Raw genomic sequence first — 1,153,433 nt, 5'->3', positions numbered from 1 at the left:
TGGAGAGAATTACGCTATTGATGATACATGAGTAAAAAGCACAGTTTGCATATATGTGCAAAAGACTGGTCCTAGAGGTCTTCAGACTCTTAGTTCCAGGTTGTTTTCTTATATCATGCAGAGAAGAAAATTGGTAGGAATCCTCCATTATTCGTACTTCTTAAATGATAGAGGAGCTTAAATAGTTGTGCGTATGAATATATGTATGTACATAAGCTATGTATTAAAAGCTTATTATGTAACTAAATAAGGTACTGTGTCAGGATGATAAAAATTATCCAGGACTTAAGGAATAAATGAATTTCAAGCCATGATTCTGGAGTGAGGGGACATTGTGGGAGACTGAGAAACCTAGGAGCCTGAATCTTCTTTAAATAGATATCAATAGTTAGTATATTTATAGGGAATAAACACAAAACCTGAAAGAGTAAACACTTCATTGATCTGGAGGAGACAGGCTAATAATTCCTCACACTGCTGCTGTAGCCTTAACAATGGAGGGAAATGCTGTCCTGCAGTGACAGCATTCACATAACACTGAACTTGTTTTACTGGTCACCTCCTGGGCTGAGTATGTGGATTGTTGAATCCTTTAACATTAGGACCTTATGAAAAACAAAGTGGTTGAAGAATTGGAGATACTGCCAAACGTAGATGTTCTACTAGCTATTTAAAAAACATAACATTTTAACAAGTTCACATGGATAATTTATAAATATTTAAAAAATAAATTGCAAACATTCACAAGGTCATTATGGATGATGATAATTTCATCTCCAAAAATACCTGTGTATATGTTCTCATGCGATATCTTGTAAAATTCCATGACTTCATTTGCAGTACATGAATTGAGAATACTATCTTCAATTCTTTGATTTGTGGAGACAAATAAAGCTCTTACAGAATTTTAGTGTGAAGCATTATGGAGATTTTCTACATGGTACAGGAAACATAGATAAGAATCTCTCCCTGTAAATCTGCATGGATAAATGTGCTCTGTGAATGCCTCCTGCATTCCTAGTTTCCACATTGTGAAAGCCACTAATCTATTTGGGGAGAAGAAACAAAATAATCAATTGTGACACTTTTTAAAGAATTTCTAAGAGAAAAATGTGCTACCAGTTGTAGCTTGGTGATTTTGTGCAGCAACAGATTATTATAAACTACAGTGTTGGAACCATAGTCTGCAAGGTTGGAAGGGTTCTTTAAAGTATCTTACCCAACCAATCAAAATCCCATTGTCCCCCAACTTGCTATAAGATAGTCATTCAGTTTATGTTTCAGTATCTACAGCGACACAAGTTTCATTACCTTTTGAGACAGTTTACAGAGTAACCACAATTAGTGTGACCAGTTTGACCTCATGAGGTTAGAATAAGGCTAAACCCATCTATATAAAGAGAATGCCACATCGTATCACCTTGGAGTCAGTATTTCCATGTAAAATGCCCATTTTTCTATTAATTGTTTCTCCTGTAGTGGTTTCAAGTTCCTTTCCCTTCCTAGCCAATTGTTTCAAAAGTAGCAGAGGTAAGCTTTCCATTTAGCCACCCTTCTGCCTGCCTCTTACATGTAAAGATGCACCCAGCAGTAATTTTGTAGTTATGTATTTCAGTGTTTTCCAAAGTGAATACTGTTGAGCATTATTCTTATAAGCAGATTGTATGAAAAAAGTTTCAAAGGACAAATACATTCAAGAAATGTTGTAGATATGTATGCTTCTTATTGTGAGTCACAGTAAATATTATCATACTAAAAGTTCTAAGAAGACCTTGAGAAAAGCAACCTGTTTAACTTTCTATAGTCTAAGTAGTCCCCCAACTTCTTTGAACTTAGAACCCCTTTTCAAGTTAACACCTGCTAACATTTCTTTGAACCAAATGTTCCTTAAAAATGTATGTTGAGAAATGCTGGCCATAAATCTGCTGAGATGTCAAGTTACAGGAGGAGAATGGAACAACTATTTGGTCAAGTAAGCTTTTACTGATGGGAGATGTCATGAAATAATAAGAAAAGTCAACATTATCACCACAGTGCATTGTTCTTTGGCTTTGCTCACCGTGGTTTTGCCCAAGCTCTCCCCTGGGTCTCACTGTTTTACCCCTGGTTGTCTTAGTCTATGCAAGAACATTACAGCCTCATGTAACTTGTAATTCATATAGAACTACAAGTCAGAGAACATTTCTAAGAGCACTATGGAACCTTAAAACATCATAAAAAGGACCAAAACTGTACTGTCCTTTTTTAAAGAAGGGAAATAGATTAGGAAGAATTAGCCAGAGCAAGTATTACATGCATTCACCCTCCTTCCTTATACTTTAGAGACAAGTGGTTATATGGTGCCAACTCCTTGCCAGACAAAAATAATATAACCAAAACCCTCTATGAATATTTAATAATTAAAGATAGTTTATTCTCAAGTGAAGTTTACCAGAGAACTTTCTAGAAACAGTTCCTTTCATTTGGATGGCAAGTTATGGGAGCAATGCAAAATCTTAAGCCACCACAGGAAGAAGAAAAAGAATCCTGTTATTTAAACTATATTTCACAGGTAAATGCTAGGAATTGTGGCTTTCAGTTGATATTTCCTTGTTATAATTTGGTGGTATTTGCAACAAGATTTTAATAATTTTGACCTGTGTTTTATTACTTATCAGTAATTTTATAGATAACAACCATACTAAAGCAAAATCAGAGAATGGACGCAAATATGGTAGAATTTAGAGAGAACACAGTTCATTTACTTCTAACAAGGCAATATGAAATCCCTCTGTTGCTATAAAGGGTCACTCTCAAATCAGGGTTTTCTGGATTGTTTGATTAGACAATATTTTAAGAATAGAGAGAAAATGTTCCTGTAATAATGTGATGGTTTCATTGACTAGGAAATAAGGTTTCCTTTTTTAAAATTTCCTTTCTGTAGAACATTAACCAATACTCTCCATAATGATAATTACTTTATTTCTAAATTGAGGAAACTGGTAGAAAATAAAATCTCCTTTGCTGGCAGTCAGTAAATGTTGAAACAACAACCACCTTGAAAACAGAATCAGCAGGATTCCTCAGAATGTAGAACAGAGAAAAGGGAATTGATTGAGATGGTGGCCAACAATAATAATTTATGAAGTGCGGTGTTTTATATGCACATATTAGTCACACACACACATGAACCATCTCTGAGAATGTATATTGAAATTTGATAGGAGAAAAAAGTGAATGGGGCCTCCCTTTATTTTATGGTCTGTAAAATTGGAATTTATAAGAAATGAGTTCACATAAAATACTAAGAAAGCAGATCAGAATATCTCTGCTTCATTTCAATGTTATGAGTGAAACTAGAAGAAATAGATTAAAAGATGTTATTATACTGACAGGCGTTCAATAAGTCACGTGAAATGACTTAGTATTATTAGATTGAGGACTATTTCTGTAAATTTTCCTAAACATAAACATCTCATTAGAGCTACCAGCTCCCTGTCTTAGGGAGACATACTGTGGGATTTTTTTTTTTTTGTGGTACAGTCCTCTCACTGTTGTGGCCTCTCCCGTTGCGGAGCACAGGCTCCGGACGCGCAGGCTCAGCGGCCATGGCTCACAGGCCCAGCCACTCCATGGTACGTGGGATCTTCCCGGACTGGGGCACGAACCCGCATCCCCTGCATCGGCAGGAGGACTCTCAACCACTGTGCCACCAGGGAAGCCCGTACTGTGGGATTTTGAATCCCAGTTCTCCCACTTATTAGCTGTGTGATCATAGGCAAGTTATATACCCCTCTGAAACTCAACCGCTGGTTGTTTGCATATAAAATAGGTGCATTGTGCTGGTGTCATGGTTTATACAAAATTCCAGAGTGTCTTCCCTTTAGTAAATATGAATAAATGTTATATTTTCTTTCCTCTTCACCTCTTCCTCCTCCCCCCTTCTTGTTTTCCTCCTACATTTGATTTTTCCTTCTCCGTCATCTTCTTATTAAATTCCCTACTAGCGCCACCTCATTTAGAATTACCATATGATTTCAGCTCTCCATTGACTCAGACTTCACTAGATTAAAGGCAAATGTGGCACAACTTCAGTGGCCAAAAATAGTTATCTTGATAAGTTAATGGAAAGGAAACAAGGGGAAGAGAACTGTGGTGCCTCAGTTTCTCAGCCTTTCTCCTTTCATTAACTCCACCTTTAAAATGTGTCTAACGATGTAATGAAATGGTTCTGAAGGAGCCTCTCAGAGGAGCTGGCTTGAGGATAATGATGGGAAATGTGTCTCAGGCTGATTGGCCTTGCTGCTAGCAGAACTATATGCATGGTACTCTGTGGGGGCGGGGTGATGTTGGGGAAGGAGTTAAGAATTCAGTAGCAAAAGTTGAAGAAATTATGAGGATTCTGACATTTAAGAATTTCTTTTTGCAGTGCCTTATAATTTTTAAATGTCAGAGAGAATTGGAGTGGCTATTAAGTCAGAGATCTTAGCACAAAGTTAAGTCAGTTTTATTTTGCTAAAATTGGCTTGTTTATTTCTAACAAGTAAGCATCACACTCCAAAGTGACCATATCTTTTCCTCATCTGTAACTCCTCTATCATTGGTTTTTAAGACCAAGGGCCACAATTTCAAAGACAAAGCAATAAAAAAAAAGCAGATTCAGTTTATTGGCTATAGGGGTTTTTGTCTGTTGGGACAATAAAACAAGAAAGAAGCTAACATGTTTGCTGTGTTTCACATCCAAATAGTTTTATTATTGAGAGTGTTATCGATAAGCAGCATTAGTGCACCTATTCAGAGACCCCTGGGTCACCTTTAGAGTAATATTAATATTTTCTATTATAATCAATTAGGCTGTAAAATGGTGTTTTTTCAAATGTAAATCCAAAGGAAAAAAATCCAGTAAATTACATTTTCAGCTAATTTGCTATCAATACAAGGCAAGAAATTTCTAAAATATGTAATAAACAGCAAGCTACTTAGTATGTGACTTGCTGGTAGGAAGAAGAAATTCTGCATGTATAACTGATTCTGCTCTTGAATTTTTTTCTGTGATCTTTGTATACAGAGAATTTTGGAATGATTCGTTCCCCATATTTAAGGCTTGGTTCAAAGGTCATATTGTTAATGAAATTTTCCAAGACTCCCTCAGGTGGGAGCATTATCTCCCTACTCTGAATTTCTAATGTTTTATCTATACTTTGCATGCATTTCTTATTAGTTTCTACCTTATGTTGTCATTATTTCCATATAATTTGTATTTTTCCTATTTAAATGTTAGTCCAGGAAAAGAGGGCATTTGTGTTGTTCACTTTTATATTCCCCTCACTGCTTTACCAAAAATAAATACTCAGATTATTAAAATATATGAATGAATGAATGGATGAATGAATGAATGCCTCCCCACTTGAGGTCCATCACTTGTGGACTAACTGCCATAGTGAGATACATACACACACCTACACCCACATATTTGGCAGTTTTTCCATAAACAGACTTTGAAATTTCAGAGTCAAGAGTGATCCCAGAGATTATTCTTTTCTGCTGTTTGTCCATATTTTACTCAGTAAGATGCTGAAGCTCAGAGAAACTGAATATTAAAAGCAAGATAAATAGTATGTCCAAGAACACATAGTGAAAGTACTTTTGAACTGGAAGAAAACATATATTATATTGCTTGATACCTTCATTATTTTCTGAACTATTTATATATGTATGTATGGATGGATGTCTGTACGTATGCATGCACACATGTATATATGTGTTTATTATTTTTAATCAAATAAGCCTAGAGAAGAAAGTGACTAGTAAAGGTCATATCAGGAATTACTGGCAGAGACTGGACTAGAATATTGTTCTCCCAGTCACACATATACATCCTAGAAAAGATATTGTTTCTCTGATGCGTGGACCCACTAGCTACTTCTCCATTTGGCTCAAACAAACCACCCACAGATGTTATATGGGAACTGGAGTTGTGTGAGAATGGCCAATATAAATAGGTCTTGAAGACTCAGGTGAGATAACGCTGATCTCCAAGATGGCAAAGCAATTTAAAACTTATGGCTACTTTTTACATTTATGTTAGTATCTTACTTTCCTTTTTTTTCAAAGAATTTTTCTAGGGGTCATTGCATCTGATCCTCACAACTGTGAAGAAGACACGCATTCTCATATTCACCTCTCACCTTTGATGAGGAGAGACAGAGATGTGTTTCAGGTTATAAACTGAATGGGAGATTGAACCAGAATTTGAACCTAAATGTTTAAAGTCATAGCCTTTTGTCCTTTTCACTTTCTGTTGTCTTCATATTTATGTGAATGTGCATAAAAAATGAGGAATGATTATGTTTCTAGAGACATGCTAACAATTATCCTAATGAAATACTTTTTAATTGAGGAAAGCAAAATAATTTGTGAACTTGCATCATGAAGATGCCAGTGGCCATAAAGTTAGAGAAGGCCCCTTCATGTTGTGTTCTTTATCCAAGTTGAGACTCGAGCCTAAACATTCAGCCTATATTTGTTTAGTGATCCTGTTTTTACATTGTTTATTGGGTATCTCAGTAGCTTTTTATGTAAACAACAAAATCAAACACAGAAATGTAGTATGTGGAGACCAGCATAAACATGGCTAAGAGTTTGCAGTATCTTCCCAAATCCTTTTATGCATGTATAAACACATATTTAAACATATCATATAGGGATATTTAAAAATTTAACTATATGTGTATCATTCTGTAATTGGCTTTTTAATTTCATGGTATGATTTCTATAATGTATTTAACCACACTCCTGTTAATGGATATTTAGCTTGGTATTTTATTTTTTTCCTTTTATAGACTATTATGCAATGGACATTCTGCCCCTTACACCTTCATAAACCTGTGATTATTTCAATATGATAAAATCTTACCTATAGAATTGCTGGGTATTGCAGGTTGGGTCTCCTAATAGCACACTCTAAGATGAAGATTGCATTTAGGAGGTATATTAGGAAGTGCTCCTGGGTCAATGCTGGTGGAATGGAAGGGAAGGAAGCAGGACTAATGAGAAGTTGGCTGCCATGCAGTCTCAAGGAACCTTAGCTGATCCTCCAGGGAAATTTTAAGCTGGGCTGGCCCCTGGGATGACTTGAGTTGTCTCACGCTGGAGTGAGGTAGATGATCCTTAAATTGATTAGTCATTGGATGCAGGCTACCCAAGGAAGGAGGCTGGCCTGCCTTTGAGCAAGGTGGCTCTCTTTCAGACTCCTGAAGACTGTTGACAGCTTAGCGCTGTCTGCCAGCAGCCCTCCCAGCAGCTGGGGGAATGAGTTCCTACAAGGGGGTCTGGGTGGTGCATCACTGCACTGGGTCAAAGGCAGTGCATGTGATATAAATTGATACATTTATAAATTGATAAATTATACCAGATTACCAACCAAAAATTTGCTAAAATATACTGATTCCATCAACAGTGTGTGAGAATGCTTGTTGCCCCAAATTAACAACACTAAGAACTATCAATCTTTGTAATATTTGCCAACCTGATAGACAAAAATCCTCACTGTTGTTTTAGTTTACATTCATTTGTTAGTGAGATTAATATCTTTTCATATATTTAAAGGCCATGCGTATTTCTTCTTTAGTGACTTGCCTGTTTATGCCACTTTTGACATTTTCTATTGTGCTAATCTTTATACAATAAGGATATTAGCCCTTTATTTGTCATTTATGTTGCATATGTTTTTCTGAGTTTGTAATTTGCTTTTTAATATTCTGTCTCCTTCAGTATAGTCTTTTATTTAGTCAAATCTATAGATCTTTTAAAATTTCTACCCTTTAAGGTTAGAAGGTCCTTTCTTTTCAAGATTATAAACATATCTTCATATATTCTTATAATACTTCATAGTATATTAACTCCATTTTGAATTTATTTTTATAAATACGTATAACATGATCCTACAATTAAAGTTGTGTTAAGGTGCCAAGATACAATAGATACTGTATGCTAAATTATCTAGAGGGACCAGAACATGATGCAGCCACTACAATTTTATATCATAATGGTCGCAGGACTCTTCAACCTCTCAACTACATCAAGGATAGACGAGGGTCACGATTTGCTAATTAAAGGAATGGATGTTCTTGCGATAAAGCTCCCTTACCCGAAGCCTCATGAATGTCCTATGAATCTCACTATCATTGTCAGGGGGAGGGATGGCATAGGTGGGTCTCCCTTCTCTTTAAGGATACCATTTAGCAAGTTCAACGTGTCCTCTAAAGTTTCAGGACATGGTGAATAGTTGTCTGATGCATGATGGAGAACTTAAGGGACAAGTGACTAGCTTACTAGGTTCTTTGATGTTAGAATGAAGGACAGATTGCTGCTGATTGGCTGATCTGCATTCCCAGAATTTCTCAGAACAGAGTTTCCTGAATGTTTCCTATGATCAAAAGTTCCTTCACTATGCCCCTCAGCACAAAAGCACACCAGGTGGGGTCAGCTTAGGTCTTGTCCCAAAGGGTCACCAATGAGGGCAAACAGACATCAGCAGACCTCAGATCATATTTAAAGGAAAATGGAGACAAGACAAAGTTAGTTTATAATTGTGACCTATGAGTCCTGCTTCTTCAACGTAATAGAGTGGTGTGAGACAAGGATGTAGCTTTTTTTCTCAACTGTTGCCAATTCTTCCAATATTATTTATAAAACAATGTGCCCTTTCATTCATGGATTTGAAATGCTATCTTATTTAATATAATAAATTTAAGTATCTATCTCTTCCTGTACTCCACATTGTTCCAAGGGTATAATCATTATTTTTCATTGTCATATTTTTAATTTTATTTTTTTAATTAATTAATTTTTGGCTGCGTTGGGTTCATTGCTGTGCACAGGCTTCTCATTGCTGTGGCTTCTCTAGTTGCAGAGCATGGGCTCTAGGCGTGTGGGCTTCAGTAGTCGTGGTGCACAGGCTCAGTAGTTGTGGCTCGTGGGCTCTAGAGTGCAGGCTCAGTAGTTGTGGTGCACGGGTTTAGTTGCTCCGCGGCATGTGGGATCTTCCCAAACCAAGGCTCGAACCCTTGTCCCCTGTATTGGCAGGCAGATTCTTAACCACTGCACCACCAGGGAAGTCCCATATTCTTTTAATAAAATGAGTTTATAAAATATTTCAAGATCTGGTTAGAGAAATCTATTATCATTTTGCTCTAAACATTTTTTTTGTCTATACTTTAGCATTTCTTTTTTTCTCCAAATGGACAAAATTAACTGGATCAACCTCCCAAATTGTAGATATTTTATTGGAATTACAATATATTTAAAGAATAGTTTTTGGGGAAGTTTGACATCTTTTTTTTTTTTTGCGGTACGCAGGCCTCTCACCGCTGTGGCCTCTCCCGTTGCGTAGCACAGGCTCCGGACGCGCAGGCTCAGTGGCCATGGCTCATGGACCCAGCCGCTCCGCGGCATGTGGGATCCTCCCACAAGGGGGCACGAACCCGTGTCCCCTGCATCGGCAGGCGGACTCTCAACCACTGTGCCCCAGGGAAGCCCAGTTTGACATCTTTTATAAAATTTAGACTTCCTACATACTTGGTATGTTTTCATTTATGTTCTTCTATAACTTTTTACAGCTTTTTTTCCTGTGTGTCTGTGCAATTCTTACTATAGTCAATCCTCAACATCTTGTATTTTAATTGTTATGGTGAATTGACTCATTCATTCTCAAACTTGCAACTCCATTATATAATTATTATAAGTATGGGTACTGATAAATCCTTAACAGGTAACTCTCTGGAGGAATTAAAAAAACAGTCCCTGAATTTTAGAAGTTGCTGATTTTTATGGTGTAAATATTTCTGCCATGGCAAATTTCAAGCTATCAGCATCAATGCCACCAGATGTGGAATTAGGAACGTATGCTGAATTTACTCTTGTGAGCTGTTATAAACTGATTCCAGTACATCACTGTTGCTTACATCATTTCTAGTCAAATAATTTTTTAAATGATTACAATCAACTAGTTGTAAAGTTCAAAGTAAAGTTTATAAATAAGAATTTAGAACCCAAGAATTAGAATCTAAGAACTTAGGAATTAAAATTTAGAAAAAAATCAAGATATACTTAACTGTATTTTTTTCTTTGAATTTTTTACTCACCACTACTTCTGGTATACATAGTTAGGGGAATATTTAAAATAATTTATCTTGGTCTCCCTATTAGGGGCTCTTGATCTTGTGGTGTTCCTTTTCCTTTTGGTGCTTAGTCTATAGTTGGACTTGCAGTTGAGTGAAGTGTATTGCATTCGATGTGGGAGTCCACCAGACTCAAGATGCTTAAAGTCTCCACTCAACTATTCAGGTTCTCCGTGCCAAGTAGACTTTGAGAGAAGTCATTTGAGGCATAGGGTTCTTGTAAAATTCTCAAAGCTTCTTAATATGTTCTCTGTTGGAACTGCTCCCCAACATTTCCTCCAGCCTCTGCTGGTTGGATTTTGTAGTTGTCTGCATCAGGTGACAGTGGAAACTCACAGTTAGAACACTAGGAATGCTATGGAAAGTAAGTGGAGTTCTGAACCTTTTGGTTTTGTTTCAACTCATTTTTGTTTTGATAACCCAAATTTACCTATTACATTGCTATCCTCATTCTCTCTTGTCTTTATTTCTCAATCAGAAGCCATCAGTGTTCATTTACATTAAGTGAAATCACTGGACAAATGCTGCATCCAGTTGCTTGGGGCTCAACTAAATTTGACACCTCCATCTACCTTTTTTGCCATCCCAAACTGAGGTTATAGCATCTTTTCAAATATGGTCCATGCTTAAGGGTTTTCCACATATTTGTTTGGAAAATACTACCAATTACTTTTGAGGTAGGACCTTCTTTTGCCCTGCTTATGAGTTTTCTAGCGCTGCCATAACAAATTACCATAGACTTGTTGGCTTAAAAAACAGAAATTTATTTCCTCACAGTTCTAGAGACTAACAGTCCAAGATCAAGATGTCTGCAGGGTTGGTTTCTTCTGAGATCTCTTTCCTTGGCTTGTAGATGGCCATCTTCTCCCTGGGTCTTCATATGGTCTTTCTTCTCTGCCTATCTGTGTCCTCATTTCCTCTTCTTATAGTAACACCAGTTATATTGGACTAGGGTTCACACTAATTATCTCATTTTAACTTAATTACTTCTTTAAAGACCCTGTTTCTAAATAACAGTAACTTTCTGAGGTACTAAGGGTTGGACTTCAACATATAAATTTTTGAAGCAAACAATTCAACCCATAACACCAGGGTTGAAACTCAAACTATTATCCATTGGTTGGCAATTTATTTAATCTGCCTCTTTGATAATACCTAAGCTGGTCTGCCATCTTTAATTCTATCTTTCTTATTTGTATATTTCCTTAGACTTTGCAATAGGATTTGGGTAAAAGGGGAAGTTAAATACATAAACTTGAATTGATATCTTTCTATTGAAGTCTTCTGATGTTTTTCAATGCCTGTGTATGAAACAGAGAGGAGAGAACATGTAATTAGTGATCACTATAGTGTACTCATCTTTCTAACCCTGAAGGGCATGAGTTGTTTCTGTTCATGTGCATGAATCCTCAGTGAAGAGTAAAACTGAAATACTATCACATTTAGTACGCATTTGAATTGCTCCAAAGTGTTTATAACCTACATTTATAAATTGATTAATTAAATTTAAATATGATGAAATAGTAATACTATTTGTGAGTTAAACATAAAATACAAAGAGAATATTTAAGAATTTTATGAGATCATTGCCAGAATATCACTGTAATACTTATTTTCATAGAACAATTTATATATAAATTTAAAATATTTCTGCCTACTTGTGTCTAATTGTAATCATTTTTTTTTAACATCTTTACTGGAGTATGATTGCTTTACAATGGTGGGTTAGTTACTGCTGTATAACAAAGTGAATCAGCTATACATATAGATATACCCCCATTTCTCCTACCTCTTGCGTCTCCCTCCCATCCTCCCTCTCCTACCCCAATAGGTGGACACAAAGCACCAAGCTGATCTCCCTGTGCTATGCAGCTGATTCCCACTAGCTACCTATTTTACATTTGGTAATGTATATGTATCCATGTCACTCTCTCACTTCGTCCCAGCTTACCCTTCCCTCTCCATGTGTCCTCAAGTCCATTCTCTACATCTGTGTCTTTATTCCTGTCCTGCCCCTGGGTTCTTCAGAAACTTTTTTTTTTTAGATTACATGTATATGTGTTAGCATAAGCTATTTGTTTTTCTCTTTCTGACTTACTTTACTCTGTATGATAGTCTCAAGGTCCATTTACCTTACTAAAAATAACTCAATTTTGTTTCTTTTTATGGCTGAGTAATATTCCATTGTATATGTGGGCCACATCTTCTTTATCCATTCATCTGTTGATGGACACTTAGGTTGCTTCCATGTCCTGGCTATTGTAAATAGTGCTGCAATGAATATTGTGGTACATGACTCTTTTTGAATTATGGTTTTCTCAGGGTATATGCCCAGAAGTGGGATTGCTGGGTCATATGGTAGTTCTCTTTTTATTTTTACTTTATTTTATTTTTTTTACATCTTTATTGGAGTAAAATTGCTTTACAATGGTGTGTTAGTTTCTGCTTTATAACAAAGTGAATCAGTTATACATATACATTTGATCCCATATCTCTTCCCTCTTGCGTCTCCCTCCCTCCTACCCTCCCTATCCCACCCCTCTAGGTGGTCACAAAGCACTGACCTGATCTCCCAGGGCTATGCAGCTGATTCCCACTAGCTATCTATTTTACATTTGGTAGTGTATATATGTCCATGCCACTCTCTCACTTTGTCACAGTTTACCCTTCCCCCTCCCATATCCTCAACTCCATTCTCTAGTAGGTCTGTGTCTTTATTCCTGTCTTAACCCTAGGTTCTTCATGACACTTTTTTCCCCTTAGATTCCATATATATGTGTTAGCCTACTGTATTTGTCTGTCTCTTTCTAACTTACTTCACTCTGTATGACAGACGCTAGGTCCATCCACCTCACTACAAATAACTCAATTTCGTTTCTTTTTATGGCTGAGTAATATTCCATTGTATATATGTGCCACATCTTCTTTATCCATTCATCCAATCATGGACACTTAGGTTGTTTCCATTCTTCTGCCTATTGTAAATAGAGCTGCAATGAACATTTTGGTACATGACTCTTTTTGAATTATGGTTTTCTCAGGGTATATGCCCAGTAGTGGGATTGTTGGGTCATATGGTAGTTCTATTTTTAGTTTTTTAAGGAACCTCCATACTCTTCTCCATAGTGGCTGTACCAATTCACATTCCCACCAGCAGTGCAAGAGTGTTCCCTTTTCTCCACACCCTCTCCAGCATTTATTGTTTCTAGATTTTTTGATGATGGCCATTCTGACCGGTGTGAGATGATATCTCATTGTAGTTTTGATCTGCATTTCTCTAATGATTAATGATGTTCAACATTCTTTCATGTGTTTGTTGTCAAACTGTATATCTTCTTTGGAGAAATGTCTATTTAGGTCTTCTGCCCAGTTTTGGATTGGGTTGTTTGTTTTTTTGTTATTGAGCTGCATGAGCTGCTTATAAATTTTGGAGATTAATCCTTTGTCAGTTGCTTCATTTGCAAATATTTTCTCCCATTCTGAGGGTTGTCTTTTGGTCTTGTTTATGGTTTCCTTTGCTGTGCAAAAGCTTTGAAGTTTCATTAGGTCCCATTTGTTTATTTTTGTTTTTATTTCCATTTCTCTAGGAGGTGGGTCAAAAAGGATCTTGTTGGGATTTATGTCATAGAGTGTTCTGCCTATGTTTTCCTCTAAGAGTATGATAGTTTCTGGCCTTACATTTAGGTCTTTAATCAATTTTGAGCTTATTTTTGTGTGTGGTGTTAGGGAGTGATCTAATCTCATACTTTTACATGTAGTTGTCCAGTTTTCCCAGTACCACAAATTGAAGAGGCTGTCCTTTCTCCACTGTATATTCCTGCCTCCTTTATCAAAGATAAGGTGACCATGTGTGCATGGGATTATCTTTGGGCTTTCTACCCTGTTCCATTGATCTCTATTTCTGTTTTTGTGCCAGTACCATGCTGTCTTGATTACTGTCGCTTTGTAGTATAGTCTGAAGTCAGGGAGCCTGATTCTTCAGGCTCCGTTTTTCGTTCTCAAGATTGCTTTGGCTATTCGGGGTCTTTTGTGTTTCCATACAAATTGCGAAATTTTTTGTTCTAGTTCTGTGAAAAATGCCAGTGGTAGTTTGATAGGGATTGCATTGAATCTGTAGATTGCTCTGGGTAGTAGAGTCATTTGCACAATGTTGATGCTTTCTATCCAAGAACATGGTATATCTCTCCATCGATTTGTATCATCTTTAATTTCTTTCATCAGTGTCTTATAATTTTCTGCATACAGGTCTTTTGTCTCCTTAGGTAGGTTTATTCCTAGATATTTTATTCTTTTTGTTGTAATGGTAAATGGGAGTGTTTTCTTGATTTCACTTTCAGATTTTTCATCGTTAGTGTATAGGAATGCCAGAGATTTCTGTGCATTAATTTTGTATCCTGCTACTTTACCAAATTCATTGAATAGCTTTAGTAGTTTTCTGGTAGCATCTTTAGGATTCTCTGTGTATAGTATCATGTCATCTGCAAACAGTGACAGCTTTACTTTTTCTTTTCCGATTTGGATTCCTTTTATTTCCTTTTCTTCTCTGATTGCTGTAGCTAAAACTTCCAAAACTCTGTTGAATAAGAGTGGTGAGAGTGGGCCACCTTGTCTTGTTCCTGATCTTAGTGGAAATGCTTTCAGTTTTTCACCATTGAGGATGATGTTGGCTTTGGGTTTGTCATATATGGCCTTTATTTTGTTGAGGAAAGTTCCCTCTATGCCTACTTTCTTGAGGGTTTTTATCATAAATGGGTGTTGAATTTTGTCAAAAGCTTTCTCTGCATCTATTGAGATGACCATATGGTTTTTCTCCTTCAATTTGTTAATATGGTGTATCACATTGATTGATTTGTGTATATTGAAGAATCCTTGCATTCCTGGAATAAACCCCATCTGATCATTGTGTGTGATCCTCTTAATGTGCTGTTGGATTTTTTTCCTAGTATTATGTTGAGGATTTTTGCATCTATGTTCATCAGTGATATTGGCCTGTAGTTTTCTTTCTTTGTGACATCCTTGTCTGGTTTTAGTATCAGGGTGATGGTGGCCTCGTAGAATGAGTTTGTGAGTGTTCCTCCCTCTGCTATAATTTGGAAGAGTTTGAGAAGGATAGCTGTTAGCTCTTCTCTAAATGTTTGATAGAATTGGCCTGTGAAGCCATCTGGTCCTGGGCTTTTGTTTGTTGGAAGAGTTTTAATCACAGTTTCAATGTCAGTGCTTGTGATTGGTCTGTTCATATTTTCTATTTCTTCCTGATTCAGTCTTGGCAGGTGGTGCATTTCTAAGAATTTGTCCATTTCTTCCAGGTTGTCCATTTTATTGGCATAGAGTTGCTTGTAGTAATCTCTCATGATCTTTTGTATTTCTGCAGTGTCATTTGTTACTTCTCCTTTTTCGTTTCTAATTCTGTTGATTTGAATCTTCTCCCTTTTTTTCTTGATGAGTCTGGCTAATGGTTTAGCAATTTTGTTTATCTTCTCAAAGAACGAACTTTTAGTTTTATTGATCTTTGCTATTGTTTCCATCATTTCTTTTTCATTTATTTCTGATCTGATCTTTATAATTTCTTTCCTTCTGCTAACTTTGGGGTTTCTTTTGTTCTTCTTTCTCTAATTGCTTTAGGTGCAAGGTAAGGTTTTTTATTTGAGATGTTTCCTGTTTCGTAAGTTGGATTGTACTGCTATAAGCTTACCTCTTAGAACTGCTTTTGGTGCATCCCATAGATTTTGGGTCATCATGTCTCCATTGTCATTTGTTTCTAGGTATTTTTTGATTTCCTCTTTGATTTCTTCAGTGATCACTTCGTTATTAAGTAGTGTATTGTTTTGCCTCCATATGTTTGTATTTTTTACAGATCTTTTCCTGTAATTGATATCTCATCTCACAGCATTGTAGTTGGAAAAAACACTTGATACAATTTCAATTTTCTTAAATTTACCAAGGCTTGATTTGTGACCCAAGATATGATCTATCTTGGAGAATGTTCCATGAGCACTTGAGAAAAATGTGTATTCTGTTGTTTTTGGATGGAATGTCCTATGAATGTCAATTAAGTCCATCTTGTTTAATGTATCATTTAAAGCTTGTGTTTCCTTATTTACTTTCATTTTGGATGATCTGTCAATTGGTGAAAGTGGGGTGTTAAAGACCCCTACTATGAATGTGTTGCTATCGATTTCCCCTTTTATGGCTGTTAGTATTTGCCTTATGTATTGAGGTGCTCCTATGTTGGGTGCATAAATATTTACAATTGTTATATCTTCTTTTTGGACTGATCCCTTGATCATTATGTAGTGTCCTTCTTTGTCTCTTCAAATAGTCTTTAGTTTAAAGTCTATTTTGTCTGATATGAGAATTGCTACTCCAACTTTCTTTTGGTTTCCATTTGCACAGAATATCTTTTTCCATCCCCTCACATTCAGTCTCTATGTGTCTCTAGGTCTGATGTGGGTCTCTTGTAGACAGCATATATATAGGTCTTGTTTTTGTATCCATTCAACCAGTCTGTGTCTTTTGGTTGGAGCATTTAATCCATTTACATTTAAGGTAATTATCGATATGTATGTTCTTATTCCCATTTTCTGAAGTGTTTTCGGTGTGTTATTGTAGGTCTTTTCCTTCTCTTGTGTTTCTTGCCTAGAGCAAGGTCCTTTAGCATTTGTTGTAAAGCTGGTTTGGTGGTGCTGAACTCTCTCAGCTTTTGCTTTTCTGTAAAGGTTTTAATTTCTCCATCAAATCTGAATGAGATCCTTGCTGGGTAGAGTAATCTTGGTTGTAGGTTTTTCTCCTTCATCACTTTAAATATGTCCTGCCAGTCCTTTCTTGCCTGCAGAGTTTCTGCTGAAAGATCAGCTGTTAACCTTATGGGGATTCCCTTGTGTGTTATTTGTTGTTTTTCCCTTTCTACTTTTTATATGTTTTCTTTGTATTTAATTTTTGACAGTTTGATTAATATGTGCCTTGGCGTGTTTCTGCTTGGATTTATCCTGTATAGGACTGTCTGTGCTTCCTGGACTTGATTAACTATTTACTTTCCCATATTAGGGAGGTTTTCAACTATAATCTCTTCAAATATTTTCTCAGTCCCTTTCTTTTTCTTTTCTTCTTCTGGGACCTCTATAATTCGAATGTTGGTACATTTAATGTTGTCCCAGAGGTCTCTGAGACTGTCCTCAGTTCTTTCATTCTTTTTTCTTTATTCTGCTCTGCAGTAGTTATTTCCACTATTTTATATTCCAGGTCACTTATCCGTTCTTCTGCCTCAGTTATTCTGCTATTGATCCCTTCTAGAGTATTTTTAATTTTATTTATTGTGTTGTGCATCATTGATTTTTCCTCTTTAGTTCTTCTACGTCCTTGTTAAATGTTTCCTGCATTTTCTTTATTCTATTTCCAAGATTTTGGATCATCTTTACTATCATTATTCTGAATTCTTTTTCAGGTAGACTGCCTATTTCCTCTTCATTTGTTAGGTCCAGTGCGTTTTTATCTTGCTCCTTCATCTGCTGTGTGTTTTTCTGTCTTCTCATTTTGCTTATCTCACTGTGTTTGGGGTCTTCTTTTTGCAGCCTGCAGGTTCGTAGTTCCTGTTGTTTTTGGTGTCTGTCCCCAGTGGCTAAAGGTGGTTCAGTGGGTTGTGTAGGCTTCCTGGTGGAGGGGACTAGTGCCTGTGTTCTGGTGGGTGAGGCTGGATCTTGTCTTTCTGGTGGGCAGGTCCACTTCTGGTGGTGTGTTTTGGGGTGTCTGTAGTCTTATTATGATTTTAGGCAGCGTCTCTGCTAATGGGTGGGGTTGTGTTCCTGTCTTGCTAGTTGTTTGGCATAGGATGTCCAGCACTGTAGCTTGCTGGTCGTTGAGTGAAGCTGGGTGCTGGTGTTGAGGTGGAGATCTCTGGGCGATTTTTGCCGTTTGATATTATGTGGAGCTGGGAGGTCTCTTGTGGACCAGTGTCCTGATGTTGGCCCTCCCACCTCAGAGGCCAAGCACTGACTCCTGGCTATAGAACCAAGAGCCTTTCATCCACACGGCTCAGAATAAAAGGGAGAAAAAGTAGGAAGGAAGGAAGGAAGGAAGAAAGAAAGAAAGAAAGAAAGGAAGGAAGGAAGGAAGAAAGAAAGAAAGGTGATAAAATAAAGTAAGATAAAATAAAATAAAGTTATTAAAATAAAAAATAATTATTAAGAAAAAAAATTTTTTTAAAGTAAAAGAAAAATCGGACGGATAGAACCCTAGGACAAATGGTGAAAGCAAAGCTATACAGACAAAATCTCACACAGAAGCATATACATACACACTCACAAAAAGAGGAAAAGGGGAAAAAAATAATAAATCTTGCTCTCGAAGTCCACCTCCTCAATTTGGGATGATTTGTTGTCTATTCAGGTATTCCACAGACGCAGGGTATATCACATTGATTGTGGAGATTTAATCCGCTGCTCCTGAGGCTGCTGGGAGAGATTTCCCTTTCTCTTCTTTTTTTACACAGCTCCCGGGGCTCAGCTTTAGAGCGTGTAGGTCACCGGAGGGCAGCTGTTCTTCGCTCAGACAGGACAGGGTTAAAGGTGCTCCTGATTCATGGGCTCTGGGTCACTCGGTCTGTGGGGGAGGGAGGGACACGATGCGGGGCGAGCCTGTGGTGGCAGAGGCTGGCAGGATGTTGCACCAGCCTGAGGCGCGCCATGCGTTCTCCCGATGAAGTTGTCCCTGGATCTTGGGACCCTGGCAGTGGTGGGCTGCACAGCCTCCCTGGAAGGGAGGTGTGGATAGTGTGCTGTGCTCTCACAGAGGCTTCTTGGTGGCAGCAGCAGCAGCCTTAGCGTCTCATGCCCATCTCTGGGGTCTGCGCTGTTAGCCCCGGCTCGCACCCATATCTGGAGCTCGTTTAAGCAGCGCTCTTAATCCCTTCTCCTCGCACACCAGGAAACAAAGAGGGAAGAAAAAGTCTCTTGCCTCTTCAGCAGGTCCATACTTTTCCCTGGACTCCCTCCCAGCTAGCTGTGGCACACTAACCCCTTCAGGCTGTGTTCATGCCACCAGTCCTCTCCCTGCGCTCCGACCGAGGCCCGAGCCTCGGCTCCCAGCCCCACCCTCCCCAGCAGGTGAGCAGACCAGTCTCGCGGCCTAGTGAGTGCTGGTCAGCAGCGATCCTCTGTGCAGGAATCTTTCCGCTTTGCTCTCCTCACCCCTGTGGCTGCACTCTCCTCCATGGCTTTTTGCATTTTTTTTGTTATTGAGCGGCATGAGCTGCTTGTAAATTTTGGAGATTAATCCTTTGTCAGTTGCTTCATTTGCAAATATTTTCTCCCATTCTGAGGGTTGTCTTTTGGTCTTGTTTATGGTTTCCTTTGCTGTGCACAAGCTTTGCAGTTTCATTAGGTTCCATTTGTTTGTTTTTGTTTTTATTTCCATTTCTCTAGGAGATGGGTCAAAAAGGATCTTGCTGTGATTTATGTCATAGAGTGTTCTGCCTGTGTTTTCCTCTAAGAGTTTGATAGTTTCTGGCCTTACATTTAGGTCTTTAATACATTTTGAGCTTATTTTTGTGTATGGTGTTAGGGAGTGATCTGATCTCATACTTTTACATGTAGCTGTTCAGTTTTCCCAGCACCACTTATTGAAGAGGCTGTGCTTTCTCCACTGTACATTCCTGCCTCCTTTATCAAAGGTAAGGTGACCATATGTGCGTGGATTTATCTCTGGGCTTTCTATCCTGTTCCATTGATCTATATTTCTGGTTTTTGTACCGGTACCATACTGTCTTGATTACTGTCGCTTTGTAGTATAGTCTGAAGTCAGGGAGCCTGATTCCTCCAACTCCGTTTTTCTTTCTCAAGATTGCTTTGGCTATTCGGGGTCTTTTGTGTTTCTATACAAATTGTGAAATATTTTGTTCTGTGAAAAATGCTGTTGGTAGTTTGATAGGAATTGCAGTGAATCTATAGATTGCTTTGGGTAGTATAGTCGTTTTCACAATGCTGATTCTTTCAATCCAAGGACATGGTATATCTCTCCATCTGTTTGTATCACCTTTAATTTCTTTCATCAGTGTTTATACTTTTCTGCATACAGATCTTTTACCTCCATAGTTAGTTTTATTCCTAGGTATTTTTTTCTTTTTGTTGCAGTGGTAAATGGGTGTTGAATATTGTTGAAAGGTTTTCCTGCATCTATTGAGATGATCATATGGTTTTCTCCTTCTATTTGTTAATATGGTGCATCACACTGATTTGCATATATTGAAGAATCCTTGCATTCCTGAGATAAACCTCACTTGATCGTGGTGTATGATCCTTTTAATGTACTGTTGGATTCTGTTTGCTAGTATTTTGTTGAGGATTTTTGCATCTATGTTCATCAGTGATATTGTCCTCTAGTTTTCTTTTTTCATGACATCTTTGTCTGGTTTAGGTATCAGGGTGATGGTGGCTTTGTAGAACGAGTTTGGGAGTGCTCCTCCCTCTGCTATATATTGCAACTTCTAGAAGGATAGGTGTTAGCTTTTCTCTAAATATTTGATAGAATTCACCTGTGATGCCATCTGGTCCTGGGCCTTTGTTTGTTGGAAGATTTTAATTCACAATTTCAATTTCAGTGCTTGTGATTGGTCTGTTTATATTTTCTGTTTCTGCCTGGTTCAGTTTTGGAAGGTTGTCCTTTTCTAAGAATTTGTTCATTTCTTCCAGGTTGTCCATTTTATTGGCATATAGTTGCTTGTAGTAATCTCTCATGATCCTTTGTATTTCTGCAGTGTCAGTTGTTACTTCTCCTTTTTCATTTCTAATTCTATTGATTTGAGTCTTTTCCCTTTTTTTCTTGATGAGTCTGGCTAATGGTTTATCAATTTTGTTTATCTTCTCAAAGAACCAGCTTTTAGTTTTATTGATCTTTGCTATTGTTTCTTTTCTTTTTCATTTATTTCTTGTCTGATCTTTATGATTTCTTTCCTTCTGCTAACTTTCAGGGGTTTTATGTTCTTCTTTCTCTAATTGCTTTAGGTGTAAGGTTAGGTTGTTTATTTGAGATGTTTCTTTCTTCTTGAGGTAGGATTGTATTGCTATAAACTGCCCTCTTAGAACTGCTTTTGCTGCATGCCATAGGTTTTGAGTCATCATGTTTTTGTTGTCATTTTTTTCTAGGTATTTTTAAATTTCCTCTTTGATTTCTTCAGTGATCTCCTGGTTATTTAGTAGTGTACTGTTTAGCCTCCATATGTTTGTATTTTTTACAGATTTTTTCCTGTAATTGTTACCTAGTCTCATAATGTTGTAGTAGGAAAAGATACTTGATACGATTTCAATTTTCCTAAATTTACTAAGGCTTGATTTGTGACCCAAGATATGATCTGTCCTGGAGAATGTTTCATGAGCACTGTAGAATAAAGTGTATGCTGTCGTTTTTGGATGGAATGTCTTATAAATATCAATTAAGTCCATCTTGTTTAATGTGTCATTTAAAGCTTGTGTTTCCTTATTTATTTTTATTTTGGATGATTTGTGCATTAGTGAAAGTGGGGTGTTAAAGTCCCCTCCTCTAATTGTGTTACTGTCAATTTCCCCTTTTATGGCTGTTAGCATTTGCCTTATGTCCTGTGGTGTACCTATGTTGGGTACATAAATATTTACAATTGTTATATCCTTTTCTTGGATTGATCCCTTCATCATTATGTAGTCTCCTTCTTTGTCTCTTGTAATAGTCTTTATTTTAAAGTCTATTTTGTCTGATATGAGAATTACTACTCCAGCTTTTTAAAATATCCGCTTGCATGGAATATCTTTTTCCATCCCCTCACTTTCAGTCTGTATGTGTCCCTAGGTCTGAAGTGGGTCTGTTGTAGACAGCATATATATGGGTCTTGTTTTTGTATCCATTCAGCCACTCTGTGTCTTTTGTTTGGAGCATCTAATCCATTTACATTTTTTTTTTTTTTTTTTGCAGTACGCGGGCCTCTCACTGTTGTGGCCTCTCCCATTGCGGAGCACAGGCTCCAGACGCGCAGGCTCAGCGGCCATGGCTCACGGGCCCAGCCGCTCTGCACATGTGGGATCTTCCCAGACCTGGGCACGAACCCATGTCCCCTGCATCGGCAGGCAGACTCTAAACCACTGCGCCACCAGGGAAGCCCTAATCCATTTACATTTAAGGTAGTTATCAATATGTATGTTCCTATTACCATTTTCTTAATTGTTTTGGGTGTGTTATTGTAGGTCTTTTCCTTCTTCTCTGTGGTATGGTTGGTTCAGTGGGCTGTGTAGGCTTCTTGGTGGAGGGGACTGGTATCTGTGTTCTGGTGGATGAGGCTGGATCTTGTCTTTCTGGTGGGCAGGACCGTGTCCAGTGGTGTGTTTTGGGGTGTCTGTGAACTTATTAAGATTTTAGGCAGCCTCTCTGTTAATGGGTGGGGTTGTATTCCTGTCTTTCTAGTTGTTTGGCAAAGGGTGTCCAGCATTGTAGCTTGCTGTTTGTTGAGTGGAGCTGGGTCTTAGCATTGAGATGGAGATCTCTGTGAGAGCTTTTGCCATTTCGTGTTACATGGGGCCAGGAGGTCTCTGGTGGACCAATGTCCTGAAGTTGGCTCTCCCAACTCAGAGGCTCAGGCCTAACACCCGGGCAGAGGACCAAAACCCTGTCAGCCACTTGGCTCAGAAGAAAAGGGAGAAGAAAAAGAAAGAAAATAATGCAATAAAATAAAGTTATTAAAATATTTTTTTAAATAAAAAAGTTAAAAAAGGGAAAGGAGAAACCAAACCAAAAAACAAATCTACCAATGATAACAAGTGCTAAAAGCTATACAAAACAAACAAACAAAAACGGACAGACAGAACCCTAGGACAAAAAGAAATATATACAGACAATATCACACAAAGAAGCATACACATACACACAAAAAGAGAAAAAGAAAAAATATATACATAAAAAAAAGAAGAAAGCAACCAAATCAATAAATAAATCTACCAATGATAATAAACTCTACATATTAAAGTGAAATAAACATAAAGACAGAAACAGATTAGGTACAGAAAGCAAACCCCAAGTCTACAGTTGCTCCCAACGTCCACTGCCTCAATTTTGTGATGATCCATTCTCTATTCAGGTATTCCACAGATGCACGGTACATCCAGTTGATTGTGGAGATTTAATCCACTGCTCCTGATGCTGCCTGGAGAAATTTCCCTTTCTCTTCCTTGTTTGCACAGCTCCTGGGTTTCAGCTTTGGATTTGGCCCTGCCTCTGCCTGTAGGTCACCTGAGGGCATCTCTTCTCTGCCCAGACATGGCCGGGGTTAAAGTTGCAGCTGATTAGGGGTCTCTGGCTCACTCAGGCTGGGGGAAGGGAGGGGTACGGAATGCTGGGCGAGCCTATGCGGCAGAAGGCAGCATGATGTTGCAACAGCCCGAGGCGCACCATGTGTTCTCCCGGGGAATTGTCCCTGGATAATGGGACCCTGGCAGTGGCGGGCTGCACAGGCTCCTGGGAGGGGAGGTGTGGATAGTGACCTGTGCTTGCACATAGGCTTCTTGGTGGCTGCAGCAGCTGCGTTAGCGTTTCATGCCCAACTCTGGTGTCCGCGCTGGTAGGTGCGGCTCGAGCCCGTCTCTGGAGCTCGTTTAGGTGGTGCTCTGAATCCCCTCCCCTCGTGCACCCCGAAACAATGGTCTCTTGCCTCTTAGGCAGTTCCAAACTTTCTCCCGGACTCCCTCCTGGCTAGCTATGGCACACTAGCCCCCTTCAGGCTGTCTTTACGCAGCCAACCCCAGTCCTCTCCCTGGAGTCTGACCTCCAAAGCCCCAGCCTCAGCTCCCAGCCCCTGCCCGCGCCGGCGGGGGAACAGACAAGCCTCTCGGGCTGGTGAGTGCTGGTCGGCACCGATCCCCTGTGCGGGAATCTCTCCGCTTTGCCCTCTGCACCCCTGTTGCTGCGCTCTCCTCCGTGGCTCTGAAGCTTCCCCCCTCTACCACTCACAGTCTCTGCCTGTGAAGGGGCTTCCTAGTGTGTGAAAACTTTTCCTCCTTCACAGCTCCCTCCCACTGGTGCAGGCCCCCTCCCTATCCTTTTGTTTCTGTTTATTCTTTTCTCTTTTGCTCTACCCAGGTACATGGGGAGTTTCTTGCCTTTTGGGAAGTCTGAGGTCTTCTGCCAGCGTTCAATAGGTGTTCCGTAGTTGTTCCACATGTAGATGTATTTTTGGGGTGGAAGGTGATCTCCATGTCTTACTCCTTCACCATCTTGAAGGTCCGTCCCTAATTGTAACCTTATTTTCTAGTCATGTTAAGACATGAGTCTTTATAAACTACACAAGCACTGTTTAGAAGGATGGTTAAAAATGGGTCTTATAGTTTCATACTGTAAGAACATTTTCTATGAATGCATTCTATTCTCCCCTCTTGACACCTCAGTCCCCACAACTAATACAACTGCTCCCTTTAATTAAAATGAGAAAATATATTACTTATAAAGCTTAGTCTTAAGCAGAGCCACATACAAAATCTATAGTTCCCATAATGGGAGATGCACTGTAAAATGGAATAAAATGATAAATTGATAAATACTTGGTATAATTATTTGTTCCCTGTTGCTATCTTTTATCAGTGGCAAGAAAATACAAAAGCATTATAAGGTCTCTGTTTAATAAAAGGAAAACTGTGAATTATATAACTTATGAGATCTTACAGTTTAAAAAAGTTTTTGAAATTAAAATTCTCTGAAGATCTTTTCACCCTTGATGTAATTTTTCTCTTCTCTTCGTAATAATTAACAAAATCCTCCTGGATAATTTCTCCAGTTAGTTATTTCAGAAGAGCCAAAATATTGAAGGAGAAAATAGTTTTTAATGACATGTACTGTATTTTGTATTTGTCCATGGATGCTTCTGTCATACATTGGAAAAATGAGAACAAATGTATTGTGAGATAAACTTTAGATACCAAATAGGTATTCCCTGGAGGGGAAGGAAAAGAAATATGAGCTGCCTACTCTAGGAGCTTTTCAAATCCTCTAATCTGTTTGAAATTACTCTGATGCCGTTATATAAAGATTAGAGTTTTGTTGTTGTTGCAAGTGAGCCACTGTCCAGCGTTCCCTACCTGTACTGTCTTAACAGTTGTTAGGATTCTGGAATCAGGATTTCCTTTCATTCTGCCTGAAATACAGTTGGGTATTTCTACTTATCATTTCATTTTGACTCAATTGAACATTTCACATTTCTGCTCATAAATTAGATATTTCCTGAGAGGGAGGAGAAAGGAATGCGGAGGTTGGCAGAATCGACCTAAATGGGCCACTGTGCTCACATGTATTTGATCATACGAATGGATAAAAACCCTCTATGCCTCCATAGCTTTGTGTATAGGTTTCATATTAAATGAAAGAGACACATTAGTGTAGAGAGCTATATTTAGAAAACTACTCACACTCAAAGCATTTTCAAGGTGTTTCTATCACAATGTAAAAACAGAAGAAGTGCACCATCGTTTTATTGTGTTTATTTATCCAACAGGCTAATGTGTAGGAATATAAAACCTAGTGGCTGCTCCTTAGGGAAGTAGAGGATCTAATATGTATTTCATTTTAACTGTTTAAAATAAAGTGTCAAGGTGCTATACCACTTTAGTAGACTCTTGGCTTAAGCCCCACTTAAGGCAGTTTTAAAAATTCAGGGTCTCCAAACTTGGTCCTGGGGTACATATTAGACTATATGTTGAATCCGTCATTACTCTAATGAGTCCTACTTCTCTGCGATGGGAAGCTGAATAATAAAAATAGCATTTACCTAATAAATGTCAGATACCTTTCTCTATTTCTTATAACCCTCAACTACTCTGTTAAAGTAGGTTATTTTAATCTTTTATAAAGGGAAATAAGTGGACTCAGAGAATTATGGTGGTGCCAAGATTTGATTACAGAACTGACTGTTTTACTCAAAAGCTATACCACTGATGCCAACTCATGTAGTTATCTCTGAAATATCAAAAAACCTGTTCTGATTTCACAGCTTGTAGTGACTTACAGTGCATTTGAAGTCACAAGAATGGGGATGAAGCACAGCTGAGGTGAATCACAATTCTCAGCTTCCCTTTGGCTCCTCCCAAGAGGTTCAACCAAGCAGCTGTAACCAAAGAAATGAATGCAAACATCTATATATAAGTTCTGTAGCCCATTGCTCAGTGACTTCCCAACAATGGTGCCCTGGAAACACCTCAGATGAATAGCAGACATGCTGAAATTCATAGATATGAAATATCTGAGTTCTTGATGTAGTGTGTCTACACCCCGGCCCAGGATGCTTGTCTGTCCTCCTCCCAGCCACACCACCATGCTTGTAAGCATAGGAATGCTCTACATTTCAAGAACATCCTTTGCCTCACTGCTCCGGTTCTGTCTTCTGCCACTCTTCATTTGGCACAGCAGTATTCAAATACTAGCATTTCCAGGACACACCATGCTCTTCTGAACCACTGTGTCTTTCATCAAGCTGACCTCTCTGTTTGAGACACTAACAGTACTACCACCTTCTTACTAAACTTAGCTTGTCTACTTGGGGTCTCAGATCAAAGACAGTCATCTCTGTGGCTTCTTCTGTAAGTCCCAAGGTAGACCAAAGCAATCCGCCTAGGCTCCCACACACTTAGTATTTATCTTCATTATAAAAGTAATTATTCAAATTAAGATTTTTTTCTGATCTTTCATGACTATCTTCTCTCATTTTATCCTAAAACACATTTTGTCAGAAACAATACTCTCCCTGCCTAAATTGGTGACTGGATCAGAGTAGACCCTAACTAAAATTTATTTAATTAATTACTTAATAACTAATACAGAAAATAAGGTTACAGTCTCCTTTTCTTTTTAGCATTTCTTTTGGCAAAGAAACCAATATTTATACCATCCATATAATTATTAATAATGAAAATACATTCTCAGGTTCATGCACTACTGTGTATAAAAAAAAGGTGTACCACAGTATGTTTCCCATTTGATAAGAAATTAAAGAAGGAAAACACTAGTAATAATTCTTCTTTTTTCAAAAATTTAAAAACAAGAACAAGTCCTGTATTATTCAAGAAAATTGTATTGGTTCCATGATATTTTGTTTCAGGGTTCCTTTAATTTAAACACTTAGAATTAAGTGACAACAAAACTGTAAAGTCAATGGACAGAATCTTTTCTACTTTTCATTTAACAGTAGAACCTACCAAAGGGAATTACTTAAGAGCTAAGCCATTTTCCATGAATTACCATCAAAGAGACTTTTGTATACTACTTTCAATTAGGTTTTAGAATTTATACTCAGGAAACACTGATGCCGTGTTCTTTATTTTTTTTTTTTGAGTAAGATAAAACTTGAATTTGTTTAAAATAACACAATCACAATGAAACACTAAGAATATGCCTAAAAGTTTTATTACTCAGGGAGTATATCAGATACCTGTATCTCTAAAATAAATATTTTCTTGAAATGTCTTGGGAAAATATAGCACTTTAAGAATTATTTCGGAATGTATCGCATTTTTCATGGTACATAAACTTTGTCTTCCACTATTTTTCAAGTACACTTAAGAGTTTAACAGCATGAAATTAATCTAATAAAATTCAGAGGAGAAGTTTTATACTCAAGCTTGTAAGTCTAGAAGCGTAACTCACTGGATTGTTTGTTTGAAATTAGAGAATAAGCACTTGGAGCCATCAAGGGGTCACTAGGAAAAATTTGCCAAAGTTACCTCATTTTGCTTTGCTATAAACTGTGCTGGGATAAATATCCTTGTAACTCCATTTTTTTCTCACTTGTAATTATTTTCTTTAGAAAATTACTTAGAATTTTGGGTAAAAGAATATGCAAAATAAGGTTTTTTTGATCTGTTTTCCCAAATTATTCTCCAGAAAGTTTTCATAAATTTTTATTTCATCAGCAGGATATGAATGTTTGTTTTTCTCATCAAAATATAATTTCTCATCAAAATTATGTTCTTATTTTTAAAGAACCCCTACCGCTTTAATCAATTAAAACAATATTATTTAATTTGCAGGTTGATTTGTGATGAAGCTTAGTATGGTCTTAGCTACTTGTATCTGTATGAGTGTGTGTGAACATCTGAATCTTTTCTATATGTGGAAAAACTGGGTGTTTATCTTTCTCTGTGAATGTCAAAAGGCTGTGTATATAGTAGATATGTTAACTTTGCCTGTAATATGTATTTCAAATTCACTTTTCTACCTTATTTGATTTTCAACATTATTTATGTTGATTCCTGACATATAGATATTTAAAATTTTAATGTAATCAAAATCATTATTTTCTATTATGGTTTCTGTGTTTCACTTCCTGCTTAGACAGATTTTTTGCATATTAAGATAATATTAATATTCACATCTGTTTTCTTGGAGTGCGTTTTAGCTCATTGTGATGGGGATAATGGTGTGGGTGATTATATTCTAAAATGTGCCTTAACCACTGAGCATGAATAAGCCCATGCTACTGTTTTCCAACCATGTGAGGCTTTATGCTTAAAGATCTTTAAAGTTCCTTCTAGCTGAAACACTTTCTGATTTTATGATTCTGCCTTATGACATTATTGCTGTCAGCATAAACCTTCACAAGTTACTAAATGCATTGGATGTTTGTTCTGACTCTTTATAAGTTTTATGGAAGTTCCATTTTTGGTCCCTTCCATGAAGAGACCATAAAAACTAAAAGGCAGTCTGTGCTTTTATTAAAGATTAGAAAAAATTCTGAAACATCTTGTCTTTTGACAGAATGGCAAGTGAGTGTATTGCCATTGTTCCTCTAGACAGAGGCAGAAAAAAGTACCTGTAGAATGCTGCTTAGTAAGGTCTTCCTCTAAAAAAAGAATTGTTTTCTTCTGTGCTATCATGTCAGTTCTGGTAGTCCTATTTTATTTTGTCTCATGATTTTTCCCCCTTTGATATTCAACTTACCTCTATTTGCTTTCATGATTATTTTACGTGAATCATAGACACAGGGACTATGGGGAAAATGACAGGTCACTGTGTTCAGACCTCCGTACCTAGTGCATATTATTGCCAGACACTTCTATTATTCCCTTTAGAAATATATTTAATCTCTTTCTGAATGTCTTATTGATGTTTCCTCAATGACCTCTTTGGGTGGCTATTCCATTATTAAATTGCTCTTGCCTTTAGGACACTTTCTCTTATAAGTAATTTAAACATGTCCTTCTTATTTCTTGTAAAACATTCTAAGTCAACCACAAATGAATCTTCCCTCTGCTGTATATTATTTCTTTTTTCTCCAGTAAAATACCACATGTCATGGAGGCAAGTTCTCCATTTAACATGTAGGCCAGTCACAAGAAACCTAACAGATTTATGTCATTCCCTCATCTGTAAAAGGAACATCTATTTGTTCCTAAAATTCCTCCCAGCTCTAATATTCTGTGATCCTGTGGTTACTACATTTGGTTGTGGAATATCTCAATTAGTCTCTGTCCCATACTTTGTCGTGCCTCAGGACTTCTAAGTCTTGTGTTCTTAAATTTATTGTTTTTAACTTTTAGCCATCTAAAACTATGAATTTTATCTTACAGCATTAATAATACCTACTTTTATTGAGTACTTATTATGTACTACTTTATATTATTGAAAATGTTTATATGTTTAAAATTTCTCTAATGATATTTTCTAGGATTTTGTTGGAGTTAAATATATGTACACACACGTACATGCAAACACATAATATACATTTAATTAATTCCATTGGGACTATTACATTCAAAGCATCTCTTTTTGCTCTTGTGCCATCACATCATTTTTTCCTTTTTCTTTTCTTTTTTTTTTTGCGGTACGCAGGCCTCTCACTGTTGTGGCCTCTCCCGTTGCGGAGCACAGGCTCCAGACGCGCAGGCTCAGCGGCCATGGCTCACGGGCCCAGCCGCTCCGCGGCATGTGGGATCTTCCCAGACCGGGGCACGAACCCGTGTCCCCTTGCATCGGCAGGTGAACTCTCAACCACTGCGCCACCAGGGAAGCCCATTTTTCCTTTTTCTTTATCAAGAATTTCTGAGGACATCTGTTCCATGAAGACACTTTACAGAGCTCTTATTTTCTATAACACTATTTTCTAATTCTTTTTATTTCTTTATGGCTACCAAGAATGCTTGTTTACTTCCATACATTTTTGAGAACTCTAGACCTAGCTAATGTTTTCAAAAAAAGAAATATGTTTTATTCTTTTGGAAACTCAACTTGGAAAGTGGACTGTTTAATTGGTAATATCATACTGAATAGTTTCTTTGTTTTGTTTTATTATTGATTAGGTGAAGTCATCTGTTAATAATAATGAGGAGATTAGGCTCTCATACTGCCTACATAAGGTAAGGTCTAGATATACCAAGAGACATTTTTCATTAATAGTATTGAACTGAAAGACATTTCTTGATTTGCTCTTTAGGCAACATTTCCAGATATTTTACCGAACAAAGTAGAAAACTGTGTAGGAAACTGGCATGTTCTTAGGGCATCTGACAATAAAAAATTGGTTCAATACAGTCCCCAGCTTTATACTAGGTAAGTCTGCAAGCAAGGTTAGTTCTAGCCTCTGTGTGCCTTAGTGATTTGGAGCTGCCAACTAAAAACCATACACCTGTATCTTCCTTCTAACAGCCATCTCATCTCTCGTTTTTCTGAGAATTCAATTTCTGGAAAGACTGTTAAACAGTTAGTGTTTTCACAGCCTCTCCTCCCGGTCATGTATCTTCTCATTAAACTCATCTCCCAGCCTTGCTACCCTACTCCATGTCTCCACTGTCTCAAACCGTCCTCAACAATGTGGCTCCTCTGTGTTTAAATCCAATGCATGCATCTCAACCCTTATACTACATGATCTACCTGAGCAGTTGCCACTATTGACCATTATCTTATTCTTGAAACTTTTCCTCACACTATTTTCTGTGACATGATTTCTCTCTGGTTTTCATCCTACTTAGGTGAAATAATGGTTAATTATTCTGACTCCAGAGACAGATTGCCTGTGTTCAAATTCTGACTCCTTCATTTATTGTGTGTACTCAAGGGTACCAGTTAAATTTTCTGTGTAAAAAAGTGAGGGTAACAATGGTATCTACTTCCAGGAGTTGTGAAAATTGAAATAGCACATCTAGAGGCATTAAGAACATTGCTAGGTATGTAGTATTATATACATATTAGCTATTCTTATTCTCAAACTCATTCCTGGGATCTTCTTCCTCCTTGGCTTCTTATTCTTCATGTTCTTCAGGTACCCATCCATGGCCTTCTTCTCTCCTTATACTACAAACTATTTTATGAGTAATGTCATCCTTTTCTAGGTATAAATACCCTATAGGATACTGATGGTTTCCGTGTAGATCTCAGGTATCTAGACCTGAATATACAACTATCTACTGGTTATTACTTGGATGTCTCATAGGCATTTCAGACTCAGTATGGTCCAAGTTGAAATCCTTTTTCTATCACTTTTCTCTCCCTTTCTGTCACAGTCAGTTCACTGATTGGCAACATGTCAGTATACCAGTCTTTTCCAGGGTATGATATAAACCACAGGTGAGCAGGTGAAGTGAAGGAAGAAAATATTAGGACTTCTATTTATATTAAAAAAATCAAGATTGAAATTTATCTTTTCAGATGTTTACAACTTGAATTGACACTGGCTTACCCACTGAGCCAGTGTGTAAGACAGCCATGAGCTAGACAGCCTGTGAGAAGAACAGGAATCCATAGGAACTGACAGCCATGACTTTACTCTTTCATTTGCTTCAGCATTTTGTGACATGCTGCAACTTTCATGTACCCAATTAAGCAGATTTCTGGGTTGTATTAAATAATACTTATGAAGTGGGCAATTTGTAAGAAAAGTTTTCTTCAAATAAACCAAGCATAAGACAGAATTTTAACATCCTAACTTCAAACTTCTTTCCACAACATCCATTGTGTCACTAAGTTCTCCATTCCAGTGTCTTCACTCCATCCCTTTGCCCACACCTTAGTTGAGGTTCTCCTTGCTTGTTATTTGGGTAGTATGCAGCCTCCTAAATGATCTACCTCTAGTCTTACTCCCTCTGCATTCTACTACTACTCTATCTAATAGTAACCTCTTCATGTAATATACATCTGATCATGCCCCTCCCCTATTTAACTTGTCCAGAAGTACGAGATCAGGGTTCCAGCATGGTCAGGGGATGGTGAGAATCCTTTCTGGCTTGTGGACAGCTGCCTTGTACCTATGTTCTTATGTAGTTTTTCCTCTGTGGGTACATGTAGATATATCTATATCTATTTCTGTTTATCTGTATATCTATATCAATCTATCTATCTCTATATCTGTCTATATCTATATCTCTCTATCTCTATCTACCTATCTATTTATATCTGTATCTAGAGATAGAGAGAGAAATGAAAAGAGGGTGATCTCTTTCTCTTCTTATAAGGCTACCAATCCTGTCATATTAGGACCCTACTTTTATGACCTTATTTAACCTGAATTATTTCCTAAAACACCCATCTTCAAATACAGTCAGGGCTAGGGCTGACTGTATTTGGTGGTTAAGGCTTCAAAATACAAATTTGAGGAAGGGACCGAATTCAGGCCATAGCATCATTCATTGGTTTTCTGTCTCCCACCTTGTTAGATGCTGGGCTCCTGGTCATGGCATCTAAGGATCTCCATGATCCCACACCAGCCTATCTTTTCTGCCTCAACTCTCAACATGCCTGACCCATACTTACTAGTTCCCTAAAGCATACTTAAGCCATACTTGTTAGTTTCCTAAAGCATACCATGTTATCTTCTTGATTATCAGCCTGGATTGTCCTCCTATGCTCATTTTAAATATTTCCTATTCATCCTTGTAAACATAGTTCAGGCATCTTCTCCTCCAAGAAGCCCACAATGTAATATTTACACTCTATTTCATATCCCTTCATCCTGAGTCTGGGTTAGGGGTCCTTTCTCAGCATTCTCTGTGTAGGTTGATATCATGCTATAGCAACTTGTTTACTTGCCCATTAGATTATAGATTCTTTGAGGGCAGGGTTGATGCTTTATTATTACTAAGATGATTTCTATTCCTCAATGGTTAATATTAGATAGTTAGATGCTCAAAAAATTCTTGCCAACTAAAGTTTTTTAGTATCACATATATCTATACAAACTGATGAGTACGGATATCAATATCACCATCATAAACTACAAAGTCTTCTACTCTCAATGAATGTTGAATAATGCCACTGTATTATATAGTACATGGGTATAGAGGGGCTAGAAGGCAGACAGTAAAACACTGCTTAACTGTTCAGAAAGGGTGCAGAGGGCAGGGAGTGAAGGACAGAACAGAAATCTGTCACATATCAAATAACAGTCACATATTTGAGAAGATAAAACATAACAACAGCTAAGAAACGTCCCTCCATCATCAACTAGGAGGCCTGGGTTCCTCCCACCTGAATGCCTGTCACCGTGGTCAGTCAGTAATTAATCACTGCCTAATCACTTATAAAGGACCAACACGCTCCCCCTCTGCAGTCTGTGTAGTCTGAGGGGCTGTCAGCTCCCTGAAGTGTAGGCTTGATACTGATCTTGATTTGAACCCCCTTCTAATTACAATGACTCAGCTGAGAAGGATGAAAAAACCATAGTAGCTTCATGTGTATAGGTTAAATGAGAAAATATTCCTGGTGGCCCAGGATAGGAAACTTGGCCAGAGTCTCTCCTTGCCAGATTTGCTACTGTATGTGCTTTCTTAGTTTTACTGTCAAGTCCAGGGGCTAGGTGGAGAGAGTCTCTAGGCAATCTCAAAAAGTTTTGCTCTGACTTGAATTCTCTATTACCTGCTACTACAGTTTGGGGAAAAGTCCAAATCCCTCCAAGTACATACATGTTCTGCCCCATGGCAAGAAAGATTACATTCATCCTGTGGGACTGCCAGGGTTCCCTCTTCTTAATTGATTATATGAGAATAATCATTTCATGGGTGAGTCAAAAGGTCATTGTATACTCCATTCCTATCTTCTGGATGTCATTGTCCTGTCCTCCTATACCATAGGTTTATGACAACTGTCAACCTTATCTAACAAAATATTGGGGTTCTTAAGACAAATATTTAGGCAATGAAAGTTATTTTCATAATCTGTTTTCATATATGTATCTTTAGTGTTGTTAGGAAGATAAATATTAGGGTATAGCCAACAAATTACAGCAACTGGTTGACTATAATTAAGAAATACTTCTTAATCATTGGTAAAGTGTTTGCAGTGTTCATAATTTCCAGAATTTGTACCTACTAGTGGTTAAAGGGAGATAAAACCCAGTTGAATAATTCACCACAAGATGATTTTTATAGCACCTGCAAAATACAGCTGTGGGTTCTTTCTTTAGGTAACATATGTTTCTGTGTTTTTGAACTGATGACCTGCTTTGCACTTCTCAAATAGCAGCAAAACAAAATTCTCTTAGAATCGAAGAAATTTTAAACATGTCAAATAATATGTGAAATTGAGAATCCTCTAAGGCAAAGGAATCCAGTTTTTAAGAGGGTAGAGAAATAAGCAAAATGACCCAGACAGAAAACTTACCCTAAGAGAGAAAATAGCTGGGAGTGGAAGACCAATTCTTCAGAGGACAAAGATAGGAGGATAATTGGTACAGAAGAAAAACTTCTACCTGAAGTAGAGAAAAAGCAGGTTGATAACCCTTGTGGAACTATGAAGGAAGAGAACCAGAGCTGTCTTCATAATCATGGAGGCTGGGATGGCCCCCAGTATTAGAGACTCTATTGTGGAAGTTAAAGGATGGAAGAAAAGGAAGTCGTTGTTCACTGGGAAAGGAACTAAAATGTTTTCAGGCCAAAGAAAATTCAATACTGGGGTTGAAACTATGAGAAAATAAAAAGATAAATGAAACACTAGATGGAAAACCAAAAATTAATAATTTTTAGAGAGATGATTGAAAGAAGGATAATGCATATTCCCCAAATTATTGAATTTATTCACATTTCTGTTTCTATTAAGCTTTAAGTGTATCATTTCAAAATAAATGAAGTCAGTGATCGTTTTTCTTTTTCCTACACATCAGTTTATAGGTATGTATTGAACATTTACACATATCGAACATGATGCCTACAGAGACTACTCAATACTACGTGAGATGGCTAAGCTGTTAAGCTTTTAGCTACTAGAATTGGAGTAAGGGGTTTGCATATGTTTAAAAGTGTTATGCTGACAATGGAATGGTATCTGCATTTCTTTATAATTCTAGGAATCTTTTCTGTTTGGGCTGCATCTGGAGTTTTTTTCTTTCTTTTCAAAAGCAAGAAGAATAAAACCCTAATACTGCAGGTTATGGAATTATAGAAATATAGAGACAGAAATAAGAGCATTTCAAATAGATAAGCAATTCTTGGCGAAAACAGATGTCTTTAAATATCATTTTAAAGGATATGCATTAAAAATTGGAGGGTGAGGGTCTTTAAACTAATTTTAGTGGCATTATGCAAAAGAGAAACCATCTCAATATAGAAAGACTTTGGACAAAGAAAGTGGACATTTAGAAGAGAATCATTAGAAACTGAATGATTCAGGGGAAAAGTGCATATCTGACTCACTCTCACATGACTTTATTTCCCAGACATATCTGTGTAAAGACTTTCTTTAAAAGAATCAGTGCTTTGTGGGTGTAAATTTAAAACTAAGTAAAATACTATAATGCAGTTCAGGAGACATTGGGAGTTCCTCTGAGCTTCAGAAATCTAGTGAACTTCTCTTGAAACTCCTGTCAATTCCAGAGCCAATGGAAATCAAAATTCCACTGGGGCAGATGAGGTTGGTGCCCTGCCCATATCCTCATTCAGCTTTCAGCTTCTAGCACCTACATATTTACTTCTATCTCTTAGGGCAGAAGTGCCAAGAAATACCCTCTGAGAGTAGCCCTTAACCAATGATTGACAGGAATGATATATAAATACCCCAGTCTTTCCGGGACAATAACTCTGAGGTATATGTTTCACACTGGCTTCCTTTTCCCCAACAGGATTAAGTCCAGTCACCCACAGTGGTACATGGCTTAATAATGAACATTTTGTGGCTGCCTTTCCTTCCTTGTCTCATTTCCTCCCTTCCTATTTGGGGTTTCTTTTCCTCCCAAATGAACTATTTGCACTAGAACCCTCGTCTCAGCATCTGTCTCTGGGAGCACACAAACTATGGCACACTCTCTGAGATTTATACATACTCCCAGGGTCACTACATTTTTTGAGGCCTTGTGTCCTCATAGGCTAACCAGGGGTGGAACTCAGCTGCCTCTTCAGTTCCCAAAATAAATACTCACTCCCATAACTTTTACTAATTTAAAAGACTTCACTGAGAATTTAGAAGACTCCCTGCACTCTGCTCAAAGTGCAGCTTTTCTCTTTCCCCTTTCCCTTCCTCTACCTTCATTTTGCAGATTGCTTGGGGAACCTCATATTCTTCTGCCTTTGATTACAGAGAGCAATTTCTTCTAATTTCTTTTTTCTTTCATGGCTTAGTGCTGGCCAGCCAGGGTCTGGAAGTCCCATCCACTATTTCAAGAAATTCTGCTCTTTTCTCAATGATAGCTCTCTCCCCTAAAGGGACTCTGGAGTCAGCAGTTAAAATAATAACATTTTCTACACTTTTTCATGGTCACAACCTTACTGTATAACTCCTGTATTCTTAAAGTTGTTGTTAGTTTTATAAACAATAAGAATAAAGTAGTTATTCTTAAAGTTTTGAATAGTTATCTGGATTGGGTCCACCCTACTTGACCACGGGTGGAATTAAGTTCTGTTGGGCTTGAAACTTACACAGTCTGGGGTGTGCTTTAAAGGAGAGAAAAATAAAAAGATATGTTGATGAGCCTTGGAAACAACTTTAATTGCCTTCATGGTGGATCAGCCTTGGTACCTAGCTTTCTTACACAGCGTTCACGAGCCAGGAATGTAGCACCTTGTAAAATCACCCATTATAAAACAACCAGAACATTCTTACAACCTTCCAGGCATGGTTCTAAGCAGTTTACTAGGATTAATTTATTTAATCTATTTTTATCCCAGATTTAAAGATGAGGGGACTTTGGAACAGATAGGTTAATTAACCTGATGGAGGCCATGTAACTAGTAAATGGCAAAGCTATAGTTTGGACTGTGATAGTATATCTCTAACAGCAGTACATATAATCTCTGTGCTATAGTACCTTTGAAAACTTTGTCTTCTTGGCCCCTAAATAGCTCACCATCTGTGAAAGGAAGTATACACCAAAGATAAATCCATTGTAAACAATAAAACTCTACTTGCTTCCTTCATATTACCTTCAAAGGTAACTGGATCAGCCATATAGTCAGGAAGACGGGTACCCAAAGGTCCACTTATCTCACAGTCTTCCTCACAGGGCAGTCACAACAGTAGGAAGCTCACTACTTGATTGCCTTCAAAATACAATGAAAATGTCCTGTTAAACCAAAAACATATACGTTAGCATAAGTCTGTTAATCTGTACAATGTTGTAATAATACAATTGCTACAGGTCCAAATACAGACTCCTTGAGGTAATTCAAATTCCTGGGTTAGTAAATGGGCCTGGGGTAGTAGGGTATAAACACCTACTGGGATTATAATAAATAATCCCCTGGAGTATTTTTCCAATTTACAAATAGCCACTACTGCAATTGCCTTTTGTCAGCTATACTTGAGTACATAATCAGTCTTCCTATTCGAGCTGAACCAGAAGAGAACTCTTCAACCTGAGAAGAAAAAGTTTTTCTTCCCAGGAATTCATAATTGATTGTAGTATATCCTTGTTCAGTTAGGGGCAACTGTGAACTTACAAGTGTGGGGTGACTCTCTTCTACCCACTGCATGGTGGGGACTGAGAGGCCAAGAAAGCCAGTTCATAGAGAGAGAAACTGCCAGTGAAAGTTCTTGTTCGTAAAGTTCAGCTGTATATTTTCTCCTTTGGAGTTATAATATACCTATGATTTATTTATAATGTTGGAACTTTTCTGTTTGTTTCCTTATATCTGAATCTAGCTTGAGTTCGTTTCTGTTAATTGAAACTTATAGTCCTAATTAATACAGAGATACAGCCCAAAATAAACTTAGGTTTATTTTATTTTTAAAAAACCTTTTTATTAAGTTTGTCCCTATTTGGAATGGAATTGTAACTAAATGGTGCTACAATACTTTTAGAATATTATTAACAAAAGCCAGAATGTTCAGATTAATCTATGACCAGGGATATGTCTCAGGGTGATATGTCCAGGATGGTAATTTCTGAAGGCAATGCAACTTCTCAAGTTAAATTGTATTAAATGTGTCTTTACCAGATATTTCCATAATTCCATGTTCTCCTTTTAAAGATGGAGGTCATCTTATTTTTAGTCTCTGCAAGTCATTAATATATTCTTTGTTTCCTTTTCATAGAGACTTTTGATAATGAATCCTTGCTTTATTAGAGCTTGGGGCTTTTTAAAAGTTCAATTTCACTATGAAGGCAAGGTCTTAAACTTTTCTTATGTCTAAATGATTTTTGCTTTATTTTCATCTCATTTACTAGATTAGTTATAGCCATAACTAAACTTTGACTTGATATTTCATGTGTGTATGAGTATGCATACATGCATTTCTGTATGGATTTATGCATGTAGTAGTAACTGTCTAAAATGATCATACTGAAAACAGAGGCAGGTGAATTAATATTAACTTATTAAGTAAAAATAATTTCTTTAGTTAATGAGGTATAATCCATATATGGATATTATTTAGAAGTCCAAAAAGATTTTTCTGGGGTACATAATGTTTCCTTACTTATAATGCCTATTTTGGTTGTCCACCTGACTCTTGTTAGATTTTCTATTCATGAGAAATACACAATTTTAGAAGAAACTGAAAAATATTTTAAGAAGAAAAATGTGACTCATTAATTTTTCCAAGCAGATGGTGATATATTTTAGTCACAAAAATTGAAAAATGGGGCTTCCCTGGTGGCGCAGTGGTTGAGAGTCCACCTGCTGATAGAGGGGACAGGGGTTCATGCCCCGGTCTGGGAGAATCCCACATGCCACGGAGCGGCTGGGCCCGTGAGCCATGGCCGCTGAACCTGCACGTCCGGAGCCTGTGCTCTGCAGCGGGAGAGGCCACAACAGTGAGAGGCCCATGTACCACAAAAAAAAAAAAAAAAAAAAAAATTGAAAAGTGAGTTTGTATTCTCTTCAAATTTTATGTCTTCTGAATATATTAGAAGGTTTGGATTATCATACTTATACCTTCCAAAGGACAGTAAAACAAAATTACACAAAACAAAACAAAACATAGATTTGACTCTTCCATAAAGAGCTAACAGTATTTGTATATCATTACAGTCTCCATTGTTATTTCTCTCTTTAAGCACATACTTAAATTTGGAACTATATTTACTATTTAAAGTAACATAATATAATAGAAACTGTAGGAACCCTCAAGCCACATCTTTTTACATTTGTAAACATAAAATGTTTACATTTTATGTTTACATTTGTAAACATAAAAATTGTGTTCTTGCATGACACTAGTAAGACTCACTGGGAAAAATGAAATTTTATATTAACTCATTGTAATTTTCTTTAGCAAGCTGAGCAAAGCATATATAAAAATTAGAACTACAGTTAAAGCTTAAAGAGCATGCAAGATAGAGCCACCATTATGCAATAAATATTTTACTTGTAGAGCATGTCTTTTGTCATTGATTTTGATTGTATGATGTAAAATATATCATACATGAAATACATAAAACATATGGGAACAATTCACTTGTCTCATTTATAGTTTTATCATATATGTAGTTACCCTGATTTTTTTTGATTTTGAACTTTACTTTTTACTATTTTTGAATTATATGCACATAAAAATCATACTCTCTGTAACTTTTGATGAATTACTGTTCTCATTTAATTTTATGAGTTTTTAAAAGTTTATCAATTTGTAGATCATTTATTTTTACCTCAAGTGATAGTGTAATTTTTAAGATACATTGTTTCAAGATATACTGTTTAATCCATTATACTCTTGGCCTCTGGATTGTATCCAGGTTTTAAAAATTTGTTTTCAGTATTAATGTATTGCTGTGAACATTCTTATATGTATCTCTAAGCTATATATCTAGAATTGAAATTGCTGAATCAAAGGATATGTGTACATTTAAATTTATTAGATGGTGCAAATTGTTTTGCAAAATTGTGCTACTTAAAAATTTCATTCAGAGGAAATAAAAAAATACCTAGAAACAAATGACAATGAAAGCATGACGACCCAAAACCTATGGGATACAGCAAAAGCAGTTCTAAGAGGAAAGCTTATAGCAATACAATCCTACCTTAAGAAACAAGGAACATCTCAAATAAACAACCTAACCTTACACCTAAAGCAATTAGAGAAAGACGAACAAACCCCCCCCCAAATTAGCAGAAGGAAAGAAATCATAAAGATCAGATCAGAAATAAATGAAAAAGAAATGAAGGAAATGATAGCAAAGATCAATAAAACTAAAAGCTGGTTCTTTGAGAAGATAAACAAATTTGATAAACCATTAGCCAGACTCATCAAGAAAAAAAGGAAGACTCAAATCAATAGAATTAGAAATGAAAAAGGAGAAGTAACAACTGGCACTGCAGAAATACAAAGGATCATGAGAGATTACTACAAGCAACTCTATGCCAATAAAATAGACAACCTGGAAGAAATGGACAAATTCTTAGAAATGCACAACTTTCCAAGACTGAACCAGGCAGAAATAGAAAATATGAACAGACCAATTAGAAGCACTGAAATTGAAACTGTGATTAAAAATCTTCTAACATACAAAACCCCAGGGCCAGATGGCTTCACAGGCAAATTCTATCAAACATTTAGAGAAGAGCTAACACCTATCCTTCTCAAACTCTTCCAAAATATAGCAGAGGGAGGAACACTCCCAAACTCATTCTACGAGGCCACCATCACCCTGATACCAAAACCAGACAAAGATGTCACAAAAAAAGAAAACTACAGGCCAGTATCACTGATGAACATAGATGCAAAAATCCTCAACAAAATACTAGCAAACAGAATACAACAGCACATTAAAAGGGTCATACACTATGATCAAGTGGGATTTATCCCAAGAATGCAAGGATTCTTCAATATACACAAGTCAATCAATGTGATACACCATATTAACAAATTGAAGGAGAAAAACATATGATCATCTCAATAGATGCAGAGAAAGCTTTCGACTAAATTCAGCACCCATTTATGATAAAAACCCTCAAGAAAGTAGGCATAGAAGGAACCTACCTCAACATAATAAAGGCCATATATGACAAACCCACAGCCAACATCGTCCTCAATGGTGAAAAACTGAAAGCATTTCCACTAAGATGAGGAACAAGACAAGGTTGCCCACTCTCACCACTCTTATTCAACATAGTTTTGGAAGTTTCAGCCACAGCAATCAGAGAAGAAAAAGAAATAAAAGGAATCTAAATCAGAAAAGTAGAAGTAAAGCTGTCAGTATTTGCAGATGACATTATACTCTACATAGAGAATCCTGAAGATGCTACCAGAAAACTACTAGAGCTAATCAATGAATATGGTAAAGTAGCAGGATACAAAATTAATGCACAGAAATCTCTTGCATTCCTATACACTAGTGATGAAAAATCTGAAAGTAAAATTAAGAAAACACTCCCATTTACCATTGCAACAAAAAGAATAAAATACCTAGGAATAAATGTACCTAAGGAGACAAAAGACCTGTATGCAGAAAATTATAAGACACTGATGAAAGAAATTAAAGATGATACAAATAGGTAGAGAAATATACCATGTTCTTGGATTGGAATAATCAACCTTGTGAAAATGGCTATATTACCCAAAGCAATCTACAGATTCAATGCAATCCTATCAAACTACCAATGGCATTTTTTCACGGAAGTAGAGCAAAAAATTTCACAATTTATATGGAAACACAAAAGACCCCGAATAGCCAAAACAATCTTCAGAACGAAAAACAGAGCTGGAGGAATCAGTCTCCCTGACTTCAGACTATACTACAAAGCTACAGTAATCAACACAGTGTGGTACCAGCACAAAAACAGAAATATAGATCAATGGAACAGGATAGAAAGCCCAGATATAAACCCACGCACATATGGTCACCTTATCTTTGATACAGGAGGCAAGGATATACAATGGAGAAAAGACAGCATCTTCAATAAGTGGTGGTGGGAAAACTGGACAGCTACATGTAAAGGAATGAAATTAGAACACTCCCTAACACCATACACAAAAAAAACTCAAAATGGATTAAGACCTAAATATAAGGCCAGAAACTATCAAATTCTTAGAGGAAAACATAGGCAGAACACTCTATGACATACATCACAGCAAGATCCTTTTTGACCCACCTCCTAGAGAAATGGAAATAAAAACTAAAATAAACAAATGGGACATAATGAAACTTAAAAGCTTTTGCACAGCAAAGGAAACCATAAACAAGACCAAAATATTTGCAAATGAAGCAACTGACAAAGGATTAATCTCCGAAACATACAAGCAGCTCATGCAGCTCCATATCAAAAAAACAGACAACCCAATACAGAAATGGGCAGAAGACCTAAATATACATTTCTCCAAAGAAGATATACAGATTGCCAACAAACACATGAAAGAATCCTCAACATCTTTAATCATTAGAGAAATGTAAATCAAAACTACAATGAGATATCATCTCACACTAGTCAGAATGGCCATTATCAAAAAATCTACAAACAATAAATGCTGGAGAGGGTGTGGAGAAAAGGGAACCCTCTTGCACTGTTGGTGGGTATGTAAATTGATACAGCCACTATGGAAATCAGTATGGAGGTTCCTTGAAAAACTAAAAATAGAACTACCATATGACCCAGAAATCCCACTACTGGGCATATACCCTGAGAAAACCATAATTCAAAAAGAGTCATGTACCCCAATGTTCATTGCAGCTCTGTTTACAGTAGCTAGGACATGGAAGCAACCTAAGTGTCCATCGACAGATGAATAGATAAAGAAGATTTGGCACATATATACAATGGAATATTACTCAGCCATAAAAAGAAACGAAATTGAGTTATTTGTAGTGAGGTGGATGGACCTAGCATCTGTCCTACAGAGTGAAGTAAGTCAGAAAGGGAAAAATAAATACTGTATGCTAACACGTATATATGGAATCTAAAAAAAAATAGGTTATGAAGGACCTAGGGGCAAGACGGGAATAAAGATGCAGACCTACTAGAAGATGGACTTGAGGACACAGTGGGGGGAAGGGTAAGCTGGGACAAAGTGAGAGAGTAGTATTGTGTATATGGACATATATACACTACCAAATGTAAAATAGGTAGTGGGAAGCAATCGCATAGCACAGGGAGATCAGCTTGGTGCTTTGTGACCAGCTAGAAGGGTGGGATAGGGAGTGTGGGAGGGAGGGAGATGCAAGAGGGAAGGTGTATGGGGATAATGTATATGTATAACTGATTTACTTCGTTATAAAGCAGAAACTATTATACTCCAATAAAAACGTTAAAATAAAATTTCATTCGTATATGAGAGTTTCATAATCTAAATCACTGTCAAGATTTAGAATTTACTAATACTTTATTATCAACGTGATGGGTGAGATACATCATTATGGGTTTAATTTTCTCTGATTATTAAGGAGATTGAATAACTTAATTTGCTCGTGTGCCATTTGTTTTTTAATTTCTTTGAAATGCTTGTTATGTCATTTGTCCTTTATTTTATTGAGCTGTTGACCTTTTTTTATTGATTTCTGGGAATTCTTTATATATTATAATGCTAATTTTTTTTCTTGTGTGTGTTTTGTAATTATCTTCTTTCAGTACTAGTTATAGTTTGTATTTTTCTCTATCTTACAGTGTCATTTAAGGAGTATAACGTTCCCATTTTAGTAAGGTTCAATTTATTTTTCCTGTATATTTTGTGCTGCCTAACCAGATGATAGTTTCCTCTACAAATATAAAAAATTTGCCTTGGCAATATATGTTTCTAATCTTCCTGTAATTGATTTTGTGTGTGGTTTAAAGTAACATTTATTTTTTGTTTTTATTTATTTATGAAGGGATAACTAATTATAACTACACCATTTACTAAAGAGTCCATTCTTTCCCTACTGATCTGAATATCTAGCTTTCTCATTCTTTAAATCTACATGTATTCACGGGGGTCTTTGAGCACTCTCAAACTATTGCATTGGTCTATTTATCTATTCCTCCACCAATATGACACTGCTTTAAATATTAGCTTTGTAATTAACATTGGTATCTAATAGGGAAGCTCTCTAACTTGTTCTTTTTGGAGAATACTGGATATTTTTTATCTTTAATCTTCCATATGTATCATAGAATTAGATCATCAACCTTAATTTTAAAAAAAACCTGTTGTGATTTTGGCTGAAATTGCATTGAATCTATATAGATCAATTTGGCTAGAATTCATATTTTTACAGAATTGATTCTTTCTACCCATACACATGCCATGCTTCTTCATTTAGTTAGGTTCTTAAATGTCTTTCAATAATATTTTATAGTTTTGTACATAAAGTTCTTACATATCATTTTTAGATTTATTTATGGTACCTTATTTTTAAATGTTTTTGTAAATTTATCTTTATATTAATGACATTTTTATGTCATTTTGTTATATAGATTTGTACTTGTATGCCTTCATATATTGAATTTTAAAATATTTTTTATTAATTAATTAATTTATTTATTTTTGGCTGCCAGATCTTAGTTGTGGCATGAAGGATCTTCGTTGAGGCTGTGGGATCTTTCGTGGCAGCGGATGGTCTCTTCATTGCGGCATGGGGGCTTCTCTCTAGTTGTGGCCTGCAGATTTTCTGTCTCTAGTTGTGGAGAGTGGGCTCCAGAGTGCGTGGGCTCTGTAGTTTGAGGCACACAACCTCTCTAGTTGAGGCACCCAGGCTCAGTAATTGTGTCGTGCAGGCACAGTTGCCCCACAGCATGTGGGATCCTTGTTTCCCGACCAGGAATCAAACCTGCGTCCCTTGCACTGGAAGCCAGACTTTTTACCACTGGACCACCAGGGAAGTCCCTTGAATATTTTTTAACCTAAGAAAATTCTTTCTTAAATTCCAACAATTGGCCAATAATATGTTACGGCTTTTCTTTGAGAGAAATCATATCATTTGCAAATAATAAGTTTAATATTTTCTTTACTAATTGGGGAGTTATATGTTATAATTTTATTAATTTAGATATTTTAACATGTATATAAAATTTAGCAAAATCTACATTTAATAAAAATCTTTACCCTTCTCTTAAATAATGCTAACATTTAGAATGTTCAAACTTTGGTCATCCACTTCCTAATATGCTATTGTTGTACAAGATTTTTATTACGTCATGATTTTATACCAACCCCACAAAGTAGTTATTATTATAGTTTTATAGAGAAAATATGTCTGGTTTGACATTTTTTTCATGCAATTCCTTTTTTCATCTTAGATCTCCCTTCTTCTTGAAAGAAGTACATACTTCAGGATTTCCTTAGCTTTTAACTCTCAGTTTTCTTCTTCTTCTCCCCCTCTCCCTCCTACTTTTTTTCCCTAGAAACCTGAAGTGAGGGACCAAGTCAAGCAATTATCTGGTGGAAGAATATTCTAGGAAAATGAGAACAGCATTTCAAAGGCCCTGAAATGGGAACTTCTTGGAAAACAATGGGAAGCTATATGATAACACCTAAGGGGGAATAGAAGGAAAAAGGAAAGCTTTTCTAGCAACTGGATCTATAGGAGACATGTGTTACTAACACCCTTCTTTCTCATTTGACACCAGAATGTGTTTTTCTTTTTATCCCTTCCAGTTTTATTCATACATAATTGACATACAGCATTGTAGAAGTTTAAGGTTCACAGCATAATGATTTGACTTATGTACATCATGAAATGATTACCACAATAAATTTAGTGAACATCCATCATCTCATACAGATACAAAATAAAAGGAAAAAATATTCTTTCCCTGTGATAAGAACTCTTAGGATTAATTGTTTTAGTCTTCTTACTATGAAAAAGATCTTTACTTTTTCTTCTTTGAATTTTTTGCTGGACATGTAATTCATTATGTACAGTTATTTTGCTGTTTGAAGAAATCATTTGACCTCCTTCTTTTCTTCTCGTGTTCTTCTTGAGAAACCAGTTATCTGTGCAATTATTATTTTCTGATAGTCTGTGTTATCTCTGGCTGCTTTAAAATCTTTCGATTTCATGATTTCCCTTTGAGCCTTGTCTAATTTTTTTTTTTTTAGTTATTTCATGACTTCTAATTACATTTACTATGTTTTATCTTTTTTAGAAATTGTTTCACACTTCTGCAAATCTTCAGTCTCTAATTCCTCATCACATGAATAATTCTGTGTTTTAAAAAAATATGCTAAATATTCTTATTTTATATTCTATATTGTTCATTCAAATATCTTTGTGAGTTTGATTATTTTAAGCATTTTCTTATTTCTTTAATATTGTATCTTATTTATTTTTGGCTGCATTGGGTCTTCATTACTGCACACGGGCTTTCTCTAGTTGTGGCGAGCGGGGTCTACTCTTCGTTGCAGTACGTGGGCTTTTCATTGAAGTGGCTTCTGTTGTTGTGGAGCACAGGCTCTAGGTGCGCAGGCTTCAGTAGTTGTGGCACATGGGCTCAGTAGTTATGGGTCATGGACTCTAGAGCGCAGGCTCAGTAGTTGTGGTGCACAGGCATAGTTGCTCCGCAGCATGTGGGATCTTTCCAGACCAGTGTTCAAACCCATCTCCCCTGCATTGTCAGGTGGATTCTTAACCACTGCACCACCAGGGGAGCCCCATGTAAGTTTAATTTTGAAGTTTTTTGTTTCTACTTATAATGTCTTTTTTCTATTTGTTTTAGTGACTTTTTAATTTATGAGACTATGTTTCTATAAATGTTATCCGTGGGAATTTTTTCAGGACTGGGTTAAAGATGGACCTTCCATAGCAGATTTGTATGCTTCTACTAGGAGCCTGGGAGGATAATTAACTGAGTGACATTTTAAACTAAACATTTGGCTTGGGGTTTTGGGAATCCAAATTGGAATTTGAATTCCAGTTCCCAAACTGTATGAATATAGAGTGATGACTAGAAATTTCCAGGGGAAACTTTCTTCCCCAGTTTCTCTAAGTTCACTCAGAAGCAAAGCCAAAACAGTTGTAAGTGTTCTTTAAAGTGATAGGTTGTTTCTTAGGTCACTTATAAGAAGCTTTATACTTTAAGGCAATCTAGCTGTTTGAGGATAGTATCTGACCTCTACCTAACTTCAGTCCATCTTTCTCAGATGGCGTCTTTGGCCAGGAAGTTCAGCAAACACCCTCCAAAGCAAGGGCTTCAAGGCTTCCTTACTACCATAGAACTGGCTTCTAATTGTTCCTTGCCTGTTAGGAAAAAATCTCTTATTTTCCCACTATCTTAGACATCCTTTTTCGTTTTTAATATTTTATCAAACATTTTTTTGTTTACTCTGCTGAGAAATGTTTCTTTGCACATTTAAGCTCCATATTATGAGAAATTAAAAGGCATTGTTTTTTTTTTTCTTTCTCTCTCCACAAAAGGTAGGCTATTTGGGTGCATAGAAGATTGTAAGTTTAAGCAGAAGCATGGCTCTGGCACCATTCTCTTTTGGTTCAAAGTTGTGCTTTGGGCATTTATTAGTAGTATGATCTTGGGAAAGTTATTTAATCTACTTCTACCTCAGTTTCCTTATGGGGTTCATAACTGTACCTACCTTATAGAGTTGTTAAATTATTAAATGAGTTTAATAATTAGAATGCTAACTTACATATAGTATGTACTTAGTAAATGATAATAGTATTGTTGTTCTTTTTGATAAAGTGGGAAAAACTTAATGTTGTTTTCTTATTAGATTTGTTTGGATAAGCAGGGCTGGTTAAGTTAGGACAGGGAAAGTTTATAAAATTTGACTTGTAGACTGAGTTAAAGATGAGGGTCTTATTAGTAAGGCTGTACCTTGGGAAAGGGGTTCCTGTCTCAAATTGGAAGTTATATATTTTGATTCTCAGATTGCTTCCTTTAAGGGTCAAACCATTGATCTTCATGGCAGTAGGCTCACAATACAAAGTTGCCCAAACTTCTTGATAAAAATAACATGCATCTTTGTTTAAAATGCTTACTTTCAGAACCCTTCCTTTGAGATTCTGATTCAATAAGCCTATATTTTAATAAGTGCCTGTAAAGGCAGAAAATCTTTACCCTCTTGTGTTCAGTAACTGGGCATGGGAAATTAAACTGACAAAAGACAGATTAACAGGAGAAAAGGTTTATTTATGCATGCAGCACTATTTATGCATGCATAAATGGAGTGGTCAGTGATGAGTACCTTAAAAAGGTGGTTAGAATTTGGGACTAATATACCTGGCTTAGTAGAAGAAAGAGAGAAATAGAAAACACTCCAATGGGAAAAACTAATAGGTTTCTTTAGAACAGATCAATGTTTTTTCCTTAGGAGAACAAACAGGAGATAAGAAAGTTTGTGATAATGTTTGTCTATACAGGTATGTAGGGTCTTTGTGTCTTCTGCCCAGCCATAAAACTCCCCCAGTAAAGGGATTTACGATGGGTTTACTCTTAGTCTCTCTCCTAAAAGTAGAAGCAACCTCAAAGAGGGGATTCACAGCAGTCCTAATTTTTCAGAAGTTTCTGCTTCTAGTCAGATAACGGAGGCTCGGAGGAGGGCTTTTTCCTGCATCTATTAAATCTCAAATGTCTTCAGGCTAAAATCATCTTTATACCAACTCTGGAGTTACAAGTGGCTCCTCAAAGGCCCTAGGAAATCTAGGAAACACAAACCTATGGCACTGGATACTAAAATAAAATGCAACATATATTCTAGTTCTGATTTCACTAAGATAATAGATCTCAAGGAAGTCATTTGCACTTCATTACCTTTCATTTTATTCAGATAATTGTGTTGACCCTTTATCATCAGCCAGTTGAGGAAAAGTGGCTATGAAATATATATAACGAGCATTTTGACATGAAATAACAAATCCAATTGCAGCTAAGGTATAGTTTTGACTCTCCTTTTGGTGTTTGCATTTTAGTTACATCCTCTAAATGCATCCAGCCAGATCCATAACCCTCTCTTGAATCCTCTTGTACCACAACACAATTTCCTCTTCTGTAGTTTCCCTCATACTGACCCAAACCTCCTGTTACCTTCTTAGAGAAGTTTTAAAAATGAACATCTTTTGTGACTCCACTTGGAAGGAGTATGCCATATAGAGAGTAAGCTCATAAATAGAGAGCAGCCAGATCAGCTCATATCATGTATCACAGGGTGGTTGAATCCAGTGTGAATAACAAGACTTGTCTTCTTTCACATTGTGAACAGCTTTGTGAAGAGATAAATTGTACTAGATTTCCACAACTCATAAAGCAGAAATATCTCATGCATGTTAGAATAACAGCTTTAGCCACTAACGTAAAGATACAACCTTCTGGTTTCTATCTAATATATATTTCTGATTGTACGTCACCAAATTTTTATGAGTTAAAGTTTTCACTTTGGCTATCTCACTTTATTTAAAATTTTAGGACTATTAGGCGCCAGATACAGATTTATTAAAATATTCAATTGAAAATATGTTCCCAAACCAATAAGAAATGTTGCACTTTAGATATTTTCAGCCCATTTACTGACTGTTATGCATGTTTAATTGAAAAATGGATAAGATCATGTGGTTCCTGCCATTCTCATTCAGGTAATCCTGCTCCCCCAGCTCCACTTGCCCCCCAACCAGCCTTACTAGAATAGAAAAATTAGAAAAGACTTTTAATAAAATGTACCTTATTTATTCGATACATTGCATCAATTCTGATTGAGTGTAGCCCTATGGCTTATTTGTATCTAGCACTGTGAGTTCTGAGCAATGAGCAATTAGACCTCAACAATGGGATTCCAGAACATAATGGACAATACGCCAGATATTTAGTTTCAGTATCTTCATTTCTATTCACATCTCTATATACTGTGTGATTTTTTCCTTAATTTAATTTTAGTGCCATTATTGTATCTTCTGTTTAATTTTTTTTATAGCTTGCTATAATTAAGCTTTTATTTGGAAGTCCTTTTAAAACCACTGCATGGAATTGTTGGTAATATGTGGTTACATTATGTTGTCTTTTGCCAGGACACTCTCGTAAATGAAGCATTCTCCTCAGAGATTTTCTTGGCTGAAAATGTAAGTAATTAAAAATGTAAACAAATATTATCTGTTACATATGCTGCAATAATAAATACTTCAGTATAATACAAGTTAATGTCTCTTTTGGGATACAGTTTAATCCTGGTAAAACATGTTTTATAGATGGACAAACGGTTAAGTACTTAATATCTTATGTACTATGGTATGCAGATGCCCAGGGCTTTTATATGTTCTCTCTTTGTGTATTTATGCATTTCTTAAGAGGCATTATTGAGAATCTTTTAGCATTATTGTTATTTTATAGCAATGCCAGCTATGAAGATGTGAAAATTCAATAAAAAATTCCCAATTAACACCCAGCATAAATGATAGTCTAGGAAAATGGGCTCTCTTTGTCTATTGATTTTAGGACAAAAGTTGATACATCCTGTTTGGAAGGCAATTTGGCAATATGTATCAAAAGCCTAAAAATGGGATGGGGAGAGTGGGAGGGAGGGAGACGCAAGAGGGAAGACATATGGGAATATATGTATATGTATAGCTGATTCACTTTGTTATAAAGCAGAAACTAACACACCATTGTAAAGCAATTATACCCCAATAAAGATGTTTAAAAAAAAAAAAAAAAAGCCTAAAAATGTTCATAACCTTTACCCATTAATGTATTTCCTGGAAGTTATCCTAAAATGATTGAAATACACACAAAAGAGAGTATACATAATTTTCATCATTTTATTTTCAGTATCAAGATATTGTAAATAACCTAAGCATATATCTGTAGAGAATTGGTTTAGTAGAATATAGTAAATTCATAAGATGGAATGCTATGCAGCCATTGAAAAGAAAACCAAGTTATAAGGGAAAAGCAAATGACATGATAACATAAACGTTTATATTACATGGATAAGTAACAACAATTAAAAATAGACTTAACCAAGAGCAGCATTCCAATGATTATTTGCATTTGTTAAAAAGAAGTCATGTTGGGGTTCATGTAAGCAGTATCTATTGTACATTACTGATATTGTCCTCACTGAAGGAAACCACCCAAAGAAAATTATTAGATTAACTAGTTGAATAGACTGATTTTTAAAACAAACTGATTGAAATATTTGATATTATATAAACAGCTCAGACCTTCGCAGACATTTTCTCAGCCTTTAAATAATATACATGAAACGATATATTGTACTAAAAATCCAGGCAACTAGATAGACAGTCAGATTTTTAAAAGGAGATAAAATATTATCAGAGAAATTCTTGTGAGATGTTTAGAAACTGTATCATTTTTTGTATAAAGATAACTTTACCTAAGTTTTGTTAAAATAGAACATGGTTTTGACTCTGGCCAAGTGAGGAGATTATTAAATTCTTTCTTCAAAATAACTATAAAACTAGATAAAAACAACTATTTTAGCACACAGAAAATTGACAGTTGCCATAAAACAATTTGAGATTTTATGCTTAAAAGTGTGCTGAATTTTGGGCAATATTATTTTGAATCTATAGCATTTTGGCTGAGGCTACTTTCTTATCCATACATACCACCACCATCCCCCCACCCCCCCACCAACTACCTCTGCTAGTGTAAGATGGTTTGGCAGCTTCTTTGCAGTACACTAAATTTGAAGTGGTGGATGTTGCCCATCCCCAGCAGCATTGTTAGTATACATGCTTTCACAAAAGCAGATGAAAAGGGGAGGGCCAGTGATTCACCATAGTTAGTCTATGGTTGCCAGGCAAGCCCAGTTTAGTTCTGTTGAGGTTGTAAACATGCTCAGTGGAGACTAGAGAAGCTCCAAGATATTCTTACACTCTGGGCCAACACGCACGTAGGAGACTTGAAAGGGCCCACACAGAAGGTAAAACCTGAAGCAGATCTTAAATATTCTCAACAGAAAAAAAGAAATGGTAACTATGTGATGTGATGATGTTAGCTAATGCTATAGTGGTAATCATTTTGCAGTATGTAAGTATATCAAATCAACATGTTGTATACCTTAAACTTACACAATGTTATATGTCAATTATATCTCAGTAAAGCTGGAAAAAAAAGGCGTGAAATTTGGAAATGACATAGACCTATCAGTAAAGAACAGTAGCCATACTAGCTAATCATTGATTGATTAAATTGAGATTCTCAATAAGGAGATATGTATACACACACACACAGACATATTAGGTGTATGTATACATGTATATATCTAATATGTGTGTATGTATATGTATATATGTTTTAGAAATTCTGGAGTTGAAGAGTATAATAACTGAAATACATTATACATACACAAGCTTTAGAAATTTTGGAGTTGAAGAGTATAATAACTGAAATGAAAAACTCAGTAAACAGCTCAACAGCAGATTCAAGATGGCAGAAAAAAGAATAAGTGAACTTGAAGGTAAATCAAGAGAAATTATACAATCTGAAAAGAAAAATGAACAGTCTTAGAGACCTGTGGATCAACATCAGGTATACCAATGTATATATAATCAGAGTCATCAGAGTCCTAGAAGGACAGAAGAGAGAGAAGGGGCGGGAAAAAATAATTGAAGAAATAATGACCCAAACTCCCCAAATTTGATGAAAAACATAATCTGTACACTCAAGAAGATTGACAAACCCCAAGAAGGATAAGTAAAAGAGGTAAGATGTATATATATTAGAAGATGTGATGTATATACACATCATAAATTTTTGAAAGATAAAGGCAAAAAGAAACCTCAAATGCAGCAAGAGAAAACAACACATCACTTATGTGGGAGAATAATGACAATTAACAGCTAAGATCTCATCAGAAATAATGGAGGCCAGAAGTATGGAATAACAAATACAATGTGCTGGAAGAAAAAACAAGAAAACAAACATAAATCTGTCAACCAAAAATTCAATATCCAGCAAAAATATTATTCAAAAATAAAAGCAAGGTTAGTGTGGAATAGACATACTCTTCTGTATTCCTCCTTCTACATGCTGCTGAAAATCTAGGAATTACATATAAAATAAACATAAGAAGAATTTGGAAAAATTTAGACAATAAGGCAACTGTCTAAAGATTTTATGCCTTAAGGACTGACATAGTAGTATCCCTTGTGGTTGCTTCATATCTCCCAGGTTGAGTGCCAGAGAAGGTGGCAACATGGAATGACCTTAGTCTCAATAAAAGACTTCTCTTTCTAGCCAAAGAACCAAGATGGGGGAAGTCTGGTAGGACAAAATACTTTTATACAATAACCACACTACTCCAGCCAAACACTATCCCCCTCATAGCCAGTAAAGGTCAAGTGGAGAACCTAGACTTTCACCCTTGCCAAGCTGTAGTGAGGTGCCCCAACATTCATTCCCTCCACCTCATTTCCCATTGCACTGGGGTGGTATCAGAGAAAGCTTATTAGGGAGCTGGGACTTTCATCTCCATGGGGTGATAAGGAGGCCCCCAGCCTCAGTGTAAGTGGAGGACATAGGTAGCTATACGGTGCCCTTCTCCCTCCCAGTATGTAGTATCAATGTAGATCTAGTGAGAGCCTGAATTCATACTTGTGCCCAGGAGTAATAAAGAGCCCTCCCTTCCAGGGATCATTGGAGGCAGTGTGGAGAACCAGTACTTTGACCTGAAGTAAGAAGGTGGTGCTGCCTCTTCCACTGTCACATCATTGTAGGAGGCCTGCTAAAACACAGATTAAAATAATATCAAAAGTCTTATATAATAATTCACAAAATGTCTAGATTTCAACTGTAAGTTACTTATACAAATAACCACGCAGATGTCAACATGAATAAGAAAAGATGATCTTAATGGATGCTAACATCAAGGTGACACAGATGTTAGTGTTATCTGACGATAATTTTAACGCAGTTAACCAAAAATACTTCAACTAGCAATTATGAATTTGCTTGAAACAAATTAAAAAATGGAAAGTCACATCAAAGACATAGAAAGACTCAGAAAAGAAATAAAAGGAAAAAGAACCAAATGGAAATTTTAGAACATTTAGGACATTTTAGAACATTGTGTAAAAAATCACAATAACTGAAATAAAAACTCAGTGAATGAGCTTAATAGTAGGAGGGAGAGAACAGAAGAAAGAATTAGCCTGAGGACAGCAAAATAGAAACTATCCGATCTGAACAACAGAGAAAATAGACTGAAAAAATGAGCAGAACCTTAAGAAAGTGTACTATAACAAAAGATCTAATATTTGTGTCATCGTAGTCCCAGAGAGAGGAGAAAAATAAATGTGTCTAAAAGAGCATTCAAAAAATAATAGCTGAAAAAGTCCCAAATTTTGTAAGAGACATAAACTTTCAGATTAAAGAACTGAGCAAACTGCAAACAAGATAAACTCAAGTAAATCCACACCAAGACACATCTTTGTCAAATTTCTGAAAACTAAAAGAAAAAAAATCTTGAAAGCAGCCAGAGAGAAGTCATGCAATTCCTAGAGGGAAGAAACAAACCAAATGATAATGAATTTCTCACAAGAAACCATGGAGGTCAGAGGAAGTGGCACAATATTTTTCAAGAGCTGAAAGGAAAGAACTGTCAACTCAGAATTTTATAACCAGTTAAAATATCCTTCACAAATAAAGAGTAGATAAAAAAAATCTCAGATTCTGAGAAAACCTATCCTATATGAATGGCTAAAAGAAGTTCTCTAAGCAGAAAGGAAATGATAAAAGAAGGAACCTTGGGACATCGGGAAAGAAGAAAAAATAACAGATGAAATGAAATATGTAACAGATTTTGCTACTCTGCTTGAATTTCTAAATTATGTTAGATGATTTAAGGAAAATTTATAATACTATCTAATGTAATTACATTAAATAAAAATGGTCAAATGCATCAATTAAAAGATAGATTGGTAGAGTGGACAAAACAAACAATCAAATTATATGCTATCCACAATAATCTCATTTTAACTATATTCATAAGGTGGGATAAAAGTAAAAGAATGGAAACAGATAAACCATGCAAACATTACAAAAGAAAGCAGGAGTAGGTAATATCAAATAAAGTAGATTTCAGAACAAAGCAAATTACCTGGAAGAGATAAAGACAGAGGTAATTCCATCAAGAAAAAATATTATTCCTAAATGTGAGTGCACCAAACACAAAAACTGCAATATGTGTGAAGTAAAAAGTAATAAAATTAAAGGGAGAAATATCCAAATTCACAATTATACTTGGAGATTTCAACACTCTCTCTCAACAAATAATAGAAACACTAAAGATAAATATGATATAAAAGAATTCAATAACATCAGTAAGATCTAGTTGATATGTATAGAATGCTGCACCCAACAACTGAGAATACACCTGCTTTTCAAGTGTCCTCAGAACATATACCAAGCTAGACCATATCCTGGGCAATAAATAAATAAATCTATCTCAACAATTTAAAAGAATTGAAATTATACACAGTTTTTTGACCACAATGTTAGATATCAGTAACAGAAGGATAACAGGAATATTGCCAAACACTTAGAAAATACAACTCACACTTCTAAAAAATTCATAGGTCAAACAAGAATTCTCAGTGTAAATGTAAAATTGTCCATTAAATTGAATGAAAATGAAAACACAGAACATCAAAATTTGGGGGCAGCAACTAAAGCAGTGCTGAGAAGGGAATTTATAACACAAATTTCTTACATTAGAAAAGAAGAAATTTCTGATCTAAGCTCTCCCATAGAGAAACTAGGAAAAAAAATCTATAATCTAAGCTGTTCCATTAAAAAATGAGAAACCTAGGAGCAAAATAGATGCAAAGCAAGCAAAAAGAAAGGAAATAATAAAGAGCAGAAGTCAATGAAACGGAAAAAATAAGGAAAATCAATAAAACAAATAGCTCTTCTTTGAAAAAATCAATATGTTTGACCAAACTCTAGCAGGACTGACAAAGAATAGAAAGAGAGGACCCAAATTATTAATATTAGGAATGAAATAGGGCATGTTACTACAGACTTTTCAGACATCAAAAGGATAATAAGGAAGTACTACGGATAGCTCTACAAACATAAATTTGATTCATTTAGATGAAATGGACTAATTCCTTAGAAAACGTAAACTGCCACAACTCACTCAATATAAAACAGATCGTTTGAGTAGTTCTGTAACTATTAAGGAAGTTGAATTCACAATTAAACCTCCTGAAAAATAATTCTCTCATTTTACTGGTTTCACTGGAGAATTCTACTAAATGTTTAAAAAGGATTTGTCACCAATTTCACACAATATATGCCAGAAAATAGAAGATGAAGGAATATTTATCAGTTCATTTTATGAAGCTAGGATTACCCTGATAGCAAAACCAGACGAAGATAATACAAAAAAAGAAAACTAGACCAATATCTTTCATGAACTTTGACTTAAAATCCTCATAAAATATTAACCAATTAATCCAGCAATGATAAAATGAATAAATGTATAAAATCGACCAAAATTAATTGGGATTTATACAAGGTATGCAACACTGATTCAACACTCAAAAATCAATCAATGTAATCCACCATATCGATAGACTAAAGAAGAAAAATCATATTACTACATCAATTAATGCAGAAAAAGCATTGGACCAAAGTTCATCAGTTATTTATGATAAGACCTCTCAGCAAAAGAGTAATAGAGATAACTTCTTCAACCTAATAAAGAACATCTACAAAACAATATAGCAAGCACATTAAATTATGATGAAAAACTAAATACTTAACCCTTAACATGAACAAAACAAGTATATCTACTTTTACCACTCTTATTCCACACAGTACTGGAAGTTTTAGCTACTGCAATAAGACAAGGCAAAGAAATAAAAGGCATACATATTGGAAAGGAAGAAATAAAACTGGCCTTATTTGCAGATGACATGGTAGTTTACATAGAAAATCCCAAGGAATCTATAAAACAAAACAAAACAAAAACTTGTGAACAATAAGTGAGTTCAGCAAGTTTGCAGGATACAAGATCAGCACACAAAAGTCAAATACTTTTTTTATATACTAATACTGAGTATGAGGAAACTGAAATTAAAAACACAATACCATTTACAGTTACTCCAAAAGAAAATGAAATGTATATGTATAAAATCTAACACATGTATAAGATTTATATACTGCTAATTCAAAGCTCATGAAAGAAACCAAGAGAGCTAAATAAATGGAGAGACATACATGTTTATGGATTGGATGACTCAGTGTAGTTAAGATGTCAATACTCCCCAAACTGCTCTATGTGGTCCATGTGATTCCTATCAAAATCCCAGCAGTAGCTTTTGTATACACAGATAAGCTTATGCTAAAATTTATGTGAAAAGGCATAGGCCAAGGAATAGTTGAAACAATATTAAAAAAAAAGATGAAGTGGGATGAATCACACTAGGTGATATTAAGCTTACATAAATATTGATATATAACTACAGTAGTCATGGCAGTATGGTATTGGTGGTTGAGCAGACATGTAGGACAACCAAACAGAATGGAGAACCAGGAAAAAGTCCCCACAAATATGTCCAACTGATTTTGACAAAGGTACAAAAACAATTTAATTCATCAGAGAATGGTACCTATTTCAACAAATGTCCTGGAGCACTTGGACATCCATGGGCAAAAAAAAAAAAAGAAGAAGATTGACCTAAACTTTTACAAAAAGATAGCCCAAAATATTTCACAGAATTCAAAATGAAAACCTATGAAACTTTTAGGAAAAAAAGAAAATTTCATTATCGAGAGCTGAGCAAAGAGTTCTTAGACTTGACATCAAAAGCACTATCCATAAAAAAAAAAAGAGATAAATTAGACCTCATCAAAATTGCTCTCTGAAAGACTAAGTCAAGAGAATAAGAAGATAACTGCAGACCAGATGAAAGTATTTGCAAATCATTCTGGTTAATAGTTTCACAACTTTGTGTAAAACTATATGCACATTTACCATGAGACTGAAAAATTGCACTTTTGGGCATTTATCCCAGAGGAATAAAAGCCTATCTTCATACAAATACCTATATATGAGAGTTCATAGGAATTTTATTCATAAAAAGCCCCCAACTGAAAAAACCCAGGAGTCCTTCAATGGGTGAATAGTTAAACAAACTAAGATTATGTATAGACCATGGAATACTACTCAGCAATAAAAAAGGAATGAAATATAGATACATGCAATAACATGGTTGAATCTCTGGGAAATTATGCTGAGTAAAAAAGCCAATCCAAAAAGGTTACATACTGTATTACTCCATTTATATAACATTTTGAAAAGACCAAATTTTAGTAATGGAGAACAGATTCATGGTTGCCAGGGGTTAGGGCATGATGGGAAGTGGGAGGGAATTGGGTGTAGTTATTAAAGGGTAACACAAGGGATCCTTGTTGTGAGGAAACTATTCAGTATCTTGACTGTGATGCTTGACACACAAATCGACATGATAAAATATATACACACATGTACAAACACACACAAATGAGTGTAACTAAAACTGGGGACATCTGAGTAAGATAGGTGGATTGTATCAAAGTCAATATCCTAGTTGTGATATTGTAATATAGTTTTATAAGATATTATTGGTGGAAATTGAACAAAGCGTATGAGCATCTTTTTGTATTATTTTTTTACAAATGCTTGTGAATCTACGATGACCTCAATATAAAAAGTTTAATATAAAAGAATTATACCACAATCAAGTGGAGTTTATTCCAGTGATGCAAAGCTGGTTTAATATTCAAACTATTAGCAGGCTAAAAAAGTATAATCACATGATCATATCAATGAATAGAGAAAAAAAGCCTTAATAAAATCCCTCACCTATTCACAATAAAACCTCTCAACAAACTAGTAATAGAAAGGAATTTCATAATACTCATAAAGGGCATCTAAAAAACTCCACATTTAACATCATTTTGGATGATGAAAGACAAAATGCTTTTTCCTACAGTTGTAAACAAGGCAAACATGTTCACTTTTTCACCACTTCTATTCAACATTACACTAAAGGCTCTAGCTAGTACAATAAAGCAAGAAAAATTTTTAAAAATTAAAGGTGTCCAAATATTTTAAAGGAAACATTAAAACTGTATTTGTATTTGCAGATGAAATTATCTGGTAAATATAAAATCCCACACAAATCTATTATATTTATATGTACTAGCAATGAAAAATATGAAAATAGAATTAAGAAAATATTTTTATTCACATTAGCATCAAAAAGAACAAAATACATAGGAACAATTTAATAAAAATGTTCAAGACTCATGTAAAGCATTGTTGAGAGAAATTAAAGGACCTCCATAAAGAGAGAGAGTCTACCTTCATGGATTAAAGTCCCAATATTGTAAAGATGACATTTCTCCCCAAACTAATATCCAAATTTATTGCAATCTCTATTACATGCTAGCAAGTTCTTTTGGTAGAAATTGTTAAGCTGATCCTAAAATTTGTATGGAAAATCAAAGTACCTGGAAGAGTCAAAAAATTTTTTAAAAAGAAACATTATTGAAAGACATACAATACGTGGTTTTAAAACTTATTAAGTCTACAGTAATCAGGACATTGTGGCACTAGCATAAGGATAGAGAAACAGATCGGTGGAACAGAGTTGAGAGTTCACAAGTAAATTCTCACAGCTAAGTTCAATTGAATTTCCATAAGGACAAGTCAATGGGGAAAGGTTAGCTTTCTCAAAAAATGGTGTGAGGACAGTTGGATGTGTACATGCAAAAGAACCCCACAAAACTTACACTTTATCTTATACCATATTCAAAAATCAACTCAAAATGGACCCTAGACCTAAATGTAAGAGAAAACACTGTAAAACTTCAACCAGAAACACAGGAGAACCATCTTCATGACCTTGGGTTGGGTAGAGAGTTCCTAGATGTGACACCAAAAGCATGGTCAATAAAGAAAAAAATGATACATTGTATACCACCAAAATTAAAACTTCATGCTGCAAAAGGCATGATTTAAAAAATGAAAAGACAAGCTACAGACTGGAAGAAAATTTGGCAAGTTATATATATCTGATAAAATATTCGTATCTAGAATATAAAGGAACATTAACAACTCAAAAGAAAACATACAATTCAATTTAATAAAGAAAAGAAATCAGTAGAAAATACACCAAAGAAAATATGTGAATGATTATAATAGACCAAAAGATGCTCAAAGCTATTAGTCATTATGGAAATGTGAAGTAAAATCATGGGAGACCACTACAAATCCATTCAAATTGCTGTAAGCAGAGAAACAGACAATAATACCAAGTGGTGGTGAAGATGTGAAGAAAGTGGAATTCTCAAGCATTGCTGGTGGGAATGTAAAATGTTACCAGCATTTTGGAAGACACTGTGGTAGTTTCTTAGAAAATTAAACATCAATTTATCATATAAACCAAAAATTCCTTTTCTAGGAATCTAAGAGAAATCAAAATATATTCTCACACAAAGACATGTCCGCAAATGCTCACAGCAGCATTATTCAAAATAAACAAAGTGTAGAAAAAAATCCAGAAGTTCATTAGCTGATAAATTGATACATCCATACAATGCAATACTGAGCTACTGATACATGGATGTAAAAAAACATTATGCTCAGTAAAAGGAGGCAAAATACTGCATATTATGGTTCCAGTTATTTGAAATGTCTAGAAAAGGCATATTATAGAAATAGAAAGCACATCCGTGATTGCCTAGGACTTGGGAGTAGGAACATGGGTTAACTGTTAAAGGGCATAGGAAATTTTTGAGGTTGATGAAAATGCTCTAAAACTGGATGGTGGTGATGTTTTCACATTCTTATAAATGATCTACCAACATCATTGAATTGTGATTTACAATGGGTGACTATTATAATATGTCAATTAAATTATTTATCTCAATAAACCTGTTCAAAAATAAACATTGATATTATTACATGTAGCAAGTATTTTATTTGAGCCAATATAAAATAGACTATTGAAGAAGCCTAAGTCCTTCAGTCAACACTTGTATGATCCAGAATTTTGATGACTACTCATTCATTTTGTTTTGTTTCCCATATTTTGTGATGTAAATTGTTTATGTCATTGTTTTCAAGTGAATAGATTCACCTGAGAAGTGCATAATACATTCGATAAAACTTATTTTAAGGAAACTTAAACTTTATGTTCTTATACAACCCATTGATTCCATCATTTTTAGAAACATAGTTCACACTCTAGTGTTTGTTGTTGCTTCGGTAGTTCTTTGAGCAAGGGAACACGCAAATGTATAGCTTTCTTTATCAGAAAACATTTGTTTTTTGCCCACCTGTGCACATGTATATTAAATACTCAATTTATTCATTTTGTATTTTGCATTCTTATAGGGTAAAAAATTGCTGTAATGATACTTTCTCATGCAATATTCTAAAAATGAAAATTCAAGGAAGTCTCAGCAATGTTGGAGTAGTGTCAGATGCAGAGCTATAGAACAGGAAAAGCTAGAGAAATGCAAGATATGCAAAGATACATTGCATATCTTAAGTGTGGCTGGACTTAAATCCTGTCTTTTCGTCTTTAATATCGTCTTTAATATCCAGCTCTAGTTTGTTTCTTTTCTCTCTGACAGTGCCCTCACTTTTACTCTTAGTATTAGATCATCACAGAAAAAGTTCTTTTTATGTATCTTACCTGTACCTGATGGCATGCAGAACTGGTTAAACATATGTGGTCTTTGACCTTAAAGCAAATAGTTTAGAGCAAGTAACATATAGGAAAGGCATATGAGCAACTAAATACATATGATTCTAATATTATGCCACAGTTCTTAAAAATATGCTTACTTGTCATTAATATTTTATGAAAATGGTAATGGGCATTCATATAACATTGAATCACTTAATTTTACATTAATCTTCATTCACTTTTATAGGTCCATATGAGGATTTTTCAGGCTTTGTTTTAAAGGGGTATAAAGAAAAGTAAGCGTTGTCACAAAGTAATTTATATAGGAAGTTTAAAAGTTAGGCTTTCTTTTTTTGGTTGTTTTTAATTTTGAAGACTTTTTTTTTAAGTATTGGAGAAGAAGGCCAACTAGATTTAACAGCCCCAGCAAATACCCATGTGTGTCCACTAGTGTTGAAAATCTTGTGTCTGCTGAATATGTGGGAGTTCACTGATCAAGCAGTGACTCACACAAAGGAAGAGGAGTAAAAGAAAACCTGGTAGGACAGTGGAGTAAGTACTCATTTTGTGGTCTTCTCCACTGCAGAAAAAAGTGGAAAATGCTTCCATTAATTAAATCCCTGTTTTGTGAAGGCAAAGTGTCTTCAAATAAATCCTAACAGAGGTGAAGAATTGTAATGAAAGGAACATATGTTCAACATATATACGGTTCTATCTCCACTTCTCCAGTTTTGAAACCAATTCATACTTTAACGGAGTTACAGGAATCTCAGCCGGCATCTGTGATTACTGTTTCAAAACAATAACAAAGAGAGGAAGAAAGGCATTATTAATCAGAAAAAGTTCTTACTTTTTTAAATAAAGGAAAATGGCAAAATATGTCAATAGAATACACTAAGGCATTTGTGTTGTGTTCATTCAATGTTACAAATGCTAAGATTAAGAGAGAGGGGCTAAAGCACAAAAATAAAAGTGTCACATATTTGTATACCACTTCCCAATACAGGGTGGACCCCTGATAAAAAATGGTACCTCTTTTTTAAATCAGCAGGAAGGATTTCTGAAGGAGATAGGCTTTCAGTCATTAATTGAAAATTGCTATATTTTTCAAGCACAGACTATGCATCAGACATTAGCCCTCCTGTGCTCTCTATTTCCTTTTCCCCCTTCCTCTTTGCTCTGTGGATGATAAAGGATACCAAATCAATAGCTGAGTAGAAGAAGCAGGTATAACATTCCCAGAGACACTGGAGACAGGAAATAGAAGCAACAATTCATTTTTCTGTCTCAGTTTAGATTGTATTTATACCACCTGCTATGCCTGGGGGAATAGAATCTACAGTAGTGTCTTTAGACGCAAACTTTCTCTTAGTGACTTTCCTTTTTCTATTCAGTGTGATAGGATTTTTTTCTGGTCGATGTAGCCTATGGCACATGGCCGAACAGATGAGACTTCAATGAGATATAGGAGACAAAGAGTGACAAATTAAAATGACAAGGTTGTCTTATAAGATTGTTATCCAGTGAAATGAAGTATTTCTGGCCCAGTCAGTACAGACAGCATTATGCTATGTGGTAATAGATTGCAAGACCTGGGCAGCCTGTATATGTCTTTGAGATAACTGAATCTGTCACTATCGACACTCTCCCAAATTGTGTCTTTCCTGACTTTTGAGAACAGGAGTATGGACAAAGCTATACATAGAAGTCAAGTATTTAGGGATATTTTATTTTTTCTAAAATCAAAAACCTTAACATTTTAATAATACGTTAGTTATTGGCATTAAATTAATTCAAGGAGAAGCCTTAAATAATTAATAACCCCCAAAGTGATGGTGAACTTTGGCATTGTGCCAATACATTCACCTATTGAAGGTACTGTTACATCTGTTCTCTCATAACTCTACCTGGTAGTTGACCACACATTCTCTCCTGAGCTTCCATCCTGCCTGCTGACATCTTTACCTGGTGTTAACAACATCAGTCCAAATTCAATACACATTCAGTAAAATTTGTAGACTTTCTTATATAAAAATTGGAAATGCAATTGCATGTTATCAAACAAAAGTTTAAGTTTGATCTATATTTAGCTGCTTGGTACTGAATAGGGAAGGAACAGAGAATAGAGAATTATAAGCATACCTGAGTAGGATAAAATTTGGAGTCATCTCTAATATGCCATTCTTTGTCATCTGTTACAAAAAGTCACATAGCTGTTTCTTTTTTGTTTCTTACAAACATTTTCCCCCTTTCCAGTCCTTCTGCCACCTTCCTCATCCAGGTTCTCATTTCTTTTCAAAGTGAGAGATAATTCATTTAGGGACTCTAACCATGTTATAAAATACTTTCTGTGGAATATTGAGAATACATAAGAGAGTAATATTTTGCTTGTATCAAAGTTGATGATTATGGTCAATTATATTATTTTAAGGAATTGGGGCTAACCATAGTAGGTTGTATTTATTGTATATTTTGGAAATATTCAAGATTTCTTGAGGATTCAGGCAAGAAAAAATTGCCCCCTCATAAAATAGTTGATGTCTTCAGTTGTGGATGGCCATGTTTTTCATCTTTTGGCTGGTTGCAGATTTTTAGTTTCTAGTTTATTGATGCAATCACTGCAAAAACATAGATGGTCTGCTTTTTTCAGAGCTATGTGATACTTGCAGGATGGCAAGATTATCATATTTGTGTCAACTTAAATGTCATGCCCATTTTTTCCAGTTAGATTATACATTTCTTTTTTTTCATTTATATAGTATGTGAAATATTTTAGATGATTTCTATTCTCCAAAACCAAATTCTAGAAAGTTTAGATAATTAGTAAAAAATTTGAGTAAATGAGTGATGTCAAACCTGATTGTTGCATAAATCTTAGACTCCCCAAAGTTCAGGGATCTTGGAGCAACTCTTTCATACCCAACTGTACGGAATAGATATAATAATAGCACTCTGGATGCAAAAAGATTTGAGTGGAGCAGTGTCTTGTAATACAGAAACACAAAGGAAAGTTAAGATAGAGCTATCATTCTTGGGAATAAGAGTCCCTTATGCTGAATCAGGAAAGCTTACATACATATTCCCATAACATGAGCAAATAGAAACTACCTCTCAAAGTCCCCGTCTTTACCCTATTGTCTTATTTTTTGAAAAATTTAGATTATTTTACTCAGTTCCCATTTTTGGATTTTCCCAATGTGTTGAGTAGAGGAAAACAAAAGGTAAATAAAATTTCGAAAAGAAATTTAAAATACTCATATGAAATTCAAGACTCAAATGTGGCTTACTTTTCAGATCCATGCAGATAAGAATCAATAAACATAATCTCTCTTTTGTAAAGTTAGTGTTTTTAAATTGTATGGTGCTCAATATACAATTTTTTCTCTAGAGCCAATGGAAAGAAAATAGGTGACTTACTTCAACATCAAAGATGACAGTATATGAATGAGCTCAATGATGGCCATAGTAGACTCAGTTGGATTTAAGATGAATAAATAATTTCAATAAATTGAATTAATTAGATTGGGCTTAAGTGTGCAAGCAGTCTACTTTCTCAAATCATATACAGTAACTTGTTCAAAAAGTGCTGGTGTATAATTGCCTGAAGTCAGAGGACAAAAAAGGGAAAAGCTGAAAATCCATTATGTTTGTGTTAACAGTCTAACTAAACTAATTAACTGCTATCTGAATTTTCACACCTCTATTTCATGATTTCTTGCCTCAAACCTCCAAGCTTCAAAAGCAACAAACAAACAAAAAAAGCATTTGAAAGAGAACAGTACTAAATATAATGCAAGATATCACTTTTTGAAAATCAGTTGCTCTTATTTCCTCCACCTTCTTGTGTTTACATTGCTTGACCTGCAACCTTATCATATATACTCTCTCTATAAACTTATGTCTAATCAGTTATGTGCACACAAATAAAACAATAAAATATTTTCTATACAACTATCATCATAAATGTGTTATACGTATAGCTACTTTTAAAATTTAATACCAAGAATTAGAATTCCTAATATTCTTGAAAAACTTGGAAGATCTGCAAATTCAACCCTTAAATAATTAAATAAAAATTCAAATCAAATACCAGTGCACAGCTCTTCATATTTGCTCTACAATATTGAAAATGTCTAAAATGTTTTCTTTAGTTGCCATCTGGATTTAAATACGTTAAACACTCAGCTATAGTTAGAGTCAGTTTATCCACATACTCTTCCTTAACTGGGATCTGCTCATATATACATACATACACACACACACATTTTTTTTCTCCAAAAGTCCTACCTCCAAATACCATCACATTGGGCATTTAGGATCTTTTAAAGGTCTTTTTTTTTAATTGATGTAGAGTTGATATACAGTATTATATAAGCTTCAGGTGTGCAACATAGTAATTCACAATTTCTAAAGGTTACATTCCATTTCTAGTTATTATAAAATGTTGGCTATATTCACTGTGTTGTACAATATATCCTTATAGCTTATTTATTTTATACATAGTAGTTTGTACCTCTTAATCCCCTATCCCCTACCCCTATCTTGCCTCTCTGCATTTCCTGCTCTTTTATGTTTAATTTTTAAAGAGAGAGACATACGATAAGGAAAAAGTTTTTTTAAATTAAGAAGTTATGCTTATGTAATAAGAAAATGACCAACAGCCAACAAAGATCATAGAAAAAACTGTTATATTGAACCATAATTTGATTATTTTTGTCTTACATAAATGGTTATTTAATATGGTTCAATCAGATTTCATTCTGGTTTAAATCAGAATTCCTCATTTTCTATACATTCCAGTTGATAAAGGCTGTATAATATAATAAAAGATTTCCAAAAAGCCTGACAGTTTTCAATACTATTTAATGTCAATTTTACCCCTGAAAATTTGAAAAGCATATTCTTAATATATCCTGATCTTCAAATAACACTGTCTTCTAAGTCACTATAATAAAATGTAGTTTACTGAAGGTGCATTTATTCACATAGCATATTATATTATTCTTTTGTAGAAGATATTCTGACATTGCTTAACAATTGGTTTTACAGATATGTATTTTATTGTGATTTACTTTATATAATGTAATTTAGTTCAATTTCATTTATAAGAAGAGATGATATTATAGTGATAGTATTTTACATTTCAGTAATATATTTGCATTAGATTATTTTATGTAATCTAATATTTATATCATGTGTAAAATATCATAACATTGATAAATCATAATATTTTTACATTGATTATTTCTTTGTAGTTTCTAATGCACTCTAATTTACTGAGTTGTAAGCAAAACTACCCATGAACAATTTTCTTATTGTTCTTAATAAGAAATTCTTTCTTGATGACTTTTCATCCATGATTCATGAATAACACTGAATCTGGAATTACATGATCAATTTAAATAAATTAATAACTCACAAACCACAAATCATGTTATATTCTATGAGCTGTATCTGCTACTAGTCAGTGTTAAATTCATGAACTGAAATCTTTGAGAAAAATCAGACCTTAATTTCTTGTATTGCTATCCCTCTTTCATGTTCTCTGGTGTACAGATTGTCTGGCTAATTTCTACAGTTGAGTTCTGACTGCAAAGTGGCATTCAAGTTCAGCAGAACGTATTTCCTGTATGTATCCATGGCTGCTTGTGCAGTTGGTGAGAACACTCAGCTAATCAATCCAAGGTCATGAATCTACTACTCTGTGGATCCATTTGCTTTGCTGTACACAAAGATTATGGATCCCACCCCTTATTACAGGTAACTTTCTTGCACATATATGTTACTTGTCACTAGAGAGGTCATGTGATGGTGTTTGGAAGGATCACAGCAAATCCATGTGCACTCAAAGTGCATGTTTGCTCAAGACTGAGTCAGCATCTTCTTCACCCACAATTCCTGCTGTTCTGTGTTCTATGTTCACATGCCCTGCACACTCTCTTCCATATCTCACAGCAGGGTAATGATAGGATGCTTCAAGTTTATGGGAGAGAACCCCTTACTAATCACGTTCTGCCACCCTGCTACACCCATGGTGATAGAAAAGTGAATCTAACACTCAGAGTCACTGTCACAAATCCTATTCTTCCAGTCTTTATGTATGGATTTTGAGTTTTAATTAAGATCATTAAGAACACAAAATTTCTCAAATCAAGAATCATGAACTCCACATACGTAGGAAATTCTTATACATTATGAAAAAAATTATGAGTCAAAAAAGCAATTTTTCTTCCTGGTTATTTATAATATCATTTTATAAACCTGTACTTGTTATCACCATCTAGTCCCTTCTAGTCTTTAAGACATAATGTCTGGTTTTATATATATATATATATATATATATATATATATATATATATATATGGCTTAGAAATATATATACATATACACACCTATCTATCTATCTATATATAAATGCAAACAGGAAAGTAACCAACAAGATGAAGGAAGATACAGAGTTTAGAACTAATACCCAGTCCACTGGATTTCATATCCTAACAAATTGATCCTTTGCCTATAAGTATTTATGTTGTTCAAGTGTTAGTAAAATTTTTAAAAGCAGTCACCAGTTAGTGCTAGAATGGAGACCTCCAAATGTAAAGACATAGAATAGCTGCTGATCCAAATACTAAAATATAAATAAGGCAGAGAATATTTACAAATAAAATTTCCAAGGTCTAAAAGTAAGAGTATTAAAACATTATCAACCAGCCATGTCAGTCTTGAAACTTCTATATAAATGTCAAAATTTATGTTATATATGATCAAATAGGATAATATCCTTGTGCTATTGAAGTGCAGATGGATTTTTTGTATACACTCCAAAAATACAAAACGTCGTTGTAGTTCACGCCAGTTAAAGACCTCCTGTAAAAGAAGAAAAAGATAGGAAACAAACTAGAAAAATGGTCAAGTAGAGCATTGCTACTAGTAAAGAGAGAAATGCAAATTAAAATAGCAGACTCTGGCTGTAGTAACATTTGACAGTACTTAGTGAAATTTAATGTGCAGAGTCTCTACCATGACTCTGCAGTTCCATCCCTGAGTATGAATGCCATTCAGAGAAACATTTGCTTAGGTTCATAAGGGGATATGTACAAGGGTGCTTATTTCAATGTTTTGTGTGTGTGTGTGTGTGTGTGTGTGTGTGTGTGTGTGTGAGTTGGAAGCAATCTAAGGGTACATCAATAAGGTGATGGGTAAGTAAATGTGTAGCTGTGTATGGTGAAATAGTTTGCAGCAGTAGGAAGCAATAAGCTAGAAATACACAGAGGAAGAGGAAATCTTAAAACTTACTGCTGAGTGAAAAATAAAACAAACAAAAGCAAAAGTAAAAATAGGAAGTATATTATAATAGTTATTATGTAAAAGTAAAAATACCAATATACACAAAACAATCTTTTTAAGGATTCTTACATATTTTCCAAATTTACTTTCATATTAGAGTGAGTACCTATTGGGAAGAGGAAAAGGGGAAGAAAGATGGGGACAATGGAGAAAAAAAAGAAAAACAAATCACTGTTGATCACTGTTGCAGAGATGGACGATAACAAGGTATTGTGATTTGAAAGTTTAACTTGTTCCCTTGCACCTAAGGTTATATAAGAGAAAGAAAATGGAAGAGGAGGAAAGAAGAGGCAGAAGAAAGAAGAGAGGCTCAAACATGTTAATCCTAGTCTGCCTAAATTGCTAAGGATGTTATTTTAGGTAAGTTTTGTACTCAAAGCAAAAGTGAAGTCAGTATTCTCAGAACACCCTTGACCCAGTGCATTCAGCAGATGGAAGTGATAAGTGTACCTTATACTTTCCTCAAAGACACTGCTGGTTCTCATTCATCATATACTTACATTCTGGCCATGATACTCTCAGATTTTATTAATTTGGGAATTGTTTTTCTAATAAGGCTATTTGTGTGATGACATGCCCATGTGACTTCAAATACATTTGGTGAACTGTTACCATCTTAACAGAGTACATTGGGCATGTTGAGCTTGATTAGAAAAAGTGCCACTGATTGCCCTACAGCTAAACTCTTTATTAATTTGTGCCATGCAATTTCTAGTTTGAAATTCATAGGCGTTTAGAAAATTAATCCTTCACAGAGAAAGGATAATTCAGGGAGTGAACTTAGTAGAAGGAAGGCCTTTTGGGTATTTACTTGGGACACACTATCCCCAGCAGACCTAAATAAAGAGCACTCTGAACCATTTGCTGCAAGATCCTTTCAGCGGGCTTCCCTGGTGGTGCAGTGGTTGAGAGTCTGCCTGCCGATGCAGGGGACACGGGTTCGTGCCCCAGTCTGGGAAGATCCCACATGCTGCGGAGCGGCTGCGCCCATGAGCCATGGCTGCTGAGCCTGCGTGTCCGGAGCCTGTTGCTCCAGAATGGGAGAGGCCACAACAGTGAGAGGCCCGCATACCGCAAAAAAAAAAAAAAAAATCCTTTCAGCAAGGCAAGTTCAGATGTTGGCCTTTGTCATCTTATGGTGAGTAAATAACTCTTGCATTTACATGGTCCTTTGAAATTCAGAGTCTATAAGTGCTTTACATAGTACTACCTGACTTAAGTAGACAGAAATATAAAATCTCAGGGGCTAGGAGTAAAACAACTTATTAACCACACACACACACACACACACAAACACACACAAATACAAACAAAAAAGCCACCTGTTCTTCCTCAGTGGTAGAAATTAGTGTTCACAGGAAAATCTTTTACCAAGAAGCCGACTGTGACACCACAAGCATAAGATAATAGGCAAATTTTCTGCCAGCCAGCTATGTGGAAACTTCAAGCTGAATTCTATTCTCGGTGATTTTGGTTCAATTCTCAGAGGAGTTTTGTGGCATAAATATCAAAGTGCAGAATCAACTTCAGGGCATAAGTACATGAAATAAAAGCTGGTTTCCATAGAAAAGGCAGTGGAATGATTAAACTCAAATAACATTATTTAATAGGTCCATATTTCTTTCACATAACTCAAAGGACCAAAAATAAATTCACATAGCATTATAAAATAAGTATGTATCTAGCTGGAAACATTGTTCAAAGTGTGATTTTCTCTAAAATTTTTTCAAAGTGACTATAAACAGGTAACACCTTGGAACTCAGTCTTAACCAGTATAATAATAATAATACAATAACAGAGATACATATCCATGTGTAAATGTGTATATACACACATGGACACACACTCACCGGGTATGGCTCCCTGTAGAATAAAAGCATAAATATAAGTAAAATTTGAATTTAGCAAACACATATGTATCTTCAACTTTGCACAAGATCTGTCCTCAGTTGTCTAGAGAAAAGTAAAATGTATCTGTCAGGTACATTTTTTAAAATAAAATTTTGTTTATTATATTACCGTTGCCCATGCTGACAAAAATTCTTAGGAAAATTAATGGATGCCACTTTAAAACATTTCTTTTCAAGTCTGTGGTTTCTCCTTTTTCCATCAATATGTTCTAGTATTGTGGCTAAAGCTGATCGTAAAGACTGACTTCTTGGTTGATGATTACGGTACTCATGAAGCTGTTGGCAGATCAAAACTGTCTACTGAGCTGGGATAGTGACCAAGCATGTCTGTTTCCTTTTTGCTGTTGCTGTTTTAAGAAAAATAATTGGAGCTTAAAAACAACAATGACAATTCCTAATGAGAACCTACACTAGAGAATGTGTGTCAGTGCAATATAAACTAATTGAGCAAAGTTAGGCAGTTGATTGACATTAGCTGGGATGTATAACATTCAAGGTGTGTCTATGTGAGTTTTGGCTATTTATTTATTAATAGTTTCTGGACTGCATATAACCTCCCAGCCTTCAGCTAAGCTTACGTCTGTTAATATCTGCATATAGGACGGGGGTCCTGATTCCTTTCTGATAATGAAGTTAACAGCTGAGTATGACAAGCTTACCCTCTGCCAGTCTTCATGCCTAACACTTGATTTTTGATACTTTCTTATTCTTAATTTAAAATAAACTAATATGGCCTACTAATAATATGGTCTGTGATTTTCATGAATAGGTATCTCCAGGAAGGGGTCAGTTTTAGAAATAAGTAGGCCACATCTGTGGCCAATTCTGAACAGATTTCCACAACCTTTCAGCCATAGTCTCTGCGCTATGCTGGCAGGTTTGTAAGCATCTTTAAAATAACGAAGTGGGTGAGAGGGGTTGGGAATAGTGATATAGTAGCAACAAGACTGACAAACACACCACATCTTTTATTCCTGATTTTTTTAATGCACAGGTTATTAATTTTCATAGCACATATAGAGGGACAAAAGAAATGATTAAAATGTCTATTACCACCTATTATCTAGGGCTACATTAAGGAGGTGCTGGTCAGCTTGGCTTCATTTGTCCTCCAGACGCCGCAGAGATGTGAGGCCAGGCCAGCTGGGGTTAAAGCAGGCCGGGAACTGATACAGCTGGGGATCGTTAAGAGTGATCAAGGGCCAGTCCTAAGAAAAAGTCAGCTGAAAACAAGGCTGGGAGCTCTTTACAGGCAGAGCAGCAGAGTCATGTGCATTCAGGAAACAGCCTAACCCCATCCAGCGAACTTTGTTGATTTAATTAGATTTTGTTTAAAATTCCAGAGTAGGAGCAGCTTGGTCAGCTTTGATGCAAAAACTGGCAGGGGAAAAGAATAGTTAATTTTCAAAAGTAATATTATTGGGGCATTTATGAAATATTAAAGATCTTGGTCATGGTAAAATAATATATACATGTAATACAGGACACAAATGTCTTCTTGCTGACAAAATGTTATCTTTTCGTGACCAATTATTACATAGATTATGGATTTTAGTGGGAGCCTGTTCATTTATGTACTTTTAGGTTATTGGCTTTTCTCCTGTTACTGGCTCACATTTTCACTCCCTCACAGTACTTTCTGGATGACTTTCCAGGTAAATTATTTGCACTCATATCCTTGTCTCAGACCCTATTTGGTGAAACTAAATCAAGATGTACAAATCCTAGTAATTACTTAAATTCGATCCTTGCCTCACAGAGATGTCTTGAAGATCACGTTTGATAATACAAAAATAATTTTTAATAGTAAAGTGATACAAGTGGAAGTTATTCAGTTTCTTCCACCAAAACTACAAATTTTTAAAGACCAAAACATTTATCTTTGTACCCTTCATAATTTACAGAATTAACAAAATAGAGGAAGAGTTTAATAAATATCATGAGAAAATGCTAGAACTGTCATGCTTACTTGGTCACCTAAAATAGTTTGAGAGCCAGAAAAGGATTTGTTGTTCTCATAGGTACATATTTATGGGAGATGCTGCTGCTGGGTTCTACCTTCCTCTGTGGTTCTCTGAGAATAAAAGTATAACACAGATCTAGGGACGAGGAGGCAATGAAAGGGGCAAGTAGTACTGTCATCCCTTTTCCCTTGGTATCCTTGGGGGATTGATTTTAGGGCCCCTGCAGATACCAAAATTGGGATGCTCAAATCCCTTATATAACACTGCATGGTATTTGCATATAACCTATGCACATCCTCCTGCATATTGTACTTGAAATCATCTCTAGATTACTTGTAATATCAAATACAATGTAAATGCTATGTAAATTGTTGTAAACATAATGTAAATGTTGTGTAAATAGTTGCCAGTGCATGACAAATTCAAGTTTTGCTTTTTGGAACTTTCTGAAATTTTAAAAAAATATTTTTGTTTCACGATTAGTTGGATCCTTGGATGCAGAATTCAAGGACAGGGAGGCCTGACTGTATTAGCTAAAACTAGATCCTAACCTATACTGCTGCTTGCCTACAAAAACATAGCCCTGATGAAGACAAAATTCTGTCTTTAGAGTTCCAATTATTTTCTAAGGATAGGTTAAAGCCAGGTAAGATGATAAAAGAGGAGATGGACTCAGTTCATTCCCAGTATTTTTGTTGGTTTTCCATGGGGCCCTGGAAGTTCCATTTCTGTTTAGGCATAGCTTACACAAGTGTTTCTCAAAGTGTGGTCCTCAACCATATGCATTAACATCATCTGAGAGCTTCTTAAAAGGGAAAATTCTCTTTTTATTTGATATTTATGTATATTGCAGAATAATCACCACAGTAAGTCCAATTAACATCCATTACCATACATAGTTACAAAATTTTTCTTGTGATGAGAACTTTCAAGATCCATTTCTAGTTTACTTTGAAATATGCAATACAGTATTATTGTATTATTGTAATATATTGTAATTGTTGTAATATATATTGTAATATATAGTATTATTAACTATAGACACCATGCTGTACATTTTATTCCCATTATTTATACATTTTACAACTGGAAATTTGCACCTTTTGACCCCCGTCAACCCATTTTGTCCACCTGCCACCTCTCGCTTCACACAACCACTGACCTGTTCTTTATATCCATGAGCTCAGGTTTTTTTTCTTTCTTTGTTTTGTTTTTAGATTCCACATATAAGTGAGATCATATGGTATTTATCTTTCCCTGTCTGACTTATTTCACTTAGCCTAATGTCCTCAAGGTTCATCCATGTTGTTATAGAAGGCAAGATTTCATTCTTGTTTATGGAGATATATAGATAAATTTCTCAGATATTCTTTATCCATTCATCCATCAGTGTACATTTAGTTTGTTTCCATGTCTTGGCTATTGTAAATAATACTACAGTGAACTAATTTTGAATTAGTGTTTTTGTTTTCTTTGAATAAATATTCAGAAGTGGACTGCTGGATCATATGGTAGTTCTATTTTTAACTTTTTGAGGAACCTCCATACTGTTTTCCATAGTGGCTGCACCAATTTGCATTCCTACCAACAGTGCACAAAGTTTCCGTTTTTTCCACATCCTCACCAACACTTGTTATTTCTTACCTTTTTTATGATAGCTGTTCAAACAGGTATGAGGTGATATCTCATTATGGTTTTGATTTGAATTTCCCTGATGACTGGTGATGTTGAGAATCTCTTCATGAACCTATTAGCCATCTGTATGTCTTCTTTGGAAAGACATCTATTCAGATCCTCTGCCCATTTTTAATTGGATAGTTTGATTTCTTGCTATTGAGTTATATGAATTCTTTATGTATTTCAGATATTAATCCTTATCAGATATGTAATTTACAAACATTTTCTCCCATTTTGTAGGTCACTTTTTAATTTTGTTGATGATTTCCTTTGCTGGGCAGAAGGGAAATTCTTGAGCCACACCCCCAGACCTACTGAATCAGAAGCTCTGGACTTGGAACTTAGTAATGTGTGTTTTAACAAACCTTCCAGGTGATTCTGATACACTCTAAAGTGTTAAAATCCCTGGCCCACAGTGATCTTTTTGTATAAACTGAGAATGCCTCTGGTTTAATGCTAGAGTCCTTGAACCAGTTTCGTCTCTTAAAATTCTGTTAGACCAAAGCTTGCTTGTTTCTGTTTTTAGAGCATCTAAAACTGATGATCTGAGTTACATTATCCAAGCTTCCAGGTGCCAGAGCTATCGGAAGAAGCATTCAGGATTTCTAGGAATAGGACATTGGAAATCAGGTCCTTCAAAACTTGGTGAGGGTAAGGGAAAGCAGAAGCCTATGTACATTTCCCAAGGAGGGCAAAGCTAAGTTAGCAGTGAGAATGGATGTTTCTCTCCCAAATGACCTCTACAAAGGTCAGGAAATGATACCTTTCTAAAGCTAGACAGAGAAAGAAAGGTCTTGCGGATGTACAGCTTCTTTCTCCCAATCCATCTCAATGATACTCAAATATATCATTTTCTTGGAAAAGAGTATCACTTATTCTTGATCTTGTTTATGTTGCTTGATAAAAGTACTGGTGTGATCTCTGTGTATGGTCACCTCCAACATTCTTACTAAATACTGGCTCTTATATAAGTATCACTTTCTATTTTATTTGGAAAGTATATGGAAATTGGATATAATGGTTTATTTGTATTTACTTTTGTGTTTTACTGCTTATTAATATATTTAAACTCAGTATTTCCATGGCCAATTTGATGCTTGTACCTTGGTATTCAACTTGGGACTGTGTTAGCATTTGAGATCCTCACATTAAGCTAAATGTAGAAAATTGAAGACGATATGAAGAAAAAAAGTGGAAATAACCAGAGGATTTGAAAGCAGACTAATGAGGAAAGGTTAAGGGAATTCAGATTAAATAATTTAGAGAAGGAAGACTGACAGACATCCTACCACTTTACCTCAAGTTTACAGTCACTAGTAGTTCATCCCTTTCAATGACAAGAATAAAAGGATGAGTTTAAATTGCAGTAGATAGGCTATAGATTAACTGGAATGACCTTCCTGGAATTAGGATTAACTGGAATGCCTTGTAATTAATGAAACTGGACTTCTTCAGTGGGAAACTGAGCAGTGACTTGAGGAGAAGGAAGCCTAAGTGTTTCATTCCTAGTCCAGGTTCGGGAATGTTACTGTGGATTCCCACTGCTAGAAATTCAATAAATGACAAGGTGTTATGGTAGGTGACCAGTTCTATTTCACTAATGGTTCAACTCCAGTCATTCATGGATGTTAAAAGTGTATTTACAGTCTATAATTTAGGAAGTCTTTGAGTTAGTGACCTACCATTTAGCCAAAACTTTGGGGTTTTTTTCTAAATTTGACCATTATACTTTGCATCATTTCTAAACGTTGACTATTCTCCCTTTGAAAAATTTTCCATTAAAAAAATAAACTACTGAGTTTTGCAAAAACTATTGTTAAAATTTTAAAAACTGATTAGGTTCCAAATAGCTCCTCTATCAAAAAGAGTGTTCTTTTTATGATGGAAAGATGGGGATTCATGTCCAAGAGGAGTGACATTCAAATCCATATAACTTTTAAACTCAATAGAAAAGTTGAAATGTTGTGTTTATATTTCAGTTTATTTCTCATATAATAAAGGAGTTGAGGAGTTTAATCAATAACAAATTTGTTTCAATAAGAGAAAAGTTTGGTATAAAACATATTAATCTTTGAATTTTTTTAGCAATTCCAGGGGAGCTGAAACTTTATGTGTGTCTGTGTAGGTGGGATGGTAGCTGGATATGTGCTTATGTACGTGTATATATGAACACACACATGCACACTCATGTTTCAGATTTCTAAATTATTATTAAAAACAGAATCTCTCAAGAAGAGTCATTCCAGAACATGATTGATGCAGCTGACATCTGTAGACTTGGTAAATGATAGAACACTAGAGAAATATTGCCTCAAGTTTATTTTATTACATCTTTGATTTTTAAGTAGAGAATAGTCAATGTTATATAACCAATCGGAAGAAGTATTGAATCTAAAACTACAGTGTGCTTCACCCTTAAAAATAATTGGATTTCAAACTGATAGTCTTATAAACATGTATTCCATAGTTGTAAGAGTTAACACAGCAGTATTGCATGTCAATTTAGATAGTAATGATTAGAATGTTTTTACAATTATCATTGCATTATTCTATTAATCTTTGCACATCTGTTAAATAACATTTACAACACAACTATATAAATCCATTAAATAGATAAATGTTTTGATTATCTTTTATTGTTTATTTTTCATCTTCAGGGATTCATTACATTGACTATACCTTTCAAAACATAATCTACAGCTTAATTAAGGCTTGTAGTTATAAATTTTGAGCCAACATATTAAGAGAGAAGTTACTGCTTTTGGGGGTACAATATTACTAATGAATGTTTTGCTCTGCGACACCACTGCTGTTATAAAATTCTATGTCTATCCAAAAGAAACTCCTTGATTTCACTATTCAGAGATCATAAGTCAACTTTTTATGTACTACAAGCTTCTTAGGAACAAAATCCAAACCCATTGATGGCTGAGCAAATTTCACAGCTTATAGAAAAGACACATATCATTGTAATGTGTGAAATTTTAATCAAAAATGTTATGAAGGAGAAAGGTAAACTGACTGCTATAATTAATGTGTTCTGACATAGAGATTTAGCTGGCACATTTGTGGACTGTGCTGTGCTATATTAACTGTTCCATTGCTTAAGGACTGTCAGAGTTTGAGGTGTTCCTATGCTATAGTTTCACCACTCAACACATTTTTCCTAGAGCATCGGCTTTGTCATGAATTGAAATGTAAAGTCATTCCTTCCTTGACTTTTCTATTAATATTTACTTAGGTGTCATGTGTGTCTCATGATAGGGTGTGTTATCTTCCTTTAAAAAATAGCTTCATTTAAAATTAAACTATATAAGCATTGCTGTTAAAATGAATCACCTTGTGTTTTGTTTCTCTCCTATTTAAATATTATCCAGTGCCTTAAAGGTGAGAGTATTGAGTAAAACTAATTGAGGTAATGAAGAAATTAGGAACTGTACCCACATGTAACACATCAAAATAAAATATTGTCATATTATGCCACATAGATTTCATAATTAAACAATACTTGCTTGACCTCACAAAGTAAACAAAATATTTCTGCATAAGCCCTGATTTTAAAAGGACATTTGCTATATATTTATGTTTTGGATGTAGCATCAAATTCGTGAACTATTTATAAAATGCTGCTAAAATATTGTTTCATGCCAGAAATTGGGTAAATAGTAAGTTTCATGCCAGACACTGGGTTAGACAGTGGCTCTATATTTCAGAGAGATTCTTCTGAAAATTATAGATTGGGTTCCTGGTTCTACTGTGTCAATCTCCTTTCAGAGATCTACTGCAAGCTCTCTCAGAGCACTGCCAGTATGGTTGTGCAGTAGACAAAAGACATACCTGAAAGGGGAAGACAGATATGTCACTTAAATTAAATAGGAAATGAATTGGCCAGCAAGTTGGCATGTCTGCTGAGACAAATCATGGACAACATGTCTCTCAACAACAAAACGTATTTGTTTTTTCTTGCCAACAGATTCATCACTGCCCAGGCAAAACAGGCAAAATACATTAGTGTCATGGTAAACTGATAAAGAGAAGTGCCTCAATCTAGCATCCTCAATGGCGAAAGTCTTAGGGCAGTATTGATCTGTGTTATATAAATCTTGTTTTCTGTCTGCAGAAGTGAATCAGGAATGACCCGTAAGGTTAACAAACATTGTAATGTCTTTCAGCTGGGGCAGATGCCTGTGAGTTCCACACATTGTATTTGGTCAAGTTCCATCTTGTCATTTTACCTCCAAGAAGCTTAACTAATTGCTGGCAATCATAGGAATGTTTGATGGAAGGAGAGAATTCCTACAATTTTTACCCCCTCTCCCATCTCCCACCCCCATTTTTTTTTAAGTCTTAACAAGCAGTCAAAGCCAAGTAGCGGAAAACAATCAACACTGAATTAGTCAGCAGGAGTCTTCACTTAGTTGAAAGTTTATGTAATTGGCATGTCATGTTCCTGCCTTGCCAAGAACAGACCTGATTAAGCTGATGCACTTTGTTTCAGTAAAGTTTGACAAAGAAAGCTTCTCATCCTTTTGAGTTACATGTTAGGGTATGTGCTTCACATGATTTTCTTCTGTTCAGGAGGGACCACAGGCTAAATGTGTACTCTGTGAACTGATGAAATAAAAATTCTCACCAAACTAAGACTTGACAAAGTCAATGTTTGGGGGGAAAAAAGAGAGAATATCAGTAGTGAAAGATAATTATCAAAGAAAATTTATTAGCGAAAATTCAATTACCTATAATAACCTGCTTTATTTTATAGACAATGGATCTTAAAGGAATGACAAATTCAATCTTATTTTATAGCGGGGGTTCACCTGACCACATATGCTTTCTCCACACACAGTGTCTTATGCTTTTACTTATTAAAAGAAATTATCCCTGTAGCCTTAACAAATTTTTACAATGGAAGCTCTCTTCAGAGATTAATGAGCCATCTGAATTTTGTCTGCTAACTTTTTACAATGCTTTATTAGGCTGTGAATGATGGATTTTGCCCTTATTTGGAAAGTCAGCCTTTATGGTGAAAAAACAAATGCCTAGCATTAGAAAAGACTCTAAAAAGCTTATGATATTTCATTTGTATTTGCTCACACTAGTGTTCCTTTTGTCATAACCCTAAATCAAACGATAGATTTGAACTTGGCTTAGATTTTTAAAGCTAAAAGAGAGCAGTTGCTGAGGGAGCAGTCCACGCATCTCTTACGTCATAGTTGACAGTATAAAGGCAAGATTCAGGGAACTAATGGAGTTTCTTTTTCTTCTCCCTTTTTGTCATAGAAAGGTCAAGCTAGTTTTCAACATTTTTATGTATGTCATTCTCAATATAGCAACAGAATCTCTTATGGAAAACAATGTACGTAAATGTCTCCACAATGCTACTAGTCACCTGATCAAAAGCCAATGTTGAAAAACACTTCTAATGACTGTCTCTTATGCATCAGTGCACCTACTAATGAGCTGCCAGGAAAGGCTTTGTAAAGCTTTGCTAAGATAGAGCAGGAATGTGAGAAGCCTGAGATATAACTTCCCTGCTGTGATCCCTGCCTTTCTACTAACAGGGAGCCTAGACTTGGAGCTGCTAATGAGCGTGCTGGAAAGAGTGTCCAAACCAATGCAGGCTGGAGACAATTCACCTGTCTGCTTTCAGATCCGGGGTATGATGCATGACAGTAAGACACTCGGTAGTAGCTTTTCTTTAATAATTTAGATATTTATTGATTTTCCCTCTCGACTCCCATATTTTTATTTAGTCCCTGCATTTTACTTTCTTTCAGTGATTTCCAGCACCATCAGAGAAAAAGAAATAAGGATTATTCCTTCTATCGCCTTACTTCCCCACCCACACACAGATAAGAAATTAGTGTCATTATGTCATATAATAGCAATATGGAATACTTAATTAGTTTTTTGCAGGGAAGAGAAATATATGCTTTTCAGAGGTGGTATTTATAAAATGAGTCAGTTGAAATTAATAGCTTTTAGAAGCCAAAATAGCGCTTATTTGAATTAAAGCAATTCATAGTATAGCATATATTTTGACACTTAAAACAACGTACAGCATAAGCTAAGGACTTTTCTCTCTCTAGCAATGCCTTGTTCAACATCTTTATCCATAGGCAAAAACCAGCATGATCTTTATAAAAAACCCATACTTAACTTGATTGGTAGAAATTCCTGGCCTATAAATGAAATAGTTAACTGTAGGAGACCTTTCAAGTTCAATGCTAAGCTGTTCACATTACACATTTTGATGTTATGCTTCCTTTGAGTTTTCCTAGAGGCTATTTTATTAGTTAATTTTTTTAGTCAAACAAAATTACAGAATACAAACTGTGTAATTTCACTAATTTGCAATGCCACAGTTATCCCAGAAAGAGACTCAACATCCCTATCCATTAATTACAATCCTGACTATCTTCTAGCATCCCAGGAGGCAGCCCGTGTGGTTCACATGGGCTAGTGCTATCTGTCCCTTCCAGTTGCCAATGCTCCTATTTTCCACAGCTCACCCTTGCTTTTTCTTGGGTTGATGCAACATGCCATGGGAAATTGCAGGCTCCGTGGCAACTGGGGAGATAAGAATGCTGTATGCCTCGGCAGCCCCTTTTATCCAAGGATCTCCAAAGAGCTTTATAAAAATCTATTTTTTTAATCCTCTGGATACCCGCCATGAGATAGGTATTAGCCGACTTCACAGCTAGCAGAGCAGAAATCGGGGAGCATCTACCTGCATCTCAGCCCTGGATACCTCTTGCTATTGGATATAGTATAAGGAGAGAGCTTGAATTCTGAACCCAATTCTGACAATGTGGGCAGAGGATTGGAATACATCTTTCCTGCCAGGAAATTTATGAAGCCCCAAAGAAATTGAGCTACACATAAGTACATTTTTTAAAGTGTTTTTTAAACACTAAACAGAACTACAAATAATGTCATAAATATTTGAGGTAACAACTGTATTATAATAGTCCTGATTTGGAACTTTGTCACCAAGAAATCCTTACTTTCTTAAATTTGGTACTCCAAAGTACCGTATTTTAATTCTTTATTTGGTACACAACTGGCCAAAAGAATAGGGGGAATAGAGGTTAACCAGTAAAGATTTTGAAGCAAATCTCAGTTCTGTAGAGAGCTACCCGACATGTAAAAATTAACTTCTTGCTCTCAGGAGCCTTATAGTCTAAGAGGAAAGAGAAGAAATTGATGAGCTTATAAACATAAATGATATGTATATCATGAATATAACCTGCTACTGCTAAAAAGTTACATTTTGAGAATTTCACTATCTGTAGTTATAAAATATTGAGAAAAATGTCTCTTTTTCTGATGCTGTTTGTGGAATTCTTCCATTGCATATCCACATCTATTGGAAAAATAAATTCTTAATTCATACAGTATTTTCTTATTAAGTGATCTTGAAATACCATGGAATGTTCTATTAAGGTCTGCTGAGACACCCCAGGGAGCAAAGTAGATGTATCATTGTCATTGTCCTTTGGAATTTTACATATATAAAATTTTACTTTAGCACAAAGTTTTATCTTTTAATCTCAGCTATTTTTCAAAATATATATAAATTTTAAATATATAATTTTCTTTGTTTTCTGATCTAAAATATTCTTTGCCACTCAGTGGTCAAATATTTCAGAACCTGAATAAATACCTAATAAATAAATTATCAAACCAAGACTGTAAGAAAACCTGCTTTCTGTTCTCTTTATTTTCTTCAGAATCTGAGCTTGTGCACATAAAGCACAATGTTATCTTAGCCTACCAATAGATAAGCTATATTCTTCTCTAAGCAAGTGAGTTAATTGGCAGTAAGGTAGGCCCTTGGAAAGAGATGTTCGTTCTTTGAGCCACTGGGGTCCCATTATAGAAGTATCACATTGAGTGGTGCCTTACACTCAGTTTAAATTTTTATATTTCTCTCTTCTATCAGTAAAATGTTTGAGGAAGCATCCTTAATACATATGCATTTATGTGTAAATTATGTATTTGCTTCTATACTCAATATATATATTCAAAATATACATAGAGAGTATTAAGAAGGATGAGAGAAGAAAAAAATATGTTAATATTTTTATTTATTAATAAGGCAAACTATATTTTCTTTCTAGCAATGGTATTAATTATAATATTTTACTAAATGATATGTAATTGGATATGATTCCTTAATTTTGGAAATCTTGGTTAAACTCTTGGTGGTATAGCAGTTTCCAAAGACTGGCTCTACATTCAGTTTATTTTGTTAGTTGATTTTAATTGTTAACAGAGCTGGAAATAATACCTCACAGAGTTATTATGAAGGAAATACATTTATGAAATCATTATAGTGATTTTTAAATTCCACTCCCCAAAATAAGCAAATATTTTCATTTGAATGTTGATAGTAAATTTCCATCTGTCTGATGACAATTATTTTTGCATTTAGTTGAATTGTGTGTCATTTTAATATTTTTAATGGATAGCTTCAACATTGCTGAGATTCTTCATTTGGGAGATTTCAAAACATGTTAGAAAACTCTTTCCAAGATTTTTTTTCTTTTTAAGTGGACAGAATCACCTTAGCCACAGAAATCCAGAATGACAAATCATCTCTAAATATCTATTTTTATAATTCATTTTCATTATATGTTTCCTTTGAAATGAAGTTTCTCAACCACTGGTATAAAACACCTTTATTTAAAGGGGTATAATGAGTCTGTTTATATTTGACAAAAAAGCCAGCTAGTTATCATACTGCTGGAATCATTTGTCATTATTAAAAACTTGACTTTTTATAAAATGTAAGCACACATCTCTTCTAAGACCTTTCTTATAAGATAACCAGTGAAGATTTCATGGTTATCTTCATGTTTCATGGCATTCTTCATTCAAGAATGCTTCAAGAATGCTTTAAAGATTCTACTTTTTAAATGGATTGCTTTTATGAAAATAAACCCCTCTCTTTTTGTCTTGCAGTATGAAAACTGCAATTTGTTACAATATGCTGAAGGCAAACAACTGTGTAAGACCATCTCTTTCAACCACGTTGTAGAATCTCATTCTTTCCTCAGGCTGGAATATAGCAATGAGCCTCTCTCTTTTGGAACAGTGTTGATGTCTAGAAAACATAATTTCGTTCTGTTTCCTAGATTAAAAAAATGTTATTACAAGGTCTGATATTTTTCCATATCTTAATTGCATGATATGTCCACTTTGGAGACCATCAATCCAGACAGCCACAGATGGAGTGACGATGATTAGGAAACCTAGGGATCTGAATAGAATTTTAGTTGGGGCTAAAACACTATCCAAATATAAAAATAATATAGGATAATTGAACATGTCACAAACATTAGGAGAATTCAGTATATTGGCTGGTCAGTCTGGTCATAAAATTAGTATACAGAAGTCAGTAGATTTCTCACATACTAAGGATATATTGGGTTAGAAAATCGAGTGACTAGTTGTCATTTTTAATATTAACACAAAGATATAACACCAAAAATAAACCTAAAGAGAAACATTCAAGATCTACATAACTAGAAGTGTAGCATGTTCTGAGAGACATAAAAAGAAGACTTAAAAAGTGTAAAGAGCTATCTAGTTCTTAGAAGAAATGCAAATATGTAGGGGTATGGAAATAGTGGTTGCCTCTGGGAGAAGGAACACAGTCAGAGATGGGACGGTTATTTTTTAATATATATCTTTTTGATTGCTTAACTTCTTTTTATCCATGTGCAATTATTATTTTCAAATAAATATAATAGCTTATACTTGTGATATGCTTATTTTACATGGCAGTCAGTGTTCTAAGTACATTACAAATATTAAATCATTCAAACCTTGCTACACCCTCTTGAGTTGAATATCGTTATTCTTATTTTACAAAGATTAAGAAACTGAGGCACAAATAGGTTATTAATCACAGGGCACACAGTAAGTGACTGGAATTTTTAACTCAAGTTGTCCGATAAACTGTCTAGGCCTTAAGTCCTAGCATATGTTTCCTCTCCAGAATAAACACGTCAAAAATTCTTTTTCCCCAAATTTGAGGTGATTTTAATAATTCAAAATAATCAAAGAAAATGTATACTTATGAACATATTGTTTAGATGTGCTAAATATTGAGAAACAGTATTTATGCTGCAATAAGCATCAACCCTTCCACAGACCAATAACAAGTACAAAACCAAAGTTCATGAGAATCCATGAAATCTCAGTCTGCATACAGAAAATGTCTTCTATTTAATAAGGAAAATATTAGAAAATTGTTACAAACTTTGTCTTAAAAACAATTTCTCATTATTTTCTAACATAGAACCCCCCAACCAATAACAGATACTTGTTCGTGCCTCTAGGGCTCTGCTCTGAGATGAGCTCCCCCCGCACCCCAACAACCTCATAACTAATTCTTCTCACCTTTAAGGTATGGGTTAGTCCCCCAGTGTCTAAAACTCTTAATCAGTTTAACACATTTTATTTATTTTTATTTTTTATTTCTTTAACATCTTTATTGGAGTATAATTGCTTTACAATGGTGTGTTAGCTTCTGCTTTATAACAAAGTGAATCAGCTATATGTATACATATATCCCCATATCCCCTCCCTCTTGCCACTCCCTCCCACCCTCCCTATCCCACCCCTCTAGGTGGTCACAAAGCACCGAGCTGATCTCCCTGTGCTATGCGGCTGCTTCCCACTAGCTATCTATTTTACATTTGGTAGTGTATATATATCCATGCCACTCTCTCACTTCGTCCCAGCTTACCCTTCCCCCTCCCCGTATCCTCAAGTCCATTCTCTAGTAGGTCTGCATCTTTATTCCTGTCCTGCTCCTAGGTTCTTCATAAACTTTTTTTTTTTTTTTTTAGATTCTGTATATATGTGTTAGCATACGGTATTTGTTTTTCTCTTTGTGACTTACTTCACTCTATATGCCAGATTCTAGGTCTATCCACCTCACTACAAATAACTGAGTTTCATTGCTTTTTATGGCTGAGTAATATTCCATTGTATATATGGGCCACATCTTCTTTATCCATTCATCTGTCGATGGACACTTAGGTTGTTTCCATGTCCTGGCTAATGTAAATAGAGCTGCAATGAACATTGGGGTACATGACTCTTTTTGAATTATGGTTTTCTCAGGGTATATGCCCAGTAATGGGATTCTGGGTCATATGGTAGTTCTATTCGTAGTTTTTTAAGGAACCTCCATACTGTTCTCCATAGTGGCTGTATCACTTTACATTCCCACCAGCAGTGCAAGAGGGTTCCCTTTTCTCTACACCCTCTCCAGCATTTATTGTTTCTAGATTTTTTGATGATGGCCATTCTGACCGGTGTGAGATGATATCTCATTGTAGTTTTGATTTGCATTTCTCTAATGATTAGTGATGTTGAGCATTCTTTCATGTGTTTGTTGGCAATCTGTATATCTTCTTTGGAGAAATGTCTGTTTAGGTCTTCTGCCCATTTTTGGATTGGGTTGTTGTTGTTTTTTTTTTTTTGATATTGAGCTGCATGAGTTACTTGTATAATTTGGAGATTAATCCTTTGTCAGTTGCTTCATTTGCAAATATTTTCTCCCATTCTGAGGGTTGTCTTTTGGTCTTGTTTATGGTTTCCTTTGCTGTGCAAAAGCTTTGCAGTTTCATTAGGTCCCATTTGTTTATTTTTGTTCTTATTTCCATTTCTCTAGGAGGTGGGTCAGAAAGGATCTTGCTGTGATTTATGTCATAGAGTGTTCTGCGTATGTTTTCGTCTAAGAGTTTTACAGTGTCTGGCCTTACATTTAGGTCTTTAATCCATTTTGAGTTTATTTTTGTGTATGGTGTTAAGGAGTGTTCTAATTTCATTCTTTTACATGTAGCTGTCTAGTATTCTGAGCAGCACTTATTGAAGAGGCAGTCTTTCTCCACTGTATATCGTTGCCTCATTTATCAAAAATAACGTGACCATATGTGGGTGGGTTTAGCTCTGGGATTTCTATCCTGTTCCACTGATCTGTATTTCTGTTTTTGTGCCAGTACCATACTGTCTTGATTACTGTAGCTTTGTAGTATAGTCTGAAGTCAGGGCACCTGATTCCTCCAGCTCCATTTTTCTTTCTCAAGATTGCTTTGGCTATTCAGGGTCTTTTGTGTTTCCATACAAATTGTGAAATGTTTTGCTCTAGTTCTGTGAACAATTCCATTGGTAGTTTGGAAGGGATTGCATTGAATCTGTAGATTGCTTTGGGTAGTATAGTCGTTTTCACAATGTTGATTCTTCCAATCCAAGAACATGGTATATCTCTCCATCTGTTTGTACCATCTTTAATTTCTTTTATCAGTGTCTTACAGTTTTCTGCATAGAACTCTTTTGTCTCCTTAGGTAGGTTTATTCCTAGGTATTTTATTCTTTTTGTTGCAGTGGTAAATGGGAGTGTTTCCTTAATTTCTCTTTCAGATTTTTCATCATTAGTGTATAGGAATGCAAGTGATTTCTTTGCATTAATTTTGTATCCTGCTACTTTACCAAATTCATTGATTAGCTCTAGTTGTTTTCTGGTTGTATCTTTAGGATTCTCTATATATAGTATCATGTCATCTGCAAACAGTGACTGCTTTACTTTTTCTTTTCCTATTTAGATTCCTTTTATTTCTTTTCCTTCTCTGATTGCTGTGGCTAGAACTTCCAAAACAATGTTGAATAATAGTTTTGAGAGTGGGCAACCATGTCTTTTTCCTGATCTTAGTGGAAATGGTTTCAGTTTTTCACCCCTGAGGACAGTGTTGGCTGTGGATTTGTCATATATGTCATTTATTATGTTGACGTAAGTTCCCTCTCTACCCACTTTCTGGAGGGTTTTTATCATACATGTGTGTTGAATTTTGTCGAAAGCTTTTTCTGCATCTATTGAGATGACCGTATGGTTTTTATTCTTCAGTTTGTTAATATGGTGTATCACATTGATTGATTTGTGTATATTGAAGAATCCTTGAATTCCTGGGATAAACCCCACTTGATCATGGTGTATGGTCATTTTAATGTGCTGTTGGATTCTGTTTGCTAGTATTTTGTTGAGGATTTTTGCATCTATATTCATCAGTGATAGTGGTCTGTAGTTTTCTTTTTTTGTGACATCTTTGTCTGGGTTTGGTATCAGGGTGATGGTGGCCTCGTAGAATGATTTGGCAGAGTTCCACCCTCTGCTGTATTTTGGAAGATTTTGAGAAGGATATGTGTTAGCTCTTCTCTAAATGTTTGATAGAATTCACCTGTGAAGCCATCTGATCCTGGGCTTTTGTTTTTTGGAAGATTTTTAATCACAGTTTCAATTTCAGTGCTTGTGATTGCTCTGTTTATATTTTCTGTTTCTTCCTGGTTCAGTCTCGGAAGGTTGTGCTTTTCTAAGAATTTGTCCATTTCTTCTAGGTTGTTCATTTTATTGGCATAGAGTTGCTTGTAGTAATCTCTCATGATCCTTTGTATTTCTGCAATGTCAGTTGTTACTTCTCCTTTTACATTTCTAATTCTATTCATTTGTCTTTGCCCTTTTTTCTTGATGAGTCTGTCTAATGTTTTATCAATTTTGTTTATCTTCTCAAAGAACCAGCTTTCAATTTTACTGAACTTTGATATTGTTTCCTTCATTTCTTTCTCATTTATTTCTGATCTGATCTTTATGATTTCTTTCCTTCTGCTCACTTTGGGGTTTTTTTGTTTTTCTTTCTCTAATTGCTTTAGATGTAAGTTTGGATTGTTTATTTGAGATGTTTCTTGTTTCTTGAAGTAGGATTGTATTGCTATAAACTTCCCTCTTAGAACTGCTTTTGCTTCATCCCATAGGTTTTGGGTCGTCATGCTTTCATTGGCATTTGTTTCTAGGTATTTTTTGATTTCCTCTTTGAGTTCTTCAGTGCTCTGTTGGTTATTAAGTAGTGTATTGTTTAGCCTCCATGTGTTTATATTTTTTACAGATTTTTTCTTCTAATTGATATCTAGTCTCATAGCATTGTGGTCAGAAAAGATACTTGATACGATTCCAATATTTTTTAATTTACCAACTCTTTTTTTTTTTTTTTTTTTTTTTTTTTTTTTTTTTTTGCGGTACATGGGCCTCTCACTGCTGTGGCCTCTCCCGTTGCAGAGCACAGGCTCCGGACGCGCAGGCTCAGCGGCCATGGCTCACAGGCTCAGCCGCTCCGCGGCACGTGGGATCCTCCCGTACCGGGGCACGAACCCTTGTCCCCTGCATCGGCAGGCGGACTCTCAACCACTGCGCCACCAGGGAAGCCCTAATTTACCAACTCTTGATTTGTGACCCACGATATGATCTATCATGGAGAATATTCTATGAGCACTTGAGAAGAAAGTTTATTCTGTTGTTTTTGGATGGACTGTCCTATAAATATCAATTAAGTCCATCTTGTTTAATGAATTTTTTAAAGCTTATATTTCCATATTTATTTTCATTTTGTATGATCTGTCCATTGGTTAAAGTGGAGTGTTAATGTCCCCTACTATTATTGTGTTACTGTTGATTTCCCCTTTTATAGCTATTAGCATTTGCCTTAGGTATTGAGGTGCTCCTATTTTGGGTGCATAAATATTTACAATTGTTATATCTTCTTCTTGGATTGATCACTTGATCATTGTATAGTGTCCTTCTTTGTCTCTTGTAATAGTCTTTGTTTTAAAGTCTATTTGATCTGATATGAGAATTGCTACTCCAGGTTTCTTTTGATTTCCATTTGCATGGAATATCTTTTTTCATCCCCTCACTTTCAGTCTTTATGTGTCCCTAGGTCTGAAGTGGGTGTCTTGTAGACAGCATATATATGGGTCTTGTTTTTGTATCCATTCTGCCAGGCTATGTCTTTTGGTTGGAGCATTTAATCCATTTACATTTAAGGTAATTATTGATATGTATGTTCCTATTACCATTTTCTTAATTGTTTTGGGTGTGTTATTGTAGGTCTTTCCCTTCTCTTGTGTTTCCCACTTAGAGAAGTTCCCTTAGCATTTGTTGTAAAGCTGGTTTGGTAGTCCTGAATTCTCTTAGCTGTTGCTTGTCTGTAAAGGTTTTAATTTCTCTGTCACATCTGAATGAGATCCTTGCTGGGTAGAGTAATCTTGGTTGTAGATTTTTCCCTTTCATCACTTTAAATATGTCCTGCCACTCCCTTCTGGCTTGCAGAGTTTCTGCCGAAAGATCAGCTGTTAACCTTATGGAGATTCGCTTATAAGTTATTTGTTGCTTTTCCCTTGCTGATTTTAATACTTTTTCTTTGTATTTAATTTCTGATTGATTAATATGTGTCTTGTTGTGTTTCTCCTTGGAGTTATCCTGTATGGGACTCTCTGCGCTTCCTGGGCTTGATTAACTATTTCCTTTCCCCTATTAGGGAAGTTTTCAACTATAATCTCTTCAAATATTTTCTCAGTCCCTTTCTTTTTCTCTTCTTCTTCTGGGACCCCTATAATTTGAATGTCAGTGTGTTTAATGTTGTCCCAGAGGTCTCTGAGACTGTCCTCAGTTCTTTTCATTCTTTTTTCTTTATTCTGCTCTGCAGTAGTTATTTCTACTATTTTATCTTCCAGGTCACTTATCCGTTCTTCTGCCTCAGTTATTCTGCTATTGATTCCTTCTAGAGAATTTTTAATTTCATTTATTGTGATGTTCATCATTGTTTGTTTGCTCTTTAATTCTTCTAGGTCCTTGGTAAACGTTTCTTGTATTTTCTCCATTCTATTTCCACGATTTTGGATCATCTTTACTATCATTATTCTGAATTCTTTTTCAGGTAGACTGCCTATTTCCTCTTCATTTGTTCAGTGTGGTTGGTTTTCACTTTTCTCCTTTATCTGCTGTGTGTTTCTCTGTCTTCTCATTTTCCTTAACTTACTGTGTTTGGGGTCTCCTTTTCGCAGGCTGCAGGTTCATAGTTCCCGTTGTTTATGGTGTCTGTCCCCAGTGGCTAAGGTTGTTTCAGTGGGTTGTGTAGGCTTCCTGGTGGAGGGGAGTAGTGCCTATGTTCTGGTGGATGAGGCTGGATCTTGTCTTTCTGATGGGCAGGTCTGCATCCGGTGGTGTGTTTTGGGGTGTCTGTGACCTTATTATGATTTTAGGCTGCCTCTCTGGTAATGGTTGGGGTTGTGTTCCTGTCTTGCTAGTTGTTTGGCATAGGGTGTCCAAACACCCTAGCTTGCTGGTTATTGAGTGGAGCTGCATCTTGGCATTGAGATGGAGATCTCTGGGGGCTTTTTGCCATTTTATATTATGTGGAGCTGGGAGGTCTCTGGTGGACCAATGACCTGAACTCGGCTCTCCCACCTCAGAGGCACAGGCCTGACCCCCAGCCAGAGCACCAAGACCCTGTCATCCACACGGCTCAGAATAAAAGGGAGAAAGAAAGAAAGAAAGAAAGAAAGGAAGGAAGGAAGGAAGGAAGAAAGAAAGAGAAAGAAAGAAACAATAAATAAAATAAAGTTTTTAAAATAAAAAATAATTATTAAAAATAAAAAAATTAAGCACGTAATAAAAAAGAAGAAAAAAAGAGAGCAACCAAACCAAAAAACAAATCCACCAATGATAACAAGGGCTAAAAACTATAGTATAAAAACAAACAAAAAGAAAGGACACACAGAACACTAGGACAAATGGTAAAAGCAAAGCTATACAGACAAAATCATATACAGAAGCATACACATACACACTCGCAAGAAGAGAAAAAGGAAATATATATATACATCATTGCTCCCAAAGTCCACCCCCTCAATTTGGGATGATTCATTGTCTATTCAGGTATTCCACACATGCAGGGTACATCAAGTTGGTTGTGGAGATTTAATCCACTGCTCCCGAGGCTACTGTTAGAGATTTTCCTTCCTCTTCTTTGTTTGCACAGCTCCTGGGGTTCAGCTTTGAATTTGGACCCGCCTCTGTGTGTAGGTCACCTGCGGGCATCTGTTCTTTGCTCAGACAGGATGGGGTTAAAGGAGCAGCTGATTCGGGGGCTCTGGCTCACTCAGGAGGCGGGGAGGGAGGGGCACGGAGTGCAGGGTGAGCCTGCAGCGGCAGAGCCGGCGGGATGTTGCACCAGCCTGAGGCACGCTGTGCGTTCTCCCAGGGAAGTTCTCCCTGGATCACGGGACCCTGGCAGTGGTGGCGTGCACAGGCTCCCGGGAGGGGAGGTGTCGATAGTGACCTGTGCTCGCACACAGGCTTCTTGGTGGTGGCCGCAACAGCCTTAGCGTCTCATGCCCTTCTCTGGTGTCCTCGCTGATAGCCACGGCTCGCACCCGTCTCTGGAGCTCCTTTAGGCGGCGCTCTTAATCCCCTCTCCTTACACCCCATGAAACAAAGAGTCAAGAAAAAGTCTCTTGCCTCTTAGGCAGTTCCAGACTTTTTCCCGGACTCCCCCCCAGTTAGCTGTGGCGCACTAGCCCCCTTCAGGCTGTGTCCATGCAGCCAACCCCAGTCCTCTCCCTGGCATCCGACCTCCAAAGCCCGAGCCTCAGCTCCCAGCCCCCACCCGCCCCAACACGTGAGCAGACAAGCCTCTTGGGCTTGGGAGTGCTGGTCGGCACCGATCCTCATGCGGGAATCTCTCCGCTTTGCCCTCCGCACCCCTGTGGCTGCGCTTTCCTCCGTGGCTCCGAAGCTTTCCCCCGCTCCACTACCCGCAGTCTCTGCCCGCGAAGGGGCTTCCTAGTTTGTGGAAACCTTTCCTCCTTCACAGCTCCCTCCCACTGGTGCAGGTCCCATCCCTATTCTTTTGTCTCTGTTTTTTCTTTTTTCTTTTGCCCTACCCAGGTACGTGGGGAGTTTCTTGCCTTTAGGAAGGTCTGAGGTCTTCTGCCAGCATTCAGTAGGTGTTCTGTAGGAGTTATTCCACACGTAGATGTATTTCTGATGTATTTGTGGGAAGGAAGGTGATCTCCACATCTTACTCTTACGCCACCTTGAAGCTCCTCCTCAGTTTAACACATTTTATAATTATTTTTCTCTAATGTAAAGTTCTTATCATACTCAAATATAATGTGAGATATACCTGGACATCATATATTTTTTTAACATCTTTATTGGAGGATAATTGCTTTACAATGGTGTGTTAGTTTCTGCTTTATAACAAAGTGAATCAGTTATACATATACATTCATCCCCATATCTCCTCCCTCTTGCGTCTCCCTCCCACCCTCCCTATCCCACCCCTCTAGGTGGTCACAAAGCCCCGAGCTGATCTCCCTGTGCTATGCAGCTGCTTCCCACTAGCTATCTATTTTACATTTGGTAGTGTATATAAGTCCATGCTACTCTCTCGCTTCATCCCAGCTTACCCTTCCCCCTCCCCATGTCTTCAAGTCCATTCTCTGTCTGCGTCTTTATTCCTGTCCTGCCCCTAGGTTCTTCAGAACTTTTTTTTTTTTAGATTCCATATATATGTGTTAGCATATGATATTGGTTTTTCTCTTTCTGACTTACTTCACTCTGTATGACAGATTCAAGTTTCATCCACCTTGCTACAAATAACTCAATTTCGTTTCTCTTTATGGCTGAATAATGTTCCATTGTGTATATGTACCACATCTTCTTTACCATTCATCTCTTGATGGACACTTAGGTTGCTTCCGTGTCCTGGCTATTGTAAATAGAGCTTCAATGAACATTGTGGTACATGACTCTTTTTGAATTTTGGTTTTCTCAGGGTATATGCCCAGCAGCGGGCTTGCTGGGTCATATGCTAGTTCTATTTTTAGTTTTTTGAGGAACCTCCATACTGTTCTCCATAGTGGCTGTATCAATTCACATTCCCACCAACAGTGCAAGAGGATTCCCTTTTCTCCACACCTTCTCCAGCATTTATTGTTTGTACATTTTTTTGATGATGGTACCTGGCCATTCTTGCTCAGATTTTTCTCTTAGAAATATAAGAGAAATCATGTACGTGATTTCTCTGTTTTTCTAATTTTTATCAAATTTCTTGATAAATGGCTTAATTTTCCTATTATATTTCCTATACTACCCACATAGTATGGAACTCAGTGAATTATTTAATAAATATTTATTAACTGTATTTTATGTACATGTCTGCTAGATGTTGAGGTTGTTATGGAAATGAATATGATATTACTACTTGCTGTCTGGGAACTTAAAATTTTGTAGAGAAGGTGTTTGAAAGTTAAACGTTATATTGAGGGTTAAGCATAACAAAAAGCGACTGTGAAATGACTAAATATCTTAGTGTAATAGTCAGTCCAAGGCCATCCTCCTTACCTTGGTTTTTTGACTCCTGATATTACAAATTACATACATGTTTCTAGCATTTTTAATACGGTTAAAAAGTTCCTTCTAAACAGCACGACATGTAATGTTTAAGTCTAAAAATATGTCAGTCTTATATAATGTGCATCTGTTTCACAATGTTCATTTTTAACAATTCTCTTGTGATTAGATATTCAACTTACATTTGTTTCAACTCCTTTGTCTGTTATGATCCCAAATACTTATGATTTGTTCTTTGTTTTAAATCATGTAGGATAAATTCCAAATGGCTAAATACCAAAGCAGCACATATCAAAATAAAACACGGCTTAGTTTTTTCCTTTTTCTTTTTGGGTGTAATTCCATGGTGCAGGTGATAGGGCTATCATTTTAAGGAAACTCAGTATGTGTGTGCGTGTGTGTGTGTGTGTATGTGTGTATTAAACCTCTATAACATAAAGTAGGAAGTTTGTGTTTTAGAAATATTTTATGCAGCAATAAGTAATGGAGAAATAAAATATTTGATCCATACTTACTATGTACTTTCTGTATATTGTATACAAGCTATCTTTGAGTATATGGGACATTTTAGGGTGCCTTTATCAAGCTACATCATGTAAACAACAAAATATATATGCTAAAATTGACAGTATTCTGCAAAGGAACAGTGAATTGTCAATATATGATTCTGCTGCTAATGAACAGAGGATTCCACAAGATTGGTTGCCATCTTCTCCATGTAGCTTCCTTCCTTGGCTTGAAAATATGTCCCCTACATATGTAACTGTACTTTAAAAAGAAATATTTGAAAATACAGAAAGACATAACATTAAAAGTGAGTTTTCCTATCAACTCTTTCCACTGCTTTCCACCTTAGTAACACTAAGTACTAAACTCTCAATTCTACTAATCTGTCAATCATAAGTGGCTTCTATTGGTTTCTCATTAAGAAAGACAAAGAATTGATCTCACTAATATTTTCTTCTTTTTAAACTCCTTCAAAGTTTGTGAATTATATTTTTATCTTTAGTTATATGGGTTACCTCTAAAACTCTAATCCTATTCTTAACATTTTATTTCTTAATCCATAGCTTTTTGGTATTATATATAACTCATGTACACATAAGAAGATGTTGATACTCTTTTTCCCCATGCCTCTTTCTTGTATCCTCCCAACTTTTCTTAGCTGTGTCTATTTTCCGTCCTTCCTTCCTTCCTCCCTCCCTCCCTTCCTTCCTCCCTTCCTTCCTTCCTTCCTTCCTCCCTCCCTTCCTTCCTTCCTTCTTTTCTTTTATCTAATTTTATACTATATAATAATAGTATATATAATATAATAAGGTAGTATAATAAAATTTATATGGAATAATTTAGTTTTCTATACTTTGTATCTAGATTAATTCTGAAAATTGCTGTGATTAGTATTTGAAATATTATTATTATAAAAATAATGAGTTCTGTAGAGTATAGACTGCAGTATGTAGTCATTGGTTCTGTAGAAAAGCAAGTACAGTTTTTTGAACTAAATATATTTCTCTTAAAGAGACATAATCTAAATGTCAAAGTCAAACATCTTTTATTATTTTACAATCAATCAATACCCCAAAATTTGGGGCTGTGACTTTCTTGAACAGATAGAGTTTCTAATTATATAATTTTCTCATTAAAAATAGAACTACTCTTTTTTTTTTTTTTTTTTTGCAGTACACGGACCACTCACTGCTGTGGCCTCTCCCGTTGCGGAGCACAGGCTCCGGATGCGCAGGCCCAGCGGCCATGGCTCACGGGCCCAGCCGCTCCGCGGCATGTGGGATCTTCCCGGACCAGGGCACGAACCCGTGTCCCCTGCATCGGTAGGCGGACTCTCAACCACTGCGCCACCAGGGAAGCCCAAAAATAGAACTATATACTCTTTATACTACTGGATGCATCATGAAATTTGGACAAACTACTTTCTAGGACTTAAAGTACTCCTGGGTCAGACCAACTATATTTTGGATCTCATATCTTTCTCTCTCTTACATTTCATTTTCATTTTCTAGAATATTCTAATGTTTTAAAGCAGTAGATGAGTGGTGAACTTCTTGTGCCCTTGCAATTTCAAAAAACTGTTCCTTATTTCACTGTACTCCCACCCACTGGTATGCTGAAGCTGGCTCATACCAGCTCACAAGTGCTGACTTCTTAGCATTTCTTCCCAATTCTGTGACCTCACTTTTGGTGGCTTGAAATTGGTCATGAGGGAGCATTTATTCCCTAGAAATAATAAAATGCTACAAATCTGGTTGGCTATTTTTTGAGAGCTGGTTTTTCTCAAAAAAATTGAGCATACCGCTTTTCCCACCAGGTTGAATATAGAATTTTAGATTCAAAATTCCTTTCACTACATATTTAGAAGCTCTGGAAAATATTTATCTATTGTTTACTTATTTTCTCTTATTGGTTCTTACTGGTTCTTTTTTTCTCATATATTTTCTTTTCTCTTTTATTATCTTTGAAATGCTTTGAGTATTGTTTATCTACTTAAATAGAATGTAAACTCCATGAGGGCAAAGTTGCTTTCTTATTCATTATCATGACAAAATCCATGAGGATGATTATGTAGCACTTAGTAAGCACTCAACATGCATTTGACTAATGAATGCATCCAATCCTGTTAGAAAAATTTGTTCTTCCCAAATTTATTTGCCGTATCTTTTTAGCTTTTGCTCACTTGTTCAGTCTCTTTGATGTTTTACTCTGTGTTCAGAGTTTTTCAGTAAATTCAATAAATTGCTATTATTATTATTACTACTACTACTTGAGCAATCTGTTCAGTTTTAGGAGCTATTTCTTATTCTCTGCTCCTTTTTCATAGGAGCATATTCTTGTGTTTTGGTGCAATGTCATCTCAATGCTGTTTGAGAGGGTACCTTTGGAATTCTTTTAGCATCCCTTTTCCTTTTAATTTTCTCTTCCTCCTCTGATATTAGTCTTTCTGTCTCTGTCTTGTCATTCTTTAGTGATTGGCTTTTATTTATGGATGAAGAACTAGTTTTATTAATATAGTAGTTCATGTGGGCTTCTCTTACTATTACTGTCCCCTCACCTGATTTAAGAGGAAGGACCACAAAACCGATGTGAGTAGATACAGTTTGTTAACAGTCGAAGAGCTTCATTTTGATCTAGCAGGCAAGAGCCTTGCCACACCCCACTCCATGCCATATGTCAATACTGCAAGGTCCTACTCTATTCTGGGAGATATATATATATATATATATTTATTTATTTATACTTACATAAAATTTTTAAATTTGCTGACCCTTCTTTATGCATAGGTTTGATTTCACATGCTTTCACTTTTAAGAAATTTACAAAATGATTGATCCTCTGACATTCTTGTTCTCCTCTTCCTTATAACTTCTACCTCAGAATTTTAAAGTATTTTTTCACATTTATACTCCTTTATAGTCAATTCAGTGAGTCTTAATGAGAGGAGGTCATTAAAATATGTGCTCAGTTCTCTGTCTTGAATCATATGGTTGATTACATCTTAATAACTTCAACAATAATTTGAATTCTATTTGGAATACTTTTCACTTCAAGGAAGTAGATCTCCAGTAAGATATCAGATATTTGTGAAGAATAGGATTTGCATTATCCAATTTTGCAACTAATAGTATTATATGTATATTCTGGGATACAACTGTAAATGAAAATTATCTACAGTTCATCTTATTATCTCAAACTTAATACCTTTTTAGGAAAATGGGGATGCAGGAGAAGAGTTTGGGAAGTGTAGATTTCACACTTAAAGAAAACCATCTCTTTAATATCAAAGTCCTATGTAGTTGGTTCATTTAGACCTATGATGTTGGGCTCTCATGTGGAAAAATGTGTGTTAAGTTAATAATAGAAAATCAAATCTTTTTCCTTTGGAAATATTTTAGACTCTTATGGATATTTAAGCAATCATAATTGCTTAGTGAGTTATAACAAGAGAATACTTAACTAAAACCTCTAAGTTATATTTGGTTGCCTGTTGTGCTTCGACACAAGAAGGGGTTATTGGCTGTTAAGATTCTTTATTGGCCCTGCTTCTAGAGTTCCTGGAACTTTTCCTCTATTAATAAATACCCTTAGCTTGAATTTAACTATGACAAATGATCATTGGCATATCTGTTCGTTTCCAGTAATTGAGCAGGCAGTCTATAACTCCACATAATATAGATTTGTTGTGTTATAACAATCTAATTATATTAATGCCATTCATTTTCAACGCTATCTTCTGATTGTGATGTCTCCTTGGCTTCTGGAAAAGATGTAAATCTATTACTTAATCTAAACAGCACATACACAATGGTCTTCTGGATTGCTGCCATAATCAACATATTCAGAAAATGAGGACTTTAAAATATCTGTCTCTAAGAGATCTGAATCTCTAAAGTTTTGGTTCAAAGAAAATGTTTCTAGGGTCACACTACTAGATCGATCAATCTGAGCTATTTACCATTTCTAAGTTCACTGTCTTTTTTCACCTATAAAACAAATGAATTTTACTAATTACTGTTTTATATATCTTCTAGCTTTAAATTTCTATGATTGTAAGATTCAAAGCTGGTAACACATACAACAATAATATATATTAACATATAATGTATAAACCTAAGAAGGATATTTAAATTTGGATGTATTGCCTCATATATGTTTAAAATTATGCGAACAACCCTGGGTTAGTGCTAAAAGTTTACACTTGAAATTATATGAATGTAAAGCTTTCTTGAAATTTTTCTTCAATTTTGGCAAAAATTTGATTATTTTTCAATGTAATACTAAAGAACATATTGTATGCCAGAAGAATTATCAGTAAAAGTTGAAATCAGCTAGTAATTTCATTAAATGAAATGGGAAATCAGTGGCACAAAAGGTGATAAGTAAATGCTTCTTTCATGTTCTCATTTAACTCATAAATAATGCCATTAGAACTTTGTCTTAAATGTTTATTGAGACCATGCACTCTTTGAGAACTTTCAGACTTTTCTCTCCTTGTGCTTAAATGTTCAGTTTCATTAATACAGACTTGAAATGAGTAATAAAGTATAAATATTTTACAGAATCAAAGTTCTAAGAAGGGACTATGAAACAGTTGGTGTATTTCTTAAAGTAGTTCCCTCCAAATTAATTTAAATTGGCTCTGGAATGAGCACTGAAAATTTGCTTAAGGACCATAAGAAAAATGTAATTATAGGTGGCAGAGCATCTGACTTAGGGGAGCTGTCTGGTGGGGTGTTTGGTGTTCATCCAAGTTTTCTCTAACAACTTTATTAATTATCTGGAAGAAGAAGTAAACAGCATGTTAATTAAATTTGCAGCTGATAATAATTGGGAAATGTTGCCAGTGCCAATGCAAAAACAAAAAAGAAAAGAAAAGAAGAAAAAAGAAAAACATATTGGGTTGATATATGATCTGAACTATAAGAAAACAAGAAAGATGACAAACATGATAGAGGAAAATAAAAGAATATAATGAAGAATCTCAATCATAAATCTATGAAAAGAATACATTAATAAACACTTTTAAAGATTTATATAGCTAGTAATATAACTAATAAGTATTGTAAACTTAAATATGGTAGAGTATGTATGTGACCATCTGTAATGCTTTCATATCTTGAATATAGGGATCATCAATGATCAATTCAAAAGGAAGCCTTCACACAGAGGATGCATGAAATCATGGTGGTTGAGATTTGGAGAGATCAGTGTGATGACCAAGGTAAGAGTATTGTTTATCAAACTGAGTCATGTTTAGGCTTTCTTCTATCTAATCTTCATTTGAACACTGTATCCACCAGCCTTTGCACAGTCTTTATTTTTGAAGGCTAACCATTGGGATTTTTTTTAAAAATCCTAGATTTCTTGCTTTTTGAATGACAGCTGTATTATGTGCCATATGTCATGCATACTGTCAGGGTTTTTTGCTCACAAAGAATAGTTTCTGTCATGTATTCGAGCCTAGATAGCCATAAAATAGAAGAGAGACAAGGAAAAATAGCAGGTAAATAAAAACCTTTAAGGACAAGTTTAAATAAAGATGCAGTTCTTTCTTTCCGTACTCTCCATAATCTATTCTCCCATGATATCCATATTACAGGAAGATTTCATAGATTAAATTCTCATAGTATCTAAAAATGGATCCTTTACATTACTTATCCATTATAAGTATATGCTTATTTATCTGTCTCCCTTCACTCTATGGTGAGATTCTTAAGGATAGAAACCTTATCTTAAACATCTTTGTAATTTTCAGCATCTAGAGCCGTGTCTGATGTCTAACAAATGCTCAGATGAAGTTTGCTGCATAATACTTTAGAAACCTTCCTTAGCTACATTAGCTCTATGACATTGAGCAGATTTTTACCTCCGAGTCTCATTCCTCATTTTTCTTATTCCTAAAAATGGAGAAAGTGATATCCTATTTTACATGGATTTGGATAAATCCTGCATATAAAATATAGTGCTAGTTCCTAGCCCATAAAACCTCAGCTTCCCTCCCTTTTATTTCTTACTTTCTTTTTTCAGGAATCTTAACAAAACCAATCTAGGTAGAGATTATTCCTCTAAAATAAATCAGTTCATTAAAAAACAATTTAGAATATTTATGAATATCAGTGTTTTAAAGGGAATAGATGCTTCCAAGAGAGTTAGGCTTAACTATTATTAAATAGCTATAATGGCCACATATCTTTTAATACTTAGCTTTTTCTTAAAATTTGTAGTTTTCTTTTTAGATTTTATCCAAATTATATGCTCAAATCTATATGCTTTGTTAAGTAGGTGTTAAGTGACTTACCTTGACTTCTCATAATGATAATATGTGAAAAGATCTTCTGATTTATGTATTTGGGAATTTTAAGACAATTATTACTTAGAACACTATATGAGCACTCCATAAAAATACACATCACCATAAAATAACTGCATATGGAGTATTTAATCCTGAACTTCTAAAGATGAAAAGTGAAAGTAGTTACAATAATCATTATTTTCAATTTTATGTAGTTAAGTGGTTTTACACAAAAAATTAGCTTTCCAAATGACATAGTCATAATGCGTTAATGGTAGCATAACGTGTTATTACATTATGCAACATAATTTCATGGATATTATGTATGGCATTTTAGAAACGAATGTACTTATAGTTATTAGAAGATACTCAATTTTTTCAGACCACATTCTTCTTAACCTTATTACTTAATGTAATCCTCGAGTGCTTTCTCTGCCTTTAGCTGAAGTCTTTGTATGGATTGTATAACCTATTTCCTGACAGTTTAACTTAGTGCTCCCCAATTTCTTTATTATCAACTTTTGTCTTATTCTCTTTCCAACTGAAAATATTTAGAATATTGTCTTAAAAGGGTCTCAAAGTCAAGAAGTCGTAATGATCGAATGTATACAGTTTAAAAAGTGCTTTGGTTTTGAAAGTTGGCTATTTATATAGTAAATCTTAATATATTGGGTGGGCCAAAAGGTTCATTCGGTTTTTTCCGTAAGATGGCTCTAGTCGTACTTACTTGTCTTTAACTTCATTCGAGACAATTTTGTTAGATTGTATGTGACAGCTGTCATATCAGCATGCATTAAAAAAAAGACATCAAAATGGGTGAAATTTTGTGTAGCCATTTTAATATTGAAAATGGAAGAAAAAAAGCAACATTTTCAGCATATTATGCTTTATTATTTAAAGGAAGGTAAAAACACAACTGAAATGCAAAAAAAGATTTGTGTAGTGTATGGAGAAGGTGCTGTGACAGATCGAACCTGTCAAAAGTGGTTTGCGAAGTTTCGTGCTGGAGATTTCTCGCTGGACGATGCTCCACAGTCGGGTAGACTGGTTGAAGTTGATAGCGATCAAATCAAAACAATAATTGAGAACAATCAACCTTATACCACACGGGAGATGGTTGACAGACTCAAAATATCCAAATCAAGCACTGAAAATCATTTGCACCAGCTTGGTTATGTGAATCGCTTTGATGTTTGGGTTCCACGTAAGTTAAGTGAAAAAATCCTTCTTGACCATATTTCTGCATGCAATTCTCTACTGAAATGTAATGAAAACGTTCCATTTTTTAAAACAAATTGTGATGGGCGATGAAAAGTGGATACTGTACAATGGAACATTGTACAGTGGGCCAAGTGAAATGAACCACCACCAATCACAACAAAGGCCAGTCTTCATCCAAAAGAAGGTGATGTCGTGTATATGGTGGGATTGGAAGGGAGTCCTCTATTATGAGCTCCTTCCGGAAAACAAAATGATTAATTCCAACAAGTACTGCTCCCAATTAGACCAACTGAAAGCAGCACTCGATGAAAACTATCCAGAATTAGTCAACAGAAAATGCATAATCTTCCATCAGGCTAATACAAGACCGCATGCTTCTTTTTTTTTTTTTAAACATCTTTATTGGAGTATAATTGCTTTATAATGGTGTGTTAGTTTCTGCTTTATAACAAAGTGAATCAGTTATACATATACATATGTTCCCATATCTCTTCCCTCTTGTGTCTCCCTCCCTCCCACCCTCCCTATCCCACCCCTCTAGGTGGTCAAAAACCACCTAGCTGATCTCCCTGTGCTATGCGGCTGCTTCCCACTAGCTATCTATTTTACGTTTGGTAGTGTATATATGTCCACCGCATGCTTCTTTGATGACCAGGCAAATACTGTTACAGCTTGGCTGGGAAGTTCTGATTCATTCATCGTATTCACCAGAAATTGCATCTTCGGATTTCCATTTATTTTGGTCTTTAACAAAATTCTCTTGATGGAAAAGATTTCAATTCCCTGGAAGACTGTAAAAGGCACCTGGAACAGTTCTTTGCTCCAAAAGAGAAAAAGTTTTGGGAAGATGGAATTATGACATTGCCTGAGAAATGGCAGAAAGTAGTGGAACAAACGGGTGAATATGCTGTTCAATAAAGTTCTTGGTGAAAATGAAAAATGTGTCTTTTATTTTTACTTAAAAAACCGAAGACACTTTTTGGCCCACCCGGTATTTAGATGGAATTGGATATTTCGTCTATCCTCATTAGCACCAAAATAGCGCTTTATTCCTCATAATTTATTCAGTGCTTTAATAGCAAATTACCATGTGTTAAAAGCTCAACATTCGGTTAAATTCACCACTTGCTGAGTACCTGCTTTTTGTGAGACCGTTCACATAGTGTTTATAAACAGACCTTCCCTAAGACAGAACTGGATTGAAATCCCAGATTTGACACTTAATTCTGGTGTGAATTTAGGCAAATTAATCTCTCCTAGACTCATTTTCTTTACATATAAAAAAAATTTAGTAATTATCACTCCAAACATTTTTTTAAGGATATATTGAAATAAGATAGCTAAAATGTCTTGCATATGGTAGTTGTTCAGTACATGATAACAGATATTGTTATTCTAATTAATAATTCAAGGTGTCAAGTGGTAGTATTACAAAAGTAAACAAAGAGTTCATATTTTTATGGATCTAGGAGCTGAAAAGATTCAACAGGTAAGATTAAAGTCTCTGCCCTCAAGAAATGCCATGTAGTGTTTGTTGAATTAAAAAACTATGTACAAAGATTTGTACAATATTAACTTCAGTGGAAGTCAGTATGTTAATTTCTGTAATCAATAGATAACCAAAGTACGATGGATATTCGGGAGAACAGAATTGAATGATTATGGCTGAGGAAGATGAGTAAAAGTTTAGAGGGTTGAGTTTGGAGGATAAGTGGAAATCATACATTTGAAGAAGGCTGGAAGGGTTTTCAAAGCCAAGAAAGAACTGTGGACAACGTCATGGAAGCATTAAATTATTGAATGTTTACAAGGTCAGGATTTCTAATATTTAATGAATGAAAGGTTCAGAGTTTAGGAAATAGAACAAACAGTGGTGGAGAGTTATGCTGAGTCACGTCAATGAATGGGACAATATACGTGACTGTTTCCTGAAGAAAATGGGAGATATTCAATGATCAGAATCATCCCCCAGACTTAAAAGGTGTATTTATGTATTTGCATGTATATGTGGAATGTTTGTTTGTCTGTGAGAATTATGGTAGAGTTTTAGGTTCTATTCACAACAGCCCAGAACCTGCCCTCTAGCTTATTACAATCTATTCAGATGTCAATTGCAGTAGATAAATGAAGGACATATAGAAAGTGATCTGACAAGATCACCATGTTTGGGTGGTAAATTAGAAGGAAGAAGGTGATTCTGATGAGTGTTTGATGGAGTAAGGCAGTACTTAAAGTCTGAGAAGACCCAACAAAGATGAGTGGGCAAGTGTCAAGCAAAGTATTTATTTCTCAAAACGAAAGTGAGAACGGCATTACTCCCGGCTTCAGTTTCCTCTGTTAGCTAGTAGTCCTTAATACAAACATGCTGTTTTTACCCCAAGTTTGTTCTCTTCATTCTCTGCTTCAGGCTACTCTTTAAGTTTTGCTTTACTTCTTTCCTCTCCTGCTTTTCCTTGGGAATGGGTCAAGAAATGTCTCTGGCAAGAAACCTGAAATGGAGTGTCAAGTAATAATATAATCAATATAGGGTACTGAGTCAGTATGGCCTTTGAATCAGTCTCATAAACAGCTTCTTACCTACTGGGCATGGTGCTCAGCTGTTCTGAGTTGCATCATCTCTACAATGGGGGTATTAATATAACATCCTTTACAGGGTTCCTCTGGGGATTAAGTTCAATAATGCATGCAAAGAACCTAGCACAGTTCCTAGCATAGAGTATGTGCTCAATACACTTTAACCTTTATTGTTATCTTAGTAGTGAAGGCACTAGACTAGTGCTTTTGGAAAATCTGGTTTCTTCTGTCTTGCTACTTACGAACTGAATAAATTAGAGGAAGTGATTTAACACTTCTGACACTCAGATCTAAGTTGGTTAACATCTCACCTAGGTGTTTTAAAGAACAAATAGAACAGTGTGTAGGATATTGCCAGTTGAACCATAGAAAGCTTTACAAAGGTAAGACATTATTTTTATCAATGTGATTGTTAATAGTAAAACCTAATAACCAAGCTTACTTTGGGGGCACAGATTAAGAGCTGGCTGTTACAGAGCTGATGACCCTGGGCCAGCAGATGTCAGCACACTCAGAACTGAAGGTTGGTTAAACCTTAGGGTTGTGTTATCACTTATAAACTCGCCTGTCCTAACTTATACTCAGATTCTAGAATATGGTCGCCAAGCAAAACAGATTGTTAGTGTCGTTCCGAGGTACCTGCACCAGGTTTTATTATTGTGTATAAGTAAATACACAAGTATTTATTTAACCAGAAAAGTGATTTATCTTAAAATATAGGGATAATTTATCAGGATTTTTTCATAGGCATAATACTAGTTTCCATGGAAATCGTGAGAGAACCATGAAAATATCTTTGCTTTTACTGTCGTCTGATCAGCCATCATATCTGCCTTGTCAGTAAACCTGTATTGGTGTAATAAGCATTTTATACAGTGGAAAGTTAAAATTGTCAGTGAAAACACATAAGTTAGCATCCTTCTTTTTATCACTCTCCTATAAGTAATTTCTTAGAATCTCATCAGTTGGTAAAGAGGATTCATTGACCTGCAAAGTTGAGAAAATCAGAATATATCTATGTTGATTCTACCGCTTTGAGAGGCTCTGCTTCCATTGACAATTTCTATATGAGTAGCTCTTTAGCCACTAAAAGGTTTTTAAATTCTTCAAACAAAATTATTTCAGAGAATGATGTTAAATCATTAACTATTATGTGAAACTATTTTGTGGAACTATTTATATGAAAAATGATGCTTTGTTATGATTTGAAGTTTTTTACCACTTTTCTTTAGAGTGTTTTCTTTTCTTTTTATACTTCCCCCTAAAAGATATTAGTCAGGTATAAAGCTATTCTCTTTGGAGTTTCCTTTTTGTGATGAGAAAATTATTGACCACAAATTAAATAATTTGAAACATTTCAGGCATTATATAATTTCCCCTCAACAAATACCTAAAGAGATGAAATCACCTGAAACAGCAAGTAATTTGTTCTCACCATCCGTTCTATTTATTTTAAGAACTGTGCACCCTCATCATGCCTTGATTTCAATTTTTGTTATGTGTCTTGTGAATAAATAAGCTATAGAACAGCTCATACTCCCAGTGTATAACTGTGTCAAATGGGTAATCTAGAGAGGCACATTGACAGATTAAGGGAAAGGAATAAAGATCTTTAGCTAAAAGCCAGGAAGATGCAATTTATTTTAAATAAACCTCATTTAAACCTATAATGCATTAGACATTGCAATTTAAAATAGATGAATCTAAATCACCTGTCACCTTCTGCCAGAAATATGCTACAGACCATTGATATATGAAGAATGGACTAATGAAACTTTATTAATAAAATCAATTAGTTGATGCTCTGCCATTCTTTTCTCCACTCAGAGGTTTAGGTCATCTACCCCACACAAGGGGCAATCATAATAAAAGCTTCTACAGATGACTTGTTTACTGATTACCTAACAGCTATTATCAACTAATTTCTCCCTGTCCATACTTCACTACAGAGACTGAAAAGTCTACCTACTTTCTTTCCCAACCTCTCCTGTAAATAGGAGTTGTCATGTGATCGGTTCTGGCCATTGAGCTATTAGAGTACATGTGCTCTAAGCCTTCTGAAATGAGTTTTCTTTCTTGATAAATGAAGAGAGACACTCTTATAAAGTTCTCATGCATGTCACTCTGCTTCCCACCTTTGGATGTGGTTGTGTGAGAACATAATGATTAGAGCTGTAGCTGTGATCAAGAACTAATAAGTGAAAAAATGCTGGATATTAAAGAAGGATGTGTTAAAGAAGGATGTATTAAAGAAGGATGTAAAGTTTCTGGGTTCTTGATGGTAACATTGAGCTCATTAAGTAACCATGGGACAGCTTGACTCCAGACTGCTCATCCAGTGAACAATAAATGCCAAGTACTGATTAAGCAATACAATGTGTCTCAAACTCTTGCTGCTAAAGTGTAGTCATCATCAGCATCATCTGGAAAGATGTAAAATGTAGACTCTTGGGACCCTCCGCAGACCTACTGAATCAGAAAAACACTTTAATAAGGTATCCAGGTGATTTGTATGCACGTTAAAGTTTAAGAAGCCCTGATTTAAGCCCTTGTAAGGTGGCCATGGTGTTAATTGCAATTACAAGTTACTTTAACTGATAGAACTGTTAAATTGCCAAGATGTTATGGTACTCTCTGTTGTTTAGTATATGGTTTGTTAAACTTTAACATTTCTTTTATTTCCCCATGTTAGAATCAAATAAATACCATACTTTTGTGGTTCTCAGTTTTTCAGTTAAGAATGCATATAATTTTAGCTTTTGTTTCTTCTCTATTGTCTTTTGTTTCTGCCTGCTTACTAGAAGAAACACAGCTTTCACTCCATCTTTCTTTGCCTTCCTCATTCTTTAATTTTCTTTATGAAAGGCTCATAACTAAATATATATGAGTATATATATTAAACATATATGTATTATAAAATACATATTAAATATATAATGGATTATATATTTATGTATATGTATATATATAAAATCTACAGGTGTATGCTAGCACTGCCTTTAAAAAATTAAGACACAGGGCTCACTTGTAATCCAGATACTACTCTTTCCTTATGTTATTAAACAACTCATCTCTTTTATTGAGGAAACGCATATATAAATTTTGATAAAAGGAAAAGAAATACATGAAAGTAGGAAAATAATGTGTCATAGTTAAATAGAAAAAAAAAAAGCCCTTAAATGTATTCCATGTAAAATTTTCACAAGAGATTTCACTTCCTTGTCAATTGTTTTAAATTAAACTTGCTGTTTTACTCAAGAATCAAAATTAAAGGTACATAATACTAACAGCACCATTTATTTTTTATTCAATGATATCTAAAAGATATGACATCTTTAAGAGGAAGTTATTTTTATCCCTGAAAGATTACATCATTTTAAATTCATAAAAGCTAATGATTTTGTTGGCAAGCCTGGAGCCTTCATCACTACCCATACATTTTGTGAAAAACTTCATTCCAACTGACTCATAAACAAATTTGGGGAGTTTACTTCTTTGGTAGCAAGACCTACTGTATTGCCTGGAAGTTTAGTTTTTGCCAATATATTACCATTTAATTCAAATAAATGGGAACTTATTCCTTACTCTTCAGAATAAAAAAATGTTACCACTTATGGAAGGCTTGTTTTGTTTTAAGCCCAATTCAAGACACTTTTTATGCATTCGCTATTCTTCACAATATCAATCTGATAGGAGCTAGTGTCAGAGATGATGCAAACCAGGATAACAGATGAATATGTAACAAAAGAGATTTGTTCATTTCCATTATGCATATGGGTTTCAAGAAGTAAAGCAACGTGTTTTTAAAGTAAATTTTTTTTGTAAGGTAGACAATTTTTTTTCTCTCAGTCTACTTTTTTTTTTTTTTAACTTTTCAGGAGAACCTTCTCCGATTGAAACTGATGATTCTATGGGACTTCTGGTAAAATAACTAATTTATGCTGTGTGGAGTTTTATGGGGTTCCTTGGCTTGTCCCTTGAGACAGAGCTGGGAAGTAGGGACAGCTACTCCAAAAAGCCTACAGAATCAGGCCAGCCATTGCTGGTGCCCTTTCTACCTGCTGTTCTGGACACCAGATGCTTCTCTCTGCTGCTGTGACAGTTGGGAAGGCAGTGTGTCTTGATTCTTTTCATCATCCTGCTGGGCCTGTTCCTGAACTTTTGACAGTAGCTGCTGCTTAATGACACAAGCTGTTGCTCGTGTTAAATGATCTATGAATCTATGATCAAACACTGTGGTCTGGAGAAAGTGGGTGTAGAGTTAAACCTGGCCCAACCATTTAATAAGGTGAATTGTGAAAATGTTGTAAGGAAGACCAAATACAAACAAGGCTTAACAGGGATGGTCATCAGAATATAGAGACTTCCTTATTACAACATGGGAATGACCTGGCTGATGTTTTCAAATTCAGCAGTGAGTTGCATTTTTGATTGGGTCTCCGAAGTCAGAGGGACTTCCCAATGAGTCCACTTTCCTAGCAGCTACATGCTAGTTATCTGCCTCTTTGCGTGCAGGTCCCTATGATCTATGTTGGGCAAAGCAGAGATTATTCCCTGCTTTATAAAAATGAGTTATTAACAAGGTTTTATGTTTTACTGTTTTTTAAAGATTTCAAAAAAGCCATTGCAAAGAGCTGTGTGAATATGGAAAATGTAAAGATTAGAGGAGAAAATCACCAGTTATTATTAAACTATAAAATCAATGATCGAATCTGCACACTGAAGAGACGTAAATGAACTTCAAGACTTTTTCCCTCTGTTTCAATTAAGACTGGACTTTATAGAGCCAGATAAGGTCTAAGATAAACAGAAATAAATTCTTGCTTTGTAAAACTCGATCAGAGCCTTGGTGCCCAATCTGCATTCTGCAGGTGCACCCAGCAGACTGAATTCCTAATAGACAGTTAATATGGACAGGGAGTGGCAATGTGACCCTCAATGTCGAACAGCCTACAAGTTGACTTGAGTCATATTAGACTAGATCTACTCTAACAAATGGCAGTTAACCTGCAAGAGAAATGTATTGGCTTGAAGAAGTTACCTAAGTCTGAAACTAATTTTTGTTTTGTGTTGTTTGGTTAGAGGAGTGCTGAAGGCTGGATTTTAGACAGTGTCAAAGAGACAGAGAAAATGAGAGGCTAGAAAATAAATTCCTCCTAACCGATTCCACAGCCAGTTGCTGGACAAGCAAGACCATTTCCATAAAATTTAAATGAGACATTTAAACTGGCTCACTGTATAAATTACACAGATATTCTCTTATCTGACATACATGCTGATTTAGATCTGTCTTGCTGCTACATGGAGTGTAGTTTATGTAAAATGGGTAAGGATTGAAAAAAAATTTAGGTTGGCCCAATGAGCAGGTTAAACTAGAATAAGAGGGGAGAATAATTCTCCCAAAGCTTACGTTATTCGTAAAATTAGATGCAAAAGTCTTACATTAATGAAAAATTAAGTTTGAGCTCTTCATTACAGAGATACAAGGAATTTGCAAGTTACAGTAGGATGATTCCTTAATAAGAAAAACTCTGGGTTCCAAGAGCTCATATTGCTTCATTTGAGGAAATAGAAAAGAATCATCAGCAACTAAGGACAAAATGGAACCCAAGAAATTAGAGATTAAATTTCATGACTCTCCTGAGCCCCACAGGTTTCCTCTGCTGAGAAGTGGAACACTGTCCACAATACAAGGTATGAATAGTGAAGGGAGTAGGTTCACCCAATCTGTCATATCCCTCCGTGGGCTTCCTGCCTTCCCCAAATACATGGAGGCTGATTTTTCTCTTCCCATCCTGTCTCACCTTTGTCTCAGAAACAGTACAATAGCTCCTCATCTAAAACTTCAACTTAACTAAAAACATCTGCCCTGAGGTCTATGTTAAAAAAATGGCACAAGTTCTCCCGAATAAACACTCGGTCCTACACTGTTTCATCATTAACATGAAAATACTGTAAAAATAGAAGTATTTTTAATTACTCCATATTTACTGTTTTTAAAAATATGAGTTATTTCCTTATTGAAATACAGAAAACAGGTCTTACAATTGTATTGATTCTTTGAAGAATCTGGAATATTCTCATATTTTTGATTCTCCAAAATATTAGAATATACATTCCTCACAGTACACATTTTGCATCTTTAGGTACTTTGAATTTGTACTTAGAAAAGTGTTTAGAAATTCATGTGGTAATCGTAATGAACTATATTATATTCCCCAATTGAATGATACACCAAGGTTCCTGATAGAATACCAAGGAACTAGGGAAATTTAAGGCTATAAACATTAAGGTGATTACAAGTCAGATTATTTGATAATGTCTGATGGAGTCTGGAACTCAAGAGGTCTTTAAATTGCTTGAAGGCCATATAGACTCCAGGAATTTCAAATGTCACCTGTTAGGGACAGAATTGTGTCTTTCCAAAATCCTTATGTTGAAGTCCTAACCCCCCACTACCTCAGAATGTGACTGTATTTGGAGATAGGGTCTTAAAAAGGTAATTAGTTAAACATGTGGTTATTAGGATGGACCTTAATCCAAAATAACTGGTGTTCTTATGAAAAGAGGAAATTTAAACAAAGACACATACAGAGGGAAGACCATATGAAAACCCAGGAGAAGACAGTCATCTACAAGCAAAAGATAAAAGCCTCAGGATAAACCCTGTCCATATCTTGATCTCACTTCCAGCCTCTATTACTGTGTGAAAATAAATTTCTGTTGCTTAAGCCACCCATTCTGTGGTTCTTTGTTATGGCAGCCTTAGCAGACTAATAAAGTACTCCAGGGACTGCAAAGAAATACTGTCTTCCCCAAGTGTTCTTGCATACTCCCCCACAAAATAGTAAACTCTGAGACAAACTGGCTGATTAACTCCTCCAGTAATTCACTAATTCATACTGTCAACAAATAAGCACTAATTGAATATATTCTATCCACTGGTCACTTGCTAAGTTCTGGAATAAGGATAGCTTCTCAAGTAATTCACAGCTAGTTGGAGATACAGACATGCATAAATAATTGCAGTCCATGTGGGAGATGCCAAAGTAAATGTATTCATTCCTTCATGCATTCATTCATTTTCCAAATCCAATACACACTTATTGAGATCTTACTATTGTGCCAGCACTGAGCTGGAGGAAAATTGAACTCTCATTGGGAGATATTTCAATAAAGCACTCCCTAATAATGTGTTCATTCTCTAATGAAGAAGGAAAGTTTTATTCAATGTATTTTGTTGGCTGTCATCTGGATATCCCACCAGTATCTCACACTGAAACCTCCATAACCTCCGGTGCTTATCATCTTCCCTCAACCGAGTCTGCCCCTCTTGCTGGTTCTCTCACTATGTTCCATGGTTCATCCATCTAGTCACTCAAGTCAAAACCTGAGCTTAACCTTGAGTCATCTTTTTACTCCAACCCCATATCTACTGGATCATCAAGACTGGTGACTCTTCTCAAATATCTCTAAACACTTTCTCTCCATACCTGATTCTTTATCACAGGCCTTCATCATCTCTTGCTTTGATTAGTTTAGAATATAATTATTATAAATCTACAATCTTTGATTTAGATTATTATCTTCTATAGTAGGATGATTTCTACCTCCTATTGCCTCTCATTCTAATCAACCTTCCATGTTGATTCAAAAATTATATTTCTAAAGCAAAAATATGGATATGTAACTTCCTTGCACAATATTTTTATGACTGCTAATCAGATATAACATGAATTCCTTAACCCAGTATACTACATCTTGTCTGCTTCTCCAGCCATACTTTCTATCACTTACCAGAACCCATTTTATGCTCTTGTCATAAGAAAATTAAGATTTTGAGATTTTAAATATAGACTATAAGCCTGAATAGAAATGGGGGAAGAAAGGGGAGGTTTCTTTTCAGTAACTGTCACACTAGGGGAAGGATGACCATCTTAGATCTTAATATTTGTGTGCCCTTTCAATATTTATGATTCAATGTTTATTGAACCACAGATTCTTGTCTAGGTCCTACTTATAATTATTATCATCATCATTCTCCCTGCAATATGCATATAAGACTTTGAACAACATAGTAAATCAATTCAACATGTTTTCCTCAATTGCATTTGATTTTCTGAGAGAAATCCGACTGTGTAGAGTCATACAGTGGACCCATTAAAAAAAGGTTTAATTAAGTAACAAATCTCCACATTCTTTTCTCACAGGATAGTTTTCAGTGAAGAATATTTTAAAGGAAAATTAAAACATTCAAACCTTTAACTCAGTGAAGGCAATAGCAAGCATATTGTATTATATTTTTCATGAATAGTAAAATATGTATTATCTCTTATGACCTCCAAATTTTATATACCGTGTATAACCCCAGAAGCAGAATCAAGGAGTTACTGAATATAGCTAATAATGCAAACAGTTGTTTTCCCCTTATATTAATTAGTTTGCTAAAATATAATTTCATGAGCCATTTCTTCAGAATAATAAATATTCAGAAAAAAATACTGACATATTTTAAATTAGCCAAAGAAAAATTCTCTCAGTTATTGATAGCAGAAACTGACAATATGAGTCTTTAGACATTGCATTCATGTTTTTTTCCCATCAAAAATCAAATTACTGATATTTCTAGCTTCCCCTTTTGGCATTGTTAGAAATCAATAAATATTAAGAAATTATTTTCAAAGACTAACAGTTTCAGGCCATCCAACCATGAATATTGTCTTCAGAAGTTCCAGCCTTCTGGAGCCAGCCATCGAATTCATGTGCGTTCTGGGAGGGAACCGTCCAACGACTGCAAGGCTGTCTGAGGATAAAGGCCCTGAATACCATATGCTAAGAAGCACTGATCATCAAAGAGAGAAAAAGAACCCAGCTTGATTTTAATGAAATCTTTTTAAAGTGTAGGAGAGGCAAGGAATGTGGAAAACATCAGTGACTTGGGAAGTGGGTTGGAGGAGGAGACCCCTATTCTATTCAGAAGATTACTTGGTACCAGATGATAATTAGATAGACTCTTGGAAATTAGTTAATGGATGGCCCTTGTTCTGGACTGGTATATTCCTGTCCAAACCCCAAATTATTGCCTGAACTGGATCTGTTAAAACCCTCTTGCCTATATCAGTTGGGATTGGAGATTACAGTTTCTCATTGTCATTTCCAGAGCTTCTAAAAAAGCTTTTCCTGCTCTACAGGTTTCGAGGCTAAGTGGAAGTTTCCAGCCTCTAGGGCTGCTAATTTAACGGCTTTCATAGGTATTAGAGTTCAAGGAAAATAATCCTTTTAAAAAACTGTACATTGTTACTTCTCACTAAATTATGAGAAAGGCCTTCTCTACCAATTACTAAGTATTAAAAAGTTACCAATTATTAGGGGCTTTAAAGACAAGGTCATTTATAAAAGAATCATTCCATCTAGCTAGAGAAACCACTGCTGAGAACACAACTAAAAACAATTCTTCAGCTAAATTCTCAGGAAATTAATGTTTCTGTTATCTATATATTTAGAGAAGGAGCAGTGAGAATGTTTCATCCTTGAACTGAGAAACTACCTCTGAGCTCTTTGCAGAGAAAAGAAGAAAGTTTGATTGCAGTGGCAGGCTTGAACAGTTTGGATGTGCAGAGTATTGATTTCTCTCCTGTATTTATTCTATTCTTGTGGTAGGAAGCGTTAAGTATCCGGAGAGGAATGGCAAAGTGGACATTTTAAAAATAGTTTGACATGATTGAAAGTCTTCATCTTTGTCAAGGTGTTTACCAACTATATGGAATTGTTTTGTTTTTGCATTTTTGTTCTCAGTAGATGTCGTATGCTTGAAATGTGGCAGATTCATGTGTCTGAAGTATCAGTTTTTCAGTTTAACACCAGATGCAGTCAGTTCTGGACTAGGAAGCAGTGGTATGTTGATATACCCACATTTTTTTTTGCTCCCCTTTTTACTAATAAAGCAGTTGGTAAGTGCAAAGAATTGCCTGTATTGTACTGTTCAGCACATGGATCAAACACTGTTCTTAGCACTATATTCTAACCAGCCATGGCCATTCTTTAGTCATGTCTCAAAAGGTACTACAATTCCCAAGTTGGTTTCTCTGGCAACTGTAGAGACAGTTGAATTGCAATTCGTAATTGACCAGTCACTAGCCCTGGGGATTTTTCTTCATTCACCAAGCTTCCATGTGGCCTGTGGAGTGTGGAAAGTGGTTGCCCGTCCCAGTTTCCTGAGTCCTTTGAGACAGAGCCAGTGAACCACAACCTTCTGTGTTCTGATCACTGGAAGGAATTTTTTTTCTTTACAATTCACTCAGAACTGCTTTGACTTTCTTTAAAGACTGTTATCCCAGGGAACAATGCTGCTTGTTTTGGATTATTTTGTGTTCTTCATACCTGTTGAGCTTGAATTATGCTAAAGCTGCCAACTCATTTTATAAAGAGTCATCTGGAAAACAATTTGAAAATGTCACCTTTTTGCTTCCTTTACGAACTTCACTCCAATATGACTCCAATATGACCAAATGTAATGAGAGTAATAACTTGTTACACTCCTAAAATGTCTCTTAGATATGCCTCATGTGGAAGCTATTTCAGATAAGTTGCCTTGAGTTAAAGAAATAATCAAAGACTATGTCTTAAATAAATTTGTGGAAAGCTCCTTCTAAGCCCTTGAAAGAATATTTTGTATATTTCTTTCTAGGTTTATGTGTAAGAAATCTTGGCATCTGAAAACATGCTAGTTAATTTAGGCACTGAAAGTCTGTCAAATTTGTCATAAATATAGAATAATTCCATATAAGCCTGATATCCAGAAGCATTATGTGTTTTGAAATATATCCAAGTACATTCCTTCATTGGTTGATATATAAATAAATTACCAAATTTAGATAACTGGGGTAGTTGCATTTGGAATTATAATTACATAGAGTTGCCTTATCATTTTTTTCATTTTCCATGAATATCGATTTGATCTAATTTGGTGACAGTGGTAGACTGATATGACTCCTTACCTTTTAAAATTCACATCAGGGTCTGTACAGTGCACAGACTAAGTTCAGGGCAGAGACCGTGTAGAATTGCCAGGCTTCAGAGAAACAGAGCATGTAAGCACTAATACCCCAGAGGCAACTCTAATGCCACTAGGAGAGAAACACTCCCTTTGCTGACCACTGTCAGTCACATTATCGATCACCAGCACCCTGAGAGGAAATGTCACTGCCAATGGTGCAAGTTGAGCCAGAGAGGTAACTCAGTTAACAGGATTTCAATGCCACGACCACTTTTTCAGGACATGTTCTTGCTCACTCAGTGACTTTCCCGTTTCATTGATTCTGGGCACTCGGTTTCCCTAAGAATATATATGACCAAGTGCTCTTTCTTTTGCTTTTATGGCTTACCATAGCACAAATTGCTGTAGATGAGAATGTACTTATTGGCATACATGGAAGAATGACCTTACTTTATAGTGCTATTATAAAAGCACAATTTAAACCCGACTTTCAATTTTTGTGTGACAGAAGAGGGGGCTAATTTTATGGATCTTGACCTCTCTTGAGCATTCAAACTATTGATGACAGAGCACAAGGCTCTTTACATTCCCTGCTTGTCATTTTCTTGGCCTTAGATGGCTTCCAACCCATTTCAGTGCGTATGCCTTTTTGATGTCCTGCGTGGGAGGGTAATGCATCTTCTCAGCCTCAACATCTCTGGTCTACTCTTCTGTAAGGATTAAGGAAAGAAACGATCTTCTTGTGTCCCAGACCTGGCTTTCTACATCTCCAATTCACAACAGTAAAAACACTACTAGAGGTATAACACCTCCTGCCTTATTAATAAGAATACCAAATCAATGCATTATTTAAAGCAACTGGTTGATCATCCAGTTTCATGGCTCACATTTTTTCACTAAACTGGATCTACCTTGGAGACACATTTAATTTCTTTTACAGCAGATGTCTCAAATTAGTTTTACATTTTTTACTGAAGTTTCAAAGAATATTCCATCTACTATGGTTATTCTTCCCTTAGGCATTATCGATACTCTGTAAAAATTTAAGCAGGAACATTTGATAATTCCTCATAAGGATGTACAAATGAAAAATACAAAGTTTTTCATTAGTATAAGGATATACTAAATGCAACACAAAAGAAGATGTAAACAATACTCAAAGGGGGCACCCTAAGCCGTCTGTCAGTTTCATGGTTTTCCTTGGAGATTCCAAGGTCCCTGCTACTCCTTCATTCCCTCAGAAGGGTTCCTTATGCAGGGGACATCACCACTTTTACCATATACAATTGGTCCCGGAGTGTGTGCTGGACACAAAGGCACCCACACAGAGTCTGGTCAGCAGAGTGTACATTGTCCTGGCGAGAGCACTTTTACCACTTGGGTTGCCTTAAAATGGATGAGACTGACAGACCCAATCAGATTTTCATCTCTTTTGTGAAGTTTGAATGGGACATTCAAAGAAAGGCTGAAGACAATAGGGGGGTAAAGTTGCTGAGAGATACACAGAAAAGAAGCAGTAAGCAGAAACTATGGGGATGTAGGACTCAGGGTTAAGAAAAAGCCTCAATAGAGAAGAGAATAATGAGGGTCAGCTTGCAAGTGACAGCAGGAGCTGTAGATGTGCAGAGATAGAGAATGAGTGAGTTGGCATCATGTGCAACACTAAAGCAGGGAGGAGAGGATGACTTCTGCTGAGAGAACAGCTTGTTTCTCTAGAGTTGTTTTTACTCTAAATGATCATTCAGTTCTCTATGGGACCTGGCTGTGTGGTTGTTGGTATATTCTGAAAGTTGTTTCCATCACCATGAACCAAGTTAGTCATCTGTTTTGCTCTTCCACATTTCCCCATTTATCTTCTCAATAAACCATGGCCAGAGTGTATGGCTATTCTTAGGAGACAGGAAAAACTGGCACAATATTCATAGTCACTTTTGGTGCGGGGGAAGGGGTGTAGATGATCTCTAGCTTAGATTACTTGCAGTCATATTTCTGAGAAAAGTTATAGATTTGGCAAAAAAAACTTTTACATTAAAAGTGGTAGTAAAAGAATCTTCAGGATAGGTATTTCCCAGCTGTTTCCTGAGGGACACATATTGAGGCGATTCTTAATAATGAGGGTTTAGAATGAGGGTAATGTGATAAGCCTGGAAAAGATTTAGGATGTACATTAGCTTATTAAAAGCTGTGTGAAGTCTTGCAGTTAAGAACAAATATTACCTCTGTTTAACCTAGCAAGAGGTAACTAACACCTTTTCATTCCATTAGAGCGACAGATAATATCTCACTAAATTATTTTTTCTGTGGTATGCAGTTTTTAAAACTTCAGTTTATATAAATGATCTTAATAAGCACATTGTCTTATAAAAGATAGCTGTCGTCCTTGAGATTGTACTTAGCTGTGAATTATTCTAAATTTCAGAATTTTTATTGCTTCCAATGTCATGCAAGAGGTCTTAGAAATAGTACTAAAGGTATATTGGTTATTAAAATTTCTGTAAATACCAGTGTGAAAAATTTCTTTCTGTCTCTTCCAACCCAGCCTCTGGTTGTCTGTAGTAGAAGGAGATTTCCTTTGTGGATTGTCAGTGCAGTTCAGAGGTTTTGTACATAAATTTTCTGAACTGAGGAAATTGGAAGAGCAGTAAGAATAAGATGTGAATATAGTTGTTTTAACCTCTTTGAAACAATGCGATAAAGACTGAAGGGAGCAATAGGCATTGGATAAACACATGTTTCATACCCCTTGTATAAGTGGATTTAAATACTGCTTGTCACAGGATATTGAAATACTGAGTATTCTGAGACATACAGTTTGACACAAAAAGTAAAATATTCAAACATTGTATTTCAGTAAGGAGGATGGTAATTAACACTATTTTAATCAGAGTACAACTACAAAAAAAAAAGAGGAAAGGATTTTAATTTAAAAGCAACTATTGGTTACATCTAAAGATTTTTTAATAATGTGAAAGTAGAAACTCATTTGTAAAATTTTGTGATACCTCCTTAATAACTCTGAAAATAGAATGGTCAGTAGAATATAGTTACAAGCAATCTTCATTTAATCCAGTAGCTTTTAAGTCTGATAATATTTATGTGTAGAGTTGTGTGGGGGAAGGCAAGAATATTAAATTTTTCTGATTGTTGAAATAATAAATGTACATTTTGAAAATCTGGAGCAGTATAAAAAAGAAATTGCCACTCACTCATAATTAGTGTTTAGCATTATTGACTCTTTTCTCTTTGGCAGATATTTTCTTCTAAGTCTTTTTTATGAATATATCCTTTTACAGAATTGAGATTTTGATACATAATTTTTCCAGTCTTGCCTGTGCTATTATTTTATGAATATTTCCATATTTTCCATACTACTTAACCAAATAAAAATTATGAAAAACTCTTTCCAATTCTCATTTTAAGAGTTACATAATATTCCATTGCAATTTATTTAACATTTCTCCAACATTGGTTAATTCAGGTTGATTTCTATCTGAGTAATTTAAAATGTCAGTTTTACCAATAATGCTGTGAGGTGTGTAAATCTTTTTTTCTTTAAAAAAATTTTACTTTGAGTTAGAGTCGAAAAGGAGATTAATGGGTCAAACGTTTCAATGTTTTAAAAACTTGCAATACATATTTTAAATATTATGTTATTAATCTTGTAAATATTTACATTCTATTCTATAACGTATCAGAACCTTTACATTTACTCATTTGTGAATTTCTTGTTCACATCCTTTCTCTACTCACCTATTGGCTTTGCGTTTTTCTTGTTGGTTTTATATGAAGTTTTTTCATATAACCCTTTATTTTGCATATTAAATAAAAATATCGGTAAATATTTTTCCAGATTGTTTGCTTTTATGTTGTTTTAATAAATAGAAGGTTGATGATTATGTTCTAAAAGCTATTGATATTTCTGCTTTGGTTTTTGTTCTTTTCCTTATAAGCGTAGTATATCTAATTGTCCTAGGATTTATGCAAATTAGGGATGAATCCTTTCTCTGAGCTATTGTCCTTGCTGTGAGAGAGAAGTTTCTGATGCTTATAGAGGGATTAATAAATAGGTCTTATTGTTTTTTTATTTCTTAGCGATTTTTTGGAGGTGGGGAGGAGGTTGTCTGAACTTAGGGGTCTGTGGTAACATTTCATGAAAATTCTGAACTTTTGAGTGAAACCAAAGTTTTCTCTAGCCTTTCACAGAATCAAAGAGAGTAACCTGCAACAACTTTAAACAAAGAGGCTTTGAACATTAGCTTTTATAGAGGTTTTCTCCTCCCTCAATGCAGTCTACTCGTTAGAAAAGCAGCATCTAGATCTTGGTCAGACTTGCTTATGAAAAGTGGATGATAGTCACAGACTGTTTATTTCATCTGATTTATAATACCATCTCTTGTAATATATCAACTCCTTTGCAGAGTCTGTTTCTAGACTATTTTATTCTATCTTATTAATCTGATACTTATTCTAATATTATCACACTGTTTTAATTGTGTAATTTTATAGTAAAGTTTAAAATCTTGTATGGCAAATACCCTATCATTAATTTTCTTTTTTACCATTTTCTTAACTATTAATGTTTATTTAATCTTTCTAATAAAATATATCAGGTTCTAAAATCATCCCTGTGGAATTGTTATTGGATTCTTATTAAATATATGCATTACTTTTAGAAGAATATTATAATAATATCTTTCAATAGGTAGCGTAACTCACAAAAGCCAAAATCTGTGTTCCTGTGACGTATAATGTATAGTAGATTGAAGTTTGTTACAGTGGAAAGAATAGTGGGTTAGGCATTAGGAGATCTGGTTCCTGGGCCTGTCCCTCGATTTTCTACCTTTGTGAAACTGGGAAAATTAATTCACAGCTCTATGGCTCGGTTTCTTTATTTGAATAATGAAGAGGTTGTACTAGATATGGCATTAGAATGGTCAGTGAGTTCCATTCAAAATTGTGAATGCAATGAACACCTGATGTTATTAAAAATAATTCTTTTGTGCCCACTGGCTACTTAGCAATACCATCTTAGTTCAACAACCACTCTTCCTCCAATTTTAACACTCCCTTTCTAGGTAAAGATGTATTCCACAGAAATGGATAGAAATTACTATGCATTAGAAAATTATGCTTACCATACAAATAGATTACCTAATTTTAAGTGGAATGGCACAGTGCAGTATACATATCAAACTAGCATCCTGGCTTTGATTAGCTTGGTATTTAATAACATAACCCCACTGTTCCTATGATATCTTACATAGAATTCCAGTATACAGAAATTAATCTGATGGGAAGGAAGTTGTAAATAACCAAAAAAAAAAAAAGTTGCAAAATAAACGTAACTAGTAAGATGCTACAAAATGTATTTAATGTAATAAAATGACATCCAATATTTAAAGCACATTTATAATTTTAAAGATATCAACCTAAAATATAAAAATAATGCTTTATAAATACTAAAGCAAGGTGTTCAAGCCACTGTAACAAAAGAAACCAGATTCTTGGTGTCTTAATACAGTTAAAATTTTTTGCTCTCCATGTCATCGTTCAATGTGGATTTGTTCCTTGCCATCATTGAGAGGCTCAGGATCCTTACCTCTGTGGATCCAACATCTCCTAGGTCCTCATTTTTCTCTGTGTTTAGTAGTATGGATGAGAAAAAGATGTAGGAGAAGACATATTCACTCTTTACCACCTAAACCTGGGGATGACATATCACTTCTCCTCTTTCTTTTCAGTTGTATGGTTCTACATAACTGCAGAGGAATCTGGAAAATTGAGTCCAGTGAGGTGCCAAGAAGGAGAGAACAAACACATTTAGTGATGAGAACTAGCAACCTCTGCCAGAGTCAGTTAATTATCTCTTTTTCTCAACATACAGAGCAAATACATCCCTCTTCCAGGATTGAACACTGAATCCAGTCTTGGCATCCAATGCTAAGCCTAAGCTATCCACACGATGGATAGCACTCTCCATCAGTCCACTTGTGGCTCCTCATTGGTCTGTGGACACATGTACTTAACAGATAAGTTTCCTGCTTCCATACCCAATGGGTAGACATGCTTAATGTTTCCTACCCTAGCAACTGAGAAGTTAGTGCTGTAGTTTGGCTCATCTCTGAATGAGATGTTATTGGTGTCCCTTCTCCCTTACCTCTGGAAGTTTGTTCTTCATCAGTTATTCTCCATATTACATCACAGTCTCCTTGGAGACTGTGCAGTTTTTGCAGACTGTTTCTAATGAGGTGAGCTTGGGTGCCCACAATTTGTTTCACAGCTTGAACAATCCAAGGCTCTGTTTAGCCTGGGCTCATGGTTTTGTTATTGTTGTTGTTTGAGAGAGTTTTCACAAAACCATGGTAGGACTAAGACTCATTGACTTCTAATTAAATCCATGTGCCGGTAACTATATTCCTTCCTAGACAGTTCTTAAGCCTGATTTATTTCTTGCTTTTTTCCCCTCCTGCTTCTCTGCCTCAGCAGTGCTAACTTGAGGCCATCTAGAATCAAACTGTTATCTTTACCACATGGCTGAATTGCTGTCTTCAACTGTTAATACCTCTAAATCTTCATTACTCGGTCTTTTTCCATACTATATCTTATTATTGGCTGCCTAGAATCAAGTTCCAAAAGTTCTGCTCTTCTTAGCTCAGTTTTGTTACTGTTCACCAATTATTCTCTATAGCTAATCCATTTCACTTAATACCTTGCCAAAGTCACCAATAGTCACCTAATACACGCTAATATAGTGCTTCTTTCCAATTTTCCTAGAGCTGTCTACTCAGTGACACAAGGTCTGCCTTCCAAAGTATCATGCCGGCAGTTTTACCAAATATTTCGCCAGGGAATATCAAGGCTCTCCAGTATTGGCCTCCAATATTGATTGGTTCTTCATTACACATGGCCCACTCACTGAGCCTATTGCTGAATATTTTTGGATATTTTATATTAACATCCCACTCTTGGCATTATCTTCTCTTTTGGTCAGCATATGTTAATGGCAATAACAATTTCAAATTCTTAGTAGCTTAAACACTAAAGGTTTAGTTTTCAAACATCATAATCCAATATGGTTGGCAGTAGAGGTCTGCTTCACAGAAATAGAAGGCTTATGTGGCTCAACCATTTTCTAGGACTTTGTTCTTTTCTGTATTAAATGGCTAGATGGGAAAGAGAGTGAGTAGAAAGTAAACATATTTTTAATTGCCTTGGTCCCAGAAATTATATATATCTCCTCTGCTCACAATCCATTGGCCAGAAATCCATTACACCACTGCAACAACTGCAATAGATGCTGGGGAATGTATTCTAGATGTATTCCCAGGAAGAAGAACCCTGTAGCTCTGCCACAAGCCTACAAATTACTTAACAAAAAGGATAAAAATGTAGTGTTTGTTAAAATTGTCTGTTACTATCACCTCTTCCTCAGCTCAATTCACGTCTAATATAATATATTAGAACAGAAAAGAGTATGGCAATGATACAGTTCCATCTCTCCACTTTCCTATGACTTCCTTCCACATTTAATTGTTCAAGTATCACAGTCCTAGAATCTGGAAACCTCTAGCTCTCCTTTGCTTGCCATGACCCCTGTGCCATGACCTCTACTCCACTCTCAAAGTGAATTGTTGGCAGAGGGAGGTGTCACTATTACTTGGCAGATGCAGGGACAAGAATAAGTGATGGCTGTTTTAGGCCACTGAGTTATGAGATGTTTTCTTAAGCAGGAATAGTTGATTGATACATACCTAACAGGTAACAAAATGGACTCTGGTAAAAGTTACTTGCCAAAGGCAAGAGCCGGGATATAGAAACAGATGATTTTATTTCCAGGTGGGTAAGCTTTATCACATTATCTTCAGTTCAAACTTAGTTTCTATAGGAATCTACTCTAGTCCTGGCTTAAGTTCCAAATGGCAAAGCTTATATATTCTCAATGCAAGCAGAATTAAAATCCTATTAGAGAATTAAGCTTTATTTATGCTTTTTGTTATGGTTTTCTAAAGTGTACATTAAGCATTGGCTACAAGCCACATTGGGACATTAATTAATCACAATACTAACACATTTCAATATTCAGCTGGCACCAAGGCCTACAATTATAGTTAAGCTTTTATTCTTTGTGTCTGCAATTACCTAAGCAGTGAAAGGAGATTTTCATGATTGCCATTAAGGGTTTAATTATGATGACTCAGATACAAGAACAGTTGTTAGCTAGACATCTATCCATCCCTCTGGGTAAATTGGCCCATGTGAGGACAGGGCCTAGAAGGATAGGCCAAAGCAGTAAAGGCAGCCAATCAGTTGCATTACTGTGGACTCAGGACACATTGCTGTCACTCTAGTTCCCTTTCAGCAGCTTTATATGGTATAGGCCACTTTAGTGGCCTTAGCGCCTTGAAAGGGCCAATTGACCTCAGGTGAAAAACAGTCTATTGTCTGATGCGATTCTCTTGCTCCAGGATTCTGGCTACTTACCCTGCACCAAAGGGTAAAATAAAAGAAAGTTCTTAGCATCTAAGTAATAAGAGACAAAGTAAACACTTTGAGTTTCTTGAAAAAGAACTGGAAGACTGGATATCCCTAACTCACTGGTTTTGTTTATTGAATGTTCCTGTCACTTTAATAGCCCATTTACAAATGTAATCCAACATTGAATATTTAGTGGCTTTGTTATAAGCCATATCAAACAATTTGAATCTAAGCATGTCAGAGAAGAATGTCACTGGTTTCCCTAGTTGTTTGACAGGCATGTTTGTTGGCAGATAATAAACCAAAAGTACCATTGTTTTTTAAAATCTGTGGAATCCAGACAACACTATGAACAAAGGAACAACTAGGAAATAGCCAAGATAGAGTTATTGTGGAGTGCTTTCAGCAGCTAGTTAGAAAGTATGCTAGATCATAATGAAACTAAGCAAAGGTGATCTTTTTTATCTGAGTGTTTAAAGTACATATTGTCCTGATTAGATGTTTATTTAAACAGGACATTAGTAATTATAATACAGACAAAAAAACCCTTCATGTTTTTGTTACATCAAGAAAAGAAATATTATTCATTGTCTATATGCTGAATTTATTTTAACAAGGATGTGTTGAACCACTTTTATAGCTCTAAGATATTTTTTTCTCTTCAGCTCAAACCTGTTCTACCATTTTAACTATTTGGAAAATAATTTGGATGAGTTTTAGAATGTACTAGAGCATGAGGGATTCTCAGTGGGAATTTCATGCCAAAATATATTATATTTTTAGAAAATGTTTAAAATTACCTTAGCCTGAGAAAGGTGAATTTGATTTTTTCATATTTAAAAATTTCCTTAAAATGAATTTAGTTTAAGTAGAATTTGAAAATATTTTGTCAGTGATTAAGTAGAACAGAGTCAGAATTATGCTTTAAATTGATTTTAAAATATTTAAATTAATATTTACTAACTTCTTAAAAGAGTATAAAACATGCCCCTGTGATCCACTATTTCAATAAAATTGCATATTAAGATTTAAATTGAAAAATTTGCAACTTAGAATTAAATGTAGAAACAGGAAAACATAAAATGCTCCCAACAGCAAAGTCAGCATAAAGTCACATTAGAAAGTGGCCACATAAAAAGGGCAAAAGTCTTAGAAATTAAGACATGAAAAGAAGGCAAGACCTACAATACACAAAGTGATGAGATACAGTGCATATGAGATTAAAGAGGGCCACTCTCCAAAAGTCTCCAAAAATAGACATCTTTTCTACTATACAGAACTTAAAAAGAAAAAAAAAAGCATGTGCAGACACAAAAGATAATTGCATCGCTCATTTAATTAGTCTTCTTTTGTTTTTGTTTTTAACACACAGTTTTGTAGCCCTCACTATAAACAGGCACCGGCCACTAGCTAGGTACTTTATGACATTAATTTATGTAATCTTCTAAGTAACTCTATCAGGTAGGCATTGGTATTACTACTGATGCACAGAGCAGATAACAATTTGCCCAAGACCACACAGCAGTAAATGGTATAGGTGATATTCAAATCCAGACAGGATGATTCCAGAGTAAGTGCACAGAACCGCTATGCTGAACTGACTCTGCTCAAGAAGCAGCTACTTCTCTGTTTACATATATCACTCCTCCTATTTTCATATTTCCAAGTTGTTGAAAATGAATAGTGTATACACACTATATACATAAGTGTATATATATAGTATACTATACACGCACTATGTACTATATATATTATATGTTATATACATAATACATATACACACTATATAATGATAGTGTATGTATATATAATATTATATTAAGCTGAACTCCATTCTCAGCCAACATAAGTTGCATGCTATTTGTTTTGGAATGTATTATCTGCATACAATTGAGAAACTGGTCGAATAAGATCATATGTGTCCAAAAACAAAGTTTTTCCCCCAATTTTTCCTTTAAAAGAGAGAACGTACCTTATAATTGAGTTATTTCATTATTAGTGTTAGTTTTGGATGATTAAAGAGCTTACCTATAATCTCTAGACTATTTTTTAAGGGGTTATACATAAGTTTACTTATTATCTATGGGATTAAAACCTCCCAATTGTGTTAGATGCCATTTTACATAAATCTTTTACAGATCACTTTAAAAAACAAGATAGTGACTGATTATGTTACAGAGATCCCATACTATAAAACTCCATTACTAAAAAAATAAACAAAGAAAACTAATGACAGCAAGAACAGAAATCTGAAACTTTCCTAATGTTATACAAATGGGAGGTTATAACTTGGGATAAAAGCTCCAATAACAGCATCATATATTGATTCTAAAACTCTCTGTATCAAATAAACTACCTGGACAAACAGATAAAGCTTTCTAGGAAATCTTTCCAGATGGCAAAGATCCAACTCAATTGACAACAAAGCAATTGATGTTGAAGATGCATAACAAGCATTTAAATAAAATTGTTTCATGGAATGTGAGAGAAAATGTTCCTAAGTTAAAATATCATTTTCAGCACGTGGCATTAACTTATATCTGTAATTAAATATTTAAAAGAAACACTGCAAAAAGACATCTGACTTTCTATTTATAACCTTAAAAGTTTATATCTAAAACTTTTTGTGGTTATATGTGCTAATTATGCAGTTTATGATATATAAGATTTGAGTGAGTATAATCTTAAATATTTAACACTTAGAAGTTGTTATTATCTTTAGCTGCTGTTCTCATTGTTTGAACAGCAGAAGTGAAATTAGGAAACTTGCTCCACTAGATTTTTATCTTATTCTGTTGAGTACAGCTCATGTTAAAGAACCTCAATAAATATTAAGTAACAATATTGACTCTTGTACTCTATCTTTAAATATACTTTTGAAGCTTGCATTAAATAAGTGTACTTTTATTAATATATACTTATTTCATAATTAATTTTTTTCCTATATATATATATGTTCATACATGTGTGTGTCTGTATTCTTCAGTATTACCAGTTTTAAGTTATTAGAAAAATTGGGCTCACACATTTATTCTCTGAACTTGTGTCAAATACTAACTAAATATATTACACCATATGCTTGAAAAGATTGGAAAGCACAAAATAATAAAGCTATAATATTCTTACAAAAAGAAAAACAGGCCCCCGAGCAACTGTAGACCATTGTAAATAATAATCTATCATTAAATATTTTATGAATATTTCACATAAGAATAATATTTATGAATGTGCCACAAAATGTTGGCTTATGTGCTGGAGGAACACAGATTTAGACTCATTCAAGATGATGAGCGCTGGGAAGGAATTTAAAGAAATTGATTAACACCAATGAACAATCATTCTAGGGGGACAGATATCACAAGTATTAAGAAAAGGGCCTTACAAATGACAGGAATTCCCATAATATTTTTAAATGATAGGTAATGGAACTCGTCTGGCTGGAGAGGTGAGAAAAAGTAGCAGCATGTGTGTGTAGCAGCATGTGTGTGTGGATACATACACCAGTGTCTTTGAATTAAGATGGGGATAGAATTGAATATCAAATTAAGAATTTATATTTAAACTAATACATAATGGGATGTCCACGGAAGATGTTGATTGATAGAAAATACTTTATAGAAATAGTGGTGACATGAAAATGGCCTTAAGTAAAATGATTATTATGACGGTGTATATGATGGACTAAAATGGGAAGAAATCGGATGCTAGGTGAAACAGAATAGGGAGATGGTCATATCAGTACAGATAAGGAGTCCATTCACGAGATGGTAAGAGGAATACGTGAATGGCGTACATTTTGGAGAAAAGTGGGGAATATATACGTGTGTGTGTGTGTGTGTGTGTGTGTGTGTGTGTGTGTTGTCAGGACAGTAGGGATACCTAGAGGTTTAATTTGTAATAACTATATAAAAATACCCATTGGCAGGCTCCAAATTTGCATTTTTCTTTAAATTAAGAAAACCCCATTCCCCATTTAATTGCCAGATTTGTAAGAGAAAAATTAGATACAAAATTAAAAGGTTGAATTATATAAATCAATCTTGGAGAGATAAGAGAGAAATTGCTTAAACACAAACCCTTACTCTTAAGAGACTGGTCCATAGTGCCACCTTGTGTTGATGATCTGGGCTTACTGTTTTGTGTTTGTTTTGTTTTGTTTTAAAAGTCTAATTTTCCTGGTGCTAAACCACATATAGAAGTAAATATAGGTGATTTTGCTCTAATTTCCAATTAGTGAAGTACTGAAATATGTAGCCAACAAATATTTTAAAATAATGCTTGTCCACTAGTCAATTTTTCTGCCGGCACTGTCTCGAATTATTGTATTATTTTGTAACCGAAATGTGGTCAATCCATTCGGGTCATGGAAAGGAGTATTCGGAACAGATGGATTCTGTACTGAATTTAAGGGTAGAACTAAACAAAGCATGTTGTTTTAAAGAATTTGTAACCAAAGAAGGTACATGACCAGGGTACGCACATTCTAATAAAACACTACAATTAATTTGCATTGGGTAGTTTCTATTTTTTTTACATCTATTTTTTAAATGGGTATAAATTACTGATATTTTAATAGAAAAATTTCGTGAATTCACTGTTTTGGAAATAATTGAAATAGGGACAGATCAAATCTATCTTCAGCAAGTCTTTCATTTTATCTTAGCCTTCATTATTTGAACCAACAGCTGATTACTGTTTTTAATCACCAGCCAAGTTAGATCATCTTCTATTAATCCCTGGGGAGCTAGTAGATAAAATGCTTGGGGAAGATCATGTAGACAATAAGGTGCAAGCCCTATTTCTAAAGCTACTATCCAAAATTGTCTCATGCCTTACAAGTCTGTGGATGCTTTCCATTGAATACTTTTTCTTCCTATAAAATCATAGCAGCTGTTTCTTTCCTATCTTCCCTTGTCTCAATGCCTGATTCATTTAAGGGAAAATAAGCTTGAATTGACTTTTTGTACGTTCCTCTTCCTCTTGTGGTATGATCTTTATGTCCTTAAACATAGCCTGGTATTAAATTAGAAAATAAAGATAGCATACATAATTTATTTAGAGTGTAATCTACCAAGATACTAGACCTATCCCTGAAAAAAATGTAGAATGCTCCTATTCTAAGTTACTCAATTCAGTTTAACTGCTTAATTAAAAATTTAGACATACCAACATGACTCTGAAGTCTTTATTTTTTATAAAGAAACAAGCGTTAGTGTTTTATATATATATATATATATACACACACATACACAATATATATTACAATGTTTAATTACATGTAAACTTTAAAATATGTTTTAAGTGTATGTATAATGTGTGTATGTATATATACATGTATAGAACATATATGTATAATTCCGAAAACTTTGTGTTCTCGTGGTTGTGGGATGTGCAGGTAATGGTATTATACATTCTATGTCTTCAGTAGTATGGATAATGACATTCTTATAGTTTCCATTAGGAAATGACTAAGGCATATTATCTATCTAATAAGGATAATTTTTGATTCTGTGTAAAATTTACTATAGGCTATGTTCTTCCCTTCTAGCACTCAAGTCAAAATTTTTTTATTTCTAGCAAGTTGGAGTATATTAATTAAAAAATCATTACTCTTATGACCAATTCAACAATATGCTAAATTATTGTCAAGGAATCTCAGCTCTTCATAAAAGCACATTTCTTAAATGACAAACAAGGAATTTGTCACTAGCAGTTATTCAGGATGTCATGTCTTTCCTTTTCATCATGAACATCTCTGTCATTCCTTTGCAGAATGCATATTTTTGTCTCTTTGAAGTACATTATTTTTAGGAGGAAAGCTCTCAGCAGGTTAGGGAATTTGAACTAGCCAGTGGAGAACTTAACTACATAAGCCCACTATACCTAATTACAAAAGATGAAGGTTTTAAAATTTGCATAATTGCAACTGTTGGTAGGGGTCAGTAACATATTTGCATTATCTACTTATGTTCCATACCAACACTTTTAAGCACCACTTAAAAAAAAGTCTGCTAAGTCAGATGCTTGTAGATGTCAGAACATTGTAACCTAAAATGCAGGTGATGCCTTTATCTACCTGCACCCCAGGGTTCTGACAGCTTTCTAAAATCAATTTCTAGGTTTTGGTACTATTTCATCTTCCAAATTTTGAAATATCCTTTCTACCCATAGCTGTGTGCAGCAAGAGAAGTGCCTGGGGCCTCTAAACCAAGTCCCAAGTACTCATTTATCAGTTTGCAAATAATCATTTCATTTGCTATAATTCATAACAATTAATACAAAAATGGCATTCACACAATAAAAGTGCAGAGATAATCAAGAGAAGTGGTTGGTTATAAAAATTTCCCTTGTCTATCCAATAACACAGGAACATTTGGCTTTTGTTAGAAAATGTTTTTTTCATACCTCTCGAATACAATATTTAGATTTGATATTTGTGTTTTATGCACAGAAAATAAAAAATTTCTACATACCATTAGAATACTCCAAAGAAGGAAAGGTGTTGGCATCTCAATCTACACAAATAGAAAAAGCTAGAAAATTATAATTTTTAGTTTTTCTATTTCTCCTTCATCAGCTTTCATGGAAAGTAATTAGCAATAACTATAAAAATATTTTTGATGAAAGAGGATAGCTAACATTACACCTAGGTATATACCAGTCATCTAATTATTGCTCCCATTGTGGTTTTAATTTGTGTATTTGATAGTCTCTTCTTAACATTTTCTTTTCAAAGTACTCTTTTCTTATCTCACAGCATAGTTTTTAATATTTAATCGAAAGTGAGTAATTTGGTTTATTTTAGTCAGTCCATGTTAGTAATTTACCCATCCTCAGAAGCCTGGTGTTCACCTTCTGTATTGGAGCATTTTACCCTAAATTCCTATTTTGATTTTTTGTTTGCTCATTTTTGCTCACTTCCTATTTGATACTCCCACTATGGCTATAGTAGCACATTGAACAGAGCATGTAGTCACTATTAGTTGAATAAGTGAAGAAATAAATGAAACGCACTTGCTATTATTTTGAGGACAACTAATCTTTACTAGTAAAAAAACGTTGAAGTGATGATCTATCATATTAACATTAGATTATTAGGGTTCTGCCACAAAGATATTATTAATAAAATATAGCTGTAATTTTGTGGGAAGAAGACAATGTGGACCAATGGAAAAGCCATGGACGGACTCCAGGGTCAGAAAAAGCAGGTTTAAATACAGGTTTAATTTCTATCAGCTCTGTAAACTTGGGCAAGTTTTTGAACTTCTCTGAGCTTCAGGTTCGCCTTCTATAAAATAGGGGCAAGATTTCTATTTTATTGGATTTTAATGAGAATTAGAAGTAACATTTCTAAATGTTACTAAATGTTTTTGAAATAACATTTCTAAACATTTCTAAATAACATTTGTAAAGAGCCTGGACCCTGCATATGGAAGCTACTAAATTCATGGCAGCTATTCTCATCATAATTTTTATTAGCAAATTCTCAAAGCCAATTTATCAATCCCCCTTTGCAGTTTCTAATTCAGTTATTTCAAATGTTATTTAGATATTTAAACAATAGCAGCTACAAAAAGATGTCCATTTCCCTAAGGTACAGGGATTCTTTTAGCCTTCAAAGTATAAAGCCTCTTATGATGGATGCATGGACTTCCTGGGACACCACTGGCGTTCCTGGTCTCCATACACTTAAGTGTTTTCATGTGGATGGAAGAGCAGTGGCTAAAGGCTCCACCAGGCATTTTTCCAGATGTCTCTGCCTGTAATGGGAAATATCCCCTGTCCTTTATTCTCTATCCCATTGAAATCTATGACAGGCTCCTCTTAAACTAGGAAAATGTTATTATGAGGTGGGGAGAAGGAATGGAACGCAGCATAAAGGTGATTTCTACCAAATATCAAACTCCAAGTATTTAATTCAAAATGTGTGATGTCCAGGGCACTAATGCAATCCCAGACTTCCATTCTCTAACACAGAGTCACAGGGGACATGTTATTACCCTGATGTGATTTTTTGAAAATTTCTTAATATAAGTTTTTTGGGGGGGGGCTGCTTTGGGTCTTTGTTGCTGCGCACGGGCTTTTCTCTGGTTGTGGCGAGCAGGGACTACTCTTTGTTGTGGTGTGCAGGCTTCCCATTGTGGTGGCTTCTCTTGTTGGGAGCACGGGCTCTAGGCACACGGGCTTCAGTAGTTGTGGCACGCGGGCTCAGTAGTTGTGGCTTGCGGGCTCTAGAGCGCAGGCTCAGTAGCTGTGGCGCACCGGCTTAGTTGTTCCGCGGCATGTGGGATCTTCCTGGACCAGGGCTCGAACCCATGTCTCCTGCATTGGCAGGCGGATCCTTAACCACTGTGCCACCAGGGAAGCCTTTAATATAAGTTTAACATAAACTTTAAAAATTATCATAGACATACAAAGATATAGAGACAACTAAAACCATTGAATATTAAATCTAAAAATGATGATTACTAGAAATCATTTCATAGTTGAGAAAACAATTCTCAAGGGATTGGGTGATTTCCTTCAGCTGATTTGCTTAATGAGAATGCTGAGGATTGGAACTCAGGTCTTCCTGCTTACTGTGCTAGGTGTCTTCTACTGGACTATATTTAAGCACATACCTGTGAAGCATAAGGCTCATCATCCCCCAAGATTATTGTGACTTGAGACAGCTAGCAAATAACTCAAGGGAAGTCCAGCTCAGATGTGGCCATCTCTGAAGTCTCTCTTGGCCTCTACATTACTGGGCCTGCTACTTCTAGCCTGTCTCTAAGGAGATTCACATGCAACATTACTGATGCAACATTGTGTGTCAGGACTTGGAGTGTGCCTCTTTGGTATTAGAAAGTTTCTAAGATGGAACATTTTAATCCTAGTTTATACAAAAAAAATGTGTTACTCTTGGCCAGTGCAATGTTTAGTCAGATACAAAGACTTAGAGAAACAATTTAGGAAAGAGATTGTAAAAAGAAAAAGGCATTTTATTTCCACAATGAGTCATGCTTTGTAAAATAAGAGTGAGTCTGGAGAGTCAAATGGTCAATTTTTTTTTTTTTTTTTTTACAATACAAGTGTAGCTGGAAGATAATTTATTTGGTCATAACACTATATTCATAACCCCCCCAACATTTGCTTACAAATCAAATATGACAAGAAGATATGTTTCCCCTAATTAAAATTGCTTATGGTATGCTGGCAATTCCCAGTAATCAAAATTGCACACGAAGTGAGGTTGTTTTAGCTGGCCCTTGGTGAATGTGTACATTTACTTCACACTTACAGTAAATACTGAGATTTTTCACTTGCACTGCCCAGGTTCCCTTCAGTTTCTGCTCTCCTGAGGTAACTTCCAAGCCTGGCGTTTTCTGTAACTTTATTCCTCAGCACTTTCCAGAAAAGAAGGCTATCAATGGGCCTCTAGTTTTATTGTTAACTCCTTCATAATAGGATAAAGCCTTTTCATCATTTTCAGTCATAGAAATTAAAAGAAAATATCTAACCACATTTCCTTTTTACGTAAAGTTAGACTGTCACTCCACAATATAATAAAATCTATACGTAGATTTCTGAGAGTGAGCATCAGATATAAGTGTATGTGCATGTGTGTGCATGTGTGTTTGTGTATGTGCCGTCTGTTTCCTGTCATATCCTCACCTTGATGCTAACGATAGTGTATGGCTCTGCATGAGTGTTTTTCTCACTGCAGATTTTGATTTTTCTGGGTTTTGAACTCTTGACAAATTTGGTGACACTGTGGCTGATCCACTTTATCCCTGCTTTGTTTGGGGGGATGGTCTTGCTCTCTGAGGCTCCACTTCCCCATTTTCACTGACTTCAGGAAAAGGTTCATTAAGCCTGATCTCTCTGTCTTTTTTCTTCCTCCCCTTTCTTCTCTCTTCTCCACACTGGACTCTGGAACTCTTTATTCCTCAGGTCCCCTGTAGGTTAAGCCTAAGCTCTTATCCTCTCTTCTCTTTAACTCACAGTCAGCATTGGCATCTGTATTCCATAACCCTCCATATGAATAAATAAAAGCAGGTACCAGCCTCCCAAATCTCCAGGTCTGGCCAGACAAACAGCTTGAGTCACAGCTCCCGTCACAATTTTATATCACCTTGGAGCAAAAACTACCCAATGCCATTGAGATGCATCTGACTGTAACTCCAATTCCCTGATGTTTAAGTTTGCCAGACTCCTACAAAGCTACTACATAGCCTGCAAATAACTTCTAAAGAAAGACAAATTATGGACATAAATGAAGCGCTAAGGCAGGAGGAATGGATGTATTTGTACATGGGATAAATAAGGGTTTCTGTGGAGAGTTTTATGCTGTTCAGAGGCTCTGATCTGTCAGTTGACAACTAGGGTCCAAGCCAGTTTGAAAAGTCGGAGAGGTAGTTTGTATTTGCCAAGGTTTTCTACTCTTCATTCTGTATATCTGTGCTTCTTGTTCTTCATAGAAATTTTGCATTTTAAAAATAGTGTGATTATTTGAAATTATTCCAAAATTATTGTTGTCTGAAAAAGAAACTCGTGAGGGGGAAGGGCTAGTACTCTAGCTCTTATAAAGTTTTGGTTTTGCTTCTGTTTTTAAACTTGAGGTAAACAATGTTGAGCCATTCATATTACTAGTTCACAGAACATTATCATCCTGGGTATATGCAAATCCCCTACCTTGGTGAATTGGTTGGTTGTTGATTTGTTAATTTTTTTAAATTTCTATTCATCCCTTAACCACACCTGTCGCTCCCTGAATGGGCAACCATCTGGATGTGCAGCTTTTTGTTACATTGTGTTCTTGCAAAATATGTATTGTATTATGTGTATGTATTTTAACGTACATGATACTGTTACATAACACTGTTTTCTACTTGTATCTTCTGTGCTTCTAGTACCCATCCTTGTTTTTAGATATAACACTGGTTCATTGTTTTTAACTGCTCCATAGTGTTCACAATGTGTACCTACCACATTTTGCCTGTCCATTAGAGGTCTGAGCTTCACTTCTGAGTAAAGAAAAACACACAAATACCCTAAAGTGTGTTTCCTCTTTTTTTGCTTGCTCTTGGAGTTTTTTTTCCGTGTCTGGGCTGGGTAAAGGGGATATAATGCCCAAATTTAAGAATGAAAACAAAAGGAGAAAGGGTGGGATCAGAATATGAGTCATTTAGAATAAAGATTAAGGCTAAAGTCTGTTAGATTCAATATCGTGTAGTAGTAGGGTCTGCAGTCTTAACATCTGTCTGGACTTGCTGAGTGCTAATCTTGGCTCATCTACTCACCATCTCTAACCTTAGGAAAGTTACTTCATCCTTTGAGCGTGGGTTACCTCATCTGTAACATGGATATAAACATAATACCTTTCTTGTACTAATCCAGATAGGCTATACTAAGCTGCTGTGACAAACCAACCCCAGATCTCAAGGGATTAAAACCACGGAAGATATCTCTTGCTCACGTTAATGTCTCTTAGGATCAACTGGGGGTTCTACTCCATGTTGCTTTCATCCTCGCTGCATGGCCTAGGTTGATGGACTGACCACCATATAAATTTCTGGCTGCTGAGATGGAGGGAAAAGAGAGCTCTGGAGTCTTACACAGGGAATTAAATACTCAGCCCACTGGTAACAACTATACTTCTGCTCAAAAGTTCTTGGCCATAACTGGTCATATGACCCTACCTGACCCCTGGAAGTCATAAAGGAAAATCTTACTCTGTGCCCAGAAATTGGAGAACCTGGAATATTCAGTGAAGCATCCTAATGATTACCATATGCCTCATGTGGTTGTTGTACGGATTACTGAAGTTGCTTCTTATCAAGTGATTGTACAATACCTAGAGCACACTAGACACTGAATAAATATTATTTTATAGTTATTTTATATGTTATTTTATCGTCCTAGTAAGATACATAGGCCTTTCATGCTGTCTCCAAAGTTAAACACTGAATTTTATTACTTACAAATCTTTCTTTTCTTCCCCACATATAATTAGAAAAATATGCCAACACTTCCTTCATGTTTCAGGTGAGTAGTTATTTTCCGTACCTTGATCCTTATTCCATTTCTTTTGGCTTTCCTAGCCACTGGCTCCTTGCCAATTCTGTCATTATAACTGTATCTTGCCCCTTGGATCTACTTGCCCTACCACCCCTGATGACAATTGGTGACAATCACAGCTGCCTTTACTACAGCTTTATTTGTATGTTTTGTCATATAAGTAGAATTATTATACAAACTAACCCTTTTTAAAAACGTAAGTAGAATTATTATACAAACTAGTCCTTTTTTAAACGTAAAAGGGGGGGCAGGAAGTCAAAACTAGGACTGTCTCAGGGAAACAAATGGATAGTCACTTTATCTACCTCAGCAATAAATTGATGAGCTGCTTTAATAGCTTTCTATGGTCCCCTTATTCCATACGGTGCCAGCTCACTAGGCTTATCATAATTTTGAGGATTTTTCTCATTTTTCAAGACACTTCAAGCATCACTTTTCCTAGGCACCTTTTCCTAAGTACCTGCTTCCTCCAGAGTTAGTACATTCTTCCTTTGTGTTCCCAAGAAACAGGCGTCTACTTCACGTTTTATGAAAACTATTTACATGTCTGTCTCATAAAGCTATGAGGTCCTTGAACACAGGGATCTCATTTCCTGTGTCTTTGTATCACCTGCAGAGTCCTGACACATTGTATCACCTGCAGAGTCCTGACACATGGTCAGCAATCAATGTTTGTTGCACGGATGAATGCAGTACTAGAAATGTAATACCTTAATTAAGGAGATCAAATCTTTAATGGGGTGGGAAGTGGGTATTTCAGGCGTTATGAGGGGACAGCTGGAGATAGGTTTTGAGAAAGAAAGGTATTTCAGTTTTGTCCTAAGAATTCATGTCAATCAAGTTTGATATTTACATTTGAATGCTGATTCTAGTTGATTTGTAGCCTTTGGAGTCAGTTTATGAGAATTACAGTGCTCTAATACTATCTCTATAGGATAGTTTTAGATGTTCTAAAACTGCAGATATTTTATTAATAATAACAATAGCAACAATAATCACACACATCTTTAGAGCATTTAAGCCCTTTAAATACGTAGACTTTCTTTAATTAAAAAAAAAGTCCCCAGTTCCATCTCTGACAGAATTTAGCAAGCTTACTAAAACAGCCCTCCTAAAGAGGCTGGTGGAAAAACTTTTAAAAAGGCCAAAATTTGCACAACGGTTCCATCGTCTCTATAACTCTCAATGGGATCCACTTACTCTCTATTATGTCCCCCTTTTTCTCTGACCCAGGGCCTTCATCATTTCATGAGCCTCAATGACTTCCCTAACCCTGATTTCTCGCTCCTCCAAATCCGTGGATCTACAGTCATATGGCCACAGACTGCAAGATAATAATTAGATCATATGACTTCCAATATCAAAAATTATTAATAAAGTGGCTCCCTATGATTTGAAAATTAAAGAACAGTATGCCCATTCAAAATCGCTCATCAGTTAGACCTAACTCACTTTCCCAGACTCAGGACCTACTATTACTCACCATACTTCCTACTCTTCAGTCACGCAATTGCCTGCCTGAATATACTATGAAGTTGTGCAGCTGTCTTTTTTATGTTTTTTCTTCCTTCCCTCATTTTTCTTAAAAAACTCTAATTTTTCAAGGCTTCCCTGGTGGAGCAGTGGTTAAGAATCTGCCTGCCAATGCAGGGGACACAGGTTCGAGCCCTGGTCCGGGAAGATCCCACATGCCGCAGAGCAACTAAGTCCATGCACCACAACTACTGAGCCTGCGCTCTTAGCCCGCAAGCCACAGCTACTGAAGCCCATGTGCCTAGAGCCCGTGCTCCGCAACAAGAGAAGCCACCACAATGAGAAGCCCACTCACTGCAACGAAAAGTAGCCCCCACCCGCTGCAACTAGAGAAAGCCCCCTGCACAGCAACGAAGACCCAACACAGCCAAAAATAAATAAATTTATTTTTTAAAAAACCTCTAATTTTTCAGTATCTAACTTAAATGATGCACCCTCCTTCCATTTCATTTCCATATATTTAAAATTTTACATCTCTAATGGATTTTAAGTTCAGTAGAAACTTTCATGTCCTGTTCATATTTATTCCTTTTAGCAATTACTTAAACTCCTGCAAGTTGTAATAACTTGTTTTAAATTTTAATTGAAGTAATTATTGTAAAATAACTTACTGCATTAGAGTTCTAATTCTGAACAAAGACATAATTTTTTAAACTGTCAGTTTTGGGGGATGAACTGGACTTTCACAAGTGTTTTATCTTTCTGCAATGATTTTACACAGGTTCATATATGTAGGCTGAGCACAATCTTTCTTATTTCTTGATTTCAGTTTCTATATATCAAGAGTTATAAAGCAATAATGGAATATGCTTTATAAAACTATGAAAATGTTTTGCAAAATATAGACAATGGTCATGAACTCAAAATTTTTAATATTATTTGAAATAAATCTCTAATAATCTTAATATAAGGTGATGCATAATGCCTGTAATAGTGACATCTTGTGGCTCATAGGGCATGTTACTTTAATCTACCGATTTTAACCTCTAAATATATTTCTATTTTAGTAACACAGTTGCCTTTGTACTAGTAAATTAGTCCTAATTATTTAAAATATTTGCTTCATCCCTTATGGAGAAAACTAATATGTTATGTATTTTATTCTTTAATATGTACAAGTTTTAAGTTCATATTTTCAGTTAGTAAAGTTGGCTAAGTTGCAGACCTGGGATCTTCTTATGCCTGAAAGGGGTGGAAGGTGGAAGAAGGTGTTAAGAACACCTGTAATGCACATCACTGTAACTCTGAACTCAGCCCTCCTCCCTAAACAACCCTGCTCTCCTAGAACGTACAAGTCATCATTTTATCCTTTGTACCCCGTGTGAATCACTAGGGTGGAACAAAGATCGAAAGACCAGAAGACTGGAGTTCCAGACCAACCCTACCACGACTGAATTGTGTGACCCTGAATCAGTCCTTGACTTCCTTGGGCCTCAATTTCCTCATTTAAAAGATTGAGACTAGATCTCCGTCATGAAAATTCTTAATGACAGGGACTTAATAGACAGTGGTGCTTAATTACAATGATATAGCTCTCCTCTGATATTTGTCTTTTGGTGCATAGAGGATAGGTATTTTTAAATGATAATATAAGGGTTTTTAGAACTTATATTTAGTATTCATATAACATCCATTATCAGAGTACCCAATGGGATAACTCAAGAGTGCCGGGACCACTGGCAAGGAGCCAAAGCTATTACAGTCACATTTGTGACTAAATTAGAAACAGCTTAGGCTCCGTTTCTCACACTCAAGAATTGACTAAATGTACCTCCTGCTCTATCCCCATTCAGTAATTTCCAAAGTCTGTCAGGGAATAGTTTCATTAGAATCATCTGGACACTTGTTAAATATACGTCTGTCATGCTCCCCACTAAACCTACTGAAGGGAGATGACTGGAATCCACAATTTTAACAAGCTCTCCTGATGATAATGATATTTATCCTGGTTTGGATACTGCTTACTGTCCTGCCTCAGAAACCACATAGATTTAAAGAGAAAGGGATACTGATACCATCTAGCTGGTGGAAGATAGAGTCCTTTACATCAGGACTCAAGTGTCTATAGGGCCCACACAAGTAACTTAAATTAAAAAAAAAACAACTGGCCAAACAGGAATTAAGGGGAACTCTAGCAAACAAACCCCATGTAAAATGGATAGTTTTTAATTAGCTGTAGTGGTTGTCAGGAGGGCAGGCTTCCCAGCGCTGCCCTGTGCTTTGTACAAAGGAGATGAAAATAGGATTCTTACGTGAAATCTCCAGTTTGTAGGACTTGGAACTAATTCAGGGTGAGCTTAATGAAACACTTGTGGCTTCAGGTTTGTATTGTCTATTTTAGATCTGATTCTCAGTTGTGCCCTCTAAATCACACTTCTCTCTTTGTCGGCTCCACTGTGGTTTTCAGTTTGATTCATTTAACCATCCAGGTGAAGCTACAGAAAACCCTATATAAAACGGCCATTCTATCTTTTCTGTTGTCATATCTTTATAAAGTTTGCCAAATTCTTATAAAATTTGTAGAAATCTGTCTCTCCCATAAAGCATTTGAGAACTTTATTCTCCAAACGTCTGAAAATGTACTCTTTTCAGGTACTTCTCCCAAACATCTTTTCCACCTCCGTATATTTAACACGTATTACTAAAGGGATTATTCATCTTCACATAGAAATATCTATTAAGGCTTTAGCTTAAATATGTGAAGGTAATACTTTCAATAATAATTTTTGTTAATCACTAAGTGCATTATATGCAATTAGCCTTCATATATAAATTAAAATATTGGAACCTTATTATTGATTCATTATTGAGTGCCTATTACGTGCTTAACATTACCCTAATTAAAAGCAAGTACTGTGGGTATCTCTCTTAATTCTAAAGCCGAAGTCAGAATTTTAAAAATATGTAAATAAAAAGGACCTTTCCCAAAGATAAAATCAAAAAAAGGCCTTACAATGAGGTGTTCTCATGAGTCTGGATCCTAAGACAGCATGAGAGAAAGCTCCCGGGGCAGGTAGCAAAGCAAAGGACTTTTTTTTTTTTTTTGCGGTACACGGGCCTCTCACTGTTGTGACCTCTCCCGTTACGGAGCACAGGCTCCGGATGCGCAGGCTCAGTGGCCATGGCTCACGGGCCCAGCCGCTCCGCGGCATGTGGGATCTTCCCGGACCGGGGCACGAACCCGTGTCGCCTGCATCAGCAGGCGGACTCTCAACCACTGCACCACCAGGGAAGCCCGCAAAGGACTTTAAAGAGAAACCCAGAAACTTTTCATAAAATAAACACTACATCTTATGCTAGAAAGGAGTTTTAATAATTGGCCGAAGGTAGTTAGTCAATTTTTTTTTGTTTCTTGCTTGTGTGATTTTTGTTTGTTTGTTTTTGTTTTTTGTTTTTCTTTTTTGCGGTACGCGGGCCTCTCACTGCTGTAGCTTCTCCCGCCGCATAGCACAGGCTCCGGACGTGCAGGCCCAGCGGCCACGGCCCACGGGCCCAGCCGTTCTGCGGCACGTGGGATCCTCCCGGACCGGGGCATGAAAACGCGTCCCCTGCATCGGCAGGCGGACTCTCAACCACTGCGCCACCAGGGAATCCCCGCTTGTGTGTTTTTGATGAGTGGCGGAGTGATGCTTCTAGTGAAGTCTCATGAAGAGAAAGGAAGAAAAATGAAAGCATATTACTCTGAGAGAAGATCCATAATAGTTGTATGAGGACTGAGGCACACCAAAGTACTATCAATTATCTTCACATACTCGAATTGGTCATCTAAAGGAACTTAGGGATTTATTGTAACCTGGAACACATCCAAAAGCCACTATTTCTGAATATATGACATATCACCAGGACTCATATCATTGTAAAATGATATGACTCGATTAATTTGAATGAAGATAAAAGATATCTAAATTTTATGTCTTATAATAAGCATCACTTATATGACACATTAGTAGAATTTATAGAGGGTGATGATTTATTGAACATTAATTATTATCATGGCCTCAGATGAGATGATGGAGAAAGAATAAAAATAAACACAAAAGATTGTTTCCACTCTACAGTAGCTTAAATTCTATCTAAAGAATATAAATAAAGTACAGGCATTAAAGATGCTTCAGAACAAGGTAGAACTCTGAATGAATTGTGTATTTTAGTGAGAGCTTGGTCCACTGAGTTTTAAGGAAGTAATGATTCAGAGTACAGTGGCAATAGCTAGGGAAATTAAATAAGCTATTTTTAATTTGTCAGCCTAGCTAGCTAACTTTGAAATCTTTTAATTTAATTCATTCAATCATTTGTTCACTCAACAAACATTTGTTAAGTGCTTCTCTGCATTTTTATTAAAAGGTAATACATTCACATGGCTCAAAAATAAGATGTAGAAGTCTCACTACTGCCCCATCCCTATCTACTCCCATAAGTGATCAATTTTATTAATTTATTTCTTATCCTTATCATTTATTTATGCAAATGCAAGAAAATGTTAATGTGATTTAGGAGTTTAATCCTTTTAGTATACAAAATGTCACATATTTACATACACTGGTCTTTACCTTACTTTCAGTATTATGAAAGTTCCCTATAAAACTGAATAATATTCTACTCTGTGCCATTGTTTAACCCATCTCATATAGATGGATACAGTTTCTATCCGATGTATTGCTAATATCAACAGTACTAGCATAGCTGCCATAAAAATCTTATAGATGATACTGTGTTCATATTCCTTGTCTTTTCTCACCAAACTTTCTCAATAGACTCTAAAGCTAATAATATGTAAATTCTTTTTGGTTCAAGAGAAAAGAGGGTTGGGATCTATCCACCTATAATTTTATATAATCATATATAAGATTATGATTATGTAAAACATCTATATATAATTGTATATATCTGTTACATATAATATATAATTTTAAGCTTTATGTATACTATTACTATTGGTAACACCTCCTGACATAAACCACAGGTTGGATTATCGTCCATTTCCTTTGAAGCAGTTTTAAGAAACCCTAATGCAACTAATCTTAAGAGAGAGATGCCAGGGCTTCCCTGGTGGCGCAGTGGTTGAGAGTCCGCCTGCCGATGCAGGGGACACGGGTTCGTGCCCCGGTCTGGGAGGATCCCACATGCCGCGGAGCGGCTGGGCCCGTGAGCCATGGCCGCTGAGCCTGCGCGTCCGGAGCCTGTCCTCCGCAACGGGAGAGGCCACAACAGTGAGAGGCCCGCGTAACGCATAAAAAAAAAAAAAAAAAAAAAAAAAAGAGAGAGATGCCATTCTTTGGCTATCCGTACCTCACACTACAATATTTTTGCTAGTGATAATCATCTTTTCTATCTTAATTTCTTATTAGTATTAAGTTGTGGATCATTACCCATTCAACATGTTAACTGAATCATGTCATGTCCCGTGGAGTTTTATCATGTTTAAATTTTCAAAACTTGACTACATGTAGGAAAATGAGATGTATTAAAAAAAAAAACCAAAGTTCAGGTTCTTCCCAAGCTCCGACAGCTTGAAAGGAGCTCCAACAGAGAAACAGAAGTAAACTGAAAACTCGTAGAGCCTTCGCCCACCCATACGAGACTCTAATTGGCAACTTCGTACGGAATTTTGTCAGTCATTCAAGTTCTATATACTAGAGTCCTGATTAAATTTGAAAACAGAGACATCAGTCTGATACTGTAAGTTGTCTCAAAATTAAAATAACATTAGTTTAATATTTTACATTTTCATTTAATGTGTGTATTTTAAAACATACATGTAATATATTTGTTACCTTTTATTAGAACTGTTGCTTAAATATCTTCTTCAAATCCTAGCCCTTGTGCAAATTAGATCATGCTCATGATATTTTAATTCATGCCTCATTTAGCAAATTTATCTTTTAAAAACGCCTCTATCTAAATGTAAAATATTTCAAAGCCCTTCTCTGCAATGTGGGTACATAATAGAGCACACTTGACATACACTTTTGAAAACTTTTAAAACCCTTTGCTAATTGAAAAAAAATTACTGCTGTTGCTTCAGAAGCTCTCAAAGAACTTTAAAATTATCTGGTTTTAAAATCTTGTACACTTGTGAGGGATCAATATTATTTTGAAGAATATGTGACTTCTGAAAACTCAGAGTCAGTGGTAGAGCTCTAAATAGAACCAATGAATCTTGACTCTCAATTTGTGTCTCCAGCTAACCACATTAACTGGACAATTTTCTTTCATCTGTGTATTATTAATAACATAATATTCCGTGACACAATAGACTAATAGCCTCTTTGGAGAATTACCTTAGAGTTATGTGGTACATTTTTTTAAAGAACATGTTATGTGCAGATATATATAACTTATGGACTGTCATGTAATAAAATAATTGCTGGCTATTTAGATCAGTGTTTTCACTTCCAACAGTCTTAGTCTTATAAATAGATATGGGCCACTTAGAACAATGATATATCTAAAATTAACAGAGTAGCTTTTTTTCAGAAAGCTTCAGTTTTCTCTTACCGAGATACCTCATGAAAAGGGAGCTAGTCAGAACTTTCACATCCTATCTTTATTTTACACTTGGGGTAAGTTAGGTCTGGTCTAAATAAACTACTGCTTCTGGACCCAAAGGAAATTCATGTTAGTCAGTACTTTGGACCCAAGCTATTCAACTTCAAATCAAGACCAATGGGTTTTCCAACTTGTATGGGTGTTGGTTAATGTTACTACTGTTAGTTATTCAAGTATCACGATAACTTTGTTATATTTTCCTACATTTCAAAGTCTTCCCTCCCTTAGTGGCAATGATAGTGTGCTGTCAGGGTTTTCATTTTATTTCTCTATTTCTAATTTCTTCTATATTTTAAATGAAGGTTTTCCTCAATGGTCTCCTCTTGAACTTCTTCCTTTCTTTCTGTCATAAACATCTATGGCTTCAGTTATTGAGTATATGAAGCTCATTCCAACATGTATAACAAGAGCTTAACCTTACTCCTGAGACTTGTTTGCCTTCTAGTCATTTTCTCCTGGGTTTTCATTAGTAGCTCAAACTCAACACGTTCTAAGCTTTCTTTAACTTTTTTCTCTTGAAGCCTCATAATTCTGTTATCCCATATGCCCCCAGAAGCCTGTTTCTTTTCCATGTTGTTTTATAATTATATCTTTATAGGTCTTTTATCCCAGCTAAGTTGCAAGCTCCTCGTGAGTAGGGTCTTATTCATCTTTGTTGTCCTGGTACATAGCACTGTATAGCACCTGGCAGATGCTCAATAAATTTTTGGTGAAAGAATGCATGAACACATGATCATTGTGTAAAGGTCTGGTAAACTTTCAGGTTATTTGAGATGGAAAGAGATCTATTTCATGCAAAAAAAAAATTCACACTTTGTTTTTTAAAATGTTGCCAGAGAATAAATTATTAAAATCTACTATATTAATATACTGGAACACCATTGCAATACATGTCATTATTATTTGGTTTTGGGATATAATTTTAATAAACTTACATATTTTTGATGGAGCAGCGTCAAAAATAGGTATTAGTCTCTTCAAGTGAGTCTGATAAAGTTTATGTTCTAGTAATGTTTATGTTACTAAAGTGTTAGGTATTTATAATTATGAAGAAAATACAATTACGACAGAAGCATTTCCAATCAAATAAGATTTGATTATCCATTAATACTAAATGGGAGGTTCATGACCTGAGCCTAATGGGCCCTCTACACGTTCTAGTGGACAGTTAAATGACTCAGCAGTGAAACTGACATTGAAGAGCGGATTTTGCCTGCTAGCCACTCTCAGGGTTTGGATTTCACTGGATCATGTTCCAAAAGGTCAGCACTGGCCAGATGACCAGTCCAGAACTGCAGATGGCAATGTGGTCACCTGACCACTCTGGGGCTTCCCAACCTGCTGCACAGACTCAAGTTCACTGAAAGGTCATGGCAGGCCCTATGCCAGTACTCTGGAATATCATAATTCCCAGGTCCTCTCTCTTTTACATTATGTGGAATAAAATAGATACTTTTGGTCTCCCAGCCAGAGGATAAAATCGTGACACTGCTGTAACATTTGAAAGATAGCAGCTTAGCGTTAGAGAGCAGCTCAGTGTGGGACAGCTTTCTTCAGAAGAATGCTTTATTCTGGAAATGAAACAGCATTTACATACTCACTAGAAACTTGGGAGACATTCAAGACACCAGCGTTCAAGTCTGACTACACCAGTTACAAGCTGTATGTTCTTGTGCCTCTCATGTCATCTCCTTGAAGCCCCGTTTTATGTCTAGCTATAAACTGGAGAAAACAGTACTGTACCTACCCTGCCCTGCGAAATTCAGAGAGTTGAGAAACACAGCATGTAAGTCATTGGCAAACTGTCTGGTGATATACAAACATACTATCCATTTTCTTTCTGCTTGAATGAGAGTCTTTCTGTGAAATTTCCAGTGAAAAAAAATTTATTCTTATTTTTAAACCATATGAGTTAGACTTAGCGAATAGACTTTTTTTTTTTTTAAGCATTTATTGCTCCTAAACTTTTTTAAAAGAGGCCTAAAAGGAGGACACAATCTAAAGACATCTCTGGTCAATGATTCTCTTGCTCAAATTTTGCCCAGTCTAGCAGGAAAATGAAACTAACTTTAATTTTGAATATTTTTATACCCTTTCAGAGTCAGAATTAAGGAATATATGTTTGAACATGGCTTGGAACTATTGTATTATTTATGCTTAAGTAGCATTTTAAAAAATCTTATGGGATAAGATCACATAATCTTTCTCCAGTGCTTTTATTCTTTGACAAGACAGGTTGGTTGGATTGTAACTCTCACTGCTTCAACGGGGTTTTTCATTTGCCCAGAGGCCGGACCTCTTGGACATTACTCACTCAAGGTAAATGGGGCAAGATTATGTCCATAATATGAAGTACTTATCCACACACAAGAGAGAGAAAAAGCTGAGCTCACAGGTGGCGCTGAAATAATAAACGATGAGCTTATTTTTTCCTGAAAAGCCTCTTAGGAATAATCAGAAATGGATAGTAGATCTGGAAACAACCTCTGCAACTCCTGGATAAGCCCTTAGAAGTAATTTTGCAGAGTTTGTGTACAAATGTCATTAGAACTAAATAGTTACTCTTGGAGGTAAGATTTTAACTTTGTTTTCAATTGTAACATCCTAAAGAAGGGATTAAAATACTTGAACTTAGAACAAGTGTGAAAAATAAAATTTTTAATGTGTCGGTTTGAGAAAATTTTCAGCAGATGAAAATCAAATTTGCCTTGGTGCTTTCTAATTTTGCTCAGTTTTATTTCTCTGTGCTGTGTCAGCTAAGAGAACAGAGACATCTGACTGCAGCTAACACAGCCTTCTCTGAAAGTTCTCAGGAAAAACAACCAAGAACACAATAGAAAAGAGGGCAGATGTACAGTCCTCCAGCCTCCCGTTGACTTGGCTTGGCTTCAGTCCTGGGAAATTGAGAGAATGCTGATTTGCATGGTTGATGCAGATCAAAGGGAAGGCCGAGTGCCCCGTTGCCCTGTTGCTTGTGCCCGAGTAAACACTTCTGGTTCCTTGGAGCAGAAGCAAGGAGACAATAAATAGATAAGTTGTCTCCTAGAAACTATAAAGCTGGAATTTCTACCTTGTTTTTGTGAAAACTTGAGAACAGGGCAAGTTTTGTAGCATGCAGGAAAGGAATACAGTCGTGTTAGAACGCAGTAGAGATAGAAATAAACAGTTGTTGCTCTTTCTTTAAGTGTCCCCTTGCAGCTTGGGCAGTCTGCATTCGGAGCAGCTTATGTTCTTTGCGTTGCACCTGCTGTGCTGTTGGTTTCTAAAAACTATGTCTACACATACGTGGCTAAAACTTTCCTCTCTTGAGTGTCTCCTGTCTGTACTAGAAGATTTAGCTCCAGGAACCTGGATTCCTGTTTGTTCACCCAGTCCCCTGCCCAATATGTTACCCACATCCAGGCCTCATCACTCACCTACTGTCTTCATATCTGGCCCCAATATCTCAGTCACCACCGATTTTTGCTGCCGTGGATTTATTTGCCCTGAGGGAACTGTTGGAGTAGCTGATGGGGACAAACTGTACTCTCTAAAACTTTACTTTGCACCTTAAGGGCACTTTGGTTAGAAAAAGTATGCTCCACGTGCCTAAGAGTGCTCCTCTGGAGGTTGCCCTAGAAACATTTGAACTGTATGCAAATTTGTCACCCCTCTCCATTTCTGAAGCTGATCTCCCCCCCCCCGCTTTTTTTCAGCCTAAGTATCTGTACAGCCCCACAGAACCCAAGCCTGGCTTGCAGGGTCAAGCTGTCCTTTCACAGCGGGAAAAAGCTGATGAAAATCCTTCACACAGAGGTGTTAAGAGCTTAATGATGAACACTCCCTTGAGTGTCTTCATTTTGAAAGAGATTGTCTGGAGAGGTTATTGATTTACACAGAGAAATGGATTTCTAATCCTGGAATTTCGTTAGGAGAAGGGAAAAAGATGTACTCAGGTGGGGATAAAGATCTTTTTTTGGGGGAATAACTCCAGAAATTAAATAGAAGCAGCCACCTGATTTTGTCCTCTGATGAGGTGGCCCAGATTATGCCAGTGCCTTTGACTCAAGTATAGTGATAAGCTTTGATAGAGAATACAGAGAAGAGAAAGAGGAGAGGAGGAAAAATAGGAGAGAGGGGAGAAGAAAAACTAGAGATGCACAATCACTTTACAATGACAGAAAGAAGACAGAGAATTCCATAATGCCCACTCTTGTGAGGAAATGTGTTTCTGAAAAATATTTAGATTAGTTTGGCATAGTACTGTAATCATGAACTTTGGCAAGTGAACCAAGTTAAAATGAATATATATTAGCAGCATAAAATACAAATAAAGTACTGTCTAAAAATACAGAATAAATCTAATCGACTATAGCGTCCTTGTCTTGAATGTACTTCCATAAGATTTTTTAAAGTTTCAACTACTAGAGATTATGACTCAAAAAAAAACCCAAAAACCAAACAGACTAGGGCAAAGTGAGATCACTGTAATTGGATATCAAAGATGAGATTTAAAAATAGCCACCTCATATCCAGATAAGCAAAAACAGTGTGGTAAGCTAGCAGTAATATTGATAATAATGTTTAAAATAATGGTAATGGTTAGGATGATCACGTGGCATTGTTCTAAGTCCTGACAAAGCTAGATCGTCACAACAATTCTATGAAATAGATACTATTAACATTTTAATCAGGAGGAAAAGGAGGCACAGAAAGTTGATGCAGTTAAAATCAACAAGTGGCAGAGCCCAGAAGTAAGCAAAGTACATAGTCCTAAGGTTTTCCTTTAGTGTATTCTGAGGCTACGTATTAGCATTTCAATGCAAGTTTGTCCTAAACTTTTGCTGTGCTTTTGAATCGTCCTAATCCGCTCCTTTGTTTCTGTGCTGTGGTAGTTCCTGATGAGAGAGCCCAAACAATGACACATCTTCACAATATTTACAAATCCTGAAAATCAATACTTCAAAGGGAGTAGAAACCAGTTGCTTTGGGATTTAAACGATTGGAAGATAATTGCTTAAGTCAATCTCTCAATGGCCATAATTTTCTTACATTAAATAACAACTGCAACAATACTATTTTAAATTCTTGGTTTTGAAGTTTGGAAGAGACACTAGAGAAAATCTTGTCCCTCACCCCGACTTTATGGATTAGGAAACTGCGTCCCCAAAAGGCATTAACTAATTTGCTCAAGGTACACAACACTGAAAAGGACTGATTTTCCAAAAAGCAGCTTTAAGTGGCATTAACCATTGTGCTGTGTAGTGACTTGTGATATAGCTGATTTAATCTAGGTTACTGAGATGGCTGATATAAAATAAGCATTTTGCCACTTTTTGTTAACCTCCATCCTTTTAATCAACTTTGGCTTTTGCCCAGAGGCTCCAGAATCATCACTTTTGTTACAGGAGAATAACTGCTGGACTTTTAGATAGCTGTTCCTCCTTTCCTATTTCCCCTCCCACATTCACTGAAGAATGAAAGCCTTTGACAAGTTTATTTTTTAAGGAGGAATCATTCTTTTCTTTCTTTCCTTCAGAGTGGTTCATTTCTAGGACCAACAAAGAAATTATGTATTATGATGCTTAGTTAATAATTTTTTTTTACTTCTCTTCCTACAATCAACTACCTGGTTCTAGAATTATTTACTTAAGTTACATATTAAATTTTGTATTGAATTATGTGTGTGTATGTGTATATACAAGTAAATATGTATGTATATATATGCATTTTATATGCATGTATATGTGTATATATATGCCTACCACCCCACATTTTTTTTTACATCTTTATTGGAGTATAATTGCTTTACAATAGTGTGTTAGTTTCCACTTTACAACAAAGTGAATCAGTTATACATATACATATGTTCCTGTATCTCTTCCCTCTTGCCTCTCCCTCCCTCCCACCCTCCCTATACCACCCCTCTAGGTGGTCACAAAGCACCCAGGTGATCTCCCTCTGCTATGCGGCTGCTTCCCACTAGCTATCTATTTTACGTTTGGTAGTGTATATATGTCCATGCCACTCTCTCACTTTGTCACAGCTTACCCTTCCCCCTCCCCATATCCTCAAGTCCATTCTCTAGTAGGTCTGTGTCTTTATTCCCGTCTTACCCCTAGGTTCTTCATGACTTTTTTTTTCTTAGATTCCATATATATGTGTTAACATATGTGTGTGGGTTTATCTCTGGGCTTTCTATCCTGTTCCATTGATCTATCTTTCTGTTTTTGTGCCAGTACCATACTGTCTTGATTACTGTAGCTTTGTAGTATAGTCTGAAGTCAGGGAGACTGATTCCTCCAGCTCCATTTTTCGTTCTCAAGATTGCTTTGGCTATTCGGGGTCTTTTGTGTTTCCATACAAATTGTGAAATTTTTTGTTCTAGTTCTGTGAAAAATGCCAATGGTAGTTTGATAGGGATTGCAGTGAATCTGTAGATTGCTTTGGACAGTAGAGTCATTTTCACAATGTTGATTCTTCCAATCCAAGAACTTGGTATATCTCTCCATCTATTTGTATCATCTTTAATTTCTTTCATCAGTGTCTTATAATTTTCTGCATACAGGTCTTTTGTCTCCTTAGGTAGGTTTATTCCTAGATTTTTTATTCTTTTTGTTGCAATGGTAAATGGGAGTGTTTTCTTAATTTCACTTTCAGATTTTTCATCACTAGTGTATAGGAAAGCAAGCGATATCTGTGCATTAATTTTGTATCCTGCTACTTTACCATATTCATTGATTAGCTCTAGTAGTTTTCTGGCAGCATCTTTAGGATTCTCTATGTATAGTATCATGTCATCTGCAAACACTAACAGCTATACTTCTTCTTTTCCGATTTGGATTCCTTTTCTTCTCTGATTGCTGTGACTAAAACTTCCAAAACTATGTTGAATAAGAGTGGTGAGAGTGGGCAACCTTGTCTTGTTCCTCATCTTAGTGGAAATGGTTTCAGTTTTTCACCACTGAGGACAATGTTGGCTGTGGATTTGTCATATATGGCCTTTATTATGTTGAGGAAAGTTCCCTCTGTGCCTACTTTCTGCAGGGTTTTTATCATAAATTGGTGTTGAATTTTGTTGAAAACTTTCTCTGCATCTATTGAGATGATCATATGGTTTTTCTCCTTCAATTTGTTAATATATCACTTTGATTGATTTGTGTATATTGAAGAATCCTTGCATTCCTGGAATCAACTTCACTTGATCATGGTGTATGATCCTTTTAATGTGCTGTTGGATTCTGTTTGCTAGTGTTTTGTTGAGGATTTTTGCATCTATGTTCATCAGTGATATTGGCCTGTAGTTTTCTTTCTTTGTGACATCCTTGTCTGGTTTTAGTATCAGGGTGATGGTGGCCTCGTAGAATGAGTTTGTGAGTGTTCCTCCCTCTGCTATAATTTGGAAGAGTTTGAGAAGGATAGGTGTTAGCTCTTCTCTAAATGTTTGATAGAATTGGCCTGTGAAGCCATCTGGTCCTGGGCTTTTGTTTGTTGGAAGAGTTTTAATCACAGTTTCAATGTCAGTGCTTGTGATTGGTCTGTTCATATTTTCTATTTCTTCCTGATTCAGTCTTGGCAGGTGGTGCATTTCTAAGAATTTGTCCATTTCTTCCAGGTTGTCCATTTTGTTGGCATAGAGTTGCTTGTAGTAATCTCTCACGATCCTTTGTATTTCTGCAGTGTCAGTTGTTACTTCTCCTTTTTCATTTCTAATTCTATTGATTTGAGTCTTCTCCCTTTTTTTCTGATGAGTCTGGCTAATGGTTTATCAATTTTGTTTATCTTCTCAAAGAACCAGCTTTTAGTTTTATTGATCTTTGCTATCATTTCCTTCATTTCTTTTTCATTTATTTCTGATCTGGTCGTTATGATTTCTTTCACTCTGCTAACTTTGGGGGGTTTTTTGTTTTTCTTTCTCTAATTGCTTTAGGTGCAAGGTTAGGTTGTTTATTCAAGATGTTTCCTGTTCCTTAAGGTAGGATTTTATTGCTATAAACTTCCCTGTAGACAACTGCTTTTGCTGCATCCCACAGGTTTTGGGTCATCGTGTCTCCATTGCCATTTGTTTCTAGGTATTTTTTGATTTCCTCCTTGATTTCTTCAGTGATCACTTCGTTATTAAGTAGTGTATTGGTTAGCCTCCATGTGTTTGTATTTTTTACAGATCTTTTCCTGTAATTGATATCTAGTCTCATAGCGTTGTAGTTAGAAAAGATACTTGATACAATTTCGATTTCCTTAAATTTACTAAGGCCTGATTTGTGACCCAAGATATGATCTATCCTGGAGAATGTTTCATGAGCACTTGAGAAAAATGTGTATTCTGTTGTTTTTGGATGGAATGTCCTATAAATATCAATTAAGTCCGTCTTGTTTAATGTATCATTTAAAGCTTGTGTTTCCTTATTTATTTTCATTTTGGATGATCTGCCCATTGGTGAAAGTGGGGTGTTAAATTCCCCTACTATGAATGTGTTACTGTTGATTTCCCCTTTTATGGCTGTTAGTATTTGCCTTATATATTGAGGTGCTCCTAAGTTGGGTGCATGAATATTTACCACTGTTATATCTTTTTCTTGGATCGATCCCTTGATCAGTATGTAGTGTCCTTCTTTATCTCTTGTAATAGTCTTTAAAGTCTGTTTTGTCTGATATGAGAATTGCTACTCCAGCTTTCTTTTGGTGTCCATTTGCATGGAATATCTTTTTCCATCCCCTTACTTTCAGTCTGTATGTGTCTCTAGATGTGAAGTGGGTCTCTTGTAGACAGCATATATATGTGTCTTGTTTTTGTATCCATTCAGCCAGTCTGTGTCTTTTGTGGGAGCATTTAATCCATTTACATTTAAGGTAATTATCGATATGTATGTTCCTATTCCCATTTTCTTAATTGTTTTGGGTTTGTTATTGTAGGTCTTTTCATTCTCTTGTGTTTCTTGCCTAGAGAAGTTCCTTTAGCATTTGTTGTAAAGCTGGTTTGGTCATGCTGAAATCTTCAGCTTTTGCTTTTCTGTAAAGGTTTTAATTTCTCCATCAAATCTGAATGAGATCCTTGCTGGGTAAAGTAATCTTGGTTGTAGGTTTTTCTCCTTCATCACTTTAAATATGTCCTGCCAGTCCCTTCTGGCTTGCAGAGTTTCTGCTGAAAGATCAGCTGTTCAACTTATGGGGATTCCCTTGTGTGTTATTTGTACTTTTTCCCTTGCTGCTTTTAATATGTTTTCTTTGTATTTAATTTTTGATAGTTTGATTAATATGTGTCTTGGTGTGTTTCTCCTTGGATTTATCCTGTATGGGACTCTCTGTGATTCCTGGACTGATTAACTATTTCCTTTCCCCTATTAGGGAAGTTTTCAACTATAATCTCTTCAAATATTTTCTCAGTCCCTTTCTTTTTCTCGTCTTCTTCTGGGACCCCTATAATTCGAATGTTGGTGCATTTAATGTTGTCCCAGAGGTCTCTGAGACTGTCCTCAGTTCTTTTCATCTTTTTTTCTTTATTCTGCTCTGCAGTAGTTATTTCCACTATTTTATCTTCCAGGTCACTTATCCATTCTTCTGCCTCAGTTATTCTGCTATTCCCTTCTACAGTATTTTTAATTTTATTTATTTTGTTGTTCATCATTGCTTGTTTCCTCTTTTGTTCTTCTAGGTCCTTGTTAAATGTTTCTTGCATTATCTCTTCTATTTCCAAGATTTTGGATCATCTTTACTATCATTATTCTGAATTCTTTTTCAGGTAGACTGCCTATTTCCTCTTCATTTGTTAGGTCTGGTGGGTTTTTATCTTGCTCCTTCATCTGCTGTGTGTTTTTCTGTCTTCTCATTTTGCTTATCTTACTGTGTTTGGGGTCTCCTTTTTGCAGCCTGCAGGTTCGTAGTTCCTGTTGCTTTTGGTGTCTGTCCCCAGTGGCTAAAGTTGTTCAGTGGGTTGTGTAGGCTTCCTGGTGGAGGGGACTAGTGCCTGTGTTCTGGTGGATGAGGCTGCATCTTGTCTTTCTGGTGGGCAGGTCCACGTCTGATGGTGTGTTTTGGGGTGTCTGTGGCCTAATTATGATTTTAGGCAGCGTCTCTGCTAATGGGTGGGGTTGTGTTCCTGTCTTGCTAGTTGTTTGGCGTAGGGTGTCCAGCACTGTGGCTTGCTGGTCGTTGAGTGAAGCTGGGTGTTGGTGTTGAGATGGTGATCTCTGGGAGATTTTCCCCGTTTGATATTGCGTGGAGCAGGGAGGTCTCTTGTGGACCAGTGTCCTGATGTTGGCTCTCCCACCTCAGAGGCACAGCACTGACTCCTGGCTGTAGCACCAAGAGCCTTTCATCCACACGGCTCAGAATAAAAGGGAGAAAAAGTAGAAAGAAAGTAAGAGGATAAAATAAAATAAAGATAAAATAAAGTTATTAAAAAAATAAAAAATAATTATTAAGAAAGACTTTTTTTAAAAAGTAAAAAAAAAACAAAAACAGATGAACAGAGCCCTAGGACAAATGGTGAAAGCAAAGCTATACAGACAAAATCTCACACAGAAGCATACACATACACACTCACAAAAAGAGGAAAAGGGGAAAAAATAATATATCTTGTTCTCAAAGTCCCCCTCCTCAATTTGGGATGATTCCTTGTCTATTCAGGTATTCCACAGATGCAGGGTACATCAAGTTGATGGTGGAGATTTAATCTGCTGCTCCTGAGGCTGCTGGGAGAAATTTCCCTTTCTCTTCTTTGTTCTCACAGCTCCCCGGGCTCAGCTTTGGATTTGGCCCCTCCTCTGCGTGTAGGTCACCTGAGGGCGTCTGTTCTTCGCTCAGACAGGACTGGGTTAAAGGAGCCGCTGATTCGGGGGCTCTGGCTCACTCAGGCCGGGGGGAGGGAGGGGCACGGAGTGCGGGGTGAGCCTGCAGCAGCATAGGCCGGCGGGACGTTGCACCAGCCTGAGCCCCACCGTGCGTTCTCCCAGGTAAGTTGTCCCTGGCTTCCGGGACCCTGGCAGTGGCGGGCTGCACAGGTTCCCAGTAGGGGAGGTGTGGAGAGTGACCTGTGCTCACACACAGGCTTCTTGGTGGCGGCTGCAGCAGCAGCCTTAGCGTCTCATGCCTGCCTTTGGGGTCCGCGCTTTTAGCCGCGGCTCGCGCCTGTCTCTGGAGCTCCTTTAAGCAGCGCTCTTAATCCCCTCTCCTCGCGCACCAGGAAACAGAGGGAAGAAAAAGTCTCTTGCCTCTTCGGCAGCCCCAGACTTTTTCCCGGACTCCCTCCTGGCTAGCCGTGGTGCACTAACCCCCTGCAGGCTGTGTTCATGCCGCCAACCCCAGTCCTCTCCCTGCCATCCGACCGAAGCCCAAGCCTCAGCTCCCAGCTGCCGCCCGCCCGGCGGGTGAGCAGACAAGCCTCTCAGGCTGGTGAGTGCTGGTTGGCACCGATCCTCTGTGTGGGAATCTCTCCACTTTGCCCTCCGCACCCCTTTTGCTGTGTTCTCCTCCAAGGCTCCGAAGCTTCCCCCCTCCGCCACCCGCAGTCTCCGCCTGCGAAGGGGCTTCTAGTGTGTGGAAACCTTTCCTCCTTCACAGCTCCCTCCCACTGGTGCAGGTCCTGTCCCTATTCTTTTGTCTCTGTTTTTTCCTTTTTATTTTGCCCTACCCAGGTACTTGGGGAGTTTCTTGCCTTTTGGGAGGTCTGAGGTCTTCTGCCAGTGTTCAGTGGGTGTTCTGTAGGAGTTTTTCCACGTGTAGATGTATTTCTGACGTATCTATTGGGAAGAAGGTGATCTCTGTGTCTTGTTCTTCTGCCATCTTCCCCTTCTCTCCACCCCACATTTCTTGCAGGCCTAGTGCCATCCTAGATTTTGGATTAAAATGGTAGCTCCAACTCTCAGTGGGTACCTAACTTTATGCAATTTACTTGCCTTCTTGACTCTCTTGTTTCTCCCTGTTTAATACTCCCTGTATAATAATACTAATAGTAGTATTTGTTTTCAAAGTTGTTTTAAGGATAACAAATATATGTGATTGTGTAAAGAGTCTAGCACAATGTCTGGTATATAGTTTGTGATCAATAAATATTACTCATTATTATTTTTCCCTGGTCTATAGTAGGTGTTCAACAAATATTGCTAGTGTTATTATCGTTATTATTATTCTGTGTCTCTGAACATTCACAATTTCTCTCACTACCATAGCCACAATGATTTATAGCTACCACCACATAACTTCATTCTTCAAGTAGAAAAATAGGAGCATGTAATATACTTGTGAGGATTATCCATGTACAACAGTCATATAAAGTGCTCCCTAAATGGTAGATATTTATGGTTTTGTTTGCCAACATCATTGTTGTACAAGGCTTGCTATGCACATCTTCCCTCCTATCTGCTCTAGCTTCTTAGTTAGGCTGGTCAGCTTAGCTCTTCAATGCTAAGAAAAACAGAAAAATACTAATGACATGGAAATCTTAGCTCTGCCTATACCGTGCTTTGTGGCTTTGGCCAGGTATTTTATCATCTTTAGCATCACTTTCTCAATCCTAGAATGAAGTGTCTAAATGAGATCTTGAATGTACCTTCCACAATTTCACACAGAAATAATTTTCTTGAATCTGTTATGTGAGTGAAAGCTGTAGGACACTCATCATTCACCACTGCTTTGCTTTCAGAGTCTAATTTGAAATAATCCAATGAGATTTCTTATAAAAGAGGCACATGCCATTGAAAGTCAAATACTGAGTATCTCTGTTTTAAATGCAGTTTTTAACTTCCTATATTTCTTTACTCTCTAATGTGGCTACCTAGTACAATATCAGGATAAAAGGCAGTGTATACATTAATTAGTGAGAATCTCAGTGTTAGTCATTTGTTTTGTTAATGTCATTGTAAATTTTCTGCAACATCAGCCTAGGCCTCATTATATGTGGAACCATAGAGTGTCATAATCTGATGAGCCATAAAGCAACATACTTTTATCAAAAAATCTATTTGTTGAATAAAAGGCATTTAAGGTTTCTTGTTTTAATACATGGTGTATAGTGACATCTATCGGAGATTGTGTGTAATGAATGACATACAGCTAAAATCAAGATTCTATGGGTGTGGTAAGCTTTTAGTGTGAGGAAAATGTATCAATAACAAGAAACAGCAAAATATAAATTCACTCTTAACACTTAAGGTGGGTGTCTCCCTGAAGTATTGAAGATGCTTTGTATATACCCCATAAAATAAATAGTTTCAAATGACTGGGAAAATTTAAGGGGAAGAGAGCAATTTCCATGGTAACCATATAAAGGGGAATTTCTCAAAGGAAGAGTAAGGTGAAGAACAGAAATAAAAAGAGGTTGGACAAAAATGAGAATAAGCTTGCCAAACAAATAAATAGGGCAGAAGTAGTTCTTTAGTTAAAATATCTTTATAAAATATTATTTATTCCTCTAAAACAATAATACTAATAAAATAGCTATGGATATAATTAGTTATGTCATGTACTACACCTTATATGTTATATTTCCCAGCTAAAAGTATTGTGTCACAGACATGTCTGAGAAAGTAGTGGCAACACAGCATGGACGGACGAGGGAACTGGTGGTCAGGAGTGTGATTCCAGATCCCAGGTCTGCTGAAACCTTCCTAGACCTTAGTTATTTTACCCATAAAATGAGAAGGGATAACAAAGCAATTTCCAAGGCCAAATCCAGCTCTGAATTTTCTAAGTATGACTTTTAAAATAGTGGCAACTTTTCTTTTTTAATAATTCTATGATTAGTTGTTAACTTGATGTGCAACCTTGCACAAAGCTCTTAACCTCTCTGTGCTATGGTTTCCTCATTTATAATTGCAGGTGTTGGGACTAGATGATCTCTAAATTGACATCTCTAAAATGTTATTATTCTCAAACACGTTACCATATTCCCAAGCCTATTTGAGCCTGAGTGAATTAAAATTTTACCTTGAGGTAGAGTTAAGAGAATCAGTGAAAACTGAAGCATATAGAAAAAAGGACTACTTATATTAAACATGAATATATCTCCAAATATATTTAAATGAACTTGACGAGGATATTTTGATGTTTTGAAAAATCTGCACACCCACACCACTTCTGTGTTTTGGTCAGTAACTGGGGACAGTAACAGAAAAGGTAGTGTGCCTCTGAAGGTCTTGTCTCCTCCCCAACTCTACTCCCAACTAGGCTTCAAGTTTGTATCAGTGGCACTAAAGAGAAAAAGAGGGCTAAATTTCTGAGTTCAATTCCCTGGAACCTCCCAAAGCCTTGATAGCTTAAGCTGAGATTCATTGAGGGATTGCCTGAGATTCTGAAACACAACTAAGTGGGCATTTCCTATACCTGAAAAGAGACACTTTACTCTAGCTAATCATACTATCTATATTCAAACATTATTCATTCTAGAGAAAGCTACGGGTTACTAGGATTCTTCATATTCAACAAAAGAAAAACTTTTTACTGACGTTTTGATTTAAAGCCAAGCTTAGTGATGAATTTTGTGTTAAAAAAAATAAAGCCAAGCTTAGAATACTCTCAATAGTAAATTAAAGACCAATTTTATTGATCACATATCATGTGCCAAAAATGATGTTAAAACTTCAGGCACAGTGTCTCATTTAACCTTTATAATTCAATGAAGGTTTTTTTTTTTTTTTTTTTTTTTTTATGCGTTACGCGGGCCTCCCACTGCTGTGGCCTCTCCCGTTGCGGAGGACAGGCTCCGGACGCGCAGGCTCAGCGGCCATGGCTCACGGGCCCAGCCGCTCCGCAGCATGTGGGATCCTCCCAGACCGGGGCACGAACCCGCGTCCCCTGCATCGGCAGGCGGACCCTCAACCACTGCGCCACCAGGGAAGCCCTCAATGAAGGTTTTATAACCTATTTATAAATGAAAACAATAAGGCTTTAAAAGTTTAACGCATTAAGCTTAAAATTGAATTAAAGTATTATAAACTCACACTCATTCTGCTTCTCTTCCACACATATATGTTTGTGTGTGTGGCACACACAAACGTGCACACATACAGGTTTGCTTTAATTGGTCCCTACCATCATTATTACAGGTTTAGTCTTTTTAAATTTATATTATGAGCTAGTAGTCAGTGGTATGTTCAGTTTCTATATAAGAAGCGTTAAATTAAATTTAGGGCTAACAACTGGTTGTATTTTCTATTTCTGGTGTTGTTCATTTGCCATGAGAAATAAAACTGTTGGCAGAGTATCTTAGATAAGGTGAAGAAATATCAGCTACCACTGATAGAAGTAAATGGAGAAATTCAGGCACATTGAATTAAAGTTAATACATTTGTTTTGAGTAATACGTGTTGAAAATTTAATTTCAAATTTTTTTCAGTTTGACCTTTTTTATTATAGAAGATTTTCAACATATTAAAGTAGAACAGTAAAATGAACCCCAACTAACATGAACCTATGGGCAATCCTGCCTCAGCCACAATCTGTCCACTTCCCTCTCCCATATTATTTCAAAGCAAATCCTTAGCATTACATCATTTCATCTGTATATGTTCCAGAATGTGTCACTAAAGTATAAGGAATTTTATAAAATGTAATAATACATTTATCACATATACCCCCATGACAGTAATTTCTTATTATCAAATATTTAGTCATTTTTTTGAAATGCAGTTGAATTTGGAAAATATTTTCTTAGCAAACAAGATATAGAAAGAAACTTTCTTAATCTGATAAAGAGTGTATTTTTAAAAGATATCCTATATCATAATTAATGTTGAATTATTGAAAGGTTTTTTTCTAGATATCAAGAACAGGACATGGATGCATGCTATCACTGCTTGTAGAAAACATAGGATCAGGATCCTAGCAATACAAGAAACCAAGGACAAAAGACATTAGTTTGCAAAGCAAGAAATTAAGCTATCAGTTTTGCAAATGGCATGATGGCATACATTGAAAATAAAGATTCTTAGCAAGGTAGCTAGATGTAACACGGTACATAGTACCATAATACAAAGTAAATTGTATCAGCAATCAACTGCATTTCTAAATAACAGCAAAAAGCAGATGGAAAATGAAATTTTTAAAAATAACATCAAAAACATGAAATAGGAAAAATTCAATTAAAGTATGCAAGACCTCTACATCCAAATCTACAAATAACAATTGAGAGAAATTAAAGAAGTCCTATATAAATGGAGAGATGAAAAATGTCCATGGATTAGAACTCTCAATATTACAAAGATATCAATTCTGGATGACAGGCATTTCCAATCAAAAACACAAACTAATATCTATAGAATTTACATCTGGTATTCATTTGGAGTAACACAAATATTGACAAAAATGGATTTATACAAAATATTAAATTTGAGATAACATCATGGAGATTCACAAACACAAGACAAGGCGAAGCCTGGCAATTTCAACTGGTAAAGATACAATGAGCCTCTTTTAGATTTAGAGAGTTTATTAATTACATGGACAGCAAGAAAGAAGAATAAGCCAGAGGTGCCAGCTCCCTGAGTCCCTGCCCAGCACAATGAAAAGTTCAACACTGAAACAAAAGGAGACGAATGACTGCAATGCAAGTTGTAGAATATCATGTTGCCGCAGAACCAAATCTAGATTGCAGCTATATAGTTTTATATTCTGTAGCTGTGTACTTAGGGGGGTGGGGGAGAAAGCCCCATAACTCATCTGACTCAAGAGGCGACTCATAACAGCCTTCCAGGGGAGATAAAGAGATGAATGGGCAGTGAACTCACAGAAACTCCTTAAAGGCCTCCCACACTCCCTTGTCCCAAGAAGATCATAAGGTGTACTCCCAAGATTCAAATAAGCTGCAGCTCAAGCCTTTGCTTATATGTATACATGCCAGGTCACCAAGGTGGCATGGTTGAGCCATTCTCCTTTGTTAAGAAATATAGTAAGCAAAGAAAATACACAGACAGCAAATAAGCATATGAAAAAATGTCTTACATCATATGTCGTCAGGGAAATGCAAATTAAAACACAATGAGATACCACTACATATCTATTAAATTGCTAAAATTCAGAACATTGTTAAAACACTAAATGCTAGCAAGGATGTGAAGCAACAGGAGCTCTCTTTTATTGCAACTGGGAATACAAAATGGTACAGTCACTTTAGAAGACAGTTTGGTAGTTTTGTGTTTTTTTTACAAAACTAAACATACTCTTATCCAGCAGTCATGTTCCTTGGTATTTATCCAAAGGAATTGAAAACTTATATCCACACAAAAATCTGCATACAGATGTTTATAGCAGCTTTATTCATAATTGCCAAATTCTAGAAGCAGCCTAGATATCCTTCAGCAGGTGAATAGATTGTGGTATATCCAGACAATGGAATATTAATCAGTGCTAAAAAGAAATGAGCTTCGAAGCCATGAAAAGACATGTAGGAATGTTAAGTGTGTATTACTAGGTGAAAGAAACCAATCTGAAAGGGCTACATACTGTATAATTTCAACTATATGACATTTGGGAAAAAGCAAAATTATAAAGACAATAAAAAGATCAGTCTTGTCAGGGGTAGTGAGGGAGAGGAGAGAAGAATAGAGCGTGGAGAATTTTTAAGGCAGTGAAAATACTCTGTATAATACTATAATGATGAATATATGTCATCATACATTTGTCCAAAATCATAGACTGTACAACACCAAGAGTGAACCCTAAAGTAGACTATGAACTTTGTGTGATTATGATGTGTCAGTGTAGGCTCATCCAAAATGTACGATTCTGGTTAGTGATGCTGATAATGGAGGATGCTGTGCATATGCAGGGCAGGAGTGTATGGAAAATCTTTGAACTGCCCTCTCAATTTTGTTGTAACTCTACAACTGCTCTAAAATAAAGTCCAAAAATAAATAATAAAAATTTAAAAAACAGTAAAAAGCAATACAAAATACCATGTATTCAGAAATATAAAAAAATAAAGAATATTCTTGGGCTGGGAAAGAAGTCATAAAGGAAATAATTACTTACAGCTCAATGCCAAATTCCTAGGTCATAGTTAAAGTAATATTTTTAAAAATTAAAGTTATAGCTCTAAATATATATCAGAAAACAAGAAAAAATAAAGACACGAGCTAAGTATTTAAATCAGAAAAATTGAAAAGGAGAAAGAAAATAAATTCAAAGTAATAAAAAAGGGAGGAAATATTTTTAGATATAACCATCAATATTCACATTAAGTTAAACATTAATTCTTACTGATGTCTCCAACACTATTCTGTTACCACATGGATCAATCCCTTGCTGATCTATAATAAACCTAGTTGCTGCCATTCATGAGCTATTTACTGACTTGTTCAATCCTAGTGTCCTTGTGTACCAGTAGAAGAATTATTAACCTGTACCCCTGTGGAAGCCAATCTTATCAACTAGGGTACGGTACTGATGTGTAGTTTATTTTGCCTTTACTCTTATAGGTTCCATTCATATCTATAAATTATATCTATATGTTTATAGATATGTGTATATGTACAAGTTAGCATACAAACATAATTATTTGCTCTGTCAGCTGGGCAGTCCTAAAAGAAATGATCACACCAGTGGCAACAAGCACACCAAATACCCAGATCTTCGTTTCTAATACCATTCTCCAATAAATGGAACCATGCTCCTCGAGGGAGGTAGCTGAAAATAGGACAGGGGTAGGAAATATACGAGATGAACTTGGAGCATCTCACTGTGCCAGAAAGTAAAAAAGTGCTTAAACGAACAAACCCGCTCACATTGATGGGAAGTGTGTCAAAGAGACACAGGAGCCAATAGAAGGAGCACCCAATGGGAGAGCTGAAGCAATCTGAGTAACAAAATAGATTATAGCCCAAAGCATAAAATATTCATGTGTCCACATAGATATAAATAAATGTGTGAATAAATGAGGCACACAAGACAGATCTGTGAAGATTGATTCCAAATAAATCTTGTAGTTATTCCACATTAAAGTGGAGAGCTTAACTCCCTACTTCTTAAATGTGGACTGTACATTGTGACTTCCTTCCAAAAAGTGCAGTATGGAAACATGTGAAAAGAGTAACTCTACTGTGGAGAAACCTGATACATAGTACTTTAGCCAGGTGATCAAGGTCAATATCAACAGTCATAAATCTTATTGATATTATATGCCCTGGATATGATGTGGTAAAAGCGGAACTTAACCTCTGTGATCTTTTCCCCCCAAAACCATAACCCAAGCTAATCATGAGAAAAACATCAGACAGACTCCTACATATACCTGCCCAATACTCCTCAAAACTGTCAGGGTCATAAAAACAAGGAAATTCAGAAAAACTGTCACAGTAAAGAGGAACCTAAGAAGACATGACAAATAAATATAATGTGGTATCCTAGAGTAGAAATAGGATATTAGATAAAAACAATCCATAAACTATGAACTTCAGTTAATAATTTTTAAAAGGAAGGATGTGACAAGGGAAAAAAAAAACGTGAAAAAGAGAACTAATGTGATTAGTTCGTGCCCACCCAGATAATTCAAATAATCTCAACTGAGGTCTGTAACTTTAACCTCATCTGCAAATTCCCTTTTGCCATATAAAGCAACATATTTATAAATTCCAGAGGTTAGGATATGGATATATGGTTGAGAGGGGGAACATTTTTCTGCCTACCAAAGGAATATAAAAGTAACCTTGAATAAACAGAGAAATACACTATGTTTTTTAATAGAACTATTTAATATTTTTAGTAAATTAATGTGTGTAAATACAAGGCAATCTCAATACAAATTCTGGTGGATATTGAAAGAACTCAATAAACTGATTCTAAAATAAATATAGAAATATAAATGACTAAGAATAGCTAAAACACTTTTGAAAAGCAAAAGCAAACTGAAAGGAGTTGTACTTCATACTGAATGAATCTAAAACTTACATATGTAAATGTAGTGTTGTACTTGGGAAAGACCTGATAAACAGACAAGTGGAAAGAAATTCCATGAGCAGACCTTTATAGATATTGAAAATTGGCATACGAGAGATGTAGCAAAAAAGAAAGTGAAGTAAGTCTAGACTTTCTCACAGGTAATGAAGGAAAACTTCCTAACCACACGGAGAAAATTAGTTTGGGATGTCTAATTTACATCATTTAAAATTTTCAAAATGGATTAAAGACCTAAATTTAAAGGTAAACTATAAAACTGTTAAAATCATAATTGGAATAGCTTTCTAATGCTGTGGTGGATTAAGATGTCTTATATAATACCCGAAAACAGAAAAGTTAATGGGAAAAGTTATGGGTTTGACTACATTAAAAACAATGTTGCTTTTCACTATAAACACATGTAGATTGAGAGAAGATACTTGCAATGTTCCAAATCAGAAGAGTATTAATAGTTGGCATAAACGAATTCTCAAATCAACTAGAAAATTATAGGAAACTCAGAAACAAAAGGGGCAAGAAATAGAAATAGTAACTGCAGAAATTAAACCTGGTAGTTAGCAGATGTTTGAAGTGATGCTCAGGCTCATTAGTAATCAGAGAAAACAATCAGAGAAAGTACTTTCAGATTGGCAAAAAAATTATAAGTTATTTTCCAAGTGTTGAGAAGAGAAGCTGCTGATAGGTGTGTAAACTGATGTGGCCATTATACATAAGATTTTGCCAGTCTCTCTCTTTGTCCAACAAGCAAACAAACTAACATATAGTAGATATATACTATGTGTCAGGATACAATTGCTATCCTCATGGTGCTTGTATTCTGGTAGGGATACAAAGATCTGTAAGTTCATATGTTAAACATGTTGGAGTTTCGGCTTGGAGGGGGATAAAGAGAACAATTAATCAAATTAGAAAAAACATGGCAAGGGCCTGGCACAGACCCGAATGATAGTGTTCTGTGAATTACCCCTTACAAACATGATGTATCTTACCATTGTGAGGCTGGGTTTGGAATTTATAATGCATCCTCAGACAAATAAAATTTTAAGACATATTAGGGAATAAGAGCATCCTAGAAACATTTTTCAGTCAGTACACTGAGGCAAATTCTATTAAGAGAGAAAAATCAAACCAGGTCTGGTTGCTGCAAAGCAACAGAAATTTAGAAGGGGGTCTGTTAGCTCTAACAGTTCTTAATGGTGAAGACATCCCAGGACAAGTTATTCAATACAACATCTCTGACCCAGATTTATAGCCAAGAGAATCCCCTAAATGGAATCAAGCACCTGCTCAATTTTACAGAGAAAAATTTCAAGCTTTATCATCATAGATGTGGGGTTTTTCCCCCTTCAAATCAAGGATTTACAGTGCTTGGTGTACAGAAAATATAAGAATGCAGGTAGTTCAAAGTGTCCTGTTCCTCACAGGATATACTCCCAAAGAAAAGTAGAGATGAGCCCTCCTGCCAGGCAGAACCTGGAGCAGCCAGATTCGCAGACCAAGGAATTCACTCTCATTCGAGGCAGTGGTTGAATAAATGCATTCACCTGAAAATCTGTTGATCCTATCGTGTGCCTTAAATTTTCTGTGGTCTAATATGTGCTATCTGTTCTAGTCCCATTATCAATGTTCATTTCTTTGTAAGAAGTCTCTTTCTTTATTCACTTTCTGTAAATGCTAATTCTTATTGTAATTTCCCTGTATTGGGGTAATTAAATTCTAATTAAGAGTTTGATAGTGAAACCTTTTCATGAATCCAGTCAAAAAACACCCCCAAACCAAAAAACAACCCAAAAAATTGAAGAAGAATGGATGTAACCTGGACTTTGTAGACTCTGAGAAATGTTGCTCCTTCATTTCTCAAATCCTTGGGTTGTGTCTTTTAGGTGAATGCTTCTGAAGATGTGTCTATAGTTGGAGTTGGATTATACTTTAGGTAGATACATGTTTGGAATCTTGTAATCGTGGGTAGGTGATTATGTATTCCAGGCAAAGAAACATGGATAAAATATACTAGTAATTCCAAATATACCTTCCACCAATCAGCTATGGTGTGGTAATTGGGTGTTGGTATTTAAAGTGGCCTCTGTAGGATTGAATATAAGGGAGGATTTTTGCAAAGGTGATGTGGGTATAGGAAGAATGTGTCCATGAGTGCTATGGTCAGAATCTCCTTATTTGTTTCCTGTCAAGTTTTTACTGCTCTAAAAAACTTTATTTTCTGTTCAAATTAATTAAGTAACTTTCTTTTTCCTCTCCAATCCCCTTCTCAATGCTATTTGTTATGCCATGTTATGTCTAACATTTTTTCAAATACGGAAAGTATAAAGATCATATGTTCTGGCAAATGTGTAAGAGAAGCCCAAGTTAAGCAGTTTTATTCTTTTTTTAAAGGCAATTAATGAAATGAGTAATCAATAGTCATTTAACATTTATTTCCTGGAGAAAATGTTCTCATACTTCAATTCACATATTAGAAAGGGTTTTTTCAAACCACTTGAGATATTTTTGAATAAATGAAACATGAAGGTGACTCTGCCTTTGAAATACTTTGGTGAAACATTTCAAAATAGTTGCAGAATTTATCAATTAAAAATATGCTGTTGGTTGGAGCAGCGGAGAATAAAGACTAGGATTTGAGTCCCCAAGTGAGGAGTCGGGAGAGAAACATAGTTGCTTCAAAAATTTCTTCTATTCCTTGATCTCTTTCTTCTCCTTCAGGTATTCCCATTTCATGTATGTTACATCTTCTGTAGTTGTCCCACAGTTTTTGGATATTCTGTTCCAACTTTTTTTTTTCTCTTTGCTTTTCATTTTGGGGATTCTGTTGACATATCCTCAAGCTCAGAGCTTCTTTCCTCAGCCGTGTCCAGTCTACTAATTAGTCCATCAAAGGCATTCTTCATTTCTGTTACAGTGTTTTTGATCCTTAGCATTTCTTTTCCTTTCTTAAAATTTCCATCTCTCTGCTTCCATTACTCATCTGTTTTTGCTTGTTGACTGCTTATTCCGTTAGAGATCTTAGCATATTAATCATACATCTTTTAAATTCTGAAAATTCCAACAGCCCTGCCGTGTCTGGCTCTGATGCTTGTTCTTCCTTTTCAGACTGTGTTTTGCCTTTCAGTATGTCTTCATACGTTTTGTTGAAAAGCAGACGTATTGAATTAGGTAAACAGAACTACGGTAAGTAGGCTTTTAATGGTGTAGTGATAAGCTGTAGAGGGAGGGGAAGCATTCTATAGTCCTGTGATTAAGTCTCAGTCTTTTGGTGAGCCTGTGCTCCTGAGCTGTGAACTTCTCAAGTGCTTCTCAGTATATTTGTTTCATCCCCTTAGTACAGAATGGCCAGAGGGTGCTGGAGTTCTGTATTCCTTCCTTCAGGTGGTTTAGGCTCTGAAAAAACCCAAGTAGGTAAAGGTTTCTCCTAAGGGTAGGCCTTGTTAAGGATAGAGTCCTCTCCTGTATTTCACAAGTGGTTACTTCTCCTCTCCTGCTGGAAACCCAAAGCGATTTTTCTCTGAGCACACAGATTCTCACAGTGAACCAGTTAGAGCTCCAGGAGTTAAAACTCATAAAAATGTGGCTGAGTCCCTCTGACTGGGCCTCCCTGGAATTTTTATCTCCTAGGTTTGTCCACACTGAACCTCCAGCAATTTGTCAATTGCAGTTCAGCCCTCCCAGGGAGGTTTCTGCTGGTGGGTTTCTCTTCCGGGGAAATTGTGATTCTCTGTATCTGCCTGTCTGTCTCTAATTTGGGGGACAGTGGTTTGTCCTGTGGCCTCACTTCTCTGCTGAATCTAAGAACTGTTGATTTTTAAATTTGTTCAGTTTTTACTTGTTAGGATGAAGTGGCGACTTATAAGCTCTTTACATGCCTGACTGGAAACCAGGAGTCCTAAATCTATAAACTTTTTTCTTTTCGTATATTTAATTTAGTATTAGGATTTTTCTAGTCTCATAAAATTAGTTAGCTATTCTAGCATCTTTTCTCCCCTTCCATTTGAAGGAAGAATTATTCACTCCTTAAATGTTTGGTAAAACTCACCTGCAAAACAGTGTGGGCCTGGGAGGGAGGTGTCATGATTCTTTTAAATATGTCTTCAGATTATATTTCTATATAATTCAATTAAATTATTTGGTTTTTTAGTTCTTTGAATTTAGCCTTAGTACTAAAAAAACCCAAATTTTTTGGTACTTCAAAAAAAACTTTGGGTTTTGCACATGCAATTTCTTTTTGGGGAGTACTTTTCTTTTCATGTATTTTGCCAGCTAACTTTGATCTTTCTTTAGTTTTTTTATCTTATCAGATGGTGGTGATTATATGTTATAGAGAACCATGTCTTCTAGAAAGCCTTCCTTGATCTAAGTCGGGTTACGTGTTCATATTATGTGAGCACACAGAATCCTCTACTTCTGTTTTTGTTTTTTTTTTTTTGCGGTACGCGGGCCTCTCACTGTTGTGGCCTCTCCCGTTGCGGAGCACAGGCTCCGGACGGGCAGGCTCAGCGGCCATGGCTCACGGGCCCAGCCGCTCCGCGGCATGTGGGATCTTCCCGGACCGGGGCACGAACCCGTGTCCCCTGCATCGTCAGGCGGACTCTCAACCACTGCGCCACCAGGGAAGCCCTGTATTCTGTTTTACATTGTGCATCACACAGTACTGTCATTCCCTGTGGACTCACCAGTATGTCCCACCAGTCCATAATCTCCTTGAAGGCAAGAATTATATCACTTCTTGATTCCTCAAAATCAGCATTTATTGTCTTAAAATATTTGCTAGATAAAATATTCTACACCGCTATAACTAGGTTATGGTTTCAAAGAGGAAGTAACTAACATTCTCCATACCTTTGTTTTGATATTGCCATTTGTGGAGAGATTTTAATTGTTCAGTGTACACTTTAAAACAGATAACCACTACCATCTCGTGGCGGTTTTATGAATTACAGCCCATAGCCTCAAAGTGACTCAAAGTGGATGTGTTCTTTCAAGCCAGTAGTTCTCACTTAAGGGGTTGGAAAATCAGATTAGGAGGAAGGTGAGTAGCAGATAATGTGTTTCTCAAAATACTTAAAAGGTCAAAGTTAACACATTATTTTTTAAAACATCATGGACATATTCTGTGCTAAATCTATATTTGCATATTTTACTCATAATCCCAAAGCTCAAATATTCTTTGAGGATGTTTTGTTAGATGAATACACATTTATTATTGCTATATTTCCTCACCGAATTAACTTTTTTATCATTATGAAATAACTCGCCTTGCCTTATGTTCTTCATTGATGTTAATTATAGCTACACCACTTACTTTTGATTATTTGCAGGCAAGTCTTTCTATCCTGTCACTTTCAACTGATCTGTGTCCTTATATTTAAAGTTTGTGACAATCACTCCATCTGTTCCACTGGCTCTGGTTTATATGTTGGGTAGTCCTTTGGAGGTCACCACACCTATCCTCTCTGAGGGCTTTCAAAACAATTCCTTTATCTCTTGCCTTCAACAATGGGTGACATCATGCTATCCTGGTTTGACCATAAGCTGTTCAAGAAAAGCATGGATATCCCTTGTGCAAATAGAATGCTCTTTTTGTTCTGCCTATGGGCCCTGGCATATCCTCTGTTTATGGCCTTGTGGGGAAAGCACTGAATGAAATCACATTTTAGGAATGCAGTGATTATAGCCTATGCAGAGAAGACATAGATGGAAGATGTGTAGTTTATGCTACGAAATCCCCAATAGGAAATTTAACATGAACAAAAAATAAATTGTTTTTCACATTTTCTTGCATACACTGGAAAATTATCAATGATGCTTAGTTACAACTTCTAGAGAGCTATTAAAACCTAGTATTCATGGGCAGCATAAGGGATGCTGCAGCATCATAAGTAACAATGTAACCAGCATTAAATAAATGGTATTAAGACACTGCAGAGGCAAGGTTATATTGTTTACATATAAACAAGTTCCAAAGAGCCATAGCATTGTAATTAATAACAATGGTACTTCCTTTTGCTAAATATTGGAAATACGAAGCTAGCCAGGAGCAGCTTTTTTTTTTTTTTTTAAAGAAGATGTTGGGGGTAGGAGTTTATTAATTAATTAATTAATTTTTGCTGTGTTGCGTCTTTGTTTCTGTGCGAGGGCTTCCTCTACTTGTGGCAAGCGGGGGCCACTCTTTATCGCGGTGCATGGGCCTCTCACTATGGCGGCCTCTCTTGTTGCAGAGCACAGGCTTCAGACACGCAGGCTCAGTAGTTGTGGTGCACGGGCTTAGTTGCTCCGCGGCATGTGGGATCTTCCCGGACCAGGGCTCGAACCCATGTCCCCTGCATTGGCAGGCAGATTCTTAACCACTGCACCACCAGGAAAGCCCTGTTATGCCTTTTAAAAATCATGTTGTTGATATAGAAAGGGCCCTTCATAAAATATGTGCCTGATGCTCTGCTCACCCTAGACGTTAGGCCTAGAAGTGGCCCTGTTTATAAGCATCTCTAATTAGACAGAAGGAGACTTGTTTAGGAGTGGAATCACAGAGGGAAAATACCCCTAACTGATTGAGATAGAGTTTTTTTGACTATGGGTTATGTCCTGATAAACCCATATTAAGTTGAAAATGTCAGAAGTTGAAAATGCATTTAATACACCTAACCTACTGAACATCATGGTTTAACCTACCTTAAAGCATACTTCCAACACTTAACATTAGCTTACAGTTGGGCAAAATCATCTAACACAAAGCCTATTTTATAATAAAGTGTTGACTATTTCATGCAACATTGAATACTGTACTGAAAGTGAAAAACGCAATGGTTGAATGGGTAAGGAATGGTTGTATGTGTATCAGTTGTTCACCTGTGTGATTGTATGTCTGACTGGGAGCTGTGGCTCACTGCTGCTGCCCAGCATCACGAGAGAGAATTGCACTGCATATAGTGTGATCTAGTCCAGGAAAAGGTCAAAATTCAAAAAAGTACAGTTTCTACTGGATACGTATTGTTTTTGCTTCATCATAAAGTAGAAAAATCTTTAAGTCAAACCATCTAAAGTTGGGGACCATCTGTATAATTAAACAGAACACATTGGAAACCATCCTTGTAGTGAGAGAAGTGATGGAGATGATGTTCCATAAATTAAGGGAAAGCACCAATTTGAGTTTTTGCAAAGGGATGGTTTGGTCACAGGCCTCTGATTTCCATACGCTTCTAAGTTTTTTCTAGGATAATGATATTCTAGAAAAGGTAAAATGATGGGTATGGAAAATGATTCAGTGATTTTACTGCCAATCTACCTTATCTAAAAAAATACTCAGGGGATTATTAAAATTAAATGACAATTAAAATAGAGATTTCAGAGTAAGTGGTGACCAATAGGAGAAGACAATTTTGTTGGCATTGAATCTCTTTCTCTCTTTCTTCCTCTTTCTCTTTATCCACCTATCTACCTATCTAAAATGACTATGCTTTTGAAATAAGAGATTTAAGGACTGTTTAAACATTTGAGAAATATTATAAGGAAAAATATTATTAGAAGCCTGAAATAGAAATATGAAATTGTCTTAGGAAAACATAGCAGGATTGGTTTGTGTGTGTGTTGAAATTTATATCATTCATATTATATAATGTTAAGACTGACTTTAAAAAAAGGGATCAAATCTCTCTTTGTTCATGTGAAGGGAAGACAGGATATATTTTATGTATGAAAAGAAAGTGAGAGTAAAAAGGATCCATTTTTGTAAAAGCAAAAAAACCAAAAGTCTGTATGTGTGCATATATGTGTACATAATTTTGGATGGACACAGGATAAGAGGGAATATAAAGGCTACTAACATTGGTTTAATTATGAATAGATTAAGCAGCTAAGTAATTAGAGAGATCATTAATTGTTTATACTGCCTTACATTATTTTACTCATTACAGCTATCACACAATATTTATTTAATTAACACTTCAATAGGAAAGTATTAATTAACTAATGGTTACTTATTACTGTAGAAAAGCATTCAAAATCTTTTGTTCAGCACCTGCTATATTCAAGATATTGTGCTAAAGTGGAGAATTTAGGACACACTTGAAATCTGTCTTCAAGAAGCTATCAATCATTTTCTTCTTCTGTTTTTGCAGACCAATCATCAGGATATATTCAGGCTTTGGATAGTTATAAGTATCAGGACTAAAGGGAAACACAGAAAGGTGAATCCAATATTTAGTGTAAGTTTTTTCCCTTGACATATTTACCAATAACATGTACTATCTGATGGGCTGAAAAGGTGCAAAGCAAATGGTAGCTTAGAGCCTAAAAAAATCAGGCAGAGCTTCTGGTCATTTCATGAGGCTGATGGGGAAAAAAGTTATGTTTCAAAGCAACCAAGGAGGAGGATGTTTGGCAAACACTTCAGGCTTTTAGTTGAAGACCTCAAAGGGATACAACCTAGGAGTACAGGTGAAGAAAAGTAGACCAGCATTCACAAATAACAGATCTAGGTAATATTAAGGTTAAAGCTTAAGGTTATTCACCCTAACCTAGCCTGCCAGAAACAAAATTAAACCTTCTTTGAAAGAATAAAACATTCTCTATAGCATGAGCATACTGTTTCCATGCACAATTTTGGCATTAAATCAAAATTACTAGGCATAAGAGAAGACAAATTATATGAAAAAGATCAAGAGAAAAAAAAAGAACACAGAAAATAGAAACATACCTAGAGGAGATCACTGTATTTGATTTGTAAAATATACAATAACAGAATTTAAGAAATCAAAATATGACCTAACAGCAGAAAGACACAGCTGAAGACAAAATTTCTTTAAGGCACAGAATATATTCAGTTTTATCATTATTCCAAGTACTTAAGGAATAAAGGAAACCCCCCCAAATTTCAAGGAACTGAAATCACACAGTGCATTTTTGTAAAGCAATGTTATCAAACTAAAATAAATAATAAAAATAAATAGAAAAGCTTTAAATATATGGAAATTTTAAAATATACTACAGATATACCATGGGTCAAAAAGAAATAATGAGGACAATTAGGAAATATTTTGAACTGAATGGCTATGTAAATAGACCATATAAATATTTAGGGAATGCAGTTATAACCTAACAAATAAGAAAAGCTATAACTATGCTTCCAGGAAAATTCATAGCCTTAAAAGCATATGTTAGAAAAGTAGAAAGAGGGACTTCCCTAGCAGTCCAGTGGTTAAAACTCCCTGCTTCCACTGCAGGGGGTGCGGGTTCAATCCCTGGTCAGGGAAACATGATTGAAGATTCCACATGCTGTATGGTACAGCCAAAAAAAAAAAAAAGAATGAAAAGCTAACTATTTCAATATCCATCTCAAGAAGTTAGGAAAAGTAATTAAATCAAAGAAAAAAGTAACAAAACGATGAGGACAAGAGCAGAAAATAATTAGACAGCAAACATAGAATAGAGAAAGACCTCAAAGCCAAGAGTTGGTTATTTGAAAAAAAGTAATAAATTTGTTAAGCCCCTAGAAAGATTATTTAAGAAAAAAGAAGGTATGAAATACCAATATCAGAAATAAAGAAGGAGACAGCAGTCTAGATCATACAGACATTACACACATTATAGCACAGTTTTATGAACAGCTTTATGACACTCCCTCAAAATATATTTTGAAATATAGATGAAATGGACAAATTCTTTATAGAACACAAATGACCAGAACTAACATAAGGGGAAAGAGAACATCTGAATATTCCTTTATCTATTAAAGAAGTGCAATCTGTAATTAACATCTGTCAACTAAGAAAATTCCCAAGTACAAAAAACTTTGATAGAGAATTATACCTAATATTTAAGGAGGAGAAAACACTAGTGTTAAACAAACTATTTCACAAAATTGAAAAAGAGTGAACTCCTCCCAACTTATTTTATGAGGGTATAAAACTTGATATAAACATCTAAGATAGGGATAATTGGAATGGAAAACTCTAGGCTAATTTCCCTAAACATAGATGAAAAATTTTTAAACAAATACTAGCAAGCCAAGTCAAGCAAAATGTAAGAATTATAATAAATCCTGACCAATTATTTTTTCAAGTATAAAAGCTGATTTAACAGTTTGAAAAATAATGTACCTCATTAACATAATAAAGGAGAAAAATTATGTAATCTTCTGAAATATGCAGAAAAATATGTGATATAATTCAACGCCCACTCATGGTTTTGGGGAAAGAAAACCCAACTCATAGAAAACTAGGGCTAGGAAGTTATTACTTTAATAAAGAATGCCTATGAAAACCTATGGCAATATTGTTCAATACAAATATTTATTCATGAAAAAGTTATTCATCCTTGGAGTAAAGATAAGACATATGTGGATGATGGCACTTAGCAGAAAATAGGGCTGGGGACATCAGAAAAGGCTGAAATTAGAAAAATGAATTTGATGGTTTGTAGATTGATCAAGTATTAATTTCAAGCAAAGGAACAGCATGAGCAAAACCATGGAGGTAAGAAAAGACAGGGACTGTGGACTAGCAACTGTTTAGTCATATGTTCACTTTAGTTATAGGTGGTGCATAGGGGTTTCAAGAAAGATGAGAATGGAGAAACAGGTGGAGATTAGTGTGAGGAGGGTAGATACACTATTATATGAATAGCAGTCTTTCCTTTTATCAGTTCAGGACACAAATCTCAGGGAAGAACTTAAAATGGAAATACGTTTTACCTATATTAGTACTTATTTTTGCTAACTGAAAGATATATGAAGAGTATTTTCAATTTTATGAAAAAGACAAAAAGAGAAAATAGCATTCAGCCTGTGTTTTGTAGCAAGCCATTATAGAGGCAGCACGCACTGGAGCAGTGACAGTGGCACTGCCAAGCTCCTCCCTCTGAAACTGCATTCATCATCTCCGCATCAAGCCTTCATAGCTTTGAACTCTATCTATCATCATCTGTGCTTTATCTCCATTTATTTTGTGCATCTGTTAGCAAGATGTATCCTAAGGTGATAACTTTTTTGCTTTACAACATTAGGAATGCTGTACTTTTGGATAGTAGGAGAAGCCTGTATAGACAACTCACTTCTCACTAATTCTATACAATATTTCCTTAACTGGCCTATTAATTTTATATAATACCTGTAAATTTACACGTATATGAATGGTGAGCCTCAGTTTCCTTATGAAACTCTAACAATCAGGAGTTTATCCAGGAGTCACAATGTGCCAAAGTCCGACTTTCTGGAAATTATCAACAGATGTGAACAAAGAAAAATGAAAAGGAGCTCTGAGGTGCTGGAAATTTTTGAAGTAAGGCCATGTGGACAAATGGCTGGAGCTTTGAACCCCATCAGCTGTGATACCTTGTCCAATCTCATCATCTCTGCCTGTTCTCCAACTGGGAATAAAAATAAAGTAATTCATATGAGATATAGGTGTAAAAGATATTATAGGATTGGTTCAAGGTGGTGGAGTAGAAGGACGTGTGCTCACTCCCTCTTGCAAGAGCACTGGAATCACAACTAACTGCTGAACAATCATTGACAGGGAGACACTGGAAATCACCAAAAAAGATACCCCACTTCCAAAGACCCTCCTACCATCCCATTGCAGGAGGGGTGCAATCACAGTAAAATTAAATCCCATAACTGCTGGATGGGTGACTCACAAACTGGAGAACACTTATACCACAGACCCTGGAGTGAAGGGTCTGAGCCCCGTGCCAGGCTTCCCAACCTGGGGGTCCGGCAATGGGAGGAGGAATTCCTAGATAATCAGACTTTGAAGCCTAGCGGGATTTGATAGCAGGACTTCGATAGGGAAAGGAATGGGGGAAAGAGAGACTCCACTCTTTGAGGGCACACACAAAGTAGTGTGCACATCAGGACCCAAGGGAAAGAGCAGTGACCCCACAGGAGACTGAACCCGACTTACCTGCTAGTGTTGGAGGGTCTCCTGCAGAGGCAGGGGGTGGCTGTGGCCCACTGTGGGGACAAGGACACTGGCAGCAGAAGTTCTGATAAGTGCTCCTTGGCGTGAGCCCTCCCAGAGTCTGCCATTAGCCCCACCAAAGAGCCTGGTAGGCTCCAGTGCTGGGTTGCCTAGGGCCAAACAACCAACAGGGAGGGAACTCAGCCCCACCCATCAGCAGACAAGTGGATTAAAGTTTTACTGAGCTCTGCCCAGCAGAGCAACACCCAGCTCTACCCACCACCAGTCCCACCCATTAGAAAGCTTGCACAAGCCTCTTAGATAGCCTCATCCACCAGAGGGCAGACAGCAGAAGCAAAAAGAACTAAATTCTGCAGCCTGTGGGAGGACAACCACATTCACAGAAAGATAGACAAAATGAAAAGGCAGAGGACTTTGTACCAAATGAAGGAACAAGATAAAACCCCAGAAAAACAACTAAATGAAGTGGAGATAGGCAAACTTCCAGAAAAAGAATTTAGAATAATGATGGTAAAAATGATCCAGGATCTCAGAAAAAGAATGGAGGCAAAGATCAAAAGATGCAAGAAATGTTAAACAACGACCTAGAAGAATTAAAGAACAAACACCTAGAAGAATTAAAGAACAAAGAAACAGAGATGAACAGTACAATAACAAATGAAAAATACACTAGAAGGAATCAATAGCAGAATAACTGAGGCAGAAGAACAGATAAGTGACCTCGAAGACACAATGATGGAATTCACTGCCGCAGAACAGAATAAAGAAAAAAGAGTGAAAAGAAATGAAGACAGCCTAGGAGACCTCTGGGACAACATTAAAAACAACAACATTCCCATCATAGGGGTCCCAGAAGGAGAAAGGAGAGAGAAAGGACCCGAGAAAATATTTGAAGTGATTATTGTCGAAAACTTCCCTAACATGGGAAAGGAAATAGCCACCCAAGTCCAGAAAGTGCAGAGTCCCAGGCAGGATAAACCCAAGGAGAAACACGCTAAACACATAGTAATCAAATTGACAAAAATTAAAGACAAAAAAAAATAATTATTGAAAGCAACAAGGGAAAAACGACAAATAACATACAAGCGAACTTCCATAAGGTTAACAGATGATTTCTCAGCAGAAACTCTACAAGCTAGAGGGGAGTGGCATGATATACTTAAAGTGATGAAAGGGAAGAACTCACAACAAAGATTACTCTACCCGGCAAGGATCTCATTCAGATTTGACGGGAGAAATCAAAAGCTTTACAGACAAGCAAAAGCTAAGAGAATTCAGCACCACCAAGCCAGCTCTACAACAAATGCTAAAGGAACTTCTCTAAGTGGGAAACACAAGAGAAGAAAAGGACCTACAAAAACAAACCCATAACAATTAAGAAAATGATAATAGGAACATACATATCAATAATTACCTTAAATGTGAACGGATTAAATGCTCCAACAAAAAGACACAGGCTCGCTGAAGGGATACAAAAACAACAAGACCCATATATATGCTGTCTACAAAAGACCCACTTCAGACCTAGGGACACATACACACTGAAAGTGAGGGGGTGGAAAAAGATATTCCATGCAAATGGAAATCGAAAGAAAGCTGGAGTAGCAATACTCATGTCAGATAAAGTAGACTTTAAAATAAATAATGTTACAAGAGACAGGGAAGGACACTACATAATGATCCAGGGATCAATCCAAGAAGAAGGTTGTAAATGTTTATGCACCCAACATAGGAGCACCTCAATACATAAGGCAACTGCTAACAGCTATAAAAGAGGAAATCAACAGTAACACAATAACAGTGGGGGACTTTAACATCGCACTTACACCAATGGACAGGTCATCCAGATAGAAAATTAATAAGGAAACACAAGCTTTAAATGACACAATAGACCAGATAGATTTAATTGATATTTATAGGACATTACATCCAAAAACAGCACATTACACTTTCTTCTCAAGTGCACACAGAAAATTCTCCAGGAGAGATCACATCTTGGGTCACAAATCAAGCCTCAGTAAATTTAAGAAAATTGAAATCATATCAAACATCTTTACCAACCACAATGCTATGAGAATAGAAATCAATTACAGGGAAAAAAATGTAAAAAACACAAACACGTGGAGGCTAAACAATATGTTATTAAATAACCAAGAGATCACTGAAGAAATCAAAGAGGAAATCAAAAAATACCTAGAGACAAATGACAATGAAAACACGACTATCCAAAACCTATGGGATGCAGCAAAAGCAGTTCTAAGAGGGAAGTTTATAGAAATACAAGCCTACCTCAGGAAACAAGAAAAATCTCAAATAAACAATTTAAACTTACACCTAAAGGAACTAAAGAAAGAACAAACAAAACCCAAAGTTAGTAGAAGGAAAGAAATCATAAAGATCAGAGCAGAAACAAAGAAAACAGTAGCAAAGTTCAATAAAACTAAAAGTTGGTTCTTCGAGAAGATAAAATTGATAATCCTTTAGCCAGACTCATCAAAAAAAAGAGGGAGAGGACTCAAATCAATAAAATTAGAAATGAAAAAGGAGAAGTTACAACAGACACTGCAGAAATACAAAGCATCCTAAGAGACTACTACAAGCAACTCTATACCAATTAAATAGACAATCTGGAAGAAATGGACAAATGCTTAGAAAGGTATAACCTTCCAAGACTGAACCAGGAAGAAATAGAAAATATGAACAGACCAATCACAAGTAATGAAATTGAACTGTGATTAAAAATCTTCCAACAAACAGAAGTCCAGGACCAGATGGCTTCACAGTTGAATTCTATCAAACATTTAGAGAAGAGCTAACACCCATGCTTCTCAAACTCTTCCAAAACTGCAGCAGAAGGAACACTCCCAAACTCATTCTATGAGGCCACCATCACCCTGATACCAAAACCAGACAAAGATACTACAAAAAAAGAAAATTACAGGGCTTCCCTGGTGGCGCAGTGGTTGAGAGTCCGCCTGCTGATGCAGGGGACACGGGTTTGTGCCACGGTCTGGGAAGATCCCACGTGCCGCGGAGCAGCTAGGCCCGTTAGCCATGGCTGCTGAGCCTGCGCGTCCGGAGCCTGTGCTCCGCAACGGGAGAGGCCACAACAGTAAGAGGCCCACGTACTGCAAAAAAAAAAAAAATTTGTGTTCTTACATATGAAAGAGATGGCTGAAACAATGGAGTTAAATGTGATTCTGAGGAAGGAAATGTAGAGATAGTGAGAGAGCGAGAGAGAAATATTGAAATCAACATATTGAGAAATATAGACATAAAATTCTAAAGATCACATCATGTGCCGTCAGTGAAATACAAATTAAAATGTGATACCACGGTGACCAAAATCTGGTACACTGACAACACTAAATGATTGTGAGGATGTGAAACATCAGGAACTCTCATTCATTGCTGCTGGGAATGCAAGAGAATACAAGAACTTTGGAAGACAGTTTGGTGGTTTCTTACAAAACTAAACATATTTTTACCACATGATACAGCAATCATCCTCCTTGGTATTTACCCAAAGGAGTTGAAGATTTATGTCTGTACAAAAGCCTACACACAAATGTTTATAGCAGCTTTATTCATAATTGCCAAATTCTGGAAGCAATCAAGATATCCTTCAGTAGGTGAATGGATAAATAAACTGTGGTACATCCAGACAATGGAATATTATTCAGTGCTAAAAAGAAGTGAGCTATCAGGCCATGAAAAGACATGGAGGAACTTTAAATGCATATTACTAAGTGAAAGAGGCCAATCTGAAGAGGTTACATAGACTTGATTCCAACTATATGACATTCTGGAAAAGGCTGAATTGTGGAGACAGTAAAAAAAAATCAGTGGTTGACAGGGGCTGGAGGAGTGGAGGAGGGATGGATAGGTGTAGCACAGAGGATTTTAGGGCGGTGAAAATACACTGTATGATATGATGATGATGGATACATGTCATTACACACGGATAAATGTCTAAACCCATAGAATATACGACACCAAGAGTGAATAGTAATAGAAACTGTGGACTTTTGATGATTATGATGTTTTAATATAGGTTTATCAATTGTAACAAATGTACCTCTCTGGTGGGGGATGTTGATAATGGGGGAGGCGATGCATGTGTGGGGGCAGAGAGTACCTGGGAAACCTCTGTACTTTCCTCTCAATCTTGCTATGAATCGGAAACTCCCACAAATATAATCTTAAAAATATCGAAAGAAAGAGGCTATATATCAGGCATTATATATCTGCATTTTAGACATCTTGGTATTCTGTTAATGCCTTACTACAGTGCTCTACACAAAAATTCTGCTTAACAAATATTTATTAAATCTATGCAAAAATCAGATTTATTATGATTTTTCAGTCTATAGCAGGATAACAATTAATTAGAGAACTAAGGGGGGGAGACATTGCTAGTGGCAGACTGAGAAAAGTGATAATCAATAGCAAAAGTAACAAGATAGAATAACTATGAAAGACAGCAATAAATACTTTAAAAACCAAGCAATTATATAATCAAATATAGGGAACAAATGGTCATCCCAACAACATAATAGCTCATAAAGGGATCACTGTATTCCAGTATGGACATTGTTGATAGTGAAAGCTGTGACCAAGAATCATTAAGAAATCAACAAAACCTAAAGGCCTTGCCTTTGATTTGTATCTTTGTGAAATGACATCATAAGAGAATACATTACAAATATGTTCAATAAATTCTTCAGGGCTTATTCAGATTGCAGTGCGAGTAGAGTGGGGTGAGGATTGAAAAATATAAGACTGATCAGAATTTATATATACATATATAATACATTAATATATATTATGTATAATATATGTTCATTAGTTATAATGCCTATTTCTAAAAACTTCTTTTATGAAAACTTTTTCATTCTTATAAAAAGAACCAGCTGAAAGTCAACTATACTTCAATAAACAAATAAATCAGCAAACAACCAGGGTTTGGCTATGGGAATAATTATTCTTCAGGAGGCTTTTTTTTTTTTTTTTAACATCTTTATTGGAGTATAATTGTTTAACAATGTTGTGTTAGTTTTTGCTGTATAACAAAGTGAATTAGCTATATGTATACATATATCCCCATATCCCCCTGCTCTTGTGTCTTTCTCCCAACCTCCCTATCCCACCACTCTAGGTGGTCACAAAGCACCAAGCTAATCTCTGTGCTATGTGGCAGCTTCCCACTAGCTATTTAACATTTGGTAGTGTATATATGTCAATGCTATTCTCTCACTTTATCCCAACTTCCCCTCCCCCTCCCTGTGCCCTCAAGTCCATTCTCTATGTCTGTGTCTTTATTCCTGTCCTGCCCCTAGGTTCATCAGAACCACTTTTTTTAGATTCCATATATATGTGTTAGCATATGGAATTTGTTTTTCTCTTTCTGACTTATTTCATTCCATATAACAGACTCTGGGTCCATCCACCTCACTACAAATAACTCAGTTTCCTTTTTTATGGCTGAGTAATATTCCACTGTATATGTGTGCCACATCTTCTTTATCCATTCATCTGTCGATGGACATTTAGGTTGGTTCCATGTCCTGGCTATTGTAAATACTGCTGCAGTGAACACTGTGGTACATGTCTCTTTTTGAATTATGGTTTTCTCAGGGTATACACCCAGTAGTGGGATTGCTGGGTCATAGGGTAGCTCTATTTTTAGTTTTTTAAGGAACCTCCGTACTGTTCTCCATAGTGGCTAGATCAATTTACATTCCCACCAACAGTGTAAGAGGGTTCCCTTTTCTTCACACCCTCTTCAGCATTTATCGTTTATAGATTTTTTGATGATGGCCATTCTGACCAGTGTGAGGTGATACCTCATTGTGGTTTTGATTTGAATTTCTCTAATGATTAGTGATGTTGAGCATCCTTTCATGAGTTTGTTGGCAATCTGTAAATCTTCTTTGGAGAAATGTCTACTTAGGTCTTCTGCCCATTTTTTGATTGGGTTGTTTGGGTTTTTTTTGATATTGAGCTGCATGAGCTGCTTGTATAATTTGGAGACTAATCCTTTGTCCGTTGCTTCATTTGCAAATACTTTCCGCCATTCTGAGTGTTGCCTTTTCGTCTTGTTTATGGTTTCTTTTGCTGTGCAAAAGCTTTTAAGTTTCATTAGGTCCCATTTGTTTATTTTTGTTTTTATTTCCATTACTCTAGGAGTTGGGTCAAAAAGGATCTTTTTGTGATGTATGTCATAGAGTGTCCTTCCAGTGTTTTCCTCTAAGAGTTTTACAGTGTCTGGCCTTACATTTAGGTGTTGAATCCATTTTGAGTTTATTTTTGTGTATGGTGTTAGGGAGTGTTCTAATTTCATTCTTTTACATGTAGCTGTCCAGTTTTCCCAGCACCACTTATTGAAGAGGCTGTCTTTTCTCCATTATATATATTCTTGCCTCCTTTATCAAAAATAAGGTGATCATGTGTGCGTGGGTTTATCTCTGGGCTTTCTATCCTGTTCCATATTTCTGTTTTTGTGCTGGTACCATACTGTCTTGATAACGGTATCTTTGTAGTATAGTCTGAAGTCAGGGAGCCTGATTCCTCCAGCTCCGTTTTTCTTTTTCAAGACTGTTTTGGCTATTTGGGGTCTTTTCTATTTCCATACAAATTGTAAAATTTTTTACTCTACTTTTGTGGAAAATGCAATTGGTAGTTTGATAGGGATTGTACTGAATCTGTAGATTGCTTTGGGCAGTATAGTCATTTTCACAGTGTTGCTTCTTCCAATCCAAGAACATGGTATGTCTCTCCATTTGTTTGTATCATCTTTGATTTCTTTCATCAGTGTCTTACAGTTTTCTGCATACAGTTCTTTTGTCTCCTTAGGTAGCTTTATTCCTAGGTATTTTATTCCTTTTGTTGCAATGGTAAATGGGAGTGTTTCCTTAATTTCTCTTTCATATTTTTCATTTTTAGTGTATAGGAATGCAAGAGATTTCTGTGCATTAATTCCATATCCTGCTACTTTTCAAATTCATTGATTAGCTCTAGTAGTTTTCTGGTGGCATCTTTAGGTATAGTATACCTTTATACTTTATGTATAGTATGATGTCATCTGCAAACAGTGACAGTTTTATTTCTTCTTTTCCAATTTGGATTCCTCTTATTTATTTTTCTTCTCTGATTGCTGTGGCTAAAACTTCCAATACTATGTTGAATAATAGTGGTGAGAGTGTGCACCCTGGTCTTGTTCCTGATCTTAGAGGAAATGCTTTCAGTTTTTCACCATTGAGAATGATGTTGGCTGTGGGTTTGTCACATATAGCCTTTATTATGTTGAGGTAGGTTCCCCTATGCCCACTTTCTGGAGAGTTTTTATCATAAATGGGTGTTGAATTTTGTCAGAAGCTTTTTCTGCATCTATTGAGATGATCATATGGTTTTTATTCTTCAGTTTGTTAATACAGCATATCACATTGTTTGATTTGCCTATATTGAAGAATGCTTGCATCCCTGGGATAAATCCCACTTAATCATGGTGTATAATCCTTTTAATGTGCCGTTGGATTCTCTTTGCTAATATTTTGTTGAGGATTTCTATATCTGTGTTCATCACTGATATAGAATGGCCTCTAGTTTTCTTTTTTTGTGACATCTTTCTGGTTTTGGTATCAGGGTGATGGTGGCCTCATAGAATGAGTTTGGGAGTGATCCTCCCTCTGCTATATTTTGCAAGAGTTTGAAAAGGATAGGTATTAGCACTTCTCTAAATGTTTGATGGAATTCACCTGTGAAGCCATCTGGCCCTGGGCTTTTATTTGTTGGAAGATTTTTAATCAAAGTTTTAATTTCAGTGCTTGTGATTGGTCTGTTCATATTTTCTATTTCTTCCTGGTTCAGCCTTGGAAGGTTGTACTTTTCTAAGAGTTTGTCCATTTCTTCCAGGTTGTCCATTTTATTGGAATATAGTTGTTTGTAGTAGTCTCTCATGATCCTTTGTATTTTCTGCAGTGTCATTTGTTACTTCTTTTTCATTTCTAATTCTGTTGATTTGAGTCTTCTTCCTTTTTCTCCTGATGAGTCAGGCTAATGGTTTATCAATTTTGTTTATATAAAAACCAGCTTTTAGTTTTATTGATCTTTGCTATCATTTCCTTCATTTCTTTTTCATTTATTTCTGATCTGATCTTTATGATACCTTTCCTTCTGCTAATTTTGGGGTTTTTTTGTTCTTCTTTCTGTAATTGCTTTAGGTATAAGTTTCGGTTGTTTATTTGAGATTTTTCTTGTTTCTTGAGGTAGGATTGCATTGCTATAAACTTCCCTCTTAGAAATGCTTTTGCTGCATCCCATAGGTATTGGGTCATCATGTTTTCATTGTCATTTGTTTCTAGGTATTTTTTGATTTCCTCTTTGATTTCTTCAGCGATCTCTTGGTTATTTAGTAGCATATTGTTGAGCCTCCATGTGTTTGTATTTTTTACAGTATTTTTCCTGTAATGGATATCTAGGATCAAAGCATTGTGGTCGGAAAAGATACTTGATACAATTTCAATTTTCTTAAATTTACCAAGGCTTGATTTGTGACCCAAGATATGATCTATCCTGGAGAGTGTTCCACGTGCACTTGAGAAGAAAGCGTATTCTGTTGTTTTTGGCTGGACTGTCCTATAAATATCAATTAAATCCACCTGGTCTAATGTATCATTTAAAGCTTGTGTTTCCTTATTTATTTACATTTTGGATGATCTGTCCATTGGTGTAAGTGGGGTGTTAAAGTCCCTTAGTATTATTGTGTTACGGTTGAATTCCCACTTTATGGCTGTTAGCATTTGCCTTGTGTATTGAGGTGCTCCTATGTTGAGTGCATAAACATTTACAACTGTTTTATCTTCTTCTTGGATTGATTCCTGGATCATTATGTAGTGTCCTTCTTTGTCTCTTGTAATAGTCTTTATTTTAAAGTCTACTTTTTCTGATACAAAAATTGCTATCCCAGCTTTCTTTTGATTTCCATTTGCATTGAATATCTTTTTCCATCCCCTCACTTTCAGTCTGTGTGTGTCCCTAGGTCCAAAGTTGGTCTCTTGTAGACAGCATATATATGGGTCTTTTTTGGTATCCATTCAGCCAGTCTGTGTCTTTTGTTTGGAGAATTTAGTCCATTAAGGTAATTATTGATATGTATGTTTATATTACCATTTTCTTAATTGATTTGGGTTTGTTTTTGTGGGTCTTTTCCTTCTCTTGTGTTTCCTGCCTAATGAAGTTCCTTTAGCATTTGTTGTAAAACTGGTTTGGTGATGCTGAATTTTCTTAACTTTTGCTTGTCTGCAAAGGTGTTAATTTCTCCGTCGAATCTGAATGAGATCCTGCTGGGTAATCCTAGTTGTAGGTTTTTGCCTTTCATCACTTTAAATATGTCCTGCCACTCCCTTCTGGCTTGCAGGGTTTCTGTTGAAAGATCAGCTGTTAACCTTATGGGGATTCGCTTATAAGTTATTTGTTGCTTTTCCCTTGCTGATTTTAATATTTTTTCTTTGAATTTAATTTTTGATAGTTTGATTAATATGTGTCTTGGCGTGTTTCTCCTTGGATTTACCCTGTATGGGACTCTGTTCGCTTCCTGGGCTTGATTGACTATTCCTTTCCCATGTTAGGGAAGTTTTCAACTATAATCTCTTAAAATGTTTTCTCAGTCCCTTTCTTTTTCTGGTCTTCTTCTGGGACCCCTATAATTTGAATGTTGGTGCGTCTAATGTTGTCCCAGAGGTCTCTGAGACTGTCGTCAATTCTTTTCATCTTTTTTTCTTTATTCTGCTCTGTGGTAGTTATTTCCACTATTCTATCTTCCAGGTCACTTATCCGTTCTTCTGCCTCAGTTATTCTGCTATTGATTCCTTCTAGAGAATTTTTAATTTCATTTATTGTGTTGTTCATCATTGTTTGTTTGCTCTTTAATTCTTCTAGGTTCTTGTTAACCGTTTCTTGTATTTTCTCCATCTATTTCCAAGATTTTGGATCATGTTTACTATCATTACTCTGAATTCTTTTTCAGGTAGACTGCCTACTTCCTCTTCTTTTGTTTGTTCGGTGGGTTTTTACCTTGCTACTTCATCTGCTGCATATTTCTCTGTCTTCCCACTTTGTTTAACTTACTGTGTTTGGGGTCTCTTTTTCGCAGGCTGCATGTTCATAGTTCCTCTTACCTCTGGTGTCAGCCCCCAGTTGGGGAGGTTCGTTTGGTGCCTTGTGTAGGCTTCCTTCTGGGGGGTTCTCTTGCCTGTGTTCTGCTGGGTGGGGCTGGATCTTGTGTCTCTCGTGGGCAGGGCTGCATCCGGTGCTGTGTTTGGGGTGTCTGTGAACTTAGTCTGCTAATGCGTGGGGTTGTGTTCCTGTCTTGCTAGTTGTTTGACATGGGGTGTCCATCACTGGAGATTGCTGGCTATTGGGTGGATCTGGGTCTTAGTGTTGAGACGAAGATTTCTGGGAGAGCTCTTGCCAATTAATATTACATGGGACCGGGAGGTCTCTGGCTGTCCAATGTCCTGGACTTGGCTCTCCCACCTCAGAGGCTCAGGCTCGACACCCAGCCGGAGCACCAAGGCCCTGCCAGCCACACTACACAGAAGAAAAGGAAGAAAAAAGAAAAAACTGAACAGACAGAACCCCAAAACAAATAATAAAAGCAAAACTAAACAGACAAAATCGCACAGAGAAATGTATACACACACACTCACGAAAAAAAAAGGGAAGAGAGCAACCAAGCCAATAAACAAACCCACAAATGAAAACAAACTGTAAAAACTAAACTAAGATAAACATAAAAACAAAACCAAATCAAACACAGAAAGCAAACCTCAAATCCACAGTTGCCCCCAAAGTCCACCACCTCACTTTTGGGAACACTCATTGTCTATTCAGGTAGGTATTCCACAGATGCATGGTTTACCAAGCAGGTTGCAGGGATTTAATCCGTTGCTCCTGAGGCTGCACGGAGATACTTCCCTTCCTCTTCTTTGTTCACACAGCTCCTGGGGTTCAGCTTCGGTTTTGGCCCCACCTCTGCATGTAAGCTGCCCTCAGGTGTCTGTTCCCCGCCCAGACAGGAGGGTATTAAAGCAGTGGCTGATTAGGGCTCTCTTGCTCACTCAGGCCACGGAAAGGGAGGGTTACGGAGGAGCCTATTTTTATCTAAGTTCTAACAGGGACAGCAAGCACTAATGACTTTAGACCAAAGCAAGAATATGTGTAATATATTTGTGAAGTTCCCACTACACACACACACACACACACACACACACACACACACACACATCATTTTGGCACTTAGCAAACCAAACTTTAATTATAAAACTTATTTATAGAGAATACTACATTTTCTAGCTATGATAGATAAATAAGGTCTTACTGTATATATTATCAGCTGTTCAAATAACAAACTATCAAAATACAGTCACCAGATTTGTACTTTAAAATTGCATGATTTTTTAAAAACTTGAGAATATTTATTTATTTATTTAAACATTCTTTTTCTACTCCCAAAGAGTCACATAACACATAATCATGAATCTTAGACATCATTTTAGAAATTTTCCTCTAATTTATTATTCTACTTTTTACATTTTAACAAAAGCTACAATTTTTATCCCTTCCATCAACTCATTTGTTTCCTGCATCCCAACTTCTTTATTTATAAAAGAGGTAAGATTTATGTGGAATTATTTTTAAGTGAATAATGATTATGAAAAACTGTGAAGTCATAAAGGAACATTTCTCTGAGAAACATATCTATGACCTAGATTGAAAGTTTGCTTTATAAAGAAATGTGCCCACATTCTTGTGCTCTGTTAACATTACATTGCTATAAAAAGTCAGACTAACAAAATCCCAGTGGAATATGTACATTGCAGCAGTTGCTAAGGTAACACCTTTAGTCTCTAAATAGAAAAAAATTAAAAATACATTCTTTGAGGGCAGATAAGTTAAGGCGGGCCCAAGTCTTTCTAAGACTGTTTTCATGGCAGCAGTAAATGACAGTAAGGAGAATAACTAGGACCTAAACTGAGACCTAGTCATAGGTGAATAATAAATTGGCCTGTATAAATGAAATTAAAACAGCATAGGATAAAGCCCTTCTGAAGTTCCCTTTAGGTACCCACAAGGAAGAGTAGCCTCAAGGAGAACTAAAAATGAAGAAATTAAGCTACTTTGTCATATTCATCCCTCAGGGTGAATTCACTATTAAGACAGAAAGAAGCTGGGAACAATTTGCTCACTATACAATCTTCCTATTCAAGCTTTATCTTTCCTCTGGGGTGACCCTTGAAAGTATAGATTTCTTATATAAGAGCCTAGAAATGCACAGAGAACAAGTTTCAGAACAAGATTAAATTACCCTCTACTCAAAAAGTCTAATATCTAAATATATATTATTTAAAGAGGCAGCCACTGGATGTCATTGTAATGCCATGAAAATAAAAGTTTCATAAGTAAACTTTTACTCCAGAAATTTGATAGCATTAAGCATAGTTCAGTCTACATCACCTAAAACATCATCAAAGATATGCTTTCCAGATTTGTTTTATTTGATGGTGACAGTGATGAGATATTTATTAAAGGATTTAAATGCATTGTTTATTTTTTCATTATTTTTTCTGTTTTATTTGTCAACTGATAAGTAGACTGAAAATATTTTATGATTTTCCTGTTACCATATACTTCGGATATTTCCGTCAAATTGGTTTGTATTGTTAACTAATGAACAAACACTTTATTAACTAAGACATTATTATGGTTCAGTAGAATGAGAGAAATGATAAAGATTTGAGACCCAACCCCATGGCATGCTTTAGACTGTCTCGGGGCTACTGGAAATAAATGATTCACAAGGACTGTAGACATGCCGGGAGACCAGGCATTGGAATACTGTATCTGTCCCTAGACTACTTAGGACCCCCTAGACTACTTGGGACATCCTGTTCAGGGTGCTAGTTGCCCAGAGAAGCTCCTGATAGCTTTTCACAGTTTTAGCACAAATTTAACAAGTCAAATTGAATTAGTCTCTTTTCCACCCAGTTCAAAATTCTATCCCTGACAGAAAAAACAATGGAAAAAAAAAGTTTGGTTGAGGTTATCCTTGTTTTATCTGAAGTCAAACTAAAAAGCTTAGGTTATTAAGAAGGTGCCTTACCCCTATCTCTGATCTCCCTATCTCTCTTAGTAATAACCCATAATAAATCTGTTATTTATTTATCTAAGCAAATTTACCAAATAAATTCAATGAAACCAGGGTTCCACCAAATTTTATGTAAATAATTCTCAGTGGTCAAGAGTTAAAAATCAAACTAGTCTATGAACCTCTTGGAACTTTACAATGAGTTTTATAGTGTCAAAGTTTCTGAAAATTCTTGCAGTAAAGCACTCTTATCTATATATGTTTAATATAGATTTGATGCCTTTTAATTCCTATCACAGTCAGTTCTAATATGATGTCTATTATGTCATACTTATAATTTATAAATAGATTTTCTAGAAAAAACATATTAAATGTTCACATACAATTATTAACCAGTTATAATATTTAATTATTCCTAGACTTAAATGCTACTCTCTTTTTCAATAGAAACCTCTAAGTTTCAGTCTAGAGCTTCTTCACATTCTGAATTAAAGTTTTTCTGAATTACTCTGGGGTCAGAGTTGTAAAGTTTTTCCTACAAAGTAATGTCCTTTTATCATGTTCAGTTCTGATGCACCGTTTCAAAGATTGATGTTTTTCAGTTATTTGGGGGTATTTTATTTCTACCATGCTCTCATTCCGCAAGTTTTGGTGCAGATGTCCTTTTAATCTTACCATAAGGCAGCAGAAGAAAAAACCTAGTATAGATTTCATACTCTTTCCTCAGAAAGCTGGTTCTAAATTTTAGCATTCATCAGATACACTTGGAGGGCTGTTAAAACAGAGGTTGCTAGGGCATACTCCCAGAGTTTCTCATTCAGAATGTCTGGGCTCAAGAATTTATATCTAACAAGTCCCCAGGTAATGCTGATGCTGTGGCCCAGGAGCCACCCTTGTAGAACCACTGCCCTAGGCCTTCTCTAAAATGCTTTACCTCAAGGGCTTGATGGTGGTTAGTTGTACTCTCAGGAATAAAAACTATGTCATAGCACATTCTGCTAAACTTATTTTCATCTGATTGGATGAACTGATTGTTTGCAGAACTCATTAAAAATTTATGGACTGGTTGTGTTAACTAAACATCTTTTGTATAAATATTCAAGTAGGATTTATCAGTCTTGTATCAGCACAAAAATCTTATATTCACTGTTCATGCAAGTATAATCATATATTTGAGAAATAAATATACACATTCTTGTGTAACTTGACTTTTGTAATCATACAAGATGGTAGGAGCAGCAATAAATAGCATCAGAGTGAAGCACTTCACTTCAAAACTGGCACTTTTTGAAATTAATATTTTTAACAGCTTTAAGATTGGCAGTAAGATTTTGAGGTATATTTGACACAATATTTATCTATTTCTTTTTTAGTTAAATTTGAGGTTAATTTTTTTTCTTCATGAATTTCTTCATTGAATCACTGAAGGTCATGTAGCATCTTCTGAAAGTCAGACCTTGAAGGAATGGATATATGTCACCTGATTGATATTTCTTCATGATGCAAAATGGATGATAAGTTCTTTTTTGCTTTGTGAAGTCTATGGTCTTGTGATAGAGATCTGGCAGTATGTATGGTCTTTAATTGCATTACCTAGAATGTGGCAAACAATTATTTTGATAATAGGTATCAATGACAAAATAATAAGTTTTGGCCTAAACAATAGGTCTTAATGACAAATAAAACACAACTTTATTTATTTGTGAATATCTTGCATCTTGAAATTCTGAAAGTTTCTTCACAAGAAAACATAGAAATGTAGTTTTTCTCTAGTAATAGGTGTTTAAATTTCATAACTATATTTTTATGTCCTTTTTGTTTTAAAACTTCATTATAGTGAAAACATTTAAAGGACATTTTAAATGACTTTTAAGTGTACAACAATAAATATAAACTGTATGTGATTTTATCAGTACTAATAATCTAGGTGACAATCTGTTCAGATTCTTTTTATGCACATTTGATATAGATGTATGCAAAGCCAGCAGTATATCTTTCTCTTCTGCCTAAAGATTGGTGTAAACATAATAGAAAATATATATTCATGTATATGGAATCAAGGAAATATTGTAATAAAAAAACAGGAAAATAATGATGTAAGCTGATGTAATTCATTCTTAAGATATCAGGAACTGGTAAATTTTTATACTCTATTTTTTTCTTTATGTCTTTATAGAACAGAGATAGTGGTGTGTAGGTTCTACTGTTGCCAGGATTGTTCAATGGAGAGGTTCTTTATAAATATTTATAAATATTAAGTAATTTCATCTCTTTACCTTAGTTTAAATTATCCAAAGTAATTTGTCTTAGGAAATAAAAATGATATCAAAACAATTTACAGTCTAAGTAACATGTAATCTTACATGTACATGTAATGCAACTGTTTTACACTCATTTATTTATATGTAGATAAGTAAATAGTATAAGTTTGTTTCTATATTAAAAAAGCAAGGGAAACTGAAGAATCATTGCATAGAAGATACAATAAAATGAACAAGGAGACATAAACTTAAAGCTTAGTAACAGAAAGAACTGTAGAGATCATCTAGAACTCTATTTTACAGTAGAGAAATTTTGAATTCAAAGTAAATGAATTTTCCAAAAGACAGTGATCATGGATTATAAACATCATAAAGATAGTTAGTGACAAAGTCAGGACTAGAACTTTTCTACCAAAGGACTTTTCTACGAAATATCCCAAAGCATGTTTAGTTAAGATGACAGAGTAAGTGTCAGTAACATTTCCCTCTCAGGTGACTGCAGATTCCAAATATATTCTTCCCCCAGAGCCTTTCCTCTATAGTTCCTTTTCCTTCTGTTTCCCTCTGCATAACACCTGCTCTGTAAGTTATCTCCTTTTTCTTCTTCAAGTCTGAGTCCCTCAAGGTAGAAGACATAATTTTCTGAGCAAGGAGTGTTCAGGTGGGAAGCAGTAATGCTTATGGAATGGGTGAGGGAGGAGATGGTGCATCTGGGGAGTGGGGGTAGGAGGACAGTCAAGGGAATGGAATTTGATGCTGCTGAACTCAAGCTTTTTCAAAAGTCAGCAGTCATTTCCTCCCCTCAAGGAGGCATCTCAAAAGACTTTGTGCTTTAGCATCTTATACATTGTGCGTGGTGGTGGGGGAGAAAAAGGGGAGGGGGATAGAGACAACTTTGTCTTTCTTCAGCTTGCAAAATCATGAGTTCCCTAGAGTTGTAAAAGGACTTGGGATCACATAGCACAGTACTGAACACATAGCAGAGACTTTATCAATTACCTGTTGACTGATAATTTTATGTATATACATTATATGCTCAGATTTGGAGTTACAGGTTTATCCAGTTATTTATTGTTTGAAGGCAAAAAATCCATTAATTGTTTCATTTATTTTAAAAAAAATTAATTGAATGCTAACTATGTGCCAGGCAGGTACTGCGCTGTTACTTCCTCTACCACATCCTCCATTGCCACTGCTAATGAAGATGACACAGCAATTGGTGATGCTGCTGATAATAAAGATGAAGATAATGATTGCTAACACTTGTTGAGTGCTTACTATTTCCCAGGCATTGCTCTAAATGTTTTACTCATTTACTGTTTAGAACAAATGTAGGAAGTGGCTACAATTATCTTCATTTTATAGTTGAGAAAACTAGAACAACTTGTCCAGTGTCACAGTACTAATAGTTGAAGCATCTGGAGTTAGGTGACGCATCTGGGGTCTGGACCCCAAGCAGTGCAGCCCCAGAGCCATTATGCTAGAGAGAGGGGCTCTGCTTCCATAAACTAATGGTCTGAGGGATGAGCAGGATACATGAATGGACATGAGAAGTGCCAGTTATGATTTGCAAATTAAGTGCAAATCAGTAATGCACAAACGGACATGCTGAACCCTCCCTGGGGAGTTATGGAGGTTTCATAGAGCAGAAAAGTATGATGTAGGTCTAACAGGAGTTAGCATGTTTTTCATTCAGACCGCTTTGGCAATCTGATGAATTTGTCACAGAATAATATTTTTAAATGCCTAAAAGAAAATACATAGAAGTGTAACTGAAACTAACTGTATGGAAATAAAGGTATTTAAAATACATTTTTTCATGTAGTAATATGTGCACTTCTTTATTAATGCATAAAATAACAAGATCTATTGCTCGTTCCAATAGTTACCCTAATTCAAGGACTTGGAGTCTAAATGTTATTTGAGACACCTGCAAAAACTGTAACCTGCTATGAAAATATTTGTGATTTCTGTTGATGATAAAGTCACAGGTTCTGCTAATAATGTAGTTTGTATACTACATTTACTTTTGAATGATATGCTAAATTTCAGTTATGGGTTAGCAAAAGTAAAGGTATAATTTTTTTCCATCCACATTCATAAATACATTGAATTCTATCCATGGTCTATCTGGAGTCCATGGACCCCAAGTTAAGAAGCCCTGAAAAAATGAAGAAGCATTTACACTGTGGACAAGGCAGCATAACCTGCTATGCTATGATTTGGGGAATATCTTATTGAGAGTTACGTTGAGTTTAATCACAATAAAAACTCCTTCCCAAAAGTATAAGCAGCAGATTATTATTTTCACACCATGGACTGCACGATGGCCTGCTGAGACGCACCATTAATTAAGACCAAACAGTAAGCAGTTTGCTCTCTACAAAGTTTGTTCCTCTTTCACTACAGCCAACTTAGAATTTCCAGGCTCTTGCCAGCACTGTCCTGCAGATTTCAGTGTCTCAGTAGCTTTATTACAAAGTGAACATTTGATCCCAATAAAGGCATGGTTTCTACCTGAGCAGCATCTATAGTCTGGAAAAAAAAAAGACCCAAAATGTGATAATAGAAAGAGTCCCCAGTCATGCTGGGACCAGCGTTTTGGCAACCGACTGAATGACAGAATTTAGCGAGTGTCCAATTTGTGACCCAGGATGCATATTGGAAGGACGGATGGAAAATAAGAAAAAAGAAGGAAAGGGATTCTTGTTTACTCTTTGAAGGCAAGGTCACCATTGAAATGTAATGGACATCACTGAAACTCAATGTTCAAATATTTGTTTACCACCTAGCCCCTGCTGCCAGGTTTTGGTGTGTGCTGGGAAGTTTCCCACAGCACATGCAAAGGCTCCAAGTAGTTCATTAAGGCTTCTCACCGCTTTCTTGCTCACCCTCATCTTTGGAGGTGTAAATTAGAGAGGCAGATGTACAATCTGGGAAGTTTTCCAGCTATATATTTAGAACGTGGAATGTTCAGCACTGGGCGTTGAGCAGTTTTTTCAGTCTGTCACACATCCAGCCTGGGTGCCAAGGAAACCCCCCAAATGGCCCCTGAATGCTTTGTTCTGGAAGAAAATAGTAACCTTTATCAGGACAAGCCACAGTTTGCTTTTTAATGTTTATTGTATAATGAATTACTATTGAGCATAGTGGAAGAAAAAGTGGATTGTGATTGAAGTCTGGGAAGCCCTGAGGTTCCTGGCTAAATGATATGTTAGAAGAACGTTTTAAAGAGTCCCTTTCTTGCAATTTGCAGAAAGTACTTGTGCATGAAGGACATGAGATACCAAAAGGCTGAAGTGGTCTAAGAGCATACTTACTTATATTTGAAAAGTACTTATCAGTTGAAGAGTGCTTTCATATATTTTCATCTGATTTTATCCTTGCTATACCTTGTATCTACAGGATAGATTTTATTTTTCCACAATTTGATAGGGAACCAGACTCAGGTTAAGTAGCCAATGTTGTGAAGATATGTTGTGGTGGAATTAGGTCTTAATCTCTTCATTCATGAAACTATTCAGTAGCTACCGTTGGTCAGGGAAACAGAGAGGGAAGCAAAATAATACAGCACCCTATCCTCATCTAATTTCCTCCACTCTCTCCTAAATAAACTAATATGGAGAGGAGTCATCTGAGACATAGAAATAGTCAAGTATGAATGGAGATTAAGGGTCGCCTCAGAAAGAACATGGAAGGTTGGGAAAATTGTTCCAGTGGGTGCTTTTAGTGCCTAGAGATGTATCCATCTCACACTCTTTTCAGCACAGATGAGTTCTCTGGTCTTCCCTACTCTAAATTTCTCTTCTCTTCCTTTACTCTAAACTGTAGAGAGTCAGAGTCCACTGATGGTGAAAATGCTCTCTTCTTCTGTCCCTAAGGTGGAAAATTCTGAGACAGATTCTCTTAAGACTATTCAGAGGCCCCCAGTAGGATTGAGGGCCAGTTGCCTACAGTGGTGACCATTTCAAGAACACACGCCGGTAATGACTGTCCTTTTTGTTTTTCCTTCTTTCCAACCTCTTACTCTTGTTCTCTGGCATCACTTCCAAAATAAGCCACTTGTATACAAGCCATCATTTAAAGCTCTGCCTTCTGGTGAACACAGGGGAACTACAAGCCTTTGATTTTGTGTAACCTGAGTTCCTTAGTTGGCTCTATGTTAAAAAAGAATTCTGTTACTATGTACTGTCAATTCCAAATATTAATAGTTGAACCAAAACACCTTAGGGAAGGAAGTGAATGCCATATACCTCCAGCTTTGAAGGAAACCAGAATGAGTAGAGCCCAAGTTTCGATTGCTTACAACCTACACCACCAAGCTGTAAGAACTGCCTGGTATTATGTTCTTCCCATCTCTCCTAATTAGAGCTCTGTGCAGGAAAAAAAAAAAAGAACACCTCTGCCTTCACGTTTTACCAGCACAGACTTAGCCTTAAGGCAGATTCCCCTTTCAATTATGTAGGCCCCCAACTGAGGACTTTGCTCATGTGTGCCATTCTATTTTCATCATGTAATTCAGCTCCCCTTTCTTTCCCTTTCTTAGCAGGATCCATTCCATGTGAACGTGCTAGGAATTTCCTGTCCCCTTTGACTTTTGTGGGCAGCAGAACACACGTGGCCTTGTCCCTGACAGCCACACTGCCACAGACGCCTTCCCCTCACCACACACGCTGCACACACGCTTCAGGAAGCAATGCCTCCTGCCTTCTTTGCCGGATTATTATGCACTGGATTATTATGACACTTCTGATTTAAGTTACCCTAAGAAAAAAATGAATTTCCAAACCCCTCATTCTGTATTTAAATGATTAGCAGTTACCTATTTTTCAAAAATATAGGGATAAACCACGTGGCTGACCTGCATTATGACACCAACTTCGCAAGAAGTTGGAGATCATTTAGCCTCTGTCTCCGTTCATGTGCTTCAGAGGACGTCTTTATGTGAAGATTTTTACTTTCAACATGATCCCGATTTGCAGAAAGAGCATAAAAGCTTTGGCTATTGTGTTTTGTTGTCTGCTGTTATTTTAAAAATGAGGTTTTGTTTAAACTTTTAACTCAGTGTAAGGACATTCCCTTTTCATGGTATGGTGGAGCTCAAGAACAAACATAAGTATCAGACAAAAGGGATGCAGCAATTGCAAAGTCACAATATTTGATAACTTTAATAATATTAGACAAGTATGAAATAATTATTTTTAGATGATGGCAGTGTATCTGTGGGTGTGTCAGGAATGAACAAAAGCACTCTTCACCGTATGTTTTGAACGTGTGAAATGACATGTTTTGTGATTTATATTTAAGGCAAGTAAAATTATATATTACTATTCCTATTTCTTTTAAAAATTGTGGGGAAAATTTTGCTGTTTTTTAAAGCTACCACTAGATGGTATGCAAATACTCTTTCTTCAATGCCAGTTCTACTGGTTTTAGATTGTTAGAATATGAGATGGACCTGTATGTGATGATCTGATTTAATTTTATTCTTGCCTTTGAGATGGGGGGGTTGGCAGAAGGGATGCTGCTTGAATCAGGAATTTTTCATTAACTCATCAACTCCACAGGACCAGTTTTATTCCCCTACATGATAATGGGGATATTATGACTTATTTTAACTTTAATTTTCTCACACCATTTCTCCAGTATAACCAAGAAGCAACTATTAAATAATAATATTTAAGGATTTGCTGCAATTATACTTTATATCTAGAAGTTCTTTGTACTTGAAGAACTAAAGATATTTTACATTTGTGATTTTAAAAAATTACTTAGTTACCAAATATAGATATCACCTCATGGCAGGGAAAAAAGAAAAAAATAAGTGTTTTTCATATAAATTATCTAATACTTTTAATAGCTAAAATTAATTTCTAATTTAGCCTATCTAAATACCTATGTCTTTCCATATATGTGAATATGCTGAATGTCCCTCTGTCCAACTGAGATTCTGATCTGTTTTCTTCTAACTCATAAATAAAATTAGTGGGCTGCTATTCCAAATGAGGTAATGACATTCATCATTGTGTAACAAATCTATGGTGAGTCCAGGTCTTTCTAAAACAATTATTATTTGAAGTACAAATCAACTCTAGCTTCTAGTATTTGACAGTATGTCCACTATTCCAACTTCATTATTCCTGCTGTAATACAAGATACCTTCTGTGCAAAAGTCACCTACAAGATTTCCCAATTAATGGCTTCCAATCTGGCAGCAGTGGTCTTCCTGCCATTCTTCTGGACGGGGCAGGGGGGCGTTAATGAAAGGCCAGCAAAGAATAGGGAGGAAAGTGAAGATGAGGTGAGATGGCTATAAGAATCACTGACTCAGCCGTCAATGCTTAAAATTAACATTTTCTCAGACTATGTAGCACAGTACTTTGCATTAGTGCAATTTCAGATAAAGAGCATCTGAACTCTATACATTATTTAGCTGTTTATATAGCCACGTATACCTACACAACCATACACACTATCAATGTAAAAAGCCATCCACACACAGAACCACATAAATCGTAAGGGACTGCCTTATATCTCAAATTATCTGAATTTTGCTGATTACTCATTTTCAGATAATTGAGACTTCATCATCAGCCTGAACTTCACGTTCCTCTCTTTCATTCCTCTTATTGCTACATTTTTTCTAAATCTGTCCTTTGGATCTCATACTTGCTTTCTCTGTTTTTGTTCTGAATCACAAAGTAATCCCAGAGGAAGATAGATAGCCATGCAGATTTCATGCAGTACAGAGACCAGCTCAGCAGCAGCCCTTATGCTTGCTAATTTACTGCCAAAGACCCCAAAATAATTATACCCTTTGCTTAGGTTCTAGACTCACTGATTTCACACTTGCACTATTTGTGGATGAACTCACCTCTGGCTTCACTGAAGGAATGGAGACTCTTAGATCCATTCTCCTTGACCTAATTTCACATTTTCTGAAAAATATTTGCAGGAGAAGGTGTAGCAGTCTTTGTAATCCATAATCATTTGCCTTTGATCTCATCATTTGCTGACATAGGAAAACTGCTCCTTTACCTGATTCTGCACTGTTGTTTATCTTGAGCAACTCCTCCTTCTTTAATACATAGTATTTCTTTCTTCTCTTAAGAGAACAAATAAACAAAAACTAATGAATCCTTCCTTTGCCCCTCCACACTTATACCCAGTTACCAAATTTTATCTTTTATTTCACTGAAAATGTGTCAATATTCCAACATTTTTATTCTTCTCTTTATCAACTGTAACCTCTGCAATTTTACATCTGACCCCACTCTTCTGAAAAATGCTCACTTTCCAATATTCCATTTACTGCTACTTCTAATGACATTTCTTATCTGCCTAGACCTGTGGACTGTATTTTATTGACCAAACTCCTTTGTGAACCTCCCTTGTGCTGTGAAATCTGTGATCACTACCTTGATTCTCCTCCCATCTTTTAGATAGCATATCCATTTATTTGAGGTCTCCAGCACTTCATTTTTCTTCTTAATTATAAACATTTCTCAGGGGTAACTGCATCCTAATCCTTTGCTCTTCTATTTATTTTCCACCTGTTTACTTTTTTATTCACCATTCCTTTTTTATAGCTATCATGCCAGTCTACCCATACCACTACTAAATCTGTTACAGTTTCTTGTGGTATGGCTCTACAAGGAAAAGATCATTACAGAAGCACTAATTGGCAAACATAGAAAAAATGCTGGGATTAGGAAATCATCATTTTGTAACCACAAAAACTTAAGTATATAAACCATGTAATCATAGTAAAGATTAGTTCAGGCAAGAATTATCAGTGGGGGACTTCCCTGGTGGAGCAGTTGTTGAGAATCTACCTGCCAATGCAGGGGACACGGGTTCCAGCCCTGGTCCCGGAAGATCCCACATGCCGCGGAGCAGCTAGGCCCATGCACTGCAACTACTGAGCCTGCACTCTAGAGCCCACGAGCCACAACTACTGAAGCCCACGCACCTAGAGCCCCTGCTCCGCAACAAGAGAGGCCACTGCAATAAAAAGCCCGTGCACTGCAGCGAGGAGTGGCCCCCGCTCATCGCAACTAGAGAAGGCCCATGCACAGCAACGAAAACCCAACGCAGCCAAAAAAAAAAAAAAAAAAAGAAATCAATGGATGCTAAATCTAGAAGGAAATTTTGATGAGGTGTAAGAGATTTGTATTATCTTAAGTTGCCTTTCCAAATATTGGTTAATTGTTGCAAAAGGAATTACAGGAGAAAGTAAGCATCATCTTAGCTGAGTGATAACATTAATATCACAAAAGGAGAGAATGATGAACATCATCTGCCTCCAGATGTTACGCCCTGGTACAACATCACTTAAGCCATCAGTTCAGCTTCCTTAGCAATCAATTGAAGATGTGCCTTGTGAATTCAAGGGCTCAGCACTGTGCCTGAATCATTGTAAGCACTCAGAAAGTGTTAATTTCTTCTTTCAAATTCGTCCACAATAGGTCTTCATACAACACTTCTTACCTTTTATCTCATTGCTCTTCATTATGCCCTCTTCATTCAAGCCACATGTGTGTCTTCTTTCCCCAGCTAGATTGTCAGGTAGTGTTTAGTACTGTTTCTCACATACAGTAGATACTGATACATGTTTGTTGTTGCCATTGGTGTTTGATTATTGTATGCACAATTTTGTTTGATGAATTGGAGGAGAAAGGACTCTTCTAATTTATACAAAGTCTGTTGCTATAGATACCACATTTTCCTCTAGGTTTTCATTTTTTTACTTCTCTCTGTGGTACCAGCAAATTATTTTCATCACATCTCTTTTTAACTTGATTTAGCTACACAAATAACAAACAAGAAATGTAATAATTTAATTTAAAAGACAATCTACATTCAATGCTTATAAACAATTGCTCTCATTATAAAGTTTATTTTCTAATAACCAAATATATTGGAAGACATATTTATTGATTATGCTGTGGTGTTTTAGCATAAGGCAACACTAAATTTTAAAGTAGTTCTTATCTAATGGTGGCTAAAGAAGCAAGTTAAGACTGCATACATGATGCAATTTAATTAAATAGTTTAAAATCTCATCAGTTACATTAAAGTTGTATTGAAAAATCATGTTTATTGATTATACAGAGAAAATACAAGGTAACTATTATGTTAAACTAAAGTTATTTTCCAATTGGGTCTAAGAAATAATTAAGGTGTTAAAGTTTAATGCATGATTTATTTTCATTAAATCATTTTGGAACTTCATCCTTTACACTGAAATGTGTTTGTCAAATTAGGAGGTTTTTTTTTTTGTTTGTTTTTTGTTTGTTTGTTTTTTTGCGGTACACGGGCCTCTCACTGTTGTGGCCTCTCCCGTTGCGGAGCACAGGCTCCGGACGCGCAGGCTCAGCGGCCACGGCTCACGGGCGCAGCCGCTCCGCGGCATGTGGGATCTTCCCGGACCGGGGCACGAACCCGTGTCCCCTGCATCGGCAGGTGGACTCTCAACCACTGTGCCACCAGGGAAGCCCCCAAATTAGGACTTTTGATTTGGAGACTAACAAGAAATATTGTTTTAGTTTTTCTTACTTATTATATTTAACATAGAGTTTGTGCTCATGAAAGCATATTATGATTTGTCTATAGTATGGCGTGAAATAAGAAAAAGGAATATTCATTCAATACAAATAAAATGGATGAATCAGAGTCAATTTAATATTTTGTGTAATTTCCTCAATTGATTGCTTAGTAGTTTAGTGATCTTTGTATAGTGATTTAATTTTTTAGCTGAGACAAAGATTTTTTAAGCTTTTTCTTAGGTAACCTTAGTGAACATATTGCGACAATAAATGCGTCAGAAATTAAGTACATATTCTTCAATTAGAAAATCAGATGCTTGCACTAGAACCTGAATTCTCTGAATATACAAATAAAAGCAACCACCTCATTTGGCTAAAAAATTAGGAAAAGATATTAGCTTTATGATATCCTAATCCATAATATTTTGTAGCTTGTTTTTAAATTCAGGGTAGTATTGAATTCTTGAGATAAAAAGCATTGAATAACAAATAGAGCAATTCTGTTTTTTTCTTTGTTTTGTGGTATTTAAAGAACACAATGCTATAAAGAACAACTAGGGAAGTGATATAACACTATTCTTTGTCTTAACTTACCTGTAATTTCAATACCTATCAAATAATGAATAAAAAGAAATAAAAAGTATATAACTAGTATATTCACCCAGTGTGGAGGATAAAAGAAGTATTATTTACCAGATTCTATATCAATAATATTAATAACCTCTATTTATTAATCTTGCCAGTATATAAATGGCAACTAACATACATTAATTTTCACCTTAACTCTATTAGCTGTGACAAGTAAGAAAATAGACTTGTATTATCTTTACTTGACAAATGAGAAAATAGAGACTTCCAGAGGTTAAGTAATCTGGCCAAGGTCATGAAGCAAATATAAGCAGAATCAGAATTCAAAAATAGATCAGTCTGGGTTTAAAGTCTGCAGTTTTAACTTGTATGCATATTGCCTTCATGGGTGTGTTTATATTTCAAGTGTGAAGGTCATGCAAGCTTTTAGTTTCTATTGTTCTCTTTTGAACATGGATATATTTAACTTTCTTCTCACCAAAAATTGGTCAAGAAAAATATGAGAACTTTCACATAATGTACCATCTTTCAACATTCCATTCCATGGAAAGAAATTATGGATACCAAGCTTAAAATGGTGATCTTTTCATCCTGATACTAATTATTTCCATTTTAAAATGAGGAAAATAATATCTACCCTCAAAGTTTGTCATAAGGAGTAAATGAGATAAGGCATCATGAAAGTTATGTATTAGAAATTACTCAAGTGTGTTCTACGAATGTGAGCATTATTTTTACATTTCTCTATGCTTTTAATGAATGCTTAGCATCATGATTTAGTTATAACTTGAAAGAGGAGCTTCAACTTTTGGGTAAATAGTGCCACAAATTAGTTCTTAAGTGTGATACTCTAAAAAGTTCTGCATTGCCCCTGGAATGTAAGGCAGATATGAGTAATTTAAGAAATTCCAATTGGTACTCTGATACATTGGCTGGTTTAGACCCTCTGGGAAACTAAACATTTCATGAAATATTTGATTAGAATCAAAGTTTGTGTGTGTTTGCCCTTGTTTTGAAAGTAGATATATATCTATATATCTATGTATATGTATATACATGATTTTATGGATATTATATGAGTTGGCTGCATGCTCACCTGCCATAATAAATAAGAACTTGCAAGGTGACTGGTTCATACATCCTTTTCCTGTTAATGCATACTGCCGTGTGTCCATATAGAAAGTCCCTTCTGGGCAAGAATACAAGAAATACTTTAACATTTTTTCAACAGAGTGCCAAATCTGCACCTGCACATCTGCTATCTAAAGCATATGGATCTCTCTGATGAATTACGTGAATATTATCATTTTAGACACTTGTCACAGAATTGAATCATGAATTGACTGTGATTTAATACTTGCCAAATGTTCACCTGAGCTAGCTAATGTTTTGGAGGTGGTACAGGGATTCATTAAGTATCCATTCCTCTGAGCTCTCTAAATTCTTCAGTTTTCTCTGTATTATATCAGGTCATCAAAAAGTAATATTAGGTTTCTTAAAAGTTTAAGCTTCTCATAAAAGAATTTCAAAGTTGCGAAACAGGGACCCCACCCCTATGGCTATAGCTGGCCACATGCAGATTATTATTCTTCCTCCATCATGAAAAATAACAATTTTATACCCTGACATGTAAAGAACTTGGAATCTTTACTCCCGTGCTCCCAGCAAGAAGAAAACAGAAAAACTGAAAATCAACACCTAGGGACCCAGTCATAGGCCCACCCACTTTCATTATTTTTACCTTCTGGAACCCTACCAGTTTCTCACAGTGGACTGGAGAAAATCCTCCTGTGCTCAGGCAGGAGGAGACGAAAAGTAACCATTTTGAGATCCACCTAGAGCATTCTGATCTCTCTAACAAAGGTCCATCCTCAAGGGAAACTACTTTACCGGAGCCTCACTTGACCTGGGGGAAGGGCACTAAGGCAACTCTAGCGCCCACAAGCCTTCCTGTCTCATATAAATTGAGAAAGAAAAAGGCTAAGAAACTTCTCTGAAGGTCACAGTCCAGGGATTCTGCCCTCCCTCTTCTCCCAAATGAAGATTTAATCATAGGATTAAGAATGCTTCCCTTCTCAAATACTTCATACAATATCATCAGGGCTCTTGTATAATTGTAGCAGATTATATCTAAGAGAGATGTAAGACATAGACTTCCTTTAAGAAGTTACTAGGGAAATTCAAACACAACAGTGTAAACAAATATGAGGACACCAGAGAAACTGAAATCCCTGACACCTACAGCTAGCTATAGCAAACATTAAACACAGCCTAACTCCCAGAGAGATAAATATAAAACCACTAACTAAAGGCATGTTTACTTCAGTTCCTATTACACAATATGTCATGTCCAACAGTCAACAGAAAATTACAAGGCATTCTAACAGGCAAGGAAAAATGCAGTTTGAAGAAACAAAGCAAACATCAGACCAGACTCAGATATAACAGAGATTTTAGAATTATCAGAACAGGAATTTAAAGCAATTATGATTAATATGCTAAGGGCTGTAATAGAAAAAAAAATGGACAACACGCAAGAACAGCTGGGTAACCTAAGCAGAGAGATGGAAACTCTAAGAAAGAATCAAAAGGAAATGCTAGAAATAAAGCTCACTGAAACAGAAATGAAGAATGCCTTTGATGGCCTAATCAATACAGTAGACTGGAAATAGACAAGGAAAGAATCAGTAATATTGTAAATATGTCAATAAACACTTCTAAAGCTGAAATTCAAACAGAAAATAAAAAGTAATAAAATATCTAAGAAAACTGGGGCAATTACAAAAAGAGAATAGGAATGGGAGTACCAGGAGGAGAAGAAAGAGAGAAAGGAGCACAAGAAATATTTGAAATAATATTGGCTGAGAATTATCCAAAATTAATGACAGACATCAAAACAAAGATCCAGGTACTCAGAGAACCTCAGCAGGATAAATACCAAAAAGTACACCAAGGTATATAATACTCAAAGTACAGAAAGTCAAATACAATGAGAAAATCTTGAAAGAAGATGGGGTAGTGGGGAGCCTTACCTACAGAGGAACAAGGAGACAAATTACGTTGAACTTTTATTCAGAAATCATGCAAGCGAGAAGAGAGTGAAGTGAAGTATTTAAAGTCTTTAAAGAAAAAAAAAAACTCACCTATCTTAAATTCTGTATCCAGTGAAATTATCCTTCAAAACTGAAGGAGAAATAAAGACTTCCTTAGACAAACAAAAGCTGTAGGAATTTGTTGTCAGTAGACTTGCCCTGCAAGAAATGTTAAAAGAAGTTCTTTTGGTGATATAGATCAGAGACTCGGATTTACATAAAGAAAAGAAAAGCATTAGAGGAGGAATAAATGAAGGTAAAATAAAACCTTTTAAAAATTTTTAACTAATTTAAAAGATAACTTCAAAATAATTATAGTAACAATGTATGGGGTGATTATATCTTATGAATCAGCAAAATGAATGACAGCAATGTTGTAAAGGATGGGAAGGAGAAATTGAGAATACTCTGTTGTACTCTTCATTACCCATGAAGTGGTATACAGTTATTTGAAAGTGGACTTAGATTAGTTACAAAAGTATACTACAAAACCTAAGGCAGTCACAAAAAAAATGAACGTGAAAGAATAACATCAAAGTTTGTGAGATGCAGCAAAATCATTGCTTAGAGGAAAGTTTAAAATGTTGAATGCACATACTAGAATTGAAACAAGGTATAAAATCAATCATCTAAATTACTACCTTAAGAAACTAGAGAAAGAAGACCAGTGTAAACCTAAAACACGAAAAGAAATGATAAAAATTAGAGCAGAAATTAATGGAATCGAAACAGGAATATTGTGAATAAAACCAAAAGCTAGTTCTTTAAAAAGAACAATAGAACTGATAAACCTCTACCCAGGCTAATTAAGAAAAAGAGAAGACAAATTGCTGATATCAGAAATGTGGGAAGGTCTACCACTACTGATTCCATGATATTAAAGTATAATAAAGAAATATAATGAACAACTCTGTACCTACAAATTTGATAACTCAGATGAAGTGAACCAATTATTTGAAAGACAACATCTACCAAAACTCAAACAAAGAGATAGACGATATGAACAGGCCCATATCTATGAAAGGAATTGAATCAACAACCAACAATCTTACAAAAAAGAAAGTATAAGGCCTAGGTAATGTCACTGGTGAATTCTACCAAATGGTATTTTTTTTTAAGAAAGGCAGACTGCCACATGAAACACCTCATTTAGGTGTGTGTGGAGTCTTGTAAGCTTGACTACCCTATGTTCTCCTACAAAGGGACCTTGAGAACTTGTTTGGTCTACTAAACATTTAAGGAAGAAATGATATGTATTATCTACATTATCCAGAGAATTGAAACAGAGGGTACACTACCTAACTCATTCTATGAGTCTAGCATTATCCTAATGTCAAAACTAGACAAAGATATTACAAGAAGCTACAAACCAACATCTTACATGAACATAGATGCAAAGATCCTCAACAAAATGTTAGCAAATCTAATCCAACAATGTATAAAAAAAATTATACAGGAGCACTAAGCTGGGGCTTCTATTTTCCCCCATTTTGCTCCCACATGTTCTTTTCAGAGAAGTTAGAAAATAGTCATAAGTGAAAAATATTTTAATTACCCATATCACCATTTAAAAATAACCACTGTTAATATTTTTACGGATGTACTTCCTGACGTTTTCTTATGTTCAAATCTCAGCTCCATTATTTAGTATATGACCTTGGACAGGTAACTTAACCTTTATGAATGAGTTTTATCTTCAACAACATGATAATGATAATAATTTTCTTCATTGAATTGTTGTGAAGATTAAATGAAATAGTGCATGTTAAGTAGTTAGAATAGTGTCTGGTACTAGCTTATAAACTTAAATGTACACCTAGCCTTTGACCTGCTAATTATTCTCCTAGATATTTACTTATATTAATTCTACCCCCTCCCATAATGCACAAATATTGAAAGCAATCTGAATGCCCAGCAACAACAGAATGAAAAAAATGTGATAATGTGATAAATACCACCAAGCATGAAAAAGCACAAGCTAGTGATAAACTCAACAATATGGGTAATCTCAAAAGCATTTTGCTAAGTGAAAGGAGCCAGAGGCAAACAACTACATAATATAGTATGCAATTCCATTTCTATGAAGTTCAAGAGCAAGCGAAACTAAACTGGTGAAATCAGAAGAGCAGTTACATTTGGGGATGGGGTTACACTAGAAATGGCATGACGAAAATTACTGGGCTATATCTCAATTGGAGTGGTAGTTGTATGGGTGTGTACATTTGACATAATTCTTTAAACTCTACTCCTAAAATTGCTTCTTTAATTTTGTGTGAGAATTGTACCTCAGTTTTTAAAAGTCTTCATCCTCACATAATACTCGACTATCACGCTGTCTCCAGTCTTAATGCTGGTCATTGCCACATCCAATCAACAACTTGTGGAAATCATCCTGTTCTCTTCATCTGCACTGCTGCCTCATGTGTTCAGGATATTATTTTCTCTCAAACGGTTTACTGAAATCTCTCCTAATTAAGATCATTGTCCTCAACTTAGCTGAACGGATTTTTTAAAATGCAAAACAGATCAGATCACATTACATTATTACTTAAAATCCTCCAATGGCTGTCAATAAATCTTGACAATTCTCAAATCCCTTTCTGTATCTTCATGGGACCATTTGACCTGGGCCCCCACAAACCACTTCAGTCTCATCTTTCACTATTTACCCACTAGAATGTTTGGTCCCAGACATTAGAATGTTTTTATTTAATTTCAACCCCTTTTTTTGATTCTAGTTCTTCCCCCATGCTTTTATTTAATATGGAGCAATTTTATTTTCCTCTTACTTGACTAATCCTACTAGATCATCTGGTTTCAACTGAATTCACCTTTTATTCTAGGAAGCTGTCCCCAACTATGTATTCTGTTCAGGGCATAAGTGCTACCATAATATCCAATTCTTCTCATACTGTACTTAATTACTTATTTGTCCATATTTCTTTCTAGACTCTAAACTTGTGATCTGAAGGATCACATCTGTGCCATTTACACTACCATCCACATCTACAACAATGCCTTGTCCATAGTAGGGTCTCAGTAAATATATGATTATTATTAAGCCATTGAATAATTGAATGAGTAAAATAAAGAATGGGTGAACATTATATTCTTGGGCTTTTTAAAAGAGAAACTATAAAATAGCCATTTAAAGAATAGTTGGATATCATCTACAAAACTGTAGTAAAAAGTTTCACACATAGAAGTCTCATGGATGCTTAAGTTTGCCAACATTTGTGTCAGTTGTTGACGAAAACCACTGCCTGATGTAGGGCAAAATGGTCATGACAATTTCTACTAATAATTTCTATATATTAAATATATTATGGTCTGTTTCTGTATAAATAGGATGTAGGTTATCCTGTGACAATAGCTGCTAGGTAGTTTAAAATGAAAATAAACAGTTTATGTCAGTCTCCCAAAGGAAACTCAAAGGAAGCAACATAGTTAATATCCTTTTATAAACCATTGTCAGTTTCTAATTAAAATAAAATTTTCAGTAGGAAATTTGGGATGTAGTTCATGGCACCTCTCAGGTAACACAAGAATGCAAAAATATCTACTGACAACTAAATTATTTCTTGTAAATTTATAGCTGTATAGTGACTTCTCATTATTTGATAAACCTTCAGCATTTCCCCAGTTGAAGCCTGGAAAAACCATTAGATATAAAAACATTTGAGTGATAAATAAAATTTTAAAATAATTAAATAATTTTTTTCCTATCTGAAATGTTTTCAGCTTATTTTCTGTAGCAATAGGTTATAATGCTATTAGCCACCATTTACCACATGGTTATTAAATATCAGGCAATATTCAGTTAGTGAGCACTGGTCTTGTTTCATCTTCTCGAAAACTCAGTTAGGAAAATGAATGGTAGAAATATGTCTATAATTTATTATTGGAAAATTAACATATTAAAAAGCAGACTGACTACAATTATGATTATTTAAAATTATAGATATACTGTGTATGTGTACATGTAAGAGACCCTAGGCAGATTCCTCACCAAAACGTTGACAAAGATTATGTCTTACTTTGAAAAAAATATTTGCAGGGTTACAAAATTCATTTTATGATGATCACACGTTATTTCATTTATCAGTAACTACCTCTTTTCTCTACACACATCTTCACTTTGAAGAGATATACTAGACTTTTTATTATATTTATAATCGTTCCTCTATTTCCATATCCATACAGAAGCCTCCTATTTTAAGCTTTATGGATTCAGATTTTTTTTTCCTGTAGCTATTATGTCTGAATATTTTACCAGAATCAGAGGGGGTGGGAATGGCTCATTGAAAGATAAATGAATCATTTTAAATGGAATAAGTTGTAATTGTGTCTTGACTCCTATCTCTTCTTCTCAGTATATACCTAAACAAATTGGTTTAGTTTTAAAATATATTGGATCAAGATGTCCCAACAGAGCTTAAGAATGTAATCACTAATCACAATTTTTCTTCTTCTTTTTTTTTTTTTTTTTTTTTGCGGTACGCGGGGCCTCTCACTGTTGCGGCCTCTCCCGTGGCGGAGCACAGGCTCCGGACGCGCAGGCTCAGCGGCCATGGCTCACGGGCCCAGCCGCTCCGCGGCACGTGGGATCCTCCCGGACCGGGGCACGAACCCGTGTCCCCTGCATCAGCAGGCGGACTCTCAACCACTGCGCCACCAGAGAAGCCCCACATTTCTTTATTCTTAAAAGTTGGAATGTACTTAAGAAATTATTTAAAAACAATAACTTCACATAAACTATACCAAAAACTGAGTGTTTTCAAGACAAGAATTTCCCAGTTTTCAGACAGAGAATACAAAATCACTTCATCCAAAGTCTACTCAACAATTTATGAAGCTGAAACTTGAGACTACAGCTTGCAGCTAACATATTCTAGTAGGCTCAACAAAATCTGTGAACTTCAAGATCAGATATACTATTAGAGCCATCTAGAGATTTTCTTATTGCTTATACTTAAAATTTTATAGGTTTCAATTCCTACTTCTCCAGGTTTTAGGGCAACTTTAGAGATCATTTTGAGAAAATATTTGGAACTTATTCCTACCGTGTATCTCCTCTCAAGAGTACAATGGCACCATACCTTCAATAATGTATGTTGACACAATTACTTAATGAAATGTTATCTAAAGCAAGGGGAGTCTGTTCAACCATTTAAATAATTTCTGCCCTTTAGATATTGACCAGAGAGCTTCATCCTTCTTTATTGACTCTTCCAATTCTTGTCAAACAAATATTTGAAACAAGTGTTCCTTGAGAAAGAAAATCCAGAAAACATGCTATTTGGACTCTCAGTAACTAATTGTGCTCACTTTCTTATGAAAAGGCCAATTCTACAAATAAATCGCTTGGAGGTAATTTCCTACTTCAGATGGAGAACCTTAGGGAATATGATCTAGTGAAGGACATGTCCCAGCTTCAGATGACAAGAGCAAGTGAAAATTTTTAAATCCATCATGGTTATTTTCTTGATGCTTTGAGACCTGGTTATACTCTTTAATCCTGTGTTTTGAATTAGCAGCAATGCTGAGGACCAAGAGGTGTGGTGGTGTCTCATCTTCTATCCATACTCAGTACACCTTGTCTTAGGGCTAAAGATGGTGTAAGAGAATACCTTGTCTTACAGCTAAGGGTTGTAAATGAAGGGAGGTGGTGGGGTGACATTATACTCATATTCTTTATTTATAGTACTCCAATGAATGGCTTCCTTCTTTTTGAAGATTTGAAATTTACTCTTTTAATATTGGTAATTGATCATTTTGTAAAATTTGTACAAAATATTGTGTTCTAGAAGACAGTGATAGATTTTTTTTTTTTTTTTTACTTCACCTTTTATTCTTTGGACCAACATGCAGGGTCTTCTTTAGAAATGTCTATTGACAGGAAGGAAAGTTTGTTTGACTTCTATCAAGGATCAACTGAGTAAAAAGCCCTTTTCCATCATATATAAATATTTATTGCCCCTTAAGTAAATTGTTGTTCTTCCTAATAAGAAGAAGATAGGGAAGAATGATAAATTACTCAAACAGTTTGGGCAAGAAAATGTCTCTCTCGACAGTCTTTCTCCAAATGGCTCTAAGGATACAATATGCATTCTTTGCTAATCATAGTATACCATGAATTAATATTAAATCACTGCATATATAATTTTAAGAGGCTTATTACAATGTAATTCCATTTATGTCTCTCCTATTTTTCTGAGCTATTTTGTCATAAGTTTTACTTCTATATATGTTCCAAGCACCACATACATTATTACTATTTGTGAAAAATAATCAATTTACTTTAAAAAATTTTTAAGAAAAGAGATAATATTCATCATTCCTTCCTATATATAAGGCTTTCCATCAGGAGTCATTTACCCTAAGCCTGAGAACTTTATTTAGCCATATTTTAGTGTATATTTACTGTAATAAGTTCTATCAATTTTTGTTTACCTGAAAATGTCTTTTTTTTGCCTTGAAATTTTAAACATATTTTTCCTGGATATAGATTTTTTTTTCTTTCAGAATTTTTACCATTATTCCATTATCTTCTGATTTATACTATTTCTAAAAAGATGTAAGCAATATTTTTATTTTTATTCCACTGTACGTAATTTTTCTCTCATTATCAACAGTTTGACTATGATATGCCTGGGTGCATTTTTCTTTTTATTTACGCTGTTTTGAGTTCACTGAGTATCCTGCATTTTTGGTTGCTCTTTTTGATCAAATTTGAAAAAATTTCAGCCAGTATTTCTTTAAATATTTTTTTCCTACACCTTTCTTTCTTCTTCTCCTGGGACTCTAATTTCATGAATGTTATACTAGTTGATGCTGTCATATTGGCCATTGAGCCTCTGTTTATATTTTTCAGTCAGCTTTCTCGCTGTAGTTTAGTTTGGATAATTTCTGTTGACTTCTTTTCATGTTTACTGATCATTTCTCCTCTTTTGTGCAATCTGTTGTTAATCACATGCAGTGAATTTTTGATTTCAAAATTTTTTTCAGTTTTACATTTTTTCTTTGTTTCTTCTTTACAGTCCTATAGCTTTTCTGAAATTTTCTATTACCTTACCAATTTTACCAACATTTTTCTATAATTCCTTTAACATATTTATCATAATTATATTAAAGTCCTGACTGCTAATTCCAAATCTGGGTCATATGTGGTTTTATTTTTAGTGAATTATATTTCCTGTTTCTTCACATATCTGGGATTTTTTTTCAGTAGTTGACATTATGCATTGTAGAGCATCTGGAATCTGTTATTGTCTTCTGAAAAGTGCTGTATTGTGTAAAAGCATGCAGTTAAACTACAATGCAGTTTATTTGATCGTTGAGACAATTATTTGTAGGCTTTCTCAGAGTGATCAATTTTCATTTTTTCTTTGAGTCTTCTGACAAACTCCTTAGTCTTTGGGTGCAGTCTTTATTCAGAAGGTGTGACCCTTATGTTGTTTCAGTGGAGACCCTGAGATATTTACCAATTCCCTCAAAATGTTGAGATTCACATGCTAATCCTGTCTCCCCAGCAGAGGCAGCTACTAATATGTAAGTACATCTCTTTCAGCCTTCCGGATATTCTTTTCCCTAAATGGGTCTATTGATATGTTATTCTGTGGATGTATAATTTAGGGGTCAGTGATTTGAGAGGGATTTATATGCAGAGTTTCTGTGGTTCTTTCCTTTCTGGGATTCTCCCCTCACATTCTGTCCACTCCTAGGTCCATGAATCCTATTGTCTGACCCCTTAAACCAATAAGACAGTAGCTTTTTTTCTTGAGTTTTGTCAAAGGCATGTCATGTGGACTTGAGAGTTTCCTCAGGGGAAAACCACATAAATGGGGCTCTTACCCAGAACATTTCAACTCTTTCAGGGTTAAACCTCCTCCAGTTTGTACTTGTTTCTGTTACTCTCCAGTTATTTTAAGTATTTATGTTTTATATTTTGTCCATAGCTTATAATTACTAGCAGCGGATGAGTTAGTCCATTATAAGTTTTTCTATCATTGCCAGAAGCTAGACACTTTCATCACTTTTATTTTCTTAATTTGCAAATTATTAGTGAACTAGGAAATCTTTAAAATATTTTACTAAAATTAAATTCATATGCATGCAGATTACCTCTTAATTATGTGACTGTTGGTACAACAAATGAGTAAGAGCCTCAGAATTAGATATGTCATTATTTTAAAGAATATTAGTCATTATGCAATGAGCACACTAAAATTTACACAGACAGATCCTTGGAAGATAGTAATCAAGAATCTCAAGTCATCTTTATTCAAGTATTTAATGAAGTTGCCAACATGTTTTCTAATATCTGTTGCTACCACTCTTGCATTTTGGCTCTGTGATTGTTCAGATTACTTTGCCTATTTAAGGCAGCAGTAAATGTCTTGGGGAAGGACCTATATATTTATTGCACAAAAATGATTATCCCTAAGGATATCTCACATTCATACAATATAGTTTGCAAACAAAATTCACATATGTTTACCTGGTTTAATTTTCTTGACTATCCTCTGAGGTAGCGTGTCAGTATCTCTATTTTATATTGAATAGATTATAAAATTAGAATCTTAAAGGGATTATGGTGACTTTCAAAAGAAAAAGAAAAGAAAAGAAACCCACAGATAGCAGGTGATGGAGCCAAGTCCCGGACTTAGATATTCTGCCTCCCAATAGAACGTTGTTTCCACTAATCCATAGCAATCTCCTTAATTGGATCCCCTCTAATTCTGCTTTAGATCTCAATGCCCTTCTTTGTATAAGTCAAATACTTTGTGTAATCCTTTTATAATACAGAGTAACATAGGATATTTGATGGTAACTTCAAATTTGAGACTAGTTACCTTGATGAGAAAATAAAATTCAGCAAGGATTAAATAGCATGTAAAGATACATTGATTGACATAGCTCAGATTAGAATTTAGGAATCCTAACTACTAAATGTTCCACTGCTTCATGCTTGGCAAAGTTAAAGAGATGCATTCTGGCTCATTGTTTTCTATTACCCATGTTTATATTTTAAAATATTGATCAGCTGAATACAAACAATTTATTTGCATTTGAGCAGGAAAACTTTTGTAGGAAAGAAATCAATAACTGCAATTTTGGAAGTAAATGTTAGACAAAAATCTGTCTCTCTTAGCATCCATTGTCTTACATCAAGCCTGAAAACAAGTTTTAAAAATTACTTGCTAATAGCTTTTTATCTCTGAAATCTAGAACTAGTCGCATTTGTCCTCTGGGGAAAAGAAAAGGAAGATGAACAAGATTCAGTTTCTTATTTACAAGTCTCGTTAATTTAACCACGCTTTGAAATTAAACTATTTTTTAACTTCTAGCTCTGAAAATAAAACTTCAACCTCTCAAGCGCTTCTGAAAACCTCTTACCTTGCTAATACACTGAAAGCTTGTGGTTGTAGAGAGGGAGCTCCTTTAAAAACTAACGTGATTCTTGTTACCAGGAAACCATATTCCTAGATTAAATCTCGCTCTCATACAGCCATTGCTCAATATAGACATCTATAGATATGTTATACATACATATGCATATCCAAAACTTTGGACATATATAAAAATCAAGTTAAAATAAAATATAGCTTTACAGAGATATGATTTCTACAAATCTAGTTGGACTGAAAAGCAGGTCACTTTTTCAGATGTCAAACAATCACATGATTAATTTTACATCTTATATTCTTGACCTTAGAAATATACAGAATGGAAATTAAAAGAATAAAACAACCTAAATTTGAAATCTTTCCAGTTTCTGTTGCTTCTGTATTGAAAATATGTGTGGAGGGTAGTAAGAGAGGCATTCAGTTAAATTGTCAGAGCTGAATTTAAACATATTACAGGATTTACAAATTTACTTTCTCTTAAGAGAGTAAGAAAGACATATGTATATCAATGTAATCAGTTCCCAGAAACTCAAAAAGTGTTCTAGACAATTCAGACAAATTTTCCTTCTATTAATACATTTTTTGTAAAAGTACAGAAAGCTTCCTTTTGCAAATTGATAATAATGGTTAGGTGCATCCACCCAAGTACTATTGTTCAGAAAACTTCCTGTTGTCAAGGACTTTTCCTAAAATTAAGCCTGACATAGAGTAATATTAAAAAGATTTGAGAATCAGGGCTTCCCTGGTGGCGCAGTGGTTGAGAGTCCGCCTGCTGATGCAGGGGACACGGGTTCGTGTCCCGGTCCGCGAAGATCCCACATGCCGCGGAGCGGCTGGGCCCGTGAGCCACGGCCGCTGAGCCTGCGCGTTCGGAGCCTGTGCTCCGCAACGGGAGACGCCACAACAGTGAGAGGCCCACGTACCACAAAAAAAAAAAAAAAAGAGAGAGAGAGAATCATTTTGACCCAGTGGCCAGAATGACCACTGAGTTTCTTGGGACAGGAGGATAGCTCCACTAATAGGAGCTATCTCAGAGAGCACAATGGTAACTAGCTCAAATATATTTGAAGGAAGCGTGTTAGACTGGTGGAATACAAAAACCTAAAACCATTGTGAAGAAGAATTTACCAATAGCTGAAAAATAATTACCAATGAAATTACGCTTTCACTCAGTAATCTCACTTCTAGGGATTCACCTTTAAAATACATCTTGAAGAAAACGAAACAAAGCAAATATTCACAGAGATATTTATTGCAGCAATATTTCTAATAGCAATATGTTTGAAACAGAATTCTCATTTATAAAAAATTGGTTGAATAAAATATATTAAGTCCACACAAATGGACAGTTTTGCAGATGTAATAAAACTGAGGATGATCTCTATGAATCAATATTGTGTTATATTCAGGGTATATTGTGAAGTGGAAAAAAACAAGTTTGGAAAAATATATTTGCTGTAAGATCTTTGTTTAAGAATGAAGTGGAGGGGGGCTTTCCTGGTGGCACAGTGGTTGAGAGTCTGCCTGCCGATGGAGGGGACACGGGTTCGTACCCCGGTCCAGGAAGATCCCACGTGCCATGGAGTGGCTGGGCCCGTGAGCCATGGCCGCTGAGCCTGCACGTCCGGAGCCTGTGCTCCGCAACGGGAGAGGCCACAACAGTGAGAGGCCCGCGTACTGCAAAAAAAAAAAGAATGAAGGGGGGGTAAAGTATTTATACATATTTTTTAAATTCCTATTTTAATAATAAAGAAATACAGAAAGGAAAAATAAGACAGTAAAGAAAATGATTATACAGAGGGAGTGGTAGGAATTGGGTAGAAGGAAATGGGTTGGGAATGAGACTCTTCTAATGATATGTTTTCACATTGTAACTATATAAATAATTTATTTTAAACGGTGTAAATTATTTGCGTATTTTAAAATAAATTAAGTCTAAAAGGGTACAAAAGAAGCAAACACCTACATAAAAAACAAATAGCAACAAAGGAATGAAACATAATGATATTAATAACTAAATGAAATGTGTGGTCCTTGATTGGATCATAGATTGAAAAGAAAAAAAAAAAGAAAAGGAAAATAGGCATTCTTGGGACAATAGGGAAAATTTGAATATGGACTTGTTTTCAACTTCAGGAGAATGAAACTTGTATATACTGAAATTAATTTAAATGAGTTATGTAAGGATTAAAATCACTCAGGAACGATGGCCTAATTTGGCATTACTGACAACAGAACACCTTTTTTTAAACTTTTTATTTTATAATGGAATATAGGTGATTAACAATGTTGTGTTAGTTTCAGGTGTACAGCAAAGTGATTCAGTTGTACATATACATGTATCTATTCTTTTTCAAATTATTTTCCCATTTAGGTTGTTAAACAATATTGAGCAGAGCTCCCTGTGCTATACAGTAGGTCCTTGTTGGTCATCCATTTTAAGTATAGCAATGTGTACATGTCAACCCCAAACTCCCTTTGCCCCCAGTAACCATAAGTTCGTTCTCTAAGTCTGTGAGTCTGTTTCTGTTTTGTTAAATAAGTTCATTTGCATCATTTTTTTGATTCCGCATATAAGCAACATCATATATTTGTCTTTGTCTGACTTACTTCATTCAGTATGACAATCTCTAGGTCCATCCATGTTGCTGCAAATGGCATTATTTGATTATTTTTAATGGCTGAGTAATATTCCATTGTATATATGTACCACACCTTCTTTATCCATTCCTCTGTTGATGGACACTTAGGTTGCTTCCATGTCTTGGCTATTGTAAACAGTGCTGCAATGAACATTGGGGTGCATGTATCCTTTCAGACCATGTTTTTCTCTGGATATATGCCCAGGAGTGGGATTGCAGGATCATATGGTAGCTCTATTTTTAGTTTTTTAAGGAAGCTCCATACTGTTCTCCACAGTGGCTGTACCAATTTACATTCCCACCAACAGTGTAGGAGGGTTCCCTTCTCTCCACACCCTCTCCAGCATTTATTGTTTGTGGATTTTTTGATGATAGCCATTCTGACTGATGTGAGGTAATAGCTCATTGTAGTTCTGATTTGCATTTCTCTAATAATTGGTGATGTTGAACATCTTTTCATATGCCTCTTGGCCATCTGTATGTCTTCTTTGGAGAAATGTTTATTTAGGTCTTCTGCCCATTTTTTGATTGGGTTCTTTGTTTTGATGATATTAAGCCACATGAGCTCTTCGTAAATTTTGGAGATTAATCCCTTGTCAGTCACACAGTTTGCAAATATTTTCTCACATTCTATGGGTTGCCTTTTCATTTTGTTTATGGTTTCCTTTGCTGTACAAAAGCTTTTGAGTTTAAATAGGTCCCATTTGTTTATTTTTGTTTTTATTTCCATTACTCTGGGAGACAGATCGAAAAAGATCTTGCTGTGATTTATGTCAGAGAGTGTTCTGCCTATGTTTTCCTCTAAGAGTTTTATAATGTCTGGCCTTACATTTAGGTCTTTAATCCATTTTGAGTTTAGTTTTGTGTATGGTGTTAAAGAATGTTCTAATTTCAGTTTTTTTACATATAGCTGTCCAGTTTTCCCAGCACCATTTACTGAAGAGACTGTCTGTCTTCCGTTGTGTAGTCTTGCCTCCTTTGTTGTAGATTAGTTGACCATAAGTGTGTGGGTTTATTTCTGGGCTTTCTATCCTGGTCCATTGATCTATATTTCTATTTTTGTGCCAGTACCATACTGTTTTGATGACTATAGTTTTGTGGTATAGTCTGAAGTATCCTCTGATACTATCATAGTATCCTATGATGTGGATCTACATCTTTCTGGTTTTATTTTCTAGATTGGTTTAGCAAGACTATTCTATGCTTAATTTCACTTTTTCAGAAGATATGATTCTTCCTAGGTTCTGGTGTGTATGTTTGTAAATAAAAGGGAGCTCTAGTTGGACAAAATAATTTAAAACCCAGAAATGGTCTTCTTATGAAGTAAAGAATGTCCCCAGCCATATTGCACTAACAACCTCACATTTTATTTGCTTTCTTTGTAAAATATTGAGTCTGGTGCTTGTTAGCTAAAGACATACAGCATCAAATGGAAATGCTGCTTGAAATGACAAGAATGTTAGTGTTGGAATTTTCTTTGATAGTATTTGTGCTTACAATAAATAGGGAAAGCTCTTAATCTAAATTGTTGGAGGCATAGCTTAGGGACTGCACTAGATCAGGGTAACTGGCATAGACAGTCTCTCCGGCTGTGTTGCACTGGGTTTAGGCACAAAAGATCTGCCCGCTCCCTGCCCCAGGCAGGTGTTCTGACAGTCCTTCTCTCACACCTCTGGTGTCTTTCCATCACAGCTTGTTTCCTAGCTTCTGAAATGAGGTTCCATCTCCTCACACCTCATCCACACAGTGCTCATGCACTCCCACACTTCATGCTGAGCTGAGCTGCCTCTTTTTTTGGAGTGTTTGTTTCCCCAGTGACTAGGTAAGCACAACTTTTTTGAAATCATATATGCGAACCTATACACTGATCAATCTAACTCCAGATCTGTAATTCACAAAAAACCCTCACTCTCTTTAAAATATTCCATAGACACATTAAAGTAAGAACTCACCTTTACACAATATTTGGACATTAAAACCCATTTCTTTCTGTATGTATGTGAAAACAATACACGCTTTGCATATTATAGGAAAATCAGAGCAGGGCTTTTTGTGTTCAGACAGCCAGCAAGACAGAATTCAAGCATTAATATGGTGTAAATTTTTATTTTCGTTTTAATTTAATTAACTGTGAGAGAAGCAAAAAGTAACTCTATTTTCCTTTTATTTTCCCCACGTACTCCCCACACCCCTCCAGCATAAGGAAAACCAGTTCTGCCCAATAACGTTGGTGGCATTAATTATTGCTGCATCACTTTCAGCTGCTACAAGAGGCTCACTGCAGTGATGGCTGGCTGCTGGCCAAAGGGCAATCTTCCTTCTCCTCAGCCTTTCTCTTCTTCTCTCATTAGCTGCCTGTGAAATTGTCACATATATTTTTATAAGAAGCCTTTTTCATGAGAACCTAATTCATTCAATATTATATCTAGCCTGAAATTCTGGCCATCACATGCTCCTATGTATTTCAAGAAACTTTATTCTTAGCTTGTCCCTTTTTGTGCCCTGTCAGCACTTATGGCTTTCCTCCCTCTGTAGCTAGGTGATGAGGAAAGGCTAAAAAGAAAGATCTATTCAGAAAGAAGAGCCTTGTGAATCCTTGGGATCACTATTTCTCTTGCTGTGCCAAATATTTATATAGCAGCCTATAAATGAGCATCGTTCAATTGGGGTTCTTTCCATTGGCACCAAAGGTCAACACTGACTTTTATAGATTCTGTCTGTATATATGTTTACACTCATGAAGCCCAGATTTTGGTTTCCGTCCCTTCATCATCCAAAATGATCCAGAAACAATGTAGTTCTGATATTCTGAATAAAAGGTCTACTAGACTTAATCATAAAGCAGTCCATGAAATTGGCAGGCTCTCTTGAGTCACACTCTGTCACTCTTACTTTTTGAAAATAGTTTGTCAAACTGATCTACACACTCAGGAAATATAAATTACTTGTAGGGTTTCTTGGGGGGAGGGGGTGATGAGGAAAATAATTTACCAGGGTCAGTGCAAAAAATAGTGTTGTTACTACTTTTGGAAATTGATTATAATTGAGCCTAGTTTTTTAGTTTAAGGAATAAACCAGGTTCTCACACTCCACTCTGTGTGCCATCCTTGGGCTGAAGGACAAACCCCAAAGTCTCTGATTAGTAACTCTGAGATGAGAAGATTTGAGATATTCACTGGCAGTGCTCTTTGGTGAAAATAATTAAGAGGAAATGAATGGATATGCTCATTGGTTTCACAACTTCAGCCTACCACAAATCACAACAGGGAACCAAATGTTTAAGTCTAAAAATAATCTTTTTTTCATGGATTGAACTGGTTTTTACACCAAGAAAATCAAAAGTAGCTAAACACTTTCTACCCTTGTTGTCTAAAAGTAGCAACATATTCCTCTAAAATTTTATGCTGTGAAATCTGAAAGCCTGTAAGTACTAAGGCTTTGTTCTTCAGTGGCTGTTGAAGTGGCCAACAGGAAAAGTTCTAGGGCTTATTGGCTGCAGCCAATGAAAGCAGGAACGGATGATTTCTATCAGCACACAGAGTCAAAATGCTAAATGTCACCAACCCAGCAAAAAAGGTTGAGAAGGAAACTTCATTAGAACTTTTAGCAATAGTAAATCTCCTATTGGTGTGTGTTTGGTGAGCTCCTTTTACTTGTGCTTTTTTTCTCCAAAAAAGTTTAAAGTTAATCATTATTTCTACCCTACTCATCCAACAACACAAGGGAGCTAGAATTATTTAACACAAACATTTCTTCTGTCTTATATGGTATTTTTGTCTGGTATTTAAGTTTATTTTTCTCTATTTTTTTTTTTTTTTTTTTTTGCGGTACATGGGCCTCTCACTGCTGTGGCCTCTCCCGCTGCAGAGCACAGGCTCCGGACGCGCAGACTCAGCGGCCATGGCTCACGGGCCCAGCCGCTCCGCGGCACGTGGGATCCTCCCGTACCGGGGCACGAACCCTTGTCCCCTGCATCGGCAGGCGGACTCTCAACCACTGCGCCACCAGGGAAGCCCTATTTTTCTCTATTTTTAACACCACAAATAAATAATTATTATTTTTATAGAGTCAATGTTAATATAGATTTATCCACATATTTACCAATATTTTTGCACATTCTTCTGTTTTGCATCCTAAACTTTTCTTAAATACTTTTTTTTTCTTGAAGTACATCTACTAGAAGTGTATTTAATGAGGCTCTACTGAAGGTAAATTTTCATCTAAATATGTATTTTATCCTGCTCTCAAATATAATTTAAGGTAGGTTTAAAGTTTTAAGTTACAGTTATTTTCTTTTAGCAAACTGAGGATATTGTTCTGTTAACATCAGTTTCTATTGTTGTCAAGAAGTTGCCTGGCAGTCTAAATGCTGATAGTTTGCAGATAATCTGTCTTTTCTTTTTCATGACTTTTAAGATACTATCTTTGTCTCTGGAGTTCTACAGCTTCACCATGGTGTGTCCAATGTTTGTTTGTTTGTCTGCTTTTTTCCCTGTTTGGATTTTGTTAAGATTACGGAATCTGAGAATTCATGTCTTCAGGTGTTGAAAAGGTTTAACCATTATCTCTTCGAATGTTTCTCTCACATCTAATTTCTCCCTCTAGAATTCTGAAAAGAAAAGCATTCGATATTCTTTTTTAAATTTCAATATCTCGTGTTTTCTGTTCCTTTGCTTCCCTACACTTCAGATTAATATCTCAGTTTACTAATGATCTTCAGTTGAGTTTATGTTATCCACTAATTTCAATGAGTGTCTGTTTATTGCACACATTCTATTTGTATGTTTTGTTTTGGTTTTGGTTTTAAAATCTGACTGCTTTTAGAAGTCTCTTGTTCCTGGCTCATGCCTTCAGTTCCCATTCAATTTTAAACATACTTTCCTCATATGCTCCTTCTGATCTTTCTAAAATCAGAAATATTTGTGGGTTAATTCTGCTGATGGTTGTTTCTGCTGACTTTACCCATGGTGTTTTATTTCTTAGTGTGTTTGATAATTTTGGATTGTGAGCTCATATTCAGTTAGTCTTTATTGAACTTCTGTAAGACTGGGTTGAGGTGTACCCTTCTAAAAATGAATTGTGCTGATACTCCCAGATACTTGGGACCACACTGAGTTCTCACCCTGGGGTTTCCTAGGACTTACAGGTAGTGTGAATTCAGGCCTACAACTGTGTGAAAACACCTCTGGCCACGAATTCCCAGGAGGGACATTTTTCTTCCAGATATAATTGAGGTGAAGACAGGCAAATTATCTTATTTTTAATTGCCGGAGGGAATATTTTTTCTAGTGTGTCTTCCAATGAGGGAGTGTCTCCTAGAGATTCTTGGTTTCATGCACGTGTCTCAGTTTTAACTCACCATATTGCTTGGCCCAAGGTCTTATTTCATTTCTATCATGAGACAACTTGCTGTATCAGCTTTAGCTTTCTATTACTCTTTCAGATTATTTTCCTTTTTATTTTGTACCACTTAGGATTTTGTTTTTATTCCTCAAAAGTTCACCTAGGCATTTTAAAAAATGTTTGTACTAGTTTACCAAGAATTTCTGTTTTTTTAAAAGAAAGTGTTTCAGGTTTTCTAACTTACCCATATAGCCAGAAATTGAAGATCACATTAATTTTTTTCAATGTGATCCCAAGAATTAATGGAAATAAACATTAGAAATATGGATTATCATCCTAAATCCATCACAGATACTCTGTGAATGTTCATGTTTATGAACAATGAGCAATATGTCTCTTTCCCTGAAAAAAAAATTTTTTTTTCTATAGTGTAATCTTACTGGCTTCTCAGATCCAGATTCTGAGGCACTTTAATATGCCTCAAAAATTCAAGTTTGATCACCACTATGAATTATGTGAGGGGCACTTTAGATGGCTCATTTTATATTAGATAGTTTATTTTATATTGGTATACAGTTAACACTTTTCATTACTTACAATTCTTTGTTTTTAATAAAGAGAAAGAGAGTGCCAAGCTTAAAGCCAAATGGATCAAACATCAGTATGGTACCTAGTTAGGTTTTAAAAGCATAAGTTTTGTGTTATTGCATTTATTTAAAAATTATCTTCTACTTTTGGCAATGTTACTATTTTCTTTTTATAGTAGTGATATGTTTTCTTTATGTATTATTTGAGTTTAGAAAGGGAGTCATTTTAAAGAATATAGTGAGTAGATAATAATGTATGTGAGTTGTGGACATGGTGAGACTTTAAAGGTAATACTCGGGAAACAGGATTATAAACCTAGGTTAAACATGTGCTCCGAGCTACTAGTCCATCAGTAACCATGAATTTACCCCAATATTAACCATACTTTTTAGTGTGCTTTCTTTGGTTATAAACAGCTTATTTACAAGGCTCTTGGTGAAAAATTGGTGGACAAAATATGGTTACAGAATAGGGCTCTAATTATAACCTATGCCTTAGTAGTGTAATGATCTAGCTGGACAAGGTAAGTAATCTGATTATGATTAGCTTGTAACCCACATAATTTAAAGAAACCAAACCACCTCCAAAACTGTAAAAATCAGCCAAGGAACAAATTAGGAAAATTAAATTATCTAGAGAAGCTATTGCTAAATCATCACATTAGAATCACCTGGGAAACTTCTTTGACTTTTCATGCCTATTGCCCAGTCTGAATGATGAATAGAATTTTTGGTGGTAGATCCTCTAAAAATGAGTTTGAAGCAAATTACTACAGACAGATGATCTTGACAATATATTCCTGAAATATATTGAGATTGATGCAGTCTATAATTTATTTCAGAGGAAAAAGGAATGTTTTAGATTAAAAGAAAGGAAAAGAACATAGGAATTAGATGATCAAGAAGTGAATTTTAGATATAACACATATAAATATCTAAGTCATAAGATATTTATGTTTCTTTTCTTGGTTAGTATTATTAAAACATATGGATAGGAAGTAGAGCTATTTGGTTTTGCCATCGTTGTTATGTTACTCTATATATTGACTAAAGAGCAACATTTATAAATTCTGAACAAGACAGTAATTTCTAACGTTTCCTTTACAAAAGCTCAGTCATATTGAATATTTCTAGTCATTATCACTATTTAAATGATTTACTGAAAATACTTTCCTGAATGATTGAATGACTGGAATGAAAACAGGTTGCCATTAGGAAGAGTAGGCCATCTTTTTGCTAATGATGTGTATAAAAAGTTTAATTCATTGTCAGATATATAAGAATGTAAGTCATGGAATCCCTGTCCACCTGGCCAAAATTTGGTCCAAAATGCCATGCAAAACTCTTGCTCTCTAATCTTAAAATACGTACGTGTATATGTAAATATATATAATATTTTAAATACTGCTTAAACACACACAAAAAAAGAGGAGGTTGTTAGAATCAAAATAATTTTAAAAGAGAATGGAATAGAGGATTTGCTCAGTTATTAGATCGGTTGAGTGTAGAAGGGAAATTGTGACTTCATTACTAGTCCTGTCTACATCTATACTAAAAGAGGGAGAACTTGGTATTACATAATGTTTAATCTCATGAGTAGAAGCCTTGCACTTGATTTAATGACTTCCTCTAACTCATTTCTCTTAAGAGAAAAAAATATATGGAAAGGAGAAATTAAACTTTATAATTAACCTTTTACACATTTAGACCTCATGAAGTCACGACTATGCATATGTTCCAGAATTGCATATACTTTCAGGAATCTTATGATTATAAAATAGAGTGTAATAGAGTCATCCCACCACAAGTCAGCCATACAACATTTCTAGATGTTTTTTACCTCCTCCTTTATAAGAAGAAGCAATGAAGAAATAGATCTTAGATAAATAACATGAAAGTGAACCTTGCTACTATAGATTTTTTGTTTATTGTTTGTTCATTTATTTTTAGTTCTTAGATGCTGGAATGCAAATCCCAAAAGGTAGTGGTCACTTGTTCTGCCGTGAGACTGCAGAAGTGATAGAAACTAGAAATTCTCTAATATTGTTTGAGTGCAGCAATAACTGTATCTTTAAAGCCCTACCTGCAGGCACACACTCTGAAAATAGATCCCTTAGTAGCATTTTCAGAAAATATCTTTATTTCTTTTCAGTTAGTTGCAGGAGGATACAAGCTCTTGTATTCATACTTTATATTTGTTAAAAAGAAATAAAATAAATTCAACCATTGGCTTTTAGTTCAACTCTACTAAGTTTTTTCAACTTTAACACTTTTTGAAGTTAATTGACTACCAGTGAGTGAAACGAGGCAGAAAGTCCTTATATTCTACCTTTAATCACCCTTGATATTAAACTAGGGTTTAAGAAACCTCTCCAGTTATTTTCACTCCTTACTGTACCGACTGCACTTTTTCAGAAAGAGAAAGTACTCAAGCTAACTTTAAGGCATTTTCAGACTGTTTAAAGAAGGGAGATTTACAACAGTGAGCTAAGTCAAGAACATTAAAAAATATATGCATCAGTGCTAGCTCATGCTGTACACACACACACACTAGGTGTAAGAAAAAGAAAATGATTTTTGTGGTTTGGAAAAGGTGAAATGTGAGCTCTATTGTGATGGCGTAGATAAAATGTTAATTCAAGAGTAGGTAGGAAAAGGACTTATAGTCAGGGGAATGGAGATGACTAAACAAAATTTACAAACAAAATAAGATCAGCCTTACTGGTAAATATTGGTATTCCTCTCTAAAAGTTGAGAAAATGAAAGCATAAAAATTTAGTAAATTTGTCAAGATCACACATCTAATAAATGGCACTACATGAATTTCAAACTGTCAACAGGGCTTTGCCAACGAGGATCCCAAGGTTTGGCCAGAGGAGCAGTGAGAGACATTAGTATGAATAGAAAGTGTTGGGCCTCTTCTAAAAACCCATTCCTCCAACTCACTCCTATTTCTCAGACTTCATTCTGGTTTCCTTTATATCCACTTTTCAATATTATCTCCTTTCCAATTTATTTTTCATTCTCGAATTTTCTCAAAATAAGATTCTTATCTTTAACTCGATTTCAGAATTCTCTGGCCACTGCCTGAGAAATACCAAAAACTCCATCCTGTTAGGAGATAGATACACTGAGGCATATTAAAAATTTTGAGTTTATTTGAACAAAAATCAATTCAAATCAGGCAGCATCCAATGTAGCAGATAGAAAGGAGCGCCTAGAGGCTGTACCAAATGAAAGACTTATAGGCAGAAGGGAGCAGGAACAAGGAATTTATATTAGACCAAAAAGCAGGTTGGTTATTTTTTTTTTTTTTTTTTTTTTTTTTGCGGTATGCGGGCCTCTCACTGTTGTGGCCTCTCCCGTTGAGGAGCACAGGCTCCGGACGCGCAGGCTCAGCGGCCATGGCTCACGGGCCCAGCCGCTCCGCGGCATGTGGGATCTTCCCGGACCGGGGCACGAACCCGTGTCCCCTGCATCGGCAGGCAGACTGTCAACCACTGCGCCACCAGGGAAGCCCAGCAGGTTGGTTATTAAAGGTTACTTTCCTTTAGGGGATGGCAGAGGTCTGTCAGGCAGATTACCTAACTAGTGCTGCCAGGCATTCCTGATTGACTGGTTTCAGATGCCATTTCTGGGAGAGCCAAAAGTATAATTAAGTCTCAGCTTGGTGACATTGGGGCTTAGCATAAATGACTCCATTTTGGGTTTGTTGTCTTGTTTTTTAATAATCTTCAACACCCTTTTTTCAGTATTTTAATTCGCTACAAAGAAAAAAAAAATCTTACTTTCCTCTCTCCCTTCTTTACGAGAAGTATTTGGAACTTTTTAGATTAATTGCCTGGGTGCAAAGGAGTAGTCCCTCTTTCACCTGTAAAATCCCTTAAAAATGTATTCTTAAGTTCTACTCCTGTTCAAAAGTTTAGAAAACACTATTTTATCTATATTTGTTCTATCGTCTAAATAATTATTTGGCCTTCAGTTGTTTTTCACTAACACAAGTCATTCATTCCATGTTACACTACACGCATACTCACAAAGCAATCCTACAGTTGTGAAATAATCAGTGATGAAAGCAACAGATTGATTCGCTGCAAGACTTCTCAGAGCCTTTAATGTAGTAATGTGCATTGTGAATTCTCTTTAATTCTTTTTTAAAAATTAAGTTAAATTTTTTCTTCCAGCTTTATTGAGACATAATTGACATACAGCACTGTGTAAGCTTAAGCTGTACAGCGTAATGAATTGAGTGACATACTTCATGAAATGATTACCACAGTAAGTTTAGTGAACATCCATCATCTCGTATAGATACAAAATTTAAAAAATAGAAAAAAAAGCTTTTTCTTGTGATGGACACTCTTAGGATTTACTTTCTTAACGACTTTCATATGTAACATAGAGCAGTGCTACTTATATTTATCCTGTTGTACATTTCATCCCTAGTATTTATTTATCTTATAACTTGGAAGTTTGTACATTTTGACTGCCTTCATCCAATTCACTCTCTCCCTAGCCCACACCTCTGGTAACCTCAAATCTGATTTCTTTTCCTTTGAGTTTATTTGTTTGTTCTTTTTTGAATTATAATTGACCTACAACACTATGTTAGTTTCTGTTACACAGTATAATAATTTGATATTTCTCTACATTTCAAAATGATCACCAGGATAAGTCTGGTTACGATATGCCACCATACAATGATATTATGTAATTATTGACTATACTCTTCACACTGTACATTTCATACCTGTGACACTTATTTTGCACCTGGAAGTTCGTATTCCTTAATCTCCTTCACCTATTTCTTTCCTCTCCTTACTCTCGTCCCCTCTGGCAACCACCTGTTTGTTCTCTGTATCTATAACTCTGCTACTGTTTTATTATGTTTATTCATTTGTTTTGTTTTCACTCATATATGGAAATATATGAGTGAAATCATACAGTATTTGTCTTTCTCTGTCTGACTTTTTTCACTTAGCATAGTATCCACTAGCTCCATCCATATTGTTGAAAAGAGCAAGATTTCATTCTTTTTATAGCTGATTAATATTCGATTGTACACACCACATCTTCTTTATCCATTTATCTATTAACGGGCATTTAGGTTGATTCCATATCTTGGCTGTTGTAAATAATGCTGCAATGAACATAGGGGTGCATATAGCTTTTCTAATTAGCATTTTTTTTCCTTTGGATACATACCCAGGAGTAGAATTGCTGGATCATATGGTAGTTCCATTTTTAATTATTTGAAGACTCCATACTCTTTTCCATAGTGGCTGCACCAATTTACATTCCCACCAACAGTGCAGAGGATTCCCTTTTCTCTACATTCTACTAATACTTGGTATTTGTTGTCTTTTTGATAACAGCCATTCTGACAGGTGGGAGGTGATATCTTATTGTGGTTTTGATTTGCATTTCCCTGGTGATTAGTGATGTTAGGCATCATTTCATATGCCTGTTGGCCATCTTTATGTCTTCTTTGGAAAAATATCTATTCAAATAGACATTTTAAAAATCGGGTTTGTTTTTCTGATGTTGATTTGTGTGAGTTATTGGTATATTTTGGATATTAATTCCTTATCAGATATACCATTTGCAAATATTTTCTCCCAATCAGTAGGGTTTTTCATTTTGTTGATAGTTTCCTTCACTGTGCAGAACTCTTTACTTCTTTATTTTCTTTTTCATGATAGCACTAGTGCACCACAAACATACTGTGGCAAATATCATTGTATTTCCATATTTGTGTTTATTTATATAATCAAAACAAATATCTCTATAAACAGTATTTGTTTTCTTTGTATAATAAAGAAAAAAGATTCCATTAAAGCTCTATCAGAAAAAAATATTGAATCTAAAATAAGAAGAGCAGTATTGATATTCTAGTGTGACCTAGAAGTACCTTAGAGAATATATTCTAGGTTTCATGCTCCCTTGGTTCTTATGTTAAGAGTTAAAACATAGATTTCGGTTATAAACAGGGCTGACACACTAACAAAAATAGAACTTAAAATGGTCCATACTTATTTTTCCAAGATACCTTGAAAGGAAATATCACTTGGTAAAGATTTTGAGATTTAATTTAGAGGTAAAAAGAGTAACATTGATCTATTAATAATTGGTACATCTGACTCCAACATTCGGTAGTTATCTTTATGGCACATGATGTCTTTTTCCCAAAATGGAATTAAAATCTGACGACCATGTGTTCTCAGTATAAACATAGATATACACAGGAATACACAAGAATTATAAAGAGATTGCTTTACTGCCTTCTGCTATGTCTGCATAAAGTAAAAATTAAATATTTTTGAAAATTAAATTTTTGAAGGTGGTAATTTAAACTGGAAAGCCACAAAAATTATGTTGAAAATAATATCTTTCTAATCCATGAATCACTAATGATAAGATAGTTCTTTTAGGCACTCTGTTGTGAGTGGTTATTTAGATTTTCTCATTCTTGTAAGGAAATTATGTTTATCCAGTTATAGACTTGGGTTGTGTGTTTGCTGAGGGTTAAACAGATTTTTAATAAATGTGCTGTATTCAAAATTTGTCATCTTTCAAATCAATTTAAGCTTCCCCTTGAAAGTGGAGGTCTGCTTACAGTTTTCCACTTTGGATTGTCAATCTACATTAAAACTGACCTTTGCCAAAACTAATTAAGGTATTTTAACCTTCAGAAAGAAACATTAAGCTTAGTATATGTTGGAATGCTGACCTAATTTTTGAAACTTCAACACCACCAGTGACATATTTGCAATTAATATAGTATCAAGTTTCCTTCAAAGGGCTTCAAAGGGGCATGTTGGCAAAATCTGCAAAGACCTTCCAAGGTGGAAATTGGAAAATTAATAGCAGTGACCATGGGTTCAAGAGACTATATTTCTGTTTTCTTTATTTGCTCCTCTCCTAGCTCCTACTGGGAAATCCCCACACAGAGATGTTAATCAAAATTCCAATGGAAATTGCCTCAGTCTTTTCATGATGACCCATCAGTGAAAAGTCTAGTGTGTGGAATCGAGTTTGAAAAGTAAGTTAAATTAAGAATGGCTATCTCAGAGCTGGGAAAGGGGTAGAAAATTTCCTTAACATTATTCTATCATTTGATACTAATACTCTGGATTCACATCACAGTTTTATAATGGAACCCAATATATTTCAAAAGCTTTATCTCCCTTTCCCCCTTCTTCACAGAATCATTTCAACAGGACATAAAGTATCATTTCTATTGTAAGAGAGGTCACATTGCACCAGGCAGTTTATAGAGAAGCCGGTCCTGTGTCGTTCTAAATTTAGTAAGAAGATCCCACTCTGCACAAGCATTTGGTCTACGTAATTGCCAGAGAGTCTCAGGCTTTGTTACAGAAGCTTATGAAAACAAGTGTAACTCTCTACCACAGCAAAGGCCAAGTATCCTTGACCATCTCTAGACCCTGTTTAACTGAAGCTTTTCGTAACAAAGCACCTACTCATTAAACATGCAAAATTCCAGCCATATCTACACATAATAATCAGGTTGCAGAGGAGGGAAAGAGTGGAGAGAGTCCCTAAGGCAGCATGAGTTCTGTACAGAACCTAGAAGCTGGTACTTCTGCCAGAACCAGAAATAAAGTATTCCTTTGACAGTAATAATTGGGAATAGCTGCTGAACTGTGTCCTCTTGAAAATGTTTCAAGGTTGCCTTCAATGGGAAGAAATACATGATGTTAATTAGCTTCAAATGATAATGAGAAAATATTTTATGGAGAATAACATAAGAACTGTACCATAAAAAATGTATATAGACATTATGAATCAGGAGACTGCAAAATGAATCCCACAAACAAAATTGTTTTGTCCTTCCTGCTTGCCTTGTTTTAATTTAAGTTAGTTTCTAACATTTAAGAATTGGGAGGGTTTCACTCAATCTCTGCCATCTCCAAAAAGTGGGAAGATCTGAACAACCTAAGTGTTCATCAGTGGATGAATGGATAAAGAATTTGTGATACACACACACTCACATACACACGCACACAGGAATATTATTCATTCATAAAAAAGAAGAAATTCTTGTCATTTGTGACAAAATGGATGGATCATAAGGGCAATGTGCTAAGTGAAATAAGCCAAACAGAGAAAGACAAATACTGTGTGATCTCACTTATATGTGAAATCTAAAAACATAGAGCTTATAGAAACAGAGAGTAGAATGGTGGTTGCCAGGGGCTGAGGGGTGGAGAAAATGGGAAAATGCTGGTCAAAGGACACAAACTTCTAGTTATAAGATGAATAAGTACAGCATGGTGATGATAGTTAACTAGTTAACCACACTGTACTGTTTTGCATACTTGAAAGTTCTTTTGATACAAGTAGAGATTTCGTGTTCTCATCATAACAGTATAACAATAAAATGGTAATTAAGTGAGGTAAAGAATGTAACTAACTTTATTGTGGTAAACATTTTACAATATATACACGTATCAAATATCATGTTGTACATCTTAAATTTATACAAAGCTATATGTCAATTATATCTCAATAAAGCTGGAAAAATATATGTATTTTTTTAAATTGGAGGACCTGGCAATAGTGAACCCCTATCCCTTAATGTCAACAATGAACTGAAGCTTACATCACCCTACTCCCTATACTTGGTTCGTTTTGCGTGTCACATGGCATCTGAGTTTGCAAATCCCGCTCTGAAAGTTTGAGATATAAAAAATGCCCCTGGATGTCACCTGGAGGCTCCAAAATGTATATAGAGAGATTTCTAGGAGATGGCATCAAGAGACGTCAGTTTGTAGATCATTGTAGTTTATCGCTGCTTCTGCATATAATGAGCTCAGAAATAGGTACCATAAAACAACTAATCTAATGTGAGTATATAAGCGTTACCAAGCCCATACTCAGGAACGACTGAGGCCCTGTGAATCCACACTCCTCACCGTGAACACTTAAGATTGCCACATACATTCATCTGCTCTGACTTTAGGAAAAGCCCCAGGACTTTGGGAAGACTCTTGGATTTAGTGTACAATATAATGACCTGTCTGTATTATGGTTTGTCTCCTGAAACAAACAGGAAATTCTCTTTGCTGAGGTCTTAAGTCATAAGAAATTTAAGCCAATAACTACTTTCAATGACATAGAAACATTTAATATGTGACAATTACATACAATAAATTTTCATAACATTTTACAACATTTAATGTGCTTTTACATGTATTAACTCCTTCTTTTCTTTTCTTTTTTTTTTTAAACATCTTTATTGGGGTATAATTGCTTTACAATGGTGTGTTAGTTTCTGCTTTATAACAAAGTGAATCAGCTATACATATACATATGTTCCCATATGTCTTCCCTCTTGCGTCTCCCTCCCTCCCACTCTCGCCATCCCACCCCTCCAGGCTGTCACAAAGCACCGAGCTAATATCCCTGTGCCTTGCGGCTGCTTCCCCCTAGCTATCTACCTTACTACGTTTGTTAGTGTGTATATGTCCATGACTCTCTCTCACCCTGTCAAAACTCACCCTTCCCCCTCCCCATATCCTCAAGTCCGTTCTCCAGTAGGTCTGCGTCTTTATTCCTGTCTTACCCCTAGGTTCTACATGACATTTTTTTCCCTTAAATTCCATATATATGTGTTAGCATACGGTATTTGTCTTTTTCTTTCTGACTTACTTCACTCTGTATGACAGACTCTAGGTCTATCCATCTCATTACAAATAGCTCAATTTCATTTCCTTTTAAGGCTGAGTAATATTCCATTGTGTATATGTGCCACATCTTCTTTATCCATTCATCCGATGATGGGCGCTTAGGTTGTTTCCATCTCCGGGCTATTGTAAATAAAGCTGCAATGAACATTTTGGTACATGACTCTTTTTGAATTTTGGTTCTCTCAGGGTATATGCCCAGTAGTGGGATTGCTGGGTCATATGGTAATTCTATTTGTAGTTTTTTAAGGAACCTCCATACTGTTCTCCATAGAGGCTGAACCAATTCACATTCCCACCAGCAGTGCAAGAGTGTCCCCTTTTCTCCACACCCTCTCCAGCATTTATTGTTCCTAGATTTTTTGATGATGGCCATTCTGACTGGTGTGAGATGATATCTCATTGTAGTTTTGATTTGCATTTCTCTAATGATTAATGATGTTGAGCATTCTTTCATGTGTTTGTTGGCATTCTGTATATCTTCTTTGGAGAAATGTCTATTTAGGTCTTCTGCCCATTTTTGGATGGGGTTTTTTGTTTTTTTGTTATTGAGCTGCTTGTAAATTTTGGAGATTAATCCTCTGTCAGTTGCTTCATTTGCAAATATTTTCTCCCATTCTGAGGGTTGTCTTTTGGTCTTGATTATGGTTTCCTTTGCTGTGCAAAAGCTTTGAAGTTTCATTAGGTCCCATTTGTTTATTTTTGTTTTTATTTCCATTACTCTAGGAGGTGGGTCAGAAAGGATCTTGCTGTGATTTATGTCATAGAGTGTTCTTCCTATGTTTTCCTCTAAGAGTTTGATAGTTTCTGGCCTTACATTTAGGTCTTTAATCCATTTTGAGCTTATTTTTGTGTATGGTGTTAGGGAGTGATCTAATCTCATACTTTTACATGTACCTGTCCAGTTTTCCCAGCACCATTTATTGAAGAGGCTGTCCTTTCTCCACTGTACATTCCTGCCTCCTTTATCAAAGATAAGGTGTCCATATGTGCGTGGGTTTATCTCTGGGCTTTCTATCCTGTTCTACTGATCTATCTTTCTGTTTTTGTGCCAGTACCATACTGTCTTGATTACTGTTGCTTTGTAGTATAGTCTGAAGTCAGGGAGCCTGATTCCTCCAGCTCCTTTTTTCGTTCTCAAGATTGCTTTGGCTATTCGGGGTCTTTTGTGTTTCCATACAAATTGCGAAATTTTTTGTTCTAGTTCTGTGAAAAATGCCAGTGGTAGTTTGATAGGGATTGCATTGAATCTGTAGATTGCTTTGGGTAGTAGAGTCATTTTCACAATGTTGATTCTTCCCATCCAAGAACATGGTATATCTCTCCATCTATTTGTATCATCTTTAATTTCTTTCATCAGTGTCTTATAATTTTCTGCATACAGGTCTTTCATCTCCTTAGGTAGGTTTATTCCTAGATATTTTATTCTTTTTGTTGCAATGGTAAATGGGAGTGTTTTCTTGATTTCACTTTCAGATTTTTCATTAGTATATAGGAATGCCAGAGAGTTCTGTGCATTAATTTTGTATCCTGCTACTTTACCAAATTCATTGATTAGCTGTAGTAGTTTTCTGGTAGCATCTTTAGGATTCTCTGTGTATAGTATCATGTCATCTGCAAACAGTGACAGCTTTACTTCTTCTTTTCCGATTTGGATTCCTTTTATTTCCTTTTCTTCTCTGATTGCTGTGGCTAAAACTTCCAAAACTATGTTGAATAAGAGTGGTGAGGGGCTTCCCTGGTGGCGCAGTGGTTGAGAGGCCGCCTGTTGATGCAGGGGACGCGGGTTCGTGCCCCGGTCCGGGAAGATCCCACATGCTGCGCAGCGGCTGGGCCCGTGAGCCACGGCCGCTGAGCCTGTGCATCCGGAGCCTGTGCTCCGCAACGGGAGAGGCCACAGCAGTGAGAGGCCCGCGTACCGCAAAAAAAAAAAAATAAAATAAAATAAAATAAAGAACTAGGGGGAGAAGTTTAAAAAAAAAAAAAAAAAAAAAAGAGTGGTGAGAGTGGGCAGCCTTGTCTTGTTCCTGATCTTAGAGGAAATGCTTTCAGTTTTTCACCATTGAGGATGATGTTTGCTGTGGGCTTGTCATATATGGCCTTTATTATGTTGAGGAAAGTTCCCTCTATGCCTACTTTCTGGAGAGTTTTTATCATAAATGGGTGTTGAATTTTGTCGAAAGCTTTCTCTGCATCTATTAAGATGATCATATGGTTTTTCTCCTTCAATTTGTTAATATGGTTTATCACATTGATAGATTTGCGTATATTGAAGAATCCTTGCATTCCTGGAATAAACCCCACTTGATCATGGTGTATGATCCTTTTAATGTGCTGTTGGATTCTGTTTGCTAGTATTTTGTTGAGGATTTTTGCATCTATGTTCATCAGTGATATTGGCCTGTAGTTTTCTTTCTTTGTGACATCCTTGTCTGGTTTTGGTATCAAGGTGATGGTGGCCTTGTAGAAGGAATTTGGGAGTGTTCCTCCCTCTGCTATATTTTGGAAGAGTTCAAGAAGTATAGGTGTTAGCTCTTCTCTAAACGTTTTATAGAATTCACCTGTGAAGCCATCTGGTCCTGGGCTTTTGTTTGTTGGAAGATTTTTAATCACAGTTTCAATTTCAGTGCTTGTGATTGGTCTGTTCATATTTTCTATTTCTTCCTGATTCAGTCTTGGCAGGTTGTGCATTTCTAAGAATTTGTCCATTTCTTCCAGATTGTCCATTTTATTGGCATAGAGTTGCTTGTAGTAATCTCTCATGATTTTTTTTATTTCTGCAGTGTCAGTTGTTACTTCTCCTTTTTCATTTCTAATTCTATTGATTTGAGTCTTCTCCCTTTTTTTCTTGATGAGTCTGGCTAGTGGTTTATCTATTTGTTTATCTTCTCAAAGAACCAGCTTTTAGTTTTATTGATCTTTGCTATTGTTTCCTTCATTTCTTTTTCATTTATTTCTGATCTGATTTTTATGATTTCTTTCCTTCTGCTAGCTTTGGGGTTTTTTTGTTCTTTTTTCTCTAATTGCTTGAGGTGCAAGGTTAGGTTGTTTATTCGAGGTGTTTCCTGCTTCTTAAGGTGGGCTTGTATTGCTATAAACTTCCCCCTTAGAACTGCTTTTGCTGCATCCCATAGGTTTTGGGTCGTTGTGTCTCCATTGTCATTTGTTTCTAGGTATTTTTTTATTTCCTCTTTGATTTCTTTAGTGATCACTTCATTATTAAGTAGTGTTTGTATTTTTTACAGATCTTTTCCTGTAATTGATACCTAGTCTCCTGGCGTTGTGGTCAGAAAAGATACTTGATACAATTTCAGTTTTCTTAAATTTACCAAAGCTTGATTTGTGACCCAAGATATGATCTATCCTGGAGAATGTTCCAACTCCTTCTTTTCTTAAAACAACTCTGGAAAGTTGGCAAAGCAGATATTTGCTGCTTCTCATAGTGTCTGACAGTAAAAATGACTTTTGTCCAAGTACACAAAAAAATTTGAAAAGCCATGAGCAGAGCTCTGGTCTATTATCTACAAATATTAAAATTTTGGAGTGTATTCTTTAAATACCTAAATTATCAGCAATTGAGTAAATGTTATAGAGAGGTACAGTTGTTAAGAAGGAAAGTTCTGGAATTAATAGATCTGGGTTACTACTCTGGGTATGATGCTTAACACCTCTAAGACGTTGGACAAGTTAATAATTTAAGTTTCATTTTTCTCATCTGTAAAATGTACATAATTGTAGTTACCTTACAGAATTATTGTGAAAGTGAATGAGATAATGCCTGTTAAGTATTTGTAACAGTGGCTGGCACACAATAGGAATTCAATAAATAATGCTTAAAAGAATTATATTAAGATTCATAAGAAAGTAGAGAATTTGAATTTACCTACCTGGCTGAAAAAGTGATTTAGATTATTTTAATGTAACTTTCTTTAACGAATTTAATAGCATGTAAGGAAAGAAAAGGTCAATGTGGAATTTAACTTAGGTAATTGAATATATATGTACAAAGATGCCTATAAACATGTCAGAATGGTACTTGGGGAAAAAATTACTGCTGGATTCTGTTATTCTTTTTTGTGCTACAAAATTTTTTGAAAATCATTTTGTTTATTTATTGAAGGATATTTTTAATACTTGAAATGCTGTCAAGCACAATGCTTTCAACCATTTATTTCACATTTGCATTGGCAAATGGATATACTCTAAACCAATGCTTTGTCTATTACAAATGTGAACTTTTTGTAAAGCTCTTGGAGAGTTGCAACCTACTTCTTAGCTTGAAGCAAAGTTGACTGTTTTTTGTTTTTCTTTCTGTCTGTCAGAGTTGCTATAATTCTCTTACTGGGTTATGAGAAACAGGGTACACGAGTCAAAATTCATTAAGATGAAAACCAACTGAGGCTCGTATTTCTCTGTGTACCGTGTGACAGATGCAGGGCTCTCACAATCAAATAAGTATCAATGCTTAATTTGTTGCATGATTATTGTTGATTAGAAATGGATCCTGATAACAAAATTGCAGTACTATTGACTTAATCTGTGAACTACATCCTTACCAAACACAACTAAACTGCATATTCTTTATATTGCACTGCTCACATACTTCCTAAGTTCCATGGGAACAATGCAGGCACCTCTAAATCGCTTTCATGGTGCTCATTGAATATCATGTCTTGTTTACTACCTCTAATATTCTAGGTTTTCACACAGGATTCACTGTTTTATATTCAATTATTCAGAACATCTATATCAAATTGATAATTCTTTTGGGTCTGAGCTTAACTAAAGTACTGAAAGTTTAAATAAACCCATTGGTTTTTGAGGTTTCCATTTGTTAGTTTGCTTATAGTTTATTTGTGTACATTTTTGCAAAAGCAAAATGTAATGCCTCTCAAAACTTGGTAGTTTTAAGAATTATTTCTAAACGTGAAATCAATGTGTTCTTTCCCTTTAAAAATGGTCTTTTAAAAAGTTTAAGAATGAGCTTCCCTGGTGGTGCAGTGGTTGAGAGTCCGCCTGCCGATGCAGGAGACACGGGTTCGTGCCCCAGTCCAGGGAGATCCCACATGCCGTGGAGCGGCTGGGCCCGTGAGCCATGGCCGCTGAGCCTGCGCGTCTGGAGCCTGTGCTCCACAACGGGAGAGGCCACAACAGTGAGAGGCCAGCGTACCGCAAAAAAAAAAAAAAAAAAAAAAAGTGTAAGAATGAAATGGATTTTTATTTTAATCTGCAGCTCTCTCAAATTCAGAGACTGTAATCACACAGCCAAAGGAAAGTGCACCTATAAAATCCTTTCAATGGTAGTGCTAATAATTTTTAATTGCCCTTTAATTAGCTTAATATCTTATACTTCCTTGCATATCTCTTTTCATATGGCAAATTTTATATAGGATCCCAATTGTTATTTTTACAGCTTTTATTGACACTAGCAAATTGTTTTTCAGTTACTAACATACGCAAATTATTTGCATATATACATATGTATATACATCTTCAGAGATGTTTGTATGTGTTGTGATCTCACCAATAGTTTTTATTAAATAAATCTATGTCCATAATTAACATATTTTCTATAAAAAGAATAGCAAATAAATAATTTCTTAAAATATTTAATATTGCTCAAGCAGCTTTATGAAATTTTTCATAAGGTACAGTATATTTATGCATATTACAAAAGAAGAAATTGTATCATATAAAAGGATTTACCCAATGAAGCAGCATTAAATTATTACTTGCAGTGTTTTTTATAAACATTTTTCATTGCATGGCTAGTATAATGGGGACTAGAAAAACTAAAAGTAATATAGAGAAAAACTAGTAGCTAGAAACGAAAATTAGCCAAAGTTGAAAGAAATAAGGAACAGATTCTTATTAATTGACTTCTTGTGTAATGCAAGTTGTTGGAGGAAAACAGGCCCTTTATATTGTTTGCACATATTCCTTCAGAAATATGTTTAACTATATTACTGAAATGTAGAAAACAGAAATATTATGATTCAGAATTCTTGGTTATTATACACATGGCAATTTGCTTTTCTAGAAGTTGCTGTATACAACTAACATTTCTAATCTTCATTTAAAAGCTATTTAAGGCTGGGCTCCACACTCCAAGAGGACTGAAGTTTCTTTGTTCTCGACCTCACCCTATGAATCTCTTCATCTGGCTGTTTCTTCCTGTGCTTTAATATCCTCAGTAATAAACCACTCATCTGAGCTTTCTGTCTAATGGAAAAGGACAGATAAAAATACAGTGCGGGGGGACCATCAAGATGGCGGAGAAGTAAGACGTGGAGATCACCTTCCTCCCCACAAATACATAAAAAATACATCTACCTGTGGAACAACTGCTACAGAACACTTACTGAATGCAAGCAGAAGACCTCAGACTTCCCAAAAGGCAAGAACATCCTCACGTACCTGGGTAGGGCAACAGAAAAAAGAAAAAGCAAAGACAAAAGGATAGGGATGGGACCTGCACCAGTGGGAGGGAGCTGTGAAGGAGGAAAAGTTTCCACACATTAGGAAGCCCCGGCACTGGTGGAGATGGGGGTTGGGCAGGGAGCAAGCTTCAGAGCCACGGAGGAGAGCGCAGCAACAGGACTGCAGATGGCAAAGCGGAGAGATTCCTGCACAGCGGATCGCTGTGACCAGCACTCACTAGCCTGAGAGGCTTGCCAGCTCACCTGCCAGGGCGGGCGGGGGCTAGGAGCTGAGGCTCGGGCTTCGGAGGTCAGATCCCAGGGAGAGGACTGAGGTTGACTGTGGGAACACAGCCTGAAGGGGGATAGTGCACCACAGCTAGCCGAGAGGGAGTCTGGGAAAAAGTCTGGACTTGCCTAAGAGGCAAGAGACCATTATTTCAGAGTGTGAAAGGAGAGGGGAGTCCTTCCCCATCTGCCCACAGAAAGCAGAGCACCACCTAAATGAGCTCCAGAGATGGTGGCTATCAGCTCAGACCACAGAAACAGGCATGAAACGCTAACACCGCTGCAGCAGCCACCAGGAATCCTGTGTGCAAGCACAGGTCACTATTCACACCCCCTCCCTGGAATCCTGTGCAGCCCGCCACTGCCAGGGTCCCGTGATCCAGGGACAACTTCCCAAGGAGAACACACTGCGCGCCTCAGGCTGTTGCAAAGTCACACTGGCCTCTGCCACCGCAGGCTCACCCCACATTCCAATCATAACTACTGTACCCCTCCCTCCCCCCGGCCCGAGTGAGCCAGAGCCCTGTAATCAGCCACTGCTTTAACCCCCTCCTGTCTGGGTGGGAACAGATGCCCTCAGGTGACCTATGTGCAGAGGTGGGGCCAAATCCAAAGCTGAACCCCAGGAGCTGTGCAAACAAAGGAGAGAAAGGGGAAGCTCTCTGTGCAGCCTCAGGAGCAGCAGATGATATCCACACAGTCAACTTGATGAACACTGAATCTGTGGAATACCTTAGCAGACAATGAATCGTCCCAAAATTGAGACAGTGGATGTTGGGAGCAACTGTAGACATGGGTTTTGCTGTCTGTGACTGATTTGTTTCTGATTTTCATATTTATCTTAGGTGTGTTTTTAGCACTTGTTATCATTAGTGGATTTATTTATTGGTTTGTTGGCTCTCTTCTTTTTTTTAATTCTTTTTTATTTTAATAATTTATTATTATTTTTTCTTTCTTTCTTTTTTTCTCCCTTTTCATCTGAGCCATGTGGCTGACAGGGTCTTGGTGTTCTGGCCCAGTGTCAGGCCTGAGTCTCTGATGTGGCAGAGCTGAGTTCAGGACTTTGGACCACCAGAGAACCCCAGGCCCCACATAATATCAATCAGTGAGGGCTCTCCCAAAGAGCTCCATGTCAATGCTAAGACCCAGCCCAACCCAATGGCCAGCAAGCTCCAGTGCTGGATGCTGATGACAAACAACTAGCAAGACAGGAACACAACCCCTCCCATTAGCACAGAGGCTGCCTAAAATCATACTAAGTCCACAGACACCCCAAACACAGCACTGGATGCAGCCCTGCCCATCAGAAAGACAAGATCCAGCCTCATCCACCAGAATAGAGGCACCAGTCCCTTCCACCAGGAAGCCTACACAACCCACTGAAATAACCTTACCCATTGGTGGCAGACCCAAAAACAATGGGAACTACGAACCTGCAGACTGAGAAAAGGAGACCCCAAACACCGTAAGTTAAACAAAATGAGAAGACAGAGAAATATGGAAGCAGATGAAGGAGCAAGGTAAAAAACCACCGGACCAAACAAATAAAGAGGAAGTGGGCAGTCTACCTGAAAAGGAATTCAGGGTAATGATAGTAAAGATGATCCAAAATCTTGGAAATAGAATACAGAAAATACAAGAGCACTTAACTAGGACCTAGAAGAACTAAAGAGCAAACAAACAATGATGAACAACACACTAAATGAAATGGAAAATTCTCTAGAAGGAATCAATAGCAGAATAACTGAGACAGAAGAATGGATAAGTGACGGGGAAGATAAAATAGTGGAGATAATGACCACAGAGCAGAATAAAGACAAAAAAAATGAAAAAAATTGAGGACAGTCTCAGAAACCACTGGTACAACATTAAATGCACCAACATTTGAATTATAGGGTTCCCAGAAGAAGAACAGGAAAAGAAAGGGTCTGAGAAAATATTTGAAGAGATTATAGTTGAAAATTTCCCTAACATGGGAAAGGAAATAGTCAATCAAGCCCAAGAAGCACAGAGAGTCCCATACAGGATAAATCCAAGGAGAAACACACCAAGACACATATTAATCAAACTATCAAAAATTAAATACAAAGAAAATAATATTAAAAGCAGCAAGGGAAAAACAACAAATAATATCCAAGGGTATCCCCATAAGGTTAACAGCTGATCATTCAGCAAAACTCTGCAAGCCAGAAGAGAGTGACAGGACATATTTAAAGTGATGAAAGGGAAAAACTTACAACCAAGATTACTCTACCCATCAGGGATCTCATTCAGATTCGACAGAGAAATTAAAACCCTTACTGACAAGCAAAAGTTAAGAGAATTCAGCACCACCAAACCAGCTTTACAACAAATGCTAAAGGAACTTCTCTAAGCAGGAAACACAAGAGAAGGAAAAGACCTACAAAAACACACCCAAAACAATAAAGAAAATGGTAATAGGAACACACATATCGATAATTACCTTAAATGTAAATGGATTAAATGCTCCAACGAAAAGACATAGACTGGCTGAATGGATACAAAAACAAGTCCATATATATGCTGTCTACAAGAGACCCACTTCAGACCTAGGGACACATACAGACTGAAAGTGAGGGGATAGAAAAAAATATTCCATACAAATGGAAATCGGAAGAAATATGGAGTAGCAATTCTCATACAGACAAAATAGAGTTTAAAATAAAGACTATTACATGAGACAAAGAAGGACACTACATAATGATCAAGGGAGGGATCCAAGAAGATAAAACAATTGTAAATATTTGTGCGCTCAATGTAAGAGCACCTCAATACATAAGGCAAATGCTAACAGCCATAAAAAGAGAAATCGACAGTAAAAGAATAATAGTAGAGGACTTTAACACCCCAATTTCACCAATGGATGCATCAACCAAAATGAAAAACAATAAGGAAACACAAGCTTTAAATGACACATTAAACAAGATGGACTTAATTGATATTTAAAGGACATTCCATCCAAAAACAACAGAATATACTTTCTTCTCAAGTGCTCATGGAAAATTCTCCAGGATAGATCATATCTTGGGTCACAAATCAAGCTTTGGTAAATTTAAGAAACTTGAAATCCTATCAAGTATCCTTTCCGACCACAGTGCTATGAGACTAGATATCAATTACAGGGGGAAAAAAAGTGGTAAAAAATACAAACACATGGAGGCTAAACAATATGCCGCTAAATAACCAAGGAATTACTGAAGAAATCAAAGAGGAAATAAAAAATACCTAGAAACAAATGACAATGAAAACACGACAACCCAAAACCTATGGGATGCAGCAAAAGCAGTTCTAAGAGCAAAGTTTATAGCAACACAATCCTACCTCAAGAAATAAGAAAAATCTCAAATAAACAACCTAACCTTACACCTAAAGCAATTAGAGAAAGAAGAACAAAAAACCCCGAATTTAGTAGAAGGAAAGAAACCTTAAAGGTCAGATCAGAAATAAATGAAAAAGAAATGAAGGAAACAATAGCAAAGATCAATAAAATTAAAAGCTGGTTCTTTGAGAAGATAAACAGAATTGATAAACCATTAGCCAGACTCATCAAGCAAAAAAGGGAGAAGACTCCAGTCAATAGAATTAGAAATGAAAAAGGAGAAGAACTGACACCGCAGAAATACACAGGATCATGAAAGATTACTACAAGTAACTATATACCAATAAATTGGACAAACTGGAAGAAATGGACAAATTCTTAGAAAAACACCACCTTCTGAGACTGAACCAGGAAGAAATAGAAAATATAAAAAGAACAATCACAAACACAGAAATTGAAACTGTGATTAAAAATCTTCCAACAACAAAAAAATACCTAGGATTAGATTGCCTCACAGGCAAATTCTATCAAACATTTAGAGAAGAGCTAACACCTAGCCTTCTGAAACTCTTCCAAAATATAGCAGGGGAGGGAACACTCCAAACTAATTCTACAAGGCCACCATCACCCTGATACCAAAACCAGACAAGGATGTCACAAAGAAAGAAAACTACAGACCAATATCACTGATGAACATAAATGCAAAAAACTTCAGCAAAATACTAGCAAACAGAATCCAACAGCACATTAAAAGGATCATACACCATGATCAAGTGAGGTTTATCCCAGGAATGCAAGGATTCTTCAGTATACGTAAATCAATCAATGTGATACACCATATTAACAAGTTGAAGGATAAAAACCATATGATCATCTCAATAGATGCAGAATAAGCTTTCAACAAAATTCAACACCCATTTATGATAAAAACCCTCCAGAAAGTAGGCATAGAGGGAACTTAGCTCAACATAATAAAGGCCATATATGAAAAACCCACAGCCAACATCGTTCTCAGTGGTGAAAAACTGAAACCATTTCTGCTAAGATGAGGAACAAGACAAGGTTGTCCACTCTCACCACTATTATTCAACATAGTTTTGGAAGTTTTAGCCACAGCAATCAGACAAGAAAAATAAATAAAAGAAATCCTAATCAAAAAAGAAGAAATAAAGCTGTCAGTGTTTGCAGATGACATGATACTATACATAGAGAATCCTAAAGATGCTACCAGAACACTGCTAGAGCTAATCAATGAATTTGGTAAAGTTGCAGGATACAAAATTAATGCACAGAAATCTCTTGCATTCCTACACACTAATGATGAAAAATCTGAAAGAGAAATTAAGGAAACACTCCTATTTACCATTGCAACGAAAAGAATAAAATACCTAGGAATAAACGTACCTAAGGAGACAAAAGACCTCTATGCAGAAAACTATAAGACACTGATGAAAGAAATTAAAGACGATACAAATAGGTGGAGAGATATATCATGTTCTTGGATTGGAAGAATATACATTATGAAAATGACTATACCACCTAAAGCAATCTACAGATTCAATGCAATCCCTATCAAACTACCAAAGGCATTTTCCACAGAACTAGAACAAAAAGTTTCACAATTTGTATGGAAACACAAGACCCCGTATAGCCAAAGCAATCTTGAGAAAGAAAAATGGAGCTGGAGGAGTCAGGCTCCCTGACTTCAGACTATACTACAAAGCTACAGTAATCAAGGCAGTATGGTACTGGCACAAAAACAGAAATATAGATCAATGGAACAGGATAGAAAGCCCAGAGATAAACCAATGCACATATGGTCAACTTATTTTTGATAAAGGAGGCAAGAATATACAGTGGAGAAAAGACAGCCTCTTCAATAAATAGTGCCGGGAAAACTGGAGAGCTACATGTAAAAGAATGAAATTAGAACACTCCCTAACACCATGCACAAAAATAAACTCAAAATGGATTAAAGATCTAAATGTAAGGCCAGACACTATAAAAATCTACCCATTCTTAAACTCAGAGAACAATGTATTGGAGAATTATAAATTTGAGATAGTAGCTGTTTTTAATTTCCTTTCAAACAAGTCAAATATTCTTTCTTATAAAATATCACAATGATAAAAATAAATACAGCAAAATGCTATAGGTCATTTGCATACTTCCTACCTTAAAAATTCCTTATCTCTTCTTAGAGTTAATAATTAGTTACATGCGCTTACAGATATTTTTCTATTCATATGTGCTTTTTAATTAGTTATAGATGTAGATGGATGAATGTTTTATACACAAATTTTGATATAGAGATAGTAACTAATATATGAATTTTTAAAATGTCTCCAAAACTTTGTTGTGGAGGAAAAATACTTGCTTTACTTTTTTATACCTGAACTCTATATGTATCTGCATATTTTCCCATAAAGGAAAACATTTTTCCAATTCATGGTAAACTCAATTTAGACATTTCTCAATTGATTCAAAAATATCTTTAAGTTTCAAGGGCTTACATAAAGTCATGATGTCAGTAAGAAGACTCTGGTCCTTCTAGTATCTTCTGGTATCTTCTCAAGTATTAGGCCATACTCAGAACTGATGGCTTCTTTGCTGTTTGCAATCAATCTACTCTCACTCGCATGGAAACCTGCTTGTTTTCATCTACTTCTTCCACTGTGGTCCTTGGGGACTCTGATATTGGAAAAGGTCCATTTGCCTAAACATCCCCAGGTAGCCATTTCTACTTTACCCTCCTTTGCCATGGTAGCATGGAGAACTTTAAGGACACTTGCCATCCCTCCGGTCCCTGGGCAGGAGATAGAATAAAGGCCTTTCCTGTTATCTGGTCTCTGCACTTATCTGCAGTTCTGTTGATTACCTCTGATCAGCACAAGGGCAGGCATAGGGTCATTTCTCAGCATATCTTGCCAGTGTCTAACATTCTTGCAACTTTCTCTATTGGAGTAAATTTTATCATTTGGAGAGTGGGAAAGGCTACCTACAGTTTTCTCTTCTCAGTTCTAATAATTATCTCTTTCTCTCTTTCTTAAAAAAATGGGATTAGCTAGGACCTCTCGTAATTGTTAAATACAGTGGTGCTAGTGTGCAGTATTGCTTTTACTGTTCAGTACATGGACCTCTTTTTCAAGAAGATGCAACTTTATCAAGTTAAGAAAGTTTCCTTCTATTTCTGATTTACCATTTAAAAAAAATCTGCCAAATTCCTCATGCTGATTTTTCACCTTGGAACTATTAATTTCCTTATAGGTTTCCTAATGTTGAGTTATTCTTGCATTCTTAGGATAAATCCTATTTGTTCAATACCAAATCTGTTAGTACACTGTTGAATCAATTTATAATATTTTATCTAGGATCTTTACATCTGTTCCCATAAATAAGATTGTTCTACGTTTCTCTCTCTTTTATTAATTTTATATTTTTATTTTAGTGTTGTCCAACACTGTTATCAATATCCTCTATATAAGAATATTATGTATCACTGCTGAATGACTAATGAACAGTGTCTTACAAGGCACTTAGATTAACCAAATTTTATATATATATAAAACATATAAATCATATATATATTTATAGAGTATTAATCTTTTTTTTTGGTGGAGGGGGTTTCAGCCACCAAATTCCCATGGCTCTCCTTTGTTTTGCATTCTATTAAAACTAACTGAGCCTAGTACATTGTCGCCTTGCACTTGAACTCTGTATTAGTTACTATACTAATTTTATTCTATATCATTTTACTAATAGGTATGCCACCAGTATCACTGCTTTCTAAAACATTTTTCCTACCAACATCAATCTTCCGAAATCTTTTCATTGCCACATTTTCTTCCCTTTTCAAAATGCATCTCCAATACTCATTCACTTGTAAATACTGTACCTTAATCAGGAAGAAGCTGGATAAATTTATTTCCTTATGTTGATGATTACAATAAAAAATAAGCATATATTAAATAAATAATATAAATAAATAAATAATTTTTACTTCTGAAAGTACTTTAGAATTATTAGAACAATATTAAGAACCTTCATTAAATCGTTTATCTTTGTATGGTGCTATAAAATCGGGGGAGGTATCTTATGTTTTGAGGTCCTAGATAAAATAAGTTTTTCTCTCCAAATTCAAGGGAAAAAATTGACAAATATGTATAAAGCAACAATAATATATTTTTCACTCTATATGAACATATGCAGTATTTGCATTTAAGAGTTTAAAGAAGCAAATATTGTCAGTTGTAATTTATAAAGAAAATGTGTATATTTGTCATTCATCAAAAAATTTGGAGTATTTTAGTGTATATGTCATCTTGAGAAAATTAAATGAATCTTGGCTAAATATAGAGTTCAAGTTTCTTTGAGTTTACTGAGTCTCATCTGTCTTTGCAGAATGTACAGCTTTCATTCATCTTGGGAAAAGATGCCTATATATATATATATATATATATATATATATATATATATATATATATATGTATGTATATATGCACAACACACACATTAACTAATGTGACAAACAATTAAATGCATTCAGCTAAACTGAGGGAACAGAACCCATGAAAATACAAGGAGTAGTGGAAACAGGGGCAACTGGAATTTCTGAAATATATATTGGAAAATGTAACTTGATATGAAACAGCACTTAGTTCCAGCATCAGAAAAATATACACAAGCCTCCCTGGTTGGATCTATTTTGGTCTATAGACTGCATTTTTATTTATATACCAATGTAGCTAAGTTCAGTACTTCTCTCTTCTCTGTTATCAGCTGTAAAACAGCACTCTTGGAATAAAAATATGCTTTTCACTGTAACCTATTTAATATTCATTTTTTAAAGTTTAGTTTTACCATATGATTCAAGTATAAATTGATTTATTTTAGGCAATAACTAGATTCCCAACCTCACCCCCTTTCTTACACCTTTGCACTGTGTATTAACGCTACAAATTGACACAGGACCTCATGTTATGAACATGGGGCACAAAAAACTACTGAAGTTAAATTTCCACACAGTTTGTTGGAATACTAGCTTGAAATAATTATAGAAATAAAATATAGTTTTTACAGATATGAAGTTATAGACTGAGATTTATACCCCATGTAATCATACAATTTGTTGTTGTTTTGAGAAGGGAAATGCCAAAGAAAGGACATTCCAGGCAAGAATAATAGCCTATGGAAGGCGAAAATGTAAAACTGAATACTTCATATTGTGCCCAGAGACTGCATGGCCCCAATACAAAATAGCTGCAAAATAAATATTTATTGAATGTGCCAAATTTACCACTGACACAAATAGCTGATGAAACATTTTCCTTTCTCTATAAAGAGCCTATATCACTAAGTCCAGGGTATTCAAAAACATAAGAGATCTATTCTTGACTTTCCAAATGCTTTTCATACATTCTCACTTTTGTTTCCTACCCCTAACTTAAAATCTAAAGTCCAAATGAAATGGTTTTCATTTACATCACCTAAACCAAATTGATTTTAATTTTTCACTCCTTCTCTCTGCATTTCTTCAATTATAGGATACCATACGACCACCCAGGTTGAGATATGTCTGCAACCTCTTGAGTCTCTTAATCCAAGTGTGTCTCTATTTCCATAGCCATCTACCAAGGGCAGACCCTTCATTAGCTCATATTCAGATACGTATGATTCCACTCAGCTGATTTTCACGTTCTTGGGCTCTTTCCTACCTGGTGCATCTGCAGTATTTCTGCTCAAAAGGGAGTGTGGCCAGGTTTCCCCTGCCCACTTGGGCCCCCAGGAACTTTCTAAGATCCTGGGCCTATATTTCTCAAGAATCGTGTCAGTAGCTTAAATCTCTTAAAGATTTAATAAATTTAATATTATAGAGTCTTCAATATCTTGTACTCTGTACTGTATAATTTTAGTTTTTCAAAATTTTCTGTCACGTAGCCCTTAAACTGGTCCTTTCCCATATTTTCTACATACTTATATAGAATTGAACACTACTTCTTTGCCTTTTTGAAAACATGTTGGGATTTCTGCTTCTATATTTGAGCTTCACTGACCTTTCTGTAAATTATTATTTTTGTATGTGTTACTCAAACCTAGTTAGTTCTATGACCTCATAACACTCCTAATAAAAGCAAATGGCTTTTCTCAATAGCCATGATTATGATTATGTGTCCTAATAAATTAACTCAGTAATTATATTCGTGGTAATTGGGATAACATTGACCTTTACATTTCAGTTTTTATTACTAGGACTTTATTTTTTTGTATCCTATATCTTGAGATTTTTATTTAAAAATATAAACAACAAAAATTTGCTATTAAAAGTGATTACATCTGTCACTGTAGTTTGGAAGGCTGTGTTCAAAAGATATAGTTATTCAAATGTAATAGGCAGCAGAAAAGATGTGTGCTGGGAAATCCACAAACTCAAGGATAAATGTGTAAAAGAGAACTTTTAAAAAAATTTTATTGGAGTGTAGTTGATTTACGATGTTGTGTTAGTTTCGGGTATACAGCAAAGTGATTCAGCTATACATATACATATATTCATTCTTTTTCAGATTCTTTTGCCATATAGGTTATTAGAGAATATTGAGTAGAATTCCCTGTGCTACATAGTAGGTCCTTTTTGATTACCTATTTTATATGTTGTACTGTGTATATGTTAATCCCAAACTCCTGATTTATTTCCCCCCCCTTCCCCTTTGGTAAACATAAGTTTGTTCTCGAAATCTGTTTCTGTGTTGTAAATAAGTTCATTTAGATCATTTTTAAAAAATTAGATTCCACATATGAGGGATATCATATGGTATTACTAGGCCTTTAAACAAAATGTTTCAATGAAAGTTCAAATGTATAGTAGATACATTTTGAATTCTATGACAATATGTTAAGGAAGTAAGGCAAGAATTATCTCCATCTCAAATGAAGGAAAATGAAACTTAGCAAAGTTGGGCAATTTATCAAAAGCTGTTTAGCTAATGGCATATTCAAAAAGAATATACAGTTTACTCTGAACATTTGTTGGCCAAACTTCTGTTTCTCAACTACAACAATATCACAGCATACGAATAGAAAATTAATCAAAAATTCAGATCAAAGAGGATTTACATCTTAAAATAGATCATGTAGAATTCTACTTACATAGCATCTGTTCCCACCCACCACCTCTTCTGATTTTCTTTCCCCAAAGTGCAAGGAAGTGGTGATTGATGACATTCTGCAATGTTCTTATGTGCTTTACCTCCAAATTCAAGGTTTAAATTGAATTTGTAATGTGAGCTACATTGTCCTATAAGGAACCAACTATATATTCGATAGTTAAAAATTCCTTAAATCCAAATAGATTTCATGCTAAGTTTTTAGAAATAGAATTTGAGGGCAGAGTCAAGGTGGCATATTAGGAGGACGCAGAATTCACATCTCACAACTAAGGCACCTACCAGACACTGGAGGGGGACCACAGACACCTAAGGGGACAGGAGGAACCCCCAGTGACTGGGAAGGATGTGGGGTGTGGGGGGAGAGAAGGGGGAGGAGAAGTGGAGGCGGGACTGGACTTGTGCCCCTGAGAGGTGGCTGGGAGAGGGGAAAAGGGGGAAATTGGGGAACCATTGGGAGGGCAGAGGATCAAAAGGGAGCATGGCCAGATTTTCCCTGCCCACTTGGGCCCCTGGGAACCTTCTAATATCCCGGGCCTGATCCTCTGCCCACCTAGGCCCCCTCAAGCTGCATGGGTCCTGAGAGAATGGGAGGGAGGGAAGGGAGAGCAAAAGTAAAGGCCGGACCTATGGCACTGGCACCCCTGAGGGGTGGCTGGGAGAGGGGAGGAGTTTCTACACTTAGGGGGACCCACCTACAGTTAGGGGTCCAGTGGCGATGAGGGAGACCCTAGGTGAGGGTCTCCCAGTGAGGTCAGGCCCAAGCTCCTTTGGTGGGACTCCGAGTCCAAACCAATGGCCTAACAGAGAACCTTAGGCCCAGGGGAAAATCAATTGGACTGAGGCCTCCTGGAGGTCCTCATCTCAGCACCAAGACCCAGCTCTATCCAACTGCCTACAAACTCCAGTACTGGACATCCAAGGCCAAACAAGCCGTAAGACAGGAGTACAGCACCACCCATCAAAAAAAAAAAAAATGAAATGACAGAAATATATGTTACAGACGAAGGAACAAGGTAAAAACCTACAAGACAAAATAAATGAAGATGAAATAGACAACCTACCGGAAAAAGCATTCAGAGTAATCATGGTAAAATTGATCCAAAATCTTGGAAATGGAATGGAGAAAATACAAGAAACATTTAGCAAAGATCTAGAAGAACTAAAGAGCAAACAAACAATGATGAACAACACAATATATGAAATTAAAAATACCCTAGGGCTTCCCTGGTGGTGCAGTGGTTGAGAGTCTGCCTGCTGATGCAGGGGACATGGGTTTGTGCCCTGGTCTGGGAAGATCCCACATGCTGCAAAGCGGCTGGGCCTGTGAGCCATGGCCGCTAAGCCTGTGCATCCAGAGCCTGTCCTCTGCAACAGGAGAGGCCACAACAGTGAGAGGCCCATGTACCGCAAAAAAAAAAAAAAAAAAAAAATTACCCTAGAAGGAATCAATAACAGAATAACTGAGGCAGAAGAACGGATAAATGAGCTGGAAGATAACATGGTGGAAATAACTGCCAGGGAGCAGAATAAAGAAAAAAGAATGAAAAGAATTGAGGATGGTCTAAGAGACCTCTGGGATGACAATGAATGCACCAACATTCAAATTATAGGGGTCCCAGAAGAAGAAGAGAAAAAGAAAAAAGAGATTGTAGTCGAAAACTACCCTTACATGGGAAAGGAAATTGTCAATCAAGCCCACGAAGCACAGAGAGCCCCATATAGGATAAATCCAAGGAGAAACACACCAAGACACATATTAATCAAACTATCAAAAATTAAATACAAAGGAAAAATATTAAAAGCAGCAAGGAAAAAGCAACATACAAGGGAATCCCCATAAGGTTAACAGCTGATTTTTCAGCAAAAACTCTGCAAGCCAGAAAGGAGTGGTAGGACATATTTAAAGTGATGAAAGGGAAAAACCTACAAACAAGATTACTCTACCCAGCAGGGATCTCATTTAGATTCGATGAAGAAATTAAAACATTTACAGATAAGCAAAAGTTAAGACAATTCAGCACCACCAAACCAGCTTTACAACAAATGCTAAAGGAACTTCTCTAAGCAGGAAACACAAGAGAAGGAAAAGACCTACAAAAACAAACCCCAAACAATTAAGACAATAGTAATAGGAACATACATATCGATAATTACCTTAAATGTAAATGAACTAAATGATCCAACCAAAACACATAGATTGGTTGAATGGATACAAAAACAAGACCCATACATATGCTGCCTAAAAGAGATCACCTTCAGACCTAGCGACACACATACTGAAAGTGAGGCGATGGAAAAAGATATTATATGCAAATGGAAATCAAAAGAAAGCTGGGGTAGCAATTCTCATATCAGACAATATAGACTTTAAAATAAAGACTATTACAAGAGACAAAGAAAAACACTACATAATGATAAAGGGATCAATTCAAGAAGAAGACATAACAATGGTAAATATTTGTGCATGCAGCATAGGAGCACATCAATAGATAAAGCAAATGCTGACATCCATGAAAGGGGAAATCAAGAGTAACATAATAATAGTAGAGGACTTTAACACCCCACTTTCACCAATGGACAGATCATCCAAAATGAAAATAAATAAGGAAACACAAGCTTTAAATGACACATTAAACAAGATGGACTTAATTGATATTTATAGGACATTCCATCTAAAAACAACAAAATACAATTTCTTCTCAAGTGCTCATGGAATATTCTCCAGGATAGATCATATCTTGGGTCACAAATCAAACCTTGGTAAATTTAAGAATATTGAAACTGTATCAAGTATCTATTCTGACAACAACACTATGAGACTAGATAACAATTACAAGAAAAAAAAATGAAATACAAACACATGGAGGCTAAACAATATGCTACTAAATAACCAAGAGATCACTGAAGAAATCAAAGAGGAAATCAAAAAATACCTAGAAACAAATGACAATGAAAACACGACAACCCAAAACCTATGGGATGCATCAAAAGCAGTTCAAAAAGGAAAGTTTACAGCAATACAATCCTAGCTCAAGAATCAAGAAAAATCTCAAATAAACAACTGAACCTTACACCCAAAGCAATTAGAAGAAGAACAAAAAATCCCCAAAGATAGCAGAAGGAAAGAAATCATAAAGATCAGATCAGAAATAAATGAAAAAGAAATGAAGGAAACAATAGCAAAGATCAATAAAACTAAAAGCTGGTTTAACAAGATAAACAGAATTGATAAACCATTAGCCAGACTCATCAAGAAGAAAAGGGAGAAGACTCAAAGCAACAGAATTAGAAATAAAAAAGGAGAAGTAACAACTGACACTGCAGAAATACAAAGGATCATGAGAGATTACTACAAGCAACTATATGCCAATAAAATGGACAACCTGGAAGAAATGGACAAATTCTTACAAAAGCACAAACTTCTGAGACTAAACCAGGAAGAAATAGAAAATATGAACAGACCAATCACAAACACAGAAATTGAAACTGTGATTAAAAATCTACCAACAAATAAAAACCCAGGACTAGATGGCTTCAAGGGCAAGTTCTATCAAATATTTAGAGAAGACCTAACACCTATACTTCTCAAACTCTTCCAAAATATAGCAGAGGGAGGAACACTCCCAAATGCTTTCTATGAGGCCACTGTCACCCTGATAGCAAAACCAAACAAAGATGTCACCAAAAAACAAAACTATAGGCCAATATCTCTGATGAACATAGATGCAAAAATCCTCAAGAACATACTAGCGAACAGAATCCAACAGCATATTGAAAGGATCATACACCATGATCAAGGGTGCTTTATCCAAGGAATGCAAGGATTCTTCAATATATGCAAATCAATAAATGTGATACACCATATTAACAAATTGAAGGATAAAACCACATGATAATCACAATAGACTTTTTTGACAAAATTCAACACCCATTTATGATAAAAACTCTCCAGAGCTTCCCTGGTGGCACAGTGGTTGAGAGTCTGCCTGCCAATGCAGGGGACATGGGTTCGTGCCCCGGTCCAGGACGTTCCCACATGCCACATAGTGGCTGGGCCTGTGGGCCATGGCCGCTAAACCTGCACATGCAGAGCCTGTGCTCCGCAATGGAAGAGGCCACAGCAGTGAGAGGCCTGCATACCGCAAAAAAACAAAAAACAAAAAAACTCTAAACAAAAAAAAGTAGGCATACCTCAAAATAATAAAGGCCATATGTGACAAACCCTCAGCCATCATTGTTCTCAATGGTGAAAAACTGAAACCATTTCTTCTAAGATCAGGAACAAGACAAGTTTGCCCACCTCACCACTATTATTCAACATAGTTTTGGAAGTTTTAGCCACAGCAATCAGAGAAGAAAAATAAATAAATGGAATCCAAATTGGAAAAGAAGTAAAACTGTCACTGTTTGCAGATGACATGATACTATACATAGAGAATCCTATAGATGCTACCAGAAAACTAATAGAGCTAATCAATGAATTTGGTAGAGTAGCAAGGTACAAAATTAATGCACAGAAATCTCTTGCATTCTTATACACTAATGATGAAAAATCTGAAAGTAAAATTAATTATACACTCCCATTTACCATTGCAACAAAAAGAATAAAATACCTAGGAATAAACCTATCTAAGGAGACAAAAGACCTGTATGCAGAAAACTGTAAGACACTGTTGAAAAAATTAAAGATGATACAAACAGATGGAGAGATATACTATGTTCTTGGATTGGAAGAATCAACGTTGTGAAAACGACTATACTACCCAAAGCAATCTACAGATTCAATGCAATCCCTTTCAAGCTATCAATGGAATTTTTTACTGAACTAGAACAAAAAATTGCACAAATTGTATGGAAACACAAAAGACCCTGAAGAGCCAAAGCAATCTTGAGAAAGAGCAATAGAGCTGGAGGAATCAGGCTCCCTGACTTCAGGCTATACTGCAAAGCTACAGTAATCAAGACAGTATGGTATTGGCACAAGAACAGAAATATAGATCAATGGAACAGGTTAGAAAGCCCAGAGATAATCCCACGCACATACGGTCACCTTATCTTTGATAAAGTAGGCAAGAATGTATGATGGAGAAAAGACAGCCTCTTCAATAAGTGGTGCGGGGAAAACTAGACAGCTACATGTAAAAGAATGAAATTAGAACATTCCCTAACACCATACACAGAAATAAACTCAAAATGGATTAAAGATGTAAAGGTAAGGCTAGACACTATAAAACTGTCAGAGGAAAATGTAGGCAGAACACTCTATGACATAAATCACAGCAAGATCCTTTTTGACCCACCTCCTAGAGAAATGGAGATAAAAACAAAAATAAACAAATGGGACCTAATGAAACTTAAAAGCTTCTGCATAGCAAAGGAAACCATAAACAAGATGAAGAGACAACCCTCAGAATGGGAGAAGATATTTGCAGACAAAGCAACTGACAAAGGATTAATCTCCAAAATATACAAGCAGCTCATGAAGCTCAATAACAAAAAAACGAACAACCTAATCCAAAAATGGGCAGAAGACCTATATAGCCTTTTCTCCAAAGAAGATATACAGATTGTCAAGAAACATATGAAAGGATGCTCAATATTAGAGAAATGCAAATCAAAACTACAATGAGGTATCACCTCACACAGGTCAAAATGGCCATCTTCAAAACATCTACAAACAATAAATGCTGGAGAGGGTGTGGAGAAAAGGGAACCCTCTTGCAATGTTGGTGGGAATGTAATTTGATACAGCTACTATGGAGAACAATATGGGGGTTCCTTAAAAAACTCAAAATAGAATTACCATATGACCCAGCAATCCCACTACTGGGCATATACCCAGAGAAAACCATAATTCAAAAAGAGTCATGTACTGCAACATTCATTGAAGCACTATTTACAATAGCCAGGACATGGAAACAACCTAAGTGTCCATCGACAGATGAATGGATAAAGAAGATGTGGCACATATATACAATGGAATATTACTCAGCCATTAAAAGAAATAAAATTGAACTATTTGTAGTGAGTTGGATGGACTTAGAGTCTGTCATGCAGAGTGAAGTAAGTCAGAAAGAGAAAACCAATACCCTATGCTAACACATATATATGGAATCAAAAAAAATAAAAATAAAAAGCATTCTGATGAACCTAAGGGCAGGACAGGAATAAAGACACAGTCGTACAGAATGGACGTGAGGTGAGGGAGGGGGGAAGGGTAAGCTGGGACGAAGTGAGAGAGTAGCATCAACATACATACACTACCAAATGTAAAATAGATAGCTAGTGGGAAGCAGCTGCATAGAACAGGGAGGTCAGCTTGGTGCTTTGTGACCACCTAGAGGAGTGAGATAAGGAGGGCAGGAGGGAGACGCAAGAGGGAGAGGATATGGTGATATATGTATGCATATAGTTGATTCACTTTTATACAGCTGAAAGTAACACAACACTGTAAAGCAATTATACTTCAATAAAGATGTTAAAAAATAGAATTTGATATTCATCTAATAAATTTTTATGGGAACATTATAACAAGGTTTTACTGAACATGATTTGTATATTTTTATTTTAGTCACAAATATGGTTTGTTTGCCAAATATATGATCTGCTCATTTTTGTTTTCCATTCCAGGGTTTTCTTTTATTTGCCTTTTCCCAGGATGATGATCTGAAGACATCCATATTTAGCACTCCATCACCTACAAAGCAGAATTACCAAAGCCTTTAGCTTTAATACCACACATGATTCCCAACTTCTTCTTAATATGTATTACCGTTTATTACCAGTCATTAAGGTCTGTAGAACTCCCATAGATGTTAGGAAGCACCTAGAAATATGTGCACCATTGACAGGGCAGCAACTAATGAAAATGTGCCTCCATGTACAGCCTGCTGTGCTTATGTCCCCCCAGTATAGCTCTCTCCTTTCTCCTGCAAGAAAGGGAAGCAGGTTTGGATATTTATGGATGAGTTTCTTGGGATTCTGTGGAGGCAGAAAGTGGAAGGTGATATCCTTCTTATTTCTCAATTAGTAAGCACAAACTTACCAAGACAACAAGGTCTATGATTCAATACCAAAGATAACATTCCTAGTCCCTGGTGCTCCCTGGAGGATTTACAAATACACTGTGTAAACTAAAGAATAGGGTATTTTTTCCCAGTGGCCAGCATCTTGTTTCTCCTACCCAGAAATATAGGCAGGTTCAAATCCAGATTATGGCTCATAGATGCATCTTCCTTTCATATCTTTCTTTCTCTTATTATTCCTTTCTTCTACCTCTCTTTCCATTTTCTTCTCCCAAAACTTTTAAAAGGTAACAGATCTTTCAAGTAGGAGCTAATATGATAGGTATTTCTCTAATTGGAGCATATTGAAATTGAACTTGGACCAACAGGCTTTCATGTTGGACATAGATTTTTGGGTCTCTCAGAACTCAGAGTTTCTAAATTTGTCCACTGATTTTATCTTATTTGATTGTATCAGTTTTTATTCTACTCAATAGCTGTTAACATGCATTTAAGCTCATTTATTCCTTTTGGCTAACTAGCAGGAAGTGAGAGGGAGGAGAAAGAGAATCTAATGTTCAAGCTTCTGTCCTACTATTTTTTACATCTTTTGGTGATGGTATCACAATCATTAAGTCAGTCCTATTAAATACATTGTAGCCCAATACTCAGATTATTTATTGCACCCAGCCCCCTGAAAGAGTGAGAGTGTGTGTGTATATTGTGTGTGTGTGTGTGTGTGTGTGTGTGTGTACGCGCATGTGTACTACACAGAAGATTTTAACAGAGCACTAAAACCTGACAGGGTATGACAGCAAAGATCCAGGATAGGACCATTTAAGTAAACATGAAAGTGTAAATATTAAGCCCAATGTCCACCTGAGAAAACCTTTCTGTCTTCATAGTTATATCACAGTAGAACAAAGAAGGTATCAATAATTAATTCAGTGGGCTAAGAAACATATATTTAAGTAGATAATTATTTTGAAATGACAAAATTTAGAAGCATTTGCATGTTTATCTTTTGTATGAAATAGTTATATTCTTTTTTGGTCACAGTCCATTGTTCAAAAATGGCTCCCGTTTTCTAAAAAAACACCCATGAATGCTTTGGGAAACTTGTCTCAGCTTTGGATGTTAGATTCTAAAAATGGAGAGATTTCTGGAGATATTTTTGATGTTATTGATCACAATCAAATGGAAATGACCTGCAAAAATACTTTGTTAAACAAAATCAAAGTTAGGACAGCTTATGTCCCAACAATAGGTAATAGTTATCAAGTAGTTAAAATGTGCCAGACACTATTCCAAGCATTTTATGCTTATTAATTTTGTAATCCTCACAATAACTCAGGGAGGTTATTTTAATTCTCTAAATATTCATATTGGTGGCAGTTTACATTAATTATGGTTCAAGCCAAATCATCTTACTTATTCAGTAGAAAAACTCCATCATGCCTTATGTCTTTAAGTGCTATAATAATTAAATTATAAACAAAAAATAAAATAATTCAATCAACTATATTAAACTAAGTTAGTTGAATCAAACCCAAAAAATATCTGTTAAAAATGAGAATATCAAGTGAAAATTTGGCATGATGATTCAAGAGATGATGATATGATGGTATTACAATCATTTTTAATAGTGCTTCCTTTGGAATTTTCCTGAAGGTCAATGACCAGTAGATATCTTTACTGTACATTGGTAGGAGGCTATCTTAATCCATGAACAAATTACTTTGCGATTGATGAAGAGAAAATTTAGTCCATACATAACAATTGTTTTAAAAGAGACAATTTATTTAAGAAATTGACAATTAGTCCTTACGGTTTTGAGTGCAATTTGAATCCATCCTCACTTCTAAACTCAACTGCCACTTCTTACTGTGAGTCACTTCACCAACCAGAACAATTACTGTTGATTCCCAATTCCATTCTTTCAATCCTGCAGTAGTGCCTCCACTCAGCTTCTAAAATGGCCATTTTCTTGCTTAAAACCTTGCCTGGGAAAGTGTCCAGCTAGAGTTTAATGGTGACCACCTGAATCTGAATCTCTTGATACAACCTTCCAAAAACCACAAGATCAACAGTGACAAGTAAAACAACACAAAGAACACGAAATTACTGTTGGCCATTCTTTAGATATGCTAAGGGACAGAGAATACCATGAATTTTTAATTACTTACAAGTAGAGACATGAAAAACAAATCCCAACAAGCTCTCATGGCTGGTAAAAGTCTATAGGTATGAAGAGTGAGGGAAGGCAAACTTAAGAGAGTCTGTGAAAAAGAAAAGTAGAACGGAAGATGCAGATAAAGACAGACAAAATCACTTCCAGGAAGTGAAATTACAACAGTAAGTACCAAAATGCTAAACACAAGTTGAAGAATTGGCAGTTCCCAGCATCAGTTACAAGAATTGGGCTGGAAAGTAAGCAAAACTGTAGGTATTAGCCTTTGGGAAGCATTACTTCTGGGGGAAGAATCTGCCAAATAGAGAAGGGGTGGCAGTGAAAAGTAAGAAAGAAAACAAAAAAGGAAAAAGAAAATGTTAAGAATCCCACAGAAACTAAAGACAAACATGACAAACCACCTCTCTGCTCTTCGTGCCTCCACCCCTATCATGACAAACATAATCAGATTTTTAAAATGCATTTTAAAATACTGGTAGAAGAGGGCACTCTTGAGCCAGAAGAATTATCAACCAAAGGCCTAGGATTAAAAAACATTAACCCAATTCAACATAAAGTACTACAAAAAAGTAAACAGAAAATTCAAATTAAAATATTTCCTTTGATAGATATTCTTTCCAAAAATCAATAAGGGAGCAGAAGAACACTGTAACAAATTTCTAAATTGAATTAAATATTCTTAAACAAGCCATAGTTTTAAAACAGTTTAAAAAATGCATTGAATCAGAAATTTAAAAAATTAATGACAAAAAAAGACAGAACAGAAGAAAAAAAAAATGCAATGAAAACCACTCAAGCTCAAAAGAGGAATTGAAGAAAGAGACAAAGTCAACCAGGAAATGAAGAACAAATTAGAGGGTGCCCAAGAGAGTATAAGGTGGAATAAAATTTTAATAAGGGACTTTGAAGAAAGGCAGGAAAACAACCAAGAGAATATATTTGAGATTTTTAAAAGAGAGTAAAAATGTTTAAGGAGAAAGTGGATGAAATGCCAGGCAGGCAAGGAAAAAAAAATCTGCTCCTTATATAATTAGAGTTATTGGAAAAGAAAAATAAACATGACAGAAATAAATATTTAAATCTGTAAGGCAAGAGAACTATGGAAATAAAAAGTAAATTTACATGTTGAGAGGGCCTACCTCGTACCTGGGAAAATAAGTAAAAACCAAATGACTTTGAGAAATATGCTAGTAAAATGATTCTATTTAAAGGAAAAAAATCATCAGGACCTCTAAACAGAATAATCAAATTATCTATAATGAGAAGAATATTAGTCTAGCACCAGTCTCCTTAGAGTAACATACAACGCAAAGCAACAGTAGAGCTGCTGGGACATCCCTGGTGGGGCGGTGGTTAAGAATCTGCCTGTTGATGCAGGGGACACGGGTTTGAGCCTTGGTTCGGGAAGATCCTACATGCTGCGGAGCAACTAAGCCCGTGCACCACAACTACTGAGCCCACGTGCCACAACTAGAAGCCCACGAGCCTGTGCTCCACAACAAGAGAAGCCACCACAGTGAGAAGCCTGCGCACCGCAACCAAGTGTAGTCCCAACTTGTCACAACTAGAGAAAGCCTGCACACAGCAATAAAGACCCAATGCAGCCAAAAATAAATAAATAAATAATTTTTTAATTTATTTAAAAAACCAAAAAAACCAGTGGAGCTGCATTTTCAAAATATTCCATAGGATAAAAGTTAACCAAGGTTTTCATATTCAGCCAAACTGTCTTTAATGTATCAAGTCTATAGGTAAACAGTTTCAGCTGCACAATAACCCAGAGACTATTTTATTGTGAGTCATACATGAGGAATCTGCTATAGAATGAGTACATGTAAACAGCACATACTGAGTAAACCTTGTAAATGGATTGCTGGTGGTTATTTAATACATTTAATTATAAATCAAACACTAACACAAGAGTAGGGTAATGGGTGAGAGAATAGTGTGTAAATGTTATATGTTCTGACTATGTGGAAAGAATTCCATTAAAAATATGAAGAGAGGAAAGGGAGAAGGGTGAAATTTGGAAAAGGTAACTGACTGTTGTATATATGAGTGTCAGTGAGTACCATTTAAAACTGACAGACGAGATAGTGAAAAGGTTTTTTAAGAAAATTAAGGGCACTGTAACAGGTACACATATAAAGATTACTAGAACAAAACAGAATCTTTCCAAAAAACCAAATGAAATACTAAAAGAAAATTTTGTTATATTTATTGTAAATAAAACATATCAATTATAGCATAAAATAATATGTCAGAATTGAAAAAAAATGTACTTATAACATTAAGAGTACAAGGGCAGGGACTTCCCTGGTGGCCCAGTGGTTAAGGCTTCAATTTCCGATGTAGGGGGTGTGAGTTCGATCCCTGGTTGGGGAGCTAAGATCCCACGTGCCCCATGGCCAAAAAAACAAAACATAAAACAGAAGCAATATTGTAACAAATTCAATAAAGACTTTAAAAAAATGGTCCACATCAAAAAAAAAAAAAAAAGTACAAGGGCAAGAATGTCTTCACTCAACACTTTTATTTGACATACTGGAAATCCTAACTAGTGCAACAAGATAAGAAAAAGAAACAAAAGATATACAGAATGGGTAGGAGAAAATAAAACTGTTTTTATTTGCAGATGCAATAATTGTCTATGTAGAAAATGCAAAGAATCTTTAAAATAACCTACTAGTGCTAATAAGCAGTTTTGGTGAGTAGCAGTTTATAAGGTCAATATATAAACATCAATTGCTTTCCTATGTATCAGTAATGAAAAACCAGAATTTAAAAAAAACCATTTACAGGGGCTTCCCTGGTGGCACAGTGGTTGAGAGTCCGCCTGCCGATGCAGGGGATGCGGGTTCATGCCCCGGTCCGGGAAGATCCCACATGCCGCGGAGCGGCTAGGCCCGTGAGCCATGGCCGCTGAGCCTGTGCATCCGGAGCCTGTGCTCCCCAACGGGAGAGGCCACAACAGTGAGAGGCCCGCGTACCGCAAAAAAAAAAAAAAAACCATTTACAATACTATCAAAAAGTCAAACACTTAGGCATAGATTTAACAACATATATACAGAATCTATGTGTAGAAAACTGCAAAATACTGCTGAAAGAAATTAAAGCTGAAGTAAATGAATGGATAGATATTTGTGTTCATGGATTGGAAGACTCAATATAGTCAGGCTGTCAGTTCTTTCCATCTTGATCTATAGGTTTAATGCAATCCCAATCTAAATTCCAGGGAGCTATTTTGTCACTATTGATAAACTGATTCAAAAGTTTACATGGAAAGGCAAAAGACTTGCAATCCTATTTAATGTAATATTTTTTCTTCATCAGTTACCATATTTCCTTTTAATAATAAATTAGTTTTATTCTTAATTCTAGACTTTCATTTTAGTAAAAACGTATCATTAAAATATCTGAAAAGGTAAACTGGTTATTGGAAAATTACCTTGGAAACCAAACTCAAGTGTATCATCATGGGATGCACTTTTGCCATTCTTAAGGAAATTGGCAGTTATTTGTTGATTTTGTTGCTCTGGAATTCCATTTTAAACTTTTCATCATTGTATACTCCAAAGTATTATACATGCCTGGTGGCAAGTATGCTGAGTGTGTACAATTTGATTCACTTCATTGCTTAGATGTTCAATACACATCATGGGAATATACAAACTGAAAATCACAATTTGCTTTTTACTGAACATGAGGGACTTATCAATACTGATGATTCTTTTCACTTAGGCTTCTGTTCCTGGTGCAATCTTTGAGACAGTTGATCAATGGCTGGGTGCTGTGTGAAAACCCATTATGATCCCCAAGGAAGGCATAGCGCTGTGTTCTTTTTATAGCAGAGGAAACTTCTGAAAATCCTGCAACTGCTCCCTTTGGCTTCTTGACTGAGGGTGGCCTATTTAGAAAATATGAACTACAAACCCAGAGAGAAAGAAAGAAAAGAAAGAAGTAGGTTTCCTCTATTTAAAAATTTTCCAAACTCATTATAGATCTCTATGGAACAGAGTTAAAGTTAAATAGCATTATGGAACTAAAAAATTAGGTGAAAATTTATTAAACAAAAACAAAACTCAAAAAACTCAGTAGTTCAGTTTGGTAATAGAGTCTGTAAAATCAGATCGAAATTCTGTCCTTACTTAATCCTGCACATGAGTTGAATAGCTAAAATTTATGAAATCTGCTATTACTGATCATTATACTTAGCAGAGCAGCTAAGTTTTGATTTGTATCATAACCACCTGGAGAACTTGTTAAACTAATAGATAGCTAAGCCCCTCCCCCCACAAATTTACTATATGAAATCTCCTGGAGATTGATCTTTTCTGTTTTTAACTAGCTCCTTAGGTAATTTTGATGCACACCAATATCGTGAATCACTGTCTTAGCACATGGTCAGCCCTCTAATACGGTGCAGGAAAGTAATTTGTTATTGATTACTCATTATCTGTATCCAGTATGTAGAGGACCTATTTCTTTTGGTGCAGCTACACTTCTTTGCCATCATTTTTTTGGGAATTTCACTTCACATTAATATATCTATCCTGTAGTAGTAAGAGAAGGGAAAGAGAGATGAAACAAAAATTTGTCAAATTTTCTTCTCAAAGGTTTTGGTAAAAGATTGAGTAAGAAATAGATTAAAATCAATTTTAAGAATTGTCTGGGGATTTTGCTATCTATACTCTCCATGTTTTTGGTTACCACAGATTAATAGAGGTGATTTTATTACCTTTGATCCTAAATAGGCCCTAAAACAGGTTCAAGAGTCATAGCACTGGAGAAGTAGCAACAATCTCAGAAATTGTCTAAATTACCTCAGCTTTTTGATATGGAACCTGAATGATTTTTTAAAAATATTTATACAGGGTTTCACTTTGCATGATGGCTGCTTCAAACGAATACAAGTCAGCAATAGCATGTAGGGTTGTTAACTTTTAACAAATGAGCATAATGTGATCATGAAGTCATCTGTACATCTACTCACGCTTATAAAACAGATTATAAGATGTATCTGGTCTTGAGCCAACCAGTTTGAAAGAAAGGGAAAATGTGAAGAACAATTTACAAAGAAGGATATGTGAAGAACCTAAAGAACTTATAAGGGGGGACCTTCAAGATGGTGGAGGAGTAAGACATGGAGATCACCTGCCTCCCCCAAAATACATCAAAAATACATCTACATGTGAGACAACTCCTACAGAACACCTACTGAATGCTGGCAGAAGACCTCAGACTTCCCAAAAGGCAAGAAAATACCCACATACCTGGGTAGCGCAAAAGAAAAAAGAAAAAACAGAGACAAAAGAATAGGGATGGGACCTGCACCTCTGGGAGGGAGCTGTGAAGGAGGAAAAGTTTCCACACACTAGGAAGCCCCTTCACTGGTGGAGATGGGGGTGGGTGGAGAGGAACCTTTGGAGCCATGGAGGAGAGCACAGCAGTAGGGTTGCAGAAGGCAAAGCGGAGACATTCCCACACAGAGGATCGGTGCCGACCAGCACTCACCAGCCTGAGAGGCTTGTCTGCTCACCTGCTGGGGCACGTGATGGTTGGAAGCTGATGCTCTGGCTTAGGAGGCCAGACCCCAGGGAGAGGACTGGGGTTGGCTGCGTAAACACAGCCTGAAGGGGGCTAGTGCGCCACAGCTAGCCGGGAGAGAGTCCAGAAAAGGATCTGGACCTGCCTAAGAGGCAGAGACCATTGTTTCGGGGTGCGCAAGGAGAGGGGATTCCTTCCCCATCTGCCCACAGAAGGCAGAGCACTGCCTAAACGAGCTCCAGAGATGGGCGCAAGCTGCGGCTATCAGCTCGGACCCCAGAGACAAGCATGAAATGCTAACGCTACTGCTGCAGCCACCACGAATCCTATGTGCAAGCACAGGTCACTATCCACACAGCCAACCTGGGAGCCTGTGCAGCCCACCACTACCAGGATCCTGTCATCCAGAGACAACTTCCCGATGAGAACAAATGGCACCTCTCAGGCTGTTGCAAAGTCATGGTGGCCTTTGCCACCGCAGGCTTGCCTCACATTCCAATTATAACTACCGTATCCCACCCTCCCCCTGGTCTGAGTGAGCAAGAGCCCCCATCAGCCGCTGCTTTCACCCCCTCCTGTCTGGGCGGGGAACAGATGCCTGAGGGCAACCTACACACAGAGGTGGGGACACAACCAAAGCTGAAACCCAGGAGCTGTGCGAACAAAGAAGAGAAAGGGAAATTTTTCCATGCAGCCTCAGGAACAGGGGATTAAATCCCCACAATCAACTTGACGAACCTTGCATCTGTGGAATACCTTAACATACAACAAATCGTCCCAAAAATGAGGCAGTGGACTTTGGGAGCAATTGTAGACTTAGGGTTTGCTGTCTATGACTGATTTGTTTCTGATTTTTATGTTTATCTTAGTTTAGTTTTTAGCACTTGTAATCATTGGTGGATTTGTTATTGGTTTGGTTGCTCTCTTCTTTTTTTTATTATTTAAAAATTTTTTTTATTTTAATAATTTATTTTTTTATTTAATCATTTTTTTCTTTCTTTTTTCTCCCTTTTCTTCTGAGCCGTGTGGTTGACGGGGTCTTGGTGCTCTGGCCTGGTGTCAGGCCTGAGCTTCTGAGGTGGCAGAGCCAAGTACAGGATGCCGGACCACCAGAGACCTCCCAGTCCTATGTAATATCAATTGGCAAGAGCTCTCCCAGAAAACTCCATCTTATCGCTAAGACCCAGCTCCACCCAACGGCCAACAAGCTCCAGTGCTGGATGCCCCAGGATAAAACAAACAACTAGCAGAACAGGAACACAACCCCACCCATTAGCAGAGAAGCTGCCTAAAATCATACTAAGTTCACAGATACCCCCAAAACACACCACTGGATGCAGCCCTGCCCACCAGAAAGACAAGATCCAGCCTTATCCACCAGAACACAGGAACCAGTCATCTCCACCAGGAAACCTACACAAGCCACTGAACCAACCTTACCTACTGGGGCAAACACCAAAAACAATGGGAACTACAAACCTGCAGCCTGAGAAAAGGAGACCCCAAACACAGTAAGTTAAACAAAATGAGAAGACAGAGAAATATGGAAGCAGATGAAGGAGCAAGGTAAAAACCCACCAGACCAAACAAATAAAGAGGAAGAAGGCAGTCTACCTGAAAAGGAATTCAGGGTAATGATAGTAAAGATGATCCAAAATCTTGGAAATAGAATAGAGAAAATACAAGAGCGCTTAACTAGGACCTAGAAGAACTAAAGAGCAAACAAACAATGATGGACAACACAATAAATGAAATGAAAAATTCCCTAGAAGGAATCAATAGCAGAATAACTGGGGCAGAAGAACAGATAAGTGATGGGGAAGATAAAATAGTGGAAATAATGACCACAGAGCAGAATAAAGAAAAAAAAATGAAAAGAATTGAGGACAGTCTCAGAGACCACTGGGACAACATTAAATGCACCAACATTTGAATTATAGGGTTCCCAGAAGAAGAACAGGAAAAGAAAGGGTCTGAGAAAATATTTGAAGAGATTATAGTTGAAAACTTCCCTAACATGGGAAAGGAAATAGTCAATCAAGCCCAGGAAGTGCAGAGAGTCCCATACAGGATAAATCCAAGGAGACATATTAATCAAAGACACATATTAATCAAACTATCAAAAATTAAATACAAAGAAAAAATATTAAAAGCAGCAAGGGAAAAGCAACAAATAATATCCAAGGGTATCCCCATAAGGTTAACAGCTGATCATTCAGCAAAACTCTGCAAGCCAGAAGAGAGTGACAGGACATATTTAAAGTGATGAAAGGGAAAAACCTACAACCAAGATTACTCTACTCAGCAGGGGTCTCATTCAGATTCGACAGAAAAATTAAAACCCTTACAGACAAGCAAAAGTTAAGAGAATTCAGCACCACCAAACCAGCTTTACAACAAATGCTAAAGGAACTTCTCTAAGCAGGAAACACAAGAGAAGGAAAAGACCTACAAAAACATACCCAAAACCATAAAGAAAATGGTAATAGGAACATACATATTGATAATTACCTTAAAAGTAAATGGATTAAATGCTCCAACGAAAAGACATAGACTGGCTGAATGGATACAAAAACAAGTCCATATATATGCTGTCTACAAGAGACCCACTTCAGACCTAGGGGCACATACAGACTGAAAGTGAGGGGATAGAAAAAGATATTCCAGGCAAATGGAAATCAGAAGAAATCTGGAGTACCAATTCTCATACAGACAAAATAGAGTTTAAAATAAGGACTATTAGGGCTTCCCTGTTGGCGCAGTGGTTGAGAGTCCGCCTGCCGATGCAGGGGACACGGGTTCGTGCCCCGGTCCGGGAAGATCCCACATGCCGCGGAGCGGCTGGCCCCGTGAGCCATGGCCGCTGAGCCTGCGCGTCCGGAGCCTGTGCTCCACAACGGGAGAGGCCACAACAGTGAGAGGCCCGTGTACCGCAAAAAAAAAAAAAAAGGACTATTACATGAGACAAAGAAGGACACTACATAATGATCAAGGGATTGATCCAAGAAGATAAAACAATTTTAAATATTTGTTCACCCAATATAAGAGCACCTCAATACATAAGGCAAATGCTAACAGCCATAAAAGGGAATTTGGACAGTAACACAATAATGGTAGGGGACTTTAATGCCCCAGTTTCACCAATGGATGCATCAACCAAAATGAAAGGAAATAATGAAACACAAGCTTTAAATGACACATTAATCAAGATGGACTTAATTGATATTTATAGGACATTCCCTCCAAAAACAACAGAATACACTTTCTTCTCAAGTGCTCATGGAACATTCTCCAGGATAGATCATATCTTCATCACAAATGAAGCCCTGGTAAATTTAAGAAAATTGAAATCATATCAAGTATGTGTTCCAACCACAATGCTATGAGTCTAGATATCAATTACAGGAAAAAAAAAACTGTAAAAAATACAAACACATGGAGGCTAAACAATATGCTACTAAATAACCAAGAGACTGCTGAAGAAATCAAAGAGGAAATCAAAAATTACCTAGAAACAAATGGCAATGAAAACGACCCAAAACCTATGGGATGCAGCAAAAGCAGTTGTAAGAGGGAAGTTTACAGCAATACAATCCTACCTCAAGAAGTAAGAAACATCTCAAATAAACAAAGTAACCTTACACCTAAAGCAATTAGAGAAAAAAGAACAAAAACCCCCCAAAGTTAGCAGAAGGAAAGTAATCAAAAAGATCAGACCAGAAATAAATGAAAAAGAAATGAAGGAAACAACAGCAAAGACCAATAATACTAAAAGCTGGTTCTTTGAGAAGATAAACAAAATTGATAAACCATTAGCCAGACTAATCAAGAAAAAAAGGGAGAAGACTGAAATCAACAGAATTAGAAATGAAAAAGGGGAAGTAATACCTGAAACTGCAGAAATACAAAGGATCATGAGAGATTACTAGAAGCAACTGTATGCCAATAAAATGGACAACCTGGAGGAAATGGACAAATTCATAGAAAAGCACAACCTTCCAAGACAATGAGGAAGTAATAGAAAATATAAACAGACCAATCACAAGTACAGAAAGTGAAACTGTGATTAAAAATCTTCCAACAAACAAAAGCCAGAGCTAGATGGCTTCACAGATGAATTCTTTCAAACATTTAGAGAAGAGCTAACACCCATCCTTCTCAAACTCTTCTGATATATAGCAGAGGGAGGAACACTCCCAAACTCATTCTATGAGGCCACCATCAACTGGATACCAAAACCAGAGAAAGATGTCACAAAGAAAGAACACTACAGGCCAATATCACTGATGAACATAGATGCAAAAATCCTCAACATGATACTAGCAAACAGAATCCAACAGCACACTGAAAGGATCATACACCATGATCAAGTGGGGTTTATCCCAGGAATGCAAGGATTCTTCAATACATGTAAATCAATCAATGTGATACACCATATTAACAAATTGAAGGATAAAAACCATATGATCATCTCAATAGATGCAGAAAAAGCTTTTGACAAAATTCAGCATCGATTTACGATAAAAACTCTCCAGAAAGTAGGCAACAGGGAAACTACCTCAGCATAATAAAGGCCATATATGACAAACCCACAGCCAACATCATTCTCAATGGTGAAAAACTGAAACCATTTCCTCTAAGATTGCGAACAGGAGAAGGTTGCCCACTCTCACTGCTATTTTTCAACATAGTTTTGGAAGTTTTAGCCACATCTGTTTAGCAATCAGAGAAGAAAAATAAATAAAAGGAATCCAAATTGGAAAAGAAGAAGTAAAACTGTCACTGTTTGCAGATGACATGATACTATACATAGAGAATCCTAAAGATGCTACCAGAACACTGTTAGAACTAATCAATGAATTTGGTAAAGTAGCAGGATACAAAATTAAGGCACAGACATCTCTTGCATTCCTATACACTAATGATGAAAAATCTGAAAGAGAAATTAAGGAAACACTCCCATTTACCATTGCAACAAAAAGAATAAAATACCTAGGAATAGGGCTTCCGTGGTGGCACAGTGGTTGAGAATCTGCCTGCTAATGCAGAGGACACGGGTTCGAGCCCTGGTCTGGGAGGATCCCACATACTTTGGAGTGACTAAGCCCGTGAGCCACAACTACTGAGCCTGTGCGTCTGGAGCCTGTGCTCTGCTACAAGAGAGGCTGCGATAGTGAGAGGCCCGTGCACTGTGATGAAGAGTGACCCTTGCTTGCCACAACTAGAGAAAGCCCTCGCACAGAAATGAAGACCCAACACAACCCAAAATAAATTAATTAATTAAAAAAAACAAACTAGGAATAAACCTACCTAAGCAGACAAAATACCTATATGCAGAAAACTATAAGACACTGATGAAAGGTACTAAAGACAATACAAACAGATGGAGAGATATACCATGTTCTAGGATTAGAAGAATCAACATTTTGAAAATGACTATACTACTCAAAGCATACTACAGATTCAATGCAATCCCTTTCAAGCTACCAATGGCACTTTTCACAGAACTAGAACAAAAAATTTCATAATTTGTATGGAAACACAAAAGACCCCAAATAGCTAAAACAATCTTGAGAAAGAAAAATGGAGCTGGAGGAATCAGGCTCCTGGACTTAAGACTATACTACAAAACTATAGTAATCAAGACAGTATGGTACTGGCACAAAAACAGAAATATAGATGAGTGGAACAGGATAGAAAGCCCAGAGATAATCCCATGCACATATGGTCACCTTATCTTTGATAAAGGAGACAAGAATATATGATGGAGAAAAGACAGCCTCTTCAATAAGTGGTGCTGAGGAAACTGGACAGGTACATGTAAAAGAATGAAATTAGGACATTCCCTAACCATACACAGAAGTAAACTCAAAATGGATTAAAGATGTAAAGGTATAAAGACATAAAGCTGAGGCCAGACACTATAAAACTCTCAGAGGAAAATGTAGGCAGAACACTCTATGACATAAATCCCAGCAAGATCCTTTTTGACCCACCTCCTAGAAAAATGGAAATAAAAACAAAAATAAACAAATGGGACCTAATGAAGCTTAAAAGCTTTTGCATAGCAAAGGAAACTATAAACAAGATGAAGAGACAACCCTCAGAATGGAAGAAAATATTTGCAGACGAAGCAACTGACAAAGGATTAATCTCCAAAATATACAAGCAGTTCATGCAGCTCAATAACAAAAGAGCAAACAACCTAATCCAAAAATGGGCAGAAGACCTATATAGACATTTCTCCAAAGAAGTTATACAGATTGCCAAGAAACACATGAAAAGATACTCAATATCACTAATCATTAGAGAAATGCAAATCAAAACTACAATGAGGTATCACCTCACCCTGGTCAGAATGGCCATATCAAGAAATCTACAATCAATGCTGGAGAGCATGTGGAGAAAAGGGAACCCTCTTGCACTGTTGGTCGGCATGTAAATTGATACAGCCACTATGGAGAACAGTATGGTAGTTCATTAAAACACTAAAAGTAGACCTACCATATGACCCAGCAATCCCTCTACTGGGCATGTACGCTGAGAAAACCATAATTCAAAAAGGAACGTGAATCACAATGTTCATTGAAGCTCTATTTACAATAGCCAGGATATGGAAACAACCTAAGGGTCCATCGACAGATGAATGGATACAGAAGATGTGGCACATATATACAATGGAATATTACTCAGCCATTAACAGAAATAAAATTGAACTATTTGTAGTGAGTTGGATGGACCTAGAGTCTGTCATACTGAGTGAAGTAAGTCAGAAAGAGAAAAACAAATACCATATATAACACATATATATGGAATAAAAAAAAAATGGTTCTGATGAACCTAGGGGCAGGAAAGGAATAAAGACACAGATGTGGAGAGTGAACTTGAAGACACAGGGATGGGGAAGGGGAAGCTGGGACGAAGTGAGAGAGTAGCACTGACCTATATACACTACCAATGTGGGAGGCGGCTGAATAGCACAGGGAGATCAGCTCGGTGCTTTGTGACCACCTAGAGGGGTGGGATAAGGAGGGCAGGAGGGAGGCGCAAGAGGGAGGGGATATGGAGATATACGTATGCATATAGCTGATTCGCTTTGTTTTACAGCAGAAAGTAACACAACACTGTAAAGCAATTATACTCCAATAAAGATGTTAAAAACAAAAATAGAATTTGATATTCAGCTAATAATTTCTTATGGGAACATTATAACAAGGTTTTACTGAACATGATTTGTTATTCAGCAGAAACTAACACAACAATGTAAAGCAATTATACTCCAATAAAGATGTTAAAAAAAAAACCCAAGAAGAACTATCATGCAGGAGATGAGAAATGTGTTTTGCATTTCAATTGTAGAAAAAATGAAGAATGTGTTTTAAATTGCTTTAGAAAAGGTTGGCCCTAACTTCTACTTGCAGGTTCACTAAACTAAGCACACTGTCCTGCCTCAGCCTCTTTGCACATGCTATTTTTTCTACATGGAACGCTCTTCTCTCTCTCTTGACTTTCTTTACTTCACCTACCATGCAGTTTTCCTTCTCTTGGGTTCTCACAAGGTGTAATTTAATCGTTCATGTGATTGGCTGTTACATCTCCTCCCTGGCAGAGATCATATTCAATTCATCTTTAATTCATCATTCTTATTACAATGCCTTGCATATACTGGTACTTGATGTTTGCTGAATGAATGAAAAGTTAAATGGAAAAAAAAATTCCCAAAATTAGTCACTGGGGAAAAAAAACAAAACTGCCTTCTCTCACCAGAATTAGTTAGAAGGTAAATATGTGAAGCCTGTGATAATTTCTTCAAACCTATTCTCACTCCTAAGTATAAAGGGGAGGCAATGAGCATGGCAGCTGTGGGGGCCTCTGAGAAGCTTCTGCTTCAGTTAGATCTATCACTTTCCAAGTCTGAGCACAGAATCTGGAGGCAGACTGTTTGCAGTGATACTTTAAGTTGCAGTCCCTGCGTAACTGAATGGCATGAGCTATAAGTTGCAACCTCGTGTATCAGAGCAGCAACTTCATAGCCTGCAACCAGAAAGCCTGAAAACATAAGGGATGGCCTATAACCAGGTAAAGGTCAACTCGCATCACAATAGACAGGGAAGAAAACACACAGCACTTTGCTTTAACTAGAGCTTCCCCAAATTTAAAGTGTGTAAGATTCATGCAGGGAGCTTGTAAGCCCACATTCCCATAAGTTATTGATTCTGTAGGTGTAGGAAGCTGCCCAGGAACCTGCAGCTTAACACCAGTGCCCGGTGATTCTAATGCAGTTGGCTCTTTGAAAATCACCACTTTATATTGACTCCAGGGGAAATTTTTCTGCTAATTATATGGCAAAATTCTAAAAATTTACCCAGATAAATAAAAATGATTTAAAAATTTAGCTTCTATGGAATTAATCAAATAATGTAGGAACTTTAATTCCTATTCTTTGCAAGATAGAGGTATATGGTATATAGTAGTTCAGAGACTATTCTCTGGATTCTTCTTGTGCCCTTGGATTACTGGGCATTTTGGGGAAAGGTGCTTAAGTATTTTGCATCTTTATTTCTTCCTTCTTAAAGAATCGGAATAATAAAAGCACTTTCAGAGCTGCTGTAAGGATAAAATCAGTTAATATGAAGTGCTTAGTACTATGTACTTCTCCCAGGAAAAGTTGAGTAAAGGTTATCAGTTATGATGATGTTATAATGTACAGTTTTGAAGAGTAGAAAACATTTGGACAATACTAACTATTACAATACTATTACAATACTATTACAAATACAAAGGGGACTGGGAAAAAGTAAAAAATTTCTAAGTATCTATATTAGGACAAGAGCAATAGGTTGCACAAGGTATAAAACAGTCAATTCCACAACACAAGTAAATATACAGTTCTGTGGAGGTCCAGAAGACAGAAATAGTGTGTCCTGCCATGGAACGGGGAACAGAGGAGGCATTGAGGATGGAGTGAACTTTGATTTGGGCCGTGAAGGATCAGTAACCTATGAACATATGGACAAGAGCGTCCCTGGCAGAGGAAACCTTGAACAAGGTTTGGAAATATTTAAGCACAAAAGGTATGTATGGGCGAGAGAGTGCATCTATTTTATTTATCAGGGTAGTAGTGAGAAATAAGATAGAAATGTTACATGAGACTGAAAAAAGTAGAAATGAAAGCCCTTGCTTATTTGATGGCTTTTTCCACACAGGTGCGTCTAATATGAACAGAGCAGCAGATATTTTTATTTCCAGCTTGAGAAGGAGTCCCAGAGGTAGTAACTGGAATGTCAATATCACGGACTTTTCAAAATGAGTCAGTTGGAGTCTAGAAAAGAGGTCCTTATCAGTCACGGATAAATATTCAACTGAACCTAACACATTCAACTGAACCTATTCACATGAACCTAACAAGAGGGGAGGTGCAGACAGTATCGAACAGATGCAGCCTTTTCACACCATGGTCTCCAGCTTTTTTCTAAAGGGAACATTAAAAAAATGACAGTATTTATAACCAAAGAGAATTAACATCACAGCCTTTGGTAATGAGTGCCATAACGTAAGTAAGGGTGCCTGAGTCCAGTCTTGGCTCTAGCATTGACACCCCCCGTGGTCTGGGTAGATTCTAAAGCACTAAGGCCACTCTCCTTCCAGGGCTGTGAATCCTAACTAAATTGAAAGGGAAATCATTATAGTAAAAATATCTCAAGACCTTGCATCAGGCCAGCAAGGTTGATGCTATTACAAAGGAATATTAAATGAGTACTATGTTTTTTGGACTTAAAGTAAAAAATATGTTACATGCTCTCTTAATTCCATCAATACTGTAGCAATTGAAAATGAGTTTGTTGAACTTTGCAAAGAAACAATGATATATGAAATCCACGTGTTAGCCATTCAATCATCTTTTGAATATCAAGTTACTGGAAGATAGTCATACCCACGATAAAGATTTTCTGATAATATAATGTATTTGTTATTTTTTTTCCTTCAGGAAAATTATGTAACAAAAAATAATGGAGCTGAGTTCAGATGTTATAAATTTATCACAGAAACTATTGGCTATGTTTATCTCTACATTAAAAATTCATATGCTTGAAATATATGTATGTATACATGTGTATATATGTTAAAAACATATATGTTAAAAACATATATACACATATATGCATATGTGTTTAAAACAATAAGAAAAAATTTGTAGGATTCCCCTGAGAGGATTTTCGTTCATATATGTTAATGTGATATGGTTAGAAAACCTGACTCCGTTAAGAATCCAGAATTGTGGGCTTCCCTGGTGGCGCAGTGATTAGGAGTCCGCCTGCCGATGCAGGGGATGCGGGTTCGTGCCCCGGTCCGGGAGGATCCCACATGCCGCGGAGCGGCTGGGCCCGTGAGCCATGGCCGCTGAGCCTGCGCGTCCGGAGCCTGTGCTCCGCAACGGGAGAGGCCACAACAGTGAGAGGCCCTCGTACCGAAAAAAAAAAAAAAAAAAAAAAAAAAAAGAATCCAGAATTGTGCATGCTGTTCATATACTGAAAAGGAAGTTATCCATGATGCCTCATTGAATAGACAACCCTAGATGATTTCTACTTTATGATAGGAATGAGCTGACCTCATGTAAAGTATAGGCCACGTTATTGTCCCTGAAGGTAATATTAACATGTCAAATGTAAGGGACATGGTTTGTTGAATAACCTCCAGAATTCAATATGGCAACCTCTAGCTCTGACACTGACTAATATACTTGGTAGCATTATTAGCTTTTGTGATGACACATCTTTTATACTTCCAAAATGTATACCTCAATTATTGACAACAACATCAGAATGACGATATACCAATACAACCTCACCGTTAGAGGTGCTACATAAAAAAGGTACCCAACCTGCTTATTCAAACATGATCACCAGAAGAAGCATGCATTAGTTTGAGTATGAAGAATAAAAGTAACATGAATCTAGGGACAAATAGAGGAGTAATTTCTGTAAACATCTGACTTAATCTTTAATATAAAAGAATGAGGGGGCAGCTGAGTAGGTCAGAAAGCTTTAATTTAAATTATTTAATGAATTCTGTGATTTTGTTATTGCTAATGTTTTTATATCGAGAACAGGCCTTGTGGTATTAAGTAGCTGGCAGCCCACATCTTAGTAATATTTTTTAGAATCACCATTTATATTCTAAAATATTAACGAGTGAATATTTTATCTGAGAACACTTTATGTACAGAAGTGATTCCAAATTTTCTTATCTGAACTGATAAAATACACTGCCTGTAGAAACATGTGTCTTTTAAAATAAGCTTAGGAAAATCTCACCTTTATTTTTTTTTTAAGCAATGTCTACTTCTGGTCTGATAGCAGAACATCATGAATTTGGCTAGTTTTCCCAATAAATAAGTTATGTCCTGAGGCAAATTAGCTTGCTTTGGAACTCTGGCTAAACAAAATCATGTTTTGGCTTTTTATTTCTCCTAAAACCCAATCCTCAGAGTTTGTAGGCAGAACTAAAATGGTTATTTAGTAATCATGTACCACCTTTTGGCATTTTATTGTTTTATTCTGTATGGGTATGTGCCCTATTTATCAAAAATATATAGAATACAGGGGGAAATAATTTACCATAATTTACCATTTGAATTTTGGTTGATAGGTAGCATTCAAGAGTATTAAGAAAAGGCATTAGTCTGGATGCTGTGTGAGAGATGGATTTGAGGCAATCACCTCATCAGGAAGGTGATGCCATGGTCCAGGCTAGAAATGTCCAAACTTAGGCTGTGAGAAAGATGATGAAGAAAGAATTAGAGAAGAATTCAAGGAATCCTAAAGATGTAGACTGGCTCATTCTGTTGATTAATTGTATATAGAAAATAGAGACAACTGAGGGAATGAAAAGAGTTGAGGGTGTTTCTAAGATTTTTAGCATAGGTTGGGATGGTTAATGGTATCACCAGATGCAACAGAGAACACGGGAGAAGATATTGCTTGGAGGCAGAGGAATATGATGAGTTAAGCTTTAGGGTATATTAATTTGGAGGTTCTTCAAGGCATGCAGGTAGAGCTTTCCAGCTGGGATGTGAAAGTCTGAAGCTCAAGGAAATCTCAGGGATGGATATAGACATTTAGTCAGGATCAGTAAATGGTAGTAGAGTGGATGACATCACTTCTGGAGAGAAAAACAGTTTGATGGCAAAACCTTGTAAAGAGTATTGATGTTTAAGGCATAGATAGAATACATGATACTATAAAGGAATGGAGTGGAAAGATAAGAAAGGTAGAAGAAGAACCAACAACATGGTTTCAATGAAGCAAAGGAATTTGATAATAACCAAACTGAGTGTTCACTTAAAATGTCAGCTTCCTTGGAGCAACACACTTGCCCGACTTGTTCACTGCTAAATCCCCAGCACCAGGAGCAATGTCTGAACCTTAAAGGACACTCAGTAAGTGTTAAACGAATGAATCAAACAGCAGCATAATGTACACTAGAGAGGTTTATTCAAATAAACACTAAAAAATCACCATTGATGAGGTAATTGAGGATGTTGACAAAAGTGATTTCAGTGAGATGGTGGGAGCAGCAAACTCTAAGGAAAGGTTAAATAATACAAACACTGAGGGATGACTTCTTTTCAAAATTGTTGTATACAAAGGAAAGGTAAGAGGAAGACAGCTCTTAAAATAATAAAAATAAAGCTTGGGAGACAGAAGATTATCAAAAGAAGAAAGTCCTGAAATGTCAGGATACAAAGGATTGGAGTCAAGTCATCCTGAAGTGGAGCACGGAAAGGAGAATCCCACCACCAGATTGTAATTTCTTGATAACAAAGACAGTATCTCGCTCTATGGTCTTACTACAGGTTCTGACACGAAGCAGGTACTCAGGTTGGGTGCTCTTGCTGAATCAACTACACCTAAACTAACTCTACTCCAAGATGAAACCTGTTTTAGTTTGTATTTATTAGTCCAGTCCATCCCCTTTATCCCCGCCCCCGCCTCCCCTCTGTCAGCTTGGCAGCTGAAACAGAGATCTCAGGAGCTGGGCCCACACTTGAAGGAAAAATGATTGGAAATGGTCAGAAAGGGTGTTAGCACTATCTGTAGAAGGGGCTTAATTATGCTCCAGGGAACTCTGAGAAAATTGGATGAAACCATTGCTCTCCATTATGAAATTAATTCTCACTTGTCAAGAGATAAGATGTGTTATACAGCACTTGAAATTTTTATAAGATTCAAAGGGTTTGAATCAGATACTAAAACTATTTGATATTGGCAAAATACATATTTTATAGATCTGTTGGCTCAAAAGTTTGTTCTAGTGGATACAATTAAATTACTTTCATGTGTTCACCTGTATATTGAAAAATAGTATTATTTTAAACCTGGAATTTGTTTTTGTTCCCTTTCCTTCCTTCTTTCCTCCCTTCCTTCCTCCCTCCCTCCCTCCTTTCCTTCCTTCCTTCCTTCCTTCTTCTTTCCTTCCATCTTTCTCCTAGAAGGCATATATGTATAAGCTGGATGTTTTCATCTAGGTGATTATACTCCTATTTTGCTTCATGTTTCTCTCTTGCATTTACACAGCTAGTTTACAGTGTTTGGATACATTCTTTGGTATCTGTAGTGATTTGCCAAAATACTAATTATAGGTAGACTGTTATATAAGTTACTGCTGCTGCTCTGAAGACTGAGCATTTGGAGCTTTGTCATTGACAGTTGCAGATATTGGGAGCTGTTTTATCTAGATTTACAGGATGTCTCAGCAGACCTTTAATCTGATGTGATTGTGCCAAAATAACCTGGTGCCATGCATATACAATATGTCTATGCTAAAAATTCCCACAAAACTTTGGATGAGTAACCTCGCAGGCAAAGTAACTGAGATCTGCTATTTTAAAAACAGAACTAACGCAATTGTGTTTGTTGTTTTCAAATAGCACAAAGTATATTATCACTAAATATGCTCAACTGCTTAACATCCTCTCTGTAAATATGTGTTATGCTAGGTCTCCCTTAGAAAATGTCAGTTTAACATACAGGTACTTATTTATTTTTCTCTATAGTCATGACAGTAGAGCCCCCATTGTTCCTTTGTGATGGGAAACTACTTAAGACTATCTCCTAAGACTATTTTTGACCACCTCAAAAGTCTATAATATAATCAGTTTTAGAATCAACTATAAGGACCAAATAATTAGCTATAAAAGGGAGGAAAAGCATTGAGACTTGACTTGTGTTAATGTTTCTCAAACTTTCATGTGCCTAAGAGTCACTTGGGAGGCTTATTAAATTTGTAGTTTCATGGGCTCTGTCTCATGCCTACTAGACAGGAATCTATGGGTATGGAGGCTGGACCTGGTAATCTAATAACCACCCTTGGTGAATTTGATGTCAGTGGCCTAGACGCACACTGTATCCAGGCAAAATTTTAAAACTTTCTTGGATTCAATACCAGATTTTTTTAGCTTAGTTTTTATATTTTCTTTCAGTCTCTATTCATATAAGAAGGTATTGTGGGATTATCAATAGACCATCATGAGTCTGGCAACCGAGAGAAAGTGAAGGTGCCTCCCCCTCCTCTTTGGACAGGACATGGTGATAAAGCTATTCCTACTTGTAAAGCAAAGTGTCCATTAGAGGCAAGTGACCAGGGAAGTGAAGGGAATTAGGTCATTCCCTGAGCAGGTAAATTTGCTATTTGAATCATCTGGGGAACCGGCCTGATTTTTTTTTTTTCTTGTCGATGGAGACTTGGCCTAAATTTGCCCTCACTGCACACACATACCAAGTATGATAAGTAGACAAATCCAGTGGTCCAGGGTGCTCTTGAAACGTTTGCGTTAGTCTTTCATTAGCATCAACACCGTATTAAGTTGAATTGATAAACCCTTAGATATTATGAAGACTTTTCATGTAGGTTGTGCCATTTGAGCCTTAAAAAAGCTTAGTACAGGATTTTGGTTCCATGTTAATGCTTAAAAGACTAAAAATCCAGGAAAATCTAACAGCTTGGCTCTTTGGAAATCAGGGACTAAAACTCAGGTTCCCTGACATATTCAGTGTTATATCTTTTTTTTTTTAATAAATAATTTATTTATTTTTGGCTGCATTGTTTCTTCGTTGCTGCAAGTGGGCTTTCTCTAGTTGTTGTGAGCCGGGGCTACTCTTCGTTGCCTTGCGCAGGTTTCTCATCGTGGTGGCTTCTGTTGTTGTGGAGACGGGCTCTAGGCGCATGGGCTTCAGTAGTTGTGGCTTGCGGACTGCGTCGTTGTGGCTCATGGGCTCTAGAGCACAGGCTCAGTAGTTGTGGCGCCTGGGCTTAGTTGCTCCAAGGTATGTGGGATCTTCCTGGACCAGGGCTCGTACCTGTGTCCCCTGCATTGGCAGGCAGATTCTTAACCATTGTGCCACCAAGGAAGTCCCCTTTGATTGTGCTTTGATTTCTTTTTTCTTTTAAAAAAATTAAGAAATAATTGTTGATACTTACTAATATGAATTGGAATCTATTAGAATATTTTAAGTCGCAAGTCACAGAAAGTCTCAATCTGGCCTAAACAATAAAGGTGATTTATCGACTCTTCAAAGCAAATGCTAGTATAACTAATATTGCTTCAGAGAGGCTTGATCCTGGAACTCACATAAGGACTTGCTATTATCCTCTATTTCTTCACTCGGCTTACCATTGTTGACTCTGTTCTGCAGCACCATCTTTCTTTGTGGCCGTAAGACAATGGCCAACAGCACCCAAATCAAAGTTTTTCTTCTTATCCAGCAGGAAAGAGAAAGCTTTTTGCTCTTCCTCCGGCCCATAGCAGGATTAAAATTTCATTAGCCTGATTTGGATCTTCTGTCCAGTTCTAGGGGCAGAATAGATGGTACGATGGTTTAAGTCAAGCAGAGTTCACACTTGAAGTTATGGTTCTCAAAAACCCATTGTTAAGGGAAAAGGATGTTCACAGAGGTCAAAATAATTTTGTTTATCAGAATTCTGATTTCAAAGTCCCAATATCCTTTACTATTGATTTTAAAAATATTTGCCTGGTCAGCTGGAGGTTTGTGATAGTGAAGTCAAAATACTGAGGAAAAAACTAATTAGACTAGTTTTATAGAGGAAAAATCCCATTATTCTCCTAATTCTGGCCAGCAATTCTGACAAAGTTTTCCTTTTGATAACAAAAGGAACCAGGATGGAGAGTGTACCTGATTCACAATAATCTCTTTTTTTATTAATATATAAAATATGTAATAATTAATATATAGTAATGAAATATATAGGGTATGTTCTATAACTGTAAGTCTTAAATCACTGATCTTTTGAGTACATGGTAGGCCATTTCTGTGGCTTTATTCCAGCCCTGCTCTCCAGAGCCTTACTAGGATGAAGAAAGTTAGCTTCTTTGAAACAGCATTGGCACTAATTACTAGACATACAAAAAGAATGTATCAGTGGAAGAAAAATATGGAAGCAAAAGACAAATTAGGAGAGTAATTTTCATGGATCTTTCTTAGAATTCTCCTATGCCCAAAGAAAAACTCTCTAAAGTTTAGGAAGATTAGTTTATCTTGAGAGAAACCATTCCAATTTTAAGAGCAACAGGAGTTTACACAGAAAAAGTAAGCATTAAAGTGCTTCATTCAGTGAACAAATCTTTCTTAAGCAACAACTCTGTGCAAAGGATTTGTTTAAGCATCCTGTTCAATTACTGCAGAGGATCCATTGTGTTTGTTGGTTTTCTTTTATGTTTGTTTAATTTATGGATTGAGTAGCCTCTAATCCCAAACTTTCCTTAGGAGGATATTGATTTGCTTTTTGAAAATCACAACTTTGTAACTCTCAGTTCAAGTGGTTGCAACATACTAACCATACCTCAGTTCTAGCAATGAGCCGTGACCACCCGCCTGGCCAAGAGTAGAATTTTTGTTTTCCTCTCCACAGTAATTGGTTCAGAGATTTATCCTCACCAGATCAACAGGAGTTATTTCAGGACATTTTGCTGAAGCTATTAAGAAAGAGAAACTGTTATTACTCTTTACATGAACTACTGAGATATAGGCATCAAGCTTCTGGGGGCCACGACTGGGAAGGGAACCGCCTGGGAAATAAAAACAACATGGAAGAGAGAAGAGTTGAGAGATGCAGATGAAGATCTAGTCCTGATGATAACATCTGAGTGGCTATAACTGTCAGTGTCTGAAATGATACCATATACTTTTCAGTTAGGAAAGCCTATACACTCTCTTTCTTGTTTAAACCAGTTTGATTTGTGTTTCTTACACAATTAAATTATAGATTAACATAGTTGCCAATGCTAACAGGTTTATAAATGTAAACCCTTATTTTTAAACAAAGAGAGAATTGAAAAAATATGTGTAATATAAAGAGAATATAGCTAGTTATAGTGGACATTGTGTTAAACTAAATAGAAACAGTTTGTATAAGCGACTGAAATTTTCTAAAGGGTAGACCCAATTTAATTGCAAAGTTTCCCAGTAGAAACCGTACCCCTCCTTTATCACAAGGGGTCTGAGTTTCATCCCCTTGATAGACTAAAGCAGAAACCACATCTGTGCATATTTATGTTGTTTTTAAATAAAACGTGCCTATTTGTCAGAGGAGGCTACTCCAGGGTCAGGAAATTTTATTAATTAAATGCCTCGGGCATTTAATTTTACCTTAAACATGTTAAACAGGGAATTTGAAATTTGTAGAATTTTGGTCTAGCATGTTCATCTAAGTGACTTTCTGTTTGTGACATTTGGAAAGTGCAAACCATGAAACAACTGAGTGTTTTGATAACTCCTAAAATAAATGGTAAGAAACCATAGGAAGGTGCCAAATTGTGCACTTTTAGTTTAGGTTCAAATAGGGAAAATCGTTCTTTCTTTTTTGGCGTAAAATTCTCATACAACAGCTCATTTTGAAATGTGGTACTTTGTTCCTTTCCACTGCTGAATATTATTCATTGTATCTTCTTATATGAATTTACCATGATTTGTTTGTCTAAGGGCCAGTTGATGGATATTTTAAGTTTCTTCTAGTTTGAAACTATTAAGAATAAAGTTGCTATGAACGTTCAAGTGCAAATGTTTTAAGGATAATTAGTTTCATTTTTCTGCTTACACAACTGGCTAGTTGGATAATTTGTATGGAAAATTTATATTTAACTTTATAAGAAATTAACGAGCGATTTTCCAATTTAGCTGTACCACTTTGTATTGCTATTGGAGGAGGTCACCGAGCTCCACGACAGCTGATTGACCTGCACGCTGAACTCGGGCCATTCGAGGCTCCTCCACCCCTCCCCCGTCCTTGGAATGTACATTCCGCCCACCATTTCCGCCACTGGAAGCTGTTTGAAGAGCGCAGCCTTGAGAGAGTAAGGTGGTGTTGAGACCGTCTGGACCGAATATGCTGACTGAACCTAGTTAAAGCCTCCACATAAACTTTTAAGACTGGCGGTCGGTGCGGAGATCTCGTCTAAGCCTCGTGTGTAAGTTCTCTCGCTTATTAAACGTGCCACCTACCAATCTGGAGCGGCCTGGCTTTCTTTGGCCTCAGATTCTTGCCCTCCGTGTACTGTGGTGGCCAGTTTGCAGGCCAACAGTTCTCACCAGCCATATATAAGAGTTCCAGTTTCTCTACCTTGTCACTAATAATACTGGTACTGTCAGTTTGTGTGTGTGTGATTTTTTGGTTTGTTTTAGGCATTCTAGGAACTGTGAGGTAGAGATCTAATGTTTTTGTTTGTTTGTTTGTTTGTTTTCGGTACGTGGGCCTCTCACTGTTGTGGCCTCTCCCGTTGCGGAGCACAGGCTCCGGACGCACAGGCTCAGCGGCCATGGCTCACGGGCCCAGCCGCTCCGCGGCATGTGGGATCTTCCCGGACCGGGGCACGAACCCGTGTCCCCTGCGTCGGCAGGCAGACTCTCAACCACTGCGCCACCAGGGAAGCCCTAAATAGTATATTTTAAAGAGCAAAATATTTAAATTTTGATGAAGTCCCATTTATTTAGTTTGTTCATTCATGGTTTTGTATCCTATCTAAGAAATACTTTCTTAATCCAATTTTCTCCTATGGTGCTTTTTCTAGAAGTATATCTTTAGCTCTCACATTTAGGTTTATTACTCATTCAAAATTTATAGTGGTGTAGGTAAGGTAGGATTTTCATTTTTGCATATGGTTAGCCAATTGTTCCAGTACCATTTGTTCAAAAGGCTATTGTACTTGTTTCCTATTAGTATTATGACAAATTATCAGAAATTTAGTAGCTTATAATAAGACAAATTGATTATCTTATAGTTTTGGAAGTCAGAAGTCCAAAATCAGTGTTATTGGGCTAAAGTCAAGATGTTGGCAGTGCTGGTTTCTTCTAGAGTTTCTAGGGGAGAAGCCTTTTCTTACCTTTTGCAGATTCTAGAGGTTGCCAAGGCTCCTGGCCACTTCCTCCATCTTCAAAACCAGCAGTATAACACTGTCAAATCTAGTTTACTGAGTCTGCTTCTGTCATCACATTGCCTTCTTTCACTCTGAATCTTCTTCCTCCCTCTGGTAAGTACCCTGGTAATTATATTATGCCCACCTGAATAAATACATTGTGCCCACTCAGAAAAAAGGATCCTTAACATGAGCAACGTTCTTTTTGCCATACAAGGTAATATTTCATAGGTTTAGAGGATTAAGACATGGACATCTTTGGGAGGAGGCATTATTCAGTCTACCACACCTATCATTCCATCCATTGAGTTACTTTTGTTGAAAATCAGTTGACCATATAGGTATGGGTCTGTTACTAGACTCTCTATCCTGATCCACTGATCTATATTTCTACCCTTACACCAGTGCCACACAGTCTGAATTACTGTAGCCTTAGAATGATTACTGAATTCATGTAGTAAGAGTCCTGCAACTCTCTGCTACTTTTTCACACATTTGACTATTCCAGATCCTCTACATTTATGTATAAATTTTAAAAGCTGGTTTTTAAAGTCTACATCAAAACCTGTGTATCAAGTTGAGGAGCATTAACAGCTTAGTAATATTAGATTTCTGATCAACGAACATGATATATATGTATGTGTATATATATATATACACATACATATATCCTTTACTTAAGTCTTCTATACTTCCCTAAGCAGTTTTTTATAGACTTCAGTATATAGATCTTGCACATATTTTGTTAAGTTCATTTCTATGTAATTCATATGTTTTATGATATTAAAATGGTACGTTTTTACATTTTAATTTTCAATTGTTTGTGGCAAGTATATAGAAATACAGTTGAATTTTTACATTTACGTTATATCTTATAATTTTGATAAATCCATTTACTAAGTCTGGTAGTCTTTGTATAGTCTTTAGATTTTTCTATATAGATGTTCAGATTATCTTGAATAAAGAGGATTTAACTTCTTTCTTTTCAATCTGAATGCTTTTTACTATTTTCCTTGAATTATTGCTCTGGCTAGAATTTCCAGCATTATGCTGAATAAAAATTGTGACAGTGGACATCCTTGCCTTGTTCCCAATCTTAGGGGATTTCATTATAAAGTATGATACAAATGAAGTCTTATGCAAATTCCTTTACTGGTTCAAGTTCCCTTGTATTATTGGTTTACTGAGAGTTTTTAATCATGAATTCATGTTAAATTTTTTATATGCCTTTTTTACATCTACTGATATATTACTTTTTTTGTTTGTTGAGGTGAAATACATTGATTGGTTTTCATCTTAAAACCCCCAAATTTTAAAATTCATCTTGCAGTCCTAGGTTGAACTCAGAGTCATGATGTATTATCCCTTTTATATATTAACTAATTTTTTTACTGTATGATCTTATATGTGGAATCTAGAAAACAAAATCTCATGGATACAGAGAACAGATTGGTTGTTGCCAGAGGTGGAGGTTGGAGGGGTGCAAAATGGGTGAAGGGGTTTAAAAAGTACAAACTTGCAGCTATAAAATAAGTCCTGGAGGTGTAACGTACAGCATGGTGACTGTAATTAATACTGTATTTATACTTAAAAATTGCTAAGAGTAAATCTGAAAAGTTCTCATCACAAGAAAAAACATTGTAACTCAGCATGGTGATGTTAACTAGACTTATTTTTATATTGAGAAATGATCACAGTATCAAATTATGATGCACCCCTGAAACTGTTATATGTCAATTATGTCTCAATTTAAAAAACCTACTTTGAGCTATGATTGATACAGAAAGCTTGCACATATTTAGTGTAAACCATGTGATGAGTTTGCCTCGTTTAAAATTTTTTTGATTACGAAATTTATAAGCCTGTGTCTTAGAAGAGATCTGATATCTTCCTGCTTGTCCTGTGTTGCACTTGCAGTTTCCCACACTGTTTTGTCATCACAAGTATGTGGTTTCCCCCCTCCAACGAAGATATAAGAAGTAACACACTAGGAGGAATAGAGGAGTTGGGAAGTTTATAATCATCATGGTACGGACCTAGTTGAGCAAGAAGCCCCAGTAAATGTTAAAGCGAGAGAGGAAGTGGTTGTGGAGAAGGATGTTTCCCTGGTCTCAGTTTCTCCCCATCAACTGCTCATCAGTGGTCAGAATTTCAGTGAAATAAATACATTCCTAGTATTCAGAAGGCAGAGAGGAGAGACAGAGACCTACCTCGTGCATACTCAGGATTTTGCCCCACCATGGCCTAAATATGCAGCCTTCAGACAACAGCCCCCTCCAATGATAAACCCCACCTGCAGGGCTCTAGGGGTCTGAAGCCCTGGAGTGGGACCTATGTTGTGCCGTCACACTGTGCATAGGGATGAATGGAGGGGGCTGCGCCTTGTGGGTTCCAGCTGGAAAGTGTTGAGCCTTGAATGAGATGATTCCCAACTGACACAAGCCAACATGCTCCCTTCCTACGCGCAGGGGCGCCCAGCAGACACTGGTTGGCCAAGCAGCTTTGTAAGCAGCTGAAAGGCTTTGAAAATCTCAGGAGACTGATTCCCAGCAAGGCAGTCTTAATGTCCTGGGGTGGAATGACTCAGCTGATTGTGAGTGATTGCACCTGCTCAAGCAGCAGCCTGAACTGATTAGTTACAGTCAGTGAGGTGTTGGGAGGGGAGCTCCGGAGCATGCTCCAGGTCAGGGAGAGCCGTTTCCTCTCTCGGGAAGGCTGACCTTGGTGGTCCACGTCCCATCTTCATGTATTTGGACCATCTTTTCAGGTACCTAAGAAGGGGTCTGGAAGAGCCTGGGTCGTAAGTGTGGGGTGTCATGGGTGGTGAGGGGCTGCCATGCTCAGCTTGGGCAGCAGGTCCAGAGACATTGGGGCTTGTTTGCCTGTATGGCACAAAGGTCCATCCCGAGAGCTTTCCCTTCCCAGCGGCTCTTTGACTGTAAAATGTGATAACAGATGAGGAGGCAGGGCAGCTGGGGACAGATGGTGTCCTCTGAGGGGTCCTTGAAGCGTTGCACAGCACTCCTCAGGTGCCCGGAACGGGGCTCGAGGAGCTGATTCTTCCCTCAGCCTCCTCTCTATCTACCTCTCCTGCTTCTCCCTGAGGCAATTTTCTAACATTTTGTAAAGGTTTTTTGTGAGAGATGTTGAATTGTAGTTTTCTTGTTAGTATCTTTGTCTAATTTTGAAACCAGGGTAATGGTGGCCTTATAAAATGAACTGAAAAACAGCTAGTGTAAAACTAGCATTATTATTATTTTTTTTTTATGCGGTACGCGGGCCTCTCACTGTTGCGGCCTCTCCCGTTGCGGAGCACAGGCTCCGGACGCGCAGGCTCAGCGGCCATGGCTCACGGGCCTAGCCGCTCCGCGGCATGTGGGATCCTCCCGGACCGGGGCACGAACCCGTGTCCCCTGCATCGGCAGGTGGACTCTCAGCCACTGCGCCACCAGGGAAGCCCCAAACTAGCATTATTTATGCCTTACATGATTGATAAAATTCACCAGAGAATCCATTAGGCCTAGAGTTTTCTTTCTTGGAAAGTTTGAAGTTATGAATTCAGTTTCTTTTGTAGGCAACAGGCTATTTATGTTTTCTATTCTTGATTTAGTTTTGGTAATTTGTATCTTTCAAAGTATTTGTTCATTTCCTGTAAGTACTCCAATGCATTGGCATGAATTTTTTCATAAAATTCCCTTATTATCAGTTGTCTATGGTAATGCTCCTAATTTCATTCCTTACACGGGTAAATTGTATTTTCTTCTTTTTTAAAATCAGTTTATTTTATCCATTTATTGTGCTTTTCAAAGAACCAGCTTTTGAATTCATTGATTTTCTCTACTTTTTTTTTGATTTTCTGTTTCACTTTATATTTCACTGATTTCTGTTATTATTATTTCCTTATTTCTACTTCCTTTAGATTTAGTTTGATATTTTTTCCTAGTTTCTTAAGTTGAAACTTAAATCACTGCTTTGAAGCTTTTCCTCTTTCCTAAAATGATCATTTAACTTAATGCTATAAAATTCCCTGCAAGGCTTTAGCTATGTGCCTCATATTTTCGTATGTGGTATTTTCATTTTCATTCAATTGAAAATATTTTATAATTTGCCTGTGATTTCTCTTTGACTATGAGTTTTTTCCAAGTGTGTTGTTTAGTTTTCAAATATTTGGGAAGTGTCCAGATATCTTTCTATAAGTTTAATTTTGTTTTGTTCAGAGGACATGCTTTGTATGAATTCAATCCTCTTAAATTTCTTTTGATTATGGACCAGAGTATGGTCTGATTTGATGAATGTTCTGTGTACACTTTAGAAGAATGCTTAGTCACCTAACATGGAATAGAATGTTCTATACATGCCAGTTTGGCAAAGTTGATGGTGTTGTTCAATTCATCTATATCTTTATGTTTGTTCTATCAGTTTTTGAGAAAATGGTATTGGACTATACAATTGAGTTAATTTCACATTAATCAACTTAATTGTGAGGTTGTTACAAGGACTCACAGGTCTCAAACAGTTTCTACTCACAAAACAACTTTATTATTGAAGGTCTCTAACCATTACCAACCTGCCTGTAAGCGAAGCACGTTAGTACCAGGAAGCCCAAGTTCTCTCATGATGAAGATTTTTTAGAGTATGCTGATTTTGTAGGCATATTCTAGTTATGTGACCAGCCCTAGTGGAGCCCCTGATTATCACTACCATTTACTGAAACCAGGTGCAAATCATAAATCCAATTAGTATTTCTAAACAGTATTGTCAAGCTATTAAATCCTGTTCTGGAACAACTCACAGACACATGGTTGCAGAATATTATTTATCTTTACAATAGGTTCCATAGCATTGCCCAAGGGTCAGTAGCTCTGGAGATAAGCATGAGATCAATCCAGGCCAGCTGAAATAAATCCACCCTGTACCAGTGAGGTATAGGTATCAATTTAAGGAGACAATTAAACTAACACAATTACTGTGCAAATTTTACCATATTTTTGCACCAACTTAACTCTTTTCTTACAGTCTTTGCCTACTGTAGTTTGAACTTTATTATAAGCTTATGCTTATAGCTTATAATAAATAATTAATACATTATTAATGAAATAGAAGTCCTCTTCAGGCCACTATCTTCCATTGAGATTGCATCCTAGGCAGATTTTCACTCAGTTTCCTAGTACATTTGATCAACTATGTCTGTATTATCATGTCTTATTTTCACCTATCAAATTGACTTTACCAGTGATCTCAGAATTGTACCAAATTGCACCATTTCTATGAATATTAAAAATATAATTACAAAACAAATCAGAAATTATGACTGTATTATTGTTACTTCCCAATAGAAATAACTATTTCCTGTGTGCCAAATATTATTATGTACACAGTTATTAACCAAAAATGATGTGTTAGTGAAATACGGAGTTCTAGGTGTTCTGAGTGAAGGTACCTTCCTTCACCACACAGGATCAAATCAAAATGGGATTCAAATGGAAGAGCCTTTTAAGAAAGCCCCTTAACTGTCTTTTGGTAGTATTCATGTAAAAGTTAAAGATTTTTCTATACTCACAAGTTGTACAATTGAGCTATCTTATTCTGGTCCATCGATGTTGCCAGAGCTGTTAAGAAGACTATGTAAGGGGCTTCCCTGGTGGCGCAGTGGTTGAGAGTCCGCCTGCCAATACAGGGGACACGGGCTCGTGCCCTGGTCTGGGAAGATCCCACATGCCGCGGAGCGGCTGGGCCCGTGAGGCCTGTGTACCGCAAAAAAAAAAAAAAAACTATGTAAAATATACTCCCCATTTGGAAACTTGTGTTAATAAGGGGATCCATATAGTTCCATGAATGGGCTACCTGTGTTTTGGCAGTTGTATACCAGGCCAATGGGATTGGCTTTTTTTTTTGGCCTCCATTTGAAGTACTATATCTGAAACTCCTGCTTGTGCTATAGTACAAAGCTTTTTCTTCACTGTTCTGTTCGGGCTTGTTGTCTTAACTGTTCCATTTGTAAAAACTATTTAGTTAAAACTGTATCATCAAACTAAACAGCTTGATGTCTACCTCATAAAATTTGAATACTCCCCAAGCCACCTTTTTTTGCAGGGTCTTTTTTTTTTTTTTTTTTGAGAACTCTCTTAGTTAAAGCAAATTCTGTTCATCTAAACATTCCTAGGCTTTCTCTTATTCCCCATAAAGCACTCTTTGGTCTGGTAGTAAATGTTCTTTTATCCATCACGTATGTTGTTCCTACTATGCGCTAATTGCCTATGTGTAATTGGGAAACATATCTTGTAACCAAACACGCCCTGTTTCCCAGGACAAAGTCATATAGGAAATGAGTACTCCTATATATACCTTTGTGGATACCAGAATGTCCTCTATAGGTAGTCTCTCTAAATTGCAGATATTGTATCTCTAGTGTATGAAACCACTAGGTTAGCTGTATGGATTGATCAACCTCAATAACACCAATATTCTTTCTGTTTTTCCTTAAAGGTATTGGTGTATAATACTATGACACTAGGCAATTAATGCCTACCATTATAATATTTTCTTAACATTTCATTAAAATTTATAGGTACATAATTATTTTCAGTTCTAACACAAAACGGAGTGCATGATGTTTGACCTGGGGAAAGAAATTCTCATAGGTATCTTCTCATTTGGGGTCCTAATAGTAAATATAACCTGTAAAATGAGAGCCAAAGACATACCATGTTAGTGTTGTTCCATTTAGACATCAGGAGGGCTTCTGTGATTTCACTGGAGCATATGACATAAGCCATTCCAATAACGATGTTGCTTTATGCTGTCTCCCAGGTCATGGCATTTTATTCTAGTAAGGATGGAGCATAGGTGGAAAAAAATGTATCATCCTTACCAGCATCTGAGTCAAAACTAAGAAAGAAAATTATTTTTTGGCTTTAAGTCTTTCTCAAGATACCAAAATAATGTTTGACGTTCCCTTATGAATAATTCCTTTGTTAATTCCTTTACCCTCAGTGATTATTTTACATTCTTTCCATTTATTTTAACCCAAACTTTTTCTCCCCATGTAAGCACTCAGGTTTGGCCTCTGTGCTGACCCACACGATGGGAGGAAATATGTGCCTTGCTAGTGCCTCCCTCTCCACCCATTGCCGTTTATTTGAAGGAGGATTAGAAAAATGTAAGCTTCTGGACTATCTACCAGGTAGTAAGTCACTTGTTCTTGTTGAAGCCAGTTTGGGCTTTATATAGGTTTGAAGATTAGTTGCATATATATTTAGGATTTTATGTCTTTTGATAAATTGACCCATTTTCCCCCAATTTTATTGAGATAATTGGCATACATAAGTTTAAGGTCGGCATAATGACTTGACTTGCATATGTTGTGAAATGATTACCACGATACGTTTAGTTAACATGTATCATTTCATACAGATACAAAAAAAATTTATTATTTTTTTGTGATGGGAACTTTTAGGATCTTCTCTTTTAGCAACTTTCAAATATACAATACAGCAGTCAACTCTAATCATCATGTTGTACATTACATCCCTAGTATGAGTACTTATTTATCTTATAACTGGAAGTTTGTGTCTTTTGACCACCTTCATCCAATTCAATTATGAATTGACCCTATAACATTATGAAACATCACTATTTATCCATCATAATATTCCTTGCTCTAAAACTTTTATCTAATTATTTTTATAGCCATTCCAACTTTGTTCTAACTTGTGCTTATGTGGTATATCACTTCGTGTCCATTTACTTTTTATTTTTTTTTAACATCTTTGTCTTTAACTTAAAGTAGATTTCTTGTAGACAACATATAGTCGAGTCTTATTCTTCTCCATTTTACAGTTGGAGCACTTGGACCATACTCATTTGATGTAACTGTCAGTATAGTTGCATTTACATCTATAATCTTCCTCTTTGTTTTATGTTTTGTCATGTGTTTTTTCTCTCTAGTTGGCAAAACATTTTGCTTATTTAAACTCTCCTAAAATATAAAAAACAGAATGGTTTCCTGAAATACAGTTTTTGGCAGTAAGTAAAGGTTACATTAAAGAACATTAAACCCCTAGTTTCCATAGCAGCTTTTATTTTTCTCTAAAAAGAAAGTTCATTTTCCTACAGAGACGTTCATTTAGATATGTATTCTACCGCACATAAAAGTTTTTTCTAAAGTGCCAAAACTCAAATAATTTTCATTATTTCATAGGAGAATTATAATAAGCAGAAGAATACATCAACTTAAATACTCAAGGTCATCTCAAATCCTGAAGAGTCCCTGGGGTCTGTGATAGGGAATTATTTTGATAGCAAATATTGGACTGAAATCCAAGCAATATGCTCTAAATCTTTATCTTCTGATACTTAATTCTTTAAAATATAGTAACAGATTGCCTAGTCATATCTAATTATGTGGTCAAAAGACCCGAGAGTGTTTTGTAATGACTTGTTTTAAAAATTCCTATATAAACTTCATTTGTCAATTCTTTATTCCACCATCTATATTTTTCTTTGCTTTGTATGTCTTTTTTTATTTCCAGCAATTCCCAGGGACAACCCTTCAAAAAACTATTCGTCCTGTTGTTTGGATGGAGGTAAATTGCCGCCATAATCATAAGGTCTGTGGCTGTCTAGAGTGTCAGTCTGGCAAGCCAGATGGTCTCCAGTGGTCAGAGCAGTGCAGCAGGGAGTGGTCTGGTCACTCTTCACTCCCACCAGGCTCAGGGTCCCCAGCATCATGACACTGAAGCCACTGAGCCACAGTGCCGTGGACTTAAGATAATCAGAACATCATCTCTTGTGTTCCAGTGGGCATAGATAGTATCAAATATATGTGTCCACATAGTTCCAGACAAATAAAGGCGCTGGTAAACAGATGGATCACAGGAGCCCTTGGTAGCAGACCATCTAAGTAACGTTCCCCAATTAAATGTCAACCCTGAAGCTAATTGAGGCCTTCCACTGATGCAGAACATATTTACAATTGCAAGAATCCCTCATGTTGCCATTATGTAGCCATATCCACTTTTCTCCCATCTCTAGCCTCTCCTTAACCACTGTCAACCACAAATCTGTTCTCCATTTCTATAACTTTGTCTTTTCAAGAATGTTGCATAAATGAGATCATACATTTTGTACTTTCTGATATTTTTTTCACTCAGCGTAAGCCTCTGGGGTTTCATTCAGGTTTCCTTATGTCAGGTAATTCTAACATTTCTGTCAGTTTGGTCTTGGCATCTAATGATTTCTTTTAAAATTCAGTCTGGCATCTTCCTTGTTCTTGGTATGAGGAGTGATTTTTCAATTGAAATCTGGACGTTTTCATATTATGGTCTCAGACTTTGGATCTTATTTAAACTTCTGGGTTACTTTGCTTTTTCTGTTTCATCAGAGGAGAAAGGAGGGGAATGTTGCCTCATTACTTCCAGTTGGAGATAGAAGTACAGGTTCCCCACTTTGTCTTTATTGACAACCAAGGGAGTGGAGGCTCCTTGTTACTCTTTGGTGGGCATGCGAGTTTGAGCTCCCCCTATGGAGTCACTGACATTGTGGTGGGATGGCCTCATTACCACTGTGTGACAGTTCTGAGTCTCCACTGGGCCTGCTATGACACCTGTGGGAGGGGCCCCTTGTTACTGCTGGGTGGCTGTGAAGGTCTAAGCTGTGGTATCCATTAACTCTGGGGAGCTCGTTACTAGATGATGGTGATGAAAATCTTAACTCCTTACTTGACCTTCTCTGACACTACCTCAGAGGGCTTGTTAGAGCGCTTCATTACAGCCTCACAAGAGTGGAAGTCTAGGTTTCCCACTCAGACTTTGCTGCTGTGGATGGGGTTTTTTTTCGGTTTTGTTTGGAGTAGATTACTTATTATCTAGGCATTTTCTTCTTCTAGATTGCCCTTTCCTGGTACCTTGGCTAGAGAGAATAGGCTCTTACGGGTACTTTTTTTGTCTGCACTCTTTGGCTTTTGTAGGCTACCAGCTTCTTCAACTCCAAGTCTGAGATATGAGCAAAAAGAAATCCCAGAGAACTCACCATCCTGCTGTCCCTCAGGTCCTGAAGTCCCTGCTGCTCTACCTTCTTCTTGCTGCCTTTCAGAGTCTTCTTGAGTTTCTCTTTCTCTTTCTCTCTCTCTCTCACACACACAATCTATCATCTATTTATTTATCTACCTGTCTATCTAACTATCTTAGTTTTCTAGAACTGTCTTAACTAAGTACCATATACTGGCTGGCTTAAACAACAGAAATTTATTTTCTCACAGTTCTGGAGGCTAGAAGTCCACGATCAGGGTGTCAGCAAGTTTGGTTTCTTCTGAGGCTTCTCTCCTTGGCTGGTAGATGGCTGCCTTCTTGCTGTGTTCTCACATTGTCTTGCATATATCTGGTGTTTGTGTGTCTAGATTTCCTTTTCATGAGGGCACTAGTCACATTAGATTAAAGCCAACCATAATGCCCTCATTTTAACTTAATCATCTCTTTAAAGGCTGTATCTCCAAATACAATCATATTCTGAGGTACAGGGGTTTAGGGCTTCAAAATATGAATTTGGGGGAACTCCATTCATACCATAAAACTCTCTCTTATTGTCTCTCTCTCCCTCTAGGTATGAACGTATGCAATACACACACACACACACAATCTAGGAATTTAGCTGTAGTTAGAGGAGGGAATAAGGAAAAGTATCTGTACTCTATCTTCCCAGAAATGGAAGTCTTTATTGTTATTTGTCTTAATGTCATCACTTTAAAGATGTCATTACATTCTGGTCTCCACTGTATTTAGTGAAATGTCAGCCGACATTTGTAGAGTTGTATCTCTCTTTGTAATATATATATTTTTTCTTCTGGTTTTCAACAGTTTGATTGTATGTTTAGATATGGTTTAATTTGTGTTATACTACTTTATATTTGCTGAGCTCTTTATTGGTTATGTTCTTCACCAAATTTTGAAGAAAATTAGCTCTTAAATCCTCATGCATTTTTTTCTGTCCTATTTTCTCTCTCGAGTCCTTTTGGAACTCCAATTACACATAACAGATTACTTGATTTTGTGTCACAGATCATTGATGCACTTTTGTTTTCTTGTTATTTTCCTTTCTCTATTTTTCAGATTAGATAATTTCCATTGAACGTTTTCTACATACATTGATCCTTTCTTTGGCCATTTCCAACCATCTGTTGATCAGTTTCAGTGAACCTTTTATATCAGATACTGTGCTTCTAAACTCTAAAATTTCTATTGGGTTATTTTTTATATTTCCCATTTCTCTACTGAGATCCTCCAGATCTTCACTCATTTTGATAATAGTTCCCATTTGATTTTTGAATATGTTTTAAATACTTGCTCTAAAGTTATTTTCTAGAATTTCCAACTTCTGGGTTATCTGGAAATCTGTTTTTATTGACTTTTACAAAAACAAAATATGGGCCACATTTCCCTACTTTAAAAAATATATCTAGATATTTTAGATAATAATAGAATTCTGGATTCCATTAACTTCCTCTGAAGAATGTTGATTTTTGTTTTTCAGACAGTAAATTATTGGCTGTTAATCTTGAATTATGGAGGCTTGGTTTTATGCTTTATTAGAAGAGATCTCTTTTTGTTTTATCTTTGTTCAAGATAGTTATTTTAGTCCTGCTACATCATCTATAGCCTTAAGGCATGATCTTATGATGTTTCACTGAGAAGAACCCAAACTCAAAATTTTATCTTTCTTCTATGGGAAGAAACTGAGGCATCTGTCCAGTTAATGCAGCCTTACACTTGATGACTTCCACTTTTATCATTGGAGCCTTCTTCATACGTGCACAGTTTAGGGCACAGTCAACGATATGAGGATGGTTATATGCAGGTTTGGGACCTATTCTTTCAGTGTCCTCTTTTTTCCCAGGAGTTTTACTCTCAGTTTCCATCAACTCTAGCTTCTGAAACCTTAAACCACTGAGGCAGCAGTTTTCAGCTTGCGTTTAGTCACTTCATGCCATGTGGACTGGAATATGGTATAGTGAAAAGTGGAATTCACTTTTAAAATATAATTTCTCTTAATTTTATGTTTTTATTTGATTGCCCATGCCTTCAAATAGTTACTTAAAAAGTATTTTGCTTAGAGTTTATAATTGTTATCTGGGAGATCGTGAAGTTATATCAGTAAAAACTACTCCAACATACCAAAACCAAAACTTTTCTTAATTTATATTTGTAAGTAGAAGAAAATAACCCAATTAAAAAATGAAAAGAAGACAGAAGGAGATATAAATGATAGCAATTTACTGGCTTATTAGAATGGTATACGTAAAGTGCCTTCTAGTGGGCTTTTGAGTTTTAGCCATTTGGTTTTGTTTTTATTTGGATAAATAGTAAGAATTTCACGTAGTTCAATCGAACTATGAAAAATGTCGACAAAAACAGAAAAAAGTCAAAGAAATATGGAATTTGACTTTATAGCTCCATGCTAAAATTGGATTTTTAGGCTGAGTCTCACACCAAGTTTGCTAATTCTAAGGCTACATGGAACAATTTCAGTTACTATGTCTAAGACTTCAAAGGAGAAATAATGAAGAATTTTAACGTTTTTTATCAGATTCTGTAAAAAGCAAGATTTCTTTTCATATGACTAGCAAAATTATACTATCAATAATAAAATTTCAGGCAGTGATGATGGTGTGCAACTGCATTTGCTAAACATATAGCAAGTACACGTTTAGGGGATATTCATGAGGAGCGATTGGTGTCGACGGATGTAATTTTATGTTCTTTTTCAAAATCCTTCTTAAATTCTTCAAAGTACTTGCAAACAGCTTTAACTTCCAGAGTGTAGAGTAATCAGCTAGTTCACCTTGACTGGGAAGGGAGACTCAGTTTCATAAAGCCAAATTTGTACTCTTGTGATTTCTGGGCAATTTTCTTTTGCTTCCATATAAAATTTCAGGGATCAAAATTAATTCTTCCTTATAGCCATCCCTATAAAATTTGTCCTAGTAAATATAATTAAATAGAAATACAGTTATGTTCAAAGAATGAAATAATAATTATCTCAGCCTAAACATTGAATTTTCTAACTATGCCAGCATTGTAGCTTATCTTTTCTATTATTTAGGCTTGGTCTTTTTTTCTTAAACCCTCTTTTTCTTATTGAGCTTGCAAATACATGGAAAGGCTGCCTCTAGGAGGATTAAAAATAATTTTCTGGGAAAATACTTTTACACAATTAGGCTCTTCTTTTAAAGATAAGTATTAAGAATTATGTGCACAATTATAGTCCTTTAAGCTAAGCTACTATACCCCGTTGGATAAATCTGTATTCACACTTTATTTTTTCAACCCAATATTGTTTACAAAATAGACCAGAAATATTATGCAATTCAAGTTTGAAATACATGTTATCTATAAGAAAAAAATCAATGTTATTAAATCGGTTATTCATAAAATTTTGTTTATATTTTTTCTTTTTTATTTATATACATATTTTTATTCCTAACAGTTGTCTTTTTTGGGGGGATTTCTATGCAAAATAGAGTTCAAATAGTAACACTAACTCAAAATGGTGCTGGCTGAGAACTTTTCAGTATCAGTCAATTAGATCAGATATTTGGATACTGTCTCTCTATGTGGCTCCATTATAGCATTTCTCTCTGTGAAGATGGGAATGAGTGTTTATTAGTATTTATCTTACATATAGTGTGTATACATGTGTGTGTCTTTCTCTTATATTAATCATATGCCTCTTGCTCTCCCTCTCTCCCCGACTCCCCCTCCCACCTTAGTCTATCATTTCAATTTCATAAGTATTTATTTTGCTACTGGCCTTCTTTCTAATTCATCACATTTTCTGGGTAGATGTTCATCATTTGCCTCCCTCCGCTAAGTACAAGTCTTATTTTCAAATCCTGTTTACTGTCAAATATTTTGCCCCTGCTTATCAAGCAGGTAGAGTAATATTGAACTTCGTGGGATTTCTTTTACACCTACTGGTTCAAGAAACAAAGAGAGAAGGAATGCATTGGGTGAAGAAAAGTGTACCTATCTAACTGTGGGCTCTTTTGGGGAATTGTAGTGTCAGGTCTTCATCTTTCTTAATATTTATTGTGCTTGTCGCTGCTTCTGCTAAAATGTATCTACAGTTTTCAGTAATTTGTATCTTGAACTCATTGCAGTATATGGGACACAAAGGATTATCATTATGTTTTGGATCTTAACTCCTACTGTCTCCTACTATGCATGTTAGTGACTGTTCTGTTTTATATTTTGGAATAGTTTAACACATTTTATCTAAGATACCTAAAATAATTGTGCTATTTATATAATAACAGTTACACTAATAAAATTAAGTAACAGCAGAATTTGATTGAATATGTTTTGGTCATATTACCTATTCCTGTCACCTGTCTGTCCGATAACATTTGCTCAATTTTGAGTTGCATTTATAGTGTGACTGAATATTTTTCACACAAATGCTGCATACTATATGGCATTTTGTTAGCTGTAGCTTCCTCAGGTTTAAGGGGGTAAAGTGTATTCAATTCACCCACAGGTGCATGCCATTTATTGTAATTTATTTGCCAAAGGGCTGCCTGCCAGAGCTAAAGTCACATTCATCTTCTTGTTCAAATCCTCTAAATTTGTTGAAACATTTAAGAGGCAACGTCAACAATGATTCAGTTTAAAAAATCACACCAAGAGATGTTTGGCATGGTGTACAATCTAGGTTGCAATTAGGTTTTATCGCTTGTTTATGGGCCAAATCAACTCCATCTCTACTGTCTTATGTTGAGTAGGATGTCAAAGTCCTGTTCTTTCTCAAGAAGAAAGAGTAATGGATTAATAGTCAAGAGACTAGGAGTGGCAGCCCTTAATGCTATTCACTTTCCAACATTAGTATATACCAAACCACTATTGGTTTACACAATTTGTTCACTTTCTTAGCAGTATGAGACTATGAACCCATGACTGTAGTTACACCTTAAAAGTAATTATTCACAGATGGTGTAAACATTTTACTAAGGAGAGTCTAAAACAACAAGGTTGAAGGTATTAAATAGTCTTAAATAAAGTAAAAGTTCTTAGTGTGTAAGGCTGAAGAGAGACTAGCATATACTAGTTGGATAATATTTGCTCAATTTTGAGTTGCATTTATACAGTGTGATTGAATATTTTTCACGCAGATGCTGCATACAATATGACATTTTGTTAGTTGTAGCTTCCTCAGGTTTAAGGGGGTAAAGTGTATTCAGTATAGCATATACAGTAAGAAAGGGTTTTCTGTAGTTGGAAGTTATCAAAAGAAAAAACTTCTAAAAAAACTTTTCTTGACAGATGTGAAAAATGATTGTTATTTAGTATTCCTAAACAATGTTGAAGGAAGAAATGATGAAATATCTATAAATTCAAATTTTAAAAATAGGAAAATATAAAGAGATTAGTGTTGAACATTGAGTTGGAAATCATCAGCATCCCTACCAAATTATCAATCACTGAGCTTCTGTTTGGACTCTGGGAATGACGAGAAACTCATGATCTCATGAGCAAGCCTATACCCTCACTAGACAAATTTAACTGTCATTTAAAAAACTGTTAGCCAACATTTATTTCTATAGAATTTCCATGTACTGATAAACTTATGAGAATTAAAAGCAAATGTCAAGCTAAAACTGTCATTCCTTACCATAATATATACTTTATTATTTGATTTTTTTTTGAAAAGTAAAATTCTGCTTTATTTTTAACTGCATGAGGACACTGACATGAAAATAAACAGGAAAGGAAATAAGTAATCTAAGACTGTGACTTTCCAATTTCATCCAGGTTGGGCTTGGTTTAAGTCTGAGTTGAAGTTATACGTGTTTCTTTATTGTGACCTATCTTACTGATAAAGAATTCCATAATTTTTCATCCCTTTACTAAATAAGTATAAAGATACTAAATGTCAATCTTCTTGCTAGGTTTTTTTTTTTTTTTGGCGGTACGCGGGCCTCTCACTGTTGTGGCCTCTCCCGTCGCGGAGCACAGGCTCCGGACGCGCAGGCTCAGCGGCCATGGCTTACAGACCCAGCCGCTCCGCGGCATGTGGGATCTTCCCGGACCGGGGCACGAACCCGTGTCCCCTGCATCGGCAGGTGGACTCTCAACCACTGTGCCACCAGGGAAGCCCCCTTCTTGCTAGTTTTAAGATATAGCTCATAAGTCTGTTGCAGGAAGGGGGTCCCCTTCCAGGGCCCAAGAGTGAGCTCTTGTCTAACACTTGGAAATGAATTGTCCAAGGAGACACAGGTACTGACAAAGCAAAACACTTTATTGGGAAGAGGCACCGGGGTAGAGAGCAGCAGGGTAAGGGAACCCAGGAGAACTGTTCAGCTATGTGGCTTGAGGTCTCAGGTTTTATGCTAATGGGGTTAGTTTCCAGGTTGTCTCTGGCCAGTCATCTTGCTTGGCACATATTTGGTCTGACTCAGGGTCCTTCCAGGTGGCACATGCATCTCTCAGCCAAGATGGATTCCAGCGTGAGGGTTTCTGGGAGGTTGACAGGACATATCATCACCTCCCTCCTCCTTTCAGCCCCTCCTGAATTCTCTCGGTGGCAGCACCATGTTCTTTATCAGGACCACCTTTTGTGAGACAACTCAGGAAAGCAGTTATCATCCTGCCTGGCCAAGGCGGGCAGTTTTGGTCAATGGTTCCCTAACAATTCTGTTATCAATCTTGAAATGTACCTTGAGGCCTTATTTTGGGGGGATGTGTGTACAGCTAATTTAACTTAGCTCAGTTATTAAACATGCTTTGCTGACGCTTCTAAGCCTTTTTTTTTTTACCTTTCTTGACTGATAATAAAGTGACTTTTTGATGGTGGCTCAGGTGGTGTGCAGGGGTGGATTACATTGTCCTTCCCCTCTTTCCTCATCACCTGCTTCCATCCATTAGTCTCCAAATAAATATCTGTTATTCCTTAGGACATTCCAGGGGTATTCTTGTTGGGATTTCCAAAAAGTCCTCTTAAATAGCATCATTCTTTCTTACCCAGTTCTGAATAATTTGAGAAATAAAGAAAGAATGATAGCATGGGAGCCAAAATATTGCCTTTGTTACTGATAATGAACAGATTTTGGTAGTAGATCTGTTCATTTGGAAAACTAATGTTCCTATCACCCCTGCCCTGCAGGTTGCTGGCAACCCTGGATAATTGGAAGAGGCCACCATCCCAAAGAGTGTTTCTGCAGCTGACAGCTTCCTCCCAAGAGGAAGGAAGGCAGAGGTGAGTCAAGTGCCTGGTTAATTGCCTCAAATTTACACATCAAACAGATCATCTCACCTTCCTAATGACAAAGAGAGGTGACCAGTTTGTTGAGAAAAAAATTCTTCCTCAAGTTAGATAAGAGTGGTAGTGGGGGAAATGTTCCCAATTAATGTACTCAGTGAGAAGATATGGTGGGGCGGGGTCTTTCTCTGCTGGTCACAGAAGCTTCACAGCACTGTTTTCTTCCAGAAGTCCCCTGTTCCAAAGGGATATCAGGTGAGGTTAAAACATACTAGTTGACACTATTTTTTACACTGTTTTTGACTAGTTTTTCTTCTGGCTTATACATTTTTTTCTTCTGGGGGCAGTCACAAGCACCCAAAACTCCTTAGCAAGTACCTGGCATTGCCACTGTGTTCCAACACTTATGCTTTTGTAGCCATTTATTAATGGTTACTTACTTCCTTTATTGTTTTCTATTAAGATCACATTTAAAAAATCTCTAGTTATTTATAATGAAGTATTTATATCATGACTTCCTTAGAACAAGAGAGGTTCTTAGTAAACATCACCCTATACTCACATTTTAAACATAAAGAAACTGAAGTCAAGAGACACAGACTTACATGAGGTCTCAAAATTAAGGTAAATAACCACTTTTTAAAAGAAAACAACCGCGTCCTGATTATAAAATATGTTAAGTGACTAGAATATATATACTTTTGAATATATTTATTTTATAAATGTATATCTCAATTGATACTTACAACTCTGGAGGTATGTAATATTACTGTCCTAACTTTCTAGATAAGGAACTGAGGTTCAAAGGAATTATGCAGTTATGCTGGTGTTAGAAAAGAATAGTTGCTTGGATTTGTAACATAAGAGAGAGCTGCAGTATATAAATTTTATCAAACTGGTGTTCAAGTAATTCTTCATTTCATTAATGTAGCCTATTTGGAGACTTTCTAGGATTCATTGGCGCAAATCACATTGCTCTCAGCTTCCTATACATTAGGTTTTGGTGAGTTTAGCTTTCTTAGGGTAGCCAATCAATTACTACTATTTCAACAGCTTTCCAGCTTCCAAAATTTGGTTGCTGTTTTCTACTCTACTGTTCTTTGGCTTTTTAATTTAACGTTCCTTACTTTTAATTTAGTGAGATTTTAGTAGGGAGCAGAAGGAAGGAGGTGGGTTCAATCTGTCTACTTTAACCAGAAACTATACTTGGTGAAGATTTTGGTTTTGATTAATTTAAGCCAATAAACTAAACTCATATTCTTCAACATAAATTATTTTTTCATATGTTCCCCATATTTTGCCTCTAGGTATTTAAAGAATTTGTTGTTTTATATACCTATTGTATATTCTAAGAAAGCATTATTAGTAAAACAAAAGTTAATAATTTTCTGATATTTATGTGCCCAGACAGTTAGAGAATTCTCTTAGTAATTTCAAACTGCTTAGTCTTCCAGATAGGTAATAAATCCTTTGTTAATGACGCTTTACTCTTGAAATGCACTTTTTAATCTGATATTCAATGAGATATAGACAATCAACTGAGTTATGAAATAAACACCTTCCACACCTTTATTTGTACTTAAACAAATTACACATTGGAATTAGTTGTGCATTTAAACATTGAATATATTGTTTATAAAATTGTCTACCTCTGGAGAGCATTCTTGAATTGATACCTGACTTTTAAAAATTTTGCTGTTTTATTAGTTATCTTTTTCTCTCTCTCTGTATAAATAATACAAATATATTTATACGATATATAAATGTATTTGATATATTTCGTATATAATTATAGAAAATTTTTCATTTTACTCAAACTTAATATTCTGCATATAATTATGTAAAATATAAATTATACTTTTTATAGTATCTTGCCTACACTTTTTTACTTTTTTGAATTTTATTTTAATTTTTTTAATACAGCAGGTTCTTATTAGTTATCTATTTTATAAATATCAGTGTATATATGTCAATCCCAATCTCCCAATTCATCCTACCACCCCTTTCCCTGCTTTCCCCCCTTGATGTCCATACGTTTGTTCTCTATATCCATGTCTCTATTTCTGCCTTGCGAACTGGTTCATCTGTACCATTTTTCTAGATTCCACATAAATGTGTTAGTATACAATATTTGTTTTTTTCTTTCTGACTTACTTCACTCTGTATGACAAACTCTAGGTCCATCAATGTCTCTACAAATGACCCAATTTTGTTCCTTGTTATGGTTGAGTAATATTCCTTTGTACATATGTACCACATCTTCTTTATCATTCATCTGTCAGTTTCTTTATGATTTCTTTCTTTCTGCTAACTTTGGGTTTTGTTTGTTCTTCTTTCTCTAGTTCTTTTAGGTATAAGGTTAGATTGTTTATTTGCGATTTTTCTTGTTTCTTGAGGTAGGATTGTATTGCTATATATTTCCCTTTTAGAACTGCATTTGCTGCATCCCATAGGTTTTGGATGGTTGTGTTTTTGTTGTCGTTTGTTTCTAGGTAATTTTTGATTTCCTCTTTGATTTCTTCAGTGATCTGTTGGTTATTTAGTAATGTGTTTTTTTAGCCCCATGTGTTTGTGATTTTTATGTTTTTTTCCCCTGTAATTGATTTCTAATCTCATAGCATTGTGGTCAGAAGAGACACTTGATATGATTTCAATATTCTTAAATTTACCAAGGCTTGATTTGTGACCAAGTTGTGATCTATCCTGGAGAATTTTCCATGTGCACTTGAGGAGAAAGTGTAATCTGCTGTTTTTGGATGGAATGTCCTATAAATATTACTTAAATCTATCTGGTCCATTGTGTCATTTAAAGTTTGTGTTTCCTTATTAAGTTTCTGTCTGGATGATCTGTCCATTGGTGTAAGTGAGGTGTTAAAGTCCCCCACTATTATTGTGTTACTGTCGATTTCCTCTTTTATAGCTGTTAGCATTTGCCTTATGTATTGAAGTGCTCCTCTGTTGGGTGCATATGTATTTATAATTGTTATATCTTCTTCTCAGATTGATTCCTTGATCCTTATGTAGCGTCCTTCCTTATCTCTTGTAACATTCTTTATTTTAAAGTCTATTTTATCTGTTACGAGTACTGCTACTCCAGCTTTCTTTTGATTTCCATTTGCATGGAATATCTTTTTCCATCCCCTCACTTTCAGTCTGTATGTGTCCCTAGGTGTGAAGTGGGTCTGTTGTAGACAGCATATATATGGGTCTTGTTTTGGTATGCATTCAGCGAGCCTCTGTCTTTTGCTTGGAGCATTTAATCCATTCACATTTAAGGTAATTATCGATATGTATGTTCCTATGACCATTTTCTTAATTGTTTTGGGTTTGTTTTTGTAGGTCCTTTTCTTCTCCAGTGTTTTCCACTTAGAGAAGTTCCTTTAGCATTTGTTGTAGAGCTGGTTTGGTGGTGCTGAATTCTCTTAGCGTTTGCATCTCTGTAAAGCTTTTGATTTCTCCATCGAATCTGAATGAGATCCTTGCCAGATAGAGTAATATTGGTTGTAGATTCTTCCCTTTCATCAGTTTAAATATATTGTGCCACTCCCTTCTGGCTTGTAGAGCTTCTACCGAGAAATCAGCTGTTAACCTTATGGGAGTTCCCTTGTCTGTTATTTGTGATTTTTCCTGTGTTGCTTTTAATACTTTCTCTTTGTCTTTAACTTTTGTCAGTTTGATTACTACGTGTCTTGGTGTGTTTCTCCTTGAGTTTATCCTGCCTGGGACTCTCTGCGCTTCCTGGACTTGGGTGGCTCTTTCCTTTTCCTTGTTAGGGAAGTTTTCGACTATAATCTCTTCAAATACTTTCTCGGGTCCTTTCTCTCTCTCTTCTCCTTCTGGGGCTCCTATAATGCAAATGTTGTTGTGTTTAATGTTGTCCCAGATGTCTCTTAGGCTGTCTTCATTTCTTTTCAGTCTTTTTTCTGTATTCTGTTCAGCAGCAGTGAATTCCACCATTCTGTCTTCCAGGTCACTTACCAGTTCTTCTGCCTCAATTAGTCTGCTATTGATTCCTTCTAGTATATTTTTCATTTCAGTTATTGTATTGTTCATCTCTGTTTGTTTGTTCTTTAATTCTTCTAGGTGTTTGTTAATTCTTCTTGGTCATTGTTAAACATTTCTTGTACCTTATCGATCTTTGCCTCCATTCTTTTTCCAAAGTCCTGGATCATCTTCACTATCATTATTCTGAATTCTTTTTCTGGAAGGTTGTCTATCTCCACTTCATTTAATTCTTTTTCTGGGGATTTATCTTGTTCCTTCATCTGGTATGTAGCCCTCTGCCTTTTTATTTTGTCTCTGTTTCTGTGAATGTGGTTTTCATTCCACAGGCTTCAGGATTGTAGTTCTTCTTGCTTCTGCTGTCTGCCCTATGGTGGATGAAGCTACCGAAGAGGCTTATGCAAGCTTCCTGATGGAAGGGACTGGTGGTGGGTAGAGATGGCTGTTTCTCTGATGGGCAGAGCTCAGTAAAAGTTTAATCCGATTGTCTGCTGATGGGTGGGGCTGAGTTCCCTCCCTGTTGGTTGTTTGGCCTGAGGCGACCCAGCACTGGAGGCTACAGGCTCTTTGATGGGGCTAATGGCGGACTCTGGGAGGGCTCATGCCAAGGAATACTTCCCAGAACTTCTGCTGCCAGTGTCCTTGTCCCCACAGTGATCCACAGCCACCCCGTGCTTCTGCAGGAGACCCTCCAACCCTAGCAGGTAGGTCTAGTTCCGTCTCCTGTGGGGTCACTGCTCCTTCCCCCTTCCTGATGCACACACTGCTTTGTGTGTGACCTCCAAGAGTGAAGTCTGTTTCCCCAGTCCTGTCAAAGTCCTGCAATCAAATCCCACTAGGCTTCGATGTCTGGTTCTCTGAGAATTCCCCCTCCCGTTGCCACACCCCCAGGTTGGGAAGCCTGACATGGGGCTCAGAACCTTCACTCCAGTGGGTGGACTTCTGTGGTATAATTGTTCTCCAGTTTGTGAGTCACCCACCCAGTGGTTACGGGAGTTGATTTTATTGTGATTGTGACCCTCATACTGTCTCATTGCGGCTTCTCCTTTGTCTTTGGATGGGGGGGGGTCTCTTTTTTCATGAGTTCCAGTGTCTTCCTATTGATGATTGTTCAGCAGTTAGTTGTGATTCCAGTGCTCTCTCAAGAGGGAGTGAGCGCACGTCCTTCTACTCCACTGTCTCTTGTCTACGCTTGTAATTACATCTCCTATTGATTGTATTTTCTGTTTTTCTCTTTGATTAGATTTGCCAGATGGCTATATAATTTTTGGTGAAAAAATTCTCATTTGCATATCAATTTTACTGCTTTTTACACATTTTATGTTTAATATTTTCCCTTGTAATTTTCTTCATCATTTGTTAATTTAGTGAGTTGCATTTTTATCTCATTGATTTTAATTATTAACTTTCACAATAAAATAATTTAAAGTTAAGAATTGACACGTACAGCTTTGGGTACCTTTCATGTTTTTGTCAGGAAGTATGCTTTTTTCTGAATTATCTGGAAATGTAATGATGGTTTTGTTTTGGGTTGAGTTGTGTTCTCCTCAAATCTTTATGTGAAATTCTAACCCTCAGTGCCTCGGAATGTTCATCATTTGGAAATAAGAATGTTGTGGATGTAGTTAAGATGAGGTCATGTTGGAGTAAGGTGGGTCACTAATCCAATATGACTGGGGTCTTTTATAAAAAGAACCTCATGTGGAGGGATAGACATGCATACAGGGAGAACACCACAGGAACATGAAGACAGAGATCAGGGCGATGCAAGTCCAGTCAGGGAGCACCAGAGATTGCAAGCAAACCACCAGAAACTAGGAGGGAGGTATGGAATTGATTCTCCCTCACAGCCCTTAGAGAGAACCAGTCCTGCTGACACCTTGATCTCAGATTTCTAGCCTCCAGAGCTGTAAGACAATACATTTTTGTTATTTAAACCACTTTGTAAACCACTTTGTAGTACTTTGTTAGGGCAGCCCTAGGAAACTAACATAATTACAATTTTCCTTATACTGTATAAGACCTTATACTGTAAAAGGATTTTTCCATTGCAAAAAAGCAGTTGTGAAATATTTTGAACTTTCCTGTTTAGACGAACACTAAATATCGTTATTGTTAGAAATATCCCGAAGTCACTTGAAGTTTTGTTCTTTCAGAATATAAAATGTGATATATATCAACTTCTTTATTCAATAAATATTTATGCAGCTTAGATGGTACCAAGCATTGCTATAAGTGCTGGGGAAACTAGTGAACAAGTCACATAAGGCCTGTACTTATGAAACTTAATATAAGTAACAGGAAAACACATAATAAACACATAAATAGATTTTCAGATTGTGTTACATCCTATGGAGGAAATATAGAGTTGTGTATTACAAAGTAAAAAGGGTAAGGCATGGAGAATGGTTAAAGAAGCCCTGTCTAAAGAGATGCCTCAAACCAAGACTCGAAGATTGTGAGGGACCCAACCAGCTAGAATAGTGAGTGCACATTCTGAGCAGAAACATTAGTAAGTGCATCTGTGAGATAAGAATAAATATGACCTGTTCAGAAAGGAGACCAGGTTGGCTGGAACAAGGCAGAGAGTGGTTAGAGAAGTAGACCAGGAACAAATCATGTACCACCAGAGAGTGGACCCCGCTGTGGTTTGGCATCTAGTGTCCATTTCTATTTTTCCTGGTGAGGAAACACAATTGTCTCAGTCCTGTGCAGAATCTCAGCTTGGATCTCTCCACCCAACTTTCCCAGAGGTAGATACTTGACTTGGGCCTGGCTAAGAAGCTTTCATATTACTCTGTCATATACTTGTGACCAAATCAGAGGAGGAGCGATTCCTAAAGGTGAGACATACTCTCTTCTGCAGCGTGAGAGCCAGGCATTTCATCATCGTGTAGATACCTAGTTATGATGCAGAGAGCCAGCCAAGAGTCAGAGAATGGATTCTGTAGACATCATCTAAGTTCTTCACTCAGGGAACTCTGAAGCCAGATCTATCCTGATGGGACACATCTATTTTGAGTTGGGTTTTCAGTCTATTAAGGTCATAATAGAAAGAGGTTATATGTATTAATTCTTTATTAATTATATTGTTTTAATCATTTTCATTTTTTCTACTTATTCAGCCTTTGAATGATACCAGTATTTTAAAATCTCTCACTGCAGTTGTATTTCTGTCAACATTTCAGTATATATCTCTTCATTACAGTTTATACCATTTTTGATATAAAATGACCTGCTTTGACTGGTTTGCTTGTTTTGCTTATTTTGGTCTGAGTTCCTGTTGCTAGTAGGAGAGGCCCAGCTTTGCTTTTGCTTTTTTTTTTTTAACTTTTAGGCCGTTACCCATTCTCTTGTTTTTATAATTTCTTTCTTTCTTTTTTTCTTTTGTTCTTTTTGAAGTATTTCATGTGAATTGATTATTATTAGTTTTTTCTTTTTCTTTCTTTTTCTTTTTAAAAATTTTTCTTTTTCTTTTTAAGCATCTGAATTCCTACCCTAATGTGCTAGGCCTTACATGCCCTGGTTCTTCAGTAACTTCTGACTTCATGGGCAGATATGAACAATCTCATTGCTGTAGCTACCCTGGTCTTCTTGCTAATCTTTAAATACTCCTGACACATTTTCTCTTTAATATGTACCATTATCAAGCATACTTCATGTTTTACTTAATTTATCTTGTGGATCACCTGTTTCTCCTAGTAAAATGCAATGCTATGAGGGAAGAGATTTCTGTCTGTTAATCACTCTATACATAGGACCTAGAATATTGCTTAGTGTATAATAGGTATGTACAAATACTTGTTGACTGAATGAATTGAAGATACATATATGCTTTTTAAAGCTATAATATTTACTTTTGGCATCTATTTATATTACTTTGTGCTTCTGAGCTGTTCTTTTTTTCTATATATATAAGTAGTCTTTTTGTTTTTTGGTTTTTTTGGCCGTGCCACGTGGCTTTGTGAGATCTCAGTTCCCCAACTAGGGATTGAACCCGGGCCCTTGGCAGCGAGAGCTCGGAGTCCTAACCACTGGATGACCAGGAAATTCCCAGTAGTCTTATTCTTATTTGCTTATTAACTTCTGGAATTATTTCAAAGTTTGTCATATGCCTTTTAGTTAAATGAATGGTTTCCTTACAACTTTTCTGTGAAATTTATAAGCCAACATTGTACTGTGGAATGAGGAGATTAAGGTTAAATTTTTGCTTCAGTACCTCCCAAATTCGTGACTTAGGCAAGTTCTTTAACCTCTCTGTGACAACTTCCTTATCCACCTCCACAACACATGATATAAAATAGTGGAAGAGAAACACAATACCTATAAGAAAGGCACCTGGTTGGAAAACAGCAGAATAGGAAGTGCAGCAGTGTCTTCTCCACAGCATGTATTTCCTGCTGAATAGAAATAGTTGAGTCCCTGCCTGCCAAGGGAATAGGCTTCTGCATTGTCTCTGCTCTCAAGGGAGAGGCTCCTTCTCCATTGTCCTCCATGACCACAACAGAGAGCGCTCTTTCTCCGTCTACACTGCTTTGGTAGTCCACTTCCTGTTGTGGTGAGTCGGTGGCCCTAGGATTGAACATTTACATGTTGTTGTCAGGTCTTTAAGTGTATTTCATCAATAGAGTCTTCTCAAAAACTTAACAATCTTCTGTAATACTTATTTGTTAGGCTAATAACTACAACCAAGATCTTGACTACACTCCTTTTTCTCCGCACATCTAGCCTTTAGTTTAATGGCCTGTGCCTTGAGTCCAGGAAATAATGACCACGAATCAGATTTTCTTCTTAACCAAGTTTGTTCATTCTGCCTGGTGAAGAATGCCCAATGAAGGAGCCCTAGAATAGGCATGAGTCTCACTCTCAATAATCATATTTGCTGCAAAATTGCTTACTTCCTGATTCTCTGAAGGTATGAGCTTCAGCTCAGGGATAGAGAAATTGGTTTTATAAGCCTGGAAAAGCACCAGATGAAGGGATTCAGTCTGCTTAGAAGGCCTGTTATAGACAGAAAGCATGTTCCTTCTCAAGGTTGCATTTTCTTTTGTTTCTCCTTTCAGCTCAATCTTCCTTAGGCTGAATTGCTCTCTGTTGTATAGTCCTTTGCTGAAAGCCACAGTGTGAAACCAACTCATCAAACATTTTGAATTTTTCATGTTATTTTTTCCTATTTCTATATCTCTCCAGTAGGAGGCATGTTATGCTAGAAATAAAGCAAAAATGGTGGGGGGGTGTCAAGGTAGATAATGACTATTGATTAAAACAATCAGCAAAGTCTGCCTGACTCAGGGCGTAATAAATGTTTATTGAATTATTTTACTTGGGTTCCTAGTTGCTTCTGACAGCTCTTAACATTAAGAATGTTTTGTTATTTGAAAAATCTTTTCTTAAACTCGTTCTCCCCTGATGCTTGCATTAATTAGTATGATCAGGCTGCCATTTGAAATACCACAGGTTGAGTGGCTTAAAAACACATAAATTTATCTTCTCACAGCTCTGAAGGCTAGAAGTTCAAGATCAAGGTGCCAGCAGAGTTGGTTTCTGGTGAGACCTCTTTGCCTGCCTTACAGATGGCTGCCTTTACTATGTGCATCAGTGGGGAGAGAGACCCAGTCATTGGATTAAGGCCCACCCTTATAACTTCATTTAATCTTACTTATCTCCTTAAGGGACCTATCTCCAAATACAGTCACATTGAGGATTGGGGCTTCAACATATGAATTTTGGAGAGGTACAATTCCATCTGTAACAACCCCCTTTTTAAGCAAAATTTTAGTAATAAGTAAGTTTCTCTTGGAGTATCTGTTGCTCTCACTGCAAATGACACAGTACCACTTATAGGACAGAGGAATTGCTCAGTAGTATTGATGAAATGGGAAATCTTTCACACTGAAGCAGATTAAGAATAATATAGAATGTATTTAGTCAGAGGGTTAGAAAGGTACAATCACATGATTATTGTGCTTGAAAATGTATGTTGAGTTGTTAATATGTGTGTTGAGTTTGCAATATGCCAAATTAATAGGGTAAAGGAGGTCTTAGTAAGATAGAGGAAGATACAAGAGAAAGTAGGAAGAAACTGTGAGGATTCTGCATTCCTGTAACTGTGAAAATGATGCATTCTGGGAAATATTAAGTCTGACCAAGTAGGGTAAAGGCTTCAATTAAGAATGGACTGTGCCACATATATACAATGGAATATCACTCAGCCATAAAAAGAAATGAAATTGAGTTATTTGTAGTGAGGTGGATGGACCTAGAGTCTGTCATACAGAGTGAAGTAAGTCAGAAAGAGAAAAACAAATACTGTATGCTAACACATATATATGGAATCTAAGAAAAAAAAACTGGTTCTGAAGAACCTAGGGGCAGGACGGGAAGAAAGACTCAGACCGTAGAGAATGGACTTGAGGACACGGGGAAGGGGAAGCTGAGATGAAGTGAGAGACTGGCATTGACATATATACACTACCAAATGTAAAATAGATAGCTAGTGGGAAGCAGCCGCATAGCACAGGGAGATCAGCTCGGTGCTTTGTGACCACCTAGAGGGGTGGGATAGGGAAGGTGGAAGGGAGACGCAAGAGGGAGGGGATATGGGGATATATATATATACATATAGCTGATTCACTTTGTTATACAGCAGAAACTAACACAACTTCATAAAGCAATTATACTCCAATAAAGATGTTAAAAAAAAAAAAAAAAAGAATGGACCGTGCTGATTTCATTCCTGTCCTTGGTTATCAGACCAAGGTAAGCCATTTATCATGAGTGCCTAATGCATTCTAGGCACTGAGCATGCAGCAGTGAATTAAATGCAGGTGATGCCATGACCCATATCTCCTCAGCCTCTGGCCATAGGACAGTTCCTATGCAGGTTGACAACTTTTCCCAACTTTGCTTCTCAATCTAAACATTAGGCTTTTTCCAGCACTCCAGAAATTGTTCACCCCACACAACTGACAGCCCAGGAGAACTGGGAATGGAGCATTATGGGGAGAAATCCCCTCAATGAGAGAATTCTGATGTACAGTCAATTGTGCTGTAATGCTTATTTTGAAAATGTGAATTTGTTCCAACACAATATATTAAGGAATGATTTGAGCAGATTCCCAAATCTTTTGTTTGTTTATTAGCATGACTTCTTCCATGAGAAACATTAAATTAGGGATTGGCAAACTCCGACCCATTGCCTGTTTTTGTAAATAAGTTTTCATTGGAGCAGCAGAGGCATGTTTGGTTTTTAAAAACCCTTTTTATGACTGTGGCAGTGTCTATATGGCCCTCAATACTGAAAATATTTACTCTCTGATCCTTTAAGAAAAAAGATGATACATACAGGTGGCCAACAAACACATGAAAAGTTGCTCAGCATCACTAATCATTAGAGAAATGCAAATCAAAACTATAATAAGGTATCACCTCACACCAGTCAGAATGGCCATCATTAAAAAGTCTACCAATAACAAATGCTAGAGGGTGTGGCGAAAAGGGAACCCTCTTGCACTGTTAGTGGGAATGTAAATTGATATAGCCACTATAGAGAATAGAATGGAGGTTCCTTAAAAAACTAAAAATAGAATTACCATATGACCCAGCAATCCCACTACTGGGCATGTACCCAGATAAAACCATAATTCAAAAAGATACATGCACCCCAATGTTCATTGCAGCACTATTTACAATAACCAGGACATGGAAGCAACCTAAATGTCCATCCACAGAGGAATGGATAAAGAAGTATGGTGCATATACTCAATGGAATATTACTCAGCCATAAAAAGGAATGAAATTGGGTCATTTGTGGAGATGTGGATGGACCTAGAGACTGTCATACAGAGTAAAGTAAGTCAGAAAGAGAAAACCAGATATTATTAATGCATATATGTGGAATCTATAAAAATGGTATAGATGATCTTATTTGCAAAGCAGAAATAGAGACACAGATGTAGAGAACAAACATATGGATGCTAAAGGGGGGGGATGAATTAGGAGATTGGGGTTGACATATACACACTATTGATGCTATGTATAAAATAGATAACTAAAAAAAAATAGATAACTAATGAGAACCTACTATATAGCTCAGGGAATTCTACTCGGTGCTCTGTGGTGACCTAAATGGGGAGGAAATACAAAAAGAGGGGGTATATGTATATGTATGGCTGATTCACTTTGCTGTTCAGTAGAAACTAATACAACATTGTAAAGTAACTACACTCCAATAACAATTAATTTAAAAAAAAGATGATAATCCCCGATTAAGTGAATGCAGGAAACAACATGCAGCTGATGAAAGCCAAAAAAAAAAAAAAGTGCACACACACACCTCGAACATCTCCCAGTGACCTGCATATGTTATGAACCACACCCAGTCACTCCTAGCCTTCCAACTTTCTATCAGATTTCACATAATTCTTCTTCTACCACTTTGCAGTAGTAACTCACAAACTGCAACCCTTCCAGCATGCCCTTCCACAAGCCAACACAGGCCTTCGAAGTATAGTGCCATATTTATTGTAGATTTTATGTATTTCTTAAACTTTTAGCATGTGTGACACACCGTACTACCATTTTTAAAAAAATAAATTTATTTATTTATATTTGGCTGTGTTGGGTCTGTTGCTGCGAGCGGGCTTTCTCTAGTGGCAGTGAGCGGGGGTTACTCTTCGTTGTGGTGCGCGGGCTTTTCATTGCGGTGGCTTCTCTTGTTGCAGAGCATGGGCTCTAGGTACACAGGCTTCAGTAATTGTGGCACGTGGGCTCAGTAGTTGTGACTCAGAGGCTCTAGAGCGCAGGCTCAGTAGTTGTGGCGCACGGGCTTATTTGCTCTGCGGCATGTGGGATCTTCCCGGACTAGGGATTGAACCCATGTCCCCTGCATTGGCAGGTGGATTCTTAACCACTGCGCCACCAGGGAAGTCCCTGTGCTGCCATTTTTAAGGATTCTATCTTTTTATGTGTGACTGATGAAGCTTTTGAGTATTGTGCTCCTCACTTCATTTTTCTCCATAAGCCCTGTGATTTTTATTGCATGGTTTTCTTTAGCACAGTGATTTTTTTTTAGGAACACATATGCCACATTCTATCAGAACTGGCTGTACTTTCTACACTCTATTTCTAGGAAGTTCTCCAGAAGAGTGCATCCCAATTGGCCAATCAGTGACTTGCTTATTAACAGACAGATTAAATGGCTTTTCTCTCTTCCCTGGCTCACTTCTCTCGCTCCTTCTTTGTGCTTCCTTGGATCACTTTTCATGTAAGCCACTTTGTCCCAAGTCCTTGTCTCAGGCTCTAATTCTGGGGGAACAAATTAAGACAACAGGTTCCTGCCCTCAGGGAGCATACATCCTAATTTGGTAGAGAAACTATGATCAAGCAAATAAATGAGCAAACAACAAGCAAACAAGATAAACAGATTGGGGTGTTTTATGTAGAAAATAGCCAGGGTGATGGGGGAAAAAAAATGGGGGGACACTTTAAAAAGGATTCAGGGAAGGGCTCTCTGAGGAGGAGACATTTGACTTGAGCCATGAAGGATGAAAATGAGCCAACCAGGGTAAAATGGTGGGTAGAAACGCTAGCAACTCACTGCCTCATTTGTTTTCCCTGCCCTTTACTGCTGTGAAAATAGAATTTTCAGAGAAAGATAAGAACCAACAAGTGTGGTATAAAACTACAATATGTGGTACAGATAAAGCATCTAAAATGACCCTGGGGATCCTCAAGTCCCCAGTAGAGGGTCTCAAGGAACAGTGATGACTTTGACATTGCATTGACAGTTGTCATGGAGAGTGGTCACATTCACGATGCTGATTGATTATCAACCCTCAGTGCAGAAAAAAAAAAGAAAAATATTGTCAACTATTAGACTTCTTGCCAGTTTGGAAGAAACACAATTTGAACATTCGTTATAGGACTGGCTCCTAAAACTTAAGGTATCTTATCAAAAAGAAAGGAACAGAGGGAAGAAAGGATGGGTCAAGAGAAATGACATTGTGAGTGTCCACACGTCATCACTCTTCGGCACATTTTACACGTTATCCTACTCATCTTCACAGTAACCATATGTGATAGTCTACCCAACTTTTATATACAAGGAAACTGAATCTTGGAGAGGTTCCATAATTTGCCCAAGTTCACAGAGCTCCTTCAAACCAAAGTGTATCTGGCTTCATGCTAACAGAGAAAAAAATCAGTTACTAATATAGACTGAGTGGATATGAGTAATTTTAAAGAAAAGAACAAACATGGAAAAAAAACGAGTGCCAGCTTTAAGGCTTCGTTTAGAAAGGGTTGGAAAGGAGAGAAGACAAGAAATGCTGCAGTGGGACCTGAGGTTGTCTCAAATGTATTGTATGGTCTTTAGCAGTGGATCATCACCTCTGCTAAGATACACGGTGTTGGGCTTACTGTCAGTAATTAAACATTTGTGCTGATTTTGAAGAATTTTATGGACATAGTAGGGAAGTCAAACTGATATAATTGTTTTGCTAATTGCTAATCAACCTCAGTATAATGGCAGGTGTTTGCATTTGTGTAGTTAGGAAGAGGGCCAGAATATCATTTGTAAGAAATCCTACACTAAAATTTAAGTGAGAACTGTATCAGTTGACTAAATTCTGTCTCATAAAGCAGGTGGTTTGAAATTTTTTTTTTTTTTTTGGTGATACGTGGGCCTCTCACTGTTGCGGCCTCTCCTGTTGCGGAGCACAAGCTCCGGACGCGCAGGCTCAGTGGCCATGGCTCACGGGCCCAGCCGCTCCGCGGCATGTGGGATCTTCCCGGAACGGGACATGAATGTGTGTCCCCTGCATCGGCAGGCGGACTCTCAACCACTGCGCCACCAGGGAAGCCCTGAAATTTTTTTACGTTATAAGATTATATTAAGATGCAGTTTCTCTAGCTCTTTTTCTACCATCTTCATGACAGTGCACTGATATACATCTAGATTTGTCTATCTAGTCTTTTTTTTGCACATTTAGGAATGAGGCGGTTAATGAGCTAATAGGATTACTTAATATGGAAAAGTATGCAGCTAAAGTAAAACCCATCAAAGCAGCACCATTTTGTTTTCCCTGCCCTTTACTGCTATGAAAATAAAGGGCAGGGAGAACAAATGAGGCAGTGAGTTGCTAGCGTTTCTACCCACCTATGCTGACTCACAAATGCCAAGTGTGACCTTCGGTCTTGCAGGCTGTGGTCCCTTCCATACAGTGAGTATAACATGGCTTTATCAAGACATAGTGTACTTGTACTGGTTGTTGTCATACCAGTAAGGGAAATGACAAGCACTGCAGTGTCCAGCACATCCTCAAGTATTGATATAACTTCATTATGTACCACACTGGTCCTTTTCCATCAAGTGATTTGCCTCTAGTATTTCACATTTCCAAGCTTTCCTCCCCCGTTCTTCATCTCTTTTTTTTTTTTTTTTTTTTTTTTTTTTTTTTTTTTTTTTTTAAATTTATTTATTCATTTATTTATTTTTGGCTGTGTTGGGTCTTCGTTTCTGTGCGAGGGCTTTCTCTAGTTGTGGCAAGCGGGGGCCACTCTTCATCGCGGTGCGCGGGCCTCTCACTGTCGCGGCCTCTCTTGCTGCGGAGCACAGGCTCCAGACGCGCAGAGCTCAGTATTTGTAGCTCACGGGCCCAGCTGCTCCGTGGCACGTGGGATCTTCCCAGACCAGGGCTTGAACCCGTGTCCCCTGCATTGGTAGGCAGACTCTCAACCACTGCGCCACCAGGGAAGCCCTTCATCTCTTTTTCTTCCTTTAAACTCTTCTTAAATTTATCTCCATATATTTCATATTTAACTTCATAAATTTATTCATAAATTAAAAAAAATTTATCTTCATTCTTTTTAAAAATCCTGTTCTTATTTGCATTATCGTGCACTACTGTACTTTGTGTTTAGTCTTCAAGTTGGCATATTTTCTGTGACAATAGGGATTCTCTGTGCATAAATGCTGTTTGAAATTTTTTATGTTCTACTTGAAAGACAAAACCCTATTACTGACAGAATGTCCTGTTGGTCAAATAGGTTAATCAAGATATCAGGAAGTTTGGGGAAATTGCTACAAACATACACTGCACTGTGTTACTTTTTTCATAACTGTTTTACCAATATGAAGAAGGTGAAGAAGGAAGTAACTGTGCTAATCTTTATCTGAGTCATGTCTTTACAGGAAACATCAGACAGTTAAGATATCCTCTCACCGTTTTGTTTTCTGAAGTCTCCTCATCATTTTATGTTTCAACAAACTGGCTAACCTAAGAACAAAGGACCTACCCTCTCTCATACTCCAAAAAATGACTCACCTCCACCTCTCCTCAGTGATTGAGATTAGACCCATCTCTGTTCTTCTTCGTGACTCCCATAAGACTCACTGATAATTTTCCTGTTTACCTGCCTCTATAAAACTGTTCTTCATTAATGAACATTCTCACTATTGCAAAAGCCTTAATAGAATCATATCCTTAATTGTCCAGTGCCTTTTGTCTTTCAAAGAGAGTTAAATAACTTGGAAGAGACACTTGAATTTACACTTGGCAAAGGCTTTTACCCCACCCATTCTTCTTTGCATGAAGAACATGGCATGTAGCAGCTAGCTGGTTCTGTTCACAAATTCTTGGCACCAGTATGGCTCCTAAAGCAGAGGACACTGTGTTGAAGTTCATCACTACCAAGTGATATGAGTTGAGTATCATAGGATGACCTTCTACTCCAGAGTATCTTATTCCTACCTTACTGGTACACACTCACAGACCTAGCAAAAATACATGCAAAGGTTTCAGTTCAGCGACTAACATGTAGTGAATGTTCTATTAATAGTACTTTTTACTATTATTGTTAACCAAGTACTCAAAATTCTTCTAGTAAATTACACTTTCATTTCTTTGGCTTGGAAGACCTTCCATATCTGAGATACTCACTAGTAAATGCATATCCTCTTGGAATGGGTGACATCTGAACCTATTATTGGAAAAGTTCTAGATTAGTATGAATTACAACAACAGAGGAGCCAAAGCATTCTCTGTAGTAATGGGTGGCCAAGAAAGGAGAAGGTGCCACAAACAGTCTTTTTATAATATGGCCTTCTACTGGTCGCTCAAGGTCATGGCTACATGTTAGAGTTTCATGTTATTATTAACAGAATAACAAATTTATACTTTAGACTCAGATGTGCACAGAAAACATACTTTGCTTACTTTCTATAATGTATTGATATCTAACTTTCCATAAAAACATCCCACCGCCACATTACATATATATCCATTCTACTGATAAAAAAAATCTATATATATTTAATATATACAGATATATCTTTTTCCTTTTGTATCTATTCCAGAAAAAAACCTAACTAGATGTAGTTCAATCTGGTGAACTCATTCCAATCTGATAACTTAATCTCTGTCTCTTTCATGTCAAAACAAATGTTTAAGATCCTTTCCTCTTCCTCCTTATTCCTTTCCTAGGTAGATAGCCCCAGAGGGCAAAATTGCCCCTAGTTGGGAACAACTGGTCTACCATTGATCTGTTTATATTTGAGCTTTGTCATTTTTCAGCTCTATGTAACCTTGGTTAGGTCACGCCACTACTCTAACCCTTAGACACCTCATCTATAAAATGTGTATAATAATAACTACTGCACAGGAGTGTTGTGAAGACTAAATGACAAATAAGGCTTATGACATTGTATCTGAGGGGAGTGGGGAATGACGACTGGACCTTTGATCCACATGGTAACTTTATGCTCCTTGGCAAATGCTGTGGTGTGGCTAATTTGGGCTACCCTCCAAACCAGCAATTACTGGTCCTGTTCAGCTATTGAAGCCATCTTGTCTCAGCCACTTGTCCTTGGTCAGGAAGTCTTCACACATGTTGGCTGCTTTGTCTGGATCCCAGGCCTTTGCAGATTTACCACCTTATCAGTTTCTCTGGGCTCTTCAACCGGAGCACACAGAACACCTGAACTCCCTATGCTTTATACAGGGCTTGGGAACCAGAAGCATTTCAGAGATTTTCTAGACACTTCCTCTGTTTGTGCTATACAATGTTCCCACATCATGATGGATGTGACTGTGTTGAGCTACACATAGAGGTTTGTGTCTTTCCCAAAAAAAATCTGTTGCCAGTGCTCTCCAGTCCCCCATCCATTTCAGCATTTCTCCCATTCTACTTTCCCATCCTTCGTTTCCCACTTTGGAGGATGGAAAGCAAGGACACATGTGTCTGATCGTTCTACCCTCTCCACATGTCTGTCTGCTCTTGGTTACAATACACTGGGGCCATAATGGGTGAAATTTCTTTATTTTTACCATCCTATTTAAGGCAGAAACCACCCAACATCCACTTCCATGTCCCATTTTCCACTGGGACAGTGGATCCTAAGGACTTGAAGAGACTCTGCTGGCTAGGACAAACAGGCATCTCCATGGTAAGCAGCATGAGAGAAAACCAGATGGACTACTCTCAAATGCACTGTATGAGACTCTTGGTATTTAACATGATTCTCTGGAGTAAACACCAAAAGCAATTGAGCTCTAGTTCCCCAGAAGGCCAGCTGGATGAGGGCTCTTTTTTGACCTGCACTGAATTTAATTAGATTAAAAAAATAAAGACATAAGACATCTCTTGCAAAGCTTAATTTGTGGACAGCTCACGTCTGCTATGAAATGTTGTTTCTCTCCACTATAAGTTTAAAATTTCTGATGTTTTGCTTAATATTCACAAGGACTAATGACATGAATTGATATTTTTAACTTAAAATAGATTTCTTCTTCCTCAAAGTGCAATTTTAACTGATTTACATTTGCATGCTTTGCACAGGCTTTAATAGTTATTTATTTCTCTGAAGGAAATCGAACATTTGCAATTTATTGTGCTAGAATGTCCTTGAGTTTCCCCATCATCATATGGTATGATAAGTATGTCATTGTTGCTGTATCTATATTTTTAACAGTTGTGGCTTTTGAGAATTTGAGGATTTTAGAGATAAGACATACTTAACTTACACATTAATTCTTTATGCTGTGCAAAATAAATCAATAAACATTTTAGAAGAAAAAAATCAATACTGCCCAAACTCCAGTGAGTAGAACATGTCCTTATGCTTCAGGTAAGTGCTGAAGTTCTGTGGGGAGACGCATAATTGGGTTGGTTCTGTTTTTGGCTTTGTGATACATCTTGATTATGATACATGTTATATTACCAGTGTCACTCGTTGCAAGAAACCTATGCATTCAGGATCAGAGCCACATTTTCATTGTATATGTTTAGTCTGTGAGGGACATCTTGGGTCATCTGCTTAAAGATATGAGGAAGTGACTATAAGAACAAAATGTTAAAGGTGTTTTGTAAACTGATGATTTATTTATTTATTTTCATTTACCAGACCATGGTAATAGAGAAGTATAGTGTTTTACCTAACCCTGGAAAAAAGAAGGAACATCAGAAATAAGTGAGTTCTAATTCCCCAGCAACAGACCAGATGAGGGCCCTCCATTGACCTCTACTGAATTCAGTTTAATTAAAAGAAAATAAATAAATGAGACATTTCCTGCAAAAAACTCAAAATGTTAATGTAAATTTGTTATAACTAGATAAAGGAGTACAGCTATAATCTCATTAGATGTTACCCCCCAAATCATATTTCTTTAAACATTAGTGTATTTTCTATAGTTTAGAGTCAATTGTTTGTTTGAAAAGTTAGGCATCCCTAACTTCCCAAGCCAGGGTTGCTGCATGTGTTCTTTTCAGTTATAATTAGGTGCCAAGGTGCATCCAGGTGGATCAGTTGGGGTTCACAGGTATTCCTCTTCATCACCTCCTATGGACTTAATTGTGTCTCCTCCCAAAATTCATTTGTTGAAGCCCTAACCCCTCAATGTGACTGTGTTTGGAGATGGTGCTTTTAGGAGGTAATTAAGCTTAAATGAGGCCATAAGGGTTGAGTCCAATAGGATTAGTGACCTTACAAGAAGAGGGAGAGAGAGAGAGAGGTCTCTGTCCATGTGCATGCCTCAGGGAAAAGCCATGTGAACACACACTGAGAAGGCAGCCATCTGCGAGCCGGGAAAAGATCCCTCATCAAAGCTCAACCATGCAGGCACTCTGCTCTCAGGCTATCAGCATCTAGAAGTGTGAGAAATTGATTCCTCTTGTTTAATCCTCCCAGTCTACAGTATCTTGTTATGGTAGCCTGAGCTAAGACAACACCGTTTTGTAAAAGCATCCCTACCTCTTTCTAATCAGTGTCTATTGCCTCTGCTGATACGATGATGACTCTTATTGCCTGCTGGCCCTTGGTCCCAAGGAATCCAAAGAGCCACGGTGGCAGCTGTAGCTTGTAGTTCAGTGAGTCCCTTGTGGTGTCCCAAGAGTGCACCCTGTTTTGGAGACTGTATCCTCTAGCCCTATAGAAACCAGAGTTGCCAGGATAGAGAGCATAATTTTTTAAGTAGGTATTTGGGAGTGATGGTAAGAGGGGCCAATCCTTCTAGCACCCCTGAGTTCTCAGATCAATGCATTCTTATTGGAATCACAGTGCCATGTATAGCTTTCTGATTTAGTACATATATAATGAGTCCTGAATGAGGACACCAACTTCTTGCAGAGTACTGCTTCCAAGCTGACTCTTTAACACTGTCTTCAACAGGCCATCCCTATATTAGAGGAGACTAGCTGCTTCTGGATGTTGTAGTATGAGATGTAACCAGTGGATCGCAACCTTATAGGCCCATTCTTGCATATTCTTTGCTGTAAAATGGGTCCTTGGGTTGGATGCTGCATTATGTGGAATTTAATGCCTGAGGATCATGCATTCCCTAAACCCATGGATAGTGGTTCTGGCTGAAGTTTTGCAGGCAGGAAAGGCAAATCCATACCTGGGAGAGGTATTCATCTCTGTGAGGATAAACAACTGGCACTTCCAGGACAGAATGTCTAGTGTAGTTAACTTTGCATCAAGTGACCACTTGATCTCCTTGAGGAATTGTGCCATATTAGTGGCTCAGTGTTGGTCTTTGTTGCTGACATGTTGGACATTCAGGGGCAGCAGTAACTAGACTGACCTTGGCAAGTGCACTGCTAGAGTAAATGATATTTTAGGTACCTGCATGCAGGGATTTGATCAGTTTCTTTTTTCGGTTATTAGCATAACTTTCAACCATCATGTATCATATTTCCAATTTTGTTTTTAAATCTACCCTTTTACCACGCAGGCTGACAAAATAACTATCAAAGCGGAGAGGTGCCATGCTAAAAAGATTCATAGATTTGGCAGAAATATAAAGGTTTTGTGCTTCAAAGCAAGAAATGTCACCAACTGACTGGGTGTGCTTTGGCACCTTAATATATATGTTTTCCCACATCAAAAGTATGTGTAAGCATATCCAATCTTATTCTCGGAAGTTTTTATGAAAAATATTACCTAGTGGAAAACAAGACATTTTTTTTTGTTAGTTTCTCAGTGTGAATACACTTTATTCTTATGGCTTAATAGGTATAGGATACAAATACTTCTTGAATTTGCCATTGTTTGCCTTGATAAAACAGAGTCAGTACGGTTTTTTTTTTTTGATTAAGGATTCCTTTTCACTCTATGTTCAAACTACCTCTCACATCTATTGGCTTTAAACTAATCTCAGCATCTGTCTACAGGGTTCTTCACTGTTTACTGTTCCTCCGTATATAGTTTCATCCATCTGTGAAAATCCCAGTTTTTCTTCTGCTGCTTTTTTCCCTGAGATAAATTTTCTCCTTCCTTTAGAGTAAAATTCATCAAAATAGGTATTTCATTTAGAATATGAGTAGTAATGTATATCAAACTTTCTTCATTGTTATACAAATTGAACTAGTAATACTAACATATATATTTGATTTATTATTTACAAATATATGTACATATATAATATAATATATTTACTATACCTTGCTCTGAAAATCTGTTTAATAATTTTAAATGTTTTGTTTGGTAGTGAAAGCTACACTCTCTTAAGAAACCACTCCTTAGGAAATCTAGAAGTACTGCTGAATTTAAATTCAAGTAACATGGCTACAAGCTAATTACTATGTTATGTGTTAAAAGGAAGTATTTTTCTTATTTAAAACTGAGAAAAATGTATCTCTTGAGGAAAGAGTTGTTGATAAATAAAATCTTTACTTCCTATCCCATTTATTCTTTATCTCAATCCATTCTGAATTTTCCTCTGTCATTCAATTTAGTTAACTTTGCCAGGGTCACAAATGTTTCCCAAATCCAGTGAACACTTATTAGTTCTTATCTCACTCAGTGGACTTAGGTTTTCATAGTTGAACAATCCTCCTTTGTAAATCACATTTCTATCTTGGCTTTCATGATGCCATGTTCAAATGTTTGTTTTGTTTTTCTCCTTTCTTACCTCCCTGGCCACTATAATTTGATCTCCATTTCTGGCTCATCAAAATGTGGTGCAGTGTTCTATGAAGCCGAACTTGGTCTTACACACCTGGTCAATTATATTGGCCAGCTATTGCTGTAAAACAAACAAGTACAAAATTTCAGTGGCGTATGATATTAAAAATTTGCTTCTTCCTACATGTGTGTGGGTTGGCTGGAGAGGCTCTGCTGACCTTGGCTGGGCTTGTTCATGCATCCATAGACTGGGGGTTGGATAGATAGGTGGAATTAGCTGGGCAGCTTTGATTCAAACTGAAGGTCTGCCAATAAGGCAGGTGGCTGTGTTTTATGTGTCTCCCATTCTTCTAGATTGCTGGGCTAGACAGAGCATGTTCTTCTTGTGAAGATGGCAGAGGTGTAACGGGGAAAGCCAAAGCATACATTGTTTGTAAAGATTAGATTCAGAACTGGCACACTACCAATTCCATCCTTATTCCACTGATCAGAGAACATCAGGAGTACAAAGTCAAGAAACATCAAGATACACTCTGCCTTTAGTGCAAGAAAGTGAATTATTATGTGACAAAGGATGTGGTTGTAAGGATAAAGAATTGGAACCATAACTCAACCTACCATACTAAACTTACTTACTTTTGCCCCATAGCAGGATCTTTGCACATAATGTTCCCACTTTCTGGAATATTCTTCCTTTTAATATTTGCCTGTGTTTTATGCAAGATTCATCTTTTCAGAAGTATCTTTTCTGACCCTTATGGAATAATCAGCAATCTCCTCTCACTTATTCACAGTACCCTATTGTTTCCTTATAGCAATGTGTAGTAGTCTATGTATTATTTTATTTGTGTTTTTGGTTGTTTCTTCCTCCACAATTCAAGCTTCATGAAAGCAAAGAGGAGGTTTGTCATGTTCATCACTGTCCCTCAGCACCTAATGCAAGTTCTTGCATATGGTATTTAGTCAATAAATATTTGTTGAGAAATAAAATTAAAAATATGACTGGGCTATTTGGTATTTTTTTATTGCAACATTACAGGAAAAAGGGTAGAATCAAAAACATTATACCTAGCTTTTTATGCCCTAAATATGTCTTTGTTGTGGTTGAAAGGACGAGGCCAGTAAGACAGTTATTAAGGATAATGAAGTCTTATTTTCGTTTTCTTTTCTTCTCCTTTTTGTTTCAGATATTTTGTTACTGTTAGAAAAATTTCATTTGTAACCTACAGTGAAATAACATCACAAAAGCAAAGAGACCAGTTAGAACATTATTGGAATTGTCAAGATGAGATAATGACTTGGAGTAGATTGGCAAAACAAATAGGAGATTTGGGAGGAAGATAGTGAGTTCTACCATGAACATGTAGAGTTGAAGGGGTTTATGAAACATCTAGTAGGCCATTGGGAATGTAGGACCAAGATAGATATCTAGTAGGTCTCAAGAAATGTAGGCTGGAGAAATAAATTTGTTAAATGCTAATAGATAGTAATTGTAGTCATGGCAGTGGGTAATATTGTCTCTAGAGAATAAGTAAAGAGAGAGAATGAAAGATGAACTTTTTCCTAAAAAGCTCCAACATTTAAAGTTTAGTTGGAGAAGATGAAACAAAAAATGAAAATGAGAATACACAATTAAAAAGGTAGGAGGAACACTATGCCATCACAGATCACAATGGAAGACAATGTTTTCTGAAAGAGAAAATAGTAAACTAGGTTGACTGCTGTTGAAAGGTTAACTACAATATGAGAAGAAGAGTATCCATTGGATATGGACATGTAGAAGGCCTATTTTATGCTCTCAAGAGCAGATCAGAGGTGTCCTGTGGGTGGAAGCTAGAATGGAGTAGGCTGCACGTCAAATAAGGGCCAGAAATAAAGTAAGCAGGTGTAGATTTCTCTCTGAGAAGTTTCTCCAGGAAGGGGAAGAGGTATGAATGTCAAATTATCATTCCTCCATATACGTCTTATATCACTCCTGGGATCTTTTTCTTCTCCCTTGTCACATGAAGTAGTCAAATATCTAGATATGGACTAGTTAGCCCTGGGTTTGACTCTTACCCCCACCAATTACCAGTTATTTTATTTAAGCTCTAAGCCTCAGTTCCTCATATGTAAAAATGGGGATAATAATACCAAATCTACTGTCGTCCATAAGTATCAAAGACACGATTCATGAGAATATGATTGTCATAGAGGACATGTTTCATAAAAATTTGATTTTAAAAGGGTAATTTATAAATACTTTAGAAACAAAGTACACTTTGTCAAACTGAGGGCCTTTTAAGATATTTTAAAAATTAATTTCTTGTCTTTCACTTTGGTTCTATACTTTGTTTTACTCTTCTGTGATAGTATTTTCATTTCTCTTCACCTTTTCCTTCTTCATTAGTATCCATTCCATCAAGGTTTGGAAATACTTTATGTTCTTTGTTCTCCCTTTGACTTTCTGATTACCTGAACTTTTCTCCCTGGGTGCCTCCAGTATCCTTACATAATAGTTGCAATGTAGATGATTCCCCAGACTGCATTTCTTTCCCTTACACCCCAATCTCTCTGGGCAGGTATTTATTTATGTCATTTGTTACTTATCTCTTGGGGGGCCTATTAATATTAACCACTAAACAAAATGGTTCAGTAGCTTACTCTCACACAGCATGTATTTTATGATGGACAGTTATTCTCTGTCAAGCACTGTCATATATAACACCCTTTTTTCTTATAATAACCCTATGAGGTATGTAATTAGTATTATCCTCATTTTGTCGATGAGGAAACTAAGGTACAGAGAGGTTGAGAAACTTGTCGAAGAAACAGTTACTAGATGGTGAAATTATCATGCTCTACAGGTCCATGGACTCTTGTTGCAACTCCAAAATCCAAAAATTCTAAAAACCATACATTTTAAAATTCATTTTCTGGCAAGAGAAACTTAACCTTAACACGACAGTCCAGGTGCCTAAGACGGCAGTTATATCAAGACAAAACTTTTTTCAGCATAAGGACACCCAAACATGTTTGCAGGTGGAAGGGAAGGTACTCATGGAAGAAAAAGAAAATACATTATTTCGACACATACATACTTAACTAAATTTTTTCTACTTGACACTAAGCTGAGTTCTGAGTATTCAGTGATGAACTCAGCATAGTCTCTGGCCTCATGGAGTCCATATTGCATAGAGGATAGAACAAGGTTTCAGAGGAGGCAGGAGGAGATGGGATTTAAGCAGTGTGATGCAAAGTGTGGTCCAGTGATGGCAGCATCAGCACCACCTGGGAGCCTCGCAGAAATGCAAATTCCCAGGCGCTCTCTCAGGCCCACTGCATCAGAGTCTCTGCCAGTGAGGCCTTGGAATCTGTGTACTAACACACTCTTTACCTGATTCCTATGCACACTCAAGTGTGAGAATTACTGATCTAGAGCACATGTAGATGGATCAGCCTTGTTAGGAAGAAAGAAACGAATGGGAAAAGATAGTGAAGTCCTGAGGTGTGGTGAAATGAGACAAGGTAGATTACACCAGATGTTGACTTTTTATTGAAGTAGGAGTGAGGTCACCTGCTGAGCATATACTACCTGCTTTTGGTCCCTCTGCAGTTATATCTCCCACTGTGTCCCTACATAATCTGCACTCTAGCCAATGTTTCCTAAACACAACTAGAACCCTTTCTATCTCCTAGTCTTTCCCATTTATCTGAAGTGCCTTCCTGTTCCTCTAAATTTATTAAGGTGTCCCCTCCCCACTTTGAGTCAGTGTAGCCTTCTCATAGAAATGCCTTTCTTAGGAATTCCTGTTGCAGCCTGTAGAATATAGGTTTACTACAGTACAGACTCTGAAGCCAGGTGAATGGGTTTATATCACCTCTACAACTTAACATGTGATTTGGGGGAAGTTATCTAAGTTTTCTGAACTTCAGTTTCTTCATTGTAAATTGGAGATGATAATAGTATCTACCTCACAGGTACACTTGGCACACGGTAAGCAATCTTTAAATGTTAGCATTTATTGTTTATTACCTATACCATGCTTTCTGTCAGCATATGCTACCTACATATTTATTTTCTATATATATATATCTGTATACAAACATGTATACATCATACATATATATGTATACACACATATATGTCACATACATGCACATACAGGTTCTTTTTTTACTTGAAAGTCAGGGCTGAATCTTAGTTGCACAACTCCATCTATCTCCAAAAAGCTGTCTGAGGAGTTAATAAATGCATTGAATAAATGATGATATAATAGTTCTCCATTTTATGCTTTCTGTTTTGAGTTCTGGTCCAGATCATCCCTCTTAACGTATCCTACACATCATCTCAAAACTATATTTCATATTATTGCTTTGATGAGTTCATTATTAGCCTCAGAGGAGGAAATAGTGATATGATAAGAACACTGAGCCTTGAATTTGAACACATCTATTTCAGGGTTTTTCAATCTCAGCACTATTGGTGCTTTAAGGCACCCATTGTATTGGCACTGTGTAGTTCTACAGAGGATAATTATTTGTCCTCTGTATTGCAGAATGTTTGGCAGTATCCCTAGTTTCTACATACTGGATGCCACTAGTGCCCCTATTTTTCTTTTCAATTTTTGAATTTTATTTTATTTTTTTATACAACAGGTTCTTATTAGTCATCAACTATATACATTTCAGTGTATACATGTCCATCCCAATTGCCCAATTCATCCCCACGCCCCCATGGCTTTCCCCCGCTTAGTGTCCATACGTTTGTTCTCTACATCTGTGTCTCAACTTCTGCCCTGCAAATCAGTTCATCTGTACCATTTTTCTAGGTTCCACATACACGTGTTAATATACGATATTTGTTTTTCTCTTTCTGACTTACTTCACTCTGTATGACAGTCTCTAGACCCATCCACGTCACGGCGAATGACCCAATTTTGTTCCTTTTTATGGCTGAGTAATATTCCACTGTATATGTGTACCACATCTCCTTTATCCATTCATCTGTCGATGGGCATTTAGGTTGCATCCATGACCTGGCTATTGTAAATAGTGCTGCAATGAACACTGGGGTGCATGTGTCTTTTTGAATTACGTTTTTCTCTGTGTATATGCCCAGTAGTAGGATCATATGGTAATTCTATTTTTAGTTTTTTAAGGAACCTCCATACTGTTCTCCATAGTGGCTGTATCAATTTACATTCCCACCAACAGTGCAAGAGGGTTCCCTTCTCTCTGCACCCCCTCCAGCATTTGTTGTTTGTAGATTTTCTGATGATGCCCATTGTAACTGGTATGAGGTGATACCTCATTGTAGTTTTGATTTGCATTTCTCTAATAATTAGTGATGTTGAGCAGCTTTTCATGTGCTTCTTGGCCATCTGTATGTTGTCTTTGGAGAAATGTCTATTTAGGTCTTATGCCCATTTTTGGATTGGGTTATTTGTTTCTTTAATATTGAGCTGCATGAGCTGTTTATATATTTTGGAGATTAATCCTTTGTCCTTTGACTCGTTTGCAAGTATTTTCTCCCATTCTGAGGGTTGTCTTTTCGTCTTGTTTATGGTTTCCTTTGCTGTGCAAAAGCTTTGAAGTTTCATTAGGTCCCATTTGTTTATTTTTGTTTTTCTTTCCATTACTCTAGGAGGTGGATCAAAAAAGATCTTGCTATGATTTATGTCAAAGAGTGTTCTTCCTATGTTTTCCTCTAAGACTTTGATAGTGTCTGGTCTTACATTTAGGTCTCTAATCCATTTTGAGTTTATTTTTGTGTATGGTGTTAGGAAGTGTGCTAATTTCATTCTCTTACATGTAGCTGTCCAGTTTTCCCAGCACCACTTATTGAAGTGACTGTCTTTTCTCCATTGTATATCCTTGCCTCCTTTGTCATAGATAAGTTGACCATAGGTGCGTGGGTTTATCTCTGGGATTTCTATCTTGTTCCATTTATTGATGTTTCTGTTTTTGTGCCAGTACCATATTGTCTTGATTACTGGAGCTTTGTAGTGTAGTCTGAAGTCAGGGAGTCTGATTCCTCCAGCTCCGTTTTTTTCCCTCAGGACTGCTTTGGCTATTTGGGGTCTTTTGTGTCTCCATACAAATTTTAAGATTTTTTGTTCTAGTTCCATAAAAAATACCATTGGTAATTTGATAGGGATTGCATTGAATCTGTAGATTGCTTTGGGTAGTAAAGTCATTTTCACAATATTGATTCTTCCAATCCAAGAACATGGTATATCTTTCCATCTTTGTGTGTCATCTTTGATTTCTTTCATCAGTGTCTTATAGTTTTCTGCATACAGGTCTTTTGTCTCCCTAGGTAGGTTTATTCCTAGGCATTTTATTCTTTTTGTTGCAATGGTAAATGGGAGTGTTCCCTTAATTCCTCTTTCTGATCTTTCGTTGTTAGTGTATAGGAATGCAAGAGATTGCTGTGAATTAATTTTGTATCCTGCAACTTTACCAAATTCATTGATTAGCTCTAGTAGTTTTCTGGTGGCATCTTTAGGATTCTGTATGTATAGTATCATGTCATCTGCAAACAGCGACAGTTTTACTTCTTCTTTTCCTGTTTGGATTCCTTTTCTTTCTTTTTCTTCTCTGATTGCCATGGCTAGGACTTCCAAAACTATATTGAATAATAGTGGCGAGAGTGGACATCCTTGTCTTGTTCCTGATCTTAGAGGAAATGCTTTCAGTTTTTCACCACTGAGAATGATGTTTGCTGTGGGTTTGTCGTATATGGCCTTTATTATGTTGAGGTCGGTTCCCTTTATGCCCACTTTCTGGAGAGTTTTTATCATAAATGGGTGTTGAACTCTGTCAAAAGCTTTTTTTGCATCTATTGAGAGGATCATATGGTTTTTCTTCTTGAGTCTGTTAATATGGTCTATCACATTGATTGATTTGCATATATTGAAGAATGCTTGCATCCCTGGGATAAATCCCACTTGATCATGGTGTATGGTCCTTTTAATGTGTTGTTGGATTCTGTTTGCTAGTATTTTGTTGAGGATTTTTGCATCTATATTCATCAGTGATATTGGTCTGTAGTTTTCATTTTTTGTAGTATCCTTGTCTGGTTTTGGTATTAGGGTGATGGTGGTCTCATAGAACAAGTTTGGGAGTGTTCCTTCCTCTGCAACTTTTTGGAAGAGTTTGAGAAGGATGGGTGTTAGCTCTTCTCTAAATGTTTGATAGAATTCACCTGTGAAGCCATCTGGTCCTGGACTTCTGTTTTTTTGGAAGTTTTTTTTTTTTTTTTTTTTTTTTGCAGTACGTGGGCCTCTCACTGTTGTGGCCTCTTCCATTGCGGAGCACAGGCTCCGGATGTGCAGGCTCAGCGGCCATGGCTCACGGGTCCAGCCGCTCCATGGCATGTGGGATCTTCCTGGACTGGGGCATGAACCCGTGTCCCCTGCATTGGCAGGCGGACTCTCAACCACGGCACCACCGGGGAAGCCCTGTTCTTTGGATGATTATTAATCACAGTTTCAATTTTATTACTTGTGATTTGTCTGTTCATATTTTCTATTTCTTCCTGGTTCAGTCTTGGAAGGTTATACTTTTCTAAGAATTTGTCCATTTCTTCCAGGTTGTCCAATTTATTGGCATAGAGTTGCTTGTAGTAGTCTCTTAGGATGCTTTGCATTTCTACAGTGTCTGTTGTAACTTCTCCTTTTTCATTTCTAATTTTATTGATTTGAGTCCTCTTCCTCTTTTTCTTGGTGAGTCTGGCTAATGGTTTATCAATTTTGTTTATCTTATCAAAGAACCAGCTCTTAGTTTTATTGATCTTTGCTATTGTTTTCTCTGTTTCTATTTCATTTATTTCTGGTCTGATCTTTATGATTTCTTTCCTTCTGCTAACTTTGGATTTTGTTTGTTCTTCTTTCTCTAGTTCCTTTAGGTGTAACGTTAGATTGTTTATTTGAGATTTTTCTTGTTTCTTGAGGTAGGCTTATATAGCTGTGAACTCCCTCTTAGAACTGCTTTTGCTGTATCCCGTATGTTTTGGATCATCCTGTTTTCACTGTCATTTGTCTCTAGGTATTTTTTGATTTCCTCTTTGATTTTGTCAGTGATTTCTTGGTTATTTAGTAACGTATTGTTTAGCCTCCATGTGTTTTTTCTTCTTACATTTTTTTCCCCTGTAATTCATTTCTAATCTCATAGGGTTGTGGTTGGTAAAGATGCTTGATATGATTTCAATTTTCTTAAATTTACTGAGGCTTGATTTGTGACCCAAGATGTGATCTATCCTGGAGAATATTCCGTGCGCACTTGAGAAGAAAGTGTAATCTGTTGTTTTTGGATGGAATGTCCTATAAATATTAATTAAATCTATCTGGTCTGTTGTGTCATTTAAAGCTTCTGTTTCCTTATTTATTTTCATTTTGGATGATCTGTCCATTGGTGTAAGTGAGGTGTTGAAGTCCCCCACGATTATTGTGTTACTGTCAGTTTCCTGTTTTATAGCGGTTAGCAGTTGCCTTATGTATTGAGGTGCTTCCATGTTGGGTGCATATATATTTATAATTGTTATATCTTCTTCTTGGATTGATCCCTTGATCATTATGTAGTGTCCTTCCTTGTCTCTTGTAACATTCTTTATTTTAAAGTTTATTTTATCTGATATGAGTATTGCTACTCCAGCTTTCTTTGGTTTCCGTTTGCATGGAATATCTTTTTCCAGCTTCTTACTTTCAGTCTGAATGTGTCCCTAGGTGTGAAGTTGGTCTCTTGTAGACACCATATATATGGGTCTTATTTTTGTATCCATTCAGCAAGCCTGTGCCTTTTGGTTGGAGCATTTAAGCCATTCACGTTTAATGTAACTATTGATATGTATGTTCCTGTGACCATTTTCTTAATTGTTTTGGGTTTGTTTTTGTAGGCCCTTTTCTTCTCTTGTGTTTCCCACTTAGAGAAGTTCCTTTAGCATTTGTTGTGGTTTGGTGGTGCTGAGTCCTCTTCGCTTTTGCTTGTCTGTAAAGCTTTTGATTTCTCCATCAAATCTGAATGAGATCCTTGCTGGGTAGAGTAATCTTGGTTGTAGGCTCTTCCCTTTCATCACTTTAAGTATATCATGCCACTCCCTTTGGGCTTGTAGGGTTTCTGCTGAGAAATCAGCTGTTAACCTTATGGGAGTTTTCTTGTATGTTATTTGTCGTTTTTCCCTTGCTACTTTCAATAATTTTTCTTTGTCTTTAATTTTTGCAATTTGATTACTATGTGTCTCAGTGTGTTTCTTCTTGGGTTTATCCTGTATGGGACTCACTGTGCTTCCTGGATTTGGGTGGCTATTTCCTTTCCCATGTTAGGGAAGTTTTTGACTATAATCTCTTCAAATATTTTCTCTGGTCCTTTCTCTCTCTCTTCTCCTTCTGGGGCCTGTATAATGCAAATGTTGTTGCATTTAATGTTGTCCCAGATGTCTCTTAAGCTGTCTTCATTTCTTTTCATTCTTTTTTCTTTAGTCTGTTCCACAGCAGTGAATTCCACCATTCTGTCTTCCAGGTCACTTATCCACTCTTCTACCTCAGTTATTGTGCTATTGATTCCTTCTAGTGTATTTTTCATTTCAGTTATTGTATTGTTCATCTCTGTTTGTTTGCTCATTAATTTTCTAGGTGTTTGTTAAACATTTCCTGCATCTTCTTGATCTTTGCCTCCATTCTTTTTCCAAGGTCCTGGATCATCTTCATTATTATTATTCTGAATTCTTTTTCTGGAAGGTTGCCTGTCTCCACTTCATTTAGTTGTTTTTCTGGGGTTTTATCTTGTTCGTGCATCTGGTACATAGCCCTCTGCCTTTCTTTTTTCTTTTTTTTTGGGGGGTACATGGGCCTCTCACTGTTGTGGCCTCTCCTGTTGTGGAGCACAGGCTCTGGACGCACAGGCCCAGCAGCCATGGCTCACTGGCCCAGCCGCTCCGCGGCATGTGGAATCTTCCTGGACCGGGGCATGAACCCGTTTCCCCTGCATCGGCAGGCAGACTCTCAATCACTGCGCCACCAGGGAAGTCCCCCTCTGCCATTTCATCTTGTCTACCTTTCTGTGAATGTGGTTTTTGTCCCACAGACTGCAGGATTGTAATTCTTCTTGCTTCTGCTCTCTGCCTTAGGGTGGATGAGGCTGTCTAAGAGGTGTGTAAGTTTCCTGATGGGAGGGACTGGTGGTTGGTAGAGCTGACTGTTGCTCTGATGGGCAGAGCTCAGTAAAACTTCAATCCACTTGACTGATGATGGGTGGGGCTGGGTTCCCTCCCTGTTGGTTGTTTGGCCTGAGGCAACCCAGCACTGGAGCCTACCTGGGCTCTTTGGTGGGAAGTGCCCCTATTTTAGTTGTGAAAATCATAAATTTTGGATAATGTCTAGTGTCTAGACATTACCAAATGCCCCTAAAGGGCAAAATTGCCCCAGTTGAGAACAACTGGTCTACCATTGAACTATCTATATTTGAGCTTTGTCATTGTTTAGCTCTATGCAACCTTGGTTAGGTCACTCCACTACTCTAAGCCTCAGATACCTCATTTATAAATTTGCATAAAAGGGACTTCTCTGGTGGCACAGTGGTTAAGAATCTGCCTGCCAATGCAGGGGACACAGGTTCGAGCACTGGTCCAGGAAGATCCCACATGCCGCGGAGCAACTAAGCCCATGCGCCACAACTACTGAGACTGCACTCTAGAGCCCACAAGCCACAACTGCTGAGCCCATGTTCCACAACTACTGAAGCCTGTGTGCCTAGAGCCTGTGCTCTGCAACAAGAGAAGCCACTGCAATGAGAAGCCTGCACACTGCAGCGAAGAGTAGCCCCCGCTTGCGGCAACTAGAGAAAGCCCGTGTGCAGCAATGAAGACCCAGTGCAGCCAAAAATAAAAATTAATTAATTAAAATGTGCATGATAATAGCTACCACACAAGAGTGTTATAAAGACTAAATGAGAGGTTGTATTGCAGTGGCTTACACAGACGTGTATCAATAATACAATTTGTTAATCTCAGTTTTAGAAGTCTCTGTTGTTTATTTAGGCAGAACAAGAGAAAATGCAAAAGGCACCTGAAGGATGGAAGAAGATCATGCCCATTACTAACTCTCCTACTTCTGTCCCACCTTGGCATCACTTTTCATTAAATTTTACCCCTCTTTTCTGTGGAGCTAAAATTGGCACTGTTGTTAAGTAGCCTTCATGCACCACCTGTTTCTTCTGGCAACCTAAACTTAAGGAGAGACAGGTTAGAAGTGGAAGGGGAAAAACAAAACACAACAACCACAACACACCAGCAGCCAGGAGTAGTGGAATTCTGTAGTTAGGGTAAAGTATTCGTCTTTAGGGAATACAACACAGTTCCTGGGTGGCTTCATAATTTTCAAGTATCTAGACCAAACTTGAGGGGTACTATTCTTGATATTTGAAAAAAAAAAAAATTCCTTAAATGGGAAATTTAATCATTATAGAAAGTAGAATATTAAATATTCCCGTCAGAGCTTAGTAGATTAATGAAACTGCTAACCATGTAGAGTGAAATTATTCTTAAGAAATTGTTTGATTCAGCAAACCACTTCTATCTTCCTATGGTATTGAAACTATAAATAAAATATTACGATTACTGAAATAATTATGAACGCCTTAGAAATATAAAACCAAAATTAAATATGTCAAAGGATGCAGATATGGGGTTCTTTCCCAAAGGATGTTGTAGCTCTGAGATGTAATGAAAAACCTGATAGACCAAAAAAGTTGCTGCAGAATTGAGCTATACTGTTTAACTTGAATAATTTTCTTTGCATAGAGTTTTCAAAAATTTCCAAATTGTTGTAAAAATCTCTTTGTACATTTTCCTGACTTAAAGAAAACAAATTGAGACTTTCCTTGCCAATTCATAGTCTTGAAATGCTTCAGGGGTTTTCAGTCTCATGAAGACTGAGTAATGAAGAGGTAGAAAGCATTTCATTGAAATATCCAGAAAACTATTTTTAAGGTTAAGTTCCAGAGACCCACTGATTTTCTTGTATTCATTTCTGTTTGATAGAAGCCAAGTACAAAAACACCTAAATAATTTAGAGTTTATTGTAGTAAGGTTGATTTTTTTATCAGAGGGTATAATTTAAGATCACTAGAGTTCTTTCTGAGATCATAATTTGCTGAGCTGATATTAAAATATTTGTCTACTTAATACAATTAGCCTAAAATTTCTGATGGATTCTTGTTACAATGCACAATATACTGTTATTTAACTTTTCCTTTCCTATCTCCTTCCCTCTCTCCCTTTCTTACCTTTCTTTCTTCTTTCCTTTCTCCCATTTTTCAGTCCTTTCTAGATTCAGCAAATACTTATTGATTATGCTAACCTGTTTCAGATGGTCAGTTTAATCACTACTGGTAAATAGTAAGTTATCTCAACACTAAAATATAGTATCTTTGACACTAAGTGTGCTATAGACACATTGTTAGAGACACTAAATATGTATTTTATAGTTACTTGATATCTAGCTATTATTATCATTATTTTAGAATAGAACTCAATCATAAACTGCCACACAAAATAATTTGACTGTATTTTATTTTGTTTCAAACTATAATTTGAAAGGCCTACATCTGCCTTTCTTGATTTCAAAAGGATTAAAAGGAGAAAGGAAATAATCTCATGATTGCTCATAAATGGCAGGTAAATCACCACTGTCACCCTGCCCTCGCACATATACACATATATACACTGAAACACACAAATAAATACACATAATCCTCCACTTCATCCATATACTGGTTTTATATAAGGATTTTTTAGAATAGCTTATTGCTCCAATGGAAAACTTTACCTAATGGAGAAAGCACAGGTTTGTCTGTGATGCAAAGAGTTTTTATCCTGGGGTTTAGTTAGTTATTTGCAATTAATATTCTCTCTCATTCCAACTACTCATTCTTATTTAATAGTCAACTTATAATTACTTCTCTGATATTGCTCTGGGACTAGAATTTCTTTGATCTTTTGTATGAGAAACAAAAGATGAATTATTTTGCTTGACTTTCCTATTTTAGCTGTATTTTTCTGAAATTAATAAGAAAACGGCTCAGATTGTGTATCATAGACTTAATAAGAAAATAAGTAGGAATGACCTTGGCCTTTCCCATGACTGCTTTATTCTGAAAATATATTTAATTTACTGTCATTTAATTAGAATTATAAATATTTCTATTTCAAATATCTCTCTCTCACATGCACAGACACACACACAAACACACACACAAAGGCATGATGCAGATTCTGACTTAAGAATTTATAGTTGAATACATCCTGACTAAATGTGTGTGTGTGTGTATATATATATATATATATATATATAAACATTCTGTATATATATATATACAATTTTATATTATATATTTACCATTATCTATTATATATTTACAATTTTATACTTGTAATTATATATATGCAGTTATATATAATTATGCATAAGTATATGATTACATATTTTTTATTATGTTTGCACATAAATTTGCAAATTGTACTTTTTACAACATTTTATATATTTTAAAGTATTTTTCATATGATTTAAATCACAAAATTTTTTCTCTGCTTGATAAAGAAGGAAACAAAATACAATTTGGTTAAATAGTTTGTTTAAGATCACATAAGCAGACATGCTTAAACTGAGGCTAGAGTTTGAAGCTTCTGCTTCCTAGCCTCATAACGTTTCCACTACATGTTTTTGCTGGGTGGGGATGTTATAACTCTCATGAAGGCAGAACTCATGAAATTGACTTGTTTGAGCCCAGTTAGGTACACTGGAAATAATAAATGTATAATTGTTAGTGTAACCTTGATACAGAACACTATTAACTTACATCACATTTTGTGCATATCTTTCCAAGCAACACGGGCAGGCAAATTTCCTTTTATTGTCTGAATACCCATTTTTGGATTGTAAATGTTTTGCCTCTCTATTCCGTTCACCTCCCCATGCTTGCATGCCCTTCTCGCCAGCATTGCTTGCCTTTTTCTGGGCAGTGTTCCCAGTTTAGGATGTGTGTGTATATGTACGTGTGTGCACTCATGATTGACTGTGTGTGCATGTGTTTCTTTTTGTTTATTGTGATGTACTGCATTCCAGATTCTGTTTTGGAGTGAAGTGTTTTATAAATTGTTGTTGTTAATGTTCTCATTAACGCTCTTTACAAATAGAATGCAGTATTCAAGCATCCTACCTGCCACAAAACAGGTAGACAGGGAGGCTAATTATTCACCTTTGCATTTCTAATCTTCCTCAAGGAAAAATAAGGGATGTGAGTTTAGAAAGCACAGACAAGGTGAATACAAAATGTTCGCTATTCTGAGACAGATGTCAGTGAATCAAGTCAATTCAAGAATAGCTGTGAAATATTCAAAAAGCTATTGGGCTGGGAAAGCAGAACTAGCATGGTCCTGCATAAAAACTTTCAAAAAGCTGATTCATGTACAAGTCTGCTATTATTCCTTTATATGAGATGTAAGCTTGGGTAATTTGAAATGAGAGCCAGAATGTTTCACTTGGTCTTGAAAATGGAAAAAGAGGGAAAAAAACCTAAAACTAAAATAAAAATGTTTTTCTTTTTATTTTCCTTGGTGAGAACAAATTGTACAATTTTTATCACTTACTGAACAACTCTAAACTCAATGGAAAATATCACCTAGGCTCTCTAACTTGTTGAGTAACATTTGAAAATAAAGCTGCACCATTTGTGTGACTGGGCTTATCTTGAACTACGGTGGTGGCTGTCCCCAGTTGGACTTTGGTCATAGAAGCCATACATTGGGGTTCAGAGAAGTGTGGCTGGCATCCAAATTTCTTTGTCATATTGTTTCATAGAACTGTGTGTTCACTATGATATTAACATACCAGGGGTTTTAGTTTAAATCAGTAATCATAAGTAAGATATAGTTTTAGTAATATGCTGACATTTTAGTATAAATAGTGTCCTGTAAAATGTGTCAAGAACTTTTGGCTATATAAAACAAAATATATTAAATCTTTTGTTATTAATATCATCAGTATGATAGATTTACACTGGTGATCTGCTAAATCTTGCCTAATCTCTCAGCAAAACACATATAAACACCCTGTGAATAATGCTGCTTGACACCCCAGCTGGGAATATCTGGTACTTATAAAAGCTTTCCAAGATAGTTTTCTAACAGTTTTTTCTTTGCTCTTATCTGATTCACATTTTAATAACTTGAATCAAGGAGGAAAATGAAAAACTGGCCTCCAGAGGTGTCACAACTTACTCTCTGGAAATAAAACCAATATATCATCTAATTTCAAGGAATATAAAGAAGTACTTCTATTTCTGAACCTGAGTACTTTTAAGCCTGACAAGTATGAACAAGGTAATGATCTCTTAGCTACAGTTGTGAGATAGACTGTGTGAAGCAAAAGAGAAGTAAGGAAATTAGAATGCAGTGCAATAAAGCAGCTCAGTTATTTTCAAGTTTTTTCCTATCCGAGTAGTCGTAGTAGCATCAAGGATTGCTCTAACCATGGGAGTCCAGTAGATTAGCATGATCCCACAGAGGTACTCCTTGTAAATAGCCTATATTGTGATGAGTCAATTCAACAAAAATTGGGAGGACATCTAATTTATGCCAGGCCCTGTATGGGAGCTCATGCCCAGAACTGCTGTTAGCTTTATGACACTAAAATAAGCATAGGAATTGCCTTATATGTAGCAGTTAGACTTTTGAGTATTGAGACGGCCCTCATCCAGCCTAATATCACAAAAGGCTGTGAGCCATCACCACTTCTAAGCTCCTAGGATCCTCGTTCTGCATAAGCTATGCTGACCACAAAACTTGGGAGGCATTTTGTTAACAACTAGGAAACTCTAGTTCCCACTGGGGGGCTACAGCTGCTTGGTCATTTGCATCTTTATGTCATTTTCACTATTTGTTTATAGTCTGCTAGTAAACCAAAGTGAAAACAATTTGCAGCCAGTGTGAATCCTCATTTTAACAGGTTTTCTGAATGAAATAGATCTTTGTGGTTCACTTTGGCTCACATTTTGCTAGCTGCTCCTGAATATGCAAGAACATGGATTCTAAATGTGAAAAATTTAAGCTTTGACATTTGCTGTTCAATTTACATCCAAAGATTTTATTTTGGTCCATTAAATGAAAGAATCGGTCAAATAGTTTTTTTTTTTTGTTCATTGAAACTGACTCCAATTGACCATGTGACTAATTACATGTGAATGCTAACTACAGGAGTTATATGGATAAAGATATATGGACTCCTCAGCTTTCCCTTTGATTCTATATGATTCCTTCTTTAAAACCAAGAGCTTATAATTAAGCTCTTCTTGTTCATATTTTTTATATTTTAGATGGTATATTGTGTTAACAAATAGAAGCTTTTAATCTGGACCTGATTTTTAAATATAATTGTTGTATATTTGATCTTTACTTACAAACATACACATTATTTAAAGAGAAAAAGAGAGTAAGTGTACTACGCATAGCTGGTGAGTGCACTCCACCCTCTGGAGAAAATGTCCCAGCGCCACACTCTGGAGGAAATGTCCCAGCACCTCCCTCATCTGTTGTTACCTAAACTGGAACAGGAAGAGTTAATTTGCCCAAGATAGCAAAGAGGCCATCAACCTAGTTTAGTTTATAACTGAAAATTCTCACAATGTATTCTTTTCTATATATACCCTGTGTTAAGTAGTAGGAATATGCTCACTAGCATATTTGATAAACTTTATCTAAATACTGAAAGTCAAACTTGACAGAGGTAGGGAATGCCAAACCTAAAACATAATCATGACCAAAGCTAATTACATCTCTTTTATAAAGATAAATTATAGTTTACTAGATAAGTTTATTAATTAGAATAAATATTTGTATCTGGTTACATGGGGTGCTTCCCATGCATTCAAAGTAGTGGAATAATAAAAAGGATCAAACCTGGTCTTGGACACTATATAGATTTACCAAGAAAACTTAAAATTCTAAAAATAAATCAAATTTATAAAGTCTAATTATATTATTTAAAAACTTAAAGCAATATTTACTTTTGACTTTTAGTCAAATTCTGAATGCACTTTCTTCCAAAATCCTGGAGTCTTTAAGAGTAATTCTTTTAGGTAAGCAGATGTTTCATTTGTTAAACGCCTGCCTTTAATTTATCCAAGGCCACTGCTAGCGTATCTAGTATTTGTGCAGGTAGAAAAAGTACTCATTCTGGGTAATTGATTAGAAAAAGGCTTTCCCTTTTGGTAGAAGCGCCTGCATGGGCACGGTGCTTGGTGAGCTGAGCACTGCCTAGATTTGAGTCCCCAGTCACAACCCTAGCTGGCTCCTTTGTACAGTGTCCAATATACATGGGGGTCCTGAGTTCACCCTCTGCTATATTATCATTATCTACATTCTCACTTAAAAAAATTCTTTGCTTGAGTTTAATCGTCTTGTCCTTTCATAAGAAACACCGGATAACCAATGGATTCCTTACCCTTTAGTTTTAAATCTCTGCAGCCAAGATTCTAGCTTTAAACATCCTTGTATTTATCAAGAAAATGACAGCAGTAAAAAGACAAAGCTAAACTTCTTAAGAGATAACTTTGCAAAATGTGGAAATTTAAAGAGAATGAAAAAGCAGAAATCACCAGTGAGACCAAACAACTAAGACTTTTGAATATTCTAGCTTAAATTCAATCCCATGAAGAAAGACATGAAATATTGACACTTTAATGTCCCCAGAGTAGTTTAATCTGGTCGGCTAAGTCACAGCTACAGCAGAATGCTATGTCCCAGGGTCAGGCAATGTGCTGAACTCAGCAGGTTGGGCTCAGTTTCCACAGACAAGAGTATATGTCCTACAGGCTTTGGTGAAAAGGCTATAACTAAGCAACCCCCTCAACTCTCAGCCACAGAGCTCCTTTAGAAATATTAAAGAATTTTCTGTTTAGGTCTCTGGATTTATTATTCCTTAACTGATATTATGAGTGGGAGAGTCAATATTTGCAGATTTGTTACATAGTTGCTACATACACACAAACAAGGTATTAACCAATTGTCAACAATTTTGAAGGACCATCTACAATTAAAGTTCTAAAGTTGCTTCAAAATTTAAATGTTATTAATAGCTAGCAAAGAGAAGAGTTTTTAAAATGGAGGGATAGTGGAGTAAATCAATCTTAATTCATTTATCAGTTACTCAGAATAACACCATGATAAATAATTATCACCTAAACACGACTGGTTGTACCATTTCTTTTCAAGTGATATTTATGACATATTATCAGCGTACACAACGTAAGAGCTTACATATGTTTTTCTCATTTGTGTAATCTAATCAAAGGTGCAAAGCCTGGATCTACGCCAGTGCAAACCATCCCTGTTACAGGGTTGCAGCCTGCATGGTCCATCTGGAGTTGCTGGTCTGCTTGATGTCAAATGACAGATCCTACCAGCATGGAAGATGAAAGGATGTTCAGGCCACGTGTCTGGGGATGACAGTTCTCTTTGTGATGAACCACAGAGTCACAGCTTGTTAAATAAGCCTGTGACAGTGATAAAAGACAAAGCCATCAGTTCATAGCAGAATATGGCCTATCTGCCCATGACAAACCATGCTATCTCTACTCACACAGGCTGACATCTCATAAAGCATTCCCACAAGTGGTGGCTAGAAATAGTCTCTGAAGACAGCTCCAAAAGAGAGTAACAGCTTGCCGCTTATCTTCGAGCAAATGAATGGAAAAAACCTGGAGTGCACAATGTAGTTCTCTTAGCCTCACAGATAAAGGTGGCTTTCTATTTAGAACATTTTGTATGGTGGGCCTATTTCACATAATATTAAAATTTTGAGCAGTGTCATAAAGATGGCTATGAGGCCTTTGTTTTTAAATACATGCTTATTTTGAACTCCCTTTCTATTGTTTCATAAGCCCACTTTACATGACTGCTTCTGTTTATTCAGAAACAATATATCTATTAACCAAATAATAATAAAAGAACATTAGTAAGAGCTATCACCTAGTCATTGCTTACAACATGCTAGGCAGTTGTGCTAATCACACAAGATACAGCTCAATGAATCCTATAACCTATATATCACCTAAACACAACTGGATGTACCATTTCCTTTCAAGTTATTACTATGCCTGTTTTGCAAATGAGGAAACTGAGACCCAGAGAAGTAGTTTATCCAGCTCACTCAATGGATGCATCAAAGATTGGAATGTGAGACTCCTGATTTACCATTTCTGTTCCACCAGAACAGTAACAAATATAGTGGGCCACATTATAAAAGTGGGTGGATGAAAACAATATGATGTCTACAGTTTTATACCTCTATTTTTGATGAACTGAGAGCTGATATTGTTAAGTCCAGTTATCTTAGGTAGATTCAGATATGTCAAATATAGCTGACATATTGAGTTATGTCAGAGAATGATATTCTTCCAGATGTTTTGCATATGTGTGGTTATTCAGAAAAAGGGAACATTTAAAATAACATTCAACCACCCCTTTTCCTTTGCTTCTTTTTCCCTTCTTCCCATTTCCCTAGTTTCTTTCTAGCCATCTTACTTTCCATGACCCCATTTTTTTTTCATCTGATTCACTTATACCTTAGACTGTCCATGGTGCATTTGAACTTTGGTCTCTTCCTGATCAGCCATTTTACACACACACACAAACACACACAGACAGAGATGTTAGGTTCTATTTAATCACAGGATGGTTTCACATAGTTCCATAATTGTTTTATATATGTAAATTTTGCCTCTCTACTCTTCCCAATAAATTTCTTGAGAATGTAAATGGGTCATACACTTCCTTTGTATTTATATCAGACTTTGCAGAGCCTTGGACAAGTAGAAGACAATCAGTGAATGGTTACCCAATTGAAGTGCTTTTCTTAGCGAATGCTTTCAAAGACCAAAGAGGAGACTGAACCCCTAATGTTAGGCAACAATAATACCTGACAAATCTAAATTCTGAATAAGCTTCTCAGAAGCAATAGAAGTTTGCTTTGAAAAAAAGTGACTTTTTCTAGTCCACTAAAATTGAAAAAAAAATCCTTTCAATCCAGTGGTTCCTACTGTTCTGAGGAGACTTACTAAACTTGCTTTGGATTTGATGGCCACCTTAAATCAAAGTGCTTATTATAGGCTTGTAATAGAATTTACAGACATATTAGGATGCAAAGATTAGTTCCGAAAAATACTGTTTTAATTATAACATAACAAAGTAAGAAATTTTCTGGCTGGAATTGGACATTTAGGTTTAAGTGCTTAATTGATCTTAACTGGTTCTCAACTTTGCATATTTCAATCAATTCTAATGAGTGACTTGAGAAGATGTTGCAACTGATTCTTACTAACTTTAGTACTTCTGTCATTTAACCGGGATCAGAAGTCTCAAATGAGTTGATTTGGTGAAACATTAGCTCAGTTGAAATGTGTGACAATTTACCACTTAAAAGGTCACACAAGTCAAACCTGAGAGATGGGACTTGAGGGGCCAAGGCATTTAGAAAGACATTTTCGGGTGATTCTGCTATGTATTTAGAGTCAGCCAGTGATTTAGTTTAACCGCAGATTGGTCCTAGGGTCTCTTCCATAACATGCCCTCCCAAGATCAAGCAACCTATTTTTTTTAACACCTTCAAATGCCAGAGCAGTATCAGTGTACATAATCACTCTCATGAACTAAAAGACATGAAGTCACTTGCAAAATGTATTATTTACAACCAGAGAAGAGCAACTCACTTCCAATTAGAACACACAAGGCTCTTAGATCTCAAAATTAGCGTATTTTAAAAATTTACTTCAAAATTAAAAACCACGTACCAGACAATATGACTTGAAACCCATGTCTTGTTCTTGGTGAGAAAAATGGGGAAATCAAGTGGAAAATGACTAAGGAGAGGACAGGGAAAGATTCACAAAAAGAAAGCAACAAGAGACTAAGGAGAACAAGAGATTAAGCTGGAAAAAGAACCATTACCTAGTACATTATTCTGGATGTTTGGCCATAGCCTTTACTTCATTTTCAGCTGCCAGCTTCAAGTCACAGGAGAACAATACTAGAAATCTGATCCGTTCAAGAACACTGACAGGCTTGCTAGGAGAATATCAAAACGCACTCTCAAGTGAAATCAACTAATATTTATTGAATATCTATTATATGAAAGGCACTGTTAGAAAAAGGACTTAAAGAAAGACAGCAGGACTAGCCAGTATATGGAGGGTCTGACAAAATTAAACAGGCTTGTTGAGGTGGACCTGTCGGGTTTGAGAGACTAGAGGTAGCCTGTAGCTGGAGACAGAAGCACAAAAACTTTCAGTGTCTCAGGGGAATGGTGAGAGCAGTGAGCAATGATGCCAAGTGAGATGTGAGCTTGGCCTCCTGTCATCGGAGGAGAATAAAGGTCGTTAGAAAATAATTACCCACTTAGGAATACGACCTTCTGACTGACTTGAAAATATTGAACTAAGAATTTGGGCTTCTGTCTTTTCCTCGACTAGGAATCCTATTATGATCCCCAAATTGGAGTTTAAAGAAAGGATAGGAAGGATTATATTGCAAGTGGAAGAGATGTGAATTTCGGCTGTAGTTATTTGAAGTTCACCTGGACAGAGGCCAAGAAGATCATCACAGACACGGTGCTATATATAATCAAAGATATCAAGGGGATTAAGGTATTCTCGTCCAACAGACAAGTTCATAAGGCAATAATAAGAAATAGTAAGATAAAGTTCAACTATAATAATAGAAGAGTTGTTATGAGATTATAGAATATTAATTGCACAAGGATGAGTTGTTCAGATACTAATGGCTCTGAGTCCCAAAGAGGTACAGATCCCTTCAATTAGAAGAAGGAAGAGAACTTACTATAAGGTAACATTCCAAGGGAGAAGTATTCTGTCATTAAACACTTAGAGGCAGGATCCTAAGACAGTCATATTAAATAATTTATTTAGTTGGATGGATGGCTAGGTTTAGGTAGTTGAACACATGCTGAATAGTTTGGGCTTTATTTTATAAACAGTGGGGACTCACAGACCCTCCTTTTACAGAGGGAAGTTAGTTGTTCTCAAAATAGTATTAGAGAAAATTGACTTGCTGATTTATATAGAATGGATGGTAGGGGAGAGAAATCAGAGGGCTGAAAATCAGTTGGGAAAATATCACAAGAGAGTAAACCTAAGGGTCTGAATTTGGCTCATGGCAGTGGACTAGAAAGAAAAGTCCGATGTAGCAGTTATTCTAACGAGTGAATTGAGAAGATGTTGCAACCACTTCTTATTAACTTTAGTACTTCTATCATTTAACTGTGATAGAAATGTCAAATGAATTGATTTGGTGAAACATTAGCTCAGTGGAAATGTGTGACAATTTACCACTTAAAAGTTCACACAAGTCAAATCTGAAAAGCTTTCTTATCTGGATATAATTATTCAAACACCATTTGGAAGCAGCATTTCACTTAGATGCTGCCTACCAAAATGTAGCCAGTCCTCTCAGTTTGGTCTTTTCACCCATGGAACTCATCCAAGTCAACAATGTTCCTTGGCCTCTGATGTCCTTTCCAAATCCTAGCTGACAGGGAGAGAACCCACTGTCTGTACTGAAGATAGAAAATAGCATTAAATTCTAAGGCAGTACGGATTCATGATCATTTAAAAGGATTTTGAAAACACAGAGGTTATGAATTTAAAAGCTCCACTTAGCTTGTACAGTGCTTTAGGCGATGGTGTCCAGAGAGGTCAGTTTTGTAGGTGGCAAAAGCAATAACAATAATGAGAAAAAAAAAAACTTTAAAAGTGCTTAAAATATGATAAAAACGATTTAACATCTGGATTTTTCAAATAATTGAATATTTTCCAGGTAAATTCTGTTCATAGGGAGTAGTTGAATAATTGAAATATTTTATTACCTAAAATTCATGAACTTTAGAAGAGTACATCCCCTAAATATCTCCCAAAGATCTATTGTTAGATAATGTAGGTAAAATCTTTACTTTTGTCCTATTTGCCTTACCTTCCTTGAAAAGCCCCAGGTACATAAGGTGTAACTCTCTTATGTGTCAGTGACACTCTGTAATTTGTTCTATGTAGAATATTCTGGGATTATACAGGCATCTCCAGCAGATTAATCTTATATGTTGGACTTCCAATAGCCAAGAGGGTTTTAAATTTTTCAAATGAAAGGTAAAATCCAAGTCCCTTGTATTGCAATCACTAATATGATTATATCAGTTCTAGATATGGGTAGTTAATTTAGAGATCAGATAGTCCAGCTTCCTAATATGACATTTGAGGAAACTAATGAAATAAGTTGCACAGTCATATGCCCAGAATCAAGAATGGAATCCACAGATTATTCTTTTACTGTAAAAGGTGGCCAAGAGGCTAGATCAGGACTTAAGAGCCCTAAGTAAAATTTTATTAAAAATATAAATACACACACACAAATGCTAGGCAAAATAATAATCCCCTAAAGATGTCCATATCCTAATCTCTAGAACTTGGAACCTGTGAATATATTACCTTACTTGGCAAAAGGGATTTGCAGCTGTGATTAAGGATAAGGACCGATTAAGGATAAGGACCTTGAGATGGGGAGGTCATGGATAATAATCATGGATCATTCAGGTGGATGCAATCTAGTCATGTGAATCCTTAAAAGTGGAGAGTGTTTCCTGGCTACAGTCAGTCAGAGAGAAAAAGGATCAGAGAGTTGTTGGCGTTTAAGATGAAGGGAGAGAGCCATGAACCAATGAAAAGACAAGCTGGGAAAAGCAAGGAATTGGAGTGTTCCCTAGAGGTTCCAGAAGGAAGTACAGCTCTGTTGAAACCTTGATTTTAGCTCAGTGAGACCCAAGTCAAACTTTTGACCTATAGAACTGCAAGACAATAAATTTGTGTTGCTTTAATCTGTCACATCAGCAATAGATAACTAATACTATAGATATATAAACTTTTAATGATGTATAATATATAAGAAAAAGTACATAAATTATAAGTATACTGGTCAGTGATTTATCACAAACTGATCACATGTGTAACCACCAACCAGATCAAGAAACAAGTATTATGGGCTTCCCTGGTGGTGCAGTGGTTGAGAGTTCGCCTGCCGATGCAGGGAACACGGGTTCGTGCCCCGGTCTGGGAAGATCCCATATGCCGCGCAGCGGCTGGGCCCATGAGCCATGGCCACTGAGCCTGTGCGTCCGGAGTCTGTGCTCCGCAATGGGAGAGGCCACAACAGTGAGAGGCCTGTGCTCTGCAACAGGAGAGGCCACAACAGTGAGAGGCCCGCATACCGCAAAAAAAAAAATAAATAAAAATAAAAAATAAAAAAAAAAGAAACAAGTATTACAAGTACTGCAGAAGCTCCCTTCAAGTGCCATTCCAGGCACTACCCTGTTCCCCATGGTAACCACTATTCTTACTTCTGACAGTATAGATTAGTTCTGAACTTGAAATGTTCGAACTTGAAATGTATGGAGTCATATACTATATATTATTTTTGTATCTGTCTCTTTTAATCAACATTATGTTCTTAGATTCATGTAAATTCATTTGTTCCTTCTCATTGCTTCATAAAATTCCATTGTATCAATGTACGGCAATTTACTTAACCATTCATACTTTGGGCATTTGGGTAATTTTTAGTTTGAGACTATTACAGAGTGCTGTCTTAAGCATTCTTGTACATGTCTTTGATGAACACATAACCATATTTCTGTGTCTATACCTAGGAATGTAATTGCTGAGTCATGGGGTGTGTGTACATTAGTGTTGCTGTAAGTTTTTTTTTTTTTTTTTTTTTGCTGTACGCGGGCCTCTCACTGTTGTGGCCTCTCCCATTGCGGGGCACAGGCTCCGGATGCGCAGGCTCAGTGGCCATGGCTCACGGGCCCAGCCACTCTGCGGCATGTGGGATCTTCTCGGACCGGGGCACGAACCCGTGTCCCCTGCATCGGCAGGCGGACTCTCCACCACTGCGCCACCAGGGAAGCCCTGTAAGTTTTTTAAAGTTTTATACCTAGTTGCATTTCTACCAGCAATATAAGAAGTCCCAGTGCAATACATCTTCTCCAACATTTAGTATTTTTAGTCTTTTAAATTTTATCCATTCCTGTGTGTGCTGATATTACATTGCTATTTTAATTTGTATTTCCTCATTTTCAAGATTTAGTTTACTGTGTTTTTAAGGTGAATAGGTGTTAAATTTTACCGAATTACTTTTCTGCTTCTATTGAGATGACCATTTAATTTTTCTCTTCTGTTTTCATTAATGTAGTGGATTACACTGATGGATTTCCAAATGTAAAAATACCCTTAATTTGCTGGACTAAACTCTGCTTAGTTATGAAGTATTCCTTTTTTTTTTTAATTTTAAATACAACTGATTCCACTTTCTAGTAGTTTTTTAGGATATTTGAGCTAGATTGATGAGAGATATTGGCCAATAAGTTTTTCTCTTTTCATTTATTTGTAGGGTTTGATTTCAAGGTTATGCAAGCTCCACATGAAGAAGTAGAAGTATTCCCTTGTTTATCTGTTCTCTGGTAGATTTTGTGTAATATTGGTATTTCGAAGGATTCATAGGTTAATCTACTATGACCTAGAAGTTCCTTTGTGAGAAGATTTTAAAAATTGGATTAATTTCTGTAAGAGGTTTAGACTATTCAGATTTTAAATTTCTTCCTAAGTCTGTTTGATAAGTTGGGTTTTCCGTATCATTCAAATTGTCAAATTTACTCGCTTAAAGATTTTTCATAAATTTTTTCATACTTAATCATTATAGTTTTAATATTTGGATTATTTATACTGATGCCTCCCCTTATACTCCTGATATAGGTAATTTGTGTTTTCTCTCTTTGTTTTAATCAGGCTTGCTGGGGGCTTTTCAGTTTTACTGAAAGTTAAAAAAACAACCTTTTGCTGATTCTCTCCATTGTGTGCTTATTTTATATTTCATTGATTTTTTCCATATTATTCTTATTATTTGTTTCCTTCATTCTTGAGGATTGATTTGCTATAAGTTTTTGTAGTTTCTTGAGATGGATTCTTAGTTGATTTTTAGTATTTCTTTTTTTCTAATATATGCACATATGACTCTACATTTTCTTTTAAGCACTGCTTTAGCTCTACCTAGCAAGATTTGGTATGTCATGTCTTCATTATTATTTAGTTCATAACATTTTAATTTCCATTGTAATTTCTTCTTTGACCTATGGATTAACTGGAATTTCCAAGCATATGGAATTAATATAGTTTTTTCTTATTCACTTTTAGCTAAATTTGACTGCAGTGAGATAATATGCTCTAAATGATTTCAGTCCTTTGATATTTGTAAGAATATTTTAGTAGCTTAACACATGACACATTTGGTGAATGTTTTTTACAGTTCAAAAGATGTAAATGATATAATTGTTGGGTGCAGTGTGCTGTATATGTGAATTTGGTCACGTTTTGTTATTTGTGTTGTTTAGATCTTCTGTGCTCTGACTGATTTTTCTATCAGTTATAGAAACAAGTCTGTTAATTCCTCCTCTATAATTGTGGAATTGTCTGTTGTCTGTTTAGATTTCTTATTTTCTGCTTGATATATATTAAATCTGTGTTATTTATAATGTATATATTTGGGATTGTGATAGTTTCCTGGTTGATTGATTTCTTCATGATTTTAAAATCTCTATTATGAGTAGTGTTTCTTGCCTTAAAGCTTACATTCTCTTTTATAAATATACCAGTGTTCTTTTTATTTGTATAATTCATCAATTCCTATCTTTTTATTTTTACCATGTCTGTGTGCTTCTATTCAAAACATTTTTCTTCTTAGCAGAATAGAGTTATTCTTTATTTCAATCTAATAAGCATAGTATTTTAATTAAAATATCAAATCCTTTTACCTTTAATGTAATTATTGATATAGTTCGATTTAAATCTACAATTTTACTGTTTTCTCTCTGTTACGTCTCCCTTTATTCTTTCGTTTCTCATTTTAAGTTTTTTGGATTTGCACAATATTTTTATGATTATGTTTTTCTCTCAATTACCTTGTGAATTATACATTTCTAAATTACTCTTTTAGTGCTTACTATTAAAGATTTATCCTTGACTTATTACCATTTAATACAAGTTATTAATAATTTCACTTCCCTATAATGCTAGCATCTTAGAACATTTTACTTTCAAGAATTCACCTCCCATGTTTGGATCATTGTTGTAATGCACTTTAAGTTTGTATTTATGTTACAAAGTTTATGACATTATAATTATTCTTTTATACAACCAATGTATATTTATATACATATTTACCATTTCCAGTGCTCTTAATTCCTTTATGTGTTCCATTTATTTGTCTGGAATTATTTCTCTTAAGAAGTCCTTTTATATGTCTTCTAATGCCTTTTGATGATATACTCTTAGTTTCTGTTTGCTGAGAACACCTTAATTTCCTGTTTGTTTTTGAAGAATATTTGTACTAGGTATAGGATTCTAAACTAACAATTATTTTAACACTTCAAAAATATTAACTAATTACTTTCCAACTTCCTTTGTTTCTAATGAGAAGTCATCTGTTAGTCTTATTTTTGTTCTTTTGGAAATAATGTCTTTTTTATTGATTGCCACTTGTGAGAGACTTTCTCCTGGTCTTTAGTGATCTGCAACTTGACTGTAAAGTTCATAGTAATATATTTTTAAATCTTGCTTGTGGTTTGCTGAGCTTTTATCTGTGTTGATGATGTTCAGCTGTTTTTCTAAAATTCTTAGCTAACATTTCTTTGAAAGTATCTCTCTTTTTTCCATTTACATGTATGTTAGGCTTTTTACAGAGTCCCTTATGTCTGTTATGCTCTTTTTTGGTTATTCTGTACTTCAGATTGGATATTTCCTACTGACCTGTCTTCTACTTTGTCTAAATTTCTGTGAAAACTATTAATTGTTTTCTTAATTTTCAGATAATTGTGTTTCCGTTTCCACAATATTCATCTTATTCTTATAGTATATTGAACTCCATATGTTACCAATTTTCCATATTGCCTATAATTTCTTGAGTGTTTTAGTCACAGTCATTGACTTCTGATCTCAATATCAGGATCACCTGAAAGTCTGATTCTGTTTTTCCTCTTGGTTACTGATCATATGACATTTTTCATGCTTAAAGATTTTTTATATAATTATGAACACTGTACATTAAAAAAAACTGTAAAAGTTCATATTATAGATGCCATTTTATCACCAGCAGGGTTCTAAGAAATGAAATAGATGATCACTTTAATCCAATCAGAAATGGGGCCAGGTCAAAACTGCACTTGATTGTCAAGATTCAATCTATTTCTACTTTGTCTTTATTCTTAGGGTACACCCACCAAGACCTTTTAATTGAGAACCTAGGGAGCATTTTTCTTCTCACCTCTGGAAGGCTGTTGGAATTTTTGCTCTGCTTTTCAGAGATTTTCAGCTTAGTCTTGTCCTGTGCAGCTTTTGAATAGCAATTATGAGGAAATCTGGCTCTGTGTTTGATTGACAAAACTCTTGCTTGTTTCTTGGTTTCCCAAGAACTGTCTGCCAGGGACCAACCCTGGATTCTGTATCTCTAGCTGTATTCTCTCTCTCTCTTTTTTCTTTTTTAGCCATACCATGCAGCATGCAGGATCTTAGATCCCTGACCAGGGATGGAACCTGTACCCTTTGCAGCAGAAGCATGGAGTCTTAACCACTGGACCAGTAGGGAAGTCCTCTCTAGCTGTATTCAGAATAAGCAAATATTCCCAGAAAGAAAAGCTAATGGAAGAATGTAGTGTCAGTTCACCACTATCTCCAGTACCTCTAAAAATAGTTTCATAGACCTTTCCTTCAGCAGAGAGACTGCAGTATTCAGTAAAATTTCAGTATTCAGTAAAAAATTCAGTAAAATTTCAGTATTCAGTAAAAAATTCAATAAAATTTCCAACTTGGTTCTTTAAATACTTACTCTGTCCATCTATAAATTAAGTTATGCTCTAAGAAACTGGCCATGTGTTTGAGGCAATTTAAGTCTCCAGCCCTGGATGACTGCTAAAAACTCTGTTGGTTTATTTGTCCCTTCTCATTGGTTTTCTATCTGAAGGAAGTCCAGATTCTCAAGCTCTAGATCACACTCAAAATTATCACATGCTTCCAGGAAAAGACAGCTGAAAATTCTGAGCTCATCTCTGAACATTTTTCTAAATATTTTCTCTGAATGTTTAGTCCCTATAATCTTCCTTGCATTCACAGCTCTCTAATGCCTTTAAAATATGATTTTTATAATTTACCTGGTTTTCTTGGGTGTTCACATTAAGAATGTTAGCCTTCTGAAAATTACTTAATCTTTTTTTCTAACATCTTTATTGGGGTATAATTGCTTTACAATGGTGTGTTAATTTCTGCTTTATATCAAGGCGAATCAGCTATACATATACATATATCCCATATCTCCTCCCTCTTGCGTCTCCCTCCCACCCTCCCTATCCCACCCCTATAGGTGGTCACAAAGCACTGAGCTGATCTCCCTGTGTGATAATTACTTAATCTTAATTGGAAGTGAAAGACTCCATAGATAGTTCTTCAATTTGATTTGAATACTAATAAGGAGAGCAATTATTCTCTAGTTTTTCAAATATTTGATGAGCCTCTGTTGTCTAAAATACACAGCCTGATACATTGTAGAGTAAGTTTGTGACCACAATGCTAAAAGAAACTATAATTTTTTATCTCCTGTGCTGCCCAGTTCTTATCATTTGGTGGGGGGGGGGGTTCAATTCAAGCCAGACTCCTCTGGGACACCTTGTCTTTCTGGCAAGAGATGTCTAACTTTTGATAAATTCCTTGACACTACTGTTCTCTGCCATTCTACTCAAAAATAAATATTTTCAAAGAGCTCATGTGTTCCAAAATAAAAGAACACATCTATTGCCTGAAATAGTTTAGATATGAGTCGAGGACCAGGGAAGAATGGAGTTTGACTCTTGCCAGTTTCATCTCACCCTTATAATTGAAAAGTTGTTTTAAAAGACTCTAATAGCAGGCTTCCCTGGTGGCGCAGTGGTTGAGAGTCCGCTTGCCGATGCAGGGGACACGGGTTTGTGCCCCGGTCCGGGAAGATCCCACATGCCGTGGAGCGGCTGGGCCTGCGAGCCGTGGCCACTGAGCCTGTGCATCTGGAGCCTGTTCTCTGCAACGGGAGAGGCCCGTGTACCGTTAAAAAAAAAAAAAAAAAGACTCTAATAGCTATAGAGTACATGGAAGATAAGCTAATAATTTTTGAAAGAAGCAGTTCTTAGAATACCTTGGAAAATGTATCTTATAGGTCTCCCCAGTGCTATCCTGTTTCTGCAAACTGAAGACACAATAAAAAAAAAAAGTGTACACAGAAGTCAGTTGTCCCTAATAGCAACATCAAATTCATCCCACTGAATCTGTTAAGTTGTTCACTTGAATATTCTGCTTCTGGCTATACTTAAAATCCGGCAAGCTTCAGAGTTGGATGAAAAAGCCCACTATCCTATTAATTAATTTTATCTTCCCAGTTTAGGTAACAGGGCCCCAAAGGCAATCAGCTAGTGCCCTGAAGCACACAATACAGTTACTAATGTTAATAAAATGATGGCTCTTATTTTGAAAAATAGCTTATAGCAGTATTGATAATATTCTAGCAGCAGAATTTGAAAATCTAGCCATAATACCTTAATATTAAATTCTGTATATTCAGTAGTGTACATTATCAATATACCACCACATGATTTATTCATACCAGTCTCAGTGTCCTCCAGCATTGATCTCAGGCTGTTTTTTAACTCTGTAATGAAAACTCTAGAGCTTAAAATCCTGATCAAATGTCATCACTACACCAAGTCAGAAATATGGCCCATAGGGGTTAAGGTAGTATAAATTCTTTTTGGCCTGCATTATAAAATCTTGCCCAGAGCCAATACTGAGAAAAGGGGGAAAACAACTCAGTGAGTCAGAAGACTTACTGTCATCCTCCCCTCATCAGTGTAGACTGGGTTTATCGTTCTGAACCATGTGCTCCAAAAAAGAAAAAAAAAATGCTGTGGAGAGGGTGTTCAGCCAGGATGTAACTTTGGAAATGTGCTTATGATGGAAAGTAAAAACAAAAAACAAACAAACTTAACTAAAGAACTAAAAAAATCCACTGTTTAAAATGAGGTTAAAGTGTCCATCGACAGATGAATGGATAAAGAAGATGTGGCCCATATATACAATGGAATATTACTCAGCCATCAAAAGAAATGAAATTGAGTTATTTGTAGTGAGGTGGATGGACCTAGAGTCTGTCATACAGCGTGAAGTAAGTCAGAAAGAGAAAAACAAATACCATATGCTAACACACATATATGTAATCTAAAAAAAAGAACCCAAAACTGGTTCTGAAGAACCTAGGGGCAGGACAGGAATAAAGACGCAGACCATAGAGAATGGACTTGAGGACACGGGGAGGGGGAAGGGGAAGCTGGGACAAAGTGAGAGAGTGGCATGGACATATATGCACTACCAAGTGTAAAATAGATAGCTAGTGGGAAGCAGCTGCATAGCACAGGGAGATCAGCTTGGTGCTTTGTGACCACCTAAAGGGGTGGGATAGGGAGGGTGGGAGGGACATGCAAGAGGGAGGAGATATGGGGATATATGTATATGTATAACTGATTCACTTTGTTATAAAGCAGAAACTAACACACCATTGTAAAACAATTATACTCCAATAAAGATGCTAATAATAATAATAAATTAATTAAATAATAAAATAAAATGAGGTTAATTTAAAAATGGAAACAATCTGGAAACAATAGAAGTGAAAGACTCACTAAATTGCTCCATTATCCATTGTTAAAGCTTAGAAAAGAGTTAACTATGTTTTGGATGGGTAATATTACCACTTCTAACACCATAGGCTCCGAGGCATGAAAGTGATTGTTTCATAAACAAAAAATGAAAAAAATTCCAAGGAGACCACTGAAGTATTTCTGGTCACTCTTCTTGGAGGACATCTTATAAGCAAAAGACCTCTGTCTATATGGTGGCGTTCGAGATGGTGGTGGGTTGCCACATTTTGCTTTTGAAAGATAGCAAAATACGTAGTTTCTATACTGCTTTATTCAAACAGAAATTTCCATCATATGTATTTAAGAACTATGGTTGCCAATAAAGTCAGTCCTCTTGTTTATATTTTTACACTCCTGTATTAACAGTATACACACATTTATATAAGCATCAAAAGTACTATACATGAAAACAAGTAAGTTTCTATACTCTAACAAACAAAATGATTGAAGTTGACCCAGGAAAAATCAGACTGTAGCTATAATAAATATTCACAAAACTGACAGGATACCTTCTAGCAGTGAAACATGTACTCTGAGTTTAATTAATTTGTAAGATATAACAATATTTTTGTGAAGGTTAGGAAACACAGTTTGGTAATATTAACTATAATTTCCTTGGTTAATGTTGTTTGAAATCATAATCCAGGTAACTGTATAAATCAGGATTAAGCCAGAGAAGCAGAATCAGTAGGAAATACAAATTAAGAGATTTATTGCAGGGAACTGGCTTATACTATTTGGGGGGCTGGCTAAGCATGTCTAAAACTTGTAGGGCAGGCTGTCAGGAGGGTCAGGCTGGAACTCTCAGGCACAGGATAAAGCTGTTGTCCACACAATTTCTTACGAAAGCCTCAGCTCTGCTTTTAACCTCTTTCAGCTGATTGAATCAGGCCTGCCCAAACTATCTAAAATAATCTGCATTTCTAAAGTCAACTGATTGTGGATTTTAATCCCATCTACAAAAAACTTCACAGCAACACCTAGAATAGTGTTTGAAACTGGAGACTAGCCAAACTGACTCATCAAAAAGACTACCACAGTAATATATAGAAGTTTAAGTATTGGTTGATTTCTCCAAATCTCAAAGAGCATTGAAGATTGCTCATTTGAAATTCAAACCCTGCTCTCTTTAAGAAACAATTAAACATATGTATATATTATATCTCTGATCTTTCCTTCTTATCTGGTTTTCATTTGAAAAGTTAAAGAAAGCTCAAATCTTTCTTATTGTAATTTTTTGTCTCAATTTTTATAAATATAATGTGCAAAGGAGGTATTTCTGGATAAAGAGTTTCCTATAACACAAAGCCATAGAATATGCCTTTCCACTATTTCCCTTTAAAAAAAAAATTAGAAGGGATAATTTTGTTGGCATCCTAAATACAATTGTCAATAATGGATAGCATTAACATTTATATATTGATATGTTAACAGAGAATTAGAGAATTCGTTTTCATAATCCTTAATCAGTATTGTAGAAATCTGAGTCCATAGAAAGATATATGAGATTTCATTTATTGAAGAAGATACACCATGAGGTGTCTACAACATTTTAGAATGAGTGATGCAACGTCCATTCTTTTCTTTTGGCTTTGTGATTTTGATTTTAAAATTGCAATGCTGTGCTCACTTTGCCAGTACATATCTAATACTAAAATTGGAATGAGACAGAGAAGATTAGCATGGACCCTTTGTAAGGATGACATAAATTCATGAAACATTCCGTATTTTTTAAAATAAATATTTTGTTATATATGAACCTCATGGTAACCACAAACCAAAAAATTATAATGAAACAGAAAAAAAGAGAAAGAAATCCAAACATAACACTAAAGACAATCATCAAATCACATGAGAATACAGCAAAAGAAGAAGAAAGGAACAAAAAGAACTACAAAAACAACCAGAAAACAAATAATTAAAGGACAATCAGTATATTTCTATCAATGATTACTTTAAGTGTAAATAGATTAAATGCTTCAGTTAAAAGACATAGAGTAGCTGAATAGATAAAAAGCAAGACCCATATATATGCTGTCTATAAGAGACTCACTTCAGATCTAAAGACACACAGAGACTAAAAGTGAGGGGAAAAACATATTCCATGCAAATAGAAAAAAAATAAATCTGAGGTAGCAATACTTATATTTCACAAAATAGACTTTAAAACAAAGACTGTAATAGGAAACAAAGAAGAACATTGCATGATAAAGGATTAATCCAATGAGAGGATATAATTATAAATATATATGCACCCAACATAGGAGCACCTGAATACATGAAACAAATATTAACAAATGCAACAGGGAAAATTGACAGTAATACAATAATAGTAGGGGACTTTTAACATCCCATTTACATCAATGGACAGATTATCCAGACAGAAAATCAACAAGGAAATACTGGCCTTAAATGACACATTAGGAGATGAACTTAATAGGTGTATAAAGGACATTTCATCTAAAAGCAGCAGAATACACATTCTTTTCAAGTGTGCATGGGACATTCTCCAGTATGGTTCACATACTAGGTCAGTCTCAATAAATCTAAGAAGATTGAAACTCTATCAAACATCTTCTTCAACCACAAAGGTATGAAACTAGAAATCAACCACAAGGAAAAAAAAAACTGCAAAAAACACAAACACATGGAGGCTAAACAATATGCTACTAAACAATCAGTGGGTCACTTGAAGATATCAAAATATACCTGGAGACAAATCAAAATGGAAACACAGTGATCCAAAACCTATAGGACACAGCAAAAGCAATTCTAAGAGGAATGTTTATGGTGATACAAGTCAACCTCAGGAAACAAGAAAAATCTGAGATAATCTAACCATACACTTAAATAAGGAACTAGAAAAAGAAGAAGAAACAAAATCCAAAGTTAGTAGAAGAAAATAACTAATAAATTCAGAGTGGAAATAAATGAAGTAGAGACTTAAAAAGCTACAGAAAAGCTCAATGAAACTAAGAGATGGTATTTGAAAAGATAAAACAAAATTAATAAATGTTTTGCCAGACTCAACAAGAAAAAAGAGAGAGGGCCCCAATAAAATCAGAAATGAAAGAAGAGTTAAAACTGACACCACAGAAATACAAAGGATCGTAAGACATCACTACAAACAGTTGTATACCAATAAGATGGACAATCTAGAAGAAATGGATAAATTCCTAGAAATGTGCAATCTCCCAAAAGTAAGCCAGGAAAAGATAGAAAATATGAAGAGACTGATTTTCAGTAATGAAACTGAACCAGTAAAAAACAAAAAAAACAAACAAAAACTCCCAACAAACATAAATTCAAGACCAGATAGCTTCACAGGTAAATTCTCCAATACATTTAAAGAAGAGTTAACACCTATCCTCTCAAACTATTCCAAAAAATTTCAGAGGAAGGAACACTTCTGAACTCATTCTGGAGATCAATATCACCCTGATATTAAAACCAAAGAGATCCCCAAATAGAAAATTGCAGGCCAATGTCACTGATGAACATAGATGCGAAAATCCTCAACAAAATATTAGCAAACTGAATTCAGTAATACAGTAAAAGGATCATTCACCATGATCAAGTGGGATTTATTCCAGGGATGCAAGAATGTTTCAGTATCTGCAAACCAATGAAGGTGATACGTCACATTAACAAATTGAAGATTAAAAATCATATTAACATCTCAATAGATGCAGAAAAAGCTTTTGACAAAATTCCACATCCATTTATGATAAAAACTCTCAACAAAGTGGGCATAGAGGGCACATACCTAAATATAATAAAGGCCAGATATGATAAACCTACAGCCAACATCATACTCAATGTTGAAAAGTAGAAGGCTTTTTTTTTAAATCTGCTTTTTATTCTCTAATCTTTAATTAATGTTTGAACATTACATTCCTAGAATAACTCCACTTGATGTGGGGTATTAGTCTTCCTCTCTACTACCTCAGTGAGTTTTCACCTCACAGGATCCCCACTTCCCTACTCTCTAGCTAGAAAACCAGGGTTTTATTTCTCCCACTCTGTTGCACACTGTGTTTGAGACCAAGTGTTGAGAGGATGGAGAGAGGAAAAAAAGTGGTAAAGATTCTCTTCACACTTTGGGGGCCACAGTTCCTCTGGACAGAGAGAAAGTTTCACATCCTTTAGAGATTTTGGAGCCTGCTCAAGTATTGATTTCATTGCTGTTCCCACTTCCATGGGAATGCGTGGGGCTAGAACAGGGGAGGATGGATGAAACAAAAATATAGGGGCTTTCCTTCGCTCTTTCTGACCCCTCAGAGCTTCCTTTGTCACTCCTCAAATTAGAGAAAGAGGCCTTCCCTTGGCATACGTTCTGTCTACACATAGTGAGCAGTTACAGGGTTCAAATTTCCTTTGAGTCCAGCCTGGGAACCACCGGAAGAAAATGAAATGGGAGATTCCCCTCCAGTTCAGTGGTACTTCAAATTATGGTTTCCTTCTCCAATCCACCTGCTCTTATTTTTTTTCAGAGTCCTCAGAGGGCTTCTGCATGCATTGTATTGAGATTCTAGCTGCATTTCTGTAGGAGAGACAGAGTGAAAATTTCTTACTCCATTTTACCCTGAACAAGGACTGACACAGGTTTTTTTAGGTAAACATAGTAAATGAAATACCTTTCATACCTCTGAGTAGAATATATTTACTGTTAATATTTTACCTTAAAATGAATTTTGATCTTCAGAAGTTAAGAGGGTCATTCCTCTGTATAGTTAAACTATACAGATTTTTTATTTGCAAACTTCTGTCCTCAGAAATTACAGCAGAATAAATGCATATCATAGATTTTAAAATAATGGATCAGAGTCATAGATCAGACTACATATATAACAAAAGTCTGACATCTTTGTAGTTTAGGAGTTAGAAAATAATTGCATTTCCCTGAATTCTCATTAATAAAAACCATTTATTATTGGGCACAGCTTATGAGCCTGTCATCAGATGCAGTTCATTATGTGGCCTTGCATTACTATTGTCCATTTTGGCGTAGCCTAACTTATTCTTAGCAGGGTTGGAACTTTTGCATTGTCATCATCTAAGTGCTTTTTGTGAGGTAGCAGGGTGATGGTGGAAGGAAGCAATATGTTTGGAGTGTGAGCGAACACTCAGACTTGAATTTTCCTCTTAAAAGGAGTTATTTCCCATCTGGCACTTTTTAGCTAAAAATATTAGATGCTTGTTTTGACTATTACCTCTGTTGCTGAGCCCTGAGTAAAGAAAAGATTTAGGTATCTGTAAATTGGAGGATTTTTAGGTTCATGGGAACTGCAGACTACCTGAAGAAGTATTTAACATGCCTGGGCCTAAGTTGTCCAGGATCTACAAAATGCCTATGAGCAGAACTTCCTGGATCAGGCAGCACCGTGCTGAACAGAATGAGCTAGAACACCTGGGTTCTAGACTTCGTTTTACCATAAAACAATGCCGGGTTAGAATTTTCTAACACTTAAACCCCCGTTGTCTCATTTGATCTTCCCAACCCTGCTTTCAGCCAAGAAGACCTCATACTATAATATTTTCCCAGTTCTAGGGATGAGAAACAAAGGCTCAAAGCAGTTAAGATCTTCTACTCTCTGTTAATCTAAGATTCTTTCCACTTGAATGTCACTAGTCAGATGTATTACTAGAAGACTCAGTTTCTTGATCTGTAAACGTAAAGATTTTCACTCCCAGTTTTTTTCCAGATCTTTTCAAGTTTGATCTAGTCACATTTTTACATTTTAGATACCTGTAAAACATAATCTTTTACTTCATAAATGATTTCTTAGGAAAATTTTCCTGATTTCTCAACCTATAAAATAGTCACATATTCTGTCACTAAAATATCAAGCATTTCTTCTGATCATACTCTAGTGCATATGTGCTGGCTATGGATAAGGGCAGAGTATATCTTAGTATAGTTGAATAGCATCTGATTTCTCATTGTGTTTACAGAATTATTTAATTTGAAAATTATGATCTATTTTAAAGGCTATTAAATTCTGTTGATCTCAACCACTCACCCAAATTCTCTCAATTTAATTTGTCTCACTAATATATACATGCAATAGAAAGGCAAAGAATATAAATGGACAATTCATTGAAGAGGAAATATAGTTAGACTGGATAGGTAGATAGGTAGGTAGATAGATAGCCTCAGTAATAGCCAAGTAAATGCAAATTTAATAATGAGACACCTCATATACTAGATTATAGTAATGAGAAGCCTCATATACTAGATTATATGAGTTAATATTTGTTAAGCCCTTTATACAGTGTCTGGCTTATAGCAAGCATTTAAAATGCTTGTTAAAAATCAATCAATAAGTAATTAAACTAGTGCAAGTGTGAATTGCTTCAAATCTTTTAGAAAGTTATCTGGAAATATCTATAAACATTAAAAATTCACTTAACTTTTGAGTGAGCATTGTTGCTTTTGGCAAATACCTTACAGAAATAAGAGCATCACTATTTAAGAAGGATTTTTATTTCAGCAAAAATACTGAAAATAAAATAAATGTTCATCAGCCAGGGAACAATTAAATAATTTTATCAGAGTCCCAGGGAAACAAATAAGTCATGAGAATTTGAGTTTATTCACAAAATGGATATTTTAAAAGTATAATCAGTATGTAGGGAATACATAGGAGCTATTTCAATAACCCAGTTTGAATAGGAATAGAGCTGTTACCCTCCCTGGGCCCAAGGAGAGGAATCTGTGACCAAACTCAGAAGGAAAGTAGAGCAGAGGAAAACTCCTTGGGAGGAGAAGTGGCCTTCAGTTGAGGGACAGAGCCAGGCTGAGGCAAACTTGCATGGAGGGGGCCAGGAAATAAGTACCCTGCCCTCAGCCTTTTTCTTTAACTTCTTGCCAGGGCTTCCTATTTGTTAACCCCATCAGAACCAACCAGGAGCAAGGGAAGCCATGAGAGTCTGCTTCCCAGAGTGCAGACTAGAGATGGGTGGAGAGAGGATCTGGGTGGTCAAGCAGAAGGTATCTAATACAATACTCATGTCACATGGAGACTATAGAATGATACACAGCAATGGAAAAGACTGTGAACTCATATGGATGGTCCATATCATGGATATATGTATCCATGTATGTTACGTATTTGGAGAAAAAATGGAGTGTAAAGTTTGAATATGATTCAATTTTAAAAACAATAATTGTGTGTATGTATGTATATGTGTTTATGTATGTATAAATGTATAAAACTATGTATATATATAAACATGCATGTGAATATATTAGCTTTTTAGTATTTCTACAAAGCCCTTGGAAATCCATTAGAATGATAAGACGTCAGAAAGATTGTGATAGTGCTAAATGCACTTTGCGTGTTCATGGCAGGTGATTAGTAATATACATTGGCTGTTGGAGATGGCTGAAATATAGTTTGTAATTTGCATAAACTAAATTTTGCTTTGTAATATGAGTAGACAGCACAGTGTGCAGATAAATGAACCTTCAGAAAAAGAAGATGCCAATTCTATGTTTTTCTCATATCCACATGGCTAGAATTTAAATGGAGCAAAGCATACTGGGATCTGACCTGCTTTTGAGTCAGGGAAACATAACAGTCATTTGTAGTCAACTCCAAAGGCAGGGAATTCAATGAGGCCCTTAGCTCTGCAGCAACTTATCTCAAAGTCAAATTTTTACCTTCAAGTCTGGAACATTTGTTAGATGTTATCAGGTAACAAATCTGTTTTCTTCTGTTCAATTGGGAGTCTCTAAGTATTTCAGAACATTTTTGTTTACAGAAAGACTTTATAAACACCCTCTCCTCCACTTTTAATAGATGCTTATGTTTATAACACATTTCCCATTTTTAAAGTGTTTTCAAATGTCACTGACTTTCAAATATTACCTTTTCACAAAGCAACTTGCAGACCTTGTTGTTTTAAAAACACATGCCAGATTTGGACTTGCTACAGATAACACACCACGCTTGCACAGATGTTTCATCAGCCTTACCTGGGATCATTTTCAAAATTCCAGGGCAAGACAGGAGTCCCACAGCCCAATGCCTGGAACACAGCCAGTCTCACAGCACTGAGTCAACATGACACACAGTGAGTCAAAGCTACAAGATACCAAACATCTGGTGTTCTCTCTTTCTTTCTCTCTGTCTCTCTTTCAATGTCTCTCCATCTCTCTCTCTCTGAGAGAAATATGGATGCTCTGGCATTATGGGCACAGAGTCTATTGGAAAGAGTCCTAAGAGAGCCAAGGTTTATGTGTGAGCATGTGAGAAGGAACGTGAGTCACGCTTGGATCTTTTCAGGCCTGGCTGCATGTGTGCGGAGCATTGGCCATCATTAGTGTTGGCTTCTGATGTGAAAGGCAGCAATTCCATAGCTGGATTTTAAAAAGAAAAACTCAGGTGTGACAAAGACTTTGCTAAAAGGATATTAAAATAGGACTCTGTTTTTTTAACATCTTTATTGGAGTTTAATTTCTTTACAATGGTGTGTTAGTTTCTGCTTTATAGCAAAGTGAATCAGCTATACGTATACATATACCCCCATATCCCCTCCTTCTTGTGTCTGCCTCCCACCCTCCCTATCCCACCCCTTTAGGTGGTCACAAAGCACCGAGCTGATCTCCCTGTGCTATGCGGCTGCTTCCCACTAGCTATCTATTTTACATTTGTTAGTATATATAAGTCCATGCCACTCTCTCACTTCATCCCAGCTTACCCTAGGACTCTTACTTTTTAACCTGCCGGAGTGGAGCCTTGCATTAAGGACATTTTGTTGGTACTTAACAATGGACTTGTGTACATTTACCTGAGGAGCAAATTCCTTTGGGTCTAAATTCTGATTACTTAACCTAAATGATCTACCAGATGGAAATTATATCCTTGACATTGTAGAATCATAACTTGAATGAAATATCTCATAATTAGTGAAATCTGAATGATGTTTTTAATCATAAATTCCGTGTAGCAAGCTAGACCACAGTAATAGTGAATGAGCTAGTCTAATTGCTTACTCTATTTTCATGATTCATCTTTGTAACTCTGGGTGCCTGATGGTGGTGGTATAGGTAGAGATTCATAAAGTGTCTGAAAGCTTTCATGATAAAGAACAAACAGGTAATTATTACCAAAAAACTTGGATAAATCAGGTCGAAATTTGAGAATCTTAACATTTTCCCATACCTCCAATATCCGCTACTTTAACACATAGGAAGCTTCTATGCTAGTAGGAAATGGAACAGAAAGCAAAACAGTAGCAAACTAGAGCAATAAGTGAATAAGTAACTAGTGGGGGAAAATCACAGACTATGACTGTTTTATGATGTCAGGGAAGTTAGAACAAATGGCCGCCAAGTGATATAACAAACTTCTTGTGAAATATGGCTGAAAAGCAGAATGGCATGTCAATACTACAGGTAATATGCTGACAAAGGGGTCTTTATCTGAATAAGAATCTTTCAGCTGGTTTCCAAGTGCATAGTTGTACTCAGTCCATTTTCTTCTTTATTCCTACAATGTTACTAGTAAAGAGACTATACCAGGCAGCAATTTTGACAGGGTCATGTCACAGTATGTTTGCAGATTGGAGCCTACTGATAATCCTTATGGCGCTAATACTAAATTTTTATTAGCAGTTCACGACTTAATACTGACCCATAGATAAAACTGTCTGTAATTTTCCCTGCTGCCTCTCAACACCACTGATTTTCTCTCACTGTCACCTGCCCTTTCCCCACTCGCCCCATACTGTGGTAGCTCTTAAGGAAAAGCTAAAAATTTGCTACCCAATTAGGAAGCCTGTGGATGCAGAAGCAGAGGGATATACGAAAAGGTGAGAAAGCAAAAAAAAGGGAAAAAAGATGTTTTAGGGGAAGTAGAGTTTCATACTCGTAGACTGTGCTGATATGCCTACTTGGTGACCCCCTGCCAAAAATTCTTCCTGAGCTAGTGGAATTTTCCACTTAGCATAATATTCAGTCAAAGGTCAAAAGCCTCTTGTTGGGTTTCAAAAATTAGCAGAAGTGTCTAATACCTGTTGAGTGACTGCTAAGTAACAAGCATTTTGATAGGTATTTTATTCTTACAAACCCCTGTGACCTATGATACTATTAATCAGATTTAGGATATGGGCAAGCAAAAGCTCAGAAAAAGGTTAAGTAATTTACCAAAACCAGGGTGATGGAGCCAAAATTCAAAGACAGATGTCAAGCCCCAGAGAGTATCTCTGCTGCTGCTTTTGCCATTCCACCTTGCCTTCTGCATTGTTAGCCGTGTTTCATGTTTTAATGAGATTTAACTCAACATAGATCCATTCGTTTATCCAGCACTCAGCAGGCATTCGTGGAGCGCTGTGTGGCGTACTGTGTTACTTCTGAAGCCTGCTGAGATTAGGTGCACTGGCAAATTGAGTTTGACGTGGGACTGGGTCAGATGGCTGCAGGCTGATCGTTTAGCTCAAGCATTGATAGGTGCTGCCTGGTGAGGACTCCTAGGGATCTTGTGGGCTGAGAGTTGGAAAAGAACTAGGTAACAGAAAGTGAGAAGGTACTAATGACTAGTTCTACATCTTTTAAAATATCACTAGATTTCATGGCTTCTAAATGCACCAATTGAACTACATTTTCCAAAATTCTCTGTGTGTTTCTGGTTGGGGCGGAAAAGAAATCTTTTCATGAGAGATTTGGGAGGCAAGAGTGAAGCAGCAACCATTTTTGTCTTTATGCTCAGGTCAAGGGAGGCGCTTTTGTTGCTCACGTGTGTTGTCACTTAGCTGATGGCTCACCTTGGGAAGAGTGAGTAGCCAGGCCTACAACTGCCTCATCTTCCCCAATCCTCCTTCAGTGTTTCTGACAGTGTTTCTCTGTTTAGCTCCATGACAAAGGTTACCAGCTTCTGTCCTCATAGAGTTACAGCTAGCGGGTGCTGAGAGGTGCCAGCTGGTCCTTGGGCTCCCTGCTTACAACCGTCTCCTCTTCCAGACCATCTGTGACCTGTGTGTTTCAAGCTCCAGCATCAGAAACAAAGGCAGTAATCTTACTGAGACTGCTTAGCCAGCTTCCACATTGTGTGAGATCAGATTACTATCAAACTCTGCTTCTCTGATTCAACTCTGACCAATACAGTAGGAAAGGAGGGATCTAAATATTTTCCCTCCTCACTTCTAGATTGCATGACCTACCTGCATCTAATACTCTTGGAACCTCAAATGTTTGGATGCCTCAGGAATTGCATGTATATGAGTCAGGAAGCAGGCTTTCACCTGACAGCAAATCTGCCAACATCCTGATCTTAAACTTCCCAGGCTGCAGAAGTATGAGAAGTAAATTTCTGTTGTTTATTAGTCACTACATGTTTTCAAGTACCCCTTCTAAGCCCCTGTGGGCTAACAAGTATCCCTCTGTATTACGAGGTCAAATTTCTCTTCTACACTTCAAACTTGTATATCGAGTTGCCTACTGAGAAAGCCCAATTAGATGTACTATATACAAACTAGAATTTAATTTGTTCAATATCAAATTGATTATTGCTCATCCCATACTCGGAAAAAACAAATGAACTAATAGATAAGCAAACACCCCTAATATTCTCTCAATGTTTTTCTCTTTAACTATTGGAACAACTATCAATCCAGTGCTCAAGCCAGAATGCTAGCAGTTTTCTATTATTCCTTGCTGTTCTCTTATTCTTCACATCCAATCACCCAGCCATAAATTTTCAAAACATCTATCAAATCCGTTCATTTCTCTCCACAACCACTATTTCAGCTCAAGCCACCCATTCTCCAAGAAATGGCCATTGTTAATGTGTGTATATGGTAAGATATAATGCAATATATGCATTTGCTACATGTACATTATTTATTATATTTATTGGCAATATGTACTTTATATATATTTACATATATGAGATCGTGTTACACATACTTTTCTGAAACTTGCTTTTTTACTTAATATTTTATAAACCACTTTTTATCTAGTGCAAAATGTGTTATGTGTACCATTATTTATTTAAATTATACAAGTAATAGACACACATAGTCAGAATGCATACAGAAAGCTGTGAAATATAGAATAAAATTTGCCTTTTCCCATGGCCTCATTTCCATTCTGCTATTGCAATCACAGCTAAAAATTTTATTGCGTTAGTCATACTGAGTTTAATATTACAACTTTAAATCCTGTGCTATACCTCTGCTTTTTGGTTTGTCAACATTAAAGAGTATCTATTTACTCCCTTAAATAAAGGATGAGAATTCACTGCATTTATACCATCTTCCATTCCTCTGCCACAAATTAGACATTGTTTTACTGATTTATTTTTAGTTTTTCATGTAGTAATTTTAACTTTTAACTGTATTCTTAAGCTTTTATTTCTTTTATCAACTTTTAACAATATCTATGGATTCTACTTTATGAAAGGTAAGGAAATTAATTAACCCACTGATCTTTTTCTAGATCTTATTTTTTTCCATTCCATATCTCAATTTCTGTTGGCTAAATCATGATTTTTCCAACATCAAGATTAATAATATTGCCTAGTATGCTGAGTTACATCACTATAGTTAAGTACACTCTCCTTTATTTCTAGGTTTCTTCTCAAGGGTGAAAACCAATAAATAACACTTGTTATACCCACATCTAAATACACGTATTTACTGTACAACTAAATAAAATATTTAGACTGTAAAAGGAACAATAAAATGGTGTGTAACTGGAGATTCCAAAAGGCAAGACTCACAGCTTCTCTTTTATTTCCTTTTCAGTGTCCTTCGTTTCTTCTGGGTAATTTCAAATGTCTTTTTTTCTATCCTATGTAATACTTCTTGGATCACCAAGAACACACAGGCTGCTTAACAAGTTGGTTTTATTACTTGCCGTAGGGAAGACACATACCAATGGGAATTATAGGCCACCTCAGTAAGAGGTGTTAAAATGAACTGACTATTAGAAGTTTTCTGAGTTCCTGAATGTCCCCCAAGTTTTATTTTCTTCTCACACTTGATTAATAATTTGGCTAGGTATAGAACTGTAGGCTTAGAATTTGAAACTATTACTCAATTATCTTTATTCAGTATTGCTGATGAAAAGTCTGAGGTAAATGTGATTTTTATTTCTTGATATATGCCTTTTTTACTCTCCCACTTTCTCTCTCTTGAATCTTTCAGGATTTATCTAGGTGTGGGTTTCTTTGTAAGTTTTCCACTAATTCCGTGGGTCCTTTCAACTTAAATATTTATACTATTCTTCAGTTTAGAAAATTTTCTGTTCTTAAATGTTTTCTCTCCTCTGTTAACCCTATTTTCTACACTCTATTTCCTATATCTTTTGAGTCTATCCTCCACATATTATAACTTTTCTTGTATATTTCTGAACTTTATCTTTTTATCGTATATCCTAAGAAACTTCTTTAATACAGATCACTTATTTGGTCTTCAGTTATTTTATTAATCAGCAAATTCGCTCTCTTTGTTTCTGAAAGCAAAAACTTTCAAGAACTTTACGTTTTCCTTTGATTTTCTTTCCTTTATCATGTCATCCTGGTTTATTTGAAAAAATGCAGTACCATTTGAAAATCGATGAAATTATTAATTATATATTTTAATTACCTTTTTTCTTTTAATAATTTGTTTCCTAGGCAGTTTTATTTTTGTTGTCACTCAGGATGTTGATTGTCTTAAACTGTCTGCTTAGTCTTGATTGCTCATTTATAATTAACAGAATGACTAAATTGATTAATATAGGCAGGGAGCCTGAAGACTTATGCACTGGCCAAAATTAGGGCTTGACTCTGGAGGTGGAGCAGGATAAGTTATTTCCATCAAGGGCAGATTGGATTTTTTAGTTTCCCACACCTTATCTGCTGTGACAGTCAGGACTTGCCCAAAGCTCCAGTGTGCCTCTCTCCTAGGACCTTAAACCCTCCCCAGACAGATTACAGACTTTCTTTAGTTTGCAGCAGGATTTTACCCAGAGGGCAAAATACTTAGTGTCAGTCACTCCCTTTTTCCTGTGCGAGAAAGGAAGGAGTTACTCACTCAGCTATTTTGTTATCAATTATTTAATGAATTTTTCTGATGACCCCAAGGCCCACTTCTGTTCTTAGGTTTTGTTGGCTTTAGTGTAGCACTCCTTTAGGAATCACTGGGGAAAACTAGTACTCACAGGTATCTTGGGTTTTTGTCTCCAGGGCCTCTCTGGATGTTGTACAGGATGAACAGGGCACAAGTCTTTGTGAATGGAGACCCCTAGAATTGCGTAGTGCACAACTTGAAAACTGTGCTTTGGTATTTCATCTGCACCAATTTCTCTGCCCGTCTCTACCTAGCTCCTGAAATGTCTCTGGATTATCTTCATGGATTCCCAATGATATTCTTTTTTCTCTTGAAAATATTATGTTAAGTATTTTAATGTGACTTTGGAAGGATGGAAAAAAACAAGTATTCTTAGACCAATGACTTGAATCAAAAACCATGCATTATATTTAGTTTTATTATTTTTCCTAGATATTATCTATAATTAGATGAATACCCTAAATATTATCACTCTAAAACTCACAGAAGGGGGAAAATAATCACGTTTCTCACAACATTTATGTATAAAAATTTCAATTTTATTTATGAAGAACTATGACTTCCTCAGGTTAATTCAGAATTAACTGAGAAATGTGGGGGGAACTGTCTTTATCAGCCTCTGATACTTTAAACATAGAAATACATTAAATAAATGTGGATGTATATAAGTGAGAGACAGAGTCATGAGGATGAAAATTATTTTAAAAAATAAATGATAATATTTATGTCTGAGAAGTTCCTCTACTTACAAATTTCAGGTAAGATAAGTAAATTTGATTCAAGGGCAAAAGGTTTAGAAACTTATAGTTTAAGAAAGAAGAAAAAAGAGATAGAAAGGAAGGAATAACAGCCTGAGTATTGACTATCTCTTTCTTTCCTATTGAAACCAATGGAAAAGAGTCACTCGTGTCCTTGGCTTAATATCTGTCAGCCAAAGAAGACTGTGTCTCACAGTCTCACAGGTTGGGTTCCCTGAGAAGCTGACTGCAATGGAAATCGGCAGGATATTTATCAGAGAGTGCTCTTAGGATCAAAACATATGGAAAGGAAGCCGGAGAATGTAGCTGAACTAGTTTGTAAGCCCCAGACCTCAGCCCACCCCAGATATAGCTCTGGAACCCATCTGGTTTTCCAGAGATGTCTCAAATTTGGATGAAGGAGCTGAGGCTTTATATCCTGAAACTGTTCAGCCATTGGATATAGGCACACCTGGAAAGAGGTGCAACTTGGCTAAGAGAGCTTTCTTCTACTGAGAATAGCCCCCCAAAAGGCTGATAGTTGACTACTATCCTATGACATCACACCCAACAGCCAGGGAAATAATAAGTCCTTTTTTTCTGAAAGGAGATCTAGGCAGTACATCAAACATTAACCATAATCCACCCTTTCTACCACTTGGATTCACTTAGTACAGGTTCTAGGAGCGTCTTCCTTCTCTTGGTGAAAGGAAAGCTTAAAAGAGAAAGATTAGCGGGATAAACTAGCCCCACCTACTACTAGCCCCAGGTCCCAAGAGCACACCAGGAGATGTTTCTCAAAGGCCATAAATCTTGACTACAGATGCAATGGCCTCGCTCCAGAACCCTAGAGGTCTGCATGATATTCTCCCACTAGGGCTTGTCATAAAGTCAATATGACCTTTCCCACCACTAATCTCTCTAACACCACAGGGTTTTCTACATCATATGACCACAGCCCAGGCAGCACAGTTGCTTGTACTGCAGCCTGGAATTGCTGCAGAGCCCTTTCCTGCTCAGGGATCCACTCATAACTGCCAGCCTTTCAGGCACTATCTATACCCCCAGGTATTTAATATGCTACCTCTGAGCCTACCTGCCACTGTTTCATTCTTCATGGTGGGAGGCACAAGATGCAATAGTTTGTCCTTTACTTTGGAGCGAATGTCCTAGCACACAGAAACCACAAAAATTTCTATTAACCTGGTGGGCCTCAGCATCTCCCTAGGGTTTATTTTGTACTTTCTGGAGTACATATGGCTTACCAAGACTTTAATCATGCTGGCCGTTTCTTGCCCATCCAGTCCAATTAGAATAATATCATTTGTATAATACTGGAGCCGTGTGATACTCAGACACCCTGGATTTCTTCAAACTATGTTATGACAGAGGAAAGAATAGCTTTCATAGCCCTAGAGCAAAACTGCAAATATATTCTGTTATCTGTTCCTTTCTTCTGACAAAGATACAAAGGAAAACATTCACCAGATCAAATCAATGGCCATTGACCAAGTTCCTAAGGTGATGCAAATTTGTTCTAGCAAATATTACTGCATCGGGCTCCACAGCAATAATTGGGACTACTATTTTCTTGAGTTTACAGTAATTCACTTTATTCTTCAATATTTGTTGCCTTTGGTTTTGCTTTTTTGTGTGTGTGTGGGGACAATACATGTATTAAACAGAAAAAAGATGACAGCTGTCACTCTTGAATCTTTTAGTATTTAAGAGTGATGCTAATTTCTGCTATTCTCCTGCCGTGGGATATTGTGATTTATTTACTGTCCTAGCAAGGAGTATAGGTGGAGCAGTTTCAGGGATATCCACTTGGCCTTTATAGCTCCTACATCACAGGCCAAGAACCTAGTATAATGGGATGGTGCCAAGCAGGAAATATAACCATCATACATTTGGGGACTCCAGAAACTACCATTGGGTGAGTCTGCAAATACAGTGGACCCACTGTGAACTATGGCTGGGCCAGAACCCCGTTTATTATCTACCCTCATATACCCCACTGTAACAGATAGGCCATAATATACTTCAGGTCTCAGGGTATCATATCATCTCAGACCTGTATCCAACAGTTCTTGAAATGTTAGGTATCCCTCTCTGCTTAGTGTACAGTTACCGTAGTAAATACCTGAAGGTCCCTTTGAGATAAGACTTGGGAATTACAGTCATGTACAATTGCTGGGGCTTGGCAGGGCTCTTTCTCCTGGTGATCTAGTCTCTTTTTCAGTCATTAGGTTTGAGGTTCAAAACCTGGCTCTGAGGTGGAAACTGGCTAAGACATTGTGAACTTTTATCAGTATATTTACCCTTACTCTCAGCTTCCTGATTTTTTATCATTGATTTTATAGATTGAGTAATATAGTACTTTTTGGCTACCTATTATTCCCCTTGGGATGCTGTATTCTCTTAATCATCTCCATAATTCTCTGTGACTTGTCTTCCTTGGACCTTTGACTTGACTCCAATCTATTTTTTTTTTTAATTGAGGGGTAGTTGATTTATGATGTTATGTTAGTTTCTGGTGCACAGCAAAGTGATTCAGTTATATATATATATAATCTTTTAAATATTCTTTTCCATTATGGTTTATTATAAGATATTGAATATATTTCCCTGTTCATTAATTTTATATATAGTAGTTTGTATCTGCTAATCCCAAACTCCTAATTTATCCACCCCCTTTCCCTTTGGTAGCCATAAGTTTGTTTTCTATGTCTTTGAGGACTTGACTGCAGTCTTTTTTTTTGACTGCAATCTTAATGCTCTTTATGGCAAATGTACTCATCTGCCTTCTGATGCTTATGTGCTGCCACCTGGTCTCTACTGGGTTTGATCCTATCATCCCCAGTGCTGTTGGTGATCTCAGTTCTGGAATGGTATTTTCCACTCACCTGGCCTAGGAGGAAAGCAATAGATGAACTTCTCAGTGATGTTGGGAACAGTCTGACCAGCATATTCATTAAATGTTTTGGTAAATGGTGAGCCCACTGGCCCTTCCATGGAACAAAATAGTCTAATGGGATTTCTAACCTTCTATAATATGTCCCCTCTAACATACCCATATCTCTAAGACTTTCATCTCTTAGTCCCGTATCTGCCATGACGTTTCTAACATCGCCACCTCACTTAGAATGGCCATCTAAGGGGCATGCTAGTAAGTGTCATCTTAGCCATGTGTTCACATCATTTCCCAGTGTCCTCACCAGGGTGATACATTCTATATTATTGAAGAGTACCAACCAAATTTATTTTCTACCCTCCCTCTTGGTTCAGTACCCTCAGAATCCAGTCTCAAGCATACTCTTCCACCTCATACTGGTACATGTTGGTCAGGTCCAAGTGTTTCTTTGAAGTTTAATCCCTTTTCTCCCTTAGTAGACCTAGCATTTCCCTGCCTGGGTTGTTGTAAATTTTTGCCTAAATTATTTTCTTGGTGGCCAGAAGGTGGGGAGAAGGTAGATCCTGAAGACATGTTGCTTTTTAGGAAAGATACACATGCATTTTGTGTAGAAAAGGGGATTTTTAATCCTAATACACAGTTAATGGGCCATTTCTTCAAGTTCAGGGAAATCTGGAGATTCAAGATTTTTAGATCTACCTATCACCCCAGGTATCCCCATTCCAGGTGTCATTGCCTTATTCTTTCCTGACAAAGACCCTAACCTTGGCATAGCACATCTACCTTGACTGGGAATTTAATCTTATCTTGGAGCTTGGTACTCTTACAGTTCGGTTCTGGGCCTGGTCCTCATTTTTTTTTCCTTTTGCGGTACGCGGGCCTCTCACTGTTGTGGCCTCTCCCATTGCGGAGCACAGGCACCGGACGCGCAGGCTCAGCGGCCATGGCTCATGGGCCTAGCCGCTCCGCGGCATGTGGGATCTTCCGGACCGGGTCACGAACCCGTGTCCCCTGCATCGGCAGGCAGACTCTCAACCACTGCGCCACCAGGGAAGCCCTGATACTTAGCTTTTAATTTGCTTATTAATCACTCTTAGCTTGTTTTTTTTTCTTTTTCCAGAAGGTTGATAGAGCTTATCAAGAGCAACCCAATTCCAATGTCCTGCGGTTACCATTTCACCCATATTCTCAAATGTCTAACGCATTGCCCAAAGCTAATGCAGTCTCTTCACAGTGTGACATTCCAGTTTTATGCTGATGAAAGTTTTAATAATTGCATTGCTAATCTGTGCTCAGGGACTGTCTGTGCTCACCTACTGCCAATGATAGACTCCTCATTTCCATCACCAGATAGGGATAGGTGATCCAGCTTCAAAATCCCAGTCAGTGCCTGGTTTCTCTGACCACTTACCAGTATAGCAGGTTGGTTGCCTTGGGAAGCTGACTCTGAGATCGAGATTCATGTGCAGGAGCAGGTTTATACGGAGTGCACTTGGGATGGACACGTGTAGAGGGAAATTCAGGAAATAAAGTGTGATTAGACATAGGGAAAAGTGGAGCTGGGAGGAAGTTCCAACAAAAGCCTAAGCTGACACTATGGGAAGTTCTGGAAGTGTAATAGTCCATCAGAGTTCTATCAACTTGGGACAAGGGGGCTTTTTACCCCTTTGTAGATAAGTCTTTCCCTGGAAGAAACTATGAAGTTAAATGGAGCAATTTTCATCAACCAAGGCAATTCTGAAAGAGGACTGAATTTGAAGGCATCTTCCAGCAGCTAGGGAAAATATCCTTCACTCAAAAATGTGATTGACATGATGCATCATAGCGTCTGTTACGTGATATAATCCATTATAGCTGAAGGAACGTTTTTCAAACTGAGGATGGAAACAAAAAATTTGTGACAAAATAATATTAATAGTTCCTATTCTTGTTTTCAAAATGTGACTAGGAGAAAATCATTTAAACAAGAAAGACACTCATCTGTTATTCACCAATTTGCTTAAAAACATCACTTATTGAGTAAAAAATTCTTATATTTTAGACACTATTGGAATTCAGATATGAATAAGATAAAGTCCTACTTTCAAGAAGATTTTATTTTATGAGAGGGTACAGATACTAAATACATGAATATTTTGGTTTCCCAGTGTTTATAAAAGTTATGTTTACACATAGTATTATATTAAATGTGCATTATCAGTATGTCTAAAAAATGTGCATACCTTATTTTAAAATATTTTTTAAACATCTTTATTGGAGTATAATTGCTTTACAATGGTGTGTTAGTTTCTGCTTTATAACAAAGTGAATCAGCTATACATATTTATACAGTCATCCCTCAATTTTCCCTGGAAGATTAATCCCATTACAGTACATTTTTGTAAATTCATAGGCCCTTGGATGTGGACTGTCTTTTTTTTTAATTGAAGAAATAAAGTATTTTATTGTTCTCTTTATTTCTTCAGTTAAAAAAAAGTCCACATCCAAGGGCCTATGAATTTAAATACAAAAATGTACTGTAATGAGATTAATCTTTCAGGGGAAACTGAAGGATGACTGTAAAAATGTTTTTGAGCATACACACACACACACAAATACTTTATTGCTAAAATATACTAACCATCATCTGAGCCCTCAGTGAGTTGGACTCTTTTTGCTGATGGAGGGTTTTGCCTCGATGCTGATGGCTGCTGACTGATCAGGGATGGTTGCTGAATGTTAGGGTAGCTGTGGCAATTTCTTAAAATAAGACAACCATGAAGTTTGCTGCATCATTTACTCTTCTTTTCATTTGAATGCTTGAAAGCCATTGTAAGATTATTATTAATTTTTAATTGAAATTTAGTTGACTTACTATATTACTTTCAGGTATATTGAGTGGTAATTTGGTATTTATATAGATTATACTCCATATAAAGTTATAAAATATTGACTATATTCCACATTCTCTACATTACATCCTTGTAATTTATTTATTTTACACCTAGTAGTTTGTACCTTTTAATCCCCTTCCCCTCTTTTGCTCCTCCCCACACCCTCTCCCCTTTAGTAACCACTAGTGGGTTCTCTGTGTCTGTTGAGTCTGTTTCTGTTTTGTTGTATTTGTTTGTTTTATTTTTTAGAGTCCACATATAAGTGAAAACACACATTATTTGTCTCTCTCTGTCTGACTTATTTCACTAACCATAATACCCTCTGGATCTATCCATGTTGATGCAAACATTAGTTGGCCTAACTTCAATATTGTGTCTTAGGGAATAGGGAGCCCCGAGGAGAGAAGGAGAGAGATGGGGTAGCAGTCAGAACACACACAACATTTATCTATTAAGTTTGCTGTCTTATATGGGCCAGATTCATGGTGCCTCAAAACAATTACAAATAGTAACATCAAAGATGACTGATCACAGATCACCATAACAAATATAAAAATAATGAAAAAGTTTGAAATTTGCAAGAATTACCAAAATATGACACAGAAACACAAAGTGAGCAAATGCTGCTGGGAAAAGTGGCACTGATAGACTTGCTCAGTGCAGGGTTGCTGCAGACCTTCAGTTTATAAAAAACTCAGTTTATCTGTGAAGCACAATTAAGTGAAGTGCAATAAAACGAGGTGTGTCTATGGAAAATCTGCAGACTGCAAAGGGGTGTGATTAAGATTGAAGTAAATGAACAAGACAATAACTACTATGTGATGTTTCTAGAAGTGTGATGTTTCTGTGCTTCTCTGGTGGTGCAGTGGTTGAGAATCCTCCTGCCAATGCAGGGGACCCGGGTTCGAGCCCGGTCCGGGAAAATCCCACATGCCATGGAGCAACTGAGCCTGAGCGCCACAACTACTGAACCTGTGTTCTAGAGCCCAGGAGCCACAACTACTGAGCCCGCGTGCTGCAACTACTGAAGCCTGCGTGCCTAGAGCCCATGCTCAGCAACAAAAGAAGCCACAGCAATGAGAAGCCCGCGCACTGCAACGAAGAGTAGCCCCTGCGCTCCACAGCTAGAGAAAGCCCGCGCACAGCAATGAAGACCCAACACAGCCAAAAATAAATAAATTTATTTAAAAAAAAAACCTGTAACCTGGTTACAGGTTCACCAGAGTCTAAATCAGCTGCAGTTTTTGTGAAAAATGCAGATTCTGGGAACCTACCTCAGATTTACTGAATCAGAATTTCTAGAATGGAGCCTGGGAATGTGCATTTTACTAGCATTGCAAGTCATACTGATGTACAGTTATGTTTGAGAGGAACTTGTGAAAGTGGCAGCTTATAAGAGGTTAAAATAATTGTCAGAATGCAATAAAGAACCCAGGAGCTATGAGTCATGAGGCAAACCATGAAAATGGATGGAATTTAGATCAATGAAGAGGAGAGAATGTATTTCAGTAGGGGGAACTGAATCCTTGAGATGAATAAATGAGCAAGAGATGTTTAAAATGCATTGAATAGATCAGACAATTATGATGTACCAATTGGAAAACAGTAAGAAATGAAGTTGGAAATAGAGTTTGCATCAGGTGGTGGAGAGCTCTGAATGCCAGACTTAAGAATTTTAACTTTATTCTGAAAGCCACAGGGAATATTGATTTATGCCAGAAGAGAGTATTGGTACAAGCAAAGTTTTGAGAACATCAGCCTGGTGTGGTGCATAGGATAGCCTGAACTGAAGATACTCTAAACAGGATCTCAGTTAAGAGATCACTGAGATAATCAAGGTATGTTGTCAACAGCCTAGATTAGCAAGTGAAAGTAGAAGAGGTAGATGGACGTAGGAGAGATTACAGAAATAATACTTCATACGTTTTCATTCACTTTTATTTTTATGAAAGCTGACAGTTATTATCCCGAAGGATTCAGAGAAACTTAAGTAAGATAAGCATCTCATTTGATAAATGATAATGTGGGTCTGGTCTAGTCACTGACCTGGGACTGATGCTCATTGAATGTCAGCTCTAATACTGATTATTCCGATGTAGCACAAATCTGTACTGTCAGGAAAGGATAATTGACTAGAGTCAGGAGTTCTGAGTTCAAATGCTGGCAAGGTCTAGCCTTTTGCTGTTCCATCTAGGGTATGCAGGGAGTTAGTTATACAAGATGGCTCTAAGGTCCTTTAAAGTTCTGAACTTATATGATTTTAAGAAATTATAATAGATATTATAATAGATATCCTACATATGAATATGTATCATACACTATGAAAATAGTAGCGGGCTTCCCTGGTGGCGCAGTGGTTGGGAGTCCGCCTGCCAATCCAGGGGACACGGGTTCGTGCCCCGGTCTGGGAAGATCCCACATGCCGCGGAGCGGCTGGGCCCGTGAGCCATGGCCGCTGAGCCTGCGCGTCTGGAGCCTGTGCTCCGCAACGGGAGAGGCCACAGCAGTGAGAGGCCCGCATAACACAGTGCAAGATGTCAGAGGATTTGTAGAACGATTTCACATTTTCAGACCTTGCTTGCTTATTTTTCCAGCAATGTTCATTCCCAAATGAATATTTGACAAGGTAGGGGAAGGGGAGCTGAAGGCTGTCTTCATTCGGTATTTTTCTTTATCAATTCAAGCCAAGAAACCATGGAAAAGTGACAGTAAAGAGCAGTAAATCTGGGTCAGACATAAATGCACGATGATAAATAGCTGGACATGTTTGAATTATGGCATTCTGAACAGACGATGGAGAAAGCTTGCTGAATTATCAACCTGCTTTTGCTGAAGCCTTAATTTGACTCAATGTGAGAGCCTACTTTTATACTGTGCTATAAATTGAGAGTTTTATTTTATTATGCTGACTTAATTAGAGAAGTAATCCCATTGACAGGTGAGATGAATAGAAAAACAAATATTCACAGCCTCTAATTAACAAAGCTTTGGTGACTTTTGTTTTCTTTCCTTACTTTCCAGGGTAGTCACTGTACACTGGATTGCACATTTCATGAATTTATTTTGTTGAATTTTACCCATACTTAATTCAAAAGTTCTCCCAGTTTAGGGAACAAATACTGTGTCAATATGCACAGCCTCTATAGACCTTAGAGGCATGACCAGCAGATTATTTTCAAACCTAGAGAGTGGAACTACAGATCCATATTCTAATGGCTGAGGCATGCATGACAAAATATATTTTATGTGTAGATACAAAATCCATTTGTTTCAGCTCCTTTTTTCTAATTAAAAAAGAAACAGAAAACAGGCTATGTTGCACGTAAGATCTGTAGTCAACAAATTGCCACTCCTTAACCAAGTTGAGGATTAACTAAGCTGGCTGTTCCCTGGCCAGCCCCTAACTCGCCTGACCCCAGCGAATTTCCAAAAATCTATAAAGCAGGGAAAGGGTGCATCTGTGTAATACATGATCACTGCTGGGAAAGTAAGTCAAAACAGTACCGGCTGATGGTAGTCTGGCAGTGATGTCTTTTCATAGGTAGTGTCACGTACTTAATCTATTACTGCTCTGATTTCTTGGTCTTTTTGAATTCCGTATTCAAATATTAAACTCATTTGAATGAAACTGAGGATATAACAAAGAAAGAAAAGACAGGAGGCCAACTAATCAAAATGTATAACTCTCCAAATCTGACTTTTAAGAAAAATTCACATTCAGTTTTGAGGGATTTGGTTTGTTTTGTATTTTAGTAAAGCCCTTTTGATTAGGGATCATGTCTTACATTTAATTCATTGCTTACATTAGTCTCATAAGTATCTTACTAGAAGAAGGAAGCTGTAAAGCAGGCCTTGGGTAGAATTTTGCAGAAGTCAAATTTACCTGCAGGATTTTCCCCTCCTTATCAGCATATTTCCTAGATCATCTGTTACACACTCCCCAAATTCTAGTTGCTGAATCCCTAAAGATCCCATCAATCTAAGTTTAACCCCTCATAACATCCTCTTTTCTCTCTCCCACCCAACCCCTTTCTAATGGACCAATGCCTTTTAATTTAGATCCCCATCAGAATGTAGTTTCCAGGAAAGCAGGGAATTTGTCTTGCTTACAATTTTATCTTCAGTCTGGTATCTATTAGTAGATCAATACAATATATCAATAATGATTCATCCATTGCAACTGATTTGAGCTAGTCATTAGAATAAGCACTGCTGATTTATCTCATTTTCAGCAACATCTGCAACTTGACCATAAAGGCAACTTCATTTCCTTAAGATGTTAAAGAAATTGATTCATGACACTTGTTAAAGAGAGTAAGGAAGACTTTATTCGAGAAAGAACTATGACAATAGTTGTAAAGACCACTGTAATGGGGTTTTGCAGTAGAGGAGAGAGATTGGGCTCAACTCTGAATACAACAAAGAAAAGTGGAAATTTATAGCCAAAGAGCAGGGTAGAGGTCAGTGGATGAAAAATTACTAAGACGAAGCATGAAGGATAAGGAGGGATTCTGGCTAAACTGACCTAACAGGATTCTTGCTGGAGGCAGGTCAGGTGATAAGACATCACATGGGGGATGGAAGAAGATGAGGAACCTGATTAGATATTGAAGGTGGTCAGATATGGAGGATGGGAGATTCTGGATAAAGTGACTTAGCAGGATTCTTGCTAAAATTGGACAAAGCAGAGGTGAACACAGAAGTCCAAAAGTTAAGGCCTTATTGAAAAAGACCTCAAAGGAGCCTGAGTAGAGTTTGGCCAAGGAGAGAATCTATGTCAAAATCATCTCTGGATGAGAGTCAGCTAAGGCATTGCCTGAATTCTACAGAGGAATTAATGTAGCATTTCCAGGTTTGCTTACCTTTTTGCCAAACAGTTTCGCATTTTCATGGCATTTACTATCAACAAACTAGAACCAGGGTGTGTGTTTTCATCTTTCTTACTTTTCCAGAACTATCAATTTTTGTATTTCTATGGGTAGCCTGGCAGTCTTACTATATTATTAAGCTTTTCAAATAGCAGTATTAAGACATATAAACTATTTACACTTCCTTGAACACTTAAGATATTTCACTCGCAAGTAAAAGCCCAGAATTTGGGTCTGAAAAGTCTTTAAGAATTTATCAATTCTTGCTTCCAAACAGCATGATTAATTAGGGATGTGATTTTTTTTTTTTTTTTTTTTTTTTTTTTTTTGCGGTACACGGGCCTCTCACTGTTGTGGCCTCTCCCGTTGCGGAGCACAAGCTCCGGACGCGCAGGCTCAGCGGCCATGGCTCACGGGCCCAGCCGCTCCACGGCATGTGGGATCTTCCTGGACTGGGGCACGAACCTGTGTCCCCTGCATCGTCAGGTGGACTCTCAACCACTGCGCCACCAGGGAAGCCCTGGGATGTGATTTTAAAACATTACTATGGTTCAACTTCTCCCCCTGTATATTGTTAAACTTTGGTAAAAATGGAGGAGGGATGTTTATAAACCATAATTTTACTATTAATCCTACATGTAAAATCTCTCCAATTCTTCCCCTTCCACTTTGATTATGTGTGAAACACTTACTTGATCTAATGGATTAAAAAATTAGTTTGAAATTAATAGAAGCATCAGAAAAGTGTTTCCTGATTTTTTTCACAGTGAGATAGATGTAAGCTTCGTGAGATTTGGGGAGCAATTAAACATAGGAAAGAGAAGCTGCCGGATAGGAGAGAAGAATGTATTAGTTTCCTGGGCTGCCATAACAAAGAACCACAAACCTGGTGGCTTAGGAACAACAGAACTTTATCCTCTCACAGTTCTGGAATCTACAGATCTGAAATTAGGGTGTCAGTAGGGCCATGCTCCCTCTAAGACTCTGGCTAGAATCCTTTCTTGCTTCTTCCTAGCTTCTGGTGGTTGCTGTTGATCTTTGGCCCTCCTCAGCTGGCTGCATCACTCCTGTCTCTGCCTCTGTCATCACATGGCATCCTCCCACCCCCGCCACCATGTGTCTCTATCCATATTCCCTGCCTTCTTATAAGGACACCAAACATATTGGATTAGAGCACACCATAATGACCTCATCTTAACTTGATACATCTTCAAAGACTCTTTCCAAATTAGGCCATATTCTGAGGTACCGGGAATTGGGATTTCAACATATCTTTTGGGGGGGATGCATTTCAACCCATAACAAAGAGCTCAAGGTAGCTTTAAGATACCCATCTTGGACTATCGGCATGCTAGTAAGGCCACCAATGAAACTGACCCTATAAAAAGAAGGTGGGCTGGGGATGAGAGAAAGCTGGGAACTAAACAGTTTATGGGTGGTATTTTCAGTGCTATCATTTGTGCTTGCCTGAGGAAGCCACGTAGGCTCTCAGTACCCTGTGGGTCAACAGCATTTCAATGAGTAGGAAGAGATAGGGAAAAAAAAGGTGACCAAGAGTGGACAGAATCTTTGGAGAAAATTAGGGACAGGTGTAATGAATTAAAGGAAAATGGAATTTCAAAAAGGAGAGTTATCGATTGTGCTGAGTTGATGGTTCGACCTGGAAAGGAAATCTTAAAACTCAAAACAGTTTTGTTCCAAACATATAATAGGTCATAAATAGGTATGTATTTAATTAAAGAAAACTAACAATGAAATGACATTTCACATAGCTTGAAGCCGTATGCAGACATTAATTCAACATTGTATTGAGTAAATTTCTAATCTTACCATCACCAGACTTGTTCCCTTGATTGTTCAATATAAGTTGATCAGAACGCAAATAATGAGGCCACCTGTGTTCGTGTGTATTTGTGAATGTGTGGGCTGCTGTGTGATATCTCAGCAACAACCTGGCCAAGCCTGGACATGGGCAAACTGGCTTTTGCCTCCACCTGTTCTGTGGCCTCACCTGCAACAATGAATGCTTGCAGATCATGTCAGAAAAACAGAGCTGAGAATGATTATACATGAAATGAGTTGGTCCTGCAATTATAATTGAAGTTGCTAACTAGTCTTAAGATTGCAGTTACAACCTAGAAGTGTCTGGGCTTTGTTCTTTTACTGAGTGACATTTAGAAGGCCAGCGTTATTACACGTTAAGAACAAAGGCCAGGGGGGACCTTGAAGATGGCGGAAGAGTAAGACGCGGAGATCGCCTTCCTCCCCACGGATACACCAGAAATACATCCACACGTGGAACAACTCCTACAGAACTCCTACTGAAGGCTGGCAGAAGACCTCAGACCTCCCAAAAGGCAAGAAACTCCCCACGTAACTGGGTAGGGCAAAAGAAAAAACAGAGACAAAAGAATAAGGACGGCACCTGCACCAGTGGGAGGGAGCTGTGAAGGAGGAAAAGTTTCCACACACTAGGAAGCCCCTCCGCGGGCGGAGACTGCGGGAGGCAGAGGGGGGAGTTTCGGGACCGCGGAGTAGTGCACAGCGACGGGTGCGGAGGGCAAAGCGGGGAGATTCCTGCACAGACGATCGGTGCTGACCGGCACTCACCAGCCCGAGTGGCTTGTCTGCTCACCCGCCGGGGCGGGCGGGACTGCGAGCTGAGGCTCCGGTTTTGGTTTTGGACGGAGCTCAGGGAGAGGACTGGGGTTGGCGGCTTGAACATAGCCTGAAGGGGTTAGTGCACCACGACTAGCCGGGAGGGAGTTCGGGGAAAAGCCTGCACCGGCCGAAGAGGCAAGAGACTTTTTCTTCCCTCTTTGTTTCCTGGTGCGCGAGGAGAGGGGTTTAAGAGCGCTGCTTAAAGGAACTCCAGAGACGGGCGCGAGCCGCGGCTAAAAGCGCGAACCCCAGAGACGGGCGCGAGCCGCGGCTAAAACCGCGGACCCCAGAGACGGGCGGGAGACGCTAAGGCTGCTGCTGCCGCCACCAAGGGGCCTGTGTGCGAGCACAGGTCACTCTCCACACCCCTCTTCCGCGGAGCCTGTGCAGCCCGCCACTGCCAGGTTCCCGGGATCCAGGGACAACTTCCCCGGGAGTACGCACGGCGGGTCTCAGGCTGGTGCAACATCACGCCGGCCTCTGCCGCAACGTCACGCTGCCTCTGCAGCCGCAGGCCCGCCCCGCACGTAGTGCCCCTCCTACCCCCATCCCCCAACCCCCGGCCTGAGTGAGCCGGAGGCCCCGAATCAGCGGCTCCTTTAACCCCGTCCTGTCTGAGCGAAAAAACAGACGCCCTCCAGCGACCTACACGCAGAGGCAGGGCCAAATCCAAAGCTGAGCTCCTGTGAGCTGTGAGAACAAAGAAGAGAAAGGGAAATCTCTCCCAGCAGCCACAGAAGCAGCGGATTAAAGCTCCACAATCAACTTGATATACCCTGCATCTGTGGAATACCTGAATAGACAAGGAATGATCCCAAATTGAAGAGGTGGAATTTAGGAGTGAGATCTATGATTTTTTTCCCTTTTCCTCTTTTTGTGAATGTGTACGTGTATGCTTCTGTGTGAGATCCTGTCTGTATACTCTTGCTTCCACCATTTGTCCTAGGGCTCTATCCGTCCATGACTTTTTTTTAAAAATTCTTTTTCTTAATAATTAAGTTTAATTGTAATAACTTTATTATACTTTACCTTCGTTCTTTCTTTCTTTCCTTCCTTCCTTCCCTCCTTTAGACAACGAATCACCCCAAATTGAGGAGGTGGTCTCAGGGAGCAGGATTTATGATTTTTCCCCCTTTACCTCTTTTTGTGAAGGTGTATGTGTATGCTTCTGTGTAAGATTTTCTCTGTATAGCTTTGCTTCCAACATTTGTCCTAACGTTCTATCCGTCCCTTTTTTTTTTCTAAATATTTTTTAATTCAATAACTATATTATACTTTATTTTATTTTTACTGTATCATCTTTCTTTCTGTCTTTTTTCCTTCTTTCCCTCCTTCCTTCCTTCCTCCCTCCCTCCCTCCCTCCCTCCTTTCTTTCCTTCTTTGCTTCTTTCTTCCTTCCTTCCTTTCCTCCTTTCCTTCTTTCTTTACTCATACTTCTACTAATTCTCCCTACTTTTCCTCCCTTTTATTCTGAGCTGTGTGGATGAAAGGCTCTTGGTGCTCCAGCCAGGAGTCAGGGCTCTGCCTCTGAGGTAGGAGAGCCAACTTCAGGACACTGGTCAACAAGAGACCTCCCAGCTCCACATAATATTAAACGGTGGAAATATCCCAGAGACCTCCATCTTAACACCAGCACCCAGCTTCACTCAACGACCAGCAAGCCACAGTGCTGGACAACCTATGCCAAACAACTAGCAAAACAGGAACACAACCCCACCCATTAGCAGAGAGGCTGCCTAAAATCATAATAAGGCCACAGACACCCCAAAACACACCACCAGACGTGAACCTGCCCACTAGAGAGACAAGATCCAGCCTCATCCAGCACAACACAGGCACTAGTCCCCTCCACCAGGAAGCCTACACAACCCACTGAAACAACCTTAGCCACTGGAGACAGACATCAAAAACAACGGGAACTACGAACGTGCAGCCTGCAAAAAGGAGACCCCAAACACAGTAAGATAAGCAAAATGAGAAGACAGAAAAACACACAGCAGATGAAGGAGCAAGATAAAAACCCACCAGACCTAACAAATGAAGAGGAAATAGGCAATCTACCTGAAAAAGAATTCAGAATAATGATAGTAAGGATGATCCGAAATCTTGGAAGTAGAATGGACAAAATGCAAGAAACAGTTAACAAGGACCTACAAGAACTAAAGATGAAACAAGCAACGATGAACAATGCAATAAATGAAATTAAAATCACTCTAGATAGGATCAATAGCAGAATAACTGAGGCAGAAGAACGGATAAGTGACCTGGAAGATAAAGTAGTGGAAATAACTACTGCAGAGCAGAATAAAGAAAAAAGAATGAAAAGAACTGAGGACAGTCTCAGAGACCTCTGGGACAACATGAAACGCACCAACATTCGAATTATAGGGGTTCCAGAAGAAGAAGAAAGAAAGAAAGGGACTGAGAAAATATTTGAAGAGATTATAGTTGAAAACTTCCCTAATATGGGAAAGGAAATAGTTAATCAAGTCCAGGAAGCACAGAGGGTCCCATACAGGATAAATACAAGGAGAAACACGCCAAGACACATATTAATCAAACTGTCAAAAATTAAATACAAAGAAAGCATATTAAAAGCAGCAAGGGAAAAACAACAAATAACACACAAGGGAATCCCCATAAGGTTAACAGCTGATCTCTCAGCAGAAACCCTACAAGCCAGAAGGGAGTGGCAGGACATACTGAAAGTGCTGAAGGAGAATAGCCTGCAACCAAGATTACTCTACCCAGCAAGGATCTCATTCACATTTGATGGAGAAATTAAAACCTTTACAGACAAGCAAAAGCTGAGAGAGTTCAGCACCACCAAACCAGCTTTACAACAAATGCTAAAGGAACTTCTCTAGACACGAAACACAAGAGAAGGAAATGACCTATAGTAGCGAACCCAAAACAATATATAAAATGGAAATAGGAACATACATATCGATAATTACCTTAAATGTAAATGGACTAAATGCTCCCACCAAAAGACACAGATTGGCTGAATGGATACAAAAACAAGACCCTTATATATGCTGTCTACAAGAGACCCACTTCAGAACTAGAGACAGATACAGACTGAAAGTAAGGGGATGGAAAAAGATATTCCATGCAAATGGAAACCAAAAGAAAGCTGGAGTAGCAATTCTCATATCAGACAAAATAGACTTTAAAATAAGGACTATTAAAAGGGACAAAGAAGGACACTACATAATGATCAAGGGATCGATCCAAGAAGAGGATATAACAATTGTAAATATTTATGCACCCAACATAGGAGCACCTCAATACATAAGGCAAATACTAACAACCATAAAAGGGGAGATCAACAGTAACACATTCATAGTAGGGGACTTTAACACCCCACTTTCACCCATGGACAGATCATCCAAAATGAAAATAAATAAGGAAACACAAGCTTTAAATGATACATTAAACAGGATGGACTTAATTGATATTTATAGGGAACTCCATCCAAAAACAACAGAATACACATTTTTCTCAAGTGCTCATGGAACATTCTCCAGGATAGATCATATCTTGGGTCACAAATCAAGCCTTGGTAAATTTAAGAAAACTGAAATTGTATCAAGTATCTTTTCCGACCACAACGCCATGAGACTAGATATCAATTACAGGAAAAGATCTTTAAAAAATACAAACACATGGAGGCTAAACAATACACTACTTAATAATGAAGTGATCACTGAAGAAATCAAAGAGGAAATCAAAAAATACCTAGAAACAAATGACAATGGAGACACAACGACCCAAAACCTATGGGATGCAGCAAAAGCAGTTCTAAGGGGGAAGTTTATAGCAATACAAGCCCACCTTAAGAAGCAGGAAACATCTCGAATAAACAACCTAACCTTGCACCTCAAGCAATTAGAGAAAGAAGAACAAAAAAACCCCAAAGCTAGCAGAAGGAAAGAAATCATAAAAATCAGATCAGAAATAAATGAAAAAGAAATGAAGGAAACAATAGCAAAGATCAATAAAACTAAAAGCTGGTTCTTTGAGAAGATAAACAAATAGATAAACCACTAGCCAGACTCATCAAGAAAAAAAGGGAGAAGACTCAAATCAATAGAATTAGAAATGAAAAAGGAGAAGTAACAACTGACACTGCAGAAATAAAAAAAATCATGAGAGATTACTACAAGCAACTCTATGCCAATAAAATGGACAATCTGGAAGAAATGGACAAATTCTTAGAAATGCACAACCTGCCAAGACTGAATCAGGAAGAAATAGAAAATATGAACAGACCAATCACAAGCACTGAAATTGAAACTGTGATTAAAAACCTTCCAACAAACAAAAGCCCAGGACCAGATGGCTTCACAGGTGAATTCTATCAAACGTTTAGAGAAGAGCTAACACCTATCCTTCTCAAACTCTTCCAAAATATAGCAGAGGGAGGAACACTCCCAAATTCCTTCTACGAAGCCACCATCACCTTGATACCAAAACCAGACAAGGATGTCACAAAGAAAGAAAACTACAGGCCAATATCACTGATGAACATAGATGCAAAAATCCTCAACAAAATACTAGCAAACAGAATCCAACAGCACATTAAAAGGATCATACACCATGATCAAGTGGGGTTTATTCCAGGAATGCAAGGATTCTTCAAAATACGCAAATCTATCAATGTGATAAACCATATTAACAAATTGAAGGAGAAAAACCATATGATCATCTCAATAGATGCAGAGAAAGCTTTCGACAAAATTCAACACCCATTTATGATAAAAACCCTCCAGAAAGTAGGCATAGAGGGAACTTTCCTAAACATAATAAAAGCCATATATGACAAGCCCACAGCAAACATCATCCTCAATGGTGAAAAACTGAAAGCATTTCCACTAAAATCAGGAACAAGACAAGGTTGCCCACTCTCACCATTCTTATTCAACACAGTTTTGGAAGTTTTAGCCACAGCAATCAGAGAAGAAAAGGAAATAAAAGGAATCCAAATCGGAAAAGAAGAAGTAAAGCTGTCACTGTTTGCAGATGACATGATACTATACATAGAGAATCCTAAAGATGCTACCAGAAAACTACTAGAGCTAATCAATGAATTTGGTAAAGTAGCAGGATACAAAATTAATGCACAGAAATCTCTGGCATTCCTATATACTAATGATGAAAACTCTGAAAGTGAAATCAAGAAAACACTGCCATTTACCATTGCAACAAAAAGAATAAAATATCTAGGAATAAACCTACCTAAGGATACGAAAGACCTGTATGCAGAAAATTATAAGACACTGATGAAAGAAATTAAAGATGATACAAATAGATGGAGAGATATACCATGTTCTTGGATGGGAAGAATCAACATTGTGAAAATGACTCTACTACCCAAAGCAATCTACAGATTCAATGCAATCCCTATCAAACTACCACTGGCATTTTTCACAGAACTAGAACAAAAAATTTCGCAATTTGTATGGAAACACAAAAGACCCCGAATAGCCAAAGCAATCTTGAGAACGAAAAAAGGAGCTGGAGGAATAAGGCTCCCTGACTTCAGACTATATTACAAAGCAACAGTAATCAAGACAGTATGGTACTGGCACAAAAACAGAAAGATAGATCAGTGGAACAGGATAGAAAGCCCAGAGACAAACCCACGCACATATGGACACCTTATCTTTGATAAAGGAGGCAGGAATGTACAGTGGAGAAAGGACAGCCTCTTCAATAAATGGTGCTGGGAAAACTGGACAGGTACATGTAAAAGTATGAGATTAGATCACTCCCTAACACCATACACAAAAATAAGCTCAAAATGGATTAAAGACCTAAATGTAAGGCCAGAAACTATCAAACTCTTAGAAGAAAACATAGGAAGAACACTCTATGACATAAATCACAGCAAGATCCTTTCTGACCCACCTCCTAGATTAATGGAAATAAAAACAAAAATAAACAAATGGGACCTAATGAAACTTCAAAGCTTTTGCACAGCAAAGGAAACCATAACCAAGACCAAAAGACAACCCTCAGAATGGGAGAAAACATTTGCAAATGAAGCAACTGACAAAGGATTAATCTCCAAAATTTACAAGCAGCTCAATAACAAAAAAACAAACAACCCCATCCAAAAATGGGCAGAAGACCTAAATAGACATTTCTCCAAAGAAGATATACAGAATGCCAACAAACACATGAAAGAATGCTCAACATCATTAATCATTAGAGAAATGCAAATCAAAACTACAATGAGATATCATCTCACACCAGTCAGAATGGCCATCATCAAAAAATCTAGAAACAATAAATGCTGGAGAGGGTGTGGAGAAAAGGGGACACTCTTGCACTGCTGGTGGGAATGTGAATTGGTTCAGCCACTGTGGAGAACAGTATGGAGGTTCCTTAAAAAACTACAGATAGAATTACCATATGACCCAGCAATCCCACTACTTGGCATATACCCTGAGAAAACCAAAATTCAAAAAGAGTCATGTACCAAAATGTTCATTGCAGCTCTATTTACAATAGCCAGGACATGGAAACAACCTAAGCGCCCATCATCGGATGAATGGATAAAGAAGATGTGGCACATATACACAATGGAATATTACTCAGCCTTAAAAAGAAATGAAATTGAGCTATTTGTAATGAGATGGATAGACCTAGAGTCTGTCATACAGAGTGAAGTAAGTCAGAAAGAAAAAGACAAATACCGTATGCTAACACATATATATGGAATTTAAGGGAAAAAAATGTCATGAAGAACCTAGGGGTAAGATAGGAATAAAGACGCAGACCTACTGGAGAACGGACTTGAGGGTATGGGGAGGGGGAGGGGTGAGTTTTGATAGGGCGAGAGAGAGTCATGGACATATACACACTAACAAACGTAGTAAGGTAGATAGCTGGGGGGAAGCAGCCGCAAGGCACAGGGATATTAGCTCGGTGCTTTGTGACAGCCTGGAAGGGTGGGATGGGGAGAGTGGGAGGAAGGGAGACGCAAGAGGGAAGACATATGGGAACATATGTATATGTATAGCTGATTCACTTTGTTATAAAGCAGAAACTAACACACCATTGTAAAGCAATTATACCCCAATAAAGATGTTTAAAAAAAAAAAGAGAACAAAGGCCATTCAGTAATCTTCCTACCACTTTGCCACTTTACAAACTAAATCTGGACTCTTTTATTGCTTTTCATCTTAAATTATTTATAAACGAGTCTTTGCAATTCATTGCGTGGCTTCCCATTGCGTCGAGGCAGTGGAGTGTAGTGGGATGAACGCTGGACTGGAAGCTGGCATTCCTGGATTATGATGCTTGTTCTGCCAGTAACTTGCTACATAAATACAAGCTGGAAACTTAACCTCCATGAGGCCTAGTTTTTCTCATTTGCAAAAAGAACATGCTTTCAAATAAAAAAGTTAAGGATACAGAATTATTCTTCTGCTGAGACAGAATAGATATTTAAGATATTAAGGGAAATAATGTCAACCTTTATGCTAAACATGGACTGATAATTCCCAGAGAGATTTCATATACCTTTACAGTTACATGAGCTGTTACAGCAGTTTTGAGGTTACTTCTAGGCAAAGAAGATAAAAATAATATTTTGCATTGACTCGGTGACTTTTACATCCAAGAACTTGAAATCATTTTAGAAACTTAATGGGAAGTTATGACCAGGAAAGCAGATTTTAAATGGTTTCATAAGAAAGGCATTATATCTTACTGTCTCAGTAAGCAAATTGAAAATGTAACATTTTCCAGTTCTGTTTTGGGTAGTAGGAGTCAAATAGGAGAAATGCAGAAATTCAGTTAGAAGGAATTAAAAATGGCTTTGAATAGATCAGGAAATAACTGGGTAGTGAGTTTAATAATATACCCCATCAAGAGTTAACAGAACTGTTTCCACCAAAGTAACCATGGAGTTTTGAACAATAACAATTAAAACCATTCATTCATTCATTCATTCACTCATTCAACTCAAAATGAGTTGCTGAGATCTTCTGTATGCCTAGTACTCTTTTGGTTGCTGGGGATAAGAAAGTGAACAAGTAGAAAACATATCTGTCCTCATAAAAATTACATCCCAGTGGGGTGAGATAACAATAAGTGAGCAGATAAATGATGCAAGATCTTTCAGAGAAAGACATGATTTGAAAGAAATATACTGTGGGGATGTAGTAGAGAATGACTGTTGATGTGGGTGAGATGACTTCATTATGGAGGTCACAGTTTGCTGAGAGCCAACTAATGGGAATAAACCAGTGTGGTAGGCGGTGTCCATGGCTCAATCCTCAAAACCTGTGAATATGTTACTGTCCATGGTAAAAGAGAATTTGCAGATGTGATTAAATTGAAGGACTCTGAGATAGGGAGATTATCCTGGAAGGACCCAATCTAATCATGTGAGTCCTAAAAACAGAAGAGGAAGGCAGGAGTGTGGGTCAGAGAGATGAGACCAGAAAAGGAGTTGATCTGCTATTGCTGACGAAGATGGAGAAAGAGGGTGGGAGCCAAGCAATGCAGCAGCCCCTAGAAGCTGAGAACAGCCCTCAGCTCACAGGCTGCAAGAAAATGGGGACCTCAATTATACAGATGCAGGGAACTGAATTTTGTCAACAACCCAAATGACCAGGAAACAGATTCTCCCTTGGAACCTCCAGAAAGAAATGCAGCCTGCTGATATCTTTGATTTTATTCCAGTGAAACCTATACCAGACTTCTGACCTATGGAGCTGTAAGCTAATAAGTTTGTGTTGCTTTAAAGTACTTAGTCTGTGTTAATTTGTTATGGCCATGATAGAAAACACACATCTAGTGCCTTTGTCCATTCAGGTTGTTATAACTGAATACTATAGACTAGGTAGTTATAGATAACAGAAATTTATTTTTCACAGTCTAGAGGCTGGAAGTCTGAGATCAGGCTGTCAGTGTGTTTGAGCGAGGGTCCTATTTCTGAGTCACAAACTACTGACTTCTTCCTGTATCTTCAGAGGTGGACAGGGTTAGGGAGCTTGGTCAGGTCTGTTTGGTAAAAGCACTAATCTCATTCAAGACGGCTCCACCCTCATTGCCTAAGCCCCCCTAAAGCCCCACCTCCTAATACCATCACACTGAGGATCTGTTCTCAACATATGAATTTGGGGGGGGATGCAAACGTTCAGACCATAGCAACTTGCTTTGTAAAAAGATAAAGTTAAATTTGAGAGAAGAGCATTCTAGTTAGAGGGAACAGCAAATGTAGAGGTCCCAGAGTAGGAACTATAATCAGAGAAAAAACCCAAACAATCAAAAGTTCAGTATAACTGAAGAGTAATGAATGAGGGAGAGAGTAACAGGAGACAAAATCAGGGAGGTAGATGGGACAGGACTCAAGGGCTTTATTGATCTTGGTAGAGAGCTTGGGTTTGTTCTAAATGAAATTCAAAGACACCAGAAGCCTTTAAATCAGAGTATGACATGATATGATTTATTTTTTAAAAGCGTTAGTCTGACTGCCGCGTGGTAAGTGGATTGTAGGAAACAAGAGCGGAAGTGCCAAGGGCCACTAGGAAATCATGTAGTCATCTATGTAAGATGATAGTGTATTGGGAAATAACAATAGATACAGAAAGCATAGATGGATTTAGGATACATTTGGAGGCGGAGTCAGCAGCATGAACTGGTAGTTTGGAGTAGGAAGTCAGTAAAGGAAAAAAATCAAGAATGACTCATGGTTTTGCTTTAAGCCATTGGCTGAATAGCAGAGACTTTTTTTTTTTTAATGGGGAAAATTGGAGAGGAAGATATAGTCCCTATTGACTCTTGATGATAATCAACCAGGAAGATGGACTCTCAAACAAAGATTGACCAAAACTAGTCTGGGAATATTTGGATTTCATATTTATTACTCAGGGAATGTGGGAGTCTCTCATCGCTTTCTTCAGCATCTTGGTGAAACTTTAGAACATTTTATCAAGTGTGGGTTCCACACAACTCAGCTTAATCCCTTTAGGCATCCCTGACAATATGACAGCCAGAGCCCATGTGCAGCCCCTATGCTGTGGTTACTCTTTACCTCCAGTAGCTATGGCATTTCTCCTACTGAGGGATATGATATACTAACAGGTTTCCTTTTCCCTGGGACTTGGCTTTAGAAATGCTATTATTTGGATAAAAAGTGGACTGACAAGACAGATTTTAAAAGTAGTAGTCAAATATGCTCTCTGAGAGGAATTAACTATTAAAATAATAGTTACAATTTATCGAGATCTTATTCTATGCCAACCACTGAACTAAGTGGTTTATACCTGCTTTTTATCTGAGGTATATAGTACCTTTAGCTCATTTGCTATATGCAACACCACTATTCAGGGAGGTTAAGTAACTCAAGGCCACAGTATGAGGAAGAGTGGATCTGCAATCAAACACAGGCTTGTCATTCTTCATATTTTACATTCTTAACCCCCACACGAAATAGTTTTTCCTTGTTGATACTTTCCTAATAGATACCTAAAAGTCTACCATTTTATATAACATATATTTGTGTATTTACACAGAAGCACACCCACACAGACACACAGGTGCGTGCACACACACACACACACACACGCAACCTTAATTAAGAATCATAGCAACCCTTTAAGGAAGGTATTGTAATTCTTTTTTTTTTTTTTTTCCTGATAAAGAAAGTGAAGCTTAGAGTGCCCAATACATTTTTCTAAGCTCACAGAGCTACAATTTGGAGCTTCTGGGTTTTGTTATAATTCTAAATCTCAATCCCACTTTGTTTCCTAGGCTTATTTCTCCAATATAAAAAGTAGTAAAAAGAGAGGACATTTATTTAAAAACTATGACTTAGTATTAACTATATGCAGGTATCTTCTAAGAATTCAAACATAATCTTTTAAAATATCTAATTGCTGAGACTTCTGCTTCTCATTGTGATGGAGTAATAGGTACCAGACTTACCTTCCTGCCATAAACAATACAAAATTGGACAAAATGTAAGAACCTACATGTAAGAACCTACAATACTGTTTGAGCCATTGAATATCAAGCAGTGTGGTTCTGTGATACTTCAGAGAGGAGAAATACAAAATGAGCCCCAAGTGTTTCCAATGTTCTGCCTGGGAGAATTTTCTGGACAGGGAAGATGTGTCCAAGGAGAGAACAAAAGTACTAGTAAGTTGAGTAGTCAGAGATCTGAGTTTGGACTCACTGAAGTGTCTAGACTTTGTGCAACAGGACAATGGAGAGAAGGAAGCAGTGCAGGGATGAGTGTAGAAACACACTTATGGTTTTCGCATGGTCCTAGATGAGTGTTGGGTTGTGCAAGAGCAGGACAAAATTCATTGAGGCTTAACAGAGAGTAGATGCTGTACAACTGAAACTTGAATGTAAATATCAGAGATCACACATTGCTGAAGCTGCTGAAATGCTGGCTCATCCAAAGTGGAGAAACCTCACTAAGTACATTGGGCATTCAAATGAGACCCTAGATAGATTAGACTTTAGGATTAAAGACCCCACCCTAGAGTAAAAGTGATACCTTAGGACTGAGGACAAAACTGAAATGGCCCCAAAACAAAAAACAAAAGGAAAACTGGCAGTTTCAAGAGCATCTCCCATAATTTATCTACGTGTTAGAACAAAACACAATGCCTTTTCTAGGAAGAATGCAGTACTCGGACTGCCTATTAATGCATCACCTACAATCTCCAGCAATAAACTAAAAAATTACTAAACGTGTGAAGAAGCAAGATAATGTAACAAATAATTTTAAGAAGGCAATAGACATGTATCCTGGGCACATATCCAGAAGAGATGAAAACTCCAATTCAAAAAGATAAATGCACCCCAGTGTTCATAGCAGCACTATTTACAATACCCAAGACATAGAAACAAGCTAAATGTCCATTGACAGATGAATGGATAAAGATGTGGTACATAGATACAATGTAATATTACTCAGCCATAAGAAGAATGAAATAATGCCATTTTCAGCAACATGGATGGACCTAGAGATTATCATACTAAGTGAAGTAAGTCAGGCAGAGAAATACAAATATCATATGATATCACTTATACGTGGAATCTAAAAAATGATACAAAGAAACATTTATAAAACAGAAATAGACTCGCAGACATAGAAAACAAACTTATGGTTACCAAAGGGGAAGGGGGGGATAAATTAGTAGGGGTTTGGGATTAACAGATACACACTACTATATATAAAATAGACAAACAACAAGGACCTCCTGTATAGAACAGGGAACTATATTCAGTATCTTGTGTGTGATATATACATATATATGCATATATATATATATATATATATATATACATATATATATAAAATGATCACTTTGCTGTATACCTGAAACATTGTAAATTAACTACACTTCAATTTTTTTTTTAAAAAAGGCAATTGAGACTGAGGGATGACCCATATGTTAGAATCCAGACAAGAACTTCATAATAGTTATTTATACATATTCAAGGATGTAAAGGAAAAAAGCTAGATTCAGTGAAAAGATAAGTACTCTTAGAAGAGAAGTGGAAATTATTTTTTTAAAAAGAAAATTTTATAGTTAAAAACCACAATTTTGGAAAAGAAAAATCCAGTGGATGGACTCATGAAAAAATTAGGTACTACAAACAAAAAACAATGATCAGTGAACTTGAAAACAAATCATGGAAATTGTTTAAAATGAAAAACACAGAGAAAGATAATTTTACCTCTGGAATGGCTTCTGTGGAACTCCATGGACTCACTCCCTAGCTAAACAACAAGTGAAAAATATATTTTTAAGAAAACCAACCATTTAAAATCTCTGGAAATTCTCCCAAGGGTACACAGAAAATGAAGATACATTTTTTTTCAAGAAAATCTACTAAATCTTGGGAATAACAGAGTCTTTGGAACTTGAACCACAACTTGCTCCCTACCTGATCCCATGTCCGTGTGACTGAAGCTCTCCTATGTTTGAATGTGGCCAAGAAGATGGGAGCAAGGGATCCCTCTCTTCTCCCAGCTCCTAGTCAAGGGATATTGTATCTCATCAGGAAGAGAAATATGTCTCCAGCATTTCTCATACCCCACTCTCAGCCTTGAGTTGCAAAGGCTAACTTCCTGGTAAATGTAGCCAAAAGGCTGGTGATTTCTTTTTTTCCAACCTGTCTCCACTCATAGGATGGATGCCAGGCTGGGGATACTGGTGCCCTAATTACCCTTACCCAAGCTTGCTCAAAGGGTGGAGGTTCCCTGTTGGGAAAGGCAAGCCAATAAAACCAGTTACCCTAACACAATATACTGCTTATAACCTAAGGGTGTCACTCCTAGAGAAGCAGACCACTGTGTCCACACCCACTGCAGAGATTTTTCCCAGGGGGAGAGGCAGGCCATAAGAACAGAGTGATCCAAAGTAATCCCCAGAGAAACCTACTGCATTTGAAACAGAGTGTGGGAAAGTTCAAACCTAAGGGCACTCCTAAAAATAATGAAGATTTTGGTGGTAAGCAATTAAGAAGAGGCTAGTAGCTCCATAAGAGCTAAACTGTAGGCTAGCTAGTTTACCAGAGAGAATCTGGAAAAAAGACAGTTAAGAAGAGCCCTACTAGGGTAAGAAAAAAGCCTCATTGGCTAGCCTAGAACCTACTTCTGCAAAGCAGCCTGGGTTTAATTCGATCAAACTATGGAGCAATTTGTGTTCCAGGGCATTACTGAAAACAATAGGACAATCAGCTGGAAATTAGTGGAGCCTAATGACTAGTGTGATACCAACAGAAGCAGACAGTTTAACAGAGAAATCAGAAAAAAAGATACTCAGAGATAGCCAACTAAAACCACTGTCATCCCATGATGACTGCACAATAAAAATATAGATTTCTTTTCCTGTATTCTCTTAACTAATTTTAAAAGCAATTGTATAAAACTATATACATATAATTGAATTGTTGGACCTATAAAATATAGAAATGAAATACATTTGATAATACATGCATGAAGGAGGAGGTAGGGGGCAAAGCTGTATTAGAGTGAAGAAATGACATCAGATGGTAACTTGAATCAATAGAAACAAAGTAGGAAAATCAGAAATGTTAAATAAGAATGTAAACTGTAACAAACTTTAAAATATATACAGGTTTCTTCTTCTATCTCAACTTCTTTAAGAGATATATAATTATATAAAGTAATGATCATAACAATGCATTGTAAGGGTTATATCGTATATAGATGTAATATGTATGATGTAATATGGATGAAGGAAATAGAGAAATATAGGAGTAACATTTCTATATCTTGCTGGATATAAATTATTATAAATCTGAGGTAGATTCTAATCAGTTAAGATGTATATGGTAAGCTCTAAAAAGCTAATTTTTAAATATAGCAAAAAATAATGAAAGGAATTAAAATGTTACACCAGAAAATATTCACTTAATATAAAGATAGCAGTAAAGGAAGAATGGGAACAAACAGACATGAGACACATATAAAACACAAGTGAAATTACAAACACAGATCCAAGTATATGAAAAATAATATTAAATATAAGAGGATTAAATAATACAACCAAAATGTAGACACTGACAGCCTATATTAAAAAATAACGTCATATTTTAAATGATAAAAAATAAAATGATATCTTCCAGAAACACATCTTAGATTCAAAGATACAAAGGTGGAAAGTAAAAGGATGCAAAAAGTTACATCAAACAATAACCATAAGATAGCTGGAGTGGCTATATGAACATCAAGACAAAATGGATTTTAAAACACAAAAAAATGTTACTGGAAATAAAATAAATATAAATGGTCAACCCATTAGGAATATGTAACAATTACAATTTGCACCTTACAACTGAGCACCCAAATACATACAACAAAAACCAACAGAGTTAAAGGAAAAAATAGACAATTCAACAATGATCGTTGGAAACTTCAATACTCCACTTTCAAAAATGGATAGAACAACTAAACATATGATGAACAAGGAAACAGAAGATTTTAAAGGGATTATAAACCAATAAGACCTAACAGGTTATCTATAGAACACTCCACCTAACAATAGTGGCATATACTGTCTTATTAAGTATACATGGATAATTCTTCAGGATAGATCATATACTAGACCATAAAAGAAGCCTCAAAATTTTTGAAAGATTGAAATCATACAAAGTATGTATTTGCGGACAATGGAATAAAATTAGAAATCAATAAGAGAAATTTGGAAATTTCAGAAATAAGTGGACATTAAACAACACACAGCTAAATAAACAGAGGGTCTAAGAAGAAATCACAGTGGAGATTATGAAACACCTTGAAATGAATGAAAATTAAAATACAAAATAACAAATGTATAGGATGTAGCTAATGCATTTTGTAGAGGGAAATTTATAGCTGTAAAAGCCTATATTTAAAAAAAAGAAAATCTCAAATAACCACTTAATATCTCACTTTAAGACTAAAAAAAAGCAAACTAACTGGAAACAAGCAGAAAAAAAGAAAATAATATAGATTAGAGTGTAAATTAATGAAAAGTAGAATAGATAAATAGTAGAGAAAATCAATAAAATCAAAAATTGGTTCTCTGGAAAGATCATCAAATTGACCAAACTTTAGCTAGACTGACTAAGATAAAAGAAAGGAGACTCAAAATACTAAAATTGGGAATGATAGAGGGAGAATTACTACTGATATTACAGAAATTAAAAGGATTATAAAGGAATACTATAAATATCTGCATGCCGATGAATTAGATAACTTGGATTAAATGGACAAATTCCTAGAAAGACACAAACTGTCACAACTGACTTAGAAGAAGTAGAAAATTTGAATAGCTCCATATCAAACACAGAGGATGAACGAGTAATTAAAAACAAACAAACAAGCAAACTATGCACAAAGAAAAGCTCAAATCTAGAGGGCTCCACTGGTGAATTCAAGCAGACTTTTAAAGAGGAATAAAAGCAAATTCTTCACACACTCATCCAAAATATAGAAGAGGACAAAATATTTACTTTCTATGAAGAGAGAATTTCCCTGATATAAAAACACATTCTAGTTGGGCCAGTATCATTTTGAGGCCAGTATTATCCTGATTTCAAAACTGGATGAAGACATCACAACAAGACAAAAACAAACAAAAAAACCCTACAGGCCAATATCTTTTATACATAGAAATGTAAAAATCCTCAAAAAATATATACTAGTAAATTGAATCTAGCAATATACAAAAAAATAATTTTACACTGTGGCTAAGTGGCATCCCAATAGTGCAAGCTGGTTAAATATGTGAAAATCAATTAATGCAATACACTATATCAATAGAATAAAGGACAAAAACCATATGATTTTATCAACAGATGCAAGAAAAGCATTTGACAAAGTTCAAAAGCTACTCATGATATTAAAAACATACATACACACACACACACACACACACAAAGAAACCCACAGTCAACTAGGAATAGAAGGGGCATCTTCAACCTCAGCAATATGGTAGACAAACATAATATCAATAATTACATTAAATGTAAATGAACCATGCACTCTAAGTAAAAGGTAGAGATTATCAAACTAGGGAGAAAAAAAGGAAGATTAAAACTATGTATAATCTGTAAGAGATGTGTTTTAAATATAATACCATAGATAAATCAAAATAAAATATGAAAGAACTACATTTGGGAAAAAAGTCCACTGAATATCATCTGAGTCTTTTAAAAACTTATCAAAGTTTCAAAGTTATTGAAGTCTCTATAAATGTGTTTTTGCATTTGGTTCTAAAACTAAGGTAAATTTTCTTCCCTTCATAGATGAAGTTTGCCAGAGTGTAAGAGCTTTATTATGGCCATAAAATATTTCAAATTACCTTGATATTTGAAAAATGTATTACTTTTCCTGTGTTATCTCCAGTCTTTCACCAGATAGATACTTTAAAAAATAACATTCACAACAGAATGAGCTGTACAGCCATATATACTGCTCACAGAAACATCAGTTTTACTTTAGGGTGGTTTAATTAAATAGGGACATATGGTAACATTTTCTCCTTTAATTATGATCCTAATGTATGCTTCTATAGCCAAGTTATTTAATAATTAGTGAAAATTACACTTTAGTAAAAAAAGATGCACACATCTACACATGTACACGTAAACATATGTGGAACTCTCTTATAATTTCAGAGTGAGCAGCAAAGCTCTGAAATCCTTTCTACATATATATAAGTGTCAAGAAGCAATTAATAAACCTTGGGTTAATACTGTGTCTGTAGGTTGGCATTGTTCTCATTTGCGCAGAGTAGTCTTGGTTATAGTTGTAATATGTAATTAATAGTGTCCCTTTCATTCTCAGAAGTGTCCATGTTTAGACAATGAATGGAATGGGCATCTGCATCTCTTCTTCTGAGTATCTGGGGACCTTTACGAGTCTGGATATTTGATCTTTGAGGCTCTTTTTAGCTATGAGTACTGTTGCAATAGTTTTGATAGCCATGGATTTCTGGCTATTTCTGTTTCCTTGTAATTTCAAGATTAGTTTATTCTCTTGTATACTGTATCTGTAATCATTGCATTTATATTCATTGACAGTGGTTCTACTGTCTAAATAGAAGTAAATTATTCTGTATGTTTCTGCATGTGTCATTGTATGGATAACCTATTAATTGGCATTACCTGTATCTTCTGAGTATCCTTATATGAACAACCTGGTCCTTGGGGATTAAGTAATTCAGTGTTATCCTCCATCCTATTTTTTTCCCCCACTGTTTCATACTAAAATGTGAGAAATTGCATGGTAGCCTTATGTGTTTTCTCACTGCCACCTGGTGGCAAGAGTATAGAAAAGACAGCAAAAGAAAGATGGATGACTGACCAGATGGAAAGTCATTTCCCATAGCATAAAAATCACATGTTCTCCAACTTTTTTCAAAGACTCCTAGTAGAAGCATTTTCCATATCCAATACTTGCTTCTTTTAATGAACTGTACACATAGCCCTAAGAAGTCACAAGGAATGAAATTGTTTATGATTATCTTTATTGAAAAAAAATTGAAAACGCTAAGATGTTAAAAATCTACTTTAATTATTAACATACAACTTCGGAATGCTTTCTTTAAGTAATGTTTAAATTTCAAGGATTAACTTTGTTGAAAGTTTTAAATTTTGCGTGGCTTCACTCTTTGTAAATAAAGGAAATCAAGTATCCTAATATTTGAAAATATACAGTAATAAATAAATTTTTGAAATCAAGTAAATATAGTTCCTGACTTCCCTTTGTGGCTTAAGTCATTTTCAAACTGAAATCCTCATGACTGAAATCACTGCTTTTAGCTTTAGTGTCTAGTCTTCATTGCTAGCTACTCTAATTTTATTCTTTACATCCTGATGGAGCCAAGTGTTGATGGTATTTCTCAGTGTCTAGGAATTTCATTATATCCTTTGAAATAATACGTATTTAAGAAAATAATCATGCTGAATGTCATTTTGACTCTTGCTGTTCAAATTTTTCTAATTCATTATGCTTTTAATGAATGAATCTTACAGATTATGAGGATTGACTTCTATGGCCTACTCTTTCTGTTTGAGGAATTTTTCGGTTCAGGCTTCAACATTTGTCGTAATTATTTTTTATGTGTCTATGTAACATAGATATCCTATTTAAGTTATCATATGTACAATAACGTATTTCTATATTGGAGTTAATTGAGTCCACGTGTGTGTACATTCAACATCAAATTAGTGCTTTATCTTTTTGTAGCTTTATTGAGATATAATTGACATATAACATTGTGTAAGTTTAAGGTGTACAAAGTAATGATTTGCTACAAATCATTGCAAAATGTTTCCCACAATAAGACTAGTTAACACATTCTTCACGTCACATAATTACCATTTTGTTATGGTTGTTAAAGTAAGAACATTAAAACTGTACTCTCACAGCAACTTTCCTACTTTTACCAATTTTCTGTATATGTTCTACTGCATCTGGTTCTCAAAAACCTCATGGGAGGGAAAGAAGGGAGGAAATAGGACTAATTAACCCTATTTCATAAATAAGAAAATAGAAACATAATTGGCCGATTGGGAAATTATTGAACCTAGGAATTCTAGTTCCAACTCCAGAACTTATTTCAATACATCACAACAAATGATGGGACAATTCTTCCTTGCTTTTTGAATGTCCACTGAAATCTAACATGGCTCAGGGAATTTGGCATGCTCCTGTAGACACCCAGAGGAAGTGTGAAAGAGGGAAAGAACATTGCATTGAGTTTTGCTAGGTGTATAGCATGGCCTCAGATGAAAAATTAGAAATAAAACACATTCCTCTTGTTTCATAAGAGGATTAGTGTTAATTTATGCAAAGCTCCTAGCACAATGCTGTCAGATAGTAGTTATTACAAACAGCTATTATTAAGAAAAAAACATGAAGCTCACAAGATTCTTGCAGGTCATCAGACTTGTACAGAAGGTAGGTCCTCTAAGATAAACTGAATTGACGGTGGATTACCTAACATGTACTGCCAGATATTACTTCTGAATTTCAAAGCTACCCCATTTCCTATTTGGTGCCTAGCAATGACTTTATTGCTGCAATATTAACACTGATTGGGAAGAATATGTGTTACTAATGTTTGTAAATCTAATTCCCTAATTTAAAGCTACATATAGTTACAGTTAGTTTCATTCCATCCAACCAGTACATGAGGGCCTATCTTATTCCTAGCACTCTGCATGAGAGTTTTAATAAAATAAAAGCAAACAAAACTCAGAACAATACCAAACTGTATATATCCAGCTATTATAGGAGAGAAGGAATTGCAGAAAACAACAAATAAAAGCTCAGTCTTATAAATATATGACCTTTCCTGTATATGTTGCATGTGTGTGTGTGTGTGTGTGTGTGTGTATGCATGCATGTGTATGTGTTTTCATGAAACAGTATTCATGCCTGATCACATAAGCAAAATCAAGCTATGTAACACATATTGCTTGTAGGCAAGAAAAGTGAGTGGGTTTTGGCCAGGACTCAGAACTGAGAAGACATTGCCAGGTGCCAAGAGAGTCTAACCAACTCAGTATCTAAGAAAAGAAAGTTAGAGAGGGCAATAAATGGCCTGGGGAGAAAAACAGAAAGTGTCACCTAGTAACCACTTTACAGTAGCCTGCAGAGGCTAAAACATTCTCAAAATAGCAGGGACACGCAAAAAATATAGAAAAGGGACCTGTGGGAAAAAAAATCTATGCTAGGAGCTAATGTTTTAGAAGAAGAAATTCAGAGTAAAAAGGGAGCATTTATGTAATAGATGTGAGAGAATCTGATAAAATGGGTAAAATCAATTTTGAAAGTCCAGGAAATGGTTAATGTAATGAAAACAAACTTCATACTTCTATGCAAATACTAAGTGGTGCATATTTTATTCAGTATATTTATTTATAACTCTACTCATAAACAGGTGTAACTGTCTTTAATTGACTGTCTCTAATTGACTATATTATATAATATAGAAATTACAAAAAATAAATTTGAAGATAATTGACTTTTTAATAAAACAAACATTGAGCATTTTCTTTACAAAGTAAGTTCCACTTGTGAATTCAAGTTTAATTTTCAAAAGACAGTGATTTATAAACAACTGTGGTTGAAAAGTCTGCCATAGTCTCAGGCATGAGAAGTATAATAAAATAAAACTGCATACTCAGATCGTGGTATCATAGAAACTCAACCATTTTAATAGATGGTCTACAAGTTAGACAAGGAAACTGCCTTACTAAAAAGAGACTATCATATATCTCTAGGCTGATAGAAAAATGAAAAAAGTTAAAAGATTCAGTCTTTAGGAACCTGAGTCATCAAATGTTGAATTGTTGAACCATGATTCTTCTCTAATTTCGTAATACAGAGACAGGAGTACTCAGTTCTTACTCAAAATTGATCTTTAGAGAAAAATAAACCACCAGAAGATTGAATGGAAATCTCTATTGTCTAGTTATAGTGAACAAAAAACTCGAACAAGAAGTGAACAAATCTGTGAGAGAAAAGGGCACCAAATTGTAACTCAACCCAGAAATATGTGGAGAATGATGGATGTACAAGTGAAAATTAACTCATAAAATGTATGTCTGGCTTTAATGAATGGCTTATTTTTTAAGAAGAAAATATGTGTGTGTGCTGAGTGGTTGTGGGTAGGTGTATGTTTCTCCTCCAACTGCAATTTTCTACGCTGGCTTCACATATAGTCTGGATAAACTGTAAAGCTTTTAAAAAAGAGACATGCTTGTGCCTCACAAGCACAAAATAATTAAATTGAATCTCTGGAGGTGGAACCTGGGCATTTTAAAAAAGTTCTCCAGTTGACAATACAGTGTAGTCCTGGCTAACAATTACCAACATCCACAATAATTAACACTAATTCAGTCTGTATGCGTCAGGTACTGTGTCACATAACTGATTAATATTCTCGTATTAATCCTCACAAAAATGCTATGGGGTTGGTATGGTTTTTATACCCACTTACATGAACAAACTGATGCTTGAAAGAGGTTAAATAACTTGCTCAAGTATAGGGATTGGAAAGGAGAAAAAAATGATTAATTGATTTCAGCAGGTTACAATCTACTATTACCAAATCTACACGTCATGCAATTATTTTTTCACTCATTCATTTATTCAGCAATCATGTTTGAAATGCATATTACGTATTAGAATTTGGAAATGTGGATCAACAGGACATGACCCATACCCTTGGGGCATTCATTCCTAGGATCTTCCTAGCTTTTATGCCTAGAGAGTAGCTGTGACTACTGGTGTCCCTATGCCGGTTAGGTGTATTTTTCCTATCTGTCTTTAGCAGCTCTTCAGGTAGGAATTTTTTCAGCGCCATAGAAAGGCATTTTAAGCTGGTACTTGTGCAGCATTCTCTACTTGGACTTTGTAAATCTAAAGCTTTGGTAGGTTGTTGGCTGACTAGTAAGTAATATATAGTTGGGTTTTAATGAGTTAAACTGCCCCTCCAGAGAGGTGTATTTGGTACCCATCTCAGTTGGATATACTTGCTAGCATTTAGATCTACAGCACCGTAGCACAGTTCCTACCTAATATATGATAGATATTGAATAACTTTATTTAATCTAAACCAAATTAAATTGGAATAACACCTCAAGATGCCTGAGTTATTGAAGGATTCATAGTTTTAGGTTTCTTTTTCTTTTCACAGGCTTAAACCTTCCACTCCAGATTTCTACTAATGGTGCTAGATGGGTAGATGAGGGCATGGGAGAGGCCTTGTTTAAATAAATAACGAATCTGTTTTGTGTCTTCTGCTGAGATCTATTTATTCTCATGATTTGATCCATATTTGTATATTCACTGGGGTGGAGGTTTATAGAAGTGCCATGTACCCTACTGAGTCCTTCATTAAATATTAAGCAGATATTAAAGGAATTAAACATTAAACTGATTCCAGAAAATTAAAATGATCAAAGTCGTCATTTGGTGGCTGAGGTTTTATACTTTAAAGCTTATACATACAATTACAGGAAAGACTTTGGGCAATTAAAGCTTTTAACTTTGAAAGAGAAAAAGCTGTAGTAAATTCTCTGATGTAAGAACACAAATGTTTCCCCACAGAAATGTGCACTAACTCTTGGGATTTAAGTGCTGAATTTTGATTCTGTCAAGGACTGTCAGTGAGGGATTCTCTCCAACCAGACAAAAACTGAAAAAGAATAATATCTCCTTCATGAACCAGTACTTTTCATGTATTCTTCCGTAGAATCCAGGTGGGGGGGAGGAACCTGAAAATGAAACTTAACCTTTTATATTTGCATAAAAATGACTGTTTCAGGGTTTTATTTAGCAATGTGTGAGTGAAGGGAAAAAAATTAATCTGAGACATTCTTACTTGTGCACATCTTATTTGAGCATCTAGCATCATCAGTGGAAAGCTGTCAGAAGGAACTTTCAGATCAGATAGCAAGGACTGCCCACAAGCCTTAATAGGCAATGAACCGGCCGCGCATTCAATTTTAATTAAGTCCCCATGCCAGGAAAGAAGGCTTTGGGGGCAAGCAGGCTTTGGGGGTGCCATGTGTTCAGGGAGTTGCTCTATATTCACGGAACCATTTGAAATAATTGCAGCTGGTGTGGATATTTAACTGACCAATTAAAAGAATTTTGTCATTTGACTCCTGCCAAATGTTTGACATAACTACAGAATGATCTCTGAATTATGCACACCTTTATGGCTGTTTGTTCTCCTGCGAGGTAAGGCTTTCATCCAGAATTACTGTCTCTCCTGAATTCAGGCCAGCTCTTCCTCTTTTAGTTTCCTGTCACAAGTAATAAATGAAAAATAGACCATTCCATTCTTCTTGCTAAAAACCCCAGAGACTCAGAGGAAATGTTTTTACCCCAACTCCAAAGAAGTGGAGGAGGCCAATTACAGCTGTCGAAGGCAAGCTGGACTCCGTCGTTGCAGGTAATAAGATCTGCCCGACGTTCACCATCTGCACCTTCATAGCACCAGTTGCTATCAAATTACATTTCCCATAAAAAAATTAAAGAAAAATCGAATCACACAAAATATGTAGATCCATCTCCCGGTGTTACTTACATTTGCCTTTGCCATGGTGACTGTCAGAGGAGAAAGGATATTTGTGACCGGCTCTACTACTAAGTTATACCTGGATGACTCCACTACCAAAATATAACCTTATGCCCATAATGCCACCTCCACATATTATGTTAATGTCTTATCAGTTACCTTAGGAACAGGGGGCCGTAGTTTCCGTGAGCCATTTCTCCTCATTCTGGAGTACAGAAGAGTTTTTCTTAAAACGGGAAGAAAGAAAAGAAAGGAAACTAATTGCAAGTTGGGAGTCCTGTGACAAGTGTTTCCCTTCTGAGGCAAAAGTTCATGCAGTGGATGAAGAATAAAACTGGGAAGAAATTGCTTTTCTTAATAGCACGTCCCTGAAAATATCCAGAGAATTTCTTTTTTAGCTACAAGGCTGTGGTTTCAAGTGCAATGAGAGGAGTGCGGGGTGGGGGTGGGGGATGGGGGGAAGGGGGCGGAGCGTGTAAACCGTGAAAGAGCTTAAAATCAAGACTCCTTTCTTCCTTGTTCCTATTCAGCGGGCTTATTGTTTTTTAACCTCTCAGTATATCGCCTCTTTTCCCTAGGTACATTTACATGCTATAATTCCTTCTCTCTTAAAAAAAAAAAAAAAAAAAAAGTCCTTAGGTCACCTCAAGCCCCTGTTCTGCTGTTGTGTTATGTCTCTTCTTACGTTTATTACTGTGGCTTTGAAAATCACTCGCTCACTTCCCATCCGTGCCTCTCAGTTCACTGCAGCTTTTCTCATTTATTCCCAGCATTCCGTTAAATGGAAACATCTCTCCTTCGATGCACATATTTGTCATTACTCTAACTCTCTGAACCACTAACATTTTATACTCCTTTCTTATTTAAATTCTAGCCATATTTGCTGCCTCATTAATATTCTTCAGCCTCTGTGATCTCCTCTTACTGCATCAGATCCATTCTCTTTTTTCATCTGTACTGTTGTGACCTCAGTGTAGCACCTTATCTTTTTTTATCAATATGACTTCAAAACTCTCCCAGTTAGTATCCTTCCACTGGTTTGCTGAATTTTCAGTCCTTCTTTCTTCTTGCTGCCTCTCCTATAGTCTTGTAACAACACTCATTTCTTATCCCTTGCCTTATTAAAATCCTGCCCCGGTTATTAGTTTCAAACCCAAACTTCTTATCATGTCCTGCATATGTTCTGGTAACTGCTTCCCAGCTTCACTGGACACTCATGTATAAACAGGAAACCATATCAAATTGTTTGCAAGTGACCTGATTGCTTCATTCTCCTCATCATAGCTTAAACATTCTATTCATTCTTTTAGTAAAGTCCTTATTCCACTTTTTCACCTGGCTAACTCCTACCCATATTTCATGACATATTGCAAATCATATCTCCCTGGGAAATCAACCCAGACACCATATGCAAACAGCCCAATATCCTTCTTCATTGCTTCCTTTGCGACTGGTACATGCCTCCGTAGTTACTTATCCTGTTTTGTAATGGGCTGTCTCCTGCTAGTAGACTCGTCTCCTTCTAGTAATGGACTGTTTTTTGTGTTTGTTTGTTTTACTGTTTTTTAAATTGATGTATTCCTAGTATTTAGAATAGAGCCAGATACTAGTCACTTGATAGTTATAAGAATGCAAGGACATAAGAGAGGAGGAAAGGAAGGGAAGAAGGAGAAAGGAAGGAAGGCAGAAAGACAGGCAGGCAGGAAGGAAGGAAGAGAAAAAGAGAGGGAGGAAGGGAGGGAGAGATGTGTTATTATGCCAGCCGAGCATTCATTCATCCATTCAGCCATCTTTCTGGTAGTAGTTTCCTTAGAAATCACCCTCTTCTATTCCTCATCCAGGTGATTCAGGGGGAGTTAATTCCATACTTGGCTTCAGGGGTGGACATATGGATTTTGAAAATGTTAAGTATTAACTTTGTCTGCCAATTCTGAATGTGGAAGCTTTGAAATCTCAAATATTTCAGAAGTAGAAAAGATTTGGTGTATGTTTTCCAAAAATATGTCAGACTGAAAGTGAAATTGTATATACCTTTAGCATACATATCAACAAAGCTAAGATGTCTGCTAAATATCCAGCAGGTGTTATTTCCAAAAGTCTAATCTATGAATGAGCTCATTACTTTCAATGATGTATAAAGTCATTTATCCATGTAAAGGAGTCCTTGGATGCAAGTTTATACACTGTTTGTAAAACTTACTGAACTTTTGCCTAGAACATCTTTATGTTTAACTTATATGTTGATATTCTTTTGTTGCTCATGACAGCTATTTTTGACTCTTTTTTTCTTTTAATCCGTCATAAAATTCTTCCTCTGAGATATCCTGGGAATTCCATATTTCCATCTCTACAGTGGTTATTCCCACCATTACCTTTCTTAGTTTTCTGTGGTACCAGCTCCTGGAGAAAAGCAAGTTATACTCCATACTCTCTTTACCCACCAACACAGAGGTGGCAAGTTAACAAAGCCAAAAACTGTATCCAGCCCACAGACATATTTTTCAAAAGCCAAATTATGACAATTTGAGGATTTAACGTAAAAGCTAAATTTCGAACTTCTCTTGAAAAATAATTTCTGACAAACCTAGAGCCCAAGTTCTTGCATGGTAACTGTTGCAGTTTGAATTGCATCTCCCCAAAAGATGGATTGAAGTCCTAATTCCTGGTACTTATGAATGTATCTTACTTGGAAACAGACTTCGCAGATGTAAGCAAATTAAGATGAGGTAATACTGGATCAAGGTGGGCCTTAATCCAATGACTGGTGTCCTTTTTAAAAAAGACAAATTTGGACACAGACACAGAAACACAAAGAGGAGAATACCATATGAACATACACAGACACAGGGAGAACATCACTGTGGCAGAGTTGGACTGATGCATCTACAACCAAGGAATGCCAAAGATTGCTGGCTAGGAGGGGACAACAAAGATCTTCTTCCCATAGAGCCTTCAGAGAAAACATGGCCTTTCCAATACCTTTATTCAGACTTGTAACCTCCAGAATGGTGAGACAACAAATTTCTATTGTTTTAAGCCACCCAGCTTGTGGTACTTCCTTATGCAGCCTTAGCATACTAATACAGCAGCAGTGGGCTAGGAATGAACAAAGGTTGCCCCCTTTAGATGGGGCTTGTGATCTTCAGTTGAAGGAGTTAAGGGTAGTCCCCGTTACCCCCCTATAGTTTATGGGTCACCAAAGCTAAGTGTCAATTGCCATTTATCATCTTACACTCAGCCTGTTTCTCTTATTCATATTACGTCTTTGGTCCCTGTAAGGCTTTGAGTTTGTGACACCTTACTTTATTTCAAATTGTATATTTTCTTTAATACAGCTCTCAACAATATTGTTTTGTTGCTGCTGCTACTGCTGTTCTTGGTGTAATTGATGACATTTTGGATATTGCCTTCTTCTTGACAAAAAAAGGAAAAGAAAAAAAAAGAAATATCTAGGTCTTCACCTAGATATTGATATTTTGTGCTGGATAATTCTTTATTTGGCTGGTAGTCCTGTGCTTTGAAAGATACATATTGGCCTCTCAGGCCTCTACTCACTAGATACCAGGAGCAACCCCTGTAGCTGTGACAACCAAAAATGACTCTAGACATTATCAAATATTATAGGGATCTGGGGAGGGTGGCAGAAGGAGGAGGAATGAGGAAATCTCCCTCACTGGGAACCACTTTCCTAGGCTATTTTTCTTATCCAGTCTCATAAAAATAAACATAGTAGCACACTATAACAAATGTTTCAACTTAAAGTGTCTCTGAAAATAATTCACATGGCTCGATGATGCCAGCACACTTCTGTCTTGTCACCTTCTGTATGTCTTGCTATAAGAATTCTCTTTTCTTAGTCTGTGACAAAGAGTGTTAATTGCTTCCCAGTATCCCTTTGGCCATGCCACCTTAATAAGAACACTGATGTTATTTACATATTAATATTAACTACTGATATTTATCTGGGCACGTTGCTATACAGATAAAAAAATTCTGAGTGTGGCCAGTGAGAATATGTGAATAGATGTTGGCCAATAAGATATGAGTGGGAGTGCTATGTAAAATTTTCAAAAAGTGCCATTAAAGAAAGGCCTTACTCTTATTCAGTACTTTTTTTGCTTCCTGCTGCCTGAAGTTTGACCATAATGGTTGGAGGTCTGGCAGCCAACCTGAGGCAATTCACTAAAAATAGAGGAAGAAACAAACCACAGATCTTCCTCAACTTACTATGGAATCACATCCCACTAAACCCATCCCAAGTTGAAAATATAAGTGAAAAATGCATTTAATACCCCTAACTTAACGAACATCATAGCTTAGCCTGGCCTAACTTAAAGGTACTCAGGATACTTACATTAGTCTACAGTTGGACAAAATAATCTAACACAAAGCCTATTTTATACTAAAGTGTTGAGCATCTCATGTAATTTATTGAATACTGTACTGAAAGTAAAAAACAGAATAGCTGTAAGTGAATTGGTAGTTATCCTCCTGACGGGGAGCTTCGGCTCACTGCCGCTGCCCAGCGTCAGGAGAGAGTGATGTGCTGCATATCGCCAGCTCGAGAAAAGATCAAAATTCACAATTTAAAGTATAGTTTCTACTGAATGCATATTGCTTGCACACCAACATAAAGTTGAAATCTTGTCGACTCCACTCTTATCTCAGGTTTTCTGCTACATTTCTAGTTAATACATGGCCCATTTTAATTCCGAGATGCTGTCCCAAAGTTTATTCGAGAATAATTTGCGCTGTTTCAGTATTCACTCATACTTAGCTCTTTTTAAAGTTCAAAAATTGTCAAGGCGTTTTTTTGTAATATGGTAACAATAATATACATCTTGTGAGATTGTGCTTTGAATCAGATAATGCATGTAAATAAACATACACACTGCCTGTATGATGGATACGTTGCTATAATCATGAGGACAGTTATAATCTTTGTGATTATTATTATCATTAGATCTGAGGGTGTCTTCAATTAGCACCCCTATTATGCAAGGAAATTATTCTAATGATCTTTAAACTCTCTTCTTTGAGAGGCTGGGATACCTGGCTAAGTGAAATATATATTTGATTATTTTTTGTGTGTGTTGTATTAAATACAATATTAAACACACAAATTAATATTTAAAAAATGATTTCCTCTGGCACCAAAATGTTATAAAATTTAGTCTTTTAAATCCAAATACAGTTACTTTCTTTCACTCACTAGATCTGAAATCTGGCATCACCAATGGTATTTTAAAACCTATAGATGCTTGGGTATCATTTCTAGAGATTCTGATTTAATTATTGTGAGGGGCAGCCTAAACATTGTAGTTGATTACATTTCACAGCAAGGTTTGAGAACCACTGCTTTAACCAGTAGTCAGGACAGGCACTTTCCCTACGATTTGCTAGTTGTCAGAAACTGGGAGCCTGGCTCCCAGTGGAGGGAGTGAGCAAATGTAGCTCTCTGGGTTGTCTGGATGTTAATCAAAGTCATCACAAGATTTCTTTATTTTTTCATCATATTCTTCTCTTCTGATAGTCTTCTCTCTCTGTCAATCATTGGTCATTCTAAAAGAAAAGAGGGATTTGTTACTTAATTAAAAAAAACTGGATATGAACCATCAGTAACAGTTGAAAAGAGGAGATCATCAAATGGCTTGGCGTCAGAATGGATTTCTTTGGCATTTTTTTAGCCCAGATTGCCTTGACTCCCAGACTACTGCTTTTCTTACCTCTAGAATTGAGCTTTCTATGTTTTTTTCACCCTAAACTGAAGGGCAAATAGGGAAACAAAGAAAAAAAAGAAATTACTTTTTTCTTTGCACACTAGAAACTGCCTTTTATCAAGTGACAAGATGAAATAAAACCGTACAAAATGAAGGGATGATATTCTGCTTTTTAAAACCACTTGATATTTCTTAATATCCATTTTCTATGAGAAAATCATGTATCAAACCACTGCTCCATCTCCTTCAAAATTGAACCTGCTAAAAAATTACAGCTTGTAACAAGTAAAAATCCAATTCTTATGCCAGGTGGTTGGTTTTAAAATACACAGAAAGCATATTATCTCTTGCCCTAAGTGGATATTATGATCTAGGGTTTAAAAGAAAGCATTGTGCATACTCAGTTGCTGATGTCAAACAGATTTTGGAATGGTTCAGCTTTGATAATAGAAAATGGAATTTGGAAATTGAACACAAACATTTTCATTTGAAGAGGTCTAAGGTGGTATTCCTTTGACTCGGTTGTAAATACACTTTTACCTTTTTGGGGGGAATAGTCATAGAAAGTGCATTAAAAGAGGTTATTTATAACAGAGAAACATCCATGTTAACACCTTCACAGGTCAAGAAAATAGAACGTTGTCAGCATTCAGAGCCCCCTCCTGTCACTTCTCAATCCTTACCCTTCTCACCTGCAAAAGGTAACCACTGTTCTGAATTTTATGGCAAATCTTTCTTTACTTTTCTTTATAGATTTACTAATGAAGTATGTATCCAAAAACACTAGAATTAGGTCTGTCTGACTTATAAAATTCATATATGCATTTATAATTTATATAAATGTATGTAAATTTTATATAAGTAAAACTATAAAATATGTGTTTCTTTTGGGTGCATCCTCTTTCCATCTGCATTATGTTTGTGAGATTCATTCATATGATTTCCTATGTTGTAGTTCAGTTAATATTAATGCTATGTGTTACCCCATTGCGTTAGAATGCCACAATTTATTTATCCATTTTACATTTAATATACATTAGATTGTATTCACTTTGAGGATATGATAAGTAAGACTCCTATGAACATTCTTGTATGTGTCTTTTAGAGCATCCAACAGGGATTAGTGTCACAGTTGAGAAGCTTGACATGCAGGGAGCTCTGTAGATGATTAACCGATAGGCAGTTAACAAGAGTATTGCTTAATATATAGAAGGATGAATGTCCACAAGACTGAGAAAAACTCCATCACCTACCAATAAGAAGTTACAATTTCTTGCCCAGTTTCTGCACCTCAGACCCCAAATCACTGACTGGCGAAACATCTGTGTCCTCATGAGATAGGACACAGTAATACCATGGCAAGTGTATACAGTAATAATTCTCTGAGTCCTTTTTCAAAGTGACATATAAATTTACTCAGGCAAAAAAAAAGGCATGCCCAAACATTTTGAGGACTTAGGGACACACGTAGAAGTTGACATTTTTACCCAGCGACCTGAAGCATCACCATGGCCTGCTGATTATGTAGAGGTTTATGTGGGAGCAGGTAATAAATTGTGTCCTGATCCAGACTCCATTCACAGTGGTTCATCTGGGTCCATAGACTGAACTGGTGATCATTTCTTTGTTTCTTGGTGTATAATTGTAAAACACATCACATGTTAGTTGGCAAAACCATAACATTGGTTCCTTGGCCTATGAGGTAAGACCTATCATCTGTGGGGAATTCAAAATGGAAGCTGCTAAAACTGCCAACTCCCTCCTCTGCCAAGATAATGAATAAAAACATTTTCCATCCCAGAGAGGATGATAGAGATTAGTGTCATCTTTAAATATCTAAAGTATGCAAGCTTAATATCCCCATCACATACCCATTTAATGTACCTGTCTTACTCCTACAGGAGCCCGACTGATCCAGGGTGATACAATAGATTACCTCAAACTTGACCAATTAAAAGCTTATTTATACCTGAGGTGCCATATGTATCAGCTTAGCTGGAGTAGATTAAAATAATCTCAGGAATACAGCCAATGATCTGCCAAATGCATGCTTTTTCAAGTCCATGGGGAAGGGGAACCAAAAATAGTTCCCATTTCTCTGGATGGATAAAGTATATATTTGTTATCTTGCACAAGTGCTATGTTAATTCCCTCAATCTCTGTCATAATATAGTCCAAAGGGCCCTGAAACAATTGGACATTCCACATGATATTTGATCCACCATATTAATGACATCAATTAATCAGATCAAATGAATAAGAAGTGACAAATACATTGGAGACTGGTACAACATATGAACTTCTGCCACTGTGGACATATGACCCAGCAGACTCTCCGATATAGGAGTTACCTGTGATGAGAAAAGATGCTGTGTAGAGTTTATGGCAAGCCCCAGTAAAAGAATTACAACACATACTCCTGGGGTGCTGGACAAAGCAGAAAAGTAAATACCAATTGAAAAATAGTCTCTGGAGTGATTCTGGGCCTTGGTAGAGACGGAGTGCCTGATTAGGGGCCATCAGACAACCATGCAGCTCATCTTGAGCTGAGTTCCATCAGACCCATCAAGCCATAAAATCAGGTGGACCCATTAGCAATCCATCATAAGATGAAAGTGGTTCACTTTGAATCAGAAAGAAGCAGGGCAGAGCACACGTTTCATGGCCAGGTAATCTAGACTGTCATGCCATACATCACTGTTGCACCAGAATCTGCCTCTTAGCTCACATCCATGGTCTCCAAAAGCAGAGATGACGAGTGTGGTAGATGGAGTAATGGACCCCCAAAGATATTCTCATTTTAATCCTCAGAAATTAATATATTAGGCTGAATATATTATGTTATGTGATAGAGTGGGTTGCATAGTATCCCCTAAAAAAATTCATGTCTACCAGGAACCTCAAACTGTGACCTTATATGGAAATAAAATCCTTGCTTAGGTACTTAAGGATTGAGATGAGATAATATGGGCTTAGGGTGGGCCCTAAGTCCAATGAAAGTGTCCTTATAAGAGACAGAAGTCACGCAGAGAAGAAGGTGATATCAAGATGGAGACAGAGATTGGGGTGATACATCTCAAGCCAAAGAACACCAAGGATTGCCAACAACCAGCAGAAGCTAGGAGGGAAACCTGGAATGATTTCTCTCCCAGAGCCTTCAGAAGGACTTAACCCTGCAAACACCTTGATTTCAGGCTTTTGGCCTCCTAAACTATAAGAAGACATATTTCTGTGGTTTAAGCTACCCAGTTTATGGTAATTTGTTATGGCAGCCATAGAAAATTAATATACATAGCCAAGAAGAATTAAAATTGTAGATGGAATCAAGGTTGCTACTTAGCTGATCTTGAGATAGGGAGATCATTCTGGGTTATCCAGTAGAGCCCAGTATCATCACAGGGATCCTTAAATTTGGAAGAGGGTGGCAGAAGAAAGAGAACCAGAAAATGGTAGCATGAGAAGGAATCTGCCTTACTGTGATGGCTTTGGAGATGAAGGAATGGAACTAGGAGTCAAAAAATGCAGGTGGCCTCTAGAAGCTGGAAAAGGCAGAGAAAAGGGCTCTCCTTCAGAGCTGTGAGGAGGAAACCAGCCCTGCCAACACCTAGTGATTTTAGCCCAGTGACTTTTTTTCATTGCCCCATGTAAAATAATTGTATACTTAAATCCCTCCTATACCTTTGCTCCTATTGGTCTTTTTGCCTGGAGCTTGGATAGTTTCCCTATCCAAATTTTACCCTTTCTTCAAACGTAGTTCAAATCCATCCTCTTTCAAAAAAGCCTTTCCTGTTCACGTTAGTCCTTATCAAATGTCCCCTTCTCAAATGAAATGTAATATTACTAGTCTATATCAATATTCTGATACACTCGTATAGTTTTTACATTATATACTGTTGATTACTATATGCTAATAAGCTTGTTTTCTCAAGTAGATTTTAAGCTATACACTCAGTCTTAACCAGAAACAGATGGCACACACAAAGTAGGATAAGTTGAGTGAGTTTGTTTACAAAAAGTGTAATTTACAAAGATATGTGTGTGTGAGGATGAAGCATAAGATGTGTGTGTGAGGATGAAGCATAAGCAACCTGGGGATACTGTTAACAAGTTAATACCATCCCTAGGCAAGAAGACATAAAAGGGAAAGAGTAGATACCAGAGCTCAGAAGGAAAGACAGTATTTTGTAGTCAGCTGTCTTGAGAGGAGCAGTGATTGTTTGAGAGAGACAGTCAACCTTGCAAGAGACCTTGCGAGGGAATAAATACCTTGGTCTCACTTTGGTTGGTGCTCTTATTGACAGGAGTCCTGTTAACGTAGTCCGTAGTCCATGTACTTCTACCCCAAGGGGCCAAGAACAGGGTGGAAAATATTGGAGAATAGATTAGTGGAGGCAAGTAGAATAAGGGCTTCAGTATCATCCAAAGCATTCATAGGTCCTGGCAGACTATAGGAATATTACATACATATATACTTTATAAGTACTTGTTAATTGTAATTAGCTTAAAACAATTATGTGTTTAATATAGTATGTATTATGTGATTGTTGTTTGATGAAATAAATATTTTTTAAATACTTGCCATGTGATAGGCACACTTCCTCAAGTCTTGAGGATATAGTGGTAACCATAACAGAAAGCCAAAAAAACCCTTGCTTACTGGAGATTACACATGTCATATACAGAGTGTGTATGATAGAGCTATAAAATACTTTGGTATATGCCAAAGATAAACTCAAATAGATTTCAAATTTCATAACCAAAACCTTCATCTAAATATTTTATTGATTTACAAAAGGTCACCTATGCGACAAAGTACGACGTAGTAGATAGATTTATTAAAAATGTATATGTGGAAAATTTTTAAATTTAATGATAAAAATAATAGAATATTGTTTGTTTTAAAAATGTCACTAATTTTGTATAAATCCCCATAATGTTTGCTTAATACTAGATGAGCATGTACAGATTTGTATCTGTAGATTAGAGCCTCAACCTTAAAACTCAAGTGCACGAGTGTACTTTGATACAAATAAATTCTACTGATGCAGAGTGCTTCAACTTTCAGCTAAACTCCAGCCAAACTCCAGCTTAGTTTAGCTCCATACATTACCTCTTTGATGAAGATACTTTTGCTGGGAAAATTAGGTATTAAGTCCCTTAATTTTAATGCTCAACATAGTCTCCTTATGTTGTTCCATGAAAAACCAATGAATCCAAGAGGAGTTGTAAAATTTATTCAAATGTTAATATGAGAATTGCACTAATTTAGTTACCATTTCAAAGCATTGATTTTTGGTGCGCTTATGAATGTCTGTTGGCCCCTTTTCTCAAGCCCAATTAGCTCACCATTTCCCTGTAAGTTTCCCAAAAGCCTCTTTATTAAGATATTCAAGATCAGTAGATATTTATTAATCAAAATGTCCAACATTCAGAACAAAAAGACTGAAGAACTTAGAATGAATCTTCATGGACAGGGTCTTAGACACATTCATCATCAATTATTTTCAGACAGTCAACCTAATTATTATATTATTGTATACCAAGTACGGAAAAACACTATGTTAAATACTCTGGGGGAAGAAGGTATGTAGGGACTAGACAACATCCTTAAGAAGTTTCTGACCTAGTTCTAGAGGAAGTATGGGGGAAAAGAGAACTATGACTCAAAGTCCCTACACATTGGAATTTAAGAAGATACCAACTGTACATAAGCAAGTAAAGCTTCAGGGGAAAAACAAACATTTGATCTAATCCCTGCAGAATGAAGTTTTGTTTGGTTGTTTACTTTGTTTGTGTTGTCTAAGATGGGAGAAGATAACATTTCAGGAAGAGAAAATGACATAACAGAAGAGCAGATATTAGAAAGTATGGGAGCTTTTGCTCACCCAAGTGTTTTGGTTGGACAAATAAATCTGTTCGGTTTTGGCCAACTATGAAGAAGACCATTTCCAAGACCACTTTATTCTCACTGCAACTGGAGGTGTTTATATTATTTGCCGTCAGAATAATTACATTCTGTTGCTTCTTCTTAAAAGGAGATCGTACATTACAAGATCAGTGATTTGAAACAAGTAAATATAATTGCTAAAGAATCTGCTGATACGTGAAATGTCAGTTAGCTATTTAATCAATTGTAAAAACCTCCCCCCCCCTTCTATTCATCAGAAATTCTGTAATTCCTTTAAGGACTTATTTCTCTATCCTCAGACCAGAATTTCTCTCTCATTTTGTGTTTCTATATCCATTTGTATGAGTTTCCGAGACAAATAACCATATGATATATTGTTGGTTAGCAACCTCAAGAGTTCCTGAGGTGAAACTTGAAATTGACCCCCCTACCAGGAGGGCAAGGAAAGACCAAAGAAAGAGGCAGGCCACTCCAGATGGGTAGGTAAGAGGTTTTAACAAGCAAAGGAACTTACATATGAGGCTCCTCTTGGGTGGCCACAAGATGAGTAGGTCTCTACATCTGCCCTCCAGAATTTTAAGAGTTTATGTAGAGGCCTTAATGGGGTCTAGACACATACATAGTGCAGATGATCTCAACAACGTTACTCTCTAGAAACTGCATCCTTGAAGCAGCTCCTAGTATGGTGACAATAGGCAGAACCGACATTCCAGGGACAGGGAAGGGAGTAAGGAGTCTCTGATTGCCCGATCCAGCTCAATGGTCAACGGCAGTCATGTTGTCTCAATGACTTTCTGCAACATATATTTATTTTAGAATTTATACCCAATTAATATTGGTTTACCTTGAAATATTGAATTATTTATCAATCAATAAAAATTGCATAACAGGTCCCATTTGCCTTTTCCCCTTTAATGACTAAAAGCAAAAAGCTAACTTTGTTATACAATCATAGGAACTACATTAAGTAAATAATTGGGTGTATTTGTTTTTATTTAAATGTATATTTGTAAGCTGTAAAGATGTTAAGATATGTACTTGCATGTACCACATACTTTAACACCATTACTCTATTTTTAATGTAGCCTTTCTCAAACACTTGAGAAAATATAAATGATAAATTAGTTAAAATTTTATTTATATTTTGAAATCTGCTGGTTCATGTCAAATGTCCTAAGTGCAAGAATGTCTCCCATGAATAAGTTTTGCACATTTATGAATTACTCTTTCAAGTAACAGAGTTAAGAGGAAGTTGACAGTTAATGACTCTACTAAATTAATTATAAAGACAAAGAGGCAGAAGTAGTGAAAACTATTTGTTAGAACATACAGTTTTGCAAAAATTATAACTTAAATTAACCCATTTACTCTCTCCCAGAAACTTTCTGTAGGGACTTACAAACATGTTTTATGACCTTAATTGAATTTTCATTCACTGCAAAAGTAATGGCTCTTAAAGTGATACAGCTTAACAACCAAAGAGGTTTATAAACAATTACAGATAATCAAAACATTTGCATCAGCAGATATATTGTATTCTGCATTTCCCAAGTTATAGTTATTGTTTCCTGGTTAGCAAATAATGGGCTATATACAACCATGTTCAGTTTGTAGCAAGGTTGACAAAGCAGCAGAAATACTGGTCATATCAGTTGAGTTACCATGTGGTTGATCCTTGTGGCTGATTAATTTTTGATATTGAGTTTTGGTGAGAATAGTAAGAAATCATTATGCTACCTTGGTATAACAGACAGAATGAAAGAAAGTGAAACTGTTTGGAAATCATAATCTAGGTAAGAGTAGTTTTGTGTGTGTGTTTATGTCTTATTAATGTGATTTGATGAGCCTTAAGGTAACAAGATTTGTGGGACATTTGAAAAATAGGATTTTCTCCAAATAATTTCGCAGTATATTTTTTAGACTTTGCTACTAGCAGTTGAGTTTTTGATTTAAATATTGAAATTCTAAGGGCTTCTGAAATGTATTGGGTCACTAAGCATCTTAGAAAAATGTGTTTGCCAGAACATCTTCTTTTGGGAATTAGGTAAAGAAGAGTATAGGTGTTGCATAGCCTGAGCGTGTGTATTTCTTCCTGGGGCCTTTGCATTTGATGGAGAGGAATGAAACTGTGGTAAAAATTTCAGACATCAAGCACAACTTGTTTAACAATCTTTCTAGTCACCTTCCAGTTGAGGGTGGCCATGATGCATAGTTCTGATAATGGATAGTTTGCTAGGTGGAATCTCTAAGACTTTTGTTTTTTTAAAGAGAGGGCAGGGCTTCCCTGGTGGTGCAGTGGTTGAGAGTCTGCCTGCCGATGCAGGGGACACGGGTTCGTGCCCTGGCCCGGGAGGATCCCACATGCCGCAGAGCGGCTGGGCTCATGAGCCATGGCCGCTGAGCCTGCGCGTCCGGAGGCTGTGCTCTGCAGCGGGAGAGGCCACAACAGTGAGAGGCCCGCGTACAGCAAAAAGGAAAAAAAAAAAAAGAGAGGGCAAATTCAGGTGGGTGTGCCCTTTTATGCCCTTTTTGCCTCTTTTCTTCTTTTTTCCCTAACTCATCGTGCCTGGAATACTAATTAGAGGCTATTTTGCAACCATAAAGAAACAAACATGAGAAAAATAGAAAAGTATAAGATGTGATAACGCTGTACCTTTAATGGCATAGACTTGAGCTGTCCTGCCCAGGACTTCCTAAAAAGGGCTTTTTATGGCCTAACACTGACAGACTTCTGAGTCAAGCACATTAGTTTAGAGTTTTCTGTTGCTTGCAGCCAACTGCAGTTCTAACAGATACACTCTCAATCACACAATGCAGAGAACTGCCCCCTCCATCACTTGCTGTGCTAGTCTTGTTGCAATGCCAAAGTTGATGAGATATCCTGAAATCCCCCAGGAGAATGCCAGTGTCACATTGCTTAATATCGACACTAATGTTAGAAAGTCTTTGTAAAGGTGAACGATTCTAGGACTATCCTGAAGTGTTATTATGAAAACATATTAAACACAGAAAATACTACACATGAACAAAATAATACCCAATGTGGTTTCTTTCATGGACTATTTAAGCAATCATTTAGAGCGAAAAATTCCCATTTTGATGTCTTTTTTCCCCTAGTTTTATTTTTAGCGTGGTTTGTAATGTAGTGTCTGCCAGAATAAGGTATAAGAAACTCTGTTTTGATCCACAATGGTACCTGACAAAATATCATGAAACAAAAGTAGGAAGAATTGAAGGAGGGATTTCTTGACCTGAATGTATTCTTTAGATTATGGTTGATAGCATAATGAGAAATGACAGTGAAAAATGATCTGCCAGAGAAAATGATCCAGTATTATTTGCTACTGTGTTGTATTATGCTATGAAATAATAATTCAGATAAAAAAATGGTAAGAAAGTAAATCTTTAAAAATACACTAGGAAGAATGTAAGTAGTAGATGAGAATTATTTCCAATGCTTAATTTTATCCAGGACTAACAATGTTCATGACTAATTCAATGGAACGCCAGTTTTGCTGTTTAGATTAACTCCCTGTATATAATGCATTAACAGTATTCAGCAAAAGAACTTAATGTAGAAGCCTTGAAATAAAATATTAGTGTCATAAGTTTCATAATTATATTTTGCTCGAAAAGAGACAGAATATTCACTTAGGACAAATTAGAGAAAGAGAAATGAAAATTTGTCTTTGAAAAGATTAAATATGTTCACATTGGGTAAAAGCATCTCAAAGAATTTCCAGATCCAAAGTTCTGTAAAACCTTACTAAAATGTGCATGAATGTGCAGTATGGCTTAGAAATGCGGTGTTGGTTAAAAAGAAACATTCAAATTAGTTATCAAATTTAGAAATTTAACAGATTTGGAAGAGGGAGGCTGTTTTAGCAGTTAGTAAGGGCATGAGATTCACATATTAGTTACAAAGCTGGGAAATGAACTGAGCTGAACTCATTTTGTGACCTAAAGCAGATCTCTCCATCTCAATTTTCTTAGGTGTAAAAGTGAGCTGAGAGAGATGACAGTCCTTGTTCCCTCACCTGCCTCATTCCATGGGCAGGAAGTTCCCTTCAAAGTCAGTGTAGAGAAGGTTGAAGAGGAAAGGGAACTCAGACCAAACATGAATGTACATGAAGTTGTTTGTGTAAACCCTAGATTTTACTGCTATAGTAACAGCCGCTTGCAACTATGATTATCTTTGATTTATAGTCAAGCACAGCTATTAATTGCAAATATATATTTCCGTTTAGCGGTTTCAAGGTGGGATGGATTTTATATTGCCAATAATTAGTTTACTTTATTGTATGCACATGCTTATTCTTCTTTATAATGTCATTAAAATGGATGTCAAGTTTGCAGTAAATTATTTCTAGGTACCTTTATAATACCAAGCATATGGTACAATTGTATGTCAACCTGAATGAAACACGTCTATATTTGTTTAGAAATAGAGTCTTATTGATAGTTAGGAAATAAGACTGTTCTTTCATGTTATTGGGGTGAAACAGTTGATATGGAGTTTTGGAGGTGCTGTTTTAAATGGTTGTTGGATTGTGTAGTCACAGGGATGGCCATCTTCTAGAAGGGTATGGTGGGCACATGATTACCTTAATTCCTTCATTCTTCTTTTCTTTCTTTTTTTTAAATTTCCTTCCACCCCTGCTTCCTTCCTTTTACCCTTCCTTCAATTTTTCTTTCTCTTTCTTTTTCCTTGTATATAACCTACTTCTCTTCCTTCATCTGTTTCTTTATCCTTTCCTTGCTTCCCCCATCCCTTCCTTCTCTTTCTTTCTTCCTGTTACCTTTTAATATTCTCTCCTTCTTATCCTCATTTCCTCCTGTCTTTCCTATCTGTCCTGACTCAGTTCCAACCATTGATCCTGCTTACTTCTTTTCCTTCCTTTCATGCATCCTGCCTCCCTTCCATCCATCCATCCATTCATCCATTTATACTATGTGCTTTCCTTTTTTCTCTCTTATGACAAACATTCATTGGGTACTTACTATTTGCCAGATGGCATGCCACATATTAGGAATCCTGAAATAAATAACACATGGTCTTCAAGGTGATGAATGTGTGTCCACAAGGAGGAACGAAAAATTTAAAGCTTATTAGTAAAATAATATAAAAAACTATGGAGAAAGTGGTATGGGTTGGAAAAATGAGGCTTGTGTGCAGTGTTCCATTTCTATCATCCATCTCTACTTTCAGAGACCACTTGAAGATATCTGGTGTAGCCAGTAAGCATCCCATCCCTGCTATGATACACTGTGTTAGTCGTTATCACAATTAGGAATTGCCCTCTCTTCAGATCTCAGTTCTTTCTTTCAGTAGCCCATTATATTATCATAAGTTCGTTCTGAAGAGACCTTGGGTTAGTCAAGCACCAAAGACAGCCCACCTGGGCTTCTCCAATCCTGCACATTCCTAAGAATGGCCTGTCTTCAGGACTTGCCCTTGGTTAGACTCCTGGGAATTTGACCTCTGAGTCCTTGAAATATCCTGCCTGATAAGAATTGTGCTTGTACGCTTGAGGGCTTGGGCCATGCTGTGGTTTGACGTCTGTGGTGGTGGTGGACTGGAGACTGAGTAGCTGAGGTCAGCTGCATGAGCACTGCATGCCTATGTGACAGATCTTCCATAAAAACCTTGGATACCAAGTCTTGGGTGAACTTGTCTGGTTGGCAGCACTTCACATGTCCTCACATGGGTTTTCCACTGGGAGGGGACACCTGGGATCTTGCACCTGGTTCCTCTGGAGTTCACCCCATGTACCTTTTTCCTTTGCTAATTTTAATCTGTATCCTTTCACTGTAATAAACTATAACAATGAGTATAACAACTTCTTTGAATCCTGAATCCTTCTAGTCAATCATCAAGCCTGAGGGTGGTCTTGGGGATCCCTAACATGCCAAGAGGTACCTGCTCCATTCTGCACTCTCTACAGACCACACATTGTGCTATAGTTAGGTAATATGATACCATTGGGAGCAACTGGGTGAAGGTATATGGGATCACTATGTTTTGTTTCTTATAACCATATGTGAATCTGCATGTACAATGATCTCAAAATGAAACTTAAAAAAAAACCCTCAGAATTCCATGCAGAATTCAGAATGGTGCATTTTATTTTCCATGAATTATATCTCAAAAAAGTAGATTTAAAAATTTCTGGATACTGACACAAATATTCTAAGAACTAGAAACACAGGCTACTTCTATCAGTAAGGGGTTCAGATAGAAAAAAAAAGTTCTAAATTGCTTTATTACAAAGTTCTATTTATCTTGTCCTTCATATATTATAGTAGCCAGAAATGCTGATGCATTCTCTTGACGTTGGTTGCTATTACTAGATCAACTATTCATGCTTTTTCACTTAGGTTGAATGTTTTCCCAAGAGGCTCCTCAATCCCTCTCACAAATAAGCTTTTGTAGGACAGCCCCATCTTTCTTCCAGAAGTACTCGAACGTGCTATAAAACCAGTTAGACACAAACTGAAATCCCTCCTTCAAAATAAAGACAAATTTAATAACCCTAGTCAATCAATTCAAATATATTTATTGAATTCTTATTTGAGGCTAATGTTGTATCAGGAGTTGCTGAAGCTAACAAATTAAAAAGATCCATATCTTCATGGGCATTATCATAGCTCTGCTACTTGCTACCTATGTGATCTTGGTATGTTTCTTAATGTCTTTGAAATTTAGTCTTCTCAACTGTAAAATGGTGAAAGTAAGAGTATTTACCTCATAAGTTATAAGAATTGAGTTTCAAAATATTATATAATAATGCAAAGAAAGTACCCCAGTGGGTAGCAAGGGGTAAATACATCTTGGGCATCAGGAAAGAAGAGTAAAACAATGATTCAAGTGGTCAGGGAATTATAACTATGGTGGGAGTTGAGTGACCTGTAGAGAGATTAGGTGGAGATAGTGAAGGAAACATTAAACACTAGATGCAAGGGAGGATGTTTGTCATTGGGCTAGAAATGATAGTGAATCTATAGGGCTATGGTGGAAGATGAGGATAGATAGATAAAGTGTACAATTGTAGAGAACTTCACATAGTAAATAGAACTTAGATTTTTTTTATCCAAGAAGTAATATAAGGCTGTTAAAACCTGTAGTATGGGCACAATAAAAATTTGATGTTTCAAAGAATATGAATGTGATACTAATTAGTAGAATGGTTTGAAATTATAATAGTCTGAGAGCAAGGAAACAATTTAGGAGATTACTTTATGATCTAGAAATAAAGTGATAAAAGTCTGAAATCTTAAAGTTTGGAGCCAAGAAATAGAATGAAGGAAAATAAACGAAATATACCATTTTATTATATTATGATAATTTAATCTAATGCATTAATGAATGGTAACAATGTGATCTGTGTGAGGGTATATGTTGGCTTTAATTAAGAGAATATATGTTGGCTTAATGGTTAATTAATAGTCTATAACTGGGACTTCCCTGGTGGCACAGTGGTTAAGAATCCGCCTGCCAATGCAGGGGACACGGGTTCGAGCCCTGGTCTGGGAAGATCCCACATGCGGCAGAGCAACTAAGCCCGTGCGCCACAACTACTGAGCCTGTGCTCTAGAGCCCGTGAGCCACAACTACTGAAGCCCATGCTCCTAGAGCCCATGCTCCGCAACAAGAGAAGCCACCACAATGAGAAGCCCGTGCGCCACAACGAAGAGTAGCCCCCGCTCACTGCAACTAGAGAAAGCCTGTGCACAGCAAAGAAGACCCAATGCAGCCAAAAATATACATAAATAAATAAATAAATAAATTGAAAAATAGTCTATAACGATTACACATATCATAATTTCCTTTCAATGGGAATTTAGGGTTTTCTTCTCAGTAGATGAATGAATGACTCATCAGTAACAATGTATCAAATATACACTGTTAATTTTTTACCAAATTTATTGCACAATGATCTTCAGACTACTTGTTCATTCAACAAATAATTGGGTCTATCCACTACATTCTGTATGAGGTATGGTTAAGATATACCCTTTTATTTATAAGATAATATTTTGAGAGTTGTAAAGTTTGAGTCTCCTATTTTCATTTTAATTTCCGCAACTGAATAATTATAACCACCACATTCCTGACATGAAACACTTCCATCATCCCCCAAATTTTCCTCTGGTCCCTCTGCATTCAATCCTCCTCTTCACTTCTAGCTTTTGACAACCACTCGTCTATTTCTATTAGTATAGTCTTGCCTTTTTAGAGGAATTTTATTTAAATGGAATCACACAGTTTGTATGCTTTTGTGACTGGCTTCTTTCATTTAGCATAATGCTTTAGAAATGCATACATATTGTTTAGTGTATCAGTATAGAGTATCACATTTTTTCCTGAGTTATGTTCAGTTGTGTGAAGAAACCACAACCACAATTCTTTTATCCATTCACTAGTTATTGGACATTTGGGTAATTTCCAATTTGGGTCTATTATGAATAAAGCTGCTTGTAAATATTTACATGCAAGACCTTGTTTGGACTTATGTTCAGTCACATGATAAAATGTATATATGCTTAATTTTATAGGAAAGTCTTTATAAGAAACTTTATAACTTTTGTAAGAAACATTTCAGTAGTGGTTATACCATGTTTTATTGCTACCATCAAAGAGAATTTCAGCTGTTCAACATCCTCATCAATACTTGGTATTGTCAAACATTTCTTTTTAAATTTTAGCCATTTTATTGGGGGTGAAGTAGTAGTAGTTTTGGGTTTTGATCTATGTTTTGTTAATGATTAAAAATGTTGACCATGGGCTTCCCTGGTGGCGCAGTGGTTGAGAGTCCGCCTGCCGATGCAGGGGACACGGGTTCTTGCCCCGGTCTGGGAGGATCCCACGTGCCGCGGAGCGGCTGGGCCCGTGAGCCATGGCCGCTGAGCCTGCGCGTCCGGAGCCTGTGCTCCGCAACGGGAGAGCCCACGGCAGTGAGAGGCCCGCGTACCACACACACACACACAAAATTGTTGACTATATTTTCAAGTATTTATCGCTATCTTTATATCTTCTTTATTATAGTGTCTGCTCATTACTCACTAACAATTGCCCATTTTTTAATTGATTTTTGTCCTTTCATTACTGACTTTTAAGAAGACTTTATATATTCTGGATACTGGTACTTTATTGGATATGTGCCTTACAGTTTTCCCCAATCTTTGAATTTCCTTTTCATTTTTTAGAAGAACAAAAGTTTATAATTTTGTTGAATTCCAATTTATCATTTTTTCTTTTATAATGAAGCCTTTTTTTTGTGTGTCCTGTTTAAGAAATCTTTGCCTAAGCCAAAATCACTAGGATTTTTTTACTGTTTTCTTCTATAAATTTTATGGATTTAGCTTTTATAGTTAGACCTATGATCTGTTTTGAGCTAATTTATGTGTAAGGTGTGATGGAAGGGTTGAAGTATTTTTTTTGTTTTTTCCATATGACTTCCAATTATTGAAAAGACTATCCTTTCTCCCTTGAATCATCTAGACCCATTTGGTGAAAACCAATTAGTCATATACGTTTGAGTCAATTTCTGAATTCTCCCTTTGGTTCCATTTATCTGTGTCTATTTTTACACAATGCCACTCTGTCTTCATTAATGTATGACTGAAATCAGATAATGTGAATAGTGAAATCAGATAATGTAAATCCTCCCACTGAGTTCTTCACTTTTAAAATTGTTTTGACTATTTTAGGCATTGGGAGTTTCATATAAATTTTAGAATTGACTTGTTAATTTCCATAAAATTCTTTTGGGAGTTTTATTTTGATTTTATTGAATCTAGAGATTAAGGAGAATTAACGTTTTAACAATTCTAAGTCTTTGGGGCTATAAACATTGTATATCTTAGCATTTATTTATGTCGTCTTTAATTTCTCTCAGTGATGTTCAGTAGTTTTTGGTGGATAAGCTTTATTCATAATTTTTAAATATGTCCCTATGTATTCTATAATCTTTAAGCTATTTTAAGTTGTGTTATATTTTAATTTGAATTTCTAAATATTATTGCTATCATATAAAAATGCAACTGATTTTTAAAACTCTGCCTGTATATTGCAAGCTTGATATACTCAATGATTAGTTACAAAGCTTTTTTGGTAAATTACTTAGGATTTCCTGACAAAACAATCATTTAGTCTGTGAACGAAGATAGTTTTACTTTTTCCTTTGCAGGCTGTATGATTTTTATTTATTTTTTCTGCCTTTTTTTCAGTGACCACAACCTTCAATGGAATGTTGAGTAAAAGTTCTGAGTGAACACTTTTCCCTGGTTCCTGATCTTAGTGGGGAAATAATTTAGTTTGTCACCATTAAGTATAATATTTGAAAGAGGCTTTTCACAGATGCCTTTTGTCATGTTGAGGAAATTCCCTGGTATTTCTAACTTAATGAGAGGTTTTTTTTTTAATGACAAGTTGATATTTGATCTTGTAAATTTTCTACATCTATTAAGAACACCATTTTTTCTTTTTAATGTCAATATAGTAAATTATACTGATTGATTTTTAAATATCAAACCAACTTTAAATTCTTTTTTTTTTAACTTTAAATTCTTAAGAGAAACTCTAATCAGTTCTCTAAAATTTGGGTGAGGGAAGGTTTGCATCTATGTTCATGAGAGATATTTCTCTAAGATTTCTTGTAATTTCTTTATCTGGTTGCAGTACCTGGTTGCTGTTATCATGATCTGGGGACTTTCCCTCTTCTTTCTGTAAAAGTTTCTTTAGAATTGCTATTATCCCTTCCTTAAATGTTTGGTAGGATTCACCAATGAAGCCAACTGAAATAAACTTTTTTAAGGAAAGTTTTAAGGAGCTATTCAGGTTTTCTATTTCTTTTTGAGCGAGTTTTCTTAATTTATGTCATTCAAGGTTGTGTGTATTTCATCTCATTTGGTAAATTTGTTGGCATAAAGTTTTTTTAATAATTTTAAAAATTAAATGTCTATAGGATCTGAAGCATTGATTCCTCTTTAATTCGTGATATTGGTAGTTTGTGTTTCTTTTTCTTTATTCCTAACCTATCTGGCTAAAAGTTTACCAATTTTATTGCTGTTTTCAATGAGTCAGTTATTATTTTCATTGATTTTCTCTGTGGTTTTCCATTTTCTGTTTTGTTATTTCTGCTTTTATTTTTTATTTTCCTCCTTTATGCACATTTCGTAGGGGTTTTGTTTGGTACAGTTTTTGGCTGTTGTTTTGATTTTTTCATTTCTTAGGTGAGAAGCTTAGATTTTTGATTTGATAATTGTTAGTGAGCATTTAATTCTATAAATTTCCCTTTCAGCTCTGCGTTAGTTGAATCTCACAAAGATTGATATGTCATTTTTCTTTTTTCAATCAGTTTGAATTATATTCTTTTTTTTTTTTTTTTTGAATTATATTCTAATTTTACTTGTGATTTCTTCTTGACTGTATCAGTCTGGGTTCCACCAGATAAACATATGGATAGATAGATAGATAGATAGGTAGGTAGATGGATATAAAACAGATTTAGTGCGAGGGAAAATAATTGGCTTAGTGATTGTGTGACTGGCTAGGCAGTTCCTACATTTGTAGGGCAGGCCATCAAGGAAGGGCAGCTGGAACTCTTGGGCATGCCCTAAAGCAGCAGTCCACAGGCAGAATTCAGTCTTCTTTAGGGAAACCTAAGTTCTGCTTTTGGAGCCTTTTAACTGATTGAATCAGGCTCACTCTTGTTGTGTAGTGTAATCTTCCTTACTTAAAGTAAGTACTGATTATAAACTTTAATTACGTCTATAAAATACCTCCACAGCAACCCTCAATTAGTGTTTTATTGAATAATCGGGAACTGTAGTGTAGCTAAGTTGACACATAAGCTGACTATCACATTGACCCAATAATTGTATGGAAGTAAACTTTTAAATTTCTAAATATTTGGGGACTGTTTATATACCTTTCTTTTTGCACTGTAGTTTAATTCCATTTAGTCAGAGAACATACTTTGTATGGTTTAAATATTTTTACATTTATAGAGCTTATCTTGGTGATTGTTTATCTCGGTGATTTTTCCTTGAGTGCTTGAAACAAGTGTGATTTCTCTTACTCTCCGGTGGAGTGTTCAACAAATGTCAAATAGCTTAAATTTGTTGATAAGTTTGTTCAAGTCTTCTATATCCTTACTGAATTTTTGTATACTTTTTCTATCTTTTATTATAAGAAGAGTGTTGACATTTCTAACTATAATAACAGACTAGTCTATTTCTTCTTTTCCTTCTATCAATTTTTTTGATTAAAAATTTTGTAATAGTTTTAATGAGATATAATTCATACACCATAAGATTTATCCTTTTAAGGTATACAATTCAGTGTTTTTTATTATATTCACAAAGTTGTGCAACAATCATCAAAATCTAATTTTAGAACATTTTTATCACTCCAAAAATAAACCTTATACTCATTGGAGATTACTCTCCATTCCTCCCTCCACTAGTCCCTGGCAACCACAAGTCTAATTCATAACTCTAGCGACTTGTCTGTCCTGGACATGTCACCTAAATGGAATCATACACTAAGTAGCTTTATGTGCCTGGCTTCTTGCACTCATCATAATAGTTTCAATGTTCATTCACATTGTAGTATATATATCAGTATTTCATTCTTTTTATGGCCTAATAGTATCCGTTGTATGAATATATCACTTCTATTCATTATTGATTCATATATGTTAAAACTTGTTATAAGTGAATAAGATTGTTATATTCTCTCAATGAATTAATGTCTATCATTATGAAGTGTCCTTCATTATCTCTGGTAATAGTTCTTGTTCTGAAATTCACTTTGTCTGATAATACAACAAGTCCCCTACATACAAACGAGTTCCATTCTAAGAATGTGTTCGTACATCCAATTTGTTTGTTAAGTCTAACAAAGCTAGCCTAGGTACCCAACTAACACAATCGACTATATAGTACTGTACAGTAATAGGTTTATAATGCTTTTCACACAAATAATACATAAAAGCAAACAAACACACAAAAAAGAAAACATTTTTAATCTTACAGTACAGTACCTTGAAAGGTACAGTGGTACAGTACAACAGCTGGCATACAGGGTCTGGCAGCCGAGTGAACAGGCAAGAAGAGTTACTGACCAGAAGAGGGAGAGGAGGTAGGAGATGATAGAGCTGAATGATTGTCAGCAATAGGGGATGGAGGGCAAGCTGAAATTCCACTCACACCTGACGTTGATGGAACACACGTTTGCATCTTCGAAAGTTGGCAACTTGAAGGTTTCTATGTAGGGGACTTACTGTATAGTAATTCTACTTTTTGAAACTAGTTTGTATGCTCTATATTTTGCTATTCTTTGATTTTGCATCTATTTGCATCTTTATATTTAAAGTGGATTTGTTGTAGCCAACAATAGTTAGTTTGTCAAAGGCAGGTTGACAAACTCTGCCTTTTAAATGGAATGTTTAGATGAGTTACATTTAAATAATTATTGGCATGACTGGGTTAAGTCTATTACATAGCTATTTTTTTGGTCCTATCTGTTCTTGATTTCTTTTCTCCTCTTCTTATGTATTTGCTTGGAATATTTTTTTATGATTCTACTTTATCTTTGTTCTTGAATGATTAGCTATACATCTTTATTGTTTTTATACTGGTTGCTCTAGGGTTTGCAATATATACTTTTAGCTTATTACAATCTAAGTTAAAATAATATACTGTCTCACAAGTATTATAAGAAACTTTAAAAAATGTTTTCATTTACCCCCTTGTCCTTTGTTTTGTTATTTGTAATATTATTTAATTCTATATTGTTATAAACCTCAAAATTGATTGTTATTGGTCTTTAAACTTTCAGTTATCTTTTTTTTTCATGTTAATCCTATGACTATCTTTATTTTAAAAGATTACCTGGTTGATGGGGGGGTTATTTTATTTATTTCTTTTTTTATTGAAGTATAGTTGATTTTCAGTGTTGTGTTAGTTTCAGGTGTACAGCACAGTGATTCAGTCATGCATACATATATATCTATTCTTTTTCAGATTCTTTTCCCTTATAGGTTTTTACAAAATATTGAGTATAGTTCCCTGTGCTATACAGTAGATCCTTGTTGGTTATCTATTTTATATATAGTAGTGTGTATATGTTAATCCCAAACTCCTAATATATCCTCCCCCCTTTGGTAACCGTAAGTTTGTTTTCTATGTCTGTGTGTCTATTTCTGTTTTGTAAATAAGTTCATTTGTATCTTTTTAGATTCCACATATAAGCGATATCATATGATATTTGCCTTTCTCTGCCTGGTTTACTTCAGTTAGTATGATAATCTCTAGGTCTATCCAAGTTGCTGCAGATGGCATTGTTCCATTCTTTTTTATGGCTGAGTGATATTCCATTGTGTGTGTGTGTGTGTGTGTGTGTGTGTGTGTGTGTATATATGTATATATATATATATACACACACATATATATATGGTGTATCTTCTTTATCCTTTCATCTGTCAGTGCACATTTAGGTTGCTTCCATGTGTTGGCTATTGTAAATAGTGCTGCAGTGAACATTGGGGTGCATGTATCTTTTTGAATTATAGTTTTCTCTGGATACATGCCCAGGAGTGGGATTGCAAGATCATATGGTAACTCTATTTTTAGTTTTTTAAGGAACCTCCATACTGTTCTTCATAGTGGCTAGACCAATCTACATTCCTACCAACAGTGTAGGAGGGTTCCTTTTTCTCCACTCCTTCTCCAGCATTTCTTATTTACAATCTACAGATTCAGTGCAATTCCTATCAAATTACCAATGGCATTTTTCAAAGAATTAGAACAAAAAAGTTTGAAATTTGTATGGAAACACAAAACACCCCAAATAAACATTCAGTTATCTTTTTTAAAAAAGTTTTTAAAAGTTGTGGGGAAAGTTTTTTATTTTGCCCACAGTTTTACCATTTCTTGTGATGTTCATTATTTTGTACCAATGCAGTTTTTCTTCTGATAGGATTTCTCCTTCTGGAAGATATTCTTTTAACACTAATTTTACTACAAGTCTGCTGGTAATGAATTCTCTTGGCTCTGCCTGAAAAGTCTCTATTTTGCCTTAACTTATTAAACTTTTACTGTATAGTGAATCTTAAATTGACAGCTGTTTTGGGGGGTTTTATTTTGTTGTTGTTATTTTTTTAAGTAGTTGATGGATATTGCTACATTATATATCTACTAGCATAGATTCTGATGAAAATTCTCCCTTGTATGGAATACATTTTTTCTTACCACTGTTTCTAAGATTAAAAAAAAATCTGTATCAAATGTTATTATTAATTTGATTACAGTGTGTGTCTTGGTGTGGTTTTCTTTATATTTCTTCTGTTGGACTTTATTGAAGTTTGTGTATCTCTGGATTCAAAAATTTTAAGTAATATTTAGCCATTACTTTTGAAATAATTGTCTTATCCTGACTCCTCTCCCCTGCTGACTCTAATTATATGTAGTTATATGTACATTAGATCACTTGATTTTTGGAGTGTTTCCATTGCTATGTCCTCAATTTCACTGATTTTTTTTTTTTTGGTAACGTTAAATTGTTTTTAATCTCATCTAGTGTATTTAAAAAAAATTTTAGATGTTATATTTACATATCTACAGTTTGATTTGGATCTTTTTTATATCTTCCATTTCTTTCATCAAGTTCCTGTTTTCCTCTACCTTTTTGGACATAGGTGGTATATTTACAATAACTGTGTAATGTCTCTGTATGCCAATTCAATCATCCATTTCCTTTCTGGTTGCGTCTAGTGATTGATTTCTCTCCTGCTTTTTTGCATGCCTGATAGTATTTGCTTCGATGCTGGACATTGTTAATTTTGTGTCTTGTGGTATTGGATTTTGTTGTAGTCATTTAAATATATCTGGGTTTTATTCTGGCAAATAATTGGTATATCAATATAATCCCTTTGAGACTTGCTTCTGAGCTTAGTAGATCAGTCTCTCCTTAAGGTTTAATTTCACCCCTTTATAAACACAATAAATTTATGAAGACTCTGACCAGTGTTCCATGCAATGGTAGGTTTTTCACTTTAGATGGTAGCATAGCAACTATTCCCATTCCCATATAAGCTTTGGTAATTGTTCTGTGCAATACTTTCCTTAGTTTCTCCCTTTGGTCTTGGGTAGTTTCCTTACACACTTGTGAAAATCAGTAGGCAGACAAAAACTTGAGTTGACACCTATGCAGATATGTGGACTTCTCTTTCTATGCAACTTCCTCCTCTCCATGATTCTGCTCTGCAAATTCAAGCTGCCTTGATTTCCCTGGACTCAACTTTGTTTCTTCAGTTTAATCCATTGGGCTCTGATGGGGTTCCCACTTCATGCATTGTGATCTGGAAATTCTTAGCTGGTAAGCCAGGGCGATAACAGAGCTCACCTTGTTTTGGCTCTTCTTTTGGAGAACAGTCTCCTGCACTCCTTGTTGTCCGATGTCTGAACACTGTTGTTTTCTATATTTTGTGCAATTATATAGTTGTTAAAAGTGAGAAGTTAATCCTGACCCCATTACTCTATCATGAATAGATGTGAAAGCCCAAGTGATAGCTTTCACACTATTTAAGTTTAGGAAAAAGCTGGTTCATAGTATACAGATTTGCTAAAATATTATAGAATTTCTGTAGTAGAATAAATACGTCCACAGATATAGAGACACTTTTTAAAAATAACTAAAGCAAACTTCTTCCAGAAAAGAAACAATCCAACCTAGTGTAATTCTAGGAAAAAAATATTTCCACAAAGTTCAAGGATCAATTAAAATTAGGCTTAATGAATATAAGAAATAATCTGGGTAATGATACAAGTGCATTTGTCAACTAAGAAACAATTTAAAGATCTACTGATAGAAATTTCATACACTATCGTAGTCTTCAAAAAATTGTAATGTGTAACAGCTGGCTCATTTTTATACCAATGTGCTAAATTATATATTAAATTGAGTCAAGAAATTATTCTCTAAAACAACCTTACCCAGGTACCCAGTCAAATCTCTATATGTACATATATATGTATATATATATATATTTTTTTTCAACAAACTTAAATTTCTAGGTTTATTTTTTCATAAATTGTAAGAGCTTAGTTTGGTCACTAGCTATTTTAAATGTCAGTTATTGACGAATGTATTAACACTACACATATGAAAAGATTCTTTTTTTGCAGAAATACGTGTCATGTTTTAGGGAAGTGTCTACCAACACCTTATTCCTCACAGAGGAGACGTCTAAACATACAGTAAGACTTACATGTAATCAATGAGATAAGCCAAATATTAGCCATTTGGATAAAAATTATAATGTGGAGTATGTTATCACAAAAGTATCTCAGGTGAAATGAACAATAGCCATTTGGATTAAAACTAATATATAAAACACATTATCAGAAAAGCATCTAAATTTTCTGAAGGAATATTCAAGTTTCTAACGAAATATGTTACTTTAATATGTTAGGAACAGTCACTGGTATCAGGCTCAATCACTTAGACTAATGAGTATGAGTACAATTCACCTACCCATTCTTTCTTTTCATGCCCCTCACCCCACCACGCACAACTAGCATGGCCTTAATGTAAATTAGTTAAGTCCTATATGTTAATGTTAATATTGTTAGTTTACTAATTTTAGATTGTAGAACAGCTGTTATTTAAATGTTCACTACCTGTCAGAGTTTATACTAAGCATTTTATATCTGTTTCCTGGTTATGCTTTACACAAAACTGAAAATTGGGATTATACTGATTTTAGAAATGAAGCTCTGAACAAGAGGGCTTAACTATTTTTATTGGTTTCTGCTGTAAATGGCAATTTCAGGTTAGAGCCCAGTTTTTTTCCTGCCTTTTTCACTAATCCATGCTGCAGAGAAATATTGTTATTTTAATGGATGCCCTTAACATTTCTGCCTCTTAAGATATTGTAGAGCTACATATGATAATACAGGCCAAAATTTGCCTAACTTGTAATTGTAAAGTCAGATGTTTCTTAGGTTTAATGTGACCCAGTTACTACGATAATACCCAGGATTACCATAGAAGGCCACATTAAAACAGCATTTGTAATGCTGCATTGTGGTCATTAGATCATTAAACTATTTTTGCCAAATTGAGAAAACTTCACATTAATTTCATTGATTTCTATTCTATGCTATTGAAAAATATGAAACAAATTATATTGTTTATTTGATCCAAAAAGTTTTCATTCTCTGTCAGTATAAGAATGCCACTTAAATATCCCATAATGGTTGCTACTATTTCCTTAAAGATTCAAGCATTAATGTATGATACTTAAATAATTTCTAATGTAGGATTCTTAAGCAGGGCTCCGTTAATTCTGTGGGCTTGCATACTTGCAAAACATAATTTTGTGTGTATGAAATTTATGGAGTACTTACTATGTGGTAGGCATTGTTAAAAAGTTTTAACATACTGTAAATCCTAAACTACTTAATTTTAAAGTAAGAGAGACAGTAATTTTAAGAATACATCTGAATCTATTCTCTATCCTCACCCATAAGTATCCTGTGTTCAGTGTTAATCTGTACACTTGATAGGATTTCAGCAGTGGAACTTATGTGCTTTGTTCAGTATTGGGACTTCCAAAAAAAAGTCCCAAATTGCTAAAAACTTATGAAACCTGGCTTCAACACAAAATCTAAAGTTCATTTTTATAGAAGGTGGGACTGAAGGGAGGGGTGATTTTCCAGCCAGCAAGCAGCCATGATTGCCATCTTCTCATTTGATTCTATTATTGGCTGAATATGGATTGATGTACTTGTCTCCACTGTACCACTGTATAATGCATGAACACGATTACTGGGGTAATTTAGAAACAGGATGCCTTTAATCTTCTGCTCAGATCAATCAATTACGATATATAGGTTATAGAATGTCCTATGATCTTACACTGAATCCTTAATAGAACTAATCTTAGAGCTAAATGAACTTGAAAAAAATGTGAAGCCCACAGTGATTGCTCATATGAACACAGACAATGGAACTTTAACCATTATATTGTGTAATTACCCAGAACCAATGAACAGAGACCACACTGAAGGTGGTAGGGAAAGAAAGAATACTTTGGGGAACAAAAAGTCGCTTTTCCTCTTGAAGAAGCCACTTTCCCTCCCTTAAGGTGGAATTTCAAGGGTTTCCAGACTCAATAATCTGTGAAAGTTTGTATCAGACTCATAACTAGAGACATTATGCACTGTTACTTTCTGCATGCCAATACATCTTGTCATATGACAGATAAATGTGTTTCCAATGTATGCATTTGGAAATGCCCGTTTCTCTTTAAAGCAATATTCATTCACTGAATTTACATGTGATTTGAAAACAGAATTTTGCCATACAACCTTTCCATAGCTTAGTGTTGTGTTATTATGCCTTTATAGTGTACATGAAACCTTAATTACAATGCACACAATGTGTGGTTTGTTCATTTTTTTCTGGAGTCCTTGATGCATTTTGGGAGGAATACATTTGAGCTTGGGTTCAGCTGAGAAGCTAAGTAGAGAAAGAAGGTATTTTAGAAATGGGATGCAAGTAGCGTTCTGTGTTTCTTCGGACATCCAGTGAAGACAAGTAGTCTATGTGAACATATCAGGGACACTTGCCTGAGTTTGCAGTTCTATTGTCTGTGGCTGGATGTAGACAGAGAGCAGTTGCTAACGGCATAGTCAGAGTCAGCACCATGGATAGCTCCACACGTTTAGTACCTGGAGACGAACTCTTGTCGTTTCACAAGCTCAGCTGCAGTCAGCAAACAGAAAGATCTAATTTTACTGAAAACGGGGAGAAAATAAAGCCATACATTGGAGGAGAGTGGCTTTTTATATTCCGAGAGAGGGAACTTCACGGATTCAGGAAAGCTGAAGCTACCATAAGAGCCTAAGGGTTGTCATAGATTTCTTCTTTTTAAGTAAATCTAACCGGAAAATTCAACATTCCCAGGCAATGTTCCTGATTTATTTTCGTTTTTCTGATAGGAAAGATAGAGAATTGCTTAGGTTCTTGTTGTTTTTTTTTCTTTTTTCCCCTTGGCTTGAGTTTTCTGGAGCATAAATAAAAGTTATGTTTATTTCCTCGTTATTTATTACAATCCACATGACTCACCGTCTTAATTTAACCCTCCTTCTTAGCCCTTTGCAGTTCCATTCTCATTTTTTTCACTTCAGACTTCGAGGTTGTAACTGAAAAATTATGAACCCGAGTTACTCAAGGCACAGGCAAAGCAGGTTAATGGGCTGCGAGAACACCCAAAACTCCATCATGTAACTAGGTGTTTTGATAGGACCCTTATCGCCAGCAGAAATAAGAGATTTGTCCGTCTTCTTGTTCTGTAGGTTGTAGTGGTGGCAAATTCCATTTAGAGAAAGGGGCATGGAAAGGGCTGACTACTTGGTTAAGGGAGGAGATGACATAAATGAAGGGAAAGAAGCATGAAAAACTAGAGAAACAACTTAGAAAACACCCTCCCCTGGCATGGCTTGTCACATATGATTTCCTAAGTCTCCAGGAGGACTATTTGGGCAGAAGTGTATGTATACCATGAGATTGCCGTGTTGGCAGGCTCTGAGAAGCAAGAGCAGAGAGGACTATTCTCTCCCTTGAACCCTTTCCTATCATATACGAGATGATTTCTTAGAAATGGTAGAAGAAAGCAGAATGGTGTCCCTAGTGTGTTCAGGAGATGAGTGGCATGGGAGGTCACACCAAGGCTGGTCACTCTTAGCTCCACCCACCTTTTGTTCCTGCCCCCTCTTGCCCAGCTTCGCCCATTTCAAACTCCTTCCTTGTTTTGTACCAGTTGCTTACAGTCTTTGGCCTTCTTATCTTTCTTGCAACCTTCAGCGCGGAGAGACCTCATCACCCCCAACCTTGCAACTCCTCAGGGGTTCAAGCAGTGAAACCGGGCATGCTCAGCGCGGCGCCAGCAGCCTCCGGTCTTTGGGAGGCGCGGCTCAGCGCCGGGCTGGGACAGAGTGCCAATTGAGCCCAGGCTTCAGCACCCACCTCCGCTGAGCCCAGGCTTCCGAGCTGCGCCCTGAGGCGAAACCTGCACCCTTCAGTGGTTCATCCTCAATCTTCAACCTCCTGAGCCACCAGGGCTTAGAAATAGTCTTCACTGAGGGACCGTTTTCCCACCTGTCTTTTCTTTGCATCTAAGGGTGTTTTAGCTACCGCGGCGTGAGGAGCTCAGGAATGGGGCCCTGGAGCTGGTGGCCGTGGAGATCACCTTCCCAGAGTAGCTGTTTGTCACTGAGTTTTGGAGATTTCTTGGCTGGCTTCCGCTAAAGCACGCTTGAGTAATCCGAGCTGTGGCGGCGCCCAAGCTCCCGGGATAAAGGCAGCGCGCGCGTGCGTGTGTGTGCGTGTGTATGTGTGTGTGTGTGTGTGTGTGTGTGTGTGTAGGGGGAGAGGGCGGGGATAGAAACGTCAACCACCCCCCACCCTCCTATTCTTTCTCCCTTTCCTGCAAAAGCCGCCCAAGTCTTCCGTCCCGCCGCCGCCCCCTCCCCCCCTCCCCCCTTAGCCATCCTTACAGCTCTGGGCCACCGCCAGGTTAAGCCCATTTGCGCTGGGAAATCGACGCTGTTTGGGAGAAGAGAAACAGATCGATTGCCCTTGTGACTCCCCGCCCCCTCCCCACCGCACCCCGCCCCCCACCGCTCCCTCCCTCCTTCCGTCCCCTGCCAGCTCCCCTCACCCCGCCTCCTTCCCGCTCCCCACCCCCAAAGCCTCTCCGCCGCGGCAGTCCGGTGCGAGGCCCCCTCCGGAAGGTGAGGGGAATGGATTGGACTCCGGTGGGGAAAGCGGGTGTCTAGAAGTGGTGCTAATGGGAAGAGATTTCTGGTTTCAAAAGAGGATGCTCTGCCACAAAGAGCGGCTCGCGCGCTGGCCTGGGCTCTAGCCGAGGAGAGATCCCGGGAGAACTCCGGAGCTCGCGGGGAGCGCTCCTCGGAAGACCGGGGTCAACATGCCTGTTCGCAGGGGGCATGTGGCACCACAAAACACATTTTTGGGGACAATCATACGGAAATTTGAAGGGCAAAGTAAGTTCATTTGTTCTCTTCTCTCTCCCTCGCTTTCTGCTTTGATAGTGCACTTGGCGTCCGCCGCTTCCAAGCTGAGGAGACGGCAACTCCGGGGCTCTGTCAAGTTCAGAGGCTGTGAAACCGAGTCAGGAGGTTCGAATGGCAGCTCGAGTGTTCTGCCTGTGATATTAATTTTGATTTACATTTTAGATTATGGTCTCCATTATAGGAGGCAATTTGATCCTCCTCTCCCACTGCTCCATTATCTGCCTTGCTACTTAATGCCCTACTCTTCTACTATCTTACAGGGAACGAACTAGTGTAACATGGGTTTATATTTTGTGGCCGTTTTATTGTAGACTTTCAGAAAGTCAGGAGCAGGGCAGAGCATATTATTGGAACAAGAGAATGTTAATGGTAGCAGCGATGTAAATGGCTATGCAAACTGTATTTTATTACCTTGGTTAAATTGCTAAGGCTGTGGAATGACAGGGATGCTTGCTTTTGCTAGTTTATAGAAGCTAAACTTTGCATTGAATCAATGCAAATCCCAAGCTGGATAATTTGGGAAAAGTAATATCTGATCTGTGTTGATTCCCAAGGCAGACAGTTCATTATTTAAAGAATATTTTTGTCCCTTCATTATCCCCTTAAATTTCCACTAGAAATTTAAAAATTGAAGTGTAATAAGTAAATCGCACAAAGACTGAATGCAGAGAAATGTAATATTCTCATATGCACTAATTATGAGGAATAAATAATTGTTATATAAATACATTAATTTTAGATCCTATACTTGTTCATTTATATTTGACATTTCCTTAAAACTACATTAGAACACATTTATTTTGTGCATTATGCAGTTATTTTGGCACTGCATTTAGTGATGGGAGGATATAGTACTTTGTGTTCAAAATAAACTTGTGTATCCTGTTTCATATTTTATTTGGGAATAGTAAATATAATTTGTGATCAGAATTAATAAGCCCTTTGTACTAAAATCCCTACTACCATACAAAAATGCAGGGTCCCCCAAAGTAAATGTGAAAAGGTGATAACATGATATTTACTGTGTGTGTGTGTATGTGTAAATATTTTTGTCTTCTGGATAATATATATTATGAAAAGGTGAACCTTTGCATTATTAAACTACTAATTAATGTGAAATAATTTCATTGCTAATAGTTTCAGGTTTTTTTTTTTTTTTTTTTTAATATGATGTGTGTAGTATGCCTTAGAGAGATAGAGAAAAGCCAAATCCAGGAATAATAACTACTTTAAGAAAGTTGTACTCTAAGGGCCAAGGTTGAAATGAGGAACCTGACAGCTACAGGATGCTTCACTGTTTTGGCATGGAAAATACCTTACAATTAAATGGCATTCTGGAACTATCAGTGGGCCAGCTGCTTATCTGAATGTGCATTAGGACCCTTGAGAGTTACAGGGCTTGAGAACTAGACTATTTGGGAAACGATATTCTCAAAATTTGAAGAAAAGCTTCTTAATACTTTTTGTTAAAACTACTTAGGACCATTAATTTCTTATTTAGAGTTCTTTTTTCCTTTTAAAATCTGGGCAGTTAGCAATTTGGGAAGCACCTGCATTTCAGATCTCTCCTATTATGCAACAAATTGTTCCAGTGTTTATGAGAATCTTGAGGAAGCTTTTTAAAAGATGCCTTACTATCTTTTTATTACAGATAAAAAATTTATCATTGCAAATGCCAGAGTGCAGAACTGTGCCATCATCTACTGCAACGATGGGTTCTGCGAGATGACTGGTTTCTCCAGGCCAGATGTCATGCAAAAGCCATGCACCTGCGACTTCCTCCATGGGCCCGAGACCAAGAGGCATGATATTGCCCAAATTGCCCAGGCGTTGCTGGGGTCAGAGGAGAGGAAAGTGGAGGTCACCTACTATCACAAAAATGGTAAAGTTTATCCATTTAGGATTCCTTATGTTTTATTCCATTAAAATGAAATTTTGACGATTGATTACTGAAAGTTCATAGTCAGAGAAGCCCCTAATATTCAATTGGAGATATATGATTTGCTTGTAGTGTTGGAGGATTCAAGAAATGTGGAGACTCTCGTTAGTGGACTAGTAGGGACAATTTCTCTTTTGAATAAGGGTACTCTGTACTCTTCAAAAGTCCAGTAACTTAATGTCACTGAGGACAAAATGCCACAAATCAATCTTACTGTCTTCCCTAAGGAATAACTTAGAAGCCAATAATTTCCTGGTTGCGTTGATACGCATTTAGTAGGAGAGAAATAAGGTTTTATTTGCTTGAACTTGAAAATATTTCACAAAGTCTTGTAGAAAAATGTATATCTGGAACTAAGACTGTTACTGTTATAGATGTCTCTTGGCTCTTCGGCTTTATTTGGTAGGCAATGCCTCTTGTTTCTTTTGATCCTTTTTATATAAGATTAAGGATGATATATAGGAACTTATAAAATTGGTCTAGTAAACCTATGTATATTCAAATAATAAAGCCTGTTCATGTATTCAAGATTTTTCCTAAAGTAAGAAATGGAGAAAAGGAACTATGATATGTAGAATTACTAGTATTCATTTTTATAGCTGCAGCAAAACTGGCATCTGAAACTTAAGGTCATACCTCAACTTCAAGGGCACTCCTCCTTCTTTTAGGCTTGCTATGGGAGCATAAGCATGTTAGACCTGTAATAGTTCTCAAAGAAATGGGCATGCATTCATTATATACATAATATATGTATATTAACTCACATGTACGAATATTCAGACATACCCATTTTAAAGTATATACATTCTCAAATGTGAATGCTTAATGATATCTGACAGTTTAGAACTTAAAGATAAATCAATTAAAAATGCATGTTATAGTTTGTTTTGTTGATATTGCTTATAATTTTTTAAATTCCATTGATAGAAATCAGTGAGGCAGAGGGGTATCTGGTCAGATTTTTAGGTAACTCTTAAGATTTATAAACGAGTAAATGAGTGATATGTTATAGCTTATATCATATAATGACTCATCATTTAGTAAAATACATTCTAACAGGGAAAAGGTTTAGCTCTTCCTCTTATTTTCTTATAATTAAATGTTTCATGATAGAAAATGTACAACTCTTAATTACTGGATTTTCCTTAACATCATCTTAAGTGGGTATGAATAACAAAGTGTGACTGGAACAGGTTTGTATAACTTTGGATTAATCTGGAATGAAATCAGTTATATCATTACCAGTCAAAATAGAGATAGAGTTTAAAGTTCTCATTTTCCCATACTTTTCAATCAGTAGGGTTGGCATACTAGAAATAGCTTAATTGCTCTGTTGTCTTGAAAGCATTTCTTGGACAGAGGCTCTCACTACTCAAATGCAGTTCATCTTTTTTGTGTGTGTATCTGATGCCAACAGTTGAATGTCTGACATTTTTTCCCATATGAGTATCTATCACGATGTCCCATAGTCTGTATTGTGGTTACTGTAGGGTGTGTTGGTCCTAATGTTTTCTGGTACATTTAAGAATTTTTTCAACTTGTAGAATTTAAGTATAAAATGAATCTGGACTGTATGGATCACTTAGATACTAACTATATTTTTCAGACCATATTTTCAGATAGAAAAGAGTGTTATTTATTAAACTGCAAGTAAAATGGTGATGTTTGGAAGCCTAGTGTAACTTGTACAATGTGACTGTGTAAAATGATCTCAAAACACCTTTAAAAACCAATTTAATGTGGAGTCACAAACATGGATATAAAAATTTCTACAGTAAAAGTGCTGGTACATTGACTAATGCAAATCATACCATCAGTGATTTGCTTGGTTATATGAATTAAAACCTCTTTGTTTTAGACAAGGAATCTTTATTTGGAAGCTTGTTTAGGTATATAAATATCAACCTTTGGTGATAATTTTGATTCTGTTGCCTTCATTTTCAGTTGTGACTCAATCTACAAGGGCTTGAGTATCCTCAGAGTCAATGAAAAATGCTGCCTATTTTGCTTTTATTGATAATGGGGAAAATGAGGTGATGGGCCAGCTTTTTCTTTTTTTCCAAAGAAAAATATTAATTTGAATGACCTTTGTAGATTGAGAAGACACAGTTAGACTTATTTGCTCTGAATGTAATAAACTTGTGTTTTTGCTACTAGTTCAGATACCTTGAATAGAATCTTCTGAGTGTATTAGTTTTATTCACATGGCAACTGCAAAATCAGTCAGAGCTTGTGAAGTTCAAATGCTTTGAAAGTCTTCCCTGCCAGGCACTCTACATTTATAAAAGCAGGAAAGGACAAGATCGCCAACATTTTCATTGGTTTGTTTCCCAAAGTTTCCTTAATCCTTTATAATTGAGGTCATTTACTTTTGAGAGGTTCTTGGTTTTGTAAGTATATGCAGTAAATGCTTCCTTTATTTATGCTTTATTTAGCATTTCATTGTAACATGAATCGTGATGCAATAAGCACAATGAGCAAATTAACAAAAAGTTGAGATATCCTGTTTCCACTTTTTCCATTCACTCCCACTGGAGTAACAAAAACATGCCCATGGCATTATTTCTGAAAGCTTGTTTTCCAAAGTGACCCAGAGGCTTTATAAGCAGTTTAAACTTTTGATCTATGCAAGGAGTTCACATTGACGTGGTGTATGGTGAGCTGCATGATCACCACTGTGAAGCAATGCTTCCTACGATATTCCTTTATGTGATTTTACCAGGTCCAGTTGGGCTTGCTGTTTACCAGAATATCAATTTTTTAAAACCTAGTTATTTGCAGTAGGAATATTTGACAGCCCTTCCTTTGAGGATTCTATTTTACAGCTTAAGTCATTATTGCATAAATCATTCTTGGCAGCTGTGAAATATTGCTTGAGGTGATAAAGCTGTAAATCTTTTGACATAAAACTCTAATTATACAAAACTATAATTACGCTGAAGCTTATATAAGGATGGGCATGTATTTTAATAGCATAATACATGTACTTTAAAAACACCTTTTTTAAGCAATAGTGATTGAGAAATAGCAAACACTTCAGCTATTAACTAGCTCATAGTTTGGAGATGATGTTAATAGTAAGGTAACAGAAGAACCATTTAGTTGGTCATCCTTTAATTTATTGCTCATCTGGTTTGGGGTGTGTCATGCAACAGAGCTAGCTAGTTGAAGGGCTAAACTGCTTCCATCACATCTAGATATGTGATTTTTACCTTAAATTATCAAGCCACTCTAAACATTTGGAAAAATCAAAGTAAATTTCTCCAAGAGAAATAAAGGTCTTAACTCAGTAGGAAAACAGGACTTAAAATGCATTATTTTTAGAGGTCAGAGTGTTTCTGTATTTTTGCCACTATGCTTTCAGACATAGTGCAATGGCAACTTTTTTTTTTTTTTTTTTTTTTTTAGCAAATCAGAAATGTCCCTCTCTTTGTGTTGGTTTTAAAGAACTAAAGGATGAGAAGGGACTGAGGGAAGTCCTTTTCTGATCCAGTCAGAGACCAGATCCAGACAGGGCACCAGTCATGCTGGGACCAGTACAAAGTCCCAGAGGTATTGTTTGATTCAACTCAACTCAAAAGAGGTTTTGGTTTGGTAAGATTGAGTCTACCGTCTCTAAGAATTATGAGAAAAGGCCTTATAGAAAATGCTGTGTTGTTAGGAGTATAGGTGAAGATGCATACCGAGTGCCACCTCTCTCTCAGGTAAGGCACTAGAGAAACAGTAGGAGGAGATGCAAAGGAGTATCCAACCTTATCTCTGCTTTCAGGATGTTTGAATCATAGAGTGACTAATGTGCATTTCCATCTTCTAAACCCCAAGATGTTTTCTTGAAATTATTTTAAAAGAAAAACACTATATAGACTATGAATTGAAGAAGCTTTTATATAAATGGAGACCAGAATTTAGGGTTAATTACCACTCTTCCTTTGTTCCCCAGATCTAAAATAAACTTGTCTATGTGTATTTCCTCTCACCTTTTGTCACTATACATAATACAATTAAAGAGGCAGTGTAGTTTAGTTAAAATTTTAATAGCTCCAAAATAAATTTTATAATAGCTTTATATGTTATATGGCATGCAAATCTTCAGCCCTCTTAATTCCTGAATTGTATAAGTAGAGATAAAGATGGTAGTCTTTAGAGAAAACTAGAAATATATTTTGTGTGCGTGTAATTCAAGCAACAAGAAAGTTTTCCAGGGAGGATCTTGCCTAGAATGTGTTTCGGTGTTCATTTAAACTTTCAGTTTATACATTTTCATGCTCCGTCCAGTAGTATATAGTAACAACAGTAACATAAACTACATTTTCTTTTACATAACTAAACTTCATAACATTTCATGGACTCTAGTTATTGTGTAGAATTTAGATTTGATCAATTGTATTTGTTGATAAAATAAGAATTCTCAAGAAACACTCCTCACAGTTTGAAAATTTTCAGTATTGTCCCAAGTGAAAACAAAATGTCCTAAAACGGTGGGTGGGCTCTGTTCAACAGCCCTTTCCCCCACCACCAGCACCATACCTCTAAACAGGTTTGGTGCTGAAAAGAAGCTGTCTTGTCTGCCAGCTTGTGGAATAACTACTCAGTTACTTTCTCACCCCAGGGGCTTGAGAACAGGGTCAGCTTAGGGCTATAGGCATAGGCTAGACTTAGTGGGAGGAACCGACTTCTCTGGCTTCTACTGGCTTCCAATGTTGTTTTTATTTTTATTTTTTGTCTATAAATAGTCACTAAATCAATTACTGGTGGCGGTAGAGAGAGTCCTAGGATAATTCATTCGCAGGGAAGTAACAGTTGGAGTATAAAATGTTAAGACATCAACATTTATCTGGCCATCTAATCTAGAAACCTCAGGGTCATTTTCTGTTTGCTCTCTGTTCTCCCTAAACCCAGTTGGTCACCAATTCCTTTCAATATTTACATCTGAAATATCTCCTAATGCCAACCCCACGTTTCCATCATTGCCAAGTGCTCTGTTGAAGCCCTCTTTATCCTTCTTCTGGAGGATTGAGGACTGAAGCTTCCCTCCCTTTACAATTCATTCTCTACAATACCATCAGAGAGCTATTTCTGAAATAAAAATCGCATGCCACTGATGACTTATCAGAGCCAAAAGTCATTGTAAATGAATTTCATGTACTAAATAATGAGTACAACAATCCCATAAGATACATGCTCTTATTATCCTTATTTTATGAGGAGAACCCTGCACCTGAGAGAGATGAACTCGCCAAATCACACTTAAGTGGTGATGCCCAAGCCCTTAAAAACTTTTCCATATTTTCTGCTCAAAGTACTTAGGTCATGCCTTGGCTTAAAAAGCTATCTTAACTCCTTAAAACTCTCACTGATAAAGTTCTGGACTCTTCAGTGTGATACTTGGTGCCTTCAGAGTTGAATTCACTTGGGTTTTTAAGTAGGATGTGTTTAGAGGAACTAGCTGGACCCCCAGCTCTGACAGTAACTAGGTGAACTTGATCAAGTTTACTTTCTTGGTGCCTCAGTTTCCTTTTCTGATATATATTTGGAGAATAACATCTACTTTGTTAGGCTGATTGAATGTTTTATATAGAACAAAGTACATAGCATTATTTATAGTATGGTTTCTTGCCTATAATAAGTGTTTGATAAATATCAATTAGTTGAATATCTTGCAACTCCATTTCTCCTACAAATCTTATGTTCCCATAATACTGGACTGCTCAGAGTTTCTCAAAGAAGCCATGCGCTTTTATTTCACCAAGGCTTTGTTCACCCTTCAGAAGTCTTCCTTTACCTATGATAAACACTGCAAAGTCTCTGTGATGGGATTGCATTTCCCTCAGCTTCTCACCCTAAAGAAAGCATTATCATCCTTCCAAAGACAGATCAAAACAAATCTCTGTGATGTTCTTCCTGATGCCCCCACTGCCTGTTTCTGAACATTAACATTCCTCTGTATCTCTACAACCCTTGGTTCTTGACTCCAGGGTAGCACCCCTGGGATGTGCTACATGTCATTATATGTTATTGTAGTTAATTTTGAGCTCATTCAAAGAAAATACCAAGTCTTATTAATTTCTATGTCCAGAATGTATGGAAGACTGCCTGGTATGAACTACGTGCTCAATTAGCATTCACACAAAGAACACAGAGAAGATAAGAAATGGAACCATAGAGCTGGGGAAACAAAAAACAGATTAACATCAGGAGATGTGCAAAGTGTGTTATAGGGAAAGTGTGATGTTTTGATTTTTCTTCTTTTTTTTTTAACATCTTTATTGGAGTATAACTGCTTTACAATGGTGTGTTAGTTTCTGCTGTATAACAAAGAGAATCAGCTATACATATACATATATCCCCATATCCCCGCCTTCTTGTGTCTGCCTCCCACACTCCCTATCCCACCCCTCTAGGTGGTCACAAAGCACTGAGCTCATCTCCCTGTGCTATGTGGCTGCTTCCCAAGAGCTATCTGTTTTACATTTGGTAGTGTATATATGTCCACGCCACTCTCTCACTTTGTCCCAGCTTACCCTTACTCCTCACCGTGTCCTCAAGTCCATTCTCTAAGTCTGTGTCTTTATTCCTGTCCTGCCCCTAGGTTTTTCAGAACAATTTTTTTTTTTTTTTTTAGATTCCATATATATGTGTTAGCATACGGTATTTGTTTTTCTCTTACTGACTTACTTCACTCTGTATGACAGACTCTAGGTCCATCTGCCTCACTACAAAAAACTCAATTTCGTTTCTTTTTATGGCTGAGTAATATTCCATTGTATATATGTGCCACATCTTCTTTACCCATTCATCTGTCGATGGACACTTAGGTTGCTTCCATGTCCTGGCTATTGTAAATAATGCTGCAGGGAACATTGTGGTACATGACTCTTTTTGAATTATGGTTTTCTCAGGGTATATGCCCAGGAGTGGGATTGCTGGGTCGTATGTTAGTTCTATTTTTAGTTTTTAAGGAACCTCCATACTGTTCTCCAGGGTGGCTGTATCAATTTACATTCCCACCAACAGTGCAAGAGGGTTCCATTTTCTCCACACCCTCTCCAGCATTTATTATTTGTAGATTTTTTGATGATGGCCATTCTGACTGGTGTGATGAGATACCTCATTGTATTTTTGATTTGCATTTCTCTAATGATTAGTGATGTTGAGCATCCTTTCATGTGATTGCTGGCAATCTGTATATCTTCTTTGGAGAAATGTCTATTTAGGTCTTCTACCCATTTTTGGATTAGGTTGTTTGTTTTTTTGATATTGAGCTGCATGAGCTGCTTATATATTTTGGAGATTAATCCTTTGTCAGTTGCTTCATTTGCAATATTTTCTCCCATTCTGAGGGTTGTCTTTTTGTCTTGTTTATGGTTTCCTTTGCTGTGCAAAAGCTTTGAAGTTTCATTAGGTCCCATTTGTTTATTTTTGTTTTTATTTCCAGTTCTCTAGGAGGTGGTTCAAAAAGGATCTTGCTGTGACTTATGTCATACAGTGTTCTGCCTATGTTTTCCTCTAAGAGTTTTATAGCATCTGACCTTACATTTAGGTCTCTAATCCATTTTGAGTTTATTTTTGTGTATGGTGTTAGGGAGTGTTCTAATTTCATTCTTTTACATGTAGCTGTCCAGTTTTCCCAGCACCACTTATTGAAGAGACTGTCTTTTCTCCATTGTATATTCTTGCCTCCTTTATCAAAGATAAGGTGACCATAGGCGTGTGGGTTTATCTCTGGGCTTTCTATCCTGTTCCATTGATCTATCTTTCTGTTTTTGTGCCAGTACCATACTGTTTTGATTACTGTAGCTTTGTAGTATAGTCTGAAGTCAGGGAGCCTGATTCCTCCAGCTCCGTTTTTCTTTCTCAAGATGGATTTGGCTATTTGGGATCTTTTGTGTTTCCATACAAATTGTGAAATTTTTTGTTCTAGTTCTGTGGAAAATGCCTTTGGTAGTTTGATAGGGATTGCATTGAATCTGTATATTGCTTTGGTAGTATAGCATTTTCACAATGTTAATTCTTCCAATCCAAGAACATGGTATATCTCTCCATCTATTTGTATCATGTTTAATTTCTTTCGTCAGTGTCTTGTAGTTTTCTGCATACAGGTCTTTTGTCTCCTTAGGTAGGTTTATTCCTAGGTATTTTATTCTTTTTGTTGCAGCCATAAATGGGAGTGTTTCCTTCATTTCTCTTTCAGTTTTTTCATCATTAGTGTATAGGAATGCAAGAGATTTCTATGCATTAATTTTGTATCCTGCTACTCTACCACATTCATTGATTACTTCTCGTAGTTTTCTGGTAGCATCTTGAGGATTCTCTATGTATAGTATCATGTCATCTGCAAACAGTGACAGTTTTATTTCTTTTCCAGTTTGGATTCCTTTTATTTCTTTTTCTTCTCTGTTTGCTGTGGCTAAAATTTCCAAAACTATGTTGAATAATAGTGGTGAGAGTGGGACACCTTGCCTTGTTCCTGATCTTAGAGGAAATGGTTTCAGTTTTTCACCATTGAGAATGATGTTGGCTGTGGGTTTGTCATATATGGCCTTTATTATGTTGAGGTATGTTCCCTGCATGCCTATTTTCTGGAGAGTTTTTATCATAAATGGGTGTTGAATTTTGTTGAAAGCTTTTTCTGCATCTATTGAGATTATCATATGGTTTTTATCCCTCTTTGTTAATATGGTGTATCATATTGATTGATTTACGTATATTGAAGAATCCTTGCGTTCCTGGGATAAACCCCACTTGATCATGGTGTATGATCCTTTTAATGTGCTGTTGGATTCTGTTTGCTAGTATTTTGTTGAGAATTTTTGCATCAGTGTTCATCAGTGATATTGGCCTATTCTTAGAAACAATTTTCACCTTAGTTTTATTAATGGACCTCTTTCTTTGCTTAATAAACTAAGGTATTAAATAATCTTCATAGCCTATAACTATGTAGATAACTAGAAAAATATTTAATAAAGAGAAGAGTTGGTAACTAGGAACTATTAAGCCGTTACCCATATTCACTTGCCACCAAATCAAAATGTCACTCACTAGTGTCTCCAGTAATCTCTGTGTGATAGCCAGACACAAAGTTCTCTTGTGACTTGAATTCACTGCTATGTTTGATACACTTACCCCACCGACTATACAAGTTACGCAGTATTGGCATTTTATATCTTGTAGAACATCTCATCCCTCTCTGTTTCCCTTGAGAATTCTTAATTGGTAGTGAAGCTTGATCTCAGGGTCACTCAATAATGAGTGTTAAATCTACAATAATAAAATTAGCTTATTAAAAACAATACATAATAATAATTATTATTGTCAAATGAACGTTTTCTCTCTCTTTGCTGTCTACACGTAGCAAAATTATAGAACTACCAAGAAGCAATGGAATCAGGCAGTAGTAAGGCATTAATCACCATAGTGAGGAAATTTGTCCTATTAACTGAACGATTAGGAAGGTCACATTACCACTTGTCACAGATGCGTTACAAGAAAACCGAGCACCAGGCTTCTATCACCATGACTGAACATTTCATATCTTCCTCTTCTTTAATTTGTATGAAATATCTAATTAAGAAAATCAAAGTACTCTTTCTGTAGACAGTTCAATTGTTGTTGAGGCAGTCCCACACCCTTTGCTCAGTTAAGTGGATCTGTGTGTGTACAAGCGCTTCTTTTTGTGGTTTCCACTGTTTTGTGGAGTGTCTCGCACTACTTTTTACTTCTAAAAAGGGTAAAATAGCCTTAGCTGGCGCTTGGTGGATAAGAATTGGGGAGAAGGAGTGAGAGAGGACTGGGGTGTATTTTGGACCTTAGTCCCGCTCAGTTTCTAAAATAACCCCAAACTGGACTGTACTGGTGGGCAGGGCTGTTGGAGCCAGGGTGCTTTGGTTCACCTGCTTTTTCCTCCAGGACAACCAGTCAGAAGACATTGTTGCAGCAGGTGGAATCTCACCATTACTGGTTTTGTTGTCTCCAGTTTTCCTTCTTTCCTGAGAATCATTAGGAGTGTTTCTATTGTCGTTCACTGTTTTGATAGGACATTAATTCTTGCATGTTGTTTGAAATACCGGTTTTGAGAAACATGTAATAACTGCATGGGTTCAAGACAACTTAAAATGACTGTCTCTTCTCGTACTGACCTCTGTGTTCCAAACACCCTTCTTTTTTTTTTTTTTTTTTTTTTTTTTTTTTTTTTTTTTTTTTTTGGCGATACGCGGGCCTCTCACTGTTATGGCCTCTCCCGTTGCGGAGCACAGGCTCAGCGGCCATGGCTCACGGGCCCAGCCGCTCCGCAGCACGTGGGATCCTCCCGGACCGGGTCACAAACCCGTGTCTCCTGCATCGGCAGGCGGACTCCCAACCACTGCGCCACCAGGGAAGCCCCCAAACACCCTTCTTAATTCTGTTCAGTGAAATCTGTATTAATTACTCAAGATGATGGATGTGATGACAAAAATTAAAGTACAAAATTGGTGGTGGTTTCATAATCAATTTCTCAAAGATCAAGTAAAGAACAAAATCCAGGAAACACTAAATAAGGTATTTATATGTTAAAAAAAAACAAAACTATTTGTGTTAGAAAAGATCACCTATTGAAATCACAGCCCTAAGGGCTTTCAATATACTAATTAAGACTGCATTAATTCAGTAAATGCGGGCTTCCCTGGTGGCACAGTGTTTGAGAGTCCGCCTGCCGAGGCAGAGGACACGGGTTCGTGCCCCGGTCTGGGAAGATCCCACATGCCGCGGAGCGGCTAGGCCCGTGAGCCATGGCCGCCGAGCCTGTGCATCCGGAGCCTGTGCCTCGCAACGGGAGAGGCCACAACAGTGAGAAGCCCGCGTACCGCAAAAAAAAAAAAAAATTCAGTAAATGCAACATGCAACATTATATGTTGTGTGACTAATTTTTAAACACGTTCCCATTTACTTCTCTTAGCTAAATTAGTTAAATTTTCTTCCGGTTTTGCTAAAAATTTCCATGTACACCATCCATTTTCTTTAATTGTTTTAATCAGTTAATGTTTAGCTACACATTTATTGAGGTCTTTTATATACATGGTTGTGCACTCTGGGTTTTAATTCTTCTGGTTGTAGTTCATGGACCATAGTCCTCCACCCAATATAGATCTTTTCCCAAAGGATTAATGTTAATTGAGTTTCAATTCTGTACAGGCTCTTTATATAAATTACTTTATCTGATTTTCATGACAGCTTTGGGAGTAGACATTATCCCACTTTACAGATTAACATGAAGCTCAGAGTGAAGTGCTGATGATCACAGGGCAAAGTGGACATGAAGTTTAAAATCTAGATTTGTCTATGCTTACAAACTTTGTTGCCTCCAAAGGATACACTTTTTAAACCTTACTCTACCCCATCCTATATGTCCTAATTCTAGTTATTAATCATAGATTCTTATTGATTGAGGTGTGAATCTGATTAATTTAATTTGCACCAAAGGGTGAATGAATGAAGCAAGCTTTATCCTGGGTATTTTGTATTTTAAACAGGACGATCATTCAAAATGAATCTCTGTTTGGCAGGATGTTCAATTTCAGTAGGTTGATTATAGCTGGTGTGTGCCTGTAATGTTTGCATTATTATTAATGGCACTCTTTTTTATTCTTAAATGTGTCTCTGTTTTGGACTGTCAGCTTAGGTTTGGGGGACATTTTTACTTAAGGCCCCGTCAGCTACTATGTGTCTGTTTCCTTATCCAGGAAATCCAGAAGAAAATGCATGGGATAGTGTGATTCAGGAGCAGAAGCCCTAATGTATTCTTATCCTCTCTCCTTCCTACAGCCAGGTTTTATTTCCTGGCAAAATTATGTGATTTAACAAAAGTCACTGAAGTATTTAAAAGGGAAATTTAATTTACTGGTATGAAGAGGGTTTGGTTTATTTAAAGCATCTCCAGCTTTTTTCATCTTGGACCAAATGTCAGACTCAGTTCCTGCTACACACCCTACGATCTTGTGCCTTCCAGCTCCTCCCAGAGCCTGCCATTCTCTCCTTTACATGGTCTCTAAATTTCTCAGGCAACCTCGTCCACAGTTCCTAACATTTTTTCCCCTTGTCTCTACAAGAACACCTATGAAATTTTCTTGTAATAATTTGTTTCTATGTCTGTCTCTTCCACTCAAAGTTAAACTCTCTGAAGGGACTTATCAACGCACTTATTTTGAAAAGGGAGGAAATGGAAGGAGAGCAAAAAATTAAAAGAACCCAGGAATACACCTGTTGACTGATGAAAATGTCAGGTAGCATGTTCTAGAGAAGTCTCACTCATTCAACATCCTGTGCCTAGATATGGGAGTTGTAAAAATTAACAACTTATGTTGTTTATTAGTTGAGTAATTTAACTTGCTGCCATGTGGCTTGTATCTTATGAAGCAATTTGTTCTAGTACTCAATAACCTGTAGCTTTTTCTAAGAAGACATAACAACTAATCAACCTTCTTCAGTTCACCTAGAAGGAGAGAGGTGAATGGTTAGGGCAGTCCAGATAGATCCTTAATGTCTACACAGTCAGCTGATTCTGGTGGGGCAAACACAGGTCAATAAAAGGGAGAATATGTCTACATGTTCTTATAATAATGTATGCAAATTTGCAAGCCATCCTAGCTGTCCCTGGATCTTCTTAGTTGAATACACGTGATCAAATACTCATAAAACCTTGCAATTATTCTGATGTCTTTTTCTGCTGTGTTTCTCCACACACTGAATACAGTGTCGAACTTCCATGTGTCTCCAAACACATTTAATTCTTTTGCCCCAACTCTGAGTCATGGATTGAGATCGTAAGGCCTGTATGTTATCAGCAGACACTTCATCAGTCACATCCTTATACAGGATTTCACCACCTCAGCAAGGACTTCATGTCTACTCTCTCTCAATGTGGTGTAACTTGACTGTCAAAAAAATTAGAAAATAAGAGAATAGATAGAAAAAAAAAACACCTATAATCTTGAACCTAAGAGATAGCCACTGTTAAAATGATGGCATGTATTGTCTATAATTTTTCTACCAAAGACACATACACTCACATATGCACACACACCCACTTTTGTTTTATATGATCAGGAGAGCATTATATATACCAAACTCTAGCCTGTTTTCCTCACTGAAAACTTTATCCTGAATGTGTATATATTTTAATGATTGTATAATCTTTATAACATGTCCAGTCCATAAATTATTTTAATATTCACAAAGTATTGCATTGAAGGAAAGAACATATTACCAACAATACCCTATTATTGAACACTACCATTTCCAACTTTTCACAATTGTAAAAACATACTAATTTTTCCTTAGTATATACTACTAGAAGTATAATTGCTGGGTAAAACAGTGTGTGTACCTAAAAACCTTTGGTACCTCCTGTCAAATTATATTCCACTTAATTACACATTTTCTGTGTATAATAACATTGGTATTCTTTTTAATTTTTGTTGACCAATAAAAATAGTATCTTATTGTCTGATTACTGAATTTAACCCCAAATCGTTGCTGAAAAATGTGTAGAAAATATTTAGAGCTAACAGTGCTCAATATTGCCGAACCTATGGAGCTATGGGACTGTCCTGTCTAGATGTCCCTCCCCACACCAGGGTCCGTCTTCCAAAAACTGCTTTTCACATTCATATTTTCATTTCAGTAATTTGCTGGCAGTTTTCCAAGTCTTGGGTTCAGAAACTAATACCAATTTTTGACTATTTAGCAGTGTTCCTTGAATTTTTTTCTCCTTTCTATTTAGAATGAGTTGGATTTTTAAGTTATTTTCAGTATTGCTTATTATCTATGAAAATTATGATGAAAAGCTTGATTAGTGAAAAGTTTTTATTCAATAACTCGCATATGAATATATCTACATATACATAAATATATTCAAATTTTTGTGGTTTTGTTTAGATTCAAGTGATAGGCATGAAAGGTAATAAATCCATAATAAATAAACTTTCAGCTAGGATACCATGTAACAGAAATGAAATATACTTATAATCATAAGTGGTATCAATTACTCCAAATTACACAATAATGTGTGAGGAAATATACAAGCAACAGAAACTCAACATAGTATTAGATAAGCTGCTAACTCTATCCCAGTATAATACTACCGAAGTGACTGCAGAGAAAGATCGCTCTCTTCCTAGGTTGCAGAGGAACTTAATCAAGACATGCAGAGCTCAGGTAGTCTCATCTTTCTAGCTGTGACTCAGTTCTCGGGTCTTCCCTCCAGGTGTTCTTCGTAATGAATATCACTTAACCAAGACTCAGTAGGATATATAGATTCCTAAACTGCTCTTCTCAGAATTTGCTCCCCGAATGAAGCACTACACAAAAATGCCACTAATCATGCACAACCCCAACTGTCCTGTGCGTTGGTTTCTATTCAGTTCTCATTCTATAATTGCTTGACTTGTATCTTTGCACAGTTCATGTTTCTAGAGTTGAGCAGAAGGTGTCCTACTGAAATTTCACACCCCCTGACATTCATTATTTTAAATATATTCAGAACAATGTGAGTATAGTGCAAGTTACACAACATTTGTTTTAATTATTGGCTCCTTCGAGGATGCCAATAACTTCAATGATGAATTTCCCTCTGGAGCATAATTAATTTAAAAGTGTTCTGTTAGTACTTTTTATTATTAATCTAAATTTTTTGAAAATGTGAGGGATAGTGATTGTGTTCTCTAAATCTTTACCAAGTAAGAATTTTACAATATTCTTGCTTTTTCTTCAATAGTAGAAAATAGAGCTAAATGTCTGGTTGAACTACAGTTCAGCTGTAGAAATGAAAATTAATCTCGAGTGTAAACAAATGGGCAAGAGTAATTTCATAAGTACTTCCTATGTGGCATTTGAAAAATCACTAGTAACAATAAAAAATTTTTTTTTCAGAAGAGAGGGCTTACAAATTTTAGCTAGAATATCTGAGGTTATAGAATTAAAATATTAAAATATAAGAAATGAAGGTGAAGCCGACCTTCTAATTATTTTAGCTGAATGTTGAAATACCCAGAAAAAACAAACAAGAAATTCCAGGCATTTTCTTTTCATTCCAGCAGAAGTAATACGTGCTAACTTCTGTTAAAGATTCCAAGAAATATGCACTAAAAAAAGCAGAAAACTTTTTCTGAAGTAATGAGATTATAATATAACCAGGCAGGACCTTCTTGCTCCCAATTGCATTGTTCCAGAATTGGAATAATCACCCCCTCCCTATCCCTACACCCAGTTTATCTATAACTCGAGTGAAAAATCAGATCCTGGAATTTTTTCTTTTTCTTGATTTTAGTTTATTTATATCTGTGTACACTGGTATCTTGCTAATGAGTTCAAAGACTGGGCTTGCAAAATTATCTATGGTAACTTATATGTTATTCTATAACTGGGATGAATGAAGTAGTAGAGTGTGATATGAACACTTCAACTGATATTAATAGTAACTGTCATTCACTGAGCACTTACAGTGTGCCACTACTCTTCTGAAATCTCATTTTTTCCTAATCCTCACGACATCTTATGAAGTAGGTATTTGATTATTCCCATTTTCCAGATTGAAAAGCTGAAGTCAATAAGCTTTCTCAAGGCTACACAAGTAGCATATAACAAAGCTGTGATTTAAGTGTAGGTTGTCTTCTTTCAGAGACTGAGCCCTCAGAACTCTGCTGTACCACCTCAAACCCCTCCTGTCCATGTAGGGTCTCTAAAACATATTTGACATAGAGTCACCTTCCATCTTGATAGAAAGATGTAAATTGTTTTCGGATTTTAAACATTTAAATGTTTTAAATTTGGAGGCTCCTAATCTTCTCTCAAATGCATTTAGACAAACACTTCTGCTGTTTCAGAAATACTTTAAATTCACCTCTCTTTCCCCATTGCCTAAAGTAGCTACTCAACAAATAATTTCTTTAAATAAATAAACGAATAAATTAAACTTGGGGCAAACTGTCTGAACATTTGATCTGTCAGTTGCTTCTTCAATAATGTGGAAGTTGTCTCTTGCCTATTTGAAACAGGTGATAAAGAAGGAGCATAGCATAGTGGCTAAGGCCATGGACTCTGTAGTCAGGTGCTTGGGTCTAAATCCTGAAATATTCATCGTGTGATCTGCAAGTTACCTAACTGCCCTGTCCTCAACTTCATCATCAGTGAAATGGGGACTATGATAATAATAGGACCTATCTTACAGGGATTTATGAGGACTAAAAGTGTCTGTATTTGTAAAAGCACTTACAAAAGCTCTCGGTACCTCGTAAGTGCAATGTAAGTGTTAACAAATAAAATGATATGAACATTTAAAAAATGTGAAAAGGAATTGGGTTAAAAATACATATTAAGATGATGTTCTTACTGAGTGTTGTGCTCAAAAGGAAATTTGGAGCTGCATGTGTGACTGAGTAAAAAATGTGGACCAAATTTTGACATCAGTAGGTAAAAGAATGTATCAGCAGTATTTCTTGAAAATTTAAAACGTGAAATTCCGGGGGTGATTATGGCCTCAATCAAATTCTGTATAATTTAATTTATTTTTAGACCTATTTTGAAATGCTGAAACTCGTTTTGTTTTAGGTGTGGTTGCCCTGAAAATGTCAGCAGTCTGAGCAACTTGGGCTTTTACAGTTTTTCTCTGCACAGCTATCTTTCAGCTACACTGCACCAGTTCCAGAATGGTATTCCAGAAACCAGTGTATTTTGAAAGCAATAGTTCAAGTCACAGGGAGGTGTAAGCTCAGTTTACCCCTCTTCCTCCCAGGATTTACTGGGAATCAAGATAAATCTTGTTTAAAACAAAGATGTGGAATTAATTGAAACCTATTGACTTGGAGAAAATATGTAGATATAAATATTCAAATATAGGCACCATAGCTAAAGTAACCATATCGTTTGTAATCCAAAGAAGGATTCTTTTTAACATAAAAGGGAAAGTTATTAATAATTACAACAGGAGAACAGAAAAATCCAGGACTGTCCAGACAAATTGAATGTATGAATACTCTAAATACAACCTATATTTGGCCCTGTGTACCAGAGTCTTCAAAACGTAATCCATTCTATAGTACAGATTTATCTTTAACAATTTTTAGGTTCCTGAAACAAGTGAGTTTAAAAATGTAGCCACTCATTCCTGTGATGCCTAAAATGCTTACTGTGTAGACAAAGGCAGTATCTTGCAATCTGGAGAAATGAGTCAGGATTCTTCTAAAGAATATATTGCACCTGCTGACCTCTTTGAAATAAGACTACAAATGACTCTCTCTATAAATACCATGTTGAAGTTTCTTAGCAAAGGAATTAACCTTAACCACTTTGTGAGCCACAGTGAGTCATGAGAGCAGAATGGACTAAAGGTAAAGAGACTGAGTTCCTTGTTGAATGCCAACAGTTCTTTATAGGATATCTTTGACTCTCAAAGATCTTATAAAGGATCTTTATCTTTGAATCTGTTAAAGCATGTGTGTGTACAGGGTGTGTGCACAGCCATCTTTTTTTCCAGCTTCTCTGTTAGGCGTTAGTCATATGTGTTTGTCTATTTGTAATCCCGTGATAAAATTAGCCTTGCTTTGGGGGTAAAATTAATTGTCTAGAGGATTAAGTAGGAAGGACAACTCCAGAAAAGTTGGGACAGACAGCATTAAGCATAGAGTTATCAACATTCTAATAAAAACAATTTAAAAGGTAATTAGTTAATTCAGATTTTCAATACAAAGTGAACGTATTCATTCTCATGAATTTAAATGAAAATTGATCTCTCCGAATTTGAGGAGAAAGTGCAAGTATCAGAAAATCAAAATTAAGGAGTGAGAAATTTCTTTTCAGAGGAAAGTTAGATGAAAGTGGTACAGCTGGTATTCTCATATTGTTTGTATTTTTTCCAGATCCAGTACAAACATAAAGGAACTTATATTTGTCTGTTAAAATTGAGTTTGTAAACAAATTTAGCTTTTGCAGTGCTATAATTAGAAAAGAATAAAAAGCCTATGAATAACAGTAATCATAAAAATCCTTCTTCCCTTCTAGAGCCAACTAATTATTCCTTTTAAATTATCACTGGTTGTTGAGATCATTGCCCGTGATAAAACATCACCAGAAGGGTGTGGGAAAGATATGGAGGCATGAGAAATTATACTCTCCACACTCAGCTGTCTCTTTTCCTTTTGACTTATGGTGTCCCACTCACTTTATAACTGCTAAATAAAAGTTCATAGAATAAAGAAGTACCTGAATAAACATATTGAAGAACTTATATGATATGTGGAAATAGAAATTGTATTATTGTGGGTGGTTATGTTTTTTCACTGAAAATGTGTCCCTCCCCTTTTAATGAACTAGTATGGAAAAAAAACACAGGCTGTCAATCAGTATTACTGTCAATTTGACCTTAATGAAAAGTTAGTTATAGAAAAGAGCAACATATGATACTCTTAGTTAAGGAACGATTTCTTCTAGTCCCTTACCCTGCATTATTCCTCAACTCCTTATTCTAGAGAAACATTGCCCTGCCTCCAAACAAAGAATAATGAACTAGACAGGGTAGAAATCTTCGGCAGTTCAAAAGCTCAAAATTTGCTACTGTCTTTCAAGTACAACGAAATTAGCATTATTCTTGCAAATTTACAGGAAAGGTTGATCCATATGTCTAAGTCTACTATTATCACTTTAATTAAAAGTTTTATTTTGAAAAATATTCAGGCCTACAGAAGAATTGCAAAAATATTCATTCTTTTTTTATAAATTTATTTATTTTTGGCTGCATTGGGCCTTCGTTGCTGCGTGCGGGCTTTCTCTAGTTGCGGCGAGAGGGGCTACTCTTCGTTGCGGTGCACAGGCTTCTCATTGTGGTGGCTTCTCTTGTTGCGGAGCATGGGCTCTAGGCACGCGGGCTCAGTAGTTGTGGCTCACGGGCTCTAGAGCACAGGCTCAGTAGTTGTGGCACATGGGCTTAGTTGCTCTGCAGCATGTGGGATCTTCCCGGACCAGGGCTCGAACCCGTGTTCCCTGCATTGGCAGGCAGATTCTTAACCACTGTGCCACCAGGAAAACCTGCAGAAATATTATAATGAACTCTCACACTACCTTGATATAGATTAACCTATTTTACAAGTTGCCACATTTGCTTTATCTCTGTATATATTTTCTGCATTATATATACACATTGTTATTTTACGTCTGTTTACTTATTTTGCTAAGCCATTTGAAAATTATTTGCACAGTTCATGACTCTTCATCCTTAAGTACTTCAATGTTTTATTAATAATAAGGAAACTCATTTATGTATTATAGCTACAGCTTAATTATCAAATTCAGGAAATTTTACATTGATCCAGTACTATTATCTAAACACCCTATCTTCAAATTTTGCCAGTTGTTCCAATATTGTCCTTTAGCTAATTAGTTTTTAACATTTCAGGATTTAAACCAGTATCAAACATTGCAGTTTGTTGTAAGGTCTCTTTAGTCTCCTTTTTTTAAAATTATTTTTTTGAAGTGTAGTTGATTTACAATGTTGTGTTAATTTCTGCTGTACAGCAAAGTGATTCAGTCATACATATATATAAACATTTTTAATATCCTTTTCCATTATGGTTCATCATAGGATATTGAGTATAGTTCTCTGTGCTGTACAGTAGGACTGTTGTTGTTTATCCATTCTATATATAATAGCTTACATCTGCTAACCCTAACCTCCCACTCCATCTTTTTTTTTTTTTTGTGCTACGCAGGCCTCTCACTGCTGTGGCCTCTCCCGTTGCGGAGCACAGGCTCCGGACGCGCAGGCCCAGCGGCCATGGCTCACGGGCCCAGCCGCTCTGCGGCATGTGGGACCTTCCCGAACCGGGGCACGAACCCGTGTCCCCTGCCTCGACAGGCGGACTCTCAACCACTGGGCCACCAGGGAAGCCCTCCCACTCCATCTTTAGTCTCCTTTAATTTGAATCACTTCCTCAGCCTTTCTTGTCTTTATGATATTTATATTCTTTAAAGGTACAAGCTCACTGTTTTGTAGAATGTTTAGTTTGGGTTTGTTTGTTGAATCCTCATAACTTGAGTCAAGTTGTAGATTTTTGTCATATATAATACATAAGTTATGCTGTATCCTTTTCAAAACTGCCAGAAACACCTAGTGTCAGTTTGTCCTATTATTGGTGATGTTAACTTTGATCAGTTGTCATGCCATTTTTTCACATGGTTTGATCAAAAATTGGAAAATGAAATTTAAAAATACCCTTAAGATCAGCATCAATAGCATAAATTTAACAAAAATATTCAAGACATCTATAGGAAAATAATCACATATTATTAAGAGAAGTTATGGAGCAAATAAGTAAATGAAGAGATGTTCCATGTTCATGAATTGAAAGTCTCAATATTGTAAAGATGTCCAGGCTTCCCAAGTTGACCTGCAATCCTAACCAAAATTATAGCAGATATTTTAATATAAAGTAACAGGCTGATTCAGAAATTTATATGAAAAGGCAAAGGATATAGACAGCCAAGAAAAAAAAATCACAGTAAAGAACAAAGTTGGAGAACTCTAACCACCTGATTTTAGGAATTACTTTAAAGCTACAGTAATCATGACAAGGGGAATTGGCATACATATAGATAAATAGATCGATGGAACAGAATAGTTCATAAATATATCCTCACATATATAGTTAACTGATTTTTGATAAAGGCACAGGCAATTCAGTTGGGGAGAGATGAGTCATTTCAACAAATGAGCCAAATTAACTGCAAAAATATATGGGAATAAGTGGACCTTGACTCTTACATTATACTTTGCACAAAAATTAATTTGATATGGTTTGTAGACCTAAACATAAAAGTTAAAATTATAGATTTTCTAGAAATACCCTCCCCCCAAGTCTTTGTAACTTTCACTGGGCAAAGATTTCTAAGAAAGTATACAAAAGGCACTACCCATAAGAATGAAAATGACGAATTGGACAGTCATCAAAATTAAAAACTTATGTAGTACTTCAAAAATTCCATAAAGGACATGAAAATTGACAGACTAGGAGAAAATATTATCAATGCATTTATTTGACTAAGGAATTATTTTCTATATATGTGTGTAGATATAACATATAACAAATATATGTATGTGTCTATAAATCAGTAATAAAAAGATAAATGATCCAAATAAAAATGATGGGCAAAAGACTTGTATAGATATTTCATAAAAAAAGATACACAGTGACCATTAAGCACATGAAAAGGGAAATGTAAGGGCTTCCCTGGTGGCACAGTGGTTGAGAGTCTGCCTGCCGATGCAGGGGACACAGGTTTGTGCCCCAGTCCGGGAGGATCCCATGTACCGCGGAGCGGCTGGGCCCGTGAGCCGTGGCCGCTGAGCCTGCGCGTCCGGAGCCTGTGCTCCGCGACGGGAGAGGCCACAACAGTGAGAGGCCTGTGTACCGCAAAAAAAAAAAAAAAAAAGAGAAATGTAATTTAAAACCAAAGGAAGGTACCATTTCATACCCATCAGAATAGATAAAATTAAAGACTGACAACATCAAATGTTGGTGAGGATGTGGAGTGACTGAACCTCTCATCCACTGCCAGTAGGATTGCAAAATAGTGTAAACACTGAAGAACTGTTTAGTGTTTCATTATAAAATTAAACACACACCTACTTTATGGTCTAGCAATTCCTCTTCTAGGTCTTTCTCCAAGAGAAATTAAAATACATGTCTATAAAATGATTTGTTTAAATTGTTTACAACAGCTTTATTTATAATAGCCCAAATTGGGAAACAACCCAAATGTTCATCAGCAGGCAGACAGCTAAATAAATTGTGGTATAGCCATTGACAATACACCAGTTAGTAATAGACAATAAGAAACTATTGATACAAAAAAATGCCATGAGTGGCTCTCAAAAACATGTTGGGGGGGAAAAAGCCACAGATAAAAGAATAAACACCGTACAATTCCATTTATATAAACTTCAAGTTTAGGAAAAAACCTATGGTGATAGAAGTCAAAACAGGTTGCATGTGGAGTGGGGGGGAGTAGGAATTGACTGGAAGGGGGCTCATGGGAACTTTTGGGAGTGGTGGACATATTCTCTATGACTGGGGTATTGAGTCTCTATATTGGTCCAAATTCAACAAATTGTATACCTCAATTTGCATTTCACTGTACATAAATTTTCCCTTAATTTAATAATGTCACTGTTTACTTTCAGAGTCGGACTATTTTTTCTATAACAAAACAGTCTTTACACAGACTTCAGTAAGACTTAAATAAATGCATCAAGGCATGTATTCTTTAAATTCTTTAAATTCTGGGCATTTACTTCAACATATAGGGGAATTAGCATTATATTGAATATTCCACTGATTGGATTTTCATCATAACAATAAAAATCACAGTCCGTAACTCATTTTCTTTTTTTTCAAAGTTGAAAGACGTTCGTAATGTCCTGATTACCAACCAGGATTTATTTTCATGATTTAGGAAAAAAGGTTTACATATTTGATTAGCAACTAGTTTAGTTTGTTTTCCCCAGTGGCCTCTCAGATTTTAGCAATGCCTCAAAGGAACTAAATCTGTTGTTTATTATATGTTGACCTATTTCTATTCACTTTCCCCCCTTGTAAAAGTGGTAATTTATAATTTTTTTTTAAATTTATTTATTTTACTTATTTATTTTGACTGCTTTGGTTCTTTGTTGCTGTGCGCGGCTTTCTCTACTTGCGGAGAGCGGGGGCAACATTTCGTTGTGGTGCGTGGGCTTCTCATTGCGGTGGCTTCTCTTGTTGTGGAGCACGGGCTCTAGGCGCATGGGCTTCAGTAGTTGTGGCACGTGGACTCTAGAGCGCAGGCTCAGTAGTTGTGGCTCACAGGCTTAGTTGCTCCGTGGCATGTGGGATCTTCCCAGACCAGGGCTCAAACCCATGTCCCCTGCATTGGCAGGTGGATTCTTAACCACTGCACCACCAGAGAAGCCCCGTAATTTATAATTTTAAATTCAATATTTCATCCTCTTAAAACTATGTCTAAACCAATGGCGTTGAATTCTTTCCTCCATTAGTCAATGGTATCTTAGTTTTATTTAAGGGCAGTATTTTTATTTTTAAGTGGAAAGTGGATCTTCAGTAATCTGTGAACCCTTCATGGTAGGGTGCTCTCCATTGATTTCTGCTTGTAGTTTTCAAGATTATATTATGGGAAAGGGCAGAAATGACCATTTTAATGAGAGTCATTTTTTCTTAGATGCCAATCCAAAGAGTGCTACTAAAACAAAACATGGGTCAGTAAAGAAAGGAAGCAAGACTGGTAGGAAGGATAAAAGTTATGAGAAAATTAATAGTGTAATTCAAAAGATACATGCATGCTACTCATGTGGCCAGATGCATAACTTCTTCACCAGAATACTGAAATCTAGAACGATGGAGCTTTCTTTGAAGACTGAAAGAAATCATGTTTAAATGTATAGTTATATTGGGATTAATATGACTGCCCCCAAGAGATGATATTGGTTGAATTTATAAATATGTCTTAAATGGAAAGTTTATTTGTGTTGCCAGAGTTGAGATAGACCAGTTAGAGATGCAAACTTAACATTTTATTGACTTTGACATTAACATGAAGGGCAACCAGTTTTCCTCAGTGGCCATCCCTCGGTGCCCACTTTGCTCTTCAATATACATAATGCATCAGGGCATTCTGACCCAAGTTTTGTATTTCTCATTTTCTTTTATTCTTCTTTATGTTCAATGGCTTAAAATCAACTCAAAACCACACCTTAACCCAGTGCATATGCATTACTTCATAAGAGTTTTCTAATGGCAGAATATTTTCTCACATTTATCATAATGAGAGTTGAACTATATTCTAATTTTTTGTCATGTGATAGGCCACTAAAGATAATTGAATACATATTTATATGTATTTATATGTAGTAGGGAAAAATCATGTGTCTCATTTTACTTTATTCTGATTACTTCTATCAGTTTGGAATATTTAAAACTTCACTTGTTTAAACAGAGGCTTTATTTTGATATCGTTCCTCTAATTATAAACTGAACTAGCATGTTTAGAATAAGTAGGAGGATGAGATATAACTTCTTCTTTAATTGTAGTAAACATTAAATTGAGATGTATGTTCTTTAAACTTGAAATATTTGGGGAGATTACTTTCTGTGATAAAATATTACTTTCAGAGTATATAAAAGTTTGTATTTGCTACTTAGAAATTAGAAGGGGCTAAAACAGACGTGGAAAAGCAAAAAAAAATTAAGAAAGAAAGAAAGAAAGAAAAGGAGGGAAGATTCAAATGCAGGAAAACAAATCTGTTAAGCGGAAAGAAAACAAATATATAAGCCTGTAGTAGAGAGTGAATAAGATAGGAAAACTGCTTCAAGGCAATGAGGGAATAATAGAAAGAATTTTAAAAAATAGACTGCTGCCTCCTTCCCTCAAAAGAAAACATGCCAGTGAAGTCTCAGACAAGCACAAGTTCAAGAGGGTTATCTGAGACTAGACACCATGATCCTAGAAGGATGAATTCTTCAGTGTGAAGAATATTTATTCCTTAGATCTGTTTACTGTTCTATTTGGAGCTGAGGCAAGAGTGATGAATAATGGATAACAGGATACCCTAATTGTCTGTGTAACAAAGGCTGGACTTCATTATATCTTATTGTGTGAGAACCATATATTGACAGTTACACAGATGAAAGAACTTCCCCTCTATAGATAACAGGTCTTTGTTCCAAACAAGAGATTTACTTTTCTAGAAGTAGAAACTGATACTTGGGGGCATGTTTTGCCTGCCACACCTCATTGGTGAAGTAACTAAATTGAGCTTCATGGAAAACAAGATAGTAATGATAGTGGCATTTTCACCCTTGAGTCAATTTAGAACAATGCTATCTAGAGATGAAATGCTGCAGAATCACAGAATTTTAGGATGGTGAAAAACTGGATCATCTGTAATGCTTTCTTGGGAAGTGACGCAGAGTAGCTGCCCACCAAATGCTAACTAACCAGCTCCCTGCTTGCCTGCCTCCCTGCCTCTTTTCCTCCCTTTCTTTTTTCCTCCCTCCCGACCTCCTTCCCTTTCTCCTTTCCTTCAACGACCTTTATTTTACAAATGAAGAAACCAAGGCCAAGCGACTAGTCCAAGCTCACTTGGCAGCAGGACCAGGGCCCACATGTTCCAGTTTCTAAAACAGGGCTGGATTTCCCATTATATGGTGAAAGCCTTGTCTTGCTCATGCTCGCAAACAAGCAGTGTTCTTATAAGTATAAATAAAGATTTAGTTTCCTTTTCTTGATGATGAGGAACACTCTGCCTGAATTTCAAAGCAGCATTTCTTGCTGAGTTTGAGTAATCGTATAGCTTTTTATTTCCTCAGTGAGCATTTCATTTGCTCTTTTGGTGTTTTTAAACAACCTTTCATGACACTTTTTCCCTCCCAATTATAATACATGAAGTGTACGAATCTATAAATTGATTTAAGCCACTTGAGAAGGGATGGTGCTATTTGTACTGTATATTAAAATAGTAAGGCATCACTATTTGCCATAAAAATGATACTGCAATATCCTAAGAGGAGAGCTTATATCTCACAGAGTATCTACAGGGGCATTAGAAATGAAACAGAATGCTGATCTGTTTGACTTGGTGAATCTGATTTATTCTGTTTTATGAGCTCCTGCAGGTAGTTTTGGGTAATGAGCTGTTGCAGATAGTTTTAGAGAATGTTAGTATTTGTGTCCATAAGAAATGTTAATATCATCCAGGCTTATCTTTGTCATGAAGACAGTTCATGTTCACTGTGGAGGAAAATAATCGAAGGAGGACAGTACATTCTAGTTATAGCTAGATTTTTGGAGTTTTTGTGTTTTTCTGAGTACGGTTTCAGAAATTGAATACAATTCTTAAAGATTACTCCCTATCTGAAGTACCTCCATCCTGCAAACTATTTTTATCCAGTGCCCTTTTGGCTCCCAGTTGTGTCTAAGAGGACACTGGTGGTAGGACAATTACAGAAACCCCAGTTAGTGACATTTTCCTTCTGTATGATCTGTCCTGCTGACTGTACTTTTAATTTGCCCAATTGTGGAAAATAATGAAACATTCAGTTTTTTTAAAGTCCGTCTCTTGAGAGGGTGTTTGGTTAGAGTTTTGAAAATATACAGTTCCATTTGCTGCTACCTTCATTTGGTAGATAATGTCTTTGTTGCCCTGACATTTTATTGTGTATGTGTGTTGTTAAGGTATTTATGCCTCAAATCTTTAAAAAAAATAATAGTGTTGAGTGAGAGTCATATTATCTATTTTATTCAAAGATGTATGTCTGTGGCTTGGTTATTTTTACAAATCATTTTTTAATTTAATTCCTATATGGTAATTAGGGAAAGAAACTTTTATAATATAATATTGCAATAATATATCTTTTTCTCATTTACTATTATGTTGTAGTACAAGGTATCTGAGAAGTCTAAACATAGGAGGGGATCATTATCGAAGCAGCTTTTGATACAAATCTTATTACTGACTTTCATTAGAAACTAATTATAACAGTATAACTGCTGCTAAAATGCAGTATAGTATTTAAGAAGATAAAGGATTCTAAAGTTGGGAATCATAATAATGATATGGCTGGCTTTTTTACTTACGTGAGAAGACAGATGAAATATTAATCAATCTATAAGACATGGGCTTAGACCGCCAGTCAGAAGACTACTTCCCAGAAAGGTAGAGAGCCAGCCAGAGTAGGCTGGAGCAGGTCCCTGGAGGCCTCTGATGTGCCAGGAATAAACCTGTAGTTACTGGATCATGTGGTAATTTATGGGGTCTGGTGCAGCCAAAGTAGTGTGGGCAGCATTCAAAGGGCCGAGATTAGTGGCTGTTTGCCAAAATATGCAGAAGTACTTCAGAATTTTATTAACAGGAATGGCTATACTGAGTGTAATTACCAAATTATCATATATGTATTGATCATATACATATATTATTTATGCCTTAATATTTTTATTGACATATAGTTGATGTCTAATATTATATAAGTTACAGGTATACAACATAGTGATTCACAATTTTTAAAGGTTATACTCCATTTATAGTTATTATAAAATACTGTCTGTAGTCCCTGTGTTGTACAATATATTCTCATAGCTTATATTTATTTCACACATAATAGTACAAACTATTATACTGAATAGTTAATCCCCTACCCCTATCTTGCCCTTCCCCCTTCCTTATTATGCCTTATTATTATATTCTATTTATTACACATATGGATTTTTTCCTCAGTATAAACAGTGTAACTAGGTTGCTTGCTTGGTTTAAGTCTAGAATGAGAGGAAACTATTATTTATCAGCTAAGTCCAACATTATCTCTTAATATTCATTAGAATTCTAATTATACCAGGGTTTCAAAATTCCTTGAAATGTGGACTACTAGTGGCTACATAGTGTTAAGTGATTTTCATTCTTGAATGCAAGTATCCATTAGGAAAGCTTGGTGCGGTAAATTTCTTTCTCTACTATAGAAAATTCACTAGAGTCATATTGAGGAGGGGAGTTACTTATTGGGGGGGGGAATGTGGAAGATTGTACCATTCATGTATGTAATAATAGGTTTTTATATTTAAAATTCTTTTTTATCAAGAATGTATTGATGAAATGATTCACAGTTTCTTTTACTGTAGCTGAATTGTTATAACACACCTGAATTTGTCTCAATAACAGCTATTCAAAGAAAAAAGCTGAGGAATTTTTGTGAATTACTTTATCATGTCTGCTTAGAGGTTTCTTAGTAAATGAAATTTGGAAGTTATAAGAACTGTCTTGAAAGAGATAGATGATATCACGGATAAGACAATTCACGTAAGTCTGATTTCTTCCAGAGATCTAGATAATGCTAAGGCATGGCTTATTAAGCGTTTCTGTCATGTTTGGTGTGTAAAAATGTGAAAAAGAATGCGAATACTAAAATCAAATTTTCCTAATGGCAGAATTAAGAGAAATTCAGGTGAATTGTTGTATTTGTAAATAATTACAAATATTTGTTATATTTGTAAATAATTCAGTCTCTCAGTGCCTGAATAGCTTTTCTCACTAAAAATTGAGAAAGAGTGAATGATAGACATGAAGTGCTGATTTAAAGGTGTTAGGAGTTTCACCAGGTTTTAGCAAGCCTCACCAATCAACCTAATATTTTGCTACTGTTCGTGACACTATTGTGTATACAGAAAATGCCCCTGATGAGGAGACTGTTCTGGCAGAGGAGAAGAGTGCAAATTTGGCTTTAATTTTCATCCATGGTTATTTTAGCTTTCTTTGAATTGAAGTTGAGCATGTGTCAATTATGCCTGGGCCTGCTTGGGTTCTGGGGAGAAAAGGTATCTAATGTTAGCTACACAGGCCACATTTTCTGATTTACCTTCTCAACTTTAACATTTCCAATCCCCTGTTTCTGTAGTTTTGTCTGACTCTGAACATTCAAAGACGTTGCCTAAATTTTAGAAGGCGGGTAGAGGAGATCTATTATCTTCCTGTTGGTTACTCTCTGATTTTTGTCCCTTTCTTTCCACCTAAGAATTCTTAGATTTCTTCTTCCTACCTTCTCTCTGCATTTTATCACTACCCTCTCCATCCTTCAATAGCACCGTGTTCCCCATAGCACTCTAAGTGGTCAAAACAAAGATATTAAGTACTTTTTAAGTTGATAGGACAATAAGATAGTAATTAATTCATTTTTCAAACTGCTGGATCTATATGATGATGTGAAAAGAACTTACTTTCAGGAGTCTAAATACAAATCTTAGCTCTACTATTTGCGAGACGTGATCTTGGGCAAAATTCTTAACGTCTCAGAAAATTGCCAAAAAGATAAAATGAGAAGGTTTGTGAAAACCCCTGGTGTGTACTAGATGCACAGTGAATATTTGTTGTTAAATATCCTGTCCTGGCACATAACCATTTTATCACATTTCTTTCTTGGTTTTCTTCCTATTTGTTTATAATATTTTCAAATATAATCCTTTCTCTAGTTTTCCTGTTACTCTTTTCTGATTATGCCAGTTACCTACTAGACATATTTTTCTAAATTTTATGCTCGAGACAAAGTCTAACAAACAATAAATGGGAAAATTATGGATGTCTTCAGGTCCTTGTCTCCCTATGTAGTATGCAATACCTGACTCTCTAAAGAGGTACAACCAACTTCTAAATCATGTGTCCTTTGGAGGAGAGTCTTTCATCATAAGATTTGCTACCTCCAAATCTGAAGGTTCATTATTCCAAATTAAATTGATTTTTAAATGTTTTACTTAAAAATTTTAAAAGTTTCTGAAATAAAAAAGCAAATGTTTTGAGCTAATTCCCCATTATTTTTGGAAAGGTGGTGGTTTGGCCTTTAGGATAACTAGTTATTTGACCAATTATGAGATGCTATTTTATTTTAAATTTGTGAAAGGAAGGTTTTTGTATTTTTAGATAAACTAGGACACTAAGTTTTAGAGGCACATATTGCATCAGATTTTAGAACTAAATTTAAATTCATTTTCAACTTTCTGTGCAATGATATATGCAGATTAAAAGGAAAGTGACACACATAAAATCATGTCTGTTAAGCATTTTAAATTTAAAAAATAGTTTTTTTACTCACCAAGTCTCCCAAGAATGGAACTTGCTGGCATAAATTATCTAGAATCAGTTAGATGGCATAAGCAGTAGAGACTGAAAGCAGATATAAAGGCTAAAGATGAGGGTGAGATAAGCAAACATGAATATAAACATGACTTTCCTATTATTAGTTGACCTCTACCCTCAAATTAAATTCAGTATAAAATATTTTTTCTTTTCTGTTTCATTTGATTTTTATTATATGTGTTAAACATGTAACTTTTGGTGTGATGACATATTTCTGACAGACTTTCTGCTGACACCCACTTCCTATCTTGATTTCCTTACTCACTTTTCTCCCCATTTGAGAGGTGTGTTCTTAACATTTTAAACTTATTTTGTATCAACCTGTTAAAAGCATAACCTCTGTTGGTCTCAGTTTATTCAACTGTAATATGAATATTATAATATAGGTTTATTATAAACGTTATTATTAGATTGTTGATGTATATTATAATAAGAATGGATGATCTACAAAAGAATTCTGAAATATTTGAGTGTATATCAATCAAAAAATTATAAAAACTTTTATCGACTCAAATATACCAGTTAATGTTATTCTAGTTCCAGATTATCTCTGCTCCTGTCAATTAGTATGGACAATTTGAAAATTATCTTTTGCTTATATATTTACTAATCTAAGGATGTCTAGAAATGTTTTTGTGACATGGACTAGTTAGACCTGGGTTATCTTGAGTATCCTAAAAGAAAGATACTTTTATAAGGCTTTAATTCTTATAAGATCCAATGATCTTATTATGCTCCCTAAAATATTTTCAGCAAAATTCGCTTCTGATGTACAAGTCTGACATTTGTTTCTTAGTAAAATGAGCAATGATAGTTATTATAGGAGTCATAATTATTGAATAAAGCTTTACCTTCAATGAGGTTGAGTTACATATCAATAAAGCATTGACCTTATTCTAGGAAGAGGCAGAAAAAGAATTTCTAAAATGTCATTCCAATAATTTTTAGTATTGTAAGTTAAAGGAATAGCATCTTCTGAAAAAATCTGGTTCTTAATAAATTCATATCATAAGAAACAAGAAGGTAAAGAATGTCAAAAGACATATGACATAAATGTTATAAGTACAAAATACAAATTTTAAAATTTCTTATTCAGATTGCCTCAAGAAAAGGGTGGACACAGTAGCCAGGTAAATTTTTTCTTTGAATTTTCTTTTATAACAGTGGCTTCATAAAATAATTTAGTTTCATATCACTATATAGTCAATAATAATAATCATCCTTAAGTTAAACTAGGTCTTGGCTGATGGATCTCAAGAGTGACTCCATCTAAATCATGACTCAGATTTGTCTGCAGAATTCAATTATTAGTGGATTAGAAAAATCTTTTTGGAGATTCTGGCTGATCACTAATGTGTACAGACAGCCCTCACACTCCAAGCACTGAGCCTTGCAGAGCAAACACTAGACTGTCTACATTAGGACTAGCATGATGGCTTATCTTGAGCAAAATTCAACTACCAGCTGCTGTTATCTCACTACCCAGAACCCTTCTTCCTGTTGTTTTCTGTTGTGCAGCTGCTTGTATTTAGGGACTGGAAACTAATTCCAAAATTACTGTATGAAAAATATAATTAGGATTATTTTATTTATGTATGTATATACATACACACATATAAATATGCACATTATGCATGTACATATGTGTGTGCGTGCATATATATGGCACACTTCAAAATGGAAGTAAATTGGAGAAAGGTTATAAGATAGTGGCTCACATTTTCAAAATCTGTTAACATTTGTACTCCATTGTTATATTTCTTCTCGATCTGATCTTCACATGGGGATTGACAGTTTCTAAGTTAAAAAATAAAAATATTTTTAATAGGGCTTCCCTGGTGGCGCAGTGGTTGAGAGTCCGCCTGCCGATGCAGGGGACATGGGTTTGTGCCCCGGTCTGGGAAGATCCCACATGCCACGGAGCGGCTGGGCCCGTGAGCCATGGCCACTGAGCCTGCGCATCCGGAGCCTGTGCTCCTCAACGGGAGAGGCCACAACAGTGAGAGGCCCGCGTACCGCAAACAAACAAACAAACAAAAAAAATCTTTAATAATAAAAATTTAGTTAAAAAAGAAGTTCAAGCTGACTATATAGTAAAAAGTAAAAAGTGAGAGTCTTACTTATCTTCCTTTGAAATGACTATCACCATGGATCCAGAGCCTCACACAGCATCTGGCATATACTAGGCATTCACTGAATATTTATTGAAAAAAAAATAGAATGAATGTCAAAGAAGAACTAAAATAAATGGAGAGATATTTCATGTTCATGGATAAGAAAACTCAATATTGTCAAGATGTCAATTCTTCCATACCTGATCTATAGATTTAATGTAATCCCAATAAAAATTCCAGCAAGTTATTCTGTAGATACCAAAAAAACTTTTCTAAAGTTTATATGGAGAGTTAAAAGACCCAGAATAGCTAATGCAATTTTGAAGGAGAAGAACAAAGCTGGAGGACTGACACTATGTGACCTCATGACTTATTATAAAGCTACCATAATCAAGGCAATGTGGTATTGGCAAAAGAATAAACAAATAGATAAATGGGACAGAATAGAAAGCCTAGAAATAGACTCACATAAATATAGTTATTGGATCTTTGACAAAAGAGCAAAGATGATTCAGTGGAACAAAGTCTTTTCAACAAGTGGTGTTGAAACAACTGGACATCCACATTTGGGAAAAAAAAAAAAAAAGCGTCTAGACACAGACCTTACACCCCTCACAAAAACTATTGCAAATTGAATCACAGACCTAAATGTAAAACAAAAAACTATAAAACTTCTAGAAGATATTATAAGAGGAAAGCTAGATGACCTTAGATTAGGCATTGACTTTTTATGTGACACCAAAGATATGATCCAAGAAAAAAAAGAATTCTCATTTGTTGCTGATGGGAAATCAAAATCGTACAGCCACTTTGGAAGACAGTTGGGCAATTTCTTACAAATCTAAATGTACTCTTATACGTAATCCAGAAATCATGCTCTTTGGTATTTGCCCAAAGGAGTTGAAAACATACGTCCACAGGAAAACCTACACATGGATGTTTATAGCAGCTTTACTCATAATTACCAAAAATTAGAAGCAATCAAGATGTCTTTCACTGGATGAATGATAAATATACTGTGGTACATCCATACAACGGAATATTATTCAGTGTTAAAAAGAGATGAGTTATCAAACCACGAAAAGACATGGAAGGACCATAAATGCTTGTTACTAAGTGAAAGTCTCCAATCTATGAAGGCTACTATACTCTGTGATTCTAACTATATGACATTCTGGAAAAGACAAAATTATGGAGACAGTAAAAAGATTAGTGGTTGCCAGAGGTTAAGGGGGAAGGAAGGATAAATAGGCAGGGGATAGAGGAATTTTAGGACAGTGAAAATACTCTTTATGATACTGTAATGGTGGATACATATCATACATTTGTCCAGAGCCATAGAGCAAACCTTAATGTAAACTATGGACTGAGTGATAATGATGTATCAGCGTAGGCCTGTCAGTTGGTGATATTGATGATGGGGTAGGGGATGCATGTGTGGGAGCAGGGGAAATAATGAGAAATCTCTGTATCTTCCCCTCAGTTTTGCTGTGAACCTAAAGTTGCTCTAAAAAATAAAGTTTACTTAAATAAATAAATAAATGAGGATAAAGAATGAATGAATGCAAAGAATATAAATGGTTTCAAGGTCTATAGTATATAAACTATTGAAAATAACTTTTCTACTTCATGTCCTCTTTATTTTCAACTTGCAGAGGGATGCAGAGGGATGTTAGACTTTAGGTTTTACACATGCAAATGAACCCCAAGATTGTTTTTCGAATCTCTACTTACTATTAAAATTAACACTTAGAGATGAATATTTTACAGGTTTTTTGTTTTGTTGTTGTTGTTTACTTTTCTTCCATGAGAGCGTTTATTATTCACCTATTGCATTTATATTACTACAGTTTCCTATGTTCTATTTCTATACAATTCTAATTCTATTATTATACTCTATTTCTATGCTATAATTTCTGTTTCTAATGCTATAATAGTTTCTTATTTTAGTGATTTTCTATATAATATCTTTAAACACATAGGTGATATAGTGATCTATATTATGGTCAATATCAGATAGTTTAAGGAGTACTTCCAGTTTGTTTTAAGAGTTAATCTTGTTACTAATAATTATTTATTCATTCCCTGTTTTGACCTCATTAAAAAATAATACTCCTTGTTCCCACAAACAACTTCAATTTTACTGAAACCACAAATTCCATTCAAACATCTGGTATTGCCAGTGGTGTGAATGCCTAATGGAATTTATCAGGACAACTTATATTATCTCAGATTACTAATATTTCTTCCATTGATGTAAATTGTAATACTGAAGAGCTACATTTGAGGACTAGAAAGCCAAATAATGAACTTTTTATTGACAGTAATGACAGCTATCGGTAACTGCCTGCTCTCTACCCATGAATTACTGAGATAAGGAAATCTGTAAACTACAGTAACAATTTGTGTCAGTTACAGCTGAAAGGCACTTGCTATTTTCTGGTATCACAGACCAGAGCACATAGTAAGAACTCAATAAGTTGTGAGTTATAAATAGCATTTTATTATCTTCATCCAAAAGCCCTTCTATTCAAGATGGAGTATGGAGAGACAAGCTGTTATTCCTAGGATTCAGTTACCTAAACTTAGAGTTAGTTTAGAGTGGTTTTATAAATTTGCATAATTTTTTTAGGCAATGATATTAGAAGATTTCATATCTGTGAACTTAGGTATTCCCAGAAATACTATAATTGATGCCAAGGGAGATGAAAATGAAATGAAGTTACTTTGATTCTAAAATATTTTTGGAGGAACAGTCCTTGTTTTTTCGGAGATAATTGGAGATACCTTAATATGTATACCAAATGTGCCATTGCTCACAGGTCCTGTAACTAAGGAATGAAGACAAGGGAACACAAGGAAATAACACCCGGGATTTGAAGTGCAGCTTCAGCTTAGGTCCACATTCCAGTAAATTCTTTTGTTCTTTTATTGCTCTAAATATTGCTCTGTGAATTATATACCAAAGTAAAAACTGTTCTCTTCAGGCACTAGGATTCCAGAGGTAGTTCTCTGATTAGAATGAAATATATGTCAATAATTTTAGTTCTCAGATTATTGGCCAGTGAATAATGTCTTCACAAAGTGAAATTGTATATTATCTCGTGGTACCAGAGTCTTACAGTAGAAAGAATTTAAGCTTCTCCATAGGCAGAAAAGTTTTATTTACTAGCTGTGTGTCCTTTTGAAAATCACATACTCTAAGTATCACTTAAAACAGGGATGGTAACCCTCTATGAGTGGAAAGTTAAGTCCAATGTTATAATTAATGTATGTCAATAAAAACACCTTATGTTTATTAGAAACATATTGTCAATGGCAGCTATTTCAGAAGTATTTTTAAATTCCTACTCTTTCCTTTTGTCTACTTCTAAAATTATATTAATTGAAGTAAATTTCTAAGGGAAATTGGTCTAAAATTGAAATATTTTAAATTGTTGAACTATTCCTTCTGAAGAAGTCTGTAGAGAAGTTTAGAATTTTAGTTGTAAATAAATTGGCTATCTCACTAGTAATGTTTGAATTGTAAAATTATTCATATTCAAGTTAGAATAGTATTTAGTTTTCAAAATAAAAATTTGGGAGAAATTAAGAGTAATAAATACAATAGAGTAGTAAATTGTATGGGATCATTGAATTTTATACTCTCAGCTGTGCTTTATTATTTAAACAAAAGGCATTTTCAATGAGGATAGAGTCCTTCTTCTGGCTTGGTGACATCACATCGCAGAGATTTGCTTCTCTTCAAGTTGCTCAGTTCTTCCTCCGCTACATTCAGTAGAATTTATGGGGAATGTGGTTGTTAAACATATAAAATTATGTTGTCCTTTATGGTAGCCACTTAGCCATATGTAGTGAGCAGGAACTTGAAATGAGTATCAGATTAGTATGACTGAGAAACTGAATTTTTTATTTTCTGTTTTTTTATTAAATTAAAGTAAACTTGAAGCTAAATACTTTCCTGTTAAGCAAAACTGTTATCTTTGTGAAACTACATTTTAATTTAAACCGCTGAAAGTTTAGCATCTGAATTGAAATGTACTCTAAGTATAAAATGGATACCAAATTTTCAAAGATTTAATGCCAAACAGTAAAATATCACATTAACAATTTTTGTATATTATTACATGTTGCAATGATAATATTTTTGATACATTGGGTTAAGTAAAATATACTGTTAAAATTTATTTCACCTTTTTTCTTTCTTTGTTTTCTCTAGCCACTAGAAAATTTAAAATGAAACTTATGGCATTCATTCCATTTCTGTTAGACAATGCTGGTATAGAGAGATGGCTGAATAAAAAATCCAACACTGAGAAGTAAATGCAAGCCTCAGATAAGTCAAATCAGGCTTAGAATGTGACCTGGGAGAGCAAGGGTAGCTTGTGGCAGAAGGGAACAAAAGTTGTCTGCTCTTACAGATTCTACTTCACTGTAGAGTTGTCTTAGCAGCTAGTGTATAAAACTGTCTTTTAGCTAGAGTGCTACTGACAGCTTTACCTAACCTGTAATAGCTTAGGTTTTCCCAATTCACTTGAGTATTGGGAAACTTTTGATGATACTGTATCTCTCATGCTTTGGAAAAGAAACTGGAAATTTATTAAACCAGAAGAGTGATTCTCACAGTGCTAGAACCAACATCATCAGCATCAGCTGGCAATCTTACTACAAATACAAATTCTCCAGTCCCACTCCAGATCTACTGAATCAGAAACTCTGGGAATGGGGATCAGAAATCTCTGAAGTAAGCCCCTCAGATGATTCTGGTGCACTAAGATTGTGAACCCCTGGAATATAATATTCTTGTATTGGAATATAATATTCTTGCTAACTGATGAATAAAATTCACTAAAGTAGGCTGGGATATCAGTAAGTCAGCAGGTATTTAGTGAATAACTAACTAAAAGGCCATAATTAAGCACTGAGGCTGTAAAGAACTCGTGAAAGTACAATCATGTCTCCCTCTTCCAACAGCTTCTTGTATTAAATCATCAGTCTTCAGGAAGACCTCTGCATAGGGATTTTCCTGGTTTACTATTTAGTTATCAGTTGCCTTAATGGATTTTACTGCTTACCATTTCTCAAACAACTCCTGGTTTATTGTGATGTAAGTGAGTCTAATCAACCACAATGCTTTTGCTTTTATAGTGTACACAGAAGAATTGCTGAATGGGATAATAGGCTAGTTTTAAGGCACTAAGGCACTCCAGTGTGCTTCCATTTTGATGAAAAGCGATTGTGTTGCTTTTTGAAAATGTCAGAATGATTATGTAACTTTTATGGTGCTAAATTATTTTGGATGTGACATTCTTGGTAAGGAAAAAAGGGTGCTTCAAGAAATTACTTCAGAATCTGACTAATTTTTTATTCCAGTTTTGCTTGTGTAAATTAAAAAGAATTACTTTTTTTGCCATCCCTGCTGTTAATTTTAGCACTTTCGATTTTTACATTTAAATACTTAAGAAGGGAAAGCTTATCTATTTTGTTTTCTAAATTCCCAATAATGCACTTTCTCCTTATTGTTCATTTACTTTTTTGGATGGTTTTATTCAAGTCTATAGAATATTGTGCACCTGTTTTCTAAACATATCTACCACTTTCAAGTTAGTTCCAAATATATCAAAATGAATTTTTCCTTCTTTTAAAAATGGGCAACCTTTTTCTCAGTCCCCACATAAACCTAAATACGGACTTAAAGAAATAACACATGAATTTTACATTAAATTGTAAAATAAAAAGTCAATATATGCATGTACTACTTGAGTACATTTTCCCTTTGTTACAAAGAGAAAATCCAGCAAGAAAGCTCTGTTAACTATTGTCAACCCTAAAGCCTCCTTTTCCAAACACTACCCTAAACACATAAGACAGAATTTTTAAATAAACAGGACAAGCATACAAGGACACAGGATTACCTTCACCACTCTAAAGCTAGGCATTCTTCAAAGAGTTTTAACCATCGTGAAGGTATCAAAGGCCTAGCACTTTGGCAGGCAACATCCATGTCAACATTGCTGACTGTTGTATTTTATAATCTAAAGCATAGCAATAATAAAAGCCATTGTAGCTTTTGTCTTCATTAGTGTTAACAAGGGCTCTTCTTGTTCGTGTGCATGACTAATGCCTTCTCAAAAATGTAGTCAATTTTTGAGAAGTCCAATGCTCTAGTCCATGCTCTAGTCCATTTTGAGTGGGTAAAAGAGAAATACTATTCTTTACCATGGCAGGTGGGCTTAAATGCTTCAAAGGGCACTTAATGGAGTGTTTGGAATCAGGGCTTGAGGTATCCTGGTGTCAAACTGTTTTAATCAGAGTTTTGAAGATGATAGGTAAAAACGAACAAACTAATTAACATAGGTGATAATAGCATGTCCAGTAAAAATTTTAAAAACACTAATGCTATATGTGACTTTCAGTAAAATGATCTGGCAAAGCCCTAGGCAAGCTGTTTACTTTCATTTTCTACAATGCTGCACCTGGTCATTTTTCTCAACTTGTTTAAGTTGTTCCACCAACAGTCCTTCTTTCGTCTATTCAGAGGGTTCAGTGTATGGCCCCAGGCTCTTGCCATTGTATGTTATGGTGATGGGTGGGTAAGAGATCTGTTTCTCTCATAAAAGATAAAATATGTAGATTTATATTTTCTTGCATTTGAAGGCTTTGAGTTGGTTCCCTCCATTCTGAGTAGTTATTTATAGTGTATTTGTACACATGCATATAGATATGTGTGTGTGTATATACACACATGTGTGAAACAAAGTATTTTATGTTTATAATACAAAGCCCCTTCTCTTACACGTAGATAAACACTGGTAGTACAGAAATACAGAAAAGGCAAATGTATAATTGATGATGCCCCAGACTTTCTAAGGCTTTGAAATGAAAACCAGACACACAAAACTGTTTTACCAAAAATGAAAATATCCTCTTGTATGGCGGCAGTTTGTTCCAGCTGCATCTGTGCTTTGCTGTGATTCACAAATTGGTTGAAATTTGGCTCTTGGCATACTTTTAGCCTCAAAATGTATAAGTATTCTAGGGAAAATAAGGGACTTGCCCATTTATGTACTCTTACATCTGATTTGAGATGAATTTTAATTTTATGAATATAAGATAATTCTTTTTGAATAGGACTATTTGATTAAATAAGAAAGATTACTTATAACTATTTACAGTGACACACAAAACAGTCTTTTAGGGGCTTCCCTGGTGGCGCAGTGGTTGACAGTCCGCCTGCCGATGCAGGGGACACGGGTTCGTGCCCCGATCTGGGAAGATCCCACATGCCGCGGAGCGGCTAGGCCCGTGAGCCATGGCCGCTGAGCCTGCGCGTTCGGAGCCTGTGCTCCGCAACGGGAGAGGCCACAACAGTGAGAGGCCCGCGTACCGCCAAAAAAAAAAAAACCAGTTTTCTAAATATTTAAGATCTGGGTTATAATGATTGATATATTGGTGTTTACCTAATCTTTAAAAAAATACTAATTCATTGATTATGACATGCTGCATGTCATTCCACAAGGAATATATAACCACTTTAGCAAAAATGTATGTAGTTCAATAATAAAATATTTTTTTCCAAAAATGAAAACAGGAACTCACTTTTTTCCAAAAATTAAATGGAAAATTTATGGAGAAAAAAATAATACATAGACCATTCAGACCCCTCAACTGCTATATTTGAGCACAGATTTTGGCACTGAATTTCTTGACGGCTTAAGAAAAATGTAGAAAGGGCCAGTTAAAAAGGAGAAAACATCTGTTTCTCAGGGAAGCAAAGCTCTCCCTATTACTTAAAAAATAAAAGATATTTCCTCAGTGGGTTTTCACCCAGAGGGTCTTTGGTAATAGATATATAACTAACTTTGCTCAGATACCACCCAACAGCAAACCTGGTGAAAGAGCTCATTTCTTTTAGGGTCCATGGATGAAAATCATCAACAATGCATTAACAGTCAACTTGTTTTATTTCAAGGACAAAACTGAGAATTTCTAGCAAGAATATCTTTCAGAATCTTCTGTTATTCCCATTTCTTTCTGTTTTATTTTTGTTGAATTAGAGTCAATTTAAAATTCTTTTTTTTTTTTTGCGGTATGCGGGCCTCTCACTGTTGTGGCCTCTCCTGTTGCGGAGCACCGGCTCCGGACGCGCAGGCTCAGCGGCCATGGCTCACGGGCCCAGCCGCTCCGCGGCATGTGGGATCCTCCCGGACCGGGGCACGAACCCGCGTCCTCTGCATCAGCAGGCGGACTCTCAACTACTGCGCCACCAGGGAAGCCCTAAAATTCTTTTATCTGCCGTAATTTGAGATACCGAATCCTCTGTCGTGTAGGAATCAGATTTTTTTTTAGATAAGAAAAGCAAACCAAGAATATCGACTATTATTGAAAAACTAAAAGATTACAAGTGTTTTCAATGACGTGGAGAAATTGGAACCCTTGTGCACTGTTGGTGGGAATATAAAATGGAAAACAGTACGGCGGTTCCTCAAAAAACTAAAAATATAACTACATGTGATCCAGTAATCCCACTTCTAGGTATTCATCTAAAATCATTGAAATCAAGAACTCGAAGAGACATTCACATTCCCATGTTCACTGCAGCATCATTCACTATAGCCAAGATATGGAAAACCCTAAATGTCCATCAACAGACGAATGGATAAAGAAAAATGTAGTATATACATACAATGGGCTATTATTCAGCCTTTAAAAAGAAGGAAATCCTGCATTATGTAACAACATGAACTGAGCTTGAGGAAATAATGCTAAGTGAAATAAGCCAGTCAGAGAAAGACAAAGACTGTGTGATTCTACCTAGATGTCTTAAATAGTCAAACTCATAGAAACAGAGAGTAGAATGGTGGTTACCAAGGGCTGGGCAGGGAGAGGGAAATGGGGAGTTGCTATTTGAGGGGTGTAAAGTTTCAGTTATGCAAGATGAGTAAGTTCTAGAGATCCACTGTACAGCATCGCGCCTATAGCTAGCAGTACTGTGTTGTGCCCTTAACTTTTTTTTTTTATCTCACGGATTTTTCTTCTTCTTTTTTAAATTGGAGTATAGTTACTTTACAGTGTTGTGTTAGTTTCTGCTGTACTGCATTTAACATTTTTGAGGATAGATTTCATATTAAATGTTTTTACTACAATTAAAAAAGTAAAGAGTGTATCAGTATTAATCCTAAATAACCATTCAGAGTTTGTCTACAAGTGTTGCACCATTGAGTAGCAGATCCAAGACACATGGCCTGTTAGATGAAACATGATGTCTGTTCTCCCACAGCAACTCTGTAATTACTGTTTACATTTCTATCTCCGTTGTTGAATCTCGAGCTCCTTATGGGTGGGAACCACTTTTCATTCACAGTGCAGTGCCTAGCACATATTAAGCACTTGATAAGAAAAAAAAGAATACAAAGATTGTTATAGCTCTTCCATCAACACATTCTATGGGACATTTTTCTATTTTTGAATCTTAAAAATTATATTAAGACAACACTTAAAAAAAAGAAGGATTTATTCATATTGCCTATTTTTTAAGGACGTGACAGAATTAAATATGGACATGAGGGGTTCGATGTATATTGTTGATTACTTTGATTTGAGCCCAGATTTCAACTACTATGCATTTGGAGTAGATCTGTCATTATATTCCTATACCAGAGAAACAAAAAATTCTTAGAAAATAAATCCTAGAAGTTTATTCAAGATTTTACCACACAACATGTAGAATGTGCAATGAAGCCTTGGAAATACCCATGTATCATTTTCTAAAATTCATGTGTCTCTTTGAGAATCTTACCGTACTAATACCAATTACAATGCAAATGAAAGCTTTGGCAAAAATTAGCTTGTTCGAATTTTTTTTTTCGAAGGTGTTAGCTCTACAATACTCCAGCAATTCTCTGGGATAGCAAATCCGCAGGGGAATAAAAAGTAAAATTTAAAAAGCCATAGGGCCAACCACTTTCATTTTCTGGTTAAAATACTGTTCCTAGAAAGGAAGTTTCTAGTAAGGAAAATGGAAAAGTGCTGTAAACTATACCTATATCTATATATAGTGTATGTAGGGGCACAAGGGAACAAAGCTTTTTACCTTTTTCATTTACTGAAGGAAGATAAATTTATATATTTTTAAAGTTTGCTTGAAGGCACATTATAAATAGTATTATTATTCTTGTCACTATTCACACTATTCTTTATCAACTAGGAAAAAAGATCAAAATTAGTCTCCCATTTAATTCAGAAACGGCTTGCTATAGACAGCTACTGAGACAATGGAAACTTCCAGTTCCATAATGTTATACACTTGATTAATTTGCATATGTTCATATTATCTCCCTCTAACCTTTGCTGGATTTCCAGAGCTATAACTTGGCCTGTACATCTAGTTACTAGCCTTAGTGTAGTTAGGCCCTGCCTCAGGCAAAATGGCGAACTTACTTCTTGTGCTCAGGACTCTGCTAAGGACTTCCTGTGGGTCAGAGCTGCCAACTGTGCTATCACATTTAAAGATCTGCATTGACAATTTCGTTCCTATACCTTTAACATTTAGGTCACAGATCAGGGGTTTGCAAACAACGGCCCATGTGTAAGAATCTCTCAGTTTGCTTTCCTTCTGTTCTTGATGCTGTTTTGTTTGAATGCCTTTGTGTCTATTTTGCTATAACCTCAGTCCAAGCAGTTTCTGTTTTCAGTTCCAACCCATTACACACATTGATAATAATCATTTGGACCCTGAAGATGCGTTAGCTCTTCATCCCTATGAAAGCTCTTGTTCTCTCCTGAGTAAAGTTAGACTTCTCTGTCCAAATAAGAAATGTAAATATTCCAGTAACTACCAATGAATGGATCAGTTCTCTTAGGTAGTTTGTGTGTTTCCAGCAGGAATCACCAATGTCATAATCTAGGGATACTAAATAGATTATTTACCCTGATCAAGGTTATTGGCTTGACAGAGCATCGTGGTGGCAAGATTTCTGAGACCAGATCCAAGTGTAGTGAGAGACTATAGTTATTGGTGGCCACAGACTGTTGGAGATTAGGGTTTATCAACTTTTATAGTTCCAGTAGATGAGAATTTACTTTATTATGCTTTATAATTATGTACTTATCATATTGCCCCACCATTCTTCAACGAGATTGTAACTCACTAGGTGTGTATGCAACCAGATTATCTAAGTATCCTTGTGGCACCCATCTTAGAGCTTTACTCATGGAAAGCTACCTATATAATTGGAATGAAATTAAGCTAGGTCAGAGAAGGAGATGTTTCTTGACCCTCTATCTGCTGCTGCAACTTTACCTACAAAGGGATTCCAAATTTAAAAATAAAACAGTATTAAGCAAAAAACATTCTTAAAAAATTTCTGAGTATTGACTATCAAACATGAACACAGCGTATTTTATTGAAGCTACAGCGCTCTTCCAGATGCCCTGCAGTTGCTAGTGCATAGGAACTGTGGCTTGTTAAATGTTCACATATGCATTATACTAAGCACAATACAGAATATGGTATATGTAGCTGCTACTGCCTAGGAACCACAAGTAGTACCTGTCCTCGGAAACATTTTTCTGATAATAAGAGATGTGAAATACTATCACGTATTTTACATTATCTAAGACAAGCTGGGTAGTGTATGACCATAGATCAGTTGTATTACCTGGATTACATGAGGAGAAAACCTCTAAATTTGCTATCATTAGGAACTCTTGAGCCCACTTAGCTCACTGGGGTAGATGTTTGAGCATCTCATTGGACAAACTGTTGGCATCCCAATGGGCTCTGGTTCACTCCGTATCAGTGGGCAATTCTTGTCAGTTGTTGGCTTGCAGCCTATTATGTGCTGCGCTCCTTCCTGGCACCCTATGTACATTATCACATTCAGTCCTCTCAAGAACCCTTTCAGGTTCATATTGTTATACCCATATTACAGATGAGAAAACTAAGGTTTCAAAAGATTAAATAATTTTCCCAGTGTCATGAAGCTGATCAGTGTAGTTATGAGATTCAGACTCAGGCTTCTCTGATTCCAGTGCCCATGCTCTTTCTTTGTTGTCATTCGTGGTGTACAGAAACAACTTTTCATTTAAGCAAAACATAGATGCTATTGGTGTGAATAAACTTATTGTAGAATTTCAAATTTCCTGTTTGTTTGTTCCTTGGGCCTGACTGTGCTTGTCTTCAGATTTATTTTCTGAGGCAGCATTCTTACTCTGTGCTCTTCGTTGTTTCTTCTTTTTACTCAGTCTTCCTTTCACTTCACAGAAGTAAAACAGCCAATATCTGCCTGTGATCCTGTGCACAGAGCACGTGCATGACCCTGTGCTCTTAGACTTGCTCACAGGAGGGACCCAGGATGCTTTCCTCTCTCACTGTAAAAATGGAACCGGTCAGAGCAAGGTGTCCACAATTATTGTCATAAATTGTTTATGAATCCCACAGACGTACACTCCTATTCTGGGCATGTCTCAAGATAAGATAAAGAGAAATTGTCCCTGTTCTACAGAGGAGGTTTCGTGATGTTTCTCAGTATGACTAGAAGAGCCCTCAGTGTCAGAATCTTTATAGACAAGGACCTCCTTCACTGCTTCCTTGCTATTCTTCTCATGTACTAGATTTGCACTCGTAAATTTTCAGAGCTAATAGTCAGTGGATATCAAAGTGTGGGTCCTGAAGACAGAACTCAAGAGCTGTAAGGAGCCAGTAGTGAGGGATTGTCCTCAGGACAGACTTCACCCTGCTTTAACCAGAGGAGCTCCATCTGAGGGCGATGTCCTTTGAAAACAAGAGTGTCCCTGGAACAAAAAAAAAGAAATCTGAACCACACTGGTGTAGTCTAGATTCCTCATAATTGTTGCTGCCTCCTCTTTCTCTATCTTCTCTCTCCCCCTTCACCACCAGACTCTCCCACAAGTATAAAGTTTTAACCACTTTCCTTCCAGTTTACCCACTAAATTCTGTAATGACGAAAAAGATCTTAATAGAACGTGATTATGTTATCAAATTACTGAATCATATAACATTAAATCATTGACAATATACAAGGCAAACCTTAATCTACAACTAATTAATGAGTCCCTTTATATCTATGAAATGAGTTAACTGAGAATATAGATTTTGTGCTTACTTATTCACTTTAATGATATTAAAAACTAAAGCATGGGGCTTCCCTGGTAGTTCAGTGGTTAGGAATCCACCTGCCAATGCAGGGGACACGGGTTCAAGCCCTGGTCCGGGAAGATCCCACATGCTGTGGAGCAACTAAGCCTGTACGCCACAGCTACTGAGCCCACATGCCACAACTACTGAAGCCCGCCCGCCTAGAGCCCTCTGCTCCGCAACAAGAGAAGCCACTGCAATGAGAAGCCCACGCACCACAACTAAGAGTAGCCCCCGCTCACCACAACTAGAGAAAGCCCGCACGCATCAATGAAGAGGCAAGGCAGCCAAAAATAAATAAATAATTAAAAACAAAAACTAGGGCTTCCCTGGTGGCGCAGTGGTTGAGAATCTGCCTGCCAATGCAGGGGACACGGGTTCTAGCCCTGGTCTGGGAGGATCCCACATGCTGCGGAGCAACTGGGCCTGTGAGCCACAATTACTGAGCCTGCATGTCTGGAGCCTGTGCTCCGCAACAAGAGAGGCCGCCACAGTGAGAGGCCCGCGCACCGCGATGAAGAGTGGCCCCTGCTCGCCGCAACTGGAGAAAGCCCTCGCACAGAAATGAAGACCCAACACAGCCAAAAATAAATAAATGAATAAATTAAAAAAACAAAACAAACAAAAAAACCCCCCAAAACTCACAGCTCTCACGGTGTGCGTTTAAAAAAAAAAAAAAACTAAAGGTAAAAAAAACTAAAGCACGTTCTTAACTAACTGGGCAAAATAGTTGAGTGTGATGAATAGCTTAAAAAGAAAAAAAAAAAAGTGTAATTTCACTAACTCTGATATGTATTTTACTCAAGGTCATGAATCAGAACTTTTAAAACTATTAGAACTGCAGGATATCAAGAAATAAAATTAATGTGTTTTATACATATTAATAAGGTCATTTTTTCAATGTCAAATTCTTCTAGGACCTAAACCATATTATAGTTTGAAGTTAGGCTTCCTTTTTGGAAGGCATTATTATGTATTAATAATAGGAACACGTAAATGGTACAATAAAAATTGGTTTGCTAAGCCTAATTAGTAGGTTGACTTTGGGCAATTCACTCCAGTGAAATCTTTCTGAGACTCTGTTTTTCCATATGGGCAGTAGAAGTAGGCTTAAGAGTACATGTGTACTAAAGAACATATGTATGAGAGAAAAAGACAGTAAACATAACAGGACGGTGGTTGTTAAATACTTGTGGAGATTATTCTGGCAGTTAAAATATGAGTACCACAGTGAATGTATAGAACCACAGCTCTAATCTTTTCTCCAGTGTCTCTCAGATCTTTTTCCAGCCCGGCACTGAGTGGAATTGTGTTTGAGGAGGGGAAATGTGATACTATCTGCAGTGTACCTGTTCTTTATGGGCAGGAACAGGGAGTGATTTTACATGCACAGACACCAGGTACATGATTCATCTGAGTTAGTCGCTGGTACATAAGTGGTCAAATTCTTCCTTCTTTCCTTCCTTTCTCTCTCTCTTTCTTCCTTTCCTTCTTTCTACTAGCTAGCTAGATAGCTCTCCATCCATCTATCTTTACTTCTTTATTTTACCATAGAATTTCCATCCGATATGAAAACTAAAAATTTTTAGATTTCCAGAAGTATGCCTGAAAAATTCTGAGATGAGAAACAAGTAAATTTTGTTTTAATAATTCAGCTTAAAAAGTTGAACATCTAGATAATACTCAAAGTTACAGTTCATGCTTGGTAAATTCAAGTGCACTTATGTTGGACAGTAGCTTATATTCAGAATGTTTGCTTAAAATGAAAACATTGTTCAAAAATACTTTATTTTAAATATACTTAAATTTTTGAACGTATTTTCAAAGGTGTCATATAATATTTATTTATTCAAATAATCTATAAAACCATGTAGGTTTTTGAACTTGTTTTGTTTTTAATAGACGTATGAGAGCTCTGAAGCCACACTCCTAGGGTTCAAATCCTGGCTCTGTGGCTTCTTCCTCATGTGCCCCTGGGCAGGTGACTTAGCTCTGTGCCTATTTCCTTGTGTATAGAATGGGGTAATAGTACCTACCTGCTGGCGTCGTATAGTAAGGAAGAGTTGATGTGTGTCAAGGTCAAAACACAGTGCCTGGCAAATAATATACTCTGTGAGTGTTGACTCATATTACTTGTCTCAACAGAGGTTTTCAGAACCATTAAAAATGGAAGTTCATTAAATAATTGGAAAATTAATAGCCCAATAAGTGTGGTGCAGTCACAATTCAGTGCCCACTCTCGGGGGGTTCTAAGCAGCCCTGGTTTCAGATTCTTTCCTGAAAAAGTTGTCCCAAAAAACCAGAACAACCCAAACAATGGACAAGCAAAAGCAACAATGAAAACAGAAGTCCTGCCTACTCCCCAACTCCCACAAAACAAAAACAAAAACAGAAAACTCCCCATGCACCCTCAGTAGAGAGTAGTAATAAAAATCAGAAGAAATGAAAATCCAAAATGCAGAAAAGGTTTCCTTTTTACCCCACTTGCTTGAATGTCTAAAGCAAGTTAGATCGGTTTTACTTTTTTTAGTTGAAGTGTAGTTAGTTGATTTACAATATTGTGTTAGTTTCAGGTGTACAGCAAAATGATTCAGTTATATATATGTTTTTTTCAGATTATTTTCCATTATAGGTTATTACAAGATATTGAATATTATTCCCTGTGCTATACAGCAAATCCTTGTTGCTTATCTCTTTTATGTAGTTTGTACCCGTGACTCCTATACTCCTAATTTATTGCTCCCCTCTTCCCTTTCCTCTTTGGTAACCATAAGCTCATTTTCTATGTCTGTGAGTCTGTTTCTGTTTTGTATATAGATTCATTTGTACTATTTTTTACATTCCATATATAAATGATATCATATAATATTTGTCTTCGTCTGACTCACTTCACTTAGTATGGTATTCTCTAGGTCCATCTATGTTGCTGCAAATGGCAATATTTCACTATTTTTTATGGCTGAGTAATATTCCATTGTATCTATACCACATCTTTTTAAACCAGTCATCTGTTGATGGGCACTCGAGTTGTTTCCATGTCCTGGCTATTGTAAATAGTGCTGCAATGAACACTGGGGTACATGTATCTTTTTGAATTAGAGTTTTCATCTTTTCCAGTTATATGCCCTTTTCTGGATAAATCCTGGAATGGGATTTCTGGATCGTATGGTAGCTCTGTTTTTAGTTTTTTAAGGAACCTCCATACTGTTTTCCATAGTGGTTTCACCAATTTACATTCCCACCAACAGTGTAGGAGGGTTCCCTTTTCTCTGCACCCTCTCCAGCATTTATTATTTGTAGACTTTTGATGATAGCCATTCTGACTGGTGTGAGGTGATACCTCATTGTGGTTTTGATTTGTGTTTCTCTAATAATTAGTGATGTTACGCATCTTTCCATGTGCTTGTTGTCCATCTGTATGTCTTCTTTGGAGAAATGTCTATTTAGGTCTTCTGCCCATTTTTTGATTGAGTTGTTTGTTTTTTTGATGTTGAGTTGTAAGAGCTGTTTGTACATTTTGGAAATTAACTCCTTGTCAGTTACATCGTTCTCAAACATTTTCTCCCATTCCATAGACTTTTTGTTTTGTTGATGGTTTCCTTTTAAAGCAAATTAAATTTAAGTGACTGCAAAAAACTGCAAAGAAGAATGTCAGGATATCTAACTAAAGCATATTATGATCATAAGTCAATAAGTCAGTGAAATGTTGAAAAACTTTTGATATAAATTACTAAGTGGTGGTGATATACTAAAAATAACTATATTAAGCAAGAGCAATAATGATAGAATAAGAAGTTAATAGAAAAGAAAGGGTTTTATTAAAGTATTACATTTAAGACCATTAATCTTAAGCATGGACATTGCCAACTGGTATATTTATCTCCAGCTAAATGTGATTCATGGCTGTTAAAAAGACTGACTTTCTTGACTTATGCTGTTTCATGACAAGCTAATATTTTCTTTCAAAAGCGAAATATATGTATGAATGACAATATTTGAGGCTCATTTAAAAAATCAGGAAATAGTACAGACTCTTTACATAGCAGGGCTGTCCTTATTGGGCCCATGTCAGCTCTTACTCACAAATCGTGAGCACCAGTTGGAAGAGATCTAGGAGACAGTGACTCTCTTTTAAACAAACTTACCAGCTTTCTCCCTGCCCCATTCCTCCCCTTGAGAGCTGGTTAACACTGTGGAGGTTAACTGCAAGTTAAAAAGCATTTTCCCCCACTGGTCCAGACTTTATTCTAAATGAAAACCTTCTGAAATATTACCGTGGGTTACATGGAGCAACTTTATCAAAGATGTTTTTTTTCCTTTAAGTATTTGCTGAAATTTTCCAAAACAATAATGTATCCCACCTAGTATTACTTTCTGAAATCTTTAGGAAAGGAAGTGAACTAATGCTTATTGACTGTCTGACTGCGTTCGATCCTCACTGCAATCCTGGGGGTAAGGTGATCTGGCTGCTGTTTTTGTGGATGAGGACAGAGAAGCTCAGAGAGTCGTTTGCCCAGTGTTGCCAAGTTTCCAAGGGGTGGATGTGGAGTCCTCTGGCTTAAGTTCTTTCCACTCCTTAATGGAATTAGAAAGGAAACTTAAATACAATTTAGCACAAAACCACTCAACTAGAAGTCAATTCTTTACTGCTCCAGTCAGTGTCTATATAATTGATGAGAGGAGAATTAGCACATCTCTGGTAAGGGTTAAGTGAGAAATAAATAAATATTGGGGTCAGTAGTGTTATTTCCACACCTAACATTACAGAGATTGAAGGAAGGAACGCTAATTTGTAGTCAATATGCCAGGGCCCACGTAGTAGTTCTGCCACTCACTGGCGCTAAGAATATGTGCAAATTACTTACTCTCGGAACGTCCATATTCTGTAAAGCTAGACCACAGGGTGATTAGGAGAATTAAGAAAACAGCATAATAGAGAATCTGTGACATACATTAACTCAGTAAATCATTGTTGGCTTTGGATCAATAGTATCAAGTAACATGTCTTTTTTTTTTTTAATCTTTAATTTGTTGAAGACTTCCATTCTTATACAGACATTCTGCATTTCTCAAAATCCAAACACTGGATTGTAGAAACAATGTAAATTCAGATTAAATGGGAATTTTGCTTGAAAAAAATCAAGGGAATTCCTTGCATCTATTTTTTTTCAAAGTGTACCTACACATCGTTTACTCAGACTTACCAGTTATTAGCTCTTTGAGCTGCAACTTGAATGCACTCAATACGTTTAGAAAGGAGAAACTCTGAAGTCTGGATTCACTGATGAATACATCAGACATTCGTTTACACTGCAAACTGAAACATGCAGAAAGATTCTCGTTAATGTGGGTATCTGATGTTCTGAGCTGTGGTATTAAAGTATAAAAACTTCGCTGAGTTTTAATGACAACACCCTTTTGTATTCATCATCTTAGAGATGTCACCTTTAGGGGATACAGCTAAGAGGGTTTGTAAAATAAATTTAAAAGAGGATATTTGTCCAATCTAGTCTCACATTGTCTTTCCTTCAGAGTGTTTGCTGAGGCATCACATTGGCAAATACATCTCTGTCAACATCTGCTTTCATTTTCCAAACTGACAGCATGCGGAAGCAGAATTTGGGATTAGATGTTATTCTAAAACCTTGGATCAGGCTATAAAACCGCATTCCGTCTGCTGCAGAAAAGCCTTTCTGAAAACATCTCAAAACATTGTTGGCCTGAGCCAAACATGTCCTGCAAAGTACTTAAGTTTACTTTACAGATTTTCCCAAACTTGCTGATAATTAGCTAAATTAATGAGATGTCGAACAAGTGGACAGTTTTCTGTAGATGGACCGGATTGGGGCAAGTCCAGGCAAGGGAGCAGAGTCACTAATGACTGTTATGGGATAAAGAATTTATCGTAAAAATTAGGCCTTCCACAATTGTAGAAGGAACTGTGGAAGTGAAGGTCAGAAAGGATAGTTGAATTATCAGAGAAACGATCAGTCTGAGAAAACATGTACTTCCAGTTACCACGTTGGACTGCCAAGGGCAAGCTGGGGAGGGAGTTTGTAGGCACTTATTACCTCTGGTAAGTTACCACCTCTGTGGCTTCACAGTGAAGCGCTTGGTGGTGGCCCTGACCACTGCTGGATAACAGGATCAACGACCAAGAAGATGCTAGATGGGGAGTGGAGGAGAGTTAGGACAGGCTGAAACCTGCCTGGTATCTCTGCACCTGTCTATCATGGCATCTGACGATGACGACCCTCACAGAGTAATGACTGCTGGACTGCTCCACTTCTGCCTTCCAGGTCTCACATACAGAGAGGAGCTTTGGGAAACACGGTTTCTAGCTTAACGATATACACAGTACAAACCATGACATGCTCCAGAATCCACGCTATGGATGCCCATTCCATTGCTGGCTTTGGTGAGGGACGTTTAGTCTCCTTTTGAAGCTGTTTGACTTCATTCTGTTCTCAGAATAATGCAGCAGAAACCCTTGGAACCATTGATTTTCTGCTTGGATGTTTTCTTCATTTAACCTCTCCAGTGGCTTTCTGTTTCTTCCTCAGTGGTTAATCTAAAGACCTTAAAATGACCTAAAAGCTTTTGAAGCTTGGACTCCCCATGTCCTTTCTGACCTTATCCCCCAGGCTTCTCTGTCCCCTCCCTCATTCCAGCCACCCTGGCCCCCTCATGTTTCCTTGAAAATGTCAGACCTTCTCCTGCTTTAGTGCCTGTGCACTTGCTGTTCCTGAAATGCTTTTCTACAAAATAGCCACATGACTCATTCCATCACCTCTTTCTGGTCTTTCTTCAAATATCAACTTCTCAGAAAAGCTTTTCATGACTATTTTATTTAAAACTGTACCCCTAACTCCCTATATATCTTTCCTGGTCTATTTTTTTCCTCTGTCCTTTTCATTATTTAACAGACTATTTATATTCCATACGTATTTCGTGCGCTATCTTTTCACCTGCACGAGAATGTAAGCTCCATGAGGGCAGAAATTTGTGTCTGTTTTCTTTACTGCTGTGCTTGGCACTTGATGAGCAGATAAGTCAGTAGGAACCCCACAAGTATTTGTTGAATATATTCAGTGAAATAATTAGAGTCACAAAATTGTTTGGTCTGTTCATAAGGATTGTGAGGGGCTTTGTGTTTTGAATGCAAGGGGTAATTTTAAATGCCATATTTCAAAATTACTTACACTGGAAATATCTAAATTCCAGTTAGTTTTTCATTCTGACTTTTTATTCCACTGATGATGAGACTTGCAACATGAAGGAATATTTGTTGAATTTACCTACCTATCTAAATTTCTACCTTTGTGACAGCAAATCACAAAAGGATTTTCTCAGCCCTGGTAAGAAGTTTGCTCTCCTCTCAAAGCCCTGAATTAGTCACTTTTCTAAGTGATCCCCCTGAAATCTAAAAGACTTGAGCTTAGAGACTTAAGGGAAGGACAATTCAAAACCAACTGTCTAGATTTCCCACATTTGACTAATCGTTAGGGAAATCATGATCAAAAAGAGCTTTTGAAAAAATTATATAACTAAATCCAGAAACACCTTTACTTATTATGCCACTGCTCTCATCACTTCCACTACTTCTTTCATTTTTTCTACTTTCAGTCCAATTTTTATCTTCCTCATTCTCTTCTGCCACAGTTAGTTGCTTCCATTTTCCTAGTCATGAGCATATGCATAAATAATACTAAGAGTTAATCAATTAACATATGGGTTTAGTTAATAAACATAAGGACTTAATAATATGTGAATAAGAATTAACAACCCAAATTCACTTTCTTGCTTTACCATTTACTGCAGCCTAACATTCTGAGAACTTTATTTCTCTGAGTCTCATCTGTTTAAATAACAATAGATAATAATAGATTCTATCTTTATGAGGATTAGATGAGTGAATACACATAAGACATTTAGCACAATGCTGAAGACATAGCACACATTAAATCCATGTTACCATCAATGTTCAAATTATCAATATTGAATTATCAATATTTCAAAATTATAGATTATGTGTATAAATGGGCATGTTTGGATATATAAACATATGACATAATCTCTATTGAATTTCTCTTAAATTAATTAGACAGTGACGGTAATGGAACATATAAATCATCACATCAGTTTATTACAGTCGTTATATATGACAATTAGCTGTTCTAACAGCTATTTCTCTTGAGAAGGAATCAAATCATTAATTCAAGGCAGTGCACTTTTCAAATTGTGTATTTATGTTTAATAACTAGTTGAAATAATGTCTTCTGCAGGAAATACCATTCTTAGAAACACATTCTGTCCTCAAATTTGTAAGTTTGGAACTCTAAAACCTTTTATAAGGGCATAAGTTTGGAAAAGAAGCCATGTTTTCCATGCTTGGGAAAAAGTGAGTTCAATTAGGATAAGGGTGTAGATAAAAATTAGGATAAGGGTTTTACAGAGTCTGAAAGTTGTGTTTGGATATTGTCACAAAACTTAGGGTACTAGTGTTTTATTTTTATTTCATCTCAACATGTTACTATTTTCCGCCCTTATGACTCAGTGACTCTTTCTAGGTGTTCAATGTACAACTACCCTAGCAGTAGCACAATGCGTCATTTTTTTTTATAGTAATAAAAGGTTAGGGGAAAAAAACCCCTGAAAATCCTTCAGTGGAGAATTTGTTACATAAACAAGGCTCAACTGTACAGTGAAATACTATGCAGCCCTTAAAAAGGATAAGGCAGCTCTTTGTGTACTTAAATGAAAGCATCACTAAAATACGTTATTGTGGAAATGAAACAAGGCACAGAATGGTCTGACTTATAAGCTATGACTTTTGTTGAAGAAAATATTGCTATGGTTATGTCTGTGGAGTATTACTAACTGTTATTATCTCTAAGGGAGGGAAGGGAATTGCTTTTCTAGAAACAAGGAAGGTGGAGAGGGAGACTTATTTTTGCTGCTCCTTATCAAAATGAATTCATAAGACACTGTTTAAATTTTTTTTCCATCTCCTTGGATACATTTATATGGGTAGCACTCTTGATATACTAATCAGCCATACACCAGAAAGAAGGTTTTTATTTAAATTCACGATTGCAAGAGAAGGAAGAAGAAAACAGATGTACACCTAGAGGAAATGAAGGCTGTTGAGAGGAAGAGGGCTTAACAGGACGTATGAGTACAAGGAGAAATTATTTACGGTGCCATTAATTCAGATGTAGAAAGGAAGAAAAGTGACACTAGATTGTGCAGAATTTCTTTGAGAAGGGAGAAGAAACCCTGGGGGAACATAATTGGTTCAGACTGTTTTCTGCCACCAGGTGGCATCATCAACCCAAGACAGTTTGGATGCTATGGGTTACTTACTACAGGTTAGAGGGAGGGTAAAAATGAAATGGCTTTGAGATTAGGAAGTGGAAAGCAGTGTATGAGAAGAAACACGTATGTTTCAGAAGAAATACATATATAACAATTATTCAGAAGAAACACATACGTAACAACTCAGTTCTTACACGGATAGTGCTTCTTATGAAAAAAATCATATTATGTGTGTGTATAAAACTGTTGTTTAAGGTTTGCTTAAAAGCTGTCATTTTCCTTAATGTTAGAATTCATATTATGGCTTTGAAAAATATTTTTCTCCATAAATTTTGTCAGAAAAATCAAACAAAGTGAACTGTTTTATATATTAAAGCAGTTGATATAAGTAAAGAAGATGGCAACAGAGGTTTTGAGTTGCACTGATATTTGAGTTGAATAACCTAGGAAGTTGAACCCTTCAGAAAAAGAAAAAAATATTGGGCTTCTCTCCAAAAAGGTGTCAGACTCATTCGATCAATAACTGACTGAGTAGTAAATGCACATAACCCAGTGGATAAATTTTATATAGTAGACACATGGGTCATGCCTATTTCAGAATACCATCTTAGGCAGTGATGTCTGATAGCAAATATATTAGTTTGAAATATGAATATCAAAAATATCAGTTTTACATGAAGTAAATAAATATGAATTGTATCCATTTATTTTCTATCAACTCCATTTACGTGATTTAATAATTTTAAAAGACCATGTCCTAAAATATATTTTTGATATCTGTTTTATGTAGAAAGGAATCTTGTGAAATTATTTATTCAAGAGTATTCCTGGTTACCTACTCTGCGCCAAGCTCTGTGCATACACTGAAAAAAAGATGACAAAAAAATGTACACAGTCCCAATGCTCATGGTGTATGATTATGAAAAAGTAAAGGATTGGGAGTTAGACCTGACTGATATCCCAACATGTTGTTTGTTAACCTTGTAATGCTGACAAAGCAATTAACTTCTCTAATTCTCCATGTATTCAAAAAATACTTATGAAGGATCTCCCATGTGCCCACTACAGTTTAAGGTGATGGGCAAATGGGAGTGAGTGAATAAAACAGATAAAAAATCCTTGTCCTTAAGGAGCTTACATATCAGCTTCTCCATCAGATAAAAAAGATAATAATAACAATCTCATTGCAATAAAGATTGAATGAAAAAATATAGAGTACTGGGATCAGTTCTAGAAACAAATTGGCTCTCAATAAAGAGCAGTTCTCTTCTCCTTTGGTTTATGGGCCTTTAGGTATTTTTTTCTACAAAGCCTCCTTCTGTGGGAAGGGAGGGTCTCTGTCTTTCCTGTCTTTGTGTTCACCATAGGAACTCAGTGAAAGTTTATCAAACTGTTATTATTTTTATCTGAAGATGTGGTAAGAAATAACACTGGAAAGTTAGACAAGGGACAGAACTTGTCTGATAAACTAAGGAGTCTAAACTCTGTTCTATAAGCAGTGAGGAACCACTGAAGGGGTTTAATCTAAGATGTTAGGAGTTCAGATTTAAGGCTTAGAAAAATAACTATGTCACCAGTTAAAGTCTAGGGAGAAAAGAAGGGAGGCAGGAAAGAAGTTAGGCTTCTGGAGGGGGCAAAGACTGGCAGCTCACACTTAGAATAGTTTTTGTTGACAACGTTCTGGGAGTAGATAATTTTGCTCAGGGACATTTTGTATAATAAGAGAAGATGTGGGCTAAGGGAAGAACCCAAGGGACTATCAAGATGCCACTACAATTTAATTATATAAATGCTTATGGAGCACTTGCTGTGTGCCAGGTACTGTTCCAAGTGCTGGAGAAATAGTGGTGAATGGATGCTTGAAGTTTGTATCCTGGTGGAGGGAGATAATAAACAAAGAAGCACATAAGAACCAGAAGAAAATATCAGTTACTGATTATGCAGAGGGTTGAAACAGGTTGATATGAGAGAGAGTAACTTAGGGATCACTTGGATTAGGTGATCTCTGGGAGATGATGGCTGATGTCTATGCGGCAACAAGAAGCCGGACCTGAGAAAATCAAGAGAAAACCTGCTTTGGGCAGAAGGATATATAGGGGCGAGCAGAAAAGAGAGCTGGTCAAAAGAACTGAGAAGGAGTAGTCAGAGTTATAGAAGGGAAAGGAGTTCAGTTTTGCTGTCTAAGAGGAGGAAGGAAAGAGTCCAAAGAAAGAGTGGTCAGAATTCTTGAATCAGATAAATCAAGTCTGAAAAAGCCCATAGGCTATCAGTTAGATTTATTGATTGGTGGATTTAGGAAGAAGAGAGAAGAGGGTGAGCTAGTATTTATTATCACTCGCAATGTATTTGTAGCTATGTTATTTTACAGTTTATGTAACTGTTTAATCTTCACAATAACAATAATATTACTATGCTCATTTTACAGATGAAAAGACCTAGAAGCAGAGATGTTAAATATATTACCCAAGGTCAGATAGCAAATAAGCTGGTATAAGAACCCAGGTCTGCCTCACTATGAAACCCTCAGTGTCTCCAACACGAGTGGCAGCGAAGGAAGCAAGATTGCAGAATGTGGCGTGGAGGAGTGGGGATTTGGGTAGAGAGAAGATGCATGCTTTGTGTACACAATTCTTTCTTGAAACTTGACCCTGAAAGAAAAGCTAGGGAGTAGGGGCAATGAGTTACCTGACTTGCTGAATTAAATGTTTCGTTAATAATATTTGTATTTTATTTATTCATTTATAAAGAGTGTTGAAGAACAAGTAGAAGTTCTTAGTTTTATTTTATCCTATACCAGACGTTGATATACTACAGTCTGTGGGCCAAATCCAGCCTGCCCTCTGTTTTCTTTAAGTAAAGTTTTATTGGAATATGACGCATTCCCTCATGTGAGTCTGTGGCTCACATTTACATATTATCTACGGCGACTTTTGCACCATATTGATGGAGAGACCGTGTAGCCCCACACAGCCTAAAATAGTTTCTATCTGGTCCTTTCCAGAAAAAACTTTGACTACTCCTATCTTACAGGGAAAAAATAGAGCTGTTGAAAGTTGTTAGCAAATGAAAAGGATTATGTGGAACATATAAAATGGCAAATTATATATATATGTGTGTGTGTGTGTATATATATATATACACACACATATATATAGGCAAGTTAAAATGGTTGTTCACGCAGGATGAATTTGTAGGGAATTATGCCACTATTGCAGGAACAAAGTGATGGGAACTTCGCCTAGGTGGGACTAAGGAGGAAAGGGTAGGAGTGACCTCGGGAACTGATGGAATGCAGGAGTTGAGGGGGAACATCAAAGGCTGATCCAAAGGACCTGGGTGAATGAGTGCAGAAATAAGAAAGTCAAAAAAGGAAACAGTATAGAGGAAGGCGGAGACATTTATTTTAGAAACGTGTAATGCATTAAATGTGGCAGAGTGGGAAGAGCATAGACTTCAGGTCTGAGACCTGCATTCGAGTCCCAGCTTTTCCACTTGTACACATGTGACATGGGGAAAATAACCTTTTCAGGCTGTTTCCTTATCTGTAACATGAGGATAACGGTGCCTGCTCTGGAGGGTTTTGGGGAGGTCAAAATGAGATGCCATGTACTTATTAGCATTGTGCTTGGGACATATTAGTTAATTGTAGCGATAATAAGCAAGTTGTTATATTTCAAAATGCTATTCAAATTAGGCCATCATTACAAGTATTACATTACAGTAAAGGAGATTTCATTTTCATTTGTGTCAAAAGTGAACCTCTAGCTTGACTGTGGCCTATTTCTTCTTCTTATTCAATCATCTCTCTTTATACTTTCTTTCTTAATAGACAGCTAGATAATTTGTCATGTACATGCCCAAGTAGGAAACTTTCTAGCGTAATGTCAATTTCTTTGGCACTGAAGAATAAATTAAAATGATTCATTAGCATTACAGGATTATTTGTTGTAATTGGTATAATTTTAATGGAATTATAGGATGTGATCAGATTATTCTCTTCTGAAACTTTAGTATTCCCACTTCACATTTATTTTTATTTTTAATAAATGCTTCAACCTCACCATTTTTCTTTCTGCAGCTATCCCGGGGCATAATTAGTCTGGTATAGCTACCTGCCTAGTCACCCAAGAATTCCTCCAGATGAATTTTTTTCTTCTCTTTGCCGTTCTACTCCTCACTGATCATTCTGTTTGTTACAATATTACCCATGAATCAAGTAGTGAAATCAAAATTAAGTATAGCAAAACAACTCCTTTCTAACGTAAATGTCAATAAAGAGGTCTTATACATACATAAATGGTCATATGTACAGTGTAAAGGCTTGTAAGGTATTATACATACACACCCCTCCCCCATATAATCAGTCTTAGCTATTAAACTTTTAAGAAGTAAGAAAAGAATACCTTTTCTTTCCTACCTGATTTAGAAACAGATTGAGAATTAGTTGCAGTGGTCAAACAGCTGGGTCAATTTTATTACTGATGAAAACTAGCTTTGGCTTAGATGCAAGTAAATAGACCTTATAACACTTCCTGTTAAATTGAACCTTAAGCATTTTCACTTAAGAGAGAGGTGAAAGGCCGAGAGTGTTAGTCTAACAAAAGTTTCTCTGCATGGAAACATTAAGAGTAAGGGAGTAAGTGTTTACCCAGGATATCAGTTTATTCTTAGAACTCTTTCTTACCTTTAGACATATGTGAGCACAGGAGTAGAAAGCTGAATGCCCCCAGGTTATTCTGAAGCAACAGAACTGCAGTGTTTATCTCAAACCATTTTGATATAAAGTTTCCCTCAAAAATCTTATTTTTTTAACCTTCCTTTATCTGTCTCCTCTTATGCTCAAGTATTTTCAGTTGTCCTGATTCTGATGTTTTATCACACCACTGACATTGGTATTTACTTTATTGCTAATCTTTTATCCCTCGTGCAATCATGGTTTCACTTTTTGTGTGGTTTCACCTTGATGGGTGGTACTCTGATGACTCATCTTTTTAAGCAATTGGCAGTGAGTTTAAGCTTACTGCTGAACTCTGTTAATTTCAAATCTTTCTTAGTGCACACATTGGGTTTGTATTTAATGATCCTTTATCATTACATAGGCCAAAGTTACAATCATTTTTTAAAAATTTTAACAAATAACAATAACTAATCTTAGAAAAATGATACCTGTGTTTTAAAATCTGTTTCAACTTAGTATTATATTCAGTCTGATAATGCATCAGTGTTAATTTATGTCATGAGTTTACCTTGTTTCACACAAGGGGCCAAATAAAGTAGCTGGTAGGTCTTCTCTATGGCTTGCTGTTGTGAATTTACTCAGAGCCATGTATTTTAATTCTGGTTAAAATCTTGGCTCTGCAACTGTCCTTAAGGCCATTGGTAAGTTGCTTCATTTTACTGAGACTGTCAGTTTTCTTCTTTATGAGGATGGTACAAAGCTCACAGGGTTGCTGGAAAGTAAAATGAGGTAATATAATTAGTATATATAAAGTACTTAGTATAATGCTTAACTTATATAAGACATGCTCAACATGTGCTAGTCTCCTCAACTTCAATATTTACTCTCCTATTTTTAATGCCAATAAAAGATGGGATACTTGTTTAGTGAACAGCGAATGATAATAAAGATTGCAGGACCCCATTGTAAGATAAATCACTCAGCCTATATGTATGGATCCTGAAATGGTGAGTGGACCCTGGGCTCCAAGTACCAACTCCAACAACAGAGGACTGAGAACAGGGATAGAGAGAGAGAAAATAGTTACTGGAGGATTTATATAGGAAACTTTTTGTCGAAGAGCTGGCCCCATGCCTATACTCTACCCAAGCCAGGAAGTTACTTCATATTCATCTGCTGTGTATGGCCTTAGTTAAAACTCTCTGAGGAATGAGAAACGAAACCACACCTTGACATCTCAAGTAAAAATGAGAGTGGAATAGTAGCAGATACTATAAGGATATAAGAGTAAATGCCACTGTCATCCAAGATTACAAAGTACAGTCATACCCCATGGAAAAGGAAATCGGGAATTGCTAAGTCCTACATTGAGCTACTCTCTCTCTTTCCGAGGCTACATGGTTTCCATCTTCTGTCCTTTCTTATCCTTTCTCTTCTCTCTCCCAAACCACCCTCTGAAACCCCTCTCTCCCCTTCTCTTTCTTTTCTCGCAACCCCTTTCTCTCCTTTATCTCATCTCTGCCTCTTCTCTCTCTCTCTCCCTCTCTCTTTCCTCCTCCTCTCTCTCTCCCCACCACCCCACTATTTTCCACTTGCAGTTGGTTCAACACGCAGTCTTTAAATCAATATATCCTTTTATCTCATCACCCAAGAATAATTGGCTCAATGTTTCACTACTGTAACTACACTTCCCAAAGAGGAGCAGGTTTGGCACAGATCATTTGTACTAGCCAATGGATTGGCCTTCCTAGGTATGAGGTTGGGCATACTTGAGAGTGTGCTCGTGTGATATCTAAGTTAAGCCCCACCTCCAGAGGCTATATGAGCAGGCTAATTAAGAAGGTATCAGCTGTTTTCCCAGCACTTACCACAGGAAGTGTTCACCCAACTGGAAGCTCTTTGAACCCCTTACAATTGGGATTTTATGCAGCCTTCCTCATGTTAGTGTGATCAATTATTAACTCAGTTTCTAGCCCCTCCCCTATCTCTGGAGAATGAGAGGTTGGGCTGAAAATTCCAATCATTTAATCATGGCTTGGTCTTTCGGGGGACCAGCCCCATCCAGGAGTTATCCTGGAGCCTACCCAGTAGTGCCTCATTAGAGCAAAAGATGCTCCTAGTACTCTTATTTAGGAATTTATAAGGGTTTAGGAGCCCTGTGTCAGGGACCAGGGACGGAGACCAATATATATTTCTATTATCTCACAGCAGCATAGAGATAAGTGTTTCCATCCAACTCTTTCCCTCTGCCCATTCCCTGTTGAGGACAAGAGATCTCTCCACTTCTGATCCTTGTTTTGCTGATGATTACAAAAGCAAGTGATAAAATTAGTGCAATATAAGAGAATAAAGAGAGAACAAAATTTTATACGAATTTAAGCTTAAAGTGCAAAATGAATATGAAATAAGAAAATATTTTAAATAATGATTTAAAATGAGGAAATTAAAAGAAGGGTTAGGAGTTTCTCTTCTTTATCTGAAAGGCTGTACATATTATTTTTTTCTTAGATTTGTGTTTCATGATAAATTCCCTGAATTTACTCTCAAAAAATGAAATCACTGAAACCATGACATAGGAACTATGAAGTTCAATCAAAATAGTACCTCAAATTATTTCTTTAATGAAAATGATTTATAAACAGAAAAAAATGCTTAGAAATATTTCAGTTTGTTTTGAAAATAAATTATTAGTGTTTGTGAAGCAGTGATAAACATTTTTTGCATTTGTATTTTTTTTTTTAAAAAGACAGTCCACTGCTTATCACATCATTTAATTATTATTAAAAACATAATGGATGATAATCAGATTTTAAACATTTATAAAATACGGATACTCTTCAGAACTGGTTTAAGTATTGTTTTGTGATGACACTGATTTTGGTAAACTAAAGTTTGATTCTAGCTACAAAATGAAGTGTTATTTCATAGGTATAAAAAGATGGACTTCTACTCTTTTTTTTTTATTTTTGTTCCTCAGTGTGCTTTCTGTTTCATTTTACTTGTGAGTCATAAATTAACACAATTCTTACTCCTTTTTCTTTCCATTGTCACTGCCAACACCTTCAGTTCAAGTTGACAATATACAAGTTCTTAAAAATATTGTTGCTCCTTATAAAGACATAATGGAATTATTTAGAGTGATACTTTTTTGTGACTGCAGTATTCAAAGGGCTTTTAGTTTGATATCAGCTTAAGTATAGTCTGTAATCTTCTTTATTATATGTACTTTTTTGACCATTGAAAACTGTATGTCAAATTAAACTTGCCCTTGTCAGTTACTAATAATGAGACCCAGAGAAAATAGTAGCTAAAGTGTCCACCAAAGAGTTTATTTAGAAATCTTCATTTGAGGGGCTTCCCTGGTGGCACAGTGGTTGAGAGTCCACCTGCCGATGCAGGGGACACGGGTTCGTGCCCCGGTCTGGGAAGATCCCACGTGCTGCGGAGCGGCTGGGCCCGTGAGCCATGGCTACTGAGCCTGCATGTCCGGAGCCTGTGCTCTGCAACGGGAGAGGCCACAACAGTGAGAGGCCTGCCTACCGCAAAAAAAAAAAAAAAAAAAAAAAAAGAAATCTTCACTTGATATGAAAGGAGTTATTTGTTCTGCAAGTTCATAAATTCTTAGAAGCCTATTACTCATTTCTTATTTGTCTTTACATCCACAATGCCTATTTAATAAATGTATATTGAATAAATTAATGAAATTCCAGGGAGACATGTTGATGGGTTTTTGTCAAATTTGTGAGTATTATAATCTCAGAAATTCCCAGTTTAAGACATGGAAAATATTGATTTGAGATACATTTTTATTTTTAACAAGACCTGTTGTTTATCTTCTTTCAATGACTCTCTTCCTTTGATTTTGATAGTGGAGGACAGACAGTTTCTACCATTTGACTGTTACAAATTATCATTTAATTTAAGAAAACATAGTCATGTTTTGCTCTAGGAAAAATTCTGATATGGGAGGAAAAATTAACCAGTTGTATATAAATGTATATAAAAGGTCACTATAATGATTGAGGTGAACTGATCCAATCTGAGGTGACACTTGATAACAGTCACTTGGAAAAACATAGTTCAAAGCTTCAAGGAGAGTGATTAGGCTAGGCACATGTAGGGATCAATTTTTCCTGTTTGTGGAAATAGTAGAAAGTGGTGCTCTTTGCTTTTCTTCTCTGAGTTGTCTATGTGTCTCTTTCCTCCACTGTATAAGCTTCTCAAAGACAAGGATGGTAACCTTCACTTTGGCACACATTAAATAAATGGTTAATGCATTGAATTTATTGAAGTAGGAGAAAGTAGGGAGAGGCAAAATGTGTGGAGATGTCAAAGTTAAGATCATATTTAGTTTGGGCTTCCCTGGTGGTGCAGTGGTTAAGAATCCGTCTGCCAATGCAGGGGGCATGGGTTTGAGCCCTGGTCTGGGAAGAACCCATATGCTGTGGAGCAACTAAGCCTGTGAGCCACAACTACTGAAGCCCGCGTGCCTAGAGCCCGTGCTCCACAATAAGAGAAGCCACCGCAATGAGAAGCCCGCACACCACAATGAAGACCAGCTAAAAATAAATTAATTAAGTAAATAAAATTTTTTTAAAAGATCATATTTAGTTTAATCATACTCCTGATTGGCCTCCACTATTGATTCTATGGGCTTTGAGGATCTTAAGTTTGAAACAGAGTGATGTGTTTCCAGCTGTATCTGAGCTGGCTGCTGTGTACTTGCTTGACTTTAACAATACCTGTGGCTGATGAACAGTGGGGAAAAGGAAGGCAGCTTTAATAAATACTCCAAGATGAAAAACTATACTATACTGAATGAATTGGGACACAAAATATATAATGGGCTAGAAAACAATTTCATTGCTGTGAAGCCAAAGAGGTGATATAATTGACATTACTGGAGAAGTTGGAAATAAAAGGCTATGATGGAGCTTCCCTGGTGGCTCAGTGGTTGAGAGTCCACCTGCCGATGCAGGGGACACGGGTTCGTGTCCCGGTCCAGGAGGATCCCACATGCAGCGGAGCGGCTGGGCCCATGGGCCATGGCCGCTGAGCCTGCGCGTCCGGAGCCTGTGCTCCGCAACGGGAGAGGCCACAGCAGTGAGAGGCCCGCGTACCGCAAAAAAAAAAAAAAAAAAAAAAGGCTATGATGAGGCAATGAAATGAATGTAATGGGAAGGACATAGTATGGTGAAAAAGAACAGCTTTTTAGTCAGAAAATCTGGGTTCAAGTTCAAAGTTTCCTTGGGTTACTGACTGTGACCTTTGCAACCCTCAGTTTTCTCATCTCTAAAATGGAGGAAATACTAATATTTTACTTACATAGTTATTGTCATGATTAGTTGAATGTGATAATATATGTTTTCCTTTTTAGGACACATTTGGATTCAAGGACCTGAAATCCATTTCCTAACTCAAATAAAATAGAAATATATTTTTAAAAGAGATAAGGAAATTAATGGCTAATCAAAAGAAGTATAGCCTAGCTCATAAAATTTGAAAGTCACTATGACTCTATTCTCTTCATCTGCCCCTTTCTCTCCCTGAGATCTTGTGTCTATCATCAACTCATTTCTCTGAATTCCTGTGCCATTCTTTTTGTTTTGGGCCCGGAGTAACAAAATCTTACAAGGGGACTGTACAACAAAGGATTTGTTAATTTATATAACAAAAAGTTTGGAGGTAGAACATAGCCGGAGTTGGTAACTCAGTAGCTCAGCTATGTAGTCATGCACCCAGGTTGTTCTTATTTTTATGTATCTCTACCTCAGCCTCTAGGCATATCCTCTTAAGCTGGCCACTTTGAGGGTCCCCAGGTAGATACCTCAGTCTTAGGCATCAGCTGTCTACAGGAGGAAAAACGATTGTCTTTCTTGCACATTTCTTTGTAAAAGCAATGGCCACTCATTAGGTATATCTCAGCAATAATTTTATTTGTAAACTATATAGCATTATACTAATAGTTCTGAAACTATTCATGAAGTATTCCAAAAGAAATATTCTGAAGATTAAACAGTATGAAATCAGATAAAAGGTTGGAAAAAAATCTGAGTTTCACTCTGAGACTTAGTAGTAGATAGTAATTTCTATAGAGTCATGTGTAAACTGTTTAGGTATGTAGAAATTTATTCATTTAAAATACCTTTCCTATTAAAGTTTATTATAATAGTTGCTATAGTGAACTGTAAATTGAATAAATAATATATCTAAAAATCTCGCAAGGCAATCGGAAATATACAAAAATAAGAGTGACACAAAGTCAAATGTAAGTGCCAGAGGAAGGACCGACAAGGTCTACCTTAATACGAGAGTGGGAATTAAGAAAAACTTCATAAAGGGGCACTTGATTTCAAAAAGTTGGGCTAGAGGAAGGCTACACATGCAAGGGAAACAGAGAAAGCAAAGACTTGCAAAGTGCAGAGTTGTAAATGCATGAATAATGTTAGGAGATCATGAGAAATTTTATTTTACGATGAAAATAGCAATAACGTTTACGCTGGATTTTGATCCTGGAATTCCCTGGGTCAGGCTGAGAAGTTTCAGCTGTATAGTTGGAAGCCAGAAACCATCGAATACTTGAGGAAGACAAACATGTTTGGCAAAAAGAGTTGGTCTGCAGTATGTTGGGGAACATGGAGCTCTGGAGACTGTCTGCAGTAGTTCCAGCAAATTCATGTTATTTCATCCAGAGTTGAATAGGAATGAAAGTGAGAGCTCAAATCGATGAGTCAGCTCCAAGTTGTGAAGGTATAACACTTAATAATAGTCCAGGCATGAGGAAAAGATAACTGAGATTTTTAAGCCTTGGGAACTGGAAGAAAGGTAATGCCTTTAACAGAAATATGGTAGAAGGAGGAGAGATTTGGAAGATGAAATGAGTTGTTCAGATTTGGGGCCAAGGCATTTGAGCTATCGAAAGGGACTTCGGTGGCAAACATTTGGAAATCCAGGTCTGGAATTTGGGAGAAAATTGGACTAAGTTTAGAGATTTTGATGTCCTCACCATATTGAAAATAATAAGAATATAAGCAGAGGATAAAAGTGAAAGCAAAACACTTCATGAGATGAAAAAACAATAAAAACTGGTTACTTTCTCTTAATAATATATATTATTGTAATAGCATCGTATGATATTTACAGTTTCTGCATGAATTTATATGTCTTGTCTTAACTGATTCTCTCAGAAACGTATCCCAAAGGTGTTAGTATCATTGTTTTACAGTTTGTGAGACTGATGCCCAAAGAGCTTAGACAGTTTGCCCCAAGTCAAGCAGTCAGAAGGCACAGAAATTGGAATACTTGTGCTTATTTTAGGACTCAGCATTTCACCTTTACTAATTTATAATTAACCAAAGTTAATACAGAATCTTTGGGTTCAAAAATATTATTATTAAATAAGTGAAATAAACATATATAGATATGAGATCCAATAATAATGCAGAACTTCTATATTTAATGAAATAATCTAAACATCTTTACTGTTTGCTTCAACTTTGAATCAATCGAAGTTAGTTCATTCAGATTCAATGTGATATCAGGATAAAATGAGTGGGTTGTTGTGAGAATTCTCAGGCAAATATGTAATCAAATTGCCATGAACTGAGGCTTGGGATGTTGCTCCTGGGAATACCTGCAGTTGGCAAATTAAACCAACCAAATATTTCATGGATTTTACTAAAATTCAAAGTTTAAAACCCTTCATTGGGCAGTTTGTGAATAAATTTTAATGAAAAACCAAAAGCATCACTTTGCTTTCATATTGCACTTTTCCAAAATCCCAAAGGGTTAGAAATACGATAGTACACCCTGTTCAATATCAATTTTTTATAAGGACATCTGTGCCTTCTGCTTTGCTTATTTACATCTTAAGTTTGTATATTTACAGAACTTGACTACTCAACCAGCAGGTGCCATTTTTAATGTTTTGCTTCATTATTTTTAACCCCTTGGGTTTCTACATTATGCCATGTACTTACAGATATATGTATGTATGTATGGGTGTATATATATGTATATATGGGTATGTATGTATATATGTGTATATCTATCTATATATATATAGAGAGAGAGATGTTGGTGAGGCACTTGTTTCTTAAAAACTAAAACCATACTTTTACATAGATAGATAGACGGATAGGGCCTTTGTTCCTTAGAATGAAACCACATTTGTCTCTACCTTTCCCTTGGGGATGCCCCGTCTTTACTAAGGTCTATAGAAGGTGTTAATAGGCTTGTTGTAAGGACAGTAGGTGGGCAACAGGACTGTTAATTCAGCGAACATTATTAGTTTATGAATATTCATTAATTTGTTTTGAGCAGCCATTCAACTTTGTAAATGGTTGCAGCCAGAAAAATCTCTAATTAAAGGAATTAATTAGGACTTGGAAAGGTGAACAGGGATTTGTGAGCATTTGGAAAGACTGCTATTTCCTGTTGAGAAAAATACCTCACCGGGGAGATTGAACTACAGTTTTCCTGTACAACAGGTAGAAAGAGAATGGAGGGTTTCAAGTCCTAAGGGCACAAGGGAGTGGAGGTCTGTTGTTCAAGTGAGCTGAAGACATCTTGCAGATCACAGCACACCTAGGTCTTTCCTTGGTGGAATTCATCTTTTAAAAGTTCTTGTTCCCAACATTCAAAACCCACATTTAACCCTAGTATGAAATTAAACCCATTTAAACAAGAATGATCTGACTGTGGAAAACTGTTTTCCATGGTCAGAGTGGTGCTTCTTTCCCTCTCAGTTACCTCCATAGTATCCCGGCCACCAGAAGCCCAAAAGAAGCAGCTGTTCTGAATATGGAAAAACAAAAGAAGCTGTTACTATAGCAACCAGAGAACTCTGTGGAAAAAGCTCTCCTTTAACACTAGCCAATCCCTCCGTTTCACCCCTCCCTCTTTTCCTTTTGTGCACCAGTGTAGACTGCCCTTGGACAGAAATGATGATGGTGATTTGACTGTACCTGAGGGGGTGGGGCAGCCTGAACACTTCAGTTTGCATTTATACTTTGCAGGAGCTGGAAGACTTGCTCCTGGCCAAAGCTTATGAAAAGGCTGCAGAAATTCATACTGGGCCACCCGTTTGCTTGATTCCCTAACTTTTCTTTATCCTCCTTAAAAATACTGCTGGCATCTCTCATTCCCACTTGATGAAGCAATGATGTCTCTTGCACCTCTGCTTTTTGTTTCAGTTTTCTTCCCTAGCCCACGTCCATGCCTACGAGCCAAACACAACATGGCTGCAAGCAATCTGTGGCAGCTGATTCCACAGTTGCTACTGAATTGTGCTAAAGTTAGGACAGTTTTGACTTCAGAGGTAAATGGGTGGTGCCACACACTCAACGTTATCGTTGTGTTTCTCCAAATGGTAGAAAATGCAGGCATAGTTTATCAAGATGAACTCAGCTTCAGAAAACCTGTCTCAAATAATTAAAATTCAAGTCATTTCATCTCAGTTTTAATGTCCCACAAAGTTTGGTTTTGATTAGCCTATCAAAAATACCTTTAATTTTGTATCTCTTTTGCTGGTCGGCCTTCATTTCACTGAGTGCTTGTATTCCCAAATTAGTTTTGAAATCAATAATTTAGCTACTTAAAATTGTTTTTTAAATCAGTAATTTAAAACTTGGAACATATTTTGATGTGGATACTATCTGTTAACTATCCTGCTAACACAGATCATGGCTATATTGCTAAGACAGATCTATTTATCCTTCATGTCACTTAAATATTCTGTCTTGGCAAGGAAATGTTCTAGGGTACTAGTCTTCTTTTAAATGTATAGCATGGCCTTTTAGAAAAAGACCTTAATACCCAGTAACATCTTGAAGTAGGCCTTCTCACTGGGGCTAACTCTGTTAAAATTTGTTTATGTGAAAGTTAAAATCTTTATATGGGAAAAGAATCTAAAAAAGAGTGGACATGTGTATATGTATAACTGATTTACTTTGCTGTACACCTGGAACTAAAACAACATTGTAAATCAACTATACTCCAATAAAAATATTTTTAAAAAGCAGAACAGATTAGCAATATATGTAAGTCAAACCATTATACTGTATACCTTAAACTTACACAGTGATGCATGTCAATTATATCTCAATAAAATGGGAAAAACTGAATAAATAAGAAAGTTTGACAGCCATGAACATTATTTTTAAGTAGAGTAGAATTGAAATCACATAGTAGGATTCTCTGGTCATTTGTTTTATAAGTTCAAACATTAACCTTCTTGATGGGAACCTGTACAAAATGCCTGTTCTAAAATCTCTTTGACAGGAGTTGCTAGAACATGTTTGGACTAAATAATTTCTAGTTTCCATAAATGTATCTCAATCATCTGACTTTTTAAAAAATTGGAGTGATAGCTTCCTACGTGATTTATACACACTTCAAACCCATTAAATTTAAAAAGTAATTGAATATTTTGTAGAGTTAAGCATAACTTGTCTTGATTTAACAAAATGGCACTTTCAGAATTATTTAGCATTTTCAGAAATGGTGTACCTCAATCTGTTTTGCCAATATTTATTCTAATTGCATTATCAGTTACTTAGTAGTATTTCTTATTTGTTTTTTTTAAATGTTTAGATTCCAGCTTATATGGACCGAAAAAGAATTGTAGTTATTTGAAAGCATAGTATATGAGTTTTGATTCATTATTTCACATTCTTACATACTTAATTTTCTGACTGATAAACAAGTTTCTATGGAGACAGAAGGGTTTCTTTTTATAACACTGCATAATGAATTTAATGTATTCCTGAATTAATATTTAAAGTAAATTAAATAAACGGGGAAATATTGCTTTAAAAAAATAGAGTTACGAGATACAGGATCAACCATAGTATATCATTAAGTGTCATGAAATTTTTTTGGTGCTTTCTAGAAATAACCCTACTTTTGGAAACTATTTCCCTTAGATGAGATTAATATGCACAGTTAGCCAGGTAATATTTTTTTAAAACAAAAATAACTCTATAATATCATAGATGTGAAGAATAACAAAACTGACTAAAATATATAAATAGGAGCCAAGCTGAAAATCAGGTCTCTACTGACCAAGCTTTTTTGTTTCATTGTTGAAGAACTCATTGATTTTTTTAATCAATTGTGGAATGTGGACTTATGAGAAAATGTTTTGACAACAAAGAGGTGCTAGACAGATTTGGAAATTTAGCAAAAGGGATTTCGTTTCCCTGTTCAAGACCTTCCTTTTTACTCATAATCAGGACTTTCACAAATTTACAGTCCCTTTTTTCTATTTGGATTTTTGTTTTGTTTAATTTTACATAAGCTTTTGTTTCATGTTAAGGTACATGTGCAAAATGGGAGCAACTTTGGTGCTGGAAGTGGAATTTCCCAGTCAGTAAGGGGCATCAGTAATGGCTTTTTGTGTCACACACACACACGCTCTTTAAAAAGAAAGAAAAAGAAGGATAAAGGAAAGTAGATGAAATATTAAGATTTTTAAAGTAGTTAAAGTGGAGGAAAGGAGGAAAATCATGTGAAAAGCAGAACATCTGTTGTAAAAGAAAAAATGGAGAACTTTGTCATCAGGTGGATTTCACTTATGTGAAATTTATTCATTTATTATATTTGTATTATATAGTCACTTTCATTATCAATTGGACCAGCTCTATGAAAGACAGTAATGTGACCACTCCCCAATTGTACTAAGCATACCTTCCATTATAGTCAATAAACGTTTTTCCTTATCCTTACAAACACCAACTGTTAGGAAAACAGTGTGGTGTCAGCAAAGTAGGACCTATCACCTCCAGGCTCTGTGAAGAGGACACTTGAGTACATAGCAAAGGACCTATCATGTATTGGAAGCCCTGCAGAATTGAAAAAATTGAAACCCATTAAGAAAAATTGTAACAGAGTGAGGTATAAGGTGTGCACGCTCAACCTTGACAATCTTAGGACTCATTCTTCAACATAATGTCAGGAGTAAGCTGATGGGTATTTAAATATTTAGATAGACAAGAAGTTACATGTGTATGTAGTTTTTGGACTGGTACACATACCAGGATTCAAGTATCACATATTAAAGGCATTTTGACATATCTTCTATTAATTTTTCTCTTCCTGCACCTTGAATTCAGGTCTGTTTAGGCTTTTTTTCTCTTCTTCCCCATTGCCCTCTGAAGAGTAAGTTTATCATTGAATGTTGGTGTTAGTAGCAGACTGGTCTTCTATTTTTTGCTTGCCTGTATTCTTTTCCTCCTCCTAAATCCTTTTCCTAGTAACTTCAAACAAAATAAAGTCAGTGTAAATATTCATGTCAGCATCATGACATTTTAATATTTTTTGAATTTCTTTTTACGGTTCTATTTGATGCTTATATGGTTATATATGTCTAACCATTAAATACAACAGCTTTAAAAAGTTATGTTAACTAGCCAAAATATGTTGCCTAAATTTATTTTGACTGGAGTAAACATATATGATGCTTCATAACATGGTAAAATATCATGAATTTGGGAAAATAAATTTAAAGTTGAAACTGCATCTACTTAGAGATATTTATGTTTACATTGGATAAATGCATTTAGTTTTTGAAAAGTAATTCATAAATTGATTTTTAAAATATCTGTATCCAAGCCTACATTGTTTATCCCCTGTCAGTTTTGTTCTAGCTGTTGTACTCATAGTAATTTGTAGAGGGAGTGATTATTTATGCCTGGGCATCATTCAAGTGGAACAATCAGTCTCTTTGACCATTTTTTAAAAAAGTGTTTCTGTATCAGTTTGCATTTTTAGCAGTTCCTAATGATAACTTAGAATAATCTTGCTGGTTTGTACTAGATTTTATCAACTTTATCAACGTTTAGATATTTGGGGAAGAACATACAATGTGCTGTCTAATTGTAAGAGAGTATAAAGGAAGCTATGTGGAGAAAAATACTCCCTTGGAAAGGATTTTCTTCTTAATACTGATATCAAATATTAGTCTTGTAGCTTAAATTTTTATAGTCACACCAGGCATAAAATCAAAGGATCACTGGTTCTTGTAGATGTTGACATTTTTCTTTTATAAAATGAAACTTTCTGAGACACCGTACTGACTGTAGATCTTCCAGTTCCTGACTTACAATTGTCTGACTTGAGATTTACATGAAACTTTCGGGAATTTTATAGTCATGTAATATATTATTGAATAATATTTACCCACTTCTGATATGGAAACTATAGCATAGGAAAAGACAAGTATCTGGAAGGAAAACACTAGAAAGAAAGAAGTTTACAAAGACTGTCTACTGGTATAAGATCTTTCCTTAAGGTAGAGAGACTCCCTTACCCCATAACACATACACACCTAAACCCTAAGGCATCTTTATTATCCTCTCCTTGATCCACTAGAGTATTTGTCACATTTTCCACACATCAGTCTGATTAAAGACAAAAAAGCTAAATTTTATCTCCAGAGACTACTATAGTAGTTGACAGAGTAGGTACTGAATAAATATGCAATGAATGAGGGAACCAGCAAGCACAAGTAGTGTACAGAACTCCTGCTGCAAATGCTTTCCTTCAGGTTCATTTTCCACCAGATGATCAACCTAACACAGGCAAAATTACCAGCCCTCTGATATCCCTGGTCATTCATGTCTTTTAACCAGTTCCTAATACCTCCTTTCTTTCTCCTGTCTAATTAAGTTGAACATTTACTATCTGCTGAGTCATCAAGCACTGACCACCCTATTTCCTACCAATTATGGATTTTTTTCTAATTATTTAAAATATCAGCATGGTGATAAAAACTAAAAAGAAGCATACTGTGTAAATTGCAGTGAGTAACTTGCAGTTTTAAATAATAAAATTCAGTAGTGTATAGATGCTATTTGCAGTGAACAAATTATATCTACTTGGCTTATACATGGGAAGGAAAATGGCAAAGTGATAATAGATATAAGAATAAATTTAGATGCAAGACTTTTTTTAAAAAAAATAGTGACCAATTGAGTGTTTAAAAATGACTCAGAAATAAAAATATTAGTGTCTACTGAGTACTCAGATTGGTGCTCAGTGAACTCTGGTTGCTGTCTTAAAGGCGTATGCATTATCTTATAAAAGTCAATTTGTATAATTCAGACAAAGTTATAGAAGTTTAAAGAAATGTGTCAATTAAAGGGGATCTTGGGACATGGTTCTTGAACTACACTTAGAAGGGTGGATAAAAAATTGGACAGAAGAAAGAATTATAGTAGCAGTGATAGAACTTATCATCTCTATTCTATCCAACATATAATAAAATGCTTTCAAGGTGTCATTATAAATCTGTTATTTTAGTGGCTGAATGTCCTTCTTTCCTCTCAGTCAAGTCGAAAAAACTGCTGAAATAATAGTTTCTTAAATGCATAGAATATATTGACTACTTATTCTGGATAAAACACAGGTTAAGAATCATACCTCCCATCTTAACTCTTTACAGTTTCCTTAGTATAGTCATATTAATTATGTAATTTTACATCTCACAATTTTATAAAGTGGACAGGCCAGGAGTTAGTATACTTATTGTGGAAACAATGAGTGTGAGGCCCAGAGATAATACGACTAAAATCCAATTCTCATGGCCCTGGCAAGCTTTCTTCCGACTCCCTGAAAGGAGCCCAAACTTTCAAAAGGATGTAAAAACACAAACACCTGAGACATCAGAATAAGTTCTAAATGAACTATATGTACAATACATCTAGTATTGAGAGGATTTCTTTCAATTTGTACCATGGGATGGGCTTTGTTGATTCCTCTGCTGATTAGACCAGAGTGAATCTTAAAAACCACTTCCTTGCACCTCACTCCTCCAAAAGGTATAACCTGTCCCCCCATACACCTCCCAGCCCTACCCCCTATCCTAGGCTTCCTTCTCCTCCAACAAAATCTTTATTAGCTCAAGTAATTTACTGCCCAGGTATTATAACAAGGACTCATTCATGTATATATTGATTCATGATCTGTTTAAAAGAAATTATATACTATATAGGGGAAAACAAAAACAAAGACCCTAGGAAGTGAGGAAGGTCTTAGCCCTGGAAAATAGAATGTCTAGATGGGGGAAACCAGTGGGGGAGAGAGAGAGAGAGAAAGATCTAAAGAAGACGGAAAGATGTAGAAAGAAAGAGGCCTTGCTGCCCTTGGAGGGGGCAGAGAACCACTGGATCTGGCCTCCCAAATCCTCTATCCATCTCTAAGGGACTCACCTTTACTATGCTTCCTTTCCTTGGAATATGAGCAACCCAACTCAAACTAGCTTAAGGGAAAAAAAAGTGAGATTTATTGGAAGAATTTGAGATTCTGTCAGAATTAAAGGAGTTTTTAAGCAAACAGTAGGAAGGGCAGAGGCTGGACAGCTGCTATAGCCATAACTCAGAAGCAACTGGAATCACAGACTCAAATACAACCAGGCAGTCTTGTCTAATTCCTGTGTGATGTGCATCACATTCTCACTGGGTTTCATCCCGCTGGTAGGAGAGGGGTGTCCTATGAAAAGTGGCCAGATTAAGATCAGACTGCCTGACTTCAAACATGAGACCACCACTCATTCGCGCTGAGACTTGAGTAACAACTCTTAACCTATAGTTTCCATACCTGTATAATGTAGTGACTAATGATAGGGTTGTCGTAAAACATTTTAAGTGTTTAGCAGAGTGTTTGATATCAACTGTTGTTGTTATTGAAACAGATATTTTGGATTTGGGAACTCACTTCTCACAGTGCTGTTGCCTGAGAGAGACAGTCTCTCTTTCCTAGGTTCTAGGTTGAAAACAACTTGAGAAAGTCACCAGCTATCCTAGGTATGGTCACATGTTCAGGCTGTAAGGATACAGGGACTTTGGAACTACAAGTTTGAAGTCAGAAGAGGAGGGATATTTCCAGAAAAAGAGATGGGAGGGACGTGGAGCTGATCAAGAAATGGATGCTCACCACAGATAAATATCCACAATATTTATCGTAAGTCTACACAAAATCTCCCTTCAATTAAGCTTGCTTGAGTAGGTCTCTAAATGAATGCCTGATACAGATATTGATGTAAATATAGGTATAAAAGTAAATGAAGAGAACCAGAGACATAGATTAGATGAATATTGCATGGTCAAAAGATAGGCATTTTGTCTGTTTTTATAGAAGTGTATCTTTAATGTAATGTATCAATCTGATTCTTATATGGAGAACTTTTAGAATGCATTCATAAACTTAGAAGTCACTGCCAGGCAACTAGAATGATATCTAAATAATAATTAGCTGCTGTTCTACATGTAAATAATGTATTGTTCATAATTGGAAGAATAATACTCTGTTGATCTTTCTCAGGAAGTTTTATTGCTCAAACATCCAAAGACATTTTAAGTATGCTGTTCAAAAAAAACATGTTTACGCATTCAATAAAGTATATACTTAAAAAGGAAATCATGGGTAAACAAATGCTGCAATGAAATAAAATATTGAAGCTGAACTTATTTGTATGCGTACCAGAAACAACATTTCTGGTGTAATTAGTTTTTAAAGACAAGTGATTCACTACTTTTGATCACATTAAGAATATTAGTATATGACCAGAAGATACCATTTAGGGAACCAAAGGAGGAATCTTAAATTAATATCACTTAGTCCCAAAGCCAAATTTACAATCTTTTGCACTTTTAAAAGTAACAAAGTTGATTATACTTTGCCAACCTGTGTATCACAGACCTTAAGGGGATGTAGAATTATCATAAATTCACATGAGAAATGAGCATTATCTGAAGATTGAAAAAAAACCGTCTTGCATACATATGAATTTTTTGTAATATAAGGAGAAGATGTTGAGACTGATAAAATGTAAATTAATTACTGAACAATGATTTGGGGTCATTAATTATCTGTTTCTGAACTGTGTTGAAGATAAATATTCTGTCTAGCATCATAAGCTATATTAATTTATAGCATTAAGAAATTATCTGCTGCGTGCCACACAGTTAATACCATGAAAATACTAAAACACTTTCCACTTAAGCTACTTGATTATCTCCTGTTTTCAGTAAACACACTGTACACAAAGTTACCACATATTGATTTTTGAGGACTTTGCCTCTTTTGAATGGTTTTGGAGTGGGCACTCCTCCTCTGAAGCCTAATTTGGCAATGTTAGTAGCAAAATTGAGAACAATTAATGGAAACAAATACCCGTTATCACCTGGAAAGTAATTACTGATATATCTGTAACAGGTTTAAATTATTTTGAGTCTCTGGTTTTAAGAATTCTAAAAGTTTTCTTTTCTCCACTTTTTTTCTTTTTTCTTTTCTCGTCTCCCCTCGTTCCCTCTTCCCTCCTTCCTTTGACCCTTCTCCCTCTCTCCCTTTCTTCCTTTCTTCCTTCTTCCTTATGTTTGGTCCTTAATCCAATCAAACCTTGCTTGCAACTTTTTCCTAGCCCATGCCGAGATAGGTGAAAGAGCAGTCATTTTAATTCACCCTCACTCTTCTTGGGTTGTAGAGACCCTAGGGTTTACATAGTCCAAGAAAGTGGATTGAGAAGACTTGATTGGTTGACCTATTATGGTCACCACTGAAGACGCACCTTGACTTATCTGGGGGATCTACTTGAAAGATGGCATTTCTGCTGTCATGTTCACTCTCTCAGTGCCATGCTGGGCAGTTCTCCCCAGATTCTAACAACATTCATCAGCTACCCCTCCTCAGGGGATGTCCCACTTCCTAGGACCTGTGTGTGAGACTGGGTTGCAGGTCTTCACCATTAACAGAAAATATACTCTATTTCACTTCTCTGTCTTGGGCAACTTCCCTTTCTATCCAGGAGCCCCAAGGCTCTAGTCAGTCACTTCCTTACACAGGCAAAAACAGTTGAATAATCTCTTCAAAGAGCTACCTTTTCAAACATAAAGGACTACTGCTTGTGGAGGTAGAAGAAGCTCAGACCCAATCCTTACCTACAGATCTGGGAAAGGGTGGCAAAATAACTGTCCTTCTTTCCTGAAGAGACCAAAATTTCTTAGGTCATTCAACAGGGACTTTTTATTGGATCAATATTTGAATATGCTTTGTGTCATCCTTTGCTTCCTTAAATAATTACATTTTTCCTTTATATTTCTTTGGCCTCAAAATGAATTCATATGGTACCCTTGAGTTTCCTCCTGTGCATAGCAAATCATGAGAGTTCAAAGTTTAGCTAAAAGGCAATAGAGTTATTGCTTGTTTGTGTTCAGCTTTTGTTGAAAGTTCTGTAAATTGATTCACATTTAAGTATACAGGATGAGTCTAAAAGGGGATTCAATGTTAAAGCCTTTAGTATAGGAAAAATTCCTTCTGAATTGAATGCTTTATCAAAGTCACTTGCATATATTTTGGTGTCTAAATGATTGACACAATTATAGAAACATTATTTTAAAAGCAACTAAAATTAAGTTACTACCTAAAGCTAAGAAGTTTTTCAACATTTTTTGGCTTGCTGGTTACATCAAAAATAAATTTTTTGTTTGTTTGTTTCAGTTTGACTAAACAATATATCCTCCAATGCCAATATAGCCTTGCTGCTTACACTAAATCCTGCTCAATCTTTTTTTTTTTTTTTTTGCTGTACGCGGGCCTCTCACTGTTGTAGCCTCTCCCGTTGCAGAGCACAGGCTCCAGACGTGCAGGCTCAGCGGCCATGGCTCACGGGCCCAGCCTCTCCGCATGTGGGATCTTCCCAGACCGGGGCACGAACCCGTGTCCCCTGCATCAACAGGCAGACTCTCAACCACTGCGCCACCAGGGAAGCCCCCTGCTCAATCTTTAATGTCTGTCCATGAGCTCAGGCTGTCACACCCTCCAGGGATAAAAATGTAGTCTTGATCAGATTACTGATGAAGTGATATGGCTTTATTGTTAGAATTCAAATCTGGCAAGAATTTGCCTGATTTTCCTGACTTTCCCTTATCTCAAGGTGTATGTCCCATGTTTCCTAGAACAAACCATTAAAGCTCCATTTGTTTATTCAACAAATATTTACTCAGGTCTTACTATGTTTCAGGCACAATGGGTTTCAGGGAAATAACAGACAAAGGATAGATTATTGTCCCTTTTCTCCTGGTGTTAACAGGCAAGATTTGCATATATCCTTTCTCATTGTAGTCTTTCTCATTGTAGTGACTCAGGCTTTGGTCCTGCCCAAGTACAGTGAGCTCATTGAGAATAAGGACATCTCAATAGTGCATGGTACAAACTCACATGGTTGAGTCCATGAAAATATAGCACTCAATGGCAGTGTGTCTGGTAAGTGCAAAATTATTGGAGAAATTGTATAACTTGACACTTGTCCCAAGAAACAGGGTCTTCAGCTGCTATTTACTTGTACTAGAAATAGATTCCCTGGTTACCATCTTGTGAGAAATCTAGGGTCTGATTCCAGAACACAGGGGCAGGGTGGGGGGAGGATAATCCTTTTACCTCAGTCTTTGTAGCATGTTTGTTAGCTCAGAAGAAATAATAATCTCTGCACTGCAGTTCCTTTATTTAGAAACCTGGTAACTTAGATACCTTTGTGGTCAAAAGCTTCTAGAAATATACATTTTGGGAGGAAAAGGGTGGCTAACTCTCATTTTGGAGAGATTTTATTTTTTACTCCTTACCAGGTTTAAATTCTAGAAATAAAGCTATACAATTTCATCAGTAGTCTGATCAAGACCACACTTTTAGAAAGGCAAAAATGCATTAAGTAGACTAATTGAGGAACCTGAAGGGTAGTCATTAAAATCAGCTGCCTTTTCAATACATGTTGAGAGATTTGTCTGGGAGCCTTTCTTTCAAATGATACTATTTCAATCCTGCCTAACATTTAAATCTCTAAACACTGATATTCCCGTTTTAATTTTAGCTGGCACCAGAAGGAAATGGTAAAACAGCAGATGATTACCTCAGTAATTTATTCCACATTTTCTAACAGCTTTACAGATTTAAATAAAAAATAATAACCTAAAAATGAAAAATACAGAACTAAAATTAAACATAGAAAATATTCTTAAACTAAGAGATTTTTTTCCCCTCATACTCTCCCAAATGGTGGAAAATAAATTCCACAGTGAAATGTAAACAGGACCTAATTTAACCACTGGTATGTTTTGCTGACTAACTTGGACTTTCTTTTAAAAAATGATATACATTCAGGCCCTATTAATTTAAATTTTAGGATTATTTCGCTAAAGGATTAGCTGGTTTTTTTTTTTTTGAATTTGCATTATCTAAGATCAAATCCCACTTTAGAAACACCCTATGTGCAAATTAAATTAAATTGTTCTTTAAAACAAGTCCTCTAAAGGTTTTTATTTAGTTTAGTTAACAGTTTCAACTGAAAGCAACAGAGATGAGATTTTTTCCTTAGATGTAATAGAAAGGAGCCTGAAGTGGGAGAAGTGCTTCAACAACAAGTATTTATTGAGAGTCTAATATATGCCAGGATTTGTCCTAGATTCTGGGTACAGCAGGAAACAAATGGGCTAGGTCTTTGCTCTCACATAGTTTACATTCAAACCTATGACTTTTACTAAAATTGGAAACTTGGTATATCATTCTACCTCTTGTGGCTATTTTTTAAATAAGACTGGTGTCCCGTTAAGTTTATACTCTTGAAATTTTTATTTATTTTGAAAGGAAGATACGTAAAATTCTGTCAGTCTTTTGAAGTCTATTGAATAATCAAACTAATATTTTTTGTGTGTATTTTAGAACTCATTTATGATGATTAATTTATGAAAACTCAAAATAGAATTCTTTTAGTTAACATAATTAGAATAGAACATAGGCCTTAAAATAAAATATGAAACAATGAATTTAAAAATGTCACTTGCTTCTCTGGACTACTTCTCTTAACATAGTATTTTGTTGAGATTAAGATCTCAATCTACTTAACAACAATAAAGCGGTTATAAATAGGACTGTTCTGGTTGTAGTACACGCTACTTTCAGATTTCTTTAAAACTGCTGTTTAGATTTACCAAGTATATGCCTCATAATTAGTATTTCATGTCATAACATAAATAGTGTGTTACAGATTTTCATAAGTCAATAATGAAGTGATCATATCTGTTTGGATATGTCTGCAAGTGGATTGAAATTTTTGTCATTACATCTTAAGGTAGATATACTGTACCTCTTCCAACATGTGTTTTTCTGGGAACTGTTCACTCTGATCATCTTAACATTCAAATCTCCAGTCACACAGGATTCTAACTAAACACTCCTGAGGAAAACTATATTAAATTACATTAAATGAAGCAGATTGATAAAATTGGGGGTCTTTATTATGTAATAAATATGTAGTATTTAAACATCAACTGTATAGAAAATATCCTTTGTTCAAAAGTAAATTGATTCTTTAGGAAAGAGTTTAATTTTTGTTGCTATTTTTCTAGAGAAAATAATGACTGAGAATGCTAAACATAGATAAACAGGAAGAATGCTGTAAAGTATGAAACTTCTCCTTTCTGTGCAGACAGCTATGTGGCAGTCATTGGATGGAGAGTGGAGTAGATTTCCCACCCAATGTGGACCTTAGTAGTGGCCAGGTAATTCATATGTATAATTTGGGCCAAAATGAGGTCCTTGCAGAGTGACTCCTGTTCTTTGTACTCTACCAAAGCTGCTTTCTTAAGTGTCCAAAAGTTTGCTGTGTGTTGAATCCAATGGTTTCTTCATAGCTTCTTTTTTTTCTTTGCATTTTATTTGTGTAGGAAAGAATTATATTCTCTGGGTTTGACTCTTCTGAGTATCTTCTTTTCCAGCTGCTCTTCCTCTACCTATCTCTTAAATCTCCTAATCTCTTAAAAGTAATTATAAATTCCCCAAGATTCTGTCCCTAGAGTAACTCTTCTGGTCTTATTATTTCAATAATTACATCTGTTATGTAATTTATAAATTTACAGACCCAGACCTGATCTCTTGGATGTCTCCACATGGAAAGCTTACCCACACCTCAACCTCTCTTGATGTTTAAAAGGCACTAATTGTTTTCATCATTTTCACCCCAACATTTTTCTTGTCCATGCGTTAATTTCACTTTTTTGCTAGCAATCTTAATTTCTTTTTACTTTTCATACCCTCCCTATCCCTTCTTATAAAACCATTTAAATCGCTTTAAAAATATGAAATTTACAATATATAAATATATGTTTCTTCAATAACCCATTAAGTAAGAAGACCAAAGGTGATGAGTATAAATCGTAGCTTGGGATATTTACAACATTATAGTTGATATGAAACTGTCTTTACCTTCTATTGGTAACAAAGTTGAAAACCTTTTTAATGGCATTGTGGTGAAATTTTCCCCTCCAACTTCATGGACTTCCTGAATCACAGGTAAAAATCCCTGGCCTCGAATAAGTTCAAAGTATGATCCTGCTTGAGCACAGAGAAGTTACTTAGGTGATTTCTGCTTAGTTATTCTAACCTGATGTTTTCGGCTGAAAAGTAACTTGTTAAAAAGTTGACAAGAGGAAATAATTAGACAAACATAAGGAGGACTTTAGATGATTTTGTTTTTTAAAAGGTGGAAATTATATCCTTAGAAAGCAAACATACTTGAAAAAACAAACGTGTCTTATTTTCATCTTGAAAATCTTTCTCTGTGTTCTCCGTGGTCTTGGGTAGTTAGACATTGGTTGGTGTCCTTAGAGAGATTTTTTGGTTTTGTTTCAGCATTAAAATACGTTATTAGTTTCTGCTAAAGATGCAGCTGTTTATAAAAGTATTTTCTTTTTAATACTTTTGAGGAAATATTTTATGTAATGGATTATTTCATGACTGGTCTCCATCTTAGGTAAATATAATCATCAGTTACCTGATGATTATATCAATAAATATAATGATAAGTTTTATTGACTTATACTGTAGAAAATATAAATTATGGCAAGAAAGAAACAACAGAAGAAAAGCTCACGTGGAATTTAATATAAACAGGAAAACCTAAATTGCTTCTCTAATTTATTTTGCTTATCTCTTTTACACATCATTCTTCTTGTAGAACATTAAATGAAAATATAATACTTTGGGGAAAAGTAGCTTAGCTGTATAATGAGTATCATGAATTTCCATTTCCATTTTAATTCATTCTTTGGAAAGCATGAATGCTTTCCTCTTATGAGAAAGGTTAAATATAATGTTACATAGGATAAGAAATCCAAGACATTCAGAAATCAGAAGGGCCAGAGTATCACACCAATGGACTCCTGTTCTGAGACCGTATTATGCTGGTAGTAAAAGAAACTTGGGGGTAGAATCATGTGCTCAGGAAATAACTGGTTGTTGATGATGTTGTGGTCTTGATTTTAATTTGTTTTAATTTGTCCTAGAAGTTGAATATAAGTGAACTAAGTCTTGGCAAATTCAAAGAAAAAAAAAAAAAAAACTAAGCCAGTTACATTTTTTTAAAGGATATTTAAAAATATGTATTTATTGGGCTTCCCTGGTGGTGCAGTGGTTGAGAGTCCACCTGCCGATGCAGGGGACATGGGTTCGTGCCCTGGTCCGGGAGGATCCCACGTGCCACGGAGCGACTGGGCCCGTGAGCCATGGCTGCTGAGCCTGCGCGTCCGGAGCCTGTGCTCCGCAACAGGAGAGGCCACAACAGTGAGAGGCCCGCGTACTGCAAAAAAAAAAAAAAATTATTTATTAAGTATAATAGAAAGGGGTGAGATTTTCATGAGATTCTTTCAGATTTGGCACGTTTCCCATAAAAATATTGGGAGGCATAACTTTTTTTCCTTCTTGATCCCATGCGTGAGAACTTGAGCAAAAATAATTCCAGGGTGACACATTCTTCCATACACCCACAAAACCTAAGTCAAACAAAATGTAAATGCTGATGAAAATTATATAAAGCAAACTGTTCAACAATGTTAAATATATCTATTAACTTGCCTTTTAACTTTTATAAATGGCTTAATGTACTTCTTGTACCTTTAAATTATCTCTGTTACAGATATTCATACAAATTCATTCATTAAATATAACCTTAACTTGGAAAATATTTTATAAACTATATTAATTATCTTGCATACACTTTGAGTTATATTACTTCTCTGAATTCTATAACCATTTTATCCATTTTAGCATAAAGTTTATCCAATACTAGTAACATTTTATTCAATTTTCAGCTTATCTAAAATTGCTGTCATAATTTCTTTTACTACATAAACTAAACTAGTTTACTAGTTTACTACATAAACTGAAGTTTTTCCAGTATTTGTTTGTTTGCTCACATGAGTTTTTAAAAATAAATTTATTTTTATTTATTTATTTTTGGCTGCGTTGGGGCTTTGTTGCTGTGCAGGCTTTCTCTAGTTGTGGGGGGCCATTCTTCGTTGTGGTGCGCGGGCTTCTCATTGCGGTGGCTTCTCTTGTTGCGGAGCACGGACTCCAGGCACGTGGGCTTCAGTAGTTGTGGCACGTGGGCTCAGTAGTTGTGGCTCGTGGGCTCTAGAGCGCAGTCTCAGCCGTGGCACACAGGCTTAGTTGCTCCGCAGCATGTGAGATCTTCCCGGAGCAGGGCTCGAACCCGTGTCCCCTGCTTTGGCAGGCGGATTCTTAACTACTGCACCACCAGGGAAGTCCACATGATTTTTTTTTTCCTTTGTGAGATTAAAAGTTCAGTTCCAAGACATTCTCTGTGCCATCTTTGTATTTCCATTCAGAACACAGCAAGGCTTGTGGTTCTCTCTGTATCCCATCCCACTATCACCTCCTTCCTGTGGCACCATTACCTCGAAGTTCATGCCGCAGGGTATTCTGTTGACTCCCTGGCTTTGCAAAACTTGATTTACCATCATTAATAATTTTAAAGTTTTCATCCTTATCTCCTGTATGTTAATAGGTTGAATCCAGATTTGTCATTCCTTTTAATTAATCTGATTAACCTTCCTAGGCTCACATAAATCCCCAGTGTAAGTTTCATGATTGAAAGTAGAGAAGCTCCAGTTTGAAGGTCTTTCCAGGTCATCAGTAGGATAAAATTAAGTTGACTCATTAAAAAGATTTACTCATTCATATCACAGCATTTCTTTCTTTCCACCTTTAAACCCTACTCAGCTCTCAGCAGGAATGTTCTCTTTCCTTCATTCAATACTTATTATCATCGTAAATTCTAATCATTTCTGTGCTATGCATTTCTTCAGCACCCACAGAGACCCACTATATTCTACCAATTTGTTCTTTGGTAGATATGTTGCTTTTTGGTGTTTTCTGTCATGTTTAGTCTATCTATGTACTTCTTGCCCATAACTTTGAGTGTCTTGGAGGTTGTCTAACTTGAGGGTTGGCTAACTCCTTCAAATCGTTGCTCAAATGTCAGCTGTTTCAAAAGGCTTACTATTTCAAATGTTATTTGCTACCCACCCCTCTTCTCATGCTTGTCACCTCCACATTCCTGAACCCCTTGGCCTGCTGAATGTTTTACACTTGACTTGTCACAGCCCACAACACATATTGTAAAGTTTGCTTATATATTTACTGTGTTGTTGTCTATGGTCTGACTTTATCACTAGAAGATAAATCCCACAAGGACAGAGATTTTTGTTATTTTGTTCACCAATATATTCTATGAACCTAGAATAGTACTGAATATATAGTATGTGCTCCAGATATAGTTGTTGAATGAATGAATAATATCAGTCTTCTGCATTGTGTCCTGGTGTCATGCTCCTTAGTACTTAGTGCAGTGTGTTTCCAAAATGGTGGTCAAAATTTAAATTGGATAGATATACAGTCACAGAAGAAAGAGGAGAAGAGGAGGGGGGCAGGTGATAGGAACGGGGAGAAAGAAAGGAAAAGAAAAGAAAAGTGATGGCTTTTGACTTTAAGTCTTGCTTTGTTAGTGTCTTATCTCTTTGGTTCACAGTCACATCTTCATAATTTTTAATAGTTTTTTTGAAAGTTATTGCAAAAAGCGAATAGCCACTTGTATACTACTATCAGAGAGCGATTCTATTTTGTCTGTCAAGATCAAATTTGGGAAGGAAAACAGAATTATGAGAGGGAGAGAAAGAGGATGCCTGTCTAACAGCCATATCAGCTAAGTCACTGGGACTATGTATTACATTTAGACAACCCTCATGCATAAAGAATCTACAATTTTCCTTTTATCATCAATGCATTGGCATAGGTATTCAGTATTTCACATACACATAATATAATGGTTCATTAAACAGCTTGACTAGGCTGAAAAATGAGGAGTTAAATGAATCTGGGGAAAGGCATAAAAATGTAGTATATCTCATCTCAGCAAAAGGACTATTGTTCTAGCTGAAAAATCCAATATGGATATCACTAGGTAGCACATGGAATTTAAAAACTACACTGATGGCACTTAAGACACATTTCACAGGAGCCATATCAAAACTCTGTGGTATGAGGAACCTTATAATGTGTTCTGAGCATTGTTGTCCCAGAGGATTTCCCTGAGGGCCATGAAATACTAAGGCCACACGGGCATTTGCATTTCCTTTGTGCAAGTCTATACATACCGTGTTTGGTGTCTTTTGAAGACTTTTCACAATAAAATGATGCCATAGATATCCAGAGATTATCAATTCAAGGTTTACTATATGCTTTGACTCCCAGGCAGCCACACCAACCACACTCTCTAAACTACAGAAAAGCTCTCAAGAAAGGTAAGAATGAAAAATCAGAATGAGTGTTTGTTCATAGGGGAGATAGACTCATAATATAATCACTCCATCCTTTTATTGAGCCAATGTAGGAAGTACTCTAAGTAGTTCTTAAGAGTCACTAGGTTATGATATAACGCATTGCCCCTTTCAAAAAATGATTATATGAATAGTGAGTGCATTTGAATATCAAGAATCCAGTTCTACACTGGCAGTTATAAGCATTAAACCTGGTTAGTTTTGGTAGCTTTCCATCATCTCACTGGGCTCCATTTTCTGAGAAGTCTTTAAATTCAGTTCAACTGGTAGGGTGACTTCAGTTAGCAAGCCACGCTACCATCTTGAAGTAGCCAATTGGTTGGGGTATTGAGTTCAGTTCTGCCCACATATTTGCTGTCACTCCACAAAATCCCAGCTGCTCAACCCACACCCAACTAGAATGTACAAACAATACTTTTAAAATGCGTCAACAAAAAGCAATGAAAACACAAGCATTTTGTTCTCAGCCATGAAAAGTAGAGAATATGTACTTGCTTTTGAAAACTCTTGGGAATAATTCCCAGGAGCTAAGATACTGGCTTCTTGTGTTTATCAATGCTAACAGATCAAAGTTCTTAATGTTTTTATTTTAATTGAATTTTTTTTTTAACTTTCATCGCTGTTAAACCCTCAGAATCTAACTCACATTTAGATAAAACTTCTTTCGAAGATTCACAGTTTTCTTACTCATTCAATTGCTGTTCCCACCAGATGGCTTTTTTGCTACCTTATGTTTAAAACTTTTTTCTTATCACTTCATCTCTCCCCTCCTCCATGCAATGGAATACTCAAGTCAGTGACACTGTGAAGTTAAAGTTTAAAACTCTGAAAATGAAGGCATTAAGAATACTTTATAGGCAGTTTTATATCTTTATCCAATAAAATGATTCAGAATTTTCATATTTCTTTTCCTTTTTTTGCTACTTTGCCTTCATTATCACTTCCATATGGGCAGAATTATTATTAATGGTTGAGGACAGGATGATTTGGAACTTCATGGTAATCCAGGAAAGATGAAGAAGAGAGTCTTCCCTTGTTTTCATTTCTTTTTCTGTGCTATTTTGAGAAGCTTCATCGATAACTTCAATTTTTTAATGTTTAATATGTTGCCTTTTAAGTTTCCTATGTTAATTATCTATAGGGTCCCCATATATAATCTGCAGAAATCATGATGAGCAAAGATTATTTACTAATAAATTGATCCATATTGAGTGCGTGGATTTATTAGTATTTTACCTGATTTCTGATTTACATACTTGCTTTAGGTTTACAGCAAGTTTTATTAAAGTTGAAGGACCTTGGAGATTTCATGAAATTGGAGTTTTGAACAAATCTGGGCTGAATTTCAAGTTTGATTTATTATTTCAGGCAGAAACCATGTAGTTTGGCAGTGTGAGATGAGTTTTGAGTTTAAGTTTTCTGGTTCATTTAAACCTGGATCTCAAAGAAATCCTCAAGGGATAGGAACCCACAGGAACTGAAGCCACATTCACTATAAATATTTTCAAGATAAAAATACTTTCTGACCTCTAACTCAAATTCCTTTTTAGATATTAACACTCATAACATTACTATCCAAATCAGTCATCTTTTTACAGGCTAAGATGACAAATTACTACTTGAAAACCATAAATTTTGCTGTAGCATTATTGAGAATGATTTGGCTGAAATGCAAAGTCAGCAAGAGTTTTGCAATTATTAAACCCATTTTTCTGGCAATATTAATTCCTATATTTATATTGCACTTCTAGCTCGAAAATCTGAAAACCGAAATATCATAGGAAAGGGAGTTTGAAAGGAAATAATAGTTATGTACTTGTTTTAAAAGACGCGCAGTTGTAGGAATTAGAACAACAGCCCTTTAACTTAGAATACAGCAAGCTCATGAGTTTTGTTTTGCAAATTATACATACATAAAAACAATCGTCTTTATAAAGTTACATCAGCTTCAAGTATCAATGTGTTAACTGGGAGGCAGCAGTCTGATTTATGAGGAAACAACTATAATACACTTAAGTGTTCTTTAATACCTTTTTTATAAATAAAGACACTGACAAAAGCAGAAAGCTTTTTTTTAAGAGGAAATAAACTAAGAAAAAGGCAATTGGAAAGAAGTTTTATCTAGTGCATGCTTAGAATAAAAATATTTATTACCATTTTCTATTTGTTTTGGTCTTTTTGAACTGTGATTAAACAAACACAGTTTAGAAGTAGGAAATGACATACTGTTATGTATGATTTTATTCTACTATATTTAATATTCAGTTAGTTCCTTTAGGAAATATCTTCTGTGGGAAATGTTACTTTTTCAGGGAATATTCTTTTAAGAAATAATATACTTACTATTTCTTGTTTAAGGAGAATTTTTATTGAAATAACCTGGTAAGACTCTTATTTTTCAAACTAAAGGAAAAGCTCGATTAGGGAGTTTAACCTATAGCACTTCCTAGATATCTTGTCTAATATTCTTGGCCATTCATAATGGGCTCTTTAGTTTAAAAAAAGGTTTTAGATAGTAACACTCATTTTGTCAAGCTCCGGTTATAAAAGGTAGGTCAAATACAGTGGTTGAATAGAGGCGGGTGAACCTCATTAAGGTAAAAGAAGCTTAAAAACAGAGTTGAGATTGAACTGACAAATGACTAAGTCAAATTGCTTCATATTTCATGATCGTTGACAAGACCCCTATATGTCACCTCTGTCTATTAAATGGCTAAAAGCTCTACTAGTCAAGGTCACACGAAGTCAAGGAGTTGTACAAGGGATAATCTCAAATTTCAATGTTTTCATGTCTTCCAGAGATAAAATATCTTCGAACACTTTGGCTCCTTGAATGTCAAAAAGGAGATCGGTAAAAATAAATGAGAAGTAGCTACAGCTACTCTTGCAAGGTGTTTGGTTACCTGTAGGAACCATCAGAGAGGTTCAGCGGGGCCTGCATATCAGCAGGACTGCCCCACCAGTCTTTTTTCTGGAATCACAGGTTATTGTGGTAATTAAAAGTTCTTTAAATTAGAATAAAGCTGTATGGGTAGAACTAAAACCGTCAGAACAGATGTGGTGAGAATGTGGTTATTAGAGCTAGGGCGTATTGGGAATACCTGCCTAGTAGGGAAGCTTGTTTGCCTGGGAAGAACTTAAGTACAGTGAATAAAAAAGGGAAAATTCCAGAACCATGGAGGAGTAAAACGCTGTAGCTTAATCTTAAAAGGTTGTATGGGCAGCAGTCATATATCTTAGAGAAACTATTGAGAATTAGCATTTGTTTAATCCAGTAAGAATGCTATCGTTTTCCCTGGCAATTTGTATTTTGGGACTATTATAATACATTCACTAAGGTAAACCATTATGGTGTTTTAAATCCTCTGTGATTTGGGATATGAGTAGTCAGGTGTGTTTATCAGTTTTTTCATGACCTGACAAATGGATATGTCTGTCAGGATGACTTCTTTCCTGTTTCTTTATTGATTACTCTACCTCCCTAATGACTTCTGGGTTATCCGCATTTTGGGGACATAGTGGACCCAACAATTATGTGGAATTTGAAGTAGAAGAGTAGAAAAAAGGTTCTTCTTGTAATCCATTTCACCAGAATGTAGATGAATGTGAAGTTTATTGTATAATTTTGTGACAGTGGGTTGTCCTTCTAACACACTAGTACTATATGTGAAGAAATGTTATAAAATATGTTATTTCTCTTTAGATGCAGTTCTTGATAATATGTCTTACTTTTTGTTCTGTGATTATGGTTTTTATGAATGACCGAGACACTGGCATTCTAGAGGGAAATAATGTAAATTCTAAGAACGTTTTTATGGTCAGTCATTCTTATTTTTATTTTTGTTGTCATTGTTGCCAGTTTGCTCCAGACTACTACAATTTTGGCCCTTCATGTTATCCATTGGTTTACAGGGTCACTGCATTAAAACATTTTGTGTATTTTTAATTTTTAGTACCAGAAATATGATGATGAATCTGGTGTTCTAGTCATTGAGGCCACACTCAGATTCCAGTTCTTAACCAAGTTTTATTTATGTTAGTAAGTTAGCGTTCTGTCATTTTCCCATTTTTCATTTGCTAACATTCTATATTATCTGATATCATTTTGATTTTGAAAATAGCCTCTGGTTTGTCTTCCTTAGTTAATCTTCAATGCAATTAGTTTTTTTTCTTCTTTCTCTTTCTTTCCTCCCCTTTTCCTTCTCATTATGTTATTACCTAGGAATTATTCTTTCTAGAGCTTCATTTAAATTATTAATTTTGAGGAATAAATACACAAGGCATAAAATTCAAAATGCTAAAAACTATAAAAAATGCTCTCACCTCTGGTCTCTAACCGTTGACTTCCACTTGCCGGAAGTTGCCACCTGTGACCAGTAAGAGAGAGACATGCAGATGATAGACTCTATCAGATAGAGTGATGTCCTAAGGAACAAAGGGGGCAGGGGGGAGGGAGAAACATAAATCACAGAAGTTGACAGGAGAAATCAATGAAACAGGAGGAAGCAGCAACTAGTGAGAAAATCACAGAAGGAAAAGTTAGACCCCAACATGCAGACAACTAGAGTTTCTGCTGGGCCATCAGAACAGAATCTGTGGCAGATTACCACAAGTTAAGGATAGCATACCAATTCACCGAAAACCTGAATGTGTTACTTCTGAGATATTTCTCACTCCTGTGTTTTGTGTCCTGACAATAAACTTCGGCTACCTGAGGTAACTGGACATAGCTCTAATTTTTGTTGCATAAGCTGTTAAGATATGTCACAAACAAGAGATGTGTCTTTGTGAAGTTTCAAGTGTACCATCAACCACAGGGAGTTCTCTCAATCTCTGTTCTTCTCTTCTGTAGTAGCAAGTTAATGCCAGAGGAAAGTGTGATGCAAAGAAGGAGGCCTAAAATGAAAACATCTGTACTGTGTTAATCATACACTTAGTTGAACTGCAGATAATTTGTTTAAAATGTTATTTTGTTCTCTCTGAAGAAGTATTTTTTAAAACTTTAGTTCTCAAGAGGAAAAAGGAAAGAAGAAAAAAGTAAAAGCATTTCATTCTTACCAAGGAATGAAATATGAAAGGTACAGTGTGCAAAGTAGTATAGATAACAAAAAGGATAAAATATGCAAAATATATTGATGTAATCAATAGACAGATTCAAGTTAACATTTAACTTATAGAAACAAGAAAAAATTTTAAAGAAATTTTATAGTCAGTAAAGAAACAAGAGGAAAAACATATAATCTGTAAAAATATAGAAATGAAATGAGAGGAAGCCCATTTTACTACTATTCTATTAACAAATACAGGATTAAAGTTCAAAGAAAAACCAGTTCCCTCTGTCACTCTTATCACACACATTGCTCTGGACCATTTTCAGGTCTCCTTGATCGTAATTATTCATACCACTCCTCATTCTGGGTTCTTTCATTCTTTGACATTGTGTCTCGGCAACACAAATATCTGGAGATGTGGCTTTTAGGCCCAGAGCTTCTGTCATAATTTGGACCTTTGAAGTTACCTCCTGGTCTTAAAGACAACATTTGGAATTCTCCATAGAATCACTTTGAACCTTGATTATCCCATCACAAGTGATAAAATAAATATATTTTCAAAACAAGGCCTAAAGTTAAATCCAGCGATTCTCTGCGTCCATAAATCTATTCACAGGCAGTATGATTGCTTCAAAGAAATAAATTATCTTAACTGCAAGAAAACAAGACTTTTTAACCTGTAGACTGAGTTTTAGAATTTTATACATATCCCACATTGCTTAAAAAAAATGGGAGGATATTTTATAAATGGAGCTAAGGTATGAAAGAGCCTTGAGAAATGTAAAGTATTTTGTAAAGCTTATATAAATGTAAACACCATTATTTTTATGGTGTGTACTGATGGCTATCCATATTTCTCCAGAAGGTCACAATAGAGATGATGAAAGTTGAGATTTTCATACTTAAAACTTAAAAGCTGAAATCCATTAAGACTGTTGACTACCATGCAATTACAATTAGTCATGGGCATGTTGGTAAAACAGTAGTGATATATGGATAAAATATATAATATATAACATCTAATAAATAATATATAACATAGAACATATGGTATATAACATTATATAACAATATAAAATATCTATAACAACCCTATTTAATATATAATATAAAATACATAACAATTACAAAATGATTTTGCTTTTAATTTTTATTTTATAACTTAACGTGAACATAGATTAGTATGTATAGCGCAAGCATACCAGTATGCCATTGGGTAATACCAACACCCTTCCTTTGAAACATTGCTTGACTTTTACCTTGAGAATACTCAGTTAACTTGTGTCTGGGTATGCATGCCTAATTCATCAATCATCAAATATTTCTGAAGTCTCTATCATATGCAAGGTTTTGAATTAAGATTCAGAAAGAATTCCAAAGAATTCATGTCCCTGAGATGATTTCAAACCCTCACATACAGCAAACTAACAATTCAAAGCTCAGAAAAGTGCTTTATGGATACACAGTGACCACAAGAGCTAGAGCATTTCTGATGACTTGTCAGGCCTTGGGAAGATAACAGAAAGAGAAAAGCAAATTGCAGATGAGGCACTAGAGCAAAGTCACAGAGGCAGAAACAGCAGAAAGTTTGAGGAGCTGTACTCGATGCCGTGATGTAGAACTGGAAGCTCACTACTAAAGATCTGGCCAGGAAGTGAAAGGACTGGAACCTGCCATATGATTGACAGGCTGTAGGTAACAGTTTGAGGATTCAAATTCGATCCTTTTTGAGGCATCATCAAAGTCACTGAGCAATGGTGTAACTATAATAATTTTTCCTGTATCCCGTGCTTTTCTCTTTAATTGGATGTAGTCGTGAATTTCACTTGCAGACCCAAACTTATTTCCCTCCAGTCAGAAAGGAAGGTCAGTGTCCCTACTCTCTCCATCTGATGCTGGCTGTGCTACTAACCTTGTCAGTGCCTGATATGCTGGAAAGAGCCCTGGGATCACCTTGGCCTTTCACTCCCAATGCTTTCTAACTCCTGTACATCTACTTTGTTAGGTGCCTAATGTCACACGTAAGACTGCTATGTTGCAAATCGATTTTTGTAGTAAGTCTTTGCCTCCTCTGAGTATTTAGCTCCTACTTTCTCTTTGAGTCACAAACATCTGCTGTCCAGCTTTTGACTGGGGGCCTGACACAAAGGGTAGAGCTCTATGAGCAATGATGACTTGATATTATTGTCTGTCACTGAGTTGTCACTGCTTTTATGCACCATCTGCTGAACTGGAATCACCCACTTTTCACCCCAGGTAATGTCTAGATTAGTTTTTGATATCCAGTTAGTTCTCTGCATGTGTAGTGCTTTAATGAATAGGCACTTCTAGAACTCAACTCAACCCCCAGCCTTCCTCACCCATGCACTGCCACCCTAATATTCCATACCTCACAGCGGTGTCTATTCTTATTGTGTTTGAGTGATCATATGTGATATATGATATATATATATATATATATATATATATATATATATATATATGATCATACTGACTTCAGATTACTTGTAGTAACATGGGGCAGGAAGAAGTAGTCTGGAATCTGGAATTCTGGCCACTCCTTGGAGCTAGACCAAGTTACACAGAAAAATATTGAGGAGGTGCTCCCAATGACCAGGCCTTACATAGGACCACAGCTAGGCCTGTAGTGCCCTCAGTGCCTCCAAAGAAAAGACTTACTTAGAGAAATTTATGCAGGATCTAGCATACAATATCTCAGTCACCCGTAACAGCCCAGGATGGTCCTCAATGATACAGTGGCATAAATGGTTAAAAAAAAATTTAAACTAGCAACTAGAAAAAAAAGTAAACATGGTTCCCCAGGTAGTAAGGCAAAAATAGAGAGCATCTAGGTGCATGTGGCTGGCAATCCAGATGTTTGAGACAAAGTAAAAGTGTGATGGTGATGAGGCATATGAGGATATATGGTGAGAGTACTCAGAGAAGGCGGTAGACAGTTGGTTTTGGGGATGAATCAGCTGGATGGTGGGTCTTAGCCAGTTAGCAGGAGTTTGAAGCATGGTTCACAGCCTTTGAGTCAGGAAGTGGGGTGAGAGTAGTGAGAAGGAAAGTTAGAGCCAAGAGAGGGCAGGCGTACGGAGGAGGTTTGGAAAGAGGAATTGAATAAAGGCATCAGGGCAGAAGTGCATTTCTAAGAACTGGAGCACACAGGGCAGAGAAAGTCTCAGGCTCCCAAAGAGGATGGGCATCTGTATTTCAGAAGGGCCTGATGCCAGCAGGCTTGGGGAGCTCAGGGGAAGTTGAGCTCATGTGCAGGTGTGAGTTCATATCCAGAAGCAGAGGCAGAACTAGGTCTCTCAGGGTGGGAATCTGGTGAGAAGTGATTTTGGACCAGGAATTAGGGTGGGCCTGTCGTAGACCTGATGAAAGCCGTGTTCTGCTTTTACCAAATTTATGTTGTGATGGAGTTTAGCAGAGATGGGGTGAAGGCAGATAGACAACTTGATTATCCGGATCTCAACAAGAGAGGGACGACAATTAAGATGCATTAGATGTTGCTTTATATTTATTATTTCTCTCATCCTCCTTGGAACCTGCATGAGGTAAATGTTTCCCTCATTTTCTGGATTAGTCTCTGTAAGACTAAATTCTTTAACAGCCAGACAAATATCAGAAAACAGGGCAAACGGGGCTCCGAGCTTTATTTTTGAACATCTGTCCAGTGTGCTGTGTTGGCACTGACTCCATTCCAGTGTTTCCTTTAAAAGGATTCTTGTTTGCCAGGAAGAACTGGGTCAAATTAGGTAGCATTCTGCATGAAGCTATGGAGTTCAGAGGCCTCCTGACTGAGTCAGAAAGCCTTTGTCGCAAGTTCTGCGGAACCCTGATTAAATGAAAGCTACCAAGGCGAGGTCATCCTTTGAAAAATGTCAAATTAGGGCACTGATCCTCTTAACATATAAAAGGGGTGCTTCTCTGTGCTGAAGAATACTGTGGGGACAGACCGCTTGGTTGTCAATAAGGGAGGGTCACTAAGACCTCACTCAGCAAGGGGTCACACACACAGGGAGGAGGGCCTTTGCAAATGAGGACCAACAGCACATTTTTATGTGTATATGTGTATAGATACACACACGCACACATACAAACACATATGAACAGATCTGACCAATGGCTTGGCTACTAGCTTTTAAGGTGGACCTAGAGTCTGTCATACAGAGTGAAGTAAGTCAGAAAGAGAAAAACAAATACTATATATATATATACTATATATGCTAACAGATATATATGGAATCTAACAAAATAAAAAATGGTTCTGAAGAACCTAGGGGGCAGGACAGGAGTAAAGATGCAGACGCAGAGAATGGACTTGAGGATATGGGGAGTGGGAAGGGTAAGCTGGGATGAAGAGAGTGGCATGGACATATATACACTACCAAACGTAAACTAGCTAGTGGGAAGCAGCCACATAGCACAGGGAGATCAGCTCGGTGCTTTGTGACCACCTAGAGGGGTGGGATAGGGAGGGTGGGAGGGAGACACAAGAGGGAGGAGATATGGGGATATATGTATATGTATAGCTGGTTCACTTTGTTATAAAGCAGAAAGTAACACACCATTGTAAAGCAATTATACTCCAATAAAGATGTAAAAAATATATCAAAAAAAGAGAATATTAAACTTCTGATGAATAAAAAAAAGAATTTTAAAAAGGAACTTATTATAGAAATAGTCTACCACATAGTAGCAGGGTCCAAGTAGAGCTATTCACTTTTTACAACTCTTTTCAAAAGCTGAGCAATATAATCCTGTGTTCAACCCCCTTGACCTTACAGCAGGAAAGTGCAGTAATGGTGAAGTCAGCAAAATGTTTTAGACTCAGGCAGTAAAGTTGCAGAGTGTGTTTGTGATTGACTTTGAGTATTATCATTCTTGTCTCTGATGTTGTAGTTTCTATCCGTCATTAGTATCACTTTCTTTAAATACTGTATGTGATTTTCAAAGCATTATTTTCAAGTGTTACTCTATTTAGTCTTTGTACATATTTTCCCCATGAGGGATCTTAAATAATTTAATATACATAGCCCAAAGGTCTATATTTTCTCTCTCACCTGTATGACAGCAGAACCTTGACACCTCTGTCAGATATTTCAGAGAATCCCTGGGTCCTCAGACTTCCACAGTGCCCTTGTGGCCATGTCTCATTGCCTCCTTCCTGCTCCGATGATGGCACTTTGCCTTGTGCTAGTCGCAAGGCAGTGCTCTTCTACTGTTCTGATCCTGGACCGTGAATAGCGTCCTCTTCAAATCTGTTAGCAGCTGCTTCTCTTGGGGCTCACAAGCCCTCACCTACTGCTCTGGGTTCCCATGTCGCTCAGACAGAGAAAGCCACCTCCTGCAGAACAGAAAGACAATCTCTAGCCCAACCACGCTTGGGATTGATTACCTTTTCCTTCCCAGATGCCTTTGATGGATTCAAAAAAGACATAAGAGTCCAGATTGAAGTATGTGTCTTTAGCTCACTTCACCAAATACCAGTCATGCCACAAATAATGTGAGGATATTTGCTGTTCAAATTTTGGTGGCCCCAAACAAAACCTGTTTTCTCCAAAACACTGTATTTTTCTCACTAGAAACTGTAAAGACAGTTTTCCTCTGAAAGGATTTCAAAGTTTCATCTCCTTGCGCACTCTGTGTCAAGGTATAAATCCATAGGAAGGTGGAAATGGGCTTTATGCTTCACTAGGAATTTGTATACATTGTCATCTTACTGTTAACTAGAGATCAAATTCTAGGTCCACAACTGGATTTCGGTGAGATTCTTTCTTTCTCTCCAAGCTACAGAGTTTGGAGCATCTTCTTTCTAGAACTATAATACTGTTTTATTGTTTGTTTGTTTGTTTGTTTTAGTTGTCTGAACCTATGAATATAATTGGGTCATAAAAAGACTATACTTTCCCTGCAAAGGGGCTTTAGTTGCTGAATCCTCAGAATGAGAATATGAATCTTTTAAAGAAAGTGTCTAATTGCCATTCAGTGTGAGAAAACACAATAAAAATAGTGATATGTGAGAAAATAACAGAACTCCTACAAAGTCTTTTAGCAATAGCCCTTATCCTGTGCCCCTTTTCTTTAGGAAGCCCCAGTGCCTCTTGCTGTCATTCTTTAAATTCTGAAGGTACTTCTTGTTGCTTCCTACCTTCCTCTTATTATCCACCACTGTCCAACACATCCATTGCTCCTTCTGTGATTTCCTGTTATTGGAGAACAGCACATCATCTATGATGGATGAGCTGTTTGAATATCCCTTAACCATAAATGGGTCATTTACCTTCTGAGTAACTTCCAGTTGGCAACTCCCTTTTCATTCTATAACCTCTCACATTTGCTTTATAAGGGCAGTCGCCTTGTGTCATTTATTATACAGGACACAATCCCATAAAAGCCTCTATTTTGGTGTAAATCATATCTGATAGGGACCACAATGAAACAGGCATCAACAGCTGTAAGACTGCAGATGTTGGGGGTTTATGTGTAACGGGCAAAAAGTTTGGATTTCTTATAATGATACATGCAAAAAATAACTTTGCTTTTTTTTTAATAACTGAAATTAATTTTGATTATGGACCTGCATTTTACTCAATTAGCAGGGTTTCCTTCGTCCAGTTAGGATTTTTAGTCAGTGTGAGGTTACCTCCTTTCTCCCGAGGCCATGTCAGGAAACCCGGTCAAGGGTCTTCATCCTCAGCCCAGGCTGGTATCAGTTAACAGAGTTTGCACTTTCTTTCTGTTTGTTTGTTTTGTCATCAGCATCAATCCCAACAGACATCCATCCAAAAGGTCCATTCTTTCCATGCTTAAGTCATTGGCCCATACAAGTCACTTAACATCCTTACCCCGATCACAGGCCCTTCAGATCTACTGACTTTTTCTCACTAACTCCAATCTTTGGTCAAGGAAAGTTCTGTAGGCTGTGAAATGATTGGTGGGCGCTCTGTCAAGCCTTGCTTGTCGAGACACGTCACAGCCGTTTCCTGCTCTTTCATACCACGTGAGACTGACTGTAAGGCTTGGCATCTCCCAGAGATGGAGGTACTGATTCTGTTGGCTTTAAGATCCCCAAATACCAGGCTTGGAGGCAGAGTAGTACAAGGAACAGGATCCAAAGCTCCTTTTCAAAGGCTCACATCAACATCTAAATCTCCTACTTTTGCCTCCTTTTCTTTATATTTCTTTGTTTATTTAATTTTTAAATTAATCTATAGTTAATATACAACGTATTAATTTCTGCTGTACAGCAAAGTGATTCACTTATACATATATATATATTCTTTTAAAAATTCTATTCCTTTATGGTTTCTCACGGCATATTGAATATATTTCCCTGTGCTATACAGGAGGACCTTGTTTTTTATCCATTCTATATATAATGGTTTGCATCTGCTAACCCCAAACTCCCAATCCATCCCTCTCCCACCTTCCTGCCCCTTGGCAACCACAGTGACTCCTTTTCTTTAATACCTGTCTCCTGTCCCTATTCATATTTGTTAATTTAAGAAAGATTGTAAGAAAAATTGATTTAAACCAATCATAGATTTTTCTGACCATGGCTTATGATATAAGCTTTACGTCTTGCATTCTACTGAGCAGTAGTGTTTAATATTTAAAGCCAAGATTTTGAAGTTAAAAAAGATTTCTTTTAAATTATCCATGCTGTGAGTTTTAAAAGTCCATTTCAAAACTCAAAACACTTCATTTCTGTTTAAATAATCTTCCCCTGAGGCAAAAAGTGCCTGATGTCTAGTTTTCTTGGTGAGGAGGGTTTTCACGTTAAAAAGGATTACAGGGGGAGAAAAACAGCACAGTTTTTTCATGTTTCAAAACACATCCCAGCACACAAGGGCAGGACAATTGCAGTAATAACAGAAAGTGAGGACTACATCATGGTGACTTCATGTTTCCAGATAAAGACATTCCATAAAATCAACATCTATGGCCATTATCATTTCTCACAGAAAAACACATTTTGTTATAAAAACACAGAAAGGTCATAACTAAAAATAAATGACAGTTCTTTCTTTATGGGTGATATGGAACATTTTGGGAGAAAAGAAGTGCCATATTTTCCTATTTATATCATTTATCCACATCCAGAGGGGTGGAATACAACTTTATCATGGGATGTCACAGACCCATGAAGGAATCGCTGTCTCTATTCAAAAGTCAGGTAGAACTTAAATGCTGCCATATTATTGAGTAGAGTTTTTTGAAGAAGACTTCCTAGAACCTGCACTTTTAAGAATTGAGTGTGCTTAGAAAAAAAGAACATAAGCTTTGGACTAAAAAATAAACACATATTTGAATACAGGCATTCGTCCAAGTTTCTGAGCCTCAATTTACTTGTTTGAAAACTCAGAAGAATAGTAACTCTACATTTAAGTAATATTGATCTTTTAAAATGAGGTAAAGCATGAAAAACACCCAGCACACGGTAAAACTTCAGTTAATATTAATTTACATCCATTTCACTCTAAATTATAAACCAATGGAGGAAATATATATGTCATTTTATATAACAACTGAACATTTTTACCATGCTCTATATACTCCCCTTTCTCAAAACATTCAGGTTTAGATCACTGGATCAAATACGTCTTCTTTTTTAGGCAAGCAAGAGATAGTTGCTGATGTTGGAGAGAATAGCATGGCTAGAGGAACTAGAGGGATGTATGATTTCGCTTAGGCTAAGCTCTTCTGTGATAGAATATGACACCCCAGTCTCTTATTTTTGCTCATGCTACATGCACATCATGAGTTTGCTTCAGTTCTTATCATCTTCTTTCTGGGACCAAAGAAGCAGCCACCATCTGGGGAATCCCGATCTCTTGGCTGAGGGAAAAATGCAGAAGGCAGAGCCACACGATGACTCTTAAAGCTTCTGCTTGGAAGTGGCATATGCCCCAATTCATTGGCCACAGTAAGTTACGTAGCCAAGCCTGATGTCATTGGGTTGGGAAGAAAAAAATCCTGCAGTAGGGGGAGGTAACAAATATGGTGATCAGTAACACAGTCTAACAAAGTGGGCACAAGTAAATGCATGTAAAGAAGACAAGATATAAACAATAGAGAACGGTGGGCGGTACTGATAGCTATCTACTCAGCTCCAGTTTATTTGCTGCCATGCAGGATTGTGGACCCAGTGTTGTCAGGTATAGTTTTCCAAAAAAAGCTGAGGACTGGGGACTTTTATCTATTCATATTTCTCTGAGCCAAATCCAGCTCCTGGACGAGTCCAGGCCCCCTAGAGCTCTAATACCAGGTGTAATAAGTATATGCCAGGGCTGGAAGGAATGGATACTCACGGTTGCTAAACACACCAAATTTTTAAGGCAGGCTGGGGATCTGGACTTTTATGTAAAAGCTTTATATTTCCTATCTATCATCAGTAGATTCAAGTATTTTAAAAACACAATGCCAGACTCACAAAACATGGTTTTTGCAAAATCTGGCTCACTGACCACAGTTTCTGAATAATGATGGTGCTGTAGCTTGGGATCCCTCCACTGTCCTGAATCGGCAGCTTCTGAGAGGGGGTAATCAAACAAGGTGTCAGATTGCTACATGATAAATGAGTAGGCCGTTCTCTTTTTCCATTGTCTGGGAATGCCAGCTTCTAGGGGCCTCATTTTTGTGTGACTGACATGTCTAGAGTGTTTAGGTAGAAAGCGAAGGATTTGTTTCACCACACAAAACATTTAAAGTGATAGAATTAATAAAAATGAACAATGATCAACTGGTATTTTAAGTTATTTCTAAATTTGAATTCGTAAATGTTCATAAAGCCATAATACAACGGAAATCTTTACAATTTTGAAATTAAAAAGATGGCTGGCATCATTATTACTGCAATTTTATATTTAATGTACCATAAAAATCATGGCAGAAAGATATATTAACTGGATGTAAAACTCATGCTATCAGACAATTGACATTAAACAGAGACTCATAGCCATAATAATAAATCACTCACAGTAAATTAAAATCAGCTAATTGAACTTCATTTTTCCTTTTATATCTAAAAAGAATTTGCGTTTTGTGTCTTAAGCACATGGAGGTCAAGACCTCCCCTCCTCCATATCTTTCCATTAGATATCCTAGTACTTGCTGTCTTCTAGAATTAGGACCCCAAAGGCCACATTAAAGGCGTATGAAAATTTAGGTAAAGGGAAGATACGGCATTCTATCTATCTTTGTATCTTCATCACCTAGCAGACTATGTGACACAAAAACAGGTGCTCGATATCCTATTAAATGAATTAATATTCAGGATAATGTATATATTTCTATCAAATAATTGCCCCCCCATTTAATATGCTAATTATTTAGCAACATAGATCCTGAAGAACAGGAATGCAAGCTTATTTTACTTTATTATTATTATATTTGAATCACTTGGCCTGAATGAATGACTGGATTACTTAGAGAGAAGGATTTTAGCCACATCCTTTAGAGAAGGATATTAGGTCTACCTATCTATCTATCTATCATCTATCTATCTATTATTTTATTTATCTGCCTGTCTACCTGTCTGTATCCTTATGTGTAATAGGCATAATAAAAGTAACAGATGCCTATACAGTTTTTTCCCATATCCCATCATCTTTTCCATATCTCATAGTAATTCTTTGAGGTGGATATTAACAATTTTAATTTTACAGTTATAAATGGGGATATTAAAGTTCAAAGAAACAAAGTCACTGGCTGAGGTAAACATATCTTTTAATTGAAAATGCAGGTCAGCAGATCCCCACTTCTATTTTCCTTCCATTATAGCTTGCATTCAGTTTAGTTCTACCTACTGGATCCCTGATACTTGATTTTATAAGCATACACTCTTTAACCAGTAACCAAATGAATGTGAAGCACTGCTTATCCACATGAACATATAAACTCCAAGGGAGTATATCCTTTCAAGAAAGATATAAGCAAATAGAGTATCTGTATATATCAGGTTTCCTTTTTTCTGTATAGATCCTATTGGTTTCAAAGATCTTGGATCATTTTTGGCATTCCCAGCTATAGCTTGCTTCAGAGACTGTCACATAGTCAAGTCAAATGTCCCTTTAACTTCCAACATGAACTCAGGAGAACAGCTTCCTACTGAAACAGAAAAAGAAAGTCTACGTCTTCCTCACACACAGTCCCTCTCAATGGCTGTAGAATCTGCCCACTCCCGGAGCATCTTGCCTCCACCACCATGGTGGCAGTGATGTTTCCATGGCTGCAGAGGAGAGCAGGGGCCACCCCGCTCAGCACCTGTGTAGTGTCTGTAGCTATTAGCTTTAGCTTACTCTGTCATTTAGCAGGAAATGCAAATGCCTTACTTCTACCAACTTTATTTGCCAGCTGTCAGCCATTCAGGTTTCTAAACCAACAGACTTCTTTTTATATTTTTATAATTAAGAAATATTTCAGATATAGACAAAATAAAAATAATATATTTGACATCCCTATACCCACAACCAAGCTTTACCAAATTTAACTTTTGCCACAATTATTTCAGTTAAAAAAGAACCCCTAAACAAAAACTCTCCCAAATTGTATTTCACTCCCCTCCATAACCTTCCCAGAGGTAATCTTCTATCCTGAATTTTGTATAGATCATTTCCATAGATATTTATGTACTTTTATTCATAGCTTATATTAATAAAAATAGTAAGGCATTGCTCTGCATGTTTTATAAAATATTATAAAATGTTTATTTTCTACATGCATACTTTTTGTTCAGTACTGTTTATCCATATTGATACACATAGCACACGTTTATTTTAAATCATTGCATAGGATTCAGTAGAATGAATATACAAGAGACTATTTGTCAATATTCTGTTTATGGACATTTAGGGTTTTTTTTTTCTTTTTTTCCCCTTTCCTTTTTTTTTCCTTTTCTTCTTTTAGCTCATATTTCAAAAAAAGTTACAGGAGCAGCTTCTTGTGCACATATGCAAGAATTTTCTAATGTACATGAATTAGAATTGCTGTATTAAAAATATACATACCTTCAACTTTACTAAATATTGCCAAATTACTCTCCAAATGGATGCTATAGATGTAACTTTCTCCCAACAGTGTGTGAAATAGCACAGTGTTTCACAATCTCAGTAATTATCAGACTTCTTAGTTTGTTCACTGTGTTGGATGCACAATTATATCCCATTAGTGAGTTTGAACATCTTATGTTTATTTCCCATTTAGGCTTCCTCTTTAGTGAATTGTTTATTCATACCTTTGTGCAATTTGGGGAAGATAATCTCTTTTATTGATTTCAAGGGGCTCTTTATATATGCAGGACATAAATTCTTTAAGAGTTTATATGAGTTACCAATAGTCTTCTCAGGCTTTAATTTTTTTTCTTTTTCTGAGAGAGAAGTTTCTAATTCTAATGCTATGAATTTCTAGCATTTGTTTTATATTTTGCTTCTTATTTAAGAAATCCTTTCATTCTGAGTAAATAAAGATTTTTCTCTTATTCTTTATTATGCACTTTAATTTTCACATTAGGTCAATAACTTACTGCAATTTAATTTTGTGTATAGTATAAGAATAAACACATTTTTTTGTTTAGCTTCCCTTCCTTTCTTATTTTGATAACCAGTTGTTACAACACCTTTAATTTTGTTTAGAATTTTTGTATCTGTGTTCACAAACAATATTGGAATGTATTTTCCTTTCTCCTACTGTCTTTGTCAGGTTTTGATATCAGGTTTTTACTAGCTGGTTAAATGAATTACAGAGTTTCTCTCTTTATTTCTAGTTTTTGCCATAATTTATGTAAGATTGGTAGAGATTACCTGTAAAACCATGTAGCATTGTTGGCAACTTTTGCGGGAAGGCTATTTGGGGAGAAATGAACAGTTTTCAACTATTGCTTCAGTTGTTTGAATTGTCATTAGTAAGTCAGGTTTTTAGTTTATTCTCATGTCAGTCATATTCAGAGGTAAATGTAGAAATTTATTGAGTGTTCTCTTATGATTTATTAAACCACTGTGTCTTTAGTTTTGAGCCTTTCATTTCTAATATTGTTTACTTGTGCCTTCTTTGGTTTCCTTGACATAATGGTCAGAGTTGTCTTTTTTTTTAAAGAATCAGCCATTGGTTTTATTGTTTGTTGACATTCTAGTTCTTTATTCTCTTTACTGTAATTGCCTAGTTCATTTTTAGAAATTTCATCAGGTTTTCTCTGTTTTTCCCAGTTTTTAAGTTGCAAGCATAGTTAATTTACAGTTTATGATTTTCTAATGCAAGAATTTATAGCTACACATTTTCTTCTCGACCTCAGTTATATTCTACAAGATTTAATTCCACAAACTTATTTTATAATATTTAATTTTTAAAAGATTTGTATATATTTTAATTTTCTAACTTCAGATATGACTTCTGTTTTCATCTATGAGCTATTTAGAAGCAGTTTTATTTTGTAAACTTTCCAAATGTATTTTTTCTAGTTAATTTTCTACTATTATTTTCAGTTTAATTACATGTAGTTAATGAATGCAACTTGTTTGATATCAATTCTTTAGCTATGAGATTTTTCTTTAGTAATTTTTTTGCAAATAAGCTGTTTTAGTCAGTTTTTTGCAAATAAATAATTTTTAACACATTAATAACTTTTTAGAAACAATGGTTGCCAATTTCTATTTTTTTCTGCAATGTTAGCTTTATACATTTTGAGGCTCTAATATATATTAATTGTATCTAAATTTAGACTTATGATTTTGGCAATTATTTTCTTGACATTATTATTGACCCTCTTTCACCCTATTATCTTTTGCTTTAAAACAAATTTTGTCTGATGTTACTGTTGCTAAAACCACTAGTTACTTTTTATTAGTATATGCCCAATCTGTATTTTTCCATTCATTTACTTTTGATTTTTACATATTCTTGAGATTTTTAGTGCCTTTTGTAAATAGCACATAGCAATTATACAGTTGTGTGGATATAAGTTAAGCTTTGTTGTGATGTTGTTTATAAAGGTAAGCTTATCTTATATACATGTATTATGATTTCTCACATATTTGGATTAATTTCAACTATCTTGAGTTTTTTATTGTTGTTTCTTTTTATCCACTTTCTCACTTCCTAATGTGCATGTATCATTCTTTAATCCCTATTTAGTGAATAAAAGTTTGTAGAATAATATCTGGAAAAGTCAACTGTAATAATTATCAATCTTGATTCATTCTCCATTCGCTGTTCTTTGTAGAAATATTAGAATCATTTGGATCCATGATTCTTAATTTCTTTTTTATATTTTCTATCTCCTTTCATTTAAAATCTTCCAGTTTCCTAATTCAGCTGTGTCTAGTAAGATGTTTTTATCACACTTTAAGTTTCTTATTTTAAGAAGTGTACTACAATTTCCACAAATTGTATTTCATTTTTTTTTTAAATCAGCCTTTTCATGTTCAGATTGTCTTGCTTTTTTCTATATTTTCAATTCCTTTTTCTATATGTAATACATTTAAATCTACTTATTTTATGGACTTGATTTTATTGCTAAAAATAAAACCATATGATCATCTCACTAAATGCAGAAAAACATTTCACAAAATAATTCAACACCCACCCAGGATACAAATCTACCAATAAAATAGTATTTTCTCAAACTTTAGGGCATCTTAAAAAACTTATTTTATTGAAGTATAGTTAATTTAAAATGTTGTGTTTCTGGTATACAGCAAAATGATTCAGAAATATATATATATTCTTTTTCATATTCTTTTTAATTATGCTTTGTTACAGGATATTAAATATAGTTCCCTGTGCTATACAGTAAGACCTTGTTGTTTATCTATTTTATATATAGTAGTGTGTATCTGCTAATCCCAAACTCCTGATTTATCCCTCCCCCACCCCCTTTCCCCTTTGGTAACCTTAAGTTTGTTTTGTGTATCTGTGAGTCTGTTTCTGTTTTGTAAATAAGTTCATTTGTGTCATATTTTAGATTCCCCATATAGGTGATATCATATGGTATTTGTCTTTCTCTTTCTGACTTACTTCACTTAGTATATATGGTCAATTGATTTTTGACAAATATGCCAAAGTAATTCAATGGGGAAGAATAGTCTTTTAAACGGTGTTGTAATGATTAGATAGTCATATGAGAACAAAAAAAAAACAAAGCAAAACCTTAAACCTTACTTCACACCATATTAAAAAATTAACTCAAAATAGATCACTGACCTACATATAAGAGATAAACCAAAAAAACTCTTAAAAGAAATCTTAGGATAAAATCTTCATAACTTTGGATTAAGCAAAAAATTTTAAGATGGGAACAAAAAAAAATGAACCATAAAACACAAATGTGATAAATTGAGCTCCACCAAAACGTTAAACTTTTGTTCTTTGAAAGACACTGTGGGAAAATAAAGAGGCAAGCCACCTGCTGTAGAAAATGTATTTCTGATAAAATATTTTGACCCAGAAAATATAAAGAATACTTGCAACTCAAACAAATTTATTTCAAAAGAGGCAAAATCTTTGTGCAGGCATTTCACCACAAATAATATACAAATGGTAAAACAGCACATAAAAAATTTAGCAAGATCATTAGTCATTAAGCAAATGCAACTTAAAACCACAATGAGATACCACTGCATATTTTTTATTTATTTATTTATTTTTGTCTGTGTTGGGTCGTTGTTGCGGTGTGCGGGCTTCTCATTGTGGTGGCTTCTGTAGTTGCGGAGCACGGGCTCTAGAGCATGGGCTCTAGGCACGCGGACTGAAGCAGTTGTGGCACGTGGGCTCAGTAGTTGTGGCTTGCAGGCTCTAGAGCACAGGCTCAGTAGTTGTGGCGCATGGGCTTAGTTGCTCCACGGCATGTGGGATCTTCACGGACCAGGGCTCGAACCCGTGTCCCCTGCATTGGCAGGCGGATTCTTAACCATTGTGCCACCAGGGAAGCCCACCACTGCACATTTTTTTAAATGTCTAAATTAAAAAAAAAAAGATAAGTCTTAGTATTAGAAAGTTTATGAACTAGACCTCTCATTTATTGCTGATGTGAACAGAAAACAGCTTGAGCAGTTTTTTTTGTTTTTTTAAATAATAGTAAGCATTCACTTACTGTATAACCCAGAAATACTTCTCCTGGGTATTTTCAGAAGAGAAATGAAAGCATATGTACTCACAAAAATTTGTACATGAATGTTATGGATTTATTAATAATAGCCTCAAACTTGGAAACTGCCCAGATGTCTATCAATCAGAGGATGGATAAACAAACAGTAATATATCCATAAAATGGAATAATATTCAGCTACTACAAGGAGATACTAACAAATGGATGAATCTCAAAAACAATATGTCAAATTCTTAAAAAGGTTAAATTATAATAATAGAAACTACATCAATGTCTGGGGCCATGGGTGGACAAGGGGGAGATTGACTATAAAGGAACACAGGAAAATTTTGTGATGATGGAAGTGGTCCTTTATTGATTATGGTAGAGTCCATACCTTTGTCAAAACTATACATTTAAAATTGTTAATATTATTGCATGCCAATTATACTTAAAAAAGAAGATCTTAAAAACCCAAATAATTTTGTTATATATCTCTGTTAGGCTATGCCCTCAGACAAAAAAATTCAAACCAAAACAAAACTTTAACAAAAACGATCTTAAACTCTTTCATCATATTTTTGTTTGTAGTGTTAGTATTATTATTCTAAGAGTTATATAGGTGAACTCTAGCATACAATATAGAAGTAATTATGTTATCTTTGGAAGCCAGGATTCTTGGGAGAAACAAACAAGATAGATACATTTAAGTAAAACTCGGTAGTACTAAATTTGAATTGAAGTATCTGCATAAACTCATTGTGTTTTTATCTTAAAAAAAAATATATCAGGCTTTGTCCACTAAAAAGCAAACCCTAAAAATAAGGACTGGCCCAGCAGTGATAAGCCTCCTCCCTGATATTTATAACCCCTAAGTATAATTTCCTAGTAAAACGAACCAGCATTCCTTGGGGAATGGTTGACTTCTCTCAGGTCTAGAGTGGGAAATGTATATATGAGCTCAGAAAGTCATGTCAGAGGCTAAGGAAACTATTAAAGCCACTAAGGACATATCGAAAAGACGAACCAGTTGAAGAGGCTTCCACTAGCCAAAGATGGTATAACCGGAACAAGAAAAAGAATAATAACCTCCATAGATTGAAACATGTTGAAATATGAGTTTAAAATAATACTTAAAAAAAAAAAAACCCTCACTCATCACCATTTGAGAAAACCAACTCATTGTTTTGAAACTGTAAGACAAAGGAAATACTTGACCACTTATCCTGCTTTTCTGTACAAATTATACCTTTGGTTACCTTCAGTGACCCAGTAATTGATGAGGGAATTTTTTAAAAGAAACATTTCAGATAATAAATAAAATAATGAATTATATAAATAGAATCACACCTTTTTGCAACCTCTGTTGAAATGATGGATGCCATCAATGATTATCAACTGTTGCTTACATCATAAGAAAAGGAGATGAGCAGATATCCCATATCTCCTGATTAAAGTACCCAACAGTACCTAAGAAGTAGACGTACAAAAAACTAGAACCTGAAACCAATCAATCTCTGAATCTCATGGTCTAATCATCAATTAACAGAAAATATATATGACAAAGAAGCACGAAAAACATGACCATGCCCAATCTGTGGAAAATTCTAAGAACAAATGATACAGATTTAAAACATATAAAAAGGGATAAAAATAGAGGGTTCTAAATCTATTAATTAAAATTTATAGTTTAAAGCCTATAGATCAAAAGAGATAAGATATATATTGTATCTACTAAGTGTAATGAGTAGACTTTATTGTACCTCAATTCAAACTTTTAAAAATCAGGAAAATTTGTATATTGATGGGATATCTAATAAAATTAAGAGGATATTGCTAGTTTTTAAAAGCATCATAATAGCATTGTAGTTATGTATTTTTTAAAGAAAATATTCTTTTAGAAATAGGTATGGAAATATGTGAAGATGAAATGATATGATGTCTGAAATTTGCTACAAAATAATCCGATGCTTGGGGGATATGGATATAAATGAAACATTACCCATGAATTGATAATTATGTAAGCTGAATATTGATTGCATCAGATGGTTTTACCCCACTATCTCTAATTGTGAATGTTACTAGAAATTAAAAAAATTTTTTTAAGTTTTAAAATGTCCACCTGGGAATAAAATCACTTGTGCCCTATATACTCAGTGTGGGAAAAAAACAAAAACAAAAAACAGACAAGATCTAAATGTGATTAAAGAAAAAGAAAAGAAGGAAAATCTTGCCTTCTTCCTTTTGATGGTCTTGTTCCCGAATAACCTCTGAGTGCTCCAATTATTTTAGTATAGTGACATGAGATGAAGTAGGACAAGGCAATTAAGCCTCAGATAATATTGAGTACCTTTTGTAAAAACACTGCATGAATGTATGAACACATTCTGAACGTATCTTCCAGAGTGCTTGTGGTTACCCTAAGATTAAGGATCTTTGTTTATAATAATTTTTTAAAGAGAAATCCTGCCCTAAAGAATATTCATTATAAAAATGTAAGCCAAGATGGTAATAAATGTGTTTTTTCTTAAATTTAAAGATAATTTGGAAAAATGTTAAGGTAGACTTTTATATCAATGTGATTTCACTTTTACTATATATTAAACTATTGCAGTAGGAAGAAATAATCAGTGTGATGTAACATATAGAAATGAATAAATATTACAAATAACAAATCTGCATTTGCATTATTAAAGTCATATCTAAATCTTATGTTATCAAAAACACTTGAAATGTTCTTTTAATCAAAATGTAATTAAATTGAGAAAACCACAGATATGGCTAGAATTAGGGTTATAAGCTTTCTTCTCCACATTACAGAAATGTTCATCAGCAAGCTGTTGGCTAATGTGACCTTAGCTTTTCAGAAGACATTCTAAAAATAGAACACACTTTCACTGAGTCATGAAAAAAAAAAGTATTTTCCAGAGATGTTGCATGAGATTTAAAAGAAGTAACCCTTTCCTTTGATCAAATCAATTGCCATTATATATATTTCGATATATTGATTTTTAATGCTATGTGGTACACACACACAAACACACACATGGCGTAGATTTAAGTATGTTAATAATAGATCTAGCAAATTAACTATTTTTCTCAGCGAGAAAGATATTAGACAGGCAGAATTTATTATGCTTCAACATTACCTATTATTCCAAAGTTGTTGATTTGTTTTATCTCATTTTCCAAATTCAAACTTATACTACAGTTATTAGAAAACTTTTAATTCTAACTTCTTTTAACCAAATCTTTATCAAACACAACATCTTTCCGGTAAAACTTGATAAGGACTTGTATTTGAACTGTGTGAATTGGTCCTTACTTATGATTGTAGCCTTCATGATTCTAGCATCAGAACTAAGATATTAATGTTCTCTCATGTACTCTATACTTCTTTTAAGAAGTCCTGGGTCACAGGACATTATCTCTTCATAATTATACCTTTTACCTCTTACGTTTGGGTTTTTAAATCTATACAGAGTCTCTTCCTGCATATGTAGTAAAGGGAATTTTGTTTGTTTCCTCCTTACAATTACATAAAAAGACAAATACCATATGATTTCACTCATACGTGAGATCTAAAATACAAATAAACAAACAAAAAAACCAACTAACAAAACAAAACAAAAGGAAAACAAACTCATAGATACAGAGAACAGATTAGTGGTTACCAGAAGGGAAGGTGGTTGGGAGGGAAGGGGTGAAGGGGATCGATTGTATGGTGATGGATGGCAACTAGACTTGTGGTAGTGATCACTTTATAGTGTATGCAGATGTATAATGCTATACACCTGAACCATTTAAACAAAGATTGTTAATACAAGAGAAAGGGTATGGTAAGTTGAATGACAAATTCAGGTAGACTTTTTCTGTCTTGGGAGCTTTTTGTTTGTTTACTCTTGGACTTGAGGATGTTGATTGAAAATAGAAAGCAATTTGGGATAGTGAGTAGGTTGAAGGCATGGATCTGTATTTAGTATCTAGCCCACATATTCCTATTTAAAAACAAGGTTGCAAAAATTAGGGTTTTCACTCCATCTGTTTAAAACTGGTATTTGCATAGTCAGGGTGTTCTTTTTTAATATCATAAAATGCTTCTTGCTAAAACATGATGAAACCTTTATTCCTAAGAAATCAGAGATATTTTCTGTATATTAGAAAAGAATAGTCTACAGCTCAGTTCACTTAAAAAAAAATCCTCTCATAAGTATCCTTGGTTATTTAGCATTTTGACATGTCAACCTTTTAGAATGTATGTTTGGATTTTTAATATCTCATTCATCAAGAAAAAACAAAAATCTCCATAGCTTACACATTTAATTGTATGTACTGAAAATAAACTATGTTATTTTACCATGTTTCATGCAGACTTACTACATTTTCTTAAAGAGGATAAAGTAAGAATAGATATTAACATTACAAGATATTTTACAATAAGGTTTTTTGAAATAGCAAGCTCCCACTAATGCACTGGATAAAAGAATATCTAGGACTGGAAGGAACTGTGATGATTAGTCCTGCATTCACATCGACACAGTAGAAACTGAGGCCCAGAACAGTTAGGTATCTTCTATGAGATCTACAGCTAGTCCGTTTCCAATTTGGCACAAGAACTTGTGTCTCCTGATATCCCTTCTTTTCAGAGAAAGTGATATTATCACTGAGTTGGAAGACAGGTGGGAGGTGATAGACTAAATTCTCTTCATTCTTTAAAAATTTTGAATATTTATTCTAAATATTTGGAGAAGGGAGTGTTCAGGTTAATTGAGAGTTACCAGCTATTATATATATTATATATCTATTACATATAATACATTTACAAAGAATTAGAACATAAAATATTCTTGGCATAAAATTATTCTGAACTTAATCTTTTTAAATGATTTAGAAAGCACGTAAGTAATTTCAGTCCTTCTAAAACATCATTATAAATATAATTTTTAAATATTAAAATTTGTCCTGTATAAAACTGGTAGAAAATTAAACATTAGCAAGTGTGTGACATTCCCTACAAGTCTTATATAAGAGAAATCCATGAACGTACAATTTGAACAGTATGGAAAGGAATACACTAAAATATGAAATTCGACCTTTAAACAATCTCAGCTCCCAGCCCTACTCTTTAGAGTAACTATATTTTCTTAGGTGTCCTTTAGGTTAATTTTTAAAATTAATACTATATTTTTAGAGCAGTTTTAGGTTCACAGAACAATTGTGGAGACAGTACAGAGATTTTTCCTGCACCCCCTGCCCCCATACATAGCCACCCCCATTATCAACATCCCCTAGTAGAGTGGTACATTTGTTACAACTGTAGAATCTACATTGACATGTCATAATCACCCAAAGTCCATAGTTTACGTTAGGGTTCACTCTTGGTGTTGTATATTCTATGAGTTTTTACAAATGTGTAATGCCTTGTATCCAACGTTATAGTATCATAAAGAGTAGTTCACTGCCCTAAAAATCCTCCGTGCTCCGCCTATTCATCCTTTCCCCAATCCCACCCCAACTTCTGGCAACTACTAATCTTTTTTTTGTCGCCATAGTTTTTCCTTTTCCAGAACCAATTTCTTTTCTGTATTTAGAGTTTTATGCCACTCTGACTGTTAAAATTGGGTTGCTGTGCAGCATGCCAGAAACATAGCCACTGGGCAAAATGAAGCTATCTACCTACCTAGTTAATATGACTTTATAGAGAGTAACTAAAAATGTATCCATATGCAGAATCAGAGACATTTGAAATTAAAGGAGACATATAGACTGGAGAAAAAATATTTTATTCTAAACTCTGTACATATTAACTATAAAATAGACTGCCATTTTTTAACATAAATCAAACATATTATAATTCAAACATCAAAATGAGCATTGTTCCAACGAAAGTAGCGATTCGGGGAGCCAGTACCATGGTTTCTGTTACACTACAACATTCAAAAGGAGTCTCACAATCCAATTTTGCAAGTTCTTCCTGAGCCACCTTATGAGCAATCAGTGAAAAACGGAGTCTCGTTATGTTCTAGTCACATCACTTTTTTGATGAAAAATTAATAAGACCTGCTTTGTCCATATCATATTTCCCACAGTGGGCTTTAAATGACTTCTGGCTATTTCTGAGACCATACCTACTCTCAGTGGATACAAATATCCATTATTGAGTATATTAAAGCTAAATTTTCACAAGTTCTGAAGGTACTGGCTAAGAGTTGTTAAGAAACATGTCTGAACAATGCTAGGATCACTGGGGTCAGGGCACTGCCTACCAAGGGGACGATTTTGAGGTGAAAGCATTACTTAGAAGTGTATGACCTGGTATGTTTCATTTAACAAGTCACATTGCTTCTCAGGAACACGGTAGATTTTGTTAAATTAAATGTGACATAGGGTTTTAAAATAAAATAGCAGCGTCCAGAGTTTCTAGAGCTTCTTTTAGATGTAAGTTAAGGAATTTCATTCTTTAGGGATCATCTTTCAAATCGTTGTCCTTTTCAGGTACTACTGAATTCGTTTTCCACAAACAGCTACTATCTCATTCATCTATTCATTTAGATGCTAGGAATATAGCTGAAAGAAAACAGGTGCTTACCTTCTAGTGGAAGAAGCTGGCAATAAACACCCAAATGTGTAATAAAAGGTCAGGTGGTGAGAATAGCTATGAGGAAAAATTAAGAAAGGTAAGGGTGTACTGGGGACACGATTTCAGGCAGTGCGATCAGAAAGTCCTCTTTGAGTGGTTGACGAATGATCACCTATCTGAATACTCACAGTTGGAATGTTTTCCTACCAGAGAGAACAAGTGCAAAGATCCTGAGGACCTTGAAGAACAATCAGGTGCCAGTAAGGCTGAAGAGTGAGGAGGGGCTGGTAGTAAGAGCCCCAATCTCAGAGTGGTATATAGGAAAGCAGTTAATGCCCTGGGCCTACGTATTAGCTCCATCAATTATTATCTGTGTGCAGTTTACCTTTCCAGGTCTCGAATCCCCAGCTGCTCCGAATACAAATAACAGCAGCACCATCTCATAGGTGTGGCAATTAAAGAAGAGAACACAGCACTGGACACATAGCACCATCAGTGATGAAGTATCCGATGAAGGAAGAGAGAGTAGAGACATGAGGTTGTGTCTTTCCAAAAAAGAGTTAAATATCTGTTCACCTATTGAAAAGGAAAACCTTAAAAAAATTAACTTTCTAGATCAAGCTAATGATTCGCAGTTTCCATGCAGTTATTTCTTTCAACACCTCCTGCATCAGCTGCCATTATTTGCTTTTCGGTTTAGCTCCTTTAATGCAGGATCTTTATAAAAACACAACTTTAATAACTCTTTTATGCCTTTTTTCATAAACACAGAAGTATTACATGTTTGTTAAAGGAAAAGTTTTTCAAAGCACAGAAATATAAGAATATAATATCCATCATTGTTGTAATCAGAGAATATCTTTCCACATAACCGTAAATCATGTAAATATTAGTAAATTGAACCATTTCCAGTGATTCAATATTGTAGTAAATATTTGATCATATTTCATGACTTTATTTTTACATATCAATTTTATTTTACTGTATGGTATACAGGGGCCCTAACTAATTTTTTTTTTAAAGGCAGAATATAGTTCATTCCTAAATTGAAGAACAGTCTCTCTCAAACACTAAATGTATAAAAATTGGTTGTGTATGTTTTGGTCTTTCGTTGTTTCCTTCAGCTGTCTTTTCCTGAGCCAGTATGACATTAGTTTAATGATTTGACATTAGAAATAAATATATGCAATATATAGTAATATTATAAACTTTAAATATATTATAGGAAATTTTATTATGCATTATCACTTATCAACGTAACTTTGTCTACTCATCATCTATTACATTTCCAGATAAAGTTTACATTATTTTATCAAGCTAAAAAAAGCATTTTGAGGGTTTTTATTGGAATTTTGTTAAATTTATATGTAAATTTGGAAGATCTGACATTTTTACATGATCAATCTTTTCATATGGGAATATTCATGTCTTTCTCTGTGAGAGAGAGAGAGAGAGTGTGTGTGTGTGTGTGTGTGTGTGTGTGTGTTTTACTGAATCTCAAATTTAAAAGAAGTTCTTTATTCCTCACCTTTCTTCCTCCACTTCAGTATCATTAGCTATTATAGGAAAATGCAAATTAAAACCCCAGGGATTTGTTACTATACTGATATCAGAAAGGCTAATTAAAAAAACAAAAAGTAACACTCTGAAATGTTGGCAAGGATGCTGAGAAACTGGATCACTCATAAACTGCTGGTGTGAATGCAAAATGGTACAGCCACTCTGGAAAACAGTTTGCTAGTTTCTTTTAAAAACTAACATGAAACTACCATATGACCTGGTAATTGCATTCCTGGGCTTTTTTCCCAGAGAAATGAAAACTTATGTTCACACAAAAACCTGTACAGGAATTTCATAGCAGCTTTATTCATTATAGCTAAAAACTGGAAACACCTCAGTTGTTCATCAACAGATGAGTGATTAAACAGATTGAGGTTTACCTATAACATGGAACATTACTCTGCAATGAAAAGAATGAACTATTTATTGATACATGCAACAACTTGGATGAAGCTCCAGAGAATTATGTTGAGTGAAAAAAGTCTATCCCAAACGGTTACATACCACATGATTCCATTTATATAATATTCTTGAAATGACAAAATTATAGAAATATAGATCAGATTAGTGTTTGCTAGGGATTAAGGGTGGGGTGTGGGTAGAGGTAAGTAAATGTGGCTAAAAGGGACAGGATGAGTGATCCTGTGATGATGGAAGTGTTCTGTGTCTTGACTGTGTCACTGTCAATATTCTGGCTGTGATAATGTACTATAGTTTTACAAGTTGTTACCTTTAGGGGAAATTGGGTAAAGCCTATATAGGATCTCTCTGTATTATTTTTTACAACTGCTTTGAAACTGCAGTTATCTCAAAATAAAAAAAATATTTAAGAATAAAAGTAAATACATGAGAAGAAATTTTAAAATGTATTCTTGGAATTAATTTGGATTGAAATTCTGTTAAATTAATAAATAAATTTGTAGTGATCTGACATTTTTACAGTATAAATCTTTTCATCTAGGGACGTGTCTTTCTCAGTGTGTGTGTGTATGTTCCTTTAACAAATCTTAGCAATTTTTAAAACAGATTTAAAGAGATTTTATTATTCCTTAACATTTTTCCTCCACTTCTGTGCTTCTTGCTCTAGAAGTTTCCAAGTAGAATATTGACCTAGATAAAAAAGGTCTAAAAAAGCTGGATTTCCACATGTTAAGTCTTTTTTCTATATTATCTTATCTAGTGTCAAAAATAAATCTTCTCTTTAAAGTTCTGATTTTGTGTACATGTTTTGAGACTTTATATTTTTAGAGCAGTTCTAGGTTCACAGCAAAATTAAGAGGAAAGTACAGAGATTTCCCATATACTGGCTACTGCCCCCCACATGCTGAGCCTCCCCTATTATCAACCTCACTCACAGATTTTACCAAAGATGAACCCACATTGACACATCATAATCACCTAAAGACAATGGTTTACCTAAAGTTTCACTCTTGGTGTTGTACATTCTCTGAATTTGGACAAATGTGTAATGACATATATCTATCTTTATATTATACAGAGTGTTTGCACTGCCCTAAAAATTCTCTGTACTCTGCTTATTCATCTTTCTCCTCACCCCCACGCTGGGAACCTCTGATATTTTTACTGTCTCGGTAGTTTTGCCTTTTCTAGAATGTCATACAGTTGGAATCATATAGTATGTAGCCTCTGAGATTGGCTTTTTTCACTTAGTAATATGCATTTAAGATTCCTCCACATTTTTTCATGGCTTGGTAGCTCATTTATTTTTAGCACTGAATAATATTTCATTGTCTAGGTGTACACCATTCACATATGGAAGGACACTTCGGTTGATAATAAGTTTTGGCAATTAATTCATGCTTTGACTATAAGCATATATCTGCAGCATTTTGAGGGACATAAGTTTTCAGCTCCTCAGGGTAAATACCAAGGAGCACAATCACTGGATCATATATGAGTATGTTTAGTTTTATAAGAAACTACTAAATTGTCTTCCAAAGTGACTAAACCATTTTGCATTCCTACCAGTGATGAATGAGAGTTCCTGTTGCTCCATATCATCACCTGCATTTGGTGTTGTCAGTATTCCAGATTTTGGCCATTCTAATAGATGTGTAGTAGTATCTCATTGTTGTTTTAACTTGCATTTCCCTGATGACATATGATGTGGAGCATCTTTTCATAAACCCATTTGCCATCATATATCTTCTTTGGTGAGGTGTCTGTTAAGGTCTTCAGCCCATTTTTAATGAGCTTGTTTGTTGTTTTAATGAGCTTATTGTTGACTTTTAAGAGCTCTATATATGTTTTGGATAAGAGTTCTTTATTTGATATGGCTTTTGCAAATATTTTCTCCCAGTTTGTGGCTTGTTTTTTTTATTCTCTTAACATTGCCTTTCACAAAGCAGAAATGTTTCATATTAGTGAAGTCTAGCTTATCAATACTTCATGGGTAGTACTCATATCTAAAAAGTCATCACCATATCCAAAGTCATCTAGATTTTCTCCTATGTCATCTTCTAGGAGTATTATGGTTTTGCAGTTTGCTTATAGGTCTGCTATCAATTTTGTGTTAATTTTTGTGAAGGGTGTAAGGTCTGTGTCTAGATTCATTTTTTTGCATGTGGATGTCCAGTTGTTTTAGCACCATTTATTGAAAAGACTGTTTTTGTTCCATGTATTGTCTTTGCTCTTTTGTCAAAGATTAGTTGACTATATGTATGTGGGTCTATTTCTGGGCTCTCTATTCTGTTCTACTGATCTCTTTGTGTATTCTTTCACCGATACCACACTGTCTTGAATTATTGTAGCTTTATAGTAAGCCTTAACGTCAAGTAGTGTTAGTCCTCCAGCTTTGTTCTTCTCCTTCAATATTGTGTTGGCCATTCTGGGTCTTTGGTTTCTTCATATAAACTTTAGAATCAGTGTGTCAATGTCCACAAAATAACTTGCTGGGATTTTGATTGGAATTGCATTTAACCTATAGATTAAGTTTGAAAGAACTGACATCTTGACAACACTGAGTCTTTCTATCCATGAACATAAAATATCTCTCCATTTATATAGTTATTCTTTGATTTTGTTCATCAACTCTATGTGTTTTTTTTACCCTTCAGCAGGCTACCTCCAGCATGTTCTCTAACACTGAGGGGTAAGCACTAAGTGGAAACATTCAAGCACTTTTCAAGTTTCTGCTTGTGTCACAATTGATAACATACTGTTGGCCAAAGCAAATAGCATGGCTGAACTCAGAATAAGGGACAGTGGAATATACTACAAACTTTTGCTGTAAAAAGTAACAAAAGTCCTGGCAATGGGCATGGATACAGAGAAAGCTGAAGAATGGGGGCCAGTATGTGATCAATCCACCACACTAACTTATTACATAGGGTTATTGTGAAGATGAAATAATATACTTTAAAGCCCTTTATAAATTATATTTTGCCCATTGTGTTTTTATAGACATTCTCATTATTAACATGACATTTAAAATAAAGCTGCCTTGACTGACATAAATTTAGAACAGGGGTCATCAAACTTTGGTTCCTGGGCCCCATTTGTCCTATTGCTTCTATTTACACAGGCTTCAAGCTAATAATGGGTTTACATTTTTCAATGGTTGAAAAAATTAAATTTTAATGATAATATTTTGTATCATATTAAAATTATATGAGATTCAAATATCAGTGTCTGTAAAGAAGGTTTTCTTGGGACACAGCCATGCTCAATAGTTTACATATTGAGTATAGCTACTTCTATGCTACAGTGAGTGGCAGAGTTGAATAATAGCAACAGAAATCATGTGGACCACAGCAGCTAAAATATTTACTATCTGGCTCTTTACAGAAAACGTTTGCTGACCCTCTGTTGTAGAATACTTATATGGATCTTAGAGTTTTATGCAGACATTTCTAAATAAGTCTAGCATAGTTACATGGGTCATTCCTCCAAAATCCTTCAGTGAATATATTTGGAAGGATCAGGAGTTATATGACTTTTGACTAGCAGTACTGATAATGTACCTGCTTTGTCAGCTAAACTCCTACCTTATTCTTTCCCCTCAGTGCTCTTTTGCTTTATTTAGTCTTTCAACTTCACACTAGCTGGCTATCCCTCTGCAGTGTCCTTGCAGCTCAGGTTTGGACAATTGACTGATGTGAGTCTCAGTGACCAGTTGTTCCCTGTGAAGTTCATCTCAACAGAAGTCCAGTTCTGGAAGCACCCCACCAATACTCCCCATCTATCAGAGGCAGCAAGAACTCTAACCCCCCAGCTGTATCCTGCTGGCTCTGCCCTAACACTTAGGCTCCAAGTAGAGAACTACTCAGAAATAAGTGGATAGTTAGTAAAAGAAATAGCCTGGTGCAGAACTCAGATATTCTGACTGTATTTATGAGAATAGTGCTATATCATCATATAGGCATAGTTCATTAGATGTTTAGCTCACATTTACACTTTCCACTTCCTCCTTATTCAAGAAATCGAATATATAACGTTTTGTTAGATAATTACACATCAGAATTAAAACCCTACATTCGAACATAACATTATGCTTATATTTACTGACTTTCAATTTGGAGTGCTTTCATTTATCTATATATTTGATGTTATGAATAGTCACTAAACTAGCATGAATAATTTTATATAATTCTGTTTTTATCCTCGACCTTGTATAAAGTTCCTTTCTAACTCATCTCCGTTTCTTACTTTGGAATTGGCTTGCCCTCAATGCTAACATCAGGTTCGAGGTGTTCAGTGCGTTTCGGGATCAAAATACCATCAATTTTGCCCATAGCTACTAGCCACAAGGCAGGTCCTCTGCCTATCAGATTTTCTGGCTCAGACGGCAGTTTTCTTATCATTTCTTTGTCTTCCCAGTCACTCTGTCTCAACTGGTAAAGCAAGAATTTTCCATCTGATTCCTTCTCTTGACAGTGAATGACTTATCTATGACTAGTTTCTCCAATTGTAAGGAATTGTTGTTCCAACATCCTGAATCAGTTATTTGAACTCCATACACCTCTTTCCTTCCACATACTGAAGAAAAGGGAGATTAGAGCCAGGTAGCTACATCTTGCAACAACGGCATTCAACTGGCATTTCACAATCAAATGTGAATGAATAGGTGCCCCTTTACTTGTTTAAATAACGTAGCAAATATCTTCTTCCTAGTAAAGTTCAGGGAATTGCTCTAATAAGTGATGTTTAAAATGTAAAAGTTGAAATTAGCTTCGAATACTTTTTAAAAAGTTATCTAAAAGTTATTAAAAAGGTATCTAAAGTTACCAGACGTGTTGAGGTCATTCCCTGGAGGTCCGGTGGTTAGGACTCAGTGCTTTCACTGCTGGGGCCCAGGTTCGCTCCCTGGTCAGGGAACTAAAGATCCTGCGTGACGCTTGGCAAAAAACTCATAGCAAACAAGTAGGTAAAAGAGTCGTATTGAGGCTTTCATGTACCATAAAATACCAACATAGATGTTTTAAAAAGGATGAATTAACCTGTTTCAAGAACGTTTGGAGAACGGTTTGTTCACTTAATCTTTCATTCTCCTTGGTTTGAAAATCACTCTGATAGTTGTCTATTTCAAATTCTTGTTATTTTAGACCACTCGGAGTGTAGATGAGTAATTTTATCTCAACCACGTTTCCCTTATGCAGCAAAGAGACAGTTGCTTGTTCATGGAAAGCGAGAGGAGAGATTAGCAGAGGGTCTGGGGAGAAGGACTCTTGCAGAGCTCTCTGCCAGTGCCAGAGAGCTGCTCTACTGAGTGGGGTGGAGGTGGGACTTGGAGATGATAATCAAGTAAAACGGGAAACATTCTCACAAAGAACACCGACGTGTGCTGAGAACTGCGGAGGGTGTGCAGCATTGAAGCATTTTTCTGTGATTCTCAAAATCTACTTTTGTTCAGCTGACATTAAAATTGTTCACTTTGTTTTTTAAATTTGAAAGATGCCAAAAATTCAGTGGCTAAAAATATGAGGGGAAAAGCCTTGAGTAAAAAATATAACCAATTAAAGTGCCGAGTGAAAAGTCTTGTACACGAGGGCAAAGCGCCCTTGGATCAGAGTATTCAGGTCCTGTTGTGAAGCTTTGAAGAGAAAATGCAACATCCTAAACACATAACAATGAAAGAGGGACAAAGACACATGGGAAGAGAGGGTGAGGAAACTGCTCTCCTTTTGTCTTCTCCTCACTCTTTACCCTTTCAGATATATTGCCTATAGCAAGCGTTTGTTTGGGTGTTTGTTTTGGTCCTTTTTTTCCCCTCTCCTTTTGAAGGTAATAACTACTGTAAAGCTGCTTCACTGCAGGAACTGAGGCTTCTGCCGAGTGTTCCTTCTTTTATGGGAACAAAAGCACCCTTACTGTGTGAAGCATTCAGAACTTACTCTGGAGGTCCGACTTCCAAGTTGAGAGCATATTTTACCCTTCCCAATATTTGAGTTATGTTAACTGCTGAAGAGAAACAGGACTTCTGGTCACTAGGAAAAGGTTCTGCCTGGTTGTGTGGGCACGCAATAGCTCCAGAGTTGTTCTTTTAATGAAAAGAATATAAACTAAATTCCTGCAGAAATCTCTCACTGAAAATGCAGGATGTAGGTGGAGGAGTGGCAATGTTTTGTGACTTTCACTGTGCAACACAGGTTGCAAAAGCCTTTTACGCATATAACCTGTTTCCCTGTTTTACCCATTTAAACTTTATCAAGGTATTGCTCCTCAGAGACTATTTTCTTGGTACCTTCCTGGCAAAGGCAGAGACTAATAGATAAATGGTAGCAATAGCAGCCTCGGTGAAAGAGTTCTAAAAATGCGGTACCTTTCAAAATCTCTGCTGATACAGAAGGCTCAGAAATGATATCTGGATATTGCTTTAGGAAAATATTCATCCCAGAGGGCATACACTGAATGAAACAGGGGCAGGAATATCGTGCAATCTACATTTCCCCTTAAAAACGTCTGCCCCTTGCCACTTGGTTTCCACATATCATTTCAAAGCCTTTCCTGTTATTTTTAGATAAGGATTTTTTTTCAGCTGTGTGGAAACGTATTACAGAAAGTGTAATGGTTATTTTAGACATCTGATAGGTAAGTTTTTTATGTGGTTATTGAAGTGACACTGAAGAGGGTCACTGTAGGAATCCAAAGCAAAATTGCAAAATGGGGGTTTGCGGGGCCATATCTGGACCACAGATGAGTTCAGTTTGATCTATAATATTTTAGAAAAATTTGAGCCAACTTTTAAATTCTTTAAATTTCACTTTAAAAGGTAGAGGTTTCCAGCTTCTCCTGAAAACTTGGAAGACTTCTTAGAAGACACTAGGCCTGTATTCTCAAATGACAAAATTGACCTTGAGCTAAGTAACAGCAGCTCCTAAATGGCAGCTCTGGCCAGTGTTTGCCAGAATCCCTGACACCAGTCCATGTCCTTAGACAGTGCATGTATTATGTACCTACACTCCTCTCACTGCATTCATGTATGTCACCTGCTCTTCAGACTTTGAGTGTGTGATCCTTGTTCCACTAAAATATTCAAACTGGAGTGTGTCTTCTTCCAAATATTAATGGGTAATAGAGCTAACATGTTGGCACTTTCTGAGTGTGTGTACGTGAACACTGGTTTATGATGAGAGTTTGTGCAATTCTATCGCCTGGTGCACTCAGCTTTCCATAGTATCAGTACCAAAAAACTGACAATAGGCCTGGGTCATCAGAAAATCAGAAAGAAACAAAACCAGAAAGTTTTAAACTAACCCAGAATCTTGATCAAAAATATCTAGAAATAAACTAATAGAACTTTATCATGCATGCATGTTTTTTGTATTTCCTGGGTTAACATTGTTGTTTCAAATTACTATGGTGGTTCCCATAGTCATTTTAGTGCTTTAGAGTCTATAAAGGATTTACTGGGCTAATTCTGAGCAACTGGATTTCAAAGCTCCTGTTGAATCTTGGAGGTAATTTTGGATGTCAGATTCATTTCATGTGAGTGTGAAGCTAAGCTATTTAACATTTGACCATCTCTGCTCTATGATTGGTGACTCCTTGGCTGTCACTCTTTGAAACTAGTGTATTCCTACTCATTCTTTTCTCATTATCTTTCTTGTTGGATAATCATGCATGTACAGAAGGATGAGTTCCCTTCAAAATTCACTCTTAAATGAACAGATTTCATTCCTTCAACGTCCACTGTTTAATGACCAAGCTGTAAGCCTTCATAATTTTAGTGGCAGTGCACATTTTTTGAGTATATATTGGGCAGCCTGCAAGGGTACAGATTTTGAGTTCAACAAACATTCAGCAGGGAAAGGTATTTCTAACGGTTGGGGCAAACACAGAAGTGCTTAGGAACAGCTTGAGTAGAGCATTAGCAGAGGGAATGATGACTAATAAGCCAGGCAAAGGTATTCTAAACACATACAGTGAGAAAAACAAAGACTTAGAGATAGGGAGCTTGAGATGTTGGAAGAAGTATGAACAGATCTGTCGGTGGAGTAAAGGTTTGCAAGAGAAACTGGGGGCCTTCAGTTCCAAGCTTAGGAGCTCAAAGTGTATTCTATATAGATAAGAAATAGTCACAGAAGACTCAGACCAGGGGGTGATGACATAGCTTTCATGCAGCTAATGGGGAAAAAGAGTTTCTTCATTCAATAAATATGTACTAAGTACGTGTTATATACCATGCACACTGTTCTAAGTGCTAAAAATACAAGCATGAATGAAGAGATCAAAATGTAGAATTAATCATAGAAGAAACGAGCAAAACACAGGAAGACTATTTAGGGTGTTATTAAAAATACAAAGCTGCTACTTATAGCTCTACATCAAACACATACATATATGCAGACAGACAGACAGACACACACACACACACACACACACACACACACCATCCATGCTGTCTTGTCTTCAGCCATACTGAAGTGTTCTGACATCCCCACTGCACCTTCTACATGAGCAGTTAAGAACCTCTGCTCTAAGGAACCAATGTTACAGATGGTTGCCCATCTTATCACTCAGTTGTTTTAAGGAATGGAGAAAATGCCAATAGCACTGGATTGAGAGGTTTGGTTTTCAGGATTTTGCTCAATCACCACCAACAAGGAACAAACACCTGGGTCCAGGGATTCTCAACACTTCACCATCATGTGTTATTTCTTTTTTTTTTTTTTTTTTTTTTTTTGTGGTTTGCGGGCCTCTCACTGTTGTGGCCTCCCCCATTGCGGAGCACAGGCTCCGGACTCGCAGGCTCAGCCGCCATGGCTCACGGGCCCAGCCACTCCGCGGCATGTGGGATCTTCCCAGACCGCGGCACGAACCGGTGTCCCCTGCATCGGCAGGTGGACTCTCAACCACTGCGCCACCAGGGAAGCCCTTATTTCTTTTTTTTGAAGCCAACATTTATATAGTGCTTACTTAAAGCCAGGCACTGTTTTAGATACTTTATCTTAAACTTATATTAGTTTTTAATCATTTTTTTTTCTCAAGGATTAGAATGAATTCCATTTAATCACCACAATAAACCTAAAACCATCTCATAGGTTTAATAGGTTTTATATTATCAATTTTATAGATGATAAAGTTGAGGCATATTTGGAAATGTGTGGATGATTAAGACTACACTGACAAGCTTTACTGCCCCACTAATAACACTGAATCTAACCTTGATTCTTTCATCTGTGTGATTCTTTAAATGTAGCAACAACAACATAAGATCATTTATTAGGTGCCTACCATGTGTTTCCACACTATATGTTGAAACTAATATTAGGTGATTCTAAAAATATACTCACTTTTTCTATTTCATAGCTGTCCCATCTGGCATTCTGTCACTCTGATCTTCCCTGTCTCTAGGCCTGGATGATACCCACAATATTCTTTCTTTGGTCTTTATCCAGGATAATAGGGAGTATATAGAAGGTGGCTGATTGACGCCTTTTAGGTGCATATCATATACTTTCACTCAAATACTTACTACCCTTAAAAGCCATTCTACTTATTCCTAGTATTTCTCTTTTGCACTTTGTTGGACAGCTATTCTAGTCTTTTACCCTCCCAGAAGTTCCTAGTTTCTGTCCTACACTCGTCATTCTTAGTAAATGGCCATGGAGAAAATGAGCTTCCTTAGCTTCGCTGTTCTAAGGTTTACAAGTTCCTCTTTATCCTCACCTATCTCTCTCCCCTACTTTTATCCTGTCTTAAACGATGAGGTCTTCCCCTAGAGAGGAAGCTAATTGCTCTACTTATGCCTCTAAGCCTGTGTCCTTTGATTTTATTTTTCAGGATTTTGATTCTCAATGGTTTCATTTTTCTTAATTTTTTTTTCTTTCTCTAGTCCCTACCTCCTATTACTTGGCATACAAATATGTTTAAACCTACCTTACTTTTAGTAAACCCAGACTTTTTCTGGACCCTGATAATACTCTAGCTACTATCCTAGTTGTAGTTGTTTAATTGTTTTGTCCTAAGAATCCCCCTAAAGCTAGTCAATACATTACTTATTTAATCAACAAATAACTGTTGAGTGCCTACTATATGCTAAAAACTATTCCAAACTCTAGTGAATGAGCTTGGAATAAAAGTCTCTGTCCCTGTGGCTATTAGATGGTAGGAAGGAAACAACAATATACTTTATAAGACAATATTATACTATGTTTTAACATTAATAAGAGCCAAGAAGTTAAATAAGTAGGCAAGGGTGATAGGGGGGCTATCATTTAAAATGGGGCAGTAAGGGAAGGGGTCACTGAGAAACAACATTGGAGGAGCATTTAAATAAAAGTGATATCTGGGCAGAGAAGAAAGCAAGTGCTAAGGCCTCAAGATTGAAGAGTTCCTGGTTATTCAACAAAACTAGAAGGAGGTTAGTCTGCCCAGAGCCAACTGAGAGGGAGACTGGCAGGAAGAGATGATGTCAGATGATGTCACTTTGCTTCTGCTCTATCCCACCCCATCTTTTACCTGTTTTGGGTACTTGTTATATCTTTATGTCAAAGCTATTTACACACATGCCCCATCTCCATTGAACATCATTTTCTTTACAGTAGGGTGTGATCTTGTTCGTTGTTGCATCCCTCACAGCCACTACTTTTGTTTTTACGATATGATAGATGTGCTTGGAAATAAATTATGACTTTAAAAATGAAGCATTTCTTTTTAAACATATTTAAAATTATCTCTTTAAATTTTTTTGGATGACATTGGGTGCTAACTACATAGTATATAATAAAAACTGTATAATTCATGTACTGCAGCCTTAAGCAGAATGATATCTAAATTTGGCCATTATCTACTGATGTCAAAACCTTCTCCTTAAACGTTCATGATCCTAGTGCTTTTTACCTTTTCTGAATTCATGAATTCTGTACTTGATTTTTTAAATCTAAAGGAGTATTGAGTGAGCTTCCAAATGTAACCTCAAATTTCTAGCCAAGATTAAAAAGAACTAAACAGAAATGGAATCCATTAGATGTTTTATAGTCCCACGATTCGGATTCTCTTCCTTTGATTTCCAAAGGCAAGGAGAAGAAATAACATTCTCTAAATGTGAAACCTCTTAGGGGAAAAATTATGGACTGTCAAAAGGTGTGTTAATAAGTTGTGTCCTTGGGCTTAAGTGGATGCATGTTCTAATGTGCTGTGAGGGAACACCAAGAAACTGGAGATGTTCCGTGGCTTTCAGAAATGTAAAACTTCCCCACTCCAACTGTGCTCGTTAAAGTTCTCCATAACAAACATTGTAAAGAATAACATTGGTTTAAATGACCCAACCAACCTCTAACTGTGGTTATTACCTTTTTAAGTGTGATACAGTTTAAAGCAGTTTTTATTTCCTGTGTGGACAAGCATGATTCCAAGCCTCTTCCCTCCTCCAGTCAGCTGCATTTCAGAGTCACTTCCCTGTGTATGGAGGCAATTAGAGGTAAATAGTTTATCAAGAGCTCTGCAAGCTTCTGAAATAAAAATATGTTGCAGAGATACCAGATAGTATATTTTTCTTGTTTTGTTTTGTTTTTGTTTTGTTTTGTTTTGTTTTTGTGGTACGCGGGACTCTCACTGTTGTGGCCTCTCCCGTTGTGGAGCACAGGCTCCGGATGCACAGGCTCAGTGGCCACGGCTCACGGGCCTAGCCGCTCCGCGGCATGTGGGATCTTCCCAGACCGGGGCACGAACCCGTGTCCCCTGCATTGGCCGACGGACTCTCAACCACTGCGCCACCAGGGAAGCCCCAGATAGTATACTTTTTAGAAGGAGTCTGAACACCCTTGATTACGTGAAATGGTAGGATGATCAAAGGTAAAAACTTTGTAGGAAGACCTGTCTGAGCTCCTGACTGGGATCAGCCATATGCTTTCTGTGACCTTGTCAGGTTACCTGTCATCTCTGTACTTCAGTATTTGCCTCTGTAAAATGGAGATACCAGGGGTGCCTACCCCAGAGCTTTTATAAGGATCGAATAGTGGACATGAAGTGTGTAGCGAACATTCAGTATATGAGAAATGTTCCTATTATCACCATCATTCATATTATTATCAAGGTCATCTACAAAATTACTAAAGCCATTTTTTAGGAGATTATAGTTACCCCTCCACCAGTTTTTTATTTTTGGAAAGGTTCTTGGTTTCTTAATGTTTTTGTAGATTAAAAAGTGAACTTTAAATATTTCCAGGGTTTACTATGTTGGCTAAGTCATCTTAACTGCAACAAAGCACCATGGTCTCCAGCAAAGCTCCCTAAGCACTTCTGTCTTTGGGTAATGGAGCATAAAAGATTTTACATTTAGCAGGGCACTCTTCCGTGACTCAAAGTGTACCTCTGTGGGCATGCACAGCAGAAGCTTAGCAGAAATATCAGGAACTTTGAAATGTGAAATCTGACTTTTAAATCAAGTATGTTTGTGTAGACTGTGTTTTCTTCCCAACGTTCTAATTTTATTGCATTATGAGTGCTCCAGCTGGAAGCACTGGCTGACAGTTGGTTTAGAGTGTTTTAACTTAATTTTAAATGCATTTTAAGGATTTTTCCAATTCATTCCCCAAAATTCATTGATAAGGAAAAGATTCACTGGCTTTATTATTAAATACCAACTTTTTGCTGGATGCTCACATCAAGGTTTAAATGGGCAAAGGCTAATTTAAAGTCTGAAATTACTTGAGTTGGGTCTTCCTGGTCACTTATAGTACAACATAGTCCATTTTAGCAGCCCAAGGATAACAATGAGTATCATTAATTGGACAAATCTCTAAACACCAATGTAGAACATTTTTACACTATTTGTACTAATTACACCAGGCAAGACACAAAAGAGTTATGTCCAGACATAATTTTTCCCTTTGAGGCATGAGACAAACAACTTGAATCCACCTTATTGTTTCAGTGCTCTGAAAAGGCAAATGTTATGTTAATGTTACAGTCTTCCCATAGGTGAGGAGGGTGGTTCAAGATTTATAAATCTTATCTGTTTGAGCAGGACCCTAGTGATAATAAAATTGCCACTACACCCTTTGGCTACTCAAAATTTCTGTTCTTTAAATACTTAAAAAATATGCCACCCAATACCTTGTTTCACTTTAAATAGCTATTATCTCTAGTTCTATGTCAAGAAGCAGGCATAGAGCATGTGCCTATGGTTCCAATACAACGTTGTTACTGAATATGCTGTGTGATTTGCATGTAAATTCTATAGGATATACAGCCGTTGTTAGTAATTAGATTATTTTGGGATAAATTTCCTAACTATTATGAAAAGTTTTTATCAGCTTTTCTCTTGATTCTAGTATGATTTAATGAGTTCCATATAGCTTTGAGTTTGTGAATAGAATGCATGGTAATAGAAATGAATTGTGATTTACAAATATGATTTACAAAAGAAAAAATCCATAATGACAGACTATTTAGAAGTGTTAAGAAAGTAACTCATTTATTTTAAGTTTTACCCATTTTAATTTTGCCAAAACACAGATTTTCAAAAATATGAGAATCTTTCTTGCTGTAAGGTTTTTTTCTTTGAATTTCTTCTTCCTTTCCTTCAACTCTACTTCAAATCAGACTTTAATTAAGAGAGCAGATAAAAAAAAATACTCATTTAGGTTTCTGGTATCTTTGTATACTCTGCCTGGCCATAAAGTCATTTTGACTTTAATCACCTAGAGATGCCAAATGGGGTTTGGGATTTCAGAGACAGCTGGCTAATACTCAGGCTCAAAACATCAGGGAAACTGGGAGGGGGATGGAAAGAAATTGTCTCTCGCATTGCCCAGTAGGGTTCTTTTCCTGTCTTATGGAGCTGGAAAGAGGAAACTCTAGCTGAATGAGGCTGTGGATATTTTTTTGAATCATGTATTTAAAAATAATAACTCTTCAAAGCGAGAGAGAGGCATGGACATATATAAACTACCAAACGTAAGGTAGATAGCTAGTGGGAAGCAGTTGCATAGCACAGGGATATCAGCTCGGTGCTTTGTGACCACCTGGAGGGGTGGGATAGGGAGGGTGGGAGGGAGGGAGATGCAAGAGGGAAGAGATATGGGAACATATGTATATGTATAACTGATTCACTTTGTTATAAAGCAGAAACTAACACACCATTGTAAAGCAATTATACCCCAATAAAGATGTTAAAAAAATAATAAATAAATAAAAATAATAACTCTTCCAAAGACAAAAGCTGCTGAAAATTTGACCCTTACTTTCACCCTAAACCAAGACAAACCAATTCGTAAAATATAGGCTATAATTTCTGTACAGCCAAATGTTGCATTTCAAATCAGTTTAAACTCATGGGAGAAAAGATAATGTCCATAATGTCTTTCTCTGAGATTTCAATAATTTGATTGCTTCCCTAATTGACTTTATTTTTTTCATTGGACACAGTAAAGTAAGAATAATGCTTTGCCATTATTTTGCACCTTTTAATTTTCAAATCTATCAACACCCACCTACCCTGCAAACAGGCACATTTCTCTGGGGAAACTAAAGTACAGGAAATATTACGTGATTTAGTCAAGGTCAAACATAATTTCAGTGGCTAGGGAGATAGGACATCTAAAATGATATTTCTACTCTGGAAAATATTATCAAAAAGCTCACATACATAGTTATTTGCTAATATAGTTCTGATGGTAATCCTTTAATATATTTGAGTAGCAGAAGTCATAGTATTACTATAAACTGATGTTTTGCACCTTTATATATTTTCCATGTGAATGAAAAGCATTCTATTATTCTTTTCTCTGCCCTTTTCTGAGAAATTCACATACGATTTTTGAGCAGTTGGCAGATTAATTACTTGATTAGGGTACCTTCTGTTTCTGTCACTTTCTTAAGATCATATATGACACCTCAGAAGTGCTAGAAGTTCTAGCTATGAGATAATTGAATCACCATTTCAAGTGACTTCTGTTACCCTTCTAGTGCCATTGTGACTGTGGTGACAGGTAATGTCTTTCTAGAAAAAGTCAATGTTAGTCTTTGGCCAAATTGTGAAGTAGTTAAATTTAAGTTTTATGTTTCTTTATTTGTTTCATCATTTAAAAAAATACCTGCTCCTTAAAAAGAGATTGCTATCATGTAGATGTTATATATAAGTTTAACATTATCTGTGTTTAAATACAGATGTGTCTTTTGAAATTTTGCCATATATGATGAGACATTATATATTCATCCAAACTATTTCATCCTCTGATATTTCATATTTCTGCCACTTGTATTCTGTCAGGTATAGATGCTTAAGCTCTCTGTAATTGAGGTATCTCATATATAAAGTAAAGATAATGCTAGCCACTTCATGGGTTGTTGCGAGGATCAAATGAGATATTGCATAATGCATGGTGTATAGTCATATCTACTACCAACTATTATTATATATTATTGTTATTTACCTCCAACTATTATACATAATTAGGTATCAAAACTGATCCTTTGTAATATTTATCACATCCAGCATTTTAAAAATCATTCATACCACCCTGATGATAGTCTAGGTCCTTGATGCCCTCCTGAACTACTGCAATATTTACATATGTATAGATATATAATATATCTATATATCTATCTCTCTATATATATCTTTACACAAACATTTATTGAGGTCCTACAAAGATCTAGTATTTTAGGAACCCTGGATTTCCAAAAATGAATCAAACACGCTTCCTCAAGAAGTATGCAGCCTGATTAGGAAGAAAAAAATTTGACAGAGATTTACAATTAATATGACTAAAGAGGATTAACAAAAAAAAACTAACCTGGTAAAAGTAACAGTTAAGAGAGGGTACTCCAGACAAAGACATCAGCTTGTTCTAAGGGACAGAGTGCTAAGAGAAAGAAGAATTAGAAATGCAGTGCTTTCGATGTATGAATAATAATTTAACTTAGAACTTGACTTCTTTTTGTTCAAACATTAGAACACATCTTGCATTCTTTCCTGTCACATCTACAGAGGATTAACTGTTTGACAGATTATCATGGGGTAATTGTTGCAATTAATTTTAGACTATTTTTAAGCAATTCCAGTAAATGATGAGTAATATCATGTGAGGCACAGCATTTCGCTGATTTCACTAAAGTAGTAACACATTATATTCAAGGTAGGAACCACATGTCTCTCCCTGCTGGTGAGTCATTTATTTGACAGAACAAATTGATATCATACAACTGACTTTACTACTGTGGCTAATCTATGCATAATATAGTGTAATGGCCTCAGAATTCAGTACTCTGGCAGGAAGGAGGGAGATACTGGATAGAGGTCTTGCTCTGTCAGATTTCCAAAGTGAATACTGTGCTTATCACAATCAGTAATAACAATGATGATAATGTATTCAGTGTTGTTTATGATTCATACTGGCTGATATTTCTCACTCTTCTTGTTTGTCTTTACAAGGACTAAACATTTTTTTTTTTGGCGATTTCAACATTTTTTTTTTGAGATTAAGCCAGGCATTGGAGTGATTTGCAAAATGTGTAACAATGCCAGCCTTCTCATGAGTAATTTTTGTTTTGAAAAATTATACTTATAAATACGATATTTATGTTAACATGTAATGAGTTTATTACTGTTACTTTAAAACAAGATAAATAAATATTTTAAAAATATCTCAGCTCTAATTTCTAATACAGGAAATATGGGTAGGAATAACTCACATAAACACGGGCCTTTGGGGATTCTGAATACTTCTTAAGATCATAAAACAAACCCTGAGACAAAGAAGTTTGAGAATTAAACTAAGTGTGTTATATAGCTTGACAATTTAAAAGTCTATCTTGGGAATAATCCTTTAAAATGTAGGATTAAGTGGACTCACCTCAATATAATTGAATGTTTCTTAAATATATCTAAAACCCTACATTATACATTTGCTGGATATAGAATTCTGGGAAAATCTTGTGCTACCTCCTGTGACTTTCATGTTTTATAATAAGAAGTTCATCCTCACTGGAATTATTATTCCCCTATAGGCAAAGTGTTATTTTGCTATTTTCAAGATTTTTTTCTTTGCCTTTAGTTTTCAAAAGTTTCATCATGTGGCTTGGTGTGGACTTCTTTGAGCTCATTCTATCTGGATTTCATACAGCTTCCTGATTCTGTAGCTTTACGTCTTTTGCTAAATTTGGGAAGTTTTCAGCTATTACATCTTTTTTTTTAAACATCTTTATTGGAGTATAATTGCTTTACAATGATGTGTTAGTTTCAGCTTTATAACAAAGTGAATCAGCTATACATGTACATATATCTCCATATCTCCTCCCTCTGTGTCTCCCTCCCACCCTCCCTATTCCACCCTTCTAGGTGGTCACAAAGCACCGAGCCGGTCACCTGTGCTATGCAGCTGCTTCCCACTAGCTATCTGTTTTACATTTGGTAGCATATATAAATCCATGCCACTCTCCCACTTTGTCCCAGTTTACCCTTCCCCCTCCCCATGTCCTCAAGTCCATTTTCTATGTCTGCGTCTTTATTCCTGTCCTGCCACTAGGTTCTTCAAAACCCTTTTTTTTTTTTTTTTTTTTTTTTTTAGATTCCATATATATGTGTTAGCATACGGTATTTGTTTTTCTCTTTCTGACTTACTTCCCTCTGTATAACAGACTCTAGGTCCATCCACCTCACTGCAAATAACTCAATTTCATTTCTTTTTATGGTTGAGTAATATTCCATTGTATATATGTGCCACATCTTCTTTATCCAATCATATGTTCATGGACACTTAGGTTGCTTCCATGTTCTGGCTACTGTGAATAGAGCTGCAATGAACATTGTGGTACATGACTCTTTTTGAATTATGGTTTTCTCAGGGTGGGAAATTATGGTTTTCCCAGTAGTGGGATTGCTGGGTCTTACGGTAGTTCTATTTTTAGTTATTTGAGGAACCTCCATACTGTTTTCCATAGTGGCTGTATCAATTTATGTTCCCGCCAACAGTGCAAGAGTGTTCCCTTTTCTCCACACCCTCTCCAGCATTCATTGTAGATTTTTTGATGATGGCCATTCTGACTGGTGTGAGGTGATACCTCATTATAGTTTTGCTTTGTATTTCTCTAATGATTAGTGATGTTGAACAATCTTTCATGTGTTTGTTGGCAATCTGTATATCTTCTTTGGAGAAATGAAGGTCTTCTGCCCATTTTTGGATTGGGTTGTTTGTTTTTTTGATATTGAGCTGCATGAGCTGCTTGTAAATTTTGGAGATTGATCCTTTGTCTGTTGCTTCATTTGCAAATATTTCCTCCCATTCTGAGGGTTGTTTTTTCGTCTAGTTTATGGTTTCCTTTGCTGTGAAAAAGCTTTGAAGTTTCATTAGGTCCCATTTGTTTATTTTTGTTTTTATTTCCATTTCTCTAGAAGCTGGGTCAAAAAGGATCTTGCTGTGATTTATGTCATACAGTGTTCTGCCTATGTTTTCTTCTAAGAGTTTCATAATGTCTGGCCTTACACTTAGGTCTCTAATCCATTTTGAGTTTATTTTTGTGTATGGTGTTAGGAAGTGTTCTAATTTCATTCTTTTACATGTAGCTGTCCAGTTTTCCCAGCACCACTTATTGAAGAGACTGTCTTTTCTCCATTGTATATTCTTGCCTCCTTTATCAAAGATAAGGTGACCATAGGTGCGTGGATTTATCTCTGGGCTTTCTATTCTGTTCCATTGATCAATATTTCTGTTTTTCTGCCAGTACCATACTGTCTTGATTACTGTAGCTTTGTAGTATAGTCTGAAGTCCGGGAGCCTGATTCCTCCAGCTCCGTTTTTCTTTCTCAGGATTGCTTTGGCTATTCGGGGTCTTTTGTGTTTCCATACAAATTGTGAAATTTTTTGTTCTAGTTCTGTGAAAAATGCCATTGGTAGTTTGATAGGGATTGCATCGAATCTGTAGATTGCTTTGGGTAGTATAGTCATTTTCACATTGTTGATTCTTCCAATCCAAGAACATGGTATATCTCTCCATCTGTTTGTATCATCTTTAATTTCTTTCATCAGTATCTTATAGTTTTCTGCATACAGGTCTTTTTTCTCCTTAGGTAGGTTTATTCCTAGGTATTTTATTCTCTTTGTTGCAGTGGTAAATGGGAGTGTTTCCTTAATTTCTCTTTCAGATTTTTCATCATTAGTGTATAGGAATGCAAGAGATTTCTGTGCATTAATTCTATATCCTGCTATTTTACCAAATTCATAGATCAGCTCTAGTATTTTTCTGGTAGCGTCCTTAGGCTTCTCTATGTATAGTATCATGTCATCTGCGAGCAGTGACAGTTTTACTTCTTCTTCTCTGATTTGGATTCCTTTTATTTCTAAAAGAACTTAACATTTTGAAAACCATATTTTATCTCCTTGTAATGCCCTTTAGAAATTGAAATTGGTTGAATTATACAATGCTGGTGAGCACCTAGATAGAAGCTTTAATTTGATCTTACATGTTTATGAGATTAAACTCTAACCTTAAGCTTCATTTTAAATTGTCTCGGTATTGGCTTTTAGAGATATTTTGAGGGGTTATGAGATGATAATTTTGAAGACAATGTTATGTGTGCCCAAATAATAGTCATTTCTATCCGAAACTAGCATATCTGGCTTCTTCTGTCAATGTTATCTTTTTCTGGACACTTTGGTGCTGAAAATAGTAAGTAAAATTACTTTGAAGAGATTAAAATACTATGTAAATGGATTTTAATCAGGGTAAGTTTTTAGAAATGGTCTGTAAGCATTTATTAAGCATTTCTAGGATATAAAATAGATTATTATGAAAAATATATATTTGCTAAATATAATAATTCTCCAGGTAACTCATCAATGATAACCTCAGTAGCAAAATTTTTATTATTCATGTTCCATAGAAAAAAATCTTTCAGATGTTTACACTAGATTAACTATAAATAAAATCTAAACCACAAGAATGAACGTGTCCTAATTATTTATACCTGATAATATTCAAAATGTCTGTCTTTTTTTTGTTGTTCCCTGATGAGTCCTTAAAACCATTATATTTTGACAGTGTCCTTAGTGACAATACATTGACTGTATTGTGATAGTTCTTAAAGAGCCGGGAGTGCAATATGCTTGTCATTTCTTACTAATTGAGCATCTGATTACGGAAAGAACTGTTGGTCCAGTTAGTTATAAAACCAATGCCCTAGCACAGAGGGTAAACACAAGATAATTCAGTTTCAAAAGAACAACCCCAAAACCTTAAAGAGAGCAACCAATATTTAACTATTTTAATAAGACAAAACTCTGATTTTAAAGACACCAAAACAGATTTGTTGTATCATGTTCATCCAGGAAAAAAAAAATCTAACTGAAAGAGCAACAATCTTCCAATTTCTTAAAAAGTCTTTGACAGACTCAAAAAAGAAACAGATTCTTAAATGTTAAGGAAAAAACTGAGAGCAACAGTTTTGAAACCTCTGACACAATCACTAAGAAACAGATTATGTTAGCTTCAAAGAAGTTGGAAAGGACCTTTATTTTTCAAATATGCTGACAGTCAGAAAGTAATGGATTTTTTAAAAGAAGAGAACATTCTTGCAATGTCTTCTTGCAAACATTTACATTTTTACATGTAGATTTCTGGAGTGGCTGTCTAGTAGAGTAAGGGCTGGCAGTTCCGACACATTTAATTCAGCCCTTTTTCCTTTCCCATGCACACCAAAAGTGTGTATTTCACATTAAGATCCTTACAGAGTAGAAACTTTCCCCCTGAAAGGAAAGCAGAGAAGCTGACCCATGGAGCTCTCTCTCTGACTTTCTACTTACAAGGGTGGTCAGTTTGCAGCACGAGCAGGGATTTGGAATAACATCTCATGGCTCCACAGCAAAACTGTAAATGGATGAAACTGTTTGTTTTTGGTCCTCTCCTAGAGTGATATTTAAAATGTCTTTTCTCTTCCTCTTGGCTGAGGCCCTGGGAGATGGTGTACCCCACCATGCCACTGTTCCCAAAACTCAGCACTTCCCACTCCACCATCATAGCACTTGCTGCAGCCAGGGGATAGTCCGTCTCAACCTTTGATATATTTACATATTCATTGGGAACTCTCAAAAATTTTTTTGAAAAAGAAAGGAAATACATGAAGATTTATCAAGTTTGGGTTTTTTTCCACCACCCTTAGTATCATACTACAGAGGCAGATGCCAACTTGAAAGACTGGTCATAGCTATAAGGTATCACTGCTGCTTTTAATGGAAGTATATGTATATATTTATCTTTTCTTGGTTTCCTAGGTCATGTTGTTTGTTTCTTTCCTTACCCTTTCACTTACATACTCCTTCAGAAAATGGGCAGTGGAGGGCAGTGGAAAGAGGGACACAGGCTTAGAGCTGTAGAATTGAATGTTTCTTTCTCTGCTGTTCAAAGGAAAATCTTATATTTTGAGCATTTATGAGAGAGAAAACTGTGCTCACCAGAGACAGGAAAGACCATTTTTTTAAAGTTGTTAGAAGTGATTATTGGCTGTTTGTCAGCCCTTACTAAGGTAAAAGCAAGTAAAAAAGAGGCTATCAAATTTCAAGCAGATCACAAATGTCGTAAATTTTAAAATATGCATGTTTGAAGAAAGATATAATCTGAACTAAGACAAGATTCCATCACTTAGAGAAGTCAGTTGTAGACTACTGAATGCACACCTGATACAGTTCTACTGTATCTTTTTAATCAAAAAATTTGAGAATGAGGGTAGGAAGAGGTTTAAAACTTCAAATATGCCTGGCCAAAGAAAATATCTTTCTGATCAGTAACTATTTCAGAATTAAATCTACTCTAGCATAAAACAAACTTGAGAATATAATACTTAACAGGTAACAGAACATAATTATCATTTAGAGGATATCTGAAATACACCAAATATTTAATTTATTTATTTTAATTGAAGTATAGTTGATGTACAATATTATATGTTACAGGTGTACAATATAGTGATTCACAATTATTAAAGGTTATACTCTATTTATTGGCTACATTCCCCATGTTGTACAATATATCCTTGCAGCTTAGTTTGTACATAATAGTCTCTACCTCTTACTCCCCTACTCCTATTTTACCCTTCTCACCACTGATAACCACTAGTTTGTTCTCTATATCTGTGAGTCTGCTTCTTTTTTGTTATATTCACTAGTTTGTTGTATTTTTTAGATTCCACATATAAGTGATATCATACAGTATTTGTCTTTCTCTTCTGACTTATTTCACTTAGCATAATGCCCTCCAAGTCTGTTCATGTTGCTGCAAATGGAAAAGTTTCATTTATTTTATGGCTGAATAGTATTCCATTGTACATATATACCACATCTTCTTTATTTATTCTTCTATTGATGAACACTTAGGTTGCTTCCATATCTTGGCAATTGTGAATAATGCTGCTATGAACATCGGGGTGCGTGTATCTTTCCAAATTAGTGTTTTTGTTTGTTTCAGATATATACCCGGGAGTGGAATTGCTGAGTCATATGGTAGTTCTATTTTCAGTCTTTTGAGAAGCCTCCATACTGTTTTCCACAGTGGCTATACCAACCTACATTCCCACCAACAGTGTAGAGGATTCTCTTTTCTCCACATCCTTACCAACACTTGTTAATGTTCTTTTTGATGATAGCCATTCTGACAGGTATGAGGTGATATCTCATAGTGGTTTTGATTTGCATTTCTCTGATGGTTAGCTATGTTGAGCATCCTTTCATGTGCTGTTGGCCATGTGCATTTCTTCTTTGGAAAAATATTTATATAGTTCTGCCCGTTTTTTATTTTATTTTTTGCTGATGTTGAGTTGTATGAGCTATTTATATATGTTAGATATTAACCACTTATTGGTCATATCATTTGCAAATATTTTCTCCCATTCAGTAGGTTGTCTTTTCGTTTTTTCAATGGTTTCCTTTGCTGTGCAAAAGCTTTTGAGTTTAATTAGGTCCCATTTGTTTATTTTCACTTTTATTTCCTTTGCTTTAGGAGACAGATTTTTAAAAATGCTATGATTTATGTCAAAGAGTGTTCTGACTATGCTTTCCTCTAGGAGTTTTATGATTTCTGGTCTTACATTTAGGTCTTTAATCTATTTTGAGTTTATTTTTATATGTTAGAGAATGTTCTAGTTCATTCTTTTCATGTTAGCTATCCAGTTTTCTCACCTGTCCAGTTTTCCCAGTTGTTATTGAAGAGACTGTTTTTCTTTCTCCATTGTATAGTCTTGCCTCCTTTGCTGTAGATTAATTGACCATAAGTATACAGGTTTATTTCTGGGCTGTCTATTCTGTTCCATTTATCCATGTGTCTGTTTTTCTGCCAGTACCATACTGTTTTGATTACTATAGCTTTGTAGTATAGTCTGAAGTCAGGGAGCATGACTCGTCCAGCTCTGTTCTTCTTTCTCAAGACTGTTTTGGCTATTCAGGGTCTTTTGTGTTTCCATACAAATTTTAAAATTACTTTTTCAAGTTCTGTGAAAAAATGCCATTGGTATTTTGATAGGGATTGCATTGAATGTGTAGATTGATTTGGGTAGTGTGGTCACTTTAACAATATTAGTTCTATCAATCCAAATATTTTAGATGCATTTTCTCACTTAACAGCAACCTTGTGATGTTGGTCTTATGGTCTCCATTTTGTAGATGAAGAAACTGAAGCTCATGGAATAATTTCCCCTCTAAGTAGTGCAGAGCCTAAGAATAAAATACAGGTCTGTTTAACTCAAAGCTGGTGCTCTTTCTAACATCCAGTTATTTGAGTTTTGCTCACATACAATTGATCCTTAGGAGCCTCTAATTTTGAACAGTTATAAAAAGGAATGAGAGTCATATGAAGTAGAAAAGCTTTTCTGAGAAAATATAGCATATTAATAAGACTTGGAAAGATTAATTTATGCAATGAAAATAAAGAGGTAGATTGCAGTTATCCTATGAAATGAAAACTTATCTTCACTGACCCAGAGAAAAGAATCACAGTCAGGAGGAGTAATTAAAAGTAAGATTTATTGCTTACAAGTTGTCATGGCTTTCTATGCATAATCTTAAGTGCTAGAGTACATATCATTTCCAGACAGAGGCATTAATTTAACAGGATAAAACACTCTTTCTCTCATTGATATCTGTAGTATTCCATTCATATATGTGAAATATCATCTTCTTGTAGGAATTAAATGTTTTATGGATCTGAAATAAAAACAGAAGAGTAATAGCCTTAACAGTGAGGAGAGGGAATTAGAGACAAAATGAGCTAAAGGCTCTGATTTTCAGTTTACCTATCCCAAGTATCTGAGCTTTGAATCTAATTTGTAAGTGCTATTGAATACTAGGAGAGTAATAGGGTGGCGTTAATTTTAGGAAGCCTAAAATCTTACACTCAAACTGTTAACAATCTACTGTAGGAAAATTAATATTCTTAGTTTTCATGGCCAGAAATTGGGACTCAAATAATATGAAGTTATTTTTCTTAGATAGAAAATCAGAGGTAAGAGATTAAAAGTAGAAACAACAGGAATATAAGGCGAGGCAGCTGAGGTAAACCAAAGCTAGTTGTCCACTCATTAAATCTTCTCAGCAATAGATTGACGACTGGTTATTATTATTTTTATTTTTAACACTTTATTATAAAATAAAGATACAGAAAACCACACAAAACAAATGCATAGCGTTATGAGTTATTATAAGACAGATATTCTTCTACCCCCACCTAGGTCAAGAAATATAACTATAATCACCTACCCCAGAAGCTCTTTCCTACTCCTTACCAGTATCAACCTCTCCTTTTCCTCCCCCCAAATAACCATTACTCTGCCCTTAATATTCATTAATTCCTAGAATTTCTTTTTAGATTTATCACCCATGTGTAGCCATAGAAAGCGTAGTTTATTTAGTGTTGCCAACTCTTTTTCAACTTAGTGTGTTTCAAGCTACAGTTTTTCCCTCCAGCCCTTGATTTTTCTTTTAGTTTATTTTTACTAGCGCCCATGTCATTTGACCTGTAGCATTCCCATAATCTGCATTTTGCTGATTGCATACTCATGGTATAGTGCAACATGATTCTCTGTCCTCTGTATTTCCTACAAGTTAGCAGATGGATTCAGAGACTGGATCTGACTCATTTCCATCACTTTGGCAAGACTGTGGGTAGCGGTATATTCTTTTCTCAGGTGGCACATAGTATCTGGTTGCCTCTCTTTTTGGGATGCTAACAGTCATCGGCGTTCAATGCCTAGATCCATTTATTTATTGGCTATTACAAACTTTTGGCATTTCTTTTTCATTTATTACTTGAAATAGTTTTATAAAGAGGTACTTCCCCCATCTTTTATTTAGTTAGCAGGGGTTCATAAAGAAAAGACTAGCTAAGTGGAAAGAACCAAGACTAGATGCTTGATCCTTTCCATTTATTTACCAGTTGTCAAGATAAAATGAATTGGCTTCCTATCACTTTCCAAAAGCCAATTTGATTTTTCAGATATTGTGATTAGCTATGAATTTAAACATATTTGAAGGATTACAGTCAATTGCAATTATTATTTTTTGGAAGCTCAAATAGTCCCATTTTTGGTAAAGGAAGCATCTTTACTTTGACTCCTGAGTCCTTTTGAAATGAGCCTTGTCTTTTTGAAATGTTGCTAACTTCTTTGATATCTGATATGACAAGATTTCTCAGGATCATTTATACAGTTCCTGCCTCAGACCTGGAATCAGCCACTTCTTCAAGAAGTCCTGGTTCCTTTTTGTTGGAACGGGTATTTCAAGGCCACAAGTTGGGTGCAAGAGATGCTTATTGCTGGTGCATTGATCATTGTTTTCAGACCTCTTCAATAGACAGTACTAGAAAATATATCTGTAAAACTAAAATGTTTCATGAATTTCTATGGACATTTCTCATTCACATCAGGACTCTAGGATTTATTATTATGATGTATTATTTAACTTCTTCTGTATCTTCCACATTAAAAATTCTAGTAGTGAAGGACTCAGGGGATGATAGATAGATGATAGATAATAGTACTACATGTATATGTACTTTCTAAATACATTGTTACTATAATTATAATTCCTAAAAACATTTATAAAATGTTTTAACATATTATTTTTCCCCTCCTTTTTTAAGCAATATTATATCTTCATTGCCTAAATATGTAGCCTTTTCTCTCCTTTGTAACTGTCACTTAGTCTTAGTTCTACAAGTAACCATATACTTAATGATCACCTCCATCCTCATTTCTTTGCCTCCTTTAGTCATTGGACTTGTTTGAAGATCATTATTTGGTAGATTCATCAAGAAGAGCTTATGTGAACAATATGCCTTTATATGCAATTTGTGTTTCTGAATTTTTAGGAGGAGGTAGGGACCAAGTATCTTTTCTAATTACACAGGTTCTCTTTTGGTTGTTTTCTTGTAGTGATCCAAAAACTATGGTGGCTTGCTTTCCAAGATTTCCTGGAGCTGTTTCCCTCACCTGCTTTTACATGGACCTTCTCTCTCCTTAATTCCTTTTGTTAACAAGCAGTCCAGTTTTGATTCTCGTCCAGTAGTTTTCTTCTGGAGTGGGGCCCTGTGATGTCAGTTTTAAGAGATACAGTGACTAAACTGCTATAGCCTTCTGTGTTCTGAAGACCCACCTAGCTGAGGTCTCTTGCACTCTCTGGCTATTGTACTAGGTGAAACCACTCCCGGTTTCAACTGCTGTTCTCCAGTTGGCCCATTGTGCTATCCAGTGAAAACCTCTTGACTGTTTCTGGATTCTCAGGACCACCAGATGCCCCATTACTTCCCTCTGCTTATTCCACAAAGGTTCAAGTAGCCTGTGTCTGGCCGTGGTTTGTCCTCAGAAACTTGTACTTTGGGGTTCATGGGAATATCTTGTCACCCAGTTTTCTTATAATTGTTGTCCATAAGTTTTTGGTTTTGCTATCTGATTAATCTATCTATTGTTGTACTGAAAACTATTCTGTACTGATGGCATTGCCATCCTTCCAAAATCCAATAACTGGTTATTATTGAATAGAGACATAAAAATACTCCACATAAATAACACAAACAATGGGATCACAAGTTTCTTCCTTAGGAAAAACGTGGAATTCTATTCCCTTAATATCATTAATATCCAAAAACACTGCAAAGTAAGGATATCTAGATTTATTAAAAATCTCTACTAATTGAGAAAATAACTTGAAGGACTTCAGGTTTGTTTTGTTTTTTAATTCTAAGCTAGACGACTGTGTTCCAGGCAATCTCTTGACTCTGAGGAGTGTGCTCCTACTTTCCTACCTCTTCTTAGTTATTTTGTCATAACCTGTCCTCCATTCCTGGGAAGCAAATGCCTTGAAAGAACAAGAACCCACAATATAGCCTCTGATGATGCGTACTCATTCCCAGAGACTATAACACCAGATTCCTGAGTGAGAGGCTTCAAGAATCATAAGAGTTCAGACTCCTCATGTGAGTATCACGTACACACACACACACACACACACACACACACACATACACACACCCCATATGGTTGTCTGAGTGCTCAATACGCTAAAGATCTGTGACTGCTCACTGCCTCTCTGCCAGAGTGAAATGATCCTATTAAAAGTTGAATTGCTAGGGTGGAGAAAGAAATCTGAGTTCTGAGTTAATATAACAATCACCTATTGTAGTTATCTTCCTTAATGATATCAGATGCCTTTTTTTTATTTGTTGTAAAAGCCCAGCCTCCAAACTATAGTAGAAGTCTGTTCACTATTTCTCGAGTTCAGATGTGTTGACGAGAGTTCTTAGTAACACACTATGTATACTGAAAGATCTGTGCGTTAAAGTGGAGGTGATTAACTATAGATCCTCAAATGTTTTCAAAATGAGAGTAGGTATTATTAAAATATGTAGATACTTTTAATAGCTAGACTTTATGCTTGTATAACACCTTTCTCTAAGGGACTTTGAAAACAGTAGCTCATTAATCCTCACAAGCTTTATTTATTAAATTATGAAATCCCTGCACCATTCAAAATTGGCAACAATAGAATACAGTTTCTATAGGGTACAGTTTCTACCCATAATATCTTAATTGACTCCTTATTATCTGTAATCTCCTCTAAGATAACAGCTAGTCTTTCTTCTTTCTATATTTGTTAACATGAGAAAGGTTTAATGTTCGTGTTCAGCTTTTATTGCCACATATGTTTCATAGATTTGGAAATTGTCCTTATTCTTTACACTCATTAAATCAGAAATGCCATCTTTTTTTTTATAAGGTCTTTGTGTTATTTTCTCACCCACCTGATCAGCAGTCTCTTGTCCCTCAGCCAGCTTTTTTCCTAAGAGGCATCATATTGCCAGTACGTCCCCAGCATCGTGCAGCCTTCTGTCTCTTGCCATCAGTGTTTTTTTCTCTTCCTTAACTGTTCTAATTTGCAGTTGGTTGTATGTTCTCATGTCATAACACATTGAACATTGAAAATGACCTTCCACTGACCTGATGCTGTTTAAACATGGAATAATTCTTCAGTGTTACCTTACTCATTTTTAATACTTCCTGGATATATAGCATTCTGCTGACGTCTGGGTAGAACTGATCTGGAGAAAACACAAATCTCATGCTAGAGTTGAAAATTACCGATTTAACCTTACTCACCATATCCCCCTTGAAAACATAGCCACTTCTTTCCTTTATAACTTTTTATCTTTAAGTTATTTCTAGGTGTTACGGATGCATATGTGCTGATGTGGTCATTTTTTGGTGTTCAGTGTACTCAAAAGCCCCTTTGAAATGAAGAATCAAGTTAAGCTAAGGGGCTCTGGGATGTGGTTTTCAACGGACAGTTTTTAATGAGTAAAAAGTCCTTATCAAATAGTCCATGTAGATAAACTATTTAGAGTCCCTTCCTCCAAAAACATCTTTTCCTCACTTACTCAGCATACTTGTATGCGAACTATTTGACATTCTTACCCATGTAGCCGTAATTTAAATCTGACCATTTACCTTTTTACAAATTAAACAAAATAAAAGACCACGCAGTTTTTCTTTCATTTACTTCTTTTGTTCTTTTCTCTGGATTATTTAAAAGTTTTCTGTGGAACTTTAGCACTCTCTTCCTTATCAATATCTCTCTTTCTCTTTCACACTTTCTTTTGCTGGATTACTTGCAGCATGCTGAGGGCTTTACAATACTCACTTTTCTTGGATTACATTTATTTTTGAAGTGGCTTCCAAATTCTCCCATGTGGCCCCTAATTCTTGAACACCAATATTTGTTTTCTTTTCCAGTGATTGAAAATAAAGCACAAATAGGAACTTTTCTCAACATTTACCAGCTCACTTCAAGTACTGCTTTTATCCTTAACAGTGTTGTGCCAGCATTTACTCTAAAATATCAGTAGAGGAAAACATCAAATTATCTGGAGATTCCCTTGTACCTATTGGATTTTTCAGTAAAACAATGAAGTAGTAAACGGTCTGTTCCCTGCTGTCACATAGTCTTTTTCAAAATTTGGTATACTATATTTTTATTAAAGTGCTCAAACACTTTAACTGATGTTTCAGATACAAAAATGTGTGTGTGTATTGGGTGTACACGTGAGTGTGTATGTGTTCACTAGGGGATTTTGTTTAGAGAAGTCTTACATGGATTCGGAGATCCACAATTCATTGTGGTCATGATGTAACTTTGATTATGAAATCTAATGTTATTCACATCAAGATTAACTTCCCTTAGATAATACCAATGTCATGGTGTTAATAATAAGTAGATGCAAGCTATCATATTTTCAAAACTAAACACAATTGCCATGATTCTAATAGATCAGCAGAAGTAGAAATCACAGGGGGAAAAAGGTAAGGTTTTTCTTTGATGCTGTCAAGAGATTATTATCCAGTCCTAACAATCTCAGGAACATTGGTGTTTGATGTCTTCCTCAAAGGATAGAATTGTTTCACATGCTTTCAAATAACTGGCATCAATTTTTAATTAATTGGTTTTTTAAAAGTCATAGAATAGGGCTTCCCTGGTGGCGCAGTGGTTGAGAGTCCGCCTGCCGATGCAGGGGACGCTGGTTCGTGTCCCGGTCCGGGAAGATCCCACATGCCGCGGAGCGTCTGGGCCCATGAGCCATGGCCGCTGGGCCTGCGCGTCCGGAGCCTGTGCTCCGCAACGGGAGAGGCCACGGCAGTGAGAGGCCCGCGTACCACAAAAAAAAAAAAAAAAAAAAAAAAAAAAAAGTCATAGAATAGTAATATTTGACTTGAAAAAATAATGTGAGGTTATCTGTTAAAATAAAAGGTGTTTTTTGGAGGCAATTGTCAAATTTTACCAGTAGTCTTGGTTTGCTATTTAACTGAAGGTGGGTGAAGAAAATGTAGGACCAAGGTATGGTTTTCAGCCTTATTACAGTGGAATTTTAGAATGGACCTCATACATATGTGGAACATATAACCTCCGTCTGTTGTTTCCACATGTAACTATGATCTAACCAATCAGATTATTCCCAAACTTGCTATAGTGGACTTACTTGAGTTATAAAGAGTTACGTATAAAATATTTATTATTTTCTGCATAACATAATTTTTAATAGTTTGCTACTGAAAAATTTTCATGGGAGAATAACTGAGTTATTGAGAGCCATGCATACAAAATCTCAACAGAGATGGGACCTGTTTCCAAAATAAGCTTAGAGGTAAAAATTCATTCAAACTAAGGTCTTCATAGGTTAGAAAAAAATTAACTACTGGCCTAGAATGACAACAGACAGCATATAAAACTTAAAAAATAAACAACAATGGTGTAGAAAAGCAATTGCTAACAATGGTCCTAGGAAAAGAAAATAATTCAAAATAATCCAGAGGAAACCTCCACTTCACTTTCTCTATGGATTTTGGCATATCAGCATGATTTCTATCATAGTTAAGATGTATTTTCATTTAATCTCAAGTTTGATATTTAGAGAGATTTAGAATCTGTTGTTGTTTTGATTTAGTAGTCCATCTCTATCATTCATGGATGGAAATAACACTACTGAGTGAAATCTGGGGCCAGGAAGCCAGCAAATCCCTCTATATCTCCATTAACAATGAGAATCGGGAGAAGCAATAATTTAAATTGACCTGATACCTGCCTAAGTAAGGAGCGCAGACAACCAACCACGAAATTCCAGCAAATGAGTAGTGCTGAAAATGGGATAGGCAATCGACTTCCTCTGCAGAAATAAAAAGTGAACTTTTCCTGTGAAAGTTTCCTCTCCCTAATAAATAAAAGCGTGATTAAAATGTCAATTATTCGAGACAGTAATATATGGGGTTGGCCAAAAAGTTCATTTGGGTTTTTCCATAACATCTTACGGAAAAGCTCGAACAAACTTTTTGGGCAACCCAATAGACCGAATTCTACTGTTTAAAGACAGACATTTCTCTTTCCTGCACTTACCCCTACTGGATTGTGTAAAAAAGAGTCCTAGCATGCCCATAGATGGCAGATTGTTCTTAGAGCCACTGCCTATAAATAAGGTAGCCAGGGCTTCCCTGGTGGCACAGTGGTTGAGAGTCCGCCTGCCGATGCAGGGGGCGCGGGTTCGTGCCCCGGTCCGGGAGGATCCCACGTGCCGCGGAGCGGCTGGGCCCATGAGCCATGGCCACTGAGCCTGCGCATCCGGAGCCTGTGCCAACGGGAGGGGCCGCAGCAGTGGGAGGCCCGCGTACCGCAAAAAAAATAAAATAAGGTAGCCATTCTCATCCTCCTCAGATATTTTTATCTGAAAGGCATATTGAAATGTTCATACATTTCCTCTATAATATAGAAGCTCTAGAAACTACTTAGTTTTAGATTAAATAGTTCATGCCAAAATCCTAGAGAAGCACATGATAGATAAGCACCACTGTTTCCTTTACTTGAGTCAATAAGGTTCTAAAAGGCACTAAATACATTTTAATTGGAAACAGTACAAGCAGATTTAACTGAACCTTGAATATTGTAGGTTTTTTTTGTTTGTTTGTTTTTGGTTTTTTTGCGGTACACGGGCCTCTCACTGTTGTGGCCTCTCCTGTTGCGGAGCACAGGCTCCGGACATGCAGGCTCAGCGGCCATGGCTCTCGGGCCCAGCCGCTCCGCGGCATGTGGGATCTTCCCAGACCAGGGCACGAACCCGTGTCCCCTGCATCGGCAGGCGGACTCTCAACCACTGCACCACCAGGGAAGCCCTAAATATTGTGGTTCTTGAATTGAATTTACTTATACTAGGCATCAGGTTTGTCTTTTCAGAGCAATTTTTTTTTTTAAAGATTTCTGTGCTACTGAATAAGAGAGAAGCCTAAATAACCATAATTATTAAAGCTAATACAATAATTAGGTATTGTCTTCAGTATTTAGTATCACAGGACTATAGTAATATAGTCATAGATACTCTTTATGTAAAATGAACTATGTGCCAGCTATTGACTTGGGAAATCGGTGACCATTATTGCATTATTACTCAGGTTTACAACACCTCTGGCAAGATAGCGGGTGATATGCCCATTTTATAGACACGAAAGTCGAGGCTCAAAAGTTACACGGCTAGTAAGTGGCAGAGAAGGAATTCATTCCAGATCTTTCTTACTCTATCTCTGGGCTCTTTGCACTATAGCAGTTTATAAAACTCTGGGAAGTAAGGCACCTACACATAACTGTTGAATAACAATGAAACACAACATGTTATTAAATTGCAATGTAGAAAGCAGAGACCAAAAAGGAAAAGAGTTGGAGCAGGAGAGGTTAGTACTTAGAGAGATAAAGATATAGAAGCAGAGAATTACCTGAAGAATTCTTGTACCATGTTCAAAATTCATAACAGCAAAAGAATGTGTCTCACTGGATTGCTTGATAAGTCATAGCTCCATTGAAAAAAATGTGCGTTCACTTTAAATTGAGTGTCCTAAAGAGAGTTAGCCCTATACTCCTACCTAATGCAATGAAATAGCTTAGTAGGAACTATGAAACTCCTAATTGCTTAATGAGTTTTTATTTCATTTTCAAGATTTAAATATTAGTCCTATGTATTATGAACCATCACTAGTAAATTTGCTATTTAATTATTCCCCTGTGCAATGAAATATGCTTTAATTAAAAATTTCTTGATGAAGGATGTGTTTTAACAATAAATTGAAACTGATTTCTAATCCCATAAATTAATGCTACATTAATATATGCCAAAATATTTGGAAACAATCTTGTCTTTTACTGTTTATTAATGATTTCCCTAAACTTTTATTTATATTATTAAGTTGCTTGTTTATTCCAATTTTCACAGATAATCAAAAAAGCAAAGAAAATTTCTTGATGAAACGCTTGATAAAAGTAACTCAGATTGCACACATGTAGTTTTTATTTACTTGAAAGACTCTTGGGCCATTTTACTCAGAAACCCATCTTTTAAATGTACACTTCTAAGAGAAAATCAGTCTGGTGATTATCATGCATGAGAAAGGTGAATTTTAAATAACATAGTCTTTATTCTGCCCCATTGCTCAGCCCTCAAAATAGTGGATTCTTACTATTAGTATGATAGTAAATGTTTAACAACTGGTTTTCTGGCGAGGAAGGGAGCTCTGATTTGTAGTGTTCGCCAGTTTTTGTGGTAAATACTTCCAACGTGGCTGATCTCAGTCTACCCATGTGACATCACTGAACTCAGAGTTGTGAAGAAATGCACAGTAATACACCTTATGGAGTATTTCTACTATATAGATACAGTAACATAACTAACCTCAAGAGTATAGATAATAATAAAATGTTATAAAATAATTAGGAAGGGAGTGTTCTGCATAATTGTTACCTTTGCTTTTAATATTGTTTATTCAGTTGTAAATTTATGTAATTTAATTTTAGTAATAGCTATGTTTAACTGCTGTCTCACAATCATCCTGAAAATGTACCAATCCCTTCTTGGGAGTCATTGTGAACTAGAATGGGCAGTATGAACAGCCCCAGTAAGCACATCTTTTTCCTCCGTAACTACATAGCAGTGGAAGCATCAAGGTTTTGAAAATGAGGGAGTAGGGCATGAAGACAGTACTGACTGGAAAATGGTCCACAGTTAGGCAATCAGGGTGAATTTCAAGGCTGAGGTTGTTATCATCCATATTCTTCCTAATGGGCATTTTGATTTTGGGGGAAAGATAGCTGGACACTACATTTTCTGGTTTCTCCCTGCTCATGATGACCTTGATAAATCTAGTCAAGGAATTCTGGAGACAGCTAATAGCCAAACTACTCTGATAAAAATACTTTCTTCTGAAAAAACAAACTTTTCCATACTGAAAATGTGCTTTACTGGAGATCTGGAGATTCTGATGAATAGAAAATTGTTCATCTCTAATGAAGCAGGGGTTGAAACTTCATCTGAGATAGTTTGTATGCCAGGCAGGCTGATGACCTTCGAGAATTTGTACTGGCCTAGGCAGTCTGTGAAACTGATTTGGACCTATAAGGGACCGGCACATTTAAGAAAGGTTGGAATACGGAAGAAAATATAGAATTGCGGAAGGGACTTCAGGAGATATTTCAAAGGAGAAAAGTAGAGATCATTCTTTTAAGACATGAAACTGTTCAGATTTTTAGATGAACCCCTTCCAGACCTTTCCTAAGGCCTAAACTGATTTGCATCTCTTGTAGAGTGAGATTTGAAAAATGTGATCCACAGTGTCTCTCTGAGTACATGATTTGGTCTTTTATGACCAAACCATGACACACATTTATAACATGACTAGCCAAGGTTGATAATATTATCTCTGGCACTGAAATAGAGGATAGTTTGCACTCGCTAATCCTGGCTAATAAAATTTATATTTTGGTGATATTAGCAAAAACTCAGGATTAAAAATTGACTGGTATATTCGCTCCTCTGATTGGCAGAGAAGTTAACCTCCTTGGATTGTTTGGCTTTTTAACCCCAAGCTAAAGAAGAAAGCCAACATGTGTTTAAGTTTAGGTTTTGACATTTGGAGATTGTTTTTATCATTTTTAGTGCTTAACTCCTCTGCTATAAAAGAGGAGTATATAGAATGACAGAAAATCCTTTAAGGTCATTTTTACGCCCATCAGAAGGCAAAGTCATTGCCCCATCATACACTAAACCTTTCCTGCTATCCAGATGAATGCACTTTCCTGTTTTCTGTCTCAGTCTCCTTGACCTGGTGGGCAGCCGCATAGCACAGGGAGATCAGCTTGGTGCTTTGTGACCACCTAGAGGGGTGGGATAGGGAGGGTGGGAGGGAGGGAGACGCAAGAGGGAAGAGATACGGGAACATATGTATATGTATAACTGATTCACTTTGTTATGAAGCAGAAACTACCACACCATTGTAAAGCAATTATACTCCAATAAAGATGTAACAAAAAACAAAAAACAACTAGTTTCTAATGTGGGCAGTAACGTCAGAGAACAACGGCTAAACTGTTTTTTGTTCCTCTGTAGTTAGATTATCAGTCACCTGATTAGGAAAAGAAAGGGCTAAGATTCAGTGAGCTGATTCTTGTTTTAGCGTGGGACATCTGTTTTATTGCTCTGTTCTGCTTTATTTTCCCTGACTGGATGAGTGACAATAAATCATTATTAAGGTTTGAGTAAATCCATCTGTTTTTATTTCCTCTCTTAATTTCCCTTTCTCCTGATTTTTAGTGTTGTCCCTTTCTTTTCAGTGCTGTGGGCCAGGCCCTGGCACAGTCCTCCCCACATGACTTCAATGAGCCTCTCATACACATCTCTGACTTCCCACTCTGGCCTCATTTTACTGGTCCTAATACATCTGAAATAGCCCCTGTCACCAGGCATTTCTGTCATTGCCCCCCAGACTTTGCTTCTGTTTTCTTGCTAATATATTTCCACCTTGAATATCTTCCAGTCTCTCTGCACCACCTCAGTTCCAGCTTAATCATAGAGGCATTCTCAATAATTCCAGCATTTCCTTCTGACCATCCATAACAAGGCGTCTTCTTACTGTACATTCTGTCACTAGAACACATTCATGTGGCCTTTTGTTTTATATTATCTTGTACTATACTTATTTTCTAATTGCACATTTTATCTCTTAATAACATGCTAGCTTCCCTGAAGGTATGGTCCAAAAATATTTTTATATTGCTCTTACTGACTAATCATTTTTGAGGTACCCAACTGGTACTAAAAAATTGCTTGTTGATACCAGAAAGTATTCCGATTTAGTTAGAGAAATGTTATATCTAAATAAATTTAGATGTGCAGGAAAGATCCTTTTATACTAGGGAACTAGGCAGTTTCCTAATGTGACCTCATGTCTCAGATTAGAAATATCTTCACTGTGTCTTGCATTTGTGAATTCTGACATACTTACTGGGGTAGTTTACTTGAAATCTTATCTTGAGTTGCTTTTAGTGAATCAAATGAGGTCATGTTAAGGATGACTTTAGATGTATAAATAAATAAACAGAAAATCAAAGGGGAAAAATACTTGCAAAGAGTAAGCTGTCGAAATGGTATATTAGAAGAGGTTGGTTGAATAAGTAAGAATCATTTTAGACAAGATTAACAGAAAGATACCAGGTGAGAAATAGAAGATCAAGGTTCAAAAGTGGGTTCTGCTTTTTACCATTTAGATGACTTTGAATGAACCATCTAATTTCTCTATCATCAATGCCTTCATCTCAAAAATGAGGAAATTATAGTTGATGAATCCAAAGAGTATTTTCAGCTCTAATATACTCTAATTTCTAAGTGAGAAATTTTTATAAATGAGGAACTTTTGACTTGGAGATCTAAAGATAATAAATTAATTCTTTCAATATCTGCATGATCTGAATAAGGAATTCTATGCTTTGTTTGAATATCGAGTGATAGATGTACATTTAAGAAACCTGACATTCTGATTTACTTCCTAGAGGGATGTAAATGTCTAAATACTAAAATAATGTGTCTCTGTAAATAAAGACACCATCACCTTGTCATGCCCTTCCATAGAGAGTTCTGGTTCATTCAGCAGGAAAACCATTTCTGTATCACCCATTCTCCTACCCACAATGCTTAAAGTTTTAACTGTGTGCTTCAACACTTCCTATTTCAATATCATCTTTCTTCTGTGCCTATTTTTTGATCCATGTCCTTGAGAAGAGGAATGTGAAAAAAATCTATACTTTCATATATTAAGCAAGGCAAATTTGTGCAAGGCACTACGTAAGAAAGTTTTTCTTAAACTGAAATGCATTGATTGACAAATTACTTATTGTCTGGGTTTTTCCAGAATGAACCATCAGGAAATGATGGTTCTCTGTGGTTCTATCTAAATGTTGTGATATTGATCACTATAGACACAAGCAGGTCTATTAGTACATTTTTAAACTTAGTTTCAAGGTCTACAATTTAAAATTTACTACTTCTCTCTGATTACAAAAACAATCTCTTTATTTAAAATTGTAAATTACAGAAAGAACAAAGAAGAAAGTAAAATCATATATAACCCCACCACACAGAATTAACCATGGATAACATTTTGTTGAATATTCTTCCAGTATTTTGTTATAATATCTGTGTCTTTTGAAAAATAAATAGATGTCACTTTATCAACCTATAGATGTTTCTACAAACCCTGAAATACAGATTGACTGAACTGTGACCATGGTATATTAGATCTAAGTATTTTGTTATAAATTTTCCCAAATTCTTATCGCCCTTCTCTCCCTCTCAGAACAACTTGACTTGTTAATAAATCAGTTCTTACAATTGGCAGGAAGTGGATAATAGCAACAGCAGGCTTTATGTTTCTAAAAATGGTTCCTGAGTAACAGATTTCTTTCTATTGCTATGTATACTACATACATGTATTACCATTCCTGAGTCTCCATTGCTTGGACTAGTACCTGGCACCTATTTGGCATCAAATAAATATTTCTTCAATTAATGGATACATATTGAATTGAAAGAAAGAGAGGTCTGGCTATCCCATTCTAGCTTCATGGAATCCCTATGCATTGGTATTGATACTGAACTCTTAAGATCTGACCCATCACTTAGAAGGGTCAAAAATACAGGTTTATGACTTTATCTTGCTGAATAAATCATGGGGATAAATTCACTCCAACCAGTTCCTATAAGAATAAAGTTAGGGGCTTCCCTGGTGGCGCAGTGGTTGAGAGTCCGCCTGCCGATACAGGGGACACGGGTTCGTGCCCCGGTCTGGGAGGATCCCACATGCCGCGGAGTGGCTGGGCCCGTGAGCCATGGCCGCTGAGCCTGCGCGTCCAGAACCTGTGCTCCTCAATGGGAGAGGCCACAGCAGTGAGAGGACCGCCTACCCAAAAAAAAAAAAAAAAAAAAGAAAAAAGCATAAAGTTAGTTTTGAAAAAAAAGCAAAAAGGAGGAGAAGGAAAACAATTTTCAGTAACAGGAAGCAAGTTACAAATGCTAAAGAGTTAAGACCTCCAGAACTTTCTTTACCTCTTGTGCATTTTGTTTTTAAACCTTTTTTCTCCCAAATGTGCCAAAGCGAATTAAATAAATCGGGACTCCTTTTTTTTTTTTTTTTTTTTTTTTTTTTTTTTTTTTTTTTTTTACGGAACGCGGGCCTCTCACCGTTGTGTCCTCTCCCGTTGCGGAGCACAGGCTCCGGACGCTCAGGCTCAGCGGCCATGGCTCACGGGCCCAGACGCCCCGCAGCATGTGGGATCCTCCCGGACCGGGGCACGAACCCATGTACCCTGCATCGGCAGGCGGACTCTCAACCACTGCGCCACCAGGGAAGCCCGGGCCTCCTTTTAAAGGAAAAAAAATCACAGTCTTGAACTGAACTATCTTTATGTTACACTTACACTTAAAGGTGTATACACTTAAAACTAGTTGCAAACTCCTGTTATGCTTTTAGCACACCTATAATTACAAAATCTAAATTTATATTAACTCCAAACAAAATTACAAAACTAGTAACATTTCGATCAGCAACACTAATGGGGTGATTTTTTTTTTTTTTTGTACAAACTAAACCATTTTCATAGCATGAAGAGCATTAATATGGGGCTGACCACCAAGGATCAGTTTTGGGGGAGGGCAAGAGGGAGAAATCCACACCTTCTTCTTTATTTTCACTTAAATTATTTATTAAAATAGACATAAATAAAAGTGCACAAATCATAAACATAGAGTTTCTGAATTATCACAAAATGAACATACCCACATAATAGCCCAGATCAGAAGTAGAATATTACCATCAACTCAGACACCTCCCTTGTGTCCCATCCTGTCTGTACATCCACTCTCCTTCCTAAAGACCACCCAGCACTAGTTTGTGTGTATGACATGTTTCCACTACTGCATTCTTCAAACTACTCCACTTCTACTCTCTTCTCTTCCTAAACTATTATGAAACCTTTGTTTTCGTAGCACTCACTGATACCATTTGCCTTTTTATTTTGACACAAATTCATTATTTATGTGTTAGGTCCACATTTTTCCCGCTAGTAATGATAGCTAGCATTTATCATGTGCTTACTATGTGCTGGACACTAAATGCGTAACATGGAATGAGCTTGTTTAATCTTCAAATAAGACTACAAAGCAGATATTATTATTATTCTCATTTTACAGATGAGGAAACTGAGGCACAGAGAGGGTAAATAACCTGCCCAAGGTCATACAGCATATAAATTAGTGTTCCAAGATTCAAGCCCAAATGGTTCAGCTCCAGTGTCTATGCCTTTAATTTCCTACCCTGCTATGCCCTCTTAAAATTTTTAAATTTAAACATTTTCAAAAGTATCATGTGGCACCAACTTCACAAAAAACTCAAAAATACACAGAGGCATGGGCATCACCCGGCAGTACCAGTTATAAGGTAGTAATCCACATGATCCAATACAGAACTGTTTCAATTTTTCAGATTATCACCGAAATTCAAAGTCAGTTTTAGGATTTCTCATACAGAAATTTTGGAAGCTCTTCCTCCCCTATATCTAAACAAATGTGTGTGACTCCTGTCCAAGAAAAACTGAGTATAAGGAATGAGAAACAAATCTTTTCTTATAAATGGCAATTGACCAGAGCATAATCATATAGAATAATCATCTCTATGCCTTGCCCACTACAGAGAGACTCACCAACTATCAGTAAAAGAAATGAGCAACTAAAGACAGATACTGCCTGTTATCACTCAATATTATTTTATAATTGTTGAATGATACTAGACATGCTGTACCTACTGGACATAAAAGTGAATTTCAAGTATTATTGGCTATTTCTTTTGTCAAACATGATCTATGCTTTACAAAGATTGCTTCTATAATGTATTACAAATGAGCAAAGTTTCAGTGAGTGGCCTTAGAAAGTCACTGAGAAATGCAAAGGAGACCCGAATAGGGTATTTTGAGAAGCACAGTCTGCTCCTCTTTTTAATGAAAATTACTAACTCATCCAGCCTCTGCCTCTGTCCCTATTGGTATCTTCAGCTGGGTTGTCACAGCCCCCTCTCCCTGGATCAGTTTGAGCTCTGTCCTTTGGCTAACAGCTGTGGTTCTCATGTATGCTTTTAGAGGTGAAATGATGGATGTGTGGGGAGAGAACCCTAAGATGCTCCCCAGAGCATCACATGATGTGATGCATCACATCATGAATGATGTGATGGTGCTAGGGTCACCCCATAAAGTAGCACTCAGATTTCCTCTTTGTTGTTACCTTTATACTGATTTAAAGTTTGTTTGTTTTTCTTCCGACCTTTGGCAAAATTATTCCTAGAGTTTGTCCATTTTAAATACATGAAGACGTCATAGTTTACTCAAAAAGCATGGTGTTTAAAAGTTTTAAAAAGTGATGTCCAGTGTGTTCTTTCATCAAAAAAACTTAAAGAACCATTGAGTTTATACAAATTTTTATAGGTCTGAACCTCTTCTCTGGACAGTACTTATCAGCCAGTTAATTCTAATCAATTTAGCACTTATTCACATCTATCTGTTCTCTTCTTGAGACACTACCTCATCTGAACTTGACTTGGCCAAAGCCACTTTGTAGCCCCAGGGTTGGCCACTTTTCTTGTGTTCCTAATCTTCAGCTACACCCTAACCTTTCGAATTTCCTACATGGTCCAAGCCCCCTTGCTTAGGCTCTTCATTTGACTACCTGGAGATGAGCATTTTACACTTAGTATCCTCTTATTTATTTTTCTCTCATCTCTGTGTCATGTTTTAAATGGATATTTTAGTTTTATTTTTAGAAATTAAAACTATCCAGAAATGAATAATAAGGTAAAAGTCCCCAGAATCCTACACTACAGCGATAACATGTAAAAGACTTCAGATATCTTACTTTCTTTAGCTTTTCTAGAAATTGTTTTTAAAGATCATATGTAAAGAATTTGATAAACACAAAAGAATATATGTGATATATCAGCATGATAGCCATGAGGTGTGATCTACTAGCAACCTAGGAAACATAGCATTACCAACCGAAATTTCCATGGGCCAATCGCATCTCCCATCTCCCCTTCTTCAGAGTGTTTCCTCTTTACTTTTTACAGAAATTTTGTAAAGTAGCTACTAGTACTATAGTCATTTAAAAGTGAGTACATGAAGGGTTAGAATGTTTAAAAACCAAGATCCACATAGCCAGTTAAGTGAACCAAACCCAGGACTCTTGATTCCAGAGTTCAAGTTCTTAGCCACGATTCCACACTGTTTTTCCTGGACTCCCATACCAGATTTGAGATCTGATAAATGCTGTCATGGCATCTAGAACTTCACCTTTATGGAAGGATCATGACTATAATTACGTAATTATTTGTAGCCTATTCACATATTGGCATTCTCCCGCTATCTTGTAAGCTCCGTGAAGGTAGAACACTTATGTATCTTATACATCATTGTAATCCCCAGTAATTCAGTAATTACTGAAGCGTAATACAGGCACACCTCATTTAATTGTGCTTAGCTTTTTGCACTTTGCAGATATTGCATTTTTTTTACAAATTGAAAGTCTGTAGCAGCCCTGTGTGGAGCAAGTCTATAGGTACCATTTTTCCAACAACATTTGCTCACTTCATGTCTCTGTGTCACATTTTGGTAATTCTCCCAATATTTCAAACTTTTTCATTATTATTATATTTGTTATTGTGATCTGCAATCAGTGAACTTTGATGTTACTCCTGTAATTGTTTTGGGGTGCCATGAACCATGCCCTTATAAGTCAGAGAACTTAATGGATATTGTGTGTTCTGACTGCTCCGCCAACCACATTCCCCATCTCTCTCCCTCTCTTTGGGCCTCCTTCTTCTTTGTGACACCACAATATTGAAATTAGCTCAGTTAATAACCCTACAGTGGCCCCTAAGTGCTCAAGTGAAAGGAAGAGTTACACATCTCTCACTTTAAATCAAAAGATAAAAATGATCAAGCTTAGTGAGGAAGGCATGTGGAAAACTGAGATAGGCTGAAAGCTAGGCCTCTTGCACCAAAAGGTTAAGCCAAATTGTGAATGCAAAGGAAAAGTTCTTGAAGGAAATTAAAAGTGCTACTTCAGTGAACACACGAATGATAAGAAAGCAAAAGCCCCTTATTGCTGATATGGAGAAAGTTTTAGTGGTCTGGACAGATGATCAAACCAGCCACAACATTTCCTTAAGCCAAAGCCTTATCCAGAACAAGGCTAGCTCTCTTCAATTCTGTGAAGGCTGAACGAGATGAGGATGCTACAAAAGTAAAGTCTGAAGCTAGCAAAAGTTGGTTCATGAGGTTGAAGGAAAGAAGCCGTCTTCATAACAAAAAGTGCAAGGTGAATCAGCAAGTGCTGATGTAGGAGTTGCAGCAAATTGCCTAGAAGATCTAGATAAAATAATGAATGAAGGTGGCTATGCTAAACAACAGATTTTCAGAAGAAACAGCCTTAGACGAAACAGCCTTCTATTGGAAGAAGATGCCATCTAGGACTTTTATAGCTAGAGAGGAGAAGTCAATGCCTGGCTTCAAAGCTTCAAAGGACAGGCTGACGCTCTTGTTAGGGGCTAATGCAGCTGATAACTTGAAATTGAAGCCAATGCACATTTACCATCCTGAAAATCCTAGGGCCTTTAAGAATTATGCTAAACCTACTCTGCCTGTGATCTATGAATGGAACAACAAAGCCTGAGTGATAGCACATCTGTTTATAATGTGGGTTACTGATTATTTTAAGCCTATAGTTGAGACCTGCTGCTCTGAAAAAAAGATTCTTTCAAAATCTTACTGTTCATTGACAAAGCACCTGGTGACCCAAGACCACTGATGGAGGTGTATGAGATTCATGTTGTTTTCATGCCTGCTAACAGCATCCATTTTGCAGCCCATGGATCAAGGAATGGTTTTGACTTTCTTGTCTTATTATTTAGGAAATACATTTCATAAGACTCTAGCTATCATAGATGGTGATTCCTCTGATGGATCTGGGCAAAGTAAATTGAAAACCTTCTGGAAAGGATTTATCATTCTAGATGCCATTAAGAACATGTTGGGAAGAAGTTGACTCCAAATGTCATGGATGACTTGGAGGGGTTCAAGGCTTCAGTGGAGGAAGTGACTGCAGTTGTGGTGGAAATAGCAAGAGACGTAGAACTGGAAGTGGAGCCTGAAGATGTGACTGCATTGCTACAGTCTCATAATGAAACTTTAACGAATGAGGAGCTGCTTCTTATGGATGAGCAAAGAAAGTGGTTTCTTGAAATGGAAACTACTCCGGTGATGATGCTGTGAAAATTGTTGAAATGACAACAAAACGTTTAGAATATTACACAAACTTAGTTGATAAGGCAGTGGCAAGTTTTGAGAGGACTGACTACAATTTTGAAAGTTCCACTGTGGGTTAAATGCTATCAAACAGCATTCCATGCTACAGAAAAATCCTCTGTGAAAGGAAGAATCCATTAATAAAATTAATAAGCTAAATTCACTGTCTTATTTTATGAAATTGCCCCAGTCACCCTAAACTTCAGCAACCATCCCCCTGATCAGTTAGCAGCCATCAACATGGAGGCAAGACACTCCACCAGCAAAAAACATTATGACTTGTTGAAGGCTCAGATGATGGGTAGCATTTTTTAGCAATAAGATATTTTTTAATTAAGGGGTGTACATTTTTTAGACATAATGTTATTGCACACTTAATAAACTACAGTGTAGTGTAAACATAACTTATTCAATATTTGCACTGGGAAATCAAGAAAATTGTATGACTCACTTTGTTGTGATATCCACTTTATTGTAGTGGTATGGAACTGAACCCTCCATGTCTCCAAGGTATGCCTCTATATATCTACTGAATGGATGGGTGGATGGAGTGGAGGCTGAATATTTATTTATATGTTTACCAATTTCATAGACATCCAGCTGGTGTATGGAAAAAATAGAAAAGACTTGTTTCTCCCATATTGTATACATAGACCCTGTGTAAATCTAACTCCTTGCATTCCTCCCCAAGTTCTACTCATTCCACCAGTGAGCAGCCTGTACAGCAACTGTGTCTTCTGTTTCCGTTTTCTCACATTTCTTTGATTGTAAGTTGCTTCTTTCATCATGTCCTCTCTGCCTTCTCTTCTTCCTCAAAACTTCTAGACTGCTTTTACTTGAATGAAAATATTGTTAGAGGGAGGTGGCCCACTATGTGATCACCACCCTGCCTTCCCCTCTTCTCTGGGAATAATTTTGGTACAGTTCTAGGAAAAATTGCTTCCTTTTCAGTTTTGATCCTTAAAAGTGAATCAGCACAAAATACTGAGACTAATGTCGAATACCAATAAGCCATTAAAATTGCAGAATGTCAGTTTGCTACATATTGCCATTATTTATCTAGAAAGATGCTATATTCTTTTTATTTATTTAATTAATTATATTTTTAAAAATTTATTTATTTTTGGCTGTGTTGGGCCTTCATTGCTGCGTGTGGGTGTCACGGTGAGCAGGGCTACTCTTCACTGTGGTGCGCAGGCTTCTGTGGTTGTGGCTCACGGGCTTAGTTGCTCCGTGGCATGTGGGATCCTACTCGGACCAGGGATCAAATTTGTGTCCTCAGGATGGCAGGCAAATTCTTTTTTTTTTTAACATCTTTATTGGAGTATAATTGCTTTACAGTGTTGTGTTAGATTTTGCTGTATAACAAAGTGAATCAGCTATATGTATACATATATCCCCATATTTCCTCCCTCTCATAGTCCCTATTCCACCCCTTCTCGGTCAAAATCACCGAGCTGATCTCCCTGTGGGATGCAGCTGCTTCCCGCTAGCTATTTTACATTTGGTACTGCATATATGTCAATGCCACTCTCTCACTTCATTCCAGCTTATCCTTCCCCGACCCCGTGTCTTCAAGTCCATTCTCTACGTCTGTGTCTTTATTCCTGTCCTGCCCCTATATTCTTCAGAATCACTTTTTTTTTTAGATTCCATATATATGTGTTAGCATACGGTATTTGTTTTCTCTTTCTGATTTACTTCACTCTGTATGACAGACTCTACGTCCATCCACCTTACTCCAAATAACTCAATTTCGTTTCTTTTTATGGCTGAGTAATATTCCATTGTATATATGTGCCACATCTTCTTTGTCCATTCATCTGTCCATGGACATTTAGGTTGCTTCCATGACCTAGCTATTGTAAATAGAGCTGCAGTGAACATTGTGGTACAGGACTCTTTTTGAATTTTTGTTTTCTCAGGGTATATGCCCAGTAGTGGGATTGCTGGGTTGTATGTTAGTTCTATTTTTAGTTTTTTTTTTTTTTTTGCGGTACGCGGGCCTCTCACCATTGTGGCCTCTCCTGTTGCGGAGCACAGGCTCCAGACGCGAAGGCTTAGCGGCCATGGCTCACGGGCCCAGCTGCTCCGCGGTATGTGGGATCCTCCTAGACCGGGGCACAAACCCACATCCCAGCATCGGCAGGCGGACTCCCAACCACTGCGCCACCAGGGAAGCCCCTATTTTTAGTTTTTTAAGGAACTCCATACTGTTCTCCATAGTGGCTACATCAATTTACATTCCCACCAACAGTGCAAGAGGGATCCCTTTTCTCCACACCCTCTCCAGCATTTATTGTTTGTAGATTTTTTGATGATGGCCATTCTGACCGGAGGGGTGATACCTCATTGTAGTTTGGATTTGCATTTCTCTAATGATTAGTGATGTTGAGCATCTTTTCATGTGTTTGTTGGCAATCTGTATATCTTCTTTGGAGAAATGTCTATTTAGGTCTTCTGCCCATTTTTGGATTGGGTTATTTGTTTTTTGGATATTGAACTGCATGAGCTGCTTGTATATTTTGGAGATTAATCCTTTGTCAGTTGCTTCATTTGAAATATTTTCTCCCATTCTGAGTGTTGTCTTTTCGTCTTGTTTATGGTTTTCTTTGCTGTGCAAAAGCTTTGAAGTTTCATTAGATCCCATATGTTTATTTTTGTTTTTATTTCCATTTCTCCAGAAGGTGGGTCAAAAAGGATCTTGCTGTGATTTATGTCATAGTGTTCTGCCTGTGCTTCCTCTAAGAGTTTTATAGTGTCTGGCCTTACATTTAGGTCTTTAATCCATTTAGAGTTTATTTTTGTGTATGGTGTTAGGGAATGTTCGAATTTTATTCTTTTACATGTAGCTGTCCAGTTTTCTCAGAACCACTTATTGATGAGGATGTCTTTTCTCCATTGTATATTCTTGCCTCCTTTATCAAAGATAAGGTGACCATAGGTGCATGGGTTTATCTCTGGGCTTTCTATCCTGTTCCATTGATCAATATTTCTGTTTTTCTGCCAGTACCATACTGTCTTGATTACTATAGCTTTGTAGTATAGTCTGAAGTCAGGGAGCCTGATTCCTCCAGCTCCGTTTTTCTTTCTCAGGATTGCTTTGGCTATTCAGGGTCTTTTGTGTTTCCATACAAACTGTGAAAAATGCCATTGGTAGTTTGATAAGGATTGCATTGAATCTGTAGATTGCTTTGGGTAGTATAGTCATTTTCACAACGTTGATTCTTCCAATCCAAGAATATGATATATCTCTCCATCTGTTTGTATCGTCTTTAATTTCTTTCATCAGTGTCTTATAGTCTTCTGCATACAGTTCTTTTTTCTCCTTGGGTAGGTTTGTTCCTAGGCATTTTATTCTTTTTGTTGCAATGGTAAGTGGGAGTGTTTCCTTAATTTCTCTTTCATATTTTTCTTCATTAGTGTATAGGAATGAAAGAGATTTCTGTGCATTATTTTTGTATCCTGCTACTTTACCAAATTCATAGATTAGCTCTAGTAGTTTTCTGGTAGTGTCCTTAGGATTCTCTATTTATAGTATCATGTCATCTGCAAACAGTGACAATTTTACTTCTTCTTTTTCTGATTTGAATTCCTTTTATTTCTTTTTCTTCTCTGATTGCTGTGGCTAAAACTTCCAAAACTATGTTGAATAATATTGGTAAGAGTGGACAACCTTATCTTGTTCCTGATCTTAGTGGAAATAGTTTCAGTTTTTCACCATTGAGAATGATATTGGCTAGGGGGTTGTCATATATGGTGTTTATTATGTTGAGATAAGTTCCCTCTATGACTACATTCTGGAGGGTTTTTGTCATAAATGTGTGCTGAATTTTCTCAAAAGCTTTTTCTGCATCTGTTGAGATGATCCTATAGTTGTTATCCTTCAGTTTGTTAATATGGTGTATCACGTGGATTGATTTGCATGTATTGAAGAATCCTTGAATTCCTGGGATAAACCCCACTTGATCTAGGTGTATGATCCTTTTAATGTGCTGTTGGATTCTGTTTGCTAGTATTTTGTTGAGGATTTTTGCATCTATGTTCCTAGTGATATTGGCCTGTAGTTTTCTTTTTTTGTGACATCTTTGTCTACTTTTGGTATCAGAGTGATGGTGGTCTTGTAAAATGAGTTTGGGAGTGTTCCTCCCTCTTCTATATTTTGGAGGAGTTTGAGAAGGATAGGCGTTAGCTCTTCTCTAAATGTTTGATAGAATTCGTCTGTGAAGCCGTCTGGTCCTGGACGTTTGTTTGTTGGAAGATTTTTAATCACAGTATCAATTTCAGTGCTTGTGATTCATTTGTTTATATTTTCTATTTCTTCCTGGTTCAGTCTTGGAAGGTCGTGCTATTCTAAGAATTTGTCCATTTCTTCCAGGTTGTCCATTTTATTGGCATATAGCTGCTTGTAGTAATCTCTCATGATCCTTTGTATTTCTGCAGTGTCAGTTGTTACTTCTCCTTTTTCATTTCTAATTCTGTTGATTTGAGTCTTTTCCCTTTTTTTCTTGATGAGTCTGGCTAATGGTTTATCAATTTTGTTTATCTTCTCAAAGAACCAGCTTTTAGTTTTACTGATCTTTGTTATCATTTCGCTCATTTGTTTTTCATTTATTTGTGATCTGATCTTTATGATTTCTTTCCTTCTGCTAACTTTGGGGGGTTTTTTGTTCTTTCTCTAACTGCTTTGGGTGTAAGGTTAGGTTGTTTATTTGAAATTTTTCTTGTTTCTTGAGGTAGGATTGTGTTGCTTTAAACTTCCCTCTTAGAACTACTTTTGCTGTATCTCATAGGCTTTGGGTCGTTGTGTTTTCATTGTCATTTGTTTCTAGGTATTTTTTGATTTCCTCAGTGATCTCTTGGTTATTTAGTAGTGTATTGTTTAGCCTCTATGTATTTGTATTTTTTACAGTTTTTTTTCCCTTTAATTGGTATCTAGTCTTACAGCATTGTGGTCAGAAAAGATAGTTGATACGATTTCAATTTTCTTAAGTTTATGAAGGTTTGATTTTTGACCCAAGATATGATCTATCCTGGAGAATATTCCATGAGCACTTGAGAAGAAAGTGTATTCTGTTATTTTTGGATGCAATGTCCTATAAATATCAATTAAGTCCATCTTGTTTAATGTGTCATTTAAAGCTTGTGTTTGCTTATTTAATTTCATTTTGGATCATCTGCCCATTGTTGAAAGTGGGGTTTTAAAGTCCCCTACTATGATTGTGTTACTGTTGATTCCCCCTTTTATGGCTGTTAGCATTTGCCATATGTATCGTGGTGCTCCTATGTTGGATGCATAAATATTTACAATTGTTATATCTTCTTCTTGGATTGATCCTTTGATCATTATGTAGTGTACTTCTTTTTCTGTTGTAATAGTCTTTATTTTAAAGGTTATCTTGTCTGATATGAGAATTGCTACTCCAGCTTTCTTTCGATTTCCATTTGCATGGCATATCCTTTTCCATCCCCTCACTTTCAGTCTGTAGGTATCCCTAGGTCTGAAGTGGGTCTCTTGCAGACAGCATATGTATGGGTCTTTTTTTGTATCCATTCAGCCAGTCTGTGTCTTTTGTTTGGAGCATTTAATCCATTTACATTTAAGGTAAGTATCGATATCTACGTTCCTATTACCATTTTCTTAATTGTTTCACATGTGTTATTGTAGGTCTTTTCCTTCTCTCGTGTTTCCTGCCTAGAGAAATTCCTTTAGCATTTGTTGTAAAGCTGGTTTGGTGGTGCTGAATTCTCTTCGTTTTTACTCGTCTGTAAAGGCTTTAATTTCTCTGCTGAATCTGAATGAGGTCCTTGCTGGGTAGAGTAATCTTGGTTGTAGGTTTTCCCCTTTCATCACTTTAAATGTGTCCTGCCACTCCCTTCTGGCTTGCAGAGTTTCTGCCGAAAGAGCAGCTCTTAACCTTATGGGTATTCCCTTGTATGTTATCTTTTGTTTTTCCCTTGCTGCTTTTAATATTTTTTCTTTGTATTTAATTTTTGAAAGTTTGATTAATATGTGTCTTGACATGTTTCTCCTTGGATTTATCCTGTATGGGACTCTCTGCACTTCCTGGACTTGATTGACTATTTCCTTTTCCATATTAGGGAAGTTTTCAACTATAATCTATTCAAATATTTTCTTAGTCCCTTTCTTTTTCTCTTCTTCTTCTGGGACCCTTATAATTCGAATGTTGGTGTGTTTAATGTTGTCCCAGAGGTCTCTGAGGCTGTCCTCAATTATTTTCCTTTTTTCTTTATTGTCCTCTGCAGGAGTTATTTCCACTATTTTATCTTCCAGGTCATTTATCCGTTCTTCTGCCTCAGTTATTCTGCTATTGATTCCTTCTAGAGAATTTTTAATTTCATTTATTGTGGTGTTCATCATTGTTTGTTTGCTCTTTAGTTCTTCTAGGTCCTTGTTAAACGTTACTTGCATTTTCTCCATTGTATTTCCAAGATTTTGGATCATCTTTACTATAATTATTCTGAATTCTTTTTCAGGTAGACTGCCTATTTCCTCTTCATTTGTTTGGTCTGGCGATTTTTTACCTTGCTCCTTAATCTGCTGCGTTTTTCTCTGTCTTCTCGTTTTGCTTAAGTTACTGTGTTTGGGGTCTCCTTTTCACAGGCTGTTGGTTCATAATTCCCTTTGTTTTTGTTGTCTGCCCCCAGTGGGTACGGTTGGCTCAGTGTGTTGTGTCGGCTTCCTGGTGTAGGGGACTGGTGCCTGTGTTCTGGTGGATGAGGCTGGATGTTGTCTTTCTGGTGGGTAGGACAGTGTCTGGTGGTGTGTTCTGAAGTGTCTGTGACCTTATGATTTTAGGCAGCCTCTCTGCTAATTGGTGGGGTTGTGTTCCTCTCTTGCTAGTTATTTGGCATGGGGCGTCCAGCACTGTAGCTTGCTGGTCGTTGTGTGGAGCTGGGTCTTAGCATTGAGATGGGGAGCTCTGGGGGAGCTTTTGCCCGTTGATATTCCTTGAGGCTGGTAGGTCACTGTTGGTCCAATGTCCTGAATCGGCTTTTCCATCTCAGAGGCTCAGGCCTAACACCTGGCCGGAGCACCAAGACCCTGTCAGCCACACAGGTGGAGGATGGGCAAGTCAGAAAGTAATCTGGTTTCTGGCCCTTCAGTGGTGGCCAACTTGGGATTGGTGCTCCACAGCTCAGCCCCAGCAGGTGGCATAGCTACCCCAGGTGGTAGGCAGATTCTTAACCACTGCGCCACCAGGGAAGTCCTGATGCTATATTCTTTATTTATTTTGTTTCTGCAGTAGGTTTAAATATGGCATATTTTCTACTTCTGTAAAGAAAATTTTAATTTTCAGTGTTCTTAAATTATGTAAATTCTAAGGATACCACAGACTTTAAATGTTCTCAAAGAAGTTTTTAAAATGAATTTTCAAAAGCAAATTGCATCAAATTCAGAAAGATATTTCAGAACGTCATTAAAATTGAGAAATATGGGGTGCAGACATAAATAAGGCACAATACATTAATTAACACAAAGCTGAACCCTGCCTTGGTTTTCAAAGAAAGATAATTAAAAACAACCTTGTGAAGTATTTTTCATATGACTCCTGGGTTAGTGAATGGATGAGAAGTGAAGATAATGACATAAAGACAAAGCTGAATGTGAGACTCATAACATAATAGCAAGAAATGCATAGTTTGATGTTGTTCTGTATTTAACTCTCTAAATTGCTCTTACATTGTAAACAACTGCTCAGAGTGTTTCAGTAATTAGCACATCAGGGATGCATTAATATAGAATGATGGTCTTAAGTCTGGGAGGTTTTTTTTTTTTTTGGTGGTACGTGGGCCTTTCACTGCCGTGGCCTCTCCCACTGTGGAGCACAGGCTCTGGACGCGCAGGCTCGGTGGCCATGGCTCACTGGCCTAGCCGCTCCGCGGCATGTAGGATCTTCCCGGACCGGGGCACGAACCCGTGTCCCCTGCATCAGCAGGCGGACTCTCAACCACTGCACCACCAGGGAAGCCCAGTCTGGGAGTTTTTTAAGCTTTAGTAATCTGCCTTCCCCAAAGCATAGCATGCACATAATTTAAATTAAAACAATGTATCTCAGTCATCTACCAATCCACTTTAATATATTAAATGCTCACACATTAGTTTACACATGTAATCCTGAAAATGTTGCAATATTACTTGTTGAACGTTACTCTGAGATGACTTAAAAGTATGGCTACATGATAGCAATTCTTTGTTTTGAGAACTGCACTAGCAAGTCTGATGTCCTGGGAAACTGCTGTTTGCCAACCCTATTGTATGGGGCTCTTCCCTTCCCTTTGTATCTCAAGGGCTTATTATCAGTTTGTCTAAAAAGAGCCACTCTGTTTCTGAAAAGTTGCGCTCCAGAATAATCTATATGCTGCTGTTGTTTCCAATTTCACACCCATGACCTGTTATTTCAAATTTAACCCAACATATATTTATACTTCCTAAAGTCCACTTTGGAATATAAAACTCTTAGACTCCTGCAAAAGCGTCTACTATCATATTTGCTTCATACTCTTAGGTTAATTTTTGAGTGTATCCGTAATCATCATCTTTTCAATCAATCTCAGTGTTCCAGATTTTTCTCACTCTGTATTTGGGTAAATATCCTACATAAGTCTGATATAACCCCCTTCCCTTAAATATGTCCAATATGCTAGGAAAATATGCCCTACCCCAAGAACTTTGAAAGAGTTCCTTGACTGTGATCAATAGGTTGTTCGGTTACCCAACCTAAACATTGGTTTCCAAAGTCTGTTAACATTAAGAGTTAAAGAAGTTTCTTACTCTCCAAGGCTCTAAAGTAAAATCCACACAGACAAAGCCTCCAGAATATACTTATTTGAGTTTGACATGTTGTGTAACAAGGCTGATGAAGCTATAATCCTCAGGCTGCCATCCTTCCCAGAGCATTCTAAAGTTATTGGCAAACATCACACACTATTCTTTCTCCCCAGTGTGTGCAGTTACATGAAGAGATTCTTATTAGAAACAGGTCTTCATTGTTGATGAAAACGTTTAATCAACTACAGGTTTTTCCTTGGTTTGTTTGGATATTGAGGTCAGTCTCATTCAGGGATACCATCATTCCTTAACAATGTTCTCGATGCTTAATGGGAGCATTTATTAAATTTATTTTTTATTGACATATAAATTACAATTTTATTGACAAATTACAATGTTGTGTTAATTTCTGCTGTACAGCAAAGTGATTCAGTTATACATATGTAAACATTCTTTTTTTATATGTATCCTTTTCCATTATGGTTTATCACAGCATATTGAATATAGTTCCCTATGTAGCTATACTGTAGGACCTTGTTGTTATTCATTCTATATATAAGAGTTTGCATCCGTTAACCCCAAACTCCCACTTCATCCCTCTCCCACCTCCACGCTTGGCAACCACAAGCCTGTTCTCTATGTCTGTAAATCCGTTTCTGTTTTGTAGATAAGTCCATTTGTGCAACTCTATTTTTAGTTTTTTGAGGAACATCCATACTTTTTCCATAGTGACTGCACCAACTTACATTCCCACCAGCAGTGTAGGAGGATTCCCTTTTCTCCACACCTTCTCTAGCATTTGTTATTGGTAGACATTTTAATGATGGCCATTCTGACTGGTGTGAGGCAGTACCTCATTATAGTTTTGATTTGCATTTCTCTAATAATTAGCGATGTTGAGCATCTTTGCATGTGCCTGATGGCCATGTGTATGTCTTCTTTGGAGAAATGTCTATTTAGGTCTTCTGCCCATTTTTCAATTGGGTTGTTTGTTTTTTGTTGTTGAGTTGTATGAGCTGTTTGTATATTTTTGAGATTAATCCCTTTTCTCCTAGTCCAGAGGTTGCCTTTTCATTTTGTTTATGATTTCCTTTGCTGTGCAGAAGCTTTTCAGTTTAACTAGGTCCCATTTATTTTTGTTTTTATTTTCATTAGTCTAGGAGACTGATCCAAAAAAAATCACTGCAATTTATGTCAAAGATTGTTGTGCCTGTGTTTTCCTCTAGGAGTTTTATAGTATCTGTTCTTACATTTAGGTCTTAATCCATTTTGAGTTTATTTTTGTATATGGTGTTTGAGAATGTCCTAATTTCAGTCTTTTACATGTAGCTGTCCAGTTTTCCCAGCACCACTTATTGTAGAAACTCTCTTTTCTCTATTGTATATTCTTGCCTCCTTTGTCATAGATTAATTGACCATAAATGCATGGATTTATTTCTGGGTTTTTTCTCCTATTCCATTGATCTATATGTCTGTTTTTGTGCCTGTACTATACTGTATTGATTACCATAGCTTTGTAATCTGAGGTCAGGGAGTCAGTTTCTTAATCTGAGTGTTGGTAAAATGGGTATGTTCAGTTTGTAAAAATTCATTAGGTTGTGTACTTATACTTTTCTCACTCTTCTGTGTTATATATTTCAATATAATGTTAAAAAATAACATGATGATATTGACAAAATAAATATTAATTAGTTAATGACCAAATAAGTAAACATTTTCAGAGTACGTATTTCCAGACCTCTATACTTTATGCTACATAATCTTCCAAAATTCACAAGAACCAATTCATTACATATAAATATGTAAATATTTTTACATTCAGTTAACCAACTTGTTTGGCACAATTAAACAAATTACTGGATTAAAATAATGAGTTTGTGCTATAGAGTAATGTTTTAGAAAATTTTCTACATTTTGATTAAAAAATGTTTCCTATCTTTAAGCAATGGTGCCAAAGGATTTCTTGTTTGTTTGTTTTTGTTTTTTCATAAATGATAACCTTGCAAATTCTCTAAGCATGGGTGATTTTTCTCAGGGAAACATCAGACAAATGAAATGAGAGAGTGAGTATTCTATCACAAAGGAAGCCTTATGTGGTAGTACAGCACAGGAAGAATTTTCTGTGAAGTTACTTTGGAAGACTTCATTATTATTTCAAATTTAAAACCCATGATAGTAGTAACTATTGGAGCTCTCCAAGGGTACTTCTGTTTGCACCATTTAGTTCTGGATTTCTTTTAAAATTACTTCAAAAGCTCCAGGGAATGTCCTCTGTGGCAGTTGAACATCTCCTAGACATAGAAATAGAAATTGGAACTGACTTGCTTGCTAGTGAAAGTTTAACTTTTTTCTTCTGTTTTATCTCTTTTTTGTTAGATATTGTCTTATGCAACTTTGTCAATAGGAACAGAGGAAATGGAACATTTGGCTCTTCTCTTGGATGGTTTCCTAAGTCCTATATCCTAGTGGCTCAGAAATTTATAATTATTTCATAACTGAATAAGAATGTGAAATAAATCCATTTTACTTGTAAGATTGCTTTCTATTTAAGTCTAACAGATTTGAAGTTGCTTTCAATGAGATTTCTTACTGATTACTTGATAGGTTCCACTGTTGTTTTCAAAACCTTAAAAGACAGAATCCATGCCTTCTTTCTGTAAATGAATAATTATTAGAAGATAATAAATTATTACATTCTAGTGGGGGTAAAAGATAATTAACACAAAACAAATACATAAAGAGAATCACTTTGGACACCAGTGAGTGCTATAAAGAAAATAAGATAGGATGATGTGATAGAGTTATCTGGGATAAGGAGCCTGATTTATCTAGGAGTTGGAACCAGTAACTCTGAGGAAGTGAAATATTAGTTGAGGTCTGAATGATGAGAACTAGATACTCATTCAAAGGTGAAGGGTGTTCCAAACAGAAGAAATTGCAGAGGTCCTGAGATGCATAGCTTGAGAGTTTGAGGAAAGATGGCTGTTCTAACTAAGTACAGAAGATGAGGAGATGAGTAGAGAGAGAGATAAAGGCACATGGCAAATAATAAAACATGTAGGCCATGGTGAGGGATTTGGATATTTTAGTAAGTGGAATGTGGAACCATTGTAAAGCTTTTTGCGTGCGAGTGACATTCTAATTTACACTTCTGAAAGGTTGCCCGGGCTGCTGTATAAAGAATGTACTGGAAGATGCAAGGACAAAAGTAGACTGGTAAGAATGTTTTTGTCATCCACACAAGGTCATAGAAAAGCTTGCATTAGGGTTGGAGAAGAGGTGGTAGTAAGAAAGGTTGTCTTGGGATACATGTGTAAGTATAACTAATAAATTAAAGGTATGAAGAAGAGAGGAATAAAGGCTGACTCCAAGAATGGTATTTACTGAAATAGGAAAAGTTGATAGGAAAACACTTTTTGAAACGCAACAGTTATTTTGTTAACATTTTAAGTTTGAGATGTCTATTAGATATCCAATTAGATATATTAAGAAGGCTGTTGCATAGTCTGTAACTAGTGAAACGTCTAAGATAGAGAAAAAAATTGAGCATCATCAAAGTTTTGTATTATTTTAAGCCCTTGAATTAGCTGAGGTTTCTTACATAGAGAAAGAGTGATTACTGATTACTTGATAGGATCCACTGTTGTTTCCAAAACCTTAAAAGACAGAATCTTTCCTAGGGAAGGAAAGAACTAAGGACAAAGAATAGGAGTAATTCAGCAATTATTGGCATGGTAGAGAGGAACATACCAGCAAATGAAGAAGAAAACTGGGTGGGGGGTGTACTTTTCAGAAAAGTGTCCATGAAATTAAAATGAGTCTGGTCAATCCAGTTGCATAATTTCACTAGCAACTTTCAGCTGCAGGTACTTGGATTAATCAGGGTTGGCATTTTATTAGGCAATTTTGATAGCAGTAGAAAGGGATTAGGCAGTTATGATGTTTGCAAAAAAAGTGATTATAGTACTGGATCATGAAATCTAGTCTAGATAAGGAAGCACTTGTGGGAAGCAGGATCACAGATTTATTGCACTCAGAGAATTGGATTGGATGTGCTAGAGAAGAAGGGCTGGAAGGAGAGGAGATGCTTGCCAGTGAGGTGGATATCAAAGCCAATATATTGCAGGAGGTGCATGTATTGGAGTGATGACATGACCAAAGAAAAGATTGTTTTCAAGAACTAGAGGAACTGAGAGGCCTCGTTTGGGATGAATGTTTATGGTAGTAGAAATCTCCAAGAACATTGGAGAAGTCAAAAGCTAGCTACTGACATTATCAGTGAATGATATAAAATGACCAGATGATTAGTAGAGGACAATAAATAAGAGACATAAACGATGGTAAAATTTGATGATGTGGCTTAAAGGAGTTGAGGTTTTTGAAGGAGGAGGGAGTGGAGACAGAATGCAGCTGTACAGAGCAAGGAGGACCCTCACTGTAGCTTTGGAACCTAAGGCACATAAGGTATGGGAGGAAAGGGGGGGAAAAACCTGGCTGAGGATAGAGTGAGGTTTCACTGAAAGTAGAGATGAAGGACATCATAGAAAATTTTGAAGCAGGAGGAAAGACACAGTGAGAATTCTGAAAGACATGGTGGAATGATTTATGAAAGTAGTGGTGAGGAGAGGTGAAGGACAGGACTTATCAGGATTGTACGGGTCATTCAGAAGATTTGGAAGATGATCATCAGTAAGATGTGTGAGAATATGGGAAGATTGGGTTCCTGGTGCTGTTAGAGATAAATGGAAGTGTGAGGCATGATGGCATTAGTGCTGGAAGTTGGAGCACGCTCCAGTGATTGAAAACCCAGGGTAGCTCACCTCCTACTTGGCTTCAGTCTAGCTGTCCCCTGGAGCACAAGGCACTGGAAGATCTTAGGGAGGGTGGTCATCCTAAGTTGATTCTAAACAATAGTTTCCATGAAAGGGAAATGCCTGATGTGATAGTTCTTCAGGGGTTTTGTGTTTGTTTGTTTTGTTTTATCTAATTTACACTAAAATAAAAATAAAACTGAAATCTTTATTTTATCTTTATTTTATCTTTCATGAAAATGAAAAATGTTCTTTCCATGTATGTATATAACATTTATATACATACCATGTTATATACATACCATATTTTGAGACATACTGATTTCCACTTACCTTTTCATGTTCATGAAAGTTTTCAGGCAGCAAATTCCATAAGATTAAGGAAGAATAAGGAGGCCAGTTAAAATCAGAGAGAAATGTATGTAAACAAGTAAAGAAATCTGCTTGAAAGATACATTTTAATTGAATCAGAATAAAGGAAATTAATCAGGATATGGAATCCAAATAGCAAAACACTTGAATCTTTGGAAGATAGGAAGTAGAGGGGAAAACAGATTAAACTTTTTTTTAATAACAGCTCATAAATGAGTTGATTCTAGATAAAACAGCAGGTTAGAAACAGCTCCATCTTTTTAGCTTGCAACAGTTTCCATGAGCATTTTGAATATTTTTCTTTCATTATTTTTTAAAAACAGATATTAGAAAAAGGGCTGTTTTTTAAAAGAGCAAGTTTAGTTTTTTCCATAATTTCACTTTATTTAGAGCCAGTTAGACATAACTTTTATCAAAATACATGAATAATAAAAAAATCAGTGAGCTGTATTTAAAATTTTGTTCTTATTTAAAGTCTAAGTGAGTTTTAAAATTCTTGGTTGTAGATAAACTCTTTTTCTAATTGTACATAAACCAAACACTTAAATGTAACTTTGGATTTTTTCAATATACCTATAGTGAAAATGAGGATTTTGTTTGTTTGATTTTTACATTCAATAGAGATAAGAAAATCAAAGAACACAATTATAATTTGGCATGACTTTGGCAAGACTTTTTCAAGACTATTTCAAATCAATTAAGTTCTTACAGAATTTAAGGAAAGAAATGAGAAATTTAGGAAATTGGAATAAATATTAAAATTGTAAGCAAAATCCAAAGGCTTTTTTCCATTTTTTAAATAATGCTTTTCTAGAAATAAAAGTATACCTTCAAATGTTATCATAGGTGATAAAAAATATGAGTTGAGTGTGACCTGAAAAAAAGAAGTGGAGAAACTTCAGGAGGAAGAATTGGGCAACTTTTTATGTTCTTCTGTAACCAAGAGGGATATTCAAAATATTTGACATCTACAAATCTGAACTGCTCATAGCTGGGGCCCTGCTGTGACAAGTCTTAATTCCTCAATTGCTGGGTGTCCTTTGAGAGAGGCTGAGAAACTAGATCATCCAGAAGAGTGTTTAGGGAACTTAAAGCTGAATATTTTCTTACTGGTAAATAGTGTTTTCATAATTTAACAACCAGTATGTATATTCTACTGCATACTAGCTACAAAACAATATTGTCCATCACCACCTAACACCTTTATTCAGGTAGGTGCTATCCTCTGTATATGGAATAACTATCCGTATTCCATAGTTATATGGATATCATATATGGATAATTATACAGATGTTATATACTGTATACAGGATAACTACACAAGCTCCAGTTTATTACCTGTAAGTCTGTGGTATTTGAATTATTTTTCTTCTCTGTCTCATTTTCCTTCTCACCACTTGGTGAGGTACAGTGGGAAAAGTATATATTTAGAATTAGACTTGGATTCACAACCCAATTCCACTATAAACTGATTGTAATTTTGGATAAATTGTTAAACTTCTTTTCCATTCAACTTCATCTTCTGTGAAATGGGGCTCATGAGGTTTAGAGACAAAGAATAGAAGACAGCATTGGGTGCATGACAATTACTCAGTAAATGGTAACTACTGCTACTGTTCTGAGAATTGGAAGAAGATTGCTAAAGCACGCATTCTTCACCTGGAGAACATGTTATCCATGTTGTTCCTTAGAATGTCCAATCCAATAATTCACTAAAATTGCAAGTAAAACAGGTTGTATCTGCATACACACTCCTCTGGGGAAAGGGTCCACAGCATCTGTAAGATTCTTAAAGGATGTTTGAATTGAAAATACTTAAGAAGAAGAAGTGATTGAAGAAAAGTTGGCAAAAAGAGAAGGAATGGCATGGAAAGAGAAACAGATGAAGAATCGGGAATAAGAACAGCAAATAAACAGGGACTCATGACTTGAAACAGGGGAACTAATGTGGAGAATTGACAGAGAAAGGAGACTATAGTATTGCTATGGTCTTGAAGAGAAGGTAGAGTTGGCAGAAATGAGTAGTTGAAGTCACACAGAATTAACACAGCCAGGTAGAAAACATTGCAGCTTTGTAATGGGGGCTGCAGTAAGGGCAGCGACTCTTCACAGATTCCTGGGAAGCTATTATATTTCACACTGCTTCTGTTTTATCTTTCCTTGTTACTCAGAACCATTTACATAGTTCAGCGTACTGTATTATGTGTTGTATATTGGTAATTCTACCCCATTTTGAGACATCTAAGCTATCTCATCACCATTATATTATCATTTGTCTGATGTTACTTACTCTCAAAAACTGATATTAGAGTTTGATTTAGCTTATTCAGAGAGCTCTTTCATACACAGATTAAATGTTTAGATTTGCATTTCAGTTTCCGTTCTCTCTGACAGTTGATCATTTGATTCTCTTGAACATTTTAAGAGTGGACAAAAAAAGTTAGTGATGGTTTTCTGGAAGAGCAAACTAATCAGCTCTCTATTAAAAAGGAAAATTTAGTGATAATCAAAAGTATGTGTTACTCTGAGAGGAAACTAAATAAGAGAAATTCTACTTGTTATTAATAAATTATCAAAATTGTCATCAAAACATATCTTAGGATAAGACTGAAAATGGAAAGAAAACAGAAATGTTGATGAAATCATAATAAGCATGATTTCTTCAAATGTTAATTTTTTCTTAAAAATATAAAATGAAGCTATATGAGAAATCCTAGGATCAGTATTAGAGAATGTGCTTTCTGAAAGTGCGTATTCAGCAAACATCTACTGCATGTCTACTATGTGCCAAGCACAAAGCTTATAGGAATCATATTTTAATTTCACAATAACTCATTTCCTGATTTTATAGATGAATAAATGGCATCTTTGAAAGTTATGACTTACCCAAGGCTACACAGTCGTGATTTCTATTTACCAAGTGCCTAACAGGTGTTAGTAATTTTTATCTATTGTCTCAAATCCTCACCACAATGTAAGAGGAGTCTTACTGCTATTATTCATGTTTATAAATGACAACTAAGGCCAAGACAAGTTAAATAACTTGCCTATGTATATAGATAGAAAGGTGTCATAGAAGTAAGAAGAACCCATATCTCTTGACCTCAGATTCAATGCTCTTTCTACTGTGTCATATTTATTCATTTATTTATTCTCAGAACAAGTATTTATTGTGTACCTTATATTTGCCAGACATTTTGTTAAATGCTATATCTAAAATCATGGTGAACATAACAGTCATGGCCCTTATTCTAATAGAGTTTATAAACTATTATGGGAAACAGATTTTACACAAGCAAACAAGAACTATAGAGAAAAAGTAACTTATTGAGAGTAAAGAAAGAAGGTGATGAGAGAGGACCTCTATAGGAATCAGCTATGAAAAGAGAAAGTATATTCTAGCCGGATGGAAGAGCATGTGCAAAGGCTCTGAGATAAGAAAGAGACTAGATTTATTAACTCCGAATAAACACAATGGTCAAGCAAAGACTTTTTTTTTTGCACAGAGGATGAAATGTGCCTATCAATTAAAGAGCTGACATAAATTGATTAGTATATCCAGTATCAACCATCAATTTACCTGAAAATAAGTCTTCTGAAGAATATATATATATATATACACAAATATGTATAAAACACACTATATATATATTCCATAGTGTGTAGGTGTGAGGGTATACAATGAATACATTTTACTCAGCAATAAATTTTTACATGAAAAATGAGAATTTTAATGCACATTAACTTTTCTATAATGTTGTAAAAAAAAAAGCATGCAACTATAATATAAAATTTTTTAAATTGTTACTTACCTAGAACCAACCAATTAGCATTCAGACCTTTTGTAACGATGTATTCAGACACCAAAGGAGATACGATGAAAAAGCTCATTGGAAACATCTTTCGGTGTCATTAGATAACTTTTGCCTCTCATATCCTTTCTAAATCTGGACTGTCTCCTCAGTAGTACATAACCTTGATCCTATAAAATTTATGAAATTTTCATTATCTGAAATATCTTCTTACAGAGTCGTTTTGATCTATTACAGTTCACAGTTCCTTTTCCTTATCGCAGAGAATGGACCTCTGTAATATCAACAATTGACACACATAGCTTACTTGGAAATTCATGATTTGGATGAGTGGAGATGTTTAGATTCTCAAAGAAACAATATTCTATTATATACAATGACCTTTTATATTCTTGAATAAAAATAATATTATCTGAAAAAATTAAATATTCCCAACTATATTCATTTCTGCATTGAATTTTGTTAAAGATGCCATATTCCAGTTTCTGTTTAACATTTGGTTGATCTTTTATAAACTTTCTTTTTTTTTTACTGTCTTTCCTCCAACTCTAAATTCTCTACCTCTCCAACTTCATATCTCAAGGAGCAACTTTTAGCATTTTGGTAACCTTCTGCAACTGTGGGAGGAAGAATTGATTTTGCTTTTGCACAAGTGTAGATCCATAGTGTTTATATTGAGAGAGCATTTCTCCATTTGTGGTGCAGGCAGGAGGTAGTGACTGTACTGGAACACTGTATTCTTGGGACATTGGGATCATAGTATTGTCACATTCAATCTTGCCTGTGGAAAATGCCTTTCTTCAGAGCATGTTGAGAATTATTTTAATTTGTCATAGTTCTTCAAAATATTAATAACTAAAATTTTCTTAAAAATTCTCTAAGATAAATCCCTTTGCCAAAGAAAAGTACTTTATTATTAAACATAACTTTTTGTTGAGAATTATCCGGCAGTCGGTCACAGTGAACATAAAATTTGAGTCTCCTGGTATCTAATGAACTAAGTCCTTGTCTCAGTCTCACCATTAAATAGCTACAGGACATACATATTTTTACCTTTTCTTGGTCTTAATATCTACATACCCAATTTGAAAAGTTGTACTGGATTGAAATTCAAACTGCAGTGTTTCACAACATGTGTGTTTTTGGCTTGCCGTCACATACAAAATAATCAAATTAATTTATGAAGTTAAAAATTGGGTGTTTTTGGATGGATCTAGAAGACAGAAAATCAGGAAGGACATAGTTCAACTCAACCGCACTATCAATCAGTCAGATATAATTGATATTTACAGAATATTTCATCCAACAATAGCAGAACACACATTCTTCTCAAGCTTGCATGGAACATTCACCAAGCCACGTTCTAGGCCATAGAACACACATTTAAAAAATTTTAAAGAATAAGAATTATACAGTGTCTGCTCTTAAACCACCATGGAATTAAACTAGAAATCAGCAGCAGAAAGAGAGCTAGAAAATCCCCAAATACTTCAAGACTAAATAACTCATAGGTCAAAGAAGATATCTCAGAAGAAATAAAAAATAGTTTGAACTAAATGAAAATATAACTTCTCAAAATTTGGGGGATTTAGAAAAACTGTGTGGTAGGAAATTTATAGCATTGAATACTTTTATTAAATAAGAAGAACAATCCAAAATCAATCTAAGCTTCAACTTTAGGAAACTAGAAAAGGAAAAGAAATCAAATTCAAAGTAAGAAGAAGAAAAAAATAATAAAAATTAGAGCAGATATCAATGAAATTTTTAAAAAAGGAAATCAATAGAGAATATTAACAAAACCAAAAGCTGGTTCTTTGAAAAGAGCAATAAAATTGATAAGACTTTAGTCAAGTTAACTGAGGAAAAGAAGAGAGAGAAGATACAAATTACTAACAGCAGAAATGAAAGAGGAGACACCACTGCAAATACTATGCACGTTAAAAGGATAGTAAAGGGATATTATGAACAACTCTATGCTTACACATGTGATAACCTAGATGAAATGTAGCTAATCCTTAAAAGACGCAATCTACCAAGATTCACAGAAGGAGAAATGGAAAATAGGCCTGTAGCTATTAAAGAAATTGAATCAATAATTAATAACCTTCCAAAACAGGAAGCACTAGACCCAGATGGGTTTACTATTGAATTCTACCAAATATTTAATGAAGAACTTATACCAATTCTGTATAATCTCTTCCAGAAGATAGAAGCAGAGGGAATGCTTCCAAACATTTTTTGATGTTAACATTACCCTAATATCAAACAAGACAAAGACATTGCAGGAAAAGCAAACTAGAGACCAATATCTCTCATGAACACAGATTCAAAAATCTTCAACAAAATACTGTAAAATTGAATCTGACAATATGTAGAGAGAATTATACAACAACCAGCTGGAATTTTTTCAGGTATGCAAGTGTAGTTCAAAAATCAAAAATCAATTAATAGAATCCATCACATTAACAGGCTGAAGAGGAAAAAGTCACATGTCCATATCAATAGATATAGGGAAAGTATTTGACAAAATCCAACACCATTTGTGATAAAAGCTCTCATCTTACTAGGAATTAGATAATAACTTCTTCAACTTGATAAAGTATGTACACAAAAATCTACAGCTAACATCATACTTAGTGGTGAGAAACTTGAGGCTTTCCTGCTAAGATCAGAATGGGCAAAGATGTTCCCCGTCAATACTTCTTTTTAACATCATATGGGAAGTCCTAGCTAATGCAACAAGACAAAAATAATAAACAAAAGATGCAGATTGGAAAGGAAAAATAAAACTGTCTTTGTTTGCAGATAACATGACTGTCCATGTAAAAAATTCAGAAGAGTTGGCAAAAAACCTCCTGTAACTAATTAGTGATAATAGTAAGGTTATGAGATACAATATTAGCATAAAAAAGTCAATTATTTTCCTGTATACCAGCAATGAACAATAGGAATTTGAAATTAAAAGCACAATGTCATTTATATTGGCACTCCTCAAAATGAAATACTTAGGTATAAATATAACAAAATATGTATAAGATCTATATGAGGAAAACTTTATAGTGTTAGAAATCTGATGAAAGAAATCAAAGAACAACTAACTAAATGGAGAGTTATTCCAATGTTATAGATAGGAAGGCTTTCCAACTCAATCTATAGTTTCAACAGAATCCCAATAAAATTCACCAGGTTATTTTGTGGATATCAACAAGCTGATTCTAAAGTTTATATGGACAGGCAAAAGACCCAGGATAGCCAAAACAATAGAAAAGAACAAAGTTCCAGGACTGACAACGTTAAGACTTACTATAAAGCTACTGTAATCGAGAAAATGTAATACTGGTAAGAGAATAGACAAATGCATCAATGAAACAGAATAGAGAGCCTGGAATTAGACCTACATAGATACAGCCAGTTGATCTTTGACAAAGGAGCAAAGACAATACATGGAACAAAACAGTGGGGGCAGGGGCTATATGAGAACTTTCTGCTCAATTTTTCTGTGAACCTAAAACTGCTTTAAAAAAGTTTATTTTAAAAAATTGGAAGTTTCACACAAGTAAGTATCCCTTTTTCTAGCAGCAACCTGTTACAACTACCTAACACCTTTAGAGAGGACATGCTGTCCAAATTGCCATAGTCCTTCCTAGCTTGTTTCTCCTTTTTCTCATCTGTAATTATTTAAACTTGCAACCCTTGAGCTTGATGATTAATCATCTCTAATATTCAGTATTTCTTTTAAGCTGAATGTAGCTGAACAAATCACTGCATTTTTCCTGTTTATTTTTCTTCCCTCTTTTTTGATTCTCCATAAGGAACATCTCACATGCTTCACCATTGATGCAATCTGCTCACTTATTGGTTTTCTGCTATATTACCAAATGTGCCAGTCAAAATGCAGTGTCCTGGGTATACATACTGTCAGAGGAATGGAAAGGAGAAGAGATGATTTGTGGCCCTTATGCTTGTCTTTCTTTCCAAATAATTATCACTAAAGTAATGCCTTTTCAGTCTTCTGCGTATGCCCTGTATACTTTCAGTCTATGATTTCTTTTCTCATAAAAATGATGGATAGGAAGGCAAAGGGGAACCAAGCAGAAAGAAGAGAGCTGGATTCAAGAGACCCCCCCATCTGAATGTTCACTCCTCATACGCTGAGTATTTCAAATTTATATATATATGAGTACATGTACATGTATACATATACATATATGTATATGTATAAATTTATCCTTTTTTTCTCATTATAAATGTCTCAAATCCCCAGAAAAAATATGATAAATGAAAACTTTATAAAATATGCTCATAATATATATATTATCATTAATAATCATACTCTAGAGTACCTAAGACTTTGAATCCTAGTGCTTTAAAAATATTAAAATTCCATCAATAACTTCTGTTAGGTTCAACAGAGTACCTGTGTCAATGTACAAAAAGCAAGCACATACTTAGGTTGCATAGCTTTTCTAGTGCCAACATGCTGCATTCTAAACCCAGAGCTTTAGGCATTTTACTTGTCTAAAATCTACTAAAACAAGGTTAAGGTCTGTGACATTGGAGTCAGACTTGTCCCTTATGCCTCAGTTTCTTCCGAATGAAATGGAATTATAATTCTGGAGTTTGGGGGGATTAAATGAGATAAAGTAAAGCCCTGGCACATAAGAATCCCTCAGTGGTATCTGCAGCTATGTTAATTCCAAAGACAAATTGAAAGGTGCTACCTGGATCCAGATTCCTTGATGTCTACCTCTCTTCAAATAGTCTATGTATTTTCAGGGACTTAAAGTGTTTGTTGTATAGAGAAAAGCAACTGCTGAATAATGCTTATTGTTATAAAAGTATTGAAATTGGAACTAGTCTTTATAAAATACCTACAGAATATGATATTTTATTCAAAAAATCGTATTTAATCTCATAACACTCCTGCTAAATGGTATTATTATTTCCATTTTGAGAATGAGAATTTAAAGGCTTAGAAATTTAGATTTTTCCATGAATATGCAATGTGTATGTGGTTTTCAACCCATCCAGATAGATTGTAGTCTCTGCTCTTTCCACCGCATCAAAAGCTTAAAGTGTACTGCTTTTGAGTTTTCCTAATTAAACTGGAGATAACTATGAAGTGGTAGGAAACAAACATTTTCTTTTGCTTAAGACACTATAAACAAAATCATGCTCTAAGCTATTTCTCTCCCACATTGTACGTATTCATATTGCAGAATTGATCTTGAGCATACAGGGGAAAAAAGGCCGTAGTTTACTTTTTAATGAATAAAAAATGGTCAATGTACATTTGGGCAATGTTATTCCTCCAGAAGTTTCCAAAACTTAGCAGTCCTTCTTCAGTATGAAAGTATGCATTTTTTCAAAATAAGAAGCAATTATTTATATTTTTTAGTATGCTGTCTTTGAATACTATTCATGGTGTGATTCTTTTCAGAATGTTTTGGGGGAGGGTATGGCTTTAGTTACATATACCTACCTGCTAAGTGAGAGTCTTAGTTGAATCATCACAGGTTCCTCTGTTTATTTATTCACTCATTCATTGAATTTTGATGGAAGGCCTCCTACATGCCGGGTGTTTTGCTAAGAGAGTGAATACAAAAGCATAAATGGCCCCTAGTCTGGTGTGGGGGAAAGCCTAGGAGGGGACACATATATCACATCAATAATCACACTGAAAAGATGAAAATTGGCAACAGAGATAAGTTCCACAAGGAAGAGATAAATGGTACTGTGTGTGAAGGTACTTGACAAGAAAATTTAACCTTGTCAGGAGGGTTGGAGAAGACCTTGCTGAAGAGGTGACATTTAAACCTGGGTCTGAGGAATGCATAAGCATTGACCAAGTGAAGAGAAAAGAAAAAAGTTCCCCTTATAGTAGCAGCATATGCCAAGGCTTCTTGTTAGCTTCTTTCATACTTGTGTTCTTCTTTCATTGATAATCAGATATTAAAACATAGCCCTCAAGAGTATAACTGAACATGTGGGTTCTGAATTATGAAAAAGACCCGCTAAAGAATTATAAATTAATTGTTTAAATCATACAAAAGTCTTTGTTTCATACATATCTTTACATACACAAAAGGATTTTTTACCATCCTATCATAGAAGTACTTATGGAGCATTTCCATTGACATGTGAGGTAACTATACTCTATGCCCTATGATTGTGGAGAAATGTGCACAAGCTTTAGCTGTGTGAGTTCATTAAAGACCTCACAAATTACCACAATTTGCCAGGAATTGTGCTAGATGTTAGAGATTCAAAGAAATGTAAGATAAGGCCCCTGTGCTCTGAGAGACCATAATCCAACCAAAGATGAACAATGAGTGAAATATCATCTAATTATGCCAAGGGTCAAACTCTTTAACTTAAAGTGCTATAAAAACATAAAGGTGGGAGCAATTACTTTTTTCCTTTACTCTTCACTGCATTGTTTGGCTTTACCTAAAGGCTCAATATATTAGGAATGAATTAATTATATGAATAAACATGCTATCAACTAACTCTGTAATTAACATAAGGATATATTATCATTTCTGTATAATTGTATAGTTGAATGTAAATGCAGTGATGTTTAATTATGCTCTGTTACTGACCCAACAATGAGAGATAGCAGAATCCCTTTTAACTTGAATTAAATATTCTGGGTTACGAATAACCTCTGAAAATTCCACCTTTTATTTTTTTTGATATGAGTGTTCAGTGGCAATATATCAACAAAGAAGTCTTTCATGCAGAAATGAGAAATTAAGACCCAGGATTTGTTCTCAGGTTCTGCTGTTGTCTCACTGAGTTCTCATGAGGCATCTCCTCTGTGCCAGTGCCCAGAACAAGAAAACACACGCTGTACTACTAGGCACAGGCAATGTGACTTCTCAAGAGAGAGTGAATATTCAAACGACTTCAAAATAATAATAAGAGAATATTTAAAAATTCATTGAATGCAAAATAGTACCAGATGGTTGTGGTTGTTATTATAAAGCTAAAGGTAAAAAATCATTTTCAGATTTTTCTGGCATACTTTTATTCTCTAACAACTTACCATTTGTATAGATTTGACCTTTTCTAGAAACAAAAAGCCTTGTGGCATAATTATCCAGATATAACCTCTAAGAAACCTTTAGCATTCAAAAACGGCTTTGGTGCCTTTTATTTAAAAATACACTCACGCATAACAATGAACATGATCTTCCTCTGAGAAGGTTTTGTCTTGAATTGGTTAGGAGAAGAAAACACTCAGGTGAATTTATTTAATAATTGATAGTGGAAATAGAGTCTTAATGAAATTTCCATCTTCCTGAAACATGAGCTCTGTATTTATTACTTTTTATTGTCACCTAATACTGATGTGTGTAGTTACCTGACATAGGTGGGCTGCAACCCTTATTAGCGATATAAAGTACATGCAGTGGAAACTTTTTTCAAGCACTAATCTCTCTCCATTAATCTCAAATAATACCAATCAAGCAGTGGTGAAGAGACAGTTCTCATGATAGAAGTGTGTATTCTTGCTCAACACATTGTCATTTAAATGAGTATTTGTTTTTCAGAGACTGGATATTATTAATGGTAATATTTCATTAAAACGGATTATTTTTGCAGGTGTTCTGGGGAGTCACCTAAATTCAAAACCTCCACTTTGAAAGTGGATTAATTTTCACTTTCATTAAATAAAGTTCGCAAAATAATCATTCGCTGAATCATAACATTTGAAAAGAATCATCAGATATCAATATTAGGGCCACTCCCACTCTGATACTTTTTAGTTTATAAATCTGAAGCTCCTCAAGTCCAGAAAGAAATGAACTTCAATTACCTAATGTTCTAGAATCACCAAATCAGAGACTGTAAATGAAGAGTGTCCTTAGCATCTCATCATCCTGAGGAAGTAACAACTTAATATCTGCTATCTGCTGGAATTCCCAAGGACTGGGAGCCCCAAACTGCTCCTAAATTGTCCATTTCATTTTTGAACAATGCTATTTGTAACTTTTATTTATTGGTCCCTGTTCTTCCATCTGTAATCATAGTAATTCTTTTTTCTCTTCCATAATTGTCTTTCATCTCTGATTGCAGCTCTCATGGCCCTTTGGGGAACTTCTCTCCTCCCCCTTCTTAATCTTTTCACCCATTCCTCATATGGACTTCCCTTCCAAATTTAAATCTTTTGTTGCCTCTTTCCCTTAGGATTTTATTCTATCAATTCCCCTTTCAAAACGTGATATGAAGAATAGAAGACTATAATAATCTGATTTTCATCTCGACACTATAGAGTTCAGAGAGGCTATTCTTAGTGTGGCAACTAAAATTTATATTATCATAAGTATGTAATTAATGTAAAATTATATTATTTTAGTATTATCGTGTTTGTAACATTTCTTTAAAGCTCATCTTAACTACTCTAGAGTACGATTTTTAATGATAATATCCACATTACGAGCACATTTTATAAAATTTTCATTTATTATATTTTTTTCTGGGGATGTGAGACATTTATAATGAGCTAAAAAGGATAAATTTAGGAACTGTAACCAATTCATTACTTTGAGGATTATAGTACTTTAACATAATTGAAATCATTCTATAACAATGTATATATAAAGTAGCAATTATGCAATCTCCTCCATCCAGGAAAACAGAGCCTTTGTAAGGGCCAGATTTTTGAAGCTTCCTTCCTAATAAGTAGGTCAGACATTAGCTGGAAGCACCTTGAAGGCTGTTCGTTAACATTATTGGTGCTGTAAGGAAACTATACATTTCTAAAGAAGATGCCAGTATTTCCTAGGAGATTATTTAGGAATGACTACTCTTTCCTCCTCAGGGAATTTTCTTTAATGCTAATAAATAAAATTAATTGAGTGATTAATTTATGCCAGGCACCATGCTAAATCTTCTACATGTATTATTTCTTCTATGTATTATAATATTTTGAACAATATATTATTATTAAGCCCATTTTACAGATGAGTAAAAATAAGGTTTCTAGAAACTAATTTGCCAAAGATCATAATTCTAGTTGGTAACAAAAACAGGACTTGACCAGGTGTGTCTGACACCCAAGGTGTTAACTACTTTGCGTCATCCACCCACTACTTAATTAATTAAAATAAACTTGCCCCTAGTGTTGACAGGGCTCAGAGATGTTAATAGAACTAGTAAGTGCTGGATCTTAACTAATATGCAAGGACTCTGAACTGCTGATCTCAAGACCAACATCTCTTTTGACACTGCTCTGGCAAAGATGAGACACCAGAGTTCTAATCTGTGTATCACTCTTAGCTCTATTTGGACTTCATATTTTGGAATTCAGAGAGAGTTTGGTCTCTATTTCTCTTCTCCCCCATCACTTAGGTTAAAGCACCTTAAACTTTCTCATCAAAATATTCCTAATGGCAGAGATTAGTGAAAATGTATCTTTGCAATGTAACTGAAAAACAGTCCCTTGCATAGGCTATACATTTCTTTTTATTTCAAAATACACTCATGCAGTGAAGTAAGTCCGAAAGAGAAAGACAAATACCGTATGCTAACACATATATATGGAATTTAAGGGAAAAAAATGTCATGAAGAACCTAGGGGTAAGATAGGAATAAAGACGCAGACCTACTGGATGAACGGACTTAAGGATATGGGGAGGGGGAAGGGTGAGTTTTGACAGGGCGAGAGAGAGTCATGGACATATACACACTAACAAACGTAGTAAGGTAGATAGCTGGGGGGAAGCAGCCGCAAGGCACAGGGATATTAGCTCGGTGCTTTGTGACAGCCTGGAAGGGTGGGATGGGGAGAGTGGGAGGGAGGGAGACGCAAGAGGGAAGACATATGGGAACATATGTATATGTATAGCTGATTCACTTTGTTGTAAAGCAGAAACTAACACACCATTGTAAAGCAATTATACCCCAATAAAGATGTTTAATTCATAAAAAGAAAAAAAAAAATACACTCATGCATAACAATGAACATGCTCTTCTTGGAAGTTTTGTTTCTCAACTTAAAAATTAATGCAAATTTTATACTTTACTGAGTAATACATAATTATTTTATTTATATGTGTTTTTTATCCAAAATTTTTTAACAAATTTGAAGCTTTGAGAAGAAGTGCCATGGAACCTTTTATGCCCTAGTTACCTTCGTGTACCCATACAACATGCATACCTTAGTTTGAGAGTAAGGGTGGTAAGAGGTTCATTTAAAATTCATTAATTCAATTTTCACACTTTCATTCATTTAAAAGTACTTATTTAATACTTATTTTACGCAAAGATGATACAGATAGGATATGGACATAGATAATACATACTGTCTGTCCAAGAAAAGCTCAAAATCATAGCAGGGAGACAGCCTAGCAAATAATTCTAATACTTACCAACCCTCTCGTAATAAATGCTGTTGTAATAAGCCTTAATAGTTATTAATAAAGTATTAACAATCTCTTTATCTAGCCTTGTATTTGAAACTCACATGGGCCATATCCAGGCAGTGAATGCGTATTGATGTCATGAATGTAAATGACACTTCTCAATTGCTCTCTAATTTAGGTTCTCTTTGAGGCTTTGCTGTGAGTGTATCTCCTATAAGCATCTTTATATAGGAGAGTAGATGTCTGAGACAGCAGGCCAATCCAAACCTTTCTATCATTATAGCATTTCATATATTTATTTGATGTGTTCAACACTAGGACCCACCATCTCTTAGCTGTAGCATTATTTTCCATACTACAGTCTTCCATGCTGACCACAACTTGTTGATTATTGATATCCAGTACTTTGATTTGATCAATATTAAGGAGTTTCACTGTTATTACTCAGATTCAACTTGCTTACATTTTTTTCGGTGCTCTTATCCATCTTCACCATCCTATCATGGGATCTCAAGGTCATTGCAATTTGGATTTGGATTCCTTCTAACATACTGTTAGCATTTCTTATGTGCTTTCTCAAAGTTGTTTTACATGGTTCAGCTATTTTTCTCTTTTAAAAAGCTTTTAAATTAAAAATGTATATATCCTCAAAAATATATAAAATCATTCAATAAACACTCACAAATACAAATATTTCGTGCAAAATATGCAAAACCTATTAATAGCGTGTATGAAATTTCAGGCCGGGTTTTAGCAATACTGAATAAATATTGGGCTGGCCAAAAAGTTCATTCGGTAATTGAATACGTTGTCTCGGTGAAAATGAAAAATGTGTCTTTTATTTTTACGTAAAACCAAACGAACTTTTTGACCAACCCAATAAATGTCAGCTATGAAGAGAGATTTTATAAACACTCACTCATTACCTGTCACCTACCAATAACATCTGTAAATTAGAAGTTATGCTGTTCAAGTGGTTTCTGTATGTTTAATGGTTCATTCATTGACAAGAATGGCATGTAACATAAAACCTGGAGAAACATGCCTGAGTATTTTATATGTAGTAAAAAGTAAAGCAATGTGAAATAACTGCTTAATAAAGTCGAAAACAATCTACTGAAGAGATTTAAAAGAAGACTTTTTTCCCACTTGGAAGAATTTAGGTGGGTTTCATGAAGAAGGTGGCATTTGAATTGGACTTAAAGCAGAGGTGAGCAAACTTTTCCTATGAAGGGCCAGATAGTAAATAGTTAAGGTTCTGTGGGCCAAGAGGCAAAACTGAGGATATTAGGTAGGTACTTATGTGACCATCAAAAATGCAACTATTTGAAAATGTAAAAGCCGTTCTTAGCTTGTGGTCTGGACAAAAAACAGGTGAAGGGCTGCATTTGGCTGCAGGGCATAGTTTGTTGACCCCTGACTTAAAGAATGACTAAGATTTTCTGGGCTGAGAAAAAGCATAAGCAGAAGCACAGAGTTGTGTGTTCTTTGTGAAGAGGCATAGGAGGAAGTATATCTGGAAATATATTAGAAGCCAGATCATGGAGGGTATAATGTGATGTGTTAAAGTTTAGTTAATGGGAACCACTGCAGGTTTATAATAGGTCATTTATTAGTGGCATTTATTGAACACTTAGTATGGGCCAATAATATGCTCTCTGAAGTTTGACTCCAAATCTTATATTCTAACCTCTATGATTTATTGCTTCTTGTGACCAGCATTGATTCAGCAATCTTTGTTTTATGCTTACTGTAGGCTAATTAAGAGTATGACAATACATATAGCATAGTTCTTATTCCTTAGGTATTTACAGTCTTATGTATCATAAACCATAATAAAGGATATCAATATGAGGAATTTGTGGCCACACAAATTTAAGAATGACCCCTTATAGGCTTTCAAAAATCATCAAATATTCTGCAAAAGCCTATGTAATAAGAGTAGCTACTATTATGCATTACTTATAACTATACCTCCAAAACACACTCAAATACACACATGTGCAAACACACAGACACACACTTGTCAGAGTCCTGGTTGAGAAGGGAGTTTAGGAGACTGGAGCAAAGTCAGGGAACTGAAATTCTTTCAGCAGCTTGGGCCAGGAACAACTTAACTTATCCACATATGGCCCCCGGTGCTATCATATAGACACATAGTTGAGGCTCTCCGTCTCTTTTTCGCTTAGAACAACCAGCCTCTTGACTCTGATAAGCCACTATTGAAGCCCTTCTGTATTTATTAATGCTACTGACAGACTTTAGACGAAGGCCATATTTCTGTTGCTAAGTAACAAATTACCACTAACTTAGCAGGTTACAAAAATTCATTTATTATCTCACAGTTCTGTCGGTTAGAAATCTGGATGGACTCTGTTGGGTTCTCTGCTTAAGGTCTCAAAAACTGAAATCAAGGTGTCACCCCAGGTGGGCTTTTATCTGAAGGTTTTGAGGGAAAATCCTCTTACAGTCTCGTCAGGTTGTTGGCAAAATCCAGTCCCTAGTGGTTGAAAGTCTGAGGTTCCTCTTTCCCTGGAGGCTGTCAGCTGGGGGCTGTTCTCTGCTCCTAGAGTTCACTCTTATTCCTTCTTTCACAGTCTCCTGCATCTCCAAACCATCAAGTCCTTCTTACGCTTTGCATCTTTCTGCTTTCCCCTTCTGCCACCAATTAGAGGAAGCACTCTGCTTTTAAGGACTCCTGTGATTAGACCAACCAGCCACTTGGATAAACTCTTTAAGGTCAACTGTGCTGTTTAACATAACATGATCACCGGAGTGATATGTCATCGTACTCCAGGTTTTGAGGATGAGAACATGACTTCTTTGTGGTGAGGCACCATTCTAGAAATTCTATCTACCATGCTATAGAGTGGGGTGGGGACAAAGGAGACTAGCAAAAACAAAGCGGTAAGAGAATAATCAAAAAGGAAGAAGAGTGAGTACTATGGGTTACATGTTGGGGCTCCATGAAGTGCATACTACTACATCAGCTAAATTCATCCTTCTTTGTGATAGTGTCACGGATGATACAGATATACGAGAAGCAGATGTGATCATGTTGAATTTTAGTAAAACCTTTTACTCTCTCCTACACAGAAATTCTCATTCACCTAGTATGAGGATAAAACATAAATATGTAGATTTGCAAATACAGAGAGCTTATGGGACTCTTCTTTTAATGGCTTGAACATCAAACTGTGGCATGTTTTGCTTTATGCATTGAGTTGACAAAACCTTGTATACTTTGACCACACAGATTGCATATCTTTTTATTAAACCTCTTGAATTTTCCTGGTGTTTAGAAACCAGTCATTTATGTCTTTCTAGAATTAGATGGGCAAATAACTGTCATCGGCTTATCAACCTGGGAAAAAGAGATGATTCATGTGCGTTGAAAGATGTGTCATATAAGAAATTCAAATTCTCTCAGTGTATCAATGTAAAAAACTTTCTCAGGAAAATATACATTCTCTAGGTGTCACCAGAAATTCTCAGTGTGACCTCATTTGGAAGAGAGAACAGAGAGTTTGAAGCAATGAAGTACTACTGCACATTCCACCCATACTCAATGCGTAATGAAAATTTACAAATTGACTTAGCCTCTTTTGCAAGGGAAGTCACCCCCCAGGAAAGCAGATGTGAAATGTGTGTGGTTATAGTCTCAGAAAATCGAGATACAGTTTTTCTAAGATTTCACATACCTGAAAAGAGCAATATCCTCTTTAAGTTTCATGGTCATAGAGGTGGTAGAGTACAGCAAATGCTCGTGAAAATTGCAAACAACCTTGGCTACAGAGACTTGTTTCCCTCTTACATGGTGAAATGAAAAAAATACAGATTATAAAAATGCTTCAGTAAATATAAGCTCAATCAAGCCAAGGCAATACATAGTAATGCCATAGGGATTCTTTTTTTTTTTTTTTTTTAAATCTTCTGAAAGAGATTGGTCTTGCTAAAGCAGAGCAGAAACGTTTTACTAATTGTACAGGTCAAAAGTTATATATGAATAAACAAAGTGGTAATTTTTAGAAATTAAATATATATATCAACTAAATTGAATTTATAAGATTATTAACTTCTATAGTCAAGAAATCCCCATCAAACAGACATTATATTTAGCAGTATCTGAGCTTTAATAAAGCAATGCCTTGAGTGTAGTCTGTATTTGCTGTAAGCGTGTTTAAGGGTTTTCAGAGAAGAAAAATAAAATAATGAAAGAAGAAATAGGACTGTTAAAGAAAGCAGTTGGTGTCAGTTTATTTAGAATAGCAAAAGCAAGGCGGTTCCTTCTTCCTAGATATATGACACATTAGTACCAAAAAAACCCCACAACTTATTCTGAATTGTGACTTCGCTTAACTATAACTAATAATAAAAATGAATACCTATTATCTCTTTTATAGAGATATTGATAGATAAAATCCTATATTTCTGCTTTGGAAAAACTCTAAATGTTTTAGAGTTTATGTTGTTGTTCAGATGTTGTTGTTCATTAACAGTGTTAATGTGGTTCAGATTTCAAACCATTGAGCTGCCTTTCTGTGCATAGTAGGACAGCCTGGCTTAGCTCACTGTTTTGGCAAGAAAGAATTCTGATATATTGTCACAGAAATCAAGGAAATTATCATTTTGTGGCTGATAAAAACAAGTAGATCCAATATATAAAGTTATTGGATATTGTTCTGGAATCATCAGTCACTGTTAATCTTTTACAACTTTACTTAAAAAAATAATGCTTTAACACACTAAAGGGATATACCACCACCAATTTCCTCTCATATAAATGACTTCTTACTTGCCAAGGTTTCCTTTTGGGGCAAAAGACTGTTGGTACTGAATGAGTCATTGTAAATAGCACAGATGCTGTACATTTTCTCAAGCATGTTTTTCCTGAAGTTACACACAAGGACTTTCTTAAATACTGGACAGATGACGTGGGGCAGGGAGATGCAGACAAGAAAAAAAACATACAGTAAAAAAAGTAGTACGTAGAAAGAGAGCAGTACGGTGATGGCTTCAAGGTCATACACTGAGGAACCATACTACCTGCCCACTAGTTACAGCCATCCATCATTATGTCTCCCTAATCCTCTGAGAGTCAGAGCCACTATTTTTAAAGGTCCAGACAAATGTTATCAAATAGTGTATCAATCTACTTTGTTAAGCATTCTTCTTTAAATAATTAAATCCATTTCATTGTTTTCCATAATGTAAATGCAAATTTATTTCGACTATAAAATTTCGCATACTTTCCCTAAAATTTACACCTACATTTACTGTGTAATTAGGTGAAAGAATATATTCTGGGACATTTTTTGCAAATAGGTTCTGACAAATTGTTCAGTGTGGTGTCTAAAACAAAATCAATAGTCTGAATGATCATCAATTAGGGATGCTCTGAGCCAGCCGGCTGCTGATTGAAACAATAAATTTGGAAGGTAAGCTGGCTTAGTATTATTTGATAAAAATCACCATAAAATCACTGGGAGGGCAGTTCTTAGAGTCATTAAAATAATATTTCAAAGGAAGAAATTCCATTAACTCAGAGGTTTTCTCTCAGTAACAGCTTGAGCTGTGAACAGTTTCAAATTTTAATTGCATAAATATTTCTATTTTCTCTTCATTGCACTCCACAAGTATTTTTTAAATTCTCAAACCATAAGCATTCTTTCATCTTACACTTCCACAAATGCCCATAATTTGACCACCGTGCTTTGCCTTGTTATGTTGTTTTAGCATAACAGCAAACATATTAAAATCTCCGGCACTTTACACGCTAATTTTCTGGTTACTTAGTGCTGCTCCGGCTTCCTGTTTATCTACTCTCCCTTCTATAAGAATAGCAAGAAAACAGCTGCATGCTGATGTGGATTTTAAGTTAAGCGAATGTCACTGCAACCCTAAAGCACATCTGTGACTTCCAGCAGAAATGTGCAGGTATTTCTGTTGCCAGGGGCTCTCTTGCTCCTAGGAATCACCAAAGTGATGCAAACGAAAAAAGCGATCTAGCAGCAGAAATGACCCTGCCTGAATCATTCACATATTGACAACAATACACCCTTTTTAAGAGCCTGAAATGTATGCTATGCCTTTTCTTGGGAAAGTACTGTACAGAGCTAAATTGGAAATCTTACAGTTAATCACTTCAAAAATACATGCTGTATGCCTACTGCACATAAGACATTGCAACAGAATCATGACGGATACACAGACAAGATTAAGAAACAATAATTAACCTTAAGGATCTTACAGTCTATTTGTTAAAAAAAATGATGCGCAAATGAAAATTAAATAGCATAAAAATCAAATGACAAGATAACGATGCAAAAGATACTGTGTTCTAGCTCAGTGTCTTACATATGGGGGATAGTCAATACATATTAGTTGTCACGATTAATATACCCGAGTGCTTTATGAGTCCAGACAGGAGCCATCTCTGTGGAAACTTCAGGAAATTTGAACTGGGTTGTTGTGTTAAGGATGGGTAGGGCTTGAGACAGTGAATTTATTTATTTATTATTTATTTATTTGATATGGACCATTTTAAAAGTCTTTATTGAATTTGTTACAATATTGCTTCTATTTTTTTTATGTTTTGGTATTTTGGCCACAAGACATGTGGGATCTTAGCTCCCTGACCAGGGATCAGATGTGCACCCCCTGTATTGGAGGGCGAAGTCCTAACCACTGGACTGCCAGGGAAGTCCTGAGACAGTGAATTTAATCAAGGCAAAACTCCCCATACTTTATACCTACCTACTGGAACTTATTGGGTTCAGGAGTCTTTAGTTCCACTTGAAAGAGGTACTCTGCATGGCTACATCATTGTCCTTCTTCTTTATGAGCAAATAAAAGAAGATGACCAGTTGGGCTTCACTGAAACTGGAATGATTAAAAAATACGTTTAAGGTGTTCCAATTGTTAAACTTATCTAGATGTCCCAGACTCTCTAATTCTTTTCTATGGCATATTTTTTAATTATACTTTTTATTCTGAGGTAATTGTAAGAAATGCATATATAAGAAGTAATACAGAGAGACTCCACATACACTTTACCTAGTTTCCCCCAATAGTAGCATCTTGCAAAACTATACTACAAGATAACAACCAGGATATTATCATTGATGCAGTCAAGGTCAAAAACATTTTCATCACAACTAGAATCCCTTAGGTCGCCCTTATGTTTGCTGCTACCTGTCTCCCACTCCTTTGTTAATTCCTGATAACCCCCAATCCATTCTCCATTTTTATACAGACATACCTCATTTTATTGTACTTTGCAGATACTGTGTTTTTTACAAATTGAAGGTTTGTGATAACCTTGCTTCGAGCAATTTGATGGTGCCATTTTTCCAAAAGCATGTGTTCACTTCATGTCTCTGTGTCACATTTTGGTAATTCTCACAGTATTTCAAACTTTCCCTATTATTATATTTGTTAGGGTGATCTGTGATCAGAGATCTTTGATGTTATTGCAAAAAGATTACGACTTGCTGAAGGCTCAGAGGACGGTTAGCATTTTTTAGTAATATGTGACTTTTTAATTAAGGTTTTAACATTGTTTTTTAGACATAATGCTATTGTACTAGTGATAGAAAACAGTATAGTGTAAACGTAAGTTTTATGTGCACTTGGAAACCAAAAATTCGTATGACTCACTTTATTGCAGTACTTGCTTTATTGTGGTAGTCTGGAACTGAACCTGCAATATCTCTGAGTCATGCCTGTAATTTTGTCATTTCAAGAATGTTATGTAAGTAGAATCATACAGTATGAAACCTTTTGGTATTAGCTTTTTCACAGCATAATTCCTTGAATATTCATTCAGGTTTTTGCATGTATCAGTAGTTCATTTTATTGCTGAATAGTATTCCGAGGTATGGATGTACCATAGTTTGTTTAGTCATTCATTTGTTAAAGTGTATCTGTGTTATTTCTGGGTTTTGGCTATTATGAATTAAGCTGCTATAAACATTCATGTACAGGTTTTGTGTGAACATACTCTACACTTCTCAGGGGGGAGTCTCCAGGAAAGCAATTGCTTGATCACATGGTAGTTACATGTTTAGTTTTTAAGAAATTGCCGAACTATTTTGCAGAGTGGCTGTACCATTTTACATTCTCACCAGCAGTGTATAAGTGATCCAGTATCTCTAAATCTTCACTAGCTTTTGGTGGTGTTAGTACTTTTTCTTTTTCTTTTTTTAGTCATTTTGACAGATGTGTAGTGATATCTCATTGTGGTTTTAATTTTCATTTTCCTAATGACCAGTAGGACTGAATATCTTTTCATGTGATTATTTGCCACCTGTATATCTTAGTGAATCATCTTTTCATGCGTTTTGTTCACTTTCTAATTAGGTTGTTTGTTTCTTTCACTGTTGAGCCTTGAGAGTTCTTTATGTGTAGTAGATACTAGTCTTTTGTTGAATATGTGGTTTGCAAATATTTTCTCTTGCCCTGTACCTTGTCTGTTTTATTTATTTATTATTTATTTTAGTTTTGATGAAGTCCAAATTATCTTTGCCTAATCTAGATGCTGAGGATATTCTTCTACATTTTTTCTAAATTTTTTGTAGATTTAAATTTGAGTATAAGTTAATTTTTGTACAAGGTGTGAGACTTAGGTTGAGGTTCATTTTCCTTTTTGCCTATGGATGGAAGGTCCAATTACTCCATCTCCATTTGTCGAAAATGTTATCTTTCTTCCTTGAATTGCTTTTGCATCTTTGTAAAAAATTAGTAGGGCATATTCGTGTGGATCTATTTCTGGGTTCCCTGTTCTGTTCCAACGATCTTTGCATTTATGCCTCCACTAATATCATAGTCTTCATAATTGTAGCTATGTAATGTTTTGAAATCCTTTCTACTTCATTTTCCTTTTTCAAAATTGTTTTTACTATTCTACTTCCTTTGTCTTTTCCATATAAATTTTTGAATAATCATGCCTATATCCACTTTAAAAAATCTTGCTGGTATTTTGATAGGGATATTGTTAAACCTTTATACTAATTTGGGGGAAATTGAAATATTTACTATTGAGTCTTCAAATCCATGAACAAATAGGTTACTCCTTTTATTTATAAATATTTATATTTTTATAATTTTTATAAATATTTATAAATATGTATTATATATTTATAAATCTTCTTTGATTTCTTTCATCAGCATTGTATAGTTTCCGGCACACATGTTCTGTACACGTTTGTTAGATTTACCCTTAAGTATTTCAATTTGTGGACAATTGGACATTTTAAAAATTTGGTTCATTGCTAATATAGAGAGATAAAATTGATTTTTGTATGCTTATCTCATATCCTGTAACCTTTTGAACTCACTTATCAGCTCAGGAGTTTTTTGACAGATTCCTTGAAGTTTCCTATATAACTAATCATGTTATCTACAAATAGGGGCAGTTTTATTGCTTCCTTTCCAAAATCTTAGCATTATGATTAGATTGTATGTCAGTTTTTAACATTTTTTTGTTTGCTTTCATAATAGGTCAAGGAAAGACTGTACTGAAAGACCTTGTAATGTACTGCTTACATGCTTCTGCTTTGGGTTTAGTGAGAAGTAGGTGTGATTCCATGCTCTATCTCCTCCTAGCAATGTTACCTAGGGCAAGTTTCATAACCCCTCTAAGCCTCAGCCTCTTCAACTGCTAAATGATACAATGCACTTATTCATTCAATAAATTTAAATTCAGTGTTTAAAAAACTTGATAATAAAAGTGCCTGCTTATCTCACAGAGTTGTGAGAATTGAATAACATAATGCTGGCAAAATACATAGCCTAAGGTAAGAATTTAAACTTTATTATCACTATTATTATTTGACCATGACTATCAAATGAAAGATTTACCTATAACAATGCAGTTAATCAGTGGTTCTCGGGGCAAGAGGAATGATCTTATCTCCAACGCAAGGGACATTAGGAAATGTCTGGAGACATTTTTGGCTGCCACAACCAGGGGAAGGATGTGCTACTGGTATCTAGTAGGTATCAAGGATGTTGCTAAGCATCCTACAGTGCATAAGACAGCCCTTCCTAATGAAGGATTATCTAGCCCAAAATATCAATGGTACCAAGGTTAAGAACTGATTTAGATAGATGATAGATTTCTATGTGTGAATATGTTAAAAATCACTTATAGTTTACCAGTGAATCCCCGTGCTCCCCTTTAACCCTTGGCCTAAACCCATTCTCCAGGATCCCTTCTTTGATTGGCCACCTCAAATTCAGAACTGCCCTTGGTCTGTCACCCTTTCAATAATATATTAATTTATACTCCTGGATCTGAATTGGTTCACTAGCCAGAGAGTGAATGTTTGCATGCAGGGACTGTATATTCTTTGGGAGCAATTCCACTTTGCTAGTACACATGGCTGATAGTCATTAAATATGTTTAATAACTCTTTCTTTGACTTTGCTTCTTTGGTCTTGAACTCTGGTTACTTTTCAAATTTATGCTTTTCTTTATGCCTATTTTAGCAACTCCTCAGAATTAATGATGTGACACCTTGTCTACCAATAAAATTCAGTAACCGTGCTAGAAAATTGCTCTTTTGCTTTCAAAACGCTTTCAGTGTGTGCTCGTCATTAATATTTTCTGTTAGAAACACCCTAAACAGCAATGTATATAATATGAATTCATATTGATTTTAAAATCAACATTTGAAAAACTGACTCAAAATCAGTAGAAAAATTCAACTGATGATTGAGTACAAATCCTTTTCCAAGGAAACCAATCTGAAGCAGAATCTGAATTCAAATACCTTTGGTGACTGCTTTTGCCTCCTGTGAGATTTTCTACTGATCACAAGCACTTTTACAGCATAAACCCTGGTCTCTGAAGGTGGAAATAGAAATGTTCAGGATTACCTCTAGGTCATGTTGAAAATATCACCTCAGAGTCAAAAATAAACTAGTCAAGAACTTTATTCTCAGTCATCATACCTATAGCTAGAGTGTGCTTTTCTTTAAAGGATAAGCTTTGAGAGGTGCATCGTATTCCAAAAATGCTCTCCTACAGGTGCCACTGAGCCTCAATTCCTGCCATCACGGTAAACCTTCTGAGTTAAAACATTGTGTTTCTCACAAGGGACTGTCAAAAGATAATACCGGTATAAGCACCAAGAGAGGAAATGTACTAAAGTTTTTCATTAGCTTGCATACAAGCTAACATATTAATGTTTGAATCTAAAGGGACAAAGAAATAACAATTTTTTCCAATTCAAAATCAGATGGGGATTAACCCATCAGCGTTCTAGCTAGTCATATGGGTTAGAGGGTAAGTTTTAGATATTTGGACACTTAGGTGTATCTGATATGTTTCTTCCGCTAATGCAAAATGATCCAAGGGATAGTCTACAAAAGTAGATACTTACCTGGCAAGCTGCAAGGGGAAATCCCTGCCTCAACATATAGGTCCTGCCCAAGGAGACAAGAAGACCAGGTAACATACGTGAGGGCTTAAATGATGTAGAAAGAAGCCATAAATGTGGGAAACATAAGGATGAGGGTTCCCCTGGCCCGTAATATGGAAAATAGCATGATCAACTGTCAGAGACGAGAAAACAGAAGGCACAAAGGAGATGCATTTTCGTGGAGGTAAAGTGATGGGGGGTTGTAAAGAATAAAGAAGACAGTCCCAATGTTGAGTCCTCTTGATTGAGGCCCTAATGAATTCCCTAAAAGTGGGCCCCTCATGTAAGATTCTATAATTGAGAAGAATGGAGGTAAGAGAAGGACAGCCTGGTGGCCCTGGATTAGGTGAGGAATAGATTGGAGAAAGGTTAAATGAGAGTTAAACTGCAAATGACAAAGACAAGCTCTGTTACTCAGTGGTATGTATTAGGCTGGCCTTGCAAATCACAGTGCAAGACTTGGGCATTGGAGAAAAATAGAATGAGTAGCTTTGTTTCTTTTTTGTTGTTGTTCGTTCTTTTTTAAAAATTTTTATTGGAGTATAGTTGCTTTACAATGTGTTAGTTTCTGTTGTACAGCAAAGTGAATCAGTTTACATATACATATATCCCCTCTTTTTTGGATTTCCTTCCCATTTAGGTGAGCACATAGCACTGAGTAGAGTTTCCTGTGCTATACAGTAGGTTCTCATTAGTTATCTATTTCATACATAGTATCAATATATATGTCAATCCCAATCTCCCAATTCGTCCTGCTCCCCCTTCCCGCCTGGGGAAGTCTTTGTTTCTTGCCCTCGAGGAATTTATAGGTTAACCCAGTGGGCTTATTTGCTTCCATTAATGTCAATGAGATATATTGCTTCCATTTATATGAAAGAAAATAAATATCTTAAAAGCAACTGATCATGGTCAGTTTATTTAAAAAATGCACTGTGTGGTGCGACGTATGTAGTATGTGATGATTATGTCATGTCATTGAGCTTTCATTTATTCAGTCATTTGTTTGGAATTAAAACACTGGAGCCCTGACTCTTGCAGGGCTGGAAACAAAAGGGAAAATTTTATCTAGACAGTGAGAAAAATAAAATGTGAGAAAGCTTCCAAGACTGATTTTGCATGAAACACAATGAGGGTCCAACAAGTAGCAGAAAGCAGCAGTCAACATGACATTGGCCCTCTGGTTTACAGCACCTGGCAACAGCTGTAATGGATGTCCTACAGACAGACAGAATGATTCAGGTAAAAGCTGAGCAACATTCAGTGGCAAATCTTTCCTCAGAGGAAGATGAATGTTTAGACGCATTTAATCATTTCTTCTCCATTTCTGACACTGGCTGAGATCCTGATTTACCCCTTATTTGATAGTGTTAATTTTAGGCTGTTTTCATGAAATAATGCCCCATAAAATGTTCTTGTGCCAAATTTTAAAAAATGTGCTAAATAGATACTCCTAAACATCAATTTGGAAAGGAGACATTTTGTGCATAGAATCTAAAATACCCCAAATCAAAGTAGGTGCAAAAATGAGGCCCTGATGAAATGGATATGGCTTTTCCAGCAAAGGTGAAGTGAGTTTTTATTGTATTTTTTAAAGTGAGAAACAGAATTACTCTTACTAACTGTGGGTGAAGAGAGAGCCCCCATTGGGGTCATATTTGATAGCTTTTAACTGGCAGCAAGATGTTTTCGGAAGCCACTCTGGCTCGTAGATGAAAACTCATAGGGAAGACAAGCTTTCTCTCACACAGTGAGAGAACAGGGTTTTCCAGCAGACAAGTGAGAAATTTCAAATGCTTCACAGTAAAGAATCAAACTGTTTTGCTGATAATTTCATCATTAGTTATTTTGTGCAAGGTGAAATGGAATTCTAGGTCAAGATTTTCTATTTTTCATTAGGTAACATAAACAAAGAACCTGTGAATAGATCACTCCCGACACAATTATTATCTAAAAAGAATTAGCAGAAATTGTGATTCAGATGTATGCTACAAAGGCAGCAGTTCTGGGACTGTGTGTGTGGGTGTAAAAATCAACACTAAGATTTGCAAAACTCTAAGGCCAAAAATCAGAACTAAACTCATACAATTTTAGGGCAATAGGTAATTCAGAGTACCGCAGATCAATCAGAAATAGTCAAAAATTATACACTGGTGCAGGGAAAGAGACCAGAAAAAGTACAGTAATCTTTTAGGAAACTATCATGATTACTATTATTATTATTCCCAAGAAGAGCAATTTCATTGCATTTGTTTCCCACTGGATACTGAGAAACCCCCAGAAGGAGACTGTGTCTTAGTGTTTTTGTATCCCAGTGCCTAGCTCATGTCCTGGCACATAGTGCATGTAAAATATTCATGGAGGAAATGAAATTACAAACCAACTCCAGAATATGAAGTCTGGGTCAGATGGGCTAAATCAACACTGTTCAATAGAGATTTCTGTGATGATGGAAATTTTTGGCACTGCCCAATTTGATAGCTGCAGCCAAGTGTAGCTATTAGGAACTTGAAATGTGGCTAATGCAACTGAGGAACTGCATTATTAATTTTATTTAATTTTAAATAATTTAAACATAAAATTTAGTAGCCACATGTTGGACAGTGTAGTGCTAATTTTGCAAAAGAGCAAAGGGAACAGAAGTTATTGGTTTCATATCCTGCTATTTTAATACTATTCGACTATCATCCATCTCCCCTCCTCCCAATTTATCATCTTTCATCAAGTAAGAAATCCCAAGAGAAAATATAGTCCCATATTTCAGGTTAGTTAAAAGTGACTATGGACATCCGTGCCTTGTTCCTGGTCTTAGAGGGAATGCTTTCAGGTTTTCACTGTTGAGAATGATGTTAGCTGTGGGTTTGTCATATATGGCCTTTATTATGTTGAGGTAAGCTCCCTCTATTTCCACTTTCTGGAGAGCTTTTCTCATAAATCGGTGTTGAATTTGTCAGAAGCTTTTTCTGCATCTATTGAGATGATCATATGGTTTTTATTCTTTAGTTTCTTAATGTGGTATATCACATTAATTGATTTACAGATATTGAAGAATCCTTGCATTCCTGGGATAAATCCCACTTGATCATGGTGTACGATCCTTTTAATGTGTTGTTGGATCCAGTTTGCTAGTATTTTGTTGAGTATTTTTGTGTCTATGTTCATCAGCGATATTAGCCTGTAATTTTCTTTTTTTGTGGTATCTTTGTCTGGTTTGGATATCAGGGTGATGGTGGCCTCATATAATGAGCTTTGGAGCATTCCTTCCTCTGCAATTTTTTGGAAGAGTTTGAGAAGGATAGAAGTTAGCTCTTCTCTAAATGCTTGATAGAATTCACCTGTGAAGCCATCTGGTCCTGGATTTTTGTTTGTTGGAAGTTTTTTTAATCACTATGTCAATTTCAGTACTTGTGATTGGTCTGTTCATATTTTCTATTTCTTCCTGGCTGTGTCTTGGAAGTTTGTATCTTTCTCAGAATTTGTCCATTTCTTCTAGGTTGTCCTTTTTATTGGCATGTAGCTAGACATAAAAAATGGCCAAAAAGTACATGAAAAGATGCTCAACATCACTAATTATCAGAGAAATGCAAATCAAAACTACAATGAGGTATCACCTCACACTTGTCAGAATGGCCACCATCAGAAAGTCTACATATGATATCACTTATATGTGGAATCTAAAAAAAGGGTGCAAATGAATTTATCAACAAAACAGAAATATAGTTACAGATGTAGAAAACAAACATGGTTACTAAGGTAACCATGGGAAGGAGGGATAAATTGGAAGATTGGGATTGACATATACACAGTACTATATACAAAATATATAACCAATAAGGACCTACTATATGGCACAGGAAAGTCTACTCAATACTCTGCAATGGCTTATATGGGAAAAGAATCTAGAAGAGTGGATATATGTATAACTGATTCACTTTGCTGTACACCTGAAACTGATATAACACTGTAAATCAACTATACTCCAATAAACAAAAATTTTTTTAAAGTCTACAAACAATAAATGCTGGAGAGGGTGTGGGAAAAAGGGAACCCTCCTACACTGTTGGTGGGAATGTAAATTGGTACAACCACTATGGAGAACAGTATGGAAGTTCTTTAAGAAACTTAAAATAGAACTACCTTATGATCCAGCAGTCCCAATCCTGGGCATATATCTGGAGAAAACCATAATCCAAAAGGATACATGCACCCCAATGTTCATTGCAGCACTATTTACAATAGCCAAGACATGGAAACAACCTAAATGTCCATCAACAGAGGAATGGATAAAGAAGATGTGGTACATATATACAATGGAATATTATTCAACCATAAAAAAGAATGAACTAGGGCTTCCCTGGTGGTGCAGTGGTTGAGAGTCAGCCTGCTGATGCAGGGGACATGGGTTCGTGCCCCGGTCTGGGAAGATCCCACGTGCCGCGGAGCAGCTGGGCCCACAAGCCATGGCCGCTGAGCCTGCGCGTCCGGAGGCTGTGCTCCGCGACAGGAGAGGCCACAACAGTGAGAGGCCCGCGTACTGCCAAAAAAAAAAACAAAAACAAAACAAAAGAATGAACTAATGCCATTTGCAGCAACATGGATGGACCTAAAGATTATCATACTAAGTGAAGTAAATCAGACAGAGAAAGACAAATATCCCATGATATCACTCATGTGTGGAATCTAATTTTTAAAAAGATACAAATGAACTTATTTCCAAAACAGAAGCAGACTTACAGATATCGAAAACAAACTTACGGTTATCTAGGGGGAAATGTGGCAGGGGAGGGATAAATCAGGAGCTTGGGATGAACACACACACACTACTATATGTAAGCAACAAGGACCTACTGTATAGCACAGGAAACTCTGCTCAATACTCTGTGATAACCTAAATGGGAAGAGAATCTGAAAAAGAATAGATACATGTGTAAACTGAATCACTTTGCTGTACATCTGAAACTAACACAACATTGTAAATCAACTATACTCCAATAAAATTAAAATATTTTTAAAAAGTGACTAGTCTTAGGGGTGGAGGAGTGGAAGGCATAAACTATTAGGTGTAAAACAGACTCAAGCATGTATTGTCAACATGGGGAATATAGACAATATTTTGTAATAATTGTAAATGGAAAGTAACCTTTAAAAACTGTATTAAAAAAATAAAGGACAAATTTCAACAGCCTTAAAAAAATCCAGTAAAAAAAGTGACTAGTGTTTTCATTGTTTATTTGCAATGAGTAAACATCACTTGTCCGTCTCATAATCATGAACTCTGTGTCTACAGCAGAGCATCATAGAAGAATACCAGGCACACAGACCTGTTTGAATCCTAAGTCTGCCAAGTACTTGGAGAGAGTCTGTGGGTATGTTCCTTAAGTTCTCTGAGTCTCAGTTCTCTCATCAGTTTAATGGGGATTAGAACACCCACATGGTAAACTGTTGGGAGGATTAATGAAATTATTCTTAGTTTCTACAGTTCTTGAAACCTAAGAGATAGTAAATGGTAGCTGTTACTACTGCAGTTGGCCTCAAGGGTAAAATGATGTGCTAAGTGCCGTGAGGATGTTGAAGGATACGGTATAGCCCTTGACTTTTTAGAATGATTTCCTAAAACATTCATTTATTCTATGTAATTCCAATAGTTTTTTTCTGTCCCTTATCAATATGTCATTAATCCTAGCCCCTGATACAAAGATTACAGGCATTTCTATCAGGCCCTGCATGCTTTTGAGGAAGAGATTCCTGTCTTATCTATATCTTCATACTCCTAGAATAGAACCTGGTACTTAGTCAGTGCTTAAAAATGATTATTGAATTTGAACAATATAAAAATACAGTCTTCACTGCTGCTACTAAAGGAAAACAAACAAACAATGTCTTTATAATCACAGCAACCAGCGATAGCTACAAATAGAAAATGCAATAGAACAGAAAACATCCCATTAACTATAGTAATATTCATGTTACACACAACTCCATCACACGCACATGGTAAATAAGTAAACTAGGCAAATAGTTAACAATTAATGTGAAAGAACCATGGGAATAAAATTAGTAAATTTATATATATTTATATAAATTATCAAATATATATAAAGACTCTAGTTAATGCAAAGATGTACCTTGTTCTTGGGTAGGAAGATTAAATGTTGTAGAGAAACATAATACCTTTCAAAATCAATGGTTTGTGGATTTCCAGAAAGTTTTGAAAAATAAGCTTACCTTATCAAGTATTAAAACAAATTACAGGGCTTCAGTAAGTAAGCCAGGATAATATAGGCACAAGAATAGACATATAATAAGTGGAATTAAACAGATGAATTCAAAATGACCTCTAGAGAAAATAAGAGTTTAACATAGGAAAAGGGTCACCTACATGGGAAAAAAGATCCATTCAGCATATCACTTCATGCTATGTAGTGGTATGGTGAATAGTATTCTATTCTAATAAATTCTAGATGGATTAAGGGGTTATATGAAATTACGAGAAACAAGAAGAAAACCTGTCTGTTGTGGGGAAGGCATACTAAACATCAAAGAAAGTAAATCATGCAGTTAACAATTAATGGTTGTATGTCTATAGAATCTTTCAACTTTTTATCATCATAAACATATGAACAAAATTAATTATAAACCAGAAACTGAAAAAAAAGTTTTATATTCACGGTGAAAGGGAAGTTCATAGAGTACTGCAGTTAGGAATTCTTCAACTAAAGCCCTTGGTTCAAATGTTGGCAGGGTCCCATGATGATGCAACCTTAGGCAAATTATTTCACCCAAATGTTTGTTTTCTTCTTCTTTCATTTCCTTAAAATGAAACTTTGAAATAAAATACTTCATTGGGTTAACATGACAAATTTAAAAATGTTTAAAGCGTCAGTGAATTATAGATAATCAACAAGGACCTACTGTATAGCACAGGGAACTCTACAATGCTCTGTAATAACGTAAATGGGAAAAGAATTTGAAAAATAATAGATATGTGCATATGTATAACTGAATCACTTTGCTGTACACCTGAAACTAACACAACATTGTAAATCAACTATACTCCAATATAAAAGTTTAAAAATAAATAAATAAATAAAACTGGAAAAAAAAAAACCCATCAGCGAATTACCTAAAACATAGTTAAAATAATAAATGGTGACCTAAAAATAACAAAGGGTTACTATCCTTGCTATGTGGTTTTATAGATTATGAGTATTAATATATATTACTCTTTTTCTCATATGGGTCTTTCATTTTTCCAAGATAGTTATTTGGTTTCACTTTTATTTTTCCTGTCTTTTGTAAGAGAGAATTTTAAAACTTTTATTTAGTCAGATCTATCAGATTTTTCCTTCATGTCTCTGGGTTTTCCATTTTATTTAGAAAGTCTTCACCTTTTCAACTTCCTTGACATGATTGCAAAAATATTCTCCTCTATTTTTATCTAGTGTTTTGATTTTAAATCCATATAAAATTTATTTGTTAGGATAAGGCACTGTAGATGGTCTACTTTAATTTTAAACGATTAACAGATTCTCACAACACTATTTCTTGAATAGGCTATCCTTTCCAAAAGTTTTAAATGCCATTTATTCAAGCTATATTACTATTTATTTATAGGTATTTTTTCTGGACTATTTTTTTCCACTGATTTATTCATCTACTCCTCAAACAAACTCCTTATTTTAGTTACTATGCCTTTATGTTTTGATCTCTTTTAGGACAGTGTTCTTTATTAAAAGTTTCTATTATTGGATTTTTATACGAATTTTGGAATAACTTAGGTTCTATAAATATAATTTTGAGGCTTTGATTGGAATTGCTGTAAATTTATAGATTAATTTGTTAAAAATTGACATTCTAAAAAACTAAGTTTTTAAATCCTGGGCTTTGATATATTTCTCTTCTTATTGAGTTATTTTTAACATCACATTTTCAATAAATTTGCAATTTTCTTCATATAGTCACATAGATTCCTTTTTTTCAATTTATTCTCAAGTATTTTATGTTTTTTGTTTATTGTTGTCGCTATTATAAATGATATTCTTTTCCCCACTAAATTTTCTGATTGGGTATTCCTGCTTTAGAGAAATTTTCAGTTGATTCACATGGATTTTCTGTTAGATAATCTTATCATCATCACATATTAAAAGCTTTGTATCTTCCTTTACAACATTTATACCTTCCTTTACTTATCTTTCTTTAGCTTTAAATGAAGAGGGCCTATGTATGATGTTAAATAGTATTATTGTCCCTAATATTTATTAATAGGAATGTTTCTAATATTTAACCACAAGTATGATATTTTTTATTTCCAGTAGATAATCCTCATTGGGGTTAGGAAGGTTTTTTCCTCCCATTTTCAAACTACTCCCCATCCTGGGGGCCATTCAATTGGAGAAAGAGATATTAGAGTTTTTTCCTGGGAGATAGATGCCTGAAAAATGGGTGGAGCAAGATAGTGTAAAATAGAGAGAAAAACTCTATTCAATGTTTTTACAAGAAAAAGGAAAAAATTTAAAGGAACACTTTATTGTTTTATTTATTTTAATTAACGACATTTGGAAGCAAAATTCCTTGCAATGCTTTAATTTTATTTTTCTCTTTTCAAACTACATTTACATTTTTCTTAATACTCTGTTAGTTTTTCCACTCTTTCTGACTTCAACTTCTTCCCTCTCAATGGGCTGTTAACTTTATTCTTTCTTTAATTCTTCGCCCTCTAGTGTTTTTTTTTTTTTTTAACAGTTCCTTTTTTTTCTGATGTTTCACATACTTTGGGAGTACTATAGCTACATTTACCAATTTATATGAAGCTGAAGTGAAGTCATGTTATTCCATGACTTAAAAATAAACTTTTTTTCCTTTGCATGTTTTCCTGTAGAGAATTTAATATTTTAAACAAAATATTATAAATTAAAATTTAAAAGTAATATATTATAAACTTATTTCAACTTCACTCTTATTAGGAGTTAGATATCGAACATATCCATTCATAAGAAACATTCTGACGAGATTTTTCTCCAGAATATTTTGAAAGGCTATTTTTGTTTCCTTATTTTTTTGCACTTTTGTTACACCAGCTTCTGAAGTGAACACACCATATCTTAACTACTCTGTAATACACAGTTATCATGGAGAGATGTGGTTTGATAGATACCCAGAGACACGTGAAAAAAAGTACAAGTTCTCCAATGTACAGAAACAAAAACTTAATGTAAATGCACAGAGCTAGTAACATAGTGGCACCTGCAGTGCATACTGGGCCCCATGTTCAGAAATACCTACAAACTGCTGTGAAGAGTCTCTCCAGGAAAGATTCCTTATAAGGAAAGCGAATGAGTGTTCCCCACTCTACACAGAGGAAGGAGACTGTGTGGAAAGAATGGGTAAAGCATCAGAAACTAAAGAATCATAAAAATTCTTTGGCCTAAGACCCTTTCCCTGTTTCTGGTTAATATTACATCTCTGCCTGAAGCAAGGGAAGGATGAAAAACCTGCTTTTCTGTGACATCAGTAATCTAGTTTTTTGGTCCATATGATCCTGGTAGGGTATGCTTTAAAAAGGGAGGGAAGTTTGTTTTCTCTAGTACCACAAGAAAGAAAGAAATGCATTTTCCTCGTAATGCCAATGCACTCATAAAAAGATTATCCATCTATCATTAAAATTTGGAATCATAGAGGAATGTGTGTATACACAGATGTGTGTCTTGATTTTTTTAATAATTCTAATTCATCATTTTTTATTTTTATGCAATTTGATGTTTTCAATAGAAACTGCAAAGGTAGTATACATATGTGACTTCCTTAAATCATATAGTCAATAAATCAATCATTCTTTTGATTAACAATTTCTAAGTATCCATAGGCACAAGTCACTACTGTACTCTGAAACTAAAGAGGAAAAAAAAGATACAATTTCTGCTTTCAAGGATTTTATTCACTAGGAAAATTTAAACATTGCCCATGTTAATCGTTCAATTATCCAGACCTATCCTGGCAGTCAGTGAAGAGACAGATGTTATGGCCAGATTACTCCACAGTCCAGGCCAGCCACTAAGCCACCACAAGTTTCTTAGTAGTTCTATGTCACACATTAAAATTTCATTATACAAACAATGAGATATGAAAATCACTGGTAGGCACTGGAGTTGGTCAGGGGCAGCAGCAGATTTGGGGTTAAACAACTTCTTCCAGGGAAGAAGGCCAGTGCAGCTGCTGTTGTAACCCAAGATCTTGATCCACAACCACAGATTGACATAGTGGCAGGCCAACCATCTGCAGACACCTCACTGAGGACAGCTGTGTGGCTGACAGGGTCTTGGTGCTCAGGCCGGGTGTCAGGCCTGAGCCCCTGAGATGGGAGAGCTGAGTTCAGGACATTGGTTCACCAGAGACCTCCTGGACCCTTGTAATATCGGTGAGAGCTCCCCCAGAGATCTCCATCTCAACGCTAAGACCCAGCTCCACTCAACAACCAGCAAGCTCCAGTGCTGGACACCCCATGCCAAACAACTGGGAAGACAGGAACACAACACCACACATTAGCAGAGATGCTGCCTAAAATCATAATGAGGTCACAGACACCTCAGAAGACACCACCGGATGTGGTCCTGCCCACCAGAAAGACAACATCCAGCCTCACCCACCAGAACACAGGCACCAGTCCCCTCCACCAGGAAGCCTACACAACCCACTGAACCAAACTTACCCACCGTGGGCAGACACCAAAAACAACAGGAACTGTGAACGTGCAGCCTGCGAAAAGGAGACCCTAAACACAGTAACTTAAGCAAAACGAGAAGACAGAGAAAAACGCAGCAGATTAAGGAGCAAGGTAAAAAATCGCCAGGCCAAACAAATGAAGAGGAAATAGGCAGCCTACCTGAAAAAGAATTCAGAGCAATGATAGTAAAGATGATGCAAAATCTTGGAAATAGAATGGAGAAAACACAAACGTTTAACAAGGACCTAGAAGAACTAAAGAGCAAACAAACAATGATAAACAACACAATAAATGAAATTAAATTCTCTAGAAGGAATCAATAACAGAATAACTGAGGCAGAAGAACGGGTAAGTGACCTGGAAGATAAAATAGTGGAAATAACTACCACAGAACAGGATAAAGAAAAAAGAATGAAAAGAAGTGAGGACAGCCTCAGAGACCTCTGAGACAACATTAAATGGACCAATATTCGAATTATAGGAGTACCAGAAGAAGAAGAGAAAAAGAAAGGGACTGAGAAAATATTTGAAGAGATTGTAGTTGAAAACTACCCTAATATGGAAAAGGAAATAGTCAATCAAGTCCAGGAAGTACAGAAAGTCCCATACAGGATAACTCCAAGGAGAAACACAACAAGAAACATATTAATCAAACTATCAAAAATTAAATACAAGGAAAAAGTATTAAAAACAGCAAGGGAAAAGCAACAAATAACATACAAGATTAACCCCATAAGGTTAACAGCTGCTATTTCAGCAGAAACTCTGCAAGCCAGAAGGGAGTGGCAGGACATATTTAAAGTGATGTAAGGGAAAAACCTACAACCAAGATTACTCTACCCAGCAAGGATCACATTCAGATTTGATGGAGAAATTAAAACCTTTACAGACAAGCAAAAGCTAAGAGAATTCAGCACCACCAAACCAGCTTTACAACAAATGCTAAAGGAACTTCTCTAGGCAGGAAACACAAGAGAAGGAAAAGACCTATTATAACAAACCCCCCAAAATTAAGAAAATGGTAAGAGGAACATATATATCGATAACTACCTTAAATGTAAATGGATTAATTGCTTAAACCAAAAGACATGGACTGGCTGAATGGATACAAAAACAAGACCGTATATATGCTGTCTATAAGAGGCCCACTTCAGACCTAGAGACACCTATGGACTGAAAGTGAGGGGATGGAAAAAGTTATTCCATGCAAATGGAAATCAAAAGAAAGCTGGAGTAGCAATTCTCATATCAGACAAAATAGACTTTAAAATAAAGACTATTACAAGAGACAAAGAAGGACACTACATAATGATTAAGGGATCAACCAAGAAGATATAACAATTGTAAATACTTATACACCCAACATAGGAACACCTCAGTACATAAGGCAAATGCTGAGAGCCATAAAGGGGAGATCAACAGTAACACAATCATAGTAGGGGACGTTAACACCCCACTTTCACCAATGGACAGATCATCCAAAATGAAAATAAATAAGGAAACAGAAGCTTTAAATGATACATTAAACAAGATGGATTTAATTGATATTTACAGGACATTGCATCCAAAAACAAAAGAATATGCTTTCTTCTCAAGTGCTCATGGAACATTCTCCAGGATAGATCATATCCTGGGTCAAAAATCAAGCCTTGGTAAATTTAAGAAAATTGAAACCGTATCAGGTATCTTTTCTGACCACAACGCTGTAAGACTACATATGAACCACAGGAAAAATATTGTAAAAAGTACAAACACATGGAGGCTAAACAATACACTACTAAATAACCAAGAGATCACTGAAGAAATCAAAGAGGAAATCAAAAAATGCCTAGAAAAAATGACAATGAACATACAACTACCCAAAACCTATGGGATGCAGCAAAAGAAGTCTAAGAGGGAAGTTTATAGCAATAAAATCCTACCTCAAGAAACAAGAAAAATCTCAAATTAACAACCTAACCTTACACCTAAAGCAATTACAGAAAGAAGAACCAAAAAACCCTGCAAAGTTAGCAGAAGGAAAGATATCATAAAGATCAGATCAGAAATAAATGAAAAAGAAATGATGGAAACGATAGCAAAGATCAGTAAAGCTAAAAGCTGATTCTTTGAGAAGGTAAACAAAATAGATAAACCATTAGCCAGACTCATCAAGAAAAAAAGGGAAAGACTCAAATCAACAGAATTAGAAATGAAAAAGGAGAAGTAACAACTGACACTGCAGAAATACAAAGGATCATGAGAGATTACTATAAGCAACTATATGCCAATAAAATGGACCACCTGGAAGAAATGGACAAATTCTTAGAAAAGCACAAACATCTGAGACTGAACCAGGACAAAATAGAAAATATAAATAGACCAATCACAAGCACCGAAATGCAACTGTGATTAAAAATCTTCCCACAAACAAAAGCCCAGGACAAGATGGCTTCACAGGTGAATTCTATCAAACATTTAGAGAAGAGCTAACACCTATCCTTTCAAACTCTTACAAAATATAGCAGAGGGAAGAACACTCCCAAACTCATTCTATGAGGCCACAGTCACTCTAATACCAAAACCAGACAAAGATGTCACAAAGAAAGAAAACGACAGGCCAATATCACTGATGAACATAGATGCAGAAATCTTGAACAAAATACTATCAATCAGACTCTAACAGCACATTAAAAGGATAATACACCATGATCAAATGGGGTTTATCCCAGGAATGCAAGGATTCGTCAATATATGCAAATCAATGTGAAACACCATATTAACAAATTGAAGGATAAAAAACCATATAATCATCTCAATAGGTGCAGGAAAAGCTTTCAACAAAATTCTAAACCCATTTATGATAAAAAAAAAAAACCCTCCAGAAAGTAGGCAAAGAGGGAACTTAACATAATAAAGGCCAATTATGACAACCCCACAGCCAACATCATTCTCAGTGGTGAAAAACTGAAGCCATTTCCACTAAGATCAGGAACAAGACAAGGTTGCCCACCCTCACCACTATTATTCAAGATAGTTTTGGGAGTTTTAGCCACAGCAATCAGAGAAGAAAAAGAAATAAAAGGAATCCAAATCAGAAAAAGAAGTAAAACTGTCACTGTTTGCAGATGGCATGGTACTATACATAGACAATCCTAAAGATGCTACCAGAAAACTGCTAGAGCTAATCAATGAATTTGGTAAAGTAGCAGGATACAAAATTAATGCACAGAAATCTCTGGCATTCCTATACACTAATGATGAAGAATCTGAAAGAGAAGTTGAAGAAACACTCCCATTTACCACTGCAACATAAAGAATAAAGTGCCTAGGAATAATCCTACAAGACCTGTATGCAGAAAACTATAAGACACTGATGAAGGAAGTTAAAGCTGATACAAACAGATGGAGAGATATACCATGTTCTTGGATTGGAAGAATCAACATTGTGAAAATGACTATACTGCCCAAAGCAATCTACAGATTCAATGCAATCCCTATCAAACTACCTATGGCTTTTTTCACAGAACTAGATCAAAAAATTTCACAATTTGTATGGAAACACAAAAGACCCCGAATAGCCAAAGCAATCGTGAGGGAAAAAAACAGAACTGGAGGAATCAGGCTCCTGGACTTCAGACTATACTACAAAGCTACAGTAATCAAGACAGTATGGTACTGGCACAAAAACAGAAATATTGATCAATGGAACAGGATAGAAAGCCCAGAGATAAACCCACACACCTATGGTCACCTTATCTTTGATAAAGGAGGCAAGAATATACAATGAAGAAAAGACAGCCTCTTCAATAAGTGGTGCTGGAAAAACTGGACAGCTACATGTAAAAGAATGAAATTAGAACACTTCCTAACACCATACACAAAAATAAGCTCAAAATGGATTAGAGACCTAAGTGTAAGGCCAGATATTATGAAACTCTTAGTGGACAACATAGGCAGAACACTCTATGACATAAATCACCGCCAGATCCTTTTTGACCCACCTCCTAGAGAAATGGAAATAAAAACAAAAATAAACAAATGGGACCTAATGAAACTTCAAAGCTTTTTCACAGCAAAGGAAACCATAAACAAGAAGAAAAAGCAACCCTCAGAATGGGAGAAAATATTTGCAAATGAAGCAACTGACAAAGGGTTAATCTCCAGAATATACAAGCAGCTCATGCAGCTCAATATAAAAAAAAAACCCAAACAACCCAATCCAAAAATGGGCTGAAGACCTAAACAGACATTTCTCCAAAGAAGGTATACAGATTGCTAAAAACACATGAAAAGATGCTCAACATCACAATCATTAGAGAAATGCAAATCAAAGCAACGAGGTATCACCTCATACTGGTCACAGTGGCCATCATCAAAAAGTCTAGAAACAATAAATGCTGGGGAAGGTGTGGAGAAAAGGGAACACTCTTGCACTGTTGGTGGGAATGTCAATTGATACAGGCACTATCGAGAACAGTATGAAGGTTCCTTGAAAAAGTAAAAACAGGACTACCATATGACCCAGCAATGCCACTACTGGGCACATACCATGAGAAAACAATAATTCAAAAAGAGTCATGTACCACAATGTTCATTGCAGCACTATTTACAGTAGCCAGACATGGAAGCAACCTAAGTGTCCATTGACAGATGAATGGATAAAGAAGATGTGGCACATATATACAATGGAATATTACTCAGCCATAAAAAGAAACAAAATTGAGTTACACGTAGTGAGGTGGATGGACCCATTGTCTATCATACAGAGTGAAGTAAGTGAGAAAGAGAAAAATACCGTATGCTAACACATATATGTGGAATCTGAAAAACATGGTTCTGAAGAACCTAGGGGCAGGACAGGAATAAAGATGCAGCCGTAGAGAATGGACTTGAGGACATGGGACACGGGGAGGGGGAAGGGTAAGCTAGGACAAAGTGAGAGAATGGCATGGACATATATACACTACCAAATGTAAACTACAAAGCTAGTTGGAAGCAGCCGCATAGCCCAGGGAGATCAGCTCGGTGCTCTGTGACCACCTAGAGGGGTGGGATAGGGAGGGTGGGAGGGAGACACAAGAGGGAGGGGCTATGGGGATATATGTATACGTATAGCTGATTCACTCTGTGATACAGCAGAATCTAGCACACCATTGTAAAGCAATTATACTCCAATAAAGATGATTAAAAAAAAAAAGAAAATCACTGGTAGTCTCATACCCTTCAGTTTTTACTTCAGTAAAAAGTATTTAGCCATGAATTTAAAATCATTTCTATACACTATGTATTATGTAAGTACTTATTACTCAGAAACAAGTTAAAGTTTTCAGGTATCTCAAATTTTTTGTTTCAAAAACCTGTATTTTTGAAATACGGTTTTGTTTCAAAACTGTATTTAGGAAGACAGTTTATACAAGGAAATGCATATTAATTTAGCTTCCTGTACTTGGGTTTTATATTTTTCATATATTTAACTATGACATAAGGTAATGTTATTTTATTCACTGTCTCACCTTGTCTGGGACACCAGTTACAATACAGACAGATGGGGAAATTGGCCACCAATCATGGACGTCTACAGTAACTGCAGTTGCCTGAATCTGAGAGCCCTGAGTGAATCTAGATTGCAGTGCACTCTCAAGTCTCAGATGCAGGAGAAATCAAATCCCCAGGCTGAATGCCTCTGGCAGATGTGAGAGGATAGACTTTAATTTCCACATAGATGTAAAAGAATGCATATGGTTGAGAAGCCTCTCTCAGGACTATGAAGGAATTCACTCACTAATTGAGCAAATATTTTTATTTGAGTGCATTCTATGGGCATGATCATTTAAGTTGCCACAGTGCAGGAAGTCAAAGGCAATATATTTTTAAAATTCTTCTCTGATTGTTAGAGCATGAAGTGAAAAAGACAGTCACTCTTAAGGTTTTAGAGAAATAATGAAGCATAGCATACTGAAGTTCCGTCAGTTTATTTCCCCTGTATTTCCTATATTGATAGTTGACTTTTCAACTAATTGCCTTTATGTCTACAACTGGTATTACTGAGAATTAAGTTGCTAATTCTGTAGCTACATAAATCTTTAATAGTGATCTATAATCAGTGTAGATTGATTTGTCTATGCAGCGATAGGTAGTATCTAATCCCCTAATGATGGTGCTGCTAGCCTACAATTCAGAAAAATCAGTAAATTAATCTCAGCTCAGGTATTATGACTGAATTTGTTATGTCACAGGATCCATTACTCCTCATACTGAATTTAGGTTACCCTCTACACATATGCCAGTCACTCTTTTTGTACGGAACAATGATTTGACTTACGTATTGATAAATCACAAAATGATTACCACAGTAAGTTTAGTGAGTGTCCATCATCTCATATAGATACAAAATAAAAGAAATAGGAAAAAGAACTTTTTTCTTGTGATGATTTACTCTCTTAGGATTTATTCTCTTAACAACTTTCATATGTAATGTACAGTGGTGTTAATTATATTCATCATGTTGTACAATATATCCATAGTACTTATTTACCTTATAACTGGAATTTTGTACCTTTTGACTACCTTCATCCAATTCCTCCTCCTCCCACACCCTGCCTCTGAGAACCACAGATCTGATCTCTTTTTCTATGTTTGTTTATTTTTGAAGTATAACTGACTTACAACACTGTGTTAGTTCCTGGTGCACAACATAGTGATGATATTTCTATACATTTCAACATGATCACCACAAGTCTAGTTACCATCTGTCCACTATACAAAGGTGTTATGTAATTATTGACTGTGTTCCCCATACTGTACACTTCATATCTGTGGCTCATTTATTTTGTAACTGGAAGTTTATGCCTCAGTCTCCCTCACCTATTTCTCTCTTCCACCAACCCCTTCTTATCTGGCAACCACCTGTTTGTTCTCTGTATATATGACTTCTTCTGTTTTGTTGTGTTTGTTCAATTTTTTTGTTTCATAGATTCCACATATACGTGCAATCATAAAGTATTTGTCTTTCTCTGTCTGACTTATTTCAATCAGCATAATACCCTCTAGGGCCATCCATGTTGTCACAAGTGGTAAGATTCCATCACTTCTTTTTGTAGGTAAAAGAAACTTTGGATTTTTAATCACAGAAGGTATATTGGTCTACTTATGACATTCAAAATGCCAGTTTTCTCTCATTAACTACTCCTCTGTTCTTCCAAATAGCAGTGTCTTCCATTTTTTAAATTTGCTTTATGAATATTAATAGTATATAATTATCTTATGAGACATTGGGAATGTACTACAAAGGGTATAAAACTAAATGTTTATATAAGGCCTTAATGCAAATATGTCAAAGCTTTCTGTGGGTACTCTGTGTCTCTAAATATTTATTATCTTAACAGATGGCTGTGTTTGCTTACATTTTTGCTCATTTTTCCCACAATTAAAATTTTGTATTTGGAAATGTAACTGAAATTGCATACCATATGGATAGTATATTTTTATTGAAAATTGAGCTAAACAATCACATGTTAATAGAAATAAAATCTCTCCATATCCATAGCATGCCACTATACAAAAAGTTTAACCAGACTATAACTAGACTGCCCTAGAGTCCCAGCTCTGTGGCAGGATCACATTCTAATGAACTTCACTTGATCAACAAGAATTGGTTTTTTTTTTTAATTTCAGATGTGTACTAAAATTCCCACAGTAAGACTTTTTAGAAGCCTTTTCCCCCCAGGTGACCAAGACTCTCCTCCTTGCTCTCCTCACCCACAACTTAGTCGATGCCTTTTTATTCCAGCTTCTATCCCTGCCTTTCTTGTTAAACTCTGTTTTTTTGTTGTTATAGCTTTTCCTTTTTCCAGTGTAAACTATCCAGTGTAATCCCTAATTCCGCAGCTCTTCCGCAGAGTACTAGAAAGCTGAATAACAAAACCCGGTGGGGAAGGGTTGTGTTGTGAAGATTCATTAATTTTTTTTTCTGGTTATGCAATTATAGTTTTTAATTATGTAATAAATATAGAGCTTTTTTTTTTTTTTTAAAAGAGGATCTTGCTGCCTGGGCCCTGATTCTGCCTAAAGCAGCTTTGTCTCTAAAACTCTTTATTCCTCACCATTCTCCTCACCCGCCTCTAACTCCTACTTAAATAAAGTGAGAAGACTTAGGCAACATTTGTTGAATACTTACCATGGGCCAGGTAAAGTTCTAAGTGCTCTACCTGCATTTACTCATTTAATCTTCACAACACTGCTAGGAGGCAGGTGCTCTTTTTTCCCTTGTTTTATAGATGAGAAAATGAAGGCCCCAGGGGGTGAAGTAAATTGTCCATGGCATTGGACTAGTAAGTGATAGAGCCAGGAATGGAACCCAGGGAGTTAAACATTTAACCAGGATGCTACTTAATACTATCTGAAACTTGCTTTGGTACAATGAAATTAATCATTATGTAATTAACGTTGGAACTGGAGAAGATTAGGAGAAAAGTTTTAGAAATAGGTAAAGGAGACGGCAAAGTTAACACATAGGGAGTTACTAAAAATTCCTTATTCTGGGAACATGTGTGTGATGGCAGTCCATAAAATCACAAACGATATTATTAAAATAAATAAGGACTTATCTGCATCTTAGAGGGGACATTTGCAGATTAAAAGGGGAGGAGGGTGGAATCTGTCAAGGGGAATCATGACACTGGTTTGTGTTTCTTCTAAAAAATGAGGGGGTTGATTTCCCCCACTCACCTAAAAGGTAGAGAATTCACTTTTTGTGAGTTAAGCTCTGGACTTTAACACCCCAAACTATGTATGTACCTTATAAACCTTATTTGCCTCTAATCATCTGGAACACAGCAAATGATATCAGATCCAGTTTTACACTGCATTTATAAGAATTATTGCTTCCCATTTTTCAAATGGGGAAACAGATTGAAAGGATTAAGGATTCAAATGTTCATTTCTCTGATCTTTCAGCCCTTTCTCCTGATCTATGTGTTCTTCTGCCTCTCAAAGACTCCTCAAATTATCGGGTCAAAAGATAATGATATTAGCTAACACATATATCGTATGAACTAGATACATTAACTATTCAAAACATTGTATAAATATTAGCTCATTTAATATTTACCGCAGCCCCATTAGGTATTATTATCTCCATTTTACAGGAAACTGAGGTACAGGGAGGCTATATAATTTGCTCAAGGTGATATGACTGATTCACAGAGCTGGTTTTGAACCCAAGTAGTCTAGCTTTTCCATCCACATGCTTAACCGCCATACTAAACCATGGTAAGAGAAATTTTAATTAGATCAGTGTTTTTCAGTGTGTATCTACAGTATTAATAGGCCACACATAAAAAAACAGTTCTGTAGTCAAACCAGTTTATTTTTGTCAACATATCGGATCCTTTAATAAGAATATCATATAAATCTTACATTTAAATTATCATCATAGGTTAAATTATATGAAATCACTAATAGTCAACGATTTTATACTTACAAAACTGGCAACAAGAGAGAGGTTATGATATACAGTATCAGAGCAAATGGTTCAGTGACATACAAGCATTTTAGAAAACTCTAACGTAGTGAGCTGTAAGCGATTGACAAATACTTGCTTCTAATAGAAACGAGAGATACGGGAAGACATCTTCAACTTGTATAGGTTAACATTGTGGGAAATCACCATTCCCTAGTACAAATCACCCCTTATGAAATACAGAATAGAAAGCTAGATAATCCATGAGGTTTTTACAAATAGCCTTACAATTTACAATGTGAAGGAAGTTTTCAAGCCCCAAAACTCTAACTGTTATGTGGCCCACCCATCTCAGCCATAAATAATGCAGGAATTTCTCTGAAGTAGAAATTGCTTGCCCTTTTCCATCTTTGGGCTAATAATGCTTCTCACTAATGATGAAGATCATAGGATAAAAATGTACAATACTCTCCCAGTGCCCCTTTGTTTTACAGAATAGAAATCTATGTATCATTAACACACAAAAAAAAATCTGTGAGACAAAAAGTATGAGAGGCAAAGCCAAGACTCAAAGGACAAATCCCATACCAGTCTTCTGTATTTGTTTCCTAATCACATCCTCTGATAGCTTTTGCTTCTCTGATCATCTATAATCAGGAGTTTTTATTCTTAGGAAATCTATGATCTTTTTTTTTTTTTTTTGCAGTACGCGGGCCTCTCACTGTTGTGGCCTCTCGCGTTGCGGAGCACAGGCTCCGGACGTGCAGGCTCAGCGGCCATGGCTCATGGGTCCAGCTGCTCCACGGCATGTGGGATTTTCCCGGACCGGGGCACGAACCCGTGTCCCCTGCATTGGCAGGTGGACTCTCCACCACTGCACCACCAGGGAAGCCCCTATGATCATGTTTTATGACCAGTTACAACTGGGTTCTTAGTGGCACATACATAAATACAAATTGGAGAATTTACTATTGCATTCCAGAAGTCTAGGCATTAAAAAAACAAAATTTTAGACCTAGAAGAAAACTGAAAGATCAATCCCATCTTTCACTCCATCTCCAATGAAGTATGAAATTGAAACCAAGGGAGGCACTAAAGCTTCCTTTGGCACATAGGTATTTAACTATAACGATCTGTATTAAAACTAATTTAGCTTCACTTTGCCTCTACCAGCCTTGAAAGACCAGTTTGATAACACTTGTTATCGATTTGCAGTGAAGTAAGGAGCAATGTAGTTATGTTAAAGCCAAAGAAACCATTCTGTCTTTCCCATTGTGAGTGGGTGGTCAACACCGTTTCACTTTTCCCTCATTGTCTCCCACAAGTGTAGCCTGAATATCAGCACATGATGAGATGGTACTGACCCACTTTTGGTACTCCTTCACGTGATGTTTTATGTGAACACAGAGCTGCTCACTCTTACAGCATGGCACAACTCCTATGAACAGCCGACACAGGAGTGTTGTATATTTGATGACTGTGCATAAGAATGGCAGTTAATTTCTTTAGGAGTTTAATTTAAGCCTTTCTGCAGTTTCTAAAAGTAGTGGGAGAATGAAAAGAACAGAATGTTCTCATTTTGCAGAAATTGAGTAGCAAACTATATATCAAGAAAGAAATTAGACTGAATATTCTTTAAAAAGACTCACAAGAGAAGTGGCAAGAGGAAAATACCCTTTAATAGCAATTTTATCTTGTGGTGTTTTGGTGGCATTTCTCATAAAAGAAATATTTGTGCTGTGCATATAACGAATGATGATCAGAGAATAATGCAAATGAATTCTTTAACGTATATAACTAAATAAGCTACTTCTGTTTTGTGAAAACAGCATACTTTGTATATTGAACCTCTTCTGTAAAACAAGATTTTATGTAAAATTTCAGCCTCTGGTGAAATTTAACAAGCAAATAATATTTAATCCTTTTGCTTTTTCTACACATATACCCCCAGCACACAGTAGGTATTGAATGTGTACTTATGGAATTTATTTGAAATCTGTGATGTATTTCACATATTTTATACATATATATCATGTATTACATACATATATATAATATTCTGTGTGATTTTATCCAGCCACATGGTTAAGAGTGTATAATCAGTTGTCAAGACAAATGTATTAAACACAAATTATTTTCAAAATCCCAGAGAAACATGTATAGGAGTACAGCACCTGGAAGACGGTTCCAGCCTTCTTTCCTACTTTAGAACACAAAGTGAGATAAATTCGTGTGGTAGAGCAGTGTGGCATCCTCAGTTGAGAGGGGTGTCTATACGCTCTGGCTCTTTATTAGTTAGAAGATTATTGCCAGCAGGGACACACGTTTAATGTCCCCCATGCCATGGATCACCCTTATGTGTATTCTCTGACTTTAGCAATGATTTTACCCAGAATTTGAAGCAGAGGAAAAAACCAGAAATCACAAAATAAAATTATAGAATTGCCTCTATAGAAGCTATAAAATTAAAAGTTAGCAATGTTCTAATGGGGGTAACTAAAAAAATTGTTTAATCAGAACAACTCACACACACACACACACACACACACACACACATAATATGTGTGAAATGGAAGATAGTATGGGATAAGTTAACTGGTGAAGACATTTGGAAGTCAGAAAAAGATGTTTTGGGTCACTTCCATTTAAAGTGACCATATGTCCCCAGCTGACTGGAGCATTCCGAGTTCACACCTTTTGTTCCAGCATAATATCCATTTTGAATAATACATCATGCTAATGCTAGGTATTAGAGGTGTTCTGTATATTACTGAGCAAAGGAATTATGAGACAGAGGGTCTGTGACAGTAAGATTATTCTGTGATTTCTTGGCACCTGGAACAAAGGGAGGCAGGAAAAACAGAGGTTTTTCCATTTGTCTATACATGAGTTGACTCTTACTTAGTGATTAAGACACAAATAACGAGGAGGATCCATAAGACCTCATAAAGGGGTAACATACAGAATTTTTAAATGATTTAAAATAATTATGATGGGTAAAGGATCTCAAAAGTAGATATAAGTTGTGAATCTAGGGTACTTGGTAAATGACATTGTCAATAACAGGGATGAAATGTTGGAAAAAAATATTCTAAAGAGAAAATAAGGAGCTCACTATCTAAAATATCATTTTCTGGGGTCAAAAATGGCAAGCCAAGGAAGTTGTATCATCCTAAAATAATTAACAAGTAGGAGTCTAAAGAAACAGGAAATACACCTTTGAAACCATTAGCACATAAGTGATTTTACAAAGATCTTAAAATTTCTGGACCAAGTTGACATTTAAATCCCTAAAAGGGAGTGTAGAGATCTTGGAATCCAACATCTTCATGGGCAGTGTCCAACTTGGAGTCCAATATCTATGTCTATATATCTCTACGTAGACATCCCTGTCTATCTATGGATCAATTGATCAATCGAAGGAATATGTAATAATTCCATGTAGGATCAGCTGACTACAAAGCAGTGGATCTGAGGACTGACCACAGATCTCCCAGTATTTTGAACCCAGTGATCCATTATAATTTATCTGCTTCCACAGAACAAGTCATGGTGAAATTCCAAAAGCTTAAAGGTTGAGGAGTATTATATTTAATTTATATATTTATGCAAATTCCTCATGTCCTTTTAAAAGAAAGGTATAAAGATAAAAGTTGAATAACAAATAATAACAAATGAGACTGCCAAGCTATATAGTTTGCTACCAGACCTCTGAGACATGATTTTAATTTCTGTGACGCATCTTCCAGGATCTGGAGATTAATTTGCAATTGTCAACAAAGTCTTTAGTTGTCAGCAAATACTTGAGCTAAAAGAATTATTTCATCAATGATAGGGATATACATTGGCTTATCTGTTAAAAGAATCCCTTTGGGGGAAGGACATAAATGCCTTCTAGTTTGTTTCCAGTTTGTATTGTCACAGAGGAAAACATTAATAGATTGGCTGTCATCTAACATTGATTTTTGGAAGGTTTTCTAGAGGGAGATTAGGGAAAGGGATTGGTTTTGCAGAAAGAATTGAGTATCCTGGACCAAAGGTTAATTCTGCTTGTTGTTCCATTTTAGGGAGAATTATAAAAGGTTTAATTAATTTTCCTCAAGGAGCTTTTCAATATCACCCTTGATCTTTTGTCCTGACTACCCATAGGATATACCTAGTTAATGAAATTTGGTATTTTCTTATTTTGTCCTCATTCTCTTAGCAATATCTTTTTAGGCTTTGTTGTTTTAGATATAGCTTAATAGAGTATATCATACTTATTAAGGTGGATAATTTTTTAGATTAGTAAATTTGTACTTTCCATGCTTAGTGAGTGAATAGCCTAGCATAGTTCTTGACACACAATAACTGATGAAGCATAATTGAATGAATGAATAAATGAGTGAATGGATAGAGAGATAAGCTGAATATTCAACAAAAGCTGGACAAGATTATAGTATCCTAAAGGATGGGAATATTTTCCTTTTCGTCTCCCTAGCCCTAACAGTGCCTAGAAGATCTGAATATGCTAATGAGCTATAGCAGGACTGCCTGACCTAATGTTTCCTAAGCTAGCTACTCTACTCTTTTGCATTCCCACTTAATTAGTCTATATAATAATGTAACTTAAAATCAGTTTGCTGATTGGACAGCAAACAGTTTTCCACACCTCCTCTAGTGCACGTAGAAGAGAATCAGAGACATTTATTAAGCTAAATCAGTTCATTTGAGAGAAAATTCTATTGATCCATGAACCCATTTACACCTAAGACCATATATTCATAGATTTTTACAGATCGCAAGTCATAAAATACAAAAGAATGTTTAAACCAAATGTGGCAGTTTATAAAAGATTGGAGTTTGAAAAATAAAATTGGATATAGTTTTATTTCCAAATTAGCATTTGAATTTTTTTAACTAATGATTTCTTTGTATACATTTAAGCTAAAATTCTGTGTAAGTTTGTGTGTGTACATGTGTGGGCCCTCTAAAATGATCTTTAAGGTGCAGATTTTACAATAATCTCATTTAATGATGTTGTAGGATCTATGTTGTAACAGTCAGTACTAGAAATGTAGGGGAGGAAAAAGGTTTCCTTGACCCTCTTAGCCCCTGGCTGAATCTGAAAATTAGACTGACAAAGAGAGGTTAACAGGAGAAAAACATACATACAAATGTATAAAATAGACATTTTACATGACACAGGAGGCTTCATAAGGAAATGAAGACCAGAAGAAACGGTTAAATCAGTGTGTTTTTATGCTAGATTTGATGAACAGTCAAGAGATGTGATAGGACAAAGGGTTAAGTGTAGTAAACTGGAGGGAACTTACTAAGGCCTGTCATTCAGACTCCCCTGTGCATCACTGTGTCTTCAGAGGCAAGGATGCTCCTTTCCTCTGGGTGTAGGGAAGGCACCTCTCACATGAGACCCTTATGACCGCTTCAGATGAAAGTCAGAAAGTCCTCCCTGCACCTGCCACTTTCCACATTCCTTCAACTTGAAATAGTATGCCAAAATACCATATTTGGGGGTAGCCTGTCCTGAACCGCATCAGGGGTCAGGAATATGCTCTGGTTTTATCCTTCCTGGCCATGCTACCTCCAAGAGCTACTAACAGGGCATCTCTCATGTACAAAATAAAGTAGCCTGAGACTAAATGATGGGGGAAAGAGGTAGATAAAGCTCTTGCGGCTGCAGTAATCTATGATTAGATGACCTTACAATTATTTGACTGTTATTATGCAGCATTTACTTAGAAAAATACAATCAATCTTTTTTCCTTCATTATCCTGCTTGATAGGATAAATTAATAATAGATATTTCTTTACTAAAGCTAGGTTTACCTGGAAATATTAACATTAATTTCTTATTTCATTTTTTAGTATAAAAATAAAGTACTAAAATTTTCCCTAAATTTTAGGCTGGTGATTATCAGAATTAAGAAAGCTCAAATTATAAATGCTGGGCTTCCCTGGTGGCACAGTGGTTGAGAGTCCGCCTGCCGATGCAGGGGACACCGGTTCGTGCCCCGGTCCGGGAGGATCCCACATGCCGCGGAGCGGCTGGGCCCGTGAGCCATGGCCGTTGAGCCTGCGCGTCCGGAGCCTGTGCTCCACAATGGGAGAGGCCACAACAGTGAGAGGCCCGCATACCGCAAAAAAAAAAAAAAAAAAAAAAAATTATAACTGCTTACTTCTGTGATTTATATAAGACCATTAAAGAGCAAAAAGAAATTAGAAAAAATATTTTAAATGATGTATCATTTCAATGAACGCAAAAGGTTTTTCACCTTATTTATAAATTGAATTGCCTAGTTATTTTTAGTTATTTTATTTAGAACTAATCCACATTGAGTTTCAAACAGTTTTTATTGTTTTGTACGTGAATAACCCACTTAATCCATTAGAAAGGTTACACTCATATTGGTTGTGGGACAAGTGTTCTCCAAACGCAGTCTGTACATATGATTTGAGACCAGAGTTAATGCTCTGAAAATCCTCACTCAGCTCAGCTTTATATTTATGACTTTGTTTTTGTGTTTTTCTGTCTTGCCCTTCATTCCTCTATCATCTGCCCCAGTGAAACCTCTGTTGGAGGCTTGTGGCTTTGGTTTGTCTGACTTCTAAAGCTGAAACATGGGTCTCTGCTTTGCTTCTCTCTCACCCAGTTTCTCCAATGCCACTGGTAACGGACTCCCTGGTTCTCAATCCCAGTGTTCCCCGACCTTAAACTTCACCTTTTCAGGACTCTGACAATATATGGAGCCTGAGAAACATGTTTACAAAAGTAAGAAGAACACAACCATACAGAAACTGAAAGCCACACAGCAGGCATAGATAGGATTACCGAATTTTCCTCTTTAGAATGAAAATCCTAGAATGAGTACATACTTTTAAGCCAAAAACTAAGTGGCATTTTGGAAAAAAAAAAAGAATACTTTTCTAAGTAGAAATACATTTTCTTTGTAATATAAATTGTACAAGTGCTTTCTATCATTTTATGTTTTCCCTGTGTTAAAGAGAAACCCTAACGATAAGAGTCATCTTTAATGACTTTGACAGAATTTGCATTTCTTTGCTGCTGTTTTTTTCATTCTTCCACCCACACCAACCTGGTGAAGAAAGTGAAGCCGAGGCCAATGGCAAACCCTATGTAAGGACAAAGAGGCCAGGACAATTGATGGCATAGGAAGACTGGGAGGGAATTGAAATAGCACGTAATCTGATCTGCTTATTTTACAGATGAGGAAAGGAAGACCCAGGGAGGCTAAAAGTAGTATTTGACCAAAATTATACTAGTTAGTGACCCAGGAGGACAATAATACAAGTTTCCTTAAAGTCACGTTCCTTCTCTTCTCCATCAGATATGACCCATCATTGTGTGATTATTTTTTCACTCAAAAGATTTAACATTGCCAAGTCTTGTCTCCTGCAAAGCCTTCAAGAATCCTGATGAGGAAGACAATGTCATCCACTGCATTTTCAGCCTCCACATAGGTTAGCGTGTGAAGAACACAGAGTTTATGTAATCTATATGAGTTAGGTGGAGTTGAATTTCACTCTTTTGTTCCGTGCGTCAGAAACCGAACTTTAGATCAGACTAACGTGGAAAAATTCAAAGTGAATTTGTGCCATAGCCAGCACACAAGCAGAATCTTTGGCTTTTTTTTTTTTTTTTTTGAAATATGCCTGAGTTCCACTCTAGGAATACTTTGGATTTGAAGGCAGTTTAGAAACCATAGCATTAGAAACTCATCTCAGCAATTTTCCTACCTCTAATTTGGTAACTTCTAATTTAGTGTGAAACAGGAAATCATTTTGTTAATTACTTGAAAACTAACTTATAAGCAATCCAGGAAAAAAGTTGTACTTTTTTTGCTGGTGTATTTAAAATATGGCTCATTTGTACATTTTTGCATGTGCATTCATAATTATAATTACATTCATAAACAGTCTCCCAGAGCTAGGACTTTTTGCTGATCACAATCTTTTAAAAAGAACAAAAATAGAGTAAAGCAATGGGAGAGTTTAATAACCTCATTGTTTTACTACCTTAACAATAAATAAAATGGCTCAATTACTCTGTATTGAGACTGCTGCATAAATAATAAGTAATAATTGTAATTAAGAGGAACAATTGATAGATAATACTTTCTGTGTGTGCAGAGTGGTAATATGATTCTTAAAGGTAAGATTATGACTCTGCCTTGTCACCTGACATTTGAGAACCTTAATACATTTTTTAAGCCTCAGGAGAATCTAACAAAGAATGCACAAGTCACCCTGACCACTGAGGCAAATCCTAGCTAGTGTTCAGTTGTTAATTGAGTCCCTTGAGTGATATATTTTTAATGTCTTTTATGTAAACAGTCAGCAGAGTAAAGCAATTGCCTATTTATTTACAATTAAATGTTTGTAGACAATGTTTAAAGTGCTGAATAAGAAAATGAAAAGAGTATAGTAGTTAAGCTTGAATCCCAATGTGGAAGGCATAGCACTTTTCTTTACTTATTAGAATCTTCCTGGAAAAATCTCTGATGGGCTCCAGGCTGCCTGTGCACTGGTGCCTACAAATGCTTGCTCTGTGTAGAAGTAAGACTCAACCATGGAGTATTAGTGACCAGAAGCCACAGGTGTTATGCTAGCTTGAGATATTAACTGAACACAATTTGGAGTTCTGTAAACTGTAAAAAATAACTCTTCAAGTATTTTAAAGAATGGCAGATCTGAATGATTGCTGACATTTAAACCCTATGACTATGATTTTTACTCTCAATTTGAGAAGTATTTTTATCAATGTATCTTCTTCCTTTTTTTAACTATGAAATGCTTCAAACATACAAAAAGATATAATGAGTAGTATAATGAACACACTTGAAACTGCTACTCAGCTAAAGTGTAACAATACAGAGTTCATGAACCCTCTCCAATAGGTTTTTCTTTCTTTCCCACCATCCAGAAGTAGTAGGTTACTCTGGTATGTTTCTCCCTATGGATGTGTTTAAGACTTTGTATAGAGCAGTGCTACTCAAAATATAGTATGGACCAGTATCAATGAATTACTAGTTATCTATGATGAGGTAGGTACAACCACTGAGAGTAAGCAAGTGAAAACTGTTACAGAAATTTGACATTGCCACAACATCTGTGCGTGTGATTTTGTATTTTGCAAAATTATTGTTCTGCAGTGGATTATGCATTTAAAAAGTTGTTTTAAACCATAGATAGCTTAAGAAGTATTGCTGTAGTCTATATACCTTGGGATAGAATTGTGTTGTCATGGAGTGTGCATTACTTAATCTTTAAGATATTGCCAGTTGTTCTTCAGAAAGGTTGTGCTGATTTAGATTCGCCCTAGCAGTGTGGAAGAATCTTTTTTCCTCTGTGCTCTAGATACTCTGCTTTTTCTATGCTTATTTTTAAAACTTTCTTTTGGCATAGAGATTATTCAGTTTCTATTTCATTTCCCCTCTACTGTAGAATTTAAACACTCTATTTCTGTTCTTTTAGTGATGAACCTTCAAATATTTCATGTGTGTACTTATCTACAATCATTCTCTCCCCTCTTCCTTGTTATTTTTATCTAGTATATTTTTCCCTCTCATTTTTTTACCATTCAAATTAATAGTTATTATTGTTTTATACCATCAGTGATTGTTTGGATCACCTAAGTTTTAACCATTTTTTGCCTCAATACGTTTTGAGCGTCTTACCTTTTTTTCTAGAATAATTTTATTCTTAGTAACTGAGAAGTTTTAGTGCTTTAGAATTTTTTCATTCACTGAAAGTCTCTTGATGGCAAATTCTTAGTGCTGTTTTAACTAAAACATATTCTTCCCTTGAATAAAATTCTGCATGACAGCATTTTCTCTTAGCATATAGAATTGGACTGATGTCTCCTGATTTTTAACGATGCTACTGAGATGTTTGCAGTCACTCTAATTATAGTCCTTCGGAGGAAATTCAGGCTGTTTTTGAAATATTTATTGTATTTAGTGTTCTGTAGTTTCACTGTGACATTATATGTCTAGCTATGGATTCTTTTTTATTTACTTGAGATTTATTAGCTTCCCTCAATCTGAAGATGCATGTTTTTAAATTCTACAAAACATCTGTGGTTTTTCCTCTCTTACCTTTTCTCATTATATAGAATCCTTTTACCAGAAGCCCAGTTAGGCTCTCATTCAGTCCTCCAAGTCCCTTAAACACTGTCATATTTTTCATCTTGTGTCTCTGTGATAAATTCTGGGTACTTCTTTTATTTTTATCTTTTTTTAATTAGGTGTGTTAGTTTCTGCTGTATAACAAAGTGAATCAGCTATACATATATGGATACTTCTTTTAATACATATTATTTATTTATTAGTTATCCCTTCAGCTGTTGTCTGGAGTAACCTGTTATTTAAGCCTTCCATTGAGTTTTAAATTTTAATTTATTAATATTATTTACTTCTTTAAGTTCTTCTTCCATTTTTATTGAGCTATAATTGAAAGACAGCACTGTATAAGTTTAAGGTGTACAGCATAATTTCACTTACATACATCATGAAATGATTTCCATGAGTTTAGTGAACATTCATCATATCAGACAGATACAAAATAAAAGAAAAAGGAAAAAAAATGTTTCCTTGTGATAAGAACTCTTAGAATTTCCTCTCTTAACAACTTTCATGTATAACATAGGGCAGTGTCCGTTATATTAACCATGTTGTACATTACATCCCTAGTATGTATATATCTTACAAGTTCTTTTTATATTATGACTATCTTTGAAAAAGACATTTTTCTTTCCCATGTTTCAACCTATTTTTCTCTAAGCATTTTAAATATATGTATTTACATTATATATTTAATAACTAAATTATTTGTTGTACTTTTAAGTCTGATTTTAATTGAGCACTTTGCTGATTCTTCCTCATGTGTTTTGTAATTGTAGACTTTGGGTTCATGTTTGGCTGAGCTTTATCTCTGGGAACCCTGAGATGTTCCATTTCCTTCTGCCAGATGTCCCGGTACAATACTGATCAATAAATACCAATTACTGGTGGTAATTTTTAATTTAGGGTCTCTGAGACCACCTACAGAGTGCAGATTTGAGCTTTAAACCCATGTGAATGTAGGCTAGTGATAACAGATTTTCAAGAGGAGACTTTTTTCCCACTCAAGCTCAGGTCAAGATAGATGAGTTTACTTGTTGTTTTTTTCAAGTCCACCTTTCACCAAGGGTCTAGTCTTTCATGGATCCTGGCTTTGGGTGATGCTCTCTGCTCTAAGCTTGCATAACAATTAATACTTAGTTACTAAGACTGGGAAACCCTTCCAAAGCAACCATGCTCTCTATATCATCTTCCATTCTGGATTTTAGCATACTTTTCACTCTTGATTCTTGTTATTTCCCTTCATCTCTTGGAAGCTCAGTTCTGAGTCTAAAATGAATGTTTGCTACATTTTATCCAACATTTCTAGATATTTTGTATCCACAGAGTTTTTCAAATTATCAAATATGCCATAACGCCAAAAATGGAAGTGAAATTCTATCCTTTCTATTAGCCACACTATATATGTTCCTGACTCCACAGCTTTGTTCCAAACGTCCACTCTTCCTACAGTGACTTTCTCCATTTTCCTAAGCCCTAGGTATAAATTAAGACTCAACTCAACTTCTGCCTCCATTCTGAAGTGTTCCGTGATGATCCCACCTTTAAGTGAACCTCACAGCATGGGATAGGTTCACAGCAGTGAACCAATAATATTATCTAGATTTCTACTCAATTTTAAGTGTCTTGGGAGAGGAAATGGGTGCTACTCTTCCTCAGTATATATTTGGTACATTGCTGTGAGGTAAAATTACTATACTTAAATGTGCAAAGAAAATACAACTCTTTTTTTTTAATCCCATTACTAGGGCTGTCTTTTCCCCTCACCTCAAGTACATCATAGCCTTAGAACATTAACTTAATGCCTAATCCATTCCATTCTTTTTCAACTCTGCTGTTTTAGTTAGTCCCTTTAAATATGTTTACTCTCTCTAGAAAAAGATCTCTTAATATCTCATATCTCTTAGCTCATTATCCCTTTCTCAGTTCTACCCTAGAATGGCATCAGAGTATTAGAGAGCAGAGTGTATCTTATAGAACCTTGCATCAGAGAGCAAAAGTCAAAGTCTAGAGGTGTGATGCTATCTAGCTACTCATGTCGTGGGGCTAGATCTCTTGTTCACTTGGTTAGAGCTTGCCCTGCTAGAACTCTTAGATAATGAATAAGGCCTATGTAACTCAAGATCTTGTCTCTTTTGACTCTGGTCTGGAACCACTTTTGACTCTGCTACAAACTTTATTTGCCCTCTGCCTGATGGTTCACCCCAGTGCCACCACAGTGAGCCCCATGGTGGGCCCCTTGGCTCTCTGATTTGCACCCATGCCAAGTGGGACTGAAGATGGCTGGAAAAGCTAAACTTCAGGGCCATCAAGTTTACTTTCTTATTCTGTACCCTTGACTGATGAAAAATAGTGTGGCTTCTTTTCATGGTCCCTAAAGGGAGTAGGACCTGGAGTCCTCCTTTGCCTCAGTTATCTAACACACCTTCCCGTTTTGGCCAATATTATGTTTTTACTGAACCTGGCTTTCAAACCCATAGTCTTGCAGAACAGTCTCTTTTTTGCATGCCATTTAATACCTTCTATAACAAATCCTAATTTTTACCACATTTCTCACTCTTTACCTTGAGGCAAGCAGGGTGAGGGCCTAGTACTCAGAAAGGCAAAAGAGAAAAGATATTAATAATTTTCAGAATGTTAACCCAAATATTATATGAATACCTTGTCAGAGACAAGATGAATGAAGATAAAAATTGCTAAATCAGTAATCTTTGCTTCGTTTGCATGATATTATCAAAAACCTGGGACTAGGAAATTGAAAGATATTTTAATAAATTGTGGGTCACATGTAAGTTAATAAAATTAGGACTCTGTTGTCTCCAGAAATACACATATATAAACAATTCTCTACCTACTTTTATTTTCTGGCTCGATGACCAAATAGCCATAGCATGTAGTGACTTGAGTTGATCTCCCAGCATCTAGGCTTTGGGAGAACAGAACTCCACAGAGGCAGTGCTTCTTAAAAATGTTGTGGGTAGCCAGATCTAAGTGGGAAGAAGAACTCATTTAGCTGTTCCTGAAGGAGCTGTGATACATAAAATAAAAACATAAATGTCTTCCTAGGCAATCAGTTGAGGCTTCCTTGCCTGGGCTTTCTAACCTCTCAAGTTATATTGCTACAAGGTACTTTTCCAACAGTTAAGAACAGTGCTCCAATATGATATTGGAAGGATATGTCGCACTCTTGACCTTATTTCCAACTTTTGGGTGATATGTTCCTTTTTTCATTTCCAAGTTCATTCTGTTGTTCAGTTTAACGTGTCCTTCTTCTATAAAAACGCTGGTGAGAGAAAGAGACACAGTGAGTGTAATCATCCCCAAGCTCCCCATTCTCCGAAGGAGAGTTTAGAATCTCAGTGCTCCTCTGGATGATCTGCTTTGAGCCTGAACTAGACTGAATTAGATATAGATTCAGACTCTTCCAGACTATAACTTTCTGGCCAGTTTGCCCCCAGCCCAAGCCAGCCCCCATTGTCTTATGGTGCTGTGCCATCTCCATTTGACCCTCCACTCATTTGAACCCTTGATTCTTCCAGAGTCACCATTAGAGTCTGCATCTCTTTCAATTGTTGTTACGCCACTCCACAATTCTCCCCTCCCTTTCCTTTCCTTTCTGCCAAATCTCCCTTCAAAAGGAGGAAAAAGCAGTAAAAAGTTTGCCTTAACTTCATTTATGCACTCTTAGCACTTTCTCCCTTAACTAACTCATCTTGCCTCTGGGCCAAATTACCTAAAATACCCTCACAGTAAAATCCAAAAGAAATATCAATGAAAAGGTTGGACTAAGTGATCTCTAAGGGCCTTTCTAGAGAAGAGTTCTATGACTTCATAGGAGGACAAAAATACACAGGAAAAATCCAATTCAGTCCTCAAAAAAAATTCTGTAAGTTTTGAAAATCCATTATTTGTGAAATGCTGAGTGATAGAAGACTCAAAAAAAAAAGGGGGTACATTCCCTAGTTATTATAACCTCATTATTAAGCATAGAAGACCTATATGCAAGAAAAGTTAAATACTATTTGAGAAGTCCATTCATTTATTCATGAATGAGGAAAGAACTCACAGTCTTCTGGGTCTTTATTGAAGATGATAAAGTATGCAATTGTAATTACAAGGAACCACAATAGGGAAAGTAGAGGATATTTGGGTTCATGTAGGAAGAGTACCCAGCCACCTCCCAGATGGGAAGGTAGAATTGTCTTCTTGGAAAAAAGTGTTGTCTCAGCTGAGATTTGAAAACTCTGTGCATAAGTGTGTGTGTGCACGCACGTGTGTAGTGGAGCCATGATTAAATTGAATCAGAGCAGGACAATGATATGAGCAAAGGGAATCGCACTTGTAAAGGTCCAGAAATTAGAGTAAGGACAACTCTTCAAGAAACTAATAGTAGTTTAGTCTGACTGGAAAACATTTAAACAGCAGTATAAAACCTTACACTCATGTACAAGGCAGACACTATCATAGAAAGTAACAAGTGAATTGCCAGTTGTGTGAGGTAAATAAAATGCTTTAACTTCAGAAGTTGATTAACGGGTGTTACTTGAAATTAGCTACAGTTACACATGTGGGGAAGGTACGATGATAAGTAATTTCTAGTAGAGTTAACAGTATGAACAAAGGCAGTCAGAAGAATGCATGAAATTTTCAGTGAAGTGTAGCAGGCCCATCTGACAAAAGTCAGGGTGTGAATAGGAATTCTCTAGGCAAAAGTTGCCACCTCGAAATATGCCTTCCTCCTATTGCTGAATAAAAAGCAGAATTTCGATAGCTCCAAAGAATCCCCCTTGTGCACTGGGAGGGAGGGGAAATTGCACTAATTTAGAAAATCAGAGTGAACTGACTTCTACTCAGCACAGAACCGTGGCCACCTTATGCCCAGCTACAGTCCATACTAGAAGCACCCTGGTTATAGCCTGTAGTATAAACTTCAACGCTATTGAAACAGATTTCGTTTGAGAGTACCTAATTCTGCCAGCTGCTTCTTTCTCATCAGCTAATCATACCGTCAACCTCTCATGCAGAATCTGTATCTGCTCAGTGCCGAAGCAGTCTCCCACAAGCTGAGCTATTTGTTTTTGTTTCCTGTGTGTAGATATGGTCAATGAACGGAAGTCACATTCTGTCTTTAAAATATGGCTCCTTTTGTAAACACCACAAGTACAACCCCAAATACTAACTAGATTTGGGACCTAACATAGCAGAATGAACCTAAGAAATATAAGTATGGAATATTTATTAGGTTTACAAGCAGCTAAAGGAGTAAGTCAGATTTTATAAATTAAGAAATCTTGTAAGGCAGCAGAGTCTATATTTTCAGACCACTGTCATATATTCACATCATCAAGCTGGCTGAATTTGTTAGACTGGGAGGAGAGCAAAATGTTTTTTGGGAGGTAAAATCTAGTACTTTAAACTTTTCTGTTTTTATTCAAAGATACGTGAAATGTAAAATATTAACTATTAAATGTTCGGGAAATAATTGGTATAAACTATAATGTATTTAGAATTTTCATTCAACTTAATTATATAGTTAAGAGCATTGAAATATTGTTAATGAAGATAATGTCACACACCTTGTATTATTATTTATTAATGTCTATTTGATGCAAATTTAAAACTAGGTAATAATTCAAGGCTTTTTCTCTTATTCCAAACATGTTTTCACTCTCAAAATTTAGCAACTTCAGTCAACTTCCTTTCTGATAATATACAAGCCACTTTTTTATTAATTTTCAAAAACTTTTATTTTCGTAATTGTAAAATTAATGTGTTCTTAGGCAAATAAAGACATGAAGAAAACATAATTTGTAATCTCATCACCTACAAATAATTACTACTTATAGTTTGATATATCCATTTCTAGTCTTATTTCTAATCTATATATGTATTTAAGAAATTGAGGTCATTATACATGCATGTTGTATCAACCTTTTCTGTATTATCTTTTTTGAACATTATTCCAAGTCAGTATGTGCTCTTGAAAACTACCAATTTTAATAGTATCGGGCTGTTTTCAGCTTTTTTCTTATTAAAAGTAATTTTTTTTTTTTTTTTTTTTGCGGTACGCGGGCCTCTCACTGTTGTGGCCTCTCCCGTTGCGGAGCACAGGCTCCGGACGCGCAGGCTCAGTGGCCAAGATCCCACGGCATGTGGGATCTTCCCGGACCGGGGCACGAACCCGTGTCCCCTGCATCGGCAGGCGGACTCTCAAAACACTGCGCCACCAGGGAAGCCCAAAAGTAATATTTTTAATGGATATCTTTGTTTACATATCTTATTTAAGATTCTGATTATTTTAATAAGATAGATTTCTAGGTGAATTAATCAAAATATGTGAACCTTAAAGGTTATCTAATCGCCTTCTTGGGAAGGTTTATTTTTTTTAAACCAATTTATTCTCGGGTGTATGAGCCTGAAATCCTCAACAGCACTGTGTATTTATCTTGGTTATGATGATAGGCAGATAATGGTCGCCTGCTCAAATTTATATTGATATGATAGCAGTGAGGTGGAACATTTTTCATATTTATAAGCCATTTGTACTGCTTCTATTAACTGTTCATATCATCTATTATACTTCTGTCTCTTTCTGATGAATTGAATATAATTTAGGATTTAAAACACTGAGTTAAAAAATAATTTAAAAAATGGTAACAGTAAATGTCACCTTGTAATTAAATGAATACTTAAAAATTAATCAACTTTTAATTTACTCTCAGTTAACTCAATGAGGATTTTAATTAACACAACAGTTTTTTACTCAATTTGGTTTTAGGGTTTTTTTAAGGCTTGGCTTTTACTTTTGAAATCCTAAATCAAATTTCTCACTGAAGATTTGTACATTTTTACAGTTTTCTTTCACTTACTTCATGCCTTTTCTTCCAGGCCACATATCCCATCCCACACACTCAAACTTACTACTGAGTAGCAGCCAAAAAGGATCTGAAAAAAAAATTCATGGGTCAGAGAAATAAATCTTTAACAATAGAATTTAAAGGTAGTGAGAGAGATTTATTTATACACAAAGGGATCTTCTACTGTGTAGTCAGCCATCACTTATAAAATCTTTCCTGAACAGAATATTAATCTTTCTAGCACAACCAAAATAAAGAAAATACTATGCGTGGAATTTACCAAGAAGACATGCACTATGCCCACCTAATATACTAATAGAGAAGTCCAAAAAGTCTTGATAAATTGGAGTAAATTTTAAATAATTATTCAGAATCCTAGTTGTGTATATGCCATAAGTGGAACTCCAGATTTTTGAGGAATTTTTCTCACTGACTTTGTCAAGGGTCTATTTTAATAATGAGGAAAGCAAATTATCAAGCTCAGTAGCATGGATGGTGCAAGCTTTCAAAGGAAAAGGGTCAGAGCTGAAAACTGAAACTTTAAACAACCAGAATGTCTTTTTCCATTTAGAATATTTTCCATTAGAGAAATGATTGTTGTGGAATTCACATGAAAGCGAAATTTTAGCGCTCACATCTATTACCTACTAGGCATCTGGAAATCACAGCAAGGAAATTCTTTCAAAAGAGTGGAGGTTTTACATTTTCTCGGAGATTTGAAAAATAAAAATGCATTCTGTATTTCCTTCCCAAAGATTTCTAGTTGTTACCCTCTGGGTGTCTGTTTACTGCTGACCACTGGGCCATTATAAGTTTGATAGCTGCTAAAACAGGAATCCTAATCAAATTTAACAAACCTTCTCTGAAATGATTTATCTTGTCATAGCTATAGAGCAGACTAAATTGAAAAGCAAAATTAATCTGCCTCTGTAAAGGTGAACTCTAGCCTATCATGTAGTCTGTGACAGTAATTAATGCTGCTTTAGCCTTCTTTCTGTGCTCAGCCCAAGGAACATAGTAATAATTTAGGTATGTGGAAAACCTGTTGAGTTTCGTTTCAACCACACAGGATGAAGAGAGATTGGCATGTTTACACAGTTTTGATTTCTCCCAAGAAAATGAAGCTTCTGATAGGCATTTCCTCTTTACAATTCTTTCATGTGAAATCAGATACTTTTCTGTTTTCTGGTAGGAAAAAGAGAATTAATTGGGAACCTCTATGGTAGCTTGTAAAAACATTGATAATAAGTTGATGATACTTTAGGACTAATTTATTAAATAATTAATAAATATTTGAGGTTGTTTTCCCCTATGTACTACTATTTTTGAGTACAGATAGGTAAAAACAATATTTTTAGCTGTTCATCAGAACTGAATTCTGATATACTGATCCTAAAACCCAGCTCTTAATATCAAAAATTAGGGAGAGGGGGTCCTTTCCTGCTTTACAGGTCAAGTTGATTGTTATTTTCATTTCTCCTAAGGCAAAAATATCTCAAGTAATACCTTAGCTTGAAAAAAGAGAGGATGGATATGAAGGATTTGGAGAAAGTCAAAAGGTCTAAAAGATTTGAGGTGAGGCAAAGGTGAAGAAGAGGAATGCTTCCAGAATAACTCCCCTACTTCTGGCTTTAGACACTGGGCAGCTGAAGGCATCTTTTGTAAAGATAGGAAATACAGAATGAGGAAGAAATTAGAAGAGAAAACAAAGAGTTCAACTTTGGGCATATTGTTTACAAAGTATGTGTGGAATAGGCAGTCTGTTATGCAGGTGGGTGCTTGAGAGAGGTCTGGGCTTACAAACAATAATAGATCTAGGAATCCTCAACACCTGAAAGGTCATGAATCCATAGGACTGAGTTGGAGCAGTGCAGTAGAATGTCAGTAGTTTATAAATCGATGCCTATTATCTCAATGGAAAATATTAAATTTTTTTAAATTTTAGGGCCAGTGAATAATCCATTTTTGAACCAAAGGGTAGGTTTTCTGGAATGTTCATATCTTCTCCTTACTATATTTTTTGTTCATCAATCATGAACAGCATAAATTTATTAAATTCTTGAAGAGATAAGGAGGCCAATAGCCATAATTTGGGAAAATATGAGCCTTCTTCCTGAATCAAATTTGAAAGAGAATGCCTAGTATAAAACACAACTTTCTCTAGCTAAGGAGGTAAATTCTCCCTTATGAATGTATTTGCCACTCCCATATTTTCATGTCAATGAAAGAAGAATCAAAAAATCAAGCTTCTTAGATAATTTAAATTATTTTATGGATTGAGATTTTATTTTAAGGTGTATATTTTAACTGTTAGTATTTTACTGCTACCTATGAGAAGTACAAGCAGCACTGCATGTTTGTTTTATACATATTTTTTTAAACACAGTACTAAAATATTAAGGGATAATAAGTTAATCAATTTTGGGACTAAATCTTTAAATTCTAGGAGAAGACCAGACTAATGACATGGTTTAAACATAAAACACATAGAGAATAGGAAAAAAAAAAAGTGATTCAGAGTAGACAGACATTTTCTGAAGGCTCATAGTTTATTTATTTCTTAAATGGAAGTACGTGGAAAAATCTCTCTCTAGATGTCAAAACTCTATATAATTGTTATTTTTCTTGAACATAGTGAAAATAATATTTCACCACCACTTTGCATCTTTCATTAAATATTTGAAAATATACAATAAAAAGAAATACTTGGCCATATAAATAATAAAAGTATTGTATCTACATAGAAACAAAAATCAATCTTCCAGAAATACAACAAATCTAGGAAGAAAATGAGAATTTGGGAGCATTGTCAATGCTTCCAGAGAGTATAGACTTTTTTGAAAGCAATAAAGAGTAAAATGACCGTGTTCTATTTTATTGTCATATATTATCTTTTTGCAATCTGTCTAAACCCTTTCCACCTGCAGGGTTTTAGCTCTCACTCGGAGGCTCCTGTTGCAAACTTCTTTCTGGGCCTCATACTTATTATCTCTGTTCAGATTACTGGACCTTGTTCCTCACCCACTTGGAAGTAGGGAGTAAAAGAAAATGAAATTGCAATTTATTCCAAAATATCGTAATGGATTCTCCCATGTGTGCCCTGCGCCACTGTCAACTCAGTCCCCTCTTCTGCAACAACCCTCACATCCTGGTGGACACTTCCAGTTCTAGTTCCTTTCCCAGTCAGATCTAGGAGCATTTAATGTTTTCATGTCTGGTTTATAATATTTTGGAATAGAATGTGTTTTTTTTTAAACTCACGACAAAACTATTCTCACTTTGCTTCCTAAATTCTGCATTAATCTACTTGTCAGTGAACATGAGTTCATAAAATGCTACAAACTGTTCATTCCTGATAAAAGTTAAAGTGGTCATGTCATGAAAAGGTTATTAAGGAAAAGAGTGCAATCCATGTTTAACACATGAAAGGGAGCCTGCACACACCTGAGTGTTTACAATAGTTCATATATCTTGATAAGATAAAGTCCAACACTTAAAGTTGATCAGCTATGACTGAGTGCATCCTTCATTACACAGATAATTATATGAATTATTAACCTTCAAAGAAGACAAGTTAGAATAAATTTTACCACTCATGGGCCAAACAAAAGTTAAAGAGATTAATAGTATGGTTTGTTAGGGAATGTGACATTGAAATATAAATTGAATAATGAATGGCAAGATCATGGAAGGTCACTTGTGCCCTGATTTAGATATTTAGCCTGAGAAATGTTAAAAACACCAAAAACAATAACAAGAAGTATTTTTTAATTGGGAAGTCAGAAAGATGCAGTGTACACAAATGATTGAGTATAAGAAGTTAGAGTCAAACGCCCAGAACACAGAAGGGTGGACTCACACGCTCATCTTAAATAAAAGCTTCTCTGGTCAACTAACGTCATTTGCCCCTTTATCTGCAAACCACTGGCCACCAGTGGGTCACAAACCTTTACTTGATATATTGAACACAGGTTCTCTTCTCCAATCAGCTGGTGGAACAGAACTCCAACTAGGTAATATTCTCTCGGGAGTATTCATGTGAATAATATGAGTTACTTTTTCTTTCTTCTTTTTTTTCCTTTTGGATAAGTTCTCATTCAATCTCAGAGGAAAAGGGGGCTTTAAAAATCATTTAGTTCAGGGATAGTAAATAACATACATAGTATATTTTTCCTCTTTTTATCTCCTCATGGGAGACATCACTACTCCATAGAGCATTCTTTACCATGAAACAGAATCCAGTTCACAATTTGCAGTAGAGAGCTTAAAGGTAGCCACTTCAAGTCAGTTGGTACTTGCAGGTAAAAACCACCTGCTGCACCTGATCTAGTCCAAATTTCCATTTTACAGTTAAGGAAACAGAGACCCAGAACTCATTTGCAACTGTGTTGGAGATTCAGTCTATAATCTTGAAAGCAAATTGGTCTACACAGGAAATAAAACTTTAATCTTCTTTGCTCCAGTTCCTGAAGCAAAACATATAGAAGGTAGAACTGTTTGGTACAGAGCTGACAACTTGAAAGGCTCACTTTATCATTTTTACTCTACGCAAAAATAATAGAGCATTTAAGGCATTGTCACTGAAACTAATTCTTTTCATATTGACAAAATAAAGTTTTCCTAAATACTGGGCAACATGTTGCTTGTCTTGCAAATCAGAAGAATGGTAAATTTGGCAGAGGCAAAAATAACCCACCCTCAAATTATCTGGTTTGTCCATGAAATAATATCAAGGTAGGGTGCCATGATTACAAAGTGCCCTGAGGGAAGATGCCACCCAAGGGTGATCTCATTCCTGTATCTATTTGGTCTCATTTAATTCAGCGATACTTGTAGTTTTCTTTCTCTGAGGTTCAGTGGGGAGAATAAGGCAATCATGAGAATTTAAAAATAACACAATGTAGAACCATTGCCCCTAAGCCCTTAACAGGTGATGTTTTGCAGAGAGCAGTCCTGCGTACATTTAACATCTCTGTATGTGATTGATTACGAGCTGGAGAGAGTGGTCATTAAATTTGCCAAGTACATCACATCATCAGGATGAGTGAGCACCTTGAAAGACAGGATTAGAATTAAAAATGACCTTCACAGTTCGAAAAATGATTACAAGCAAATGAAATTGAGTTCCCTAAAATCAACTGTGCAGCAACATAACACACCCCAGACTGCACAAATCAAGCTTGAAGTGGGTGAGCTGAGAAGATGCTGGTTGTTACCTAGTGAGTTGTAAGCTATACTTTGGTCAACTTTGTTCCGCTGACTAGAAAGTTAGTGAGATGTACAATCAAATATTTGATTAAATATAGTGTATAATTTTGTTCATGAACTAATGTGGATTAATCATTAAGCAACATTTCTAAATTAATTTATGAGGTACATAAATTAAGATAGGCTTGGAAACCCTGAAAAAGACTTAGAGGCCTAGGATGAAAATAATTACAAGGAAAACAGAAAAGTTAGGAAATATTAACAAAAGAATTTGGAAATGTTGATAGTGCAAAGCTGTTCACTGTCCAAAGAGAAATGGAGAGAAAATACGTTAAATAAGATCATAAAGGATTTAGGCTATAAATAAGAGATCTTGAACGTTATAAACTCTGACTTGATTTTGGAACGTTATTTCCTAGAGATGTTGTCAATCTAGGCTGTTAATTTACAGCTTTGCCTGAATTCAACAGTGCAGAAGAACTAGGATTCTGTGATCTCTTAAGGGAGTAGTGTTTATGTGGATTTTTAATTGATCTCTCTGAAGAAATGCTAATTTGTAAGAATAGATTGAGTTGCATAACCTTTCATAATAAGTGATTACAAAATTATTATTTCAGCTACTGAGAAATTACAAAATTCTTTTAAAACTTCTATAAAATCTTTAATACTATTTGATATAGAACATCACAAAGAATATGTGACATTCCTTAGCAATGCTGATACCGTATCATCTCTCTGTTATGTAAAGTAAGAAAAACCGGTGTGAAATCTTCTATATTATCCGTGAAACTTAAATGCTAGAAAAGACTTTTGACCTAATCCCATCAATCCTCTCATTTGGCAAAGGTAATGTAGCAACACCTTTAATAATTATAAATACCTGAAATGATAACCACACAGTCCTCTTCAGTGTGCAGTAACATTTTTTAATTCACCAAATCACTCAGTAAAGGAAACTTTAAATTTATTTAAATGCACATAAAATATATAGCTATATATTTTTTAAATACTGCATTTCTTAAATACCTAGAGGGATTTTTTTGTGACATGTGGCACTGAATTTTAGCAGTTTAAAAGACTATTTATGCATTTGGATATGAAGAGCTTATATTTGCATTTAACATCCTTCAGATGAGTCTTTGTATAATTAAAGGGATTTTTCTCACTGTGTTCTTCATTTGCTGCAAAATGTCACTTTTTGCAAGATTCCACCTCTGTTGTTGCAACCTCAGCTTATAAACAAAGAAAAACTATATGGTAACTTCCACATTAACTTCATAGTTGTTCTAAAGGAACTACCCAAATTCCTCTTTAGCACACAGCTGGATTCTGAACAGTTTAACTTGTGTGTACAATGTTTCAGCAGCTCCCTTACCATGGGAGAAATGTTGGCATCTGTAGCACTGGCTGTGGCCATGCCATCTGAGTAAGAAGAGAGAGTAAGAGAAGCATGAATACTGGTACGGGTAACAAAGGTTGGAGATTGGTTGGAAATACTGGGACTCAGGAGTTGAAATTTTATCTGGGAAATAGCGCCCAAACAGAATTCTAACTTAGATTTCATCACAATTTACATACCTGATTCAAGGAATATCTGAAAATATTTCTATTTCCAATAATAGGAAAAAATGGATTTTCTAAAATGTTGATTTGGTTGGGCTACATTCCCTTTCCCTTGTCCCCATTTCAGTGTCCACCCTCAGTGAGAAACCTTGCTTGGGTTGAGAAGGAATGGGGTATGAGAGAGAGAGATTGACAAAGATTAAACGTGGCTGAAGCAATTGCATGAAGCCTGTGGTTCCGAGAGGACTATTCACTGGTTATTAACTAGCATATCTGTGAGTTAAGCTAGAACCTTCTGAAAGACAATGAATGATAGGGATGTGCTCCCTCCCACCCTGAATTCTCAAGGCTTTCACAAATTACAAGTCTAATTTGGAATATGATAAAGTAGATGAATGCTATACAACCAGAGAAAACTGCCACCAAATGAGAGAAGACCAGATTCCAAAAGGTCATGGAAGACAAGACTCCTGCTCAGCATGATTCTACTAAGGCCATAGTCCTTTCCTCATCCTTCATAGGTAAGATTAGCCAGTGAAAGTGCAAGACAGGAAAGATAACACTAGAATGAGCGTACGCAATATTTGAATGAAAATGCGCAATATCCGAGTGCTTGTCCTTGGATATTTTGAGTCAATAAACACATACATTGGTATGTATTGAAGATAATTTGATTCAGCTATCTCTACCTGGTTATGAGTTTGAATCTTTGACGAGTATTATTAGAAACGAAAAAACACAGAGAAATCAGCTTTATTTTCATTTAGAAATGAGAACTCTGCAAACTGAAAAACTTCAAATAGGCACTGTTACTGTTACTGTTAGTTACTGTTACTGTTGTTGTTACTGTTACTGTTGTTGTTAGTTATCAAGAATGAAGATTTGGCTAGAAATCAGGAAAAAAGGGTGGAAAATCATGCTATCACAGCTGAGAAGTGACAAGTCTTATACCTGCCCAACCTACTCCAACTTAAATGAAGAACAGTATTGAAGATGACATTTCAGAATTACATAGGGTGCCTTTTCTGGAAACAAAAAAAATTTTGCTACCAGTGCTAAATTGGGTCACATTTTTTCTAAGATTTTACTAGGCTAGACTAAGATTGACTACATTACTGTGGGCATTTAGAAATGTTTAACAACCCTACTCTCAAAGTGAGCCATCTCTCCCATATTACAGAATACCTATCAATTCTGTCTGCCTACATTATTATCCCCATTATACTGTGGAGGAAAAGCAAAGCTATTTGGTTATAGCAAAGCAAATTTTAAAATATAATTTCCATGAATTATGTCAAGGGTCAGCAAATTAAGGTCCATGGGCCAAATTCAGTCTGCAGCCTCTTTTCTACATGACCCTAGAACTAAGAATGATTTTTACGTTTTTAAAGGATTATTTTATAAAAAGATTATGCAGTGACAGAGATCTTAGGTGGCCCACAAAACTTAGAATATTTACTATTCAGCCTTTTACAGGGCTATTAATAGTATAGTTCCTTTAAAAGTAACTGAAGTGGTTGATTATTAGTAAATTAAATGATTTGGATAAAATGGAATATATTTAAACCTAGAAAATAGAAATGGAATACAGATACTCATTTAATTTACAAAATGCTGTGATATGCTTCTGATGTAGAATTAGTTGATGTGATGTCAAAAACACAGCGATATTTTGAAATCAAGAAGAAAGAAGTTTTTCCATTTGTAAACTTGGCTGGCTCAACAGAAGATAAAAAAATTGACAAAAAATCTTTGCCAGTAAGGTCAATTAATAGTCACAAAATAAAAGTTATATATATATATATATATATATATATATACACACACATATATAAACATCATTATAGTAACAGAGATATAAAAATAAAGTGGTGTTAAATTCTCCCATAAGTAAATAAAGGCTCTGAGGGTCACTGCAGGGAGAGATTGTAAGCATTAGCTGCAGCCAACTTTTGCAACTTTCGTCTGGCTCTGTTGAGCCAGATCATCTAAGTCTTGATATCTGTTCTGGCTGTTAAATTTCTAAGCCTGCCCATTGTCTTTAGCCAAGAGGCCATTTTCCCAAAGCACGCTAGATTTTTGTGGAAAGAAGGGTCACAGAGAAAACCTGATAAAATGAGGATGCTCACTGTTTTTTCCATTCTCCCCACACACATGCCTGGGGACTATATTTATTAGGCTGGACTCTCCAATACTTAATGATGTCCTCTCTGCCTCTGATGGTTTCCACGGCTTTCCTTGCTGATGTACATATGAAGGCATCAACCTCTTCACCTTAATATAACTCTAGTGCTGACTGCAGATTGTGGGTGAAACCTTTGTCTATCAGGAGACTAGGAATAGATCAGGAAACTCAGCACAACTCTGAATTAAGTAACCTTTCAGCTGTGGGAGACTTGAATCACCCCACCAACCTCACACACTCTTCTTAACTGTTTCTTTGTCAGTGTTTTTGTTAAAGGGAAAAGGATAAGGATGCCTTCTCTCTCTCTCTCTCTCTCTCTCTCTCTCTCTCTCTCTCTCTCTCTTTTTCTCTCTCTTTCCATCAGTCTACTATAAGGAAAAACTGAAAATGGACTAAAATCCATTGATTCTGCATGGGACTTGCCCCATTACCTCAACATTCACAAGTCTTCAATGGGTTTCTCAAAAAGTGTATTAACTGTTGTATGTAAACAGCTCCCTTAGAACATTGAAACTAGGAATGTAATCTGTGAAAGGAAAAGAAAGGAGCACTAACAGTCATAACAGGTGTGTTGATTCACAACTGAGGAAAAAAGAAACTATTAAAACTGAGGGTTTAGATTTCAAAAATGAAAATAACAGTCAGCTCTACCTACCACCAGTCCCTCGCATCAGGAAACTTACACAAGCCTCTTGATAGCCTCATCCACCAGAGAGCAGACAGCAGAAGCAAGAAGAACTACAATCCTGCAGGCTGTGGGACAAAAACCACATTCACAGAAAGATAGACAAGATGAAAAGGCAGAGGACTATGTACCAGATGAAGGAACAAGATAAAACCCCAGAAAAACAACTAAATGAAGTGGAGATAGGCAACCTTCCAGAAAAAGAATTCAGAATTCTGAATGATCCAGGACCTCGGAAAAAGAATGGAGGCAAAGATCGAAAAGATGCAAGAAATGTTTAACAAAGACCTAGAAGAATTAAAGAACAAACAAACAGAGATGAATACAATAACTGAATGAAATACAGTTAATACAATAACTGAAATGGAAACTACACTAGAAGGAATCAATAGCAGAATAACTGAGGCAGAAGAACGGATAAGTGACCTGGAAGACAGAATGGTGGAATTAACTGCTGTGGAACAGAATAAAGAAAAAAGAATGAAAAGAAATGAAGACAGCCTGAGAGACCTCTGGGACAATATTAAATGCAACAACATTTGCATTATAGGGGTCCCAGAAGGAGAAGAGAGAGAGAAAGGATGTGAGAAAATATTTGAAGGGATTATAGTCGAAAACTTCCCTAACATGGGAAAGGAAATAGTTACCCAAGTCCAAGAATCACAGTGGGTCCCATACAGGATAAACCCAAGGAGAAACACACCGAGACACATAGTAATCAAATTGGCAAAAATTAAAGACAAAGAAAAATTATTGAAAGCAGCAAGGAAGAAACAACAAATAACATACAAGGGAACACCCATAAGGTTGAAAGATGATTTCTCAGCAGAAACTCTACAAGTCAGAAGGGAGTGGCATGATATACTTAAAGTGATGAAAGCGAAGAACCTACAACCAAGATTAATCTACCTGGCAAGGATCTCATTCAGATTCGATGGAAAAATCAAAAGCTTTACAGACAAGCAAAAGCTAAGAGAATTCAGCACCACCAAACCAGCTCTACAACAAATGCTAAAGGAACTTCTCTAAGTGAAGAGAAGAAAAGAGAAGAAAAGGACCTACAAAAACAAACCCAAAACAATTAAGAAAATGGTCATAGGAACATAAATATTGATAATTACCTTAAATGTGAATGGATTAAATACTCGAACCAAAAGACACAGGCTTGCTGAATGGATACAAAAACAAGACCCATGTATATGCTGTCTACAAGAGACCCACTTCAGACCTAGGGACACATACACACTGAAAGTGAGGGAATGGAAAAAGATATTCCATGCAAATGGAAATCAAAAGAAAGCTGGAGTAGCAATACTCATATCAGATAAAATAAACTCTAAAAGAAAGAATGTTACAAGAGAGAAGGAAGGACACTACATAATGATCAAGGAATCAATCCAAGAAGAAGATATAACAATTATAATTATATATGTACCCAACATAGGAGCACCTCAATCCATAAGGCAACTGCTAACAGCTATAAAAGAGGAAATCGACAGTAACACAGTAATAGTGGGGGACTTTAACACCTCACTTACACCAATGGACAGATCATCCAAAATGAAAATAAATAAGGAAACAGAAGCTTTAAATGACACAATAGACCAGATAGATTTAATTGATATTTATAGGACATTACATCCAAAAACAGCAGATTACACTTTCTTCTCAAGTGTGCATGGAACATTCTCCAGGATTGATCACATCTTGGGTCACAAATCAAGCTTCAGTAAATTTAAGAAAACTGAAATCATATCAAGCATCTTTTCTGACCACAACGCTATGAGATTAGAAGTGAATTACAGGGGGAAAAACGTAAAAAAAACAAATACATGGAGGCTAAACAATACTAAATAACCAAGAGATCACTGAAGAAATCAAATCAAAAAATACCTAGAGACAAATAACAATGAAAACATGACGATCCAAAACCTATGGGATGCAGCAAAAGCAGTTCTAAGATGGAAGTTTATAGCTATACAAGCCTACCTCAAGAAACAAGAAAAATCTCAAATAAACAATCTAACCTTACACCTAAGGGAACTAGAGAAAGAAGAACAAACCCAAAGTTAGCAGAAGGAAAGAAATCATAAAAATCAGAGCAGAAATAAATGAAATAGAACAAGGAAAACGATACCAAAGATCAATAAAACTAAAAGCTGGTTCATTGAGAAGATAAACAAAATTGACAAACCATTAGCCAGACTCATCAAGAAAAAGAGGGAGAGGACTCAAATCAATAAAATTAGAAATGAAAAAGGAGAAGTTACAACAGACACCGCAAAAATACAAAGCATCCTAAGACACTACTACAAGCAACTCTATGCCAATAAAATGGACAACCTGGAAGAAATGGACAAATTCTTAGAAAGGTATAACCTTCCAAGACTGAACCAGGAAGAAAGAGAAAATATGAACAGAACAATCACAAGTAATGAAATTGAACCTGTGATTAAAAATCTTCCAACAAACAAAACTCCAGGACCAGATGGCTTCACAGGTGAATTCTATCAAACATTTAGATAAGAGCTAACACTCATCCTTCTCAAACTCTTCCAAAAAATTGCAGAGGAAGGAACACTCCCAAACTCATTCTATGAGGCCACCATCACCCTGATACCAAAACCAGACAAAGATACTACAAAAAAAGAAAATTGCAGACCAATATCACTGATGAATATAGATGCAAAAATCCTCAACAAAATACTAGCAAACAGAATCCAACAACACATTAAAATGATCATACACCATGATCAAGTGGGATTTATCCCAGGGATGCAAGGATTCTTCAATATACGCAAATCAATCAATGTGATACACCATATTAACAAATTGAAGAATAAAAACCATGTGATCATCTCAATACATGCAGAAAAAGCTTTTGACAAAATTCAACACCCATTTATGATAAAAACTCTCTAGAAAGTGGGCACAGAGGGAACCTACCTCAACATAATAAAGGCCATATATGACAAACGCACAGCACACATCATTCTAACTGGTGAAAAACTGAAAGCATTTTCTCTAAGATCAGGAAGAAGACAAGGATGTCCACTCTCACCACTATTATTCAACATAGTTTTGGAAGTCCTATCCTCGGCAATCAGAGAAGAAAAAGAAATAAAAGGAATACAAATTGGAAAAGAAGAAGTAAAACTGTCACTGTTTGCAGATGACATGATACTATACATAAAGAATACTAAAGATGCCACCAGAAAACGACTAGAGCTAATCAATGAATTTGGTAAAGTTGCAGGATACAAAATTAATGCACAGTAATCTCTTGCATTCCTATACATTAATGATGGAAAATCTGTAAGAAAAATTATGAAAACACTCCCATTTACCATTGCAACAAAAAGAATAAAATACCTAGTAATAAACCTACCTAGGGAGACAAAAGACCTGTATGCAGAAAACTATAAGACACTGATGAAAGAAGTTAAAGATGATACCAACAGATGGAGAGATACACCACGTTCTTGGATTGGAAGTATCAATATTGTGAAAATGATTATACTACCCAAAGCAATCTACAGATTCAATACAATCCCTATCAAATTACCAATGGCATTTTTTACAGAACTAGAACAAAAAATCTTAAAATTTGTATGGAGACACAAAAGTCCCCAAATAGCCAAAGCAGTCTTGAGGGAAAAAAATGGAGCTGGAGGAATCAGACTCCCTGACTTCAGACTATACTACAAAGCTCCAGTAATCAAGACACTATGGTACTGGCACAAAAACAGAAACATCGATCAATGGAACAGATAGAAAGCCCAGAGATAAACCTATGCACCTATGGTCAACTAATCTATGACAAAGGAGGCAAGGATACACAATGGATAAAAGACAGCGTCTTCCATAAGTGGTGCTGGGAAAACTGGACAGGTACATGTAAAAGAATGAAATTAGAACACTCCCTAACACCATACACAAAAATAAGCTCAAAATGGATTAAACACCTAAATGTAAGACCGGACACTATAAAGCTCTTGGAGGAAACCATAGGAAGAACACTCTTTGACATAAATCACAGCAAGATCTTTTTTGATCCACCTCCTAAAGTAATGGAAAGAGAAACAAAAACAAATGGGACCTAATGAAACTTCAGAGCTTTTGCACAGCAAAGGAAACCATAAACAAGATGAAAAGACAACCCTCAGAATGGGAGAAAATATTTGCAAACGAATCAATGGGCAAAGGATTAATCTCCAAAATATATAAACAGTTCATGCAGCTCGATATTAAAAAAACAAACAACCCAATCCAAAAATAGGCAGAAGACTTAAACAGACATTTCTCCAGAGAAGACATACAGATGGCCAAGAAGCACATGAAAAGCTGCTCAACATCACTAATTATTACAGAAATGCAAATCAAAACTGCAATGAGGTATCGCCTCACACCAGTAACAATGGGCATCATCAGAAAGTCTACAAACAATAAATGCTGGAGAGGGTGTGGAGAAAAGGGAACCCTCTTGCACTGTTGGTGGCAATGTAAATTGATACAGCCACTATGGAGAACAGTATGGAGGTTCCTTACAAATCTAAAAATAGAATTACCACATGATCCAGCAATCCCACTACTGGGCATATACCCAGAGAAAACCATAATTCAGAAAGACACATGCACCCCAATGTTCATTGCAGCACTCTTTACAATAGCCAGGTCATGGAAGCAACCTTAATGCCCATTGACTGACGAATGGATAAAGAAGATGTGGTACATATATATATACAATGGAATATTACTCAGCCATTTAAAGGCACGAAATTGGGTCATTTGTTGAGCCATGGATGGATCTAGAGACTGTCATACAGAGTGAAGTAAGTCAGAAAGAGAAAAACAAATATCGTATATTAATGCATGTATGTGGAACCTAGAAAAATGGTACAGGTGAACCGGTTTTCAGGGCAGAAATTGAGACACAGATGTAGAGAACAAATGTATGGACACCAAGGGGGGAAAGCGGCGGGGGGGGGTGGGGGTGGGGGGTGATGAATTGGGCGATTGGGCTTGACATGTGTACACTGATATGTATTAAACTGATGACTAATAAGAAAAGAAAAAAGAATGATGTCTTCTATATCCAAAACTGTGTTCTTTTTTTGCACCATACTTAGAGATATAACATGAGCCTCCCCACTCCTTCCCATTTTACAAATCGGAAATGCAGAATGCGAGAGGAAGTGATTTTTTAGGGTCACACCCAGGTCACAAGGCATGGAGCCAGGACTCCAATCCAGGTCCACATAATCCCAGGTCCTGTCTCTCCACTGCCACTCTGCTACCTGACACTTCATACTTGAGCCTTAAAATTGGGAGGACTTGACTCTCATATTTACCAGAGAGAAATTCTGATGCTCATCTTCTGTGCCGCATGCGTGCCTTCCCCATTCAGGCAGCAGCAGGAGAGGTGCGGCATCCGCTCAGAAGAGAGGTCTCTCCCCTGTAGGGGCTCACTGAGGGCGGCCCCAGCCCATAAAAAAAAAAAAAAAAAGAAAAATTCTTCACCACTTCTGTAATATGAAAAAATGTTCCAACCACAGTTTAAATTTTAACGATAGAAAAATATTCTATAGACTTTATATAACAGTCAAATACCTACAGTTACCCATTTTTGACACAGGGGCATGACAAAACTATGTGACCTAAGTCAGTTGATGACATACTGAGATTTAGTTGTTCAGCCACTTCTGAAAGCTAACCTGCACGTTAATTGCAGCCACTATGAAGACTGGCCATTTCTTTTCATGCCATATGTGGTTTTTATTTTGCTTTTTATGTCTTCCACAGTATATATGTAGCTGTTTAATTCTGGAGAAAAGTCATTTTTGTAAAGGTGGAATTCTGAAATAGAAACAGAAGTGACTAGAGATTATTTTTTAAAATAAATAATTATTGAGCTCTTGTTATATGCTTGTAATATGCTGGACACAGATATATGGTCTGCAGAGACACATGTGAAAGAGAATCCTTGCCCTGGGGAAATTACATTCTGGTGTGAGATACAGACCATAAATAATAATAAAAGAAATGCATAATTTCAGATAATGTGATGTGGATAATAAATTGGATGATGTACAAAGAAAATAACCTTGTTGAGGAAGGTGGGTTGGTTGTTCAAGAAGATCTTCCTGAGAAGGTGTAAGTCTAACTGAGCTTTGAAGGTGGAGATGGAGCCAGCTATTGAAGAACTGAGGAAATGCATTCAAAGGAGAGGGACCAGTAAATGCCCCTTGGTGGAAACTGAGGTTGGACATGTTCCAGGAACAGAAAGTTGATTGTGGCTAAAATAGTGAGTGGAGATGAGAGTGGTTAAGATGAGGTCAGATAGTAGGCAAGGGCCAGATCGTGGTCCTTATGGGCTGGGATCAGGAATTTGAATTTGATTCTTGGTTTATTGGGAAGCCATTGGAGGACTTTAAAGACATGCTCTGAAGTACATATTTTAAAAATTATTCTGGCAAATGTGCAAGGAAAGTAGGCTAAAGGAAGGAAGAGTAGAAGTGGGGCTACATAGTCATCCAGGCTACAGAGGTAGTCCCTAGAGTAATGGTGGTTGAAATGGAGATTGATGGATGGATTTAGTACATATTTTGGAAATATAACCTGAAGACTTGCTGCTGATAGACTGGACAGAGACCTTTGTGCTGGTAATTTGGGTGATAGGAAAAGAATAGACTCTTAGTGTTTGCCTTGAGCATTGGGAAGACTAGAGAACATAGCCTTTTACTTGTCTTCCTTTGCTATTTTCCTGGACCTAAGTCCCCTTCCTTGTCAATCTTCCAGTCCACTTCAGATTAGGCATTGATTCATTAAGATTCCAATAACTCTAGTCTCTTCCCTATGTTGGAGCTAAAATGTGAATCTCAAAGGCTTTTTCTGTTTTTGTCTCCCATTGCAGCTTTAAAAATATTTGCACTCACTCTTTCCTCTTCCCAGCTGTTGCATTTGCCAGAACTTCAGGAGGTGCAGCTCTCCACCCACTCAAATGCAGTAGGATAAATGCCTAGTACAAGACATCTTCTTTCCTGGCATGCTGTGGTTGGGAACTTCCAAAGTTGCTTTCATTTTAGTGGGACAAAACTATCTTCAAGTGTATTTCTACATAAAAGATTCTAAAAGTCCATTTTCTCCAGTTACATTGGTGTTTCATAATTGAATGTCTCCTTTCCCTCCTCTACTCTCAAGTTCCATCCAAAGCTACATATTTAGATTTTATCACTTAACTAATGTCTTCTGCATTGAATAAGTTAATCTAGCTTTCCACATCACATGCGTGGTTTTCTTCTTTATTTTGCATTTTTTCCCTTCATTCGTTCCTCAATGTATCAGTTCTTACTTACACGTAGAAATACTTTAATAACATACTGCATGTTTAATGGATTATGTGTGCCCATGGATATACCACAGTAAATACTAGAGGTAATAACAGTAATGGCACTTTTTTTTTTTTTTTTTTAATTTTATTTTATTGATTGATTGGCTGCGTTGGGTCCTCGTTGCTGTGCACGGGCTTTCTCCAGTTGTGGCAAGCTGGGGCTACTCTTCATTGGGGTGCGTGGGCTTCCCATTGCGGTGGCTTCTCTTGTTGCCGGAGCACGGGCTCTAGAGCACAGGCTCAGTAGTTGCGGTGCACGGGCTCAGTTGCTCCGCGGCATGTGGGATCCTCCCAGACCAGGGCTAGAACCCATGTCCCCTGCGTTGGCAGGCAGATTCTCAACCACTGCGCCACCAGGGAAGCCCAGTAATGGCACTTTATAAATCATCTTTATAGTTATCTTTTGTATCAAAAGCCACCCACATATGAAATCTGAAAATAGTTTCCTCTTATGTTAAATCCATGGTTTTAAAACTTATTTTATCACTGGAATCGTTCCTCACACAGAATCCTATGTGGGACCCCAGCTCCCGGTACGTAAAATAAGTAAGAGGAGAGCTGCTCTGCTGGAAAATGAAGATGAGCCATGCTTTTGGTCCCCTCTACGTACCCTGTGATTATGCTTGAGACATATATCCATAGGAAATTTCATGCTTGACAAAATGCAATTTGAAACCTCAGTGCTAAAAACATTATTCTAAATCTGCTTCTCTAAAATGTCAGATTTGGAACTTTCCTACTTGTTCTACTTGTAGTGACTGAAATTCACTAATCCTGATGATGCATGTCACAAGCGTGTGCGTGCACACACGCTCACCTCTCTGAATCCTAAGATCATGCTACTAAGAAGAAGATTCTATTCTCTTGATAAACATCGAAAAGACCACCTTCTTCAGAAGTGGAGTTTTGTTCTATAAATAATGAGGCCAGCTTTTTGGACCCTCCCCACCGCTCTCCTGATTCATGTAGTTTATGGCCTCCAGTGGGGGTTGTTTAGCCCAGAAGGTTCGAGGGCACGATGGCTACGTTGCTACTCTCCACCTAGAAGTCTTGTTTCAGTTATTTCTACATCAGCCTTGTGATGTAAACAGGGATGAAATCTTTAGTACAGGTTCAAATGTGAAGAACTCAGACCACATTTACAGAGGCAAATTAACTCTTCATATTATCTACTCATGAAAATGTGGTTGGGGTGAGAGAGGGTTTCAGAAAAATCGCAAGGCCCACCCCGTGGGTCCTGGTTAGGCAAGTTTTAGTTCCTGACTATAGCAGTGCAGGTTTGGGATTATACTTGCCATTGATCCCGTGAAAGGAGAGGCAAGAGGATAAACAGGTTAACCGACGATGCATCATCATTCTTGGATAAATGAATCTAGAATGTTTCAAATAAATAATGAATTAAGAAAGCCAACTTTGACTTCAACAAGAGGTTCATAATTTTATTACGTATATCTCAATCTGACATTTGCTTTTGGTGGGGGGGATGTATGGAAAAGACCATAGTAATAGTAACACACTACTACTAATAACATTAATTATTCAGTCAGTGAATAGTAACAAATTCATAAATATTTAGATCTGTTTCACACTAAATATGACAAGGAAGCTACCAGGATCTATAACAAACAGAGATTTCTTACTGGGTAAAGATACCATAAAAATATATTGTCTTTGATTTCAGGAAAATGACTAAATTTAGATTTGTGCTGTTTCTTAATTTTTTCCTAACTTTTCCTCCAGGTGTCATAATTTGGGTAATATTCAGAAGTGAGAATGTGAGGAATTGAGTCGTCATTACCGATGCTTCTTTTCATGTGTTACGTATGTGACAGTGCTTCCCTTGTCTATATTCCATGGTCTTTTAATAGCTCGTTCAGAGCAGTAGCAGTGGGAGGGAGAAGGGATGGTTTGCCAGTAGCACCTTTGTTGCTATTCAGTAGTAGGACTGGTTTCCTTGTCTTGGCAGCAATTACAGATGTAAAGCTGCTTCCTGGAAAATGTTCTTTTTGGTAGATTTAGCAGAACTTCTGTGTATCTCTGCTGTACTAGCCTATATAGTTATGTGTACTGACTCATCGTGTGTTCTTAGGGTATGAAAAAACAAAGACATAGCTAAATGAATTTGGCATCTTATGGGTAACAAAGGCAAGGCAAATGAAAGGTAACATATATTGTTGTAAGAAGCAAATGTTTGAACACTCCAAAGTTATTGCCAATCACTACAGTGCAAAAAGGGATATACTTTTTTATTTGCTATTTATCAGCAAAGACATGATAATGTCTTCTCTGAACAAAGCTGGAAAAAGAAACTATATAAACCAAAATAGAGTCACAAGAACACACGGAGTGTATGGATGACACAGCATATATGTGTTTAACTAAAAATAAAAGTGTATCGTTGCTGCTTCTGCTATCTTACATTAAAAAAAAATATCTAAATGCTATAAAGACAAAGGCTCCACAATAAAATTGATTCTGTATTTGTTCTTTCACCACAAACTTGTGATAGATGGGAGAAGTTATTATGAGTGCATGTCATACAGAATGCAGGAGGTAAACACTTATTTTAAAGAAAAACTTATTACACTGTATTCTAAAAGTTTTGTTTGGGTCTAACATCTCAACGACAGTTTCCCAGAAAAATATCTGGACCTTAAAATATTTTCCAACTGGAAACCAAATGTAGTCCAAGTGTTTGATGAAGCTTATGCAAGTGTCCCTAATGGGACTGGCAGATCACTCATAAATATGAAGTAAATAGCATAGTAAACAAGCATAAAATTAAATGCATAATTTACAGGCAAAAAAATTTCAGCCACACCATGACAGGATTCATGTACATGGATTCATTTAACACCAACCAAAAGCTTTGCTTACAAGTAACATTTAAGCAGTAGAATTTGAGATGAAAGGACATGAAGCTATTCTTTCCATGGGAAAGAAAAAAAGTGTATGTATAATGTATTAATCTGCAGGTTTTAAATTGGACTAAATTTTGCTCATCATAATGATGAGAATATGTGCAAATACAAATACATTTGTATCAACTTCATTTATAAAGTCATCTAGGTATAATATAGATGGCGATAAATGAAGTTGATACAACTGTTTATTATTTTCATTTTTAAATTTTAATAGGATTTTATGACATGGTGAAAATTATTTGTATTAAGAAATCCATATACATCATTCTATTTGTAATTTCAAATTAACTTACAACTCATATTGATTTCAAAACCCAACTTTCTATTTTTAGGAGGAAAATGAAAACAGAGAAGATACCATTATCAATACATTAGCTATTCACTTCATCAGTTATTTAGGCATTTCAAACCATCTCAAATTTAGTGGCTTAAAGGAAAAATCATTTGTTTGCTCATAATTCTGCAATTTGAAATCAGCTTAGCTGGGCAGTTTTTTGGCTGGACTTACCTGGCATTACTCACAAGGCATTACTCACGATCAGATCAGTTGACTGGGGGTGGGATGTCTAGCATGGCTTTAGGTCTGAGGCCTGTGGTGAGATGGTAGAATGGCGTGGGGGGCTGGCTCTTTCTTTCCATGTGGCTCCTCTTCCAAGCTTCTTCAGAGCCTGGTGCTCTCAGAGTTCCAGAAGGACAAAGGAGAAGCTATGAGCCCTTTTGAGGTCTCATCTCAAAATTTGCACAGTGTCAACAACTGCACATTCTATTTATCAAAGCAAGTTGATTCAAGGGGGTGAGGTAGGAAAGGGACTCTACCCTTTGGTGAGCGGAGCATCACCTTGTAATAAGGACAGGAGGAATTTAGGGTCATATTTTGCAATCTATCACAATCATCAAATTTAAAAAAGGAATAATACTTTGGTATTATTAATAGTAACCCAAACATGAATACATAGGAAGAAAATCCTGTGAGTTTAAATTTTTATTTAAATAAAAGACTTTTATTGTGTAAAAATCTATTTTACATCTGAGAAACTGTTTTAAATATTCTGAGATTCTGGAAAAATCTTTCTATGGCTTTATGAAGTCACACACTTGTTGCATTTCTCTATAATACATACAATTCCTTCCTTTAAAAAAAAAAGTATACATAAGACTTGCCAACATGATCAATTTCAACACATTTCTAACCTGCTTAATACTAATCTAAGTGTTCCTGAAAATTCTTGCTCTAAGTTTGGATCAACAAGATATGTCACAGCAACCTGTGCAATATTTAATCTTTTACCCAGTTCTTTTTTTTTTTTTTTTTTTTTTTGCGGTATGCGGGCCTCTCACTGTTGTGGCTTCTCCCGTTGCGAAGCACAGGCTCCGGACGCGCAGGCTCAGCGGCCATGGCTCACGGGCCCAGCCGCTCCGCGGCACGTGGGATCTTCCCGGACTGGGGCACGAACCCGTGTCCCCTGCATCGGCAGGCGGACTCTCAACCACTGTACCACCAGGGAAGCCCACCCAGTTCTTTTTTATGTAGTCATTTATCCAGTTGTGCCCATTTACACTAAAGACTATTATTCAGTCGTATATTAGAGGGCATTTTAGAAATTATTAATCATTATCAAAAACTGAATTCAAATTTCATTTTCTCCCCCAATCTGAATTATTAGAATAAAAATCTAAACATGATTAAATGTATCCAAGTTTGGAAAAAGTGGGTTTTTAGATATACTACACTTTTAAATGTTTTATATGCTACATTTTCTTATATTTTATTAAACAGACAATTTCTCAACTATTGTTTTATGAAAAGAAATTTGCTACTCATGGGTCAGGAGTGAGACTGTGAGAGATATAGTTAAGAATAAACAGATCCTATATGGAATCTAAAAAAAAAAACAAACAACAACAACAAAAAAAACAGTTCTGATGAACCTAGAGGCAGGACAGGAATAAAGATGCAGACATAGAGAATGGACTTGAGGACACAGGGAGGGGAAGAGTAAGCTGGGATGAAGTGAGAGAGTGGCATTGACATATACGCACTACCAAATGTAAAACAGATAGCTAGTGGGAAGCAGCCGCATAGCACAGGGAGATCAGCTCATGCTTTGTGACCACCTAGAGGGGTGGAATAGGGAGGGTGGGAGGGAGACGCAAGAGGGAGGAGATATAGGGATATATGTGTACGTATAGCTGATTCACTTTGTTATACAGCAGAAACTAACACACCATTGTAAAGCAATTATACTCCAATAAAGATGTTAAATTAAAAAAAAAAAAAGAATGAACAGATCCTGACCGAAAGAGTTTACAGTCTACCAATGGTAAGGTATAAGCACAAAAACAATGCAAACATGTTCAGAAAATAGAAATCAAGAAACACACAGGCTTCAAAGTTATCACATTTATGTTTCCAAATTGGTCACTTTTAAATCTGCTGGTTGAGAGGAGTAAATTGAGAAGGGAAAGAACAAGGAAAAAGCCCACTCCCAACACCTAAAAGTCACCGTCTGGAGCACTACAGCACAGGCCAGCCTAGTCTTTGCTGGTGCCCAGAAGTGTGGTGGTTGATAAGTGTTCTCTCAGAATCTCACGTCTTTTTTTTTCACAAACACTTTCATTGACATCCGTATTCTCAGTAAATTCTACAACACCCAGTGAGACAGTTAGAACCCTTGTTTAACAGATTAAGCAGCTGGAGATGAATTAGGGAAAGTAACTTGCCCAGAGCTAAACAAAAAATTAAAATGGGGTTTCCCTGGTGGCGCAGTGGTTGAGAGTCTGCCTGCCGATGCAGGGGACACAGGTTCATGCCCCGGTCTGGGAAGATCCCACATGCCGCGGAGCGGCTGGGCCCGTGAGCCATGGCTGCTGAGCTCCGCAACAGTAGAAGCCACAACAGTGAGAGGCCCGCGTACCGCAAAAAAAAAAAATTAAAATGACATAAATTAGGGCAAAACCTAGGCCCTGTGCTCATCCCATTGCTTTTTTCTTTCTATATGTAGCAAATTGGAAGCAGTATTGGTGGGTAAAAGCTTAATTTTTCAATAGCATGTGTTAGTTCACAAACACTGCAAAATGTAGTGGCTCTGAGGTATCATACTATGTGACCATAAGATCTAGATTCCTCAGCTATCATAGTTTCCTCATGAGGTAATGTATGTAAAAACCAAAGGATGGGTTCTAACATGTGGTAGTTTCTAAATACCTCCATTCTTACCATAGCTCTAGGATTTAGGTCACAAGACCAACTCTCACGGTTTTATAACAAGCCCTTTTTGGTTATTTCAAGAGCTAAACCACTTTGGGTGGTATATGAGGTACAAATTCTTGGCTCTCAAGTGTATTAGATCTTCGTTCATTTCTCAAACTAGGGTCTAAGTCTCTTGGAAGTTTAAGGACATATTCTTGAGGATAAGCAGATACTCTGCAAGAATTATTTTGACCTTATTGAACGTGCTAATATAAAAACAATGGAAATTGACTTAATACATGTATGATGTTTTCATCCCATGAAAACCAAAAAATTTCACATTGTGCTTTGTGAAGGAAGGTTTTACAGAATGTAAAGTAAATCATCACACAGCATAGTAGAGGCCTATAGACATGTTTCCACAATTCTAAATGCAGTAAGTTCTGAAAGCCAAAAAAAAAAAAAAAAGTAAATAAGTGCTTTTGACTCATTTGTTAGCAAACTTGACCTGTATGGACATGAGGTCACTTATAATTTTTATTTATATCTTTTACTGTGAATATGTATGAATTCATATATTATTATGCAGAGATAGTAATATGCTTGATTATTGGGTACTGTCTTTCTAAAATCTGAAATACTTTGAATTCTAAAATAGATCTTGACCCAGTGGTTTCAAAGGACAGGTTGTGCACCTGTATGTGTGTGATACCGCAAAGGAATCTGCATCAAGTGGACAGTGTGCTAGTCTTTATTTTTAATGACAGCTTTATTGAGACATTAGTGCCCTATTTTCATCGCTGGTGTTTTTCAGCAAGGCAACACCAACCATCATAATTAATTACTGATACTGATTTTGATTGTGTGGGTTTTTTGTTTTGTTTTGTTTATATTAAACTTATAAATGCATTTTGGTTGCAAGTATGTTAAGAATTGTGGACATTTGAAATTAATCCTGAATTTTATGTCTTTAGATGTTTTCTATATTATTATAATAAAAGTATTTTAGGTCAGCACTGAAAGGTTCACCAGATATTTTTCTTTGCTTGTTTAAACACAGGCATATTAATCATAGTTGAGAAACTTTCACATCATACTTAGCAACTAGAACAAGGATGACAAGGTAGTAGTTTGGAGTGATTTTCAACCTTTTAAAGCTTTGTGTACTGACAAAATTACTCTAGGGAAAATGTAGCTATAGCCTAAAATATGACTGTGATATTTTTCTATGTATCAGGGAAAACACTTTTTACTACTTGTAACATGATCATGAAAATATATCTATACTTTACATAGAGTCTCTTTATTATAGGAAAATCCCAGTCCCTTTGCTGTAGGAAATCTGTATCTTCTCTTTGCAACAAACAAATATCCGGCCTATCTTTGCTACTAACCATCTGGTCACCTACCTGAAGCACCTTTAGATTCTGGGAAATGAAAATTTCTCTAAATATATAGTAACTAACTACAAACAATTTATAGCTATTAGTCAATCAGTCTTGTTTCAATGGTTGGGATGCTTTAAAACTTCAAAAATACAAACAGGGATGCAATTTTAAAATTTAGCATTTACTGCAGAAGTTGTCTCCATTGTCTATGCCAAAAATAGATAATAAATATCTCATTCTTACTAAGCAACTAAAATGTAACATTTAAAACGCTACTCAGTGTGGCAAGATTTATAAGCAAGCAATTATAGCAAACGCACATTGAGTTGTTGCTGGTTTTACTTTCTAGCTACAGGTGTCACCTAATATCCAAGGCAATGATCCTAGAGCAATCTCTTTGGTCCCTTTGATCTGAGGAAGAAAATGAGGTTTTGAGAGGCTTCATAGATTGTGTGTGGTCATGCAGCTAATTAGTGTCAGAGTCAAGTCCCCTGAATTTGAGTCCAAATAGTTGAAGTTTTGTTATCATTTGAAATGCCATGCTTTAAATCTAAGAAGGAAGTGACCTTATCTGTCCCAAAGCTTGAAGATAAATTGTCCCCAAGTGACAAAGCAGTAGTTGAGTCCAGGAACAAAGAGCGTGACTCAGCCAGACCCCCTTCAGCAGGGCTGGCTTCGAAGCTGAGTCACTGAAAATTAGATTGCAGAGTAAAGGCACTGTGCGTTCCTGGCCTTAACCCACATGTGAAAGGACAGAAAGCCCCAACCAAATCATGAAATAGAGGAGTTTCTCTAAGGAGGCTTCCCACCAGTCCTAATATTTTATCCCTGCTCATCCTTACTAAACGGTGAGATGGTAATGTATCACATCATACAAGAGAGTTCAGCGTAATGCTTCTCAGGTTTATTATTTTAAATTTTAATAAGGGATTCCAGAAGACCTTCTTCAGTCCTAAAAGAAGAATGGCAGGTTGTTTAGGGCAGCACATCTCAGCCTAACATCCACCAAACCAACCACTTAGGCAGCTAACTACGTGCAAGACCAGATGGGGTCTTACGTCCTATCCCAGCAGAGATCATCTTGACCTTTTAGAATCACCTTTCTCATAAATCTCAAATTGTGAATGACAGTATTGTGCAGCCATGCTTATCCAGCCCTGTCTAAACGGCCCTTCAGTTTATCCAGCCCATTTTGCTTTGCAAACTGGCTTGTACATGGAGATCTCCCCAGTCCTTTCATCAGATGCTGTGTGCTTATCATCTTCAAATGAGAAGCCTGAGGGGAACGAATAAGATTCCAACACAGCAGTTTATTCTTTAACAATGAGTATCTCATCTCATCACTGCTTTTTATTTCTCAGGTCAGATGGGTCCCTTTGCAGTAAAAATGGTTTGAGCATCTTTCTGGATTATTGGAGTTTTCTTACTTATAAATTAAACCAAATTCCAATCAATTGAGATATATGACATTACATTGTGGTTTTGCTCTTGGCATTTGATATTATATTTTTTCCCAATAATTGTAAATATTATTCAACAAAATAAATATTATCAATCAGTCTAGTGATCTAATAAGATACCATTGTGTAGAAAAAAGTTTGTGTCTTGAGAAAAAAATCTGAACTTAAATATACTTTTTAAAAAAACGTAAAAGAATTGTAATAAAACAAATGGTAATTTGCCATGTCCAGAAAGGACACAAGCAAAGTCTATGACCTACAATGCCGCTTCCTATAACAAAGTAGAGAATAAACTCTCACCTCCAAAAGAATGTGAACCAAATACCTTGTTAAAGGATATAATAAAACAATGATTATGTTTTTGCTAAGCTGTTATAGAAGATTGTTGTATTGTTTAGTCATTCATATATTCCATGCAGTTCTGAAGTTAGCTATCCATTGTTGTTTGATATATCGAAGTCTCTTCTGTCACTTAAGAATACAAAAGTGCAATTAGCAAAGTAAGTTGTGCAGTATGCCATACTTGGATTGGAATTTAAAAAACAAAACAGGTTTTAAAGTTTGAGTTTATTTTGCCTATTGACTTGAATGTGTCATAAATAAGGACACAATTTTATTATTTGAAATCAAAATGGAAGTTCTTCTGCTTGTAAAAATTCAGGGATTTACCCAATTTCACTTACATGAAGTTTCCCATCATTACCCATCATAATCACTTCACATTCTTCAAAACTTGGGAAAATCATGTTGCTGTATATGCTTTTTCTCCCTGAGCTTTAAATTATAGTAAAACAGTATCAATGAACACTCCAGGACTCTCAATGTGCACAGCCAGTATAGAAAATTACACCCTTTAAAAAAAGCTCTGTTAGTCTCGCTCTCTCCTTTCTCTGTAAGAATATCAGGCAGGCCTCTTGGCATCCTGGGATCATGTCTATATAGGAATCTTAAAGGCTTCTCCTACATCCTCCTCAATGCCCATAGGCTACTTTGCTTGAGGCTGTGCTCTCTGCTTTCTACCCCAAACCAAGCCCTCTTATTCTCCCTGGTGCTATTCTGCTAAAAGAGGTTCTCCGATGTCATTGCTGTTGGTGGAATGGTTGGATCGCTTCTCGCAGGTCCTCTTTTTCACACCCAAGTCATTCATTGGTCTTCCAAGATATCATATTCACAGAGGGAACCTCCTTTCTATAGAAATACATGAAAGCTCTTAGAATTAAAGATTGTTGGGTTGAGTTGCATCAAATAAAAATGAAGTGAATTAAATTGACTTGAATGCAATGGAATGGATCGGACTATGATGGGAGAGACTGGAATGGGATACCTTGGTGCTAGACCCCCTCCTCTTTGAAGCCTCCCCTGTTTGTACTCTTGTAGGGATCCCAAGGTTCACTTTTGGGGCTGATAGCTCCTTATTTACACCCATTTTAATTTTAAAAAATCACTATTATGAAATATTATATCTTCCTGAAGGAGGGCAACTAGGTCTTATTCATTCCTTGTAGGCATTTGGCAACTTTTTGTTTGTTTGTTTGAAAACCCAACTTATACCATTTCTAAGTGATGGGTGTGGACAGCGAACCATAAATAATATAAACATGTTAGCCCTGCCAGAGAACAAGAGTTCATTTACAACTTAGAAAGACCTTCCTGGCTTTGAGCTATAGTGCCTATAGCACAAGCCAGGAAGGTCACAGTGTTGCATTATCTGAACACTTTGAAGAAAATAGCCTAGAGTTCATGTGTCCTGACCTGTAGTCAAGTCCACTTTGAATGAAGGAGAACTACTACATGAAGTGGCAGCAGCTGCTCATGAGGGTGTTATCTTTTTGTTTTCATCCACAGAAAGCAAATTTTACTTTTCCATAAAGACTCATTTAAAAATCATTACCAGGATATTTCACAAATAAGAAATCATTGTCTCTTTGTACATCTTTTCCTTTTCACAGTTACAGTTGCTAACCTTTCTGGAAAAAAAGTGTTTCCTATCTATGATTAAATATTCTATCCACTATGTATCTACTGTGGGTAGGGCTCCTCATTAAATGACCACCTCTATGGTCATTATATAGACTTTCAGGAAGTCTGTGCATGTTTCAGATGTGCACATCATGTGAGGGGTGAGCTAATAAGCAGGGGCAGTTTATCTGTCAACATCCCTGAACTTACCCTTCAACTGTTTCACTCCACCAAGGATGAGAAACCTTACAGGTTTCTCTGCCGCAATTGATAAGTCAGACACGAGAGAGATTAAAGGGTCTCCAAGTTGCTCACTGAAACTGGGGAAAACCAAATTTTCACACTGACATAGCAGAGGAACAGGGTGAACATTCCCTCCTTGGAAATGTGATTGCACTTGTTCTTTCCAAAAACTTCCGTCAGCCAAGAAATACTGCATCTCCCTCTACAGGAAGTAAGTTGAATAAACCCACACTTAGGCTCGTATTCTCCTTCTATTGCCCAGGAAGGGGTAAAGAGTGGCTCAGGCCCACAAAGGAGCCATGTGACCAGTTGTATGTGATCCTGGTTCTTGGGGACTGATAAGCTTCATAGTCAGAAGCAGTGAAATCTCCCTTCAGCCTCATTCCCCCTCAGTCAGCACAAATGAGAAATGCCTTTGCTCTCTGCTCAAATAATTTATATCACTCTTTTAAGGATTCACACAGCCCTCATAAGCTTCATAAATGACCCTAGAGAAAAAAATAAATAAACCTGACATACGTTTTTCTCAATGCTATGGCTGGATTTCAGTAATAAATAGAATTATTTTATTACCCAATCAGTCCAAATGTAGGTATCTCAGTAGACAGGCAGATATAATGTAAAATTGATTACCTTGCTAGGTAAAAATCTCATAAACCTGAATGAAAACTTAATTTTTGTTTTTAGTAGAACTGAAAATAATAGTAATTTGGTAGGACTGTCCTCATAGGAACTCTATTTATTTTCCCAGATGATAGCAAAGGATGCTTATTAAAAGAAGTAGGTCTCACTTCCACAACCAGGAATTATTCTTTTTTCCATATGTAAATAGATATATTCCAACCCTCAGTTCCTATGCCATGAAAGAGACAGCATGATCTCTCTGGGTGCCACCTTCAGAGTCAGCCCAAGGAAAAACCTTGACGTAAGCAAAGTACTCCAATTTCTTCTTTCACTGTCATCTAAGCTTCAGCCTCGTCTCCCTGAGGTCCTAGGTGCAGTGCCATACCTTGTCTGCCATACTTGGGCACTGAATTGACCTTCAGACACTGGCAAGAGCCCAAACCTGGGGATCAGAAGCCTTGGTTTTATCACTAACTGGTTTGTCGTTTATTAGACACATCATTAACATCTGTGAATTGGGAATGATAATACCTACTTTACAGGGCTATAATGAAGACCGACAATATGTATGTGGAACACACTTGAGAGCTTAAAGCACAAAATACGACTATTTAAACACCTTGAAATAACTTACATTGAATGCCTGGATAAATAGATATTTGTTTGCCAAATAAAGTTACTGTTCAGTAAATGTTACTTTCACCTCTCCCCCTTTGCTATCACCTAAGCTACTATTGAAGGGCTCACTCTTTTCCAAAAATCACACGTAGGCACACAGACACACAGTAGATTTGCAAGGTCAGTATTTTCTCATGACATTCCATCATAGCATTCATTACATTTTATTTGTAGTTGATTATTTATTGCCTTCCTTACTTGACTTTAAGCTCTATGAAGACCAGGAGTATGTTTATTTTGTTCATCTTTGTCTTGTCAGGACCTGGCATTTTGAAGGCACTCATTGAATGAGCAAATCAATCAATAAATAAACACACACACACACACACACACACACACACACACACACACCCCTCCAAAGCCCTCTCCCACTTCTTTGATTCATGATATTCTTCTATCCAGAAACAAATTATTTCACTAGATTATAAATAATGAATTATAATGAATATTCCCAGGGCAGGGCTATTTAACAACCACATTTCTTCCCACTAAGATATAAACAATTAAAAACAGACGCCTCCTGAGAATTAGTTCTGACAGAAAGATCAAAAGGGAAAAAGGACTAAAAGAAAGAAAAGATGCAGACTGAGCCCTGGGCAAGAGTAAACACATGCTCACCTTCTTGACAATTTTGCTCAAATCTACCCCATCTTTTAAAAAATGTCTCTGCCTTTTGTTCTGGTCAGTTCCCAAATTTGATTCCACTCAGTGCTTATAGAGGATCTGAGTCAGCACCAAATAAATCAGTAAAAATGATGGGAGAAGAGAATATCCAATGAGTGTCATGCTCTAGAGATGCTATAGAAAAACTTTCTGTGGAAAATGTCGCAAATCACTAAAGCACATTTGACCTGTGTATGTATTGCAGCATAGAGATTTGTCTCAGTATTCCTTGGAACCATAGTGCACAGCATTCTAGTGGAAGAATCATGGACTTTGGAATTAGGCAGATTGGAATCATATCTTAGCCACTTGGGAGCTCTATGACCTTGGACAGGTGACTTAACCTTGTTAGGTGCTATTGCTTCAATTGTGAAGTGATAATAGCAACTCCTATGTGGTAAGAACCTGACACTGGTCATATAAATATATGAAGTTATTTTTTTCATTCATTTAATCAGGAACTTGCAGAAAATTCTAGAAAAGACTGTCTTTTAAATAAAATCATGCTACCTGAGTGAGGACTGGGCAAGTCCACCCCAGGAAAAATAAATAATTGAAGTACTTTATGCAAGAGTGTTTTGTAGTTTATAAAATTCTCTCCCTAGAAATCTTCCTCATCTAAGTTCATAGAACTCTGTGAGGAAAAGAACAGGTTATATTCCCTCTATTTTATAGAAATAACTGAAATTAGGTTAAGTGCCTTGGCTAAAGTTTCAGGAAAACTCATACAAATGGCCAAGCTGGGTCCAGAGTCTGAAGTCCAGAGTTCAAGGCTTTTGACCTAAGGCTCACCAATTTTTTTCCCCCGTATTAGGCCAGCTTCCAGAGAAGTTTCCAGAGCAGCAAACTTTGAAACCTCTTTTGGTTTCTTAGTATGTGACTGCTCATGCTTTCTTCCCTGTCTATGAAATTAAAGATATTAATATAATTTTATGTGGCATTAAGTGAGGTAGAGGGAGAACAGAAATTGCAGGAAGAGCTTACAATACATTATTCTGGTGGAAAGAGCCTCTGTTCTTCCCAGTCCTACCAGATCCAGTTCAAACTTTCCTTTCTCTTTTTCATGTCTTATCTCTTGTTTACAATATTTTTTGGTCGTCCTCACAGTCCCTGCTAGCTCTAAAAAATCTATGATTCACCACTTTTTTCCTTGATACTTCTCTTGCCAAAAGGGAAGAAAACGACAAATATTTTTGTGGCTGTGATGGAATTCTGAGGGGAAGTGGAATGAGGTACATTGTTGAGGAAAAACAGATTTAAGAGAAAGATAGGGAAACATTAAGACTAGATAAAAAGAAGAGGTGGCTGATTTTAATAACAGTTCCAGGTTATTTTGATTTCTGCCTTTAAGGAACAGAGCTCAATAAGGAATCGGTTCCATTTCAAGTTCCCTGACTCCTAAATCTTGATGTTAGACTTGGCAGATATTTCCTCTCCTTCCTTCTCACTATCCTCAAGCCCATGATTTTACAGAAAAAGAAAAGGAAAGCCAGAGAGGGTATGTAACTCAAGCAAAGTTGCAAAGAACTTAAAGGAGCAGCAATTTTTCTTGTCTTTTGCCTCAAGAACTCCTCATTCTTACCCTCAAATAGTGTTAGAGAAAAAAGTTTAACAAACCAACAGTTAGTAAAGTCACAGGGAAAATTCCATGAGAGAATTTGAATTCTTTACATCAATTAAGAAGAAGAAAAAAAAACCCAGTTACTTGGTGTGCAGCCATGATTTCTCTTTATGCGAAGAATGAATGTTGCTATTCGAAAAACGCACTTTGCCAAATTCATACCTCTTTCAAAACTGATGGGTTCTATTTTAAATCCAGCCCAAATTATGTGGTTCTCAAAACTGTTTATGCATGGCAAAACCCCATTTCCTGTAAGTGAGTCAACTATCTGTAACATCATTCATAATGCTTCAAGCACTGCAAAAATAATTGTTTGGCTTAAATTAATTTTACAGTTCTCTGGCTAACTGGGAAATTGAAATATCTCTGTGAGCTAGTTTTGGATTTTTTTTAACTAAAGTAGTGATTTGGTTAAACAATTTTTTTTTTAGTTATTTTTCCCATTTCAAATCACTTAAGCATAATCTTCTTAGTTTCAAAGTAAAATATTATACTCCTAGTGAGTTCACAAATAAATTCTTTTTTTTTTTTTTAAAGGCATAAGAAAGTATTTGAAAATGCCATTGGGATGTAGCCAGGCAATGTAGTTACATGCAGAAGAAAGGGGCAGACAATAGTGGCCAGACCTGAAATTGTATCTATTCCCTGGGAATGTCAGTCTCTAGGGTGTGAGATGCAGCTTCTGGTGCTGGGAGAAGCACCATAATAGAACAAAACATGCAGGAAACATGGTTGGTTGGAAGCAAAGGTGGTCATCCTGACGTCATTTGGCATGAGGAGATCCAACTGAAATTAAGATGGTGACTGAACAGGCAGTAAAGCGCAGTGTCAGGAATTCCAGGCAGGCAGGTGAGCAGTTTGTCTGCATGTAGCAGAGCCCCAGACAATAGATAGAGGCAGAAGTCTCCCATGGGAGACTAGCCTAGAGGAGTAGAGAGCAAAGCAGGTTACAAAGGCTGGGATTCAGACATGAAGGCAGGAGTAGGGTAAGTGTGGAAAGGGACACAGGGTTGAAGAATAAGGCAGAAGGCCAGTTACTCTACTTGATCTTCAAGGTCAGGAGCAAACCAGCAGCAGATGTGATTTGATCCTGTGTCCCCGAATAGAAGGCTTTACAGCTCTAAACCTCCCACACCCGGTCAGATTCCCAGCTCTGGATGGTGGGCTAAGCCTGCCAGCCAACTGACTTAGCTAGAGAGGAGGGGCCTGGGGCTGTCCTGAGGCCATGCCTGGAATGAGCACTACAGTTTTACCACAGTAACTGGAAAATCGGGAGAGTGGAAGTGCCCAACACTTCCACTGGCATTTAATGTTCTATGCCAAGGTTAACTCATGCAATATTTACTATTGTCATCTACCCAAGCATTTAGTATTCTGCCTGAAAACTATTTGATCATGACAAGAAACAACAGTTAATGGTCTACTTTTGTAAACCTATCTTGGTAATACTATAATAGAGAAAAAATATGGAACTGAGTCTGCAAGGAGTAGGCTTTCTGGACCTACAGGGGCTGGCTGTGGTATCACAGCCACCACCCAGTTTTGTTCTTGTCATGTTCATACTTGCAGGATGAGCTCACAGTTTCCTTTCAGCCCCAGCTTTCTATATTTTCATTCCAGAAGTCAAAGGGATAAACACTACTAAAGTATTTGGGGATTTCTCTTCTAGACAGTTCACGTGGCGTTCATAACATTGAATGCTCAAATGAAAAACAAATGAAAAAAAAATTTTTTTAATGAAAAACCAAAAAAAAGGGCTTTGCCCTCAGTTGCTTCAGAAAGTCATTACAATCTATTACCTATTATCTATTAGGTAAATAGCCTACACTTCAAGTGCATTTATATAACTGTATTAAGAGACCATAATAAAGGAATATTACATTTCTATTGAGCCAACTTTTTAACAGGTATATGATTGAGTTTTTATTCCTTCTTTTTTTTTTTTTAACAAAGAGAAGATATTAAGACAAAAAAAAAACTGTGCTAAAGTTAAAAAGAGACCATTAAAACCCAGAAATAATGAGCTGAGACAGGGTTTTCTGTCAAATTGAAGAATGACTAATGAAAAGTTAGTACGTACAGCCCAAGCTCTCTCAAGCAGTAACATTTACACCGTATTAAACATTCATGTTTATTGATCTTTACTGTATAAAGTTTGTGGTGTCCAATGAAAAATATAAATATCTATGCCATAGAGATGCAAAATACACCTGTGTTTTATAGACTTGTTCAATGGATAGTCGGTGAATTATGTAACTGAAGGTGATTAAATACCAAAACTTAAGACAAATTTCAAATTCATAAAAAGTTACCCACTTGAGAGTAAGAGGTTTGATAATTTGAACAAATGACAAATTATGATTCACAAATATGCTTATTCTGCCCTTTTTATAACATTCATACTTTATATAGCAACCCATTCTCACAGGCATTTTTTCCTGGTAAATATATGCAACAAAGTACTTGCACATGTATTAAACTATGATACAAATATCTCTTTACATTTTCCTTAAAAATTAGAACAAAAATTTCCTGCTAATTAAATATATAGCAATATATCTGTAAAATAGTTGAGTAACCTTATTGAACGTAACACGTTGAATAATTCTTCCGAACTAGGACCTGGAATAATTTGTCTAATTCTAACTTAGATTTATACAATGTAAACACAAAATAAAAGGTAGCAGATATATTTGTACCTATCTAGTGGACTGAAAGAAATAATCTTCTCTGGAGACATATTAAAATAATAAACATTTTATAACAATTCTGTGAACATGTAATTAATAAATAAAATTTTTCTAAATTCCCAAGCAAAGTAATTATATTAGCTTGGTGTTTTCTATGGTTTTTTTCAGCTTGAATCTCTACATCTATTTTTAATTATAATTTGTTATTAATAGTGCCTTTGTTAAATGGAAACTTTCATGCATTTTTTATTTATTTCTTCCAGAAATATTTATTTACCTCCTCTTTTTCAGGCATTGGGGGCTAGATAAGGCCACAATAAACAGGAATGAGCTATTACTCTCATCCTTAAGGGTCTCTCACTCAATCATGGCTTGATTTCAGAATTCTTCCATCTCCTAATACAATTTCCCTTTTGACTTTGCTAGGTACTATACAATTTAAGATATTTAATTTATATAGGTTTTTTCCCCCACCATTTCACAATATTTTTTGAAGGGATTAGTTTCAGACACCGTCTGAAAATTATTAGGCTATATTTGTTTTCTCATGACAATTATTTTCAGAAGCAAAATTTATGACTTCTTTTAAAATTACAGTTGTATTTATGTCATATGTGCAATATCTGAGAAAAAACTGTAAAGATACTATAAGAAGCCAAAAATGTATTTTTAATAAAAGATAAGATAAATATCTCTTATGCTGTTTGAGCTCTATTTACATTTGATTTTATTTAAAATAACTTTCATAAAATCCCCCCAAATTTTACATTCTTCTCACTATCTCTGGCTAGACTTCTTTCCTTTACATATTTCTTATATACCTTTAGATTTTATTTTTTTTATACTGTCTAATAGCTTTAACTTCATTCTTCAACACATATATACCTAAAACACTGAGTCTGCTCACCATGCAACTCAGCAGTAAATTCCGAACAAAGAAAAAAATGCTTATTAAAATGTCACTAACCTTTGCTTCATTATAATGCTTCAATTATTTAATCAACTAGAAATAGAAATTATACAAAATATTGAATTTAATGCCTTAAAGATGTTAAAATAAATGACAGTGTTTCACGCGCATCTGTATTGTGCAAATCATTCTTTTCATTTTTTAAATTTGAAAATTATTTATTGAGATCTTACTGTGTGCCAGGCTCTATGGTAGCCAGTGAAAAGAATAGTAAAAATACTTAGCCTATAAAGCTTATATTCTAGAGAAAAGAGGTCAACAATAAAAATAAATAAGTAAAACTTACAGTAGGTGTGACTTACAGCATTTCCTACCGTAATCATTCAGATGCTTCCCATGAGCCATACTTGCTTTTAGCTTGGGGGTGGGGAGGTGGATGAGAAGGAAGAAGCCTGAAAAAAACTTACCCTCATGGAGGGTTCAGACAATTAGCATGTATGATAGTGATACATGTTCTCACTTTTACTCAATTCCAGCTCCCAGTTTTATGTAGATGCCTACCTTATTTAACCTCACCTAATGGCTTTTGGACTGAGTTATTCAGAAAGGAAGGAAGGAAGGAGAGTTAAAAGGAGGTGTCTTACTTGTGCTGAACCCTTTGTAAATTCCAATTTTATTAGAAAAAGATTTGACTTCAGAGTGTGAAGAGTTATTTTGAAGTATCATGTATAGCTGAACTGATAATTTTGTAATTATCATCTTCCTCCTAAGGAATGGTCATATTTTTCAGTTATTTTGTTTCCTTGTAGTATGTATTGAGTTCATGTCATAAACAGCTATATCAATAGTAATAGTTCTGTCTTTGTTCAGTGAAAACTCACACTACTCACATGTCATCATTAGACCATATCCTTTAAATACCTGAATTCCCCCATCCCCCTTCAGCTGATCAAATCCTGCTCATCTTTTAAGACTAGGCTCCCCAAAGGTTATTTGAACAATAAACGCACTTCCCAACACTTAGCCACCCAGGTAGAATTGTTCCACTTTTCCTTTGGGTGCCACTCTAATTCACTCACAGCTGCTGAAACGAAAATGTTATACTTTGGTGTTTACAGATTTGATCTCTTCCTAACCCTTACCTTTGCTCACCAGACTGAAAACCCTTCAATGGCAATTAACTGTCTTGTCTTTGCAGCTTCTAGTAAGAAGTACCTGGTCTTTATTAGGTACTTAATAAATGTTTCCTGATTAAACGAATAATGAGCTAATGAATAAATGTCGTTTACATAAGGTGGTAAATTGACAATCTCTTATTTTCCCTTCCTGTACTTAATGATTATATATTTCAAGACAACTAGTTCAATTTAGGCAGGTCGTTTTTGCCCACAGGCTAGGCCATAGGGGACTAAGTCTGAGGAAACCTCATTCTCATCTCATTATAAATAAATGAGCTGAAAATACCTATGAAGATTTCATTGAGCACCTGAAAGGTTCAAAATTTTATGCTATCCCTAAATAAAATTGGACTAGGACAAAGTGACCGTGCTTTACATAAAAATAGATTTAGAAAACATAATAAATCCAGGTAACTGTTCTGACTATGAGGTTGGTGAACTCCTTGAAATATGATGGAAAAGGAAAATGCAGAGTAACAAACAACAGATACCTCTTTTGAGAAGGAAAGGGTTGGTGGTGGTAGACTCCGCAGAAGGCAGTGGCCTTTTAGGTTAACGTCTTTCAAAGACATTCTGTTCTCCACTGTGAGCATTAACTGGGCAGGGCATGGTTCCCAGATAGATGAAAGTGACTTATAGTATCTTAAAGCAATAAATAATCTAATATTTATTATTTAGTATACTAGGCACTTTATAGCCATTATTATATTTATCCCCACAAAACCCTTTATTATCCTTGTATTTTATAGATGAGGAAACAGGCACAAAAATTCTGGTAATTTGTCCAAGGTCAGATACCTCAGAATAAAAAAGCTAATAGTTGAATCCAAGGTGTCAGTACATTCCTACCCACTATTCTGCTCCCAAACTTGAAATATAGCAAGAAAACTCTTCAGATGATGAAATTTTAAAAATACAGTTTCACATCCCTTGCAGTGATCTTGGAGGACCAAGGACTGACTTTAGATTTGCAGTGTTCTTGTATGTGTTTAGAATCACGGGAACAGGTCTCTGCTGTACAGCATCAGGGTAACTGAACCATCATTCGACTGGTGACTGTTTAACAGGACATGTTGAGATCTTTCATACAGAACCATAATGCTGCCTTTTTTTCCTTTCCATCTTATTTTACCATTCAGTAAAAATTGTCACCCTTTGGTACTTCTTATCAAGATATTTTGTATGCTGCTAATTTTCCCGACATTTATATGTAAAACATATCCCAGTGGAGGAATATACTAAATAATTAAAATCTATTTAGATTGCCTATGTTGTCTAACTCATGTAATGGAGATGTTTCTTAGGGCTAGTTATTTTTTTCTGAACAAAGTAATTTATTTGCACATGTTATTTTAATGAGTGATGATCAGGAAAGAAATATATCGTATGTTACTCTAGTCTAAGCATCATTTAGAAAAGACCAAATGCAAAAAAAAAAAAAACAACAACACCCAAAAACATAACTGAAGAAGGCTGAAAATTACTACTCATTCCTAAGGGCAATATTCAGATATGGGTGGCAGGCATTATGCCAGTATAACAGATGGACACATTGAGGCCCCTACTTGTTGGTATGAAATATTAATATGAGGGCATGATTCCAAGCTGAGAACATAAAAACAAATTACTTTGGAGGTTAAGGGGATATGTTATCACTAATCCATCGCTGAGCTGAATTAGCCTTCAAAAATAAAAATCGCTCCCAATAACATGTTTAACCTAATGCTAAACTTATTTTAACCAGGTGGGGTTTTGGAGAGACTGTAGAAAGCTATTATAAATTTTCTGAACTCATCAAATATGGAATAAGAAGTTCGATACAGAAGATGATATATTGATCTGGGGATGCTAAAAATAAAGAGAGTGGAGATCTAGCCCTTAATGACCCTCAGAAGTAGAGTCATGAAGTAATTTTATGGATGCAAAAATACTATGTTGTACTTCCTTAATCCTAAACCAATAATCCTTCTCATCCTTAATGTTACAAAGAATTAGTGGTCAAGGTCACTTATAAAATATTCTGCGATGTATAATAAAGAAAAATAACCTGTATAAATGTCTCTTTAGATTTACCACAAAGGGTCTTCCCAAGGTTTTCCAAGAAAGAAAGCAGAACAGATTAATTGTATAAGCAATTTTAGGGGTTAATGAATTACCTTTTACCTTTCTGGACCTCAGTTTCCTCAGGGGTGCATGGCCTGCTTCATGTTGGCAGAGCTAAAAAAATTCATTAAGAATTCTGCAAATATAACATTCTGTTTCAAGGTCTGCGCTAATGCTTTTAACTGGACTCGGCATCTGTGAAATTTCTGCCTTGTTCCTTAACTCTGGTCGTGTCATTTAAACTCTCTGGGTCATATCTGTAAACCAGGTAGGAAAAATACAAGTCCTAACCATGCTACACAGAGATTCTGGAAAAGTGGTTTAAAAAAAAAAAAAAAGGTAAAAATGAAGGTGGAAAAACAGTATCAAAGAAGCAACATATATGGCGTGATAATTGTTTTAAAATGAATTTTATGTGGAGAGGAGGATATAGAAGAAGAAAATGTAATACATCAGTTTTAAGTTTTGAAAGAAAGTAATTTTGAACTTTAATAGTTTATTGCTATTAACAAATGAAAACTTTAGATAAATTTTTAAGCCTCTGATAAGAATAACTGTTAGTTTTATTGGGAAAATATATTTCTTAAATAATCCCACAATAAATCATTGTTGTAAACACCAGGCACAAGAGAATGTTAAGGGAAAAGGAGAGAAGTAGGAATTAATTTTTTTTTTAACTTGACAGATTGTTAGATTCAGACACTGTCTATAACCGTAAAGAGACAATGCCATGAAGTCACCTCTTAATATCCAAAAGGATCTCATTTGCAGAACTCTAATTATATGCTTTCATCCAACAGTCAACATGCTGGGTTAGTTTTTCTAGTTTGCACTTTATAAACTTTGAACTCAGTTTTTACTTCTTTTTTTGTAAAGAATAGTAGGTAAGCAGTCATATCTGGAAATTCAAGGGCACAACACAGGAAGCTGTTGACTCTTTGCAAAGGCATTTTTTTGTCTGATAGACTTAAGCCATTTCTCCTAGCTTTACCATTAGTTAGAAAAAGCATAACCACCTTGTGTTCTAAGCCATGCAAATAAAACCATCACTGAGAAGGGTGTATGTAAATTTCCACACCAAAAAATACAGTATGAGGTGGTATAATTAAAACGTAAATGCCTACATACCTTAGAGCTGTTATCAGTTGCTGCTTACTAAATGGTACTATTTATGTGTCTAGCACTTTCATGTAAGTCATTATATGATTTCATGCTGAAAACCAGCCACAAGGGAGTATTAACTGAGTTCTCAGGTAAAGTAAGCAAGTTTCCTCAGATAATACATGGCAGATACCCAACTCAAACCCTTGTCAGTTGTCCTTGCCTGGGAGGTGCTTATAACTTGCACATTTAAACTCAGTGAATATGCCACCTTTCATTTAGTGGCAGTCATTTAAATTACAAGCGTCTAAAATAGTTATGCTATGGAAAGTGACCTTGTGTTTCTGAGTCAGATAAGTGATAGCTGGAAGAAAGACCAAAGCTCTACCCTTATCTCAAATGTTAGCAATAGCAGTAGGATCTCCACAAGGACAAGCATTTCTTTTCTATTACCACGGTCCCACTGGGTTGTGGTGGCACCAGTGTGGACACCCAAACGGAAGATGGATTCTAGAAGGGCTGAGTTTATGCTAGAATATTTAAATCAGACTTTACTGAGGGCCCAGGAATAGCAACATGGGCAAGACAAAGAAAGTAACATAGACACTGGAGAGCCAGTTTGGAAGATCCCGTTCCATTTGCCATTCTCCAGCAAGTTGCTTCTCCCCGGCAGAGGTCACCCTTCCCTGACCACCTGGCGATACTCTCGGCTTTCTCAAAGCCCGGCCCCAAGTGAGAAGGGCCCACAAAGAGACAAGTCTGCCTCCCATATTCTGACATCTGAGCTAAGGGCGGGGCCTCTCTTCTCTGAGTAGCTAACACCAGAAATATCCACTACTTTATACTTTGCCTTCGCACAGCAGCGCAGAATCACCCCAGCGCCACGGCTGAGCCAGTTCAGAACACTACCCAGGACACCCACGCTCCAGTAAGAGATAGGCTCAGTGTTCATGCAGCAGCATGTTACATACTGAAGGAGCTGTCTGTTACCCTATGAAACCCACACCCTTACAACTAAAGCCGGTCTCAATTACCTAACTCTTTAATTATATATCTGAGCAATATTTTAATAAAATTACCCACACTGTGAATCAATAATACATTTTAATTAAAATTTTGTAATCACAATGCAAAGGCAAAGTTTTCATTTTCACTTAAAATTGTTTTAAAGAAAATGAGATGCTGTTTTCTTCAACAACGACAGCTACTACTTCACAACAAAAACAACAGCTACAACAAAAATATAAATAAGTAAAAGGAAAGGAAAGTGCTTAAAGGGAAAAGAAGAGGGAAGCATACCTATTATACGTCATGGGTTTTTAATATAAATTAGATGCATAAGGATGGCCTGGGTAGAATGTAAATAAAAATGACTGATCTGAGAGAAATTTCCTCCTGAGCAAAAATATTTGAGCTTATAAAATTCAATAGTCAGTGGAAATGATACTTCCAAATAGTAAAAAAAAAAAGAGAAATGTTATTCCAATTCTATATTTTAAGTATGAAGCTGGCCGATTGCCTTGGTTTTATATAAGAATCATTCCGTTTTAACAGCAGACATCTTTGCAGAAACTCAGATTTTGGAAAAATGGCCTCATACTTAGTTATTTCAAGAAGGTGAATCAGAGAATGAGCCATTGCCTGAAGAGTCACCTTTTAAGAAGTCTGATTACGGCCCCTTTAATTTTCTGTAACTTTGCAATATGTTTAAATCACAACCACTTGTAAAATAAAATTTGTGTTTAGAACAAACAGCTCACGAAATCAAGATAGCTTTATCTGTTTTATCCTTCAGTTTCAGTACTGGAAGTATGATATAGACATTAAAACTGTGTGTTCATATGAAAAACACAAGTTTTTCATACTTGACGAATTCAAAGGCATAACACTTCTAACCTCGAATATTGCAGGTATCCTTTTATACACAAAGGTTAAACAGTCAGAGCTTGGGCGTGACTGTTTATGGGGGACATATTCTCTTCTGTCTCTCTGTACCCTTTTTAATCCTGGTTGCTGGTCACCCAGCTATATGATGATTCCCAGGTGTTCCCAGCCTGGCTAAGTGGGAACAGCCTTCCCTTTGGACCTAGGGCTTCTGCTCTGCCCTGAATTCTCCTGGAGGCCAGAATGGCATGCTACTTTTGTTCCTCTTCTGATGTGGTAGTTACAAGGTAGTTACTTGCAGGGAGGTGAAAAAAACTTTCCAGCACAGATACCTCTAAGACCAGATACATTCATAGGAAACGTTGAAATGGCAGAGAAATGCTTCAGAAATGTAAACTTCCAAACACAGAGAAAAACTTGTTTCCCCGATTCATAAATTTTGTGGCAATGAAATTTGGCATTGACTTTACTGAACTTGGGGAACACAATGTTCTGGCTACTTGCCACACAAGGATTATTCTTAGACTTGGCATCCTCACCATTTTTTGGAAGTTACCCCCAAAGAGAATCAACTTCATCACAGACAAACATATAGGTCAAGTTTATATGTCAGAAAGTCAATATTTTAGAAAGCTGTAACTAATGCCCACAGTGGGTGTCCATTGTTAAAGATGAGAACAAGTCTATCCTGTTTCGTTAACCAATACATTTCTGTGCTACAGCTCTACATTATAAATTGTGTTCACATAATTCAGAACTCCATCTGTTAAATATCACTGAGACAAATGTACTTGTTACACACCCACCCACACCCTTTGCCTGCCATTGTCCACATAGAAACAGCCATAACTCAGCTATACAGTTTATGCAGTCACATTTTGGAGGGCTACCTCACCCCATCAATATAAATATCATCATCATTTCATTGGTCCCATTTGTTTCATGCATGGTGTATTCAATGAAGCTTCGATTTTAAAACAGTTACACCAAAGACTGACAGTGGCAATGACACAAAAGAAACAGTTAGACAACTTGGAAATAATGGTTATGGGTTTCCTCGTAGTGAAGTGTGAAGTCACAGAAATGGTAAACTAAGAGAGAGATGAGCTTTTGTTTTTTATATCCTTGCTTTTAAACATTCTAAAATATAATATCTTTGCAAATAACAATATTGGTACTGGGATTAATGGTAAATATTAAGAACATTTTATGCAGCTTCTGGCATAATTCATCACCTTTATTACTAATTCTGCCATTACTAATCACAGCTGACTCACATTGATTTTTCTCCAAACGATTCATTACTATTCTTTAATATGGAACTCTTTAAGTGTGGTCTTATAATTGAGTTCTTTAAAAATTGTTCATTACTCTGGAGTCTCGTTCCTTCAATGTTCTGGCTCAGATCCCTCATCTATTAACTGAAGAGCCTGAATCTGATGAGTTCTAAAATGCTATCGTTCCATGACTTCTAAACCATTTGACATCAAAAGGTTTTTACGCCTTTCCCACCGGTAGACCATCTGTTTATTCTTTCACACTGGTACAACTCTTTTAAGAAAAGGCTCTATTTCGTATTTTAGGTTTATATCAGAACTTGATGCACTTTATTCTTATTCCCTTGCACCTCCCTTTAGTGGATCAAAGCAAAAAGAAAAAGTTTAGGGCTGGGTATGAATTCCCCCAAAATGCATCTCTGCATAACTATTTTTATTCTTATTTGTAAATTTCCTACCCCAACACTATTTACTTCTTTCCCTTATTTATTTTAGGCTGTGTACAGACTAAAATTTATCTAAAATAACTCACAAGACCTCACAACATCTATAAAAATGGTTCCTTTAACAGAGCTTTGGATATAAGAATTTCAAAGTGAACTTTATTTTTTTAAAAACACCAGATTTGAGTAGGACACATAAAAGTGGGGCACATAAAATGGTACTCAAGTTTGAGTAAAATTTTTAAAAAGGCATATTTTATTTTTAACCATACCTTCCACATTGCAATTTGTGATCAGTTTACTCTCTAATTAATATAGTTTGACATTTTTTTTTTTTTTTCAGACTTTTGATTTTGGACTCAAAGCATACATTTGTACCATAGCCCATAGTAGGTGGAATACCTAGTGCATTATGCTGCAAGGGGTAATTGCAACTTGAGGGAGAAAGTGGGATTCTTCTGATTGTCACCTGAACTGGGTTTCACTGTAGTTCTGGAGGAGGTAGACAGAGAGGCAGAAGAAAGGAGAGAGTTAAAGCCTTTGCAAAAATTCACAGAATGTAGGCAAGTGATTCAGATCAAGAGCACTGCCGTATTGGTAGAGAGATGGGAGAACGAACTGGAAAGAGTAAAACCCAGCTCAAGTACTGCGAGGGGAAAAAACAGTCACAGCGCAGCTGCTGTGGAGCAGAGTACCTGGGTGGCACATACACTAGAAGTGTCCCTTGATCACTGCCCCCATCACAGACCTCACTTGGTTGTGGGCATGCAGGAGGATGAATAACTTAATTTTGACTTTTCTTTATATTTATTTCCAAAATTATTCTGTAGTATATGAGGGGAAAAAATTTATTTTAAAGACACTTCTTATAAATGTCCCTAAAATGATGTCTATATGAACCTAAGTAAATAACCTCAAATTATAATAATCTTAAAAAAAGCATTGTGTGAATTATTTTTTATTAGTAAAAATCAAATGTCAAAAAGGGCTTCTGTCGAGAGTGGCACACATAAGGTAGATCATTTGCTCTTTGTCTGGAATCAACATCGAGAGATCTCAGAAGCATAATTTTTTGGTATCTGGGCAGCTGGTGATCGTTGGTCCTGGTGCCCCTGGTTTTTAGTCTGGAAAAGCAGAGTGTTTTTTTCCAGTCAGCTAGAATGGTAATGTAGAGTTTTTCCAAACATGCGTGTTGTCACAGGTTTTGTAATTTCTAGAGCTCTAGCAATAAATTTTTGATGACCAAAAAGAATCAAATGTCATGTTAATTAACCACAGAAACAGATCCCACAGTTAAGGCAATAAGCCAATTTTCAGAATGCTTTTTAATGTAAAACTGTTTCGCTAGGGAATTAATATGTCCTTTGTAATTTTTAATAACTTATGAAGCTATTTGAATATCAAAAACCCCACCTGTTTTCTGTAACAGATTGATAATTAGGAAGAGATCTTGGAAGATGTAATTTTATTTATCAACTTATATTCAATTCACAGCTGACTCTTCACATTGATTTTCCTTCAAATGATTCATTAGGATTCTTTAATATAGAGCTCTTTAATTGTGGTCTTGTAACTGAGTTCTTTAGAAATTGTCTCTTACTCTGGAATCTAGTTCCTTAAATTCTCTGGCTCTTAATGCTTAAGTTACGTTAGGAAATGTTCCTTTTGTTTCCACCAGTATTCACTCTACACCCTAATTAGTCTCTAGATATCTCTTGGGTATGTAGCTGAGATATGTCTTGTTATGTTAAGAAAAAAGGAAGTGCAAAATTCTTGAATATGGTGTCTTTGCAGAAGAAAGTGTCAATTAAAGCACTCCGTGTTTTTTCTGCACATATATATGTCTTATCAAAATAATTTAAAATTCTTTTCACAAGATGATGCAGAGTTTGAAGGTTGAAATCTAATACTTTGTACAATGCATACACTTTTAAATAGTTGCTTCCCATAATATAAAGATAATTTTGCTCATGATTTGAGGCATCTTCGAGACATCTGTCTATGCAATGTTTCCTCCTACTTTTAAGGATATTCAAAATAAATTACCATATTCTTTAGATTAGGTGGACTATTATTCAAAGAAAATGGCTTTATTAAAATAATTATATATCCCCACACAGACATACTTCCCCCACTCTAGTTTGGGAATTTAAAATCAAAACAACAAATTAATCTGCAAAACTTTTCACCATCAAACTTACTATGAATCTGCTAAGGTGTCACTACAGCTCATTAAGGGCAAGGGCTGTACCTGAGTCTTACTCATTTTTTTTTTAATTAAATTTTTTTGGGGGGGGGCTCCGTTTGGTCTTTGTTGCTGCGTGCGCGCTTTCTTTAGCTGCAGCAAGCCGGGCTGCTCTTCATTGCTGTGGGCGGGCTTTTCATTGCAGTGGCTTCTCTTGTTGCCGAGCACGGGCTCTAGGTGCGCGGGCTCAGTAGTTGTGGCACACAGGCCCTAGAGCATGCGGGCTTCAGTAGTTGCAGCATGTGGACTCAGTAGTTGCAGCGTGTGGGCTCAGTAGTTACAGCGTGTGGACTGTAGGGTGCAAGCTCAGTAGTTGTTGTACACGGGCTTAATTGCTCGGCGGCATGTGGGATCTTCCCGGACCAGGGCTCGAACCTGTGTCCCCTGCATTGGCAGGTGGATTCTTAACCACTGCGCCACCAGGGAAGTCCTTACTCATCTTTAAATACATCTTTGTGACAGTGCCTGGCAAATAGAAAGGTCTAATAACCTGTTTGCAGAATGAATGAACTAACTACTCTAACTTCACCTAATTGCATGTAATAGCTTGCTCTCCTTCATTATGATTGCAGTTATATAAAGGGTGTTTTATTCATTTTCTGAGTATATTTGAATATGCATCTAGGCTAACAATAGAAATTTAAATTTTAATCATTGCTTCTTCAATTTGGAGCATGGAGAGATGAAGGGTCACAGTGTAAGGGTTTGCTACATGTTAACCTTTGCCTATATCATGCATTCACCTATTAATATTTAATGACCACCTACAGTATACGAAGTTGTGTGCTAGGCACTGAGAAACGAGTACTTAAAAATATTTCAAATGTTTAGCAGTCACATGATTCCTATCTTGGATTAAAATAGACTTTTATTGTTTCTAATTATTTAATCATCTTCCTGTAGAAGAATTAGGTATGCTTGTCACATTGACGTTGAGTTTAACCATATGTTTTAGGCTAATGAAATATGAGTGTAAGTGATATATGTTGCATTTGAACAAAAGTTTTAAAAGACATTGCGTGGTTCAGTCATTGAATTTTCCTCTGCCATGAGAACAATGTGCCCCAAATAGTGACAGCCCCTTTATCCTGGGTCCTGGAATAAAGAAGGATCTAGGAACAGAGCCAATGACAACCCACAGCTACCTTAGTCTATATTAGTAGGAGCAAAAACTAAGGCATTTTTTGAGTAGGTTACTGAGATTTGGAAACTTGCTTTATCCACAGTGTAGTCTTCGAAATGTGACTAATATACATGGACAAAGTTCAACAGTAGTTTCCCAGGTAATTTTAATGTCAGAAAATTATTCTCACAAAGTGGCTTTCTGCCTTAAAAAATGTAGAAATTTCTACTGATCACATTGAAAAATAAAAACTAGATCTGTCTGACTCCATGATTTATCTACTGTACCAAATTCCCTTTAATGTAATACTAATGATAATTGCTGTAATAGGAGTATGAGATGACATCTATCAAACACACTCTTTGACTTTATTACACTTTCATACTTCATCTTCCCAACACTTATACATGGAAGGCATTTTTCTTTTCTAGGTTAAAAAAATTAAGTTATTTGCCCAAAATCACATCTGTCTTCACTCTTACCCACTTCTCATTCTTGTTTCTTAACTGCTTTTCAAACAGTTTTGGCAGTAAAAGTCTGTAAAGGAACTGTGATACAAAGGAAAGGGTTCTGAAGACAGAAGACCTGTTTCACTCTCCATTACTAGCTATGTGACTTTAAGGGCATCACTTAACTTACTTATCACTCAGGTTACTGATCCGTAAAATGAGTTTGATGCAGGCTCAAAACAAGAAATATACATGAAAGGTCTTTATAAATTATGAGGTACAAAGATGTATGATATTGTCACAGTTATATAGAAAGAATGATCTTCCCTCTTTTGATCATTAACTTTGTAGGTCAACAGCAATTATCCACAGACTTCTCATGGTTTTACCAGAAATATCCCCTCTGTGGATTCACTCTTTACTGCCAACCTTTTTTTTCCCACTCTGCATACTCCATTTCCCAATCACCAGTGATCAAAAGAAAAAAACAAACTGAGACAGAAAAATAGACAGTCAGAAATGTAAAGAGGCATAGTCAGCTTTATTTATAATGATCACTCTCAGTTAGGAAGAGATAGCCTGTGGTAACCAAGCTCATATATCCAGGAATATAACCTTTCCTTGTCAATGACATAAGAAACTTTTTTATATCAGATATATTTTGCAAAGATTAGGCAAGGTTGCTTTTTAAGCGGCTGCAGCAGGTTGCATTTTCCAAAGACAGCTGTACCAATATCTCCCCTATCTCTCATCTCTTGCCACTGTCCTATCAAAAGAGAGAGCCTATTTCTTTACTCCTTTAAATATAGGTGGACCCTGTGGCCTCTTTGACCAATAGAACATGAAAGAAATAATGCTATCCTAGTTCCAGGCTTAGGCTTTCATTGACCTGACAGCTTCCCCTTTCTGCCTCCTGTAAAGCTCACAACTGAACACTCATTCTTGGGATGCTTCCTCTAGAAATTAAGGCACCATTCTCTGAGAAGCCCAAGCCACTTGAAGGTCCATGTAAGCATTCCAGTCAGTAGCTCTACTTAAGCTCCCAACCATCAGCCAGCTTCAACTGCCAGCCATGTAAAGTGCACCATCTTGGATAGCCAGTCCAGTCCAGCCTTCAGATGACTGCAACGACAACCGAAATCTCACTGAACCATGAAGGAAACTAAGCTTGAACAAGTCAGCTCAGAACTTAACCTACAGAACGATGCAAAATAATAATAAATTATTTATTTGTTGGGGTGGTTTGCTACATCTCAATAGCTACCAGAACACTATCTACTGCATGATTTTCCAGACGTGATTGTCCTTTGTTTCATTCTATAAATCCATTAATACAATTTAACTAAAACCAACATGATTTTTAAAATCATTTAGTGATTTCATTGTATTGATGCTATGTGTTTTTAAAATTCTATAAACTAACTTTAAAATGAAGACATTATTTCACGTTTTGAAGCTTACTGTAAAAATTTTTAGGAAAAGATGGACTAGCATGCGAAGACAAAACATATTGAATTTTTATTCAATTATTTGCGTGGGGATTTGGGGATCTAAACTGAATTTATTTTAAAAATAATGGATTTTGAAGACTCAGTAAGACAGGTGTTCAAGTATCAGTTTTCTTGCATTTTAAATAATGTATCATAGCTGGTAAATTGCAACCAGGTGTTTCCCACTGATTTCCTCTTTTGTGGGGATCTTTTTTTTTCCCCAAATGAAAAATACCTTTCTTCTTTTTTGTAATTATAAAAGTAATACACACTCTTTATTGAGAATTCCAGCATAGACTGTAAAAAAAGTAGAGGTAAGAGTCATTTTAATATTCACATCCCAAAGATTGTGTTAGATAATCAAGTGTCTTTGGCAAGTTATTTCATCTCTCTGTGATTCAGTTTCATCTACAAAATCAAAATAATAATAATTCTTAGGCTTTCTGTGGAACTACATAAAATGATACATGCAGAACACATATAACAGAGTCTGGAATAAAATAAGTATTCAATATGTTAGTTTTAATTAGTAACAGTTTGATGTATAAGTGTGTTTCCTTCCAGATTGCTATTCTAAGCATGCATAATTACATGTATACACTTTTAGCAAAACTTTGTGGAATCATAAATGCTTAGTTTTCAAGCGAATTTTTTTAACTCTTCACTATATCATAGGGATATAGTTTTACAACAATACATAGAGATATGCCTCATTCCTCCTTATAACCACATTGTATTCTAATTTATAAAAACATATGTAAAATATACCCAGAGTTCTATTTCAATTATTTTTTTTTTTTACAATTTGAGCTAGTATATAAAACACTGCAATGAACATTCTTATTTTAAAAAGTATCTCACGCATAGGATTCTATAAACAAGAAAACCAGAAAAAATAGTATCTTAAAATATATGGAACTTTTTACTCAAATAGCTCAGAATATTTTATGATCATATGGCACATGCTTTATTAACTCTAAACCCTTATAGAAACCATGAGTCTGCTCATCTACATGCAGACAAAATTCTAATAAAACCAATATATAGGACCACAAAAACTAGAAAAATCAAAAACCTAAAATCCCCATAATATTATCAGGCTCCATAAATAATCAAGTTTAGTTAAGGACTTTGGGTGCCTGTATTATGTTCAGCATGTCATGAAGAGAACCTTTATTTCATTATGTCATGTAAAATTCTAATCAAAGACTAAGTAAGTTCCAAACATATGTGAATATCTGAAGACAGAATTTGGGTAAAGAATATCAACCATAGATACTGACAAATTGAATGAAACTGAGGTATTAGCATGCTAACATTGAACTGACATAAAGATTAATACAAAATGTCAGAGAGTGAGTTATTTAATTGGTATTAACCCCCAGTAAATTTCACACAGTGGGACCAACCTGCCTGTCTTATCCTTTCTTCTCTGCTTTAAGCAGGATATTCAAACACTAACAGTGATAGAGCCAAGAGGTTTGGCTTGATGGAGGAGAGGAAGGGAAGAATTTGACTCCAATAGTTTCATTAGCCCCTGATCCCAATCCTCCTACAAATACATGTAAGATCCCTGTAGAAACATCAAGCTTGCTATGAAAACACAGCTCTGACCAGTTTCCTGTTCCTCGCCTTCTAACCAAGTTCCTCTCATTTGACAATTCTGGATTCCCCACTGACTGCTAGATGTTTGGGCAACTTTCACATAATAAATCTTTTACATGGAGTCATGTGGACACATGTATGAAATGTTTTACCAGAAGCTTTTGGCTTCTTAGATTCATATGAAGTCTTCTTTTTCTAGAAGTGTTGTAGACAAATACATGCATAAATAAAGTATATCCCCTATGGTACACTGAATGATGGCCCTGGAAAGAGGTCTATGCCCTAAACCCCAGAACCTGTGAATATATTACTTTACACTGCAAAAGGGACTCTGCAGATATGATTAGGTTAAGGATCTTGAGATGGGTAGATTCTTCTGGATTTTCCATGTGGGCCCAATGTCATCACAAGGGTCTTTATAAAATTGGGCCAGGAATGTCACAGTCAGTGAAGGTGATGTGACCCCAGAAGCAGAGGGAAGGAAGAGAGTATGAAGACGATTAGAAGATGTGACATTAATTGCTTGAAAATGGAGGAAGGGGTTATGAACCAAGGAATGCAGGTGACCTCTAGAAGCTGTAAAAAACAAAAAAAATGTATTCATCCCTAGAGCCTCCAGAATGCAGCCCTGCCAGCCCATTTTGGATTTCTGACCTCCAGAACTGTAAAATAATTAATTCATATTGTTTTAACTTACTAGGTTTGTAATAATTTGTTGTAGCAGCAATAGGAAACTAATACACTCCCAGTGAGGTATGTCACGACAAAGAATTGCATAGCTCGTTTCTTCACAGTAAAGTAGCCAAATATGTAAAGTTTAAGAAGAGTATGACTAGCTAGAGACACTTGTCATAGAAATATTCACGTGCTGAATTCTGATAAGAACACAAGAGTGGTTATATTTTATACCTCTCTTTGTAATCCTCACTCATTTCCCTCAGTGTTCACGCATAAGTTCATTCTAGTTGTATCCTTCCAAACTGACACAAAAGGGTATGGAGTAAACTACATCTTACTTTTACTGCTTTTTGTCACAATGATTTTGAACTATCTCTGTAGCTGTGCCAAGGATGAAGTGACTTGTTTCTTGAAGTTAGGATCCCTAAGTCACTGATAACCCAATATTCCCTAAATCTTAGAAAGAAGTACACCTGGGGTGTGTAAGCAAATGCAACTAACATAGTTACTTCAGATCCAACTCTACTATGAGTTACAGCCATGCAGTTTCTGGTAGAACCTACTATTGGAAGTTTATTTATTCATTAAACTTGAATCAAAACCTTTGTGCAGAAGGGTTATGTGGTTTTAATAAACAAAAACAAGCCGAGAGTGGCATAATTTCATTTTATACTCAAATTGGGAAGTTAACTTATACAGGAATAACACAAGAGAATCCTGTGAAATAGACTATCAGTGTACACTGGAATAATAAAGTACAGAATCCTTTTAAAAGTGCTGAGGAGATTCAGATTAAAAGGTAACTGGAGCCCTTTGGGATTGTCTGTTACATTGCCCTTGACTCCCTAGGTTCCTGCAAAGAGAAGAGAAAAGCTACGATACTTAAATTGTGTTTTTTAGATGAAGGCAACATGTATCTTTCTCACTGCTGGGTCCAAGGAACTATGAGAATGAGGTATCTAACATGGCCAGTTAGTGTCTTCATTTTAGACTTTCTTTTGTCACTTCTTTTGTCATGTTAGGAAGATTTGTATTTAAACGGTTAATTACTCTTTGTCATACTTCTCCATTGGTTCCATAGTGCTCATAACAACTCTTAGAATAATTATGAAATGTAAAATTCACATTCTGTACCAAGAATTTAGTAATTAAAAACCCAAGCTGTAAAGTGGTAGTGAATAAAGAAAAATACTCAGGAGAACGAGGATTGCCAATCTTCCATGTTGAGGCTTAAAGGTGATTTTTAGTCTTTATATGTTGACATAAGGAATCTTTCCAATGCTGGAAATTTTTTCAAATGTTAAAAATGCCACAAGGGTTTAGATTATTACATGAATAATGAGCAAAGGAATTAAAACATACCAAGGATACGATACAAAATGATATAATAACCCAGTTATGTCATCTCAGAAATAAGGGGATCAATCCTTTTAAATGTATCATAATTAGATTCATTAAACCCTTCTTGATGTCCTTTGTAATTTCATCCTGTACATCTTGAAGTAACAAATTTCTTAAATATACTAATAATTATGAATAAAACTATGTTTTAGTTTCAATTTTAAGAATTCCTTTTTGTAACATTAGGAGGAACTGTCTTGTTCTAATTAAAACCTTTGAGGAGACCCAATAAATAGCACCTCCTTCCCTACCACACACCAAACATTAAACTAGTGGGAAAATATGATAAAAGCATGCAATTCCTGGAACAAAACTTCACCTTTACTACTCAAAAAAATGTCTCGGATAGCATTTTCTGGTTATATTTTTGGGAGGTTTAGACTTCCTAATATTAAACCCCAGAATACAACAGCCTTATCTACCCAGTTAGAGACATGAGAGAAGAAAATGTGCTCCCTTTGGTCAGGCTTATTCTTAAGAGGTAAAAAGAAGAGCTGAGTCAAACATTCCCAGCATACTGTCCCAATTCTGCCAACCAGATAAATCACACTACCTTTCCAAGGGCAAGGTGACCAAAGGGATGGAGAGGGGTCGGGAGTATTATGCGAATCTAGCTTTCTGGACATGAAAGGAAACATCTGGAAAGAAAAGAAGCAGCATTTCCCCACTAACTGGACTCACAGATTCTTTCCAATACACCTAATATGCAGTCCTTCTGTTTATCTATTTTTATAAACCTTGAGAATCGTCCCTTAATCTTTAATTTTCCAGATAAGGGGTATATCTGTAAGATGTATACTTCCTAAGAAAGTTTGGCCTGTTGCTCATTTTAATTGCGTATCTGGGGAACTTGTCTATCACTTAGGCACTTCCTGATGTCTAGTTAAGAAGGGTAACTCTTTATATTATCCTGGGAATGGATTAACCCTGTACTTTTTTACAGACCTTTTGTTTCTAGTGAGTCTCGAATACCTTTCCTAAGGATGTGCTCGGAACTGTTGTTGGTCTACTCAACAGGAACATGCTGGGCCTATGTCTATGGGCAGCAATGAAAATGCTCACTGTAGCTTTCTAATGACTCATAATTGCTGGTTGAGACCAATCCATCATCTTGCAAATATCATCTGGATTCATTATTCCTAAAATGCCTTGCCTTCAAACCCACACTGAAACTTTTTCTACCATTCCACACAGTCAACATAACTAAATCTCTATTCAGTGTATTCCCCATAGGTCAAAATTATACTACATGCACAAGCTCCCTGTGATTTTACTGAACTTTTGTAAAAATGTCAGATAAGACAAGTTCCAGAAGCAATTTTTGCTGTGTAGTAGTTTCTTACAGATGCCTGGTAAAATACTACAAATTAGCAGCTAAAAACCACGCCCATATATTAGCTCGTGGTTCTGGAGGTCAGAAGTCTGGGCACGGTGTGGCTGGGTTCTCTGCTCAGGGTCTTACCAGGTTGAAATCAAGCTATCATCCCGGGCTGTGGTTCTCACCTGAGCTCAGGTCTTCTTCAGGTGTACTGGTTGATGGCAGAATTCATTTTCTGTGGTTGTAGGTCTGTGTCCCTGCTTTCCTGTTAACTCTTAGTTTGGTGCCATATTCAGCTTCTAGGGGCTCCTGATCTCAGCTGTTCAAAATAGGGTGTTTGCTTTCTTCCAGACCAGCAAAGACTTCCCCTCCTGTGACCAGCCAGAGAAAGATTTCTGCCTTCCAATGTCCCAAATGATTACGTTAGGTTCCCCTGGATAATCTCCCTTTCTTAAAGTCAACTGTGCCATATGATGTAAATGAATTGTGAGAGTTAAACCCATCATATTCACTGTGGCTAGACTTATGCAGGATGTGTATACCAGAGACAGAAAATCTTGGGGACCATCTTAGAATTCTACCTACCAAACACTGTTAACAAGTCCTAGGCATAGAAATGCCTGATTATTTCTCTCCTTTTTCTTTCTTATTTTTGAATCAGCTCCTTATCTTTGCAAAACACTGTCCAAATGAGACTGTCATTCAATTTTTAAAATCTCTGGTAAATATCTGTTAAAAAATTTTTTTAAGTCTAAATGAATTACTTAAATAAACAGGTACTTAGAACCAGCCAAACCTGGGCAAGGGTCTGGATTCTCCTTCTTCATGGTGACTCGACCTCAGCCAGTTTAGTGATGTAGTTATGGAACCCTTTCAGTCTGTTTCCCTCTATAAGATGGAGACAGTAATTCCCACCTCTGGAGTGCTGTCAGTATTTAATGGGTGTGTTAAAATTCTTACCACAATGCTAGGTTCAGAGTAGCCAGTTTCTCTCCTTTTCCTTCGTTTTATTTATCTTTTCATTTTGGTTCTGCTTGGTTTTTATTTAAACTCAGAAATCTGCAATAGATCAAATAGACCAGATTTTGCCTTACAGAAAAATGTTACCGTTCCACCAACACATTATTCTCAACAGGGTTACAGTATTCTACAATTTATTACCATTGCCAACACCTTGCCTGGTATGGAAGAGCTCTAATTTGTTGATCCCTCTTAAAATGCTTATCATGGGAATCGCACTGACCAGCATATTGATCATCAAAATAATAAATTACATACTTGGGGCGCCAGCACCACACCTTGAGTACTTTAAATATTGATCATGGGAGGTGATTTATTTATATTGGTTTTGTACAACACATTTAATGCGTTCTACTTATATAATGCGGTTCTAGAACTACTCCATGTCTAATAGAATTCTTAGCTGAGTTTCCTTTTCTACAGTGAGTAGAACTTCAGGGATCAAATTTGTTCCCCAGTTTATTGCCTTTGTTTTTTTTAATCATCCAATAACTTAGTTAACTTAATCAATCGCTTAGAAATTATTTGCAAGTGTCCCTCAAATTAGTTTTTGCTTAATTTTTTACACTTGACATTTGACTCTTACTAGGTTCCCTGATTCTTTTTTCACAATTTCTTCACTTCGGAAAAAAGTCTTAATTTTTTTTTTCTTCATTCAAGTGTGTAGTTTTATCACTTAGTCACGCAGGACTTGTGGTCAAGTTACTTTCTTCGAAATACATTGTGGTGCTTTTAAATGACTTAAAGGTTTCCCCTGGGATATTAATGAGTAGTTTTTTTTCAGTGTTTTAAATATTCTGTCAGTTTGGCTGTTTCTTTGTTTTCTTTTCTATCATTAGGCACCCTCCTTCCAATGGATATTTTTGGTTCCCCTCACTTCTATTAAAATGTTGAATTTGATCATGCTATTACCACTTAATAATTACCACTCTTCTGACCACTGCTCAGAGCTAAACCTACTACATTTCAGCCTCCTTGAAATTCTAAAGGAATTTTATCTCAAAGTCATTTATCATATCCAAATACCTGACACCCACATTTTGTCATGGTTACGATTTCTGCCAATCTATATGGGGATAAATGTGCTGCCTTATAACTATTACCTGGCTTAATTTTTTGGGTTCTCTTTGTCTTGTTTAACATATATGATTTATTCTCATTGTCCCAATATTTTGCTACATCTTTATTCCTTAAATATGGACTGTCTGCTTACCAAGTTTCCACTTACTTCCCTTGTTTTGTAGTATTTTTATCTTGGATGAATCAATATTCAAACATTTTTTGAATGCTCAAATCGAGTAATTTGAAGAGAGTTAATAAAAGAATAACACGTAAAAGCACAATAAGGAATGGTGCAGTGTTCCAGGCTGAGTAACAGTGAAGAGCCATTCGAAGAGGCAAGCAGAGGGAGTGATAATTATGGGAACCCTGGGGCTATATGAAGGCTGCCAGAAACTGAAATTTAGTGATGGATGCATCCAACTCTCTGCAACCCAGTAGGACTAGAGTGTAAGGAATAAATACGCCATCACTTTCCTCCCTTCCTTCGATTTCCTACCGGAAATCCCCACTGGCTAAAACCCAACTGGAATTCAGAGGATAACAGAGTCCTTTCAGCATCTTCTCTTCATTCTGAGCAGGAAAAGAAGGATACAGAGTGAGCCTGGAAGGGAAACTGAAGAAATCCTGCAGAAACACCAACAATGCTTACACCCCAATCTCAATGCCTTGTTAGAGAGGATGTGGCTTTAGAGCAGCATATGCCATTGTTCAATTTTTCTCCCTCCAACTGGGCTCTCAAATACCATTCACTGTCCATATATTTTGTCAAGCATTCCCTATCACCATGGCTCCTGAGATGAGCTTGGAAATACTTAACGCATTCTTAATTAAGATGCAACTTGTTGTCACCTCTCTGGGAAGCTTTCCATAAAGTCCACACGAAGACACTTTGAAATACATGATTGTTTCTCAGGTGCAGTTCTTAGAAGGAGCAGCATTTTAAAGAACATTAATGGCATCAATCCAATCTCCTCTTGTCAATCAAAATTTTGGAATAGGGCCTTCTTACTGTGCTTTCCAGTGATGTTACTAGATGACTCAATGTTGATTCGTTTCCTGTTCTTGTTAGCATTAATTGTAATAATATTGTCTGTTTTCTTTGTCCCTAGTAATTTACAACGACAGTAAAGGAAAGGAATCTAAGAAATAGTCTTTTCATCTTAAAAGTCTGAATCTCTTTCTTTTCAAATGTAATACATGATAGATCAACCTTGCTAGTGGTTTTATAATGTCTACTGAAATCTCACCAGTGTGTTCTATCTAATATTTTTTTCAGTTCTTCTTTACCATTTAAGGGGTGATAAAAGTCTCCATTGCCATCAAAACATCTCTGCCATTGGCACACCATAGTGCCTGAAATTCCCATCTTTAGAGAAACTTCTCTGATATAGGACTTTTTATCTCCAGGAAGTTCCTATCAAGTGGGTTTAGATTAACTAAGAGAGGTAACATGTTGACATACAGAATCACTAATCAGCTTCAAAGTCATCAGGCAAAAAGAGTCGTTGACATTCAGATGGAGGTTCCCATTTAGAGAAGCTAAAGGCTTAACCTTCAGCTGATGGAATTAACCCCGGCTCTTTTTTTTTTTCCTGTCTCAGTTTATTTAACAATAGGTAGTAAGAAATCAAATTTAACAGTCTATACAGTGATCCAAAGTTCATATTTGTAAGTAATCAACTTTAATCCCATGATTTACAAGTTGAGGGTTTTTGCTTTCTATTTTCAAGTTTTACAGAAAGTGTGTGTGTGTGTGTGTGTGTGTGTGTGTGTGTGTTGGAGGGGGTGGGTGGGCAGGTAAGGAGGAAGAAAGCAAGCAAAGAAGAAACCCCAGGGGCATTTTGCATGTTAAAATCATCCCACTGGAATCGTTCCTTACCCTCTTTTTAATTTTTTCCTTTGTTAGATGTAAAAATAATGAAAAAAATTCTTTCAAGAAACAGAACCACAATATATAATACATCAATTTGGCAGCTGCCCCTGTATATTTTGAAAAAGTCATTTTTCTCTCTACATGTACAAATTACTTTAATACTTGAAGTTTTTACGATCAGACTTATGGAATAGAAGATTTTCTGGAGCACAAAAGTTGACTTGAGGGGAGGAAAGGGGGCTTTTTTTCCTTTTTTTTTTTAGACATTTTTAAAAGAATGAACATCTTTGAATCCAAAGAAAAAACTTGGTATTGTAATATATATTTACATAGAGAGAGAATGTAATTTTCAAGTAACATTAACCCCTTTTGTCCTCTGGTTTTAGAAATGTTCTTTTCTAACTCTTCCATAAAGTGAGGAAACTAGGGGAAAATGTCAGCCATCTGCACCAGTAAATAATAACTATTAATATTACATAATTTCATTAATTTAAAAAAAAATAAAACCCATTGGAGGTACAAGGCAGGCATGTGGTTGGCTTCACAGACCTCAGCCTCCTCCCAACGCACATGTCCAGCATATTTCTAGTCATGGGTAAAACCAAAGAGCAGAGGGTTTATCTGCAAAAAATCTCAAATACCAGAGCTGAGATTTATCTGAAAATTAAGCCCCAGGTATCTCTGTCAGCAAGTGCTTAGGGAAGACCTTTGGTTAAATATATGGACTGGTAAATTTTCATAAAAGATAAGACAGGAGAAGTTTAGGGCTAAGGGCACATCAGAGGCAAGGTCTGGGGAGGGAATTATAAAGTTAGAGGCCAATAGGACTGGAAATACGGAGTGTGCATAGGCCGTTAGATGCTCACAAGGGAAATGGGTACATTACAAGCACATTTTGTCCCCTCTCCCCAACTTAAAAATATGATTGGTCCATCTTATTGGCTACAGGACTCAAAATTATGCTTTGATCATCTCTTTATGATAAGAGACACTTCTTTCAATATACAAGGCAAGGTTTTAAACTTTGGCAGATATTGGCTCATTTCATCCTCACAATAACTCCATGAAATGGGCAACATCATCATCCTGATATTACAGATAGGAAAAAACTGAGTCTCAGAGCATTTAAGTCACTTATTCTAATATCAAACACTGCCAAGTGGCAGATCCAGGAATTAGCCCCCGACATTCTGATGCAGAGGCTTTATGCTTAACCATTACACTGTACATTCTCTCGTGGATACAGAAAGTACATCTTGCCCCTCAGATTAACATGTTGCTGTGTGCATCAATCAGATCATCCCACCCCACATCTTTCTCTATGGTCTCAGTGTGTAGCTGGACCAAGGCAGTCACTACTCTGCTACCTTGAAAAGGCACTAGGCTTGGTCGTGAATCCTGGTATGGGTAAAACGCAAAAGCAACAAGAAGTGTGGTCTGGGTGAACTTTAAATAGAACATCTCTCTGTGTAGCTGTGCAACCGTTTCTGGAAAAATATATGCAGGGCAAGATGAACCACTGCAAAGCAATGCTTCCATAAGGCATCTGCTGCAGGTCCATGCCTCTGGCAGCCTTCGGGAATAGAGAACATCTGTAGTAGCCACATGCCCCAAAGCCTGGTGTCAAAGCCCAGGAGTTCCCCACTAACGCTGCCAATGGGAGAAAAAGCCCTGCTTTCACTAGTTTCTAGGACAGGACATCATTTCTGCTCCTTCTGCTATTTTGTAAAAAGAGCCTAGGCATTTAAAAAATAAAAATGAAAATCCTAAGTTATAATGGTCAAACGGGATAGGAAATTTTGTGAAAAGAGAGGAGGGTTAAGTTACCTAGAGAAATATCTTCAATTTCACCTTTTTCTGCTTCTATCACTTTTGTCCCAGACAGGCCTACGGAGCCTAATTTTAATCCCGTCAAGTTCTGTGCAAACACAGTGAGAGCAAAGCAACAACCAGGAATACACCGTGCGCACAGCACACCAGGCATATGGCCGTGCACAGCCTTCGTCAGCAACAACATCCGCGTGGCGGTGCCTGGCCTCAGGATTCTACTTGTGTTTGACCTTGACAGTAGTGTGTACATACCAGGGTGCTGTGCAGATTTGCTCTTATGTTGAGTCAGTCCAGTTGGTTCAGTGTTAATGCAGTTCTACTGGGTGAATGGCAGTTGGGTGGGATGGACTTGCTTGAGGTAGATCAGAGGTTTGGTAACATGAGTATGTCTTATGAAAAAAATTTTGAACCAAATAACATTTACTTGGTGTAAAAACCACAAAGCATTAAAAAATTGTCATAAACATGCCCCAAAAGTTCCTGATTACAAACGTAGACTTGGTTTGCCTGTAAATCAGCCTCAGCTTGTTCTAACACTTATATGTCCCAATACACTAATTCAATCCAAAAATCTCAAAAATTAAATGGGGACCAGGGCTAGGAAGTAGGTAATCATAATAGTACCTACTTTGTGGGTACTACAAGGTGTAAGAGTTTTTCTTCCTTATTTCAATTCCCAAATAATTTCTTAGTGGTTTATCAAGTTTAGAAAGACAGCTAAACTTGCTTTTTTCAAACATTAAGTTTACAAGTATGATGAGAACCTAACCCCTGGACATTAATGTTAACAGAGGAAGCGTCAGTGGAAAGGAGTGAGAGTCAACAAATAATTGTAAGTTCACATATGTTCACATTTTGAAAATGAAGAGGAAAGACTTCCTGAGAAAACAGATTGAAAATATTTCCTTGCAGATGTCAGAGTTTTCTCATGCAATATCTGATGCAGAATAGTCATGGATATTGAATGAGGGCTTCTGTGCTTTAAAACCTGATCTCTGTCAAATAGTGTGAACTGGACCTAGTCTGTGAAGTGCTCTATCATATTTCATTTAGTGGTAACCTTCTAGCTTATGGGAAAACCATTGCTGCAAAATATGTGATCAAATATGCCAATGCTATTTTAGTTGGATTTCTGAGAGCTTAGATCAGGACCAACACCAAGCAAAATGTATTGCATAGGTAACACTGGCCTTTGCCATTCTCTTTCCCCTCCTGCTTCAGCCCCTTGTTCCCTGTCACTTAAGCATCTAGGTGACCTATGATATTTATTTTCCTCCCTCTCAGAAGGATGTCTTTAAAGCAGGGAGGGAGCTAGCCCAATTCACTGTTTTCCAATGGCATTTCAAGGAGCTGGATGTTATTGCAAATTTCTCTAAAAAAGTATTTCAGAGTCAAGTTGATTTGGGAAGTGCTGCATTAAACAAAGTAAATATATACTTGTTTTTACAGAACTTCTCAAAACCTCTAATACAATGACGTGCATTGAGCATCTTCTAGAGGAGAACATTTCCCAAACTGGATCATTAACAGAAAGCCCTTTCCAGTAGCATCGATTAACATCTCACCGTTTTGGAAACACTGATGTAAGAGAAAGAGTGAAAACTGGAAAGGTCTGAGTTCAAAGCCTGGTTCTACTAGTTACTTGAGAAACTTCTTTGAGATAAAGTTTTCTCATGAGAAACATGTGACACATAGAAGACATTTAGAAAATAGTAGCCATGATTTAATTATATAGTTGTTAATGGTAGTAGTAAAGATAGTATACAGGGACTGAGGGAGCAGAGTGGAGCACCTTTATTCTTAGAAAGCCCAGAGCTGATAAAAAGAAGGAGAGATGGAAAGTGGTCATGGGGCAGTGTATGACTGGATGGATTCAAATGGAATGTGGGGCTGGGCAAGCCTGGACAGATAGATGATGCCTTCCTGCCTCCCAAGTAGCAGAAGGGAATTCTGCCTAAGCCAGGAGGACAGTGCAAGACTGAGAGAAAGAAGTGGAAAGAATTTTAGTTCTCAGGCCATTGCTTATAAAAGATAAAAACCTCTTAGAACTTACCTGATTTAAAAATCATGGAACTCAGGGTCTTGGCATAAAGAAGGAATTGGAACCAAGTATTCTACCCAGTCATGGAAAGGGGAAGAAATGCCCCAAAATCAAGGGCAAGGAGAGACTGTGCATGGCTTACTTTTCATCTGCAAATAGGAATGATAATGGTACCATCATCAAGCTTTTGTGAAGGTGCAAATGTATTAAGGCACATAAAGCCATTAGAACAGTGGCTGGCACCCAATAGACGTTAGCTATTATTGTTACCTTTCTTTCTAAAATGTGCTTTCATTACTGATCATGGTACTTCTTGAGCAAATCCAGAAATAAAGATTGCTTCATACATTTCTACTATATAGCAAATTCTTTGCACTATGGAGCTTGCCAAAAGAGACAGAGTTCTGTTATCACAGAAGTTACCTGGTATATAGTATACTTTTTACAGACAATAGGACAGTCCACAGGGACAGGAAAAATACGGGAATCAAACTAAGGGCCTCGTCACTACAAAGTTAAGGAGACACATTTTAAGACACTAGAAGATAAAAGAATCTTCCATCTACTAAGCTCTCATTCTGTTCAAATTGCTGTTTGATGTACTTTCTCCTCTGAAGACAAGGGGATTAAGCTGATGGATTTATCTCTGAAGTTCCTTAAGAGCGGAATGACTCAATTTCATCATCAAACCTTTGAAGGAAATTGAGCCACCATTTCACTGGTTGAGAAAGTGGTTTTCCTATTCCATTTAATAACAGTAAAACTTGTTTATTGCTCACTTCCTACATACCAGACTCCATGCTAAGTACTTTCAATGTATTAGCTAATTTCACCTTCCCTACAGTACTGTGAAGTGGGGTACTCTCTCTTCCTTTCCTCACTTTTCAGATGAGGAATCTAAGTCTTGGAGAGATTAAGTAACCTGCCCAAGGTCACTCAGCAAGTAATAGCAGAGCCATGTCTGTCCAATTCCAGGGACTACACAGAGCTACATATCCAAGGAATTTACTACTCACTGGCACGGCCTCAACACTTTCTGAATGTTTAAAATTGTTTTAAATAAGACGTAATTAAAAATAAATAATTCATGCTGTTGACATTTCAGTGCTAATACTATATCGCACAGGGTATGAGCGTGACAACCAGGCTTGTGTAAATTAGGCTAGTTCTTCATTTTGCAAATAAAAGGCATATATATAGTCTCTCCTGGAAATTTGGAAAGGGTACTTCTAGTCCCATGTTACTCCATCAGATACCTAAACTATCTAAATACGTTCACAGTTGTTCAACTTAATCATGTTGGTGATTGTTACGTTAAATCTGTGTATGTTGGTGACTACTACGTTAAGCTTGTTTCTTTAGACCTAATGCATTGTCAGAGTTGCAGCTCAGTTCTTTTGTTAATAATGTCTTTTGTATAAAGTGTCTTTGTTAGCTCACATAGTTCCTCCTCTTGTGCTCTCACTAGACTCCTTTAGGTTTAAGCAGGTGACTGGTAAAGTAAGAGAATGGGCGAATCTTAGAAGACTTGCCTCCCACAAGCAGTCAAGTTTGACCCAGTCCACAAGGCCAGACTATATGGGCTCATTGGAATTACCTATTCCATTTATTCTTGTTGATATGATATTGTATGAGTTATTAATAGTCTTTCTAAATGTGCCTTCTGTCTCTTCAAATAGCTCCTCTACCTTTTGAAATTACTTCTCTAACACATCACTGGGACCTAAAAGAGCCATGTCCTCAGTCTGTACACTAAAATACTTCCTCTGAAGATACTCTCATACTTGAAACAATCACTGCATCCCCAAGACCAAAAGGTGAATTTCAAGAACATGGAAGGCCATCAGGACATGACCTTCTATGGCTCAAGCCTTGTCCATCACTTCCCAGTTCACACTCTGTGCTCTAGTATACAATTAGTCTATGTAAACCAAGTTACTTGACAAACTAACAAAAAATGTTTCATGTGTCCATGTCTTTCCAGCAGCCAGAGCCTACCACTTCCCTTTCTCAATCCACCTCAATTCACAATTCTCAATGTGAAGTGGCTTCACATTGTTAGCCCAAGTCATTGCAATGCCCACAAAGCGCTGCTTCCTCAGCCACCCTCCACTTCCACCCCACTCCCCTGCTCTGTTATCTCTCTGACCTGGATCTCTTACCACTTTCCTCTCAGCTTAATCTGTTTTAGCAACACTGGCTGCCTGCCCTGACAAGCTCCACCTCAGGGCATCTTAGTCAGCTCAGGCTGCCATAACAAAGCACCACAGACTGAGTGGCTTAAATAACAGAAAATTATTTTCTCACAGTCTGGAGGCACAAAGTCCAAGGTCAAGGTGCTAGCAGCATTAGTTTCTGGTAGGAACTCTCTTCTTGGCTTGCAGATGGCTGCCTTCTCACTGGGTCCTCACATGGCCTTTCTTCTGTGTGTGCAGACTCCTGATATCTTTTCTTCTTCTTATAAGAATGCTAGTCCTATTAGATTAGGGCCCCACCCTTATGTCCTCATTTAGCCTTAATTACCTCCTTGTAGGCCTTACCTCCGAGTATAGTCACATGGGGGGGGGGGGGTGAATCTTGTTCCAGGATTCCATGATGGTCCTCTCCCGTTCTTTAGGTCATAAATTGTCCAAAAGTGATATTGATATCAGCAAGCAATGACCTATATGGTGTGAACTGAGGGATATCTGAAAGGTCTTATCCACACAACCAAAATATTTCTTCTCTATAGAGGCCACATTAGAGCCCACCTTGTGATGATTGTTGTTTTTCACTACTCCCCTTTAAAAAATTATCCAGAAAGTGGTAATCCATTATGTCATCAATATTCTATGAGAAATTAATATATCTAATGATGCACCTCATTGATAGGCATAATATTTCATCTTGGAGGCTTGGAGAGAGCAGAAGAAGATGGAAGAGGTTCTAAAAAAATGAAATAAAAGGAAACATTACATACTGAAAAGTCAAGGACAAATTTGTCTTGTTTCTCTCTTGTGTCTCCACTTGGCTATATCTTAAGTCATTTGTGACTGGGTAGCTTTCTCCTTCTAAGAGGTATAACAGTCCTCTTTTGCTTTTCTAATAGGCTCTTCAATTTAAAAAACAATGCTGCCTCTTTGATAAGGCCTTTGTATCCCAAGGTTGCTATGTTTAGTTTTTCTTCTAGGACAGGTCTCCAATGATATTCTTTTAATCTTCAAAGAGCACCCCCCACCCCCAATCTACTAGAAAGAAAGGAATTTAAAACTCTGAGGCATTCACTAAACCTATCAGCTCAGAGAAGAATAATCTCCACTTGGTGCCCAGAAATACAAGCAAAGAGTGTAGCTTGTGGTTCCAAGAATGGTAAAAGCTTGGAGGAAATTACATAGACTTGAGAGTTAACTTGCCCCTCTGGAGACCCTCCAGCAAGAGGCAAAAGTAATAGCTCACATTGTTGAGTTTTGCTCCATGTCAGGTACTGTTCTAAGAGCTTTACACCCGTATGAGTTCTACTGAAAAAGCTCAGGCTATGAACAAAATGCAGCTAACTTCTATTTTTCATCGTCCCGTTAAACTTTATTCCCCAGAGTAACTCCCCACTTACTTTGGATGATGTTTGGCAGATCCTTCCCTTATTAGGTCATTCCCAGATAATAAAGCCTTCTGGTTACTTTCTGTTACACAAACGGTCTCGCTTCTAAAATTACAGTTCCCAACCAGCTTCAGGTCAGAGGCAACGGGAAGCCAGCTTCAACCTCCTACCCTTTATCCTTTCCCCACAATCTACAAGGTATGGCTCCCTACTTCCCCTTTAACTTTACCTACTGTCCAAGCCCGTCCTACACCACAACCACCACGCTGGCTTCCATACTGTTCCTTGAGCTCACAGCCATGCTTCCACCTAAAGGATTTTGCACTGGCAGAGCTACATAGCCCACCTCCCCATTTCCTAAATGTCTTTGCTTACATGTCATTCTGCAGGAGAAGCATTTCCTTACCACTGTCATCATCTACCACCTTGTTCTGCATTCTTCTTCATCATTGTACTTATTTTTACTTGATGTATGTGTTTATTAATTATGTCCCCCCAGTAGGATATAAGTTTTACAAGTTCAAGACCTTGATTTGTTTTCTCACTGCTGTTCTTCTCATTACCATCTGAGAACTCAGACCAGTGCCTGACCCAATATTAGGCACTCAATAGACATTTTTTGATTTCAGGGTAAGGATACCCTATGAGTACAAACAGTAGAATAAAACATCTTTCAAGCAGCTGAGAAGGAAGGGTCTTGGTATTTTATTTAAAAATGCCCCTAGGAGTTTATTAATAAAGGAGTAGCTACTCAGATTACCATGAGTTTGCTTGCTCTGTGGCTACAGTTAAAAATTAACATTCTAAACATTTTATTAAAATTAGCACTGTTCCTTCTAAGCAGCCTTTCCCACTTTGACAGTGTTTTCACTCAGGAGACAAAACATGGAAATGAACCTGAGTCTAACCAATATTAGTATAATTGCATGTATAATTTTATAATCATTGGATAATGTTATTGTAAATAAGCTGCTTCTTAGAAAATCATTGTTAATTTCATTTGAATACAAGGTTTATTTCACCAAGGCCTGAACTTTTTATTTCCAGATTTTTTTTTTTTAGTTCTCTTATTTATACATTATTGAAAGTGTCTATTTTTGTCTTCATTGCTTGATTAGTATTTGCTGGATTATGCTTCCATTTCTCTTGCTCCCACTGTTGCAATCAAGAAAAATATTTAGGAACACACAATAATGACTTTTTAGAGTAATGTTACTTTACAAAAGTAGTATCTTAACAGAACTTGGAGTTTGTAGCATTATGCAAGCTAAACTGTTTTTGCACTGTAAAATGTATTAGATTCTTCTCCTCTTATAAATTCCATATATCTCCTTTCAGTATCTGCTTTCCAGGAGTCTTATGCAAGATTGATGGAGACATTAAATCCAAAAACTAAAAGAGAAAAAAATGTAAATGTGAGTCTTCAGTTGACTTTAAAGGAGATATATTGCTCAATAGAAACATGCAGGGAACAATGATAGTGGGCAGTAATCCTAGATTAATTACACTTACTCAATATGTTTATGGAACCAATGCATATGGCCAAACTTTTTTATAAAGCACTATAATTGTATGATTTTTTGCACTGGACAGTAAATGTACCAGCATTAGTATTGAAAGACAGGATTTTTGTCCCTTATTACTGAAAGCAAAATTACTCTGCCCTATTACAAACCTATTAGATCTCTATTCCTACATCTTTTATTTATTGATCTCTCAAAAATCTGTGCTTTATGTTTTATTGTACAATCAGCAGTAAACCTCAAATGTTGAAAGATTTGAAACTGTGAAGTAACAAATCTGTGAATTCACAATGGTATTCTAAATGATCCAGGAAATGTAATTTTAAGTGGTAAAATCAATATGTGTTTTGGTTCATTAGCAAAATACATAATGGCTATTTCTAGCATCTCCTCAGACTCTCTGTTTAATCATTTTGTATTGTGATGCCTGGCCTGAAGCAATTCTATTTTTAGTGCTAATGGAATAGCCCTAAATTGCTTATTTTCTGTTTACTAAAGTCATCCTGTTTGTTACCATGGAAACTGACAACTGCTCTAGCTAACTATTTTATTAAATGAATTGAAGATGTAGCTGAAGACTGTGAAGGTGCAGCACATCATTCTTAAGACGTACTTTCCAATAGCTGCAAAACTATGGCCATATCTATAGAAAAAAATGAAATTAATTATGAATAAGGTCGTCTACATTTCAAACTGGCGAGGCTTATCCACATTTGAAAATCTGAATCAAAACTAGCACATAGGCACCCCCAACTTACAGAGAGTATATGTTCTAAAAGTGTATTTGTAAATCAGTTCCTTGGAAATTGGAACACATTAACCCATAGAAACAATTTCATAAATAATAATTAGGTCTCCAGGGCCACCCTCAAAAGCCCTTTGACCTATGATGTCTCAATCTATAGCAATATTAGCAGTAGCCTTTGTTCTCAGCTCTGGCAGCAGGAGCCAATTCACAGGGATGAGAAGAAAGGAAAGAGTTTTCTCCTACTTCGTTTTTAATAGTGAGAGCATACATGGAACACCATTTCGGAATACGAGCATCCACAGTAGATGTTGGAGCTCTCAATGCCCCTGTCTCCAGCCTCTTGCGGTCCCCTTATTACCGACCCTCCTGAGTTGGTCCTCAACGAGGGTCCTCCTGCCCAATGTCATTCGAGCCAATAGAAGAAGACTGAGTGCGGTTCAGAAGCAAAGGAAAGTTTATTCTTTGATCAAAGCATGGAGAGGAGGTGTGAGCTCCTGCTCTAGAGTCCACGCTCTCCCTCCACCCACGCCCGCCTACCCGGCCCACAAAGGCTGTGGGCGGGGCTGCTTTATAGGGCTCCAACTGTGGGGAAGCGGGGTGGAGTTCTGGTGAGTGGGGTGGAACTAAAGCTCCTCTAGGCTCCAGATTGCAGTGCCAGGGGCGCAGCAACTCTGCACGCGGCCCACTGAGTTGGGGTTTTGGGCGCAGCCATTTTGCACTAGGAACTCTGGTCTGAAGTGCTGAGTGCAAGGCTGCTGCCCGAGGCACCCTATGAGCAAGTGAAGCTAGACTAAGCACAAAAGAAGTTAGACCTTATCTTATCACCTAGATTCCATCTTATTCTTCCTGGGGACCCAATGGGCTTTGCCAGTGACACTCTCACTTTTGCACATCTCCCTTCCGGAGTTTCACGCCAGACAGATCTTGCTCCCACCCTGATCCTGCCTGTACATTGAACCGTCCTTCTCCTCAAGATGCAAAAGGGCCCCAGCTAATTGTTTAGAAGAAAAAAAAAGAGAGAGAGAGAAAGCAATCAAAATACTCTCTATTGCCTAAATGATTGAACTCCTCCTGAAGTTTTTGCATTTTAAAAAATACAATATTTTTTGAACCCAAATAAATCCCTAACCTGTGAGATTTCCATCGCCACGACTAAAGAAAATATTCAGAGGGTCAATGTGTGAGGAAACTGCTCTGAGGGAATACTCAGCTTTGGAAGTCAGACCCCAGAAGTCAGTTGATTTAAAAGAAGTCAGCTTCTTGACTGTCTTCTCTAAATCTTGGGTCTTGGGTTTTCTGTTCAAGGATGGTTGTCAGTGGTTAGTTGTAAACTGAGTCATTCCTTTGTTCATTTCATTTCCAGGAGATTCTAATAAAATGTATCTTATTAGCCCTATAATTGTGCTTTTAAAAGAATATCACCTTCCCGGTTAAAAAGATCAAATTAACACAATAATATAGACAAAAGTTTTGTTCTTATTTTCTAACAGAATACAAACCAAACAAAATCATTGTGATTTGGGCATTGTGAATTTTACACAGAAAAGGAAAGAATTATTAGGACATGTTTAAGACAGAGTCAGTCATTTTTTATTTGATGTCTAAGAAATTAAAGAAGAAAAAGGAAATAATTTGAGATTATTTCAGGATGAGAAAAAATAAGTTATCTTAATTATTTATAGAGCTATATTTTATATAGATTCAGAATTAAAATATATAAGAAAAGGCTGACAGTTATTTCTATAAAGTTAAAGAAAATGTCTTTTTTTATTATTATTAAAGTGGTGAGTATAAAAACAAATAAGATTTGATTCCATTTTTCCATAATGTAGTACTTGAATTTTGCCTGTAAAATCTTTCTGGGAAATTTGTGCATTTTTACGTAAATATATGTGCAATAAAATATGAAATAAAAAAATCAAATTTTAATTGAATTTCAGTGGTCATTGAGGGCTTTGTTAGAATTTTAATGTTACCGACACTCCAAAATGAAGGCATATTTTTGACCTTACACTCATTTTTTTTAAATCTCCTTAGGTTCTACTTTCATTTGTAACACTCACATCATTCCAGTGAAAAACCAAGAGGGCGTGGCTATGATGTTCATCATTAATTTTGAATATGTGACAGATGAAGAAAATTCTGCTTCCCCAGAGAGGCTAAATACAATATTACCAGTCAAAACTGTAAACCGTAAGTAAAAGACAACGTAATGCTCTTGATACTCTGCTACTGTAGTAATTTCAATACATGCTTCATTTTGATTCAGTTCTCAAAATATGTTTGCATTTTATGTAAAATAATTTGTATATAAAAAAGCCATAGCTGACATTACCCATCAGTGCCTAACAGAAGTGATCAGCTGCTTTCAAAGCCATTTGACTTGGTTATACCAAACTTATTTAGCCAATCCCCTACTGATGGGCATTTAGGTTGTTTCCAAATTTTGGCTATTGTAATAATGGCAGAATGAATTGTGCATATGTATTTTCATGTGTATATGTACATTCTTCGACAAAATTATCTTCAGAGTAAGGTTCTATAAGTGGCATTCCTGGGTCAAAGGGTAAATGAATATGTAATCTTTTTAGATATTGCCAAACTCCTCTCCTTATGTTTGAACCATTTTACACTAATACCAATGTATTATATAATACAATACAATGTATTGTATATACATTGTATATAATATTGTATATACAATGTATAAAATACAATGTATTATATCTTTCCTCCAAAGCCTTGCTAACAGAGTGAGTCAGTCTTCTCGATTTTTGTCATGATAAGTGAGAAGCAATACCTCAATTAGTTTAGTTTACATTTCTCTTATTATGAGTGAGGTTCACATATTTAAGCACTGTGGACATTTCTTTTTCTGTCAATTGTCCATTATTTGTATACATTTTCAAATTTTTTGTCTTTTTCTTTTAAATTGTGGAATAAATGGCAAATCGCTTCCCCAGCAAATTGTCTTTTATCTTTTTCCTAATTTTTGTCACACGAAGCCTTTATTTTTTTGTAATGTGGCTAAATTTATCAACCTTTTCTTTTGTCGATTCTGAATTTTTGAGTCATAATTAGAAAAGCTTTCTCCATTCCAAGGTTGTAAATAAATTCATATTTTTGTCTAGACTTATGTTTTAGGATCTCTAATCCATTTTAAGTTTAGCTTGGTTTATAGTGCAAGTTATAAATTTAATTTGTCATTTTATCAATGGTTTTCCAGTTGTTCTAACATCATTTATTAGAAAGTCTGTCTTTCACCAGTAATTTGAGATATCACTTTTATCACATACTAAACTTTCTTATGTGCATGAGTATATTCTGGTCTTTCTATTCTGTTCTCTTGATCTGTGTCATTGAGAATCATACTGTTTTCAATATACGGTTAACCTCTTATATGACATACTCTCTTTAATATTAATTTTCAGGGTTTAAGGTTATTTCTTGTTGCATATTCCACATGAACATTAGAAACAACTTGTCTGGATAAAAAAAAATTCCCTATGATATTTTTATTGGATTCAGATCAATTTTATAAATTAATTGGAGGAAAAGTAACATTTTTATGATGTTGAGTCATTCTATACAGGAATATGTATATGTATTTTCATTTTTAAATCTAATTTTTGTTTCTTTCAAGAGTGTTTAAAATTTTTCCTTATTGTTTACCTTGCTGCTTGACATTTAACATGTTTTGTTGTTGCTGCTATTATAAATAGGATCTTCTCTTTAATTATTATCTTCTAATAATTTTTAAGGCTACTGATTTTTTCTGAGTATGTTTATTTTATGGTCTATCTTAGTGAGTTTTCTTAGTTTGCAGTGGCTTATACATTGTTCTGAGGTTTTCAAATGTTCTATAATATCAAATAAAGATTACTTTACATTTTCCTTTCCAATTCTTACACATCTAATAGTTTTCTCTTGTCTAATTGTGCTGGGTATTACCTCCAACATATCATTAAAAAGAAACTGATAGTGAACATCAGTTGTTCCTGAATTTTGTGTGAACGCCACCAGTGATTCCCATTAATTCAAATGATGGCATGTGGTTGAGTGGAATGTGTTTTATAATTTTATAGAAGTTTCCATTGACTTGTATTTATTAAGAATGGGTGTTGAAATTTGTAAATTGCCTTTTCATCATCTGTGGAAATGAGTGTGCTATTCTGTTTCCTTATTTTTATGGTAAATTTTATTAATAGAGTTACTAACACGGAACTGTTCTTACATCCCTGCAAGGAACCACATTTGGACATGATGTATTTCATCTTGTAATACTGAATTCTTTTCATCTAAAATTAATTTAGGATTTTGCATCAATCCTCATCAGGGAAATTGCTCTCCAATTTTTGAATATGTATATGCAATTTCGTTAGGTATTATTATCAATGTTATAATTACTTAGGAAAATAATTTGAGTTTCTTCTCTATTTTCTACTCTACATAACCATTTAAATAGTTTGGGGATGATCTGGACTTTAAAAGTTAAGTACAATTCCCCTGTAAAATCATCTAAACCTGGTACTTATTTGTGGAGTAGCTTTTTAACAATTATTTTCTCCGGAGACTGGACTATTCAGATTATCCAGCTCAACTAGTATCAGTATCTTTGCACTTCTAAGTATGCTTAGTCTTCTACCGTTCAGTTTGTCAAGTTATATCATTTCACTCCCAGTTTTTACCAACAAGACACTCAATTAACTTATTTTATATTTCCTTCTCCTTCCATTTTTGTTTGGTTGTGATACTTCTAGCTTCTCAGAGGATGTAATTTACATACTTCTCACTTTTGTTTTGGCCTTAAACTTCTAGTGAAATGTATTCAATGCTCACTACTTGTCTTTTTGTCAAAGTTTCCGCAAGCATAACTTCTTGGATAAAGTTCACCTCTTCAGTAAATGTTCATGAGTAAATCAACACTATTTTTCTATAGCCTTCACACTTGGAGGACAGCCTGGGTACATATAAGATATTTGGCCCACACTTTTTGCCCTGTGAACCTGGTAGATAGTGTTCTACTCTTCTTGCATCAAATGTTGCTAATGAGGAATCTGATGCCAATCCACTTGTCTGCCCTTTGTAAGGGATTTTGTTAATTTTCCAAGTCCCAGAAAATTTCAGAAACAAATTAATAATGGTAGATTTTAATCCTCCTATTTCAAACCAAGACAGACGTTTAAAGTCCAAAACTATTGCTTACATATGTCTGGATTTGACGTTCTAAGTCAATTTTCCTGGATACATGGTGGGCCCTTTCAGTATGTACATTCAATTCATGTTATAGTTCAGGAAATTTTATTGAATTATAATTTTTAATATTTATTTTATTTCTTTTGGTTTGTCTTCCTCAGGAACTCAAATAATATGGATGTTGCACCTTCTTTACCTGTCTTTCATATCCATCACTTTCCTCTGGTCCTTTTTTCTCTCTTTATTTTATTTTCTTAGCTTCTCTCATTTCTAGCCTCTATTCTTGTGGTTTGCTTGTAATATGTCTTAAGTTTTTAGATGATTTTGTCTTTTTCTTTCCTGAATTTAGTACCTGTATTCTTTCAGTTCTTGCTTTGCATTTTTTTCTTATTTGTCCAGTTTTTATTCTATGTTTTTGAGTTCCTAATTTATAATCTTATTTCATATCTCTAATTACTGGTTTGAATTTTTAAAATTTATTTTGGGATGTTATATATCTATTCTGTTTCATAACCAGATATTTAGCACACTTTGCTCTGCAAAGTATGTTTTTATTCCCATTTCCTGTTTTTCTCTTATGATATTTTTGTATGAATATTAGAGTATTCTTGTTTATAGCTATTCATGAAGGACTTTCGTGGACCATCACTAGCAAGAAATCTGAGGTGGGGCAAAGGGAATAGGTCTTGTTTGCATGCCTTTAAAAATTTTTCAGTTCCAAGTCTCATTCATATATAGCAAGGAGTTTGTAAATTTGGAGGGTTTGTGGGGAGGGGGGTTACTTGTTCTTTAAAATATATGGCATTGCCTTTTTTTGTTGTTTGCTTGTTTTTGTCTTCTGAATATTCTGTCCCCTCTTATATTAATAAGGGGACCTTATGTTTATCTGCTTCCTTATTTCCCAGCCTCCAAGGGACAATTCCACCTTTGAATATCCCTCCCCCTCTCCAAGATGTAGTGCTTTTCCAAGGCTGATATCTGGAGTCTTGTGCACTTTTCTAGCCACTTTGTATTGTCTCTCTAGTAACCAGTGCTTTGTCCATTAAGGTCACAGAACGTCTCTCAATATTTCTCACTCAGTGTTAAACTTCTTCTCCCAAGGGTAAACCCTATTTGATATGTGTTCCATTACTCTAAGGAGACCTCTGAACGCCCACCCCACCACTTTTTCCACTTAGCTTCTGCCTGACTATTGCCGTGTACTCTTCTTAGCCAATTCTGCTGGTCTTCGGCATTTATTTCCCTGACTACATATAAATTAAAGTTTGTAACGTCTCTTTCTCTAATTACTCTTTAGGCATAGTTTATGGGTATTTTTATTTGCCTCCCTTATTGATCTCTGTGGTTTTTAGGAGGATCTATGAGCAAATGAAAATTTAAGTTACTATCATTGTCTGTGGGAAGCTGGAAGCCTTATCACAAAACTGTAGTATTTACATAAAGAAATTGTTATATTATATGTAAATCAGATAGCAAAATATATGTAAAATATAAAACACAGTCCCAAAAACCTATGTTGTAAACTGAATTAATACTAAATCAGATGTACTCCAGCTGAAAATTTCTCATAGTCAGTTACTGCCTTAGGTACGTCTAAATGACAGTACAGTATCCTGATAAGGCAATATTAGGACAAATATATTAGTGTAATACAACTCCAATATTTTGAATATTTTTTTCTGAGCAATATCACACTTTGGAAAAATTCTCTATTAAAACCACCAATCTGGGGCTTCCCTGGTGGCGCAGTGGTTGAGAGTCCGCCTGCCAATGCAGGGGACATGGGTTCGTGCCCCGGTCCGGGAAGATCCCACATGCCGCAGAGCGGCTGGGCCCGTGAGCCATGGCCGCTGAGCCTGCGCATCCGGAGCCTGCGCTCCGCAACGGGAGAGGCCACAACAGTGAGAGGCCTGCGTACCACGCAAAAAAAAAAAAAAAAACCTATAAAAACCACCAATCTGTCAGTCTCCCAGGTGACATGTTTAGAACAAAATTGAATTACTATAAAAAACTATTGTAATACTAAAGACTTGTTCCTTAAAGTTGATGACTGTTTTTGATATCTTTATATTTTCTACTAACCAACTTAGTCATTACTGAATGGTTCCTGAGAGTATACCTTAGGTAATGTCGGCCTGTATTTTGGTAGTGAATGTCAATGAGATAATTTTTCTGGGGGAAGCCTAGTTTTGTTTCTTTATTGTCTTCAAAAAGTCTTCATTTTCCTCCCAAAATAGCTGTTTTTCATGGTCCATCAAGTTGGATGGGAGTAAAAAAGGGAGTAGTGTATCAGTCCTATGACAAAAAAGGGGATTTTAAAAAAAAGTATTCATTTCAAACTGAAATACAAATGGAGACTTGAAACTTTGATATCTTGAATGGAAGACAATCTATACAGTAGCCTTCCAGGTATCATACATAATCTATGCAACTTTATACTAGGATTAAAATGGCATCTCTTGTGCAAGTCATAGCAAATTCAGTAGTTTGTTTCTTATTATGTGAACATGAATGGCTTCCCTACACTGCAGCTGTCACTCATATAGGGAATCATTGGAGAGAGTACAAATATGCAGATAAAATTGTTTCCAGAGCATTACAAAGACCTATTATTTACAACCATTATATTGGTTTTGATTATACCTCCTGTCATTATATGCTTTAAATTTCTTTTTACTTGGTGTCAATTTTTGAGGAGTTGATTGTTAAGTCAAGCAGAAAAGTTAAAGAGAGACAAATTATATTTGGTAGCTTCTGATACTATCCAATTTCTACTTTGTATCATTTCTGATCTTTGGAAAACTCCTTTTTTTTCTTAAAGTATAATTTTATTACCTGTGTGAAATAACATGTTGGCTATTTCAAACATTGTTGCTCCATCGGTAGCCTCTAAAACAAATAACTCAATAAGGAAATAAAAGCAAATCAAATTTTGATACACCCTTTTTTGCAGAAACATCTCAACTTTCAAAAAGCTTAATTTCCTATCTAAATAAGGAGTGTGTAAGTGTGTGTGTGTCTGCGGGGGTAGGCATGCCCTTGTGTTGGAATTTAAGTGAAAGTAATGGGGAGAGGCTACTGTTTGTTTGAGATGATGTGGGTTTCTATATATTCAACTGCATCTCCTGAAATGTAGACAAAATAAGGGGAAAAATGTGAAGGAGCTATAAGAAACTTAGACGAAAAAGAAATGAAGTATTAAATTGAGAATATTAAGTAATAGAAAAGGAGCTAAGTACACAATAGAAAAGATGCATCATGAAAAGGCACTATGATCAATTGGCTGAGTAAATTCTGGAAACCTAGAGACTTGTATTGAATAAAAAGGTGGATCAATTCTCAGTACAAATATCTAGTTTCTGGGTCAGGAACACAGCACAGCAAAAGTGAGCAAATTTCTCTGGGAAGAACTCATTTTTCACAAACTTAATCTCTGTCGAAGATACAGGACCAGCCACAAATAGATGTCCTAAGTCCCCTGGAATGAAGCAAGTACAGGAGAGAGTATTATTCTGATAGGTCTATCAAATTGATATATACTGCACAACTGAGTTGATTAATTACTACATAATAAATATAAATACCAAATAAAAGATATAATTAAACATTTTCTCACTGATGGTTTAAACTCTGCAATCTGAAAAGTGGAAATGATACTGAGTAGAAGAGAAAATTCTACTTTTACTACCAACTAAAAGGGGGCCACATCTAAAGGAACTAAGAGCAATGGGAAGATGTGTTCTCTTTTTTTCTGCTCTAATATCTGTTTCTGTGAAATATTTGCACAACATGAAAGATAACCAAATTATGTGTCCTTGCTTACACTATTAATTTCAAAGTTAATTGTCAAGTGTGAGGCTTTTGTTTTCATTATTTTAAATAAAATATTTTAAAGTTTTATTTTACATTACTTACAAGTATATTTAAGTCTTATATTTCTTCTATTTTATAGCAGAAATCTAGGATCGCCAGTCTGGTTCACACAGACACACATACACATTTTCATTTGTTAAAAATGTCTTTAAGGGGATTGGGGGGAACCTGAATTAAACAAAAAATTCCTGATTTAACAATATACAACCAACAGAAAATTAATGCATTCTATGTTCTTATCCTGTCTGAAAACCAAAGAGTCAGTTGAGCCACTATAAATGTTGACCTTAAGCTCATATCCCCAAATAAATTTTAACTAATAACATTCACTCCTCTTATCATTTTAAAATAGTTTTTTGTTTAAATCTACGTAATTTACTGTTTCCATCATGGTCAAAAAAATCCATGAAATTTTCTCATTTTACTAAACTTGAAACATATCCCAACAAGAAAGCAGGCCCAAGTTAAGTCTTTTTAGTCACAGAAAAATACTGAATTTTATCATTTATTAATTTATAAATGATTATACTACAAGTCAGAATTATACATGAGATCCTAATTTTTAAGGTACTTTTCATCTCTTTCCCTTAGCAAGTATTTCAGAACTTCACCAGGTTCTTCATGACTCTCATGTCAAATCCACCTCCTATGTCAGACAAATCACCTCCCCTTCCACATCTCAGAGCAAGGGGAGGGCTTGGGCAAGAAGTCCCTTAATCAGCCCACCCTCAACAAATATATCTCAACCCCTGGAGGCAAATCTTAACTGGGGTCCACATCTCCACTTGAAACCCATTCCCTCTGCCATTCCTTCCAAATCTGTCCTTCCCAATGCCCCTCTCTCAGCTGTGTTTTCTACCGGCGCTTTCCCTTTTACTCATGCTGCTGAGAATAGCCTATACTTCAATAGATACATTCTGTTTACATCAAATAATATTTTCTCAAAGTTTCAGTTAGTTCAATGTGTTGCCAACATTTAAAAATTGGAAGATTACACCTAAAATTACGATGTCTGGGGAATTCCCTGGCCATCCAGTGGTTAGGACTCTGAGCTTTCACTGCCGTGAGCCCGGGTTCAATCCCGGGTTGGGAAACTAAGATCCTGCAGTCGCACGGCACAGCCAAAACAACATATCTAGCTTATTTTGGAAAAAAATGAGTATGCAGCCACACATTTGCAATAAGCTGGTAGAGAATACTGACCGCACCTTTAGACGGTATGTACTCCCCAGTTTGCCACAGTCCCCAACTCTCCTTGCTGCTGTTCATACTTGGCTTTCTTTACTTTTGTCCCCTGACTCTTCTTACAGGCATTTGGATTTTCCACACCTACTCATCGTCTCCCTTATTTCCTTTCTTCCTCTGCCCACTGTAATGAGCTTTCTACGTTGTGCTCTCAATGTTATCCTCTAGGTTGAAGGTACTGTGCTAAATTCGATTCCCTTCTCTCGGTTCTTTTATGTTTCATGACACCACACTCCTTTGCTTCTTTTGATCTCTGTGACAGCTATTTTAGTACCATTTTCTTGTTCCTCTTAAACAAGAAACTCTTAAACACTGTTTATCCCCCAGAAGCTGCTCTTAGTATTCTTCTCTTCTTAGTCATCTTCTCTGTACACCCCGCTTGGGCAAACTTATCTGTGACCTACAGGATAAAGGCTCCCTTTCAAATCAGTATCTCCAGACCACACCTGTCTCTAGACTTTTCCAATTACTTATAACTTCATATATCCAACTGCCCACTGGACATCTTTTTCTGGAAGATTTTAGCACTTCTGGAAATTTAGCATTTTCAAGCTAAGACTTGCCTTTCCATCCCAATTACCATCTACTCTATTCCGTCAAAAACTCTTGCTCTTCATACATTGTGAATGGTGTCATCATCCCAGCCACCCAAGCCAGAAACCTGGGCATCATGCTAAACTTCTCCTTCTCTCTAATCCTCTCTTTTCCCAACCGAAGAGTGATCAAATTCTCTCAAGCACACCTCCTGAATATCTCTCTCATACAGCCCACTGTAATTACCTACTCAGGCCCTCAACACATCTGCTGCAGTGATCTCAAAATTGGTATCTCTGCTTTCAGCTTCTTTTCCTCAGGATCACATGTCCCACTACTGTACATCAGATCATAATACTCCACTGTTTCTATTCTTTATAACGGTTCTCTATTGCCTAAGATTAGGAAACTCCGAAACCCCGTGCATTAAGCAAAAGACACACGGTGTGGCCTCAGATACCTCCGTAGCCTCGTCTCCCATCACAGCGCCCCCCAAGCCATCGCCGTCATACCCCATATTTCAGTGGTGGTTTTTTGAAACGACATACATTCTATACCACCTTGTTTGTATAGCATAGTGCCCTCTCTACTAGACTGCCTTCCTTTCTCTAGCATACCTTCTCCAAAGGACCCTTTACCTGTGGGGAGTTCCTAATTCACCCAGATAGATTTTCCTGTTCTTAACCCTGTGACATGATGATACCTCATACGTGTCTCTACTACCACACTGGCACATCCGTTTGCCTAGTAGACAAGAAACATAAATGACTAAAGAAGGCCAGGAATAAAAATAGAGAGCGAGAGAGGTGAGAGCTGTGGAAAACTAAGGAAGCCTACCTTGTTTAAAGTAGCCAGGAACACTTAAGCTCCAGTTCATAGGAGGGCTGTTGTGTTTTCTTCCGTATCCCCAATATCTGGCAAATAGTGAGTACCCAATACATCCTTGTAGAATGTATAAATTTATGAATGTTATTGTTATATTGAGTAATTAAGGGTTTTTTCCCTACTGAATGCATATTAGTCAGTGATTCTCCAAGAGTAAGACCGTCAGCATCATCTTGTAGCATGTTTGAAGTACGAGTCCTTGGGCCTTACACCAGAACAACTGATTCAGAAACACAGGAATTCAGGGCTTCCCTGGTGGCGCAGTGGTTGAGAGTCCGCCTGCCGATGCAGGGGACACGGGTTCGTGCCCCGGTCCGGGAAGATCCCACATGCCGCGGAGCGGCTGGGCCCGTGAGCCATGGCCGCTGGGCCTGCGCGTCCGCAACGGGAGTGGGCCACAACAGTGAGAGGCTCGCGTACCGTAAAAAAAAAAAAAAACACAGAAATTCAGCAACCTGTGTTTTGACAAGCCCTTCAGGTCATTCTGATCCACATTGAAGTTTGAGAACTACTAGTCTAAGTTACTTAATGGTTAGATAAAACCGTAAAGATAAATTTTAAGTGAAGCTAAAAGTAAAAATATAGTAAAGTAAAGTTAAATTTCTATAGCATCTTATTCTCACAGTTATTTTCAAAAGTGTACTTTTTCATTTCATTTCATTAAGGTATTATAAAGGAGATTCCATTATCTTTGAAATGATTAAAATTATACTCTCCAAATCAAAAGAGAATTTTTATCTTTATGCTTACTAAAATAAAAGTTTGAATTACTCTAAAAGCTTCAACTGAAGCAAAGTCTATACACAAAAATACAGTTGGTCATTTAGGCAACTATCTAGCTAATTTAAGCCATTAAAAATGCATTAATATGCTTTGGACTCAATATTTTGAATAATTGACACATAAAAAATATATTTGCCTGTATAGCTACCTTACTCCTTCAAATTTGTATTTCAGTGTTCAGACCTCAAGCTAAGGAACAAAGAAATTTTCTGTATAGCTGGTTTATAAAAGGGCATTCATAATGTTTTTGCTATTCTCCGTTGGAGCTGAAAGTCATTCTTTAAAGATGAAGAGCTATGGTAGTAATACAGAGTTTCCCACTCAGCAAGCATTACTATAGAAACAATCTGTTATTCAGATGAATTTAATTAAAGGTTTTAGAGCATAACTAATGTTTACTATTATCATGTGTTTGGAAGTTTCCTCTTTTTAAAGATTAAATTTGCTGTAGAAAAAGGAACCATGACATGGTTGCTAAAAGAAATCTGAGAAAAGTTCAGTCATAAGTTGCAATCAACTTTATACCATGTTTCCTCCCTAGGATGTGAGCAAAATACGTATTTCTAAGATCAAGAAAATTACTCACAGTTGAAAAAATATGCTTTATTCTTTCGTTAGCAATGAATGTTAATGATGGCCTAAATCAGCATGTCCACATCAGAGACCCGGTGTGCATACCATTTGGAAGAATTTGTTACCTAGCAACACCCAAATCAGAGACAGTCCCTATTCATACAGCATGTGGGTAACTGACTTCTGTACCATTTGTGTTTGGAACACTCCATCAAAAGAGACCCTGTCAGTGTAATGACTACATGGTCATCTTGGGTCAATCTAAGTAAAAGATGTTACTACTTTCACACAACATGAGTGGACTCTTTAACTTGGCATTTGGAAAAGAAAGAATTCTATAAAACAGAAGCAAAATAGCAGTATGGTAAATCATACATTGATTTATTAAGCTGTTATCACATAGAAATGGAAACTAATTAGGTATATATAATACTGATGTGTTTGCTTTAATTTCCAGTGCCTCCTCGTGGACAGATTTTAACCTTGGGTGGCAAAGGCAGTCCACCAGCCTGTCCTATTTTCTGCCCTATCTCCCTTATTCTAAACCTGTGTTTTCTGCTTCTTTGCTCTCATGATGACCCAGCTAGGTTGGAAGCAGTGTCTCTCAGATATCATCAACATTTGTGAACTTGTTCCAGAAGGTCCCTGCTGCTGCTACAGCTCCTATGATTACTCTCACTCCTGCTACAGCAGTAACTTCTCCTGATCTCCACACATGTGTCCTGCACTACTGGGTCAGGACTCACATTGCTTCAAGATTCCTATTTGGTCTTATACTTACTGCTTTATTTTAAGATGTTGCTTTTTCTTTGGTATCTCTCGCCCTAGGAAATGTCCAAGGAGTCTTAGTCTTTCAAGGCCTTACTGACCACATCTGCTCCTTTAAAGGGTCCCAAATTTAGCTGCAGGTTTACCAGGTCGATGGACTCCCTGGTGACCTTTTGTTGTCACTAACACCAGGACTGCACTGCCCCATGTGTCACCCACTAATCATGTTAGCCAGGTCAGTACTGAGTTCACACTGAATTATATTTTTTCCCCAGTCTAACAGCTAAGTACTGCCTTCTTTGACAATATTACGGGTTCCTAACACATTAGTAAGAAAGACGTCTCCTTGCTGGGTGCCTCTGTGGAAATTTCTTCCTAAAGAGAAAAGTCAGATATGTCAATTATCTTCCCTGTTTCTCCAGTGAAATTTGATCTGCTGCTCTCTCTGACTCAGAGAATAAAGTTATATTTCTCTGCACATCCAGAGCTATTTGGTTGGAGAAAAGTCCCACAGTGATTTTAAGGCTTCCAATTTAAATGTCAGACTTGTGAATACCCTGATTATAGAAAGGTACATTGATGTTAATTCATGAATTCTTATTTTGCCTGATAGTAGCTGATAGTAGACTTATTCAGATCATAATTTTTTTTCAGACCCCAAACTGGCTATCCTTCCCCATCTGTACCATAGGCACTGTGCCTCAGACACCTTCCTCGGGGTGGGGGTGGGGGGGGACAGCTGCTGGAAATTGGCCACTTCAGGACACAGCTCCACCCCTCATTGGAAGCTGTAGTCAAAGGCGAGGAACTGCCTTACCCAAGGTCATGGCCCTTCCCATGGGGTAGCTGTAGCCAGTGACTGGCTGCAACAGGGAGATAAAAACCAGATACACTAACTTCATTTTGGCATAACTCTGAAGGGCTACCCCAGCTCCACAGCTCCCAGGAGAACTGACTGAAGCTTTAGCTACATTTTCATATCAGTTTTACTTGCTCTTATCAATCCTTCCTTCCTCTTTTCCTTATAGGCATATCTCCTGAAAACACTTCCCCAAAACCCTTTTGCACAGTCTGTTTTCAGGGATCCAATCAAGATACCTCCCAGCACCCCTAATCCTTTGTGAGGGGAAATATCTCTGCTCGTAGCCTTCACAACTTCCCCCCACCCAAATACACGCACATATGTCCTCTCCTTACCCCACTCTATTCTCTGATTTGAATGACTGCTGGAACTAAAATTTTTCTCTGCTTTTCAGTTTATAATTCAGCTAAGCAGAACCAAGCAAGCGTAAGATGCTTCTAATTTATATTTAACCGGATTTTAGTAGTAAAATTATTAAGTAGTCAAAGTTCTAAGAGTTTGTAGAAATGATGAGAAATTAAACCAAGGGAATGATTGGGAATTTGTAATTGTGAGGAAATTAAGTGATTGGGAATATATGGAGAACTTTTCAGATATAGTTGGTTTTCTGCAAAAAATATTACTGTTTCTGCTATCCCTAGGTATATTCTTAAGTTAGAAAATTGTTTCATGTCAAGATTAGCATAATAGTTTTCTGCAAAAAATATTTCTGTTTCTGCTATCCCTAGGTATATTCTTAAGTTAGAAAATTGTTTCATGTCAAGATTAGCATAATAGTTTTCTTCCAAACTCTAGGAGATAAGAATCAGCTCCCAGAGGAGAGAAAGAGAGAGGGAGAGAGACAGAGACAGAGACAGAGAAAGACAGAGAAATAATTCAGATTGATGAGGTTTTCTTAATTTCGATAAGTTGGTAAAACCATTTTCTAAAGTCCCATTCCCACAGGACATAAGGGTAGAAATGTAGTTGTGATCATTATAATTTTGTGTGAACTGGGATTAGTATAAATATACATGCAAAGAAACTCAAAACTGGAAGGAATATTGAGAGTCAACTAATCCTAGGGAATCCTAGGGGAGGTTAATGGAGGGGTTTTTGGTTGGAGGAGAAGGATTTTGTTATTCGACCTCTGAGATCATAAAAAAAGTGTGTATGCATTTATCTGCATTATTTAGAGGAGAGAGTTAGGATTCTCCTCAGATTCTCTTGTGGATATTTAAGGACCAAGAAAACACCAAGTTTGGGGTAAAACTGAAATTAAATCAAGGAAGCTGGTATTTTATTTTGATTTTACCTTGATTTCCTATTTGACCTTGGGCCAAGTATTTAACATTTATTCATATATAGATTGAAGTCATAATTACAGGCTTTCTAAAGAGAAAGACACTGGGAATATCTGTGTGCCTTCTTGGTTGAGATGTAAAAAGCTCTTAGTTAAATGTAACACAGCGTGTATAAGGATGCAGCTTCCAAATTTACCTTCAGCAGCTTCACAGAAGTGACATGTCCTGAGAAAGACATGGTAGTGGTAGATAATTATAAGTTCAGTATAAGTTTCACTTCTCTCAAGTGAAAAATGGTGCATTTAAACGAAACTATGTTTTTATGTAAGTAGTTTATCAATACTTATAATTATTTTGGGGAATGTGTTAAAAAATGTGCCAAGCACCCCTGATTCTGTTGTTATTATTTCAGATTTATTGAACATTTTAGTAGCTAATAGGCTAAGTAGAATCTCTTAGTTATTCAAGTTAGAAAGCAAATATACTAAAATATGGAGACAGCTTACAAGGGTGTTTTTTTAATGCTAAGAATCATAACAGGATTATACTCATCTAAGTTTTATACTTCATGCCTGAAAGTGCTAACGTTGAGCAAAATTCTCAGTGTGTATTCTTTCCGGATGAACTGCGGCTCGACAACTAAATCTGTAATGCAATATAACATGGTCGTATTAACCTAGTGATGCAGAAAAGACCATCTGTACCACCTTGGATATGACTAAACCGTAGGAGCAAACTAAATGCCTTGTGCAGTCATTAATTTAAGCAAGGCAGTGAATTATTTTTAAAGGAGGAGGGTAATAACTGATGAAAAATGAATAAGAGTAGGCATTGACCTCAGTGAATTGTAATAAGCTTGCAGAATTGTTCGTAAACTGCTTTATAACTCAATTCCTAGTGCATTAAAAACTAATCAAATGACTTTGATGCGGTTCACTGATTTTTAACTTGGCAATTTACTTGAGCATATAAAAGTTGTTAGTAGAATTATGTAAGAATGCTTGCAAAATAGATACTGTGATGCACCGTTATTTAATTATATATGCACACAGTGGTTACTCTCATCTACTAATTAATCCACTAATTAATCATCTACTAATTAATTAACGTACTTGGAGTTTGTGCACTGTGTCATGTCTTTTATCAGAACAATAAATTCTATTTCAATTATATTTACCACTGTTAACTACTAGCACACAAATGAAAGCTTAGAGTAAGAACTTAGCCTGCTTAATTCTAAAATTTTCTGTAATAGGTATTTTACATAAAATTCACTAGATGTTGAGGAGTTTGAAAACACTTTTGTGTATGCTCTAGAATCAGAATGGTAACAATTAATAACCTCGGAAAAAAGGTGAAAATTAACTGTGTTGTATCAAGTATATAGGGCATGGTATAAAGTTTACCATTTCCATCAGCTACTGGGTTCTACTGAGTTAATCATTTTTGGTAAATATGAGTAAACACAATTCCAGGAGACTAAGATTCTCTGGTTAAGTTGGTCAGAGCAATTAAATATTAGTTTTTCCACAGTCAAAATTGAAGGATATTATCAGTTTAGAATCTGCTAGTGGAAATTCATTTACAGTGCTCAGACATTCTGTTAGAACTGGGATTTGGTGAGCAAAATAGGGGCTCTTCCTACAGTCCACTAGGGGAGAGAAATGTTAATCAGAAAGTCAACAAGTGTATAACTATGAGCTGTTATGAAAATTATGAAGGGAATGCTAATCTAGTTCAGAAGGAAGGAAAAGCTTCCCATGGGAAATGACTTTGGAGCTAAAACCTAAAGGATGTTCTTATAGAGTACGTATAACTGAATCACTCTGCTGTACACCTGAAACTAACACAACGTTATTAATCTACTATACTCCAATATAAAGTAAAAATTTAAAAAAAAAGAAATGCAACCAGATTTCCGTAAAACAAAACAAAACAAAAAAACCCTAAAGGATGTACTAAGTAGGAAGAGTAAAAATTATCAAACACAAGGAAGCCCTGAATCTGTAAGAAGCACAGGCCTCTGGAGGAATTAAAAAGTTCATATGGGGGCGTCCCTGGTGGCGCAGTGGTTGAGAGTCCGCCTGCTGATGCAGGGGATACGGGTTCGTGCCCCGGTCCGGGAAGATCCCACATGCCTTGGAGCGGCTGGGCCCATGAGCCGTGGCCGCTGAGCCTGCGCATCCGGAGCCTGTGCTCCACAACGGGAGAGGCCACAACAGTGAGAGGCCCGCGTACCGCAAAAAAAAAAGTTCATATGGCTGGATTCTAGAGAGCAATGAGGAAAAATTAAGCTGCAGATGGTGGGGCTAGTGATATCTTCATGCCCAAAGCAGGAAGTTACTGGGAGTAATAAAAGGTTAAATAATAGCTAACGTGATCAGAAGTTAGTATTTTTTAAAGGACAGACAATATGATTCAAATGTGGAAAATGATTAGCATCTTATCACAAGAAATCAGGTGAACTGTGATTTCTTATCTCCACAAAGTGAGAGCAGTGGAGATAAGAGAAGTGAAAACGCTAAAAAGATATTCAGGAGGTGAAATGAACACAATTAGTGGGTTAATTGGATTCAGGGGATGAAGGTGAGGGAGAAGAGTAACTACTAGAATAGCCAGCAAGTCTCAGGCTTATACAACTAGAGGGACTGTGATGCCATTCACTGAAAAAAAAAGGGCTGGGCTTTGAGGGGTAGATTACGAGATCGGATTTGCTACAGGATTTTGAGGTGTCTTTAAGACTTCTAAGAGAAGATGTTGATGAAGCCACCAAAATGTTCATTGCAGCTCTATTTACAATAGCCCGGAGATGGAAACAACCTAAGTGTCCATCATCAGATTAATGGATAAAGAAGATGTGGCACATATATACAATGGAATATTACTCAGCCATAAAAAGAAACGAAATTGAGTTATTTGTAGTGAGGTGGGTAGACCTAGAGTCTGTCATACAGAGTGAAGTAAGTCAGAAAGAGAGAGACAAATACCGTATGCTAACACATATATATGGAATTTAAGAAAAAAAATATCATGAAGAACCTAGGGGTAAGACAAGAATAAAGACACAGACCTACTAGAGAATGGACTTGAGGATATGGGGAGGGGGGAGGGTAAGCTGTGACAAAGCGAGAGAGAGGCATGGACATATATACACTGGCAAACGTAAGGTAGATGGCTGGTGGGAGGCAGCCGCATAGCACGGGGAGGTCAGCTCGGTGCTTTGTGACGGCCTGGAGGGGTGGGATGGGGAGGGTGGGAGGGAGGGAGGCGCAGGAAGGAGGAGATGTGGGAATATGTGTATATATGTGGCTGATTCATTTTGTTGTGGGGCAGGGGCTAACACGCCATTGTGGGGCAATTATACTCCAATGAAGATGTTAAAAAAATAAATAAACTCTTGTTGTCTTAAAAAAAAAAGAATAATGTTTGGCATTAAAAAAAATGCAGGTTTGGAGCTAAGAGAATAAGTCTAGGCTTGAGTTATAGATTTATGAGTCTTTGGGCTACAGATGGAATTGAAAATATGTGTGTAGATAAGACCATCTGCTGGAAGAGTATACTCAAATATAATGCAGAAAATTTCATAAGTTTTGAGAGTGTTCTTCCATGTTTTAAAACAATCCTCAATGCATTGAGAAAAAGTTCATAGTAAATATATTAAAGACAATGGTGCCCATGACATTTAAAGAATATAAGGAGGTAGATAATATTGTAGCCCAGATACACCAGCTGACTGACTCGAAGGGCAACATGTGATTGTAAAGCCGTGGGGCGATGTGGACCTAGGCTACTGTAGAACAGAAACAAAAATTAGAATTGGCATTTTCTTGTAGACAATACTTAGAAAAGCTTTGAATTATGCAGTAGTTTTTGAATGCTTTCTCTTTTCATTTCTTCTAGGGGTAGAAGTTTTACCTTTTTATTTTTTTTTAATTTATAAAAGAATGCATGCTCGATGAAACAAACAATAAAGATATATAAAGAGGAATGCATACATTATACTGAGCCAGTCGACATTAAAACTGTGGAATATGTTCTTCCACATCTTTCTCTACCGCCATGCAACTTATATGGACAAATATAAGGTTTTATTATTTTTAATGAAATAATATCACCATAAGCACATTAGGCTGAAACTTGCCTTTTCACATAAAACTGTATTTGAATAACCTTCTCATCAAAACATATTATTGTTTTTTAAAGAACATCATAAGATTCCAAAGTATAAAAATGCCACATTTATTCAACTATTCTCCTTCTAGTGGATATTAAGATTGTATCTAGTTTTTGTGCCTTTGTACAGTAATATCCTATAGATGAGGCTGCTGAGTCAAGTGAAAAGTGTATTTTTTCACTTTAATAGATATTGTAAGGATGACTTTCCAAAGAATTTGTAACGATTTGCATTTCTACCAGCAAAGCGTCAGAATGCTCGTCAGCTTTCTTTGCCAGCACCAGATGTTATGTTTCTTTTCTTCATTTACTGCTAAATTGAAGAATGGAAAATGATATTATCTTGTCTTAATTTGCATTTTTTACTACCAGTAAGTTTATTAGCTAATATTTTCATTTTTAATATCTACCTTTTAATGTTTATATTTAGTTGCACTTCTAAGCATCAACCTCTCTGAGATATGTTTAACATTCCATGCCATATTCTTTGACACTGGAGCAAAAAATAATCAGGAAAAAGAAATTCTTATGTGTACATCTCTCTCTGAAACCAAAAGCTTTTCAAGAATCCCAAACAGAATGAGGACATATGTAATTGACCCCACTTTTCCCATCCACACTTGACTAGCAATATTATCCAATACAAACCTTCTAGGTATGTCAGGCCAGTGCCTTACCCCACCCCATTCCCTTTCCTCCACTTCCAATGCAATTACATTCCCCTCTACCTCCACCCCAACATAATATAATATAATACAATATAATATAATCATTCCTGTAGCTGGCCCTTTTATACAAAGTATCCATTCCTTTCTTTCCTTTCTAAACTGTGCTCCAACCTTCAGTTTCCCTTTAAAAAAATGGATGGATAGTGATTTTTTTTTCACTTTATTAAAAAAAAACCTTGTGTCATCCAAATAATGCTTTTATTTAGCTGGAGTATATCTAACCATCAGTGACATGGTAAAGTTATTTCACTATTTTCTTACAACTTATATGCTAATTCATATTGGTCCCAGAGAAGTTTTCTACAATATACCTCACTCCGACTGTAAAGTGACTTAAGTATTAATAATTTTTTACACAGTATTTAAATATGAGTCGACAAGGTTCATTTGTTTGTTTTAGGCGATATATCCTTTGTCTTGTAACAGTGTTCTTTCCTGTCTGTATTTGTAGGGAAACTTTTTGGGTTCAAGTTCCCTGGTCTGAGAGTTCTCACTTACAGAAAGCAGTCTTTACCACAAGAAGATCCCGATGTGGTAGTGATCGATTCATCTAAGCACAGCGATGATTCCGTAGCCATGAAGCACTTTAAGTCTCCTACTAAAGAAAGCTGCAGCCCCTCGGAAGCAGATGATACAAAAGCCTTGATACAGCCCAGCAAATGTTCCCCTTTGGTGAATATATCCGGACCTCTTGACCATTCCTCTCCCAAAAGGCAATGGGACCGACTCTATCCCGACATGCTGCAGTCAAGCTCCCAGCTGACTCATTCCAGATCAAAGGAAAGCATTTGTAGTATACGGAGGGCTTCATCGGTTCAGGATATAGAAGGATTCAGTGTCCACCCCAAGAACATATTTAGAGACCGACATGCCAGTGAAGGTATGTTTGTATTCTTAAAATATGGAAACATATGTTACGGGGTAAAGAAAGGTATTTCTTATTGTGTTTAATTCTGACATTAATCTTTATTACCTTTGGAGAAGAAATGTGAGTAGAGTCTATTAAAAATATGAGTTCTACATTCAGAGTTGTTACTGATTTCCTCTTTGAGCCCTAGTGAATAATTTGGTTTCTTCTGGCTTCTTCATCCTTTTCCGAGATAGAATGATAACTATTATCTGCTTACTTTATGGAGTGTTAATTAACTAATGCTTAATATAAGACCTGTTTAGGTGATGACACTATCATCTCAAGCATAATTAATTGTGCTACATTTAGTAAATAGTCAAGACCTGGGCAAAAAAGAGTAGTGTGCTGTCACAGGACTATTTTATCGACCAACTCTGTCTAAAGGAAGAGGTGTATGAAATGTGATACTGAGTGATCAGAAATCTATACACTAATTGGGAGCAGGGAAAGGATAGGTAGGGGGAAGGGGCTCAACCAAAAACAACTTGACGTGCAGAGTCAAAATTCATTTATTTCTCTCTGCCCACTTCAAGGTCACATTCATGTATTAGCCAGTAGTGAAAGTAGGGATGCTTAAAAGGCAATGCTAAAAGCAATCCATCATTAACATGATGATGGATAACATTTGCTGGATATTTACATGCGTGAGGCAATGTAAGTGCTTGACACACATTGATTCTCTTATAATTCTCATAACAACAACCCTATGAGTTAGGATCTATTATTAAGCCCATTTTATAGATGAGGAAACTAAGGCTTAGATATGTTAAATAAATAATTGGTCCAAGGTTACAGAATGTCAGAGCTGGCCCTCAAACCCAGGACTGGTCTCCAGAATCCACAATCTATCCATGCAAAGCTTTTCTTCCTTCGCTCCTACTCTATGAAACTTTGCTGCAAGGGTCTGTTGAGTCATTGAATCTTCTCTGGGGAGGTCCAGATTCAGGGTACCCATTGCATGCATACATTAGTCTCACTTTTCTACAGATTTGGGTTCTTGAGAGGCCCATTGTCCTTTCTGTGGTATTTATTCCTTCGAGATCCCATCATCATCCATGCTGCCACTAGTTTTCTTTTTAAAACATATATCTGATCACGGGGCTCCTTAGTGTAGGGTACTAGACAATTTTCCAGCTCTCCACAGTTAGTTTTCAAGCCTCATTTCTAGCCCCTGCAAGATTTCCTCCCCTACTATATACTCAATTCTAAACCTGCACAAAAATAATTGCCTTTCCCAAAAATATATCATGCATTTTTGTGCTTCATTTCTTTGTTCTGCTGGGAATACTCTTCCTCACTTTGTCCCTCCTCACACTACTACTCATAGCCATAAGGACCCGTTTCTCCTTTCCAAACCCGAAGAATTAAATGGTTTCACACCTGAGTGTGCAAGGCAGTGTTTACATATATTATAGCATTTCTTACATTCTACATTTATTCCACATTATATGTCTTGCGTTCCTATTAGATATACAAATAAATAATGATGTCGCTGAGAGCTTCTCTGGCACAGGAGTTCTGGCATAGTTGGCTCCATGGCCTTGGTCTCCAGCACAGTTGCCTATTTCATGGAAGGAACTCAATAAGCCTTGGTGTGACATTGAGAGGATCGTGCTCGTGAATTATGTTCCAGAACTACACCATCAGGAAATAATGAGTTATCTGTTCCGTAGTACTCTGAAATTTAAACCAGTTTTAGGATTGAATCATGTGGGGATTTTTATTTAAAGGGTGCAGTGAAGTAGAGAAGGCAGAAGAGGTGAAAGAAAATGAGTTGGCAGGAAAAACTTCAAAGAGACAAATCAATATCAAAGAAACAAAAAGAACAGTTTTCTGTGAGAGAGATTTGATGTGGTACAAGAGCAATTAGCAAATCCACTTTAATCTCTAGTCCAAAGAAAGTCAAAGGGAAAAGGAAAATAAAGGACAATTTCCAAACTGGATCATTGTGTAAGGCTCTACAGCATCTAGTTACAGCATGCCCACTCTCTCCTGACTAAATGAAATCTCTGAAATTTGATCTTTGAGCAATGGATCCTATGGCTGAACAGCGGTAAATCCGATACGATAATTCAGATGACCAGCATATATTTTTGTTTGTTAGTCCAATTCGTGTAGTCATCTTTAGGAAGCATACTGACTTTTCAGAGATTGGCCTCATTGCCTAGAACCTGAGTTACATTTTAATAACTTTCAGAAACAATATTAAATGATACATGTTCAGTGCACGGTACAGACTTTTAGCCTGTGTTTTGACAGTGGTGCTGAGTAGGTTAGATCAGATTTCATGATTTAACTTTATTGTTTTCAATTTTATATGGTCTCCATTTAGCACACAGTTACTGATACAATTATGGGCGAGGATGTGTTAATATTTTGGGCTTCTCAGTACAGGTTCTATTCAGGGACACTCAGTGTTGAGATCATCCTCAATTTTCTTCTCCCACCCAAGCTATGTTATTTTCAAAAAACTGTATCACTTGCTTGCAGATGCTAGTTTCAATGTCTGACTACCAACAGATAAATTCAGAGGGTATTTTGTACTTCAATTTTAGCTACAAAATCATTGATTAGCATAGGCGAACCTATAATTCCTCAAGCTTTATAAATTGATATACTTTAGAAACTGAGCCACTGATAAGGCAAGATGGAAACCTTTTAAACCTGATTTTAATTTTATGACTTCATCTAGCTCTTTAATAGGTTAAATCCACATGCACCAGATTTTGAATTCAGATTGTTGTCTCTTCACTCAAGAAGAAAAATTCCCTCCTATATAGGCTATCTTCATAGAACTTTAAATAATTTGCAAATATATCAGTGCATAATATTTTACATTATCTTTTCATTTAATCTATATTATCAAATACCTTAGAACCATAGTTCTCAAATCATTTGTGGTGAAGGACCAGAATATTTTTTTCTTATCCATCACATACCGATATATTTGTAAATACAGTAAAAATGCACTACAAGAGAATGAAATTTTAAAAAATAGACATACAAAATATAAACCCCAATTGTTGTATTATTAAATTGAACAGACGTAAAATTACTCTGTCAAACTGCTACAAGACTCTTACTGCTTACTCTAAGGTCTGCACTTACAGTGTAATTTCTGCACTTACAGTGTCAAGCACTCTTAGTGCGTACTCTAATTTCTGCACATACAGTGTCAATTTCTGCACTTACAGTGTCAACAAGCAGATCTCAGCTAGCACCAGCACACAGACCACATGCTCTGCCTCAGAATGTCAAAGCAGCATTAAGTATATAATGTAACTTTGGGGCAGTTGGTTTTTTGGAAATTGCAACTCTTTATATGTAATTTCCAGGTTGATGAATAGAATTATAATATTTAACTACTTGCTTGCAAGCAGTTATTACTTTACTAATGATTGTTGGCCTAGCTTCTGATGGAGATAATTAATTCTATGTAATCGAGGTCTCTTCCATTAACGCTATTTGTTTGTTATGGTCCCTCAAAGAGAGCAGAGCATTGACATGTAAGGTCACAACTTTATTTGTGCATCTCTATGTGAGGTAGCGTCTATGCTAGGAATTCAATATACTGCATTATTGAAATCGCTTCAATTGTAAGATTTGAAACAATTATTATATATCCCAAGATTTTAAATATGAACAGCATTAGCATAAATGTCAACAAACGTGGAACAGATTTTTCAAATTTTGGATATATTTGAATGATTTTAACATGACTTCATTTGCATTAAGCTTGTTTGTTTCAAAACTAGTAATGAATATTTTTTTAGTAGCATATATGCAACAAAGAGTCAGAATGCTAATCTCAGAATAAATCTGAAAACACTCCATTCTGAGATTTGACAGCAAATCCATTATAATATAAACAAATTTCCTAAATTTTCTAGGTATTACACTGAGTGCATTGTGGAAAACATAAATTTTTAAAGCTCACATTACCTTTAAATAGTCAAATCTTTCACTGATTTCTTATAATTATATTTGCCTAAGAGTGGCTCTTTGAGTACTATTTGGTATTTTCAAAATGTACATTGAAGAACACTTGTGGGAAGAATGGTTCATAAAATTGTGATTAATAATGCAAGTTGGTTTATTAAAGTAAACCATTGTCTTAGAAGCATTTTTCTATTAACACACTAGGTTAAATATGAAAAACGTTACTTAACATGCGAAATGCTGTGTAGTTTTTCCTTGTAAGTGATGGCTGAAGTAACACTAAAATTGACTTCTGACAGGTTTGAAAGTTTTTGTCACAATTGCAGGCATGTGGGTATGGCTTTCTCCAAACAGTCATAATTATAAAATCTGGATCTTGGAATCCATTTAAATTAAGTGAGATAAATGTTTCACATATTTGAACACAGATGCTTATGATGGCAGATATTTTTAGCATATGCATCTTACTTGGTTGAATAGTACAAAATGTTAATTTCAAAGATAGATTTTCAATCATTACATCCTGTTTTCTCTGATTGTTACAGAAGTTATTCAGTGCATATAACATAATTTTAGTCTTCTTTTTATATTTCTCTCTTTTTCTCCTTATGTGCTCAAAACAGACAATGGTCGCAATGTTAAAGGTAATGTATGAACTCACATTTCATCATCTGATGCTTAGATTGCCCCTCTACTCGGCATGTCAACTTGCCTGCTGTATGCCGTGTTCAATGCAACATCATTGCTGCCCTTAGTGAGCCCAGGTGCCTGGTGGAGACATCATGGCTTGATTTTGCTGGAGACATTGTTACTTTCTCAGCTGTGCCACCAATATGACTATGAACTCCTTTTTCCTGCAAGATGTATAAGCCTAGGTTGACAATGAAGACTTCCTAAATATTTGAATAATTTGGAAAGAAGCAAATATCAAGCTAAATATATTCTGGTATAAAAGAGGCACATAAGCCTATTTCAGCCAAAAAGAGAAAAGCCTTTTTGAGTACAAGAATAAATAAAATAAGCAAAGTGCTACATGACAGCATCACTTTACTTGTTCCTCTTTTGTTTCCTTAAAACTAGTTTCACGTTCCTGGATGGCAGGGGGTATGGTTTTAAGCTTACTGTAGTAGTAAACTGTATATGCATGATAGTCATTTTCTATTTTTCTATATTACGTTTCAATCATTTTAACTGTGTCCTATATAAGTCTGAAATCACTAGCATGACCTACAGCTACTGTAGGGTAATGTTTAACTGGGCAATACCTCTGGATAAATCTGGATTTGACTAAAAATTGGAAATTCACTTCAGTTTTTCTACTCTATTATAGTAGATGCGAATAATCACAAAATATAACATATTATATTTTCATCCAGTTGAAAACTTTTGGAGCTTAGTCCTTTAACATAGGCTATGCATGCTGCTGTCGGTGTGCATATGATGACAATGACTCATTTGTGCATGTGTGTTGCATGGACACGTCTCCACCAGTAACCATCATTACTTAGAATTCACTGTTTTGGCCTCTTCTGTATGTCACTGCTACTCCGATCACTGTGAAGTCTTGTATATTGATTTCTCAAGTGCTTCCCTAACCAACTCAGAGCTGGTGATGATTATGAATTAAGACCACTAGAAGCTAAAGATCTTTTCTGGTCAGCAGTGCAGGGTAATTTGAAAATAAGAGAAATCATGGCAGCTTCTCCCCAGCCTAACTTTATTTTGTAAGCACTTCAAAAAGGGTCTGTGCAGAGGACCTCCAATTGCAGGATGGAATTTCATATACATGATTATTCTATCCTTGGCCTGTCCACTCAGATTTCTAAAAGGGAGCAAATTAGTGTCAGCTGTGGGTAGTGATTTGAATTGATATAATTCAGAACATAACCTCAAGAAACAGAATACAGACAGCTCTTGACAACTGGTCTGTGTGAAATATGACTGGCTTTAGCATTTAACAGTTAGCAATAAATTATTAGACATTAATTTTCCAGTGATCTTAAAATGCAGTGAGAAATAAATCTAATTTTTCTCAGTAAATAGAAAATTGAGCTTGCTAATCTTCCAAACTAGTGGTTCACATAGTTGTCATTCAAACTACATTAATTTCATTTTTTTCTTACAAACTAATCGATTTAATCTCCAACCCTTTTTTCCTCAATCCTCCATTTTTTTCTTTTTTTTTTGAATTTTATTTATTTATTTTTAAACAGCCGGTTCTTATTAGTTATCTGTTTTATACATATTAGTGTATACATGTCAATCCCAATCTCCCAACTCATCCCACCACCACCACCCGCCCTCCACCACTTTCCCCCCTTGGTGTCCATACGTTTGTTCTCTACATCTGTGTCTCTATTTCTGCCTTGCAAACCGGTTCATCTGTACCATTTTTCTAGATTCCACATATATGCGTTAATATACGATATTTGTTTTTCTCTTTCTGACTTACTTCACTCTGTTTGACAGTCTCTAGGTCCATCCACGTCTCTACAAATGACCCAATTTTATTCCTTTTTATGGCTGAGTAATATATTCCATTGTACATATATACTACATCTTCTCTATCCATTCATCTGTTGATGGGCATAATCCTCCATTTTTTAATAGCAATAGTCCTTGAATAAAACTGAATCATAAAAGTCAGAATTTGGGATTAGGGAATTCTAACCCATTGCAGAAAGTTTTCACATATTAATATTTATAAAGTTAAACTCCTAAATTAGATAAAACATGCAATTTAATAAAAATTTAATGTAAATGCGCCCTCCAATGTCCTTATTATGTGTTCAGGCTCTGATTTTGAAAACTTTAAAAAATATTTAAGTGTCTGGCTCTTTGAGATTTTCACAGAGCAGTTAATATGTTAATTAGATATAGAACACTGCATTAGTGTGCTTTTTAGATTTCTATGACCTTGTTACTAAACCGCATTTAAATAAAAATTTTTAAAAATAAAAAACAGGGGCTTCCCTGGTGGCGCAGTGGTTGAGAGTCCGCCTGCCGATGCAGGGGACCACGGGTTCGTGCCCCGGTCCGGGAAGATCCCACATGCCGCGGAGCGGCTGGGCCCGTGGGCCATGGCCGCTGAGCCTGCGCGTCCTCTCACAACAGTGAGAGGCCCGCGTAACACGATAATAATAATAATAAACAAATTTCTACACTTCTTTGTATGCAAATACATAATAACAGTTTTTTCAATATCTAACTCAACCAAAAATAATTTCTTTAACAAAATAAAATAAATGATTTAGAAATGCGCTTGGAAGGTCTTCAATATCATCTACTGCAGTTTATTCCCCTCAGACAAGAGTATTGGCTAAATCTCTTGCACAGGTGGTAGAAGCATCTTTATCTCTAGAGGATCCCATTCTTTAACTTTCTTGGAAAATCTATTTTACTGCCTATTATACAAAGAGCTAACTCAAATCCTTCTTACTGAAATGTAATTTTTTTCCCCTCCATCTATCCTGAGTGGACAGAGATACTAGCCGGTTACTTCTATTCTTGATGTAACATCACAGTATAAAAACAGCAAATTGGTACTCAAGCTTTTCTGCTAAAATGGAGTAATTTCCATTTTACCTCCTTTCTTAAGATCAATTTTGTTTTCCTTTAATAATTCCCTTAGCACTCTGACTCTTTAAAATAAGACTTCAGAGTTCCAAAATTGTAACCCATTATCAAAGAGTGAAAAAGTTAATTCAGATAAATTGCATATGCTATTTATATGTGTGTGTGAGTGTGTGCATCACTTTTTAAACAATTTCTCTAACATGTGGGAGGCAAACTTAATCCTAGTGGTTTTTCTGTTTATTCTGCCTTCCAAGTCATCATAAAAATTAACCCCACTTACCCTTTTTAGTAAGTAAGTCATTAAAATAATTTTACCCTTCTATTGCATCCACCTCTTCATTATCCCAAGTAACTCTGTATCCCACTGACAATGATATGTGCAGTTTCCAACTTGTCTGTGAATCTGGCATATGAGTCAGAAACAAAACTACCCCCAAGATTTCTCTAGCCACAAAACCTATCAGACACACAAAGGAAATCAACAGATCTGATACAACTTGTATCTCATATGCTGCATTGGCCATACCAAGTATTTGTGATCTTGTAAGAATTTGCAAATTGATTTTCAGTCATGACAGTTTTCTCCTATAAAGTATATGTTATGCGCTGAAACAAACAATATGGATATTGAGTATAAATAATTTGGTGACTAATTCTTATATATTTTTTAATGTTAAACTGGTTACCTTATGCTTATTGACAGTGATCTTTTATAAAATCCAATTAATGAACACTGCATTCGCATTTTCTTTGATGTTAAGCCACTTCAGCAATTTAGGTTTTATTAAACTTTAGCCAAATAAACTCATGCTGTAAGGTATATTGTATAAAGACCTGATGATTTGAAAACAACCTTAATCTTTTTGGTTTCTTTCCCTCCTGTCCCATTTGGCTCTCAAGAGCAATCATCTTCTTTTATTTATTTATTTTTTTAAATAGCATTATTATTTTTTAAAATTTATCAGATGTCCTTAGCTATATTTCCAGCACCATCTTAAGGAGAATATAGTCTCCTTTAGCATCTTGCAACTCATGATAAATTGAAATAACCTTACCATAAAAATTTTAAATACTTTTAATCTAAAATTCTTCCTAGATGTTGCTTTAGCCTCTAGCTTGATCTTTAAATGCAGTATATTTCTTTGTAGCTAGAACCTGGCTTATTTTATATTTACTCAGACACTTGTAATATATTAGAGCTTTATCCAGCTGTTGGTTTAGTCTTCTTGGTCACCTGTTTTCCATCTCCTACTAGTATATTAGAAAATTTAATCTGGTCATCCATTCTGCAAATGTTTCTTTGAAGAATATCAAGTCCTCCTAAATACTTTTGAGCTTTACATTCTTTTCTATTGAATCTACTATTTCCCTTTATTTCTGCCCATTTATTTTCTTTAAATTCATTTACTTTGTTTTTCAGGTTATCTTCCTTTCTTTCTTTAGAATTTTAAATGCCATCTGTTTATGATCACATTCAGGGAGGCTGCCTTTCACCTTTAACTCCTCAACCAAGGCCTTTCTGAATATAGACCTAGGAGATAGGAAACCCTGCATTCTAATTTCTGGTCCTTGATTCTTATTCCATTTTGGCCTCCTATTGTGTCTGCTCGGGCTTACGACTGGTAAAATGAGGATATTACTAATACCTTTCTTAATTAAAGTGTAGGAAATTATTTTGATTAGAATTTAGACAGATTTCAGAGAAACCTAAGCTGACACTGATTATCTTGCAGACACTAACAGACCCCAGCATATAAACATCTGCTTCAAAATCAGTGGAAAATAGCATAATGATTTTTATTATACAAGATGAAATCGATTTTGAATGCCTTATCTAAGCATGCATGAATTATTTTAAGCAGTATTTTAAGTTCTGCTGAATTCTTTAAATGTCTAGATTTAACATTAAAAAAAAAACAGAATAGAGTAACAGTTTAGAAAGTTTTCCACTAGTAAGTAAGAGAAGCTAAAACACAGATTGCAATAAAGTAATATTCTGAGGCCAAACCTTAGTGTGATGTGTATTGGCCAGTGGTTTCTCAGCCCTATCAGACTAATGTCCCCTCGTTTCAACTTTTTGTTATTCTCATTTTACTATCCTGAAATGACGTTCAGAGATGATTTAACCTATTTCTAAAAGATCAACATTATTCCTTAACTTTAATTTAAAGGAGGAGTTAAAAGGAAAGTAGTTTATAATAAAATATCTCTCTCAATATGTTAATGTTCAAATATAACTACACTAGAAGGCATAATGTGATAATCAGAAATAAGAAAAAAATTTGGTTTTAAGAACATTAAAGACATGATAAAACAGTCCACATAAGTACTGGCTAAAATGATAGAGCAGGAGTACTGAGGGGTTAACCAAGTAAAAACCACTATTGGAATAAATAATGACAGATCGGACTTATTTATATATAAATTTTTAAAATAGTAAATAATCAAAATTAAATTATGAATAAAGCCAGAATCAACTGGGGAGAAAGTGAGAAAGTGTGATGTCCACAAAAATGAACTGGCCCTTGGTTTGAAGTTTAATGTCAAAATGATTCCCTATGGGATAACATGCAATGCAATAGTAATGCATTGCACAGGAGAAAGAAATCCCACTAAACATCAGGATGTATATTTATCCTCCAATACTTAAAAAAGAACTTGCAGACCATACGCCTTCAGAAGCAATGGGAACTAGAAGATGGATTAGAAGAAGAAATGGCAATCAAGACATTATGGAGAACACAGACATAAAGAACAGACTAGTGGTTACCAGTGGGCAGAAGGAAAGGGGGAAGGGGCACGATAGGGGTATGGGATTAAGCGATACAAACTACTCTGTATAAAATAAATAAGCAACAAGGATATATTGTACAGCAAAGGGAAATAGAGCCATTATTTTGTAGTATGGAGTATAATTTATAAAAATATTGAATCACTATGTTGCATACCTGAAACTAATCTAGTATTGTAAACTGACTATACTTCAATAAAAAAGACATTATGGAGACATTGTGGCAGATCTCTAGGGAGTTCTTAAATCATTCCAGGTGTTTATTTTTTACCTAAAAATTAAAATAGGCTTCTTTTTGTTGTATCATACATCATTTTACATATATAGGAGATCAATAATATAAAATATTTTAGCAGAAATTTTATTAATGATTTGAGGTGTGATTCCTATAATTGTCTGCAAATTTAATAATATTTTGTTCCAACATTGTTTTAAAAAGATTCAAATATCTTCATTTATATGTTTGCATGTGACAGCTACAAACACAGACTGTAACCTGAAGTCTGAAATTTTGTATTGGCAACTCAAATAACACAAGTAGTGTATCTCCAAGTGATTTGGTTTTCCAAAACGGTGAACAACTTTTGGTAAAGTTATGAACAAAAAAAAGTAAAAATCTTCATTCTATATGGCAGTTGTAGCTCTGAAAGTTCCAGTGTATATTAAAATATGTGAAACAAGTTCAAGGCTCAGATCATTATAAATAGGCTTTTCACCTACGTGAATGCCCGTTGGGACATCTGGGTCAATTTTTCATGGTGAGAGAATAGACACCTCCCATCACTGTAACAAACAAAAATTCCCCCACAGATGCCTCTAGGGTGAAGCACTGTTGCCTCTAGGGTGAAGCACTGTTGCAGTGTGGAAAGTGCGCTTAAGGGTTTGAAATACAATTTAACTATATACCTGAGCTCAGTGTTATATAATTTCATGTCAATATCCCTGTGTGCAGTAAAGTCACCTAAGCAGTGAAAATATGACATTAGAGTTGGGAAAGAGACAATATCTAAGGAATCTGAAGTCCTAGAATATTTTACAAAGTTAAATATTAAGATATAGGCTGGGAACGTAGCCATAGAATGATACAAGAAAGGAAACACTATCTAGGATATGTTACAAAACTAAATTAGTGATGTGTATAGGAGAGTTTTACAAAGAATGGGGTTTCTCACAGACCTATCTGAAAGCTAGATTAATTTGGTAACTTTGGGCTCTTATTTCTCTTCTTGTCATATAAATAGAAAAGAGAGTAAGAATCTATATTCGAATGAGAACATACTGGGAAATAAATGCCCAGAGAACTTAGTGACGTTTTTTACATGGACAGACTTGGCCGTCATCATAGATAAAACTCAGAGAATGAACAGAAATGCACCTCAAGGAACACAGGGTTTCCTACATAGATTAAAAAATCTCTTAAAATCATTTCAATATTTTATTATAACCAAATATCAGTATAAACTCTTATAAACAAATATAGTGTGATTTTCCTCCAGGGTGAATATGAACTAAATGGTGGGTATTTTTTTTTTTTTTTTTTTGGATTATATTTGATCTGAGTTGATTGACAGTTGTGGTCCAAAATACACTATCTATAAATTTAATTTTCAAGGGTTTATACCTCACTTGGTGCATAAAGCACATTCTGATCTCCAAAATGTGTTAGTTTTCATTCTGAACAGGGGATAAAAATAGCATAAGGCAAAATGTGCTGACTAGCAAGTTCATTCATGCAGTTTGCATGTTTCAAGCACTCTCCAGGCAGAAAGTTAATGGCTGTATAGCACTCGTGGGCTCAGGATTTTTATAAAAGTCTTCCTCATGCTAATTTTTAAGAGCTACATAATGGTATAAGTAATATTACCAATTGTATAAGAAACTCTTTGGAGCATTTCTTGACCCTCTATAAGCAACAGACAATAGGTTCATCTCAAAAGAATATGTAGCTGGTCAGTGTACTTATCCTCAACTAAGGGGCCCAGGGTCTTGGCACAGTGCCAAATTGTCTTTGTAAGAAAGGAATGTGAGAAGTGACTAGCGTTGGTCAAAGAGTCCAAATTTCCAGGAATAAGATCTGGGTATCTAGTGTATAGCATGGTTAAAAAAAAAAAAAAAAAAAAGATGTAACCAGGTGCTGCCAACCCCAGACAAGTCTTATTTACCCAACTATGGTCACTTCAATTTTAAGTTATGTTTGCCAAAGCATTCTTCTGCTATGTTTTTTTCCCCCTCAAAAAGTGGTCAGCCTTAAATCTAAATAAAAGGGAAAAAAAGAAAAGAAAGGAAAGATTTAAAAATCCCACATAGGAGCCAAATTTTTCAATATAGTCCACATAACACACACACACACACACACACACACACCCATACACACAAATGACATTTGTCCTTCTCATTGTTACCTGAAATTCCTGTCTGGACTTAACTCTCAGAATCTCTGGGAAGCATCTCATACAGGTAATAGAAGCATATGAAGAACACAACTGGCTTGTCACTTGTTACGGCACAGAGAAGGGAGTAATACGAATTGGAGCGGGCTAGACAGCCATTCAGAAGTTTCATGGCCAACATGATTTTAACCTTCCTTGAATAATTCCTAAATTATAAAAGTCCTTCCTTGAATAATTCTTAAATTATATAAAAAGAAATTCTTGAGAAACTTTGAAAGTAGAATTTAGCCAATAATAAGGAATAGAGTTCGTTCTTTTATTCCAACCTTTAATGAAAGAAGCCAGTTAACAACTAAAGCTGTCATCTGCTCTCTGGGTGCACACCTAGGGCACCATCTTATCCTTGGATACTCACATGCCTCTCCATATGTCAGATGGTGAACAGGTATCAGCCAGCTGCATTTAGTCACATCTGAATCAGGGTCACAATGGTCATGGATTACTAACAGGTCATTCAAGACCATCTCTTTCTTAATTTTTCCTGATATTGCTTTTACAAATACTTTCCAATTTTTTAGGGCCTTTTAATCATATCAAGTCAAGCCTCCTGGGATCCACGTCGGATTCAAACCTGAACAAATACAGCACCATTAACAAGATTCCACAGCTCACTCTGAATTTTTCAGATGTCAAAACTGAAAAAAAGAACACATCCCCTCCTTCTTCAGATAAAACCATTATTGCACCCAAAGTTAAAGATCGAACACACAATGTGACAGAGAAAGTTACCCAGGTAGGACACGATTTTACTATCAATTTTAACTGTTTTTAAAGTTATTTTCTGCACCATAAAACTCATTCCTTTTCCTATGAATGAATATTAAGAGAGGTAAGCCATTTATTTGCACTCCAATTTCTCAGAAGTTGGGTGACCCTCTAATGTAATAGATAAATAAAACTACAGACTATGATTTTATCTATTGCAAGACTAAGCAAAAATGGGCTGGCTTGGTTTTCTTGTTCCTTTTGTTGCAGAAGTGGTTAACCAGCTATTCATCATGTTTGGGCATTTATTGTTTTGCTGCCAACTCTTGCATTATTAAAGCATGTGTTTTTTTTTAATATAATGGATGTGTCTATCGAAGGTTTAGGCAACTAATTGGGATTTACTCTTAACTGTGGCCCTCTTTTTGCACTTACACTACTGAGTCAGGTATAAGTCAGTGGAATTGGGGAAAAGAACTGTCTGAGTTGATGAAAAGTCAGAGTGAAACAATATATTTCATAGGAACAATATTTTATTGTTTTTTTTAAAAAAATATTGCAAGTTGAACTAAGGTAAAAGGTACTGTCTAGCAAGAGTCCTGTTTTAAAGAATAGAGAAAAATGATTTGTATTTATTATATCAAAATACCAACCTAAGCAGTACCCAGCTTTTGCTTACAATGCACTTACATTGTTGGGAATTCTTGAGTCTAAAATTTGTGCCAAGTAAACAGTTTTTGTTTTCTTACAAACAATTTAACCTAGTATATTTGCTTAGCAAATATTTTTATAAACAGTCACAATATAAAGATAAACTTGACCCCAATCTCTATCCCAAGCATTTAAGATTTTACATTAATATAGTTTTTTGTAATTGTAATCACTACAAACAACACTATAGTAGTTTGTAAATAATGTCTTAAATGTGAGCTAAAATAGCTATGTAAAGACCATGAGTCAGTTGTAAATAGACCTGAGTAGTCTCTATTTATTTGAGATGAGAGATTATACATGCCATACTCAAATATATATTTTGATATTTATGTAGTAATGAGGCTTTCTACCCTTGGCATTTTGTTTTTCTCAACTTATACTTAGTAAACTGGGCCCAACAGTGATAAATGAATAGTCTACTATTATTTGTGTTGTATTGACACCGTTTTGGTAGCTTTGAATTTTACTTGCAATTAACTCAAAAAATATATTATTTGTAGACCATAATCATCATATGTATATATAGAAAGAGATTTTAGAAATTGAACAGTAGGCTGGTTGCAGATATTAGGGTCAGGGTCCTGCCAGTAGCGTAAGTGAGTAAAGTAGTCATGGTAGCACAGCAGGCATGGTAGGGGCTACAGGGACTTACAGAGCCCAGAGTCCCTCCTGAGAAGATGGCTGCCACTCAGCTCCAGCTAACTGTGGTCATGCAAGAATGCTTGACCAGTGTTTTCAAATCTTCCAATTTTAAAAAGAATCTAGAAATCCAGAATTTAAGATAAACTCTTTATTTCTAAAAGTTGGCAAACTAATTCAAAATGCTTTTATAGGCCAAACAAAACATACCTTAGGTGTGTGGGCAGCCAAGTTTGATCTTTGCAAAGTTTTCATGAGCTTGGTTCACTACAGGGCCTACCTTATCCTGCCACATTCAGCAGGTCCATTGTGCCAGGAGGAGATGAATGTACACATGGATCGGAGGTGGCACCTCTACTGGGACTTTCTGAGCCTGGTGAGAGGAAACATTTATACAAATAGTGCTAATGAAATCATGGTGTTAAAGAATACAGGAACACAGGTCGAGGGAAAGTAATTATACTTTAAGGGAGGAAATTTCAGAGAAGAAAAACAGATGAGATGGGACATTTAAGATGGATCCAGAAGGTTACTTATCAAACTGGGTAGTGAGTGATGTTTAAAAGCATAACTCAGAGTCGCATGCACTTGTGCTTTAATTCTGGCTAAGTCATTTATTGTGACATTGAGGCAAGTTTTCGTGATGACAAAACTTATTTCTCAGTGTTGATATAAGAATTAAATAGAATGATGTGTGGAAAGTGTTCATCAAGGTGCTATGTACATGGCAAGCAACATCAACCATTATTCTGTTTATTAATGTTCTTGTATGACTTCTCCTGGCCCTCTGCACTATCGCTGCAGGATCCTTTTATCTACACCCTGCCACGACCTAGTAAAACACCTGGGAGAGTAGAGTTCATGAACCTTTACTGAAGGAAGGAAGGCAAGAGAAGTTGACCAAGCAGACAAGGGAAGGGGTGAGAATCCCAGGTAGAGGAAACAGCAAGAACAAAGTTGTAGAGGCACAAAAGTCCAAGTGCCTTCTCCTAACAAGTAGGTTCTTGAGCCAGGGAGTTGCTGGGCTGGGCAGGGGCTTGTTACAGATTGGGGAGCTGCTGGAACTTTCCCCTCTAGATGGTTCTTCAATACCTTTCTCCTCAAGTGCCTTGGGGGGTTGAGTAAAATGCAACAGCTGCTATCAGAAGGTGAGCATTCTTTTAAGGTCTCATGCTTTCTCTTTAAAATCCCTGTGACTTTCATATTTAGCTCCATAACATTACAGTACTTGTTTTAACATTTAAAAAAATGTTTAAAACTGTTACTTACCACTGAGGGACGCTGAGGTCCACAACAAAGCCCCATAGTTTTCCTACAGTTTCTTATACTTCACCCAAATCATCATGGAGTGCCCCTCCACACAGCCTCCGAACCACCCCAGGTTGAGGAGCAGGCAAAAAACCTTTTGAAGGTGGGCTTCCCTGGTGGCGCAGTGGTTGAGAGTCCGCATGCCGATGCAGGGGACACGGGTTCGTTCCCCGGTCTGGGATGATCCCACATGCCGTGGAGCGGCTGGGCCCGTGAGCCATGGCCGCTGAGCCTGCGCATCCGGAGCCTGTGCTCCGCAACAGGAGAGGCCACAACACTTTTTTTTTTTTTTCACTTTTTTTTTTAACAATGTAAAAGATACAGTGACAGGAAGGAGATTCTGGAGACAGAACACTTAAGTAGCTATGGTTCTGGCCAGAAATGATGAGAGACTGGAAAAAGATTGAGACTGAAAACTAGAAAGAAGGGGATATGTAGGCTCGCTCTATCTTCTTTTTAGGCCCCCTTTAGCTCTTAGTAGCAAACCTTCCAGTTGTCAACATGTCAAACCAAACAAGGTGGAGATCAAATACTGAGACATTCCTCCTGCAAACATAGCCTCTTGAAATTTTTTTAAGCACTTGAAAGCAGAGCGAGCCTATAACTATTTTCTCATTTAGTGTTTGTGAAGTTTCCTGATTGTAGCTATCTCTGGAATCCCCATATTCACAACATATAGTACCACTTGCCTCCTAGTCTCTAGAAATAATTTTGTAGTGACTCAGAAACTTTACTATTACCTTTGTTAGGACTACGTGGAAATCCTCCTTGTCAAGATATTCTCAACGTATTTGCTGTAGGCAGCCAGCAGTATTTCCATTATCTCATGTTCTAATATGTTTTATTCCCTTGATGGACTTGTATGGTAATCCTTTTTTCAAAAGATATCAGGGCTTTGTTCATCAATCATTCAATAAGGATTTTTAAACACTCCTCTGAGCCCAAACAATAGAGCAGACATCAAGAAAAAAAAGGCATAAATGAAAGAAACAATTCATCTCTGTTCATCGTTATACTCTCTCACCATTTGGATCTTATCTCTATTGTACTTTGGCTAATTATGAATTAACCAGTTAGTTGTTTGCCTCCCCAGCTAGATTGAGCTTATTGAGCAGGGACCATGTTGCTATCCATTCATCTGTTCATTCATTCGTGCATCTGTGTATTTTTTTATTCACTCAACAAGCATTTATTGAGAGCTAGTATGTACAGTGTTAGTTTCCGGGAATTCATAATTAAAAGGCAAATTCTCTGCCTTCAAGAAGTGATGGAGACAGACAAGTTCGGTACATAGGCATTGTAATGCAATGTGAAGTATTACACTATAGGTAAACTCAGAGAGCAGAGAGTGCTGGGAGAGGAAACATTGCCTATATTGGGAGGTTGGGGTGGTGATTGGGAAATATAAACTCTTAGATGAGTTTTGAAACTTGAGAATTTTCTGAGATTGTGTGTTAGAATCTGGAGTGGGGCACATTTGGGAAACTGTGAGTACCAATGGATGAATGAAGCATGAGGTGTTTGTATTACTAGAGCCTAACGTAAGACACAGCACCTAAGAATCTTAAAAGATTCAGAAATGCACCACCAAAGGTGTTGGAGAGAATTAAGCAAGAGTAAATCTGTGGGTAAAAAATTCCCAAGGCAAATGCTTGCCTTCCAAACTCTTCCCTCAAGCAAGATTCTCATTCTTGCTGTTGTCTTAGGTCCAAAGATTCCTTTTAGTGGCTGGTCTGAGAGGCCAAACTTCTGCATGCATCAGCTCTTTATGTCATATTCCACCTGACCTTCTCTACTCATTGAAGGAAGTAGAAAATAACTCTCAGAGGATGTGGGTTTTTTCTTCCTTAACTACAATCCACCTGGTACAGGCAAATGTGTAGTAGGGTCCACTTTGGGGAAGAGGGGCCTTGGTTGGATAATTACTACCAAATTCCAGTGGAGTGATGGAGAGAAAACAATGAATTGGAAGAAATGTGTGGGTGAAGAGCAAAGATCTGCTTTCACCATGCGATTGCATTTCTCAGTAAAGGATCAAATTCTTGGCTATATCTGCCCCCTTTTAAGTAAAAGTAAACCAAACTTTTACACTCTCATATCATTTCATTATTTCTGAGGCTAGTTCTAGTTCAGATGTTATGCTGAGCTTTAGGATAAAATGCATCATTTTGTTGTCACATTCAGCTCTTACAAATTTTGTACTAGATCACTCTCCCTAGATAGGCATAAGAATGTCAGAAGGTTTAAGAAGATGGCATTGTGGGTTTCAAATCTTTATTGGCCAGTCACATAAGGCTCTATCAGTCAGTGCTGTAACAGAATGCAAGTAATAGAAGCCTGAGTGAAACCACTTTAAGCAAAAAATGAAAGGAGGAGGGTCAGCTTATAGGGTCACATAACCAAAAAGTGCAGGGGCTGTTCTGCTTTGGGCCAAAGCTACATTCATTGTTTGAACAGCTGATGACATTCTCTCCTCTCAGCCTTGCTTTCTTCTGTATTGACTTCATGCTATATCTGATGGAAGCAAGGTCCTTAGACTCTTCTGTCTTACCTAATACTCACAGTTGGTGATCTGATGGGAAAGGCTTTCTCTCCACCAGTGTCCATATCAATTCCCGAGGTAGTGGACTCTGATTGGCCAACCTGAGTCCTGTGCTCAGCCTTGTGGTGGAAGAGGTATAGCCCTTGACTGCGGACCACACCAGAAAAAAGCAGCGGGGAAGGAAGGTCTCTAAGGAAAGAAAACAAAACAACAGTGGCCCATTGTGTAGATGAAGATAAGAATTCAGACTAACAGCATCACACACACACAAACACACACACACACACACACACACACACACACACACACACACACTAAATGCACATTATATGCTGGGTAGGCTCTAGAGACACAGAAGTATAAAACCTAGTACCAGTACTCAAGGGGTTATAAACTACTTGGAGAAAAATATTACAGCAACATATAATAATAGCATTTGCAAATGCTAATATAATAAGTACTACAAGATCATATTATGAAACTAAAGGTAGTTTGAGTTTCCTTTATATACAGTACTGGCCCAATTATGAGCAAATAGTTCTGCAACTTATTATTTTACTACTTAAAAGGAATGTCTAGTGAACTTAATAGAAACCCATATTGTGGTCATCAGAAAGACATATGATGAAGAAAAGAATTACTACTAGTCCACAACTATAGTTTTCTTATAGCTTTACTAAGGAGAATACTCAAAATAATTAGTTTCTGGAGTAATCACTAAGAGACTTAGGTCACAAGAGAGAAATTTCTGAATGTTTAAAAGGCCATATAATTTTGAAATCTACATAGAACCTTAAACCTAAAATAAATTCCCATTATCTGGGATTTATTTAAGTATATTATTGGCGTGAAAATAGAATTATGATAGATTTAATAATAGGTGACACTGATTGAGCATTTACTATGTGCCAGGCTCTATGCTAAGTGGTTTAACAGATTATCAATTTTAATCCACATAACACTCCTATGAGTTGGTACTATTATTATCATCTCTAGCTCGTAGAAGAGGAATCAAGCTTAGGAAGAAGGAAGCAACTTACCTAGGTCACACAATAGATGGTGAAAGTGGGCCTCAGACCGAGATCATCTGACTCAAAGAGTGAAGATCTTAATCTCTAAAGTACATCCTCTTTAATTCTGTTTTGTTTTCTTATCTGTCCCCTAATTCTACTCAGAAGTTAGCATGGCATTGGGAAATACCTGTAACATTTGGCTGTATGGCAAAATATCCTAATCTAAATGTTTACTAGTAACTGATTAGAGAAGTGAGTCTACAGAAATAAGGAAGAGAATGTGGTATATTTTCTCTAAAACTCCTCAAACTCTGCAAAAAGCAGCTGAATAAAACCATCATTAAGGATGCATTATTTCTTGTTTAAGTTCATATCCCATTTTTCTTTTTTTTTGTTTAACATCTTTATTGGAGTATAATTTCTTTACAATGATGTGTTAGTTTCTGCTTTATAACAAAGTGAATCAGCTATACATACACATTTATCCTCATATCTCCTCCCTCTTGCATCTCCCTCCCACCCTCCTTATCCCACATCTCTAGGTGATCACAAAGCACCCAGCTTATCTCACTGTGCTATGCAGCTGTGCTTCCCACTAGCTATCTATTTTACATTTGGTAGTATATATAAGTCCATGCCACTCTCTCACTTCGTCCCAGCTTACCTTTCCCCCTCCCCATGTCCATTCTCTATGTCTGCATCTTTATTCCTGTCCTGCCCCTAGGTTCTTCAGAAACTTTTTATTTTTTAGATTCCATATATGTGTTAGGATACGGTATGTGTTTTTCTATTTCTGACTTACTTCACTCTGTATGACAGACTCTAGGTCCATCCACCTCACTCCAAATAACTCAATATCGTTTCTTTTTATGGCTAATATTCCATTGTATATATGTGCTACGTCTTCTTTATCCATTTATCTGTTGATGGTCACTTAGGTTGCTTCCATGTCCTGGCTACTGTAAATAGAGCTCAGTGAACATTGTGGTACATGACTCTTTCTGAATTATGGTTTTCTCAGGGTATATGCCCAGTAGTGAGATTGCTGGGTCATATGGTAGTTCTATTTTTAGTTTTTTAAGGAACCTTCATACTGTTCTCCATAGTGGCTATATCAATTTACATTCCCACCAACAGTGCAAGAGGGTTCTCTTTTCTCCACACCTTCTCCAGCATTTATTATTTGTAGATTTTTTGATGATGGCCATTCTGACTGGCGTGAGGTGATACCTCACTGTAGTTCTGATTTGCATTTCTAATGATTAGTGATGTTGAGCATCCTTTCATGTGTTTGTTGGCAATCTGTATATCTTTGGAGAAATGTTTATTTAGGTCTTCTGCCCATTTTTGAATTGGGTTGTTTGTTTTTTTGATATTGAGCTGCATGAGCTGCTTATAAATTTTGGAGATTAATCCTTTGTCCGTTGCTTCGTTTGCAAATATTTACTTGCATTCTGAGGGTTGTCTTTTTTTTTTTTTAACATCTTTATTGGGGTATAATTGCTTTACAATGGTGTGTTAGTTTCTGCTTTATAACAAAGTGAATCAGTTATATATATACGTATGTTCCCATATCTCTTCCCTCTTGCGTCTCCCTCCCTCCCACCCTCCCTATACCACCCTCCAGGCGGTCACAAAGCACAGAGCTGATATCCCTGTGCTATGCGGCTGCTTCCCACTAGCTATCTACCTTACGTTTTTTAGTGTATATATATATGTCCATGCCTCTCTCTCGCTTTGTCACAGCTCACCATTCCCCCTCCCCATATCCTCGAGTCCGTTCTCTAGTAGGTCTGTGTCTTTATTCCTGTCTTACCCCTAGGTTCTTCATGACATTTTTTTTCTTAAATTCCATATATATGTGTTAGCATACGGTATTTGTCTTTCTCTTTCTGACTTACTTCACTCTGTATGACAGACTCTAGGTCTATCCACCTCATTACAAATAGCTCAATTTCGTTTCTTTTTATGGCTGAGTAATATTCCATTGTATATATGTGCCACATCTTCTTTATCCATTCATCCGATGTTGGGCACTTAGGTTGTTTCCATCTCCGGGCTATTGTAAATAGAGCTGCAATGAACATTTTGGTACATGACTCTTTTTGAATTTTGGTTTTCTCAGGGTATATGCCCAGTAGTGGGATTGCTGGATCATATGGTAGTTCTATTTGTAGTTTTTAAAGGAACCTCCATACTGTTCTCCATAGTGGCTGAACCAATTCACATTCCCACCAGCAGTGCAAGAGTGTTCCCTTTTCTCCACACCTGAGGGTTGTCTTTTCATCTTGTTTATGGTTTCCTTTGCTGTGCAAAAGCTTTTGAGTTTCATTAGGTCCCATTTCTTTATTTTTGTTTTTATTTCCACTTGTCTATGAGGTGGGTCAAAAAAGATCTTGCTGCTGTGATTAATGTCATAGAGTGTTCTGCCTATGTTTTGCTCTCAGAGTTTTATAAGGTCTGGCCTTACATTTAGGTCTTTAATCCATTTTGGTTTATTCTTGTGTATGGTGTTAGGGAGTATTCTGATTTCATTCTTTTACATGTAGTTGTCCAGATTTCCCAGCACAGCTTATTGAAGAGGCTGTCTTTTCTCCATTGTATATTCTTCCTTCCTTTATCAAAAATAAGGTGACCATAGGTGTGTGGGTTTATCTCTGGGCTTTCTATACTGTTCCATTGATCTGTATTTCTGTTTTTGTGCCAGTACCATGCTGTCTTGATTACTGTAGCTTTGTAGTATAGTCAGCAGTCCTGGAGCCTGATTCCTCCAGCTCTGTTTTTCTTTCACCAGATTGCTTTGGCTATTCAGGGTCTTTTGTGTTTCCATACAAACTGTGAAATTTTCTGTTCTAGTTCTGTGAAAAATGCCATTGGTAGTTTGATAGGGCTTGTAATGACTCTGTAGATTGCTTTGGGTACAATAGTCATTTTCACAATGTGGATTCATCCTATCCGAGACATAGTATATATCTCCATCTCTTTGTACCATCTTTAATTTCTTTCATTAGTGTCTTATAGTTTTCTGCATACAGGTCTTTTGTCTCCTTAGGTAGGTTTATTCCTAGGTATTTATTCTTTTTGTTGCAATGGTAAATGGGAGCGTTTCCTTAATTTCTCTTTCAGATTTTTCATCATTAGTGTATAGGAATGCAAGAGATTTCTGTGCATTAATTTTGTATCCTGCTACTTTACCACTTTCATTGATTAGCTCTAGTAGTTTTCTGGTAGCATCATTAGGGTACTCTATGTATAGTATCATCTCATCTGCAGTGACAGCTTTACTTCTTCTTTTCCAATTTGGATTCCTTTTATTCCTTTTTCGTCTCTGATTGCTGTGGCTAAAACTTCCAAAACTATATTGATTAATAGTGGTGAGAGTGGAAAACCTTGTCTTGTTCCAGATCTTAGAGGAAATGGTTTCAGTTTTTCACCATTAGGAACGATGTTGACTGTGGGTTTGTCATATATGGCCTTTATTATGTTGAGGTAAATACCCTCTATGCCTACTTTCTGGAGGATTTTTATCATAAATGGGTGTTCAATTTTGTCAAAAGCTTTTTCTGCATCTATTAAAATGATCATATTGTTTTTATCCTTCATTTTGTTGATATGGTCTATCACATTGATTGATTTGAATATATTGAAGAATCCTTTCATTCCTGGGGTAAACTCCACTTGATCATGGTATATGCTCCTTTCAATGTGCTGTTGGATTCTGTTTGCTAATATTTTGTTGAGGATTTTTGCATCTATATTCATCAGTGATATTGGCCTGTAGTTTTCTTTCTTGTTGACATCTTTGTCTGGTTTTGGTATCAGGGTGATGGTGACCTCGCAGAATGAGTTTGGGAGTATTCCTCCCTCTGCTATATTTTGGAAGAGTTTGAGAAGGATAGGTGTTAACTCTTCTCTAAGTGTTTGATAGAATTCACCTGTGAAGCCATCCGGTCCTGGGCTTTTGTTTGTTGGAATATTTTTAATCACAGTCTCATTTTCAGTGCTTGTGATTGGTTTGTTCATATTTTCTATTTCTTCCTGGTTCAGTCTTGGAAAGTTGTGATTTTCTAAGAATTTGTCCATTTCTTCCAGGTTGTCCATTTTATTGGGATAGAGTTGCTTGTAGTAATGTCTCATGATCCTTTGTATTTCTGCAGTGTCAGTTGTTACTTCTCCTTTTTCATTTCTAGTTCTATTGATTTGAGTCTTCTCCCTTTTTTTCTTGATGAGTCTAGTAATGGTTTATCAACTTTGTATATCTTCTCAAAGAACCAGCTTTTAGTTTTATTGATCTTTGCTGTTGTTTCCTTCATTTCTTTTTCATTTACTTCTGCTCTGATTTTTATGATTTCTTTCCTTCTGCTAACTTTGCAGTTTTTTTGTTCTTCTTTCTCTAATTGCTTTAGGTGTAAAGTTAGGTTGTTTATTTGAGGTGTTTCTTGTTTCTTGAGGTAGGATTGTATTGCTATAAACTTCCCTCCTAGAACTGCTTTTGCTGCATCCCATAGGTTTTGGGTCATTGTGTTTTCATTGTCATTTGTTTCTAGGTGTTTTTTGATTCCCTCTTTGATTTCTTCAGTGATGTCTTGGTTATTTAGTAGTGCATTGTTTAGCCTCCATGTGTTTGTATTTTTTACAGTTTTTTTTTCCTTTAATTGATATCTAGTCTTACAGCATTGTGGTCAGAAAAGATAGTTGATACAATTTCAATTTTCTTAAATTCACCAAAGCTTGATTTGTGACCCAAGATATGATCTGTCCTGGAAAATGTTCCATGAGCACTTGAGAAGAAAGTGTATTCTGTTGTTCTGGGATGGAATGTCCGATAAATATCAATTAAGTCGATCTTGTTTAATGTATCATTTAAAGCTTGTGTTTGCTTATTTATTTTCATTTTGGATGATCTGTCCATTGGTGAAAGTGGGGTGTTAAAGTCCCCTACTATGATTGTGTTACTGTCAATTTCCCCTTTTATGGCTGTTAGCATCTGCCTTATGTATTGAGGTGCTCCTATGTTGGGTGCATACATATTTATAATTGTTATATCTTCTTCTTGGATTGATCCCTTGATCATTATGTAGTATCCTTCTTTGTCTCTTGTAATAGTCTTTATTTTAAAGTCTATTATGTGTGATATGAGAATTGCTACTTCAGCTTTCTTTTGATTTCCATTTGCATGGAATATCTTATTCCATCCCCTCACTTTCAGTCTGTATGTGTCCCTAGGTCTGAAGTGGGTCTCTTGTAGACAGCATATATACGGGTCTTATTTTTGTATCCATTCAGCCAGTCTGTATCTTTTGATGGACCATTTAATCCATTTACATTTAAGGTAGTTATCGATATGTATGTTCCTATTACCATTTTTCTAATTGTTTTTGGTTTGTTATTGTAGGCCTTTTCCTTCTTTTGTGTTTCTTACCTAGAGAAGTTTATTTAGTATTTGTTGTAAAGCTGGTTTGGTGGTGCTGAATTCTCTTAGCTTTTGCTTGTCTGTAAAGGTTTTAATTTCTCCATCAAATATGAATGAGATCCTTGCTGGGTAGAGTAATCTTGATTGTAGGTTTTTCCCTTTCATCACTTTAAATATGTCCTGCCACACCCCTTTGGCTTGCAGAGTTTCTGCTGAAAGATTAGCTGTTAACCTTATGTGGATTCCCTTGTATATTATTTGTTGTTTTTCCGTTGCTGCTTTTAATATTTTTTCTTTGTATTTAATTTTTGATAGTTTGATTAATATGTGTCTTGGCGTGTTTCTCCTTGGATTTATCCTGTATGGTACTCTCTGAGCTTCCTGGACTTGATTGACAATTTCCTTTCCCATATTAGGGAAGTTTTCAACTATAATCTCTTCAAATATTTTCTCAGTCCCTTTTCTTCTCTTCTTCTTCTGGAACCCCTATAGTTCGAATGTTGGTGCATTTAATGTTGACCCAGTGGTCTCTGAGGCTGTCCTCAGTTCTTTTCCTTCTTTTTTCTTTATTCTGCTCTGCGGGAGTTATTTCCACTCTTTTATCTTCCAAGTCACTTATCTGTTCTTCTGCCTCAGTTATTCTGTTATTGTTTCCTTCTAGAGAATTTTTAATTTCATTTATTGTGTTGTTCATCATTGTATGTTTGCTCTTTAGTTCTTCTAGGTCCTTGTTAAACGTTTCTTACATTTTCTCCATTCTATTTCCAAGATTTTGGATGCTCTTTACTATCATTACTCTGAATTCTTTTTCAGGTAGACTGCCTATTTCTTCTTCATTTGTTTGGTCTGGTGGGTTTTTACCTTGATCCTTCTGTCTTCTCATTTTGCTTAACTTACTGTGTTTGGGGTCTCCTTTTCGCAGGCTGCAGGTTCACAGTTCCCGTTGTTTCTGGTGTCTCCCCCGAGTGTCTAAGGTTGTTTCAGTTGGTTGTATAGGCTTCCTGGTGGAGGGGACTGGTGCCTGTGTTCTGGTGGATGAGGCTGGATCTTGTCTTTCTGATGGGCAGGACCATGCCCCATGGTGTGTTTTGGGGTGTCTGTGACCTTATTATGATTTTAGGCAGCCTCTCTGCTAACGTGTGGGGTTGTGTTCCTGTCTTGCTAGTTGTTTGGTAGTAGGTGGCCAGCACTGTAGCTTGCTGGTCGTTGAGTGGGGGTGGGTCTTAGCGTTGAGATGGAAATGTCAGGCAGAGCTTTCACCGTTTGATATTATGTGGAGCTGGGAGGTGTCTGGTGGACCAGTGTCCTGAACTCGGCTCTCCTACGTCAGAGGCACAGGCCTGACACCCAGCCAGAGCACAAATACCCTGTCAGCCACATGGCCAGGTACGTGGGCAGTTTTTTGCCTTTTGAGGAGTCTGAGGTCTTCTGCAGCATTCAGTAGGTGTTCTGGAGGAGTTGTTCCACATGTAGATGTATTTCTGATGTGTTTGTGGGGAGGAAGGTGCTCTCTTCGTCTTATTTCTCCACCATCTTGAAGGTCTCCCCATATCCCATTTTTCTTAAGCTAGTTTTTGATTATGATGAAATTTTTTTTTATTGGTGGCATGCCACTTGGATGCAGGAAAAGCAAAATTACACTGATATTGCTGACATAAAGAGCTCAAAGTATTAGCTTTTCACTTTTCACTGAATTTTGTCCATTGTAAATATGCTCATTATCTCTTCATGATTCAGTGTTCTCAATTTATACTTACTTTTGACAGAAATCCAAAACAATATTTGTAATTCAGTACTTCTTTAGAAATAGAGATTGATTTGTAATGGAGAGATAGCATTGATTTCGTATTATTTGCTAATGTTTAAAATTATAAATGTGTAATTTGTGTATATCAATTATACTTCAGTAAAGCTAAAGAAAATATATATCATCTCAGGTAAATAGTACAAACTTTCTTAATGCTTTCTGTAGTTTCCCTCAAACTAGATAAACTTATTCCTAAATTTTCTTCTCTGACAGTATTAAAAAATATCTTCTAGATGCAACTACAAATTAAAAATACTTTTCAATAATAATGTCATTTTAATTATGACTCCAATTCAGACTCAGACACCAGCTGGGTGTTCTACACAATTTAACTCAATTCTGACACTATCTACCCAGAGATAGCATCAGAGGCCACAAATTAAAGGCTCAGTCCCTCAAGACTGTCCCCCACTTCAGATGTCAATTGCAATACAAGTATCACCTGTGCTTCTGACCAACTGGCTTTAAACTGAAGGCTCCCATGACCCCCTCCTTCAGTTAGATTAACTTGCTAGAGACTCACAAATTCAGGAAACCTGTTTACTCACTAGATTACCAATGTATTACAAAAGATATTAAAGGATACAAATCAACAGCCAGATGAAGAGATACATAGGGTGAGATCCTGAACGAAGGAGCTTATGTCCCTGTGGTGCTCGGGCCCAGCATGATGGCACAAGGAAGAGTTCTGTTTCACCAGCCTGGAAGCTCTCAGAACCCCCTCCTTTTAGGGTTTTTATTGAGGCTTCATTATATAGGCATGATTAATTAATTCATTGGCTATTGTCTATGTATTCAACCTCCAGCTCTTCTCTCCTCCCTGGAGGTCAGGAGTGGGACTGACAGTTCCAACCGTTTAATCAAGAGGTTGATTCCACTGTTGACCAACCCCCATCCTTAGCTGACTTAGAAGCTTTCCAAAAGTCATCTCACTGACATAACAAATGACACCTTATCTCTCTCAGCATGTAGGAAATTCCAAAGATTTAAGAGTTCTGTGCCAGGAATGGGGACTAAGACCAAATATATATTTCTTATGATAAATCGCAATATCACAGTCATGAATTAAAAATAACACTTAGGGCTTCCCTGGTGGCGCAGTGGTTGAGAGTCCGCCTGCCGATGCAGGGGACACGGGTTCGTGCCCCGGTCTGGGAAGATCCCACATGCCGCGGAGCCGCTGGGCCCATGAGCCATGGCCGCTGAGCCTGCACATCTGGAGCCTGTGCTCCGCAATGGGAGAGGCCACAACAGTGAGAGGCCCGCGTACCACAAAAAAAATAAAAATAAAAGTAACACTTAATTGAAAAGTCTATTTTTTCAACAGTTATTTTTATAAAGCCTCATTGATTCTTCACTCTTGAAATTACAAAAAACAACATTCACAATACTTCTACAGTATGATTTAAATGTTTTCCTAAACCTCATTGTTTGCCTAAACTAAGTGTCCTGCAAACCTCAATAAAACTGTACAGATCATCTTGAACTGCCAGAAACAGTAACAAACACAAAATTCCAAATTAAATTTGAAATGCAATGCAGGAGTCCCAAATTGCCTCTGAACACTTCCAATTTAATGTGACATTAATTTTGCATCTATTATCTTACTGTTATTTATAGAATACCATCAAACTTGGTTCAGCAAAACAGAAATCACCATCCAATATTTTCCTCCTATTCTGGATTTGGTCTGTGTCTATACATGCAAATTGAAATGAAAAACAATATATGTGGGTACTGCAAGTAGGAGTAAAGCACATTCATCAGGATAATTATTGATTCAATCTTTGTGAGTGCTTACTAAATGTAAGTCAAAGTCTTATGTACAATGGTGATACAAAAATGTATAAGTCAACGTCCTTGCCTTTGGTGGCCTTTGATTGAATGCAAAGCTTTGATCTTTGAGATCCTGGATTATGTCTTCTAGTTCTCTCTGGGCAAATAAATATATAATCTAGGGAATGATGAGGGAAAGATAAAAACTATAGACACGTAAGTAGCAATTGACTACTGCAAACATGTTGTGTGCTGTATACATATTAAACGTAAAATAAGGATGTTATTTTGAAAGCACGTGTGTAATTTTAAAAAGTAAAAGATTAATTTTCTACTTTCACTAATTACTATATGCACATCAAAATTCATCACTTGCTGACATATTTGAAATTAAAATAAAGTTTCTTGGGCTTCCCTGGTGGCGCAGTGGTCGAGAGTCCGCCTGCCGATGCAGGGGACATGGGTTTGTGCCCCGGTCCGGGAGGATCCCACATGTCGCGGAGCAGCTGGGCCCATGAGCCATGGCCGCTGAGCCTGCGCGTCCTGAGCCTGTGCTCCACAATGGGAGAGGCCACAACAGTGAGAGACCTGCCAAAAAAAAATAATAATAATAAAAATAAAATAAATAAAGTTTCTTTCCAGTTTTAAAAATCTTAATTAGCTCAAAAGTTATACTTCTCTATATTCTAAATGATGAAGGAATAACGTCCCTGGTAGCCGCTAAGAGCCATAGCTTGTAAAGCAATCATTTATGTACAGATTGCTTTTTAAAAGCACCTGTTTGGTTTTGTACATTCATCAGACATTTTTAAATGAAAGGAGGAAAAATACCCCTTTCCTTTAAAAGTTCTGTCAGCCAAAGAAACCAGATTGAAAATAGATGCTTGAAATAAAGAAGTAAAATACCAGTGGTCAGAATAGACAGGTAAAAATAATTTAGCTTCGCATACATAGCAATAGCCTGGTTGCTATGGCAACCAAGACAAAGATTGCAGCTATCTGTTGCCAAGGTGGTTCAGTTTTTATCCCCCCAGTCAGTATAAGCCTTGGGTTAAAGTCAAACTCTGGAGCAGAAAGGAAGCACTGGACAGAGAGTTCCTTTGTTCTTTTGCCCTCATGGCCTAGGGGTTGGGACAAACATAATTCAAGGTGGGTTGCCTACTGAGAGTGGGCAGAAGCAGTAATTTTTCATGTTTCATAGGATGAGAATTAATTATTTGTATCAGGTATGGAAATTCAGAGCAGACATGGCATTTTCACATACCCAAGCAACCCAAGGTCTTGTAATGTTAAGTAGCTGTGGACTGTTCCTTGAGTTAGGAAGTGAATTCAACCATGGAATCTAATTTGAAGGAAATCCCAAATAAGAAAGTAAAATAAAATAAAACATCTCATTGGTTATCTTGGTGGTGAAATTGTGAGTAATATATTTTTCTCTTTAGCTCTACTTCTCTGTATTGTGCTAATCTCATTTATAATGGAAAATATGTAGTTAGATATAAACCCACTGAAACTCAATTGCTCCGAAAGCGTTCATTAAAAAGCAGTTAATCTTCACAGAATCTTAAAATTTAAAGGACACTTAAATATCATCTTGCCCAGGTTTTTGGTTTATTTTTTTAAACTCTTTGATCAATGGGATCATCTGGAACTAAATCTCTCTCTCTCTCTCTCTGTGTCCTCCCACCCCCTGGAAATTCAGTAATTTTCAATGGAACCTGAGGATTGTGAATTTTTAACAATTCTTATTCTATTTGCAGCCTCTACTCCCACATTATTAAGATCAGGCAAATTTGGGAAACATGGGTGTAGCCCAATCTTTCCATTCTGCCTGTAAAGTTAAAGCTGAAAAAAGAACCCAGTAGAGACCTAGCGTTTGTATTTCCTCATTGTTATTGTACATTATCACTCTTTCTGTAGATTTCTCAATGAGGTAACTGGTTCAGTTATATATTCTTATGATGTTTTAATTACAGTGTATTTGTTTTTGAAATAAAAACATGTTCAAGCTTACTTACACAACTCATATTGGAGAAACAGGCTTACTGCCATATTGATTTCTCGTGTAACCCCTCTAAGAAACAATGTCCATTTAAGAATTTGCCTAGGCCAGAGTGCTTCAAGTGTCTTCCTCAAAACATGGGCCTCACAATTGTTTCCTAGAAGAAGCTTTTCTTAGTCAAGTAATACCTGCTCCCCCAAGAAATTAACATGGCAAATTAACACAAAATTTCTGTGAAGTCCTAAATTAAAGAAATCTGAAAAAAAATTTTACCCAACACTTCTCAAACATTTTTGATGACAGAATTCATTTTTAATTTGCCTTTTTCTTTATATAACATCTATTGATATCGTAAATTCATATTTGAGGAAAGATTTTTTTTTTTTTTTTCTTTTTCTTTTTTGCGGTACGCGGGCCTCTCACTGCCGTGGCCTCTCCCGTTGAGGAGCACAGGCTCCAGGCGCGCAGGCTCAGCGGCCATGGCTCACGGACCCAGCCGCTCCGCGGCATGTGGAATCTTCCCAGACCGGGGCACGAACCCGCATCCCCTGCATCGTCAGGCGGACTCTCAACCACTGCACCACCAGGGAAGCCCGAGGAAAGATTTTTTAGGAAATACTAGCCTAGACAAAATGTTTTTTCACAGATAACTGTGAGCACTATATGTTCAACTCAAACATGGATGTGTTAGAAATTTTTAAATTTTTAAAAGAAAGACGGTTAGGACAAGCATGAGGTAATACTGGTGGGAAGGAGGTAGTACATAATAGGAAGTACATTTTTCTTCCTTGTTTTAGTGAAGTCCACTCAGGTTTTTTTCCTAACAATGTACCAAATATAGAACTCAGTACAGAAGAGCTGGAAAAAATACCGTATATATTTCCTTCTCTGTTCTAAATACCATGTTTATTTCCTTTTCTGTTTTAAATATTCGTTATAAGTATACCTGTATTTTGAAGCCTACTCTTTTAGATTCAATTAGGTAGAAATGGAAAAATGTGGGATGCAGGGTCATACATAAAAAGTGTCTAATTCTTTCTTCTGAGAGTAGCATAGCTAAAGCTGGCCATAGGCTGAGAATGGAAAAACCTCTCTTTCTGCCCCTTGTTCCAGTGTCCTGAGGTTGGTGGCACTAAGGATATTACTGTAATGGTGGGAACAGAGACAAGGTGGTCTGTGGTGTGAGAACCAGGGCACATAATCATGCTACTTTCCGTACTTCCTTGGCTCCTTTATTTCCTATTGGTGTCTCAGCTCTCCTTTTCAGATGTGGCAGAAAATATTAAAAAAGGATCTGCAGGCAGATCTAGTTTCTGGTGCCTGTTGATCCTTCTTTCATTTGAAGTGAAGAGTCAAGCTGAGAAATCCCTATACCATTGTGAGGAACACAGGCTTAATTTTCAGGTCACGGCAACAACATTAGGTGAGGCTGAGCAACACAAGCCAAAAGGGAAAAAGAATGTATTGATAGTAGAGAGGAATATTCTGGTGCTGTTTCTTGGTGGACTGGCAGCTGTCAGTTGAGCTGTACAGTCCTGTTTCAGGTGATAAGCTGTCATTTGTAAATTATGCCCATAGCTGTATTCATTATTCATGGGTTGGTGTTGGCAAAGAATGATTTCAGGCGCCCAAGTGTTCCTACCTGCAGGCACCTGAATTACTTCCAAAATTGACTACTCTATTACCTGTCAGGCCCTTTCATTCTTTTTCTACCACTGTCTGATCCTACCAGCCTACTTTTTGTTTCCAGTGAAGAAAGACTTCTTTCCTTTTCCTAGGCTTTCTGCCTTAGGAATGAATGAAAAAATTCTGATGAACAGAGAACTTTAATGCTAGTAAATGAACAGCTGCAAGCATGAGATTTCAGTATAAGGTTAACTTTAAAACAAAAGTATTTTCCAAAGAACAAGTATTACTGTCCACTCTACGCAATCTATTACTTAAAGTGAGTAAAAACTAAGGTATGAACTGCTGGATATTTAAAAAGAGAGAGTTCATTACCATAATTTTGCATTTTAGAATTGTTTTATATATATTTTTTATAATAAATTAGAATAACCCCTCAGCTTAGTCTTCTGATTAGCCATTTTAAGATTTTGAATGTGTTTCTTACACAGATTGTCCCAAATTTGTCCGCATTTTGATTCCAAACTACTCCTTTAGAATTACTAAGGTAGAGAGGGGAAAACGATCAGGGTGCAGGGAGGTTGAGGGAGTCCCTCTTTGAAGGCAGTTTTGTTCCATCCTGAATCGTGAAACTCCCTTTTTTTTAAGTTCAGGGAAAACAACAGAGACACAGGTTCCTTAGCTCCTATTTCTTTTCCATGCAGTGATCTTCTCTGGTGTATCAAACTGCCAAGAAAAGAATTATCGCACGTTGGATAAATTAGGGTTAATACTAACAGTGTGGTCTTCTGGTTTCTTTGCCATGTTTCTGACACTACAATAAAGAAAACATAGAATGTAATAGAGAGAAATACTATAGTGCTGTCTTGAAGGAAACCTCCTTTGTAAAATAAAACTTGTCAGTGAGATTGTTCCAATAGTCTATTATCTGCCTTGGGTATAGGACAGAAAATTAACTTTGTGGGGAAGCGAACAACTTTTTTAACACAGTCACTGAAATTTAAACTGATATTACTCTTTCATTCTGAGAATATTCTCAGAAAAAAAGAATCTAATGCTATTTTTGTGCCAACAGGTTCAAATGTAAAATTTATATTAATTGTTGAGAAGAGACACAATGTACAAGAACATAAAAAAGCAACAAAGAAAGCGGTGAACTTCTGTTTCTTAAGAAATTGTTTTTATCATTGAAAGAAAGAATTCCTAAATGTTATCAAGAACAGTAATTCATATTGCAGAACCTCTTTCATTGTATGTAAAACTGAAGCTCATATCAAAAGACCATAGCAAAACACAGAAATATATGCCTTATGGATGGAGGAAATAACCTGAAACTTGATTTAGGCAGCATGGCCCATTGTCCACAGTATTTGAAGAGGTTACAGTGTAAAGTTTTGAAATTATTGGTTGTAATGGAAGACTTTTGTTAAAATATTTTTGACGTAGTTAACACACACACATCTCTGGTTCCCACCCATATGGAATATTAAATTATCTATTTTAAAATCTATAAAATCCAAGAATGAAATTTGAAAACATATTAAGATCAGAAATATACTTTGTTATTTGTTCTGAATTCTATTTTTATTTCCACAGCTGATGGAGAGTTAATTCCTTATTAATAGGAATTAATCCTCCTCCCCAACTCTTGAGAATAAACTCAGAGCACAATTATTAGCACATGACAGTTTTAGGAATTTTAAGTTACAACATGTGAAAATTAACCTGCTAGTAGTTGCGATATAATTATATTCAACTGGCACTTGGTATTCAGTTTGTGTTCCAGAAAACATTAAGAACAGACTTTGAAGTTTGCAGGGAAATATTTATTTTAGTGTAGTTATCCAGTAGAGGAAGGAAAGATTCCTGATTAATCTATATAAAGCCCAGGAGAACCTGCTTCTGCAGCATTTTTAATTTCCCAAGGTTCTGTAGCTGCACAAAGTAACAGACTGATAACATCATTCTCTTCTCTTGCTTTGTTAATGCTTAACCTTAGTGACCTGCTGCATACCTTGATTCTGGTTCAACCTGTGAGCTTAATGTATTTATTTACAAGTACTGGAATTGTTTCAAACAGTTATTCCCAACACTGTCTTAGGAAACTTTAATGGGTAAATTCCTTTTTTGTACTAGAACCCACATGAACTAACTTTCTTATATACTTTGGAATCAACTTTTCTCATCTTCCTGGAAAGCAAACACACACACACACACACACACACACACACACACACACAAACTGTAGAAGACATTTGAATATTCCCTCTCTCGAAAGCCCTCTAACACTATGTGTGCTTTCCCACTTTCCTGCAAGCACATACTGTCTGCTCTGGGCAAACAGTCTCCTTTAAGTTCCACTCGCCCTGATTATGACAAGACCTGGAGGTTTGTTTGCAGTGATCCTTAGACTTACAATATTACCAGCCTTTTCTCTGTATATCAAATCCTACCCATTTCTGAGATCCGTATCATCTCCAGGTAAATTTGTGAGGCTTCCCAGCTTGCATTGACCTCTCCCATCTTTAATCTAAGAATACTTGGTTTATTTTCACACAACCAAATGATTTATTTCCACGATGCTTTGTATTTCTTGGTAAATGGATAAATGATAGATTGATAGATATATAGATATTTGTGTATATGCGTGAGTTTATGAGTTTCTTTCATCTTCTTAACTATACCTTGAGAAATAGAATTTATCACATCTTTTAAAAATATACCCCAAAGAACCTAGCACACTGATCATTTGGTAATCAGACTAGACTAGATAAAATATCATTTATATGGTACATTCTTCGTATGCACAAGAGAAGATTCTAACTTCTGATAATGCTTTTTTGGTAAGAAGGAATAAGGACCTCATATGTCCATTCATTTAACATTATTGAGTTCCTTATAAGTTCCAGGCAGGTCAAATAAGACACATGAAAGTTAACTGTATTCCTCCTTTTATATACTCTGTCTTTTTTACCAATGAGGAAAGAGGCAGGAAATGATAGGGAGTCGGTGTGCTGGACAGCACACCTTGAGGTGGACCAGTCTGGGCTTAACTGTAAGAGGTTGAGACTCTGATACCATTAGTTTCTGAGTGGAGATAAGAGAATGTTACCTGAATTCAAATACCAGCCCCCATCACCTAACAGTGCCAATGTTCTAAGCTACACTATTTGATCCTTCTTTGTCTTGGATCCTTAATTAGCATCTAAGTAGGGATAATATCTTTCTTGTTGTAGGCACTCATTAATGTTTAGTGTCAGGTCCAAGGCATTCTCCAGATACATGTGGAGTGCTTACTCTGATAGGACACTGTGTTAGAAAGTCTGGTTACAATGGTGACATGTCCCTGCCATCCCATCAAGTGGGCAAAAATAGAAAGATTAACAGAACCCATAACAAAGTGTGATAAAGGTTCTACTGTGGAGAAAGGGGTTATCTGTGAGCAGAGAAGGGACATCATACCTAGCCTGGAGGAGTTAGGGGAGGTAATGCCTACATTGCAACATGAAAGAGGAAGTTAAAGGATGGTAGCCAGCTAGAGACATGGGCAGTGAGGGCATAAGACACACACAAACATTAGTGCAGAGATTTTTTTTTAACATCTTTATTGGAATATAATGCTTTACAATGTTGTGTTAGTTTCTGCTGTATAACAAAGTGAATTAGCTATAGGGTATACCTATATCCCCATATCTCCTCCCTCTTGCATCTCCCTCCCACCCTCCCTATCCCACCCCTCTAGGTGGTCACAGAGCACCGAGCTGATCTCCCTGTGCTATGCAGCTGCTTCCCACTAGCTATCTATTTTACATTTGGTAGTGTATGTATGTCCATGCCACTCTCTCACTTCGTCCCAGCTTACCCTCCCACCCCACCCCCACGTCCTCAAGTCCATTCTCTACATCTGCATCTTTATTCCAGTGCAGAGATTTTTAAACCTCGTAACTTCTGGCTCTATAAGGTAGACGCTTCTACCTGGTCTATATTCCACTCCGTAATGCTCCTTCCATATCATGGATGACTATCTGATAGACTACCCACATGCTCTAAAGTAATGTACAAAATTATAAACAGAGTTTGTTTAAAAATAAATTCCCTCAGTTCTTCTCTTGTAATAAAAAAATCCATGTTTTCTGGATGTTGCTAATTTGATTAGAGTATTTCATATAAATAGGGGCATGAGGGAATTCGCTGGCTTCCCAGTGGTTAGAACACGGAGCTTTCACTGCCGAGGGTGCAGGTTTGATCCCTGGTCAGGGAACTAGATCCCGCAAGTCGCACAGCGCAGCCAAATAAATAAATAAATAAATAGCTGTATGAAAAATGGAATTTTATTCTCACTGGGATATATTTGCATCTTGAAGGAGAAACTCATTAACTCAAATGAATCTTTTATTGATGGAAACATGGGCAAAGGAGGTGAAGAGATGACAGGTGAAAGAAAAGATACTTTTAAAAAGCAGGTGTTCTGGTTCTATCTGTATCCTCCCAAATTTCCTACCACTCCACCTTCCTCAGGTACCACCCAATCCCCTTTGCCATAATTATCCCCCTTTCTTTACCCTCAGAAGGAGTTAGGGGTTCAAGTAAAACAGGCTTCTCCTGAAATATGGGCATCAGTGATTCAAAATAAATTATAAATGTGGTGGGCTTCCTGTGTTTACCATAGACTGGACCATTTGCAATATAGTAACTGGTCAGGAAAAGCAAGAAAAATGCATACATGACAGGTGGCTATTTAAAATAGTAGCATTTCTATAAACCTAGATTTTTTAAAAAAACAAAATTCTTACGTTAATGAATCAGAACTCCATTTTTCATAGCTTAATCTAAAGCCTGCCTTCAACTGGATATTTTCCTTCCTCTCCTTAAGTCTTGAAATAGCTTCATTAAACCCTCGAGAAATCATGGTCTCCTTGGCAAAATCATTCTTCACAGAATATCAGGTTACATTTGCAATACCTTCAAATAAAATCTCAAATGACATTGTCATGAGGTAGAAATTAAAAGAAATTCCATCCCTCTATCTTGAGGATCAGCCTGCACTTAGTTCCATTCTAAGAATGATGAAAAGTCAGGAATTAATAGAACTTAAAAAAGGCATTAGTAGGGATTATATCAAGACCTCTCCCAAAGTATCCGCAAGTAGTAAAAATATTTTATACAGCTCTGGAGTTCTGATTCCAGTCTATACTTCAGTCATCATACAAGTAGGAACAATTTTCACAACACACACATACACACACACGATTCCTTATTTTGAGTTTAATTCTGCTGCCTCCGACCTTGGGAGACATCATTTATTGTGTACCTATGACACAAGACACTGTCTACTTGCTATTCACAAGCAGTGTTCCACAGAGACTTCCTCTGATAAGTCTAGGTAGGGAGACTACAATACACGACATAATCAGAAAATACATTACAGAGCTGTCTATAATTAAAGAGTAACATGTATGGGCCAGGTTATATTTGAAATTAGCATTCAGATGAAGGTTTTATCAACGTGGTTGGGAGAAACTGCATGGAAAACAGAGGACTTGTTCTGGCCCATGAATGATGAGCAGCATTTGGAATAGTGGAGAGGGTGCTATAGATATGAGGACGAGCCGGGCCAAGGACCAGCGGTGGAACTGAGAAGACAGCATCCAGAACAACGCTCTGTTCTCATTATAGTTGTCATTATGACCTCCTACTTTTTTATTTTCCATACCAAATTATCTTAGGTCCTTCAGAGTTTCCTCAGATAGTGCCCCTGGAGTGCTTATTTGTCCTGTGACTGAACATATAAATTTTATCTAATCTATAAAAATTGAACAGGGATCAAAATATGTATTGTGACTTAATTTACGCTTAAACTGTGAAAGCTGATTGCTCACTCGACCGAATTTTGAGTTGTGCTTAGGGTACAGATCATTTGCTCTCATTAATAATAAATATGCTTCCTTGGAATTTGTTTTAAAAGATAAATAATGTATATTCAATTTACCAGTAAATATTAGATATAAGTTCAAGATATTGAATGACCTTTCATGTAATTGAAAAGAAGACTTTTAAATCCTCATCTTCCCCATTCCTGTTAGAGGAAGTTAACACTTTCCAGTAATTGAGTCATCTCCACTTACCTAAATTTAGGGTATACTACCTCTCTCCCCTCCCTGGTGATTTCTGTGAACAAATCTGAAGCTTTCAAAATAAAAATTCCCCACGTTTTATTTGTATCAGTTCTGCTTCCTTCTTAAAAGCACCAAGCTAGCCCAGGGAGCTACAATGATTAATGACCTGTTCTAGAGTTTACCTGCTCTAGAAAATGTGCTGAATTCCAGAGCATAAAAGAAACTCTGAAGTAGGTCAGGAGCTTAACCTGCCCATGGGCCTAACTTAGACCAAAGGTAAGCAGGTTTGAAATTAAATTAGCACCATAAATTGCAATGGCTTATGAGTCGGTGGCTTCACATTGGTCTGGAAGATGGGGAACTATAATGTTCAATACTGAAGGCTTAAAAACTGAATTCATTCAGACTTATGCAGTTTTGAATTTGAATTAATTCAGAAGACGACCTGGTTCGAAATAGTTTTGTGCATTCTCTAACGTGGGTTGAGGTGAGGTGGAGAGGAGAATTTGCACAATGGGTTAAGGAAATGTTTAGCCTATGAGAGTAGAGTCCAAAATATACATTCAAGGATTACTTCAGAAGAGTCACAGGATGAATGTGCTAATTACAAATAATTCTTATTAAACTTAAAATTTTTATGCCAAACAAGTAGATGAAATCTACAAGATGTTCCCCACCAAGGTAACACATGATGTTCTGTGCCCTTAAGCAGGTCACGGTTGCATGCAGGACAAACTGTTAGCCCACTTGCATCTCTAAAAATCTGTAATTCTATAATCCACATGGGAAAAACCAGTGAAGCTCCCAAAGCTGTAAAGAACAACTAAGTGGGAAGAGGTGAGGTATTAATGGGAGATGGAGAGAGCTTCTTACAAGAGAAGCCTAGATTCCTTGGTCCAGGAAGTGATTGGGAGCCTCAGGGCAGTTATTCCAGGTGTGTGATCCTGACCTGTCTATAGTCTCACCCTATGTGCCACCATATATCTAACCCATTTCAGCTGAAATACCATTTCCTCAGGCTGCTCTCCTAAACCACCACCCCACCAGACTAAGTTAAGTTCATCCAGCTTTACACCCTCATGGCACCTTCTCATCACTTATCATACATATCACAATTGTAATCAAATCTTTGTGTAGTTATTTGTGTCATGCCTGCCTTCCCCCACTATTATGTAAGCTCAATGAAGACAGAACTGCATCTTTTTTGTTTTCCATGGCTTTCCCAGTATCTGATACATTGTAGGTGCTCAGTAAATGTTGGGTGGATGGATGGATAGATGGATGGATGGATGGATAGATGGCTATATAGGAAGAGTAGGCATATATTTGAGGGGGCAAGGTGGAGCCGGATTTCTACCAAGTTCCCTCTTAAATCTATTACGGTATTTGGCTTTTAAGAGCTGAACATTTCATCCAGTAATATAAAGAGGCTGAAAATAAGGAAGCATTAGAACAATATATCTTGTAGAGTTTATAGTACTTTTGCTTCATATATGTATGTGTCAGTATTATTCCTTGTGAAGACAAAAATGGAGGGCTGATTTTTTTTTTCTTTTTTGCGGTACGCAGGCCTCTCACTGTTGTGGCCTCTCCCGTTGCGGAGCACAGGCTCCGGACGCGCAGGCTCAGCGGCCATTGCCCACGGGCCCAGCCGCTCCACGGCATGTGGGATCTTCCCGGACCGGGGCACGAACCCGTGTCCCCTGCATCGGCAGGCGGACTCTCAACCACTGCGCCACCAGGGAAGCCCGCAGGCTGATTTTTTTTAGGGCTCGCCAACTGCACAAAAATAAAATAAGTAAAGCTTCTTCCATTTAAAATCTTTCCTTCCCTACCCTATCACTGAAGCCTGCAGGAAAGACCCTGTTGACTTTTTTTGTCAAGTCTGCTTGTCGGGGAAGATAGAACTGGAACTGGAGAAAGAGTCAAAAGAAAAGAACGTGGCTGGTGAGGCTGCCAGGCACCTTTGTACTCCACAAACCCTGGGTCTTGGCTTTGCCTCTTGCACCCCCTGCTCCTTTACTCTCCAAAGGCTCCTTAAGCTCTGAACGCTTGTGATGCTTGCAAGGCTTTAGTCTCCTGCTGAGAGAGTCCACGCTAGGAGGTGAGCACTCCCAACCCTGAAGAAGCATCATGGCAGGAAAATCTGCAGAATGTCAGGAATGAGCATAAACCCCTGAACTTTCAAGATACTGCCCTTAATTGTTACCAAGTCCCGGGCAGGCATTTTATGCCCCTCTTTCACTCTTCTTTTGCTTCTCCTTGCAGTTAGAAAATTTTCTTTAAATCTCAGTTTTAATAGATGCTAGTGAGTGACAAGGTTCATGTGGCTGGCCTGAGCCTTACATGTCCTATTCCCTAACACCCGAGGTAAATGAAACGTAAATGAGATTCAGCCGTGCATCTCCTGCTTCTGACCAATGCACATTTTTATTGCTGTAATAAAAGCTTATATGTGAGACTTAATCATATGCATAACCACTTTTAAAATCTGAGAGGCTATGTTTCTACTAGAGGTAACAACTGGATCTTATTTTATTTATTTATTTTTTTTTGCGTTACGTGGGCCTCTCACTGTTGTGGCCTCTCCCGTTGCGGAGCACAGGCTCTGGACGCGCAGGCTCAGCGGCCATGGCTCACGGGCCCAGCCGCTCCGCGGCATGTGGGACCCTCCCGGACCGGGGCATGAACCCGCGTCCCCTGCATTGGCAGGCGGACCCCCAACCACTGCGCCACCAGGGAAGCCCCTGGATCTTATTTTTTGAAGCTTCAAATTTGCAAATATTCTCTGGAAAGGTATTCTTTCTTCAACTCATAAGGAAATGACACATAATGTTTTCTGCCATTATTATTTACTACAGGGAGCATAGGCATTAACCTCTGTTCCATTGATTATCTCAAGATAAGTTGTGTTTAAAGATGTTTTTAAATGTATTGATAAAATGCACTGATGAAGCTATAATTTTAAAGATGCAGAGCAAGTGATATATAGCTTGGCAAAATGGAAATAATTTAAAATGAACTGGTAAGAAATCCTTCATTAATTTAAGATTTATAACTTTTATTTTAAATATATATTACATTAAAGATATAAAATCTGTTATAAAAATCACCTCATTTAACACCTGTCTTCATAACAAAGTAAATGCTAGTTTCAAGATAATGAGTTTTTCTGAATTACTGAATGTATTAAAGGTGCCCTGAGGTATTATCTGACAGTAATCCAGGTGAATAATAATATTTTGATACAGCCTTTGATATAATGAATATGTCTTGGAAGATTAGCACTAGAAGTTCGCTCTGTGTATAAAATTCCAGTGTAATTTTGACCAGAAAGTTTAAGGACATTATTTTAGCAGGTTACAATGAGAAAGCTGAGGATTGATAGGTTGAATTTCGTTAATGGGCGCCAGGCTCCTTTAATGAGATGCCAAGCTTCAGAGGCTTCATCCAGGTTCTAAGTGTTCAGGACAAGGCTTGCCAATTTGCTTTGCTGAAGGCAAAGAGTTCCCCCCACAAAAGGGTCTTCTCCAGTTGCAGTTTTCTGCGTTAATGTATTCTGGGCTGAATTATCTCACCCACTGATTGCTGCCTTAGGAATTTCAGTGTTCATACAAACTAACAAACGTCCACCAGACAAGCACCAGCAATGCCCAGCTGGCTCTTTGTCTCCCATGGGAAATTTTCTCCGTCAGAGCCTGGTAATTGTTTAGTGCAACTGCTGCAGTTTCAAGGGTGCCAGCTCATCTGAGCCAACTGTATGCACATAGCCCATGACTCATGGGACTGAGAAAGTACATGCTGCAGGTGGGCGGGGACCTTCAAGGACTCCACTTTGCCCTCTTTGTCAGCTGTTTGGGGGAGAATACATAATGAAAGGCAGTTATTTAAGGGTTATAAATATCCTATATACTCGTGAAATTCAGCTATAGGAGTATGTAATAATCTCACCTTTATCAAAAACATGTGCTGTATATCTCAACAGTCACTTGGCTGTACTGTATGTGTTACAATAACAGCTATACTGTAACACCTGTTACATAAATATGGGATAAAGAACTGGCTTAATATCCAGGGTGAGGGGCAGTCTGGGGCGGAGGCTGGGAATGCAAGCTCCATTCTCTGGCCTCATGCCATGCTAGCTGGCAGAAGTGTTCGCTATCAGGTCTTCCAAAATTATACTGGAAATACCAAAAATATATTTTGTTAGAAAAGTAGACAAAACCAGTTTATTATAAGGCAGTTTGAACTCGTCAGACCTTTACTGTCAATTAGAGGCAGGAATATCCTCTTGAAAAAATCCTCGTACATAGTATTCTGTACACAAATGACATCATTAAACAGTGTCAACCTGCCACGTATATACCAAGTGTCTCGAGGACTCTGTGGAATATATGATGATTAGAATGAGGGTTCTCAATGTATTTATTAGTGATCTTTTGCCGAGAAACAAATTACAAAATCTTAGTGACTGAAAATAACAAGAATTTATTATCTCACCGTTTCTGTGGGTCAGGAATCAAGGAGACGCTTAGGTAGGTAGTTCTGCTTAGGGTCTTTCACAAGGCTGCAGTCAGGTGACAGTCATGGCTGCAGTCATCTCAAAGCTAGACTAGAGAGGACTCTGCTTCCAAGCTCACTCACAAGGCTGATAACTGGCCTCGGAAGATTCTCTTCTGAGGGCACCGTGTGGCCTCCCCACAGGGCTACTTGACACGGTGGTAGCTGGCTTCCTCCAGAGAAGCGACCCAAGAGAGGGTGGGAGAGCACACACAAGACTGAAGCCACAGTCTTTTTATGACCTAATATTGAGAGCGGCAGCCCATCCCATCTGCTGTATTCTATCCATTAGAAACAAGCAAATATGTCCACCCTACACTCGAGGGAAAGGGATTATATAAAGACCTTAATTCTCAGGAGACAGAAATCGATGGGGGTCATCATAGAGACTGCCTACCACACTGAGGGAATTAATTCAGGGCCTCAGCATTTCTCTCTGGAATTATAGCTACTACCTCTAATTAGTCTTAGGGCCTGAGTTTGATCTCTTCTAATCAAACTATCCTTGCTATGGCAAAGTCGTCTTTAAAAACTGCAAATCTTGGGTTTCCCTGGTGGAGCCGTGGTTGAGAGTCCGCCTGCTGATGCAGGGGAGGGTGCCACGTGCCGCAGAGCAGTTGGGCCCGTGAGCCATGGCTGCTGGGCCTGCGCGTCCGGAGCCTGTGCTTCGCAGCGGGAGAGGCCACAGCAGTGAGAGGTCTGCGTACCGCAAAAAAAAAAACAAAAACTGCAAATCTTGATATGCCAGCTAAAATCTGCTAATCGTCCTTAGGAACATGTCTAAGCTTCTTAATGGGACATATAAGACCCTTTATACACAGAGCATAAAGACAGTATTAAATGGTCTCTAAGTTCATTTAAAGCTAGGCTGCCTGGGTTCTAATCCTGGCTCCACAATTTATCAGTTTTATACCCTTGGGCAGGTTTATTAACATCATTTCAATTTCCTCATTGAAACTTGAAACAGTAATGATACTTATTTTATAGAATTATTGTGAGAATTAAATAAAATAATCCTTGTGCGACTCTTGGCACAAGTGTATTTCTTCCACTGACTTCCAGTTATTTAGGATTTTGAAGTCTACAACTTCATAATAACTGCGTTGCTTCACAAGCCAAACTCCTTAGATGGGCATTTAAAACTTCACACAGTCTGCTCCCCACAGATCTCTTTATCCACACCATCTCCACACCCCCAATCTTCCTTTGCCCATTCTCAAATACATACACACACAGACATACACACATGTACTAAACACACACACAGCATACATACACACATCTACCAACACACAGCTATATACCAGGAGACTCACTGCTTTGGATTTACTCTAGATGCTTGTTAAAATTCAGATTTCTGAGTCTCACCTAGACTCAGAGGGCAAAGGGGAGGAAATCAGCCTTTGGCAAGCTTTCTAGGTAGTTCTTATTCATAGAAAGCCTTAAAGACCACAGCCCTTGTCCCACTAAATGATCTTGGTGAGCATGTCTCCAAACTTTACTACTGTCGTGGCTTCTTCATGAAAAGCATGTCATTTCCAACTGAAAAAGAAAAAAAAAAGATTTCAGGATTTACTCAGCACCCTTGTCAAGCATCCCTAGATGGCCTCACAGCAATTGATGGATCTTGCTTGGCTGACCCTTGCCACGTTTTATGAAAATTATTAGTTTGCGCATTCATTCCCCGGGTTAGTTCAAGAGCAACTTGAGTGCAGGGACCACCTCTGACAGCACTTCTGGCACAAGGTCAAAAATTGTCATTGCTCAGTTCGTATTTCCTGCAATTTTAGCCATTACATTGAAGTCTATTTTTGCTCTCAAATGTGTTATCTTGTATGAGTCTATAAGACAACTTTTTCTATACAAAATAAGAATATCATAATAGTGTTTAGCTACTACATACCACTTTAACTTTTCAAATACATTATAAAAAAGAATAAATAGCTTGTCCAAGATATAGAAGTAGGATATTAAATTCTTCTGCCAAGATATTTTGTCAATAATCTTGCATAATTTGGAATAGCTAACTGCAAGCTAGGTAATGTACAAATTTCAGTTGTGTTGACTTAACAGTTTTATATTCCTTAGTACAAAGGCATAAGGTCAGAATGTGTTTGTATTTTTATTTATATTTTGGTGGCCCAATTATTTTAATGCTTTAGGATTGCTGCTGAAGTTTTCTTCTCTAACTGGAACTTGGAGTGTATTAAGTAGCCAGTAATCAGATTCCTCCAACTTAAGAAAAACAATTGCCAAGATTCATAACCAAATGCATTTTAAATGGGGTCACTGCTGAGTCCACCACTGCCAAGGTGGCTACTCTCAAGTTGGAGAGGACCAAGAGATGTAGCATCAAAACACCTGAGCAGCTGACAACGTCTGCTGCTGGCACGTAAATGTGCAAGGTCACCAGCTGATCGGACATGTTGGATTGCACTTAGAATTCAGTTGACATTGATTTCACAAACTTTGGTGAAAGAGTCACTTCCAGCTACTCTGTGACATGATAACTTCTGCTGACTAAACTCTCCCTGAAAGACAGACAATTTACATAGCCTTCCAAGCCCACAGTCAGTGTGGGATCCTTCAGGCTGCATGGTTTCTCTTTTAATATCTTGTGAATTCCCCAAACAAAGCCTTCCACTGTCATAGGAAAGAACTAAAATCCATCCTGAAGTCAAACAGAATTATTTGGAAATGACATGCTGGTTATGGGGTAATCTACCTCTTTCCCTCAAGAGCAGATATAAGCAAAGATTGATAAAACAATGCATTTCTTCATTTGTGAGAGATTTTTCCCCTTACTCTATTATTATTCATTATTACTCTATTTGATATTTAATATATTAGAATTACCTGTCCTCATTCCACAACTTATTTATAATGTTAGTGCCCAGTTAAATTGTTCCAAAATTTACCAGCAATTAGATAATTTTGAGTATTTTTGCTGAGCGGCAATTACGTAAAACCCATTACCAGTCCTCAAATTGAATGAGGAACCAAAACTAGTTACTAGGGAAGTAATACTAGTCAAGATGGCAGCCTGAGCTGCCACTTGCTTTATAAGAGAATTACTCATTCCTAATCTACAACATGTACAGTGAATTACAGAAATGTGTTTTTGACATCTAAGTTTCTTTCATGACACAACATTGCCAAGCAAGAGTTCCCTAGCACATTAAAAATGTAGTGTCTCTCTTGCTATTTTCAGACTCTAGGCAACATACCAACATCGATTAAGCACACACACACACACACACACACACACATACATTATATGTATACACTCATTCTCAACCCAGTTATAAGTTTAGCCCCTAACCACCCAGCTTATAGTGGCAAAGTAGATGCATTCAATTAAACAAAGAGAAATAAGACAGCACACTAACAATATGTAAGTTTGACTGTGCAATGCTGAGTAAATTCTGATTACTTCAGAGGTTGAGTTTAGCTCAAAGGAGCACTCTATAAAAAGAAATATTAAAGGTGGATTTGAAAAATAATTGAACGGTAAACAGTCTGTTATCTAGGAAATAGATGCCTTTTCTGGATCCATTGCTACTTAAAAGTGCATAGAGGAAAAGATAAAAATGGGATAAAGAGATGCATGACTATATGGCAGTATGCACATCTACGTGATACTAAATGGATTTGGGGTAAATGTATAACATTAATATACAGTTAACTATTGTCAGGTCCTGCTTATACCCTCAACAAGAATACGGTGCACATCATTACTCAGCATACCTCACTGAATTGTCCCTACACAGAATAATATCTTTGTGACCAAAATTATTGATCTGAGGCAGCTTTCACTCTAGGACAGTGGGATTAAGCATGACATATATTTGGGCAGAAATCTTTGTACTCAGTGGCCTGCTGGTATTAAGTCCTGCTCTACCAAGGCAAATGCCTATCCAATAAGTATATAGGATACATCCTTATGCATTAAAAAAGCTACATTTATATTTTGGAAATCTTCCCTCTCCTAATAGAGCTTGAATTCAATATCGGCAACACAGTAACCACTCTTGACTAGCAGAGTAAATTACAGTACAAAAAATGCAGTTAACAGTCAGAAACTTAGAGTATGTTAGGGCTGGAAGAGATTTTAGAGATCACTTAACTGAACCCAAGTATTTTATAATTAACATAATTAATATGACAATTTTTCCAAACCCTGGTCTGCAGAACAGTACTTTCTGATAACACCTTTTGTACTGTCCATAAGAAAATGAGAAAAATAAAGCGGTATCGTAGGGTTTTCATAAAACTAAATATACTTATTTAAAATTATTGTCTTTTATTCTAAGAGTTTGTCCTTCCTTATATTTTTTATGTTAACATATCTTATGAAATGATGATGATAGAAAAAGATATTTGCTTTCCATGACATTTGTAATTGATTAAATAAAACCCTGACAACCCTGTGATATACCCCATTTCTTTTTAATTTAACCAAACTGTGAAATCCACGTCTTGGGGAACCACTGATTTAGATGCCAATATAAAATTTCTTCCATTGACTCTTTAATATATGAGACACACAAATTTATCGTAAAGCAAAATTAGTAAGAAGGGTTATTTATGAAATGAGCTATGTTAAAGGACATTGCTCCTGTTTACAATGTAAAATGTTGCAAAAGGTCTCAAATGCAATAATATGTCTTTGGCTATTCATATGTGTCTCGACAAAAGAGAAACTAACAGTTTTTAGCTGTATTTGAAAAAACTGGCATATTTTATCTATCAGTACGACTTAAAAACTGCAAGAACAAAGAAATCAAGGAGATTGAAGCATGAACATAACCATATTATTACACAGTTATTAAGATAAAGGTTATGGAGAAAGTGATACTTGTCATCAGAAGGCACAAACTGGCTTGATTTTCATTTTTTCTGTGTCACTTGCATAATCCTTTTTGTTTCAGATAGGCATTTGCAGATTCATACCTCACCCCAGGAGACATGGATAGGAGTCAAATATCTTAGTGGGTTTTTTTCAAACAATGTCAAGGTACAAAAAAATGTCTAATGAGATATTAAGAATAATATCAGGCAAAATGGAATTCAGGACCATTTAGAATCAAGATAAATTATCTCCTAGGAAGTTACTCCTGCGAGGTGATGCACAAAAGCAGGAAGCTAATGGATCTCTGCTACAAAATTATGCTTCCACATCAAGTCTTCTAAATAATCAAGAATGCCATATTTATCTCTTTTTACTTATTTCAGATAAATCATATACCCATTGCTTTAAAGTTATGTACTTAAAAGATCAAATGTGATTTTCTTGAATGAACTACCAAAGATTCCTCTGTATGACTTTGAAAGAGCAACTTTGATTGATAGTCGGCTCTCAAAAACAGTTATCTCATTGCCACTTCTAGCCAGCTTAGGTATAACTCTTTCTTAGCTATGGTAGAATCAGTCTCAGATTTAATTCCAAGATTTGTGATGGCTTTCAGTAAAACATTTGGCTTATTTTCTCTCTTAGAAGGGCAGATAATACATCATGATTAAAATCTAATATCGTTTTCAAATTTTCTCTTGTTGTGCAGGTATATTCAGTAATTTTTAGAACATAGAATGCTTTTTTTTTTTTACCTTTTTTGTTGTTGCTGTTTGTAGGGGTTTTTTTTTTTGTTTTATTGGTATTTTTTTTGTTTGTTTTTGCCATTGTTTGAACATGGAGAAAACATTCGGAGTTTTAGTAATTGGGCTGACCATACCATATTTAGGGGCTATTTCTGAGTCCTAGTAAGACATTTTTCATAAGCCTTTTGAATTTAAAACAATAGGAAAATAATTTGTCACATAACCAACTTTCTTCTTATGTTTTTTTGACCACTTGTGTTGCAGGTTAGTCATCCAGTGAAAAATATGTATTGAATAACTGTGTCAGCAGCAATGGATATGGGGTGGTTTGAAGTGCAAAAAAATAGCAAACGTGGTTAAGTCCATCAGGGAGTTTAGAATCTAGTAAACAATTTTATGAACTAATTCATAATTCCTCTTTGCAGAAGTTTGACTTCTGTTAAACCTTTTCATTTTGGAAGGGAGGAAGGAAGGGAAGGAAGGAAGGAAGGTAGGGAGGGAGGGAGGGAGGGGAGGGAAGAAGGGAGAAAGAAGATAGGGGGATGGGAGAAAAGAAAAACAAAGAAAAATTGATGATTTAACACCTGATTCTGTAGAAGCATCTTGTTTTACTTCTTATAGTTGTATTGAGTTGATCTATAGATATTCTGGCATTTTCTATGTATTGCTCTTCTGGGTCCCTAATGAAACTTGTCAGACCTCCAAAAAGAACAAATCCAGGAGGCAAATGGTGGCCTTCCAAGAACTTGTTACTAAAGTAAACCACTTGAGTGAATTCCCGCAATTAGAGTCAAGTTTTACTAACTATCATCAGACATGGCCCAACCGAGTAAGGCTTGTCAACTGCAAATTTGGTAGGAAGGTCACAGTTGCTAAGGCTACTTAGGAACTGGATATTCTCAAACTTGACAGGAGGGCATTTCTCATTTGGGAAGTTAACAGGAATGAGAAACCATCTCTGAACCCAAGTTATTTAAAAGCAAAACATAGGCCTTAGAATTAGTAGACCGTTCATCTTGTAGATACAGTTGGACAACACGGGTTTCACAGATTTTTTTCAATAGTAAATACTGCAGTACTACATGATCTGCCATTGGTTGGGACCTTGGGTACAGAGGAACCATGGATACAGAGCATCAACTATAAGTTATACATGGATTTTCAACTGGGAGCAGGGTTGGTGCCCCTAACCCCTGCATTGTTCAAGGGCCAAATGTACTCAGAAAATATCTGTCAGTAATGGAGAAAGAGCTCACCTGTGCTTCAGTCAAGATGCCATCTTTGAGTTCACTCTAATTTTGAGCACATTTCCTGCTAGTGCCACCTCCATTAATTTATGCTTCATTTTCTCTCTAAACATTTCCTATTCTTAATCTTTTGCCTCTCCTTCTCTATCATTTCCTCTCACTTGATGATTAGAATCCAAAAAAAGAACATGAACACATTTTCCCTAAAAAAAATACCACCATACTTCTTAAATTTTTTTAAAAATAATTTCAGGAAGTTCACAAAAACCCACCCATATATCCCGGAATAATACACTGTGTTAGATAATCATGTGATTACTCATATACATATATACACATTTACATTTCCCCATCATCCTGGAATTTTTTTCATTTTTTTGAAAAATAATTGACGTACATGACTGTGTAAGTTTAAGATGTACAGCGTGATGGTTTAATTTACACATACTGTGAAATGAGTATCACAAAAGGTTCAGTCAACATCCATCATCTCATATAGATACAATAAAAAGAAAAAAAAATCTCCTGTGATGAGAACTTTATCCTGGAATTTTTATGGAGACTGTTTCTGATTTTTTTCCTTAAAATACATTAAGCCTTAACCCATAGATAATAGAGCAAACACAGTGAAACCACACTGATATAGTGTAACTGAGTAAACAACCAGTGTGAGATAAGAGAGATAGGAGAACTGCAGAATCTCAGAGATCAGCTATACTGATTTTGTTGCATGTATAATTTCTACAGGATCCTTAGAAAGTACACTCAAGATTTAAAGCTGACAGGGACTCCACAAATACTTGCTGAATTCATTTAAAATAAGTACCCTTACTTACAGCAAAATAGAGAAATTCATATACTCTCTGAAGATACCCAAGAGTAATTTTCTCCAACCACCCATCAGATGTTCAGTTTCCTTTACGATAGGCACTCCAAGCAGGCCACTGAATGTTCCCGAGTTCCACGACATATGCTTTATGAGGAAATCTCCTATTGCTTGCGTAAACTGGGTCCTTTCAAAGTGTTTGAGGGCTTTCAAAAAATAGTTGATTCTCTAAATTACCACCCTATGCATGGCCCACAGGCCAATATAGCGTAACAGATGTTTAAAAACAAAGAAAAGATTTTGTCTTACCAGCAAGCACACATAACCGAGAGGCCTAACCATCTGTCTTCTGCTGTCTCTATCTTTGCATAATTGACTTGCTCCAAAGGTCACATCAGAGAACTGGGTTCAGTCAGTAATTATAATTGACATTGAATGTTATTTATCGTTTAATTTTGAGCTGTTCAAGTTAAATATGCCTAAAATCATAATAGTAATACCCACTTATTGGATGTTTATAGTGAACCAAACAGGAGTTATATGTGGAACTTTATGTTTGTTGTCTTACTTAGTTTACAGATGCCTATGAGGTAGCGACTGCTGTCCTCATTTTGCTGTTAAGGAATCTGATACTCAGGGACATTTTTTGAAATGGCCAAGCTGGAATATGTAACAGGGCTGTCTTAGTCAGGAGTCTGGCTTATTCTGCAATATTTGACAGATTATGGGTTGCTAATTAAAATTGTCTTTATTATTATTTTTGGTGCCCATCATGACCATCTAACATTTCTATTTTGTTCTTCCTGTATCCTACACACGTGTGTTTGTCCAAACGAGTGGCATTTAGGCTCTTGGCAAGAAGGGGTTGTACATAATTCTCTTTATTCACTATTTTGGCAAAGGTGATTAGGATTTTATTAAAGGCATTTTGACAACTATGAAAATATACATACCCTTGCAAAATAATTTCTTCTTCTGAAAACATATGTATAGTTAAAAAAAAAAAAAGAACCACAGGCTTTGTCTCCAAGACAAAATGAATTGAATACTGATATGCTGCTGTAAATAAGAACACAAGCCTATGGAACCAGACAACTTTGGGAAGTTAGCCTCTAGCTTCAGTTTTTGAATCTGTAGAGTGGAATAAGCAATAGCATTGTCTTAATTTCCTGGGTTATCTTACACAGATAAGATATCTTATCTTATCTTACCACAAACTAGGTGGCTTAAAACAACCTATGTTTATTCTCTTACAGTTCTGGAAGCTGAAAGTCTCAAATCCAGGTGTTAGCAGAGCCACTTCTCTCTTTGAAGGTTCAGGGGAAAAATCTATTCCATGCCTTTCTCTCATCTCCTTTGTTGCTGGAAATCTTGGTGTTCCTTGGCTTGTAGATGCATCTCTCCAATCTCTGTCTCCGTCATCACATGGCATTCTTCCTGTGTGTCTGTCTCTGCATCTCTTCTCCTCTTCTACTAAGGACACCAGTCACATTGGATTAGCGCCCCCCTCAATCCAGTATGACCTCATCTTACCTTGATGACATCTGCAAAGACCCTACTTCCAAATAAGGTCTCATTCACAGGTACTGGGGGTTAGAAGTAGAGCATATCTTTTGGGGGGGACACAATTGAACTCATAGCAAGCACCTCTGATGTAAAATTGTAATATTTAAATGTGAGAGTGCCTGTCAAGCCTTCAGTAAATAATAGGCACTCAATAAAGTTAAGGGATGTTATGACTGGTAATACTATAGTTGGCTCTGAGACCTCAGATAAATTATTCAGCCTCTCTTGAGTCAGTTTCCTTTTCTATTAAAAGTGGAGATAATAATGTTTATTTCAAAGAGCTGTTGAGAGAATTGAATGTCATAATTCAGTACTGGCCCTGGTAACTCAGGGTTAACTCTCCTCTTTCTCCAAGAGATAGCATTGATGAGGTGAGCAGGAACTCTCTCAGGAGTCCAGTGTCATCAAATACACCACATTTCAAGGAAAAAAGAGCAAGGGTCAGAATAGGTTGACAGAAGACACTGAGCAGGGCAGCTCCGCTCCTTTCCCAGGTAGCGGTGGTGGCAGCTGCGGCCATGAGTTCGGTCTTCCCCTGCCTAAGGAAGAAGGTGTTGGAGAAAGCACTTAGTATCAATCATTCCCCATTGTCCTCCTTTCCGTGATAGTGATTCTGGGGACACCTGGGCAGAAAGAGTCTGACCGAGTGAAGTGAGCATGAACATAACTATTCCTTTGTGGATTTTCACCCCTTATTCACCCCACCCTTGAAAAAGTCACCAGAATAATGAGTGTGCTGGTTCATGCGATTTAGCTGGATTTAGATGTGGCTCTCTTGGTCTTTTACAAGTAGTTAACACCGGTGATGTGACTCTATTAAACTAAACCTCAAGGGAGAGCAGAGGGAAGAGATGGGAAACACCATGGACTTGATGTTTCTCTCCTGCCTGTTTGAGGACTTTGTCTTATTAAATAAACAAGTATTAGTTAGGGTAATGCTAGCACTGGAACTAATAAACCCCCATAACATTGAGGCTTATCCCAATATTATATTTCATGCTCAAGCAATACCAGAAACTGTATTTCTGTGCAGTGAATAATTTCCTCCTCTTGGTAATTCAGTGACCAAGGTTTCCTACCTCTGGGGGCTCCCCTATCCCATAGGACTTACAGACCTGAAGCCTTGGAAGCATCTGACTTATGCCATGGAAGGAAAAAGAGAGAATAGGGAATCGCACACCTGCTTCTTGAAGGCTTTGGCCAAGAAGAACTATTCATGACACATGACCATAGCTAGATGTAGATGAGGCTGAGTAATGTGTTCTTGGCTGGACAGACAGACACATTCTAGCAACAACTCTACTCCATGGAAGGGAGAACAACAAATTTTGGTGACAGCAGCTATTTCTATCATAATCCTTTCTCTCGTGAATCTTCTTTCTTGCCACTTTCATTGTCTCTTTTTCTTAAGCTACAAATATGCCCGTTCAACTATTTTGAGTGCTTGCTATGTATATTCAGGTAAGGTGCTAAGTCCTGGGAATATTCCCTTGCCTTTTTTCTCCATCCCACATTTTAGTTATTTCCAGTGGATTCCCTCTTTCTTTACAGCCTTCTGGCAAATGAGTCTAGTTTCCAGAACTTGAGCCACTGCCTCTGCAGGATGAAATATCAGGCTCCTACCCCCTCAGGAGCCCAATCCCAGACCTTCCATCTATCAGGCAACTCCTTGAATTGGTATCTGGCATATTTATCTCAAACTGTCCTATCTAAACCCTGTAATTCTCTCTGATCTTTAAGGCTGTTCCTCATTCCTCCGTGCGTTTGAACTGCTATGCCAAGTGCTCCTTTTCCTGATTTCCATTTTTCCTTAAATTATGTCCATTTAAAAAACAAAGATAAAGAAAATGGAGAGAAGAGTGCATGTGTATAGTTTCCATGAGAAAGGAAAGAGGAGAGAAGAGGCAGGCAAGAAAGCAAACATTAGGCCCGAAAGTATCTGGTATCAGCAACAAGGTGATACCCCAAGCTTCTCAGATCAGCCTGGCATAGGGGTGGGGCTGATTCAAAATTATTTGAATACAGAGCCGGAACCGAGGGCCACTGTCCAGCTGGCCATCGGTGTGGAAGTTAAGAGGAGTTTATGGTTCTGGAAGAAACTGTCATTTTTAATATGCATATATTTGAAGTAATACAAGAGTATTATAAATGTTTAAGATATTATTTAACCTATTTCATATTCTGAGAGTCACACGTATTTTGAGAAGCAGATATTTTTCTTTTATTTTTTTTAACTTTATTTATTGTATTTATTTATTTTTGGCAGTGTTAGGTCTTCATTGCTGCACTCGGGCTTTCTCTAGTTGCACCGAGCGGGGGCTACTCTTAGTTGCAGTGAGCAGCGTCTTACAGTGGTGGCTTCTCTTGTCGCGGAGCACGGGCTTTAGTAGTTGCAGCACACAGGCTCAGTAGTTGTGGCTTGCGGGCTCTAGAGCACAGGCTCAGTAGTGTGGCACACAGGCACACAGGCACACAGGCTTAGTTGCTCCACGGCATGTGGGATCTTCCCGGACCAGGGATCAAACCTGTGTCCCCTGCATTGGCAAGCGGATTCTTAACCACTGCGCCACCAGGGAAGCCCGAGAAGCAGCTATTTTTCATATTAACGTACACAGGACATACAAAAACAAAACACTAAACCTGACATTTAGCTAGATGACTCTTATTTTCACAAATTCATACAATCTTCACGGCTCAATCCAACACTCACACACAAATACACACGTGTGTGCACACATACCCACATACACACAAATGACTAAATGTCTACTTTAAGCCTTAGAAAGTTATTTGAATAAAGAATGCTGCAGTGATTCTACTACCTAATTTTAGTATTTTATTTATTTAAAAAAATTTCCTGTGGTACAGATCTGATTTATTTGTGTGAATATTTTTCATCTTTTAATTTAAATATCTGGGTAACCATCAGTGGAGCTGCCTATTTCAATGAAAATTACTCAGGTTTTACTTTATTTCTCAAATCAGATGCTTAAAAGCCAGGGGAGTTTCAATCTTTTCTGATGCTATATAATCTATCTGATTCATTTTGTTACTGACTACTCTTTTGATAGATAAAAATACAGCTAGCCTATTAGTTAACTGCAAGTCCCAAGAAAAGGATAAATAACACATGAGCAGTCTCTACCAACACCTCAGCATGGCGTTTAACAGCTGCCGAAAGTACTGTATAATCTTTTGGAAGGCTTAATCGTTCCCTATTGCACTTTTCAAAAGAGAAGAGTAGTTATTAATCCTGGTGTTCACACAAAATTTTCACAGTGGATCTTCATTGAATAAATAATGCTGTTTCCTATAAAGATTTTGGTTTTATGTAACACTTAACTGTTCGAGGTTAAACAAATAGTAATGTGCTAGCAAAGAGAAAAACTGTATTTGGTAAAGAAAACCACATTTTAGGCTGTATTAAACTGTACATTTAAGTGGTGGTTTTGAGGAAAGAAAATAGAAATATCTTTCTGGAGACCATGAAGTTCCCCTTTTTTTATACAGTGAGGTTTCTTCCCCGCTTTTCTTTCTCTCTCAAAAGAAAATCCTTATTAATCATGTTTTATCTTTCTAAAGTGTGTTATTACTCAAATGCGTGGGAGAAGCTGGCTGTCAGCAAAATGTAACAGACTGTATAGCACACTTTTTCTTTTCAATCATTGGCCCCTTAGAATCCTATTTACATCTTTTGGAACAATTAGTTACCTATCTAATATTTTGTTTCCAACAGAATGACTCCCAGGCACTGTCATAATTAATTTTAACTTTTGGGGGACTTAACGATTCATTCATTTATCCAATTCCAAAGTAAGTATGAGGTGGCATTATAAAAGATATATGCATTTAGAACATTAAAATGGAAATAAGATGATTAAAACAATATAAAGGGAAAGAGAAATAATGGTACTGAAATTCTAAACTCATGCAGTTTTTTGTAAGATTAAAAAAAGTAACTGTAAGTAATGAAATAACTGTCACTTTTGAAACAAAAAAGATATGAAACCTTTTGATTTCTCAAGAGAGATCCATTTTTTTCTAGAAATGAATTCTAAATATGTATATATAATGCAAATATTTGCAAAAAAGACACTAAACAACATAAACATTGCATTTAGTTTTATGAGGAAAGAATGCAAAAACATGCTTCTTATATCAATCCAGAATGAAAGCTTAATGCTTGAATCTGAAATGCTAATGAAGTAAAAATATTTTAATAAGAGGCCTAACCTGATGGATCTGGAAAAGTGGCTTATTTTAATCTAACTTGATGAGCAATATGGCTAAAGATCCTCAGAGGAACGGACATCTACAGACTTAGCACATCCAATTATCTTCTTATAATGTGATTTGTCCCAGCCACCAATGTGACACAAATTTAAGGAGAAACAGTTCAAGTCTGGGCAAATTGGGATTGTGTGCAGTCTGCGTGGACTGAATGGAGATAAACATAATATGAATTAGATATGCAGAGAGTAAAGTAAACATTCTGTTGTAGAAAAAGGAATTCTAACTTGCCTAATAAGGAACCAACTCAGTTCTGATAGGAGTAAGCCCCCGTGATGATACGTATAGACCCATCCTCAATATCTTAGACCTTTCTGACTGAGATTCTGTAATTCTTTTTTTAAAAGTTTTTATTTTGAAGAATTTAGACATATTGTAAAAATAGAATAGTATATACCCATCAGTTTCAATAAAAATCAACATACATCTAACACTGCATATAACCAGACTTTCTCTCACCTTTCCCTTCCCTCACTCTGGATTCTATTGGAGCCCACCTCAAATATTATAGCATTTCGTCCACAAATATTTATGTATCTCTAAAAGGTTAAGACAATTTTTAAAACATAAGCACAACATCATTGTCACATCTAAAAACAATACTCGTCAACAATTTCTGCGATAGCTTGTCTCCAAGATGGCCACAGTTAATTCCTTCTTTCCACATGCATGCCATTCCCCTATCAAAATGTAAAGACTAATTCACTACTTTTTTGAATCTATGCTAGGCTATGACTGTTTTGGCCAGTAGTATATGACAGGAGTAATGCTATACTACTTCTACTCCTTGACTTTAAGAGGATTAGATATTTCTACTTCTCTCTTGGGAGTACTAAACATCCACATAAGACATCTTACTACCCTATTAGCTAAAAAAAAAAACCATACGGAGAAGCTCCAAGGAAAGGAAAGACCATATGGAGAAACCATATATATGTAAATATGATTATTATATTATTTATATTATATTACATTATATTATATTATATTTATTATATTATATTATATTATATTACATTATATATAGAGAGAGACCCATTTGTTCCAGCATCTTGAGTGAACCATGCCTTCGAACTGTTCACACCAAGGTACTGGACATGTGAGAGAATCCTTCCTGGATACTCCACACAAGCTCAGCCACCAACTGATTATGACTGAGAAACCCCAGTTGACGCTGTGTGGAACAGAAGAATGGCCCAGCCAAGCCCTGCCTAAACTTTTCATCCATATAATCATGAATAATAAAATAACTATTGTTTTAAGCCACTATGTGTTAGCTAATTTATTGTAAGGAGAAGATAACTGAAACAATACCTTAATATTATCAACATCCAAGCAGTGTTCAACTTTCTCCAGTTGGTTCATATATGTTTTGGTTATATTTGGTTCGTTAGATTCAAGATTTAAACAAGTAACTCAAGAACACTAAAAAATAATGAAATTACTTTATGTAAATATTTCCCATTTTATCAGCTACTTCTATAGAAAGTATCTGATGTGATATGGTAGCTCTTTATGGATAGGTTATTTGAGCAAAGATATTACTGTCCCCATCACACAGATGACAGAAAAAGATCCGAAGAGATTAAATGATTTACCAGAAAAATTGTATCCAGAATTTAAACCCAGCTTTTCAAATTTAAAATCTGGGACTCTTTCCCTTATTCCAAACCTGGTTGAGCCTTCAAAGATTGTAATTACCATGATTGGCTCTAATAAGACTCATTATTGGAACCATAAAGAAACAAATGCTTCTCCACTCCTCATTCTTATACCCGGAGATGAATTTATTTCTGAAATGTGTCCTTCCTCTCTGTCTCTGCCACCTGGTTCCTAGTACAGGATTTCCTGATCTCTCCTCATTTACCTATGTTCCTTAGTACCGAAGTCTTAAGTGATCTCTAAGCCTCTCTACTCCTCTTTGCTTTCTCCTCCATTCCACTGCCAGATGCATTTATTTGCCACTAAACTTGGCCACCTCAACCTCCTTGCCTAGTAAACTAACAATTCTCAAACCAACAACCACAGAAAGGAATATTCTCAAATGTCCATGAGTGCTCCTGGAAAATCTTAAGAATTCGTCTCTCTTGGCAAAACCTAAAACAGTACAATAATCTTCTGAATCAATATGATAATCACTTCATAACAGAGTACTGCCATCTACCTGATTTCAGTGCCTATGATGGCATGTGGATTTAAGAGAGTTGATGATACCAAAACATGCTGTATAAATAAGTTTTTGAAGTCATTTGGCTAATAAAATTTGTGACAGAATTGAGTGATCATATAACACAGGTATAGCCATGAAGAAGCTTAAGAACCTATATCATAAGGTTTGTTACCATACCAGTTACTAAAAATGCATCGTCAAAACACACTCCATTGTTGTATGTACCAAATTTCAGTGGTTCAGTATTGATAGGTATGTTGGAAGTTAACAAATGAACTACATTTCTGATCCCAGTTCCAGAGACAATTTGATTTATTACTTAATATAGAATTCAATAATGCCTCAAAGTTAAAGTCAACTCCAAGTAAATAAAAATCTTTTAGAGTATCAAGTAGCACCATTTAAATGGGATTTCAAAGCCTAGTAGGAGCATAATTTGAATTAAAGATTAGATTAGATTATCCTAATACAGCAATAAAATCTTTGAAGTTTGTAATTCTATTTTGACTACATACTTTTTGCAAAAAAAGCATTGAGGTTAGAAGAGAGAAAATTATTTTACCTATTAGATCAAACCACACATCATAGCCAAAGTTCAACCATTTTTGACCTACAGATATGTCAAATATTGAATTAGTGATGGTAGTATGAATTCACTGGTTTTGTAAATATTTTTGTAAATCATTTGTTTTCGTTATTTGTCCTTGTATTAGTTCACTAGGGCTACCGTAACAAAATACCACAAAATGGGTGGCTTAAAACAATGAAAGCTTATTCTCTCACAATTCTGGAGCCCAGGAGTCCAAAGTCACGGTATTGGCAAGGTTGGTTCCTTCTGGAGTTACCGGGAGAGAATTTGTTTCATGCTTCTCTTCTAGGTTCTGGGGGCTGCCAGCAATCCTTGGTGTTCCTTGGCTTGCATCTGTATCTACCTTCATTCTCTCTGTTTGTCTTTGTAGCATTCTCCCTGTGTGTCTTCGTGTCTCTGTATCCAAATTTCCCTTTTTTTATAAGGACTCCAGTTATTGCATCAGGGCCCACCCCAAGCCACTAGAACCTCATTTTTATTTGATTACATCTACAAAGGTGCCATTTCCAAATAAAGTCACATTCACAGGGATTAGGACCTCAACGTATCTTTGGGGTCCACAATTCAGCCCACAAGAGTCATAGTAAGAGGTGTAAGCTTGAAAAGTTTCAACCTAGTTTTATTTTTGTACATATTTACCTACCACTATAAATAAGAATAATATAATCATCATTGGAGTTCTGCCCTAAGTATCTTTCCCTTCAAAAGGAGTCTGTATTTTATTCAAACGTGAGCAACGCTAACCTAAGGAGAAAGCCTGAGATCTCTATCATGTCACATTAGGTCTTTTGCTGCCATCCTTCACCACCACTCCCTTGCATTTAATCCATCAGCAACATAAGGCAGCTTATAATTCCTGAACACACAATGCATTGTTTTATGCATCCCCACCTTTGTTCATTCTGTTTCCTCTGCCTGTAATGGTCTTCCCATTCCAACTTCATCACCCCTACCACTTCCTACTCGAAGTCTCAGTTCAAGTGCCATCTTCGCCTAAAAGTCCCCTATGATGACACCCTGCAGCGCTACCACCAACCCCAGGAGCTGAGTGAACCTCAGCAAGGCTCTCATTTTCTTCCTCGTCTCTCTACCAATAGACAATAAACTGTGATTTCAGGGACAGTGTCTTCCCAGTTTTTCAGTCTCCACTCTTAGCACAACAGTCTTCTAACTGTTAAATGAATGTTTGCATATGTGGGATGGAAAGAGTTCCACCCACAGTTTTTAGTTCTCAAGGATAACTCCAAGGTGCTGGATGTATTCTAACTTATACTTCTGCTAAAACAAGTATTCAAATAGTCCCGTCTGGGAGATAGGTATCAGAAGTATGAAACTTAATCAGGAAGCAAGCTCAGACAATATCCCCATATTTAGAAATAATTTTTTTTGTTCTCTTTGGATGATTATATACTCTTTTTTTTTTAATGAGAGAAATTTGTGACTTCAGGGATTTGGGAAGATCTCAAAAATGTAGTCATGTTGCCAGAGTAAACTGAGTGCACAGAGAATAGGAGAAGGAACTGAAAGATAGAATGTGTCCATATTTTAGATGACTTTGAGAGCCAAAATAAGGTTTCGGATTTTACTTTCTACATACTGAGTAGTCCCCGGTTTTTGAGAAAGGAACATTACATAATGATGTCTTATAAGATGATCCATTCCTTCCAAACCAAAATATCATACATTGGTTTCTATATTAAGCATAACAGGATAGAGTTCTATCAGTCTGCACTTACCAATTGATAGATTATCCAAACATTATTCTTATTTGGATATTGGAAGTTAGATATAGATATAGATACAGATATAGATACCGATCTTGGATTCTAAGGATTTTTAGTATTTCATAAACAGTGAAGTCACTTATTTTCCAGAGTTCTCTTTGACTAATAATTCCTGTCATTTCTCACAACTTAAAATAATATTCCTTTTCCACCATATAATTGTAGTTCAAATTTACTCTGGGCTTTACACTCAATTCTTTATTATTTTTTTCAAAGCTAATTAAATCAGTTTAGCTGTTATCTAAAAACAGCTTTTTCTATTTTAACTGAACTAAGGTTATATTTAAAAGTCATGTTTCACTTCATTTGGGGTTATTTAACTTCTCAAGTTCTTTTTAAGATAAGAACAGTAACTCGTATGTGAAAAAACGTATGGTATATGACAATGAAAATGAGACTTAAAATTGAAATTTGCCGTGATAATTTATTATTATAAACAAGTTAAAATCTACATGGAAATTTTCTACTGGGTAGTGTCACAATTCAAGTTTAGCTCTTATTTTTTCAGATAAACTAAGACTCTAAAAGGTGAATTATTTTAGTCTACCCAATGCTTTATTAAGTAGAATGAATCTTAGAGTTTAAGTACCCTTGATGGCTAATCTTGCAGCCTCTCCAGATCAATATTCTGAATATCTCCTTGCACCATTCTTTCCACATGGTTCTTTAAATGTGATGAAGGAGTTCAAGTGAAAGTATATTTGTCCCAGAATATAAAATAATCCAACCTTTTAGGAAAAAGTCTCCTTTGTGTTTATTTTAATCCCATGTCCCTTTTATTCTAATGTTAAAAACAGATTTGCAGGTGGGAAATTTTAATTAAAGATTTGAATGAGTTGAGTTTAATTTTTCAAAGTTTAATTATAAATTAAATATATGTAAATTAAATATGACCATGAATCCAAGTAGACTGTTTCTAATCATTACAGCCAATCACTTCTTAAGTTTGAAAACAATTATTCATGTATTAAACTGATTTTATGATTTTCTAAAAACTGCTATGTATTTTTATTTCTGAGTAGTAGTATGTTCCAAAGGAACCAGTAACCCATTCCTTAGTATCTCAGTGACAAGATTCACTATTTTTTAGTGAAAATTATATTTATCAAGAAACACCAATGAGGTTTTCTGGGGTCAAATATACTGGATGGTAGGGGCTTATATGGGTTCCTTTAAATGTACATACTTCACAATTCCATGATTTTTTTCTAGAAGATTTTGCTGTATAATTACCTTAATATTTTTATAGATTTGGAGATTAAATGATCACATTTTTATGTAGTGTATGATTCTCTTTTCTGTATTCAGGTTCTCTCTTTAGGAGCAGACGTCCTACCAGAATATAAACTGCAGGCACCACGCATCAACAAGTTTACAATATTGCACTACAGTCCTTTCAAGGCCGTCTGGGATTGGCTTATTCTGCTGCTGGTCATATACACTGCTATATTCACTCCCTACTCTGCAGCCTTTCTCCTCAATGACAGAGAAGAACAGAAAAGACGAGAATGTGGCTATTCCTGTAGCCCTTTGAATGTGGTAGACTTAATTGTGGATATTATGTTTATCATAGATATTCTAATAAACTTCAGAACAACGTATGTAAATCAAAATGAAGAAGTGGTAAGTGATCCAGCCAAAATAGCAATACACTACTTCAAAGGCTGGTTCCTGATTGACATGGTTGCAGCGATTCCTTTTGACTTGCTGATTTTTGGATCTGGTTCTGATGAGGTAAGAGCTGCTTAAGAATCTTATTTTCTGAAAGATTGAAGTTATAAAAATGAAGCTATTTTAACTGCAAAAACAGCGGTTGCTTTACAAACTTTCTATATCACACAGATAAAATTCATTTTCAATTGGAAATGCTATAAAATGAAATGGAACATGTTTGCCATTGCAAATAATTCACAATGCTTTCTATTTTTGCTAAGAAATAGTAAAGACTATCTTTTAAACAACAAATTAAACTTTGAGACAAGCGTTTCATAGCACATAGCACATTCCCAGAATGTATAATTTCTACATATTAACTTTATGGGTATAAAACTGTCAAAGATGAAGATGCCTCTTTCTTTCTTAACTCATAATTGTGATTTGCAAGAGCAGGAACTTGTTTTATGTTCAAATTATGTGTAAGAGGCATCTTCTGAAATGTTTTATTCAAAACTCTCTCTTAAATAATACCTAGGTTGGGGGCTTCCCTGGTGGCGCAGCGGTTGAGAGTCCGCCTGCCGATGCAGGGGACACGGGTTCGTGCCCCGGTCCGGGAAGATCCCACATGCCGCGGAGCGGCTGGGCCCGTGAGCCATGGCCTCTGAGCCTGCGTGTCCGCAGCCTGTGCTCCGCAACAGGAGAGGCCTGCGTACCGCAAAAAAATAATAATAAATAATCATAATAATCATAATAATACCTAGGTTGGAGAATATTTCTTGTGTCCCCACTATCTTATAAAGTTGGAAATTTCTTAAAAATATTATTTCACCCTATTATTTTTTATTTTAAATATTTATTTATTTGTCTGTGCCGGGTCTTAGTTGCAGCATGAGGGATCTTTGTTGCCACACATGGGATCTTAGTTGTGGCATGTGATCTCTAAGTCGCGGGGTGTGGGATCTAGTTCCCTAACCAGGGATTGAACCTGGGCCCCCTGCATTGGGAGCGCAGAGTCTTAGCCACTGGACCACCAGGAAAGTCCCCTAAAGTTGGAAATTTTAAGGAAATGTGACAAGTGGATGTGCATATTCTGGATAGAAAGTCCATATTTTTAATCAGATTCTTCTCAAAGTGTTCTTTGATCTAAAACAAGTTATGTTCTCCTAAAATCTTGTCCAATTTATTACACTAATTTTTTGTAAATAAATTTTCTGGATTCTATGACAAACTTTTACAGAAGGTGTGAAAGTAGATCTAAGGGATTAGATTGAGAAAGATAACCTGGGTGTGTTGAATTTTTTAAATTCAGGGTCAGGAATTCCCTGGTGGTCCAGTGGTTAGGACTCTGTGCTTTCACTGCCCTGGTCCTGGGTTCAATCCTTGGTCAGGAACTGAGATCCCACAAACCACGCAGCGTGGCCAAAAAAAAAGAACTAAAATTCAGCGTCCTTTTCTACCTAAGAATCAGTCAGTGCCTCACCATCGTTTTGGTTTTTTTTCAAGAGGAGATCAAATATCATAAATGCCCTCTGCAGATGGCTGCTCCCTAACCAATTAGCACTTGAGGACAAGAGAATTCTCCTCAGCCAAGGGAAACAATAGGTTTAGAAGTAAATTCTCTCCCACAGAGCATGTCCATCTAACTGTGGATGAATTAAGAGCAGGGTAATGAAACAATATATTCTTCCTGGATTCTACAAACCTTAGACAAAGTCTCAAACTTGACTTTCTGCATCTATAAGGATGATAATATTACTTTCCCTGCTTAAGTTTTTTTTCTTAATTTGAAACTCTAATGAGATAATATATGTAAAACTCTAGCAAAATACTCAAAAAAAATCAGCTGTTATTAAACTAGTTGAACTCTTAATGTTAGATATTCCTAACTTTGGTTTTTAATTAAAAGGCAAGAAAGTGAAATACTTCTTTACCAATATTTATCTTTATGATTTTCTTACAATGGGTGAATCCATGTAATTACACCAAATAAGTTCTTATTGATAAATAGAGTAAAACCTCACTTTCAAATTTTAAAATATATACACCAACAGCAAATTAAATTTCAGCTTAGTGAAATGAAAGAATGGGTAAACAATAAATAGGCAGACAAGATTGTTAGGGGAGGTTGATTTACCAATGATATTTAATCAATAGCAATCAAACAAGTGAGTATTAGAATATGCTGATTATTCTAAGATGCAGCACTTGATCAGTTTAATTTCAGTTACTATATCATCACTTGAAAATAAAAGTTTATTAAAGTATGTAATTCAAGTAATCACTGTTTCAGACAGAACTTCAAGTGAGCTGAAACAAGAGAAAATTTATGTGGTTCACATTAATATAGGATGAAATAGTCTTGGGGGAAAATGGTGTCTGGATCATCTTTCTCATGTAGCATAAAGGAAAAGATGAAGTTTGCCTCAAGTAAAGCGATTTCAGTTCTTCACTCTGATTTGTATAATTTCCCGGATTCCTCCCTGTTTCCAAAGCTGCTCCTCTCCCTTTTGAAATGAGATATGATATGGGAAGGATCCTGGCTTTGGAGTCAGACACACCTGGGTTTGATTCGCCTTTGTGCCTCTTACTTGCTGTATTTAAGCAAGATATTTAATTCATTTAGGACTTTATTTCTTTTCTGTAAAATGGTGAGAGGTAGGTTCTTGTGATTTCTAAAAATAAAGCAGCATATATGAAGAGACTAGACCAGTAGCAGGTAGGTAGTACTTGCTTACCAAAGGTTACTTCTTTTCTCCTTCCCATCCCTTTGGATTAAAGTCCCTGTTTCTTAATGAAGTCTTCCTTTAAAAACGTACATGTTACCACATTAATCCATAAATATCTAAATTATTCAACAAGATTTACTGAGTAGACTTATTGAGATTTATTGATAGACTATCATATAGTAGTTATTAGATTAGCTAGTTGCAGCTAGGAATCCTGAAGAAAGAGACAGAAAGGAAATGTTTTGGGGACAGTTATTGTCTTGCAAAGCACAGGAATTTGGGGTATGTGGTAGGGAGAAGTAGGTCTGCATCAAGGATAGCAAGTGGAGGGGTGGGTCTGGAAGGAGCATAAAGAATCAGCAATGAAACTTCCTTGTGGATGGGCCTGGGGCTACTTTTACCAAACTACAGCAACTGTTTACTTAAAATTCTGAAATATGTTAACCCAAATAAAGGGGGAGGGGGGCAGGTTGGGGGCAAAAAGAGCTTTTTCTTCCTTTGACTCAGTATTAAAAGTGGACCAACCTGCCCAAAGTGACAGGTCTGAGAAGTTTGATGGATATCTTGGGTTTCTTGTGGATCAGCCCTTAGGGCTCCAAAAGACCATGACAAGTTATGGCTTAGGATTCACTCACTGACCCAAAAGATGTTCCTTCTCTTTGGCACACATTTCTTGCAAACTGTTCTCCATGGGACTCTTCTACCTCTACATCAGTGTTTCTCAACCAAGTGTATCACAGGCACCCTAGGATGAATCTATAGTTGGTTTTCTGCTACTGTCTGAAACTTATTTTGTTGAGTTTAACTTTATAGGATTTGCATTATGAAATCAGTAGGTATTTTGAATGTGTATTGTCAAAGGGTGTCTCCCTAGCCACCATCCCCACCCCACCCTATCCTACTTTAACGGTGTTCTGAAACTTGACAACTCACAGATCTCACAGGAAATGTTCAATTCCGCGAAGGGTCTGAGCGCCCAATTTGAGAGACGTCACATGACAAGTGAGGTCCTCACTTGGTGCCACAGGGATCAGAGGTACAACAGCCGATGCTGGGATCACGTAGCAACACTCTGTTATGTAAGATGGTTGTCCAGGGATCCTTAGCAAGTGTGTATAAGTTTGTTTAGATTATAAACAAAAGTAAAACATAAAATTTTAAATGTTATCATAGAAAACTTGTATCCCCCTCCCCCAAGAATATGTCTGTGAAAGTAGCCAAATTTGGGAAACACCGTTCTAAATGATTTTCTCTCTCTCCTTTTCCCCTCTTCACTCTGTGAAAATTTCAGAACCCCTTATTGTGAAGGTTGTTCTAGAACTGCAAAATTAAGCTAATTTCCTTCTGTAGCCTCTAGTGTGAATGGTTAATTTCTTCTCTAATAAATAAAAGTACCCATGGATAGCAACAACAACAACAAAAAATCAACTATGAAGGGTAACAAGACCAGTGATGGATTGGAGTACTTCATACATTTTTCAAGAGTGACAATGAAGATACCCCTTTTACATACAAACCATAACTATAATCAGGATTTTCAGGATGTAATGATATTTCAGAATAAAATTTCCCCAAAAATATATAATATACCATATTACAAGAATATAAAAGCTATTCAGCATTCATTTTTGTTTCTGAGAAAAAAAGAAAAGAAATGCTTCCAGAGAAAAGAGATCTTACATTCAAATGGACTAATTTGGAAAGTTTCATCATATGAATATGAAAAAAAAAACCTCTTTGGATTTTGGCCCCCAAATCAAGTGACAAATTCTAAAATCATTAAGCTAGAGGTCACTCTGATGAGGGGTAATCTAGTCCAGGGTTTTTCAAACTGGGGTTTCATGGAGGTGCCCGAGAGTCTCAGAGGCCCTCAAAGGTTGACAGAAGACAGGCTGATAAGACTCAGAACCATCCATCTCCACTATACAAAGAGTAGCTTGATTTTATCTGCTTTACTGATTAGAGTTTCAAGTAAATTTTCAATAGTTTTAACAAGAATTGACCTAATTCATTTTGCCATTTCTAGAAAAGGTTATGGTAACTCCCTTCTCAAGTAGGTTCATTCATTCGATTAGCATTTATTGAAAAAGTCCTAAGTGCCAATGCACTAGACTCTGAGTTTATAGAAAAGAGTGAGACGAGGACCCTACTATCCTAGACTGGGAGAGCAGCGGATGAGCAGGTAGAGTACTATCTGATAACAGCTTTAATAGTACTATATTCAAGGGGACATGTGAGCATGGAAGGGGAAGTTTCTGATTACCAGTGGAAGTCTTCCAGGTAGAAAGGGTAGAAAGGTCATGCCCGTTAGAGGCATGGAGCTATAAAGTGTTGGTTTCCAGCCCTATCAGAGCTAACATAACAAATATTTTATAATGCCCCTTTCTACTATTGTTAAATAAAAGTCATAGATAATATAGCTTTCTTACATACATAATTTCACAAATATAATATATAATGCTCACCCTTAATATAAAGGAAAAAAGAAATGCTCATAATAAAATACCTAGTAGAATATGTAAATACTTCAGGCATGTCTGCATAAAAAGATATAATGAGGTTATCAGATGCTTGTACCTACTGATAATGAGGAAGTCCATATTTAAACAATAAATTCAATATTAAATGGGATGTTGTTAGGTTTTTTATATTTGCATTTTAATAAAGGGTTGCATAGATATGTGTGTGCTTATAAATGTATTGATATATATGTATATACATGCATTTATACAGATAGATATGTTTATATGCATATATTAATATTTAGACATCTAGAAACACTGTGACTGTGATAACTACAAACGTTTACTGATATAGCTGTGCTGTATACCATATAGTATACAAATACCACAAGACCCGTTGTCATTGAAAATGAATAGTGGCAGTAACTGGGCTTGCCTGTGTCATTAATACTAATATCTTCCTGATGCTAATGCCATCTGGACAGACCAAGGAAAAGATTCTCTACTTCTTAATTTTTGCATCATCAAGCATCATGCCATCCATAGCTAATTACCTCAGTATCATTGATGTGAAGGAACAATATTATTGGTTCAGTCTCCAGAAAGTCAACTTTTCATTATCTGCCTCAAATTTTTCCATAGTTTGCTTCTCTGTGGCAAATTTTACTTTCAGAGATACTAGTAGTTAGAATCTAGAGCTCCCTGTTTAGTTACATGCTTCATTAAACTCTTCCTCCCCTGAAAATTAGTAGTATTCTTTTGATTAATTACTTGCTTTGTTGACCTCTCTCCTTTCACACTTCACTGCTATTTTTCATGAATTCTGAATGCAGGCAAGGCCTTTGACAGAAAGTTCATAGAAAAGAGGAGTTTCAGCTCACATTGATATGTTTGCTTCATTAGTCTGATAGGTGAATCATGGAGTGGATACAAGGAAAAACGTAGCAGGCCTCTGTATAGAAACTCTGATCATCTTGTCAGGATTCTTTCCGAACCTGATATCTACAATAGTTGTCATTAGTTTGTTGGAAATGAATTTCTAAAACATTAGACATACTCATGTTCAAAGTTAAGTGACAAAGAACATTTTGAAGACCTGCATGCATATATGTGTCTACACATAAAGTCTCTTATTAGATAGTTCTTGGGAATTAAGGCAGAAGTTTCCATTGGCTTGTATTTGAGGCTACTGGTCATGTCTCCAAAAATCTGTGCCATGACAAGTAAAGACACACAGGATCCACAATGGAATAATTTTTGAACTAAGGAAATATAAGTGTATTCCATCAAAAAATTTTGCATTAAGTTCATCACTTATCCATTATTTACATGTGATCCACTGATAAAATTTGCTAAAGATGGCATAAGATACAATTTTTGGTTAAATGTTTCCAGAACAAGTCAAATTCCAATTTTAAAAATATAACATTCATAATTGTTTATTTACTGTAACATTTGCCTAATACTATTTAGAATCATTTGATAACCAGTTTTCCATGTTACTATAACTAAAGAGAAAGAGGTCAAATTGCAGCAAAATAGAATGTTAATTACAAAACAAAATAAAAATAAGTGTCTTGACAGTAAAAGCTATTAAATAATGGAGGTTGTAAAATCTTTTTATTTATTATTTTTAAAATATTTATTTATTTGGCTGCATAAGGTCTTAGGTCTTTGTAGCGGCATGCAGGATCTTTTTGTTGTGGCGCGCGGGCTCTAGAGCTCGCGGGCTCAGCAGTTGTGGAGCGCGGGCTTAGTTGCCCTGTGGCACGTGGGATCTTAGCTCCCCTGCCAGGGATCGAACCCACGTCCCTGCATTGGAAGGTGGATTCTTAACCACTGGACCACCAGGGAAGTCCCTAAAATCTTCTTTTTTAAAGCCCATTTTTGGAGGAATTTGTGAGGTTTGGTACGGATTAAGAAAGGCTAAGCTACGTGTCCCCCCCGCAAGGTTTTTTACACACTCAAAATATAGCTCTTTGATTGTAGTAGTGAATGTGTTTTAGAAATATTGAAATAGTGTGACTCAAGCTGAACAAAACAAATAGAAACTAGTTTCAATACTATTGAGTTTTATTGGGCAATTTATTGAATGATGAATACAAGTACCAGAACTTAGAGGGAATAGAAATGAAATCTAAAATAAAACATGAGTGTGGAGTTATGCAATGTATTACTCACCAAGTGTTCCCTTTTCCCCATTTGTACCCAAATATTACTTGACAAAGACGACAGAATGATGGATTAAGTAGAAAGTTTCAATGACAATTCATCCTAACAACCTGTAGGTAAAACCAAAGATCACGTACTTATATTTCCTCACTTATAAAAGAATAATTCTATCCACTAACTATAGGCAAAGATTTTAGAGAGTAAACCTCTGAAATAAAACATTTTAAATGTAAGATATTTGAAAATGCTTACTAAAAAGAAAGAATTATTTTTCAAAATTATTTTGAAAAATTCTTGAGCGTGCGATTTTCTCTTATTAATGATGCTTTCTCAGTTTAACTATTAACAAACTTATTCTTAAGTAGAGAGTTGTTTACTACTGATAAGAAATCACCTATTCTAATTTCAGCTCTTCAAAAAAGAATTCCGCTTACATTAAGAGAGAATGCCTGAACTATTATGAATTGTCTAGTAAAAAAAAAAAATCACATAGTTTTCTTGAGTCTGGGTCTAGTATCTAACATACTGACAAAATTGTAGTTGTTTAGAGTATATATTTTTAATATAAAGTTCAGTTAAGAAAGTCATAGTTAATAAAGGAAACTAACTTTTACCTCAATATAAAAAAATGTACCTAGGGCTTTAATGAACTATGGATGTGGGTACAATTTTTAAAAATTGAAACTCGATGATATTCATCAGCTACTCAGAAATTTGAATAATTAAATTTTCAGAGGAAGAATCATTTTACATTTTTTGAAAATTCTGACAAAATGAAAGTCAAGTAGGCCTTCTTTACTGTGGCATTCAGGAAAAAAGAGTTTGAAATGTCATTCAATCACAGTGAAGGAGTTGAATTTTGAGCTGGCATGGGCACTGATGAGGTGGAGGGTTGACCTATTAGAGTTTATTATTATCTCCTTTGCTATATATTCATGGGCAGGACTGGAAAACAGTTGACCTTGTTTCAATCTACTGCAAAATAGTTAACCGTTTTCTAGATCTTATTTCTTATCATGATGTCTTTATATTTCATAATAATGATTACACTTACCTCCAGTGAGCTTTTATGCCTTTTCAATCTCTACCAAAAGTAACAATAAAGGCAATATTTGTCTACCAGTGAAAAGTTCAATAAATACCACCTAAGAGAAACTTCTTTACCTCTACAATTTAAAAGTTGTCATTAGTTTAAGGATAGTTTTATTTCTATTTTCAAAAAATGAAAAAAAAAAACAGATTTTCATGTCTGGATATTACATGAAATTAGATATACTGTGAGATAACCATGCATTCTGAAGATATTCTAATCAGCCAACAACTACAATTATAAGGTAGTTGTTGGTCCCATTTCTGACTTGCAGATAATACAAAGATAGTAGCTCATTGAACTAAACTATGGAGACTAACAGCCTCCAACAAATCTGAAAGAGGAGATGGATCATTTTTTAGTCTACTTTTTCTGAGATTTTGGTGCAGTCACTTCTCTCTGTTGTGTAATCTGGGGCAAAATGCCTTAAATCTTTAAAGAGACATTTAAAGAAGAAGAAAGAGTTATTGCAAGCCTAAGTGTCATCTACAAGGTGTGCTGTACACAACTGTAGCTAAGGAAGAATGCCCAGGCATGTTAGCAGCATCTTGATAACAACAGAAAAAAGCCCAAGTCATTTGTTACATTGTCAAACTAGCATATGTAGTTATGCTTGGGTACACGTTACAGAATCACAAGAGAATGGCTTTGACTGTTGAGGTCAATATTCATTCATCCTTATGATGCAGCTGAAAGTAATCTCTCTCCCCGACCCTTATACTCTCCCTCTCCCTTTTCTTTTCCATCTCCCCCTCCTTCTGCAGTTATTTTGTGTCAGCTGGCTTGAGACTTCAACATGTACCTTATTTCTTAAAACTTTTTTGGTCCAGAAAAGAGGTCATTTGTGTGTTGTTATATATTATATTTATTTATCTTAACTTACTGTCATCTAGGTTTCACCTCATTCTGACATAACTCTAGAAGAAACACCAGAGGTTTCTTTGGGGGGAAGGCAAAAATAAGGGAAGTGGCATATACAGCAGATTTGATTCCTTTTCTTTTCATAACATCACTTTACTCTACCATCTTTGCAGCCAGAAGAGTCATTAGTACTTTTTATCACAATATGTTATTAAAACAGCTCATTTGTTTTGAAGCATTTCTCTTCGTTAACCAAATACCTATAGAAATGTCATCATATGTGATTTATTTTGAGGTTCAGAAATATTGTTCCAATGAAAGGCAGTTTTGATAATAAATCAAATAATAATAACCCTCAAATATTTCTGATTTCTCAACACAAGTAAATAGATAACCAAGCTAGGAGGAAAAATAAACATGCAAACTTAAGCTGTGAAATGTAGAAATGGAGTTACGCTGAACCAGAGTGATTTCTGTTACCAGAGTGTGAGTAGTCAATGAATCTAGATGACGTTCTTGTCTTTAAAAATCCCTGCAATTTCCATAGAGAGCTGAATGACCAGTGTCCAAAAGCCTCCATTTGAAATTCCAGCTATCAAAGTAACACGTTTGGAAAATATATAGCTCTGTCAACCCATTTTACAATATAAAGTTCCTGCTTAGTGATGGAAGCGAAAGTGTGTGGGATATTCAAATAAAAACACAGTTAAAATTTACTGGGTATTACTTACAACCCTAGAAGGAGTTATTATTATGACCATTTACAGATGAAAAAATTGACACTTAGAGATTAAGTAAATAACTTGTCCAAGGTGACACACTGGTATGGAAGCAGAATTTCAGACCTAAGTTTGTTCTGAAGCTCTAACTCATAACTGCTAAGCTGAAACACTGACAATACAAACAGTGGAAAGTTGACATCTCTCCCAGGAAAACACCTCATACTCACTTAAACTCACCATTCATTCTTTGAAGAGATATAATTTTAAATTTGTGATGAAGAAAATACTGTTTCCCTTATTGCACCCTGAAGAATAATAACTCAGCTTTGGAAACAGAAGACTCACCTCTCCACCCATCCCTAAATGAGCAAAGACCAGAATCCAATTGTGGTAAGAACATCTCAACTACACAAGCTCCTCTCATCTCTAGAGGATTTGAATACTAACTGAAAAGAAGTCAGGGGAGGCTGAGAAATCTTCCCTTCCCTTGTGACCACTCTGGCACAAGAAAAAAAACTATAACACTTATTATAGAATGTTAATGAAAATATTTTCTTGATATTTGGAGCTCTTTTTCCACCAAGTCAATATGAAGATATAGGGTGATAGTTACACCACATGCTATTTCTTTAATTAAAATATGTGTTCTTAACACAGATGGATGTACTTTGAGAAATAAACAACAACAATAAACACAAAATGACTCAATAATTGATTGGTAAACACCATGTAACTATGGAATAATTATATGCCCTGTGAATTATATAGTACTTATAGTTGACATTATTTAGGAAACCCAAGAAATGAACTTGTAATTTGTACTTATCAGATTTCAAATCCAAACAACCAGTCAAGTATCCTGTTATTATATAGAAGTGTCCTATCATTAGATACCTGGTCAGTAATAATCATGCAGTTAGTTACACATATCATACCCCAAAGCAAAACACATAATATCATCGGGATATCAAGAAACAATTTATCAATTCAACACATTTAGGAAGAAAAAATGAATTTAAATATAGTACTTCATGCATGCGTGCAGTCATCCAATAAGTTTCCCAGTTGCCTTCTTGACTAGTTCCTTCGCATTATTCAAACACTTCTAAACTCTAATGTCAGCCCCCCAGCAAGATTCTCTTTGGTCTTCCTTTCTAAAGTGGTCCCCATCCCAACCCAAGCCCCTGAACATCCTCTATCATATCACTCTGTTTTACTATCATCATCACACTCTTCCCTCTCTGAAATGATCTTATTATATGTTTATTTTAAAAATATGTATCTCTCCCCAACAGACAGTAGCCCTTGTTTCACTTCATAAGACACTTTGTCTAGTAAATAAATGTCTTTTTCTATTATAAAAGTAACCATGACTGTTTGTTCAATACTATAATCCCAGTGTGTGGCCCTTGGTAGGCCCACCAGTAACACTCTGGAATGTTTGTCGGTGAATGAATGATTTACTGAGTATTCATTATGTGCCAGGCATGTGGTTAGAGCATGAAACCAAGCAGATAGAGCCTCTGTCCCATAAGTCTTACATGCCAAGATACTGAATTAATGTACTACAAACTTTCAAGGTACTTTCCAAAGCAGCTGTAAAATTAAGAAAAAAAAAACAACAACTAACCTTAATACTTCATTCAAATACATAGTCGTCTTCAGTGCTACCATATTGTTGTAACCTGTTTCTACTTACTTTGCTTCACAGGAACATACACTGAATTGTTTACCAACTGTTTCTGACCATGCACATTTATTTCCACAGACAACAACGTTAATTGGTCTTTTGAAGACAGCTCGACTCCTTCGTCTTGTGAGAGTGGCCCGAAAACTTGATCGATATTCAGAATATGGGGCTGCTGTTCTAATGCTCTTAATGTGTATATTTGCCCTGATTGCTCACTGGCTGGCTTGCATTTGGTATGCGATTGGGAACGTAGAAAGGCCCTACCTGACTGACAAAATCGGATGGTTGGATTCCTTAGGACAACAAATTGGGAAACGTTACAATGACAGTGACTCAAGTTCTGGGCCGTCCATTAAAGACAAATATGTCACAGCACTTTATTTTACCTTCAGCAGTTTAACGAGCGTGGGATTTGGGAATGTGTCGCCTAACACCAATTCGGAGAAAATCTTTTCAATTTGTGTCATGTTGATTGGCTGTAAGTAGATTTCTCTTTTGTTATCTATTAGGATAAAATAATATCAGAAAATTGATATCTCTAGAACATTCAGAATAAGGCAAAGAAAAAAATTATAGAAAGTTGTAGAAATACTAGGATTAAATATACGGGTATTATATTCTATCAGATCTGATTCTCTCTGTGAAGGGGAGACACCAAAGGTCTTTCATGACCTCAGGAGCATAAAACTGGAATGACATGGATCTTGGGATTCAGGAACTGAGACTTGCAGTTCACGTTTACTGATGTAAAAACATGTCTGTAATTTACTACTAATGGTTATTTTCTGTTTCAAACTGAGGCCAGATTAGAATGGAAAAGACTAGCTTATATTTACGTATCTATAGATATAGATATATAAATATCACCCTACTAATATAATGTAAGCTAACCTTTCATACATAGGCACATACATACAGATATATATATATTTTCCCCCCTGTCATTGACTAAAAATTCCTTTCCCTGTGACATTATGTCAGGGACCTAAGTGACTGCCCTTTACCCTACAATGGGTAATGACATGAGCATCATTTATAAGGTATAGTCTTTGGAATAAGAAAAAAATTCTGTGTAAAACTAAAGATACTTTAATATAAATATTTTTTTAAAAAATCACACTGTGGAACCACTAAAGATAACCTTGCTGATAGCAGACAGCAGTTGACAAAAGCATGGTGGATTTTTAAAGCTTGAAAAAGAGCATCATCCTTACATTGCATACAAATTAGAAAGTAGATCCAGAGAGTTAATTTTTAAATGTTAACATGTTGTCTAATAAAATGTGCTTAGATAAGCTTTATTTATGAAACTTAAGTAGATTCACCCAGTTTATTGTTCACTGTATTTAAAATTTACTTTTCATATATGTGTCTTGGTGTTTTTATTTTAGTAAGATTGTATAGGCAGATAACATTCTATTTAAATAACTTAAGATATTCTGCAAATTCAGACCAAGTCTTGCCACAAACACAAAAGTAGAATTGCACTCAGAAGGAAATGGAAGTGAGGCCCACTTGAAAAAATAGAAAAATTCATTCCAGAGAGACTGAATCTTTCAGAACAAACACAGTCCCACTCTGTGATTGAAACTGCTAGTTAATACTTTATAGTGGTTATCAATTTCAGTGGCATTGGTAACAAAAAAAAGAAAAATGTCTGTTTTTAATTATTTATACACCCGTATAGAAAAAATATATATATATATGTATGTATACTCTTTTTAAAGAAAACAGAACTTGCATCTTGAAACTTAGAATTTGCAAGGAAGAATTTTTTAAGTGCATTGAAGTTTAACGTGTTCACCACTTAGGAATCCTTACCGCTTGTGAGGATTAAGTGAAATACATAGTACTGTTTATCAATGTGAATTATTTTAAACTAAAGAGAACTCAGTTCTTTACTTGCTCTATACCCAATCTCTAATCCTTAAATCAGGAAATTATTGGCAGTTTTTATTCTTCCTTTATTCCTGTCTTTTTCCTTCCTTCTTTTCTTCCTTCCTCCCTCCCTCCCTCCCTCCCTCCCTTCCTTCCTTCCTTCTTTCCTTCCTTCTTTCCTTCTTTTCTTCCTTCCTTCCTTCCTCCCTCCCTCCCTCCCTCCCTCCCTTCCTTCCTTCCTTCTTTCCTTCCTTCTTTCCTTCTTTTCTTCCTTCCTTCCTTCCTCCCTCCCTCCCTCCCTCCCTCCCTCCCTCCCTTCCTTCCTTCCTTCTTTCCTTCCTTTCTGTGTTCCTGACTTCTTTTTTTAAAAGTGGCACTAGCCTATTTCTATTGATTCTTTAGGAAGAGTATTTGTTTCCTGCAGATGAATTCTATCTTTTAAGAAAAGAGAAAACACTCTTGTTAATTGAGTAGACTAAGATACATCCATATTCCACATAATATCTTTTATATGAATGGACTTGCTTGTACAAAACTTAATCAAAATGGGATTATGTAAAGCTTAGTGTCACATAGGAAAAAGTTTATAGATATTCCTAGAGAATTCTATCATGAGCTATATGCCATAAAAGGTAAAATAAGACTAGAAACTTAGCAATAATAGCATGCCTTGAAATTTTCTTAGCCATTTGATGTATATGTGTATATCTACACATGATATTTCCATTTAGATCCAACTGTATTAGAAAATGATTTGGTTTTCTGTATTTGGCTATATTTTTATACTAAGTACATACGCCTCAGTTACATGAGTGACTTGATTTAAACCTAAAAATAAAATATCCAAAATATAATGTAAAATTTTGTATATATACTACTGCACATTAAAGTTGATATAGTCTAGTTATCAAGTTGAACTCTCATTATCCCTAAGCTTCTTTAAAACTAATCTTCATTCTAAAATAAAAGTTTGAAGCAAAGTTGTAGAAAGCAAAGCAATGTACAATCCCTCTTACAACAATATAATTCAAGGAAACTAAAAATTAAACATTAAAGCTATCATCTAATTAAATTCAAATAACACAAATACCTATAGATACATTTTTAAAAGCATCTATTTGCAAAGACAGTCACCAGTTGTGCTGCTGAATGTGTACAGAGAACAGTAACCAGAGAATTCTTTTTAAAAATATACACATATACAAAATTCAAGACGAAAACTAAAGAAAAATGTAAGCGGCCATTAAATAAATAGGAATACAAGCTATGCTCACATATTTATATCTATGTGTTCTAATATATAAGTTTATATCTTTATTCAAATATTATAAATATAATATATACATTTAAATTTAAAAACACATAAATCAGTATCCAAAGGCAAATGTATTTCATCTCTGACCTGCTTGACAAACATCTTTTTATAACATGTAAAAAAAAGTTATTGCATATCTGCTTTTAACCATGATGGAGTAACTGAAACCTTACCATACCCCTATAATTTTTTTTTTAAATAACAGAAAACTGAACAAAATATACAGGCATTTGGATTTCATCAAAATTAGTAACTTCAACTTTTCAAAGGACACTTTGAAAGGGAACAGGAAAATGATAGACTGGAAGAAAATATTCTCAATAGTTAGATCTAAAAAAGGACCTTTATTCAGCATATATCAAGAATTCTTACAACTCCGTAATAAGACAATTTAAAACTGAGCAAGATTTTAAACAGACATTTCACAAAACAAGATATATTAATGGCCAATAAATACATGAAAAGATGTTATTAGTCATCAGGGAAATGCAATTAAAACTCTGTGATGGTTAAAATAAGATAATACCAAATGTTGGAAAGGTTGAGGAACAACTGATATTCTCAAATATCGCTGGTGGGAATGTAAAATCACACCATCTTTGGGAAATAGTTTGGCAGTTCCTTATAAAGTTAAACATACCACACAGATCAGCAGTCCTATTCCTAGATGTTTCAAAGGGAAACGAAAATATATGCCCACACAAAGACTTGTACACAAATGTTCATAGCAGTTTTATTCATAATAGCCAAAAACTAGAAACAGTGAGATTTCCTCAACAGAAGAGATAAATGGACTGTGGTAGAGCCATGTGATGCAAATCTAGTCATCAATTAAAAAAAGAACAAACTACTGATACATACGAAACAATGAATTTCAAAAACAATATGCTGAGCAAAAAGAAGTCAGACACAAATGAATATGTACATTATGATTCTATTTACATGAAATTCTAAGAAATGCTAACTAATCTGTGATGACATAAAGGAGCTCAGTGGTTGTCTAGAGTCAACCTAGAAACCAGTGGGCAGACAGCCAAGGGACACAGAGGAATCTTTTGGGGATGTTGAAAATGTTCTATATCTTGATTGTGCTAACAGAGGTGTATACATTTGTCAACCAACTGAGCTATACATTTAAAACAGATTCATTTTGTTATATCTAAATTACTCATCACTAAAATTTATTTCTTTAAGTTAAAATTTTTTTAAGTTTGTGTACTAGGTAGAAAAGCAAGTGTACTTGTTCTATCAGCGTGTTTCAGCTATTACCCAGTGACCCTAAGTTCATTAGTTTGGTGAAGCATCTCAGATTTTGAGTGTGGTGCGCTGACGTTTTAAATTATACCTGTTTTATTTTTATAATACTGCAACGTAAAACAAACCATTCTGGTGAAGGAAGAATTTTCTATTAAGGAAAGCTAAACAAAATACTGAGTTGAAAGAAATGCCTATATAGTCTGCCAACTTGCTTTTGAGTCATATTTTATGCCGGTCGATGGGCATTAACTAATTAACGTATACAGAATATAATCATTTTGTGCTTCTCTCTGGCTTACAGACTTTAGCTCCGTTTGCTTCCTAAAAAATAGAAAAAAAAGTATGCCTTTATTATAATTTAAAAATCCATTAGCATAGAATTCCCTTAGAAAAATATACACTATTCATGTATTCAACTATGTACTTATAATCTAGATTTTTGCCATCCTGTCAATGAGTGGAAATACGTGTTTATGATCCAAACTAATGTTTGGTTCATTTTTATGGCAGTATGGAGTTAAAACCACAGTATTTATTAAAAACAAAATAAGAATGTTTTCCCTGACTCTTCTTTGCATAATTATGTGGTTTAAGTAAGATAACTAGCACTGATTATGTGCCTTCTAATTAAATCAAGTGAAAATCTGTACTAGCTAAACTATTTCCTGAGAACATGGTAGGTACTTTGGACACCTAACAACAGGCATAAATATTTCCAACACTAAAATTAGGCAGAGTAGGACATATTTCTCACATGAATCTCCTTGAATCACAGAAATCCATTTCAGACAAGTATTGCTAACTCCCTTCTTAATCAGCTATGCATTTATTCAAATTAGGCCCAGGTTTTGTTTTTCCGCCCCCCCTGTGGAAGATGCTACCTAAACAGCTTTTCTACCTTAATGAGAATTACTGTCTTTCACAAATCCCAGTTCAGCCTCCCTATAGATCTCCCCAATTTTTATCCCTTTAAATAGATTAAAAATAAAGGGATGCCTCTTTGTCTGGGACATTCTCTTACCTGGGACTTCTATGGTAAACAAGGACCATGCTAACCAAGAGACAAAAATAAGATGGAAAAAAAAACAAATGACCAAGAAGATAAGTCATTTTAAAACACAGACTGAATCTGGCCAACATCTACTTTAAAAATGATGAAGTGTTTTATATAGGTAGTGATTTGTAAGACGTGTTGGGGAAAAAAAATATGTTGGTTGGATATTGTTGAAATAAACACTTCAAGGAGTTGTTGGGTTTTTTTCCCCACCTACTTGGTACCTTGCAGTTCCAGTGCCTTAAATGTGTGTTACCTCCTCTCTAAGTGTCTGACACATGTCCAAAGGTCAAGACATAGGGCTTGTATCATCATGTGGCTTTCTGTACAGTATATAGTATTTTTCTTACGATTATTAGAAACTAAATACAAATTTAAAAAGAAAGACAAGATGCTTAAAAAGCTTATGTTAAATCATAAATATTTAGCCCTGGAAGCTTTAAAAAGGGCATTCTAAGTATTGAATGTTAGTTTTTTTCTTCCCATAGATGAAAGAACAAAGAGGTATTCTATTTTTCTCTAAAAAAAAAAACTATATTCTCACAGTCTAAGCCAAAGATATCTGTTTCTCATATAGAAATACTGGAAAAATGAATTTTAATAGATTAAAAATTACATATAAATAAACATTCTAAGGAAACTGAGTTCCTTAAAACAATTTATTATTCCTTAGGAAATCCAAAATCTTCTGAATAATCTTAAAATTTATAGTAGGTTTATAATATTGCAAGGTTAGCTTTGAGGCTAAGGTAGAGTTGTCACAATTTAAAAATTAACATTTTTACTCCACTTCCAGAAAACAGATCTGTGTGGTAACCCCATGACATACCTTCTTATTACATTACAAATGAAATGTTTATTTTAAACACATTTTATCTCTAGTCAACAGTCTAGGTTGGTTACAGGTTGATATTGTAAGCAGTCTGAGTTTCTACTTGAATATATAGAGAATCCATGGGGAATTTGTATATTTTTCCTCTCCAAATTTACCATCAAAATTATAAATTTTACAATAGTTTTGACTTGACTTCTTTGTTCCCCTAGGGCCAGTGGTAAACCCTCACAAACGGATTGAGATAATAAAAATCTACATATTTGAGATTCTGACAAGATATAATATCCCCAAGTGCAGTCGTTCCCCCATAACTTTGTTTTTTATCCAATCCAGCACTAATGTATGCAAGCATTTTTGGGAACGTATCAGCAATTATCCAAAGACTATACTCCGGAACTGCCAGGTACCACATGCAGATGCTGCGAGTAAAAGAGTTCATTCGCTTTCACCAAATCCCCAACCCTCTGAGGCAACGGCTTGAAGAATATTTCCAGCATGCATGGACTTACACCAATGGCATTGACATGAACATGGTACGTATTTCTGTTTTCCAAAACTGGAGCCCCTCAGGCGTTATAGCTACAGCCAAAATGGATAAGCCAGTCTCACCAGCTTTGAACCCCTTGCTTTTGTTTCCCTCTCTCGGATGTTTATTTTCTCCCCTGGAGATAGTCTTTCATTCTCAATTCATGGCATTGCATGGTGCTATATCTAGTTACACTGTGTGGCAAAGGCATTATAACATGATGCAAACTGATATAACTGTGCGTATTAGAGCTCCCACTTCTGGTTAGGGAGAGCATTGCTAAGTTGGGACTTGGGCTTTCACCACTTGGCTTAGCTGCCAAGCACCCCAAAAAATAGGTGGACCCATGTGCATTAAGACATTACAAGTAAACAATAATAACTATAATGCCCCCAAACAGAAATATTTTTTAAAAATAGGACATTTTGAGGATTTGTGGGAGAGGTTAAGGAGCTTAAGTATACCATAAACATTTTATAATAGGAAGTTTCATGTTTCTGTTAAGGACAATTTTTCTATATTTTAATCAATTAACTATGTGCCCTTTTACTGTACCTGGTTTAATGCATCTTTCCTTTCAAGGGGGAAATATGGATTCCTTCATAACTCAAGCAAATTCAACATCAACAATCACTTTTCATAACCCTTCCCTCCTTTATCAGTGCTCAAAAATCAATACAACTAATAAGATTAACTGATCCAAAGAGCTTCTTTTATTATTAGGAGAATTGCATACATCTTTTTGACCTAGCTATTTGGCTATAGAGATTGACTACTAAAGATAAATTATATGATAAATACAAGCTATATAGCATATCATAGACCTATTTAAAAAAAATTAGAATTATAGTACCTTCCCATCTAGCTACTTCTCCGTTGGGCAAGGATCCTGTTTCTAAAACTTCTTCGGAAAATGGAATCTTTAAAATTTAACGACATCAACAGCATGATACAATTTTTGCATAAGTGAGCCTATGCGATATTTAGATTGACTTTTTAAAATTTGATCGGCAATATCCTAACAAAAAAAGAAAAGGTTCAAAATTAGCAGTTAAGGTACAGAAAGCATTACAAATATTGCCCAGTTTGAAAGATATATTTTTATATGATGTTTATCATAGCTGTGCATGATTTATTTGATGGAGAAGTAAGGGCACACCATCATAAAATTTTTAATTTGAAGAGCTAATCAATCAGCACATTTCATACAAAGCCATAGCTGAATCCCATGAGTTATTTCTGATTATCCCAAAGTTACTTGTGAAAATTCATTTGATAAATTGATCTCACCAAGGTAACAGTTTAATCTCATAAGAAATTACCTACAAATTGGTCACTTTTATGTACTTCCATCCATATTATTGTTTAATGAAGATATCAGCATTCAGAAACTATTGGGGATTCTCTAATGCTGGGTTGGCTGAAGCAGTGTCAAGAATTTTTAATCAAAACACATGTCGCTCAATTTTGTTGTTCCATACTGCCAGATTATTTCAATAACCGTAGTAAAACACTTATTTATTTTACTTCCCCTCTCCATATAACTCTAGTTTTGTGGCCATTTTTTTGTGTGATAAAGTCTATTTTGTGAAAACTATTTACCTTTCATTGTTTGACTCTATTACCTATGAATATGGTTTATATACCACTTGCCTATTTACAATGTACTTATGAAAGATTTATCTCTTTCCTGTCTGCTTCACACCTTAATACATGGAATCACAACACCCACCGGTAAGAACAGGAGGTATTTATATCCAATTTAATTCTCGTGTAAATTGTGGAGATCACCCTTGTTATCTGTCAGGTTTAGAGCTTGTTAAATGATTTCCAATGTTAGTTCTGATTTTTTTTGCATGATGTAGCAGAGGAAATACAAGGCAAGAAACTGCGAAAGATAACTTGGAAGAGGCCAAGTACAGAATAGAAATCCTTAACTTTAACAACGACTTGACCTCTAATAACGTTTATATAAAGTTTCCCCCTCCCCACAAAAAGTCACTTATCTGCCCCTTCCTTCACTCTGGTAAAGGTTATGGGTATACGGTTTGCATTAGATAACTGTCATAAAGAAAATGTCATTCTCTTTCATCATCCTCTATTTTCATGATGTAGGTGCTTTTCTTTCCTCTCATCTGCATGCCTGTCTCACATGATCCTGGAGTGTGTGAGCTCTAAACCATGTGCCACTAAGTCTTGCATGTGGTTTTGAGAGCTTGACTTTGCACGAACTTCTTGTTTGTACACAGTGTCTACTTTTCTCATCTTGTGACTGCAATGTGAGTAAAAAATCAAAGTGCAACATAACTCTGAAAACTCAGCAAATGGAAGATGCTTGCTAATTAAGAACAATGTGCAAAAGAAAGTTGATTAGAATAAAGCAACTGTACTCTTAGACTATTGAGAGGTTAAAAAAAAATCTAAGTGGATTTTTTACCTCTAACAGCACATCGTTAAATCCCTGTCTTGTTAGTTTATTGTCAACTAAATTGTAATTTAATAACAATTTAAAGTGATTTAACTTTATGTATTGTGATACATAAAAGTACATCAAACTGTTGTATTTTACATCAGCATTCCATGTTTTATCATTTAAGTATAACCTTAAACATAATTTCTCATGAAACATTTCAGGTCATTTTTGCTGTTTAACCATGTCCAAATGAAGTATAAGATGTTCAGTCACACTCTATTAATTGACCTAAAATTATTTTTCATAACCCAAAATATTTGATTCCTTGATAGATCACAAAACATAAGAAAGAATTGTAGCCGTATTCCTTACTCCATAAGAAATAATATGTAGCCATATTTCTTATTCCCTGCATCTTTTGCTTTTTGTGAAACAGCTATTACCAGAATGTTCCAGAACCAAAAGCATTCTGGGAACACTTATGGGCTTCCTTTCAGTTGAACCAAATGGTTCAGGTTGCAAAAGGAAAGTGGTCAGGATAATGAAGCTAGTGAAAGGAAGGTGTTCTTTTGCATATTATGTCAGGCTTAGGAGTAGTAAAAATTAGCTCAAAAATGTCCCTAGGTCAAGTCCGGAAAATCCTTTCCCTTCTGCAATACTTTCTCAGCTTAGGACTGAAAGCATCTCAACGAATTTCCCCAAGTTAAAGCTTTCTTATAACCCAAGCTGAAACTTTCAGACATTATCCAACAGTGATTTTAGTTACAACATTGCCAAACACAGAAAATCACCTTCCATGTCATTGTAGAATTGAGCCATGCACACAGAGGAGCATGGCTTGAATGAATAAAGGCACCAATAACCATGGTCTATCCATCATTCTGGATGGAGAGAAATAAATCACTTATGACAGAAACCACTCCATAATTTTAAGTTATATTTGCATGGAAGAAAAGCCTTTATGAACATTCAATAAAAAATGTTATTCCTTACCTAAAAATGCCCCCCTAGTAATGCCTGAATAATAGAAAAAAATACAGAATAAAAATTCAGAAGACCCAAGTACCAGTTCTCAATACGCCACTTTTCTTGGACAAGTCACTTAACCTCTCAGCAATTTCATTCAACATGTCATTTTCAAATAGTTTTAAAGTGCCAAAACTGCATTTGCTAAATGTGTAAAACAATTATCATGGGAGTTTTTCTGCTTGAGGATGTAGAGTCTAATCTGCCTGCTGCCTACTCTCTTGTTCCCTCTGAGTCTCCTTCATGGAACATTTTATTCTGCTTCGAATATTATTCAAAAACCACAGAACTAAGTGAGTGATAGAACTGTGGAAGGCAGAGAACCCAAGGGGATCATTTCAGGTAAAGACAAGGACAGGAATAGAGGCACATATTTGTGACATCCAGGGCAGAATTAAGGCAGGTAATCCAGAAACAATTTTGTTTCATTTATTTTAGGAAGAAAGGGGGACAATTGAGTATTTTTTTAGTCTGGGACATTAATGGAGAAGAATTTGGGAAACAGTTGTAGAAAGGAGTTGGAATAAGAACCTAGGAAGAGAAATAAATTCTTCAGCAAGGCAGATTGGTGAGGTTTCCTTAAAGATAAGCAGGGGAGAAAAGAAAAATGGTGACGGCATTGGTTTTGAGGAATAAAGGGGAAGACCCAATGGTACTTGTACTACATGGTCCAGTCTCCATGATCAAGCAGAGACTAAATGAATTCCTCAGAAAGGAGAAGGTGTAGGATAGGAGAAGAGTTGAACAAGGGAGAATTTTTAGAGATTTCAATCAAGAGTCAACCTAGTCGGCTAAAATTGCTTAGAATCCCAGTAGGACTCTGAGTGACAAAACATACCCTTATCATGGACCCAACCAGCAAAGCCAATCAAAACGGAAAGGAAAGTAATGAAGAATGACATATTGTTTAATAGAAATTCCTACTTCATGAGGCTGATGTTATTTCTAAGGAGCATTTTAATAAAAATCTGATTTCATTTCCTTCCATGACTCTTTTCCTGCTCCTCTGTTATCTGCTAACTCTGACTACTGACCATAACTACTACTACTAACTGCTTACTACTACTACTACTAACTACTATCTATTTAACTAGTAACTACTAATATTAACCTGCATCTACAATCTAACTCTACTCCATCAAAAATTTTGTTGCATCCATTCTCTATACTGATTTAAATAACTTCATCTGTGCCAGACCTTCACATTCAAATACACTCCACTCATGTCCTGTTTTGATACACCATAGTGAAATGTAATTTCAAGCTCTTTCAGTATGTCCAATTAAGCAACTCAGATAAAATAATCCTTGTGACATTAAACCCCATAGGAAAGCAAAATTTATAAAATAGCATGGCTTGTCTCTACCATAATATTTTTATCCCCCTTTACCTTTTTCTAATGACCCTTATATACTGAAGTTGATAAATACAATGAAAAACCTTTGACTAGTTCATCATAGAGCTAAAATAAAATGACTACAAATATGATGCCCTTCATGTCTGACCACCCCTCCAATGGGGACCCTGTTTTCAAGAAGTCTTCAGAAAATAAAATCACTCGTGTTTAAAGATATAAACAGCATAATACAATTTTTGCATAGGTGAGCCTACAATTTAGATTGATATTTTTTATTTGACCAGTAATAGTTTAACAAAAAAGCATCGGTTCAAAATTAGCAGTCAAGGTACAGAAAGCTTTACAAATATTGCCTAATTTGAAAGACATACGCTTCTTCTCTACACCTAGGTCCAAATGGCCTAACAAGTAAATCCACCCATTTAAAAAGGGAGCATGGAGATTGGCAAAAACCTGCATTTAAAAGATAATGACCCCGAGGACTGGTGACATCTTTTAGTTTTCTGTAACGAAATACTTAGTTACTACTTAGGAGTGGCATTAAAGTAATGCTGTTTACAATGCACCTTAAAAGATGTTTTCATCTCCATGCTGATTAGTTGATAGGAATTGCCTGGCTCTGCAAAAACAGGATAGGTAGTAAAATTTTGCACTCACAAGAAATCTACTATTAACACACATACTTACCAACTGTAGCCAGTACCTGAACCACAGGTGCTTAAGAAAGGGCAAGTCACGTGTCCTTCCTATTTTTCCCCAAGGCTATTTATCCTAAAGTCTCAAAAATGCCACAGAACACAGCAAATACCATCTGGAGCCCCCTGACATGAACAATATCAAGCTTAAGACAAGCATCTGGTATTTTCAGGTTACATATTGTATATGCTCAATCATGTTTCACAAATGATGATGGTCACTTCAGCCTGGTCTCCAACCATCAACAAGAAAGACTTATTTACATCTGACACCGTGCTGTTTTAATGCAAAGCAAGTTCATCAACAGTGGGATCTGATCTTTAGCCATTCCTGAGTCAAGAAAAATAATGACAGCATGGTCTGGGGCTTTACACATGAAAAAGAGTCATTGCAGAGATACCATGCTGAGGCGATGAACACACTTCTATGCTTCAGCGTCTCCATTTGTTAATAATGTTCCTCTCACAGTAGTAGGATGGTGGAAATGATATCTCAAGTTGTTTATCAACTTTTTAAAGTTTATGGTACTATTCAAACAGGACTCGAGTGCAATTTCTTATGCTCAAGGGTGTGATGTGTTACCAAATACTTTCTTTGGAGTAGTAGAAGCACAGGAGTAATTCAAGCTCAATTCAGTTTAGGATCAATTAATACTCAACACAGGTTTAGCCAATAATAAAAACTAGAGACGTCAAAGTTCACTTTAAAAATATTCTTTGGAAATATGAATTTAGGTCCATTAAATTAAAATATTAGAGGAACTCAGCACTTATCAAACCTAATAAAATCAAACCATTCACAATTTCTCCCAAAATAAAAGTCCAATATTTACTTTAGTTAAAGAATTTTCTGAGACATTACCAATAGCCTGAGGATTTATATTGAAAATGGATATGTAAAGTTCCACCCAATATACCAGATATTCTAAATCATTTTTTAAAGGTGAAAATAAGCACAAGTAGTTCATCTAATCCAATTGATTATATAGCCTTAAGGCATCAGACTCAGGAAAAGTACATATATTTTTAGTGTTTTTCTTGGTTTAGACATATTGCTATCCATGGAGTTTAATGTGGATGGAAAAAAATAAATAATCATTCCTCTTCCGTGCCAGATATTCCTAAAGAACCTATTTTAGTTTGCATCTTGGGCTCCTATTAGTCAAGTGGGCTACCCCCAGCAGAACTCTACACTCATCTTAGGGACCATCTGATAAGAATCTTCCTCACTTGGGGTCCAGCACCTCATATAGTGCATTTTAATGCTCTGGAGCCATGCTAAATCATTTACATATGTGCTGTAGCTAATTTTTCCCACTCTACTGATCATCTCCTTAGATCAGAGTGCTCTACAATACACACGAAACTGAAACAAGTCAGTAGTTAGAAACACCTACCATAGTGGGAGGGAAAACCAAAGACTCAGTCCACACAGGTGTAATTATTGTACTTGAATCATAGAGGTCCATGTCCAGCCATTATCTAGTTTTGACTGTGAGTCACAATATGTGGACGCTGGGAAAATCGGGCCTTAGTAGTGTTTTCTAAGATGGGTGCTTTGGCCCAGATTCTAACTCTGATTTTACCTGTGTTATCTATGAGCTGTGCTTAATATTTAACAGTAAGTAACACCAGCAATGAGGTCAGAGCATTATAATAAAGAATAGTTAATCAAGATTTTTTTTCTATGAATTACTTATTCATAACATGTTTGCATAGTTTTTGGTTACTTTTTTCTTCTCATTTTTTAAAAAAAATTAATTAATTTACTTGTTTATTTTTGGCTGCATTGGGTCTTCGTTGCTGCGCGCGGGCTTTCTCTAGTTGTGGCGAGCACGGGCTTCTCATTGTGGAGGCTTCTCTTGTTGCGGAGCACAGGCTCTAGGCGCACGGGCTTCAGTAGTTGTGGCACGCAGGCTCAGTAGTTGTGGCTTGCGGGCTCTAGAGCGCAAGCTCAGTAGTTGTGGCGCACGGGCTTAGTTGCTCCTCGGCATGTGGGATCTTCCCGGACCAGAAATCGAACCCGTGTCCCCCAGGTTCTCAACCACTGAGCCACCAGGGAAGCCCTTCTTCTCATTTTTTAAGAACTCTTTATAATTTATAGACAAAGAGTTCATTGACACTTTATCTGTCATCTATATTGCAATTTGTTCCTAATCTCTTTTCAATATGCTGGTTTTGTTTAGGGTATCTTTTTTTTTTTTTATATAAAATTTTATTTATTTATTTATTTTTGGCTGTGTTGGGTCTTCGTTTCTATGCGAGGGCTTTCGCTAGTTGCGGCGAGCAGGGCCCACTCTTCATCGCGGTGTGTGGGCCTCTCACTGTCGCGGCCTCTCGTTGTGGAGCACAGGCTCCAGACGCGCAGGCTCAGTAGTTGTGGCTCACGGGCCCAGTTGCCCCGCGGCATGTGGGATCTTCCCGGACCAGGGCTCGAACCCGTGTCCCCTGCATTGGCAGGCGGATTCTTAACCACTGCGCCACCAGGGAAGCCTAGGGTATCTTTTGAATTGTAAAGTTTTTTTTTGTTTTTTTAATATCATCCAATTAGTCAACTTTTCTTGTACAGTTCAGAGATCCTGTCCTGTTTTACAAAGGTCTCACTAAACCTATGGATTGTACAAGTAGTTTCCTAGGTTTTAAGTTTTGTTATATGATTTGGAAGAAAACTCTGAATCTGCTTGAAATGTAGTTCTGTAAATTTTCTTCACATGGATAGAAGATAGTACTTTTTCTGTTGATTTTAAATACCACCTGATTTACACATTAAATTATTAGGTATAATTGGAATACATATCTTTACTCCCAAATTGGCTTTATTTGTCCATTCCTATGGCAATATAATAAAGATTTATACTTAGTGACTTTATACCATACTTCAATTTCTGACAAGATAGGTCAACTCTTACTAATCTTGTTTTTCTTATTTTGGGGGGCATTTGAGAGTATTTATTCTTCCATATAAAATATATGACTATTTTAACTCATTTACAACAAACTCCATTTTGGGATTTTGAGACAACCCAAAGATCAGGTTGTCAAATCTGGCACACAAAAATCAGAACTTGTAACCAATATTGAAGTTTACTAATAATTTCAAGAATATATGTAATCAAAGGGCATAAGCAAAGCATAGAGATCCTTCTTTGCATATTAGTATGTGTTCTGTCTCAGATTTAACATGGCAGGTCCCTAAACTGTGTATGCAATGACATGACACTTAAGCAGAGTGAAACATTTTTGGTCATTAAACATTCACATTTTATAGTCTGGAAGTTACATAGCTTACATGACATTTTCCAGAAAGTCATGTCCTATAGGTCTATTGATGACATTAAAACAAATCTGCTTTTGAAAGAACATTAGCCTAACAGTTATTAACAAAGTAAAATAACAATAATAGTAAAATTAATATGAGCTATAATTTAAAGACTCCAAGATCTTAAGAAGAAGATACCAAGTGCTTTGCAAGCCTTCAGATCAGTTTATTCCAGTACAAGCTGCCTTTGAAATTTATTTCTTATGAGTGAGGAATGAACACAGGGATTCACTTTAATGGGAAATTGTTGGTGGGTGAGTGGATGGATGTGACTGAATACTTCCCAACTTCTGTATCATCTGTGAAGAAACAGTAGAGAAAAGTCTAGTTCTGAGTAGAAGATAGATAAAAGGCAGCTCATTCTTTAAAGTTGGGCAGCAGGATCTTTATCACACCTACTTCTACCTGAACAGGTTATTTTTTTTTTTTTTTTTTTTTTTTTTTTTTGTGGTATGCGGGCTTCTCACTGTTGTGGCCTCTCCCGCTGTGGAGCACAGGCTCCGGACGCACAGACTCAGTGGCCATGGCTCACGGGCCCGGCCGCTCCGCGGCATGTGGGATCTTCCCGGACCGGGGCATGAACCCGCGTCCCCTGCATCGGCAGGCGGACTCTCAACCACTGCGCCACCAGGGAAGCCCTGAACAGGTTATTAACACCATTCACAGCCAGGTCATGCTGCATCTCCCTGTCGATAGTATATGTTAAAACCAGACATTTCTTTTGCAAAACTTCTATGCAACATTACTTTTAGTTAATCTAACATGCACTGACTTTTGTCACAGCTTGTTCACTATCCTAATCAAACACAAGATTTAAATAATGTAAAATAAAATGATCTAAGATGAAGGTAAAAAAAACACCAAAATCTGATGAAAGTTTTGTTTATCATAAGCAATTTAAACTAGACACATCCTGCCCAAAACACTCCATAGATAGGAGCTGCCCCACACCCTTAGTGTGCTTGCCAGGAGCAGGTCACTAATCTTTGTCATTAGCTGGTCACTTTTCTTTCCCGGTATTCCTCAGCAAGGATAGAGAATGAACTGTATTCCTGTTGCTAACTCTTTCCTTTCTATGAATTTTATATTAATTTTTACATAATTTTGAGATTTCAATATTAAATTCTCATCTTTGCCCCATGTTAAAATCATCTGAAATATGTTAAACAAATTTTAGTGCTTCAGACCCTCCCTACAACAATTAAACCAGAATTGCTTATAGCTAAGGCAGAGCAGCAGTATTTTTATATGTCTATTCTAACATGTAGCCAGGATTGAGAGCCACTGATTTAGATCCTAAAAAATTACATCTTCTTCAACAAGATTTTATAATGTTCTTAGAAATTCTTACCTTTGTTATTAAATTTATTCTTAAATTTATATAGCTTAGTCAAACAAATGAAATATATTACACATTTCCATTTTTACCTGCTTATAAATAATATATAAACTATTTATCTTCCTTACAGCCACCTTAACAAATTATTTGCCTCATTCTTTTTTTGTTTGTTCGATTAACTCTTGGATGTTCTAGGTATGCAATTATATCAGCAACAAAAAGAGATAAATTCATTCTCTTTTTTTAAAAATCCTATTTATTTTCCTTATTAGTTCATTAGATTCTCCAAAATAATTTCGAATAGTAATAGCTTACTTTATGAAAATAACTTCACCATTAACGCTAATACTTTAAAAATCTCCTTGCATTCCTCAAATAAATCCTACTTGGTAATAGATTTTTTTGATACTTTGTTGAGTTTATTAGCTAGTAAATTATTTAGAATTTTGCAGCTATTTTATAGTGATATTGATCTATAGTTGTAAGCTCTTTTTTATTATTTAAATCCACTTTATTGTTATTTACTTTTCCCTTTTTTTTAACATCTTTATTGGAGTATAATTTCTTTACAATGGTGTGTTAGTTTCTGCTTTATAACAAAGTGAATCAGCTATACGTATACATATATCCCCATATCACCTCCTTCTTGTGTCTGCCTCCCACACTCCCTATCCGACCCCTCTAGGTGGTCACAAAGCACCGAGCTGATCACCCTGTGCTATGCGGCTGCTTCCCATTAGCTATCTATTTTACATTTGGTAGCGTGTATATGTCCATGCCACTCTCTCACTTCGTCCGAGCCTACCCTTCCCCATCCTTGTGTCCTCAAGTCCATTCTCTACATCTGTGTCCTTATTCCTGGCCTGCCCCTAGGTTCTTCAGAACCTTTTTCTTTTTTTAATTCCATATATATGTGTTAGCATACGGTATTTGTTTTTCTCTTTCTGACTTACTTCACTCTGTATGACAGACTTTAAGTCCATCCACCTCACTCCAAATAACTCAATTTTGTTTCTTTTTATGGCTGAGTAATATTCCATTGTATATATGTGCCACATCTTCTTTATCCATTCATCTGTCGATGGACACTTAGGTTGCTTCCATGTTCCGGCTATTGTAAATAGAGCTGCAATGAACATTGTGGTACTTGACTCTTTTTGAATTATGGTTTTCTCAGGGTATATGCCCAGTAGTAGGATTGCTGGGTCGTATTAGATGTACTTCTGATGTATTTGTGGGGAGGAAGGTGATCTCCACGTCTTACTCTTCTGCCATCTTGAAGGTCTCCCTATACGCTCTTTAAATGTTAGAAAGAAATCATCTGTTAAGCCATGTGGTCCTGGTGGTTTTAATGGTAGTTCTCTAATCACTAACTCTACTACAGTAATTATTTATTACATTTCTTTCTTAGTCAATATTGGTGATTCATATTTTGGGAAAAATTCATCCATTTCATCTAGGCTTTCAAAGTTGTTACAATATTGCTTGTAGGATTCTCTTTTAATTCATTTATTCAGTCTTTTCTGTATAAGTAGGTACATCTGCCTTATCATTGCTAAATTTGTATATTTTTGTTCTTTCCTGTAGCAGGCCTTTGAAAGATTCATTTATTTCACTGGATCTTTTTCAAGGAATTAGCCTTCGGATTAATTTATTCTTGCTACTATTCTTTTCATTTTCAGAATTTGCCTTCATTACCCTCTTTTTTATTCCTTTGTATTGTCCTATTATTCTTAACAGTTGTTTTAAGGTTTTTTATTGTTTGAGTCTTTCCTTCTATAATATCTAAGACATTAAGGCTATATATTTTCCTTTCAATGCAAGTTTTTCTGTGGTTCAATGGGTTTTGACATGAAATGTTCTCCTTCTGTTGCTTTGTAAATTATTTCTTTTTGGATCCAAAGGTTATCATAGAGTGTAGTTCTTAATTTTCACGTACTTCTGGTTTTTTTAGTCACATTTTAATATTTTTTTTTCTTGTTTTTTGGATTACAGTCAGAGTTAAGGGACTATATAAACTTTTCTACTATTATAAATATTTAAGCACTCACATGTAGTGCAAAAATTATCTATGGTTGCATTTGTTTAAAATGACTCACCTTTATAAAGGTTTTCCAAAACATTTAGCTTTATTTTCATGGGGATGGGGCAACCCTGCTCTCTTTCTTTACACGTACTTATTTCATTCTTTTATGTGTAGTACGATTGAATTACATAATTTCATGAACAAGTACAGCTGACATAAATAGGTTTCAGAACATACACTGCTGGTTTGTAACTCAACTGGTAGAAGTAGAAATGTGTAGGGACACAACAATATGTAACATTCAGAGCGTTGGGTAACGAGAATCAACATAGTTTACAGAAGCAGAATCTAATAGGTGGAGGAAGAGAACTTCTACTATTTTGAGAGCTTCTGCTATTTTGCAAAAGTTATATAATTGCTGATACAACCATCAGTTTCCTTAGAAAGCAATTGAACTGCTGTCTAGCCTTAATCTTTCTGAGGAGCAAATTCCCTAACTGGTACAAAAAGAAAATGACATTTATGCTACATTTTTATTCTTTCTTACTTACTGATAAACCAATAAATAAAATGAGTGGGAAACATTTTGTATTTCACCATACTAGTAGCAACTTTTGAAATCCAATCTGATGAACAGCTATGGCAAGTCACAATAGTTGAAAGAATCCTGGAGTAAGTTTGGAGTCTTAATTCTTCCACAAATAAAATCCCTTAATGCACTTATACTTCAGCTTTCACATGAAAAATGGGGAAATCACCATTCTATATTCCTTATATAAAGTTGATAAATCAAAAGAAAATTTGATTTTAAAATATTATACATGAGAAATTTTTCTGAAATATAAAACTAGATCCAAGTTCAAAATGGTATATCAAGTGTGAAGTGGTACTTAAATCACTCTTTTCATCACCTGGCAGATTGCACCTCCCTTTTCCTTACTTTGTAAGCAAGCTCAGATCATCTACAATCAATGCACTTGTAAAAAAGTATTTGCAATAAAAGTCCATTCATCCACTGTGGTTAAATTCTGTCCATCCCCTCCTTCATTCCCTCTCTCAAATAATTGGACAGTTGAAGGGAAGGTCCTGAAATTGCTTCTCAGGTTGCTGATCCCTCCTGTTACCTTTAGAAACCCTAGTGAGTTCCAAGGTTTTCCCCTGAGGCCGTATTTCAGAAATCCTAATGCGTCCTTTTAAGTCAGGTTTTTGCTGATTTAGCAGAAGGACTCCAGAGTTGGAGTAGCAAGAATATGTATGCAAAAGTAATAAATCCCCTCTGCCTACACATCATCACCCACACTCCATCTCATCCTAGACCCCGACTGTGTCCTTCTGAAAGCAAAGGAACATCTCATAGTTATGCTGTTAACTGGGGATGGGAACTGCAGGAGAGGGGAGGGGAAGATGCAGGAGGGAGGACTCTGTTTCATTTTTCAAGGAACCTTTACTTGCACCAGAACTTGTTCAGGATTTATGACATTGTTTTCCGTGTCTATGTGCAGTAAGATTTTGTTCTGCTCATATGTTTTTTTCCTAAATGATGTAACCATATGATATATGTTGAAAAGTTGCATGTAGAAAATTAGTTAATTTTCCCAAGGCTTATAAAATCCCTTAGTCATGGATTCTACAATACCCTGCTTTGCCAGCAATCTGGCCAGGTACGATGGCCCTATGCAATAAAATAATAAGCCGCATGAAAGTAAAATAAGAAAGTAGATGAAAAAGCAATTTGAGCTTCAGACTAGGGCTATATATGTTTATATGTTTAAAACTACTAAAAGAATCTACCTACCTTGATTAGTGGTTAAATGTGTAATTGCCGAGGAAATATGAAAAATATCTGCTTCTTATCACTTAATGATAAACCATAATCATAGCAATAATATAATCTGGGATGACCTCAAAATTATGGAATCCATTAAAGAAGAATATTAACTTCTAGAAACAACAAAAAGCAAGGTTCAGTGTATTTTAAGTGCTAAAGATTTATCAAGCCTAGAGTGCTCACATAGCAAGCAATAATTCTATTAGAATCCAAAAATGCTCTAAAATATTAAGGTTGTACTCTAGGGCAGAAATTTAAGATTTGATATATTTCTTGCATAATCTACTTAATAATCATGCTTGAGGTTTAGTGTTTCATAAGGAACATTAATTTGTGTTTTGATTAATCTTAATTTGTCAAGATTTACATGTATTTAATGACCCAATGAATTTCCCCAGAAAATTTCCTAGTGTCAGTTATCACAGTTACCAAAGTTGTTTCCATGATTAATTTGCTATTTAGGGGAACCATTTGCCACACTCAGATTGTCTTTCTTAATGTGCCCTTTTTAGCGTCTCTTTAAGAATGTCCTTCTCCGCAGCTGTGCTAAGTGAAACAAACCAGAAACCATTCATTACACCATGGTCAACTTTCCAATACTATCTAGATAAGGGGCATCTATTAGAGAATATATTTTGATTTTTTTCAAAAGCAAATACAAAACTTCAAAACACTATGGAAGGGGGTGTTTTTTTGTAAAATCTCAATTGTTGATGCTCTTCCAACATAACCTAGAAAGTGTACATACCACCAAAAGAGAGTGTTTTGCGATCCAGGCTAAGAAACAGCAAACACTGAATCTGGTATCTTAAATTTGAGGAAGGTATAATAGGGTTTGATAGATGTTTTCTATGGCATAGTTATTTCCATCTTTGCTCTCTCTTTGTATAATTTCTTCAGTTTTACTTTGATTTAATACTTCTGTCTTGTTTTGTGGTTGTTGGGTGGTTCTTGTTTGAATGTCCCTAAACTTTGGGCTCTCTAATGCTAAGTTATGGGATTGATTTCTTTTAATAATCACAGAAAGCACTTCATACTCAAAAGAACAAATGTCTCATTTGTCTTACATAATTTGAGAGTTCCACAGAGTTTTGTCTACCTAAATTCAAGTAAAGAGAAGTTAATCTTACATTTATAAAATATTCAAGTGACTTTATATCATAATTAAGATATGGAATTTTTATCAGCCTTGAAAAAAATGTTCTGGAACTTTCAGGAACTTTAGAAAAGTGAAATTACAGCTTTTTACTCACCTTAAATTAACTGTTCCCTTGAGGGTTCCTTTGAACAACAATTAGTATTGTAAATGTGCATTATAGATGTCCAAATTTGGCCTGAAAATGTGGGAAATTCTGATTAACCCTGTAATTTTTTTTAATCTGAGCATTTAGAGGCTTGAGGACCAGGGATATTTTCAGAACATGTTTTATTCATTTTTATGCTCTCATGCCTAGCATACTGCTCGGTATATAGTAGATACTTAATAAATATTTGCTAAAAGAGTGAGGACTGCTTTTCCAAGGTGCAGGCCATGAAACTGATTCTGGGTGATGCTCCTTAGTCTTTGAAAACAGGCTAACTCCATAAAACAATGGCTCCAGGTGCACAGTGAAAGGTGCTAAGTACCCTCACAGAAGCTACAGAGCTTGACAAACAAGAAGGTTGTATAGAGCGTAGCAACATGACTATAATAATCGTTAAACCAGCTTGTGTCCTGGTTTGTACTTGGCATAGATAGTCTTTTAGCCAGATCTGCTAGGCCTGGTAAAATGCCACTATCTGAGTGCTGAACGAGGAAGTTCCAGGTTAGGTAATTTAGCAAAGGAACCAAACCTGACAATAAAAGGATTATCCATTGGAAGCAAGAAAGGCAAAATGGCTGGGCCCGATGGAAAGGGGTGCCTTGGATAAATATCCACAAACTTACCCTTTCTTCCCACTCTTTTCAATCTTCTTCTACCTCTGTTCCAATACAGCTCCCTCTCTTATAACTTCCACTTTAAAATCCCTTTAAAATCTGGCATAAGCCAGATTCCGATGCTGCTAACTTATTTTAGACATCCAAACCTCTGGGCTAGGAAGAGATTCAATTATTAAATCTTAACTTCTATTGAGTTTTACCTGAATGATCTATGTAACTGACTTAAGAAAATTAAGAAAGTCAGTTAAGGGCTAACACAGGAGAATTACTTAATCTAGACAAGTCCTTCATGCTAAGATCTGTGTATCTTCCCCCCATGCAAACAAAGTCCTCTCCATGGAACTCTATGGTACCTCCTACTAGAGGTCATTCTCTCCAGTGATTGCCACTCCTAATAGGTTGAGTGTTAGAGGCTGACAACATATAGTAAAGACACTTGAGAATGATGTTGAAAAACTTTCTCAAGTGCTCTTAAGGTTTTGTGGATGATTCTAAGAATATTGGAATTCCAAGAACATATTTGTACGTTGATTTAGTAACTGACCACTCTCAAAAAAGATTTAAGACAATTCACGGTGAAAACCTAAGTGAAAGTAAGCCAAAATATTTAACACAAGTCAGAAACAGGAAACAAAAGTTAGAGAGATGAAAGGAAAAGGAATTCTTAAACTCTCTTGAGGCAATGGAACACAAAATTTAGTGGTGAATTTCCTACTCACCAAAGAGACCAACGAAAAGAGCACATTGGGCATGTATCTCTCAATTTCTAGCAAAGAGAATGCAACAGTTCTTTAGGAACAATAAATATGTGTGAGGAAAAAAAAAAGCAGAAAAAGCTAGAAGTAAACTTTCCACTGAACATCTACAATGCACAGGATGATTTACATTCATTATGACATTTAATTGTGGGCACAACCCTGTGAGGTAGATATTATTTTTACAATAAAGGAAACTGAATCTCAAGAAAATTTAATTGACTTGACAAAAGTCACAGCTAGTAAGGGATGGAACTAGGACTTGAGCTCATGCCTATCTGATTCCACAGCTCATATCGCACCCAGAGAAGTGAATATCCCCTACTCCTATCTCATCATCTCACCTGCATCTTCCAATTCAAAGCATGCATACACACACACACACACACACACACACACACACGTGCACAATTTTTCCTTCTATAACCAGGCTATATTCAGAAAGTATAATTGAGAAACTTCAGGAAAATGACAGAAATAACAGCTGTAACCTCAGTATTCTCATTCCAACTACTATAACGGTAGCAATATTTCCATTTATGTGAAACATAAAATGCCTTTACAGATAAACCCTAAGAGAAAAATAGGCATATCTGTTACTTGGGCTAATGTTCTTTATGTTTTTATCTGTATGGGGACATCTGAGAGTTACACTGAGACCACAATAGTGGGCTTCACGCAGGAAAAGTAAATCATATGCAGAGAAGCCAGTGAACTGGGGTTTGTTCCTAACATAGCACCTCCAAATAAAGTGGCCCCATTTCAGAAGACAGTGTCCAAACCTAGCTTAACTCTAGTCTAGCATCACGTGCCAAAGAATTGAATGTGATTAGTTTAGACAGGTAGAAGGACCAGCAAACTAGAGGGCTGCTTCCATGAGAGGAGCTGGGTTGCTTGTGATCCCAGCAAAGCGTGGGAAAAGAGTCTCCAACTCCAAAGGCAGAAATGGGCAAAGACAAGTTATTCTGGAGAGGTCTCCAGTCTAAGCAGGCAATCCGACCGGTGTCCAGTCATGGAGGTGAAGCCTGAAGGTTACGGTTAAGGGGAGAGGTTTCAGACGAGTGCCTAGGAACTCAGACAGAGGAGAGCTCCTTTTTTGGGAGTCTGAGCCAGGTACTACAGGAATTTTAAGATAAAAGTCTGAGTTTCTATGGCTGTTCAGAGCTGGATGAGCAGGGTCCTACAATCAACACACTATTTATCGGTAACTTATGACAAATTCCAATATTGCAAAGGCTCTTATTCTCTGGCAAAGAAACACAGATGGATCAAGTGACTTGCACAAGCAGCAGCCTGTGGCAAATTCATGACCAGAATTTATATTCTGTGGCTTTTCTTCTAAAACACCCTTGACCCATTTCTGTGGGGGACTCTACAATGAAGGAAATAAGACTGGAAACAGTGGCTGTCATGTTTCAGGTCTCTCATTGATCCTTTCGTATCTCATCACAATCAGTCTGACCAATTGCATCACACAGTGGTCCTGCAGACGCAGGATCCCTGTAGTTACTTTAATATTTAACATAGTAAAAATTGTGAGTGAACTCAAATATGATCTAATTTGAAGTTTCTCTACGGGCCACATGCATTTGATTATCTACACGAATAATTTATTATTACTTTTAGCTATAGTCGACAGCAATAAGAAGGTTGACCCAAAAAGGTAGGAAATCCTAAAATTACATTTTTAGGCACTATATAATGCCTTCTCCCTCTACTCCAAAGCATATTTAAATGGATCCATTTTTACTGACAGAGGAGAGTCAACCTGACAATTAAAATTTCTATATGCCACCCAAAATAGCTAAGACACATACAGAAGAGTTGAGTATCCTTGACCCATTGTATACTGGACATTTTTTTTAATAACATAAAATTTTATTCAATTTAAATTGAGTAGCACTCATCACAAGCTATTGTTTAATCTTTTTTTTACAAGTTTTAATTTAGTCACTGAATAGGTTGTCAAAACAGTAGAGCTGTTAGGAGGTTTATGTATGCATCGTAACTTCTGGCACAATTTCCGTTTCTGAAAACTGAACTACAGTTTTAAAGTACGTTTGCTCTTCTCCTTCCCTTTCTCTATTTTCAGTGCTTATCAAAATATTTAGTACTAATAATGTACATATGAAACCTAAATATTCCAAGTATTGTTAGCTAAGGGCTAACAATATGGTATATGACACTTTCTGGTATATGACACAAATACCGTGGCTATTTCAGGATCGTTATTTTTCCTAATTATAACGCAGATGTGTACCAGAGATAGTAGTCCAAATTGACTTGAGATTCCTTCTAAAGGTTGTCTTTCTAGTTGTACCACCTTTCATTAGTTATGTCTTATTAATTGTCACGTTGCATTATATCTGTGCACGGTATGGTGCTACATAACATAATGCAGGAAATGAGAAGCAGTGTGAAACGTTGTAGGCATTACATTTTAATGAGACAGCATTTGTGTTGCGTCTGAATGCCTGCAGTTAATTCCGAGAACAAGTATTTGAGTTAAAATTCTGACATGTTCAGCAAAGCAAGTATTCATTAAGGCAGGCGAGCTAGAAGCATTGTAAGAACTCCTGTGTGACATTTACTACACCTGCGGTTCTGTGAACGCGAAATATACTTTATTTCAGGTGGAGGTAACCCGGTGCGCCGGTAGTATGAAACTCTTTCTTTTTTTTTCTTCAGGTCCTAAAGGGTTTCCCAGAATGTTTACAAGCTGACATTTGTCTACATCTCAACCAGACTTTGCTGCAAAACTGCAAAGCCTTTCGAGGGGCAAGTAAAGGTTGCCTTAGAGCTTTGGCAATGAAGTTCAAGACCACCCATGCACCTCCAGGAGATACCCTGGTTCACTGTGGGGACGTCCTCACTGCACTTTATTTCTTATCCAGAGGCTCCATTGAAATCCTCAAAGATGACATTGTGGTAGCTATTCTGGGTGAGTGTTTTAGAATTGGATAGTCACAAATTCAGTTATTAGCTACTGCAATGCATAGTTTAAAATGACAGAAAAGAGGGCTTTCCTATTTATTTATGAGTACTAAGACTGATGAGTAATTTTAAAGCTCTATTTAAAATTCAATTCAAATCAAATTAACCTTGCAGAAAATATGTTTTCTTGACTGCCTCACTTTTTCTCTGGTGTGTAAATGCTTCCATCTTGGCACCTACTTAAGCTTTTGAGGCCAGATATATGAAAATAGTCAGCATTTTCCTTTTCATGTTAGAGGATCTTGGATTTATGCTGAGATCTTATCACCTTAAATAAAATATATACGTAGTAAGCATACTTGCTAGCATGTGCCAATGCCCTGTCATGAAGTGGGTTTATATGTTGATGAATTTCATCTACTTGCTGTGCACTTTACCTGCTGTGTCCCATCAAACAGAATTATATGAGTCCTTACCTGGGTAATACAGGGCTATAAACTTAACACCTAGGGATAAAAGTGGTGAGGAGATGAAAATTAGTAATAAGTTAAACTGGTTTGGGTGCAAAAGAAAGTCCATCTGTCCAATCTGCCTCTTCAAAAATAAATTTAGTCATTGCGAACTTGTAAGATTTCTTTAGAATATTAGAACAATGGTGAAGAACAAGGGAGCAGAGAGAAACTAGATCAGTTGTTGTCCTCTCCTATCCCCTAGCCAGTATGTTTAAGCCTCCGTCTCCCCATGAGAATACCCACCCCCAATGATTGTGAACATGTACACTTCCTTTTTCCTGCAGATTAAATCTGGTCCTATTTAAATAACAAGCACGTAAGTCAGTGATTTCCTTTCGCTTGACTCTTGATGTTAACATCCAAAAGGACAAGGATATTGTCTGTTTTCTTCACTGCTACGCAGAGCCAAAATGGGCATAGCACAGGGCCCAATACATGAATGAAGATGTTTGAGAGATTCCTATTTATTTTGATAATTTTATTATGAGAGCCTTTTGAAAATTTTTTCAAAATTGACCAGATGCACAATTTGGTTTACGATCCAATAAGCAGGCTAAAAACATATTCTAAATCACTTAGCAGCTAAACAATAAAGTGAGATTTTCACCAGATTTGGCTTTGACAGTTTGCTTTAGTATGGTGCCAGGGAAGGAGCACACATCATTGCGTTCCTGATCTTCAAGTCAGCCATCCCTAACTTCTACAGGAAGGTAACAAGCCTTCTTGCTTTATAAAATAATAATTTTAGGGCTTCCCTGGTGGCGCAGTGGTTGAGAGTCCACCTGCCGATGCAGGGGACACGGGTTCGTGCCCCGGTCCGGGAAGATCCCACATGCCGCGGAGCGGCTGGGCCCGTGAGCCATGGCCGTTGAGCCTGTGCGTCCGGAGCCTTTGCTCTGCAACGGGAGAGGCCACAACAGTGAGAGTCCCATGTACAGCAATAAAAATAAAAATAAAAATAAATATAAAATAATAATTTTAGAGTGTAGTTAAGCTGTACACGGGGACTGGCTTACCCTTTGCTCATTTACAGTCACATAGCTAATTAAAATACGAAGCTCATGCTGAATTTAGTTCAGAGCTTTTCTCTGATAACATCTATGCTGAAGTATCAAAACTATAAAGAATTTCAAGAGATTCTCCTTTTCTGTCTCCATTTCCATGTAAATCTGCACTTAAAATCCTCAGAAATAGTGATTATTTATTCTATTTTTGAAAAGCTAAGTATTTATTTAAACTACAGTTAATGTATTCTCTCCAATGTTAATTTTTCTTATAAAGATATGGCATCTGATTTCTCCCCATTATATTCACACTTAGAATAAGAACATTACAGCATTTTTCTTTTACATGAACTTTGTTTAAAAGTCTTGGTAGTTTCCATAGTCAGGTATATATGAACTTGTCTACCAAAAACTACAGTAACAGATCCAGGGAGTTTTTTCTAAATCTGAAAGGAAGCTTCAGGATATATGTAAGAAGGTACATTTTACGCTGCCATTGACTACCTTTAAAAGTTATGTAATCGATAATCCATCAGTAGTTATTACGCATGTATTCCATAGGTATGATTTTTAAGTGCCTTGACATTCAGAGACAGAAAAATCTAAGTGGCCATGACTTTCAGGGAAAATATTGGGAGAAGATGAAACATATCAAGGGTGCTAAGATTATGACTGGAGTCAGAATGCATGGGATTTAGTCATGGCCACTCTCTCCCTCCCTTTACTTCACCCAACTAAGAAGGTGACCTTGACCTAATCCGTTTACTCTCTTTAATCTTCTATCCATATTCATAAAATTTGGATAATAATTAGTAATTTTTTCATGAGGTTATTTTGGGGATCAAGTGAGATAATACACCTAAGCATTTGACACAGTGCCTGACACCTACTTAGTCCTCAGCATTTGTTGTTGCTGTCATTATCATCCTCATCACTGAAGGGCACCTAAGAAAGAGGTGACACGTGGCTAGGCCGAGGGTCTGCGGAGGGTGCCCATCAGAAGCCAGACAGTGAAATAACCCCAGGTTTGGCAAAAAAGCAGGAAGGACACACTTTTAGAAGAAAGGCCATAAGGCCATATAGTAAAAAAGCATGACTGTATTTTTTTTTTTTTTGAGAAAATGTAACTAGATTTATTAAACAATTGGGCAACTTTATTAAGGGCAAATCCAAAAGTGGTTACTAAAGGAAACAGGGTATGTTCAAATTGTACCCCTAGTCCTCTTAAGTGTTAAAAGAGTTCCACCAAAACCCCATGTTTGGCATCACCTCCTGAGACCATCCTGAGATAGAAAGTCTTAAAATTTGACTCTCCACAGCCTTTCGCATATTCCTAGGTTGACAAAATTAGACCACACCTACTATTGGCAAGACTCTTTTCTAGCAATGTGTGGCATAGCAGACTAGAGCCGTGTTTGCTGCATTCCAGATGCTTAGCCAAAGAATCAAAACAAGGAAGTAATGGGGATTATACCAGGACCAGTGCTCTAAGAGACAAAATTCTGGTCAGTGAACAAACATGACTGGGGCAGCCAGTACGAGGTACTGGAATTTTGCTGCCCAAGTGTCTGTTGGCTGTAGGGTCTTACATATGAAATTTTTGGTTCAGGGATTGGTCAGTGGTCCCCTTCTACTTTCAGAAGGAAAACATTAAGTTCAGATTCCTTTTTTTCCTTTTCTCCTTTTATCTTTTTTAGGAAAAAATGATATATTTGGAGAAATGGTTCATCTTTATGCCAAACCTGGAAAGTCTAATGCAGATGTAAGAGCTCTCACGTACTGTGACTTGCATAAGATCCAGAGAGAAGACTTGCTAGAGGTTTTGGATATGTATCCTGAGTTTTCTGATCACTTTCTCACAAACCTAGAGTTGACTTTCAACCTAAGGCATGAAAGTGCAAAGGTATATGTTGCCTGCTTACTTTTGTACTCTGACATTTTATTTTATTCTTGGATTGCCCAAATACCTCTGAAAGATCAAGTGGAATAGTGTAGAAAAACTTAAGCAATTGTGAATATTTGAAAGGAAAAGCTAACTTAATATTGGAATTTCTCAATTATAGAGATGGAATTCAGTCTAATTTCTTTCAAGTATATTGAATAATTTTAGGTAGTTCAATTACTTTTGACCTTTTAGGAACTCTTGGGTGATATATTTGATTTATAATAGCCTTGGTTTATATTGAGTGTGCCAATTATTTGTAATAAATGGGTGATTCTAGGCTATTGAAAATTGCCTAGAAGAGTTTATCTTATAAAGAGGTTAAAATATTCTCTCAGCTATTATTTACGCCATAAACTGTTTACCGATATCTTTTCAATAATTATGAAGAAGTTAAACTCTTAAAGTTTAGGCCCATATTTAACACAATTTCTAAATTGCAGAAGTATAAATTAATCAGGCTTATACCTGAGTCAAAATTAATGCTACAGAATGAAGAACATTTACTCTACTAGAAATAATATTTTAAGTAATATGATTTCACCTAGGATGAATTTTGAGAGTGTAACCCTTATATCCCTCACCCTCTTCCACTATGAAAATGTGTCCTTATGACCTACGAGTATTCTAAGAATATAGACTTTATCTTGCAGCCCACAATTTATTACTAGGTTATTCCTCCATCCCCTTCCCCCCAAACCTCATAACCCCAACTCCAATTCTAAATACTTTTTTGTCAGAAACCAAATGTTTTGACACTTGCCAGTGTATTTTAATGCTAACAAATAAAAGATCCTCAAGTCAAGAGTTAGGTAAAACGTGGTATATTTCATTCTCCCTGGAGTTACAGTCATTCCCAGGGTGCTGTGAGAGACAAAGATTTTAAGGTCACAAGAGTACCATTCGATAACCTGAAACGCCAGCTCAGTAGTTACTTCTTTTCAAAAAGCTGAAAAGTTGAAAAATAATTAGGTGGTAAGAGGTTCGTTACCAAGAGTATATTCTTTTTATAATGATTTTAATTCAGAATTCTATCAAATTGCAGTTTGAGATCACCAACCTCATTCTTACTTTGCTTTTAAAAACAACAGGCATCTACCTCAGATAACTTATTTACATAAAACGTTTAGGCAGCAACCAAAAAAATATTTGGAAACTTCCAGTTTTGTTTACAAGAGAGGGAGGAAGGAGGAATGGGGAACAAAATAATCAAGGGTTCAGAGCATAGTGTTTATTGAATTCAACCTTATATTTATTCTTGTGAAATTTAACCTTGCCATCATTACCATGTAATTTAAACATCATAGCTAATTATAATTAATTTACACTTTTTTCTCTGTAGTAATGCAGATTCTGCTATTTTTTTAATTATTATTATTTTTATTTTAAACTTTACCAAGTTACATAAAATATATTCCACATGAAGGAATATGTTGTCTCTAAATGTTGACAACATCATCCCCAAACATTTCTGATAAATAACTTCTACAACTCTGATTTCCCCATTAGGTGGAGAAACTACTAGGATTATTCTAGCAGACTATTTTATAATTTAGAGAAAACCATTAAGCAAAGTATTGTAGCTATCTGCCTGCAATCTAATTATTAAGTCTTAAAGTGGTTGAAATAATATGAAATAGTAAAGAGTTTACTGATGATACATTGTGTTCAAATTGAATAATCTTCCATTTTATCTTCACGTTCCATTAACAAAGGCTGATCTCTTATTACAATCCCAGTCCATGAATGATTCTGAAGGAGACAACTGTAAACTACGCAGAAGGAGATTGTCATTTGATAGTGAAGGAGAGAAAGGTAATTCATTCTTTTCTAAAATTTAAATGCAGAACATGTGGTTATCAGTTCTTCTTACTTAAATGCTCATTATACTTCTGATTTCAAGGATAAACTTTATTCAGATTTTAAGGCAAATCCTTTGCTTTTTTCAGTAGCTAATGATATGGTTTCTGATTGATAGCTCTCAACAGTGTTTCTCAAGACCTGATCCTAGGCCCTCTTCTTTTCTTATTCTATGTCATACTCTTTCCCCGAGTAATCTCATTTATACCCATAGTTTAATTATATTTTCACATAGGAGATGTACATATTTATACCTTAATCCCAGATCATCTGAGCTTCAGTCTCATATATCCAGATGCCTATTAAGCCATCTACTTGAAATCGCAAGGGCAGCTCAAACTCAACATTTCTTAAATTGAAATCATGATGTCCCACTGGAAACCTATCTCTCCATCAATTGCCGTGTCTCTAAATGGCATCACCATTCTATAAACTGCACAAAACAGATCTATCTAGGAACCAGCCATCTCTCAACCTCTTCATCCACCCTGGTAACAAGTCTTGTTAGTGGCACCCGCAACACATCCATTTACTCTTCAAACCAGGTCTCTATTGTTTCACTTTTCTCCATCTTCAGAGCCGCAACTCTGGACCAAGCTACCATAATACTGAAACACATTTCAACTCACCTTCCCAACTTGCCCTCTGTCATCTATTCTCCACACTGGACCACTGGTGATTTTTTTTTTTTCTAAATGCAGGTATGTTTATGTCACCCACATATTTAAAGCCCTCTAAAGACTTCCCATTCCCTAAATTCTTCATAGGGTAGGTTTATGCCTACCTCTTCAGTCTTATCTCATACCATCCTTTCCTTCACTACCCTAACCTGGCCTTCCCCACCAGCTCCTCTCTTTTGCAGCATTTATTCCAGCTGTACTTCCGTATGATTTGCATCATCATTTAATCAGTGATATCTGCCTGTAGATCATAAGCCCCACGGGAAATATTTAGCCACCTGAAGCTTCAGTGCTTGCCTCACAGCAGGTCTTCAACAAATATTTGTTGAAAGAATGACTGAGTTAATGAACTAGCATTTGAGCATTTTCCATATGATTCTTTTCCTCCTTTTGCCTTCTTAATCCAAGTTCTTTTCTTGGCCCTCTTCCCTCTGGATTCTCTCCCAAGGGGAGAGCATCTACTAGCTTTAACTTGCCCTATATTTCAAGTGAACTCAGCTACCCTCTCTTTCACATACATCATTTTTGTGTTTTTGCTTATATCCTTTCCTTAATTGGAATTTACTTCCCTATCCTTAAACACACACACACACACACACACACACTCACACACAACTATACCACACCACTTTTTCATCCGTTAAATTACATTTTTTTGTCAAGGTTAATCTTCAGTGATATTCAGTGTGAACTCTTCCTTGATTTCCTCAAAAATACAGGTTTTCTTTCTTTCCTGAATTCCTAAGCCACTTCCCTGTTGTTATACGGATGGGCCTTGACTTACGATGAAACAATTTGTGATTTTTTCACTTTACAATAGTGCGGAAACAATACACATTTAGAAGAAACCGTACTTCAAATTTTGAATTTTGATCTTTTCCCAGCTAGCAATACGCTGTGACGCTCCCTTGTGATGCTGGGCAGCGCCACTCCCAGTCAGCCGCACGGTCAAGAGGGAAACGGCCAATACACTTACAACCATTTTGTTTTTCACTTTCAGTGCAGTATTCAATAAATTACATGAGATATTCAACAGTTTATTGTAAAATAATCTTTTGTTAGATGATTTTGCCCAACCATAGACGAATGTAAGTGTTCTGAGCATGTTTAAGGTAGATTAGGTTAAGCTATGATGTTCAGTATGTTAGATGTATTAAATGCATTTTCAACTTATGATATTTTCAACTTCCAATGGGTTTATTGGGCTGTAACCCCATTGTAAATCAAGGAAGATCTTTATTTTCAAAATCTGCCCCGTTCAGTGGTTATTGGTACGTTTGTCCTTTTTCTCTCTCAAACTGCAGATTCTTTTAGCAAATCGTGGTTGATAAATATCTATTGAATTGGGCTGACTGTTGACTCCTCTGGCTGATTGCAGAACAATAAACCATTCACAGATAGGTGATAATTTATTACTGCAATGTCCTTCATTATTCTCCTAGTGACTTTTTCTAAAATCAGAACCATAACAGTCAAGCTGTTCTTCTGTCAACTTAATCTAAATCCCTTATCCTGAAGTTAATCTCATATTTTGATCTCACTAGAAATGAAGAACAGCTTGACGATATTGTCTATATAATAATGTCCCCCATACAGTTGAAGATTTATTAAATCTCCTTTCAATCTTGTTCAGTTTCTTCATTCTCAAGCTAAATGACTCAACGTTTTTATCTCCTGACGAGGCCCTGAGTGTGTCACAATTTATATTGTGCTCGTGCATGTAGACATTTCTATTGATTCTGAAAACTTTTCCTTTAATCACGGGCTTAGTCTATAAGACCCATTTTATATAAAGTGTTGATGGTAAGGGATTTGCCTGCCTGTAGCTCTTTGAAGTTTCCTGGTGTGTCAGTGAGTAAGCACTTTTTGGTCAACATGAAAACACAATTAACTCCAGTTATCCGGAGCCTGAGAGCCTATTCCAGTCTTCAGGACTCCATGGTGCAATAGGCAAGTTTAAAATTTGCTGAAAGCAATTTAATCCCAATCACCCCAATCTAAAGATCTGAAAGGGCCGCTCATTCTATATTTCTTGATATAGAATCAATATCTGGGAGGAAAATGCATATAAGTAAGTATAAAGAGCAGAGAACTTTCAGAAGATAATTGATACTGAATGATATGGAGGGTACATAAACTAAAAGCTGCCCATGAAATGTATTGATTACTTTAGAGTTGGTTTACTGCTCATTTGAAACAGTACCTTGAGGGCAGATATCCAAGAGTGCTGATGACTGTGAATTAATCAGCAGAGGCATCACGAACCAGAGGGAAGGACACGTGGTTAGCCATTGGAGACAGACAGAGGTTGAGTCTTACAATTACCGCTCACGACCTACTCAATACAACACTGGAACTCTTCAGGCTTCAGCTCTCACCTGCACAGCGCCCCCCATCATGTCTACCACGTGGTGCTAAGGAGCTTACATTCAAAAAGAGATATTAAGAATGAAAAGATATATATAGAACCTCTGCAAGTTGACTTGAACTAGATAGAAGCTTAACGTATCGGATCACTTCTCTCCCAAAATGCATTTGTAGATGAAAATGGTTTGTCCTCATAGGCTACACATTTCTTTTAAGAATATAAACTCAGTTCCTGACAAGTAAGAGTTGTCAGTTCAGGTCCAAATTTGAGGACACCTTGTATTTTTTTGAAGATATATTCAAGAAGTTCTCTTTCCTTCCTAAAATTCTGGCATGGAGGTACCCAGGACCTCCCCGAACTGACTATGGTCATTGTAGGGGGAGATGTTATAGTTCCTGAGAGGGAAGTAACATGTTATTTTTACAGAAAGTGAAGAATAAAAATGTATCTTCAATGACTTCCTTAGTGATCACAAGCATTGGCAAAATAGTTGGACAGAACAGAAATAAATGTGGTATAACCGTTTGGAACATGTTGAAAAATAGTCTCTAACTGGTCTTCAGAGTTGGATTGTACTTACTTCAGAGTGTGTCAGTGTGGTTTATTGGGTTATGGGAATACTTCTTTTAAAATTTTGTGATGTGGAGCTAAGATCCCACAAGCTGTGCGGCACAGCCAAAATAAAATAAAATAATAAAATTTTATGTTGTGTATATTTTATAATATACATAAATTTTAGTACAGTAGCATGTAAAATGGCACATGAGATACACACACAAGCATATATATATTTTTTACTGATAGCACTTTTGTGACCAAATATTTGGAATATTCTGCTCAACTCTTTCTATGAACGGAAAATGCAACATCAAAGTAGCTACTAATGGCTGACTTAGGGAGACAGTGACCTTTTGAGAGAGAATAATGCAATGAGAACAGCAATTAACAGGCCTCCCCAGAAAACAGAAAAAAAAATTAAAATGTGCTAAAGATATGACTGTACCAACCAAAGGGATGGAAATTAAGGTGAAAAAATGTTCAGCATCTTCTTTTCTTTGGATTTAGATAGTGCCACACATTTCATGAAAAAACAGAAACCCATTTTAAGAGATATACACATCCTAAGAGCAATTTTCTCATTTCCCTACCCATGTAATTTTTATTGAAATGGGCACTTCTATATATATCAACTGGTAAAATCTAGTGTTCCAGAAAATGAGTGGAAAGAGGTCTTGAACTCATCATACCTGTGTTTCAAAGAATAGCAGTAAAGCTTATCTCCTTGTAATGTTGGTTTAGTGATTTCACATTGCCATCCAAAAGTCAGTAAAGTTTTGAAAGTGTTTCTCCAAAATAAATAGCTTCTGTGAAAGTTATTGAAGTTAGGAGTAAATATATACACTGTTAAACTTGTTTTTACAGAATATAGGTGGGTCAAATTCTAATTTTATTAAGTTTTTAAATATATTGCTATTATACTTTGGCATCTCTTTGGAATATCTTCTCCAATAATAAATAATGATTAGCTTTTGTTATCCATTTCAGTCATACATAAATGTATCTTTAATTTTTAAGATAAATTCTTTATCTTTATTTATATAGAAAAATGACTCTAATCCACTTTCAACTTTCTTTGATGCTAGAGAAGGACTCAAGCACTTGAGATCAAATGAAGAAATTTATTTTGGACTCCAATTTTCCAATGAAATAAATGTTTTTTAATGCATTCAGCTGGAAAATGCTCAACTCATCTCAAAATCGTTACCAGTAGGAAATCTTAAACGCAAATGCTGAGAGAGTACATTAAATGCCTCTCTTTTACCAAAAGTTGGGTCCACCTGTTGGGTCTGACAAATAAAAATGATAAATCACCTGAGAGAAAGACTCCATAAATAATGGAGAGAGCACAAGCATTTGTTCCCAGATTGTTTGAAATGTAAGAATTTTACATAATCATTCTTAAGATGGATGGGTCAACCACTCCATCAGGACATTCGTTCTGTGCTCTTCAATCCATCCTGAACACAGAGAGACACCTACAAGACAATTCACAACTGCTTTAGAATTGGATCCTGTGAGAAAAGGGGAGGAGGTGAACTGTCAGCCTACAGAAACAAGGGATTTTTTAAAAAGTTTTCAGTCATCTAAATCAGAAAAATTGGAGGCTTAATTAAATAGGCAGGGTTTTTTTTCTTTGTAAAACGATGGTAACAGGAATGATTATACCGTCTCATTTCTAGCAAAAGGGAAAATGTAAAAACTACTCAGATTACTATTCGGAATACTATTTCTACATAGCATTTAAGAAAACAACATTAAGAAATAATAATAATAAAATAGCAGGGCTTCCCTTGTGGCGCAGTGGTTGAGAGTCTGCCTGCCGATGCAGGATACACGGGTTCGTGCCCCGGTCCGGGAAGATCCCACATGCCGCAGAGCGGCTGGGCCCGTGAGCCATGGCCGCTGGGCCTGCGCGTCCGGAGCCTGTGCTCCGCAACGGGAGAGGCCACAGCAGTGAGAGGCCCGCATACCGCAAATAAATAAATAAAATAAAATAAAATAACATTAAGAATAACATTAAGGAAAATAGTACCTAATGCTACTTAATGTCTATTAAATAATCCAGTTTAACCAGAAATGGAACAAGCCATCAAAATCTAGAGGTACCTGGAGGCCAATTATAATGCATTTCAGTCCAATATCATGTATTCCATTAGCCAACCTCCAGCCTAAGCCTGAGCAGTTTCCATTTTTAATCCACGAATAGATTGTCATTTCAACTGTCATTTTAAATGATCAGATTTGAAGCTTTGATTTATCTAGTATGGAATAGAAAAATGCTGCAGTTGGGCTGCATCAGAGAAACTGTTCACATGGCCTGAGTTCCAAAACGCAGCTGGCTGATGATCCAGTGGCAATGAACACAGAAGTAAATGTGGAGTAATTTCCCCTATGTATTAGAAAAAATTCAAGGATATCAAACGTTTTCTTCTTTCATGATCCTACTTTTACCTGAAATTCTTGCTGAAGGATTTAGATGGCACGTGTATGAAATAATTTGCTCCGGGTTCACTAGAGAACTAAATAATAATCCCTCATTCACCACATTTTGTGAACACGTGTCCCGAGTTGAAATCAGCAAGTTATAATTCAGTTTAACAATATATGTTGACTGATGAATTTGTGCCTAAGCATCCAAAATCAAGCCATAATTTAGTAAACTAAGACCAAGGCCCATGTGGTAGGTGGGACAGAACATTTTACTATGTATGAGGATTTACAAATCTACAGAGAACTCCCAAGGTCTTTCAAGCCAAAAAGGCGAAGTGATTTAATGATGTGTGATGTACATTCATTACAAATACCCATGTTAGCATTATCCTTACTTATATCAGAGACATATGAATTCCATGTTAATTCAGTTTACATTTGATTCTGCTGGAAAAGATTCCATGAAAGTGTTTAAAGGAAAAGCACTTTGGGGAAGATGAGAAGCCTTTGTTGGTTCAAATGCCATTGGTGGCCAAACTGCACAAAAATTTACTCAGGAGCAACAAACTGATGCAATTCACAAAGCAGGTATGAGTATAATTTAGAGACGTGAAGTGTCTAATTTTTTTAACATTTACTAGCATAAAATTGGAAACTGTTATTTTTTGAGGAATGAAATGATATGTTTATAAAGTGGGGAAATGTTGATCAAATTTTCAGGAGGGGAGAAGTTAAAATCACAGGAAACAGAGGAAGAGATGACAAGAATGAAGGAAGGCTGTGTCTGTGACACTGGAGAGAAAGGGCTTGTGTAAGAAGAGTTGATCTGGATATTTACAGGCAACTAGACTAGTGGTTGAGCAGAGAAATCTAAGTGATACTGAGTAATCAATGATGTCAACAATGCTTGAGACTGGAAAGGTCTGTGGTCTTCTCAGTAATGATGAAATCACTGAGCAAGTGGGGAATCTTAAAGAAAATAAATTAAGCAATCTGCTTGCACTACATTGAACTTTAATTGGCAAGGTGTAAACTAACTCCTTAATAACCATTTCACATGAACTGTTTTTTGGGGGTTTTTTTGGGTTTTTTTTTTTTGTGGTATGCGGGCCTCTCACTGTTGTGGCCTCTCACGTTGCGGAGCACAGGCTCCGGATGCGCAGGCTCAGTGGCCATGGCTCATGGGCCCAGCCGCTCCACGGCATGTGGGATCTTCCCGGACCGGGGCACGAACCCGTGTCCCCTGCATCGGCAGGCGGACTCTCAACCACTGCGCCACCAGGGAAGCCCCATGAACTGGTTTTTAAACTCTATCCATTTTTACCTTGGGCTGCTTTCTAGCTTCTCATATTTTAAATTATGATTTTTTTAAATAAAAGAAAAAGATCTCTGTTTAATTTCTGTGCCATATGGGAATTTTAAAAAACAGTTGGAAGTTTCTCTGGAGTGGCCTTAAATCAGTTCATTTGGCCTTCTATAAATAACAAAGTAAGCACAACCAGGCGGAGAATAGATGGAGACACCATCTTAAACGTTTCTCTAGAAAATGATATACCTTCTGGAGTATGTGGGTTAGTTATTAGCAGTAACCAGATGGAGAATTATACTGTCTCCCCAGGACACTAATGGGAACAAGTTCTGGGTTTTGTCTCTTGGAGTTTTTCCTGCTGAAATATGTTCTAACACAACCTGCCAGGCTGAAATTATCCTGACATTTCAGTATAAAGCAGCTAATATGCACTACTGGCTTTAATGTAGTTAGGTAAACCTACCTTAATTACTGTGTTTAAGCTTTATATTCTTTGCAATATCCTGCACAACCAAACTGCCTGGAATGTCAAGGCCATTACATGCATTGAACTAGGGTTGAAGTTCAGCCTGCCAGCCTGTACCACAAGGAGGCTCCCGGTTTTGACCTTCACAATGTGGAATGACCACCACAGATGAGAGGGCATGAAGGTTAAAAACAAACAAACAGTAAGCTGCATAGCGGTGACATTTTAGAATTGGGACACATTTTTCTTCACTTTTTCATTTCCTTCAAGAAATAGTACACCATATTTTAAGAATACAAATGACTGTTGAGCATGTATAAATAAGGTTTAAGTTATCCTAAAGTTTTTTTTCAGAGATATAAATGCTATTACTACCACAGATATTCTTTTAATTTTGGAACGAATAGCATATCTCATTAAGATAATCTAATGTGCTGTGAATTATGAAAGAAAAAGTCTTCTTAAGTAGTTACATACTCAGTAGGAAAAAGAGAAAGAACAACTTTTCTGGCAGTTTAAAAGAAAATCTATGTTAAAGTTATTCCAAAAAAAAAATCACTATGACAAAGGTAGTTTATGTAGCGCTAGATAGTGCAGTAGGCATAGAGTCTCACATTTGATTCTCTTCTATAAAATAACTTTTCTTTGATAGATTTTGGCAAAGGAAGCACTACAAATGATCCTGAAGACTCTGTAGATACCCTAAGACATTATCAGAGGTCCAAGAAACACTTTGAAGAGAAAAAAAGCAGATCTTCATCTTTCATCTCCTCCATTGACGATGAACAAAAGCCTCTCTTCTCAGGAATTGTAGATTCTCCTCCAGGAATAGGGAAAGTAACTGGACTTGATCTTGAAGAAACAGTACACACCTCAGGAAGAATTCCCATAGATAAAAGAAGTCACTCTTGCAAAGGTAATCAAGTTTCTCCAGAATCTCGTTGTCTTTCCTCGGGACTAATCACAAAATGGTGACTTGGCACAAATGAAGGACCATACCGCACATTAATCTAATCTGCAATGTTGTGATATATTTGCAAAGATCAAATCTTAGATCATCTACAAAGTGTTTTCAGGGTTCTGGAATAGTGGTCATTATTCCCAATTATAGCATAGGAGGGTCTGTGTGGCCAGGCAGACTTAACATAATGCCACATAGAACGTTGTAGGAATGTCTGTTCTAGTGACTCCGTGGGGAGAGGGGATCGATGAGTATTTGAAGAGAGCAAACCCATTGAATCTCGTATGTATCTTCTGTATCCATTCCTCACCCCCAAACCTGTTTTTTTTTTTATAGCATGAAAGACCAATGCAATAAATACCAAAAAGAATTTCAGTTTACTGAGAATTATGAGAAAATGGGGAGAAATGCTCCTAAATAAAGTATGCTTTTAGATCCAACTCATTTGAACACATTTGTTTAAAAGGGATACCCAAGTATATGGGTTTTGTTGTAGAAAATATGCATGAACTGGGTAATTGTGCATAATCAGTGTATCCAGATTAGATGCTAAAGGGTGGAAAACTCAGGAAAACTTGAGGACGGTCACATGAAAGAAAAATTAACTTCTCATCAGGAGCTAGATATACGGATCTTGTTAAATCTTGCTAAGTGGGTGCAAGAACAGGTACGGGCAGGCTGCTTGGGTTCCAAGTTCAACTCTGTGACTTACTCCCTTTATGTCTTTCAGTAAGTGATTTGACAGACCCCACTAAGACTCAGTTTGCATATCTTCAGAATAGGAATAATATCTTCTAACCAACTGGTCTGTTGTGATTACTAAACAAGAGAACATGCATAAATTACTTTCTCTGAAATAAAATCCCCAACTCTGCTTAGTATTTTCTCACAGCTTTTCTTTTCTAACCCTTTAATCATTGAACATATTCCTAGATATATAAAAATGTAGAGATGAAGAAGGTGTAGCAAAAAAATCAAAAGAATATAACAGAAATGAAGGAAAAATAGGATGTTCTTGACCTGGCAGGATACAAAATTATGACACAGAGTAAGTAAATGTTACCTGTCATTGTCACCATTATTCAAAGTGACTATATCTGACGACAAAAGTTTTATTGAATCTAGGATGTTTAGGCTTTACATTTTTCCTGAGTTACTTTCCCTATATTATCAAATCAGCTTTTGCCATGACCCCAAGTTGAAGTAAGCTAAGAATATATGCAGATTTTCTCTGGACAATCTAAAATCTTGATGAAGTGGATGAAAATAGTACCTCATTTATCACAGTGGAAGAATGGAATATTAGATGTGATTACCAAACGTCCTGTTTTAGTTATTTATGAAAACGGATTCTGGGAGGTACTAAAAATTGAAACAGGTTGTATCATGGAAGGCAGACGTTCTGAAGAACTTGCTGAACCATCCTACTATTTCCAAGAGTCAGCATAACGGGGGCCTGACATTTTTCAAAATACTTTTTGTTGTTTTCCTCTTGCGTTTTAAAGTCTCAAGTGACAAGTCGTTAATGATACATTTTGGGGATTTGATTTGACTTTATAATGACTCTCGCTGATGGTGAATTCTCATGCGCTTCATCTTATATTTTGCTTTGCCACTTCTTCCAATTATTTTTAACTAGCTATTCTACATGCACAATAAAAGATAGTATTCTAACAGATCATTTTAATATCTACAAATTTTAATTTTCAAAAATTTACAATGCGATCCCTATTCAAATAAATGATTACCTTTAAAATTCATAGTTAAATATTCATGTCAATTGAATAAGCATGATTGATGTTGTTATAGAGTCTATCAGTGTGACACATGGTTAACCTGGATAATCAATACGATCAACCTATGGAGAATTCTAAAACTTTATTCACTGCAAATTTCATTCCCTAGTGAGTTTCTAAGGTGAGATACTGTGCAACGTTAAAGGGTTTGAATAAGATGTAGGGTGTAGCTGTAACTGCTGCAGCTTGAGCTCCTAAATCCCCACAAATTTTAGTTTTATGCCACTTACATTTCTAGCATTTGTCATGCTGAATTCAACAGAGGAGCACCTTTAGACAAAGCTGAAAAGAAAAAATTAAACTAAATGGACTCTGATCCTACTTAGATTGAGGTCAAAAGTTGACTGTAGGAAAATTGTGTACCCAGAGCAAAGTGAAAGTTTACTTTCTGTTCATCCATTTCTAGAAATGTGTCTTGCAACTATAGCAACATTTTCCAAGGCAACCAAGTGCAGATTTTTTCTGAGCTATATTTAGAAAGTATCTACAAGGATGTTCATTTTGATTAAGACTACTAAGCAGGACTTCCCCTTTGAACTCCTTTTTTCTTTCATATTGCTGTTAAAATAAGCTAATCACACATTACTGATTTTAATAAAAGAGTAAATTATCATCAAGGAAGACTTTACCCGATAGTTGACAATTATTCTTTTTTGTTGAGAGAAGACTATCAGGTTTTGTTCTTGAGCACTGAAGACAAACTAGAATCCTACGTAATTTATTGCATGGGATTCACCACTGTTGTTTAAAAGTCAGTTTATTATATATGATTTGAGAATGAGAGCCATTAGGCATAAGTGGAAATTCTCTAAGCTTTCTCAGCACAAAACTTCTGAGCATAATATGTAACTTCCATCCTATCAGTTTTTACTGTTTCTGTTTTATTGTCTAGCAAGAGGCTAGACAGGGAGAAACACTGGCATCCTCTGACCATTAGTAGGTGTGTTCTGAATATTTGTTTGGCGTTAATTCTCCAAAATTGAAAAGCTAGTGTACTAAGACATCATATTATTGTTTTGCCTTTTAAATAGAGTCACATGTCTGTGAATCATAAATCATACTTTTCGGTGAAAATCTGCTGATGTATTACTGCACTTAAAAGTTCAGCATTATCATTTTTTGATGTTCATTCTCATTTGTTGTGTTTGATTAAGTATCAAGGGTAACTATATATTGTCACTTTAAAAAGAACAAAACACCAGGCTTCCATAGTCTAAGGAAGCCTTAATCACAAAGAACTGTTCTGGAATTCATAGCAAGCTCTCTGAGGTCTGTTAGCCATTTCAATAGTACAGGGAACCCTGACCTTATATTTTTCTAATACTGTCTTTGGATATGCTAATCCCTTTGTTAGAGCTTCACCCATCTGAAGCCGAAATTGTAGGCACCTCAGTAGATATATCTGTGTATTCAGTGATAAAAGTACAGGGATAGAAAAACCATGAAGAAAAGATACAGAAATTGTGTCTGCTGCTGGAGGATAGGAGGTGCTTTTGAGCTATCTGACTGTACTTTTGGAGAAACTGTAGGAAAGGGACTTCAAGAAGTCCTACAAATCCTGTTCCTTGTTTCTAGAATCATAGCTAACCCTCCCCAAATCAGTTACTTTCTGTCCAATTTTTAAAATAGCCAAGGATATAAATTCCTTAATTTTACATACTTTTGTCAATGTTTAATCATAACTACTTGTCCAAAGGGGGAAAAAAAAGGCTTTCTATCAAAGCAAAATCACTTTTTGTTATTCAAGTCTATTTCCACGTAAAAATGAAGACCAGTTCTAGACAGTATTTTCCTCCCACCAGCCCTCCCAGCGAGGAAAAGATGCTCCTTCTTTATCTCTGAAATAAACTCCCAGCTCCACTGGTATTTTTTACTGGGTTTTATTTCCCAGCCTTTTAATCATTCTAAGTACTTCTCTAGATACGTGAAATGTAGAGGGGAAGAAAGCGTAGCAAAAGCCATCAAACTTTTATGGCAGAACTGAGAGGGAAAGTAAGATATTATATTTGCCCTCAAATAATGACAACTTGCAAATACAGATTGTAGGAGAAACGGTAAATTAAGTGAGGCTCAGAAAATGAATCTCTGTGAGGAAAATGATTAAAACCTTGCTAGACTGAATTCTTCAAGGGCAGGGCCTATGTTTTCTTCATCTCTAACTCCCCCACGTTTAGCAAAGTGTCTGGAACATAACAGACATGAGGACCATCTGAAAAGTGGACTTGAACAGATAAACAATATGTTTTAAAGTATAGCAGCATAAAAATATTCTAAATAGAAGAGTCCCAAGAAAAAGTATTGGAAATTAATGGACAGAATACGTTAAAGGACAGTGCAGAAGGAGCTACAAGGAAACATAAAAACATGAAATAATGTCATAGGACTAGAGACTTTAGGGCTCTTCCCATCTTTAATGGCTCATTGTTCCTTGGCTCTACTTTGAGTTGGGTTGGCCTAAGGGAATCCCTCTGAAGATCCTCACTTCCCCATGGCTGTCTCTTCTTGAGCCCCCTCTGAATCATGAAGTATGCAAATTATTCTGGGTGAAAGAGCCCTAAAATCTTCCACCTGAGGTGCAGCAGTACATACAAATGGTGCTGTTTCTTCCCAAATGTAAAAGCACAAAGTCATTGCTCTCTAACCAGAGTTCGGGGTTGACCATCCATGTTTTCCTCTTAGCACAAAATAGAAAGAAGACAAAATTGTATTCAAGACTCATAACTGGCTGTATGTTTTTATTCGTATGGAAATGGGTGTGGGAAGTGGCAGACAGGATCGGGGTGGATGAGATTCAGCTACCAATTGGTTGTGGCCCCTGGACATGTCCCTGAGTCACCCTGGTTCTCTGTCTTCCCGTTAAACTCCAAGATCCCTTCCTGCTTGTATTGCGGATGTCTCTGGAGCTACAAATGGGCACCCAAAGAAGTTGACATCCATCTTACCGTTTCCCACAGATATCGCTGACACCAGAAGCTGGGAAAGAGAAACTGCCGGAACTCAGGCTGATGAGTCTAGTCCCTCAGCGCTTCCGCGAGCTGCCTGGGGCATCTCCGAAACCGAAAGTGACCTCGCCTACGGAGAAGTGGAGCAAAGATTAGATCTGCTCCAAGAACAGCTTAACAGGTATAAGCAGTAGCTAGGCAAAGGGAAAACATAATCCAAGCCCTTAGCTGGGTCTGGCCTTACTCTTTGTAAATAGCAAATTCGTCCTACCATAGATGGCATATACACTTCTTTATACACTTACTTATTTAAAAGAAGACTACAAGTTGACAGAATTATTAATCTGTTTTTCAAAGAGCATTTACTTAGAACGCTTCACACCTTTGGCAGCATGAATCCTATTTTTTCTTTACTTGTCATAAAATTAGTATATATCATCAGCATTGGCTGCCTAAGAAACCTTTTTTATCCCCTCAAAATAATTCATATTTAGTTTGTTGACTAACACCCTTCCTCTTTCAATCCTCCTTTTGCACTTTTTGGCTGTTCACGGTAACTTAGTTATGCGGTACGGTATTTTTTTAAGAATACTGACAAAATGATTTAAACATTTAGTTTTTCAGCCAACTTGTCAAAAATATGATTGAGTTAAGAACCCAGATCCTCTCCATTTTCCCTCCATCTTTGATCTCTAACCTTTTAAGATAACAAATAAATTTTGGTTTTAGGAAGGATGGAACCCCTTAACCCAAATCTACATGGATTCCTTAAAATTAAACTGATCAGTGACATTCAGGGAAAAAAAAAAATAGATGTATAAGCATGATATTTCTTTAGTTGTGTTACATGTGGAAAGTGACCTCGATTCAAGGTAGTTTCCAGGACATCACTGGGCAAGGTATTCCAGTAGTCACAGACCGAAAACTGCATGGATTAAACTAAAATGTTCAAATCACAGGATTTACTAAATCAATTTAAAACACACAGTGAGTGATGAGGGGCTCCAGATGGGGTAGTTAACACATTTCTAATAAGTGCCATCCTGGTAAAAGAGCCATACAACCTGTATCCTGATTTATGCAATTATATATATATATATATATATATATATATATATATATATATATATATATATATATATACCTCATCAGCCTTCCAGGCTGAAGGTGTGGTTATGAGGACCAGAGTTTAGGTTTGCACAAAAGGGGTCCACAGATAAAACAAATTCCCCAGTGCCAATGACACACTTGCTCTATCACAGACATGTAAGGCCGAGTACACCTGGCCACAGCTGTGGCATTTCAGTTAGCCTGCCGAACAGCCATGTGTTTTATTGGTCTTTATAGGCAAAAAACGTGAGGCGTCAGAAGGAGATTATACTGTGTGTGTGTCACCAGTGGGTGACCAAACTTGGGGGTGGCAGTCATCTACCCAGAGGTGACAGGAGAATAATTTGTTCTTTCCATCTCTTTCCATGTATAAGCCATGCTCTGGTTTGTTACATCATATTTCGATTCTATCTTTGGGATGTCTTGCAGGTTGCTGCCATGCTGTGTGTATTTAATGCATCTTACGAATTCTGCCCATGTGTAGCAAGCTACTTGCTTACTTGTTCTCTATACTTACCACATTCTATGAGTTTTGTTTATACTACATAAGCTAGCTATCTATGCTTAATTTCTCTTCTGTGTTTTATCAATGCTGCTTGTAGTTTTATCGCTTTTTAAAATCTTTATGCCCGAATTGAACAGTGTCAGACAATACAGTAAACATAAAAATGTATGCACACACACATACATTACCATGAAAGATGAATTAGCAATTAAAACAGACAAAAGGAATCAGAAAACCTACAAATTTGTAAATTGAAATAAATTTGTATGCCTTAATTTCAAACAGAAGTATGACAATACTATATGAATTAAGGATTTAATTTTGTATTTTTTGTTTTCATGTAATTTAATCAAAGTTTAAAAGTTAAAAAACTGAGATCTATATCCCATTCTCAAGTGCCAAATGAAAGTCTTGTAAAATTGAAACTTATCTGAGAAACAAACTATCATTTACTTAGAGTCAGTAATTCCTAATTAAGGTTTAAGAACTTGACACGATCATACTTATTATTGCTCAGAGAAGCATATTTAGTTAATTAGTACATTTACTATCTCTCCCTGCTATTTATACCAAGCTACATTGATCTTTTAGCCATAACATATGTCAAAATATACACTGTACATGCAAAAGAATTGATAAAAGGGTGATCTCTGAACTTTAACTTCCTTGATTCCTGCCCATTCCTTTACTGTGAAACATATGGTATGCATTCAATTCCTGGAGTAAATGGGAAGATTACTGAATGAATGGATTAATGACAGGGACAGCAGTGATTTCTTCAGCATGATACTCACACAGCACTTGCAATTGGTTAGCCTAGATAAAGTCATAACTCTTCTACTTAACTACTAATAGGATGACTAGGTCAGGTCATTTAAGTTTCTCCAGCCTCAGTTTCTTTCTTTGACCTATACTGACCTGCATTACTGTTGTAAAGACTAAGGTAATACATGTGGAGAGTGTATATGCTACAAAATAGAAAGTGCTGTAATCAGGTAAAATATGATTATTTTTTCTGGCTGCGTCTGGTCTTCGATTTGGTGCGCGGGCTTCTCTCTAGTTGTGGCATGCGGGTTTTCTCTAGTTGTGGCATGAGGGCTCCAGGGCGTGTGGGCTCAGCAGTTGTGGCGCATGGGCTTAGTTGCCCCGCAGCATGTGGGATCTTAATTGCCCGACCAGGGATCGAACCCATGTCCCCTGCATTGGAAGGCGGATTCTTTACCACTGGACCACCAGGGAAGCCCCAGTAAAATATGATTAACAGTGAACTTAACTTCTATTATTGATGTTTGTCTGAGTATGTTCTCTTGCTTTTCATATGTTTCTGTGTTTCCTGATTTGGACCTTTCTTCTGGATGAAAATTGAGATTTTAAGATTCCCTTGTTGCCTCATCATGGATACCAATCATTGCTGCTAGTGTAAATCAAAGATTACTGAAAATACTTGCCTTTAATGTGTCCTGGGGCTGAAAGTGTAAACTTTTAAGGGCATATACATCCGGGACCCATTTGGCTAGTAACCGTACTTTAATACTAATAATTCTTATTACTTTATTACATTAGTTTTAGAATGAATTTTTTATGATACTTTTTTTCACAGCCAAACTGCAGCTAAATCTTTTTTGACATGTCCTAGTATCTGTATGTTTTTTAACATAATTATTTTCTTTGACTAACTTCTTCCTATTTAGCTCTGAAATTGTCACAAACATTTTATTGCCTGACTCACCTTAGCCTCTTTTGGGTTTAAAATCCAAAACATTGCATTTTTACTGCACTGCCATCTCCAAGAACCTCTTACCTCAAGTTTACTCTAGAAGGCAAAAGTATAGAAAACAAGTTTGAAAAGGGGAGCTCAATTTAGACTTCAACTTTGCAGGGTAAGAATCCTGGGACTCTTTCTAGAGTTGGGTCTACTCTGTTTAGCCTCAGTATTCTGTTCAAATGTAGTAGAACTGTGAATTCTATCCCATTTGTTTCGCCCAAATACACATATTAAGTACACAGTGCAATAAAAACAAATATAAATGGTCCATCTTGAATCGTCCTGGCCGCTGCTGCTTTTCTGCTTTAATGACCAATTAAACTATATGCAGGGTTAAAAGTTTACCTAAGAAATGTTCTTACATATTTATGTATTATGCCTACACATATACATATATCGGGAAATCACTAATTGTTGATCCAAAAGCAGTGCTTCTCAAACTTTAATGTGCTTTCGAATCACCTGGGGATCTTGTTAAAAGGTAGATTCTAAGTCTAGGTCTGGAATCGGCAGAGATTCCACATTCTAACAAGCTCTCAGATTTGACCATGCTTTGCATAGCGAGGCCCTAGAGGATGTAAAAGCTTTCAGTGATGATTCCATCCCTTGCAGAACTCTGTGCCTGGTACACTGTGGGTCTTTGCATAAGTGAATGAAAACATTCATTTTACACAGCTGTATAGCTATGCTGATGTAGGGGAAGAAAAATAAATTTTCCTCTACCTTTCTGCATTCTTGGCTGAAACCCCTATAATAAAAGACAGATTAATAAGAAAAAAACAAACATAAATTTATTAACATGTGTACCTCACGTACACATGGGAGATACTCAAGGGAAAATTAGTAACTCCCTGAGGTGCCTTAGAACTGAAGATTAAATACCATCTTAATAGGGAAAGGGGCTGGGGGATGTAGGTCTCTTAGAGGAGAATGAATGATCATTAGGAAGGTGAATGGGTCCTTAGAAGAATAGATGGGAGGTATGACAGTTTGTGACAAAGTGTGTCTCAGTGTGATGCCTCTTCTGTGACAAAAGTCGATCTTCCCTGGTTGTTGAAACTCCCAGGGAGGGGATTTATGACAACTGAGTTCCTTCTGGAAGATCTGCCTTTAGGCAGATAAGGGAAGTTCAGAGAAAGCTTTTCCCCACACTTGCTGTCCTCCAAGTGCCTACAGCTCAAAAGAATCAATATGCCAAAGTGGCTTGTTTTGGAGTGGCATATGCCTTCACTGACAAAAAAAAAAGTTATAAAATTGGGTTATTCTTTTCTGTTTTAAAGACAAAGCTGGACTTTTTCAAAATTCTCTGTAATTCTTCCAGAGTAGAGCAGATTACTTGTGTCATTAGAAGAGTCCATTCCAATTAAGCTGATAGACCCTAGCCATGAAACATGAAAATACAACCTATGCATGGTAAAGAAATTCCTCACTAAAGCTCTTCTTTGTTGAATGTTTTGGTCTGTTTGGGCTGCTATAACAAAAATACAATAGACTGGGTGGTTTATAAACAACAGATATTTATTTCTCAGTTCTGCAGACTGGAAAGTTCAAGATCAAACTGCTGGGAGATTTAGTATCTACTGAGAGCCAGCTTCCTGGTTCATAAGACGGCTGACTTCTCACTCTGTCCTCACATGGTAGAAGAAGGAAGGGAGCTCTTTGGGGCTCTGGTTTATGAGGCACTAATGCCATTCATGAGGGCTCTACCCTCATGACCTAATTAAATCCCACAGGCCACACCTCTTAATACCATCACATGGGGGGTTAGGATTTCACCATTAGCATTTCAACATAAACATTGAATCCATCGCATTGAACTACCCAAAATATCAGATTACTGGTTAATAAAACCAAACTAAGGTTTGATTCAAAGTCACTGCAAGAAGAGAGACCACCACCTAGACAGAGTCTGAAGTGTTATCTCAGAAGGGGAAGTAAGAAGTAGGATATATATAGGATTTTGGAGCCTGGGCCTTTCAAGGTGGGAAACTGAGTGGATCTGGGCAAAGTTCATAATATAATAGTTCAGAATTGATGGACACGGTGAAATGAGGACCTTGAAGCAAGTATGGATAAATAAAATTTGTTTGATTAAGCAAGTTTATTTGTTCAAAAGAGCAGATTGCTGTCTCCAGTGAGTTAATCTATAGAAATTTCCTGAAGGAGTAAAGTTATTTATTCCCTTAGACTTATTTTTCCCAGGCAGAGTTTTCCTGGAACAACTAGGTCATGTTGACAGAGGTGGTCTGCTGTCTTAGCTAAGTCACGTTGACACAGTCTTGTTCTCACCCTGCACCAGCATGTGATGGTCTTGTGTTCGGGAATCCCACTCATGGTAGCATGTTGCTATTACACACTTCCAATAGGTTTTTCCCTCATCGACACTATTCAAATAGATAGAATCTATGAGACAGAGATCCTGTTTCTTGGAGACCCCTGCTGTTTGACAAAGGTTTTGTGAGGACTCAAAATCGTTATCATAATTTTTGACTCTCTTTTGGGTCTTGAATCCCATTTGTTGATGCAGCTTTCATTATTCCATTCCCCACGCCCAGAGCCTTTTACATGTAATGTGTAAGCCACCCCCTAAATATTCAATGCTGTTAATGATGGGATAAATTCATACAGAAATATTTACAATGGATGTAGAATTTTCCTTGGGGACTCAGAGGAGAGAGAAATTCATTCTGAATAAGGGAAGATTTGGGGCTGCAGATAAAAATTTGTGCCGTACCTTGAAGTGTGAAAGAAAAAAATTGATGCATAATAAAATAACGAGTCTCCTCTGTTTAGGTGGCACCATAAACATATTAGATCGGAACAACGGGTAACAAATAGATACATAAACTAGTTGATAATTCAAATTTTCTTTTTCAATGTGTGGTTTTGACATTTGCAAGGCACAATCATGTATAATTTATAGCTATTTATAGCTATTAGACACTAAGCCCTATGGCTATATATACCAAATATAGAAAACCTGCACAAATCATGTGTTATCAGGATTCTCAGAAGGAAGGTTTGTAGTGTCAATGTTAAAAACTAAAAGGAAAAAAATGATTTTTTCTCATGTTGTCCAGGTTTATTCTCTTCTCTCAAATCAAAGGCTAAGTTCTCTCCACTTTGAATTTCACAAATGCAGCATGTATGTAACTGAGCAAAATTAGTCTATCATTTTAAATTTTTGGTAAGATTTACCTTTTCCTTGTATTTTTCACTGAAACAAAATAGTAAGCACAAATAAGTAAAGAGTTAAAAGTTTTCTAAAGAGGCATATGGTCCAAATTTTCTGTTCTTATACCCACAAAATCCTTTTTTAATACTGTTAACACATGCAAAGGAGGGGAATCAGATCCATTGTATTTTGCTATCTTTCCCTTGAATTTTAATTTAAAATGAGAATGAAATTAACAGGCCAGTAGGCTTCTTGTGAGCTTTAGGGATAAAAAATGATCAGACTGGTATTTTGCAAGCCAGATGGGTTACAGAAGCAAGTGAACTTTTATGTTTGGTCTGTTTCTTAATTACCAAAGGCTCCAACCTGTAGATGGGAAAGGAATTTAGCATTTGACAGTACTTAACATTAAGGAAAGAATACAATGAATGATATACAATATTTGATGTTTATAGGAGACAGGTAAAGTAAAATATAGATAATATAAATTCGGAACACATAAGAAATTAACCAGTTGTTGCAGCTATAAGAGAAATGTGCTATGAAATCTTTTTAAACAGTAAATAAAATGTTCACAAGAAACTGACCAAAACCTGATAAAAAGCACAGAGAATGACTGATTAAAGATGGATTCTGAATGCGTTTTACATTTTGAAATCTATAAAGCTTAATTGTAAAAATGCAATACAATGTACACTGTGAAAATGTAGCCTCTTCAGTCAGCTGTTTCTTTGTTAAGATCAACGAACAGGAAAGCAACGATCTTTATCAGAGCCATTAGTGGGATATAGAAAGTGAGCATCTCCGTGCTCCCTCTCCTGTCCTTCTTGTTTAAAGCAGGGCCGTAATTCTGTTCTTTGGTGGTGCTGCAATTTTCTCAAATGCTTTGCAATCCTGGACAATTTTAGGACTGTCTTCCCCCATTTCTGTCTGTCCTGCAGACTTGAATCCCAAATGACTGCAGACGTCCAGACCATCTTACAGCTGCTGCAGAAACAAACCACTGTGGTCCCCCCAGCCTACAGTATGGTAACTGCAGGAACAGAGTATCAGAGACCCGTCATCCGCCTGATGAGAACCAGTCATCCGGTAGCATCCATCAAGACGGATCGAACTTTCAGTCCTTCCTCACAAGTGAGTATAGATAGCGTATAACCAAGAGTGTCTCTCAAAGTGTGTTTCCAGGGACCACCTGAATCAGAATCACCTGGGCTGCAGTGGAAAATACAGATTCTCATCCCCATCTCTGTTTTTCCTCAACTAGAACATCTGGGAATGAGCCCTGTAATCTCCATCTTAAACAAGCTCCCCAACCCCGACCTTAACCCCCGATTCTTTTGCTCATTTAAACTTTGGGAACAATGGACCTAGAAGAATGATCTTAAAACACTAGTATTTTTTTTTTTAAAGAAAAAGCTTTTTTTCAAATATCAATCTACTTAAGTTTATAAATGGTAGAGCTTTGAAAGCTAAGGATTAGCCCTGGGTCCAAAAAATGCTTCAAATAAAGGTTTGTAATTTGCTCTAATGACAAGAGGCACCCTTGAGCAGGGTCTCAGGAAGGAAGGGGCAGAGAAATAGCAGCAATAACAAGCAATAGCAAGACCCGAGATCCAAGTGCAATCAGACTAGTAACCACATCTGTGCCCCACCCATCACCAGTGAGCTCTAAACTTTTCTCACCTTGGTGATGGTAAGAGGAATGTTAGTGTCCTTATCTTTCCTCTGAAGTCCTGTGAGGAACCCTTTGAATTATGTTAATATGAAAAGTCCAACTCCTTTGGAATTCTATTTTGGGAATCATTCTTAATTACTTAAACACTGTGGCCAAACTGGACCTAAGAACAATGATTTAAATAAGAATTTACAGCACTATCTTGTAAAAACTTTTTTAGAAGTTTGGGAATTGAGTGCAAAATGCTCTGGGGAATGAAACTATATTAATAGCATGAGGTAATGTGACTGAAGGAAAATAATGCAATTTTTCTGAAATATGAAAGCATAGATTAATTTATCTCGAGTTTTGAATGGCTGGGAAACATGCAAAACCATGTACTTTGTTTTTTGCTTTCAGTGGATTTAGATAATATTTTCTGCCAAGGGATGGGTGATTTTCCTTCCTTTCTTTTTTCTTTCTCCTTGTTCTCCAAATGTACTTACCCAATGACCCACCTTTTTGATCCCAGTTTTGTTGGGAATTATGAATTAAAACTCATCTGGAAAACTCAATGTGAAATATTGTGTTTAAAATAATAATAATAATAATCTGATATGGCTTCGAAGTAAAATTAAAGATCTTGGAATGGTTATATAGGATTATCTAAACTGATACCTGACCTTCAGTATCTTGACCCACCTTTGAGAGGGAAAGCTTGGTTAATACCACTAATCAAATACAGATTTATGGAAAAAGAAACATGTTTAGATTTCATGAGTGTAATTTTAGAAATATATCCAAATGAATTATAAAAGCATGTTTTCTTCTCTTTTCTTTCTATCAGTGTCCTGAATTTCTAGACCTTGAAAAATCTAAACTTAAATCCAAAGAATCCCTCTCAAGTGGGGTGCATCTGAACACAGCTTCGGAAGACAACTTGACTTCACTTTTAAAACAAGACAGTGATCTCTCTTTAGAGCTTCACCCCCGGAGGCAAAGAAAAACTTGCCTTCATCCAATTAGGCATCCTTCTTTGACAGATTCATCCCTAAGCACTGTAGGAATCTTGGGTCTTCATAGGCATGTTTCTGATCCTGGTCTTCCGGGGAAATAATCATTTTGTACTATTTATTCCACATACAATGTAAGTGCTTTTAATGGCTGATTTCCTTTTTTGTATTTAAATCCTCTCTACTTGACTCAGGGGCTCACAAGTTACCATTATATGCAAAAGTACTGTATATTTTCCTAAATTGAAGCTTGTAAGGTAAAATTGAGCAGTTAGGATGTAAATATATCTATGAACTCTTTTGTTCCAAATGTTAAAACTGCCAGCATCTCAAGGCACCTTATTTTTTATTTTTATTTTTTAAATCATGTGCATGTTAGGAAACTCCAATTTCTCTTGCATGGAGACTCCTATTTACTGCTTTTACTAAACCCATACTTTGTAATGAAAATGCCTTCCAAGCAAATAAGAAAGCAAAGGATAAAACTGTTCATGGGTGCAACTCAGATGATCCTCAACTCATGGAAGTTCAAGGGGGAGATAGGGAACCTTGTCACTTTTGAGGACAGATACCCTTCTGGATTGAGATGTTTATAGTAAATTACATTCATTCCTGCACGCTAAAAAATATATATATATATACAGTTTTAGAGTTATAAATCTCTGACAGTAGAGGAAACCGTGTCCAAATACATGAATATAGGCCAGCTTTAATGAGGACAAAAAGGCCTTTCTATTTAAAATTCTGTCTCTAACTGAATTCACAAACTCCCTAAAATATTTTCCACTGGCATGTTTCCTTGAATGCTCAGAAACAAGTTTCTCTAATTTTTCTTTTTCTTTGGTGGCGGGGGTGGGGTGGGAGGGATTCTTCTTCAGAACTGCTAAAGTGCTACAGACGCAAACTGATATCCACAGCTTTCTTCTGACTTATATTTTAGGGCAATCCTGAATTTGATCAAAAGAGTTTATTGACGTACATTGTTTTCTTCCCCCCAAAACGTACAATTTTAGTGGATTTGTGTGGCGAAACTAGCTTCCATGAAGTATATGCTGTGCTATGGCTTTCTAATCCCGGCTGTAAAAGAACAACGTGCATTTACCTACGTATAAAGAAAATGCACAAATTTTAAAATTTTAATTTTATTTGGTTACTCAAATACATTTGCTAATCAAAGATTAAATGAAAATCTATCCTGTATGGATTGGGCTGAATATATATTGACTCCAGAATATCAGAATATACCATGGAATATATTTTAATATATTCGACTGTTAGATTATTTTGGGGGAGTGGTGGTATATGCCTCTCATACAATCAGGGTACAGAAAAATTGCAAGCTAATTTAAGATTCTGATTAGTCAAATTCTAGTTGAGAAATTTTATTTTTCAATTCATTTGAATACAATTTTTAACTTATTATGGACTGGCCCATTGTATCCTCTCCTTCTGAACAAAATTGTGAAAATCCTTCAAAGTTTCTTTATCCTTTACTAATTTTTATACTCACATATATTTTTAAAGAGACATTATATCTGTATATGTTATTAAATGGATTAATATCTATCCCTCCAGGATAGAAATATAATCTATTGACTTACTTTTACCTTTGACACTAGAATATTAGTTTCAGATACAAGCAATTTATTTAAATTTACAAAAACTTGGCACTACTTAAAATATGATTAAAGCAACCTTAAATTACTCCATATATGTTTTCTAATGGTTCCATAAATTGCTAATCTGTAGGGGGATGCAATCTGTAGGTACAGGCATGTTCTTATCCCTGCTAAATTTCTGCAGACAAAAACATTGATGAAGTACACATGACAGAATGACCAGTCAATTCAATAGAAGTATAATTCTTCTAACCAGCTTTCCAAACCATTTGGTGTTATGCAGATAGAAATTTGGGGACTAACCAATGCTTTCTTTTCCTCATTCAACAAACTTTTATGGGTACCTAGCAGGGAAGAGAGAAATGGCTGCCTCTGATTCAGAGGACAACTTAGGGATTCTACTTCCGTATTTAGGCAGATCTGTGCAGCTGCAACAAGTTTCATAAGGATTGTCAGGCCACGCTCCAGAGAAATTCAGAATGAATTCACCAGAGGATGTTCATTTGTAGAAGGAGAGGATTTGGCAGGTGAGGAATTTAGATCTGATTGTTTGATTAGTGAACGCTTCAGCTGCAACATTGGGTATGACATGCATAAAATTCAGCCTTCCACACATAGTCTCTGTACTTCTTTATAAAAACTAAGCACGAAGAAATAGGAAGATGGGGACGGGTGTGCAAGCATCCAGATTGTTTAAATTCTAGTATAACATAAACCTTTTTTCTTCTTAATTCCTCAACATAAAAGAATTGCTTGATAAAATCTCAGGGAGTTGGACAGGATTAGGAAGGCCCATTCCTACAGGATATTAGCTTTAAAAGAGACCAAGCAGTATAAAGATGTGGTGAGTCAGGCATAAAAGTCAGAAGACTTAGTAGTTACAATGACTTAAACCAAAGGAATTATCTTCATTTACAAGATTCATCCTCTTGTCCTAGCCGAACTAATGCCTGAAGTCACTGTCACTTTCCCCATGGGCGGTAGCAAAAACAGTCTGAGCCCTCCATCTTGGGACCCTGCTGAGAGCCAGGTTTCACTGCTGTAGCTTTAACAGCAGTATAGCAACCGCTCTCCTTCTAGGTAATTAAAAGCACTAACATAATGCTTTTTGCCTTCCACCTAAAAATAATATTTATATTGATATAAATATTTATATTTCAAATAATATATAATATTAATATTTAGGTCTCCAGGCCTAAATAAAATGACATCTAATATCTAAAGTTTATTTGGGTTAGATGTTTTCTGATGGTATTATTTGCTGGGCAGAGATCTGAAAGACTTATCAGATCTTACCCTCCTATAGAGGAGTCCCATACTCTTAATTAGCTGAGAAAACCAGGAATGAAAAACGCTGAAGCAATGTCCTTGTAGGGTTTTTAAATAATCACTCATTCAACAAACATGGGAAGGTAGGGGCACATCTGGGACAGTACAGTTTCTTAAGTCCATTATAATGGGTTGGTCATCAGAGTTGAACTTTTTGACTCTTCTAGTCAGAACGTAAGGAAACCGAATCAGGCCATAGTAGAATTTGGTGTCAGGTTTAATGTGTGTATGAGGGTTTAATGTATGTTACTCACAAGGTCCTTTTGGAGGTTGATCCTTAGCAGTGGTTCTCAAATGCTTAAAAGAACAAAGTCCTAATACAAATGTTATTTTAAAATCCCATCATATATTATCTAAGGAAAAAATTGATCACCTGATCTGCCTATCTAAAATAAGAATTATTAACAATAGTATCTGTCCTCTGAATGCCTTTCATGGTTAAAGAAAGGAATCTGGTAGAACTAGTTACTAAAAGTGAATTGGAGTTTTTCAAATGGGTTATCCATGGTTAAAACCAAAAGTAGATCAATTATTTAAGTGGATTTCTAACTGTAAATTGTTTATAAATTACAAAAAAAACTTAAATGTTATTCGATTTCTAATCACATTTTTTGCAGTAAAACAAATGTGTCTATCATGTGAGTTCTAAGAGGCACCTGAAAGACAGGATGATGATATCCTTAAGGGAGGCCCTCGAATTAGCTGCACTAGCTCCAACCACCTGGGAACTTGTTAGAAACATATTTTTGGGTGTCACCCGTACCTATTAAATCAGAAGCTTTGGGGGTGGGGCCAGTAATCACATTATAACAAGCCCTTCTCCATATGATTCTGATTCTGATGCATGTGAACACTTTGAGAATCACCCATACAGGGTTCTGTGGTCAGACCAACTTGGGTCTCAGCATGAGTTCTTCCATTAATAGCTGTGTGACCCTGAGCAAGTTAATTAACCTCCCTGAGTCTTTTTCCAGAGATAATGGTACCTGCCCTGAAGACACCTGAGGAGGAAATGAGATAACATATAGGAAAGTGCCTGGCACGTAGTAGGTGCTCAAAAATGCTAGATTCTTTGGCTCTCATCCAGGAACATAACATTATGTTCAATCAGGAAAACAAACAATTTCCCACAATTTAGCTTTTGCACAACGTGCAATGTCTCCAGCTAAATAGCTGTTACCGAGACTAAAGTTTTCGATTCAGAAAAACTCAAGTGTAGCTATTGGTGTCTCTCTCCTAATTGTATTTTGCACTATTAGGTTTATAGCTTTAAAGTAATACTATTCACAATAGTAATTGTGAGACTATGAATCTCATCTTTGCAAACGTATCTACTCTGAAGTGATGTTAAATGCCAAGTGTGCAAAGATGATCTGTTGAATTCAGTATGACTAGAATGTATTCCGTGAAGACTGGCTCACTAAGGAAGCCTCTTTACATCCATGATAGTTCCCAAATGGATATTTAAAAATAATTTTCAAAGTACAATTTTGGAAGAAAATAGTGTTTTTTCAGAAAATAGGATTTCACAGTTGTAATGGCTCTTTTCAGGCATCTAGGCCCACTCCCTCATGGCACAGACATTAATTACACAGACGCAGCCTGCCTAAGCTCAGTGTGCAGTGGCAGCAACGGCAAGAGACTCAGTGTGGTAAGCCTGAATTCAGATCCTACCTCCTCTACTCACTGTCAAGACAGACCCTCAGTGAGCCCCAGTATCCAAAACTATAAAAATGAGACATCTTAAATATCTTGAAGGGGTGTTGAGGGGTCTCTGAAATATATTTGTGGAAGTGCTTTGTAAACCACAAGGCACCGTAAAACTGTAAGGTCATCGTGTGACTTATGCGTCATCACAAAGGTGGTGGTCTTGTGGTACCAGTGCAGTAGCACTACTTAGGTCTTCTAAAAACCTTTCAGTGCTCTTTCCCCTGCCTGACACTGCCTGCATTTAACCTTTATGACAAAAATCTATAGGGTGTTTCTCACACAACTCTCAAAGATGCATCTGATCAGAGGAGAACGCCAGCATTAGGGAAGCTTCCTCTGCCATAGCACCCCAATATTTGTCAAATATTACATTTGTCCAAGATCCATAAAATTACATTTGCATTGTAATTGTTTTCTAGGTATGCAATAGCTTCCCCTTCTCCCTCTCACCTGTTTTCATTTAAAGGTGTTTTTCTTGTGGTTCTCGTTAACTTACTATGCAGTGATGTCAACCTTTTAAAAACTAAATGGATTGTGTTTTTAAATGCTTTATAAAGCATTAGGTATTGTGAGTGATCAGTGCCCAAGCTTACAATAATTCATTACATGCTCTTGTGGTACAAACACACTTTAAGAATATGCAATACACAAAAGACATGAATTATTAATAACTATTAATAATTGACAGCATAAAAGAAATTATTACAAGGCTTATATAAACTATTAAATGGGGGTTGAGAGAGATGTCTAAAATTTATTTAAAACTGACACATTATTACTATGAATAGAATAACACATCTCGAGGAATGCAATGTTAAGAACACAGAACCATAAAATTGACCAATTGCATTTTTCTTCCAATCATAATCCAACTTTTAAGTGAGAATACCAAGAATTAATACAGAAATGCTCCCAATAAAATATTTTTATTTTGAGAAGTGGCAATATTAACATGGTTATTCTTGAAAAGCTAGTATCAAAACCCAGATGAATTACTGAATTGCAGTCATGACATCTGTGACTTACATTAGTTCATTTATATTTTGAGAGACACAAAATAATTTAGCACAGCTGTGGTTTTAAAGTACTATATGTTTTACCTATGTTCTTTGTACTTCCACTGTCTGTATATTAATGGCGTTTTTAAGTTGAAAATAATCAAATAATCACAACTGTTAACATTTAAACTGTATTTGTTAATACTGACAATATATTGTTTGAGTATTTGAGAAAATTCCACACAATTCCATCATTCTTATGTTATTTAGGTGTAAAATTCAAAGGTCAGTAATCTTATAATTAACTCCTCCAAAGAGCCTCATCAAAATGGCCCTGTAATTACAATAGCACTGAAATAATATGGTACTCTTTTTCCAAATATTAAGGAAATAGGATAAAAATATTGGGGGATCCCTAGTTTTTAATCTCCTAGGCACCTGCCAATTTTAATTAAAGGCATATTACCTATTTTTAGCTGAAATTTGTGTTCTATAATTTTGTTAGGAATATGTATACCAGAATGTTTGCCAGTTAAAAAATAATACATTTCAAACAGTAATGTGTGTAATTACTTGAAAACGTCAGTCATCTGATATAAAGAAGCTCGCTCACATTGGTTAAGTAGTAGTACTTTGGAATGCTTTACACGTAATGAAACAATCTACCAAAACACGTATATTTCCTAGTCTTTATGCACATAGCGTAGCATGAAATCATGATGCTTTTGAAATACTCTGCGCAGAAGTATTTATTTTTTAGCAAATATTTTCTTCAAAGATTGGTATGTGATATTGACAGTGTAATCTACTTGCACAACTAGTTTTGCAATAACCTTCCACAAATAACTGTAAATAAGAAAACTGTAAATTTCATGTAAAAATGGTTGCAAATTTTTGGTAGCTAAAAGTGTACAAGTTGTATTGAAAATATAGTATATATACATAATTTAAGAATGAAGCATATAATTTCTGATCTATTTATACATGAAAATTCAAGAATTTGTAAAAGAAATTATTTTGGGGAAAAAGAAAGTAAATCTCATTAGCTACTTAGGATACTTTTATTAGAGAAGCCAACTCTTTCCAACATTTTGCTAGGTACAGCGATAGATACAGGCATGGTGGTGCTGATGTATTTCACAAAATCACATAATTGTAACAGTGCTACAGTTTTACTGAGTTCCACTGAGGCGCTAGTAAGCTGGACTGAGTGGTAAAAAGCATTAAATCTCAAATTAAAGAAACATAAAAACACTGCACTTCTTGCCTGTTGAGAACACAACAGTAACTTACTAAAACATTTATTGTTTGATTATTTAAAATTTCTGATGGCTAATCAGGCTCTAACATGCATGTGAGACAAAGTTTTTCATAATGTATGCTTGATACATATTTTTCATCTAGAATGAAAATACTGGGATATTATTTTCATTTGCCTAAGTTTCATACATTCTTAATTCTTCCCCTGGAATCATTTATCTATTACTTTTTAAAACATCAAACTATCTTCAAAGAAAACTTTTTTAAATAAAATTGGTTAATCATAATATGGCATGTTTTAAGCTAAGGGCTGTTTAGTCTGTTTAAGGTTGAGAATACCTACCATTCATTTTTAACGTTTAAAAAACCAAGAGAACATTCCCTACTTGATAAATAAAAAATGAAATCAGAGTAGCAGAAAGCACTGCATTGATATCTACAAGTGAAGCTGATTAGAAAATAAGAATCAAAGTATGAAAAAGCAAAATATTTAAAAACTTAGTCTCTTGCCTTGAGATAAATTGGGGGTAATGCATTTAGATAGCTTTGGGCAATTAAATATGTATCCACAAGTTCAGTTAATCCGAAAATCATTTTTAAATGGCCTATAATTTTCAAAAGAATATGGATCTTCAATTAGTATGTTTCTAGAACATCCATACTAGCAATGTTCAGGTTATCCTTTGCAATTTCAGTAATCATAACAAGATAAAACGTGATTAAATACAGTCAACTAAAATGCAAATGACTATGTGTATATCTGTAAAGTACATATTCATATTTTTACGCTTATGGGAAAAGGTCGCACCCACACACACACACACACAGTATCAGAAGGGGTACTAATTCCTGGCATACTTGTCTCTGAATATAGGTATTAAATGACCTAGACCAATTCTTCTCACTCCCTGTAAGATTTCCAAATTGCCACCATCTCTGATGTTGCAGAAGGGGCACACCTAAAAACGTAAGTAGCACATAGGCAAGGAGCCTACTCATTCCCTCTGTGGCACATCATAGTAGCATAGAAGTGCCACCAAGGTCTACTTACTATATATTCAGATATAGAAGCACGTCTGAGTTTTGAATGCTCAAAATGTAATACACAAAGCTGCATATTACCAAGCTACATGGGTAAAACGAATGTTAAGTAATATAAGGCTCTTTTCTTTACTATATGTTTTTTAAAATAAGTAGAAAAAGACATGGCAAGAAACAAAAACGCAGGTTTCCCAGCATTCAAATACTGAGCTGATAGTGAGACAGAGAAATTTTTCATAACTTTCCCAGTTTTCTGGCAAGTAGTTTTGTGCTCAGAGTTCTAAGTTACAGGACAATTTGAATTCAATATGGACATATGTGATGTTCTGATCTTATTCTAGACTACAAATTATCTGAACAGTAGTCATTTAAAATCCTGCCTGCATTCATCACTATAATAACAGAAATTCTAAATATTTATTTTTTCTTTGTATCATCTAATATTATTATGAAGTCAAGATATACTCTTAGATGATAACTTAGCATTGTACATTTATTTCAAAATGCTTAATTTACTATGAAAATGATTTGATTAAGACCAACAGAAATGTGATCTTTTAATACAAGTTTCAGAGTAATCAAACACCCATGGTTGCATTTTAAAGTTTAAAAGAAAAACCTGAAAAATGTATTGAATTTTACTCACTAGATTTAATTTACCAGATTTTGACAAATCTATTCCTATTAATTTCCCAGAAAACTGCTACAAAGAAAACATATCATTTATGAGTCTGTCAAACATAAAAGGACAAAGAAAAGCACACTTCTGACAAGTAGTATTTCTTTTGTTTGTCGTTTAGTAATGCCATAACAGGTGAACTTGATTTGTATATTTAAAGAAATCATCACAAATTAATTTTTTTATGTTCTTAATTACACAGATTTTAACTACATTGATAAATTTTACTTTCTTCCAGGGTAAATGCCTTTTCTGGAAATAAACATATCACTTGACATTTTTTTTATTACTTTCTGTTTCTGAATTCATGCTTGATAGATCAATTGAACGCAGTCCTTGAAATAACATTTAAAGTGGACCAAATTAAGATTCCAATAGTGTTAATCTCCCCTTGATGTAATTTAAAATGTGTAAACTGCCACTCGAAATAGAAGTGTAATTCCTGACATTTAATCATTTGGCAGTCTTTTAGGCATAGGTGAATTACTGCACTGTTATTTGAACTGAAGCATCTCATAATATATATGTAACAGATTTTGTATGATGCAAAACTTTACAGCAAGCTATTTGAATGTTTATTAAAAAAATTCTCAAAATGACATGGAAACATGTTTATTGGATAAATAAAAGCACTTAGACATTAAGAGTGTACATTATTCAATAATTTACATCATCATAAGAAAACTGGGGCATGAGTTAACCAGTACAAACTACCAAACTATATTCATATTCCAGTCATACTCCCTGTAAAACTATTTAATTTTTACCTTAGTAATGGATGTCTGTTTAATTATTTTAAAGCATCAAAAATGTGAACTGCATTTCAGCAAAAAAATCCTAGTAATATATTCTCTAAGGCTAATGTTTATGTAATTATCTATCTAATGTAAAGTGCAAAGAACTGTCTGACAACTGGGCTGGATTGGCATGGAACATTAGTTTTGCTAAGAGGAAGGGTTCTGTGGTTAAAAAAAAAAAAAAAAGTTCGGAAAAAACTGGGTCAAATAAAATTAAATGAGATTTTCTGTACCTTAGGCTTTATTAAGCTCCCTGAGGAAGGTGAGACTTTCCCAAATACGTTTGGTCATGGAAACTCCTTCTTCACAGACCTCCTATGACCAAAAGTCATAGGAACACCTTTGGGAAAGGATGACTTAGAGAATTGTGTGAAGAAGTTCTAACACAAAGTGTCATTTGGCAAAACTTATATGAGTCATGTCAAGCCATTTAAAAAGTTTTACCTCAACTATGAGCATCCAAATAAGGAAAATTATAATTGACCTCAGAATAGGACGGTAACAACCACCTGTATAAATCGGATGTTAAGATTCCATGCTACTGAGTCATAGTATCACCCTTATTCAACATGAATGATATACAGTGTGTTTACATTAGCTTTTTCCTACAACACTTCTAATTAGAATTCGATATCTTTTATGACTCAGTTAACATTCTCTCACATTATCAAATATATGTTAATGAAAAAAAAATTAACAGCCAGAGGACAAAATTACATGGATTATTTATTCACATTTTTATAAAGCTGACCAAATGAATTTGACAGCTAATTATATAAAATTATCAATATCAACATGAATATACATTACTTCCTTTCTAGGATTTTTTTAAAGTGAAAGTTTATAAAAGGTTTTTGTTCAAGATACTACCATTCATCCTCCATTTTTAATGAAAAAAAGTTTTAAATGAAAAACTATTAATTTGGTCACGAGCCATATTAAGATTATGCCATTTGCACCATTAAGCTGGAAGATATTCAGTTAAAGTGTAAGAAAAAATATGTGGTTTATTAAAACTTCATTAAGAAAGACTTTGGGGTGTTTGCCCAGAAAGGGACTGGATTAACTGCAGCAGCTTATACCAGGAATCTTAAATGCTAAGGACCTGGTGACTCCACTTTGCAATTTCTGTAGTAACGCCACTCAAAAATGCTTCCATGATGCCTACCATGCTTAGGACGCACATTACACCTAGTGGTAAAAACTTACTGGTTTACTAATGCCAAAATCACTGGCTAATGTTGTCAAGAAAGTCAAACTTATAATTTCTGAACATTTAAACAAAGTGGTAGATTACTGGAGTTTTTTAAACTTTCTAAACAGTTAACAGCATTATGTATAAACAATTTCGTTTAAAAGGACAAATTTAAATATTGACATTTCATTAAAAATACGTCATTTCCAGAAAATCTAGATTTAGAAAAAGATGCCATTTTAGGTTACCTATAAAGTGCAGAGAAAAAAGTTATGTTTATTAAGAATTTTTTTCCACAGAAGACAATAAAACATATTGAAGAAAAATATATAGTGCAAAAAATTTAAAAAGGAAAAACAATGCCTCCTGTAGTTTTACTTCACCATAGTTTAATTTATGGTTCACCTAAGGTGATTTAAGATAAAATTTTAGGAACTACAATTTTCTTCTTCACAGGCAAAGACTCATGAGTTTCTGTTCTCTGATTATGTGATCAAAGAACAAACCCAATTACAAAGATGGCGCAAAATCTAGGCTTCCCCTTCTGGCTCACCCTCAAATACCAACAACTACAAACAAAATTTCCAAGTATAATGTATAACCTTCAGGTAAGTATAAATTAGTTTTATCTAGGCTTTCATCATTTGGCTTCTTATATAATCTATCTTGTAAGTAAGAAAGAAAATTAAAACTAAGAGGTATTTATATCACTTAATCATATATCAATATTTATTATGCAGATATCCCTAAAGTTATAAATTTATATAAATATTACAAAAACATCTCTTTTACTGCTTTGCATGGTGAGCTAAAGTAAAAACACATAGAAAGAGAAGAGATTTAACAGACAGGAACATGGAAAAGCCCCAAAAGCTTTAATTCAAAGTAGTTCAGTTCATTTCTTCCAAGCAGAGAAATTCACAGTATTTCTTCAGCCTTCAAATTCTAGACTATCAAATTGCCATAGTGCCCTGCAAAAACTAATACATAAGCAAAATCACCAGCTGGTAACAACAAAATGGTTTTGGTTTTGATTAATTATATTCTACAGAAGCATTTTCACGAGAGGAGAAATTTTGAGTTTCTAAGACTTGTAACTCAAACCAGTATTATACTAGTAGGGTAAAGTTGACCCTATAATTCCTACATAACAAAAATAAAACAAAACCTTGAAACACTAAAGAACGTGTGAAATATAATCTCTCCTTAAGTTAAAAACAAAACAAACTTGGAATCAGGTTAATAGGAACCATCTGAAATGAGAAATGAACAGTTCCATTACCTATCATAGATGAAAATTTCCTATCTCTCTTAGAAGAAAGACCATCACAAGTAAATTACTCTTTATAAAAGCAATGGTAGTTTTGCCCTTAAAAATTATTTGGAACATAAACTGCCGAAAGTCTGTCATAAAATTTAAAAGTATTTTTATGTTTACTATAAAGTCAAATTGGTATTTCTACCACGATTGAATCTTACATTTGCATTAAGCTGAAAAACATAAAGAATATGGTCTCTAAAATATATTATTTCCAGTACTGAAACCAGAGATCACTTAAATTTTTTGACAACTGTAAACATATACAGAACACAGTATAAATATCAAAAGTGTAATACAGGATACTTACATCATCATATATGAAACTCACAACCCCTTGTCGCAAGTGGTCTCTTCTCCTAAAGAAATCTTTAAACAAAAAAATTACTTTTTCTGTTATAATTTAAAATCTATAGTTTTAAATACTTGGTGTCCCCAGGTACTAAAAAATGAATAATTTTATACTCAAGTAAACCTTAAGTGATTTTATGCCCCAGGCAACTGAGATATGAAGAAAACTTTCCAAAACTGAGCTATAACAATTTTTCACTATTTATAATCCTAAATTTTTAAAGCCTTAAAGCTCTGATTAGATTTAATAGTGAATAAAGGGGGAAAATACATAATACCATCAACTTGCTGAAGAAAGTGAGGGACACCATTCAAGAAAAAAGCTACATGATACTGTACCCATAAATGGTCCATACCTGTCAATGCTCGAAGCTTCACACAGCAAGCAACATAATCATCAAAGAAAATTCTGCCATTCTTGCTATAACGTTTAACAATAGCAGTTAACGTTTGAGGACTCAACCTATAACCTAGAAAAAGGGATTGCTAGATTAAAACTTCCAAAACGAAACATCAAAAGAACACAACAAACAATGCATTCTTGTTAATAAAGTCATAAAACAAATTAACATTCAAAATTCATTACATAAAAATATACATTAGAAACAGAACACATTCCAATTGAAATTGATCAAAGGTTTCATTACTAATAGTGAAGTGGTACATAATTCTCACAATTCTAGCATTGTAAAAAAGTGATAGCTAGGAAAAAGAAAATATCTTTTTGTGTTTTTAAAATATATTTTGATTTTGAAATAAGGTCTAGTGTATGTCACAGGTTTTTTTAATGCATCAATATTTCAACCCTGTAATTTTATAGTTCTTTAAAGAATATCAGAGCTCTGGGTGTTTCTGGGAGGACTGGAGGTAGCTGTCCAGTTTTCCCAGCACCACTTATGAAAGAGGCTGTCTTTTCTCCATTGTATGTTCTTGCCTCCTTTGTCATAAATTAGGTGACCATATGTGTGTGGGTTTATCTCTGGGCTTTCTATCCTGTACCATTGAACTATATTTCTGTTTTTGTGCCAGTACCATACTGTCTTGATTACTGTAGCTTTGTAGTATAGTTTAAAGTCGGGGAGGCTGATTCCTCCAGCTCCATTTTTCTTTGTCAAGATTGCTTTGGCTATTCGGGGCCTTTTGTGTTTCCATACAAATTGTAAAATTTTTTGTTCTAATTCTGTGAAGAATGCCATTGGTAATTTGATAGGAATTGCATTGAATCTGTAGATTGCTTTGGAATGGCAATCATCAAAAAATCTACAAACAATAAATGCTGGAGAGGGTGTGGTGAAAAGGGAGCCCTCTTGCACTGTTGGTGGGAATGTAAATTGATACAGCCACTATGGAGAACAGTATGGAGATTCACTAAAAAACTAAAAATAGAACTACTACATGACCCAGCAATCCCACTACTATACCCTGAGAAAACCATAACTCAAAGGACACATGTACCCCAATATGCATTGCAGCACTATTTACAATAGTCAGGACGTGTAAACAACCTAAAGTTTGTCCGATAGATGACTGGATACAGAAAATGTGGTACATATATACAATGGAATATTACTCAGCCATAAAAAGGAATGATACCCCAGTGTTCACTGCAGCACCATGTCATGTAAGCAGCCTAATTGTCCATCAACAGATGAATGGATACAGAAAATGTATATATATATATATATATATATATACACACAATGGAATATTACTTAGCCATAAAAGGGAATGAAATTGAGGGCTTCCCTGATGGTGCAGTGGTTAAGAATCTGCCTGCCAGTGCAGGGGACACAGGTTCGAGCCCTGGCCCAGGAAGATCTCACATGTCACAGAGCAACTAAGCCTGTGCGCCACAACTACTGAGCCTGCGCTCTAGAGCCCACGAGCCACAACTACTGAAGCCCATATGCCTAGAGCCCATGCTCCACAACAAGGGAAGCCACCACAATGAGAAGCTTGCACACTGCAATGAAGAGCACCCCCGCTCGCTGCAACTAGAGAAAGCCCGTGCACAGCAACAAAGACCCAACACAGCCATAAATAAATAAATAAATAAATAAAACAAATCTATTAAAAAAAAGAAAATCAAAGCGAAGGTTATTAGTGATCTTTGCTATCATTCAAACCTATATTTCCCATTGACTATATTGCTTACAAGTGTCTTTTATAGTCAAAGAAAATTTGAGAATCAACATGGTTACTCAGAGGGGGGAGAAATAGGAAAATGTTATTCCATTTTGTCCTATAACCCTTATTCTGTTTCTTCACAGATTTTCATCTTAACCACAGTCTTCTTACTATTTCCTTGGTTCTTTATTGTCTAGCCCAGTGGACTCCAAAAGTTTTTGAATGTGTACTTCTATGAGTAAAAAGTTTTGGATCACTCACTCCCATTATATGTGTATTCATTTAGTTTTAAATTCTATACATGAATTACTATTTGATTATTTACATTTTAAAGTATATATAAAACTAAAATTTAAAAAGAATGGAATAAAAGTTAATTAAAAATATAAATTAATATATTCCACTTGTTGCACCCCTAGAGATTGTCTTATGTATTTAATGAATGTGTACACTTTACTGTGAAGAATGCTGGCCTAGAATTATTGTCTTTATATATTAATGGATTAGTAGATTTAGACAAAAGACATTAATCCAGTCAAAGGGAAAAATAATAAAAACAAATGCAACAGAAGATAATTCTATGTGTAGCTATAATGAAATACAATCCAGGAAACTTGCTAAAAGTAAATGAAACGTATAAATTAATAGAAGTCATATATGCAAACTAATGTAATTATATGCAAATAAGCCCTGAGCTTTCTATTAGAGAATTATGATCTGGATGTGGGACTGATAAAATTCATAAGATTTTCCATAGCATTCTCAGCAAAAATAATTTGAATATCTTAAAATATATCTGAAGACCTTAAATTTGAAAAATACAGAATACCTCTTTGTTACACTCAACTGCCTATGTGAACTCTTCGGTGGTTTTCTTTTTTGCAATTGGTTATATTAATTTTCCAACACTGTGCTGAATTAAGAACCAAGTTTAATTCATTAGGAATTAAGACTCTATAGTTGAACTATACATGTTTATATGGCCAGGACTGTCCCTAAAATGACCATCTATTAAAACATCTATTGATACAACGAAACTAATCATGGCTTTGACTTTAAATTGGAATTTGAGGTAATTTGCACTTGGTTCAGATTTCTGAAAGTTAAATAAAATCTTTCAAAAAGTTAGTTCTGTTACAAAAGAATTTTGTTTAAAAATGAGTGTAAATAAAATCACGAAAGTAAATACAATTAAGAAAACTACTTAAAATTGCATTAACTGTAAACAAGTTAAACCTCATTTATATTATCACTTTTTGAAAGAAAATAGACTGAGAACCTCAGCTTATCAGAGATATGCTAAAAATAAATTTACAGTCTTTTAAGATATTCTAAAATGTAGACTTCCCATTTTGAGGTTTTCCGGTGTCTGCTGTGTGTTCTACACTACAGAAAAAAAAGAAGAAAAACCAAAAAAACAGGTTTTACTGCCAGAAAGCTAGACTATGTATGGAGACCTGTAATTGAGATAAGGCTTTGCTGTCAAATTAGAGATCTTACCAAGTTACAAAAGAATACAATATAAATGGTAAGTGAGTACAAACAATTAGAATAAATTTAAGTATACTCAACAAAGGAAATTCAGAAATTGTTTTATCAACCAGACTGTATGAAAGATCATCTTTGGAAAACTCAGAAATAAAATGGTTTTGTTAAAGGTCTTAAATCAGAATGTATCTATAACCTTGAAATCAAATTGGACAACAGCTGGTGAAATAATATACCCTTTTATTACTTAGCAAATTTAAACAATTAATATTCATCTGAACAAAGATGACCTGGATCGATTCTAAAGAATGTAATATTCTTACCCATAGCAGCAATGGCTTGATTCAATTCATGACGCTCTACTGTGCCACTTCCGTCTTTATCAACAGTTATGAAATTTTGCTTCCAGGCATTAAGAGCTGCCCAAAGTTCTTTGAATTCATTAAATCCCATTTTTCCTGTGTAATCTCTCTGATAGTTTTATTAACAAAAATAAGTTTTGATACCAAAGAATCTACCCGGACCCAAAACTCCAAATAATTGACTAAAAACTTGCTAAGTTCACTTCTGCAAGAGTCAGCCAAATTTAGCATATAAATAGATTTCTGTGTAAAAATGGAAAAGAATGGAATTCAAACAGGATGTTACAAAGTACTGTTAAACTCTCTAGTTTACTATGATCATTTATATCTAACAATTGCCTTAATATTCTATATTCCAATATTTTCTATTTTTAGTCAAGGATACATCCAACATGGCAATCATAATTCTGCAGGTTTCCAAACTGAAGGCTATAAAACATATTTATTATTTGAATTAAATTCTGCCCGATTTTATTTATATAAAATTACAACAATTTCTGTTTTCAAAACAAAACATTTACACATTGCCAAACATACACAATCACCCAATGCTTTGTTAGGCATGCATAGTAAAAAAAAATAAAATAAAATAAAAGAGAGACTAAAATAAAAATTACTACCTTCATACTACTCACATCTAGTAAGGAGATTTGGGTAATTAAATAAGCAATTATAAAATACTGAAAATTAAACAAGTGAAAAGGAGGGCTTCAGTCTTCCTAACACAAATGCCAAGTCAGGTTTAAGTAGAAGTTGTCATATGCTGAGATCACAAAACTTGAAAGTGTTAAGAGATTTGGTTAAAGCTTGGGGTATATGGGAAGGAGAGGCATATGCATATAATGACTTCAGGAAGCCAGATGAGGACCAGGTCATGAAAGTCTTGAATGCCACCCTAAAGTTTTAGACCAATGGAAGTTACTAAAGGATTTTAAGGAACAGAGGGGCAATTCTAAAATTTCCATTTCAGAAACAGTAATTGACAAAGAACATACTAGAGAGTAAAGTAAGCTGGATCTGGATGTAGGTAAACCATCTGGTAGTTTACTGCAATCAACCAAGTAAGAAAAAGATGAGCTTCAGAACTGGAAGCACTGTTTTTTTCTCAGGGGAGGGGAAAAGAAAGGAAGAAGAAATAAAGATAACAAGATAGTTTGCTATCTTAAAATCAGGGGTTATTAGAAATACACTTTCATATTTAAAGAACTATAACTGAGGACTCAGTAGGCAGAATTTAATTTTTCTAAACCTTATCACAATTACATTCAACTAGCATGCTGATTTATCTCAAGACTAATTACACATAGTCCTGATAAAGGAGATATGTCAGTACAGTCAAGTTTACAAAGTTCTTACTAGTAGCTCATTAAAATAAATGAATGAATAAATAAAAATGCTTAAAATTATTTTACTTTATGCTATTTGATAAAATATTTTGAAATTTTCATAAAGAAAAAACTATTTCAGCTAAATTTTAGACCCATTAAAGAAAATTATAAAACAATCCAAAGTTAAAAGCACTTTCTTTGCATGTTTCATATGGTGTCAATGTTAGAATAGTGGTTACAGTATTTTCAGACTGACAATTCAACTGACAGTGAATAGCATTTACTATAAGCCAGGTAGTGTGTGTTTTGTGATTTCACATAAACATGCCAAACCTATCCTAGCCCCAATTTTACAAATAAAGCAACTGTGGCCCAGAAAGATAAAGTTTCCCACGTTCACTAGCTAACAGGTGGAACAGTCAGGATTGGAGCCCAGTGCTCCTTCATACGAAAACTACTCAGGCAAGGAGGGGGAGAAATCTCTGGAATGGCATTCCATCATTTTGTCAAGTAAATGACATCTGTTTTGCCTTAAAGTTAATATGGCACACATTCATTAAGTGGGAGCATCTGAATAGATGATAATAAATGACAAAAATTGAGTCATCAAATAAGCAGACCTTCAATCAATCTCAAAATAGGACCAAGTATATGTAAGATTAAATATCTGACGAAGAATGGAGGGAGAGAATTTTTAGGAAAGTTGACAGATTTTCCCTCTCTCCCCACAGCCCATTAGAATGGACAGAATTAAACTGAATTTCTAGAGTTGTAATCCTTTAGAGAAAAAGAGAATGAGAGAGGAAACAAAGGAATAAAATTTTGCAAGTTGGAAAAGTAGGTGGACCTAAGTTGACAACCTAGATCTGAGAAAGTGGCTTCCTGAACTTGCAATAAGACAACCTGAGAAGCAGCCTGGTTATCCTGGAGACTCCAAACGTTTAAGAACTGGCAGTACTTCTGAAAATGGGTGTGAATGTAGAGACAAAAACCGAAGGACTGATTGAATGTCTATCTAAGGAGCCTTTAGAGCCCCAAATCCCCTCCTTGCTTCAGCTACGTGGATGGCTACCGTCTACTCCCACGCCAGTAGACATCTGGGGTTTTATTCTCTGGAGGGGACTGTGCACTGCAGGAAACCAGGCACAGCTGAGGACAGGGCTATCTACTAAAACAAGGAAATTCAATGACAATTTACAAAAGACTGAGAACCCTGATGAGTCCTCCCTCCTCCGCTCCAGACAGAAGATCAACTGGACAACCAGCCCCAAAGGAAATCCCGAAAGATCCCGATACCCAGTGTTGGAGGACACACTGCCCAGGCAAACCACCAGACTCTGAAGTCTACAGTCAACACCCAGCCTGGCTCTCAGGGCTTCTAACTGGCATTTTAGTTAAATATGAGCAAGCTAGGATCATCAGACACCTGAGAAAAGCACCTAACATGAAAGACAGCCAAACAAACAACCTGGAAAAAAAACTGGAGGAAGCAGGTTATGTAGGAAGAAAAAAGCTTAAAAAAAAAAAAACATTAACAATCTCAGAGAGATAAGGAAAGACATCGCATTCATGAAAAAAGAACAAAGGCTCTTGGATTTTAAAAACATGATAGGAGAAATGAAAGACTCAATGGAAGGTTTCGAAAATAAAGTTGAGTGCTCGCTTCAGCAGCACATATACTAAAATTGGAACAACACAGAAAGTAGCATGGCCCTTGCACAAGGATGACACGCAAGTTTGTTCTGTGAAGCGTCCCATAGTTAAAAAATAAAAAGAAAATAAAGTTGAGGAAATTTCCCCAGAAGTAGAGGCAAATAAGAGATAGGAGAGAAAAGGTAAGAAAAGTGACCCAGTCCAAAGACACATTCCAGAAAGAGAAAATGGAGAAAACAGCGCTGAACTAATGCAAATGAGTCTCCAGATTAGGAGTGCCCACTGCATTCCCCACACAACCAGGCACAGCACTGTGACATTTCAGACTAGGGACAAAGAGAAGATCTCACAAGCCTCCACACAGTAATAACAAACGACATACAGGCAGGAAACAAAAAGATAAAGCAACAATGGAAGCTGGAAACAATGGAGCAATACCTTTAAAATTCTAAGTCAAAATGATTTGTAATCTGGAGTTCTATACCTGGCCAATCACTTAATTCTGAGGATAGAATGAAAGAATTTTCAGAGAAAGTCTCAAAAAATTTACCTCCCATGCACTTTTATTAAGAAGCTAATTCGGGCTTCCCTGGTGGCGCAGTGGTTGAGAGTCCACCTGCCGATGCAGGGGGCATGGGTTCGTGCCCCGGTCCGGGAAGATCCCACATGCCGCGGAGCGGCTGGGCCCGTGAGCCATGGCCGCTGAGCCTGCGCCTCCGGAGCCTGTGCTCCGCAACGGGAGAGGCCCCAACAGTGAGAAGCCCGCGTACCGCAAAAAAAAAAAAAAAAAAAAAAAAAAAAAAAATTTCTTTAAGAAGCTAATTCAATATATTTTATCGAATTTAAAATGACAACAAGGGATGGAATGAAGGGGAGATCCAACTCAAGAGAGAGAAGAAAGGGCTCCAGGAGTGCAAGCATGACAGCTATGCACAGAAAACGAAGCACAGCAGAAAGCTCCTGGATGAAGATTAATTTCAGAAAAAGCAAAAAGCTACATTAAAAGAAAAATTAATCATATATTATTACAAGACTCAGGAAGAGCATTTAGATAGTAACAATAAGGCAAATACTGATTAGTAAGCTAATGAAAATTACTTAGCAGATGGATGAGGGAGCTCCTGTGTAGAGTACAGGGACACAGGTGAGAGGGTTACATCCTCATCACCCACCGCAGGACATAATAATTGATGATCATTAAAAGTGAAAATCCATAGTGATAAAGGCATGCTATTTTGAGATATGGAGGCAAATTTCAAAAGAATTAGCTGAAGAACTTTAAAGAGATTTTCTCTGCGAGTGGTTAACATTGGGGAGGGAGGAATGCATGCTGAACAGTATTTTCATAACAAGCTTTGCAGAATTATTTGGTTCTTTGAACTATGTGCATGTATATCTGTGATAAAAAATTTTTTTAATATTTTAAGTATGGAAACAAAAAAGTTAGAAAATGAATTTCCTAGTCCAATTTTAACAGAGGAAAAAAAAGATCTCACGAGAAAAAGTTCCACTAATTCCAGACTGTGTTAAACATTTCTGAAGTTCTTCAGCATCCACTTCACCATCCTGTTACAAAATAATTATAACCTGATTAATAAAATCAGCTGTATAAAAGCATACTAAAATGCTAACTAACTGTTCTAGGCCGATCAATAAATATGCAATCTTCAAAATACTACTCTATTATCAACTACAAAATTATAGAGATAATTATTGACAGCAAAGGCACATTAGAGAACATCACACAACATGAATACTTTTTTCACAATCAAATTTTATTCTATTAAATTATTCAGGTATTTCAAATATAAGTTATATTCTCTACTTCTGAAAAATAGCATAATCACTCTGTCCTATAACAGTGCAAAGTAATACCTTGTGAGAATCATTATACCTCTACTTAAAATAGTTAGAAAAATGCCTAAAATGCGTTCAGAGAAGTCTCAAACACTTTCCTTTCATGCCCATTTTGAGAGGAGATTATTTCTAAAGGATACTGAATCTTTAACTGGGAAGAGAAAATATCTTTTTCCTCCACAGCATTAACCTCAGCAAAGTTTTAGAGTCCCCTCTGATTTTTTGTCCAAATATTCTTGTTTGACCTTCTTATGGGGAAAAAAAATTTTTTTATCACAAACAAGTAACCACAATGGAAGTGAAACAGGTTGAATACTCTCATTATGTTTCGGTACCTCATCCTATTTTCTACAAAAATAAAGAGTAATTTACTTGGAAGCATCACATACACTGTCACAAATTCAAAACAACAGCTCTGAGAAAGGATTAAGGAGGCAAATTTAAAACATGTAATTTGTAAGAACCCAAGAAAAAAACAAAACTTTTACAAACTACTTCTAAGAAGTATTATAGACACTTCTAAGGAGTATTATAAACATTATCAGGCAAGTGAGAGACTAACCTTTAAATATAAGGAAGTTTAAGAAAACTCAGTAGTCACAGTAATGTTTTAATGCAATATTAAAAAAATTAACGCAAAAATTCTGTGAATAAATATCCAGTTTTTAAACAAAGGATCTGACCATGTGCTTGTATCATTCACTTCATTTGTCTCTTGATATTGACCCTGTTTAGGTCTATCAAGCCTGTTAGATTTACCTGACGGTTTTACATTTTTAAGATATTAAAGTATGTACTGGTTTATTTATTGTATTTTAGTCTGCTTGTTTCTGGAAAATAAACCCAAGTATTTATTAGAACAACTTAACTCAAGGCAAAGGATTTTATATTTCAGTAAAGTCTGATTCTGGACACAATCTAGGTGGGGAAAATCATAAAACCACTAGGTGACACGGGGAGAGGAAGGGAAACGTGGAAGAGGACAAAAGGTTAGGGGAGGGTTGAGGAGAATAAACAAAAACTTCACTCACTGTAAGTTTAAGGAACCAATATTCCAAAGTATGTGGAAAAATCTAACGTTCAGAAAGACAGTCCACAAGAATGAACCATTTCAGAACAAATTCATACAGGATGAAAGAATTTTATAGAGCAATCATTAAAACAAGTATGCTAAGAAAATGCAGAGAAATAAATGAACAGATATGTTCCATTTAGAAAGAATAAGAAATTCATCCATTTAACATATATCTATTGAACAACCTAACACGTTCAAGCACCATTAAATGGACTAAGTACCAAGCCGTGTCCAAAACAAATTCCTCGCCTTCATAGAGGTTACATTTTAGTGGTGGGAGAGAGGCGGCAAAGCAGAAATTACATCTGATGGTAGTAAGTGCTGAGGGAAAAAATACAGCAGAGTAAAGGTGCTAAGAAGGAGTGTTGTGGAGTACGGCGAGGAGGCCAATGGTATTTTACATAGATGGTAAAGCAGAGCCTTTTGGTAAAGCAGGCAAATTTTGAGAGAGATTTGAAGAAAGTGAAGGAGCAAGCTATGCAGGACATCTGACGGAGAGTGCTCTAGGCCCGAGTTGTCCAAAACAGAAGCCACTAGCCCTACATTCCACCGAGCACTTAAATGTGCCTAGTTTGAACAGAGATGTTCTGTTAGTGTAAAATACACACCAGATTTCCAAGACTTAGTAACCACGACATAGGGTAAAATATCTTATTAATAAGTTTTACATGATTACATGTTGAAATGTTAATCTTTTTTGATACACTGGGTTAGATAAAATATTCTATTAAAATTAATTTCACCTATTTCTTTTTACTCCTTAAAATGCACTACTTGGAGGCTTGAGAACTACACATGTGGCTTGCGTTTGTGGCTCACACTCTATTTAATTTGGACAGTGCAGTTCTAGGCAAAGAGAACAAGTATAAGGGTCGGAGGATGTTCTTGGTGTTGCTATCATCTTCACTCACTCACCTTGAGCACGCCTCTCCCTGTACCGTTATCATTTCCCACAGGTCTATCTCCCTGACTAGACAGAGATCGTCTAGGTCAGTATCTGAGTTTCATTTACCTTTCATCCCCAGACCCCAGCCCAGTATCTAGTACAAAGCAAGTTAGCTGTTTGGTAGAATGTAGATAATTCCTTTGGTTCTTCACTAAACTGTAGTCATTTCTGACAGTTTGTAGCCATATTCATTTACTATTTCAAAAGGTTGAAACTATTACAATTTCTCATTCAAGTATGGATTAAATTTAAAAATCTAAAACCTAATTAACGAATGAAATTCTATTTTGCATGCGTTGTTATAGAATTTTGTAGTTTTTCTAATAACCTGAATAGCTTTGCTGAAAGTTATTTATCACTATCAGAAAGCATTATCCTGGTATACTACTTCATACTCGTATTTCATACATTTTATAAAAACATGTTATCTTAATTAACTAACAAGCAGTGTCTTCCTAAATTATAAGGAGAAAATCCAAGTGATCATTTTGGATCTCTTTACAGGCCGTTTGAGCTGAGGATTGTGATCAGCTATCTAAACCCTCAACTAAATTACCTATCATTAGGGGTAGAAAACTGCATTTTCTAATTAAGTATTAAGAGCTTTAGATAGATAATTAACAAAAAAATCAATTGCCCTTGGTTAGGTTAACTGATAGGCAGCAAGATTTTGAAATGATATTCAAGTTCAAGTCCTATTTGTTAGGCTAATCAATCTTAATCTCTACTTACTCATCTATAATAAAAGAGCTCATCCATCTGACCTACCTCACAGAGCTGCTGTGTGGAAAAATGCAAGCAGTGTGCACATTAAAAAGTTGTTGGTATTAACAAGATACTTCTGTGTGTATACGTGTGTGTGCCTGTGTGTATTTATGAACATACTAACCAGAATTTCCCTGAATCAATTGATGATTGAATCATTACTGTTAGGAAAACATCCTCCTATAAAAAGGGACACTGCAGCAACTTTTAATTGGACATTTCTCAGAGTATCTTTAATTATGAGGCCTATCAAAAAAGAATATAGCTGCAGAGGTGAGTTTGGTAACTAGGTTCTAGGATCATAATGTATAAATCTGATACTACACTTGAACCCTTAAGGCCAGACAAAATTCATCATATAAGAGAACTGTCTAAATATTTGGATGAAAAATTGAAAATGAGATAGTTTATGCATCCATTCAATGACTAATATAATCCTAGTGCCTCCTGGGTAAGAGACAATATGACAAGGGCCACATCCTTATGGAATTTAATTATTCAAAAGCACAAGACTGAAAAATTTAAGGAAGGTATCAAATAGTACAATCATAGCAAATTATTGTTGACAACTGTTACAATGAAATAGTTCTTAAGTCAAAAAAAGTCTCTAAATATATATGTCTGGTTCTTACGTTTTAAGTTGTAATTTTATAAAATGGATTTATTATATAGTCAGCTATAGATAACATACTTATTCCCAGTATTATACTTAAGAGTTCCTTGCAGATAAGAGTGGCATAATGCAACAGTTAGGATTGCATTTAACTACAAAACAATTAGAAAATGTTATAAAAGGGGCTTAAACAAATCAATATTTATTGTTTTTATACAAGAAGTCTGGGGCTATGCAGAACAAGACTCTGTGGCAACTTAATGAGGCCATCAATCTCTTTCCATGTTTCCACATTCCCCATCCACAGGCCTTTATCTCAAGCTTGTTGCCTCAAGATCACAATGTGGCTGCAGCACCTCCATACTGCAAGTCCCCTTTCCAGGCAGTAGGATGAAGGCAGAGAAAGGGCCAACACTAGTTCCAGGAAAGCGTTCCTCATTTGGAAAAGGAAAACATCCCAAAGAAATTACACCTACATCTCAATGGCCAGTCTTATGGCACATGGCTACCTTTATAGAAAGGTGTCTGAGATGGTATTAGGGCTTTCCAACTGCTACCACACGTGAAAAGGGAAAAGGAGGTTTTGAATGGAATTTGGGTAGCCAAAACAAAGTGTCTGCCACATGTAATAATTCTGTGCATATCCTCTATTTCTAGAAAGGCATATGGGACCTAGTGAACATTTAAGTGATTGAATAATGAATGGAAAATGTTATCAAACTTCTATGAAATTCTATGCACTCAATAAATCATTCTTGACCACTATAAAAGAAAAGAGACATGGACTGTGACTGAGACCCAAGTATGAATCTCCATCTCTGCTCATTAGTCTGGTATTTGTCCCTTCGTTCTGCCTTGTTTCCTTTATCTTTTCCTGATTTGCTTTACCATCATCAAGCCTCTCCCGGAAACATCCACAATTTACAAGTCTCCTTTGTGATACTCTGCCCCAGCTTCCTCAAGGAGATTTACATACAGATCTCTTTTTCCCAGATCCTATCTGGCTCAGTCTCCACGCACCACCCAGGTTACTCCTAACGTGTCAGACATCAAACTAACAGACTTTTTAATGAGATAATTATGACTACCCTCATCTCTGATCTCAAGAAGAAAATGAGTCTAGATAAGTTTAAAATGCAAGTTTCATATACATTTAAAATGACACACTAAATAAAAGAGCTGACATTTGTTTTAAGTTGCAATCAGTTTTTAAAACTGATATTTGTGCTATATATTTAGGATTTTACCTGGTCAGCAACAGCAGTGAAGTATGTCCACATGGGGTCTCCCACTGAGGAATAACTGTCCGGATAAGCTGGGTATGCAGGGTATCCACCAGGGGGCACAGCTGGCCCTGTTCCTGGCATTGGCTGTCCCATTTGCATCTGATTGCTAAAATTTCCAAGCTACAAGAGTGAAAAAGGAGAAGGTTATTAATACAAATATTACCCATTATCCACTGAAGTTGGTTTCAAAGAAAACACTTATGAGAAGTCCATTGAAAAGCAAAACTCGAGTTACTGAAAGCTCCCAAATTATCACAAAAGCTGTTAGCTACAAACTGCGAGATGCCCTGTATTACTTAATTCAGCTCATCGACAAATGTTATCCAACATGTTTTAAAGTGTTAAAGAAAAAAGAAGTCTCTAGCCTCTAAGAATGAGGCACACTTTAAAAAAGTAAAAAACACAAGAAGCAAAAAGTAAAAAATACAAGAAAATTTCACCTAGAGTAAAACTAAGAATTAGTATACCTAAAGACACATACATAGAATACATGGTAAATACAATACAACAGAACTGTGAATGAATCATGGGAAGATGCATAGGGCTGAAACATCCCCTCCACTAGAAAATATTTATTGTTTAAAAAGCAAGATATCAATGAACAGAACAATAAAGTGATAATTCCAACAACAGTCCTCTTCAAAACTGGTAAGAATAAGAATAACAACAACGAGAATACCAACAATAATAATACTCAGCTAATGTTTATTGAGAGCTTTTTATATTGCAGGTACTGTTCTAACTACTTTCCATCTACCATGTGATTTGATTTCCCAACAACTCAGTGAGATATGAAAGTACTATCCTTTTTTCAGTTGAGAATGTGAAACTTCAAGAGCTTTCCTGAATTAGTTAAGGTCAAATGGCTAGTAAGAAGTAGATCATGATTCAAATATAAAGCTGACCCCAGAGACTACATACTGTTTGTTTCCTGCTATGGCTCTGGTTACTGTCTTCTTTTCACTTTGGAACTTGGTATACATTTTTTTATATCTTAGAGAGAGATTTTGCTCACTGTTTTTAATGAGTCTGGAGGAGGAATAAGTATCAAGATTGTTCATTATTCCATTTGGAACAAAAATCTTGATCTGCATCTTTGAAGAATAAGCAGAGAATGATGGGCAAAAAGAGAAAAGAATTCTAAGAGGGGGAAAAAGGTAGGAGCCTTTAGTGGCAGTTTGAAAAGCTGCAGCATGGGATATGGTAAAGGCAAAAGGTATGCAGAAAGTATGGGAGCTCCAGGAAATGTGTTCAAGGATCAAAAACTAGATTATGAAGCAATGAAGTATAAGAAAGGGAACAATAAACATTAAAACAATATAATGAATTTGAATAAAAAAGTAACTGTTTAAAAGTTATTCTTTGAAAAGAGACAGACTGTCAAAGGACAGGCCAGTTTCTGGAATATAAAAGAGAAGTGTATATAACCACAAAGAGAATTCAAATTAAAAAATACATATTAACAAATGCTTATGAACACCTCTTTACCAATACATTTGAAAATGTAGGGGCTTCCCTCGTGGCACAGTGGTTAAGAATCCGCCTGCCAATGCAAGGGCCATGGGTTCGAGCCCTGGTCTGGGAAGATCCCACATGCCGCAGAGCAACTAAGCCCGTGTGTCACAACTACTGAGCCTGCACTCTACAGTCTGCAAGCCACGAGCCACAACTACTGAAGCCCGCGTGCCTAGAGCCCATGCTCCACAACAAGAGAAGCCACCGCAGTGAGAAGCCCACGCACGCAATGAAGAGTAGCCCCGGCTCTCCCCAACTAGAGAAAGCCCGCGCGCAGCAATGAAGACCCAACACAGCCAAAAATAAAATAAATAAAATTAAGTTTAAAAATTTTTTTAAAAATGTAAATGAAATGGGCCTTCTAAAAGTATCTGAAGTCTATAAATTACAAATATTGATTCAAGGAAAAAAAACTTCCTATTTCTAATAAGGGTAACTAGGATAAGATCAATCTTCGCACACAAAAAAAATTTTCATAAAATATTATTTTTTAATATTAAAGGAAAAAGGTAAAATTTCCTCACTCATACGGGGAAACTTCCAGGCCAATACTGGGGGACAAGTCTAGACCCAGAGGTAAAAGGATTAGCAAAATTCCCAAAGCAGCTTTTGCTCTGAGGCAAAAAACAAACACCTAGACTTTGGTTCCAAGGCCTCCAAGGACGCGGAGGGCAATCAAGTCCTGGGGCATATCCAAGAAATTAAGGCTTACTGGAGACCCTCACACCTTAAGCTTCACAGAAGGAAAACTGAAAAAACTTTTTTCTAGGAAGAGAGGCCAAACTAAATATAAGCCTATTAGCAAAAAGCTCATGTTGAGGTGGTCCCAGGAGACTGGCTATAGACCCTCTACTGTGGCATCTCCATGTGTGCCTGGAGGGTTCAGCATACTTGTTTTTTAATCAAAGTCAGGCAAGCAGTATTATATGAAGAACCTGGCCTTAGGAATAACCTTCTATCTACCTTTCCTTCCTGTCTCGCAATATTAACTTCTCCAAAATCCAAAAATGTCAGAGCCTGGTGGAGGCCAGATTAAAGATGGTTGCAAACTCTTTGCAACCTTTCCCCTGCAAAGGCAAAGACTTTCTCTACTCCCTTGAATCTGGGCTGGGCCTGTTTCAGCTTTATCTGGTAGAAACTGCACCACATGCATTCCAGGCTTAAGACTTTAAGAGGACAGGCAGCTTTAGTTTCTCTCTTAGAACATGGCCAGCATGAAGAAGCTCAAGACCCATGTGGAAGGGCCTAGCCTACAAAGTAAACCCTGAAAAGTAGTTTATAATAAATTCATATTTCAAGTTGTCTTCCCAATAGTTTCAAATGAATCAAAACTGATCATTAGGTCATCATTGTCATGACCTGGTAATGCGACTGAAGAAAACCTTGGACTTGTGTCAGCAATGTCACTTTCATGTAGTTTTGCACACTTTTGAATCTTTAGTATTATCTTTGATCCCTAGTTTTGTCCTAGAAATTTTCAACTACTTGTCCATTTTGTGAGGATTACTTTGGTTAAACTAGATCATATAATCTGTAACCCTGGAGAATTCTGCACATATAAACTGTGTAATAAGTCACAACAGGCTGCATAGAACTCCACTTCATACCTCAGGATACCAGCTGTACCTTATGTCAGTGTTCTTCAAACATTTGCTTCCCTATCCCTAAAACAATGTTGAAAAGTTATATACTTTTCCCCACAGTTTATGTTGACATTTGACGTTCTTAAGTCAAATGTATTAGGCATTAAGCAATGCCTAATACACTGTAAATCTTGACATTCACAAATGATGTCTTACATCACTCTTTGGAAAGTATCCGTTGCTATCTACATACTATAATGACCTGATACTTGCTCCTACCCATTTTTTTTTTAAGAGAAATGAAAAGGCTCTTCTGGAACATTCAGAAATTTTACCTTTTTCCTTTTATTCTTGGAACTTATTTTTTTTCTATTTCTTCCTCATCTGTATAAGCTTTCTATGCTTAAAATGTATCATTATGCTTGAAAATACTGATCACACTATAACACTTACCTAAAATAAAAATATGTATGTTAACTGAAATTTTAAATTTTGTTTTATTTCCTGTTACCATAATGGATACTACAGTCACAACTCCCAACTCCCAAAAGTGATGCAGGATAAACAGTTACGTAAGAAAGTATAATCTCCACCTCCCCACTCCCCCATCCCCGCCCCAAAAGTCTAGAAGAACACTGTCCTTGGTAGAATAGTAAACATTAGGAGACATTTAGCATAGCTTAATTTATTCATAAGCAACATAGAGAACAGAAAAGAAGTGGTCAAAAAATTCAGGAAAAGGATGTCTAGCAAAACCGGGGAGGAGGGGGTTAGGAGGATTGGACGGAGGGCGGACCACAAAAGATTACTGGAACAAGAAAAAGGATGCTTTGTTCCTCCATTCCAGGGAAGAAATTTCTAAAAACACTCCACACCCTTGGCTCCACAAGGACTCGTCTAAGGGTTCCTCAGGGACCAGAACACCTGCGGCTCCCCGCTCGGCCCCAGCCCCGGTTTCCTACACGGCGCGAAGCCCCGGCGCCGCCAAGTACCAGAGGCGGGCGAAGTTAGCAGGGACCGACCGAAGGCGGATCCGGCACGTTGGCACCGCCCGCCGGAGCGCCACACCCCGCGGAGGCAGAGGCCGCGCCGAAGCGGCCAGGACTCACCCCTCCTCCGTATCGCGGGTAGGCCATGACAATCTTGCGAACGTCAACCGTCACCCTCCGAGTCAGCGTCCGCCAGGCTGGGAGAAAAGCGGAGGTACAGCTGCAGGTGAAGGTGAGGTTGACGGACTCGCCGGCCGCGCCGTTCACTTCCTCGAGACCACCCCCCGCCGCGGCGTCCAGCTCTGCCCTACTCAGCTCGGATTGGCTGGGACCGGCCCTTCGGAGCCTATAGTACCTAAGCCCGCCCCTTCCCCGAGGCTAGTCCCATCCATCTCGTCTCTGATTGGCTTCACGCGGCCAGCCTTTTCCTACTCCTCTTTTATTGACTCGCTCGGGTCTTGCGCTCTCTCCTCGCTAAACCGAGAACCCTTTGCAACAGTAACTTCCACCCTCCTTGGAAAGGCTCTGTAGGTCGGTTTCTTTTCTCCTTAGAAACCCAGACCAGCAAGTGCATGACTTCTTTTAACCTCCACTCTTTTGAAGCTGGGCTACCGAATACATATCTATGAATTTCAAAACTTGAAGAGTTACTTACATCTATTTTTCCGTAGCGTTGATGTCACATCATCAAAACTATGAAACCTTGACCTCTACTCCAAAGGTAATGCTTCTGAGCTAAAACTCTCTTGACACCAAGTTTTACCAAAAGGTTATTATAGTTTGTTAGATAAATGGTGACCAGAAGTTGCCAGATTTAGCAAATAAAAATACAGGATGTCCAGTTAAATTTTTTTTTTTTTTTTTTTTTTTTTTTTGCCGTACGCGGGCCTCTCACTGCTGTGGCCTCTCCCGCCGCGGAGCACAGGCTCCGGACGCGCAGGCCCAGCGGCCATGGCTCACGCACCCAGAAACTCCGCGGCATGTGGGACCCTCCCGGATCGGGGCACGAACCCGTGTCCCCTGCATCGGCAGGCGGACTCTCAACCACTGCGCCACCAGGGAAGCCCTAGTTAAATTTTATTCTAAAAAAAAAAAATGAAATTTTAAAAATATGAGTATGTCCCAAACATTGCATGGATCATACACTTACACCAAAAAAATTATTCGCTGTTTACATGCTGATAATATACAAGGCATCCTATATATTATCTGACAACCCGACAAATGATTCAACATTTGGGCAAACTCTTTAAGTTGTGCCTCCTAATTATATCTGTAAGGTCGGATCTTAACAAACGGCACCGCGAAACAGAGGAAAGCTTCAAGTGAGCTTTATTAGGGAGCGCTCGCGGGCGAGCTTCACCGGTCCTAGAGAAAGGGGCCAGAGAAGTCGCACCCGGGCGAGGGTTGGGCAAGATTTTATAGGGGAAGAAGGGAAAGGGGTGTGGTGAATCTGGGAGGGCGCAGGGTATTCCTTATTTGGTGGTCTTTTTGGGTATCCTGGGGGACCGTTAGTCCCGCCCCTCGAAAGGCGGGAAGGCTGGGCTGGGTTCAAAGTCCCCAGGTCAGTTCCTGGAACTGGGTGGTCCGGAATGTCTCCAGGGCAGTTTCTGAAACTGGGTGGTCCGGAGAATTTCGGTCTGATGCAACCTGTGAATCTGATTGTGTTCCCCTGCCTCGGGCCAGTTGGCCTTACAATATCCACCGAGGAACAGCTTGGTTTTTAATCACTAGGTGCAAAGTTAAATGCTCAATTACTTTGATTTATTAAGTAATAGTCATTGACAGTTCTGCTTTTCTCTGGAGCTCAAATGAATTTTGTAGCTCCAGCTTGAAAAGGACAGGACACACACAGTGACCAGACAGCTGTAGACTTAGTTTAAAAACAAACAAAAAGACCATAATGATATTATTTTGAGTTATCTCTGAAGAATAAGACAACCACTAAAATGTTTCTTAAAAATAAGGATGTGGAAGAAAGTGTCATCTATTAGCAGAGGAAATCAACCTTGCAAAGCTGAGTAACTGTTGGTCAGTTACATTACAGAGGAGGAACCTGTTGAACTTTGTGAAACCTAATTTTCTCAGGAAGAGATAGAAAGGAAGATTGCTAAGGTACAAGCCACTCTTGACAAAATGTGCATTGGTTCCCCTAACACAATAAGAAATACTTTAGCCAGTGAGGTTAAATTATTGGCATAAATAAATAAAGGGGGATGGTAAAACCTATTTGATAAGAGGAAAGAACATTTAACTCATTAAAGCATCAAGTGATAAAGCATTACAAAGCAAAACAAATCATTGCGAAGTTTTATTCTAATTGATTAACTGCGTATTCAAAGAAATACTCAGAGAGGATCAAGTGTTTTACATTTACAATCTTAGCCTAAATCTCTGGTCAGAATTTTTGTGACTCTTCTTTTCATCATACTAGCCTTACCGATGCATTGCATTTTTTTCAAAACTCCATGGGTTCCTTGCATTTCTACACATGTGGTTTCAAGATAGGGATTGTATTTTCCTCAAGGGCAGAGAGAAGATTTGCTGCAAGATAGCAAAGCTAATTTCTCCTTCCAGGGCAAAGTTTGCTTAGGTTTGCTAGCAGGACTTTCCTAAGCTTAGAGTTCCTTCATGCTGATTCAAACCCACTGCTTCTGCATCACCCACCTAGGAGCTCCATTTCACTCAGTGGAACTTGGGAGCAAAAGGAATGCATGAGAACCTGAAGCTCATGCTGCCTGTGCTGTAAGTAACAAAGTTCTTTGTCTCTGACAGAGGAATCTCATGCCTTCTGTCAACTTCTATGAAATTGTGGCAGGCTACTTGTTAGCTTGCAAGTAGGATAAAATATCTGATCCTTTGAAGTTCTAGGCAATGTGTCTCTTTCTTAGAGAAAGAACTACGCAGGGAAGTTCCTACTGAAGGGTAGCAGAATATGCCACCCCAAAATATGCCACTTTGGCATAAGGATTATTTTAAACTGAAGGCAACTGAGAAGAAACAGATACAAGAAAAGCTCTCTACTCGCCAATTGCCTAACAACAGGATCAAAGGGTCCCTCTTCCCCTCTCTACCAAGGACAGAAATAAATACTCTGAGACAAGTTTAGTCCCTTATCAATAAAGAAGGCAGGGACTTAAATCTGCATAACAAATCTTATATTTGTTTATCTTTCTTTTCCTGGTAACCTCCCCGTAGCTAGTTTCCCCACACCCTTCTTTTCTCTTTAGCTGAAGATGGTATTTAAGCTGAAGTTCTAAGACACCTCTGAGAATTATTCATTTTTCTCTGGGTATCTCCTATGCATATATGAGGATTCGTGTTAATAAACCTCTGGGCTTTTTTTTCTCTTGTTCTTCTTTTTTTTGTCATAGAGATCTCAGCCAAGAACTCAGAAGGGTAAAGGGAAATTGATTTTACCTCCCATACACTATCATGTGAGATACAGAAAGGATTTTCTACACTATAGTCTGCTGTATCTCTGTCTCTAAACCTAGTATTTCATATTATAAATTTTCTAGTATAGGAACTTACAATAAGTCAATAAAGAGTATTTTTTTAAAGTAACTGTATGATCAGGGCACCCAAGATGGCTGTTCTCTTGGTCTCTGTAAATCCCCTGCTTGACCAGGCCTGCTTCACCTACACCCTACTCACCTGACTAACCTCCCCACATACTTGGCCCAGGCCTTAGCTAATCGCTGTTACTTTAGCCACAGTGATAGCTTATCAAAGGGGCAGTGAGAGGCGTGCTCCTCTGCTGGTTTTCCTGGTAACCAATGAGCCAACCTGATGTCAATTCCCCCTATAATTGGTAACCCACTGTCCCCGGAGCAAAGACTGCCCCATGTCCTCCCACTGTCCCCCACACATGGAGGGGTGTCGCTCCAGGACCTTGCTTCAGATGTCTAAGCTCCCCCATCCAATAAACCACTGATGTCTCTGTTGCTGACTCCGGGCTCTTTCTTCCGTCTTGAAACTGGTTAAGTACAGGGCTTGCAGGGCTGCTTAGTGCAGCCCAACGGTAATAGTAATGAAAATTTGCTCCATGATTCAGTGAGCATTGTATGAACAATATCATCTTATGAAAATGTAATGTATAAAAAACAATTTTAGGGGCAGAATCAAGATGGCATATTAGGAGGATGTGGAATTCATGTCTCCTCACAACTAGAGCACCTACCAGGCACCGGTGGGGGACCACGGACACCTAAGGGGATGGGAGGAACCCACAGCGACCGGGTAGGACGTGGAGCATGGGGGGAGTGAAGGGGGAGGAGAAGTGGAGGCGGGACGGGACAGGCGCCCCTGAGGGGTAGCTGGGGGAGGGGAAGGGATCCCACGCCCGAAGGGGGAAATTGGGGAACCACTGGGAGGGCAGAGGATCAAAAGGGAGCGTGGCCAGGTTTCCCCTGCCCACTCGGACCCCCAGGAACCTGTTGAGATCTAGGGCCTGATCCTCTGCCCACCTAGGCTCCCTCCAGCTGTGCAGGTCCTGAGGGAGGGAAGGGGGAGCAAAAGTAAAGATAGGACCTCCGGGACCCCTGAGGGGAAGCTGGGGGAGGGGAGAAGTTCCTACATCCAGTGGGACCCACCCACAGTTAGGGGTCCTGCAGCGACGGGGGAGACGGTACGTCAGGTCGTAAAGGAACAGAAGGGAACGGGGCCAGTGCTTTCCCTGTCCACTCAGGCATGGGGAAGCCTGTTGGGCTCCCGGGCCTAATCCTCTGCCCTCGGAGCCTCCCTCCTGCTGTGCAGAACCCAAGCCCCGCCCCTACACCCCCACCCAGGGCCCCACCTCTACACTCGGAGACCCCCTCCAATGAGCTGGGCTTACACCCCACCCACACACCCTCACTCAGGGCCCTACCTGCAAACTCCAGAACTCCACCCTCTGGAGGCCCTCATTTCAATGGGCTGCCTCTACCTTCTTCAGCAGGTCCTAGCAGAGGCCCCGCCCCATGCTCAAACGTCAACTCCCCACCCGCGAAGGTCCCACCCCAGCCTAAACCCCACCCCTGCCTGAGTTCCACCCCACCCCACCCCACCCCCACCCCCACCCCCCCTACCCCCGGCTAAACTCCGCCCCCATTGCCAAGGCTTTTTCTTTATATTTTTTTCCTTTACTTTTTCCTCTTTTAGATTGGGGCTCTGTTTTACCTTGTTGATTCATTGTTGTTGATTCTTTTATATTTTTATTTTTCCTAATAAATCCTTTATTTTTCTAATTTTATTTTATTCTTTTTATTCTTTATACTTTATACTTTATTCTTTATACTTTGTTAGTGATCTCTCCTTTTGGCTTGTTGCCCCGTTCCCCCCCCCAACATTTTTCCTTGTGGCAGTCCTTTCAATTATACTTTTATTTTTCCTAATATATTTTTTATCTTTCTAATTTTATTTTGTTTTTTATTCTTTGATATTGTACTCCTCCATTTTTTCTTTCTTTCTTTCTTCCTTTTTTTTTTTTTTTTTCACTGTGCCATGAAGCTTGTGGGATCTTGGTTCCTGGTCTGGAGGTCGGGCCCAAGCTCCTGTGCTGGGAGCTCCAAGTCCAAACCGCTGGACTAACAGAGAACCTCAGACCCCAGGGAATATCAATCAGAGTGAGGCCTCCAAGAGGTCCTCATCTCAGCACCAAGACCCAGCTCTATCCAACTGCCTGCAAATTCCAGTGCTGGACATCTCAGGTCAAACAACCAATAAGACAGGAGTACAGCACCACCCATAAAAAAAAAAAAAAAAAAAAAAAAAAGACAAAAAAAAATGTTACAGATGATGGAGCAAGGTAAAAGCTTACAAGATCAAATAAATGTAGATGAGATAGGCAACCTACCTGAAAAAGAATTCAGAGAAATGATAGTAAATCATTTTACTATCAAATCCAAAATATTGGAAACAGAATGGAGAAAATACAAGAAACATTTAACAAGGATCTAGAAGAACTAAAGAGCACACAAGCAGTTATGAACAACACAATTGCTGAAATTAAAAATACTCGAGAAGGAATCAATAGCAGAATAACTGAGGTAGAAGAACGGATAAGTGACCTGGAAGATAAAATAGTGGAAATAACTACTGCAGAGCAGAATAAAGAAAAAAGAATGAAAAGCACTGAGGACAGTCTCAGAGACCTCTGGGAAAACATTAAATGCAGCAACAATCAAATTATAGGGGTCCCAGAAGGAGAAGAAAAAAGGAAAGGGTCTGAGAAAATATTTGAGGACATTATAGTCAAAAACTTCCCTAATATGGGAAGTAAAATAGTGAACACGTCCAGGAAGCACGGAGAGTACCATACAGAATAAACCCAAAGTCAAACACACTTAGACACGTATTAATCAAACTATCAAAAATTGAATACAAAGAAAAAATATTAAAAGCAGCAAGGAAAAAGCAACAAATAACATACAAGGGAATCCCCATAAGGTTAACAACTGCTTTTTCAGCAGAAACTCTGCAAGCCAGAAGGACATGGAAGGACATATTTAAAGTGATGGAATGGAAAAACCTACACCCAAGATTACTCTACCTAGCAAGGATCTCATTCAGATTCGATGGAGAAATTAAAACGTTTACAGATAAGCAAAAGTTAAGAGAATTCAGCACCACCAAACCAGCTTTAAAACAAATGCTAAGGGATCTTCTCTAGGCAGGAAACGCAAGACAAGGGAAACACCTACAAACACAAACACAAACCAAGTAAGAACATGGTAATAGGAACATACATATCGATAATTACCTTAAATGTAAATGGATTAAATGCTCCAACCAAAAGACATGGACTGGTTGAATGGATACAAAAACAAGACTGGTACATATGCTGTCTACAAGAGACCCACGTCAGACCTAGGGACAAATACAGACTGAAAATGAGGGGTTGGAAAAGGATATTCCATGCAAATGGAAATCAGAAGAAAGCTGGAGTAGCAATTCTCGTATCAGACAAAATAGATTTTAAGATAAAGACTGTTATAAGAGACAAAGAAGGACACTACATAATGATCAAGGGATCAATCCAAAAAGAAGATATAACAATTGTAAATATTTATGCACCCAACATAGGAGCACCTCAATACATAAGGCAAATGCTAAAAGCCATAAAAGGAGAAATCAACAGTAACACAATCATAGTAGGGGCCTTTAACACCCCACTTTCACCAAGGGACAGATCATCCAAAATGAAAATAAATAAGGAAACACAACCTTTAAATGACATGTTAAACAAGATGGACTGAATTGATATTTATAGGACATTTTCACCCAAAAACAACAGAATACACTTTCTTCTCAAGTGCTCATGGAACATTCTTCAAGATAGGCTATATCTTGGGTCACAAATCAAGCTTTGGTAAATTTAAGAAAATTGAAATCATATAAAGTATCTTTTCTGACCACAACGCTATGAAACTAGACATCAATTACAGGGAAAAAAACTAAAAAATACAAACATATGAAGGCTAAACAATATGCTACTAAATAACCAAGAGATCACTGAAGAAATCAAAGAGGAAATAAAAAAATACCTAGAAACAAATGACAATGAAAACACGATGACTCAAAACTTATGGGATGCAGCAAAAGCACTTCTAAGAGGAAAGTTTATAGCAATACAATCCTACCTCAAGAAACATCTCAAATAAACAACCTAACCTTACACCTAAAGCAATTAGAGAAAGAAGAACAAAAAACCCCTGCAAAGTTAGCAGAAGGAAAGAAATCATAAAGATAAGATCAGAAATAAATGAAAAAGAAGCGAGGAAACAATAGCAAAGATCAATAAACCTAAAAGCTGGTTCTTTGAGAAGATAAACAAAATTGATAAACCATTAGCCAGACTCATCAAGAAAAAAAGGGAGATGACTCAAATCAAAAGAATTAGAAATGAAAAAGGAGAAGTAAAAACTGACACTGCAGAAATACAAAGGATCATAAGAGATTACTACAAGCAACTATATGCCAATAAAATGGACAACCTGGAAGAAATGGACAAATTCTTAGAAAATCACAACTTTCTGAGACTGAACCAGGAAGAAATAGAAAATATGAACAGACCAATCACAAGAGCTGAAATTGAAACTGTGATTAAAAATCTTCCAACAAATAAAAGCCCAGTGCCAGATGGCTTCACAGGCAAACTCTATCAAACATTTAGAGAAGAGCTGACACCTATCCTTCTCAAACTCTTCCAAAGTATAGCAGAGGGAGGAACACTCCCAAACTCATTCTATGAGGCCACAATCACCCTGATACCAAAACCAGACAAAGATGTCACAAAAAAAGAAAACTATAGGCCAATATCTCTGATGAACATAGATGCAAAAATCCTCAACAAAATACTAGCAAACAGAATCTAATAGCACATTAAAAGGATTATACACCATGATCAAGTGGGGTTTACCCCAGGAATGCAAGAATTCTTCAATATATGCAAATCAATCAATGTGATACACCATATTAACAAATTGAAGGATAAAAACCATATGATAATCTCAATAGATGCAGAAAAAGCTTTTGAGAAAATTCAACACCCATTTATGATTAAAAACTCTCCAGAAAGTAGGCATAGAGGGAACTTACCCCAACATAATAAAGTCCATATATGACAAACCCACAGCCAGCATCATTCTCAATGGTGAAAAACTGAAAGCATTTCCTCTAAGATCAGGAAAAAGACAAGGTTGCCCACTCTCACCACTATTATTCAACATAGTTTTGGAAGTTTTAGCCACAGCAATCAGAGATGAAAAGGAAATAAAAGGAATCCAAATTGGAAAAGAAGTAAAACTGTCACTGTTTGCAGATGACATGATACTATACATAGAGAATCCTAAAGATGCTACCAGAAAATACTAGAGCTAATCAATGAATTTGGTAAAGTAGCAGGATACAAAATTAATGCACAGAAATCTCTTGCATTCCTATACACTATGATGAAAAACCTGAAAGAGAAATTAAGGAAACACTCCCATTTACCATTGCAACAAAAAGAATAAAATACATAGGAATAAACCTACCTAAGGATACAAAAGACCTGTATGCAGGAAACTATAAGACATTGTTGAAAGAAATTAAAGATGATACAAACAGATGGAGAGATATACTATGTTCTTGGATTGGAAGAATCAACATTGTGAAAATGATTATACTACCCCAAAGCATCTACAGATTCAATGCAATACTTATCAAACCACAAATGGCATTTTTCACAGAATCAGAACAAAAAATTTTACAATGTGTATGGAAACACAAAAGACCCTGAATACCCAAAACAACCTTGAGAAAGAAAAATGGAGCTGGAGGAATCAGGCTCCCAGACTTCAGACTATAGTACAAAGCTACAGTAATCAAGACAGTATGGTACTGGCACGAAGTCAGAAGTATAGACCAATGGATCAGGATAGAAAGCCCAGAGATAAACCCACGCACATATGGTCACCTTATCTTTGATACAGGAGGCAAGAGTATACAATGGAGAAAAGACAGCCTCTTCAATAAGTGGTGCTGGGAAAACTGGACAGCTACATGTAAAATAATGCAGTTAGAACACTTCCTAACACCACAAACAAAAATAATCTCAAAATGGATTAAAGGGGCTTCCCTGGTGGCGCAGTGGTTGAGAATCCGCCTGCCGATGCAGGGGACACGGGTTCATGCCCCGGTCCGGGAGGATCCCACATGCCGTGGAGCAGCTGGGCCCGTGAGCCATGGCCGCTGAGCCTGCGCCTCCAGAACCTGTTCTCTGCAACGGGAGAGGCCACAACAGTGAGAGGCCTGCATACCGCAAAAAAAAAAAAAAAAAAAAAGGATTAAAGACCTAAATGTAAGGCCATACACTATAAAACTCTTAGAAGAAAACATAGGCAGAGCACTCTATGACATAAATCACAGCAAGATCCTTTTTGACCCACCTCCTAGAGAAATGGAAATAAAAATAAACAAATGGGACCTAATGAAACTTAAAAGCTTTCACACAACAAAGGAAACTATAAACAAGATGAAAAGACAACCCTCAGAATGGGAGAAAATATTTGCAAATGAAGCAATTGACAAAGGGTTAATCTCCAAACTATACAAACAGCTCTTTGCAGCTCAGTATCAAAAAAACAAACATCCCAATGCAAAAATGGGCAGAAGACCTAAACAGACATTTCTCCAAAGAAGATATACAGATTGCCAAAAACACATGAAAAGGGCTTCCCTGGTGGTGCAGTGGTTGAGAGTCTGTCTGCCGATGCAGGGGACATGGGTTCGTGCCCCGGTCCGGGAGGATCCCACATGCCGCGGAGCGACTGGGCCCGTGAGCCATGGCCGCTGAGCCTGCGCGTCCAGAGCCTGTGCTCCGCAACGGGAGACACCACAACAGTGAGAGGCCCGCGTACCGCAAAAAAAAGAAAAAAAAACGAGGGATGATATAGCATCTCAGTGCAAGCAACAGTGAGAATCTGTTACCACCCTTAGACTGAGGGTGCAAGGCAAGGAAGCAGCCACTGAAACCTGGAGGTAGTAGCTGTGTGGAGTGGGCCACCTGACGTGACCTTCAGTAGAGGGATGCACAATGAACTGGATGGAAGGGAACTGAGGAGCAAATACCACAGCCTCACTCTCTTTCCTGCCTCCGATTTCCTTTCAATGCTTCCACTGGCTGATCCCAATCAGAAAAAAGAGAATTCAAGGACACAATTCATAAAGGTCAGCCTCCCAGGGAACAGTTCAATGTAGAGGAGAGTGGAGCAAGAGTGGATCGTTAGAGGCAAGTGGAAAAGATCAAACACAGTGAACAAAAATAAATCCCGTAACTTACATTTATAATCCTGCCAAAGTTTAATGATTCTTCAGTTAGAGACTCAACTTACATAATTTTTCTGTAAGGCAAAAATCCAGATAAGTTGCCTAAAGTTAGTATTTATAGAATAATTATATCAAATGGTGAATCTCTCTTTAATTAAATCCAAATGCTTGATTGAGCAACTAGGCTATGGAGATGAGAGAGGGAGAATGAAAGAGAATCCAGGTTTTTATTCAGCCACCATGATTCCAGTACAGACTTGAGCCACCCATTACAAGAAGCACTGTGGCAACCAGCCCAGAAGAGGAGGTGGGGTGGTGCAGGGAGGAGAAAGGAGGATGTAACCTAGCAACAGAATCTTTAGGCCGCAGTTTGCTCATAAATTTTCAAAATGGAAGTTAGTGATATCAGAAAACGTAATTAAATCAAGAGAAAGTACCAAAAAGGTGTGAGTGAGGACATAGCAAATATCTAGGTATATGAGTAAGAAAGATCAAATATTTTTAAAAATTAAAATTCCTGTGCAAAATGTCTTTCTGTATAGTATTTTAAATACATGTACACATAAAGTAAAAAACTGTTTGGAAGGAAACAGAACTGATTTCTATTGGAAAATGCACGTGCCTAAAATAGAGGTTTTTCAGTATAAATTGGAAAAATTAAATGATTATAGTCTCCACCTTAAAGTATTAACTAAGCAAACATGTATCTTCAAGCTTATGACCCTATGATAGTTATTCAAGAATGAAAAAAATAGTTGATATTTAGATCAATTTTGATATTTCCTCCTGATTGATATCTGAGAAACATTCATGTAGAAAACTATCAGCTAACCATATCGTGCAGATAATAAATTAATACCTATAACAGAACAATTTCCCTTTATTTACTGATTTCAGTCATTCAGACACACTCTCTGACTTCAAGAGAATATGTTAATTGGTACACTAACTACATTTTCTTATTTTCTGTATTTTTAATGTTCTGGGATCTGGGTCCTCACTGACTGTCCCTCCCAGGAATAACCACTTCTTCGAGTTAGCAAAAGACTGAACAGGGAGTGTGCCTTTCATCGCAAACCAGCCAGTCCAGAGCCCAAACTCTGAACTATCTCCTCTCTCTGGCTCTTACTTGTCAAGAGGCAATGTCCTCTGCATTAATCTTCCTGGGGCCAGATACCAAGCACCTAGAAGAAACAGCTTCTCTGCCCCAGAGCCTGCTAAAATTATTCAAACCAGCCAATTCTAACCCTGCTTACCCTGCCTTGCCTGGTCATTCCCATGGAAACCAAAATAAAGGCTCCACCCCAGGCTTTCCCCTTACTCCTTCTACCTCCTGACTGACCCTGGTGCTTCCCTATGTGGTCCTGCATGGTCTGGCGTGCCCCCTCCTCTTGGAAACTGTAACAAATTGTTTTTTTGTTTTGTTTTGTTTTGCGGTATGCGCGCCTCTCACTGTTGTGGCCTCTCGCGTTGCGGAGCACAGGCTCCGGACGCGCAGGCTCAGCGGTCATGGCTCACGGGCCCAGTCGCTCCGCGGCATGTGGGATCTTCCCGGACCGGGGCACGAACCCGTGTCCCCTGCATCGGCAGGCGGACTCTCAACCACTGCGCCACCAGGGACGCCCCTAACAAACTGTTTTTTCAATGGCAATCGCCTCCTGATCTGTTGTCCTCATCATACTGGAATAACAATAAAACCTGCATTTTAAAACAATTGGTTCTAGTCATTGTTGTCTATTTTAACTCTTGAAGGAACTGTGCAATACATATTTTAGAGATTGATAATTGACTCCAAGTTCATCTATTGGCTGTGTGACGTTGGGCAGAATAATACAACTTCTATGAATCTCAGTGCACCTTTGCAAAATGGGAAAATTCCCTACTAGCAGATAAATTAGTCCTCTTTCTGTTCTCTGTTTTTATAAGATATAATACTTTATACTAAATTATCTTCCCATTGGGAAATGTAGATTATATCCCTTTTCTGTTATCTGGCAAAAAAAAAATCAATAATTGTACCTAGTTACAGTTTTATTTACTTGAGACCAGCCAAACCAGTGCTGACACAATTAAGATTTGATAGTTAAAACCCCACAAGGTGGCGGCAGAGGCAACACCATCAGCAGCCAGCAGCTCTACAGAGGAGCCTAAGGAAGGAAGGAATCAAGGCAAGTGCCTTTCTGGGAAGGGCGTGCATACACCTGAATGTCTAGGACTTGGCCTGTGCTGCTCTGGGTCTGCTGGGTCATCTAGGGTCCAGGGAACTTACTAAGCCACAGGCAGTGCTTGGCCTCACCTGAGATTCTGGGCCAGCTTTTAGAATCCATTTTGTGAGGAAGCTCAGGTTTTCTCTACAGTTCATTGTGATGTTCTACTAATACTGTATGTTACTATTATTCTTAATCCCTAATTAACAACACACAGCACAGTTATGTGCACATAAGCAGTCTATTCCTGAAAAACAAAATATTTCTGACGTGTAAAACATCGATTACAGTCCAAGCTTGCAGCCTTATTTACAGTCATCCATCTGTTAAAATCATAAATTCTTCATCTTAAAGTATTTTAAAAGAGATCATTTGTAGTAACAAAATAATTTGGACCACGCTATCATTAAAATTTTAAAAATCTCCCACATAGTATGATACGTCCCTCTTGAGGTTTTTAATTGCATTTGAGGGAGAAAGAGTCAATGAAATGAAACCCTCTGTGCTAATTAAGTTCTAAAATTGTGTACCATTTCTGAGGGGTGGGAAGGACCATGCAAGCTCCCCTAGAGCTGTTGAATCTTTATACCCTCAACGCAAATATGCATATAGACACACAAATGCAACACACGGATACACACATTCTAATTAGGAATTCGGAGGAGAAAAATTAAATTCTCTTAGGTGTATATCAGGAAATATTTTATTTTAAATATTTTTAAATATTATAAAATTTAATTTTCCTAGCTGAGGTTGAACAAGGGGATGCTCTACTACTTGTTTCAGTTTTCACCTTGCAAACCAGTGTCCTTTTCATCATATGTTTAGTGCTAATTTTTTATATTTTTGTGTTTTTTGTTGGTGATTTCACTGTTTTAAATGGCCCCAAGCATAGTCCTGAAGTGTTATCTAGTGTATCCAAGCACTGGAAGGCTGTGATGTGCCTCAAAGAGAAATATGTGTTAGATAAGCTTCATTCAGGTGTGAGTTACAGTGTTGTTGACCCTGAGTATAATGTCAGTGAATTAACAATATATATTAAATAAGGGGTCTTTAAATAGAAACACACACAAATCAAGGTTATGCATTGATTGGTTTTAAAAATGTTGTGAATTAGGCTCTCAGGAACCTAATACTTCCCCAGGAGAAGTCGTTCCATATTTGCTAATTCAGGGTGAGTTTATAGCGAGTAACAAGACTCCACTGTACTCTCTGTTGGCCCTAGGCTAGCAGAGGTCCTCATCTCTAGTTCTCAACTCTGGCTGGAGAGTGGAATCACAGGTGGAATTGAAAGGAGAAATAATTGACAATAAAGTTCCAATTGTGGAGATTCTGATGCAATAAATAATTGTATATATGTCTCCCTGTGAGTCAAATATACAACTAGGCTTGAGAACAACTTTCTAGCTCACTTTGCCACCACAACAAAGAATTGAATGGCTGCTTTGGTACTTCCTATTGGGGATGCTCTTCAAGGGCAATGTGTGTGCTCAGGTAAGGAAAGCATCTAAAAAACAAATTTTTCTAGCCTTCTCTGGGTTATTTTTGTATTTTAATAGTCAAATAAAATGCCTTGAGCTCCTGTGACAAACAGCGCCTTACTATTAGAAATCAGAATTTTTTAGTATTTTGAGCAGGTATCACTTTATTTTAGGGGAGGTGTCACAGCCCAGTTCTAGCCGATGAGACATATAAAAAAAATTCTGCTGTGAGACTCCAGGGGCACTTTTGTTTTCCTTCACTATGGAGAAGGCAAGTGGGAGAAACTCTATGTTCCATGCTGCTACAACCTACTTTTAACTGGAGTTGTAGGAAGAAATGATGTTCAGAGCTGTAGTAGCCATTTTGCAACCAAGAGAGAAAAGCCAAGAAAATTACAGGACACATCCCAGAGTTCTGACCTCAATGAATCATTGGCTCTTCTTGTTATGTGAGAAAAATCAATTCCTGTTGCTGGGCCACACCTACTCAGGCATCGTCTTTACCTTGAAGCTGAAAGTATGCCTACTGAGATGGCCCTTCGTATCCTGTAGAGCATGGTAAGTCTGGCACAGTTCCTAAGATGTCTGACAATCCCTAGAGGGCTTATGCTCTCATTGTCTCTCTTGGATGGAATTCTCAATCCATGCTCCCTGTCTCACTTTCTACAGATACACTTTTCTCTCTGTGTAGCTCTGCTCCACCACATGGGGCCACTGCCTCTCCTTTATTAACCAAAGCACCACAACACAAACCTATTACATGTGGCAGCCTTTCATGGAAGACCTGGGACTAAGAAGAGTCAGTACAGCAAAGGCAACTCAGGAATGAACTTATTATATCCTGGCCACCGCTGCTGCAGGGAATCTCTCACAGATTCTTTCTCCCCTTGGAATGTCAATACAATCTACCTATGGAGATCTCTTCCTTGGAGATCTCTTCCTCACAGTTGAGGTCACCTCAGCTCACTCTCCGATGAACAGATGTTGAGTGTGTATAGGTATGTGCACACACATGCATTTACACATATATTTGTGCAATTAAATATTGGTAGGAAATGCATTTGAAATATTAATAATGCCTATCTCTGGGTGATAGGATTATAAGTAATTCATATAATCTTCTTCAATATGATGTGATTTTCCCCCTGAAATTTCTACAGTGAATATAAACTATTTTTTCAATAAAAATTAATTTTTTAAAAAGGGTCCAATTCTGGAAAAAATCTGCTGGGCAGCATGTCTGGCAATAGGCTATGAAATATGTTCAAGTTCCGTGTATTAACTTAATATACCAACATTTGTCACAAAGCAATAATAACGCTAGCAACTTGGAATATTCTACTTCTACGATCTAAACGTTGAATTTCTTTTCCTCCCGGAGCTTTCTCTCCTTTCACCTCCACACCTTCCCCCTTCATTCTTATTAATACTGCTCTTCAAATTTAACAAAATCTCTAGCCCTTGGGAAGCTCTCTAGAGCTGTAGTCTCCAAGTACTTTGTTCTTTTATTTTTTATAAATGTATTTATTTTTTTTGCTGCGTTGGGTCTTTGTTTCTGTGCGAGGGCTTTCTCTAGTTGTGGCAAGCGGGGGCCGCTCTTCATCGCGGGGCGCAGGCCTCTCACTATCGCGGCTTCTCTTGTTGCGGAGCACAGGCTCCAGACGCGCACGCAGGCTCAGTAGTTGTGGCTCACGGGCCCAGTTGCTCCGCGGCATGTGGGATCTTCCCAGACCAGGGCTCGAACCCGTATCCCCTGCATTGGCAGGCAGATTCTCAACCACTGTGCCACCAGGGAAGCCCCAAGTACTTTGTTCTTGATCCCTATCAGCTAAAATATTTGAACACGAACCCCAATAAATATATATATTTAGAAAATCTTTACATGTACAAATATATATATATAAATATATATATATGTATTTAGAAAATCTTTACATGTACAAATATAATGACATATCCTAAACTACAAACAATATAAACAATACAAACTTAAAAGTAAGGGATCAGGGCTTCACATGTGCACACTTAAAACCGAAAGTTTATAACTGAAATTTTGGAAGTAATTAAGAAATGGGTATCATGATCTAGTAAACTTAGAATTTTTTTCTATTTTGGAACTATTTATGTTTTTGAAATATAAACAATATCCTTTTTTTTAACATCTTTATTGGCATATACTTGCTTTACAATGGTGTGTTAGTTTTTGCTGTATAACAAAGTGAATCAGCTATATGTATACATATATCCCCATATCCCCTCCCTCTTGTGCCTCCCTGCCACCCTCCCCATCCCATCCCTCTAGGTGGTCACAAAGCACCCAGCTGATCTCCCTGTGCTATGCGGCTGCTTCCCACTAGCTACCTATTTAAGAATGGACCTGAGGACACGGGGAGGGGGAAGGGTAAGCTGGGACGAAGTGAGAGAGTAGCATTGACATATAAACGGTATCCTTTCAATAAACTTTTCTGCTAAATCAGCCTATCAGCTTTTGTTTCTTGCAAAAGGGATCCTGTGTAAGTATCAGTTAGATGGCTAGTTATTATGTAATGTTTATGTGTATAACTGAGTTATTTCCTCTATCAACTGTACATTCGTTCAGGGCTAGCAACATCTTGTACTCATCGTTTGTATAAAAATGCTGGCAGTCATGTATAGGGCATGTATAACATGCCAGGACTAGTGCTAAGTGCTTCCAACAACCTTATGACATAGTACTGGTATCATTCTCATTCTCGTTTTACAACTGAGAAATTTGAGGTTATTTTCCTAAGATCACACAGCAATCAAGAGGCAGTGCTGAGATGTGCATCCTGACATCCTGAGCTCACAGTCTCTAAGATTAATCACAGCTCTATTCTGCTAGTCAAAGGGCATCCAACTGTAAATTACACAGAATAAGCTCTTTATTGATACAATTTAGTAAACAAGTGAAAAAAGCAGAGCAACAATTCTAGAAGCATTTCCTCATCAAATTAAATTCATTGTCCTTTTCTTTGGAAAAGGCATTACTGCCATTAAATTGTAGTTCTAGTTTGTCAAAGAAGTGGCAGTTATGATTTTTACTACTTCTTAGCTGTAGAAAACTCAAATGGTAAGTCGGATAACAGCAAGAATCAGTTATCTAGCACCTTCCTGAACTACAATTTAAAAAACAAAATGCTAAAAGGTGACTTTTAAAACTGATGGAGACTGAAATATTTCTTTTGGGTTTAAAAAGAAAAGGCAGCTCTAGAAAAAAGGAAAAGATATAGCTCAGTATAACTTCCTACCTCAAAGGAGAAAGGAAACAGAAACTTATGTTTAGAAACAATAAGGAGGATGTTAATAAAAGTTATCTTAAGAAATGTGGCAGAGGAAAGCCTTATTAAAACAAAAACGAAAATAAACTAAACCATGGTGCAAAAATATAGATGAAGAAAAAGGATACATTTTGAGAGATTGGCTTTCTTTTTCCTCAACTTCTTTCCTCCAGCAGTGGCTCTATCAAGACTATGGTAGAGCTTCCCTGGTGGTGCAGTGGTTGAGAGTCCGCCTGCTGATGCAGGGGACGCGGGTTCGTGCCCTGGTCCAGGAGGATCCCACGTGCCGCGGAGCGGCTGGGCCCGTGAGCCATGGCCGCTGAGCCTACGTGTCTGGTGCCTGTGCTCCGCAACAGGAGAGGCCACAACGGTGAGAGGCCCGCGTACTGCAAAAAAAGAAAAAAAAAAAAAAAAAAAAAGACTATGGTAGATTCCCAAAAATAAAGAGGTTCCTATTTTCCCTCAGAATCAGTCCTCATCACTCAATCTTCATCCAGCAAAGTGACTCTTACCTGAAAGTAAATATGTATTGATAATTTTTATTGATGGGTATTATGTGATACTAACGGTGAGGGTCAGGAGAGGGCATCTATATGGAAAATCAACCAGTGAAACTGCAATGTGCATTATTAGCTAGATCTTACCAGAGTCCTCATAGCACTTATCCTCACCTGGCACACTGTATATTTTCTAGTTATTATTTATTTTCTGTCTTCCCACTCCCATTAGAATGTCAGACCCATAAAAGTAGGAACTTTGTTTAGTTTTATAAACTGCTCCTAGAGCAACACTGGTCAGATAGTAGGTTCTTTTTTTAAAAAAAATAGATTTACTTAATTTATTTTTTGGCTGCTTTGGGTCTTCGTTGCTGTGTGCGGGCTTTCTCTAGTTGCGGTGAGCAGGGGCTGCTCTTCGTTGCAGTGTGAGGGCTTCTCATTGCGGTGGCTTCTCTTGCTGTGGAGCACGGGCTCTAGGTGCGCAGGCTTCATTAGTTGTGGCACACAGGCTCAGAAGTTGTGGCACATGGTCTTAGTTGCTCCGCGGTATGTGGGATCTTCCCAGACCAGGGCTCGAACCCATGTCTCCTGCATTGGCAGGCGGATTCTTAAGTGCCACCAGGGAAGCCCTACATAGTAGGTTCTTAATAACAATTTTTAAAGCGATTGAATGAATGAATGAATGATATAATCTAAATACCAAACATTTAAACTTCCACTTTTGACCCTCTTTCACCAGGACAGCAGTTCTGTGATGTTAAGAAGATGTCATTATTTCCCCATATTTAATAAGCAACCCCTTTTTATTCCCCAATGTTTGAAACTAAAGGACGGACGGATGAGTAACAGGGGACAGAATGTTTTTTGGTTGGTTGGTTTGTTTGTTCTTGCTTTAACATACTGAATAAAACCTGCCAGCACCTGAGGGGGTGAGGGGGACTTTAATAGCCCTAACAGATATCTTTGTAGACATATAACTAAAATTGATAATTTGAATACTTTTGTAGAAATGTCTAATGTGGTTATCTTCTACCTACAAAGTAAATAAAGTAAATAAAGATATGGTCATATTTTATGAAGAGACAGCAAAGAATAGCATAAATCAGGCTCACCTGCAAGGCCAAGGTTCTATTTCACTTCAACAACTTTCACTGTGTGTTTGACATTAAGCCAGCTGCCGCGTCAAGGCAAATAAAATTCCCATTCAGGGGGAAAATCAGCAAGGGCCTACTATTTGTAGAGTATTGTACTGGTCCTGTGTAAATGTGTCCTTTCTTCAAGCAGCTTACAATCCTTGGGGAAGAAAAAAGGCTTAGCTACATAATATAATTAGCAAATAATATAAGACAACAGCTATAAAGTACTCAATTGGGTATTTTCTATGCCTCCGGTAAATACAAAGATTCTGTGTTTCACTTATCCAGTCCAAAACTCCACCAAGCTTCCCTGGCCTATCCAAACTTCATTGAATATGCATTGCTAGCAGATTCCTTTTCCTAAATATATCTTTTTGACAGCCTAAATGACCCCTTCCTCCTCCATATAATTCTGGACCATGAGGTTCTCATTATGAAGCAGATAAACTACCACCCACAGTCATCCAGGGTTGCAGAACACCTGAATGAGTAGCCACGTGAAGGACTCACATTTATGTGGCTTCTGTACTGAACCAAAGCTGCCACTTCTCAGTGTGGGTGTCTCTTCCCTCATGACATAGACAAATGTTGATGTTTACTACAAGTTGGTACATTAGTTGCTAATTAAGTTCCTAGCTGCTTCAGCCAAAACTTGCTGTATTGAATCCAAGAAAAGAATGGCAGCTACATCAAAAATAAGTTGTTGGGGATTTTGTTTTGTTTTATTAAAGGAAAGTTGTATATTAAAGAATATGGGGAACTTACATACTGGGAGATGGGAAACCTTCAGTCTTGGCTTCCTCCTAAGCTGAGTTGGTGGTTCAAGTCCTTCAGCATCTGTCGTCACTAGGCCTTGGTCAAAGCCAAATAAATACTACTATCTATGCATGAGGCGATACAGTTAATTTCTTATCATTACTTGCTCTTTTGCATACCCACCCACAAATTCCCAAAGAGTTACTTCTTGGGGACCCACAGAAGGGCAGGTTTGTTCTGGAAAGGGTACAGAGGTCACTTCATCCTGGGGTTCAGGGCTTAACACATCTCTGAAAAGATGTCTTCTTAGCTTCATCTCTCTGCCTGTCCCCTGTAATCTTACCACTCAGGCGCGGCCAGGGGCTGCCTGCATTCACCAGCCAAGGCTAACACCTTGCTGCTGACATCAGGATCCGCGGCAGTTTCTCTTCCCCTCTGGGCTGGGAAGCCCCCAGTCACGCGCTTGCACCCCCTCCACATCTTAGCTGACAAGGGGTGATGCGAGACGGCCCTGGGAAAGAAGTCTGAATTTTAAGGCCAAACCCTGCAAGGTAGACGAAATACCCGCTGGCATTGCTGGAGCGCTGCTGTCTTACTCGCTGGAAGAGAGAATTCCCTTTCCTTTTCTTTTTCCCACAGGGCCCTTGACCGAAGGACTGTGCATACCGGAACCGACCAAAGGGTGGCTCCTCCCAGAGCAGACACTCCCCGCCCGGCGGATTACGTGTGGAAAGTCCTGAAGCAGAGAATCGAAACAGAAACCGCAATCAGGCAAACTATATAACTGCCTGGCGGAAAGGTGGCCCAGAAGCTTCCACCCCAGTGCGCAGACGAGGCGCACCGGTCCCCGGCCCCTGCGAGCGAGCGCCCGCCGCCGCCGCGTCCTGCCTACCTGCCCGCCTGCCCAGGTGCGACCGCGCCCTCGCGCGCCCGCCTTGGGCGTCGTGCAGGCAACCCCGTCGTTGCCAGGAGCATCGCTGCAGACCCTGCCGCTCCAAAGCAGCGGGCCACACATCTCATCCGCTGAGCTGAGAACAGCAACTTGTCCGTCTATTGGGGAGAATCTTCTCCGGCCTCTGAGAAGGAAAGATGTCGTCGGATGGGTATTCCGCAGACAAGAATTTCTGCTATCTCATTTCGTGTTTCAGGGCCCGAGTGAAAATGTACATCCAGGTGGAGCCAGTACTGGACTACCTGACCTTTCTACCTGCAGACGTGAAAGAGCAGATTCAGAGGACGGCCGCCACCACCGGGAACATGCAGGCAGCTGATCTGCTTCTGAACACCTTGGAGAAGGGGGTCTGGCCCCTCGGCTGGACTAGGATGTTTGTGGATGCCCTCCGGCTAGCAGGCAACCCCTTAGCCGCCCGCTACGTGAACCCTGAGCTCACCGACTTGCCCTCTCCGTCCTTTGAGAATGCTCACGATGAGTGTCTCCAATTGCTGAACCTCCTTCAGCCCACACTGGTGGACAAGCTTCTGGTTACAGATGTCTTGGATAGATGTGTGATGGAGGAGCTGTTGACAGTTGAAGACAGAAATCGGGTAGGTGTCAGTTCAAATGGAGCTGGACTTGTAGGCAGATACAGGTATTGCATCTCGGGGTTGTTCCTCCATTTGCCCCATTCCAAATGTTCTTTGATATCTTTTGGTAAATTTGGATCCCTCCTTGAGAAGAGAATATCTAGGCTTTTAAAAACATAATTTTGAAAACGGCTACTTTTCTAATTCTTTCACTGAAATAAACTAAAGAGGAGTTAACTTTAGAATAATAATGTATGCTAATAGACGACATTTATTAAACACTTACTGTGTGCAATTAGTATCATTTGCAAAATGTATTATCAGAGTTCATGCTTGCAATAATCTATTGAGGTTTTTTTATGTTATTAACTGTGCCGTTTTACAGATGAGAAAACTGAGGCAGTTTAAATAACTTGCCGAAGTTCTCCCAGGAAGACATTAGCAGAGCTAGGGATTTAGTTCCTGATGGTGTGAAATTTTATGTCTTATTTTATAAAGTTCCATAGAACAGGGATCAGCAAACCATGATCCATGGGCTAAATCCAGCCCGAAAGCTAAGAATGGTGTTTAAATTTTTAAATTTTCAGTTCATAAAGAAAGTTTTGTTGGAACACAGCCAGTGCTCATTCATTTACATGCTATGATTGCTCTCCCGCTTTAAGAGCATTTGTACAGAGACGTATATCCCACAAAGCCTAAAATATTTATTATCTGGGCTTTAAACAAAACATTTGCCAATATCTGGCCTATATTATGCACTATACCATTTAATTTTGGTCCAAATGGGGAAACTACATAGTACACACACACAGACACACACACTTTTTTTTTCTTTACTCAAAGTTTCAACTCTCTGGGAATCAAAAATTGGAGATAATTAACTGAAAAAATATGTTGCTAGTTGCAGTTTTTCATATTAATAAAAGAATAGTGGACTTTTTACGTGGCATTTTGACAGGATGAATTTTACAGGTGACTTTACACTTAATGTTTTATTGTTCATTGTTTTTCAATGAGCGAGGATGTCCTGTGGAGTATAGAAATGCTTACCTATTTAAATCTGACTTACTCAGGGTGTGCGTCAAAAGTCTTATTTTGAAAGGCATGTAGGCAAATAAACCCATTTTGAGGGTCAAAGTCTAACATGCTATGATTTTTGACACTTTCTTTCTCTCTTTCTTTTTAATTCATCAACTGTTTGTATCCTTGTTACAAAGTTCTGGGCACGGGACTCCTATCAGCCTATGATGTGACTTGGTCTTTAGTGACTAAAGTTAATACTCCTTCGTCCACTTGACAGCCATAGGGCCTGTCCAAAGACCCAAGCATGCATCTAATTCTGAAGACTGGATTTCCCAACTAGTAAATTACATTACACTGTTGTCGGTAACGTTTATGTAGTTTTGTGTATTGAGAACCAGCTAGAACGCATTATAGTAGTCCAGCTGGATATGACAAATGTGTACATCACTGTGGCAGAAACTTAATTTGGAAGACAGTATGCAGCCTTCAAGCCAGCTGGAGATGGAAGATGGCATTTCCAGCCACAGTAGCTGTTAGGAAGTCCAGAAGCAACAGAGTCCAGTAACACCACAAAGCTGTTTATGTTTGGTGGGTACGATGTCCCGATTGCCAGCGAAACAGCACTTCTCCTTATTTACTCTAAATATGTCTGCCTATCAGCATCACTTTTGTCTTGCCTGGATTGAATTTCTGCCAGCTAGTTTTTATCCAAGTTCTTGATTCTGGCAAGCTTGGAGGCAGCTAGCAGGAATGCAAGGGATTTGACACAAAGAAGATATTGAGTAAAGGGACATTTGTGTAGTGGTAGCAGTTAAGGCCAAAGCAACCCAAATCCTCCCTCAGAGTCGTATTTCAATGGAGGCCCTGAAAGCTAGAGGAGCTATGTATCTGAGGCTTTCAAAGGAGCAATAGTGTCTGCGTGAAACTTTGGAATAGTTTTTGTACACGTCATTTTACAGGTACCATCAGTCTCAAAAGGAATCAATGGCGGATGATGGAAAGGCACCACTAGGTTTAGAAGAATCCACAGCATGTTGATATGGGGTCCTTGAGGAATGTTTATCGTATAACAGCAAAGTGTAGTGGGGAAAGCATGGGAATTTGGAATGGCAAGACCTGGATTTGAGATCTATCTCTGTTTCTTACCATCTGCGTTACTTTGGACTACATTATTTGTTTCCTGATCCTAAGTGTACCCATGAAAATGGACATAATAATAATTTCCTCTCTCATTCACAGTATTTTATTGAACGTGAGTGAGAAATAGTGTTTATGAAAAAGCTTTATAAATAAGAAAGAGCTGTTTGGTTATGATGGTGACTTCTATTATTTATTTGGTCACATTTCCTTGTGAATTTAAAGTTTCAGGGATTTAGGTAAATACCCCATGTTGAAATTGAGATCTGCCTCCTAAAGTCCCTGGATTAAACTGTGATTTGAGGGAGAAACAATGCTTTTCATCTAAGGATGAAACCAGAACCCAGTTAGGACTAAGTATAATATTGGTGCTTAATAAGTATTGATTGATTGGATTTATTTCCAAGGAATTGTCTGGAATAAGAAATGAAAACACTTGGAGTAATGAATTGCCTTGCCAGGCATTGGGGAATGGATGGGTGGATGATGAATATAAGATCTCCAAATCTGCTTTTTTGACACCTTAAAATAGCATTTAACTAAGAAATCAGAACTTCTAAAAAAATATTTTATTTTAATGCTTTTCCTGTTTTCCGGTTGACACTTTCTACTTGATCTTGGATTCTCACCTCCACCTCCCAATCCCTGCCCCTCTTACATAAGCACTTCTAAAAACATGGTCCTAGATTTAGTTTTGTGACCAGCAGGTACCCAAAGAAATTTATTTAATCGACTGATTATTCATTCATTTGGTTTAAATTTATGGAACGACACCTTGCATCAGACACCATGCTAGTGCTGAAATGATTAGAGAATAACACAAATACTGTCTGTGCTTTCATGGAGTTTACGATGCAGTGTTGATCAGTGTTCATTCTTCTAACAAATAATTAAAGAATGTCTAGTATATGTGAGGCACTATTGCAAACACTGAGGACTCAGTAATAAATACAAGAATCACTTTATAGATCATTATAATAGAATGCTCCCTAACAGCAAGGGGGTGTCCCTGTACTGGCCTGCTTCTATTTAGATGCTAAGTGACATCGTAGCACATCCATGACTTAGACAGCCATGAACTGTGGATCATGTAAACATCTCTATAGTGTTTTTTAAAAAAAATAATTAATTTGTTTATTCATTTATTTATTTTTGGCTGTGTTGGGTCTTCGTTGCTGTGCAGGCATTCTCTAGTTGCCTCAGGCGGGGCCTACTCTTCATTGTGGTGCGCGGGCATCTCACTGCAGTGGCTTCTCTTTTTGTTGCAGAGCAAGGGCTCTAGGTACGCCGGCTTCAGTAGTTGTGGCACACAAGCTCAGCAGTTGTGGCTCACGGGCTCTAGAGCCCAGGCTCGGTAGTTGTGGCACGTGGGCTTAGTTGCTCCGCGGCACGTGGGATCTTCCCGGACCAGGGCTCGAACCCGTGTCCCTTGCATTGGCAGGCGGATTCTTAACCACTGCACCACCAGGGAAGCCCCTCCACACTGTCTTAATATCAATTTGAACAGATTAAGTAAGCTGCATGTTTCAGCCCTGCCCAGTTCAAAGCATCAAACATCTATAGTCCTAGAAGACACTCTGTACCTTTCATTTACACAGTAGAACCGCAGATAATATCACCAGTCCAACTAGAAACCCTCCAGTTCCATCTACATGAAGTTGATATTAGAGTTAATCTCCTTCTAGCTCATTGTAATGTCAGGTAAATTAGGATGGGTAAGAATTTTATTAGCAACAAAAAGTACAAATAAGAAATTAGTTATGTCATTGTGACAATACATAGTCATTCAGAAAGACATTAACTTTTGGAGGGAACTTGTTCTTTAAAAATTCTTTGTTTTTAACGTAAGAGTTTTGCTTCCTGATTTACTGGTACTGAGGGTTGAGCTCTGCTATATTAAAAGGTCACCATTATATTTAAATAGCTATCTACGGTTGTTCTGAGGGGGAAGAAAGCATTTTTATCTAACTTTACAATTGTGTTGGCAAGCCAGTGCTTAAACGAAATATCTTTGGTTTCTCTACTGATTTCTGTTAGAAAAAGCATAGATCAAAGAATTCAGGGAGCTTCCCTGGTGGCGCAGTGGTTGAGAGTCCGCCTGCCGATGCAGGGAACATGGGTTCGTTCGTGCCCCAGTCCGGGAGGATCCCACATGCCGCGGAGCGACTGGGACCGTGAGCCATGGCCGCTGAGCCTGCGCGTCCAGAGCCTGTGCTCCGCAACGGGAGAGACCACAGCAGTGAGAGGCCCGCGTACTGCAAAAAAAAAAAGAATTCAGGATATGAAAGCATTGAACTGTATTACCCACAAACTCATATTTATTTTACACTCTATAAATTAGTTAACAATGTATCCATAGACATTTTTAACTTCATATTCAGAGAATACATTCAGTGGGGAAGGAACATGAGTGGGAATCATTATATGTCCTGTTTCAGGCTCAAGTCTAAATATTCATTTCCCAAGAATTTCAGTAATCAGGTGTATATATTGGGATCTTTTTTTTTTTTTTTTTTTTGAGGTACGCGGGCCTCTCACTGTTGTGGCCTCTCCCGTTGCGGAGCACAGGCTCCGGACGCGCAGGCTCAGTGGCCATGGCTCACGGGCCCAGCCGCTCCGCGGCATGTGGGATCCTCCCGGACCGGGGCACGAACCCGTGTCCCCCGCATCGGCAGGCAGACTCTCAATCACTGTGCCACCAGGGAAGCCCTATTGGGATCTTATATATAGGAGAACAGATTAAGTAAAAAACATCGTGTGATTGCTTTAAAGGGAATTGATGTACTTTCTAGCACCCAAACTAGGAAGATTTCTTAAAAATTCAGAATCTTGATGACCCTGCTAAAATTGCACGGGTATTATATATGTAGTTCCACATTCGAATAATCAAAATACTTGCAGGAAATAATGGCATAATGATTCTCAAATGCCTGAACTCAGTAAGGACAAAGCAAGCTTGACAAATACAATTCTACAGTAAAGATCGACTAACTGGTTAATAGTCAAAGAAGATTTAGTGGCTATAATATGCTTAGGTTTTTAAGTGTAAGTATTTATTGCAGTGCTTCACTTGTTCATTTTAGAGAAATGCTTTCTGATTACTACTTCTGTGGAATGAGTTTAAAGCTGATAAAAGGCTGAGATAATTAAAAATGGAAATGGTTGAGTTAAAAATAAGGTGCTCAAACCAGTCTCATTTAGCATCTTTAGAGATTACTGCTTAAATTAGCAGGTAATAAATAGAGATGTTACAAACATCAGAGAAGACAAAGAATTTCCATTAGAAAATTAACAAAATTAAAGAAAAGTAGGAAATGAGCAAGAATCTGCTTAGAGATGCTGTGGGGGAGATGGACTGAAATGGCCTAAATTTTATTAAGTCAAGTAGTCATTTTAACCACTTCTTGTCAGAAAATGAACTTAAAATTGGAGACAATTACCAGCTATAATTACAGCTCAGTAAGGCAGTATTCAGCCTCTGAAGCCAATGCCTGGGATCTAATTCTACCTCTGCCATTTACTAGCTTTGTGGCCTTAGGGAGGTAACTGGACTTCTCTGAGCCTTGGATTTCTGATCTGTAAAATGGGTTAATATCGGCATCTTCTTCAGAGTTGTTGGGTTGATATATGCAAAACATGTATAATAACATAACTATCTATTAGCTGATGAAATGAACATAGTCTTTGGGTAGAAATCATGTGGTATAATCTTGTACTAAGTAGTGTCTGCTGGTGAAATGTTTGTAAAGATAGATGCTTTTCCCAGTCATCATAATAATAAACACTGAATTCGTACCAGACATTGTTCCAAAAATGTGAATTCCTGAAATTAAATGGTTATTGGATATATTTATAGGACTAGAAAATACACAAATTCGTAGGAAACAATTAATCTAGCTGAATAGTCCATATTATACATGTAAAGATGGGCAAATGTTGAGAAAGACCTTTGAGAGTATGTAAGTTAGTACTTCTTACCTAAGCTGCTGATTAGAATCAAGAGGTGCTTTTGAAAAAAATTTCTGGTTTCCCCCCATGGACAAATCAGAATCTCTGGGGGTAGATTTCAGACATCAGTATTTTATAAAGCTCCTCAGGTGATTCTAACATGCAGCTAGGATGGACAAATGCTGTCATTTCATTTCAGTTGCTTCATTTTACACATGTAGAAACTGAGGTCTGGAGAGGAAGTGGCTTGACTAATGGCCCAGCAAGTTGATGGTGTCCTGCCTAATTTCTTTCTGGTCTAAATGTGATCTTTTCTCCAAATGTTTGGTGCTGTATGAAGAACTGGGGAGATGCACTGTAGTAAGGATTACACAAATGATTCACATTTAAAAAGATTTACTAGATTAATCTAAAGGAGAAATTAAATGAAGGTTAAAAATAGTAATGAATGGATATAGAAATGCTTCTGCCCAATACTTAAAAAAAGGAATATAGAAATAAATGTCTTATAATGTTAAGTAAATACAAATTTTTAAAAAGATGTATTATAGCAGTAATAAATAATACAAATATTAAAGAATATAAATCTCTGATAGTAATTACTTATTCCATAGTGGTAATAGTGAAGAAAGAGAGGTCGGATAAGAAATGTTTGATTTCCTGTTTATAGGCTCCATGAGTTGAAAAGATATAGCAAGCCCTAGATATACAGAAAGAAATTGATGCAAATAGACATAACATGGCTAGAAATTAAAGACGCCTTCTTTTGCACGCTTATTCAGAATGGCGGAGGTAAAACATGTTTCCTAAGTGTCAGCTTTGAATATCTCAATAGTGTATATTTAAAAGGGGGATAGGCCCAGGGATTTTTTTCCCCCTAGAATCCAAAATTTCTGTAAGCGGTATTGCTGTTTTCTTTAGTATTTGAATATGAGCCTTTCTACATATGCTTGATTGTGCGATTTTTCTAAAGGCTAGTTCCTGTTTAAATTTATTCATAAGATAGTTGGACTTCTTTAATTCTGCTTTTTTCTTAAAACAGGTTTCTGCTGCAGAAAATAATGGAAATGAAGCAGGGGTAAGAGAGCTACTGAAAAGGATCGTGCAGAAAGAAAACTGGTTTTCTACGTTTGTGACTGTGCTGAGGCAAACAGGAAACTATGCGCTTGCCCAGGAGTTAACAGGCACCAATTGCTATGAAAGCAATGCAGGTATTGCTAATTCTGCAAAGGAAGGGTTTTTGCGTTTCGCCCAGTGACTGAGAGTTTAATGAAACCTGTAGACACAGTGCCAAATACTAGGGTATGTAGAATCAAAATTTCAAGCGATTTTGAGAGGTATGTTTTCTTCGTTTTACAAATGAGGAAACTGCTGCTTGGGAAAAGATGAACCTTCCAAAGACCACAGCACTCAGCAAGCTGGGCTGGAATATTGGCAGCTGACTCCTTGTCCAACATGTTTTCCATTTCCCATCTTATTTTGGAAACAAAGTAATTGTCTGAGATTTTTATCAAGATAATTTCAACATTGCCTAGACAAATAAATTGGAAGAAAATATTTTAGTGGTTATTACAACTGCTGCATAGTCTTCTGGACATTTATATAAATTTTTAAGGAATTTATTAAACATTTGATAAAAGGTCTGTAGTTGCTAACATATCACAGTGTTACTTTCTGTGAGTTTTTAGAAGTATTCAATTATAATAATAAAAATAACATTTTAGAGCTCTTTCACATATATCATTTGTAAATCTAATATAATCTGCCATCTTATTTTTCTTTACAGAGTATGTATCCTGTGCTTTTAAAAATATCGTATGTAAGACAAATTGAAGTTTAATTGGTAATGAATGATTACCAACTTATAATTGGTATAATTTATTCACAATTATATATATAATTTAAATGATTATAATCATTTCAAGCTTACTTCACTTCTTTTATTCAGTCATTCAATCAACATGTAATGAGTACCAGACACTGTTCTAGGTGCTGGGGATATGGATTTAAATGAGACATACAAAGTCCCCATTCCCATAAACCACACTTCCTAGTGGAATAAAAAACACAGTGAAAAAAAAAAAAAAAAAAAAAACACAGTGAACAATTTTCTAAGTTACTTATGCAAAAGAAAAACAGATAGTTACTAAATTATTAGAGTAAACAGCATATTATGATTTTATGCTGTATTATTTATGAAATAGCTTAATTTTGCTCAGTGGTTAGAAATACACACAATATATATATACACATATATATCTAGTGTATATATACACATACACACAACAGTGTGTACGTATGTGTGTTTATATGTATATATAGCAAGAGAGACAAACATAAACACACACAAATATTTTTACTATGAAATATTGAAAAGCCCAGAAGAATTACAAAATAGTATTAATGGACCTGTGTGTAAATGAATCATGGGGAGTGAAGTGTAATCCATGTTTAGGGAAGGTCTTCTTGCTTCAGCCCAAAGCAAATGCTGTATGGTGTCATATGTTTGGGATGGCCACAAAGTGAAAAGCTCAAGAGGTTCCCCTTTTTGAGATTATCTAGGGATTTGAGGGGGATTTATTCAGCCAAATGTGGTTAATCCAGCTTTCAAAAGCCAAGCAGTAATTCCATGATCTGTCCACTAGCAGGTCTCCCAGTTTCCACTGTCATTGTTTCTATTTCCACAGCAAAGTGTAACTGTATTTAAAAAAACATCCCTCTCGGTAGAAGCACCTTGATTTTGCTTCAGTTCTCTGGAATGGGCTCAGTGGTGCCACTTGCTTGCAACATCAAGATTATGGGTTCTTTTGCGTTTATATATTATGGCCCAGCTATTATTTCCACAGTGTAACTCTAATGCCAGTTTGCTAATTCTAAAGGGACTTCAGGCCAAACTTACATACAATAATGGGGCCAAATTTCTCCTACATACCTCAAGGATGAGCTGGACCCCAGTGCAGATCACACCCTCTCATGATGAGTTCCCTTTCAAGACCTCGTGGGACCATTTCCATCCATGACAAACACCCTAGGACTTGAACTTCAAAGGGAAATGACTGCAGTCTCAATTTTTTTGTTCCCTGGGAAATTTTGGCCTCAGTGTATCGAGGGATATTAGAAAGAGCAGCCTTGCAGATCACAAAAGACCTTGTTATATCCATCCCCCAAAGTAGAGGGTACTTACCCATTTTACGGTTGTGTACTAGTTTAGGAAAAAGTCTAAAAGATCAACTCTAAGTGTCTTCTAGCTTCTCCTGACATAGACAACGTCTCGCCATATTTCTGTCTTTTTTTTGTTGGGGGGGAGCGGAGCAACAAGTTACATACAACATATTTCTTTCTAAGATATTTTTAAGTTCCACTTTACAAGGTGCCTTGTTGGAAGCGAATGTGATTTTTCAAATTCTAATGCTTTGAACGATAGCAATCCTAGGTAAAGTATATATACACGTAATACCTGTATAATAAGACACCTCATCATATACCTCATCTAATATTCACATGCCTTCCTCTTTACTTTCCTTATAATATGCCATAACTTCGTATTATGATTAAGTCTTTACATGTCTGTTTCAGAATGGCTTGGGGACTAGTTTATCCAAACTCTCCTAGCCTGTGCACATAATGTCGGCTGGCCAAGGCCAAACACTTTATAAAAGGGATAAAGGCCTTCTGAAAAGAAAAAAGTGGCACCAATTATCCATCATCCTTTTCGCCCTCCCTGGTCCCCTGACAGGATCCTCTTACATTTGGGGCTTTTCCTTCTTTCAACCAAAGTGGGTGATGATGGATGTTACCCCAGATATGTGGGCTCTTACAAAGACAGGGAGCCCAGTAGAAAGGGATTTCTAAGCTTCTTTTGAAGGTTGGATGGAAGATGCAATCCCCTTCTGGGACTCAGCATCCTTACACTCTCACTACCCCTACCAGCAGTCAGGGTGCTTCTGACCAACTCATTCCAAGTAAGTAGGGCTTATTTCTCATGTCCTCCACTGAAAATCCAATCAGGGGAGTCAGGAATTTAAATATTGTTTGCTAACCTGTACATATTATTAAGGGAATCTAACCATTTTTCTAGCAGGTCTTGATGCCCAGAACAAAGTTAGCTGTCATTATTCAAAGTTAGCTGTGGTAGGAGCTGCTGTGGATGGAATCGAGCCCCCCGCCACCAAATTCATATATTGAAGCCTTAACCCCCAATGTGACTGTATATGGAGCTAGGTCTTTAGGAGGTAATTAAGGTTAAATGAGATCCAAAGGTTGGGTCCCAATCTGATAGGACTGAGGCCTTATACGAAGAGGAAGAGAGATCTCTGTCTCTTTCTCTCTCCCCACCATGTGAGTTCACAGTGAGAAGGTGACATTCTGCAACCTCAGGAACATGCTCTCGCCAGACACCAACCTGCTGGCACATTGACCGTGGACTTCCTATTTCTAGAACTGTGAGAAAATACTTTTCTGTGACTTAAGTCACTCAATCTATGGTACTTTATCATGTTGGCCCATGCTGACTAACACAGGGGCCTGGGCTCTGGATCCTGACACTTAATGAGTCCTGGCTCCTTCATGTCCCTGGATGTGTGACTTTCACCGGGTACTTGCCCTCTCTGTACCTCAGTTTACTCCTCTGTGAAATAATATTACTGATTACCCAGGATTATTTTGAGGGTTAAAAGATTTAACATTTGTAAAGCACAAAATAAAGTGACTATTATTATTATAAACCCCAAACATACTTAATATGTACCTACAAATATTATAAAATCATCTTGTCTAAAGACAAACTCCAAAGTCAGAACAGTTTTCTTCAGGAAATTCTCCATACACACGCACACATTTTCTCCTTATTCTTTAAGATGGGTTAATCGAAAATGATACTTTAAGAAATTTTCTTTATGGCATCAGTCTCTGACACATTGTACTTCAGAAGGGCAGAAACTCTTGCCTTTCTTTGTAACTTTCTTTCAAAAGTCTTAAGAAAACACTCAATACATGTTGGCTGAAGAAAAAAAAGGTCAGGTGGAAGAAATGGTGGGAAGGAGAAAGGAAGGATTCAGAATATTTCATTAAATTTCTAAAAAAAAATCTCCAGAAATTCAGAATACATGAATGTAGGCTGACATTAAAGCATATGTACATCTCGTGTAGAACACGCAGTGAGAGAACAAAAAGGCTAGAGCACAAGCTGAAGAAAAACTACCACCAAGTTTGCATTTTCATTAATGCAGCCTTACATGTGACTTTGTATCACTGAACAAGGGGCTTACTTCCTAAAGTTGATGGTCAGATAGGAAATCGTCACACTTATGATTAGCATAATACTTATTATATTGGCTTTTTAGATAAAATTTAGTCATCACAAAAGAATTACTCACTGTGTTCATATAAAAAAATAAAAATACTTTGTCACAACATAAAAACATGTTCCAAGCCTTACAAAATGTCAAAGTATTGTAGTATATTTAGGCAGATCTCTACTAGGGACCCCACTTGGTTTTCAAAATAAAAATAACAGCTCTTTATATTGTATAAAAACTTGCATTGCAATACAATTTACATTCCGTTTAGAATTTCAAAGTATTTAAGTATATTCAGGTTAATCTCTATTAGGAACCCCTATTCTGTTTTCAAAATAACAATGACAGTTATGTATACTGTATAAAAACTTGCATGGCACTATTGTTTATATTCTAATACGTTTATTCACAGAGTCTGAGAATCTATCACCAGAAGATGGTCCTGAAGTCAAAGAGCCCCTCCTTTTAGCCACAGATCAGCCCAGTCTGGAGGCCTGGGACATAGAGAATAATTCATTGGAACCGTCTTTTGCAGATTCTTCTGTAGCTTCAGGTACTTGGGACACACACATACTTTTACATGCACTAATTAACTACTTCTGGAAAAATCAGTTGCTGCATTGATGACATTAGGATTTATTAAACAGAGGGAGAAATTTGGGGCCTTGGGGTTTTGTGAGTATTTATGTTAAAATAATATTTCTGGAGGAGATTAAATGAAAATAATTGCTCTTTGTGTCTAAAAATGTTTTAAAACTAATGCAATATTAATATGTTATGAACATGAGCACACTGGGTTCTAATTTTATTTTATAAGATATCCATGGTCCTTGTCATGTGGTAAATATCATAAGCAAGTCCTGCATTTCATGATTTCGAAGTACTTTCAAATACATTAATTAGTGGGTTTTTTAAAAAAAGACTTATTTATCTATTTTGGCTGTACCAGGTCTTAGCTGTGGCACGTGGGATCTTCGTTACAGCATGTGGGATCTTTTAGTTGTGGCACGCGACTTCTTAGTTGTGGCACGTGGGCTTCTTAGTTGCAACATGCAACTAAGTTGCAACATGTGAACTCTTAGTTGCAGCATGCAACTAAGTTCCCCGACCAGAGATCGAACCCAGGCCCCTGCATTGAGAGCATGGAGTCTTACCCACTGGACCACCAGGGAAGTCCCCATGAATTAGTTTGACTCATCCAAATTTCTGAGAATTAAATGAGGCCATTACGTTTTCCCCTTTTTACGGACTGGCGTGTCACAGAGAGGTTCAACTGGGTTATAGAGATCAAAACCAAGGCTTTAGAAAAGAAGATGAATGAGTGCTAAACAGGAGTTGGTTTGAATTTCAGTAACTAATTGGTGTGGGTACTAGATCCACCATGTCCACCTTTTAGATATGAAACAGCCCTGGAAGAATCAAACTAATTTAATTATTTCCCCTCCCTAATTTGCTCATAATAGGAGAATCCTTCTCTCCTTCCCTCTGTCCCCCAAATGGCCACATTCATTTTTCACTAGAAATAGTCAGGTTGAAGTCTGGTGTGCTGGTAAATGTTTACCAAGTGGCTCTCGGAGGAAAAGAAAAAAGCCCTGATTTGTAGCATATGCCAATCTTCATGATGTAAATACTCCCACTAAGGCTACTTTCAAGTGCCCACATGATGTCACCAAACACTAGGTCAGGAATAGATGTGCAGTAGCGCACCACTATTTGCCATTTCCATTATACGGAAACAATAGGCTTAAATAGCCTCAACATCATTGATGATTGTAAAATCTAGTAAAATGATTAGAAATTGATGAGTCTTAAGTATTCCTTACCTTTGTTTTAATATAACTTTTTTAGTAAGTCCATATAATTTAATTTTTAAAATTGCCTGCACTTAACATTAACAACTGGCTCATGAAATTCTAGAAAATTTAACAATTGTTCTTGTGCTGTATGAGCTGACTCCATCACACTATTACAAAGTATACTATTTTCGACTCAGAAAAGTAATATAGCTGCATTGCAGGAGATTTGGAAAACATAGAAACCTACAAAGAAAAAGTCGCACACACTTTTACAGTAAGATATATTACTCTTCACATTTGGGTATCCCGTTTTGTTTACATACCTGGATGTTTATATATAATGGCATTTCTCCTGAATTCATTAGATGTTCTTCTACAGCATGGTTTTTAACAATTGAATAATAATTCTATCCATTGGATGCTTTATGATTAATTAACCAACTGTTGAACATGTAGGATGTTTCCAAATTTCTACATCATGAATAAAGCTGCATAACCCTCTTCATATCTATGTCTCAGTTTAATTCTTTTTAAATTTATTTTTAATTTTTAAAATTTATTTTATTGAAGTATAGTTGATTTACAATGTTGTGTTAATTTCTGCTGTACAGCAAAGTAATTCAGTTATACATATACATGCTTTTTCACATTATGGTTTATAACAGGATACTGACTACAGTTCTTCGTGCTACACAGTAGGACCTTGTTGTTTATCCATCCTCTATATAATAGTTTGCATCTGCTAACCCCAAACTCCCAATCCATTCCTACCCCACCCAGTTTAATTCTTAAAAACATATTACATAATTGAAATTTCTGGATCAATGATTTCTACAGTTTTAAGACATTTGATACTTAATGTTATATTTCACTCCAGGAACTTGTACCAAATTACATGTGCTCTAACAGTACAGGAGAGTACTTACTGCCCTGAAGTCTGTTCTATAAGAGTGGGTGATATTATTTTTAAACTTTGCCAATTTGGTATTTTACTACTTGAATTTGAATTATTTTCTAATGAAAAATGTTTTTACAAGTTCATTCTTTTTGCTGTTGCTAATTGCCTATTTTTCTATTAGGGTATTTTATATTCTTCCTGCTGGTTTATGTGAATTAGCTAAATATACAGGATAGCAATCTTTTGTCATAAAATAGTATCAAGATTTTTTATAGTTTGCCTGCTATTTAGCCTTGTTTAAGGTGTTTGTTCTTTTAGTGGAATACTTCTGAAGCTTTAGTGTGCTTATGTGTCACCTGGAAGAGGAGGTCTTACTGATATGCAGATTTTGATTCGGTAGGTTCTGTATGGAGCCTGAGATTCTGCCTTTCTCACTTGCTCCCAGGTGATGCTGCTACTGCTGGTCTTGGACTACACTTTAAGTAGCAAGGTTTACTGTGCAGAATAGCAAAGCTTTTAAACCTGAATTCTAGAGGACCTTTTTTTTATCATTTGAGCAGCTGCGCTTTCTTTCAGAAATCATGATTGCGTAGGAATGCCAAAACTACTACCTGAATGTGGGTTTTTCACGTCTTAATAAACTTCCTTGGTAGGCTACCTGACATCTCTGTGGGTTACTGGCTATTTTCTAAATTCGCACTGGAAAGAATTGAAGCCAGAACTGAGGCTGGGAATTGATCCTGCATCTCAAATGAAGGTTTTTCATCCAAGGTTGCCAACCTAATGCATCTTGTCAGCCTGTAGTTTATTTATCTGTGGAGCATTCTGAGTCTCAACAAGGACAAAATTAAAGACAAAACCTTTTTAAAAAAATCTGTTTTCTTACTATTTAATATAAAACTTAAAGCTGCATCAAGTGAAAAAAATCTGGATCTTAATAATGGCCTTAAGGGACAGAAAGGGGTTTGTTTTTCCCTCTTCGGGTCCCCTCCCTCCCTTCCTTTCACTTCTTTCATTTAACGAATCTTATTAAACTCCTATCATGTGTCAGGCATGCACTGTTCAGTGTTCAGCACTGTAAATATTGTGGTGGAGCAAACCAGATGTGGCTTCTGCTCCCATGGAGCTTTCAAATGATGGGCATGTCAAACGGTAGTCACTATATAGCTGCACAGTAAGTGCTGTGAAAGAAAAGTACAGACTATTAAAATGTGTACTAGTCTGAGAACATGTGAGAGCACAACAAACTGTACAGTAATCTGAGGACTCCATCCAATTCACAGACTTTAACAGTCTTCTAATCTGTAAGGTTCTTGTGGTGTCTGGACTTCTCATGTGGATTTGGGAACAGGTTCGTCCAATGCATTCTGGTCCTTTCCAGAGCAGTAAGAAAGGGTAACTGATTTATGAAAATGGAGTGCTTCTGCTTTAGGCCTTTGCCTCTGCTTCTGATAGATGTTGTGGATCATTCCAGGTATTCATTTCTTTTCTTGCTGCTCTTCAGAACTAAGAATTACCGATGTAAATGACTTGTAAAGTATCATTAACCCAAAGAAGTTATTGTAGTTCTTTGGACTGAAGTTTTTGTTGCAAAATTAACTGTAGAAGGATTTTGCCTACGTTGGCATTCTTTTACAGGATTAACCATCAAAATAAATAAGATAATATTCAATAATCTGTAATATTTATTTGCATAATTTTTTGTGTGTATCTTAATGATATTTACAATATATAATCTTTATTTTGAATTTCAGTACATTGGGTTTAGATTTCAAATACAGTTACCAAGGTAGCATTGAAAGAAACTTATTACTTAAGCTACACACATTCTATAAATATGAATTTTCATAGGCAAAAAAATGTGACTTGAATTATTTCTGATTTTAAATTAAGACTTCTCTAATTTCTATTTCCACATCAGTTTCTAAAATATTGTTTTTCAGTGCATAATAGTCTTTGTGGATACAAATGTTAATTATTTATAGTTTTAATGCAAAGATTCTTTATATATTGTTTTTAGCCTTTTTTACTCCTTAACACACCTGACAGGTAAGACACAGTCGTATTAGTAATAGTGGCCCACACTGAAACCAATTTTAATCACTCCTTCAGTGATTAAATCAGTGATTTAATCACCAAATTTAATGTCTCCTTCAGCCTGGGGTGATAGATGAGAATTCCCTAGTGGACAGTTCTGGACAGGGATTTTGTCATGCCTCCGCATCAGAGGCTGGCATTTCTTCTTCCTTTCTCCTTTCAACTTCTTCCCATTAAAAAGTGGTTAATAATTAAGATTACCCCATTTTTTAAAATTTGCTTTTTCCACACGAATACAACCATTTATAAAGGATATTTGAATAGTTCTCAGACTATTCATAGAATTTTACTGCTGGATGTAATAATTCTGCTTTCTGAGGTCACTGGTCATTTTCTAACAAGAAATTATTGGAAAACTTTGGTGTTTCTCTAGACCACACTTCCCTAGAAAACATCAGAGGGGCACAATGCCCACATTCATTTTCTTCTATTAAAAATATTTTAATTATAGAAAATACACAGTTATCTGGTTTATGTTAATCCTATAGGCTTACAGTAAAATTGGTTATGCAATCATTTTTAATTGTCTGCTGCTGTTGCTTTTTTAAAATAAGTGAGTGGTTATTTTACATTGACTTTTTTAATATACTATTTTAGGAATTAATGACATATATAAAATAAAAAATAAAGCAAATGAGGTTCAAAACGAAATAATAAAATTTACTGTATTTGGAATGAACTTACTTTTATGCAGAGTTCCACAGAAAATCCCCCAAATTTCTTTTATCATCCTTTGTTGATCTCCCTGTTATGAAACTAGAAAATGCAAGTACCGCAGGTTGGCCAGCAGAGGGCGCTTTGACATTTATAAAGAGAATGGAATGTCACTGTTCCAGGGTGGACGATTATAACGTACAGGGTGAGTGTGCCATGTGTGAATACACAGTGCGCATGACTGTGAGTGCATGTGTATATTTTGATTTATATATTCGTTCACGTGAAGATTTTAAAATTCCACCCAAGCTAATGAGCTTACCAACCTGCTTGTTTTCAGACTTTAGTACCTTCTTTTTCATATTCCCCCATATGTTCCACTCCTTAGGTTTATCCGGTGACATTATGCTTTGGAATATATTGTGGATATATTTTGCATAGATCATCTTCTGTAGGAGGGGTTTAAAAATTGACCTTTATAAAACAGCCTCCTTCTTTCTGGACCAATCTGTTAGTGCACTTTTTTTGTTGTTGTTTTGTTTTCCCTTTTTATAGACCGAAGTCCAATCTTAGATTTGGTCTATAGTAATCTCTGTAAAAATGCCACAAAATTTATCCTTGCACTTGAGGACCAGAATAATGTTCTATAATACTAACCTCTAGAAATTTAGAGATTTTTAGAATCTCTAGAAATACATACCACATAGACCTTGAGAGCTTAGTGGGAAAGATAATTGATGTAGCAGTCTGCAATAATACTGTGGGAGATCACCCATACTGTTACAGGATTGCTCTGAATTAAGATAGCTCTCCTTTACATCTATATTTTTTCTAAATTTAGTTACATTAATTATTGGGAAGTAGGAATACTACTACGGCAATCCAAAAGGCAAATATTATTATGAGCTGAGAAAGAGAGAGAGAGAGAGAGAGAGGGAGAGGGGGGAAGAGGTGCTGTTACAGATGCTGATATTGGTGTTTGTTAAAGGATAATATAGGTTTGTATTTTATATGAAACCCACCAAGAGCCATCTAGGTTAGTTATACGACCTCCAATTGCATAATAGTTCTAGGAGGGTGACTGTTCATATCTCAGGAGTGAGAATGTAAGTATTTTGATGGAGAGAAACCTCTTTACTGCGCGGCTAATACATGTTGGATTTATTTTCATGACATCTTTTTATGACTACAAGCCTAAAGCTTTTTTAGCAGAGTTTTAACAAAAGCAGTGGTTTTAATTTGATCATTAGACCTTACCTTCTCTATTTTGGCATATGAATGAAAACTAGAAGCTAAGAATGAGTTGGTCAGGTCATATTATTGAGAAAACCAAGCACTGGGGTGTTGTCCTCACCCTCAGAGAGTTTATAATCCCGTTCAAGAAAACAAGTTTTATGTCCTCAAAGAGAGACAGTAATCTATCTCTAGCAAAAGAGAAGGTATTAAAGGATGAGGGGAGAAGTCTGGTGAAAGAAGGAAGACTTAGAGAAAGCTTACCAGAGAGGAGGAATGTGAGGCAGTTCATCTGCACCTTGAAGGTCCTGTGTTGGGCCTGTAAACAGAAGTGGTAGCCAACACTTCCCGTTACACGGACACCATGAGCAAAAGTGCAGGTATAGGAAAGTTCAAAATGTGTTGTGTGTGTGTGTGTGTGTGTGTGTGTGTGTGTGTGTGTTGAGGGGATATTGATAATGGAGGAGGCTATCCCTATGTGGGAGTGGGGGGATATGGGTATTCTCTCTACCTTCCACTCAATTTTGCTGCAAAACTAAAATTCTAGGAAAGAAAATCTATAAAAAATTCATCCAGCTGTAATAAACACATCAAAATCCAGCTGTAATAAACATAGCAAAGTTTTATAAAAAGTGTGGGTAGGGAAACAGTTGGATTAGAGGGGAACATTTATGGAGGAGGGTGGCTGGAGATAAGGCTTCTAGGATCAATGAGAATTAGTGGGTTTCTCTTACTATGATTTTTACAAAGCCTTGTCCTAAGGCAAAGCAATACTTAAATGTTTATCATTCGTTGTTTGGACAATTATGGAATATTAGCCCAAAGCATGTGTGATTATTTCAGATGGCGTTTGTGGGAAAGTCCTTAGTTAGAGGGATGTATCCATCAGGGTGCTGGAATGGGCTCCTTCCAGCTTGCAGAAGCCCAGTGTGCAAGTGTCTTCCCAGTTCCACTTGGTGACGTCATGCTGGTAGCTTGAAATCAGCCATGGTGGGAATATGAATACCAGCAATATTGGCAAACACTTTAAAATTGTCGCTTTTTTCTCCCCAAGAGCTGCTATTGAATATTTACCAGGATACCTTTAAACAAATCTCTCCCCATACTTTCCTCAGGTCTACTTAACTTGAATAGCTCTTCCTTAAGGGTGCCTACCAGCCAAAGAGGTTTCCAGTTCATCGTCTTCTATCTTGCCACTTTGGATTGCCAAGACTTACTTCCCATGTGGTCGTCACGCTTATCACTCTTAACTGACTCTGCTCTTGGACTTTTTGCCTCTGCTGCTGACTAGCAATGAATGAATGGGTCACTCTAGTGGGTATGGTTATCCCCACAACCCTGTGCTTGAATCATCATCTTTCCCTTTGAGACCCAAGTCCAAAGGCTAAAGGGCATGGATGATACAATTTCAGCCAACATCAATATACACAATTCCAATTTAATTCTGGCTGAAACATTTCAGCAGTGTGAATTCTATAAACAGGAGCACAGGAGCTCCATGGATAGCGACGTGGGCCTGTGGTTCTAGGAGATTTTTTTTTTTTCTCTTTGGGGAACTCATTTCCTAGAAGCTTGGATCCAGGAGAGAATATGCAAGGTGGGTGGAGGTGGCTTCTCTCCATTCTGTGGGAACACATGTTCCCCAGCACAGAGAGCAGAGTCTGACAGACCAAAATGTTAGCGTGTGTGTGTGTGTGTGTGCGTGCGTGCGCGCACACACACAAATCCATATACATAGAGCTGAAAATAAAAGTCCTCTTTCTCCTCTCAAAAAAGATTATTTCAAAAGGAAAGGAATTAGGTATTATTAGTATGACAGTAAACACACTTAAGAAGCTCATGAGTCTCATACGTGCACATGTGTTTGAAGCTTTAGGGGTGGTCTTTGCTCTTCCAGACTTTGGAGATTATGCAACTGGAGGGAAGGTGGGGATAATTGAAGAAGTGAAGCTGATGTGCGTCATGAGGTCAGAACTAGAATAAATATACCATTATCTGGCAAGTGAAAGTAGACTATCTGCAGACCCTGTAAACACTACCTCTCAGGAGAATGGATCTGTTGGTGCCCTTCCTCTTTCTCAGTAGCACAGAGGCTTGGCCCCCTTCCCAATGTAATGCAAAACGATTTTCCAGCAAAGAGACTGAAAGCCTGAGGCGAGGGGTAAGAGGAGAAATCTTTTGTGGAGTTAGACATGCATCTTAGGCTGAAAATAGGAGGGACACTACCTGGTAGGGGTAGAAGAACCAATCTGTATCTTATCTAGTGAAACTCACTCAGTTCTTGGGCTGAATAAACAGTATACTTATCAACTACTTGTTATAATAGCATTTCTCCAGCAGAGGGCATACTTTACATTGGAATAGATCTAAAAAGGCTTTCAAGGAAGAGGTTTTTTTCAATTGAAATTTTTTAATTTCAATTTTCTTTGGCTTCTAAATGGTTTAAAAATATTTTAAAGTATTTAAAGTTCCAGAAGATGTTAAATATAAAATTTCTCAGATTCAAGTTAATATTTCTTCCATATTAGTAAGCTATTCAAGATGTGATTATAAAATGAGGCAGTTTTTTTCCATGGCTTATGGACTGGTCTTAGACACTATTATTGTAAGCAAAGCTGTTCTGTATTGTGTTGTTTACAAAATTATTCTAGAAATCCTATCTTTTAACTGGATGAGAATTGTTTTTCTTCATTCCAATAGATTTTGATAGGAATAACTGCTTTTCTTTAACGGGAATCACCAGTGTTTTCTAATCTGTTTCATAGCTAGCTTTGATATTTTTCCTAGAGGAAATGACACCTACCTAAAAGTTAACTAAACTTATTATATAATCTAACTCTAATATTCAAAGCTCATTTAAACAGCAACTTCATGAGAATTTAAGATTTGTTTCTTTTAAAGATTTATTTCCTTGATCTAACAGAATCATTCTCAAGATAAAGGAGAAAGTAGAAACTGCTATCTATATTTTTAAAAATTTTAAAGATTAAGTCACTTGTCAGCAGTGGCTGAGCTCAGATCTGGAGACTGATCTGTTTGACTCCACAGCACATGTTCTTTTCATGGGAACACCCAGTCTCCAATTGGCTATTTATCTGATCTATTTTAAAATCATAGACACATGACTATTCATTAGGACATAAGTCCAGATCGATACTGTGAAAAATATTGATACAAAGAATGAAACACGATAATCCTATATAATCAACTGTAGGAATTCTTGGCTTATAAACTCAATAGGTTGGCTTAATTTTGTCATCACATAACACATTTTTTTTTTTTTTTTCGGTATGCGGGCCTCTCACTGTTGCGGCCTCTCCCGCCGCGGAGCACAGGCTCCGGACATGCAGGCGCAGCCGCTCCGCGGCACGTGGGATCCTCCCGGATCGGGGCACGAACCCGCGTCCCCCGCATCGGCAGGTGGACCCTCAACCACTGCGCCACCAGGGAAGCCCCACATGACACATTTTTGATCTGGCTTTTTGGTGTGTGTGTGTGTGTGTGTGTGTGTGTAACATGATTTCTTTAGGTGAATGCAGGAAGAAAATCTCTGGGAAAGGTATTCTCAATGTTATGGGAGATAATATATTTTCTTTAATTATTAGAGTTATTTCCTTTAGTACTTCTATTTCTATGAAATCAAAAAAAATATCAAATGAATAAGAATTTGCTACCAAGGAAACAAAATTATTTTTGTGTTGAGAAACTGGACATTTATATATCCTTAAAATGACAAAGAAATAGACCTCTATATGTTCACTTTCATTTTCATAATGATCTCTAGCCAAATTATTGCAATTAATTTTAATTAATTTTAATTTTTAAGAAGGATAGAAATGCTCTTCTTTTATTTGTGTGCAGAAAATGTTTAAAACTTAGTGCAGATGTTTAATCAACTATACTCCAATATAAAATAAAAATTATAAAAAAACAGTGTGGATGTTTAAAAGTGAAGTAAATGAATGTTTGTGGGTGAAATCAGAGATGTTAGTTAGCAAAATAAAATAATCTCTAACTTTTTTCCTGGAAAGATAAGCTACTTCAAGATTGATAGAAAACTTGACATTACAATGAAAACTTAAAAAAAAAACATTTCATTTCACTTAACACTATGGATACAGTACTGTTTTCTTGTTTACAAAGCTTTACAATGATCATCAGCCATGCCATGCATTGGGCAAAAAGCACTGGAATTTCATTTCTTCTTATGGCCGAGTAATATTCCATCGTATATATGTGCCACATCTTCTTTATCCATTCATCTGTCCATGGACACTTAGGTTGCTTCCATGTCCTGGCTATTGTAAATAGTGCTGCAATGAACATTGTGGTACGTGACTCTTTTTGAATTATGGTTTTCTCAGGGTGTATGCCCAGTAGTGGGATTGCTGGGTCATATGGTAGTTCTATTTGTAGTTTTTTAAGGAAAACTTACATTCCCACCAACAGTGCAGGAGGGTTCCCTTTTCACCACATCCTTTCCAGCATTTATTGTTTCCAGATTTGTTGATAATGGCCATTCTAACTGGCATGAGGTGATACCTCATTGTAGTTTTGATTTGCATTTCTCTAATGATTAGTGATGTTGAGCATCTTTTCATGTGCCTCTTGGCCTCTAGTCGCAGGGCAGGAATAAAGAGGTAGGCATGGATAATGGACTTGATGACGTAGGGTGGGAGGGTGAAGCTGGGGCAAAGTGAGAGTAGCATCTACATATATACAATACCGAATGTAAAATAGTTGGCTGGTGGGAAACAGCAGCATAGCACAGGGAGATAGGCTCTGTGCTTTGCGATGACCTAGAGGGGTGGGATAAGGAGGATGGGAGGGAGGCTCAAGAGGGAGGGGATATGGGGATACGTGTATGCATATGGCTGATTCGCTTTGTTCTACAGCAGAAACTAACACCGTATTGTGAAGCAATTATACTCCAATAAACATCTATTTAAAAAAACAAACCTCAGAAGTCACAGGAAGAGAAAAACTGGAGTTGCTCATCTTAACCATGAAAAGTTTTCATTTGTTACTTTGAAAATAAACTTTATTAAGTTGCTTAGAAAAAAAAAAAGACAGTGGAATGGTAGACTTGGATTCAGAAAATGAGACTCCCAGCTCTGCTCCATTCTAGCTGTGTGATCTGGATAAATCATTTAACCTCTCTGAGACTTGGTTTCTCACCTATGAAACTGAGGTGATAATAGGTATCTACCACATAGGATGTTGAGAGCTTAAAATATCACTGGCATTACATCTGTGGAAGCACTGAGCTCAGTGTCCTCTGACACATTGCAGATTTGTCTGCTAAATCAGAATAATCCAGATAATAAACTTAATTAATAATACCCTATTTTGGTAGTAACTTTCTTTAATATACATAAATTATTCACACATATTGCATTAAGCAGCTCTCCCAAACCTTATGTATGTTGGAACAAAGCTTGGGGAAAATCCTGACTTTACATATACACGGAGGAGTTCTGAGATAGTGGTTTAACTGCTAGTGATTAGAAAATGAAATGAAAATCAAGTATAATTCCCATGTGGATTATACTTAGTGGAAAACTTAAAGATACAGTGTTCAGTTTTAGATAATATTTGTTAGTGTTTTTCAGTGTTTTTGGCATTGTCTTCAGTTCTCAATACCACATTTAAAACAAGTGAAAAGCATGTCAAAATTCACTTTTTTTGCCTTAAAAATCTTGGTCTCTCTTTCTAGATCTAGAATTATCCTTGCAGTGACATTTTCCCCATCTCATTTTACACCTTGCCTTTTCCTTACAACTCATATTCTCTTTTCATCAGTACATCTGCCCAAAACGCTCTCCTACTTGACAGTTCTATCCCACACTCGCCTCTGAGTTCCTAACAAGGCATACCTCTGGGAATTGCAAAGTGCCATATTTAAAATCTCTCAGTGAGATATACAGGCTTTCCCGTGTGATCATAAGGGATTCCTCAAATCTGAGTTTCAAAGCTAATCTACGACAACTGGTAAGCACAGTATTTTCACATGAGTATATTTGTGTTGTGCTAATATATTTAAACAGTATGTAAGTCCATTGACAATTTTTTTTTTTTTTACAAATTTCTTATAAGCTTCCTTTTAACTTTTAAGAAAGATATCTTACATATTTAATTGGCATTGGCTGCAATTCCATTGTATTTCCCAAGCTAAATGGGCTTATCCAAGTTGGAAGGGAGATGTCACAGACACACGTCACACATGCTCAAAGGAATAGTAGTCGGCAATAAAAAGGAACAAATTACTGATATAAACAGCAATGTGGGTGCATCTTAAACGTCTTATGCTAAGTTAACAAAGCCAAACAGAAAGACTACATATTGCCTGAATTCATTAATATGATATTCCGGAAAAGGTAAAACTCTAGGAACAGAAACCAAGTCAGTGATTGCCAGGGGACCGCAGGAGGGCAGTGACAACAAAGGGGCTTGAGGGGATTTTGAGGTGACGGAAAAATCTTGATGGTGATGGCGGTTACAAAACTATACATTTGTCAACTCATCAAACTATCCACCTAAAAATAGTGATTTTTTTTACAGTATGGAAATTATACCTCAACATACCTGACTTAAAAAATGAAATAACCAGTTAAAGAAGAAGGTACTTGTAGTTTTAAGGAGTTGTATGTTGTCCCTTTCCAGAGACATTTTATTGATAACATACTATCTGTCTGTTTTTCACCCGTTTCTATTTCCAGTTTAAATATGTGACACTCAGACTAGTTTTACAGAGCTTAAGCCTTCTTTAATATAATTTATTTAGTGCATTTTGAAGCTTTAGCATAAAATAATAATTATCTAACACATATAAATATTATGAAATATTATTAATTGTAAAGATATTTTATATATTTATTTATTTATTTATTTAAGCTGTACTGCATGGCTTGCAGGATCTTAGTTCCCCAACCAGGGATTGGACCCAGGCCCCAGCAGTGAAAGCGCGGAGTCCTAACCACTGGGCAGCCAGGGAATTCCCAAGAGATTTTTAAATGACATCTTGCCCTAGTAATCCACCAACTACTTGAATTTAATTTCATTTTCCAATCACCAGTAATTAAAGTGCAAAGAGCTTGTTGTACCTAATATTACTCCATGGCTGTCAAATCCTGTGAGATAAATTGTGCTAGCTCCATTTTATTTTTTATTTTATTCATTTATATTTATTTTATTGAAGTATAGTTGGTGCACAATATTTATATAGGTTACAGGAGTACACAATTTTTAAAGGTTATAATGTTTATAGCTATTGTAAACTATTGGCTATATTCCCTGTGTTGTACAATATATCCCGTAGCTTATTTTGTAATAAGCTATTTTATAATAGCCTGTGCCTCTACTGGCCCCATTTTAAATAAGGGGAAGGAAGTTAGGCTCACAGCATTGCCAACAGAATATTTCACAAGTCTTTCTAATTCCAAAACCAACATCTGTAACCATCCTTCATTTATTTTTAACAGTTTAGCAATAGTTCTGATCCTTGCGGGTGGGATTGAATAAATCCTTGGAAATAAACTGTAAGGAGGGAAGTTTTCCCTTGACGGAAGGAAGGTTTTCAAAAGGAATTGATACTGAGTACTGAAAAGAAAAAAATCAGGATTAATAAGTGAAAGACGTACCCTTGACCCTCATATTAATTGTAATTCTTTGATGGAAGCTTAGTTTACGTACAGTAAAGAAAAAAAAATTATTTCCAACTTCACGTAAGCTCCTAGTGCCACTGCAATGCCAGGCTTTCATGATATTCTTCCTGAGTAAATTCTTTGTGAGATTTTATGTGTATCACTGAACTGCTATTTTCATAACCTACCAGTAGAACCATGACCTTCATTAATTCATTAATTTTTTTCTATAATTTATTAATTCTCTACCATTTTACATGAAAATGACTCATTGGTTTCTATATAGTACTTTTGTTTAAATGACATTATCAGGCCTAGATCTTCTTTTTTTGGACAAAATGTACACATAGGGGGATGACAAAAGTCATAAACCCTTACAAATTTGCATGACTTCTCATATTGGATGAATGGTACTTTAAGTAGGTAGATATATGTATTTGATTCAGTCCCCGACAGCTGCTCATCCATAGTGGAGTTTTTAAACGTCGCTTGCCAGAAACTCTTACCTTTTATTCGTAGTCGTCTGGGTGTGCCTTCTCCACTTGCATTGAACTGTATGTACTGTGTGCTGTAGAGGTGTGCGGTTAAAATACGTTTATTCTCAGAAATATTTTTAAAATATTTTAAAATGTTTTCCTTTGCAGAATCAGACACAAGTTTGGCAGAAGGAAGTGTCAGCTGCTTAGATGAAAGTCTTGGACATAACAGCAACATGGGCAGTGATTCAGGCACCATGGGAAATGATTCAGGTACTGCCTAACTGTTGTGTAAACCTTAAAAAGTGTGAAATAAGACACCATATAGTGGAAAGCATGGGGGCTGTTCTTACCCTCCCTAATGTATTTATGCAATTAAAGCAATTCTTTTCTACAGTTGAAGTAGTTTTGGAACTTTGCCATTCACTTTCTTTAAAAGTACAACTTACAAAAGTCTTAGAATCAAGCTCTCTAATTTTGATCCAGCACATAGCTTTTTGGTCTGGCATATGCCACGTTCCATAGAATCATGTAATCTATGTTATTTATGTGATCTGTTTCAATTAATCTGACTGCTTTCAAATTATGTACTCAATTTTGTACATTTATTTCCAACCCCTAATTTTTTAAAATTAAAATACATTATAAATAAAAAATACTATCAATAAGATGAGTATGACTGTAGTTAATGGCATATAATGAGTCCTTCTTAAAATAAGAGCTAGAATTTACACATATAGTTAAAAGAATTTCAATTTGTATGAACACCTCTTGAATTGAGTTTGCAAAATATTTTCATCACTAAATGAGAAATTTACTAGGTATTTCCCAAATTGTTCCTCATATCAGTTGAATATCCCGCCAGCAATAAATAAGAGTGCCTCTTCCCAAACCCCACACTTCAGCAAGACTTCCTGTTATCAGACTCCCCAACTTTTGTCCGTCTGATCGATTTCAAATCTCTTCTTTCTGTTCTTTGAATGTGCACTTCCATTATTATTACTGAGGTAAAATGTTAACATCTTTTAAGAATGGATGATGGGTCCTTGGATGTCTGTTACACAACTTTCTAATATTTGGCTATATGTTTGAAATATTTTATAATTAAACTTAACAAATTAGCACAAACAAAAAACAATGTTTTGCAGTGTGACCAGCTAAGAGGCAGCAGCAAAATGGCAAATTAAGAACAAATTACTTCATTCTTCATTCATTCTGTGATTGAGTTGTAGAAAACACAGAGAAAATATTGTGTACTTTGATTATCCTGCATTGTCAGAAGGATTCTAGAAATTTACATCTACAATAGGCCTAAAGGGGCAAAACAGTTTACACAAAGATGGCCATCTGCCCTAAAAGCTTTCCCAATTGGAATGTATCACCTCTTTTATTTAAATGCCCTTTTCTCTTAGTAACACCACTGAATCTCTTAGAACAAGTTGGTTTGAGGAAACACAATTCACCAAATGTCAGTCATAACTTTAATGTTAATTAAAAAGGGTTAATTAATTTTCTGTTCAATTTAGTCAGTGTTTATTAAGTTCTTGCCATGTGCATATTTCTGTAGATTGTATTTGTTTTTTCTATGCTTGTTATACAACTGTTAAATTTAATATTTAACATTTTTATTAAATGCTATTGATGCTAGAACTCAAAATATACTCTAGCTAATATTTAACATCTTTATGGTTGCTTTAAGCTTCTGAACCTCATCCTAATTTTTGTTTGTCTAAGTAAGGGCTTTTCAACAATATTCATTCATTTAATAAATATTTAATGGATATTCTCTATGTGCCGGGAATTTTGTCAGTTTAGAGCTGTTAGCAAATGTAACTATTTACTGATTTTCAGTCTTCAATGTGGCATGAAAGACATGATAAATCTGAATGCAGCCTACTTTTAAAAAGCAAATACGTTTTCAAAGGCAAATACATTTGAAGACAAACACATTTTTAAAGGGCACTCGTTGAAGCTCTGGATGGTCAGTGTTTAGGAACAAAGACTAGTGGGTATGAAATTGCATAGTGGGTAGCAAAATTCTGAAATTCCTTTCCCTCAGGTGCATGATATAGGCTGAAGTGGAAATCAATTCAAAAACAGGTTTATGTAAACTGTGAATTATTAAACACATATTGAATCACTGAAAGCATTGCAGTGTTTGGGATTATGTTTTAACTTCTGAGGTTGACATCAAACGGACCCTATTCCACATGCCCTTTGTCCACCTTCAGAGGTTACATGATGGGCCATAAGGATCATGGACGAGACATTAAGTTCCTTCTTAGAAATATTATTATGCCCTAGTAAAGCATAATTAGTGGCACTTTTAAAGTTTAAATATTCTAATTATACTATGGGAGGCTTTTTTGTTTTTCTGTTTCTCATTCTCAGAGAGATATACTGCTTCTCTCAAAGTGGCAATATTTTTGGCAGTGCATATTGGCCTGATACATAAAAAGTGTTTCCTTACTATTTCGAGGTAATATCTGTTAATATTTCTCCAGCTGGAATGGTGTATTTTTCTGGGGTTACATACTATAGGTAAAGGAATACTTTGTCGATTTCAAACACATGCAGTGACAGACCTTTTCTCTCCAAGAATAACTCAGCTGTCAAAATCAATGTGAGAATGAAATTTGCCACATGGTGTAGTTCCAATAGAATGTTATTATTTAAGCCCTATTTGATTTCATTTTTTGACCATTTGTATGGTATAGTATAACTTAAAGGTCTTTGATTAATATTTGTCGTAGAGGATGGGCACAATGTTATTCAAAGACTGTGCATATTTTAAATACCATTTTCGTTGTTGCATTTAATTGATTTTGCTTTTCAAAGAGAGCCAAAAACAACAAACAAACAAAACCCAAACATTTTTTTTTTTTTATAAAGGAAATTGGCTCCTGGCTTCTTGATACCAGCCCAATTCTCTCCTTCTGGTGGCAGAGAAGAGAAAATTCTCTTTTCGTTGCTTATGTGGATACATTCTTCCATCCCTATGTCAGAGGATGTGATAAGGCAAGAATCAGGCTGAATATTTAGCACTCACCCAGCTCTTTTTCTTTGGATGCTATCCTCACAATGAATCCAGCTCTAATTTTTCCATATTCACTCTGTGCCTCTCTTTTAAACTTGGGGGCACCCATCAAGTTTCCTGGACTTGACTCAAAAAAATATGGAAGATAGTGAGCTGTCCACTAGCCAGATATTTTCAATGGCAGTAGTGGAGTGCCCTAGCCTCTGAAGTCCTTGAAAACAAGGACTGTGTTCTTGGGAGTGCCTGGCATTTAGTAGGCACCCAGTAAATGTTTACTTCGGAATGAATTAGTGGTACATGACTAGATAAGTAACAGTAAACATCATGCATTTGGTTCAAGAATTAAATTTTGAGCACAATAGCTCTTAACTCTTCTTAAGCGTATTAGTACAACAAATATCTAATACACGTGAGGGATATTGATGTCTTACTCATTTGACATCATTTTAGATTCCTGGAAAAGAGACTTAGAAAATTGGTCTCAGTTTCTCTTTTTAATTTTTGTTACCCAAGGATATAGTAGTAAGCATGAAAAAGAAAACGGGAAAATGATTATTAAAAAAGTACATGCAACTATTTTGAGGGAAGCTGAATTTTATCATTTTCTTAAATCTATGAAAAAATGTACCTAGAGTGAAATTAAACAGAGAGAATTTGCTAATATCTTTTAATAAATTTCCTGCCTCAAATGGCAATTTAGCAAAAGTAAATTCCTGGATCTTGGTGTTAAAACACAATTTAAAATACATCTTCCTTTGCAAACATTCTGGCTCTTTGGTAAAAGTTAGGTGGCAAATGCTCAAAATATAGGTGGAATATTAGAATTTTGACAATCTATAAAAGCCACTTAGAGAAATAATGATATTCTTAAATCAACTTGAATCTTACATAAATATAATAAAGATGAATTATAATTGCTATAGAGTTCAAAACAAGCATGGAAAGAAAACTTGTCAATGTATGTTTTTAAAAGCTGGTGATCTTGAATGAGTTTTTCCTGACAGTCATAGTAAATGAATCAGCAGATGAGCCAGTGATAACGTAAATGTATTGCATGTGTTTACTCATCCATACAGAAGACAAATTTCCTGCCAGGTTAGTAGATGACCCTTACTAAGTGGTGTTTGGTGTGAATTTTCCTACCTGTTCAGATAGTGCTATAACAACAAGTTAAAACCCAGTTAAATAGAATCATCCAGTTCCTGAAACGGAACAATCAGCAACTTTTTTGAAGTTAATGGGATTATGTTAGTTTAGTTTTATTGCAATCATTGATAAGAGAAAGAACGCTTACTTCATGTGTAATGAAATATTGATAAGTGCTGTCATTTCATTTTTTCTGTAATTACGTAAAGCATAAGATGGGCTTTTAAATTGATGTAATATTTATTTTACTGCATTCCACATGGTAAGTTATACATTTTTAGATCTTTTCCCCTGACTGATTAGATAAATATGGTCACTTCTAAACAAAATATATTTAAACCAAGATATATTATAATGATTTGATTCTAATGTTTATAAAATTAATGTATGTTAGTACTTATTTTATCAGTATTTTAAATTTAGAAATCTATGTTAATTGGAAATATTTTTAATATATTGTGCTTTGAGTTTCAGGAAAATATGAATACGTGGAGACATACTTATAAAGAAGTGATAAAAATCACATTCAAAACCAAATGGCAAAATTAGTTACAATTCAGTTAAAACCAACAAAATCGTTTTTCATCTTTCAGTGAAAACATAAAAATTAAAGGCTAGCACGGGAGGTTTTCCTTTTCCCTAAATATTGCTTCTGTTTAATCTGTTTGTCTTAAATGGCAAAAATGGGATTTGGGGGAAAACATTTTTAGATATTTGAGATAGATGATAGATAGATAGATAGATAGAAGTGCTCTTTGGTATTTGGTTTGTCAGGTAAAGTTTTTCAAATGAAGGAAAGAAGCATCAGCTCTAATACTTCTCTGCAATAAAAAGTGAAGGGAAATACAGAACAAGGAGGACTAATGAGTCCTACTTTCCCAGTTCCTCTTGATCTGTTGGTGGGAAGGCTAAGAGAAAAAAGTGGGGCAGAATGGTTCCACAGAGAAATGGCAAGTCTGATGCATTAAGAACCATAAACTGCCAAGTCTGCACCACAGTCATTTCCACTTGGCTTTGCCCACTCTGTGAAAAGACTCTTCTGTGTTGCCCCCTCCTAGGCCTGCATCCTGTTAATTCATTCCCTCTGTACCCCTATCTCCCCAGGCCACTTCCATAGCGCTTGGGTTGTATCCTGCAGATGCAGAGAGCTGACACGCATTTGGTACAGAAAATAGAAATTTGGTTTGGACCACACGTGAAAGGGAATTTAAGCCACAATATTTGTGTTCAGTTTCAGGCCTCCTAGCCTTAGTTATTTTGTTGCCTATTTCCTTATTTTTCTTCCTTTTCACCTCCTTCAGATGAAGAGAATGCGCTACCAAGAGCATCCCCTGAGCCAGAAATGCATCTCAGGCCTTACCAACTGGAAGTGGCCCAGCCAGCCTTGGAGGGGAAGAATATCATTATATGCCTCCCTACAGGGAGTGGGAAAACCAGAGTGGCCGTTTACATTGCCAAGGATCACTTGGACAAGAAGAAAAAAGCATCTGAACTTGGAAAAGTTATAGTCCTTGTCAATAAGGTATTCAAACAGCACATAAATAGAACGTGGTTTATTTTCATTTTATTTTTCTGAAGCATTTGTATAGCGATATTTGTAACAATGGATCACACATTTAGTTTAATTAGGAAAAATGTCAAAATAAGTATTTTAAATCTTTGCTTTTCCAGCTATATGTAATATCTCAGTTATTAGCCGTTAAAGTCGATTTTTTTCCTCTTAAGCCAGAACATTATGTTAAATGGCTGTAACTGAGGTATAAAGAGTATTTTACCCAGATTTTCTTTAAGGTGAACTGGTACTAATTTATCACTGCATATGAACATAAACGACCTCAAAATATCCCTGGAATCTAGGCTTAAACATTGTGTTCTAGAGTCTCTTTAACCACTGACCCTTAGTCAAAAGTGGCAAGTGCTCTTTATTCAGAATATATGCAATTTGGTTTGAAGATGAAGAGAAAATTAAGTGAATATTTGGCTGATTTATATCAAATTAAATCGATAAATAATTTTCAGATATTTTGTATATGTAAATATATACATATATCATTCAATGCAACTGAGATTTTCTTTAGTATTTATATCTTAGGACTTTTGAAGCCTATCTTCATAAACAGGTATAGGTCTCCTTCATTTTAAACAAAATCTAGTTACCTGAGCTTTATTCAGATACATCAGAGTTTATTAATTTATAAATTTGCAAATTGGGTATATTAATCTTTGCCATTTTATGGAGTAAAATTGAGTACACTTTTCCATGACCAGAAACAGTCTTTTTTCCCATTACTTACGGTAACTAGATTCTCATTTACTCCTTTACAGAAATTATAGTAATAGACTATATACGTAACTTTCCTCTATTTTTTGGATTTCTATTATGCTGAAAGTTTTAGCTGCAACCTGCTTTTCAGTACTAAAGAAACATACTCAGAATCCACTATCTTAGTGATTTATGTCATGTCGCTCCAAATGTACTTTGTATGTACATGCTAAGCTTAAAGATTGCTCCTTTATTCTTACATGCCCACTATTAGAACAGTTTTTGTGTATGTGTGTGTGTGGTAATGGTGATACGTTAGAATTTTTTTCCATAGCTTTTCATGTATTTCCTTTATTAAGGATATTATCTTTTGGAATAAAAGAAATCCAGGTGTTAATACAATTTCTACCGACCAGTAATTTGATCTCGGGCAAATCACTAACTTCTCTTACTTTAGTTTCCTCATCTGTAAAGTGAATAAAAGAATACTACCCTATACAGGGTTGGAAGTTTAAATTAGATAATCTATCTAAAGCCTAAGAGTGACTCAGTAAATATTAGTTCTTTCTTCCATCCCTTCTTCCATTATAACTAATAAAGTGGAATTCCTTAACCAGTGAGCAGGGTCTTAAGTGCCAGGTCCAGAGAAGAGAACAAAGTTAATTGGATTTGAAACCACTTAAGCTGATGCTCTTGATACCATTTGAACATTCTGCCATTTCCTCAAACTCATTCCCTTCATCTACTCTCCCAAAGAGCTCTCCTTCCCTACTTGCCTGTCTCTCTGTTCGTTATATTACCTCCTCCGAAGCACATAGCCTCAAAACCTATGAATTATTTTTGATTCATCACCTTCCTTTTCTTCCCTTATTGGGTCACCGCATCATCGACTATTAGAGTTGAAAGACTCCTTCGAGATCCAGTTTTTATCCATTGCTGAGTGGTTCTCTCACCTCTGCTGAGTAACTTCTCATATCAAGGAGGTCCTCAATCCATTCTTTGAACAACTGTCACTGCTGGAAAGCCCTACCTGCATTCATCAAAATCTGTTTCTCTGGAATACACACTGATTTGTTAGTGTTCATTCCTCTGTGATTATACAGAGTAAGCTGAGCCTTAATTCTTCTGCCTTATGACAACCCTTCACATGGAGAAGGAAGGCTTGCATCATGTGACCCTAAAGTGATTTTTCTCTTAGTTTCCTGGGATAAATACTTCCAGTTGCTTTATACGTTCTTCATATAACATGGTTTCCAGACTTTTAATCATCCTGAGAGCTCATACTTTTCCAGACATTATCTAAAACCCTGTTAAAACACAGTGTCTAGGGCTGGACAAAATACTATAGATATAGTCTCAGTGCAGAGTATAGGAGAGATAAGACGTGACATTTGGTCCGTGACTGGGTTTGTCTTTGTCACCAGTTCTGGCACCACAGACTCGTCTGGAGTTTTCTATAACCTAAGAATCCTCAGCTCCTTTTCATTTGAAAATCTGTGAAACTAGGCCTCTCTTGTTATTTTTGTGCAGTTAATTTTGAGCCTAAATGCAAATACTTACATTTATTTTTTTCATATTATTCATCTTGATTGATCTTTTCAGGTCTCACGTTTTTGTATGCATCTCACGCACCTTCCTTTTTGTATAACTCCTTATCCTCTCAGTGCTGTATTCTGGTTGCGAATCTTTCGTCCCATTGGATCGAGGTGATACTTACAAATGCACATTTGCAGCCATGTTTAAATGTTAAATTATCCTCATTAGTTACTCATATTCATTGCATTGTTGTGTAGACATTTAAGGACATGGGTCTAATTCCTGATCTGTTTCCCTGTTGTTTTTCCCTAAGAATTATTAGAAATCCCTCCACTAGATCTTCCATCTATGTCATAATCGTTTACTTTATTATCCCATTTCTTTGAATTTTAAAGTAATTTCAGCTTTAATTCTTTTTGATTGAGTCCGGTAATCTCAGACCCAATAAGTCAATATAACCTGCATTCTGTATTTGGCCCAATGGCAAGGTATTATAACCCTTGATCTAGGAAGGAGAAATCCTGTTCTTAACACCATTTACTTTTATCACCCTCCATCCTTTCCAAAGCTATCACCTTTACAGGCAGGGAAAGATGAAAACACCACCTGTGTTCCCAGACTTTCTATTTCCTATCTAGGGCTTCAACATCATGAGAGAGAAGTCCCAGGTTCCTTCAGATGCTATAATGCAGCCCCATATGATTCAGCAGAAGTGGGTAGCAGTTGGGTTTGATTAGTCTTGGCAGGCACTCTGTCACAGCTCAGGAAAAGGCTCCAAGAGGCCCCCATGCCTCCCAGTTAGCCATGTCAGGCTTGCATCTGGCTCTCTCTGTGTCCTTCAGTAGGAAGTCAACACCACCCAAAGTGAGTCACAGGATTTCCAACACCTGCTACCACCTGTGACACTGTCTTTTTGTTCTGTAGATCAGAAGATGCGGCTTCTTTGGAAGATCTCGGCCCACCCTTTATGGGCAGAACCTCAGGTTTTTATGCCACTCCATAGTATAGAGATTCTTAAATCATTCAACAACATGAGAGTATTTAAAGACAAATCAAATGCAGATCCTGCCCTCAAGGAATCTACAGTCTAGGAAATGAGAGATATGTATTAATATAATAATAAATATTGTATTACACTTTATATTATCTCATTAAAACCACACAGCTATTCTTTGAAGTAACCATAATTATCTCCATTTTACCAATCAGGAAACAGAGGCTTTGAGGCTTTAATTGGCCTGTCAGGGGTCATCCAGCCAATTAGCAGCAGAGCTGAGACTTGAATGCTTTTCTTCTGAAGTGAACTGGTCCTCCCTTCTGTCATTCTCCACTGCTAGAATAAAAGGATGGTGAAATACCAGGGAAGTTTTCTTAGTACTGGCAATATATCAGCCTCTATTTCATTTAATTTTCATAACAATTCCACCACAGGTTAATATTTTCCTGACTTTATTAATGTGGAAATCGAGATGATTAAGAGCTTTGTCCAAGGTCACACAATAAGCAAGTAGCTGGAGCAGTTGTTTTCAGAGCTCACTTTCTCTCCTCTGGAGCATGCTATCTCCACTAAATTTAATTTTCCTTCTCTTCCCCAGAATCTTTTTTGCTGACTTCCTTCTTAGATTATTTCCTCTTTCTTGTATAAGTAGAAAGAAAAGAATAGTTCTAGAAAAGTGAATTGGAAATGACTTTGTGGAAGAAAGATAAGAGCTGGGGTTCTCAAATTTTAAAAAGACCTAAATGTCATATTGGAAGCTTCATAAAAGGGCAAACTTCTGCTTCCCTGGTGGCTCAGTGGTTAAGAATCCACCTGCCAATGCAGGGGACACGGGTTCTAGTCCTGGTCCGGGAAAAGCCCACATGCCGCGGAGCAATTAAGCCATGCTCCACAACTACTGAGCCTGTGCTCTAGAGCCCGCAAGCCACAACTCCTGAAGCCCGCGCGCCTAGAGAGCGTGCTCTGCAACAAGAGAAGCCACTGCAATGAGAAGCCTGCGCACAGCAACGAAGAGCAGCACCTGCTCGCGGCAACTAGAGAAAAGCCCACGCGCAGCAACAAAGACCTAATGCAGCCAAAAATAAATAAATAAATAAATTAATTAATTAAAAAAAAAAAAAAAAAGAAGCACAAGCTTCAAGACTCAGTCCCCAGAGATGGTCGGTCCCTAGATTAAGTAGTTCTTGGGTGGGGCTGAGGAGTCTGTATTTTCCAAATCTCTGAATTGATTTTGTGGCAAGTAGACAAGAGACTTCACTTTGGGGTTGGAGGTGGGTGGGTAGGCGGGAACCACTAACTGAAAATTTCTCTTTCTACGCTGTGTTATGCTCTTTCACTTACCAAACTTGGTTATTGATTCACTTTGTTTCCTTGGAATTTATGGATTCCATTTAACCCCCTTCTCCCCTCCACATTCACTCTTAGAAGCCCTCAACATTTCTACTAAATAATAATACAAAGATGTGTTCTTCCTACACGGTTCTCTCCAGCCAGGAGGATCAGCCAGCCCTTATTTTTCACATAACTGGAGTTCATCTCAGGTAAAAAAAAAAAAAAAAAGAATAATGCATACCTTGCAGAAAGATAACCACTGATCACATTATCAGGGAATTAAATGATGAGGAGTATAATGCACATTCTTTGATGTTTGGCCTTGAGACTCTTCCTGCCAACTCTATTTGCCACACTGTACACTCCTGGGCTTCCATTGTACAAATTCTCCTAGGATATGACCTTCAAGATGGCCTGGTTATTCCTTTCCCCAGTATAGGAGCTATTCTGAATGACTAGTGATGTGTAGCCTTGAGGTGTCAACTCAGCCACCTTCAGCAGGCACTACAACATACAGAGAGTCAGCTCTTTCTTTCTCTACATGCAACAAAACCTTTATTAACACTTTGAACATGTTCAGCTATTACCGAAGCTGGTAATTTCTAAGTGTAAATTGGGGTAGAACAAGGAGTAATGCCATCATTTGGGCATTGTGAATGAAAGACTGAAGAATTGACAGCCACCCCTCCGACAGAGGAGCAGGTGCAAGGGCAATGTTTTCTGGAAGTTGTAGTCAGATAGAGTGGGGCTGTCTTCCATCTGCTTGCCTGTAGAGATGAGCTCTGCTGGCCAGTGGGGATGCCTTCTTTATTCTGGATTTTAGCTTTCACTTATATCCTCCACGAAATCACTGGGTTCCTCCTCCAGGGTGATGGTCTTGCAGGTCAGGGTCTTCACGGAGATTTGCACTTTGACCTGTTAGCGAATGTGAAAATACTGTGAGTCAACCATCAGGTGGAGTCACCTCAGTGCCAACGTACTCACTGGACAGCCTCTCTGAAAGAGTTTTCACCGATTTGGTGTTTTTGTTTTGTTTTTTAATTGAAGTATAATTGATTTACAGTGTTTCAGGTGTACAACACCTGTTTTTATATATATATATATATATATATATATATAATATATACTCTTTTTCAGATTCTTTTCCACTATAGGTTATTACAAGATATTGAACATAGTTCCCTGTTCTATACAGTAGGTCCTTATTATTTATCTATTTTATATATAGTAGTGTGTATCTGTTAATCCCCAATTCCCAATTTATGCCTCCCCTGCATTTCCCCTTTGGTAATCATAAGTTTGTTTTTGTTTTCTTTTTTTTTTTTTCTTTTTGACTACACCACGCAGCTTGTGGAATCTCAGTTCCCTGACCAGGGATTGAACCTGGGCCATGGCAGTGAAAGGCCGGAATCCTAACCACTAGGTCACTAGGGAACTCCCATAAGTTTGTTTTCTATGTCTGTGAGTCTATTTCTATTTTGTAAATAAGTTCATTTGTATCATTTTTAAAGATTCCTCATATAAGTGATATCATATCATTATTTGTCTTTCTCTGTCTGACTTACTTCACTTAGTAGGATAATCTCCAGGTCCATCCATGTTGCTGCAAGTGGCATTATTTAATTCTCTTTTATGGCTGAGTAATATTCCATTGTGTATATATACCAAATCTTTTTTATCCATTCATCTGCTGATTGACATTTAGGTTGCTTCCATGTCTTGGCTATTGTAAATGATGCTGCTGTGAACACTGGGGTGCATGTGTCTTTTCAAATTAGGGTTTTCATCTTTTCCAGATATACACCCAGGAGTGGGATTGCTGAATCATATGGTTACTGAATTTTTATTTTTTAAGGAACCTGATATTTTGTTCTTTCTCAGCCACCAAAGCTAGTCCAGCAGTCCATCCTTTCACCGCCATCCTTTCCCTTAGGCAATGTCTTGCCTCTTCACCTTTGGTTTTCTGCTTCCTCCAATTCCTTAGGCAGGTTGCCTCTGGCCTGATTCCCAAAAAATAACTCTACAGAACAATTCATAAGGGTCCTATGAACTGTTATACAAAATTTAAAGTACTCTGCTTGGTGTTCATAGCCCTTTATAGCTTGACCCTGTTTTACAATCTCAAAATTTATTTCTTATTCAGCCTTAGTTTCAGTTTATCTCTTCACTGACCCATGGTTTACAAGATTAAAATTCCTCCTAAACCCCTCCTTTGAGGGGTCAGTTGCTTCTTCCATTTTGCTGTCACTTTCTATGTGTTTCCATGGGAGAATGATCACATTGTGTTGTGATAATTTGTTTTGTTTTGTTGATTCTTGGTCCATGTGCTCAGCTAGAATGAATTCCTGACAGTTGTGAACCATAATTTAAACATCTTTGTGTCCCAGACACAATGTCTACACCTAATAGACATTCAATAAATACTTACTGACACGTGAATGAATGGAATGATGGATAGGTTGTTACACCTAATTAACTGATAATGCAAACACCTCTGTTAATGCTCGACACATAGTAGGCCTTTGATCAATACTCCTTTTGTTTGACGATGCTCTTTCTCTCTTTTTAACTTTGGCATTTTTAAAGGTACCATTAGTTGAACAGCTCTTCCGCAAAGAGTTCGAACCATTTTTGAAGAAATGGTATCATGTTACTAGATTAAGTGGTGATACCCAATTGAAAATAACATTTCCAGAAGTTGTCAAGTCTCATGATGTTATTATCAGTACAGCTCAAATCCTTGAAAACTCCCTTTTAAACTTAGAAGAAGGCGAAGATGATGGTGTACAGTTGTCAGGTTGGTTGAAATGTTTATTTTTGTAAAAAGAATTAGTTATACTAAAGGTAGTAACAGAGGCTGTATTAGTTACATAATTTTTAAAATGTTGATTAATTTTGATTTATTATTTTTTGTCAATTTTTAATTGATGTATACTTGATTTACAATGTATTAATTTCTGCTGTACAGCAAAATGATTCATTTCTACATATAATACATTCATTTTTATATTCTTTTCCATTATCATTTATCGTAGGTTATTGAATATAGTTCTCTGTGCTGTACAGTAGGATCTTGTTTATCCATTCTAGGTATAAAAGCTTACATCTGCTAACCCTAACCTCCCACTCGATAATTTTGATTTAGATTGTCTTCCATTGCTTAAGTTTTCATTCAAACCCTTCTTCCTTAGGGAAGCAAACAAAAAGTTGGGTAAGTTTTTAATTAGATCACTTTATTCTGCATAAGAATATCATTGTTAAATCAAACACTTACTGGACTTTTCATTCACTCCGTATTTTTAATTACTGACAAGTTCTTTTTACATATTAGTGGATCCTGTAAGATATGCCTTCTTCTCCATAGAATAAATACAATCCTTTCTATTTTGTGGGGGATGGGAAGAAAAGGTTGGAGAGAGGTAAGGAAAGAAGTATATATAATCATAATAATTAAATGCAATGATAAAACAAGGTAAAATTATTCCTTTTTAAATCATGTTTTTCATTTGATAGAATGAAAATAAAATTCACCAACTTAAAATTAAATATTTTTTAAAGAACAAAAATGTAATCCTGAGAGTTTTGAGGAATAAGCCAGGGTTTGAAGTCCATCCCGTAACAATTTTTAGATCTATAAATTTTCCAAAACTCATCTATTAAGTGGGGATAGTGTCTAACAGGGATAGTTTCATGATTAATATACACAAACATCTGTATATACAGTTGGCTAGGATAGTTACATTTCCCCTTAAAAGGTGAAAGGTGCTTGGCTGCTCAGTTTCCTAGCTTAAAGGTACTTTTACACTGTACCTTGCCAAGATGGACAAATGAACCATTTGAATTTTCTTTTAAGACTTTTCTCTCATCATTATTGATGAATGCCATCACACCAACAAAGAAGAAGTCTATAATAACATCATGAGGCGTTATTTGAACCAGAAGTTGAAAAACAACAGACTAGAGAAAGAAGACAAACCAGTGATTCCCTTACCTCAGATACTGGGACTGACAGCATCACCAGGTGTTGGAGGGGCCAGAAAGCAAGCCAAAGCTGAAGAACACATTTTAAAAGTAAGTAAATCATTAACTTTATGCATAACCAAGAAAACCAAAGTTAAAGGAAATGCCAGTGCTTCTTGGGTAAGATTAAGTCCAAGTGCCATGGCGTGCATGAAAGATGGTATTCCATGATCATCACTTAAGTGAAATCTATACACTTCAAAGTAAATGCACTCAATCTTCTACAAAACAGTAAGTGCCTTAATAAACAACTATGACACAGAACAATATCACAAAAATTGTGGAAAGCAAACGTACTTAGTGAAAAATTGGGACAAATGAAATACCTTCTTTTAAATATCTACCCCTATTGTTAAACTTAATGATCTACTTGATATAGAAATATGCATAAACTATGAAAGTTTCTAATTTTTATACACATTCCATGAGTTTCTAAATTGTATATTTTCTTCTGTGCCTTTTTTTGTTCTGTGTGATACTCGGATTCTGGGCAATTCAAATTAAATAGGAAAATGGAGATATGAGAACCTTTAATTAAAGGTGTATTTCTTGTCAGCTGCCCCCAAATGGTAACAACACATAAAGTACTATTGTTGATCTCAAGCATTGAATGAATTCAGAGTAACTCACAAAGTATGTTGGCACCAAGGCGTTGCATTTGTATGTTAAGTCCCTTTAAGTTGAAGTCAGTAAAAATCATAGAGTAGACAAGAGCACAATTATTGGTTCCAACATATAATTTATTACTGGCAGTAAGGACTAACTCCAATCCACATCCAGGCACATGGGCTCTGGCTGCTCCTGTCTTTGCACTGCCCGCTTTTATATGTAGAGGAAAGTGGTAATATGATCCATGGATGTCAAGATGACCCTTAAAATGCCTCAGGTAATATGGTTAGCTCATAACCATTCTCTTCCCATCTCTGCAATTTTCTGTACTCCCTCCATGTCAATTTTTCCAGCTGGAAAATGGAATGTAAGGAATGAAAATAAATACTTTTTTTTCTGGAAATTTTCACCAACTTGATTTAGAAGTTCTTTTTTTAATCTATCAGAATAAATGTTTTTGGTTAGTCAGATCCACAGTAAAGCAATACTAAAATGCTATGTTTAGCAAATCATGCTACTTACTTCTTACATGAGAAAGAATTCTACATTGAATCAATTGAAAGGGAAAAGTATTTGAATATTGAAAAATGTCTCTTTTTCAGATATGTGCCAATCTTGATGCATTTACCATTAAAACCGTGAAAGAAAATACTGATCAACTTAAAGACCAAATAAAGGAGCCATGTAAAAAGTTCGTAATCGCAGATGACACCAAAGAAGTATGTGCTTAAATTTTTATATTCATTTGATGGATGATATGGTTCACAACTGAACGATGCAAAGGTTATTTATACTGACCATCTGAAGAATGTTATTTTAAATTTTTAGCAAAAAAGTTACAGTGTTATTCCTTTTTTATTGATATTGGGCAACAAAGCACTGCTGTGAAGTCTCTCTTCAATTCTTCGTTCAGTTTTCTAGTTTGTATGAAGAGTAGCTCAGTAGTTGGTTGACTGCATATGAGCCACGATGGGGTGGGGGTGGCGGAGGGGATGAGGAGGGTTGTAAGGCTAAACTAGAGGGATCACCATAGTTTCTTTTATTCTTTTTACTTTCTTGATGAATTCCAGAATTGATTTCCTGACATTGAAGAGAGGCAACAGATTACGGTTGGCAATGATAATGGGAATCCTACCTACCTGACACATTTACTTTCTTATGAAAATACTTACAGTAAAGCAGTGAAATATTTAATTTAATGGTATTTTTGTGATGAACACCTTCACTGATTATAAAAACCAACTGAGAGTCAGTTTGAACATTATAACCAGTACATTATGTCAGTACTTTCTTTTGTAAAATATAAAAAGCATCATAAATTTTAGCTGTGTGTACTTGATAATAAGTGTAATCTTTGCAAATCTACCTCATAAGGATGTTGAATTATGAAATATGCATAACAGATAACATTGTGTTTGAAATGTAGGAACTGAACTAACGTTAGCAACCAATTGCCATAGGTCATTCTTTTTTGGAAATTCTGAAAAACAGCACTATCTATTCCAGCTGAAGTAGCACATTTGAATGTACTTTATTTTTCTTCACTTTTTGTTACTTATTCAGTTTTATGTGATAAGTTTAAATGCATGTTTCTAATCATAATCATTAAAAAAAAATCCACAACATCTGTGGCCATCCATTTACAATGCTTGGTGTCAGTTTATTTATCTCTTGTAAAAATAAAATACAGTGTGCGTGTGTGAAAAAAAAAGTGATGTAAAAAAAACCTAATATAGCCTCATATGTCAATTATATCTCAATAAAAGAGCAAAGTAATAGTTATTAATCTGTTCTCCTATATAATTTATCTCTTGTATATAATTTTTTCATTTTGAGAATGTTATAAATGTTTGATTCTTGTACGTAGGACTTACCTGAGTTTTAAATCTCACAGCATTTTACCTTTTAATTGGTATGTTTATCTCATTTATATGTATGTGATAATGAATATATTTGACCTTCAGTCTAAAAAAAAAATCCACAACATCCTCCGAGTATATTTTATTTTATTTATTTCTTTTTTAATTAATTAATTAATTTATTTATTTTGGCTGTGCCAGCTCCCAGTGGTGGCACGCAGACTTCTTGGTTGCGGCATGCGGACTTCCTAGTTGCAGCATGCGGACTCTTAGTTGCGACATGCATGAGGGATGCATGTGGGATCTAGTTCCCCGACCAGGGATCAGACCCGGGGCCCCTGCATTGGGAGTGCAGAGTCTTACCTACTGGACCACCAGGGAAGTCCCCTCAGGGTATATTTTAAAAGAATTTGCCATCTTACCTTTTAACTTAATTAACTTTGGTTATACTTTTTATTGAAGCATAACACACGTACAGAAAAGTTCAAACTCGTAAGTGTACAGATTGCTGTATTTTCATAAACTGAACACACCTGTATAACCAAAATCCAGATCAAGGGACTTCCCTGGTGGTCCAGTAGTTAAGACTCTGCCCTTCCAATGCAGGGGGGCTCCGGTTCGATTCCTGGAGAACTAAGATCCCACATGCTGCGCAGTGCGGCCAAAAAAAGAAAAATCCAGATCAAGAGACAGAACACTGCCACAACCCTCAAAACTTCGCATTCTCCCCTCCAGTCACCCACCCCCCGTGGGATAACTACTATCCTGACTTCTAACACCAAAGATGGCTTTTGACTGCTTTTGAACTTTATATAAATGAAATCCTATAGTCTGTACTCTTCTGTGTCTGGCTTTTTTCAAAACTCTACCTTTTAACTTTTTATTTTGGTAGAATAATACTAAAACCAGTTCTTCAAAAAGGAATGCTTTCTAAATTAAATTACAAGCTTTCTAAATAATTGGGGCATTACTTTAATATATATTTTTTAAATTACTATTAGCATTCAAAGTGTATATCATTCATTAATTTTACTTTTGTAAACTTTTAAATTGGAAATTCCAGCAGGGATACCTGGTATTGGTGTGGTGTGGCTCGAGGCTGGAAGTAGAAGAGAAGCTGATAAAAAAAATCAGTGTACCAAGAAATGATCAGAGTGACTTGTTACTTTGTCTAGACAAAGATTCTGAATCAAATTTGTTATAACATGGGGATTATTTTAACAACGATAATGTTATTCATTCAGCAATATAAACATGTAAGAATAAGTGTATAATTTGTTTTTAGGATCCATTTAAAGATAAACTTCTAGAAATAATGACAAAAATTCAAAGTTTTTGCCAAATTAGTCCAATGTCAGATTTTGGAACTCAACCCTATGAACAATGGCTCATTCAAATGGAAAAACAAGGTAATTTGGGTTTTGACATAACACAATTTATCCCATGTTTATGCCATGATTCCAGATCACATATTCCCAAGCAAACTGAAAGTAAGTGTAATAGGGAATGGAATTTCTGTGTTCTGAGTAGGACAGGGATAAACACGTTCTAATTCCTTATCTAGGGAAAGAGGCACCAATTCATTTTCTCTTTATCTCCAGAGTCTTTCACTTATTGTATATTTAAAATATTAAGATAAATATCAGTGTCTCTGTTTCCAAATGCAAACGCAAACGATATGTTTTTCATGCCATTCCTCTGAGTCAGCATGAGTCAAGTATATTTTCCTGCTGATGCAGAATACAAGTAGCAAGTCTAGGAGTCAAAAAACTTGCCCCCTTTTAGTGCTCATGGCACGTTTTGAGCCTTAATTTGCTCATTTCAAAAACATGGTGAAGCCTATTTTCGAGTCAGTATCATAAACGTATTCAAGTCCACAGCACAGTTGAGGGGGTGTTCTATCATTGTTTCACTCCACATAACATATTTTTCATAGCTGCAAGAGAAGGAAATCGCAAAGATCGTGTTTGTGCAGAACATCTGAGGAAGTACAATGAGGCCCTACAAATTAATGATACAATCCGAATGATTGATGCATATAATCACCTTGAAACTTTCTACAACGATGAGAAAGAAAAGAAGTTTGCAGTCCTAGGAGATGACAGTGATGAGAGTGATGATGGTGGTGAAGATAATGGAGATGCGGGTGATGAAAAGAAACCTTTGAAGCTGGACGAGACAGATGGATTTCTCATGAGTTTATTTTGGGGTAAGAATCAGTGTAACATTTTTGCATGGTCTTATGCATTTACCTCTTTGGCATGAACACACTGCTTCTCAAGAGCTCTCCAAAAGTCCCTCTTAAAATAATCTTTCATTGTGAAAGAAGAAATCCCCCTCATATTGGGGCTATTTCTGATTGATGGGATTAAGTAGCCATGAGCTGTATGATCATAATTAATCATTTGGTCATCTGGTTTTATTGTCAAGATGACTGCAATAAATTTATATTAAAGACTAGCCTAATTATTAGATATGGCACAAGACTAACTGTAGTTGAACATCTTAGTACTTCATTATATAAAATCTTCCAGTTAGTTATTCACATATTTTACTAATTTAAACTAATTATTTCTTGCAAATCAAAACTGTAATGAGGTATCACCTCACACAGTCAGAATGGCCATCATTAAAAAGTCTACAAATAGTAAATGCTGGAGAGGGTGTGGAGAAAAGAGAGTCCTCCTACACTGCTGGTGGAAATGTAAATTGGTGCAGCCACTATGGAGAACAGTATGGAAGCTCCTCAAAAATCTAAAAATAGAGTTACTATATGATCCATCAATCCCACTCCTGGGCATATATCCAGAGAAAACTCTAATTCTGAAAGATGCAAACACTGCAATCATAGCAGCACTATTTATAATAGCCAAGACATGGAAGAAACCTGAAAGTCCATCAATAGATGAATGGATACAGAAGATGTGGTATAGATAGATAGATAGATAGATAGATATAGATAGATATAGATAATGGAATACTACTCAGCCATAAAAAAGAATGAAAAAATGCCATTTGCAGCAGCATGGATGGACCTAGAGATTATCATACTAAGTGAAGTAAGTCAGACAGAAAGACAAATAATTATATGATACCACTTATATGTGGAATCTCAAATATGATACAAAGGAATTTATTTATAAAACAGAAACAGACTCACAGACATAGAAAACAAACTTATGGTTACCAAAGGGGAAAGGTAGTGGGAGAGGGATAAATTGGGAGTTTGGGATGAGCAGATTCAAACTACTATTTATAAAATAGATGAGTAACAAGGTCCTACAGTGTAGCACAGGGAACTATATTCAATATCTTGTAATATCATATTCAATATCTTGTAATAAACCATAATGGAAAAGAATCTGAAAAAGAATATATATAATACTTACGTATATATAACTGAATCACTTTACTGTACACCCGAAACTAACACAACATTGTAAATCAAGTATACTTCAATAAAAAAGAAAATAAATAAACTAATTATTTCTTAAAGAAAATAAGAAAATGTTGAAAAAGCTGGCTGTAAACCCAGAACATGAAAATGAAAAGCTGACCAAATTGAGAAACACCATAATGGAACAATATACAAGGGCCGAGGAATCAGCACGAGGAATAATTTTCACAAAAACACGACAAAGTGCATATGCCCTTTCCCAGTGGATTACTGAAAATGAAAAATTTGCAGAAGTAGGAGTCAAAGCCCACCATCTGATTGGAGCTGGACACAGCAGTGAGTTCAAGCCCATGACACAGGTGAAAACATCCTTTTGGATTTTTTTTTCCTTATGCCGTTATTCCCTTCCCAGTTTAGTTGTGGTCTTTTGTTCATCAATCTTCCCACCAACCCACCAATACTTTAATGGAATGAAACACTTGTTCTTGAAAGAAAATTGTTTAATAGCAATCAATCTGTGGTATTTGATAGGCTAACCATTGTTCTAGGAATCATTTTTTCCACATTCTTGGAGGAACTTTCTAGATTGAGTTTCCTTTGCAAAAAATGATTGACATTTAAACTTAGTAACAAAATGGGAAAACAATTGTTGCAATATAATATCAAGTGGAAAAATCAAATTCCCACAAAAATGTGTGCATTATAATTAGAATTATGTAAAATATGTTTGCATAGAATGAGATCTTTAAGGGAACTTGGAAAAATTAAGACATTTGATGTGTTAGAGATTTGGGACTATGAGAGATTTTCTTTTCCTTTTTAAGATTTGTTTTGTTTTGTTTTCAATTCATTATACTACTTTTGTGCACAGTATTAAAAAAAACACTTGGGAGAGAAAAAAGACAGTCATAGAGATTATAAGCATGGGTGAAACCAGGATAGCTTGTTAGAGTAAAATGTTCTGAAGTCATATTGGTCCTCAGTCTTACTGGACAAGGGGACACTTCAGTTCTGTTATGCTCATCATCATTTGGTCCACTGGAGCAAACTAAATCTGTTTTCATGTTTGCTGAAAAAGAGTCTTTCTTGAAATAACTCTCAGTATACTCTCTACATGTACTCATGTTAAAGTTGCCTCTAAAGTTTATGCCAGAGAATGCACTGTTTTCTTTCAAAGAACAAACCCCTCGTTGGGTAAGGAGTTTACATCCTTTTTTATGATGAGAGCTGGTTTACTTAATATGTTTCCCTTTTTGCCCTAGCTTCCAGGAAACTCACAGGCAAAACTGAAGTTCATTTTCTCAGCCTATGTGTTAATCCTTGCAAGTAATACACCTGTGCTCTTTCACTTTTGGTCCTGTTTCTAAGTTTTTATTCTATTAGCTTTAGTGTTAAGACTTTGATTTTATGTGGCCTCAGCTCCTTTTTGAAAAGAGATGGAAAATTCTGAAATTTTCCTTTTTAAAGTTACTCCTGTGAATGAAGGCAAAAACATCTGCTAAAATCCAAAAACATGTAAGTTTTTATCAGTGGATATGAGTGCAAGAAGGAGAAATTTTCAGAGAAGACTGGAGAGTGATCTTTCTGCAGGATTCTCCAGCAGTTAGGAGTCAAATAAAGACACCTGACATGCTGCCTCTGAAAGGAAAGGGATGGGAATAGGAGAACATACGTTTGTCTGACAGGTGTATTTTTGTTTAATGTTTGGGGGCAAAAGATAGGGTGAATGTGCACCAAAGGCCACTGGACCAACAGCTTTGATAAGAATGGTTATGAAAATAAAACTCTACTGGCCACGTCGAGCTAGAATTATGCTCAATCATTCCTCCTATGCAAGGGCTAGAGTGTATATTTGATTTCTTTACCTACATTAACTTTCAAAATTCAGATTTTTTCACAAATATAGCTGTTTTAATTATGTTTTTAATAACATCTTTCATTTTTATTTATATCCTTTTGAACAGATAATATATTTACCTCTTTCAAAATTAATAAGGTATAATATTTACCTCTTTCAAAATTAATAAGGTACAGGATGTACCACTGTCCTCCAGTCTCCCAGCTCCCCTCACTGGAGGCAGCCAATGTTTTCAGTTTCTTCCACGAATGTTTCTTTCTTTCTTTCTTTCTTTTTTTGCTTGAATGTCTCTTAAAATGACCAAATGCAGTATACCATGTGTATTTTCTCTGTGACTCAAAATTCAACTATATCTTTAAAATTGTCACTGCATCTTATCCTCTGTTAAAGAGTCTGAAATTAATGTATCAATAGTAAAAAGCAAAGCCTATTTTAGTTTCTCATTGCTGTATCCTCTTCTCAACTGAAAGCATCTCCTTTCTTTCTCCCAAGTCACCCATCAATTTGTTTCCTTGGCATAAATGATGGCCTTCCCACCTCCAGACTGGAGGATGGAAATATTTTTGTCATTGTATAGTAATCCCAGATTGGATATCAAATGTTGTCTCACCATCATGTCTTTGTTCAATGCCAAAAACAGATGGCAGCAAATCCGTGTATGATTTAATCCTTTAATTTACACTGACCAGTTGCAATTTAATATTTCTTTTCCTAATTAGAAGATTTTAATGTGTTTAGTGTTACAACATTTAATTTACTAAAATGTTTCTTCAGAATGAACAAAAAGAAGTCATTAGTAAATTTCGCACGGGAAAAATAAATCTGCTTATCGCTACCACAGTGGCAGAAGAAGGTCTGGATATTAAAGAATGTAATATCGTTATCCGTTATGGTCTCGTCACTAACGAAATAGCCATGGTTCAGGTAAATTCAAATACCTCGATTATGTTAATTTTGATTTTGTGTTCTTGTTTTGTTTTCTTTTAGTAAAACAGCACACATAGTTTTAAAAATATATGTTTTCCTACGAAAATAGAAATCAACCAGATAACCAGACAGCCACCAAATTAAGAAATACTTGGATTTCAGGGGTCCATGTGTTATTCAGTGCTTCACTACTCAGAATGCATTTTTCACGAGGATGATATTAGAGTTGATAGTGAGGTTCCTGGGCAAGGCCATAACATTTTCTTTTACTGAAAATGTACCTAAATATTATCACTTTATACAGAAGACTATAGAAATGTATCACCATGTTGAACACGTTTTCATGGAAATACGTGCTCAACATTGAAGGTAGGATGCCAGGAACAGAGCAGCATTCTCCACAGCTCTGGTGGCAAGGTCAGAGATGCCCTTCTCCCCATTCATCCCTCCTACGAGGTGGGGGGCAGTGGGACTTCCCCAGCCCAAACCACTGATGATGGTTCACAGGGTTTGAGAGGGGTGCCCCGGGGAACAGAAAGGCAGGACAGGACAGTCTTGTGTTATTGAGGCTTTTGAGGGCTGGTGTGGGGACTTAACCACCCTCATTCTAGAACATTTTTTCTGCATTAAGGTGCATTTTGAGTTTGAAATAGCCGACTAATAAAGAATGAAAAATAATTAACTTTACAGAGAATAGAGGGATCATTGGAGGACTGGGAGACTGAGCAGTGAATATCATTCCAGGACAAAAATGGGAGCATTCACAGCAAGGCATAGTCCTTCATTGACTTGATTTCTTTCTGTTCTCAGAGTCGTGGTCGAGCCAGAGCTGACGAGAGCACCTACGTCCTGGTTGCCCAAAGAGGCTCAGGAGTTATTGAACGTGAGACAGTTAATGATTTCCGAGAGCAAATGATGTATAAGGCTATAGACCGTGTTCAAAATATGAAACCAGAGGAGTATGCTCATAAGGTATTGTTTTGGGCCAGCTCTGAATTTTGGTTTTCCCTTGAAAATGGCTGCCTGTGGTTACCATTGATATCTCTGTGGCTAAGTCTCCAGACAGAAATTGTGCTGAATTATAAATTCCAGTTTGTTGAGCTGTGCTGAGTCCAGATTCACATACAGAGAATCAAGATCCATGGTGGGCAGAAATTGTCAGGGAGCCGTTCTATAAACTTTGATAATATAAATTTAGGTTGTCCCTAATCCAGAAAGACTAGTGCAACTCACTCGTTCAACCCCACCTGGTCATTTTGGTCGGGTCTAATCGGTACAGGCACAATTTTTTCATTCCAGAAATATCTGTGAAGTGCCTACTGTGTGTCAGGCAACATTGTAGAAACAGAACATAGCGGCAAGCAACGCAGATAGACCCCTGCTGCATGAAACTTATATTCGAGTACGTACATGGTGAGATTTGAGGAGGGGAAACAATAAACAGAAATAAGGCAACTTATACATCGAATGGAAAGAAGAGCTGGAGAATTGTAACAGGACAATGTGAAACAAGCTTCTAGATGAGCACTTTAGGTTTGGTGTCTGGGAAAGGCTTCTTAGAGGGAGAGACATTGAGGCTAGCCCTGAATGGTAAGAAAATACATCATATATCATCTAGCTGCATCTCAGTTTACTAACATGGAGTCATTTGAGTTGTGAGAGGAATGCAGTGAAGGAAGAATGTAGTTCTACAATATTTCAGGAAATCCCCCATACCACTGAATTAAAGACTGTAACTACTATAATAGCAAACAATCCATTTAGAAGAAAATTCACACCCTTGCATATGGGTGTGAATGTTAGTTTCTTAACATTGGAATTGGCTCTACCCTAAATAGAGTTTCACAAAAGGGATGCTTTCAAATTGGTGTGCATTGCTATAACCAACTCCAAGGTTTCCTGGCCAGGTTTCTACATGAATTTATATTTTAAAACCCCTTTAAATATAAGGCAAACCAAACATTTTGTGGCGTCAGATCAAACATTTGTGGCCATATAATACCCCTGGAAAGTTATTGTTTTACATTTAAAGTCCTAAATAAATCAGTCAAGTGGGATGTTTTCAAAGGTTGATATTTCAAGACCTGTTGTTCTGTATAAACTCTAGAACCATCTCTGGAGTTTATGAGTCACATTTTTCCAGATAATCTCTAGAAAAAGACCCAGTCCCTTTGGGGGCCCCGGAATGGACTATATTTTTAGGTCTCCTTTGGCTAAGAGACCTACTCTCCTGAAACTACTCCAGGTAGACAACCCCAGAGAAGGGATGGCAATGACGTGGGGTATATGCCACCACTACTCTATACAAAGCCCCCAGCACCCATTGCCACCAGGTCAAAGCACTCCTTTCTTCTGATTTAAGAACTTCCTCAACACAACTTTCAGGCAACCACTAATCAATGGTGAGAGTTGACACATAAGGGGAGGTTTATTTTCCATGTCCTATACTGAGTTTATACATAACCGAAAGCTTCTTCAATCAAATCAGACTTCTGGGAGCAAGTTGAAGGTGTTAAACATGTTCCCTGGCCTTCACCCAACAACATTTGCCACATTTTTACATTTTATTTGGGCTTTGATCATAGCTGTGCCTCCCATATATTTGTTATGATTTATTTTCTCTTTTTGCCCCTCTAATTGTTTCATATTCTTTACTAGTTTAGAGCTACTCTTTTGGTTTCCGGTGTCCTGATTACATTTCCAAACACTGACCTCGGTTTTGCTGCCTTTTTTTCTGTCAAGCTCATAGGTGTTTCTTAATTGCCCACATGTATCTGTTCCTGTATGCCAAATCATCTTTGCACCAGCTCCCTGACCTGTAAATAGCTTGCAAGAACAACCTAATTAAACTTTTAAAGAACAGAATACTTCAATTCATTACATTGTTATAATTTACATGGGAAATAAGTCTTCATACTTGTCTGATTAAACTATGTCATAGCCTGCAGGCTCACTTGCAAGGTTTTGTTCTCTTTTCTGTGCTAAATATGGCTGCCTCAAATCAAGGTCTAAAACACAGAGGCGAGAGCCAAAGAGATGGACCATTCAGCTTTGCTCCTCAGCACTGGTAGTTTACTTTTACTGAAAACTTTCCTTCGATCTTAAGGAAAACAATGGCTTCCTCCACAACTTAATATAAATTTGTCATCTCTGAGAGGTTTAGTTTGGAGGTAAATTATTTAAGAACTAGGTTTTCTATTGTGAAATTGTATAGGTATGAGAAATGGCCAGTCCCTACCTCAGGTTTTATATCTCTCACAACCTATATTTTCTCTGTTCTGAAATATTGATAAGTTTCTCTACTAGCCACAGAATGGGGGATATAAAAATTTAAGGAGTTATTCTCTCATATAAAGAATGTGGGCAGTGGGCAATCTAGACCCATACAATCGCTCCATGACGTCATGAGGAAGCCAAAACTCCTCTCTCTCTCTCTTCTCTGCCCTTTTATTATTTGGCTTCCATTCTCAAGGTCAAAGCTTTTAGAATTTCAGCTGCTGCATGTTCACTCTAAGAAGGAAGGAAGAGGAAGATGGAAAAGGCAACAGTGCCCATGCCAACTATCTGATACTTAAGGAACTTTCCTGGAAATTTCACTCAACATCTTCTTATGTCTCAAAGACCACTGGCTTGGAAATGTCCTCATTTAGCTGGCATATTTCCACTCAGAATAAAATTATAGTTCTGTTCCTATGAAGAATGGCTGCTGAGTGGGAAACTAGTATTTTCTGTCACAAATGTATAGAGGAGATAAAGATAGCTAAGAGTCTGGAAATTACAACATATGAAGAAAAATGAAAGAAACCGGGGGCTTATCATGGATAAGAAACGACTAAGGGTGATGAAGTAACAGTGTTTAGTTCTTTAAAGAGACTCCATGTGGAAGAAAAATTAGACTTATTTTATGAGACAGAATTAAAACTAACGGAGGTGGGGCTTAGAGGGATTTTTTTTTTTTTAATATTGCCAAAGACTTTCTCACAACAGAACTTTTCTAAAATGGAATGGGCTGTGTTCTGAACACCTGAGGATTCCATATTTCTGTGATTACAGGGGAAGATTCTATACTAAATTCTCTGGGGGCCATCACCTCATTACTTCTATTTCTAGACCAAGTATAGAATTTCATGAGTCAAGTGTACATTTTCATAACTGTCTAAGATCTCTGAATTCCAGGAGACTTACTTCAGTGAAACTATGAAAAAGACCACATTGAATATTCTTTTCTTGATGCAGATTTTAGAATTACAGATGCAAAGTATATTGGAAAAGAAAATGAAAGTCAAGAGAAGTATTGCAAAGCAATTCAAGGACAACCCATCATTCATAAGTTTTCTCTGTAAAAACTGTAGTGTGCTAGCCTGCTCTGGAGAAGATATCCACGTAATTGAAAAGATGCACCATGTCAATATGACACCAGAGTTCAAGTAAGTCCAGGAAGACTTAATTTTAAATTTCTTTATAAGGGATGAAGCAGGTTGTATTGTAAATGTTCTTCCAAAATAGTACAAATGAGATTCATTATTTTTCAGAACTTTCCTTTCTCAGCCCCCAAATTATAAACCCTATTTCGTGTACAGTTTTCAAATATATGCACTGGGGCAGGAAAGGAGAAGTGAAAACCACTTGCATCCAAGGCACATCAGTTTGTGAATGCTCATATTTGTTCTCAACTTCTTGAACAACTTAAGTCTAGTTAAAGTAATCAGCAGACTTGAAAGAAGCTACAAAAGGCCACATACCCCTTGAGAGGTGCCTGCTGATCTGGAAGAAGGGATGAGGTGCTGGCTGGTGCATGCATGTGGACAGGTGGCAAGCCCAGCAATGCGTACCATGTGCTGCATACTGGTCCTGTGTGAATTCTCAGGGGTGATTCTGATTCCTTGATAATTTTAGGAAACTGTACATTGTGAGAGGAAACAAAGCACTGCAAACAAAGTTTGCTGACTATCAAACAAATGGAGAGATAATCTGCAAAGAATGTGGCCAAGTAAGTAAATTGCTGTGGGCTTAATTTTACTTTGGCCAAAAGGAATTCTTAATTGAATGTTCTTTAAAAAAAAAAATTATTTATATATTTATCTTTGGCTGCATTGGGTCTTCGTTGCTGTGCACGGGGTGGGGGGGCTACTCTTCGTTGCAGTGTGCGGGCTTCTCATTGCAGTGGCTTCTCTTGTTGCGGAGCACGGGCTCTAGGCGCGCGGGCTTCAGTAGTTGTGGCTCGCGGGCTCAGTAGTTGGCTCACACGGCATGTGGGATCTTCCGAGACCAGGGATCAAACCTGTGTCCCTTGCATTGGTAGGTGGATTCTTAACCACTGTGCCACCAGGGAAGCCCATGAATGTGCATTTAATTTTTCCTCTTGCTCTCTCTCTTTTGTTTTTCAGGCTTGGGGAACGATGATGGTGCACAAAGGCCTAGATTTGCCTTGTCTCAAAATAAAGAATTTTGTAGTCGTTTTCAAAAATAATTTACCAAAGAAACAATACAAAAAGTGGGTAGAATTACCAATAACATTTCCCGATCTTAACTATTCAGATTATTGTTTGTTTAGTGATGAAGATTGACATTTGATTCAAGATTCTTTTAAAATATTATCAACTTGACATTTAACATGATTTTGATGATTGTTTTCATCATACTACAGAACTGATGTGAGAATTAATAAAAATCATTGCTTTACTCTGTGTTGAGCTGTATGCAAGGAGACAATATATTATACTTTCAATTTCTACCTTGTTAGTGGGCAGAGGTAAAGAAAAGCTACCAGTAAAACTCATTTGTGTGGAGCATTATAGTACAGTGGAAAGAATGCTCGGGTATAAATGTGGATCTGAGGTACTAATCTCAGTCCTGTCACTAATTTTCAGAATAAAATTAAGCAAATCCGTTCATCTTTCTGAATTAGTCTCCTTGTTGGTGAAATGGTTATGGTCTTATCTGCCTTTGCTTTTATTAGCTTTCTATTGCTTCATAACAAATTACCACAAATTTAGTGGCTTAAAACAACACCCGTTTATTATTGCACATGTTCTGTAGGCCAGAGGTCAAGGCGGGGTCCTCTGCTCAGTGTCTCAGAAGGCCGAAATCAGGCCGTCAGCCAGATGATGTTCTCATCCAGATACACTGGGGGAAGAATCACTTCCAAGCTCTTTCAGGTTGCTGGCTGTCACCTCCTTGCAGCTGAAGACTAGGATTCCTGTTTTCTTGCTAGCTGTCTACTGGGGATCATCCTAAGCTCCACGGGCACCCTCACCACGTGGCCTGCTCACGGGGCCTCTTACAGCTATTTGCTTCTTCACGGCCAGCAGGAGACTCTTTCAAGTCCGCTAAGGCAGTCTTAACTGTAATCCCATCATACTCACAGGTCCTGCCCACACTCAAGGTCGGGGGAATTTTCAGGGAATATACACTGCAGGCGGAGATCTTGGAGACCTTCTTAGAATTCTGCTTCCCACACCACTTGCCCAGTTTTTGTGATTAAGTCATATGTGTGTATATATATGAAAGCACTTTGAAAAATATGAAGCACCATGAAAGGCAAGGTATTATTGAGAAGCAGCCATCAGGCAGGTTAAGGCTTACTTCCACAGCTTTCCCTCCATGAACATAACACTATGCTCAAAAATTACCTAACAAGAATGGAGGCTAAATCCAGACTCGTTATGAATACACAGAAGATTTCCTGTGTCAGTGGAGATGTCCAGGGTTCATACAGGGTTGAGCAGGCAGCAGATGCTGGATCATTAGAGAATAAATAGAAAATGCCTACTCTACCACTCCCTAGTCCTAAGCAGAAGAGTAACCTCTCTGTGTCTGGGACGTTGTCAGCGTTCCTGAACTAAGTGTGATCATTTGGAGATAGACACAGGGCCCGGTACAACAGAACATTCTCCCAGCAAATAAACAGCCTCTTTTGTCATGGAAGAACCACATGATAAAGACAGAACCACAGCTGACCATTTTAACCCACACTTACCCCGTCTCACAGATGGTCTGCTCCACAGAAAGTTACCTCCTATGACTAAGGAGAAACAAAATGTTGGAGGGAGTGAAAAGTAAATTCTTCTGTGGTTTTTGGATTAATTAAATTCAATCTAACAGTAGCTTTGAATCTTTTGATTAAGACCTAAGCAAAGATGAATATTAGCCAGTCAGAGCTCTTCAGAATGCAACAGGACAGAAGATGATTGTGGTTTCCTTAAAATACTTTTTAAAAATCCAGCTGACTCCATTTAAAGTATTGCTGTCTTCTAGAACATTCTGTCAAGAGGACAGATGATTGTGGTTTTCTTAAAATACTTTTTAAAACTCCAGCTGACTCCATTTAAAGTATTGCTGTCTTCTAGAACATTTTGGAAATTATGCAAGAAACCAAATGCATAAAATAGCTAAATATACTACCGTAACATATGTAGACTGTTTTTAAGGTGTCAGCAAATATCAGGGTTTTTTCATCTATGTTTTCTAGTAATTTTTTCAATAAAGAGGTATTATTTCTCCTGAAAAGGTTTGAAATACATGTTTCAAGTAGCATAAAACTTAATATGCAATTGTACTTGAGAACTCAAACTACGATGCATTCAAAAACAATTGTAATCATTCTAACGTTTTGATTGTTAACGAACAGTTTAATACTCATGACATTTTAAGGTCATTTAACAGAATATGCTCATGACAGGTAGACACCCTGTTAGATGCCTGAGTTTCAGTACCCACAAAACCTTCTATTAGTTGGGTGATTGAACAACCTCACTTCACAGGGCTTGTGTTTGCTTTCCTGGAAAATCAGAGATTGTATTAAATGGTATCAAAGTTTCCTTACAATGCTAGCATTCTCATAGTTCATGCTTCTGTCTCCCTGGCTCCTTTCATATGACCCTGTTTAGTGATTTGTGGTAATATCAGCTGTGGGCTAAATATCTACTGAATACGTTACACATTTGAAGGTAGCTCCTATTTGCTGAAGGGCATTGCAGGGGTCTCACAGAACAGGTACACGGGCTGGAGTCATGCGCCGTAAGGCAGGTTTGAAAGGCCCAAAGGGGTCAGGAAATTTTACAACAACAAGCATTTCCAAGCCAATAGATCATTGGCCAACATTGGGCATAAGAAATGTAAAGGCTTACTACCAAAAATCTGAAATCATTTCAGACCATATGAAATTAAGATACAGTAACTTATAGTTTATACAGATATTTTGAATATAAGGCATTGAGGCAACACAAAAATGGGTAAGAAATGGTTTTCCACAGGATGATCAGTGCAAGTCACAAGCAATTGTTGAAAGTGTAAAACGCTATAAGAGAGGTGAATATTTTCCTCCCTGAAATTTAATAGTCCCTATATCAGAGCGGAAAAGGAAGGCTTAGGGAAAGGAAGGCTTCTGGCATTGTTTTCAATTGGTTGAACCCAAAGCCAAAGAGGATTGATTTGGTGTTTCTTGTTGTCATTGTTGCTTTTAAGCTGTAAAAGACTTGAACACTTTTAGGCGCTAATGCGAAAGAACAACAGGAAGTGAGAAAATTAGCAATGTTCAGCCCCAAAGTAAATTGCTTATTGGGTGTTACTGATATTTCCTACCAAATATTCTTGCTACAGAATTTTCTGGTCACCCTGATCCTTTCTCACCCTGATGCCTTTCCACAGAGGTATAAGTCCTTCTTTGCCACCTCTTCAGCAGACATCCTTTGTTTTTCAAAGACAAAATCCGTGTGTCACTTCCCAGCGTCTAGCATAGTTCATGTTTTCAGAACTAGAACAGAGAGCACATCCCTGGAAAGTAATGTTCACGCACCCTGAGCATAACAAAGTGCTCATTTCCAAAATCTGGTAAACAACTACATGAATCATAGCAATAAAGAAAAAACAAGAAACTTATTTTATTTTCTTCTAAGAGTTATGAAGTTAATTTGAAGTGAATGCTTGTCTTTTTTCAGTTTGTGAATTTCTCCTTAATTAGTTGTACTAGATATACAATTTTATATCTTTGTTTTTATGGGGAGAGCCTGAAGTGAGACAAACTTGGGTTTGGATCCCCACCAGCTTTGTGACTTGAGTTATTTAATCTCTCTAAGACTATAGGAAGTTAATAACAGCCTTGAGGAACTGTCATGAGACTTTGGATACTGCATGAAACACACCCAGTAGTTGTCAAATGCATTTGGTTTCTTGTGTAATTTCCCAGTATAATATATGTATAGAATATATTAGTGAGAGTTTCCAGAAAAGCAGAAGTAGTATTAGAAGCACAGCTGTGGGTATAGCTTAATAATAGGAAATTTTAGACCTATGTTTGATTATGAGTATTATAAACACTCAATGTTTAGCCCAGAGGGCTTATCTCAAGAAGTAAGTAGTAGCTGTGGTGAAACATGATTGCTATGAATATGCTATGCAGTGTAGCTAGAGGAAGGATTTAATGTTCAGATCTTCTATAGGTGCAATACAAAGATAGGCATCAATATAAATAGAAAGATCAACACTTTTTTATTAAGTGGCTGTAGGACTTAAGTAGGTCTGTCATGTAGATACAATTTTAATTAGAGTCTGTCTTCATCTTCAAGAAGTATATAATAATGGAAGCAACCTAAGTGTCCATCAACAGAGGAATGGATAAAGAAGATGTGGTGTATATATATACTATGGAATACTACTCAGCTATAAAAAAGAATGAAATTTTGCCATTTGCAGCAATATGGATGGACTTGGAGGGCATTATGCTAAATGAAATAAGTCAGACAGAGAATGACAAATACACTATGATATCACTTATATGTGGAATACAAAAAATACAACAAACTAGTGCATATAACAAAAATGAAGCAGACTCACAGCTATAGAGAACAAACTACTGGTTACCAGCAGCAGATGGGGGTGGAATATAGGGGTGGGGGAGTGGGAGGTACAAACTATTGGGTGTAAGAGAGGCTTAAGGATGTATTGTACAACACGGGGAATATAGCCAATATTTTGTAGTAACTGTAAATAGAAAGTAACCTTTAAAATTGTATACAAATTTAAAAAATAATAATATAAAAATGTTATACTGAGCAAGCCAGCAATTGCATGATAAGAGAGAGAGAGAGAGAGACAGATTCCACTGTAACATATAAACAGTAATTTATGTCCAGCACAAATGGTGGTGGTTTTTTATTTGTTTCTAAATCTCTAAACATTTTTTTTCAGATCATAGGCTATAAAATATGAGATATATATGGAAAGCAAAGCATTGCAGATATTCTTTAAAATTTTTAGATATTTTCTACACAGAGTATTACCAAGTCCCTCTTTACAGGAAATTAATCATCTCGTAAGCATCTCATTTGAGGATGACATTAGATAGTGCTGAGTCCTATTCGTTTATAAGTTAAAATCCAAATTAAAAGCCACATTCTAGGTGAGAAGAGGAACAGACTGTTTATAGGAAGTAATATTTAACCATGCAGCTGTTAGAATACATTTGAACCACTATTTAAGTTGAATATATTTGATGAAATATATTAATTTTTACATACTAATTTAAAAACTGGACATTATTTTGACATTTATGAAAGAAATTTAAATGTTTAATTCAGTTATATATATATATATATATATATATATATATAATAATGAACCAAAGATGAGCATTTTTTCAGCTTAAATATTTCCTTCAAACTCTGCCTTCTGCTTGTTTTAATGAGTGCTTGTATTTTATTGTACACACATAGGATGAATGGATTGTTGGATTGTTAGTTCTTTCATTCTGAATCTCTTAACAGGCATGGAAATGATCTTAATTCACTAAGATGTAAGGATTTTTATCACGCTAAAATGACCAGAACAAATGATGAGAGTTTTGTAGATAACATAACATTTAATTTAAAAACATCATTTTATCTACCTAAGTAATTATAAAATAGTATTAAAAAGATTCAACTCCTCTGTAACGGTTTGAAAAAGGACTAGACTGATGAAAGAAGATGCCAACTTTTGATGTAACAGTCACGGGGAGAGGTCAGGACTTCTCTGAATGAAGCTAGACACAGCAGGAAAATTGTAAGATGTCTGTGCTCTGATCATATCCATCCTGTTCAAAAGATGACTCGAGACACAATCCTATTTTTCCAACATTCTGCAAGACAAAGGCCTTAGCAACTGGCCCAGCAGAGTCATCTTCTGGCCCAGGCTAGGTCATTACCTCATAAGCAGTGTGAGGAAAAGAATGCCTAGACAATTATAGTTTGCTCTGGAACCAAGGTGGTGGATGGAGGGATGGATAGTTGATGCCATGTACATCTTTAATCACAATATCCAATGATTAGGATACTTAAAAAATGCTCTCTAGAAAGCTTTGTAATGAGTGCTCAATTTGACTGCACTATGTGTTTGGGCTAAGGAAAACTGACCTATACCAAGTGAGCTTGGTAGATATTCTTCAACAAAGAGTGAATTTGGGGAGGTGAAGAAATGGATGTAATAAGCATAGATGATCTTTAAATGGGAATTGTAAAAAAATAAAAGAAGGAAAGAGATGGGGGAAAATTTTTGAAAGGGAATCCAAAGTTTCAAGCCTGTGTACAGGCCAAGGAGTTAGAGTCAAGAAACAAGGAGAGGGTCAAGATTCAGGAGGGAGAGATGAGGACATAATTGTTGAAACAAAATGTGGGGGAGAAGGAAGAGGATGAAACCAAGAGCACAGGAAAGACTAAGTTTGGTGGAAGGATAGTTGCTGCTGCTTCTAAAGCAGGAGAAACATAAATATGAATAAAAGATACAGCGTAAAGGTACAGAAGTAGGAGGCTGATGGAATTATTCTACTGGCATCAATCACTAGGCTATCTGCTGAGTTGGGTTTGGGATTTGAGGATGGACATTGGGGACATAAAGAAAGTAGTAAAGATTTTTAAACATGCTTTGATGAAGGCAAACTGACTAATTAGAAACAGAGAAAAAGATTGCCACGCAGCATCAGGACTAACCTAATTGGAAATAATAAATAATACTTTAATAAATATTTATGTGCAGGATATTAGACTAAGTTCTGTTATGTTTATTCTTGGTGTGTAAAAGGCAAAAAATCTGAATGTTTAAAAATCTGATGGACTCACAAGGCTTTAAAATGTTATGGTCAGGGTAACCCAAATATAGCTGGTTCTGTTTATAGCTTCTCTCAGCATGAAGTTGTATTACAAGAAACCTAACATCAACAGCCAGACTAATTAAAAATTAATTTAAATATTATTTCTGGCATGCAAAAAAAAATCCAAATGGAAATTGCATATTACAAAAATATCTTCAAATCTTTTAAACTCTGTTTCCCAAAGAAACACATTATACATGAGAACATTATACATTATACATGAGAACAAAAACATTATGCATGAGAACTACTTCACCACCTCTTTTTCTCTTTTCAAAACTCCTCAAAATTACCTCCCTATATCATCCTATATTACTTTTTATCTTCCCTACTCCTTCTCCCAGTCTCTTCCTTCTAATGTAAATTAGTATTGTTTTACTGTGTTCATTTCTTTTTCTCCCTTCATTATCCTAGGTTTGATGGATGCCTGAACCACAAAGGGTTTTTCCACCTTGGAAGTGTGCACCGGGAGGTGGGGTATTTTTGTGAATATCCATACTAACATTTTTAGTCCCTGGAATATCAGAAAATAACAGTGACAATTATCAATTTATTGCTTTTGAGCTCCAAATTCAACCTTTTTATCTGCTCCCTAAAGATGCATCTGGGCCCTTTAAACATTTTTGCTTTGCCTGTTGGCATGACATTAAAGTTTGCCTGTAGAGGGTGCTGGAGAAGCAGTGCAGAAAGAAACGGTTTTGTTTCCTGGCTCAGGCTTCGGCAGCCTGAGTGGCTTCTCTAGCATCCAGTTCCTGCAGTACACATGGCTTTCTCCAGCACCAGGGTCTTGCATGGCAGCCCACAGCACTCAGTGACCAGCAACCGCATATTCCCAGGCAGTTTTGTGCAGAGCATCTCCAGTAAGACACCTCCCCTTGAACAGCTTTCCCTGGTCCCCAGAGAGCACATTTCTAGCATGCTCCAAAAGGTAGACAGACTTCCGGCAAGTTCTGGTGGCACCATGGCAACTTCCTTGCTTCCAGTAACCTGCAATTGCCCTATCCAATAAGGTCTGAATCGGCCTTGGGTGCCCTATCTCAGCCACAAGGGAAGTGGCTGCTTCCTATGTCTGCTATTTCGATATTCTTTAGGGTTCTTTTTACTTCTTCTTAGCTAATGCTCTGTTACTCCAATCCCATCGTAGTTAATAATTATTTATATTAAAATTTACCTGTTCAAATTACTCTGTGGTTTCTCTAACTAGATTGAACTCAGACTCATACAGTAATATCTAAAGGAATTAGTCATAAGAAGTTATACTTTTCAAATATCCAACTATGTTCTCTTATGTATAAGCATTGAATTTCACATAGGAAATGATCCAAATGCATCTGACCAATTCTCTAACCAAAAAATTTAGAAAAAAGACAGAATGTATTTTATCACTAAATAATTTCATTTTCTGAATCCAAACAATCAGGTTTATAATACCAATAACTGAACCCCAAATTCCTATCTTACATGAAAGACCATGAAATGAGTTGTTGAGAGGATGAAACGAGAAAATGTGTGTATGATATATATATTTTTTAAATAACTAAAACTCGCAGAGTAACTCTGAGAGAGAGAAATATCTTGGTTTTAGAATGCCCTGCTAATGTGTGTGCTTATTTTTGAAGATGAGACCTTCTTACGGCATTGGTAATGAGTCAAAGAAATAGCTTAAATGTTTTGCGTAAAACAGAATCATTTAGAAGGGGCTAAAGAGGAAGGGAGAAAATGTCGAAGAGAGAGGGAATCCCAGAAGCAAGGCAGGAGGCTGCAGCCCAAGTAGAAATTACCGGTGGAAATTCTACCATCGTTGTCCCAAAGCACAAGTAAATCTGCTTCTTACTTGAGTCGGTGTTATTTGGCGTCAGGCACTGGGGCAGTCTGGCAGGGAAATACGGAAACAATGAAGGGAAAGCACACATACAAGGAAAAGTGGATACAGAGAAATTGCAGATAACAAATGTTGGACACATTTTACAGTGACTGACACAAAGAAGGCATTCAATAAATATTAATTTCCTTTCCTGAATTAAAGTATAAGGAGTAATCTCTGACCTTGGGGAGTTAACAAATAGGTTGAAAGTTCAAAGATTATAGGCACAAAATTATCAGGAAAAATATGAGTGTACAATAATTGTGTGGTATACAAATTATAGGTATTGTAGAGTTCTGAAAAGCCAGGGATTGAGAAAAGCTTCTGGATTAGAGTAAATAATTGAATAATACCTTGTGTATAATAGATGTTCATAGTTCTTTAAAATAATTTTAAAAGGGAAAGAGTAGGAAATACATTACAAACGGAGGTAATGAGGAAGAAGGAAGAAGAGAAATGAATGTGCTTTGCACATCTATTGGAATGCCAGACCGAGCTTGGGTCTGACTGGGTGACCAATACAAATGAAGTCATTCTAGTTTTTTGCGCAGTGGAGTGACGCGTTTTAGAAAAGATGGTCTACAAGGAGTTAACAAGCTAAATCATACTGAAGAGAGAAAACTTGGAAGGAAAAAGATTAAGGAAGGAGCTGGTTGCAGTCATTCGGGCTGAGGTGATGAAAATCTGGACTCGGTCTTTGGCAGTGAGAGTGAGAGAAATGAGTGGTTCTGGATGATGTTGAAATAAAATCACGAGCTGGGGAAAACACGGCTGGCATAGAATTGATGGCAATCAACAAAATCAGTACAAAAGGACTGCTGCACAGTTGGTGATAGAAACAAATACAAGTCACTTCTTTACATTACCTTATTTTTGCTCTCAGTGTGACTCAGTTCTGTTTGGTCGTCATCTAGTGCCGCATGTGGTCATGCTCCTGGCATATGGAGTAATTGTTTCACTATATCCAAGAGCTTGCTCACTGGGCTCCAGCTGTTCCCTGGTCCACCCAAACTGATCACTGAGCTGTGGTAGATACAATTCCTTTGTCCTGAGGAAAAGGTTTGAAATGAGTCAGAATCTGTTGATTTGTGAATAAAGCAAAACCTTTTACTTGCCAGAGGCTCTGGTTCCCAAGGAGGATGGCACAATGAATCTTGCTTACTTCCTCCATCCACTCCCACTCTACAAATGAGGTCCAACTGGTTGTATGACTCAGGTGCTATCTTGGTCTCTCAGGAGCTAAATAAGGCACTTTGGGGTTCCCGTGTTAGTAAGGCCAGGGAAATGAATTTGTTTTATTTATTTATCTATTTATCTATCTATTTTTTTAACATATTTATTGGAGTATAATTGCTTTACAATGTTGTGTTAGTTTCTGCTTTATAACAAAGTGAATCAGCTATATATATACATATATCCCCATATCCCCTCCCTCTTGCGTCTCCCTCCCATCCTCCCTATCCCACCCCTCTACGTGGTCACGAAGCACCGAGCTCATCTCCCTGTGCTATGCGGCTGCGGGAAGTGAATTTCTGGTAAGTGGGGGAGATGGTTTCTGCACTCCCCATTCTGTGGCCCTTTCAGTGCTGCTCTGTCTTAGGCTGTGGCTTGAGATCATGACACTTTGTCAAGATTTAAGATTATTCTGGACCAGCTCTGTCCAATATACATATGATACACATAATTAATTTAAAATTTGCCAATAGCTGCATTGAAAAAGTTACACAGGTGAGATTAATTTTAATAACACTTTATTTAACTCACTACAACAGAAATATTATATTGATGTTAACAATGTAAAAATTATTAATAAGATATTTCACATTATTTTTTTCCTACTAAGTCTCCAAAATGCGTGCATTTTACACTTCTAATACATCTCAGTTTGGACTTGCCATATTTCAAGGGCTCAATCGACACATGTGGCTAGTTGTCATTATAGTGGATAGTGTCATTTTAGACATTTTATTTTTTAAGAAGGACATAGATAAAATTCAGCTTAAATGTGAAGTTCCAATCTTCTTGCAAGTTACTATCCAACTTTGAATTCTCTTATTTTCTCCAAAGTCTTATCTTCCTGGTTTTGCATATTTTTTTAATCTGGTAAAACAATTACTTGTGAGAGAACATAATGGACACCATAGTTCTCTGCTCAGATCCCATCTTCAGGACGGGGATACCCCCAGGCCCAGCCCTGGGAATATGGCTCCCAAGAACCCACAGCTGCCTCCCTCACTTGGTACTACCCTAGGCCCTGGGAACATTCTCCCCTAAGGTTATGCCCTTTTGGGGTGGCCTGAACCCAATGACTGATGAATGAGGGAACATAAGCCTCTCCTCCCTTACTTCATTTGGGAACACTCTGAAGGGCCATCCAAGTTCCTGAGGTCCCCATATAATGAGGCTTCCTTTGCAATCGTACTGCTGGTCAGCATCTTTCACTGCCCCATCCTGCCCTTTTCACTTGCCTACTGGTGGATCTGCTGAGAGATCTTTCTGCTCTCGATCTCACCCCCAAAACAAACCTTGCTTGCATCTCTCCATCTCAGAATCTGTTTCCAGGGAACCCAGGTAAAGAGAAAAGATAAAGTCATCTTTATTCTACAAAAGCAAGATTATAGGCACTGTTTGAAGTGAAGTGAGGAAAAAGCAGGAGGCACGCTTTGATTGACATCCGGGTACTAAACTAGACTTAACCTTCAGGTGAACAAGGCCAGAGCCCTCTCTGACCCTTCCTCTCTATATGTCTGTTCACTCCCATTATCTTTATTTTTTTTCCTGTATCTTTTGTCTCCCAAAGGCCAAAGTGACAACTGAGTAAAGGGTATGGTCAAAACTGGGATGAATCAGCACTGGGTCAAAGCATGAGAAAGGGGAAATCAATCCTGTTGAAGGGGGAAATCAAGATCCCCCTTGTCTTAAAACGTGGGCTTGTCTGCCACACAGATGTGTGACTTGCAAACATCTGATTTTATTCTCCTGGAGATTGTTGGCTGTTACTATTCCACCTTTAGCCCTCTTGGATGACTTCATATCTCTGTCTTACACACACATACACACACATACTCGTCCAGGTTAATGACAGTTTGTTCTGCACAGCACTTCGGATGGCTTTCTTCCAGATCTCACCAAGTCATAATCAATTGATTATTGTTACAGAGAAGACCATTATGATCTAGGGAAGTGGAAGAAGGAAGGCATCCTTCCCATCATTTTCCCCTCCCCGCCCCTATACCTCAAGTCCTCTAAATAAGATGAGGTACTTAGTTCTTGGTTCTCCATCTGATTTTCTTCTCTTACCAAAGTTTTTGTGACTGGTTTAATGTCTGGAGTATTCTATTACCTAATTGTTAAATAGAGTGTAGCAAAATAATGATTAAAAGTGTTTTGTGTCCTGCAAATCTTTTCTAACCCACAAATTCAAGATTGGATAAAATCTTACACAAGGTCGACAGTGTGTCTTTTCCTCAAAAACCTTGCTGCCTCTTTGGTCCTGGAAACATTCAGAGGGGTGGTAGAAAAGAATTTTAGAGCAAGTGGATGTTTTCCTGAAGTATTATGAAAAAAAATTTTTTTCTGGGTATTTTTATCTCGTCTATAACTAAGATATGACCATGTTAGAAATACTGAAACCATAGAAGTCTCTGTGCTTCTATGAAATATTAGGCTTACCACTAGGCTGATACTGTAATGGCACCCAGAGGTCGGTGACTATGGATTTTTCAAAGGAGGGACCCTACATTTAGCGAAGGACAAATTGTGTGCATCATACAGATAAGGAGATTCTGGCATAAATAGTACTTCGGGCTGTAAGGTTACGTTTGAAAATATCGAGTAATGCACGTTGGATATTTTATTTGAATAAAAGCAAAACTAGAGCAAGTCCTCATGCAGTCAAGCATGGCCCCTCCTGTTTTCAACAAAGGGGATTTTCTTCTTTTACCTTCCATCAGGAAATGGGAGTTTATATGGGAGAAGGCAATGTTGTTGTTCCTTTTTCCTGTTACAGTAGGAACAGGGTAACAACAGAATAAAAGGCCATGCCTCTGTATCACAACAAAAGTAATTTCTCTGACCTTCAGTGTTCGCCAAGAGTGAAATTGTGGGTTTGCACTCATGCCTCAGTGTAACCAGTTGTGGTATCACATTATAGGACAACAAGTTCATGCCTGACCAGACTGCGTGTTTGCACAGAGTCCACCATCTGCTTTTCCTCTCTCCTGCCTGCTGTTTCCTTCATCCTTCTTCACAACTTCCTCCCCTGTGACAGTTCATCAGTATGAGCTCTGAGGAGGCAGCATGAAAGGGAGAACTTGCTGCATCAGAGTCGGTGCTAATTAGAGGAAAAGCACAATCCCTTAGCCACCAGATGGTCCAGACAGCCCACAGTCTTTTTGGATCCCACAGGCTCCCATACGACTCCTTGACCACATTAGCTAAGCCTTGCCATTCAAATTGATTGTTACACCAAGTCATCCACCATGAGCAGGGAACAGCACAGGGAATGTAGCCACTATTTTATGATAACTATAAATGGAGTATAACCTTTAAAAATTGTGAATCACTATGTCGTACACCTGAAACTTATATAACATTGTACATCAAATATACCTCAATAAAAAGTTTTTAAAGTCCTACAAATGTGGCACATGAACTCCACAGACTTTTTTCTCTCCCTCTAGAATTTGATCAAATGATTGCTCTTATAATTAATTATAATATTCTGATACTATTATATGTATATATTTTAAACTACAAGTTGCTCGTGTAAAAAAATTAATAAACAGAAACCTCAATTAAGTACAGTTGGGGAGCCTCAAGGGGGAGCTCTCATGCCCTGGAGGATAGCAGAGCCCAACTGGAAGAAGAAAGCCTCCTCTTCTTTCCTGGCAAGGATTCGGCCAATGAAAAGCCATGGACCCTTTGTTTACTATAGCCCTCCCAACTTCCTTTTCCCCTCTGTAAAAGAGTTCTTCTTTTGCTGTGCGGGGACTTGCATGTGGCTCACATTGTTGCAGATCCTGAATTACAGTTGTCTACTGATCCTGAATGAACCTATCTTTGCTACAGTAATATCTGGCAATCTATTTATTTCCAAATAAATATTTCCAGCTACCAAATTGTTGACCTGTACTGGGACCAGAGAAGGCCTCCAATAGCTCTGGGGTTGGTTAGCAAACAGGTGCAGTATCCACAATAGAGCCCATTGTCACTCATGGCTTTCTTGCCAACCCTGGAGTTTGAAAGCACTTCTTTCTCCTGGATCAGAACTCACATCCTCTTTGCATTTGAAGCTCTCCAGGATTTATTTGAGATCTATTTTAAGGTTTTGTCTTTCCGGTTAAAGCCTTGTTCTGTATATGAGTACCTTTTTGGCATTTTGGTTTGATTTTGAGATCAGTCTGTTTCAACTGAAGCTGGCTAAAAAAGCCTTTGGCCAATTCCTTTGGGAACAGGGTCTGCTTCTCTGAAACGGCTGGTTTTCAGCCTTTGGCCTATTCCTTTGGAAGGGGCTATTCTCTGGAAACTGGCTGAAAAAGCCTTTGGCCTCACTCTTCTGGGACCAAGCTGTTTCCTTAGAATTGGCTGGTACTGCTTGCAAGCTGTTTGAATTGAGCTGTTTGTGCTATAAGCTGTTTAAGCTGTTTGAAAATTGTTCTCTACTCGAGAGAAAAACCTCTGAGAATAGGATCCCAGTTATCTAAATATTTTGAGGGTGTCCCCCTACAAGGTCTCTGGTCAATTTTATGTTTAAAAGCTGTGCTTTTTCCTCATGTTCATTTCTAACAAAATGGACCAAGCTGGCCAAAGGCAATTTAGAATATCAATGGCCATTATGGAGAACTTTCGGAATCTCTAAATTTAATTTCCTTAAAACTGAATTGGACTGCAATAGCTCAAAAATTTCCAGAGCTTAGTGGAATGCTTATTTCAATTGGTATTTTAAGGCTTCTCAACATTATCAGGAGTCTAAAATTGCTTCTCTGCAAAATAAGATTTTTAAGATTTTTAAGAACTGAGGCACCAGTCACCAGCACCATCTTCCTCCTTTCCTTCTACACCACCCACGTCTCCTCTATACCCTCAGTTCCCTTATACTCATTCTCTTGCCAGACTTCCCCTTTTCTGAAACTCTACCCACTCCCTTTTCCTCTGAACTTGTCAGAAATTGTCCTTTTTAAATTAAGCCTTCTGTGGATTCAGAGGCTAAACCTTTAATTTCTTATATCCCCTGAATCAAAGCTGAACTGCGAGCCATAGCCAAAGATTTTTCCAGAGTAACTGAAGATCCTCACAGATTTGCTGAGGAATTTAATATAGTCATTCAAACTTGTTGACCTGGTTTCTCTGACTTATATCATCTAGTTCATATATTTGTCAGTGAAGGTCAAACCCAGCATTGGATGAAAACCACTAACTGGGAAAATCCTGAAAGAGCTCTAAAATTACAAATGGGAGACCAGCCCCCTAACTTATTATTTGATCAGGCTCAAGCGATCACCAGGCAACTTCATGGAGTCATTCTTAGGGCTTTTCCAAAGCCTGTTAGTTGGAACAAAATTCAAGTTTGCACATAGAATCTGATGAATCTGTTCATGATTCTTACAATTGACTTCAGATTATTTTTAAAGAAAATTCTGGCTTTTTTTTTTAGATGCTGACTCTACCTAAGTAGCTTTTAACTTTATGCTTATTAATGAGCTGAACTGTGACCCTTCCCTTCTAGTAAAAAGGACCAGAATGGAATGGGAAACTATACTTATTCCAGATTTACCTAATCTGGCAAACCAGCTCTCTCAAACTCCAGCTCTCTCACCTCAAAAAAATACGGCCAAAATTCTTCAACTCCAGCAAATGAAGTGTCCTAAACAAAACAAAACCTTCCTAGTTTCTTCTACTGTTACAAAGAGCCAGGACGTTGAAAAAGAGACTATTGCAAATGCAAGCACTTTAGGCGCCTTCAGCCTTCTAACCAGCCTTTCCAATATCCTCCTGATTCTCGATGACGTGGCTCCGAGGAACTACAGGGGCTCTTCTCAATCTTCTTCACTGGCTTGGAGAAACATTTCTCGAGACTGAGGATGACTCTCTTCCAGTCCTAAATAACATCAGAACCACACTCTTGGTGCTCAGCCCCACTACAACAAAGCAGCCCCTGTCTTGGAGTACTAAAACAGTCAAAATAGTGGGGATCTCTAATGAACCTTAAGAAGTTCCTGTCTCTGAACTTCTTCCCTTGTGTTTAGACCCTTTGAGAGATACACCCCCTTTCCTCCTTTGTTCCTCCACCCTTATTCATTTATTAGGCTGAGACTTCTTAGAGAACTATCATGCTGGTATTTCTTTCTCCCAAAAGTGGAAAATAATTCTGAGATTTGACAGTAGTCCTCAAAATAATCAACCAGGTGAATTAAATAACCCTTTGACATTATTTATTTGTCCAGTCCCTGAAGATACTAGAGCTGTTTCTGAAAACACTGATCTTTTGTCCCTATTGAATAAGCTACCGCTTTCCTTATGAGCAAAATCTCCAAATGAAGTTGGCAAAATTCACAGTGTACCTCCCAACAAGTTTCAAATAGAATCCTCAAGACCTCTTCCCAAAATTATCAATACCCTATAAGTAAAGAAATCCTATCACACAGAAAGCCCATAACAAATGATTACAAGGCTCAAGGCCTCATTAACCCTCATACTAGCCCAATTTTCTCACCTGTGAGAAAAACTAAGGGCCAAAGGTGGAGGTTTGTCCAGGACCTCCAAGCAATAAACAACAGTGTTATCCCTTGACACCCTGTTTTTCTAACTCTCATACATTACTAACATCCATTCCCACCAGAAGTAAGTTCCTTACTGTAACTGATTTACGCAGTGCATTCTCTAGTATTGCAGTTGGTGAAGCTAACCAATACATTTTTGCCTTCACTTGAGAACAAAAATAACTCACCTGCACAGTAATGCCTTGGGCTTTTACTGAGAGTCCTAATTCCTCACAAATCCTGAAGTCTGATCTGGAAAACTTTCCCTGCGCTTCCTAGCCCCAATCCTCTGGTTTAGCTGAATGCATTAACGACATTATTAAAAAAAAATCTCAATTGGCAGAATTGGTCAAGGCCCCCCAAATACCTTGGTCAAAAGCATTGCCATTGGTCCTTCTAAATCTCAGATCCACCCCTTTTGGAACTCACAAATTCTCACCCTTTGAGACAGTCATGGGATGCCCGGTGAACTTGGCTCCTGCTGTTTTTGACACACGACTGTGAAAAGGAGATATATTCCAATATTGCAAAGGCCTAATTGCTTCTAATAAAAATAATCATGCTTTGGTAGAACAATATTTTCACAGTGTGCCCTTGGGAGATGAAGACCTTAAGCATCATACCTTGCAACCTGGAGTTTCATCTACTGGAAAAGGCACTTCCAGAATACCTCTCTTCAACCTTTCTCAAAAGGTCCCTATCAGGTACTACTAACCAACCCTTGTGCTGTCAAACTCCAAGGAATAGACTCTTGGATTCACAAGACACACCTAAAGAAAGCACCAAACATTGACTAGATCATCATCTGGTGACCTAAAAGTAAAGATTTAAGAGAATTGAAGTAGATGACATCTGATAAGACAGCTTTCCTAAAATATCCAGACTAGGCATGTTGGAAGTTTGTTGCCAAAACTTTGATAATGACATAATGCTTCAGATGATCTCCAGTGTCTATGATCTTGATAGCATATGGACTTGAGATAAAAAATGCCTGGGAGTTCTCCTTCCTACTCCTCCTTGTTTCTCTAATGTGACCGTAATAGTTTTCTAATCTGGACACTAGGTATGATATATAAGATATTATACCTAGGAAAGGTCCTTCCTGACAGTAAAAGATAAAAGGTCACTGAAACCAGAAAACCTAACTGTTGATAAGCAATGCATTCAGAGATTTTTTTTTGGCTGTGCCATGAGACATATCCCTGACCAGGGATACAACCTGTGTTTCCTGCAGTGGAAGCTCGGAGTCCTAACCACTGGACTGCTAGGGGAGTCCCTCAGAGAAAGATCTTGATCAAAAGGGGGAGATGTAAAATATTAATAGACAGAAACATCAATACAATTGGGAGACCAGAAGAGGGAGCTCTTACGCCCTTCAAGGATAGCAGGGTCCAACAGGAAGAAGAAAAAGTACTCTTCTTTCCCGGCGAGGACTCAGCCAATGAAAAGCTATGGGCTCTTTGTTTACCACAGCCTTCTCAACTTCCTTTTCCTCCCTATAAAGCATTCTCCTTTGCTTGCTGTGCAGGGGAACTTGCACTTGGCCCATCATGGTCACGGACCCCAAATAGCAATTCTCTGCTGATCCCGAATAAACACCTCTTTGCTGGAGAAATATCTGGCAGTCTATTTATTTCAGGTCAACATTAGAAAAATTATCAGAGTGGAACACAGAATTGATTAGATTATGTATTAATTGAAATGTCACTAATTAGAATGTCAAAAGGAAGTAGACATGAAGTTCAACTAATTCTCACTTTACTAATCCATAAAACAGATACTTCTCATACATAGTTGGTAATCTTCCCTCAGTTCTCAGGAAAAAATAACTGAATGTCTGCAGTAAAATCTCCTATTACTAATTCTCCATGTTATAATGAACTAAACTGCAATTCGTGTTGAAAGGCACCCTGAAACAGCATCACAAGGATTAAGCGATAATTGTTAAGACAACAATTGTTAATATCTGATTGTTTAATGATCATGAGCTTGGCCCTTTACTGGTCACACCTGGAGGTGCTCTCTTTGAGCCATATCTAGCTTGGGCCCACAGTGAGCAGCCAGCGAGCACCAAATCCTCTATATTCTTCTTCATGCATTCATTCAGATAACAATATTTATTAAGCACTTACCTTACACCAAGAATTGTTCCTATGTCCTTGGGCTATATGAGTGAAACAAGCCAAAAATGGAGATGGTATGTGAGGTAAAGAGGAATAAGCAGTAAAAATAATACATACATATATATTCCAGGATATTGGGAAGTGGCAAAATCTATGGAAAAAAAGAAGAGTAAGCTAAGAAAAACTGGAGGTGGAGGGGGGTCAATTTTAAGGGAGTGACTGAGCCTCATTGAGAAGGCGGCACAAGCAAAAACTTGAGCCCATGTTGGTGATGTCTTTCCTATTTTCTCATCCCTAAATCTTACTTTGCTATCATAATCTTTCCCTACACCGTCTGCCAGACACATTTGCTCCATAGCACAATAGAAAAAAATAGGTAAATGGTAGAAACAGGCAGTTTACCCAGGCAAATCCACAAATGTCACCTACTGTATGAGACTACTTAGTGAAGAAGACCTGCTAATTCATCATATGCATTTTCAGCTTTATCTTTTAGACTTTCTGAAACAATATGAAAAATCACATGGTTCTATATTTCTACTAAGGTAAATATTTCCTTCCTACACTGTGCCCTCAACACCATTTGGAGATGACATGGCAGGGACAGTTATGTGTACTTCCAATTCTTATTCTGTTCATCACTCCTATTTCTTTTTTTTTTTTTTTTTTTTTTTTTTTTGTGGTACGTGGGCTTCTCACTGTTGTGGCCTCTCCTGTTGCAGAGCACAGGCTCCGGACCCACAGGCTCAGCGGCCATGGCTCACGGGGCCAGCAGCTCCGCGGCATGTGGGATCCTCCCGGACCGGGGCACGAACCCGCGTCCCCTGCATCGGCAGGCGGACTCTCAACCACTGCGCCACCAGGGAAGCCCCATCACTCCTATTTCTTGACTGCCTGCTTTGGGAGACGAGGGCATGTGTTTTCTTGTCCATCTATCTGTGTTTCTTCACCCCCCTTCCACTTTCCAACTTTGTTAGCTATACATTTAATTTTATTAACATATAAATAATAAATCATTTTGATCAATAATTTCTGACTACAAAATAGTCTTTTGTGATTTGTCCACATGAATTGTAAAAATGTAAAACCAATAAACACTCAAACTATTGTGACTAGGTAAGTATTGCTTTTGAGCTAAATGGTTTAGCAGGATTACATTTCTTTCTCTGTGGGTCTAACAGAACTCATGCTGCTTAGTAGAGAATGTTTCTAAGATCCTACTTTTACATACCATCAATTACTTCCATCAGTTGTGTGACTATTGGGACTCTTATTTACAAGTGGCATGAAAAACAATTCAAACTTAGAAAAAATTAGTTATGTAAAGGAATAGATCTGTCTTTAGAGAAGACTGGAGACAGGGGTTCACAAAATGTTAGCATCGGGTTTTCAAAGACCAGGTTCTTTCTTTTTTGGCTCAGCTTTTCTCTCCCCTGAATGATGACTTCAGTACTTTAATGCCTCATTTTGCTGAAATACACCCTCAAGTTCCTTCCTAAGAAAGGATATCTGGGGTGTAAGCTTTCTGAGTTTTCATACATCTGAAACTATCTTCATTTTGTCCTCATATTTGACTCCTATCTTGACTAAGTAGATTCTAGCATGACAAGCATTTTCTCTCAGAACTTTAAAAACTTTCCACCTTTGTTCTGCAGCATCTAGTTGGCAGATGGTAAATTTGTTGTCAGTCTAATTCTTGCTTCTTTTGTAGGCAATTTTTTCTCTCTGGAAGAATTTAGAATTTTCTCTTTGTAATTAATATTTTAGAAGTTCACAGTTATATGTCTTTGTATGAGTTTTTTCTCATATTTTGCCCTGGGCATTTTGTAGGCCCAGAAGATGTATTTTCTTCTTCATCTTTGGGAAATTCTCTTGCCTTCATTCTATAATAATACTTTCCCTCTGCTTTCTTTGACATTTCTTTCTCAAACTCCTACTAATTGGATGTTGGACTTTCTGAGTTTTTATTCTATGTGTCTTACCTTTTTCATCATATTATCCATCTTCGTCTCTCTGTTCTGAGAGATTTTTTCAATTTCATTTCCCAAAACCTATATCGATTTTTAAAAAGTTGGCAATCGTATTTTCAATATGTAAGAGTTTTTTTAATATTACTTTTTCATAACCTGTTGTCTAAATTGTGGCAATATCTTATTGAATTACAGTGAGGATGCTAATTCAAGCTTTTAAATTTTTTTAAAATTTTAGCTTTATTGGGGTATAACTGACAAGTAAAATTGCAAGATATTTAAGGTGTAAATTGTGGTGATTTGATATACATATACATTATGAAAGGAACCCCCCTTGAGTTAATTAATACATGCATCACCTCACATTTTTTTGTAAGAATATTTAAGTTCTTCTCTCTTAGCAACTTTTTTTGTACAATACAGTGTTATCACCTGTAATCACCATGCTTTACATTAGATCCGCAGACCTTATTCAGCTTATAGCTGAAAGTTTGTACCCTTTACCAAGCTCCCCCTATTTCCCCAGAAGCCACTTTTCTGCTCTGTGTTTATGAGTTTGACATTTTAAAAAAAATTTTATGTGTAAATGTTAACATGACATATTTGTCTTTCTGTGTTTAGTTTATTTCATCTCACATAATGCCTCCCAGATCCATCCATCTTGTTACAAATGACAGGATCTCTTCTTTCTCATGGTTGAATAATATTCCATTGTATATGTATACCAGAATTCCTTATCCACTCACCTGCTGATGGACACTTAGGTTGTTTCCATATTTTGGCTATTGTGAATAATGCTGCAATGAACATGGGAGTGCAGATATCTCTTTTTTTTTTTTTTTTTTTTTTTTTTTTTGCGGTACGCGGGCCTCTCACTGTTGTGGCCTCTCCCGTCGCGGAGCACAGGCTCTGGACGCGCAGGCTCAGCGGCCATGGCTCACGGGCCCAGCCGCTCCGCGGCATGTGGGATCTTCCTGGACCGGGGCACAAACCCGTGTCCCCTGCATCGGCAGGCAGACTCCCAACCACTGCGCCACCAGGGAAGCCCACAGATATCTCTTTGATATCCCGTCTTCATTTCCTTTGGATATGAGCCAGAAGTGGGATTGCTGAATTCAAGCTTTTTTAAAGGTTGTCTTCTGTTCTCATAATTATCTTCCTGGTCATTTTTTTCTATTTTTCTTGAGTGTCTTTTTTTTTTTTTTCCTACTTGTCCTTCTTAGTGTCTTTACTTTTCTTTCATATTTTAAGGTTTGGATTCTTCTTTTTTTTTAAAAAAATATTATCCTTGTCTACTGATGCTTGGTTTTTGTAGCAGACATAAGAATGAGTGAAGAATGGAGAGACCCTGTTATGCAGGTGGGGCTTGTCAGCTGGTGGGTTTTGTTTAAGGATAAGAGGTCAGGAAGCCCTTGAGCCGGAGGACTGAATTTACTTTGTTGCACTGACTCCCAGCTGGCTCCTCTGGTACTCTACAACAGTAGTTTAGTATCTCTTAAAATTTAATCTTTTGTTTTTTGCCTGGGGTAAATGCTCCGCTGAAGACTCTTTTGCATCCAGAGATGAAGAGTCCATATATGGATATCTAACTAGCCTCCTTTTTTCCAGCACCATTTCTCTCTCTTACCCTCAGTGGTAAATGCCATTTCAATTCTGGAACTGTTCCATGCAAGTTTCTTTATAGATGTGTCCCAGGCAGTTGCTACTTCTGCTCTGCTTTATCCACTGGTGATACTCTCTCCATCTCTCCATTGTTACATGCCTTATCCTTTTCTTCCTTTTGCAATCAGTTTAATGGTGTTTCAGAAGGCAAAGAAATTGATGTACATGTTCATTCTACCAGTTTGATCTGGGAATCTCTCCAAATCTTTTATAAAGAGCTTAGAATGTGAGTCAGTGTATTTCTTCCCCCTCCACAAGTATTGCCATAATTTGAGGTAAATTAAGTTCCCAGATATACATCTCAAATGATTCCCTTGCCTCTCACTGTTTTGACAACTATTTATATCTCTAGGTACCTTCCCTTCTTTCCTCTTCCTCAGTCACTACTTCTGGATCCACACCCTAGACCTTGTCAGCACTTTGAACTGAAATCTTAAACTGAAACCTGCTCCTTTCTGGTAACAACTTCTTTACTTCCTATTCTATCAATGGCCTCATCAAGATATCCAGCTTATTAGCCCATCTAATATCTTCCTTCTGCTTTACCTCCTCCTAGATCCAGTCTCGATTACACAGCCCATCACTATACCTATATATACCCTCTTGGCAGTAACTTAAACATGGACCAATCAAATCGTGTTATAGAATAAGACTGTTTGGGTTCATGTGCCATTGCTACTGCCCACATTGCTCATGAACGCATAGTCATAAGCTATATGACTGTGAGGGAGTTACTTAAATTTTCTGTGCATCCACGTCCTTATGTTTCAAATGAAGATCATAATGGTACTAATGTTCTGAAGATGAAATGAGAGAGTACAGGTACCGTGCTTAGAAAAATGTCAGGATTAATAAAAGTGTTCAGTAAGCATTAGCTATTAGTAGTAATATTCTCTACTCTAAAATACTAGTGAAGTAGCAGTGTCTTTAATAAGTTTTATCAAAGTATATAAAACGCTTACACATTCAATTTAAACTATTTAATATGATCAAGCCTATTGATTAACTACTTCTAAGGAAATGTAATATTTGCATTTTTGTTTTTTAAAATTTATTTATTTTATTTTATTTATTTTTGGCTGTGTTGGGTCTTCATTGTTGCATGCAGGCTTTCTCTAGTTGCTGCGAAGGGGGGCTACTCTTCGTTGTGGTGCACAGGCTTCTTATTGTGGTGGCTTCTCTTGTTGTGGAGCACAGGCTCTAGGCACGCAGGCTTCAGTAGTTGCAGCACACGGACTCAGTAGTTGCGGCTCGCGGGCTCTAAAGCGCAGGCTCAGTAGTTGTGGCACACGGGCTTAGTTGTTCCATGGCTTGTGGGATCTTCCTGGACCTGGTCTCGAACCCATGTCCCCTGCATTGGCAGGCAGATTCTTAACAAGTGAGTCACCAGGGAAGTCCAATATTTGCATTTTTAAACTACATCAAAACACCCAAAGAAACAGGTTGTTTCCGTACTGTTTCTTTTCTAATCCAACTTGACTGTTAACTCTCTGGGCCACTAAGGAGACCTTGCCCTAATTATTAGAGGATAATAAACCACTGGCATCTAATTATAACATCTATTAAGAAAGTAGGTATCAATTACAAACTAGGAGGCATGTTGCTTCATATTCTCCCTCTTGTAACAACTGGGGTTTTAGAAAATAATTCAGATTCAAAAGTAGTTTAAGCTGTATCATTTTTCATTGATGCTGTTATGTCACGTCTTCCAGATCAATAACTATGGGATAGTTACTATGAGCTTTGACAATCTTAGCTCTTCTTTTTATTATTATTATTATTGGTTATTTATTTATTTATTTAGGCTGTGCCAGGTCTTACTTGTGGGTTGTGCGGTCCTCAGTTGTGGCATGCGAACTCTTAGTTGCAGCAGGCGTGTGGGATCTAGTTCCCTGACCAGGGATTGAACCAGCATCCCCTGCATTGGGAGGCAGATTCTTAACCACTGTGCCACCAGGGAAGTCCCAATCTTAGCTTTTCTTGACTTAGGTCTCAAATATCTTTGATGTTGGGTATTCTGATGAATCCCTTAATTTAAACAAGTCCCTGGAGGAAGACCTTCTAACACCAGGTACTATATAACTACTGCTCTGATTATCAGACTTTAATTCTAACAAAACTCTAACCAAGTTAACATTTTGGACACAGTCCCTGCAGAGTAAGACGGTGGTCTTTTGAGTCATGTGTAACAATGTCCTCTGGAGATGTGAGGATTATTTTAGCTGTAATTATTTTACCATCACCCCCTTAAGATGTGTTTCAAAAGAAAATCAATGAGATGTTAATTAAAATTTTTATTTATTTATTTTTAAAAACATTTATTACTTTGGAATCAGCTTCAGGAATTATCATAAAGAAGCAATATAACATAGGAACATTGGTTCCTGTTGGAATCTTGGGCAAGTTACCTAATTTTTCAGGGCTCCGTTTCCTAATCATTAAAGTGAGTTTTGGTATGAGTTAAATGAAATGTATTAAAACACTTTGTATAAAACAGTTGACAGGAAATTTTGACCAAATCTGAGGAATCAAATGGGCAGGCATGGCCTTCTTTGGAGCAAATTTTTATTTTAGAGTATCACTCAACCTTAATTAATCTATTTTAGCTTTTGGTTAATGAATGCATGTCTCTTTATCTCCCTACCCCCAATTAAAAACACAACATCCTTATTTATGCTTTCAGCATCATCTTAACCTTCACAATGTAGGAATATACAGTTGAATGTGCTTTCTCGGAAAATATCTAAATCAAAATCACTTTTGGCAGACACACAGTGGCTATTACTAAATAGTTCTAGAAAGCTCTCTTAGCAAGCTAAGGATTTATGTTATAGTTAACTTATCCAGTGGGCTTACTAAAATGCAGTCATATTCTAAATTAAGCCTTATACGGTCCATCTCTGGAAAAAGCTCACTTGAGCCTCTACTATCCTAATTCTTGCTCTTAATTGTTTACAGGCCAAAGTCATACTTTCTATTTCTGGAGGAATGAATAGATCCAGAGTTGCTTTCTGAGAAAAGTCCCAGTCTTGGCAAAAATAGGACTTGAATTAAGAATCACAACCATGAGCCATGTTTACTTTCTGTCTCTCCTTCTCAGTCCGTGCAGCAGTCAACAAACCCAGAAAAGTAGGTTCTTTTCTACTAAGCACAAACTTAGATTCAAGCTCATTCTCAGCAAGAGCTCCAGAGAGGGAAAAGAAACAAATATGTAAGGACTGACTTGCCAAGCTTGTAGAATGTAAGCTTCCTGAAGAGGCACACTGTGGCTTATTCATATTTGTTTTCCCAACAAAAATGTGGACTAGATATTAACTAACTGTATAAAATAAGAATAGTAGTCAGTTTCCTCAATGTTTAAAAAAATGTTAGTATAAGCATTTTCATTTTGACTCTAAAAGGAGAAAAAGTCAGTGAAGATGTTATAATATTAAAAGGATCTAAATTTTTTTGTGGGAGTACTTGTTTGGATGAAAATTAGAGCATTTACACATTATCTCAAAGAGATGGACATTTACAGTTCTGTTATAAGCAATGTATCCCTAACTCATGGAATCAGATGGAAAAAATCTTGACATCTTTATTTCTGCAGTCGGTCTCATTTTTCTTGAAACCATTCAAACCAGTCAGAATTTTCCAGAAGTTGCAGTTTGAATCACCCAACCATCCAAGGAAAAAACAAACAAAACTAAAGAAATGTGTTTTAGCCTACAATTTTCCTTCTCACTAACAGTTTCAATTTAAATTTCTCCCTCTTAAAGCACCCTGATTTCTCCTTAGATCCTGTCAAAATGATTTTCTTGCAGACACCCACACTTGACTGCAGTCCTAAGTGGTACTCAGACCAGTCACACACATCAGTGCATTTTTAATTGCTAAAGCCAAGAGTAACCATTTTAATCATGCAATAATCATTTATTATAGTCAGTTTCTCTTCAGGATGTAAAGTCATGGGAATAACTCACTAAAAAGTACTTGCGGACTTTGAGGCTTTGGCAGGCTGGGACAGAACTTCTGAGAACACGTTGTGTGAATTTTCCAAAGAAGGCAATCAGTCCAAGAGGACCCACATGGGAGCAGTCCATTTGGGACCTGGCTGGTGGCTTTTATCTTGCATTTGAGGATCTCACAATCACACGGAGATGCCTACAAGTGTATAGCATAACTTGGATGTTTATCTTAATGCTTGCTTCAGTTTGTAAAGAGCTGATCCCATCAACTGGAAAGGAAGGAGGGGCTCCTCTCTAACTCAGGGTGGTTACATCTCTCTGCCAGTAAGTGCTTAATGACTCATTTTCCTCAACAGAATTTTCATAAGGCTGGAATTCAGGGAGGGATGTCTGGAGAATGTCTAAGAGGAAGTTCATAAGCCACCATCCTGCTCTTTGCTGGAGAAAGCCTCCCATGGTAATCAGACCAGTTGAATAAAGCAAACAGCAAAAGATTTCAGGAACATTTCCTCATTACTTTTCATGAAAAATCCATGAAAGCTCACCATGAAGTTTGTTTTAGTCAGGTTGAGATCATTACAAATGTCCAAAGAAGAAAACCATCAGTGGAAGAACTAAAAGACAGTAGGTTAACAACCGTATTTATGTGGAACAACAGAATCTATCCAAATGAATTGCATTGAACCAGCCGATATACTCCAAGAAACTGGTGTGTGTGTGTGTGTGTGTGTGTGTGTGTGTGCATGTGTATGTGTGTGTTTTAATTCAGACTACCATTTTACTGATGTCAAGTTGACCGATTGCTTTGGATTTATGTAAATTTATCCAAAATGAAATTGTACATACAACTTACTTCTCTTCTCAAATGCTTTTTTATTTATTTTAAAGGCTTTATAATTACTAACTGTTCTCCTCTCTCAGAAGCTATTCTGAGAGGGAAGCAAAAATATCACTTTTGCAAAGCCATTTTCATTCTTTCAAAGGTCTGCTGGTAAATTATTCTTACTGATCTTTCCATCTTTCTGGCCTGTGCATACACACCTAACCCATCCTAAATTTCACCAGATGGCATTTTATTTCTTTAAAGTAAAGCAGTCGTGGGTTTAGACAGTTGAATTTTTAAACTTCTGTATTTACTGAAAGTGCATATGGTGCTATATGGACAAAGAAATTGTGCTGAAAGAAAAACATTTCTGTCTGCAGTACCTCATAATCTCCCAGAGGAAGCAAAGAAATTGCAGTAATGTGGTGTCTTTCTCACAAAATCTTATGTGACTTTAATTTTCTCCCTCTGCTAAAAATGAGAGATATATGTGTACTGTACACACCTGGAATTTATATTATTTTAAATTTTTCTTTTGGTTGCAAATAGAAAGGTTACCCAAAACCCAATGACTTGCCAATGTGATCTGTAAGTGATTTCTAGAAGAAAATGAAACAGAAACCTAAACTTGTAAAAAATAATTTTAAAAAAAAACTTCTGTGTGGCAACGTAAGCAGATGTTGGTGTAGAATTTACAAGGATGAGAATGCTATAAAACCTCCCTTGAGCCACTCACAGTTCATTTCAAGGCCAAGAACGCCCCCAAAATCTGTTTCTGATTTTACAGAAATCTTTTGAAATTTGGCACGGTATTCAAAAGTCTGTGGAAAGAAAAAAAAACCCTTGCCCTAGCTTCGGCTTCCAACTACGAAGACAGACTTACTTCTTTCAACGGTTTTCACAGATCCGGTGACCCACGCTCTGAAGTCAGAATTAGCTAACTTTCAAAAACATCTGGAAAAAATGAAGGTTAGTATATGCAGCCTCAGATACTTGCTAAAGCATGGGGGCTGGCTGAATTGAGCGCAATCAGAGTTTTCTATCGTTTAGAAGGTGAGGATTTGTACATAAGTATGTACTTCCTGGAGTGGGTTGGGATTGGGAAATTTGTTCTAAATATACTGTAGAAACATTTCTCCTTGCAGAGCTGGAAGAATTCCAGCAATTATAGCCAGATCAGTGGAAAACAATCAAAAGCTTTATGGGGAGGGAGAAAGAGGATTTAGGTGTAAACAAAAGCTTGCCAATTCTACTATTTAGCAGAAACCATTTATATGTCTAATTTTCTTTATTTTATGTAGACATGGTTAAAAATTGTACTTGGAGTTGCCACTTCTGCTGTGCTTGCCTTATTGGTGATGTGCATTGTCTTACGTCCTTCAAGAGGTAAGAATTTTCTCTAATTTGCTCTGTCTGCCTAGAATACTTCGGAAAATGCACTAGTGCTTGGTCACAAGTGATCGAACATTTCCTAAGTGCTTATTTTCCAAAGTAAATCTGTTATTTCTAAGAAGACTTATAAGCTCCCAGATATGTTGTTGAGCAACCAGAAATACTGAGGAATTTAAGGCATGGGTAGGAAGAGGTTTCCAGTATTATTTCAGCAATAGAAAAACCTGAGTGCTCTTCTGTATCACCCCTACATCTCTGCAAAGTATGTGCTAAATTCCAAGCTTTGACAGGCCTTTAGAGACAATATTTTTAACTAACATTGCTTTCGTTATTGGATTGCCTCATGGAAAGTAAAGATGAGTAAGAATGGAAAAGTTAAAACAGAACCTATGGAAATTTTTATTATGAGTCTTTCCAAAAATTTAGGGAGGCAGTCAAGAATAGAGATCTCGAGAATAGCTGCATAGAAAAAGTGAAATTGTTGTTCTAGATGCAGTAGCCAAGAAAATCAAGTTAGAAGACTAAATATTATTAAGCAAGCGTTATGTTTAGTTATAAATTTATCCTTTTTAGAAAAGCTTAGATTAAGATTGATCTCACCTTGCTAAAACTTGAGAGACTGATGTTGGGGGCTAGTTTGGATTTAAATTAAGACTCTGTCTATAAATATTTCAGTGATATTAGAGAAATAGATTTTTATGAAACTCTGAAAAGAAGCTCAAGTTCTAAACTGGAAAAATGTACAATAATAACAGGTCTTCTGCCTTGGGGTCCAGGGAAAGGAAGAAAGTTTGTATCAGCAAATATTAAAATCTTATGATAGCTAAAGTGGAAAATATCTTTGGTTAAAAGCTAACTGACAGTAAAGGAAGATCAATGACAAGCCTTTAGCTAAAGAAAGTATGAGTCCTGAATGATTTGTTGCTTTAAAAAATGAAATATAGAAAAATATTTTGAAAAATTCAAATTGCTCATGGGATTTTCACAGAATTACAAGATGAAGAGGTTAACCAATAAAACGAAGGCAATGTTCCTGTATCTTCAGTGTTGATTTTCAGTCCTCATTCCTCTCTGCTAGCACAAGATTATTCTGAGGCTGTTGAGATAGCCTGAGTTCACATTTTTTATATTTTTTCAAGTTAAAATTATTTTCAGACTGGTGTCTTTCCTCATTTGGGGGCCATATTTTCCTCACACCAGCAATTGTCAGGTAGTAAATTAGTTCCTATTGGCCCTTTGGATGTTAATACATTCAAAATTAGTTCCTGAATTTTAAAGAAAACTCCCCAATACTTGAAATGGACACTTTGCTCCATCAGAAACAAATGTTCTGAGAACAAAAGTGTGTGGATTTTATGGTGAGCCTGCACCTTGTCTACAGGCAAGGATGGGTTGCATTTGCACTTTGGAATTATAGAGTCATAATTTCTAATAAGAAATATACTACAGTTATAGTATATAACTATACACATTCATAGATATTTGTCTAATTATATATAATCCCAACCCTTACCCTCTCCCCAAGTTTAACATAGATATATGTTATAATCTACATATATTATAAAAGTCCTATGTTCTTTTTTTTTTTTTTTTTTTTGCGGTACGTGGGCCTCTCACTGTTGTGGCCTCTCCCGTTGCGGAGCACAGGCTCCGGACACGCAGGCTCAGTGGCCATGGCTCACTGGCCCAGCCGCTCCGCAGCATGTGGGATCTTCCCGTACCGGGGCATGAACCCGTGTCCCCCGCATCGGCAGGCGGACTCTCAACCACTGCGCCACCAGGGAAGCCCCTATGTTCTTTGTAAGCTAATTTTCTGTTTCAACCAACAGGAGATTCTCAGAGCAAAGTAGTTTTCAGATAGAGTGAAATAATCAGTTTAAGCTTCAGATGAAATTTTATTTTATTTATTATAAGTTTTTTTGAAGTAATTTAATATTTTATTTATTTATTTATTTTGGGCTGCATTGGGTTTTCTTCGCTGCGCGTGGGCTTTCTTTAGTTTTGGTGAGCGGGGGCTACTCTTCGTTGCGGTGCACAGGCTTCTCATTGCGGTGGTTTCTCTTGTTGCAGAGCATGGGCTCTAGGCACGCGGGCTTCAGTAGTTGTGGCATGTGGGCTCAGTAGTTGTGGCACGCGGGCTCAGTAGTTGTGGTGCACGGGCTTAGTTGCTCCACGGTATGTGTGATCTTTCCGGACCAGGGCTCGAACCCGTGTCCCCTGAATTGGCAGGCGGATTCTTAACCACTGCACCGCCAGGGAAGTCCCAGATGACATTTTAGTATTCTTTCAGCAACAGAAAATCATGAAAAAGCTGAGGACTATTTTTTTCCATAATACCATTCTTTTTCTATTCTAAATTTGCTGAAGAACTTATCAGAATGTCACTTAAGTAAATTGTACAGGGGACTATTCATTTATCTACTTTCCTGAGCAGGACCGGGGTTGAGACTCTTCTTGCCTTGAGTCAGTGGTCCAGGCAGCCCTGATGTGAAGTGTGCCCTGATGACTTCCCTCTTTTCTCCTCACGCCCTGCTCCTCAGCCATCCCCAGTGTGGAACTTCAGGTCCAATTCTCAGTCTCACATCTGCCCAGTGGCTGGTGAGGGAGGATCTGAGGTGGCAAGGCAGGAGAAGGGAAGGAGAAAGAGGAAGGAAGAATGGAAAATTCAGAGCCAAACAAGCTTCTCTTTAGCCTTCTTTTCACACTTCATCAGAAATCCGATTACCTCACAATTGCCTTAAGTGCCCTCGTATTCCTAACCCAGGATTTATGCGCCAGCATTAAGAACAGTCTTCCTTTGAGAAACTTAAGGACCCCCTTATGAAACACTCATTCATTTATTTATGTAATAACAAATGAAGTCCCACTAGTTAGTCCCACTCAACTAATTGAGTTCCACCCGCCCATCATTGTGCTAGTTGGGGAAACAAAGATACTGCGATTTAGACTTTCCTCTGAAAGCACGGTAAGCACCCAGTATGGATGCTCAGTCATCACCACGAACATGAGATCAGGAGTTCACTTAGACCACTGGCTCACTTAAACCACTGAGTGTAAGTGAAAGAAGAAGAAAGGGGCTTTTCCAAGGAGGGAGCAGGTCCCAGGAACACCAATCTCAGGATTAAAAGAGCTTTGGAGGAATTAGGCAGGATTTTAGGAACAAATAGGGCAATGGAATGGTGAAATGAGAAAGATTCGTTTAGCTCACTCACATAATAATAAAAATAACAGAAAACTTTGTTTGAGACTGCCAAGTTTTCCTTTTTTTATTTTCACCAAATGGGAAACACATATGAGTTTCCACCCCTTAGACCCAGGCCGTCCTCCTTGGCCTCAGCCTACTCCTTCAACCGATTCCCTTTCTTTTCTCCCGTCTCTATTTTTTCTCTTGAGATTCTTCTTCCCAAGCATTACTCCTCTTCCTGTGTAAAGATGCAACCAAACCAAGAGTGGAAACTAAGCTCCTCGCCTTTTCCTCATTTTCGCCAACTCCAAGGATAAATACATAACTTTTTGTTTCAAGAGATATACAGAGGTGAAAAGACAAAAACCAAACAAACAAAAAGCTAGAATTGGAAAGTAACAGAAGCTACAGAATTTTGCAAGTAAATTCTATATGGCCTTGCTTCATGATTAATAGTTTCTGAATTCCTGGACCTTTGTGAAAGGAATTGTGGGAGCTATCTGCACTTTTCTTGATTTCTGTCGAGCATAGAGTTCCCTACATGGTGATAAGCAAACACTCAATAAACACTAACTATTTTTTCTAAGATTTCTAACATTTTGTAGCAGCTTAATGAATGGTAGCTACCATTTTATTGTGCTCTATATCCTAGCACACAAAGATGGCAACTAGGCCTTCTGTGTGATGTATTTTAATTTCAATAATGCTCTTCTTAAGTCTGAGAGTAGGGAGAACTTATCCCTGGGCAGCATCCCTGTTCCTATCCCCCACCTCCTTGGATCAAAAACAAATATTTCTTCAGAAATTTTGTGTGCAAGGCCCTCATAAAGGATATTGGCAGCTCTGAGGCAAAAGCAAGATTGAAGAAAGGAAGAGATATGATAAAGGAAGCTGAGGTGGGTGAGGATGCAGAATAAGACTGAGTGAGAGAGAAAGAAGAGGGAGATTATGTAGTGTGGAGAAATCCGAGTTCTCCTGGGCAGGGAGGACCTCTAGTACCTGCTGTGAAAGGAGAACCATCATTAGCCTAGCCTCAGATCTCCCTGAAGTCCTCCTGTCTACCTTTGCAGACTTTTTCTTTTATTGTTTTTGTTGTTGTTGTTGGTGGTGGTGGTTTTGGCCTGCAGTGTTTTATACAAGTTTGTATTAGTTGTCAACTTTTTAAAATCAGAAGATTTCACATAGAAATGTACATTTTTGGCTTCTTTTTAAATATTAGATCTGGCAACATTGGGCCCGAGATAATAGTCGGCTGAGAAGCAGTTGTCTTTAGATTGACAGTGAGTTCTCCAGTTTGCTACATACCCCAATAGAAAATACTTTCTATTTTATTTACACAAGTTACCATATTCACTTACAACATCTGCTTGACTCCTATAAACACTTGGATTTTTAACCTTTGGACTGAAGAAGCTATAGTATTCTTCCTGAGATTAAAAATAGCAATCTACTGAATATGAAAAAACAGAGATTAGCATCCATAGTTATCCATTATCCACAATACCCAGTCCACTGTGCTCCTGGATACTTTGGTTATTTGTTCAACGAATTATTTATTGAGCACCTTCTAACTACCAAGCACAGGTATAAGGCATGAATGACAAGGTCTCTGGCCTTAGGAAAGGACAATCTGATAATAAACAAGTAAATAAGTGAATTAATAGAGTATTTCAAATTCATAAAAGTGCTACAGAAAGCAACTAGAGTGGAGGCTGTGTTAGACATCTAGGGCTGCCATGACAAAATATCACAGACTGGGTGGCTTAAACAACAGAAATTTATATTCTCACAGTTCTGGAGGCTGGAAGTCTATGATCAAGGTATAGTCAGGTTTAGTTTTTCTGGAGGCTTCTCTCCTTGGCTTGTAGATGGCTGCCTTCTTGTTTTGTCCTCATATGGCTTTTCCTCTGTGCATGTGTGCTCCTGGTGTCTCTTCCTCTTCTAATAAGGGCACCACCAGTTCTATCAGATTAGGGCTCCACCTTTATGGTCTTACATAATCTTAATTACCTTGTTAAAGGACTTATCTACAAATACAGTTCCATTGAGGGTTAGAGTTTCAATTTATGTATTTTGGGGGGACACAATTCAGTTCATAACAGAAGTGGTCAAGGAAGGCTTCTCTGAGATTATATTTGAGCCAAGACCTTAAGGACGGAAGGACGCAAGCTGGGGGCTAGACCCTCAATGCAGAAGGAAAAGCAGATACAAAGGCTCTGAAGCAGGAAAGTATATTTGGGAAGTTCAAGGAATCAAAAGGAAAGTGATAGCTGTGAGGCCAAAATTATGTAAACAAATGAACACAGGAAAATACATATATACATATGTACTTATGACTGTACACACATATATAAAATTTATAGTGATTGCTTACTTAGGTAAGTAATACCTTATATAATTTATTTCAGAAGATATCTGAAGTCACAGATGATTTAGACAGAATATAAATCAATATTTTATAAGAATAAATATCATTTAGAATGTCTATATTTTAGGCAGAAAACCATTGTTACTATTATTATCATTATTGTTACTATTACTACTATTATAACCTCAACAACCACTTTTTATAAAATAAGATATTTGTGAGACCAAATTGTCATCAAAGGAGATGTGAATATGTTTTTAAGGCTTAAAATTTTCCCGGTATCAACATTCAGAACTGTGAAACAGATTCCCTCAAATATCTTAAGAGTTTTAAGCTTATTTATTCACTGTTCTTTTGGAGGAAATATGGGGAAGTCTAAAGTGCTGAGGAAAAGTTTCAGAAAGTTCATGGACATAACAGAGCTTTTGAGTTGAGTGTAAACACATCAACCTTGCAGATTATATTTCTCTACTTTGCACTTGGATTTTAAAATCACAGAAGACGAATCTTGGAAAATTCTTTGAGTTTTGTCAAATTCTAAATAATTTAGAAAATAATCCAAGTCTTTGGATGACTCCTATTATGCAGAGGAGTTTACCTGTCTCTGATTTCCAAAGCGAATTGTTACAACTTACACAAGAATATCTAGTCACATATAGTCCTTGAGAAAAACATGTTCTAAAGTTCAAATAGGGGAGGTGGAATCAAGGCTAAAGGTTCTTAAGAACCAGAGACAGTCAAACTGAGCCTTAAAATCTAGCAACATGTTAGGCATAAATTAAAATAATATTTCAATGGGATAATCAATACTAATCAGTCTTTTACTTACTTATTGGTTATTATATATAGAGCAAAGAATTTATTTTTCATTTTAGTATCCTTGTGAATTAACCAAAATTATGTAGTAAAAACAGAATCATTTACAATATTTATTAACCTTTATTCCTGTTAATAATAAAAAAATAGGGTTGCTTAGTATCTAAATTAAAATTTTTTCAAACTGCTTATGGTTTTTATACTCAGTAGAAAAACTGATATGATAGGACTCCTTAAAGGAACAGGATAGAAAGACTGTCAAAAAATCAGATAACTTAGAAGAAAAGAACAAATTTCTAGAAAGATACAAACTACCACAATTCACTCAAGAATAAATAGAAAACCTGAATAGAACTATAACAACTGAAGAAGGTGATTTAGTGATTTTTAACTTCCTGCAAAGAAAACCCCAAGCCCAGCTGGCTTCGCTGGTAAACTCTACCAAACTTTTAAAGAATTATTACCAATCCTTCACAAACTCTTCCAAAAAATAAAGGAGAACACGTCTCAACTCACGCTGTAAGGCCAGTATTGCTGTGATACAAAAAGTATTAAAAAACATTACAAGAAAAGAAGTTACAGACCAATAGTAGTTACAGACCAATATTTATTATGAATATAAATGGAAAAACACTCAACATAATACTAGCAAGTCAAATCCAGCAATGTATAAAAAGGACTATTCACCAAGACCAAGTGAGATTTATCCCAAGAATGCAAGGTTTAATATCCAAAAATCAATTACTATAATAAGCTATATTAATAGAAAAAAGGACAAAAACGACATGGTCATTTCAATAGACACAGCAAAAGTATTTAACAAAACACAGCAGTAAAAACACAGCAGACTAGAAATAGGAGGAATTTCCTCTATCTGATAAAGGGCATCCACAAAAACCTCACAGCTAACATCACACAGGTGAAAGATTCAGTGCTCTTCCCCTAAGATCAAGAGCAAGACAGCATGTCTGCTTTACTTGTGTTTAATATTTTATTGGTAGTTGTAACCAGAGCAATTAGATAAGGAAAAGAAATAAAAAGTATCCAGACTGGAAAGGAAAAAGTAAAACTATCTCTATTTGCAGATGACATTGTTTATAGAAAATCCTAAGGAATTCACCAAAAAATATTGGGACTAATAAACAAGTTGAGAAAATTTGCAAAACACAAGACCAATATATAAAAAATCATTTGGATTTCTATACATTACCAATAAACAATACAAAAAATATATAAATAAATGGAAAGAGATCCTATATTTATAGATCAGAAAACAGTATGTTTAAGATGGCAATACTCCCCAAATTTATCTGCACATTAAATGCAATCCCTATCCAAATCCCAGATGACTTTTTCTTTTGCAGAAATTGACAAGCTGATTCCAAAATTCATATGGAAATGCAAGCGATCCATAATAGCTATATTGAAAATGAAGAACAAAGTTGGAGGAATCACACTTCCTTATTTCAAAACTTACTACAAAGCTTACATAATCAAGACCATGTGATACTGGCATAAGGATAGACATATAGGGACTTCCCTGGTGGTGCAGTGGTTAAGAATCCACCTGCCAGTGCAGGGAACACAGGTTTGAGCCCTGGTCTGGGAAGATCCCACATGCCATGGAGCAGCTAAGCCCTTGTGCCACAACTACTGAGCCTGAGCTCCACAGCCCGCGAGCCACAACTACTGAGCTTGCGTATCACAACTACTGAAATGCATGTGCCTAGAGCCTGTGCTCTGCAACAAGAGAAGCCCCCACTCATCGCAACTAGAGAAAGTCTGAGCGTAGCAACAAAACCCCAACGCAGCCAAAAATAAATAAATTAAAAAAAAAAAATAGACACATAGATATATCAAATAGAACTGAGAGCCCAGAAATAAGTGTAAAAGCCTTACATTTATGGTTAATTGATTTTCAATAAGGATGCCATAGCAATTTAATGGAGAAAGTCTTTTCAACAATTGGACAACTGGATATCAACATGTAAAAAATGTTGGACCCACTTCCTCACACCATACATAAAAGTTAACTCAAAATGGATCAAAGACGTATATGTAAGAGCTAAAACTATAAAACACTTAAAAACAAAACCTAGGGATAAATCTTCTTGTCCTTGGATTAGGCAGTGGTTCCTTAGATACGACCCAATGCACAAGCAACAAAGGAAAAAGTACATAAATTGGACTTCTTTGAAATTTAACACTTCGGTTGCAAAAGCTATCATCAAGGAAGTGAAAAGACTACCCACAAAATGGGGGGAAAATGTTTGCACATACATACATCTGATATGCAACTTGCATCCAGAATATATTTTTTAAAAACTCTTACAAATCAATAATAAAAGGCAAATAACCAAATTCAAAAAATAGACAAAGGATAGACATTTACCCTCCAAAAGATATAAAAGTGACCAATAAGCTTATGAAAAGAGACTCAACATCATTAGTCATTAGGAAAATGTAAATCAAAACCACAATGAAATACTAGGAATGAAATTACAGGTGTAGCAAATAGGCATCCATTACAGCCTGCCTAGTGAGAAATGGCTTGACCTTGGAGGTTCAGTAGAAGTGCAGGGAGTTGAGAGAGATTTTGGAGATAGAATTGTCAAACCTGGGTGCTGGACAAAGGCAGTAAAAGAAGAGGGAGCTCAAGGATAACTCCCAAATATTTGAATTGAGGAACTACATGGACGACAGTTGCATTGACTTGCAGAAATTTGGAGGGACAGCATGGAATTCCTTTTTTCTTAGCTTTAGACATACTGATTTTTTAAAATTAATTTTTATCGGAGTACAGTTGCTTTACAATGTTGTGTTAGTTTTGCTGTTCAGCAAAGTGAATCAGTTATATATATACATCTATCCACTCTTTTTTAATTTTCCTTCCATTTAGGTCACCACAGAGCACTGAGTAGAATTCCCTGTGCTATACAGTAGGTTCTCATTAGTTACCTATTAGACATACTGATTTTGAAGTGCCTGTGAGATATGCAGGTGGAGGTGTTAAAGAGGAAGTTTAATATATCGTCTGGATCTCAGAGAAGAAATCCAGTGAGGGGTGAGGGGTGGCAGTGGGGGGGGGGGGTGTGAGCCAGCTAAGAAGATGTGATAGAAACCCTGGGAGAATTAAATGGTTGAGGAAGGTGACTCTTTCTGAGGTCCCAAGTAAAACGAATATAAGCCACACCACAACTTAAAGCAGAGATTATAGGAAGATGAGCTGGCAAAGGAGACTGAGTGGGCCTTCAGATATAGACGAGGTTTATTTTCATCTTCAGGGTCACCAAAATATTTGGCATTTACCACCACATTCTTGTGCATTATGTTGACCATACCCCATGACCTTTACTGCTTCAGAGATCACGAAAAAAATAGCCCTAATTAACATAGCACAACAATAACATAATACACAAAATGAACTTAAACCTGACAATAACTTTGAATAACATATGTTGATCAGTGCTACCTGTAGAGAGAACCATGGGAAATTCTTTCAGAACTGAGAGCTACTACATTCTTCAGTGAGACATTGAAAGCTTATAGTGAACTCTTTGCTTTGACAAAACTCAAAACGGTCTCATTTTCTCTTAACGTTCATTTTGAGGTATAATTATTCAACCCCCCTTGTGTGTTGCTTGGTTCTTGACCTTATTTTTGTGTTTGTTTTGTCTTGTTATATCACACGTATGCTTTCACTTTAAATCAAAAGGTAGTGGTAAAGTGTCCAGTCTCTAAAATTAGATGGAGCTGGATTTAAACCCCAGCTCTGTTATGTATTAGGCAAGTTACTTTAACTCTCTAATTTCCATTTCCTAATCTGTAAAATGGTGTTAATAATAATACTTAGAGAGTTGCTGTGAGTGTTTCACAGGACCACGCATGCAGAGTGCTTGGTACTTATTAGAACTTAGTAAATTATAACACTTATTACTGGTCTAAAGCTACCTCAGTTCCATTTTTTTCAAAGTTGTCAGTCTTTGCCCAAATATAATGTTAGTTTTAAATAGTTTATTTCCCAACCAAATGTCTCCAACATTTGCCCCTGTGGTGCTCACTCCGAAAACAAACATGAGTTGATGCAATGGCTGGAGACATTGCCTATCTGAGGACAACATCTTTGCAGAGCCAACAGAGAGACAGGTGCAGTGTGCCTGGGAGCCCACGTCACTTTCATTGGGGTGGCCTCATAAGCATCAGTTCCAAAACAAGTATGAAAGTGAGAACAAAAAGACCTAACAGCCATTCATGTGCTCACTTAATAAACCATATTTTCTCATTTAATTTATGATGAATATTAGAGCCGACATCAGATGTCTCTGTTCTGATACTTATTTGTAATTTTTTAGGACTAGAAAATTAAATGGCAGAAATAGAAATAGAACCCTAATAAAGAATAAATACAAAGTTTTAAGAAAGAATTCGGAGAATAGTGAATCATTATTTACTTGGGAACGATTTCTGTGAATTGTCATTTCTTGGATTCATAATTGAAATAATTTCCAGCTGTGCTTTAAAAAGTTGAAAACGCAAGTAATTAAACTATAGTAAATTGGAGTGTTTTGCAGTGTATAAATAACTGTGCTAAAGATGGGCCAAATTGACTATAGGGGCACTATCAAGAATTAAGTGTTAAGTGAGTGTCAGTTACGTATAGAAGAGAGATATGCTCTCAGGATTCTTTTCTACTTCTCAGCTACTTAGAGTTTAAAAATTATAGATGCCAAAACTAAACTTCCAAAATAATCAAAAGATTATAATTCAACATTAAAACATCATTTGGAAAAAGGCATGAAAATCCACGTATTCATTCAGTAATTATTAGTGGAATATTTTTCAGGTGACTAGAACTTGTTTAGTGTGATTGATGCCATAGAGATGCATTTTATACTGACTTACACAGAAAGACACACACACATGCATACACACACACACACGCACACATTCAATACACTAGAATACAATGACCCCTTCCCCTACCAGTGCTTTCCTTGTTATCTTGTTTAAATCTAATCTGGGGCAGAATCACTCCCTTTGCCCTTTCTCCACTGCTCAAGGATCAGCGGAGGGAATGTACCTAAGGAAGAGTCCATCTAGACAATGAGCAAGAGGACTGAATAGGGACATAAACATTACAGGCGACCGTTAACATTCCTTGAAAGCCATGATTAACATTAGCTGTGGAGAGTCTGTCCATGAAGTGTGAATTGCTACGCAGGCCAGACCCATCCACCTACCAGGGGTTTATAAGCAAGGAGCAATTCCACCGACAGGCACGGGAGAACATTGAACCAAGTACAATAGATTCAGTGAAATCACTAAATTTGGATTCTTTGCAGAAGAATCACCTGTGGGGCTTGGTAAAAACTGAAAATCAGGGCCTTATCCCCAGAGATTCTGAATCAGTAGATTTGAGATAAGGACTGGGAAACTTGCTTTTCAAACAAGCACTCCAGCTAACTCCAAGGACAAAATTTTGATACATATTTAAAGGATGGCATGTCCAGGTAGAATCATACATGAAATTTACAACATGGACAGGAGGATAAAGCGTAAGGGCAGGTGTATCTTTGGGGGAGAATTACTGAAAACAAACTAAAATAAAATCTGTCCAGTTGATTTATTTTTTCATTCAACAAATACTTATCATGTTTCCACTGTATGCCGAGCACTGTCCTAGCTGGTACAAATAACCAGAACTTGGATTGGAAATTCTAAGTACATGTCTTATAACTCTTAATATGTGACCTAAAGCATTGTCTTAGAGCAGATACATTACTCTATTGCATTTATGAACATGTGGTCATTTTCAGCAAGAAGAAAAGAATGCCTAATTTAAATTCTCCCCATTTGATTTGGTATCACTCTGAGCCCATCCTGATGCCAGGATAATCACACCTTCTGAGCCCATGTGAGGTTAGGAGTAATCACCTACCCCAAATCTGTGCCACAAACCTATTTCCGCATAAACACAGCTGGCTCCTCTGGATGTGTTCTGTATATCCCCTTATCACTTCTTTGGCGCTGGTGGGGCTTATTATCATTACAGTAATTAGTAGTACAATTAATATATATTTAAACTGCTTTATAGATATTGAGTTATAATATGACATATGTTAAGTTCTCTATATAGATCATTGGTATTTATAGCTACTATGCACCCATTTAAAATAAATGACTAACTGGGAAGTAATATGAAATATAATCTCATGTAACTTTTGAGGATAATCTAAATTAGAGGTTAAAAAGAGTAAATAACCCTTGAAATCTTTTTTGGGAAATCTGATAAGGATCAGCATGATCATTAATGCTAAAAAAGGAAAATGAGTAAGAATTTTTAAAATAAGTTGAAACTCTTGTTTTTTTATAAATTTTATTTATTCATATGTGGGATATTAGTACTAACCCTATTTATGATATAATTGGACTATTTCACTTATGGAGCCCTAGGATGACCAAGATGTTCTAAGTATAACTGATGAATTCCATTATATTAGAATAAAAGTTAACCTTAATTACATATACTAATAGCTTAATCTGAAACTGCATTTCCCATACTGTGATTTTAGTAGATATTTAAAAAAAAATCCCAGTGGTCAAATTAGTTTGAGAAACAATGATCAAAAATATTTATTTAAAAAAATATATATTTATTTGAAGACTACTGATAAGCTATGACAATAACAAAAGCTAACATTTATTGACTGCCAAGCATAGAGCTAAACGTTTCATTTGAATTAGCTCACTTAATTTAACCTTCTATAAAAATGAAGATTAATTATAGCTAAGAATTTCTCAATTAAACATAATTGCAAGGAAAATTATATGCAAGGATACTTAAATAGGAAAATCTATTATATTAGTCATTATCCATAATCAAACCATTATTTATGCTAGACAAAAAAAGATATCACCAAGACTATATTCATTTATTGAATTAATATTGAAAAAAGTTTAAAGAAAAACAATTACTTAGTCTTTTGGTATTCACAATACAGGAATTCTCTAAATTAAAATTTTTTTCATCTATATGTTCAGGGTTGTGAGGACACAAATTAAATATATCTCAAAAGGAAAATAATTTCCATTGTAAATAGTGTTAGAATTTCACCTTGACTATATTAGAAACAGATTACAGTTTGCTCTTAAGAGAGTTAAATAAAATTGAATTAAAATACTTAGCAATTATACTAATGCTGTTGCAGTAAAATGGTAGTATTTTATTCATAGAATGGGAATTATAAAATCAGTGGTACGAATTTTGCACAAGACCATCTAATTAAATAGAAGCACTTTCATTATGAATAATTGTATGGCATGTACAACCTTACTTAGGATGCAAAAAACCTGTACAAAGATGATTATTAGAATAATCTAATGTCATGAAGTATTTAGTGCCTGGTTGCCTAGGGGTTCATCAGCCACTTATGTTCTTATAGCTACAGGATAAGTTTTAGTAAATTGAGAAAATAACTCATGGTCCTAATCAGAAGTATGGAGCATACATACATCAGTGTGAATCAGTTAAAACTGCAGAAGATGCTATTATCCAGTTGGTCAGTTCGACCTCATCACATGGCAGTGCATTTATGTGACTATAAGGTTAATAGAGCATGTTGTGTCTCAAATTTTGAAACCTAATGTGGTAAAATTGGAAGGTATTATCAGCATTTTCTAGTCCAGTCCTTTATACTATAGATGAGCAAGCTGTGATGCCAGAGATTAACTTACTTAAGTCATATAGGAAATTAGTAGTAGAACCATTCTGTAAAGAAGAGGGCACAAATCTCATCCGTCCACCCATCAATCCTTCATTTCATGAATTCATTCATTCAACAAGTATTTATTAAATGCCTATTAGGTGCTAGACACTAGGGATGTGGCGGTGAGCAAAACTTAGACATGGTCTCTGGCCTTATGGTGACTGTTTTGAGAATACAGTGGGAGGTGAAGAAATATGAATAAAATAATCACTCAAATACATACAAGATTACAAACCAAGACAAATGTTCTTAAAAAAGGGAACCTGGCCTATGGTAATGTATAAGAAGGGAACCAGACCTAAACCAGGGGATCAGGAAGGGCTTTCCAGAGAAAGTGGCACTTATATTAAGCACTAAAGGCGGAAGAGAAGTTATAAGGAGAAGGGAGAGGGTGGGAAGAGGTTCAGTAGCCCTGGAGAAAGAAATCAGTATTTGAGAAACAGAAAGCCCAGCATGTTTGGAGTCTACAAAGTAGTGAGAGTGGGGCAAGAAGGGGCTGGAGAGGTAGACCATTCCAGACCAGCTAGGGCCTATAGTCCAGACTAACATTTTTGGTCTTTATCTTAAGAGTCATAGAAAGCTGTGGAAGAGTTTAGCAGGAAGATATAAATGTATAGCTCATCTTTGACAGTTTTATTTTTACATGAACAAATACCAGATTCATATATGCTATTCAAGGTATAGGACACTTTTCTAAGTTTTGATTCTGTAAGTGATGGCCTGGAGAAGGGCTAAGGTGGGAGGGATGGAGAACAGGAATATGGATTGAAGAAGGTTTGGAAGTTGGTTGCCACAGTTTCTGGTATATCTGACTGTTTCTGGGCTCTATAATGAATTTGTTCTGATAATGGAAATCACGTTTGAAACATAAAATTGTTTTGGAGGGCTCAAATACAGGAGAAATTTGCTTGTGGTTTGTGAGCTACTTTAGGTTAGTTTTTATATGGAAAACCTCTACTCTTGGAATTTCCAAGATCATTTGTATAGATGATGTGGTTTTCTTTTCTTCTGGTCCATTTTCTCTTTATGAAAACCCCTAGCCAGGATAAGAAATTATCTACCTTCATTAATGCCTCTCTTGAGATGTCTGAAGGTAAGGACTCTGGATGATGTCATCTGATCAACTGGGATGCTAAAATATATCACTGATAAATCAGTAGAAATCCAAGCCAAGCATATGTGAGGAGCTACAATGAACTGCTTAAAAGGCAAAGTTTTTAGTGAAACCTGCATGGTCTGCAATCCCAGGTTTGCAAGACCTAGAGTTATCGGAACCTCATCTCATCTTTCTTCTTAAAAACCTCTGAAAATTCTTCACTGTCTGAAGAATAATGTCCCTGCTTCTCAGTGTGGTCCCCGTCACACTCCTCAAGCTTTTCCCACCAGTGTTCCTTTCCAGGCAATCAGACTACTTCTCTAAGTCTCATTAGCTTGTCTATCCAAAAGGAAATACTACTCAGAGCTATTAAGACAAGAGTTAAACAAGTATTTAGCAATGGCAGATCTTTTCATTATATGAGGAATAACAGATGAGAGACGTTTGAGTTATTCATCTCTTTTTAAGTAATAATATGTTTCCTCCTCCCCCAAAGTTCATAACTCTGAAGGAAGTACAACAAGAGCACTCACACTGAAGGATATTTTAAATGGGACATTTTCTTATAAAACATTTTTTCCAAACTGGATTTCAGGTAAGTGAATTATTTCTTTACCTTTTGTTTTTCTTTAAATGTATGATTTTTGGTTTTTATTTTTATTGTCAACAATTCTCTATGGTAACATAAGCCATCTTAGTTGAAATGGATAAAAACAGCAATTATTTAGATAAGTCAAGTGGCCAACAAAACATTTTTTCACAGAACTATTTAGACAGGGTTTGTCCAATAGTAATGATGCCAATACAGTAGTAGCTTTAGCAGAACAGTAAAATCTGAGAGTGCACTGTTAGAATAAACTGATCATATGATAGAGCTTTTCAGAATGGGAAATAAGCACCTATTTAGAAGAGGTCATGAGAATTTTACCAAAAGAAAAATTCCATTGTTGATCTAGATAATCTGAGAAATGAACAAATCCTAACTTGAAGACAAATCCTTTAAGGTCCATAAAATTGATATTTACATATAGTTTTTCAAAATAGTATGTTGTCAAAAGAGTGTAATCAAACAAGTGGTAAGAGCAACTAAATTGTTTATATTATATATAATTTATATCTAAAGTGCCACTAAACACAATAGAATATTTTCATTTTCTCTTTAGAATATAATAAGCATATAAAATAGGTTTTTAACTAAGTCAAACACAGCCTAAATGGAATATATATTTTTTTATTGCAGAAGAAACATACAATTTTAAACTGGTTTATTCTCTTTGTAACACAGAGAAAATCCAAATTTACTCCTAAGCACCCTGAACTGGTTAGAATAAGGCTCCTCCTAGTAAATATGACATTTTTGTGTAATGTAGAAAAACAACCCCCTTTCCTCCCCTCCACCATCAACTTACTATCATATTTTAAATTTGACACGGCAATATGTACCAGACAGAGTGGAAAAAGAAAGTCAGTATGTGAAATAAGAGAGGTTTCTCTTTGTTATAAATGTATTTTCTGTTAAGGGAGATCATTTCAAGTTTTGTTTTCCTTCTTGTTTAAAGGACAAGAATATCTTCGTGAATCTACAGATAATAATATAGTATTTTATAATATTGAAACAGGAGAATCATATACTATTTTGAGTAATACCACCATGGTATGTATCCTCCATTATCTTCCTCCTCAAAAACCTCTGTCAGCTCTTCACTGACCAAAGAACAGAGTCCAAACAACTGAGCACCTGATCTGGACCCAACCTGCCATCTCAGCTCCATCCCCCACCACAGTTTTCCTCCCATTCTCTCTTCTAGTCACACTAGATTATTGACCTTGCCCACTCAAATCACCTAGCATTTTCCTTCCTCTGTGGAACAGGTATCCTATGAGATAAAATGTACAAACTCAGTTCTTGTAGTCAGGCAAACTGAAGTTCAAATCCTGGCTCTGTCATTTACTAGTTATGGAGCCTTGGGTAAGATTCCACATTATTCCATCCTCATCATGCCTCAGGTTCTTCCTCTGTAATGTAGGAATAATAATACCTCTTTGGGTTAGTATAAGAATTAAATGAAGTATCATTTGAAAGTTCCTAGGACAGTACCTAATAAAGGCTCAGTGACTGGTCTTATGATACATAGGAACATGTTATTCTGTCCTCCTGGACTCTCAGACCTCCTACTTTCTCTACCTTCAAGAGCCTAGTAATCTTTTAGAGTCAAGCTCAGCTATTTCTCCTTCTCTGTGCAACAAACCATCTTATCATTTGCATTCAATCACTTCCGGTTTAACACTTTTGCCATGTTATATCTCTTTTATAAAATTTTCTAAATTGTAATGTCATTTATTTAGAAGTTTACTGTTATAAGCTTCTTGAAATCACAAAGTATATCCTATTTTTCACATCCTCATCCCCTAATGTGTAGTAAATTTCTTTGTATACAGTAGGTACTACTTAAACTTTAAAAAAATTGCTTTGAGTGTATATGTGGGAGTATATCGATGATATAATATTCTTTTAGAACTACAAATTTATATGGCTCTGTTATTTTTTCTGTATTCTAATCAACTTCTTCATAATTTCAGAAAAGTGTGAATGCTTCAAATTATGGTTTATCACCTGATCGGCAATTTGCATATCTAGAAAGTGATTATTCAAAGGTATTGACTATTTAATTTGGGTTTATCTGATTGTATCTCCTAGTAGCCCATAGATTGGTTTATAAAAGTAAGAGGAAGCAAGAGTCTATCTTTATCTCTAAATATTCAAGAAATTGATGCACTTCTAGCTGAGCCCCCAAAGCATAACAGAAACATATACAAATCATTCAGAATTTGGCATTCTTGTCTGGTTATCATCAAGTAGTAGAAACTACTTTCATCTTAAGGGAAAAACTTATTTTGGGGGCACTGATATTCATCAGAAAAAAGTTATCTGGTATCATGAATCATTAGTCAATTCTCACATATTTTAACCTTGTTGATATTTATTATTATTGAAAATGGAAAAATCAAGATATACTTTATTTAATTCACTTGCTTTTTAAGGAACCCCCATACTGTTCTCCATAGTGGCTGTTTCAATTTACATTCCCACCAATAGTGCAAGAGGGTTCCCTTTTCTCCACAGTCAGCATATATATATATATATATATATATATATATATATATATATAAATTAACCCTGGTAGACCAGGGGTTTAAATCTGTGTCTTCAAAAGCCTAGTGTAGGAGAATCCCGCATAGCTGGACTATTAGGCCTTACTTAATTTCCCCCTCCTGAATGAAGTTGTGGATGGAAGATAATCACCTTATTTTTTCTACTTATGCTGATAAAAGGAAAGAAGAATTTACTATCAAATTCAACTTCTAATAGTTACTCTTAGATCAAGAACCTTTTGTTTTCACTGCCATTTTTCATATTCTACTTGAGATGCAAAACTCCCTTAATACACAGAATGAAAAGTCAAGCTTGCCCCTCCCCCATTGTTCAGACAGCTGATTATTTTCCAGTGGACCAGGTCTTGGTCACCTGCAATCTTCAGAAAGATATGTTTCAATCCACTGGAGCTTCCTTGCCAAAAGTTTGAAAGCCCTTTAGGAAACAAAATCCAGAATAATACTTGCTTTATTCACTAACCACAGCACAAATAAACTTAATGAGAACCGAGCAGTTTTTTTTTCTGGAGGAATTGTACGCTATATATCTCTTATTTATTTTTTCAGTCTCTACTATTTTAAAAAACTATGCTCAAAGAAAAGCAAGCATTTTGCAACAAAACTATATGTTGAATAACTTCTCTTCACCCAATATTAAAGGGTTATTATCATAATAATTACCCAGGTGCAGGGTAATCTTTATGGGACTTGGAAATTATAGTGGTTTTACTTCAATCAAGGTAAAGCATAAGGGGAACATTTTTTAGGGTAGAGTGTGTCAGAGAAATGCTTTTTATGTTAAGAAATGTCTTTGGATATGCTTTTTATGGAGTGAGGGTTGAATCACTGCTGAGATTAGTTCTGGAATTTGGATGAACAGCACAAAAGTCCACAGTAAAACTCTTTAAATGAGACTCATTTAGAATTGAAACATGTCTTTCCTAGTGCTTTGTGAAAATAGTCCTTTTATAATTCTGAACCTTGAATTGAGTGACCTATGATTATACGTTATTGACCTGAGCTTTTTAAGAATCATGATTTGTCTTTGCCTCTTCTTCCTGACAGCTTTGGAGATACTCTTACACAGCAACGTATCACATCTACCACCTTACAAATGGGTAAAACTTCATGTCTTTTTATTAACACTACTTAAGTCTCATATAGAGACTTTTTCACTCCAGACTCTGATTTGAGATTAAGACTGCGTTCTCTTGTTTCTGGTCTTAATTTCTTACTTCTTTACAATATATGTATACCTATACAACTTAAGAAATTCAAAGAAATACTCCTTTGGAATATTCACCTCTTTTTATTTGACTAATATCTTACATTTTTATACACTCTATAGTTTTACTTTTCCTACTTTTGAACACCAAATTATAAATATATAATTTATAAAAGTACACATATTTATAAAAGTACCAAAAATGCATGGGAATGATACAAAATGTTGGGGAGAGGGGGCTCCTTCACTGGAAGGAAGCAGAAGGGAGGGAGATGCAGCATTAAATTTAATTGATTTTAAATGAATTGTTTTTTAAAATGTAAAATGTTAATATCTTTTAAATTTAGATGTTAAATTGTCATCTATTATATTATTTTTTATCTTTATGTTTAATTATTTGAAATATTTACAGCTTAAAAGAAAAAAAATTAAATGAATGAGTAGGTAGGCAAAGGACTGAGGGAGAGAATTCCTGGCAGAAAGAACAACATGTAAAGGCCCAAAAGGAAATGAAAGCACGGAGTGTTGGGGAAACTCAAAAGTAGGTCAGTTGAGTTGAAAGTGGAGGAGGGCATGCTTACTAGTAGAAGGTGGTGTAAGTTTAGGAAGGAGTTGAGGCCAGAAATCATGGACCAAATAATAATGAGGAAACCATTAAGAGGAGTTTAGATCTCATTCTGATGGCAATAGGGAATCACTGAACGGTTTTAGATGGGAAATGACATGATCAGATTTGCACTTTAGAAAAATCTTTCTAAGTATGGACAATGAATTGGTTAAATTACTCATCTTAATGTGATATCCTATTTGCTGTTATATAAAAGTGAAAATAATTGTACGGCTTGAAGAGGCACTGAAAAATCTTATGGTCTATTTCCCCTTTTGTCTAGTAAGAACACAAAAATTCTTTTGAACTTTATGTTTCTACTTCTTTTAAATGTCCAGAAAAGAATAACTCTGATCTTCTTAAACTGTCAAATCAAGAAATAGGAACTGCTATGTAACGTAGACTCTAAATCCATCTAATGCACTCTGAGTCTTTTTCTCTGTATCCACATTGTTACCAAATTCAAGAAGTGTTTATTGAGCACGTACTATGTGAAAAGCATATGTGGGGCGACACAAATGAGCTTGAGGCACCAACCCTATTCTCAAGAAACCTTTAGACTAGCGAAGTGGAAACCTTACTCTTTCAGTAGAATTTCTTAAGGCTTTAATCATTTCCTCGTTTTTCTTTTAATCATTTTGAAATTCTCCACGTCCTACCTATGTTGAGGTTCACCAAATTAAACAGCACTCCAAAAGAAGATGACAATACTACTATTTCAATCATGGTTTGTATAAGCTTTATGGCCTAGAATCATTTTAAATATTTAGCTTTTGTGCAGTGAATTTAATCAAACCACTATTTTGTTTGTTTTTTTCTTGCACGGCCATCTAATTTGCCAGATTGGTTTTTTGTCAGGTAAATATACCATAATTTAAGGAGTGAAGAATGACAAATTTGTTGAGATTCAAGGCAAGATGGAATATCACTCATTCCAAGTCTTCTATGTGCCTCCAAAATGTTTAAAAAATCTACCATAGAGAAAATGAAGATAGTTCTGATTTCAAGCAAGGGAAGGATTAACTGAGGAGATGACAGCCTTTGTAAAGCACGCTCCTCCACTTTCTCTCATACTGTAAAACACAGACAATGGCAGCTGTGGTGACCTGCCTGCCATGAAGAAACTGTGCACTGAGATTTTCAGCTTGGTGCTGTCCTCATGCTTGCATGGATGATTCCATGGTATATGGAAACCTAAGGCAGTGTTACAATGTCAAAGGTAACATGGACACTGGTTTGAGAGAGAATTGTAAATGAGGGATGAATGTCTTCTCTTCTGGGACGTTCTTTTGCCTGTGCCCTCGTGTGTTGATCTGTTCCAGACTTCCCAGGGGCCTGGTGCTCATAAACTGCCCTCCAGCAATCAGGATTCCCACTGCAGCACCAATAGTCTCCTTCCTCCGGGGACATCACTCTTTCTCCAGTCAAAGCTGATCTGTCTAGTGCCATGTTCCCTCATTGGTCGCTAGGCCTCGTACTTCATGACCTAATAAGTTAAATCAAGGTAACGTGTACTGCACATCTTCACAGGTGTCCAAAATTTAAAAGAATGGGAAAAGTAGAAATATCAAGCGTATGTTTAGGTCCAGGTTGGAGAGATTTTTTTTGGAGGGGGCAGACAAGGAGTCTTCCTTCAGGTTCTTCACATTATACTTTGGAGGCAGGTCTTGTTTTGCATCTCCACAAAAGCATTCTTGATGAAACTATTCATACAGTCTTCAAGAAGATAATAGTCAAAACTTAAGCACAGCATCCTACAACTCTTTAACATTTATAAAACTCTGAACACATCCTTGCTGAAGAACTGTAGAAACTCCACAGTGCAAGTCAGTCAATTGAGTATTTGCAGGGCGACTCTAAGCGTCAAAGTGAGATTTTTGGTCAATAATATATTTGAAATTTTCCCATGGGTGGAGTGGAGGACTTTCAAGCTTAAGGCATACTGCCCAGTATGTGATCTGTTTTTTCAGTTTAGCTTGAGATCAGATGTTCCTTTCCTTTTCTGATTTCAAGTCAGATCCCTGGGGAGATTGTCAAATGGCATCTTATTTTCAAAAATTTGAAATGCATATGCATTCACAGAGATGGCGGTTGTGAATGAAAATGTGGAAGAGTACATATTAAACTTCAGCACAATTATAGAATTTCAGAGCTGGAAGGCTTCAGCAACCATCTCAGCCTGGTGTGTACACATTTTACAGTCCTGAGGGTTAAAAGGCTTGAGTTTAATGAGGGGTCTTCCAAGAGCTAGTGATATGATGTTTAAAAAGTCATATCATTTCTCTAACCTCAAGTTTATTTTCTATAAGATGAGGGGGGTTCCATTAGGTAATTTCTGGAGGTATTCCCACTTTCTCAGTCTATAACCCTTTAATCCACTCACCTCAATATAAAAGGTCAGAAGTTAAACGACCTGTAAGTAACTAGTGAAGAATTCCAGCTACTACCCCATGTCCTCTGTCCCATGTTGTCACATTTTTTCCATTAGGTTTGAAGAAGCAGAAACGATGATGCTTTATGTTTATTGTTTGTTTATTTTTTTCTTTTTATACCTGTTATTTGCATTGAACAGCAAAGTTTATTTATTTATTTTCTTTCTTTTCTTCTAGAGAGTTTATAAGAAGAAATGAGCTTCCTCGTCCAATTCAATATTTATGCTGGTCGCCTGTTGGGAGTAAATTAGTAAATGTTTAAATTATAGAAGTGTTTAATCATTCAAATAAAAGAGGAGCCATTTGATTTTGGCCTTTGTTAAATTTCCATGCCTGAAAGAAAAAAAAATACATTTATGACTATTTTAAGTGGTTAAAAACGGGAAGAGTTTTGATAAATTGAAACCCATCTGAGAATTCCGTAAAATCTCAAGCTCATGGATAGACTTCTTTAAATATCGCAGTCAAAAACTTTATCCTTATACTCAGCCAGAATGCGTTGTGCCAGAAAGCTCAGGAAAAATATGGTTTTCACAAGTTTCCCAGACTAGCTTCAGACAACATGAAATTTTGTCCAAGCTCTTATTTAAGGACTCTAAATAAAGATTAGATCTGGCTAGCTATTAATATTCAGAGATTTATTTGACTTTCTGTCAATATACACAATTATTTATTTAGGTAATAAAGGCAACGAATATAATAGCAGACTTTATTCTCTATTTAATATATAGACTCTAAAATCATAATTTTTATGTTATGTTAAAAATCATAATGTTAGTATAAGTTGGTTGGGGTTTCTTGACTTATTAAAGTGACATCTTAGTTGTGAGCCTTTTTGCATCTGGATTATCACTCTTTTGAAAAGTATTAGGTGAATGATTAACACAAACATGCAGGCTTTATTGTATTTCTTATGAAATTTCTCCTTGTTAACTAACTTACCACCACTTCTAGGCATATGTCTATCAAAACAATATCTATCTGAAACAAAGACCAGAAGACCCACCTTTTCAAATAACATATAATGGAAAAGAAAATAAAGTATTTAATGGAATCCCAGACTGGGTTTATGAAGGTACGTGTATTCTTTTTTTACTGCTGCCGTTAGGCTTTTAATTGAAAATAATCGCACACGTTTAGTAACGTTTAGATGAGTGGTATGTTACTGAGATGAATGGTGGCATTTCTGAAAGCTGTTATCAGGTTATGAACAGGACGTGCAAATTCTGAAAGAACAAAATCTTGTTATCTGACTTGCAGAATTTATTTTCATGAGCATTATAAAGTGGTAGTAATAATTTATATTCCAGGAAGTATATGGTCCTTAGATGCTGTATTAGTACATTTTCTTGGGTTTGCTTTTTTCTTGCAAAATAAACCTTTTTTCCAAAACTAAACAACTGTCTGTATTATTTTGCAGGAAAATATTCTCGGCTCTTGGTGCTCTCATGAATTTTGTCCTCTTTCTGGCTCATGTAGTATCTAGGAATTAGCTGGACTTTAAAAGGTCTTCTAGTCCTTGCCTTTATTAAAAATGTATATAACTGAATTAACTGGTTTTTTAAAAAATATTCCCAGGAGAGAAAGTCAACTTTCAAGTTTATGTCACTCTGTAGTATAAGCACAGTTCTCCTTGTTTTGGCTACTTTAGATGACTGTAAAAATCAGAAGCGGCCCCAAAAGGGAAAATTAATTATTGTTGAAATGTTTACTATTTATTTTAAAAATTACATTTCTGATTAATGTCAATTCCCCAGAAGACTAATTGATGTTTGATATGGGGTATTAAGTTAAACTATTCCTCTAAACCTAGATCATTTATCTTTTGATAACCAAAGCATGGCATATGTCACATCCACATTAAATATATTATTTCAGTTAATAAATGGCTATATACAATGTACTTTGAAGTATTTATGATGATTTTAACAGTACACTGTCATAGTAATTAATATGGTAGTATTTATTTTTCAGAGGAAATGCTTGCTACAAAATATGCTCTCTGGTGGTCTCCTAATGGAAAATTTTTGGCATATGCAGAATTTAATGATACAGAGATACCGGTTATTGCCTATTCCTATTATGGCGATGAACAATATCCTAGAACAATAAATATTCCATACCCAAAGGTATGTGGAATACTTTTAGCAGATGCTTCCCTTTCCCTGGTGTCAAAATGAGCAACCAATACCATGAATAGAGGTGGGATCAACAAGTTTGGAGAGCTTCTTATCCTTGTGCATTGTAAGGCAAACATTGTACTGTGCTCTATTATTTATGTGGACATCTGTTGCTTTGGACATCTGGTTGGGCTGGATGAAGTAGTCTTTGCAAAAACCATTGCAGAGTCTTTGAAAAACATATGGTCTAGATCATGGAGGAAAAACAAGCTTAACTTAATTTTAATTTTTTTCATATTTCATGCTCCAAATTCGGGTAAAGTTCTGTTTTGCAATTCCCTCTTGAATTCTCATGTAAATTCAAAGTAGAATGGGAAATTAAAATGTTGAATGTGGTGTTCCTGTCAGGTCGAAGTAAGCCTGAGTTATGGTCTTTTCTGGACATACATGGTAGGTTAAGTTTATAAGCCTAGGTTCTTCTTTGAGGGAATCAGACATGGTGTAAGCCCTCAGTTTCTCATATAAACATTCTAGAATCCTTAGCTTACATACTTCACATGCAGTCCCATGTCTCAAGACAGTCAACCTGTATGCAAAAGAAGAATGGCCAGGTCACGGTGGAGAAACGTCGTATCCCAATTTAATTTAGACAAGAAATCTGAAAGGGAATCAAATCATAAATTCTCCTCTTGCACAAGGAGTGGAAGTGATTTTAGGATTTAGCTCTTTGTTCTTAAGTCACGATTGTTTTCCCTTGCCAAGGGGAACACTGTCATAGATGGAGCCAGTGGGTCCCTATATGTGACAAAGACGGGATGGATATGCACACACACAAGTGGATTCCAAAGCAATTCAAAGTGACCATCGCGAGGGAAATAGAAATTCCAGATAGTCTAAAATTTATGTTAAAAGTCTTTTGAGAAAAGGCAATGGGTAGGAGATGAGTGTTTAGGTAAGAGACCCCTCAGGGTTGTATATAAAGTCTGAAAGCTAAGATGTTTGGAAGTGAGAGGTATGATACTTGGCACCCAAAAGATGTAAAAGAACTTGGATCTTTAGAAGGTGGTAGGGTGCAGGAAGAGATGAAGAAATCTAGAACTGAGGAGAAACTCAAGTGGACAGAGAAGTCAGGACCCAAATTCTCATGTTTCTTTGAAGGCTGAAGTTGCTGAAACATCTGACATTGAACTGAGAAGTGAGACAACTTGAAAGAAGCAGAAAGTCCCACCTAAACCTCAGAGTGAAACAGGAAGGTGTGAGGAGAGCCTGGACAATTTCTTAGATAAAGCCAAATAGCATGGAGCCATTTATGGCTATATATCTAAATTTTGTGGATTTAAATTGTTTGACAATTATAAGATTCTCTTTTTCTGTGGTAAAGTAACAGAACTCTAAGAAGATGTCTGGGCATGAACTATACTGTCATGTAAATCTAGGGCATATACTAGCACGTAAAGCACAAAGCAAGAACAGCGTAAATCCCATGACACTTTATTTTGAGGTGGAATTTTCCTAATTTGGGAGTGTTGATTGCAGTAATAATGTAACCAGCTAGTAGACTGTCTGGTAATTGTCCTAGACCAAATTACAGGGTAAAAGCAAAAGGTATCTTTTATTATCTATTCTTTACCCTCTCTTCCCAAAATCAATCCCCCTCGGCACTCCTGTGGCACGTGAAGAAATATTATTATAATTAATTATCCTAATAACAATTATAATGGGAAATATCTGTCTTAAAAGTCAGAAAAGAGAATATCACTTACGGAACTGCATTTTTATAGCCCAAATATTTTTCCCTACGAATCAAGGCTCCCTCATTAATCACTTAGAATATGTGTTTTCATTCTGGTTGCACGATATTTGTAATTGCACTGCAGTGAAATTCGTGGTCATGTTATAATTAGAATGTTTTCAACAATAATATACCTAACATAGTTAGCTTATAAAAATATGCCTGAATTCCTAAACTGTCTTTAAAAAGTTGGTGATAATTAGAATTTTATGAGCTTATATATCTCCATTTTCTTCACAGGCTGGAGCTAAGAATCCCATTGTTCGGATCTTTATCGTTGATGCCACTTACCCTGAGCATGTAGGTCCCAGAGAAGTGCCAGTTCCAGCAATGATAGCCTCAAGGTATAGTCATCTCTGTTGCTTCCCACTTTTCAAACTGAATTTTAACACTGAAATTTCTTCATCAAGGTTTACATTTCTTTTCTAATGAGTTTATGACGTATACGCTACAGCAAAAATAAATAAATAAATAAAATTAGCATGCCCAGCTAAATAAATAGCAAAATCGAAATTCACAAATAAGTTTCTTAAATTGCTTTGAAAATATTAGCCCTTTTCACACAGGTAAAGATGACCACGGTGCTCAGTCTAAGTGCTACTTCTGGATATGTGAGTGTAAGCTAGAGACAAACAGAGAGATAGTAAAATTCATATATATCCTCATCCTGGCTTCTTCCAAGTCTGACTTACTTTCTCCCAGGGTTTGTAGATCACGCTTATCACATGTGTATGACAAACAGGAGAAGATATGCCAACTCTCTCCAAATATTAGCGTTTTTCACTAGTATGCAGTCTATTTGAAACGGTCTGGTTGTAGAATTATCTGTTTGGGGATTAACTGCAGGCAGACAGGGACAGAAGCATTCTCACTTCCCCAGCATGGTGCCCTATGTACAACTTGTCTGATTAGTCCTGGTCATTCAGGTTGAAGTGGGTAAAGGGGAGGGGTCCGCAAGCGCTGCCTGGTGGCCCTCCTTACCCCTTCCCACACCCTATCCCACCGGGGCCAGATGATTGATCACTAATAGGAAAAAAAACCTCATCAGAGGCCTCTGCTGGGCTTTGCCAAGATGAATCCCCTCTCAGATAATCAAAAATGGCTTTAATTTTTAAAATTATCCATTATTCCCCACCCTAATCTAGTTGATGAAAACTTGACTGAATACATCTGGTTTTTTGTGTGTCATTCTCCTTAGGAGGCAAGCAGAATGATAGGAAGGGCATCATGTACGGAGTCATGAGGCTTGTTTAAGCATCTGTAAAATACTAACAATACAATAGTAATAGCTGACACTCACTATGTAGTGAGCATAGTCTGTAAGCACTTTAAGCGTTCTCAGTAGATCTTTACAGAAAGCTTTAAAACTGGTACTATTATTATTCCCATTTTATATAGAAACAGAGCCTTGGGTATGTTAAGTAATTAGCCTAAGGTAGTATAACTAGTAGGAGATAAAGCCAGAATCTGAGCCAGAGACCCCTTCTAGCTCTGCGATTCCTTTTATATTAATGTCCAACATTCTGTGGTTCATTCATATTGCTGTTCTCTTAACTACAAGTTCACCCTCAGAGCCAAGTAACCACTGCTACCTTTCATTGACATCCACTTTGTGCCAAGCATTGTTTGAGTTGCTTTGCATACATCATCTCCATTTTATTAACCTGAATTTCAACCCCTGACCATGGTCACAGCTAAAACTCGGCTTCCAACACAAGCCTGCCTATCTTTTACCCACAGCTCTCTTTCAACTAGTTAAGAAGTGAAAATTTGAGTTTAGCTATGGGAAAATAGCCAGTTTAATGCTTTTTCTCCTCTAGATTGACCAGTAGCTTTGACCTTGCGTCTTAAATTTTTTCCTGAGATATAAAAATCCCAACTGGGAGAAAACTCAAGTGTAAACTAATTCTATTAGATGAATGAACTCTCTTATAGATATTCTTTAAAAGGCAGCAGATATATTTAAACTTTCTCTGCAGAGAAAGGAATGTTTTGCCTTCCTTATCTATGGAATAAATATTTCAGATAATAAAATACATCCTTTAGAAAGCACAAATTAAGAAATTATTTGAATGTGATATTGATTTATGGTTGTGACTGTCTGTTTTGATTTGTTTGCAGTGATTATTATTTCAGTTGGCTTACATGGGTTACTGATGAGCGAATATGTTTGCAGTGGCTGAAAAGAATCCAGAATGTTTCAGTCTTATCTATATGTGATTTCAGGGAAGACTGGAAGACATGGAGCTGTCCAAAGGTAAGTTGTATTAAAACCACAGAGGTGTGTTTCTGAAGATGAAAGTACAAGAGTGGTGACTTATTTATAGCTAACATTTTATATTATAAAGCAGAATTACTGCACTCAACTCCCGATTGCAAAAAAACACTATTCAAAGTTTCATTATTTTTATTAAATAAATAAGATACCTTTTGTTTTCTTGAAAGACTTTAGCATTGAAACTGAATAGAGAAAAAGACTAAATGAAACAATGTAATACTGGGAAAATCAGTAGGATGGAAATTTCCATTAGGATGGAAATCCATCCTTTTAAGATTATAAGGTTGGCAGTCAAAAAATGCAAAATAATGAAGATGAAAAGATAAGATGGGTCCATTAAGGAAATAGATGTGTTCTATTCAAAAGAATTAGCAAATGGTAACATGTTCTATTCAATGTCAAAACTGAAAAATAAAAACTCCAAAGTAAACAAATATTATCAAAGGAAAGCCAAATACTCCCATTTGAAAATCAAACGTAGATAACTAAGAATGACATGAAACAGATCAAATTATCTTGCTATCCTGTTATCTTAGAAGAGTGCTCAATACTGTGCTAACTTTAGGGAGAAAAAACTTAAAAACTAGGCACAGATTTATTGTTGAGTTTTAATTGTTTTTATTGCTCAAATCCAAACATAATCTGTTGAATTAATGAGTCAGAAAACTACTTCACCAATAGAAAGTCTTCAAAATAAGCCTGTTCATAAGTACTCATATTAGAGACTAAGAAACACAAAATGTTTTCTTTAAATAGGAAATTTTATGGGTACATTTCATGAGACATCTAATTATGAAGAAATGTTTCATTAAACCAAATATAGAATAAACCTATTTTATAAAGTAAGAAAAAAAGCACAAAGCAATCAAAGTAAAACACTAAATTCCATCTAGAAATTAGGACATTATGTTTTGCAAGAAAAAAGTCATATGAATCTGTTTGGAAGTATATCAGGACTATAATAGTCAACATTACTCAGGCTAAAAATATTTTTAAATCACTACTGTGTCTATAAGAAGCTTGACTAATTTTGATGGAATATGCTAGAGCTGATTTTTATCTTATTTATAGTTTGATATACAAAGCAGAAAGATTTTTTTGGCTTTAATGCAGTATCATAGGCAAAAAAAAAAAAGAATAAACTTGATTGTTCTAGTTAATTAAAAGCCATCAGTCTGATTAGTCAGCTTTGGGTGAATATATCTTTAATGTTTTCATTGAATCTAGATACTAGGAATTATTGCTTTAATTTTACTAGTTTAAAACTATAAGATTGGTCATTTAGATACAATTTTTAGCTCTTAAAACTAGGCATTTAAAACTGTGATTGCTTTGGAATTTGAAATGCTAATTTATCAAATCTGAGACAACTTAATCCAAACTGACAGAACATATAAGATGCTCATTCAATGAGATGTGGAATTCCCTGGAATATAAGCTTCAGTTTTATGGCCAAAATCAATGATTAAGTTTAGAATACCAGGTTTGAGTAACCTTAGAATTTCAAAACAACCTCTGTTTCAAAATAGTCTGGTAAGTTCATGGAACATATTTTCAGATTTAAGAAAAACAGGGTTGAATTTTCCAGTAACCATACTTATGACTGGGGGGTATGTGTGTTTTGTGTGTGTGTGTGTGTGTGTGTGTGTGTGTGTGTGTGTGTGTGTGTGTTTTGTTTTGAAAACAAATAACATTTAAGGTTAGGTGACTTGGCAACACTTTATTCATGTTGGGAGTCATACCCAAAACAAAGAGGCAAAGGAAACTGAAAATAATTGCTTAATATAACTATATTAATAAGATTTATTAAGAAATTTGTAGTTTGGGGGAGAAACATCATAGTATCCTTTCTTCTCTGAAAAGGGAATTAAAATTAATTTTATCTTAATAACTAGAAATAATGAATCAAAAAAGGTTTGCTTTATTAAGTCTTGTCTTAACTTGTTCTCTCTGAGACACTGGCCTATCCTTGTAAGAGAAAATCCAAACTGTGTTTTTAAAATTTATTATTCCCTTGCTTTTTTTTGACAGTACTCTCTCGTGGTTCTCTTTCTACTTTACTGACTGTTCTTTTCCTTTCCAGCTTTTCCTCTTCTGACTTCTCTAGAAATCTTATTATTTTCCAAGTTAATGTATTTGCAAGATAGGCTAACTGCTATAACAATTACAACAACAAAACCCCTCCAAAATTTCAGTGGGTTAATACAATAGGAAGTTTTTGCACATTCATGTAACCATCTAATAGTGAGTCCAGGTAAGTGGGGAATGGTGAGGGTATGGGATGGGGTCCCCTGCTTAACAGAGTCATTCAGGAACACAGGTTGATAACATTTCTGCTATCTTCATCTAGTGGCTTCTAAGGATATTCAAGGTTATTCAAACCTGGTCATCAACATTCACCGGGGCAGGGGGGATGGCGGGGGGGGGGGTGGAAAAAGAATGGAGGATCATGTGAGAGGGTCTTACAGATTAAGTGCAGAAACAGCACAGGTCACTTCTGCTCACATATCCCGGGTTAGAATTTATCACATGACCACATCCAACTGGAAGGGGGCCTGGAAAATGTAGCCTACCTGAAGTCCTAGCAAAAACAGGACATGGTTGCTAATTATCCTACAGTCTCTGTCACAACTCTATTATTCTCCTAGGTGATTTTTATCTAATACCAGAGGTTTTCAATTACCACTTGCCCTACAAGTTCGTTCTGAGGATTTGAACTTTTATGTATCTCTGGCTACATCTTCTCTGCTCCACCCTCACTACCGCTACATAGATTTGGGTCTTCAGCATCTTTTTTCCAACGTTACAGTAGCCTTCTAATGGCTCTTTGTGCTTCCCTCTATCTTACCCACTTAATCCATTCTCTGTGTCATGTTCCCAATTATATTTTTTAAATTGTGATTCTGAAGTCTTTCAAAGGACTTACCTACAGGAGAAATCCAAATTTCCTAGGGTGGAATAAAATTTTCTCCGCAATCTTGCTGATCCCTATACATTTTCTCATCTTCTCTTTCCCACAGTCACCCTCCATTCAGCCATACTGAGCCACCTGTGGTTTCCTAAGCTGGCCTTGTCTCTATGCTTTTCATTCTATCTAGAATGTTTATCCTCTAATTGTCTAGAAAAGTCTATTCATTTTTTTAGGCTTATTAAATATTTGTTCAATAAATGATTGATTGTACTATGCTAAAACATATACCAAAATAAGATTCAGTGCAAATTTTAAGATTTCTAGCTGCTTCATAAGATTGAGAAAAGAAAAAAGTTAACCTAAACTCCTCTGTGAAATGCCTTTTTACCTACATGACACCAAGTGTTTGGCTTGTGCTAGGCCTCCATAGATATTGTCATAATTCCAGTCACTGCCTTATGGAAAATTTAACCAGAATTATGAATGGTTTGCAATAAGATACAGCCCTTAGATCATCCTTGTGTACGCCATGGTGTTGTTGTATTAGATTTTGAATATAGTCATCTTAAACTCAAGTGTGAAGTTAGTTGACTAGCAATAACATACTCTGACCAGGAAGCTTAACTTGTTCAAATGTCCAGACTATATTTAGGGAAAACTGTCCTCATAATACTATGCTTTTTTTGATCTTTTTTTTCTTTTAGACCCAGGAACATATAGAAGAAAGCAGAACTGGATGGGCTGGTGGAGTATGATTGCTATCTTTTCCTTATCTTTTAATGAAATTCTCAGCTATCAAAGGACTATTTGAAATGTATCCAAACTGGCACTACTTGCTTTTATAGAAAAATATCAAGGTAAAAAACACAAAGGTAGTGATCCCTTCAGTAATTTTGTGCCAGACAATTTTTTTTTTTTTTTTTTGTGGTACGTGGGCCTCTCACTGCTATGGCCTCTCCCATTGCGGAGCACAGGCTCCGGACGCGCAGGCTCAGCGGCCATGGCTCACGGGCCCAGCCGCTCTGCGGCATGTGGGATCTTCCCGGACCGGGGCACGAACCCGTGTCCCCTGCATCGGCAGGCGGACTCTCAACCACTGTGCCACCAGGGAAGCCCCAGACAATTTTTAATGTGTATATATTTAGAATTCTATTAAGAATAAATCATATACCTCATGTTCCAAACTTAACTTTTTCAATCAACTCTCTGATATCCATAATTAATATTACCTCTTTAAAAATACAATAAAGATCGTTTTTCAAAAGAGAACACAATCCCTGATTTGCTTAAAATAATCTGAATAATTATTAGCCATTTGAATCCAAGGGAAATAATTACATTGGGTATCCTTGGTTTAGAGACAACCTACCGCTTATTAAATTTTATATAAATTAAAATGATTAGATGTATTTCGTATGTATGCATATTCATTCTAGTTTTTAAGTAAAGTGGTATCAAATAGGGAAGTGTGTGTTTTGTTATGGTTTGTGATCACATATATCTGGATTTTTTTGGGATAGTTTTATTCAGTGATTTATAAGGATTTTTTGTGTAAAAATAAATCATGTTTTAGGAAAATGTCAATTGTATCTTATATCCTATATGGAGAATACAAACTAGGACAGATAATAAGTGAATGCTGTGTGGATGGTCCATTTACCACACACATGTGGTTGATTTCAACTAGCATTTGGGTGGGAAAAAAAGGCTGCTTCTTCTGAAATTTGGACACATGCAAAGAAAAAAGAAATTCTTAAGAACTAGTTTAATACATTAACCCAAGACAAGGGATGATAAAGAATTCAGAAATCAATTCTAAGATGATGTCTTGTAAAACTTTAAATTAAGATGGGATGTGAAGTGAAGTAAAAATCTTCAGATATTCAAAATTCTTTTCTGTGTACTTTCCTGGATTCAGCAATTTTAGCTTACATATATTTACTTTCTGTCTTCAGTTAAAGATACTTCCATTTTATTCATTAACTAGAGAATAGTTATTACTTTACTAATTGTATAAGTAAATGTACATTGCATTCTAAAATAACAAGGTAACAAGGATAAGTGTGTAATTCAGAAAAAAAGGAAAATCCTATTTTATTTTATTTTTAATATTTATTTATTTATTTGGCTGCACTGGGACTTAATTGTGGCGCACGGGATCTTTTTCACTGCAGTAGGCGGGCTCTTAGTTGCAGCATGCAACCTGGGCCCCCTGCGTTGAGAGCACAGAGTCTTAACCACTGGACCACCAGGGAAGTCCTGAAAATCCTATTTTAATTCACTCTTCAACGCTGTACTAAATAACACAGGAAAAATGAGAAGTAGTCAGTGAAAGAACAGGATTTTATAATTTTTTTGGATTCTTGGTCAATCAGAAGCTCACCTTCCAGAAAGATAATTCCTAGATCAGCATTTGAAAACTTGAGGAAAGGGAAAAAAATTAATTTATGAGTTTACTGCCATTATAGAGATTTCCTGTAAAGAATGAGGGAAGAAAGAACACTTGAATATGTCCTTTAGCTGTGTTCTCCACGAAGATAGTATAACTAGAGTTTCTATAAAGTAACATGAATGATGTGATTTTACAAATAGATAACAATACCATCAACCTTATCAAAGACATGATCTAAGAATCCATACACATTTATTCTGAAAATAGTGCCACCATTCAAAACACACTGAACTATTTTAGAATGCATCTTTTGAAATCTCCTATGTATAAGCATCTTGAGGAAAACAATTGTATCTTATCAATTTTTATAGTTTGTATAGCACCAGCCTTGCAATCTCAGCAAACGATAGCTGGATGAATGGATGAATGAATGAATGAATTGCCTTCTAAAGCTTCAGAATGTTGTTTTAAATACCCTCAGTGGAAGCACATATGTGTCCTTTGAGGGAAGATGATGTCTCTACATTAAATCAAAAGTCATGCCAACATAAATCTAGTGAATAAGTGAAATATGTATCTGCAACATATGATTTTGCACTAGATCATTTTAATATCTGTAGCTTTAGAATTCTATTGGGAAAATTATTTTTCTTGTGTACTAATCTCAATCTCTTCAAATGTATCCAATAGTCAGTAAACTTTCTGAATATCAGAAGAGGAATTGTCAAATTTTTTTTGAAATGATAGCTTTCAAGAGTAAGTTCACACTTCCCCAAGGCAACTGCTTTCAAGAGGTCAGTCATTAGATTTTATAAGTTCTGACACATCTTTTGAACTCATGATTTTATTTAGTTATAACTCATGTGTGGTAATATGCTGCATAGCTTCCTTTGACCTATAATCAAACCAGTGGCTTAATAAAAGTGCCCAGAAATAACCTAGAAATGTTTGTCTTTCAGACATTTGTTCAAATAACATTTATGAGGGTTTTGGGTAAAGTGTACAGGCTAGTCATATTAATATAAATTTAAAGAGCAATTTTAGAGGAGTTGTTCCTTTAGTATTTATCAAAGAGATTTAAATTGAAAAAGACCTTTGGAGATCACCTATGAATTAGAAATGTGAGATTAAATGACTTGCTAAAAGTAGTTAACATGTTAGTTTCAGGCACAGAACTAGCAAGTAGTTTCTTGAGAACTTGTCACTTTCCTTTCCTCCTGCATGAGATATTGTGTCTTAATTTGGGGGAAGTGCCATAACTTCTTCTTTGGTATTTGATTAGAAAAATAACAACAACAAATTCACTTTGAATACGTATATATTTTTTTACCCTGCGGAGAACAGACAAAAAGGAAGATTTAATCAAAGAATCTAATATTTAATTACAAAAATGTGAAGAAGAAACACTGAAAACATAATGCTTAGATTGCAAAGCCACATTTAAATTATTTTAAAGTAATTAAGCAACACACCACACTTCCCTTAGGCGGTTGGCAAAATCCTTTGGCTCAGAAAAATGGATGTTCTACTTGATGCTTGAAAGTCTGTGCTTTTAACTGCATGTGGACTCAGTTTAGGCACAAGCCTTAGATAAGTAGTTCCTCAGGCTGTTTACCAACTGTGGCAAGAAATTAACTGGTGGTAAATAACCTTACCTTCCAAGAAAGATATTTTAAGTGGCTTTGCACGTAAAGGTGAGGAATTTACCAGCACATCTAAGCATGATAAAGGGACCTGTGGAGAGGACTTGTTAAAACTGAGGCCCACCTAGTGACATGAGCTTATCTAGGGCTCAGGCGTGACTTAACTCGGGATGCAGGATGCGTTATGGACCTCAGTCTGGCAAAGTGAAGGCGGAAATATTTCACACCCTCTTTACCTCACCCAAGTTACCTGCTCATCTAAAGCAGCTGTCTTGGATGTCTGCAATAAAAGGGGAGAAGATAACAGTCTTTGCCTAGCAAAATATTCTTCCTGTTTGCCCAATTCTAATATCTTAAAACATAACATTCTGCCCTCTTATTTTTTATTTTCAATGAAAATGAAGTTTTCAGTTTTAATCTAGAACTAAATCTTTTTTTTTAGAGTTCCCTAACTAACTGCAGATGTAAAGAGAGTATTTTTTTTACTAGGGCACCTTATAATATTTTGTGACCCCAGTTCCATTGTAGTGGTTAAGACAATGGAGAGCCAGTTTTTGTCTTTCATCTTGAGGGTGGGGGGGAGAGGGAGACACTGTAAAGTGGTTACTAGTAAGTAATCATTTGGCTAAGAGGGTAAAGCCTCATTCTAAGATGAAAGAGTGATTTGTCAGACCTAGGCTAGTGAAATTCCATCGGCAAAACTGCAAATCAGAATTTCCTATTCCAGGGCCTCTTGGCTCTCAATCTCACTGAGTCTCAACACACAAAATCCTACCAGGGCTGGTCTTATTATTAATGAAACTAATAAAGGAATCACGTAAGGAGACAGCAGTTTCTCGTTATTCCATTTTACATTTTGTTAAAAACATCAATGCTATGCCAAATAGATAAGACTTAGGACGCTGTATTAGTTCTCTAGAGTTGCTGTAACAAATTACCACAAATTTGGCTTAAAACAACAAAAATTCATCATTCTGGAGGCTAGAAGTCCAAAGTCAAGGGGTTAGCAGGGCCATACTTTGAAGTCTCCAGGGAAGAATCCTTCCTCACATCTTTCAGCTTCTGGTGGCCCCTGGCAATCCTTGGACTTCCTTGGCTAGAGCTCCACCAGCTCCAATCCCTGCTTCCATCTTCATATGGCCTTCTTCCCTGGGTCTCTTTGAGTCCACATCTCTTCTTATGAGGACACCAGCCATTGGATATAGGGCCCAGTCTAATCCACTATGATTGCATCTCAGTTCTTACCTTGATTACATCTGCGAACACCCTATTTTCAGATAGGGGCATTGTCTCAGGCCATTTGAGCTGCTATAACAACATACCATAGACTGAGTGGCTTATAAACAACAGAAAATTATTTCTCACATTTCTGGAGGCTGGAAGTCTGGGATGAGTATGCCAGCATGGTCAGGTTCTGATGAGAGCTCTCTTCTGGGTTGCAAACCATCAACTTCTTGTTGTATCCTCAATGGCGGAGAGCAGAGCGGAGAGAGCCCTCTCTCTGGTGACTCTTGTAAGGGTACTAATCCCATTCGTGAGGGCTCTACCTTATGACTTCATCTAATCCTAATTATCTCCCAAAGGCCCCACCTCCTAATACCAAATACCATCCTTTTGGGGGGTTGGGTTTCAACACATGAATTTTGGGGACACAAAAACATTCAGTCCACAACAGTTATCTTCTGAGGTTGGGTTGAAAATAATTTAGGGGAACACTATTTAGACCCCACCAACACCACATCAAATAAGTTGCATTTTAATATCATGAAATTCTAATCATGACTTTTATCAAAAAGCATCAAGTATCAAATCACAGGTAGGGCCATCACTAAAGAGGTGTACAGCTACTTCCTTTGCTTTCTTTTTGCTCAGAAGTGGGTCCCAGCAAGATGGTATCAGCAAAATAGGTGTTTGTAGCTAAAAGATACCAGTAGTCTTTCGGTTGTGGTTGCTTGGGCAGTTTTAAAGAATCTGAAAGTCTTGGTTTGCTGTCATGTGGAAGCACTCCAGCTAAGAGAGCTGGTTTGGGATAACTTGTAGGAATATCTACTCTGCTCTGCTCTGCGTGATGTGGAGTAGCTCTTTCCTCATGGGACACTTTCATCACGTTACCATCCTTCCCCAACCCAATGACCGGGAAAAAAAGGAAACCAGCAGATGTAAAATGAGTCTCTTTTTTTAAGGGAGAAATTACTAGCTAAAATTTGGTGTGAGGACATTTGCATGACTTTGGTTATCTGTACCTTTCAGGATGCTGAGGTATGGCTTGCTCTGTTCAGGTCACACTAGACCTGTGGCAGGGATTCCTTAGGTCATCCGAAATTCCCAGCAGGTGGAGAGCATGGGCCCTGGGAAGAGGTCAGAGATGAGCAATGAGGTCTGCTCTGCTCCCTGAGTTCAAGGAGTAATCTTCCTGTTGGCTTGTCGTGCGTTACATTTTTCTCTCAAGTCCAGAAGTCTCTTCTTGCCATTAAAAACTGTGGCTAGCAGGTCATGATATTTTAATCTTTAAAATGTCTTTATTGTAGCATTAGCATTAGGTGCTTGGCATCAGACAAATCAAGAGTTAAAAGAGCTTCAGAAGAGTCACTTTGGCCAAAAACCACATTTTGAGGATTGACTTGGTTAAACATCAACATTCATTTGTGATTCGTTTAACTCTATTTCAAATCACATAACCTCAGAACATAGAAATTCAATCAAACTAAACAATATAAACCCACGGGTATGTAGTAGCAATTAAGTAGTAGTTGGAATATGTAAGTGCTTGTTAGAAGCACCAGAAAAGCTGTCCATCTGAAAGAATGGAATTTCAGGTGTGAGTGACGGAAGGAGGGGAAGCAAGGCATTCTGGTCCCGATAATTATAACTACACGTGGCTTTAAAAGAATCTATAGTTTGGTTTGTCTTCTGAACATAACCTCTGTTCATTTCTTTCAGTTCTTTGTTTCAACACCAGTTTTCAGCTATGATGCCATTTCATACTACAAAATATTTAGCGACAAGAATGGCTACAAACATATTCACTATATCAAAGACACTGTGGTATGTTCCTTCCAAGATTTATCTCCTCAAAGATCATTCACTTGAGGTTGCTCAAATAACGCTCAGCTTCACACAACATAATGTTTGTCTTTTTATAGGAAAATGCTATTCAAATTACAAGTGGCAAGTGGGAGGCCATAAATATATTCAGAGTAACACAGGATTCACTGTAAGTATTGCATGAAGCTTGATGCACCATTCAGGTTTTAATTGGCACTGATGGACATACAAAGGATACGGCACCACTTCTTTCAGTTAAGAACATTTTTGTTACTTATTCTATAGTTTAGTTCAGACAGCTGTGGTTTCTTTAAGATTGCACATTCTTTAATAACTAGTCAACATGATTTCCTTTTGGAAAGAAGATTTAGTAGGTGGTTATTTCTCTTCTGGCACTTGGTATATAATTACATTAAAAGTATAAAAATTTTAAAATAGTAACTGGTTCTAAAGATAGATTTGCCCCCTAGCACTTGAAGCAATAAACAAGATTCAGAAGTCCATGATGACAGCCCCTTGATACAGAAATGTTATTGTAGTGATTCACTGTTATATAAGTTTAAGATTATTATCTATAACAGCTATTATTTATTGAGCGATTGTTGTGTACAACGTACTGTAAAGTAGAAATGATGATTCCAGTTTTACAGACGAGAAAACTGATACTTGGAATTTAATTAACTTGGCCAAGGCTACACAGTGGCAGAACTAGGATTTAAACCTAAAACACATTAAATCTAAGGTTCTTATTATTAACCTCAACATGGGGCTTCTTCCTTCCGGGTCTTTCCTTTTCAGTCCATCCTGCGTACTGTCTAAATAAATCTTCTTAAAATAAGCATTTATGAGCAAACAACTCTAATCAAGAATGTGCAGTTCCTTCCCCTTATTTTTAATAAAGTCCAAATCCAGGCCACTCTCTTGTAACCTGCCTGCCATTAGCTGGAGTTCTAAGAGCAAAAGAGAAGGATCATTAGTCCAACCTCACTGGATAAAAACTCTAGAGACCTGTTGCTAATCCATGGAATTCTTTGAACTGTCGGCAAAGGAGTTTGGACATTACATGGGGCAGCCATTAAAACCGTGCGTGTAAGAGGAGTGACAAGATAAAAACAAATGGGACAGTTCAGAAATAATATGTTTAGGAGGTAGGGGAAAACTGAAAGCAGGAAGACCCAGGTATGGTCATAATCTAGGCCTGAGGTGACAGAGGACTGAACTAGAAAAGTGGCCATGAAACCTGGACTCCAAGGGAAAACTATGCCTCCTTTTTTTTGCATCTTTGGAACTTGACATATATTGCCTGGCACACTACTGTCAAATGAATGAAAGGAAGAGTAGACAGACAGTGAAGAGAGAGGCTGAACAGCACTGGTGGGTCAATGGCTGTGAGGGAAAAGGAAAAGGAAAAAGAGAAAGTAGACTCTGTTCTAAGTGTTAGAGATAAAGACAACTGTGAAAACTTTGACATGGCAAGAAAACTGCAGGAGGCTGTTTGCAAAAGCTACTGAATAGTTTATTCACAGGTAGTTTGAGGTGATGTGGGAAAGGCAAGTATAAGTGATGTTTGGAGTCCCGTGAAGTCAGTAAAGACATTTAGAAGGATGCTGGTTTAAAAGGTAAAATTAATACTAGGAGTAGGGTGTATTCTGTTGCTTTTTCCTTTTACTGGGGATAACAAGGTTTTTATTTCAGTGAGGATATACAAGTACCTGGGTTAATAAAAAGTTCTGAGAATTAAAAATTAGTAACCAAACCTAGGTTATTCCAAACTTTTAACACTCTAATAATAGAGCTCGTCCTAAAAATAAAAAATTAAAAGTCAGTTACTTTGTGATATTCAGATGAACTCACAGAGGAGGAAAAATCATGCCACTAAATTGGATTTCCCACCTCGTGGCTATAGTAAAACAGGTTAAAACTGGGACCCAGATGCTTAAGTAACAAGTGTGTTCTCTTGTGACTTGTTCTGCTCCTGGGTAAATTTACATGGCTCTTTGTGTGGTATCCCTGGGTGGACAAGTTTCCTGATTTATAGCAAAGTTATCTACTGTCAGTACTTCTGTAAACTAAGTTCTAAAGATGTTCGGAATCATAGACAAAATTAAATAGTATAGCATAAAAAGTCAGTAAGCTGTTAATTATGGAAATGAAAGGGGTGATATTAATCAAACATCCTGGTTTATTTTGTGTGGCTCATAACTAATGCCTCAGAGTATGATATACATATAAGAAAAAAGAGTACTCAACATAATTTTTCTCCTATAATTTATAAACATATTTATAAGTATATTTTATGTAGCTATAAATATATTTATATATGAATTATAATTTATAAAGTCAGAGTAAGAACACAAAATTCAGAGGTATGAACAGCAGGGATTTGTGTACATAAGTGCCAATTAATTGTTTCATAAATGAACATTGGACTATATTGTTTACTATATTAGTACTAGTATTAACAATTCTATCACCATTTAGTCATCAATACTTATTTACCAACTTCTGAATATATTTTCAGGTTTTATTCTAGCAATGAATTTGAAGGCTACCCTGGAAGACGAAATATCTATAGGTAAGTTATATCAATTTATTCTAGTATTTTTATAGATTGAAATTTAACTAAAAATCTGTCAGAGTCCTCAGAATGTATAGAATATTTTTAAAAGGCTGAAATGTAATAAAATTAATTTGTGAATTAAAATAAAATATTAAGACTGTTGTACACCACATCAGTATAAAAATATACACCCCCCCCAACATATTAGCTGACTCAAAATGTTTGTTTTCAAAAAGAAAAATCAAGAAATTTTAATGCTGATATAAACATGGTACTAAACATTTCAACTAAATTTAGAGGTAATTGAGGAAATTCATTTTCCTAATGTGTACCAGGCATTGCATTTATTCCCATAATGTGTGCTTTCTTTTAATGTGACTTGCTTTGTCATAAGCCTATTATGATTGGAAAGAATTCACCTCTGTTCCTAAATTAGTGTTTAAGTTAGTCCACTGGCCCCCATGGTGGCTGGAATGGTGCCCTTTAAAGCCCCTTCTGGATGTGGAAACAAATACAATAGCTACCATGGGCTGGTGGTCTGCTATAGGCACATTTTTATCTGCTTTACATATGTAATTTCATTTAATCCCCACAACAGTTCTATGAGGTTGGTGGTATTGTTGGAGCCAAAATTTATACTTGGGCATGCTGACCTTAACTCCTTACATTAACTGCCTACCTAATGTTTTCCAAGATCACACCAAAATATGAACATGAATACTACTAACTGTAGCTGAGAAAATAAGAAATTTTTCCCTCTGCTGCATTCCTCTGTTCCCTCCTGGATCATGGCTTCTCATCTGTTGAGAAGACTCCCTCTCTGATAATAGCAATAGCTCTGGCCACCTTCTAACATGCCCAAGGCAAGGTCAGGGGCAGCAGCAGAAGGAACACTGCAGTGGCCACAGGTAACCTTACTAGCCACAGCAGGACTCCAACTGTGCCTCCATCCTGGCATAATTCCACCTGGTCATCCCCAAATGAGACTCTGAGCATTTGGGGTAAAGCCTGGGAGGCTGTTTGTTAAAGCCAATCACCCAGAGAGTGGGCCCAAACTTGGTAGGTACAGGTTGGCTTGTGTAGGAATGTGTGGAGGGAACATTTCCACGAAGAGCTTCCATGAGCCCAAATTTCCTGCCAAATAAAATGAAAGCCACAGGAGCTACTTAGAACTGTGTTTCTTATTTGCAATTGGCTTATTACTAATTTCCCCTTCTAGATATATGATAAGGACAGGGACCCCTTTTTTTGGTGATACTGTCAGATCTTCATTGTATCTTTTGCTGTGGGAACACGGAAAGAAAGATGGGACGTGGAAGAACTATGCAGTCTCAACCACTTTGTAAAGTGATGGTTAGGAGAAGTGACTACTTGGCTCCCATTCGAGGTGTTAGATATTTCTCACACCACAGGAAAACCACAGAGGGCTTCTCTCTCAAAGTCTGTGCCTATTCAGGCAAAGATGGACTGAAAATCAGACAAATCAAGATCCTGTGATTCCCCCTTTACTTTAAACGATATTGGCAACAGAAAAATAGAGTGAGTTTGATGTCAATATGTAAATTAGTCATTTTACATGGAGTAGTACATTTTGATAAATACAATCTCAAAATTTCAGCTTAGTTTTATTTTCATTTTCCTCTAGAATTAGCATTGGAAGCTATCCTCCAAGCAAGAAGTGCATTACTTGCCATCTAAGGAGAAAAAGGTGCCAATATTACACAGCAAGTTTCAGCGACTATGCCAAGTACTATGCACTCGTCTGCTACGGTAGGTAACGGACCTAACGCATTCTCTACCCACCTCTGCCACTTTCTTTGTCCTCGTCATCACTATCTGATCAATCCTTAGCTACAGGTTACTGAGCACCTGTTATATGTGAGGAACTGATCTAGGTTATCTTATCTAATGCTTATGGGGAAAAATGTAAGGAGGATAGGAAGGGATTATTATCTCCATTTTTTGCAATTGAGGAAACAGACCTTCTGTTAAAGGTTCACACTGCTGGTAAGCGTGAGAGCCAGATGGGAGCAAGAGTCCTTTGGCTGTAAATCCCAACCTCTTACCCACCAAGTGCCACAGCACCATGATGTTGTATTGCCAAAACAATATCATAAAAGGAAGCGTCCTCTGATAAAATGGTTGCTGGACTTCAGCCCCATTTACCTGCAGAAATGTCAATCTCCTGTAGCCAGGGAAAGAAACCTGAGCTCTTTGCCTTGGAGGCCAGCAATTCTTTGAACTATAGCTTCAATGCAGATGGAAAATGAGCTTTTGTCACCTAGTACGTTCTTTCTAAATTTGGGAAACATGATAAGTAATTCATTCAAGTATAAAATAAACAAGTAATAAAATGTACTAGACATTTCCTGGATGTTTAGGCTATATGTCCATTTAGCAAATACTTTCTATCCAGATAATTTCATTTTATGTGTAACCTTTCATCTATATCTTGGACACATAGTAAAGTTGGGTTAGGCCATCAGTAGATCAATGAGATACATTAGGACCTTGGTAATCGTCATGGGGATTAGGAAAACTGATCTGTAAAATATCTGCCCCTCCATTCTCTGTCCTGACACCACCTCCCTACCCCCATTAAGCCCTGAGTTTCCATGCGAGTTGAGGGGGGACAGAAAACAAAGGGGGTTATTACCAAACATATGCCACTCTCCTGTTTCTGGTATCAACTCCCCATATTCAGGTGGGCAGCTCAGAGAATAAATAGAATCTTTGACTGATTGAGATCCCTGCTCAGTTGTAGAGGACCCTGAGGTCTCCTTTACTTCCCAGGTGGAAGACCACCCTGACATGCCACTTCCTCAGTCCAATCACCTGGGCCCAGAACCTCAGCCCCAGCCGTGGAAATGAGTAAGCATTTTAATCCAAACGCTCCCTTCAAGATGGCACAGTTTAATACAACATTTTCACAAAAGGTTTGGCCAGTGGCATCTCTGAAAAGTCAAAAGATTGTTGTTCATGACCATATGTGCTGATTGTGGTTATGGCATTTCAAGGTATACATTAAATGTCCCTCTCAAGTTATGTGCAACATTTTTCATCCCAAGCTATGTGTTTATGCAGCATATATTGAAAGCTTACATGCCAGGCACATAGTATCATTGAACTAACTGTCCTGAGTCATCTGGTCTATTTTCTCTTCTGAAGGCAGAATCTGCTTTCCTTTCATCTTTATATTCGTAAGGCCAAAAAGAATGATGAGTGCATAATAGACACTGAAGGTTTGTGGAATGAACATAGGTTCTAGGGAAGATCAAAACATTGCTGCCTTTTGCAGAGTGTACCCCAAACCTCATTTTTATGCTGATACATTTACTGATAACGACATCAGTGACCCTACACATAGGAACATGCATTTATATTTATATGCATTCTGCATTTGTACAGTGCTTTAATGCGTTTTGAAAGCACCATACCACTTTTTATATCACTTTGTTTTCCTGAGATCTACTTGAGCCTAAGTGCCCCCTGAAGAGTAAGGAATCAAGGACTAAGCTCTCATCAAAAGTTGGTGAAAGACTCCTTTCTAGAACTTGAATCGCCTGACTTTTCCACACTCACTCTTCCTCGGCAGTATGGTAATTTCCCATTTAGCAAAAAATATACTGTGTGGGAAGCATCACATCGTCTGGTGTTTTTGAAGCTCCAGTAAAATGAGTCACTGCACCATCATAGGAAAAACCTTGAAATCTTTCCCTTTAGGACTAAGAGTAAAGCTTCATTATGTAACTTCAAACTCTCCAAAAGGGATGGTGAGTAAAGCCCAGATAATAGGATTTTGAAATAGGTAAAATCATACAGATGATGCTGATGGAACAAAAGCAATGCAAAGGATGCTTATGCCACTAGGACCACACCCTCAGACCACTTGTGTCAAGGGCAGTCAGTCATTAGTTTGTCTCATAGCTTGGGAAAAAGAGAAATATATGCCAGTTGTCTCTATTGGAACTGCACACCCATGAAAATTCCATAAGGTCAGTGTTGATTGATTGACTAAAGTCTAGAAATTCAGATTCATGTCTCACTGCCTTACATTCTAACAAAAAATATAATGTGTATTTGTCCCTTTTAATAACGTTGAAGGAAAGCTAACCAAAGTGAAAATCTCTGAAATTAAATTCTGTAAAATTATGAGACTCCACACAGTAAAGAACTGCTGGTTTTGAGGGAGGCTTATAAACAATATCGCTTCTCCTTGCTCTCAGGTTAGACTGAAGAGTCAGGCAGGAAATCAATATTAGCTTTATTACCTGTAAAGGTTAATTGGAAAATGTGGCTAAGGTGTGAAGCTTCCTAATACTGCACCCCAGAATTACAATTACTCACACAAATATGGGTACAACTAGACAGCCACTGGCTTCGCCCATGGGGCCGGCCACTGTCACACTTATAGCACTGGAACAGATCAAAAGAGTCCTGTTCTCTGCAGGCTGAAAGATGCCAGGAACAAGGTAGAAGAAGGAGCTACTCATACTCCGGTTTTCTCAGAACTCACCACATAGGTCGTTCCCCCTCTCCTTGCTTGGGACCAAGGATGCTCTAATGGCACTCCCGCCACAGAGGAGGAAGCATCAGGAATGCAAATGAACATCTCCCAACCTCCGTGCTGGTTGCTTTTAACTTCTTGGCTGCCTGAGCAAATTTACCCTTTAAAAATGTATTTCCAGGTATTATTTATTCTATAGCTCCAGTAAGTGATAGCGTTTACTATTTGTAGATTTTGTTAAAAGGGCCAATTTCTGCACAGAGAACCTAAATTCCATGTTGGAATATATGGTGGACAGTGGTTTGCCACCCAGACATCCCATCTTCAGGTCTGAATCACTCGTTTCTCTAGCTGCTGAGAGGGCTGGTGGCAGACACCTCCCAGCTGGGCCCCCCACTCCCACCCCAGAGATTGCTCTCATCCCAGGCCACAGCCAATTACCACTTCATTCTGGGGTATAAAAGCCAGCTCAGCTGGCCCCATTCAAGACAACTCTGCAGGTCATACATCTCCAGAGCTCCCAGTGGGGTTGGCTGAGGTCAACACCACACCCCAGATGAACTTTTGGTGCACAAAATTCCTTCTGGGTCTTTTTCGTGGGGAGTGTGACCCATCACAACATATTTGAACAGGAAATATTTTCTATATAAATTTATTTCTGCATATAGTAATTAAATGAAAGAAAAAAAGATGCTGGGTTCTACTTACCAAAATAAACTGAACATCAAACCAAGAAGCCAGATTGAAAATACGTTCTAGGTACTGGAGAAGGTTATTTGATAATAAAAACACAGCTAAAACTGGCCCATACAGCATATCTTCCCAGAAGGCCGTTTATCACTGCAGCTTCTGGGACCCATTTGTGTAATCAGATCTTAACTATTTAGGGTCACTCTTGGAAAAGTGCACAGGCAACTCTTCTCTTATGTCTGTCCTTTGATTGGGCTCTGGTCTCATGTGTTCTTTCAATGTAACTTAAAAGGTGATGCTTACTTCTCTATGGGGAGAAAAAAAATTGTTGCAGAATTAAAAGAGGTAATTGAGATGACAGTAATCACAAATACTACCAGAAGTTCTTGTTGAAAACTAAATGTTATTTTAAAACTAACCCATGTTTTTGTTTTCATCCTATGCACAGGCCCAGGCCTCCCAATTTCCACCCTTCATGACGGCCACACTGATCAAGGTACTCTCTCTCTCATGCTGTTATCTTGTCTTAAGAAATCCTGGACTCTTATGACACTAGAGGAAGCAAGAGAGTTTCCCCACACCAACAAGGGAAACAGTGATGGATTCTCTTATTGTATAGCTTACGATTATATAGATCAGCCCATTCTTTGAGTCAAACCTGATCATATGAAATTTAATAATTATTTGCAGTAGGAACCTGGCATAATGCAAATATATTAGAGGGATTAATCCTGTCTTCCCCAATCACCCTTCTCAAAAACACAGAAGCTTAGAATTGGAAGGAAACTTAAGATTTTTAGTACAATCTCCCTCCCAAATAAGAAGACCTGTTTTTTTGGTAACATCCCAAACTGGAGAAGAGTTCCAGATATAACTCCAGTTCGAAGCAGAGGGTGACTATCACGCTAGCTTTTTTGTTTTAACAGCTACATCACACTGTTGCCATGTATGAGAGCCCTGAAATTTGGAGGCTCTTTCCATTTTCAATTTCTATCAAGACAGAGCTCCTCCATCCCGATTTGTGATATTGGTTCAAAATAGTTCACAGCTCAAAGATGACCATTTTTGCTCTCAATGGAGATACCAAAGTGTATAACTGCCCTGAGACTCTTCCTGCGGTTCTCTGTTATCTTTTGATTTACTATTAAACATTATAGGGTTGAAGTTGATGGAGTCTAGGGACAGTGAGGGACTTCAGTACTCTGCTTTGGAATTGGTTTGGCTGCCAGGCCAATGGCCTAAGTATAGGTGAAGATAAGGCAATGAGGAAAAACAGAGTAGATTCAGGAGCTCAGGACAGGACAGGCATTGTAATAATGACACTGTGAATTTAGTTTCAGTTTGAAGTTATGCGTTTTTTTTAACCTTGTGTCTAATAATGAAATACTTTTAAGAATAATAGATTGTATTTCTCATTGCAACCTGCAGTGAGAGAAATTTTAAAGCAAGAATAGTTTGGAATTTGTAAGTTTTTGTTTTAATGGAAGTCACCATAAATGTATAATTCTCATTTTATCATGACCACAAAATAAAGGTCAGCTTCCTTTTTTTAATGAGTTTCTACTTTCTTACTATCCTTCTCATATTCTTGCCAGATACAAATTTCTGTACTGTTTGCAAAGCCTTGTTACTTCACCCAATACTTACAAAACGGGGACAGTGTTCATGTCAGTGTCATATATGTCATATGTATTTATATGTTTTTTAACTCTCAAAACATAATGCAAAGTCTTTTACAGCACAGTTCTGCAAACTTGCCTCATGAAGAAATTCTCCAGAGAGGTTTATTATAAATACAGATTCTCAGGCTGTCCCCAGAAATTCCAGTTCAGTAGGTCTTATATTGGGCTAGGGAATCTGTATTTTTAATAAATCCCCAAATACGTTTTGGAGTTGCTTTTTAGAGCAGATGATATTTCTTCTATTTAGTTCTAGTTTTCTCAGCCATTTTCCATTGCATTTGGTGCCCCAAATTTTCATTCAATAGATATTTATTAAGCACTATTACATTAAAACAGACACTGTACTAGATACTAGATCCTTAAAATGAACAGATGCTGGGTTAGATATGGTCCCTGTCCTCAAGGAGATTATAGATCAGTGGGGAATGCAAACGTGTGAATGGGCAGTTACAACACAGTGGGATAAGGTATTAAGATAGGGGAAATAGAGATAGCATAAAAACATATAAGCAGAGCACCTCATCTGGGGTAGGGGGCTTAGGAAATATTTCCTAATGATAGCTAAATCGACTTTAAGACTCATAAATATAAAGGAGGGATTGATGCTGTTTGGATGTCTAGCTTGCTCGAGTGGATTGGTATTGATACTCTTTACTGAAGGATGGGATTCACAGTGCAGAGAACATTTTGGAGAGAGGATGAATTTTGTTTTCAATGTTGAGTTTGAGGTACTGATGGCACATAACTAAGAAGAGCTGTCCTGGAGTGACACAGTTTTGGAACTGGATGTTGGAGGATTGTTTGAACTGAAGAGAATGATCATGAAGTCATTCATTTATGGAATACATGGTTACTAAGTCCATGGAAATGGATGATGCAGCAGAGTGGGGAAAATGAGGGTGGGCAGGGGTAGTGGAAAGTGAGCCTAGAGTAAAACTGTGCAGAAAACCAACACAAGAAATGCAAAGCGAAAAATGGACCTGTAAAGGAGACCAAGGGGGAACAAGAAGGAGGACAACCTTGAGAGTATATGGAGTCATGAAAGGCAGGGGAAGAGAGGGTCTCAAGAAAAAGAGAGTGCTTATCTGTGTCAAGTGCTTCAAGGAGTGAAACAAGACCTGCTCTAAATCAATGAGCTTAGCGAAATAAGGATGAGCATTAGCTTGGTCAGAGCAGTTTCATTGGAGCAGTGGAGGTAGAGGCCAGACTGAAGCAAATTTAGGTCTGCATAGGAGGTAAATAAATAAAAAGAGACTATTTTCAGTAGGTCTGACTGACGAGCAAAGAGGTGGGATAATGACTGGAAGAGACTGATAGAGGTTTAAGTTAGTTTTTGAAAGCTGATAAACATTTGAGCATGGTTGAATGCTGATGGAGGAAATTTGGAGACCAAAAGGGGTTGAAGGCATAAAGGAGGGAGGTCGCTGAGAAGGTGGGCAAAGTGGAGTCCAGAGACAGGTGAGGAGATTAATCTCCAGCACTGTGATGAGAGAGAATGAGGAAATTACCGATGTGATTATACGAAAGTTTGTAGAAAACAGTGCAGTGGCTTCATTTCCTCTGCGAAGTGGGGTAAAGTCATTGGAAAATAACAGATAGTACTTGAACCAGATGCTATAAAAACCCAGAAGAGTTGACACTTGACATGGAGGGCCCAGTTGAGGCTTAGTTGCTGCGGGCAGAGCAGATCTTCATTAAAATTACCTGATTGAATAACTCTATTTATCAGATTTTCTGCAGATTCTTCACATAATTTAATCAATGAACAATATGTCATAGTTAATATGATTTGAACAAAAATCTCACATGTGACTCATCGTTCTTACCACTTGATTTCATTGTAATGAAGAGTCTTCAAACATTTGGAGAGCACATACTACATATCACGCGCTTGGTACTGAGCATGCTGAGTGCTGAGTATACAATGATGAGTGAAAGAAGGTAAAAGGTACAGTCTGGGCTGTAGCACTCCTTGCCACATTATGCATTGCTAACGCACAGTCACATAGAGAAGTCCAATTGCCACCCCTCCCTCTCCTCACAGACCTATGAAGTTCCATATTGCCTCCAAGGGGTGGGAAAATTGCACGTTTACTATCCATAAACATGCAACCCGGGACTGTAGAAGCTTTAGTAAGATTTTCCATTCAACTCATCATTTCGGTAAGTCATGAATCAGAAAATTTCAGTAGCTAGGGACAGAATAGAAAAGGAATCAAGGTCAACCCAACCAGGCAACATCTGTGTGTTGTCTCTGACTTCCAGTATCTGTCTACAGAATGATAAACATGGTCTACATAAATAAATATTGCAGCCGTTCTTTGTGCTTACTCCACATAGATTCCCTTTATCCTTGACAGTTCCACACTGAGAACCCACACAAGAAGGAAGAGCTGGTTGTAGTGTGGTTATAATTGAGTATACATTTTATTTTCTTTTTTAGTTTTAACTTTTTAAATTGAATTATAGTTAATTTACAATGTTGTGTTAGTTTCAGGTGTACAGCAAAGTGACTCAGTTATACATATATACATGTTCTTTTTCAGATTCTTTTCCATCATAGGTTATTATAATATATTGGATATAGTTCTCTGGGCTATACAGTAGGGTCCTTGTTGTTTATCTATTTTATATATAGTTGTGTGTATATGTTAATCCCAAACTCCTAATTTATCCTTCTCCCCGCCCCCTGCTATCCCTTTTTCTAGTTGTAACTTTTAAGTTGCCACAAGTATCTCTTTCTTGATAGATTGTCCAAAGTTAAAATGAAATGTATTATGTATCTTATACAACTCATACTAAAACATCTATACTTGTTCTAAGATTAAATATAACACTTTGGAGCAAAATGCCATGAGTATATGAAAGCTGAGAGTTACAAGGGAAGTGGTTTGGCAAACTTAGTGTAGTTACAAGTACTCCCCCCAGCTCCCCATCTTCAAGGACCACTTTTTAAAAAAGGCACAAAAACAAGGAGACCACGGGACTGGCATATCTCAGAAGTCATCCAGACCCTCTTTTAAAAAATAAAGCCACATGGGCTTCCCTGGTGGCGCAGTGGTTGAGAGTCCGCCTGCCGATGCAGGGGACACGGGTTCGTGCCCCGGTCTGGGAAGATCCCACATGCCGCGGAGCGGCTGGGTCCGTGAGCCATGGCTGCTGAGCCTGCGCTTCTGGAGCCTGTGCTCCGCAACGGGAGAGGCCATAGCAGTGAGAGGCCCGCGTATTGCAAAAAATAAAAAAATAAAGCCACAAACTCCACTTTTTATACAAAAATCTAACTTCTCTCTAGACGATACCTAATATCTATCCAGGTCAAAACAAAGCTTACAAAAAGTCCTCTACTGCTAGAAACCCATTCGAATGTATCACTGATCTTCAGCATCAGGAGATCAATATATTTGTTCAGTTACAAAAATTAAAGTGTGAAACATAACTAAGCTCAAAGATAAAGAAGAGTTTTTTTAGGAGATCTTTTAAGGTGAAAGACAGAAATCATAGTGTGTATATACTGTTGTTCTTTTAAGATATATAACTACCTTGAAAGAAAGGATTTGAAGGAATAGGATGCACAGTAATTCAATTACAAAAAGAAAAAAGAAGGAAGGATATCACAAAAAGAAAAAAAAGAGGAAGAAGATCCTATATTAAGCAAGTACAGCAGGAAAAGTTTAAGAAAGAAATAGATATAAAAAAATCACAGAATTAATATTTGACCTTACACATTGAAGATTTCAAAACAAACTTTGTAACTATAATACATACTTAATTATTTTAAATTTGAGGTTTCAGCAATATAGATTTTGCTTCTACCACTTTTTCAGTAAAAATATATATTTTTTTAAATGTCACCTACTCAGGTCATGGCTTCATGTTGTAAAAGAAAAGTTAGAAACAGGAAAATGTGGCTGAATAAACATTGTTACTTCTGTGATTCTGCTCAGAATGTATTTTGATGCCATCAGGGTCTGTTTAAGAGACAATGACTGATGTCCTTTATAAGTTCATCCCTGCTTTAAAGGCTGGATTAAAAATATCCTTGTCAATATGAAACTCCTTAAGCAATCCTTATACAGTTTCAGTTTCATCCATAGTAAAGCCAAAGACATTTTAAGAAAGAATTTTCCTATGGAATTTCTATTAATTAAAAATGAACATTTTATTTTTTTTTAAGAAATTAAAATCCTGGAAGAAAACAAGGAATTGGAAAACGCTTTGAAAAATATCCAGCTGCCTAAAGAGGAAATTAAGAAACTTGAAGTGGATGATATTAGTAAGACCTTTTTAAATTTTCTCATGAATAGATATGAAGCTGAACACTTATCAGCTTTTGCTTTTTTAAAACAAAATTGTAGGGTAAATATTATAATCCAATCTCTACAATATTACAGGATCTTAATTTTAAAAATCTTACTGTCACATTAAATTTTTATGAAATATCTTTCATATGTTTGTGAATAGGTTGATCTTATACTTTTCTATAGCTCCATTTCAACACTGATACTTTTAAAAAGAGTTTATCTAATTTTAAAATGTGTGCTTCTAGAAAAATAATAGTTCAACATTTCTAGCAATTTGTAAATTGGACAAAAATATGTAATAAAAATCAAGTAAAACATAGTCTTTGTTCTTTACAGTTTACTAGTTATAAATTGATTTTATGTTATGTATTGTTATTAAAGAAAATAAATAATGCTATGAGTATAGTGGAATGAAGATTTTTCTCTGTTTTTGTTTTTCAAGCTTTATGGTACAAGATGATTCTTCCTCCTCAGTTTGACAGATCAAAGAAGTATCCCTTGCTAATTCAAGTGTATGTAATATTTTCTTTGGTTTAAAAACTATTTACTGAAAATATGTTGGATTAAATACACATTTGTGAGATAGAATGAACCATTCTCCTCTGTAACAGTTCCTATTGATGCTGTTTTTATATATTCCCCAACTAATCAGAGTAAATAAAATATGGCTATTTAAAATAGCCTGAGAAAGTTTTGAGATTTTTAGATGGACTTGCTTGCATTTACTGTTTTGAATTTCCTTTGTATGGCAAATTGCCTAATGTGTCAGAATACCTTTGAGATAGAGAGATTGCAGCCAAAAAATATTGTAAATCATCTTAACATCTTATGTAATTGAGTTAGAAATGAAATAAGGGAATGGAATACATTTTGTGGAATCACACCCAAAATCAGTGCTGACCTACACACAATTTGCTTAAAACACCATGCATTTTTTTTAGTATATCTTATGCCTGCTTTTAGCAAGTGGCAGGTGGCAGAAATGACGAAAAACCCACACATATTCCTTGAAATGCCAACCCTAGATGTATCCGTTTTGGGGAATAGGAGAGGCTGTGTCCCAAAACAACTTCCTTGTAGCAAACCTCTGGGAAAAGCCTGGTCCTCTCTTGATTTTGAGCCAGTTCTAATGCCACTGTTATTGAAATTTTATCATACAAATGTACTGGGAAATACTAAAGGCAATTCTTGGCCATGATGGGAAGTTGACTTTCACAAAGGAATCAGAGATTCTATCTTTTTCTTTTTTTCTGTAGGTATGGTGGTCCCTGCAGTCAGAGTGTAAGGTCTGTATTCTCTATTAGTTGGATATCTTATCTTGCAAGTAAGGAAGGGATAGTCATTGCCTTGGTGGATGGTCGAGGAACAGCTTTCCAAGGTGACAAACTTCTGTATGCAGTGTATCGAAAGCTGGGTGTTTATGAAGTTGAGGACCAGATCACAGCTGTCAGGTGAGCGCCTTCTCATTCAAACAGAAACTGATGTCAGCAAAAGTCATGCAGTCATTCTCGGGTTTCCCCAACCTTAATGTCTTAAATTTTTTTTGTCCATTTTCCTAACTTCATCTAAAGCTATCATTAACCTTAAAGTGATATTTTTACCCAATATAAGAAAAAATTATTCACGGAAGAGAGAAGAAAAATGATTTATGATGAAAGATGATAAATACTCTCTTTCCACGTTTCAGTCATTCTAACAGACTTTCATTACCATGGCTCACAATTAGCAGAAAACGTTGTATAACTCTAGGGATGGTCAGTAGGAAACCAGACATCTGAATTTGCTCAAGCCTTGTGGATTCTACCTCATAAATTTAGAAATGGCTCAAGATTTCATCAGCACTATATACTTATAGATATTAGCATTCTTTTGTAATTAAACTAGCTATTTTAGCAAGAATGTGTTTTCCTATTTTCATTCGACAAAAAATTTCTTTTACATAATAGAAATCTACCAAAACATGTAGGGGAAAGACAGATTTATAATCTGAGTTCTTCTTCCCAACTACATTCTCAACCACAATTTATGGCTCAATCATCTCCTCCTGAAACAAAAAGAATAGAGTCACCGAAATTGTTCCTAATTTGGAAACACTGTGCAGGATTCTTCTGGATATTTCTGTATAGTTGTTGGGTTTCTGTTATGATGTGAGTAGGTGAAGTTGGGGAATACTAGTTTGTAAATGTAAAAGCTAACACAGGCTGACTGTACTCTTAGTCATGGATATATGTGCATGAGTGATGTCTAAAGGTCAAACACTGTTTCACAGCAAAGAGCAATTTAGAAAATTAATTAGTATGTTTCTTTTATCATCTTAATATCATTAGCAGTTATTGATTTCAATGCAGCACACACAACACAGATTATATTTAACAACTAGGAGCCAGGCCCAGACAACACTTTTCTGTATTTTTTTGTCTCTAATCAAAGCAGAAGAATTTTGACTCACAAATAATTCTTTTTTTTAAATAGAAAAATAATCATAACCCATATGCTTTCAAATTTTTCTTTCATTCTGTGAACAGTAATATACACATACTTACACCTAAAACATTCAATTAAAAACAAAGTCGATTTGAGTTAAATCTGAAAAATTGATAAGTAAGTTATTAAATAACACTATACAATCTGTAGGCATCATTCACACCTAACTTCTAGGAGGCTCCGTCTTTCTTACTGATCCAGATTTTTGGCCTTTCCACTATTTTAACATTTTTGAGGGAGTCTTCGGCCTGATAGAGAGTCATAGAAAAGATAGTTCAAAGAAAAACTCTGAGATTCAATCGTTCATGTAAAGACTGTGGTACGCCTTAAGAATATTAACACAATTGTCAGCATTATAGACTTAATTCTTTACGGTACTGTTTTTGGCATTGTGGGTCGGGTCACATTTATTTGTATTTAAACCATGCAATAAACACCAAGGGCATGTAATCCTGGGACAACATCAAAAGACAGAGATGTAAATTATGGTTTGTAATTCAACTCTCCAAAGTTGGTAGAGCTAAAAAGTGGTTTGTTTTGGCACTGGTTAAAAAACAATCATCATTAACATCATACATCATTATATTTTTGTGCATTTATTTACCACCCAAAATGCAGCATTCAAATTTAAGAGGAATACCTTAAGAAACAGAACAGATAGAACTGATAGCTTCTTAATGTTTTTCCTTGGATGAAATGAAAATTTAAACATGAAACCCATGTATATAGACCGTAAAAAAAATTGTTATTTCTGGTGTCCAACATATAGGACACGAAGCCACAAATTCTATTGATTTTCACAATAATATAAATGTCTTTGGCATTTAGAATTGAAAGGAAGATGGACCAGAGGCGATAATTGGCTACGTTTACCTTCTCTGAGCCATTTTTAGGATGGAACCTGAAGAATGTCTTCCTACTATAGATCAGGCATATGTTCGCTCATTGACTCAGCCATTCAAGAACAGATGAAATATTAGTATATGCTATTACAATACTCTGTATAAAATTGTGCAATTTACAATCTCAACATTCGGTGCACTTACAGTTTTTGAAGAGTGAATAAACCACATGCACTCAAGGGAGCACGGCTATTAGATGGAACTTTTTGTATTCACCTTAGTGAACAGGGGCAGCTGTATGGCAAAGCACATATACGGCAGTGGAGATGCCAGTTGGGGCTGGCCTTGGCTTTGCTTGAAACCATTATTCTGCAAGAAGGAAAGGGAAGCCTTGAAATCCTATGCTTTGAGAAAACAAAAGCTAAAAGAATAGACTTATAGTGATAATTCTAGAAATAATTCAATCACATATCTTCCTGAGAAGTGTTTTAGTAATCAGACACTGAACGTCTGACTTGAGGAATTGGGATTGTAATTCCTCTACGGTAGTCCTCAAATTACCTCCCCTCAAAGAATGAAATTTTTCCCTGGAATCTCTTATGAAATGCAATCTGGCTAAATTTTTTATATACCAAAAAATATCATAAGTACATATTTGGAAACAACAATAAATACTAGTCAGGGTCAAGAAACAGAGTCAAGCAAAGCAAAGCAGGAAAAAAAGAGAGGCCCTACAACCGCACAAATTTTGACTGTACATAAGAGAAAGCCTCAAAGGATATGCTTATGAGGTCAAAGCTTAAGGAAAACTGAGACCTGCTTATTCAGGCTCCTCTGCAAGTGGTTCATATGTGAGACCCTTAAAATTTCAGTAGTTATAGGATCAAATATGCTCATTTGGGGTAGGTTTGGCATTTTTGACATTCCCACAATTTTGAAATTTTATATAACTTCAGGGTTAGCAGTAAAGAAGGATTATATGAGAAAAAAAATATATCATACTGTTATACATGGTATCAATAAGAACATTTCCAAAATAGAATAATAGTAATTGATGACTAAGGTTTCGAACTGACCTTAGATTTAGGGTATTTTTATGAGAAAAAAGTTGTAAAGTCCAGTCCAGCCTCCAAAATTAGAAAAAAAGCCTTTTCACTTGCTATTAACATTTTGTTGATTTAACCACGTTGTCAACAGTATCTCTGATAACCCTCCTGGAAGCTCTTCAGAATTTGGAGGTAAATTTTATAGAGGTTTGTTGGTCTCAGATTATCTAGCTAACCTTTAACCTAGTCCTTCCACAGTAAGTGTTAATGTTTCATTTCCATGTTAACTATTGCACTATCATTTCCTGTAAATGTCATCCTTTCGGAATAAGCCTAGGAAGGGAGCTGTTAAGAATTTCCTGTTCCCATGTATCACCTGTTATTTGCTTTTACCCCAAATGCAAGGCAATATGATTGCTAGCTTCTGGGAGATCATAAAATCACGATTGATTTTATGGCTCAGAACTGGCTTCAAGCACTAGCGGCAAGATCATTTTTTTGACAAAGAAAGTGAACCTTCTTTTCTTTCACTTGGCTTTTGAAGTTTGTGGGAGAATTGCCGAAATGCCGCAATTTGCTGCCCGTTTTCTCTACTTTACCGTGACCAAGCGTCAACACAGGTAGCAACTTTCCGTTTGCTACTGCGTTTCTCCCCTGTAGACCCCTCAGTGTCCCTCAGAATCAGTGTCGAGTAAGCTGTGACTGACGGGGCTTCTTCCCATCTGTTTGTGCCGGGCATCTGCCCAACTCCTCTATGCATCAGAAACATGCATTTTGAATCCATGCAACGAGCAAAATGGTTGCTGTGAAATCCCTTTAAGAAATTCCATTATTTAACTAATGCAAATCGCTCGGTCCTAGTTCCAGAGAAGAATGAGAAAGGGCATTAACGTCACTTAAGGCAACCAAAAAAATAGTATTTTTCTGGGGTCATGAGTGTCACTTTTGTCTCTTCCCCTCTTTTCCTTCACTGTCCCATCCAGGCCTCTATAATGGCTCATCCACTTTGCTTCTTTCTTCCACTGCTTCTGCTTCTCTAAGAGTTTCTTGAGTTTTTATTAAAACGCTCCCCAAATAAATCATAATTGCTCTAGAACACCAGCCATCAAGGAAGCATGGAATAAATTAGCCTAAAACACTCTCTTTTTGTACCAATGACGTAGTTAGATTTCTGAGGGCTTCCCAGGACTTTTTGAAGGTTGTCTTTCAGCATGGTCCCTTGCTCCTAAGGATAGATTTATTTTCAAACTCATTTTTAAGTGGATTTCCCTCAATTTCTGTGAGGGAAATTGAATGAATAATGTTCACATCCTGAAAGATGCATACAATTGTCCAAACCATGATGAACTGAGGGTACCTAAGTGTGAAATGGGAGAGGGATGGATGTTTTTCCATGGATGGATGTGACCAAAAATGAGACAGTGATTATAATGCATGTCAACCTAAATAAAAGGTTAAAACAAGGCAAGCTCAAAATTGTCCAAAAAAATGAGTTTATTCAGGAATAGCAGAGGAATTGAAATTCTGGACTCACAAACTGTAGCAAGCTGTGGGCCCATCCATTGAGGGTTTGGGGAAGGCTGTATTTATAGGGAGGGAATGAAACAGGGGAGAGTTCAGTGAGAGTCTATTAAAATCGAAACAAACAGAGACCAGTTTTGACTACTCCCTGGGCAGACAAAACCAATCCCATCCTACAAACAAAGCTCAATTCAGCATATTTTGAGAAACCAACCCAACCTGGGTCATTTCTTGTTCACGCCTCTGGAAACCATAAGCAAAACTTCCCAAGGTTGATATGAGGCAACCCTTGACTAACTCCCTATCGTTGAAGAAAATTTCAATATGACCAGTTTTATGGAAATCAGGCATATATGAAAATCAGTCTCTCACTCCTGAGGGCACATGTGTGCAAGTTTTCATTTATATTCTTCAGTCCCATTTTAGGTTGAAATTCTTTTACATTAACATCTAAGCAAACAAAATCATAAGAATTAATAAATTTTAAAACAGCAATAATGAAACCCTTTTTTCCAAAAGCTGGAGATTTGGAAATTTGGTCCTAGTCATGGTGCTATTACTTCTGGTGTTACTATGAGCCAGTCTCTCTTTTTTTTTCTTTAAAATATCTTAAGTGCATTTAATAGTAAATTCAAAAACATGTGGCTATAGTGTCAGAACCTGAGTTAACCATTTGTTTGTTCACTGCATTAAAAAACATTTTCCCCTTTCAGTCTATTCTCATTTGCTGAGTATGAGCTTTTCTCTTACTTAACCTGAGTCCCAAGTAACTCACCAGCACAGTTAGGGTAGGAGGCCTTACAGCCCTGAAAGTATTACTCAATAGATGCACCATAGAGTCTAAAGGATCCTTTTACCCCTTGCAGTAAGCGTGATAATGTTCTTTTAACTATTTGTAAATGCAGCCTGATTATGCAAGTGTTTAAACAAAGAAAATGTAGCATTTCTATTAAATCTTTGGATTAAATATGCTTGTGTAATGAAGTAAATGTCATGTGTACACACTTAAAATTCTAAAAATTTGTTTCTTTTCCTTTAGAAAATTCATAGAAATGGGTTTCATTGATGAAAAAAGAATAGCCATATGGGGCTGGGTGAGTTGTTTTGTATGTTTTATGCCTGTTATTTGGTTCATCATTTTCTAAAGTGTTCGCTTATAAGGTTTCTCATGAAATGTTAATGTTGCAACATAATTTAATCTGTCAATGGAAACAGTCAATTTGGATAATCTGGGCTTCAAAGTGGTGGCTTTAAGTGTTTGTTCCTTTTTTTCAATCATTTAGTTTCTTCCCTGTATAGCAAATTAACTCATAATTGACGCATTTTCACTTAATTTCTGGTATTAGAGTATACTGAACTGAACCATATTCATCAGAACTTAAATTTCCTTTGTTATTTTAGGGTTAATATATTTCTTTTCTTTCATATGTCATCATTTCATTTTCATGAAAAGCTAAGATAAAGTTTGAAATGATATATCTTGGCTGTTTTGATTCTTTTTTTTTCTTCTTGCAATCAAATTCTTTTACCAGACCTAACGTTAATTTGTGCTAACTGGAGAGAAATAATTATTTATTACTAGTTATAGATCATGGAGATAATTTCCCACGTTTGAAGAGCTACACAGGTTTTTTAAACACACATTAAAAGGAAGTGGCAACGTTTATCAGTCATGGGCAATGAAGTCACTGGAAAGTTTAGAGAAATATGGGAAAGAGTTTAGATTTGCCCATTATAAATTATGATAATTACCCTTCAAAGAAGATTTCCTGTTTCACTTTTTGGTCTGAGTTTGTACATTTGCAAGTCAATTTGCAGCCATTTGTGCTTGGGTTGTTTTTCTTGGCTGTTTTCTCTGAGCGCGGCCTGCACAAGATGGAGGGAATGAAACCCAATATTGAAGGGAATCTGCAGGATTCCACTCATCTCTCAGCTCAGTGACCAGATGAAGAGCTGTTATGAATTTGTGGAAAGTTGTTACTTCAAGCCATTTGGTCCTTCTTAAAACTATCAAATGTTAAGTATCTAAACAGAATGGAATTCAAATGGGTGGAAATAAATGAAATATTTTTATAGTGAAATATTTCAGATAAGACCTTTCTTGCCATCCATTTTTATGAAATTTCCTAAAGTAAATCCTTGAAAGATTCACATTTCGAACTGAACACTTACATATAATATTAACATTTCTCTTAGAGTTTCACTTTACTTTTACTTCAGTCTTTGAAATAACTGAAAGCCACCTTTTAACTTCACTTCTAGAACATTCTAGGTATTAGTGGTTTGGTAGAGAACCATGTGTGTGGGATGATTTAAGAAACCCACTCATCACATGAAGGAGAGTGAGCTTTATCCATGGCTCTGTAACATGTTTCTCTTCTTATTTTTCTATGTTTCTGTGATCATTACACTCCATTCCTTAAATGTCAGTGTTTTTCTGGGTCTGGTCTTCATTCTTGTTGTTCTTCACTTCCTTGGGGAAACCCATGTGGTTTCAAAGATGATGATGACTGTCAGATGCCTGCCACCAGCCCCCTCCTCTCTCTTCTGAGCTCCACATTTCAAATGGCTACTGATCATATTTCCCAAATGTCTTACAGAGGCCTCAAGCTTAACTTGCCCAAGTTAAACGTATTACAGTCTACTTTAAAACAAGTCTTCATCTTTAATAAGGACCTCACCACACACCTAGTCATCCAAATTAGTAAGTTCAGAGTTATTTTCAGCTTCCCCTGCTCCCTGACTCCAATACTCTGTTGATTAGTAAATTCTATCAATTCTGCCTTCAAACATTTGAGTCTATTCTCATCATCCCCACCGACATTGCTTTAGTTCAAGTTTCTTTATATGTAATCTGAATCAGAGCTCCTCAAACTTTAGCTTGCATAAGCATCACCTGGAGAACGTGTTAAAACAGTGTCCAGGCAACCCCCCCGACCAGTACTCCAGTGTGGAGTCTGAGGGTCCACTTACATGGACCATAGATTGGGTGGTACAGGTTTAACTATTCCAGTTGCTTCTTAACTAGCCTCCTTGCGTTGGTCTCACAAACTCCAATGTTGCTAATGAAGTTATTGTTCCAAAACACAATTCTTGCCATGTTGCCTTTTTGCTTACATATTTTCTAGGGCTACATGTTGACCTCAGCCTAGTGCCCAAACACATTTCCTTGCATGCAAGGCCCTCGGCAATCTGGTTGCATCCTACTCTTCCAGTCTCTCTCCCTCCACTTCTCCCCACTCTTTTTTTTTTTTTTTTTTTTTTTGCGGTACGTGGGCCTCTCACTGTTGTGGCCTCTCCCGTTGCGGAGTACAGGCTCCGGACGCACAGGCTCAGCGGCCATGGCTCACGGGCCCAGCCGCTCCGCAGCACGTGGGATCTTCCCGGACCGGGGCACGAACCCGTGTCCCCTGCATCGGCAGGCGGACTCTCAACCACTGTGCCACCAGGGAAGCCCTCCCCACTCTTTATGAATAATTTGTTTTATGTCTGTGCTTCCTTTTTCCCATGTGTTGATCAGTCCTGTTCCCTACACCTGCAATGCCCATCCTCTTCTCCCATTCCCCATGTTTTCCTCTCTCCAAAACACAAAATTCCTACTTGTTCTTTAAGACCCAACTCAGATATGAATTTTTGTGCTCCAATAGCTCTTTATACTACTTTTATAGGAACTGCCATGCTTTATCTTGTTTGTGCATTGTTTGCTCTCACAAGAATCAAGGAATGGACTTTGTCTTTCTTCAACTTTGTTTCTCAAATATTTAGCGCAATATTGTCCATCTCACATATCTATGATGCTGTTTAAAATGAATTTAATCCTGTAAGTCAATGTTCCCCCAAAGGTGTCATGTTAGTATCAGGAAATTTGGGGGAAATGTTCTCTTGTCTAATAGTTTGGTAAACTATGAAGTCTATATAATAGTGCATATAGCCCCTATAGTAAAGAATCCTGTTAAATTTCGTTTAATACAGTATTACTAAAAAGTATTTGATTCCATGGGTGCCTCTTTTAGTAGTGGTCTTGAAGTCAGTGGGGAGTGGAATTGGAGCCTTAGAAAGATACTCTTGGCTGCAGAATGAAGAGCAGCCTGATGTTGGGGGAGAGAGTGGTCCAAAGGGCTAAGAGAGCAGTAATACGGGCAACAAATACCAAGGGCCTGAATTTAGGCAGTGAAGAAGGGGACAGGAACAGGTCATAGCTCTGAGCGCTCTTTTATAGTATAATAAGCAGACACCTATGGGAAATTGGAGAAGGGAAAGAGAAAGACGTTGAGAATGACCATGTGGGTTTGTTTAGCTATCACTGTGTTCCATAAGTACCTGTTTCTACGAAGTATTAGCTATGTTAGTGGTCTGAGAAATACTCTAAAGCTAGCCACGCAATTTTTTTCTTTGGTCAATTGGTCAATAAGTTGCAAATCTTACATTTCCCTCCATTATCCAGATTAAGAAGAGGAGACAAGGCATTTTTATCTTTTTATCTTACACTTTCATTTTTCTGGCACCTAATTAAAGTCCAGTAGCTTGTTTTTTAGCTTCCTCTTAGACATCCACTACGCACACAGCATTATGCCTAGGAAGCGTCTGTTATGACAGTCGTTCTGACCTGGGCAATTTTGTCCCTTAGGGGACATTTGGCAATGTCTGGAGATGTCGTTGGTTGTCAGAACTAGGGGAGTGCTACTAGCGTCTAGTGGGTAGAGGCCAGAGATGCTGTTAAATATCCCACAAGGCACAGGACAGCACCCAACAAAAAAGAATTATCCAACCCAAAAAGTCAATAGTGCTGAGGTTGAACAACCCTGATTTATATGAAGAAAAATTGAAGCAATTATTCTGACAATTGAAGAGCAGCAGGGGCTTTGCCTAAATTATTAGAATAACAGCCTCATTTATGGGCTTTGCTTTGTTAATATAGACCTAGCCAGGTGGTGTTGAATAAGCATTAGTTCGTGATTTAATCTTAGCTCCCTTCTCTTCCAGTGACTAATTATAAGCAATTTGAATTGCTATGTGTGATCAACAATGTAAAAGTAGGACAAATGCACCTCTAATGAAACTATATTAGACTCTGAACTTAAAACTTCCCAAAGAGGTTGCCCTAATGTAGGGATATAGAGGAAGTGGCTTGTCGTCAGGCATCCTGCAGTTGGGTCTCAACTCCACCGCTTACTCTAAATTTATTCTGAGCCTCAGTTTCCTCGTCACGAAATGCAACGATAATTTCCTCATCAAGTCAGTGTGAGAGTTAGATGAGTTAATAGGAAAGTCATATATTAAGCAAATATTTATTCTATTCCCACTGTGTTTCAGATTGTATTGTCAGTGCTAGGGAGACATTCATTAACCAGAGAGACAAAAATCTCTACCTTTATCGAGTTGGGAATGGTTGGGGAGAAAGGCAATAAGCAAGATAAATAAGTAACATATACAGGATGTTAAACAATGATCAGTGCGATGGAGAAAAGCAAAACCAAGCAAGAAAGGAGCAAGGAGCATCATATAGGATTGGTGCAATTTTAGATCAGAAGGACAGGTGAGACTTTTTTTTTTTTTTTTTTTTTTTTGAGTTAAGACTTCAAATGGGAGGGAGTGAACCATGCCAATTTCTGGGGATAGAGAATTCCAGGCAGAGGGTGGCAGCACTTGCAGAAGTCCTGGGGCTAGATGACTCTCGGAGAGTTCAAAGAACATCAAGTGGGCTTCCCTGGTGGCGCAGTGGTTGAGAGTCCGCCTGCCGATACAGGGGACACGGGTTTGTGCCCCAGTCCGGGAGGATCCCACATGCCGCGGAGCGGCTGGGTCCGGGAGCCATGGCCGCTGAGCCTGCGCGTCCGGAGCCTGTGCTCCGCAACGGGAGAGACCACAACAGTGAGAGGCCCGCGTACCGCAAAAAAAAAAAAAAAAAGAACATCAAGAGAGCCAGTGAGCAAGAGGAGGTGGGAGGTGGGAGGTGGGAGTGGGGAGAGAAAGGACACAGAGCCTGTGGGACCACAAAGACTGTTGCAATGACCTTGGCCATACAAACATTAGCTAGTTATTATTATTGTCTGTAGGTGAAATGTTCCAATCTGCATTATAGCTCCCATCAGAGTACTATTCCATAAATCCCTCAAAATTCTGTGCCCTTCTAAGAATGTTTTTAAAGATATCCTTCATTTAAACAAAATGGCAAGGCATCTAAGTGCAAAGGACAAAATTCTAGAATTCTCATGGCCAATCTGCTCCGTGGGTTCTTTTCTTTCTGCAGCCACCCACTCTGCCTTGGAGCCCCACCCATGGGAGAGCAGAAAAAAGTCAGCTCGGGTGTTTTTTTTCTCTTTATTTCTACAATAGAAACAGCTTTTCTAAGCTGCCTGAGAATTTCAAGTACACCTTCTTTTATTGTGCTGCTGCTACACTCGTTTGCTTTTACAAATTCCTAGAGGCAATTTGTATTCATGTTGAAAGCATGACAATTTTATTTACATACTGCCCTATTATCTAATCACTGAATAGATACAAGTTAATATTTTTATAATTCCTAAGATTTTGGATAGAAATGTTCAAAACCCTCTTTACTATATGCAAATGCTTTAATTTCAAATGTCACTCCATGCTATTTTCTGTTCTGGGGCATAGGAGAGGAGAAGCAGAACCCAGTATTATAATTTGCAGTGATCACACTTTTCCAATAAAACCATAAACAGTAATCATATTTCTAAAGGACTCAGGCTTACTCTACTTTCATTTAAACCAAAAATTAAGAAGGAAGAAGAAATCTTTTGTTTCAGTAATAGTTGTTACTAACCTGCTGATCAAAACAGATTATTTTTATGTTTTAAGTGAAAGTTTGATCCTGATAGAGAATTTTCACTTATCAAAATGATTTTTAAACCCACATGTTCCTTCTATTTTAAAATATATTTTTCCTCTATTAAAACACATTTTAGTTCTCCTCCAAGTATAATGAAAGGAGGCCACGGTATAATTGGAGCTGCCACTTTTAGTCTGTGTTTTGTAGCCAAGGGTCCTCAATAAGATTCCCCAGAGTTGGAAACAGAAGACTGTAAACTAGTTAGTTAGCATTCTTTCTCTAACAATTGAATTCAGCAAGATGGTTTAGTTTATTCCCTCAGGCCATGTATTTCACAGATTAAGACTAGACCCAGGCCACTGACTTGCCACCTGATTTCGCCATGTCTGTCTCCTGTCTCTCCCTTGCTCTGTAGGGCTCTCACTCCCACTCTCTCTTTCACCCTCTCTCAAGACTGACTTTTCTGTAGCAAAGGATGATAGGATCTCTCCAGACCGGAGGGCAAATGATTCCCAGAAGTTTGTGGCAATAAAGTCCTAAAAGCAAGGCACACCCTTAGTTAGAGAGTCGCACTGTCCTCTTTTGATTTGTAAGGATGTTCCTGGGTTGGGGCAAGAATAAGCCCTGAGAGTCACTTCCTAATCTAGCACACACATTTGGGGTGGTGGGGAGGGGAGAGGGGGGAGGAGGGTCTATGTCCCAGAACACTGCTTAATCCATGCTCCTAGAGGAAGCATCTCTCTCCCAGCAGGTTAGTACAGACAAATTTTGCCTTCCAGGGAGAGATGAGCTTTACTGTGACACTCTGTTCATTTCTTCATTTTTAGGAAAAGGTTCAGATTTTCAAGTGACACAGGCACACATCTCCTTCTGTTATGAGGGTCACATTTCTGAATCACCTACCAATTCCCTGGGGAAGAAAATTGATGAGTGCTAAACCTACTCCAGACTCTGCAATTTGTATCCCCTTTTGTATTACTTTATTTTTCCATTAAGTTACGGAGGGGGACATGTAAGATTTTTTAAGACACCAGTGGCTTTTCCTCCTTTGCGCTGCTATACCAGAAATCCTCAAAACAGAATACGTAACACTACCTTATACACAGACTCTGGCCGTGTCTTAAACTACTCAAAAGGTTCTTGTGTCCTTCCCTTGCTGTTCTGTTATGAAAATAAATGAGTAAATATACAGATATAAGTGCTGCCTCACAGGAGTTTTTTGCACGTTGTGGGAAGTATCTTGCTTTTACTTTTGGGGAATGATCTTCTTTTTTGTGTATCTTTTTAAAGTAAAAATCCTGTTTTTGCCATAGCAAGGTCCTGGTTGGAAAAACATAGAGGGGGGAAAAAAGAATTTTGCAGAAAAATTGCAATTATAGTATCTCTTAAACTGCCCACACCATGTTCGGATCAGCACACCAAATATTTGTAATTGACTAAGCTGAAATTGTTGTCATGTCTGGTGGAGTTTGCTACCAAGAGTGCAAGATAGACATTTAATCTACCCTATCCATATTCCCCAGCTCCCATCAGCACTTACTGTGAGTAGAATTGCTATACAAATACCTTAGAGAGTTTATGAGAGTCAATCTGGGACTGACTTGTAACAATGTCTCTATAGTCCTACGGAGGCTATGTTTCATCGCTGGCCCTTGCTTCAGGAAGTGGTCTTTTCAAATGTGGAATAGCAGTGGCTCCAGTCTCCAGCTGGGAATATTACGGTATGGAAACATTTCATAAATATTGCTGCGAAAACATTTAACACATAATTACTCTATATTTAAGGTTGCTAGGAAAACAAATTATGCAGTAAAATTCACCCCAGCATCACTGGGAAAAATATCATCTATAAATGAGGTTGTTTATATGATTCATTATAATCATGTTGCAATAATCACGGCAATTTTAAGACGAGGAAGGACTCTTCCAAAACCCAACCAAAGTTATTCTCTTCCAGAAACCGTGTGCCCCGTGATGAACCAAATCTTTAAAATCAGAGTTAACCCTGTTTTCACAGACACACACAGGTGCAGCTGAACTAGCTTTTAAGCACATCTTAGGGAAAGTCAGGACGTGACCAAGCAAATCACCGCCATGCCACAGTTTGCGGCTGCCTGTTACATTGCTCTAGAAATCAAAGAAACAAAAATTTGTTCAAGAAGTACACCTTCTGTGTCTGCCTATTTTTATGATGAACATCAATGCAGGACGATTATTTGGAAATAACTCTAATAAATGCACGAAAATTAGCTTTCATCAGATCCTCTTCCCTGTGTTGTGGTGGAAATGAGACAATTATTACTTGTAGGGAATCTCCATTCAGAGAAAAACGTGTGTGTGTGTGTGTGTGTTTTGGGGGAGGACTTGGGGGACAAAGTTCCATCCCAAATTAATTAAGACACCAATAAATGTACTAGAGGTGGCTGCATTTGTGATTTCTTTTAAAATATAATGAGGTCATTCCTAGCTCAACATTCTCCCCACTGAAGAACTTTGGGTAGAAGTGAAAAAGTTTAAGAGCAGCTCTTTCTATCGTTAGCTGCTCCTGTTTCCACAGTCTTCTCCTGCATTGCTTCTCCAGCCCTACTGAGGCAACTTGCAGAGCGAATGACTTGGGTGGAGCGTTACAGTAAAGGGCAGCAAGAACCTTCCTCGGCAGCTCCACCTGGGAGATTGAAGAGCAGTTATCAAACTCGGGGGTGGGGGGCTCTGGTTGGTTAATGAAATGACACATATCACAGGCAAACAACACACTCAGATACTCGTATGTTTTACAGCATCTATCTACACAGAGCGATTCATGGGCCTCCCAACAAAGGATGATAATCTCAAGCATTATAAAGTAAGCATTTTCTGTTTGATTTAGGTCATTAATTTATTTCAAATGTGCTAAATAATTGTAAAGCAGTCATTCAGAGTTTACAGTTTTGCTGGGTCCCCAAAGCAAGTAGGATGATCTTTTGTCAGCTGCAAAACACCTCACTAAAAAGGAATTGACTCCTTTTGGATTCTATTTTTTCTTTCCCCATCCTCCTTCCCTAACTTCCCTTTTCTTCATCCCCCTCCCCAGCCCCTACTCCTACACAGCTTGAGCGGGCATCATTTATGCCTAAGGTCTCACTCATATGTAACATATGACACATAAACTTTCAGTTTTTCAAACTAAGAATCAGATGGAAGTAATGCAAATGATGATGAAAATGTGTTGCTCTGACTCTTAAATATTTATCAACCAAAGCAATACATAATTTCAGTATTGGTGCTAAGTCCATTGCACAATGATTTAGCTAGTTTTCTATTAGAACTTGCAGCAACTAAAATGTTAATTTTTCCCCTTTTCCAGAATTCAACTGTGATGGCAAGAGCAGAATATTTCAGAAATGTAGACTATCTTCTCATCCACGGAACAGCAGATGGTGAGGTTTAAGCAAGACTCTTACACATAAAAATACTGAGCCAGCATCACTTTGTTTAAGAAACATTAAGCATCTCCTATTCCTGTGCTCAGGGTCAATACCTAAGAGTCAGGGACATTTCCATGAGCGAGTGTGATTACTCACTGCTGACAATGTCAACTGCATGACTAGATAATTGTTGGTGTTCATTTCCAGGCGGTACATTGTCACTCTGTGCTTTCTGGTATTTAACAGCACTTTAACTCTCTCTCTTTGTTGCAGATAACGTGCACTTTCAAAACTCAGCACAGATTGCTAAAGCTCTGGTTAATGCACAAGTGGATTTCCAGGCAATGGTACATAATTTTGTTTCACTCGTGTTCATGGCCTTAGACCCCTAAGCTAAAAGGAGGACTCTTCTTCTTCTTCTTTTTTTTTTTTTTTAACACTAAAACCTGACAAGGAGGCTGTTAAGGTAGAGTAGACAGAACATTAGCAAATGACTCTTGGATTTTTCATGAACTCCCTGAAGGACACTGGTCAAACCCTGTCACCTCTGTTGATCCCAGTTGAGTCATATATAAAATAAAGGCATCCACAAGATTAGAGGATCTTCTAGCTCAAACATCCAATAGTTCTGTGGTCCTACGTATTAAGTGTAGCTATGTGCTTAGAGTCCCTGTAAAATCTGAGAGGCTCAAAGAAGCTAGAAGATTCTGTTTATTCAGTAAGAAGCAATCGCAGAATGTTATGAGACCTCAGAGGCTCCCTGAAATCAGATGGTTCCACAGAGTTAGAGAATCCTTCCAGCTCTGTGTTCTCAGTGCCTGGCGTGGGGCTGGCCCATCACAGAAGGTCATACTTTTACTGAGTAAATGAATAAATGAGCTAGCTGTGAAATCCAGTTGCACGAAGAATGGGAAATGGAAACAGAGAGGAAAATAAGACAAAAGCCAAAGCAAGGGACACAATCCCTGGTGGCTATTGTTTCCCCTCTTCAGGGAACGTAAATTCTCCCTCACTTGCTTATGTTGCCCAAGCACCTAGAAAAGGAAACCTCCATCTTTTGGAAATTTGGTCTCTTAAAATAATTTAAAGAGGGTGAGGTGAGATTTTTCTGATCTTTTTTTTTACCCCATTCACCCATTTTTGAAATCGTGACTCCCAAAGTAAATTCAACTCATAAGTATACAGCATTACATCAATAACCACTAGCCACCTTTATTCAGTGAAAGCAATAATCTTACTGGCAACTCTCCAGCAATAAAGTTTAAATTTGTAATACCATCTCCCTGTTTTTTTTTTTAATGATACTATTTTTAACTCCTATGGAGGGTGTTTACAGTTACATGTATTGTGAATTTTCTGCAACAGATAGGAATTAGATTCATGGAATTTTTGAGCTAGAAAGAGCCTTAGAGAAAATCAAATCCAACCCCCTCATTTTTCGAATGAGGAAACCAAGCTCCAGAGAAGCAAAGTAACTGACCTAACGCCCCAGCTCTGGAACCCAGGATGCTGGCCGCCGTGGAAGTTCAGCCACCGAGATCTCAAAATAGAAGTTTGAAAAATATGAAGCAGTAGTGAAGGTTAATAAAAAGGCTTTAAATCTTCCTGTTCTAAATGTTTGCCTGTAACCTATTTTATTTATGCAAGTGTTCTTAGGTAGAATTCCAGCCATAATATTAGAAAAATTATCAGGTCCTGAGAGAACAAAAAGCCAAAGCTGGATGCATTGTGTGTCTGCAGGAATAAAACAGGTTTCTTCCCTTTGTGTTTCAGTGGTACTCAGACCAGAACCATGGCATATCCGGCCTGTCCACGAAGCACTTATACACCCACATGACCCACTTCCTAAAGCAATGTTTTTCTTTGTCAGAGTAAAAACGATGCAGATACAGGACTGTATCACAATCTGAACACTTCCTATAAATGCCTCAGACTGTTTGGTTGTTTTACTCTTTATGCTGTTAAATGTTGGTGTAAACAAACAAACGAATGTTGTTCTGAAGGCTGACAGAAAATTCAGAGGACTCAGAAGTTCAACCTAAATATTGTTTACATTTTCTGGCACTCTGTGAAAGAAGAGAAAAGGAGGCCATACCTTTTGCTTTGGGCACAGACAGTGTTTTATCACCTGTTCGTTTGAGGGGAAAAAGAATAAAGTCAGAAGTTAAAATGCTATGATTTTCTCAGTGTGCATTAATTTCAGGTTCCCGTTTCTATCAGAGAAAGAGATGCTTATGTTAGGCAAGTGCTTGAATAATATTAGGGTGGTCATGAAGGAGAAGAATCTAGAAGCAGTTTTGGATTTTTGTAATTAGAGCTCCAAATGCTGGAACACACAGCTCAGAGTATGCAAAAGCATTGTTCAGAAACCAGGTTGGCAATGCATTTTGCAGAGGCACCCTGACGTTTGCACTCTGTACTGTCCCTCCAAGAAATGTTTATTAAATTTCTCCCAGAAGATGTCTTCAACATTGCCAAAAGCATTTGATAAAGATAAAGTCAGAATTTTGGATCCAGGCTCCTTTTAAGAAATGCTTCAAATTTGGAAATGTTCCTATTTTGGATCCCTTTTTAGAATGAGTAATGGTTAACTGTTTTCTGATTGCTAAGCCACACCAAACTAAATAAAACAAAAAATCAGATAAAATGGACTTCAACAGCTGGAGAAGGAAAATGTTACATCTGGAGCTTATTCTGGGGTTTTAGTTCTATGTTACAGGGTTTATTTTGGAAAAGAAAAAAAAAAAAGAGCCATAATGCCAGCAATCCCAAAGGCAATGCTCTGTCAACAACTGTCCCCGTCAATTAGAAACACAGGCAGTACGCCATCTCTGTGATGGCCATGGAATTAAAAAGATCCACAACAGGTCACCAGAAGATGTCTTAAATGAATGCTGAAAGTATCATGAAGCCGCTGCCGAGAGGACTTTCCATTGACGTGGTTCCCAGCGTTCAGTTGCCCTGGATGATTTTTCCCCATCCTTGGTTTGATTCTTCCCAGTGTCAGGTAGAAGACCCTCACACCTTCTGTCATGCTGTATAACTAGAAGAACCAGTCCAGGCATGGAAACTTACAGCAGGCAGGGACCTCAAAGGTCATACACCACAGACTCTTCTAGAGTTTTCAGACCTTTCTCAGTCCAGCATTCTTTCTCCTATGACTTTCTGAAATCATGCTCCCATTCAGGCCACAGAGTCCCACCCACCTCACCTGTCAGGAAGGGTACTTCGTGGAGGTCAGGGAGCCCGGGCAACACCCTCACAGATTCAGGACTGGCCACAGCCCCTCCTCTGCACATCTATACAACTGCTGATGCCCTCAGGGTCAGAGGGAAGCTACTACTCTCCTTTTCTGTTCCACATGGAGCAGCCTGTGAAGCAAGCCCAAGAGATTTCTGCATAATTTTCTCCCCATTCGCTCTCTCCAACTAGGAAGGGGAGACGAGCCAACAGCCCTTTCCTAACACTCTGTTAAGGGAGACAGCAGGGCAATTTTGTAATTATTATTTGTATAATAAGGAAGTCTTGTTACCCCAGCTTATCTTCCGCCTTTGTGGAATATGCAAACCTGGTGTTTAATATCAATGTGCAAGAAGTGGTTTGCAGCCTCAGGCCTTGGCTCCCACTGCCACAGAGGCAACTTCTACAAGACAGATCTAACTGCGTCATTTTCCCAAGTAGAAACCTCCAGGGATTCTCCATGGTCTGTAAAATAACATTGTAGATATTCTATGTAGAACATTTTCATCATCACAGAAAGTGCTATTCGATGGTGCTATCCTAGAGGAATCTTCACAGACCATATCTTGGAACATAGCATATGGTAGAAGCTCGCCAACCAGTGAATGATTGAACGACTCTGTCTTCATAGAAGACTCGGGTTTTCTACATCACCGTTGATGCAGCCTCCCCTGACCCCTCAGGCGTGCCTCGGGACTATCAGTGTGTGTTTATGTACTTATTCATCCATTCAACAACCATTTATTGAGGCTGTCTGTATACCTCACAAGGCTTTGAGGACACAGTGCAGAGCAGTGCAGCAACTAGAGTGGCAGGGTTGTTTTTTAATTTTTTTTTTTAACGTTCACATTTTGTACAGCTTTACTAGATTTTTCTTTTGGCTTGGAAAATAAGAGGTACATAAAGTACAAAGATTTTAGTAGAAAATACGAAATTAAAAGGGATGATTAAACGTCTTACCTTTTCCATTTGTAGGAAGTGAATTATAATAATAACTATTGTTTGCCACATTTTATTCTTTCATATGTGATTTGGGGAGGAGGTTGTCCCAGCATCCTAATTCATGCTGCAGGGTAGAATCATCCTTCACATATCGCAAACTAGGGATTTTCATGCATTCATTCAACAAATGCAATTGCAAGCCACTGACTCAGGTACTATAGGTGACTCTCCCCCGCAGATGACATGTATGTTAAACAGTATGCATATCTGTGGGCAGAGCTTAAGGCTTGTAAAGATGAGATATGAATGTGAGTAACTACAATGCAAGTTCAAATGACATCAGTACTCTGGGGGTGAGATTCTAGTAGGTGTAAGAGGAAAACCATAAGAAATGATGCCATTTCAAAATAACCTCAAATGTCAACCCTGCAATGCTGGCCTTAGAGCTATTTTTAAAGGTTTCAAAATTCTAAATGATCATCAAATATTTGTCAGAGTGAATGAGAAAAAAACAGCAAAAAAATGGGTATCTTGTTAAATTTAATACAAATGAAGGAATTTTGATTGAGGTTTAAATTTTTAAAAAATCTTCTCCAAAGTATAAAATGTATGATTTATTTCCTTCAAGAAACATTTTTTGAGAACCTATACTGTGCATGGAAGTATTCTGGGTACTGCAGGGGTTACAAAGATGAATGTATGTGACAGGTTCTCCATTTCTAGACTGTTTCAGTAAAGGCAACTTAACGAATCTGATTTTCCCAACATTTAAGCATTTTTCAGAAACTGACAGATCTTTATGCAAATGTTGTTGCCAAGCTGTTTGTAATGGTGAAATTATACTTTGACAGTAACTCTTTAAAATATATTAAACTCAGCTAAGGTTTTTTTTTGAAATGTTGCCAATTAAGTGACTTTAATGAGCTTCTTGATGGTAATGTAATTAAAATTCAGATGTTCTAATTGTAAAAAAAAATACAGTTCCGGGAAACAACAGTAAAATAAGCAAATGTGAAATGAAGTAGGGCTAATTTAAACGGTGATTTTGTGGTCTTCTGAGAAGATTCCACCAAAACAACATTTTCAATTATCCTGTTTGTAAAGAAGAAAGACGGCACCTAACAGATATTTTAGATGTATCCAGTAAAGTAGATATTTTGAGTTTATCTAATAAAACAGATTTTTAAATTCTGAACACAGTAAGTCATTCTCTGCTTGTGAAAGAACTGCTAAAAACACTTCCTTGGCTTTATGAACAGGTACCCTAGCAATCTGAAGTGAAATAATTTCTAATTCAGGGAGAAATGAGTGCCTGGACCTTACCAAGCTATTCATGGGGAATAAGATCTGGCTCCTAGCAAAAGTCTCTACTGACCACCTGCTCAGATTATTGGCATGCCATATTAGCATGCTGGTCACAGGCACTTCTTTTTGACACACAGGTATGTCGTTGGCAAGCTAGAGCAGTATGATTTCATTCTATTGGCCTCTAGTTAATACCCCATTACTTACTGTACTCACTTTAAAAGTGGCTTTGACAATACATGATTTAACACATATTCGTTGGTGCAGCGGTACAGCCTTTGCTCTGTGGTTATACAGAGTCCATATCACATTCATAAGAGGGAGGGGTAATCAAGCCGAGGTCATGCTGCCGTGGTTTGACAGCTCATGTTCCTACTTTCATAATTACTGGTCATTGACAAGCAAAGCCAGGAGCATCTTTGCTAGCCATGATTTATTGGGGGTAGGAATTTTTCTCATTGTTACAGAAAGTGAATTTTTGAAATAAATGTCTTAACAAATCATTTAAAAGGATATAAATGTTATTTATTCGCTAAAAAGCTACTATTCATTCACTCATGATTCCGTTTGTTATTGAAACATCCTTTCAGATATTCGTGGACATAATAGAAAATTTTAGGTAGGTCATAAAATTTGTTTGTAACACACTGACACTTGGCTAAATTTCCAGCTGTAAGAGATGATGCTTTACTATATGCAAGTACTTTTATATACCGACAGGAGACAACGCTGCTCTCTCATTTTCTTTAGAAGATTAAAGCAATACTTTGCAATATTGCAAATGCCTCCCTTTCAAATGAAATACAAGACAGCTCACGTGCCAATTCTTTTAAATGTAATATGTTCATTATAACTTATTTTAAAGGCAGTGGACTGTAACAGGTAAGGGCACAGATGCTAAAGTTAGACTACGTGGTTCCAATCCCAGCTCAGCGACGTACTAGCTGTGTAATTTTGGTGAGTGTTCATACATTCTTTCTGCTTCGGTTTTCTTATATGTGAAATGGGGACTAATAATAGTTCCTATCCCATAGCATGATTTGGAGGTTGAAATTAGTTGTTATTCATAGAGCTCATAGTGTCTGGCATATAGTAAGTATTTTGCAGGGGTCTGCCTAGATACATAAAGTAAACCAACTTTTTAATTGGCATTTTCAGTAAATTAATTCTCAAGAAATTAATAGTTTAATCTGAAGCCAATCATTTCTTTCCCATATCAGTGAGTTTAGTAGAAGTATGAGAATCATCCATCACTTAAAAATGAATCTCTGTCTTTTTCTGAAACAATGTGGCCTTTTAAGAAGAACCTGTACGATGAGGAAACTCATCGACCCTGAATGAATCATTTGACAATAGTAATATTGTCAATATTTGAAAGTAGTAGTGGAAACACCCTGAGGGAAGACAGACCACCAAGGAAATGTGTGCTTGAAGGACACGGACAGTTCCCTCACCCAGCTTCACAAAACAACCTACAAAGCACCACACGGGTCCTTCTGCTCTGGCTCTATCTCCACCTGCTGCCCTCCAAACTCCAGCCCCACTGGTCTCCTTCCTGGTTTTTTGTGCAGACCGAGCTTATTTCTGTTTCAGGGCCTCGAATGTGGATTTCTCACATTTTCATTTGGCTGTGTCCTTGCCCATCGAGGTCTCAGCCCATGTGTCAGCACTTTAGAGAGAACTTCTCTAGCTTTAATGGTCACTGGATTTACTGTTGCTTCTTCCACAGGCAGAGACTTCCAGCCACAATATCTAATTTTGTTTGCTTAACAGCACTTATAACCAGCTTATAACTTGATAGCACTATAAAGCATGTTTATTTAGATATGTGCTTGGTACTTAGTTCTCCCACTCAAATATAAGCTCTCTATAAGGAGTGACCCTATCTGTCTTTTCACCTCTCTTCACCCAGGGCCTTGATAGACTTTGGAATAAGGTAGAAGGAACTTGATAAACATTTGCTGAATGTGTTCCCACATTTTGCCAATAGGAAGGCCTATGAAACTAGAATCCTTATGTGTGATCTCACAGTGGAAACAGATCTCACCCTTTCTGGAAATGAGTATGTAATAGAAACTTGCCTTTTCCCCTTCAAAGCGAAGAGAAAGAAGAAAATCCTTGAGCAGCAGGTGATCCACAGTCAGGAGAATGGGGTTAGGGAGGACATGAATCTTAGCCAGAGGTCTAAGAGGTTGGTCTTTGGGACTTCTCTGGTGGCACAGTGGTTAAGAATCCACCTGCCAATGTGGGGGATACGGGTTCAAGCCCTGGTCTGGGAAGATCCCACATGCCGAGGAGCAACTAAGCCTGTGCGCCACAACTACTGAGCCTGCACTCTAGAGCCTGCGAACCACAACTGCTGAAGCCCATGTGCCTAGAGCCTGTGCTCCGTAACAACAGAAACCACCGCAATGAGAAGCCCACGCACCACAACAAAGAGTAGCCCCCGCTCCCTGCAACTAGAGAAAGCCCATGCACAGCAATGAAGACTCAACGCAGCCAAAAATAAATAAATAAATTTATTTTTAAAAAAGTAGTAAAAAAAGAAGTAATCTCTGAGAATGTACCTTAAAAAAAAAAAAAAGAAGTTGGTCTTTGGAACAAAAAATAATTTGGGTTAGGAAATAGAAACCAGCCTACTGCACAGACCTACCCCTGATTCTCACTGCCCCTAGATGACTTCGTGGACTGGGTAAGTTTAGCACAGTATGTTGAGACTGAAAAAAGTCAGATAAGTCTCTGGAATGCTATTGATTATTTTAGCATCTTTCATTTTTTTTAAAGCATTTTAAAAAATATATTTCACTTAATATATTTCAAGTACTAGCGGTTTCTTTCACCTTGTAAAACAAGGATACTCATGCTTAACACTGTTTCTATCTCCTGATCAGATAGATCATAAGTTCAAACCCTGAACGTTTGATTGGTTGGTTTTTTTAAATTCAGATTGTAAACTTGGAGTTATCAAAAATAAACCAGTGAAATATATCTTCCAAAAGTTGTACAGTTAAGATCATATTTTTCTAGGTGACCATTCAAAATGGGTGAATTGAACTTTCCAGGATCCAACTGATACAGCTAAGTGTGGCCTTGTGTATCTTACAATTCAACAACACAATTAAAAAGTGGGTAAAGAACATGAATAAACATTTTTCCAAAGAAGTTATACAAATGACCAACAAGCACATGAAAAGATGTTCAACATCCTTAGTCATCAGAGAAATTGTAGATCAAAACCACAATGAAGTACCACTTTACACCTACAAAGATGGTTATTGAAAAGAAAAGAAAAGAAAAGAAAGGAAAAGAAAAGGAAAGAAAAGAAAAGTATTGACAAAGATATGGATAAATTGGAGGCCTCATATACTGCTGGCAGGAATGTAAAATGGTTCAGCTGCTGTGGAAAACAGTTTAGTAGCTCTTCTAAAATTTAAACATAGAATTACTATACATCCCAGCAATTCACTTCTAGTTGTAACCTAAAAGAACTGAAAACAGGTTCTCAAACAAATACATGTATAGGCATACATGTCCATAGCAGCACTGATTCACAATAGTCAAAAGGGTGCAAACAGCACAAACGCCCATCAGTGGGTGAATGGATGAACAAATTGTGGTATATACACATAAAGAATATTATCCAGCCATAAAAAGAAGTACTGATAGATGCTACAATGTGACAGATGCTCGAAAACAAGCTAAGTGAAAGAAGCCCAGACACAAAAGGCTACTGTATGATTCCATTTATTTGAAATATCCAGAATAAGTAATTCCACAAGACAGAATACAGATTGGTAGTTTCCTGAGGATGAGAAGAAACTGCTTAATGGAGAAGGCATATTTTCTTTTGCAGTGATTGAAATGTTTTGGTACTAGATGGAGTTGGTGGTCACACAACATTGTGAATGTACTAAATACCACTGAATTGTTCACTTTAAACAGTTTGGTTTTGTTATGTGAATTTAATCTTAATAATTTTTTTAAAAATCTAGTTTTAAAAACTCTATTTGTAAATATTTTTGGCATAAATAATCTATGATAATTATGACACCCTTCTAGAATCAGTAGACTCAAGTTTTTTTTTTTTTTTTGCGGTATGTGGGCCTCTCACTGTTGCGGAGCACAGGCTCCAGACGCGCAGGCTCAGCAGCCATGGCCCACGGGCCCCACTGCTCTGCGGCATGTGGGATCTTCCCAGACTGGGCCACGAACCCGTGTCCCCTGCATCGGCAGGCGGACTCTCAACCACTGCGCCACCAGGGAAGCCCTAGACTCAAGTTTTTAATCTAAAAGAAAGGTATATTTTAGGAAATTAGGCTCTTGGGTGCTTTATAAATATTTATTTTGATCCATCCTCATTGCCAATAAAAGGAATATTTTTATTCTCAATTAAAGAAAAAATTTAAATTTGTTATACTTATTTAACCAGGTGTCGTTCACACCATCACACCTCTGGATGTGGACGAGAGAAAACCCATAGAATTCACCCCCTGAGTCATACCTGACACCTCATGAGCATTCATAACAGACTTTTCAAATACCAGATATTCGCTTGTTTGCCTCTTAAATTCTGTTCTTCCAACTTCCTGCTCAACCGCACTCAGTATAGCAGTTCTTCCAAAATGACTCTTTCCAATACCCAACCTCAGGCTGCCTCCTTCTTTGCTCCTTGCATTCTGTTTTCACATCAATCTAGAGAAAACTATAAGAACAAACTCTCTGCCAAGACCTGTCTCATTCCCTTACTCTGTTCTCAATCCTATGTTCTTTCAATGTTCCAGCTTCTTCATCAGAAAGTGAAATCTGTAGCTGTTGGAAAGGGTGAAAAGTCAATTGGGTGACATCTCCAAAACTCATGGATCTGATTCTTCAAAAATGGAATCTCCACAGTCACTTTAGAAAGCACTCTGGCAGTCTCTTGATAAGTTAAACATAACCCATCAATTCTACTTCTAGAATTCTTCTTTAAAATTCTTCTAGAATTCTATTTTACCTAAGGGAATTAAAAGCATAGTCCGGACAATTATTTAGAGCAGCATTATTCACAGTAGCTCAAAAGTGGAAACAAACCAAGTGTTCATCAATTGATGAATAGTTAAACAAAAATGTTATGTATACATATAATGGAATATTATGCAATCATAAAATGCAATGATGTATTGATTCATGCTACAACATTGATGAACTTTGAAAATATTATGCTAAGTAAAAGAAGTTACATGCATGTATTGAGCAATTCCATTTATATGATATGAGCACAGAATAGGCAAATATACAGAGAGAAAGTACTTCAGTGGTTGTCAAGAGCTGTGAAAGGGGCAGTGGGGAATAACTGCTAATGGTACAGGGTTTCTTTTGAGAGTAATGAAAAGGTTCTGGAAGTAAGACAGTGGTGATGGTTATACAACATTGTGAATAAACCAAAAATCATACACTTTTAAAAGCTAAACTATAAAATACCTGGAATTGCCAATTGTTTATTTTTTAGTCCTCTTGCTATCTTAGCCATCTGGTGGCTGCGCACGGATTCAGACAGAAGTCAAGGCAGATTCTGAGGAGGTTAGGAGATTCTGCTGGGATTCCCACCACTGCTTTGTAGAGCCTTCCTCTAGAAAGGTAGTAGGATCTGGATTCAGATCCAGATGCAGCTTTAAGCAACTTGGTTACCTGTTCTAAGCCCTTGCTTTGTTATTTGTAAAATGGAGGAAAAAATATTTAACTCACTGTGTATTATGAGGATGAAACAATAATATATTCAGAGAGTTTTGCTTTTAGTAGACATTAATAAATGGTAGCTATCTCAATTATCTTAGAGTACTTGCTCCTCAAATATTTTCTACATTGGTTGCCTATAACTAAGCCAATATATGAATCACAGGTGAAAATGTAAAAAAGCAATCACCTAATCAAGTGGCTGGTATAACGTGCTACCCCTGAAATGAATGGCTTTACGCTTTCATCCATGTGCTAAGTCAAACGTTGCCCTGAAATTATAATTTATACTTGATGGTTTTCATTAATGTCAACTGTCCTAAATGATACATTTATGTAGGACAACTGTCCAGAAGAACATTAGATGTAAATTGCTGCTTAATAAATCAAAGCCACATTTAAGATATTCAGTGAGTTGCTTTTTGCTATGCATTATGCCTAGTGTTGAGAGGAAGCGGTGGAGCAAAAGGTCTAATATCCAGACTTTGACTTCTAGAGTTCGCTGATCAGTGTTTATGGAGGAGGGGGATGCTGACCATGCACTAGATTTATGAGAAAGAAATGGTGAATCTACCTTTCTTCTGCATTAGACAGGGCTCACAGTTAATACTCTGGTGTGCTCTATGAGGATAAAAAGATTTCTATTAAAATGGAAGTGAAAAATCAGTCTTTACTTCCTCTGACAGCATTCCAACAAAGAAACAATTTACTTTTCAGTCCGAAGGAGTCAGGATTAGAACTCGCTACTGAGGCCATAGAACTGTTTCTGAGTTCAGAGCTAAATTATTTGGGGTAATTTATTACAAAATGAAATTGTAGAAATTAATTCTCTATGTTTGAAGAATAAAATAGTCAACCAATGGATTGTTTTAAATTAGATAAAATTCTACTTAAAAATATGATAATAGCCTAGAGGGCTTTATAAATTAGCCTTCAGTCTATGATTATATCATTTCAATATCACCAAAAAAGTGGGCATATCTTTGCAATACATCTGATAAAATATGATGTGGCAGCACCAGCCCTGATCAAGCTTCAGGCAGAGGGCAAGCCTGATTATAAGACATCATGAATAAAAAAAGTGTTCATAACTCCATTTTGCATTTTCAACATTTTTTAGGATACAGATTTCAAATTTTAAATATTCTAATGGCTGAGGTTACTTCTTTTTACAGAAGTCTTTGAGAAATTGCAATGTTTTAATTGGTTCACATTAAAGACTCTTAGAAGCTTGAGGGAAAAAAAGTCTTTCCAGATGAGCAAGAGGTTGGATAAATGTAATGACATATGGTTTGTTTTTTATAGTCACAATATGCGAAAAATAGAAGCATAACACATGTATTCAATGATATATATGTATTTATACATATAAATATATATTCTGATTATAAATTATGAGATACGATTATTTTGTATCAATGTGATTTTGTTTTCTTTCTCTTTCTTGTTCCCTTTATGAATAAAAATAACAACTGAAACTTAGAACAATTTTAAACATCTCATTATACCAGGGATCTAGCAAGAGATAAAATCAACATATGCAAAGCCATGATGCCGTACGGTCCCCTCCTCAGACTTGTGAGCTGTGCTGTCTACAGGGTCTCAGAGCCTCAGGGTGGGAAAACTGTCCGTTGATCTTATTACGGAATTTCCCCTCACCCAGCAGGCTTCTTTGGAATCATTCCAGATGAAAGGGTCATGACCTGTTTCTTAAATATCTCTCAGTAAAAATCTATCTCACATCCTCTGGCAAACTCAGAACTCGCCTTGGAAGTTCTTCTTTTATTGCCTCTGGACCCCTGCGTTCATCAAGACACTCAGGAGATGTGAAAGGCATCTGATCATTACGTTTTATGTACTCGATTTTTACAGTTTCAAAGGGTTTCGTTAAATCACTCGCTATTTTTTTCTTCCAAGTTAAAAAAAAAAAAAACCTGAGTTAATGTAAACTTTTCTCTCACATGCTATAGACAATTTTTTTGGGGTGGGGAGGGGTGATCTTTTGCAGGCTCGTGGGTTATTTTCAGAAGATCCTTGTTATGGAGAAGAGGAATAGCATGCATATTGAGAGGATTACCTCTAAGAAACCAAAATGGACCTCAAACTCATCGGGAAAGTGTTAGTGGTCACTATTAAGTCTTACGTGAGGGCGGAGGCGTACCCTAGGGACAGACCTTGAAAATGATGGAGAAGGAGCTGTGATCACTATTCGACTACCTCTGAATGGTGGTTCTCATACCCTGCCTTCTTGAAGTTGTTTTTCCATTACCCAGGCCTGGCCCTGTGCTACCAATTTACCTCCAAGCTTTGTTGCCCCCATGTGTCTCTGAACTTCATTTACCTTACCTAGCTCATCCTTGGTAACTGAAGGGTCAAACTCTTTAGCTTCCAGAGTAACTGATTAATTGGTGCTAATGGCCCACCCACACATTAATTTTATTATAGCTTTAATTTAACTTTTTAGTTTGGAAAATTTCAAACGTGTCTAAAGTAAGTAGAATCACATAATAAAACCTCATTGTAATAACCCATCAGTCAATTTCAACGATTATCAATATTCTGCCATGCTTCTCCATACCACTTTTAATTTTACTATTTTTTCTTTTAGTTAAAATTTACATAAATTGAAATCACAAATCTTAGCTGCACTATTTTGACAACTGGACATGCCTTGGTAAAACACCCCTTTCACGATATGGAATATTTCCATCGCCCCAGAAAGTTACCCCCAGACTATCCTCCTCTTCCAAGAGACAACCACAGTTCTGGGTTTTATTTAATCTTAGTTTTGCTTCTGCAACTTCTGTGAATGGATTCATACTGTATGCAGTTTTTTGTTTGTTTGTTTGTTTGTTTTGCAGTACGTGGACCTCTCACTGTTGTGGCCTCTCCCGTTGCGGAGCACAGGCTCCGGATGCACAGGCTCAGCGGCCATGGCTCATGGGCCCAGCCGCTCCGCGGCATGTGGGATCCTGCCGGACTGGGGCAGGAACCCGTGTCCCCTGTATCGGCAGGTGGACTCTCAAGCACTGCGCCACCAGGGAAGCCCCTGTATGCAGTTTTTTGTGTCCACCTTCTTTCACTCAGCATCATATCTGTGAAATTCATCCATATTGCTGCCAATATCTGTTATTGTTCAGTAGGATTCCATTATATGAATTCCATACCATAATTTGTCTATTTTTTCTTTTGTTGATGGATAGTTTGATTCTTCCCAGTTTTTAGCTGTTGTGAATATTTTTATACATGTCTTTTCGTGGATATACGTTTTCATTTCTTTTGGGTAAAACACCTAGAAGTGGAATTACTAGGTCAAAGTGTAGCTGTACAGTTAGCTTTAAAGCTTAAACTTTCATCCCTTTTTAAATTGCATTTTTAAGCATTTTGAATAATTAAATAAAATGGTAAAAAATTCCAGACGGCATAACAAATATATATTAAGAAGTATTCTGTGTACTCTGTTCCTGTCTAGCCCACTGCTCCACACTGCCTCCTACGTATGCACTTTTATTAATCTCTTGTGCATTCTTCCAATTTTTTTAAACACAGTGATGAGTAAATAAACATACATTTGTCCCCTTCCCTCTTCTAACACAAAAGGTAACCTACTATATATCCATAATATACCTTCTTATTTTCACCTAACAACATATCTTAGAGACTTTCCATATTGGTGAATAAATAGGTTCCTCATTCTTTTTATAAAAATTGCTCTATCCATGGCCCCTTGGATTGGTTCCAACTTGTTACTACTATACATAGGCTGCAATGAAGAAACTTTTACCTACATCATTACATATATATGTAGGAATATAGATGGGATACATGTCCAGAATGGTGCTTTAGCCTTACTAGGCCAAGGATGATAGGTATTTGTAATTTTGTTAATGTTGCCAAATTGTGCCCCAAGCGTGATGTGACATGTTGTAATCCCATCAGCAATGCATGAGCGTTCCCCTCAACCATAGTCTTGCTCCCAGAGTGCACTGTGAACCTGGATCTTTGCCATTCTCAAGCATTTCAACTCAAGTTTCCTGAACAGCTGAGGAAAATAAACGTGCAAAACCCCGGCGCCCTATGATTTTGTGCGGTGAGGTCCTAAGCTGAATCTGCTACTTAATTTGTGCGGCCAAGTAAAAAACAGAAATGTGGAGTTCTTGTTCAAAAATTATTAAGAATTTCAAGATGGTGAGAGTAGAACATTAAGCCAACCATGCGGCCCTGTAAAGAAAGTAAGAGAACTTTGAGGAGGAACTTATTTTACCTTAAAATGTGATGTACGTTTCTGCACTCCACTCCATATAATAGTCATGTTTTAAATTACCCTTATCAAGTCAAATTGACCTTTCAGGAAGGCATATCATATTTATCACGTGGCCATACCTCAGGTGTCACTACACAGCTTGATGGGAGAACTCTAGATGACTTCTCCCAGAACTTCCCTGCTCCCAGACAAGCTTTTTTTTTTTTTTTTTTTACATCTTTATTGGAGTATAATTGCTTTACAATGGTGTGTTAGTTTCTGCTTTATAACAAAGTGAATCAGCTATACATATACATATGTTCCCATATCTCTTCCCTAGTTATATAAATGCAGGGCCACCACTTTCCCTGCCTCGCGTCTAAATAACTGAATAACTGTGATGATGGGAACTGAAGGCCAAGTGGATGTTGACATTGGGACAGTCATTGCAAGAAGATCCACTAGTCCAAGTTGCACTTGTTGTTTGTCTTGATTTCTGATGATACAATGTCTGTTAGGGAGCCTGATTTCCCCTTCCAAGGGAGGAGAGCAGTGCCTTATTCAGTGGCACTCTTAGTGTTTCTGCACTCTCAGAACGCTTATCATTAATGGTATTGGGGACCCCCAAGAATCAGTGTTGTTGGGCTGGAGATGACGCTAGAGGAAATTTCCTGAAAAATCTCGAGATAGTCACTTCTGAAATAATAGAAAGCAAGTGGAGTGGAGGGAAAAAAAGAAGTTTTTTCGTAATATATTGGGAGAGGGCATTTACTGAGATGCCAGGTGCCATGTTAATGCCCTTATATACGTCATTGCAGAGCCCCCTTCTTCAGGCTGCTCCCACAAACAAGTAGCATCTGCAAAGGAAAGAGAGACAGACAGACTGACAGAGGCAGAGAAAGAGAGGAAGAAACATCTACTCAAATAGGCAAAGGGAAAAAAATAGAACTGAATGCCAAACAATTTAATAAAAATATATCCAATATACTCACGAGGATTGAGGCCAGAGGGAGGAACAATTTGATCATATAGTAAACTTATCCACACTCTCAAATCATTACAGCATGTGTTAAGTGTTAATCCAGACAGCCCTGAGGTGTGCCACAGTTCTCTGCTCTGTCACCCCCTCTGCTGGTGAAAGCCATCCTCAGGTCGAAACACGAGCAAGCACCGGGAGAAGCTGAGGAAAATGAGATATGTACTTTACACAGTTGTGCTTCTCAAACTTTAATATGCATATGAATTGCCTGGGACTCTTGGTAAAATGCAAATTACTTACTAAGTCTGGGCTTGGGCCTGAGAGTCTGCATTTCTGGCAAACTCCCAAGTGGTGTTGGTCCTTGGACCACACTTTGATTAGCAAGGCTAACATTAATGATATACCATCAGTAATCACCAGCACAAACACTTCTTCCTGAGTTCCCCCAGCTTCACAGAGAACTGATCTCTATGGCCTTTAAATAGCTCTACATCCAACAGTGGGTCCAATCCACAAAGTGAACAATTTAAATTCATTGGGAATGTTTCTACAGTTATCTCAATGATTTATTTACTTCTGTACCAGTTTCACCATGCAGTCGATTACATTAGAATATTGGAATCTAGTTAACACATGTTGCAATGATTTGGTCAAATGAAAACAAATTTTTATTTTAGAAGAGTCATTTAACTAACACTCTCATTTCCAAACAGGAAGCTGAGGCATAAAGAGAGTATGTGACTTGACTGAGGCCACACAGCTTGTTTATAGCAGCCAAACTAAAATCTAATTACACCAACACTGTCCTCATGCTGTCTGTCCAGATCATTTCCCTTTTTTCTCTTTCTCTCAGGTGACCAGACTCATATCTGCTAAATCCCATAGGTCACTGAAGTCCTAAGTGGCAGGTCAAAAAGCTCAGTAAATATGACAGTATACACAGTAACTCATTCTTTTGTAAATTAGTGTCCAACTCTCTTATCAGCAGAGTTAGCCTTTAAATATCCATTAGAAGGAAAAAGAAACACTAGACCCTGTCTTATTAGCATCACCTATCTTGGGTGTTTAATCCTCACTTTGCTTTACCCTTTCTTCCTGAATCCCATTTTTAACAACAGGACACCTTAGGTCTTAACTGATATTCTTTAAACTTCCCCACCCAAATAATACAGTAAGAAATACAGTAATTAATACAAATTAATTTTGTATAGTGCAGATGAGAAGATTCTTAATAAGTATGTTTTGAGTGAGTGATTTATTATTTGGGTAGATGAAAGGATGGATAGATTATTATACTAAGATAAATTAATCGTAACTAAATAGCAAAGAGGGGCTTATCAGACCCTCGAATAAGGCTATGCTCAAAGTGGGTTGGCCACGGACTATGTAATTTCACGTTCTTTTGTCTGCAGCATAAAAATTCACTTTAGAGTACTTAAGTGATTTTCATGCCTGACCAAGAGTGAAAGGTGAATCTCCAAGCTGCCCTCTCCATCATTCTCAGCAAAAAAAAAAAGACAAGAGTAAATAAAAAGTTTCCTGGTCTCTGACTTCCCACCCAATATAAACGTAGAATGCAGATGAGCCAAGTGAGTGAGCGAGTGAAATTGTTTGTAACAAAAACCCATTATTCACAGATGAAAAATTTATATTGTCAGCGTAATATCTGTGAGGCTAAACAACACTGGAGAGGATATAAAAGCAGTGCGCTTTGGTGCAGAACTACAGAGCTCAGGACACTGCACACCAGAGTCCCAAAAAGAGGGCTCTCTTTCTCTCTACCTGCTCTGTTCCACCTCCTGGTGTCAGAAGGTAAGATTAATACTGACAGATTGTAAGACTGAAAATCCTGTTTGGGGTACAGTTTTCATAAGGGGGCAAAGTATTATGAATTATAGTGCTGTTTTTTCATCTTATACTTTATTACTATAATACACAGGGCAGAGTTGAGATGAAAAAGTGATATAAAATGCATTTACATAAACTTCAACATATTGTAGCCGCAAAGGGAGTTGAAGAAATAATTCAATGCAAAGATACAAAATGAAAGAAAAACAAAGTGCAAAGATACAAAATAGAAAGAAAAACAAAGATTCAAATCAATGCACTTACTACAAGATTTAACTGTTATGAGAACTGCATTTTAAAAATAAGTGGTAACATTTTGAAAAACAAATATTTTTCTTCGGATTTGATAAATGTGTATACTATTGTGAACAGAAGGAGCCTTTTAAATTCAGCAGAAACGTGTCCATTAGAGAGGTTATAACAGCAATGGCTCCTTACCAATGAAAACGTATGGTTTTCCAAAAGCGCAGAATCAACATCATCATTCAAATAAGGCTGATAAGGCTATCAAAAAATCAAAGTCCATGAAATCAGCTCTTTGTAAATAAGACATAGCATATTTTGTGCAGAGAACAAATATCATCGATTACTGGGAATTCTGTGGATGGAGCTGAGTAAAAGCATAGATTAATAATTACTTACTATGTATTGAGGACCAATAGTAATAAATAAAATATCTAAAATGTTTACATGTCAAAACGAAATTATAGTAAATACCATTAGAAAAAAAAATCAGATGTCCTAAAGTACCTCCTTAAGCTCTTAAGGATAAAGAACACTTTTATGAAGATCCTCAATGGGTAAATGATTACGTGGTATGGTTTCTTTTCCACACATACTAATTAACACCTGCGAGAGGAAATGATCTAGCCAGTTTTAAAAGCATTTGGCCTAAAGCATCAATATATTTAGGGATATACTGTATGTCACCTTGTCTAGGTCAAAGATTAATCTTTCTAAAAGACTTTCTATTCAGGAAATACTATTGGTACCATATCTCCTTTTAAATTTGAGTGGAAATGTAAGGTTCTTGTAAAACTGCAGATTCTTTCTGTAGGGCTGACTAAAGCAGGGGTGGGAAGTAATTGGAAAGTCTTCTCTTATTGAATAAGATTTTGATACCAAAATAATGCAAATATTTGCTTTCTCAAGTCGTGGTATTCAAACAACCTTATTCTTAAATTTTTCACAGTTTTGTTGACTTTTACACAATGAATAAATACAATTTTAAAAATCAGTTACTTCTTTCAGTAGAGCTCATTCTGCTGCCTGGAGAGGACTTCGAACATTCTCTTCTGTATGGTTGTTTCTTCTACCAGCTCTCTCAGGGGCAGAACACCAGCTGCTCCGTATCTGCCTCCAGAGGACGTCATAGAAGATACTGTAAAACCGTTAGGGACATTGTGTGGAAGGAATTACAGTTCTCAATTGACTTTCCAACAATGACGTAATCCTAAAGAGAAATGCTTGCTTTAATTTTTAAGTTTCTGAAAGCATAAATTTATCATTAAAAATTATAATCAGAAGCTCCTGCCTATATATTTGGCAAGGTTTCCAAAGTTTGCCAACCAGATAAATTGAAGCACAGCAAAATGCCATATTAGTAATTGAATGTTGATGAATGAAGAAGGATGAATATGTAATGCCTATTGTGTGGCTTTGTCTAACTGACCTCTTAATCTAAAAAGAGTTAATATTTCAAAGGAAAAAAAATATCACGCCGGTATTACAGTCTCCATGTTTTAGTGCCAAAGACCGATAGTAAGTGTGGCTAAGATGTTAAAGAAAAGACTGATAGTTTAAAATGATAATATTTATAAAATACTTATTTCAAACCAAATGCCATTTGCTAAAAATACTCATTCAAATATTTTATGGATAAGCACGATCAAACTTGGATTGAAATCCCCACTTCTCAAAGTAAACACGATCGGTTGAAAGTAGCAGAGGGAAGTTCATGACAAACACTGGACTTGAGGTTTTCATTCAGAAAATAGGGGTGCTTGTCCTGTGGGGACATTCTGGCCACATTCATGTTGGTCCCACCCCACCCATCCAAACTGCATCACGATGTCCTTGGCATCCCATGGCTTCATGAGGCATCTGCTTGTGATGTGAGGTATTCTACAACCTGGTCTAGGGTGTCACTAGCAGTGAATGACACGTCCTGGACTCAGTCCAATTATAAAACAACCAGGGGACTTCCAAGACTTCAGAAGCAAGCATTAATTTTCTTTATGACAGTGATCTCTTAGTTTCTTAGTTGTGATTGTTCAAGTTGCCAGAAGCATTAGTTCTTGTTGCAAATTGCTTGTCTTTAAAATGATTTTTTTTTCCTTTAATTTAGAACAGGTCAAAGCACCCTAAAATACCTCAAATCTGTTGGCCGCTTTATAATTACAAAGTCTAGACCAAGTTACACTATTTAAAATATAAATGAATAATACATCTGAACCGACAGCTGGTATGCCAAGTTGTAGCCTGAGGCTGCTTTAAGATGGTTGAAATGCAGTATAATGTAAATGCTTGGAAGTGAAGGACTATTAATTGAAAGCCAGACTGATAGTGAAGAGGGTGGCATTACGGATAAGGCGCCATTCAGGCTAACCATATGTAGCATATCATCTACAGTGGGTATTTTCAATGTTTATCGTGGACATTTTTAATTTCAATTCTGGAAATGAGCCTTCTAATCATTAACAGAAGTGTCCTACACTAATGAAAAATCTTCATAGTGCTACACATCTTTTGTATTCTTTTTAGCCACCAAAAAAAAAATAAAAAAGAACTGCAGGAAAAATATAATCTAATATTTGAAATTACTCAAAATATAATCAGAATAAAATTGATGACTAGCTTTTTGTTCTATTTATAATATTTACTTGGTCAAAATTGAACTAATTTAGTCTGACTGGTTTAAATATGGTTGAGGGTCTCTATCTTTCCCTTGACTCTGTGTTCCAACAGGCAGCAAAAATGAAAAGCATTTACTTTGTGGCTGGATTACTTGTAATGCTGGTCCAAGGCAGCTGGCAACGTTCCCTTCAGGACACAGAGGAGAAATCCAGGTATTAAATCGTTAGACTTGAACTAATATAGCACTATGGTTAGAATACAGCCTGAGATAACTGTGATTAGTAAATAAGTCTCAGTAATTTGGAGTAAATACTCTGCACAATTTTCAAATGTGTAAAGTATCATTGTGATAAAGGCTTTTCTAGAGTACAGATCAGAGTATGTCGTTTCATAACGGAAGGGGTGGGCAATGTTGAAAAATATGTTACATGGGAAATTATAGCTCTTTGAAATCTTCAGCTAATACTCCCCGTTCATTCATTACTCACACTGCAGAGTAGGTCATTTTAATCATTCACACCAACTTTTCCTCTTTTCCTCTTTTCTAAAAAATAACACTCTTTCTTACTAATTGTAAAAGTCATACGTGCTCATTATAAAAATATGCATGTACTGTATATAAATATATCCCGATCAGTTACAGCTTTGTATTATGTTCTGTCTCTTAGCATTGTGTTGTTAGCTTATTTTTATTATATCATGACAAATATCTATTAAGTGTATGGTATTTAATGGCTACATACTATTCCACCTCATAAATATACAATATTTATTTAGCTACTCCTGCTCTATTGAATATGTAAGGGTTCTTCAAATTTTCCCACAAAGAATGCTGCAAATAACATTTCTCCCTACATTTCTTACTATTTCCTGAGGATTTATTTCTAGTATTTATTTCTAGTAAAATAATCATGTCAACGGATCTGAATGAGGTTAAATATTTTATCTTGCCAACTTGCTTTTCAGAAAAGTCATACACATGCACACTCCCACCAGCATTATAGAAATACTCCTCTCATAATATCCTCCTCGGTATTTAATCCTTGCTAATTTGATAGGTAAAAATAGTATCTCATTTCTATTTTTGAGTTTTAATCATATTGAATATTTCCCCACATAGCTGTGCCAACCAACTGTTGATTACTGGCATGTGGATTATCCACTACACAGTTTCAAATTAGCAAGTGGGCTTTTTCTTGCCTTTCTTCGAATTTTTAATTGTCTTTCCTTCACCATTAGCTACCACATAGCCAGGTAACGGAGCTACTTTTTAATATTAATATATGCGAAACAGAATTCGGAACATAAATCTGCTGCCCCCCAAAAATCGGTTTGGTATTCTTCACTCTTTTAAAATATTCAAGGCGTTGCTCTCTTCTGGCATTATTAACATAATTACGAGTAGATGAAATTGTTAAAAAAAGATTTATTTAATCCTATTTCAGAAAAAAGAAGCCAGTTGAAAAATCAGTTGCTAGAATTCCAAATCGGAGTATATTCAACTCTGGTAAAACCATGGGATTCCCATGGCAAATTAAGGTCTTTCTGAACTGCCAACTGAAATACTCAAGGAACCTGCCTTCCAACTTCATGTGGTTCTGTATTTTGTAGAGAAGCTGCTTCTCAAGTGAATCTACTCTTGAGGAGAGATTTAATTGCACCAGTCACTCTTCTTCACAGATCATTCCCAGCTCCCCAGACCGACCCGCTCAATGATCCAGATCAGATGAATGAAGACAAGCGCCACTCACAGGGCACGTTCACCAGTGACTACAGCAAGTATCTGGACTCCAGGCGCGCCCAGGATTTTGTGCAGTGGTTGATGAACACCAAGAGGAATAAGTAAGAGTCTGAACCTGATCAGAAATTTGCACACAAATGTATTACTTAAAAATGTCTAAAATTCCTCCTGACTTTCTTAAGTTATCGTGCGTATCAAATAGTGCCCAGAAGCTCTTTCAATTTTGATGATTTTCAAGGTTGGTGATGCTATCCTTCATAATGTGCCTCTGAATGTCCCACCCCTCATCCCACCAAAACTCTTACCCACCCTCCAATGGGACATAGAATTTAAATTTTCCCAACTGTGGTCTTAGCAATATTCACTTCATGCCCATTTTCCTTTAAAATTGAAAGCTGACTTTTGTGGACCTGCAAGATTAGCAATCTAATCCTGACCAAAAGATAAGAGCAAATTCAACATTCCTTTGTAGGATTCAAACTCATGACTATGATCACAAAGTATCCTCTAGCCAAGTTAGTCACGGTAAGGAATGGAAACAGATGCAGTCTTTTTCTTGTAGAATACAATCCAAGATACACATTTAAAATTACAGCCTAGCTGCACAGCATAAAGAGAGAAGAAGGTATATAAGAACACAAGCCTATCACAAGGCATACATTTTAATGCTGGATTTCCTTTGACAGTTTCAGGGTTTTTTTGTTTTTGTTTTTGTTTTTTCTGCATCCAGGCTACTGGACGAAATCACCTGCAAGAGTTTCACAGGGATGGTGGAATTTCACAGTTACTTTGGAGGGTGACCCACAAGGGGAAGGGAGTTATACACACAAAGTAGCTGAAGGAATCTAAAAATCAGAAAAAGGGAATAAATTTGTCTGGATAGAATGGAGAAGGGGGACAGAGTGAGACGAGCCAGCAGGAAGAATAAAAAAGAGCTGTTGACCAAAAATCCTTAAACTGGAGAGTACAGGAAAGATGATAGTCATGGTCAGAGAAGACACTGCGAGAAGTCCTCGTTAAGGATTACAAATGAAGCCATTGGTGAAATGGGAGAAATCACATATTTGAAAAAATGCAAACAACTATGTTCATTTCTAGAAAGAGAATGCCACGACTTGGTAAACTAATGTAAAACAATCCTAGCTCCCAGGCAGTTTCTGTTGTGTTTAAGATGAAACCTTCCAGGGCTAATATATGATGGAGCAACTGACCATCTATCTGGTCAACCACCTCCACAGAGCACTCTGTACACATTTAAGGGTGATACGGGGTCATCTTCTTAGCTTTCCTCACTGCTAGCCCATCACACATTTCCTTTAATCCAATACCATGTGGTCTTTTGAAGACATTTTGAGACGCTCCTTTGCTTTCCCTTGATTCAGTTAACTAACTCTGACCCCATACGTACTAATGACAAGCTGCTGCTTTGTTTGCAGGTAGCATAGCGCAGTGGACAGCCCCCATACATTGAGACGGAAGAAAATGCTGCTTTAATAGTCAACGGCACAGATAAGCAGGGCAGGTGAAAATGGGTCACTAGGTGGAGTGAGGGAGCTTAGCTCCCCATAATTTTTATTAGCCCCCCATCAACCTTCACTCCAGATAATTAATGTAGCTTCCAGACAAGTCCTCTACCCACCCTCATCTCTCAAAACCACACAGAATCCCGAACCCAAAGCTGCCACTGCTTGCTTATAGGTGAGAATCATATTTCTAAAGAGACAGATCTTCAATTTAACTTTCACATTTCTTTCAGGAATAACATTGCCAAACGTCATGATGAATTTGAGAGACATGCTGAAGGAACCTTTACCAGTGATGTAAGTTCTTATCTGGAAGGCCAAGCTGCCAAGGAATTCATTGCTTGGCTGGTGAAAGGCCGAGGAAGGCGAGAGTAAGTCTGTGCATTCTTATTCAACTTTTCTTTTTTCTTCTTCTTTTTTTTTTTTTTTGCTTGATGTGAAAAACTTAGAATACAGTTATCTATATATGGATCTGCATTACAGAAGCCATTAGTATAGTCTGACAGAGTAAAGAAATAACTCCTCTTGGAGGGAGACAATTTACAAAAGTCTCATCAGTTTTATCTCTGTTAGCAAGTATTAATAGAGTCAAACAGGTTACTTTTTATCCCCCATTATAGTTGCATTATAATTAGGGTATTAATTTGTCAATCCAGGACACTTCTGAGAATAAACAGAGTGCTTTTGATAACTACACCAGGAAAATAAGCTTAAACTAGGACTGTCCAGGAAAACTAGGGATAAAGGAAAAGAAGAAATAATGCAGAAAACTTAGTTTCACTTTAAATATTTACATAATTTATGTGTTAGTAAGTAATGTGTTAGTAAGTATTGAGGTAAAAATGTGATAAAGACTGAAAGGAATTAAACTTAAGACGTTTAATGAAATGACATTCAAAATACAGATATGTGGCAACATCCATATATTTAACAATGTGCCCATTTTTTAGGGACTGTCATAAAGATAACCATTAAATTATCACAGCTGAAAATACGCCCAAGAACTTTAGGTACTTTCTTGGATCTTACCACAACCAATCAGACCCCTGAACCATCCTGTTTTCTTGTGACCATTTTGATTGACATTTGAATTATGAGAAGCAGGAAATTCATGTTCCACTCTATTTTTATTTTTAGTGAGACTTTAAAGAGCTCTTGAGGCAAAAAGGAACTAGTATTGTTGCTGATTTTTAAAACATTAACAATCAAATTTACAAAATCAATGGGAAAATAGTCACACAATCAAATTTACAAACTCAGTGGGAAAATAGTCACTTACACTTGATGCTGTTTTATAGTGTTTTAAAGGCATACCAAAAATTCTGCTAAATAAATCAATCAAAGAGAAAATCTGATATAGACTAAGGTTTAATCCCTTAATACTGCACTTGGCAAGGCTGTTTTGATAATCACTAGTTTTATAGGCTAGAATATATTTTTATGAATTATAAACAAATTAATAGTCTCAATAATAACTTCTGTGTTGGCAATACACTAAAATCTTTGAAGCAGCTGGAATATGGAAAAGGCCTTAGTTTCAGGTCCCAGCTCTGCGCTATTCTACCTAATTTCCTTTCTGATATGCAAGTTTCTATGAGGCTTTTCGTGATAGGCCCTCTGTAAATAGAAGCATATGGTTTTCTCAGCGATGCTTACACATGTTACCAGTGATAGGCAACCAATAAGCATTTATTTGAAACGTTTAACCAAGTACTGATTTTACCTCTCTTTCTCTCAGTTTCCCAGAAGAAGTCACCATTGTTGAAGAACTCCGCCGCAGACACGCCGATGGCTCTTTCTCTGATGAGATGAACACAGTTCTCGATAATCTTGCCACTCGAGACTTTATAAACTGGTTGCTTCAGACAAAAGTTACTGACAGGTGATTTATTTTAGTTTATTCTGAAAACCATCAACACTTTCATAAATATTATCATACTGCTACAGGTTGTTCCTATGTGGGGAGAGAGTCTTTACTCTCTTGATATATAATCAAAATTATGAATCATTCAAGAGTACATTATTATATTTGTTTTCTGTCATTACAATTTTATCCGTTCACTCATTTATTCCAAACACATTTCCTGAGTGTCAATAAGGGACAAGGCATTCGGAACACATTGCAAATTGCTGTGTATGTTGAAATTTTAGCACAAAGTAAAATGCCAGTATATATGGTATTAACTACTTAATGTAATAAGCATAGCAGTAAAAATTTACATGCCAAAATTAACCACTTATCTTGGTAGGTTGTAATTGCCTTTTTTATAATTACTCATACATTTTATATTTCTTGATAGGGACACTTTAGGGTAAGCCATCTTCAAATGTAAATATTTGAAAACTCCAAAAGACAAAGGGATATATAAGATGAAAAGACATAAATAACTTTGATCAAAATAAATCATTGAAATATTTCCTGGATAAGTTAACTATATCATCTGTGTATTATACTGTGTTAAGTCATTTTCTCTTTTTTTTAAATCTCCAGGAAGTAAGTGTGTCATTAGTCAAGTTCATCTTCACAATATCACCTGCCAGCCATGTGGGATGTTTGACATTTTAAGTTCTGTAAATTTAAGAGGTGTATTCTAAAGCCATATTGCTTTGCATGCCAATAAATAAATTTCCTTTTAATATTGTGTAACCAAAAGATCATGAGTAAATAAACCATTGTCAAAATAGTGCTAAAATGTCAGCTTTAAAATAAAAAAAATGCAGAATTCTCTTATTTTTTTCTTATTTTGGATGAAGTACCCTAACCTGCTTACACTTAGCAATGAAATTGTTGTTCTATGATATAGTTTGTATATATAAATGACTCCAATCACAACATATCTGCGTTATAATAATAGGATAAGGGAAGGACTGGTAGCCACAGTTGTGAAACTGAAAGTGAACTTTCTTCTCAAAACTTTTGTCATAAAAATGCTCAGCTTTCAATATATAAAAGATAGGCTGAATAAAAATTTCAAGCTTCTTCACCACGGTCTGTTTTCTCTCTTCTTTGTGCTCCTACTCCTTCCAAATACCCCTGCTTCCTAAGCTGGTAGCCCATAAGCCAAATCTGATGCCCAGCCGTGGTTTCATGTTTTAAGTTGTTACACAGTGCTTTAACATTTTTGGCCAACATTGAAAAATCAAGGTATTTTACATTAAAGTGTTGATTTCTTGAAAAATGAGGTCCTCAGGAAATATTAGACCCACAAAACAAATCTCTTCTGAAGCTGAGAGCCAGCTGCCTTCTTCTGAATGGTCACATGCTTTTCAGCTCACTATTGTGCCCCCTACACACACACACACACACACACACACACACACATACCTGTGCATGTTATACATTCACAACCAGATAATGTACACAGGTAGCCACTTTCCCCAGTCCACTTTATTTATACATCTTACTTGTCTGGCACCTGCAGACATTAAATTTGTCTATCATACCCTGTACTCTTATCTCCCTGTCCTGCAGTGTCCAGTATCTTGGGCCAGTCTGATGCTCATTGCCATGCCAGAGACATTTCTTTGCTGTATACAGGCAGCATTGCCAACTCTCTTTCTCTCTTTTATTATTGAGATATAATAAAGACATAACATTGTGCTTGTTTATGGTGAACACGTCAATTTACATTTATATATTGCCATATGATTACCACCAGAGCTTTAGCTAACTCCTCTGTCAGGTCACACAATTATTTCTTTTCTGTAGTGAGAACATTTAAGATCTAGTCTCCTAGCAATTTTGAAGTATGTAATACTGTATTATTGACTATAATCACTATACTGCCCATTAGATCTCCAGAACTCACTCATCTTCTAGTTGCAAAGGTGTAACCTTTAATAACAACTTCCCCACCCGCTAGGTCCTGATAACAATTGTTTGTTCAAGAGTGTGTTGTTTAGTTTCCACATGCTCATAAACATTCCAGCTTTCCTCTTGTTGTTGATTTCTAGTTTCATATCATTGTTATCAGAAAAGATAGTTGGTATTATTTCAATCTTCTTAAATCTACTAAGACTTCTTCTGTTACCTGTCATATGACCTATCCTTGAGAAGGTTCTATGTGCACTTGAGAAGAATGTGTATTTTGCTGCTGTTGGATGGAATGTTCTATAAATATCTGTTAGATCCTTTTAGTCTAATATATAGTTCAAGTCTAACATTTCCTTCTTGATTTTCTGTCTAGATGATCTATCCATTGCTGAAAGTAGGATATTGAAGTCCCCTGCTATCATGATATTGTTGTCTATTTCTCCCTTCAGATATGTTAGTATTTGCTTAATATAGTCAGCTGCTCCATTGTTAAGTATCTATATTTTTATGATTGTTATATCTTTTTGATAAATTGACCCCTTAATTATTATATAATGACCTTCTTTTTCTCTTGTTACTGTATTGGCTTAAAGTCTATTATAAGTATAGCCACCCCCACTTTATTTTGGTTTCCAATTGCAAGTATTATCTTTTTCCATCCTTTCATTTTGAGCCTATGTATATCCTTAAAGCTGAAGTGAGCCTCCTATAGGCAGCATATGGTTAGGTCTTGTTTTTTTATCCCTTTATACACTCTGTGACTTTTGGTTGGTGAATTTATTCCATTTACATTTAGAGTAATTACTGATATGTTAGGCCTTATTAATGTCATTTATTAGTTGCTTTTTAGGTGTTTTGTAGTTCCGTTGTTTCTTTTTTCCTCTGGATCTGCTTACCATTTTAAATTAGTGATTTTCCATTTTCTTCTTGTTAAACAAAAAAATTGCTTATTAATACAAAAGCACACACAAAGTATAAAGCGATAAGAAATTTAAATATCTAAGTCAGAGCAAACAGGTGGCAATTCAACATCCAGAGTTGACAAATTGCTTGAAAGAAACTGCAACAGATTAGATTCCCCCTGATGAAGAGGGAATCTTCAAAGGTGAAGAGGGGCCAAGGTATAACAACTTTTCAAGTTTCCTCTCCTCACTGAGAATCATGAGAGACACTCCATTCAAGGGGAGGTGTCCAATTTGGTGCTTTTAAGGCAGGTCAAAACCCTCAAAATCTAGAGGATTGAAGGGAAAATGTGTCTCTATTTCTGGATAGGTATCATTTGAGGCAGGAACAGAGCTTTTTCTTTAACAGTGCTTTTGGTCATCTTTTTGGCAGAGAAGTTTGTCTCTGAGGCATCTATTAGTCTTTAATGACTTTTTTTGTAGCTCTGTTAACAGTTCCTAAAGACTTTCTGGTGGCTTTAGGTAAGACTGTTGGAAAATCAAACATTTTGCAAACATGTGATGTTGAAACCCAAGATCTCCCATCTAAGACTTTGACTGAAGTCCTAGACCCCAGCGTCAGTCTCTCCTTAGAAGTCACACGGATGCCTGGTTCTCCATTTTCCTTAATAGCAAAGATCAGAGTAGTCATTCTGGATTAAGCAAGACTCAGTCTCTTTTTCTGTTCTGACTGCTTTTCTTGATTTTCCACTCTGATTCCCTTTTCTTTATCTTTTGTAAATCTTCTCTAGGTTTTAGTTTTCTGGTTGCCAGGAAGCTTACATAAAACGTCTTATGGAAAAAGTTCATTTTAATATGATAACCACTTAACTTCAATCACATATGAAAACTCTACACTTCTACTCCCCTGCTTTTATATTTTTTATGTCACAAGCTATGTCTTTTTATATTATGTGTTTGTTAACAAATTATGGTAGCTACTCTGCTATAGATGCTTTCTATTGCATTTTCCATTTCATTCATTAGATTCTTCAGCTCCAGAATTTCTGTTTGGTTCTTTTTTATGATTTCTATCTCTGTTAAATTTCTCATTTTGTTCATGCATTGTTTTCCTGATTTTGTTAAATTGTCTTACTGTGTTTTCTTGTAGCTCATTGAGCTATTTTGAATTCTTTATCGAGTAAATTGCAAAATTCCATGTCTTTGAGTTTAGTAATTGGAGATTATTGTTTTATTTTGATGATGACAAATTTCCTTGATTCTTCACATTTTTGGAGTTCTGCATTGATGATTTCACATTTGAAGTAGCAGAATCACCCACAAATCTTTACTAGTTCCCGTCAGGTTAGATACATTGATCCTTTGTCCTATTATATCTGGGGTTTCTCTGACCTTCTATGGATACACCAACTCCACACTTCTTGCCCCCCTTTGTGGCAGAATTCTTAAGCTTTTATGCCTTCTCTGGTTCTTACTACTCACCAGGTGAGCTGCTGGAAACCTATCTCTTTTTTCCAAAAAGTAGTGCCACAGCTCAAGTTTGTGATTTCTTCCTTGCCCACAGACTTCGGTCTGATTTTCTGAGCACACTCCATTTGCCACACTTGGGAGCCCACACAAGGAGCCAGCAGAAGAGTGGGGCGAGGTGTGAGTTTACTAATTGGGGCATTGAGGATGCCTGCAGTTCTGATGGGGGGGGATTCTCGCAGGTGGGCTTCCTGTGGAGTCCTGAAAGCAGTCAGCAGGACTCTCTAATGCCCTTTGATATTCTTATCTGCCTCTCTCCTCATTTCCTCTCATCCTCCAGTCATGGATGTCCTCGCCTCAATACTGTGGGTATAGCTGGAGAGAAATGGGTTTCTCCAGTAGCTTCCCATACAGCTGGGGTAGCCTGGCACTCATTCACCACTCACCTTTTCTCCCCCAAGAAAGTTTGCCACCAGTTAGTTCAGCCCTGCGCTGTGTCACCTTGGGGGAGGGACAGAGCTGGGTGGTTCCTCTCACCCTCTCCAAAGCATCCAAATCTGGTTTTGTTTTTTGTTTTTGCTCCAATGGAGTGCTGGAATAGCCCCTCAGGAAGGCTAGACCTCTACAAAGTCTCTCTTATCTTGGATGGCTGCCCAAGTCAGCACTCTCCAGGTTTTCCTCAACTGCCGCCAAGGGGTGTTGGGGCAGGTTCACCAGCTCCTGCTGGTTTGCAGACTGTACAAAGGTCTGTCTTCCTTTTGCCAGATGCACAGTTGGGAGACTCCTTCCAGGTCCCTTGACATATGGTGCTTGATCCCACAACTCTATAGACATACTTTTGTTCATAAATGGATGCTGGTTTTTGGTTGTTAAAAAGGGGACAGAAAGGAGGAATGTATTATGCCAAAATGATGCCAACATCAATTTGAGTTGGATCCTCTTTCTCTATCTCTAAAGTGCCTGTAAGCCAGAATTTCCCAATTACCCACCAATAAGTTTCCAAAGTTTATAAATTACTTATATACTTTGACCAAAAGGAGTAATATCTGTAATAATTCTCTCACCCATTTACATAATGACAAGCTTTTCCTGATCTGGATAGAAAATTTAAGATTAGCATTATCTAAGTAAGTTTAGTGCCAGCTGTGGGAGCCTGAGCAGGTAATTTAAGCTGCCTGGGCCTAAATTCCTTGTGAGAAAAAATTAGATTAAAAGTGCCTAATCACCACCATATCTTTCAGAAGTCTTTGTTTATAACTCTGTATTTGTCTTACAATGAGTTCTCGGTAATAATAGGATCCTGAAGTATACATCTTAAGATCATTATTATGGAGCTACTCAGGGCAGAAGTTACCTTTGTATGTATCAAGATTATGTCACGCAGCTTCTCCAGAACCAAAACTAACATGTTTTCCTCCAAAGCATCTGAAAGGGGAAGGCTCATAGGCTGCACAAGTTCTTTCCGAGTAGGGTTGTTGTTTGTATATTTGCTTCATGTTTTAGGTAGGGGATGGCTTTGTGGATTGTTAAGGCATTCAACTGATAAGATCAATGTACTGTATTTTTCACAGTTCTGAGCTAACAAGCTCAAGGCTATTCTATGGGACTTCCCTGCTGACGCAGTGGTTAAGAATCTGCCTGCCAGTGCAGGGGACACGGGTTGGATCCCTGATCCAGGAAGATCCCACATGCCACGGAGCAACTAAACCTGTGCACCACAACTACTGAGCCTGTGCTCCAGAGCCCACGAACCACAACTACTGAGCCCCACGTGTTGCAACTACTGAAGCTCGTGTGCCTAGAGCCCGTGCTCCACAACAAGAGAAGCCACCGCAACGAGAAGCCCGCTCACCGCAACGAAGAGTAGCCCCTGCTTACCACAACTAGAGAAAGCCTGCATGCCGCAACAAAGACACAATGCATCCAAAAATAAATAAGTAAATAAATTTATTAAAAAAAAAAAAAAAGGTTGTTCTACGATGTCCACCATGGTTTCTTTTACGCAAATTGTTGCCTTTATTCTTTTTTTTTTCTTTTTTTTATTTTTTATTTTTATTTTTTTTTAACATCTTTATTGGGGTATAATTGCTTTACAGTGGTGTGTTAGTTTCTGCTTTATAACAAAGTGAATCAGCTATACATATACTTATGCTCCCATGTGTCTTCCCTCTTGCGTCTCCCTCCCTCCTACTCTCCCCATCCCACCCCTCCAGGCTGTCCCAAAGCCCCCAGCTAATATCCCTGTGCCTTGCGTGTTGCCTTTATTCTGATACCAATGTATCACAGGTGACATAACAGGCTCCATTTGGAACTGATGTTTGGTTTAGAAACTAAACAGATATGTGTTCTTGTGACACCAAGTCAAAAGCTTGAGAACACCTCCATGCCCACTCCAGTTAAGCAGCAGCCTTCAGAACCAGGGATACAAAGGAGAGGAGGTAGGCAGCTAAGGAAACTGACACCTAGCTGGAGTGAATGGAAAAGGGAAACATAAAACAGGAAATGTGAGTCAAGCCCAAAATAATGCCAAAGGTCAAAATCAGAGATTAATCTTCCCTTAGGTTTAAAAAGCAAACTAAGGGATGACAGTGGGAAATAAAGCTAAGGTTGGGGACTGCAAGCCTAGAAATGAAGTTGAATATATTAGTTACATATTATGTTTACCTGTGTGTAATACAAACCCAATCACAGAGACTGAACTAAATAGGAGGATATATATTTTTTACAAAACAAGAAGTCCAGAAGCAGGAAGTCCAAAAGTAAGCATATCAGCAATAACACCTGCTCTTTATTCTTCTGCTTTGCTATCATTAGCAAATGGCTTTCCTCTCACAGTCACCTCAAATTTGAAAAAGGACTGATCCATCTCCCAGTTTCCTGTCCATTTTTTAGGGAAGATACAGAGAAAAAAAGGATGGGTAGGAGGATAAAGAGGAAGAAGAAGAGGAGGAAAATGAGAATAAGTATCTAAAAGGAGAACTGACAATCAGGAAGGGAATGCACAAATTTTTTTTTTCTTTTTTGGCGGTATGCGGACCTCTCACTGCTGTGGCCTCCCCCGCATACAGTCGCTCCGCAGCATGTGGGATTTTCCCAGACCGGGGCACAAACCCGCATCCCCTGCATTGGCAGGCGGACTCTCAGCCACTGCACCACCAGGGAAGCCTGGAATGCACAAGTTTTGAAAAAGCAAAACATTCCCAGGAATCTCCAGAAGAATTTTGATTTTTTTTTTTTTTTTTTGGCCAGAAATGTGTCTCATGACCTCATCCTGGCTACAAGGAAGGCTAGGGAATTTTGTCTTTCAGATGAATATGTTGCAGCCCATACAAAACAGGATTATATTAGTAAGGAAAGGTAAGAGAATGAATATATGTATGAAATTAGAATCAAGTGGTGCATTACCACAGTCAGGGTTGAGATGCCCAAGCCACATTTTACTGAGTGCCACCTTTGTAGTTTGAAATTTCATTGGCCTAAGTCCAAGCAGGTTTGCAAAACCCTGGACTCCCTCTGAATTCAATGTGATAAAAGTAAAACATCCAACAAAGATTACTGTAGAACATTTAGATAAGACTCATACAAGCATTTTATATCTTTAATTATAGAACTAAGGTTAAATAATGGGGATAAGACTATAAAGCAATCATGTTGAATGAACCAGGCAGATATAAATATAAAAGAAAGCAGGGGTTGAACTATTGGCACCAAAAGTTAAAACTCCAGCAAAAAAATATTAAGGAAAAGAAGGACACTTTAAAATGCTGAGTGTTCTGAATCTTAATGAAGATCTATAACAGCTGTTAATATTTATACACCCAATAACACATCAACCACTTTCATAAAGCAGAAACTACATGAGGTTCAAGAAGCAATAGTCAGAAATACACTGGTAAAAAGAGATCTAAACTCTCCTCTCTTAACTCAAGATAGAGTCAGGGAAGAAAAATATTAGGATACAGATACCTAAACAGCATAATCAATAAGGTAGATCTTATAGATCTAAATTGAACTATGAATTCTGATGAAAGAGGATACATGTTCTTCAAAATGGAATGGAAAAGTCACAAAAATTGACCACATTGTTGGCCACAAAGAAAACCTTAATTATACAAATAATTGTACAAATTTTTAAGATTGGAATCATTCAGACCATAGTGGAATCAAGTTAAAAATCAAAAACAAAAGATAGCTTAAAAATTCACAACTGCTTGAAACTAGGCAATCACTTCTGAATAACCCATCAGTCAAAGACATCATAAAGGAAATCAAAAAATACTTTTGAACTGTACTATAATGAAAATAAGATAACTACAATGAAAGATACAACTAAAGTTGTATTTAGGAATAAAACATAGCTTTAAATGTATTTGTTAGGAAAGAAGAAAGTTTGGAAATCAATAGCCTAAGCTTTTACCTCTAAAAGCTGGGGGAAAAAGGACAGCAAATTTCAGAAAGTAAAAGAAAGGAAATTTTAAAAAACTAGAAGAAAATAATGAAATAGTTAAAAATTGGTACTAAAAATTAACAAAGGCAAAAGTTAGTGCTTTGAGTAGATTAATAAAATTAATAAATCCCTAGCAAGACTAGGCAAGGACAAAAAGAGGAAAAATTACCAATACCTATAATAAAAGGGGACATCTCTAAAGATCTTACAGACAATATCATGATAATAAGTATATAGTACATAAAATTCTATGCCTGGTAAATTTGACAATTAGATAAAGTGGACAAATTCTTTTTTAAAATGTTACTTAAATAGACACAAATAATAGGAAAATCTTAATAGTCCTCTGTCTATTATGGAAATTGGATCTGTTATTTTAAAAACTTTTCCAGAAAAGAGCTCCAGGCCCAGATGGCTTAACAGGTGAATTCTTCTAAACATCTAAGGAAAAAAACACACCAATATCACACAAATTCTTCAAAATAAGGAGCAAATATAAAACATTTCCCACCTCATTTTATGAGACCAGGATAACCTTGATACAAAAATCTGACAAAGATTTTACAGAAAAGGAACACAATAGATCAATCTGATTGAACATAGGTAAAAAAATCCTATATAAAACATTGATGAATCAAATCTAGCAATATATAAAAGAAATATTACAGAACAAAGAATAAGAAGAAACAACAATATATAAAATAAAATGAATTTGAAAACAACCACTGAAGTGAATGAAATTAAAACAAAAATGAGACTATTGAAAATGTCTATGATTTATTAGAATAAAATGTATTTGAAACCTAGAAGAGAGAGATGAAATTTGAAAGAAAATGTAATTTAAAAAGTTGACATTAGTAGAGATTAAAAAAGCTTAAATAAACCAATTTCCATAGAAGAAATGGACAAAAATATCAAAGAATCATCTCATAAAAAGTCACCAGGTCTAGGAGCTTCCCTGGTGGTGCAATGGTTAAGAACCCACCTGCCAATGCAGGGGATACGGGTTCAATCCCTGGTCTGGGAAGATCCCACATGACACAGAGCAACTAAGCTCATGCACCACAACTACTGAGCCTGCACTCTAGAGCCCATGAGCTACAACTACTGAGCCCACGTGCTGCAACTACTGAAGCCCGCGTGCCTAGAGCCCATGCTTCTCAACAAAAGAAGCCACCGCAGTGAGAAGCCTGCACGCTGCAATGAAAAGTAGCCCCCAATTGCTGCAACTAGAGAAGGCCCACACACAGCAACAGACCCAACACAGCCAAAAATAATAAATAAATAAAATAAATAAATTAATTTTTTAAAAAAGTCACCGGGTCCAGATGGTTTTGCATGGATCTTCTATCAAATTTTCAAAGAAGTTGGTAATTACGATACTTCATAACTTATTTCAGCGGCTAAGGGGAGAAAAGGAGAAGACCAATGTTCTAATTCTTTTTATAAAGTAAGTGTAACATTGATACTTAAGTTTGATAAAGATAGAAGAAAAAACCCCAGAAAATTGTGAGCTAATTTCATTTATGAAGTTGATTTTAAAATCCTAAAAATCGGGCTTCCCTGGTGATTGAGAGTCCGCCTGCCGATGCAGGGGACACGGGTTCGTGTACTGGTCCGGGAAGATCCCACATGCCACGGAGCGGCTGGGCCCGTGAGCCAGGGCCGCTGATCCTGCGCGTCCGGAGCCTGTGCTCCGCAACGGGAGAGGCCACGGCAGTGAGAGGCCCGCATACCACACACACACACAAAAAAATCCTAAAAATCCCAGCAAATAGAATTCAACAGCATATTAAAAATATTAATACACTATGATTAAATGTAATTTATTCCAAAATTATCAAGGGGGTTCCATATTAGAAAATCTGTCAATATAATGTACCATATTAAGAGATCTAAAAAGAAAAAAAATTATCATTATCTCCACACATGCTGCATATAAAATGGAATTAATACATTACACATTTATATCAAATTTGTAAAAGCCAACAACCAAAATGGTGGCAGAGATATGGCACTGGAAGTCTCATATATTCTGGATGATAGTATAAAATGAGATGAGCACACAGGAAAACTGTTTGGCAATTTGTTATAAAGTTAATCATATATGTACCCTATATATATTACCAAAAGAAACATTATTATAAACAACTTAAATACTCATACATCTATCCATAGGATACTGGTTGAAGGAATCAAGTTACTTCGACAAAATGAACAAACTGCATAGCCATTAAAAAAATGTGTATTTGTATGTATATGATTTGAACAAAGATGTTCTAGTAGCTTTCCAAATGTCCATCAACAGAAGAATGGACAGAAAAACTGGTATATTCATACAATGAAATATTACACAACAATAAAAAGGACAAATTATTATGATGATACACGCAACAAGACAGATAATCTCACAAATAATATGTTACACAAAAGTAGCCAAAGACAAAATAGAACATACTACTTGATTCTATTATAAGAAGCTTAAGAGCAGCACAGACTAAGCAATGGTGGTAGAATAGCTTAATGGCTGCCTCTGGGGAGGGAGGTGTGGCGTTCTGAGTAGAATGGACACCAGAGAGCTTCCTAGAAAATGAAAATGACGGAAATGTTCTACTTCTTGATTAAGATGTGGGTTACACGGAAATGCACATTTATCAGACGTTGGCAAAATGTGCACTTAAGATCTATGCAGTTCACTGTGTATAAATTGTGCCTTAATAAATAAATTTAAATATGCAAAATCTATATGAATAAAACTATATTAAGATATTAGTTCTAACTCAAAAGCTCGGCAATACACTCTGTTGACAAGGATGTGGGTACACAGAACCTTTCAAACGCTGCAGACGAGCATACAAAATGTCATTACCCCTTCTGGAGGAGTATTTGACAATATACCAGAACTACTTAGACGTTTGCCCTTTTCCTCAACAGCCCCAGTTCTAGAAATTTACCCTAAAGATACACACTAAAAGATAAAAATCTAGGGCTTCCCTGGTGGCACAGTGGTTAAGAATCTGCCTGCCAATGCAAGGGACACAGGTTTGTGCCCTGGCTAGGGAAGATCCCACATGCCATGGAGCAGCTAAGCCCATGTGCCACAACTACTGAGCCTGCGCTCTAGAGCCCACAAGCCACAACTACTGAGCCCACTTGCCACAACTACTGAAACCTGTGTGGCTAGAGCTCGTGCTCCGCAATAAGAGAATCCACAACGAGAAGCCCGCGCACCGCAACGAAGAGTAGCCCCCGCTCATGGCAGCTAGAGAAAGCCCATGCAGAGCAACAAAGACCCAACACAGCCAAAAATAAATAAATAGATTTATTTTAAAGATAAATAAATAAAATTTTAAAAAAACTACTTATGTACAAAGTTACTGTTTGTGGATATTGATTATTCATTGTAAAAAATTAGAAATAACCTGAATACCCATATGATACTAGTTGAATGAATCAAGATACATCCATGAAATAGGGAACTGTATACCCATTAAAAAAGAAGAAGAATGAGTTTCAGTTCATAAAGATAGGTTTGTTTCCAGTAGTATTAGCGTAATTGTTGGGGAAGAAAAAGATTTTCCTTTGCTCTTCTAGTTTCTTCTGGCTGGTCTAAAATTAAATTAATATTAGATTAACAGGAGAAAATCAAATTTCATTTCATACATGCAGGAACCCCACATACATGAGAGATTCTTGGTAATAACTGTTTTACTGGGGAAAATCTCCAATCTAAATTCTTCTAGGTAGTTAAGGGAGGGACAGTAGTTTTTCTTGAGCCTATAGGGTCTCCCCTGCCTTTAGCTCAAAATAATCCACATGCCAAAGTAGCACATCTTGGGGAGGCCTGTCACAGCCTGGCCTGGACACTGGCAAAAGGGTAATTTCATGATTCAAGGAAAGCCTCTCTGGGATGCCTCCATCTGGAGATAGGCAGCTCACACATGTCGATTGTGGTCACTTATGTATCTCTGCACACACACGCACACACACACACACACACACACACACATAAACAAACACCAAAAGCACATTATAATAGCATTGCAGACTCTTTATCCAAGTTACACACCTGTTCCAAGGCCCCACATGAGCCGCACCCCAGAGTACCAGACATAGCCCCGGAAACAACTATTCCTCCAGAGATGCCATACCCACTAGCAGAATGGGACCACATCACATCAGGACATCAGGTGGTGACTGACTGGGAAAATAGGCACAGCATCTTCTTCACCCCGGCTCTAGACAAAATGGTGGCAGATAATTGCCCCCTTTGCTCCCAAACAAAACTCTGGGAGGCTCCCAGGTGGGGGCGTGTTCCCTGGGGCAATAGACCCTACTGCTATGGCAAATGATTTTTTTTTTTTTTGCGGTATGCGGGCCTCTCACTGTTGTGGCCTCTCCCGTTGCAGAGCACAGGCTCCGGACGCGCAGGCTCAGTGGCCATGGCTCACGGGCCCAGCCGCTCCGCGGCATGTGGGATCTTCCCGGACCGGGGCACGAACCCGCGTCCCCTGCATGGGCAGGCGGACTCTCAACCACTGCGCCACCAGGGAAGCCCGGCAAATGATTTTTATTTGACGGCCACCGCCCTCTCCTGGAGCTAGTAGGTATGAAACCACCATTGTGGATACAGTAAGTCCCTTACACACGAATGAGTTCTGTTCCGAGAGTGTGTTCGTAACTCCAATTTGTTCGTAGTCCAACAAAGCTAGCCTAGGTACCCAACTAACACAATCGGCTATATAGTACTGTACTGTAATAGGTTTATAATACTTTTCACCCAAATAATACATAAAAAATAAACAAACAAAAAATAAAGAAAACATATTAAATCTTACAGTACAGTACAACAGCTGGCATACAGGGGCTGGCATCGAGTGAACAGGCAAGAAGAGTTACTGACTGCAGGAGGGAGAGGAGGTGGGAGATGGTAGAGCTGAAGGATCGTCAGCAATAGGAGACGGAGGGCAAGCTGCAATTTCACTCAGGTCTGAACGTTGACGGCACAGGTTCTGGTTCCTTGCTGGATTCAATCCTATCTGCCCTCCTGAAAAAATGATCCAGTGATGTCTGGGTTGTAGCTCTTTTTTTCTCATCATAGATGACACGGTAGTACTGGATTGCATTCTGAACGGCTACTGCAACCTTCATGTACTGTTCTACATTTGGGTCCTGTGCCTCAAGAACTAACAGTGCCTCATCAAATAAACAAAATCCCCTCGCCATTTCCTGCATTGTGAATCTCTTCAGTTCTTCAATTACTTCTTCTTCCTCTTGTCTCTATTCATCCTTTCTCTGGGCCTCCAGTTCCATCAGGTGTTCATTAGTAAGCTCCTCGTCTTGCACAGCAAGGATTTCAGTGAAGTCGTCCTCTTGCAGATCTAGCTCCAGCTTCTTGCTGAGGGTCACTAAGTTGCTGAAGACCGCTTTGGACTCGTCATCCACCTTCCTATATCCATGAAAATCATGAACAAGCTGCGGGAAAAGGTTCTTGCAAACCCCATTCATGGTGACGGCCATAACCTCACTCCAAGCAAAGTCAAGGTTTTTTACGGCCTTGTAGATGTTATAGTCCTTCCAAAATTGTCACAAGGTTGTTCCTGATTCATCACTCACCTTTACTGCCTGAGGAAAGTGTGACATAAATACTATTTCTCGAAAATCGCTGTAACTCCCTGGTCCATATGTTGGACAAGCAACATAGTATTAGGGGACACTATTAGGGAACAGACTCCTAATGGCTGTTTCCTCCTGAAATGCTGCTTCCCATTGTGTAATCTCCTTCTTAAGCAGGTACTCATTCACTTTGGCCCACCAGACATTGTCGACTCAGATCAAGGTACCATTTCACTTTCCCAAGCTGTTCAGTCATGCCCTACATCTAGCTAAGATCCATCCAGAACATGGAATCTTATGGAATTTCCACCTAGCTTACTGACCCCAAGTGACCAGACTTATAGAGAAGGACAATGGCCTACTCAAAGACATGTTCCTCAAGCTTTTAAACAATAAATGACCACCCAAATAGACAAAATTTTTACCCCAAGCTCTCATACTCCTTAACTCCTGGACTCCAAGTCTCCAAACCCCTCACATCACCGACAGTCTTCTCCAAAGACTTCCCTACTGGTACTTACAGGGAACTCTCACTCTCTCCATAGCAGAGAGGAGGTCATTCAAGTCTGCTTACAGATAAATGCTTCCCTTGTCATTTTGACTTTTCAATAATCTCACCATCTTTCACATACTGGCAACCCAACTGAGCGTGGATTGTGCAATATGACCCTCTTATAACAGAGAAACCAAGGGAACAAAATTGTTTAGAAATCATGATTATACAGATATCATTGGCCCAGATGATGACCCAGGACCAGACATGAAGTTCAGGCCACTGGCTCTGCCTCACTATTCAGGTAATAAAAGTTGGTTAATTAAACCAAATTCATCAAAAAGTTTACAAGAGATGGAAATTATAGCTCCAGAAGCCACTAGTGAATAACTGTGTGGGTCTCAGAGAGAAGAACGCAGGCCTTCTGCCTAATGGATGCCAGTCACATTAGGAAGTGAAATCCATAAAGGAACCCTGGAATCCAGGTCACTACAGCACCTTGGGGGAGGAGGAAACAACTTACTGATCCAAAGCAACTCTACCTTTGATCAGAATCCAGATTACTTGCTCTGAAGGAGGCCCCAGCAAGCTAGTCCAATGCAAATACTCTCCTTTATTATGGTTATTGCTCTTAATTGTGTACAGCCTGGATGATAGAGTTGCTAGTGGACCCCAGGCCTACTCCTGTCCCAGGAGATGTGTGGAAATACCAGCCAGGTGAACAACTGCACAAGAGGATGGCTGAGTGACAGGGCCTGTTGGAAGGGCTTCGGCCAGCGTGCCACCAGGAGTGGATTCTGACTCAGAGCTCACTTCCTTCTATATTAAATGTCTCCAATGGAAGCCATACTTAAATGAGCTGCTCCCACCTTATACCATGCTTCAAATTATATCCCAGGCAGAATGGCCTCCCAGTGTAATCAAATCAGACCCATCTGGCTGGCAGGTTTGTGCCCTAATGGTTCTACTATATAGTCTTAACAGGGCGATCTCTGGATTTTAAAGCTGCCGTCCACAAAACGTTCCTACAATTAGCCCATCAATATGCCCAGAAGCTACGTGCATCAGAGATGGAGTCCGCACAAAGCTCTGTCATAGACATCACACGCTCCTTTGCAAGGAGCCCCTGAGGATCCTACAGAGCTCACTGAGATCTGCTCAACTAGCAGTCGATCCTGTACTTGTAATTTCATCCTGAGATAGGCCTCTAGCATATATACTTAGAACTTGACAGCAGCCAGCCACTCCTTCATGTGTCCCACCCAGAAAAGTCACCTTCCCCCAAGTTGGCCTTCACCACCCCCAAGATACCAGCACTTCAGAGGATGTCACCCCAGCCCAAGAGGTCACCATTGGAGATGACAGCACCTCAGTCAACACACCTCAACCTCACTAGACATTAGGATTCCAGTTGGTCAGCTTAGAGGACCCTGTAGAATACTATTTTTCTGAAATAACTAACTGCTTGCCCTGAGAACCGTGCGTCTATCAAAACACTTGCAAAACCGTAAGTCTCCTGCCAACTGCCTGGCAGCACTAAACATCATTCACCCCAATGTCAAGCCAAACAGTGTATTCGAAACCATACTAGCCATAATAAGTTGCTTCCTCAAAACACCCCTAGCTTGACCTGCTTAGATCCCAAGGTCAGGGACTTCTGGCTGCTGTGTTCCCTGCTCAGTGTCCTAGATTACAGCCTTTCTTCCCTCCTGATGCATCCATGAGAGACCCTGTTCCCCTGTTATTCCTTCCACCCTCACTGGCATCTCCTTCACACCCAAAATTGCCACCTCTGAGATGAATAGTAACATGTTGGTAAATGTTTAATGGCCCACTCTTAGAGGGTGGGAGGGGAATGAGGAGGAAACACTTGATTTGTAGTTATTGCCAGTGTTCATGTTGTGAGTATCCCCACTACGGCCAATCTCACACGGAACATGGATTTGGGAAGAAATGTGCACTATTGTTACTCCCCAGTGTACGAGCCCACAGCATCATTCCACAAGATGAGAAAAAGTGATGAATTAAGGATTACTCCTCAGTTTTTATCTTCAGCGATTGGGTGGTGTGGCTGAGATGCTACATCAGGTGAGTGAAAGCCATTGTAATTTGGACATTAAAAGTGAATACATGTGGGAATGCAAGAATACTAATTTTAGAAGAGTGGGTTACCTCTGGTTAAGAGTCAAGGGAAAGAAGCAGAGATTGAGCATAGTACTTCAATTGTTATGGAATTTGGAAGTTTATATTTTAGGGTTGGTGGTGGGTATATTGGTGTTCATTAGCCTTCCTATTTTCTTAAATGTCTTAAAAGTGTCACAGTAAATTATAGAGGAAATGATGATAAGGAAAGAGAATGAGAAGGAAAGGCTATTGTGTTCCAACTTCTCAATAAAATACCCATAAAGACAAACTAATGATAAAAATAAATAATAATAACAATAATCTATTATTTTGTAGCCATGGCTGGTGATTCTGATTAGACTTCTATAAACTGAGCTCCTCTCATCACCTTAACAACTCTCACTGCATAATATATGCATACATAGACTATTTCATCTACTCATGCCCAATTAGACATAATATTCCAGGACACAGGCGTGTTTAAGAGCACACTAGCTCACATGTATTTTAGAGCAGTCACTGTGACCCTCACATTTTAGCCCACATCTTCTGTCTAATTTCAATTTCTTTCCTTATTTTCTTCCTTTGGCCATCTTATTGCTCTGGATGTCTTTGGCTTCTGACACAGATATCTATGTTTCCTACACATTAGCAATGCCCTCTGTTTTCTTCTTTTATCAGGAATGAACTGGAATCTCATAAAACAACTTTAAAGATTAGAGGGAAGCAGTAGGTTGAAGAGAATTTCAGTAATTCAGTTGAAAAATGATGAAGACTTGAATTGAAGAACTGATAGTGAATAGAAAGGAAGATGTAGGCAAAATCTTAAGGAGGTGGCATGAATATAAGAAGACAGACTAGAGTCACATTCTAGATTTCTGGTTTGGCATCTAGGTAGTGTCCTTCACTAAAGAGTGCATACTGGCTGAGGAGCAGGTTTTAGAAACTGGAGAGAAAACAGTGGGTTTAGTTGGAACATATAAAAGATATCCAGCTGAATTCTACACCCACTCCTACCCCATGAGAACCCACTGAAACTTGTCCCACCAAAGAGTAATGGAGCAACAGAATTATAGTGGATTAAGAAGAGACAAGAAAATGAGGGGTGCAGCCAAGTATAAACCACTGTGGTCTTTCAAGTTTTGCCTGAAAGGAAAAGGGTAAGAACAGCTGTAATGTTTATACATAAGAAGGACATAGGAACAGTATGGTTGGAAGACGGGTGGGATTTGATGCTATCTTTGCATAATGTTTTATATAGAATGCAAAAAACTTACCAGTTGTTCAGATGGAAAAAGGAGGAGAGAGAGGGCTGGTTAGTAGGACTAAGGAGTGGTTGTTGGTTGATTGAATATTTGTTGGTTGGTTTGTTAAGATGAGATGACTTGAGAAGAAATTTGTATCTCCTCCCTCCCAGCCTGCGCAGACCACATGGAAAGCAGAACTGGGGAAGGTTGCTATTCAAATGAAATTGCACTCTCTTCTCTTTCAAACAGAGAGAAGTAAGAGAAGGAACAGGGCACAGAGATAAAATACCACCCTTCATAGCCTAACATGTCAAATTATGTAGGTAACCAAAAACAACGACTGAAGGACAACACGAGTTCAGAGACTTTCATAGGGCAGAATATGAGTTTAAACAATAACTTTGCTTGAAACTAGTTCTGAAGTTTTTCTCTTTACAAATGCTATTTCCCCAGGGAAATCACATGTCCCTGCCAAGACAGAGAGAGTTCTTGCCTTCCCCCCTAATGTTTTTGAGGGATCCCTCCCACTTTTCCAATAATTATCATTTCATTTGACGTTTGAAATCATTTCTATCTGACGTCTGGAACAAACGCATGGCATTTCTAGGGAACTAGCTTTCTCTTTTTTTTTTTTTCAAGAAAGTTACATTTAGAGTAACACATCTTCCTTGAAACTTCATGGTGCTTCACATTCTTAACAATTTTATACCCCAGCTAGAGAAATGAAGCAGAAGGCAGTGGCAGGTCAACTTGGTGAAGTTGAGAGAAGATGGGCTTTAAAATGAGGCATACTGAGGCTTGAATGTCAGTTCTATCGGTGAATGAAATGAGGATAATAATCCCTACCTCATTAAGTGAGACAGCACATTCCAAGCTCGCGCTGTAGTCCCTGGCAAATAGAACCCTTTCAATAAATGGAATCTTCTATTACATAAATTATTTTAAAACAGTTGATAAGAAGTTAAGGTTATCAATAGTCTAGTAAATACCCACTAGTTTTGTTGTGGCTTTGGGTGATGGGAACATAATACTAAATAACCATTATGAATCCAAAAGTGGTCTGTTAAGTAAAACCATGAAGTTCAAGACAAGCACAGATATTTTCATGAATAAAGCTGTATTAGTTTCTTATTGCTGCTGTAACAAACTACCTCAAGCTTAGTTGCTCATTGCAACATGAATTTATTATCTTACACTTCTGCAGTTCAGAAGCCCAAAATGGTTTTCAATAGGCTGAAATCAAGGTATTGGCAGGGCCACACTCCTTCCAGGGGCTCTAGGGAAAACTCTGTTCCCTCGCTTCTTCCAACTTCTTAAAGGCTGCCTGCAATTCCTCTGCATTCCTGACTCTTCCTCTGTCTTCAAAGTGTCTCTCTCCAATCTGTGCTCCCGTCATATCTTTTTAGTCGCCTTATCCTCCTATCTCCCTTTTATAAGCACGCTTGTGATTACATTGGGTCCACCTGGATAATCCAGGATAACCTCTGCCTTTCAAGATCTTTAATTTAATAGCATCTGCAAAGTCCCCTTTTCCATGTAAGGTAACATAATCACAGGTTCTGGGGATCAGTATTCGGACATCTTTGCGGGGACATTCGTTAGCCTACCACAATACCCAAGACAAATTATACAGGTATGACATATAAAAAACAGCAGTTTGACAGTAAAAGGCTTGAGATTTATTGTGGACCATAATCTATGCCAGAAACAAAAAGGAAATGCTGTAATTTAAACAGCAAATACGATGCTGGGGTAAGATAAGAAGAAAACTTTGCTGTTTATCTACAGCTGATTTGGATTTGAGAAGAAATGCCATTACCAGTTTTATATAGTGAGGTATAGAATAGACTCTAAGGAGAAAAATCTTAATTACAAAAATCATTGTAGAGGGAAAAAAGTAAGTCTTCTGAAAACTAAACGAATTACAACTGTGTAGCTTGGGGGGGGTAGCATAAATCTTAATAATTAATTGTGGGTGTATGGAGTGTGAGCCCAAGATACTTAGCAGGAAAGGTTGATCTTGTACTCTCCATATTCACAGAGAGCTGAGAAAAAGAGGAAATGGGCCAAACCGCAGTGAGAAGCTGGGCTTTTAAAAAAGGAAGTTCTTGACCATGAAGATCAGACTACCAAGGGAAGCTGTGTAATCTCCATCCTTAAAGAGCTTTAAAAATAGTATAAACAGCCATCTGCACAAGATGATTTATGCATTGACCTTCAGGAGGCGGGCCCAGATCATCTCATGAAGTCCCTTCCAAGTGTGGGATTCTATGATTTAATCAGTATGTGATTTTTCTCAGCTCCACATTTTGTGAGATAACCAGCAGATGGAAGCCACAAATTCCCCAACATCATACCAAAATCATGGTTCCTCATACTGGTAGGGCCCGGTCAAGCTTGCCAAATTGGCATTGTGTGTAAAAATCATTGAAGGACCCACCTCAAACATTTATTTATCTCCTCGTGGGTGTCTGGACCACCCATGTCCACAAAATTACAGATAATCCTTCCATTGATTCACGTGCATTCAGCTTTCATTTAACATAAGAGAAAGTTGCATATGTTAGAAGTATTTGTCTGGTTTTGAAATCTGAAGTGGTAGCTCTTTAAAATGTTATGAAAAATGTACAGAACCTCATCAGAGCAGAAATTAGACCAATTGGACACTGTGCTCTGAAAAGATTCATGGCTCACTTGGGCCTCAGTGTTTCGCACTTAAGTAACAGATACAGTTCTCTATGTATGTTCATTTGTTCATCGAACAAATATTTGAGTGCTGACTGTATTCCAGGTTATGTACAAGGCATTAGGATGCAACGGTGAGGCAGACTCTGTCCTTCCCTCATGGAACTTAGAGTCACCTGGGGGAGACAAATAAATAGGCCATATTGCTGTAAAGGGATAAAAGCTATAATGGGGTTAGGGACATGATGCAAACCTAGGAGGAGTAACCAACCCAGTCCGAGGGGACCTATGAGGGTTTTAGGAGGGAATGATGCCTAAGCTGGGATATGAAGGATAAATGGGAGCTGCTGGGGGAGAGCGTGGTGGAGAGTATTTCATGGAGAGGGAAGAGCCTGGCCAAGAGGCGGATAGAATGCCATGGTATGGGAAACGAGAGTCTTAGTGTATGGCTGGAGCTTGGAGGGCAGCAGAGGAGGGTGAAAGGTGGATGGGAACAAGGAGAGAACAAGAGAAAGTCAGTGATGAGGCTTGAGGGATCATGAGAGGCCTCATAGCCATGCTAAAGAATTTGGACTTTTACGCAATGGTAATGAGCCACCCTTGAAAGATATAGATCAGGTGTGTCCTTTCGAAAGCATTATTATGGTACAGTTTTTGTTGTTGCTGTGTTTTTTTGTTTCTTGTTTTGGTTGTGCTGGGTCTTAGTTGCGGCACACCTGTGGGATCTAGTTCCCCGAGCAGGGAGCGAACCCGGGCCCCCTGCATAGGGAGCACGGGGTCTTACCCACAGGAACCACCAGGGATGTCCCATATGGTACAGTTTTAAATCCAAGGGACAGAAAAACATACTGACATTTGTTTTAGCAAAAGGAAGTGTTTCTCTGAAGGATATTAGGAATATAAGGAATCCAAGCCGGAACTGAACGTCCAAGCTGAGCGAAGGGCAGAGATGTTTGTTGGGAGCTATGGAGCCAGGAGTGGGAGCAAAGTGGCGCTTCATTTATCTCCTATTGTTGCTTCTTTGAGCTTCATCCCTTCCACTTGCTTTTTCTGTTCCTCCAGTTTCATTAATGGTCTCCAAAAGCTCCTGAATTTTAAACTTTCAGACTGGTCCAATGCTTCCATGTCTAAATCCTAAATGCCAATGGAGGGGACTTCCAGGCTCATCTTTAATCTAGGAGCTCATCTCTTGACCAAAGAGCCGTGCCAGGGAGCAGAGGTACATGACAACAGGGCAGCTGTGCTGCAGCCACTTGGATGGGGAAGGAGGGCTTGTTCCCAGAACCCCAAGGGCTGCTTTGCAGATTTTCCCCAAGTTTCCTTACTACAATTTAGATGGATTGATTGCAAACCTGGAGGCAGAGCCAGTATGGACATTGTTGCATATGTGGAGCTTGTATCTGGGGTCAATGAGAGGAAATGAAGCCTCTGTTAATTCCAGGAACTATGCAGCCACATGAGGCACAAGCTCAGAGCAAGCTCTGGACCTCCATCAAGCACCACAATCCAGAGAACAGGTTCTGGGAATGTGTTCTTATTCAAAACTATAATTACTGGCAGGTTCAACTCTCATATGTGAATTTCCAAACAGCACACTTTTACTCAAATTGTTCTTTTGTTTCATCGTGTTACTAAAGAAAAGTATGACAGGTTGGCATGCTTGTTTATGTGAATGTCTGCCACTGTAATTTCTTACATGTTAACTTAGGATCACTATATAGGTTATCATTTATAATATTCTCCGAAACAGTAAAATCATCTTATGTTTTGAGAAAACTTTCTTTAAATTTGTGAAGTATGAGGTATGAGCCTTTTTATTAATGAATAATTTACCTCCCTCAAGTCTGCGTTTGTTTTAAATTTCTGCCAATAGATGCTATGCTAAGCAATATGTATGCAGTTACCTATTTCACCACTAGATGGCATTCTACATCTTTCCTTCTAATTTGATCTCAAAGTAGCTTTTTAGAAATGGGATTTGCTTTTTGTTTTTGTCTATTGTTTTTCAAAGAGTTAATAGTTTTTTGGTACCATTTATTGAATGTTCATTGTGTCATTACTTATTTGTAATACTATTTTTAATCATATACTAAATTTCTATATGTGCTACACATGTTTCCAGGCAATTTTATTATTTTACCTGTCAATTCTTATTACAACACCATGCTGTTTTAACTACTTTAGTTTTACAATACATTTGAATATCTTTTATCGCCACCATTACTCCTCAACTATGTCTTCAATTTCAAAATCTTTTTTTTTTTTTTTTTTTTTTTTTTTTTTGCGGTACGCAGGCCTCTCACTGTTGTGTCTTCTCCCGTTGCGGAGCACAGGCTCCAGACGCACAGGCTCAGCAGCCATGGCTCACGGGCCCAGCCACTCCACGGCATGTGGGATCCTCCCAGACCAGGGCACAAACCCATGTCTCCTGCATCGGCAGGTGGACTCTCAACCACTGCGCCACCAGAGAAGCCCTCAAAATCTTTTTAATCCATTAATTTATCCACATGAAATTTGGAATCATCTCATTTTCTTTAAAAAATTACTGGCACTTTTATTGGAATTAACAATAATTTTGACAGTAAATTTAGAAGTTAATTTTGGAGGAGGTTACATCTTTGCAATATTTATTCCATTAAGTATAACGAATGTTTTTGAACCAGTGATGTAGATAAGAACATATGCAGAGTTCTTGGCCTATGCAAGTGTGTGTGTGTGTGTGTGTGTGTGTGTGTGTACAGAATAAATGATTACATAGAGAGGGACACATTCAAATATTCTTTATAAAAGGAGAAAAATAACTCCCTGTGTACAACTGTAGCAGATGGGCTAAATAAATTATTGTATTATCTCAATGGAATATTTTGCTCCACTACATATAGTGATTTCAAATGATTGTCAAGTGAGAAAATGCTCATAATAGAAGGTTAAGTAAATATAGTAGATATGAAATTATACATATAACAATTTAAAAATAGAGACAGAAGTAAATAGAATATATGTTAACTCATTCTAAGAGGTAGAATTGCAACTAATTCATATTTTATTAACACTTTTCAGAATTTTCTGTATTTTCTACAGTGAAAGTGTATTGCTTTCATAATCAGAAAAAAAACCTTCTAAATCTTTAAAACAAATAGATTTCATGGAGATTGCAAAGATATATCATTTTCTTTATATCTATACATACAGATTTATTTATTAACCAATTTTTCATAGAAATATTCTTGCAGTATTCAAAGAAGCCTCCTATAGCTCAAAAAGTTACTTTGTGATACTTTTTCTCCATATGTTCCCTGCTATTCCTGTGGAGACATTGTCTCAAGTTGTAGGTCACAGTCTCCAGAAAGCTTCTCCACCTTGACTTCTTTTGCACAGGTCCAACCTTTCAACCTTTCCCTGAGAGCAGGTCTTCATCTTCTAGTAAGTGTTAAAAATTAGTGAGTCTCGAACTTTCCGGTGTCAAGGCCCCTTTACTCTTTTAAAAATGATTGACTATGCCAAAGAGATTTTGTTTATTTAGGTTATATCTATTAATATTCAACATATTCAAAATTAAAACAGAAATTTCTACATATTTATTTTAATTCATTTAAAATAAAAGAATAAGGAAGAGGTCGACCAAGATGATGACATAGGAGGCTCCTGAACTGCCCTCCTCCCATGGACATGCAGAAAGTATAGCTACACGCAGAGAAATTACCTCTGAAAGAACTCCTGAAACCCTACACATCAAGTGAATGACATGTACCAACATTGAATTGGGTAGGAAAGGCTGAGGCACACTCTCGCCATAAACCTCACCCCTGGTACAGTGTATACAATCCTGAGGGCACTCCCAACTCCCAGCTTCTCCCTAAGGAGTGAATGATTTAGACCCCACATCTAGTGCTCCAGTTTTTAAGACTCCCACCAAGAGATGGGTCCCCAAACACCTAGCTCTGAAAGCCAATGAGGCTTGCATCCTTGAGAACCTCAAGACTACAGCAAACAAAGAAACAGTTCTTAAGGGACAGGCAAGCACTCACTGCAGCTATCTCCCCAGGGCTCAGCACAGAGGGAGCAAGGGAAAATGCCCATTTCCAAGTCTTTCTGTAAAAGGGCTCCACCTGCAGATTTTGAAAGCAGCTGCCTGAGGGTCAGCCTTCTAATTTAATATACATCTAGGAAATGTTTGTGATCATCCCTGGAGGATGCACACTCTCACTACTTTTATTCAACATCATATTGGAAGTCCTAGTCAGAGCAATTATGCAAGAAAAAGAAATAAAAATCATTCAAATTGGAAAGAAAGAAGTAAAATTGTCTCTATTTGCAGAAGACATAATATTATATATAGAAAATCCTAAAGACTCAAACAAAAAACTCTTAGAACTAATAAACAAATTTAGTAAAATTGCAGTATATGAAAATAAATATACAAAATCAGTTGCATTTCTATACACTAACAACAAGTCATAGAAAAAGGAATTAAGGAAACAATCCCATTTACTGTAGCATGAAAAAGAATAAAATACTTAAGAATAAATTTAACAAATGAGGTTAAAGATCTATGCACTGAAACTTTAAGTTATTGATGAAAGAAATTGAAGAAAACACAGATAAACTGAAAGATATTCTGTGTTCATAGATTAGAAGAATTAATACTGTTAAAATTTCTATGCTTCTCAAAGTGATCTACAGATGCAATGCAATCCCTATAAAAATGACAATAGCATTTTTCACAGAAATAGAAAAAGCAATCCTGAAATTTGTTTGGAGCTACAAAAGACCTCAAATAGTTAATGCAATCTTGAGAAAGAGGAATAAAACTGGAGGCATCACACGACCTGATTTTAAACTATATTACAAAGCTATAGTAATCAAAACAGTATGGTACTGGCATGAAAACAGACACATAGATCAATGGAACAGACTAGAGAGCCCAGAAATAAACCCATGCATATATGGTCAATTAATTTTTGACAAAGGAACCAAATACATACAATGGAGAAAGAGCAGTCTCTGCAATAAATGGTGTTGAAGAAACTGCATTGTCACATGCAAAAGAGTGAAACTGGACCCCTGTCTTGCACCATACAAAAAAATCAACTCAAAATAGATTGAAGACTTCAATGTAAGACCTGAAACAGTAAAACACTTGGAAAAAAATATAGATGGTAAGCTTCTTGACATTGCTCTTGACCATGATTTTGGGGGTTTGACACTAAAAGCCAAAATAAACAAGTGGAGCTACATCAAACTTAAAAGCTTCTGCTCAGCAAGGGGAACCATCAGCAAAATAAAAATATTTTAAAATTATATATCCAATAAGAGGTTAATATCCAAAATATATTGGAACACATACAACTTAATAGCAACAAATCAAATAACCCAATTTAAAAAAGGGCAATAGACCTGGACAGACAGTTTTCCAAAGAAGACACACAAATGGCCAACAGGGTACATGAATAGATGCTCAACATCCCTAGTCATCAGGGAAATGCAAATGAAGATCACAGTGATCTATCACCTTAAATATGTTAGGATGGCTTTTATTAAAAAGAAAAGAAATCACAAATGTTGTCAAGGACACAAAGAAAAGAGAACACTTTTACACTGTGGTGGGAATACAAACTACTATGGAAAACACTATGAAGTTTCCTCAAAAAATTAAAAATAGAACTACCATATGATACGAAAATTGAACTTCTGGTTATACATCCAAAGTAAACAAAATCATATCTCAAAGAGATATGTGTACTCCCAAGTTCACTGAAGCATTAGTCACAATAGCCAAGATATGGACACAACTTAAGTGTCTGTCAAGGGATGAATCAACAAAGAAAAAAAAAATAGGACTTCCCTGGTGGCACAGTGGTTAAGAATCCACCTGCCAATGCAGGGGACATGGGTTCAAGCCCTGGTCCAGGAAGTTCCCACATGCTATGGGGCAACTAGCCCATGCACCGCAACAACCGAGCCTGTGCTCTAGAGCCTGTGAGCCACAACTACTGAGCCCATGTGCTTAAAGCCTGAGCTCTGCAACAGGAGAAGCCACTGCGGTGAGAAGCTCCCACACCGCAGCAAAGAGTAGCCCCTGGTCTCTGCAACTAGAGAAAACCCACACACAGCAACAAAGACCCAAGGCAGCCAAAAATAAATAAATTTATAAACAGATATATATGTGTGTGTATACGTATATTATTCAGCCTTAATACAGAAGGAATTCCTGTCATTTGTGACATGTATGAACCTGGAGGATGTTATATGAAATAAACAAGACACAGAAAGACAAATACTGCATGTTATCACTTATATGTGGAATTTTTTAAAAAAAGGACAAAGTCATAGAAACAGAGAGTAGAGAAATCGTTGCCATGGGCTGGAGTGTGAGCAGAATAAGGAGAGGTTGGTAAAATGGTAC

General features: G+C 36.5%; 5 protein-coding genes, 3 non-coding genes and 1 pseudogene across 11 annotated transcripts; 7 read left to right on the top strand and 2 right to left on the bottom strand.

The window, feature by feature from the left end:
* The first annotated feature begins 357,075 nt into the window (after positions 1 to 357,075).
* LOC136126231 (U6 spliceosomal RNA) lies at positions 357,076 to 357,185 on the top strand. The gene has a single exon (XR_010656117.1). It is a non-coding gene; the product is annotated as a U6 spliceosomal RNA (small nuclear RNA).
* An 83,602-nt stretch (positions 357,186 to 440,787) lies between these two features.
* KCNH7 (potassium voltage-gated channel subfamily H member 7) lies at positions 440,788 to 896,860 on the top strand. The gene is made up of 16 exons (XM_065880238.1): positions 440,788 to 440,863; positions 442,545 to 442,775; positions 748,024 to 748,179; positions 767,341 to 767,769; positions 772,362 to 772,382; positions 781,074 to 781,288; positions 830,155 to 830,580; positions 842,304 to 842,703; positions 848,898 to 849,097; positions 868,458 to 868,710; positions 871,917 to 872,122; positions 873,877 to 873,976; positions 882,500 to 882,751; positions 887,547 to 887,715; positions 895,031 to 895,223; positions 896,591 to 896,860. The coding sequence occupies exons 1-16, from the start codon at positions 440,788 to 440,790 to the stop codon at positions 896,858 to 896,860; spliced, it is 3,597 nt and encodes a 1,198-aa protein (XP_065736310.1).
* LOC136126169 (U11 spliceosomal RNA) lies at positions 722,984 to 723,117 on the top strand. Its single transcript, XR_010656065.1, has one exon. It is a non-coding gene; the product is annotated as a U11 spliceosomal RNA (small nuclear RNA).
* An 11,477-nt stretch (positions 896,861 to 908,337) lies between the features above and the next one.
* On the bottom strand, positions 908,338 to 926,787 carry GCA (grancalcin). The gene is made up of 8 exons (XM_065880634.1): positions 926,761 to 926,787; positions 922,515 to 922,673; positions 917,508 to 917,577; positions 913,416 to 913,459; positions 912,992 to 913,139; positions 909,410 to 909,523; positions 909,013 to 909,071; positions 908,338 to 908,364 (listed from the first exon to the last, which is right to left on the bottom strand). The coding sequence occupies exons 1-8, from the start codon at positions 926,785 to 926,787 to the stop codon at positions 908,338 to 908,340; spliced, it is 648 nt and encodes a 215-aa protein (XP_065736706.1).
* LOC136126145 (U6 spliceosomal RNA) lies at positions 916,014 to 916,122 on the top strand. The gene has a single exon (XR_010656044.1). It is a non-coding gene; the product is annotated as a U6 spliceosomal RNA (small nuclear RNA).
* Positions 926,788 to 947,816: 21,029 nt separating the features above from the next.
* IFIH1 (interferon induced with helicase C domain 1) lies at positions 947,817 to 1,003,320 on the top strand. Of its 2 annotated transcripts, XM_065880797.1 has the most exons (16): positions 947,817 to 948,352; positions 955,482 to 955,650; positions 960,149 to 960,289; positions 974,702 to 974,806; positions 980,018 to 980,238; positions 987,431 to 987,641; positions 988,698 to 988,915; positions 990,076 to 990,192; positions 992,618 to 992,741; positions 993,269 to 993,541; positions 994,829 to 995,088; positions 997,362 to 997,511; positions 998,325 to 998,486; positions 1,001,751 to 1,001,941; positions 1,002,411 to 1,002,504; positions 1,002,902 to 1,003,320. In XM_065880797.1, the coding sequence occupies exons 1-16, from the start codon at positions 947,897 to 947,899 to the stop codon at positions 1,003,079 to 1,003,081; spliced, it is 3,072 nt and encodes a 1,023-aa protein (XP_065736869.1). In that variant the 5' UTR covers positions 947,817 to 947,896; the 3' UTR covers positions 1,003,082 to 1,003,320. The 2 variants fall into 2 exon arrangements, with proteins under 2 accessions (XP_065736869.1, XP_065736870.1); XM_065880798.1 differs by lacking the exon at positions 993,269 to 993,541 and having other exon boundaries at positions 947,897 to 948,352; positions 1,002,902 to 1,003,081.
* Positions 1,003,321 to 1,029,084: 25,764 nt separating this feature from the next.
* Positions 1,029,085 to 1,102,018, top strand: FAP (fibroblast activation protein alpha). 2 transcript variants are annotated; one of them, XM_065881227.1, is made up of 27 exons: positions 1,029,085 to 1,029,291; positions 1,030,578 to 1,030,759; positions 1,031,092 to 1,031,176; positions 1,046,909 to 1,047,007; positions 1,047,972 to 1,048,066; positions 1,048,993 to 1,049,067; positions 1,050,631 to 1,050,683; positions 1,054,007 to 1,054,079; positions 1,054,784 to 1,054,904; positions 1,055,804 to 1,055,958; positions 1,057,982 to 1,058,085; positions 1,059,863 to 1,059,998; positions 1,063,635 to 1,063,679; positions 1,069,906 to 1,070,010; positions 1,070,109 to 1,070,179; positions 1,072,532 to 1,072,585; positions 1,074,216 to 1,074,340; positions 1,078,216 to 1,078,263; positions 1,083,624 to 1,083,722; positions 1,084,193 to 1,084,262; positions 1,085,007 to 1,085,201; positions 1,090,683 to 1,090,737; positions 1,098,061 to 1,098,160; positions 1,099,217 to 1,099,281; positions 1,099,783 to 1,099,855; positions 1,100,117 to 1,100,190; positions 1,101,617 to 1,102,018. In XM_065881227.1, the coding sequence occupies exons 2-27, from the start codon at positions 1,030,754 to 1,030,756 to the stop codon at positions 1,101,716 to 1,101,718; spliced, it is 2,283 nt and encodes a 760-aa protein (XP_065737299.1). In that variant the 5' UTR covers positions 1,029,085 to 1,029,291; positions 1,030,578 to 1,030,753; the 3' UTR covers positions 1,101,719 to 1,102,018. The 2 variants fall into 2 exon arrangements, with proteins under 2 accessions (XP_065737299.1, XP_065737300.1); XM_065881228.1 differs by lacking the exon at positions 1,029,085 to 1,029,291 and having other exon boundaries at positions 1,030,479 to 1,030,759.
* A 15,976-nt stretch (positions 1,102,019 to 1,117,994) lies between these two features.
* Positions 1,117,995 to 1,127,216, top strand: GCG (glucagon). 2 transcript variants are annotated; one of them, XM_065880841.1, is made up of 6 exons: positions 1,117,995 to 1,118,076; positions 1,121,080 to 1,121,180; positions 1,122,649 to 1,122,810; positions 1,124,466 to 1,124,603; positions 1,125,971 to 1,126,114; positions 1,126,724 to 1,127,216. In XM_065880841.1, the coding sequence occupies exons 2-6, from the start codon at positions 1,121,089 to 1,121,091 to the stop codon at positions 1,126,728 to 1,126,730; spliced, it is 543 nt and encodes a 180-aa protein (XP_065736913.1). In that variant the 5' UTR covers positions 1,117,995 to 1,118,076; positions 1,121,080 to 1,121,088; the 3' UTR covers positions 1,126,731 to 1,127,216. The 2 variants fall into 2 exon arrangements, with proteins under 2 accessions (XP_065736913.1, XP_065736914.1); XM_065880842.1 differs by lacking the exons at positions 1,117,995 to 1,118,076; positions 1,126,724 to 1,127,216 and having other exon boundaries at positions 1,121,089 to 1,121,180; positions 1,125,971 to 1,126,118.
* A 1,821-nt stretch (positions 1,127,217 to 1,129,037) lies between these two features.
* Positions 1,129,038 to 1,129,639, bottom strand: LOC136125952 (securin-like; annotated as a pseudogene).
* Between the last annotated feature and the right edge of the window lie 23,794 nt (positions 1,129,640 to 1,153,433).

The sequence above is a fragment of the Phocoena phocoena genome, chromosome 7 (genome assembly GCF_963924675.1).
Source record: "Phocoena phocoena chromosome 7, mPhoPho1.1, whole genome shotgun sequence".
Classification (NCBI taxonomy): domain Eukaryota; kingdom Metazoa; phylum Chordata; class Mammalia; order Artiodactyla; family Phocoenidae; genus Phocoena; species Phocoena phocoena.
Note: the sequence above shows the minus strand (reverse complement) of the source record. Positions and strands in the feature narration are given on the sequence as shown.

Excerpts from the sequence above, each read along its gene's own strand:
- KCNH7 (XM_065880238.1), top strand. The coding sequence starts at position 440,788 with ATGCCTGTTCGCAGGGGGCATGTGGCACCACAAAACACATTTTTGGGG. Across the intron at positions 442,776-748,023 it reads CACCTACTATCACAAAAATG|GTTCTACTTTCATTTGTAAC; the intron begins GTAAAGTTTATC and ends AAATCTCCTTAG. Across the intron at positions 882,752-887,546 it reads AAGAAGTCACTCTTGCAAAG|ATATCGCTGACACCAGAAGC; the intron begins GTAATCAAGTTT and ends CGTTTCCCACAG.
- GCA (XM_065880634.1), bottom strand. The coding sequence starts at position 926,787 with ATGGCCTACCCGCGATACGGAGGAGGG. Across the intron at positions 922,674-926,760 it reads ACCCGCGATACGGAGGAGGG|CTTGGAAATTTTAGCAATCA; the intron begins GTGAGTCCTGGC and ends TCACTCTTGTAG. Across the intron at positions 908,365-909,012 it reads TGAGTTTCATATATGATGAT|TTTTTGCAGGGCACTATGGC; the intron begins GTAAGTATCCTG and ends CTTATGTATTAG.
- IFIH1 (XM_065880797.1), top strand. The coding sequence starts at position 947,897 with ATGTCGTCGGATGGGTATTCCGCAGACAAGAATTTCTGCTATCTCATT. Across the intron at positions 948,353-955,481 it reads CAGTTGAAGACAGAAATCGG|GTTTCTGCTGCAGAAAATAA; the intron begins GTAGGTGTCAGT and ends TTCTTAAAACAG. Across the intron at positions 987,642-988,697 it reads TGATGGTGTACAGTTGTCAG|ACTTTTCTCTCATCATTATT; the intron begins GTTGGTTGAAAT and ends TTTTCTTTTAAG.
- FAP (XM_065881227.1), top strand. Across the intron at positions 1,049,068-1,050,630 it reads TAGAAAGTGATTATTCAAAG|CTTTGGAGATACTCTTACAC; the intron begins GTATTGACTATT and ends TCTTCCTGACAG. Across the intron at positions 1,058,086-1,059,862 it reads CCAGCAATGATAGCCTCAAG|TGATTATTATTTCAGTTGGC; the intron begins GTATAGTCATCT and ends ATTTGTTTGCAG.
- GCG (XM_065880841.1), top strand. The coding sequence starts at position 1,121,089 with ATGAAAAGCATTTACTTTGTGGCTGGATTACTTGTAATGCTGGTCCAA. Across the intron at positions 1,121,181-1,122,648 it reads GACACAGAGGAGAAATCCAG|ATCATTCCCAGCTCCCCAGA; the intron begins GTATTAAATCGT and ends TCTTCTTCACAG. Across the intron at positions 1,124,604-1,125,970 it reads AAAGGCCGAGGAAGGCGAGA|TTTCCCAGAAGAAGTCACCA; the intron begins GTAAGTCTGTGC and ends TCTTTCTCTCAG.